The 1153433-nt window shown below is 36.2% G+C and overlaps 18 protein-coding genes and 3 long non-coding RNA genes across 93 annotated transcripts in view; 14 read left to right on the top strand and 7 right to left on the bottom strand.

Annotated features, from left to right (window-relative positions):
• mtmr12 (myotubularin related protein 12) overlaps positions 1–3558 on the top strand; it is a 21123-nt gene extending 17565 nt beyond the window's left edge. The window contains exon 17 of one of the 2 annotated variants that reach the window (XM_009301662.5): positions 830–3558. In XM_009301662.5, coding sequence (XP_009299937.2) covers positions 830–1402 — 573 coding nt within the window. In that variant the 3' untranslated portion in view covers positions 1403–3558. 2 annotated transcript variants of the gene reach the window in all.
• Positions 3559–3908: 350 nt separating this feature from the next.
• Positions 3909–25038, top strand: golph3a (golgi phosphoprotein 3a). 2 transcript variants are annotated; one of them, XM_005165301.6, is made up of 4 exons: positions 3979–4399; positions 13491–13622; positions 16657–16771; positions 20711–25038. In XM_005165301.6, exons 1-4 carry the CDS (start codon positions 4184–4186, stop codon positions 21133–21135), a joined length of 888 nt encoding a protein of 295 aa, XP_005165358.1. In that variant the 5' UTR covers positions 3979–4183; the 3' UTR covers positions 21136–25038.
• An 8924-nt stretch (positions 25039–33962) lies between these two features.
• pdzd2 (PDZ domain containing 2) lies at positions 33963–165849 on the top strand. Of its 12 annotated transcripts, none has more exons than XR_012406201.1 (26): positions 33963–34158; positions 58459–59342; positions 103525–104020; positions 118441–118586; positions 122968–123100; positions 123352–123522; positions 131019–131118; positions 131418–131566; positions 134689–134808; positions 137377–137491; positions 137626–137699; positions 137872–138088; positions 140326–140443; positions 143225–143357; positions 146827–146899; positions 147339–147442; positions 148126–148300; positions 148400–149247; positions 150436–150580; positions 153299–155957; positions 157903–158020; positions 158410–158511; positions 160236–160509; positions 163309–163443; positions 163570–164683; positions 164813–165849. XR_012406201.1 is itself a non-coding variant. In XM_009301708.5 (25 exons), exons 2-25 carry the CDS (start codon positions 58843–58845, stop codon positions 163734–163736), a joined length of 7272 nt encoding a protein of 2423 aa, XP_009299983.2. In that variant the 5' UTR covers positions 33963–34158; positions 58459–58842; the 3' UTR covers positions 163737–165849. The 12 variants fall into 12 exon arrangements, 5 of the variants coding, with proteins under 5 accessions (XP_009299983.2, XP_003198698.4, XP_073807353.1 ...); XR_012406204.1 differs by adding an exon at positions 151382–151467 and having other exon boundaries at positions 163570–165849; XR_012406206.1 differs by lacking the exons at positions 33963–34158; positions 58459–59342 and adding exons at positions 79536–79844; positions 151382–151467 and having other exon boundaries at positions 163570–164649; positions 164804–165849.
• An 18549-nt stretch (positions 165850–184398) lies between these two features.
• On the top strand, positions 184399–250500 carry parp8 (poly (ADP-ribose) polymerase family, member 8). Of its 3 annotated transcripts, NM_001077175.1 has the most exon segments (26): positions 184658–184979; positions 185526–185580; positions 200134–200171; positions 203620–203709; positions 204867–204937; positions 205047–205115; positions 211617–211711; positions 218139–218199; positions 218297–218387; positions 226181–226247; positions 226328–226456; positions 229887–230469; positions 231882–231935; positions 232474–232569; positions 235495–235587; positions 235894–236019; positions 236117–236182; positions 237887–237954; positions 238711–238759; positions 243213–243325; positions 246563–246635; positions 246940–247009; positions 247142–247215; positions 247357–247426; positions 247524–247608; positions 249221–250500. In NM_001077175.1, coding segments are annotated over 26 exon segments (2580 nt in total). In that variant the 5' UTR covers positions 184658–184888; the 3' UTR covers positions 249324–250500.
• Positions 250501–255579: 5079 nt separating this feature from the next.
• si:dkey-3h3.3 lies at positions 255580–259924 on the bottom strand. Of its 2 annotated transcripts, none has more exons than XR_012405676.1 (4): positions 259626–259924; positions 257093–258466; positions 256360–256853; positions 255580–256244 (listed from the first exon to the last, which is right to left on the bottom strand). XR_012405676.1 is itself a non-coding variant. In NM_001123062.1 (4 exons), exons 1-4 carry the CDS (start codon positions 259641–259643, stop codon positions 256175–256177), a joined length of 1326 nt encoding a protein of 441 aa, NP_001116534.1. In that variant the 5' UTR covers positions 259644–259864; the 3' UTR covers positions 255604–256174. The 2 variants fall into 2 exon arrangements, 1 of the variants encoding a protein (NP_001116534.1); NM_001123062.1 differs by having other exon boundaries at positions 255604–256244; positions 256360–256577; positions 257447–258466; positions 259626–259864.
• A 5842-nt stretch (positions 259925–265766) lies between these two features.
• LOC108190098 (uncharacterized) lies at positions 265767–284607 on the top strand. The gene is made up of 3 exons (XR_012406209.1): positions 265767–266073; positions 283895–284160; positions 284271–284607. It is a non-coding gene; the product is annotated as an uncharacterized lncRNA (long non-coding RNA).
• LOC141385574 (uncharacterized) lies at positions 281445–382440 on the bottom strand. Its single transcript, XR_012406208.1, has 4 exons — positions 382361–382440; positions 381657–381766; positions 283441–284440; positions 281445–282486 (listed from the first exon to the last, which is right to left on the bottom strand). It is a non-coding gene; the product is annotated as an uncharacterized lncRNA (long non-coding RNA).
• LOC141385704 (uncharacterized) lies at positions 335963–766732 on the top strand. Its single transcript, XM_073951747.1, has 2 exons — positions 335963–340436; positions 766639–766732. The coding sequence occupies exon 1, from the start codon at positions 335963–335965 to the stop codon at positions 338429–338431; it is 2469 nt and encodes an 822-aa protein (XP_073807848.1). The 3' UTR covers positions 338432–340436; positions 766639–766732.
• On the top strand, positions 362134–367601 carry isl1a (ISL LIM homeobox 1a). Of its 2 annotated transcripts, none has more exons than XM_005165264.6 (6): positions 362134–362387; positions 362960–363149; positions 363817–364076; positions 365497–365780; positions 366115–366282; positions 366423–367601. In XM_005165264.6, exons 1-6 carry the CDS (start codon positions 362360–362362, stop codon positions 366537–366539), a joined length of 1047 nt encoding a protein of 348 aa, XP_005165321.1. In that variant the 5' UTR covers positions 362134–362359; the 3' UTR covers positions 366540–367601.
• On the top strand, positions 578247–583770 carry fsta (follistatin a). Of its 3 annotated transcripts, none has more exons than XM_005165257.6 (6): positions 578249–578415; positions 579625–579816; positions 580027–580245; positions 580564–580788; positions 581016–581246; positions 582697–583770. In XM_005165257.6, the coding sequence occupies exons 1-6, from the start codon at positions 578322–578324 to the stop codon at positions 582783–582785; spliced, it is 1050 nt and encodes a 349-aa protein (XP_005165314.2). In that variant the 5' UTR covers positions 578249–578321; the 3' UTR covers positions 582786–583770.
• Positions 586944–604035, bottom strand: ndufs4 (NADH:ubiquinone oxidoreductase subunit S4). Its single transcript, NM_001020676.1, is given in 5 exon segments — positions 586944–587134; positions 587359–587432; positions 587519–587691; positions 601618–601690; positions 603945–604035. Coding segments are annotated over 5 exon segments (507 nt in total). The 5' UTR covers positions 604028–604035; the 3' UTR covers positions 586944–587030.
• arl15a (ADP-ribosylation factor-like 15a) lies at positions 617990–797890 on the bottom strand. 14 transcript variants are annotated; one of them, XR_012406042.1, is made up of 7 exons: positions 792576–792905; positions 747261–747405; positions 744594–744653; positions 730131–730289; positions 729993–730043; positions 729748–729873; positions 729372–729593 (listed from the first exon to the last, which is right to left on the bottom strand). XR_012406042.1 is itself a non-coding variant. In XM_073950817.1 (6 exons), exons 1-6 carry the CDS (start codon positions 792627–792629, stop codon positions 618416–618418), a joined length of 681 nt encoding a protein of 226 aa, XP_073806918.1. In that variant the 5' UTR covers positions 792630–792916; the 3' UTR covers positions 617990–618415.
• Positions 795384–796065, top strand: hspb3 (heat shock protein, alpha-crystallin-related, b3). Its single transcript, NM_001099452.1, is given in 1 exon segment — positions 795384–796065. A coding segment is annotated over 1 exon segment (453 nt). The 5' UTR covers positions 795384–795450; the 3' UTR covers positions 795904–796065.
• A 2266-nt stretch (positions 797891–800156) lies between the features above and the next one.
• On the top strand, positions 800157–819770 carry snx18a (sorting nexin 18a). Its single transcript, NM_001100006.1, is given in 2 exon segments — positions 800157–801606; positions 818749–819770. Coding segments are annotated over 2 exon segments (1704 nt in total). The 3' UTR covers positions 819003–819770.
• Positions 819771–843508: 23738 nt separating this feature from the next.
• cspg4ba (chondroitin sulfate proteoglycan 4ba) lies at positions 843509–878469 on the bottom strand. 2 transcript variants are annotated; one of them, XM_073951251.1, is made up of 10 exons: positions 878263–878469; positions 870661–870824; positions 862540–866103; positions 856848–857321; positions 856560–856736; positions 853323–853521; positions 851702–851833; positions 847565–847737; positions 846611–846794; positions 843509–846471 (listed from the first exon to the last, which is right to left on the bottom strand). In XM_073951251.1, the coding sequence occupies exons 2-10, from the start codon at positions 870679–870681 to the stop codon at positions 844427–844429; spliced, it is 6969 nt and encodes a 2322-aa protein (XP_073807352.1). In that variant the 5' UTR covers positions 870682–870824; positions 878263–878469; the 3' UTR covers positions 843509–844426. The 2 variants fall into 2 exon arrangements, with proteins under 2 accessions (XP_073807352.1, XP_005165450.2); XM_005165393.6 differs by lacking the exon at positions 878263–878469 and adding an exon at positions 875548–875754.
• A 7050-nt stretch (positions 878470–885519) lies between these two features.
• Positions 885520–895105, top strand: si:dkey-193c22.1. Its single transcript, NM_001100034.1, is given in 9 exon segments — positions 885520–885663; positions 886352–886389; positions 887689–887838; positions 887922–888042; positions 889539–889751; positions 889831–889914; positions 892272–892413; positions 892615–892777; positions 894583–895105. Coding segments are annotated over 8 exon segments (1113 nt in total). The 5' UTR covers positions 885520–885663; positions 886352–886387; the 3' UTR covers positions 894821–895105.
• Positions 895106–896945: 1840 nt separating this feature from the next.
• wdfy3 (WD repeat and FYVE domain containing 3) lies at positions 896946–1044869 on the top strand. 37 transcript variants are annotated; one of them, XM_073951232.1, is made up of 66 exons: positions 896946–897155; positions 916797–917007; positions 919184–919307; positions 923209–923318; positions 934806–934967; positions 935055–935247; positions 938296–938482; positions 939616–939782; positions 945479–945946; positions 946922–947020; positions 949698–949891; positions 951253–951710; positions 952557–952640; positions 953992–954163; positions 956546–956760; positions 963619–963731; positions 967651–967885; positions 970607–970707; positions 977385–977603; positions 978236–978417; positions 980229–980460; positions 983645–983805; positions 986544–986655; positions 986802–986992; positions 987473–987625; positions 991513–991586; positions 992543–992704; positions 995140–995234; positions 996083–996203; positions 997293–997510; positions 997665–997855; positions 999640–999774; positions 1000083–1000262; positions 1000396–1000629; positions 1001393–1001492; positions 1003647–1003807; positions 1004700–1004929; positions 1006701–1006810; positions 1007514–1007696; positions 1009113–1009270; positions 1009379–1009456; positions 1011461–1011688; positions 1012806–1012856; positions 1014280–1014448; positions 1016578–1016738; positions 1017868–1018016; positions 1018503–1018623; positions 1018730–1018815; positions 1021553–1021633; positions 1021734–1021788; positions 1021865–1021984; positions 1022687–1022804; positions 1022881–1022987; positions 1023511–1023664; positions 1023746–1023837; positions 1025428–1025640; positions 1025915–1026062; positions 1027854–1028008; positions 1030224–1030382; positions 1030685–1030864; positions 1032863–1033045; positions 1033126–1033216; positions 1035376–1035741; positions 1039113–1039224; positions 1039391–1039588; positions 1040839–1044869. In XM_073951232.1, exons 2-66 carry the CDS (start codon positions 916828–916830, stop codon positions 1040957–1040959), a joined length of 10560 nt encoding a protein of 3519 aa, XP_073807333.1. In that variant the 5' UTR covers positions 896946–897155; positions 916797–916827; the 3' UTR covers positions 1040960–1044869. The 37 variants fall into 37 exon arrangements, with proteins under 37 accessions (XP_073807333.1, XP_073807329.1, XP_073807331.1 ...); XM_073951228.1 differs by having other exon boundaries at positions 997665–997861; XM_073951230.1 differs by having other exon boundaries at positions 953989–954163.
• An 8373-nt stretch (positions 1044870–1053242) lies between these two features.
• cds1 (CDP-diacylglycerol synthase (phosphatidate cytidylyltransferase) 1) lies at positions 1053243–1088933 on the top strand. 2 transcript variants are annotated; one of them, XR_012406197.1, is made up of 13 exons: positions 1053243–1053492; positions 1069344–1069492; positions 1070772–1070868; positions 1073142–1073239; positions 1073619–1073758; positions 1077060–1077118; positions 1078483–1078565; positions 1079460–1079547; positions 1079712–1079780; positions 1080834–1080986; positions 1082881–1083000; positions 1083098–1083291; positions 1084892–1086321. XR_012406197.1 is itself a non-coding variant. In XM_001341863.9 (13 exons), the coding sequence occupies exons 1-13, from the start codon at positions 1053430–1053432 to the stop codon at positions 1085461–1085463; spliced, it is 1359 nt and encodes a 452-aa protein (XP_001341899.2). In that variant the 5' UTR covers positions 1053243–1053429; the 3' UTR covers positions 1085464–1088933. The 2 variants fall into 2 exon arrangements, 1 of the variants encoding a protein (XP_001341899.2); XM_001341863.9 differs by having other exon boundaries at positions 1083098–1083201; positions 1085328–1088933.
• Positions 1088934–1091380: 2447 nt separating this feature from the next.
• tmem175 (transmembrane protein 175) lies at positions 1091381–1100795 on the bottom strand. The gene is given in 10 exon segments (NM_001100075.1): positions 1091381–1092050; positions 1092128–1092263; positions 1093733–1093814; positions 1097206–1097370; positions 1097451–1097534; positions 1097665–1097700; positions 1097783–1097834; positions 1097931–1098028; positions 1100254–1100292; positions 1100503–1100795. Coding segments are annotated over 10 exon segments (1563 nt in total). The 5' UTR covers positions 1100704–1100795.
• Positions 1100796–1101872: 1077 nt separating this feature from the next.
• On the bottom strand, positions 1101873–1104990 carry LOC141385571 (uncharacterized). Its single transcript, XR_012406196.1, has 4 exons — positions 1104729–1104990; positions 1103150–1103287; positions 1102823–1102893; positions 1101873–1102737 (listed from the first exon to the last, which is right to left on the bottom strand). It is a non-coding gene; the product is annotated as an uncharacterized lncRNA (long non-coding RNA).
• Positions 1104991–1107401: 2411 nt separating this feature from the next.
• Positions 1107402–1120319, top strand: LOC137490152 (serine/threonine-protein kinase pim-2). Of its 3 annotated transcripts, XM_073951222.1 has the most exons (11): positions 1107465–1107999; positions 1108563–1108667; positions 1109466–1109573; positions 1111836–1111940; positions 1112236–1112324; positions 1112459–1112500; positions 1112589–1112925; positions 1113057–1113176; positions 1115013–1115085; positions 1115226–1115292; positions 1119204–1120319. In XM_073951222.1, the coding sequence occupies exons 1-11, from the start codon at positions 1107921–1107923 to the stop codon at positions 1119210–1119212; spliced, it is 1134 nt and encodes a 377-aa protein (XP_073807323.1). In that variant the 5' UTR covers positions 1107465–1107920; the 3' UTR covers positions 1119213–1120319. The 3 variants fall into 3 exon arrangements, with proteins under 3 accessions (XP_068077464.2, XP_073807323.1, XP_073807322.1); XM_073951221.1 differs by lacking the exon at positions 1119204–1120319 and having other exon boundaries at positions 1115226–1118303; XM_068221363.2 differs by lacking the exons at positions 1115013–1115085; positions 1115226–1115292; positions 1119204–1120319 and adding an exon at positions 1113380–1113989 and having other exon boundaries at positions 1107402–1107999.
• The last annotated feature ends 33114 nt before the right edge of the window (positions 1120320–1153433 follow it).

The following is a 1153433-nucleotide window of genomic DNA, read 5'->3' as shown; positions in this document are numbered from 1 at the left end:
CTACTTTTGAACAGTTATTTTTTACTGTAATAATATTTCACAATTTTACTAATTTCTACTGTATTTTTGATTGAATAAATGCAGCCTTGGTGAGCAGGAGAAGCTTATTTTAAAACTAATCAGACTGACCCCAACTTTGTACATTACAGTTTAGTTTAGATAGTAGCCAAGTATTTCTGTATTTAAATTAAATATAATTTTATGTTAAAAAATAAACCACAAAAACGAACTAATCTAAATGACAAACGCACAATAAAATTGATAAATGAACTAGAATTATAACGAAAAAAGTGGAAGCTAACTATAATGGATTCTTAATGATACTAAAAAAACACTGCTGCGAAAAACATTTAATATAGTCGGTTTATCAGTCTCTGTGAAGCACTGCAGGATGTATTAGCATTTATGCACATCATTACTTTAATAAACCACAAAACACATTGTTCAGTAATCAGTTGCACTTGAATAAATGTCACAATAAGGAAGGACAAAAACTTCTATTTCATTCTGACATAAAAACACACAAAGATCTCATTTCACTTTAACCTTTTGGTTCAAAATGAAAACAAATACATTTTTAGTATGTCAGATAAATCTCTAAAATGTGTGTGTAAAGGTCAGGTGTAATAAAATCATAGCTATGCACTGCTAGAGTTTTTCAGTGTTTTGGTGACATCTACAGTCAAGAAGGAAATTACAAGTGACATCTTACACCATTTTGTTTCCTTTTGCTTTTAATTTGTTTGAATTGTACTGTGCTTTTCTTTTTGAATAATTCACAGTGTGTTTTTGCATGCATATTTAATTGATTTTGATTTCAAATCTATAGCACCAAAGGCAGTTATCCTTGCCCAGCTCAGCTTTCAAAACCCCAACCAAGAAAGGCTTCTTCAAAGACGAGACCGACAGCCTTAAGAAGATGCTCCGAGTGAAGCGTATCAGTCGCTGGATGGGCTCTCCAGACTCTCCCGTCGTCGCCAGCAAAGAGTTTTACGAGTCCTGGCAGCAGCGTCCCCTGGACTATCACGGGCTCCTGCTGCCCTCTCTGGATGGACCGTCTGTCCGCGTCTGGATGCAGCGCTACCTACGCTGGATCCCTGAAGTGCACATCATGGGTGGAGGCTCGGTGGCCATCATGACCAAGCTGATGGAGCTGCTGAGTCAAGTGGAGGATCTGAAGCGTGTGCTGGAGCAGAGAGACCCATCGCTGGCCACTCAACCCGATCACCCTCCACCTCTTCACCATCGGCTGCCCTCATTCGGTTCCTCAGGAAGACTCTCATCCTCGTTCCCCTTCACTTACAGCCGCAACCGTTCCTTCAAACCCATCATTCCCACAGGTCTAATGCAAAGCCTCATGGTGGCCGATAATCTGGCCAATCAGGAGGACGAGACCAGTTAGGCTGAGAGTTTGGTTTAATAGGAAATCTGTTTCCATCCATTAATGGTTATATTATTTAATAAGTATATTATAAGGTAGATACAGGATTAAAGTGGCCTTGAAGGTGTATAAAGTGCCTTTGGTGCTAAAGCGGGTCTTTTTTTGAAGTAAAACAGGGTTTTGTTCAACTAAATGTGCCCTACTGTATTGAAAACATAACATGAAAATTTAGACAGGATGTAGACTTTTTTTTTTGTGGAAGTTTTTTTAAGAACAGTACCTAGTATTTTCCTCTTGCTCATCACAAAACAGGAACAGGATACAGGCTTGAACTTCCAGGCTTTCCATTGTGTAAAGTGTTACTTAAAAGGGATATCGGAATAGCTGTTGTCAATTTGTTCTCCCTCAGATCATTCAAGATGCACCCTTTTTCTAAATAAGAACATTTTTACCTGGTAATAATGTGGTCATTGGTGACTACTAAAGTGTAAGTCTACAGCTTCCTGGACTTTGAAATGTTAAAAAAACATATACGGGAAAATCTAAATTTATCCTACTGATTACTGATGATTTGTTAAGCACAGGGAACTTGTACTCCAGAGGCACTCAGGTTGGTTTTTCAAGGATATGGAAAAAATGTTCAGTTTGTTTTTCATTCAGTTATGCTTCACATGGAGCCACAGATATTAAATGTTTTGCCTCTATATGTCTTTTTTCACCCTCAAAGTGTTGTTAGCTGTTGACATGCATTTTAAAAATCAGCAAGTACCATAGGTTGAGTAAAAATCTTCATTGTTCTACTGAAGGAAAAAAAAATCACCTTTGCATTTTGGATGGCATGAGGGTCATTATATCAACAGCAAGTTTTCATTTTTGGATTAATAAACCTTTAAAATCGATACCAAGTAACATTCCATACAGTATTCCATCACAGTGATCAGAATGAGCTTATTTTGAATAATAGAAAAGCTCAATCCAGCTTGTTTTCAGCTTTTTCTGGCAGGGAGAACTCTGAAATGTTGTCAACCTTCAGTTATATAAATGTTGAATGTGTGAAGGAGAACTTAGATTTTTTTAAGACCATTATATGAAAACAGGATGTATAGAACGACACACATCAGTTTCAGTGCTCTAATGTAAAACACACATTGTTTTGTGTGAATCGGATCTGTCCATCAGTAGGCTGTCTTTTATTTCATTCAGCCTTAGCTGCTATCATTTTTAGAACATTATGCGATCAGTTCACACTTTTAGAACAAAGGAGCACAAACAAATATTACTAACTTTATTACAATGAAATTGTAAGGACATGATATTGGTGATGCAAACCATTCTTTTTTTTTTTGTGATGATATAGATCAACCAAGCATCAGCATCACCATGGGTATTTTAGTCAGTGCTTACACAGATACAACAGTGGTGTTTGTGTGGAACTCTATATATGTATGGATCTAACAACAACAAATGTATGTGTATAAAACTAAATAAATTAGAAATAATTTTATACGGTAAGATTAAAAAAATCATCATAAACTGCTAATCCTTGTAACTATTGAAACATAAGCTATTGTCATACAGTATCTGCGTTTGTGCACATTTTCTTCTGTTTTTCTGCGGTGCCTACAGAACTACTGCCCCAAATTAACAGGCACTTCAGTCACATATTGTCTTCAGTGTCTGTTGTGCATCACTTTCTGTGTTTTTCTGCTGTTGTAATGTACTGAAACTGATGTAAGCTCCTGAAAGCACTGAACAGCTGGCAGAAGTGTGGAGAAAGCGGTTTCCTGACCATTTTTGTGTTTTTGTTTGCATTTTTCACTTTTGTTTTGCACTGCTGCTCTTTGCCAGTCAGTCACTGTTACTTGAACAGTCAGATGAGAGTCTGGTTCTGTTCACTTCAGTTCATCACTGCTCTTGTGTTTGACAAGGTGAACTTAATGAGAAACGTATCACTGTATCATTTTTTAAAATATTTTTCTATAACTAACTTTAAAGTTCACATTATCAGAGTTTGGCCTTGGATGTATATGAAATATTGCTTTATTTTGGAACATTGATTTTGAGATTATTATTTTCATGTAAAAGTAGCAAATACTTTTTATACGCACTTGAGAAATATGTACCTTTGACTTTATGTCCACAAAATATGATTGAAATAAAAAAAAAATAGATCAGTACTTTGCAATCGTGATCAGTGTTTTGTTGCTATGTTTATTTTATTGTTATTCTACTTGAATGTGCATATTAACAAAGCATTTTTGTTGTTTTAGTAGGATTTTGATTTGTGTGTTGGTGTAATTTTTTTCATTGTATATAGGACATTTAAATGATATAATTATATATATATTTAATTGTGTTTTTTTATTAGCCACAATTAATACGTTTGAATATTAATATTAACGTTTCTTATTTCACTTTAATTTAGTAAAATGCTTACAGTGTTAATTAACAAAATGGGCTAGTTAATTAAATTAAATAGATACTACCTAAATATTATGAAAAATGTAGTCTCGGTATGTAGTTCGGCAGGTTTTGGGACACAACCCGAGTACTGGGATGCCACATCCACTGCTGTTCCCGTCACGTCTGGACTGGTCGCCATATTAAACCTGACGGAATCGGCGACGGTCCGCGGTAGGGATCGCGAGGGGGCCCTTTCCAAAACAAATCCCGATATACACCTTCGTTTTCCCTTTTCGCCCTGGAAATCATTTATGCATCGGACTGAATAAGGCAGTGTGTTCTCAGACAGGGGTTGTCTGGGACGGAGGTTTTGTTTTAGTGTGTTTGAGAGAGAGAGAGATGAGTACTTTGACCCAGCGGAGCTCCGGCCTGGTGCAAAGACGCACCGAGGCTTCGCGCAGCGCTGCGGCCGCAGACAGAGAGCGCGGATCCGGTGACGAGGATTACGAGCCTCGTCGCGGAGAAGAGCCGGAGGACGATGACAGCGGCGACTCCAAAGAAACCAGACTCACCTTGATGGAGGAAGTGCTGCTGTTGGGCTTGAAAGACCGAGAGGTTATTGTGGTTTTGCTTTATTTTCTCAGTTGTTGTTTCTATAGTCGATGCTTAACGTTAGCATATTATCTCTCACCATCACCCACAGTTGTCGCTCATTTCGATGCTTATAAATTAGCTCTTTCAAAAATAGAAGAAGCTGAATTCTTAAATTTTGATGATTATTATATTTTGTTTATATATTGGTGACGTTTTGAGATAAAATCAAGCCACATGTTTTCGGTAATGCAATAGCATTTAGCTTGACTTGCACTGCAGCTCCAAGTTCTCTCTTTGACCCTCAAGACTCTCAAAACAAAACGTAGTTCAGTGAACAGAGTTTAAAAAACTGAACGATACCTTTAAATGTCTTAATATTACATATATTGTTTCATGTACCATATGGTAACCAGATTGGCATACACTGATATTGGCATATGAAAGTTACATAAAGCTAATTTTCGTCGCTGTCTACACAATGAGTTTGATGCCGTTTGTGTATTGCATTTTGGTAGATACAATGTTGTTCAAGACGCATGATGTAGGCCATTATCCTTACACCCACGTTCACATTCGTATGAAGCATGTAGATCCAGATACAGCCTGTATAGTCAAAACAATATTTGTTTAGGAACAAGTCCAGCGTAATCTTTATTACAGTGTGTCTTATTAAGGGTCAGATCATCCAGAACCAAGTGAAAATTAAAATGTACTATTTACTGACCCTCAAGCCACCCAAGATGTAGGTGACTTTGTTTCTTCAGTATATCCTAAAAGAACATTTTACTGAAAACCAGTGACATTGGGTATTTGTAAAATGCAAGTAAACAAAATTAATAGCAGAGGCTTCTGGTGACACATTGAGATTTTAAAAGATCACACAGAAATGAAAGTTATGTTAAAAACAAGTCCTTGTGCCATTCAATTTTGCCTGAGACATTTGTACATCTTCAGAACACAGATTAGGAGGTTCTCTCTGAGCCTTCTCAGACAGCAATGGTCAAAAGATGTTCAAAGTCCAGAAAAGAAAAGAAAACATTGTGAAAACATTGCGTGTGACTTTAGTGGTTTAACTGTAATCATACAAAGCTCTTGGCTAGCCAGTTAAGTTTGTTTATTTTGCACCAGTCTTGGGTTTTAAGTAATGTGCATGAAGCTTGACTTTAATCACTCATTGTTTGCCATGGTATTATGCAGAAGTTGAACTAAGCTGCCTTTATGGTACCTAAAAGCCTATATTGGTGCAAACAAAACTGAATTTAACCAGCTAGTAGCGCTGGACAATATATCGTTTGAGCATTGATATCACAATGTGTGTATCTGCAATAGTCACAGAGCAGGAATAGATTATTTATTAAGATATAAAGATATTTTCTTTTTTTAAAATAATTTATACAATGATGACAATGGTATTTTAAAATTGATTGTTCAATTTCTGGACCTGAATACTATTAAACTCCCCAGAAAACCGTAAAGCACTGCTTATTCCTTTTCTTTTTGCTTGTAATTTATCCAAATGAAAGCAGATGCACTGTATAAAAAATACTTGATCATTTAAATTTATCTAAATGAATGAAATATTTACAAATAGAGCTGTTCAAGTCATCTGGTGAGAGATTATATTCATATCTCAATATACATATCACAGAAACACTAAATATCGCAATGTCAGATTTTTTCAGTATTTGGCTCTACCGGCTAGCCAGCTAATCTGGCTTCATGGTACAGGCCCCTGGAACAACTTTGTTCACCAATCTCTTCTGTATCAGATAAGGGTGTGTTTTTACTATGGGCTATACAGCCAATGCGTGTTTTGCTGCTGAATTATGGCAATACATCATACTGTACATAGTAAACTTACCCTGACCTGATGTGAAAGAGAAGTTAAATAAATAAATAACAGTCAGATATATAGTTGTTTTTGTTGTGTTTTTCCTGACAAAAGTGTCATTGGAGCCAAGTTTGATTACAGTTAAAGGACAGGTGGAATGATTGACAATGTTTTTGGTTCCTTTTCTGGACTTGGAACATCTTCAGACCATAGCTGTCTGTGGAGGATGAGGAAGCTCTCAGATTTCATAACAAATATCTTAATTTGTTTTCAGAAGATGAGAAAAGGTGTTTATTTATTATTTGTAATCCGCAAATGATTCTGGCCATGTTCATGTCTGAAGTGTAAGTGTTCTGACACAGGCTGATGATGTATTTAGTGGACGCAAACTTCAGGAAAAGCTGAAGTACCATTTTAATGAACAATACAGAACACACAATCTTTGTCTGGTTGCTTCTGAGTTTGCAGCCAGCCAAACACATTCATTATCCAAAAGGAAACTTGAGCTAAAAACTGTGATAAAGGTTTTAGGACTCAAATTCTGGTAGTTTATTTGCATTTTATGAAACATGAAGATAAGATCAGTTTCAGATCGAATCACTTGCATTTTTTTTCTAAAGGAGTCCTGGAGGAGTTCGGCACTGCACAGTATTTTAAAAGTCTTATTCTCTTAAGTACACACTTTAAAACTTAAAACAATGAGCTGATAACATGCAATCAAGTTATTCAAATAATGAAGACGTCCAGAGTATGACGATAACCAGGACTAAGAACAAAGAAATTGCTTTAAGCTTCAACAAATCATTGGCTGCATTTAGTAGAACACAAAACTCCTGCTGTTGCAGCCATATATCTATATGTAATCGGATCTAATATTTAAATTAAATTATGTACAGCGATAAAATGTTTTTTTCCCATAAAATTATTGGTAAAAAAAATACAACCGAATTTGTATTAGTTATTAGCTTAATTTAAACAGTTTAAATGATTACAAATGGTAACTAACTTTTGGAGCCTTGTTGTACAGTGTTCTTAAACTAGAATGTAAAGTCCACACTAGAGGCTTAGTAGCTACTAGCTAGTTTGTAACAAAATTTGTACTCGGTTGCACCACATGTTCTTAAGGCAAAAAGTAGATGGTTGGTCATAAATACGAAGCATTTAAATCATTACACCACTTTAAAATTGTATATATATATATATATATATATATATATATATATATATATATATATATATATATATATATATTTATATGATGCATTTATAGGCTATAACTGTCATATGATAATTAAACGACCAGTTAAATTTACATATTACATAGTCGTGAATGGTTATACTTGCAAAATACACATGAAGTTATCATAATTTTTTTATATCCTACACATGAAAGCAAAACGAACAGGTAAAATAACTCCATCATAAAGAAATTTTCATTTTAATTGCTAAACACAATAAACACAAAACACTAAAAAACTCATTGAAATATAATTAAAGTCTTTCTCATAAACCAAAAACAAAATGCTAAATTTGGGAGGAAAATAAGGCTGTGGCTCTTCAATGTAAGCTGCCTTAAATATTTAGTAGTGCAACTGGCCCCAGCCGTACAAATAGTCACCGAATTATCACTCAATAATTCAGCATGCAGTAGGCTAAATTAACATGTGAAAATGTTCATGTTTGAACTATTAGGTTAACCAATTAAATGTACAAGCATCTAGCTGTTATGAATGTTTTACAAATACAATTAAAAATTCTTAAAAAGCACTCAAACACTTTTCATTATTTTGAGTTGTTTTTTTTCTCCCAAAGTGTCCACAAAATCATTCATTCATTTTCTTTTCAGCTTAGTCCCTTTATTAATCTGGGGTCTTAACTGGGGGCGGAATTAACCGCCTACTTATCCGGCATATGTTTTACGCAGCGAATGCCCTTCCAGCTGCAACCCATCACTGGGAAACATCCATACACACCCATTCACACACATACACTTACCCAATTCACCTATAGCTCATGTCTTTGGACTTGTGGGGGAAACCAGAGCACCCGGAGGAAACCCACAGAACACGGGGAGAACATGCAAACTCCACACAGAAATGCCAACTGACTCAGCCGAGGTTTGAACCAGTGACCTTCCTGCTGTGAGGTGAGCGTGCCACCCACTGCACCACCTTGCAGCCTCTTCACAAAATCATTATTGTGCAAATTCATTATCACAATATTTTGAATTATTAAATATTGCCATGTCTTTTCCACCATTGTGAGCTTCTTCCCTTTAAGTAGGATGTTTACTATGATTGTTCTTAATAAAGAGAGAAGTTTAAAATTAGCCAGTTTGGTGTTTTGGCTAACCCTTATTCAGAGCTATAATAGGTAGTGTATTGTACCTACCTCATTTTCTGGCCTTTTGGTTGAACAGGCAGGCATTAGACAAGGCACTGTTACTGAAGACGCATCTCTTTGCAGCCCATTCATGTTGAATTACTGCCTGTTGCTTTTGTTTTCTCAGCAACAGTGGCTTTTGGGTACAAAATGATGAGTATATTTCAGAAAATTGGTGTTTTTTTAAGCCAATGTCTTGGTTTTTTGCTGTCAATTTGCAGTCTAGCAGTGTCCTTGTCTTGTTTTATTTGCAAATAAGGTGTGAGCTTTAATGGGTGAAAGTACGCTTGCATGATTGGTATTAAGGACAGCTTTTTGATGAATTTTTAAAATCTATTTGAAACATAACTGCTTACACTTGGCATCTCAGACTGTCGAATTATTGCTTTTTTTTTTTACACAATAGTAGTTTGACGTGTAGATTGGTTCAGATTCTTTCACAGTTATGTTTAGGTGTTTCAAATTCATTCAGCAACTTAGATTGATTTCTGAAAGTTGCAAATGTTGTACAATTTGTTTAGTGTATCAAGTTTTAAGGGTCTTGATCATAGTGAACTCATCTCTATTTTTATTTGATGAATATTTGACCGTGACCTTACTCCATCAAGTACACATTTAATGAATAAAGTACAATAAAGGCCACTGTTTTGCATGTGGTTGGTCTTCTCCAAATAGTTGTCTTTAATTACAGTTGTCTCTGCTGGTGTCTGCTTATGTCAGCTTTTAGTGAGCTCTCCTATGTTGTTGTCAGAGCTTAAGTATCTGGTTCACTCTCATAACAGCACAGTGTAAACAAGAAAACCATAACTAAACATTTGAGCTTGAACACTGTTGTTTGATGGAGCAATATTGTCACATGCCTTCAGTGCAATTGTTCAATACTTTCATATTTTCATCATATCTTGTTTTGTCTAGGCAGGGAAATAAACAAAGAATCATAAATGGTGATCATAAAACGTCAGTACTACTACTGTAGTGAGATTATTTTGAAAAATACCTCTTGCACTTTGAGAGACTACAGTGATAAACAGAATCAGTGTAAGCTAAGTTTTTATTTTTGGTATAAAGGAATAGTCCTCCCAAAAAGAAAATTCTGCCATTATTTACTTGACCTTAACCAAACCAAAGTTTATTTATTTATTTAATTTTTTTTGTCTGTTAAACATGCATTTATTATTTTAAAGAATAATAAAAACTTGTAACTGATGACTTCCATCAGATTGGTTTATCTCTACTATGGGAGTCAGTGGGTTCGAGATGGGTCTGGGTGCAGACCTGGTGCAGTGCAATCTGAGCTGCATCCAATGCTTTTTAATCGGCTCACCTAACCCCACCCCTAACCCTACCCCTCACAGTGATGTCACTCGCTCAATTTGAGTGCATTGTGTCTGACATTGCATTGCTGAGTAATGCAATCTCAGCTTGCATCATCAAGGCTGCATCCAGATACTATTGATGGGTTCAGGTTCCAACTTTCTTTAAAATATCTTTTTCATTCATTCATTCATTCATTTTCTTTTCAGCTTAGTCCCTTTATTAATCTGGGGCCACGAAATGAACCAGCAACTTATCCAGCACATGTTTTTACGCATGATGCCACCCATTACCGGGAAACACCCATAAACTCTCGTTCACACACATACACAGAAATGTCAACTGACTCAGCCAAGGCTCGAACTAGCAACCTTCTTGCTGTGAGGCGACAGTGCTACCTACTGCGCCACTGCATTGCCCAATATCTTCTCGTGTGTTTAACAAAATAAAGAAACTCATAAAGGTTTGTAATCACTTGAGGGAGAGTAAATATTGAGTGAATTTTCATTTTGGGTGAACTATCTCTTTCATTTTTAATGGAAACCTTTTTTTCCCTGAAGTATATAATAAATGTTTTTTTCTAACCTCAAACTTTTTACCTTTCTTTGTCAGCTATAAACTGAATTGCCAAAGTTTACAAACTAACAATTACAATGAATAAAGGTGCAATTTAAGCAAAAAAACACTTAGCAATTCTTTAAATGTTAAGGAAAAGGTCATAAGAAGTCAAAAATTTGAGCAATATGATTACTTTTTTGTTTTTCTGTGGTAGAAACATACTTCCATAGGTGATGTAGACCTTTTAAAGGATAAAATATATTTTAAAGTAAATGTATAAATCACATTTTACTTTTTAAAATGAACACAGATCTTTCAAAACATCAGTTGATTATGCACAGTTGTTTTATGAAAAAGCAGCTTGGATATTTGACAGAATTTCCACTTGATTAATCTGTATATTTAATAGCATGTAAAGTGTATTTATATAGCACATTTATTGTGACCATACGCGGAAAGCACTTTACAATCATATGAGGGGGTCTCTATAATTATCAATTGTATAATAATGTTGTAATATTTAGTATTATTATCAATGAAAATTAATTTTGCGTTTTGAGTAGACTATACATGTTCAGTTAAAAGAAAAGTTTGTGGAAGTGTACCAAAGTTACATAGTTTCTCTTTTAAACTTTAAATAAAAATCTAAATTATTAATTATATTATCCACTATTATAAATAATGTAAAAGAAAATGAATTTGTTCGCATTTACATGAAGCTCTGCATTTCAATGAACATGACTTGTTAAAATGTTTGATTATTTAGCATTTCTGTTGTGTCTCCGTCAAGGGCACAGACCTCTAGTCCTATCCTCTTTCAATCAGATCTATTTGAAAACAGTGCAAAGTAAACAGTTCTTCAAAAACACTGGATGATATAACATTGTGCTTCTATCAATGGCTGTTTGCGCTTGTGCTCCACCTCAGAGTGTTGCCTGTGTTGCCAGTACCTTGAAAGAGGCCTGTTGTTTCTTAGCAGTGGCCACTGGGACGGAGGCTGGAACTGCACAAAGCAGACCTTGTTAACGCTGGAGAAATCCATCGCTCACTTCATACACTGCTTAGTACGACACAGCAGACTTACTATCCCATGCTGTTGGGCAAAATTTACTTTTTTAGTTCATGAATTCAAATTAGGCACTGACTGAAATTCAAATAGCAGATTACAACAAGCTAAACTGGAATGGCCAGAGAAGAAATTTAATGAATGTCATCATGTCTAACATCGTGTCCTAACTAAACGTAACCTGACAAGATTCTAGAGACAAGCAGTTTGACTGTTTGCACCAAAAACAACAGGACAGAAACATTTAAATACCAGCCTATTTGGTATATTATTAGGCATGGGCCGGTATAAGTTTCTGATAGTGTAATAACCTTGCATAAAAATATCACGGTTTCACTTTGTCATAGTATTACGGTTACTGCGGTTACTGTCTTGGTTAAAAAAAAAATATATATATATATATATTTATTTTAAGAAACATCTATAATGTTTTAGAGCAGTAAACATATCTGGCTAAATAATTCAACTTCTGACTTCTGCTCTCTTCATCACTTTTAAAAACACTTCATAACTCATAACTCTTATGATTTCTTCTTAACTCAAAGAAACACACAAGAACATTCACATAAACCAGAAAAACCTTGACTTGCTTGGTTTTAAAACCTTGAAACCAGTTATCGTCCCATGCCTAGATGTTATGGTAAGGTTTAGAATCGAATTAGTACATAATAAACCTCTAACATTATTAAAGGTAAAGGGACTGAGCCGAAAAGAAAATGAATGAATTAATTATTAAAGGCTGAGTGTCTGATATTGGTTAGTCACAGTTCTACCTTTAATTTTCAAATTAAAAGTTTGCCATTTTATTTTTAAGAGCTGAGGTGAACTATCTGCTGCTCCTCTAGGCTTACTTTATAGCAGGGTTGGGCAAAGTTGGTCCTGGCAGGCCGGTGTCCTGCATAGTTTAGCTCCAACTCTAATCAAACACACCTGCTTATAGATTTCTAGTAATCTTGCAGACACTGATTAGCTTTTTCAGGTGTGTTTGATTAGTGTTGGAGCTAAACTGTGCAGGACACTGGCCCTCCAGGACTTACTTTGCCCACCCCTGCTTATAGGCTGGTATGGTAATAAATGTCACACAAAATAATATCCAGACTTAGATTGGTTGCATTTAACATTGAATAAAGCACATAATCAGCACCTGAGGTGTGCATTGTCATATTAGTTTATGCTGTAATGCAATGCTGTTTTTTTATGCTGTTTTGACATAGCAGAAATAGAAACCATTTCTAAAATAGAAATTTATTGTGTCAGCATCATGGATGATTAGGACAAAAACTAATTTTAACAGGGAAAAGACGCCATTTAACGTGTGTCGTGGCATCATGCCACATGCACGCTGTAAAACAATATCTGTATATTAGCAGTTTTTCACATTTTGTCATTCGTTTTTTATTTTCGCCTGTGTATTTATGCTTTTGGATTGCATCATGGTGCCTTAATCTTTCATCCAACAGCTTCTAACATTGAAAAGTTAGAAAAGGACTTTTATTGACGATTTTATTAATTTAAAGTGATTTATTGTCTGGGCTGGTGTTCTAAATTATGCTACAAAAACCTTGTAAAAATCTGCCAGTACGTTTATTGTTATTTTACACACTTATTTCTCTCTATATTATCTCTTATACATGATAATGTTTCCAACTACTAAAATTTCAGTAAAAGTTGCTTTAAGCTTTAGAGTTATATTTTTAACGTCAAATGGCGACAGAGTGAAGATTAATGCCCATGATGCATTTGACATCCATAAATAAACAGAAAACACTGTTCATTAACTGATATTTTTTTACAGTGTATTTAGGACACGCTTTCTAAGAAATGCAGTTTCACACACAGTCACTAGATCCTCGTGTAACAATGTAACTGGAACAGTCTTCATTTCAGCTACACTGAAGCTCTAAAGTGCATAGCCCTCAACTGCATGTATACTTAATCCGTTGGTATTGTTTTTGTGTAAGGGTTACACCTCCTTCTGGAACGACTGCATTTCGTCTGGCCTGAGGGGCTGCATGCTCATTGAGCTGGCATTACGAGGGAGACTGCAGCTGGAGGCCTGTGGCATGAGGAGGAAAAGCCTGCTTGCCCGGAAGGTAAGACAGACTGTTCAGAGCCCTGGAAATGATCACACTATTGGGAGAGGTTTCCTGTTTTGCATCCCTCCCTTGATAGTGTTTATGTTCTACAAGCCATTCAAGGCATAGTTCACCCAAAAATCATGTTGTCATTTACTCTCCCTCATGTTAATAAAAACTTGTATGACTTGTAATTCCTTGCTTCCTCAAATAACTTATTTTACACCCTCTTTTCTCAAAATTAGCTACAATATTTGTGAAATATCTGTTTATAAACAGATTATTTGGTGATTTAGAGTAATAAAATGACATTTTATGCAATGTAATCAGTACTAGTCTTATATATTATTATGGAACTATAATTCCTTTGCATTTGTTTACCAGCTTTCTATGCAAGTAAAACTGAGCTGCTTTTTGTTTTGTGTTCTCATCATAAATTAGATAGGCCAATAAAAGTTTGATGTTTAGACTAGCCTAAAATAAAAATAACAAAATAATTAGAGCATGCTTTTTCTGTCATATTTTAGACTGGATTAATATTAAACAAATGTTTGAAATAAATACTATGTTGTTTGCGTTGTTTAATGGATTTCAACATGTTAATAGAAAGGATTCAACTTATAACAACAGATGTGCATTTATTAGAATTTTTACAATTGATAAAACGCACATAACCTAGTTCACACAGACTTTGGCTGAATGCACAAATATATTTTTTCTGATTTGCGTGTGATCGACACAACATATTTTTCAACATGTATTCTCTCACCACTAGAGAGAGTTTGCTCACTTGTGTGTGATTGGAGCAGAGATCCACTTTAAACAAAGATGAACAGAGATGTAAATGCGTAACCATGTAGAGACAGAAATGACACGTCATCATGTAAATTAGATTATTAAAAACAATTTCTTTAATATAAGAACAAACTATTTACATATTCTTTAGTAAAAGAACCACAAATGTCTTGTGTTGTGATCTGGAGCTATTACGAGACTAAAATAAATTAACTTTACTTTCAAGGGGAGTGGGGCAACTTCTAATACAATGGTAGGGAAAACACTGGTTTAGGAATATATATTTTAATATCGCACCATCACATTCCGGTGAACCTAGAAGTGTTTGTCTGTCTCTGTTTTCATGTTGGTGCAGGGAGAGGGCACGCAAACAGGGTTCATAGCCCTGATTCAACTGTGATAAATATATATTTTTTAGACATCGAAAATCATCTGATTGTTGATCAGTTCAGTTCTTCCTATACAATGCACAAACTCAAAACAACAAACAATGCATGGCTGAAATTGGAACTGGTTCAAAAGAGCAAGAGCCTCAAGTTGGCTGAAAATCAGACCTAGACTCTGCCCAGTGAATTGAGGCTCAACACATGCTGCAGAAAACAACACTACAACACTTACTTCATTAACTTTCACTTACTTCAATACACATTTTAGATTCAGTCTTTCCCTAGTTTGATGATGAACATTGTTTTCTATTCAACCTAAATACATTAAACTCACTTTGCAAACATTTTACCTGTCCACTCATCCTGCTCCTTATCAAAGGTTAGACTAGCATTAGAGTTATAGATTAGTTTAGTTGCTCTGAGTGGCTTTGACCAAAGTCTCTAACACTTTGAAATGCTTGATTCAGAGCTGAACACAGTAGCTTGGTATAGGGCATTCAGGACTTATAATCGATAAAAAAAAATTCCAGGGCAATTTCTCACTTTCCCTATCGTGTGGAGTCACGTGACGCTGCTCTAAGGATGATTTCTACTTCTGCAGCCACATCTGATCTCTGGTCAAGTAGGATAATGGACCTGTCTTGAGCCTTATTTTGCACTACGTTCAGAAGAGATGCTGCTTATTTTCTTTTAGTTTGAAAAACATTGAAAATTTATTTTGTTTCTAAAAGTGCAAGTTATTTATTTTTGATTTTTTTTATAAGATAAAAAGTTGCTTGATTTTAGACGATGTGTGTTTTCATTTCAGTTGTTTAATGTTAATAGAAGATGCGTGCTTGCTTCAATTATTTCAAAAACAAGTAATGCACCCTTCATTAAAAAATCTCTCGCTTGTAATATGTGAGCGATGGGTCAGTTGGCGTATTTGTGAGGAGTTTGCATGTTCTTCTCGTGTTCGTGTGGGTTTTCTCCGGGTGCTCCAGTTTCCCTTACAGTCCAAAGACATGCGGTGCAGGTGAATTGGGTAAGCTAAATTGTCTGTAGTGTATGGGTGTGAACGAGTGTGTATGGATGTTTCCAAGTGGTGGGTTGCAGCTGGAAGGGCATCCGTTGCGTAAAACGTATGCTGGATAAGTTAATGGTTCATTTCGCTGTGGTGACCCCAGATTAGTAAAGAGACTAAGACGAAAAGAATGAATGTGTTAATGTTCAGTTAATCAAGGTTTTGATTTTTGGTCAAATTGCCTAGCCCTAGTTTGGTGAACATTACTCCTGGTAATCTTGGGGACACTGATGTGTGTTTCGCTACAGAGCTAATTGGGATCAAACAATATATTCGGAAATATTGGAGCCTTATTGCTTGAGTCTTTGGGTCTCATTCACTTCCATTGAGTTTTAGACATAAAAACAGCTTGTTATGCTGCGTGATGTCTCAAACTTTTATTTTTTTGTTTATATATTTTATCATTGTATAGCAAGTAGTTTGGCCATTTGCTCCTATTTATTGTTCCTAGTCATTTGTGTAGAATTTAGCGCTCAGATGTCCATAAATGTACAGTTGTGCAGAACACTTTTTACCACAAGAGGGAGCTCTTTGATATCAATTGTGTGTCAGAAGGCCATGCTTTTTTGCGGTTGGTTTTGGCTGCTGTAAGTGAGAACTTTTATTATTAAAGCTGGCTCTGATGTATGCCTGGAAAATGCATTACATTTAATATAGGGGCTCAAATGCTTTGGTCTTCAGTTGAAGTAGTTCATCTTCTTCGCTTGATTTTACCCTCATGAGTCCTTTGCTTTGATTTCAGCTGCGCTTTCATGCATTAGGCATTTTTAATGTGTTCAGTGACTCTCAGTTCTTTTTTTTTTCTTAGGTTATATGCAAGTCTGATGCTCCAACAGGGGATGTGCTGCTGGACGAGGCTCTGAAACATATAAAAGACACCCAACCGCCTGAAACCGTGCAGAGCTGGATAGAGTTACTCAGTGGTGAGTTTTGCACAAATCTTTGGAGTTATTTTTAACTTTAATGCATTTTTTACTGTAATTTTGATGTAATAAATTCAGTCTTTCATCAATATTAAAAAGTCTTACGTACAGTTGAAGTCAGAATTATAAGCCCCCTTTGCATTTAAACAAAAAAAAATTCCCAAATGATGTTTAACAGAGCAAGAAAATTTTCACAGTATGTCTGATAATATTTTTTCTTCTGGAAAAAAGTCTTATTTGTTTTATTTTGACTAGAATAAAAGCAGTTTTTTTTAATGTTTTAAAACATTTTAAGGTCAAAATCATTAGCCCCCCTTTAAGCTATATATATTTTTGATAGTCTACTTAACAAACCATCATTATACAATAACTTGCCTAATTACCCTAACCTGCCTAGTTTACCTAATTAAACTAGTTAAGCCTTTAAATGTCCCTTTAAGCTGTATAGAAGTGTCTTGAAAAATATCTAGCAAAATATTTACTGTCATCATGGCAAAGATAAACAAAGATGGTGTGGGATGGCGGCGGCGTTTCGCGAACGAAGGACAAAAGTGAAGAGCGGGGGGTTGTCGCGGATGAAAGTGAGAAGAGTTGGGGAGTTGTGAAAGTGAACAGCGGATGGTTGAGGAAGGGAATCGGTTAAATCAGTTGCCAGATCAGATTTCAGAGGTACGGGATACAGCGTGTTCCGGCACAAATTAAGCCCTGCTACTATCAAAAATATACAGTGGCCGGTGCTGATCAAAATGCTGGGTTCAAGATCCTTTTGCACTAAATTGGAGAAGTGTGATTTCTGGTACCTGCTGCGGCTCTGAGCTCAGTTGAATACGTCTCCTTTTGGAGAGCCAAAGGGTGAGATCAAAGCGTCTGAGAGAAGAAGCTGCCGTCCTCATTCAGAGAGTGGATAAAATGTGCTCAGAATTATATCAGAGCCATAAATTAGGCAGGCTGATGACTAGCAAATGCTCCAGCACCGCCTGCTTTTTGATCCTGAGATGTCTGTTCTCCTCAGCTTCAGCACAGGAGCTGACCGACTGAGCTGCTGCACTCACTCAACAGACTGAAGCATTTAAAATGAATGCCAGCAACTTATGAAAGATGTAAAGCTGCTGCAATCTTGAAACCTTTCAAAACTATAAATGATGTAATGACCTCTATCAGTGTCTAGACTTGGAAAAACTGTTTGCTTGGAAGCTTGCACAAAGATGCACTACATTAATTTTTATTAAATATTTTATTTTTTTTATTAATTATTTTTTAATTATCTTTTTTTTTATTTTATTTTTTAGTAGGTGGTTGATATTTTTGGGGGATATTTAATAGTAAATGGTCATTTTTATGTTTAGATAATCTGAGCCATCATCTAACTTAATCAAAACTCTTATAAATAATTGACTCTGGCTAAGACCATTTTCACACGTTTGTGGGTATTTTTAATGAAGTTTTCCCCTCCATATTAAAAAAAAATCTGTCCACATTAAACCTGCAAAAACACACTGTGATACATGTTAAGGGCTCATCGAACCTACAGGTGCTGATAAAAGCATAACGCAGAATTTTAATATTTGTGTAATTACAGGGCTCGAAATTAACCTTTTTGCATGGTAGCACCGGTGCTCCTAACTTTAAAAATGTAGGCGCATCAGTCAAAATTTAGTTGCACCCACCAGTTATGAGCACCGTTACTACAAGTTTCTTACAAACATATTCATTGCATTTGAAATCAACAGTAATCAAACTGACAAGCAAAAAAAAAATCTATTGCTATATATATATATATGCAAGCGTGAGGAAAACATGTCTCAACGAAATCCCGTTATCACAAGAAAATACATTTTATAACAAAACTGAGTGACTAAAGCATACACGGAGCGCTCACCGGCCCTGCATGCACTGCTTGAATGAATCTGTTAATGGTATAACAGTGCTGTTCCCACAAGTGCTGTCTGATATTGCACTGATGCTTTTGACATGTACTGTACCTTATTATATGCATACGTCATGTTAATAGCAATACCGGTCTTTTCATGAGTAGCGATATTAGCTTATTCAGTGTAAGCCTGTTTGCGATGGTGTACGTAGTGTTAAATTTTACATATTGCTGCCCCTTGCACGGCGGACAGCATCTTGCGATTATATGAAGGATTAAACAGAAGCTCTTGTGCTAGATGTGGCGAACAGTTACCTAAAAATTCCATCCCACAGACTTTTCATAGCGGACTTGAAGCCAATGGAAGTCTTTTATCCGCTCTTGGAAAATTGTAGATGGTGGATCAACATTCAGCACATGATCACAACTAAGATGTGTCATTATTTATAACTTTAGATGCCATGGTTTCTAAAACAAAAATCTGTCAGTGTTATTATTATTCTCATCTTAAGCGCTTTAGTTTTTCGCGTAAGTAGCTATCTCTGTCATCCCAAGCCAGAAGGCGCTGAGTGATTGACAGCTGATATTAACCAATCATTCGTGTTCAGTGCTAGAGCAGTGGTGGGCCAATAAGAAGAGCGCGAAGGCGGAGCAAGCATTACGGACGTGGATTTGTTTACTGCAGCAAGTTGAAATGACAACTGTTTTAAACCATTCCTGAGCGCTGCGTTTCGCATTTCAGGTGCAGACAAAGAGCTTAGAGATGCATCCTGCGTGAATGTCTCTCAAATCTGCGCATGTGGTGAACATTTTGCAGTAAAAACTGGTCGCACACAACAATTTTAAGCACTCGCAGAAATGCTCCCAAATATATTTTGAGGTCGCATAGATAAAATTTCGGGCGCATATGCGACCAAAATGGTCGCAATTTCGAGCCCTGAATTACATTGCATACAAATCAATGCAAATGTAAGAATGGGTGGATTACCATCCTGCAATGCGAGCGACCAGGAATACGTGACTTAATTGCTGCAAACATCAGAATTTTCCTCAATGATATATTTTTCATTTGCTGTGAACTCAGCCATGTTGGCCAATCAGAAAGGAGAAAACAGTGAGGAATACCATGAGGAAGAAACTCCAGTTGTAGTGTCCACACGACCTCACTAAGTTTCTGAGTTTTAGAAAATCTTCTCCCTGGCTAGAGTTTTCAGAAAGTTTTGGTTTCACTCACCCAATAGATTTTGCATAGAAAAAACTACGGTTTTGAAAATACTTGTGGTTATGTGGACAAGGCCTAAGTGAATTGCGTGGTTGCAAGAAGGTTGCTGGTTTCTAAGTTTGCATGCTCTCCCCGATTTGTATAAACTAAATTGGCTGTAACGTGTGAATGGGATAGAGTGTGGGTGAGCAGGCGTAAGGGTGGAGGTGTTTGGAGCTAAACTATGCAAAGCTGCGGCCATCCAGGAATTGAGTTTAAGACCATTAGATTAAGTCGTAGGAAAATGAGTGTTAATTGTTACTCTCAAAATGCTACAAATGTATTAGCAACACAATTATAATGTAAAAATCCATTTATATTTTACCTCATTATCCTCAACATTTCTGGTCCAGATAACTTTTGCAGTTATTCATCTCAATCTTGATTTATGTATGTCTGATAAGCGTTTTACAGATAATCACAACCCTGATGTCTACTTTAGCAATCAGAATTGAGTTGGAGTTTCAAATGAATGTATCATGCACACCAGTTGGAGGTAAAGTTTTGATAGTGATTAGAACTTAGAGTGGCAATGAGGTCTTAAAATATTCTGAGAAGGTCTTTAAAACGGTATTGAAATGGCCTTTAGGATTGCTGCATATACCCAGTGATATTTTTTAACATTTAGGTTACAGCTGCAGAGCAATTTGTGAAAAGATGCGTAACATCTATATGAAAGATGACTTCATGCTGTAGTTACAAATAAAATATTTCTAGTATAAGGAGGATGCTAAATTCATCTACATTTCTGCCAAATGAACCACAAATCACTGAATGTTTTATACTAAAAGTGTTTTGTCTTTCACAGGTGAAACATGGAACCCATTAAAGCTTCATTATCAGCTGCGTAATGTTCGAGAGCGCCTGGCCAAAAACCTGGTGGAGAAAGGTGTCCTCACCACAGAGAAACAAAACTTTCTTCTTTTCGACATGACCACACACCCCCTCACCAACAATAATATAAAGCAGCGCCTTATAAAGAAAGTGCAGGAGTCCGTGCTGGAAAAGTGGGTGAACGACCCTCACCGAATGGACAAGCGCCTTCTGGCCCTAATATTCCTGGCCCATTCGTCTGACGTCCTGGAGAATGCGTTCGCCCCGCTGCTGGATGACCAATACGATCTGGCCATGAAGAGAGTACGACAGCTGCTGGACCTGGAGCCTGAGGGCGAGAGCATGAAGAACAACGCCAATGAGCTGCTGTGGGCGGTGGTGGCCGCCTTCACCAAATGAAGCAGCTTGACTTCTGACAAATATGACGTTTGGACTGGTAAAATCAGGTTTGAGAAGTGGTGGATGAAAGTGGAGTCTCGGTGTCTTTCCTTCCTTGTAGATAAATCTCCCTCCCTTACTTTTCTCCCTGCAAGATCTATCATTGGGTTTCTCTCTCTTGTTGGAAAAGGGGACCAGTTTATTTTGAGTGCCGATGGGTTCCTTCTCACTGTACTGTTGAGAATTACGTTTTAGTATCGCTGCACAAAATGGCTTGTTTTTGTTTTTCAATGTTTTCATGCTTGGATATCTGCGTCGGTTATTGACCGACTAGAAAATATTCAAGAATTTGATTTCTGTTTTGTCATCTAATTGGGATCCATTTGTGACGGAAGCTGTGTACATTGCACAGTGGTACGGCTCAACCGTTGCTAATCTGAAAATAAATACACTAGTGTATATTTTTTAATTCGATTTGTTGTCCGTTTGTTGTCTAATAACGAAGGCTGAAAAGTAACCAAAAAAAGGTCATCAGAGTTAGTCCTGTTGGAATGACAGATAAGTTATTTGTGGAAAGGGTGCTAATGCTAACAGCTAACATTCACGCTGCTGAAACAAAAGCCCTGTTTACACCTATGTTTTGGTCAATCAGATTGGGTGTTTAAATCCATCTCCTTTGTCCAGACTACTTTGTCTCTATAAGCAGTAATGCTGTGGTGAGAAATTGATTCCCTGATATTCAAAATGCATTGTTTTTCACTAAATAGATTCTGAGCTTAGTTTTAACAGGAGACGGCGCTGTTTGATTTACTCTCCTTGCTTTCAGTTCCTTATAAATACCACTTGAACTTAAAATAATTAAATAACGAAATTTTTTTCAAGAATTACAAAATTGATTATCGTAAACTGACCAAACTTGCCTGACTCAGCGAATGCACAGCCACTCTTTCTGGAGAGCATTTAAGTATATGTTTATAAACGAGGCTAGAGTGCCACCTACTGTTAAAACTGCTCAAAGTTCAGATTTTATTGAACAGTAATGTGTTAAGAAAATTTTCGATTTGATGCAAAATCAATTTCTTGAATTATTTTTTATTTCCACAGCTCTATGTTGGGACAGAAAGTTTAATAGGATTTTTGCACGGTTTACATACAAGTGTGAAAGGAGATGATGAAAAACGATACTGACTTTGTTCTAATAGACACGAAACTATGCAGAACATTTCCTCAATGAAGTTACATTGATGAGGTTAAGGAGAATAGTTAAATGACGTTACACTACATTAGTGTTTACACTTTGAGAGTCAAATGTGTTTTCGCCTGCATTTAAAGGAAAAGAAAATTTGACCGATTGATGAAAACGTCTCTTAAAGGTATAGTTCACCCAAAAATGAAAATTCTGTCTTTTACTCAACGTTCACTTGTTCAAAACTTCTTTGAGTTTCTCATACTTGTCAACATTGGGATGTAAAAATACAAGATACCCTTCGAGAAATAAAATCAAGTCATAAAATCACTTTTTATTCACTGTAAATATTGATTAAAGTTATTTTAGTTGTTTAGTGAAGAGAAATGAATCTCTCATTTTGATCCACTGTTTTTCTTTTTTATAACAGAGGTGTCCCTTTAAGAATCCACAGATTACTTTCGTAACCGTTTATGCTCATTTAAGATAAAATTATTTGTTTTTAAAATGAAACACGCCAGGACAGATATGTTCACATATTATTGGGTGAATTTGTTCGTTTAAAAACACACCCAAACTGTGATTGGCTGTGAAGGCCATCGGTTCACAGAACTCACCACTGTTTACTGCATGTAACCACAGATACAGGGACACTGAATCGTTTTATGTCGACATTTGAGCGCTCGTATGTCAGTTTATAGACAAACCACCTGATCAGCGTGACGCTCCAGGGATTGAGATCGACAACAAGACTTCAGGTAGTGAAATATTAATTTCATCATGCTTTCAAACCATATATATATGGTTTATATATATATATATAAAGTGAAAGCATAATTCTCTCGAACAACTCTTGCAATTATATCACGTTTGAGATCGGCTCTTTGATGCTACTCTCACTTTTCATAGAAATATTAAAAATACAGGAGAAATACTTGACAATATTTAAACAGTGGAATAGAATGGTAAAATACCAATCTGATCTCACGAGAGAACAAAAGTATTTTACGTTTTGGCAGTTTAGTGGCTAATTCGTTACGAGTTCAGCCGTAAGAAATTGTACGATTTTAAAAAGGAGGCCTGGCACCTAACCCCACCCCTAAACCCAACCGTCATTGGGGGATGAGCAAATCGTACTAAAATGTACAAATTAGATCGTACGAATTAGCCACTACATGAAAAAGTTACAAATTGCAGTGAGATTGTGTTGAAAATACAGGAGAATCACGTCAAAACTGAATCGTTGACGGGTATATTCTGTTAAACACAAAAGAAAATATTTTAAAAATGCTGGTTGCTGGCACCAATCAACTTCCATATTAGAGGAAAAAATACAATGGAAGTCAATGGATGGCAGCAACCAGAAAGTATCTTCTTTTGTGTTAAACTAAAGAATGGAACTCAGAAGTTTAAAACGACGTGAGGGAAAGTAAATATTGAGGTCATTTTTATTTTCAGGTGAACTGTACGAGGTGTGAACAGGGCCAAAATGCAGCGTTTTGTTGACTAGTAAGTAAAAATGTATATAAGGAAAACAAACGGTTGTTCTAAGATTGTCTGTCTGTTATTTATTAGTTGGGTTATGTTTTTATTTTTGGCTACCACACCATCTCAAATCCATAAACATCCCAGAAATGCTTCAAACTCTACCTCTTCACACATTTGCTGTCGTGATTCCTCTCTCGCGTTACTTCAAGGTTGATTTACAATACTTTCATGTGCCTGAGATTGGTTGCAGAATGAGGTGCTGTATGGACTGTAGCTCTTTGTGGCATTAATGGAGTTCCATTCAGAAAACATTTGTTACTCACTCGCTCCGCAGTCTTCATTCATATATGCCTACCCAAAATAAATTTCAGGACCACAAGAGTTTACTTTCACAGAATCTGTGTCCTCCCTTAAAATAAACACATCTGCATTGCAAACAGACTTGTTTTTCTTCAATATTTCTCCATTGACTTATCTAGAGGTTTGCACAAATCCTCCTGGTTTTACGGTGGAGTTCTGAATGTCAAATGGTTTTCATTTCATCTACTCTCACCTCTAAACAAGAATAGGATTTTAAAAAAAGAATAAATGTGTGTGTGTATATATATATATATATATATATAGACTTTAAAATGTGACTTTTATATGTAAGAGCAGATTCCACCATTTTATCGAGTCAGTATATTTTTGATAGTATTTTATTACCATTAGCAGTTTGGCGATAGTTACGTAAGATGGATTGACATTGCATTGTCACAATCTAGTTTGATCTGTACAGCGTATAATTTCTTCTGTGTTCATGCTGCTTACTATACAATCTGTATCAATCGTCTTCATTTTGCCTGGCATGTTACAGTTACCACAAGCATGCCTTAATTTTGTTTTTACACAGCGAAGATCTTTGGAGAAAAACGCCTTTGTTCAATCATGTTTGTTCGTTATGTTAATTTTTATTGATTTTTATAGCAATAATCCACATGCTTTTTTGTTTTGCTCTTTGTTCTTCGCCATGGTGGTAAATGCTTGCTTCACAATAGTTAATTGTATGTAGCGATGGTCTGGGAAATCCACCAATTGTTTTGAAGAGTCGACTTGAGACATGGGGGATTTTTCTTTTTCTTTTCTTTTTTTAAGTGTCAGGACAGTAAAAGAGAATGAAAATCATGTGTGTAGCTTTAGCACTCACTATAAAGGGACCCCAATGTATATACTTTCTTATTACCATGAAATAAACTATGGTCTTGAAAGTGCCTCAAACATCATTTGTTATTTATTTTGTGACGTGTAGATTTGTAACGTGTTGATTTTGATGCATCTCACATACGGAAGACAAACGTTCTGTACACTTAAAAAAAAAATTTGTTTACAATTTTTTTTTTTTTTACACTTTTTTTTTTAAATGTTTTTTTTTTATATACTTTCAGAAATAAAGGTACTCAAGCTGTCACCGGGGGAGGTACCTTTTCAAAAGGTACACATTTGTATTTAAAGGGTCCTTATTGGTACCTCAAAAGTATATATTAGTACCTACAAATTTTAAAAGGAACACTTTTGTACTTTTTGGGTACTAATATGTACTCTTGAGGTATTAATATGGACCATTTTAGGGACTCATTGGTACCTTTTGAAAAGGTACCACCCCAGTGACAGCTCAAATACCTTTATTTCTGATAGTGTACACATTGCCATTCAATAAGTGAAGTTCATTAATAAGCTGTGAAATGATCACATGCTTGTTATTGATCACAGCTGGTCAATTCATGATTCACCAATCAGACGATTCCTAAGTCATCATAAATAATCCATACTATATCTTCGTTTTAAAGAATCTTCCCTTCCACCCCTACTTTTTTTCTAGATGGGTGGCCTGGCAGCCCAGTGGTTAGCACTGTTGCCTCACAGCAACAACGTCACTGATTCTAGTCCTTACCAAGCCAGTTGACATTTCTGTGCAGACTTAACATGTTCTCCCTATGCTCACGTGTGTTTCCCCTGGGTCCCCCGGTTTCCTACCACCATCCAAAAACCATGCGACTTAAGTTAATTGAATTTGAAGAACCTAAACGAAAATTATAAATGAATAAAAGAAAAATGATTGAAAAGAGTTATTATAAAAGAAAATTAAACTAAATTGAATTGTGTAAAAAACATTTGACAATACAGATAATAATATTATGAAAAGTTAATTGAGTTATTATTTCCAAAACAAACATTGATGTAATTTTATATAAATTTTTTTTTACCTTACTGGAATTAATATAATTTATAATTGAGTTGAAATCTTTGAATTTACAACTCATGATAGCTTAGTAATAGTCACCTAATAATTTATTTTTCACAAAAAAACATAAATATTGCTCTTAAGAAGTCAGACTAATGAAATTCATTTTAACTGCAAACCTTTCACTTTTCTTTAAGGTTATTATTATTATTATATATATATATATATATATATATATATATATATATATATATATATATATATATATATATATATATATATATATATATGTATATAATTATATATAATTTTAGTTGCATCTCCTTAAAAGAAATGATGTCGCCTAAAAAATAACTGTTCATTGAGGGTCTGATGTATTTGAAAGTTTTGCTCATTTACTAAATAATATGATTTAAAATTAATAATAATAATAAATTAAAATGGAACCAGATTCAATATTGCCTATTTTAAATTTTTTTTTTTTCGTTATTTATTCCTGTGATGACAAAGCTGTTTATCAGTACTTTGTATATTTGGTTCTCTAGAAGCATTACCAATGTTGAAAGTCATTGTGCTGATAATTTTTGTGTGGAAAATGTGATGCAATTTGGGTCCTTTTACTCGAAAATGACGTGTGCTGTTTGTTCAAACTACTTATATAAAATAAGCAGAAACAACACAATTCTTGAGTTTTTTGGGGGGGACAACTGAATTGTTTTTTGTTCAATCCACTGAAATATAAAAAAACAACAAAATTAACTTGATTCCTTCATGTCTCTAAACACAAATTGATTATGGGGAAAAGTTTATGCATCCTTACATAATAAAATCATTAATTTCACTAAAAATAAACAAATAAAGAAAGAAATCCTATTAACAGATGGAGCTCACCTTCATCCATAATGTTCAGAGCATTTGGCAATGCTCAGCTAAAAACAAAATCCCAACAAAAAAAAATAACTGTACATTCAAAATTATTATAAATTATTATAATTATAAATCATTAATACATTTATGTGGATTGAACATAAAAATTAAGTTGAGCCAATGAAATCTCAAGAATTGTGTTGTTTCAACCCATTTTAAATAAGTTAGTTGCGCACTACTTGAGTGCACTAATGATCATGTCATCTATTCAAATTAACAATGTTTTCCTCCATAGCATTTGTATAAAAAGCATTGGCATAATCCTAGAGGAAAAAACCCCAGACCTGAAATGCTCATTTACAACGAATGTGTGTTTTACCCTGTTGAGAGTAAACATCGATTTATTCCACATTAAATAGTGAACAAGGTTTCCTTCACCTCAAGGTCCTTGAATTTACACACTTCATTTTCTGTCATCTTTCAGTGGTACTTTTTTCCTACAGCAGTGGATGTTTGTTTACAAACACTATATAATGTTGAGTCTGGTCTATTCTTGTGTCTGGCCTGGTGCGCCGTCTGGTTTTATACATCTGGCCAGTGGTGATGAGGCCAGCTAAGTGTCTGTCTGTGCAATAGCCTCACTGCATTAACATTTCAGCTGAGCTCATCTCTGAACTCTGTTAGAAAATGCTCAGCCAAAAAGGTCAGAAGCGAGCATTACACCTTCATCCTTCAATATGGTTGAAACATGTTGCTTTGGCATGGTCAGTGATGACTCATAGTTATGTAAAATTACAGCTTTTCCTTAAAGGGAAAGTGCTTGATGCATTGAGGTTTGACAGAGTGTGATTATGTTGACTTACCCACACTCAAAAAAAAGAAAAAGAAAGATTTTTGCTGCTTGCAAATTACTCATTTAAAATGAGCTGAATCAAAACAATTCCTGAGTTTTTTTTGGGAGAACAACTTAATTGATTTATGTTTAAACCACTTAAATTTGTGAAAACAAGTAAGCTAACTTAATCGATTTATGTAGGGACAACATGAAGGAATGGTGTGGAACCCAGCACGTTTTAAAGGTGCAGCAACAACAACACAAAACAGTGTTAGTTGAAATGATTTTATTAAACTTGGTGACTTTGCTCAGATCATTAATTTTAAAACTTCATCAGACTCTGGCTGATATAATTTATTGAGATTTGCTCATAATCTAGTCAGCCACAAATGTGGCTCCTGTTTGCATCACAACTAAGAATCTAGTCAATGTTATGAAACATGTTTTGAGAAATGGATGCACCATAAATCCTTATCTGTTGTAACTTAGCAGTACAAGGAAAACATGTAAATCTTTTTTTCCACTTTGGCAGAGCTCATCTGGAGACATTGCATCTATATCTGCTTGATTGCACAGTAAATATCCCTGACTCTGTTCATAACTCAGAATACTCTTCTAAATGACTATTTTGTGACCATAACACTAAAACCAAATAAACAAAAAATGCTTTTGTATGACTGAAACTCAAGCTTTAATAATACAGAGCATTACTATTTATAATAATACATGCATGCAATAAATAAAACATAATAAAAGTCACTGTTATTGTAGGATATTTTGTTTAAAAAACATTTTGGTTGAAGGGATAGTTCTATCAGTTTCTTTCTTCTGTTGATCACTATAGAAGATACTTGATGAATGTTGGTTACCAGACAGTTGATGGTAGCCCATTAAGTGTAATTGTGTGAAAACCAATACTGTGGCAGTCACTGTTTTTGTTCATTGAAAGAAAGAAACATACATTTAAATTTAGAATGAGTAAATAATAACAGAATTTGCTTTTTTGAGGACCCCTGTCTTTAGAACATCTTCCATCAAGTGCGAAATTTGAATGACCTTCCACCCAGACACATACACACTTTAGATTTAGGATAAAAAAATGGTGGCCTAATCAATAGAATCAGGATGAATCTGAAGCCAAAGCATAAATGCACAAACCAGAAAAGCAAAGATTCTGGTAAACACCTCTTTCATCAGACTTGATGGTGGTGGTAGCAACATACTCTGGATGTTATCGAAGATTATGTTCCAGCAGCATGACAACTTACAGCACAATGGAAAAAGAATGATAAAATGCTTTAAATAAGCTTATAACTCTGGTATGGTTCAGTCTGAATCTAGACATAATCCAATTGAATATTTTCGCTATGACCTGAATGTTGCTGCAGACCAACACTTTCTAATTTGACAAAGATGGAGTGATTTAGTATTGAATATGAACTGAAATGTGGGGAACTTATGCAGACTTAAAAAAGAAGACTCATACTGTAGTTGCCTCTGCAGAAATATATACACAGAACCCCTATGACAAAGGAATCCCATTGTATACAGTGATTCAGATCTTCTCAGATAAGTCATTTGGGATATTTTGCAAGGGTCACCAAGTTGTAACGTTGAACTGGTTTGCATCTACATTACTTGAATCCTTCTCTTATTCTACTTGGCATCATTGTGATCTCTTATGCAAAATATGCTGATGACACTCAACCTTTTTAAGTCAGAACTGCTTAAGGTTTCAGCCAACTCAACCCTTCATCGTATTTTTCCAGTCAGTTAGTTGTGCAAGGTGCAATCATGTTTGATTATCATCTGTCTGGCACTGCAGGTTTACCTTGTACAACATTAATAGGATTAATAGGAGGATCTGGCACTTTCTAACTGTACAACTCCTTGTTCAAACTCCTGTTTTGTCTTGGTTTGACAATCCGTATTATTCCTTCCAACCAACACTATCACAAAACTGAACCAATGTGGCAACGAGAGTGATTATTAATAAGCCAAAAACAAGTGACTGGCTGCAGACTTGCACATGCATGATCAGACACACTCTTAGACACATGCACTCAATAGAGCTAGTGATGTCACAGTGAGGGGTAGGGCCAGGTGTACACTACAAAAGCATGCATGTCTGAGAGCTCCAATTGGAGCTCTGTTCATCAATCTCTATAAAGCCAACCACAGGCTCTGCACCACATACCTTAATTCACTGCTTCAGATCTATGTGCCCTCCAAAAAGTGCTTAGTAGAAGCACACAATCAATTTCAAGGACTTTCTTAACAGTTTCATGCTGGTGGATCAATCTGCCTAACTTAACCAGAGCAGAGGGGAATTAAGCTATTTTCAAGAAATGTGTCAAAGGTTTGTCAACATTTGACCTTCTAACAAGCATTTTTTATTCTATTTCTTTTTAAATGAATTTATGAACTCATTTATTTATTGTCAGTAATATTTGCACTGAATTGTACTAACTGAGACTCGTCATACCTACACTGTATAACTGGTTTTTGTAATTTTGATTCCTTCTATTTTCTTTTTGAATAAAAGCATCTGCTTAATGAATAAATATAAATAAATAAACATGGTTATTTTGTGTGGAAATTGAAACTGGTATTTCAACATCAAAGAATGACAAAATGCAGAAATAATGGACTAAGTGCTCTCTAAAGGCACTGTTCATCTTATATTTTCAGATTTTTATTTTCCTTCATGGTAAAACATGTCCCTCAAATTTCAAAACTTGTCTTAATTACTTTTCAGGACCGGTGGTCATTATTTGGGTGTCCATAGGTCTAAAAGTGTAACATTGTCTTCATAGTTAATTTCACTTCTCTTGAAATAATAAATGATCTAAAGGCACATAAGGGCCTCCCAAATCAAAACCACCTGGGCCCAAGAATGACCGTGTACCTCATTGTTTCTATGGACTCCCGCAGTTGAAGAGTACATTACCTCATCTTCTTCGACCTATTCTAAATATTTCATCTGTAAACGAAAGCCAATGTTTGAACATAAATGTTTTTATGCTTGAATATTTGTCTCCAAACAATTGTATATCATGTTCATGATTTAGTATTTCAAGGTATCCAAATCAGTTCACCCAAAAATAAATTTTGCCATCATTTCTATATGTTGTTTCACATCTGTACCTTCAATGTATTGCATTCAATCAAACAATAAACAAATCAACCAATCAACAAACAAACAAACAACCAACAAACCAAACAACCAACCAAACAAACAAACAACCAACCAAACAAACAAACAACGAATCAACTAACGAACCAAACAACCAACCAACCAAACAACCGACAAACCAACCAACCAACCAACCAACCAACTAACCAACCAACCACCAACAAACCAACCAAACAATCAAACAAACAACCAACTAACCAATCAACCAACCAAGTAACCAACAAACCAAGCAAGCAAGCAACCAAGCAATGAACCAACCAGCCAACCAACCAACAAATCAACCACCAACAAACCAAACAACCAACCAAACAATCAAATAAACAACCAACTAACCAACCAACCAAACCAACAACAAACCAAGCAACCAGGTAACCAATCAACCAAACCAAACAACCAACAAATCAAGCAAACAACAAACCAACAAACCAACCAACCAACCAACAAACAAACCAATGAACCAACCAACAAACAAACAAACCGAACAAACAAACACACAAACAAACGAACAAATAAACAAACAACTAACCAACCAAACAACCAACAAACCAAGCACCCAAGCAACCAACCAACTAACCATCCAACCAACAAATCAACCAAACAACCCAACAAACAAGTAACCAAAAAAAAAAACAAACAAAAACAAAAACAAATAAACAAACAACCAAACAAACAACAAACTAACCAACTAACCAACCAAGCAACCAACCAACCAACCAACCAAACAAACAACCAAGTAACCAAATAAACAACCAATCAACCAACCAAACCACCAAAAAACCAAGCAACTAACCAACCAACCAACTAACCAACAAACCAAACAAACAAATAAACAACCAACCAACCAAACAAACAAACAAACAAACAAACAAACAAACAAACAAACAACTAATCAACCAAACAACCAATCAAACAAACCAAACAACCAACAAACCAAGCAACAAGCAACTAACCAACAAACCAACCAACCAACCAAACAAACAAACAAACAACCAAATAACCAAACAAACAACCAACTAACCAACCAAACAACCAACTAACCAACCACCCAACCAGCCATCCAAACAACCAACAAACCAAGCAAGCAACCAACCAGCCAGACAACCAACCAAACAAGCAAACAACCAACCAAAATCAACAGGTTTGAAACAAAATGGGGGTAAATAAATAAGGAAACACTTTTATTACTTAACACTTTGGAATTTACTTGACACCTTTATAATCCTGGCATGACACACATTATAAATATCATCAAATAGACTTCTCAAACAATGTCACCTTTGCATTGACAAAATGACCTAACTGAGCGAATGACACTTATTTACAGTTGTCTTAAGCAAGCATAAAATCTCATTTGTATTCATGAAGTGTCATGTCATAACTATAATTGTGTTATGATGGTCTCATGAATACCCCCTTTAAGTTAAGTGTTACCATCCATAAATACTGAGAAATATTCATTTTAAGGTGAAATGGGACATAACTAATAAAAAAATAAAGCTGAAAAATCAACAACTCTATGGTAATCATAACATTTCTAATCTCCATTTTCATCATCAACAGGGATCTCCAATTGTATTTCAGAGCAAATGAAAAAAGCAGGGAAGTTTTTGTACTTTCATGTTTCTGTTTGATGAAAGCGGTTATGAAATTTCCTTCCAGCCCCAATTCAACAGAGCGCCTCACAAAAGTTTTGTGTATTCAAGTTTCTAGGTATGTGATAATTATCAAGACACAAAATGAGTGAAATGCAGGGCAAGTCGGGTCTAAAAAGAACTTGTTAAGCCATAGCTTTTATGATTTGATGTGCCATGCCCAGACAACACTTTTGGTATTGCCAGATGTTAAGAACTATTTAAAAAACACTGAACTGACTGAAGAAGGCTGGGAAGCGTGAAACAGTTCAAACTTGTCTTTTTAATTAAGTTTTGCATGTTGTAGAGAGTAATCTTTTAGCTCGCTGAAACAACAACTCTCTCTCTCTCTCTCAAAAAAAAAAAACATACCAGTCTCTACTTATGGACCCCCCCCCCCCCCCAATCTTGAGTGTGCAGACTTGCTTTTTTCTACACTGTAAATCCCAAAAAGTTAAGGTAACTCAAAATATTTGAGAAAACTGATTGCAACAAACCATTTCAGTTCAAAAATTAATCCCAGTGAGTATTGTCAACTTAATCCATGAGTAAATGAAGCAATTTGAGCACAGTAAAACCCAATAAATGAAGAGAGCTCAAATCAACCGAGTACTGTAAAACCCAATAAGTTAAAGCAACTCCAACCGTTTAAGAAAACCGGTTGCTACACACCATTTGAGTTTTAAAAAAAGTAATCTATATGAGTACTGTGAACTTACTCCATTTAAATTGAAGTACTGAGTTCAAAACTCTTCAAATGAGTAGAATTAACTTTAAAATCAATTTAAGGTAACTACACTCATTTTATTTGATAAAGTTGACTGTTTGGTTTTACTGTGTGAATTCAGCCCCTTAAAGCCCCACATTGCACAACATAATCATAAACCAAAATATAACACAGGAATTGTACTTAAACCTTTTTAAGCATTCTACAATACATATTTTAGGTACACATACAATTATGTATCTGGTATATTCTGCAGTTATTATGGCACTGTTTGTACATGTATACCTGAAATGAGCTGAATTCATTAAATATATGAGGTTAGATAAATGAACACCACATTCAACAGAATATAACATGTAAACAGTCAGCACACAATCCAAAAGTAGCTAAACAAAAAAGCACACACACATCTGTCTGCATAAGCTGTCCTTTGAACATTTGAACATTTGGGAACATTTGGGAATATACAATTGTAACTCTATCTAAAAAAGTTTTAAATCCTAAAACTGCCAAAAATGGTTCTTAAAAGAATCAATCTACCACGAGGCATTTAACAACTACTCTGTGTTTACAGACAGACCCAGCAGCAGCAGCTAATTAAACAGCAGCAGCACTGTAGCTCCGCCCACTCGCTGCGTCATTCCACACGGCGAATCGCGTGCATGTGTTAAAACTGAGCCTTTACTGTTTCGGCTACATCCTTTGTGAAAGAGTTGTCAAAGTTGACCAAAAGGGAGGCGAACTTTTATACTAACACACAGACGAAAAGTGCTCAGCTGTTCAGTGCGCGCATGGTACTTTTCACAGAGCACCGCTGGAGGATTCGCGGCATTTTTCATTGATTTGGATTAGATTTTCTTCAGGTCATGGAAATACAAAGTGCTAACACGATGGTAAGTTTTAGTTTATAACTTCACTGAGTCTTCCTTCACAGAACTAATGTCGCTTTCCCCCCCTGGCTGGTTTTGCCAGTACGTTCATTGATATATGTTAAATAACGGACTTCTCTCTTGATTTATCCATAGTGAGGCATTACCACACTCCATGGTTATTACTTCCATACTAGAGCTTGTTAATGTATCTATTATCATTTAAAATACCCATTGTTTTTAACTGTGTACTTTTTAACGGTACATTTGTGCGTTTGCCAACTTTTAAATAGAGTCAGTTGGCAAGTCATGCCAATAAAGCTCTTATTTTTGGATTGAATTGAATTGAGTCTGTTGGCAGTCGAAGTTTTCAGCTCTGGTCTCATAACTAATTCGGGCACTACATTTAAACTCATTTGTACATTTCTTTCCACAGATTTACTCAGAGTTATGCTTGTAATTATTTAGACGAGGTAGCTTTCATATCAGTCTTAAAGAAAGAAAAAAAAACTTTCACTCTACATGCAATGAGTTTATGCTACCATGTTGACATCACATGACGAGTCATAATCATGCAATTTACTACAGTTTGATTATAAGATAAAAAGCACAGTGCTAATGAAGAGTTGTATTAGTATTATTTTTATTTGTTGGATTCAAATCCCACAGCCCTGGTGTAATTTTTATTTATTTGCATAAATAATGATCAATAAAGCTCAACCATACTTGCTTGACGCGCAAGGAGAAACAGCACTGATTCTGTGACAAATGAGAATGACCCTATTGGTTTCCACACATCAAGCAAGCATCGTTTTTGTTTTTGTAACCAAATTTAAATTCTGCATTTATAAAGTGATCAAGTCTCTTCATAAGTCTTGGATTAAGCCTTTTAAATCATGTGGAATTCTTATTTTTTTATTTCCTTAGACAATGTTTGTTAAGTAGACATTGTATGGGGCAGAACTATATAAAATTTGATTAAAATATATATTTGTGTTTTAGAGATGCATAAATTGCATAAATTCCTTGGTTTGAACTAATATGAGTGTGCGTACACCATTACAGAATTGTTATTTTGAGCTGAACCAGCACTCTAATGATAAAAAAGCAAGTAAATAAATTAATAAAATAAGTTGACGCACAGGTTTGTAAGCATCGTGATATGGCTATTTGTGTTGTATACAGTTAAATTAATTTAATATTTTATAAAATGTAATTGCGCAGTGCATTTTACAGTTATTTTAATTAATCTCTGCATACATTTTTGTAGGGTTGCACGGTTTACCTGTACAATGGTAGTATCGCAATACTATGGCTCAAGTACTGGCGGTGCCATTTTAGTTTGTAAGCGGTAGTATCGTCATTAATGGTTTATCTACAATACACAATGTTGCATGTGGAAAAGTCACTGAAATGCTCACACGTTTGTGCAACAATAGACCATTTTATTTTAATAGTCTGAGGAGCCCTTTAAAGTTGCAAAACTTGTGCCTTGTATGGTAACCTATTGCATGTTTTTTAATGCTTCAGTTCGAACTCACATCTGAATCGGTTAATTTTTGTGTTCCTCTTAATATGATTTAGTTGCTACAACAAATGCTATAATCCCTTAAAAACAAAAAAGCAGACTCAAAGTGAAAATTTGAATTACTTTGGATTATTACCTGATAAGACTAAAAAAAGCTCTTTTGTAACAAATTTGATTTGCTATCATTTGTATCTTTATTTTAATGTATTCTTTGTTGGTCGGTTATCTACAAAATAAACAAAAAGAATTAATAAATTGTAGGTGAAGTGATGTGCAAATAATACTTTTTGGCCTTAAGGGAATTATAAATTAAAGTAGGCCTATAATAGCATAAAAATATAGCTTTTTTTGACAATTTTTTTATATAATTTGAATTATGAATTGCAGTATCGCAATACTACTTGGTATCGTGATACTTCAGCTGGTATAGGATCGTAAGATTAATTAATGGTATCGCAACAACCCTACATTCTTTTGTACACGACCATTTATGTGCTCAGACGTTAGAAGTGTTCACTTGTCTAAGCCTCCTCCTTTTGTTTGTGTGGCTTTCTGCTGAAGTGGGAGAAATACACACTGTCATGTCATTGCAGTCAGCATTTCGTCCTCCCATTACCATTGTTTCTATACCTCCGGGAAAAGAATAAATATCCAGTGATCTAATGTACACAATGACCTGTCTCTCATTGTGTATATTAGTCTTATTGAGAAGTACCATATAAGGTCTGAAACAGGAAATAAGCTCATGACGAGGAATATTTTTTAATTAGATTGAGTTATTGCTCTAATTGGCCAAATGGCTTTCCTTGCAATGATTTGTTTGTTACTTGTCAAAACCAATCCTTATTTTCATTTTATATTTCCATATTTCCAGTAATGTTCTAATCCATTGTGCAGTACAAGTAAAAAAAAAAAAAAAATTCAAAAGCCTGAGCTATAAGCAAATATCTTTAATATGACAGTAATTTAATGCTGTTGTTCATCCTTTATCTTGAAGGTTATACGTTAAAAACCTTTTACAGTTTTAGATTCAACATATGACAGTAATTATTTTGTGCCCTGTGTTTACTAAATATAGTTGAAGTCTGTGCTGCTGACCCGCTTGTTTTCTCTGTCTTTTGTCCTAATTTACAAACTTCTACTACAACCTAAAAGTGTGCAAAAGTACTTTTTTTTGTACAGAACTGGGATTCCCTGGCAAGATGCATAACAATGTCAGCTTTTGATAACTGTTATTGCTATTTTTAATTAATTTATTTTGCAGCCATACTTTAAATACATATTTTGCAATAAACTTAAATTATTGCTTTTACCTAATAACTTAAATAGTTTTGTATTTCTTTATACATTTTTTTTTTTGATTCTCAATGCTTCGGGCATTTGTAATTCATTTACCTTTTTGTGTTTTGGTCTGATTTTTATATACCACTTCAAATCAGTGTTTTAATGTTGTGATGCTTGGCGGTTTGGTTTGTCTTCTGGCGTTTCCGGCGCTGCTGAAACGAACAGGAAAGGTCCAGTTTGCATTATGGTTGTCAAAAGTAGTGACTTTGAAACCATTTGACAATAAAATTTTAAAAACACCCATTTCACACTAAGGGCTGAGACACACCAAGCCATTGTCGGCCATTGGGCTTCTTTGATCTGTCAAGCCTGGTAAAAAAGTAGGCTTTTTTTTTTTTAAAAAGCCTGCAAAAGTAGAGACCCTAGTACACAATTACAGAAATATATTTTTCCACCAGTCATAGGTTTTACGCTGATGTATATATTACAATTTTTAATTTAAAACAATTTATTAACCATAATCAAGAAACTATAATCATAAAACTATAATCAAGGAATAAATTATTTCTTTGATAACTGGAAAAGAATATTTGAACCCATCGGTTTACAATTGGTTTACTGATGCTTGTTTTTCTTGTCTTTATTGGTGATAATGGTCAGTAATGTTGGACCATTACTTCCTTTTTAGCATAACAATAGAACAGAAACTAGACAGACAGAAATGTGTGAATTGTGGAACGGGCTAAGTCTAAAGAAATCTGTATTTTTTAGTAAGTGTACTTTTTTTTTAGAGCAACCCATGTTCTGTTATCATTAATATTTTAAGAAAATTTATTAGGTAAACTGTCCAAAATATGAACAAAAGCAAGTGATGCATTAAAGTTTGATAAAAAAAAATCTTAAATGGTTATAAAAACATTATTAAAATAATTTATAAAGAATAATAAAAAAACATTTAGTTTAAAAATCTTCAATTATATTAATGATATACTGTAGTCCCGGAAACTTTCTACTTCCGTCTGACTTTGCGGTTGGTTTCTTTTGACCGCCCCCTGTTGTTTTAAAGAATATCACAACGGCGAACGGGGCGGGTAAAAAGCCTTGTCCATTTCTTGAGATGCGTACGCAGTCAGCGGGCATGTGCGGTGTGGCGCCAGGGGAAGTATAAATCCAGCTTCACTTAGCGTCCACACATTGCCTCTCCTTGGGTTAACATTGGAGCTCTTTGGCCTGATTTAGCATTGTTATTCCACACTGGTTATTCAGCAACAAATCTGAGTGAAAATACTTAGCAAGTAAACAATTAAAGTCAAGCAGGAACACAAATAGGCCAGCTATAATTTTCCTACATTTATCTAATATTTTAAAACGATATGGATTATTAGAAGGCAGCAACACGATTGGGTTTTGATTGCCATAGGAGAAATTGTCGTGCCCAACTGAGCCTGATTTCTCTTAGGGTTTTTTTTTTTCTTCACTTTGCAAAATGGTGAAGTTTGTTCCTTGTAACTGTTGTCACTGGCTTGCATTGTACAGGACTTGTGGAGCAGCGCATCGATGGATTTGCTCTTCAGTGTTTGGACTCTCAGCAGTGAAAATGACCCACACTGAACTTAACTGAACTTTAACTCTGAAAACTGGACTGACACAGTTTCAACTTACTATAATCTTCTATGTTAAGCTGCTTTGACACAATCTACATTGTGAAGGGGCTATAGAAATAAAGATGAATTGAAATGAATGTGCTTGGTGTTTGGCATCAGCTTGGTGTGTACCTGCCCTATCAGTCGATCTGCTCTTCATCACTGTTCTCCTAGCACAAACAAATATATACATTGCAGCTGTTTGTATATCGTCTGTATACTTTTGACAACCTTAGTTTGCAAGCATCCTCACTTCATATTCCAACTGGAAATCGAAGACCATTATGCCCGGGACACTCTAAGGCGACGCTAAACATCTATTCCTGACCATAACCAACTTTCATCAGCTGCGTCTGGTCCCATGTGGACCAATAAACACAGCAAATGAACTGCAGCCGACTGAAAGGAGTGCATACATTATGCGCCTACGTGAGAGGATGTATCTTGCCACAACTGTTGATGCAAATGTTTGTTTTCTCATTCCACAAAGAGAAACCGGAGCATGAAAGGACCGAAGTGTAAACAAATCGGTGTTAAGACCATTGTCACAGTAATTGTCACTGTTCACGGAGGGATTCCCAGGTGCAAATATGTCCGATAATCTAAGAATCCATATCGTTTGCAAATATTTGAGGAATGCAGTAAAATTACAGCTAACAGCAACAATTTTGTGTTCCCTCCTGACTTGAATTGTTTACTTGATACGTCACTTTAGGTTTTGTACTCTCACTCCGATTCTACGCTGAATTACCAATTAGATTGCTCTTTTAGCCGGCGGCCAAGCAGCAACCGTTAGTGCTGAAGCACAGTGGTCGTCCTGGAAAAAGTGAAAAGCAGCATATACAGTCTAAAAAAAGACCACGTAATGGTGCGTCCCAGAGAGAATGGTAAGACTGGGAGCAGGGGAGTGTCAGTGGGTTGTGGTACAGATGTTGTTTTTGGGTTAAGCTGGACAGCATCTGGCACACTGCCCCACTGCAATGCATGGTTCATCCAGAGCGAAAACCACAGCACTGAACCAACCCGCCCCCTCTAGATCAAATTCGCATCTGGGGGATTACATCTTTACGTCTCATACTGCCCCAGTAGGGAAGGATGGCCAGTTTAATAGAAAAGACTGAAGCTTCTGGATGTAATGTAGAGCATACAAATGATTTATCTATGTGTGGTTTGCATTCGGTGCTTTACATAAATTCTGGTATCGAGCTGCTATGGATGGTCAAAGTTCAGAGATGAATAAAGGCATATTTGAATGGATCTTGCTGGTATGAAATTTGAATATTAATCTTTTTCTTGTGGTGCATGGGTCATGGCGCCTAAAAGTAGTAAATAATGATAATGTGTATCAGAAACTAAAGCAGACTAATATTTCCAGAGATATTTTAATCATGTGCAAGTTCAATAGGCAGGAAATAGTCCACTTGTTAATAGTGAGGATTGGTATTAAACTAAAGTATGACCAAATTGCATTGCCTCAATCAAAGTGCATTTTAATATCAAACATTACACATTAGAGCATTAGAACTATAGCAATGGTGTTGCCATTATTGACTTGAATTCACCTAACTAAGGACAATAGATGTTTCAAAATGATTAGCTTGTGGTACAAGTTTTATTTTTTTACATTTAGGCTAAATCCTAATTCTACCCCTTAGCCCTTGCCTTTAACCCTGCCCCTTGTATTGCATGTTCAAGTGAAGGGGTAGGGGTGTTCCAATTCTCTTTATCTTGAAGGTGTAGGGTTAAGGGGAAGGGCTACATAGCCCTTGAAAGAGAGACTTGTCAGGACCAAACTCAATACCAAGGGGTTAAAAAATTTCCCAGAATACAACAGCCACAGTGGCTGCATAGCTGCACCCGGAAGACAGGAGATGCACAAATTTTGTATTTTTTTTGTCATTATTAAAATTTTTTTACAACAAACAAGCACATGTTTTAATACATGCATAACCTTGTTCATGTTTTACCATCATGCTTAAAAAAAAAAACGCTAAAATAAAAACCAAAACCTAAATTTCGCTATCTATAATCCATAATCATAACTCCTGTATAGCAGTCACACTACATTCGGACACTCAATGAATACAACTGGAATACCCTATCAGAAATGTCTAGCAGCTGAGAATGACCTTTGTCCGGTATAATGTTAATGTTGTTTTCGTGTGTTTATATAGATGAATATTGTGTAAATGCGCAGTACAGTTACGATCTTATTGCCACATTAGATTGTTTTGATAACATAATAAATACACTACGGTCAATTTTAGCATACCCAATTCACTTGTACCACATGTCTTTTTTTGACTTGTGGGGGAAACCGGAGCACCCAGAGGAAACCCACATAAACAATGGGAGAACATGCAAACTCCACACAAGAAATGCCAACTGACTTAGCCGAGGCTTAAACTAGCGAACATCTTGCTGAGGTAAACATGCTACCCACTGTGCCACCGCATCACATTCATATATATATATATATATATTAGTGCTGTCAATCGATTAAAAAAAATAACTGATTAATCGCACCTTTTTAAAAAAATTAATCGCGATTAATCGCATTTAAAATACTGAAACTTGTAATTTTGGCTATTTAAATGTAAAATTAATGTAAACGCAAGACAAAAAATATTAAATTAAATTCAAAATATAATTGTTTATTAGAATTAAAATTCAAAATATAATTGTTTAATAGAATTTTTGTTTAACTTGTAACACAGATTTCTTCATGTAAACAACATACCCACAATAAACCATCAAGATCCTGCTTGACAGCCATATTTATTACAGAAATTAAAACACAGGCATGTTAATGACATTTAAATTTCAAAACAATCAAAGCCAATAAAGAAAACATTGATTTCCATGTTGGATTCTAAGTGGACTGCAAAAAAATGCCAAAAATACAGGAATTGCAGATGGGGAAAATGAAAAATTATAATAATAAACTATAGAATACAAACTGTTGCACTCATTGTAAAGTTTTATTGCTGTGAGTTGAGAACATTAGTTATAGAGTAGAAAAAATATTGCTTAATACTTCTTTACATTCATCCAGTTGCTAAGACTAGGAGTATCCCGCAAGTGCATAGAGACTCCCAAATGCCCGCAAATGAATGATAATTTCTCGCAAGCCGGTCGTTAAATACATTGCACACCCCTCTCGCCCCTACTCAGATACGTCGCTCACTCCACCCCTGACACCCCTCAACGGGCCTGACACAGACACACATACAACGCGCTGCAGACGTTTTGGCCCCAACGGCCTTCCATACTGGAGCGACTCCCCTCAGATTCAACACGCATGATCGCGTTCATCAAATTTGCTTAAACTAAGCATCCTAAAGTATTACTGTATTTCACAAGGATTCTGACACAACAACGCGAAGCATACGCTTTCATTGCGTTTAATGAGGAAACACGCTAAACTTGGAGGGCTCATGCTGCAGAGTAATGCCCTGTCTTTGACAGCTCGCGACTTCACCAGAGACTTTCTGAGTACATTCACATAAGACACCAATACTTCCATTTTAATATGATTAAGATAATACTCTTATTAAAATTCTACCGTGTAGCCTAAGCAGTGATTTTATTACCTTAAAGGAACACCGAGTGACGAAATGCGGAGGATTTTCTTTCTGTTCGCCATGCGGTATCAACTTACAACAGAAGTCGAAAGTTAAAAATGAAACACCCGAAATTGCATGAAACTTTGGAGAGCCTGGTGATGCGACTAATTGTTTTATACTGGAACTTGCCTTCAAAAAGTGCTTCCTTGGTCTTATCCACATTTATTGCATGTTGAACACACGTCCACCACAACAGGAAATAAAAAAAAACCTGCAACTGCGTTAATTGCGTAAATTTTTTTTTACGCGTTAATTATTTAAAATTAATCGCATACGTTAACGCACTAATTTTGACAGCGCTAATATATATATATATATATATATATATATATATATATATATATATATATATATATATATATATATATATATATATATATATATATATATATATATATATATATGTATATATATATCAGGGCTCGAAATTAACTTTTTTACTTGGTAGCACCGGTGCTCCCAACTTCAAATATTTAGGAGCACCAAAATTTTTTTAGGAGCACCAGAAAAAATTTAGGAGCACCCACCAAAAATGAATGAGCACAGCTGCAAATTGTTTTTTGAGGGATTTATTGTATTTTAAAACAACATTAATAGGACTAACAAAAACCAGAAACAACTATCTAACTAATGCTGCGAAGACATTGATATTTGTGTGCAATAATTCCAAAATGAATGTCTAATAATTGTAGAATATTAATGATAATGAAAATGACAATAATAGTAATGAATTCCATTTCTCATTATGATGCTGCCTTAAATGTGTATGAATGTAGGTTATCTGCTATAAAAAGTCTGTTACTTTATGAAAAATAATTGTATAGTTTGCATCAAACCAAAATGAAGCATTGCAGTAAGAAATATTTATTTTGTGCTGCTGTTTTTATATGCATGTCAATTTAATAAATAATATTTCTGCTACAAAACAAACAAAAGATTATAATAAATCATTCAGTTCAATGATGAAAGCTGCAAAGCAGTCATCAGTAAATAAATAAAAAAATAATATACACCTTAAAAAAGAATAGACAAAAGAAAGAAAGTAAAGTCTCACTTCTATCACTCTTTAAAAGTTTTGGTTTCAGTTTGTGTCAATTTAAAGGTTCAGTCTGAGCTGATCTTCATTTTTCTGTGTTTGTGGAAAAGCTGGCGAGTCAGCCGACCCAATTAATAAGTAGGCAGCGCAAGATTATTGCGCTAACCATCGGCGCAAATCCGGTCTTTGTTATGAGCCGCAGTTTCATTGTAAACTTAGTAAAGGCGAGCTTTTTCTGACTTTTAGCGGACGTTTGCGCTGAACACGCAGTGAATGCAACACATGGAGATTCGGGCACCTTCTCCAAGAAGCGCGTACTCGATTGATCTCAGCTGGCGGATCATTATTCACCACGTGACGTGTCATGATCGCTCTCATCTGCGCCTCAACTTTAGGTGGGGGTTTTCAAACCTGTGTGCTTTAAGTTTTTACTCTTCAGCCGTTTGCATTTCCCGTGGTCATAAAAGCTCCTTCCCTGTCATCTGACAGCGGAATACCTTGAGTGAATGACAGCTAATATGAACCAATATAGCGGCAGGGAAGAGCGATTCAGCACGTTTTTACAAAAAATCAAAACAGGTCGCACTACAACCATTATCAGCAGTCGCACTAATGCGCCCATATATATTATGAGGTCGCATAGATTAATTTTCGGGCGCATATGCGACCAAAATGGTCGCAATTTCGAGCCCTGTATATGTATATATATATGTAGTTTGTTGGTTTACTGTTCAAATACTTACAATACCAGATATACTCTTGCTTAAGATACCATATTTTCATACTGAGTTAGGTTGATCTGTATTTTCTAAGTATGCTCCAAATCAACGGATTGAGCTTCAATCTGTACCATCTATTGCTGTATTTATAAATATTTTAAAGTCTCTTGGGTAGAAGAGATATTCTATCTTAATGCCACTTTTCTGGTTAAATAAGTAAATACATTTTTCAATTTAAAAATTGTAATTCGCAAAACTGCATAGATAAAGCTGTTTTTTTAAATACCCATGTTTGTGTGGACAGGGCCTAAAAAACATGGAAAAACTCTTAAAACCAGATGTTTCACCAATGAAAGGCCCAAAAATAATCTAATTTAGAGCATCTTTTGAAAATTTGTCCATTCATTATTGCCCTATTTCAGGCTTTGTTGGCAACATTGTAAATCGTGTTGAAAACAGCCATTCATTTGTGGATGGCCATCGCTATATCGGTCTTTATGGCAAGCATGGGTACTTGATGAATTGTCCCCTGTGTAGAGTTTCATTTACATATGAGAGCCCCCTGTAAAGTGCATGTCATTGTGCTCAATGAGACCGGAGAGTGCATGAATGAATCTGAATGAGGGGTCTCACTCCTACAGTGGCTCACCTCTGACATCCGCGTATATTACACTGCTGCTGCGTCCACCCCCTACGGCCTTCTCACACATTTGTCTGGGAAGTGTTTCAATTCTTCCTCTGGAAGTGTTTCTCAACATTTGAAAGCATGAATTGGCAGGTTGGTTTGTGCTATTGATCCAAGTCCTGTGAGTGAATACCAAAATGGTGTAACTTTGTTTGAAGTTTGTTTCGAGAAACATTCTGACCTGAAAACCATTTGCTCAGCTAGACTACAAATAAGGCTCTATGGTTTTGCAGTGCAGTTTTTCTGTAGCAACTAAAAATAGTATTTTGGAACGGAGATAAAAGGTTTCATTATGTTTACATAAAAAAGCAATTACTGTAGCATTTCAATAGGATATTATGACACTGAGTCAAACTCTTTCCATGAACAGCTCAGATTTTCTGTAGGTTACTGCGAGCACACCATTCTGAAAGACTGCCAGAGACAAGTTTTGAAAACACCTGTCAAGTCTTTTTGGAAAAATCCAAAGATGTTTGCATTAGTGAGGTGGAATGGCTATTTTGGGCGGTAAACCACAAAGTGCATGCTGACTCGTGAGATGTGTAAAACATGCTGTGTTTTGTAGAAAGTCTTTCTCCATGTGTCTGCTGTCAGAAACAAATGAGTTGGCAGGTGCATGGAAGCTTCCAGACTGCATGGCTCCAGAGACTGAAACCTGATGTAAACTTAGAGAATAATCAATAAACTCAGACATTGACAGTGTGCACTATACTCCTCTTGCAAAGCTTTAAAGATGCAACTACATTCGTTTAATTTTAGCTGCCTTTATGAAGTCAAATATATGCAGGGCTCTGGACTAATTTTTTCCACTAGTTGTACTGGTGTGCCTAACTTTTCTCTTTGGTGCACCAGCACAAAAATTAGGTGCGCACAAATTTTTGACCATATCACATTTAACACTGCAGTTTTACAAATCGCTATTAGTCATGGGGCGATATCCGGTTTCAATGTTTACTGCAGTTTGGAAAAATTAAGGATGTAAAACGATTACCATTCCTAAGGTATATGTAAGGGTTTTTTAATTAGTTTTTTTTAATGTGTTGTGTTTTTGAAACTAAAGAAGACAGCAGAAGTCAGTGGTTTATTTGAATTATTTAGCCTGACAATTTGTTTACTGTTTTGAAATATTTTAAATGTGTCCTAAAAATAACATATATTGTGTTCAAAGGGGTAAACTGTTGTTGTTTTTTTACCCAGATATTTAAAAATATATATTTTAGAGCAGTGATCACAATACCGTGATACTGTGGTATTTTTAATCCAAGGTTATCATACTGGCAAAATGGTACAGGCCCATGTCTAATCACTATCTATATAGGCAATATGGACTTGATCTGATTAACTAACAATCTGGTCAACATAAAGTTCTCAAGGCACAATTCTACAAGAAAAGTAACTTACTACCAGCCTAATGTGTAAGTTTTTTTAAATGTATTTATTTTTTGCCTGAATAGCTGGATTCATATTTCTTTAGTCACACAATTGAGAAATTTGGTCGCAAATACAATCAGATTGATCACACTTTAGAACCCTAGAATGGGTTAGTATTTTGCATTTAATTGTCATATTCTAACATTATAAATGCCTTCACAGTTACTTTTGAAGGTGGCGCAGTAGGTAGTGCTGTCGCCCCACAGCAAGAAGGTCGCTGGTTCGAGCCTCGGCTGGGTCAGTTCGTGTTTCTGTGTGGAGTTTGCATGTTCTTCCTGCGTTTTGCGTGTGTTTCCTCCGGATGCTCCAGTTTCCCCTGCACTCCAAAGACATGTGATACAGGTGAATTAAGTAAGCTAAATTGTCTGTAGTGTATGAGTGTGAATGGGTGTGTATGGATTTTTTTTTCCCAGAGTTGGGTTGCAGCTGGAAGGGCATCCACTGCATAAAACATGTGCTGGATATGTTGGCGGTTAATTTCCAGATGAATGAGTTACTTTTGGTCAATTTAATGCGACCTTGCTGAAAAAAGGTATCCTTGTTGACAACAAACTTTTAAAAGGTTGTATTGTACAGTATGTGAAATTAAGACCATCAACTATTTATTTTCTCAATCAAACACAGTATGTTTGTTGTTATATGTGGCATTTTGGTGGTTTCTGGGATGTATAGTCATGTGGTCTCCAGGAAGATGTTATGTTGTTTTGGTCAGTAGGGATCAGACAGTGATGTTAAGCCTGTTTTAATATTCGGTTTGCCCTGTTGTCACTTGGGCCACATTTACACCAGGAATTAACATACTTTTGTTGATCCGATCACAAGTGGTATTGCTAAGTACAACTGTAAACAGGATTTAATGTTTTGTGTTGTTCAATTGCAGTTACTTCCAGAGGGGGTTGAAAGTGCAACAAAATAGTCCTGATTTAAAACCAACAGCGTTCAGTGTATTGTTGCAGCGTTCAGTACAGAAATTAAAGCTGCTATTCTCTCTATTGATATCAGTTTGTCTCAAATGTAAATCCTGTAAGCTTTTGTCACAATACTAAAGTGAAAAATCTGAAAAGATCCAAAGAAAGACTGCCCTCTGTAAGAAATTGGAAAAGTGGACAAAAGTACAAATTAAAACACCACTAAATGAGAATGTGTCTTCCTTGTCTTATATCTGATCAACCAAAATGGCTCTTAGTACCAGGTGTAAACATACAAATAGAGTGGCAAAACTATAGATGTTACAAACTGAGGCTGGGTTTGAAGTGAATTTTAACTCTTAAAATGGTGTTTTAGGATGAAAATGCTTCTCATCCAGACTAGCGTTTTACTATGTTTCAAGAATATGTTTCTATCCACAAATCAGTCTAATCCACATGATACGTGGGCTTAATGGGCATGCACATATTTTGTTAGCATCTGTACTGCGGCATTTCCCAGAGATGGGTTGCGGCCGGAAGGGCATCTGCTGTGTAAAAACTTGCTGGATAAGTTTGTGGTTCATTCCGCTGTGGTGACCCCAGATTAATAAAGTAACTAAGCCGACAAGAAAAATGAATGAATGAATGTACTGTAGCCGTCTACCAGTTGTGTAATGCACAATAGTCCATAAGATCACTCATAGAGGAATGTGGATAGCCACACTTCCATTTACAAAAGTTTGTATTTCAGTCTCTCTATTCTGGAACGCAACACTAGGATTTCTACACTCAAGTAGGGTCAAGTAGCATTTTCAAAATTCTCAGTTTTTGTGGGTCAAAGATGCTGGAGTAGAGTTGACACCAAGCAGAACGGTAACAGAATTTATGCGTTTTTAAAACCAAAATGCACTATTGTAAATGTCATGTAACATTGCAACCTGGAGTTCTTAGGTTCAGGCTCTTAAGACAATGTATTAAAATAACTGGTAAGACTAGGTAAACTTTACAAAAGACCTTATAGAGGGATATTTTAATGCAACTGTTTTACTGTAACTAATTTAAAGAAATGAAAATAAAGTTTTTTAGATGTTAGTATCAGTATTGTTAGTTTTTAAGCTATCTATAAGCTAGTATGCCCGAAAACAGTGACAGAATTCACGTTAAAAGATATAAAACTGATATAAACATGTAAAACATGTAGTTTGTCACTTCCGTCTAAATGAATAAATGGTTTTATTCATGTCACCTTATACTTCAGTTTATCATCAAACCATAACCAATCAGTTGCTCTCTAGTGTCTGACATGCCCCACCCTCATCAGGATGAATTTTGTTTGCTTTTCACTTAATGCACTTGAGCTCAACCACTCTCATTGGCAGAACAGTAATAAAAGTCAAAACCGAACCACACCATACCACTTTTTCGACACCCTTTCAAAAGGGTACCAAAACACGAGAAAGGGTACCAAAAGGTGGAGCTACACGTGCAGGCTGAACGCTGATTGGTTACAGAGATATGTCAAGGGCTTGTGGACTTAACCAGAATAAAAACAAAGGAACCACCATGTTTTATACACAGTCAAGACATTACATCGTAATACTATATGCACATAATAACGAGCCATGGATGACCCGAGCTCAAACAAACCTTGTCGTTGTCTTAATGTACAGCCACAAAGGCAAGAAAAATAAAAAAATCTCCAGTGTCCTGTTGTTGTTTTACGAGGCCGTCTAAAAGTGTGAACGGTTTTTGCTTTCTCCAGGGAGCTCGCAATCGCGTCTGTATTTGATATAACAAACTTCTTGAGCTGATGATAATAACGTGTATGTGATTATTGAAGTGTCTTCAACATCTGCTTCTTTCAGCAAAGAATAAAACCTTTTATCAACGCTTATATTTTAAACAAGTGGCAAAAGGAATGGGATGCATTAGAAAACAATAAATTACACGAAATCCAACCTGAAGTTTCACACAGAATTGTAAGACATTTTAAGAATCGATTTGATCAAATACTTTTTACCAGATGTCGTATTGGGCATACGAGAATAACACATGGTTTTTTGCTCCAAGGTGAAAACCCTACTCAGTGTTTGTGCTGCAAAACTCCTCTTACTGTAAAACATATTTTACTGGACTGTCCTGCTTTTACTGATTCCAGAAAGACTTTTTATGAAATGAACTCTTTTAAGGACATTTTTGACAAAGTGAAACCAGAAAAGATTTTAGAATTTTTATCATGTATTAACACAAAAAATCTTATTTAATTTATGTTTTATTTTGTTTGTTGATTTTTAAATTGTATATTTATTGTTAAAAGATTCCTGCCATGAAGATAGCCTTGGTTGCTGACATGGCACTAAATAAAAAAAATACATACATACATATTCAGAAAAGAATAGGATAAATGCGAGAGTGAAGTGTGAACGAGGAGAAGCCCAACAAAACAACTAAATGTATGCTGTATGTAGTTTTTCTGTCATTAGTAAAATATCAGGGACTGTAAGGGTCTGTGTGTGTTCATATATGTTGCATTTATTTATTTATTGTATATAATTGCAGACATTACAGAGGGCTTTTTCACCCTATCATTGATCTGCATTTATAATCAAATTATGTTCATAGAAAAGTTAGTGATGAACATTTAAACATAAGTATGTATGTTTGTAAAGCAGCTGTTTTGTAAGATGTGCTTCTCATATAATTTGTGAATGACTTTACTGTAGACATTTATTCGAGCGAAAATGACGACTGAAACTTTCTGTTGTACACCACAACCACCAAAAGGATACCTTTGGTAGAAGAAACACAAGCCTGATAAAGGTGACCCGTTCCGTAGTGTACCTCTAAGGCCCCGTTTACACTAGTGCGTTTTAGTTTTAAAACGGCGTTTTAGAATGCAAACGATCCGCGTCCACACTCGCGTTTCACCCAGCGTTTCTGAACTGCTCTCCGTCCACACCAAAACGCTGAAAACGCACATCACGTGACCACACACACACTCTCAGGCAAGCGCTGTAGCCAATCTACCCAGATGAGAGCTGTGCTATTCGGACTGCTCATCAAGCATCTCCCGCTGGATCTAACCTCACTATATTTATTAAACGGAATATTTCTTTCATCTTGTTGTCTTTATTTAACGACATATTCATTGGACATTGGAATCTATTACTTGTTCTCAGGTAACGTGTTTTGGCTAAGCGCAAAGATAAGTTAATGATTAATGTAAGCACGTACATTCTGTATATTGACTGATCGCTTGCTTTTATTTCCTATAATGTATAAACTTATTGTATGTTATACTTTTATAATGGCCATTATCGATTAAAACTGATATTCAGCAAAGAGAGGGTGTGTTTCTTATTTTCACTGAAATTGAAAGGAGGCAGTTGTTGTAGGCTCCGTTTTGTTATAAATATGCACACAGTGAAGATGACGCTCATATTTGCAGCACGACGCCTCAACATTTCTGCTGTCTGTTTAGTTGTTAATATTAAAATGAAAATAGGCAGTTCCTTATATCATGTTTACATTTTATTGTTGAGAAAGTAAAACAACGTAGCCAGGGTGATGTGAATGAAGTTATAAAGTACACTGTTCCCTTTGAAGATTTACCCGTGTCCTCGGTATAGTCTGTTTTCCATATCAAACTGAGAAGAAGAGACTGCAGCCATGATCAAACTTGCGAAGTTTTAACTTACACGGAGAAGATGCAGGACTGAACTGTGCGTGTTAGGCTACTTAATATTCAGGAAAAGCCCCAATCAGAGAGGCGAATGTCTGCAGCCCCGCCTCTGTTTTCAAATGTCTCCGTTTTCCATCATCCACACTGAGACGGAGCAGCAGCGTTTCAGAATGAAAACGGCCTCTCCAGCGTTTTCGAAACGCTCCGTTTTCGGCGCTCGAGAACTCCGGCGTAGTGTGGACGGATGGCGTAACCGTAGCAAAACTTATGCGTTTTCAAACTAAAACGCATTAGTGTAAACGGGGCCTAAGTGGTAATGGGCCATTAATCTCCTCCCTCGGCTGCTTCAGACAACAGACAAACGTGAAGGAAGAAGATCTCACGTAACGTTTGTAAGAAGTACTACAGTAAGAACTTTACCATTGAGTATTTGATGCATTTGTTGTTGAGTTGCTATGATGAGTCACACACAATGTCATTATAAAGTTACGCATACATACAGATACACACACGCAGCGCGGACACACACAGACAGATAGCGCGTGCGTTTAGCTTTGCACTCTTTTTGCAACCAAATGTGACAGGATACAGGTTAATATCCACTTCTGTATGGATATTTGTTATGTTAATGTACAAAAAAACCTGATTTAACGTCCAGAAACCAGGATTAATGCATCTTTTTTTTTTTATAATTGTTCTCACGCGCAACTGTGGTGATGAAGTAAATCTGAAGTGAATTGCTGTAATTGATTACAAACATGCACTGTTTTAAAACATTTTAAACTTGTAAAAACTCTTGATCTCGTTCGATGATGATTGATGATCCTAGCGAACTGAGCAGATCTTTTAATCCCAGTTGCTTTGCGCATGTCCTGATATGATTATACGCATTACTACTGAGACATGTTAATATGCAGCAGTCAATCAATTCAGTGGGTGGGGACACCACACTCCTATAGTCCTAAGTCAAGTTGCAGTCGGTCTCAAAACTGCTCCAATTGGTCCACCATTTTTATGTTGTTAAATTGAAAAAAAAAAAAGACTAGGTGTGTTAATTTCACCCCAATATGACAGTATATACACTATACCTACACATTTGTCTGTCTAAACAGCTTGAAAAATAGACTTTTCAACAGAGGTGCCCTTTTACATGTCATATTAGCAAATCTGTTTGGTAAATCATCCTCGTCTGAACAGCTCTTGGTTGTTTTGTGTCCGTTTTTTTTCATGTTTGTGGCTACACACAGTACTATTTTAGTATTTGTTGTTTGTTGAACGGTCTATAATCATTATAGCTGTGTTTTGTTTTGTGGTCAAATTTGATGGGCTATAATCTGTATGGGGAATACCACAAATGCATCACATTACTGATTTAATGAGAATAAATATATCAAATGGAATTTAATGCAACTGTCTGCCACATTGAATTAAGAACAGATGTATTGTAGATCACTATATTAAGACCATGACTTTTAACAATCAGATTCTGGAATAATCAGAATAATAAGGTCATTGAGTAATGATGGAGTCAGCTGCAAAACAAAACAAGTTATAAAAAGTTCTCTGATTTTGACTTAGGTCAAAAGCCAATTTTAGCTATTGAAGATATATTCTGTCAGCAAACCATACAAAGTTCAGGATCAAGATTAAAAAAAATGTACTTTGCCATTATGTAAAAACCCAGTAATAAGTGTTTACCAATAATAAATGTATAGAATAAATAAGTGTGTGTGTGTGTGTGTGTGTGTGTGTGTGTGTGTGTGTGTGTGTGTGTGTGTATATATATATATATATATATATATATATATATATATATATATATATATATATATATATATATATATATATATATATATACATATATACATATATATATATATATATATATATATATATATATATATATATATATATATATATATATATATATATATATATATATATATATACATATACATACAGTGATGGAAAGAGTACTGAAAAATCATACTTAAGTAAAAGTACCATTACTTGCCTACACTCAAAAACTATATATTTTACTTGTTTAAACTATTTATTTATAATGAGCTGAAACAACACAATTCTTGAGATTTTATTGGGACAACTTATTTTTTTTAAGTGTTCAGTTAACTTTTGTGTTGGGACAACATGAATGAATTGTGTGGAACCCTGCATTTTTTACAGTGCAAAAATGTACATTAGTGCAAGTAGAGCAAAAGTATTTGTTGTAAATATAACTCAAAGTATGAGTAAAAGTAGACCTTTCAAAAATAGTGAGTAGTGATTGTTAAACTGTAAAAAGCTGATAGATTTACATGTTATTTGTGGATGTGTGTAAACGTAACATTCTGTAGTGCATTTAGTTATTGCCCAGCAGGCACACAACGTCATAAGATGTTAATATTAGGTTAGATTTAGGTTGTAACTTCAGGTGACCAAAATTCAATGTCTAGCCAGCGTCTAGAGGCAATTTTATTTTGATGTCCAATAATGACGTGAAATGATGTTGATATTTGTTTGATTTTAAGTCGTTAGAAAGTGACATCCAACTTCGAGCCAACATTTTAAACCAACATCATATTGACATCAAATACTGAAAATTTTTGGTCGGGTATGGCAACCAAAATCGATCATCTGATAGACTTCATTGTGATAATGTCCACATAACATCAAGCTGTAACATCATTAGATGTTGATTTTTGGTTGGACGTTTTCTAATCCCCATAGACAAGAAAATAGTAGTGACTGCAGGTTGAAGCAAAGTAGTGAAGTAAAATACTGCACTAAAAGTTAAGGGAAAGTAAAAGTAAACATTTTTAAATCCACTTAGTAAGTGGAAAAATGACTTAATTACAGTAGTTTGTATATTTGTAATTTGTTACTTTACATCACTGTATATATTTATATACTAATATATTTATACTAATAACAAAGCATTACCTAGCTTATACTTAATAATAACCTTAATGGTGATAAATCAGGTTTGTAATAATTCCTTATTTTGAATTGTATTGTAATATTATAATTTAAAAATGTGTTAGAAATAAAACGATAAATTATTAATATAATTTAAATACAATTAATCAATGTTTTATTATTTAATAATTTTGTAAAAAAAATTTGAATATTTATTGGAGTTATCTCTCAAGTTCTTAATTAAATAACCAAATAAAAGCATATATATTAGAAAAACAACATATGAACATAAATCAGCATAATAAAAACCACTAACAGAAACCATCTTAAAGAATAAAAAAACCTTTAATGGAAATGATGTACACTTTTCACAATATTTTTTTTACAAAATATAATTTACTGGCTATTTAAACTCTACTGCGGTGTTGATGAAATACAGCATACCTTGGACTTTAAGCTCGGAGACTTTTCCCCCTCTTCTCCACTCCCCAAATTTGGGTGAATCCTGGGTAACCCCTCCACCCACTGTCCAGGATTAGAGCTCCAGACCCTGAGCAGATTGCCCTCGATGTTGTCCATCTGCGTTCATAATATTAAACAGCACTGGAAGGATTTCCTCTGGACTCAGTATGCTTCTCAGTTAGTGCACTACGTCTTGTCAAATAAGGTCTATAAAAATGATTGCTTCAAATGTGGTGTGATGCCGCTAGTTGCTGACCCAGTTTCTTGCAGCCACTTTTAAGCTACGATTTGTTGCTCTATTAACCAGTCTTTGTTGGCGATCTGACAGTGGCGTGTGTGAACTAGGGTAGAATTGCACACTGAATCCTGCAATTCTAGTACCTCATTAGCTAACAAAACATGCCGTTTAACATCGCAAATTGCTCGATCCCATGAATAGATATATGTTGTTGAGCAAAATCCAGTATTTATTCGTTTACGATATCCATTACTTAAGTCATAAAGAACCAGATGTCTCTGATCAAAGAAAAAATTAAGTTCACCACATAATCGATGGCTATAGATTATAAAGCAGTGACGTTAGCCTGAGGGCAGAACCTCATGCTGGATCAAGCCCTTCTCAGCAAGACCTCTGTGATTAGTGGCAATATGGCTGTTCTTCAGAAAACTTGACTTAATTCATGTTTCCACAGTTGGCATCCAACTTTGTTATTTGTCAGTCAGTGTGCGGCAACCACAGCCTTCATTTTTTGAGATATTGCTCTTTTTTTCAGGAATCACTTCACAGTGTGAGTTGTGTGTCAAGGGTGTGTATGGGAAGTGAAGCAAAGTTTCAGGATGAAAACATCTACGTCCATGATGAACGGCTCTATTAAATGACGAGAGAGCTCAGTAATGTGATCCTAATGGATAAAACAAAGAGAAGTTGAAAGACCACCCTTAAAGAGTGACAAATGCTGTTGGATTCTGGATCTGTGCTTTTCTTTGAAAATTCTCTCATTTCTTTCTCTTTATTCTGAATGTATTTACAGAGCTCTGAGCTCAGCTTCCATTATGTCATTGTTTGGCTAAGATGGTGAAGTGTTTTGTTCTAGTATAATCCAAAAAGTTGCTGTTTTAATTAATCAGAGACCCAAGCACAGATTTTAATGTTCATTATTAGCCACATAAGACTTCTTTAATCTTTTCTCATTGATCTTTTTAAAACCTGCTCTTGACAAGACGCACGACCTGATTTTCATGATGCTAAGTTTTGTTTGTTTTAATATAAAAGGCTGCTTTATTTCAACCATGTGGCATTCGCAGTTTTACAGCCCTAATCATCCAGTATTGTTTGTGTTTTGTTTTGGTTTTTACTAGTGACACATGGTTTCCTGTCACACTATCAAATGGAGTGCTTTTACGCTTGTGTCTGCAGTGGATAAAGCCAAATATATGTGATGAATATCAAAGAAAAGTCCTCTTTAGCTTTAATCCCCTTTTCTTTGCTTTCAAAATGGGTCAGATCAATGGAAAACAACAGCTTTCTTTATCATGAGGCTTGTTCATGGGAATGTTATCGTTGGCAGAAGCTCTTTTCAGAGCCATTGGCACTTTTTCTGTCACCGAACTGCAGGAATTGGCTTTGATTGCCATTGATTTTTAAAGAACTGTTATAGTAAGGATGAAACTGCATATTAGGGCTGCACGATATTGGAAAAATGACATGACTATATTTTGTTTTTCAGCTATATATATAGTGATATGAATACAATTTCACTAAATAGCTTGGAAAGAATTCATTAATTTAGATTGATTGGGTTGATTCTGTATAGGAGTGAATCACACATAAAATAAAATGACCAAAATAAAAGCATAGATTAATACAACAGAACAAATATAAGTGATGTGGACAAAAAAGCATTATATAATAATGTCTAACAATATTAATGTTCAGAAATTGAATAATTATATGTAAAAACCCTGTGTAGCCTTCATTGTAAAAATAATTCAACAAAATAAATCTTTATTAAAAGATACAAATGGTACAGCTTCTGGTGCCTGAACAGTGACAGGGCTTAAAAACAGATGCAAATGAGAAACCTTTACCCCATTATGGTTAAACTCTGCAGTGACTTCATAAATATCATGTGTTCTAAACTGTGGCTCCTGGACAAATAGAATCCCAATGCGTAAACTCAACATTCCAGATCCTGCGACTATTGTGCAGCTCTAGTCTGACCTGAAGTGATTATACCAATTTCATTACATTTTAAGTGTTTGAAAACCTCTTGCTGACAAACAAGTAATCCCTAATGCTTTGAAGACAATTAAAATGACAATTAATTCAGATTATGGGGCTCCTTAAATCGTCTTTTAATATTTCATTAAATGATTCTTATTTTAAATATGCCTGACAAAAGTTTTGGGTATTTGAGCAATGGTTACGTTAAATGACTTTTTAATAGGTGTCTATTGTAAATCATGACATGATGGTCATTACTGTTTGCTCAGAAATTAAACTGGACTCATTTTAACATGTGAAAAAAGCTGTATCACATATTCATAGTTTTAAAGGGATAGTTTACCAATGCTGAAAATTGTTTCGATATTTACTCACCCTTTATTTGTTTCAAAAACATATATTTTGAACAAAGCTGGACACCTGTAAATATTTTTGACTTTTGTTTGTTTTTTCTGCTATGAATGTGGTATGTTACAGGTTTTCAGAAACTTAAAAAGCTTTGGAAACACTTTAGTGAGTAAATAGTGAATACAATTTCATTTTGGAGTGAACGGTCTTTATAATTTTAGAATTCCTCTTGACATATTTTATATATATATATATATATATATATATATATATATATATATATATATATATATATATATATATATATATATATATATATATATATTTTTTTTTTTTAAGTACCGCTTATTGACAATTTATTTTCATTTCTTTTAGTTTGGTCTAAATAAACCCTTAAAGCATGTCTGCAAATTCTCCATTTAAATGTTCTAGTGTTTTATATACCTCTGTTTGCTTTGTTAAAAGACTCATCTTTATCTGAGGAACAAAAGCATCAGTAATCATGAATGACATGATGGCAGAAATACAAACACTTGAACTGGCCATTCAGCGACTCACTCGAAGAGAAAATGGGAGGTCATTGTGTTTGTAAGTGGCACAGGGGAGGGGTGAGACTAATCCTATTACATGTGGGTCTTTTCGGAGGGTGAGTCTGGGGTCTGCAGACCTTCTGTGTCACTGTGACAGCAGACCCCACCGAGAGGCAGAGGGTTTGTGCACTGAAATGGACTAAGGATTGGAAAAAATCTCCCAAAAATGTGAAAAAGGTAGGAGAAAGATGGTGATAAATGTGTTTTCAGATTTTTAGTTTAGAAAGTAATCATGGATAATGTTGTGAACTGTTGTAGCATTTTGTTATGATAGTGTTAATAACATGTAAAGTCAAAGCTTTGTTGTAAGCATGTTTTCATTTGCAATATAAAATGAGATGATGCCATATTGCATGCCTTTATGTTTATACACATGGTTTAGCTTGGCCTTTTATAAAATGCTTGTGACTTATTGAGGTTAAACTCTTGAAAAGGGTGGTGGCTTCTGTCCTCTGGTATTAGCTGTCATTTTACTCTTCTAGTGTGGTCCACATGACTTCAGCTGACAGTTGGTAATGCATCCCCCTCTTGTTTATATAACTGCACTAAGTAATCTTCTCGCAGTTTAATCTTTTTTTTTTTTGTCAGTAATGGACATTAATGTAAAGTTGTGATATATTGTTATACATAAGTGCTCCATAATCTCACAGAAAGAGCTGGATTGCTTTGGAAGCAGTAGAATGATGCTCAAAGAGGCCAAAGGCATGGTGTTATTTTGAGCAAAAGCCTAGAGTAGCAATTTGATTGTGGTCTTTGTCTACAGCATATATTTAAATATGCCAGAAATGCGGTCTGCAAGTCCAAGAGTTTAAACTGCACCTTCACAATATCAACATCTGGCTGCCAGTTTCAACGTTCATCATCAGGTTACATTCCATAGGGTTAAGGTGAATAATAACCGAAAGGAAGTTTGCTTTTCTTTTCTGTCTGCTCACTGTGTGTGCATTGAATAATCTCAACCGCATTGATTCCGCCTCAGCTGAATGTCTGTATAAACAGCCAAACGGCGCATCTATAAAAGGCCCATAGGACTATTATTGGAACCATTTCCAGTTCATGAATTCTGTCAGTCAATGAAAACGGCTGGTATATAGGCAGTTTTCTTTGTTGTCATACTTACGCCAGTTTCTGTTCGTATTGTGGTTGCGTAGCAAATGAGCCATGACTTCAGTGCTTTAACATGAGTTCATGCCTGCAGACTCTCTTTGTAATGGCGTTTCTATTTATTTTCTTTCTGATTAGGTGGATGTCTGTGGCGCCTGAGAATCAGGATAGATCTTGACTCCCAGTGATCTGCTATTTTCCACTTTAATGGTTTTGGAAATCAGATTTGGCGCACACCAAGAAGACCCGCTAATGGCACACGTTCTCTTGTTACCCCTCAACTCGTAAACCTGGCCTACTTCCTCAGTCTCCACACTGTCCTTTTGGATGACATCATGGGCCTCTGTGGTGTAGGAGTATCATCGCTGGATGCCAGCGCTCTGGGCCTGAAGTCTGTGAGGTCATGGTGTCCTTTCAAGAGAAACGTGAAGCCGTTTTAATGCATCTGATTACAGTTGCCACTGGAGGGCCTTGACTCAACATGCGGGGGTGGCCCAGACAGGCCCAGGAGCAGCAGCTAAGATGCCTATCACCCAAGAAAATGCCCTGAGCCATCTCCTCCTGCTGGAGAATTGGCTTAGGGCTCGAGAAGAGGACAGAGATGAGGGTGATGTACTTCGGATGAGCACAGTTTGCAAGCCTGCCATCCGTAAACTTGTGGAATACATCCAGCTAAACTTTACTGAAGTTGAGAGTCCTTTGTACAGCATTAACCCACTTAGAGAGGAAATTGATGCAGAGGTAAAGGCGGTCTGTCTGAACAAGTCTGAGGAAGATGGACCAGAGTTTGGACTCAGCTTTGGAAATATTCCAATATTTGGAGACCCCGAAGGGAAGAAGAAGGGGGTCAGGAGAAGGCGCAGGAAGGGTGATAAAGGCCCTGTGCTGGATGTTGGGTGTATTTGGGTGACTGAAGTGAAAAAGAACAGTCCAGCGGCCCGTTGTGGAGATATTAAGCTGCGGGATGAGCTGCTGTCACTGAACGGACAGCTGATGGTTGGGGTTGACGTCACCGGAGCCAGGTAAGAAATCTGCATTGGTCATATCTGCATTTGTCAAACTTTTTTGTTTTTTTTGGTTGATTTTAGCCAAACTTGTTTTAGCTTGAGCTTTAAGTTAGTGTCTCTTTAAAAATTGGTTTGTTGGTAAGGTATATAGTATTTTTTTCAGAATTTTTACCCAAGTCTGTTGATTTGTTCTTTTTTTTTTTTTTTTTTTTTTTTTTTTTGAAAAAGTGAAACGTGCACTAAATCTGTCCCTCTTTTTTCATTATGTGAAGTTATTTGAGTGTACTTGGACATCTTGTACTTGTACATCCAGACAGTGACTGTGTTTACATGGACATCAGTAATCAAATTATTTGCCAAATTCGTAATTGCAGTTTGGCACTTTCATTCAGGAACACTTCGTGCATGCCCCCTGTGACAAAGGAGATATTTGATTCAAGGAACTGCTGGAAGAGTGTAGTTTTAATGCAATGTTTGATACCGCATGGCGAATTGGGAGAAAAAGAAACCCTCCGCATTTCTCTGTAACTTAGATGCACTCGGTAGGTAGCTTCAGAAAGCTGTGTGTGTAAAGACTATCCTGTCACAAAATGTGGTGAAAATACTACACGATGGTAACAGTTTGATTGCGGTGTTTACATGTTTATACTCAGAGAGCCGCATATACAGCGGATCTTTCAGCCCATAATATTGTAGCAATATTAAAGTACTGTAAACTGTAACTAAGTATTTTTGACTCAGGTCTGTCTTTAAACATTGATAGAATACTGCTGATGATACGAACTAACTTTGCCATCTGAATAAACAAACAAAGACCATTGATCGCTTACCAAATCTGTAGAGACAGGACAATCAACACCAACTGGAGCCGCGTCTTTTTAAAAAGAAGACGAGCAGCAAATTGGGATTTCATCATTTCCACATGTAAAAAGCTCTCGGGTAAAAAATGTTGTCGCGTGCACTGTATTCGATACGTGATTCCAGCTGCGCTCTTATAGCGGGAAATGAATACAGAACCTTCATTGCAGCAAATTTATAAATGCATTGCTGACTATCTCCAAACCATTCTTCTTCTTCCACACAACAGTAAAAACAGTCTTCGAAGCTATCGTGCATATTAATGAAGTTGCGCCTCATACACAAGAGCACGCTGATTGGTTTGAACCAAGTCTTTCTCATTAATTAATGTTGCACACTCAGAGATGTCATGATATACTCCCAGGTACAGACATCTACTCTCCACGCTGGAATACACGCAAGAATCTAATCACTGTGATGCAGCTTCAAAAATTTGTTTCAAACCGGAAGAACAAATTTGCTCGAAATAAATAAAAAAAAATTTTTTTTTTTCTTCACTTTTTAGTGTTATATATGTGTTTTAACAGTGTTAGTTAACAGCGACCAACACGCCAAACTGTTTTGAATCAACTAAATTGCAACTGGAGGATGTACTAATTGTAGTTGTTCATTTTTGTTGATTGCTGTGGCTTTCATGAGGAGCTAATTTAGTTCCTTCAAAAGGCTCGCATATAACAAAAATGATTTCCCAGTTCTGTGATGCAAATACTGTAGGAACTGTACAAACCTTGAAAATGCAAATCCTTTTAAATGTGTATGAGTTTGGGCTATGCTTTTATGGCTATGACCAGTATTGGATATATGGTTTTCTGAGTGCACAGAGAGTCATATCACATTATGTAAGTGTTAAACAAAAGCCCCTTACACACATACAGACCTTTCCGGAAAATGTATGTGTGAACAGGTCCTTTTTGAAAATACCGGTAAATTCGTTCTGGCTATTTTCCGGAAAGAGAAGTTGTAACATTACCGGCAATTTGCCGGAATGCTGCGCTGTGTGAACGCAGAAGTAAGATTTCCGTAATAAGCGCGTGCACGTCTAGAACGTGCTGACGTAAGACTTCTGCTTTAGCCAATCACAACAGTCAGACGCATTTACGTCCGCGCGGTTTGTGAGAATAAAAGCCTTTGAATATTTTTCCAGACACATTTAGCAGCTAGAAGTTAGTCAGATAACGTTTATATGTTCTTCTTAATGCCAACTGTGTAAATAATCATCGATGAGATGCTTATGATAAGCCGTTGTTTGTTTACCTTCAAGCTTTGCATGTGCCCATGAAACAGCCTGTGAGCGCCTGCACACGCACATTTTATGAACATCTCAACATGCGAATGTGATCCTGTGAAAGTTGTTTACAATATTGATCATCAAAAGAGTTTGTAATTTAGTCAAATGTTTACAAATACAAGCGCAGCCGTTTAAAGCTCATTTGTGGTGAATGATGTCAGAATTTACCGGTTTTTGGAATGGATGTGTGAATGCTCTTTTCCGGAAAAATTCCGTAACGTCCTCGCCTGTGTGAACAGCGCTTTTTTGTATATACCGGTAAAGTCGTTCCGGAAATTTTCCGGATATTTACCGGTATCACTGTGTGAAAGGGGCTATTGTTGTCTTTTGGTCAGCTGTCAAATTTCTATATGTTATGTCAAATGCACACACACACACAAAAAAAGTTCTTATAATGTTGTTGGTTATGTGTATGTAAACAAATAGGGAAAAAATAAGAAATATTTTTGATCTGAGAAAAATGAGCAACTCTGACATGGTAACAACATACTATTAATGCAATTATTTAAATTTGAGAAATTGTGACATGATAAAATAAAATCGAGTAGAACAGAATAGAATAGAGGCATCACGGTGGTGCAGTGGGTAGCTACAGTAGATCGCCTCAAAGCAAAAAGGTCACTGGTTTGAGATTCGGCTGGGTCAGTTGGCATTTCTGTGTGGAGTTTGCATGTTCTCCCCATGTTTGTATAGGTTTACTCCGGGTGCTCTGGTTACCCCCACAGTCCAAAGACATCCGGTGCAGGTGAAATTGAATAAACTAATTTGGCCGTAGTGTATAAGTGTAAATGGTTGTGTATGGATGTTTCCAAGTACTGGGTTGCAGCTGAAAAGGCATCCGCTACGTAAAACATATGCTGGATAAGTTGGCGATTCATTCCACTGTGGCGACCCCAGATTAATAAAGGCACTAACCGAAAAGAAAATGCATGAATGAATGAGAATATAATAGCAAATATAGAATACATTTTTCGGAGTGAACTTTGTCTGCTTTGTAAATTTGCAGATGTTTTTATGCTTAAAAAGCAAAGTTACACACCATTTTAGGTCAAAAAGGATTTAACTGACAAAAAGGTTTGGGAATCTCTGGTTTGAGACATCAGAATTTTCCAACTGATTAGGCACATTTGGGAATGATGTCACTGGTCTGCAAACAGAAGAAGAAAAAGCAGACGGCCAAGTAAAAATAGCCAAGAGAAGTCTCAGTGAGTGAAATGAGTGGAAACCTTTTCAAAAATATCTACATTATACAACTTCAGTCAGTGTGGTTTTAGTGGTTTTTAATGATGGTATATTGTATTGAATTTGTAAAGTGTAGTATTAGTGTTGTCACAATTACTTGTTTCATTGTAAACCACTGTAAATTTTCTGATGGTTTTTATTACTGTTTCTTCATTGATTATCTGATTTTTTGAACTCACAGTAAATTCTGTAACATTGCAATTACCTTCTATGTAAGCGCTTGTTTATAGACTGTTAATAAATATATTTTATTGTGTATTCCTTGCATTTAAAGTCCCCAAGAAATCCAAACCAACCAGATCCTGTGCAAGCCATTAAGAAAAGAAACGGTTTAGTCTTCTAATCTTTAATTCAAATCTGAAAAAGCACTTTCGTTTTTTTTTTCAGTTAATTTGTCAGATCACAGAATTGGGCATGGCTAACATACTTAACCACGCTGCTCCAAACACGCTGACAACAAACAGAAATGGCGAGCAGGAGGAGACTGTTAGGTTGTAAAAACTCTCCCCAAATCCAAAACAAACCACGCCCACTATTTGCTCATTTAATGTTCAGTTTCTCTAGGAACTGCATCACAATATAAAAAAAAAATCATGGCCACAGCTTCCAGTTCATGGGATTTTAAAGTGTGTGGAGTACATTTTTTAGAATACTCTGCTGAAGCTTGAGGTTACAAAATTAAAACACAAGTCAAATAACGATATCAGTCAGAAAAATCACAATTACATATTTTTCTCAAATCACACAGCACTTTTTGGCTTTTATAAAACAGCTTGATGCAGATTTGTTTTTTAAAAACTAAGGTTGACGTGGCTCCCTGTGAGGTTATTTCCAAGTGCAGGTTTAGCAAACAACAAGAAAATCAAATCTTTCAAGACAAGACGCATTTTTGGTACATGAAATAATACAAACATAAGCAAACATCTAACATGCGCAGATTCTTGTGTTGTTTGCCACAAAAATTGCAAAAAGCTGCAGATTTTATTTGCTGTTTATTCATTTCAGATAAAAAAAAAAAACAGATGGAGCGTCTAATTTTTTTACATTTTAGGTCATATTACCAAAACCACAATTATTTCCAGGATAATTTGATCAATTTAATCATGATTTGAATTTTTTAATATCTTTATATAGTATAAAAGTTATAGTTTATCAAACCCCTTTCTATGTAGACATCCTCATCTGACTGCGCAGGAGCTTTTTGCTTAGGTGTCAGTATGTTTCACAGCTGGTCAGGGAGAACAGGGTCTCTTTTATGTTAGTGTAGCCGCGTCTATGTAGAGCGTGTCAGCGTGTGTCCGGGGGTTGCCTGTTTTTCCCCCAGAGCATGGTGCTTGGGTCGAGTCCAGCGGCTCTTTTCCTTGTTTGTTTCCTCATGTTGACAGCTCTGACAGACGGCTGCATGTGTCAGTGCTGTGGACAGTCTAGTGTCTGTCCATGTTTGGCCTCCATCTGGACCGGCTGACACTCTCAGCTTTCAATCAGACCACCAAATGTCTCCGTCTAACTAAAACAAAGGATGGACCTGCTTTTTTTGCCCTTTCCTTTCTTGGCACACAGGACTTTGGAAAATTTGTCACATTAGTACTTTGGTGTCTCAAGTTTGTCCCATGACTTTAAAAAACATGTAACATTTTTGCACATTTTTTTCTTTTTTTTCTTCAGTTTTTGCTTGTAATGTTGTTACTTTTAGATCTCCAGTTAAGTTTCAAACATGAATGTGATAATAAGAAATTAGACCAGCTAAGAACTGTTAGCTAAGAACAGGAAACTGAGGCTACCATTCGCCTAGGCTCACCAAAAATGCACAGTAGAAGATTGAAAAAACGTTGCCTGGTCTGCTGAGTCTCAATTTCTGCTGCAACATTCGGATAACAGGGTCAGAATTTGTCGTCAACAACATGAAAGCATGGATCCATCCTGCCTTGTATCAACGGTTCAGGCTGCTGGTGGTGGTGTAATGTTGTGGGGGATATTTTCTTGGCACACTTTGGGCCAATTAGTACCAACTAAACATTGTTTCAATGCTACAGCCTACTTATTGTAGGCTGTTGAGTATTGTTGTTGACCATGTCCATCCCTTTATGACCACAATCTTCTGATAGCTACTTCTAGCAGGATAACGCACCATGTCATAAAGCGTGAAGCATCTCACACTGGTTTCTTGAACATGACAATGAGTTTATTGTACTTAACTGGCCTTCGCAGTCACCAGTTCTCAATCCAATAGAGCAGGTTTAGGATGTGGTGGAACGGGAGATTTGCATCATTGATATGCAGCTGACAAAGCTGCAGCAACTGTGTGATGCTATCATGTCAATGTGAAAAAATGTAGGAGGAATATTTGCAGTACCTTGTTGAATCTATGCCATGAATGCAAAAGGGGGTCCAAGTCCAGCCCAACACTAGTAAGGTGTACCTAATAAAGTGATCAGTGAGTAAACTTTACATCCTTTAAAGTTCAAAAGCTTTATGTTGACATCCTAGAGATTTAAAAAATTTGAGAGCAGAAGAACTGTCATAAAATGTTAATTTGAAACTATTGAAGCCTACAAATTTAGACATTTACCTACAGCATGTCCAAAACGCATCCAGTACAATTAGCATTATGCTTCAGAATTCATGATAATGTCTTATATTTTATTTTTAGTCCTATACATTCCCATGATGAAGGCCACATCCTCTGAACGTTCTGTGAATTCTGTGGTCTCCCAGAGTTGACTTCATCCCTGTAACTTCAGCTCTATAATTAGGTGTTGTATTGTGTGACTGATAAATTATAGGAAGTTTTGCTGCACAGAATCTGCTTCGGGACAGCTGAGTCCTGTATACAGATGGACAGCAGGATGCAGAAAGGGAGGAGGTTCCTGGGAGTGGCACGTGGTTTGACCAAGAACTGAAGTTGTCTTCACAGACATATCATTTTCTCAAGCTAAAGAAAAGCTGTTGATGTTCTCTAGGAGAGAAACAACGGCTGTGTTTCTTCTTGTTATTGTGATATGAGAGTTCAGTCTGTTTCCTGTTGCTATAAGCTGCTTACCCTTTTAAGATCTGCAAAACAAATCAATGCTTCTGGCTTTTTGTTCGCAGATCTTTCTTTCTTTCTTTCTTTCTTTCTTTCTTTCTTTCTTTCTTTCTTTCTTTCTTTCTTTCTTTCTTTCTTTCTTTCTTTCTTTCTTTCTTTCTTTCTTTCTTTCTTTCTTTCTTTCTTTCTTTCTTTCTTTCTTTCTTTCTTTCTTTCTTTCTTTCTTTCTTTCTTTCTTTCGTGTAAGCTTGATGTATTCATTTGTGAAATAAATTAAATTACTTCTTGTTGAGAGTACATTAGTGTCCTCAGTACTGTTCTTATATAGCCTCTCTTGTACTAAGACCATGTGCACAGTTTTCACCACCTTCATTTAAAAAAAATCTCCATCCACATCAAAACTCAAAAATATGATGTACTGTGATGTACTGTCAATTACGATAAAAGCCTTGGAACCAGTCAGAATGTAGAAAGAAGTTTGAACGCTTGCGTCATAAAGCAAAAACTCATAAACTTTTATTAGTCAAATTACCACACTGTTATCTTGAAAATCTTCACCCTGCCCAGAGTTTTCAGAAGGTTCTGGTTTCAGTCAACTGATATGGCCAAACTGTGTAGAAAAAAAATTCCCATGTAAAGGCTAATTTATACTTTTCGGTATGACCCATGGCGCCTGCCTTGCGCTTAGTCCTGCTATTATACTTCTGCACGCTGTTTGTGTTGCTCTGCAATAACACTTCAGAAACACTAGCTGGCAGTAGTTTTTAATGTTCCTCTGTGTCGAGTTTCTTTGTTGGTGTTTTTTTTTTTTTGAACACTACCCTATTGTACATGTAGTTAAAACTCGCTCATTCAGGAGCGGGAACAGGCGGACATGCAACAACTTTAATCATAATTTAAGCACAAAACAAAAGGTTTCTAGGAGGTTCCATCTGGACCTCCTGGACTCGACACTTGTAAACACTCACTCCATCGGGCTCACGGCTCTTAGCACTGCCCATGCTCATCACTGGTACCAAACAGACCAATCACAGAGCTTGCATTACACGTCATTGCGACGTGTAATTACATTTGAAATACGCCAGAGCATACACATGCGTTAGATCTTTGTGTTGCTCTGCAATAACACTTTTGAAACGCTAGCTGGCAGTGAGGTTTTTTATGTTCGTCTGTGTCGAACTTCGCCAGTGTTTTGTTTTTTTCTGAACGCTACCTTAACGTATAAGTAGCTAAAAATCACTCATTCAGAGGAGGGAACTAGTAGACGTGCAACCGTTTTAATCATAAGGTAAACACAAAACAAATTCCATCTGGAGCTTCTTCATGGCAACTCGACACTTGTAAACACTCCATCGCGTTTGCAGCTCTCAGCACCGCCCACGCTTGTCAGCGATACCAAGCCGACCAATTACAGAGTTTTTGCGACTGTGTGAAGTCTGCACCAGAGCATACAATCTCAATATTTGAGATATTTTGAACATTTTAGTTATACTATTTGCTTGTTAAAATCATATATGGTGTTGGAAATACTTGCTTGTATATGCAGTATATATTTTTAAAATAGTCTGTGGTTGTACAACTGAAGTAAAATGAAAACAAAAATCACTGTTTAAACTACAGTCAGCAATAAAGAAAAGCTCCACAGTAAATCTCTACAGTGGTTTTATTTTATTAGTATTTCTAAGGGTACATTTACATGACACAAATTCCAACGTTTAACACTGAAGATGTCTCTTGATAAAAACGTGGATGTATTGTAAACATTACAGTTTAGTTTTAGTTTTTTAAATGTAATTTATTCCTGTTATGGCAAAAAATGTTATTAATGTTGAAAATGATTGGGTTGCTTAATATTTTTGTGGAAATACATGTCCATACATTATTACCTCAGGATTCTTAGCAATGTAAACAACAACAACAACATTCATTTAAAACAGAATGCTTTTGTCACATTAAATGCTGTTCTCTATGAAAAGTATTGGTAATTTCTAAACAGAATGCAATTCTATGTATAGTAACGGGGTGTTATATGCACACAGACATTTTATTTCAGCCAGTCCGCCTCAGAGCTTCCGGTATATTGTCTTTCCATAATAAAATTGCCATGTTTAAAGTCTGATTTCTTTAAAAATCAGAGATTTTTACTGTCTCATAGATGTATAAAGTGGGCCTCAGACCGGACAAGAAGTAAAACATTAAATTCTATTTCTCCCTGCCATGTCTTTAAAATATGTCAGTTTATTTTACCCCAGTATTGTTTTTGCCCCAGGGTTTGCTCTTCAGTGTTTGGAATTTCAGCAGAGAAAATTAAACCACACTGAATTGAACTAAACTGAACTTCAACTCTGAAAACTGGACTGACACAGTTTCAATTTCAGTTTACTAGAACTTCTATGTTAAGCTGCTTTGACACAATCTGCATTGTGAAGCATAAGAGAAATAAAGAATATTTGAAATTGAATATTTGAATTGGAGTTTCTTTGCTCGCCTGCTGGTCCTGACAGCACTAGTGGTTACACAGTATTTCATCTGATTTTAAAAGCTTGAAAAACTATTTAACTGAATGTATTGTAATTACATTACAACATCGATGCTGTAAAGGGAACCTTATGAAATTGAAAACAGTCACATTAAGCTTTCACCAGAAGTTTATCATTGGCTGAAAAACACTAGCTGTGCATGCAGCCCATTCCCATCTGTTGATGTAGCAACTCTGCTTCTAAACAAAGCCAGCTATAAGAACCCAGCACTATTAACCTAGAAATTCTTGCTAAACAAATATGCTTTGGACTGATGTCCATTCTTTACTAAAGACACCACAGACTAATTAAGACTAAAGGTCTGGCCTTAAATTAGCTGTTTCCTTCTTCCTCTCCTCACACAAACCATCGGTTAAATATCAGTTAAGTGAGGTTTATGAGTCTGCCTCCGGGTTCTGTTGGCTCATTACTGCATTACTCTGACTTCCTCTCTCAGGTAAAGCCTGAATCTGAGAGGAAACACTGAGGACTGTTGCAGTAACGCTGATGTGAAGTGGAGAGATGAGAATTGGACATGGTTCAAAAAGCAGTGGACCGAAGCCTTCAGACACACAAAAAAGAGACAGATGATGGAAACGTTAGTTCTCATCAAGTGCTTTTCATGTTAATGATTTCAGTGCAAGATTTCTGGGCTCAAATGTAGCTTGCCACAAAGAGCCTTGTCGGTTTAATGTGTCTTCTTGTAATTTCGGTCCCACTGTATATTTTTCCTTTAACAGCCTGGCCCAGCATCTGTCTGTGGGGAGAATGGAAAATAGCTCAGTGGCACGGCTCCAACCGGCCCATGCAAAGTGTTCTCCACGTGCTCAGCGAGAGACTATTGGAGTAAACGAGGTTAAGAATGATGCACTTAGGTTGGATTCTGTGCAACAAAGCAAATAGCTCTTTGCCTTGAAAGCTAGAATCAGCTGATTGCCGCTTCCATTTCAGTCTTAGCCTGGATTTAAAGGATTTTTGAAGAAACCACAAGCATCTGGGGGTCTAGAGCGGAGGTGCGAAGAAATAAAGAACCGCGCAGAATGAATTATGAGTCGTACATTTTCCCTCCACAACTGTTTTTACAGACATATACCGTGTCAAAGCGATTAACTGTATTAGACTCTCCATCTGTCCTATCAAAACCGCAATGAAACGTTACACATTTCAACTTACACGTCTGCCTAGTTACTGTCAGCGTAAAGATCAAAGCCTTTTAGTGTGTTTACTTTGAGTAAATTCTCAGATTCTCAAATTGGCAATTCTCCTCAGTGTGGTTTGTTAACTTGCCGCTTGGATGAATGAGAGAAAGGCTGCCATCTTTACCCTGGCATTAACCACGTCTGAGTTTGCACTTTTCTCATAAGCAAAAGAAAGCTTTGGCTGTTTGGTCTTCAGTGAAAAGATTGCTGCACTGTTCCCACAGTAATGGATACGAGTCCTTCAAATCAGGCACTGTGGTCTAGTTAAAACACACAATACAAGAATGTTTCTTGATTAAAAATAGCTTGTAATCATCATATCAAATGTTTTGTCCTCGTTTGTCTTCTTGTTTATAACCGAAGGACTTCCAAGGCTGTGGGGGGCGGAGAAAATATGCATTGGAAGGGCAAGAATGGCCATTAATTATTTTTAAAATGAAGGATATTCAATGCTTAATAGAAATTGCACTGTAAATTATATCCAGCACACTTTATGGAAATACCTGTGGTTTCTGAAAAAGTTGCCCATTTTCCTCAAAGGCCCCAAGACTTTTCCAGTTGTTTGTAATTTACTGGATACAAGTCATGTATTATATATGTATTCTTTTAATATTAGAACATCTGTATTGAGTGTTAACCTGATAAGTAGAATTATTAATTCAATTTCTTTCTCAAAAACAAATGTTTTGTTGCGTTTTTATGATTTAATGAATTTTTCAAGTTTGATTCCTCAATAAAAGTCAGTAAGTGTTAATAAAATAAGGAATACTCTAATTATTGGAGCTTATTTGAATACAATAAAGTACAATGCTTATTTTATTTATGACGCAGTGGCGCAGTAGGTAGTGCTGTTGCCTCACAGCAAGAAGGTCGCTGGTTCGAGCCTCAGCTGAGTCTGTTGGCATTTCTGTGTGGAGTTTGCATGTTCTCCCCGCGTTTGCGTGGGTTTCCTCTGGGTACTCCAAAGACATGCAGATAGGGGAATTGGGTAAGCTAAAATTGTTTGTGTGTAAATGTGAGTGCATGGATGTTTCCCAGTGATGGGAAGGGCATCCACTGTGTAAAAAAAAACATGCGCTGGATAAGTTGGCGGTTCATTCCGCTTTGGCGACCACAGATTAATAAAGACATTAAGCCAAAAAGAAAATGAATAAATCATTAAAATTTATTTATACAACACATTTAACACAACTGCCATTGGCCAAATTGCTACATAAACAACTACATTAAATCACTCAGAAAAAAAGAAGAAATTGTCTCAGAAAGCTACTAAAAATTAACAATTTGAATCAAGACTTAAAAGCATCCAGAGTTTGGGTCAATTTAATATATGTTAGAAAGGGGTTCTATAGTTAAAGGACAGCAACTGAAAAAGCCTAGACACCCTTAGATTTTGGATCCAAATCCCTCCCATTTTAAGGTCAACTGCAACGTGATGTAGGAGTGGGATTTTCCCGCCCACCAAATTGATTGGCAGCCGAGTATAAACATGTCTTCGTAGTAACTCGTATAACTCATCAGTCATCATCAAATTTGATCAAGGATGAGATTTACAAAAATGTTTTTAAACAGTGCATAATTGTAATGAATTACAGCGATTTTACTGTCTTTACTTTATTACCACAACCGCGTGTCAGTACAATTATAAAAGTAGATGCTTCAATCTTGGTTTGTGGATGTTAAATCAGGTTTATTTTGTACATTAACATAACATATCTCCATACAGCAGTGGATATTAACGGTCATATTTTGCCATGCAAAAACAATGCAAAGTTAAACACGTGCGCTGTGTGTGTATACATGAGCTTTGTAACCACATTGTGTGTGACTCATCATTGGAGAGAAGTTTAAATGATCTCCTCAACAAATACATCAAATAATCATTGGGAAAGTTCTTACTATAGTATTACTATAATACTGTAGTATTTCTCACAAAAGTTACGTGAGATCTGCTTCCTTCATTTCTGTCTCTGTGTTGTTTATCTGACATGCACACTCTGACTGGCATGTTGGATCGGTGGGTGGGTAGAACTAGCATTAAAGGCACAGGCAACAAAAACAGCTACACAGTGTTCAGAACTTCTGAAAGGTATAATAAATAATCTGATGGGTGTTTTGAGCTGAAACTTTACAGACACATTCTAGAGACACAAAAGACTCATCCTAAATCTTGAAAATAACCTTTTAATTAAGTTATAAATTCTACAGATAACCAGTTTAAGGAAGCCAACACTGGATTAATTCTCTCTCTTGTTTCTGAAACAGTCAAATGTCTGGCTGCAGCATTTGAAGGCGTGGTAGCTGTCCCTGAGAAATACTAATATAAAAAAGTCCTCATATTTACAGATGTGTCAACTAAACGTGTTGACATTCCAGTCACATGTCAGTCAAAGATTCTCTTGGGCAGTCTTTAAAACTGCAATGGAGATGCGATTGGCAATGGTCAGGTAATTCACAAACTTTTTTTAGTGTAGATTAAAATTTGGCTACTCTGATCCTAAAGGGTAACTTTCCTTTCGAGTTCGGCTCCAACTCTAACCAAACACACCTGCCTGCATTTTTAAGCAATCTTGAAGTAGGCTATATATTTTCAGGTGTGTTTGATTAGGGATGGAGCTAGACTCCAGGACAGTGGCAGTCCTAGACTGATGCTGCCTAAACCTGATGTGAAAACCGATTTATTTAAAAAAGTCTCATTCATGAACAGAATTAAGTCTAATTAACTTCCTATGTAATTTAAAAAAAACTTCATTTGTCTCAAAATTCCCCCCTAAAAATGCTGTTATGAGATTATGTTTAAACCATTCATCTGCTTTGCATAAACAGGAGTATTAGACTGAGTCTTGTGGAACCCCCTGATTTCTCTGCTCACAGATGGGGCAGAGGATTAGCTCTGTGCAATCCGGATATTCAGGTAATACTGTCTGGGTTGTGGAACGTACCATTTTGAAGCCCCACAAATTACATTCCACCATGTCTGGCACTGTGATTTTTCACTCATGCCCATAATGGCTTTTTTGTGGAAAGTTTTGTTTGGTTGACCATGTGCCTCTACACATTTAAGACGTTTTCACTGAAGAATTACAAAATTCAATTGTAAGTAAGTGAGTTTAGGTTCTATTTTAGATACTGAAAGGGTTTCTGTTCTTTAAACACTTCCACGTTTTTCTTTTATTTGAACCCCATAATCGATTTCATCTTAAACTTTGTTAGATTTTAGAATAGCTCAGAATTTGCACTGCGTTTAAAAGGTCTGTGATTTCTCAGGACACTTTAAAAGTCTGAAGTGAATAAAAGGTTAGTAATGTACCGTCACGTCTTAGTCCACCAGAGGGCAGTAGTACAATACTTTCCATAGTTGTTCCAGACAAAAATCTGCTTATTTGCATAATTGAAATAACCACCATGGACTATTGAATGAAATTAAATCAAACTGTGTAATTTGGCCTACAGTGTATTAGCATTTTTATTTATTGCTCTTTATTTCAGTAGTATACTGTAAAGACTTGTGTTTAAGATCAGTAACTTGCAATGTTACTTTTTGGAGAAGTTGTTTCCTCAACTGAACATAGCTGGTCACTTATGTTTTATTAAACTAAAAGCAAAAAAAAGAGGTTTGGTTGGAAAAAAAGTTACATAAAAGTTCAAATTAATTAATTAAATTTCCTGCAAGAGAGTGTTGATTAGTGTGAAAAAAGAAATAATCAATGTTTCTTATGTGCTGACAACAATACACTTATTACACAAGTTCACTTCATTAAACGTGCCCACATAGACATTACCTGTATGTTATAAAACTGCAAGTTATCTATCTATCTATCTATCTATCTATCTATCTATCTATCTATCTATCTATCTATCTATCTATCTATCTATCTATCTATCTATCTATCTATCTATTGATCATAACTTATAACTACATTTGATTGTAATGGAATAAAATAAACCTTTTGTAAAGTTGCATTGGAACAATAATTAATGTAAAAAACAATATACAGATAAACTTGAATTGAATTAATTTGTTATGGCACTCAATAATCAATTCAGACTTTACATAATGGAGTCCTCATATTTCATGATCAACTAAACGCTGGGTCTACCAACGAATAAATTTTTGCCATAGACCTTTGAAAATGTTTAAGACGTTTACATGTCAATCTTAATGTCGAAGTGTTGAGATTCAAAAATTAAGCTGCACAAAATGGACTGTGCTTGGTTTAACTTTTGGAGTAGATTTTAGACCTTTGTTTTTATAAGGATTTTAAGGGTTTTTTAACTTTATTAGGATAGGATAGGATAGGATAGGATAGGATAGTGGAGATTACAGAAATTTTTTTTAAAATAGTTAATTTACTTGCAAGAGCGTGTTGTTAGTCTGTGAACAGTTGAAGATTGGGTTCCAGAAAACCTGTATAAGCTGTTTTGACAGTTACAGATTAGAAAAGCAAAAAGGCAGGTAATAAAAGAACTATATCTCGCACAGAGAACCATTTCAACATAACAAGGTTTTTCAGACTCACAGCTTTAAATTGAACTGTTACTATGTGAAAATAGCCATTTAGTAGTGTATTATGTTGAGAGTTTAAAAAAAAAACTTTTAATTTCAGCCATTTTCCAGTCATAATATTCATTCATTCATTCATTTTCTTTTCGGTTTAGTCCCTTTATTAATCTGGGGTCGCCACAGCGGAATGAACCGCCATAATTTTATACAGTTATTATACATTTTTACACCTTTATGCAGAGAACAGGTTTTGAAACATAAAGGTTATATATACATTCACTGGCCACTTTACTTGATACACCTTACTAGTACCAGGTTGGACCCCATTTTGCCTTTAGAACTGCCTTAATCCTTCGCAGTATAGATTTAACAAGGTACTAGAAATATTCCTCAAAGATTTTACTCCAAATTTACATGATAGTGTCACACAGTTACTGCAGATTTGTCAGCTGCACATCCATAATGCAAATATCACAATCCACCACATCCCAAAGGTGCTCTATTGGATTGCGATCTGGTCACTGTTGAGGCCATTTGAGTACAGTGAACTTATTGTCATGTTTAAGAAACCAGTTTGAGGTGATTCACGCTTTATGACATGGAGTGTTATCCTGCTGGAAGTAGCCATCAGAAGACAAGTACACTGTGGTCATAAAGAATGAACATGGTCAGCAACAATACTCATGTAGGCTGTGGCATTGACACGATTCTCAATTGGTACTAATGAGCCCAAAGTGTGCCAAGAAAATATCCCCCACACCATTACACCACCACCACCACCAGCCTGAACCATTGATACAAGGCAGGATGGATCCATGCTTTCATGTTGTTGACGCCAAATTCTGACCCTACCATCTGAATGTTACAGCAGAAATCGAGACTCATCAGACCAGACAACGTTTTTCCAATCTTCTATTGTCCAATTTTGGTGAGCCTGGGCGAATTGTAGCTCCAGTCTCCTGTTCTCAGCTGACAGGAGTGGCACCGGGCGTGGTCTTATGCTGTTGTATCACATCTGCCTCAAGGTTCGATTTGTTGTGTGTTCAGAGATGCTCTTCTGCATACCTCATTTGTAACGAGTGGTTAATTGGGTTATTGTTGCCTTTCTACCAGCTCGAATCAATCTGGCCATTCTCCTCTGACCTCTGGCATCAACAAGGCATTTGCGCCCACAGAACTGCCGCTCACTGGATATTATTTCTTTTTCTAACCATTCTCTGTAAACCCTAGAGATGGTTGTGCATAAAAGTCCCAGTAGAAAACAAAAACTTGCTGGTTGAATGAAAGTTATTTTAAATCAGAATTTGCCATATACGTATAAATAATTTCGGTCTTGACTGTATATATCACATTTCTTTCGCATTTGCTAGACGACTTGGATAAGATGATGTCGTGTGTTCATGAATTTAGGGGAAGACTGCAGTGCTGTGAATGATGCCACTGTCTTTGGGACGTTTCCTCACAAAGCTATGTAAAGAATGTGTGCCAGACTGCTGTCCGCACCGGATGTCTTTCATAATGAAAGCAGGCTTTAGGAGCAGACGCCCTGCCAATGCAGATTCAGGTGCAGTCTGTATTTATGTGTTTGTTTATTTGATTTATTCATAACCTGGTGGACACCTTTTTCCTTCAGCAGTAAATCAAAAGTTATTAAATGTGTTTTTTTCCATCTGTTTTGCTGGAATAGTGAGATCCTGCCAGGAGTAAGGACGGGAAAGTGTGAGGCTGCTTTTCCAAATCTGTCTGAAGGGATGATGAAAACATATAATACTAGTGACTTAATAATGAAATAGCTTCAGGCTTGAGGTAAACGCACGCCTTCTTCAGAATGACTGACACTGCTCAAGGTCTCTGTCACTAAAGCAGAAAAGGTTGCAGATGCGTTAGAGAGGATTTGCATATGAACTGTGATATAACAACTACACAAACGGATAATACTTTTTGCACAAGAAATTACACACTTAGATCAAAAGAACATAAATGTGCCAAAAAAGGATTTTTTTTCACTGTACTGAATCTTTTGTGAAATTTGAAAAATGTATTCTGACAAAAAAACTTTATTTATATACAGGGTTATACTAGGGTTGTCACAGTAACAGCATTTCAGTATTCAGTAGCAATACTAGTGTTAATAGTCACTGGTTCTCACAGTTCTTAATACCAATTTTGGCAATAAAGCAAAACTCAATACCATATAATTAAACAACATGTTAACTTCTATTAACAAACTTGAGCAATATTTAAAAATATTTTAAAATCTTTTGTTTTATTACTAAAAACGTGACTAAAAGTGCATGAATAAACAAATTCTACACATAAATTCTACAAATGCTACACATAAATTAAAATTGTTTATAAAGTGAGAGAGAGAGTAAGCATAAATCACATTTAAATCACATTTTACTATAAAATCAGAAAGTAGCTATACACCTCTTGATAAAAGTCTTGTCGTCGATCCCAGTTGTAAGAGCAACAAATAATAACTTGACTTCTGGTTGATCATTTGGAAAAATGACAGAAGGCAGATTTTTCCAATGAATCATCTGCTGAACTGCATCTCAATCATCACAAATACTGCAGAAGACCTATTGGAACCCGCATGAACCCAGATGCTCACAGAAATCAGTCAAATTTGGTGAAGGACAAGTCATGGTTTGGGGTGACATTCAGTATCGGGGCATGTGAGAAATCTGCAGAGTGGATGGCAACATCAACAGCCTGAGGTATAAAGACTTTTGTATGCTCTTCAGCAGGATAGCGCTCCTTCTCATACTTCAGCCTCCACATCAAAGTTCCCGAAAGCAAAGAAGGTCAAGGTGCTCCAGGATTGGCCAGCCCAATCACCAGACATGAGCATTATTGAGCATGTCTGGGGTAAGATGGAAGAGGAGGCATTGAAGATGAATCCAAAGAATCTTGATGAACTCTGGGAGTCCTGCAAGAACACTTTCTTTGTCATTCCAGGTGACTTTATTAATGAGTTTTTTGAGTCATTGCAGAGATGTAAGGATGCAGTCCTCCAAACTCATGGGGGTCATACACAATATTAATGCTTTTTCCACTGCACCATGACTTTATATTGTATACTGTACATTATTTCTGTTAAGTGACAAGACTTTTGTCCAAGCAAAGTCAGACCTTACTCTCCAAATTAAATAATTAAAAATTAAAACATGATCATATTTTATTTTGGTAAAATAAGTGTAATGTAGAGGTATTTGCCTTTCATATAAGCCATTTATGATACCAAATGATCAACAAAAAGTCAAGCTATTATTTGCTGTTCCTAAAACTTGGATAAGTGGCAAGACTTTTGTCAGGTAGTGTACAGTACAGTTAATTATAATACTAAAATACAAACAATTACAGTTATATTTTCAATTTAAACAATGTACAGCAGGATTTATATACAACTGTCTTCAGCATCTTTTTTTTTTTACATCAACACTCCAAAATTAAAGTAAAAGGCAATTCTGGATCTCAAAAACATTTATCCTACCACATTGATTTCATGAGAGCATCTCAACCTTGCAGGTTTTCAGTGACCAGGTTCTGAATGCATTGTACAATCAGTTTTCTCATTCTGCAGTACATACTTGTAGAGGTAGATGGCGATATCTGCATAAGCGGAACTATAAAATGCAATTACTTTTACATCTATGTCTTAGAAAAAGAGGCAGATAACATCACTTGTTAGGCAACCTGTTTGCAATACTGCAATTTGATCATTCACAGGATGATAAAACTCTGGAAATGTCTGCTTGTAATCATGGTAATCGTAACCTCAGTCATTAAAATCTTGAGAAGCATTGGTGGAAATTGTTTGGGAAAAGTGGTGACATGCAGTCTGATTATTAGCAGTTTAAAATATAATATATTCTAATTATTAGTAGTACATTGGAATCTGATTACTCATTCCAGATTACATGTAATCATTTACTACCCAGCACTTTACGTAGTGAGTCACAGATGTGCTTGAAGTGGTCATAGCCATCATCATTCACTGTAAACGCAATTTTAGAATAGAGTTTTATAGAACAAATAATCTGATGACATAATGAGGACATAACATTCTTGAGACTGCTGTAAGAAACCTTTAATTGCTTTATGATGACAAGTGTTTTAGTGTGATATTTAACTTTTTATTTAGTTATTATAGTTAATTTGATCCGTTAACTATACGTTGTGATGACGTCTGGACTAACAAAAACAATTTGTGTTGAATTTAAACAAACAAATAAAATGTTGTAATCTTCAACTTAATTCGTTTGTTTAAATTAAACTCAATTTAATGGTTTACAACCAGTTAACGAAAAAAAAAATTAGTAAATTCTGGGAATTATATATGTTTTCAGTGTGCTTTCTCTTGATTTTGTTAAAACGTTTTGTCTTTTCTTTGCAATAAAAGTGGGTATAGCTGCACTCACTTTTAATCAACCAATCAACATCAAGGATCAGAACAGTATATGTTTTGTGATTTGGTGTAACTATAACATCATTTGGGGGATGACGTGGTGTGGTGGCGGAGTAGGTAGTGCTGTCGCCTCATAGCAAGAAGGTCGCTGGTTCGAGCCTGGGCTGGGCATTTCTGTGTGGAGTTTGTAATAAAGGGACTTAACAGAAAAATAAAATGAATGAATGAATAACTCCATATGATTTCATACAATCAAAGATACACATAGTGATTTTTGTAGTAATCAGTGGTCATTGAAATTTGATAGGAATGTCACATTAAAATTATTTTTAATTTAACCAGAACGTAAGTTTGGAATGAATAATAACATTTAATCCTATGTAAAAAAAGTATCTATTTTTTATGCTACCAGAACAGTTTTTTTAGACTGAAATTTCTTTTGTAAGTTTTTAGACTTTCCATTGAGTATTATTTAATGATTATCTGCTAGTGCTTATTCGTTACAAACTAGTACCTATTTATTAGCATTAGTTCTTAGTCAAGATATACATGCATTTTCATAAGATTCTTATTTCAGTATAGAGGCTATAGTAACTATTGTATTGTTATAATAAAAATAATAACAATGATGAAAGCAACAATAACAACAATAATTTTGTGAGGATCTGTCATTGAGATAACTATTCAGTTTTAGTATTACAATTTTGACTGGTATTTAATTGTATACTGATAATATTTTTTATTCATTGCTATTTAACAGAAACTAGGTATTCCTTAGGTACGAGCTAGTTCTCATCGTAACTGCACATCTTGTTATATTAGTCAAATTGGCCACAGAGTCTGATTAACCAATTTAGTAGTTTAGACTATTTAAAAAAAAGCATAGTAGTATCTAAAAATAGATGCTAGTTGCTACATTTAATTGATTTAATGTTAAAATGGCTTGCCATAATGAATCAGATTCGTCACTAGTTATCGCCTAATCCAAGTGCTGTCTAAATAGGCAGCCAGTAGCATATGAGACACAACCAGTGAGTGCCAATATCAGAAACTGACTGTGGGTTTCTTCGGTTGGGAGTTTGATAAAGGGGCGGGAGGATCTGAACAGTCTCGCAGAGATTCAGCGCTCTGGGTAAATGGATCACAGGCGCGCGCGCGCAAAGTTTGCGTTTTCATCTGACAGGCTCGGAGCCACAGACGCTGTCCGTATCTACATCGACAGACTGTCCTTTGGAAAACAGTAGTCATGGACTTTAACCAAGTAGATCACATGAAAAAGAGAGAAAGTCGCTGGAGCTGCTAGAAACATTTTGTAAATATACAGTACGGTGAAGTCGCTCAGGGACTTTATACGGATGATTGCAATGATTATTGAACTCACGGGAACCCAAACAGCGCGTGCCAGCTGTCTGGAACTGACCTTACTGCATCCATGAGGACGATGAAGGGCTGCGAGTGAACGTTTCAGGTACCAAATTAGTTTTTATTTTAGCTTTATTTTGCATGTAAGGGCTAGAAGGAAATGAAATAGAAGTCTGACAGATTAACGCGCTATATCAGGTTTAACGCCTTAACTGTCACCTCACTTTTTTTGAGTTCACGATTGAAAATGATACGTATCATGTGACTTTGGACCACTAAGCAAGTCATAAGCGTCAATTTTTGAGAATTTGATCTGTGCATAATCTGTAAGCTAATTAAACGCGTTTTCACTTGATGACTGGACAATATTTGGCTAAGGCACAACTGTTTAAGGGTTAAAAAAAACTAAATATTTAGAAAATCTACTTTAAAAGTGTCCAAATCGGGTTTTTAGCAATGCATATTACTACTAATAATATTACTTTAATTACTATATAATATTATATTAATTCTATATTATAGCTCGATGGTTTTACCTTTAACAAAAGAAAATACAAAAAGAAAATTTCTAGTTGCGTAAAATGTTTAATTTAACCAGATTACCCTAAAGAGTAGTATTAACTTTAATGACATTAAACTAATTGAAAACAGCTTCTATTAGTTTAAAAAATTAGAAACGATTTACTTATTTGAATAAGTTATAGCTAACATAAAAACAAATGCTGTCATGACTTATGGATCATTATTTTTTAAGTGGGCCACTTAAGGGGTTATAGTATAAACAATGGTGTCTATAGGCTTGAAGACCTCAGATAATTAATTGTTTTAAAGCATAACTAGCAGTTTTTAATATTCAATGATATGTTCTTGCTTTTTGTTTCTGACCAATTCCCGCTCTGACTGCATGAAATTCCTTGTTTGTTAAAACAAATAGACATATTGCTTTAACATTTATGCAAACTGCTATGTGTTCACATTAAATCTTATTTATATATCCGAAATATATAGTGTACATTTACAACTTGGATATAACAAATAAATATTGTTTGATTTTGATTTACAATTATGACTTTAGCAAAGCCTTAATATGCTCACAGTGTGTCCCATTTATTAAGTTTTCATTATTATTGTCCAGAAATATCTTCAAGTTGCCCAGTGGTTTTATCTGAAATCATAGTGGAAATCAAAGGGAGAGCATGGGCTATTGCAAGTCTTGCTCTGTGAGTGGAAGTGTTCTATTTCAGAAGAAGCTCTGTGTAAATAGAGACTGTAAATCTACTTATCTCTGAGTCACATAAGCTCCCCAGAAGCACTACAACACAAAGAGGGATACTCTATGTCCTCGCATGTCTAAACTGCTCTTTGGAGCTCGCTTGACAGAGGCTCGAATTTATGAATGAACAAAAAGTGCTTTGGTCAACTTCTTGCTGGATATTGCCTCTAAAAATGCTTTACTGCCATTCTCTACCCGGAATTGGAATGGGATGGGGTTGCATATGTCATATTCTATGGAATAATCAGAACATGTTGATGCTTAGTTCTTTAGGGGTCTTTTTTGTACTGCAAAGAACACAAAAAAAGAATCCCAGTTCCCAGAGCTCTGTCAGGATTTGGGGATGAGCATATCCCTGAATTCCTTTGAGCCCCCAAAGGGAGTAATAGATTTGAGCAGCCAATTGGAACTGTGTTTGTGGTAAATAAGATCTATTTAAAGAAAAGGGGTTTGTGTTTGGGTTGTTCGACTGCTGTTCCTGTCCCAAATGAACAATTATGCTGTGCCTTTATCAATCCTAACTAGTTTAGAGATGGACCATCTGTCTCTGATAATTTGATTGATATTTAAGTTGCAAATTTGATTATCTTGCACGTATTACAAGTTTTAGGTACTGTACAGATTTCTCGAATTTAAGCAGTGTTGTGCTAGTTACTGAAAAATAGAAACTAGTTACAGTTACTAGTTAATTCATTCAAAAAGTGACTCAATTATTTTATTGATTACTTATTCCAAAAAGTAATGCATTACTGTCAAAAGTAATTTTTGAGTTACTTTTCCAAAGAACATTTTTAATGCTCCCATTAATGCCCTTATAACATCACTTAAGTGCTGCATGGACAAAACACTGTTGATTAACTTCTAATTAACCACTGTTTTAATTAATTTGCATTCTCACAACTAAAACACAAGACAGACTTAAACAAAACGTAATTTTTAAACACTAATTGATTTAAGTCAGACTAGCAGCACAAAAATTTAAACATCGCAAGCTGATAAACCATTCCTTCATTCATTTTCTTTTTGGTTTAGTCCCTTTATTAATCTAGGGTCGCCACAGCGGAATGAACCGCCAACTTATCCAGCATATGTTTAACGCACTAATAAACTAGCTGAATAATATATTCAGAAACAAAAAAGCAAAAACTAAAGTTGCTTAAGGTTGTATTAACCCTTAAACATGTTCTTTCACAGCTTAAGTGTGAAAATAGCAAAAATATACCACAAACACAAAACCTTTATGAAATAAATAAATGAAAATATTCTGAATTGTCATTTAGAATCAATTTGGTAAAACTCTGCACCTAAAAAACTGCTATTATAGACCACCATAAATTGTATGCATTTTAAACAAAACAAAAACATAACAACTGCTCAAAAATGCAATCTACAAGTGATTTTTTTTTTTTTTTTTTTACTAACCACAAATTAAATGTGGTATGTCGACAACTTATGGAAAGTAAGCTGTGCTGTGTATATTCAAAGTGCAAAATCTGCTGTTGTATAAAAAATATGCTATAAACAGCTATAAATTAATGTAAAACAAAAAAAAAAAAAATCACAGCATGTTTTCTGAGCAGTACAACACTATACATTTTAAGTAACGTGTTCTGAAATATAACAGAAGTGTGTCACTGTGTCTACTAAACTATTCAGTTTTGTTATACAGATAACAAATGTGTGCTTATTTATTTGGAACAACAAACGTAGTAGTATTAGTAATAGTAATTAATAATAGTAACGTTAATAGTCTCTCGGTCTACCTCGCGCACATTCGCTCTCTCTCGCCAGCACACTTGGCCTCTCTTTTGCGCACCCGGTCTCTCTCATGCATATTTTGTCTCTCTCGTGCGCCCACTTGGTGTAACTTGCACGCATTTGGTCTCTATGCTTTCGCTTTACTTTTTCCAGTTTGTCGTCTCATACACGACACGTCTTCTTTACGGTGGTTGGTTGGCATCCACCAATCCCACAATGCGTACACAAGTACTTTTACCATGCAAGTGTGCATTAAATTGACTGAAAGTAACAATAAAAACATGTTATTTACAAAATTACTAAATTATTTCAAGCAAAAGCCATTATTTTTTGTTGATCATAGACCCTGATTGTATGAAGTGTTTCAGTCATACAATCACAAATGGTCATCAGAGACATTCGTTCATTTTCACCTGGTGTTAACCTGAATGAACAATTTTAAAAATATTGTAACATTTTTGTGGCACAGTGGCTAAGTGGTTTGCACGGTTGCCTCACAGCAAGATGGTTACTGGTTCAAATCCCTGCTGGACCAGGAGGCCTGTGTAATTGTAGTTTGCTTGTTCTCCTCATGTCTGTGTGGCTTTCCTCCATGTGCTCTGGTTTCCCCTCCAGTTCAAATACATGAGGTATAGGTGAATTGGATCAACTAAATTAACCATAGTGTGTGAATAGGAGAGTGTGCGGTTGTTTTCCAGCACAGAGGATTGTACTTTCAGTGCTGGATTGCATCGGGAAAGTCATTCTTTGTGTAAAAAACAGATGCTAGAGTAATTGTCAGTTCATTCCGCTGTGGTGACCCCTGATAATGCAGGAACTAAACCGACGGAAAGTGCATAGGTAATTCTCAGTTTATCTACAATCATGCAGCTAACAAGTGAATGCAAAGATGTGGAGCGCAACTATCATTCTGATATGTGTCAGGTAGTATGTGGGTAATATGTGTTTTGGTATAATGCACTCTCAGAAAAAATGGTGTGAGAGTTGTCACTGAGGCGATCCCTTTCAAAAAGGGTCCATACACTCTTTGAAAAAATGGCACAGTGTTGTACCAAAGAAAGTACAAAACCTTGTACCATGGCAAACCAAAATGTACCTTTGGTTTTTAAAACCTGCAGATACAAAATTGTACCTTCATCAAAGGTACAAATCTGATCTATGAAGGTACCGCTACAGTTACAAGAAACTTTGTACCTTAACAGTGTCAAAAATGCTGTGTCAAACATATATTTAGTAACTGTGTCAAACATTTATTTAAAATGCCTTAAATGTTTAGTTTACAATATCTATAATTTTGTTTTACCAGTTTTGTATTATAGAACTTAATAGTTCATGTTTGTGAGTTTCTTTAAACATATAAATGATGATTCTTGTTTTAATACGGACACTATTCATGAAATCCCTTTGCCTTTCCAGTAATGTTTATTTTCATAGATATTGTAATAAAGAAGGGGTTGTTCAACACTTATGTACCTTTTACATGGGAACAATTGTGTACCTTCATTTTATTTGTACCATAATAGACACAAACAATATTATAAGAGGTCTTTTCTGCACCAAATAAGGTACAACTTTTCCAAAGGTACAAAACTGTTTCTTAAGGAACATTGTTTGTACCACTGTGTACCTTTTTTTCTGAGAGTGTAGTGATACCTTAAATGTGCATGATATTTGCATGTAAACGGTAAAACTTGAAACACTACTAAAATGTATCTTTAAGGTACCAATATGTACCCTATTAAGGGTTAGTTTGCCCAAATTAATTACTTAATCTTAACTTGAATTACCTAAATCTCTTGTACCTTTGTTTCTGAGAGTGTGCAAAGAAGTGTGGATAACTTTCTTTTGGTGAGCTTTCTCACAAAACATCCCATAATGATCATGGTAGGTCAGTATACGGACTGTAGTTGATCTTTTGTGATCTGTTTGAACACATTTGACCACTTCATTGTTGACACTATGGGCGCAATCACATCAGAATGGTTTTTAAGCTGCCTGTGGAATTGGCCAAATATGGACAAGCTCAAAGTGTTTCATTGTCGTCCACTTGTAAACGGATTGCTGAAAAGTTAAAGCTTCTAATGAATCCTCAATACTATTTTCAATAGGAAGCAGAACAAACAGATTTCAACATTGAATATATAGTTTTTCCTTATCTGCAGATAAGCAAATCAGAAGGATTTCTGAAGTGATTGTGTGATCATTTGATAAAACAAATGGCTATGGTGAGCATTTTTTGAAAAGTTTTCTCAACCCCAAGCAGTTGTCATTTGACATTTGACGAGACACTCACCCTATAATTGTAGCTTGAGAGTTTTCTATAGCAACTCACCATAGAAAACAGGGAGTTCCTAATTCAAATCAAGATAACGGAAACCAGATATTTCAGAACTACCAGTAAAGTAAACTATTTTGAAAGCAAGCCTCTCCACAAACTAAAACACACTCACATACAGTAAATTCATTATGCATGCAAAATCTGCACTCATAGAAGAAATGAGAAGCTCTGTGCTGTGTTGTGTTGACATCTGTCTCTCCATCTGAGAGCGTTCAAATGCAGAGCCGCTTGTGGTGGGCTCTATTTCCCCTCTGCAGGCTTGTTGATGGAGAGATTGCTGACTGAGGTTATTACTTCAGCTCTCCACCACACTGTGGAATGTCTTTACTACTTTCTGTGGATTGCTGATGTCTTGCCTCCAGTTGTAACCTAGAAAGTGAGTTTGTTACCTTTAAGGTTTCGTTCACCCTAAACTGAAACTGATTCAACATTTATTCATCCTTGTGTCTTCCTAAAACCATAAACAAATATTGTATTGCTGGGTGTCTCAACCATGCTTTTGGAAGACCACCAACACTGTGTTTTGGATGTCTCCTTTGTCTATTACACCCATTACAGGTCTTTCAGGCTCTGCTAATGAGTTGATTATCTGAATTAGGTGTGCTTGGTTAAGGAGACATGGGAAATGTGTAGAGCTGGTGGTCCTCCAGGAACGTGGTTGAGAAACTGCTGTATCGTGTATATGTATTATATTTATTGGAGGATATGTATGTATGTATGAACATAAAATATAATCTCAACTATAGGTTTTTGATGGTTTAAATGATATAAATGTTTTTTTGGGGGGGATTAATTGCTGAAAGTTTAATCACGATCACAATATTGACCTAAGTTACAAGAATTTTAACCAAATTTCACGTTTCAACCAAATTAAATTAAATGCAAAAGAACTATAAAGTACAATTGGTAACACTTTAAAATAAAGTCTCATTAGTAAACGTTAGATAATAGCCTAAAATAGTTAGCTTATAGTAGTTAAAAAATACAACAGATCTGTATTAATACCTCCACTTGATGCAACAATTACGGCTATGATTTTACTGCATTGTTAGGCATTAAAAAGAAATTAATATCACCCATAGGATTAATAAAAACTCATTGTGAGTTTAGTTAAACAAACTGAAGTGTTTCTATACAATATCCCTAGTATAAAATGGTAAATGGTTATTAGAATAAATTTGGCCTGATTTACTAGTGAAAAGTTCTTGCTTTGAGATATTAAGATAAGCAATTAAGTAGGGCTGCACGATTAATCGAAAAAAATCCCGATCTCGATTCGACCCTACACACGATCTTATTTCTACTGTTCTACAATTCAGCCAATTATATTTTCAAGGTCAGGAGAGAAGCAAAAAGGCAGTCGCACCAGTCTTCACAGGAACATGAACACTTTCAAATGGCGTTAAAAGTGTCATACTGTATTTATGAGGCATAATTCACCCAGAAATGTCATATCTGTCTTCATGTAATGATGAATCTGCAATCACAAAACCACATGTGAGCTGACCACGAGCTACCGAGAACGCGCGCGTGCATGCAGCACGCCAATGACGGCTACTTTAGTGAACAGAATCTGCAAAGGCTGTGAATAACAAGTAATAAAGTTGTAAATAACGTTAAGTTTGTTGCACAGAGCGATCGTTTGAGAGCCGTGCTGAAAGAATGATTTGCATGTGTGTGTGTTTTATCACAGTGACGAGCCGCACTTAAAAAGTAAAACTGGCAGAACATCATTTAAATGATTGTAACTCATTTCACAGTTATAATTACGACAAGCATTTGAAATGTTTTTTTTTTTTTTTCCATAGCTAACACATGGTGTTGTTCATGAAAATAAATGTTTAACAGTATCAGACTAGCTTATATAGCCCAATGTTGAATATAATGCAAGAAAAAATCTGATAATGACAAATGTCTGATTTTACCAGTAAAAACAAATCGTCTAATGATGCTGTCAATGACAAATAACAGGCACATGTTTCATAAATAGTAAATCAATTTTATGACTATGAATAGTTGTATTCTGATATCATCATTTTCCTGTAAATTAACAAACAGGACATATTGAAAGTCTGTTCAAGTCCACCATAATGACTGCACAAAATTTATCATTTAAAGCAACAGTAGATCTACACATAGGCCTAATATTATTATTGTTGTTTTACCATATCGTCACTTTAGAATTATAAGGTTCTATCTGACATTTTTGTCAAAATTGAGTTACTGACATATTCTTTTTAAATGACAACTTATTGTTTACATTTTAAGACTTAAAAAAAAACAAATGTTGCACACATACTGTCTGCTATATGGATTGCAAAAACTTTGAAGCTCAAGATGTCAAAATCATTCAGAGTAATAGCCTACTCATATTAACCTTTATTTCACATCTGAAGAATCGTAAGAAAAAAATCGGGATCTTGATTTTAAGCAAAAAAAAAAATTGTGATTCACATTTTAGCCCGTGCAGCCCTACAATTAAGCCTCCAAGTATTTACCGCTGTTATTAATACCACTGCAAATACAATCTGATTATTCATAAAATCCCTCTAAAGGTTTAACTGATAATTTATATTTTAAAGTGCACACAATAGTAATAATGTGATTCTAAATATCACGATATATGGAATTATTGTACACCAACATATATACCGGTGTTGTATATATTTATTCAATAGTTGATTTAATAGGCTTTGCCAATTCATTTACTATATTGAGTTATTCAACAGCTGAAATATACTATTAACCACAGAAAACATGCTGTTTTTACTACATTCAGACTATAGGAAATGGGAGGATGAATGTCTGTGTTTGGAAATCCATTAAAAGTTATAAATGCATGTCCTCACCCTCACCTCATTTCAGTTTTGGCTTAAAAACAACAGTATGTATGTGCATATTTTAGAGAATTTAGCTTAGAAAAGTTTGTCTGTCTTAAGCCTTCAATCTGTTAAGACTTTCAAATAGTTTTATTTTCTTTGTTTTTCCTAACAGGCTGGTCTTATTTTGAGCTTTTTCTTATCCAAATTATTAGCTAATCAGCCCAGCGAGAGCATAAGTTTCCTCATTTTCCAGCCAGCACTTTTGGATTCTTAGTAAATATTTTCCTCTCCCCTTTTTTTTTCACAGAGTAACCTGGGTGAGGCAAAAGAAAAGACATTTCACACAGCATTTAAAAGATTATTCCGACCAAAACTTTAGGGTTATGCTTGACGAGAGTAGTTTGTTTAGACTTTGATCATGAATGACATGACTTGCATTTGGATATTTGTGGGATATCTTGTTTCCGTTATACCAGCATGTTAAAATTTCTGTATAAAGTCATCACTTTATAAAAAGTTAAGTGCTACATTCAATTTAATGCTGAATACTGAAATTTGAAGCTAAAGTATGCAAACCTTTTTTTTATATAAATGTTGTGTTTTTTAAAAATGCGATAATTTCCCCAGCTGATTTCATAAAATTATATATTTTTAAAAATGATCTGTATTTATCTTTTTAGCCATTTTTATGCTTAAAACTAAATATAGTTCATACATCCAATGCACATTATTGTAAGAAAAAATAAGTCAAATATTAAAAAGTGACTTGTTTGACATTATTGTTGTTCATAGTTTGTGGCTGTATCTGAAATCGCATACTTTCATACTATAGAGATGCTAAAATCAGTATGCGAGCTGAGTAGTATGTCCGAATTCATAGAATTCGAAAATCAGTATGCGAGAAGTACTCGGTTGACCTACTACTTCTAGCCAGATTCAGAAGTTTGCATCCAATGGACACTATGCTATCCCATGATGCCCCGCGAGATAATTCATGAATGGGAGTGAATCGATGCAACTGATATACTGTAGGTAGGTCATGTGATCATGACAAAATGGCGGATTTAGTATGTCCGAGTTCCATTCATACTTCTCACATTCATACTGTATAGAACGTACTTTTCTAATGGTTGAGTAATAAATTCAAATTCAAATCAGTACCTACCTACTGATTAATAGGTGATTTCTGACAGTGTAAATATGATGCAGTTAAAATCTTCTCTCATTACTGTTTTAATTTCATAAAAGTTGTAATTTCATAGAATAAGATTATTTTGTTAATCGTATTGTTTCTAACATCATTAGCATATTGTGATGCCTGTTTCTTGCAACAGTTGCAAAAAGCAGGGTGCTAAGCCTAATCTTAATCCTATTTTTCTCAAGCTTGTTATTAATGTGACTGCACATTCACATGTTGTTCCCTGGAAGTTCACCGTGTGACATTTTGACAGTTTCTTTTGTTAGTTGTCACTTTAGGTTTAGTGTAAAATAAATTAAAGCAAAAACAATTAAGAACTACTAATGTAGACAAATAAAATTGACAAATATACTGTAGTGATAATACAATTTCTTGTCATCCCGATTTAAATTATTCCAGCTAAATGAGCTATAGGTTAAAACCCTTTTGTTTTCAGGTAAAGTAATATCAAAGATGTTGCTTTGGGTATGTTATTTGTAGGATGGTGTGTATTGTTGCTTAAGTTAAGAATTACATTTTTAAAATACTTTAGATATTATTTTTATTAAGCCTTTTTATTAAGGATGACAGTAAGACAATGCCAAACTGAATAGAACAGCGGCCCATACTGTGTAATTAACACTGTTCAATATTTTACTGTCAGCAAAAAGAAACAGAAACATGTTTTGTTTGTTTGTTTTTTTCTGTGTGTTTTTTTTTTTTGTTTGAACAAATGTCATATTATGTTATCATATTTAGTGACTATTGATTCTTGAGTACATGCCAAGTCAAATCTTTTTGACTGTTTCTAATATGTTTGCTTGTAGACTGAACTGTGATCTTTGAAACTATTCTATTTCAGAAGTGTTTAGGATCCTAACATTTAACTAAACTCTGTAAAATCAGTTTACTTTGGACTCTGTGTCTTATTCATTAGAACTTAGTACAAACATTTCATTCAGCCCTCTCAAAATGGAGAGCAAGAAGAGTTTCCAGCATCTGGATAAAAGCTCTTATATAATAATACTTTCAATTATTGCATAATAATTATTGATATCAGATGTTCAAAAACAGAAATCAGTTCATATGTACTTGCTCTTAGAGCTCAACTCTTCTTTTCATTTTTCTGTTTGTTGCAATCCCATATCTGATCTTCCTTTGTCATTGCACAGATCATGACAAACGCAAGACTGTAGGCGTGAATTGGTAGAACGATTTTCCTCTCGTCTCCTCTCCAGCAGACTGATGGAATTCACTTTGTTTGGCAGAAACTCGCAAGCGCATCTGCTTAAAGACTAAAAACGTCATTCTGTTATGAACCCGAGGTCTTTCACTCCATGCTTCTCTGATGATGACTATAATCTGGGATCTTTGCATTTTTCTTGTGAACCCTGTATTCCAATAGCTATGTTTTCATCCACCTATTTTTATGGAGATGTTTTTATTGGAGATGTTTGATGGAAATGACGAGATGCACATACATTTTTTAAAATATGCATAAAAAACATATGCGCATAATTGATTTGGATAAACTTTTTATTCGATAAGAAAAGATTTGCATAAACTGCAATGGAAACAAATTCCAGTATGCGCATTAAAAAAGGTCATGTGATTTTATTTTAAGAGATCATGTGATTATAAAATTGTGTGAATGGACAAAATAGCAGACTGAGCACATTGTAAAACATCTGCACTCTGCGTCTTACGCCTTAAAACGCCAACAGGCGTTCATTGCGTGTCGACATTGTCTTCTGAAGTGAAAGTCATTTAATAAATAAAGAAAGGATTCATGCAGCTTCTCCTACCGCTGCAAATTCTATTTTTACTTTTGATATTTGGCACCAGTTAATCAGGAAGTGACGATTTGTTCTCTTTGACTCGTTAGATAAAGCAGATCACTGCTTTATTTGCACGTCTTTTATGCGAAATTCCAGTGGAAACATACTAATGTCATATTTTAGCAAAATCTAATGTCTTAAACTCTGTTCAGATTTATTATCTTTATTGTTGGCTACAGCAGTCACTGTCAGGCTATGCAATTTTTTCTAGATAAAATCTTTTAAGTGTCGTGGAAACCAAAAATGCCAGATTACACATTGATTCACGATCAATCATTGCACTGAAGTCTATGACACACACTCTGTCATCAAGAAGCTGCATAAATTATAATGTCTTTGTAATTGTCTGATTTGTTAGTCTTTTTTGGGGGGGTTTTCAAATGTATTTTATGATTGGACCGTAGAGATTTTAGACAGAAAAGCATTGGGAGCAGAGAGAGGGGAACGACCTCGAGCAGGGAATTGAACTCTGGTCGCTGCGAGCACGTTGGTGCTATGTGTCGGCGCACAGTACCACTATAGTCATTGGCTCCAACTGATTTGTTAGTTTACATACTAATTCCAGTACTCACTCACCAGGCTGCAGAAGTACCTCGGCTATCGATTGCCAACATCTCTCCTTTGATTCTGTCATAGAATTTCCGTGATGACACATTAAGCAAACTTACTGTTGCCACTAAGCTTTCTTTTATTTCATGGAAGCAGTCCTCTCTGCTTCATTTTGACATTTTTGGGTTGTCAAAAGTATCTACTTTGGTACAAATTGTTGTTTTAAATTTCAGTACCATAGGTATCTACCAATATGATAGGTTGATAGTTTTGACAACTCTACTACGGAAGAGATTATGTTCTCCTATTGGTCAGATTCACCCATGTAATGGAACTTGGGAAAATTAAACGTTCTAGATTTTCTGTGATGTTGTGAAGTGTTCCAAAAAATGGCATTGGTTGTCATGCAGTATGGCATGGATGGATAATCGTTCTCAAGGTATAGTGCAGTTTGGAAAAGTCAAGGTTTGAAAATCGACAAATTTTTCTGCTATATCTTTCCTATGGTATATATAAGATTTTTGTAAGGTTTTTTTTTTTTTTTTTTCTTTTTTTTGGGGCAACAGTATCTCCAGCAGAAAAAGATCTCCAAATATGTTGTTTTAAATTGTAAAGAAATCAGTGTTTTTGAAACTACACTACACTGGAACAAAATGATTAAATCCTGCTTCCTGATACACATTTGTTGATTAAAAATTTCTCATTACACTCAACGTCAAGCAAATTTTGCCGAAATCAAAAAACAAAATTGTGTAATCTGAACAGAGCTTAACTGTGATGGCATTTCCATGCAAGTCGTTATGATGAATAAGATGGAAAAGCATCTAAATCCAACCCAAGAAATGGAATTTCCATACTTGGCACATCACAGTATCAGCTTATTCTTGTAAGCATGCAGAATCTGCTGCAACATGATATCCAGGTGCACATATAGTCGCTTGGCTCGTGTCCATGGGAAAAATCTTTTTTGGAGGATTCATCAATGGATATTAAATGAAGGTCTACTTAACCTGATGTCTGCAACCTTCGATAAAGCCCACCCGTAGACGCCACTTTGAGAAGCCTGCCAAATCCAAGATTGCAAACACAGTTCTGAAATATTTAGCTAGTGTTGTATGGGAAAAGTCTTGGGCGTCGTCCACTCTGTGACAACAAATCACTCCATGTCACTCAGAGGGCCATGAGGACTTTCAGACCATTTCAGCCAATCCGGGTTGGTCACCGTTCTGCTTAAATTGCGCTTGGCTGGAAGAGATGGATTTCCCTACTGCAGCTGTGGTTTAGCCTGAGAGAGGCAATGCAGGGCTGTTGCCGGGTTTCTCTGAGACCCATTAGCTTTTACTGCAGCTTAAATTCCTTGTCGCTGTGCCAGAGGAGCTGAGATCACGACTTGTTTTTCTTCTTGTTTGGTCTTTATCAGACACTGATTTGCCTGACAGGTCTTTAGAGAGACAGGTTTTTATCTCATTTTTCATTTTAGTTGTTTCTCTTGGGTGTCATAATGAACGTGTGTCTGCCTCAGTGGGACGTTGATGTGGGCGATCATTTGAGAGAGCTCCATCAGTGCATGGCACACACCTGCTGAGATAGCAAGCCACAGCTACAAGGGCGAGTGAGGTTTTTTCAAGCATTCAACTGCATCAATGTTCTTTCCTTCCTTCGTTACCTCCACTAATACTTTGTCGTTCCCTACATTTTGCTCAGTGGTTTTCATCCATCATTTCAGCTAAGAGATGCAGTTGTTAGTCGGCTGGAATGTTTGATCAGTGGTCTGAATGAAAGGAGTTTATGGCTTTTGATTGATATGAGGTTGATGAGAGCCATTACAGTGTCTTGTTATATCACTTTATTGTGTGGTAATGTAATGTTTATGTTGCCCTCTGCTCATGATCCAGCATGTGTGGGTTGGCAAGGCATGAGTTGAACGGTCTAGAAAGATTAAGTAATGACATTCGCTGAACTCATGACATCACATGTATAAATCACGCTTGGAACCACAGACTTACTCAGTTCAGACTTCAGACACTCCTTTTCCTTTTATTAAGCAGGCACTTCACTGCAAGAATAAAATTGCCATTATTCACTATCATGCAATTTAAATCCCTGTTGATATTCATGGACTAAACACCAGATTAATAATTCAAAAGAATATCATTTTGTCATTATAATGTAAGACAAACTCTGAATGTCAAAAATAAAAATAAACACAGAAATATGCAAACCCAAAAAGCGGTACAGATACAGTATAACCAGCAATTTTTTCTCAGAATCAAACATTTTGAAGTTACAGTTACTTTCAAGTTACACAACTACATTTGTTTTAAACCCTTACTACAGAAAACAAGGAAATTGCAAGGAAACATCTATAACTTTTCTCCTCTTTTCATCAGAGTGAAAAAGACACACACTTCCAACATCTTTTGCCTTTCCTCTAGCATAAATTTATAAATACACCTTTGCCATGTGCACCATCACATCATGTGGAAGACTCCACAACCAATCAGCTATTTATTTTCTAAAAGCATATTATTGATCATAAAACATCAATATACTCACAAGCAAAGATCAAAAGAAGATTGAAATGCTCAAGCAGTGGTTTACTATTGGTTAACATCTTCACACAGCTCATACAAGAGCAGAGCAATTATTTGAAATGAAATCGCAAAGACAATTGATAAAATCTGTGATTGTCATGCACATCTTGTCAGGGAAACACAGTTGTGTGATCAACAGTAATTTTTCTTCGAAAGGCCAAAGGGCACTCTCATGTGAAATCACCACACTCCCCCACGAAGAAGAAGGAAATGCCGAAAGTCCCTACAGTGTTCCCCAAGTCCTTTTCAAGAAAAGTCAGTATTTTTATTAGCCAAATCTGTCCTGTTTAAATGAATGGGGAAATCCTGAAATCTCAAAACCTGCTCATCAACCTCCCAATTAAATTACATATTTCTCATCAGCAATCAAATCTGAAGGGACCTGTCCAATTACTGATGTTGCTTAAGCTCTAATTACATTTAAAACATAATTTCAAGTTTACTCCAGCTACTGGGTATGCACAATGACACTAATCTCCTTTACAGCTGTTTCAGTGGTAACCAGATGATGCAGCAGTTATAAACACTGGGAGAATAAAGACAAAACCTGAGCAAAGACTGGAGGATGACACTCTAAGGACACTATGTGTCGGCGTGTTCTGTGATGTCCGTTCTCTTGTCAAAATTAATGCAGATACACAGTAGTCGCCAAAACGACAGCGTTTAGTGTCGTTACACTAGAAAATCTGTACAGACACCTCCACCACAAAACCACATGGCTAAAAAGTCTAGAGATAAAGGTTAGCTTAAGATTAGCTATTTCAATGGGAAGCTGGACTTCCGTACAGTTTCAGCCATACTGAGCATTGTAACTTTCCCCATTCATAGTTATGCCAGTAAACCATATTTGTATATCGTCAGTCTTTGTTTATAGTCAAGCTTTTATTGATTCAATGTGTTTAATCATCACATGACTATAGAATCATCTTGCAGAAGGATTTATTTCTAACATTCTGACGTTGGTTTGGAGAAAAGATTATATGTGGTATTTTCATGCAGAGCTGTAGTTCATTGAGAAGTGAACAGTTGTCAGTATCTCAGATTGATTGTCTAAATGTCATTATTCATTCATTCATTTACTTTCTTTTCGGCTCGGTCTCTTTATTTATCAGGGGTCGCCACAGCGGAATGAACCGCCTACTTATCCAGCAGTTATTGCGGGGATTCTCCCATATTTTACCATTCTATCCTTCTGTCATCCCATTTAAGTATTTTCCCATATTTCTCATTCATTTTTAATCTTGAAAGCACGTTGAAGTTAGTTAAAAAATGTCTGTATTCACTTTCTTTCCTTTTAAAGCTGTCGATTATCGCCCTTCCTATTCAACCTCTGAATCCGTGAATGCATGGATAAGCACAGACTGATGGACACACTCCGTATAATAAACTGATTCCCAAAATGAACAGGAAGTGTTTGTGGAACAACAGTTTTGTGAGGGAATGGAAAACATCTTTGCAAGGGAATGCAAAAACTTAAATATATTTTCCTATCACTCAGTTTTTTTTTTCTCTCACTGTTTTTATTTCCCAACCATCACGTTCCTTCCAGGTCTCTGTACTTTTCAGTGAACTACGACCCCGAAAAAATGCACATGAAAATTCTTTGATTGATTTGATTAATCTTCCAGCACAAGCTCATGCCTGACTTTATTGTTTAGATCAATATTTAAAATGTGTACTACACACTTTCCCAACTATAACAAATTAAAGATACAAGTAAAGGTATAGCAGAGAAAACAGTTGAGATGGCATGTCAAATTTATTTTGCAGCAATGATCCTCTTAAATTGGAGTTGTCCTTTCATTTATTGTAAAACAGCTTTTTGGTGTTTATAATTTTACTGATGAATGTCTGACCCTGACACACTGAACAAATCAAACATACCAGAAAAGTAATGGTCACGAATGAAGGTCGATCTTTTCTGCAAGCTTTTTTAAACTTTTAAAATGAACTTTGCTTTGACCTGATTGTATTCGAAATGACATCACACCAATACATTCTTTGGTTCAGTTGAAGTATGCACGGGCCTTTATTCAGTTCATCCATGCATGTTTCATTTTTGTAAGTTTCCTTTTGGCCTTTACATTTTTAATCAGCTTTTTATCAAAATGTCATAACTGGATCTTCTGGTCAAATCATAGACTTCTCTCTTGTGATGTATTCTGGAATTTTACAATTATTTAGTCTGCGTAAACCCTGACCACAACTGACTGAAAACTCCCTTTGGGATCTGGCTCCTTTATCAAAAGCAACACCCACATCTTAAAAAATGCGATCAACAACCAATGAAAAGATCCCGGCCCAACATTTTTCTTCTGCTCTAATCTGTTAATGTTTCAGTTTCATTGCAATTTCAAGTATTCAAAAGAAAACACAGGATGCGTTAGGACATGCCTACCAGTTGTCTTCATCTGATATGTGTTATCAAGATGGACATCATTAGTTGCACTTTGGAGATTTTATGGACTAAATAGACGTTGCATGTTACAATACGCATTTTTTACACATCCTAGTCAAACAATGTGTCAGATTTGTGCATCTTTTGAAATGCATCGTAACTTCTCCAGTCTAGCACTGAGATTGGGACTGTCAGCAGAATCTAGGAAAGCAGATTTGGATTATACACGTGGCAGAATTCTGCCAAGATAGATTCAGCTGATTTATGTCAAGATATTTTCTCCTTTTTTTCCGTCGTTTTCATGTGGGACGATTTTTGTCTCAAGTCCCAAAACATCACAAACTTTGTTCTTATCAAAAAGGGAAGCTCGAGGAAAACAAATCATGACAGAAATGGGTCAGACACGTTTCATTATCATATACTGTAGATGACTAAAGAAAAGAGACGCCTCAATAAAGGAACACTTGAGGCCCAAAGTCCGTTCTCTCTCATTGAGCAGAAATGAGACCACAGCTGCTTTGAAACTTCAGACTTTGTGCCAAACCAACACATTCCAGAGACGTGCTTTCTTACCTGGAAACATCTGATCTTTCGCTGTCAGATACTGCACACATACTTCTCTTCGTTCTTCTGCGGGGAATTGTGATCTTCATCGACTTGCCATTTCCTGAAAATTCCTCACTTTGTTGTATTTTTAACTTGCCAGTTCTTTCAGTCCTTGCATGTTTTTAGCTCCAGGAGATCTAATGTGTCTGCCTTTGCAAACCTCATTGATCCTGATCTCAAGAGAGGAGCAGAACTGAAGTTATCAAAACATGTTGTTTATTTAAAAGCATATATTCACGACCAATTCATTTGGAATGTTTGGATATCCAGTCTCTGTAATCATCTGAAAAACATACTTGGTTGACCCTGCTCTGTCATTAGCAGCTGGCCAGAGTGCAGAGTGCATCATTTTGACTGAAGATCTGAGCTAAAACACAGGGGCTATGACTAACACTTTAAGTGAGGTATGTCATGAAACAGGGGGGAATGTATTGTACCGTGTTATTTTACTGATTGCACTGGATATGGTGTCAATAAACAGCCAAAACACTGAATAAAGACTGCAGCTATGTTTCTATCCAATGATGCAAATTAGAAATATGCACAAAACTGGAATATATCATAAAACATTTGCAAATAAAGCACCGTTTTCATCCAATGAGTCAAAGAGACAAAATCATCACTTCCTGATGAACTGCTGCCAAATCTCAAAGGTAAATAGAATTTGCTGCGGTAGGAGAATTCACTGTGGTTTTTCTTTTATATTAAATGACTTGCACTTCAGAAGATAACAAAATGTAATCCCTCAAGACAGATCTGGTGGGTTATATTACCGAATTACTTTGATGGTGGACTTTGGCTAAGGAATTTTAGGATGACCAGAACAGCTTTTCAGATTTCAACTATTTTTATTATCACATGATCTGTTCAAACGAAATCACAGGCTTTTGACAAAATCACATACTGAAATTAAATCAGTGCATTAATAAATCCTTCCTAGTTTTTGCACATTTTTTATTAGTATATAAAAGTTTTATCAAAACCATTTTTTTTGTGCATGTCTGTTTCTGTTAAGAATTTTTATGCCATATTCTAAAATGTGCATAAAAATAGGTGCATGGAAACTAGGCATGCAACGATTAACCGATTTCACTATCAACCATGCCTCAGTTTGTTATGGTTTGTTAATCATAAAGGCTTCTCAACACTGTGTTTCTGCACGGCATGAAACTTTTGCAACTAAACAAAGTCTTGCTAACTGAGCTAATTTAAAGTTCCAATATTGTACACCGAGACTGGATTAACTATGGCTGGGGTCTGCAGGGTATCTCTGTTGGGTCTAAAAAAGTAATAAATGTTAATAAATCAATTATGAGAAAATTAAGACATTTAAAAGGTATTAAAAAGTATTACTCGCGTTTTATGAGGTCTTAAATTTTGTTAAAGAATTGTCCAAAGTGCTTGACTCCAAAAAGCATAAATATATTTATTTTCCTTCTAATATTAACAACAGCATGCTAACTCTACGTGATTGGCTTGGGCTAGGCCTAGGGCATGTCCTGCAAAGCTCCTCTGTCCGGGTGATGTCACATAATTTGTGATGTGACAGGTGATGTGACACTCTCCACATGTAGCGAAACCATAGAGCACAACAGACGGCAAAATGGGAAAATGTACATTTGCATACTCCTCGTTGGAGAAAGACGAGTTTAAACAGTGGCTGAAAACAACCGCGTTATTTATTCTTTCAAGCTTTGTTTTTTTCTGAGCTTATCTGAGTTCTGTTGCATAGTTGTGCTCTTTTGATTTATGTAACTGTTTATTAACAACTGTTTATTAAGTTAAAGGTTTTGTACTGATTAGAACGATTATTGGCGATGAGGTCTTAAAATATTCTGAGAAGGTCTTTAAAAAGTCTTAAAGTATTGAAATAACCTTTAGAATTCCTGCATATATCCTGTATTAAAGGGTCGTTCTCATGTTGCTTCTTTTGTGCACAAGTTTGTGAGTGATGTGCATGCGGTGCGCACGCGGCACTCTTTCTATGCGTATCTAGTTGAAAGAATGGCGAAAACACAGTGAGTCAAGTTCATATTATAGTTGATCAAAAGTGCCTTTCAGACAGAGGTTCAACAAGCTTTGACTACATTCTTTTCTCCTTAAAAGGGAAATATTTTGCTAATATGATGCTTAGATTTACATTAGACATACTATTTTCTAATTATTCTTTTTTTTCTTTATTTATTCATTGTTGTGTCGTTTATTTGTGGTGTAAAATTATAACTTATGTTTAAATGCCAAAAACTTTTTTATTTAAAACCAAAGAGAAATGGTCTATTGTTTGTTTTTTGTTATTATTTTGTGCTGTATTAACTTGTTACTAAGCAGCAATAAATAACACTTTAAAAATATATGGAGTGTTTATGTGATTTTCTAAACTAGTAGTGTTTTGAAATAAATGAATAAATAATAACTGTAAAAGCGTGATTATTCTCCAGACTATAATCATACAACCAAAATCTATATTAGTTGCATCCCTAATGGAAACTCGGCTTATGTCATTAAACACATTTTGTGATTCCTTGATGTTTGAAGCCCAAAGAATGCTTTGTCTTTTTTACATAAACTAATAGTTACAAGTGTAGTAAAAACATGGCATAAAAAACACGTTTCTTTGACTGTAAGCCGTTAGCTAAAATACCTACTGTCATGTTATGCAAAGGCGTAAAAATCATAGATTGACTGAGGGGGAGCAAATAACATAAAGCAATTCAGTTTTGGGTGACCAATCTTTTTAAGTGTGAAGATTTTAAGACCAAATAAGCATTAGACCTGTCACAATAATCAATATATCAACTTACCCTGCAATACTTAGAGATGACCTCAATCATTTTTGCCATTATATATGTTTACAAATTCACAAATAATGTTAAAACCATTTTGCATTGGCGTTCTACCTCACCGGTGTCAAAGTTTATAACTGGACATTTCCTTAATAGGGTATTTAATATTATATACAATAGGAGATTTACATTTTTAACATCCAGTTATAGAATCTAAATAATGTTAAGAATGATAAGTATTTTAAAGGGTTTATGGCTATTTGCATTGTTATTCTGTTATATAATCTTTATATATTAAGTGGCATGAAATGACCTCAAAATGACAATAATATTGTTTATCACAACTATTTCTGTGACAATATATTGCACAACAGAAAATTCCTTATCGTGACAGGCCTAATAAGCATTCCTCCTAGTGCTATACAAATTATCGAAATTCAGTTTCGTTTTCAATTTTGGTTTTCATTGATTTTATAAAAAAACATTAATCAAGATAAAACAATTATTGTGTAATATCTTGCTCCCTTTCCAGCAGTCCACATTTGTTCCTCTGCAAAGCTTAGTTTCATGTGGGAATCAGTCCCACAAGCTTTCACTGATGTTTTCACTAACAGAATTTTTCTCTAAAAGGCTTTATTTCATTTTGGTGTTTTTCATTAGGGTCTCCTCTGTTGTCTAGCTTGCTGTTTAGGGGATGTAAGCAAATGCTTTGTTGTTGTGTCACATCAGCATGTCACTATGGCTGGTCAGAGGCACATTGTCATGGAAAGTCCACTCCCCCAGGCCTTTGTACTACTGGAAGCTAGGAAAACTGGGGAAACGTTTCACTCAGCCTCAGTTAATTATACCTGTGTGCGACTCTGGTTGTAGTGTTACCATAGTATTGAAGGACATTGTCAGCTCATTTCACCCTGGAACACTGGCGTTCGTTAAACTCAAGGTGTGTTCACTCTTTTGACCTACAATTAAATGTATAGATTGTTGTTCAGCAGCATTGTATTTATTTGGCCTTTTTTCATGTATTAAAGGGAAAAGACGCTCAAAATCAAAGGTCTATCATCAATTATCAATTGCTGTGTCATTCCAAACCTGTATGACTTCCAATAAAACACGAAAGAAGGTATTTTAGGAAATCTCTCAGTGTTTTGTTTTTCATATGTACAGAAGAAAGAAAGTTATACAGCTTTAAAACTACAGAGTGATTTATATTTGATTATAGACCTTCATCATAAATTATCCTCTTAAAGATATAAGGACGGGTGTTTAAAAAGCCTGTTCAAGATTATATAAATCCCTAGTGTTTTGTACTTTGAGGTCATCCTTTATATGGCACGTTTAAAGCCAAACTTTGGAAAACAAGCAGCACAAATGATTAACTATGATCATTTTAACTTGTTAATGTACAATGACATTTCGGGCCTCAACCAGCTGAATATTGTTGAGTGTACAGTTGTAAATATGTCAGCCTAAGCATTTTTTTACAAGAATCGCGTGAGAGAAAACCTATGGTGGTCATAAAAAAACAAACCTGTGAAAGTGTTTTCAGCAGTGAAAGTTTTGGGTTGCATTGTCTGACATGGAGTTATAAGGACAAGTCCCCGAGGTGCTGTTTATCAGTATATCAGCATATCAGTTTCTTCCATCAAGATTTTTTGCACTTGTCTAGACATGGTATAAACATGCTATGCACTTTTTTTGTATCAGTGCCGTTCCTTAATTCAGAAACTCCCAGATAATCCTATAACCATTAATTATGACAGATTTCAAAGCTCTTTTGTTTGCTTTCTGAACTCTACAGGGTAAAGGTATAACACACACAAATGAATAATATCAGTGATCTGTCAGTTATTCTCTTCTGTTTTTAAAACTCATGTGATTGTATTATGTGACACACACACACACACAGTATGTAGCCCTTTTTTCCAGTTTTCAGCCTCACATGATCATATTTGTGCCATACATGCTCAAGAAATATTTACTATTTTTAATATTACAATAGTAATTTGTGCTTTATTTGTGCTGCCTTTTGAACAAATGTATATTCTTACATGCCTTTTTATATCATTAAAATGAATACAATTTTCACATGAAGAAGATGGACCCTTCAGTTATTTTAGAAGAGTAGAACCTTCCCTGCAGGCACAGCGACATGACGTCATTTTGACGTTGTACCCCAATGTTGTGGGGACTTGGATTTTGATTTTAAAATTTAATTTTTGAGAATCAGGTTAACGTCAGTGTCCAATGTCCAACCTAAAATCAACCAAATATCAACGTCTAATCATGTTAGACCTTTACGTTGTGTAGACGTTACCACTTTGACATCTATCAGACGTTGGATATAGGTCACTTTCCAACACAACCTAAATCAAGCAAATATCAATGTAATTTGACGTCGTTATTGGACATCAAAATAACGTTGTTCTTAGACGCAGGTTAAACATTGAATTTTGGTCACCTGACTGACGTCATGATCTAAATCTAAACTAAAATTAACATCTTATGATGTTGTGTGCCTGCTGGGTTTCCTTGTTGTTATTATTTTATTTTTCCTTATTTTTGTTTCCTTTTACGTATAAGAGTAAACAATGTTTTATTTAATATTATTATTTATTTGTGTTTTATTTAAATGTTAATATAATATATTAATATATATTAAATATAATATATATTTTTATAGAACATAAATATATATCTGTGTGATGGGTTTTGTTTGTTTGTTGTGTAAAAAAATAAAAATAAAAAGTGAAAAGCTATTTTTATCACATGTTTTATATTTAACATTTACAATAAAATACTTTTAAGGAAAAAAAATGATTACAGTTTGGAGTATTTTGCCTAATGTCCATGATGTGGGTTTTTTCCCCAAGAAAATGGGCTCATTTAATTGCATTTTTGAATATTATTGCTATAATATATTGGGACAAAAGAAACAAGAAAGAATAAAAATGTAAAAATATAATATTATGTCATTTATTAAAGTCATACAATCACTTTACATAAGAAAAAGACAAGGCTGTTAATGTAAGGTTGAATGTTATGAGCTGTTGATTAAAAAAAAAAACTAAGACAACACTTTATTTTGATGGTCCATTTGAATATTAGTAGACTGTCTGCTTAATATCTGTTGATACTGCTCTTTCAACAGACATTTAACTAAAAACGACCTTTGCAAGTATATATCTATTTGCACTAACCCTAACCACAACTTAACAGTCCACTTATAATTGAATAAGAATAAGTTGACATGTCGAAGCAATGTAACGAATGGATCATCAAAATAAAGTGTGACAGAAACATTTTATTCAAAAGATTTAGCCTAAAATAACTACAGTACTTGTATTTATATTACTATCTTGATAGTCCCATTTTTTTAATCACTTCGAATCACTTGCAACGAATGGCCAAGATATTATTAAAACTATTATTTTAGTGTTCCACACAGAATATCAGGGTGTGGTCCGTCAACATGCAGATGATCATCCATCAGTGCATTTCATGTGATTGTAAATGATTTGATGATTTGACAGCTTTGTAATCCCTTTTACAATGAAAGAAAAGTGTTTATTTTGTCCAACTGGTTGATTTACAGTGTGATGATGTGTAATAGCTTTTTAATAAACATTTTTAATCCCCCCCTTCTTTTCCAGTTACTTGGCGGACCAGTGCTGGAATGGAGGCTGCATCTACCTGATCATGTTGCGCAGAATCAAACGCAAGGCTCCTCTCCCTCCATGCAATGGCAGCAACGGGGGCAACTTTGTGGATGTTTCTAATGACCACAGGCGAAGCGTCTCCTCTGAGACAGCAGGAAGCCCCACACACAATGGACAGAATGGGAAGCGGACACGGAAATTTGGTGTCATCTCCCGCTCGTCGTTCACTCGCGACAGCAAAGACAGTAAAGATAGCCGAGACTGTGAGCTTGAGAATGGCTACAGCTCCATGGAGGCGGAGGTGACGTCCCCAGAGAGCAGCAGCCCTCAGGACACTCCGACCAATGACAGTCCAATCACAGGCCCCTCTGAGCTGATGATGTCCAATCACATGAGGGTGGGCAGCACAGCCACCCTACCCTGCCGATCCCGCTCACGCATGTCAGAAAACTTCAAAACTGAGTCCATCAGCAGCGAACCCTCCGGTCAGGTAAGAAATAAAGCTTTAAGAATATTATAGATTTTTTTTATGCAGGGATAGATCTGGTTATTTGAAAAATCTTAAGTTGCATAATTATTGCGTGAATCTACTAATGATTTGAAAGTTTATTACCATATTTTCTTGAATATAAGCGAAAACTATAATACCGGCAGCTAGCTCTCTGCAACTCTCACATGGTCGCCCACTGAAGCTAAACAGGGCTGCGCTCGCTCAGTACCTGGATGGGAGACCACATGGGAAAGCGAGGTTGCTGCTGGAAGTGGTGTTATTAAGACCAGCAGGGGGTACTCAACCTGCGGTCTGTGTGTGTCCTAATGCCCCAGTACATTGATGGGTACTCTATACTGCAAAGTGATGATGCCTTAACCGAGGTCCTCGTTAAATCCCAGGATGTCCTTTGAAAAAGAGTAGGGGTTTAACCCCGGTGTTCTGGCTAAATTTGCGCACTGACCTCTGTCTGTCATGGCCTCCTAACCATCCCATATCATCAATGACTTCATCTTTCTGTCTCCTCTCCACCAATCAGCTGCTGTGTGGTGTGCGGTCTGGTGCAATATGGCGGCGGTCGTGTCATCCAGGTGGATGCTGCACTCTGGTGGTGGATGAGGAGATTTTTTCCCAAATGTGTGTAAAGCACTTTGAGTGTCCAGAAAAGCACTATATAAATATTTTATTATTAAACTACACAATACATGTCATGCATAGTTTTAAATGAGGAAAACTATAGACCTTTTTCATGGCTGCTGCATGGAGGGCGCCATAGGGACCATCGTCTTCCGGTAGAATGCTAAAAACTTCCGTTTACAGTGTGTACAACTGGTAATTTGCGCTCCGAAAAATGGGTTTCAATAACGTTTTTAATGGATAACAGAGTGTTTTTGTGACACACAACTTAGAAATGTGTCTGTTAAAGCCGTTATAATCTGTCACATGTGGTTCAAGCGCGTCAGAAATACGAGAAAAATGTTCTCCTAGTTCACGTGTCTGACGTCAGAAATACAGTGTGCGTTCCCGGCCTGTCAGCTGTTAGCTCAGTGGCTCTTTAACACACACACACACACACACACACACACACACACACACACAGAGAGAGAGAGAGAGAGAGAGCAAACCAGAGTACTGGCATGAAACTTAACAGGTATGAAAGTCGTGCAATTTACAAAAATGACCAATAAAAGTCTGTTATTGATACTCTGCTGGCTGATTTGCTGTTCATTCTAATCGAGGGCGGTTTGTGTTTTATTTCGTGTGTTGTATTCACCACGGTTTGTGTTTTTCTGTCATTTCAAAATGACACTAGCCTATATTTTTACTTTGTCACAGTTATTAAATCAGTGTGTCAGTGGCACAGTACAGGCTACGTGTGTTTGTCAAACATTTTGGTGAATTACATTTGTTTGGGTTGGTTATATATTTGAAATAAAGAGAAAAATGACAAGGCTTCATTTAAACTGCAAAAGATGCCGTCTGACAACGAGGAAAAAAAGCCTCACAGCAGCTGTTTTCCATCCTAATAGATCGCATTTCTTTAAATGATCAGTCTAGGAGATGGTGCTAATGGACAACAGTGTTAGTTAAAGAGGATAAAAGCAGGTTTCAAAGCTGTCCAAATGTGACTGTTTACACGCATCAGCTGCCGACCGGAAGTTCTTCGCATTCTCCTTGCGCATACACGCAAAGCATAATGGGTAATTTTGCGTTCCAAGAAAAAGGTCTATAACAGTCGAAATGGACACTGTCATGTAGAAGGAAGTCGGGGGATGGGCTTGGTCCAGTCGTGTGTTTCTGCAGCTTCATTGTTATGAACGCTCCAGGGTTGACAAATACAAAACAATCTCAGCAAATTCTTGTCTCAGAGACATAAGAAATATTAAATCTTATGGTAGTTGCATAGCTTGATTGATAAGATGATGTCTGATCGTGTCTTTCAGAAACAGCCATAAAGGAGGCCGTGTTGTGATCTCATTTTATTCAAGCAAGCATTAGCTTGGGCACCATGAAAAAAAACAATCGTCACGATTAAAACGTTCATAAAACAAAATCTAAAAGACCTTTTTAAAATTTACTGATGATTCCAAATGTTACATTTTATTGTAAGCTCTGCAAACAGTTTTGTAAAGTTTTCTTCACATGCTGTACTCATTCTAAAGATGGTCACTGAGGGAAGTGACTTGCCTTAAAGGGACTTTGATACTGTATAAGTCTTATTTAAGTCTTATATAATAAGATTAAAGTCAAGCTACTGTAAATATGTGCAGTGTATAGTGGAGCAGAATGTGTCAAAGCCACTTTATATGGATGAACAGGAAAAGGATTCAAATTTTAGATAACCATATTTCACTTTGTGGGTCACATTCAACATATCAGGCAAGTTGCAGGGCAGAGTTTTAGTTTGTTCGGAGCTGAATCTGTTAAAGATGAGACAAATCAATGTTGAGGGAAGATCCACCAAAGGGCAGCTTCACTGACACCAACCAAAGCAAGCCAATGGCAACAGTGGTGAGAAACCAAAACTCTACTAAAAGATGGAAATGGAGAACAAACCTCTAGCGGAACAAGGCTCAGCCGGGCAACCAGTTCTCCTCTGAGCAAAGAGAAAAGAGGCAGAGCTACACAGTTCATAAGCCACAAGTATCAGTTTTTCTTTAAAACTTTTTATGCATAAATACATGTTGTTTATAGTCAGTGGCACAGTAATTTGGATGTTTTATACATTTATTATTGAGTTTCTGTTGTCATTACTGTTAAAATGATTATAAAGCATAGGTATAGGTGAATTGAATGAGCTAACTTGGCCGTAGTGAAGGAGTGTAAATGAAAGTGTATGGGTGTTTCCCAGTGATGGGTTGCAGCTAAAAGGGCATCCGCTGCATAAAACATATGCTGGATAAGTTGGCAGTTCATTCCGCTGTGATGACCCCTGATTAATAAAGAATCTAAGCTGAAAAGAAAATGAATGAATGAATGATTATAAAGCAATTATTTTGTTTAGGGATAGTTTTAGTGATACACAATTAATTGGCAGCCATATCAGCATTGGCTTTTTTTTCGGGACTTGAATTTGGATACTTCACAGTTGCTCTATACATCTGTGCATTGCCCATTATATAACATAAATAATTATTTTACAACTTTGCCATAGTTTTTAAAAAGGTCACACTAGTAGTTCACTTAAAACTAATAAATTAAAGGGCCATGAAACCCCCTCGTTTCAGCAGGGTGCTTTCACACCTCTACTTTGGAAAAAGTCAGAAAAGTGGGCGTGTCCAGCTCTTTTTAGGGGGGAGTGTCGGAGGAAGAAAAGTGGGATGGTGTGGGAGTGTCTATTTGGGCACGCGCGAGTTTCAGTCAAAATACACACACACAGTAGAAAGTGATGGTGTTTAACCTACATGGACATCTGTAGTCGAATTATTTGGCAAATTATTAAATGGTGGACTTTAACTGCAGTTTGGCTGTTTCATTCAGGGAGTTCATTCATGCCCCTCGCGACAAACGAGATATTTGATTCCAAAGAACTGCTCTAAACGTGTATTTTTCATGCAATGTTTGATACCGCACGGCGAATGAGAGAAAAAAAAAAACCTCCGCATTTCCCGGAAACTTAGATGCACACGGCAGGTAGTGTCAGAAAGCCGCGTGTGTTATTCCGGTCACTAAATGCGGTAAAAACCCTACAGGTTTAAGGTTAAAAGTTTGGTTGTGGTGCTAACATGTTTACACTCGGTGCAATAGTTTGTTAGATACAAACAAACTGAATAAACAAAGAGCACTGGTCGCTCACTTACCAAATCTGTAGAGACAGGACAATCAACAGCAACTACTAGAGCCGCGTCTTTATGAAGAGAATACTACAAGCGAATCCGGATCTCAGCGTTTGCAGATGAGAACAGCTCTCAGGTAAACAATGTTCCTCCTTAGACACGTAAGTTATTGTTGTCGAGCGTCACGTACACTGTTAATCCACACGTGACTCTGAGCTATAAAAGCAACACTTCACGCTTGTTTTGCCAATACAATGTGGCGTCTCTGCCGTCTAAACACTGTGACAGTAATGAATATTAATGAAGTTGCACAATAGAGTGCGCTGATTGGTTTGAACCAAGCCTTACTCATGCATTAATGCATCACACTGTAAGACGTAATAAGACACACTCTGGTATAGACGCCCAGTCTGCACGCTGGAACACACGCTATTATGTCATGACCGTGACGCAGCTTCAAAAATTCGTTTCAAACCGGAAGTACGAATTTGCTTGAAATAACGCAAAAACAACCAATTTACACTTTTTAGTGAAATATAGGTGTCCTAATAGTGTTTTTAGCAGTGTGGGACACACATACGACTGTCAACAGCTCAAAAAATGTGTTTTGGTGTTTCGTGACCCTTTAAACAGTTTAATTTAATGCTCACATTTAAACTGCATAAAAAGGTCTTTAATCTGATTACGGCTTACAATGCCTGCACAAAAATTAGCTAAATAAACAAATAAACAAACAAAAATGAGAAACGCCCTTTAAGTGCACAGATTGAAATGTTCCCTTACTATATGTTGACTTTGCTTTGAGGCTGGATGAGTGGTTGGTTGATGCTCATCTTGTAATTAGAAGTTTGGACCCCACAGTGTGGCTTTACTGCATATGTTTCTGATTTTATTCTCCATCGGGACCGCTAGTGTTGCCTAGAGCATGTAAGTCTTGCAACCTTAATCTGAGTGGCTCACTCAAAATAACCATAAGAGTTCCTCTAGATGTGTCCATGTGTCGGTGGTTGGAAGAACGGCTTGGAGGGATCATCCCAACAAGCTGTATGGGGCTGAATTTGAACAATCACACATGATTTCAAAGACCAACAAGGTGCGGGTTCTGTGAAATTCTGCAACAAGCCATTTTCAGAAAGCCACATTAAAAGGGCAGCAGACTGAACCCATATGTGTAATTTTATAGCTTCTATTTATAATAATAATAAAAAGGTTCTAAACACGGATTTAACAAACGCGTGCTCTGGAAGGCCTTAAGGTAGGTTATATTTTTAATTTAGCTACACAGTTCATTGGCACCCACTTGGTTTTAGGTATTGAAGTGAATGTGATCATGAAATACACAATATTTACTAATTAATAGTTAAGGTGCAACAAGGTGGCAAAGTGGGTAGCGATGTCGCCAGAAGCAGCAAGAAGGTTGCTGCTTCGAGTCCCGGCTGGGTCAGTTCTTCCTTTTTTTATAATTATTTATTTTTTTACTTATTTTACTTTTTATAGTATAGGACAGTAGAGAGTATTGACAGGAAAGCATGGGGAGCATAGAAAGGGGAGGGATCGGCATAGGACCGCGAGGCAGGAATCAAACTTGGGTCGCTGTGAGCACCAGAATGCATGTGTTTACGCACTAACCACTACACCAATGGTGCCGACCAGTTGGCATTTCTGTGTTTTTCTCCTCCAGGTGCTCCGATTTCCCCCACAGTCCAAAGACATGCTCTGTAGGTGAATTGGATAAACTAAATTGGCCGTAGTGTATGTGTGTATGGGTGTTTCCCCTTCCCAATACTTGGTTGCAGCTGGAATGGCTTCCGCTGTGTAAAACATATGCTGGATAAGTTGGTGGTTCATTCCGCTGTGGCAACGTCTGATGAATAAAGGGACTAAGGAAAGAAAGGAAAATGAATGAATAAACGAATAGTTAAGGTTTTTAATTATTTTTATTTACTTTTTGAGTGCCTTGGATTTTTAATTTTGTTGTTTTTCTTTGTAAATCTCTTATCCAAAGAGCATTGGCACATTAATAACCCTTGAAGCACTTTTTGTTTGATTTTGGAAATACAGATTATGTTGTGTTTTATTTAAGGATTGTACTCTGAGCAAAATATTGAATTATTCTAAAGAAGGGCTTCTCATTGACTTCATGCAATGAATTAACCACCAGTATTGGCCATTATTATATTATTACTGATACCCCAGTAGCTTTAAATTAATCTAACATTGGCCGATCCAAAATCCCTAATTTTGTTGGTTACTTTGTTAATTTATATTGTTTTCCATTTAGATCCATTTCTTCATTTTTAAACCTATTTAATCTATATAAATTTACAGGAAAATAGAAACAAATATTATTCCCAGCCCTTCCTCCACAAACAAAATGAAATTACAAAACAAAAAAATACATTGGACGGCACGGTGGCTCAGTGGTTTGCACTGTTGCGTCACAACAAGACGGTTGCTGGTTCGAGTCCCAGCTGAGCCAGTTGGCATTTCTGTGTGGAGTTTGCATGTTCTCCTTGTGTTGGTGTGGGTTTCCTCCAGGTTTCGCCAACAGTCCAAGACATTGACAAGACAATCCAAAGACATGTGCTATAAGTGAATTGAATTAACTAATTTGGTCGTAGTGTATAAATGTGTGTGTAAATGATTGTGTATCGGTGTTTCGCAGGACTGGGTCATTGACTGTGTAAAACATTTCGCTGTTGCGACCCCTGATTAATAAAGGGATTGAGACAAAGGAAAATAAATAAATGAAAAAATACATAAAATAAATAGTAATTAAATTGAAAAAAGAATAGTTTGTGCCAATTATGTATGAAATATGACGTACATCACGCTCTTTCTGACGGCTGAGCACTGACCGTCACTCAGTGACAAATGATACAATGTATAAGATCTTATAAATATAATATATATATATATATATATATATATATATATATATATATATATATATATATATATATATATATGTATATATATATATGTATATATATATATATATATATATATATACATATATATATATATATATATATATATATATATATATATATATATATATATATATATATATATATATTCACATTTATATCGAAATACCGGAAATGAGTTAAAAACTCATATCAACGTTATTGAAAAGAATTCTATTGCGATATATATTGATATTGAATTATTGTCCTGCCCTAGTGGCACATTGGCCCAGTGGTTAGCACTGTTGCCTCACAGCAAGAACGTCACTGATTCTAGTCCTTACCAAGCCAGCCGACGTTTCTGTGCGGAGTTTACACATTCTCCCCATGCTTATGTGGGTTCCCCCTGGGTTCCCCGGTTTCTTCCCACCGTCAAAAACATGCAACTTAAGTTAATTGACTAATCCAAATCAGCACCATAGACATGCTCCTATAAAGTATTTATTTCTTAAGAGCAATCACTATCTGTTCATCAGTTACTACAGCAGGGGAGTTCTCGAGATCTACCTGAGCTCAAACTCCCCTCTCGCCTTGCAAATGGGAGGGAGCCCCTGGCTCGAGGATCTTATGAACTCAGGGTTCTCTTCCGGGACAGCATGCCAAACAAGCTTTATAATCAATCATCAGCTAAGTGTGAACTCTTGAAATGTTAGATTGTTCAAATTTTTATAAAGTCACCCAGAAACACAAAAAAATCTACACATATAATCTAATCCACATATACTTATGCAATATAAACAGTTAAAATCACTCTGCAATTGCAAAACTCCAAGGCTTAGATTGACAGTCTGTAGAAATATACTCAGACAAAAAAATCTAAATGGATTGCATGTCTCTGAAATGTAACTTACATAACTTTTTAAGTGAAAATTAAATTTTCACTGTTGCCATTGTATGCATGCCAGATCCTCACAATGTTACAAGCAAATAAATATTAATTTTACAGCTGACAAAACCTTATTGAGCCACTGAAATGAGTCACATTATCTTGGAGCAATGTAATATCTCAACCAGAACGTGTATGTCAACAAACCACAATACCAAAAAATAAATCATAATGTATTATTCTTAGTAATATACACAATGATGACTAATCAGTTCTGAAATGATGACGGGAAACTTATGACATAAAGATAATGTCTAACATCACTTAGAGTTTTTGTTTGTGTTCAATACTTTTCCAAGCTGCTTTTCATAGACAAAGTAAGGTTATCATGCAATTAATTAGTAAAATTATATTTCTATATGAGCATGCTGGGTGGGAACATGTCAGTGGGAGGATATGCAAGCTTATTTTGACAGCGAACAGGAAAAGCGTGAGAACGTGAGAAGAGAAGCAGCAGACCATCTCAGGGAGAGATCCGGTGTTGGTGATTCACTGCGCCGACAGGCTTTCCTTGAGAACATGCCCCTTTATGAGACCAGTTTCAGAAGAAAGCTCAACAAGCGGCAGCATGTTGAGAGTTCAGAGGTGTGTGCTAAAGCAACTGTCATGCTGGGAAGAAGTGTTAAAGGTGAAGTGTGCATCTGCGCCACAAGAGGCACCAAACTGAATCGCAAAAGTAATGAGTTCTTCCAGGCAGGTTACTCAAAAAGCTCAAGCACTTTCTGTCTTTGCTGTATAGTCAAACAAAGACTGCTGTTCTGAAGTTGGGGATGACTTTTTTATTTTCATTTTATGAAGTGCAAAGTGGCTAACACTCCTACCACAATAATTTTCAACACTGAAAAAGAGTAATACTCAACAGTTTAGACATGGAGCCAAACTGATATCCCAATTCAACTGAGATGGAACCATGTTCATATAAAAATGAGAGTCACAAAGAAAGTTTGTTTTTTTAAATAATTAATTTGTAGGGGTTTTTCACCTTTGTTAGAATAGGATAATTGAGATCACAGACAGGAAAGCATAGGAAGCAGAGAATGGAAGGATTGCTATGTGTCGACACACTTAACCACTAGGCTATTGGTGCTCTATTTTAAATATAACATACTTTTGCACCCATTGGCATATAATGCAGACAGCAGATATATAATTACCATATAATTACCATTATAATTACCAAACTCTTCATAAAAAGTACACAATTCTGAATTGAAAATTGAAAAATGAACTGAATTGAAAATTCAGGTGAAAATTGTGATTTTGCTCTTATTTTCTCTTTTTTTACTTTTGAGAAAAAAAAGAAATGACAACCAAAGCTATAACTAATTACAAAACTAAACAAATTGCTTTACTTAGTTACTTTTTATGGAAAGTAATGTGTTAAATAACTTTTGATTTTGATTTTCATTTTCCTTTAAAAAAATGTAATTATATTTTGCAAGCTTTCTGAGCCTATAGCTATACATGCTGAATATACAGTTTAATGAAAGCATTTAAAGTAATGTGATTGCTACTTTAGAATTTTTTGTGTTATTAGTTGAGTAAAGTCATTGTCCATTGAGGTAAAGATTACTATAAAGCCTAAGAGCACTAACATGAAATAATTTATATTAAGGCAAAAACAGATTTTAAACCTTTAAAATGTTCAACAGCAAAATGAACAGATAATAAAGAGCATCCCCAAATCAAAAGAAATATTTGAGCTTTATACATCGAATAAATTTCTTCACCTGGCCTTAACAAATGTTTAAACCCTTTTCCAAAAGAGGAAAAATCTTACTATATTACAAAACTTCTCTTACAGTAATGTTAGACAGTGGCTGCATCTCCTCAACAATAACCATTTTTTTTGTTTAGTTGAATTAATAATAACGTGAACTGTTGTCAATCATTTGTTGTTTAGCTGTAAGTGGGGTGCTGGTGTAGTGCTTCGCATCCAATTTTGTTTGTTTGTTTGTTTAAAAAGTTAAAAAGTAAAACTTGTTACATTTTTTTTTGGAAAGATCTTATTTTTAAAAGAAACGTGTTGCTTCACTCATTACTTTGGAAAAGTATTATTATGTAATTGCCCCCAACGCTGTTAGCTAATATCAAGTATGCCACACGCCTGCTTTTGAGTGAAGGTCCCGGCCGTTAGATCGCCCCCTGGGGGCTGGCTGCAGTACCAAGCCTTACTCATAAAAGTCATAAAGCCCGCCTCCTCCGTGTTAATCGATGAGACTTGAGCCCAAATAAAAAAAACTAATTACACTTGCAATTAAATGTCCCGAAAGATGGTTTTTGGTCAAGTAAGTCACTGGTTATCAAACGGATAGAGGTTCAGATGATCATTTTTGTACACAGTATGTTTTTAGCCAGTAATTTAATTCTATAAAAACAGGGTGTGTCTGCCAGTTGTGATTGACAGTTTCTCAAAGCAGATCATAGGAGCTTCAGGAGGAGATTAAAGTGTTATTATTCCATTTCTGTGTTATTGTACCATGATAAAATTTCGGCATGTTATCAAGTTAATACTGAATTTGCTGTTATAAAATATTAATTTTCTAGAAACCGAATCTTATATAACAAATAGAGCTATAAATATTATAATATTTATATACATCATTTACTTTTGGCTTTTTATTTGAAACTCCTAATACACATTAAAATGAATGTAAATTCCTCTTTGCCAGATATAATGAAGGCATCGAACAAACCAAATGAAAATGGAGGCAAATGATAAACAATAAACAAGCAATGTTGCCGCAGCTGATAGACTTCAGTTGATGTATTAATACTGCTAAGTTTATTGTACAAATTGACAAAGATTATTTTTTATAGTGCAGGGATTGGATGTGTAAATATCCTGTTGATATTTAGAAATCTTGCTGTTTTAATCTATTAAACGCACAACTTTTCCTGCATAGTAAATCGTTATATATGGTGTGTATATTTTGGGTCCTGTTGATTGCTAAGTAAAAATAAAAACCTTTCTAAAAATGTATGTGTTGTTCATTTGTTATTGTTTATATTTTACAAGTGATATTTCTACCCCTGTGAAGATAATGATGAAGATTGTTTATTTCTGCAGTCTAACATGTATTGCTTTTTTAAATTATGACAGTTTACATCACATCGGTTTTTAAAATAAATAGTGTTTAATTACTTGTTAAATGTAAGTGCTTATATTTATATTAGCGAGCCTTTGCTATAGTGCAGATACAGGTGGTCAAATGAAGGGGGCGTGGTTGATTTGACGTACAAACGTTTTGTTGGAAGCTTAATTCCGTGGCTCTATTTCTGGCTCCATCTGGTAGTTCCTTCTGCGCATGCTCAGGCTCCAATTTCAGCAGTCTTTTGCGACAGTTTGTACCCGTCACGAGGCATTTTGCCTTCAAATCGTTCAGTCGGAAAAGTCACTGCGACGTTGTCCGTATTTTATCCAGTCATTGGCTAATATCTACTTGTTTAGCTTATTCATAATCAAGTTCTTCACCTGTGATGAATCTCAATGCTTCTCTTTGAATTTTGTCAACATCTTGCTGGTTTTAATATGGGTTTCACAATGTTATCTTTCTCTCCCTGTTAGCTTCTGATGTTGACCATTGTTTCCTGTGATTGGATAAATATTTTAATATTTCTCTATAGTTCAAAAACCGGTTTCAGTTTCAAAACCCTTAACAACAGAATATAAAAGAAAGGTTATGTAAGATCATATTCATATATTAAGGGATTATTTTCAGAATACTTTTAAAATGTATTTTTAGGCTAATTTCATGACACTCTTTTGAAAGGATGTTTGAAAATTCATGGGCTCCTGTGTCAGTGTATACTGTTATAAAAGCTTTGATGTCAGGCACAATAGCTATAAATGGCTCAGTGGCTAAAATGAATTAATGCGTTTGAACACTGCCTTTCGAGGAAGATGGACAGTAGAGTCTTGCAATACTAGCAAAATCAGTTTACAATATACAGATTATGAGAACACAATCTGCATAGATTCATTATATTTACATAACAAATAAGGATTTGGTTTTGTTAAATCTTGTTGTATGAAAAAAAAAATCAGTTGCTTTTACTTTGCCTAAGCCTAAAAAATGGTGACTGGGTTTTATGAAACTATTAGATGTAACTCCATTTTTACCTCATTATAAGGTACTAGTACTTCTGGTGAGATGCTGTAGATATAGAACATACTGTTCTAACAGCCATGTTGTACATTCAAATTCAAACGTTGTAACTATATGAGTAGTTGACGATTTCCAACACGGCCATAGTCTTAAGTTATGGATTCTCTGATTCAAATGATCTGATCAGAGCGAGTATCCTGTTAACAACTCACTGATTTTAGTCAGAGTGAATCTTCAGGTAAAGATTCACTGGTTTTTGTCTCAATTGTTATGAACAAAATTTGCTATATGGATGTTAGTGGGTTAACCACACCCTATAAAATGCTTGAACATGGACATGTATTGTATGTATTTGTATATAACCTCCTCATCACCATGGTTGCATGATGTCAGTAGATGTGTGCGTGCGTGTGTGTGTGTGTGCGTACTGCAAATAGCATTTGTGTGAGACTCATCGTTTCAGAATGGCTTGAATCGACTCCATCACAAATACATTTAATAAACTTCTTGGTATTTTTGACTCGTGACCTTTTTTTCAGCTTTGTCTGTGTCTGTCTCTATCACTGACTGCTGTTTATCTGATCTAACGCATTATGAGAAGCAGACATGCGGGGGGCGGGATGAAGCAGCTCATTTAGATTTAAAGCCACAAGCTACAAATACAGCTACACTGTACCCAGGCCCCATTTACACTAATACGTTTTTGTTTTAAAACGGCATTTTAGAATGAAAACAATCCACGTCCTAACTGGCGTTTCACCTAATGTTACTAAACAACTCTATGTCTACATTACACCACCGAAAATGCACATCACGTGACCACATCTTGTAAAAGAGGTAAAATAGGTGCCCTTTAACACAAGATAATGGCCTTGCATCTTCCTTGTTTTGTAGCAAATAATCTATACAAAGTTATCCCGTTTTCATAACGTTCTTCTTCAGATGTTGACACATTGTAAAATCTATTTTTTTTAAGTTGTCTGTAATTTAATTTTCTTTTAATTTTTTTTTTTTTGACCCAAGATCACAAAACCAGTGTTATGTTGCATGGATATATTTTAGCAATAGGCAAAAATACATTGTATAAGTCAAAATTATAGATTTATTTAAGTATTGTTAATTATAATTAACGTTTATCAGTGTATTAAAGTTTTGGTAAATAGAAATAATGAGTAAATGAATGTTTTCTTGCACAAATATTTTCATTTGCTTTTAAAGGACACCTATAGTGAAAATCTGTTTGGACAGAACTATGTCTAGATATAGTGTGTCCACTGTCATATTGCCGTGATATAAACACAATAAGTCTCTTTTTTTATTTATTTTTTATTATTATTATTATTTTTTTTACATTTTCTGATGTTAAAATAGGATCCAAATCCCTCCTATTTTGAGGCCGACTGCAACTTGACGTAAGAGTGCTATTTCCCCGCCCACCAAATTCACTGACAGCTGTGTATTAACATGTCTCCGTAGTAATGCGTATAATTATTTCAGGACATGCGCAAAGCAACCGTGAATAAAAGACCTGTTCAGTTTGCTAGGATCATCAATCATCATCAGATGTAATAAAAAATGAGTTTTACAAGTTTAAAATGTTTTAAAACGGTGCATGTTTGTAATCAATCACAGCGATTTACTTCAGCTTTATTTCATCACCACAGCCGCATGTCAGAACAATTATAAAAGAAGACGCTTCAATCACGGTTTGTGGACATTGAATCCGGTTTATTTTGTACATTAACATAACAGATATCCATACAGCAGTGGATATTAATGTGTATCCTGTCACATTTGCCGTGCTAAAAGAGTGCAAAGCTAAACACGCGCTGTCTGTGTGTGTGTCCGCGGTGTATGTGTGTGTCTGACAGGCACGTGGGAACAGTGGGCGTGGAGGAGCATTATAGGCACAGTTCACAAAAAACACTACCTGCTGCTCAGAGCTATAAAATAGGAACTTCAGAAAGGTATAATAAACAATCTGATGGGTGTTTTGAGCTGAAACTTTACAGACACATTTTTGTAAAAGACTTGTCTGGAAAAATCTGGAAAAAGGGGTAACCAAGGTGTGCTTTAATGTCCATGCATATAAAAACTGAGGTACATGATTAAAAAATGCTTTGTTTTAATACTTTTCTGTCTGCTTTGTCATTTCATGAAGCTTTATTGATTTTTGAGCCTAAATGTTATTTTAGTCTGTTAGAGCAAATGCATTAATGAAGAATAATGTCAGTGGACCGTTAAGCTCAGACAATGAGAAAAGTAGCTCTTGAAGCTGTCAGAAACAGGTTCTCTTAAATCTCCCTTCTCCTTATGTATGTCCTTTCCAAAAGTGGATGTAAGCCTGAATAAAAAAAACCCCCACACATTTCAGTTCTTACAAGTTTTTTACAAAACATTTTACAAAACCCATTTCCCCACAATGTGATGATAATTAGATACAAATTACCAGAAATTTAAATAAACGTTTTCTTAATAATTTGCTGAAATGTCTTTCCTGAGATTACCAGTAATTATTTTTACATGATACACAGCATAAAATGGGAAGCAGCTTGAGAACTGCAGTGTAAGTTAAAACCACAAAACAGCTGCAGCAGTTTGTTTAGTGTTATATAATAAAGCACATTCCTGATTGTTCCACCATACGTTATAAATATCCCCCCTCTGTTTTTATCCTCAGCCCCGCGAGGGTGGCCGGATCTGGAAGATGCACATGGTGAAGGGTCAGGATGGCCTGGGCATCCAGATCACAGGAGGCCGAGGGTCCAAACGCTCGCCTCACGGCATCATCGTGGCCCATGTGGAGGAGGGAGGAGCCACACAGAGGTAAACAGAGGAATGGCTTTCATTTGCATAGGTTTTGATTTGCTGCTGTGGCAACAGGAGGTGCAGTGATGACCCTGATCACAGAGCGTCTCATGCATATGCGAGTGCCAGAGGTCTCAAGTGCCCTCCATCATAATCATTTATCTTCAAAGCCACTGTGTCATTCTCATATGGACGGACACTGAGCATACAGTTACGCTGCCATGTACTGTCTATGGTAATGACCGGTTTGTGAAGTATTAGAAGCTTCGAGTTACAGTCATGTTTGCGCTGTATGTTAAGTTTACTGTGCTGTTGTCTTTAATGACACTCTCTTATTTAGCAGAGATTAACTAAAATTCAGAGTATTGGAACATTTCACCAACCAAAGTTAAAAGTTACGTTATTTATTTTACATTATTGTTTATAGGAACAAAAACAAACAATTGTTAATTAATTGCGAATAAATCCTGAATATTTATTAAAATTGAGGCAGTCAGACTTGTGCCACGAAGGTTGTGGGTTCGAGTTTCAGGTTCAACAGTGATTGTAGGTGGAAGGAGTGCACAAACAGCTCTTTCTTCCACCCTCAATACCAAAACTATAATCTTACGTCAAAAGAAAAGAACAAGATTAATTTGCTTACCCCATTGGCAGATTATTTTGCTTGTTTTAAGGAAAAATTGGCATATTATTTCTCAAAACAAGACAATATGTTGTGCTTGTCTAGAAAATTATTCTTGATAAATTTTAGATATTTAGACTAGAAACAAGACAAACAATCTAAGCAAGAAAAGCATTTTTGCAGTGTTGCTCTGTAAAACATAATTTGGGAAATATAAAAAAAAATTCAAAGGGAGCTAATAATTCTGACTTTAACTGTATATATCTAAAATATGTTGGCATTTAAGTTTGCTTATGACTTGAAAGAGACAGAGAAGCAGCTTTTACCTGTCAGTGTGTGCACATGGCTCTTAAAAAGGCATAAAAGTAAGAGAAATAGTGCATTTCTTTTTTTTATGAACAGTCTTTTTTTACTTTAAACCATTGAAAAGAAACAGTGCATAACATGTTATAAAAATGAAGTGTAGTAAAATATGTAAAATATTGTCATAATTAATGCAATTATTGTTAAAAATTAAATTATGTTTTGTTTGTCGCATAAAGATAACTATTTATTTCATGTGGGTAATTGGAGTGTTTCAATCTGGCTACCACAACAAGTATATTTCAAACCTGTGGTAAGCACTGTACTCTATTATGGTTAGGTTATCCAAGTTGTTCCTGCAGATTTCCACCTCTAGGGATTTGTAGTACCGTGATATAAAAGCAAATACTTCGCAAAACAAGACAAGATCCAGCATATAATCCTAGCATGTAATATCTCTTCACTTCACACAGGCAGTATGGAATTTATTACTTCAGAAAACGTTTTCTCTCCATCCACATTGTTACCTCTTAAACTGCTTTTAAGCTGTAACACATTGGAGACCTTGCTGATGTGCTTCCCTTTTTAATTCATTAATGCACACTTTGGCTAGGTTTGGAGGAAGCACAACAGCCTGATGGAAATGAGCCATAGGCTGAATTTAGAAATCAGTTCAGAATTGTGAAAATTAGAAAACGAATTTAAATTACTCCCACTAGGTGATGATAAATAGACGTGTTCAGGAAATTTGAGCTCTTGTGGTTTTGCTCTGCAATCCTCTATCCCCATTCCCCAACCCCAAAAATAATAAATTTCAGGAAATACAGATTCACTTAGCAGTGTATATGCAGCTCCCCCACAGCGGACTATTTTTGGTATGACCAGTGCTCGGTTTTATTGTTATAATTTAACAGCACAACATTTCCTCCCACATAGTTTTAATGGGAGGCCATTTCTGAGAAACCTATAGACATCAATCATGCATACTGGTCAAATTGGCCGGTTTCCAGTGCGAGCTTTCTAGTGTTGTCAGATCAGGGCCAAAAGTCCAGCATGATTTGGGTAGTTATGGAGTTCCTTGCTCTTACATAACAGCTAACACCGTGATAACCTCAGATTGCTACGTCTATGACTGAAGCCCTGAGGATTCTGACCAGGGAGAGGTTTTAAAATGTAGACTCTTTCTCTCTTCACTGCACACTGTTCATCGTAATGAAGCCTCAGTTGAGCAGTCAGGCTGAAACTGTCTGAGGATATTCAGAAATGAAAGAATGTAGCAGACACAGAGATGTCTTTGTGGGATATCATTGCTGTAGCTTAAAATTTGCATGAAGAAGTCCATATTATTTCATCGTTTGGATATTTGCACCTTAGATTTAGATTTTTAAACCTTACTTTTAAGATTAGATTAGACCTTACTTTTAGATTTTTGGTTCTAAACAAACTTTTCTTATAAAGTCATCATTTTAAAGGTCCTCTATGGTTCATTTTCTGAGATAGAGATTTAAAGGGATAGTTCACATAAATGTAAAAAAATAAATAAATTACTTTCCCCACACGTGGTTTCAAACCTGTATGGGTTTTTTAGGGCTGCACGATATTGGAAAAATCAAACATTGTTCGGAAAAAAATTGTTCGGAAAAAAGATAGTTGAAAAAAAAATCATTTTTAGAATGACTGTGATCATTTTAAATAGAATTGCATCTCCATATAATTTCATAAACAATCTACAAACATAGATAAATACAGTAAAAAAAACACACAATTGAAATCAGTGTGGTTTATTTATGAACTAATTTTGAGAGGATCACGTGCCTATGATTGACCACAGCTGGTTTCGCATTAAGCAATACGTGATTCACCAATTGGATGATTCCTAACTCACTATTAAAAAACAGAGTTTCTTACCTCAGTTACCTTCGTTTTGAAGAATCCCCCTTCCGCACCCCTACTCCTCCCTTTTCCTTGATAGGGCGGCACAGCAACCTAATGGTTAGCACTGTTGCCTCACAGCAAGAATGTCACTGGTCCAAGTCTTTAACAGGCCAATTGACGTTTCTCTGTGGAGTTTACATGTTCTCCCTGTGCTCGCGTGGGTTTCCCCCGGCTTCTCTGGTTTCCTTCCACAGTCCAAAAACTTGCGACATAGGTGAATTGACCAAACCAAATTAGCACCATACTGTAGATGAGCTCTTAATCAGCTGCATATTTCTCTGTAGTAATCCCTAATTCATCATTAGCCATAAATAAGAAGAGGAGTTCTCGAGACCTAACTGAGCTCAAACTCTCCTCTCGCCCTGCAAGCACCCCGGGCTCGAGGATGTTATGGGCTCAGAGCTCTCTTCCGGGACAACATGCCAAACATGTTTTATAAATAATCATCAACTAAGTGTGAAGTCTTGAAGCAGTGATTTATTATCATTTTTTAAGTCTTTCCGTATTTAAGAACAGTAATTGACTAATAAAAATAAAACTAATTAAACAAATGATTCATTTTTAAAGTTACAAACTGTACAATTTCTCATGCCAGAATTCTATTAAAAAATCATATTATGATATATTGTGCAGCCCTATTTCTTTTGCTCTGTTTTACACAAAAAAAATATATTTTGAAGAATGCTGAAAACCATTGACTTTCATGGTATTTTTTTTACTACTATGGAAGTCAATGGTTACAGGTTTCCAGATTACTTCAAAATATCTTCTTTTGTGCTCAACAGCAGAAAAAGAAACCTATAACGCAAACAGATTTGAGGGTGAGTAAATAAACTTTCAGTTTTAGGTGAACTATTCCTTTAAATCTACTTTTATGAGTACATTTATTTTAAGAAACAGTTTTACACAATTTAAAAAAAAATGTAAATAAATTTCCTAAGAACAAATCATTTTGAAATTAGAAATGAATCTCGTCTCCCTTTATCAAAGCGATTGAGCAGAACAGTTGAAGTTTTTTTTCCAGAAAGTTCTAGAAATATTAAAGAAATGTAAATCTCTTTTAGATTCTCAGTCATAATTAATCTTTCTTTTGTAAATTTTATTCCTAAATCCCATATGGTGCCATTTCACAATGTGTCACAACATTGCTTAGTGAGCAAATGGCTGAATTTTGTATATTTTTAGTGGTGGTATATTTTCAAATCTAATGTGGGCCACTATACTGTACATAAAGGTGATCATTTGATTGTATTTAAAGAGAAATATCTGAAGAACAATTAATATTTAACATGAAATGTAGCTTGTTTCCTTCATGATCCGACACATATTGTCATTGTCTCTTGTTGACATTATTTACATTGATATTCCCATCACATAGAAGCAACTTGTCGTGATCTTATAATTTTTTGACCAACATTCATTAGCATCCAATTAACATTTCACTTTAATAGCTGAGACGTGATATAAGGAGTTTCTTCTGTCTTTTTTCAAGTAAAAGCACGACCTAATTTTGCTTTCTGACAACTTTTTTGATTTCAGAGATGGCCGTCTGAAGGCAGGCGATGAGTTACTGATGATAAACGGTCACTCTCTGGTTGGCCTTTCACACCAGGAGGCTGTGGCCATACTGCGCTCCACTGCTGGACTGGTGCAGCTGGTGGTGGCCAGCAGGGTGAGTTTGAGAGCAAATGAGCCTCATATTGCGCAGGAAAGTGTCTTCATGAGCTGTTCTCCTTATAAAGTGTGTCAGCCGTTCAAGCACATAGAAATGTCACACACAGATGCTTGTAGCAGCTAAAAAATTGAAGAGTGAAGCGCTGATGGGCTCGCCGCACGGCTTTCTGAGATAAAGTTAAAAATACTCGCAGGCTGCTCAACGGCACACAACATGCTCTCTCCAGCTGCTCTTCCTTCCTTTCCCAGGATGAGTCCGAAGTTGACTTCCACAAGTACCCGTCCACCAGCTTGCCCGACCTAGTGAGCACGTGCTCGGGTCCGGACGCCTCTCCGTCCCCCGGGGAGGAGAAGGAGAACATGGAGCCGGACATGGAGGACGTGAGGGCCAGCAGTCTTTCACTGCCCACTCAGGACTTGGTACGTACGTTTGCCGGCTATCTGTCTGATTATCTGCAGCTTTCATCTGGCACTGCCTCAGCTGTCCACAAAGCGAGCTAGGACAGAATGTTTTCTGTTTATAAAGAGCCTGTTTATGATTAAAAGTTTGCTTTGGGAATACACGTTTAATGTCTTTTTAAAATCATAATTTGTTTGTTAGTGTGCATAGATGTCTTCCTTTAAACTTTCTCTGGCGCTCTTTTGAGGTGTTTGATGAAGAGCAAACACACTTCCACGGTTTGTCTGATAAGAACAGACTCTCCTCACATTTTATCTGCAAAATCTAAATATCCGCAGCATGTTGTGATTAAAATGTAGCTTTTCCAGTTGCATTATCTGTGTAGCTCTTTTGATCTTTGTGCCAGGGTCTCATTTGTGTTCTTGAGCTTTTTATCTGTTGTCTTGCCAGAAAAATATTAGTGCAACTGTTTACCAAGCAGCCATTGGCTCAGCGTTTGCTCGTTTCATCACAGATAACAAATTATTCATTTGCTCTGTGCAAGCAGGCGTGCATCAAATCACTAATGCCTCACAGTGTTAATGTTTAATCGTACAAAATGAGATGTGCTGGTTTGGTGATCAGTGATGTCAACACGGCTAATGTCGGCCATTAAACAATTCATTGACGCTGACAGGACCACACAACGCAACATATTAGGGTTAAACTCTTCTGGAGTGCTGCACCCATGATGCTTTGCTTGAGATGTTCTGCAGTGCCGAGTAAAGTGGGTCATTCCCCACCACCCCCCACCACATCTATACTGCACACACGTTCTTGCTTTCGGGACCAGAAAATGAAAAAGAGCAACCGTCCTGCCTGCTGTCTAATTACATTAGCATTCCTCTGCTCCTGCTGATCGTAGCTGTGAATTTGGGGCAGTAAAACTTAGTTTGTTTCGCTGTAAAACGGCAAACTTTTGACAGATGTTGTTTCGTGATCTTTTAGAGCATATCAATAATTTATTCATGGTGACACTGGTTATGGCTTAAAATGTCAAACGAGACTGTAAAAACTGTTTAGGTGCTGTACATAAATCTGATTATGGCACCAAATGTACATGACTATGGATAGATGGATCGATGTATGGGCAAAAAGATGTGTTGAGTTGAGGCATGGAAGGATAGCCGGACAGATGGATGGACGAACATACAGATAGATGGATGGACAGATACAGTAGAAAGATGGGTTGATGCATGGTAGAGTGACATACAGATGGATATTCACAACAGATGCATGGATGTACAGATGTACAGATGGATGGATAGATGTATACTTAATTTGACATATGGATGGATGGATGGATGGATGGATGGATGGGTGGATGGGTGGATGGATGGGTGGTCAGATAGGTATATGCATTGATTGATAGATGGATGTATGGATGGACATGCAGATGGATGAATAGATAGATGTACAACTGGGTAGATTGATGAATGGGAAAAGTTTGTAGTTTTAGTCTAGATTAATTTTAGTTTAAAACTTTATATATTATATATATATATATATATATATATATATATATATATATATATATATATATATATAAATAAATAAATAATTTTTTATTATATATATATTCATTCATTCATTCATTTTCTTGTCGGCTTAGTCCCTTTATCAATCCGGGGCACAGCGGAATGAACCCCCAACTTATCCAGCAAGTTTTTACGCAGCTGATGCCCTTCCAGCCGCAACCCATCTCTGAGAAACATCCACACACACATTCACACACACACTCATACACTACGGACAGTTTAGCCTACTCAATTCACTTGTACCACATGTCTTTGGACTGTGGAGGAAACCGGAGCACCCGGAGGAAACCCACGCGAAGGCAGGGAGAACATGCAAACTCCACAGAGAAACGCCAACTGAGCCGAGGTTCGAACCAGCGACCTGCTTGCTGTGAGGCGACAGCACTACCTACTGCGCCACTGCCTCACCATATATTGATATAAACATATCTGCACGTTTCACGCAGTGAACGGCCTTCCAGCCGCAACCCAACACTGGGAAACCCCCACGCATACTCTTGCACACTTTCACATATGCTATGGCTGATTTAGCTTATTCAATTCACCTGTACCGCATGTCTTTGGACTCAGAGGGAAACAGTAATACAGGGTAATTCAAAAAGAATACCACAACTTTAAAAATCGAGAACTATGCAAAGAAGAAATGGAGAGCTAAGCTCTGGCTGTCGTTGATTTAACGAAGCTCTGAAGTTTAAAAAAATAATGTACTCTTTACATTGATTAATTAATTACCCAATGTTGCATCATGTTTCTTTGATCAAATAAATATTTTCAAAGTTGTGATATTCTTTTTGAATCACCCTATAATATAATATAAGTAGGGATAATGGGAAATATTCAAACAAGTAAACAGGATAATACAGTCAGGCTAGGAGCTAATTATGCACCATAGAATAGAAAATCAGGAGAAATTATTAATGTAATGCCAAAAAGGTGTCCATAGCTGCCAAAAATCATTTTTGATGTATGTCATTGGTAGGCCCACACGAAATCTGCACGCACAGATATCTGCAGATTTCTAGCCCATCATTGAGTCTATTTATTTACTTGTATAAATGTGTGTACATTTATATTTATTCAGCTTTTTTAATTAGTTACAGTAATATTATTGACTAATATGAAAGTATTAATATGATCTTTTAGTAGATCTATTATATGATAGACTTGCTTTGTTTACCAAATAAGTTGATCTAATTAGATTTGCATTGTAAACATTACATAAAAGTTGAAAAGGTGATACTTTTTATTTCATATATTAAGGTTTTGATACTCCCAAAATAATTCTGCATAAATCCGCAGATCTTTAACACAATTCTCCGCAGAAATAACAAAACATGTCCGCAGATTCTGTCTGGCCCTAGTCATAGGTGAGTTTCTAGAGTGGAAATAACGTACATACTTAAGACAACCACATTTTAAAGAAGGGTACCTGAGGAGATTACCACAATAAAAGTATACATTTGTTTGTTTAAAGCTTTATTAATCGCCTTTTGTGGTGCTTCTTAAACATTTACCTAACACTTAACATAATAATACCAAAACATTAATTATTTTAAAAGGAAAAAAATATGTATTATATGAATCAGTCAACTACATTTATTACATAACAATATTGCTTCGAGCACAAAAAGTATATTTGTATATGATTTTTAGAATATCTAATTGACCTTAAACGCAACCCAAGGATCATTCACTCGAGAAAAAAAAAACGGGTTGTGTAATGTCCACCATTGTTTTATGTTCCATGCTCAACACCTGCTGTTCATAATAAGTCATAATAAGACCTGCAGGGAAATGCCTCACAATTTTGAATAATTATTAACAATGCTTTGTTGATGATTTCTGTTCTGTGTGGATGATGTATGCATGGATGGATGGACAAATGTATGGGTAAATGCACACATAGACAGACCGATAAACGTAGATGAAGACAAATGAAAATGTTAACATTTTTTATCATCAAGGGCCTGCTGTACTTTTCAGCAACGAACGAAAAGCCTAAAGCTCAGCAACATTCACACCTGTATGGCTTTCATAGTTCTTGGATGCAGAATGCAAGAACCACAAGCATCAGCAAATCATATTTTTCCCTTCAGTATAAATCACTTTTCAAATATTTTCCTGGCTAGGAATGGCTTTTTGTGAGTGTAATATCTGTAAATGGATTTTTAACAATCCTTATCCAGTAATCATAAATGCCTGGAAAAGGCAAAGTTGTGCGAATTCATAGATGAGAAGTCTATCATTAAGTTATTAAGCAAAAAATGAAATGGAGAGTGTAACTGGGCCAATTAATTTTTCAGTTCTTCACCATATGTTTGCTTCTCCATTCACTCTTCCATTCCAAATCCAAACACCTGTCCAAACTGTTCTTACCCTGCCTTTCAACGCTCTGCCACAGCAGAAGAGGGTGATGAGCGGTTGCTATTATGTAGGCGTCCCATGCTGACAGGGCTGGGTGTGCCTCCAGATCTGTTCTGAAGCATCAGGCTCAGTGATTTTGACGAAACAAAGGGAGGGAGGTAAAAGCATGGGAGCAGATTTTCAAATAAAAAATAAGGAAGGAAAGAGGAGCGCAGCTGTGACTGTCACGTTGAATCCTGTGAGGCCTGGAGGTGTGGGGTTTTGAGGAAACCCACGGGCTCACCTGAAACAGCGTAGCCTAGCTTGTTCATGCAGGAGACAGATCTCATGTCTGACAACTCAGGGAAGGGCTTCCTGTCTTCACGCCTGAAAAAAGAGCAGTGTATCTTTCTTCACATGCTGCTGTTTAAACTTGTTTCAGGACGCCAGAGCTGTACGATAAACCGAAGCTCATTTTTAAAACGAAGACGGTTGGAAATGGAACACTCTTTCTTTCTTTTCTTCTTCTTCTTTTTAAAACAGCCACCGATCAGTGGTGCAGAACTCAAGAGGTTTTCTGACTTCAAAGTGCCATTGACAACTATTACATAAATAATCTCGCTGCTATCATAGCCACACAGCACAAATATTTAAACAACCCCCAAATACACTTTTTATTGGAGTTTTCCATGGGTAAAAAATGTTTAAAGGCTTCCAAACATGTAAAATTGACTATGTAATTACAGTTAATTAAAGGGATAGTTCAACCAAAACTGAAAATTCTGTCATCATTTACTCATCCTTCACTTGTTCCAAACATGTTTGAGTTTCTTTTTTCTGATTAAGATGAAAGAAGATATTTAAAAAAAAAAATGTTTTAAACCAGGGTTCATTGATTTTTATTGTATTTATGTTTCCTTATGTTGATGTTAATGACCACGTTTTTTTGAGCATTCTTCAAAAGGTATTGTTTTGTATTTAACAGAAAAATTAAACACATAAAGGTTTGGAACAAGCCAAGGATGAGTAAATCATGCCAGGATTTCATTTTTGGGTGAACTACCCCTTGAACATAATGACTTAGTTGCATGTTATGTTTCTAGTTATAAGTGATAATTAAAGCATTTGGAATCTTTTGAATTAGACACAAATATTCTATTTCAAAGTGCTGTCGACTTATAATTAATATTAATAAAAATGTTAATAATACAGTGCTAAAAAACTTACAGTTAAAAAGAAATGCATATAGTTCATAGAAATCCAATTGTAAAAGTTAAATAATTGCTATATAAATATATACACTTTCTTTTAAGACGATATAAATTTCATTATTTAATTTAATTAGACAAGCATTGCCCATACTAAAATGAAATTTAACCATCAAAACAATTAAAAAGCCCCTATTATGCATTAAAAAAGGTCATATTTTGGTTTTGTGGGTCTCCAACAACAGGCTGATATGCATCAAGGTTATTATAGTTAACGAAAACAAACGAGTAAACTAAAATTGAAAAATCAGTACTGAAATAAAAATAAAACGAGTTAAAAAAAAACTAGAACTAACTGAAACTAACTAAAATTATAGCAAAATTGTCCTTTGTTTTCATCTTTGCAAATGTATTTATTACATAAGCCTACTGTAAGCTTTTTAGAATTAAATCTATTTACTTCGCGCTGCCCGGTGTTTGACCTGTACGGCACCTCAGAGTCTGTAATCCTGCTGCCACTGGCCAGATCAAGCTGGTCCTCCTCCAGTCAGTCCTCGCTGGTGCTTCCGTGACAAAATCAACGAGTAGACATGACAGCAGCACAGTGACAGCATTAAATACGACTCAAGCCGACACCTGAAAATATTAATAGCACATTAGTGTCCAATAATGGGTTTTATTTCCATATTAGTGATCCTGATCGTGAGTGAATCATTCTTTTTAACCGGATCTTCTAAGTAAACCGGTTGAATTAATTCACCAAATCGAACTGAATCATTTGAAACGATTTGCGACTCCAGTAAGCACTTGTCCACAAAGACTTACTTTTTAACATGCCTGATATGCCCTCTGACAAACAGTACATTTTGTATCTTGCACCTAACAAATATTCTAACCTATATTAAAAAAAACTAAAACTAATACTCAAACTAATAAAAAGTAAAATAAGACTAAGCAATTTCGAAATATAGAAACTAATAAAAACTAGTAAATCTGCCTCTAAAACTAATTAAAACTAACTGAATTTGAAAACAAAATGTCAAAATGAAATAATAACTAAAACTAATGAATATCTAAAACTGTTATAACCTTGATATACATAAATGGTCAAAACACTTTCGTTGTCTTATAATATGCATTTTTTTCCCCTAATTTTCCCAACGCACCCATATGATTTGCTCGGCAATTCAATTGATCTCACACCTCTCCTTAGCATGATGCTAATCTGCGCTGAATGTCTCAATAGCCTAGTCTGTTGCGATTGGCCAACTGCATTTAGCGCGAGACAGAGAGAAATGCCCACCATGGCTTATCAACATTGTTGAAGTAGGCAGATTGCAGAGTGTAATCAGTATTAATTCACACAAAAAAAAGCTGAACTATTTTAAAACTTAACTACTGCACTTGTGTAGGAACAGCTGATGGTAATTATAGCAACAACAAATGGCAGAAAATCGCAAGCTCACAACCGCATTTAAATCTTTAACGAAAGTAGCAAGCGTCATGTTTTCAGCGTGGCTTTAGACGTTTAATTTTTACACATCATTGGTCATGATCAGTCCCACACACATCCACACTGTTCTAGCATTTAAACGGGAAAGCCATGTTCACGTTTTAACCGATGCAGCAGTTCATATTTGGTATTGTTTTGTTTCAACGTCAGTGCAAACAGGCAAAAGATCCAGATCACGACAACAAATCATTTAAAAGACTCTGAGTCGAATCTTTTAATTTTAAAAATCTATATTTTTAAACAAGGTGCACTTACTGATTTAAACCTAAGTTGGATGTTTTCATGCCCTTAGAGCTGTGTTATACACACTGCATGGAAGGTCATTTTCAAATACCCGCAATAGAGGCTCTTTAAAGCTAAGTTAAAAAAAAAGTAAACTGATAATTTGTGGGAAATTATTTTGCAGTTTAAAAGCGTTTTCTAATTTATACGCAATAAAAAAGGAAACTTGAGCATAATTATTTGTTGTGCTGTTTAATATTTTTGTGGACAAATGTTTTATCAGTTTTTTTCAGAAATAGGGCCTAAATCAAAAATGAAAAATGAAAACAATTTAATGTATATTAAAAATGAGATGAGCAAAGTTGTATTATTTAGCGTGGACACCTTCATTGCCTCAATATTGCTAGTACAGTCTATACTGGATTACTTAAGCAAAGGTATTTCCATTTCACAACATCAAGTAAAGTCTCTATGAATACCTTAGCTTAGAAGTACATATGAGATTTGACATCCCTCTGTGAAAAAAAAAGAAAGTGTTCACCCTCACGAGTGTGCAACATTCCTGTGCAGTGAAGGGCAAGCTAGCAATTCTGTATAGTGTTTCTCTCTTTTCAGGGTATGTTTTCTAATTATTTCTGCCTCCTGTATTTCAGTTTACAGATCATGACAGACTGGACGAACGTGGCCGGATTGAGGGTCCCAAAGGATGTTGCCGAAGCCCCACACCAATGAAGTTCCGCAGCAGATCCCAAGGTCAGACGTGTCCAGCTGTATCACATCACAACACTGCTGACCATTAAAACTGTGTAATGAGATTAAACTGTACTGGATTATGGCCAAGGGTGGATCCACCAATTCTAACGTCCTTATGATAGATTTTTCTACCAGATCAGGAAATACTGAAATGATTCTGATGGATGGGTATCTGGCATTTTATTTTAAAACTATGCTTAATAATTAGTGGAGGCATTCAGACATGTGTACTTTATTCCACTGAGAAAATAAATATATGTTTTCATTTAAAGCTAATGTCTTGATATCATTCTGACTAGGTGGAGGAAGCCGTCTGGAGTCAGTTGGTGAAGACGATGAGCTCATAGTGGAAAACGGTGATACAGGAAGTGATGTAGCTGAAAAGCCGACGCGAGGAGGACGCAAACATTCCCTCCCACAGCAGCTGGATACAGTTGGAATCCGACAGGTCACTACAGTATTCAGTTTATTCATTTATCATTTGTCATTTAAGACAGTATTCTTATACTCACAGTCTATAATACCTGATTTCAGTTCAGTGTGTTTTGTTGGCTGAAATGAAAATTATTATGTGGCATGACCACTTTAAAGACGATTTGTCCTGTCATTCTTATGCTAGTTAGGTATACTAATTACGGCACTGGTCAAAGGTAAATTAACAGATGTGTGAATGGTTTAAACCTTAATTTAAACTAGGGATGCAACGATTATTGATTTTGTTTGTACAATCATTGTCTGAGGAATAAACACAAATAGTACAGCACAAAATAATCTTTAAAAAAACAAGTCAATTTCTCTTTGAGCTTTAAAACAAGTAAAAAAATGTTTTTGTCATATAAGTGAACTTTCACGAACTAATTTCGAGAGGAGCAAATTATATGATTGACTACAGCTGATCCCTATTACTAATCACCAACTAGCCAATCTGATCATTCCAAATTTGATTTAAATATCCAGCCTAAACTTAAATCCTCATCTTTGTTTTGGAAACCCCCGTAATCTATCCCTTCTCCCTCCTCCTCAATGCTAAGTTCGGGCGACACAGTGGCTAGGTGGCTAGCACCGTAGCCCAACAGCAAGGGGGTGTTGATTCAAATGCTAGCTGAGCCAGTCGACACTCTCTGTGCTGAGTTTGCATGTTCTCCCCGTGTTCGCGTGGGTTTTCCCCGGATGCTCCAGTTTCCTCCCACAGTCTCAAAAACATGCAACAAAAGTTAAAGTCACAAGCACCTACTACGTACAAACTGGCGCAGTTGGCGGTCTTTTCTTGGGAAGTTATCGAGAACTACCTGATCTTGTATCCCGTATCCTAATGCTTATTGACCAGGTGGGAGCCTTGGGCTCATCTATCTCTGAGCTCAGGGTTCTCTCCTGGGACAGCATGCCAAACCTGCTAAAATAGTCAAGCATTATCTAAGTGTGAACTCTTGAATCATAAGTAATAATTTTACACTAAAAATAAATGACACAACAATGAATAAATAAATAAGAATAAATACAAAATAGTATTTGTCTACTGTAAATCTTAGCGTCATATTGGCGAAGTATTATACTTTTAAGGAGAAAAATGTAATCAATGGCTGCTGAACCTCTGTATGAAAGGCATTTTTGATCAACTATATTACAAAAGGGTTTGGTATTTTCCTTTTGTATAATATTTTTATCTTTTGGAGTAGAAATGTGTAAATTCCATACAAAGCATGAAGCTAAGCGGTCAGTTCTTGTCACGTGACTCACTGTGCGCTCGCGCCATTCTTTTAACTAGGTGCACCTGGAAAGCATGTGTGCGTTGTGAAAGACGCGACATGTGAACGACCCTTAGTTAATAGCCTTAGCCAGCCATAGTTAATCCAGTCTCAGTGTACAAGCTTGGAACTTTAAACTAGCGCACAGTTAGCATGACTTTTAGTTGTCGCAGATTTGTTCCATACAGAATTGCGGTGTTGAAGTCTTTACATTTATAAACCGTGATGAAAAAAAGCACAGTTAATAGTGAAATCAGTTATTCGTTGCATCCCTAGTTGCATCCCTTTATGTTTTGTTAAATTGTTAGTCTCTGTTAGTTTGGCATAATGTACAGTTACAGTTTTGTACGGTATTGACTAATTTCTTACTCATCTCTTTCAATTCAATTCATCCTTATTTCTATAGGGCTTTTACAATGTAGATTGTTCAAAGCAGCTTAACATAGATGAAGTTCTACAAGTTGATTAAAATCCCTTCAGTTCGGTTGTCACAGTTGAATATTAATTTAGTTGAGTCCAGTGTAATGCAAATGTCGCTGCTAAAAGCCAAAGCTACTGAAAATCCTGGATATAACATTAAACATGTTTGATATTGATAGGATGAATCTAATAATGCCAAATGTCTGACTTTACCAGTGCAAAAGGCTCATTTATATGTAGGTAATCATAATGAGGCCAAACATGTACTGTATATCTAAGATAGTTCATTATTAAGCCTCACAATCTATATCATTTGTGTTCTGATGTGATCTTTAGCTATTTTTTCATCCAAAGATGCAAATTAAATTTATGCGCAAAGCTGGAATATCGCATATAAGACATGCGAATAAAGCAGCAATTCCCTCCAGTTAGTCAAAGAGAACAAAATTGTCACCTCCTGATTAACTGGCACCAAATATCAACAGGAAAAGTGTAATTTGGTGAGAGAAACTGCAAAAATTGAATTTGGTAGAAGAAGCTGCATAAATCTATTTCTTATTTAATAAATGACTTGCACCTCAGAAGACAAATGCTAACATGCAATGAATGCGTGGTTTGGTGTTTAAATGCGTGAGACACAGATGCTCTTGACAATTCTGAAGGTAATTAATAAAATAACAACACTAATGCTGAATTGGTCCATTCACATACATTTGTATCATCACATGATCTCTTATAAAAAATCATATGACTTTTTTAATGTGCATGCTGGAATTTTTTTCTGTTAAAAGTAATTTGTTACATCGCAGTTTATGCACATCTTTTTTTATAGAGTAAAAAGTTTATCCTACTCAGTTATGCACATTTTCAAAATTGATATGCGTATTGGCATTTCCATTAACTAGTTTTTATGCGCATATCCAAAATGTGCAAACAATGGGTGGATGGAAACATAGCTATTGCCCCAGAAAACAGAAGTTCAAGTCTATTTAAGTCCCCTGTCACAAGTCTAGACAAAATTTAACATTTTAATCAAGATAAAACACAAATTTTATTTAACAGTTTTAAGTTATAATTATTAAAACACCATTTATTATATAAAAACACCATTATACGTTTTTTTCTTTATTTTTTCTTATTGTATGACCACATGTCAAATTGTGACTTGGATGTATCTCTACACCCATCCAAAGCAAAATCCTCAATTTGTTATTTCTCTTCAAAGTAATGGTAGTGCTGTATCGTTTATTGTCATTTAGCTGTTGCTTTCATCCAATGTGATGCAGTACAAAGGTACGAGTTACTAAGACAGCTGCTCATTTACTCACAGTTGTACACATTAAAAAACAATGCTGATTTTATCATCTCATTGTTTATTCATAGCCTCTCTTGTAATCCTCTTCAGGAATATCAAATCGTGAAGAAATCGGCTCGTTCCCTGAGCACTGTTCAAGTGGAGTCTCCATGGCGACTGGCCCAGCCATCCATAATCTCCAACATTGTACTGATGAAAGGACAAGGAAAGGTGAGGAGGCCATGTGCACAGGACAATACACACTGTCACCATGAGAGCTCACATACTGTACAGAGCATTTTAAATGCAAACTGCTTTAATCATGTTGATGTTTTTTATTCATTGGAGATTTAATCTCTTTTTTCTTTATTTTCAAGTTTATTTAAGCTTGTATTACACAAACTGTGTATGTGGGACTGTTATTTTAAGAAGCAGGGAGGATAAAAAGGAGTATAAGTCGTCACCCTAGAATTAAAAGGTTTATTATAAGGTAATTTTTGTCAAAATTGAGCTATTCACATATTCTTATTTAACGACAATTTATTTACATTATGTGATATTTTTTTTTGCAAGTTGCTTACATTTTAAGACTTTTTATTTTAAAAACGAAAAAAGGTTTTATCTACAAAGTTGAACACTAGCTTGGCTCAATAAGGTTCTTTCTGTGAGCCAATCAGCATTTCGAATGCACGCTTGATGGCCAATCAGGATCAGCTTTCTTTGTCATTTTGCCGGATTGCTCCATTGACAGCGGGAAAGACCAGAAAGAACCACAAAATCAAAGTCAACTAAATAATGCAGAACCACATAAAATTAGGAAGAAGCCTGAAACTGAAAAAGTGTGCGTGAATGTGATGATTTAGAAGCAGATTTTTGTCATTGGGATGAAATGTTACATTTTACATTGATAATAAAGAAACAATATTTCTTTTAAAGTCTTTAAATTTAAAGACTTAAAGGGCAAATACTTAATTTAATTTATGGGGCATATTATATATAATATGCCCCATATTATATTATAATTCAATAAATATTTTTTAATTATTCATATAAAGTTTATAATTTATATTAATTACATAAAATTAACATCTGCGCTGGACAAAATATTTAGTACATCCTTGTGAGCTTAATTTGAACAAGAAAAAATAATCATCTTAAAACAATAAATAAATGTTATAGAAAGCAAAAATGCAACTTTCTCAAATATCAACATATTGTTGCAGCACCATTTTTTAAATATTAATTAGAGACTGATTGTATTTCTTGAAAAGTAATGCTTTAATTAATGATCTACCAAATAAAACCTTATGATTCCAAGTGGAAGAGGACTTTTTAGAGTTAGAAGTTTCTACCTGTTTTTGCCCTGTTTTTTACCCCAGTTTGCAAATGTAAGAGAATTTTGATAATTTACATTTAGAGTAGATTTAGGGTCTCTGTCATGTTAATGTATGAAAGAACTGTTACACATTGTTTGCTGTATGGAATGCAAAAACTTTGAAGCTCAATATCTCAAAATCATTTAGCAGATAGAATCATAAAATTCCAAGGCTACAATATGTAATTACAAACTTTTTATAATATTATTTTTATAATATAATATATAATATTTATAAATGTTTATTTGTATATTTCAAGTACAGTATTTGTGTATTATACAAAAATATACACTGTTTATATGTAATTAAAAACTTTTATTTTGGATGTAATGACATTGTAATTACATTGTATTAACATCTGAGTTGCAATATGTAATTACATACTTTATTTTGGCTGTAATTACTATGTGATTATTATTATTATTATTATTATTACTTTGTAAAAACATTGTAATTACAATGCTGTTACAATGTATATAAAATGTTTTTACATGGTCTTATAATGAATTGACATGAAGGCTGTTATTACATAGTAGTTATAATGTTATAACAATGTAATTACAACGGTAATGCATTATAATTACTGTCATTACAATATAGTTACCATGTACTAACATTGTAATTGTATTTTATAACATTGCAATTTTAATATAAATTACTATATACATAACATATTACAATGTTGCTTTTTTGCTGTAATTACTGTCATTACATTATAATAACTATGAAAAGGCATTGCAATTACATTGTTGTAACATTGTAATTACAATGTTGTTACAGTTTAAAGACAGTGTAATTACAATGTTGTTACATAGTAATACTCTCTAATATCATTTTTAGTTATATTGTTATAACATTGTAATTACATCTATGATGTACTGTGTTGTTACATTGTAATTACATTGGTAATATATTGTAGTTACATCTGAGATATTTATCAACGTAAATGTTTCTTAGTATATTTTGTGTACTGCATTTGTGTATTTAGTTATTTGCGTAAATATACATAATACACATGTAATGTAATGACAAATTATAATCTTGAATGTAAGTACATTGCTATTAAATTGTTATTACGTCCCAGATAATAATTATTAGTGTTTTTGTTTATTTCATGTAGTGTATTTATATTTTATGTTTAAATGTACACAGCACAGATGTATGTAATAATTACAACCTTTAATCTGTATGTAGTTACTGTGTCATTACATTGTATTTACTCTGTAGTTACATTGTAAATGTAAGAATATATATAGATGTAAATGTTTATTTATAGTTGTACACATAAATATACACAGAACACATGTACATTACAAACTTTTATCTTGGATGTAATTACTCTGTTAAAATATTGTAATTATAATAATGTAATTATACCTCTCAGATATAATTTATAAACTTGCGTGCTTTTTAATGTGTCCAGGGTCTCGGCTTCAGTATTGTCGGTGGACAGGATTCAGCCAGGGGAAGAATGGGTATATTTGTCAAAACCATTTTCCCCAATGGAGCAGCTGCAGCAGACGGGAGACTGAAAGAAGGTAGATGGACAATCCTGATCATAAAAAAGTCACTCTAATGCACTTGGAACAATAGACTTCAAAGCAGTTGAAACCATGTGGAATGAGCAATTGTGGCTTTTATCTTGCATCGTCTTTCTTCTTCTGGCTTTCAGGTGATGAGATATTAGAGGTGAATGGAGAGTCTCTCCAAGGCCTCACTCACCAGCAGGCCATTCAGACCTTTAAGGTAAACTCCACAGTCACCCTCAAATCCACCCACTGTAAAGATTGAAATTTCAGTGCATGCCCATTACTTTGAATGACTTTTGCCATCATTTAAAGATAACGATAATCAGTGGTTTTCATAGATGTTTGTAATTATCCAATGTCTAATGGGTATTGTTTTCTTGGCTTTTTAGCAACTTAAGAAAGGTGTAGTTACTCTAACAGTACGGACCCGCCTGAGAAGTCCCAGTCTTACACCATGTCCCACACCCACCCTGCTCAGCAGATCCAGTTCTCCAAACTCTAATGCCAGTGGTGGGACTCCAGTTCCTCAAAGCTTTGATGAGGGGGACTCTCGTAAAGGGCCTGGTCCCAAAGATCGCATTATCATGGAGGTTACATTGAACAAAGGTACAGTCATATAATCTTGCAAAAAAATGTAGTTGGTTGCAGATATGTGCATTAATGGTCAAAATTTTAGGAATAGAGGTTTTTGCTATTTGTTTTCTATATTTTTATATACTGTGTTATTGATTATTCAGTATTCTGGATTATTCTTTCTGTCATGAGAAATCTCGGAGAGATTTAGTATGGTAATACATACATACATACATATATATATATATATATATATATATATATATATATATATATATATATATATATATATATATATATATATATATATATATATATATATATTATAATGGCAATGTTCATGTGTTTGGTCTTGCAGGCATAGACCTGCTATGGTGCTGCTGCTGCTTTGATTATTATGGAAGAGCAAGTACCACAACTTCTGAGAATTTAACACACTTCTGCTATAAACATAATATGCAGTTGAAGCCCCTCTGTATGTTTTTTCCCCAATTTCTGTTTAACAGAGAGAAGTTTTTTTCAACACATTTCTAAACATAATAGTTTTAATAACTAATTTCTAATAACTGATTTATTTTATCTTTACTATGATGACAGTAAATAATATTTTATTAGATATTGTTCAAGACGCTTCTATACAGCCTAAAGTGACATTTATATGTTTAACTTGGTTAATTAGGTTAAGTAGGTTGTACAGAGTAATTAGGTAGGTTATTAGTTATTATATTTTATTTATATATATATATATATATATATATATATATATATATATATATATATATATATATATATATATATATATATATATTTATACAATATTTTATAGATATATGTTTTTATTCAACAATAGTTCTGTAGACTATCAACAAATATAGCTTAAAGGGGCTAATAGTTTTTACCTTAAAATGGTTTTCTAAAAATTTAAAACAGCTTTTATTCTAGCCAAAATAAATAAAGCAAATAAGACTTTTTCCAGAAGAAAAAAAATCAAAGGTGGGCTAATAATTCTGACTTCAACTGTATGTGTAAGCCCCATAGCAGATCTTAACACAGGTGGAACTGGGGTGGAGGAGGGTCTCCGAAAAATGTGCTGCACATTGCTAGCATAAAGCAACAGTGAGCATTTAAAATGCTTGTGGACCAAACTCATTGGCTGACAGTAACAAATATCCTGCACCATGTAATTAATGATGTAGTAGGAACAGATTGGGTGTGACCTATTAGCCTGCGTGCACAGAGTTTCATGGAAGAGATTTGTATTTTGTTTTGTAAAAAATCTTGAATAAATGTTTTCCACAAAACTTTTTTCCCACATTGATATTAAAAATAAGTGTTTATTGAGCAAAAGAAAATCACCAAATCATCTTATTTGATTGATTTAACACTGGTGAAACACAGAACAAATCTTTTTTGATCTCACAGGAATAAATTAAAATAAAAAAATATTTAAAATAGAAAACAGTTATTAAAAAATACAATAATATTTTTCAAAATTACTGTTTTTCCATATAATTTTGATTAAATAAATGCCGTCTTGGTGAGCTTAAGAGGCTATTCTATCTGCCTCAACTTTTTAAATGGTATTTTATGTTAAACATTCTTCATGACGTTGCACCACTTAAGAAGTAGTTTTACTATTTTGCTTGCAGTATGTTTGCTTTGTGTAACTTTTACCTCTACTTTTTAATATTCTGACTAACACAGTATTAACAATTAAACATAAATCACATTTTAATTTCCCCATCATCTCCAATGTTATCAGAACACACTTTTCCCATCTGAAATTCATGTATAACATTTTTTTTTATATTTTTTAAATGACATTTAAAGTTGTTGTTTTTTTTATCTTAGACACGCACCTGTGAATCAAGATGAATCTGTGTTGAAGCCTTGTGCTCATTATGTGTCCAAATAAACCATCCTGCCAAAATGAAAACTGTTATTCTTGGACTGTCAAGCTAATAAATAGACCCTCCAAGCAGCTTTCTCATTATTTCAGTTCTGCTAATTTATTCAGTTCAGAGACACCACATATTTCTTTGACATGAAGTATTTTACTTTAGGGTCTATGCATTATTAAACTAAAGGTATAGGTCTTTTAAAAAGACAGCAGACATGATTTCCTTCAGGTTCAGAGGGTAAACATCTCACCTCAGAAGTTGTCTGAGAATCCATGTGTGTCATACCATCTAAAATACCCTTAACCAGGATAAACAGCAAAAATCTGACTCTAAAATTGTAAAGTAAATCATTTGTTTTTTGTGTTTCAGAGCCAGGCGTGGGACTAGGCATTGGTGCCTGCTGTCTAACACTGGAAAACAGTGCTCCTGGGATCTACATCCACAGTTTGGCTCCAGGTTCTGTTGCTAAAATGGACGGCAGACTCAGGTACACTTTCTTGGTTATATAATGAACATGTACAGTAACTTAATGGCAAATTAATATTCAGAATTTCTCATTAATGTTCAGTTAGTCAATGTTTAACAGTGATTAATCAGTGGAAAGATTTACTCAAAGCACACAGGCAGGTGCATTTCTGAGAAAAAAGCATGCGTCACATTTCTAAAAAAAAAAATTAACCAAATTGACCAAACATTTCTAAGAAAAAAAAGGTTCCTGTTTGGCTAATGCAGAAAATGTGCTAATGTTTCATGTATTTAAGAGTGAATGGTGCTAGTTTAGCTGCTCTAGCAGACACTGGACCCTCTGAGCAGTCATCTTAAAATCTTCACTTACAATTAATTAAGGAAGGGAGCGGCAGAAATGAGACCTCACAAGGGAAAACAATCGCATAGTCTAGATTTTCCCTACAGAGCCTACAGTGCATCTGTACACGTGTTTGCAGCAGATTCTTTTCTCTAAACTATAAAATATCCAATAAGCCTGACTTGTTTGTTTGTGATTTGCTGGGGTTTTTGTGTGCGTTTGCTCCTGTTTAGATGAAACACCTCGCAGGCTGAGAAAGAATGTGCAGCATGAGCCAGAAACACATGAATGGGGTCTTTATGGCAGGAGATTGAGGTTCTGAATGCTAGGTCTAGTTGTGAAAGTGCTTGCAGCTGTCTGAAGAGAATGATAAGGGAGCAATATACTTTCAGACACGTCTATTTTTAAAACAAATGCAATTGGGTTGACACTTAAAATACCCCTGGACCACATACATCAACGGTAATATATATAATATCTTATGGATGTGCTTATTCAATATAAATCTAAAAAATCAGTTAAATAATTAAGATTAAGTTGAGTAAAAATACTTGTAAGTGATTATACCACCCACAGCTTTTAAAAAATTAAAAATGAAGATAAATAAACAAATAAAGACAAATAAAGAATAGAAATATCGGATGATACTACCGGTATATTCCATAATGCTCGCCAAAGCTGCATTTAATTGGTAAAAAAAAAAAAAAGAATAGTATAATATATATATATATATATATATATATATATATATGTGTGAGTGTGTGTGTGTGTGTGTGTGTGTGTGTGTGTGTGTGTGTGTGTGTGTTCATTGTGATATGATTCTTCAGAATGCCACATTATTCCATATTATTTCATATTATTCTAATATACTAATATACTAGCTTGGTGCTCCAAAAACATTTGTGCTTCTGAGTTTTTTTTTTTTTTTTTACTTACTTTCTTTCAGAAATTCCTTTATTTATTTGAAAAGCAAAAATTTTTAGCAATTTACAGATTTTGGTCACTTTTTATCAGTTAAATGCTTATTTTTGGTGTTAGAGTTTTAATATGTTAATACATTTATTTATTAAACAAATAAATACTGCAAAATTGTTCAGCTGTTAATGTACTGTTATGTAATCATACCTTTGTCCCATAAAAAATAGACAAACAAAAAAAGTTTCGTAATTTAATGACCTTAAGTCCGTTAATCAATGTGAGTTTTAATTATATTGCTGTTGTAGGCTGTAATTGCGTTTGAAATTATATAATAATTTGTAGAAGTGATATGAAACTCTAATGGTTTCTATTTTTTCTACTATAAAATTGCATTTAGCTTGCCTGTTTAAGGAATAATTAATGACAAGCTGTTGAATTATTCTAAAATAATGCACCCTCAGCTTGATAATATTCCTTTGTGTGGAGTAGATTTATTCTAAAATAATGGTCCCTCAAATTGCTAATATTCATTTACCCATTACCTTGGGTTTAATTCAGTGAACTCAAGTCAGTTAATCAATGTGGGTTTTGAATCTCTTGCTGTTATGGGCTGTAATGACTATAATAATTTGGAGAAGTGATATGAAACTAATACTTTCAAAATCAGTCTTCTTTAGCAGTGCAATTCCTGAAAAATAAACACCGTAGAAGGTGTATAATCCAACCAGAATCAGGCATTCAGCAGCCCCAAGCTATAAATGTACAGTGCACTGCATGAATGAGTACATCCAATTTGAAAAATAAGATTTTCATCCATTTCTCATTGAACATCGGAAATATATGTTGGTGCGTTTAAACAAAACAGATTCAATAAACAGTTATATTGATTAAAATAAGAGTGTTATTACCAAACATCTTATACAAACATCTTACATAAATGTTATATTTTTTTGGCTCTCTTTAATTTTCCTATTAGGATTTAATCTAATATTATTCCCTAACACATTCATTGTTGTGTACATCCTTTTTCTCTGTGATATTGTTATTTTGCCAAACTAGTTTTGGCTTTGGTACTAACTCATCTAATGTTTAAACACATTTTGGTGACTGTTGCTTTAAATTTAAATGAGATTGTGCTGTTCTCAAAAAAGGGCGGAGCTACAAATGCCTGTGTATAAGCATAATGGCGGATACAAAATGACTAACATTCTTAGCCAATGAGGGAGAGATTGTCACTAATGGGCGGGGCTTTCTCCCTCTGATGACACGTACAAAGGGGGAAAGTAATTCAAAGTGTTTCTGTTTTTATCAAGAGTGATTATAAAAAATAAAATAAATAATTTTTTACTATGAGAAGCTGCTCAAATTCACACACTGTTGCAACACAACTATGTTAAGCCAGCCCCTTATAAAAGTGATTTTTGCATAATAGCTCCCTTTTGAAAGAGAGATATTTAGGTTTTGTACTCTTTTATGAAGGAGACTGTTTATATTTTTGATCAAATCTTTGATTAAAGTGACTAATCAGTGTATGTTATGCATTAGCCGAGGAGACCAGCTTCTAGAAGTGGATTCTGTGAGCCTGAGACACGCGGCATTAAGTGAAGCCTATGCCATCCTGAGTGAATGTGGACCAGGCCCGGTCAGCCTTATCATCAGCCGCCATCCAAACCCTAAAGTAAGAGCCAAACACAGACACTATGGCATCTCCTCAAAAAATGACTGCATATACAATCTTACTCAGATTAACAAGCTTGCAAACTTACCCTAATTAATAGTCTTGTTCAAAGGGTACAGATTCTTTAGGGTCAAATGAAGTAAATATTTGATGCCCATAGAAAATATTAATAAAGCAACACAAACGCCCTCTAGTTTCTGAACTTGTTTTCATTTATGAATAAATAGACCGCATCTATGAGTGTGGTGATGTGGTCACACTCTTGCAGTCACAAGGGCCCTTCCTCTGACAGACTGCTGCAAGTGGAAATAAAAAAAAATAACCATCCACCTGTTAAGCTGTAATTTGCTCCTAGCATGAATCATTGAAGCCCGACAAAAAAGTAAACAACATTCCTCTCCCCCTTCTGCTCGAGCAACTTGGTTTCCATCCACCTAGTGATTCAAGATGTTGAGAAATGTGCACCAGGGTGGGGTACAGCGGGAGGTTTTGGTGGTTAGAATATGCTGACTGTTCACTTGGCCTGAGAAATGAGAGCCTGCACTAATGTGAGCAGAACGATGTTAGGACTAGCCTCACACTTAGCATGTGACATGAGAATGTTAGTCTTTCACACTGAGGTACTGACCGTATGTCTACTTATACAGTTGAGGGAAAAATTATTATCCCTCCTGTGAAATTTGAATTCCTTTTCAAACATTTCACAAGTGTTGTTTAATAGAGCAAGGAGGGTTTCACTGTGTTTCCTATGATATTTTTTGCCTTATTAACCTAAATCGCTTATACACTCAGCGACCACTATATTGGGTACATTTATAATATCTATCTATTATATCTATTTATAATGTGTATAATGAAATACTGGTCTGAGTATTTCAGAAACTGCTTATCTACTGAGATTTTTACGCACAGCCATCTCTAGGGTTTACAGAGAATATTTGGAAAAAGAGAAAACATCCAGTGAGCAGCAGTTCTGTGGGCGCAAATGCCTTGTTGATGCCAGAGATCAGAGGAGAATGGCCAGACTGGTTCAAGCTGATAGTAAGGCAACAGTACCTCAAATAACCACTCGCTACAGCTGAGGTATGCAGAAGAGCATCTCTGAACACACAACATGTTGAACCTTGAGGCAGATGGGCTACAGCAGCAGAAGATCACACTGGGTGCCATTCCTGTCAGCTAAGAACAGGAAACTGAGGCTCCAATTCGCACAGGGTCACCAAGATTGGACAATAGAAGATTGGAAAAACGTTGCCTGGTCTGATGAGTCTTGATTTGTGCTGCCATATTCAGATAGTAGGGTCAGAATCTTGTTTCAACAACATGAAAGCATGGATCCATCCTGTCTTGTATCAACAAGTGGTGGTGGTTTAATGGTGTGGGGGATATTTTTTGGCATAGGACTTGGTGTCTATCCCTTTATGACCACAGTGTACCAATCTTTTGATGGCTACTTCCAGCAAGATAACGCGCCATGTCATAAAGCGCAAATCATCTCAGACTGGTTTCTTGAATATGACTATGAGTTCACTGTACTCAAATGGCCTCAACAGTCACCAGATCTTCATCTAATAGAGCACCTTTGAGATGTGATGGAACAGGGGATTTGCATCATGAATGTGCAGCTGAGAATCTGCAGCAACTGTGTGATGCTATAGTTCGATAAAAAATACAGACTGTGGAATGTGTTTTTAACAGAAATATACTGTAATCTGAATTTATGAATGTAAAATGTTAAAAACAGCAGATTACTGGCAACCACAGCTGCCGGTATTTTTCCGTAAAATTAAAAAAGGAAAAACGTTTTTTGTGTCACCATTGTGGAGGATAGTAGTGTCTGTGTTCAAGTCCAAGATGAACTGAGGGTATTTGATGTTATGCTGCATCTTCTTTTGTTTAAAGGTAACTGTGTAGTTACTAATGCAGTGAAAATCTGTTCGTTAATTGCAATCACACATGAACACATCATTGCATCTAATGACTTTACATTTTTGTGCACTAAGCTATGATTTTGTAAACTGAACATTGCATCAGTTCATGAAATACGGTTATTTTCCACAAATTAATACATTTCTATAAAACTTCCATATTTTTCACCGAAAAACTCTGGCAACCACAGCTGGTGGTTTTTTTTTTTTTTTTGTAAATTGAACCGATATTTTGCACTATAAGAGTTTGCTACTTAACACTCTCTCAGTGTTGATGATGATAACACTTTTATAGTGGTTCCCATATAAACTCTGAGGGAGTGTTAATTTTAACTCTAAGGTAGTTAAATCTACCATCTAAAATTTGCAGTCTATCTCGTCAATATGGAGCAAAATCTGTAAGAAATATTTCCAGTACCTTGTTGAATCTATGCCACGAAGAATTAAGGCATATATGGCAAATGGGGGTCCAACCCGGCACTAGCAAGGTGTAGTTAGTAGTTTAAATGCGTTAATAATATTCTCTCCATTAAACAGCATTTGTGAAATATTGTAAATATAATCCAAATTTTACAGAAACTGCAGATGTTTGAGTCCACAAGTCAATCTATTAAAATACTCATGTAAATAATGAGTAAATAAAGTATGTAAATTCAGATTTTATTGAATAATATGCTAATATTTAGAGGATTTATGCACAATGCAATTTGTAAAGTTATATATAAGTCATTTAATGGCTGATTTATGAAAGATATGCTGCAGCCTTGTTTACCAAACAACTGGTTGGATTTGCACTGTAAATCTTTTTTTTTTTTTCTGCTTGTGAGTCATATGTTCCTAGATTTGAGTGGAGTCTGGGTGTAGTTTTTGTTAAAGATAACTGTTTTAAACATGTTTGTGACAGGTGCATGTAGTGTGAAGCTTCCTTTTTTGTGCTCAGGATGTTTTTGTGGTTCTTCTATTATTTGATGTTTTATTGTTTCTTTTCAGCTGAGAAAGGCTGGGATTGAAGTAAACAATAAAAGTCAACTGAAATAGATCTGGTGCAATCTGATCTTACTTTATACCGTACAGATTTTTCAAACACAAATAGGGAATTAGTTTTCAAAGAGTGCCTGTCAAACAACTAGGGCAAAGAGTTTACTAGTTGAAATGTAATTATTGATTTTTGATGTAAAATGTAAAATTATAATCATTTGTGTTTTTATTTTAATTTGTTTTAATTGTTTTTGTTATTATTTGAAAATTTTCAAATAGTGTTATTGAGATGGAATTGACTTACAGTCAATGCATGCATTAGGTTTATTTTGAGTTTAATTAGGCAGATTTATGACGCAGATAATTCTTCTTGAATCATAGTGCCACCTTGTGTTTAGAAAATGTATTTTGTTATTTAAGATAGACAAAGGATTAATGTGTTCTCCATGATATTTGTATCATATTAAGCTATATTAAGCTCAGAATATTGTAGTGTTGTTCGTACACCATGGGATTGAGGGGCTGAGTATTTTATTTAATGAATGATCCTCTCTCACCTTTAGGTGTCTGAACAGGAGATGGATGAAGTGATCACTCGTTCCACACATCGAGATAGTCATTCTTCTCACACACTCGGTAAATTGCATGTTTTGTCTTGGTCTTATTATGGTTACTGCTTCTTAGGGGTTTTAAAGCATTATAGCTTAGTTTATAGATTTTTCCTTAAAATATGTTTATTTTTAAAAGGATTGTTCACCCCAAAAGGAAATCCTTTATGGCACAATTTACTACCCTTACACATTCCAAACCTTCATGAGTTTTATCTTTCGGTTCAACACAAAAAAGATGCATTGAAAATTGCTGGACAGCCATCGTCATTTCTATCTAACTATACATATCAAGGGCTTCTAATTTTATGGTGTTTTGGACTTCATGTTCAGTTTTCAAATATTAGTTTTGACGTTCTGATGTAGCTGGAGATTATTAGATACCCAGAACACAGTGATTTGTAACTCCGATCCTTTCCAAGCAGAAGAAAATTGAACATCATTTTCCTTTGTGCTCTTCTTCACAGGCCTGCCGTCCAAGAGTCCATCTCCCACAGTCAAAGTCAAGCAGGGCGAGGGTAATCCTGCTCTCAGCTGGACCATGAAGCGATTCCTAGAGCCAGCCAGCAGGGTAAACTAGAGGCTTTTGTCTACTGAGAGCTGAGCTTGTCAGAGATAATAAACTTTATCAAACATTAATGAAAAGCAAATGACTCCAGCTGAAACTTGCTGTCAAGGTTTGCTGTCATTTTGTATCTAATGTGGTGATTTTTTTTTTGTGTACTTTTGTTTGTATTGTAGTGCACTCTCAAAAAAATCATTGGTGTAACGTAATTTAATAATGATTTGACACAAATTTCCCTTTATTTGAATGGCGTTTTTTGAACTTAATTTAGTCAAATGGAACCAAAGACCAAAATGACTTTGAACCAATAATACTAAATCACTTTCATTTGAATTGCTTTGGGAATTAAACTTGTCTAGAACACAAATTACTCTTGTAGTCAACTAATCTTAGTCTTCTCATTTGGACAATCAAAGTCCTGTATAATTAATGTTTAATAGCAACTGGTACTTTATTAATCCTCAATTTTGACTCAGACTGATCTCTGAATAGCATTAGCACAATTATAGATCACTGCGTGAAACAACAAATGCATATATAAAGCTGTCACCCTACTCTTTTGCAGGGTGGTACCCTGACAACTCAAAACCTTACCTAAAACTCTTCTAAATCTTTAAACTAAGTGGAGATTAAACTTTAAATTTGATTTCCCCAAAGATTTGATTTCATGTCTCCATCTGTCCCTGCAGCAAGGCTCATTGAGTTCAGAGGCAGAGCTCTCTCAGTATTTCTCGGTTCACGATGTACCCAGCCAGTCTTCCCTCTCGGAGACCATGGCAATGGGGTCCAGTGATGACGACATGCTGCACAGTAGCAGGAGCTGCAATACGTCCATGGAGGAATCAGCAGCACCTCAGCCGCATGGTAGCATTTCTGAACCTAAAGTGTCACATTCATTCTCTCATTGTATAGATTTAATGCAGTTCGTCACAGTCACAGTTTTTCTGTCCTCTTCTCTTATAGTCTACCGTGATGGTTCCTATAGAGGTTCAGGCAGTAGTCCCACAACCCCTGAATGTTGTAAAGCCTCAGGTGGCACTGGTCGTACTGCAGAAACAGCCCAGCAGGCCAGTGTGGGAAGCAGTCCGAGCTCTGTTCGCAGCCCACTTCTTCGCCAGCGGCGGGTTATCTGCTATGAGGACGAGCCCAGCGATGACGAGACCGGACTTGAAGACGACAACGGCCCCTTCCGTCGCCTTCTCCGTGGGGTCTCAGACGGCCACCAGCACCAAGAGGAGGATTCTGGTATTGTTATAGCCACATCATCTCTAGAGGTGGACGATGAAAGCCAGGACGGCAGTGAGAGCCACAGACAGATCAGCAGTGAGCCGACTACTCCTTTCTATGGCAGCTCCATTGAATCTGAGGAAGGAACTACCGGTCTGTCATCTGCCGAATCTCCCTTCATGCCCATTCACTGTGTCGAAGCCACAAACCTGGGGGTGAAAAAAGAGCCCCATCGAGAAGGGCAGGAGGTGAAACGCTCACCCAAGCTGGAGCACAAAGCTGTGACTCGTGTCAAGAGCATGATGAGCATTGAGTGTCCAAACCCTCCACAAAGAACCAAGGGTGAAGATCCAGCTTTATTCCCAGCAAACCCTGCTCAGGTTACACAAAACTGCACACGGCCACCCTGCAGAATGATGCACTGCAAGAAAGGGGAATCTAGTGAGCTTGCAGGGGTCTGTACCATTGAGACAATAGTGCTCCAGCGCGGTGAGACAGAGTCTTTTGGTCTGGATCTGGAGATTAAGTCTGCTCCGCTTAAAGTGTTGGTCACTGGACTGAGACCAGGAGGTGTAGCTGAAAGGGTAGGTTGGAATTTGGGGTGGGATTTGATTTATTAACAACCGAGGCTGCATCCAGTGCCGTTTACACATGGTGTTAACGGATTATTTTACCCAAAAATGATAATTCTGTTAGAAATTACTCGCCCTCATGTCATTCCAACTCCCTGAGACCTTCATTTATCTTTAGAACACAGATTAAGACATTTAAGATGATATCTGAGAATTCCCTAATTCTCTATAGACAGCAATTTTCTCGAAAAGGAGCCAAAAACTTAACATTCCATGTGACTTCAGTGGTTCAGCTCTAAAACACATTGTATAACGATGGTTTGTTCTGTAGACTATTGAAAAAAAGATTTGCTTAAAGAGGCTAATAATATTGTCCTTTAAATGGTGTTTAATGAAATAATAACTGCTTTTATTCTAGCCAAAAAAAAAACAAGTAAGACTTTCTCCAGAAGAAAAAATATTATCAGACATACTGTGAAAGTTTCGATGCCCTGTAAACATAATTAGGGAAATATTTTTAAAAGAAAAAAAATAAAACCGTGGCTAATAATTTTGACTTCAACTCGATTACTGTTGGCTGTTTATTTGAAAACACCTAATAAACATTAAAATGTTTATTTAAGATTTTTGTCAATTGCATTTTATTAAATATTAATGAAATATCATTGTACAAAATTTTGTAGTAGCTTTGCCATTTTGTAATTACAGTTAAATTTTTTGGATTGCATTTACACCACCTCTGAACTGTGTTAGACCTTTTGCAAGAATTATAAACTGCAATTATTTCATCATTTATAAACTGAATAATATTTGTCTATTCATTACTTTTAATTATTTATTTAAGGGGGGAAAATCCTATTAGAGGTTTTATGACTGACATTTGGATTAACAGATAATAGCAAGCTATATCTATAGTATTTATTTTGTTAGACTCTTTGCCTCTGTTTATCCCTAAACACTTGCTTAGTGGCAAGAGTTTACAAGGAGTTGGGGTAGTATTTCATTAAAGTATTAATTTCTTAAAAGTTCTAAAATAGTTTTTAATGGACATTTTAGGGTACCGTAACTGTTAAGTGCAATTCCTCTCTGCTGGTGCAAGTATCAAAATACACCCAGCTTTGCTTAAAGGCATGGATGAGAAATATCTGAAATAAATCTGAGAAATATATCTCACCAATTTTCTTCCTATCTGGTTACCAGGAAGCCTCAGGGAAGATGAGCTTTGGCGACGAGATTGTAACAATTGGTGACACCCCTGTGTGCACATCCTCCTATCAGGAGATCTGTGACCTCATGCACAACCTGCCAATCACATTGACCTTAGAGATTAAGAAACCTGTCTCAGGTGAGTATCAGCCAGCATTTCAGTTACTCTTCTTGGAATTTATTTGATAATAGCTTTGGTCATGGATCTTTCTCATGTTAATGTTTCAAAAGAAGGAGGATCCAGAGGATAGTAGAAATGAAAACTCTCAGTATTCACTTACCACATGTTCTCCCAAACTCAAAGTATTTCCTTTATTTGCTAGATACACACAAGGATATTTTTAAAGTCACTCTTTCCCATGCATTTACACAAAAAGAACACAAATTCACCACCATAAAACACAAACAGAATCCTAAAACTGGTCCAATATGACCTTCCACACAAAGAAATTACTTTGTATAGTGCACTGGTCATACGGACAGCTTTTGTGATACTTTTGCATCATTGTTGTCTCCTTTTATTGGAATTGAATAGTCAGTCTTTGTAATTGGCTTGAAAAATCTTTTGGAACAGTTCTTCAAAACATGGTATTATGACCTTAAAAGCTATTTTCCCTAATCCAATCAAACCTATGCAACACTCTCAAACTACTCAACAATATCAACATGTGAATTTGCAATGATCAGTTGTAGTGCTGTGCTGTGTATAGTAACATACTGCACTAGATGGCTTTATAAAGTTTTGTCCACATCCCCTCCTCCCCTCCTGCAAACTGTGGTTCTCTAGCAGATTCAGAGCTTTTCCTAAATTTGATCAACAGTGTAGCACAATTTAGTGGGATAAACAGGCCTTTCTATCTTTCACAAGAGACTGTTAGCACAGGTAGAGTTGCCACTGCAATAAAGAGATAAGTCTGTCTTTTCCCATGCTGCCTTAAAGAGATAGGAGTACTACAGACTTCCCCTTTCTGGCAGTACCCTTCACCAGCTCAAAGGGAACTGCACGCTGCTGGCTATTTGTCAATGGTGACTATTGATTACTTTACTACCGTAGCCACTATAGATGTGTAGAGTAACAGCGCTAATGCTTCCTAGAGGCCTTTAGTCAAGTAGAATCTAGATTTGGTGTTATTGCTCTGACATGTAAATTCAAAGAAATAATCTATTCATAAATGGTCCTTTTGTTCAGTTGATCTGAAAGCATTTGGTATTTGTAGATTTCATCATGCAGAGCAATAGCCTCAATAAATGACTTTTATATACAGTAGTTAATTCATTTATTTGTTGTGTCTGTCTTGTCTGTCTTCCTGCCGTCACCTTGTTTAAATGTGATCCTTCATGTTCATTATATATGATAGATCAAATCTTTGTGAACTTTTCAAGCTAATTTCGAGAGTAGCACATGATATGATTGATCGCAGCTGGTCTCTCAACTTTAATCAGCAATAATTCAATCAGATTGATCCAAGCCTACAATAAATAAACCGATTTCACCCTACTGCCTTATCTTCGTTTTGGAAGAATCCCCCCTTTCACCCTATCTTCTCCTTTTCCTCCTTTTATCAGGGGGAGCTCTCGAGACCTACCTGATCTCGGATAAACTTACATACTTATTGACCTGGCGGGAGCCCTGGGCTTAATTATCTCTGAGCTCAGGGTTCTCTCCCGGGATAGCATACCAAACTGCTAATAGTGCCAAGCAACCTCTGAGTGTGAACTCTTGAAATGTACATTTATGTAAACATGAGCAACACACACTTATACTTCCTACACTAACCATATTTCAGTTACTCACAGTGAAACGCTCTGCCAATGCATGACATGTTCAGGGGAATTTGTATACATTGCACTTTTCGGTTTAATTGTAAAAAGCAATATTCAAAGATGTCTGCTTCAGCTAAAACATAATAATGCCACTAAAAACATGCCATGAGGATATCAGTTTTGCATGATCTCAAACAATTCAACAATTCTTTCTGTTTGGATTGCCTTTGGTACTTTTAGCTGTGGCTTAAATGTTCTAACTGTGTTTAATAATACAATTCTGGATTCAAATAAGACTCAATAACAACACATTCAGAACAGTATTTTTGAATCTGTGAAATATCAGACAATGAAATGGACTGCAGGTGGATGGCTCTGTTGTTTTTAGCATAATTCGATACACATACTTGAGTGAGAATGGAATATTTTGCTCAGTCTGAATAGTTTCCCAGTGGAATGTTGATTTCTAAAGCAGGCAACCTGTCTAGCAGACCACAGTAGTGCACTTGTATGGTCATCAAATTCATCATGTTCAGCAGTACTGTTTTGCTGTTAAATTACCTGCACTAAAAGTTAAGGTAACTCAAACCATTTGAGGAACCGATTGCAACAAACCAATTAAGTTAAAAAACTAATCCTAATGAGTACTGTGAACTTAATCCATTTGAGTAAATGAACCAATTTGAGCACAGTAAAACACAATAAATAAAGAGAACCGAAACCAAACGAGAACTGTAAAACCCAATAAGTTAAGGCAAATCAAACCGTTTGAGGAAACCGATTGCTACAAACCATTTGAGTTGAAAAAAAGGAATCTATAAAAGTACTGTGAACTTACTCCATTTAAGTTGAAGTAATGAGGTATTTAATTTACTTGTTACCTTCAACGCTGAGTTCAAAACTCTTCATATGAGTAAAATTAACTTTCACTAAATTGTGAGTTAACTACACTCATTTCATTTGATAAAGTTGACTGTTGGGTTTTACAGTGTGTCATTGATATGAAAATTGGCATATATGTTGAACTGTGTTGTATAATTTACAAATATTTGTATAATATGCAACTATGTTGTATTTTTGTTCACATTCACAGCTGTAGATCGACTTTCTAGCCTGATTATGTCCTCTGGCTGTGAGAGCTCATCTAAACTGGAGGCATCTAGAGCTTCACCAGAAGAAAGGAATCATACGGACACAACTCAAATCCCTTCATCAGAAAATGCAAACGCGAAACAGGCAGTAACAACACACAGCATGCCTGTCACTAATATTGATGATGTCGTAAGTGAACTGAACTCAGCAGAAAGCGAAGTGAAAGACCAAAGTGCGGAAGAGTACAGTAAAGAAGATGACCGAGGAACTGGAGCCCCATCACAACCAAACCCTCTGGATTTTTCTGCATTAGATATGGGAAACGGTACTTGCCATTTTCCTCTAGGAAAGACCTTTTTAAATAGTTACTCAAGGAACTTTAGTAATCTGGGAGAGAGCATTGTCCCATTACAGAAAGGAGATGGACATAAACCTAGTATGTACAGTATGGTGGATAGTGACTCTGAGAGTGACTCCACAGACAGCGCTGTAAAAATAGAAAAGTCTCAAGGTCATAGTGAGGGTCCTCGTGACACCGACACAGATGAAGAAGAAGTTGAGCTTTGCTTCAGCACTGTCAGTCAGTCTGCATTCAGCCAATCAGAGGGAAGTTCTCTGCCAGATGGAAATGGCTGTGCCACTAGGCAATCTGTTGATCAGCCAGGAGCAAAATTATTGACTAGTACAGATCTCCACAAGCCTTCATCAGTCTCAGCACAAGACAGAGATCCACAAGATCCCATTTGTCATGAAGATTCAGGCAAAGATCTTTTAAATGGGAAAAATGGACATGCTAAAACAACACAGTCAAACTGCAGCGATGATGAAAAATGTGAAACTATGTCAAAATCTTTTCAAACCTGTCAAACACCAACAGATACCCCTGTTACTCAAAACAACTGCCACGTCACACCAAGAAGTCAAGACAGGACAGCTAGGCTGCTCTCTGAAGCATCTCGATCTGCAGAAAAACTCAACACTGGGCAAGCGCCACTGAAATTGACTGTGTCAGAGCCCAATGCATCACATTATGCCAATGGCAAAAGTAGTGGGCAGGCCTCTCTTGCACTTGCTTCAAAAGAGAAAGAAAAAGTTCTTTCCACGCTGGACTTGAAATCCACGTTTTCTCAGAACCAGAGTAAATCTGCTACATCTGTGAGATCTTTGGGAACTAAATCATCTAATGACTCCCCTGTCTCACCCCTGCTGAGAGGTAGACTCAAAGTGGATGATAAAAAGTCAAACACATCCTCTAAACTCAAGGGTCTAAGTATTAAAAGTAAATGCAAGGACCAAGAACAGCCAGTGTCTAGATCGCCCAGGGCAGAGAGTCCAGTACAGAGAAAATCTCTCGTCTCCCCAAGTCAGTCACCTAAACTCCACTCCAAAAGAACCACACCAACTGGTAGCCCTAAATCCACCAGATCTTCTGAGAAAAGCAGGGTTTCTTGTTGTAAAACTGACCAAAATCAATTAACAGTCTCCACTAATTCTAAGGTAAATCCCATCAACACTGCCAAAGAAGAACTCAAACAGTTAAAGAAAGAGGATGCACTGGATCTGAAGCAGCAGGTTTCAAAACCAGAAGTCACTGTTGGCAACACTCAAAGAACTTTCATTGAAGTACGACTTTCATCGTCTTCGTCATCTACACCTGTGCTGCCTCGCAAGGAAGTGGTGAATGCAAGTCATTTAAGCTTAGCTTCACTGTCAGTTGATTCTATCAAGTGGAAGGAATCAAATTCAGACTTCTCTTTAGGAAGTCACACAATCCCATTAGAATCAATCAACTCTTCATCTAGTTCTGCCCAGCAGAATGGTGATAATAAGGCAAATGAAACTGCTGAAAAGGTGTTTTGCAATGGCCAGGAGGAAAGTCTCCTTAGGAAATCAACTAATAAAGATGCTGCTTCTAATCTCAAAACAAGCAAATCCAAGCTGTATTTAAGAGGACTAGACCGCCGAAGCTGCTCTACAGATGCTGGTGGATCTCTAGACACAAACCCTTTCTCAGTTCGTCAAAGAATTCAGTCTTTTGAGAGCCTGGCCAGTTTTGATCGATCTGTTATAAAGTGTATAGACATACCCTTTTATGCTGTTAACTCTAAGCCAACTTTAAATCGCAGACTGTCGGGGTATGCTGGATCTGTTAGCAGTCAGTCTATAGACAGCCGTTCGTTGAGGAGGAGTTTCAGCTCTTGTGTGGACAATTTGAGCTCAACTCCATCTCTACAGAATTGGTCCACCAGTTCAACTGCCACCAACTGTGAATCAACTCCATCAAACCAAACCACAGAGACTGTTATGAAGGAGATGAAAAATGAGACCTCTCAGAACCAGCCCACTGTACACACACCTCCAGTGCTGCGCTCCCGCAATGCCCGCGCCCATGGGGGTCTGTCACGCTCCAAATTAAGAGAGATAAAAGCGCTGAGCATGCCTGAACTGGACAAGCTATGTACTGAGGATTTTACCAGTGACCCTGGAAATGTGATCTTTAAGACAGAGTTGGAAATTAACCCTCGCAGGTCCATAGACCCATCTTCACAGTGCACTGTGGTGACCAGGGTGAGCAGTGTAGATCTCGGGGCGCTTGGATCAACCAGCAATGGGGAACACCATGAAATCCAGGACACAGGGCTCTCATGCTGGTCTATAAGGTAAAGAGATTAAAACTTATTCCTGTATCTTCAACTTTGTTGGTCCTGCAATAGCATTTTAATCAACCAGTTTATAAACTTTGCAGTTCATGCTAAAAGGTCAGTTCACCCAAAAATTATTTTTTTTTAATAAATTGCTCACCATCATGCCTCAATCCCATAAGACCTTTGTTCATCTTTGTAACACAAGCAAAAATATTTTAGATGAAATCTAAGAGCTTCCTCATCCTACTTGGACAGCAATGATCCAGAAATGTCTAGAAAAGGAACCAAAAATATTTATGAAATATTTTCATGTTGGCGCAATAGTCTAGTGGTTAGCGCGCTGACATATGGTGCATATGCACATCGGGGCGTCCTGAGTTCGAATCTCGGCTCAAGGACATTTCCCAACCCTACACCCCCCCCCCCCCCTCTCTCTCTCTCTCTCTCTCACTTCGCCTTACTGACTCCATACTGTCCTATCTAATAAAGGCAAAAAGGCTAAAAATAAATCTAAAAAGAAACAATAAAATGTTTTCATGTGACTTCAGTGGTTTCACTGTTAACAGATAAGGCTCAGAGAACACATTTGTGTGTTAAAAAAACTGTAAAAACAACTTTGTTTGTCAATGATTACGTTTACATGGACACCAATAAGTAGATTGTATTCGATTAAGACAATACTCTGATTAAGCGTCGACCATGTAAACAGCTATTTTTGATTACATTTATCAGATTAATCGACCTAAAGAGAAATAGAATTAAGACGTGGAGTATGCTGATTTTAGTCGCATTATTGAAGTGCAGTACAGACATGTAAACACCTTAGTCAAACTATTATCGTCATAGAGGACTTTTCACCGAGATTTATGAGAGGAGAGCACACACACACACACACACACACACACACACACAAGGTTGTTGGACACTCTTTGCACCTACCCAGTCAGTGCAGACCAAAGACACCTGCATCGTGAAATGCTGAGTTTTTTTTTCTTCCATTCAGCATGGTGTATGAACTTCCATTGAAACAACACTTCCAGCAGTTCATAGTTGCATTCAATATCTGGTTTGTCACGGAGGGCGCACATGAAATGTTCGTGAATGAAAGTGAAAGTGCCAAACTGCAGTTAAAGTCAACAAATTTAAAATAAAACACCCGAAATTACATTATACCTTGGAGGAAATGCAAATAGCGCAATGATGCGATGATGTTAATCGAATGATGTGCTATTACATGTAAAACGGGATCATGAAAGGAACATTCAAAAAGTAACTCATGTAAACACCTTAGTCTTATTATTCGATTAATTAGATTAATTAGGCAAATAATTTGATTACTGCTGTCCATGTAATCGATCAAAACTTAGTCAATGTCAATCCATTAAACTTAGTCAATGTCTTCTGCATCAGGTCAGGTTGCTCATTTACACTTGAATGTTGAATGAGAGATGTCTCTGATTTGAACTAAAATATCTCCATTTGTGTTTCACAGATGAACTAATGTCTATAAAAAAATATATATATTTTTGTGTGAACTAATCATTTTAAGATTATGCGTAAAATAAGGGTTAGGGGCATATAAATCACTCTTATTTACCTTCAGTTCACCTTCCCTCTGATTTAAGGGTAATTCGTTTTAGGAATTTGTTTATGAGTAGTGGTCATGACAAAATCTTTGGACAAGGAATATTGTTACAGGATCAACAAAAGATGTTGATTCAAGAATGTGTCTTTTTACTTCTACTGGTGTTTTAAACAGTGTTTGGGTTATGTATTTTAGCACATGCCATAGTAATTATTCCAGAGCTGTATTTTATGACACAGTAAAGGCTTTCTGCTTGATGAAAACCAGGCCCAAGATATTTTCAACAACTATTAGCTGATAACATTTTAATACATTCCTGGCTAGGAGAAAAGTGCTATTAAACTGATATCTGGTGTTGTTTGTCTTCCACAACAGTTTGAAAGACCTTGAATTTTCTCCTTTGGACCAAAACAAAGTTAATGATGTTCTGTGTTCCCTCCCAACCAAAGTGGATGTGACAAGTCTCATACAGGAAGCAAACGCTACTTCTGAGGTAATTTATCAAGTCTGAGGCTTCACTGTGTTTTTTATGTTCCCAAAAAAGTATTCCGAATGATTTGTTTAAATATATATTAAATTGTTTTCATGTCTATTTTGAAAACTAATATATAAGGTATAAAGACCATCTGGTGTTCAGATATTTGTTTTTTGTGAAGATAAGGCTTCAGAAATAGCAGTAGTGATTACAAAATTGCTTGTGTTTTGACTTATACTTATTTATAAAGTTTATAACATTTTATTAAAAAAATATTACTTTTTATCAGTGTATTTTAACATAAGAATAATTGTTTCTCATAGGCCCTATTTATAGCTGTGTAGCCTGTGTATATTTCTTCTTTTTTCTAAAAGGTTAACCAGTCTTCCATGAATCTTTATATCTAGGTTAAAGATGACGTTTACTTTGTGATCTTAACCAAAGAGCAGGGAGCTGGACTGGGTTTCAGCATTGCTGGAGGAGTAGATCTGGAGCAGAAATCTATTACTGTAAGCTCTCTGGCTTAATGCTTATATATTTACAAAGACACATAAAGGACAAACATGTCAGTATAAAAAATATGAAAGTGTCATATTGTAATTTGAATTTTATTTCCACATAAATAGATTTTTTTTGTTCAGCATCAGCCCTGATTATAACTAACGACAATTCATTAATTTGAAAGATTTTACCCTTTACAATTACAATTTATTTACAGACTTTTTTAATTATATGAATAAAACACTTATTTTCTCAAAAATTAATATTTTCTTTTTTTAGGATTATTACAATGTTTTATAATTGATAAGAAACAACATTCATTTTGATGCATTATTATTGTAAAAAAAATATTTACACATACAATGTTCTCAGTGTGTGTGTGTGTGTGTGTGTGTGTGTGTGTGTGTGTGTGTGTGTGTGTGTGTGTGTATGTATGTATGTATATATATATATATATATATATATATATATTACATAATTATAATATAATATTACATAATAATATTATAATAATGGTATGCATGTACCATAAGTATGTAATATTGATTAAAGTGTTCAAAATAGGGGTTGCACAATATATAATTTCAGCATGGATATCACAATGGATGGATCCGCAATAGTCACATTGCATAGATATGTAATGTTGAGTTAGGATTATATTTAAGCAAAAGTCACAATTGAGAACACAATATTTTTGGAGTCACCGCAGAGTCCAACCACAACAGAGTGACATTTTATGGTTTGCATGTTTTTAAAGCCTGAGAGAGATTAAAGTATTCAGGCCCAAGACCCTTTGCAAATTGTAAGTTTAATATAGAACAATTTTATTGCATTATTTTTACAATAAAGACTTTGCAGTGTAATTTTTACGTTTACATATACAAAACCACAAAGAGTGCACTTTTTATTTTACTTTTATCCCTGCTTTGTTTCATTTATCTATGCTTGTAGTTTGTTTATTACATTTTATGCATCATTCACATCCATAAAGAATCATCCCAGTCAATAAAAAAATACATTTGGTAACACTTTAGGGACCAATGCTCACTATTAAATAATTGCTTATTAGCATACATATAATTGCATATAGAATATTGAGATATTGACTACTTATTAGTAGTTATAAACTAAATATTCTGCATGATCTTATTCTACATCCCTAAGCTAATACCTAAACTACCTTAATAACTATTAATAAGGAGCAAATTAGACTTGGTTAATTAAAGCAAAAGTCATAGTTAATAGTTTGCTAATAGCAGGAAGTAAATGTTCAAATAAAGTGTGACTATAAATTCTTTCCAAATAGTGCTATTTAATCATTTGGTAAAATTAATGTAGTATATTGCAAAATTATATCCCAGATAAATAAAATATTGCAATGTCGAAGACAGCCAGCAGGGGGGAACATTTTTTGCTCCACATTCCAAACCTGAATAAAGTGTGCCAAAAAGTTTTATATTTTTAAAACAGTTTATTGTACTCAGGATATTTTTGTCCTGAAGGTCCTGAGTTTATCTGACCTGAATGGGATTTTTTTAATGCACAAAATATAAAGCTATGCTTAACCCTTTTGTATGTTTAAAATTGCACATATTCAAATTCAACCATCTTCAATAGATTTTTAATACCACATTGTCAGCCCCCTAGTATTTAAAATAATCGACTAAGATGAAGCATTATACTTTGTTTCCAAACTCAATTAGTCTGAAATTCAACATTTCTTTTATGTCAGGTCCATCGTGTATTTACTCGAGGGGTAGCAGGAGTGGAAGGCACCATTCACAGGGGTGACAGGATTTTGTCAATAAACGGGACCAGCCTGAGTAGGATCACACACGGAGAGGCGCTGTCCTGCCTTCATCAGACCAGACTGCCTAAACAGGCATTAGTGATCATCCAAAAAGACAAGAACGCTGAACCAACATCACCTAGACAAGAGCTTTCCCTTCAGACTGCGGTCTGCACTTCTCCAGGTCCTAGAGAAAACATCAGGGGGCATAAAACAAGTGAGTCGCTCATGAAAAGGATGAAGCTGTTATCTGTCAAATAGCCTGTTTTTTATAAATACAAAGTTCTGTCATGAAAATATATTGGGCACATAGCCTGATAAATTCTATTTAACCTGCTTCCAACATGATTGCTTGCTTTTGCCTTAGTGGCCAATGAGGTTGCTCCTTAACATTTAAATACCTCAAAATCATTTGCATTAGCATTCTGCAGTGCATTGCTAAAACTACATTAAGAAAATAAGTAATAATTAATAATGATAATGATAAATAATTTTATCTTTATCCATGTGTTGTTGGTCTACTTATTTTTTCTAAAGAGGGAATTCAGAAGTTTCAATCAAATCTCCATGTGTACAACATTGATGTATTTAAACATACAGTGAGCAGCTGTGTTTCTAAATCCATGTTCAGAAGCAATGGTTTAAGTTTAACTTCGGGATTGAAAAGGGTGTACGGATGTCATACTTGGCTGCTTAAACATTTCAAGGGCAATGTTTTCATTAGATATACTAATGTGTTTGGCTAGTGTGTTTGGCTAATGTGTTTAGTCCAGCTGCACGCTGCATCAGAGATTACTAACACATTGTCTTTTGAATACATGCTGTTGTACAACATTTCGGTGTTGTGTGACATGAGTGGACTTGGTGTGGTCTTAGATCATGTCTTTTATGTTGTGGAAACATGAAACACTTTCCTATCCTATGAGAGCGGGATGACATTTGAGTGGTGGTTTGCTCTGTTTCTACGTTTCTGGAGCACAGTGGTGGTGGAGCCTTGTGTGTTTTATACAGTAAAAACCATCTCCATTTCACCCGTCTTGGTTCCTTTTAACGAGTCACTATAAATGTTTAGGCTCCTGATTACATTGTTCATTTAGGATTTTTTTTTTTCCTCAGGTCTATTTATATATTGATTTGGTGAATGCCAACGAGTGTTCATGTTAAAACTGTTTATGAAATTACCTACAAGAACATGGACCATATACACTGAAAGGCTTGCTCATGTGGTTGCTGGGTTTATTTTTCTCTCCGCCTGCAACACATTCATATAATGTTTGTAACAAGGATATTTTCTATTATACACCAGGCGCAATGCGGCACAAGGCGTGACACAATTGTTGTTTACTAGTTTCAGCTCGGCGCAAGAGTCATTTTGACGTTTTGCAGCACGCTGTTTAAATAGCAAATGCATTTGAACCCATAGGCGTTCTAGTCTAAAAAAGGAGGTGTGTTAAGGCGCATTGCTGGCGCGTTGCTATTTTGAGGAACTAAAAAAGACTGCTCAATAGTTCAGCTGAGAGGAGGTCTGAAGTCCAGCGCAGAGTGCGTTTGTTTTGTGCCTTGCTAACGCATTGCTTAATACACAAAGGATGTACAGCAATACGCAAATATCTTTACAATTGAAACAGAATTAAAGGAATAAAATAATACAAAAAAATATTATTTTCTAGCCTACATAAATATTAAAACCAGTACCTCTTCCACTACCTTTTTTTATTTATGACAACTTGTTTTTGTATAATGTTATTATTAGCAGTATTATTTATCATATTTATATTTATAATTGTTTTTATTAAAAACAAGCTTAGATTTGCCCACCTGTTGAGTTCGACCATATGGGTTATAGCATGTGTATTTAGAAATAACTGCACTGAAATGACCACACTTATTGTTCATTTATTCGTTTGCTGGAAATTAGAACTGAATTTAAAAATAGTTTTGAAACAAATCTTTGCGCTTAACAAATGAAATTAATTATGTAGGCGAATGAATGTCTGTACGTACAACACGTTTGCTTATCCACGAGAGTGAAAGTGAAAGTAAAGAATGAGGAGGCTAATTCTCATTCTTGCGCTGCAGATGCTGTTTAACTGTTTTCTTAGCTGTTTTTGAAGTGTTCAGTTTTTCCACGAAGTCTACCACGTAAATGGCAAATGCGCTATGGTGCGACGCAACTTTTAAAGGGAATGGGAGATGAGACGGAGAATTGTTTATTCTCAAAACACACCTCTAACTCATTAAGAAAATAAGTTCAACCCTGTTAGACCATAAACTCTGGCGCAGAGCTGATTTTTCCATCCTAAAAATAGTAAAAGTGGATTCGGACACGCCCTTAATGCTTTTGTGCCCTGCGCTTTGGACTTTGCGCCTGGATCGTCAAAATAGATTCTATAGTGTGCAGTTCTAGTGCTAATCCAGTCAGCCAAGTTAGCCCAAGCACACATTGTCTAGTTCACTAGAGTTAAGCCAATTTGTAAAGTAGCCACAGCTTACAAATAGGCTAGTACTCTGGTGTTAAGCCATTTGGCAAGGTAGCCCAGGCACACATAATCTAGCATGTTAGTTATAAGCTGGCGAGGAAGTTAACCCAAGTACATGTAGATAGCAAAACAGGCTATCCAGTATTTCATGGTGTACACTACTGTAAAAATATAGATTTATTTTTTCATAAAATTTTAGTACTTCAGTTTTAAATTTTTGCACTTTATATTTTTAATTTTATAAAACAGATTTTTATGAGGACAAACTTTTAAGACGTATTTATGGGTCCAAAAAACTTTATTACATTATACATAGATCTTAGATTTAAATATTTTTATAAAGTTATATTTATTTTGTTCTTCATCATTTAATCTTTTTCGTAGTAAATGTTTATAAAATGTTTGGTGCATTCTATTTACGTCATTTTGTTGTCAAATATATCTGCCTTCTAATAGCAAACGAAGCTGATATAGCAATAAGCATAAATAATACTACAACTTCCTTTTACTACCTTTGGCTATTTGTCTGAATGTAGGTGTGGAAGTGGGGCCAGACGGGGCTTTGAGTGTGGAGTTACAGAAGACTACAGCTGGCCTGGGGTTCAGTCTAGATGGAGGCAAAGCATCTGCTCATGGAGATCGACCTCTCTACATCAAACGCATTTTCCGTGGTGAGTGCAAGACTTCAACACACCACTAGGTGGAGACACACAGTGCAACCAGCCTGTGTGTATAGAAAGCTTATCTTGATATATGAGGAGGATAAGCTCAGACTGTGTTTTTCTATCACCTTTCAGGAGGAGCAGCTGAACAGTCCCGGGTCATTGATGTCGGAGATGAGCTACTAGCCATCAACGGCAGGTCTTTGCAGGGTCTTATGCACTATGATGCCTGGAACATCATCAAAAGCGTCTCTGAGGGTCCGGTTCAGTTAGTGATCAGAAAACCCAGGACTTCAGTATGATGTCTGCCTGCACGCCTTGCACGTTTGTAAGATGCCAAGCTGTGGTGGACTCTTGTTGTACAGAGAATTTGCATTGCTTTTATGTGTTTGTTACAGGATCTCTATGATGAAGAATTTGTTGCACATTGATTTTTATACAAACCGAGGCTTCTGCAGATTTTTGGACTCAAATATGCAAGCTTAAGGTATTTTGTAATATATCTTTCAACTTTATATCTCAATAATGACTTTTTTTAAAATGTAAAGCCTGATGGTAAGAATTAGGAGCTGTCTGTCAAAAACTTCATCCCTTGTACAATATAATTTAATTTGGATATTGTGTAAATTGATTTATATGTACGGATATAATTATACGGTGATCATGCAAACCACTAAAGAGTGAGTTCACTCTGCCTGATCTGATACATAGATATTCCGCAAGGCTTATGACATTTTAATGGATGTTTGAAAACTATTTTCGTTTTCATAGTAATATACCAGTATTTTTGTTGTTCTGCTTGAGGGATTGTACTGATTTATTATATTGATTTAAAGGTGAAGTGTGTCATTAGTGTGGCACCATAGATATAAACACTAGATATCACATACAGACCCTGAGCATGCGTCAATACCACCGCCACATTTGTACAGTGCTCCCAGGACAAATGTCATTCAACTGCATTAGTCAAGACTAAAGCCACGGGTGTAGTAACAAGAAAACAACATTTCATAAGTAAGATTTCATTTTTCACGATTTTGTACGTTATAAACTTTTGTGCTAAACAAGTAACATTATTGATGATAATACAGTCACTTACTGCATTCACCATAAAGCAAAGTAACACTAACTTGCATTAAATTGTAGGTTATTGCTATAGATTGTTGAATAAAATCAGCAAACAATGTAAATGAAATATGACAACAAGACTCTGCGGTGCTAGAAACTTCTATTATTTTCGGCTAAGTTAGTGTTTCTCAACCACGTTCCTGGAGGACCACCTGCTCCGCACATTTTCCATGTCTCCTTAGCCAAACACAGCTGATTCAGATCATCAGCTCATTAGCAGAGACTGAAAGACATGTAATAGGTGTGACAGACAATAAGTGATGTAATGGCTTGTTTATGTAGTAACATATAAGGGTGCCTGATAACATAACAGCGCCTACGTCTCAATGTGCAATGTGAATATTACCAATGTCATACCATTTAGATCAGAAAGGTGGATATGCACATTAAGACGCAGGAAATCGATGGTTCATTTGAGTCGATAATAACAGATATTCAGTCACAAACAAATCGCTCCATCTGTTAGAATAAGAAGTGAAAGCAGGAGAGGGGGCACGGATGTTTCAGGACATGGATTAGATCAAATTTAATAGGGAGGGAGGATAATACATTTCCATGCACACAAACACATACTCTTTGTCGGCAATGCCCTTGCAATTAAAAAATAAATAAATAACATACTGACCACCAGGAAAACTCCTGATCATAGATACAGACGGCCAGTCCTCCACTGCACCTTGGTTCCACATTCATTTCAAATCCAGTAAACCACAACAGTGTAGGCAACATCTAATGTAAATATCTATTGTGTGGCACTAGCAAGAGATTTGCTAACATTCAGAACAAATTTCCTGTTATTTGTCAAAATAAACAAGAAATTCTACAACAAACTCAAGCCATTGGTTGAAGCACAAGTTAAAAAGCATTGTTTACCCTTACTTCACCTTTAAATACTTGAATTCAGTTCAATTATTATTATTTACAAGACAATAATTCAATGAAAAGATCATCGTCGCCTTATCATACTTCAAATATTATTTTTTAAATTCATGACATTTCAGGTCTTTCGCTTATGTTTGACTTTGATCAGATATTTTGAGCTGTGAATATTTTCATATATGTTTTCTTTTAAAAGTATTGTCTGCCTGGTAACATGTATCCGTGCTGTTGTTATATTTTACTTGAATTGTCTATGTAAATATTGAGGTTCCCACTGATATTATTGTAATTTAATTTTGCTGGTGTTAAGCACAAGTGTATTAACTTTTGTGCATATGTAAAAAACATTTATGGATATTTCTGTTGTCCGTCAGCCCTTGTGAATAAAGACATCAGATGTTTTGTAAATGCAATATTCATTTTTCAATATTGTAAGTATCATCTCATTTTGGTAACAGTGTGTGTGTGTATATATATATATATATATATATATATATATATATATATATATATATATATATATATATATATATATACATACATACACATATATACACACACACATATATATATATATATATATATATATATATATATATATGTATGTATGTATAAATGTATATAAATACCCCATATTTCTGTGTATGATTTGAGGAATATATATATATATATATATATATATCATATTCCTCAAAACATACACAGAAATATGAGGTATTCCAATGTAAGTTCACATAACCACATATATGTTTCCAGTGTAATGTAATAAGGTCACCAATGTAAACTAAATGTTATCTAGTGATGATGGTTGGTACTGCACCCAAACAAACCTTTTATCAACAGATTTGCAATGCAATTTTAGGCTAAAACAGGTTTTGTAAAATACAAATTTTATGTAACATAATAAAATATAGAGTTATTGTTTTATTTTCATAAACTTAAAGACACATAACCTTTGTTTTAATTAACTTTTCTTTTATATCAGCTACAAACTGACATCTGTCTTCTTTAAAATGAGACAAAGGTTAAAGCTATGGTCCAAAGTGTTGTGAACATTAGCAATTATTCAAGTTGAAGGTGTCATTTTTATGTCTGTTCAAAAAGTGGGGGGTGACAGTTAAGTCAAGTAAACTAATTGCTTCTTACAATCTACTGAGATGGATTTTTCAAGACTGAAGAGAATAAAGCTAAAAAAGTAGAAGAAAAAAATAGAGAGAAATAATCTGCTGTAGCATTACAATAGTTTTACAGTTATTTTTTGACCAATGTATTACATCCTACCAGCATGTTTCAGAGCATTTTGTCATGCAGCTTGCTTCGTCTTGCTGCTGCAGTTTTACACAAACAGTCTCCTATTAACTTACCATAAAGAGAAAACTAATATACCTAAGTGATGGCTTTTATTTGTCTGATAATATTCATCTAATTTTTTCATTGGCTAAAGAAAGTATTCATCTAGCTTAGTGCAAAAAGCTGGTCATATTAATTCCACTAAATAAGACTGATTGGAATATTTTCATTATAATTGTTTCAGTTTCACTTCATCTCTTATTATTAATGTGAGACCAGCACAAATTAACTTTTCTGCTTACATCTCTATCCAGTCCAGCTGTTGACCCAACAAACCAGGCTTGTTCTGAAAGCGTACCGCTATAAACATTTCTGGAGAGTGCCAAATGCATCCCAGGGGGTAAGTCTTTCTTCTTCAGTTTTTAGTTTCGCAAATCCACCAGAGGCCGCTGTCACCTGACTAACTGACTGACTGACTAATCAACTGACCCACCCTCCTTCTTCCCTAAACCCAACCAATAGTGTTTTCAAAAGCACAGACTGAACCATCAACCCCCTTCCCTAAATCTAACTGCAGTGTTTTAAAAAGCCATCCAGAAAAAGAAAAGCCCTCTGATTTTTACCACATTCACCACATTCTCACCCTGTTTTTTACTTGTTTATATTTGGCTTCTGTTTTTGTCTTACATGCTTTCTGGAGCCAATCTTCACCAGACTCGAACCTCGTTGCCGTGGTCATATCCTCAAGTTCACTGATGTGCACAGCGAGCTACTGTACAAACTGGTCACAGCGGGAAAGCTGCCTACACTGAGGTTAACATTCAGCTGGTAAGCATGAAAAGGAACGGTGTCAAACCGCCCCATAACCGTTTTTTAAAGACGAAGTGCATCCATATGTACGGTGGCCGGAAAGTATAAAACAACATTACAAAGTGTAATTTAATCACGCTGATATTTTCTCAGAATAGCTCTAATATGTTTATCGCAATTGCTTAAACCATCGTGGAAACCTGTGTCTACAAAGTCACACACAAGCTGATATTTTCCGGTGCGTGTGATACATTCCACGTCACTTCCGGTGTGTGGTACATTCCCTTTCCATAAGGTATTTGTAATTGTAAATTTGTTTTGGGACTTGTAATAGTGTTTTGCGTCATGTTAATTGTTTTCTAAAATGTAAATTTGTTTCTACCTTGGTAAAATAGTTTTTCCTATGTAATGGTGTCTGATGATAGGTAAAAATGTTTTTCAAAATGTAAATGTGTCTCGAGCTTTGTAAAAGTGTTTCCAACTTTGTAATGTTGTTTTGCACTTCCGGCCACCGTACATATGTAATTCTGAGTAATTTGCGATCTCCAGAAATGTATATAGGGGTTCGTTTTTAGACGAGCGGTGACCACTGTTTCCTGGACACTAATGCAGTACATTTATTTTTTAAGTCTCTTCTGCTTACCTTAATGCTTCATTTGCTTGATCAAACTTAATATATATTAGTATTTAATGCAACAGCTGGTATTTAATGCAGTTTAGTATTTAATGCGACAGAGTGTTGCTTAAAATGTAATGTATTCCATTGATTTAAAGCTGGATTTTACTCCAGCCTTCAGAACTCATTATGAAATCACATATTTAGTATTTTTTGTATCAAATAAATGGCTTCTTATTTAAAAAAAAAATCTTACTGACAACAAAATTTTGAAAGATGGTGTATATTAACTAAACAGCCATTTAAACCACGTATAGCTTATATACTGTATGTCCTGTCTGGGTCAAAGGCAGTGTTGCCACTTTTGTCTAATGGTAAAAAATTAGATTGTGGCCTATACAAGCGTTAATGCACTGACATTCATCACTGGTTTCGGTTCTCAACCATTTCCTGTTCTCTGTTCAAGTCATGTGATTAAAGCCACAAAACCAGTGTGAAATACCAGTTAGCAGTAAAAAATATGTGATATGTCACACCTAAAAACAAACACTTGAAAAGAAAAAATACATAGTTTTATTGCTGTATAGCTGAAGATGTTTGCACGTTTGTATAGACTTTGGTAAAACCTCAAACCTTAACTTTTTTTAGATGTCTACTCAAATCAGACAAAGAGATGAAATATCAGCTGTGTGGGAGGGTGCAAGCTCTTTGACGAGAGACAGAATGGAAAAGGTTGGTATTATAAACCCTCAGACTCACTGCACTGTTTGTTTTCCATACATGGCCATTGTTCCACCTATAAAGGTCATTAAATTCTAATAAAATGAACCCAAATAAATAAATATAAATGTCTGCTTGTAGGCATTCTTTGTGCAGGGTTGTTATTAGCAGGGTGTGATTTTTCTGCCAGTGTTAAATAAATGTATATTAATGACAGTTTCCTATAACTAACGCATTTTTCCACTCTTATGCATGAAATGTTGTAGAGGCAAACAGCCCTTGAAATTTTCCATTTCAGTGTCTCACGCTTTGAAGTACTCTAACATGTGAAGCTGACTTTATGCCTCCCCCTGGGGAGTCCTGTGCCCCTACTCAATCTCCTTTGTACCTTTTTCAAAGAAAGGCGTTTCTGTCGTTCTGCAAATGAAGTTTCCATAAAATCTTTTATTCTTTCTTCAAGTGTGCTTGCTTTGGTTTCCAGAACCTCAAATGGAGCCAGTTTTGATATTCAGATTCTGACCTCTTGGTTACAAATTTAAAGTCAAAGATGCTTTTTTTTAGCAGTAGAGCTGACATGTATTATTATTATTATTATCATGTAATTTATGCAACCAAACAAATGTATAAAACTATTTTAAATGTAATGATAATTCACTGTGTAAAGATGCATGTTAGTATTACTATTTCACCCGAATAGTAGTAAGATTTTAGCATGCATGATATGAAATCTAAAGCTGGAGTTTAAAATGCATGTATAGATTACAGATATAGATAATACAGATTGTAGATAAGCCAAAAAGTCAATGAACTAATTCATTAATATAAAAAATTAAATTACCAATTCCCTTATTTTTATCCTGTTTAAAATGTGATCAAAACTGACTGGAACTACCTGTGTGTTTCAACAGAATTAAAGCACACACTCCAGCTAATCAGAATTAAGAGTTTTAACATGTTTGACTGTATATCAAGAGTTTAGATGCAAAAAATTCTAAATGCCGTCTGAAATTTTCTAATAATTTTGACCTTAAAATGTTTTTTTTTTAATTAAAAACTGTTTTTTTTCTAGCCGAAATACAACAAATAAGACTTTCTCCTGAAGTAAAAATATTATCAGACATATTGTGAAAATTTCCTTGCTCTATTAAAACATCAAAAATATTTGATAAAAAGGAGGTTTAATAATTCTAATTTCAACTGTATATATGGTAAAACAGCATACAAAAAAGGGAATTGGCATTTTTATTTAAGCATTTCTTTCTACGTAAATCAGAGACTGGACTAAACACCATTGGATTTTGTTATAATGCCAAGAGACATATGAAATCGGACACAATAGCATCGCAATAGATGTTATTTGAGCTTAAAAATGAACAGAAACATCAACTGCTGAAACCAAACGATGAAGACTCCCTCTAAAAGGTCATGCTGCTTTATAGATGATCATGAACTTTAAATGTAAACAAAGACTTCTTGCGGTTGACTTACAGATTTGTATTGGAGGAAAAGCCTTAAATAAAACAAAATAATGAGGAGTCGTTTAGAATTTAGGTAAAGTTAGCTTGCAGGAGTTGTGAAACAAAACCTCACTTCCCCTGCTTGTAGCATTGTGTCTTTGTTAGCCATCTGCTTCAATCCCAGCGAGTGGAACTGAAGGGGTTAAATTGGTGGCGTAAATCAAACGGGAGTGATGACAAACACTATAAAATACGCAAAACATATCACTTGTGTAGTAATGATCCGCATTAGAAACACTGCCTTCAAATAAAGGAGACAGTCTACAATCACTCTAGACTGACGATTTTCTGGAGGGCGAGGCTTACCTCAGACTTTTATTTCTAATTTCTTTATTGTTTTTTTTTTTTTTTTTACATGAAATATCAATTTTAACATTCATAATTATCCTTCCATGTTGTTGTGAACACTACCCTAAATACACTTCCTAAATAAACACTTCCCTCCCCCAAAGTCCTCTAACTTCCCATTGGAAAAACTAAATAAACATAATTAAATAAAATAAATAAATAAATAAATAAATAAAAATAACAATAATAATAAAGATAAATTAATAACAAATGAAAAAATTGAAAATGAATAATAAATATGTATTCATATATTATTGCTCAGCTTTAGAATCAAGAGAGTTAGCCAGCAGATCTAAAAAGTAAAAAAAAAAAGGGTGTCACAACTTGCCAAAGGTCTTTAAAGAACCAGTTGTTCATTCATTCACTTTCTTTTTAGCTTAGTCCCTTTATTAATCTGGGGTCACCACAGCAGAATGAACTGCAAACTTATCCAGCATATGTTTTACGCAGCGGATGCACTGGGAAACATCCATACATTCACATTCACACACATACACTACGAACAATTTAGTTTACCCAATTTACCTGTACTGCATATCTTTGGACTGTGGGGGAAACTGGAACACCTGGAGGAAACCCACGCCACGGGGAAAACATGCAAACTCCACACAGAAATGTCAACTGACCCAGCTGAGGCTCAAACCAGTGACTTTCTTGTTGTGAGGCGAAAGCCAGAACACACACAACGCCGCCCTAGAACCAGTAATTGATTGTCGATGTTTTCCATTTTATTGCAAGTAAACACAGACATTTGTTTTTATAACAAACCCAGGCAGGTTTGTTGAGGCAAGTTTGAGCTAAACCCTTTAGGGCACCGGACCTCCAGGAACGAGATTGGTGACCCCTGCTTTAAAACAAACAACTAAACTTGAAAAAAAAAATGTTCTCTTGTTTTGTAATCTGTAGTAAATGAAAATGAGGTACAGTCTTTCCTGTTTGACGTCATTATTTTACTTTAATTCCCACCTCTGCCATTCAAATGCAAATCACATGACAACAACTACTTGAACTCCTGCAAACTTGTAAACAAAAAGGTTGCTGTCATTTTAGGCGAAGATTTGCCATCAGGAATAAGTTGGAAAATATGTCAAAGACCAGTATGTAGCATTATTTGAACGATGATATTGTGCAATGTAAGTTTTTGATTCTCATAATTCTTTTCAATTCATAGATTGATTGATAGGGTGATGCTTGAGGGCAGCAATTTAACAGGAGCTCTCAAGTAAATCTAACCTCTTTGGCCTTCAGATTCACAAGCACCTGTTGGTATAAGCTGAGGTCCTTTGTTCCTTTGTTAGAGTGCCAACCTCTCATGCCAGAGATACCAGTTTGAATCTCACTTAAACCCTGTTCAGTTTACAAAATGTTTTCCTGACTTCGGTATGATTTGCTTGATGTAGGGTGTTGTTAATTCATAAACGACAAATGCAACATGCAAGATTCAATACTTTCTTTTTGTGTAGTATGCCATAGTGCACAACAACCAATACCATGGCTCCATCTTTTCACAACATCATTGCAGAATGTCTAGCATATTTAAATTTTTTCCCTTCTTCCACAATGAATTCCACCATGCGATATTGTATGATGTGTCATCATGGAACTACTATGACTAAAAACATAACATAAATAAAAAAAAAAAAATTATGCTGGCAATCAATAGCTGAGGCCCTCCTGCAGCCTGTTGAGTGAGTACTGGAATTACCATGTGAGCTAACAAATCGGACAATGACAGAGATATTTATAACTTATGTGGCTTCTACATGACATAATAAGCATTGTAGACATCATGCAATGGTTAACTGTGAAGCAACATGTAGTCTGGCATATTTCAGTCCCACAACACATCTACACAAAATTGCATAATCTGACAGCTATCTGACATAACCAAAAATATAAATCATGTAATGGCAGGGCAAGGCAAGTTTATTTATATAGGATTTCATACACAGTGGTAATTCAAACGGCTTAAAAACAGGAATAAAAGAGACATGTATAAGAATTTAAAAACAAATAATAAAAATGGTGAAAAACAGATTAAAATGTGTTAAAACAGGTTTAAAAAAAATGGAAAAAAAAGACAGACACAATAGTGTGATCTGTCAGACGTAGCACAGTGCTCATTCAGTAAAAACACAGCTAAACAGATGTGTTTTCAGTCTTGATTTGAATGTGCCTAATGTTGGAGCACATCTGATCATTTCTGGAAGCTGATTCCAGCAGCAGGGGGTGTAGTAACTGAAGCCTATTCACCCTGCTTTGACTGAACCCTTGGAATTTCTAGTTTATTTGATCCTGAAGATCTGAGTGTTACTGTTAGGTTTGCATTCAGTGAGCATATCTGTAATGTATTGAGGTCCTTGGACATTTAGTGTTTTATAGACAAGTAGTAAACTTTAAATCTATTTTGAATGTAACTGTGAGCCAGTGTAATCCTGGCTGCAGCGTTCTGGATGAGCTGCAACTGTCTGACTGACTTTTTGGGAAGGCCAGTGAGGAGTCCATCTAGAGAGTAATCCACTCTGCTGGTGATAAAAGCATGAACAAGTTTCTCTAAAGGGCGTCACACACCGGATGCGCCACTCAGCGACAGTTGAAAGTATGGCACACCAGACGCGCACATTCGCACACAATTTAAAATTAACCTAATCAGATAGCGCTCTGTGGCGCAGCAGAAATATGAACAGTGTCCTGAGTCGTGGCTGGGCGCCACGGACAGCCGCCGACTTGCGATGCCGGTGTGTGTACCCTGATAGAAACCTATGTTTAGATTAAATAAATAACCCCAGTCGCCTAGCGGCGCTTCTGGTGCGACACCCTTATGTCCTCACTGGAAACAGAGCATCTCATTTTTGCAATGTTTTTAAAATGTTAGTAGGCTGATTTACTTACAGCTTTGACATGACTACTAAAATTCAGATATGACTCCAGAATAACACCAGGATTCTTGACCTTATTATTTGTTTTTTGACCCCAAAGAGCAGGGGTCACCAATCTCTTTTCTGGAGGTCCGGTGCCATGCAGAGTTTAGCTCCAACTTGCCTCAACACACCTGCCTGGGTGTTTCAAGTATACCTAGTAAGACCTTGATTAGCTTGTTCAGGTGTGTTTGATTAGGGTTAGAGCTCAAATCTGCAGGACACCGGACCTCCAGGAACAAGTTTGGTGACCACTGATATATAGAGCCAAGGTACGCATTCACCTTGAGAACCTCATCTCTGTTCCAAAATGCAATGACTTCACATTTCTCTTTATCTGAAAAAAAGTTTAGGCACATCCAACTGTTAATTTCATCAATGCATTGTGAGTCTCTCTACTGTGTGAACGTAGTGTGAATGGGGCTTTTGTGCGGTTCAAATAGAACTGAAGGGGTTACCTTAGTATCATAATCTCCATCAGCAAACGCTTAGCTCACTGCCTCTGTCTCCACACTGTGTTTCACAGCACAGTGGTTCCTGCAAGCTAAGCTAATGGATTACATCACTTGCAGTCATGGGTGTTTGGAATGCTGGTCTCATTCCAGAATCACTCTACAGGGAGAAAGGGAAGGGAAATGAGATGTTCTTGAGCGAATGAAGGAATCCCAGCTTCACCAACACATCACACACACACACACACGCACACACACACACACACACACACACACACACACACACACACACACACACACACACACTCATGCCTTCTGGGTGAAGAGTGTCTCTTTGCCCAGCTAACTGTGACCTCATTGCACATCTGGGATCTAAATGCTCATTCAGAATATTGGTTCTGAGGAAAGGGGGAAGAAAGTGGCAATTTTCTCCCAATTCTTTCATCCTTAGACTTTTAATTTTGCGAGACATCAAGTCCCAGATTGCTAATGCTATTCATGCCAGAATAATTGCAGCAGAGAGACAACAGAATAATAAGAGTCCCTCAAACGGACATGAGGGGTTTTATAGGGACTTTCCACTAGGTATACTGTACTCATCCTCATAACATAAACACATTTAGAGTATTAATATTGTGTGGAAATTTTTTTCACAGAAATGTAGGCAAAAGACTATTTAAAAACAGTGAGTTGTGTTTAGCCGAGTGACTGGATAAATATAGGACAGGGCTGTTTATTTAATCCAATATATAGGGTTTATTTTACCTATTAGTTTTAAGTGTAATTCTCGCTTATTTTCACCACATATATGTACTACAGGGGTGGCATGGTGGCTCAGTGGTTAGCACTGTCGCCTTACAGCAAGAAGGCCGCTGGTTTGAGTCCCGGCTGGGCCAGTTGGCATGTGTGGAGTTTGCATTTTCTTCCCTTGTTTTTACGTGGGTTTCCTCCACATGCTCCGATTTCCCCCTCAGTCCAAACACATGTTGTACAGGTGAATTGGATGAACTTGGCTGTAGTGTGTGAATGTGACAGTGTATGGGTGTTTCCCTGTGCAGGGTTGCAGTTGGAAGAGTAGCCGCAGTGTAAAACATATGCAAGATAAGTTGGCGGATGTGGCATCCTCTGACAAATCAGAGACTAAGCCGAAGGAAAATGAATGAATGACATGTACAGATGACCTCAGTCCTATAAACTTTTGTTCATGACCCAACCACTATATTTACATTCATTTACTTCACTCATTTCCGATGAGTTTAATAAATTAAAACTCACTTAAACAATGTCAGATGTAATTTTCTCTGTCCAATGAAGGCTGCTTTCCGGATATGTAAGTCAATACAGTAGCACAAAAAGTGCCCAACAGATAAAAAGACCCAACAGGTTCAATAGCATTAGGTTAAATCAGAGATGCCCAAACAAAGTTGGCCCATGATAACCTTTGATTTGGCCTGCCATTCCATTTGTAAAGAAAATAAAAATGTAGGGGTGGGTCTAGGGGGGAGGGGTGATTGCCTTTAACAGAGATTGTCTTTTCTAATTTAATGCAACCTTTTGCTTGTTTGTTTTATTGTTGAGCTACAAAAAAGCCAGCTTGACTTAAATCTTTCATTTAAGAGATGCAAATGGATCAGATTCTTTTTAAATGTGCATTGAACTCCATTGTGGATCAGGGTTACTAATAAAAACAGTTTTCAGATTGGAAACCAAAATCATAAATAAAACTAAATTGCAAAGCCCTATTCATTGAAGGATCTTTGGAAGAAAGGGGGTTTGAGGTCCTACAAATTTGCATGCTTTGCGTATACCTGTAGGACCAGCACTGACCAGGACTAAAAAGTTTCATGAAAAAAGGGTGCCTGGTTATTAATTGAAATAACTGCAGTATTTTATATAAAAGCAAATCACCTGACCGCAGTTGATTAAATGTGTCAATAATAAGTGAATGGTATAACTTTTCACAGTAAAAAATTATATGAACAATGACCGCCACGGCCGGCGCGACATCCCACCCCCTTCTCCTTCCCGGTCTTCACTTTCGTCCGTGACAACAAACCCAAAACACGAGTAGAAAATACACAAATCAAATTCGTAAACTCAAAATACCATTCATAAATACACAAATCCAATTCGTAAATTCAAAACACCATTCATAAATACACAAATGCAATTCGTAAATTCAAAACACGATTTAAAAATACGATTTAAAAATACACAAATCCAGTTCATTTTGTGAAAATATTAATGATTTTTACTTGTGAATTCATGAATAATGTTGACAAATTTACAAATTGGATTTTGTAGATTTGAATTGCGGTGTGCATGTTTAAATTTCATTTTGTAAAAGTATTATTTTTGAGACTGATCTGGCTCCAAAATCGTTTGCCTAGAGCGCCAGTTCAGCTTGCTCCAACCCTGATGACAGCATATGTTTTTAGTTCATTGTAACTTCTTAAACTAAGTTAATCATGGTCTAACTTAATTTTATAAGTTATGTAAGTCAGTTTAACTTAATATAAGTTCAGTGGACTCATGAGGTTAATTTAGGGCAACCAGGACTTTTTTTTTTTACAGTGTTAAAGCAGGAAGAGGCTTGCCAAATGAATTATAGCAAATATTGTGCTGAATAATTACATGCTGAAGACTCTCACCTCAAAATCAAATGCACAAGCTTCAATAATCATGTTGAAATAGGATTATTGGTAAATTGGATGAATCCAGCCTCTTAAACGCACTTTATGTAGCATGCAGACCAGATAATAAAGAGCATCGGAGTGCATATGTATTCTCACAGTCATCAACTGTTTGACTCGCTGTGAAATGAGAATAAATGAAGTGAGTTCAGCAAGAAATCAACTCAAATGCCATGGGTCTCTTCACCAGAACAACAATCCACCTGCTTCTTTGGTTTATTTTCCTGCCTGTTTCTCTCTTATCTTTAGCCAGCTGGCAGTAAATACATGCACTTATCGCATATATCTGTTTCCTAGAGCGCTCTATCAGTAGAATTTCCCTCTAAAATGCCCGACATTGAAATTCACCATGGGGCTCTTTTATCACCCTCATAATGGTGAAATCATGGAGAGATGCACTGAATGATGAGTTGATGGCGGCAGAGAAAAGAAGAATCATTAGCAAAGTTCTGCATTGCTTTGACGCTATCAACATTACACTGAGACGAGGCGTCATTTAGGTGAAAGAGAAAATGATAAGTGTGTTTGTGTGTGTATTCATCAGAACATGCACTAAATCCTCAATCACACAGTGTATGTGGCTCAATGCAGGAAGATGGATTTTCCTGCCATTGCAGTCATCAGCTGAGGCCTTGCCTGCTTCAGCTCAGCTGGGTGAGTGGGGTCTCCTTGGAGCAGATCCAGAGTGGTGAGCCACCAGCCAAAGTCCGGATGGAGCTGTTAATCAAAGTGCCACTAACACAGCCATCCATCTTCAGGCTGGACAGGCTACTGTGGTCTAAAGCGTACACCTCTACAGCTTTTCCTCTCTGGTTTCCTATCAGCTTCATTCATGCTTGATTCTAATTCAGAAAAGAAAAACTGAACAATATGTGAATTTATGGTTATTATTTCCGACCTTGGACCTCTAAACCAGTCTTATGTTGTACTGGTATATTTTTGGTAATAGCTTTTATGCCAAAATTATCAAAAAATTATTTAAAGATCGTCTTCCGTGAAGATATTTTGTACATTTCCATAAATGCATTAAATATTATTTTTTGATTATTAAAGTGCATTATTAAGCATTTTTAGACTGATTTAAAGGCAGTTTTCTTAATATTTCGACTTTTTTAAGCTTTAGATGATAGATTGTCTCCTATCATAAAACATACAATCAATGTGAACTCATTTATTCAGCTTTCAGATGTAAAAATAGACTGGTTTTGTGGTCCATGGTCACGTTTGTCATTGAAGTCACAATCAAAAACAAAACTGACAATTGATATTTATTCTGAAATACAGCAAAATGTATATGCAGGTGAGGATGTAGGGATGAAGGGGACAGTAACAGAACAGAGGGATGAAGGGGAAGGGAAGTAAGAGCAGGCGTTCTACAATGATGCCCAGAGACTCAGAGTGGGGGTACTGTCTCTGTAATATTGTGGTAGAGTGATTGATCCCCTGACTCAACCTATGAGTGAAAAGAGGGTTAAAAGATTGTGAATAGAAAGTGAGGAAATGGAGGAAGGATGGATTCAAAAGAATAAGAAGAACAGTGCTAGAGGGCTGGTGTGCCTTAAATACGTTTTAGGAAGAATGTGACTGGTTGAGACAAAGTGAGCTGTGGTTCTGCCGCCTATGCTTTGTTAATAGGTTAACTCCATTATAAGTCAGAATGTTTTTATCAGCTGAAACATGCTGTGATTTTATGTGTGTGTGTGTGTGTGTGTGTGTATTTGTGTTTGAATAAAATGTATATTTTAACCAATATTTGTTATTTTGACACTGTCATTTTCTAAATTACAATATTTTTGTTTGAAAGCTGATAAATGGTGTTGGACCTTTTTAAAGAATAAAACAAATATTAACTCCTACCAAATAATGTTCTCATATTGTTTTTTCCCATAGATGTACAGTGCATCTGGAAAGTATTTATAGTGCTTCACTTTTTCCACATGTTTTGTTACAGCCTTATTTCAAAATCGATTCAATTGATTTATGTCCTACAAATTCTTCACACAAAAGCCCATAATGACAATATGAAAAAAAATTAATAATAATTTAAATTGTTGCAAATTTATCAAAAATAAGAAACCTGAAAAATCACATGTACATAAGTATTCACACTCCTTCTCACACTATGTTATCCGAACAGTGCCCAGGCCCGTTTCCTGGATCGTTTGAGAAGTGTAAGTGCTCTGAGTGCTTGGGCTTTGGTGTGGTACGCTTGTGTGTGAGTGCAAAACGCGCCTAAGTCAGAAACTGAAAGCGAGACGTGACTTTTAAGGGACTGTTTCGTATGGATTTATTAATCATTCTTACCATTCAATGAACGCAAACTGTCGTAGTTTATTAAAGACGCAACTCCTCACTGCACCACAGCTGCGCCTTCAGCAAACCTCCTAATTCCTGCAGCACGAGGACTTTATGACTGTTTATGAGCGTCAAACGTGGCGGATCTGTTCGGCAAAATATTTGACTGTGTGTCACCACATCTCAAACGACTAAAATTATATAACTAAAAAAAATCTCCACTGTGCTGAGCGAGAGTGCTTCTACTGAACAGCGCATCATCCATGACGTAAGCGTGCCCAGGTCCGAATGTAATGTGAGTGCGGGCCGTCGGGGGAGACGGGAGGGGGGACAAGCGTGCTTTGGCCCGGTTCAAGGCAACTGTACATAGTGTGAGTATGCTCTGAATTTAAAAAGAAAATGTAAAAATTCAAAGGGGGCTAATAATTCTGACTTCAACTGTACATGTGGTTTTTCTGGTTTTTATTTTTCATTGTCATTATGAGGAATTGTGTGTAGAATTTTGAGGAAATCAATGAGAAAATTCATTTTGGAATAAGGCTGTAACATAAAAAATGTAGAAAAAAAGTGAAGCACTATGAATACCTTTCGGATGCACTGTATATGTTTGTAAGGTTTTCTTTTATTAAGGTTTACCAGTAACCTGGCAACTCAGGCATTATCAAAAACATGTATTTATTTACAAAAAGCACTTGCTATAAAACATGAAACTCAGGCAGGACAAGAAGGTGTAACAATACAATATCAGACAATCAACACACTAAATACACAAGACACGATTAAACAGATTACGAACAGGGGTGAGACAACAGGTTTAACTAATGAACATTAACACACAGCAGGAAAACAGAACAAAGGAGTCACTGCATGACATAAACACAAGCACATGGACACATGGCACATGTACACAAGCACATGGAACACAGCACATGGGCCATTACCTGACACAACATACAGACACACCAGACATGTAACAGTGACTTATCTGTTTTCTTTTTGCTCAAAAATAATTTTGACCTGATGTGATTTATTTTACAGATAAAATAAAATTTTGTTATTTTGTTAAGTTTCCAGTACAAAAAAAAAGTGCTGAGTGATTATTATTATATTAACACATTTATGTACATTGTCATGGGTATTCATGTTAAAAACCCTTGTTATTACTGAATCAACATTTCCAAAAACCGTTTTGTTAGTGTTTAGGCACATTTATCGTTCTAAAAGCATTCATTGTTCATAATGTCAATGTGAGAGGAAAGATGGGTGCAAGCATAGTGAGAAAAGGGTGATGAAGTGTGTTGTGATTGGTTCATATTGACCGAATGAGCCATTCCACATTCAGTTTAGTGGGTAGAAGCTTTGTTGCTTTACAGACAAAATACGATGCTAAAACAATTTGTATGTGATGGTGAATGCCAGACTCTTTGAGGACAATGAGGAAACATGACTATGAGGCATGACATTCGTTTTTGAGTAATCTGTTATCAAATAAATCTCCTCTTAAAAGCTGTTAATTAAAGGTCAAACACACAGACAACTGTGCAAAAGATACAGTAGGCTCATCTACGGTAGTGGATTCTGCTCTATAGAATCTGCAAAGAAGACTTACTGTTAAAAGCTCAGAAAAAAAAACGATTGATGAAATCAAGGGCATTTTATGAATGCTTTACAAAGTACATGTGATTCAAGCTGACAGCTCTGCTTTCTCCAATGATACAAATGCCAAGGTTGTCATTTCCTTTAGCAATCCCTGGTCTGATGCTACAGTACTTGTCTGTGTTCATGTGGTGCAGAGCAGAAGCAGGAGAACAACAACAGTCTTAAGAAAAACATCCTTCCTAACATGTTTTTTCTTCGTTTTATGATGTAATGATAATGCTATGTAATGTCAAATGTTCAAGTAGAGTGAAACTCATTTTAATAAAAAAATAATTATTTTATTTCAGAAAAAAATACCAAAATATCTTTAGTTATTACCTAGTTTAACTGTGTTGATTCTGGATATTAATACTTTTTTTAAGTAAAGCCACATACAGTATACTTTAATAATGCATTCATTCATTCATTTTCTTTTCGGCTTAGTCTATTAATTAAGAGTCGCCACAGCGAAATGAACCGCCAACTTATCCAGCTAATTTTTTACACAGCGGATGCCCTTCCAGTTGCACCCCATCACTGTAAAACATCCATACACTCCTATCCACACACATATACTCTGGACAATTTAGCCTACCCAATTCACCTATACTGCATGTCTTTGGACTGTGGGGGAAACCGGAGCACCCGTTAGAAACCGATGCAAACATGGGGAGAACATGCAAACTCCACACAGAAATGCCAATGACTCAGCCGGGGCTTGAATCAGTGACCTTCTTGCTGTGAGGGGATTGTGCTACCCACTGCACCACTATGCTGCCCTTTAATAATGCAGATATAAGAAATTAAACGTAAGAACAAAAAGTTAAATAATAATAAAATTTAATTTGAAATTTCATCACAGTCTGAAGAAAATATTCTGACAGCTGGTAGCCGGTGTGTGTGTTTGTGTGTGTATGAGTCAAACCCCTTTGTTTCTGTTTTTGACAATTGTAGCTTATTTAATTTTATGTTTTACTTTATTTTATTTGCTATTTGTTGTAGTCACACCTGAGTGTGAGTGTGTGTGTGTGTGTGTGTGTGTGTGTTAGTAAACATGTTTGCTTCACTTTTCATTCATGCTCTGGAATCAGGTCTTATTTATTGTGTATTATTTTAATTCATGGCATTTGTTTATCTAATAAATGCAAAAAAATATTTTATTGTTTTTCCATTTATTGCAGTTGAGGACATTTTGGCATCCCAAAACCAAAAGTGTGAATTTGATATGAATTACGAGAAGTGAAAATGCAGAAAATAGACTGACAGAAAATGCAGAACAAGTCACAAAATCTCAGGCCACCAATATGAAGGGAACCAAGATTATCATTTTTGAGAACACTTTACATTATGTCCATTAATTAATGTATTTATTGATAATAACATTTCAATAAAGAATAAATTTACAGCATTTATTATGCTTTTTAAAATTAGTTTATAAACATAATGATTAGGCCTACTCATTCATTTTCTTTTCCATTTAGTTTCTTTACTAATCAGAGGACACCACAGCAGAATGAACCACCAACTTATCCAGCATATGTTTTACGCAGCGCATGCCCTTAGCTGGAACCCATCACTGGGAAAATGATTAGGCCTATACTGATATACAATATATTAAAATCATAAGCTGGCAATTCACTAATGTTGAAATCAATGTTATTAAAAATGAATTAATAGTTTAGTAGTTTTTTTTAAGTAACCTTAACTAAAAATGTGCACAAATTAAATATTTTAGTAAAAAATAAATTTACTGATCACAAATGTGCAAAGAAATGAGGTGTCACGGTTGCGCAGTGGGTAGCACAATCGCCTCACAGCAAGAGGGTCACTAGTTCGAGCCTTGGCTGGGTCAGTTGGCATTTCTGTGTGAAGTTTGCATGTTCTTTCCTCACAGTCCAAACACATGCGCTATAGGTGAACTGGGTAAGCTAAATTGTCTATAGTTTATGTGTGTGATTAACAGTGTATGGATGTTTCCTAGTGATGGGTTGCAGCTGGAAGGCCATCAGCTGCGTAAAACACATGCTGGATAGGTTGACGGTTCATTCCGCTGTGGCGACCCCAGATTAACAAAGGGACTAATCCGGAAAGAAAATGAAAGAATGAATGAGAAATTAATTTTTTTATTTTAGAATAAAATACCAAAATAACTTAACTAACTAGTTATTACCTAAATTAACTGTGTTGACTCTGCATAATATTGATATTCTTTTTTACAGTAACACCACATATAATTTAATAATGCAGATAAAAGAAATTAAACTTAAGAGCAAAAAATAAAATAATAAAATCCAGGTTGAAATTTCATTACTGTCTGAACAAAAATATTCTGACAGCTGGTGGCCAGTGTGTGTGTATGAAACTGTAAGTCAAACCCCTTTTGTTTTTGTGTTTGGCAGTTGTAGCTGATTTTAATGCTATCTATTGTAGTCACACCTGAATGTGTGTGTGTGTGTGTGTGTGTTAGTAAACATGTTTGCTTCCCTCTTCATTCGCAATCTGGATTCAGGCCTTATTTATTGTGCATTTTTTTAGTCATTTATGGCAGATTTTTTTTGTTTGTCTAATAAAGATAAAAATATATATTTTTCCCAATCATTTCAGCTGGGGACATTTTGACATCCCAATACCAAAAGTGTGATTTTGTTTTACATACCTTCAGAAGCACATGTGTGTGTATGGATAGAAAATGTAGAAAAAGACACAAAATCTCAGGCCACCAATATGAAAGGAACCAAAGTTATTATTATTTAAAAACACTTTACAATAGGTCCAATAATTAATGCATTTATTGCTGATTAATAATATAATTATGCTTTTTAAAATTAGTTTACAAACACAACAAAAAGGCCTAATCATTTGTTTTCCTTTCGACTTAGTCTCTTTTTTAATAAGGGGTCGCCACAGAGGAATGAACCGTCAACTTATCCAGCATATGTTTTACGCAGCAGATGCCCTTCCAGCTGCAACCCTTATCTGGGAAAATTATTAAGCCTACTGATATACTTTATTAAAATCATAAGCTGGCTATTTGCTAATGTTGAAAACAATGGTAATAAATATTATTTAATATTTAGTAGTTTTTTGTAGTAACGTTAACTAAAAATGAGCACAAATTAAATATTTAAGTAAAAAATAAATGTATTAATCACAAATGTGCAAAAAATCCCAAAAACAAGATGGATGCTAATTTTACTAGGTCTAAAACTTTTACTAAGTCTAATAAGTCTAACAAACACAGGCAAACCTCTGCTTTTGGCTCCTAGAAAGCTCTCTGTCGGTTCATCGGTTTTCTTTATATAAATTGGACTTTCCTTCTAGGTTATAAGAATGTTCCCAGGATGTTCTCTTTTAAGTTCTTTTGAACTTACAGAAAAGCTCGGTGCAGTTTGTTGGGAACTTACATAGAACGGTCTTATTTAGCTAGGAATGTTACAGTTCTGAACATCAGCACACCTGCGTTTTCCTGTATGTCATCAGAAAGAAAACGCTGCTGCAGTAATATCGCTTATTGTTAATAATCACAAACCAGCAACGATCCTAATCTGATTAAGTGTTTACTGGTCAATAATTGGCCTGTGTTTATGTTCCATGTGTTGTTCTCCTGTGATGCTGCCGAGTGCTGGAGAGCACAGAGTGGACGCGTGGGGAGAAAAACACGTCCATGACATCATCATCCGCCTTGTTGTGATTCCCGTTCCCGCCGGGTTCATCTCGTGGATGCAATCACAGGATTCCCACACCGATTTCCCCCGTGTGCAACTTCAGCTTCCTTGTAACTGTCCGTCGCTCCGCCCGCCTCGGTCGGTTTTACTTAAACACTTGCGCTTTCTTTATCGCTCCGCGGCTCGACTGACTCTCGACATCGCCATTGTTGGGTTCAGCAGAGTTATGAGGATGACCGAGAGATGCTTCCGGTACAAAAGTGATATCTTTATGAAAGCTGTGGCGAGGAAGAGCTCATGTGATCGAGGCTATTGTTAGACGAGATGAAACGGTGTCGGTTGGCGTGACACACCTGGGATCGTTTCAGCAGAGCTCCGAGCACGTATTTCTACTGTTCCCCACAGCCATCGTGCCTGCAAGCGGAAAGGATTCGTTTATTTCGCCCAATATTAGTTAGAGAAGCCATTCTAGTGTGTGTTATTTCATGGGGATGTGTTCAAGGCAGGAGAGGATTCAAAAAGACGTCGACATCGTAATTCAAAGGTGTAAGGCAGAGAAAGACTGCCTGTTTTCTGGTGAGTTTCCATTGTCTCTTATTAAGAGTAACGTACTGTCTTGCCGTAGATTTACTCAAGACAATTGACAGGCTGTCAGCCTCACTGTTGATGGCTTTATTTCCTTCTCCACACCAAAGCTCGATATGCTCAAAAACACGTACGTATGTGGCCGATGATGTGCCCCGGCGTCCGCAATTTAATCTTTCCTGGACGTTATAAATTATGCAATAATCAACTGCAACCGAGGGCCTAGCAAAACGTGAGTTGCCGTTATTATTGCCACATATTCTGCTCTTACTATCTCATACAGGCATTAACATGCCTCTCAGGTGTTGTTTTGTGATGTGAATGATTTTTCAATTAGCCCCCGCGTTCCCATTGTTGAGTTTCACACATTTATTAATGATCAATGCCATTCTCGTGTATATGGATATTATCAGTGGACATTTCCAGTTGATGTTGCCATGGAGACTACACTTGTTGAAAGGGACTTTTTTGTCTTGTGTATTTCTCACAAACATCAAGTTTGTGTCTTCACTTGTCTTCATTGTCTGTTTGTTCCAGACTTTAGATTCTCCGACTCCACCTTCACGTTCACCTACTCAAAAGGACCTAAAAGGTAAATAATAGATGCTGCTTTGAATGTAAACAATTGCTGATCCTCACACTGCTTTGGGTTTTTTGCTCACTATTGGTCAAATAACAAAAAATCTGACATTTCAACATCCTCATGTCGACCAAAAGGTTATCTTAGGCTGAATGGCTCAATTTACATTTGCTTTAATTTTTGGAAAAGAATGTAGAATGAAATTGAAAGCTTACATCTTATTTGTGCTTCACAGAAGAACATTATACAGGTTCACGACAGGATGAGAGTGAGAAACAATGGCAACTTTATTTTGAGCATCTTTTACTTTTGTTAACTCTCATGTTCAGAACCATGTAACACCCTTAAGGCTCCTGGATAAAAATAACTATACAATTGTTTGAAAATAGCTTGTAAAGCTATATATATTTCAATGATAACTGCTTTGATCTATTTCTTCGGTCATATTGGTCATAGGCCTCTTTAACCTTGAATGAATGAATTTCGAGTTATCTAGGCATTAAGCAACTTATTATAAAGAAGCAATACTCACAAGAAGTGCTAATTATATGACGTATAAGTAAAACATAAACGTTATAGACATGAAATTAAATAATAGTTTCAAAGCATGCTGAATGCACAGTAGTTGCCTGCAACTGAAACTACACTAAAATGTTGCTTTTGAAATAATTTCATATTTCATAAAATGGCTGCTGATTAAAATATAAATTAATAGTACTTTAGTGCAATATGGAAAACACAGAATTGAAATGTACTTATGCAGAACATCTCAACATAATGAGTATGAACATATTGAGTTTGTCCACCTCAATCGCCCCTTTTCAAAGTGCCCCTATTGACCTTACTCTTCACGTAAGAGCAGTGTGCAGCCAATGGAACTTTATTGGCTTTAGACGACTGATCTCATTCACTTTCATTTAATTTTAGCAATTAAAATCAGCTTGTTATGCAGCTTAATGGTATAAACTGGCATTTTGTAGTTATATTATTTCTTTTGTATGTATAGGCATAAGAACACTTGTTTGTAGAGCAAGTAGCTGGACCATTTTATGTCGTTTGTTGTTCATAGCAATTTCTTCCATTATCAGTTGAACCAAAAGTTCTAAAACAGTCACAAAAAAGGCTTCATTTGAGAATGAGGTCAATTATGTTTTAAAACATATATTTTCATGCAGTGTGTAACAGCGCCAAGTGTATGAAAACATCCTGCTAGGTTTTAAATCTAGAAGTGAACCATGTGTAAAGTTATTGTCTCTAAAAGCTTAGAAATGAAACTAATTTCAATGGCTTGAGCCACGCAGGGGCATTTTTTGCTTTTACTGTTATGACTAAACTGCACACGTAGTACAGGACACCTTCAATGCGCATATAAGCGTGCTGTGGTCAAAGTTAAACAATGTTCAACTTTTGCTGCTGCAGAAACGTTTTGATTAATACTGAATGATTGTTGTTGTTATTACGTGGAGATGATGGGCATTCTGTTGCATACTGCATGCAGTAGACCAGTCGCAACTGACTGGTTCATCTGACCAATTACCACAGATTAGCATCATGCAAGAAGGGGTTTGAAAAAACCCCCCAAATAATTAGACAAAAATACATGCATATTATCACAAAATGTATGCATGTTATTGGTGACTTCCCAAAACAAAATATGAGCTTCTTATAATTCATACAACAGGCACTTTAAAAAAGGTTGGTCATTCCTAATAAAGACAGTCTAGTTGAGGTTCAATTGTGTTCTCTTTTTACCTTACACCCACAGTAGCATAATTGCCATAATCTCTGCTTCTGTAGTGGTCAATTCTTGCAAAATCCTGTGGATTGACAAATATGTACAACATTTGGAAGCTTGAGCAGTATGTAGGCTGTGCTGTGATTAACAATAGATTATGTTTACATATAATTAATTACCCTGTACCCTGTCATTGACGTATTAGACACTGACTAATCACTTTTACAGTGATGAATAGGCAGCCATTTTTAGCTGCTACCTTCCCTGTATAAAAGCAATGAGTATATGGTAAAAAACAAAATGTCTTGTGGATATCTATTAAGTCATGTAGTTCTCTCTTAAAATGCTTTAAAAAGCAGATAATCCAGGGCTATGTCTGAAATTTTACCGACTTACATATTGAAAAATAAAAAGTGTTCGAAATCAGTGTGCTCATAAAAAATAAAAGAAAATACCTGGATGACCTACTGCTTGTGGCGGAATTCTGAAAGGTGCATGCAGTAAACATTTTCAGTCTGGTAGAGGATTTCACAGTGAAAGACACTACAGACGCAGGTAGATCACCAGCATGGTAAATGTAGTATCTTTCATTCCTACTGCACAGTGCACACATTCATTTTCATATTGTCGTGAAGTAATTTTAAAAAATACTCATCGCTCCGGTGATCATAAATACCAGTGTGTTAAAGTGTGGTTGTTTTATTTGTATGTCACCCTCCAGGGCTCACACCGTTGTGGCACATATGTGTAATGTTTTGGCTAAATGCTGTGAATATTTGATAGGTCCCTGAGGTTTAGTTTAAATATGCAGTTTGCTGTGTTTTTTTTTTTTTGGACAACTACTGTATCATATCAGTCATTGAATGTCACTGCTCTGTAATTTGGTTTGACACAAGACATTGCAAGCAAAGGTCAGTGTTAGTTTTTATCAAAGGGGTGTCTCAAAAGTACGCAAGCAGAAGTTCACGATACTTTCAGTTAGGGGTGGTTTTAGGTTAGCCTGTGAAAGCTTGACGTCAAGTGCTCACATATCGTCTTACCCAGTCTTGATGCTCTATATTATCTGGTGAAAGGAAACATGAGAAGAAAACCACTGCTTTTACTGTTGAAAGAGAAGTCGGTCCAATCTATTGACCTGTTTACTATAAACACTTGTCTATGCCAGCATATAATTTAGTGTTTCTCAACAGATAGAGATGAATACAGACCACTGTTTTTTCTTTGGATTTCAACCTCAGTTAACAATGAACTCCAATGATACCAAACTGAAATTTTACCTTAGGGCTATTTGGATGAGTAATACACCTCCAAAACTACCAGGCCTTGGTAGAAATGAGCACTTGTATAGTGCTTTCCTCATTGTAGTCATGCAAATTTTATGATAAATATGCTAATTTAAATGAGTTGTCCAACAAAGCACTTTAGGCTCACTGAAGCATAACCAGTAGCGATAAGAGGGACCTGAAAAGATTTATGAAAGCCGAGTGGTGGATCTCATCTTTCCAATAGTCTTTAAATGAGGTCTTCAGGTTTTCATTACTATAAGTTAAAGGTGGTTGAATGTGTCCATGTTTTTATTTTGCTGTTTTTATTTTTTTCATTTATATAATTTTTTAATTTAATGTTTATTTCTATATCACATTTACAATATAGATTGTGTCAAAGCAGCCTTACACAGAAGTTCTAGTAAATTTAAACTGTCAATCCAGTTTTCGATTTTGACTATATATATAGTCAGAATTATTAGCCCTTAATTAACACATTTCTTAACATAATAGATTAAGCATAATATTTTACTAGATATTTTTAAGATACTAGTATTCAGCTTAAAGTGCAATTTAAAGACTTAACTGGGCTAATTAGGGTAAGTTAGGGTAATTAGGCATATCATTGTATAACAATGGTTTGTTTGGTAGACAACCGAAAAACAAAAACAAATTGCTTAAGGGGAAATGTTTTATTGTTATTTTTATAAAAACTGCTTTTATTCTAGCTGAAATGAAACAAGTAAGACTTTCTCCAGAAGAAAAAATATTATAGGAAATACTAAAAATTCCTTGCTTTGTTAAACATCATTTGGGAAATATTTAAAAAAGAAAAAAGATCATAGGAGAGCTGATCATTTTGACTTCAGCTGTATATATATATATGACTGTTAATGCTGATTGCATAATGCATGTGTGTATTTGGAAATTCTAAAATGTATTCTTTTGGTTTTTTATTTTTGTTATACACTCATTCATTATATATTGACCATATTTGTTTTTTATTTGTGCACATTTAGTACACTACTTATGCTGAACTTTAAAAATGGACCATTTTTCATCATCGTTGTTTGTTTTATCGTATTTTAAAATGTCACTTCTGTTCTTGGAGGAGGTGCCCTGCATTACAAGCAGGAAGTAAACTGGTGGGCTCTCTATGAAAAATCATTGCGCTTCAGCTTTTAGCGGAAGTAACACATTTCCTGTTTGCAGAGCATGCACTTATGATGCACTCGATGTCTTTCACTGAAGGGTTCATGTTTCCTTCTAATGGTCTGGTTTTTTTTCGGATGCTTTGGCATTTTTTTTTTCTTTACTGAAAATAAACTAGTTCTAATATCCCACATTTCAGGTGACCCTGATATTTAACACATGAAACTATTCAAAGATGGATATTCAGGTTTCACTTTTGTTTGATGTTACCAAAGTAGTTATAAGATATTTCAAGCAGTGAAAAGAACAGACAAGCCCATAATCCCTGAGATGCAGTAGTTTCTCATGAATAATCCATCATGGCCGAGATCAACACAAATTATGTTTGAGTTTCATCATCTTGGTATAACTTAATTTGCATAATTATCATGAGTGCTAAATTGTGACAAGCTCTAATTCAAACAAATGTTGTTGCGTTAGACATGGATGCTGGCAAACCAGTGGAAATAAACTTCAGGTCATTTGGTATACTACTGTATATGAAAGAGATGCAAACTATTAATTCAGGGATTAGATGAGGATGTTTGTAATTTAGGGCTCGTTAACTTAGGTGTTTCACAGTATGATGTAGAAAGTGAAAGCACCAAAAGCAGAAGCAGTTTACCGTGTTCGTGCTGCATTGGTTTTTTTGTAAAGGTTTTTAGGCCACTTTAAGGTTTTATAAACCACTACATCTGTTAGAGTGCAGACATATGAATCAAGTTAAAACAGTTTCTGCTTAAACATCTGTGTACATCAGGGGTGCTCAACCTTGTTCTTGGAGATCTACTTTACTACAGAGTTCAGTTCCAACCCTTATCAAACACAACTAAACCAGCTATGTAGGATCTGAAGGAGCACTTGGTAATTAAAGACAGGTTTGTTTGATTAAGGTTGCAGCTGAACTCTGCAGGAAGGTAGATCTCCGGGAGCAGGATTGGGCACCCCTGGTGAACATCTGTTTTTTTTTTTTGTAAGCATACCGGTCAAAAGTTTGGGGTCAGTAGGATTTTAAAATGTTTTAAAACTGGAAGTCTTTTATCCACTCTTTGAAAAGTGTAAATGCTGGATTGACATTTATTACATTATCACTAATCCGATCTGCCATAATTTGTAACTTTAGGTGGTTTCTAAAACTAAATCTGTCAGTGTTGTTTTCATTCTCTCAGATCCAGACCTTTACATTTTCGCGGCTGTAGCTCCCTGTCATCGGAACTGAGTGATTGACAGCTGATATTAACCAATCCATTTGGGTTCTGTTCTAGCACAGTGGGCCAATATGAAGAGCTTGAAAGTGGGGCAAGCATTGCTGGTTTTGTTTACTGCAGCAAGTTGACATGTTAATGGTTTCAAACCATTCCTGAGCGCTGCATTTGGTGTTTTTAGGTGCAAAGATGCTTAATGCGTGAATGCCTCCTAATTCCGTGCATGTGGTGAACATTTTGCTGTAAAAACTGATCACACGACATCAATTTTATGCACTTGCACAAATGCTTCCAAATATATTTTAAGGTTGCAAAGATCAAATTTCGGGCGCATATGCAACCAAAACGGTCGCAATTTCGATCCCTGACATAGCTCTGTAATGTAGAAAGAAATAAAATCAGTTACTTATGGTTTTATTATTTTATAAAATAAACAAAATTCACTTTAAACATCAAATTCAGGATTAGTATAGCATAGTAGTATACTGTACTACACTATACTATGACATACTACATAGCATATATTCCCGCAGCTGGCTCTCTGCAACCTTCACATGGTCACCCACTGATGCTAAGCAGGGCTGCACCTGGTGCTGGGAGACCCCATGGGAAAGCTAGGTAGCTGCTTGAAGTGATGTTAGTGAGGCCAGCAGAGAGTGCTCAACCTGCGGTCTGTGTGGGTCCTAATGCCCCAGTATAGTGAAGGGGAATCTATACTGATCTGTGAGCGATGTCTTTTGGATGAGACGTTAAACTGAGGTCCTGAATCTCCGTGGTCAATAAAAACTCTTTCTCCTCTACCAATTAGCTGGTGAGTGGTCTGGCGCAATATGGCTGCTGTTGCGTCATCCAGGTGGATGCTGCACACTGGTGGTGGATGAGGATATTCCCCCCAATATGTAAAAAAACTATATACTATATAACTATAACTATATATATATATATATATATATATATATATATATATATATATATATATATATATATATATATATATATATAATATTACTATATAAATGTAATGTTTTTCTTTCATGGCCCTTTTCCACTGAGTGTTACGATTCGGTACGCTTTTTTTATGGCCGGTTCCACTGTCCAAAGGTACCTAAAAAACGCTGTACCATACCACTTTTTGGTTACCCTTTGCAGAGTGTACCTAGCAGGACTAAATGGTACCATAAGGCAGAGCTAGACATGCGGCTGAATGCTATTGGTTTACAGAGATACGTCATTTGCTCAGCCAACAAGCCAGAATGAAAACAAAGGAAGCGCCATGTTTTAAATACACAGCCGAGAGATTACATCTTAACAATATATACATATAATAATGAGCCATGGTCGACCCAAGATTGTTTTACGAGGTCGTCTAAAAGTGCGAGCGGTTTTCCAGGGAGCTCGTTTACGCGTCTATATTTGAAATGAGGAACTTCTTGAGCTGCTGACAATAATGTGCATGTGATTATTGAAGCGCTTCCGACATCCGATCCTTTCAGAAAAAGAACAAATGCTTGAGTGAAACTTGAAAAAACAAAGGAGAAACCCCAAAACACAAAGGAACAAATTGTTTTAGCAGCCTAAAAGATGAACAAACTGCCATGTTTTTCATTACCCTTTGGACTATTATGAACTGGGAATGACAGAATAACTTTTTAACAGAGGTTACATGCGCTGGTGAAGATTACAGATACAGATGAGAGGTTTGCACTGACTGTGGGCTACATATTGCGTCTTGTTTCTGAATTCAAATAAGGACTAAATGTATGCTGTGTGTGGTTTATCTATAATTGGTAACATATCAGAGACTGTAAGAGTCTGTGTGTGTTCATATAGGTTGCATTTATTTTATTTATTTGTTTTGTATAATTGCAGATTTTATACAATTTGCATCATTGATCTGCAGTTATAATCAAATTATGTTCATAGAAAGGTTAGTGATGAGCATTTAAACACTAGTATTTATGTTTTGTGAGAAGTGCTTCTCATATAATGTGTGAACGACCTGTACATCTTTACTATGACATTTCCTCCAGCAAGAATGAAGGCGACTGAAACTTTCTTTTATACACCTTGCCCACTAGTCTGTCATACTACCCTTGGTACCCTTTAGTCAGTGGAAATGCAAGCCTAATAAAGGTGACCCGTACCGACCCATACCGTACTGTACGAGTCAGTGAAAACAGGCCATTAGCTGCCATATCAGATTGGTAGAATTGAACTACACTCATTTGATACTAGGTTGCAAAATGCATTGCACTGCATACATTATACACTATTTTCGTATTTTCCACATAACCGCCTTTTTGCCGTGCATTTCAGTCACAAATTTCATATTCTCCTACAATGCTGATATCAGATGTAAAAAAGGATCAGGCTTCCTACAGTAGATACCAATCAGTTAAAATGCATTGATCGGCCCAATACCAATGTTTGAGATAGACTCGGCACATACCTAGTAAATAGATTAAATAAGGGACAGCTGTTAGTGTGAAGAGAATACTAAACACTTGAAAACTCTTCACACAACTTTTGCATTTTTATTCTGTAGTGGTGTGTGGAGACTGGTGGCATCTTTGAACTGCATGGCGTTCTGTGTCAGCAGCACTACGCTTATAGCATCAAGCTGAGTCCTGATTTCATTACACATATGTCCGACTGCAGCTATCATCTTGTAGCAGTACTACTTGCCTATGACCTCTATGCAAACCACAAGGGAAAGATTCTCTCAGTGTGACAGGCAGTTGAAAAATGAGTGTAGATGCACTGCTGAGACCTGCCCGCAGGGTTTCGCTCTCCTATGTTTGGCCGTCCACATGTAGAGGTTGTTTGCTTTCACTGAAGTCTGTGCATTCCTTTTTCCGCTTTTACAATAATGCTCTGTCTTGGAGAACACATTTCTGGAGTAGAAGCTTCTGTCTTGGCATGTGACCCCATTTGACAGCCATTTATAATGCTTTTCTTGATCTTTACCCCAGAATCAAGCCAACCAGGGCAGGAGATTCCAGACGCTAGCTGTAATTACCTTGTCATTTTGGATTTGAATAAATAGAGGTCTTTTCCCTGAAAATCTCTACATTTGACATTACAAATGAACACTTATTACCTAAAAGCACTGTTCTGACCCTCAAAATGTACTTTAATTTGTGTAACCCAGTATCTCAGGTAGAGATTGAAAGTGGATTTTATTCGTAACTGCTGTAGGTTTTTGGACTGCACTAGATTATTAAATTCATAGTTGTTAGTTGTTACTAAATAAAAGATAAACATAACATACCATATAAAATGTAAAATCGTGTGGAACTACAAAAATTCACAACAGCTTTGAAATTGTTCCTTGATTGTGTTCATTCATAGCACAATAAGTACATGCTAACAGATGTTAACTTAAGTTAAATAATTAAAAAATGAACATTGTGTCAATAAGTGGATCCTGATTCCTGATTACAAATATTACAATTTTATGTTTGGAGATGATCAAGCATTGATATCCTTGTTATTCCTAAATGTCTACCCAAAATCCAATGTGTTGAAAGGTATCTATATTTCCCATTTTATTTGCTCATGTCTTAGAACAATTGATACATAATTTGTTCAAAAATATTGATTAAATTCATAATAAATAAAAGGACCTTATCCCCAATGCAATTCTGATTTGTTTACAGTTGAAGTCAGAATTATTAGCCCCCCTGAATTATTAGACTGCTTGTTTATTTTTTCCCCCAATTTCTGTTTAACGGAGAGAAGATTTTTTTCAGCACATTTCTAAACATAATAGTTTTAACTACTCATTTCTATTAACTGATTTATTTTATCTTTGCCATGATGACAGTAAATAATATTTGACTAGATATTTTTAAGACACTTCTATACAGCTTAAAGTGACATTTAAAGGCTTAACTAGGTTAATTAGGATAACTAGGCAGGTTAGGGTAATTAGGCAAGTTTTTTTTATAATGAAAGTTTGTTCTGTACATTATCGAGAAAAAAATATAGCTTAAAGGGGCTAATAATTTTGTCCCTAAAATGGTGTTTAAAAAATTATAGACTGCTTTTATTTCAACTGAAATAAAACAAATAAGACTTTCTCCAGAAGAAAAAATATTATCAGACATACTGTGAAAATTTCCTTCCTCTGATAAACATCATTTGGGAAATATTTAAAAAAAAAAGAAGAAAATTTCTTATAGTTCCCAATAGTTTCTTATAGCTAATAATTCTGACTTCAACTGTATATGTTGCTGTCGGCTGCATATTTATTTTCTTTGTAATGTCTCCTTAAATGGCAAGCTGGATATACTGTAAACATGGCAAGCTGGAAAAACTAATGCAAACAGATGCTGTCTTAAAGATAAAGTTTTCAATGCAGGTTTTCAAAGGGGTACTATTGACCTTATTCTAAAATGCGGAAGTGCGACTGTTTTCACGATTGTCTTAGAACTTCCGATTCAGTCGCCTATGGGAGAAATTACTAGGAATAATAAACGGCAGAAAACAGTCAAACTACTTGCTCTACAAACAAATGTTTGCATGACTATACAGACCAAGTAGAATAATATAATAAGAAAATATCAAATTGCAACATCAAGCAGCGTAATGAGCAGTTTTTAACGTCAAAAAATTAATGGAAGTGAATGAGACCGGAAGTCTCAAGCCAAAAAGATTCAAATGGCAGCGCCCGCTCGTCGGCAGAGAATAAGGTGAATACTGTATAAGAACCATGATTTGGTTTCCCAGAAGCCCATAACTGTTTGCTTTTTAATAATGTTAGGTACATTTTAATAATCTAAAGAACATTATTCCATTAAAGAACCCTTTTCTCAATGGAAAACTTCCATGGATGTTAAAGGTTCTTTCTTGTTAGCAACAATGCCAAATAGACCATTTTGAGGGATGTAAACAATAACAATGGTCGTAACAAATTTTCTGTTTTACATTTTAATTTTCATAGCTTCCGAGTAGGGTGACGCAGTGGCGCAGTAGGTACGGCTGTTGCCTCTAAGCAAAAAGGTCGCTGGTTTGAGCTTGGCTGGGTCAGTTGACGTTTCTGTGTGGAGTTTGCATGTTCTCCCTGCATTCGTGTGGGTTGGCTAAATTGTCCGTAGTGTATGAGTGTGTATGGATGTTTCCCAGAGATGAGTTGGAGCTTGAAGGGCATTCGCAGCACATAACGCGTGCTGGATAAGTTGGCGGTTCATTCCACTGTGGCGACCCCGGATTAATAAAGGGACTTGGCTGAAAAGAAAATGAATGAATGAGCTTCCGAGTATCTAAAAAAGTCTACATATTGACAAATAATGTTATGATAGCTACTTTAACATCAAATTATGATTGAATCACCTCTCGTTACAGTTAGGAAATAGTTTAACAAGAAGCAGGAAATATTCATGGGCCAATGACATACCCACATTGAAATGCTCTATATATTAACCTAATTGTTGCAAAAATTTGGACAATATACTGTTTTTAAATTATGCGTTTCTTTTTATTAAGCCTGGTTAATAAGTGTACTATACTGCTTCTCTTTCTTTTCTAATGCAACATCAAGACAACTGACGGATCACTTTTTATTCCATGGTCTGTTGAAAATCTTGATTCTGAATGGGGAAGTTGTGCAATAAAATTGCTTAATGCGTGGGTAGTTTTAATCATAGTTAGAAAGACATGTGCTTCCTCAAACATTAGTGGTAAACATACAGTAGTTACTCAATGACAGTTAGAGGTAGCCACCACTTATGAGCTATTAGATATATACAAACTCTCTCAGACTGTGACTGATTTAAATGGGGAGATCTGTGGCTTATCTGATGAAAATTACATCAAACATCGTGCTGCTTTTCTAAATCTTGGCAAATGACCATGAAATTTGTGACAATCAAATTTGTTTTCTTAATTTGCTTTAAAAATCTGTTTGTTATCCCTTACATAATCAATCAGTTGGCTGACCTCTTGTCTCATGTCTTTTTTTTTTTGGCAATGTCAGAAATTTCCCTTTACATACATTTCATTTCTCCAGTATCCAGCTGACACTTATTGTTCCTCGTAAAAGTGTTTTGAGGTCATAAGATAGTATTGTGCAAGGAATTGTGCAAAATGCATAGCACATGATTTATAAACAAAAACATTTTGATGTTTGCAACTTTGAATCACATTAAATAGCAGCTTCACTTGTACACTGTGGCTTTCTGACACGGTAAACTTGCTCTAGTTCATCTGCTACAGCATTGTACTTGTGAATGAGTGTTTTGAAACATACGTCATGATAGAAGAGCTCAGAGCCTAAACATACAAACAATGGCACGTTTTAGATAATGTGTTGGCTTTTGATAACACTATCGGTTCATTTTAAGGTGGGTTTAGTCTAGATTGCTTGTTATTACTCTTGTAGCAACTCTCACACGTTTCATTTCTGAACTACTCAAATTGTACGTTGTGGTTGAAACTGAACTCACTTTTAGCACTTATTACTGGGCATTTGACTGTGTTGTGAAACAAAAAAAGAAGCAATTATGTTAAAATTTATGTTTTTTTTGTATAATGAATATATATTGATATTCACATTTTCCTTTGAGCCAGTGTTGGTTGTATTAGTCATAAATATAAATGTATTAATTTATTTTTTATTAGAATAAAGCAAGTTTATTTAGGTTTTAGTTTATTTTTTTTTTGGTTACCAAATTGTTTCAATAAAAGAAATTTAGTTGTTGGGGGGAAAATGTATTTTAAAATTTTAGGAAGCCTTTGTGTGAGAGATTAGGCACAAACACATATAATGCATTTTTTGCACAGTCATCGTCATTTAGCAGATGTTTGGTGCGCTTGAATAAAAACGTGTTCTTGGGGCCCAAAAAAACCCTGTATCATGCACATGACGCCAAAGTCATTTTTAAACATTGCAGGTGTCATTGTGAATAATGGTTTCTGTGAGTGGCGCCATCCTGTGTGAGACCCCACAAGGGGTTTCACTTCCACTGAATCAATCTCTCTTTTCTGTATTGTCATCACATAAATACTCATTGCCAAGTACAGCATTCTTTTCAGGCAGTAGTCAAAATTTACATACATATACAGTATAATTGTGTGTGTTTTAATGTTGTTTTCCAGTAAGTTATTTGGCATGATTTTTAATGTTATGTATAAGGTCACTGACTCCATTAATTCTTGAATATATTTTTCTCGCATTGTGCAATGAAGCAAAAAAAAAAGAGAGCGCAATCACATAAAGGTCACCTACATGATGTTATGTTTTCACTGCTGCCAGATCAGCCTATACTGAGGTAATTAATATCATTTTAGCAGTTGCAGGTTGATACTGTAAGGCTTTTTAGCAAGCCACTTAATCTGCACATTAATTCAAGGTACTTCACAGGAGACAGTGTCCTGTTGTCAACACTGTTCGTTGCAGCCTTATTTACTTGATTGCGTGAAACGGAGACCACACTTTCCTTAATTACCTCTTAAGTGTTTAGACTAGCTGTTTTCAGGACATGTGGGCAGCAGTCCTTTGGGACCCGATAGTCTCTTCTGTAAAGTGTTTACAAAATTCCTTTTGTCACTTGGAATTTATACATTCCATCTGCTCATTTCAGTCATACAGCTTTGTGTAACTGTTGGAGGATTTTTTATTTTATTGAGCCTTTTTCCAGTTTTGCTGCTATTTAATAGAGGTCAGTTGAGGAAAATGCACTGTTACATGGTATTTGAGCACAAGTGTTTGTTGACAGTGTGTGTAAACATCCAACAGTAAGAATCCACCCACTGCTTTTTATATTTTCCAAAAGTCATAAACAGTGTTTGAAAACATGGCGTTAACATTTTCTGTCCAAACTGGCACATTTTTTAAACAAGCCCTGCCTACATCTAACAAAGAACAAATGTATTATTTTTATTATGCTACTAAGGTTATTCAGTAAAGAGTAGTCTTTAGGTTTTCTTCTGTAAATAGCATAGACTGCAGTAGATACTGTATATGACCTTTTTGTCATTTTAACACACAAATCGAAAACAAATTTGATTTCTTTTCTTATTGTTTACATCCACAAAAGCAAACAACTTTTTATGTGAACTTTTTGTGTTTTAGAGAGCTCAGGTGGCTTTCTGTAAGATGCAAAATCTCTGAAAACTGTATATTTGAAGTTTAAACGGAAGTTTTAAACATATGCTGATAAAAAGGGCTGCACAATATATTGCAAAATTATTGTTATTGTGATAGTAGTATATGCAATATGTATTGCAGACGTGTGTTAAATTACAGTTTTTTTATGTTTTTAATGTAAATTTAATGAATAAAATGGTGTCTTACTATCTTAAGCCCCGCCTCCCCAGTAATTGCTGTTCTGCTATTGGCTGGAGCAACCTAAAGGTAGACCCAGAGCTGAAAATAAACACCAATGGTAAGAAAGGAAAATGACAACAGCCAATAGTCTGCAATATCCGCTGATGTTTTAGTGTTTTAAAGACTAAATGCAGCTTGCAGCTGCAACCCATCACTGGGAAACATCCATACACACTCATTCACACACATACACTACGGACAATTTAGCCTACTCAATTCAACTATGCCACATGTTTTTGGACTGTGAGGAAAACCGGAGCAACCCGGAGGAAACCCACACCAACATGAGAACATGCTAACTCCACACAGAAATGCCAACGGACACAGCCGAGGCTCGAACCAGCGACCTTCTTGCTGTGAGGCAAACGTGCCATTTCGCCACCATGCAGCCAATTAGAAATAATTGTATCTGAAAAATTGTTTTACCTGTTTATTTTAATGTCACTAAATAAATAAATAAATGATTTTAAAACATAGCTAATAAAAATTGTATCTTTTTAGGGAAATATAAGAAATATAATTTTTGCATTACTCAACTCCATCACATATCGCATATTTTTTAGTATCGCGCAGCCCTGATAAGCCTGTAAAGTGCAGTATAAGTGGAATATGACTTTAAAACATGCGCAAAACAAAAAAGAACAAATCACATCTGGATTTCTCCACGAGTAGCTCCACTAGTGCTGTCACAATATATGAACTTAACTGTATTAGTGAGTTTATTCGGTCTGATGAAATGTGAGATATTAGTATGTCAGGTACCATATGCTCTGAGAGCAAGTACACTGCTGTGTTGTTGTATCCAGTCTAATGTTGACATTTGTGTGTTTTTTTTTTCAGGGTGTCCTACTCTGTTCACGTCTCTGATGATTATCCAGGTACTGCATAAAAATAATAGATTGATTGTTTGATTAATAGAGAGATGATACCCAAAAACTCTCACCAGTCCTTTTCCTTTGCCCTGTGTGACTTTATATGCAACAGTCATTAACATTATTATTAATGTTTACCTTGTGATTTAGAGAAAACCCTACCCATGATTATTCTAAATAGGGCTGCACAATATATTGTTTCAGCATCATTATCGCAATGAGATCATTCGCAATAGTTACATCACTGGTATATGCAATGTTAGGTCTGGATTATAATTGATCATTTCGCAAGAGTTTTTTAAGGCCTGTGACTGTTTGAGGGTTTTAAAATCATTCAGGCATAATAAATTGTAACTTTGACGAATCAATAATGATTAAATGTATTGAATTATTTACAAAACGAAGACTATGCAGTATTATTTTTTATCAGATTGTTCAATTTCTCTATACCAGAATAAGGTTTGAGTACTCGGAAAACAATAAAGCACTGTTTATTTCATTGGTAAATTTAATTTCTCTATGCTTGTAGATTGTTTATTATAATTTATGCACTTTATACAGAATCATCCCTTTCAATCTAAAACAATCAATTCTTTCCAAACAGTTATTCAACTCATCTAGTGAAATTGTGTTCATTTCACAATATATATTGCAGAATAAAAAATATTGCAAAGAAAAATGTTGCATGGAAATGATTTTTCCAATATTGTGCAGGCCTCATTCAAAATATGCAATGTAACTCAACCTGAACATCTGCTCTGCTCCGTGTCTTCAAATTTGCCAGCTTATTAAGGAGCTTGTTATGGTTCAAAGCCATCAGATTCAGATGGTCAGTGATAAAACTAACTAACTAAAAGAAAGAAAGACACAGCCCTGATCAGGGGTTTAGAATATCTCAGTGCCATGGAGGGGGAGCTTTTTTGACTTATGAGCAATCATAAGTAGCAGCTTTTACTAAAGGTGCTAAAGCCAAAACGCATATAGCACCTGCATATCAACACCTTGTCAAGTACCCACAAAACCAGCACTGGGACATGACACGTTTTCTGTTAAAATATAGAAATTTAGTTTATAATTTACTCTGTATATAACTGACCTGATTGGTGAGATGACTGTCTACTATAAAGGAGAGCCACCTCAGTGCTGGACCAATGATGCTTTAAAGCAGGGGTTCTCAACCTTTTTCACTGCGGGGCCCACTTCTTTCTCCAATCAATTTTTAAAGGCCCACCTGTCTGACAATAGCTTATTTATATAATATTTTCTGTCAGCATTTTATTAAAAAAATATACTTTTATTTACATTTAATTATATCTAAAACTAAAACAATATTATATATATAATTGTATTTATTTATTCATTTTAAACAGACAGATTTGAAGAGAGCCACATGTCAACAGGGAGATTGCAAAAGATTGCTTTAAACTGGACTGAGTATCTACAAATAAATATATACTATTGAAAAATATACAGACAAATGTAAAATACAGTAAAGCACTCTAAATCTGTTTACAATCTATGGAAGAAACACTATGCATTGGGCCATGCTAGATTCTCCTGTATGGGCCCGCATTTGTTATAAAACACTTACAATTATGCGGATATATTCAATAGGTCACACAAAAATGCACAGAGAGACTTTCACTTTCTCGTCACGCATAGTTTGTGAATGAACAGGCATGATTTTACTAATTGCAGACGCGATAATGAGACTGTTTTTGCACTAAATTTAAAGTTATTAACCATAGAACAGGACAAAGTGCATTACTTCGATCATTTTTATATTGCATATTATTATGAAATTCTAGCATAATATTGAGAGTTCATTTTAAACTCGCAGCCCACCTGCAGAATTGCTGAGGCCCAGTAGTGGGCCGTGGCCCACCGTATGAGAATCCCTGCTTTATAGAATCCCCTGAATCTTTTCTGTCACATTATAATATAACAACACAATACATTCAAGTGGGCAACTGTGTATGTTTTTATTTTTATATAAGCAATAAAATGAAATGCCACAACTTTGAAGCTCAGTAGATTTTATAGCTACAGTAGGCTAGATTTTTTACGTTTAGGTAGTTGGTTTTGATCAGTTTCTTTGTGAACGCTAAAGGAGATATAAATAGGCTTCATTTATTTACTTACCTTTCACTTGTTCCAAGCCTCCATTTCTTCTTTTAAACACAAATTAATATATTTCGAAGAAAGCTGGAAAGTGTAAACCATTGACTTCCATTGTATTTGTTTTTCCTTCTATGGATGTCAGTGGTTACTAGTTTTCATCTTTCTTTGAAACATCTTTTTTTGTACAACAGAATATAGAAACTCATAAAGGTAGAGAACCACCTGAGAATGAGCAAATGCTTTGTAAATTTTCACTTTTGTGTCAAAAAGTCAAAAAGATTAAAAAAAAAAGTAAACAGAAGTTGAATATTTACCCCTTTTAATTAGGGTTGCACAATATATCATTTCAGGTTTGATATCGCAGTATTGTGAATGAATGACTCACAATAGTCACATCGCAAGATATGCAGTCCGGATTATAATTTATCATTTGCTTGACTGTATGAGGATTTTAAAAGCATTCAGGCCTAATAAATTGTATCATTTGTAACTTTTATAACGATTAATTTTATTTTATTATTTATAAAATGAAGACTGCAGTATTTTACATTTGATTATTCAATTGCTATGAATAGTTCTAGACTTCTCAGAAAACAATAAATTACTGTTTATTTAATTAGTATCTTTTGTGTTGTATTTATGTGCTTGTAGATTGTTTATTATATATTATTCAGATGCACTCCCCCATAGAATCATCCCAATATATTTAAACTTATAAATTCTTTACAAATATAGATATTTAAATCTTCTGGTTAAGTAGTATTCATATTGCAGAATAACAAAATATTGCAGTGTTGCATTTTGCCAATATTGTGCAGCCCTAGTTTTAATACACACACACACACACACACACACACACACACACACACACACACACACACACACACACACACACACACACACACACACACAAACACACAATAAAGGCTGTGACATTGCCAAAGACGTCAACACACTAGAGCTGTCCCTTATATCTAAATATAAATCTATGGACCTCCCTTTTTGACTTAATCCAGCCTGATTCACAGCATAATGGCAGACAGTCAGCTTTGCATAAGAATGAGGAGTTTGTTTGGCACAGATTTAGACAACACTGCCACAGAATGCCATGGGATGTGTTAACCTGAAAACAGCGAATTGTCCAGAAACTGTTGAACTAGCATGTAGCCGTGCTCGGTCTCTTTTGGAGTGTTTCTAATAATTATGCATATGGAGAAATGTTAATACTTTTGGTTAGCATTGTAAATTAAATGCTTGATTTATAGTGTTAGTTGATTTTCAGGGTAACATTTCTAGGTGTTTTAATAGCACATGTTTGTCTTTGTCATTTCAGATAACACGTATGTGTCTAATTCTGAAAACGATGATGAAGTGTTAGTGACCAGAGATCCAATACCAGTGATTTTCCACAGAATTGCAACAGGTAAGAGTCTGTATCAGTTAATAGTGAACCATGGGAGAGCTGCAGCCAAAGAAAGCAAATGAAACAGCTTAACGATCAGATGTTGTAAAGTCATGCCTAGGGGAAAGGAAACCAGCAGTCATCTTGATCTAGAGTGGACTTCACAGGAATATTTCATTGCTTTCAACTTTGGTCAAGGCCCCTGTTGGCTGAATATTTTTTTTTGCTACATCCCTGAGCTAGCACCCATCATTTCATCATCTGACTGAATTTCATTGAGTTATCTCAGAGTTTGTATAGCATAAAATAATTAAAGTTTGCTGTGAATGATGGTCAGTTGACAAATCATTACCAAACCCATACTGTCAAATTATTGAACCCCCTAAAATGTTAAAAAAGCAACACATTGGTGTTTTTTGTTCGGGATGATCATGTAAAAATTTAATGTGCAGTGTTCACATAGTGTTAGTCAGAACGTCTTTTTTAGGCTCTTTGATTATACTGGCAGTAATTCTGGAAATAAATTATCCTGGAATTCTAGTTTATTTCTTCTGATGCTATTTTTAGGCCCAGCCAAGACATATGTTCCAAAACAAAGTGGCAAAACAGTCCTCACTAATTTCCTTCAGCAGTTAGTTTGACGCTTAATAGATGCTTAACATCCCCACCTAACTCCATGCATTTAATAGAAAAAAAAACTCTTGACATATTCTGACGCAGTACATTACAACTAATGAGGCTGTGCACATTCTGCTGATGGATCTCAGATGTGCACACTTTGTCAGCAGTAAATGCTTTCTCACACAGACCTCTGCAAAAAGAACTCTTAAGGTGTTATGAACAAAATATCACTTCTTTGGTCAAGAAAACACTGCATTTTTAACACTAATGAGTTAGTGTGTTACTTTGCAGGTTTGACATATTTGGAACAGTTATACTTTCGACATTGTTGTTTTTTTGTAGACTGGAATTATAGTGGTATTATTCATAATAACGAGCCTCATACAATAAACAATGGATAGAAAGTTGGATAAGTGTGTTGGATTTTGCATATTCATGATGTAAAATAATCCAGATTTTAATAATTAAAATTGCAGATCACTTATTGTTTCATTTGAAATGCTTTGTTTGTAATTTCATGCCATGCTCACGCATCTGTGCTTTTATTGTGTCTTTAGAAATACGCTTAAATAATGATGCCACCAGCTGTCTGTCTATTAAGTCAAAACTTCAAACTGATAAACACTCGGTAAGAAATGTTACTTTCATCAATAGCTTTATTTTCAATTGTTAGGCATAACGATGAAAAAGTTGTATTGTGACTAATGTCCTGTCATACTTTGGAAACTTTTTTTCAGTGCCATTATGCTATAGAGGAGGATTCAGAGGGTGACAATGATTCTGAGGAGTTCTACTATGTTGGACAGGTAAGTTCAAGCAATATACTACATTTGTGTACTCAACATTTGAGGCCTTGAGACAGACAACAAGTCCACTTTTTCAAAATTTGAGTAATAAGATTTTTTTTCATTAGGATTGTAAATAATTTGTTATGTATTATTATTTTACTTGAAGATAGACAACAAAAGCTTCTCATTTCTAAGGAGATAAAATTTTTTAGTGTTGGTATGAAAATAAAAAGTTATTTGGACTCTTATGTCTCAAATGGGGGCGAGGCAGTGGCACAGTAGGTAGTGCTGTCGCCTCACAGCAAGAAGGTCGCTGGGTCGCTGGTTCGAACCTCGGCTCAGTTGCCATTACTGTGTGTAGTTTGCATGTTCTCCCTGCCTTCGTGTGGGTTTCCTCCGGGTGCTCCGGTTTCCCGCACAGTCCAAAGACATGTGGTACAGGTGAATTGGGTTGACTAAATTGTCCGTAGTGTATGAGTGTGTGGATGTTTCCCAGAGATGGGTTGCGGCTGGAAGGGCATCCGCTGCTTAAAAACTTGCTGGATAAGTTGGCGGTTCATTCCGCTGTGGCGACCCCAGATTATTAAAGGGACTAAGCCGACAAGAAAATGAATGAATAATGTCTCAAATGTGGGAGAACAGTATATGTCCAGTTAGTGTGGAATAACAGTATAACTCTAATTCATCATATTATTTTAAACTACTGAAGATCTGATTCCTTTATGTTAGTTGTAGTACAGTAACAGAAACTTCAGGTTTATATTAATCATCACTTTCAAGTTTATTATTATTTAAAACATAAAATACAGTATGAACATTGTACTAATACATAGACCCTCTTACAGTACAGGCAATAACAATCAATTATTAACTATAAATAATAAGTGAATAAATGAATACAACAATAAATACATAGAATGCAGACAAACATAATAGCTAAGTATTGTTGTTTATTTAGAAAAGCTGGCGCAGCGTACCTGTGTAAAAACGTCTTCAAACTGTACAGCAAGCAGCGTCTCTGTTCATCTTAGTGGACTTAAAAGTTTTTTCCGTGTGACACTATTTTAATGTTTAAAATGCAGACTCTTGGTCGCGCAAAAATATCCTCAAACTGTTTCTGTATACAAAGTTTACACATACAATTAATGTCATGTGGTTATCTCATTATTTATTTTTTTGGACTTATACAGTTGTTTGTCACACGCACTGGTTTATTGTGAAACCTTATTCACTAACTGCCCAAAATACAAGTGTTACAATTCAAGTATTGAAGTGACCATGCTGTGTCTATTTAAGCTAAATTGTTGGCATGATTTTTAGTCTTGATCTAAAGTTTTTCTTGTCTTCTTTGTACACTCCTTATCTGTTTTTTTGCCATTATGTTGACTATAAGTGACAGCAAAGGCTGTTATAATGTCATACAAGATTTCTTTTTAAATAAATAGTGTTATTTTTAAATATTTATTTCAAGAATCCACACTAAGCTAATGATTGATTATAAAGCTTATTTGGCATGCTGTCCCGGGAGAGAGCCCTGAGCTCATAAGGTCCTCGAGCCCAGGGGCTCCTTCCCATTGCAAGGCAAGAGGGGATTTTGAGCTTAGGTAGAACTCGAGAACTCCCTGCTAGTAGTTAATGAACAGATTGCTCTTAGGAGATAACTACTTACTAAGTGCATGTCTATGGTGCCGATCTGGATTAATTTAAATAACTTAAGTTGCATGTTTTTGGACAGTGGGATGAAACAAGGGGGCCCGGGGGAAACCCTCGTGAGCACAGGGAGAACATGTAAACTCTGTACTCTCCCCGTTCCACCCATCTAGGAAAGGAGGAGGAGTAGGGGTGGACGGGAAATGCTTCAAAACGAATATGACTGGGGTATGAAACCTAGGGCATTTATAGTTGCTTAGGAGTCGTCTGATTAGTGAATCATAACTTGGATAATGCGGGGCCAGCCGCAAGCAATCATAAGCATGTGATCCTCTCGAAATTAGTTTATAAATAAACTTCACTCATCAGTAGTTCTAAAATAAGTTGGTTCCACAAGATAATGCAGATTTCCACAACATTTTTTGGGATCAAATCATCATATTAGAAAGATTTCTGAAGGGTCATGTGACACTGAGTAACGAAAACTACTGAGTATGAAATATATGTATAAAAAGCTGTTTTAAATTGTAACAGTATCACTTTTTGTGATTCAACAGACATAAATCTTTCCTCACTGAATTACCTATGAATTGCTTCTTAAAATGAATGGCTCTCTTATGACACATAATGGTGCAGAAGGGAGTTTAGAACCATGTAAAAATGTGACATTTAGGTAGAAGGTGTTAAAAGGATAATGGTGAAAGTTTTTTAAAAATAAGTGTTGGAGTCTGCTAAATTAGGGTCTGTTCAGCATGTGAATCATGTTCTCGAATGGTCACTGCAACTAAACTTCCTAAGGTCTTAAAGGTATATAAAACTGGCTGCAGACTCTCAGCACCTGGGGCTTCCGACTTTTCATTTCATGGTAAATTTGGTTAAAGTAGTTTGCAGCTCATAAAAAAGAGCTTTATAACTTTTAATGATTAATCCCTCCTTTTTTCGAGACAGTTTCCATCACGAGAATGAATGTTTGCACACATGGCTTGTGCTTAAATAAATCATGTGACAATGCACTGGAGCAAATCCATAAAGCTAGAGTGAGTGAGTGAGCTTCGTGTGCCCTGTGAGGACCAGTCCAGAGGTGATGAAGATTCATGCCATAATGGCTGTGCTGGGCTCTGAATGCTCACTCGGCTCTCGTTCACCGCAATGTGCCACTTTTGCAGTCCTTTGCCATTCTGATCATCTCAAAGCCATCAGGAGACTCTTCCATGTCACATGCTGGCAGATTCACTTTGAAATTTAGAGCAGCTGGTAAATTTTCTTAATATCTGTTAAATTAAATGTCTAAAAACACTGTATTTTATTTATTATTTACAACCACCAAATTATGATCATTATACAGTACATGATCATTATGCATAATGGACTTTATTTGTCTAACAGTGCAATAGAATGAAAATCTGAATTTACACAGGCATAGCTGAAAAGTAATACACGGTAATGACCTACTTTAAGCCTCAAACACTATTGCTTTTTTCATTTTTATATAAACCCTGTGAATATAAAACCCAGGTGGCCAATTTAAAGAAAAAACCTCTAATGATCCAATTCATTCATTAATATGCCTGCCTCAGGGACAATTTGATTGGTCACAACATTTCTTTGTGAGATTACAAAAATGATATTTTCTCTTTATTTTTTAATTTATCTAATATTTTACTCTGTAATGTGAATGGGAATGCCGACAAGAGCACGTGCGGAACCAAATGTAGGGTTTATTTAACAGAGAATAGTCAGGCAAGCAACACTTAACACAGATGTATACAGGAATTTCAGAGTCAGTCAAATACAAAGACAAATGGTCAAAAGGCAGACAGCAGACAACGTAAATAAACAGAAAGACAAAGCAAAGGTCTAACACGGAAAGGCAAGGCACAGAAAACACGTCGTAATGTTCACAAACAGTATAACAAGATTCAGTCAAGAGGTGTGTGTGTGTGTGCGGTTTATAAAGTCCATGTAATCAGTTCATGAGTGGCTCCCGGCTGTAAGTGAGTGTACTCTACTAAAAGGGGGAAGAAATCAGGGCCCATTCGATTTACTTCCAGAAGGAATTTGAAATTGGGGGGAATGTAATTATAGCTATAAAGCTAAACGTTTCAATTTTAGGTGAAAAGTCAAATCTGTTGGAGACGTCCAATAGATTAATTAGTACCAAAAAAGTCCGGGGGAAAAACAGAGGGGGATGATCAGAATTTAAGAATGGGGAAGTTGTTCACTCATTCATTTTCTTTTCGGCTTAGTGCCTTTATTAATCTGGGGTCGCCACAGCGGAATAAACCGCCAACCTATCCAGCATGTTTTTACACAGCATATGCCCTTCCAGCTGCAACCCATCTCTGGAAAAACAATGGGGAAATCCCAGAGTAAAATGAGAAAATATGATACACCGGTATTTTGGAATATGGAAAAATTGTCTCTACGCTGTTTTCATGTGTTTTTATATTATTTGTTTTTATTTTATTTATACTTGTGCCTTTTATTCCCGTTTATGTAAAGCACTTTAAATTGTCACTGATTATGAAATGTGCTATATAAATAAACTTGCCTTGCTCTGCCTTGAATGAGGAACTGGTGCGTGTGAGCGGTGCATGACTGGAACCTAGAGTCTATGTAATGGCGCATTAGTAGTCCGTTAGCGATCTGCCAGGATTAGATCACTGGTGAATATCCATCCACATGAAAACAAACACACTGACTGTGATGCATGTAAAGGGCACGTTGAACCAACAGGTGGAGATAATGACACTTTTATGCTGGCTTGACATCAAACAGAGAATTAAGTATATTTGGTGAGAATATATATTTAAAAAAACTATCCTGGCTGAAGTTTTCAGAAAGTGACAGTTTAAGTCACCTGATACTGCGTTTTATGTATGGACAAGCAGCGAAACTGTGTAGAAAAAAGTGTTGCTTTAAAAATACCCGCGTTCATATGGACACAGCCTAAGGAGTTCTGTGAAGCCATGAATGACCACAAAATGTCTGATGTGTTCACAGCTTGCTAGAACACAAAATCCAGAATATACAGTGTAAACCATTTTTTTTCAATGTCAAGCTGAAGAGGCAAAAGGTCTGTGTATAATTGTAATGAGGCAACAAACACATGTAGTAGACTGTTGAATTTAAGTGTTTATGCATCATTTTATATCACTCAGATCTTACTAAAATTAGTGAAAGCACGACAGTAAACACTATAAAATGCATCTGTCTATGCAGAGGTTGATTTTAATTCCTGAATGTGTTTTCATCTCAGTCGACACCTTTTGTAGTTTGATTATAATTTAGCATATCACAACACAACTTAGAAACAAACTAGGTTAATCTAGTGCAGTGGTGCTCAAACTCGATCTTGGAGGGTCGGTGTCCTGCAAAGTTTAGTTCCAACTCCAATCAGACACATGTGGGCTACCTAATCAAGCTCTAAAAAGGCTTTCAGGTGCTTGCAGGTGTGTTGAGACAAGTTCGAGCTAAAATCTCCAGAGTTTGGAGACCCTTGATCTAGTGGCATAAAGATAGCTCTGTCAATTCTTTTACTTAAAATAAACCTTTACTACCTCAGTTGAAAATATTGTCATAAAAAAATAAAATCTAGTCAATTTGATAGTGTTTGTATTTTTTTTTTACTTGAGGTATGATTATTTTGCACATTATGTTATTGTAATTAATATAATGTAATTATATAAATAATATTATTAAATAATTGTTATTTATAGTTATTAAAAAATTATATTATTATTTCATAATACAGTATATCATGATGTGATGTGTATGTTTGTGAGTGTGTGTGAGCATCAGGCACTTGCAGCTGGAATCTTACAGCAGAGCTCATTATTATTTAAGACCCGTCCAAATATTGAACCAACACAACCAAAATCAACCATATTATATTAGGGCCAATTCCTAGGGTTGCAAATGGACCTGTAAAACCATTTTTGTAGAATTATTACTCTTACCTAAGCCACATACCTTTTATGTAGATATTAGGGAACAATTTAACAGATCGTATCAATGGCACCTTTCATTTTAATGCAAAGACCTATATAAATATTGTTTACTTTTGGCACCTCTACCACTATATGCTACTGCAAAATTACGTCAGTTTATGGGCTCTCTACCAGTATCACAGTGTCCCAGTAGTTAGATGGCATTGCAAAAAAAATCAAAGTGGCTTGGGTACTTTGTGAAACTTTGTCCTGCTAACTACCACTATTATTTAAAATTTAGTTTGATGAAGATTACATTATTTCTAAAAAAAAGTCAAGTGTTCATAGATTGTTCTTTAATTTTGATAACATCAAAATTAGTCATTGATAACATGCAAACTCCACACAGAAATGCCAACTGACCCAGCCAGGGCTTGAGCCAGTGACTTTGCTGTGAGGCAACATCGCTACCCACTGTGCCACCCTCATTGATAACTTACACAACATGTTCACAATTTCTGTTCAGTTGTAGAAAATCTACTCACAAAGTTTGAGTAAATGTAATGATTAGCCTTCTTGACCTCTTGAGAAATATAGTTTCTAGAACAACATTTCTGCCTTAATCAGATCAGTGGTTTATTAGAAAATGATCAAAGAAAATAAAAACCGGAGCTAATATGCTGGTATGGCAAATCAACTTAATTGTAAAGACAGAGCAGAGCCATAGTCATCAAGTAGTTAAATAGAACATGCTTATTGATGTCTAGAAGCTTTGTTTGATGTGCTCTGCATCTTACACTGATTAAAAAACTCATTTCTTAGGCAAAAGAAATCATAATGCAGCTCTGAAGCCTCAAGGTAGTAACAATAACAAATGTAGAAGTGTTTTCACTGATGTCTCTGCATATCATCCCTTTGACCTGTGTGTTTATGTTGGCAGGTTAATTACGATGGAGAGCTTCACAAACACCCCCATCTTGAGGCTGATTTGGCGGCCGTGAGGGACTTATATGGCCATCATGCAGTATCTCTCAGGTATCTGACCATTCTTTTTCTTGATGTTGAACTTCTCGAAATTTGTAAAAATAAAAACCTTCCCCCAACACAGTTTTAACTTTCCTTTGGGGCTATTTAGACCTATTGTATTTTCTGATTTGGGAAAAAAAGTCATGAAATGGAGTTTAAAAAAATGTGAAGTGGGGGTGGTGGGTGGTATTTACAGTGTTAAAGACTTGGATTCTCATGCAAATCATAGACCAAGTGCTAAAAACCATTTGCATGTATTTCTTTGTCAAAAATAATACTTCTGCATTGACACTAGTTTTGGAAAGTTTTTTTGAACATGACTCTAGTTGATATCATTAAGTGTGGAACTCCTTATTTGGCCACTTCTCATGGTAGAATGCGCACACCTTGACTTTGATCAACCATAATCAATTTAACCCTTCTGCATGCATGTTTAAATTACTTTAGCTGAGCCCCCTGTGTCAGTTTTTTTAACGTGATCATTATTTAGAATAGTGTCATGACACGCCACAGCCACATGCACTGCAGTGGAGAGATTACAGCTGCTGGATTTACAACACATAAATTCATCAACTACAAAACGTCATGAAAGTAAGTGACAATTTAACTGGAAGAACAACAGAGTAAACCTTACTACAATCTGTTCTATTTAATACACAAGGTCAAATTAGTTTGGTTCCACCAAACCCCAGCCCTCCCACCCCAAACTCAGAGATACTTGAGCCCAGGGTTCCCGCCTGGTCTTGTAGCATGACAGGGGGTTCAAGATCAAGTAGATCTCTAGAGCTTTCTCTGGTAAAGGAGGAAAGGGGGAGATGGGGTGGATGGGGGGAATTCTTTAAAACGCAAATAAGTAAGTTAGGATGAATAGGTTTATTTATTAGAGGCTGGAATTCATCAACTAGCTATGATCAATCATATCACATGCTCCTCTCAAAGTTATAAAATTTTATATAAAAATTTTAAAAGTTTATAAAACTTAACTTTACAAACCACAAATGTTTTGTTTTCCAATAAATGTCTGCAAGCCAGAACAAACATTGTTAATTTAAAACACTGATCATTTTTGATCCTTGACAAGCAATGCGCTTGACTTCTCTGGCTCAGCGCCAGTTAGGATAGCAGATTTGAATTTAGCAACTGATCAATGATGCACTGAATGTTTTAATTGTGCGCTCCAGGGACCAAGACTGATCACAGCAGCATGATTGTATGCGTCAAAGGGTTAAGATCACAAAGTTCTTTCTACACAAAGCCTTTCTAAAGATCAGAGCATCAGTAATTCATGCCTGAAATTTATTTTTAATGACACCCCTGTGCAGCTGAAAGATAACGTTTTTTGTTCTTTGCATTTCACACAGTGTACTGTTCTGTAAATTAACGTTCATCGTATCCTTAAAGGTATTTTGTCCTTGGAGGCAATGTGTATAAGTACTTTTGTTTTTAATCTAACATTGTGTTGGTAATAAATGTCAATCCAGAGTTTAATGTTTAGACCCCAGGCGTATCATAGTTTGAGCGTTGCTAATAAAATCAGTAAATACCCAGATGAGAAATAATTACAATGGCTGTTTTAATTTTTTTCTGCCATGGCGCAAACATAAACAGCTCTTTAAGAGAGCTTGCCATCTCGAGCACCAGAACACGTGACGCAGTGCAGTAGTGGGCACAATAGTGAGTGTTTACTTCCAATCCTGCAAGAGGTAATGCCCCTTGAAATTAAGTGTTTTATCACAGAGACTGAAGACGATGGAAATTTAAAGAGCCAGCAAAATCTCCAAACTATCTTTAAAAAATCAAAATCTGCTGATTTAGCATCTTGCAGCTATATATAGTAGATGTGTTCAGTTCTGACTGACTCCATTTGTGAAAACTGGCTTGCAGTCTTTGTCAAATGTGTTTTGAAGGGCATTTCAATGACTAGTTGGCTCTCCAATTAGAAAAAAAGTGGCTAAATGTAAATAAGCCCTTTTAAAAAACTAATAAAAACGTCATTAAAAAAGTAATATACAGTACAGTAGCATTATGTCAGTGAAAGTGCAAGCATTACATCAACTGGTGAAACTGTGACATCCTTCCTGAACTCTAGAGGAGTGTTTTATGGGAATCGACACCTAGAGTATTCGTTCTTTAGTGTTCTGGCACGGTTAACCCACTCAAGGACGTTCTCTGCCTGAGCCAGGGCCCATAACCCTCAGGTGGCCATTTCTTCAATCCCTCATCTGGGGGAACGCTCTGTGATCCACTGAAGGACAGTCTCTGAGAGTCTGAGCAGATTCACTTTGATTACAGGGCTGTAATGGTGTAATGATCGCAGTGTTGTTTGTTCTGATGGAGAGCTCTTCTTTTAGCTAATCTCTGCGAACTGTGTCGGAGTAAATTTATAGCAGGATATAACAAACTTAAAACTACTTATTTTAAAAGCACTTCGGACAACTGTAAAATGTGTCTGTGCCTAATGACTCTAATGAAAAGAATGCATGACAGATTGTCAACATGAACGTGATTCACCCCGCAAAATCTGGCAATCTGAATGGTGTTTCATGTGACGACAGCTATTAAAAGCTTCGTCCTTGAAAGTTTATCTTGTCAAGCTGCTTTTTTTTCAGACAGTCAATTGAACGAGCAGCATAAAAGACTCTATTCATAGCAGTAGAAGTGTGTTTCATATTCTGTCTAGTGTGCAATCTTTGTGATGCATTTGCCCGGGACCACAGACAGAAAACTGTTTTGAGTATTTATTCAGTATTCTGCTTGAAAAATAACCTGGGCCAGTGTCTGAGTGGGTTCGCTGAGCCCTCTTTGATAATTCCAGGATGCATCCCACTAATGCTTTAGTTTGTTGGCTTTTAACTAGTTGATTTTGGCAATGAAAACACTAAAGTGCTTTAGTGTGTTTGGCAAGCAGCGTAACACATCTCAAATGATTCCTTCAAGTTGCTCTCAATTTCTTTTACCTTTGGTAAACGTGTGATTTAGTGTGTTTGCATGCGTCTGAACATGAGTGTGTGTTTATCTGCTGTATGTAAGCTGCTTCCTCTTGACAGATCAAAGGGGATTATTATTTTCTCAAACCTCTTGCTTTTGAGATGACGGCTACATTTGGGAGTGAGGTGTAACCATGGTAACAGTTAGCCCAGAGCAACACAACAAACTCATCGCAATGGTTTTATGAGAAATAAACGCTTTGAGTGAAGCACTGCAAAAATAGCTGGAGCATCAAGCTCATTCCCTCTAAAATCAATTCTACCTGCGTAGTAAATGTATAAAATTAGATTAATTTGAGTCAACATTAAATCAAATTTAAACCGTTTAATTTTTTATGAACATTTGTAGTTTTAATTTAAATGATTAGAACAGGAAAACAAGGTTATCTTTAATAAAATGCAGTTACTCGCTCTTCCATTGAAATGCCTTTTCTTTTTCTGTTAATGTAATTAAGGCCACAAACACTGTTAAATGGTAAACAAGACCAAAGTAGCTTTGGTTTCTGTCTCAGCAAATTTGCATTCTGTCTCATTTTTGTCAGTTGATTCTTTTTTTTTTAATTCTTATTTAGATTTTTTTTCCCCAACCCAGTTAAAAAGGGTGAAAAATTACAATTCCCATCAATTTGCAAGCCAAATGTTTTAAATCTTGCTGTAGAAACAGAACTGCTTCATGTCTAAATTTGTTGTGCATTCCCTTCATATTCCCAAAAGGTGACTGTCAACAACATATTTTGATGACTACTATGTTTGTGCAATTTTGTAGTCTTGATGACCAAAACACTTATTTATTGTTTATTCATTTATTTACTTGATTATTTGCTTAAAAAAAAATATATAATTTGTTCATTTTATGTAGTGTAATTAAGTAGTTGAAGTATACTGTATATTAAATATACTTCATGTCAGTATTGTATGTACTAGTTGTATACTTGTATCCACATTTTATTATATAAAAGTATACTTTAAAGGCACCTATTGTAACCCTTTATCAAGATTTAATATAAATCTTTTTTGTCTCCAGAACATGTCTGTAAAGTTTCAGCTCAAAACACCCATTAGATAATTTATTATACCTTTTTAAATCTGAAAATTTGAGCTGTTATAACATTGTAGCTGTTTTTGTTGCCTGTGCATTTAATGCTAATGAGCTGGTTCTCCCTGCCCACCATTCGCATGTGCGTGTCAGAGCCATAGCCTTTACGTTGACAAACAGCACAGTAATGGCCCGTTTCCACTGAGTGGTACGGTGCGGTTCGGTATGCTTTTATGGCCGTTTCCACTATCAAAAGGCATACTAAACCGAACCGTACCATACCACTTTTTCGGCATCCTTTCGAACGGGTACCAAACACAAGAAAGGGTACCAAAAGGCGAAGCTAGATGCACAGCTGAATGCTGTTAGTTTACAGAAATACATCATTCGCTTACGCAACAAGCCAGAATGAAAACAATAAAAACGGCTATGTTTAAAATACAAACACAGCCGAGCAGCGGAATTATATATACATATTATAACGAGCCATGGTTGATTCGGGTTCAAACAAACCTTGTCGTCGTCTTGATGAACAGCTACAAAGCCAAGAAGAAGAGCAGAGTTACCCTGTTCCAGTCTGAAGCGCGAGCGTTTACGCTTTCTTGCTTGCGCTCGCCACGCGTCTATATCTGAAATAGTAAACTTCTTGAGCTCATGATAATAACGTGCGCTTGATAATTGACGTGCTTTCGAAACCCGATCCTGCCAGAAACTGACAAACACGAGAGTGAAGCGCTGAAAAAAAGGAGAAGCCAGAAAAAAAGAAGCAAGTTATTTTTTCAGCAAACATGAACAAACTGCCTTGTTTAACTATTATTATCACCTTTCGGACTAATATGAACTCAGAATGGCAGAATTACTCAAAGGTTACATGTGCTGCTGAAGATTACAGACACAGATGAGAGGTCTGCTTTGTGTTTTTATAGACTGTGGGCTATATTTCATGTTGTTTTTAAACCTAAATAAGGACTAAATGTATACTGTGTGTAGTTCTTCTGTAGTTGGTAACATATCGTCGACCGTAAGGGTCTGTATGTGTTCATATATGTTGCATTTATTTATTTATTTTATGTAATTGCAGATGTTACAGTAGGCTATTTTGCACTGTCATTGATCTGCAGTAAAAATCAATTTATGTTTATAGAAAAGTTGATAATAATAATTTATACACAAGTATTTATGTGTGTAAAGCATCTGTTTTGTGAGAAGTGCTTCTCATATGATATGTGAACCACCCGTACAGTTTACTGTAGACATTTTCTCAAGTGAAAATGACGTCGACTGAAACTTTCTGTCATACACCACACCCACAAAAAGGGTACCCTTGCTAGTGGAAGCGCAAGCCTGATAAAGGTGACCCGTACCGACCCGAAATGTACCGTACCAGTCAGTGGAAACGAGCCATAACAGACAAGAACAAAGCAGATCTTTCTTACTACAGTAAGAACTTTACCAACACTTATTTGTTATATTTGTTGCGGCGTTTGAAGTGGGATTAAAGAGTCTTCTTTTATAATTATACTCACATGCGCTGTGGTGATAAATTACATAGCGATTTTACTGTCCTTATTACAAACATACACTGTTTTAAAAACATTTTAAACTTGTAATATAATATAATTATACGCGTTACTACAGAGACATGTTAATAAGCGCCTGTCAAACAATTCGGTGGGCGGGGAAACGGCAGTGGTTATGTTGCAGTGGGCCTCAAAGTGGGAGGGATTTGGATCCTATTTTAATGTCAGTAAATTAAAAAAAGAGAGTTATTGTCTTTATATCACTCCAATATGACTGTGGACTCACTATACCTACACACAGTTCTGTTCACACAGCTTACAAAAGTTGATTTTTATCATAGGTGTCCTTTTAAGTATAACAGTATTAAATAGTAGTAAATACACACATACCCCTAACCCATAATCCCTGGCAGTGCCCGCAATTTTTGCACCCTAAGTCTGACTCTTTAACCATTGGCCACAAAATGTGTATGTACTTTCACTGAAACACTATATATACTGTAAGCATACTGTGGTGTGCTCTTAGTTAATGGTTTTTCTGAGAAAGCCCTTAAAGTACATTTTAGAGAAGTACATAAAAAGTCAACTGAAAGTGCACTTAAGTCAACATTTGAAGTGGTTCAAAGATGTTTAGAAAGACAAGAATGGGTGTTGTTCAATAGTTTTATGACAACTTTTATTGTATGGTTTTTATCCACTACTATATGTACTAATATTACACTTGAATAAATTTCTTTTTTTAGAAGGAAAGTACATTTTAGAAAAGTACATAAAAAGTTTTTGCCTATGCTTTAGCTTTTAAAAGATGTATAATAATAATTAACATGACTAAACTTCTTTTTCTGAAATGATATCATAATGTTAGGAAATCTGTTTCTTTTTGCTTAATGTAGGGAATATGGTGCAATTGATGACGTGGACATCGACCTACACATCGATGTCACTTTCTTAGATGTGAGTGTTACTGTTCAGTGTCACGAATAGTGATGAGCATTGTTTTTTTATGTGTGTATTATATTGTGTGAAACTAAAATGAATCATTTGTTTAAAGGAGGAGATTGCACTTGCCTGGGATGTGATCCGGAGTGAACCTGTTATTGTACGGCTTCACTGCTCCCTCACACAATATCTGAATGGACCAGGTTAGATGCACACAGACACAAGCAAACTTTCTGTAATACAAGATTTATCTTCTGAATGACTACATTTGAAGACCTGAACTGGATGTTTTTGCATGTTAAATTTATCTATGTTACCTATAAAACCAAAATTATGATTTAAAGGGGACCTATTACGGCTGTTATGACAAGATGTAAAATAAGTTGTTGATGTCACTAGAGTGCGTATGTGAAGTTTCAGCTCAAAATACCCAACAAATAAATTTTAAGAACTTTTTAAAACTTCCCCTTTTAGGATTTGATCCAAATTGTGTTGTTTTGGTGACTGCTGCTTTAAATTCAGTTCAGAGACGTCTCTACTGAGTGCTCTCACTGCTCACAAAGTTTCGGCGCCATGTTCTTTTCTCAGGTAACGGTTTGTCGTTGTTTTCTTTCGTCTTGTTCTTCTCCTCGCTTATTTTTGGTTTTACAAACACATTGCTAGGTTTCGTTTTAAAATTGTCTGGCTCAATTAAATTGGTAAAAGTATAAGGGCTTTTTGAACATATCAACCGGGAGAGTATGTTCTATGCTGCCATCGACGGCTCACCTAACCAGAAGTTGACTGTTACATTAAAGGGCCATTAAAACCCCCTTTTTCAGTTCAAGTTTACCTCTAAAAATTTTCAAAAAATGCAGGCAGGCAGTGCAGGGGAAAGAGTGTGAAGTGAACAACTGGCAGTTGGCTCACAAAATGACACACAAACCATGAGGAGACCCATGATTCTATAGTTTACAAAGGTAAAATGCAAAGAAATAAACAGTAAGTACTTTAATGCCCTGCTACATTGGTTATGCGAAGCAGTGGCGCAGTAGGTAGTGCTGTCGCCTCACAGCAAGAAGGTCGCTGGTTCGAACCTGGGCTCAGTTGGCGTTTCTGTGTGGAGTTTGCATGAGACTTCTCTCCTCCTCAATCCTCGAGTGTAAATGCAGACAGTGGATAGCATTGCAGTCTCTTGCCCTGTCTATTCCAACCATTAGCCCCGCCAGTAATCTGGAGGATTTTAAACGTGCAAACACGGCAGCACAGATAAAGGTGATGTTTCTCAATGGTAACCTGATGGTAACTAACTCCGCTGATATAAGACAAAGCCTTCCATTCTCCAATTCTCATACAGCTCCCCTGACAAAAATGCTTGCTGCAAACCAACAGCTTTGCAGTATCGGCCCGGACAGCATCGCAGGGAAAAACATGCAACAAACCCTGTGAATTATGAAAACAAACACATACGACCCGTTTCTCACCTAGTCACAAGTTCTCACAGCTTGGAGGATCTGCTTAGCCTTCGGAAAGCACGCGGTCTCACAAATAATTAAGGAGCTGGCTCTTCTCATAGGATAAGAAAACTCAGCTATGAATAATAATGAGAAACCGACGCATCATCACTTCACTTGCAGTTTTGCGATACGTCACCGATTTTGATCCCGCCCTAATAATTGTTTTAAATCCGGAAGCTGAAATTAGCTGACAAAAGCTCAAAATTTTCCAGTTTTACCCACAATTAAAGCTGACAGGTGCTAACGTTGTCTTAACTGATGCATCACACAGATCTGTTAAAATCTCAAAAAAAGTAGTGCAGGGTTTCTTGAACTTTCAAATTCAAATGAGATTGTGCTCATTTCAAAACAGGGCGGAGCTACAAACGCCTGCAGGTCAGCATAGCACCAGATTCAAAATAAGTCTAACATTATCTTTGTGAAATACTGAAAATGTCAAAAGAAAGTCTCCAGTCTATGGAAACTTCAGTGTTCATGTGTACATCCTAAAACTCCAAATTTTTAATCCGCTTAGTCACTGACATTATCTTCAGCAACTACAGTGAAAACTACAGGCTGTCTATGTAAGTAAAGTGTTGCAACACAACTGTGTTTAAAATCTACATGAACTGGAAGATGTGATCGTATTTTTTTTCTCATATTGTGACGCAGTTCCTATAAAAGCAGAATATTAAATGAGAAAACAGTAGACGTGACTTGTTTTTTTACTTGCAAGCTGATTGGATGTAGTAAAGTAGACATTTCATTTAGAAAGATTGGGAAAAGAAGAAGAGTTTGGAGAAAGTTATTACTACCTAACAGACAACCTATTACAACTTCTTCTCAAAACTGAAAGTTGGAGCAACATGGTTAAATATCTTAGCCACATCCAATTCCTAAGATATATGTAATGTGATAGTTTAACTGAAAAAAAAAAAAAAGGAAGTGCGGTTCATTCCGCTTTGGCAACCACTGCTGAATAAGGGGACTAAGCTGAAGGAAAATGAATGAAGGGCCAATTTATTTATTTTTTTTAAAGGGCCATGAAACCCCCTCGTTTCAGCAGGGTGTTTTCACACCTCTACTTTCGAAAAAGTCAGAAAAGTGGGCGTGTCCAGCTCTGTTTAGGGGGGAGTGTCGGAGGAACTAAAGTGGGATGGTGTGGGAGTGTCTATTTGTGCACGCGCGAGTTTCAGAGTCAAAATACACACCCACACAGACAGGAGAAAGCGATGGTGTTTAACCTACATGGACATCTGTAGTCGAATTATTTGCTGAATTAATAAATGTTGGACTTTAACTGCAGTTTGGCTGTTTCATTCAGGGAATTCATTCATGCCCCTCGCGACAAACGAGATATTTGATTCGAGGAACTGCTCTAAGCGTGTATTTTTCATGCAATGTTTGATACCGCACGGCGAATGAGAGAAAAAAAAACCTCCGCATTTCCCGGAAACTTAGATGCACACAGCAGGTAGCGTCAGAAAGCCGCGTGTGTTATTCCGGTCACTAAATGCGGTGCTAACATTTCTGCACTCAGTGCTATAGTTAACTTAATTCGATATGAACTAACTGAATAAACAAAGAGCACTGGTCGCTCACTTACCAAATCTGTAGAGACAGAACAATCACCAGCAACTAGAGCCGCGTCTTTATGGAGAGAATACTACAAGCAAATCCAGATTTCAGCGTTTGCAGATGAGAACAGCTCTCAGGTAAACAATAATCCTCCTAATACACGTAAGTTATTGTTGTCGAGCGTCACGTACACTGTTAATCCACACGTGATCCAGATAAGCTCTCACAGAGAGAAAATGAAAACGAAACTTAACGGCAGCAAACTATAAAAGCAACACTTCACGCTTGTTTTGCCAACACAACGTGGCGTCTTTGTGGTGTAAACACGGTGACACAAATGAATATTAATGAAGTTGCACAATAGAGTGCGCTGATTGGTTTGAACCAAGCCTTACTCATGCATTAATGTATCACACTGTAAGACGTAATAAGACTCACTCTGGCACAGACGCCCAGTCTGAACGCTGGAATACACGCTATTATGTCATGACCGTGACGCAGCTTCAAAAATTCGTTTCAAACAGGAAGTACGAATTTGCTTGAAATAACGCAAAAACAACCAATTTACACTTAGTGAAATATAGGTGTCCTAATAGTGTTTTTAGCAGTGTGGGACACATATACGACTGTCAACAGCTCAAAAAATGTGTTTTGGTGTTTCGTGACCCTTTAAATGACATGCACAGATGAATTGTTCACCACAAAACTGGCAATGTGAGCTAACAAAATCAATCATATGGTTAGTTTTGATTTCATGGGGACTTTAAACCACTTATAAAAGTGGGTTTTGCATAATACTGTAGGTCCCCTTTAAGAAAAAGTACAAATTTAGGATTATGGGATAACACCAGAGTCTGAAACAAATTCACACCTTAGATATGATTTTTCAAAGGCATTTTTATCTTTTTGGTGCAACTTGTGTGACATAGCATTAATGTACTGTATATTGCCACAGTCTGTTAAATGAAAAACCCCGACAGTGACATAAGTGCTTGCTTATTGTTAACGTGGATTACTAATGTTAAATAATACAAAAAATGTTCTATGAAGTATCCTGGCTACACACCAAAGGCATGCTAAAATGTTAATTAATTAGTTTATTATTTGTACGCATTTGAAAATTAAGACTTCACATGATTTTAATTTAGTAGCATGACATACAGAATGACAAATTGTTGTTTATGATGAGAGAAGATTAAAAGCAGAGTTAAGTCACTGAGTGTTTGCACTGAACAAATGATATTTTTCAGTGATTGGCAAATGCATTCACAAGTTCAACAGAAATGTGTGATTGGTTATAATGTTTAATTTTTAGAATTAATCAGATTATATTAGATTTTATTTATATTAATTTTAATAATAGATTTAATTTTTGTTTTGTTAATTTAGCCTTTTTGTTTGATTTGATAGCTTTTTTTGCCCTTGTTCATATTTATTTTTTTGCCCCGTTAAAAAAAATAATAATAATCTTTTCACACTTTTACATCTTTATACAATAAGGTTTTTTCTTGTATAGACTGATTTAATGACTGATAAAACTGATTTGACTGTTTTATTTCGCAAACTATTAGTTGTGGCAGATTAAATATTTGTATGTTCTCCCACATAAATATATATTTTTTAATTCTGGATAACTGAACTAATAATGTGTGATATCCAGTACAACATAAAAAATAATGGAGTCAATTGAAGTATTTTACACCTACGGCTGGTTTCACACCACAAGCGTGAGCAGTGGATATATTTTGGCCTGCATGTTAACAAATTAGTGCATTCACACAGGGAGCAGGAGCAGCACATGCACATCAAGCAGGAGCAGCGCGTGAGCAGCAATGACGTGATGGTTTTGGCTCAGAGTCTATTTTTGATGCACTGCTCACACTCAATTAAAGGGACAGCAGACTTTTGATGGCCACATCAAATATGATTTCACACAACAGGTTCTATGAATGCACAAAACAAGCACAAAATAGACAGTATGTGCATGCCTAGTGTGTTTAACAAGAATCGTTGTCTAAAGAAAATTGTTCATCCAAAATTTGTAGACTACAGAACATATAAACTATGGAGGAATTCATAGAGTTTTATTATATTATTCATTCATTCACTTTCCTCCAGCTTAAGCTTGGTTCATAATTGATGCGTCTGCTAGTTCGCTTGAGTACACGCGGCGAATGTGACGTCATTGCTGTGTTTGCGGAGGTTCACTTTGGGTGCACATGACATGATTTCAGCTGGAGGAACAAATGATTTGCAGCATTGATTTGAGTCGAATATGAATCACTTTGAAGAGATTTTGTCTGAAACAGGTGCAGTTCGACTGTACAGATATCTTTATGATCTGTCCATGCCTGACCATAGGGAGAACCAGATGACCAATAATTCTTGGCTAGAAATTGCAAAAGCCATGCGAAAGGAAAAACTTTTTGTTAAAAAGTTTGAAAAAACCTGAGGGATAAGTTTGTTAAAGCCAAAAAAGGCCATGGCAAAGTTGAGACCCAGGTACACAATTACAGAATATGTTTTTCCAACATTTATAGGTTTTACACTGATGTATATGTTACAATTTTGAATTTAAAACAATTTATTAGCTACAAAACTATAATTAACATATGCCTTTTTAGCATATGTAGAGGACAAAAACTAGCCAGACAGTAATGCGTCAATTGTGAAGTGGGCTAAATCTAAAAATACATCAGTATTTTTTTGTAAGTGTATTTTTTTTGCTTTTATTCTTGTCATAACAAAAATATTTGTAGAGCAACCCATGTTCTTTTGTCATTAATATTTTAATAAACTTTAAAAGGTAAAACTGTCTGAGATATAAACAAAAGCAAGTGATTCGTCAAAGTTTGATTAAAAAAAATCTTAAATGGTTTTAAAAATCTTTATAATCATTAAAATAGATTATAAAAACTATTAAAATTGTTAGTTTAAAAATTCTTTTTTTTTCTCGTCGGCTTACTCCCTTTATTTATCTGGGGTCGCCACAGCGGAATGAACCGCCAACTTATCCAGCAAGTTTTTATGCAGCGGATGGCCTTCCAGCCACAATCTCTGGAAAACATCCACACTCACATTCACACACACACACTCATACACTACGGACAATTTAGCCTACCCAATTCACCTGTTTTGCATGTATTTGGACTGTGGGGGAAACCGGAGCACCCAGAGGAAATCCACGTGAAGGCAGGGAGAACATGCAAACTCCACACAGAAACACCAACTGAGCCGAGGCTCGAACCAGCGACCTTCTTGCTGCGAGGACACAGCACTACCTACTGCGCCACTGCTTCGCCCTAGTTTGAAAATCTTGAATGATATTAATGATATGATGTAGTTCCGGAAAAGTTCTACTTCACTGTTTATTCGTCTGATTTTTAAAGTCAGTTTCGTTTGACCACCTCCTGTCATTTTAAAGAATATCACAACGGCGAACGCAGCAAGTATAAAAGCCTTGACCATTTCATGAGGTGCACGCGCAGTCAGCGGAGGTTCACGACGCGGTGCCAGGCGAAAGTATAAATCAACCTTTAGTCCCTTATTTATCAAGAGTTGCCATAGTGGAATGAACCGCCAACTATTCTAGCATCCGTATGAAACACCCATACACACTCAGATTTACACACATGCATACATACACACACACAACCATAAACTACAGCCAATTTAGTTTATTCAATTCACCTATACCACACGTCTTTGGGCTGTGGGGGAAACCAGAGCACCCGGAGGAAACTGGCAACAGTTCTAACCACTTTGCCGTCCTATATTATATTATATCATATTATATTATATTATATTATATTATATTATATTATATTATATTATATTATATTATATTATATTATATTATAGTCAACGTAGTGGTGCAGTAGGTAGTGCTGTTGCCTCACAGCAAGAAGCTGGATCGAGCCTCGGCTGGGTCAGTTGGCGTTTCTATGTGAAGTTTGCATGTTCTCCCTGCGTTCGTGTGTGTTTCCTCCGGGTGCTCCGGTTTCTCCCACAGTCCAAAGACATGTGGTACAGGTGAATTGGGTGGGCTAAATTGTCCATAGTGTATGAGTGTGATTGAATGTGTATGGTTGTTTCCCAGGGATGGGTTGCAGCTGGAAGGGCATCCGCTGCCTAAAAACGTGCTGGATAAGTTGGCGGTTCATTCCTCTGTGGCGACCCTGGATTAATAAAGGGACTAAGCCGAAAATAAATGAATGAATATTATATTATATTTTAATTTGTTATATTATATTCATTATTTTACTACTAAGTTCAATAAACTCTCTCAAATCAAAAATGGAATGAAATATACAAGAATAAATTAAATTAATTTCAGAAAAATAATTAACTCATAAAAAAAAATGCTTTTGTTAAAATTTTGTTTGCAGGACTGGTGTTTTGGGGCTGCTGCACAGACCATGTTCTACAAACACTTCCGGTGTGAATAATCTCATGAGTCTGCAGCTGCAGTAATGCAAACAGTAGAAGTTAACAACTCTTTTAAGCAAATCATGCAGATAATTTTACTGTCATCATCGTTAGACTAATTTGGCCTTGTTTTTCATACTTGGTGCTGATTTTTTTGCATTAATACAATGTGTATTGTTCTTGTCAGTGAGAGTCTGAGTGTCCTTGCACTGAGCTCTCTCTGTTGATTGTAGATTTGCTCAAAATTACTTTCCTCAAGAACATGGCCTCTTCAGTTCAGATTACAAGGGAGAGAGGGAGAAGTCACTTATAGACATGGCCATAATGTCTGCTCTTGTTCTCCTGCCAAGAAATTGCTCATCATAAGTGGCTCATTTCAAATTGACCTTCTGTTCCTGTGTTTTGAAAACCCCTGAAATGTGTTGATGTCTAAATCAAATGTCTATAGCTACTTTATGTGGAACTGTGTTTTGCAATACTTTTCTCTCATGGATAATTTCGTGTCCTCTTTTCAGTTCCCACTGTTGATGTGTTTCAAGTGTCTACAAAGGACAGATTTGGACTCGGACATCAGTTGAAAAAGTAAGACACTACAGGGAAATGTTTTCTAGTGTTATACAGGCTTTTCGGGTGTCATTCATGAGCGTGTTATCTCTTGGCAGGATAATGCAAACCTTTGTCACACAGCAGTGGAAGTGTCAGAGCAAAGATAAACTCATCAGCCCGCACAGCAAAAAGCAAACAGAGAAGAAAGTCAAGTCTCCCCTGCATATTTTTTCAACATTACGCAGGTAAAAAAATATATTTCCACCACACCAATTTTAGACAAATAATGTATACAACATCCCCCTTTTAAGCCCTTTATATACGAGCGTAAAAAAGCTTGTTTAGAGTTGATATAACCCTTGATTCAGTTTAAGATGACAAGCACTGGGTTGAACTGGGCTTGAGTAAGTATAGGATAATGTACATCTAGCTAGTTGTAAGTCACAGAATAAAGCCAGACAGGTTTATTAGAAGCTCAATGTGAAGACTGAAGGGCTTTATTCTGTGAAAACAAACGACTAGATCAAGGATGGTCAAACTTAATTCTGGAGGGCTGGTGTTCTGCCAGTAGCTTTCTAGTAGAAACTCTACAGGACACTGGCCCTTGAGGATTAAGTTTGCCCATCCCTAAACTGGATGTACATGATCCTACTTAAAGTTGAAGTCAGAATTGTTAGCCCCCATTTGATTTATTTATTTATTTTTAAATATTTCCTAAATGATGTTTAACAGAGCAAGGAAATGTTCACAGTATGTCTGATAATATTTTTTCTTCTGGAGAAAGTCTTATTTGTTTTATTTCGGCTAGAATAAAAGCAGTTTTAAATTTTTTAAAAACTATTTAAAGGTCAAAATTTTTAGCTATTAACAATTTTTGATACAGAACAAACCATTATTATACAATAACTTGCCTAATTACTCTAACCTTCCTAGTTAACCTCATTAACCTAGTTTAGCCTTTAAATGTCACTTTAAGCAGTATAGAAGTGTCTTGAAAATATCTTGTCAAATATTATTTACTGTCATCTTGGCAAAGATAAAATAATTTAGTTTTTAAAAATGAGTTATCTTCCCTCCGTTGAACAGAAATTGGGGGAAAAATAAACAGGGGGGCTAATAATTATGACTTCAACTGTATTACACAGCTCCCTGCCACAAAAGTAAACAACTACATTACAATAGCTGACCAACTCTTTAAATAAATTTAAAGCTTGAAGAAGGAAAAACAAACTTATCTACCTATTATTATCTTCATTCAGTAGTAAGACGCCACCAAACAGTCCTAAGAAATCTATTATATATATATATATATATATATATATATATATATATATATATATATATATATATATATATATATATATATATATATATATATATATAATAATTCGAAGTAAAGCTGATCTGTCGTACCCAGATGTGCTTGTTCTGTTAGTTTAATGGGTTGATATTTGGGAATAACCATGCATATAACCATGCAATACAGTGGAATGTTGTGGTTGACCAGTCAGAATCAAGCTTTTCAAAAAGCCATGTAATGAGTATTTTAAAGATTAAGTCACACTTTTGGCAGTTTTTAGTCATAACATTCTAGACTACACTAGACTTTCTAATCTACACTTGCTGTATCTGCTAAGTTTTAGAGTATGTAAATGTTTAATTAGTTATATATGTAAATGTTTAGATGAATTCAGTACAATACAGTTTGTAGTAGATATTTACTACCGGTCAAAAGTTTGGGGTACATTTTTATTTCATACATTTTTTTAAGAATATTATTCTATTCATCAAGGGGGCATTCATTAAATGTAAAAAAAAAAAAAAGGTTAAATATGTATTAAAATTTTAAATGACTGCCCTCTCAATGTATGTAGTTTCAAATGAAATGACTCCAGTCATTCCTGCTTTTATTACTTTTACCATTAATAAAATTAATAATAATAATAATAATAATAATAGTAATAATCATAATAATAATATTAAAGTAATTTTTCTGAAGGATCATGTGACTCTGAAGACTAAAGTAATGAAGCTGAAAATTCATCTTTAAAATCACTGGAATATATTATTAAATTAAGTTTTAAACTACTTAATTTCATAGTGCAATAAAATTACACAATTTTACTAATTTGTACTGTATTTTTGATTAAATAAATAAAATCAAAAAATTTAATTTTTGATTAAATAAAAAATAAGGAGAAGCTTATTTTTAACCAATTAAAAATCTTACTGATCCCAAACTCTTATATACTACACTACCGTATTTGTTTAACCAAAAATTGGATCTAATTGGAATTGCATTGTAAGCCTTAAAGAATAATTAAAATGTAATTAATTTTCTTTTCACCTTTAAAGTTTTTAGTTACTAAAAGTATACTCCCAAAATCATTCTGCATAAATCCGCAGATTTTGTACAAAATTCTGAATCTGGCCCTGGTAATGGGTTTATTATAAGCAGCCACTTCTGTATAAACCTGTGAAGTCTATAAATTTTTCTGTAATAAAAAAAAATCTTTAAAAAAATTCTATTAAAGTCATGTTGGACTTGAATCACACTGTACATCATCCTTTGTTATGTCCACATAAGGCCACATGAAGTCATTTCCCAAATTTCATCTAGATACAGTTTATATGTAAAGTATTGAACACACCACCATTTTTCTCAAAAAGAGGCAGTGATAGCCCAGACAGTAGCTGAAATCTCTCAGTAGTTATTCAGCAAGCCTCTGTTATTTGTCATTGTAAATTGATATTAGCTGCTTTGTCCAACATCTACATTATCAGGATGATGAAGATAAAAACCAGGGTGGACATTTCAGCAAGACAATGATTCAAAACACAGCCAAGGAAACTCTCAAATGTTTCAAAGAAAGAAAATCAAGCTGTAGAATGGCCTAGCTAATTATCTGACTTGAAACTAATATAAAATACAAATTAAAGATCAGATTTGATAGACGAGACCGATGGAATCATCAAGATTTTTTACACTGTGAAAAGAAAATCACACTTGCGAAATTCATGTGACTTTTCCATATGAAAGATGTTCTTAAGCTGCCATCAGCAAAAAAAGTCTTTTATATAAAGTATTAAATATGTTTTAGTAGTTCAGTACTTCTCCTTATGTCATTCTGTTATTATTACACATAACTAATTTTACAGATTTGTATTGTTTTGTTTTATTTTTATGTTTGTATTGTTTGGGTTTTTTACCAAAATCTGTAAACAGCTCCTTAAGGAAAAAGCATGGCATTTTCAATACTCAGTATAAAGTATTCATACTATATATTATATATATATATATATATATATATATATATATATATATATATATATATATATATATATATATATATATATATATTTGTATGAATAATAAAATTATACTAAAATGAATCAAGATAATGCAGAAAAAATGCTCATGCAATTTGTCAACAGAGCGTAATGCTTTGTATCTTATTAACTTAAGCATGACCTGCTGTAGTTCATTAGCGCAAGAAATGCACATTCCCACTGTGCACTGTGTAGACCTCAACATGAAAAATGAAATGGTGTAAATCAGCCAATGAAGCATTCTAAAATGTGCAGGATTTGCACAAGCATAATTGCACAATGTCTTTCTGTGCTCCTTAGCTCACGCTGTTTGATTAATGTGTTTTTCTTCTTGTGCAAACTCAGATCCCCCAGCTACCCTCCTCCTGGCTGTGTAAAGAGCAAAAAGAAGCTCAAACCCGAGCAGGATGGTGTGTCAAAATCCCACCGTCTGTTGCGGCGAACGTGCTCCAGCACGGTGAAGCCAGAAATGGACGGCTGTGTCGGCAAGCCGCACAAGCTTTTAGGCCACTCGATCTCCAGTGACCCACGCATAGAGCAACATCAGCCCCTTAAACAGCCCCACCGGCTGTTGCCGAGGCCCTGCTCGACTGCTGTGAAGCCGGAGGACTGCCCGCCGCTGCGGCCTCACAAGCTGTCGCCGCGGTCGAGTGCAGCAGAGCCTCGCTGTGAGCACGCTGCTGGCAGTAGCGATGGTGGTGCTTTGAAGCCCCACCGGCTCCTGGGCCGCTCCTGCTCTGGTAGCGTGCGGACTGAAGAGCTGGATGGCCTGAAGCACCACCACCGTCTGCTCAGCAGGTCCTACTCCAGCAACACCAAGATAGGCAAGAGCGACATCTTTAAAGAGCCTGTCACCGAGAGCAGACGCCTCTCCCTTACCTCAGGGCTAATCGGTATCCTGGCCCCATCACTCTCTTCCACACCTCAGGTAAGGACACTTAGGAATGCACGAGATCTAGGGGCCGTTTGGTCATCCCTGTGAGTTTTTATTTGTACACTAAGCACTGTGTGGGACTCACATCAATATAGGTGGGAATAGACTTGTGATGATATTCAAATTTCCTTTTTTGCAATTTAATTGATGACACTTTTGTCATGGTATACAGTATTATTGCAGATAATTTGGTATTAACCTAAACTGCAAAAAAGGTTACTTTAACAGGTAGAATAACAAAAAAAGTAGTGTATTTATTTACTGTAGAAACATGTTCAGAGTAATCATAAGTGTTTGAACCTAATTAAATTGTAGTATATATATATAAAGTATATAAAATACAAGAAGTAAGACTTTAAACAAAAGTCTCATTGGTAAATATTAGCTAATAGATTAAAATAAACAGTGAGAAAAAGCCGATTTATTACAGTAACTATGTTAGTAAAAAAAATACAACAAAATTTTATTAGTTAACTTTATTTAATAAAAAAATATGACGTAATCAGATAAGGACTGTGATTCTAACGTGTTATTAGGCAATAATAAAAAAAAAATGACATCACTTGAGTTTAATTAAAGCTTTTGTAGATTTTAACATAAGTTTAGTTTAATAAACTAATGTTTTTTGAAGTCTTATTGTATACAATAGCCCAATATTTATAAGACAGAAATTTCAATCAATATTTCAGCATGTAGTAGGTCAGATTAACATGTAAAAATTAATCATTAAAAATTCACAGTATTTTGACGTGCCCACGGTATCAATATTGTAAATATTCATTATCACTGTATTTTGAAATATTGAATATTGGTATAAATGTAGGTGGGAATGAATGTTCAGGTAACAGCTGTTGCTTGACTGAAGATACCTCTGTGATTAGTGTTGTTGTTGTTTTATTGCTGTTTAAGCTACAATACAGCAGGTGGCTGCGTTTGACATGAGAATAGATCTAATTGAATGTTTTGTACAAACACTTTGGATTATTTCAGTTTATTGTTGTGAGCAAACAATAAATATAAACACTGATGTAAAAGACATAAAGTCTGTTGATTTTCATAAAGACTAAAGTTGCTCATCCAACAACCCCTCAGGGGCTTTCAGTATTAGGCGTAGCCTCTACACTAGAGCTTATGTAATAAGTTAGGACTGACCTCTGACCTCATTTGATTGGTGGTTTGGTTTGGTATAACAGCAGTATTTAACAGCAAAAACAAGGTTTAACAATTGTACTGTTGATTACTTTGACTGGGCAGAGATGAGAGAATTTAATAGGTTGACTGGAGATTAATTAATAAAACAGTTTGCAGCAAGGTGCTGTAATAGCGTCCCACAAATGTCCTGAGGCATTGAAAACAGCTTTGTGTACTTTGCTAACAACATTTTTTCTTGTTGTTGTGTTGTGTAGCCAAATGTCGGAGCCAAATCCATTCCAGTAAGAGACAGAGGCTTCCTTGTTCAGGTAAAATTAAAAATATAAAGTACACTGTACAACAGTGATTAATTGACTTTAAAAAAGAAAGCAAACTTGTTGGGTTATAATCATTAAGTAAACAAACTATGTGCATTTTGCATTTAAGGCAACAGGTTTACTCCCTTTTTTGAAGTAAAGTAACAGATTTTTTTACGGTGTATCTGCATGTCCCCTTTTGCTTTATTTTATTAATCAAACAGTATTTGGGGTCTGAGTTTTTACTTGCAAAATCCTGTCTCTGAAATAAACTAAGCTTGAAGGCAATAGATTGACATTCTCCAGTCATTAGTATTCTTGTGACTAACACAGAATGTGTAACAAACCTTTAAGAAAAAGTCATCTGTTATTACTCCCAGTCAATCCCAAATGGAATGGAAAATGTTTTAATTTTAATAGAATTCTTCTGAATTTCTATTAGGGGTTTGATGGAGTTTTTCTGTCTCTCTGAGGGTACAAGTGTTACTGAATGGATGTTACTTATACACTGTATGTATTGATAATGATACAGTATGATGTGTATTTGCAGACTATGGAGTATGCAGAGCAGCGTATCCCTGTGCTGAATGAGTTCTGTGTGGTCTGTGATGAACCTCATGTGTTCCAAAATGGACCAATGCTCAGAGTGAGTCTGTTTGTTTTGCCAGCAGAAGTACTGGGTTGATATTAGGGCTGGACAATAATTCAATATCAATATATATATCGCAATAGATTTTTTTTTCAATAACGGTGATATGATTTTAAACCCATTTCCGGTATTTCGATACAATTTGCATATATATATATATATATATATATATATATATATATATATATATATATATATATATATATATATATATATATATATATATATATTGTATATATATATATTAAAATCTTATACATCATCACTTATCACTGTATGACGTCAGTGCTCAGCTATCAGAAAGATGCTCAGCAGTTGGTTAAGCTCCGTCGCGAATGAACAAGCTTTCACAAGTAAGAATGCAGATGGAATAGTTTATAAGAGAGGAAAAACTAATGTTGTGGTGTGGAAGTGGTTCATCTTTAAGTTTCGAAAAACTTATAGTTTTCGTGCTCTGTAGCTTCAAACCAGTCAAGAGAAGGTGTCGAGAAGGCAATGAAGCAGACACAGATGGCTATGAGGCGCCGTGTAGGATTCAAATCAACCTTCGCTCATCAACACATACATAACACGTGCATATACACCTTGAAATTACTCGCATATACACCTATACAATTTTTTTTTAATGTTCAAAACATTTATGAAACTTGCGGATATACATATAAACTTGATGCATGCATACACCCGCATTTGCAGTTAGATATAAACTCAATCCTTGCATAAACACCCACATTAACACTCACATACACATAAACACGCTGCATGCTGGCATATGGCACTCGTGCAAACTTACAAAATAAAATTCACAAACATATTTTAAAATAGAATTTTTTTTTATTAATATAGGTATTACATCATTTAAATAATAAAAATGTGTTTTATAAAATAATATAAAATATTAGTCTATATAAATAGACTGTATAAAATATATAAGAACTGTTTTATGTTAAACCTTTTTAATTTAATTGGGTAATAACACACACAAATATAAATAGAAAGGTAGAACCCTTAAAGGACGTTCAAGATGAAGAGCAGCCAGAACTATGAATATACTTAAACAACTGTTTTCTATTGCAAAATTTAATGTAGCCTATACTCTTTTTGATTTTTTTATTATTATAATTATTATTCTTTTTCTATGTTTTTACATACAGTGTCATAATTGTCAGATTTTGGAATTATTTTGATTGCTAAATATTTAGCATTTACAAAAAAAACGTACGAACTGTCTCTATAAGCTGGGTCTAAGAGTTTTATTTATTTAATCGTTTATTTCACATTTCTTGTAAAGGCTAAATACAAATAAAAAGTGAACATATTTTTTGTGCTGTTTTTATTTTATTTTTTTTAAGTTGTAAGAGTCTGTAGGTATTATAGACTTTTTAGGCAGTTCTTTCCTGGCTTTTTAATATTGTCCATATCGATATTGGAATTTTATCGTATCTACGGAAATTAAGAAATATATCGTGATATAAATTTTTGCCATATCGTCCAGCCCTAATTGATATAAGTCTTGAATGCTCTTAAATGAGCCAGTAAAGATACCAGAGTGTTCTAAATAGAATAAGTATTACTCTAGCATTCAAAAATTTAGGATTGGTAATATTTGTTTGGCTAATCCTTTAAAAAGAGGTGTTCAAGAACTGAGTTTGACACCCTTTTCATAGATCGAGCCAGTTAATTTGGTCACTTACACTTTTAAACATGAAAATAATGCACAATATAAATGTTTGTCCACACAAGCTTGACATAGACTTTTATTGAACAAATCAAAGAGTAATTTACTAGAGTAAAAACCCATGTATGTAGTTGTTTTCCAGGTACACAAACAAATTATATTCAGTAAATTGAACTGAGTTAATTAAACAGTTCATATTTTAAAATCATTGTTTAGGTTTTCTTCTTGGGAAAGGAACATTTGGATATAAATGTTTGTCTTGCTGTAGCTGTAAAACAGTGAGCTGCTAAAACTGTTATATTTTTCATACAATCTTTATTAAGGGAAATTTACATAACGTTTTCAGGCAAAATAGGAAAAATTTTGCAGTTTGCCAGTTCATGACAACCTAGCTTTTGGGACTGAAAAAATAATGTAAATCTGAAAACAGGTTACAAAAATGCTGATGTTGTCGTGTCCATGTAAACACCTGAAACTCTACATACACACCATCACTTCTGTTTAATAACAGCACCAAATACTGGTCTGGCATACTTTTTGACTACATCATTGTCTTGTAAACGTAGCCTGTCCAAGTTTGAAGTCATCCAGAACAGTCTCAGCATTTCCTTTTTTTTTCAGCAGACTTTCTTTTGTTATCTCCAGATTTATTTTGCTGTGTGTGTATGTTGTAAAAATATTAGCAACCTATATAAGCCATTGACTATTATCTGCCAAAATCCAGATCTGAAACACAACAACTTACACAAATAAGAGGGAAATGGGGGAGGTTTTATCTTGCAATGTAAAGCGTTTGAATGTTCAATTTGTTATTAGCTACATTATATGGCTACTTAAAAATTACTTTTAAATATTTGTAGAAAAATATCTGCAGGAGGCATTTTGATAAATATGCAAGTTATGTGCAGGTTACTTATTAAATTTAAAATCTTAACATACAATATTTCAGTCAAATTAATTAGTCAAAATAAAAGGGAGACTATTTCTGTTTTCTCAGATATTACATTGCATGTTTTAGTTTAATAATAAAAAAATCTAAGAAATTTGAGAAAGCAAGAAATTATCTTTATACTGTACATTATCTTTTCATAAGCCAAAATATTTGTTCTTATTATTTTTCATATTATTGTTCCATGTTGTTCTATTTCAAACATTTGTTTAATAAAAGTGATAAATTTCTGTTTTTGATTGAATGATTGATGACAATTTCTGCTCTAATGAGCTTGTTTATATGTGTCCTGCAGCCCACAGTGTGTGAGAGAGAACTGTGTGTTTTCGCCTTCCAAACGCTAGGGGTCATGAATGAGGCTGCTGATGAGATTGCCACTGGTGCTCAGGTATAAATAAACACACAAATTCAAGCACAACAAAAAAGTGGAAAACTGATGTAATGGATGCACTCAGACATTCTTTACCAGAGTATATGTAGTCAAATCTCCTTCTTTTTGTTTCTTATTGTACATATTGTAGTTTTTTAAATTGATATGAAAGTGCTACAACATAATAATAGACATAATATTTATCCTGTCCCAATCAATTGTGGCTTAACCAAAAGTTTAACAAATGGCCCACGGGACGGCAGTTTGAGAACCCTGGTCTACAGAATAACCAAATGCCTTAACAAACCCTATTTGTATGCACAGGTAGTAGATCTACTAGTCTCCATGTGCCGATCTGCGCTGGAGTCTCCGAGGAAAGTTGTCATTTTTGAGCCATATCCCTCTGTGGTGGATCCCAATGACTCACAAGCACTTGCCTTCAACCCCAGGGTACTCAAAACTCTAAGAGCATTCCATTCAACCTGTCTAACGTTTAATGCTGCCATTAAGGAAGAATGTTACACTGATTGTTTGGGTTCTTCTTCAGAAAAAGGACTATGACCGGGTGATGAGAGCACTTGACAGCATCACATCTATCAGAGAAATGACCCAGGTATCAACTAGTTTATTGCAGTAGCAACCTTTTGATACATTGTTTCAGTGCTTTCAATCTTTTAATATTGATAAATTTTAGTGGGATTAAAATATACATTATAGTATGTGTAATATCTTATAAGTAGTAGATTTAAAAAATATATGTTCAAATAACATTTGATTAAACATATAAATCAACAAGTCCTTGTTTAAATTATAACCGTATACTATGGTCAGTGGTCTAATTGTAAAAAAAAATTCAAGGTGGATGGTACGGGGGGTGGGGTTGGGTGGTGTCCAGTAGCTACACACACACACACACACACACACACACACACACACACACACACACACACACACACACACACACACACACACACACACACACAATGATAACAAACAATGATAACAAAATAGGTCTAAATACATTTTTAATGTGAGAAAATGCTTTTTTTAATAACCACCAACCATTAACAATCTTAAGCATGTCATTTTCAAGAATATCATGAAATTAAAAGGGACAATAATTAATGGACAATGTCAGTCTTTGACCACAAGCAACTGTTTGATTGACTAAATATAAATGTACCTTTTTATTTACAACAATTTTTTACCTTATGTGGCTCAACTACTTGAGCTTTTTAATAAATGAACTGAAATAATATCAGGATGATTATCCTACAATCAGATTAAATCCATAGAATTCTTCTTGACACAACAAGATGGCAAAGAAAAAAAAAAACAAAGTTAGCTTTTAGATAAATTCACTGTTTATTTATAAATTGACTGTCTAACAAGCCGTAGGAGGTGGCATGAGTGCAATGAAATTAACAATAAAAATATTATACGATTTGAAACTAAAACCCCCAGTAGATGGAGACAAGTCTCCGTCTTGTCACTGAATGATTCATTAAAAAGTTGTTTAAACAGATAATTAATTTACAAATGTCTTTCCGAATGGACGACTGATTCATTGTATCATATCAAAGCTCAAGATTCATTCATAAACAAAACTTGGTATGGAGCTGTACAATGGCTGAGCTGTTTGGAAGCATTTTCGAGAAAACGGCGCAACATTTGGACAACAGTGATTCTAAAAATGCATCACATCATTTGTGCTCTGATTTTAGAGATAATAATAAAGGTTTGTTTTAGCAACAGGGAACCTAGAATCTGCTGTAACTTCGATATTATTGGCAAAACTTGGGTTGATAAAGTAAAGGTTAGTTTTGTTAACTGTGTTTTACAGTGAAAATGCAGTTATGCATGGCAAGTATAACATACATATGTAATATTAAACAACTAAACATCAATGCAAAAAGTTGCATGAACTGCTCTCTTTGACATTTTGAAAATCGTGCGAAATGACGCAATAAACTGTATTATGCTTGTGCATGACGCCTTATTACAGTACTGAGTTATGATTGGTCAGTTATTGTTGTTTATAAATTATAAAATCATAAATTACCACAAAATAGAGAATTTAAATATTTAATTTGCATGATAAGTTTTACATTACACACACTGTTGTTAGTCTAAAGGCGATGGTGGTTTTACCAAGGGGATGCTTTTTGTAATTTTTTCCCAAAGGGGTATGCCACCACAAACCCAACCCCCCCTTAAATCGAGCACTGACTATAGTGTTTTATAGTATGCATACAAGTTAGCCAGTGCTTTGTTGTATATTTGCGAGAGTAATGCGTTGATCATTTCTCCTGCATAGGCTCCATACCTGGAGATCAAGAAACAAATGGACAGGCATGATCCTTTGGCTCACCCACTACTGCAGTGGTATGATAGAATGACACTTTTAATGCTTTTCTCTTTTACTTCTGCATTTGAATGATGTTCTAAATGTGATGGTCCGCTCTGATAGTTTTATTTACATGGTTACAGAGAGCAGGTATCATTGTAGTATCTAGGACAATCAATGTCATCATGTCATGTACAATTACTCAAATATGTATGTATGTACCTGTATAGTTGAAGTCAGAATTACTAGCCCCCCCCGGTTTGATTTTTTTTCAACACACTTCTAAATATAATAGTTTAAATAACTCATTTCTAATAACTTATTTATTTTATCTTTGCCATGATGACAGTAAATAATATTTGACTAGATATTTTTTGACACTTCTATACAGCTTAAAGTGAAATTTAAAGGCTTAACTAGGTTAATTAGGTTAACGAAGCAGGTTTGGGTAATTAGGCAAGTTATTGTATGATAATGGTTTGATCTGTAGACTATAGAAAAATAAAGCTTAAAGGTGCTAATAATTTTGATCTCAGTTTTTTTTTAATTTTATTAAAAACAGCTTTTATTCTAGCTGAAATAAAACAAATAAGACTTTTTTCAGAAGAAAAAAATTATCAGACATACTGTGAAAAATTCCTTGCTCTGTTAAACATCATTTGGGAAATATTAAAAAAAAATGTAAAAAAAATCAGACGGGGACTAATAATTTTGACTTCAACTGTACATTGAATGAATTCAATTTTACTTGTGAATGTGTCACAGAATCACTTACAAATGGATTTTCTTTGCAGGGTGATATCTAGCAACAGATCACACATAGTGAAGCTCACAGTTACTAGAGTAAGTCTGATATTTTATTTCTATTATTAAAGGGATACTCAACCACAAATCTACCCATCATTTACTGACCCTCATGCCCCTCCTGGTTTGTGCAAGTGGATGAAAAAAGTCCATGTCAACCGGAAGTTGCTAAGGTTTTTATTTTAGTGTTGATGTGCTTCCAACTGAAACTAAGTATTGAATAAGTGGCTGTGCTTTCTTTTGTGCATCATTTCCTAAAGTGCAAACCAACAATAAAAGAGGGTATTAATATAGAGTTGCTATGGAAGCTCTTGGGTTGAAGGACCACCACTCTAAACGCAGATGCAAATTCTCAGACTTTCATTGAAGATTAGCAAAACAAACCATTTTTTTCAGTGGATTAACTTGAACCGGTTAATTATTCACCTTAAGAATAACAATAGGAGCTAGCAAAATAAACATTGCAAGTTTGGATTTCAAGTGGACTTTGAAGATGATGCTTCAGAAACTACACAAAGGGAAATAAGTGTGCATTACAACATCACAGCATTTAAAGGGCACCTATTTTAACCCTTTTACCAAGTAAAATACCAAGTAAGTTTATTTGATGTATTTGTGGTGGAGTCTATTTAAGCCTTTCTGAAATGATGAGTTCCACACAAATGCAGTTTGCACACACACAAGCACATATGCGTGTTTACTGGCATCATGCGGCCGTGGTGATTATACCGGTTAAGAATTACATGATGATTAATTGACAATAACTAATTATTAAGGAGCAGCTGATCACAGACAATTGTAACATATGTTTAATCCTAGTTTCTGTGTAAAAAAATGTTTGTTGGCATATGTATACCTGTTGTTATGCAGACATGGCACCTGTCAATCAATTCGGTGGACAGGGAAAACCACACTCCTACGTCACGTTGTGATTGGCCTTAAAATGGGAGGGATTTGAATCCCCAAATGTTTTTTAAAAAATAGACTTATGTTTAAATCCCTCCAATTTAACAGTGGACACACTATACCTACACACAGTTCTGTCTAAATAGCTCACAAAATTAGTTTTTCATCATAGGTGCCTTTTAAGTAACCGTTTATAATCCAGTTTATATGCTCCCCTAATTCTTTTGTTTTTTAACTACAGAAGTTCAGAAGCAAATTTCAATCTGTTTAGAAAGAAAATAAATAAATAAATAAGTTTTACATTTTTTTTTGGTAAAAAAAAAAAGTCAAAAGTGGTCTGATGTATGTAATAATGTCAGTACATGCTTCCTGTGCAACAAGAATTAAATATCTGATTAATTATATAATTAATTTAATCAAATGTCCTATAATAAGTGCAGTTAGTCTCATTTATTACTGTCTGCTTAAATTGAAGCCTTCTTTTGTAAATGTCTTTAAAAGATCAGAAGATTTTTATGCTAATGCCAGGGTTGCCAATCTTGTAGATCAGGTTAACACTTGCAGTGGGTTGATTATTATTATTTTTTTATTCTGCAGGTTATAGGTTTGAGATACTGCATCAATTATATTTTTATGGTTGTGTCGAAATACCGAATTTATAGTCTACCAGTTATGAAAACTGTGCTAGAATAATGAAACAGAGTAGGCACACTTTTGTGAGGTGCAAGGGCGCTGGAGGAGAGACTGTGCGTGGCTGTTTCTGTTTCCATGGTAACTGATTGTCAGGACTTTCCAGGATTATTGTTGCTAAAAATAGCTTTAAAAGTATATGTTATCTACAGTTCATTGCTTACAGTTTTATTAGAAATATCTATAATGTTTATTTTAGATTTTAAAAAAATATCTATAATTAAGACCGGTTACTGACTGAAGCTAAGATGGGATGCACCTGGTCAGTAGCTAATGGGAGAACACATGAGAAAACTGGGTTGCTGTTGGAAGTGGTGTTAGAGAGGCTAGCAGGGGGCGCTCAACCTGTGGTCTGTGTGAGTCCTATTGCCTAATGAAGGGGACACCATACTGTCAATGGGCGCCATCTTTCGGATGAGATGTTAAACTGAGGTCCTGACTCTCTGTGAGAGTGTCAATAAAATCCCATGGCACTTCTCGTAAAGAATCCGCTTGTTAAGTGGTGACGTGTTTGTGACGTATGTATACTGTTTCCGGGTCCAAGCCGCCATACATTTGAGTGGAGAAATCATTCGTTTATGATCACGTTTTATTCCTATCACACATTAAAGTTAATTTTATATAAAATCATAGAGTACACAACCATCTCTGGGCTTGCTGCATAACAAATACCAAAAATTTAACAATTTCTAAAAAACGTATCACTTTCTGGCCATCGGATATTAGGCATGGACATATATATTGCGATCGTGAATTTCGAAAGCATTAAATTGCTTTGTAAACGTTTATTATTACCATTTCATGAGTCTCGCCTTTCAGTTGAATAGAGCGCTTGGACCGGGAAGCCGCTTCGCGTGACGTCACACCTAACAAGCGGATAGGAGTGTAACCCCGATGTCCTGGCAAAATTCCCTCCATCATGGCCTCTCAATCATCCCAATTCACCAAATTGGCCCTATAGCTGGTGTGTGATGAGCACTTTGCCATTGCATCATCCAAGTGAATGCTTCACACTGATGGTGGTGTGAAGAGACCCCCTCTCATGATTGTGAGGTGCTTTGGATGTATGGTTATACATGATAAATGCACTATATAAAATACACATTACATTAATATTATTTTGTTTATAAATGACACCATACCAATTTTGAGGTACAATTATTTTATTCATGAAAACATAATCTTTATGATTGCTAATATTCTGATTGTCAAATAAATACATTTTGTATAATGCACACAGTGATGTAAAATATGTACTTCATGAATGGGAGTGGCATGTTTTGTATTTTTGTATTTTTGGTTTAGTTTGTTTGTGATTGGGTCAAAATCAGGCTAGTTTTTAATTGGCCAAAGGGCTGGTGTGTTGTAAAACTTTAAGCAGTTAAAGAACCGTGTTAAACATATAGGTCTGTGTTGCTAAAGACCCAAATATGTAATAATAATATGTAATAATTCATATATTATGGGTTAGCAGTTCAGTAGTGACAACTGTGTTGTACAACCAAATTAACTCCAAAAAGTGACAACCACAATCACAAATATTCTATGCAGTGTGTATGGAACATAACTGAACAACTAGCTGTAAATGACTAATCAGAGATGTGTGTGTCTCTTCTGGATGTGTAAAGAAATTACAGGGAAAGAGCTTATATTGCTCATTCATGCTGTCAGATCTTAAACACACTGGAAACAAACCAATAAGCCTAAAATTTTGATGTTTTATATTGGAAATAAAACAACTTAACAATTCATGAATGGAACAGCTGTATTCAGTTAAAACATTTTCAATAAATCCAACAGCACTGCAAACGTGCTCTGTGAGCAAACAAAGCACAATGCCTCTATTGATAGTTATTTTGCTTCAGTTACAGAAAATAAGGAGATAATGAGAGGTAATATATTATTTTGTTTATAAATAGTGAAAGCCAAAGCAGGTAGCATAAAAATGCTGTGCTGATTGTCTGTTAATTGCTTCATGTTTCGTACACACATGAAACATGCAGGTAATGGGGTATATGCACACAGACTTTTAATTTCAGTTAGCCAGCCACAGGGCTTCCGCATAATTGTCATCCCGTACAAAATTGCCGCATTTAAGATCTGATTTCTTTAATAAGCAGCGATCTTCACTGCCTGGCTGAGATGCGATATAAAGTGGGTTACTGACCAAACAAGAAGCACTGCATCAAATTATATTTTTCCTCGCCATGTCTTTCAAATATGGAAAATAATTTTACCCTTGTATTTTTAATTGAGTTTCTGTGATAGCCTGCTGCTAATGACGGCACTTGCGTTTAAACGGCCTTTTGTCTTTTTTTGTGCTGATTATATTTGAATTACATTACCACATCGATGCTGTAAAAGGTACCTTCTAAAATTGAAAATAGTCACATAAAGCTTTCACCGGAAGTTCATCATTGGCTGAAAACACTGTGCATATAGTCTATTAACTGCTGTGTACAGGTACAGTTGTCACTCCTGAAACATCACTGTGTGTACTGTATATTCATAGATCTGGGTTGGGTTGAAGGTGAGTAAATGATGAGAGAATGTTCCTTTTTGGGTGGAGTATCCAGATAAGCATTTGTTAAAAAAAAAACTCCCAAAAGGTTTCTGCAAGCAAATGCTCTAAAAAATGTAAAAATCTCAGATGTAGATTAAGAGTATCAGGGTTAGGCACGTAATGATTAATCCTTTATAGAATTACTGGCTTAGCTCCCTAAGAGAGCAGCATGGCTGTTTAAGAAAGCATCTTTTAGTTCTTCTGTATTTTTGAAGACTATTTTAAATTCATCGTCTCTGTGAAACTTTTCAAAGTCTCCAGCTCAAGAAGAGAAAATGATTAAGGCGTAACGTCTCAAGTATATTCTCTTATATCTTGTCTCCATCACAACAGCAACTGAAGTTCATGCACACACCCCATCAGTTCCTCCTGCTCAGCAGTCCGCCAGCCAAAGAATCCAACTTCAGAGCTGCCAAAGGCCTCTTTGGGAGTACCTTTGCTTTTCAGTAAGTTAATTCTATCTCAAACAGCCAGTGCACAATACACCTGAGCAACTGCACTTCCTTTATCCTTGACCTACATTATTACAAACCCATGATTGGGGTACAGCAGGGCTTTAGGAAATTGTGTTTTTTCTGGTCCTGAATTGTATTCTAATTTCAGTCTGGTTGGAGCTGGTCATTATTTTTTGTAAGCCTTTGGCACTTTTGTATGCATTATGAAACAGGCACTTTGTGCATGGTTTGTGGGTGTGCTGAACAAATGCTGTAGTTGCCAAATGTCAGGTTATACACTTCAACCTTGCAGAAATATATAATGTCTTGCTTTAAATGCTTAATGGCATTATGATTATGTCCACTTATACTAAATATATTACATTTGGAAGTCAGCTCAGAGGAAATCAGTTCCAGCTGTCCAAATTCTCCCATTCATTTCACACCCTCATGTTGTCCCATAGACCTAAGGTTTTTGTTGATTCTCTGAACACAACTGAAGATACTTTTACAATACTATCTGCCATTTCTTTTCATCCACTGACAGCCTGTTGCTGTCTCTCCAAAGCTTGAGAAAGGTAGCAAAGACATCATTAAAATCAGTCTGTTACATTACTCCAGTGGCTCAACCTTAATTTTATGAAGCAACAGAAATCTTTTTTTGTGCACCAACTATATTTTATTAGGACCGTTTGATTATGGGAAAAATAATACTTTTTTTGGTCAATATTATTCATTCATTCATTTTCTTGTTGGCTTAGTCCTTTTATTAATCCAGAGTCGCCATAGCAGAATGAATCACCAACCCATCTCTGGGAAACACCTGGAGGAAACCCACGCAAAGGAAGGGAGAACTTGCAAACTCCACATAGAAATGTCAACTGAGCCGAGGTTCGAACCAGCGACCCAGCGACCTTCTTGCTGTGAGGCGACAGCACTACCTACTGCGCCACTGCCTCGCCGGTCAATATTATTAGCATGATTAATTGAAAGGATTATATACTGTATATATAATCCCAAACCATCACGGTACAGGCCCTAAAGGTTTGGTTCATGTACTCTAATGACTAATACTGTTTTCCAAATTAGGTTAAAAAAACTTCACAACTGTGCAACAACGTTGGAGAAATGCACAAAGAATGCATCTTTGCACATGATGCAGTGCTCAAAAATAGTTCCACCATGTTGTTGTTGACATGTCAACTTGCTACTGTAAAAAGAAGCTAGCAATGCTTTCCCAGCCTTTGAGTTCTTCTGATTGGTCCACTTATTTGAAACTGTTGGGCACTGACCGTTTTAACCCAAAAATTATACCCAACGTCAGAGATTTAATCAAAGACCGTTTACTGAAGATTGTTTACAGTTTCATCAGCAGAAGCCAGCTTCAACACTCACAATCAGTTCGTAAGGTGCTCTGCTTACATTCTCAAACTAACAATAAATATACTCTAACATAATGGCACTAACTGCATCATACATGTAGCTGTTTTAACCTGATTGGTTAAAATACTGAAAGACAATTTTCTAGGTGTGCAGAGGTGGGGTCATATCTCTTCCAAGATAGGCTATTCAGAGCTGACCCCAGACCTGTAAGAATGATCCACAAAAGAATATAACCCACACACATAGTAAAAACTGTTTTGTACTCAGCCATCTTATCAAAATTGCTAGAATTTATCATTTCATACAGTAATATTTATTAGGGGTGAGTCAGTTGGCATTTCTGTGTGGAGTTTGCTTGCTTGCATGGGTTTCCTGTTGCTCTGGTTTCCCCCACAGTCCAAAAACATGCGCTATAGGTGAATTGAATAAACTAAATTGGCCGTAGTGTATGTGAATGTGTGTAAGAATTAGTATGTATGGATGTTTTCTAGTACTGGGTTTAAGCTGGAAGGGCATCTGCTGTGTAAATCATATGCTAGAAAAGTTGGCGGTTCATTCCGCTGTGGCGACCCCTGATGAATAAAAAAACTAAACCTGTGATATGAGTAATATACTAGTTACAGCTGTTCAAATAGCATCAAACGTCCAGTTCCACAAGAGGTCTCAGTGACCCCTTGAATTGGTCTGTAGATTCTGAAGACAAATAACTTGGCATAGAGAAAAAGCACTTCATGGCACACATATCATTCCTGTTTTCCTCTGAAGAGGGATGACAGCATATAATCTAGGCCCCTAAACATTATTGATAATCATAAAGACAAAAGAAAGGATATGTTACTCCACCCTAGAGCAAACATCCATCAGAAAATCCACTACTTTAGATCTGACAATTATGCGAAAGTCGAAATTCTTTTATCTTGACACAGAGTCATAAAGAAAATGGTCTCTTATGTCTCATTTAATGCACAATCATTGTTTTTTCTAATGTTTTAGGAGTCTCTCAATTATAAAGATTTTTTTTTTGGTTAGTCTTTTAAATTTGTACTATTGTATCACAAAAAGCTTTTTAGTTCTGGAGCTGATTTTGACAAAACACTTCTGTTTATTAAAACATTTACAATTGTAATTCTCATCACTAAAACTAATAAAAAATTGTATACAGTTATTGAAAATTAAAAATACAAATTAAAAACAAGGGCGAGGCAGTGGCGCAGTAGGTAGTGCTGTCGCCTCACAGCAAGAAGGTCGCTAGTTCGAACCTCGGCTCAGTTGGTTTCTGTGTGGAGTTTGCATGTTCTCCCTGCCTTCGCGTGGGTTTCCTCCGGGTGCTCCGGTTTCCCCCACAGTCCAAAGACGTGGTATAGGTGAATTGGGTAGGCTAAATTGTCCGTAGTGTATGAGTGTGTGTGTGGATGTTTCCCAGAGATGGGTTGCGGCTGGAAGGGCATCAGCTGCGTAAAAAACTTGCTGGATAAGTTGGCGGTTCATTCCGCTGTGGCAACCCCGGATTAATAAAGGGACTAAGCTGACAAGAAAAAAAATGAATGAAATTAAAAACAAATAAAACACATTCTTCTGTGTGTTCTCAGATTTAAATTCAGATTTCTTTAGTTGTGTTCAGAAAATCAAGAAAAGTCAAAGGGTGAGTGATTAATGACAAAATGTTATTTTTTTGTGTAAATTATCAATTTTAAAAGCTGTGATTTAAATGTGCCATCATAGAGTTGGTTTAAAATCTGTCTTTTGCAAAAAAAAAAAAAAAAAAAAAAAACTTAATTCAAGCTACAGCTGTGAAATGTCTTGCTGGCTTGAGAAGACTTGGGTGTTGAATTTTCAGTTTTGAAACTCCCTCTTTGTCTCTTTCAGTGGATCGCACATAGAAAACTGGCACTCCATTTTGAGGAATGGTTTGGTCGTGGCATCAAACACGAGACTTCAGGTAGTGACTAGATTTTCTTTTAAAGACAGATCATAATGGTTGAAGGGAATGAACATATTTTTAATGTAATTAGTCTCGATGAGGTTTGACTATGAAGCCAATGTTTTTATTAAGGAAATATAATGCAATAGCATAATTATGCATCATTTATTTTTAGCTTAAACCTTTATACAGTACGTCTCTAGAAGAGTAAAAACATGTACACTGGTGGGAATGGAGAGGGGGTATGGAGATATTTCAGCAGACACTTTTTGAAATAATTCCAGTAACTCACTCTCATAATGCTTCATTGTTTTTTTTTCAGCTGCATGGTGCAATCTATGGGAGTGGAATCTATCTCAGCCCATTATCAAGCATATCCTTTGGCTACTCAGGTCTTAAAACCTTTATGAACAAAATATCTTCCAAAAACACTGACTTTCTACATCAATGTTTGCATAATAGTATAATAAAAATATTTGTTACATGTGTACTTGCCTGGCATACTTATCTTTTTTCCACCAAAGGGATGAACAAAAAACAGCAGAAAGTTGCTTCAAAAGATGAAACTGCTGCCAACAAGTCTACTGTTCATTTGCAGGTATTAAATGTAGTAAATGTTGTTTAGTACTATTTAATAATCTTTAGCACATTGATTGCTTTAAAAAAGGGCTTTATTCACAATGCTTGGCATCCTGAAACCTGTTGGACATGAACCACATTTTTCTGTTTTTGCTTTCAGTCACAGAAGAAAGGCCAGAACCCACAGTTTCTGCAGAGCCGCAACCTGAAATGCATAGCCTTATGTGAAGGTTTACATTTGACCTTAATATCTTAATATAGATTGTCATTTGGAATCTGTAAAATGCTAATTAGTAATTATCACTGTTTTATTTTATAATACACCAGTTATTACATCTCCTGACCTGCACAAGCATGGTGACATCTGGGTGGTTCCAAATACAGATCACGTCTGCACACGTTTTTTCTTTGTGTAAGTACATTTATGTTATCTATGTACACATATACTGTATATCAATCTTTGTTTCTGTTGCTAAATGTAGATAGTATGTCTCATTGTCTCAAACAGCGCTTATATGATGGTGGAGAGGGCTCAAATGCTCTTAAACTAACAAAAAACATGCTAATAGAAAAATATTAATAAAGGGAGAAAATGTCTTCATTAATTTGACAAAACATGCACATGCGAATTTTCACAACACATGCAAATACAGAAACACACTGCAAATAGTGCACACCACAACAAAAATGTGTTGGTAGAACCCAAAAATTGACAATTTTTTAAATTAATAGTCGGCTGCTTCCAGCTTAGGCTACACTAAGCCAATAAAAATTTGAATATGTAGTTTTTGTCTCCACGTCCACACTACTGTTTTTATATTTCTGTCATCCACATTAAACTGACTAAAAATGCTTTTGTTCAGTATTGCACATGCACACAGACATAAGACACTTTTACCTGCGTGATATTTGTATGCTTCTGCCAGTGAACAGTAGCTCCCAGTAAATGTTCTGTGTCTTTTTAAAAGAGCAATATGGAGCATGTAAAAATTGACATTAATCTTAAATAAACCTGTCAAAATGGACAGCATTCAAAAAATATGCTTTACAATGTCGTCCACCATGTTAGCTGAAAGCCTGTTTTCACAGTCTACACTAAAGCACAAAAACAGTGTTTTCAGATTTATCCACTTTGGACAGCATTTTCATTTCCTAAAAAACGTCATCTTAGTGTGGATGGAAGCCCAAAACTAAAAGAAATATAAGCACTTTTAAATGAAAAGGTATTAGTGTGGACATGGTCTTAGGTACAATCCAAATAATAATGTTTTCCAAATAAGTGTTTTTCTATTTGCATGTGAGTTTTTTTCAACACACACACTACAGCACAATCAAACTTTCTAAGCCACCAAAGTATTAGCTGGTTTGTGCACACAACATGGTTAAAAATAACTTAAAAAAGTAATTTTATTAAATTTTTTGCAAGTAATCACTTCATAATTTATTCCCATAATTCATATGAACATTTACTAATTTTAGAAAGAAGGCCTGATAATAAAGCCTGATTTCAACTTCTGTATCAAATGATTCCCATATCCCACAGCACATGACTTGAAAATGTCACTGTTAAAATTGTCAGAATTTATTTCGGCATTCTGTCTGTGCTGCTCTGGAATAATACTTTCAAAACACTAGTAGGCAGTGGGGTTCCACTGTCATTTCAGGACTGGGTGTATCTTGCTACTGTCTCTACTGGCAATGTGTTGTATTATCCATAATAAACACACACCCTGAACTGACACGGGAGCGAAGACATTAGTGGATAAAATCATTTTTACAGAACAAAAGTGTTCTTGGATCTTCGTATGATTACAGTTGAACCACTAAAATATAATTCAGAATACATTAACATTCAATTCATTTGAGTGAATCATCAATCTCTATCTCACTTATTTAAAGTGTTCAGAATATAAAGGCAGCACATCTGATATTACCAATCTTCATTAATAGTTGAAGAACTGAACTGAATCTAACTAAAACTCCTTTTTTCTTCTTTTGTCTTGTTGTAACCTCTCACCGTCTAGCTACGAGGACGGACAGGTAGGTGACACCAGTATAAACACCCAGGAGGCTGGCATTCACCGAGAGATCCTGCGAGTCATCGGCAATCAAACAGCCACTGGATGAAGGTTTCTGAACACAAAACCGCTGCCTTGACCTCTTTCCCAAAGCTGGACATTTTGAGGGCAGGAGGCCAATACCAACTGTATTTTTGGTAATCGCCGAACACACGAATAAAACAAAAAGGATATTCAAAACACACTATTTATACGATTCTCCCCCCGGGATACATGCATATTTACACTGGCGATTCAAACTCTTACCATTTTGCTAAGTTTATAAATACAAGGTACATTTTGAAAGAGCATGGTACGTCTCTCAGTTCAACTGATGGACTACTTATTTTTTTGTAAACACACGAAAAATGAAAACACTTTGAAGAATACCGTATTTTAAGACTTTCCTGGAGAAAAAAAAAACAAACAAAACAAAAGAATATTCCTGTGTGGATATGCGCCATCTGACCTTGTTTACTAAGAGTTGTACTTGTTAAAGTACATTAATTTGTGTATACAAAAGGTGTCTACTGTATATGCACTTTATTTTTCTTAACGTATGATAGATGTTTCAAACTTCCATATAATCTTAAATGCCTTTCAAAGACAGACGTATTTATTGTTTGACAGCGCGGAACACAAGCGAGCGACTCCTGATGTTTACAGCAGATGGAGAGCTTTTGATCGTGTCGTTTCAAAACGGATCCCTGTGCTACAGCTAATATGTCATGCTACTTCAAATGTAGCTGTCGGTTTACAATTTCTAAAGGCCTCAGTCTAGAATTTGCCCAGATTTCCTAAACCTGCCACTTCATTAACTCTTTTATTTCAAAATACACAGTATTGCTGTAACGTTTTCACTGATGACTGAATATACACAAAAATCATAAAGAAAAAGATGACTTTATATATTCGGCAGCAACAGCTAAACAGATGATGCATGTTGCTTTTACATTTTCAAAGAATTTGTTCTCCTTGGTATGGTTACAGAGGCTTTTTTGATAAGGACAAAACTCGGCACCCAATTGTAAAATGTTCTTTGAATATTTCAATATAAATCTTTTTTGTAAGGTGATTTTAAGGCAGAATAAGTGTTTGCTGCTTGTTGTTTATACATTGTAATGTATCAACAGAGGGTTCAAATGTGTGAGTATTCTGTTCGATTTTTGGCAATTCTTTATAGTGATGTTTAGACACCTTTTGTGGTTGTTTACTTTCTAAACATTAAAATCTTTGGTCATTTGAAACCACGTCATCTATTTGGTGATGATCATCATCCAGTATAAATACACCACCTGAAAAAACTCTTGTCGCCTGTACAGGTTTTAGGAACAGCAATTAATAACTTGACTTTTAGTTGATCATTTGGTATCAGAAATGGCTTATATGAAAGGCAAAAGCCTCTAGATTACACTTATTATACCAAAATAAAATATGATCAGGCCTTGATTTTTAATTATTTAATTTGGAGAGTAAGGTCTGACTCTTTAAAGTCTTGTCATTTAACAGAAATAATGTACAGTATAGAATATAATGTCATGGTGCAGTGGAACAATAATTAATATTGTGTATGACCCCCATGAGCTTGGAGGACTGCATCCATACATCTCTGCAATGATTCAGATAACTCATTAATAAAGTCACCTGGAATGACAAAGAAAGTGTTCTTGCAGGACTCCCAGAGTTCATCAAGATTCTTTGAATTCATCTTCAATGCCTTCTCTTTCATCTTACCCCACACATGCTCAATAATGTTCATGTCTGGTGACTGGGCTGGCCAATCCTGGAGCAACTTGACCGTCTTTGCTTTCAGGAACTTTGACATGGAGGCTGAAGTATGAGAAGGAGCACTGTCCTGCTGGAGAATTTGCCCTCTCCTGTGGTTTGTAATGTAATGTGCAGCACAAATATGTCGATACAAAGGTCTCTCGCACGCCCCCATACCGAATGTAACCCCAAACCATGATTCTTCCTTCACCGAACTTGACTGAATTCTTAAGAATATTGGCTCCATGCAGGTTCCAATAAGTCTTTAAACAGTATTTTTGATGATTGGGATGCAGTTCAACAGATGATTTATCTGCTACTCTTCCAAATGATCAACTAGAAGTCAAGTCATTATTTATTGCTCTTTCAACTGGGACTATGATGACAAGACTTTTGTCAGGTAGTGTGTATTTGGTTCTTTTTAATTGTATTTAAAATTCTATTTGAAGGAAATGCAACTTTTACACAAAGTCGAGATGTAGCACCACGTTATTTCCCCCGCTTAAGGGCAGAATTATGGGTTTTATTTAAAAAGATTTTAAAAAAGCAGGCACATTAAATATGTAGTAATGATCATTTTGTGTGCAGAAAAGTATTTTCTATTTTTTCATGGGACTCTGAAACACTGGTAAATCCACGATGTTCAATTGCAATATATTCAAATTGTATTTCATAGTAGATTCAGTTGATCAGCTGACAACAGCTTGATATTCATCTCAATCTGAAGTAAACGTTTACGTTATCATAGTCATTAACAATCGAGATGTAAATCAGATTTATTATAACGAGTATTCCTTTAAATCCGCTGTCTGATCAGTTAATTAAGGATTAAAAAGAGGGTTAGGTCTCACAACTACGTCATAACATTTCCATTTATTTATTTTTACTTTGCCTTTCTTTTGATGGACTGTGTTCATATGTGATAGTTTTATTTGTATAGTTTTGTACATTTTCTGCACAATTTGGTAAAAAAAAAGAAATAAAAAGATCATGCTACTTAGCATTTGGTGCCTTATCGATAAGGATATAATGGCAAATATGACAATAATGTCATATATGAAAATACTGTATGTAGTGTAAATAATGCCACAGCAACACGAAGGCCAAATATTTTCTGTAGTATGTTTTTACTTTTTTCCTTATTTTGCGAACTGATCCAGCTTTATGGCTTTTTACAAGTTATGGAAATAGTAGCTTATGTATCTGTTTTATGTTCATTAAATTCAGATTTGCCTATAATTCACACTATTTTGTCTTTTTCTTAACACTGCAGAATCATCCACAGAAAGAAGTGTGCAGACTTACAAGCCTCATTGACCTTTGACTTGCAGGCAGTTTACAAATGCAAGGGATGTTGGTTTTGAAAGGCTGCTGTCAGGAATTAGATAATGTGGAAATATGTTTATTCATTCATTCATTTTCCTTCACTTAGTCCCTTTATTCATTACGGGTCGCCACAGTTGAATGAACCACCAACTTATCCAGCATATGTTTTACACAGCGGATGCCCTTGCAGCTTCAACCCAGTACTGGGAAACATCCATACAAACTTTCACACACATACATTACGGACAAATTAGTTAATCCAATTCACCTACACTGCATGTCCTTGGACTGTGGGGGAAACCGGAGCACCCGGAGGAAACCCACGCCAACACAGGGAGAACATCCACACAGAAACGCCAACTGGTCTAGCCGGGATACAAACCAGCAACCTTCTTGCTGTGAAGCAACAGTGCTAACCACTGAGCCACCCTGTCACCCTGAAATATGCTTCTAAAAGGGATAAAAGCTGTGCATTTTGTTTTCTACAAAATGTAATACGTTACTTATTTAGCTGTATGTGTGCAAATCAGTGCTAGAACAGATTGATCATTGACTCAAGCTGGCCTAAAGCCACAGGTGAGTTTCTGGCAGTCAAATTTTACTATACCACAGAAACACTATTGTTAAAAAGGGACATTGGATAACATTTCCCTTTTGTAGATTTGTTTTGTTTTGTAACTGTAGGTTTCTCCTGTGTCTGCCCGCTCAGACAAGTTGAAAAGAAAACTCAACCTGCTTTGTGTTTATTAGTGTTGATAGTGTATTTACTGTATGTGCCACAATTGACCTGTTTGAATTGTGTTGGTTTACAAATATGCCACTCCAGGCAATCTATGGACTCATCTTTTTGTAAATAGATAGCAAAGTGGCTAACATTGGTGTCTTTAATTTTTTTCCAGCATTTCATGGTGATTTTGAAATGCAGTTTGCTGTGTTCAGATGTAGACTCACAGAGAGGCTAAGTACTACAGTGTTTCTGCAGGTTTCACCAGGTAAAATTTAAGACTATATAAAACATTTATAATTATGAATGAATTATGAATTACCATTATGAATGAAAATTTAGACTTATACAGGGCTAAATGCTAAGGATTTTTTTCTTCGAATATCCTAGTAAGAAAAATATTTTTACTTGCCCTTTTAAAAATTATTTAAATTTTATTACATTTAATAATACAATAATAATTTAGTTTGAATATTTTTAAAATTAATTTTCAAATATATTTAATAACAAACCCCAATCCTTACCAAGAATAAAACAAAACATGTCTGTCAATTACTTCTGTCCACTATAATAATAATTTAATTATAAAAATATAGGTCAGGTCAGCATCCTCAGCAGTTAATAAATGGAGAACTTTTAAGCAAGTGTTACTGTAAGGAAAGTAATTGTAATTGAAAGTAAAAAGTTGTATCGAGATTGTTGGTTATTGTTAGGGTGTTAATGGCCAGATTGGGTAGCTATACATGAGAAAAGTTAAATTAACTTCATTGACCACACAACATTCCAGTAGATTAAAGACTTTGAAAGGCCTAAAATGTAGCTTTTGAGATTTAAGTCATTTTAAGACCCAGCGGACACCACATACTAGACCTGACTGTGTTTATTATACACTGCCAACCCTTCACACAACTCCTCAACTTTTCTGAGACTGTAATGTAATGATGTGCACCTTTTGTACAGCGACTTTGGAATGATAACTTTTGTGAAAAGCGCTATGGATTAGATTAGATTCAACTTTATTATCATTACACATATACTATATGAGACAATGAAATGCAGTTTAGGGCTAACCAGGAGTGCAATAGCAGCAAGTGCAGGATATAGGTGTAAGTCATAAAGTGCCATTATAGAAGAACTATGGTGATATTTACAGATGGGTGTACTATCAACATTATATACAGAGAGAATCAGCTGTGAACATACAAGTTAGTGAATACAAGTAAACATGAATATAATTGTATTAATATTATATTAATACAAGTATTATATTATACAAGTTATAATTGTATGATTGCTTGACTCAGAATGCAAGGAAAAATTCTAAGGGCTTCATTTTTTTGTGTAATATACCTTCAAGACTGAATATATATGAATCATTTCAGGCTTGACTGTATTATATTAAATAGTTATTAATATATTTGCGTTTCCCCCCTAAATTTTTTGTTTCTCCATTTGGTCACTCTTTATTTTAATGGCCCGTTTGTTGAACTTAAGTTACATTGCATCTACATGCCTACTAATTCTTATTAGATTATAAGACTGTTGGGTTAGGTTTAGTTTAAGTTGACATGTATTTGCTAAGTTTCTTATAGTCAGTTAAATGTCTGTTGAAGGAGCAGTATCAACAGATATTAAGCAGACAGTCTACTAATACTCAAATGGACCATCAAAATAAAGTGTTACCCGCCATTTTGTTCTGTGTGTCTTAAACTTAACTGACTAGAACTACCTGTGCTTTAAACAATTTAATTGCCCACCTTCCAACCAATCAGAAGCATGAAATAATAACAAATAATCATTGAATGATTGAATGAATTAATAAATATTGCTATGTTATACCCACTTTTGCGTCTTTCCATGAGGCAGACTATATTTCCATGAGATTGACTTCTGGGGCAAGTTGTAGCTGCCTTGTAATAATGCTTGAATTTTATGAATTTGTAAAACTATGTAGTACTATTGGCGACACGGTGGCTCCGTGGTTAGCAAAGTCGTCTCACAGCAAGAAGGTCACTGGTTTGAGTCCCGGCTGGGTCAGTTGACGTTTCTGTGTGGAGTTTGCATGTTCTTCCCGTGTTGGCGTGGGTTTCCTCCAGGTGCTCCGGTTTCCCCCACAGTCCACAGACATGTACTATAGGGGAATTGAATAAACTAAATTGGCCATAGTGTATGAATGTGAATGAGTGTATGGATGTTTCCCAGCACTGGGTTGCAGCTGGAAGGTTATCCACTGTGTAAAATATGCTGGATACTGGAATTTGGCAGTTCATTATGCTGTGGCAACCCCTGATGACTAAAGGGACTAAGCCTAAGGAAACTGAATAAATGAATGTGGTGCAATATAAGAGTGTAACAAATATTAGGAAATAATCATTATTTATTCGTAAAAGTTTATTTGAAGCCTTTTTTTTTGCATGATACAAAGATGACTTCAGAAAATTATAGTAAACATGCATAAACTAATATAAAAATCAATCATTTAAAATAATACAACAACTAGGAATGAGCATTTATTATTTGTTAGAGTTTATTAAAAGTTTTTTGCATAATGCAAAGATTGCACTTTAAAAAATAATTAAAAAAGAAACTCATAAACAAATGTATAAATCATTCAAAAAAATAAAATAAAAATACAACAACTGATACAAATAGGAACAGCTTAACGCTAATAAATGACCTGCTCTGTGCTTTCATAGAATACTTCAAATAACACAAAGAGTGAAAAAATCATACATTTCTGTAGACGTACTACTTATGTAATAACACTTCAATCACTGAATGAACAAATTAGAAAACCTACTTCATACACGTACTGGAACGGTGATTAAAGTAGATTTAAGATTTCTGTAAATGTGATGCCTCTATCATACTGATGTGTAACTAGAAGTTTAACCGCTTAAACCACAGGATATATAGCACTGGTGACAGCAATACACTGACATCTCTCTTACCATGCTTTATGAGATTATATTGACACAAACTAAAATATGCCCATTCGAATCCTAAAATGTTACGCCTTTTATAGTGGCTGTAAAAAACTAAACAATAGTCTGTTTCAATAAATGTTGGTCATATGGTAGGAATACAAGGTTTAGTGAGTTAAATCAGTAAATTCCTTTTGCTTTCAGTTCATCTTGCACTCGCTTCAGGTAGTCTGGATCTGGGTAACCATAACTGCAAATAACAGTAATTTAAAACTATTGTTAAAACAGGACTGGAATTAACAGGGCTCGGTCTGAGATTAGGTAAACACTTCAAAATGTTGACAACACCCAACATGTTTACTTACTGCGTGGGCCCTCCATCACGGGACGTCTTGTGGTGAATGTCATTCCAGGTCACTACATTGTTCTTGCCAGTGGTGGATGATCGACCAATAGTGAAAGTAAGTCGCTGGTCGAACGCCCTCTGCAAAAGCTTGAGTACATGAGTCCCTTCTGTTGAGTCAGGGAGGTATGCAATGCGGGACGCACCATGGTACGGCATGCCTGGGTTTGGGTGTTCGACCTATAGGGAGGGTCATTAAAAAGAGGTGTAACTGTTCTTTTGCTGAAAAACCTAAGAAAATGTTGTCATTTACTCACAAGACAACCTGTTTGAGTTTCTTTCTTCTGTTGGACGCAAAAAGATGTTTTTTGAAGAAAGTTGGAAACTAGTAGTCAGACATCTAAGCCGCATTTGGACACAACTGTCAGAATTTTCAGTTCTGTCATGCACCATGGAAGAGAAGCTGTTCCCGCAGTGTCCGAAATAAAGGAGTGCAAAAGCAAGAGTCTTTAGTCTCTGCATTCACCAAAGATGAATAAATGAATATTAGAAACTCATAGACCACTAAATATATTGAAGGGAATGTGGAGATAACATAAAAAAGTAATATTTTTATAAATCATTTATGAATAGAAATGTTTTTTTTTAACATAGACTTTTTCTCATATAAACAATAACCGATAAAACTACTTTTTTCTCATCTCGCGCGCACAGATCAGCTTGAACAACTCTGAAATGCATCACTTCTTGTTTACCTGTCGCAAAGGGTGTAGTCACACAAGTTCAAACACTTCAATGTATCCGCAGCTCAATTTGGATCCGAATTTTCCGCATACGGAGATGATCTTAACTCCACAACATTCCTGAACTACTCTCCATTGGAAATGAATGAATTCCGGTCTGTCGCTTGTCATGTGCAGTGGAAAGGAGGCTCTATAGTATTTGCTTTCCTACATTTGTTTTCCAACATTCTTTAAAATATCTTAATTTGTGTTCAACAGAAAAAAAAATCATAGAGGGTTAAAACCACTTAAAGGAGAGCTGATTTTGGGGTCAACTATCCCTAATGCGAACTTTAGAACAAGTATAGAACACATTAGTGAGCTCACCCCCTGCGATCCACTTGGTATATAGTAGGTGATGACGATCGTCCCGTATCCTTTATATCCAGGTAAACAGGATCTGTCCCGTGAGACTGTCATGGTTCCTCCTTTGGGTTGTGTCCCTGTGAGGCTGCCGTATATTTCTCCACATATCGGGCAGGCCGGCTTCAACTGAAAAGCTGTGTCCAAACAGTCTTTGCAAAACCTGTGCTGGCATTTAGTTAACACTGTGGATTCAGGCATCTTGATGGTTTCCAAGCAGATGGGACATGTCTCATCTTTGGCCTGGTCTGATGTTTTCTCATGTTTTGCAGGTTGAGTGCGAGGTGTGTCGTAGTGTGTCATTGTTCTACTTGGGGTTTGGTGCAGTGAATACCTTCTCCAGTCACTCCCTTTCAGACATGTGTCAAATCTTTCAAGGCTAATGAAGTCGCCAATTAGTTGCATTTGTTTTCTATCACTACTGAGATTGATTAAGAGTTCTGGAAACTCTGAAGAGCAAAATTCAAAAATATCTCGACGGTAATTGTGGTTCCTGATTTGCAGTCCAATTGCAATCTTTTGATACAGTGTTATAAACTCTTCTCGTGCAAATTGAGCATGAATGTTCTTACCAGTCTGAGGTGTAAAGGTCAGATAATTTTTGAATGTATTTATGGAAACTCCATGCCTTTTCTGGATCGCTTCAAATTCCTTTGATTTCTTTTCTTTGATGTACTGCATAACAGTGTCATCAACTTTAATTGGATCAAATACTGAAGGGTCGTTTTGAGCTGATCCCGGGCTTGCAGTGGTGTGACTGCTCATACTCATTTCCTGTTGCTTTGGATGCTTTGGTCTATTATGTGTTGTTTGTATCTTTATACACGACTTATAAAAATCTTTAATATCTTGGAACTTCCCGGTTGCAATTAAATAGTCTTCTTTCTGGGTAACTCGTATAGTCTTTCCATTCAGTATGCTGGTAACTGAATTTGGTGGCTGAAAGATGGCTGGATGAATCTTAAGCTCAACTTCAGTAAATATCTGAAATGAATGAGAAATTAACACAGTTTAGTAAATAACATGATTCATAATTTACTTGATAAATAAATGGTATAATACTAATACACTTTTGTAAGACTTTTATGATTTTGAAAAAACTTTAAATTTGACCATTTAACCATGGATTTGTTACAAATAAAACCTAAAAACTACAGTTATTGTACTGAAATTGTTTTGTTACTATTGTTGGGGGGGTCACGCATTACAACATGTTACTTTCAAAAATGAAGTAATAATATTTAAGTTACTTTTCAGATTAATTAATATGCTTTTCAAAAAAAAAATGGCTGAATTAAAATTAATGTAACCACATTGAATCACACTCAATAAGAAAATGAGCTCCCTGCAAGAACAGGCAAAAACAAAATGGCAGAGCATTGCATTTCTTTGATGGAGGTATTCTCATTATTTTGAACACAAGGAAGAAAAGGGAATTGCCCCATTGGACACTGATTTTACTGATATGATAAAACAAAAATTCAAAAGTAGCAAACACATTACTTTCAACTTTCATTAATCTGTATATAAGGCATGTATAGCATCAATGTATACCTTCTCAGAAGGTAGCATTATTCTTTTTTTTTTAAATGTTTTTTTTATTATTGGTAAATGAAGGTTATACAGTGTGTTGTTAAATGTAGAGCTCCTCTTTTTAAAACAAGAAGAATAGCATGCAAGTTCTGAAAGAGATCAAGCCTCAGCCAGGTTAGAAAAAGTAACTCAAAAGTAACGTAACGCATTACTTTCTATGAAAAGTAACGCAACTAGTTTCTTATTTGGGGAGTAACTCAATATTGTGATGCAACATTTTCTAAAGTCATTTGAACACTGTTTGTTACACTAAACCTAATTTGACCATGGTATTTTAAGCAAAACTGTCGTTACACAGACAATCAATGCTCCTAAATATATATTTTTACTGTAATAAGATCACGGGTTAAGAGCAGTGTAAAAAGTGAAAAATAAATAACGAGATTCTACTTCTTGCGTAGTTTGGTCATATACTGAATTAATCAACAATTTGAAAGAGTAAGTTTATCCCCTATCTAACGCCCCTGACGTTCAGTCCTTAAATGACGAGAAAAGAAAATAGAGTTGATAGGTTTTACCATGTTTAGCAGAAGGTTAACGATAATCTTACCTCTGGCAGGCTCATCATCTCGGTCTGTGCCTGTGCGTCATTTAGTTGTCAGGGAAATTAAAACAAGAAAACGAGACACCAACTACAGATTATACAGCCGTCGAGGAGCAAATGGCAGAAAGCGCGCATTGTTTTCAAATAAGCTGCCCAGGAAAAGCTAGTTTGTCTGGTCCAATGGTTCAGCGTAAACTTAAAACTCTAATATCACTGTTTGATTAAAAAGACTGTGCTGTGCGTCGGTTTCACTTTTGAAACCAGGAAGTCATGCGCAGTGTGTTCTTTGTGTTGCCAGATCCCACAACATTTTGCACACCAAAAGTCTTTTAAAACATTTTCATGTTTACTTTGTTCAGAGCTGTATCTTTTTTCAATTATTTTGCAGTTTTGCTACTTTTAATACTTCTGTTCTGTTTTATTTGGTGTCATTTTATTTGTAAATGTAAATTGTTAGCTCTTTGCATGATAAATTGTTTAAAATGTGAGCTATAAATAGTTCCCCCAAACTAACCATATCCCTATTTTGACCATAGGCTAATACAGTATTCAAAATACTACAAATAAACATAAAACTGCCAAAAGTGCATGTTTGCTACACTTTACATTGCAGCCACTGGTGATAATAAACTACATAAAACTACACAGTTTTTTTAAAAAGTGTAAACAAATGTGATCTATTTAAAGTTTAGATCTGAAGATAAGACATTTGAGGAAAATCTTCAAACACATCAAGGGCAGACATTTCAAAAGAAGTGGACCTTAACCTCGCCTAGCTGATTAAAAAACAAAACAAAACAATGTTTATAGTTTGGAATAAAACCCTCAATAATATGAGCTGATAGCCTATCAAAGTCCCCTCTGCTTTTATTTAGTGGTGTCCATCTGATTTATTTGCAGCAATTACAGACCAGTCTCATTTTAGAATCGTTTGCAAGACTATTTATTATTATGTTAACTTATTTTCATATTTTCTGTTTTATTTTAATTTTGTTTGTAATTTTTTCTTTTGTCGTAATTTTAGTTCACTTGAAACTTTCTTCAGTCAGCACACACACACACACACACACACACACACACACACACACACACACACACACACACACACACACACACACAATACATTATTGCAATAATGATCTAAAAAAATCTATTCAATCAATTTAATAAGTCAATCAATAAACAAATTAAAAAGTGCTCAGTCTATCTACATTCTGAAATGTCTTATTTTCTTGAATACACTTTAATGCACATGCTGTAGAAAACTTCTATGGTTCATTTTGTCTGGACTTACCAAAATAGCATAAATGTCCAACTAAGCATTTGTGAAACCTTTTTAACAATAAAGCAAAATAAATACATAAATAAAATAAACACACATTTTCACCACAAGAGGGGGATAGAGGTTCATTCAGATCAGATTCAGATATGAAGACAACATACACTCTCCGGCCACTTTATTAGGTACACCTGTCCAAATGCTTATTAACGCAAATTTCTAATCAGCCAATCACATGGCAGCAGCTTTACATATTTAGGCATGTATACATGGTAAAGACGATCTGCTGCAGTTTAAACCGAGTATCGGGTGGGGAAGAAAGGTGATTTAAGTGACTCAAATGTTAAAGCCAGAATTTGGCATCAACAACATGACAACATGGACTCATCCTGCTTTGCATCAACAGTTCAGGCTGGTGGTGGTGGTGGTGTAATGGAGTGAATGATATTTACTTGGCACACATTGGGCCCATTAGTACCAATTGAGCATTGTGTCAATGCCACAGCCTACCTGAGTATTGTTGCTGACCATGTCCATCCCTTTATGACCTCAGTGTACCCATCTTCTGATGGCTACTTCCAGCAGGATAATGCACCATCTCATAAAGCGCAAATCACCTCAGACTGGTTTCTTGAACATGACAATGAGTTCACTGTACTCAAATGGCCTCCATAGTCACCAGATCTCAATCCAATAGAGCAGCTTTGGGATGTGGTGGAATATTAGATTTGCATCATGGATGTGCAGCCGACAAATCTGCAGCAACTGTGAAATGCTTCCATGTCAATGTGGAACGAAACCTCTGAGGAATATTAGAAGTACCTTGTTGAATCTATGCCATGAAGAATTAAGGCAGTTCTGAAGGCAAAAGGGGTCCAACCTGGTACTAGTAAGGTGTACCTAATAAAGTGGCTGGTAAGTGTATCTTGGTAACACTTTATTTTAATGTGTTCTTGTTACTCTTGTTCACTGTAGTAATTACAAATGATTATATATTACTTCATGCAACTAAACCTACAGTATACTTAACGTAAAGTATGTGTAATGAATTAATATTGTGCAGTAGCTGAACAGTTACAACTGACACCTTAAAATAAAGTGTTACTGTGTCTTATTTACAACACAAATAATTTAAGTTCTGTTCTCGTACTCTCGTACTCGTACTAACCCTCATAAACATTGCTTGGTTTTTCCTGAGTAAAATAAATCTTCAACTGACAAGAGGGATCACTGAATCTGACCTGACCTGATCACTGACCTGAGGATCATTTTCCTCATCAGCACATTTGTTATGGACCGGTTATCCGTCCAGTACATTATCTGTAAAACATACAAGTCATTTACACTACACAATAGGTTTGCAATAGGTTCTAACATCCAATTTAATTGCAATAGTAAAGGTAGGCATATTTAAGTCATGTTATTTCTCTTTACATGTCAGCTTAAATTTAGATATATTGTTGTGTAATGTTTGTGACTCCAGTTGAAGTATAAGAAAAAACACCATATCAGCCCAGTTTGAAACCTCCTGCTGATCTACATTTCATCATAAAGTTCATTTGATTAATTAGATATAGTTCTAAAGATTTAAAATAACACTCAACCCAGAAAACTAACTCATAAGAAACATTATTAAAATAATCTTATAAATAAAATGAACCCAAATAAATAAAACAAAAATGTGGTTTATTGGGATTCAAATAAATGTATTTTTCATATTTGAATAAAACAATAATATATATATATATATATATATATATATATATATATATATATATATATATATATATATATATATATATATATATATATATATATATAAAACAAGTTTTTATAGTTAGAAGCTCAAAACATGTAAAAGATGAAAAACTCCTGACGTAGATGATTGGTTCTGTAACATGAACTAAATGTCCATATTCCCTTTTCCCTCAAAACTTTTTCTTTATCATATCCCATTAGATGCAAACCAGGGGTCCGTTCTTCGTACCTCGCTTAAATGATCTAAGATGATTTGGCAGATCCTGGATCTTTTAATCTTGATAACTGATCTCTCGCTAATTTGGTTCTTCAAACAAGTTTACGAATCAGATTAGAATGTCTGGATAAACTGATCTGAGATCGCTGCGTGTGTTATGAAGGACAGATCTATCGATCCTCGAAATCATGATCAGCAATGCAACGATTGGCTGACGGCATAGCAGCGTAATGACATCATCTGATTAATATTCAATTATCCATGTGAGCAAAATTACATCAAATTAGCAGTAAATGGTTTGTTAAATATGACACGCAAGAACTTTCCACATTTGTTGTGAGCTGCAGGCTTTACACTTTCATTTGTCAAGACAAGAGTATTCATCATGTATTTCAATGCAAATCAATGCATTTAGTTCTACATTTAGAAAAGATTTTCTTTATTAATGTAGCCGTTTTTTAATCGGTGTATAAAGAATAACTGGTTGTTTACAAAAGCATTTTGATATTGGTAAAGGTGTCTGCAACTTTTGTGAAGCATCAAATCACTGGCATATTAACTATCAAAACATGTTTATGACTGCATAAATGTATTATTGCTTAAAAAAAATCACATATTGTGCATTTCTATTATACACAATTTGTTCTAAAGCGATCTAAAAAGTTCATTTCAATAAGTTTTCTCTTTGCACCAGATGGCAGTCTTTGTACTTTCATTTCGAGGGTGCAGATTGCATACGTTTTATTAATATGTATAACTTTATTTATTTTATTAATGACTATAACTTTATATATATATTTAAAAATTATGTATTATTTTCCCAAGTGTATATAACTACTACTGTAAGAAAATATCAGAATTCGGTAAATACTTTCTGTATTATCTTTGCTTGAACTAAGCCGATCTAATCCTGTTTATATGAATTAAACCTGCTCCCGATCAGGTTTGACCTAGCAGAACTGTTGCCATGACAACAACTCTCGGATCAGCTTTGAAGAACGAAACGATCCTGGATCGTGTCAAATCGTCAATATCCAAATCCAGCTAACTGAGTAATCCACGTACGAAGAACGGACCCCAGAAAAAACAATCACCAACCAGAAGCAAAACAATTTGTGCCATTGTAAAAACAATGCATTGTTTAACAGACATTATACAAAAAAACTAATCTAAACATTGGTCACAAACTCCTTAAGGGTCGCAGCTCTGCACAGTTTAGCTCCAACTCTAATCAAGCACAGCTGATCCAACTAATCAAGGTGTTCAAGACTACTAGAGACTATTAAGCAGAAGATCTAAATCCTTCAACTAATGACAGCAGCAGCACAAACCCACTGCAATCCCACCAGTGCACTGCCAGAAATCCTTTTCCCTCTGAAATATCATTAGAGTTTTGTGTAGTAAAACAACATAAGCATCAAGATCAACACACATACAGTATATAACAGAATCAGTCAATTAAGCATATAGTTTATATAAAATAAAATAAAAAACTCCTGTCACATGTACACAGCAATGTTTCCAAGAATGCTATGCAGAGCTCCAGCTTTGACCATGGTGGTTTCTTCATCTCTTTTCCAAATCAGCTGGAAAATGTAAACCTTTTCACTGTCTGTACACTCAAAAACATTACTGCTACTCAAACTTTTTTAGAATGAGCTGAAACAACACAATTCTTGTAAATTTTTTTTGGCCATTTTATTTGTTTTCTGTTCAGTCCACATAAATTTGTAAACCATTAAGTTAACTGAAGCGTTTTGTCTTGGGACAGCATGAAGGAATTGTGTTGGTCCAACTACCTTGGGATTTGTTATTCCTAGCATGCTTTGCATGTGACAGAATTAGGAGAGGGAAACGTTGACAATAAAAGTAATCTTGGGTGTTTAAAGTTAATAAGACTAGTAAGAGTTTAATCTTCACTTTAGTTTGAAGATTTAGATTTTCATGTAATGCTTTGAGTTTTGAGGTTTCCACCTTGCCGAAGCACCCATGCTTTGGGTGTTGGCAGCTTAATTAGCAATAATGCAGGTTGTTGCTTTGCTCAGTAAGCAATAACTGTCCTAAAATTAGTTCTGAGATTAGTCTCAATCCACTGTTCATGTTACTCATGAAAAATTAAATATATGAATATACTCTTTTAGTTAATTTAAGATCACTTTACATGCAGCTAAGAGACTTCGTAATGTACAACACCTAATTGACACACATGATAGGCTACTATCTGACCTTTGAGTTAAAGTTGAATAAAAACACAAACGTATTTAGACTTTTATTAGATTAAATCATGCTGGACCATCTCAATTGCATTTATTTGTGTAAATAGTTTGTTTTTTACTTGGTGCTGAACAAATTTTTTGGATCAATTAAATTGAGTTTATCAAAGAGTTATTTTTTTAAGTGTAGCCAACTGTCCAGAGAATAAAATTGTAAAGTGCACACAAGTGCTTGGAAAAGAAACTATTATGACTTAATATAAATCAAAGATTTTATAAATATTAACAAAAAAAAAAAAACGGACACACTTTTCATCCTCTAGATTAGGTTCTACTGAATGACACTAGATGGCAGTAGAGTAGTTCAGAATAAATGTAATAGCTGAACATCGCCTCTTCTCTCTTCTGAGTCGCTAGATGGCAGAAGAGCTCGCTCCAGTGACAAACTAATAACCCCAATCTGCTTTTTAGCATTAAGGTCGCAGTTAGACTTTCATTTCGACAACACACATCAAGCAAATTCATGCCAAAATCGATTGTTACAACACCTTCTCTTAATGTTTTGCCTTTCTGACCAGGGGGAAATATAGCACTTCCTTCATGACACACACACACACACACACACACACACACACACACACACACACACCACTGTCACCTAAAAGCACATTTCTGCTTTCACTGCTCTTTGCGCTCATTTACATTAAAGCCAGCTGCAAAAAAGTATATTTCCAAGCGCTTGGTGTTTTTGTTTTTATGTAGGCGGCTGTTGGCACTGCAAGTGTGGCCAACATGAAATTCTTAAAGGGGACCCTAATTGGAGTGAGACTTCAGCATAGAGATGCTCCTGTCGGATATTCACACAATCGGCCACCTGCACACGACACAAATTATGTGGCCGTTCAAGACGACTTGTCAACGACTGTTCGGGACATTTGTGAAAACAGGAGGACACCAATGCAGCCAAACCGGCTCCCGTTCATCACAGTATGTATGCCTGCCTCTAGAGAGTAGAGATTTTTTGCTTCTGACTTTGAGGACATTATTCGTATCTTCATCTTTTTGGTATTTTGATCGCTTTTGTTATTTTTTATTTCAGTTAAGACGCGCTTTTAGTTAATTTTATTTTATGTCTTCTTACACGAAACTGTTTAGATTAAAACGTTATTCAATATTTCAATCATGTGTACCCTGGTGGTTTTTGTTTGAATATTTTTTTGCGCGTATTATTATTCTTTTTGTTATTGTTTTTGTGGAAAAAACAAACAACTAGGTTGATGTTGTTTATTTTCCATGCACTTTAAAACAGTGGTCTGAAATTGATATAATTTGACAGTGCACGCGACTCATTATTTAAACATAACATAGTCTATATTAATATTTTATACTTTTATCTTATTCTTTAATTCTCTAGTTTTATTATAGTTTAGCAAGAGAAAATAGGCTTCATATTTTGTTTGCATGTGTGTAACCAGAAATACCACGCACGGCTTTCAAGTGCGCGTAAATAAGCTATTAGCCTGGTTTACCTTGTTACAGCTATATAATAATTAGGATACATTTTTAGAATGTAACAAAGTTAACAATTGAAGAATAGGCTACTTAAAATTATAAGAAGGAATAATTATTATGAGTTGTCCACTAAATATTTTTGTACTCTTCTGGATTTGAGTTAATTAAGAATATTCAACTATAATACTAGTAGCTAATGTTTTATTACTAATTTTAATTATATAAATTATACAAATAATAATAGGCCAATTATTGTTTTTAAATGTAGGCCAGTCTATAGTTATTAATAACTAATATTAATAATACCAAATGATTTAATAATAATAATAATAATAGGCTAATAATAATAATAATATTAATAATAATAATAGTCTAATTATGATATTATTTGTACGGCTTTGGCAAATATATATTTTTTGGATACGAAATGTTTGCACAAAAAAGAGAAAAGAGAAATGTTCCGTTCCATTTGAGCCATTATTTAGATTAGTCTTGACGTGCTGGCAGATTTATGGTTCCCTCTTATCGATTTGCGCAAAATGCTGGAAATCACTGCGTTGCTAAAAGCAAGCCGCTGAGTGTGCAAACGCATGATTCACGGCGGAAATATCAAGCAATGCCCCCGCAGCCCTGCACACCCTGCCCCGGCTGAACAAGTGCACCGCCAGTCCTCAGCAAGCCCGGGTCCCAAAGAGGCCAACCAGTGTGGATTTAATGGCAGTGAAAGTATTATGCGGAATCGGATTGAGAGAGATCTAGACATCTGTCAAAAGCAGCCAATAGAATGTACATTAGTAATATTGAACCAAGAAAGACGTCGGCAGATCGGGGAGGATTAAGTACAATTCATAATCTGATCACGAAAACTCGGCTGCTTGAAAGCATCCAGGCGGCCACGGCGCGTATAAAACAAAAGGGGCACAGATCAAGATGCCCTTCTGCGTGATGTTCACCACACAACCACTAAATGGACTAATGCCAGACTGTCGCCTAGATTTCCTCTCAAACATTTTCTGTGCGTGAAAATGCGTAAAGCGTCACTTTTCAAAGCACGTTCTTTTCAAAAACAACGCTTTATCGGATGGTTTAGTTTTTGAGCTGTTTATATATTTATTTCGATAGCCTACTAATATGTCAATTTTCTTAGTTCAGAATCGATCTAAAATAAACTATAACTAATGTTAAAATAGTTATCTAGTTTATATATATATATATATATATATATATATATATATATATATATATATATATATATATATATATATATATATATATATATATATATATATGTATGTATATATGCAAAAACTCTATAAACAAATAAATCGAGCTGGCATCAGAAAAAAAAAAAAACTGGTGTCAGACAATGGACAGTATATGCAGGATAGACAGCAGACCGCAGAGAGGACAGCTAATCTGATCTAAATATGACGGGGCAGTGGGTTGGTGGGATGGGGTTGGGTGGGGGTGTGTGGGGGGTTTAATTATGTTGTTGTTTTGCCTTGCTGTTCCCCCCACTCAAAAAGCCCTTGTAATGAAAAAAAGGTCCATGAGAATAATTGAGATAATTATACATATTTATGTGTTTTGGGTTTCTTTCTGAAGTCAGCCAAATACACCCTATGAACATGCGCCTTTATTGTTACACCCACTCTGAAAAAATCTCTAATAGTCACATTTTAGACAACGCTACTAAGCTACAAGGACTTGTTTAGTGTGACTTGCTTGTTATTGTAGATATTGACTTTTTTCTTAATAATTGTGAATGTTTAATTGAATATTAAACTGTTTATTTTCCTCATGAAGCAAACACTTTTGAAACTAAAGAGCCTTTATTGGCATCAATGGTTTCATGAAGAAACGTTAACCATCTTGGAGGCGCACACACTAACATTGTCTTTCTTTTTTCTTCTGAAAATACAATAAGTGTCATGTGCATTTGTATATAAGCATACTCATTTGCATTACAGAATAACATCACCCTCGCTGTTATCAACCGGGATTTTTTCTTTCTTTTATAATAAGATGCTGACTGCATTTAGATCCACAGCCGTGAGGAATTTAGATTATGTTGTACATGTTTAAGCCGATGAGGAATCCAAATGTTATGTGTGCATTAAGAGCTGCTTAATGTAAACACAAACAAGCCAAACATCTACAGTACATCAAACTAAGCCGGATACTTTAGTCAAGCAGAGAAGAGATCCAAAGCCTATTAAATCAGCGAGAAGTAGCCATGAGTTTAGGCAAATCCATCTATATGATTGTTACCTTAGGAATGCTCTGTTCGCTGACAGGAGACATATCAAGAATCAACCATTTTTCACTGTCAGCTGCTAATGTGACTGTCAGGCTTAGCATTGCTATCTCTTATCCATCTTAAAGTGTCTATATAATTTATCCCCAAAGATGGAAAACGGTAGATTCTCATGATTTCCATACTTGAAGCATCTCATATAAGAATTGTACATTTTAGCCTCCTTTGTGTGTCAAATGACAAAGGCAACAGTGACAGTTCCTTAAAGCTGATATGATGAATAGAGCAAGAAAAAGCGTGCGCGTGGAAAACACAGAGAAAGATGGCTGTGGCTTTGAATGGTGATCACCTTAGAATGACCTCAAGATTGTTTTCGTGATCTCAGCTCTTCAGAAAAGCTGCAGTGGGTTTTTGGCTTCATCAAAACATCTCACACACAATGAGCCTCAACAACATGTGAATGGCAGTGGGGTCATCACGCGTTGTTACAATGGTACATTTTTATCAACAGAAACAGAACTGGTAGTATTACCAGTAATTAAAAGGAAACCGAATGAGACATATTGTGTCCATGAACTGAAAGAATTGTGATCAAGATGACTTTGGTTTACAGATTTTTCTTTTTCTTTCTTTTTCCTTATTAAATGAAATAGTCTTCTGCAAAAACACAAGATAGAAACCAGTAGCCAGTTTATCTATTCATTCATGTGTGATCCATGCTTTAGGATTATGTATAGGCATAATAAATAAACAAACCGATAAATAAACAAACAAATAAATAAAAATGCAAGAAAGTTAGGACTAAAGTAATCCAAAAGTAGTCCAAAAATATGTCTTGTACGAAAACAAGTACTACACTTTTTATAATGTAATTTGTAATTAACAACTTACTTACCACTACTGTATATATATATAGATAGATAGATAGATAGATAGATAGATAGATAGATAGATAGATAGATAGATAGATAGATAGATAGATAGATAGATAGATAGATAGATAGATAGATAGATAGATAGATAGATAGATATGTATGTATGTACAGTTGAAGTGAGAATTATTAGCCCCCCCGTTTAGTCTTTTTCCACAATTTCTGTTTAACGGAGTGAAGATTTTTTCAACACATTTCTAAACATAATAGTTTTAATAACTCATTTCTATGAAATGATTTATTTTATCTTTGCCATGATGACAGTAAATAATATTTAAAAAAGAAAAAAAAAAATCAAAGAGGGTGAATAATTCTGACTTCAGCTGTATATTTTTAAGATTTTAGTCATATAATGACTGATTATTCTAACTATGGCTCTCATAGTCCAAAAAGGACTAATAAAAACAACAATAACATAAATGTGTACTGCTACAGCATATTACAAGTCTTATAAATCCACATAATTGCTTTGTGGGAGAAACTATCTGTGTCATCCGCCTGAATCACTTGTACAGTATTTTAATTGTTTATTTATTTATGTATTATTATTATTTGACATTTCTTTGCTAAAAATCAACTGGATATGGGTGTGTTCATTTGCACAAATGGTAAAGGCTGAGTAAATAATGACAGAATGTTAATTTTTGAGTGAACTCACCCTTTAAAAGACGGTAAAATCCTGATAGATTAGTCACAGTTTTGAAAACCACAGTTCTTTTTACCTCATTAAATGAAATAGCCTGCTGACCGATAAATAAAAGAGAGACTTTGCTTGATGACCAGTAGCTAATTCATCAAAGAAGTTTCAGATATTGATTATGTCTGAAGAAGCAGACTTGAGCGGACGTGACTCGCGAGTGTCAGAGGAAGGCTAATCTTTCTCCTCTGGATAATTAGTTGACTTGATTATTATTCACACAGATTAATTGATTGCCGTTGAGGCTGAGGATAAATAAATAACATTAGACTTTGTAACTAACTCATGGGTAGGGTCACAATGTTTATTTTATCAAAGCCCTGTGCTAGTTCCAGTATAATTAGATAAACATTAAGGACTATTATGCAAATCCTATATTTTTACAATGAATCACAGATGACATATGCTAGTAGAATGTAATTCAGTATACAGTGTATTCCTACAAAACACATTAAGCGCTTACTTTAGGGGTGTCCAAACTTGGTCCTGGATAGTTTAGCTCCAGCAGGTTTGAGCTAAAATACGCAGGACACTTGCCCTCCAGGACGAGTTTGGACACCCCTGGCTTAGTCCCTTTATTCATCAGAATGAACTGCCAACTTATCCAGCATATGTCTTACACAGAGAATGCCCTTCTAGCTGCAACCCAGTACTGGGAAACACCCATACACACTCACATTCACACACATACAGTACGGCCAATTTAGATTTTCCAATTCACCTATACCGCATGTCTTTGGACTGTGGGGGAAATCAGAGCACCAGGAGGAAACCGGAGGGGAGAACATGCAAACACCACACAGAAATGCCAACTGGCCCAGCCGGGACTCGAACCAGTGACCTTTTTGCTGTGAAGTGACAGTGCTAACCACTGAGCCATCGTGTCGCCTAATATTTCATTTGATAACAAATTAAAACATTTAAGTGCAATCACAAAATACTCTTTAATTGTTGTTGTGTACACTGTAAAAATAACAATCAACAAGTATCATAACTTATTAAAGTTAAACCAAGGTCTTTAATCCAAGTTCTTTCCAAAACTTGTTTTTGAGTTATAATCTGTTTTAAGTCAAAGCTAATTTTAGTTACAATACTCCTAAGATTAAATTCATTCAACTAAAATTTTGAGGCAACCAGTAATTGTTTAGAGTGCATTTCCAAATCACTAGATTTTACCTATTTGTCACTACTATGTATTTATTATTATTATTATTTGTGTGTGTGTTTCACCTTTTATTGATATGAAAGAGACTGAACAGGAAACCTGTGAGTTTGAAGCTGTTCAGCATGAGCTCCTATACCATGGGTGTCCAAACTCAGTCCTGGAGGGCCGGTGTCCTGCAGATGTTATCTCCAACTGGCCTCAACACACCTGCAGGGATCTTTCTAGAAAGCCTAGTAAGAGATTAGCTAGCCCAAGTTTGTCTGATTGGGGTTGGAACTAAACTTTGCAGGACACCGGCCCTCAAGGACCAAGTTTGGACAGCATTGTTCCAAATGTTGATGCACTAACCATTACATCATTATGTATTAAATAATCAACAACATTAAAGTCTTTAAATCTATATTTCAAGGATGTCTCTATTTTTTGTTTATCTTGGGTGGAGTAATGTTGAGTGTAATGTTTTCAGAAAACGTTCTATAATTAAAAAAACTTTAGCAAAAAACAAATTCTGGCTTTCTCTTAACTTCCTCAAATTAAATAGTTCAAAAACTAAGGTTTTGCTTGTTGGGACCAAATCAACACTCTCCAAAACTGACAGCTTTTCTCTTTCAAATGATGACTGTTCTATTTAATCATCTAAACAGGTTAAGAGTCTGGGTGTCATCCTTGACAGCACCCCATCTTTTGATTCTCACATCAATAACATCACCCGGTTTGCTTACTTCCACCTACGCAACATTAACCCTCTCCCTTCTCTTACCCGCATGCCACTGCTGTTCTTGTCCATAACTTTGTCACATCTTGTTTAGATTACTGCAACTCCCTTCTCTTTGGTCTCACTCATAAATCCTTCCATAAGCTTCAGTTGGTCCAGAACATCACCAGATCATCACCAGAACCCCTTCTTCTCATCACCTCACCCTTGTCCTGCAGCAGCTTCATTAGTTACCGGTTCATTTTTGAATTGATCTTAAAATCTTGAAGTTAACATTTAAAGTCATTCACATTCTCACCCCTTCATATTTGTCTGCCCTCATCCACATTTCTGTTTCTTCTCACACCCTGCGATCTTCTTCCTCCCTCCACTTGTCTGTTCCCTCTGCTCATCTATCGTCTATGGGCAACAGAGCATTAGCTGCTCTGCTCCGTGGCTTTGGAACTCACTACCACCTGCCATCAGAAACATTGACCCCCTCACATCATTCAAATTAAGACTCAAAACCCACTTATTTAAGATGGCTTTTAATCTTTAATTAATTTTATCTGCACTATTGCTGTGTATATTTCATTATTTCTCTTGTTGTGTTATTGCTCTTGTTTATTGTACGGTGTCATTGAGTTGAGGCGAATTCAAATGAAATGTATTTTAATTATTATTAAATTTTGTGCGATCAGTAATTCACATAAAACACATACAATCGCCCATAAGGCATTATTTCACTCATATTTTGATATTTTATTTTCACATTATTTGAAATCTTAAAATATGCTTTTCTATGTAAATACTTTTGTACACCAGATCTGACACAGACACCCAAATATGCACTTTAACATCAAACTTATACAAAATGGAAATGAAATCAGATGTAATGCAGCAAACTTGAACAGTTTGGTTTAAATTGTGTTCAAATGAGCTCATTCGAGACTCAAAATATGAGAATAACTTTCTGAGCACTAAAAGGTTATAGTCTGGTGTGCTTCAATCTTATGCATTTGCATTTGTCGAGTGTTTCCCTCATTTGATTCAGAATCAGACCATCAGACTAAGTAGAAAATTCTCAGCAAAAAAGACTGATGTGGTTGGAAATGGTGTTTGGTTAATGCAGAAGCACTATTACTGCTGGGGCAATTATGTATATGCGCACAGGACTGTTGAATCTGAAATGTCAAATGGAAGACTGGATGATGGTGCTGCGATTTACTGATATCTGCTTCATATCTTACTCTTCAACTCAAAACTGTGGACATCTGTCTTTAATATCTGTATTGTCATATCAATAAAGGTAGTAAATGAAATCACTTGGTTTCTCAAGATAATGTACAATTTAAATAGAATATTCGGCATTGCATCCATCTTCTAAATGGAGTATTTATCATTTAATGAAATGCTCAAATACTTTGCGTTGCTCTTTTATAAATAAAGACAAATGTTTATTTACAATGGACTTCAAATGCCATGCTGTGGCAGAGATCATTTATTTACTAAATATCATATGCATGCTTTATGTGTCTTGGATATCTATAACAAACAACAGTATTAGGGTTGTATTAGACTAATGGATGGTACATTAAGTCCGGGTGTATGCATGTGTGTGTGTGTGCTGCTGTCTAGTCTCAAAGCCTTGTCAAGCAGCAGATGAAGGCAACAGCTGGACGTCAGACATAACAACTGGCCATAAGAGCAGTGCTGGGAATCAACACTGTCTTCATCTTCTCACATGAGAGTTTGGAGGTGGTCTACAGCTGGACGGTCACTTCATGTAGAAACAGTTGGTTTTTAAATAATTTTTTGCTGCATTTTAATTTTCTAATATAAAATATTTAGGGTGATTAATTATAGGGGTGTCTCATAACTGACTTTAAATAATAAACTAATTTGCTTTGTTTTTAGATAGCTCTCTAACTACACTGTAAAAAAATCTATACATTTTCTTAAAAAGGTGAGTAGACCCGTTGTAACTTGAGGGATACTAAAGTTATAGTATTCCCCAAGTACACCCAAAAAGAACATTTATTCAAAATTTACTCACGAGTGGTTTTAAAGCTTTGAGAGTTTCTTTAGTTCGTTTAACACAAAAGTAGATATTTTGAAGAAAGCTAAAAACTTGTTACATTGACTCCCATAGTTAGAAATAAAACAAACAAACAATATAGAACATGTTGAGGGTGAGTAAATAATGAAATGATGAATTTTCAGTTTTGGATTAACTATGTCTAAGTTGACAAAGTAATTTTATTTTATTTTATTTTTACAATTTTGCACAGAGTTCATTTAATAATTTCAAGGGAACAGGTCTACTCACTTTTTAAAGTAAACTAATCACTAATCACTAATTTGAAAGTGTGTTAGATTTCTGTGAGTTGTGGGGAAATTTCATTGTAACATTTTTTGGAAAGTAATTTTTTTTATGGATTACATGATTACAAAGTGTTCACACATTGGCAATAAATGGTTGATTATTTGCTAATTTTCTTCAATTGTTTTACCTCTTTTAAAACAAAATATTAACTAAATATTTCTACTGTGCACTTTAAAAAAATCAATATAATAATTTTTTTACATCAAGAACCTATCCAAAAATAATCAGATTATGTTAAATAGTCTGTTTTACATCATCATTGACTAGACTTTTCACTTTTTTACCAAGCGTGAGCGCTCTTTCTCTCTCACACACACACACACACCATTATTTAAATTCTTAAAGATATATTAAGCTAATAAAGTACAAATCTCAAACGTGATTTTTTTTCACCTTAAGTCATATGGTTGCTTGACATGTATCATGTCAAAAAAATATTCTTTACTGCAGGTGCCATTTACACAAATGCAATGTCATTTTAAATACCACAAGTTTTATTATGCTTTTGTCCGGCATGCACACTACTTAAGCATCTTCTATCTGTGAAAATGGAGCAATTTAAAAAAAGCCATAGACCTGGTTTTATTTTGGAAACGCTGGTGTTGTGTTTCAGTATAGATGGCCTGAAATGCAAACTTTTGAAAACAGAGGCATGGCTACCACAATCATTCTTTAGCTGGTTTTCTGGATTATAGCGCATCCTTGATTCTTCAAACTTCTTTTATATGACATATATGACCATTGACCTATTATTATGACTAGGCCCACACAGAATCTGCGAGTGCAGAAATCTGCAGATTTCCACAGATTTTTAGCCCATCATGTCTATGCATTTACTTGTGTAAATACGTGTAAACTTAAATGTATTCAGCTATTAATTAATTACAAATAATAAATTTTTTTAAATGGTGTTAAACATTTTTTAAACTGCTTTTATTCTAGCTGAAATCAAACAAATAAAATTTTCTCCAGAAGAAAAATGATCAGACATACTGTGAAAATTTCCTTGCTCTTTTAAACATCCTTTGGGAAATATATATATTTAGAAAAAAAAAGAAATTCAAAGGTTGGCTAATAATTCTGACTTCAGCTGTATATGCATGCCCAGTGAACATGAATGGTCATATCATTTTTATATTTCTAAAACAGTAAAAATGCCAGTCTGAAAGAGGATGATTTTCATTTTAAAACAAAAACGTACTGGTGTAAATGCAGCCATAGTGAGCTGCCTAGAATATTACTTCCACAGTAGTTTCTCATGCAAAATGTCGAGGAGTCGTGGCTGGAGCAAAGCTGAGGGTGAGTAAAAGGTGCACAGAATCTTCATTTTGAGTGAATGTCCCTTTAAAAGACATGTTTAATCCTGATAGATCAGTCAAACCTTTATCAATGTCCAGTTGCTTGGTTCCTGGTAAATGAATGTGCGAGTGTAGCCTGATAAAGAACAGACATTCTCCTGTTGGGGGAAAAAAAGGACTCTGCTTCTCACCTTTGGCTTCTAAAGCCATGTTAGAAAAACTTGAAGCAATTGCTTTAAGGTGCTGAAATGACATGCTGACAAATGTTATGTTTAGACTGATAGTTAAGAGAGTCTGTAAGGGGAGCTGGGTCTGTCCCTCTGAGGATGCTGGAGGCAAATTTACAAATGGACTTTTCCCCCAATGACAGCTTTTAAGTAAAGGCTACATCAGTAAGTCTGCTGATTGTCTCCATAGTAACTGCCATAAACGAAACACCTGAAGATAGCGAAGGATTACCAGGCCTCTTCCTCTCTTGCTGCTTTAAAGTGGACCAAATTAATGACGACCTGCGCAGTTGCCCTGAGAATCTCTTGCTAAACTCTTGAGAAGTCTTGCCTTGGGAAAGTCTTGACATACACTCTGTAGCAGATTGTGAGAACAAAAAACAGTGTTTTTTTAACTTCACAATAACAATCCAGAACTGTGGCTAGTTCCAGGGTTTTTAATTAAGCAACTTGAAACAACTTGTTTTATTCTGTTTACTACTGATGACATTTCTTTAAAATATAAACAGAAATGCTGTCATTCAGAGCATAAAATTATTATAAATAAATGATAAAATAAATTATAAAAAAACATCAATGTAAAAAATATATGATATAAATTATAAAAAAATGTATAATAAGTATAATTAATATCATAATATTTGAGTAAGTACTACGTACTGTTTCATTTTATGATGAAAACTATATACATGTGAAGACATTTACCAAACATTATAAATACAACGGACTAAATTTCAGGGTAAAGGTGTTCACCCCTAAATGAAAATGCTTTTATTATTTACTCATCCTCTTGTCTTTCAGAGCACAAATAGAGAACAATTTAATTTATTATTATTTATTATTATTATTTAAAGGTTTTTATAAGGCTCTTATTGAAATACTCACTGGAAAAATAATTGGGTGTTACTGGAGGGTATTACATAGTTATATATATATGAAGAGTTCAGATAAAAAAACCTAAACTGAAACAAAAACTGAAACAAAACCTCTTAATGCCATCTAAGATTTTCTTCAAAAATGAGCATTTTTATCAGGCTCCTGTGTGTAGGTTCAGTAATTTCCATTTTTTTGTCACAGAATAAAAACATTAAAACGTAATTCTTGTTTTATTCTGTCTACTACTGATGGCATTTTTTAAAGTTTAAACAAAAATGCTGTCATTCAGAGCATACAATGACATTCATGTGCCATGTATTCATTTATGTATATGTGTTTTTTCCAACTGCTTAAACACATTTTTAAAACAGCGTCACCTTCTTTCAAAAGTCTACACACAATTTTCAAAACTGCACACACAAAATGCAAAATGCCTCACATCTCCTTCAAAATGTAACACTGCATTCAAAATGCCATAAGCACACGTCTGAATGAAGCATTTGCATCAAATGGCAAACCCTTTTTTTCATAATAGTAAATCTTTGGGTACACCATGTAAACACTGTTGTTCTAAATCTAAAGCTCTGTGCTCTGTCATTGGCTTAAAGCTACATTTCAATACAGTGTTCTTTGGTGAAAGCTAACAGAAAGTAACAGGTACACTGTAAACACCAATGACATGTAAAAACAAACTATTTATTAGGCCAAACATTACTGTTGCATACAGTAGCATACAACAAAACCATATATGTAAAAGAACATATGTAAAGAAAAAGTATATGCCCCAGAATACAGTTAAGAACACAACTGTATGTGTGGGGTCTGAGGAAAAAAAGTGTCCATTGCCTGGAGAAGCATCATGCGGGTATACTGTAGGGCTGGCCATCATACACTTTACAGAGCCAGGCTGAGAATAATTCCTCTATTCTTTTCTAATTTACTATTTAGAAAAGGTGAATATGTGTTAGGCACAAAACTACAAATTGTGGACGGGTGTTTTTTTCGGCCCAGAACAGCCCAGCGTCTCGTCACCTTTGGCCTAGGCTAAAGCAGTTAGTGATTAGTAAAAAAAAATTGTTTCCACATTAGAGCAGTGTGTGTGTGTGTGTGTGTGTGTGTGTGTGTGTGTGACCTGGGGAATAGGTGTAGTATTTTGTTTGGTTGTGTTTGGAAAAGGAAAGCCAGTGGCTTCCTGTTAGACATTTGTGTTTTAGGTAGAGTTGTGTATAAAGTTTTTAAAAAAAAAAGTGTTTTATGCAATTGAAAACAAGTTCAAGACTGAGAAACAGCTTCTGGTTTTGGAGATTTGCTGTGTAGTTTTGCATTTTAAGTAAGATGTTTCAGAAATTGTGTCAAACCAGTTGGAAAAAAAACCGTCAAATTTCAAACAAACATATGTCTAATATATCCAATGAATCTTGCAATTTTTCAAAGTTTCAAGAATTTATTATAATGTTTTTTTTCATAAATGTATATGTGTATGACTTTTGCTTATGATTCTTGAGGAATTACAGTAAATCATCGAGGTTCTATGCAAAAAGAAACCTTGTATGCTCGTTACAAAACTAAATAAATGAAGCACATATATATACTACAAATACATGGTAAGGAATATTTAACCTTGAAGAAACGGCAGAGGTTCTGAGGTGCAGCTGAAGAGATACTAGTGTTGTTGTTTTTTTCACAAGTGGGCTAAAAGGCTTCCTGCCATGCAAAAACCTTCGTCTGTTTGTCAGGCCTCATGAGTACAAACTCTGACATGTCCCTGACTCTGACCACTCATACAGCTCTTTAAATATCCCAAAATACATTAGATTGTGTTTATGTTTATGTGCCATTCCAGGCAAGACTGGATGGATTAGTTGGTCATAGTACATTGATGTTTCATAATCAAAGCAGCCTTGCTAAATACTGTGCTTATTTAAGTTTTTTTTAAAGCCAACAAAACATGGTGGAATATCTTTTTTCCTGCTATTATTACAAACTACATGAAAAACTATGGAGCTAGATCAGTCTCAAAAATGATACATTTACAAAATAAAATTCATACATTCACAGCACAATTCACATTTACAAAATACACACAATTCATGAATTCACAAGTAAAAATCAAAAATAATTTTGCTTCATGAATTGGATTGTTGTATTTTTGAATTGTGTTTTGAATTTACGAATTGGATTTGTGTATTTTTGAATCGTATTTTGAATTAACAAATTGGATTTGTGAGTTTATGAATAGTGTTTTGAATTTATGAACTGGATTTGTTTATTTTTTAATTACGTTTTAAATTTCTGAATGGGATTTGTGTATTTTTGAATCATGTTTTGTATTTATGAATTGTGTTTTGAACTTATAAACTGAATTTTGTGGATTTATGAATTTTATTTTGTAAATGTAACATTTTTGAGACTGATCTGGCTCCATAAAAAACAGCTTTTCACAAGCAAAGAGTAGTACACAAAAAATATATGACAAAAAGTAATGATTACAAATGTGTTTTGTGCTACTTTAATTTATTTTGCTAATTTAATCAGGTTTCAACTTCAGCTAAGTTATGCAAAGCTTAATTTAATATTTTAAAGTCAGTCTGATTGATATAAGTTATGTAAGTTAGGTATACTAGATAAGTTCATTTGCTTTTTTTTTCTTTTTACAGTGTACGTGAATTATCTGACGGTTTATAGTCTGTTATTAGTGTAAAAGGAATGTTTTCTGCTTATGATACAAGAGGCATTGAGTTTCTAAGCTTAATTAAATAGTTTGTAAAAGGAAAAACCTGACATGAAGATGGCATAATCTACAGAAATAACCTCACGAAAGTTCATGATTTTAAATCGTAGTTTACAGCAGTATATCTGTAAGTGAAAAACAGCATGCTTTCAACGCAAATCAAACTAAATCAGTATACACCAATGCCGATCAAAAATCCCAAATCCATTAGCAACCTCGTGGCCCACTACATAATGAAAACACACGCTCACTTTTGCCAGAGTCAGATATATAAAAAAAAACACCACTTCAAGTCTCTCGGGACAAGAAGAGCCATTTCGTGTCTGGCTGAAAAACAGCATTGTGGACATTTGAAATTATTCTTTAATTAAGAGATATTATGTGTGCCACGCATGGAGATATTTCCATAAGCACCATTGTGGATGGGTGTAAACCAAACTATGCTGGAGTGAGTGCATTGCAATTATTCCGAAGGTTAGTTGTAGCACAGCAGGGTCAGCATCATGGCTGGCTTTCTTTTCAAACCGCCACTTTACATGAACTGTTGCCATGATCTGAATTGCAATTAAAAGGAAGGCCCTAAATCACAATGGATGACTGGTATGTGTTGATGGAGTTTCTGCACTGGCACGATACTTTACATGTGACGTCACATGCTAAGTGTGCCCACCTGGGAGGAAAAACATTACTTTATTCTACTGGCTTTCATTTTTGTCTGGTTAATAATAAGTATTATTAATATAATAATATTTGATTAAGTAGTGATCCTTTTTTATGATGGAAACTATATACATGTGAAGAGATTTACCAAACATTATGAGTACAACTAACTAAATTTCATGGTGAAGTTAAAAGTTTGCCCCAAAATGAAAATGCTATTTAGTATTTACTCACCCTCTTATTATTTAGAGCACAAATGAAGATCATTTTAATTTATTCTAAAGTGTTAAACTCTTTATAGATTATTACATAGTTTTTTTTTTACTATATATATATATATATATATATATATATATATATATATATATATATATATATATATATATATATATATATATATATATATATGAGGTACAACTCTTTGCCCAATAAAGGGTTAATGTATGTTCTCTGTAATCTCTGATGCTTTAAAACATTCATAAATAGAGTTTTAAATCTTTTAAATTTGTTTGTTCATTCATTTTTCTTCGGCTTAGTCCCTCTTGGATCACCACAGCGGAATGAACCACCAACGTATCCAGGATATTTTTTACACAGTGTATGCCCTTCCAGCTGCAACCCAGTACTGCAAAACATCCATATCCACTAAATCACACAAACACACACACACACACACAATGACCAATTTAGTTTACTGAATTCACCTATGTCTTTGAACTATGGGGGAACCAGAGATCCTGGGAAGAAACACATGCAGACATGGGGAGAACATGCAAACTCCACAGAAATGCCTACTGACCCAATCGGGACTCGAGCTTCTTGCTGTGAGGTGACAGTGCTAAGTCACCAAATTAGTTTATTTTACTTACAAAAAAAATCCACAATTTGTGATGGTGGAATAAACATTGTCATTTGTCTTTTATACAGAATGGACAAGCACATTTATTTTCTATATGCTTTTGAATTTGCAAAGAAAATAATAATAATAAACATTCTTCTTTTCTTTTCTGATTAGTATCTATTCACCATGTCTAAACAACTATATATTTACAAAAAACCAAAAAAAAAACAAGACAATTTTACTTTTGCTAGTGATGGTCCAAAACTCTGGAACAGTCAACCACTGCATATAAGACTTCCTCTATTTCAGCCTTCAAGTCTGCTTAAAATAATTATGCAATTTTCTCTTGCTTTAATATTCTTTGATCTCTGCCGTTATTGTTGCTTTTCATTGCAGTGTTTCTAAATTTGATAATATTGTTTGCTCATTCAGCCTTTTTAATTCTTGCTGTCTATTGTACCTCTTTTGTGCCTTATTATTATATTATAGCACTTTGGTAAAATACAGTCGTTTCAAATAGTGCTTTAAAAATAAACATTGTATTTTTTATTGTATCAAATGAAACATTCAACTGGACTCAAAGTTAACTGTTAAATCTAAAGCACTTAAAGTCTCAAATAGTATTAAAATAATGCACTTATAAGTAAACTACTTAAAGCACATTCATTACATTAATAAAAGTGATTAGTTACAAAAGGGAGTTAAAAAATTCCTTTTATAATGTGGAGCTGTTACACTAATGGAGTTTGCATGTTCTCCCTGCGTTCGTGTGGGTTTCCTCCGGGTGCTCCAGTTTTCCCACTGTCCAAAGACATGCGGTGCAGGTGAATTGGGTAGGCTAAATTGTTCGTATTGTGTGAGTGTATGTGTGTGTGTGTGTGTGTGTAATTGAGAGTGTGTGGGTGTTTCCCAGAGATGGGTTGCGGCTGGAAGGCCATCCGCTGCATAAAAATGTGCTAGATAAGTTGGCGTTTCATTCTGCTGTGGCGACCCTGAAATAATAAAGGGACTAAGCCGAAACGAAAATGTAATGAATGAATGAATGTTACACTGATTTTTTTTTTTACAATTATAGTGCCTTTGTTTAATCATTTTTCTTTTTTCTTTTAAAGCAGTCACCTAATCTGATGTTACGATGTATTAGACTTCTGTAAATTGTGGGGATTTTTCTCTGACCAAACAACATTTTCTACAGCTCTAACACTATGCCCAATATACCTTGGTCAGTTAACTTTACATAAAAAAAATAAAAAATTACTTTTAAAACACTTTTCACACATTCAAAGTCGACTAATCGCTTTAAAGCAATATTTTTACTCACTTTTGTAAAAGTTAACTTAACACTTTTAAACTGTAGTAAACTTATAGCCCACTACACAAACAATACTACTAAGTATACTTATTTATACTTTTTTTAAAAAAATGAGAAAACAGAAGTCATTGCATTTGGGAATGGAATTAGGTTCTCAAGGTGAATGCATACCTCGGCACTAAGGGTCAAACAACAAAAAATAAGGTCAAGAGTCTCTGTGTTACTATGGAGTCAGATCTGAGTTTCAACAGTCATGTCAAAGCAGTCAGTAAATCAGCATACTATCATCTCAGAAACATTGCAAGAATTAGATGCTTTGTTTCCAGTGAGAAACTTGTTCATGATTTTATGGCCAGCAAGGTGGATTACTGGACTGGCCTTCCCAAAAAGACAGTCTGACAGTTGGAGCTCATCCAGAATGCTGCGGCCAGGATTCTGACCGGAACCGAAAAATCAGAACGCAACACACCTGTACTCAGGATTTTACACTTGCTCCCAATTACATTCAGAATAGATTTTGACATATTATTACTTAAGTATTCTAATATTGTTATAAAGTATTATTACTAAATGTCCTAGGACCGCAATACATTACAGATATACTCACTGAATACAAACTCAACAGATCACTCAGATCTTTAGGATCAAGTGAATTAAAAATTCCAATCAGCCTTCAGTTACTACACCCCCTGCTGCTGGAATCAGCTTCCAGAAATAATCAGATGTGCTCCAACATTAGGCACATTCAAATCAAGACGGAAAACACATCTGTTTAGCTGTGCCTTTACTGAATGAGCACTATGCTACACCTGACAGATCGCACTATTGTCTGTCTTTTTTTTCTTCATTTTTAAAAAAACCTGTTTTAACACATTTTACTCTGTTTTTATCTGTTTTAATAATTTTTACTTTCTTGTTTATCTAATTCTTGTCAATGTAAAGTACTTTGAATTGCCATTGTGTATGAAATGTTCTATATAAATAAACTTGCCTTGCCTTTGCCTGAAAGGACTTTTGTTTTTCTTTTGTAAGATGTGAAATTGACAGGTCTGCACTGCATGTTTTGCCCTCCATCACTCAGGTGACTTAAAAAATAAGAAACTGTTGTTTTATTACACCTAAAAATGTACTTTGATATCGTTATGTAGATTCCTCAGCTATTAGAAGTGCTTCAAGAACAGGAATGTTCTCGTAAAACACAATCAATTTGTTTCCTGCAGGAGGGAAGTGAACACGCTGCGGGTCCCTGTAGGTGCTAACCAAACATGAGTCTTTTCCTGAGCAGCACCTGGAGACTCAACAGACCCGGCGTTTGTGACACGCTGTTGCCCATGGCTGCCTTCCAGCACTGCTTCTTCAGGGATCCCAGCATGTAGAACAACCGTCTCACAATTTTCAGCCACGCGCCGCTTGAAACTTTAATGCCGACACGAGGAGCGAGGCGTCCAGAAGCGAACAGGGAATACGGACAGTAATCCCAGCTCCTGTGAGTGTTGTACGGGACGCATTGGAGGACGTGTATGCATTAGTAGTGCAACACAGGGAGTGATGACTGCTTGACTTAATTTCTCATACTTTTTTGTGTTGTTTTGCCAGATGACAAGTTTCATACCATCTGCTTGCTTTCCCCTGTTAATAAGTTCTCCAGGCCAGCTGAGAGCCCTCTCAATTATTTAGTACTGCGGGGAAGCTGTCGGATCCACGTCCATGCTTCTGTGTCCATCTCTGTGAGAAAAGGGGAAAACTCGAAGAGCAGGTGCCTCACACTAGTGGACAGAAAACACAATAATTAAAGCATATAAATCAACAATATTCTTTGTTTATAAATTATAACCTGTCAATGTGATCTTTAAAATTTAGAAGTATTCAGCTCTGAAAATGTAAACACTTTAACACTATTCTCTGGAAATGCCATAAATTGGTGTGTTTTGGGTTAATGTGTTTTATTTTATACTGTCTTTTACCTGTTTCTTTGGATATATTATGTATGGGCTTAAGTAAAATGTTAAAATATAAATTCTTAATACTAATATGGATTTCTTAAAGTATTGTGTCATATAAAAATGAATTTAAACATGTTTTAAAACAAGTTTAATTCGTTTTATTATTGTATGTGACAACAAATAGTGCTGTAAATGGCAACATTTTATTGTACAGACTCGAAAATTCTCAATTTCTCTAGATTTATGATTAGTAAATATATAGTTGTAGATATAATTACAATTTTAGTTTTATTCTATAAATTATTGATGACATCTCATCCAAATTTACAATAAACAGCACTATTTGTTGTCACATACAATATAATAGTACAATAACACATACAATAATATATAAATAAATATATATATATATATATATATATATATATATATATATATATATATATATATATATAAATATATATATATATATATATATATATATATATATATATATATAAATATATATATATATATATATATAAATATATATATATATATATATATATATATAAATATATATATATATATATATATATATATATATATATAAATATATATATATATATATATATATATATAAATATATATATATATATATATATATATATATATATATATATATATATATATATATATATATATATATATAAATATATATATATATATATATATATATATATATATATATATATATATATATATATATATATATATATATATATATATATATATATATATAATTATAAGCCTCCCTGAATTATTATTATTTAATAATTTTTTTCCCAGGTTCTGCAGGTTGCAATGTCCAAAATTTTGCTTGCCAATCTTAAGCCAATTGTAATGGTTTGTTTTGGTTTATTTGGAATTTCCCCAACTAGCGCAGAGCTTGGGGGACCAGAGTGAGTGCTTCAACTTGGCCCCCCCTGGTCTCTGTTTATTTTTTCCCCCAATTTCTGTTTAATGGATAGAAGACTTTTTTTCTAAACATTTTTAAATCATAAAAGTTTTAATAACTAATTTCTAATAACTGATTTATTTTATCTTTGTCATGATGACAGCACATAATATTTTATTAGATATTTTTCAAGACACTTCTATACAGCTTAAAGTGACATTTAAAGGCTTAACTAATTAGGTTAATAGGCAGGTTAGGGTAATTAGGCAAGTTATTGTATATCAATGGTTTGTTTTGTAGATTATCGGAAAAAAACTTACCTAAATGGGCTAATAATTTTGACCTAAAATGGTTTTTATAAAAATGTAAAACTGCTTTTATTCTAGCCAAAATAAAACAAATAAGACTTTCTCCAGAAGATAAAAATATTATCAGACATACTTTGAACATCAGAGCAACATGTGCTCTGTTAAACATCATTTGGGAAATATTTTAAAAAAGGGAAAAAAAAAAGGGGGACTAATAATTCTGACTTCAACTATAAATATATATAAACAGTAAAACAAAACTAGTGAAACTATGATTATTCTGCATGTGGTCTCTTAATTTTTTCCAGAGCTATAGTACACATAAAAAAATTGCAATTTATTGAATAGATAAAACATGCACTCAAAAAAAGGATGCTTGCTATTCATTCATTTATTCATTCATTCAATCATTTATTTAGGAGTTGCCACAGCGAAATGAACTGCCAACTATTCCAGCATATGTTTTACGACTAAGCCACTGTTTAACCACTGAGCCATCATGTCACATGCTACTTATTCAAAGTACTTTAATATTTGTTGAACCAACACAATCCTTTTTTTTTTTTTGGGACAACTTAATTGCTTTAAGTTCAATCAACTTAAATTTGTAAAAAAAAAAAAAAACATTTACGTTAATTGATTTTTGTTATGACGACATGAAGGAATTGTGTGAGACCCTGTATGCAAACATCTAGAATAAAACATCTTTCTAATGGTCCTCATTTTGAGTAACCAATGCATTATGTTCTATTTACTATTTAGGAGATTTCATCTACTGTGCAATGTACAGTTCAAAAATACAATTTAAAAACAAATAATAAAGCACCAGTTGCTTTCAAGGTTTTTGATTGTTTACTGGTTCCCTCCATTCATTTGCCTGACAGATCTCAAGATGAGCCACAAAGACAGTTGACCTTTAATATAACCTCTATTAACAAGTAATTTGCCAATATAAAACATGTACACAATAGAAACTTGCAGTGAAACATACAAGAAAAAATATATGATACTATAATATAATATAATGTAATTTGTTACAGTATAATGTAAAGTTATGGCTAAAGCATTTTAAACAACTGGAGCCAACTTAAAAGGATGTCATTTTTCACTTAAAATGCATTTCTAAACCTTTGAACCTTTGTGGATGCCGCTGTCACATGATGGAGTTGAATTTGCAAAGAGAATTGCATTTTCATATAAAGCCCAAATCTTCATCAAAGGTGTTACTGTTGCGTTTGACATCTCATCAGTATTTCCAAATAAATATTCATAGATGATGTTCTTAATGTGAAAGTGGATTGAGAGTGATATGAACACTGCACCACTCTAAAGTCCTCTGCCAGGATCATCACACACGCTGCCAAGCCCTTTATTGTATTGGCTCTTGCCGTTGTGAATTGTGATCTGAAAATGGCGCTGTAAAAAGCCAGGACCTTTGATGTGTTGTGCTAATTTGATTACCATATTACACTCTTCTGTTTGCATGCACTTTGCCATGCGAAGCCCATAAAAGCAAACACTAAACTGCCTTTACATGACAGTGAAACAACACACAAAGGATGACTAGTAGAACTGAATGAAAAAGGAAAGCAAAACGATGAGAATGGATGATGAGAAAGGTTTATTTTGTTGTTGTTTATGCACGTGTTGTATGCTTTGAGGCTAATTCAAACTAATACAGCAAACATAAAGTCAGAACTGTTAGTTGTTAGTTATTGAGAGTGTTTGTTGGCGCTTACAGAGGCAGTATGAAAAATTCAGTGTCTCAAATCCAACGATAAATGTCTCAATCATGAAAATAAGTTAAAATATAATCATTATAGGCTTTAGTTTTGAGACCACGACCTTGAGGTTATTAGCCTTTAATTTTAACACCACAACTTTTTTATTTTTAGCCTTTACTCTTGAGTTCATGTTTTTCTTACCATTCGATTTTAATATTGAGGCCACACCCTCATCACATTCAACTTTACTATTAAGGCCACACCCTACCCATTATTTAAATTTAACATTGAGGCCAAGCCCTCCTCGCATTTAACTTTACTATTAGGCCACACCCTACCCAATATTTAAATTTAACATTGAGGCCAAACCCTCCTCGCATTTAACTTTACTATTAAGGCCACACCCTACCCATTATTTAAATTTAACATTGAGGCCAAGCCCTCCTTGCATTTAACTTTACTATTAAGAACACACCCTACTCATCATTCAACATTACTGTTAAGGGCACAACCTATTCATTATTCAGACCATGCCCTCCTCATCATTCAAGTTAAATTTTTAGGTCACAACTTTCATATCATTAACGTAGACTAACCTTGTTCTGTACACAGCGATGTTCCTTACAGATTACTTTTTAATGGCAATCTCTAAATAAATACTTATGGATCCTAGACAAGCTATATGTCTGTGTAATCTTTATTTCTCAGTTTCTCACCCTCGAGCACAAGAGAGACCCTCTTACCATATGTTTCTGAGAAAATTCAGTAAGTTTTCTACATCCACCTAATGCGCTTGAAATTGACAGAGGGCAAGCTAAAGGGGGGAGGGGGGAAATTTTGCATTTGCATTTAATTTATGCATCACACAGTATTACAGTCTTTATAGAATAAATATTATGTTATCACAAATTGTTATATAAAATATCTTTTGTTGAATAAATGCTGCGAAATATGGATATTTAAACATCAGTTGTGGGTGATGACCTCATAGCGCAACTTTCAGTCAGAGAGAGCCTGAGAGACAGGCTGCAAACACTGTTTGGATAATCTTTGTGCAGTGATGATATTCATAAAAGCCAAGTTAGCATTAATTTGCATTCATTTAATGTTATAATATTTTAAATTGTCATGCTGTAATAAAATAATCATGATCGGAAAATCAAATCAAAGTTATATCATTTCAAACTTTCAAAAAAAGTTATTAAAAATACCATAATCTATAAGTTTAACACAATAGTAGTATATTCCGACATTGGTTTTTAATAAAACTTAAAACTATTTTTTATCAGTGAATTGCAGTTATGCGCCCTGTATGGAACACTATTTTAACTCTACGGAACACTGCTCACATCTATCATCTTCCATGCACATGCGTAGGCGTAGGCCATCTTTTCTCAAAACCTCTAGTCCAAAAGACATAAATCAAAATTTAAATTGTGAAATATATTCACCCAGAAAATGATCACACAAACATGCTTTTCTGGTTTTCAATGACGGAGGAGTGCTCACTTGAGTGCGTTGAATAGCGAAAAATGTATGGAACATGGTTAGAACATGGTTTTACGTACACGTTTTACGTACACAAACGTAAAAAATTATTTGTTTGCTTTCCTTAAAACAGTGAGTAAACTCATTGCTTTTGAAGTGATTAGTTGATTTTGCACAAAAAGGTGAGTAAACCCATTGCCATAAAATTATTAAGTAAATGAATTATATGCATAATTATAACAGTTAAGTCAACTTAACTGTTACCGGTCACAACGGATTTACTCACTTTTTAAAGTAAAAGTAACTAATCGCTTTTTACAGTTTTATTCTTGGACACATCACATTTAACTTTAATATTAGGGCCACACCCTCCTCATAATTTAATTTATACTGATGTCACAACTTCCTCACAATTCAATTTTAATATTGAGGCCACGCCTTCCTCACATTTAACTTTGATATTAAGGCCACGCCCTCCTTATCATTCAACTTTAAAGTACAAATGAATTTAAAACTAACCATAAGATTTTGTTAGCTCACATTGCTAGTTTTGGGGTGAACAATTATTTTGTGCATGTCCTTAAAAAGATGGTTTGGTCTTGTAATCTATAATTGAAATCTGCAAATGTACTTCCTGTTCTTCAGTTAAATTTCCTTAAATTTTATTTTCTGGTAAACTTCTGTAATTTAGTATTTGTTGTTTTATGGTAAACATTTGCAATTTAACGGCCGTTATTTTACGTTTTTTTTTCTGGTACCCCAGCTGTACAGTGTTTACAGTGTACTTTACTACATCCATTCAGCTCGCAGGAAAAAAAAAACAAGCCATGCCAACTGTTTGCTCATTTAATATTCCATTTCTTTAGGAACTGCATTACAATATGGGAAAAAAATGGTTGCAGCTTCTTGTTCATGTGGACTTTAATATTACGGCCCAGCCCTCCTCACATTTAACTTTAATACTGAGGCTACATCCTCCTTGTCACTATTCATTAAATCAAGAAAAAAAGATGCCAGTGGAATCTAAAAAATAAATGTATTTTAAAAGCACAATCTCACCTAATTATGATTGAAAAGTACTTTTCCTTCTCAAATAAATGTAATTTGATTATAGAATGTTTATGTAATTCTACTGTGAGATTTATATCAGTCGTGGTTGAGCTCATGAGTAAAAAAATCTTCAGCCTTCTTTTTACATTTTAACATTCAAGGAAGTTGGTTTGGATTCAAAGCTCACTAATGTTGTATTTATCTAAAAACGTGATGATTTTGCTGGTAATTCAGACAATCACCACTCTTTCATATCTTTAAGCTCTGTGGAGAGATAAAGCACCATATGTGCTGCTTCTAACTCCCTGAAACAGTGAGGGAAGATCACAGCGCATGGATGTTTTCTTATCAATTTTTAATCATGCTGCCCCAGCAATTCTGTCAACAGTGATTTACAATAAACTACAAGCCCTGGCACATTCCCTCTTTATGACATCTCTGATCCGCTGCAATACATGCTGTATTTTCTTTGACCTTGAAGAAAATGTTAAACATGTCAGAATATCTCAGAGACAAAGGTCTACTGTACATTTCTAAACAAATTAGTTAATTTGCTCTTATGATTCTTTAACTTGTTTATAAAAAGCAATTGTTTGTTGTAATACCCATGTTTGTGTTACATTGTTGCTGCTATTTAAGTGGGATCTGGTTAAGGTTAGGGATAGTTTTATTGATATTTGTAGGCTTGAAGGTTGGATAAATGGGGCCATTGTCTACACAACCACAGCAAACTGACATTTATAAATAGTCTGAAAGCTGAATATATAATATTTCCCTAGTATTATGGTTTGTTAGGATATGATAATATTTGGTAAAGACAACTATTTGAAAACCTGGAATCTGAAGGTTCAGAAGAATCTAAATCTATTGGAAAAATCTGACATTGCACTATTTTATTTTGCTGCGATTTAATAATCTTGTAAAGGATTGAATCAAAGACATTACAAGAATTAATAAATAAGGTCGAGCACAAATAATAATAAGTAGTCAGATATTCAGGTACAGTAATATGATACGATATTATCATATTTTGCCACCGATACTGACAGATCACGATATCAGCGATATATCCAGCCTGATCTCAGGCGGAAACGTAAGTATTTTACGTTTTGTCAGTTTAGTGGCTAATTAGTACAAATTCGTACGAGTTCAACTGTAAGAAAATTTACTATTTTAAAAAGGAGGCGTGGCACCCAACCCAACCCCACCCCTAACCCCAACCGTCATTGGGTGATGAGCAAATCGTACTCAATTGTACGAACTAGATCGTACGAATTCATACGAATTAGCCACTAAATCAAAATGTAACGAATTGCTGTGAGATTTTGTTGGATATATCATAGGAAAACCATCCACAATTTATCATAGTATTTGTAAATAAGGAGGGAAAAATGCATGAAAAAAGTTATAAGATGTTTTTCTTTTATTAACAAATGTGTAGGTTTAAAGGTTGGATAAATGGTGCCATTATCTACACAACCACAGCAAACTGGCCTTCAGAAATAGCCTGAAAGCTGAATCATAAATATTTCCATTATAGCATGGTTTGTTAGGATATGATAACATTTGGTGAAGACACAACTATATGACGGACGAAGCAGTGGCGCACATCCGACAGGTAGTGCTGTCGCCGCACAGCAAGAAGGTCGCTGGTTCGAGCCTCAGCTCAGTTGGCGTTTCTGTGTGGAGTTTGCATGTTCTCCCTGCATTCGCGTGGGTTTCTCTGGGTGCTCCGGTTTCCCCCACAGTCCAAAAACATGCGGTACAGGTGAATTGGGTAGGCTAAATTGTCCGTAGTGTATGTGTGTGTGTGTGTGTGTGCGTGTGTGTGTGTGTGGATGTTTCCCAGAGATTGGTTGTGGCTGGAAGGGCATCCGCTGCGTAGAAACTTGCTGGATAAGTTGGCGGTTTATTTCGCTGTGGCGACCCCGGATTAATAAAGGGACTAAGCCGAAAAGAAAATGAATGAACAACTATATGACAACCTGAAATCGGAGGTTCAGAAAAGTCTAAATACTAAGAAAATATGAGTTGTCTAAATAAATCTTAATATTCACATAATTTCTGGCATTAAAAATTATAATTTTGACCCATAAAATGTATTTTTGGCTATTATCCACTAATATACCTGTGCAACATAAGACTAGATTTGTAGTCTAGGGTCCCAAATGGGCAAATGGAATTACTTAAATAACTACACTGTTAATTACAGAGGCAGGTGTTTTGAAATGAAAGTGCAATGTAAAAAAATGCACATTGTATAAAAACAGTTCAAAACACTTCATTTGAAAAAGGCATGTTACTTTTTTTAAACATTTAATTTAAAAAACTATAATAAATAGTTTTATTCAAGTCAGAAATATTTGAAAGGACAAAATCAACTTGACTATATTAGGTTACACAAACAAAAGTCTCTTAATAGATTTTGTTCAAGTAGTAATACTTGAGTTTTCACCTATAATAGTGTACGTTTCAAATGAAAAAGCCCAGTTCATAAAAGAATAACCACTTTCAACAGAACATTAGATAACAATTAAAACGACAAGCGTAATGTCATTAACGGTAAGATTATATGTGAATGCCCGTGTCCTTCACACTTCTCATTACAATGGACATCGGTCGACACCGGCATGTAAAACATTTATCCGCTCAGACTCCAGCGGAGAGGAAAAAAAACCTGAGTGTATTCCTTATTCAAATCTCCCAGGATTCCACATTCAGCTCATATTGTAACAGGATGTGACACGTCGTCTGCTTTAATCAGTGTTTGAGAGGGCACCTCTACACACTGAATGCCAAGCAAAGAAAGTCAGAAAATCTAAATAATAGCAAACATACACACACACACATACACAAATATATATATCAACTCTTCATTCAGTTATTTACAAAAAAAACTGAGAATATCTGAACTAGCCAGATGAAAAAAGAGAGCGAGAAAGGAGAAAAGAAAGAGAGAGAGAGATAAAATGAAAGAGACAGACAGAAACAGACAGAGGGAGAGGGAGTCAGTCTCTTGTGACCTACATGAAAGCAACGTGCCTCGCTACTCCTGGCTAAATGCACTCTCATATTAATATTTTAAAACGCCGTAATGTGACGGTGAAACCCTCGGAGGACAGATACATCAATTTGCAGGGGCCTCGGCTTCAGGAAAGAGAAACAGGGATAATTTGCCATTAGGAGAAATTGTTCATTATGGGCAGCTTCTTAGGAACACATAAACCAAGTCGCCTCTCTCACGTGAGCTGCAAATCCACACTTTTGAGTGAATGGAGACGTTGCCCGAGAGCTTTAATGCTCCTGGGTCATTAGTACAAAAAGGTTTGTTGTGCTGTTAAATCTGCTGCATGTTGCGGTGATCAATCAACATGAAAGGGGCTTCCCACTAAGACCGGATCACTGTAAATAAATCAATTAGGCCGCGAGAGTCAAGCTTTTATCAGAATTGTTGCTACACACACACACACACGATCGGCTTATAGATTCAGTGCTGAACAGTCCGGTTCAGATTCAGCTCAAAATAAATAAGACATCTGAGTTTGCTGATCATCGTTCAGCCAGTAAATGACACCAGCAGCAGGCATGAATCAAATGCTTCACATACATTTGCCTATTAAGATGGTTATATTCTGTGTATGTGTATATACTGTATTATAATGTTATTAACTGAAACTGAACTGAACAGAGTTATATATATATATATATATATATATATATATATATATATATATATATATATATATATATATATATTTTTTTTTTTTTTTTACCAGATGTAGATAATAACCAAAGAAATACATCTAATTAGTTTACAAATTAAGGTGTGTAATAAAATGAAATGACACAGAAAATGTATTAAACACATGAAGAAAGGAAGGTGTAGAAAGGCAATGAAAGCCCAGACAGCATGTGAAATCTTTCAGAAGTTATTTAGCAACCCTCTGCCCTTTAGTGTAAATTAATATTCGCTGCTTCAGTCCAACATCTACATTACCAGGATAAAAAAACACAACGTTGTATAGGGGAGAGCGGGGCACAAAGTAACACAGGGTAAAATGTGTGTAACACAGTTTTCAAGGTATTTGCGTAGGGTTAACCATGACATGCTTCCGAGGTTCTCACGTCAGTGTCGGCAGACATCTTCCTGTCAATTATTGAAAAAGTTTGGCTCGAAATTTAGATTGGAAACACAGGAGAAACCATTTTTGCCACATAAAGTATTTTTACTATACTGTATATATATATATATATATATATATATATATATATATATATATATATATATTAGCGCTGTCAAAATTAGTGCGTTAACGCATGCGATTAACTTTAAATAATTAACGCATTAAAAATTTTTTACGCAATTAACGCAGTTGCACATTTTTTTTACTTCCTGTTGTGGTGGACCTGTGTTTAACATGCAAGAAATGTGGATACGTCCAAGGAAGCACTTTTTGAAGGCAAGTTCCAGTATAAAACAATTAGTTGCATCACAGGTTATCCAGAGTTTCATGCAATTTCGGGTGTTTCATTTTTAACTTTCGACTTCTGTTGTAAATTGATACCGCATGGCGAACAGAAAGAAAATCCTCCGTATTTCGTGACTCGGTGTTCCTTTAAGGTAATAAAATTGCTGCTTAGGCTAAACACGGTAGACTTTTAATAAGAGTATAATCTTAGTCATATTAAAATCGTGGTGTCTTATGTACTTGTACTCAGAAAGTCTCTGGTGAAGTCGCGAGCTGTCAAAGACAAGAGCATTACTCTGCCTTTCAGCATGAGCCCTCCAAGTTTAGCGTGTTTCCTCATTAAACGCAACGAAAGCGTATGCTTCGCGTTGTTGTGTCAGAATCCTTGTGAAATACAGTAATACTTTAGGACGCTTAGTTAAGGACACTTAGCAAATTTGATGAACGTGATCATGTGTGTTGAATCTGAGGGGAGTCGCTCCAGTATGGAAGGCCGTTGGGGCCAAAACGTCTGCAGCGCGTTGTGTGTGTCTGTGTTAGGCCCGTTGAGGGGTGTCAGGGGTAGAGTGAGCGACGTATCTGACTAGGGGCATGTGCGCGCGAGACATACCTGAAAGACGGTAAGGGTGAGTTGCGCGCGACATAGGCTACCTGAAGAGCTAGGAGGGATGCGGGGGAGAGGGGTGTGCAATGTATTTAATGACCGGTTTGCGAGAAATTATCATTCGTTTGCGGGCATTTAGGAGTCTCTGTGCACTTGCGGGATACTCCTAGTCTTAGCAACTGGATGAATGTAAAGGAGGATTAAGCGCAATTGTTTCTACTCTATAACTAATGTTCACAACTTACAGCAATAAAACTTTACAATGAGTGCAACAGTTTGTATTCTATAGTTTATTATTATAATTTTTCATTTTCCCCATCTGCAATTCCTGTATTTTTGGCATTTTTTTGCAGTCCATTTAGAATCCAACATGGAAATCAATGTTTTCTTTATTGGCATTGATTGTTTTGAAATTTAAATGTCATTAACATGCCTGTGTTTTAATTTCTGTAATCAATATGGCTGTCAAGCAGGATCTTGATGGTTTATTGTGGGTATGTTGTTTACATGAAGAAATCTGTGTTACAAGTTAAACAAAATTTCTATTAAACAATTATATTTTGAATTTTAATTCTAATAAACAATTATAATTTGAATTTAAATAGTTTTGGTCTTGCGTTTACATTAATTTTACATTTGAATAGCCAAAATTACAAGTTTCAGTATCTTAAATGCGATTAATCACGATTAATTGCAATTAATTTTGTAAAAAAGGTGCGATTAATTAGTTAATTTTTTTTTTTCGATTGACAGCACTAATATATATATATATATATATATATATATATATATATATATATATATATATATATATATAAATTTGTGCAAGTAGGTTATCAAAATCTTATATTGTTGTGAACATCATCTTCTAGGCTAAAAGATGGAAACATTTCTGCAGAGTTACTGTAGTTGTAACAGGGTTTTACAATTAAGTCACTCGCTGTTGAATGCCAGTTAAACCAACAAAATAATTTTCAAATGTTGAGTGTATTGTTGAGAACTTTTTATATAAAAATGTTTTTTAATAGAAAAATATAAATGTTATTGCTAATAATGCAAATAAATGCATTGTAAAATAATGGATAATAATGCAAATAAATCCAAATGTGTATATCCAATAGATAAATAAATAAACATGCTGTGCTATGTAGAATAAAAAATAGTTAAGTAGTGAGAAAGTATGCTATTTAAAGTAAACTGAATTTAAATTAATGGCATGAAATCTGCCTTTTTAAGCACATGTTACAACTAACCCTGTTACAACTTGCCGCAGTAAACAGTAACATTTTTACTCCTGGCACTTTAGGCAATACTGCACAGAAACCATAGGTCTGGCGATCATACAATCAGTGATCATTTGCAGGAGAGGCTTGGGTGTTGACAATATATGGTTTGTCTAACCCTATTACTTAGTTCATTATTTGGCCAAAACCAAAAAGCACTGTAAAAAATGCAGAAGTTGTCCCAATGAAATCTCAAGAATTGTGTTGTTTCAGCTCATTTTAAATAAGTAGTTTAAACGAGCAAAAAATTTAAAAACATTTTTGTCTGAGTGTTACTTTGTGCCCCGCACTGTATATATTTAAAAACTAGAGTAACACTGTAAAGTAATTAACAAAAGTGAAATTAAATACTAATTAAAATAAATCTAAACTAAATTAAAAACCCAAAGCTGTAACCTTGGTAGTACAATAGCAACATTAAAGTAATATTTGAAAATATTTAGATTTTAAGGAACGTTTTTCAGTCAAAACATTTGACAGTTACTTTAGATATTAATTTATAAAAACTATATAACCAATCTCCCAAAATAAAAGATTTAATCAGTTAATAGTCAAATAATTTATGCGATGTGCTGCATTCACTTGGGGAACTTGATTTCATCCACCGCTTAAAATCACCTTGACACCAGTTAAAAAAGTTAGTTCTGAATAAAGCTCTTGCATTATTTGCTTGCACATACTATTTGCTTTGGTATTTTGTTATTAAATTTAAATCTGACATACTGTAAGTATCCACATAGTATTCCAGGTCATTGTATATACAATAATAAATAAGCTGAAACACACATTTTTAAATTAACATTCCAATCCATCTGAAATTAACATTCAAATACAAACAAATAAATACCTTTAAAAAAACCCTGACATGTATAAATAAGCCATATCCCTCTATATTTCAGATGTGTCTTACCACAAATAATAAGTTGCTCTTCACGGTTCTTGTTCAAGTACATATCCTCTTCTTCCCCTCTCGTTTTAATGATTTGCACGTCATTGAGTTTATACACAATGGTCTAATGAGAGATTAATGAGTCACTCTGTAATTATCATCAATTTTATAATTACATGTAGTAGTGTGGCATAATGGTCTGCCCAGTACATGGAGGGATGAACGTCGGTTCTGAATGTTTATTGACAACAACGCTACAAATGAACAACAAACATTTCGATCTTTCCACTGTCAGCATTGAGACCAAGAATCGAGAGTCACAGTTGCAAGAGTCAAAAAACAGTTGAGTATTTGCAAGGACAACATTTGCTGACTGGTAGACATTCAACTTGTTAAAAAATGCATGAGACATTATTTTAAGCAAGAAAGAACACAAAAAATTATGTTACTAAGATACAAAAATATAATACATTTCTTTTTTACCCCCAAATTCCTTTTTATTATATTTTAACATGTACATCCACATTTCCATGTGTCAGATCCAACACAAACCAACAAACAAAACAAAAGAAAAGGCTTCTCAGTGTTTTACATCAGAATACAATATCACTTCTGTTACTAATCTTCTAGTAAAACATTTACAAATCCACCACCTTTTAAAAACAGCGTAAAAGGTCCTCAAACTCTATTAAAAATTATGTATGTATTTTTTATCATATAGGTTATTTTTTCCATTGTCATGTATGTTACCATCTCTTTCAGCCAACAGCCTATAGTTGGTGCACATATACTTTTCCAATTTAAAGAAATAAGCCGTTTCGCTTAAAGAATACATATATTCATAAATATATGCTCAGTCTTTTTAAACTTGATCTCCTTGGGATATAAATTAAATAAAAAAATAAATAAAGGAGACATTGGTATATTAACCTCAAGAATATTTTTTTCAAACGTTATCTATTATCTATCTAAGCAAGTATCTGAAATATTTTCATTATGTTTATGCAATATAACTGGAGTTATGTAAATCCTCATCAATCATTTATATTGTAACAGTTTCAGACGAGTGTTTATTGTTACTGATTAAGCTTCCTCGCATCTCTTCATCCAGTCCTCTGTTGAAATATCCTCCTCAAGATCTAATCTCCAAGCTTCCAATTTACAATTTGAAGATTCATGTGATCCTGACACCAGCATCTTGTATAATGCAGAAATTAAACCCAATACATTTCATTTTAATTTCTCTATATACAGTGCTCCGCATAAACAAGTACACCCCATTTTAAAAATGAATATTTGTATTCATTTCTCAGAGAATATGGGTAATATATATTGGTGCATTTGAGCAAAACAGATTTATTAAACAGATATATTTATTAAAATTATATTTTAGCCACAGAACATATTTAGAAATGGAAAGATAATACAATTAAAAAGTTACAAACTACAACATTATAACAAAATTGTATATATTTTATTTTTCTCTTGATTTTTGCTACTTTTTAAAATTGTATTTAATATTTTTATTTTACATACAAATTTGGGCGTACTATTTTTTTATACTATTACTGTAAGTTATTTTGTGAGATAAGCTCCAGATTAGATTCAGTACTGACTAGTCTAATGTATATGCACAAATATAATATTGTAAAGCATCCTATAGAAAATATTAATTTAAATGAGAGATTTGTGTGGGGTGTTACTATGTTATGTTATGTTGCTGCTTATGTCCTATAGAAAACAATCTGTTCATTCAAACAATTTGTCTTTTTAAATTTTATAGGTGAACTGCAATGTAAAACTGAACAGTTTAAAGTAAATTAAATAAATAAGTGTACCACACTAAAATTAAAGTTCATCATACAGTATTTAATAGATAGAAAAATCTGTGAACTCAAATTTGATTGTACAGCCTGAAGTTCCTAGAGGATTTCTAGTTCTCAGCATGTCAAACTGTGTTTGCATATCTTTATGCGACTGTATTTTATTTGTTCATGCACAAAAATAATATAGTGAATGCTGTATATATATATATATATATATATATATATATATATATATATATATATATATATATATATATATATATATATATATATATATATATATATATATATATAAATATATAATGGGATTGGCAGTTTTGAAGGGTTATCATTGAGGAGTAGAGCATGTGGCTTACTCAGTCTGATCTCATGATGAAGTTTAACTATTTAAAACATTGTCCGAATAGTGGCTCATATAATACATTCAAATGAAAAAGTAATTTTTTTTAAAAGGAGGCATGCTCCCATACCCCGTTCCTAACCCTAGCCTTCATTGGGGGATGGGCAAACTGTACTAAAATATACAAATGAGATCATACAAATGAATAGAAATTAGCCACTAAATCAAAAATTTACCAACTGCTGTGAGATTGTGTTGGGTTTAGATGAGGATGGGGTAAAAAAAAAAAAATTGCATACAAATAAATACAGCCGTTACATTAGCACATACTAATCTTCTCATACTTACTGTAGCACTTAATCAAGAAGCTAATATTACTGTATGTTTATGTAAGCACTAAAATCTAAATCTCGATTAATTGAACATTTTATCTCAATTAACATTAATTAAACCCAACCAATTTTATTGATTGACCCGCCCACACACTTCCCTAAACCCAACCAACAATTTTCAAAAGCAATCCAGAAAAAGAAAAGCCCTCATCTGATTTTTACCACATTTTCAGATTTTACCACATTCTCACCCTGTTATTTACTTGTTTATTTTATTTTTTGGATTCTGTTTTTGTCTTAACTGCTTTCTGGAACTGTTCTTCAACGGACTCGAACCCTTCCAGGTCCAAGCGCTCTATCAAACTGTATGGGAAGACTCATCAAATGGTAATAAAAGCGCTGTGATACTTTCGAAAATCACGATTGCAAGACATAAATCCATGTCTAATATGCAATGGCCAAAAAGTGATACATTTTTCATAAATTGTTAAAATTTTGGTATTTGTGAAGTACAGAGATTGTTGTGTACACAATGATTTTAAATAAAATTCATTTTAATCTGTGACATGACTAAAAAGTGATTATAAACAAATATATTTCTCAATTCAAATGAGTAGCAGCTTAGGCCTGGATAAAGTATTTCATACAGTATGTCACCGTTATGTCCGCTTAACAAACGGATTGGCTGAAAATACTGTTGAGGCCCAATAGTTTTCCTTTAACTTGCGCATGATGACTACTGTCCACACAGCCTTTGCTTGCATTCTTATTTTCTCTCTTTCTCTCTCTCTCATACACACACACACAGGTATTCACAGCACATAAGTTAATGCAGGATCCATTCAAATAAATACCGGAACGCAAAACACGAATATCAGACATTTTCCAGAACAGGATCTGCCTCAAATTAAGCACTGCTTATTAAGTTTCACAGTGTGTGAGGAGAATAATACCACCTTTTTAAAAACACAAATTGTATATAATTTAAGGGAAGTTAATCTTGATATTAACACAAACCATTCTGAGGTGTGGACAAGGTGGATACATTTAAAAACAAAAATCTATAAGAAAATCACATAATTTTGACTGATAACAAAAATGGCTGACTGACAGCAAACAAGGCCACAGATGAAGCTCTTATTAAAAGCAGTGTAAGCGACTGGCAGCCTCACCATGACCAAACGCTCTCCTCCAAACACAATTATGTCACCAAAGGTAAACAAGCGCACCGACCCTATGTTTCCTTTTTTTCTTTGGCTCATTCACCAGATGGTTCCATTGAGGAGCAAGAAGAAAAAAATCACTTGCATGACTTGGCTGTCTGCTTGTTCTATTTGCTTACTACTCAGAGACGGGGTCGCAATGGAGTCTCTAATGGTTATAAAACACCTGCTCAGCCAATCAAACAAACAAAACGCGGGGGGAATGAAAGCAAAATACCTATGTGATCAGGTTAAAGGGGCTGCAGGCCACGAGGCAGGAAGCACAGGCAGATGTTCACCTATAGAGGTAAGAGTATTTGACCTCGCCGCCACAAAGAGCTACACAATCAGATCGACAAGATAATAGATAATTGGATATTTGTTATAATAATGGGCATAATAAAAACCACTGTTGAGCAAAGAGGTTTGTTGGACGATGTGGCGTAGGATTTCAGCGCGCGTGCAGAGATTAGGAAACATTAGGAGTGGAGACACAATGGGTTATTTATAGAGCCTGACGCTCATCAGGAGCACAGGCTGAGGGACTGTGAGTGACAGAGAATGGGAATTATTCATATAGAATATACAGTGTTACCATTAACAGAATATACATTAACATAAGCCACTTTCACACAATGGTACTTGTAAATATCTGGAAAATTACTGGAACGACTTTACTGGTAAGCTCCTAAACAAGGTGTTCACACAGGCACGGACGTTGCAGAATTTTTCAGGAAAAGGCTGTTCACACATCCATTCCAAATTACCGATAAGTTCTGACACCATTAACCAGAAACGACCTCTAAACGGCAGTATTAGCTACATATAGCTTGTATTTGTAAACACAGAAGGGGTCTGGCGATTTAACTTTTATTTAAAGCTTTATCATTTATGCAGCTGCTTTGTGAGACATCCAAAGGCAGAAACATGAACCACAGCTACATGTTTACATGCTTGACTACATTACAAATGATGTGGATGGATAGGTATTGTGAACAACTTATATGAAAACATATAAAGGAACACTTTTGCATGTCAAGATGTCGATACATAGTATATCTGTGTGTGTGTGTGTGTGTGTGTGTGTGTGTGTGTTGGCGCTCACCGGCTGCTTCACTTGTACAAACGTCAAGCAACTGAAGCAGAGCTTGAAGGTAAACAAACAGCGGTTTGTCATAAGCATTTTATCGATAATTATTTACACAGTTGGCAAATCATAGCAATGTTATCTGACTAACATCTAGCACCTAAATGAGTCTGGAAAAATATTCAAAGGCTTTTATTTTCATAAACAGCGTGGATGTGTATGCGTCTAAGTGTTCTGATTGGCTAAAGTAGACGACTCATGTCAGAGCGTTCTAGACGTGATTGTGCTGTTTCCGGCAATCTTCCTTCTGTGTTCACACATCGCAGCAATTCGGCAAATTACTGGTAAAGTTACAACTTCTCTTTCCAGAAAATTGCCAGAAGAAATTTACTGCATTTTCAAAAAGGGCCTGTTCACACATACAGACCTTTCCGGAAAATTGCCGGTAATTTTCCCAGAAAGCTCTGTATGTGTGAAAGGGGCTTATAACTGCTAGAATATATGCTAGTACATGTTTTTGTAATAAAAGGGCTAAAAATGAGCTTTGAACAGAAAATGTTTAGTTTATTGATTAATTGAATGAATTGACTATATGGCGACAAGGTGGCTCAGTGGTTAGCACTGTCGCCTCACAGCAAGAAGGTCACTAGTTCGAGTCTCGGCTGGGTCAGTTGGCATTTCTGTGTGGTGTTTGCATGTACCAGTTTCCCTACAGTCCAAAGACATGTGATATAGGTTCATTGAAAAAATAAATACATTGGCCGTAGTTTATGTGTGTTAATGTGTACTGTTTGTTTCCCAGTATTGGGTTGCAGCTGTAAGGGCATCTGCTGTTTAAAACATATGCTGGATAAGTTTTTGGTTCATTCCGCTGTGGTGACTCCTGATGAATAAAGAAACTCAGCCGAAAATAATTAAGTAATTATGTGGGAAAAACTATTAATTAAATAAAAGTAATTACAATTTATTTACATTTTGTTGTAAACATTTAGACGTTTCATTTGTAACAAATTGTAAAATTCTAACTTAAAGAGCTTTTACAACAAATCATATGTACTGATTTATTTTACAACCAGAAATTTCTCACCTCATAACAGGTAAATCTTACACAAGACAAAAAAACAAAACAAAATTATGACGAAATTAAAGAAATTTATCATTAAAAAAGTCACTGTCAAGGTCAAACTCATGAAATGTTTCAATAAAGCTGAAACAATCAATAATTTTTACCAATGTATTTATTGCATTTTTGTGCTACAGTAAATTCTGCAGCTGATCCACTATTCTTCATTTTACTTTTTAAATCGAGCAGAAAACTGTTAGCCAGTGGCGTTCTGTGATTAAAACTCTGTGAAATGGCTATGAATACATTAACAGTCAGACATTTGCATGCAAGAGATGTTTTTCTCTTTTTTTTTCTTTTTCTTTTTTTTCTGAAACTGCCATTCCTCTTGTCTTCAACATCTCAATCACGTCCCCGAACCGCCCCTTTGTATTAGCAGACAGAAAGTGATGGACATCCTTTCAGTGCCTGCGTGACCTCTGGTAATCCTGTTTCACAGACCGGCTCCCTGCTGGAGGAAACACAATGGCGGCCGCCGAACCTCCTCCCAGTCGATATTCTGACAGACTTGATCGAGCAAATTAGTATGCTTTGGTAAGGGCATGACCAAAGACCTTTTCAACACCCCTGTGAATCAATACAAAGGCCAATGGATGGCGTGTGTGGCTTTCTTTTTCTTCTTCCCTTTTTCATTGCTTGCACCTTGCGCTTGCAAGTCTCCCACCTTGCTTTCACCTTCCTCAAGCTTTGGCATGAAGTTCAAATTAAAGCAAAATTGAAACTGTGGGGGAAAAACAGTTGCAAGTGTAAAGGGGGAAAAAAGGTCTTTTTTTATGGCTTGGTTGTTAAAAAAGCGAGAGGTTTGTTAATGGATACACAAGGCAGCAGCAAAGGAGAGACTGACCATTCTTCTACTTATTACTTTAGGTGTGTATATATATATATATATATATATATATATATATATATATATATATATATATATATATATATATAAAGAAGAAATCCCCCATCAGTCTTTCAAATAATCCTTCTCTCTCACACACACCAACAACAACCTCCACTATATAAACACTTATTTATTCTCAGAAATCAGACTTTGAATAAAGAACAGCAGAAAATAAATTTAGAATTGCAAAAGTTGTAATAAGCCAATAAACTGCAGTTTGAGGGGGAAACAAGAGTGAGATATAAAATCAGAATTCATATAAATGTAAAAAATAAAGTCAGAATACATTACCAAAAGCACACAAAAGCAAGAAAATATGTCTCTTTAACTAGGGTTGGGCGAGGTCAACCAGTTTGGCATTGTTCAATGTCTAATGTGAAACATCGCGATGGACGATGGCATCGTCGTCATAGAATTAATTATTTATGATTAATTAATTAATTCATAACGGATTAATTATTTGTAGTCTACCGTTTCAACTACCTGACCCGCATAGTCTTTGTTTTACCCATAACCAAATCATAAATAAATAAAGGTAAGTTATAAATTAACACCTGTCAATCACTTTTTCCACAGGACTCTGGGATGCATAGGCAGTGATCGTTGTCATTATAATGGCGTTGAAAATCTTGGTTGGTAAAAAAGGTGCACAACCAACAGGAACCAACCAACAGTATCTGAGGTTTACACTAAAATTACTAAGTACAAGCATGAAAGCCAAAGATTGAAGCAGTGTACTGATGCTGTGACACGTTACCTGATCGTAAAGACCGAAGAGTCTCAAAGCACCCACTGATGTATGCTGCAGTGCATGACAGTGTTTGTTTGCGCGGTCAAGTGATAGTGTGTAAGGAGGGCTTTTCAAAAAAGCTAGGTGAAACATCAGTGTGGACGTGGATTTTTTTCGTTCTATACGCCATTTTGATGTTACAAGAGTTATTACTGTAAACGGGGCTTAAATGTGTATTTTTCGCAAGAGGGTCGCTGCTGCGACAGGGCAGGGCGGAGGATCGCAATGCCGGCTCAGCATGGTGATGTCTATCGGCCATCGGTGATAGATGATGGCATCATCTATCGACCTAACTCTATCTTCAACTCACTTAAACCAAACAATGTTGGGTAAATTTACTTTTAAAAGTAATATAATATAATAATGACTAACTTTAACTACATTTAAGTAACTAAATGCGTTTAGGAAAGTAATGTGAAAATATATATTATGCTATTATCATATATACAAGATGATTGTAATATTTCTTTTAAAGGTAGGGATGCACTGATATGGATTGTTTGGCTGATATCGATAACCGATAACTCTTTAGATTTAAAGGCTGATAACCAATATATTAGCCAATAAAAATAAATATTTCAAAATGTTATTTTTTATACAGTCAACAACTGATTTGATTTAAAAAACTTCCAAAAAGTTTGAACTGATCTTATAATCTGAATAGCTTATTCAAAGCAACGTGTGCTCGTTATAATCATTGGAAATATGTTGATCAAACTTAATACAATCTTACATCAACAACACGTCATATAATAATGATTAAATAATTATATTAGATTACAAACAACCCAAGTTGCTAAGATTGTGTGCATCGCTACGATTATGTTTACACGTTTACAATATTTCTCCTAAGGTGATTAAAATCCAAAATACACAATGACACTCTATTAAACATATCTACAATGATTAGAAATATTAACGCATAGCAATACCACACAAAGAAAGGATGGACTTTGAAGAAATAAATAATGTAAGGGAAAGATCTCTTACAGTGCACTAGACAAGTCTGAACAAGTTCAGCCAACGTATGCGCAAGGCAGACAGTTCTGTACAATTACGTATTCTATTGGCTTAAAGATATTGGCTTAATTTTTATAACGGACCGATAACGATAACATAAAAATTTTTTATTTATCGGCCGATATCGATATGACTGCCGATATATCGTGCATCCCTAAAAAGTAACTTTACCCATCACTGCTTATTAACTTAAAATTGAACTAAATAAAGTAAAACTGGCATAATGTAAACAAATTGTGAGACAAATTATTTAAAAGATAAAAAGCAACAATTATTGTAATATATTTAGTTTATTCCAAAGGTATATCAATATCTGCTGTGCCATTTAAATGCAAATAAAGCTGTTCTTATTTTTACATTTCTATTTTAAAATACCAGGAAAACACTTTGATTTATTTATTTTATTACACCAAGTTCCAACGACACAATCCACTACCAGCGAACTAGTACCATAACAAGCCCACGTAAAAGCAGATATCAGTGGCACTCATTTGAGTGGAGATGTCGGCACATCCAAAACAAAGCTCAGTGAAAACGCTGAACAGGTTCACCAGAAACAAGCACACATCCAGTGCATTTACATTTTTTATGGACAGAATAACCCTCCAAAATCATGGCTGTCCATTTCCAGCGTTAATTGTGTGTGCTTATCCTCTTTTCTCCACCGCTGTCTATTGTGCCATGGTCGTGCCAAGCCGATCCCCTCCCAAGTCTAGGTAGCATTAATTACATCACGCAAATGTAACTGACACAACCTTTTCAGCATTACTACACAGCTATAATTGTATATTTTTAAGTGTGTTGCATGCATAATTTTACTCTGGGAAGTAAATAGCACTCTATCAATTATGCCACAGCTGCTGCAGCAGGGAAAACGTTTCAAGACTAATTAACCCACATTTCCAAAATGCCCCCATCACACTGACAACAGCAAAGTTTTCCACCACATCTTAAGAATGCTTGATTTTATTTGAAGATTAGTACCACATTGTAAAAAATGCTTGGTTCAAAAAATTTAATTTGTGTTGGGACAACGTGAAAGAATTAAGTTAACTCATTTGTTTTTACAAATTTAAATGGATGTAACATAAAACAATTAAGTTGTCTCCCCAAAAACTGTAGAATTGTGTTGTTTCAGCGGATTTTTAGTAGGTAGTTTGAACAAACAGGAAACGTCTTTTTTGTGTAAATAACATTTTTCAGCACAAAAGAATGAGGTAAAAAATACATTTACTAAATTGTTTTTAAGGTAAGTGGCTGCAACAAATTTATGTGGGCTGAATTTACCAAACTAGTTAAGCTGAACGTTACTAAATTTAATTTGTTTGCTTAAATTCAGCCCATAAAAATGATTTGCAACCACTTACCTTAAAAAATTTAGTAAATCCAATGAATATTTTTTTAAAGTGCACTTTATTTTGTGTATCAATTCTCACTATTCACTAAACTTTAAAAATAAAAAAATGCTGGGTTCCACACAATAAATTTGTGTTGGGGCAACATGAAGGAATGTAAGTGCATTGAACGTAAAATATTTAAGATGTCCTCCCAAAAAACTTAAATTATTGTGTTTTTTCAGCTTATTTTAAAAAAGTATAGTTTGAACAAACAGCAAACATCATTTTTTTTTAAATGTAGTAGCTTATAACCTGCCTATTATTAATATATTATATATTTATTTGTAGTTATAAATATTCTGCATTATCCACTGAAAAAAATTATTCAAAGATGAATCCTTAGATTTACTAAACTTTTTTAAGTTAAGTGTTTGTAGTTGTGGTTAAGTTAAGCAATTTATTTGGGTTGAATTTAAACAAACAAATTAAGTTGAATATTAATACATTTAATTTGTTTGTTTAAATTCAACACATATAAATTGTTTGCAACAATTTTGCAGACAATTTTTTAGTGCACATCCCTAAACAAATACCTAAACGTAACTACTGCCACAATAACTACTAATAAACAGCCAATTAGGAGTTTTCTATGTCATAGTTAATGGTTTATCAAAAGAGAATAGTTCCTTTAAGTGCAACCAAAATTGGTTTAGAAACATTTTTATTTTTAATTGTAAATTTCATAGGTAATTGAGTCAAAGATGAGATGTCTCTTTTGATTTCTTCATCAAATAACATTTATGATTTATAAACAGTAGCCTACAAACAAAGCATTATGATTATTCTGTGTTAAAATGTTTACTTTAATGTTTTAAACAACTTTTGTGAAAATAACATGTCAAATATGGGTAAAATTACACTTCTGTGATATCCATTTATATGAAAATGAAACATTTTCACCTAAAATATATAAAATAATAAATTACTATTCAAAAAATTTACAATATTTTAAATGACTGAAAAAACTGATTATTGTGGTATGTATGGTGTCAACGAATAAAAATTATAAATTACAATTAATTAGTATTTTGCTGCTGCACTGATATTTAAATCTTAGAATACATCATTAAATGATTCTTGTTCTGTAAATATACTGGATAAGATTTTATTTAATTTTTTTGTCTAAAAATTACTATTCCACAGTTGCATTACAGAATATGTTTTCTGAAAATCATGGTTAAATTGTTTGCTACTAAAAAGAGGACCAGGTCACATTCTTACATGTTTTCAGGCTGAAAATATCTCCATGCCTTGACCAATTAGAGAGACATTAAAGATATTTAAAAGGAAAACATAAGATGAATTAAATAAAACTGTATTTTCTTGTAAAACATATTTCAAAACTTTTTTAAAAATATTTTTAATAGTTTTATTTATAGTGTATATTTATATATATATATATATATATATATATATATATATATATATATATATATATATATATATATAAATAAATTACTAGTAAAATAGAATTACAAGAAATATAGTAATATATATATATATATATATATATATATATATATATATATATWAAAAAAATAAATTACTATATATATATATATATATATATATATATATATATATAAATAAATTACTATATATATATATATATATATATATATATATATATATATATATATATATATATATATATATATATATATATATATATATATATATTTCTATATTTCTTTTAATTCTATTTTACTTATTTATATTTAAGTGTAATTTGATAGCAATTACTACCACAATCATAATCCACTGTATATACACAGCATAAATAAACAGAATATATGTAACAGCAAACAAGAACAACAAATAAACACAGCTGGCTTATTTCGGAAGCACAATAACATGTACACAGATGCGCTTGTTTTATGACATGTCGCTCCTCCCATTCTGTCATCTAGCATTTCAAAGCAAAGAAAAAAGTCTTCCAATATTCAATAATCAGGGCAAGGCCAATGGGGGCATCTGCTGGTGTCTGGTCCAGCATATGTCAGACACAGAGGACCAGTCGGTGCTTCAGCAGCCTCTGCTGACACTAAATGACTGCGCTCTTCCAGATGACACCACACTCCGCAATCTAAGTGAATCAGTCTGCTTGAATACACGCAGAAACCCTTTCACTGCCACAAGCTTTATTATAACACACAAATTTTCTCTTGACATTTCCTCAAGGCTACGAATTGCTCAGTTTCCTTATGTATTATACCAGAATCTTTGAAAAGTATGACTTTTTTTTTTAAGTATTTGCTTGAGTGATACCAAAATCCATGTCTACTGTATGTTTTGATTGGCTTTTAATTCCTACAATCCCTTGTTTCCAACATGAGATTACCTCCTTCTACCTCTGGTGCTGAAAAATATTTAGAAAAATAGCAACAGCATGACAAGGTATTATGGTATTAGAGCATTCATCGTAGATTAGAGGAATAAAAAAACACTGTGCTCTTTTGAGGGCTAGAACTAGCTTTTGTTTGATTTATTTCTTCATTTTTTAAAACATGGTGGCCATAAGTGATGCTAAGATTGAGAACTGATATCTTGGCTCTATATTTAAATATACTAATGTTGCGTTGATGTATATTTCCTAAGTCTATTGCATGGAAACTGTGTTTTAATTGTTTTACAGTAATTGTAATACACTGTAAAACCTAACAGTGGAAATTAATAAATAAAATAAGTTATTTAACTCGTAACTTAAAGAAAAGTTATGTTAACGCAATAAAAAAGAGTTTTGGTAACTCATAAACTGATTATAATAAGCAGTACTCTATTCTAATGAGTTATAAACGAATTAATTATATTTGTGTGTTAACTCTAATGCTAGAAGGAATACCAAACAATTTGAGTAGTTTTATAGTTGTTTGACTTAATTTGTTTAAGGTTATTAAACTAATAACTGAACTTGAAATGTTTAAGTTACCAATACTAAAAGTTTGATGATATCAACACATTGCAGTGGCCATTTTGCACACAAGGCAACCTATTCATTGGCTTCAATTTATATTTAAATGTATTCAGTTTGAGTGTCCTTATTATTTGTGACTATATTTTGTATTTTTTTCCCTTCAATTGCCAAGTTAGACATTTTGTTCAGATTTATTTTTTTGTTCCTCGTTGTAAAAAATCTATTGGTAAAAGATCTGTATATATCTTTTCTACGTATATATACATATGTGTGTATGTACACTACTCCACCCCCCCCCCCCCCCTCCTTTTTTTTTTTCATTTTATTATAATTTTTTTAAGTCATGTTTTTTGGATGTTGTGTAAGTTATGTTTTGTCTTTAGGGGTTATTATTATGTGAGTGTGATTAATTGTGGGACCCCCTTGAAAATGACATGGTACATCTCAAGGGGTTTATCCCAGTGAATAAATATCAAACAATGTGTATGACACAATATATAAGTTTACAGTACTCAAACTATTTTGGTTCAAACCTTGAATGGTATGCTGTAATCGGATTCCTAAAACAGTTTGAATTACCTTAACTTATCAGGTTTTACAGTGTACTACACATACTACGGATGTCAGTGTTTATAGGTTATCAGATTTCTTTAACATAATTGTTTTTGCCTTCAGTGTACAAAAATAGTAAGTAAATTAACATTTTTGACTAAACTGTGTCTTGTGTCTTCAATTTACTTAGATTTTCTAGATGTAGATATGTTTTTTATTTTTGTACATTAAAAATAATTTATCAAATCAACAGCTTCTGACAAAAGAATACAAACAACAACAACTTTTAAAGGTGTAACAAAAATAATGCCCTTGCCTTGTGATGATACATTGATGTCTTATGAAGCAAAACACTTCAATTAGTGCAAAACATAGAAATTATTAACAGTATAACTGCAATTAATCCATCTCTGTCAAAGTTCCTGAGCAAATTTAATCTCACATGTGAGCTAATGAGTTTTTTTTTGTTTTTTTACAGGAAAACGTCCCACAACATTTGATATAAGTCATTGTTACACATTATGGACACTTGCACTCCAGACTGTCACCATCTATTTATAATAACTGATTATATTGTAACCAATGTATTAGGTCTAAACAATATGTCGTTTAAGTATCGATATCAGTAATAGTCACACTGATATCGACACTTAAACGACATATTGTTTAGACCAGCGGTTCTCAAACCTTTTTCATCAAGTACCACCTCAGAAAAATATCGTCTCTCCAAGTACCACCATAATGAGCAGTATTAAAATACAGTAGCAAAGTAGGCCCGGTAAAGCAGCTACAACTCTGCACAGTTCAAAAACGTGGCAGATCTATTTCTATTATTAAGAATATTTATTATTGTCAGCCACTTTAATCATTATAAATAGTCTGAATTTAGCACTGTACTGTGCTTTGAGGTAAAACAAACAAAAAAAGTAAAAACGTCAATATTTAAATTAAAATGTGCTTTTAAAAGTTAAAAAATGGTTGATTACTGTTCTTAAAAAGTAAAAAAAAAAAAAAACATTCTGTACTTAGATGTAAAGTATTAACATATAATAGCCAATTCATTAAAATCTGGGGATGTTGCTTGGACCTCATAAATATAGGCTATATGTCATCACATTAATAAACAAATCATTTTTGATCATTTTTAAAATACACGTAGCACATGACATATTTAATTCCTCCGCGTACCACTAGAGGGAAGCCCGCGTACCACTAGTGGTACACGTACCACAGTTTGAGAACCACTGGTTTAGACCTAATACATTGGTTACAATATAATAAGTTATTATAAATAACTGATTATATTGTAGGAGTACATTGTTTATAGATTAAAAGATATTTTCACGTAGAGATTTATACAGGGACGATGACCATGTTATTTTACTTTTGATTGTTCAATTTATGTATTTGAATACGGCTACACTCCCCAGAAAACCTTTTTGTTTTTGCTCTCTATTTGTTATTTGTTACTTATTGTTCTTATCAGTTTGTACTTGTATGTTCTTGTATTCCAGTCTCTTACAGATGAATTCCTAATTTATAGTGTACATTTTTTCTTTTCTAAATAAAAGTTTTTATAAAAAAAACTTTTTGTTTTTACACGTCTTATTTATTTTTGCTTGTAATTTATTATATTTTATGCAGATGCACTGCGTAAACTTGATCACGCCAGTCTAACTTAAAGACATTTTTCCAAATAGAGCTATTCAAATCATCAGGTGACATTATAGTCATGTTGATATACTGTATGTCGCAGCAAAACAAAATATTGCAAAGTCGGATTTTTCCAATATTGTGCAGCCCTAAAATGTATAATTTAATTTCCTGAGAACATTGTGATAATTGACAAAGCCATTTGATTAATTCATTCCAATGTTAAATAATGTGAGATGAACAAAACAGCCATTACAATATTTGTACATCTTTGTTAGGTTAGTTCATAAAAATAAAGTCAACACATAAACTAAAGTTACCAAGTATCAGTTTTTTATTTTAATAACTGTGTAGTAAATGTGGCTCTACAATTAATAAATTGATTGTTCATGCTTAATTCATGTTAATAAATACATTAAATAATGGATCATTATTTTAAAGCATTAACAATATGTTTTCTAATAAACCTGGTCTGTTAATACTTTAAGTCTTCCTATTCATAATATCATAAAATTTTCCTAATTTAATACATTTTAAGACTTAATATAATTAAATCTTTTGCAAATGTACATCATATTTGCCCACTATATATATATATATATATATATATATATATATATATATATATATATATATATATATATATATATATATATATATATATATATATATATATATATATATATATATATATATATATATATATTTACAATACATTAACATAAAAAATATCTCTACTCATATTAAAAGTTCAACATCACTATTAATACAGAGTAACACGTCTCCAATTTTGATCTTAAAAATCTAGAGCTGATGATCATTTTTCCAGTAACTCTGCAATTACAATGGTGCTTGAGGTTTTCTAAGGGGTACTTTTGAGCAGAAACCCAGGCCGTCCAACCAGCACTTTGTCACAACAGATAAACGGCACTCTCCTCTCAAGGATGACTGCGTGAAGGGGACCCAAAGATCCCCCTATGAACTGCTCACTGGCTTAATAAAGAATCAATAGCACTCTAGAGCAATGATGGAGTCTGCCTCCTTCAAATCCCCCTCCGGCCGCACCGCACTGCTGCCATAAAACGTGCCTCGCTATCATTTCTGTTGACCTGCAGGAGCAAAGTGTTGCATGCATCTTGAGCAAATGGCTTAATGACTGAATGTCTAGTCCACATTGTAGCTGGTGCATGTAAGGTACAGTGAGAAAATGCCTTCTGAGAAAACATCTGTAAGACGCAGGACTAAAACACAGCAGTTGGATGGAATGGGATGTTCATTTTCAGACAAATGTCAACTATGGCCACTTTTGGGCCCGTGGACCTATTAAACTCCCTCAAAACACAATCTTGCACTCTCACAGGTTTATTTTGTCTAATAACAGTGTATAGAGGATACATCAATCGAATAAGCAACAAAGCTGACATGGTCAACTCACAATAGTTGAATGTTTACATCACATTTTCATAGTTTAAAAATGAAGGACTGCAATAAAATGAACATCAATCATTACATTTTTTTAAAAGCAAAAACTAATTATGGATGTTCCACAATCAAATATACACCAACAACCACAACATGAGTAGCTGAAATATTAATACTAATACTAATACTACTACTACAACTACTACTACTACTACTACTAATAATAATAATAATAACAACAACAATGTTTTAAAAGCTAATGAATGTTATTTACATTAATTTTGTACCTTAAAATAAAATGCCATCAACATAATAATAATAATAATTGTTTTTAATTAAACAATTATTTTTTATTTTAATAAATTTTTTATTACTATTATTATAGTTTTTTTATTATACAACAATGGTAACCACCACCACCAACAATACAACAACAACAACAACAACAACACTACTACTACTTCTATTACTAATAATAAGTGTAAAGAAATAATAATAAACGTTAAACTACTGGGACATGTCATGAAAATTATGCATAGATCGGAAATATTGCAAAACATTATTATTATTATTATTGGCAACCATTATATATATATATATATATATATATATATATATATATATATATATATATACACTGTTAAAAATTGTCCCGTTAAAAAACAGTAAAATACTGGCAGCTGCAGTTGCCAGCAATGTACTGTTATTTTACAGTATGTTGCTGTAAAAATACATGGACTACATTGATTTACACAATACTCAAGTGAACTCATTTTGCTCACTGAAAGCAACTGGTCAACTGCTGAATGAGTTTATGAAGTAATGTGCTATATATGCTTAGAAGCATACTTATAATGATAACTTATTTTAGTTAATTAGAAAAGTTCGGTTTAACTCTAATGTCTTATTTTTCACAACAGCACACATACATGTAAATCTGGAATCACCAGAGAGATTCTGACTGCATCAGCCACTAAACAGCCACTATCTTTAAATAGAGAAACATGCAGAATAACATCAGCAGTTCATTGTTCATCTTTAACTCATACACTAGCTCTACTCTCCTCCACAACGGTGACACACAGAAGAAATTAGCTTCAGGTTTTACAGTAAAATACAGTTTTTTCCTTGATTTAACAGTAAACTACTGGCAGCTGTGGTTGCCAGCAATATACTGTTTTTTTACAGTCTACTTCCGTTGTGTAAATTAACAGTATATTACTGTTAAAATACATTTTTACACTGTGTTTTTACCTCTCACACCTTTAACCCTTTAAACCCCAGAGCATATACTTCAGTTTTAATTGAAGTGTCCACACTACTGAGTGTTCAAGAAACATGGAGCAAAGCTGAAGTAAATTCATTAATTAACTGACTAATTAAATGATAATTGAGGATTAACAATGAACAAATGAAGAAATACTGAAGGGAAAAAACAAGAACAGAACATACAAAACTTTAGTCACAGCTTTATAATGAAATAACCTGAAGAACAACAAATGATTAAACCATTTAAATGATCAGCGGATGATTAAACAACTCTACAAACATCATCACCAGCTACACTTATTACTTAATACATGTATTTTTGTATAACATCTACTAAAGTTCTTCTTGAGAAAAAGGTGAAAGTTTTACGTCACCATCATGGAGAACAGAGTTTGCTTTAGTTGGGCTCTTAGCCCAGTCATTTTTAACATTAATATATCTTGGCTGCTGCAATTGTTAAGAACTTTGTTTAAAAAGCTCCTTTGTTGTGGCAAGCCAGCCAAAAACCTAAATAAGATCTGGTGATGTTCATGTTGCTATTAAATGGCAGAGTCAGTTCTCATTTAGTATTATAAAATTTACTGCTCCTATTCAATGTTAAATCTATTGTTTTACATTATATGTATATATATATATTGCAATGATTTCTGGAAGTTTTTAAGAATATCTTGGACAATAACACTGCTCTATGGTGTAAATCGCACTCAAAGAGACATCAATAATCAGCATATGAACCTCAATAATGGTGACAACAAATTTAACAAAATTTAACAAAATTAACAGTTTAACTCACAAACAGGCAACTGAAAGTCTAAACATAAACAACAGCAGAATCAAACACAAATAAAGAAAACCGTTAGACCATTATACAACATTTATTTATACCGCAATGCATGCTGGGATATTTGTACAGTGCCACTCCCAGCATGCATTGCAGCATGAAACATTTGAGATGTTACCATTGTTGAGATACAAGGTCAGATTCATGAGATCTGAGTGTGTATTTGTCATAACTGAACTGTTTTTGTATGTTATTTCTTAACTGTTAAGTAATTTCAGAGGTATCTTTTCTGTTTCCACTTCTCTTTAATTAAATTAATACCTGCAACTAAGCATAAAATCTATTGCATGAGGCCCTTCATCCAGATTTATACCAAAACATTTATCAGAACTGATTTCAGATAAATAGATTTCTCTATGTATTGACTTCCCAACTTTATTGCTATAGTACAAACATTTTGTAAACTCTGTATTACAGCAGTTGGAAAGTCTTCTAAAATGAGTTCAAGGGTGAAGAACCCAACTAAATCAGCCCCTCACTCCATTACGGTGACACAAAAAACACTTTAATTTCTGTTGGATCTCAATGAGAATTGTATGGACGTCAAATCAGTCAGTAATAAGTGTGTCTGCTATTGTTTGTGGAGTTGTTTAATGATCCTCTGCTGAGACTGAAGCTGTTTTATTTTATTTGATTTTATTTAATGTTGTAACTCAAGTCACTGTTTGTGTTTCTTGTTTATTTTCTTCAGTAATTGTAATTATTAACAGCAGGTGTTCATCAGTGTCTGAATTCACTCATTAGTGTTCATTAAAACTGTCTGGTGAACTATTTTAGTTAACTAGTGTATGAAATAGTGAACAAGGACACAAAGCGTGATTTCAAACACAGACTTCAAAACATCGAATCTGAACTCTGTTAGCTCACAGTTTTCTGCAGTTGGTTACTTTCTCGAAAACAAAAATGTTACCCAGAAACCACTGTTTTTAACAGAATATTACTGTTTTAGTGAAAAAACATTATTTTATCGTAGAATCTGACCGTTTTTTAACAGCAATTTTTTACAGTGTATATATATATATATATATATATATATATATATATATATATATATATATATATATATATATATATATATATATATAGATAGATAGAAACAATTTAATAATAATAATTATAATGTTATAAAAGCTCACTAATAGAGGTTACATTAAAAAATGATGTAACCTAAAATATAATGCCGTCATCAACAATAATAATAATAATTATTATAATTATTATAATTGTTTAGCGTTAATTATTATTATTATTATTATTATTATTATTATTATATAGCAATAATAACCACCAAACAACAACAACAATAATTTTAATGTAATAATAACACACAAACTACTGGGACATATATGCTATCCTTAAAATTATGTATATTTTGGAAATATTGCAAAACATTATGATCAATATTATCATTGGCAACCATTATACCCATATCTATATACAATTAAATAAAAATACAAATAATAACAATAACAACAACAACAACAACAACAACAACACTGTTATAAAAGCCAATTAATAAGTTACATAAAAAATTATGTAACTTAAAATTTAATGCCATCATTAATATAATAATAAAAATAACTATTTTAATTTTGAATTTTTATTCTGCTGTGTTTTTTAATTCAACATTAAACTACTGAGACATAAATTTTATCTTAAAAATTTTGCATGTTTTGGAAATATTGCTAAACATTATTATTATTATTATTATTATTATTATTATTATTAGCAACCTTTATACTTATATTTATATACAATTTAATGATGATGATGATGATGATAATAATAATAATAATATTAATAAAAAATACCTAGGACCAAAAAAGTAATATAATGCGACTCGGCAATGACAGCTTTTTTGCATTGTTTATTGTTATTTAAATGCAATCAGTATTGCCACCATAATCTGCAGTTTATATATTTGAAATGAAATAAGCTCCTGCAAACCAAATTACGCAGGAACAGACATGAAAGTGTAAGTGTGTGTTCATCAAGATCTGACTGTCCTGCACTACTGAATGTCATAAAGAACAAGGCATACAAATCATACCTTTGTACGGCCCTCTCTTTCTGAATAATGCTAAAGGCAGCAGTCTGTTGAAGAGTTTTATGTGAGCGTGTGGCAGGGGTCAAGCGTCTATTGTTTACAGAAAGAGGAGCAGCATTCACTTGCGACCAGCCGGCTGAATAGCGTTTGCTGTTAGAGGAGGGACCCTGTAAAAAATATACTCCAGCACACACGGCTGTGGACAAAAGCAGAGCAGCCAATTTAGAGTCATTGAGAGATCCTGTAATAAAGCAGGTCAGATTATATTAATAAAGTCTGTGCGCATGCTTTTTCATATCAAGAATCATAATGATGTTCCAGACTCGTTATGCCTATTGAAAGACTGAGATGTTAAATGTGATCTCACTGAGTCATGCTGTTAAATGAATTGTCGGAGGAAAATGAAAGTGTGGAATCACCTTATTATAGTAAAAATCTGCTTGACCCTAAAACATGAATGTTAGGCTAAGCAGATTATTATTATCATTATTATTATTATTAGATTAATTAGATTATTATAACTGTTAACATATTACATTTTTAACTGTTGATATGGTTGGTTACTACTCACCTTAATGCCCAACGGAAACCTTTATGGACAAACAACATCAAAAAACATGCAGAAACTCAAATCTATTTGAAGTCAAATCCTTGGTCTATTTGACACCCACTCATTGATGCTCTTTTTACCACCAAAATAATACAATAGTATTATAATATAAGAAAGTTTTATTAGTCTGCAAGATTCAATCCATTCATTCAGTCATTTACTTTTCGGCTTAGTCACCACAGCGGAATGAACCGCCAACTTATCCATCACATGTTTTATGCAGTGGATGCCTTTCCAGCTCAACCCATCACTGGGAACGCAAGATTCAATTAAAAATTTCAAATTTACAATGGATTTTGTATCCCTACAATGCATGCAAACTACCTTGATGTCAAAACGACATTAACTTAACATTAAACTTAATGTTAGATGTCAGTTACACCAATGTTAACTGTCAGTTTAATGTTGTTTTGACATCAAGGTAGTCAACTGACATCAAATGAATTTACATTTTTTATGTGTTTTTTAATATAGTTTTTTATGTGCCCACTTGACAGCTTTGTATTGATTGAGCAATCACTATAGCTGGGTTGTTAACCAACAACAAAGTTGTTTTGTTCTGAAGATTCAATGTAGACAAATAAGAGTACTATGATTTTGCATTGAATAGATGAGTAAATTGGGTCAAAATGTCAAAATGATGGCAAAGGAAATGAATCCAATTCTACTTGTTGTCACTATTAGATTCATCATTAAGTTAGTCACATATCAGCGTTTGTCTAATATATTATATAAACCATACCTATCAAAGATGTAAAATTATTATAAACACATACAGTCCCTGTAATGACCTTTTCTATACAAATATGCCAATGTACTTTGTTGCCTGGCAACTGAAAAACTCTGGTGCTGATATAATGAGCATTACTTGGCAAATTGTTTATTCTGATCTTAGTGCTTTAATGATACTTACTTATTTATATTATACTTCTGTGATTATGGTGGTTCCCAGATTAATAAAGAGACTAAGGAATGAATATATATACACACACACACACACACACACACACACACACATATATACATATACATATATACATATATACATACATACATTATATATATATATATATATATATATATATATATATATATATATATATATATATATATATATATATATATATATATATATATATATATATATATATATATATACATATACACACACACACACATATACATACACACATAAACTGGGGTCAGACAGTGGATTGAACCACCATATTTACAGAAGTATAATAGAAAGGGGGTTTTCTAACATCTATAAGTATCATATTACCAAAACAAACGTCTATTATACATTTTTAGAATTATTTACAGAAGGCACTTATTACAACATTTTTCGGTGTAGTAACACTTCACATAACAAAACATCTTGTCAGTCATATTTAATGATTTGATGAAATTTTACATATTTTGTTTTAAGGTGACTCCACAATTTCTTTATACTTTGCAAATATCCTTCAAACCTCATCACTCTCAGATCTGGTCACTGGGGTGATACCTTTTTAAAGGTTTTACAGGTGCACATTGGTACTGTTGGGAAAAAAGGAATATATATATATATATATATATATATATATATATATATATATATATATATATATATATATATATATATATATATATATATATATACACAAACTGAAAAAAATTATTCAAAGGTGGTTCCTTGGATTTTACTCATTTTTTACGTTAAGTGGTTGTAAACAATTTATTTGGGCTGAATTTAAACAAACAAATTAAGTTGAAAATTATTAAATTTGATTTGATTATTTAAATTCAACACAAATAAATTGTTTGCAACAGTTCCGCATACAACACTTTTTTTCAGTGTATATATATATATATTCCTATTGTCTATTTTTCTTTTTTATTAAACAATTATTGTATTGGTCATTTAAAGGTCATATATTGACTGTAGTTTGACTGTTGACTAAGACATGTTTTGCATACTAATGAAGCATTTTTGCAGAAGTAGATAAATGTTTATTCTAAATTAACTTGAGCTCTGCACTCTGTCAGCAAAAAGGTGTTTTCTTAATGTTGTTCAGTGAATTCATAGAAAAAGAGTACGTATGTCTGGGGTGGGGCCAATGAAGGACTGTAGAATGATTGAAAATTGACGCATTTCACTAAACTCCACTTGTTAATATCAGTTGCCTAAATAAGTTGAAGTCAGGAAATGAAAACTGTTGCACATCTCCTGAATGTTACTTTTGCAATGCATTGAGTAAAACAGAATTCTGTGAATCGTAATATTTATTTGTATCCAAGAAATTGCCAATATATGTTAAACCTTAAAGAAACACTTCTCATGACCCATGTTATCGAACACGCATGGAATTGACTGAATATTCCAACAGTACCGTTAGGGTAGACTTTGGTGAGGTCCACAATTGTTCTTTTTAGATATTAATGTGCACTTCTAACAAACAAATATGGACCTGTTAGGTTCAAAAGTGTACCTTTTGAAAAGCTATTGGAGTCAATGACACGTTTTGTCCCTTTATTTCTGAGTCTATTTGTTATGCAATTGTCAAATATTATATATTATAATCATGTAAAATGTAGTACAATCTTGTGTAATCAAAGTACAACTCACTCTAAGTGACATCTGTCGAGCTGACCGACAATGGAATATTATTTCACCCATATTGTTATATTCTCATATTTTATTTCCACAAAAAGTTATACAAAACGTAGACACTGTACTTTACAGTAGTATATTTTAAAAAAGTATATCAAATCCCTTTTATAGTTTGAATAAGGCTTAAAAATAATATGAGGCATCTTGTAACATTACAGTGATTTGAATGGTTTAATGCAAACTGAAAGCACAATAAATCTATAAAATCTTTATATTCTGAGTTCTCATGACATGTCGCTTTAGTAAAAAATTGTGATATAAAGCCACAAAGTCCTCTTATGCTGTACTATCTTTTGTAATTGTGTTAGAGTGACTTGAGACCCCCTAAACAGACTTGTTGACCAATGCAGATGCCTTCAGGTATGTTATTAGAAAACCAGCAGAAAACAGCCGAGTGATCAATAAAGGTTTCAGTTTGCTTGCCTCTCTTTATCTTTGTTTTTGGTCAGTCAAAACAGATCAATGCAATATGGCTGCTTTTCAGCATTTGCTTTACAAACATCTCCATCTGCGGTGAAAACACATGTAGATGAGAACTGATGAACGCAAGGATATTTGTACGGTACATCTCTGCTGCCTATTGTCTCTCTGAAAGAGAGGAAAAATAAAGATAAACACATTATATATAGTCCAGCCCACCAGTTTTCCCTCCCTCTCAGATGTTCTGTCCTATCCGGTTGTTTTAAGCGTCTATTTGCTTAAAGTCCTGTAAAAAAAAGAAGAAGAAGAAAAAGAAAAAAACAGTCTCTGTGAGCCTCGGTCCACTTTGCAGTGCTGCTGGGGGCTGGCAGTGAATACAGTGACCCAGCAGGACTTGCTGGCACCTGGTCGGGCGGCCTGCGCAAAGCCCCTAAGCCATCTGGGGGTAATTACTGCTAGGTATTCTTTAAAGGACCAGATGGGACCACGACACTGAAGAGGGGAGCGAGGGGGCCCGGGGGGTCCTTACCCCTCCCTGTCATTTACAACATAATTCCATTCAGTGATACACTTAATCCTCCCACCAGTTAGAGGCTCTTTCAGAGCGCTGTGGTCGCTGCTCCTTTTATGTAAATCCGCCCTCTCCTTAAAAGAAAAAAAGAGAAAGAAATACTGCGACGTCTCTCCAGAGACAGGGAGAAATTATTCATCCTCAAATGCTTTCCGCCGCCGCAAGTACTGTAACATATTTCCCCTTTAGTGTCTTTCTATCTTCTCCCCCTTGAAAGCAGAAGTGTTATTTGTTTAGAGAGAGACGAGTGGAGTGAGAGAAAGACAGGAAAGCAGTGAGAGAGAGAGAGAGAGAGTGAGAGAGAGACTTGTTGTGAGCAAGGTCAGTGTCAGAGGCCGAGGTGGCACCAGCTGAGGTCGATTCAGCCACCTGTTAGATGGATGCACACTTCTCTTTCTTTCTTTCTTTTTTCCCCACTGCGAATGCTATACTACGCTCTGCCAGCCCCTCAAATTAAATTAACCAGTAAAATGTTAATCTCACGGGAATACACAATCAGATTCCCTCAATTCTAATGAGGTTATTTTGCAAGGAAGGGAGGGTGGGATGGACAGAAATGAAAATATGTTCTTTTTAAAAAAGTACAAAGTGGTGCCATCTTGTTTCGTCTGCCTCTGTTTACTGAGCCGGAGAATTCTATTGGAAAATGTAATATTCTAAATTACCGATTCCCATTCAGGACACTGAACCCATGAGACATCCAAGAGGGACCTATGGGTACTCTGTCATGCTAAAATCTATAACATATAAAGGACAATTTGTTGACATTTTAAAATAATATTATATTAATATTAAAATAATGTTTTTTATTTGATGAAAAACTAAAATCCAAATCCATCCAATTTGTGTAAGGCGGAACAATCATGTGATTGTTTTGTCATAAATATTTGCAAAAATAACATACACATATAGCAGTTAGTTTTTGCAGTTAATCAATAGAAAAACAACCTTTGATCCTTGATCTAACATTTTAGAGAAAGGTTTTAAAATAACACTTTTAAATCATGATGAAAAATAAAGCACAACATATTTACAAAACAGTCACAAGTCACACACACAATGAAACATTTTGATCTGACAGTTGTAAAAAATACTCTTGCTCTGGGTCATTTACCTCCTGGTTTAAAATGTTTGCCTTTTCTTATCCTTTTCTTCATTTTCTCATATCCATCACAAGTAAAAGCATATTTTAAATAAAAATACTTGCTCTAATTTAATTTCTCTCCCATTTCTCTCTCATCCTTTATATTTAACTCATACATTTGACATGACAAAATTATTAAAACATTTTGGGCTAATATAATAAATTAATAATACCTTAGTTGCCATTTTTAATTTATTGAACAACTGAAAATATATTTAACTATAAAACATTATATGTCATTTAATAGTTGATACAACTCATAATATACTAATTCATTCATTCTTTCATTCATTCATTCATTTTCCTTCAGCTCAGTTACTTTATTTATTAGGGGTCGCCACAGTGGAATGAACCGCCAACTGATCCACCATATGTTTTGCGCAGCGGATGCCCTTCCAGCTGCAACCCAGTACTGGGAAACACTCATACACTCTCATTCACAAACAAACACTACGACCAATTTTATTCAATTCACCTATAGCTCATGTCTCTGGACTGTGGAGGAAAACGGAGCACCATGAGGAAACCCACATGAACACGAAGAGAACATGCAAACTCCACACAGAAATGCCAACTGACCCAGTCAAGACTCAAACCAGGGACCTTCTTGCTGTAAGGCGACAGTGCTAACCACTGAGCCACTGTGTTGCCCTACACTAATACAGATATATAGATATCCAGTTGAAGTCAGAATAATTAGCCCCGTAATTTTTTTCCCCCATTTCTCTTTAACGGAAAGAAGATTTTTTTCAACACATTTTATTTATCTGCCATGATGACAGTAAATAATATTTTACTAGATATTTTTCAAGACACTTCTATACAGCTTAAAGTGACATCTTAAGGCTTAACTAGGTTATTAGGTTAACTAGGCAGGTTAGGGTAATTAGGCAAGTTGTTGATGATGGTTTGTTCTGTAGACTATAAAAAACAAAATTAGCTTAAAGGAGCTAATAATTTTGACCTTAAAATGTTTTTTTTTTAAATTAAAAACTGCTTTTATTCTAGCTGAAATCAAACAAATAAGACTTTCCTCAGAAGAAAAAAATATTATCAGACATTCTGTGAAAATGTCCTTGCTCTGTTAAAAGTCATTTGTGAAACATTTAAAAAAAGAAAACAAAATTAAAATGGGGGCTAATAATTCCTCAACTTCAACTTTAATAAGACTTCAACTGTACATATGGTAAAATATGGTACACGATTACGAGGAACCTATTTTTTAGAATACAAATTTACAGAGCAAAAAGTTGATTATCGTCTGGTTAAATCTCTTGTCATCACTCGATGTCATGGACAACAAAACATTTCTAAAGATTTTTTAATTCATCTTTGCATTCATCAAATGTATCCCTTTTTACATCTCGATTATTTATATTGATAAAGCCCACTACTGGTTGACAGCTCCAGCTAAACGATCACATTTCTGTTTTGCTGCTGTGATTTTCCCATCATGAAACAAGAAATAAACTGTTAAGATGGTTAAATCCCACTCTGGTTTTAACTAAATATCACAAACCTCAGCTCAAAATCAGTGCTTCATTACAGCAGCTTCTTTTCAATTAAGGAACGTTGTACAAATGCTCCCTGCTAGAATCTTTCCATTTATAACAAATAAATGTTTAATAATTTGTAACGTGATTTATTACTATGCATTAATTCTTATTAGAGAACAGCGTGAGCGAGGCAGACGAGTGAAAGCAAGAGTGATGGGCAGACTTGAGGCAGCCACCGTCAAGCCCTGCAGTTGGCCAGCTCCTGCTCTCCACACATCCTAATTCAATTAGATCCTAACCTTTCCTTTATAATTTAGTGCCCTCTCCCTGTCTCTGCCATTCATCTTTCCATGATAAATATTTCATTGTTTTCCGAGCTCCCCCCTAAAATGCAAACCATAAATGAATATCCACTAAAGCTCTTCTCTCTCTCTCCTTGCTAACATAATGCTCGGCACAAACCTGAGTGCCTTAGAAAAGACATTTATATGAAAATCAGCAGAGCATGATGAAAGCTAGAAACACAACAATATGACTTCTAAATTATCTTTTGTTAACGGAAAATTGTTGCATTACGCAAATTTATGGAAATACTGCCGATACAGCACTCTGGACTGAGCTAGCATACGCAGAGTATATTAGCCGCAAAATTTTAAGCGTAGAAAGACGCCCGTTTGACATCAAGGTGTCAGCGCACATGTGCTGAAACAGTTTTGTAAAGCACCAGTAACAGGTAAAATTGTTTTCCTAATGCTTAATGCATATTTAAAAATATGTGTTGTCATTCCTGGACTGTTTGGCTTGAAAAGGTTTTAAGGAAATAATAATAGTAACCAAAAGTTTTGGAAGTCCAAATCCCTTTCAAGCATGTCTCTGCATGAGCTCCTAAAAAATCTGAATATCCAGCAGCGACAGAACACAAGATAAAACACTCAGTGTAAGAGCCAGATGGCAACAGTTTGAACTCGTGGGTCGCTAACAAGCAAGACGACATGTCAATGCTAACCCGCCTGACATGCAGGAGGACAATGAAGGAGAGCAAAGGCCAACCAGAGGGGCCTGAGGAGGCACAAGTCCGGGCTGAGACGCTGGCGGTGGTGCCACATTGAGCAGATTGGGAGGTGGAGATTGACATTGCTAACATTCTGGGAGGGAACGATTGGGGTGGTCGTGATGTACGTCTTTGATTACAGACCCTCGCAACTGTTCCCCAGTGCTGTGACTCCTCTGTCTCGTCCTTTCTAGCGCTGCAGAGTTCTGAGGCTCCTCAAGCAGACTGTGAGGTAAATAAATGATGAAGAGTAGCAGGGGAGACACAGAACAGTACTCTAGTGCGGGTGACACTGGGAAAACACGCTCGTCCAGGTGAAATATTTATAGTCTTGATTACTTCCTGTCGACATGACACCAGCAACTGTGAATTCTTCACTATTGGCTCAAGGCCAACTTTGTAATAAGATATAAAACTGCATTCTTTTGCTGAACAGTGAGATACAGTTCACTTGAAATAATGGATCAGTATCATAAGATAAAAGGTTCAACTTGAGACTGTCTGTATGTCTAATCCTGCTTTTTCAGTAATATGATAGTCAAGTATAGGATAAAAAAATCAAAACAAGACAGCTTTAAAGAAATACCACATTATATATAAATAGCCCCACTGAATTATTAGCCCCGTTTCTTTTTTTCCCCTAATTTCTGTTTAATGGAGAGCAGATTTATTTCAACACATTTCCGAATATAATAGTTTTAATAACTCATTTCTAATAATGGATTTATTTTATCTTTGCATTGATGACAGTAAATAATATTTTATTAGATATTTTTCAAGACACTTCTCATTGTCATGTTCAAAAAACCTTAATTGCCTTAATGTCTTAATGACATGGTGTGTTATCATGCTGGAAGTAGCCATCAGAAGATATAAATCATCATAAAGGGATGGACCTAGTCAGCAACAATACTCAGGTAGGCTGTGGCATTGACACAATGCTCAATTGGCACTAATGGGCCCAAAGTGTGCCAAGAAAATATCCCCCACATCATTAAACTACCACCACTAGCCTGAACCATTGATACAAGGCAGGATGGATCCATTCTTTCATCTTGTTGATGCCAAATTCTGACTCTACCATGCAAATGTCACAGCAGAAATTGAGACTCATCAGACCAGGCAACGTTTCTCCAATCTTCTATTGTCCAACTTTGGTGAGCCTGTGTGAATTGTAGCCTTAGTTTCCTGTTCTTTGCTGACAGAAGTTGAATCCGGTGTGGTATTTTGCTGCGGTAGCCCATCTACCTCAAGGTTGGACGTCTTGTGCATTCAGAGATGCTCTGCTGCATACCACAATTGTAACGAGTGGTTATTTGAGTTACTATTGTTTTCCTTTCAGCCGGAAGCAGTTTGACCAATCTCCTCTGACCTCTGGCATAAACAAGGTGCCCACGGAATTGCCACTTACTCAATATTTTCTCTTGTTCTGACCTTTCTCTACGAACCCTAGAGATGGTTGTGCATGAAAATTCTAGCAGATCAGCAGTTTCTGAAATAATCAGACCCGCCCATGTGGCACCAACAACCATGCCATGTTCAAAGTCACTTAAATCACCTTTCTTCCCTATTCTGATGCTCCGTTTGAACTGCAGCAGATCATTTTGACTAAATCTACATGCTTAAATGCATTGAGTTGCTTCCATGTGATTGAACAAGCAGTTGAACAGGTACCCAATAAAGTGGCAGATGAGTGTGTATATCTATCTATCTATCTATCTATCTATCTATCTATCTATCTATCTATCTATCTATCTATCTATCTATCTATCTATCTATCTATCTATCTATCTATCTATCTATCTATCTATCTATCTATCTATCTATCTATCTATCTATCTATATATGTGTGTGTGTGTGTGTGTGTGTGTGTGTGTGTGTTAGACTCATGCTGCCCCATGTATATCATAATTTTTGACAAGTGTTTGATAAGTTACATTTTTATAAGAAAAAAATATTAATCTCTCAACATACTATATGTTCTTGGCACCTGGCAAGTTGACAGTTCAGGAGCAATCTTGGCTGCTAAAAAATAAAATTACGTGTGTGTTTTTGAGTGTGTGTTTTTTTTTTTCCAGATATAGGTGTAATGTTTATTGGTGTTATATACTGTAGATTACTGGAGTAGCTACAAAAAAAACACACACAGTATTTCAGAGTTTCCAAAAAAATTTGTTTAAATATTATTTAATATTTTAATTTTATTACAAGCACACCTATTCTTTCAATTTGGAAGACACTGATTCTCATGCAGTTTCAGGTTGGGTTTGTTCATTAAATATAGAATCAATAACGCATGTCCTGAATGCATTTCACATCTACCGAGATTTGCTTTATTACAGTAAAAAAAATGCTTGTGTTCATTTAAGGAAAATATATCCCTTTGAGATGGCATGAAGATAAGTAAATTATAAGAGACTTGACATTTTTGTATATTTTAATTAATTTTATATAGTCTTTGCCTTTGCCTGATTATTGTTGACATAAGCATACATTTATTTTTTGACTGTACAGTTACACTCTTTAAAAAAAGAAATAAATAGGTTTAATGACACACGTAAATGGGTACAGTCTAAACACTGAAACAAAGCACTATAAATTCAATTAACAAGCAAGAGCGTGTCTGTATTATTAGTCCACTGTTTACAAGCCCTGGTCTGTAATCCTTCATTCCAAAACAATGTCAATGAGAAGTTCCTCTTTTCCCTGGAGTTGAAATGCTGCTTGTGTTGCCACCTCTCTCTCCTCCCAGGGCATGCAGATGCCAGATGCAATGAATAGAAGCTCACAATGACAAACAAGCAAACAGACAGAAGAGGCAGTGAATTATCACAGTGCGCCGCCCCACTAATTAAAATTTTCGCTTGTAACTTATGTCAGCATTGTGGAAAGTGGGGGGCAGACAATCTTCCCTTTCCTTTTCATTCCAGACACACACGCTAACCGGCTAAATTACGGGGACAGACCGAACGGGCAGCTCTTATGAGCCCAAATTGAATACGCCCGCTCACACGCACGCTAGGGAATGAAATATTGGGAACGCTCCACTCCCCATTGAGAAGCCCTGATTGATCAACACCAAAGGAGGATTTGTCAAAACAACAAGGCCCAAGCCCAGTGGGACGTCAATATGTTTCATTTAGTCACCCGCTAAGACACAGGGCTTAGCTAGCAGCTACTGTCACAGGAAATCAGTGGATGCTGCTAAGTGGGTGCTAAGCTAGGGAGTGTGCATTAGCAAACAGAGCAGCACTTTGAATGCAGATACAGACTAGCAGTGGGTCCGGGTGTGGAAGTGGGTGGGAGATAAAGAGGGAGAGAGAGAAAAAGTAGGTGGAGAGGAGTAATGTGGGGGGGTGTTGACCTCTGCTCCAGCGGCTAAATCAGCAGGCTCAGCTGGGGAGGCTTTTAGCTACTTGCAGGACAGATGCACTGCCCTAAGCCATAATCTGTGTCCCGCTTCAAATGACAAATGGCACACTGCAGCGCAGGAATATTGCATTATATAGTAAGTACCTCCCAGTCAGTAAGTTATAGGGCTGCAGCTCGGCTACATACACTGCTGCAAATGTCCGCCTGCGGCCTACAGCACTCTGCCACTCTGCCAGCCTGGACTTTGTTTTACAACGCTCAATTAGATATGGGGCATAACCCCTGACTTAATTTAAGGCACTTAGCGGCTTGTTGTCTGTTTTATCCTTATACGTCCTGTCTTTGTACACATATTGGAATGGATGTGGTGTTTAGTGGCATAATTTACACTGGCAAGAATTTGCATTTAGCTTCTGCTTTAAAGCACTAGCTTGCCATAATAATCATAAATTGATGTAGTAACTGTTGTAATTTACACTGGCTGTTAAGTAAATGTACTGTACAGGTAACTATTGTATTTTAAAATTACTTATAGGGAAACCAAAAATATTGTTTGTAATCAGCAGAATATAAATCTAATTGTTCAAAAGTGAAAGTAAAGACATTTGTAATGTTGATAAATACTATTCTTAACAATTGTTTAATCATAATAGGTTTCCACAGGAATATTAAGCACTATAACATCAACACTGAAAATAATAAGAAATGTTTTTGAGCACCAAATCAACATAGAATGATTTAAAATTAAAATTTAAAATATATTAAAATAGGAAAACATATCTTTTAAATTTCAATAATATTTTATATAATATTTTTTATTAATATAGAAGGTTTTGCTGTATTTTTTAATCAAATAAATGCAGCCTCGTGCATTAAAAACAACAGAAGAATAATACAAAAATAAAATGTACTCCGGATGAGAAGGCCAGAAAATGTGTGGAATATTAATGAAGAATCTTTCCAGTATTATGTTTAATGCCAAGTGACGTAAGCTGATTAACATTGACCCATATTTAAGAATTAAGATCAAAACCAGCTAAAACACAGAATTTCAAGTGAAACCATCATTCACAAATAGTTATATTCACACAGGCAGACATACTTTTAAACAAATGCGTGCAATTTAATTAAAAAAATGTTAATTAATATAGAAAATGTCTAAATCAAGCAGACATGCTTTTTTTGGTATGTATTTAATGGGTTAATAAAATTAATATTCACCAACATCTATGAGCAATAGATAATATGATCACAATATAATATAAAATATTACATATTGCCTCAACCCAAATTTATTTAACCCAGTGGTTGGGGGCAGCACGGTGGCTCAGTCGTTAGCACTGTCACCTCACAGCGAGAAGACTACTGGCTCGGGTCCTGGCTGGGCCAGTTGGCAATCCTGTGTGGAGTTTGCATGTTTTCCTCATGTTGGTGTGGGTTTCCTCTGGGTGCAGAGGAAATGTGCTCCATTTACCTCCACAGTTCAAACTAGGGCTGCACGATATTGGAAAAATCTGATATTGCAATGTTTAGTTTTTTCTGCAATAAATATTGCCATATGAATCCAGTTTCACAGGATTTTGCCAATTTTCTGGGGAGTCTAAAAATATTCAAGTACGGAAATTGCATAATCACAATGTAAAACATGCTTTTCTTACTTTGCTTTGTCTCTTTCTAAACCAAAAAAAATATTGTTTTGATTTTACCTTGAGAAGAAATTTCAAAGTTAAAAGTTTTTCCTCAAAACAAGCAAAATTGTCTGTCAATAGAGTAAAATGATCTTGTTTTTGCATTGAAATGTGGATAATTGGTCTAGAAACAAGTCAAAAATTTACTTTTTTTTTTTGCATAAATTCTGTATTAATAATTAAACACAATTAATCTTTGTTACACCTCCAAACATCATAGATTTTTGTGCACAAATATTTTAAACTGTCTTGAAATGCTAAGTCACAGGCTTTAAAATGTCACTCTATTATGGTTAAACTTAGTGAATCTTTAAATCACGTGTTCTGTGGCTCCTGATCAACTATAATTAAGACTCAACAATGCATTTTTTGCGGAGTATTGCGAAGGAGCACATCGCGATATTGATGCTGAAATGATATATTGTGTATCCCTAGTTCAAACACATGCGCAATAGGTGAATTGAATAAACTAAATTGGCCCTAGTGTATGAGAGTGTGTTTGTGAATGCTAGAGTGTATGGGTGTTTTCCAGTACTGGGTTGCAGCTAGAAGGGCATCCACTGTGTAAAACATATGCTGGAATAGTTAATGGTTCATTCTGCTGTGGCACCCCAGATAAAAAGGGACTAAGTCGAAGAAAAATGAATGAATGAATGAATGAATAAATGAATGAATGAATGCATGAATGAATGAATGAAAGAACGAACGATTGAACCAACAGTTTAGGTTGTCCATATTTTATCCAAATGTGGGTATTATGAGGGATATTAATGTATCAGGATCCAAAGTGGGATTAATATATTATTTGGGAATTTTAATAAATGCTTTTAACACAAGCTCTATGATGGTGTCTTCTAGTCTCTTCAAGTTTCATTATAGCAGCAACAAAAGGAATCTGCAGGTGGTCAAAAAGATCTCTCTTGACCAGTTGACCTGGATACTACAAGACATTAATGCAAGGCCAAGGGAAAAGTAAAGGGCAGAATGTGTGTTAAGACCTTTAGAAGCTCCTGCAGTGAATCTCCCCAAAGGGCCACGAGTGGTTCGTACACAACAACTACTGTACCTTCACCTATAGTGCAGAAACATAGTCCCAGGACACATGTGATGTTTGACTTGTACAAGAATGAATGCAAAGAAATAAGTGATATTGTATTTTGAATCATTTTTTATAATTAAAGAATGTGATGAGCAATTGTCATCATTTTTCAGCTTTAGAATTCTATCACTAATATGGAGAAAATGAAAAGCAGTATTAATCTACTTAGTTTTGTTCACAGCTGCCCTGACAGATTTCCTAGACAATTTGTCCTCTGGCTTTGAGTAAGTGTGATATCTGGACTAAAATGTAAAAGCTGTAGCTACATTTGTTTTCTTAGACAGGTTGTTAGCTCAACAACATACATAATGCTAACATTTGTTTAGCTTAAAAGCAAATCCCTTTGACTGAGCGCACAGGGCCTCACAGCTTGACAGGCAAGCCTAATGACTGTGATGATTAATTGAAGCCCTAAGGACAGTTTTTTTCAAAAAGGGGCCCATGAGTCTAACCCGCAGACTCTCACCCGTCATCAACCGACAGCTACTTGATGAACTGTAATTTTTCTTCCGAGAGGTACTGTTGAATTATAAGTGTCATTAAAAAAAAATATTTTTGTGTGTGTGTTTTTGACATAAAATCATTCTACACAATGTAAAGAATATTCTATGAAAATATAACCTTGATATCTTTAACATTGACTGAGTTAGGCCATGTCAAATATTTGCTTCATTTCAGAGTCAGAAAATCCTCTTTTTTAGAAATTCCTAAAAAAAAAAAAATAAATAAATAAAATTTGTGATTATTTATTTATTGCAGAACAACGCCAGCATACATAGCTAGTAGCAACTATATACAAGCCAGGGTTTGCAATAAATTGAGAAATTCCCATTTTAATAAACTGCAGCACATCTGAAGCATAATTAATCTTATTATGTGCCATACACCAACATTTACGTACAGATTTTCAATGTTTTGTAAAACAGGTCTAATTGTTATGATGTGATGGTCTAAAAAGCATAAAAACAATTAAACTATTCAGTGTGGTACAGCAGCCTGATTTGTAAAATCACTTATCAGTAGAAAATATTTATTTATTCATTATTTATTTATCGCCACATCAGCAACTTATGGCTATTTCATGGCAAAATTGTTATACATAAAATATTACATCATAAAAACAAATCCATATTACAATAAAAAGTTACTTAGACAAATATATAGGATATAAATAAATAAAATTCACACAAAAAAATATATTCAAAGTTTCAGATTTTTCAGTTTTTGATAACTAATTTACAATTTCCCGGTGGTACCTTTTTAAAAATATCCATCAAAGTACTCTCCTTATAAACATTTTGTCTAATGGTATTCAAAGTTCCACATTCCAACAAAATATGTTTCATGGTAAGAGCAGCCTGGCAGTAATTACATTTAGGTGGTGCTTCGTTATTCAGTAAATACAAATGAGTCAACCTAGAATGTCCAAATTCGACATCTAGTATAGACAGTTTGATCATGCCTGGTCTCAAAATTATAATTTGCTAAGTGTCTTTCATTTATTTTCGGGTAAATTTGTAGAAAATGTTAATAATATATACCTATATAAAATATAGATGACTGTAGTATTTTTATGTGTTAGCATTACATTGAAAGTATACACAGTTGATAGTATTGACTACATATTAAGCAAAACAAAAAAAAAAAGTAGAAGAGACAAACAGCTTTGTCCAAAGAGTCTTATCTGTCATCCTTCAAAAAATAATTCACTATAGACAAATTACTGGTTTGTTGACATTCAGGATGCGCACACAGCGAGGTTGCAGAAAATATATATATTAATATATTAATTAATTAATTAATTAATTAATTGATTATATTAATTAATTAATTAATGCTTTCAGCGTATTAGTCACACAGTGATAAGCAAAGTTATTCAGCCAAATTAATGTTAAAGTGAGCGGAGTTCATCTGACAGGTCCATTTGTGATAGCACCCTCCCAATGGATATTGAATAAGATGAAATGGTCAAGCATCCAACCCGAAATATACAACTCATTAAAATTCCAAGTGATTTTACAAGAGAGAAGTTAAAGGCCTACAAGTATTTGGATGCCTACAATTTTGCTTTCTGTGGTCATGTGTAAAAAATAATGTTCCATGATTACCAGATTCAAAACTTTGTTGTGCTAAAAACCGAGGTTCCCCTTCGGTTGGGGAACTTCAGTGCCATGAATGGGAGGATTCGGATCAGAAGCCGCTTATCTGGAGAGTATTGAACGGGCCAATGAATGAAATTAATTGGCAGCGTAAGCTTGCGCAGGTGTGCGACATCTGCAATTATCTCAGCATATAAGCACACCTGAAGCCAGCAGACGCCATCCTTTTCGCTTCAGATCCTTTCTGAGTGAGTCGATGAGGGTTCCTCTTGCTGATCAGCACTTCAGAGCGAACGAGTGTGTCTCCCGGTCCAGAGTGGGTCTTTGCGGTGGCAGACGGTCGAGCTGGGTTACTCCCTTGCCTGCGGTTCTTTGGGTCCGGTCCTCCAGAGCGGTGCGTATAGTTGCAACTTTCCTAAAAGAGCAACACAGTCGTGCAGCACGTCCTTTTCAGGATGGCGCTCCGACTGTGCGTTTCTGGATGCGGGGGTTTCCTGTCTCCGGATGATGGACACGATCACTGCATTGCATGTTTGGGGGTCCAGCATGTTAATGCGGTGCTCGCGGGCGGTTCATGTCGTCATTGCGATGCCATGACCGTTGCACAGCTAAGATCGCGGCTAACTTTCGCAAGAGAGCGAGCCACCCCAGTTGCCTCCTGTTCTAAAAAAGCAGCGGGCGCTCGGGCAGATCTGAGGGTTTCAGCGGGAGCTAATCCGCCGCCCACGAGCTCGCGGACCTCTCGCTCCTCACGGCGCTCCATCCAAGCTTCGGGTGGTGAGAGTGATCCGTCTAACCAGATGGTAGCTCTCACACTCGCTGACACCGGAGATCAGATGTCCTCCGCGGCATCGGAGGGTGGGCTTTCACTGTCCGACGAAGATCCGGACCCGCTCGCCCTCTCCGGGCAGGTGAGCGCTGTCAAATCGGATCCTGAAGCGGACATGTTAGCCGTGCTTTCCCGGGCTGCTTCGGCCGTGGGGTTGGAGATGGTTTATCCCCCAGCTCCGCGGCCGGACCGACTAGATGGGTGCTACGTAGAGGACCAGAAGGCGAAGCCTTCGAAGCCTCTCGTCCCCTTCTTCCCGGAAGTGCACAGTAGGCTCACGCAGTCCTGGAGGGCACCTTTCTCTGCCCGTGCTGCGAGTGCCTCCGCCCTCACCGCCCTTGACGGCGGAGCTGCCAGGGGGTATGAGGCGATCCCGTCAGTGGAGCGCGCTATCGCGGTCAATCTTTGTCCGCGCGGCGCCTCTACGTGGCGGGGTTTGCCCCGCCTCCCGTCCAAAGCCTGTAGGTTGTCTGCCTCCCTCGGAGCCAGAGCTTATAAGGCTGCGGGCCAGGCTGCTTCTGCTTTGCACGCGATGGCCACCTACCAGCGCTACCAAGCGCAGGCGCTGGCCGAGCTGCACGAGGGCGGGTCCAACCCAAGCTTATTACATGAGCTGCGCACCGCGACCGACTATGCTCTTCGGACTACTAAGTCCGCCGCGTGTGCGCTGGGGAGGACGATGTCCACACTTGTGGTTCAGGAACGCCACCTCTGGCTAAACCTGGCCGATATGCGCGACGTTGACAAAGTTCGCTTTCTTGACTCGCCCATATCCCAGGCTGGCCTGTTCGGCGACACCGTCGGTGAATTCACCCAGGAATTCAAGGCGGTGAAAGAGCAGTCGGATGCGATGGGCAATGTCATCTATCGGCGTGGCCGTAAGCCCGCTCCGCCCGCCGAGCCATCCACCTCCGCTGTTCCTCGCAGAGGGCGCCCGCCAACGAGTGCTGCCCCGCCCCCGCCTGCGCCTCCGGCCAAGCGGGCGCGGCGTTCACCTCGAAAGCAGGCAGCCCCTCCTGCCCAGGGCGCCGTTAAGTCCGGTAAACGGACCGCGAAGCGTCCCTGAGACAGGCCATCCGGAGAAGAGGAAACTTGCTCTTTCCCCGCTGGAGGGCGGGGCCCCGATAACAACGGTACTTTTCAGTGCCACCAAAACATCAGTAAAAGAGCACTTTTTCCCTTCCCCGGATGTAACTGCACGAGTTCTGCCAGTCCGGGACGCGCTGCCTTCCGGCTCGCAGACTCTACGTGCTTCGCCAGTGGCTCACGAGCGCTGGGGGGACGGTCTCCCTTCCCTCAGCCCTCCAGCCCCCTCTCCGGAGTCAGGGTGCGGAGCCAGAGCGAATCGCTCTCCTCCAGCTTTTCCGCGGGACCCTCGTGCTTCCCGGATCAGCACACCCACTCCGCGCTGCCCCACCGCTGGTACGTCAGCGATTGTAGCGATGACTCCATTAGCGAGGGCTCTGCCTGCCTGGTTAGCGCGGGCCAGCCCCTCGCGGTGGCTCATACGCACAATCAGACTCGGTTACGCGATTCAGTTCACGAAACGGCCCCCCAAGTTTACGGGCGTGTATTTCTCCAGGGTCAACCCCCTGTCCGCCCCTGTCTTGCGAGAGGAGATTGCTGCCCTCCTGGCGAAGGGTGCAATCGAGCCGGTTCCTCCAGCCGAGATGGAGAGTGGGTTTTACAGCCCATACTTCATCGTACCCAAAAAGAGCGGTGGGTCACGGCCAATCCTAGATCTGCGCGTTTTGAACCGCTGTCTGCACAAGCTGCCGTTCAGAATGCTCACGCAGAGGCGCATTCTCCAATGCGTTCGTCCTCGGGATTGGTTTGCAGCCATAGACCTGAAGGACGCGTATTTCCATGTCTCCATTCTTCCACGCCACCGCCAATTTCTGCGGTTTGCGTTCGAGGGTCGAGCGTGGCAGTACAAGGTCCTCCCCTTCGGGCTCTCTCTGTCTCCGCGGGTCTTCACCAAACTCGCGGAGGGTGCCCTAGCGCCCCTTCGGCTCGCGGGCATTCGCATACTCAGTTATCTCGACGACTGGCTGATTTTAGCCCACTCGCGGGAGCAATTGATTATGCACAGGGACGAGGTGCTTCGGCATCTCCGCCTACTGGGGCTTCAGGTCAACCGAGAAAAGAGCAAACTCGCCCCCGTGCAGAGGATTTCTTTTCTCGGGATGGAGCTGGACTCGATCACCATGGTAGCGCACCTCTCCGAGGAACGCGCTCGCCTGTTGCTGAACTGTCTGAGGGAGCTCGACAGCAAACTAGTGGTCCCACTGAAGTTCTTTCAGAGGCTCCTGGGGCATATGGCATCCGCAGCCGCCGTCACGCCGCTCGGGTTGCTCCATATGAGACCACTTCAGCACTGGCTTCACGATCGGGTCCCCAGACGCGCATGGCACGCGGGCACACACCGGGTCTCGGTTACTGCGCTGTGTCGCCGCGCCCTCAGCCCTTGGAACGACCCCTCGTTCCTACAGGCCGGTGTGCCTCTAGGACAGGCGTCCAGCCATGTTGTTGTTTCAACAGACGCTTCCAACACGGGTTGGGGGGCCGTGTGTCGCGGGCATGCGGCTGCGGGCCTCTGGAAGGGTGCCCAGCTGCATTGGCATATCAATCGCCTAGAGCTGTTGGCAGTGTTCCTCGCTCTCCACCGCTTTTTACCGGTGCTGGAGCGGCAACACGTGCTGGTCAGGACGGACAGTACGGCGGCGGCGGCGTATATCAACCGCATGGGGGGTATGCGCTCTCGCCGCATGTCTCAGCTCGCCCGCCGTCTGCTCCTCTGGAGTCACCCGCGGCTGAAATCGCTGCGCGCCATTCACGTCCCAGGCACGCTCAATCGTGCAGCCGATGCGCTCTCACGACAGCTGTTACGCCCTGGAGAATGGAGACTCCACCCCGAGTCTGTTCAGCTGATATGGGCGCGATTCGGGGAGGCCCAGATCGATCTGTTTGCTTCCCCCGAGAACGCTCACTGCCAGTTGTTTTTTTCCCTGACCGAGGGCTCTCTCGGCACGGATGCACTGGCCCACAGCTGGCCTCGGGGCATGCGCAAGTATGCGTTTCCCCCAGTGAGCCTGCTCGCGCAGTTTCAGTGCAAGGTCAGGGAGGACGAGGAACAGGTTCTGCTAGTTGCGCCCCTTTGGCCCAACCGGACCTGGATATCAGAGCTCTCACTCCTCGCGACGGCCCTCCCCTGGCGGATCCCTTTGAGAGAGGACCTACTCTCTCAGGGACAGGGCACCATCTGGCACCCTCGCCCCGATCTTTGGAACCTCCACGTGTGGTCCCTAGACGCGAGGAAGACTTAGGTAACCTACCGACTGCGGTGGTTAATACCATCACTCAGGCTAGAGCCCCCTCCACGAGGCGCGCCTACGCCCTGAAGTGGAGTCTATTCACTGAATGGTGCGTCTCTCGCAGAGAAGACCCCCGAAATTGCCAGATTAGTGTTGTGCTCTCTTTCCTTCAAGAGAAGTTGGACAGCAGGCTGTCGCCCTCCACTCTCAAGGTTTACGTGGCCGCCATCTCCGCTTATCATAGCGCGGTAGCTGGCGGCACCGTGGGAAAGCATAACCTGGTCATCCAGTTCCTTAGGGGTGCTAGGCGAATTGATCCATCTCGCCCCCCTCTCATGCCCTCTTGGGATCTCGCCCTCGTTCTCACGAGTCTGCGATCCGATCCCTTTGAGCCACTCGAATCAGTATCTCTAAGATTTCTGTCCCTGAAGACAGCTCTGCTGGTTGCGTTGGCCTCCATCAAGAGGGTCGGGGACCTGGAGGCATTTTCGGTCAGTGACTCGTGCCTGGAATTCGGGCCGGATTACTCTCACGTTATCCTGAGACCCCGCCCCGGTTATGTGCCCAAGGTTCCTACCACCCCCTTTAGAGATCAGGTAGTGAACCTGCAAGCGCTGCCCCCGGAGGAGGCAGACCCAGCCCTTTCTTTACTTTGTCCAGTTCGCGCTCTGCGCATTTATGTGGACCGTACTCAGAATTTTAGATCATCTGAGCAGCTCTTTGTCTGTTATGGCGGTCGGCAGCAGGGAAGTGCCGTATCGAAACAAAGATTATCCCACTGGATTGTGGATGCCATTTCACTCGCTTATTCGAGTCGAGGTCAGCCGTGTCCCCCGGGAGTACGTGCACACTCCACTCGGAGCGTTGCATCCTCTTGGGCGCGTGCACGCGGCGCCTCTCTAACAGACATCTGTAGAGCTGCGGGCTGGGCGACACCCAACACATTTGCAAGGTTTTACAATCTGCGAGTGGAGCCGGTTTCCTCAAGGGTATTAGGTAACCCTTTGGTGATTGAGGAGACAACTCGGTAGGGTGTTGAAACACGCTTGCGGCGCCATTCTCCCTAAACACGGAGGTACGTGCGCCTTTTTTATCTGTCAGTAAAGTTCCCCGTCAGGTGAGCCCTGCAGATTCCTCCGTGGCCCCCAGCACTGACTCAGCGGAGGAGTCACTTGCTGGCCCACTACGTTGTAGGTCTGCCCGCTGGTCAGCCCGCGTTTTGGGTATAGGTGCCTGCTATGCGTGATCCCCACTAGGCGATCCCATATGCTTATTCCGCCACGGTTAAGTCCCCCCCCTGGGCGGACCCGTGTCTTCCCTCTCCGCTAACCACTCTTTTGCTATGCGTACTCCCCCTTTTTAGGGCTAGTCCATAGGTAAATTCTGCCATCTATCCCCCCCTTGGGTAACGGATGGCCTCCGCAGCGTCCTCCCTATCGGGATTGCACGCTTCCCAACGTACTGTCGTATTTCCTAGAATTATCTAGATGCTCACGACTTCCCAAAAAATATATCTAAATCCGTAAAACTTCTGTTGAAGTAGGATAAATTAGGGCCAGGGACACGTTGGAGGACCGCGCCCCCCATGATGTGGGTGCGTCACGCTTGCTTGACTATCTCCTCATCGGGGGTGTTGGTAAGGTGCAGTCATTATGGCGCTTTCCATATTCTCCCATTCATGGCACTGAAGTTCCCCAACCGAAGGGGAACGTTCGAGGTTACAGAAGTAACCCTTCGTTCCCCGAGGAGGGGAACGGAAGTGCCATATTCCGTCGCCATAATGACTGTCCCTTAGCTGTTTGAAAGTCTCTTCAGCTTAAAAGGATGGCGTCTGCTGGCTTCAGGTGTGCTTATATGCTGAGATAATTGCAGATGTCGCACACCTGCGCAAGCTTACGCTGCCAATTAATTTCATTCATTGGCCCGTTCAATACTCTCCAGATAAGCGGCTTCTGATCCGAATCCTCCCATTCATGGCACTTCCGTTCCCCTCCTCGGGGAACGAAGGGTTACTTCTGTAACCTCGAACGTTCTGCCTAGCCAAAGACAAGGAAAGAATACGGAACTGTACAAGGCCTGGGTAATCATCAACAAGCAACACAACTGCATTCTGACAGCAAACTGTACCTATACAGCAGGGTATGTGAACTTACATTTCATTCTAAGCATTCATTCATTCATTCATTCATTCATTCATTCATTCTTCAGTTTAATTAACCATATTTAACTGTTTTTTTTTCTGAAATCATTGCTGCAATCAAAAACAAGTTATGTGTATGATTCAGCATAGCGTGAACTTACATATGAAATGAGAACTGCAAAGTCGAGCATTTTTCATAAGGTCCTCACTCCATTCAGCTCTTATAATGGCTGTTAGCCAAAAACGTCTGTGGTTGGCATTAAAAGCAGAGTAGTGTTTGGTAAAATTTAGGTTTTCTATTTTTGGACGAATTTGGCATCCTACCGCACAACACGAAATGTTCGCTATTGCAACAGGTCTTTTTTTGCAACTGGTATGCGTGGTTTAACCCGTGTGATGTCATGAGTGATGTAGGTTGGTAATTCACCTATAGTACATTATGTTAAAATTTGGGGCAATTTCACCAAGATTTATAGCACATTAGCTCTTAAACAATCTTCTAATAAAGAACTTGTATAGCTTTCTGTTTCAGGGACTGATCTGACATCCGTGCTTGTGGAAAGATAATAGATTATTATATTAGTCTGTTTGCTGTCTCTAATGGTAGAAACCAATTGTATTAAGAGAATGATATGAGAATCAGGAGGTGTTTATGTACCAAAGGTAAACCCAGAGACAAATAAAATTACACTAAGACACACACACCTTCCAGAAAAAGTCACCTGCCTTTAACTAAGCTAATAGGTAAGAGCATCCCATTGGATGATTATGCATGGATTTAGCAGGATGTTTCAGCTTGTAACAAGTTATTTAACCCTAAATAACTGCTGCATAGAGTACTTTCTCATTTCTTAAACAACCATGTTTAAAGGTGAATGTGGAAAAGATTGTATAAAAAGGGTCTAATTAATACTAAAATTGGGTTAAGAACTATCCAGCACATTACTAAGAAATAGAAGGATAGCAGGGAAACATCATCTTTAAGGAAGAAATGTGATCAGAAAAAAGAAGGATTTGAATTTGGCGATCACTTAAACATCTGCTGAGATCAAATAAGAAAACAAAACAACAACAACAGTAGAACCCATAGCTATCTTTAAAAATAAAAAAGTAAAAGCATTTCCACAAAGCTTACAAAATGTAAAGCAAACTCAACCAATTGGAACTAAACAGCTGTGCAAAAAAACTATTATCAGTGAGGCTAATTGGGGAAAAAAAAGATTTCAATTTGCTCTGCATGAAGATTGAACTCTGAAGCAAGGGAAGAAGGTCATGTGGTCTGATGAGTCCAGATTTACCCTGCGAGTGATGAGCGCATCAGGGTAAGAATAGAAGCAGAGTGCTTAGTGCCATAAGCCTGTGTGGGCAGTGCTGTGATCAGGGGGTGATGCGGTTGCTCAGGTCTAGGTTCAGCAATGTTACGGGCCCAACGAATCAGGTCAGCTAAATCCCTGAATATATACTGAATGAGCAAGTTATCATTTTTTCCCCCCTGATGTCACGGGCATATTTCAAGATGAAAATGCCAAGATTCATTGGACTCAAATTGTAAAAGAGTGGTTTAGTGGTTTAGCATGAAAGATCATTTTTACACATGGTTTGGCCCCTACAGTGTCTATCCTTAACCCTATTGAGCATCTTCAGTGGGAAAAACAAAAAAAAAAGCATTGAAGATGTCATGATATTTCCTGCTAAATATATTTGTAATAGAGATTTTTGTCAAAACCAAAATATGCAAATAAAACAAACAAAAAATGTGGTATGTGCAATAACACTGGAATGACACTAGGAGAAAGTACTGAACTGTAACGTATTTAATTCAGCTGCAATGCATTTCATTCATTCATTTTCTTTTTTGGCTCAGTCCCTTTATTAATCTGGGGTCGCCACAGCGGAATGAACCGGCAACTCATCCAGCATATGTTTTACGCAGCGGATGCCCTTCCAGCGGGGAAACATCCATACACACTCATTCACAGACATACACTAAAGGACAGTTTAGCTTACCCAATTTACCTATGTCTGTGGACTTGTGGGGGAAACCGGAGCACCCGGAGGAGACCCACGCAAACACGTAAAGAACATGCAAACTCCACACAGAAACGCCAACTGACCCAGCCGGGGCTCGAACTAGCCAAATCCTTTAATACTCTGTAGAACAGTTTTTTTTTTTTTTTTTGATGAAATTTTATAGAGAATGACGTTTTCTGCATTGATCAGGTGTGATTTCCCCCCCAGATTCAACAGAGTCTAAATTATTGTTTCATTGTCTTGCTGAAACATCCACCCTAGTTTCATTTTAATCATTCTCATAATGTAGGTGTTGGGACTGAAGCAGCTTATATTCATTTATATATATACTTTTTACATAATTTATCGGAAAACAAAAAAAAATCACAATTTCATTTAAAACAAATAGATAAATGTCTAAAAATGAAGACACAATTTCTCTCAGACTATTTGAATATTATTAAGAGTTTTTCTTTATTTTAACTGTTAAACCATAGGACCATAGGAAATGTTTTTTTAAAAATAGTGAAAGATTTGATAACGTTAGTGACAGAACATCTTCATGCATGTTTTATAAAAAAATAAAATAAAATCCTGCCTATTTTTTACTGCCTAGTTAACTAACCACTAGTTTAGATTCTTGCTTCCTTATCATGACTAATTTAAATGGAAACACATTGTTTATATTACTGCATCTACAAGACATGTCTCAATTTACCAAGGAGAACGTTTGGAATTTGTCTGCAAGACAAATGATATTTACTTGCCCGAAAATCTCTTTAGAAGATGAGATGCATATATCAAACAGAAGAGAATACACTGCATGCTTAGAAGTGTTTCCATACTGTAACACTTGTAGTGCAAAGTAAGTCAAATTGTCACAACTCAACTGGTTTTCCCAATCCTTTCGAAGATGTTATCAGAGAGATGGGCTTTTAAAGGCCCCTCGCGAAGTCTTCATTTATCCAGCCCATCACCTCAGTCCAAAGATTACCAAAATGTTTACATGTTCATTAATCCTGAATTTCCGCTAATGGATCACTGACAATAACATAACACCCCCACAAGCAAGGCCCTTCAGCTTAGTGTGCCAAACAGCTACAAATGGATACACAATTACATCCTTCCCTGTTAGCGTGCCATGCTAACAGAAAAAAAAGCATTCATTCAAATGTCCTTTTTTATTACATGGCTGGAACGGTCTTTATATTTACATTGGCAAAGACATCTACGACTCACAATTCCGTGACACCAGCATTTTGAGTAGACGGAGGATATACAAAAGAAAGGAAAAAGAGAGAAAGAAAATGTCTGGCTGGTTGGCTACTGATAAATGGAGGCCATCTGATGCTCGAGAGATATAAAAGAGCCTGGTGAAGTACCCGCACCTGTCAAACCTTATTGAGTGAGCGTAATTTAGTGCAAAGGTACATTGTGGGATGACTTTATATATTACTGCGAGCCAGCGATCAGAATCATTCATCAGTCCGTGTTACTGAAGGTATAGACAAAGGGTTTTGTAGACCTTCCTCAAGACATATGATGCTCTCCACTGCCCTTGCGGGTTGGCAGAGATGGCCATATTCAAGACAGATGCCTGTTTCTTAGAAGCCTAAGTGCTCCTAAGGACAAAAAAAAAGAAAGAAATACACACACAATCCAACTGGTGGGAGAGTAAGTGGGAGGAGGTGCGGGGGGAACAGAAATGTGGACTTATCTTTTAAATTAAATCAAATTGCAGTTCCAAGGACAAATGAAGACACAGTAATGAGTGGAAGATTTCATGTACTCAAAGGAACAGGGACAAACATGAAGGTTTACGGACACACCTCATGACCTTTTCATGTTTCTTGTGCAGAATACAGCAAAACGTTTCCTCTATTCTGTGCACATGTGAATAAGAGCAAACAAAATAAGGGCAGATTTATTGTGTGCAACTGTCTTGAGCATAAACGCACATACGTTTACAACAAACCTGCTTTGGGCTCGTTTTCTTTCTGATCTGGAGTTCTGTGGATGCGCTGAACAATTAATACCGCCTAGCCTTTTGTACTCAAAAAAAATAAAGGTCACTTATAATTCTTTTGTCTTGAATTCTGCTGTCTGTCTGAGCTGGGAAGATGTGGAGGGTGGAAAAAAAAAATCAGCAAAATATCTCACCAATTTGAATCTGCTTGAGAAATGTGAGTCATTTTTTCTCCTCTGTGTCTAGCTAATAGCAGTATTACATCCTTTCAGAGACAGGGAGAAGTGATACAGTGAAAACTGTAATTAAAATGTCTAATTGGCATATTTCATAGAATGAAGTAAATTACCAGAGCCTCAGCAAATAATTGAAAAACAAAGCAATTACCTTCCGTGGGCCCCATTCACTAAGATAATTGCAGGGGAATGACTCTGGCATATGAAAACAGGATCATTCTGCCTGCCTCCCTATGGAGTACTGCGGTGCTCACATCTACCTTTCCACTCATAAGAGTAATTTCCACTGCTTGATTCTTCATAATTGTCACGAACACTTTATTTAAAGGGCAATTTACAGTGGTCCTACAACTATATGTCTGATGCATATATGGCACATTTGTGACATACGAAGTATTTTATGCTATTTATGTACTATGGCATAGAAACATTGGCTTTTTTTGTGGTGGTTGTCAAGTAGTGTATTGATATATGGAGCTAGATCAATCTCAATACAACATTTACAAAATAAAAGGAATTAATTCACAGCACAATTCACATTTACAAAATCCAATTTCTAGATTTGAAAGACAATTCATAAATACTGAAGTAAAAGCATAACTAATTCCCTAAATGCTCACACAATGTACAGTATCTTAAATAAATGCAAAAAATATTTACACAAATATGTACATATCAAGCTTTTGAATCAATTTCCATCAAGCATTTGAATGATTGATTTATGAAGGAGCATTTTAATTGGTGGATTAAAAAAAGCTTACTGCGATTGGCTAAACAGATAACCCCCGCTTTTGATCAGGTGAATTGTGCTGTGCATTTATAAAATTTCATTCAGTTATTAATTTTCCATTGAGTTAGTCCCTGATTTATCAGTGGTGGCCACAGTGGAATGAACCACCAACTATTCCGGCAAATGTTTTACACAGCAGATACCCTTCCAGCTGCAATCCAGTACTGGGAAACACCCATACATACTCATTTGCACACACACTCATACACTACAGCCAATTTTGTTTACCCAATTCACACAAAGTCGCTTTCAGGTCCAATCGCTATATCAAACTGTATGGGGAGACTGATCAAATGGTAATAATAAACATTTACGTTCACAATATATATTGTATAACCATGCCTAATATCTGATGGCCAGATAACGATATATTTTTTATAAATTGTTAAAATTTGGGTATTTTTGATGCAGCAAGCCCAAAGACTGTTGTGTACAATTTTATATAAAATTCACTTTAATATGTGATATAATTAAAAAGTGGCCATAAACAAATATTTCCTCTATTCAAATAAATGGACCCGGAAACAGTATTCCATATGTCACTGATACGTCACTATTTAATAAGCGGATACTGCATTTGAACTTCGGGGGAAACCGGAGATCCGAGAGGAAACTCACACGAATACTTATGAATTTTATTTTGTAATTGTATTATTTTGATCTGGCTCTGTATAGATAGATTGAAAAAAAAATCTTATGCACATTACCTGCCACATCTTTGCAATTTAGACTAAAACAATACTGGTGTGGTTTTACAAATGGTGCACTTTGAAACCCTCTTTTTAAAAAATCTTTTTAAAAACAGCTAAATTATTTATTTTAATTGAAAATAGTGACTTTCATAAAACCTTATAGGTCATTGGATTAAAAAATCATTTTAAGCTTGTCAGCCCACTCCTCATCCCCTTCTTTACATAAAAAAGCTCAGCTTTGGTGTTGCACTGTAAAAAATATAATTTGGAACAACAAACGGTTAAGTAAATAATACATAGTTTTGATCGATCAGTTTCTTTTGCTCTCAAAAGTCTTTTTTGTTTTTTAAGAAAACTAATACTTTTATTCGGGGTGGCACAGTAACACAGTGGATATTGCAATTGCCTCACAGCAAGAAGGTCGCTGGTTTGAGCCCCAGCTGGGTCAGTTGGCATCTCTGTGTGGAGTTTGCTTTTTCTCTGAGTTGGTGTGGGTTTCCTATGGGTGCTCCAGTTTCCCCCACAGTCCAAAGACATGCGCTATAGGGAAATCGGGTAAGCTAAATTGTCTATAGTGTATGTCCTGTTCCTCCAGGTTGGGGGTTAAGCGTTGGGCATACGACCTCGTAAAATTTTATGTTATGAAACACCATCATGGTTTAGTTAAATATCAACTTCGGTATAAACGGCCCTGGGAGTATGTAAGTAATAATTTTATTTAGCAAGAAAATACTTAATACACTGAAAGTAGCAGTAAAATCCTTTTATATTTAAAATTAAATTCTGCTTTTTTAAACTCACTATTTACCAAAGAATTCAGAAAAATAACATTTCTTTTTACAGAAATTTTATGCATTATACCAAAATCAGAATGTTAGAATAATTTCTGAAGGATCATGTGATAGCAAGGACTAGATTAATGATAGTTCAGCTTTGCCATCACAGGAATAGATGACAATATTAAAATAGAACAAAGCTATTGTTTATTGTAATACTGACATTTATAACACAACACAACATTGTTGTTTCCCAGCGATGGGTTGCGGCTGGAAGGGCATCTGCTGCATAAAAACTTGCTGGATAAGTTGGCAGTTAATTCCGCTGTGGCGACCCCGGATTAATAAAGCGACTAAGCAGACAAGAAAATGAATCAATGAACATGGTTGTTTTACTGTATTTTTAAAAATGTAATATTATTATAATTTTTTTGAATAGAGTCTCACCCAGAAAAAAACTTTTGTCAGTAGTGGTACTTGTACAGAAGACGTTTATAAGGTTCACTGCTCCTCTGAGAGGGTATAGATGTTTTGCATCACTTTGTGCTTTTCAATACCTTTGCTTGATCTTTGGCCTCTTGTGTTTCTCAAATAAGGGAAGGCAACCACTCATGAGAAGCCGGTGGAGAAGTTCTCATAGATCTCATCTCTCATGCTACCAACATCTCCAGCATGGTCAGAGCCTTCTTTAAGATGTTCTTTGTAGCACAACTGTACCATGACGGAGGTCACAGCAAAACCTCATGGGGGATTCACGCGGGTGTAATTGGGCATTGCAGGGCCAACTTCACACTTGGATTGCTGGTCGATGAGGTTTCCCTCGCTGGTTACAATGGCAGAATGTTGGGATAGGATATGCTCCAGTCCACTTAGGAAGAGTGGAGACGAGGCTGGAATGCCAGGTATGTCTTTTTTGTTGTGTGCTGTGGGCCTGCTGTCGCCACAGAGAAAGCATGCATGTAACTATTGGGTTACAGTTTTGTCTGATGTGTATTTAGCACGAAACATGACACTCATTACAGAACTGTTCTCTGTGTGGGATATGAAAACCAGTCAATGAGCTTTCAGTCTTGTTCACACTGTGAAATTGAATTTTGTTAGCAGTGTGGAATTACAGAAACATTTCACTCAAAATTGAAATGCTGTTGTTTACTCACTCTTGTGTTGTTGCTTCATCTAGATTTGTTTATCTTAGGAATAAAAAGGAAGATATTTTTTAATCAAATTTGAAAGATTTTTGTGACTTCATCGAAAGTCCCTTCACCAAAAACTCAGACGCTTCAAAGTATTCATAAAGAGATTGAAACATTATTCAGTTTAAGCGAGGCTTTAAAGAGACACAATCACTTTATATAATGAACAGATTTTGGCTTTTATTCAAATATATAACATTGATCAGTGAACAGATGCAGTTTTCCAATTCGCCTACTTATACCATACCTTAAAAATATCTCCTTCTAAAGAAATAATGCGAGCATTGTGACAGAAATATGTACTACTTCCTCATTAATAGACTGTTATATTGCTTAGTTACATGCACTGTCAATCATCTCATCTACATTCCAGCCATATTGGAAAAGCAGTAGCAAAATAATCTGCTGTTTGTGGGTCTTACATGCACAAATATTTTAGTTCACATTTTTGTTGCAGATTAAATTTAATTTTGGAAACAGGAAATAAATATATTCCAGTAGGATATTAATTAAGAACCATTCAAACCAAAGCCTCTCAACTTAACCATGATTCTCGCACGTCTGCCATGTTTGTTAGTTTGTTTGTAATTCTAACTGAATTTACATACTGTATAATTTGCAATGTATTGTGGATAATATTAGTTGTTAGATGTACGGATCTGCACTTCAAATTTCTACTAACAATAGTTCCATACGGGTAACTCTGGAATACCTTTTTCAACAGACTATGAATTCTATTTTTCAAAAACTATTTAGGACAGATAGAATACAAATTGGGATGCAGTAAGTATGTACAACTCAGACATTACTTGCTTGATGTGTGAGGACCAATAAAGCTAATTCTTGTCACTCTACCACATTTGAAATGTTTTTTCATGATTCCTGCAAGTGTGGTTGAGCTTCTGTTTATGTTAAGTAACTAATCATATTCTGAACAGTTTTAAAAATCCTAATTTGTGGCTTTAAGACAAAATCCTTGTGGGTTTGAAAAAGCAGTATAAGCGAATGAAAATATTAAAAAAATGTAAATTCTGACTTAATTTACACACCCCTGTTGTTTTAATGTATAACCTTCTTTCTTCTGTGGAAGAATGTTTGAGGCAGTTTTGTTCACACAGTGAATATGAATGTTGTCCAAAATAACCAATAAATGAAACATGCTTGTTTTTTTTTTTTTTTGTTTTTTTTAAACATCTGCTTTAGGTCCACACTAATATAACTTATTCTTTAATGGAGTAAATACAAAAAATATATATATATAAATATAAATATAAATATAAATAAATAAATAAATAAATAAATAAATAAGAATAATTATCTTTTAATAATTTAATCTCAAAGAAATTTAAGTAAATTCTGAAACAAAAAAAAACTAAAAGTTGAAGTATATTTGACCTGCAATTGTTTTTGCTTACGTTTACTTGGACATCAGTAATGGAATGTTTGCTTTAATCTGAATAAGACAAAAATATGATTAAGGTGTTTACATGAGCATTGCTTTTTGAATGTGTCTTTCATGATCCCGTTTTACATGCTATAGCATATAATTTCATTAACGTCATTGAGTCACCACACTATCCACATTTTTTCCGAAGTTTAATGCAATTTTAGGCATTTAATTTTTGATTTGTCAACTTTAACTGCGGTTTGGTACTTTCACTTTCAATCAGAAACATTTTACGCATGCCCCCGTGACAAACGAGATATTAGATGCAAGTATGAACTGCTGGAAGAGTGTTGTTTGAATGGAATTTGATACCACATGCCGTATTGAAAAAAAAAAACTCCGCATTTCATGATACATGTGTCTGTGGTCCTCAGTAGGTGCAGAAAATAGTGTCAAACAACCATGTGTGTATGGACTATCCTGTCGTAAAACACGGCAAAAAATGTACACACTGTTTTTAGTTTGATTAAGGTGTTTACATGTCTGTACTACACTTCAATGATGCGACTAAAATCGGCATACTCCACGTCTTAATTCGATTTTTGTTTAGTTCGATTATGACTTTAGTCGGATTAAGGTAATCAAAAATTGCTGTTTACATGGTAGACCCTTAATCAGAGTATTGTCTTAATCGTATTAAAATCTGAGTATTAGTGTCTATGTAAACATACTCAATGACTGAGGAAATGCCAAAGTAATATAATTAAGTAAATCCTGCTCAATTTTTAATACTGGTGTTTTTATCACACACCCTGGCATTTCGCATTTTTATCAAACTACTGTTTTATCGTAGCTGTTGCTGTAATGTGTAACTTGCTGATTTATAACATGTTTAGGTAAAGCATTTGGTTTAAAGCATAGTTTAATAAAGTGCTACATCGCCTAAAGTCATGTACTGCTCGACTTTAAAAGTGCAAAAAAAGAATATGTTTACTATTTTTTTTATTTTATTTTAGCAGACAGATTATCCATCCCACAAATTTAAAGCTTAAATTTAAGGATTTGGTTCTAAAATTGAAAAGTATATTCTGATAATGCTTATATTGTTGAATCATACAAAAAAAAAAAAAAAAAACATTACTCAGCTGCGAACTGAATGAAGCCATCTTTTAAACAGATCCTTAGCCAGTATCTCCCACTTTGGTCAAACAAAAGAAAAAAAAGACAAGATAGCCACTGCCCGGGGCAGGCAGGACAGAGAGAGGTGTCAGTTTCACCAAGGTTACATGAAGCATGAAAGAAGCTTGTTGTTGGCAGAGAAGAATGCTTGGAGGGATTAACCTTTTCTAATTCTTCTCCTGTTCAATCTCTCCCTCTCTCCTCCACAGAAGACTGGGATGCCAGCCTGACTTTTCCTGACACGTGACAAGAGATGGCCTGTCATGTTAATGTACTGCTCCGGGCTGTCATGTAGCTAAACGTTTCCATTTCTCAGCTTGTAGTTCCTCCTCGATGCCCCGCCACACTACAGGTCTTTAGATCACCTGCAGGTATGCACTCTGTGGTAGGTAGGGAAATGAGAGGGGAAAAAGCCCTGAAAAAAAATCTTTTTTCACTGTCATCACTTTGAGGGCCTCTTAAAAGTGGCATTTGGCACTTTTTTTTTCTTTTTGCACAACAGGGACTGCAGCAGGCCAAATCATTGTTGAACAATAAAGATGCCTTATATAAAAAAAAGTCAAAAAGATCAACTTTTCCAATTCTTTAAGTTTTTTGGTCATCTTAAATGCCATTCTTTTTTGTTTTTGGTATGGCTATATGTAAATCAGAACTTAACATTTCTTTTTAACTTAAAAGCTTTTCAAACAGGGGGGGGGGGGGGGTGGGGGGGGGGGGCATGAGATGTTGTAAAATGACTTATATTGTACTACAGGGCTGTAAAATGCTTGATTCTGATTGGCTGAAGAACAGTCTAAGGTTTGCAGTTATCTTCAGGGAAATGAACATGACTGCTTCCAGTTCCATATAACTACACTAAATTATTTTACTTTATTTGCAGATTAATAACATAAAACATGAACAAACAGGCTTTGAATGAGAGGCGTAAGAAACTAATACAACACTGTAAAAGGTTCTGGCATGACTATTAAATTAGATAAAATATCCATTTCACAAAATTACATTCAAAAACTTACAAAATACAAAATAGACTTTACAATCAAAATTCCTTTAATTACAGTATATTATTGTAGATCATTTGTTTTTTTAAGAAATAAATTAGATAAATGTCAAATTACACAGAAAAATAAAAAATAAATTTATCATGATTACGTTGAGGTTTATCACCATAAATTTGTGTGTTATTTTATTGTTCTGTCCATTCATTAGTTTTCATTTTTAAAGTGCAGTTTTTCCATGTGCAATATCTATAAAATAATGAATAGGGAATGTAGCACTTTTTTTTTTTTTACTTTAAATACTTTAAGTATGCTTAAAGGATAATTGTTCTTTTTTACAGAAACAATCTTATATATAAAACTATATCAAATTCATAATACACTCTCAGAAATAAAGGTACGCGAGCTGTCACTGAGATAATACCTTTTCAAAAGGTACAAATTTGTACCTAAAAGGCCCATATTAATACCTCAAGGGTACATATTAGTACCGAAAATGTACAAAAGTGTTCCACTTAAAACTTGTAGGTACTAATATATACTTTTGAGGTACCAATATGGACCCTTCAAGTACAAATGTGCACCTTTTAAAAGGGTACCACCCCAGTGACAGCTCACGTACCTATATTTCTGAGAGTGTTCAAAAGACTACTGTCTGTGGATATACATTTTTATCATTTCCATCACTAGCACTCACACAAACAAAAAATGGACAAATGTAAGGAAATACAAAATCTGAACTGTCTAGGTGTGGTATCTAGTAGCCTGTAACCAGAATAGTTGACAAGTTTTTTTTAATTATTTGAAAATAATGCGCACTTTATTTTAATTTTACATGTTTATTTATTTATTTTGTTTATTAACGGTTGTGAATTGCATTATGGGGGTTTTATCTCTGCTCTTTTAATTTTTGATGTTGAAATTTTAACTCAGTTTAACAGAGTTACTTTTATTGATATTTTAGTAAGTTGAGACAATATTGTTTAAAAAATAATATATAGAGAACTAAGTTTGTAAAATGTACTGGCAACTTATTATCAGGTTTTTGTACCGTAATTTACAACACCAACCCAGACAATTTATTACTTCAAATTATTAAAAAGGTCAATAAAAACAAATATTTAAAACTTTTCAAAAAGCTTTTGGAGGAAAGATAAAGGTCCCATAATTTGATTCAAAAGCATAAATAAGTGGAAAAAACATGAATCACAAAATACAGAAATTTTTTTTTTACAGTGCATTTACAGTAGCGGTTACTTGCTATAACATGCATCCCCCAGTACCCCTACATTAAATGTAAACGACATACTGTATATTTCTATTTAATATGGCCAACTCGCACTGGACAAGGAGGGATGGTCTCCACATAATCTAGCAGAGAACGATCACCTTGCTGGACGGCTCATCCCATAATGCCTAGACAGCCACTCAAACTGAGAGAGCTTTTGAGAAGCTCTCGGCGCCAGTAGACAAACAAACCACTCCCTCAGCCTGATGCATCAGTCGACTGCACACTTACTGCTCCTCCCTGTCTGTCAGAGGACAGCAAAACCCCCATTTACTACACCCACAAATCCCTGCTAATCTGATGAAGAAAGCAGATTTGCTTTCCATTTGATGCAACATATCAGTTTGATTCAGCATTCGGTACACAATTAGAGACAGTTCAGAGAAAGTTGGATGAATGTGTCATGTCTATGTCAGTGCAATGTTAGAGTTATTCATACAAGGGAAAAAACAGTAAGAGATTGATAGACAAACCAGTGGTCTAGATGATGACTGAATATTCAGCAGTCATTAAACCAATATGAATATGTATTAAGAGTATAATTTTTGTACGTTTTTTGTTAATATGGCTGAAATTTGCATTAATAATATGTTAAGAGTATTCACTCTAATGGCACGTAAGTCACGTTTCGTTTTTGTGCATGCACGATGTGATGTAATGTCTGATGACTGAATGCATAATTCTTAATAAATCTTAATGATTTAGACACAGCAAATGAATTCACCAATAATAATAAGAAAGAACAATATGAACAGCTTGATTGTGATTAAATAGGAAGCCATTCAATTGCAAAGAAACTTCTAATAGGTCATTTACGGCACTAGTCTATTCAAATCAGTAAACAGCTGTATTAAACTGGCTGCGGCCTTGTGCCAATGCACACCTCCCACCAGTGCTGATATACAGCCATATCTCTCTGCTGCTCGTTGGATATTGCTCATATATATAGCAGTGGATATATTCAACTTGCTAAAGTGCTAAGTTGGAGCGACTGCGTTACATAGCACTGCAAAAATTCACCCCCACTTCTTCATGGAGCCAGGCCAGTCTCAAAAATAATACATTTACAAAATGAAATTCAAACATGCACAGCACAATACAAATCTACAAAAATCCAATTTGTAAATTTGTAAACATAATTTGTGAATTCACCAGTAAAATTCCTTTATACTTTAACCAGATGAACCGGATTTGTATATTTTGTAATCGTGTTTTGAATACGAATTGGATTTGTGTGATTTTGAATCGTGCTTTGAAATGTACGAATTGGATTTATGCATTTCCTAATTGTGTTTTGAATTTCACAAATTGGATCTGTGTTTATAAATCATATTTTTGACTTTAAAAATCGAATTTGTGGGTTTATGGATCATGTTTTGAATTTAGGAATTGGATATGTGTGTTTATGAATTGCATTTTAAATTTACGAATTGGATTTGTGTTTTTTCAAATTGTGTTTTTAGATTTTGTGAATGTGAATTTTGTTGTGGATCTGTGAATTGTATTTTGTAAATGTAATGTTTTTGAGATGTTTCTGATCAGGCTCCATACTTCTTTGGGTTGTATGGGGTTAATATCAACCAATGTTGGCATTGCATAACCAGTCTTCTTATTCTCAAAAATGTTATACTTATACTACTATAATAACTACTCTGTTACACAAAATACATTATTTGCTTCATAAACCCATAGCTCTCAATATTAATCCAAACTCACTTGGCCAAAGAAGAGCATATAACTTACTTTATCTAATTTTTCATCCTTAGGTTTATGAAGCACTATTGACAATCTACACTGCCCAAATAAAAAAAGCTCATTACAGACAGTTGAACATCTGAGCTGTTATTAGTGATCATTTTTGCTGTTGAGTATGAAATGTCTTTAAAAGTGTTGAAACTTGCCGTCAGCCATAGCCGTGGGCAAAAACCTACCCGAGGGACAAAACAAGAGGAGGTGGGAAGCATCACATATAATGGTCCCTGACACATCATCACCTTCATTGTGCATCTCAGGCCGACCGAAGCCCAGGCGAAAAGGTTTGCGGTGCTGGTGCCGAGTTTAGGCAGTAGTCCTGTACACAGACTCAGGAATACCATCTGTCACTCTGGTGTCAAGTGGCACTTGTCTTCAGTGATTAGCATTGCTGCTTCAGGTAGGCCATGACTAAGGCAACCATATGGTCTGTATGACCACATTGACCCAGATGAGATCTTCACCCCTCTGGCGTCTCAATGATGACACGGGAATGGACAGACTCATGACGGGTGGCATTCATTCTGACAGCTATCAAAAAATCAGGCAAGAATAAATGTAAACGAAAGACCTGGATAAGGCCTTCTAGAGATGTCTTCAGCAAATGAGGAGCAGATCAAGTCCTTGACTTTAAGAAAAGTATCATTGACACCGTATTCAAATCTGAGAGGTTGGCAGCAATAGCACTTCTGTTAATGATACCTATTAGTTATTGCTAATAATATACTTAATCTGCCTATAAGGAGATTGCCTGATCATGATTATATTCTTTAAAACATTTTCATCTTGATTTGCTAATAAAAATGACCCAAGGCCAAGGTCTTCAGTGTGGGCAGTGAGTGAAACTGCTTTCATTTCATTCTGGCTCAGACATAAATATGGCTGACAGCCAGTGTATTACAGCTGAAAGCAACAATATAAGCTATTCTGAGATCAGTACAAATATTGGTGATGTGCACAAAGTGCTGGATTTTGGAGCTTCTGACATATTTACAAGATAAAAAATAGCTAGTTAAACAAAAACTTTGTCATACAACAACAAACTTGGTTAACCTAAACAATTAAGTAATTTTCTTTAAATTTTACACCCTTAAAAACAGTCAATAATTTATTGAAATAGATGATTCCATTAACATCCATTAAAACTTTCCATTCCACTAAACATTATATATTAGTATAAAATGGTTCCTTAGATTATTAAAATTAATATATAATTTTTTTAATGTTTTTTGAATTAATTACAAATTGTTCTTGTTTTGTTGTGAACTTTAATTTTATCCATTTTAGTAATCTATTGATACCCTTTTTCCATTCCAAAAAAAAAAGGTATGTTAAACATTAATTATCATTTAAAGCATAATAAAAGTGATCGCCCTATTTTAAAATTGTTAATCACATCAAAACTCCAATTTATAAAAGTTCTTTGTTGTCATTGAAGGCTCCATAAAGAACATTTAACATTCATGAAATCCAATAATTTTACAAATTTGCAGTAGACAGGGTTCTTTACATTTTTAAAATGTTCTTCACACTAAGATAAACGGCCTTTAAGAAATGCATTCTCAATATGGTTCTTCTATGGCATTGGTGTGAAAAGATCTTTCTGTGACCTTTATGATTAAGAGTGGAAAAAATATTTAAAGAACTGCTAAAGATTCTTTTGGGATCCAAAAATAGTTTTTTCATTTTAGTACTTCAAAAACCTTTCGATTTTAATATAGCAAAGAAAATGCTAATAATCTAAAAAGCTGCTTTGAAAATACACAAATGTTTTTGCGTTTATTTTGTGTACAGTTTTTGGTGCATGTTTTTTAGAGCCACAGACAGCAACATATAACCTTAATGTTTAGGAATGAAAGCACACAAAATATTACAAACAAACCAGTGACACACTACAGCCTGTAGCTGTTTGAGTTAATTAAAGTGAACTGATTAGTATCAGACAAAGATCCTGAACAATCTGATAGCCATATGTCTCATCTGACTGAGGAGGTTAATTAGAAAAGCAATGGTCTATCAGTTTTCTGCAGCGACGCATGGAATGTAACAAACAAATAAACAAAAGCAGAACCCTAAAATGAAATGTTATATCAAGAACAACTTTATAGATATTGCACTATAGATGTGCAAAAGTAATGGAAGTGCAAAACAAACTCACCTATTTCAAGGAAGAAAAAAAAGATCCTTAAAAATGTATATTTTAGTTAGTCTGATGCTGACGATTCTTTCCTGATGGGTTTGTTACACCTTTTTGTATCCACATTTAGCATTGTAATCTTTTTAATAATCAAATGTTGCAACATTTCAATCCAAAACAATACATTTCTAAAATAAAGATATATAATCCAGCAGCTGCTTTCATAGTATTCCTCTGAAAAAACTCCATAAATGGAAAAAAATGCCATCTGTAGGCAATGGATACAGCACCTAACAATGACAAAATCACTGATGCCTCTGTCATTGTGAGAAGGCAGAAGCCTCTTTTTAAAGCTCACTGATTTCCCTGCTAAAATGTATGTGTTTTTAACACCGTTCCTCAGAACATGCTAAACTGTAATCATAACGAGTCATTTTCAAAGGCGGAGAAAATCTAGGATGGACACACACATGCACACACACACAGTTCCACAAACACAGTTGCTTAGTGTAAAGAGATCTCAGCTCGAAAAGAAAGCATTAGGTCTAAAGAAATGATGACACATGCACATACACACACACATGCACGCGCTGGCACAGAAGCACGCAAAGTAGCTGAAACGCTGCTCGTGCCATTCATCTCGAATGGACTCCTGCTGAGCTGTAAGAAGCGGCTACTGTGCTTGAAGGAGACTTCGGCATGGAATCTAACAAGCTAAATTTACAAGCACATTGAGACTTGTACTTCTCAAAATGGCTGAGAGAGCACACGCCGCTGTGCTCTTGAGAACAAAACCCTGCAACCATATAAACAATTCATTAAAGGAATCTAGAACTGGTAGTCGTGCCACACATAAAGACATATATATATATATATATATATATATATATATATGTAGGTACATTTCCCACTGAATGCACAGATCCAAGGTCTTCAGTCTTTGAGGCCGAGAGGTTGTACAAAGCAAATATCTCACAAAACAGATTTGCCCCTTTTTCTCCTTACCAAGGGAACTAATGCAAGCTATTGAACTGAATGACATTACATAAACCGCACTCTGTCAATAGCAGACATCCTTCAGGTTGTGCTCTATCCTCCATTACCTCTGAGAAGCTTGTTCCAAATTCAGCCAAGCTGGTGAAGGTGATCAATGAAACAGAGGTTAATGAGAGGTCAGGATGGGTGTCATACTTAATTTCAACGAGAAAGCCACAATGATTATCTTTACGCTACAGCTCTAACATTATCCTAATTTATACAGTTTATAAACTTCAAGAGAAAACTGTTAGAATAAAAGCTTTATTGTTTATAACCAGGAGCTAAATGTGATACATTTACTGTTTGTGGATAAGAACAATATTTGCTGTTAGGATAGAGTATAGTTGTGTTATTCTGTGAATATAAAATCCACAAACGTCTTGTGCCACTTCCTCCTGAGCTGTTGTCCAGTGATTATATACTGTAAGAATGGCTGGTAGTCTCATAGAGAATATGACAAAGGATAACATGACTCCTTCAAGCCTAACAGCAAATAATTGTTGTTCTGAGACTGATGTATGACTTTAAAGCTATTTGCACAAGTAATGTTATGATCTGAGGCATTATATTGTTTAAGTTCTCAGAAATTCATCTGGGAATTTGTTTTAACGTAATAAGAAGGAACATCATAGAATTAGTCTGGGATAAGATTATTTGTGTTTATGCATTTGAACTATGATGACTTTTTGGTAAGGCACTGCAGACAGGAAAACAACTGTGAAAACAACACAGTATGCAATTTCCTACCCATTAAACAGACTTTAAAGCATGAGTTTTGAGTTAAATCTTATAAAAATTTTTAATGATTTCATTTATATTTAGTTTATTATAATTTATAATATAAAAATATATTGATTTATAGGTCCACACCTGCATATCTTTTTATAATTTCTGTATTATTATTGAATAATGTGAACATTTTTATGATTTATGTCCAATTTTCTGTCTTTTAGATACACACACACACACACACACGCGCGCGCACACAGACACACACACACACGTGCCTGTGAGTGAGTGATAGAGAAAGAGAGTGAGTGTAATATTATGTATATCATGTAATATATTGTTAATATATTGTTAGAGTTAATTTGTAATATATTGTAAATATACTGATTATTATTGTTTTTATTAATGTTTTATCCTAAAATGTTGATTGTTAAATGTAGTTTAATTTATAACAATAGAAATAATAATAAATCAAAATAATCATATGAGATGAATTAATTGAATAATAACATGATATATTGAATTATAATGTGATATTGAATAATAACATGATATATTGAATAATAACATGATATATTGAATTATAATGTGATATTGAATAATAACATGATATATTGAATAATAACATGATATATTGAATTATAATGTGATATTGAATAATAACATGATATATTGAATAATAACATGATATATTGAATTATAATGTGATATTGAATAATTACATGATATATTGAATTATAATGTGATGTTGAATAATAACATGATATATTGAATAATAATATGATATTTTGAATAATAATGTGATATTGAATAATAATATGATATATTATTTATATTTTTATTTAATTATTATATGTATATATCTTTTACTACTACTACTACTGTTTATTGTGAAAGAGTAAGAGAGAGTTCATATTTAATATATTGTAATATATTGTTAATATATTGTAATAGCTAATATGTAATATATTGTAAATATATTGATTATTATTGTTTTATTTATTAATGTTTTATCCTAAAATGTTGATTGTTAAATGTACAGTTTATTCTGATTTATTTATTTATGTTTTTTATGGATATATAATGATATATTGAAAAATAATGTGATACACTGAATAACAATGTGATATATTGAATAACAATTTGCTATATTATTTATAATTTTATTTAATTATTATATGTATATATCTTTTTTACTACTACTGTTTACTGTGTGTGTGTGTGTGTGTGTGTGTGTGTGTGTGTGTGTGTGTGTGTGAGAGAGAGAGAGAGAGAGAGAGAGAGAGAGAGAGAGAGAGAGAAAAGAGAAAGAGAGAGAGAGAGAGAGAGAGAGAGAGAGAGAGAGAGAGAGAGAGAGAGAGAGAGAGAGAGAGAGAGACAGAGACAGAGAGAGAGATTTAAGAGAGAGTATTAAAGTGTTTTTCCATGGTCAATTCATAATTTATACTGGCAAATGTGGTGATGGAAGACAGCATAAAAATGCATTACTTTACTTTAGCAAAATCAGTCAACTGCAGTTTGTTGCAAAATGTTAAAATTCTTGCTTACCTGAACTGTTTCTTTCTTTACTAAGACCGATGAATATTGTTGAGGAATACACATTCACAATTCACATTTTTCCTCATGCTACATGATGCTTTTTGATGCGCCATGTTGAATCAAATACGCAAAAGCGCAATGCAAATAAAGAGTCATTCTTCATGAGTATATTCTGCTGGATATCAAAACAATTGGATATATGGATTTGATGAATTATGGTGACATATTGTACACCAATACAAATGGATACACAAACAAATCGCAATTATCTGTTAAACACACTGTCTCGTTCTTAAATATTTTGGCATTAAAGGTGTTGCATAGAATTTGCTCGAATTTAGTGGACAATAACATGTTTGATGTTCAAAAATATTTCAAAAACAACAGAGCAAATGGTGTTCCTCAAACAGTAGCAACTGAGACATACTGTGATCTTACAAATATGAGGCAGAAACATGATGCACATAAACAGCTGTAGCAGAAACAAAGCTTTACACGTTTTCAACTGTTTATTTCAAATGGGGTTTTTAATTCTCAAATATTCAACAAACAACTTGACGTGTTTGTCCAGCAGAATTAGGAATTAATGCAAGCCCTCGCCCATGTTTGCATATGTCTTTGTTTGGTGATTCTGCTTTGGGTCATATTTCTAACACAAGAGGGCGTGTTTGTGCCTGTTATAGCGATGCTCGGTTGCCTGTAACCCGGCTGTCATATCTCGGCCACTGTTTTGTCCTGGCCATCACTGTCAGTGAGGACGTACAGATTCATTTTTGTGTTTTTTTTTTTTTTTTGTCAATTAAGATTAATCTATATAAATCAAATGTTGTTAATAAATACAAACCAAGACAACAATGAAATGCAATACTACTCTGGGCTGTTTGAGCTCGTAGTTTAGCTCATATAGATCTATAGATCAAATAATTATTTTTCCTCTTGCCTCTGTAAAAGGCGCAGGTGATTTGGCAGCTCTGTAGTATATTCTGCCTGTTTGTTCAACCAATCCTTCTCTTACATTGAGATTATATTACCACGTGCCTCGCGCAGTTTAAAACGGTCATTATCTGCAATTATGTGCTGTAATTGCGTTTTAGTTTGAATAGCGACAAGCCTGAAATGTGCCATCGATTTCAATCGTGTTATGCACCCCTGTGTGCAACTGCCTAAATACGGATTTGCGCCTTTCCCTCTGAAAATCTGAACACTGGTCGAGAGGGATTGTCCATCAACCCAAAATGTCCATCAGACCAAAAACAGATTAACTTTTGTGATTTCATAAAGAAAACAGATTTATCAAAACGACTTGATGTAAATTGTTCTACATTAATATTCAGCTTCAGTTTAGTATCCATTTAATTCTAATGTTTAATGTTGAATGTTTACAAAACCGCGGTGCATTTCCATAACTGTTATTTTTCCAGTTTTTAAACTATGTTTTCATGAATGTAACACCTGCTTTAAATAGGCTACACATTTAAATTTCCTGCTCAAAATAGAGAATAATTAATTGTAAATAGCCTGATATAAAAGTAGCCTACGGGCTAGCTAAAAAAAAACAGATAAACGGATAAATAAACAGTTCTAAAGTTAATGTTTTCATTATTATTTGTTTCAATTATTGTTATTATTATTATTATTATTATTATCATCATCATCATTATTATTAAGATTAGTTTTAACATCTTGCGGATCTAAAAACGTATGAATGAAATACGAAAGGCAAAATGCAAGAACCCATCGGCCTGGGCACCGAACAGCTGGTCGTCTTTCCATAACCAATCAGCTTCTCATAAAGGTGACGTATGAGTGTCCTACGTCAGACCAATAGAGAGAGAGAGAGAAGAGCTGAAGCCGGCGGAGTTTCAGAGAGGGAGAGAGGGATAGGGACAAGAGTGGCCCATCAATACAGTGACCAAACACCGGAGCTCAACACACACCCCTAACTCTAATCGCAAGCATCTCGATTTCGGGAAGTCCTGCAACACCTCGAACCCTCGGCCACTTTCCCACCTTCACAGATAAAAACACGGGCACTAAGGGCCTTCTGTCCGGTTTTAAAAGTGGACCTAACACCGCCTTACTTTCTTGACATGGGAGACATGGGGGATCCACCGAAAAGTAAGTTAAGCTTTATTGTTTATTTACGTGTCTGTTGACAGTTGACATTCTAATCGGCGAATATTTAACAAAGCATGTCTGCATGTCGATTATTTTTTTATAATTTTAGGAGTTTGTTTCGCGTTGTGAAAAGTTTAAAAGTTCTGAACAGATAATGACAAGCCGCTGTTAGGACCAATACACAAGTTTAAATCACTACTAGGACTTAAAAGAAAAATAACATTTAATATTTGAACATTTATTATTTTCTATTTATTATTATCATCATTATTATTATTATTATTAATAATAGCCTATTAATAATGGCATTATAACAACAACAACAGTAATTATAATGCTTATCTTGGTTCTACTGTGACATACTTTTCCTTTTTAAATTTTCATAAACACCGTTATCATCACAATGTCACATTGTCTTTAATTTTACACAGAGATTAATGATATAACACTGATCAAAATAAGGCAGTTTTACACTTTTACAAATAGCCTAACACTTTTAGGTTGTCTGATCATTGCTTTAAAAAAATATTAACACAACTTTTCTATGCCTTCTTTCTTCCTTATTCATTTAGAAAAGCGTCTAATCTCGTTGTGTGTCGGCTGTGGGAATCAAATCCATGACCAGTATATTCTGCGCGTGTCGCCGGATCTGGAGTGGCACGCGGCGTGTTTGAAATGTGCAGAATGTAACCAGTATCTGGACGAGTCCTGTACATGTTTTGTGCGAGACGGGAAAACTTACTGTAAACGGGACTACATCAGGTAACGCAGATTAATTAGGTCATGTTTTAGTTTTCTAGTGTGTATGACTGAATGACAGTAACCTCTTGTTATTAATTGCTGCATTACGGCAGCATGCTGTCATTCATTTTTTTTTGTAGTACTGGACAGCACCTATATGCTAATCTCCTGTCTTAAATGAGACTGCAGCGCAATTACTTTAAAATTATTGTGGAGCTTTGTTCATATCAAGACTGTGGCATTACAGCATTTATCTGTGAAATTTCATATTATTTTTGACAGTACGGAATTTTAGAAGCCACTGTTATGTTAAGGATAAACAACAATGTTGATAAACATGCACAATACTCTAAAGAGAAATGTAATTATTATTATTATTATTATTACTATTATAATTATTATTTTAAATAATATTATAAAAATGAATTTCGGTATTTGTTAAATCCTTAACTGACTAAATAACGAAATAAATTATAAAGTATTTGTCTTTAGATATATAGTCTATTTTAAATATTTGCATTTGTTGTTTAGATTACAATTATGTGCATTTCGGTTACCATAGGCTGTACATTTTATTGCAATTGTTGTCAAATCGAGTAAGCTAGCTGTTAATTTTTTTAATGATGCCATTATTTTTATTTATAGAAACACAAAACACATTATAATGTTTCTTTCTTTTCTCTTATAGGTTATACGGGATCAAATGTGCAAAATGCAACATCGGTTTCAGCAAGAATGACTTTGTGATGAGAGCACGTTCGAAGGTTTATCATATTGAGTGTTTTAGATGTGTGGCGTGTAGTCGGCAGCTCATCCCAGGAGATGAGTTCGCTCTGCGGGAAGACGGGCTCTTCTGCAGGGCCGACCATGACGTGGTGGAGCGGGCAACAATGGGTGCTGGTGACCCATTAAGCCCATTACATCCGGCGAGACCTTTACAAATGGCAGGTAGGCATTGCATTCTACTACAACTAACAAAGCATTGTTTGCTCGAGGACTCAGGGTTTATTTGTCTTGGGAAGGAATTTCTATAGAGCCAAATCTACTCAGAAGATTTAGGCTAGTATTTTTAGCATGTTTTAAGATAAACACAAATGTTTAAGATGACATTATATTGCTGCATTCCGAGATTTATGATGAATGAATGCTGGCTCATAACCATCCGTGAATGATTATTTTATTAACAAGCTAAACCACAAGCGTGTGGTGGTTTGATAGTATACCCGCTTTATTTTTCTTGTTTGTCTGTTATTGAATTCAGCAATTCATGCATGAAATAGATATTCTCTGCTGATTAGAGGCCAACCACGCGACAATGTCAGCTTGTGCATGTACTTGAGAAATAAAGAAGATCCATTCACAAATAAATACAAAGAAAACGTAATTCAATCCTAAATGTTGATATGCTATAGAAATATTATAGCACAATATTATGTGTTTGTGTAATTACATATGAACGAGCATTTGATTTTTTTTACTCTTTTAATATATGCGTTTTAAATTATTATGCTTTTACAAACCAGTGTCAACCATGAGAAATATTCCGCATTTAAGAACAGTCTAAATAAAAAAGCATCGAGTTTTAACATTAAAAATAAATTAATTAATTAATACCCGCAGTATGGTAGGCTACTACTGTGTTTTATTTCATTTACTGCATTAATGCCTCCTATTTGGTTAATTTCTTATAAAATAATAATCTTAATTATATGGTGCAGTTGTTAATGCAGGTTTATTGATAACCAGCAGCTTTAAAGTAATGTCATGGGCAGCACACCGCGCGCACCTGAATATTTAAAATTCAGAGGTATGCACAGATTGGTTTAATTAAGTGTCGTAAACCTATCTGGGTCATACGCGCCCTTCACAATTTACTGCATGCAGAAGGAACATATAATTGCAAGAAAAGGGATTGCGATCATGGCTGCGTTTCAAACTTATTAAAAGGAAGCTCTCTTAGTCATAATACATACAGAAAAAATACTACATCAGTGAAGGACCAAAGTTCTATATAGAAATAATTGCTAAAGGATATATTTTTATGCGTATGGAGTGATTTCCTCTTAATACCGGTCTCTTAAACAGATCATAAATTATATGCTGAAAATAATAGTACTCCCTTTTCATGAGTGATTGTTTTTAAATGTATTATTATTGTTGTTATAGTCTATGGGCTACATTATTATTTGCCTATTATTTCACATAAGTTAATCCACCGTAGATGGGCCTCGGAGACAACTGAGTTAAAATAATTAACAGCTGACCGCTTAACATATGTGCATTTTTTTACAAATGTAAAACATCATACAACAGCTCTTTGCATTTAATATTTATTTATTTTTGTTTGTTTCGTAATTTTATGCAGCAGAGCCCATTTCGGCACGTCAGCCTGCGCTTCGACCTCATGTGCACAAGCAACCTGAGAAAACAACCCGCGTCCGGACAGTCCTCAACGAAAAACAGCTCCATACCTTGAGGACTTGTTACAATGCCAACCCTCGACCCGACGCCCTCATGAAAGAGCAGCTCGTTGAGATGACGGGTCTTAGTCCGAGAGTCATCAGGGTTTGGTTTCAAAACAAGCGCTGCAAGGATAAAAAGAGGAGCATACTGATGAAGCAACTCCAGCAGCAGCAACCCAACGACAAAACGGTAAGACTGGTGGCGCTTCAGTACAAAATTAATAAACTCTTTAGTTCTTTAGTTTCTGTAATCAAGTCAAACAAGTTCCCTTTGCAGTGCTATTACAAAAAAAAAAAAAAAAAAAACAGAATATCTGGAAGCATCTCCATTTTCTAAAATTAAAAGTTTGTGTGTATATTAATAAGCTTTATAAGGAAATCATTCCATGTGTGACAATTTTTGTTTTATTTAAAAACATCAAACTTTTTAGATTCTTAGACTTCACATGATACGTTTTTGTAATAGGCTACGTCGCTTGAACTCTATTTATGGCTGAATATAAATCATTCGCGTTCATCTGCAGAACATCCAGGGGATGACAGGTACTCCAATGGTGGCGACCAGTCCAGAGAGACACGACGGTGGTTTGCAGGCAAACCAAGTGGAGGTGCAGAGTTACCAACCGCCTTGGAAAGTCCTAAGTGACTTCGCACTGCAGAGTGACATCGACCAGCCTGCTTTCCAACAACTGGTAAGTGCGCAAACCTGTGCGTAAAGACATAATTCCAGTAGCGGTTTTAAACCACCGCTAATGCTTTTAATACTATGAAAAGAATTAATAACAAATATCCAAAACAAGAATAATAACAAACAACATTTTTGTCGTTTTAGGTTAATTTTTCTGAAGGTGGTCCAGGCTCAAACTCCACAGGGAGCGAGGTCGCGTCAATGTCCTCGCAACTGCCAGATACACCAAACAGCATGGTAGCGAGTCCTATAGAGGCCTAGGCGAGTGGATTATCTCCTGCATCTGAAGTTTGCGAAAGGACGTGTCCGGGAACCAATCTCAGAGAGAGGCTCGTGAAGTTTCTTCCATCCCTATTTCATTTAGGGCCGCTTCTGAATAAAAGCCCATCCTCCGACTGCACGAGGCCTCTATATCGAAACAACCTTTGGTTGTATTTATACACTGTGATGACAATCGTGGGATTTAAACACACTCTGACCGGGCAAGTCCAACGAGTGTTGCGAAAAGACCATTTAAAGTTGCAGACTCCAGCGAAAGTGGACCCTGCCGGCGCACATATTCACATACCGAACCTGACATGATCATTGCAGTGCTCCGCGGCCGAGTGGACCTGGTCGGCTACACTTTTGCCAAATACCCCTCCACACTTTTCCCACTTTTATGACAAATCAATGGACCTCTACGGATATAAGACGCAAGAGAACTTAGTCTAATATATTCATTCATATATAGTCTACTTCTGTGCGCAACGTAAGTAGCCTATAATGAAACCATGACTGTTTATTCTGTTTCTATAAAAGATCGAGACGGACTATACTTGCTCACAAATAAGGGTATGGCAGCCGAGGTCTACTGCGATTACAGTTTTGTTATATGGTCTCTTTTGAAGCCCAAGTACTAAGGCATTGCAACAAGGTATACCTCTATTTTGCCACAAGCTGTGTGGGAATTTCATGTGTTCGTGTCCGTCCAAGAAGTTTTTTTTCTTTCCCAAAGATGTGTATAGGTTTAATTTAAGTTAATATGACTGACTAGTTCTGGAGGTTTTGTTTCGTTCCTGTATTACAAAATATTTTATTATTTATTGTCAAAAGACATGCCACTTTTGTGTACTTTTACTTGCTGAAGAAGTAAAAAAGGAGGAAAAGAATATTGTCGACTCCGAATGATCTATCATAAATTGACGTGTCCTGTCGTTTGATCAAAGACTGATGTAAGAACAACGCCATATGTAGAGTTATCTTCAGGAAAATCTTGATCAATAAAAATCTGACGTGTACTGTAAGTAAACGGTCGGACACGTGCAGCTTTCTTAAATATGACCACCGTGTAGTTTATTTGTTTATCGCATGTCAGTTTGTGTTTATTACACAGACTGAAGGAAATAGGCAAGAGAAAACAAAATAGCCTAGTTCTCCTATGATCATATAATCTGGTTAACAGCACAGCAGGCCAAAGCACCCTTAAAGAGACAGGTCACCCCAAAATCAAAATTGGCATATTACTAAATTATTATTTTATTATCCATATTATGTAATTACTGACTGACAGAGAAAACAAACAAATAATAAATAAAATCAAGAATTCGTTTATGAACCTCAACAGATGGTGTTTCATCACTGAGAATAACTATGAATATAAGACATCCCAGTGTTATTTATACGCTTCTAATTCTGCAGCCAGCTTGTACAAACAGTTAAAAACAGAATTAAGCATCAAAACAGAGCTGTCCTGACTTTGAGGAAATCATCTTAGTTGTTGGTAAAGTGACCTTGACAATGCCTCTTTGCAGGGCCGAGGACTCTGGGCATTATTCACGAAGCTTCCTTTTAGCTAAACAGATGCTGCAAATTGAGATGATTCAGATGCTTGAAAAGCTTATTTATTATGCTATAAATTACCTTTGCAATACAAACATATTATTATTCTATACTATAGCAAAGTAAAGACTAAAAGTAGGCTAAAAGACTGGGTTTATCATCTAAGGATGAATTTTCTATTTGCATCTGATTAAACTTATTTTCATAAAGTTCTATTTGTATTATATTTTTGGTATGCTTTAGAAGAAAAAAAAACATTACAAATGTCAACAGAAAATATCAAAGTATAACTACAATAACTACAATAATTTCTTAATATAACAACACTCAGCAAAAGTAGTTTAGGTATGCTTTAGGAAAAAGTATGACTTTGAATATTAAGTATTTAAAATATTAAATATTTAAGACTTAATACACCACAATAAGATAATATTGTAATGCCAAAAGCGCAAATCTTTACTCATTTGTCAATGTGTGTAAAAAGTTGTTTTGGCATGTCATGCAAGTAATTTTTTATTTTATTGTCTGTTTTAGCGACAAAATTCACTGAAAATTTAATTTAAGTTTTATATAGATCAAGAACTATTTTTGGCTTGATTTAAAACCAATTTAAATAGATGTCTTTTCATTTTAATTGACTTTGTTTTATATAAATATAAAAAAAACAGGTTAAGTTGCCTAAGAGATAATGCTAAAAAAGTGCATTGAATAAAAATGGCCTAAAAATAAGACATAATTTTGTAAAAGCAGGGTAAGTTATATGAAGAAATTTCAGTAAATTAAATGTTTTGTCATCAATTTCCAATGTTATTTTGGGAGAACGTGCCATCTGTTGTTATCGATAAAACAGTAGCCGACTTTCACAGCCCAACACCTATGACAGCCAGCTCCATTCAGCTGGAACTGTGGCTCATTGCACATTGGGATTCATTGAATCACAAGTTGGTGAGTCAGAAGAGCTGTCAATTTCACCATGATTGAAAAACAACACATGCGAGCGTGAAAGCAAATAGGGTAAAAAACACCCAAATTTGTGATGCTTGACTGTTTAGGTCATTTGTTGAGCAACACATTGAATAGCATGGAAGTTTTGTGAAGTAGGGATCCCCTGTTTAAAATGTCAGCCCTTTTCTCTAGTCCTCTACAGTGAGAAGAAGGCCGTTGGGTAGCACAAAGCCTCCTGATAGAATGGTTCCCAAAGCTGGTCGAGCCTCCCGGACTGCATTCAGCTTGTGACTTGCTGGAACAAAAGCAGCACTGTACCTGGAGGAGGCTCCATGGAACAATCACAGTCTCCTGGATGAGACCCGATTGCATTGTGAACCGGGCAAGCAATCCCTCCCCAAGGTCCAAAGCCTGACCACAGAGTCACAACACTAGGGAGGCTGGTGAGCTCAACCCACAACTGTTCAGCGGTGGCAACCAAAGGCAGATGGTTGACGAAACTTTACTCTGCAACTGTCATTTTATAAGAATATTACTGTATATTAAACAATCGGACTTACAGTCGAAGGCAGAACTATTAGCCCCCCAAGGAAAATTTTATTCTGTTTCAAATATCTCCCAAGTGACATTTAATAGAGAATGGGAGTATTTCTTCTGGATAAAGTCGTATTTCTTTGATTCTGACTGGAACGAATGCAATTTTATTTTTAGGTCAATATCATAAACCCTATTTTTTGATTGGCTACAGAACAAACCACTGTTGTTCAATGACTTGTCTAATTAAACTTACTTGACTAGAAAACCTAATTAACATAGTTAAGCCTTTAAATGGCACTTTAAGCTGAATACTATCTTGTTTAAGCTTGCAAAATAACAAGCAAAATGCTATGTACTGTCATCATGGCAAAGACAAAATAAATGTAGTTTATTAGAATTTGGTTATTTAAAACTATTTTGTTTAAAAATGTGTTGAAAAATAATCTTCTCTACGTCAAACAACACTTGAGGAATATTTGGAAAAACAGAAGACATTTTAACAGGAGGGATAATCATTTTGACTTCAACTATTTGTAACATTAAAAAGAAGCAAAACAAGAAAGTGATTTATTTACTCACCTTCATTTCATTCCAAATCTTTCTTTCATTTGGCAACACATAAAGAAAGATACTGAAGAGAACTGAAGTAAAATAAACATTACTGGCATTGACTGACAGCAGCTTTTTTTGCTTCGCATAATGAAAACAAAGTATTCACAAATTAGTTTGAACTATTCCATAAACTGCTTTACATCGACAATGTTTTTATGTGTGAAATCCAGAGGCAACTTTGTCTTAAAAAATCTCTTACTCTAGTGCTAAGGAGGCTGTTAAACAAGACAATTACCACAATTCCTACCAGAATAGTTTTAGAGACAATAACATAGATGAATACAAATTCTTCAGATTTATAACAACTGGCAGGCTGACAGATTATCAACTTCTCAAGAGCTGCACCATTGTTAGTGCTTTTAATGTCAATTACATTTGTGTTTAAAGGGATAGTTCACCCCCTAAAAAATAAAATAAAAATTCACCTTCAAGAGGGCCCAAATGTTAACGAGTTTCTTTTTTTTTTTGAACACTAAACAATATTTTGAAGAAAGCTGAAAACCTGTGACTTTTTACATAGTATGAAAAACAAACTACTATGGAAGCCAATTGTGACAGTTTTCCAGCTGTTTTCAAACTAGCTTCCTTTGTGTTCAACAAAAGAAACAAGTAAAGAATGAATAAATGATGACAGAATTGTATTTTATTTGGGTGAGCTATCCCTTCAAATGGATCCTCCACCAAAAAAAAATAAAAAATCTGTCATCATAAACGCTCCCTTAAGTCATTCCATAACTGCATTAACTTATGATTATGAAAAGTATTGGTAACCATTGTACAAAATACGAGAGACATTTCTCATAACATCTTTTAGGCTTCCCAAAAAGTCAAACAGATTTGGAAAGACATGATGATGATTGAAATTTGTATTTATCTTCTTAAATGTTTCCTTTAAGAATTTGACTGGCTAGAATGTCTGAGGAAAGCAGGCATTTTCAAGAACTGACTCTTCTGGAGACTTTCGTAGTCTGTCAGCAGATCTGGAGAGAGAGGTGCTGGTTAAGCCTGATCCTCTTTGCAAAGTGTCGATGAAGAGGACACTCCAAGTGTTACTTGTCAGCATAGCACGTGTGAAAAAAGAATGCTAAGAGCTATGGCGTCCTGTGAGTTGAGCCTTAGCAATCCACGGGGGAATCATGCTCAGGGCTGAAAAGAGCACACTCCAGCTTCTCAGGCCCAGAAAAGCCTGGGTCTCTTCACAGCAGCCCCATGGGCCGACTCTTCATTCTTTTCCAGGGGCAGAAGCCGTCAAAACAGCCTCCTTGGGAGTATGATGGCGTAAAATGACATTGACATACAGATAAGGGGACTTGGGGGTGCAAGCTAGGTTTGCGCTTTGCATCACACTTGGCCTGAAAGCTTTCCTGTTCACAGTATTCATGGAGGGGTTTTGCAAACTACAACTAAACATCACCTATTCATAGTTAACATTAATTAGCTTTCTATGCAGTTCTCCAACAGTGCATATAGTAAAAATATCTAAATATATACATGCAAACATAAGATTATGGCAATTAATGCAGCTATACTAATTTGTAACACTGATCAACAAACAATCTTTTTTGTATTTTTTTTTAAACAGATAAGATTGAATTCTGATAAATATTATACTGTTAAAAATACTTTGCATCTGCTTACACTTAAAATATTTGGAATAATAATAATTATAGTATTATTATTAATATTATTATTATTATTAGTAATAATAATTATAGTAATAAAAATAGTATAATATTCTGTATTTCCATTCTTTCAATTAGTATTTTTTACAGGCGTTTACCTGCATTTTGAATTGTACTACACTACTTTTTGTGTTTTGGGGTAAAGACCATTTCTGTAAAATTAATGGAAATGTCCTGGCTAAATTACTTTTCTTCTAACAATTCACCATATATCAAACCCTATATTGGTAATTGTCATGCGCTTGTTTAGGGAGAAGACTAGCGGGCTGAAATGGTAAAAACAATGGAGGTCAAAACAGTTTAGACGTTTCCTAATAAGCCTGTATAATTTATTTAATAATAATTAAAATCATAAAAGAAAGTCCAACAGTTATGATTTATAACATTATTTATTTACATTTTTAGGCTCAAGCTACTTTAAAGGACCCCTTTGATTGTCTTACCTTGATGACATTTAAGTTAATAATAAAGGGGTCACAAAACTTGCATAATTTATTGTAAAAAAAAATATCTAAATTACATAAATAAATAAATAAATTATATATATTCTCAGTTAAGATAGGCAGTGTATTTTGGTACATTTAAACAAAACATATTTATTAAACAGATATATTTATTGAAAGAAAATTTGTCATTAAACATATCTAACTTAAAGATAATACAATTAAATTCAATAAAAAATTACAACCTACAAAATTTTTTGCTTCTCTTGATTTTTCCCCTTTTTAAAATTTTACCTAATAATTTTCTAAATGTATACATTTGGGTGTACTAGTTTTTGGACCACTATCATAAGTTATTTTGTTAGATAAGCTTCAGATTTGGCTTCAGTACTGACTGATCTAATGTATATGCAGAAATGTAATATTGTATAGCCTATTAAAAATATGAATTTAAACGATAAATTTGAGAGGGGTGTACTTAAATGCTGAGCACTGTATTATATATATATATATATATATATATATATATATATATATATATATATATATATATATATATATATATATATATATATTTATATATATATATATATATATATATATATGTAATTTTTATTATTTATTTATTTTTATATATATATATATATATATATATATATATATATATATATATATATATATATATATATTCCTCTTGGTCTTAGTTACTGGTTTGTTAATAGCAAATATTGCACCATACAATAATTGTGATCATATATTACTTACTACAATAATGTTCGATAAATTATGTGATGATCCGGCAGGTGTCATTTTCAAATGATACAAATTGATTCATGTAAAACTACCCATATACAGCATACAGTTATCCTTTTACACATTTCTACTTTATACAAAGCACATATTCGCTTCTGCAGTGCAGTGTATCCGATACACACCTCTTATCAGAAACGAGATTACACAGACTTACAAGCTTATATAAATTCACATGTAACTCTTGTCATGGCAACTCCAACACTGATTGAGGCGGGTGACTGGTAATCTTACGACATGTATTACACAGCCAACAAGCTTCCTGATGATAACATCTTGGAAACCAAGGCAACACAAATCCTCTCTATGCATCAACTAAATCATCAAATAGCTGTAAAAAAACACCTTTACGTCAGCTATTGGCCTAAATGACTTTTTTTTTGTGCTATCAGCGAACAGGATAGTATTGCAAAATCATGACATTACCCGATTACTAATTCTATGCTTACTTTAAGAAAATAATATTACATAATATGATATAACTCTGTGGTCTGTGTGTATATATATATATATATATATATATATATATATATATATATATATATATATATATATATATATATATATATATATATATATATATATATATATATATATATATATATATAATATAATATAATATATGTATAATGTTAATGTAAATAAAGCAAGAAAACGGTTCTTTACGTCCTTCATGTTTTTCCATAACTGTATTACTTAATATATTCATAAAAACAAATAAACAGATGTTTAGAATTTTTTTATGCATTAAAGATATTTTGAACAATGTTTGTAACCAGTTAACATAGGAATCACTGACTATGTGCTGCAGAAGTAGTCATGGAAATTTGTAAAATAAACCCATAATTAGATTTTTTTGCATGAACTTTCCCTTTAAATTAGTACTGGAGTCAGTTTTGATGAGCAGTTACCACGAGTTTCTGTATAGTTTTTAAAATTTATAGGCTATATTTATGTTTTACTTGAATCTGAAGAGATGGAATAGTAGTTGCTAGTTAGAAATATCAAATGTTTAATATCAAATATTAAAACGATCATGTGACCAAATAACATGCACACAAAAACAAATTCTCAGTAAAAGTCTATTCATGCGATACTTTCTATACCATAATAACTGGTATTTTGCAAACTCTGGATTCTTCAAATAACTCTATTCAAGTCGTGTGAGTCATTAGGCGAAATTATATTACGCGGTTATAAATCTCAATGTCTGGATGCAGTTTTGATGAGAAATCATGATATGCAGCTTCGGAGAAGTCGAAGGCCTGAACAGGTGGCAGGGCAAAGCCCTTCACATCCAGAGAAAGATCTCCGATAAAGCCCACAATGACAAGAGTCACGTTGCTCTGGTGTCAGTCTCTTTACCAGGAGACAAAACACCATGCTCCCTTAGAAATCCAACGGGATGGCTTTTCAGAAAAAACAAAAAATATCACACGAGTAATTGGAGGCCTATAAGTCGACTATATAACGTCTGTTTTAAAAGCAGTGGAAAGACCCAATTCTACTTGGACCTGCTTGGCTGATATCCAACAGAGATAGCACTTATAAAAAATGTATAAAGAGTACACCTTAATCATTTGTTCATGGAAGCAGTCGACTGGGACAGCCATGCACTAATGCTTTGTGACTCAATAGTCTCCCTTTTTTCCCCCTCACAGCCAATTTGAGTCCGATTATTATGCTTATACAGATCAGGAGGCCCCAAGAGGAGAGAGAGCTCTATGAGTGACTCTCAATAGAAGAGAGGGGCCCCAGGGCCTCACAGGTGAGGATGTCTGAAAACACACAATCAGTCTTATCTCGTCACGTACTGTCCGATGCCTTCTTTTACTATCAGCTCCATCAATTGCTATCCTGTGTCACCCGTTTAAGAATAATCCGAATATGCTGAGGGACGCCATGGAGTCTCGTGGAGGTGCGGCCACCGTTTTAAAACTGAAATAATCGCGTCTTCTAACCTTACAGTCTCTCCAGCGAGAGCATAATTTATATACAGGCGCAATGTATATTTAATGACTCACTTCCTCACAAAAGCTGCATTGTTGTCTTTCTTTTAAGACAACTAATTAAAATACTGCATATATAATTTGCTGCCTTTTGCTTTCATAAGCATTGATGCATTATTTTACACCAGAAGAGCATTCAATCGGTCATTCTGTTTTCTACATACAAGCCGTCTATACATCCATCTACATATTCAGCATTGTTTTACTGTATGCTGTCTGAGAAATAAATCTGTAGTAAGTAATAAAAAGGTTTTGTATTTTCAAGACCAACTGCGGCAATATATCAATTCAAATTATCAAAGTGTCAATAAAGACACTTTCCTTTGCACAGATTTAATTTTCAACATTAAAATTGGTCAGAGCAGAGACAATCCAATCTGAAAAAATAAATATTATTAATAAATAATTAACAAACAGTGTACTAACAGTTCATACTAACACGTATATTTTACTAATACAAATACTATAACAAGTATTAGCAAATATTTTTATAGACTGCACTAAATATAGTTTTAATACGAAGGATTTTTTCTTCATTTGTTTTACAAGCATTATAAATTTTGCGTTGTGGTTTGAAGTTAACAGAAATGTTTTTAAATGAATGGATAATTTACTTAGAATAAAAATGTTTTAATCATATTAATAAATATAGTTCTTTATTCATTTATTTATTTACTGTATGGGTTGAATTTTTCATCTCGCCTTGCAGAAATATACTTATTTTGGTGTTTCTCAGAGATTTTTGTTTTATTGATTTATTGGGATGATAGCCAGTTTCAAGGTTTACCATGGTTTGGAAAAGGTTTTAATACTGCTAAAATGTTCTGTTATATCATTCCCAAAGTATACTGTATGTAGGTTTTTTTTATGTGTTATAAAGAAATCTGTATTTTTGAAACTAATGAAGAGAGCAGAAGTCAGTGATTTATTTTAATTATTTAGCCTGTCATGTTTACTGTTCCATTATATTATAAATGTTTCCTCATATAAAATAAATTGTGTTCAATGAGAAAAAGTTTTTTTTTAACTAGACATTTAAAAAGAACTTGTTTTAGAGAAGTAATCAAAATACTGTAATACAGTGTTTTTTTATCATACCGTCAGAAACGTATAACATGCCTAATTTCAATAAATGAACAACACATTTACCAGTTCAAAGTGGTACTACAGTGCTAACATGACATGAAAAACTGTTAATTTTCTTTCAGTAATTTATTAACAATTTCCTTTTTAATCAACTCACCAACCCACTATAGTTAGTTCAATATGATTTTGCTTCTTCCATTAATAGTTTTATAAAATTCATTATATTTATGTGTAAAACAATATTATTGCATTTTTAAAAAACGACTCGGTATGCTATGTTTTCCAGTATCTTTGAGAGAATAAAAAAAGCATGAGTTAGTGAAGAGCAGGATTCAGATGCGAGATATTCTGGAGGCGTTTGACCTGTGCCGTAATTTATCTTCAAAAGAAATATTTCCATGAGGCTTCTCAGGCTGTCAGTGTGTGAGAGGTCTCGCACACCAGTATTATGCTGGAGATTGCAGGCAGAACAATCACACCTAGCAGTCTCTATCCTCTGCTACGCCCATTATGAGTGTTTATATTGAATCTAATACTGATTCTCCCCGGAGGAAAAGGACCAAAAATATTAGGGTACAAGGCAAAAGTGCAGAAGCAGATTTTTCAATGAAGGATAATTGTCCAATGATACAGAAAATGTGACTTGATAACAGAATACAACCCCTCATCTTCCTGGAGGATCCATATAAATTATCCCAAATAATCATCCCATCAATATTTCTGTTAGGCAACAAGGAAAAATGTCACAAGAGAAGCATTTAGAGCTAAACAATGCCAGAAGACACGTAAAAAAAAATGTCAAGACACAAAAGAGGCATTATTTGAATAGAAATCATTGTTTACCAATAACAATCACCATGAAATGATCGGACCACAGACACACAACTATCATAATGAATAGCAGACCCGCTTGTTTAATGCATGGGGTTAATTTAATCAGTAAACTCAATCCGTTGCGGGTGAAACCAACCCATTTAGTGCAACACATTCCAGACTTCTAAACAGAGATGCCACAACTAATTAAGCCACTAACAGGGCAAACTGCTCTCCCTGTGACACAATTATGTGCTACCTAATAATGACGTGGGGAATCTGCAAGACGGCCCGGTTCAAGGTCCCGTGTGGGAAAGCAGACATGTCATGGGTGTCCTAGTATTTAACCTGTCCACCAATAAGCTGCTTTGCCTTGACTCCATCACACTGGCACTTTTACGAGAGCACATGAAAGAGATTAACGGCTACGTCGGACGGGCATCTCAAATGCAAATGATTCACCTGCGCATTCCCAGCGCGACGTGTTGCCATGCTGCAAATTATGGGACGTTATTTATTTGCTTTGCAGACGCCCACACAAAGGGCAACTTAACATCGCAAACAGCTTTACATATGGACCGTTTAGACCGAGCCATAAGACACCTCCTTTTAACCTACACCCCTTCAGCTGCACGTTGACTCTGAATCATTGCACTGTTGCACTCCAAAAGCCCTGCTTGGGGAATTGAGCAGTTCAGTTCCTTGATAGCGCACTAAAAAAGATTAAGCCCACATTTTATAAGGCTAGTTCCTGGGGAGTAGTATATTTCAGTGATCCGACTAAGAAAGTGTTGTGAAAGTGCTCTTGATATGAAGGGCTGAAGGGCTTGAAGAACAAGGCTGACCGGCTGGAATACTCTAGTCTATTTTGTTTTGTGAAGATTTTTAGTCACATTTACAGTCTGGATGAATTTGCAAATTTAAGCAGTGAAGATTTTTTTTAGAATAAAAACAACAACAACAACAACAGCAACAGCCTCACGGCAGTTCATACTTTTTAAATGTTTTTTTTTTTGTAACGCCCAATATTGGCAAATACATTTTAGAATGATCGGCTCAAGCTCCAATAAACTATAACTGTTTTAATTTGAAAGAGATTATATGATTCATACAATCTAGACTTCTTCAAACAATTAATTAGTTATGTTTTTCCCTCTTAGCTCAGGCTGAAAAAAAAAATGTATGATGGGAACAGACTTTGACGTCTTAGCTTCAGAACATGAATCTAGTTAGAATACATCAAACATATTTGACATGTTCTGCCAATTTTAAAATGCATTGTTTTCGCTAACAATGTGTTTAATGGTTGAGTTTAATTTTCTTAATCAATTATCTTGATCAGCAGTCATTAAATAATCATAGATGTATAGTTGGATAGCATACGAGGCCTTTTGTTTTTAAATCTGTTCAGATTTGAAAAGTTCTATAGTGTATTCCAGCTCTACAATGGCTAAAAAGCTGTTATTACTGTAATGCTGCATTTGTCAAGAGTGTAAAATCTGCTTGTAAATGGTCCAACTTCATAAATACAAACACTCAAACTCACAAAACAGTGTGCCACCTCATAGAGGCATTCGTTTTTGATTTGTTTGTGACTATCATGACTGCTCTCATACGACGAAATACAAAAACACACTTGGCCTTCGTGCTCTCCTGCTTGTAGAAATCTAGAGAGCATTGACCTTTGTCACATGCGATCTGCGAGTTTTCGGTCAGAGTTGCCGTCAAAACACTCTGTAAACATGCAAAAAAACAAAAACAAGCTTGACTGAAAACCACTGAATAGGCACCTCAGCGATTATGCATATTACCCAGAGACACTGATTCCGGTGCTCTTCAGTTTCTGTGATGGGTAGAGGCCACTGGGTTCTCTGATAAGCATGGGCTAAACAGAAAATCACTCACTCATATTTGTTGAGCGTATTTGTTTTTGACATCTGAATTTAAATAAGAGGAAAACAAACAAAAAATGGGCAGACTGAAAAATCAAGCTATGTATTGCACCTATTATACATTACTTCAGAGATTTCTCATTATTGAAATTGCATAAAAAATAGGGAATAAGCTACAAAAACTGTATATGAATCATGATAACCCTTTAACTACCCCACCAAGAAGAAAACATTTTTGGATTGCACTTCTTAACTTCTAATGTCGCTAGTTAACACACTCAATGCATTTTTTAACACATGCCATAATTTCAAAAATACAATCCTCTACCAAATGGTAGATATGTTGGTTTATGGTAAAAGTACCGGAATAAATACATATACTTTGAAAAATCTAAAAATATGAAGTGTAAGACCAATTTATTTTAAATCAATTCAAAATAAAATATATTTGAATACTAAATCACCTTTTTTTAAGTATGTCATAAAGCATTTTTTAGATTCTCATTTAACATATTTTATGTGTGTGTGTGTGTGTGTGTGTGTATATACACACACACACACACACACACACACACACACACACACACACACACACACACACACACATATACATATACACACATATATACATATACACACACACATATACATATACATACATAGTGTTCAACAAAAGACAGCAACTTATAAGGGTTTACAATTACATGAGGGAGAGTAAGTGGTGAGGTCCTTTTCATTCGCTTTTAAAAAGCGAATAACGATTATTAATATTTATAAGTATTATTAGTAATTTGTATAAATTTGTTCTGAAAACTAGCAAATTGTTTTCAAAATGATTGTGATATAATATTCCAGTTTGGCCCACATGTATACATTTTTAATTTTTAAATCTTGAAAATTCATTTGATAAGCCATTTCAGACACATAAATCGCAATCATAAACACAACAAAACAAACACACACACACACACAAATCTCTAATTTTGTGCTTGGACAAAATATACATTTTTAGCTTGCTCAGGCTATTGAATTTGCAGGGATTTTTTTTCTGTGTCTATTTTTTAGTTTTTCTTTTTCCATATCTTTGGTTGCTCATGCTGCAAAATGGAAGGCGCTTGTTTGTCAAAGGGGCTGAGAGCCTTGTCCATTTTGACATTCACATTCTAGCAGTAATGATCCTAAAAGCTGCAATTAAGCTGACTGTCACATCCCGGGGAGCACGCGGGCAGCAGCACAAGGCCTCGTCCTCGAGAGCTGCACCCATTGCGCCTGCCCAGGATCCTTCCCTGTACACATCATTTTTCAACCCCCCCATCTCTCTCTTTCTCCTTGTTTTCCCCGTTCCTTTATTACAGCCTTCATCTAGATTTTTACAGTGGCCAAGCACATCTGTGCAGTGTTTATAGTTGTAGGGAGATTATGTATTATTTGTATATGCAAAAAAAGCGAAGATAAAAGCTTATAATTCAATTAAATAGGTTTCAACGTAAAAAATAATACTGCACTTTATCCGTTTAGTTATCTGCCTGTGAATCAGATAGCTTTATGCTTTAAAGGAACACCAAATACAAATTCCCAACAGTAATCAGATATTTCTAAAAGAGTAGAACAACAGAAGTGTCGTCAAAGCAAGGGAGTGTCGTGACTTTTTATTTCTCTTTTTGCATTTGATGCCTAGGCCCACTCCTTTGGGAGATGAAACGAAAACTCTGTTATAAAATCATGAAAAGGATATGGACAACAGCAGGTGGGCAAATCTATCAAAACCCCTGGCAAACGCACATGCAAGCGTACACACATAAAGGGGCAAAATCATTTTAATTAGCTGAGTGAATGTGATTTGCTGAATGCGGGGAACTAGGCTCTGCACACATTAAAATTGGTCTAATTTTCTGCAAAAAAGTCCCATCTGAGTGGACCTGGCCACAGTCAATCAAGTTAAAAGCTATGGGTGCTTAATTTGATTTACCAATATAAAATGCAAATGAGGTGATTAAGTGGAGAGGGGAGGCAGAGTAGGAGCCTCTTTTAAACCATCAAGTTAAATGTGAACAGACATCGGACTGGCAGCAGCAAGAATGTTTTAGCATATTCGTTTGATTAGAGGTACAAAAATTTAATTAGTGTGGCTAATTGCTTGACAAATTGCAGCACACTACTGAAAAGACAGATTTTTTTTTTAAAACCGTGCAAAACCCCCTCCGTGTGGAAATTTTGTCCAAATGGCCCCTATGCCAATATGTGAAAAGCATAATTAAATAAATGGAAGATGGCACAACAGTACCTTACAATAGCAAATGAGATAATGCCTGTAATTAGGTGGGACACAAGTCTATGTCCATATGTCGTGTTTCTCTTCAGCTACTCTCCGTTCCTCTCGTAGGACAAATCTAATAAGCCTTCTTAACTAGGTGAGGCTCTCCTGGGATGCTGAAGAGCTGCTGGTCTGAGTCGTCATATAGAGGAGCAGTAATCGGAGTATGAAGCATATAATCAGGGCAAGCTCCTGTACTACAACAAACATGGTGGATTTTATGCTAGAGAAGTAGTGCATTTATAATAGTATTCTGTGATAAATTCTGTTTTTTTTTTTTTCAAATTACAAAATTTTTTGATGGCTATAGTGACTGTCCATGTTTGCACATAAAGCAAATTCTTATACATAAAAATATTTCTTAAATAATTTTTACCATTTTCTCCAGTTTAGGTAGCAGTATTTTCTCCATACCTTTTTGCTCCCAGGTACAATGTGTTCAGTCTCAGCCTTCAAAATGGTCTGTTTCATTCCAATTGGCTGGCTACAAAATAATTTCCAGCAATCAGGGTTTTCTGGTTCACCTGGAAACGAAGATGTGTTTACAAGATACTGGGCTGATAAACCACATGCTTTAGAAGGAGAATTAAAGATTGTACATTAGTGGGATCAAATATCAAAGTAAACAAAGGATCTTGGTCTGAATAACCTGCAACTATAGACTTAATGTTAAACAATATACTATCCAATACAACAGTTGTTAAACTCCAGTGTAAGGTCATTAACAGATTTAAAATAACATGCATAGTTGTTTGCCTGTCTTATATTCCTGAATGAAATCCAGACAGTATTATTGGATTGGTTATATTTATACTGCATTTCCATGAATTAGTAGCCTACTATAACAAAATAAACCAATATTCTTACATTATTGGTTTATTTCTTATAGTTGGCTACTAATTCATAGAAATGCATTTTGTTAGTGCAAAGACCTAAATTAAACATATTTGTATGACGAATCTTATCCACTGCTGTTTATTACCAAATTAAAAAAAAATTGTATGAAGTTTACAACCGTCGCATTAGTCGATGAGGTTATAGCAAACTTAAGTTAGCCTAAACATTATAAGTAACATTTTGTAACAACTGTAGCACACTGTGTATTTTATAAAACTTACCGATGACATATATCGATCATTGGTTTACTGAGAAAATCTTGGAAGTCCTGGGACAGGTTTCTGCGTCTATAGTAAACTTTGAGATTAGCCCGGATGAAGGTGCAAACTTAAGCCGTTTGCGTCGCACTGGAGACCAGTGATGTTAATGACTATCGCGGGAATAGCCGATGGAGAACATAGCAGCAACGCGCTTTTCCTCAGAGAATTAACAAGAATGAATCTCCTCATTGCTGACCGACACAATCAACAAACGCCACAAACGTCGCCACGGTAAACCCGTAGCTTTTATGTGGGGTGACGCCAAAGGACATTGGTCAAAAGGTAGGCCTTTTTGTATTTTAGCTATAACGGTTAGCCGTTAGCCTTGTAAATTAACGTTATTCCGTAATAATTTCTGAGCAGAAACGAGGCTGTGAGATTGTTCAGCTAAAACTCTTCAGAGATTTGTGTAGGCAAAAAACTAAAAAAAGTTTTAAAACTTGTGAAAGTTATGTGATCTTACTATGACCCTTTATAATTTGGCCCTAAACACCCTCAAAAATGGCTAATTTGTATCAATACCATTGCTTCAGATTTGCTTCAGAAAATAGCTATTTGGCAGGTCTTGTAACCTTAAAGTGACAGTGCACCCAAAAAGGGAAAATTCTATCAATATTTATTCTCTCTTTAACTTACTTGTTTCAAACAAGTCTTGTTTGCTTGACTTTCTTTTGTTAAAAAACAAAATATATTTTGAAGAGAGCTAGAAACTTGTAACCATTCTTCTTCAGCTTTAGTCCCGTATGATTGCTGGGTCGGCTCTTTAGAACAAGTCCTCTATTTAGACTTGTCCATATGATAACAACTTTTTTACACATTCCGGCCGGCCTGTCGTCTGGGCCTGTCACCCTCATACACTCATACACTACGGACAATTTAGCCTACCTAATTCACCTGCAGCATGTCTTTGGACTGTGGGGGAAACCGGAGCACCCGGAGGAAACCCACACGAACGCAGGGAGAACATGCAAACTTCACACGGAAACGCCAACTGACCCAGCCAAGGCTCGAACCAGCAACCTTCTTGCTGAGTGTATGTGTGTGAATGAGAGTGTTTGGATGTTTCCCAGAGATAGGTTGTGCCTATCACAAGGGCATCCGCTGCGTGAAAACGTGTTGGATAAGTTGGCGGTTTATTCTGCTGTGGTGACCCCGGATTAATAAAGGGACTAAGCGGGGAAAAAAATGAATGAATGAATATATATATATATATATATATATATATATATATATATATATATATATATATATATATATACACACACACACGTACACACACACACGCACACACACACACACACACACACACACACACACACACACACACACACACACACACACAACAGTTCTGTCTGGTTCTTGAATCTGACTGGCTGATAGCCAGCACTAGTCCACCCTCTTCACCCTTTGCATTACTCTGCCCACATACAGCAACAAGCAGAGGACACTCTATAGTTTGACAAATATTGGTGCTATTGGACAACATAATGTACTTTTGAGGCTCTTTTATTTGAGAATGCAGTTGTTTATATTGCAACTATGCAATTTATAAGGATATTGCCTATTTTAAAATATTTATCTTTTCACAGCATAAGATTCAGTGCATCGGCCACCATCAGCCTATCCGAACATCCGAACAGACCAAGAAAGTGATGATTGACGTTCCGCCACAAGATGGCGACAGAGACTGCTTAATAAGTTCTTAGGGGAGAAAAACAGCATTTTCTCAGCTCAAGTTTCAAACAACAGCTAAACAAATCATTATAAATCAGGTAAGTGACATTTTATATTAATCGCTCTCTTTTGACTTTTGTAGTGCATTTTTTATGTGTGTTTATACCACAGAAAATGGTAATGTTTGCTTTGCTCAGGCTTTTTCGGGGCTAATTATTGTAAATCCCAATTACAACAAAGAAATACTGGGAAATCACACCTCCCACCAGTGCCGATATATATATATATATATATATATATATATATATATATATATATATATATATATATATATATATATATATATATGAGCAATTCCATGCAAATGTCAACTTTACCATGGAAATGAAATTTCTACATTTTTGGTGTAAGCAAGTATTTTACAGTGGATAAAAACTTCTCAAAAAGGTCTCCGTCAATGTTTTTAAGTTATTATTTTTGATTAAGCAAAGTCACACAAGTGCCAATTTCACATCTGTCACATCCATAAAGGAGAGATGTCACATCCATAATGAAACTTTTACAGCATAAATGCAAAAATGTAAAATAAAATATAATTAATTATTTTTTTCTGTTGAGAGTGAACTCTCTTATCCTTCTGATTGGTATTTTTTCTGTTGTGTTGTTCAGTTTAATTCACACAATTTCTACAATGTTGTATATGCGTCACATCCATAACGCATGTTTATTTCCCTCATTTCAAATCTAAAAAAGTTTACGGATTGACATTTTTCTGATCCCATAACTCTGGTAAGTTGTTTAGGAAAATATAAACAGATGATTCAATATAATGTAAACATATACTTTCTCTGTGAATTTATGTTTTGAGTTTTTAATGCAAATGTCACATCCATAACGCTGGAATTGCTCATATATTAATGTGTATTTATTATATAATATTTTGTATATAGAACGTGTTTAGAATCGGGGTCGGAAACATTTTTCAGCAAAGAGCCGTTTCTGAATTTTTTTGCAAATGCATTTTTTTTGAAGAGGGAATGATACTACTGTAAATAATACAGGTTTAAACAAAACTTTGATATTGATGCACAGCTCAGAAATAAAGAAATATAAGTCTATAAATTAAAAAAGGACAATTAAAAAAAAAATCTTTACACCATCACCATTTATGAATGTTTTTTGAATTTAAGTGCACGAGGTTACCTTTTATTGGGTTCTTGATTCAAATTTATTTTTCCACAGTTCTGTACACTCTGATAAGTTGAAATGTCCTTTTATTATAAACTGAGTTCTTATTTATTTTGCTGTAAAAAAAAAAACACTGTAATTGTGATTTTAATAGGAAACTTTTGGATTTCCATTGATGGTTATAATTTTTTAACCGCAAAAAAGTATTAAAGGGAGACAGCTGGAGATCCACATATTTTTGGTCAAAGAGCCACATCTGGCTCGCGAGCCATAGATTCCCTACCACTGGTTTAGAACAACTTGAAGGTGAATAAAAAGTGAGTATTTTTGCTGGATGGGGGAACTATCTATTTAACTCTATTAAAATGAAAGTGTATTCCTTAATTATAAAAAAAATATTTTATTGTTTAACCTTAGCTTTCTGCATTTGCATGTTGTCTTAAATTTAAGTCTGCAATTGTTGCTCTTGGTTGCATGGTCTGCATGTTCAAATAGCAGCTAGTCTACATTTCAGATGAAATGTGGAATTTTAAGTTTTCCCACTTTTGCATTAGGCTCATTGTCAGACAGTGTTAGTCAAGTATTATTCATACCCTCACCTATAACCTTTGCTCATTATTGCTGTGAATAGCTAATTTTTTTCGGACCCGTTCATTTGCATTTTCAAGTAGTTGACTTAAACAACATAAGCTGCACTCAGCCAATAAGTGTTGTTTTTTCTGCTGGGTATCACAGCGTTGCTGTATTAAATCAAATGAGATTGCTCCTGAACTTTGCTTTAGAAATAAATGAAGCTATGATAATTAAATGATGCAGCTTTTTGATGTTTGCCGTAGATTGTAGTGTAGAAAAGTGTAGAAAGATTAGTACAATCTTTTTGACATCAAAAGTATGTGCGCCTTTACAATTAGGCTCAGTTTTTATTGAAGACAGCCCTCCATCTTCTTTGAGATAATTATGGTGTTCACAAGACAGTAGTAGAGATGATATCACCTAAATAGGTAGATATTGGATGTACCCTGTCAGAGATAATGAAATGTTGAAGAGTTTCTCATCACTCAAAGCTGAAGAGACAGAGAACCAGCGCTAAATAACAAGTTCCTAATAGAAAACGCCACAACTTAGGTTTCCTTTGAACAAGGTAATGAGCACTGTCATTTTAAAGACACATGCTCCATTTTGATTGACAATAACTGGTAAATCCCGATCAGACCCCCAATGACTTATGCAATATGTCATAAATGTCAACATCAAAATTACACCTTGTGCTTACGTCAGTCACTGTCAACATGACATTCAGCCAATCTTATTTTGGCTTGACTATTTTAAAGTTAAAACATCAAGTGTAACCAGGGAAACAGCTGTAACATTTGAGGCAGATTTTCATTCAAGCTAAATGTCAAAAAGTAAACTGGCTACCAAGATGCAGGGGCAACAACAGACATTCTCAGCGCTCGGTCAAAATGGACAAAAAATTGCAGCTGTGTTAATAGAGATAAAGATTTGCCTGCTGAGACATAAATGCCGTCCTCTATTGGTCTGACATTAAGGAGCACAATGACTCAAGTTGAGGTAAAATTGGATACCATGGCTGTTTCTTTCTACTCATAAAATGTGTAGAGCAGATTTTAAGATGCATTCAGTAATTGCCACCTCAGAACTACTTTTAGCCCCTATAAAATATGTCAAAAGCAAGGGCTGTGAAATATAATCTTGTTTATGGTGCATTGCGATGCAGAACTGTTCACATCAGCATCAATGCACAAAACAAAAGAATTCATTTTTTAAAAATGAAATGAATAGGCCTGTAATACGCATTATTTTATGTAAATAGCTTACATTTATTATCAGAAGCATCTTTGTCTGACGTATCCCTTTTTTTAGAGTATAAAGGAATATTTGAAAATGTCAGTCACTGTATCAACATCTAACAACTGTAACTGTTGTACCCAAAAATGTATAGTTGCCTAGCAATAAGTTTTCATAGGATTTTGTGTTCCGTTGTAGACATATATACAAATAGAAGTACATACTCTTTTCATACACAAGCGAGTTCAAATGTTATACTTTACATACATATGTAAATTCACTTTTCATTTTTAAAATTATATTGAGTTTGTTATAATTGGTCCTGGTGGCACAGTGGCCTCACAGCAAGAAGGTCACTGGTTCGAGCCCCGGTAGGGTCAGTGACATTTCTGTGTGGAGTTTGCATGCTCTCCCTGTGTTCCCGTGGGTTTCCTCCGGGCGCTCTGGTTTCCCCCATAAGTTTAAAAACATGCAATATACTGCAAGTGAATGGGGTAAGCTAAATTGTCCATAGTGTATGTGTGTATGTCCTGGTCCTCCAGGTTGGGGCTTGAGTGTTTGGCTAACGACCCACTTCGTAAAAATGAGATGTTACAAACACCAACATGATGCAGCTAAATATCAACTTCGATATACATGGACTTGAGAGTATCTAAGAGTAAGTACAGTATTGGTTCTATATTGCATGTCGATTTATCTATTAGTTTACCCAGAAATAAAAATTTTCCATAATTTACTTACCCTGCACTTGTTCAAAACATATTCGATTTTGTGTTTTGTGTTATATCTCCTGGGGAAAATAAACCCTATATTCAAGTCAAATTTTGCTTTAGTCTGAAGGAACACAGCAGACAGGCTAATCGTAAATGCAATTTGCTTCTCTTTCAGCAGGAGACGCTTAATAAGAAATTTTGGAATTGATTCCAATTCCTATTTCAGGAACCGATGGACTTGATTCTGAAAATCAATTCCTTACTGTTGTTGTGATTCTTTCTTTATTTAAAAAATAAAATAAAACTCTGCTAGTAGTAAATAAGCTAGCAGGAAACACAGCCAAGCTCATAACTTTTATTGCATGTATGCCACACTAACATATAAAATGCATGTGCACAACTGTCAAAAAATCAGCTGTTAGAAACTTCACGTTATAAGTAAAGATTTGGTTATTTGAACCAATTAATTGTAGCAAACCAACCAAATCTGGTGGAAATTTTTTTTTAAATGTAATCACTTACATTTTAATTAATATAAATAAATTTAACTAAATAATTATTTATTTTATACTGAAAAGGGAAGATGATTCCCATTATAGAATTATTTCTAAACTTTTGAATTGAACTTAGCTTATTTAATTCAAAAGCACCCGGAGGAAATGTACGCGAACACGCAACATGAACATGCAAACTCCACACAGATATGCCAACTGACCAAGCCGGGGCTCGAACAGGCAACCTTTTTGTTGTGAAGCGATGGTGCTACCCATGGCGCCACCATGATGAGCCTTTGTTATGATTATAATTACTAAAATTTTAACTAATTCTAGCTAAAAAAAAATTATTATAATATAAAAGTAGCTTTTTAGGATAGTTTTTAGGCTCAAGTTAACGGTTTTCCATCAGCCAACATCAGGCTTCTTCCAGGCTAGTTGGTTTATTGTGTTGCACATCAGAGATCATTGGCCCAATTCAGCATGTAGAATCAGTGTCAGTCATCGGCTGTTGAGAATCCTCTGACTAGTTATTCAGCAATGAATGGGAGAGTGAATGTTAAGAAGTGACATAGCAAATAAACAATTCAAGTCAAGAAGGAACCTAAACAGGCCAGCTGTAATTTCAAATATTTGGAGATGATGTGGATTTTTATATCATCAGACATATTTGCAGGAGCAAATCTCTCCGTAGTGAGTGATAATTTTTATGATCATTTTACAGAACGCTGCTTTGTTTATGCTTTGCACAGGAACATGAATGAGAAAGCATGCCATTTCCCCCTTATGGGTGCGAAATGTTAAATCCTCCCATGCAGGAGCACAATGTGCTTTCTTATTTCATTTGGCTTCACCCCTTTGTGCACGCATGTGTTCACACGCAGCTTTTTGGTGCAGATTGAACCAGACGTAAGTTGACGTGAGACAACAACACAGTTGGTTTTCGCATGGGCTACAGTAGTTTTGAGTCACCTTAATGTGTACCGGCCTTTAGGCCAAGTAAGTTGCCCTTGTATTGTTGAATACTTGTTGAAGCATTGACTTTTTTGCTTCTTGACTAGTAGACTGTAGTCCTTTAACTTCTTCAAAGTTTCAGAGGCTGTGCACTGAGAAGCAGACAGCTGGTGGTCTACTTACTGTGGAGAGGGGACTCTTGTACACATGTTAGGGTCTTGTCTTGAGCTGCTCCACTGAAGGAGCTGTGTTTAGAATATTGATAGGCACTACACTGAGAGATTGCAGGCCTCTTGTCAACAACTGACTGACATGAGCTGTTAACATGCTATTTTCAGCCATTGGCTTTTCACTGTGACATTCTTATTAGAACAGCTCAGAAAATCCAGCATTTGTTCTCTTCTGTCTCCTTCTGAAATAATTCTTTCTCTGTATGTTGCTATATTGATGCAGCAAGCTCAACTTTCAGGAAAACCTCACTGGGATCTTGACCTGTCTATTGAGGACATTCAGTTTAGCACTTTTAATTACTGTCCATTGAAACAGTTAATAGGTTAAAGTAAGCTATTTCTACCAGTAACAAAGTCCACCAGATCTAATTTGTATACTATTCTCATTCACAAAATGGCCGACTACAGCGACTTCAGTTTTTTTTTTTTTTTTTGGACATTTGCTTTTATGAGACTTTCAACAGTTTCAGGCAGGGAGGGACACATTTGAATAGATGTCCGAGCATAAAAAACGTGTCTTTCATCACTGTCAGGGTATTGATAAAAATCAGAAGAAAAGAGTCTTTGGGTCTGAAACTCAAGTCTGGCCCCAAGGGTGCACATGACCTATAATCTATACGAAAAAAGACACTTTTCCACTTTCTTTGCTCCTGGTTAAACAAAATAAAACTTTATTTTCAGGCAAATTGCATTTATGCGTAACATGCATTTTGTTGTGTGTGAAATATGCATTTAGGCAAAACAATATATAATATATTTTTATTATTATCGTCTCTGTAAAATATCACACAAAAAGGGTCCTTAAAATGAAATTGGTGTTTGCGTTTAAAATTGTTCTAAAATTGTCTTAAAAGTGTGACCAAAAGAAATGTTTTACATAATCAGAGTAGCAGGATATAAATGCTATAAGTCTAATACATTTTGTTAGGTACATGACTATTCAAAGTTAAAGAGACATGAGACATGAAATCTTGTCTGTGTGAACATTTGATTTGCAATATTTTCTTAATTTGTAAGAAGTGTATTTTTATTTCTGAAAATAAATATCTAAAAATATGGGTCAAGTATTTGCATGTCCATAGATCTTAAAGTCTTAATTGATCCTTCAAGAATTTGTAATCATATTATCATTCTGCTGTTTAATCATTGAGGGGTATAACACCCAGAGAATCATGAAGTCTATTCATAATTTACAACTTTATCAACTGAAACAGCATTTTCATTGTATCTGTGTGATTTAATTATGCAGACACACTGTTTAGTTGGGTTTTCTGCATTATTTTGCTTGCTAAGTATAGAAACTTTATCTCTAGATCTGCTGTGAGAGTCACTGCAGGATTTATTTCATTTGAGAAAATAATTATTACACAAAGCATACTCGGGATTCATCATGAAAACCTGTCAAAATAAAAGTTTGGTTTAACAGTACACTGGTTTTAGACCCAGCTGGGCTAGTTGGCATTTCTTTTTGCAGCTTACATGTTCTCCCTGTGTTCGTGTAGGTTTCCTCCGGGTGCTCTGGTTTCCCCTACAGTCTACAGTCTAAAGACATGTGCTATAGGTGAATTGAATGAACTAAATTGGCCGTAGTTTATGTGTGCATGTGACAGTATGTTTCCCAGTGCTGAGTTGCAGCTGGAAGGACATCTGCTGTGTTAAACATATGCTGGATAAGTTGGCGGTTTATTCCACTGTGGCAACCCCTGTTAGATGTTGTATTTTTATACTACTAAGTGTTTCTAAAACAACTTGTTTTGTTCTAAATATTTACATTTTGAAATCATATGTTTATTTTTTTTAAAGCTATTATATTTAACTTCTTTCATCCTGCAGAGGCCTTATGTGTTTATGTAAAAATTAAGCAACATACCTACACTGTCCTGTACCTATTAAAATATGTAGAAAATAATTTATCAGATTAAATTTGGGCACTTTAACAAACATGAAAATTGGGGTTGGTCTAAATGAAAGGAAGTTAAATATGAAGATAAATACAATTGTATTTTTTTGCCATTTATTCTGAAGTAAAACAACTTAAATTAATATTAATAGTTGCTGAAAAGTCATCCAAAATTGATTACCACACAAGTTTGAATTAATTAATTAATTAATGAGTATAAATCATGACTAAATATTAAATTTGTGGGGTGGTTTGCTTTTAAAGGGAAATTGAAAGCAAAAATCAACCATGTTGGTCTGAATAATAGTGACAAAATACAAATATTTAAAAATACAATAAGTAGTGTTTTTCTGGTCTTTACTGTGGTAATTATGACATCTCATCACATTGGCTGTTGTTACACTGAATTGCAGTTCAGTCCTTCTTTTCTGTAATTTACTGTAAAAAATATGATAATCCTTTTTTATAAAAACAAATCAAAATTAAATATTACATATGCTATGATTAGAAAGGAAAAAAGAAAAAGTTTAATTGCATGACTAAACTACTTAAAGGTTAAAAACTGTATTAAATATTGGTTTGTAAAACTCAACATAGGCAGGTTTAGTTTAAAAAAAAATCCCACCAGCAGTTTCCAGAGAAAATTGATATGACATTGTTTTTATAAAGTGCACCTGCAGAGATAGAAATCATGCACATACTTGATGTGTTCCCCATGTTTATTGCATCTCTCCTTGAACAAAATGCTTTGTTCCAGTCACATTCAAAGGTGGCCACTCTGCCTACCTCTCATCACAAAATTAGACTACTTGTATTTTTAACATATAGGCATTCACTTAAGCAGCCACAACACTGTGCCCTTGGGTCTGAAATAATTCTTGTTATGGTAGCTGTCAATTACATTGTGTATTACCTGAAATTTGACTGCCTACTTTTTAATGGAAGATGGGAGCTTTTATTGAAGCAACAAGTTACTGTATGAATAGAGATTGAGTTCAGCGGAGTACAAAAAGTTAATCTAATATATTCTGACAACACTTGAAACATGCCTGTTGGAAATAGTGTAGAAGTACCACAATCGAGCCTGGCTTACAGATGGTTTTCTATGCAACTTGTAGATTGGTAGGAAAATATTAGGAACTTTCAGTGGTTGTAATGGGTGGATTTAATTAAGGTTATTCACAGCTTATTGCTATTTCTTCCCTTATGCATTTTTTCAGTCTTTTGAGAACATTTTAAAAAGCATTAAAAGTTTGATAGAATTTATAGTTATACTATTGTATAGTTGTCAAAGCGTTGACAACAAATTTCATAATTGATTCGTCGTGTCACGCGATACAGAGACGTAATGTCCCTGGTGCTGATGTTTACTTGTTATCAAGCTTGACAAGCATGATGTGAAAAATTCAAACTGAGCTGTGCATTGGCTGGTTCTGAGCCAGACAAAGACATGTCATATTATCACAGTTATGCAGTGTTTTTAGCCACCCAATGCTTATTTTATGTTTTAGACATGTAAATACAAGTACTCAAGTACACAAGGAAGCCTATAAAAGTCTAACAATCCATTCAAATATAGTTTGCCGATGTGTATTATTCATATCAGATGCACATAGTGAAAGTAACAATAAAGTTCAATCTATTCTTCTCCCAACTTGTCAGCCACTTGCTTGCATGCATTTTTCGAGTAACTGATGAATTTGTGTGCTGAATCCTGCATGTTCTGCTTTTATGAATGAGGCATGTACGTGGCCGCAAGTAAACAAGGCGATGCCCATCTCACGTTATAGATCACGATCAAGATCATTTATATGTCTCTTAAACAACAAAAAAAAAGACTCACTTATAAACTTTGTGTTAAAACGGAAAAGCATAATAAAAGGAATACATCTGTCATACAGCGCTATTGTGGCTGCGGTGTGTCACGTGACATACATGACGTGTTGCCATAAAAACATTACGTTCTAATTATTATTGATTATTTATTTTGTCTCGTTTCCAGTCCAAATATCTAAAAAATCTTAAATCAAGATTACTAGACAAGAAAAATGGCATGAAAAAATTAAGTGTTGCTTAACTTCTGTTTGAGAATATATCTCATTAAGATAATTTTTTTACCTCATTGGCAAACAATTTAGCTTGTTTTAAGCAAAAAATAATAATAATAATTTTGAGGTGTCTTTTTCAGATAACAAGACATAAGGCTATAAGTTTTTTTTAAAGTAAGTTTTTTTTTAGATATTTGGATTGAAAACAGGACAAAAGTTTTTTATTTACTTATTTTCATTGTTATTATTATTATTATTATTATTATTATTACAGCTCAGGGATGATTAAGGACAACATATCCAAAATCTTTTAAAACAGTGTGAAATATTTTGCTGACTTGCGCACATACATTATATTAACCAAAATAATTAGAAGAAGGTTCTCATGCAGAGAAATAAGCAATTTTTAACTAGTGACATTAACTGTGTCCTGTGTGGCCATGCTAATTACATCAGTTGGTTTACGGTTTGGTTTTATAGAAAACAGAGAGATACCAAGATGCTTTAAAATGTTGTGTATTTTATTAGACTGCACAAAGCAGCATTATAACAGTTTTACATTTGTTAAGTATGATAAAACAGCGCTGCTTCTTTCCCATGCGATTATCACCTGAAGAATTGGAAGTGGGCAAATGTGGTATAATAAAAGCTGTTTTGCTTTTGTACTGCATTGCGCTCGTCTCTCATTAACAATTGCTTCGGAGCTCTCATTTCGCTTTAGCAGCTGTTAGCTTTAAGGTCTTTCCACACTGAAGTCTGAAATGCATTTTTTTTGTATACATATCCAGGATATATCCATATCCTTGTCTGATTCTTATCAATTATTTCAATGTGAAAAAAAACACAAAACATTTTGAAGTCGATTTAAGCAGTGATACTTATCCTCTCTCTTCTCCAAAGTAGAAAAAGAAAGTGGAATATGCTACATGTTGAGTTTATCCAGTACTAGAGAGCAAGGAGAGTTCTGCTCATTATCAAAGAGCTGCGCTTATCCCCAAATGCAAAGTTTATTTCAGGAAATCAGTGGAATTTTGATACATTGCTTGTAAACTTTTAGGTACGTAAACAAATCTAGAACAGAGACTGACAGTACCTATAGACTTTATAATAGTCGGTGGCCACTTTGACAAGCAAAGAACCAAAGTGGACCATGAGGTGATTATAATGTCTTAGGGCAGTACGTAAAATGTATGGACAGACCCACGCACACAAAACAGCAGCAGGGGAAAGGTGTGCCAGTCACACAATCAAGCAAATACGGGTTCTCAACTGTCCGCCACATTCTGTCTTATATTATGCACTGTGTTTGTCATAAAGATGTCTGTTGCTCAAGTGACACCATCTTGTATTTTGCCTTTGGTTGGACAGTTGTTCTGAACTGCTAAAACCCATCTCTGCAAAACATTTATACACACTCATTCACACTCATAAACTTCGAACAATTTAGCTTACCCAATTTACCTATACTGCATGTCTTTGACTGTGGGGGAAACCGGAGCACGCGGAGGAAAGCCACGTGAACGCAGGGAAAAGATGCAAACTCCACACAGAAACGCCAACCTACCCAGCTGAGGCTCGAACTAGCAACCTTCTTGCTGTGAGGCAACAGCACTACCTACACTCAAAAAAATGATATGTTGGCGTTAATTAACTTTTTTTTGTCCACTCGTTCCACGTAACTGAGTTAAGTTACCTTTAAGAAAGAATATTAATTTTAGTGAACTTAAGTTAGTTACATAAAGGTAATGTAATGTTGTTTAGTTCAATCAATGTAACATTCATAATTTAGCTTTAATCAATGTAGTTATTTAAGTTCAATTATTCTAAAATTTATATTGTTATGTTTAACCAAATAAAAAAACCGTTTCTGTTTCATTGAGTTTATTCAATAGCATTTTTACAGTTTTACAAATTTTCCAGCAATAAAATGATTATCAAAATCCAAATATTGTCTTTATCTGTATCTTCACTTATTACAATAAGTTAAAATACTGTATGTACAATATACTATTAAATTAATATTAATACAAGTATGAAGTAAATTAAAAACAATAAATGATTTACAAAAATAAGCTTACATCATAAAAACACTTTTCAAATTACTTTTCATATATTACAAAAAACATTTAAAAATAATATTCTGTCATTAAATGAGTTACAAAAATATACTTAGAAAAATTAAGTCTTCTTTTGTAAACTATGCTGTAACTTCTTTACACTGAAAAAGCAGATAACACTTTAGTTGTTCAAAGAAAGATTACCACTTTAAAGCAATGTAACACAATCAGCATTACATCATAAATTAGACCAACCATCACAGAACATGCAATAGCTACACACATTCATCTCTCTGGGCACCATTTCTGCACATTTGCACCAGACACTTTCTTACAACCACTCCATATATCTAAAAAACAAACACACACGCAAAAAAACAAACCACTTTTGACAAACCACAAACCACATGTAGAAGCATTCTTAATTCTTAACATTTTTTTGTATAATTAGCACATCTTGGGTGTATTGCCTCTTCTTGTTGATTTGCTGAATGTCTCCTCAATTGTAAGTCACTTTAGACAAAAGAGTCTGATAAATGTTAATGTAACTACTGTAGATTCATAAGGTGGTGTTGCACATCAAGGTTTGTGCTTCATCATGCCCAGCATCCTAAAAATGTCAAGTAAAAAAATTAAAAGTTTACCAGCAGATCAAAGGTGAAAGTAGGAAATAGTTTAAGAGGAAAATGCAAAATGTAAAAAAAAAAAAAAAAAAGTAAATGGCTTACCGTGTACTCACTCACAAGGGCTTTTTCTGAATGCATTCACACCTTTTTTTCCACTGGTGATGTTCTAAACGACATGAAATGACAATTTGTAATTTACTAAATAATTATTAGTTAAAATTACTAGTAATTTTTACTGTACATCATTTTAATGCGTGTCTAGGCATCTAAAGGCATAGTACCTGGATTATCCACAGTCTCCTCAACCAGATATGGGTCAGAGGCTGAGCTGTAAACCTGAGGGAGAAAAAAGATGCGAGTGAGCAAAGATTTGTAATAATAAAATAAAATAATATAAATATATAGCATTTAGAATAATATATTTATAATAATAAAAATGAAAAAAAAAACTGCAAACTACTAAACTTAAAAGTTTAAATGTGTTAGATGACCAAACATATAAGCTTACATTAAATATGTCATCATGCTAGATGTCATCCTATATACAGTAAGTGTCACATATCCTTGTGCCAACACCACCTTTTAATTAATATTATGTAAGTTATCAAAACTGGCATTAAAACTTGATAAACTGCTTGACACTCATTTAAAATTAGACTATTTCTTACTACCAACGTTTGCAACTTTATTTTGGGGTTAATATATACCAAGTATAAAATTTCACAGGAATGCAAAAAAACTAGAAATTAATCTGCCTTTAATGTGAAAAAGACACAGGAAACATGACAATTTCATAACAATACTATACACAAACACAACATAGTATTACAAGGAAGTTCATTAATGATTCAAATGTTGTCACAGCCTCAGTATGAATACATACAAAGTAAAAAAATCTCACCTGCGTCCACATTAAGGAAAGCTTTCTGTGCACGTTCTCAATTTGTACTGTAATCTTCATCTTTTGATTCCCATATTATGGCGCCGATCTAAACGAGCTGAGAGTGATCGTTGTGGTTTGAATCTTCTGACTTCCTGTGTTGTTTTGAAACTGCGCATGTGCAGATATTACTCCACCTATTGACCAAAATGCAGTACTGCAGAAGCAACACAACTCCCTTTCATTCATGTTAATTAAGCAAGCTGTTTAAATGTAAAAACTTACTTTTTCTAATTTTTTCCAACATAACACTTTTATTTTTAGTACACAAACATAAGCAAATTGTTTAATTTAAACATAGTTATATTCTTTGAACCAACAAAAGCCAAAATTCATTTTTTTGAGTGTACTGCGCCACCGCATTGCCAATATTAGTGGTATATATTATTAATTAAGAGAATCAGTGCTCTGCGTCACATGCCTTCAAAGGCCACCACATGTCCATTGCATGTCAGCATAGTGTCTTCTGAGGACCAAGTCATTTATTAAATGAAGAAAAGATTCATACAGCTTTTCCTACCGCAGCAAATTTCTTCTTTAATTTTGATATTTGGCACCAGTTAACCAAGAAGTGACAATTTTGTTCTCTTTGACTTGTTGGATTGAAATGCTGCTTTATTCGCATGTCTTTTATGTGATATTCGAGTTTTGCACCTAAAGTTAATTTGCATTTTTGGATGGAAACATAGCTTATGAACATGATTTCTGCAGGAGTCCTGTAGGATGTATTGAAAATGACACACTCATTTAGTGTGTCATCAAAGTATGCCTTTGTTGGTTGTAAATACATGCCCTCTAGTGGCAAAAATTACACACCGTGCCTTTAACCCAGGTCCCTATTTAAACACAACCTAAAAGTTGTCATCAAACCCAATATCAACATTTCTGAATGCATGTAAGTGATTCATAAAGACTACTGTGATTAATTGTGAATGATGTTCGATAAATTAAAACGTTCAAGTAAAGTGTAAATGCAGTGTGAACTGGTATCTTTTTTTATTGATTTACTGTATGAGTGGTACGTTGGCTCAGTGGTTAGCACTGTAGCCTCACAGCAAAAAGGTCACTGGTTCGAGTCCTAGCATTTCTCTGTGGAGTTTGCAAGTTCTTCCAGTGTTTGATTTGGTGTGCTTGGTTTTCCTGACAGTCTAAAAACATGCCATGTAAGGGTGCTTTCACACTTGGTTTAATTGCCTGCCCAAGTTCAATTGTCCCCCCCTGCCACCTTCTCGGTCGGTTTGTGTTCACACTGTCTTTTTTCCTTCTGAACCCCAGTACGCTTGCTTCATTGAGTTGCTGTGTTGTGTACAGCTGTTGCTAGGTGACGGACACGAAAGCAAATTGCTAAATTTTATTACAAATGGAAAGACGTATACACGTCATGGTTGTTCTGCTTTTACTGAATCTTTTGATTTTGGACATACAGAAAGAAACTCATGTCCATCTGCCCCTAAAATATTATAAAATTTCAGAACATAATGCGATGTCTGCAGAAGCTGTTTTTGGAGGAGACAAGCAGACCTTATCACTGTTTGCCCTGGCTCAGTCCCGCTTGTCACAGGTACAGTACATGATACACAGACACACACACATGGATGAGCGTTATGAAAAGGATAGTTTGTTCATTTGGCGGTTGACTTTCGTTATATGATTTCATTCACACCAGAAGTGAATCGCCTCTTACAGGCCACCGATTCGTGGGTGCACACCTGAGTTCAGAAGACATGTTCACACTAGCTAAACGTACTGTACTCTGGTGTCAAACGAACCCAGGTGCGACCAAAAGTGCTAGTGTGAAAGCACCCCAAGTATATTGGATAAACAAGGCCGTAGTGAATGTGTGTGTGTGATTGTGTGTTTGATTGTTTGATTGTGTGATTGTGTGATTTTGTGTGTGTGTGTGTGTGTGTGTGTGTGTGTGTGTGTGTGTGTGTATGAGAGAGTTTATGGGTTGTGGCTGGAAGGGCATCCACTGCATAAAACGTATGCCAGTGTAGTTGGCGTTTCATTCCGCTGTAGCGACCCCTGTTAAATGAGAGACTAAGCTAAAGGAAAGCTAAAAGTGTTGTTCTTTTACTTTGGTTTTACTTAACTTCTATTTTGTTGCAAAATCAAAAAACAGTCTTGTTGAATGTCCTTCCAAATGATGCCACAAACTGATTTCACTGACGCAGCAAAGCCAGAGAAAGTGTCAAGACCGCAAGGTAACGAGTACAGCCACAGTGCTTAATGATATCCAGTCGTTCTTCAACTCAAAGTGACAGATAAAAGAAAGAGATACTCGCTGCCATGATGAGACACACAAGCCGGGGACATGGGATCGACTTCTAGGCAGATGAAACCCTGTCACACATCTGCATACAATAGCAGGGAAGAGAATGCTATCTCATCTCATCGACAGCATCATGTTTAATCAACAAACAATTAAAATTGAATGGGATTTATACCCCTCAGGCAGCAAGCGCTACCGTAAAGCACTTTGCACAAGTTGCAGGTCAACTACTTTATGACTTATTGCTTTATAATATATGTATATTTTATAAAGGACATTTTTAGCCATTTTTTATATGCATGTACGGAATCAGCTTATTGACATTCACTTCTACTGATTTTTATCCATAACAGCTTATTATGCTACATGATTTTGCAAACTTTTATTTTTTTTATTATAAGTTTTTTTTTAATGTAATGTTTAAACACAATTGCTTGGAGACACACTGTTTACTGCCATTTACTGTGGTTTATTATTCCCAGTCTTTTGCCCAAATGAATAAGCAGTTGTAAAATAATCACAGACTAGGCATGGGATGATAACTGTTTTCTGCTATACCATTTACTGTTCCTAAGGTATGCATAAGAATTTTTTATTTTAAATTTTTTATTATTGTTTTTATTACAACAGTATGTCCAGCAAAAAAATATTCAAAGATCGCATTCTAAATTGTAAAGAAATCTGTGTTTTTGAAACCGTAATGAATACAGTAGAAAGATTCATTTTAATTATTTAACCTAAAATGTTTACTGATACAAAATATTTCAATGTTTCTTAAAATAAAATATATTGTGTTCAAACGGGGAAAAAAGTTGTGGTTTTTACCCAGACATTTAAAAATACTACAGTATGAGAGGCCAGTATTTTGTTAGAACTTTCCGTAAATGGACAATCTTTAATATATTTTAATTGTGCACAATAACAGAGATCTAGATTTATTTGGTTTATTATACATTGTCCAATCATTACTAAGTAAAGGAAACTTAAAAAGAGGTCATTCTAAACATGTTTGTCTTTTGTGTAACACAAAAGTAGTTACTTTGAAAATCAACAAGCTACAAAACACCACTGAAGCCTGTTTATTTTGTTTTGTTTGGGTGAAAATACATTGGTATTTTTAAAGTAAAATCACAATAAAAAATTCTGAACATTTAGCTTATTATATACCACACACAGGTTTGTATTGACATGGCAGCAAATTTGTAATTGTCATTCTGTGATGGACCGTGCCTTTGAAGAACTATACTGTTTGTAAATCGGTATTGTACGCACCATCTGTGCAACAAAGCCTGGTGTAGCATTCGGCCTCATAGCCAATGCAGAGGTTTCTTAAATTAGCTATTACAAAATCATTTGTGACGTTGGTTTGCAAAGACGTTATTGCCTCCAATCCCAGCACAGCTGCGAGTAGCGACTGACCTTATCAGTTACAGAAATATATCTCTATTTATGAGTCATCCAGTAGTAGATTTCAGGTCATAAGGAAATCTAGGCCAGCGTTTTGTTTTTGTTTTTTTTCACTCAGGTTAATCACTGCAGTGAGGAACAGTACCCGCAGCCAACAGATCAAACAGATCAACGTGTGAAACATAATTAATGTTCACGTAAACCGCTTACAGAAATTAAAAAAGCCAAAATCTAGATTAATCACTGGCTCACTGTGGGGTTTGAATTCCTGATGCTTTATTGTCCTTTTTCTAATCGCTGTAATCACAAACATCAAATGAACAAAACTGTATTATTTGTCCATACTGTATAAAAGATATCACAAATGTTTGGAATTACATACATCAGATTATTTTACTTAAAAACAGCAATACATATTATCCTTGAGTAATATTAATAGTATATTTCCATTTCCTTTTATGTTGTTCTTTTATGTTGTTATGTTGTTTCCTTTTATGTTGTTCTTTTCTCCATTTATGTTCTACATCTCATATTCAGTTTAGGAAATAGAGACTGTCGTCATACTGATAATTAAAAGCAGGTTTACAAGAGTGTCTATACTGTATGAATAGTGTGAATAATTCTAATGAACAAATAGAACTGTCCAGCACAGTTTACCCTGTTTAAACCTCATCATAAAAAATGGAGAGGATCGGGGTATAAGATGTGTAACCAATTTGTAAAAGAAACCTCTGTGTGTCTTCTCAAGCAATTAATGGCAGCACGGAGAGGTGAAATTAAATTTCAACACCAGTCCCCTGTGCTACCCAAAACCTATACCGCTGTGCCCCAGAACAGTGACTTAAATGTATCTATCTATATATTAGGGCTGCACGATATTGGAAGTGTCGGACATTACAATATTTCATTTTTCTGTGATAAATATTGCGATATAATAACAGTTTCAGAAGATGCTTTGAAAAGCACTGTTTGACGAATTTCTGGAGAATCTAACAGTATATGGGTACAGAAATTAAATAATCACAATGCAAAAAATACTTTCTTTCTTTGTTTTGTCTTGTTTCTAATCCAAATATAAAAAAAAAAAACTTATACCAAGTAAAAAAAAATATTAGATTTCACAGTCAGAAGAAATTAAGAGCTTTTCTTGTTTTATATATTGCATATCATATTGTGCAGCCCTAATATATAAATATATACGTGTGTGTGTGTGTGTGTGTGTGTGTGTGGCATTAAACGGACCTGCTAATTTTTTTATACGCTCTTTATTCAAAAGTCTTGTGATGTCTTGCATTGAAGTATCAGTCTCAGAGGAGCTAGCCTTTTGTTAAATTTCTGTTCTTATGACCGCATTTCTCTCTGTTCACCTCCGACATATCGAGTTTAAAGCAATGTACAGTATAGGGTTGGGTGGAGCACAAAGGTACTTTTTTTCTCTTGTGGGAAAGAAAAGCTTGAGTGATGAATTCATAGTGTAATGATCCTCATAGCGCTTTAATACCACAAGCATATTAGCTTACAAGGCTTAGACTTGTACTGTAATGAGACATTTCTATTTATTTCACAATTTAGGTTCGTCTTCCTCAGGTAAGCATGTGCACTGAAATTTTATTTTTATTGACTTAAATTTTGTGGTACTTTGCCATTAATAATGGACATTCATTCATTCATACTTTTTCTATTTGGCTTAGTCCCTTTATTAATCTGGGGTCGCCACAGCGGACTGCTGCCAACTTATCCAGCACACTTTTACACAGCGGATGCCCTTCCAGTTATAACCCATCTCTGCGAAACATCCATTCACACACATACACTACAGACAATTTAGTTTACCCAATTCACCTGTACCACATGTCGTTGGACCGGAAATTGGAGTACCCGGAGGAACCCGTAAACGCCAGGAGAACATGCAAACTCCACACAGAAATGCCAACTAACCCAGCCTTGGCTCAACCAAGCAATATTTTTGCTGTAAGGCGACAGCACTACTACTACTGTCACCGCGTCGTCCTTTAATAATGGACATAAAAAATAATTATCATAATTTGTTTTATTTAAAATTAAATGTTGTAGATCGTTTAAGGTCATTTTTAATGTGAATATAGAAACAGTAAAGCGTGTAGTTCCAATTGGACTTTTAAAAATTATTTACATTACGTTCCTTCTTGGACAACACTGAAACACATTAACACTGAAATACATTATCCGTTGGTAAACATTTATTAAATTTATTAAACAACAATGAAATATAAACTTAATGTTTATATCTATTGCTTTAGAGTAAAGCCAAAGACTCTTTAAATACAAAGGGTCAAAATCTTTTTTGGCTGGTGACATTAGCACTAAGTTTTTCTTTTCTAGCTAAAAACGGCATAATACATTCCCTCAAGGACAATCTCGACAATTGTAGTGCTAATTATGAGCATAGATACACAATATCAGGCAAGTCATGATGTGAATGGCACTGCATTGTTGCGCAAATTACTGTTTGTGGTAAATAGCCAATAATTCGACAAGCTTCCTTTTGTGCCCGTCTGTAAAACCTGCCTCATAAAGTCATAACAATGGTGAACGTAATAGGAGACCAAAATTTCCTCTGAACCCATAATACAGTCTTGACATAGACTGTTTGACAAATGTTGTCAAATACACTACATGTTACCATTCATCATTCCATTGTTCGATGCGCCATTTCAAGTTCCTTTTGCAGAGACTGACTGCTCTGATCTAAACTGTTTAAATCAACATGAGGAAAAAGATTTTTAAGAAAGAGCAGATAAAGCTCTATCATCTTTCTTTTCCCTCCACCACCATTTTTCTTTTTTTCTTCCTCTGCCCCTGGTGTGCTCAGTAACAGCAGTTTGTCAGCTAGTGCCCCTGGCTGGTGTCACTGACCCTCCTCCTCTCTCCATAGTCAGACACTCTTTTCATGGTCAGGTGGCTGAGGGAGAAACCGTATATCGGCTTCATAACCCACAGGAGGTTTGAATTGGGGACGAGACAGTAGTGAGAGAACGCAATCCATGAAACATCCTGTATCCTGATACACTGCGGAAAGAAGGAGAATAGGCCTGATGTGAGAATGAGAAATGTTCGCCTCCAGCGACCTTCACCTTTCTTAATCAGGGACCCGCGTGTATTGTCTGAGCGGTATCACCTTTGCTGTTTTCCCATAGTGGCCAGTTGACCTATGGCCATCTGGTTACTGTCTACTTCTGCTGATCATCTGCCACTCTTTGGTTATCACTCCACCTCTATCTGCAAACAAGTGATAAAACTGACTACTGTCCAGTCTGGGAATGAAGGACAGTAGTAGAAAATAGAGCTTCTGTAGTGCTATAATGATGCCGGTTACAGTATGGTGGAATTGGGAGAGAATGTTTCAGTGCTATCAAAGGTGTCCCAAGTACAGAGTACATGCTTAACGGCATTTACTGTTGACTAAATTTACAGTTATAAATTCTGGAGGGGACATTTGTTTCAATGGAGCTAATGCAGTCCTTAGAATATAAGGAAAATATCACTTTAGAAAGAGAAAAAACTCAACTAAAAAGTATTTAACTGGCAATTCTTTTGATTATTATAGAGCTACAGCTTATCACAGAAAATAGGATTTATTTACTATGCAAAAAATGCATACAACACAATCAGTTAATAATATTACTGTAAATTGGTTCTTTGTTATATTTGATTGACAAATGTTCTCATGTGTTATTGTCAATGTTTCCTTGCAGTATCACACATAAAACAAATGAATCCTAGAGCACATGCAAAAGTCTCCATACACGACTTCACATTATGTTTAGATTGTCAACATTTATCAACAGACTTTAGAAGATATTTCAATTAAGTTCCAAGATATACGTTTTTTAGGTCAGTATATCATACTCATGAATGACAATGTCAATATCTTAACTACATTGGTGTGTACAGTATAGCAGAAAATTATACAAATATATAGTGTAGCTTTGTAGATAAATGTTCACGAATAGTTTATTATTTTTTAAAGGTGTTTGCTTTGTGACATGAAGTGGTAAATTCTTTTCAGCAAATTTAAAGATATGCTTAGAGCACATGCAAGTGCATGCAAAAAGTGTTACGTTTTTAAAAAGTGCTCTTGATAAACAGCATGACTTTCCATTTAAATATTATATTTCAGTAAAATATTTACAGACAACAGTTTTTTTTTATTTATACAACATGCACCCAAGTGCTAAAAGGTTCCTTTTTGTACATCTGGAATGTAATGTTTAATGTTCTGTAAACTATCGAAAACAAATCTAGCTTAAAGGGGCTAATAATTTTGACGTTGAAATGTTTTTTAAAAAATTAAAAACTGCTTTTATCCTAGCAGAAAAAGAAAACAAATTAGACTTTCTCCAAAAGAAAAAATATGATCAGACATGTTGTGAAAATTTCCTTGCTCTGTTACACATAATTTGGGAAATATAAAAAAAAGAAAAGAAAAAAAAATCAAAGGGTGTCTAATAATTCTTATTTAAACTGTATATAACTAAACACCTTTAATTTATAATAATGTTATATAGTAGATTGATAATAGATTGATTGAATTGCATGCTTAACAATTAAGGTGTCATTATTAGTTATACATGAGAAAGTGACATCACTTTTGGTTCAAAATCAGCCACACAAATAAGAGTTTTTATTAATTGTTTTTGATATTAGTTTAACTGTAATGTCTTATTCCATTGTCTTAAAATGACATCTAAAACAACTCCAAGTCATTCAGTGAGCAATGAGCAGTTTTAAAGTGTGATGTACAGTATGCTTTGCTTTTATAGAATGTCATGCTTCAATTACAACATCACTCATTAATTTCTTCTTTCCATGACAAAACTGACCCGATTGTACATAAGCCATTTTCAGCGCAGTGTCCTCTATGGGATGTTTTAATATTAACCTAAAAAACTTTATAGTTTATTGTAATCCATTTACTTTAACAATGTGTAATGTAATTGAAAATAAATTAAATGGATGAATCAAACATACAAGCAGTTTTTGCAAATGAGAGCAAGACAAGTCCGATCTCCATGTATAGTACATATTAGCGCATTATTCTGACAGAAGGGTTATTTCCTCAATGTAAAGGAGATGATCAGGGCATACAATTGTTCCAAGGTTTCTATCTATGTATTTGTCTATTGTAGTCATTAAAGAAAGATTCCATCATTATTGTTTCATCATTAATCTATTACAACTATTTGAAATTGTTTGGTTAATATATGTACATATCTCATCCACGAGACCTCAAACAGCATCAAACAGAAGATTGCATTGGTTACAAAACCAGCACTCCAATCCATCAGCAGAAGGCAGTTTGTACAATACTTTCAAACAGGAATTGGATTATTATATTTCGAATTACAGATATCAACTTTCTGTCACTGAGCTTTGTCTCATCTCAAAGTTTTGTGCACGTCTCTCCAATATAATCATCATGAACAACCTTTATATTCTTCAAACATAACATTTTTATAAATATATATATATATATATATATATATATATATATATATATATATATATATATATATATATATATATATATATATATATTCTAAATGCTGCTGTTAAAACAGCATGTCTTTTATACATTATATTGCCAAGATGTTATAATGGAAGAAGCATGTTCTGCTGCTGCCTGCTGCCCTGAGACACCTGTAAGTGAACCCAGCTCTTAAGCCAACTTGATGCTACTACATGTATTTTTTAAACGGAATCTAAAAACGAAACTTATTCTAGAACAGAAAATAGCTTTTGCTGACAAACTAATGTTTGATCCTTCGAGTTTTCTGCATGTCATGATCAAACTGTCAACATCTACTGTAAAAATCACGCCAAGTAAATCTGCCTGATGCGATATTGCCTCTGACTAGCCTAACACACCTGTCACATCATCCTACGGCAAAGTCAAGCGCAGCACTCGAGCCAGAGAAGGAAATCAGCTTGGCTTACCTTTAACAACAAACACATGTACGGTTTTGTCAATGGAGCAGCTCAAGAAACACAAGTCTTTGCCCGCGAGGTGCTAAAAGTGAACCTTAGAAGAGCTGTAACAATGAGCTCATCTGAAATCACTTTAGTTCAAGCGGCACCTTTATCCTTATCAAAGAATCTTTCATAAACACCACAATGCCCATTCCGCACCTGTTTGATGTTTCTCCTCCTCAGCCTGACTATTTTTCCACCCAGCCCACCATAGACAATACGAAAGGTGCACCCCTCAGGTGTGCTGGGCTCAATGATTGCTTCTTCCTTTTTCTTTTTTCATTCTTTTTTTTTTCACCAGGAGAGAGAGGCCACCCCATTCAGTCCCTCACACGAACTGCTCAACTTTGTGTGGACTCTGTTTCTGTCCACTGAGGGGGTAACTGAGATGGGGGCAACAGAAAGTGGCTTTAGAATACACGCTTGAAAGAGGACAGCTTTAGTCTGAATGGAAGTCTATGTGCTTTGTTGTTTAAATGAGCGCTGTCTGTTGCCGTTGCCACACTGTTCGGCTGGGAGAGGAGAGAATTAAGTAGGTTGGCTATTTAGCGTCAATGGACGGTCCTCATGAGGAGATTGGCTTTTGTTGCAAGGGACAAATGCAGAGTCATGCCTCGCATTGAGTGATGATTACTGTTTGTTCTGTCTTTAAGCACACTGATACAGAAGCTCAGCTTTTCACCAGAGTTTTTATATTTGACAAGGTGTAATGTGTCATGGCCTCTAGTCTAAATCCACATTAATGCCTCAGTTTTGTGCGATCGTTGCTACATTTGATCCCTTTTATATGAATTGATGAGTTGTATTCAGGCACATGTTTCATCAGTTTAAATAAATGTGCACCTTGAGAATACAGGTCCAAGGCCCCTCATTGTCTTCAACTATGTTCGAAGACACCTTGTCTTTCCTGACATATGAATAATATTAAGGATATAAAAATGCAATTTTTCTGCATGATATTGTAGAAGTTGACGTTACTAAGTTTTATTGGGAATTTTATTAATTAGTTCCCGGTCTAGAAGTCGTACTCTGAAAACTAGGCTTCCTCGTATTTTCAGGTTTTTTGTGGAAATGATGAAAAGAACAGAGATTTGAAGGGGAATCATTTTAAAAAAGGATATGTCATTGTTTTCTTGAGGCCTATTTGGATGTTTGCAAGTTGAAATGTGGTCTACTTATTTTAAGTCTTATGTATCAAAGTTATATTAAGATGAAGTTTAATCATGATAATTTTTAACAGTGAAATAAAGGGTTCCTTTTATAATGCACAGGACCCAAGGTTTGGTAAACACTGACCTAGATGATTGAGTAATATAAATGCCTCACTTGTACAGAGATGAGTTTTATATGTAGCACATTGTTGTGACTGAACAATTTTAAATAAATTGTTGCATTTCTCTCATTAGATGCATGTTATTGCTTTCAATTGTAGTGTCAGTTTAAAAAAAATGTCTTGTGTTCAGACTTCACAGAAATGATGGGTAATACTTTACCATGTGGGACATGTAGTAAATGTTCCTCCTAACATTAACAAACAATGAACAATACTTGTACAGCATTTATTAATCAACCTTTACTAATACATTATTTAATTCAAATGCTGTCCTTGTTAAAATTAGTCAATGCATCATGAGTTGAGATGAATTGAACAAACATTTGTTTTTTCTTTAACTAACTTTAGCTAACAATAATATTACTTTCTTTAATAAACTTTTATTCCAAGCATTGTTCATTGTTTGTTCATGCATGCATTAACTAACAGGAAATACATATCCTGTATTGTAAAGTCTGACCAAATGTTGTAGCTAGACCTATTTCATAAAACGGTGATGACGTGTTTAAGGGTCATCGATATCTTAAATCCTTAACAATTATTACCATTTAAATTTCTAAAAAGACGTATGTACTTTATTATCTTTGCATTGAATAAAAAGAAAGGTAACCCTTATGCAAGGTGTTTGTAATGTGCAGCGTCCATGGGCAGGACAGTATATGTGACATTGTTTGCTTCTCTGGTGCCGTTATTATGGCCTGTTTTCACTGAGTGGTACAGTATGGTACGGCTCACTTTTATCAGGCTTGTGTTTCCACTGCCTAAAGGCTACCAAGGGTACACTTTTGGTGGGTGGTGTACGACAGAAAGTTTCATTCGACATCATTCTCGCTTAAGGAAATGTCTACACTAAAGCTGTATGGGTGGTTCACATATCATATAAGAAGCACTTCTCACAAAGCAGTAGCTTTATACACATAAATACTTGTGTAAATGTTGATTACTAATTTTTCTATTAAATCTGTATCTTTAATCTTCACCAGCACATGTAACCTCTGTTAAAAAGTAATTCCATCATTCCGAGTTCATAATAGTCCGAAAGGCGATGATAATAGTTATACACGGCAGTTTGTTAATGTTTTAGGTTGGTGAAAATATCATCCGCTCCTTCGTTTTTCAGGCTTCTCCTTTGTTTTTTCATGCTTCACTCTCGCGTTTGTCTATGAAGGGATTGGATGTCAGAAGCACTTCAAAAATCACGCGCACGATATCATCAGCTCAAGAAGTTTGTTGCTTCAAATATACCGAAGTATACTGTACCATACAAGTCAGTGGAAACGGGTCATGAGTCATGAAAACACTATCGTGGAGTTTTTCTTTTGTTGTTTGACTAAACTGTTTTAGCTATACACATAGTAAAAAAGGACATCAAGGTTGTAAGCACAGATCCCCAATACCTCTTTATTTCTTTCCCTGTTTAAAGTTCAGATGTGTTCAGTCAAAGGGTGCCACATTGTGCTTACTGATTGTTTCTTTTTATCAGTCTCATCCCAGGTGAAATTAGGTCAAAATGGCACTTTGTGAATATGTGTTTGCAAATGTAACCCCCCACCTTTATACTGCTTTAACACACTATAGGCTCCACAGACATTTTTTTATTGAAGCCCCAAGTACATTTCCACCTGGTCATCAGCACTTTGCAGATTGTTTTTGCTTTGCAGGAGCTTTCTTGGGTTTATTCGTGAAGTGCTGGTCTTTCTTTTGTGTCCGCAGACTATTTTGTGGTGCCTCCTGTGAGGGCTCCGGAGCTCATTGTGTCTTTTTAGCCACCTGGAATAGCGCTGAAAATGAGATGAATTTATGCTTTCATTTCTTCCTCCACTTGTTTCTACTAGAGCAGCTGTACTAGGCCCTCTTAGTCTTGTTCATTTCGGATATGAAAGGCGGCTAGTGTCCTGCATTGGAAACAAAAACACATCTTGTGATGTTCTGTGTCTAGTCTTTGTCGTCAAATGAGATTTCATTTGAAGTTTAACAGACAATCGCTTGCCATAAAAGATATTCTCACTTGGATCTATCAAGCCGTTTGGATAAAATAACCCTGAAGCCTAAGGTTCAGAAGTAAACACTGGGAGGGATTCCCTGGGGCTTGCTTGAAAAGAGCTGCATTGTGTCTGTCACTTGACAAGACTTCTGCAATACATGATGCAAGATGGGGGCGGGAGGTTAATTAAGAAACAAGTAACACGCTCTTGAGCTCACTGAACAGTTGGCTTCCTTTGAGCGTTGGCATTACCCATGAGATTGGCCTGGCCTCATGGTCATCGCTACTAGCCTCTCCAACCAACTCGGATCAACTCTTTCCCCGTCATCACCTGCTTTAAACCCCCTTGGCAGGAGACCTTGGACTTTTGTCACCATCAGGTTATTGTATTTCTAATGAAGTGGACTTCATTTCCTTTGCTTGGGCTAGTCATGTAACCATGCGACTCTAGTGTAACTGACGTTTATCAGGTGTCAGATATTACCTGGAACAAAAGCAATCAATTATTGTAATTTCAAGTGATTCTCTTCATAGCCTTTCATTTTCGAGCTCATTCACATTTGATCTATTCATTTATTTATTCATTCATTTCCTTCGGAGGCTATAACCAAGCTGTCACAGCTTAATTAAAATGATTGAGGACATGCCACAAATAATGAAAACGAGATGTCTTTGTTCCACAGACAGAATAATGTTTCTACCCAAATAACATTATTTAGAAATCAAGTACATTTTTTGCATACGAATGCAAAGTCATGCATACTGCAATAGAAATGCTAAATATTATTTAGATTTACACTATAAGTAGCGCAAAATGTTTTATGAAGAGTTAGCGTTTATGATTTATTTATATGCTGGTTCTTAGTGTTTAACAGATGTGCTGTTCTCCCCTTCATTAATTGTGAGTTACTGTCTGTCTTCAGAGGTGCAGTTCCTTCAGTGCCATCCTTGATTGTATGAGTCTTCTGTCCTCTGTCCGATCAAGTTTCAGGGCAGAATAAAGAGCCAGAACACTTTTGTGGAGGGACTGAAAGAACTGCATCTCTCTTCGGCTTATTATGTGGCAGAGGCCGATGCTACTTCTGACCTATTTAAATGATGTAACAATTGATGTCTAAATGTTTGGTGTGGATACTGCAGAGCGTCAGGGGCCTTGTTTGGCAGAAAGGGTTTTTTGAAACGATTATGGTCATCATTCTGGGATGTAAAATATATTAAAGTACAAATTTGCCTTATGCTCATATGGAAATCTTTTATTTCTATTATTATAAATAGAAAAATTCGAGCCTCGGCTCAGTTGGCGTTTCTGTGTGGAGTTTGCATGTTCTCCCTGCTTTCGCGTGGGTTTCCTCCGGGTTCTCCGGTTTCCCCATGCGGTACAGGTGAATTGGGTAGGCTAAATTGTCCTGTGTGTGTGTGTGTGTGTGTGTGTGTGTGTGTGTGTGTGTGTGTGTGTGTGTGTGTGTGTGTGTGTGTGTGTGTGTGTGTGTGTGAGTGTGTGTGTGTGAGTGTGTGTGTGTGAGTGTGTGTGTGTGAGTGTGTGAGTGTGTGAGTGTGTGAGTGTGTGTGTGAGTGTTTCCCAGAGATGGGTTGCGGCTGGAAGGGCATCCGCTCTGTAAAAACTTGCTGGATAAGTTGGTGGTTCATTCCGCTGTGGCAACCCCAGATTAATAAAGGGACTAAGCCGACAAGAAAATGAATGAATGTATAAATAGAAAAATATGATACACTAAAAAGTATTAACCCTTGTAAAACAGATCTTTATTTATCACTTACTTTAAATCTCAAAATTTAGAGCATACCAAGATTTGCTTAGCTTATATGTATGATCTTAGTATCATAATGATTGCTGAGTGAGAGTTAGCAGGGGTTCTTATGCCAGTGCTACCTCAGGAAAGTGATCCGATGGGTCATTTTGGCAGAGCGCCAGTGTAAAACATTGAAGGTTCCCCTTACCATATTCCCCCGGGCAGGAAAGCTATGATTTCATAGCCTCAGATAGGCAGGTAATTGTTTGTCTGAGGTAAAACTGTACTATCATCATGTAACTGTCATCCAAAGTTAGACACCATATTGGGCAGCATGGCAATTTAACAAGTTAAATTGGTATCCATTTGATTTATTTAGATTTTCTTCAAACTAAATGTTTGCCTGCTTCATCAGCTATTGTGTGCTGTTAAAGATACATCAATGAAGCTTTAATACCTGATTCAGTTGGAACCTTAGTTTTCTTACCTGACACTTTTTTCCCATTAACTTCTAATATGTGCCCAACATGGCAATGGGGCTTGAATCCACACCCAATCAGCCCAAGATCAAGGTAGTCTTCATAAGTGTTCTGCTACTATCTTTTTATGAGAAACTAGTGATTCATGGCATGTCTAGTGTATTCTGATCACTTCTTTCAAGATAAATGTTGGAAATGTTGGAATAGAGAGAGTGGAGTAGAAAAATAAAATGTTTTTTATGTCTGTATTTGCACAGTGTTGTTGGATTGTTAATTAAATAAAACATGAGTCACACAATGTCATTACAAAGTTCACACACACACACGCGCGCGCACACACACGCACACACACACACACACACACACACAGTGTGCGTTTAACTTTGCACTGTTTTTGCACGGCAAATGTGACAGGATACACGTTAATATCCACTGCTGTATGGATATCGTTATGTTATCATTATGTCTTTTACAAAACCATGGTGTTCACTCTATTCCAGAATGCATGTCATACATTAATATTTTTTATCAGTTTTCAAAACATGAATTACTATTGTCTCACCTTGGTGACCATATCTTTGTACATACAGTTGAAGTCAAAATGATTAGCCCCCCCTTTGTTTTGTTTTTTTCTCTTTAAATATTTCACAAATCATGTTTAACAGAGCAAGGATATTTTCACAGTATGTCTGACTATTTTTACTTCTGGAGAAAGTCTTTTTTTTTGTTTTATATCTGCTAGAATAAAAGCAGTTTTGAATTTTTTAAAAGCCATTTTAAGGTCAAAATTATTAGCCACTTTAAGCTAGATTTTTTTGATAGTCTACAGAACAAACCATCATTATACAATAACTTGCCTGATTACCCTATCCTGTCTAGTTAACCTAATTAACCTAGTTAAGCCTTTAAATGTCACTTTAAGCTGTTTAGATGTGTCTTAAAATAGCTAGTAAAGTACTATTTACTGTCATCATGACAAAGAGAAAATAAATCAGTTATTAGAAATGAGTTATTAAAACTATTATGTTTATAAATTAGTTGAAAAAAATCCTCTGTCAGTTAAACAGAAATTGGGGAAAAATAAACAGGGGGGCTAATAATTATGACTTCAACTGTAAATGCAAATGCAATAAATGTTAACATACTGAGCATGTCTTTGTTTCCCAGCAGACATGTTCTTACAAGCATTGTAAAATTAGACCTTACTGCTAGGTGTCATCTCATTCTCCTTCAATTGCTATGAGAAGTTGGGTGTTCATTAGAGTCTCATAAGGCCTTTATAATCTTGACATGACACATATCATGAATCCAAAAGAGATTTTATGCATGCTTATGATGCATGTTATTAAGTGTCATTTGCTCAGTTATGTAATTTTAAATGCAAAAATGACATAGTTTGACAATTGTTCTGACATTACCAAGTCATAATTACTTGTCATAAATCTCTTATAAACATGATTGACCTGTAGCTATTAGTATTGTGTCATGATTTTTTTTTTAAATTACATTTTTGTTAATGGAACAAAATTAATTTTTCATTAATATTTGCTCTTTGAAAGTGTCTGTCAGTTGTTTTTTAACCGCATCATTAAAATATCATTAATGATATTTAATTGCAAATGTTGTCTTGATAATGTCAAGTTGTCATGACTAAGACATGATGTATTTGTTTATGTCAAGTTCACGTCTCAAAAAATGTCACCTTTACATTTAAAAAAATATAATTAAGTGAAAGGGTTTGGTGTTTTTTTTGTGTTCTTATTAGGGATATACATTTTTATATCTTTTAAATTTTGGCAGATATTACTGATATTTATTTTTGTGTGTGTATTTTTTGGGAAGTGTTACTTTGAAAGCTTTGGTTTGTATTTATCAATCCCCATAAGCGTTTAGCTTTTAACCATTAAATGACATCACTTACTCACTCACTGTCCTTCCGCTTATTCCCTTCTTAATCAGGGGTCACCACTGCAGAATGAACCGCCAATTAAGCTGGCACATGGTTTATTTGTTGATGCCCTTTCTGCTACAAGCCAGCTTTTAGAGTGCACTAAACCAAAGAGAGAACCCATACACTCTCACAACCCCCCCCCCCCCCCCACCACACACACACACACAGTAACTACTGCCTATTTACTTTATCCACTTGATTCACCTACACTGCATGTCTTTGAACTGTGGGGGAAACAGAACACCTGGAGGAAGCCTAAACAAACTAAGTGATAGTCAGAGACCTTCTTGCTTCTATAGGCTACTATACTAACCAGTGAGGCACCGTACCAACTTTAATCAACTTGGACTTGTTAAATTAGGATACCATTTATTAATTATGTCTATGACGACAGTGACACATCGATATAATCATTAACATCACGTACATAAACACATCGACGTGTAGGCTCTGCCACTTAAGTCTTGTTTATTTTAGTTTTGGTGGAGTCCAGACAGACAATCTGTCTTGTCCTGAGTGATGTGCTCAGTTTGAGTTTCTTGGGCCATGCACTCATTTCTCCTGTCTTTGTCTGTGTCTTCATCTTTATGTGAGAACATAATGGCTGCGCTTGGACCACACGCACTCCCGTCTGAGGTGGGTGCACGGATTCGGGCAGGGTCTGGTCATGCGTGCTCGGTCCCTGTGTTTTTTGTTTGTTTGCGGCGTACTGTTTCGTTCTCATCGCTTTGGTCAAATTGGTTTCTGCTTCGGTTGGTGCTAAGAACAAAAATGCATGCACATTAGGTGTTGTTGTTAGGTTGTTAGGTTAGTGTGATGAGATTTTTAATGTCTACATAGAGTCAGGATCTTGGAGACAAGAATGACGACCCCTGCTGGCCTCACTAACACCACTTCAAACAATAACAATAATAATACCCGTGTGATCTTCCATCCAGGTACTAACCAGGCTCAGCCCTACTTGGCTTTAGGAAGCAACCACCCTTATGCTGCAAGGTGATATGGCTGTGTTCAAATCTGAACCTTAGATATCTCTAAGATACTTAAAGTTTCTTGAACTCCATTAGGACCACAGACTTTTCTCTAACCTGGAGATTACAAGCCTCTTTTTTCCAGTCAAGCTCCTTGGCCTCAGACCGGCAGAGTCCAATATACATTGGAAACAATTCTGATTTGTGAACCAAGCCTTTATCAGAACACCTCTGGCCCCTTGCTCCCAGATAACCTCTCAAAAAATACTATGGGGAATATAGATGAATACCTTTTCCTATTGCACAAAGCACAAATGTTCTTGAAAGTGATGGTATAGAGCTGGTCCAGTGTTCTTCAGACTAGATGTTAATCACATTGTTTCTCCTCAATTCTTTGTTTTACTAATGTTTGCATTTTTTTCTCTAGTGCCCTGACATAGACTTTTTGTGGGAGGCTGTGGCATATGATCCTTGTAAAGTTGAAAAGCATTTCTTAAAAAGGGGAACACCAACCCAGTAGCCAAGTCTACAGGCACTGTCCCCAACAGCCCCACCTCAACTGGAGACCTAAAGAACTTAGATGGGATCCACCCGCAATGCCTTGTAATTGTGGAGCTTGCAAATTACATCTGTGACTTCAGCTTGGGTGATGGGCAGGGGTGATTCAAGGATTGTTACTTTAAGGGGGCTAAGTTAGAGATAAAGAGCAGGAGTGGGTAGGGGGATTCGAGGTAGTAGTCTGTGAGGCAAATTTTTTATGGTGGCTGAATACAATTTTAGGATGACTAAAAATCGGTCCCCCTAAAATCGGTCTAGCAATGCCCATCGTGATGGGCAAGTCAAGTCTTTTGTTCGACATCTCTGCTTCCTCAACACAAGGTGTGTCAGGGGGATTAAAGCAATCCTCAAAATATTCCTTTTGTATTTGACAGCATCCCCATTTGGAGTCAATAGCTCCTCACTACTATTATAAACAGTATTGGTAAAGTACTGTTTACCCTTCCTCAGGTGCCACACTGCTTGCCAGAATCTCTTTAAGGCTAACTGATAGTCCTTTTCTATGATCTCCCAAACTCTTTACAGAGCTGAATTTTCACTTTTTCAAAGACTGAAATTACCTGAATTAAAAAAAATAAAAATAAATAAAAATAAAAATACAAAATTACTTGAGCTGCAGCACGCTTGGCCTGTCACTAACCATCAACTTCATTGAGAGTCCCACAAACCAACTAGGCCTGGTATGACTTGTTCTGCAGCTTGATTGCATACTTTACTTCTGGAGTTTACCACCAAGTTCTTGGGTTGCTGCCACACTGATGGCCTTACACAACCACAGCCTCCCTTGGTATATTTTGGGTATTTTGTATGTGCTTATTTAAATAAAGAGCAAGTTTACTTAATGTTCCTTCAGTGGTGATTTTAGGTGATTTCCACCACATACACAGATTGAAAACAAAAGAACCATTAAGTTAGCTAAACATCATTAAAAAAATTAGCCAATCTTTCTATTTAGCCCTTTTTTGTTGTTGCTTTGTGGCATTCTATAGTTTTTTTCTTTTTATCATAGGAAAACGCATTATTCAAGATTCTGAGCTTTCTTTTTTTATTTTCATTTGCCTCCTTTTGTATCCTCTGTAGTTTCCACTGAATGTTTCAATCTGTGGTCTTTGATTAGTGGTCTCTGCCAAGACCTGTGTTTCTGATACCCCAATTAGAGACACCTTATGCTGAAAGAGCTGCTGGCCAAGACTCTGCAGGATTGCCTGTCTTTCCAGCAGCAGCGGTCCAAGCCTTGCTTTACTGCCACCTGCTCTTTCTCTGTCCTCTGTCTATAAAGCCAAGCAGCTCTTATCCCATATAATCCACAGAATAAAGTTGTCTGCATTCACAGGAGTCAGTGCTTGAACACAACCCTCTGTCTAATCAAGCTAATGGAGCCTGCAGGTATTCTATTGATCTCCCTCGACGTTTGGCTTCCGCTATGACGGCCACATTTTGAACGGGTCAGGTATCTGGGTTTAAGGTCGTCTCCCGCTGCTGTGATTCGTCTTTTTGGTTCTGTTTCTTTCCTCAACTCTTTGTGTTTTTTTCGTTTGTGGTTTACTTTACAAATCTTTTAACCCTCTCTTCTGATCTGTAACCTTTTAAAGTCTTTAGCTCTTGACCTGTGAAGTGGATGTCTTTATCTCTCCCTTCACTAATGCCGATGGTAGCATGAGTTTTCATCTACACAGTCCAGTGATTCAAATCTACTGGCATGAATCAGAGGACATCCAGCTAGATGTCATAAGAAACAGACACATAATGACAATTCACTTATCCCTCGGTGAGAATCAATTCTTCCACAATACACCTGTCACAGAGCCTTCAGTGAGGGCAATTTGTCCGACAGACTGACACTGTAATTGGGCTTGAATTTTTCAGTGACCATTTTATGAGCACTTCTTTGAACCGTAATGAAAATCTCAAGCTTACAATGAGCAGCAGACAGGCTAAAATGAGCTATTTTGTCTTAATTAAAACTTCACTGCTTGTAAAACTGAGAACATTTTAGAGCTGTTCTGGTACATAGAGACATGGACAGTAGTAGTTTTGATAAACTAATCATGCCTTTTGGGAATGTAGCGCTTTTTGTGACACAAAATGACCCGTAAAAAAACTTACTTGAAGACTTTTCAAATAGCTTTTCAGAAACACACTTTGAAAATGTTCTGCGATATCGTAACATTGACTTGTTGTTACTTCAAATGTTGCCATGTCTTTTTACTTGAAAGCCTTTCCCTCCTTTTAAGTCATGGTCTCGCATCAGAAGTTCTGGGTGTCTTTCATTCAGTAAGATTTTTCATGGGGTCAAGATCAGTCAGTCAAAATTGTAATCATTAGAAAGTATGACTCGCCACGGTTTCCTCATGTCTGTAGGAATACCTAGATCCTTACGATAAGACCCAAAACATGGATACGATCTCAGGATCCAGTCATAAAACACAGAATTGAACTTGAATTTAGGACATTTTGGTTAGTTGTTGAAATTGAAATGAGAGCTAATATATATGAATTGTTGTTATTGTTGCTATTGTTATTATTATTTAAAAAATAATTATATAGTATTATAAGCTTTAACGCAGAACTTATTAATGACATCTAATACATACTTTTCAAAAACTGATATTCTAACAGCTTTTATTTATTCCATTTTTTTAACCTAATATTATTGAAAACCAACATAATATTGTATTATTATGTAGACAGCATACAGTAAATATAAATATTTTCTCCAGTAAATATTAAAACAAATAAATAACAAATTTATTATATCCAGATGCATCAGAAAGAATAATGTAGCTACTAGCTAACAATGTTTATATATTATTTTATATACTATACTACACCTGTCTTATATGCCTCTGAGCTAACTTGCCTGAAATATCTGCATCACTGCTCTTGTCAAATGTCCAATCTACATCATTCTCATGGTCACGAAAACCTATCCCATCCTCACTTTTATCTGCAGAAAGAGCCAGTTCTGACCTTTTCTTCTTTCATTTACCATAGAACATGGTGGTGCTCGTTAATATACTGTTCTCTGTATTTATATCAAATCAAAAGTGTTGCCATTAAAATTGCATTTTATCCAAAATTTAAATTGCGTTACCATATGACTAATCAACATTATAATACTAGCATTCATGTTGTTATTGTTACAACTTAAAGATCACAGATGAACTTGCTAGCTAGCTAAGCTATTGCAATATTACACACTCCACTATTGGACAGTGATGCCATTTGGCAACACACATTTGATCGATTTACAAAAAACAAAGTTGTTTTGAGTTGTGAATATGTCATCATAACTTACTGGAGGTGATGTTTTACAGTTTTTTGTGGATCTGACATAATTTGATCTTATTTCAATGGGTTTCAATTTTTTTAGCTGTTAGGGTTGTGCAAAATGACAATATATAATTAGTAGACAAAATAAAAAGTATATTGTTTCATATTATGCTTTATCATTTATTTTGTGGAGTTACTAAGTTCATTGTTTAAGGTAAGTTCACAATATTAGACAAGGTAATGCAAGTTATATTGTTATGTATATCTTTAAGATGACCTTATTAAATACTTGTTGTATTATTTTAATTAATTGGTCATTCTTTTTGATTTCTCAAAATGATTTTAACCATTAAGATGGTGTTAAAAAATATTAAATGGAGAAGTGAATTTTGGAGAATCACACATAGTTAACAAATAAACAAATAAAATCCAAATTAAATTAAAAGCAATAGTGAGTTCCTTTATTAATTGTAAGATGTAGTAGCCTAATAACCTGGTGTTTTGTGATGTAGCTGTTCTCTATTTTAGCATGACTGGAATGCTATTCACCAAGACCTGAACTGTGTGTATGACATTAATATTTTAATTCCAAATTGAGCATTTGTGTTTTACAGCTTACTTCAAAAACAGAACAAAAAAGTATTTCATTTTTCCCCTTTGCCTTACAGAATATCAATGTATAAAACTGATTACACTTTGCTCATGATGGACTTTAACGTTGACCTCAGTAGGTTCCCCTTATGAGTGCTTGAAACCATCAGTAAAGTAATGTTCAATTATGCAGAACATTTATTATCTTCCATCTGGCTTAATTACAGACTGAGGTTAAAGTCTGGCAGAGGGTCTCCCCATCACTTCAATATCAGTGTCCTAAAATGCATTGACCAGGAGGAGAAAAGCTGTCCTTCCACTAAAATTAGTGCTTAGAACTCCACTCCAGCACCATAATTCACCATGGTGTGAAATATCTCCCCTCACCATATTGACTTTTTTTGCAATTTGTAATAGCCTGTAATAAAGATTGCCACTTTACCATAATATGAATACACATTTCTTAACAGCTTATACAATAGCTTTTCGAATTAGCATTATTGACTGAGGTGCATTTAACAGCTTCTGAAATAGTTAATGGAGGGTTAATGTCTGAGTCACTAGAAAAGGTGCTTTGCCTAAAACAAGTTTATTGATTACACAGTGTGCTGGGGTGTTCAGAGGACGATTAGATAAATGTATCTCTGTTCCTTTCCTTCGATATATATTTCCTGAATACGCTAACACATGTGAAGGACTGCTGAGCCTATACTGTATAGGAAATGATGAATCGATCATTGCCCAGTAAATGTGGCTTAGGAGGATAATAGTTTAATAGTTTATTTATAGAAAGTGATGACAGTTAGTTTATTGATGCATTATATAATCTAAACACTGCTTGTTAAATGGAAATTAACACATTTTAATTATGTTTTTCTTGAAAAGTGTACATATTCCTGCAAAACCTATAAAATGAGACATTTAAGAGCCTGAAAAATTACCTAATTGATAGGTGAAGACAATTTTAAATGTCTAAAGCTGCATTTATTTGATTAAAAATCCATTGCAATGCAGTAAAAACAGTAATGTTTCAGAAAATTAGTTATATGTAGGGCTGCACGATACTGGAAAAATCTAACATTGCGATATTTTTTTAATTTTGTGATATATATTGCAATGGCGTCATGGTGGTGCAGTGGGTAACATGATCGCCTCACAGCAAGATGGTCGTTGGGTACAGCCTCGGCTGGGTCAGTTGACATTTCTGTGTTGAGTTTGCTTGTTCAATCTACAAGCATAGATAAACTCAATAAAGCAAAAGATACAAATAAAAAAAATATTATTTTTCATTGTTTTCTGATAAGTCTAACTGTATTCCGTACATAGTAATCAAATAATCAAATGTAAAAGATTACTGCAAAGTCTTTGTTGTGTCTTGTCTTTATGCGTTTAAAAGGCCTCAAAAAACACTTGTGAAGACATAAATTGAAATCTCTCAAAATTGCATATGCTTTGGATGTTATTATTGTAAATGATCACATTGCGTTATCGATGCTGAAACAATATATTGTGCAGCCCTAGTTCTATGTGAAGTAAAATGACTATTAATTCAACCAAACCTTTATGACCTAAACTTTTAAATAGGAATATTTTTAATTAAAACCAAAGAGAACTTTAATCGTCCAATTTTGTCAAGTGTTTTTCCATTTTTTCCCATTACCATTAACATATAAAAGCAGTTCAGTAAAACTATCAAAATGTGTATCTCTGAGTTGCAATTCATAAACCTGCCCACATAAAATTAATACTAGTGTTTTTGAATAAAGTTGTATGTTTGTACCTTAATTAATCTGTTGTGGTAATTATATTTGCTGTGGATATACAACTAGCATTACAAACAAATTACCTAATACTAGGGCTGTGCAATTTGGGGAAAATACTTGGGGGATTGGGATTTATTTATTTGTTTGTGATTTAATTTTGTAGTCAAGTTTCAGCACAATAATCACTATCGTAGCTTCTTACTGCTAAAATGCAGTGAGTGTTCAAAGATATTTACATTAGATGTCACTTATGCCATTGTTGTCTATTGAAAGGAATGCGTCAATGGAGCCACCATTTCAGTAAAGGGTAGCGCTGATTTGAAATGAATGTGGGACTAAAGGTGCAGTAGAGGACCTGCCATAAAGAGCTAGAAATTCATTCATTTCATTTCATTTTCTTGTCGGCTTAGTCCCTCTTATTAATCAGGGGTCGCCACAGCGAAATGAACCGCCAACTTATCCGGCAAGTTTTTACGCAGCGGAAGCCCTTCCAGCCGCAATCCATCTCTGGGAAACATCCACACACACATTTACTCACACATTCATACACTACAATTTAGCCTAGACAATTCACCTGTACCGCATGTCTTTGAACTGTGGGGGAAACCGGAGCATCCGGAGGAAATCCACGCGAACGCTGGGAGAACATGCAAACTCCACACAGAAACGCCAACTGAGCCGAGGCTCGAGCCAGCGACCCCGCAACCTTCTTGCTGTGGGGCGACAGCACTACCTACTGCGCTACTGCTTTGCCCTAGATCTAGAAATATATAGTCATAAATATATATGTTTTATATCAAGTTTTTAACAGCATCTCGTTGTCATACTTCATTTATATTGTACTTTGCCACATGGTCTGTGCTGTAAGAAGCTGCATTATCATAAATACTTGTTTAGTACAAAAGTTTGTAACATACAAGAACAAAAAAAATAAAATAATAGAAAAAATAAAATCTTACCTATGAAATGTTTTGCCTTTATGCTTTGTTTGCTTTGTTTGCTCGTTACTACACCCATACACGGTGAAAAAGTCCAGCATTCACAGACGACAGTCACGCATTTGCTCTGGGCAGAGTAAATTAAATAGTTCATATTGCAGCCTCTTGTGATTTAACTAATTGCAGCATTTTAAATCACGATTGCGATTCAATTTTGATTCATCACACAGCCCTACCCAATTAAAATTCTCCAAATGTTCACGTGGGTTTCCACTGGGTGCTCCGGTTTCCCCCACAAGTCCAAAGATTTGCGTTATAGGTGAATTGGGTGAGCTTTGGTGATTTGGTGGTCCGTAGTGTGTGTGTGTGTGTGTGTGTGTGTGTGTGATAGAGCTGCACGATTCTGTCTAAAATGAGAATCGCGATTGTTTTTTTTTTTGCTTAAAATAAAGATACCGATTTTCTCACAATTCTGTAGATGTAAAATAAAGGTTAATATGAGTCAGCAATTATTATTGTTTTTTTCTCAAGCGTATCACAAAATAACTGTAATAATATTATGTGTAGGCCTACTGGTTTCTATAAATAATTCTATTCTACTTATAATAATTCTGATGTTGAATTATGTTTGAGATATGTGCTTGCAATCTGTCATGGACAACTTATTAGACCATTTTATTCACTGGTAAAATCAACATAATATAGGCTAGAGTATTTATACTGACACTATAAACATTTATTTTCATGCACAACTGTGTGTTTGCTATAAAAGAAAAAACATATCAAATGCTTGTCGCCATCATAACTCTAAAATGCGATATAATTATTTAAATGATGTGCACGCTTTCGGTTTAATTTTCACTGCTAAGTGCTGTTAATACTTGGCATGCGGCTCTCAAACTATCTCTCTGTGCCACAAACTGATTTTTTTTTACTAGAAATGCTGGATTAAGATCGTCTAGGGGGTCGAATCGAGATGGCAATCTTTTTCCGATTAATTGTGCAGCTCTAGTGTGTGAATGTGTGTATGTGTGTTTCCCAGTGAAGGGTTGCAGCTGAAAGGGCATGCAGTGCTTAAAACATATGCTGGATAAGTTGGCGGTTCATTCCGCTGTGGCCACCCCTGAATAATAAAGGGATTAAGCTGAAAGGTGAATAAATGAATGACTGAATTTTTTTTTCATGTGCGCGTACTTCACAGTTCAGCTCCAGAGTTTTTATTTGGAAATAATGGAATAATTGCTTAAAATCCAAATGATTAATTTAAAATTATTGTTACATTTATTTAACTTTTCTGACTAATTGTTGCATTTTAAGTCATTTTGAAAAAGCTAAGCTCTTATGTATTTTTTTAATAATCTTGTTTATAAAAAAAAAAAAAAAAAAAATATATATATATATATATATATATATATATATATATATATATATATATATATATATATATATATATATATATATATATATATATATATATATATATATAGGAAATCAAGCATTAATTGTGATGTTTAATACAGTCTTACACTGCCCTTGTCTGTGTCACTTAAGTTACATCAAGCGTCGTCAAGGATGCTTGTAGGTTGTGCAGTAACAAGTTCACGGCTTAGCACGAAATTATGATTTGAACCTGTGGGTGGGTCCAGAAGCACTGTATCAATGCGAATCTGCATATCGGTTGCCAGACCCCCAATGTCATTCTCACGTCATGTCCCTATTTAATTCCTCAGGAACACACTGTGGAATACTGCAGTAATCAACCCTGGCTGTGATTGACAGCACTGAAGATTAAACACACAAAAGGCAGTAAAATGTGAGTGTGAAAGATTAGGCCACAGTTCTGCATTATAACCCGAGCCGCTAGCCAATGATTGTATGCCTTGATTAAAAAAGAAAACAGCAGATCTGATTAAGGAATGGCTGTCTGACCTAAATGACATTCCTCAGGTCCCACTTGATACTAACACATTGGTTGTAATTATATTCTCCTCCCTTCTCTTCGTATGAGAATGTTTAATAGTGCTCTGGAAGCCAGTAGGCTGCACTAGATGAAATCAGGCCCGAGCAATTGTACAGATGCCACCGAGTCTTCTGGACAAATTAATTAACTTGTGTTTTGGAAAGTGGGAAGGCAGGTATCATTCATCTCGGGTCATTTCAATAACAGTAATCTGGCCTAGCGCTCTAAATTGTGGCTTGCTCAGAAATAGACTGTATGTAAAACATGTCACATGCAGCTAGCGTTTTTGTTTTGAGGAGAATCAGTGAACTGAAAAACAGAAGCCAATTTGGCTTGTAGCGACTTTCTAAACACGCCGCCTCTTGCAGGGTGTGTTGTATAACCTTGTCTATTTGTGCTTAAGTCCTGTAGGATGTGTTTTTTTCTTCTGTGGAAAATAAAAGACACTAAACTAAACTAAAACTGTTTTTGAAGTAAACAAAAAAAAATTGCTTGGTTGTTTCAATTCAAATTGGACAAAACCAACTTTGTGTTAAGTTCTTAAATGATATTTTTAAACTGTTAACCCATTGTTTAGTTTTTTTTTCCGTATTTTACCCAGCATTTTAGACTAGTCATCCAAACAACTATGAACAAGACAAAGAGAAAAATGACATGACTTTAACTTACTGAAAGAAATACAAGGTGACGGATCTATGATAGGGTGCATTTAGTAATGTTTAGTTTAGTTTCGTTTATTTAAAATTGGACAGGAATAGAGTATTGCAGCACAATTCCCTGACATGCGTCAAACACACACTTGAAACTAAATTTGACTAATAAAAATTATAATAAATACCATAATAGGCATACATAGTTAAAACAGTAATTTAATAAAACTTCAGACACTAAAAATGATATATTATGTATACAACAGTTGTACATTTTCTATACAACAATCTACTGATGATGTCAGAATTATTCGCCCCCGTATGAATTTTGTTTTCTTTTTTAAATATTTCCCAAATGATAATTAACAGAGCAAGGAAATTTTCACAGTATGTCTGATAATATTTTTTCTTTTGGAGAAAGTCTTATTAGTTTTATTTCAGCTAGAATAAACGCAGCTTTTATACTTTTTAAAACCATTTTAAGGTCAAAATTATTAGCCTCTGTAAGCTATATTTTCTTCTATAATCTACAGAACAAACCATCATTATACAATAACTTGCCTAATTACCCTAACCTGCCTAGTTAACCTAATTAACCTAGTTAAGCCTTTAAATGTCACTTTAAGCTAAATACTAGTATCTTAAAAAATATCTAGTAAAAGATTATATACTGTCATCATGGCAAAGATAAAATAAATCAATTATTAGAAATTAGTTATGAAAATGTTTAGAAATGTGTTGAAAAAATATTCTCTCCTTAATACAGAACAAGACAGGGGCTAATAATTCAGGGGGGCTAATAATTCTTACTTCAATTGGATCTACAATTATCTATACTATACAACATAATGTTTCCCATTATGTCACCTTGGACTTCAAAAATCTGCAGTTCGGATGAAGATTTTGGCTGCTGATACCATTTAAGAAATGTCCTCATGTCAGCCATAAATTATTTGAAAGAAATGTCAGCCATGATTCATTTATTCTATTAACGGGTATGTCACCGATGTTAAATTAGTATTCAGCCGGTCTTGTGATCTCAGTATGGCAGCACACATGATGCAACACACTTTTTGTATAAAGGCAACTTGTATTTAACTCTTGTGTTTACAATATTCAAAGCACATTTTCAGATATATTCATTTCTAGGAGGGTTTAGCTGTTGTGTATAAATAAGTTTACTGCTAAATTTATTACTACTGTTGTGATTCAAGTGAAATGTGAAATTGAATAAGAAGAGTCAAATTGCACCATTACATTTAGATGTGTATTGTGTCTGATTTCTTTTTCGTTTTGTTGTAATACTTAGAATAGTAACCAATCACACATTTCTGCTGAGTATGTTCACAGTAAGATGTGTTTGAACGTGTGCACTTACTGACTGAATTATGTTCTCTTGTGAATCACTTCAAACTTTATGCAAGTTTCAGTTTTGCAGCTTCAGTGATTTTAGAGTTCTAAATTAGTTAGAAATTGTGCTTTAATTATACATTTTGCAACTGTAGGGATTATAAAAAAAAGATCTGCACTAAAATTAAAGGTTTGCCTCTACAATAAATTCACAATGGATTCTCACAAAAAAACTATGGTGCTTGTCATGGGTCAAGTCAAAGTAGACAGTTGCTGACAATCAGTAATGTAATATGCAAATTAGTTACACATCTATGGTAATCAGTTATGCAAATGAAGCTGCAATTGCTTATTTATTCTTTTTAAGGAGGCTGTAACTTTATTTGCAGAGCTTTAAAAATAGGAAACAGCTATTTTCATTAATTAATTCATTTCTTTTCTTTTTCTTAGACCCTTAATTATTCAGGGCTTGCCACAGCAGAATGAACCGCCAACTTATCTATCATATCTTTTACGCAGTGGATGCCCTTCCAGCAGCAACCCATCACTGGGAAATACCTATACACTCTCATTCACACATATGCACTACGGACGATTTAGCTTACCCAGTTCACCCAAAGCGCATGTCTTTGGACTTGTGGGGGAAACCGAAACACCCAGAGGAAACCCACGCGAACATGGGGAGAACATGCAATCTCTACATAGAAATGGCAACTGACCCAGCCAAGGCTCGAAGCAACAACCTTCTTGCTGTAAGGCAATCATCGCCACTGTGATATTGTACACGTCATGAAAGGTAATTTTTTAAAAAGCCTAATTTAACATTTAATCTGCAAGAAAATTTATTTTCATTGAGCAATTTCAAGCAAAATTTGCTTCGTATTATTTCTTTTTTGAATTATGATTAGAAAGTACTTTGGGTAAGTTGATTCCACTCAGTTTTTCTGTGCAGATGGCTCATTGCTTTTAGCCAGTGTCCTGAAGGACAGTGCTGGAAATGTCATCACATTAGGTCAAGGATCTCCACCTTATCCCATGTATTTACTGCCTATTGTAGAAGCATCATGGACAAGTGCTGCATAGGCCCCCAAAAATCTGGTACAATCAGGCCAGTCTTTCTTGCAATCAGCCCAAGATTCTTTTTTGGGACATCCAGTGTCCCCATGGGTCCCTCTTCAATTCACCGTCTTCTGTAAATCAGCGTCTCTGAGGCTTACCTATTGTTCAAGCGGCCTTAAAGGAACAGCCATGTCCAGTTATCAGAAACGTGCCGTTCACATCTTTCACTCTCATCTGTCACTTTCTCACCAATGTACAATCAATGCTCCTTGTGAACCTTGTTAAAGGGTCCAGTCTTTCCATTTGAATCAGGACTTTGTTCTGGGAATTATCTTTAAAATTCTTGTTGGACTTTGCTAAAAGTTTAGAGAATATAAAACCCCCTTTTTTTTCTTCTTTTTTTTTTAAAGTATCGATTTTACATCCTGTTCACTGAATGTACTATTTTTTTACTGATTGTTTAGCTTGGCAATAGACTGTCATAGAATGCTGACATTTCAACATAGGAGGACATATGATGGGTGTAACTATGGGCTGTTAAGCAATAATTGCACCTATTAAAGGGCTGTGAGATGTCCGGCCGTGGGTTCCTATAGTTTATTTTTAAAGATTTACAAAAGCAACATCTATACGGCTTTTATTCTTCTGTCACTCAAACCTCCATGGACACAAAAGTAATCATGTATACCTGCTTTACTAACAGTGCTGCGCTTGAAAGAAGGGGTGTAAGAAATACAAATTCAGCAAAGAAAACCATTGTTCCTTCAACTCTAGCGCCATCTGACAACAGTAACAAAAATGCAGGTTTAATTTTAGGTTGTTTGCTGAAGAAAAACTAACTTTGGCTAAAGATTTTACTTTAAATAATCTTTTTTTTGGGTTACTGTACATACATCTTTGGACATGTAAGAACATTTAAATGACTGGAGAAATAGAGAAGACCAAAATCTAAAAATCTTTGTAGATTTTTATTTTTATCAGAAGTTCTGTACGGATTGTGTCTTTTTTATTATTTATCAGAAGCAAAACACCATAACCAGCAATAAAATATTTACTGCCATATTTATTTAAAATCTAAATTAATAGTGTTATTAGTGTTCTGTAATTGTGAAAAAAAAGATTTTAAACTTAAATAATCTATCCTCAGCATATTGAACAGCCAATTACACTAGCATATGTTCCCTTCCAACCATAATCTAAATAATCTAAAATTATACGAAATATATTTTTCACTATAGAGAAGGTATTGTTGAATAAAAATATTCCACTGATGTTACAATTTGACATGAAACCACTACTGCTAATGTTTTTAAGATTAGGTTTAGTCTACCCCAGTACTATACAGATAGTTTATAATGCTTATGATGATATTACAAACTTGTAACTTCCCATTTGTCTACAACAAAAATATATATATTTGGAAGCATGTTATTTTATACAGCAAGATGGGTGAAAAATAGCTTGACAATAGTAAATGACTTTAGTATAACACTGAGTTATGATGAAAAATGAATATGCAATCATAAATAGATGAATATGCAATCATAAATAGGATCTTTTATTTCCCTCTGCACTGATACTATGAATAATATGGACTCCGTTACCAACCAAATTATTAGCTTAACCTAGTCATATTTTAACAAATCTGTAAACAAAACATTTATTTATTTTATTTGTAATGTATATTCTTTTGTGTTATACTGAAGTAAGACGGACGGGGAATAACATGTGAAAATGATGCCACAATTAAAATTTTTGGTTGAATTATCCATTCAAACACTGTCAGGAGCCAAAAAAAATGGTGGTCAGGCGGGGTTAAGGGGGGGGGGGGGTGGCGGACAAAGATTGGGAAATGTATCCTATACATCGCCTGGAATCCACAAATCATAAATTGAGGAGGGCTTTTTTAATTAATTTATTTTTATTTATCTATAATCTTTTTTCTTTTATAGCGTTTTTTCCAGGAATTATTAGCAATTTTGCATTGTTTAAATATATAATGAAACACTAATAATGTTAATGTTATTTCATCACGTGCATGGTTATTATGCACAGATTTAAATTAACCATGCATAATTGTGGTTTCTGGAAACGAAGACATTAAACCTAACATTTACTTACAAGACACTTATTGCAATCTGTCAACTGTAATTAGCCACTCATGTACCCCTGACTTGTGTAATTAATAATTCAACCTGGGATCGGGCTCTTAAAGACACAATTTCATGATTGTCTGTAATGCTTTGCGTGAATATAGGCTAACGCAGACAGGCATGAAAAGTTGACGTCAGTCTCACTCTTATTCAAGTGAATTAGGCTACAAAGACTCTTAATTATGTCAAGCGAAGAAGTGGAATCCAATTAGAAAGTTCTAAATTAAGCATGTTATTTCTTTATGGTGATTTTTAAAGTGCTCCTAGTGTGTATTAGAAAAATGTTATATTTTGTTTTTGGGAGTTCCTAAGGACAGACTGACATGCACGCAAGGTCAAAAACACTTTCATTGTCTTATAATATGCATTTATGTATTTACCTTATTTGTGTAATGACTCCCAAGCGCATCGCTTAATGATACATTTTTCCCAAACTCCCCCTTTAATGACACTAATTTGATTGGTCATATGGCCCAGTCTGTTGTGACTGGTCTACTGAATCCAGCACTTGCTGGAATAAGAACGCCTGTCACAGTTACTGGATTATGCCTTATCAAGTCTGGAAGATTTTACACAGCAAATGAACATGGCCATTACCTTATCAATTTGAGCCTGAGTCTGATCAAAAAACATTATTTACGGTTTTCTCATTTGCTTTGCCACATTTTTCTTAACATTCTCTAAACTGTCAGTGCAAATGTCAAAACGGTTTGCTGGAACTTCAGAATTAATCTTTATTGCAAGTCTGCAAAATGTAGTTACTCTCCCAAAACATTTCATTCATGATTCAAATCCTAGTTATTTTGTCAGTAATTTGGCCAAGGCCACTAAAACCTAAAGTGTAATTGTCATCTTGTGAGCTACACTATTCAAAATGATTAGTTGTTTTTCTCACCATGACAGTCAATAGTGTATATTAAAGTAAAAAAAAAATCGGACATTTGTTGAGTCAGTACATAATTATATACAGTGATCAACATTCGAAGTGAATCAAAAATGTTTTTCAAATTGTCCAAGGACAAGAATTGGTGTTGTTCTATAGTTTTAGGACAACTTTGTGAAAGTGGTGATCCACTTTAAATGTTGACTACTATATGTATAGATAGATATAAATTCTGTCGCTTTTTTTGGACTTGTCAGAGATTTCACATTTTTGAACTCAACTTCGAACCCATTTACTTCACTTGACTCGATTCGAGTAAACTCAAAAATGTTGTGAAGTTTGTTGCCTTAATTTTAAGTTGAGTCAACTTTGTTTTTTACAGTGCACAAGCATGTTGCTGCAGGATTGTGGATGTTCTCCATTAAAAAAGGTAGTGATTGTGCTATGGACAATCTAAATATTTATGCTTAAATAGATAGTTGCTAAATAGATGCTAATTGTATTTCAATTAGCGGTCATTTATCAATTTAGCAGACTTTACAAAGAATGTCAATATCAGATATTTATGGTGTAAACTTGCATGCATACAAGTGTTTGATAATTGGATAAATAGTTGTGAGTGTGATGGCTTACACAATGAAAACATGATTGAGAAGTTTTGAAGAGTTTGACAGTTTGAATGAGAATCGACTCATTTGTTCATTTGAGACATTTGGACTGTTTGCACACTTGTGCCAAAGCATTTGCAGTTTGCTTAAATCAATAAGAAATGACAATCTGATGTGAACAATAAGCTAACTGTTTAGACATCTAAACTTATTGTATTGAAGAATAAGAATTTCAATCAAGAATTGAGCCAAGTATGTGAGAAAACTCTAATAGAATACACAAAACTGCTGAAGAACTTTCCTATCAACCAACTTGTGAATCCCGTATTTAGTATCTTTACAGTAGAAGTCTTCAGTGATGACACAGTGCAAGGTTGAAGCTTCACTGCTGTGGTATTGGTAGGTAAGGTATGAAATTAACTTTAACCATTGACTCTTCACAGCCTTGTTCTTTGTAAGCATGGCACGATAACCGGTTTCTAGGCTTTTAAAAGTGCAAACATTTTCTGTTATACCATTCCTGTTATGATCACCAGCAATCGAGCAGCTGCAGAACTACAGCTCTGGATTTACTGTACCTGCATACATCTGTTTGCTCTTGATTGTGACCGTTGCTTGCTTGACCATTCTCAATAAACCTGCATTTGTATACTCACTTTCGTTGTCAGTGTCCATCACATAACAGATCAGGATCAGGAACTGTTGTGAGTGTGTATGGTGCATGACTAAAGCTTGTTGTCCATATAGTGATCTGCATGTTTATTAGTGATCTGCAGCCGCTCAATCGCTGGTGATCATAACAGTTTTTTTTTTAATCTGTTGTAAAGAAATCTGTGTTTTTGAAATCAATGAAGACAGCAGATGATTTATTTTAATTATTTAGCCTGACATGTTTACAGTTCCAAAATATTATTAGTTTTTCCTTAAATATAATTGTTGTTTTTTTTACTCAGACATTTAATTAGAACTTATTTTTAAGCAGTAATCACAATACCGTGATACTGTAAAACTGTGGTATTTTTATTCAAGGTTATCATACCATCCGAAAGGTTTGTGTTGTGTGTATGCATATGTTTGATCAAAAACAAATAGTTTAAATGACTCATAGTTAACTTTTTATTTTGAAAGACAATAACTTTATAAGCAGCGCACTTTCACATTTCAAATTTTGCAGGATGTTTTCATCTGCTTTGAGCTGTGTTATGCATTGCATGAAAGGTCATTTTCAAAAAAATCATAATGGGGCACTTTAAGTTTTATGGGTACAAAAGGTACAGGTGTGTCAGAGCTGTCTAGAAATCTTTTTACGAAGATGAAATATCATTGAAAACACTCACTCGTGAAACAAAGTTTACCTGTTTAGTGGTCACTTTTTTGGAGTCAGATTGTCCTGACCTCAACTGCTGTGTATTTGCACACCTGGTCTCAGGCAGTGGAGTGTAATGTGGATTGGCAGTGTGTAAAGCACATCTGTTGCTTTGGTCCAGTGTGGCCATAAACAACTGTCCAGTGCTGGAGGGCTTAAGTGAAATTCAGAAACACTGATTTTTCACCTGCCATCATTTCTGAAATGTGAAATGACATTACTGGAATTTTGTGATAATTATGTATTTGCACAAAAAAAAGTAAATTTGCTTTAAATGGAAATTTTAACTCCTAATATTTCCCAAGTGCAACATAGCAAATTAAAGACTTGTTTTTGTCGATAAGTCTCTGAATCATTTGAATCCGGTGCAAATTAAATACATTTGTATTGCCAATAAAACCATCAGAATCTGTATCAGAATTGCTGTATTATATTTAGAAGGTTGTCAGTCCCCTGTATAAACTGCATTTCATGTTCTAAACTAGCCTCACAGAGAATTTTGCATGTTGAGAACTGTATAATTAGCCAAATGGAGCTGTGATATTGTTTAGTCTGCATGTGTCTGGGGATTTTGGTGAAACCGAAATGTATCTGGTAATTTGTGTCCTACGAAGTGAGAGTATTTGTTTGATACACAAAGGCACCTTCCAACAGAACTCCCAAGCAGAGAGCTGGCTGTCATACAAAGTTCCCTGTCAGCGTTGTGCTTTCCATTTCCACTGTGACTAAACAGGTTTTTATTAAGCTAAAAAAAAGCTCAAAACAATATAATATTTCCTCAACAACGTAATATTTACCGTTTATGAATCTGTGTTTATACTGCAGTCATCACCAGCAGATAAGGAGGAAAATTACTAATAATGACTGGTTTCAGCAAATGTAATGCTTTTATGTAAATGTCTGGACCTAGAATATGACCTGGAAACAAAAGACTCCAAACCAGTGACTGCGCGGCAGTGCATTAGTGGATCAATTAAACATGACTCCTCCTTAATAAACAGGCTGAATAGAGGTTGCCATGGCGACTGGGCAGGGGAAAAAAAGAGCTTTGTGGGATTGAAACACACTTCCTTAACATTTATAGTAACATTTATTTACATGAAGCAGTTAAAATGTGCCATAAGAATGCAACATCAGCACTACAAAAGACTGTAGTACACGTTCATGCCGGTTTCTTTTGTGTTTATTTTTTGTAATAGTCTAAAATCCGTCTTTAGACTGGAGTCAAAGTTTCATGTTTCAGACTGAACATCGTTTGTCAGAAAAAGTCTGAATTTCTTTTCATTGGAAGCAATTGGGGTCTTGAAAATATAATTGCTAGTCACATAATCTGGTGAGACGTTTCTGCACATTGGTAACTCATTAGAGGAGAATAATTCCTGTCAGGGCTTAATGCAGAAATATTAATTGCTGTAATTTTGAATGGACTAATGGATCCTGATGGGACTCAGAGTTGAAGAATGCCACGTGAAGACACAAAGAATATGCTAAGAAAAATGTAGGTTACACTACCAATATTTGTTTTGGGTTGTGTTCACATTTGTACTTCATTTCGGTTTGGTCAACACAAACTCATGGATATTTGTAACTTTTTGATTTATATTTATTTTTCCATCATATCTCATTTGAACATTTTAATGCAGTTTGCACATCTGCCAATGAGGGGTGGGCGACACGATGGAGTGAGAAGCGCAGTCGCCTTACAGCATAAAGATCACTGGTTTGAGCCTCGGCTGAGTCAGCTGGCATTTCTTTGTGAAGTTTGCATGTTCTCCCTGTGTTGGCGTGGGTTTCCTCCAGGTGCTCCAGTTTAAAGTATAAAGACATGTGGTATATGTGGTATAGGGTAAGCAAAATTGTCCCTTGTGTATGTGTGTGTATGAGTGTGTATGGATGTTTCCCAGTGATGGTTTGCAGCTGGAAGGGCATCCTATAAGTTGGCGATTCATTCCAGTTCATTCCGCTGTGGTGACCCTAGATTAATAAATGAACTAAGCGAAAAAGAAAATGAGTGAGAGGTAAATTTAGGGGTGGGGTTTGGGGACATGTCTCTCTTTAAATATTTTATGTCTTCTTACCACAGAAATTGAAAGCATTTGTACGAATTAGTTACTTTTCTGACAATACGTAAAATAGTTACGTTTCCTCATGAGATTGTGTTGGTTTAGTCCACACTCATAAAAACAATGACTGCTGCTTGCTCAAACTTCTTGTTTAAATGAGTTGAAACAACACAGTTCTTGTAATTTCTTTGGCCAGTTCATTTGTTTTATGTTCAGTCCACTTAATATTGTAAACCATCAAGTTAATTTAAGTATCCAACTACCTAGTTAGGGGATTTGTAGTTCCCATGCTTTGCATGGGATTGAATTAAGAGAAGGAAATGTTGACGATAAAAGTAATCTTAGGTGTTTAAAGTTAATAGAAAGACTTGTTAGAGTTTAATCTTCACGTTAGTTTGAAGGCTTTGGGCCCTATCATACACCTGGCGCAGTGTGGCGCAAGGTGCGGCGCAATAGTCTTTTGGTAGTTTCAGCTTGGCGCAAGAATTGTTTTGAGGCGTTGCGCTACGCTGTTTAAATAGCACATGCATTAGCGCTCATTTGTGCGCCCATAGGCGTTCTGGTCTAAAAAGGAAGGCGTTCTGAGACGGACCGCTGGCGCGTTGCTATTTTGAGAAACTAAAATAGATTTTTCATTAGACCAAAACTAACCCGGTCTAAACTCCGGTGCAGAGTTGCGCCTCGCTTACGCACTGCTTAATACGGACAAGAGAGCAATAGGCAAATATCTTTACATATGAAAAAATGTAAATATTAAAGATATATATAGGATATAATAAGAATAGATATAGGATATAAATATAAAGGATTAACATATTACAAAACATATTATTTTCTAGACTACATAAATATGAAAAAAAAACACTGCTTTTATGTCTTCTTCATCTCGGGAGGCTTTTTCAGTTCATTCATAACAATTTGCTTTTGTGTAATGTTATTATTAGCAGTATTATTTAATATATCCATATTTATATTTGTTTTATTAAAAACAAGCTTAGATTTGCCCACCTGTCAGGTTTAAGACCATATGGGGCATGGCAGGTGTATTTGGAAATAACTCAGTATTTTGACCACACTTGGCCATTATTGTTCATTTATTCGTTTGCTAGAAATTAGAACTGAATTTAGAAATAGTTTTGAAACAAATCTTTGCGCTTAACAAACTAAATTAATTATTTATAGGCTAATTGATGTCTGTGCGTAAAGGTTTCCCTATCCAAGAGCGAAAGTGAAAGTAGATCCTTTATCTCTCATTCTCACGCAGTAGATGCTCTGTTTAACAGTTTTCTGTTAAAAAACTGTCAACTGTTAACTGGTTGCTTGTAAAATGCTCATTTTTTCCACTTAGACTTACTTTGCATCCTGTAAATAGCGAATGCGCTCTTGGCGCGACGCAACTGGCTCTTAAAGGGATTGGGAGATGAGACTCTAATTGGTTTATTCTCAAAACACACCTATAACTAATTAAGAAAATAAACTCAACCCTTTTAGACCATGCGCCTTGGCGCAAGGCAGATTTCCCGTTTCCTGTTTTGTTTAATTCACTTTGTTTTATCATTTAACAACTCTGTTGACAAACAGAGAACTTCTTTGAGGTAGCTTGAACAATCAAGTAATAAATAACATCAATTCTTTACTTTTGGACTTTAGTGCAACAGTAAATATAAGAACAATCTAATATAAAATCAAATAGCACACCAACTTAAAATACCCGGTAGGCAATTCCAAGTTTACATCTCACAGTTTTCTATGGCAATGTTTTCGTCATCAACTTTATGATACCTCCAGACCACAGACATACTCGTGCTTTCCACTTCAAGCTGCTTTCGTGTTCTAGTTTGCCGGCGTTTAACCAATAGTGTCTCTGCAACAGTGATGCCACACACGTTGCTGTTTCTGTGTGAAGTCAAGAAAGCGGTCTAACTCTGCTCTACCGCATAACTCTAGATGTGTAAAAAATAATGAGAATTATATATATCCATATAAATTCGAGTCCTGATTGGGAGGTAATGTTCGATTCCGATGAAACCATGTGTTGGGCCCGATTTTTGATCACATGATCGGATCTGGACATCCCTTGTCCTAAATATAGTTCTGAGATCAGTCTCAATCAACGGGTTATGTAACTAATGAAATATGTTTAAAAATGGTTATTTTAGTTTATTTATGATAACTTCAAATAAAGCTAAGGTACTTCGAAATATACAACACATAATTAACACACATGATATTATCAGAGCTTTGAGATTAAGTTAAATAAAAATACAAATGTATTTAAACTTTTATTAGATCAAATCATGTTGGACCAACTCAATTGCATTTAATAGTGTAATTTTTTTTTTTATTGGTGCTAAACAAATTTATTGGGTGGAAATCCTGCCCTTAATTAATTTGAGTTCATCCAAGGAGTTATTTTTTGAGTGCAGACTAAAAAAGAAAAATCATTAAATTAGACCTGACTAATACCCAAACAAACAAATGCGTTTTTATGACGCATTTTGTGAGAGAATGCAGTGAACACCCAAATCAATGCTATTCACAAAACTAAATGTGCATACATTTTTTAAATGTATTTATCAGGTGAAAACTTCCTTTTAAAGCCATAAAAGGGTCAAAAAGCAGCAAGAATTCACACACACACAAAGATTTGTCATATGTGATGTCGTAGCAGTGTTTAATGTAAAGGATTAACAGCAAGCTTTCCATCATACACCTGCCAATATACTAAAAGCTTGCCTCTGAGATGTATGTGTGTAACACCTGAGAGGAGATGTGGGGAGAAATGATGTGCCAAGAGAAGAATTGCGGCTGTTTTACACATTCTATTCAGAGCAGATGAAAAGATAGCGCTACTCTCATATTGATCTGAGCATTATAGGATCATTATGTCTCTAAAGTGGCAACATCAGAGTAATTAGTGGTCCAGAGGGTCAGACTCTCCAGAGTAAAATAAAGAAGGACACGAAAGTAGAGGAAAGTCATATGAATGCTAATTCATTTAGGTTCATGTTCAGTTAAATCCATAGTAGGTGTACAATATGCTATGCTATCTTTCAGAATATATAGCAGGGGATATTATACATTTGTATCTTTATATATTTAAGACATCTGAGATTTTTATGCAATCTATATTTTTTTCTTTTGTTTACTCTAGCAGCTCTTTGTACATCTGTGTAAGTGAAGCTTTGATATGTGTGATCAAAGCTTTGTGTAGGGTGTGAACGCTGGGTGCCTTTTGGCTACTGCAGATGAGATGATATCTTGAAATGCATCACACTTCAGATAATTCTGTCAGTGAAGTGTCTCATTTCCCATTTGAAGTGTCAGGGGTCATTTACATGTGTAGTGCTGACCTGAGCACTGGGGCGGTGCCGTATCTCATAAAATCAGCCCTTTTCACCTTATAGGAATGATAGAAAGCGCTTAAATTAGTGAAATCAAATGCATTGAATTATCATAGCATCAATTCGCCAAAACCTTATCAAAACTGCTAATTAAAAACATGTTTTCTTATTATAATGACCTTATTTAATATGATGTTCATATATTTAAATAAATAAATAACGTTCCTTATTGAAGAGATATTAAATCAAATTGCAAATACGTTTTCGTAGACTCCTGCGTTTTAAATAATTATTTACTAAGTGTTTTTTGATGCTCTTTCACCCAAGCTTGCAGTTTGAAATTGAAACATTATCCTGAAAGAAAGATTTGTGAAAAATATTTTTCCTTTTCACCGTATTTTCTGGTGTGTGGTATTATTCGTCATTGTACGCTATTATGTAGATTCAGGCCTTAGAGCAGCTCTGTCCTTGGCTTTGCTCTGGGCACTATTGTGTCATGTCTGTCTACCAGCTGCCACATTTTTGGACATTTATTGATTCTCGACTCATCCTTTCATGGTGCTGGTTTGAAATCAAGTTTCAAAACATTTTGTACAGATGGGTCAGGAAAATGGGCCTTAAAATAGTGCATGGAAAGCCCAAAGGTCATGCAATTTAGGTTCACAAACAAGTATCAGTCGAGGGAAAAATAATTATTGAGTTTGAATGAACAAAGCTGTCATTGATTCATATCAAGGGTTTTGGGGAAGGTAAGATTTACTGCACTTTCAACATGAGAATGCTGGGGGAAAATACTCAGGTAGTGGCCCAAATGGATTTTCAACTAGGCCCTAAACCTTTCAAACTGTACTGCTGTTGAATAGCAGTCAGATGTTGCCATGCCAACCTTTTCGAGAGGGACATTCAGCGGGCTGTGCATCACAGCGAAAGCGTTGCCAGATGTCCTCAACAATTTGCTCTGAAAAGATTTCAGTCGGCCATGCTTATTAGCAGATAACAATCAGGGAGTCTGGGATATATGCCTTCCTCTCCATAATAGGCATGAAGATGGCCAATAAAAGCCATGGCTTGTCCAGCGGTGGCCCATTTTGCCAAGGTGCCATTGGCTAGCGCTGGATATTTCTGAAATATTTATGTCACATTTCTGCATGTGCAACATGTCAGACCCAGTGTGCAGCTGACATTCTCTGGCAGGACCAGATGAGGCTGCTGGCCAACGCAAGGATGAATAAGCAACTTTTTAAATTATTGATTGTATAAATCAACACCAGTAGCCAACAATTCAGAAAGGCTGAAGTGAGTTTTCTTGTTTTCTTCTGTCATGGCTTGGCATTGCGCAATGTAATAATATCTTATTTTGAGAGTCCTTTTCCAACCAAAAGTTGTTTAATTAAAACATCTCAATTTAACCGGATAGCTGTTACCTTAGGCATTGTAAGTATAGTTGACCCAAAAAAAAAAAAACTGTGTCATTTACTGTCCTTCATAGTTCCAAATTGTAGAGGTGCTTGTACACTAGTAATATTGCCTTAAGAATGTAAGCTGAAATACAATAATGTAACTTCTTGAAGTCTTTACCAGTTCAGATAAAAATAATGATCTACAAGTGTGAAATCTCCATTTGACAGACTTTCTTCTATACTGAATATCAAACATACTTTGAAGAATGTTGGTATTAAAGGTGCAGTGGGTGATTGTCTTCAGAAGCATTTATTGTTGTGCTGGATGAAAGTCTCTTCACAGTCCAGTAGTAATGATCAAAGTTAATTATCTAAATTTGTTTATATGTTTTTTTATATTCTGCGTAAGGTAAAAGACTAAAAATGTTTATCCAATTAAAAATTGTCAGTCTGACATCCCCCATAATTCTGATAAGTAGTTCTAACTGTCTGTCAACAAATGTAGATTCGGGCTTCTGTGCATCTATGTTTACGCATATCTGCCATTAGCACATGCACACCTGAATGTGCGCCTCGCAGTCACGTGCACACGGGACAATGCGTGGTAAAATTAAATGCTAAATAGAAACTTTTGAAGATCCTGAATCAGTATTGGAGTTAGTTTTGCAAGCTGGAGGAACGATGATACCATGACTGAAGTATTTCTGTTAGACAGGTAATGTTCTGTTTTAAAACTATTTTAGTACCCCAAAGCTGTTGTAGATTGTGTTGTGTTATGAATAGGTCATATGCACAGAAGTGTTGTTCAGCCACTAAAATCTTCTGATGATAGATTGTTGTGACTATTTTCAGTTTCAAAAGGGGGCTTTGACGGCTTCGATAATGTCGATTTATTATTATTTTTTTTATTTAACAAGAAAACATCAGTAAATAGCCCTATTCTGCCTAGCCTGCTTTACTGATCTGAAGTTGCTTTTATATAAACATTGGTTGATTTTTGAACAATTATAGCCTTACTGTACTGTTTACCATGCTACTCTGAATAATCGCTCTGAAATAGCATTTAAGTGTGGCTTAGTAATAAGTGTAATTCCTGCACGTAGTCGGCCAAACACTAACTACATTTCTAACTCACGAATGACATTAACTACTGGGTTGTCTGCTGTCATGTTGCGGTGCACGTATTCGCGATTTCAGAAGATGTGGCTTTAAAACACAGTCCCTGCTCTGTTGTCGAAAGATAATGTGCTAACCGGTTAGCATTTTGGCAGATCATCTACTGCACATTTAGACAGTTGATTAAGCAGACTTAAAGGCACAGTATGTAATTTTCACCCCTAAAGAGTTATTCTAGCTGAAATAAAACAAATAAGACTTTCTCCAGATGAAAAAATACTATAAGTACATACTCTAAAAAATTCCCTGCTCTGTTAAACATAATTTGGGAGTATTTAACAAAGAAAAAAATCAAAGGGGGGCTAATAAATCTGACTTCAATTGTATGTTTATGCCAATAAAGTGAAATACAAAAACTCTTTAACATTCTTTGACTATGACGTCCCCTTTCACGTCAACTATAGCATGTCTACTGTACTTGATATTACTTAGGACTCATTCTAGACCCAATTGGTTGATGATGCTGTACCTTGCTCTTACTAGGGAGTTTGTAGACATACTCTGAAGTGCCATCAGTGTTAATGGAGGCTTCTGTGTAAAAGGCTAAAAAGCCAATAAAATGTGGGGGGCTCCACTTCAGCCTTAATGGTGCCTTCACTGGGATAAAGCACTTCCCATAGCTTTGAGGGTGAGTTTTGGTTGGTCTGACCAAGGCATTCTTTAGTCCCTGATTGATAAGCACCATGAGTTTGTGCACGTCACTGTGAGTCAAGGGTAAACTAGAGGTATATAGGCCAACCTTATGTATTCCTCTCCGCTGATCCCTCCACTGTGCAAACACTCTCGAAATCCATCATAATTGAACTGTAATCACCAGGACGAGGTATAATTCTTCCAGAGCAAGCAGCTGTCCATGCCTCTTTCACTTCATTTGTCAGCCCATGGGGCTCCTGAGAAAATTACAGTCATTTCCCATTTTGCCATATCTTTGCCATTCACTGCAAGTCATTTTTGCAGTGCAGACTGGTGGATAAAGATGGCAGACAATGCACAAAGGTGACCTGTGACCTCTATTGATGCTGGAGGGAGTCTGCATTTTTATGCTGATTTGCCTGAAAATGGTTCGGTTTCCTATTTTATCAAGTGGATATCAGTGACATGATTGTTCTGTGAACATTCTACAATACATTAATTTGCACTTTTCTTAAAGAATAACCTGGTCTGATTCTGTTTGTATTGCCTGTCTGTGATGCCATTGGCCAAAATCACAATGTACAGTTGAACGCATTTTAAGGAGCAGGACTTATTATCGATTTATTTATTTACTTATTATTTATTTACTTGATTTTATTTACTTATTTTTAAAATAATTTATTTATTTTAGTTTTTTATTTGTGTTATTTGTTTTATTTATTTACTTATTCTTATTTATGAGTGATCATAAAGGACAAAAAACAACAACTTTTTTTTCTAACAAAACATTTTACTGTAGAAGTATTGACCTAAAATCTTTGTTTGCAGAAATGTAAAATAAAAAATGGTGGGTGTGTATAATGCATATATATATATATATATATATATATATATATATATATATATATATATATATATATATATATATATATATATATATATTTATATATATATATATTTATTATTATTATTATTATTATTTTTTTTTTTTACTAAAGTACTATAATATACAGTGCTTCATCAGTTATGTAAGGAATGTCAGGAATCCTGAGAGCGATTCACAAACTGCTAGATGGGAATATTTGCAGAGACAAATCCCCCTGTCAGGGAATGTTTTCCTTTTGACAAAATATTGTTTAACACACACAACAGTTTCTAATTACCCTTTGTCCTTTGATACGAGATAAGGGAGGAGAAGTGGTTAACTCCCGCCTTCTATTTACTCCAATGCCTTATCCCATGTGTTTGTCAACACATCGTTAGTGAGCCACTGAAGCTAATTAGTTGTTTTAACACCAAGGTGATTAAAGGCAAAATTCACATTGTCTTTCACAATGTCATGCAGACATGGACCTCCAGCCTTCACTCATAACTTTACTGCTTATTTCCTTCAGTACTATTTTTCAGATTAAAACAAAACACAGGAAACAGATTACTTTCTGAAAGACCACTGACAGGTATCAAAGGCCGGCACATGTTGATAATAATATAGTTTTTAAAAAATGTTCATTCTAAAAGTTTGTTTGTGAACAAAAAATGTATGGGGTTTAAGTGTATTAACGTGCTGTTATCTAAAGGAAAGCTGCATAATGATGTTTTTTATGTAAAATGTTTTTGATTTGCCACAATTACTGCAAAATTACAGTAATTCAATTAAATGAAACAACAATACATTTTATGTGATTGTATGCAATGTGCAGAGCACTCTAGAATCTTTCCACATTTGTTAAAGGATACTGCAATAAGTAAACTAACCCTAAACCAAATCTATTTCTAAATGTAAGTCTGTGAAGTATTTTAAGTACTTTAATGTTAACTAATCTTATTGTAATGAAAATAAATTTTTCATTTAAAGCATAATTATATTCACATTGTAACGAGAACACCATGAATAAAGTGTGACAATTATAATATATATTTTTAGATATATTATATTATATTATATTATATTATATTATATTATATTATATTATATTATATTATATTATATTATATTATTCATTCATTTTTTTTCCCGCTTAGTCCCTTTATTAATCCGGGGTCGCCACAACGGAATGAACGACCAACTTATCTAGCATGTTTTTAAGCAGCGGATGCCCTTCGAGCATTAACTCACATACACTTTGGCCAGTTTAGTTTATTTAATCCACCTATAGCACATGTTTTTGGACTGTGAGGGAAAGCAGAGCACCCGCAGGAAACGCACGCCAACATAGGGAGAACATGCAAACTTTAAACAGAAATGCCAACTAATCCTGCCAAGGCTTAAATAAGCGACCTTCTTGCTGTGAGGCGACAGCACTACCCATTGCGTCACCGCATTGCCTATATTATATTATATTATATTATATTATATTATATTATATTATATTATATTATATTATATTATATTATATTATATTATATTATATTATATTATATTATATTATATCATTTATGCTACAGTATGTGATATTCCAAAACACCTTTAACAATTATTATTGTTTATTTATTTATTCATTTATTTGTGTATTACTGCTGCCCATTGTCTTACACATGCATTTCCAGTCTCAACAGAAGCTCCCCGTTCCTCTTTGTATTTGTCTGTTCATTGATTTCCTCTCATTTTAAGCAAATAATATCTCATGTTGGGAGGACAAGGATGCAAACAAACATTTCAGTGACCCAGAGACAACAAAGAACAGTCTAAACAGTATGAATTACCCAAACTGTGCTATTGGAATCACTATGTTATTAGCTCACATGTTATTTATCGAGCTCAGAAGGAAGATACAGAGTCCTCATTATCTCTGTGAGATGTTGGAATGAATCGCACAGAAGCTTGGACTGCATGATAGATGTCTTTGTTTTGATTGCCGATTGTTGGTTGATGTGCAGCTGAGCTTAAAGACTTGTGAATAAGAGCTACCTGAGCCAATACAATTAACTCTAGAGACTGGGAGTTTGCTCAACCATGTGAAGCTCAATCTATTTCCCACACTTCTGTCTGTGTTAAACATTATCTTGCACTGACTTTACCATGCACACATTCAAATCCAGCTAAACTGCGGATGCTTTCAATCCAGAAACTGTAACCAGTAAAATCAGAAAACATGCTCCATGATGTTACATTACTGTTGCCAGTTTAAATAAGTGGAATTCTGTTCTTTTTCAGGCATTTTTTTCTCTCTCTCTCTTTTTTTTTTTTTTTTTTGGATTGGACACACTCTTTTGAATACATGACCACTGTGTTTTCCTCTCCCGGCATGGAAAGGCTCGGCTCTGATTTTCAATAGCAGGACTTGACTTCCTCAGTTTGTAATGATCTAGATGACTGATACTTCCAGGTAATTACCTTTATCAGGTAATGTTTTGACTGTGATAAGGTGGTAACTGTTTCAACTGTGTCAGATATTTGGCATGTTGAGTCCTGCATTGGTTGCACAGTCTCAATATTTCTAAGATATGGAGCAGTGTTATACATATGAAGAGATCTATTAATGCCTTCTCCCCAAAATTCCCACACCAAGCGACTTGCATGTGACTAGCCCCCCTGTGGTGCCATTTATCAGCTTCTTTGTTCCTTCCTGATACTGTAACCGAGAATTCATCATAGTCTGAGAATTTTATTTTGATTTGCTTTTTCTAATCAGCAGTTGACCATTGCAGAAGAAAATGGCAAAGCATTGACAGCCTTAGTATAGATCAGGGGTTTCCAAACTTTTCAGCCCGCAACCACCAAAATGACAATGCCAGTGACTCGCAACCCCCAATATCCTCTGAGTTGGTTATAAATACAGAAACCTTGCATGCAATAGCGCACATACACCAACAGACTATTTTTCGTTAATTTTTTTATTTTAATGTATTTCAGTGCTGTAAATGGGCCAGAAAGTTTAACTTGGTGTTATAAAATCAATCTGCTGCATCTGACACTATTGCTGTGTCTTTAATGTAATGTAATTACCCCAGGGGTCGCAAAATAGAACTAGTAGCTATAAGCTACTTTAGTAACTACACAGTGTGGTAACTATAAACTACATTTTTTTTCCTCTTCAGTAGGTTATGGATAAAAAAAGGTCATTCTTATTGTTTAATAAAAATAAAAAGATTTTTGAAAATCACCAGACCCCCACTTTGAGAACCACTGGTATAGATGACATTGCTAATGTGTGTTTATTTGGAAGAAACACTGATGTGTGAAGTGCATTATAAACTTTGACAGACATGTGCTCTTTATTTCTTTCTGTCTCTGTTTTGCATTTTATTCTTTACAGCAGCTATTTTTTACACGATTTTATGTCTAGGCATACACAGCATATCAGTAACTTTTTTTTAATCAATTTTCATTTATTTGGATATTTCTAGTTCATACTCAGTTACTCAATTTTTACCGAAATGTGTGAGATCTCTTTTTTTATTTATTTGTTTTCAAATTTAGGTTCTATTTCATACATTTTTATGTCATTTATTTAAAGGTGCAGTAGGTGATATGCAAAAATGCAAACCGTTTACATAATGGGCTATATTTTGACGGTCCATGCGCAGAGCGCAAAACGCAGGGCGCAAATGCTTTCAGGGCGTGTCAGGACACGTTTTTGCTAATTTAAGGACATCTGCCTTGCGCCGCGGCGCATGGTCTAAAAGGGTTGAGTTTATTTTCTTAATTAGTTATAGGTGTGTTTTGAGAATAAACCAATTAGAGTCTCATCTCCCATTCCCTTTAAGAGTCAGCCGCGTCGCGCCAAGAGCACATTCGCTATTTACAGGATGCAAAGTAAGTCTAAGTGGAAAAAATTAGCATTTCAAAAGCAAACAGTTAACAGTTGACAGTTTTTTAACAGAAAACTGTTAAACTGTTAAACAGAGAATGAGAGATGATGGAACTACTTTCACATTCGCTCTTAGATAGGGAAACCTTTACGCACAGACATCAATTAGTCTATATATAAATAATTTTGTTTGTTAAGCGCAAATATTTGTTTCAAAACTATTTCTAAATTCAGTTCTAATTTCCAGCAAACGAATAAATGAATGATAATAACAAAATGTGCTCAAACCTGAGTTAAATCCTAAAACAATTTTAAAAATTAATTAAAAAAAAGAATAAAAAATAAATAAAAAATTGTATATGTGTTTATATCTAGCACGTTTTCAGTTGTATAGCAAGCAAAATTTGTCATAACATGCAGTACTTTATACAAGGATGCTTGTTTCACTTTCACACGCTTTGTCCTAAAGCTATTACTATATGCTTAGTACTTGGCTAGCGGGGTGCAGGAATTACACTTATTACTAAGCCATACTTGCATGCTGTTTTAGACAGAATATTCAGAGTAGCATGGTAAACAATATAGGGAGCATGTCACAGGTTGTCATCGTTCTAAATGAACCGATGTGAATATAAAACCAACTTGACCTCAGTAAAGCGGGCTACTCTGAATATCCGCGGAATATTTACTTGTTTTGTTGTTAAACTAAATGAAAATCTACATTATTGATGCTGTGAAATGTCCCTTATGAAACTGAAAATAGTCACATCAATCTTTCGCTGGAAGATTTCATTGGCTAAACAACACTTCTGTGCATATAACCCATTCATGACACAATACAATCTACAACAGCTTTGGGGGACTAAAATAGTTTTAAAACATAACTTTACCTGTCTAAAAGAAATACTTAATACTTACCATGGTGTTATCCTTCCTCCAACGTGCAAAAGTATCGACAACATTGAAGTTTTGATTCAGCATTTGTTTTTACTGCTGTCACTCTGTGCACGTGCATACGGCAGATCTGTCTGTTTGAAGGGGGTGCGCAGATTTACAAATCTACATTTGCTAAGAGACAGTTTGGGCTCCTCATCAGAATTATGGGTATTATCAACAATTTTTAATTGAATGAACATTTTTAGTCTTATACCTTACCCAGAATGTAAAAACACATATAAATACATTTTGATCATTTACTTTAATAAATACTATTGGAATGTAAAGAGACTTTCAACCAGCAAAACAAAACATGTTTCTGAAGACAATCACCTACTGCACCTTTAATGAGACACTGCACTCTGCAGAGCCACTTGAGCTCCAACTTGAGCTTGAGCTCCAACTCCTCCTCCTATAAGCTGCTTTTAATGCGTACACCCACCCCACCCTTAACCCCAACTCTCAGTGACATCATTTGTAGAAGAAGTGCAAGGAAGGAGGAGCTGGAGCTCAAGCTCACCCTTGCTGGAGCTCAGCTCTGCCCAAGAGGCTCTGCAGTGAGCACCAATTGCCTTTAATCTCAAAATTAAAGATGCAAATTTTATTGTTGTAATTGCTGAGTTTATTATAGCTTTTGGTTTTTCATTTATTTATTTAGACATTATAACAAATAACAATTTGTAAATTTTTATTGTACATAATTTTAATATTGGTGCATCCTGATCTGTATCAGTCAGAGTGAGCTAATTAATTTAATATTTTTTTGTTTTGAGCCCTTCACTTTGTGCATTTAACATTTCTGTTGATTCTGAAATTGTCATTATTTGAAGTATAGCTCTAGTGTTTAATAATGTAGGAAGTCTAGCTCTAGCTGCTAATTAATCAATAAATAAAACTCTGTTCTTTTAAATTTTGTTTATTTGATTATCATTCCACAGATACGAAAACACAGTTCATTATATGACACTCTGCTCCAATCCCACCTATTTAAAGAATGTGTTCTTTTAATTCATGATGCTCCAGTCTTCTATTTTGGCGTCACATTTTTCATGTGAAATAAATTGACAGAGTGGAGTTAACCAAACTTGATCTTTGGAATGCCTTGAATTAAGGCTACACGATATTGGTAAAATCTGATATTGCGATATTTTATTTTTCTGTAACAAATATTGTAATATAAATAGAGTTTCACAAGATAGTTTGAATAACACTATTTGATGGTTTTCTCTGGAGCCTACAGTACTCAGGTACAGAAATTGAATGATCACAATGCAAAAAAAAAAAATGCTTTCCTCACTTTGCTTTGTCTTATTTCTAGTGCAAAAACCTAAAAATAATTATTAGATCAAGCAGAAATATGGTTTTGTTTTAAAAGCCAGAAAAATGATTAGCTAAATTACAAGAAAGCAAGCTGTATAATTAAATAAAACAACACATTTCTGTTTTCTAGCATTCAAGAATATAGAAATTGGAACCATCTATTTATTTATTTATTTATTCATTTATTTATTTATTTATTTTTTGGCTTTTGATTCTTCAGATGAGAGATCAGAATTAGCCCAAGGCTTTGACACCTTTTAGAAAGAATATGTTCCCAAAACCTTTTTCCTTATAGAAAATTTGAATGGGTATCTCACCCTGAGAACTAAATTCCTGTCAGAACATTTTTTTGAAAATAAAACTTCTGAGAGAAACCATTATTATAGCACTAGAGATATATTCAGCTTTTCAAATAAAAGGATGCATTACACTGCATTTAACACAAAGCTCTAAATCCAATTTGTTATTTGTTCTCTAGGCTGAACATGCTGGTGCTTTCAGGTGAAAATTGCAACATTTTACAGCTGCTTTTGTTTAGGTTAAGGTTTCAGGCTTTGCTCGTCATGAATACAGATGGAATAACTTTATCCAGCAAATTGTGTCTACACTTTGCAATAATGAAGCTCAAGTTCTGGTATCTCAGTGATTACTTTAACATCCTTAACAATCTGCTATCATGTCAAGACTGCTTTGAAATGAGAAGCTTTTTTAACAGGAAGTTACATAAGGGAACTTCAGTGAATAAAGAAATTTTGTGACGTTGGTGCATTTGTATGCACACCACGACTGTAAAATCCAGTTAGAGTTTGGCTATCTCACTACTGTCCTTAAGATCTTGGGCGCGCTCTCAAATTTCTCCAAGTGCATTTTGACAGCATTGCAACATCGCAGCGCCTCACACTGCTCGCTGGCAGCATTACGGTCGACTCGGAGACAACCTGACTTATGTGCACTGCTGAGAAACCTATACACTGAGCAGTCTTCACACATGTTTGAATTGATTCGTGACAAACAAAAAGGTTATACTGTAGATGGAATCTAGTTACTAATCAAAAAAGATGAAATGAAAGTCTTGAGATTGTCCAGCTGCATCATTCATCATTTTTAAAATGCATATATCTGCCGTTTGAAATGCTATATTTTCTTTGAAAACTGCATTTGTATGGTTAGTTTTGCACGTGCAAATCAGAAAAGCGACATGTACCAACTGCTCTAAAGAGGCATCGATGCTTTCGCTTTGCACAAAAGACAGGGCACACATTTTCCTCCCTATTTGTCAGAGCTGGGACTCTGTGCTTCCCTGTAGACGTCTCTACTTGTGTCTCCTACATCTCTTAACCCAGAAAGATTACCCGAACAACGCTATTATGACAACTCTCATGGCAAACGGCTAAAAGCATCAGCGAATTTTGGCATCTCTGCACTCTCTCCCCTATAAAGAGCCTCTTCTGGGCTGAGCCTACGTTGTGCAAATAGCTGTTACTTGCATAGAGGGTGATACCCCGCAAATAAAGAAGACAGAAACTCAAGCTGTAGGGTATGTGGAATCTATTGTCAGGCTAAACAATAGACAAAAACCAGCATGGCTGGCAGGGGAAATTTGAGTCAGCAATCTGTTAGACTTTATGCACTGATAAGAGATGGGATTCGGCAGCGCTTATTGAGAAGAATACAGTAAACACAACAATCCAGCCAGTGCAGGTCATTGAGAGTCTCCCTCGCCTTGGGCTTAACATGACACTTAAGTACTGCTACAAGGAAAGAGAAAAGGCAATTCTGCACACATTACAAACTGCCTTTCTTCTGCGCTTGGATGCTGAATGTCAGAGGAGGTCTTTCACGATAAAAATGCAGACAAAAGGAGGGGGATAGTCCATGGTGATTTGTTGCATTTTCATTACAACTACTTTGTAGGCAGTAATCGCAGATCTAAATAGCTCTGAGAGTAACTGTTTTCTAACCGTGAAATTCAAGCCAGCGCCCCCTTTGGCCCCCCTTCAACAAATGGGGCAGTGTTTTCTTCTTGAAAATCCTTGCATTGAAAGTCCAGGCACCGCTTCGAAAACATTCACTTATCAAAATGAACTCAAGAGGAATGCTGTGACAACAAACTCGATTGAATTCTCCATGTCACAGCACCTGATTGTATTATGGCCATTCCCAAGTGAAAATTCCACTTGCTTTGTAATGCTAGTCCATTAGTCTTTGAGTCGTGGTGTAAGATCTAATAGAAAGTAGATTGGTATGCAATGGTTTCTGATCTTTTATATATATAGATAAATCACATTCTTGATTAAAACTCCAAAACTTTCAAATGCACTCACGCATGTAGAATTCAGTCTCAATTGGTAATCGTTAGAGACACTATACACTCACAGAGACAAATATATATATATGTGTGTGTGTGTGTGTGTGTGTGTGTGTGTGTGTGTGTGTGTGTGTGTGTGTGTGTGTGTGTGTGTGTGTGTGTGTGTGTGTGTGTGTGTATATATATATATATATACTTAATTTTAAAATAGAAATAGAAACATGCTAAAGTATTGTAACGAGATTTGCTCAATGTTTGATTAGTTTTACAATAGTAAAATGTCTGCATGAACGCTTTGCATATGCAGGACTTTTGCCAGCTCACATGCGTAGTGGAAAGCAAATCCAAAAGTTGCAGATATCGGTAATGAAACTGTATTTATTAGAAAATGCTTACCAAATGTTTATTCAAAATGTCTTTAGTTTACAATACCTTTAGTATTGTTTTCCCAGTTGTTTTGTTTTATAGAACTTAATAATAAATGTTTCTAAGTTTCTTTAAACATATGCTTTTAAATGATGATTCATGTTATATTGTTGAAATTATTCATATATCACTTTGCCTTACCAGTCTTTTTTTCATAGATATTGTAATAAAGGAAGTGTATTGAAATTATTTTTTTTATTGTGATAAAAAATAATATTGTAACACTTCTGTACCCTTTTTGTGAGAACAGTTGTGTACCTTTATTTTAGAACAGTATCATAAGAGATCTTTTCTGTACCATATAAGGTACAACTTTTACAAAAGTACAAAACTGTGCCTTAAGGAACATTATTTGTACTACCATTTACCTTTATCTGAGAGTGTACTGTGATGAATAAATAGGCAGTTTCATGAACAATTATGAGACATCAATGCATTGCTGATTCTCAGAGACGTTTGCTATCTCATAAACTCTGATGACAACAAAATGTATATTTCAAATCCTAAAAACTAATATAGCTAAAAAATAAACTGTTAACACTGTATTCTATAGTTTCATAACACTAACACTCTCATGAAATGTAGTTCAGATTTTCATATAGCTAAAGTAATTGTATTGAAAGACCAGAAATTGAGTTTCATTATTGTTGGTAGATACATTCTGCGGTGTTTACTCTGCATTAATGCAGAGCTTAATGTCAAGATTTAAACAGACTTTTCCCTCAATGTCTCAGAGCACATTTTATACAGTACCAGATTTAAATTCAATGTCTCCCCAAGATGTTAATTTAATTCTTATGACTAATTCTCTTTCTAGTTGTAACCCACAACTATGAGCACACATCCAAAGAGCTAGATATTATCCAACGCTATCAGCTGATCTTGTGAAGAGGACTTAATTAGTCTAACGGATTAACCCATGATTAATCTAACTGCACTCCTACTTACTGTACATTCTGTACAGCATGTTTTACTAAGCAAACTACTTTTTTTTGCAAATTGCTATTCATAATTGGGCTGATGTGGTCAGGCGGGTGTTTTCAAACCTTAAGTTATTTGCATTATTAAAGGAAAATATATATTCACACATGCAGCCTACTTATTTGTTTTTAGTCTGATTAATTATGTATTTTTCATGAAATATGTCCTCCCATATCTGTACAACTTAAATTAGCCTTTTGTTGCAAAATATTACTTCATCACAAAGTAAATTAATTATTTAACAGTGTTGTTCATTCCCACTCAGGCAGAGTCAGAGTAGTCCAAATTTCTAGCCTTCATTTCCATTTTCCTATCATCTCTTTTAGGATCAATTTGTCAAAATGGAATGTGTTTGGAATTGTTATTGTGTGTATCTAACCATTTATTTTAACCAAATACTTTTTAAATCGTCTAATTGAATTTGTGTTGGATTTCATTAGTAATTTTCGTAGTGCGCTCTCATTCAATGCAGCTTAAAAAACAAAGTTTAATGTTTTTTAACATTAAAATCTTCATGTCGTGTCCCAATAACTCTACATAGGTGATTAGAGGAATACAGTTTTGAATCATGCTAGGAAACACATAAGATATAGCTTATACGTTCATTATTATTAAGAGCTGAATGACAATATAGTTGCAACTTGTGTTGTTGTAAAATTCTGAACTTTTAGATTAAATACTGTATATAGAGTAGTCTATGCTGTATTTTAGATTATTTGTATACTGTATCGAAAAGGTTTTCCCAGAGATGGGTTGTGGCTGGAAGGGCATCCGCTGCGTAAAAACGTGCTGGATAAGTTGGCGGTTCATTCCTTTATGGTGACCATAGATTATTAAAGGGACTAGACTGTGTTTGGACTGGTTTGAAGAGCTGTTCATATTGGTGACACTGAAAATCTAATCTTGTGGACAAGAAATAAAGACAGATACAAGCAGTAAATAAAAGCGCATGAAAATATTTTCAAAGCCTCATGCATGTATCTTCTCAGGTGTCCCAATGCTTGTGTTAGGTCCAGCCGTCATCAGACAGACATCAAGCTCCTGCTCTCCTCAATGTAGAGATCACTACAGAAGGGTCTAATTAATTTGAGTGGAGATGAGCTGACTGGGTCTGCTTGTGGGGTTTATTCCCTTTGTGGGTTTTTGTCAGGGAGGACACTCAGGCCTAAATCTCATTGCTATAATGTGCCTAAAGAGAAAGCAGCGCCTAGCCTGGTAATGAGGGATCAGTAGACTCCCCCTTGTTTGATCTTATCGCTTACACTTCTGTTTTGGCTCTTTTTTCCAGTTTTCTTTCTTTTTTAACCCTTGTAACCAAAAACCTAAGCCATGGACATGAGGAGGTGGATGCAAGATGCTTCACAGAACCTCATTTGTTGCCTCTAATTAATATGGAGAAGTTACCAAACCCCCCCATGTCATTCAGCGTATCATTACTAAGTACTCAGAGAGGAAGGGGCCCTGCTTTACATGCTTGTGTCAAAACACAGGTCATATTTAGAAGCTGAAGCCGTCATCCTTATTTGGCACCCCAGACATTATATCAGCAGATTTTGAGTGTTCTAAAGTGTAATAATAGTACATGTATCACATCTGTACCCATTTGTTTTATTGTGTGTAGTTGTGTGTAGAACATAATTGATCTTGATTTTTTTATTTTTTTATCTTAGATACCTAAAAGGGGGAGAAATCGGAATAGTGAGATATGAAATCCTAATTGTGGTGTTAAAAAAGTTCTGAATTCTGGTTTACAATAAATTTGTTTGCAACTGTCAAACCTTAATTTTTCTCAGAATTATTTCTTTATCTCTTGCAATTGTGAGTTTAAATGCAGTAAACATACTGAAAATAGATAAAAGCAAATTCATAATTGTGAGATGAATTTGAAATTCTGAGAAAAGTCTGAATTGAGACATATAATCTTAAGATTATGATTAAAAAAAGGCAGAATTCTTTGGTTGGCAAGATGGCTTTCTCCAAAGTCCCATCACAAAACGTCATTCATTTGCTCCCTCATTTAAAAATACATTATTCGATGCCTGGTTTAAAAAAAATTAATTCATAATTTTATAGGCATGTTTATTGATCAAATATTTTCTTCATTTGAGCAACTACAAAGTAAACACAAATGACCTCAGTCCGAAAAACGAAAAACTTTGTTAAACAAAACAAACCACTATACCCTAAAGTCATTATTGTAAATAATTATTTTGCATGACCCTAATAAAAAGGGAGGTATTTCCATATATATATATATATATATATATATATATATATATATATATATATATATATATATATATATATATATATATATATATATATATATATATGGAATGCTCTTCCAGTTAGCAAACGCAGCAACTTTACGATACCTTAAAGATTTAGGTATTGAAATCACAGATGAGCAATGGGAGATAGTCCTTGAACAGATCCACAGGTCATTGGTATGTACAAGGGATGACTTATACAATTTAAAGTAATACATTGTTTACATTGGTCCAAACAAAAACTTAAGATTCTTCCAGAAGTGGACCCTGCATGTAATCTGTGTGAGCTAGAACTGTCATCACTAGCTCATATGTTCTGGAGCTGCCCAAAATTATCATCAAACTGGGCAAATATTTTTCTAACATTCTCAAAAATAGGTCAAAAGCCGATAGATCCAGATCCTCGTATAGAAGTCTAGGCATTACTGATTTGGAGAACTAAAAACAGTACTGAACAAAATATAGTCCATTTGTCTGTCTTTAGGTTAATATTATTACGCTGAAAACATGTAATATATATATATATATATACATAGTGATTGATGAAATAAAACATTTGCAACTGGAGAAAATCAGATTCTCCCTAAAAAAAAAAAAAAAAAAAGAAGACAAATTCTATAAAATCTGGCAACCTTTCATGGATTATTTTAAAAACATTAATTCTGCAAGAAATAGTTAAATTGAAGAGAATTGAACTAATTTAGATTAAAACAGAATATTATTATTATTTTATTTATTATGTTTTTTTTTAGATATTTAATTATAATTAATATTATTTACAATATAATAATTATATAATAATGTATATATTATATATGTATAATTATTTAGTATTTATTTTTATCACTATACTTATGTATGGATTGTTTATATATTTCGTGTTTTATTGTCGAATGTGTAAATGTTTGTTGGACCAAATTTGTAAGTTGTTGCGTTTGAATGTCTAAAAAACAATGAAGAAAATTTCATTAAAAAAGGCAGAATTTTAAGGGGAAAAACTCATAATAACCTATTTATAATTTTATTCTTTGGGAGAAAACAAACTTCCATAATCAACATAATTTTTTTTTTTAAATCCACAGCTGCAACATAGTTGATGAGCATTTGAATGGGAAATGTGAGCTTATCTCAGAGATTCCCAAAAGTTGGCCCTTTGTATCCTTTGATTTGGCCTGCCAGAGGGAAAATGATTGGGAAGGGTTGGGCAATGCCCTTAACAGAGATTCTCATTTCTGTTTTAATGTAACCCTTTGTCTGTTTGTTTTATTGTTGAGCTACAAAAAACAAACAAAAATGAAATTTAATGTTTCTATTGAATGTTGTAAATAAAACAGATTATTGTAGAATGTACTTAACGAATAGGAGACAAAGCAGAAAACATCAGCATGCAAATAAAGACAAAGTTCATTAAAATAATATACATTAGAATGCTAATAATTTAGTTTTTTAATTATTTTGAAATAAATTGGGAAATTACCCATGGCAACTTTAATGTAATACAGTTTGCTATATTTACCTTCGGCCTACAGCTCTCAGTCAAGCTTGGATTTTGCCCCTTCGTAAGAAAACCCTGGTTTATCTGGTTGTTTTAAATAAATAAATAAACATTATTTTACAAAACAAAATTGCAATGCTCTTTTCATATATCTACAATAGTCAAGCTAATCCACACTGCTTTTTAGGGATGAATAAAATAAACATATTTTTCCTTATTGTGAATATAAACCAGTGTAAACATGCATGCTGACATTCATTTATAATATACTGTGTGTATTTGTGTATAGTTCCACACTAGTCAAACCAATAATTCCTGTTCTTTAAACCTGGAAATATAAATTCCATTATATTTGAGATTCAGTGTGAGCAAATAACGCGAGAGATGAGCTGTACTGAAATGCCAATCTTAATGGACAGGTGTCCACTTAAAATCACAGGCAAAGCTGACACTAATGGATTGCTTTATATGCAGCATCCAGAGAATGGAACAGGATTGGAAGAGCTTAAGTGTTGAAGCACCCTGCATGTGCTGGCGTTCTGCATAAAAGGAGTTTAATTTCTACAACTCGTGCATTTGCCACATTTAATCTTTTACTGACTCTCTGTCTCAGGGCGAGGGGAATTAACCTCCTCGTCATATAGGTGAAGCCAGACACATTACATGAGTAAAGATCACTCAGTGTTGTTCTTTAAAATCTATCTTTTTAACTACAGTTCACCCTCGTGGGTGACCGTGTGAATGTTTATTTTGCAATTTCGCGAGACGAACTTACTTTTCGTTCAAGCTGCCTTTTTTCGGGTTTGCCAGCGGGGGTTCTGGAGATCTATTATTCATGTCACTCAGAACAGTGATAGTTATGTGTGCCTCATAATGTAAATGGTACTTCCCTGTAAGTCCAACCTGAGATATTAAAGACATTTAGATGAATTTAATGTCTCAAAAAAACTCTAACACAACTGCTAGTCTTTGTCCCGTTATGCTTAATTTATGCTTTATCCTATAATTAATAAATAATATATATTTATATAGTATATGCTCACACACACACACACTACACATGTGTAGTAAATAAGAAGTCTCTTAGCATAATGTTTTTTATACTGTAAAAACATTCATTTAATATATGGTCTTACCCTATACATACTAGGGCTGCACAATATATCGTTTGAGCATCAATATCGCAATCTGATCATTCACAGTAGCCACATCGCAGGATATATGCAATGTAGATTGTATTATAATTATTATTTGCATGTGGTTTTGATACCTGCAACTGTATGATGATTTTTAAAGCATTCTGCTTTAAATTGTAACATTGTTTACCTTAACAAAGAATAATTTTATTAAATTATATATATATATATTTATTTTTAGCATTACTGTACTTGAATATTGTTAGGCTCGGGAATGATAAAACACTTTATTTAATTTGAATCTCTCTTTTGATCGTATTTATAGATTGTTATGCATGAAAATACTCACAACACATGCAAATACAGAAATGCACTGCAAATAGCACACCACAATGAAAATGTGCCAGTGACCCCAAAATGTTTATAGATTGTTTATTAGATTTTATGGAGATGCAAGTAGTAAACATTAATTCAACAATCTCTTACTAAAAATGTGCATGAAAATACTCACAACACATGCAAATACAGAAATGCAAATAACACAGACAGCAACGAAATTGTGTTGGTGGACCCCAAAAGTTTTAAAGATTGTTTAATAATTTTATTAAGATGCATTCCCACCCCGGAATCTTCACAATCGATCTAACATCATAAATTCTTTTCAAATAAAAATATTAAGTCAGATTTTAAAAATGTATTCATGTCGCAATATATATCGCAAAATAAATAAATAAAAATATTGCATTGTTCAATTTTTCCACTATCGTGCAGCCCTAAACCCTACCCTTAAACGCAACCCTCACATGAAATCGGTGGCAAAATTTGTTAGATTTTAGTATGATTTTAAGCATTTTAAATTATGGAGACACGTCAAGTTATGTCCTCATAAATTACCTTAATAGGAGTACTACTAGGTCATGCCATTATACAATTTTTTGTCCTCTTTAAGCTACATAAACAAACACACATACACACACACAATAAATATTATCAAAAATAGATATGAATATATACATATGAAAGCTAGATTTACACATTTTATGTAATGCAATCTGACTCCTTTTTATATTACATTTGACATTACTTGTTTGTTTATCCTAATTTTTTACCAAATAGAAATCGAAAATACAAAGACAATACCATTGTTTATGTTCAGGATATGACGAAGATAGAATATTTCATAGTTATGAATTTATAACGTAATCCCATAATAAAAATGTTTTAATTGTATGTGTGTGACATATAAGTAGGTCCACACAGAATGTGCGCGCACAGAAATCCGCAGATTTCCACAGATTTTTAGCCAATCATTGAGTCTATTTATTTACTTGAGTAAATGTGTGTACATTTATATTTATTCAGTTTTTTAATTATTTCAGTAATATTATTGACTAATACTGTATGAAAATGTTCTTATGATTTATTTACAGTACAGTTTGTTAGTGGATCTAATTGAATTAGCATTGTAAACATTACATAAAAGTTGAAATGTATTGTTTTTTTTATTTAGTATGTTACTCCCAAAATCATTCCACATAAATTTGTATATTTTTTTATTACAAAATTCTGCGCAGAAATAGCAAAAAATGTCCGCAGTATCTGTCTGGCCCTATATAAGGACACATATATTTATAATGACATGGGTATTACACAGGTATTGCAAGGCAATGGGAAATTATTAGCATATTGCGGATTAGTTATACCAATTTTTCAAAAAGCTTTTAAATAAAAACAGTTTTTTTTTTGTACACAGATTGCTATGTGGGTTGGATTTAGGGATAGGGGAAAGGGCAAAGTTTATACAGTCTAAAATATAGAAATATAAGGATGTTCCCACGACTCACAAAAACAAACCGTGTGTGTGTGTTATTGGTTTTATTTTTTACAATTGTTTGTTCATTAGCTAATTTTGGAATAAATTACAGTTTGTGCAAATACACTAGCTTTAAAAGAAATGAGCGTTTAGCTGTTTTCATATCAAGATTGACTATTTGATTTGTGTAAGAAAACAAATCATCCTAAAAACTTTCAAAAATTCACAAACCTACCATCCATGTATTTTTGTCCATGAATTACAACAATCAAGATATATTTTGACATGAAATCACCCAGCGTGGTATGTCCTACCCAGCTCAGAAAGGTCTTGCTTTTATACGAAGCGGTGAAAAATGTCGGCCAGTGCTATGAAATTCCCACCTGGACAATGATGTCTGAAATTCTATTCAATTAATTCCCATGGCAACAGGGGTAAAACACAAAAGAGGGTGAAAAGATGGCAGGAGCGGGCTGACTAAATCTGCTGGCGTAGCCGTCCCCGTGTCTCATGAATACGCAGCCCCTCTCTCCACATATACTTCAGGGCCAGAAGCCTACAAGGTAATTATATGCTTTGGAACACTCCACTTAAGTGCACCCAACAATAAAGTGAGTGCATATTCTCTGTAATCTCTTACCTGCTGAGTGAATGAAGATGTGAACTGAAAATTCTTTTTCTTTTTTCCCTTTTAAATAAAGCCTACTGTTATTCTTAGACATCTTACTTGGAGGTTTTTGCAGAAGTGTAAATGATTTGTTTCGGCCATATGGACTGGCATTGATCATTTAGGATTGCTGACCACAGATTTACATGCAAGCGTTCGTCTTGATTTAAAAAACAACCCAAACAAAACATTCCCCAACTCTGTCTATGTACGTATTTCCAGCGTAATAATTAGTACGCCCCCCACTTAATGCTTGATCGCTTTAATAAATCAATACATTCCATGCAATCATGGTGTCATCTAGTGGTGAGCATCTAAAACTGCATTGATCGAGTCTCTTCATGGCCCTCCTTTGCCCTTTTTTGGCTTGTTTATTTTTAGTCTGGTTGCTTTCCTTCCTTTTTTCCTCCTCCTCTACTGATTTCAAGGGTCGGGTCAGCGACAGCGAGATCCCCTCTTTGCCCTTCAACCTGTCCCTCTGATAGTGGCAGTTCCCGGGTCAGTGCGTGTCGCAGAGGAGCTCGACTGACATGCTGGGGTGTGAGGTTGCCGTCCACCCCCTATTTAGAAGATCCCGGCTGAGTGACTAGGTGTTGTTAAGGGACATCCGCTGCTAGTGGAGAAGGGCTCCTCACGCTTCAGAGAGCCGCACTCAAGGGAGGCCGGCAGATTGAGTTGACATGCTAACAATCTGATTGCAGATGGCAGTGAGGAGAAAAGGCTGATGGCGAAGGAAAGTCTCGACTGACCCTGCTGAGAGAGAAAGGGCAGAGTGGACAAGAAAAGTTCCACATTCAAATCTAAAGACTTAAAAAAGCCTAAATGTGGCTGAGCAATACAATAGCCGTATATCCCATATGCAGAAAGACAGCATTGTGTTTTCAGTGGTACCAGTGAATGCTGTTATTATATGATAGTCTGTCAGGCTGTTGCGTGCGGCACGGTGCCATGGAGCTTGGGGTGGGGGGTGGGCTCTGCTCTGGATGTGACATGCTAATTAGGGGAGCTTTGTCTGCCATTGTTCATGTGGGCTAGCAGTGAACAGGGTGGGTTTATGGAGGGGGGGGCGTGAAATCAGAATGTCACACTCAGCAGGGATCACCAGCAACATGCACCGCGTGCGGTCTTCCTTAAAATTACACTCCGCTTCCAGGTAGAATTGGACTGTCAGTGTGCACGCCGCTTACAAATTCCATATTTTTTTACAATATTGTTGCTGACAAGAATTTGACTTGTTTTTGCAATTGCGAATCAATGCATGTGAGCAACCTCTAAGTTTTAATGGGAAGTAATAAGTAGCAGCCGGATTAGAGGGATCGGTTTTCCAGGGTACCACCAGCTGTTACAGATTCATGTTGAAACAGAATCTTTCCGTCATAAGGGCAGATCATGATACATACCTTTCAAAGAGTGGGACAGATTTTTCACTACGCCAGCATGGAAGAGAGCACATCCTGCCACTGGCAGGTGAATCAAGAACATTTACAGGCCATGAAATTGAAACTTCATCTTCTTCTTTTTTTTTTCTTTGTCGTTCTCACTAATACACACATTTAGTAGGGCTACATGTACAGTTGGGGGAAAATACTTTTATAAATGTGAAATCTTTAAGAAAAAAAACATTTAACAGAATGTAATAAAAATAATAAGCAGGATATTTTGCACACTGTATGTGAGAAAAGTTCAGATGCAAAGACCTCTAAATACCATCTAAAATGTTCTCCTAACATGAGCATTTTTTCAGCCACCTATGTTTATGTTCAGTTATTTCACTTTAAATGCAATGAAAAGAACTTATTCACCACTAAAAAAAAGTAAAATTTCTGAGTCTACACATCAGAGAAAAATGCCAATTTTAGATTTTAGAAGACATATCAAATAGCATTTAAAGGCTTTTTTTGCATCTAAACTCTTCATATATTGCCAGTTTCTGGGTAAATAGATTGTACAGAGCCATTATCATTTTGGGAAATTTTTTTTTTTGTTTACAATGACATTTTTTTTTTACCAGTCTGCTTTCTAACAGATTTTCAAAAGAGAGAAAAAAAACATACGAGACTGCTACAACTCCTTTAACCAAACGCCTTTTAAAGTATAGAAGTTTGGACTTTAAAAATATGGACTTGACTAATTGATGGTGTAAGGTTTTTCAAAGCCTTGCAATATTGAAAGCACAATGATCCTTCAGAAATAACTACAGTATACTAATGTGGTGCTAATGTGGTTTTTCAATATTAATGAGTATCTGACACCTTAATATTTTTGGTTACAATGAACAATGATAAATGTTTAACATTTATGACTTTAATTTCTTACGTTTACACAATTGCTTCCAATTTTAACCCTTTATTTTAGGCAAGGCAAGTTTATTTATATAGCACATTTCATACACAATGGTAATTAAAAGTGCTTTACATAAACAGGAATAAAATAGACAAGTATAAATAAAATAAAAACAAATATTAAAAGTGATTAATAATGATAAAAACTTGATAAATGATAAAATGTGTTAAAACAGGTTTTTAAAGAATGAAAAAGAAAAGAAAGACACAATAGTGTGATCTGTCAGACATAGCACAGTGCTCATTCAGTAAAAGCACAGCTAAACAAATGTGTTTTCAATCTTGATTTGAATGTGCCCAATGTTTGAGCACATCTGATCATTTTTGGAAGCTGATTACAGCAGCTAGGGGTGTAGTAACTAAAAGTGGATTCACCCTGCTTTGACTGAACCCTTGAACTTTCTAGTTTATATCAGTGGTTCCCAACCTTTTTTTGTCTGAGACCCCCTTTTACCATGGAAAATATTGTAAGGCCCCCCTTCACATTTAAAGATATTATCGCTCATTTAAGTTTGCAGTAAGTATGACAAAAAAATGTAGTTTTCAAACAAACAATATGTTTATTATTATATCTGGATATGTTTATGCACAAATATTAGCCTAATGCAAAATAAAAACAAAACATCAGTTGGCCATTTGTAACTGAAAAACGTAAGCATTTGGCCTCAAATTTACCATAAATTAGTTGCCAATTAGTTGCAAGTTTTTTTAAAGTTTGTTGTCAGTAGCTTTGACATCCCTAGTCTTATTTTGGGTGTATGCCAATTATTTTGCCTTGCATTCAAAAAATGCTCTGAGCTTGTTGCGCTATTAGAGATGAGACGTCTGCAAATGTCTTATTAATTTGGATGGCCTTATGCGTTCATTAAAAAGAACTATACCACAGATAATACACTGTATTGCTTTGTGAAAATGTAATTAAACTATAGTTTAGGTAACTATCTTGGTATTTCCCTCAATTCGTGTTTCCAGTATTGCTAGCGCTGCGACCCGTTTGGAGAATTGGTGCTTCTTCACCTGTGTCCAGTATGCTTAGGTCATTAGTATTAGCTGCTGAAGGTGAAGGTGGAGGACGGACTGGAAAATTTGTCCATTTTTTTGGTCAGCCAGTGGATAAAATGAACTAAGGCAACATGATCATTCTCCTAATTGTCCACTGCTAAAAATGTTTAAAATATGACGCAACCTCCTACAAAGCTCGCTGAGGCCCCTTTGTGGGCTGGGACCCCCCTGTTGGGAACCGCTGATTTATATGATCCTAAAGATCTGAGTGATCTGTTAGTACAATTTATTTACAACACTGTTGATGGTGTTTTTTATAACAATCACATAAAGCAGGTGAAACGTTTTATTGACCAATCAGAAGGGAGGAATGGAACCATCTTCTAAGCAGCGTGACACTAATATGAATTCAGCGTTGCTCTTCTGACATTAAAATGTTCATTTGTGTTCTGTAATGATGTGGTAGCATTGAATTTAATATCTTTTCAGTATCTTTTCAGCCTACCACCTTGAAATTATAAGCAGTTCGTTCTTAGTACATTCAAAGACTTTTAATTAATATTTTACTGTCTTCTTCAAAAAGTCTGATATTACAGTCCTAAACAAAATGGCTGAATACGGAGTCACAAGGTTAAGCATTGACTGCGGCGTAGTGTGAATAACATCACAATGATCATTTAACATTTATTTTCTTACTCGTCTACTCTATCCAAGAGCTATTATTTCTTCTCTGACCCATCTCTGTATAAATGCTGTTACTGGGATGATGTTCTCATTTCAAAATCAATTGCGGAAGGCATAAAACAGCCCGAACATGGACAACATTTATGCATAGTGGAGCCTGATCATCAAGAACCCCTTGACATTTCTGATTAGCAGCAATTTGAGGAGTGTGATGAATGAGCCTGCTGTCATTTTGACCCCGCTTAACCTCTTGATTTTCTGGGTTCAAGTCCAATTAACCTTTGGGAGGGACGCAACAGCAAGTGTACCACCCAGTCCAGTCAATAAGACCCAATAGTAATCATTTCATTTTCTGGTTCATCAAATGAGGTTTGGCCCAGTTCACCCATCTCAGTCACTGGCAGTCGTTTATCAATGTTCAGCAAACACCACAACAATGGAGGATTTGGTCACTGCTGGCTCTCAGAGGAATATTCTCTTCAGACCCGACCGTCACATTCATTTTTGCCTCACCATTAAACCGTACGGCTGGCTCAAGGTGTTGTGACAGCTTCTTGAAGTCTTTTTTTTCCCTGGGATTCCCATAAGTGCTTCTTCTCAAAGTCTGCAGTGTATAATGAAAAGATGACTGACCTGCGGGGTCATTGCAAATAAAGTTGAAGGATTTAATTAGACCTGGTAAAGCGGAACAGAATGCAGAGGAGCGATGCATGATAGAATGAGGGATTTGGATTGAATCTGCAGTGGAGAGCAGTTACAACATTCATCATTATTTAATAATAATATGTTATAATTGTAAATATTTGTTATACTCATCACAACCTTTATTATTATTATTATTATTATTATTATCATCATTATTTTCATTATTATCATCATTATTATTGTTGTTATTATTATTATTAATTGATTAATCTGTTTATTTATTTATTTATTTATTTATTCATTCATTCAAACATTAATTTATCAGGGTTACCACAGTGGAATAAACTGCCAACTACTCTAGCAAATGTTTTATGCCCTTCCAGCCAAAACTCAGTACTGGAATATTATTATTCTAAATTTTTTTATTCATTCATTCATTCATTTTCTGCTGCTTTTCCGGGGCCGGGTCGTGGGGGCAGCAGTCTTAGGAGAGAACCCCAGACTTCCCTTTCCCCAGACACTTCCTCCAGCTCCTCCGGGGCATCCCGAGGCGTTCCCAGGCCAACCGAGAGACACAGTCCCTCCAGCGTGTCCTGGGTCTTCCCCGAGGCCTTGTCCCGGTGGGACATGCATGGAACACCACCCTAGGTAGGCGTCCAGGAGGTACAGATGCCCGAGCCACCTCAACTGACTTCTCTCAATGTGGAGGAGCAGCGGCTCTACTTCGAGCTCCTCCTGGGTGTCAGAGCTCCTCATCCATAAGAGTGCACCCTGCCACCCTTCGAAGGAAACTCAGTTCGGCCACTTGTATCCGACATCTTGTCCTTTCGGTCATGAACCAAAGCTCATGACCATAGGTGAATATTATTATTATTTGTATTAATTAATCTATTTATTTATTTATTTATTTATTTATTCAATCATTAATTTCTCAGGGTCGCCACAGTCGACTGAACTGCCAACTTCTCTGGCATATGTTTTATGCCCTTCCAGACAAAATTCATTACTGGATTATTATTATTATTATTTCTTTTTGTTAATTAATCTATCCATTCATTTATTTATTTAATGATTCATTTCTCAATGGTCACAGTGGAATGAACTGCCAACTACTCTGGCATATGTTTTACACAGCGGATGCCCTTGCAGCCGCAACTCTGTACTGGAATATTAATTATTAAATAATTAATAAATACATTTATTTATTTATTTATTTATTTCTTTATTTATTCATTAATTTATCAGGGTCGCCACAGTGGAATGAACTGCCAACTACTCTGGCACATGTTTTAGGTCCTTCCAGCCAAAACTCAGTACCTAAATATTGTTATTATGATTATTATTATGATTATAATCATTATCATTATTATGCATAATAATGAAATAATAATAAATGAAAGCAGCAATTAGTGTGTGTGTGTGTGTGTGTGTGTGTGTGTGTGTGTGTGTGTGTGTGTGTGTGTGTGTGTGTGTGTGTGTGTGTGTGTGTAGTGGGGATGCTCAGATCGATCGGCTGGAGATAATCACATTTTATGTCTCAACCGGTACTCTCTAATCTGTCCGATCTCATGAACCGATCGCAAGTGTTCGTTAATAGTTTTACAAGCAGAGGAAGATGCATTTTAAGTTCTCATGTTTCAAATATGCACTCCAAACTTTTTCTTCATTGGGGTACATTGAGTTATTCTTCCATCATTTGAAATACTACCAAATTTAAATTAGTCCTTTTTCTTACCAAATTTTTTATGTTTTATCAAAAAAAAAATTCTGTAAAGCTGCTTCTGACCATGACGTGTCAAAAGTAAATGTTCATAAGACACGTTTAAGGGATAATATGCAACATACTTCATTTAATCTCTTAGGAAAGAAGAGATCTTTACTTAAGTATCATACTTGAAGGGAAAATGTGCTTTATGCAATGTTAAAGTTATATAAAAGCTTGAATTATCAGAATTAGGTACTCTGTATTGGCAGATCACCATGATGAAGAATTGGAACTCTGTATCGGCTCCAAAAAAAATAAAAAATCCTAAATAGAGCATTCCTAGTGTATAGTGTTTAAAATAATAATACTGTTTAGGAATAAATATCACTATTGTTATCATTCAAATTGTTAATACAGGGAAATAGTGTAATATAAAAGAAGAAGCAAAAAAAAAATATTAATATTTAGTGTAGATGCAATTTAAATCATCATTATTATTATTAACAACAACAACAATAATAATAATTATTATTATTATTATATTTATTATTATTATTTAATTTTTTTATTATTATGTCGATTCATTCCGCTGTGGCAACCCCGATAAATAAAGGGACTAAGCTGAAGGAAAATGAAAGAATAAATTAATATTATTATTGTTACTTCTATTATTATTATTATTATTATTATAATTGTTGTTGTTGTTGTTGTTATGGTGGTTCATTCCGCTGTGGCAACCCAGATGAATAAAGGGACTAAGCTGGAAAATGAAATAAATAATAATAATAATAATAATTATTATTATTATTATTATATTGTTATTATTTTTTAAATGCAAAAAATTGCCTACTTACATACATATGTGTTGTCTTTATCCATATTTATTTTTGTCAAAAGAAATGACAATTTCTTATCCTTCTGTATGACAGTTGTGTGTTTAATCTTCAAGATATGCAAATCAAGGGTGAAAAGACCCTTAGCGATATATAACAACATATGTTTTTGAGTGGAGAGTCACGCAACACCAGCTCATCCACAATGGCCCGGAGCACTGTTTGTTTTGCTTCCAGCTGAAGGAGGTGAAAGCTACGTGTCAGATTATGACTGAGCTGAGCAACAGTTGCGACTGCTAGATCCAATCTAAATAAAGTGTGCCCATCTGCTATGCTCAGAGGGTCATGAACCACCTCCCTGGGACCTAAAATCACAAGGTCCAGAGATACGCATTGACAGAAAGCCATGGCTCTTGTACCACTGAGCAGACCACAAGTCAGGCCATCCCTTGCTGTGTGCTAACAATGGTCTGCTGCATGGGTGGGATGAGGACTCTCTTCTTTCATGTGCCACATGGCTGGAGTCTGAATATGGGCCAGAAGGGGCTTGTTAATGCCATTGTTTCCCTGCGCGGTGGCATACGTCCTCACCATATAAACTTTGTTCCGATAGTTTGCCCTTATCCACCCCCCCAGCCCTAATTCCCCAGTGGCAGATGCACTTTTATTCAAGTACATGTTCTTCAGTTGTTAATCTCGAGAGCTCAATAGGATTAGTGTGAGTTGTGTTTTCGTTTATCAACATCATTATGTAAGGCTTGTCTGTCTTTCATGCCGTAGGCCTTGTGTGTGTGTGTGTGTGTGTGTGTGTGTGTGTGTGTGTGTGTGTGTGTGTGTGTGTGTGTGTGTGTGTGTGTGTGTGAATGGCTGAAGAGTGTTCATTCACAATAATAAGGTCTTGTTCTTTTGTCATTTATTTGTTTTTAAAGGGATAGCTATCATAAAAAAGTTTATTTTATGTTCATTTATTCCCCGACAGGCTATCCGCAATTTAATTATTTTTTAGCTAAAAAAAAAATTGTCATTGGTGTGTTTAATAAAATGAAAGCCAGTTATTAGCACTATGCAGGTCGAAAATGTTGAATTAATACTTGTGGCTACTGTTCATACATTGGGGTCATATGAAATGAAACAATGCAAATAAACTGCACATTATTAACAATATTACTACCTTTAATCCACAAATGGTCTTGAGTGTGTTCATGACTGTCTGGAGCACTGGTAGTTATCCGCAATGTTTATACCGATGCACAGACTAGTGGGTTTGAATGTCAATTAATCTTCAGGAGCCATGATTGTTCATTTTGTTTTGCCTACAGGTTTTTGTTTTGTGCCCTCAAAGTGCTCATTTAAACTGATTTATACTTCTGCGTCGAGTGATCAGTGTGACCCACGGCATCTTCCTTGTGCGAAATCCTGCATTTATACTTTTGCATGCTGTTTGTGTTGCTCTGCAATAACGCTTTCGAAAAGCTAGCTGGCAGTATTTTTATTTTTTCTGAACTTTACAAGTAGCTCAAACTTGCTCATTCAGAGGCGTGAACTGGCGGACGTGCTACAACTTTAATCAGAAGGTAAACACAATACAAAAGTATCTACCTGGAATTCCTTCACAGCCCTCGACACTTGTAAACACTCGCTCCATCAGGCTCGCAGCTCTCAGTACTGCCCCTTCTTGTCACAGACACCAAGCTGACCAATCACAGAGCTCGTGCTATGTGTAATTGCGACGTGTAGTTACATTTTTTTGAGGGGCTTTTTTGATTTTTCAGAAGGCTGCACTAGAGCACACACATGAGCTTGATGCAGAAGTATAAATCAGCCTTTACTGTTGACATGAATTTTACAGATCACCAATGGCCCACAGATTCAGCTAAAATGCTAAAAGTTACCTATATTTTTTGTCATGTGAGTGACTAAATTAACTATTAATTTTTGATAATGTTCTAGGTTTTTTTTATTAGTTGAGGCACTGTGTGGTAAATATGTTAAAGATCATTTAATGCTGGTTGTTTGTCAACTACACATTAAATCTTAAGCAATCTGATCCCTATTCTAAAAATGCTAAAACTGTAAAATGTAGTTGTTTATGAACAAGTGAAAAGGCTTACATTTTAAAAAGAAAATATTTATTTATTTTTGTCAGAATTAGGTCTTATTGATAATGTTTGAACCACATTGCAGGGCTCGACAATAATGGCCCGGGGCCAGTGTGTGAAATGCTGCCTTGTCACTTAAGTTTAATTTGCCTGTGACGATTTGTCATTCATTCATTTTCTTTTCGGCTTAGTCCCTTTATTATTCTGGGGTTGCCACAGTAGAATGAACAGCCAGCGTATCCAGCACGTTTTTATGCAGGGGATCCCCCTTCCAGTCATAACACATCTCTGGGAAACATCCATACACACTCATACACTACGGACAATTTAATCTACCCAATTCAAACCTTCTTGCTGTGAGACGACAGCACTACCTACTACGCCTTTGCGTCGTCACTATTTGTCAATTGCGTGCAAATACTGTGTTAGAATCGAAAAAAGGTTTGTGCTTTTTAAGCCTTTAAATGCTATCTTCTCTATGAAGTCGTAAACACCATACTGCTTTTCAGTTCCTCTTATGTGACTGGATGTTGTGAGCACATAAGTTTTTTCCGTAACTTGGTTACAACAGTGAAGAGGCGGCAACATCAAAATATGATTTTAAAAGAAAATGTCTGTTTCTAATGTCTTGGTAAGCAGACATTTGTGTGGGTACAACACGATAATGTTAACGAAAAAATAAAGTTTTGTACAGTTTGACATCAGTTTGGCAAGTCTTGTGTTTAATAATTTAGAACTGCAATAAAATAGCTGCACATTTTCTATACTGCTCTTTTTGTTTACATAACACTTTGAATTTTGCTTATTATACATTTATTAACATTTTTAAATTCTACATTTAAATTCTAGATTTGCAGACGTTATTTTTGACACGTTATTTAAAATATGTAGGAAATAGATATAAACTTTTTTTTTTTTGGAGGGGCCAGTAAAAATTTTCTGGCCAGTAGAAAAAATGATTAGCGTTGAACCCTGCATTGGCAGTTTTTGGTCATCTATTCAGGCATTTTATTAGTCTATTGTACCTTGTGAACTTTTGAGTATTATTTATGTGAATACTGTGTGAAATGTTATTGTCTATGTTCTCAAATAAGGAAAATTGTCACTTTATTTAAACAATCAAGACATCAGCATATCACACCACTTCAGCAGAGCCAATCTCTGAAAGCAACCTTATGCTCAGAGACTTTCTGCCCTCCAAACTATGAGCAAAGTGTGTCATTCCATCCACTCTGCCAAATTGGGCATCACAATAGAGATTGCTCACATTCACCCACTGTACATGACAATGGTGCAATTGGCGTCTGATTATGTGGACGAGATGCCTTTAAAAGGCAAATTACAAGCAATCCCATCTGATGAAAGGGCCACCAGGCTTGTAGATCCACATGTGCATGTCCTTCTCCACACCCACCCAAAAGAGCTGAAAACAAGCATGACCATTCAAACAAGCCCACACTACATCTTTATGGCCCGCAGCAGCTGATTCATTTTAAAGACAACAGAGGGAACATGGGGTTCAATTACACAGCTGATATCATGAATGACTGTCATGCTCAGGCCTCCACTGCATCTGTACAAGAGCTGCAGCTCACAGAGAACAAGTGGATTGATGATCAAGAGCCTGGGGAAATGTCAAATAACTTCAAAGTTTTCTCACACAAACTTCATATTAAATGGCACAGTAAGTGCGAGTAAGTGAGTGTAAAAAACCCAAAATGCTCAGTCACCAAATTAAGTGAATATATTGCTGGACAAAAAGTAAAATTTTAAGTTTATTTTGACACAATTTAAGTGTGTGAACAGTGTGTATTTATTATGTTTACATAATGAATATATTTACTCACACATATATTATTTATTATTATAACTTTTATTTTTCTTTGCCCATCACTAATAAATACTATTGGTTCATTTTCGTAAATCAAATAAGTAAATAGCTTACTTAAAGTAAATAAGTAAACATGTCTTTTGAAATTAATCCAATGTTAAACTGAATTGCTGTATACTCTATTTTTTCAAAAACACCTTAACTTGATTTGCATGTGTTTTTTCACAAGAATGTGAATAAAAAATAAATGAACGAAAAGCTAGGGTTTCACAATATATCGTTTCAGCGTTGATATCGCAATGTGATAATTCGCAATAGTCACAGCACCAGTAAATGCAATTCTGACACTTGATTATAATTTATCATTTTGCAGGAGTTTTTTTAGGCATGTGACTGTGTGAGGATTTTAAAAGCATTCAGACATAAGAAAATGTATCGTTTGTAACTATGAAAAATGAATATGACTCATTTTATGGAATTGTTTAAAAAAATTTGATTATGCAGTATTCATTTAATTATTCAACATTGTTATCTAATTACATTTGATTCTTCAGTAAACAATAAAATACTGTTTATTTAATTTACATATTTTTCTTTATTGAATTTATGTGTGTAGATTATTTATTACATTTTAGGTATTCACCTACAGAGTCTTCCCAATTTAAAACGATAGATTCTTTACAAACATTTATTTAACTTATCTAGTGAAATTGTATTCATATTGTATTGTATATCACAGAACATAAAAATATAAATATGTGAAAATGTTGCAATGTGTAATTTTTCCAGTGTTGTGCAGTCTTAAATGAGCTATGGAAAAATAATGAGTCTACTTAAAAGTTATGGCTCTATTGGTTTGTTGTGTAAAATATTAAAAGTTGCTTTAGGTCAGACAAAATTTCTTCCAATTTTCTAATAAAAATATATATTTTTGCAAACTGGACATGCTACATCACATCATGTCACATCTTTTATGCTAGGTACGCACAAAACACTTTGCTTTGTAACGAAATAGAAAACAATGAAAAGACAGGCCCGGTGTGCAAACATCTTTTCACCATGTCTAACTACAATTTTGACCTATTTCATTAAATTTATCTTTATTTCTATAGCACTTTTGCGATGTAGATTGTGTCTAAGCAGCTTAACATAGAAGTTCTAGTAAATTAACAATAAAACTGTGTCAGTTTGTGGACTCATGGATGTGCCAGTCTATAAAGGAGGTGTGTTATAGTGCATTGTTGGAGCGTTGCTGTTTTGAGAAACTGAAATAGACCAAGTAATTGACCTAAAGCTGGTTTAAAGTCCAGCGCAGAGCATTGGTTAAGCACCTATACATGTCCAAATGCTTAATATACACACATGATGTACAGCAATACACAAATATCTTTACATATAAAAAAAAGTTACAAAATTATTATTTACTATACATAGATATAAACACCACTATGTCTTCTTCATGTCCAGGGGGCTTTTTTCAGTTTATTCATTACAATTTGCATTTTTATTATAATGTTAATATTATTAGCGGTATCATTTACTATATGCATATTTATATTTGTTTTAATAAAATAAATTTTGAGTCTTGGAGACGTATGCATCACCATATGAGGCATCAGAATAGGACGTGTTTTGGACATAACTCAGTTTTTTGACCACACTTAGTTATTATTGTTCATCTATTTATTTGCTGAAGAATAAAACTGAATTTTTGAAACAAATCTTTTTTTTATCAAATTAAATTAAATGTGTAAACAAATGGGTGTATTTTAGGGGAGTGCATACAACACAGTTTCCTTATCCATGAAAGAAAAGGGGTAAAATAAAGAGTAAAAGTAAAGTAAAGAGGAAGAATGGAGGAAGCTTAGTTTTTATTCTCATGCAGATGATCTGTTTAACAGTTTTCTCGCTAGTGAAGCGCTCAGTTTTTCCATTTACAAAGTCTGCCATATAAATAGCAAATGCGCTATGGTGCAACGCAACTGATGCTTAAGTGAATGGGAAATGAGACTCTAATGCACATTATTCTCAAAACACACCTATAACTCATTAAGAGAATAAGCACAACTCTGTTAGACCATTAGCCACAGCGCAAACTAAATTTTTCCATCCTTAAAATAGCAAAATTGGATTCGGACAAGCCCTTAATCCTATTTTCACCATGCGCTTCAGACTTTGCGTCTAGATCGTTAAAATAGAACCCGTTGTGTGTACATAGTTAGGACATGGTGTTGGAGGTTTTTTCTTTTTTTATTATAAATATTTTAATAGCAAATATTGATTTTGTTAAGTCTTCTTAAGTTAAGACAATGGCATTATGTTGTTGTTTATTTATTTATTTTTAGTGGGGTAAAAACTCTACATGACAGCAATCCTTTAAATGTAAAAGAAATAGCATTAGTACTGTTGCATCAAAAACAAAAGTGGCATTTTACTGATACAAAATGATGAAGATATAAAAACCAGCAACACAATACAAGTGTTTTAACTATATAAATAAATGGCCTTTAGGTCTTATTTCACCTCTCACAGAGTTTCTGATCCAGAAGAATTTCAAACAAAACCTCTTCATATCCTAAATGCATCTCAGTCAATAAATTGGCAACCCTTGTGACATGCGAAGAATGAATGTAGAGTTTTATTTATTGAACTTTTGCTTCCATTCTGGCCCCCTTTTTTATTTTTTTCACCTCTGATCTTTGAGCTCTCAGAAAAAAAAAAGATGTATTATTTTTGCCATTGATTCTCTGCAACACTAATAAAATGAAGAAGCGCTTTAATGAAAGACTACTATCTGGCAAAGTGACCCGGTGGCCATTAACCTCACTGCAACAGAGTCCAGGGAAGATCAGCAGAGTCCATGGTCAAATCAACTCTGCAAAGCAAATTAGTGAACACTATAAAGTATTGGAGTGCTCCCGCTGTGACCTTTGCTTGAGGCCTGTGTTACATTTGACCTGCCGAGGAAATCTATCAAAACATTTCAATTAAAGGCTGTCAGCCATATGAGGCAGGTGGCCATCCTGCTGTATTTGACCTTGCATCCAAGACTATTGCTTTCAGCGGATCCGGCACTGACCGCACTGCCCTTTTCACAGTAAAGATAACAGTTAAAACTGGTTTTAATCAGACTTTGCCGTTGCATACTTTCCTTTTAGTCTTCCTCTCCAGCGTCTCAAAATACACCGTGGCACAATGATGAAAATGCATCTATCAGAACACACCAGTGCTTCTTGAGAGATCTTTTGGAGCCACTCTGTAGATATCCATCTAGATTTGTGCAGGTCATAACTGGGCATTGGGCCAGCTTCTTATCAGCCTGGTCATTTGAGGTGTTGAGATGTGTCCAAACAAATGAGTGTCCAATTTCCCCCTTTGTCAGGCTGACCTGAGGGGTAACGGAGACTCTCTCAAAGGGCTTGTTTGTAGAGGCTGTCTATCATAGGCCAAAGTCTCCACTTGTTTTCCTTAAACAGACTCCATCATCCTCCTCAGTCATCAAGGGGGACGGCGGGAGGCTTTTTTTTTTTTCTCATGGCCCGCCGGCATGTCCTGTGTGAGGATGCACAGTCTCTGGGACTCCCCTGTCCCCCGATTGTTGCCTTTATCAGGTGGGTAGTTAAACAGTGACCACGAGATGACAGACACATCCTTTCAGAGGCTAGAGAAAGAGAGATAAAGACTTTACAGTGCTATCTATAGGTACTAGCCATTCTTATTGTGGCTCCACAAATTCTGCTGTAAAACAATAGAGAGGATGCTGCAAATAAGTCCACCATCACAGCTTCAAATACTGGTGGGCTTTCTTTGTTGTTGTTTTAGTTTTTTCTTTTGCACTTTTCCTTAAAAATAGTTTTTGCCCAATTTTTAGCAGTCTTATAAGCACACTTTCTTTTTTTGAAACTGCTGTGTTCTTCATTCACAAACAGAACAGCCTTGAACTCTGTAATACTCAAATTGTAAATTGTATATTTTCCCTCAATGAAAAGGTTTACATTAAGAAATGTGTTTAAAATCATGTACACATGATGACTGTCATGGGGACTGATGAAAATCTCTTGCTGTTGTTAAGCACCGTGTAGGGATGGTGCACAACATGAAATAAAATGAAATCATTAATTTAGTTTGAATTTAGGAGCTGATGATGCCAAAATAGCAAACACAAATTTATTTATTTTAAAATCTCTAACTTACCTGATCAAAAATGAAGACAGGAAAATACAATTCACTACCCTAACTACCAAACACAAAAACAGAGGTCAAAAGGTTTTACTAATAAAATGGCATCAAACTCCTTACTATACCAATTTTATAAACATTATTTACAGAACAGGCAACCACATTTAAGGGACAATCCAAAAATCGTTAGCCCCTTTCACACAGTGATAAAGGTAAATATCTTTACCTACCGGAATGACTTTATCGATACATTTTTTTAAAAAGCGCTGTTCACACAAACAAAGACGTTAGGGAATTTTTCCGGATAAGACCGTTCACACATCCATTCCAAGCAACCAGTAAATTTTGACATCATTAACTAGAAATGACCTCTTAATGGCTGGCTTTGTATTTGTAAAAATTTGACTACATTACAAACTCTGTGGATGGATGAGTATTGTGAACAACTTCAATGAAAATATATGGAGGAACACTTTCGCATGTCGAGATATAAATACTGTATAATATTTGTGTGTGCTGGCGCTCACAAATTGCTTTACATGCACATGTATCATATTATCGTTAACTTTTTTACACAGTTGGCATTAAGAAGGAACAGATATGTTATCTGACTAACATCTAGAAGCTAAATGTGTCTGGAAAAATAAAGGCTTTTATTTTCATGAACCACGCAAATGTGAGTATTCTGATTGGCTAAACCAGATGTCTCATGTCAGCGCGTTCTAGACGTGAATGCGCTCTTTCTGGCAATCTTCCTTCTGTGTTCACACAGAGCAGCATTCCAGCAAATTACCGATAATGTTACAACTTTTCTTTCCGGAAAATTGCTGAAAGGAGGTCAAACAAGCCTGTAGAACAAAGTACCATAAACCATTCATTCATTTTCTTTTCGGCTTAGTCGTCTTATTAATCTGGGTTCGACACAACAGAATGAACTGCTAACTCATCCAGCATGTTTTATGCAGCGGATGCCCTCCAGTTGCAACCCATCACTGGGAAACATCCATACACACTCGCATACGCTCAGACAATTTAGCCACATGGGGAAATTGGAGAACCCGGAGGAAACCCAAGTAAACAAGCGCAGAGCATGCAAACTCCACACAGAAATGCCAACTGATCCAGCTAAGGCTCAAACCAGTGACCTTCTTGCCGTGAGGCGAACATGCTACTCACTGCGTCATCTTACAGCCTACCATTAACCAAGCAAACACAAAACAAACAGTACTCACAAATCTCAGTGGTCAACTTTTAACACATTCAAAAACTGCACTATACAACATATACGTTTAAAAAAACACAAAGGAAATGACCAAAGATGGCCACCAATAAAAGTTGTGTCATGGCTGTTAAAACAGTGTAGGGTAATCAGAAACAAACAATCAGCTGGAAGTGGCCAATCAGATGTTTTCTAGGCAAAGGAGAGAAACAGATGAGACAAGACAACCATAGCGTTGTAACACCCCTACCATAAGTGTAAACAAGTTTACAGATGCGATCTGGACAAAGAATCTGCATTGACATTGTCAATACCTTTCTTGTACTTAATTTGTAAATCAAAACTTTGACAAATGAGAGCCCACCGCATCAGTCTCTGAGTTTTGTTACACATTTGCTAAAGAAAAACAAGTGGGTTTTGGTCAGTAAATACATCAATGGGCTGTGAACTGAATACAACATACTGTATACTTCAAAATGTTGCAAGGCTAACAAAAGAGCTATAGTGAACAAATGAGCCAAGACAACCAGGGTTGCAACACTTTGCTTTTGTTATTAGGGCAAATAACGGGTTTATAAGGATAGTTCACCCAAAAATGAAAATGTGCTCACCATTTACTCACCCTCAAATGGTTTCAGACATTTTTTTTTTCAATTTTTTTAAAAAATATTAGAAATCTGTAATTATTGACTTCTATAGTAGGACAAACAAATACCATGGAATTCAGTTGTTAAAGGTTTGCAGCATTTTTTGCTGGCTGCAAGCTTCATCAGTCAATTTTATTTTTGATGACAAGCTTTCAGTTTTGTTTCATTTTCAGTCACAGTTCATGCAATATTTATTGTTCTCCGAGACATAATTTCTTCAATAAAAAATGCTGTATATGTATATATTCAATAAATCATGTCATTCCTATATTTAAGTGATTTGTAAACAAACACTTTCATTACACTTAAGACACATTTATTTCTCATTAACACTTGTCTTGATTTTGTAGTTATTGAATGGCTTTCTGGAGACAAAAAATACATCACAACTTTTGTTTACAAGCTGTTTCACAGATGTTTTTCCATGATTGAACAGTGATTGAATCAATGCATAAAATGCAGCATTTGAAAGCTAAAACTTTATTCCAAATAAAGATAATAATATTACACTCCACAATACTTAATTTATGAAATAGCAGGTGTGCTGCAAATATTATTTTTATTAAGTTTGTTCATGCATCAGTTAAATAACAGAATGATTAATGGCATTTAAGAATCGATCGTAGTTTATGTAAATGTGAATTATGTAAAACTGAGATGGATATTCTAATTTCACCTCCACTATAAAAAGGATTTGTATATTAAATAAAAAGCACTTTTTGAATGCTACAGGTACGTTAGTATTATGACTGCACAATCAATTATTTTAGCATCAATATTGCACTGTGCGCATCCACAACAGTCACATCACAAAGATATGTAATGTTGAGTTTGAATTATGGTTGACGAGGAGCTACAGAATTGTAATTAATTACTGTATTTATATGAAGTTTATACAATTTATGCAACAGCAACAAAAAAATCTTACTTAGAATTTTGTCTTTGTCTCTAGTCCAAATATCTACGTTTCAAAGCGAAAACAAGATCATTTCACTTACCCCACTGGCAGATCATTTAGCTTGTTTTAAAGAAAAACGACATATTTGACTTATTTCTTCAGATGGCGAAAACTAAACAATATTTGGTAACACTTTAGTTTAGGTCACATTTCATGGTATTAACAAACCATTAACTAACACTAGCTTAATAAACTACTAATTAGTGGTTTATTTATAGCTAGTAAGGTGAAAGTTGGGTTTATGTTTTGGGTAGGATTAGGGGGATCATACTTTATAACTACTAATGAGCAGTTAATATCTTAATAATAGGCAGGTATTAAGCCAGAAGTTAATAGCATGAATTGAAAATCTCCTTGCTCTATTATACATAATTTGGGGAATATTAAAAAAAATAATAATAATAAAGTTAATAATTCTGACTTCAACTGTATGTGTGTGTATATATGTGTATTATATATATATATATATATATATATATATATATATATATATATATATATATATATATATATATATATGAATATGTTTTTTTTTATATTTGCTATGGTTTCTTTTTTGATATTTGGACTGGAAAGTGGAGACAAGACAAAACAAAGAAAGAAAAGCATTTTTTTTTGTGTTTTGTGGTTATTTAATTTCTGTACCTGCATACTCTTAGACTCCCTTATCATATAGTGTCATTTAAACTATCTTGTGAAACTGTAGTCATGTCGCAGAAAAATAAACTATCGCAATAATTAGATTTTTCCAATATTGTGCAGCTCTAATTAGTATGCTAATATAACACCAAAACAATCATAACACTTATTTGTAACATTTATATGCATTTTTGTGACATATTTTACCTTCTCTATACTTCAAAAGCCATTTTTAATTAAGATAAATGGTACTCATGCTCGCAAAAGTTTTAATTTTGTATTAAAAATTATCCCATTTTTTTAAAGCTAAGATTTTCCCTTTCTTAAAGTAGGCTCTTGTCCTTTACTCTATTTTACAAGAGGGTCCCACCTGCCAAACAGCCCGTGAATCACAAAGAGGAATGCAGACTGACAAAGGGCATATTACCTTCCATTGTATGCCTGCTGAGTGCTTATTTATTTAGTTTAGTGCCTTCGCTCGGTTTCTTTCTTACTGTTACACAGACCTGCACACACATTCAGGGATTTTTCTAATTATGTGGCTTTTCAGACGAAGGATGTGAGCTGTTCGGTAATAGGGACTGAATAACCCTATCACAAAGTAATGCTAGATTGTTGAACAATGCCCAACGTCGCTCTTTACGTGAGCCAGTGCCTGTGTGGCTGCAGCCTACAGCATACTTTTATTTTCCGTGAAGCTGCAGTGTCTCCTTGAAATTTGTAGATGCTATTCCTTTGTCATTTGCTAGAGTCAAAACAAAACAAATCATTTTAAAATAATACGTTTTCTAGTTTCAGCGGTAATGCGGTTTAAAATGAAAGAATTGTAACACAAACTAATTTCAGTTATATTTTTACTTCACTGAATTTACTGTTTATGATTCTTTTGTAAGATAGGGTGTTTGCTTAGTGTTGCTTACTGTACCATATAAGGGATATGGTACACAAAAAAATGATGGTACATCACAGAGGTCATATTTCTAAGCATTTTCAGTAATGCAAGAAGCAAAATTGGCAACACTTTACAGAAGTTCACAATTCATGCAATTAACTACTGGCTTATTACCTGCCTTTTATTAAGATATTAACTGTTCATTAATAGTTATAAAGTATGATATTACTTTAACCTTAACCTAACTTCTACTTTTTCTAACTATTAATAGCCAGCAGTGGTGAAAAATACAAATTACAAATACTCAAATTACTGTAGTGATTGAGTAGTTTTTCTCAGGAATTGCAATTTAATAATTAGTTTTAAAAATTTGTATTTTTACTTTCCCTTGAGTAGATTTTTAGTACAGTATTGGTACTTTTACTCCACTACTTTCCTTTAACCTGCAGTCACTATATTTTTTCTTGTCTATGGGGATTAGAAAAATCAGTCCTGTGATTCCTGTCCAATCAAATCGCACATAGAAGGTAAATCGTATTATAATGAACTACCTCAAGACATTTTTATAGTTGCAGCAAACTGTTTGGAAGCATTAAAAGTGTCCAAGAAGATGTCCAAAATGTTCACACGCATTGACCCAGAGATTGTTTAGATGCATGTCACTGATGAGAAGATGACGGATGTTTACTGTATGATAACCGAAATGGCCTTAAACACCCAGCAGGCACAAGACATCAACATGACGTCAGATTGAAGTTACACCCCAATGTCAAGGGGTTGTTGCATTTTGTTTGGAAATGAAAACCGGGTTGATGTAAGAACTCAACGTCTAGCCTATAAAAGTGTTCAACATCCAACCTAAAATCAACCAAATATAAACATCTAATGATGTTACAACTGCTGTGTGGACGTTATCACTATGACGTCTATCAGATGTTGGATTTTGGATGCTATACCTAAGGAACAATTGTCAGTATTTGACGTCAATATGACGGTTTAAGATGTTGGCTCGACATTGGATTTTGGTCACTTTCCAACACAACCTAAAATCAACCAAATATCAACGTCATTTGATGTTGTTATTGGACATCAAAATAAGATTGTCCTTAGACGCTGGCTAGACATTGAATTTTGGTCACCTGACATCACAACCTAAATTTAACCTAATATTAACGTCTTCACATGTAAATTACATGTAAATACATTAGCTTTTTATAGCATAATGCTCACTACTCTTGAATACTTTTGAAAGGTCTACTTTTTTATTCATAACTTGAGTAATATTTACCGCAGATAATTTTACTCTACTTGCACTACATTTTTAGGCAAGTAATGGTACTTTTACTTAAGTATTTTCAGTTCTCCTTCCACCACTGATAACCAGCTAATAATTAAGCTAGTAGTGCTGGTTAATGGTTTGGTAATTTCGTGATTTGTGATGTACACAAAATCGACATAAAATTTATTTATTTTATTTAAATGTATTTATTTATATTAAACAGTGATCTTCTTAACAAATGTATATGCATATATATATATATATATATATATATATATATATATATATATATATATATATATATATATATATATATTTTTTTTTTTTTTTAATCTAATTTTACTACTGTCTGTCTGAATACTCTATTCTGATTTACTGATTGACTGGAATTTAAAAAATGTTTACTGCATAGGACATTTTTGTCAATCACTGCTCTAAATTAATGCACAGCTTTTATTTACATGCCCACATATAGGTACCCCTAGGAAAGTTTCAAGAATTTCTGGAGCACACACAGCTCAAAACCATTCAGGAGCACAGAAACTTGTCAGAACAGCCATGAAACATTTAATACTAAAATATCTTTGATACCTCCATCTCCTTTTTTTTTTTTTTTTTGATAAATAATTAATTAAATTTAATAATATTCATTAATTGGTGCATTATCTTTCTCAGCAAGGAGGGAGTAAAAATTGTTTGCTTAGAGAGATGAACAGATGCAGGCAGTAATTCTCAAATGCAGTTTTTATCTGTCCCTTGCGTACTCTCTGTAGTACATTTAAATAAACTTTACAAAACAAAACTTTTTGCTACCGTATATGGGGAGCACTATATCTGAGTTATATCTGATTGTATCTTTTTGCATAATAAGAAAATATGATGCATAAAAATTAAGATATATTAAATTAGAAGTTTCAAATTAAGTTCTGTACATGCAGTTGTTAAGCAGAGTTTTACCTATTCATCAGGGGGTCTTAAAGGTAAAAAAAAGTTGGAACTTTCAAAATGTAAAGTCTGAAATTCACTGAACTACTGTGTTCTATGTCTTAAATAATTGCAAGCAGATCTTATTTTCCCCATGTAAATGCTACCTTAAAAGTTTTAGTTCACGTTAGCCTTCGCTGAAGGCACCTTCATAAATGGATGAGGCTTTTATATTTGACATGCTAGCCATTTTACTATTATTTGAAATGACAGGGCAACTCTGAGTAATTGTCATTGCAAGACAGCAGTGAAGAAGTAGTTTGGGTGTGAAGTTGCAGAATGAATAAGTTTAATAACTGAATAGGTTGTGGGAAAATTCTGAGGACGAAAGAAATATTTGCTTTTAATACACTTCACCAAACCCAGACTACATAGGAATCAAAGCATTACCAAAATAAAAAAACAAAACAAAGCTACTAAAAATGCAGCCCTGGCTCAATTGAAAAATTTGTACCCACATTTTAGATTACAAGGGCGCTGTCTGCATATTTGCTAAAGTGAAATACATTACTTAGGGTATATCTTGAGAAGGCTCTGACTGCAGACCAGGTGCATACAGTATGCAAGCTGAGACTGCATGCAATGCTTTAATGCCTACGCCTAATACCACCTCTAACCATACAACTCACAGTGATGTCACTAGATCTATTGATTGCATGTGTCTGAGACAGCATGTCTGAGATTACATGTCTGCAGCCAGATACTATTATACATCTTTCTTATACACATCCGTGAAAAGGCAGAGCTGGTCATGCAGATCACTTGGACCAGCAAATCACTGATCTTCCCTAAACCCAAGCCAAAGTGTTTAAAAGCAAGTGCAAGACAAAACTAAACTGCGATTATTTAGTTTTATGTTTATTATTTAGACTTTGCATTAGTTTTGTGGTATTACAATCACAATTGGTAAAATAATTCTATTTTCGTTGATAATATGTCCTTTTAAATTTCATTAGTGTGAAAAGGAACAAAATGTGTTGGTATAGCATTCATTTTACATAGAAACTGCAGTCAAACATACAGTATGTTGTATTTCAGGTTTAATACTCATTTAAATTATCCTGTAACGATTTTTTTAAACAATTATTTTTGTGCTGTAGTTTATTTTTACTCAATTCCAAAAATAATTACCTGTATTTTGATTGCAAATGAGACCAACACTGCAATATAGGCCTTAAATTGAATTCATAATTGTCTAAAATGTCTTAAAATGACTTGGTGAAACCTACAGCAACCCTGTTAGCAAACACTGTGGGCTAAAAACTGTATTAACATTAGCCATTATCTCTCCCATAAGAATTTGCATAAGTTAAGGTTAGTTGCAGTTTATTATTTGCATTTCTTTTAGGATATATTTGCGACTCTGATTTACAACTGATGTAAATACAAATATGAGCCTCTGTTTATCCAATATGATTCAAGCTAACCCGTCATATGCTACTCCTTACTCTCACAAAACCCTTGCTCCCTGCCTCAGAAGTGTGATTGCTAGTTCATCTAATGATGCTGTGCACTCGTCCTGATTCTGAACCCACAGCTCACGACCTAAAACAGCATGTTTATACAAATGTTCTTTTTTAAAACTTTAGTAAAATACGAGCACGAATCAGGCCACAAACGAGGTCTTGAGACAGAGAAAGGGCTGTTTTTTGTGTGCAGACACCCTCTCAGATGTGTCTTTGCCAGTGTATCCACCAAATCAAGGTGCTTTCTGCAATTCACTCAGGTGGCTTTCTGCCTCCTCCCAACATGAAAGGAGAAAGCCTCCATCTGCCGGGTCATATTGAAAAGACGGATAGCGTCGTGTCCCTCAGAAGCAACAATGGCCTAGTCTGTGGAGGGGTATTCCTTGATGATTATTCCAGGTCAGACCCAGAGCCAGCTGTGAAAACTCACTCTTTTAGCACTGCGTCTATGATTAGAGGGGAAGGGTGCAGGATTCGTCCTCCATGACCCGTAACTTTTTTCGATCTCGTTGCTTAGGGGGGTTTGGCCTTGCGTCTGTGGCCCACGACTGACACGCACGGCCTTCCTCTGAGCTCCGCAGATTGAATCTGTCAGTCCGTGCTTAACAATGATAAAGAGAGTTGAACCCCGACAGGTTGTGTCATTTTTTTCCTCTGTTCATTCAATCTACATTTAATCAATGAGAGTAAATTTTGCATTTTGTTAAAGTACAGATCAAGAAGCCAAAGCGGGCAGGTTCTGGAATCTGAGATGCCTGACAACAGGACGATGTGTTGTAGAAACCGCCTGTGACCTATCGGTGGATGGCGACCACGTGCTGAAATCCTCCTTTGGTTTGAGATGTTTATACCCAAAAGACGCATTCACGAGTGGTTTGTGTGCCTTTGACATGGCTTAAGGTGTTTTGCTGCAAAGTCAGCCTTTCAATTTCCGGATGTATCTGTGGCATTAAAAAAAAAGAGTCAACCGTTTCTATTTATCAATGGCAAATTCACTCAGGTGCGCGAGGCATGGGGTTACGCGATCTCAGACCCCTGTGAATAAAACATAGGCTATCAGTAAAATTGTGAGTAGGCTGCAATGACTTATGCAAGTTCAAGGACTTTATCGATCGGTGAGCCGGGCTTAATCAAAGTCTGTCTTCCCTACCACTCATTGTGATTAAATAAGTCAGACACTCTGACAAAAAGTCTTTGACCCTTTCATTGCTTTTCAATCATGGCTGCTGCTCTCAGCATCTCCAAACGCTTTTGTTCGCCGGACAAAATAAACTTGAAGAAAGGTCCAAAAAATCCTTTTAATGAGAGCACTATTCCAAATAGGATTTACTAACAGTAAAAATTGAATGTTTTCAATTTCCTGCACCCTATACTTGTGCATTGGTGAAAAGAAATATTGAGCCGGAGTATATATGACCTATTGAAATAGTACTCGAGTAAAAGTATTAAAATTTTACTGTAGTCAAAGTACTGAAGTATTTAATTTTTAATGCACTTGAGTATTAAGACCCCCCACCCTCCAAAAAAACTGTTTAATATTGCTGACAAAAATTTTTATAGATAGCCAGGGATAGCTAATGATTATATCAAAATGTGTTTTAAATTTTTTTTAAATGTTGGTAAAATTAATGCATTTTTTTTTTTTTTTTTTACAAAATCATAAATTAACATACTAGTTTTATCTTGAGTTTTATCATAAGTTTAAAACATAGGCTCATTCTGAAAACAGCCCTATATACATTTTTTTGAGATCACAAATTATGTAGCCAGAGCCACGTGTGGCTGCATTTCATCTTTAAAACGAACACTATGAGGGCGGTAAGACGATGTTTCTTTTCTCACTTACCAGCTAAACGCTGACCTCCGTATGGGCAGCTTTCCCGTTTTTACCAGTTTGTCTGGTAGCTCGACATGTATGCCGACAGAATTGAGATGCAGAGCAGAGTTGACTGCTGCAACAGGGTTTGAGTCCGTTGAAGAACGATTCAAGAAAGCTGGTAAGATAAAAACAAAAGATAAAAAAAAAACTGTAAAAAAAAGTATGTGAGAACAACAGGCGGGAATGACACTCGTGAGAGAAATTTCTCAAAAAGTGTACACAGTAGCCTCGGGTGGATCTGCAAAAACTAAAACTGCAAAAAAGTTGTTTCTGGGACATATTTTGCTCTACAACAACTTATAAAAGGGTATGTTATCAGAATGAGCCTGGGATGAAAGTGTACATGAGTTTTATCATGTGCTACAGCACAGAAGCTAGAAAAAGGCATGGCCGTTAATTAGAGTTATTTTTATATTGTTTAAATAAAGCCAACCCCATTCAGGTGGTAAATAGAACATATTCAAGCATTTCATTCAGTAGACCTCCAGAGCTAGTCCTTTTATAGCAGTTTTACTTTACAGAAAACCGACTATCATGGCATAAATGGGATTTTCATGTATGATAACAAAGAGTCAACATTATAGTAACATAGGTTTTGATCTCTGAGAAGATTTCCACTGTTTGACTTGTTTTGAATGAATGAGTCTTTAACTGTAGACATGAAATGAATGGGTCAAAATACTCTGATATAGTAGAGTATTAAAAACATTTGCTGAAAGGAATAGTTCGCCCAAAAATAAATTCTGTCAAATTTTACTCACCATTTACTGGTTCCAAACCTTTGTGACTTTTTTTTTTTTTCGTCAAAAGTAGATATTTTGAAGAAAACAGAAAACTTGTATCCATTGACTTCCACAGTATTTTATTACCTAGGGGAGAGAGAGGACAAACGTTTTTTCATAAAAAAACTATTTTTAGATAGAAATATATATTTTTGTTGTTAGTAAGTGTGGTCTAACAATATTTGCTAAATTCACTGGCTTAATCTAGTCTATTTAATAATAATAATAATAATAATAATTATAATAATAATAATAATAATAATAATAATACCTTACATTTATATAGTGCTTTTCTGGACACTCAAAATGCTTTACACATTGGGGGAACCTCGTCATCCACCACCAGTGTGCAGCATCCACCTGCATGACGCAACGGCAGCCATATTGCGCCAGACCGCATACCACACACCAGCCAGTTGGAGACAGTGATGAAGCCAATTATGATATGGGGATGGTTAGGAGGCCAGGATGGACAGAGGCCAGTGGGCAAATTTGGCCAGGATGTCGGGTTAAACCCCTACTCTTTTTCGAAGGTCATCCTGGGATTTTTAATGACCACAGAGGGACAGGAGGAGGTTTAACATCTCATCCGAAAGACGGCACTCACCAATAGTATAGAGTCCCCTTCACTATACTGGGGCATGAGGACCCACACAGACTGCAGGTTGAGCCCTCTCTTCTTAACTTCTTGCAGCAACCTAGTTTTCCCATGTGGTCTCCTATCCAGGTGCTGAGGTTTCTGCAGTTTTTTTATTATTATTATTGGCAATATGCATTAATTTTATAAAAAATATAAATCAAAACACTTAAAACTCTAATGTGAACGTATAATAAAATTTGTATTATAGCAGTGGGACATGAATAACTGTTACTTTTTGTCCCCACAGGAGCTCTTCCCATTTAAACCTGATTTACTTTTAAACTGAAATACTCAGACATTGCAAACTTAAGGATGTGTTATTGCACTAAAAAACCTGTAGATTAATCATTAGTGTGACACATGAAAAGCGAAATACAACTAGTAATGAGGAAAAAAGAACCACTACAATTATTTACTTTCATTTCAATTTACTTTCAATTATTTAATTTGGAATTCAGACCTAACCGCAGGACATGGTCCCAAAAACAGGGGATATTTGGCAGTTCATCGAGGCGTGCATGCTGAATGTGCTGTTATACCCTGGAAAGCAAATGTCGTCAGGCTTTTGAGAAAATCGTTTTGTTACTTTCGTCCCTGCTCTTTTCTATTCTACAGAAGTCAATAGTTACAGGTTTTTAGGGTTTTTAGCGTCCTTCAAAATATCTTATTTAGCGTTCAACAAAATAAAGGAACTCATAAAGGTTAGAAAACAATTGAGGGTGATTAAATTGAGAGTACATTTTCTTTTTTGTTTTGGGTGAACTATACCCTAAAGTACAGCTTTGAAGTTAAAATGCTTAATTATTGTCCATAACTGTGATAACGAATGCAACAGAACTGATCGACAAATGTGCTTGTAGGGAATGTAAATAATGCTCTCTGAAGGATAAAAGATGGAAAAGATAGACACTCGATGCTCAGTTAAACTTGTTTCATGTCTGTTGTTCTGCTTCTGATTGACAGCTTTAAAATATCTGCTGGCTGAACGGAGCAGCAACATGCTTCCTGAGAGATTTCGAAATATCTGATCAAAGGCAAACACACAACAACTGACCCTCTCATAACAACCAACAGATCGCCAGCCGATAGCATGTCTCTTTATCGATGAAACTGTAACCTCAGCACAATCAGATGAAACAGCGGCTGTGTCTCGCTCATCTTTATGTTGTGCACAGATGTGTGGAGAGGAATAAACGCAGTGTTACATCTCTGTTTCACCTTTTCATCCAGCCATAGGGGATGACGGTAGTTCATCTGATAACCAGATTTTTGATAGGGCTTCAAGGTGTCATGCCGACTAATCTGATTAGCAGCCAAACTTGCAGAGAATGAGGGTTTTCACACAACATTAGCATCAGCAACTTCTTTTTAAAGATGTATTTCTCAACTCGTGATGGGCGGTTTCAGGATTGGCATTTTAAATTTACCACATTACTGCAGATTGTTTTGTTGGATAAAATAAACACATGGGGGATCAGATTGATTGTAGGAAAAAGAAACATTTGTACCTGTTATATGTCATAGAAATTATGTGGGTTATTGAATGGCCTTCACATGAAGTAATCACTCCTCTCGTAAAGGCAGCAAGACATGGGACTGTTTTCACATAGGCTACACAATGATTAAAGATGGAAATCCTTTCACACCATTGAGTTTCTCACTATTGTATAGAGAATAGAAACGGCAGCCGTTTGGAAAAACAAACCTATTGTTCCCATTCAATGCAAAAACAACCTAAATTCCCAGGCACAGCGTGTGATAAGAGGAACAAATCCTCAACTATATTATTTGTATTTTATCACCCGCATTCAGAAAAGTGTTTGCTCTCCTGATTAAATATAAATGTTGTCACAGGGATGTTATTCAAGACATTTTCACTTCTTTTAGGTTGGTTCATTCAAATTGGTTAATGCTTACCCTGAATTAGTCAGAAATAACCAGCGCTAGGTTGATTTTTAATAACAAATTATAGTCTGTTATTGAATGCAAATGGTGTGACGGAGTTAAACTTAGTAATGTAATGTTTATAATTAGTTTTGTAAATTTATGCTGTACTTACAGTGCTCAGCATAATTGAGTACAGCCCGTTTTGAAAATGAATATTTTTATCCATTTCTCAGTGAAAATAGTCAATGTACTTTGGTGCATTTAAACAAAACAGATTTATTAATCAGATTTATTTATTAAAATAATATTTTAGTCATCAAACATATTTAGAAATTGAAAGATAATACAATTAAATTCAAGCAAAATTGAATTGCAAAAAAATTACAACCTACAATTTTTATTTTATTTTATTTATTTATTTTATTATTATTATTATTATTACTATTATTTTTGCTTTTCTTGAGATCTCCTCTTTTTAAAATTTGTATTTAATATTTTTCTAAACATAAATTTAGCTGCATTAGTTTTTGGACCATTAACATAAGTTATTTTGTTAGATATGCTGTAGATTTGGCAGTACTAACTAATCTATTTGCACAAATATAATATTGGATAGCTTCCTATTAAAAATAGGAATTTAAAAGAGAGATTTGTGAAGGGTGTATTTATATATGCGGAACACTATGTTTTCTGATAACTTTTTAAAATTCTTTTAGAAATGTAATACTTTTTGTAATAATTTATCCTCAAAATCAGATCACATTTGGATCGCAGATGAATTTACAGTACATGACCATTCTATGAATATTCTAAGATAAATTAAGACAAACTGTTTTTGTAGAAAGGAAAATTATTATTATTTTTAATATTCACTTTTAGGGTGGGTTTCACCTTTTTATTGGGATAGGATACTGGAGATTACAGATATAGAAAAGCATTAGGAGCAGAGAGAGAAAAAGAAATGGCAAAGTACCTTGAGCTGCGACTCAAATTCAGATCACCGTGAGCACCATGGTGCTATATATTTTAGCACTTAATCACTATACACTATTGGCGCAGACTTTTTTTTATTATAAAATAAAAAAGCAGTATTGGGCCCAATCCAAAATCTACCCCTCAGCCCTTCCCCTTACCCCTCGTTTTGCGCATTCCTGTAAAGGGGTAGGGGTGTCCCAATTCACTTTAGCTTGAAAGCGTAGGACTAAGGGGAAGGGGAAGCAATATTGTTTAGGACCACACTCAATACCAAGGGGTAAGAAAATGTTAATGTTATTTTTGGTGTGTTTAAATAGATGAATATGGCCTCTGTGTAAATGCACAGTACAGTTAAGAACTTACTGCCACATTAGATCGTTATGATAACACAATAAATGCCTTCAGTGATTTCTTCAAGATAAATACCAAAAAAAAAAAAAACAAATTCCAAGGAAAAAAAAAAAAAAATTCTTAGAGGTAAATTTTGAAGCCCTTTCCCTTAACCATCGGTTTTAAGGACCAATGGGAAGGGGTAGAGGTACAAAAATAGCATTGGTATTGGGCCTTAGGGAGAAAGAATAAATTAAGTTGTTTACTGTCAATCTGTATATTATTTATATGTAATTTGGTCATTGTGTATATAACGAAATATGTTATTCATAAAAAATAACTACTTACTCTCAGGGCCATTTATATCGAAGCTGATATTTAGCCGCTCTGTTGGTGTTTCGCAACATCTAATTTTTACAAGGTGGGTCATTAGCCCAATGCTTAACCCCCATCATGCAGGACCAGGACATACACACATACACTACGCACAATTTAGCTTACCCAATTCACCTATAGAGCATGTTCTTTGGACTGTGGGGGAAACCGGAGCACCCGGAGGAAACCCACGCTAACAAAAGCTAACTATAATCTGATTTAATTCAGGCCCAATCCCAATTCTACCCTTTAGCTCTTCCCTTTACCAGTGTCCCAATTCTTTTTAGCTTGAAGTCATGGACCTAAGGGGAAGGACTAGATAGCCCTTGAAACTGAGATTTTTCAGGACCACACACGAAACCAAGTGGTAAGAAAGTTTGACAGAATACATGGCTGCACACGGAAGAAAAAGATGCACAAATATTTTTTTTTCATTATTCAGAATTTTTACAACAAACAAGCCCATGTTTTATCACATTCATAACGGCATTTGTGTTTTACTATCATGCTTTAAAAAATGCTCAAATAAAAAATGCTAAATTTCGCTATCTGTAATCCCCAATAATAACTCCTGTATAGCAGTCCCAAAACATTCTGTCACTCGATGACACTTGAACACCCTGTCAGAAAAGTCTAGTGGCTGGAAATGAACTTTTTACAGTGTCTGGTATAATGTTAAAGTTGTTTTTGTGTGCTTACATATGAATATGGCCATAAATGAATATGGTGTAAATGCAGTGTACAGTTACGATCTTATTGCCACATTAAATTATGATTTGATATTACGTTATGATAACATAATATATGCCTTCAGTGATTTCCTGAAGATAAATACCAAAAAAATAACTCAACTAGAATAACTACAGCAGTCGCCATCATCTGATCTCAAATGAAGCAAGAGATCGCGATGACAAATGATGAAGTGTGCAGGTGCTGTAGTGCTGTCCCATTTCTTAGGGTTACATTTTAAAGCAGTTCCCTTTCACACTCTGTTTCAAGGGCTAAGGGGAAGGGGTAGGGGTACAAAAATAAAATTGAGCCTAAAAGTACCACTTATTTGGAATTAGTGTTCATGATACAGATAACATGTTATCAGTTACTACTCAGCACTCATAATAACATGGCTGCTGTTTGAATGAAAAAAATAATAATAATTTCATCAAGTCGTTGTGTCATTAATATGTACTATATAAATTATTATGTATTGATAATATGTTATATAAGAAATATGTTATGTATTTATTTTTTAAAAATCCATATAGTTTTTCCCTATTTCTTCAAAAAGAAAAAGAGAGAAGAGATAGTTGTGACAAAAATGTTGGAGATTTTGCCGCTAAGATGTAATTTTACTATAATATAAATTTTGGTTTAGTTAGACAAGTTAAAAAAAAATCAGGCATTGTGTGAGAAGGGCAGAAAAAGAAAATGTGTGTGTGTGGCTGTGTGTGTCTCTGTGTAAGAGTGTGAACCTGAGATAATATGCTCTGAGCCATGAGAGACACTGTTTATTTCCTTTGTTTCTTTTTTCAGGGCACTTAACAGGGATATATGAACTACTCAGCCACGGCCACTAAAGCAGCATTTTAATCCCCGCTGTTCCATCTGTTTACATGAACAACTATTCATTCTGCAAATTACACCTAAAGCAGGACATACCATATGTAAGATAAGAATAGTGAAGCAAAATACTTTCATTATTGATTCACCACCATATTCTAAAGTTTCTTTTAGGTAACTAAGTAGAGTCCAAGTGAGCAAATGATCTTGAGGCGATACCATTACGTGCTTAAAAGGTCCTTTTTTCAGCTCTGTGGATCATTTCTGAGAAGTCTGAGTCAGCTAAATGACAATGAGGCATTTATAATCTCAAAATTATTGACAAAATACATCTTTAGACTCCTTTTAAAGGTTTCACAAAGTGTTAAAGGACATTTGCTGGAAAGAGTTTGAATGTGGCGCATTGAATGTATACAGTGCGGTTCATTCGTGCCAGGTTTACTTGCAGCTGTAATTGAATTTAGGTTTGCAATCTTTTTACACAGAAATGTGCCTTCTTGCTAAATTATGTCTATAAAGAGCTTTATATAATTTTGAATAAAGCGTGATGAATTCAAAACACTGATGCCATGATTCTTGGAAAAGAGATTTTTAACCATCTGAAAATTTGTTCATTTTAGAAAGTATGACAGAGTTTTAAAAAAACTATTTCTTAAATAATAGTTTTAGTTAATTGGTGTGTGTTAATATACAGTATGTTTTGTTTGTAGATGTTTGATTAGGTATGATGCATGATTTTATGTTATTTTTTACACGGTTGAACTACTCTTTTGCTGTATTTTGCTGTATGAAATAAATAAGTGTTTCTTTAAGTCCAGATATATTTATAGCAAAAACATTGTCATTGTTTTCCTTCATAAGGGCAGTTCTTACTTCACCTCATATTCAAATACATAATTTCATTCAGTGATACCAAATCCTATTGTGAAACGCATGCAATAATGTATTTGCATTTTGAATGTATTAGTATTTATCATATGCATAGCATTCTATCAGTAAAGAACTGTAAGAAAAAATCCTGGTTGCCTTAAATTTTTAAGCTAAGTCAAATTAACTTTATGAGTCCATTGAACTTATATTATGTTAAACTGACTTAAAACAGCTTGCATAATTTATCAAATTAAGTTAGAACGTGATTAACTTAGTTTGATAAGTTACACTGACATAAAAACAAACGCTGTAAGGGATTATTTGATCATATAATTTTTTACAGTATATGATTGAAGATTTTTTTAATTTATTGTAAAACTGTATTAACCTCGACATTTACTGACCATATCGACTTGCATATTAATTTAATAATAACATATTTGTAATAACAATTTTCAGATTTTAAATGTAGTATATGTAGATAGATAGATAGATAGATAGATAGATAGATAGATAGATAGATAGATGGATGGATGGATGGATGGATGGATGGATGGATGGATGGATGGATGGATGGATGGATGGATAGATAGATAGAGACAGACAGACAGACAGACAAACAGACAGACAGACAGACAGACAGACAGACAGACAGACAGACAGATAGATAGATAGATAGATAGATAGATAGATAGATAGATAGATAGATAGATAGATCGATAGATAACTATTAGCCCCCCTTTTAATTTTTTTCTTTAAATATTTCCCTAATGATGTTTAACAGTGCAAGGCCATTTTCACAGTATGTCTGATGATATTTTTTCTTCTGGAGAAAGTCTTATTTGTTTTATTTCGGCTAGAATAAAAGCAGTTTGAAAATTTTTAAACACCATTTTAAGCTCAAAAATATTAGATGTTTAGATAGTAACCTAGTTAAGCCATTAAATGTCACTTTAAGCAGTATTGCAGTGTCTTGAATAATATCTTGTAAAATGTTATTTACTGTCATCATGGCAAAGACAAAATAAATCAGTTATTAGAAATGAGATATTAAACCTATTATGTTTAGAAATGCATTGAGAAAATCTTCTTTTCATTAAACAGAAATTGGGGAAAAATAAACAGGGGGCTAATAATTCAGGGGGGCTAATAAATCTGACTTTAACTGTACATTCACAACATACATTCATATATTATTTAAGCTGTATTTGCTTGACATGTTAATTTATCAAAATTAGTTTTATATCATATTTTGTAATTTTAACATTTAAATTCTATTATTTTGAGATGATTTTAATAAGGCATCAATAAAATCATATCCATATCAACTATTAATAGCAAAATGTGTTGAAATTAGTTTAACACAATTTTATAAAAAAAAAAATTGTGAAAATTAAAAAATGAATTGTTTGTAACAGTTAATTCTGTGTCTGTGTGCTCTAATTCTAACGTTAGCATCCATTTATATGCATATGAAATGGCAGAATGCACCTGTGTATATGTGTTTACCTCTGATTCATTTTCACTGAGCTCAGTGCAGAGCTAAGGAATACCCTCATGCAATCCGACCAACAAAGTTGTAACCTCCTGCATTATTCATTTTCATCAGCCATCTTTTCGCCCCCAAAACACAAACTCTCAATTAAGAGAAACGAGAAGCTCTGCATGGCCATAGCTGATGACGAGTAGCTCAGATTTCTCCACTCTTTTTTCTTCTGTCACAAGGTTAGCAGCGCACAAACACTGTTCCCCTTAGTCCAGCACTTACACAGAAACTCTATATCAAGCAGATGTGCGAACACTTTAATGCTACCAGACCTGAAGTGCTCCAAGCTCTGCGGCCCTTTTTTTTTCCACATAGGTTTTAGCGCTGTGATTTTTTTCCCCTCCCTCTCTGTTAAGAGCAAGATAGAACATGTTAGACTAAAACCAGTGACCTTCACATTCGGCAGATATTTCTGAGCGCCGCTAGTGGCTCTTCCTTTCTTTTGTAGTGTTTGTAATGTGCTCTAGGAACAGGTGCCTCCCGATTCAATGGCCCCTAGTTGGTTTTGTGTTCTGGTTTTGTCTCTGATGAAAGCGTGTATTAAGAGACATGCGTCCGTCAATAAACAGCAAGAGAAAGAGAGTTTTCTATATGAATCTGGAGTAGCTGCATTTTCCACTTATATTTCTCCACTAATGAATGCAGCTGCTACATTTAATCTTGTGTTTCCAATACTTCCCTAAACATTTCAATAAAAGACAACATTGTATTAGCGCTTCATCCCAAGCCTGTACAAATGGCCCGCGTGCCTGAAGGTGAAACGCATTCTCATTGTTCTCCCGGTGGAAAGAGCACCTGCTATTTTTTGCACTCGCTGGTTTCTTTATGACAACTACCAGCATTGGGACCAGATTCTGAATTATTAACATCAAAAAATCCCAAAGAGACGGTACAATGAGCCCTATCCAGGTTGAATACGCAGGTAGGGCTCAGGAAAGACGAGAAAGGGGGGCTCTTCAGTTTCCATTCTCCTCTTCTCGTGTCATATTTTTGTGGCCTTGAAGTCTCTATAGAGTGGGTCTCCTGCACTCCTGGTTTTGTTTATGGATCATTGGTTGTTTACTATAAAGCCAGCAGCGGCCTGGAGAGATGTGGGAGATGTTTTATCTCTTGTCAGGGCCTGCTTCAATTAAATTAATGGATCCATTCAGCTCGCTCTTTCCTCCTTTCAGGCACAGCCAGAGAATACATTAAAAGATCTTATGCCTCAAGATGGTGCATCATGGTATTAGCTGGGCCAGCCATTTTTTCCCCTCCGAGCCTGCTTACATTTTCTGTCCCCAAAAAAATGAATGACAATTCTGTTTTAATAATGTTCGGTTCGGCTGTATTAGCCTCGGTGCTGTATTACACAACAAAGTGTCTTAACTCATTTGTTTATGTGTTCTTATAGATTTATTTTGCTGGGTTTTGTTTGATTTTAGTTAACAAATGTATTTTAATTAACAATTTTGTAAACACACATTTTTTAAACACTGTAAAAATTTGACCTTAAATATACAGTAAATTACTGGCTAATAATTGTATTACTTTTACTGTAAAATACTGTATGTAAATCCACTGTAAAACATAATAATGATATTTTTCTGTAAATATTTCGAAATATCAAAAAAAAGTGCCTGCACTAGCATAAAAGTTCATTTTTCTGTTAAAAATTAAGTTTGATCTGTAGCCAGTCAAAAAAGGTAAACTAATCATATTGACCTTTGAAATTTGAAAGCTGTCTTTATTCCAGACAAACTAAAAGAAATAATAATAAGAAGAATAGTTTTCCTAGAAGATATGTTATAGAAAAGTTCCTTTGCTCCGTTAAACATCACTCTAGAAAATTTGAAAAAAATAAAAATAAAAATTCACGAGGGCTGTCATATTGCCTTCAACTATATATTTTCCAATGAACTTTCATTAGTGGGAACTAAAAAAATGTAAAATGCTAAAACTAAAGGAAAACATACTATTTTGAAACAAAAGGCCTGAATCTCAGACTTTTAATTTATATACAAAACATTGAACATTGTAATATATAACACAATACTTTATGTATAGGTCATGATACAGACATTCAATTTAATTTATTTTCTTTTCGTCTTAGTCCCTTTATTAATCTGGGGTCATCACAGTTGAATGAACCGCTAACTTATCCAGCAAATGTTTTATGCACCGAATGCCCTTTTAGCTGCAACCTATCTCTGGGAAACACCCATACACACTTATTCACACTCATGCACTATTGACAATTTAGCTTACTCATTTCATCTGTACTGCATGTCTTTGGACTGTGGGGGAAACCGAAGCGCCCGGAGGAAACCCACGTGAATGCGGGGAGAACATGTACACTCCACACAGAAACGCCAACTGAGCCAGCCAAGGCTCGAACCAGCGACCTTCTTGCTGTGAGGCGAACCAAAATAACCAAATAATAATAAATATATAAAGAGGTCAGATGCAAAAACCTCTAAATGCCATCTGAAATTTTCTTCTAAAATGAGCATTTTCATCAGGCTGCTGTGTGTAAGTGCAGTAATTGCACTTTCATGGCAAAAAAAAGTTCTCATTATGCTCTTTAAAGTGAAATAACTCAACATAAACAGAGTAGGCTGGAAAAAGAAATTTGACAGAAATTTTAGATGGGATTTAATTTGCGATTTAATTTTGTTGTCAAGCTCCAGCTCAATAATCTCTATCTTAGCTTCTTACTGCTAAAATGCAGTGAGTGTTTATTAAAAAAAGGACTAAAAAGATATTAACTAACTCCAAATTTTATTAAAATTAAATTTTCAGGAATTAAACACTCATTTTTCTCTAGAGCAAATAGTAGCGAATTATGGCGTTAGTTATTTCCTGGTGCCTTAGTGATGTCTTTTCATATTGTGTAACAGCTGCAAACAACTCTTAAATTGTACTTTGCTGTTGCTAGCTACTAGATTGGGTGTCACTTGCAATACTTTTAGTTGACTTTTTAGCAAGACACTCCTCCTATAGCCACCTGTGGTGCTTTTTAAGGTGCTTGTTGTGGTATTTCCTCGTGCTTTAGCAACAGCTCTACAACAGCTCTTACAAATTACCTGTTTTTGTTTGGTGTCTGTGGCTTTGAATTCAAAATATTCCCGTATTACCGACATGCTGTTTTTCTTTGATATAAAGTTGTCTATTAGGGCTTCTGAAGTAGCAGATGCCATTATCCCACTTGTCTGCGCTTTCCCCTTTTTTTGTTTTATTGTAGGCTTTCCGCATAGTTCGGTTGCGCAATTCTTATTGGGCAGAATGAAAGTGTGCTCACTCAATTGGCTAGTAAGACTGTCACACACAGACGGCAGTTATGCATTTGCTCTGGGTGAGGCAAATTATATAATACATATAAATTTCATATTGTATATAAATTTTATCATATAAATTTTAGTTAATCGCAACCTTTCAAATTTCGATTCAATTTCGATTAATTGCACAGGCCTAATCTGAACTCTTCAAATGTAAACTGAATGATAAAGAGAATGCCGGTTTGGCATTGTATTTAATGTCAGTCAAACAGAATAATTATTTTCACTGTAGAATATCAATGCAAACTGAAATATTCTACATAATGTTACAAAACTACATAAAAATGCCTCATTTGAAACCAAAAATCCTGAATCTGTGGCTTTTAAAATGGCTTCGACATTCTACTTTCTCATTCCTGCTAGACACATATTGTACTTTTCAAGGCAAAAGGGATGTTTCATAAGATTAGCTGCAAAAAACACAGTAAAGAGTGTGAGGTAAACCAAACCAGGACGACCAGCTAAAATTACTAATTGGTTTACTGATCAGTTGTACTTTGTTCGATTGATTTGCAATTAATTCTGGTTTGTGGTTCACAGAAGACAGAGCTTGGCGCCAACCTTGGAGGCGACTGATACTCTATACTCACTAGGAGAATGGAGGAGGTGAATATCAATACGTTGTTGTGAATCCGGGCTCAGATTTGCGCTAAGAGTGTCTTCCTCTTTCCTTGAGGGCGGCAGGCAGAGTCCGCGGAGAGAGTAGATTCTGTTCGTCATGAAAATATACACTTTGATATGATGAAAGTCATACAGACTTTGTTTGTCCTGCTGGGCTGTGCTATTAATGGACATGTGCATATAGCCGCTTTATTCCAATAACCTTGAAATGACACACAATGCTTCTTCAAAGACCCTTGTTTCTGCATATGTTCTAATTTAGACACATCATTTAAGTTTCAGTCTTTTTTTTTTTCAATTTACTGACAACAGAGACATTTGTAAAGTTAACTGCACTACTTAAGTATAAGTGTTTATGTATATAAGTATAGATGTTTAAGTTATATGGGGTTTTAAAATGTATATTCATGAAAAAATTGTGAAAATATCACAGTGCTCACCACAAGAGTTAACTGTTTTCAATGTTGATACTAATAATGTTCCTTTAGCTTCAAATCTATATTGCAAATATATTGCATAATATAATAAGTACAGGCCACAATGGGTTATATAAATATATTTACATTGCATTAAGTTTTGATAAAACGAGAGAGAAATCTAGCATTGTTTTAGGAACAGTGTAATACTTTAATAATTAATTAGTATCATTTATGAACAATTAATTACAATTAAATTTATTGTTTATTGTAAATTACTTGCTTATCTTGTCTCATTGCTTGTAAAAACGTGGGCCAAAAATGATTTCTTGCAGCTATATTTCTGAATGTGTTCTGTTTGTAAACATAAATTAAGCTAATCAGGTTTTGTATTTTGGATGGAGAATCTTGAATCTTGAGAATTAATGGCAGGTGATATTATTTTCTGTGCAAAAACGATGGTTCTTTTGCAGTACTAGCATGCTACCTAGTTCCTGGAGAGACTGCAGAGTTTAGCTGTGTTTGATTTGAAGCAGCAGAGCCCAATTTCTGACTCTAAGGTACAGGAAGAGAGATTTGAGAAACTTTGCAGGATGTTGGCCCTCCAGGAGCACAATTGGACATCCCAAAATAACAGAAAATAATATATAAAATATAATATTTCTCATTTATTTAAGATATTAATAAGACATTAAATTGTTTACAGTTAAGCTGTGTTAGCTAATTTGTCTGAAATTGGTCCCTTCTTCTATCAAACAATAAAGCTGTTTTTTTGTTTTTGTTTTTTTTAGATATTGCAGTTAATGACTGGCCATCTGTTAGTTACAGTAGGATACTATGTAAAAAGCTTTTTATGACAAACTTTTTTATACACTTGAGATTATTTTGTGCTTTATTTAACTAGGGAAAATGTCCTCCTACATTTCTCACAGTATTAAGTCAAGAATCAGTCATATACTGTATGTCAAATTAGAGCTAGAAAATTTGAATAAGTTGAAAAAAAAGTACCATTTAGGTTTCTGGGTCAAGTTAATTTACAAATGTAATGTGTCAAATTTAGCAATTTGTAAAAAATAAATTATCACTGTCAATGGATATTTTTATTTTACCTTACATCTTTATAAAAAATATAAATTAGTGTGTTGGCAGCATGTGATCAAAATGTTGAAATATTGAAAGAACCTAATCTTACTTTTTGTTATTGTTTGTTTAATTAACAACAAGATTAATGGCAGAACTAAATGTAGTTGAAATTGTGAAAATCCTTTTTTATTTGTGCAAAAAAAAATCTTATCAAATAAATCAGCTGACAAGTTTGTATAATTGTGAAAATCTGTGACATCATTAGAAGATGCACTGATGACAATGTGATGCTCCAGTTTATTTCTCTAAAATACATTAATATTTTACCTTTTTCAAATGCAAATGGATTTCTACTGCGTTCTGAGGTTTGTTACAGGCTGTCGTAGACTAAGCCCACAATGTGAATTGTATGTCAAAGCTAAGTGGCCTTCTCTGAACTAAAAATGGCTGAGCTCATCCCAATCAAAAAATTTTGCTCTATACTTTTTTTTTTAAAAAGCAACAAGAGTCCATTTCTCAATGTATGTGTTTTTAGCATATTGTAATGTGGTATAGCTGAATAACACTTCTATACAGCTTAAAGTGACATTTAAAGGCTTAACTAGGTTAATTAGGTTAAGGCAGGTTTGGGTAACTAGGCAAGTTATTGTATAACGATGGCTTGTTTTATAGACTATCAGAAAAAAATTGCTTAAAGGGGCTAATAATTTTGACCTTAAAATGGTGTTTAAAAAATTAAAAAATGCTTTTATTCTAGCCAAAATAAAACAAATAAAGACTTTCTCCAGAAGAAAAAATATCATCAGTCATACTGTGAAATTTTCCTTGCTCTGTTAAACATAATTTGGGAAATATTTTTAAAAGAAAAAAAAATCAAATGGGGCTAAAAATTCTGACTTCAATACTTTCTCACATGATGGTGTGATATTCAAGGCATAAGCAAAACAATTCTTTCTAGAAAAATCATAAGATTAGTTGCAGTTTACTGATGGAAATATTATTATTATTATTATTTATTATTATTATTATTATTATTATTATCATCAGATTTGTATATCCCAATTTGCTTGCATTTAATTTTTACTTTTTCTTGTTTTTGACCCTATATACTTGTAAATCTGGCTTATTTGACGGATTCATAAAATAAATGTTTGAGAACATTTTGCTTCAGCCAAATAAATGTACAGTAGCTTATTAACTAGCACCCTTAACTAGCTGATAAAAAGAGTATACATTTCAAGAATTTAGACACCTGTGACAAAACCAGTATTCTTAATGCTGCCATAGAAATAATGTGTAAATTATTAGTATTATAAAGTATTAGTTTTGTTTTTACTTATTATAAATTTACTTATTTTACTAATTATACTTATTTCTAAAAATGTTTATATATAAATTAATCTTTTACCGATATTTAGAAATATATACAAATATTTTGGCAAATGAAAAGTTCAGATGCAAAAACCTCTAAATGCCATTTGATATTTTCTTCTAAAATTAGCATTTTTTTTTCAGATTCTAGTGTGTAGGCTCATAAATATTACTTTTTATCGTGGCGAATAAGGTATTTTTATTGCCATAGAAGGCTGTAAATATGCTTATTTTAGGAAAAAATTGTAAATAGCATTTAGAGGTTTTTGCATCTGAACTCTTCATATATATATATATATATATATATATATATATAACAATCAACCCGATTTCTTCTCAAATGCTTCAAGGACTATATATATATATATATATATATATATATATATATATATATATATATATATATATAGTCCTTGAAGCATTTGAGAAGAAATCGGGTTGATTGTTACAGCATTTATTTGTCTCCCTCAAATAAAGGCAGATTTCCTCCACTCAGTCTGCGGAGGAAACTGAGATAAGAGAGGAGGGGTCTCTGACCACAGACGCCTTCACAGTCCAGACTGTTAGCTTTTTAGCGCTGGCTGTGCAGTGATCTGGTTACAGCGTCATGAATGTGAGTCCTTAGCCGGCACATTAGAGCCATGCAAGCAGCCTCCCCAGAGAGGAAGGGCCAGGTTTACTGACTCCAGCTCAGAAAGAAGGCACTATCTGTCTCGCTGCGGCTGCCACATCTACCAGATTCACAATGCAAACTGTCTGAGATGGAGGAAGCTAAAACTCAGCTGACAGGGCCACGCAAACTGTGTCTGGATCCTATCAGCCTGTGGGAATAGTGGGCATCTCCAGCCCAAAGATATTGAGGATGGTTAATGGGAAAGGTCTCAGAGCCAGACTGCTGCATTGCATGGAGGTTTTAAGCGGCAAACGATAGGCCGATGAAGATGGGACAGAAATACAAAGCCGCGTGTGCATTCACTTTGCACTTTTAACCATGCGTGGGCTTGGACTTGTTCGGTTATATTTAGGCAAGAAAATAACCTTTGCATAACCCTGGAGCAACAGCTATGGTTCTACAGGAGTTTTTCAATCAAATTGTGAAATCCATTGAGATTTAGTGTTTGTGCACCCCTGACCCATCCACTGACCCCTGACGCCCAGGTCAAACAAGGCAGCAGGTCTTTAAATTCACACTTCAAATAAATCCTGAGTCCTGGATAAGAGACCTCATTATGCTATTGATACCAGTATTGATTAATGTAAGCCTAATTAGTAGCCATTGAGGAGCCTAATTGAAAACACGCCCATTTTGTAGACAAGATGCAATATAGAGCCCTCCAGTGTTGATTGAAATACACCCTGAGCTAATGATAGACCCGTGATGCCCTAATAAACAGGAGGAAGGCTCCGATCTGCTTGGTTTCATCTTATTTTACACATCAGTGCTTTTTTTTCACTGCTTGTGTTTACATTGTTGAAGAAATTTATATAGTTGAAGTCAGAATTATTTGCCCCCCTTTGAATTATTATTATTTTTTTATATTTCCTAAATGATGTTTAACAGAGCAAGGAAAATTTCACAGTATGTCTGATAATATTTTTTTTGCTGGAAACGTTTTTATTTGTTTTATTTCGGTTAAAATAAAAGCAGTGGTAAATTTTTTAAACACCATATATATATATATATATATATATATATATATATATATATATATATATATATATATATATATATATATATATTGATAGTCCACAGAAAAAAACATCATTATACAATGACTTGCCTAATTACCCTAACATTCCTAGTTAACCTAATTAACCTAGTTAAGCCTTTAAATGTCCCTTTAAACTGCAAAGAAGTGTCCTGAAAATATCTTGTCAAATACTATTTACTGTCATCACGGCAAAGATAAAATAAATCGGTTATTAGAGATGAGTTATTAAAACTATTATGCTTAAAAATATGTAAAAAAAAAAAAATCTTCTCTATGTTAAACAGAAATTGGGAGAAAAAATAAACAGAGGGGCTAATAATTCAGGCGGGCTAATAATTCATGGGGGCAAATATTTTTGACTTCAACTGTATACATAAAAACATAACTACCTGATAAAACCAAAGCAATTGTTTTACATTGTATGATATTTACGTTCAAACATGAAACACATTTCTGTTAAGATACTTACAGACTGACAGACTGACTCATATTTTTATAATATATTTTCATCGTTTAAATATGTTGGTTTTGAAAACTTGCTGTGTTTTTGTTTGTCATTTACCTAGAATGCATTGCTTAACTGAGTTGCATAAATAGTTAAATTTTATTCATCACTGACTGCATTCCAGTTTAAAATATGACTTAAAATGTAGTCAAAAAGAGCTGTTTTAAATGTTAAGATTTGTGGTTGGCATGGATGCAAAGAGATGGATTAAAGGAACAGAATGTAAAGATCAACAGCTTTTTAAATTAGGGATGTGCAATATTAATGGTCTATAATAATAATGTATTTGTTTCACAGTGTGAACTTATATATCTCGAATACTGGAATACTATATCAGTATTCGGGTATATCACTCAAGCCTTTACTTAATCCTGTTATTAATCAGGGGTCATCACAGCGGAATGAACCGCCAACTTATCCAGCATATGTTTTTCACAGCAGATGCCCTTCCAGCTGCAACCCATCATTGGGAAACACACATACACACTCATTTACACACATACACTACGGCCAATTTAGCTTACCCAATTCACCTATACGGCATGTCTATGGACTTTTGGGGAAAACCAGAGCACCTGGAGGAAACCCACATTAACTCAGGGAAAACATGCAAACTCCACTTAGAAATGCCAACTGACCCAGCTGAGGCTTGAACCAGCGACCTTCTTGCTGTGAGGCGGCTGTGCTGTCCACTGAGCGACCATGATGCCTAATTAAAGGTTATAAATGAATAATAATAATGATGATAATTAAGATTATTAAAATAATATCCCTGTATGGGTTATGCTTATGATGATGTAATTACATGGGTAACACTTTACAAGAGAATTGCACATTGAACAACAGAGAACAACACATTGTTGTTAATGTTAACTAAATTTTAAAGTTACATAAATAAGGTGGTAAGTTTATTTAAATATAAAATAGGTTAGTTCCAACCCTAATTAAACACATCTGATCAAACTAATTGAGTCCTTCAGGCTTGTTTGAAACCTACAGGTAAGTGTGTTTAGCAGGGTTGGATCTACAGTAAACTGTGCAGGGCTTCGGCCCTCCAGGACTTGAGTTTGACACCCCTGGCCTAGTGGTTAAATGCAAACTCGAGTTCGATTCCTGGCTTGAGGTCCTTCACCAACCCTTTCTCTCTCTGTTCCCAATACTTTCCTGTTGCAACGTCTACTGTCCTATCCAAATAAAGGAAAAAAAAACAACTAAATAATAGTTATTTTAAAAAAGTTATTTAAATAATATATTATTGTTTATTATGTTAACTATAATATATTTGTGTATTGGTTAATGCATTAGTTGACATGAACTTATGGTGAACAATTACTTCATTCAGCATTAAATAATTTTTGTTAATGTTAACTCATATTGTAAGTCAATGCATCCCTTGATAGCTTATTAGTTAATGTTTACTTACACATAAACTAATGTATTAAATAGTGACCTGACAATGAACAACACTTTTATTCAGCAAAACATTAGTTAACGTACATAAATAATGAACAACGAGTTTAGGTTCAGCACTAAACACTATTCAACTTCTATGTTATTCATGTTTGTATACTCTTTACTAACATGATTTATCGTTAACAAAGCATTTATTAAGGTAATAAAGAACCTTCACACAAGTCCAACATTATCTATTGTGTTACAAAAAATTTGTAGACTCTTTACTAACATGATTTACCATGACCAATTTTATTTTTTAAGGTACTGCAACTTATTTATTATAGGTATCACAATCTTTTTTTTGTAGTCACTGCAACTTAATGCCCCAATGTACATTTTCTAGTTATCATAACTTAATTTTTAGTCGCTCCAAATAATTTTTTCTTGTTGCCCCAACTTATTTTTTCTACTTCTTAGAACCTAATCTTTCTAATAGCACCTATTTCTTTTTTTAAGTTGCCCTAACTAAATTTTTCTTGTTCATTCATTTTCTTTTTGGCTTAGTCCCTTCATTAATTAGGGGTGTTTTACGCAGTGGCTGCCTTCCAGCTGCAACCCAGCGCTGGGAAACATCCATTCACTCTTGCATTCACACACATACACTACGGTAAATTTAGCTTATTCAATTCATTATACCGCATAACTTTGGACTGTGCGGTCAACCGAAGCATGGGGAAAACCCACACCAACACGGGGAGAACATGCATACTCCACACAGAAATGCCAACTGACCCCAGCATAAACCATTAGCCTTTTTGATGTGAGTCAACAATGATAACCACTTAGCCACCGTGCTGTCAATTTTCCTAGTTGCTCTAATCTATTTTTTCAAGTAGCACTAAAGTTTTTTAGTCGCCCCGACTTAATATTTATAGTTCTCAGAACTAGATTTTTCACGTTGCACCAAAAATTAAGAGAGCTGTGCTTCTCTGACAAGATGTGCATGACATGCTTTGCCCAATCACGTTTCTTTTCAAATAATCGCCCAGCCCTACATAGTTTAATTTGTTTGTGGTTCACTACATATATGAGTTTAATTACATTACTTAACCCAAAATATTGTTTCCATGAGGAAAGCTTAATTAGAATATTGACAAAATATTGCGAATGAGGGTGCATGTTAATGCAGTAAATGATTCAGTTTTCATTTATGAAAGTTACTTTTTTTTTTAAATGAATCAGTTATGGTGACACGGTGGCGCAGTTGGTAACGCTTTTGTCTCACAAGAAGAAGTTCGCTGGTTCGAGGCCCAGCTGGGTCAGTTGACATTTCTATGTGGAGTTTGCATGTTCTCCCCATTCATTTGGGTTTCCTCCGGGTGCTCCGATTTCCCCCACAGTCCAAAGGCATGCGTTATGGGTGAACTGAATAAGTTAAATTGGTCGTAGTGTATGTGTTGGTGTGAATGCAAGAGTGTATGGGTGTTTCCCGGTACTGGGTTGCAGCTGGAAGAGCATCCACTGCGTAAAACATATGCTGGGTAGGTTGGTGGTTCATTCCACTGTGGCAACCCCAGATTATTAAAGGGACTTAGCCGGAAAAATAATAAATAAATCAGCTATTTCAATAATTAATTCAGTTAACACTTATTGAGATGGGGATTTACTGCCAACTACTGGCAGTTGTGGGCTGTAACCAGCCGCGGTACCAACTTTAAAAAGGAACATTCAGCAAAATGTTGTCTAATCACACCAAAATGCTGGTAATATTGTTTTATGTCAGTATTGCAGCATTATTTGAAGATTTAAAATGAAATCCAGAATGACAGAGATAAAACACAGTGAAAGTGTGAGTGTGTGTAAAATAATCAGTGACTTATTCTCAATTCTTCAATGCTTGGAGGTTTTGAGATTTGTGACTGTAAACGCTGCTGCTATACAGTGCACATTAAAATACCTTCATCTGTATCTTGTGTTTCAGAAAGCCATAATTCTTGCGATCGCATACGATCAAAGTGTGGCCAGCTCTCAGGCATCCACCCTCAGCGCCATCCCCATAATTACTTTGAGTGGACTGCCGATGACCCCACATGGATAAAATTATTGCGTCCACTATTTTCTCCACAGCACTGAATAGTCAACAAGAAATGTGCATGAAGCAATATGTTGTCTTGTGTTTTCTACCTCAAAGAAAATTGTCCTGATTTTGGTCTCAAGGCCTCCATCTGAAAATGACTTCATTGTGGAAAAATGGCTTTATTATAAGGCACCAATCTTCATTTGATGGCATTTTGTTGTCTTTGAAGAGAGCAGATTCATGTATACAGAAGTATGAGCAAATTGCGCCACTTTTCTTTCATTTTTTGGAACAATTTTGATAGAATTAGATTAAGAGCATGACATCTGTCTTAGCAATGCAGACATGTGGATTACACTCAGCTGTGTTTGAGTAAACACACAAAAAATTACCAAGATATATTCTAGATCTGTTTTGATCTTGCTGTCTTGTGTATTTTGACTATTTAATGAAAATATTAATAAACACTTGAGACGGGGCACGTCTTAAAATTTAGACTTTTTTTTATTCAACCCAGAGAGAAAAAAGGCTTTATGGTCACAGTTTTATAGCAATACTGCAAGCAATTTGCTAAGCTAAATTACTGAAGAGGATTTGTATTTAAATCTTTATATAGATCAGCAGGGCCAAAACCAAATATTATAAGATGAATATACCAAACTATTTTACATTGAGTACATTAATGTATTTCATAATATATTCAAAAATACACTGCATTACAATCAAACTCCACACAACTCCACATTGCATTACAATCAAAATGATGAAAAGTTAAGGTTATTCATTACCATAATTTTATTATTTATTCATTTTCATTTCGGCATACTCCTTTTATTAATCTTTTATTAATCGCCAACTTATCCAGCATATGTTTTACGCAGCGGATGACCTTCCAGCTGCAAACCATCACTGGTATCCACCCAAACACACACATTCATTACGGATAATTTAGCTTACCCAATTCACCTATACTGTATGTAATTGGGCTTGTGAGGGAAGCCAGTGCACCCGGAGGAAACCCATGGCAACACAGGGAGAATATGCAAACTCCACACAGAAATGCCAACTGAGGCTCGAACCAGCGACCTTCTTGCTGTGACAACTGTGCAACACCGCTACCCACTGTGCCACCACACCGTCCCACAACTTTATTAGTCACTAATAATTTTAACTAACTCATACCTAATTTTTAAAATTTTTTTTCAAATAAAGTATTTTATATAAACAGGTAATCTGCAGTTATATAGTGTATAGTTGATGTCTAATTCAATGAAGTGTATTTCAGGATATTCAGTTGTGTGCAGCATTATACTGACTGAGAAACTGTTGTTGTTTAAATACTTTGATTACTATTATTAAGTCACTTCGGATCTACCTTCCAAATGATTACATGTTAGCATAATGTAAATGTACATTACAATATGAATGTTGCTGTTTTGCTGAATTGTCCCATTTTTCGATTCAAATATTTGCCTACAGAAGTAAGTGTCAACACTGAACTATCTAGCCAGGCTCCATGGCAGCACTGATTACTTTATCTGCTGCCAATGATAAAGAACTGTAAATGTGCTTTTCTGACACAGGATTGAAGTGACTGGCTGGCACAACACTCTCTATGCTCTTTTAAAGAGAGGAAAGTGCCAGATAAGATTCACAGAGGCACTTGCTGAAATGGTCCTGCATTGCACTTTAAGAAAAGAGTTATCGGGAAGCGTTTTTAGCAGGTGGAGCTTATTGTCCAAAATTTGTTGGTGGTTGATATACTTTGTCATGAACTGCAGAATACTAAGGCTATCTCTTATCATCTCTATGCTGTATCCATTGTTCAATGTTGATTTTATTTTATTTTCATTAATTTTCCTTTGGCTTAGTCCCTTTATTCATCAGAAAAGGTCTTAATTAAGCTTAAACTTAATCCTTTTAGTTCTCAGAACTTGATTTTTCAAGTTGCACCAAAAATGAGAGAGCTATGCTCTTTAGAGAGCTATGCAAAAAAAGAGAGCTATGCTTCTCTGACAAGATGTGTATGACAAGCTTTGTCCAATCACTTTCCTTTTCGAGTTTTTACCTACTGTAACCCTCATTCATTCATTCATTTATTTTTTGGCTTAGTCCCTGTTTGCATTAGGGGTCACCACAGTGGAATGAACTGCCAACCTATCCAGCATATATTTTATACAGCGAATGCCCTTCCAGCTGCAACCCAGTACTGGGAAACATCCATACACTCTCATTAAAACACACACTACGGCCAACTTGGCTTATTCGAATTTAAATGTGTTGCTTTTTACCATCAATTATTTCATTAATCTTGCTTAATGAGATAGAAATTCAAAAGAAATATCCAATGAAAACCATTTTTAAACAGAACTGTTTTGTGTCTTGAGATTTAAAAAAAAAAGTCATGAATTTGTGAATTTAAGACAGGAGAATGCAGCAAATAAAAGAAAGAAAACGTATTTGGTTGTTGACTGATGGAAATTTTTAAATACTGTGCCTAAAAAATCTAATAAGAACCTAAATTTGTAACCACTTCAGTTTTAGAACATAACTTTGTTTGACATTTTGGTTATTTATTTTTAGAGGTTTTATTTTTCATAATATATTTAGTACAGTATTTTCTTTACACTAAAATTTATTTATCTAAATGAATTATAACAAAAACTATCTATAGTAACTTTTTTTATTATAAAAAGGTATTTTTCCTGTCGTTTTAATAAAATAGCCTGCTTTGATAGCCTGCTTTGAATCGTTAATTTGCATATTTAACAGTTAATTGATTGCATTTTCACATATGTTTAAAAATGGCATATTCCATGTTGTCCTATTGTCATTTTCTGTCAAAATAAAGTTATCAATTAGTAGTTTATAACACAAAATCTCATTTCTTTAAATGGCTAAATCAGAGAACTGATAATTACTTTGGTCTCTAGCTCTAGCTTTTTTCAATTCTTTAGAAATGTGGTATATGCACTATAAAGATTATTTGATTAATATGTCATGACAACATATATTTTTATTCATTAATCAAATTTTTTATTTTTTTTTGCTTAAGTCCCTTTATTGATCAGGGGTAGCCACTGCGGAATACACCGTCAACTTTTCCAGCATATGTTTTACGCAGCGGATGATCTTGCAGCTGCAACCCATCACTGGAACATATCCACACACACTCATTCACACACATACACTATGGACAATTTAGCTTATTTAATTCACCTTTACCACATGATTGTTTTTTTTTTTGTTTTTTTGTGGGGGAAACTGGAGAACCCTGAGGAAAACCGTGTGAACATGGTGAAACCATGCCAACTCCGCACAAAAATGCCAACTGACCCAGCTGAGGCTCGAACCAGCGAACTACTACTTGCTGTGAGACAGCAGTGCACTGCGCCACCTCACTGACATATATATTTTTAGTTATTTTTAACTTATTAATGTAAGTTAATCATGTTCCAACTTAATTTTATGATGCCCAATTCGGTCAGTTTAAAATAATGTATTGTCACATGACTCAAAGGGTTAAATTTGATTCTTAAAAAATTTAAGGCAACCAGTACTGTTAATATTGTGAGAGAATTTAAATGACATTGAACAGGTGTGTTTTAATAGCACTAATTGTGACATAAAACCACAGAATATGTGCACAGAACTATAAAAAGAACTTATATATTTTATACTAATTCATCAAAAACGGAAAAGCTGTTCCTCAAATGAATTCTGAAGGACAATCCAAATGAAAACATGTCCTGCTGCATGGGCACTTCACAATCACTTTCTTATGATGTGGACGAAAATATATAGAATGCAATTTGAAAGCTTTCGGTCTTTCTTTCTTGCTGCTCCCGGCAAGCACTTGATGCACTTTTGATCATTTGGTTATTCATCTAGTGGTGCACGTTGTATTGCTAGTCCTCCGTACATGGTCTATTGTCTTCCCTTTGTCAATATTCCTCCAAAATAGCATAAAGAGGGAATGGCATAGTCTTGTTTACATACAGAGCATCGCCGTCTTACCTGTGAACCTCCTTCTTGATTTTCGCTCTTTCGTCACAGAGTGATTCTGTCAGCGAGCAAAGCGTCTTGTTTCTGTGATGTAATCATTTTTGTGTGAAAGAGAATTAGAATTAAAGTTGAATTTGAAATATGTAGAGCACAAGAGTAACACTGCCATCTGCTGTATCTGCAGACCTCTGGACAGCAGGGATCATCCAGATGGTGTGCGACAGAGAGAAAGAGAGATTGTAGAGAGCTTTTTAGCCTTGCTCCATGCTCATCTTATAACAGATTATTAATGAGGAAGAAGAATGGAAAAGAATGGCCCACCAGCTCTATACTGTACCTCCTGGCCTTGCGATTTTGATGGACCCCTTTTGACAAAACAAACACAAAACAAGCTTTGTCTCTTAGAGCTGACAGCTTGAATAGCAGTCACATCAAGTTTTATTTATTTATTTATTTATTTATTTATTTATTTATTTTCCAGTTTTGCATTTGGAGCTGAAACCTAACTTATATTTAAGGCTTCTGTGATTGTTTGTGTGTGCAAAAGATGCGGATTGAATTGCATGTGGAATCCATTCATAAAGATGTATTTTACTATATAACATGGAATGGCATGTATTTGGGCAAATTTTGTATAGTAGGACTTTACACTTGACACTTGTTTAGTGTTTGTGAATATTAAACTGGGGCAGCAAGGTGGCTCAGTTGTTAGCATTGTTGCCTCACAGCAAGAAGGTCGCTGGTGTGAGTCCCAGCTGGACCAGTTGGCATTTCTGTGTTGAGTTTTTTTGTGCGCCCCGTTTACGTGTGGATTTCTTTTGGGTTTTTGTGCTATAGGTAAATTGGGTAAACAAAATTTGTCCGTAGTGTGTGTGTGTGTGTGTGTGTGTGAATGTGAAAGTGTATGGATGTTTCCCAGTACTGGGTTGCGGCTGGAAGGGCATCTGTTGCATAAGACTTATGCCGGAAAAGTTGGCGGTTTGGAAATAGAGACTACACTGTAACCTTATTCATTTACAGTAAATTAATGCACTGTAAAAAAAAAGTCTGTAATTTTACAGTTTATTTCCGGCAACTGGGAAAACTATTTTACTGTAAAATAACAGGGGTTGAATTACAGAAATGTATCAGAAATCTTAATTCAAGGAAATTTCTGTAATTAATTGTTCATTATTTTACAGTAAATTTCTGTAGTTTAACAGAGTTATTTTTCGTTTTTTTTCTGGCGCCTGAGCTGCTAGAAATAAACCTTAAAATTACAGATTTTTTTAACTTAACATAATTAAATTTTTTCATAACTTTTACAGTAAGGTACTGTATGTAAATTCACAGTAAATTACTGTCAGGTACTTCACAACAACATTTCTGTACATAATTCTAAATATTAAAAAATCTGTTTTAGCATAAATGTAAATGTGTATTAATTTCTATGTTGAATAAAATATTAATAATGTTTGATTACCTATATGGTGCAAAAGATATAACCATTTTTACAGTAATTTACAGTAATTATGATGCCTGCCGTAATTTCACAGTACACTTCTGAATTTGTAAAATTTAACAGTTAAATCCTTTAAACTGACACTAATGTAATTTACTGTGGAAAATTACAGTAAAATTGTGAAAATTCTGGGAATTTATTACAGTCTAAGCCAAAGAATGAATAAATGAATGAGTGAATGAATAAATGAATAAATGAATGAATGAATGAATGAATGAATGAATGAATGAATGAATGAACGAATGAATATTAAACTGCAATAATATGAAACCAGCATTTTCTGCTTCTGTGTGAATTAATAATTTGGTTTTGTTTACTAGAAATTCTTAAGCATTCATCATGTCAGCACAATGTTATTATTGTTTGTCATCTCATTATATGAGGACATGAACTTCATCTCCAAAGCAGCATTTTACTGTTTATTTGAGTAAGAAATGAGAGAGAAATGAAATGCATTTTATAAAAATGTATGAATTATTACAGAATAACTATTATTTCAGATTATTAAATTGTGTATGCTAAATAAATTCAATTAGAGTAGCATTTGCTTACTAAAATTACATTTATCCATTAAAGAAAATATCCAGATTTTTCCCCTTTCTGTCATGGTATGCATGTGAATGTTTTACATTTTTCATAATTTTTGCTCATGTATTTAGAAAATGTTTTGAAACTTTCCAAATGCATTTTATCTGTAGGATATAAGAATGCATGGAAACAAGTTACTATTTTACTCTGCTACCATCAGTTTTAACAGCTGTATGTTTGCTTGTAAAGAATCAAAGTACTACATACAGTGGAACATCTGCCCATCCAGTGATAAATTTAATGCGCTACAGACAATGGCAGTTTAAAGCAGATTAGAGTATCAAAAGCTTTGTCCAGATAAACACTGAAACCCTCAAGTGCCATAGCCAACCCTTTCACACAATCATCTTAAAACATATGCGAGATAAAACACGACTATGTCTCAATTAATCTCTGGCAGATTTTTGGTATTTAATATGTCTGACATAAAAAGACATTTTAAGAAGTTTTGTGTTTCTTTAAATAGTACTAGTGAAAAAGTAGTAAAAAAAAAATACAGTTCTGTTTTTTGTAATTATTTAATCAATAAATTATTTGTATTAGCTGCTCATAGTTACAAACAATTGTAAATTCACAAACTTGTCTAAGATGCAACAGCCAGACTGCATGAAGGCAAATCTTTCATTGTATTCTTTGTTTAAAGATCTGTATCCTTGAACGACTGCCTCTGGTCCTGCTGAGTGAGATGTTGGTGGTGAGATTTGGGTCAGTGCTTAAACTAGAATATGTCATTCGCAAAAGACCAATGTTTGGCCTCCGCATGCCCTTATATGCACTTTGCAGGATACATGATTTGAAGATCAACGGCCTGGACAAAAAGCTTTTGGAAGGGACACACAATGTAGCATTACATTCCTTCAGCAAGATCTGTCTGTTTGTGGAAATTTCAGGTGTTGGAATGGTATAAACTGGCAAGGAAAAAAGATTGCAAATTTAGACCAGGATTTTAAGCTTCGTAGCCAAAAGGCTATGCAAAGGTTTAGGAAATGCTTCACATAAACACAATGTGCCCCAAACCATTTCTGGATTTTAATGTATGTAGTCTATTGTTTATCTATCAGAATCTTCAAGAGATCAGAAAGATCTTTTCTTTTTGTTTCTTTTTCATTTCTTGTACACTACCTGACAATAGTCTTGTCGCTTCTCCAAGTGTTAGGAACAACAAATAATAACTTGACTTTTAGTTGATCATTTGGTATCAGAAGTGGCTTATATGAAAGGCAAAGGCCTCTAGATTACGCTTACCAAAATAAAATATGATCATGCCTTGATTTTTTATTAATCATTTAGGACAGTAAGGTCTAACTTTGCTTAGACAAAGTCTTGTCACTTAACAGAAACAATTTACAGTATAGAATATAAAGTCATGGTGCAGTGGAAAAAGAATGAATATTGTGTATGACTGCCATGAGCTTGGATGACTGCATCCATACATCTCTGCAGTAAATCAAATAAGTTATTAATAAAGTCATCTGGAATGGCAAAGAAAGCGTTCTTGCAGGAGTTCATCAAGAGTCTTTGGATTCATCTTAAATGCCTCCTCCTTCCTCTTACCCCAGACATGCTCAATAATGTTCATATCTGGTGACTGGGCTGGCCAATTCTGGAGCACCTTGACCTTTTTTCAGAAACTTTGATGTGGAGGCTGAAGTATGAGAAGTAGCACTAGCCTGCTGAAGAATTTGCCCTCTCCTGTGGTTTGTGATGTAATGGGCAGCACAAATGTCTTAATACCTCAGGCTGTTGATGTTTTCATCCAGATCTCTTGCACACTCCCATACTGAATGTCACTCCAAACCATGATTTTTCCTTCACCAAACTTGACTGATTTCTGTAAAAAACTTGGGTCCATGAAGGTTCCAATAGTTCTTCCGCAGTATTTGTGATGATTGGTATGCAGTTCAACAGTCAATTTATTAGAAAGTCTACCCTCTAACACTTTTCAAGATCCTCAACTAGAAGTTAAGTAAAATGATTTGTTGCTCTTACAACTGGGATTAACGACAAGACGTTTGTCAGATAGTGTAGGGATACATATAATGTTTCATATACTAAGTGCACTCTATTTAGATGTACATTTCACCAAAAAATTCACTTAGACACAAAAATGCACTAAAATAAACATCTTCATGTGTTTCCTTTAAACTGAAGAATGTTGGAAACATGTTGACATCTGTAGTTGACAAATAATATGGAAATGTATTAAACTTAAGAATTAATGTCATAATACAGGTTTGGAACAATTTAAGGGCAGGGGTGCACAATAAATCGAAATAAAATTTGCAATTTGGCAAAAATTTGCAATTTGGCAAAAACTGATTATCATGCACATCTTATCAGGGAAGCATGGCTCTGTAAATCTCGTCTGAAGGCCAGAGGACAGTCTTGTGTGGAAACTACAAATATGCCGCAAAAAAAGACCCAGCAAATGAAATGCATTTAATTGCTTTCACAAATTTAATGTGAGTAATAATCACATGACAAAAGAATCATTTCACAGAGGAATTTATTTTATATATATATATATATATATATATATATATATATATATATATATATATATATATATATATATATATATATATATATATATATCAATATATATATATATATATATATATATATATATATATATATATATATATATATATATATATATATATATATATATATATATAAAGAGTTTGGGTAAATCCATATTATGGACCCTTTTCACTTTTTCAGGTTTGTTAGCAGCAGAAGTTGTCATAACTGGGTAAATTTAGATTACAGTGAATGGGAGAGTACAATAAATATTTTACAAGCCTATTTGCTGCAATAATAACCATGATGTGTTATTAAGATATTCAGAAAAGGGGGAAAAAAGGTGTGCAATTGATGACAGCCAGAGGAGAGAATAACATCAAACTTACTGTCAGTCCTGTAGACACTGCATTACAAACACCTTGCATAAGCAGTAATTCATTTTTTGTTATTTGAGGCAAAGATGATACAGTTGAAGTCAGAATTATTAGCCCCCCTGAATTATTATCACCCCTGTTTATTTTTTTCCCCAATTTCTGTTTAATGGAGGGGAGATTGTTTCAACACATTTCTAAGCATAATAGTTTTAAAAACCTATTTCTAATAACTGACTTATTTTATCTTTGCCATGCTGACAGTAAATAATATTTTACTTGACATTTTTCAAGACACTTCTATACAGCTTAAAGAGACATTTAAAGGCTTAATTAGGTTAATAAGGTGAGCTAGGCAGGTTAGGGTAATTAAGCAAGTTATTCTATAACGATGGTTTGTTCTGTACACTATCGGAAAAAAAATTAGCTTAAAGGGGCTAATAATTTTGTCCCAAAAATAGTTTTTGAAAAATTGAAAACTGCTTTTATTCTAGTCGAAATAAAACAAATAAGTCTTTTTCCAGAAGAAAAAATATTATCAGACATACTGTGAAAATTTCCTTGCTCTTTTACCATTTGGGAAATATATAAAAAAAAAAGAATAAAAAATCAAAAGGGGGCTAATAATTCTGACTTCAACTGTATAATACATATATAAATGTTCATGTAATTTTTAAAAATCAAAACATTGAAAACTTTCAAGGATTTGTGTTTATGATGAACTTGAAACACGTCATGACAGTCTTGTGAAAATGATCCATTAATCATGGTATTTTCTCATTTAGAAAATTATCTTTTAGAATTTCACCAGTTGAATTATCTGCTTTTTTGTGTAGCTTATCAAATATGGAAATATGGTTCTTTGGTTATTGCATGTCCTGATGTGTCCTAAGATTGTTTAAATGGTCATGCACAATACTTGATAATTGCACAATTCTGAAATAATATGATATAGTAAAACATATTATTCATTCATTCATTCATTTTCTTTTCGGCTTAGTCCCTTTATTAATCTGGGGTCGCCACAGCGGAAATAACTGCCAACTTATCCAGCATCTTTTTATGTTTTAGCGAATGCCCTTCCAGCCACAACCCATCACTGGGAAACATTCATACACACTCATTCACACACATACACTACAGACAATTTAGCCTACCTAATTCACCTGTACCACACGCTTTTGTTGTAGTGTTTCTTTTCATACTGTGGTCTGGCTCAGTGCTGATATCTTATGGACAAACAAAGCAGTGCAAAAGCAATTCAAAGCACATTTGCGAGCTACTTATACAATGTAGAAAAACTGGACTGCACATGTACGTTAAGCATGTTTAAGAGTAATTACAAACTGTAAAATATACCCTCTTTATTTCTTCATAGAAATAAGCATTTTCCCATTCCTCTACTTCCCACACCCCCATCTGATTCAGCCAACATCATGCAGTACACGTTTAATTGGCATTGAAATCTACAACGTGATTCAGTCCAGTACACAGCAGTCATGTAGTGTCATACTGGCTCCAGGTTTTGGTAACCTACGCTATACAGCACATTGGTGGACTTTGTGACATTACTCTCTATGCAGTGGCACTGATGACTTGTTGATTTTCTCGTGTTTAAAGCAGAAAAACACAATAGCCAAACTAGAATAGCACTCTAAAGCACAAAGACCCCAACAGCCATATACAGTACTCAAATAGCAGTGATCAAGCGATACACATATTCTATGTTACTGAAGAGCTATTTTAAATCCCAGTGTATGTGGTCATAACCTGCAGGTACAACGGCTTGATTAGACATCACTCCTCTTGTTCTTTGTGTTTCCTCCCGCTGTGATTCTGTAGATTAGCTCTCAATCACAGCATGCGTGGCCACGACTCTAATAACAGTAATCCAGTCAAGGGATTTGGGACTGAATAAACTCGAGCAGGAGCAGACCTTGTCTTAAAATCAGCTCCCTCTGCATTTGAAGGGGCACGCGGAGGAGATTCTGCATGCAGCTCAATATGTATAACACAGCATGTAATTTGACGGTACTTCATGTGTACCTCCGCAGACACAATCAACAGTAAATGGCGGAGATTCTCGACTCGCTCAAGAGGTATTCATTACCTCCAAAAGCCTTAAGAAGCCTCTGAACAACTGCAGAATAATGGGGAGAGGAAGAACCAAAGGCTTGTGGCTATTCCTACCATGATAAGAGACCCCGCATGGGGAGAGATCAAAAAATGCTCCACTTCAAGATCCTTGTGTTCTTTTGCATTTATTTTCATATTACTCTTGACCTTGGCCTGTAAAAGAAGCCGGATAATGAATATCCTGACCAGTGTGTTTCCAGGTGTACATATCTAAATGAATCTCTAATGACAAAGCCAGTGCCATCTGCAAAATCTTGATATTTGGCCAGGGCAACTAAGCCAGTTCAACTAACATGAAAGTGCACCAGATCTACATAACATTTAGGAAAATGGCATTGTGTCTAGGTTTGGCTGTGTTTGGATGGCAGATATACTCCTTCTATGTAATAAGTCAACATTGCTTTTGGATGTAAATTGCCACAGCAATATCCTGCTGTTTAAAGAGCCTCCATTCTGGGTATTTGAAAATGACCTTCCATGCAGTGTGTATAACACAGCTAACACATCTAGCTGAGGTTTGAATCTAAAAATGCACCATGTTTAAAAATATAGATTTTTTAATAAAAAAAATTTACTCAGAGTCGTTTAAATGATTTGTCGTTCATCTGGATCTTTTGCCTGTTCGTATTTATGTTGACACAAAACAATACCAAATATGAAGTACCGGATTCGGTAAAACGTGAACGTGCCTTTCCCTCCAGACACTAGCGGAGTGCGGGTGTGTGTGGGTCTGATCATGACCGAAAATGAGTAAACATTAACGGGTGAACATTCTGATGATTATTACAATAATCTACCCTGCAACGGGGGATTCATCCGTCGCTTGTTAAAGGAAGGATCAGAAAATACTATTGATGTGGGATTTGTCAAAGCTTGACAGGAAAATTATCAGTACACAGTTCATGGATCAGTGTCTTTCTCCATTTCACAAGTGCAAGTGCAATTAAAATAGTTGCCTCCTTGTTTTCTCTAGCTTTCAAAATATGTATTTTTTTATTATTTTTATTATTTTTATTTATTATTGTTTTCGCTCCACGCGGCTTGTACTGTATCTTGTTAACCCTTTATATTCACGAATCACGTCTAAAGCCACTCTTAAAATGCAGTACGTGCCGCTTACTTCACAGATTTAAATGTGTTTATAAACTCACTATCCTCTGTCATTTGTCATTGCTATGGTCAATTTCAGATGTTCCTACACATGTGCAGTGGTCAAGTTTCAAAATACTTCAGATTTTGCCATTGTGTGGAATAATACTGAATGTGTGTCGTTGTTTTTACCTATGGTTAAGAACAGAGAAATATGCTGTTGTTAAACTGCATTGCTTTAATGCATTCCTGCATTGGACACATATACTCTGCACTCAGGCTACTTTAACAATGTTGATAAGTCATGATGGGCGTTTCTCTCTGTCTCAAAGTCATCAAGCCAATCAGCGCGGATTAGCATCGTGCTGAGTTTGAGAGCAAATGAATCGCTAAACAAATCATATAGGAGTCATTGTGATAATTAGGTCAAAATAAATGCATATTAAAAGACAATGAAAGTGTTTTATGACCTTTCATGTATATCAGCCTGTTTTTGGGTCTAATATGATATGGTTAGTTTTGACCATATTTAGAAGGGTTGTGAATATTAATGAGCTCTGATCTGATGCTCTCACATTCACACACAGCAGAGTCCCACATTCTAAGTGATACATTCATTTATTCATTCATTTTCTTTTCGGCTTGTCCCTTTATTAATCATGGGTCGCCACAACGGAATAAACCACCAACTTATCCAGCATATTTTTTTTTAAGCAGTGGATGCCCTTTTAGCTGCAACCCATTTCTGGGAAACACCCATACACACTCATTCACACACATACACTACGGACAATTTGGCTAACCCAATTTACCTATATCGCATGTCTTTGCACTAGTAGGGGAAATCGGAGCACCCAGAGGAAACCCATGCGAACAAGGGGAGAACATGTAAACTCCACATAGAAAGTAAGTGGTACAAGCTTAGATAAACTTAAAAATGAGGGGAAAACTAATTCAATTCATCTCTTTTCTACAGCACTGTTTGCAATATAGATTGGGTCAAAGCAGCTTAGATGAAGAAAACAGAGTAAAAGCCATAATGTTTCAAATTGGTAAAGTGGAACAGTTTATTATAAGCATGTTGTAATCTCACTAGGACATGTTGTAGCCAATCAAAAGCTGCTGGGGTGGCATGCATAATAATGATCTCATGTTGACCATCAGAGTCTATGTTTTGTTCTGATTAGCCAGATTTTCCAGAGGGGTCTGAATGGATACCTGGTGCAGTGCAAACAAAGCTGCATCCAATGTTTTTTAATGCGCTCACCTAACCCCACCCCTAACCCTACCTCTTACAGTGACGTCCCTAGCTATATTGAGTGCATTTCTTACATTGCATCACTGAAATATGCAATCTCAGCTTGCATCATTAAGGCTGCATCCAGATACTATTGTGTTTTTCACCAGGATTGTATACTCAGAAGATTTTCAGGAAACAATGGTAATTGAAGCTCTCAGTATGTGATTACCTTGTACTGAACTTTTATATTTCAGATTTGCAGACGTATATCAGATTTGCAGACGTATACCCAGATTCAGTGGCATCTTTAAATGAAACGTGTAGCTGAAACTGTGGTCCTCTGTGTTTCATATAATGAAAGTCAGTGATATAACTAAGCTCATGCTTTACATTGCTGAGAATGTGCTCAGAACTGTTCACAGTTAATGTTGTTTATACTGTAGTCTTCAGTTTCTAGCACAGATGGATTATTTCGTTTCATAATACCTAAATTGTTCTAATGTAGAAAAAACATAGTCACTTAAATCTGGAATGGCTTGAGGGGCAGTATATTAACAACTTTTTTTAATTATTAAGTGAACTATCACTTTAAAACAAAATTTGTAAAGTTCAACAGAATGACCAAACAAAAATATGTCTTACTCAATTGACATTATACTGATCAAACTAAATAAAAATAATTTACAGTCAGGTGCTGTTATTTTTGTTTAATTAGTTTAAGCCCATTTTGTAAATATGCAATGGCCCCGGCTGAAGCCATATGGTGACAAAGGGCATCAAATCTTCCCTAAGGTCTTGTCAGTCCAGCCACAATCTATTGTCAGGCACTGTTGGTGTAACGTGATAGTCTTTCAGAACAGCCCTACAGAGGCTTCTTGCATGATAGCATCAAGAAAGGCCAGACAACATGGCTATCTTTTGCTTTTAGTCATCCATCAGCCTAAATGACAGGAAGTGGTTTGGAACCAGCTGAGCAATACTTTAATGTGATGGTTACTATAATGGTGCTTTCGGGATCTATTTGCTTGAATAAAGGCGTATACCAAAAGCATCAATTTTAATTTTTTTTAATTATTATTTTGTATACTGTTATCATTTTGAATTAGCTTTTATTAGATATTTTCAGCTTTCATTTACATTTACGTTTACATTTAGTCATTTAGCAGACGCTTTTATTCAAAGCAACTTACAAATGAGGACAAGGAAGCAGTTTACACAACTATAAGAGCAACAATGAATAAGTGCTGTAGGCAAGTTTCAGGTGTGTAGTGTAAGAATCTTTTTTTTTTTAGTACAGTTAGCGGTATAGCCAGAGAGACAATTGCAGATTAGGAAGGAAAGTGGAGACTATAGTTAAGTATTTAGTCGTTTCTTGAAGACAGCGAGTGACTCTGCAGTTCTGATGCAGTTAGGGAGTTTATTCCACCAACTGGGCAGATTGAATGCGAGAGTTCGGGAAAGTGATTTCTTCCCTATTTGGGATGGAACCACAAGGCGACGTTCATTCACAGATTGTAAGTTTCTGGAGGGCACATAAATCTGCAGAAGTGATAGCAGATAAGAAGGAGCAAAGCGAGAGGTCGCTTTGTAAGCAAACATCAGAGCTTTGAATTTGATGCGAGCAGCAACTGGCAGCCAGTGCAAAAGGGTGAGTAGCGGAGTGACATGTTCTCTTTTAGGTTTATTAAAGACCACTCAAGCTGCTGCGTTCTGAAGCAGCTGAAGAGGTTTGATAGAGTTAGCTGGAACCCCGGCTAGTAGAGAGTTGCAATAATCCAGTCTGGAGAGAACAAGAGCTTGAACAAAGACTTGAGCTGCATGTTCAGTTTACTATACACTTTATTTTTAAAGTACTTTTAAACACACACATGCTTGTTTTTTGTCAGTTGTGGTAGTTTAAGTAGTTACTTTCTACTCCTTTTCATTTTGTTTGTATATCTTTTTATATTATATTTGTATTTTTTTTATTTATTACTTTTTTATTTTCATAGCTTGATTGAGCTTAGATTTCACAGCTTGAGACTAGATTTTATTTACATCTGCATTGTAATAAGTTCAAATGCAATGCAGCTAAAATATATCCTTACAATGTCAGTTGTGGTTGCTGGAAATTCACCATTAATTTTATTTTATTTTTATTTTTTTAATGTATTACAATTAATGTTATTTAAAATACCAAAATATGTATTTTTTTGCTTTCTATAACATTTATTTAATGTTTTAGGATGAATATTTTTTTATTGTTCAAATTAAGCATACAAGTGTTAATTTTGTGTAAATTTTATGTAAATATTATGGTAATATTTATTGAATTATGTGCTTTATATGAATTATGTTTATTGAATTGTATTCTCTTCACAATCCGGCAAAATGACAAAGAAAGCTGATCATGATTGGTCCTTGTGCGTGCATTCGAAAAGCTGATTGGCTCACAGAAAGAACCTTATAGAGCTAAGCTAGAGTTTGTTTTTGTAGATAAAATCTTTTTTGATTTTTTAATAAAAAGTCTTAAAATGTAAACAACTTATTTAAAAAATGTCACATAATGTAAAAAAAAAGTTGTCATTTAATAAGAATATGTGAAAAAATCAATTTTTACAAAAATGTCAAACAGAACCTTAGGGTCTTACAACAGAAAGCTGTGAACACTTGGGGAAAAAAACAGAAATTTTACAATATTTTATAGAAATATAAACAGGTAAACCCTTTTAAGTTTTTTCACTATATTAACTTTAACCAATCATAATAGTATTTTATTTACCATATACTGTATAAAGGTTTCTATAAGCCATGGTTTTACAATGCTGCTGTTAAATGTAAACTATTTAGTAATGTAATGTTCAGCCATTTTCCCAGTACTGGGTTGTGGCTGGAAGGGCATCCGTTGAGTAAAACATATGCTGGAATAGTTGGCGGTTCGTCTGCTTTGGCGATCCCTGATAAATAGGGACTAAGCCTTATTAGAAAATGAATAAATGAATGAATGTTCAACCATGTAGAAGTATTTTTACATACGTTAATGTTACTAATCATAGACAAAAAAAACCCCCAACAACTTACTTTTGCTGTTTATTCTACTGAATCCCTTGCCTAAAGAGCACTGACACATTAATTAGCTACCCCTGAGCACTTTTTGTTTGATTTTGAAAAATATGTTTTTTGTTTTTTGTTTTTGCTTCCTGCTTTCATTTATGTGGCATTAAGTTGTCATGGAAAATGGCAAACTTTATCAAGAAGCTGAACTTTACACTTTGGTTTCATATTATATCGAATATGAAATTTGTACTGTATAGAATGCATAGAAATGGTATCTAGCCCTTCTTAGATCCTTTGATGGCCAGTATAGGAGGGTTCAAGCCTTCCCAAACCACACCATTTTTCACATACTGGAGCATAAGAAAAATACTTTGTCAGTGCTAAGCCACAACTATAGATCTGGACACCTGTTTTAAGGAACATACTTAACTTTTTGAGGGCTATGAAAGATCAGCTTGTTTGATTGCAGTAGCTGAACCCCAGTGTTCAGTGTCCATATGTCCACTCAGCGCTGTCATTGGCACAGCTTCAGCTGCGGTCACATGGTGGGAAGTTCCACTCGTGTGGGGAAACACAAATCAAAAGTGAGGAAAATGCCATAAATGTGTCATGAAGTGGTTTAATGCACTCCTAATGCACTTCTCCTAGCAGCTCTTGGGGAGATTTAATAACAACATGGAGAGAGGGCAACTGAGCAGCTCTGCTAATTCCGGGGATGAAACCCATCTGCATATTGCTCTTCTACAGCCGCACAAAATCCTGAGATTTTAGGCTTCATTTTTTTAATTCCTTGGCAAACTGCTCCTATCTGTTGCAATCACATTCTTGCAAGCATCTAATAACTAAATGGCTTTTAATGTATGAAATGGGGATCTATTTAAATATATCTAAGGCTCCCCCGAAGCCCATCAAGTTATGAGGGTGTAATCCACAGCATGTGAGTTTTCTCAAAATGAAAAAGCAGCTCTATAACATACATTTGGTCAAATTTGTAATGATTTTTTTTTTTTTTTACCTTAGGGATTATAAAGTTAAATTATTGCACATAGACAATGCAAGCTCATTGAGAAGGGATGACTTGATGAAATGTGGAGATTTCAAAACACTACAGCTGTTTCAGACAAATGAAAATTGAGGATTACTAATTAATATCAGCAATTCTCAATTGTAAAACCAATAAAGAAAATGCACATTAATTTCCCAAATATGCCATGACAGATGTCATATGTTAAAACATTGCTGTGGTTGTTCTGCAAAAGAAAGTTAAAAAAAAGGGTGAAATTTAATACAGATGGCTGAACATCAAAATAGCTCATTCATTTATTTATTTTCTTTTTGGTTTAGTCCCTTTATTAATCAGGGGTCGCCAATGAACTGCCAACTTATCCAGCATATGTTTTATGCAGAGGATGCCCTTCCTGCCGCAGCCGAACACTGGGAACCACCATAAACTCCCATTCACACTCATACATTACAGCTGATTTAGTTTATTCAATTTACCCATAGTGCATGTCTTTGTACATTGGGGAAAAGTGGAGCAACTAGAAGAAACCCACGCCAACACAGGGAGAACATGCAAACTCCACACAGATATGCCAACTGACCCAGCCACATCAAAATCATAAGGCACAAAAAAATTAGATAGCATACTTTTCAAAGTCAGCATTTGATCAACTTGACAGTATTTCCGTGTACTGTATGTGTGTAAATTCAACAATAGTTGTTTTTCTTTTTGTTCTTAAACAGTCCACCTTAAAACAAAGCCATCATGATGGCAATCTCTCTCGAATGGGAGAAGAAAGTCATCTTGGTTACAGCTGTGACAATTACTACTTAAATGAGCAACATGTGCACGCCTTGCATTCCTCATGTTGTGGGAACCAAATGCCCCACAAGTATAGCAATGCCAGTAAAATATTTAGATATTTCCTTATAAGAAAAAGAGATCATAAATCTAATTCTGAAAATGTGAAGCAGATTGTTTTCTTGTGAGGGTTTAATTTAGAAGTAAGGTTTAGAATAGAATAGAATATACAGTTTTTACAGAATAAAAAATACAGCTCATTGGGAAGTACCCATGAACATGGTAAAAGGGTGTGTTTAATTTTTTTTAAATGTAATAAAATTTGTTTAAAATATATAATTTTTGGCGACACAGTGAATCAGTGGTTAGCACTGTCATTCACAGCAAAAAGGTCGCAGGTTTGATTCCTGGCTGGCTCAATTGGCATTTCTGTGTAAAGTTTGCATGTTCTACCCGTGTTGACGTGAGTTTTCTCTGGTTGCTCCGGTTTCCCCCACAGTCCAAAGACATGCGCTATAGGTAAATTAAATAAGCTAAATTGGCCGTATTGTATGCATGTGCGGGGGTGTGTCCCTGTGCTTGGTTGCAGCTGGATAGATTTATGTTGTGTAAAACATTGGTTGGTGGTTCATTTCTCTGACGAATAAAGGGACTAAGCCGAAGTAAAATTAAAAAATGACAAAATGAATGAATGAATGAATGTACAGTTGAAGTCAGAATTATTTGCCCCCCTTTGAATGTTTCTTTCCTTTTTTTAAATATTTATCGAATGATGTTTAACAGAGCAACAAAACTCTTACAGTATGTCTGATAATATTTTTTCTTCTGGAGAAAGTCTTATTAGTTTTATTTTGGCTAGAATAAAAGCAGTTTTTAATTAAAAAAAAAACATTTTAAGGTCAAAATTATTAGCCCCTTTAAGCTATATTTTTTTAGATAGTCTACCGATCAAATCATCGATATACAATACCTTGCCTAATTACCTTAATCTGCCTAGTTAACCTAATTAACCTAGTTGAGCTTTTAAATGTCACTTAAAGCTGTATAGAAGTGTCCTGAAAAATGTCTAGTCAAATATAATTTATTAATTACTTTCTGTAATTTTCAACCCAAATATTAGTTAAAAACTGACTTTATTTATTAATCTACCTTTTGTTTATTTCCCATCCTTTCTATTTCATTACCGGACTGATTGATTTCCTTTAAAAATAAAAAGACCAACATTTTTTAACTTAATTGTATGCCATTCAATACTATAAAGCAAGCAAATAAACAGTTTTGCAATGCTTGGGGATCTACCCAGCTTATTGTTTTTTACACAATCCCATCTTCAGCATCTTAGTAATTCCCCGGACCCATGACTATACAGCTGTGTTAAAAGGTCAATAAGAATACAGTATTGAGTGTTACTGTAAGAGGATCAAATGGATGAATGAGCATTGACTGTCTTTCCTTTTTTAAAAGGCATTTTCATTGTTAGAGGTTCATATCAGTATTTGTATCATGGCAAAAAGTGCACTTTCAGATATCACCTTCAATCAAAATATATCATGAAATCCTCACAGGAAACTATTGTTCTTTGATGTCAACATTATATTACCAAGATAAAAGTATCTCTCTCATCTCTCTCTCTCTCTCTTACACACACACACACACTCTCTCGCTCTCACCCACACAGGGACAAATAAAGAGCAGAAGCCAAGTGCAACCCTGCATCCAACATTTTTCATGCTGGCTGTCACTCAAAGCCCAACCAAGGAAATCCGTTTGATGGTAATATTTTGCTCAGCGTGACATCTCATTTATTCTTCCTAATCATCATTTCTTTTTACACACCCTTTCCTCGGCTACCGGGAGCCCCGTCTTCCCCTCCCCTGTCATTTCTGATCTGGGTGGTTCACTCCCATTCGGGTCAGCGCCTCTGAGCAATACTATTCATGGGGGAACCGGAGGAGGGATTTACATCTCCAGGCCAAGTTTTCCCCTCCATTTGTTTGAATGCCAGGTCACCGCACTCTTCGTGCAATGGAGGCAAGATAATGGCTCTTGGACTAGCTCCTATTTATTACACACTCAGTGAGTCTGACCTTGCTCAGGGGCTGGAGATGAAGTGTTGAGGTGTTTTCTGATTTCTGGATCTTCAGACCTTAGTCCCATGTGGAAGGCCAGCTCTGAACCACCTCCTCCTCCTCCATCAGCAGAGTCACTTTGGACTGTAATCCAGCATGTAGATTTTTGCTAATCCTTGTGTGGGATAATAACTCTCATTTGTATTGTTCGACTATGTACAGCGACTGCTTATGTATACCGAAAGCAGCGTGCGAAGAATCCGCAACAGCAGCTCTCAGATAACTGCCATGCATTAGGCACTTGGGCTCTTAACCTTCCTCAATAACAGAAATATTAGCCAGGTATGCTAATGCTTTTTGAGGTTTCCATGGCGGCAGTGGTTCCCGGCTCAGCACAACAAAGAGATAATAACATAACCATACCATCCGTATGCTATTAACAAAATGGGATCTAAACATCTCTATCTTCCTGCTTTAGATGGATAATGTTACTCATACTTTGCTTTTTTTATGGAATATGAGTGGGTAGTATTTAGAATTCCCAGGGGCCATTTTGGAAAAGTGCTGGCGAAGCTTCTCAGAGTGGGCCACTTAGGCTTTCAGATGAGTCTCGTGAATGTGTGCCGTATTATGATGTTATGATGTATTATTATGAAGTTTTCTCTCCCCCTTTTTGGCATTTTTGAAGTTTGAAGGTGAGCTATTAGGCACCTGTGCTGCAATAACCTTTGACCGGTTTAAAAATAGCAATAGAGCCACTAAGAGGGTCAAACTGAGTATATTCCACTCAAGAATATATTAAATATACGCCTGAGCAATATGAAAAGGATGGTCGAAAGCTTTAATTATGAACACAAAACAAGCAAGTAAGCATCTGAGACAATTCTGTCAAAAGGTGGTAGTGTGCATTTTTGAAATATAATAATAATAATAATAATTCATTTTATTTGTAAATGGCGCCTTTCTAGACACCCAAAGTTGCCTTACAATAAGCATCAACAGCCATGCTAAAACAAATTAAAAACAAATAATAAAATATTACTAAACAAGCATTAACCAAACAGGTATAAACACACATTGCGAATATAAAATAAGATGTTAAAAAATGTTAAAGGAAAGCCTGCTTAAAAAGATAAGGCTTTAGACGAGATTAAAAGTGTGGAGACTATCAGTGCTCCTTAGATCTAGGGGAAGCGAAATCCATAGCCAGGGAGCCATAGAGCTAAAACATCTGTCTCTCATTGTGCTCTATGGAGTGCGAGGTGGTACCAGGGAGAAGGAGTTGGCTGATCTAAGAGTGCGAGAAGGGGTGTAGATATGGAAAAGTTCGGTGAGATATTGAGGAGCAAGATTATGCCTTGAAAGTTAGAAGCAAAATATTTTAAAATCAATATGAAACTTTACCGGAAGCCAGTCAAGCTGATAGAGGAGTGGTGAGACATGCTCGTGAGATGGAGTCCTAGAGATGACCAGAGCTGCATGGTTCAAATGCCAGGTATAAAAGTCCAACAAACCAGAAGGTGTCCAATAAACCAACAGCAACCATGTTACCAATTGTATTGACTGTTTTTTGCGCCACAAATAAAAAAATGTTCTAAACAATGGCTCAGAAGAATAACCATATTTCATCTTATACATTCGGTCCATCATTATACATTTTATTCTAAATGAAATGTAAGTTGTCCTCACATTTGACAGGCTTATTTCTAAAACCTACACAAATTACACACCAAATACATCTGAACAAACCAAAAACATTGTTTCAAGTACATTATTGTCACAAAATATCACATGAAAAGGACGGACTGCTCAAGCAGACCTTTTTTTTAATCATAAAAGGCATTAGAAATGCTTCTTCTTCCAGATTTTCATTTGTGTGTTGCAAAAGAATTATTATATTATTGTAATTTTTTTACAGAGACACATGGCTGACAGTGCCTTTGTTTACAGAAATGCTTCTTCTTATAATAGAGTCGAGACCTCGGTTTAAAGTCTCATCTGAAAGATGAAAAATATCCACTTTTACAAAATTACACTGTAAAACAAGTAGCTTCATCTTATTATTATAATTTTTTTTTAGCTTCCCTCAATGTCTTTGCTCAAAATTTCAATCAAACTATTATTATTTTTAGTTGGCCCAAACTCTTTTTTTAAAGACGATTATAATATTGGCTGAATTTGTATTTATTAGTGCTAATTGTATTTATTTAGGTTGTCCTCCCAATTGGACTGCACTGTCAAGCATTTGCTCTATTAGGCTAGATTTGCATTGCGAGGCTTAGTGCATAAATCAGATTTTTTTTCTCAGATCTGATGTTTTTGCATAGCTGTTCACACTATTGTTATAAATGTGGCCAATATCAGATTTCCGGTGAGAACAGATCATGGTCATAAACTGACCCACATGCCTAATAGTACAACTACACACAGCCCAAAATGTCTGATTATGCACACAATGTGTAGAGTGTATGAAGTGAATAAAGCATGTTATAAGATTATTTTAATATTAATATGATTATTGCTGTTTTTATGACCTGTAAATGGTTGTTTTGCTAGTACTAATGATTACATAACAATGTCAGTGTTTGAAATCTAAAATAAGTGCTTTGTGATTGAAAACACTGATGATTTGTCATTTATGACATGCGCTGTGCGTGTTGCTCTGACCATCAGTGTGTAGTAAACTCATCAAGGGTTAATGAGCAATCAGTTGTCACTTAAAAAATACTGTTACTGCCACTGAGTATGTTTACATGGACACCAATAATTGGATTTTAATACAACTAAGGCAAAACTCTGATTAAGAGTCTACTATGTAAACCGATTTTTGATGACTTTAAAGCAGCAGCATAACAGACTAGCACAAAGGGCAAATACATTACCAAACTTAAAGGTTGGGATGCACAAAAAGGTCCACTACAGATTCATGTAGTATGCCCCAATACATTTGTGTAACATATTAACAAAATTTACTTTTTCTTTGCAAAAAAGTACATATTTTCAGGGTGTAGTAATAAATAGGCACATTTGGATGCAGTATGCATTTAAAAGGAATCAGTTCAGGAATGTCCTGCAATGTAACAAAAATCTGTCATTTAAAAAAACACAAAATAACGACCGCTAAATTACAAACATTCACCATAAGATAACAGACGTTACATTGCAGAAAATTAAATTTAAGGAAATTTCCGTAATTTGAGTTTTTTTTACGGCACCCCAACTTGTAAAATTACAGATTTAAATTACAGGCAAGTTAGAGTTTAACTCTGCATGATAGTGGCCCTCCAGTACAAAGTTCAGAGATTACCGTTTTGTTTTGTTTATTTATTTGAGATTTTTTTTAGGGATACATTTTTTGTTGAGTTTTTTTGCTTTTAAATTATGACAGGACAGTGATTAGACAGTGACTCTTGACCCAATTACTTGACTCACTTACTTAATTTACAGTATCTCTAACAATTTGTTTTATGCAGTGTATGCCATACCAGCCACAACTCAACACTGGATAAATACTCTCATGACTCAATCATATATCAATCATATTTTCATTTTTGTCCAATTCCTGGACAAAGCATTATTTTTTTGTTTTTTGTTGCCAGTTATGTGAGATCCTGTGCAAATATAAAATGGAGATAACTGTGAATAGTATCATTTCTTTTGAACTGTATGTTAAACAGTAATAAGTACTGAAAGTATCAGTGGGATGGCATGGTGGCTCAGTGGTTAGCACTGTCGCCTCACAGCAAGAAGGTTGCTGGTTCAAGTCCCAGCTTGGACAGTTGGCATTTCTGTTTGGCGTTTGCATGGTGTTCCTGTGTCAACGTGGGTTTCCTCCGGGTGCTCCAGTTTCCTTCACAGTCCAAAGACATGCAGTATGTGTGAATTAAATAAACTAAATTGGCCACAGTGCAGTGTATGAGTGTGTGTATCAATGAGTGTGTATGGGTGTTTCCCAGTACTGGGTTGTGGGTGTAAGAACATCTGCTGCGTAAAACATATGCTGGAATACTTGGTGTTTCATACCGCTGTGGCGACCTCTGAAATAGAGACTACCCCAAAGAAAAATGAATGAAAGTATCAGTTGTGTAATGCAGTTTTTACTGTAATAACCACTTAGTTTAAGCATGTTTGATACGTTTTGGAAACTGTTTGTATGTATGTATATATACACAAATATTCTGAATACTGTTCGTGTTTAGAATGCCATCTGTAGCATCATTCTGGATTAGTAGTGTGAGTGTCTTCTGGAAATATAATATACAGTGTGTGGCATCAAAGAAACTAAAGTCATTTCTGAATACCTCACATGCACCTGTTCCCAGATAGCAACATCAAAAGCAGAGAATATTGCACTGAAATATTGGACTATATACAGCTACAGAACGCCAGTACAGAGGACAGTCTTCCACTGTGAACACCTCTCTCCTTTTGGGTCTTGCTGATTTTCTGTTATCTTGCCTTTAATAGCTTTGATCAAATTGGAGCAGAGACGGAGAGGCTGCTAGGATGGGAATGGCCCCAGTCTTGGCACAGCACTTGTGCAAAAACACTATTATTACTGATCCAAGCTGTTGCCGTGCATCGGGTGCAATTATATTCACTTAAGGGTCCCCATAGTGATGTGGCTGGGTGATTTTGAAGTTGGTGCTTTTAGTTGTTCCAAGAGGGTTTGTAGCTGTACTGAAAGAAAAGGTTTAAAAATGTAGGTGAGGTTAAAAAAGTCAGTACAATCCATCATTCAAGAGTTTAACTTTTTTTATTCATTGAAAAGATGAGATAATTGCATGTGAAATAATGAGATCTTTGACAGATACAACATACTAGATGATGTTGCACATATAATTTATCATTATGCTGTATCTTTTATGATGACACCCACTAAAATGGTAATATAACAATTGTTGACATTGCTGTATTTTAAATACAAATCACAGGGATCACAGTGCATCCCTTAAATACAATTTATTTTCTTTTTTATATCTGTATGCTCTTCAAACCAGAAGCCAGAACCATTTGTAATGGAGTAAAACACATATTAAAAATCTGAAGATTTTGTATGATCAACACACACACACACACATAATATATATATATATATATATATATATATATATATATATATATATATATATATATATATATATATGCAGACTATAATGAGTGTTTTTATTTTCAAAAAATACATGGTGAAAGACCCTTTAAAAATATCTGTTTTAATTCAAATCCTTTTGGTAAGTAGTAGAAAAGCCATAACTGGAAAATGGTTTCAGGCTCCTCCAACAAGGGCTCAATGGATAGGAAATGTAAAGAAAATACACTATATGGAGAGACTGACTTTTAACCTAATATTTACTTTTTTTTAAAAAGTGCAACTAGTACTGGCTAACATGGACTATGTCATTGTAATCAATTTGTGATAATGTGCTTCAAATGTATTATGACTTTAACCCATATGACTCCCGCTTTTTCTTTTTACTACTGCCCCCCCCCCCCTCTACCCTCTCTCTCTCTCTCTCTCTCTCTCTCTCTCTTCTTAATAAAATATTTAAAAAGTTAAAAAAGAAAGAAAAATATTTTTTCTTACAAATTCACACTGTAGTATTTTTATGTTCATTTAATGTCTATCCTCAAAATTTCGCTTGAATAACTTTTTTTTCTGTTGGCCCAACTTACGGAGCTTGCTGCAATTTAAAAAAACACATGTAATTACAAAAAACACCAGCAAACTGAGAAAAGATCTTCATTCGTCTGGTAGCACACGTGCTGCAAATCTTCACAACGTAAACACATTTTTAAAAAATGCACTGCATTTTCTCACAACGCAAAAAAATTTGGAAAACGTGCAGCATTTTCTCACAACGTAAACATTTTACAAAAACGCGTGATTATTTACGTTTATAAAATACAAAAGACAAGGTAATCAGGATATATAAATTAACAAACCAAAAAAACTCAACTTTCAAAGATCACCTACTACTTCACTGAGCAATAGTCATGGCACAGCGGCATCCGTCACGTTTATGGGTCCCCTTGAAACATTTCCGCTGTGTTCCGATGTTTTTGCAAGCGTTGTGGGAAAATACAGCAAGTTTATTAATTTGTTTGCGTTGTGAGAAAATGCAGCCGTTTTTTAAAAATGTGTTTGCGCTGTTTGGATTTGCAGCTTGTGTGCATGTCAAACAGATCAAGATCTTTTCCTAATTTGCTGTAGTTTTTTTGTAATTGCACGTGTTTTCTTAAATTGCAGCACATTAAGCTCTCTCGGCCACCGTACAAACTCATGTTTTAAGACGATAATAATATTGGCTGACTTTCTATTTATTTGTCCAGTCAACATTAGCCGTTTAATGTTTTTAAAATACATGTTCACTTTGACCTGATAAGCCGTGCCTTAATGTCTAAACCCTAATGTCTAAACTATTTATCATATTTTTATAGTGTAGAGGCGATAAAGTAAACTATTAATGTTTTCATTGTATATGTGTATTGTTAATTATATGTCATTAAGTGATTATAAAAGCTTTTGCAATGTTACAAAATATGTCATTCATTTATGTGTATGTGGCAAATAACATTTGAATTTGATTTGATTTTTTAAATAAATGAGATTCTTTTGACAAGAGATTTTTTTAACACACATAAAGAGAGAGATATTGTGACAGGTGTACTCATGAGAACCATACTTTCAAGGTCTTGAGAACAAACCACAAATAAGCCTTCAAAAGCAGCACAAATGCATCACAGGCTCCTTAGAAAGTGCGTCCTTGCCTCTTATATTGTCGTTCACTTATGCAGTGTGGCCTCACTCATTAGCAGCACTGGTGGTTCTGTTGAGCAATGACTACATCGCCATGAATTCTTATATTTTCCCCCTTTTTTCCCTTAATGATTGAGAAAGCGAAGCAGGTCTGCCTGGCGGACAAGCCCCCTCTGTGAGAGAGCACTTGATTAATGATCTGGAAAACACTTTGCCATTTCAGCTGATTAAATAAAATTGACTAGATTTTTGAATTTTATGATAAAGTGACCCTTGCATGCTTGAAATGACCCAGGAGAGAAAGTGCAGCTCTCTCTTTCTCTGTCTCTCTCTCTCTCTCTCTCTCTCTCTCTCTCTCTCTCTCTCTCTCTCTCTGTCTGAAGGCAGAATCTATATTTCGTCCCTTGCAGATCCAGGAGTGAGCGAGAGAAATGTCTCCTCAAGCAGAAAAACACCCTCTGTCACCGGCTGATGACAGTACCTGCCAACCATGTGCACCTCTGTACGGAAATGCAAAGCCTCGGAACAGGAGCGCAAAAGTTTCCTTTCAATTTCCCATCATGTTATTGAGCAATGGGGCATTCTGTCTCTCCATTCATGTGGAGATGGGGTTTTCAAGCTAAATTAGTAATGATGTTGGCATGTTCATCAGACTGACTTGGTTTCTTTTTTCAGTTCACCTCTGTTCTGTTACAGCGTCTTGTGTGCATTTTATTACCTTTTGTCTTTGTTTTCATCAATTATACCAAGTCATTTAACTTAAATTTATCACGAATAGACGCATTTAGATTGTACACTAATAAATGCTGGGCCCTTTTTGGTCAAATTTTGGGGAAAAAATGAACAATTGTATTACAGTTTAAAATAATCCTCACAAACATGACAAAGAATTGAGAGGTTATTATATTTTTGCATTTTTATAATTGTTTTAGGTCTCACTTTATAGTGTTTTTAACTACTAAGTACTTACATCCTAATATAAATACAATGTACTCAATGTGTTCATAATGCCTTGCAAAACACTTCTGGTCCTCTTGAGGTGGAATATGAGTAGGGTTAGGGACATGTTTGATGGTATGGGTAGGTATAAAAGTGGGTTAAGGTGTAAGGGACAACAGTGTATTCATAAATGTAATTACAGAAATGAATTACAGATGTAGGTGGGTAGCGCTGTCGCCTCACAGCAAGAGGGGCGCTGATTCGAGTCTCAGCTGGGTCAGTTGGCATTAATGTTTGGAGTTTGCATGTTCTCCCTGTGTTAGCGAGGGTTTCCTCTGAGTGCTCCGGTTTCCCCGACAGGCCAAAGACATGCACTATAGCTGAATTGGGTAAGCTAAAATTGTCCGTAGTGTATGAGTGTGTATAAGTGTTTCCCAGTGATGGATTGCAGCAAGGAAGGGCATCCGCTGTGTGAAACATATGCTGCATAAGTTGATGATTCATTCTGCTGTGGTGACCCCTGTTTAATAAAGTGACTAAGCTAAAAAGAAAAGAAATAACTACTTTGTTATGAACTATTAATTTCAGTGTAAGTTAAGGCCACTGGGACCATATTTTTTATTTGAATACTATTTTTTGATTGAAATCTCTACTGTATTTAGTTTGTATGTTTTTAGTTTTAGTGTTAGTTTTATAGTTTAGTGTTTGCACAGCTTAGATTAACCCTTGTGCAAACCTCTTAGTAAAGATAAAATAATTGTTTGATCCTAAACCACAAACAACAAATGCAACCTAAATATATATAGCAAGAATTCAGTAAAACTTCTTCCTATGAAATAATATATGCCGTTTGACATGACTGGTTTATATATATATTTCGGAGGTGGAACAGATGTTTTATGTTTTTGTTTTTTTTATTATTTAAACATGCTCTTGACTGTTGTGATTGGCTGGTGCTTAAACAAAAATCACCTTCACAGGTATTCTCTAAACAGCAGCAGCTCATTTTCCCTCATAAAATGAGTTTGATTGATTTGATTTCTTTTTGCTAATTGTTATTTTGGTGATGCGGTGGAACAGGGGTTAGCACTGTCGCCTCTCAGCAAGAAGGTCTCTGGTTCGAGCCCTGGCTGGGCAAGTTAATGTTTCTGTGTTGAGTTTGCATGTTCTCCCTGTATTAAAGTGGGTTTCCTCCAGGTGCTCTGGTTTCCCCCACTGTGCAAAGACATTTATATAGTATAGTGAATAGTTAGCTAAATAAGCTAAATGGTCCAAAGTGTGTGTGTGAATGCGAGAGTGTATGGGTGTTTCCCAGTACTGGATTGCAGCCTGAAGGGCATCCGCTTTGCAAAACATATGCTGGATAAGTTGGCAGTTTATTACGCTATGGTGACCCCTTATAAATGACGAGACTAAGCCAAAGGAAATGAATGAATAAATGAATGAATGAATAATTATTATTTTAATTTCAGTTTATTTATCAGCAACTGTTGTTAGTTTAATTTTGTTTTAATTTTTCATTCATTATGAATTTTTATGTATATTGCAGTTAACAAAAATGTTTTTGACCAATAGTTTTAGTCTTAGTTTTAGCTTTTGCTCACCTTGTTGAGATTGTCCATAGTTTAATACAATCCAGCATTATTTTAGTGTATGGCTGGATGCGTCATCAGAATCACTATAAAAACCTGCATCACAGAACTTCATGTACCTTGTAAAACAACCCAACACAAGCTACATTCACTCTGCTTGCTTTTACAATAGAGAGATGGTGGTGAGACGGAGACGATAAAACCCAGAGAACTTTGCTCCATCTCTTTAGGCATAGCCACCCCCACTCAACAACACAAATAATTACTGTCCGTTCCCGGCAGCATCGATCATCCACAGTGCAGATCGTTGCGCTTTCAAAGGAGGTCTCTCTTCATCAACATCAAACCCATTTGAGTGGAAAAACTGCAGTGTCCAAATGATGTTTACACTTGGGCTCTGATGTCTCTACTTAGTAATATACCCAGTGTAGCAGGCATACGTCCCTCACCAAGGCTGGAGGCAGCTTCATGGCCCATTGCATACGGGGCTTCAATAACATTATGTTCCATTTACACAACACCTAACAGCCCTGGCTGAGACGTGCTGGACTTTCACAGAGCCTGGTGATGAGTTGCTGCAGGAAAGGAAGCTATTTACTGTTCTGATAATCATCTAAATTAGATTGATTTTTTTTTTTTTTAATACATCTCGTGATTTTATACATTTTTATCTGTTTAGTCATAATTTTTCACAGTAATCTAACAAAAAATATCTTAATATTAGGGGGTATTGATATGGAATTGTTATTAATTATGCTGACTGTAAGTAATTAATTTGAATCAAATGAAGTTTTTTTCTATAGCACTTAATGCAATATACAACCTGAATCTTGGGCCATTTTATTAATCTAATAAAATTAAGAACATTATCTTTAACATTTACTTAAATAAAAACAGTACAAAGAAAATATTCCTAACGTTTTCAGTAAGCAAATGAATTGTATTCTGGAAAATAAACAAATTGTGGTGTTGATACCTGCAATACATTCCAAAAATGTTGGGACAGAAGCTAAGTGAAAGGCGAAAATTGAGCTCAGGATAACTTCAGAAAATCCCTGCAACCAAATACAGTCTGCTGCTGCATCAAGAAATGCTACTTTGAATTTTGTTGATAGTAAAAGCTGTAAATCAGTTGTGTGCAGTAGTGATGCTGCTGGTTCTTAGGGCCAGAGCTCACCTCAGATCATCAAGAACATAAATCCAAATTTCAATTTGCATTTGGGGAAAAACAGACATGGAGAGCCTAGTCTTAAAGTTCAGAGAGACTATCCAGAATTTCATGAGCAACAGATGTAAAAGCAAACATCTGTAATGTTTTAGGGAAGAGTGGAGAAGACGGTATGGGTGTAAGAAATGTACCATTGATATACTGTAGAGGCACATATTGACAGAAAACTGTCATCAAGATGATGTCTTTCATGGTAAGTCTATGGTTATTAAATTAAGTCTCATTGCATGTGCTACAAAAGAATACTTTTGTAGACACCAAGTAAATGTGGTTGACTGGCCTTCCTGCAGTGCATATCTGTGTCCTGTTGAAAATGTATGTCTCTTTGTGAAAAGGGAAAGGAGATTGTTGAGCTTTGTTTTGTATTATGACAGAAAAAAAATTGCTTGTAAAACTTAAAGTTTGTATCATTAATTTTCAGAAGACTAAACATTGTATTAAAAGGAAAGTGGATGGCAAACTTTGTTAAACATGCCTGCAACACGCTCCTAAAAAGATGGGACAGTGGCATCAAAAAAAAAATGTGTACAGTATTTTCCAACCAAGGCTCATTCTAAAAAATGTTGTCCCGTGGATGTTTCTGGAGACTGCGAATTATGTAGTCGGAGGTACGTATGGCTGCATTTGATTTTTAAGCAATTTTTAAGCATTTTTTACGCTGTTCCTTTTCGTGCTTACCAGCTGACCGTTTATCTCCGTATGGAGGGCTTTCCCGCTGCAACCAGTTTGTCCAGTTAGCTCGTTGTGTACATAATCGGACTTGAGACGTTAAGAGGAGTTGACCACAGTGACGATGACGACCAGGTTCAAGTCTGGGGAAGAGCAGTTCCAGAAATCAGGTAAGACAAAAACAGAATCCAAAAAATAAAGTGAACAAGTTCATAACAGGGTGAGAATGTGTTAAGAGGGCTTTTCTTTTTCTGGACGGCTTTTGTAAATTGTTGATTGGGTTTATGGAAGTAAGAGGGCCGTTCGCACAGTAAATCATTCAGTAAGTCAGACAGACGGTCGTTCGACAACGGCCTCTGGTGGGTTTATGCGAGAACAGCGTGGGTGCGAACAGCACTCATGAGAGACGTTTGAGATATAAAAAAGTGCACACAGTGGCCTCTTGTGGATTTGCGAAAACAAAAACTGCAAAAATATGTACCTCCTGGGACGTATTTCACGGTCTCCAGAAACGCCCACAGGACTACGTGTTCAGAATGAGCCTGGGTTGGTATTTCCAGAGTAAAGTTCATTTGCTCAATGAAATAATTGAAAATCTTATTATTGTATTTTTGTCAGTTAAATAAAAGTTAAAGGTAATTAGCAGATTTCATTTTCCTGACATTAAAAATTTCTCAACTTTTCTGTAATTTGGTTTGTAGATTGTGTCAAAGCAACTTCATATAGATAAACAAGAAATCAAAAGCATAACAATATAACACTTCACGGGACATATTCAGCATGTCAGCCTGGAAAATTGCTACTGTAGTTCTTGTTACAGCAGATTAAGCAAGAGTCAGTTCAGTTTAATATAAATGTCATACATACAAACGAAGATCTGCTGCAAGGAGACAGGTTTCTGATATACCAAACTATAGAAAGCAGCACTTGATTTTATTTTATTATTATTTTTTTTTAAACAGCTTTGCTTGAGCACTATATGCCTTTTTTAGAGTCTACATTTGGTCTGAGTTGCATTCATGGTTTCATTCATTCTTATAAATTCACAAGAAATGCTCTGACAGATCAAATGCACCTGAATGAGTTTTAATCAATCAAGTCATGTATGAACACACCTTTTGTCAGCATCAAAAAAGTGTTAGCAAAAATAAAGCAGGCATTATACCAACTGAATGATTGTTATGTCACATTATCATTTTTCAAAGAAATTGTTATACATCTGGCGATGCAGTGGCGCAGTAGGTAGTGCTGTCGCCTCACAGCAAGAAGTTTGCTGGTTCTAGCCTCCTCAGTTGGCATTTCTGTGTGGAGTTTGCATGTTCTCCCTGCGTTCGCGTGGGTTTCCTCCGAGTGCTCCGGTTTCCCCTACAGTCCAAAGACATGTGGTACAGGTGAATTGGGTAGGCCAAATTGTCTGTAGTGTATGAGTGTGAATGAGGGTGTGTGGATGTTTCCCAGAGATGGGTTGTGGCTGGAAGGGCATCCGCTGTGTAAAAACGAAACGTGCTGGATAAGTTGGCAGTTCACTCTGCTGTGGCGATCCCGAATTAATAAAGGGACTAAGCCGAAAAGAAAATGAATGAATGAATGAATGTTATACATATTTTACAAACTGTCTTTCTCAGGCATGATGCAGCAGGCACTAGAAGATACTCTATGGTTACACTGCATTGTACAACTTTAAAAACGTTGATATTTTCATCCACAATATAAGTAATGACTGTAAAGTTACATGTATTGCAGTTAGCAATAGGGCTGGGCAATATAACACAAATTTTATATCGCATTATAATTCATCTCATATCCTGATAATGATGTATAATTGATAACTACGTTTCTGTAAAATTAATCAATGAATAGTTTAAAATATAACATTTAATCTATCACATGTTAAAGATTTCTCTTTTACATTTTAAAGTTTACACTTAAACAAGTGTTCATACATGATTATTTTCTCACTTTGTTTAGAGATACTTAATGTGTGATTAACAATTATTTACTCATACAGTTGAATCATTTTGAACTTAACATGTTTTTAATGTAAATAAATATAAGACTTTCTCCAGAAGAAAAAATATTATCAGACATACTGTGAAAATTTCCTTGCTCTGTTAAAGATAATTTGGGAAATATTTAAAAAAGAAAACTAAATTCAAAGGGGGGCTAATAATTCTGACTTCAACTGTATATTGTCTATATAACAAAATATTGTCTTTGAATTATCTTTAAATTATCAGCTAAAACTTAAAGAAAATTAATTTAAAATATTTTGATCAATTAGTTGCTATATTATGTAATTAATTTGATAGGAATGTTCTGTAGGATGCCCAATTTACTTAACATTGATTTGCACAGTTTTCAGTTCAAAAGATTGTTTTGATGTAGTTAATGTGTGGAATCTGTAACATTACCAATCTGAACTATCCTCATTCCTCATACATAAAGGAGCAGGTGTTGGTGTGCTCCTGAAGGTGATCTTTAGTGATCTGGCTCTTGTGTGAGTCCACCTGGACAATTGCTCTGTTTGAATGTGTAATGATGGAGCTGATGCTATGAGACGAGGGAATGCGGAGCTTCTAGCAGAAAGCTGCTCTGCGACACAGCTGCTTAATGGCATCCTGACAAACAGCTGCCAGTCTGCGGGCAAATATTTATTCTGTATGCAAACCTGACATCACCTGGGCTTATCGCTACATAAACATCTTGTGTAAACAGCTCCAGGATAGCCTGATTTTGAAGGTGTAGCTGTACGAAGAAATGCATTGAAGCATATTCTCTTTCTATTCATTATAGCATGAGGCTATATTAGCAAACTTGCTTAAGTGACAGTCCAAGCCTTTTTGTTCTTGTTAAATCTGACCCAAAGAGGTCATTAAGAGGTCATACCATTCTTTACAAATGTGCCTTTACTGTTTTGTAGATATATCAAATTTCATGAATTTATACAGGCACTTTTTTTCCTAAAATGATTGAACTGTTACCCCTTAAATTTCTGTAATATTATAGTTTAAAACAAAACTTTTCTAATTTATTATAGTATCATAGAACCACAATGAAATGTATTTTAAAATAAAATACTAAATACTTTAATTTTAGGTATATCAAAATAAACTATAAAATAGAGCAACTATAAATGTATCAAAATAAAATACTGTATTTTGTATTTTAAAAATACTACAAAATACTTTTACAAAGGAGCATGACATTTCTTTGCAAATCTTCCATCAATTAGACCTATTCGATCAATCCCTTTCCCATTGAACTGACTTAGTAAAGTACACAATGTTTGATAGCAAATGTGGCCAGTAAAATTACCATCGTCTCTGTACAACGATTATTCAACCTCCTAAAGCAGTGATTCACAAACTTTTTGCTGTGTGCACATTTTTCTAATATTTCATACCTGTCAAGCACCCCTTTAAGATTAAACTTCAAGATTAAACTTCACATTTTTAACTACAATAACTGAATACATTTACTTTTTTATACTTGATTAAAATTAAAATAAAGAAAAATGTGAATTTAATGGACGAGCTTTTGTGAATTTTTCACAGCGTAATTAGGAACAGACAAAAGTTCATCTAGCATGTTTTATTGCTAGAGCTTCTTGGTGGATGCTGCAGTGTACCCAGGAAAAGGATGGTGCAACTTTTCGGATGGAAGCTACTGCTCCTTTGTGCCTCCTTTTTCTTCTTTTGCAGTTCCTCCAATTTTCTTTGAAAAAACTTGACTTGTAAGTGGCTGTGTCTTGTTTGTAAGTGCCGGACCATATATGAGAGCTTAAGACAGCTATTAGCTAAAACCTCACCACAGGCTACACATTGAGAATTTGAATTTTCTGCATCTCCAATTCATGTAAACCTGAAACCAACGTAACTGTCGCTACATTTGTGCTTCTTACCTGACATTTTCTCACTCTCTAGCGTAGGCCTAATTCTCTTGATCAGTTCATCTCTGCTGGATTTCTCTGTTCCTCCCTACACCTCTTCACCTCGTTTGTTAACTTCTTTAAAGTGCCAGTTTTTAACCAGGTGTCCATTTTAATAAATATAAGGATAAGTGTTGCACAATATTTCTCAGAAGACATTTTCGAAAAGTGTTTTTGACTTAAGATCTTTTCACCGGATGTTGGTAACAACCAATGAAATCCATTTTTGCAAAGAAAACAAAACTAATTCAAATAAAAATTAAGTTATGTGTAATAAAATGAAATGACACATGGAAAAAGTATTGAACACAGTATCGGGAGATGTAGAGAAACACTGAAAGCTCAGACAGCGGCTGAAATCTCTCAGTAGTTATTCAGCAAACTTTTCCCTTCGTCATTGTAAATATCAGCTGTTTCAATTTAACATCTACATTATCAGTAACCAGGGTGGACATTTCAGCAAGACAATGATCCAAAACACAGTCAAGGAAACTTTCAAAGGCTTTTAGAGAAGGAAAATCAAGCTGTAGAATGGCCCAGCCAATCATCCAATTGTATCTGATAGAAAATTCAAAATAAAGCTCAGATTTGATAGACGAAACCCTCAGAACTGTCAAGATTCTTATACTTTGTTGAAGTCTGTGAAAAAATCACACGAGCAATGCATGTGACTTCATTCTCCATATATATATATATATATATATATATATATATATATATATATATATATATATTTTTTTTTTTTCTCCAAACATTTTAGCAGTAGTGTATTTGCCCATTAATATATGTTGATCTGTTGAATTACCTGTAAACGCAGAATTCTTATTAATTTTGATAAAGTCTAGTAAAAAATACCTTGTCTTCACTCTTATTCTTAAGTTTTTATCTCTCAGTAACCAGCAGATGCTACGTTTCAGTCAAATGGCCTACAAAGCAAACTCCAACACTCTAATCCTATGTGTAGCCAGCATTAAAAATTGGATTGGGGAGGGATAAGATTAGATTAGGCCTGCTGGATTTAAAATATAAAAAAGTAAAAGCCTCATTTATGCTGGAACATAATCTCCTTTCACTATATGTGGGAGCATCAAGCCACCCAACAGATGCCAGTTGCACACACACACACACACACACATATATATATATATATATATATATATATATATATATATATATATATATATATATATATGTAGACACTGTAGACAGAGAGATATTTGTCTTGTGTCTCCTCCATCTCTCTGTAATAGCATTTTATTATGATTATTGCAATTCTTTTGTATTCTTTTTTTATCTTGTTTTACATTGTGCAATTCATCTTTTTCCTCACTTTACTTTGAGATGGATTCATCTCTGCAGAAGCTTTGTTTAAACCCTAATAGGCCAACCCGATGTCACATACCTTCCGTCTATTTGTTTTAGGTCTGCCAGCTTTTACACTGATTCCCTATTTCTTCACAGCTAGAAATCGGATTCGTGTCTGCCGCTGTTACATCACCTGTATAACCAAATAATTCAGAGTGCTTTTAGGAAATTACCTCTCCCTGGGATCTAATCCATGGCATGAAGCGCCTCTCTTCTGAAATATAATACAATGCAATCCAGGAAGCAATCATATCAAGAGATTGGAATTTATTCATTTATATATTTGTTTGCTCTACAATCATTTTATCAAGCAAAAACTTTTTTTTTTTTTTATTAAACAATGTGCTTTTTTTGGTACAATTTTAAAGCAACATTTGTGATGATGATCATTTTAACGGCAACTTGTTTCCTCTCTAATGATTGATGTAAAGCATCTTAAGAAAGCCCTGTCCGAAATTCATTATAAATTCCCTCCAGCTGTAAAACCCTGTTAAAGTGCCCTGCTGGTAATACTGACCTGGCAGATCGCCCGGCGTTGCCTGCCACCAGGTCTTTAGAAGCATATTCAGCCATGCCAGACTTACTCAAAGAGCTCTTGGGTTACATCTTAATCCCTCACATCCAATCTAGACAACATCTGCAAGCCTGGAATTACATTGATATGCTCATGACACTCAGCGACGGCTCACACATCCAGCATTCAGCCGCCACACTCACAGACACAGGCCAACTTCTTCACTGTCGTAATGCTTGTAGTTCATCAATGAAAAGGACTGTCCGGTCTTGTTTCTAAATTACAATTCTGGGAACAATTTCAGCAAATTTCATTTTGCTCTTTGAAATGCATCTATTTATTTGTTGTTCTTGAAGAGAAAACTTTGAATTTATGTCACATGAAGAAACGTGACCAACAGAAGGTTGATTTATCCTAGATAAAACAAAATCTGCAGCATTTCAACAAATTGTTTTTAAATATTTTTCAATGTTTTTAAAAAACATATGACATTATATTGCCAAAATTTAATCATCCTTAGAAATTTAGCTTGGCCAAATTTTTGTATATATTATCTACTGTACAGTGGTGGAACTTAAGTGGAGTACTGAAAAATCTGTAAAAATACCAAAAAAATGTCGTATAAGTAAAGTAAAAGAATCTGTTCCTATAATTCAATTCAATTCATCTTTATTTCTATAGCACTTTTACAATGTAGATTGTATCGAAGCAGCTTAATATAGTAGTAGATTGAAAGTTTCAGTCCAATTTTCAAAGTTGAAGTTCAGTTTAGCTCAGTTCGGTGTGGTTTAAATTTTACTGCTGGAAGTCCAAACACTAAAGAGCAAATCCATCGAGTCCCAAACCAAAAAAGTCAGTGGAGACAGTGGCGGGGAAACTTCACCAATTGACGAAAGTGAAAGAAAAAACCTTGAGGGAAACTGATATTATGTTTAATGCATTGTTCATACTGTATTTAAACATAACATGCAAAAAAAGTGTTTTAAGTGTTATAAATGAAAATATGAGTTATACAAACAAAGTAACAAACATGCAAAGCACATGAGTATTTCTAACAAAATGTCAGGTGCATTGAGACAGGAGGAGTGTGTCCTGCAGACGGTTGTCGAGCCCACTCACCTGCATGGAGCACACTCATGCATCATACTGTTTTGTGATGCATTGTGTGTATGATTTCCCTTACAGAAATTTCACATGAGTTTCACATGCACATGGGATCACATGGGAAAACGTGTGTATTTGCAATGCTTTTGTGTGAATTCACATGTGATCACATGGGAAAACGTGTGTATTTGGAACGATTTCGTGTGAATTTTCATGTGAAGCACATGTGATCACATGTGAAATTCATGGGACTTTTCTGTAAGCTAAAAGGATAAGTCCTTAATATAGTTTTGAACTGAGAGTGTGTCTGGGTCTCTGACATTATCAGGAAGGCTATTCCAAAGTTTAGGACCCATAACTGAGATGGCTTAATCTCCTTTAGTAGACTGTGCTGTTCTGTGTACACTGAAAACCCCAATAAGTTGACTAAACTAAATTAATTGAGTAAACTCATTGCCTCAATTTAATTGAGTAATGGAGTCTCCCAAAACTTGCATATTTCAGTTGATTTAACTTGCCGGTTTTGTAGACTGTACCTAAATTTTTCAGTTCACCAAACTTAGTACTACATTTGTGAAAATGTAAATTTTTTTTCAAAGGATAAATTATGATTTTAAGCTTGTCATGATCACCAGCGATCTAAACTGCATAGATCGCTGGAATACACGCATAATCACTTACGGACTACAAAACTGAGTGGGTTATGAGTAAGCTATGAGTGTCCAGCAGTTGGCACCGCAAACCAAGCTTGTGCTGCACTGAAAGAATATGTGCAGTTTTTGCATGTGTTTGAAAACATAACATTCTGTAGTGCATTTAGTTATTGTTTAAGGCAACTTCCATCATCAGCATCTTTTATTTTCTCATCAGTGGCATCAGTGATTTGCTTTCACTTTGTACATTTTTGCTACATTTGTAAAGCATCTGTGTCTTGAGGTCAGCCTGTCTGATTTGATTTTTCTATGTGTAATAATTTAATATATACATGAAGATACAAATGAACTGGATATTCTACTTAGCCAATCACTATAAATAAAAAAGGATATTAAGAAGTAAATGCAGGTTGAAAGAAAATAGTGCAGTAAAAATACTGACACAGCACTAAAATGCACATATTAAAGTAGAACTCCTGAGAATAACTGCAGTTACAGTAATTTACTTAAATAAAAAAAAACTGTAATTACTTTACATTACTACTACTGTATGTGGGTTTAGTAAAACACTTGAAGTTGTAACAGACTGTTTTCTTCAGTAGTACAATAAAGCTTTTAACTAAAGCTGTAAATCTTTGTGAATCATAAAAATGCAAATCAACAGCTACTGGCGCTTAAGAGTAAAAAACTCTCAGTATTTGCAAGAAAAATTAACATTAGTTACAACATTATTACTTTTAATCCACAACCTTGGCAAACAATACACACTGTAATGATATAATAACATCTTGAACATTGTTTACAGATTGACCCCATTCACTTTTATCAAAATATGTCTCTTTATCCCATATTTTAGCTCTCAAATGACATGTTAATCAACATTGCACCACAAGTGTTGTTTACTGAACTCAATTTGATCCCAGAATATTCCTTGAAAAACACCACAATGTTAATACCCATCAAAAACAAACCGTGTCTGCGCTTTCACTTTGGTGTAAACCTTGCTTTAATAGCTGATCCTCTCATCACTACATGTGCTTAAAATGACAAAGAGAGGGATTTTGATCCATTTCAAAGCCTTCTCCTCTGCCTCTGTGTAAGAGCATCGTCCCCTGCCAGCGATCACTAATCTATATGTGCGCTATTTAGCTAACTTGCTGCTGCGGCACATGTTTTTGCTCTCTGACACAAGGAGTCCAGCGAGGCCAGCTGTCTGTGAGGAACTGGACCCCACAAGACCCACCTTCAACCATATGGCACTCATCCACATCTCAGCACTGGGGTCATGGGCACAGTGAGGGATCTGTTTTCAGGCTGCAACCCAGTGGAAAGGCCTGCAGGCTAACACCACTAATCTGTGCTGGAAGCCTCAGTGTTGGTCTGGATTAAGAGCACACGAGGGGAGGGGAACAGGGAGCCTACGGGTCACAAGAGCCCCTGGCACAATCTGACCTTTATCTGTTTGATGTTGGGAAAAATCTATACAGTTTGTACTTTGCAGACCGTAAACACAACTATTTGAAGGCAGGGTCGGATGCTATATGGGGGTGGATCACATCAGCTTGGGCCACTTGGGTGTTTTTGTGTCGTTGTTGTTGTTGTTTTTCAAAACTATAGATATGAGCTTTTTTACTTGTGTTCTGTAGTGTCACATTTAAACTGGCTTGAAAACTTTTTAATGATTTATTGTTATTTATTTTTCATAGCTTTTTAAAATGCCTGGTTAAATGTATAGGTTCTAGATAAATGTACAAGTAGATTTTGGTTTCACTTAATTCAAAATTGACTGTGTGGAGAAATTTACTTTTGGACTTTTGACATTTTAAAGAAGTAAAATAAAAAAAATAAAAAAACACTTTTAAATGATTTTTATGAAATGCTATATGTGTACTGTGTGAGGCAAAATTTAAGCCAGGAAGAAACTTATGAGGGAAATATCATATTTGGAAAATAAATATATAATAAATATATATGCCAAAAGGAACGGCGTCATACCACCCCATAGCATTCGCTTAAAAAAAATGCACCCATATGTACCTCCGGCGACATAATTCGTGGTCTCCAGAAATGTCAGCGGAACTACATTTTTAGAATGAGCCTGTGTTGGATTTATACTTCTGTGTCAAGTGCACACGTATGCTTTGGCACAGCCTCTTCAGTCACATACCCCTCGTTGAGGCTGACGCCTAGCTGATGTGCACATCTTAAAAAATGTAACTACACGTTGCATTCACACGTAGCGCAAGCTTTGTGATTGGTCAGCTTGGAAGCACTGTCGAGTGTAGGTGGGGCCTAGAGCCTTGTGAACTCATTGGAGCGAGTGTTGTCGAACCCCGGGAAGGAGCTCCAGATGGAAACTTTTGTTTTGTGTTTAACTTATGATTAAAGTTGTTGCACGTCCGCTAGTTCCCGCATTCAAATTTTTGAGCTACTTCTACATTAAGGTAGTGTTCAGAAAAAACAAAACACCCGTGAAGAAACTCGACACAGAGGAACCTAAAAACCTTACGCCATGGGCCAACCAGTCTGCGGCGTAACCCACGACGCATGCCTTGCGCATTGTCGTGCATTTATACTTCTGCGCACTGTTTGTGTTGCTCTGCAATAACACTTCCGAAACATTAGCTGGCAGTGACATTTTTATGTTCCTCTGTGTCAAGTTTCTTCACGGGTGTTTTGTTTTTACTGAACGCTACTTTAATGTAGTAGTAGCCCAAACTCGCTCATTTTGAGGCAGGAACCAGCGGAAGTGCAAGTACAAACAAACGCAAGTATAAAAGTATTGACGTACTGTAGAAGTATAAATGAGCCTTAAGCCAGCACTCACTTTTGGGGATTTACACCTACCTAACTTTAAGCAGTAACAGTTCTTGTCCCCAGTGAGCTACAAACAAAAATTCACTATGTGTTCAATATTTGTTTTTCCATATACAAACACAGGAAACATTAATGTAATGACCTAGAAAAGAATATGCCTTGAAAGCCAAGTGTCTCATGAGTTAATAATTCAACTTTGATAAAGATAGCATGCAAAATGAGATCTCTGCAAAATGTTTTCCAAGGCTATATCGGTGTCCTTTTCTCCCTCACTGTCAGAGACACTTTCTTAAAAATGACCTTCCCAAGCTAAAACATTTACAATTGCTGAATAATTTGGTCTATTTTCTCAGTTCATGTATCTTTGGAATGAAGACACTAAGGGCTTTACTATCCATTATCTAGTGTTTCTAATGCTCAAAATTAAAGTTAATAAGTTATAAATGCTTAAGTAATGTAAAAAAAAAAAAAAAAAAAAACTGCACCGCACTAAACATTTTATTATTTCATGAACAAATATATGAGATTAATCCAGAAAAGATCATAAGCCACACATCTCCTGAGTGTGTACCCATTGTGCGTACACATTTATTACACTCTATGAAATGAAGTAAAGAAAAATAGAAATATAGGTCTGGAATAATAGAATCCCATTCACTATTTGAATTAAATTAATCTAGAAAATCAATTACAAATAATGTTAATAACAGAATTTTGTGTTGCATTACTGCACGTTTTTGTTAGTCTGCAATTAATGAAAGCACCATAATGAAACAACAGTTATGTAACAACATGCAGACATTTGATGTATTGTAAATAAAGGGCAAAAAAATGTAAGATAAGTTTGTCATGTCTTAATCAATCAACTGTAGCGACACTACTCCAGCAAAGTTTCTTTTTAAGTCTTGCATACAGTGCTCAGTATAATTAACGACACCCCATTTTAAAAATGAATATTTTCATCCATTTTTCATATAGGCAATGTATTTTGGTGAAATTGAACAAAACAGATTCATTAAACAGATATATTTATTAAAATAATATTTCAAACACCAAACATATTTTGAAATAGAAAGATAATACAATTAAATTCAAGCAAAATATTATTATAAAATAAATTACAACCTACAAAATTTCAGCTTAATTTTAATTTTTTTTTTTGTATATCTTGATTTTTCTTGAGTACTGACTAGTCTAATTCATATGCACAAATTTAATATTGTTTAGCTTCCTATTAAAAATATGATATTAAAAGTTTGTGATGGGTTGTACTTATATGTTATATTTATAATCTTATATATGCTGAGCACTTAACTGTAGAGAGTAGCAACCTGAAACAGATGGCAAGATGTCTTTACACATTTGTCTTTTTGCTGAAGAGCAGCACACTTTTGGTCTGTTAGTCAAAGAAAGAAAGTCTGGCAGGTGAATAGTAGTTTCATCTCAGTGTCAGGAGTGGAATCTTACTGTAAATGTTTCTGGTGAGGTCTGTATGAGAGCATTATCTATGAGCTTTTTCTTTCTCTTCCTCTGTTTTGCAGTCCTGGGATGTAAACCCAACAGGTTATTTTACTTTTATTCTCCAAGACCCCTCTGGCTCTCATTGGTGTTGTGGCTCACACTACTGTTGGGTAAAGTGTGTCCGATGAAAGATTCCCTGAGAATGCTGAGAAATTCTTGGCTACTGTAAATGAGATCATCTATCTGCTGGTATCAAAGGTTTATTTTTCTTTCTGTGATGGGGGTTGATCTACACCCTGCATTCGTATTTCAAAACATATTTCTTTAGTAGTCTTGATCAAAATGCTATCCTAGAAATAAGCTAAACCTTTACACAAAACTGAAATTGTGCACACCAAATGTTGTTGCAAAACAGTATGACTTTCTCTGCTGAACTAAAAAAAAGTTGACTGTCATATATAGGTACAAAACCGACCCAGGATCATTCTGAAAACATACCGCTATATACATTTCTGGAGAGTGCCAAACACATTCCAGGAGCTTTTTTTTTGTTGCAGTTTTTGTTTTTACAAATCCACCAGAGGATGCTGTGTACACTTTTTCTAATTTTTCTCACGAGTGTCATTCACACCTGCTGTTCTTGCGTAAATCCACCAAAGCCCGCTGTCGACGGACTGACTGACTGGCTGACTGACTGACCGATCGACTGACTCACCCTCCTCCTTCCCTAAACCCAACCAATAGTGTTTTCAAAAGCACTGATTGACCCACCCACCACCTTCTCTAAACCCAGCCGACAGTTTTGAAAAGCAATTCAGAAAAAGAAAAACCCTCACCTGCTTTACCACATTTTCAGATTTTACCACATTCTCACCCAGTTTTTTACCTGTTTATTTTATTTTTTGGCTTCTGTTTCTGTCTTAACTGCTTTTTGGAACTGTTCTTCATCAGACTCGAACCCCTTCGTCGTGGTCAATTCCTGTCTACGTCTCAAGTTCACCGACATACATGGCCAGCTAACTAGATAAACTGGTAACTGCGTTAAAGCCATTCATATGGAGGTAAGTGGTCAACTGGTAAGCGTGAAAAGGAATGGTGTATTACCGCCCCGTAGCGTTAATTTTTTACAACAAAATGCAGTCATACATACTTCTGGCTACATAATTCAAGATCTCCAGAAATGTATATAGGGCTACATTTTCAGAATGAGTCTATGTTCTACTTTCTGGAAAATAATTTCTTCAGAAAAAAAAAACAATTTTAAAGTAAAGGTGTGTGAACTATCCCTTTCAAAACCAAAAGAGAATGTCAACGGAATGTTGACCATAATGCTTAGTTTAATCAACATCTTCAAATGTTTATAAAATTCTTAACTGGTGGTCTTACATTATCCGGTGTCTTTATATGTAAAAAAAAACAGGTAAAAAAAAAAAAAAAAAAGCCAAATATACAACTCTGACCTACACCGGACTCTAGCATCAAAGGTGGCTTTAGTGATGTGTAAATGTGTCTAGTCAGCACACTCTATTACTCTCTCATTACATTATATATCATTTTTTCCAAGTATAACTAATTTCATAATTTTTGTCCGTCTTTTAATCCATTATACTATGTTTTTTTATTGACAATTTTGCATCCAAACATTCCTTTTTATTGTAATTTCATAAGTATAAAACAACTAATTGACACTATGGAATAATCACAATCTTCCAAAATATCCTGAATGAATTTGTACGGTGGCCTAGAGAGCTCAAACATACTGCGAGTTAATAAAATTTATTCATTTTTAGCTCAGTCCCTTTATCAATCTGGGGTTGCCACAACGGAATGAACCGCCAACTTATTTTGCATACGTTTTACACAGCGGATGCCCTTCCAGCTGCAACTCATCACTGGGAAACATCTATACACACTCATTCACACACAACTATTATGGACAATTTAGTTTACCCAATTCACCTTTACCACGTTTTTTAAAGCTTTAGGGGAAACTGGAGAACTCGGAGGAAACCCACGTGAACACAGGGACCACTCGAACCAGAGACCTTATTGCTGTGAGGCGATTGTGCTAAACTCTGCGCCACTGTGCTCCCCCAGAGAAAATACATCCAAAAGGAAAAACACTGACTAACAAAAAAAATATCTTCATCAGTTTGACACCACACACACAGTCAAACTTTCCCTTTCATCTAACAGTGTAAATTAATGTGTTAATTGCTATAAAAGGACGATTCAACTGTTATTTATCTGCTTTAATTACTAATTATTTAATGATTTGCAAAGGTATTGTTGTTATGACTTTACTTTTTGAGGCACCTAGGACTAATTAAGTAATTCAGTGCAATTACCATAATGACATATTCATTAACAATTAGTTAACAATCCTCAACATTACTTCTGATTTTCATTAGTGCCACTGTACTACCAAAAATCTACAAAAAATCTCTTGCTGTTACTTTATTGGTATTTGTGAAATGTCCAATCAATTTCAGACCAAAATGTATGGATGCTTAATTTAACACCAGTGTATTTGATGGTATTCTGCCTACAATGTTGGAAACAAATGTTATGAATTTACAGTTATTCTCAGTGGCTTTGGTGCATTTCCCACAACACTATTTACATTTACACAACAGTTAATGCATTTCTCTAAAGTAAACAATTAGTCATTTGTGCACATCATAGAAGCAGTTTCTCATTCCTTCCAACAAATTGCAAATGCTTTTGGACATGCATCAATTGCTTTCATACAACTCTCTGCTGTTTTATGACATTATCATTTGCTTATGTCATGTCAGTCAAAATCAACTAAACTTGTGAATGCTAAATAGTCAGTCCGTATAAAACTAATAGTCCTCATTTCATTACTTGAGTCATTACATACAAAAATGTTAAACTAGTTGTTAAAACATGTCAATAAATTTTTTGAAAAATCTTTAATTCTTTTTTTCCTGAAAATGTTTTCTAAATTGAACAATTTCATCAATGATTTACAGACCTGTGTATGTTGTAGGTTTAGTTCCAATATGTACTCCAGTATTGTTTACAGTTGTGCACAGATCTACCCAAAGAAATTTTATGTTTGTTGTAAATAAGGGTGTATTTATTCTTTTGCACAATGATGTGAATAAATTAGAATTGCAAAGAGCAAATGCAGTAAAAATGCGAAACATACATATTCAGTGTCTTGTACTCAGATACCTCACTAAATGCAGTCATGTCTAACTTTACTGTAGTTTACAAATGGCTGTGCAAATTGTATCTAATGCTGTCTTGAGCATTTTCAGGAAGTTCAAACAAAGTCAGACTTTTTTGTGTTGGACAACATTTGCATAGTAAACTGTCATAATGAAAACATGACAAAGCCACTTGACTATCTTGTTCATAACCAATGGTGTCAGGACTTTTCATCTTGATGACTCTGACACTTTCATTGACATGAATACCTGCTTTTGAGGAATGAACTATCCATTTTGAGCAAGCGACTCGCTTTTGTGCAAATGCAAATAGTGTTGTGAGAAATGCACCAAAGCCAATGAGAAAAACTGTAATTCATATTCATGAAATCCCACTTATATTAGTATGTTTTGCCATAGTAGCATGACGACAACATATTCAGCCTGTCAGTGATGTGAATGATGCCCTGTCCTGTCCTGTGCACCAAGCGCAGAATTATGGGTGTGAAAAGGCACAAATCCCTCCCTCGGGCAACAGGTTGTAGGTTGCCTGCCACATCTTTGAAGCTGATATTGCACAGAGATTACCCTCAACAAAGGACATTAACCTGGTGTTATATACCAGTGCTGTTCACCGTGCTTGTATTGTGACGGCTCTCTCACCTTTGATTTATTACAGTTGCTTTATGGGGATAATGGACGATCCACTCTGCAACTGTGTGTGGTTTGGATTACACCTGTAAAATTATCCTAAACGCAGCATTTTGCTGATCTCTTCAAAAGTGAACAATAAGGAAACAGCACACCAGAGATTAGCGATGAAGGTTGATGTCAGACAGGTACAGCTTCATTGTTCCCTCATATGCCAGCAGTTCTTGCTCCCTGCAGAAAACAAGCACCAGACAGGCAGTTTCATTTTGCAAACATTTCATGTTTTATTTTTGTTACCTATGTTGGTGTTTACTAGGATCTAGGCAAGAATATAGGATACTAAAATGTGATATTATAAAGATTTAAAATTGCATTGTAATTTAAGTATGGATGGATGGGTTGGATGTAGATGTATAGACAGACAGGCAGGCAGACAGTCAGGTGGGCAGGCAGGTAGACAGACAAACAGTCAGACAGATACATATATACTGTACATACATACATACATACATGCATACATACATACATACATACATACATACATACATACATACATACATACACACATACATACATACATACAGTACAGTGCATCGGGAAAGTATTCATAGCACATTTTTTATGTAACAGGTTAACAGCCTTATTCCAAAATAGATTAAATTCATTTATTTCCTCAATATTCTACACACAATACCCCATAATAACAATGTGAAAAATGTTTTTTTTTAAATTGTTGCAAATTTCTTAAAAATAATAAACCTGAACAATTACATGTACATAAGTATTCACTGCCTTTACTCAATACTTTGTTGAAGCACTTTTTTTGAATTTTTTAAGCCTTTTTGAATATAATGCCACAAGCTTGGCACACCTGTCTTTAAGAATTTTTGCCCATTCCTCTTTGCAGCACCTATCAAGCTCTATCAGGTTGGATGGGAAGCGACGGTGTACAGCCATTTTCAGATCTCTCCAGAGATGTTCAATAGGATTTAGGTCTGGACTCTGGCTGGGCCACTCAAGGACATTCACAGAGTTGTTGTGAAGCCACGCCATTGATATTTTGGCGGTGTGCTTTGTATTATTGTCCTGCTGCAAGATGAACCGTCGCCCCAGTCTGAGGTCAAGAGCACTCTGAAGTACATTGCTGCATTCATCTTTTCCTTTATGCTGACTAGTCTTCCAGTTCTGCTGCTGAAAACCATCCCCACATCATGATGCTGCCAACACCATGCTTTACTGTAGAGATGGTATTAGCCTGGTGATGAGCGCTGCCTGGTTTTCTCCAAATGTAACGCCTGGCAATCCCTCCAAAGAGTTCAATTTTAGTCTAATCAGACCAGATATTTTGATATAATTTTGTTTCTTATGGTCTGAGAGTCCTTCAGATGCTTTTTGGCAAATTCCAGGCAGGTAGTGGCTTCCGTCTGGATACTCTACCAAACCGGCCAAATTGGTGGATTGCTGCACAGATGGTTGTTCTTCTGTATAAGGCTCTCCTCTCTCCACAAAAGAATGCTGGAGCTCAGACAGAGTGACCATCGGGTTATTGATTAACTCCCTGACTAAGGCCCTTCTCCCCGATCACTCAGCTTGGATGGCCGGCCAGCTCTAGGAAGAGTCCTGGTGGTTCTAAACATCCGCCGCTTACGGATGATAAAGGGCCACTGTGCTCATTGGAACTTTCATTTTTTTCTGTGACCTTCCCCAGCCTTGTGCCTCGAGATGATCCTGTCTTAGAGGTCTACAGACAATTCCTTTGTCTTCATGCTTGGTTTGTGCTTTGGCATGCACTGTCAACCCTGGGACCTTATATAGATATATGTATGCCTTTTCAAATCTTGTCCAATCAACTGAATTTACCACAGGTGAACTCCAATTAAGCTGCTGAAACATTTTAAGAATGATCACTGGAAACAGAATGAGCTCAATTTAGAGCTTCACAGAAAAGGCTGTGAATACTTATGTACATGTGATTTTTCAGCTTTTTTATTTTTAATAAATTTCCAACAATTTCAAAAAATATTTTTTTAACATTTTCAATATAGGTATTGTGTGTAGAATGTTGAGGAAATAAATGTATTTAATCAATTTTGGAATAATGCTGTACTAAAAAATGTGGAAAAAGTGAAGCGCTATATAGATGCACTGTAGATAGACAGACGGACAGACACAAGAATGGATGGATGGATGGATAGAGGGAGAGAGAGAGAGAGAGATTTAATAAGAATTGTCTTGTCTATATCTGAGAATCCATTAATATTTGAGGAAAAATATGAAGTCTCCTCAACATGTTTAGCAGTGTTCATCTTTCTGAGATGACACAAAGCCCACAGGAGGATGCATATATACGCAGGCCAGCTCTCCAGTCCTCTTGACCTCCAGCAGAAACACATCTGATTCCTCGCCCAGGAAAGAGTCTTCCTGAGAATGAGAGCTGATGGGTCTCTAGTGCCACCCTTTGGCTGCAGTGATTAGTGACCCGCTCTGAAACCCCAGCACAGTTTACTAACCAACAGACACCCTGAGTAGTCGCCATTCTCTTCCCTCCATGCAACACTTAATTTCTTTAATTATACAGTTTATTAGTTTTCTCGGTTCAGCACGCACCAACACATCCTCTGTGCGTTGTTGTGCCGGAGTGTCAAGAATGGCGAACTCCAATCAAAGAAAATTCAATTCCATTAAATAGCAACCAGTGAAGCAGTTTGAGTTCTTAATGAGAAAGCTCACACGGGGGGCCACTATGAATGTTGTGTGTTTGCTTTCCTGTTTTTTTTTTCTCCCTCTAGCTCTCTCTCTCTCTTTCTTTAATTGTATGAGAATGCATTTGCTTTACTTGGTGAGCTAATTATGGATTAGACCTCTTCTCCTGCATCACAGTGGGAAGAGCCTTAATTATAGACTTCAGCATTATTGGAAATGTGTCAACAAAGCCATGAACTGCAACATGTACACAAACAATTGTAGCAGTTCCCCCCTGCTCTTTATTTGAATGAGTTATTTATACTGTGACAAAATGCTGTTTATATGTTCATTTGGGAAAGGAAATAGCTGTTTTATTGTATTGTATGAATTATGATTGCAGGTTATTAACTTCATTTTATATTGTATCCCAACACATTAACCACGTGTTACACAAGACATTATGGAATGGCAAATATTTCTATATCCTCAATGTAAAGCCACATATAATAGACAAAGTTGCTTTGCATTTCCTCATCTCAGTTTTTTTTTTCATTGGTTGAGCGGTTTATATAAACACTCTGGTGAGAAGTTGCTGTTATATTATGATACCATATTTGAACCAATCCCAATGTCATCGATGAATGAATTCATCACTGTAATAAATTCCCAGAATTTCACAACATGTTACTGTAATTTTCCAGAGTAAATTATATTAGTGTTACTTTACAGGATTTAACTGTTAAATTTTACAGATTCAGGATTTCATTGTAAAATTCAGGCAGGCATCATGATTACAGTAAATTACTGTAAAAACGGTTATATCTTTTGCACCTTAGTTATAGGAAATCAAACACTTAATATTTTATTCAACATAGAAATCAATACACATTAGTGTTTATGCTAGTACAGGCACTTTTTGTGATATTTAGAATTATTTACATGAATGTCGTTATTGTGAAGTACCTCACAGTAATTTACTGTGAATTTACATGCAGTACCCTACTATGAAAGTAATGCAATTATTAGCCAGTAATTTACTGTGAATGTAAGGTCAAATATTACAGTGCACTGTTAAAAAGCATTATAGAAAATATTAATTCACATGGATATTGGTTGTCCTGGTATTTACATTGCACACTTCTCTGAAACAGGGATTAATTATGTATAAATTAATTTTGTTCAGAAAAGATATTCACTATAGCAATATAAATGTAAATATAAGTATATATAATTGAGCCGTTAAGCAGGCAATTATTTCATAAACACTACTAGCAGAATGTAATTAGCATTTTCATTGATAAACCCATAAATTTCTCTGTTAGACCTAATTTTCTGATATGTTTGCTACCTATTAAAGTGCTGTGCCTGTGACAAAAAGGCCAGCTCGCCTCCATAATGAGATTTCTTATGGCAGTGGAGTCATACTGTACTCTGATCTCTCGTGCATGACATATCACAGTCACGCCACACAAGAAGCCAATTAGCGATGGTTTGCCCTCTGTTAATGACCTTATAGCCCTTCAGCAGTCTCTCACTGCTATTAAAGCATATACATGGTATAATGAATCAAACCAAGTAGCTTCTAAGGCTGAGGGATATGACCAAAAATATAGCTATATTTTAATTCTGAGACTGCATCCTCAAAGGGCACAAAGGGACTGGGACAGTCTGGTTTAAAGTGGATTGATCTCGTCTTGTTGAGTGGCAGTATCAATTAGATTGTAGTTATTTGTATTAAACTGTATATTCATTTCTCTAAAAAAGGAACAGTATAAATGTCATCCTATAGATTTATTAATGTTGAATAAAACTATATATTTTGTCTATATAGTAAGGTCACAGCAAAAGTTTTTTGTTTAAAAGATGTGTCATACTTCCAAAAAACAGGGTTTTAGCAGGTTTTACCACGTTAATTCATTATAATTAATATAATATAATTTAAAAACAATTATTTATATATATATATATATATATATATATATATATATATATATATATATATATATATATATATATATATATATATATATATCTTAGCAAAATATTTTAAAAGATCTGCTTGTATCCATACCCTTTTTTTCAACATAAACAAAATGAACAAATGTTTTAAAAGTTTTATGAACTATAATAAAATAAATCTACACACAACAATCTCTCCAGGTCGATGTCCTCTGCAGTAAATACATGGAGAACTTTTAAACAAATGTTATTGTGGGCAAAATAACGAAACAATTATGGTAAATAGAGTAAAAAAAAAAGACCTTTTTGAATAAAAAGTTAAAAGTTTTATTGAGATGGATTGTTGTTGATTGTATGGGCTTTGGCCAGATTGGGTAGCAGTAGATAAACAAAGAAAATAAAGACCTGTTTAAAAAAGATGTCAGACCTACAACACACTATTTCAGTAAATTTCACACATTTTAAGGCCTAAAACTTTGATTTAGGGATTAAAGACATTAAGACTTTTTAAGACCCGGCAGAAACCCTGAAACATAGATGCATTGGCTAAAACAAGGCTATAATTAGGCTGACAGTAAAAATCAAATAGAGGTCTAAATTCAATCCAAATATAGACTAGTGAAGTTTGGCTAATATGTCTATTTCATGACTATTTTTGAGCTACAGTTAGAAATTGAATAGATTTTCACTGACAGCCCAAATATATCTTTGTTTAAGCTGAGATGTATATGTCTCAGACATTTTTTGACACAAAAATATTGCTTGGTGGGATATGTCAAATCCTATTTTATTGTTTGTTTTACATTTTCATTGTTAGATATTCGACTAAAAATCACATATTCCAAAAAAAAAAAAAATCAATATCAACATTGCAAGAAGTCATGGACCATAGAATCAAAATCAGTTGTATATTTTATTTCCCCATTATTGTCCTATATAAAGGAGTTACAATTAGGACAGCCGCCCTTGTGCCCCAGTGACTCAGTCGGCCTTAAAATGCAGCCTTTTTAAGGTACAGCCTCTGAAAACACACAGTTGGAGTGTATTGGCAGTTTTATTTTATATATATATATATATATATATATATATATATATATATATATATATATATATATATATATATATATATATATATATATATATATATATTCATTTATTTTATTATTTTTATTTTTATTTTTTTGATCTGGACACACATTTCTGTATAGACTAATCCATATCCTTTACAAATGACCAGAGATTATAATCATTATTGACCAGATTTGTTATCACAATATTGATATGATATAAATGGATGCCCTAAATATACCATATGTCATCTTTATTCTTCCATCTTGCTTCTTTGCTTGATCTTCTATAAGTGGGAGACTGGATAAAGTAATCTTTCCTAAAACCAGATCAGACCCCAGCTAAAGATGAATTATAATAAATATAATTGAACAGATCTTGCTCTTGTTGTCATTAAATGGCAGGTTTAGCCAGTGACTGTAACAGCAAAATCCTTTTTTTTTTTTTTTTTTTTTTTTGCGTGTGTGTACTTGCCAACATTCCCGGCCAAGAGTTGTATTGATTGATTAACCACTCTGCCAATGAACTAACAAATACTGACCTTTTGAAGTCCACGGGGCATGTGCCAAAAAAAAAGAGAGGAAAAAAAAAACTCTTTACTACATTGATTATTTAATGGAACCTCAAAATGATGCTTATCACACGCCGTTTTGTCACTCGTCAGTGATCAATAGGCCCTCAATACATTGACCTTTCTGAAGATAAGCTAGTAATAGTCTAATGTACTTAGATGCTGTTTACTTTAGTTGCTGTAATTTAAAACAAAATCAGAAAAGAGAATCGAGCAAATTGCTATCGATCATCAGTTCCGAGGTAACAGGACTGGCCCACTGTGCATTTTAAACAAAGCTGTCGATGCTAGACTGTCTAAAACAGAAGAAAAACAGGTTGAGTTTTAAAGTAGGACTTTCTGATAAATTCCAAGCCCATAAGTAACTATAAAAAAACATTGCAGATTCACCCTGGAACTGCACTGGAGACTGTCCCATCTGGTCAGTTTGTCAAATCAACTGAATGCACATGATAAAAGGAACAACAATGTGGCGGATCTATACTTTTTTATTGTTGGCTGAGGTATGAAATGTCTGGAGCAGAACTGGCTTTCTCAATAGACGTCAGCCACATTGAGACAAATGGGAGATGACATGGAACATAATGCACCAACTAGATGCTACAAAGGGCTGCAGTAATGGGTCAGAAATCCAGGAGCCTGAAGCAGAAGCTGTCAAAACTAGGCAGCGCACGAATGGCTAATGTTTTTCATCCATTTTCCCTCGCAGCTAAAAGCGGATGTCCAGCGCCGGGCCTGTTCGCCATCCCGAGTCTAATGCTCCCCTCCCTCTGTCTTTCCTTTTTTCTAATCCGCACTGTTCCACCCTGCAGTGCGAATCAGCCAGCCGTGCTAAAAAACGTTTGCTTTTTAATTAATCACCCTGATACGATGGCGGCTCAGTGGCTCCCTCTATAAATTTAAATCAATGGCGCAAGCCGCAGCTCTCTGTCAATATTTTCCATAGTGCAAAAAAAAAAGTGAGTTTTGGACTGGGATGACCTAATAATGCACGCAGAAGGGGAGCTTGCACCTCCCTGATCAGACTCCTTTGTCCCTGTTAGTTCACTACGCAAATCAAACCATCCAGACCTTACTCTTTTACCGACCGTCATGCACAGCCAGAATCCTTTAATATACAGTGTGATCAGAGTACTTCTGGAGGAAATGTTGAATTGTAATTCCAAAGCCTTTTTAGATGAAAAATCAGGGCATTTTCAGACCATAGGCAAGATTCCTGTTTACACCCAATTACATCAATGATAAGTAGTACAATTATTCAACATCATCTTCACACATGACAGTAATTGTGTGGTGACTCAGTGTATTGAAGTTAGTAAACCATGAAGTTTACAGATTTTAAGTTCATGGTATTCTGATCATAAAACATTCATCATAAATAAATTATCTGCATATCATATCATGTACTGTATATTAGACCTTTTCTCTCTACACTCTCAGAAATAAAGGTGCACGATCAGTCACTGGGGTGGTACCTTTTCAAAAGGTACAAATTTGTACCTAAAACGTCCATATTCATACCTCAAGGATATATATTAGTTCCTAAAAAGTACAAAAGTGTTCCGCTTAAAATTTGAAGGTACCTTTGGGGTAACAAAATAAACAATATAACACATACCATAGTGTACCCATCACAGTTTTAATTTCCTGATTTCGATTTATTTTAGAAATGTGCAATTTTAATATGTCACTTTATGTACACTGGAAGCTTCTGTAGCCAAAACAAATTCCTTGTGTATGTGAAGCACACTTGGCAAAAAAAAAAGATTCTGATGTTTTGAAATCCTTAGTACCCACCTTTTAAATCCAAATTTTAGGAGTACTAAAATAAATAGTTAACTCAAAAAAGAAAATAACTGCATAATTGTTCTTCAAAAATTCAAATATCTATTCCTTCTGCCATCCTTAGTGTATATGACTTCTTTCAGACAAACACAGTCTCACTAGATTTTTGCTGGCTCGTTCATGCTCTGTAATGGTGTTAGGTAATGATCATTTTTAAAGCCTCCAAAAGCACATACTGTAGATACATCATTAAAAATAACTTATACATCATGTAAGGGTTAAAGTACATCCAGGCAGTTGCAGTCGCAGAATAAAGCCTGAAAGGCTTATCGACAGCCTGACATGAAGCAGGTGGCTGTTGAAGAAGCCTAAAATGCTTTATTCTGCAAAAACAACTAGCTGGACGTACCTTATCTCACGTACTATATGACTACTTACCACAAAACATAAAAATAAAGCTGTAATAGTTTAATAATTCATTAAAGGCAAAACTGAAAACAGCTGAATGGAGCATCCACTAACCTACATATTATTCAGTCACAAGATGGCGCCAAAACAAGCATGGATGTGAGTGTATTCACAGATAATCAAGATCAGGGGTGTCAAACTTAGTTCCTTAAGGGTCGCAGCTCTGCAGAGTTTAGTTTCAATACACCTGCGTGAAGGTTTTAAATAAGCCTGAAGGACTCAATTAGTTTAATCAGGTGTGTCAATTAGGAAACTCAATTAGTTTTAGTTATGGTTAAGGCTAAGCTGTGCAGATCTGTGGCCCTCCAGGTTCTGAGTTTGACACCTGTGGTCAATATGAATTAAAGTACCTATGAGCCTGTGTTTTTAGTTTCAGCGTTGACTCATGAATGTCATGGTTGGCCAATAAGAATCAAGTATTTCAGACAGCTGTGAAATAAGGGTTAACACGCGTCTTATGAAGCAGATTGATGTGTTTTTGTATCAAAAATATATATATATATTTTTTAATTATGAACTTAAATTACTGACTTCTGGCAGATGCCAAATGTACATTCTTAAAAACATACTGGCTGATCTGTACTCGATTTTCATTTTTGGGTGAACTACTATTTAAAAATAGTATTTGTAGTTGTTGTATTATTTTTCAAATTGTTTGTTTGTTTGTTTGTTTGTTTGTTTGTTTGTTTGTTTGTTTGTTTGTTTGTTTGTTTGTTTGTTTGTTGAAATATCTGCAAAAAAGTACTCGTCTGGATACGAGAAATCTACTAAATGCTACAAAGAACAAGACAATTTATAAGAACTGCTCTCAGGGCCTCTAATTTTCCTCCTTCAATGCTAACTGAAAACTTACAGCTATTGCATAAAATAAAACCAAAATAAAAATAAAAATCATGGTTCTTAAAGCAGGGACGTCTAGAGAAGGTTATCTCTTATGGTGGGTTTATCTTTTATTGACCTTGTTAGGCCAACAGCTGACAGAGATTGATTTCAGCTAGTATTTCCTCTGAAATGGGATCCCTGTGGATCGCCAGGGGAATGGTTGAGGCCCGTGATCAATGTTGTGGGTGTCTGTGTATCAAAGAGCATCAGGAGAAAAGTGTGGAGTTCATGGAGTCTATGGAGTGTCTGCTGCTCTTTACCACTTCATCAGCACAGCCTTTAGACCACTGATGCATAATGATTCAACTTTTCACTTTAATTATTAGTAACTATCCTAATTAGTCATCAAAATGCAAAGCTATCATTTCTGAAATATGCCAGCCTCCGTTTTAGACAGATCTTTGTGTTTGTGCTTAAATTGTTGATAATGCTGCCATCTATGGGAACAGTACTGCATTGCTATTAACACTTCTTGAATAGTTCTTAAAAGTTAGAAGGAATAATATTTATACTGTATGTATAGTGATGGATGAAGTACATCAATCAGGCACTCAAATTAAAGTAAAAATACCCTGTTACTCGAGTAAAAGTATCAAGTCCTCTTGTTCAATTCTACTTGAGTCAAAGTAAAAACATACTTGTTTCTTAATACTTGAATAGTAAGAGTATCTATTGATCTGTGTTTGTTTTGCAAGAAAATCGTATTTCAAAAGTTGTCATACTCATGATTCATATTCAATAATGCAAACAAGTGAAAATTACAATATATAAAGCAAGTCATAGCAAGGATATTATATTCAGTTTAGTTTTAATTTCATTTATTTAGTCTCAGCAATGTTTAATGTTTGAACAGCTTTCATTCACTCTTCGTAATAAAAGTGAAATAATAGTTTGACATAAGACACTGAGCCCAAAACTACACAACTGCAACTTAAATGGGAAAAAAAGAAAGAAAGAAAAAAAGAATTAAAACAAGATCATTTTTGTAAAAGATCATATATGTAGTTAAACATGCCTAGTCAACATTTTTGCCAAATGAAGGGAAAGAAAATAACATGTTTACTGTAAAAGTGCCATCAACACACTGCAGCAAGTACAATTTTTCAAGTGCTTATTAATTCTGATAACGATTTTTATTTGTGCTAATTATTATTATTTTAATTCTGTTCATTTTTCAGTGACTGTTGCTGGTTTTGGTTAATTTTAGTTTCTCATTTATTTTGATGGGTACTCTAGCATATATGACAACAATAAATCAACATTTGTTAACATTTTTAAAAGGACATAATTCAATTTTATATGTGCTACTGCAGTGAAAATACATACATTTACTTTAACTTTATGTTTGTTTTGAAATAAAATGAACCCCATTCAGATTAGTTTGTAAATTCACAATCATTTACTGGAGACTTGCTCTGACTGGATCATTTGAATCGGTGAGTTGAGTCAAGAATTAATGTGGTCAGATAGGTTCAATCACAAATGAATACTTTAATGCAATTTATGAACAGAGTAAAAGGGTAAACTGACTGTCAAATCTAACACCACTGTAGTGTCTCTATACAGTATGTTTCTTAAGAATCATTATTTTCTCAGCTCTGTTTCTAACATGTAAAGGAGAAAAAAAGAAAATATTTTACTTTGGATTGTAGTGAAAAGTTCTCAAGTATATTGATAAAGTTAAGATTCTTAGAAAACTTACTTAATTGGTCAACATTTAGTTACTGTCAAACGCTGTACAGTAATGTCTAAACCTGTAGCCTTTTTTATGCTATTTTTGTTAACTAAACTTATTCTATAAATCTAGTTGTATAAAACAGATGCTATCCGAAATATATCAAATTATATTAACACAATGCTGCCAATATAGTTCACATTTTTATTAAGTTTGACTTGATGTACTAAAATTACTACAATTAAAACAAATACACAAAAAAATATTTAAATATTATCTGAAATTAAAATGAAAACTTAATTATACATTGGTTAGAAATATTGATTAAAACACAATGCTGTTTAATAGTATGAAAGACATTGTATAATGTGTTTAAATTCTGCTGGGAATACTGTATTCTGTATGCTGAACAAAATTCAATTAGCCACTTCACTTAGTAAAGAAAAAGTTTTAAATATCAAGTGCTAAGAAATTGATTTATATAAGTTTTTGAGGTAATTTAGGTAATTTTAGTCCTTTTTTTAAAATACATATAATGTAATGTAAATATGAAAAAATCTAATACCCTAAAGGTTCATATGTCAATATATTCAAAACGGTATAGATTTAATCATTTGTGTGAATTTTTTATCACTTGTGTATATGAATGGTGTTACTTTCTTTTTTATTGATCACTGTTGTGTATGAATTTTAGGAGAGCCTAACTGACTATATGTTAGACAGATACATTTAGTGTCACACAGTGTTTTAAAATTTTATAATAATTGCTTATGCCAACCACAACATGGGTTTATACAAGTAGCACATTACAAATAACAAGTTACAATTATGCCAATTCATACAAACACTGTTTTAGCTTATATTGGCAACCCTCTGCTGAGATGCAGCATGAAATCATAAGTAGTCTGTAATTATTTTGGTATGATACTGTCCTACTGTATAATTACTTCTTAGGAAACTCTGCAATCACGTTTTGCTATTTGTGTTTTGTTCTATAAACACACATCGTAACAAGAAACAGTTACTTGTTAAGCAGTCTAAATGAATGAGTGCCTTTTAGTGGCAGTTTGCAATATCTGCAAAAGTGCTTTTGATCAAATCTAAGACCCAGCTTCCCTATTTCTGGCAATGTGCATTTTGCATTCTGATAAACCTCTAGTTTGATACAAGTCGTATTATAGGGTGTTTCAGCCAAGCAGTACACACAATATAGTCAAGATCCATTTCATACTGGTCCTGGACTCCTGGGTGCCCAAAGTAAAACTTTGTGAGACAGTGCATGTAAATGCATTAATAAAACCCCAAAAATTACCCTAAATCCTTTAGTCTGGTCTTTCAAAGCAGTTTAATGGTGGATAAACAACAGTGACTTCAATCAATTAATCACTGTAAAAAATATCTGTAATGAACAGTTTCTGTATTTTGTGAGTCACAAGTGTTCTCGGTTTATTTATGGTTGTGAACTGACTTTTGGGATGTTGATCTCTGCTCTGGCGATTGTTAAAAATTCTACTACAGTTCAGCAAAGTGACTTTTAGTAGCTTGAAACAATATGACGGAAAGAAAATAGTATATAAATAATACTGTAAAATAACAGAGAATGTACTGGCTGTTTGTTAAAAGGTTTTTTTAGTGTAATATTCAACATCAACCCAGACAATATATCACCGTAAACTATTAAAAATGTTAATAAAAGTCACTTTTTTAAATTTCCAAGGTGAAGTTGTTGTAAGAAAGATCAAATTCCCATAATACAATCCAAAACCATGAATAAATGAGGGAAAAATAAAAACATGAATCACAAAATAAAGAAAACTGCTAATTTATGGATACTTTTTACAGTGTACAAAAAAAAAAAAAGAAAATGACAAACAATAAGACACATAAAACAGTAAAGAATGAAATCGACAAAAATCTTAATAAATAAAATAATACTAATAATGTCTTTTACAGAAATGTAAGAAAGAAATTATATGTAAAAATTACACTGCATAGTACATATACAGTATATATATTTTTTTTTCTCGATAGTCTACAGAACAAACCATCGTTATACAATAACTTGCCTAATTACCCTAACCTGCCTAGTTAACCTAATTAACCTAGTTAAGCCTTTAAATGTCACTTTAAGCTGAATAAAAGTGTCTTAAAAAAATCTAGTCAAATATTATTTACTGTCATTATGACAAAGATAAAATGAATTCATTATTAAAAATGAGTTAATAAAACTATTATGTTTATAAATGTGCTGTAAAAATCTTTTCTCTGTTAAACACAAATTAGGGAAAAAATAAATAAGCGGTCTAATAATTTAAGGGGGCTAACTTTAGACTTGGACTTTAACTGTATATATATATATATATATATATATATATATATATATATATATATATATATATATATATATATATATATATATATATATATATAWAATTTCTCCATGAATATAGACAAAATATTCCTCAAAAGCAAGTATTCATGTAAATGAAAGTGTCTGAGTCATCAAGATGAGAAGTCCTGACACCATTAGATATGAACAAGATAGTCAAGTGGCTTTGTCATGTTTTCATTATGACAGTTTACTCTGTTTTTTTTCCAATGCAAAAAGTCAGATTTTGGTGACACTTCCTAAAAATGCTCAAGATAGCACTATATACTATTTTCACAGCCATTTGTAAACTACAGTAAAGTTAGACATGACTGCATTTAGTGAGGTATCTGAGTACAAGACACTGAATATGTATGTTTCGCATTTTTACTGCATTTGCTCTTTGCAATTCTAATTTATTCACATCATTGTGCAAAAGAATAAATACACCCTTATTTACAACAAACATACACTTCCTTTGGGTAGATCTGTGCACAACTGTAATACTGGAGTACAAAATTGGAACTGAGCCTACAACATACACAGGTCTGTAAATCATTGATGAAATTGTTCAATTTAGAAAACATTTTCAGGAAAAAAAGATTTATTTTTTTAATAAAATATTCTAGACAGATTTTGACAACAAGTGTAACATTTTTGTATGTAATGACTCAAGTAATAAAATAAGAACTATTAGTTGTATACGGACTAACTATTTAGCATTCACAAGTTTAGTTAATTATGACTGACATGACATGCAAATGATAATGTTATAAAACAGCAGAGAGTTGTATGAATCTCTCTACACTTCAAGAACTGTACTTTTCCAGAGTGAGTAAAAGGGCTCGCAAAATCACTCTGGATGCCTGGCACCCAGCACACTACCTGTTCGAACTGTTACCGTCTGGTTGGCGTTTCAGAGCACCAAGCACAAAAACAGGCCATCTACCTCATGAACAGTTAAATATCCCCCAACTGTGCAATAAATATGTGCAATACTTTCTCATTCGCACTTGTACACAGCACCTTTCATCAATATACAATGCAATACTTTCTCTATTAACATTTGTACACAGCACCGTATAACCTGTATATTTCAAGAGTTCACACTTTGCTGATGATTTACAAAGCTTATTTTGCATGCTGTCCCGGGAGAGAGCCCCGAGCTCAAGGGCTCCTCGAGCCCGGGGCTTCCTCCCGTTGGCAGAGCAAGAAGGGAGCCCGAGCTCGGTGGATCTCAGAACTCCCCTGCTGCTGTAGCTAAGGGAACGTAAGGGATTAGACAAGCTTGATTGTTATGTACGTTGAATGTCTTTGGATGGTGGGAGGAAACCGGAGAACCCGGGGAAAACCCACGCGGACACGGGGAGGACATACAAACTCCCCACAGAAACACCCACCGGTCCTATGGAACTAGGGCCGGCAGTATTCTTGCTGTGTGGCTTGCAGTGCTAACCACTGGACCGCCGTGCCGCCCAATCACAGGTAAAGGAGGAGAATAGGGGAGGAGGGGGGTTTCTTCCAAACGAAGATAAAGTGAACTGAAAACTGAGGCTATTTATAGTGGCTTAGGGCTCATATGATTGGAAGATTAGTGATTAGCAAATGCGAGACTGGCTGTGATAAATCATAAGCACGTGATCCTCTCGAAATTAGTTTTAGAATAAACTTCACTTATACCAAATCTGTACATTCAATTCAACATCCAGATTTCTTGACTAACTGCATCTCTGTTTAATGCTTATCAACTTTTTTTCATATTTATTTTGTGTTGTCACGTCACTTTATGTACACTGGAAGCTTCTGTATCCAAAACAAATTCCTTGTGTGTGTGAAGCACACTTGGCAATAAAACTGATTCTGAATGCAGTTGATCATGTCCAAAAGCATTTGCAATTTGTTGGAAGGAATGAGAAAGTGCTACTATGATGTGCACAAATGACTAACTGTTTTGAGAAATGCATTAACTGTTGTGCAAATGTAAATAGTGTTGTAAAAAATGCACCAAAGCCACTGAGAATAACTGTACATTTCACTTTTTTTTTTTGTTGTATTGTCCTTTTTGTTAAAACTGTACTTAACATGTCGGCAAAAGTGGTGTGGTGGTTAGTGCGTCAACACATCCACTCCGGTGCTCATGGCGACCTGAGTTTGATTCCCGCCTCATGGTCCTATGCCGATCCTTCCCCTCTCTCTGCTCCCCACACTTTCCTGTCAATAAGCTCTACTGTCCTATCTAAATTAAAGGTGAAACCCCCGAAAAAATAATTATAAAAATTACATTTTCAATACATTTTCACTGTGTACTATTTTTTTGCACCATGATCTTTAGCTATTTAGTTAAATGAGATCCAGTTTTGGCTTTGGTATTTGGATTTGGATTTTTAAAATACAATCTAATTAATATCTTACTGTATAGCATCCCAATGAAAATAAAATATTTAAAGGAGAGATCTGTAATCTGTGTAATTCAGTATCATTACTACAGATAACCCTGAAACACCGTCATGGTAACACATGACACCAAAGCAATGCAAAACATTTGACGGGACTTTATGTTGTGTAAAACTGAAGAGAAATAAAGTGTAAAAAGTCGAGGAGGCCTCTGAAAGCTGTTTTATATAGTGCTAGATTTTGAACTTTTAAAAAAGTATTAAAATGTTCAGATAGCCATGTAGGTATATGGTTATTGTGTCTGAGAAAAGAATCCTTGTGAAACGTTATGTTATTATTTGACAGGGCTGACTGAAAGCATGTGGCTCCAGATGTTGGCATATGCAGAATCCCTGGCTGTGACCTTACAGATGATAAACATTTAACGAGTGAACAGTGGACAGAATCACAACTGTATGAAAGACTTGTGTTTTCTTTATCTTCCACTAGATGGCGCTGTTGGAAACGGTGTATAGTACTGCAGGATAAGCTTACAGAGCAGTTTGTTGAGCTCAGAGTTAATTAAAGGTGCAGTACGCAGTTTTACAGGCTGTTTATATTTAAAATTCTATTCAAGCAGGTACAACTTTAATTGCTCCAATTGAAAAGTCAAGAGGAATGTACACACACCTCCCTGGTTGTCTAATTCTGCTTGCAGTGTAAATTGTTGACACTAAGTACATACAAAATCCTGTTGTTATCAATCTTGCTGACACCTTAAATCACTTATTTAAAAAAAAAAAAGTGTTCGCTCATTTTCTAAAATTGTATACAAACACAAAGCTGTCATCATTGTAGCACACTGTACATTTAACTATAAAGTGGACTAATTTGACATACAGTGTGCTTCATTGATCAACTGGTGGCAGCTTTGTTTTTGTATACAATTTTAGCAAATGTGTACACACTCATTTTTCTAAATGGTTTAAAGTGTGTCAGCACAATTGATGACAACAGGATTTTCCTCAAGTTTTCATAAACAGTAAAGCAATAGTTGAGAAAAATGAGAATTTCCTCACCATTAACTCACACTCAAGTGGTTCTAAACATTTATGAATTTCTTTCTTCTGCATCACAAAACAAGATATACGGAAAAATGTTGGGAAAAAAGGGCGGTATTGTGGCTCAGTGGAAGAAGGTTGCTGCTTCGAGTCCCGACTGGGCCAGTTGGCGTTTCTGTGTGGAGTTCAGATGTTCTCACCGTGTTTGTGTGGGTTTCCTCCGGGTGCTCCGGTTTCCCCCACAATCCAAAGACATGTGGTCAGTGGTGTAAAGTGACTAATTACAAATACTCAAATTACTGTAATTAATTACTTTTTCTCAGGAATTGTAATTTACTGAGTAGTTTTAAAAATGTGTACTTTTACTCTCACTTGAGTACATTTTAGTGCAGTATCTGTACTTTTATTCTCACTACTTTCCTTCTACCTGCAGTCACTACTTCATTTTTTCTTGTCTATGGGGATTAGAAAAATCAGTCCTGTAATTCCTGTCTAGTCAAATCACACATAGAAGGTAAATTGCATCATAATGAACTACTTCAAGACATGTGCACTTTACATTGCAGCAAACTGTTTGGAAGCATTGTGTCCAAGAAGATGTTCAAAATTTTTACACGTATTGACCCAGAGACTGTTTAGATCAGGGATGCCCAAACACAGGCTGTTTCTCAATTCAAAGAACACAGAGAACGGACTTGCGTTCTTGTGGAGACCGGTCTCGCCAGGTGTCCTCGGAAGAACGAACTCAGGAGACCACTAGGGCCCAAAACGCTTCCCTTGAGAAATGAGATGCTGTGTTCTTCCTGATGGTCACATGACATTCACGCATTTTAAATGGTAAATTATTTAAGCAAAAAAAATTATTTTGTGTAATTGAGATGGGTAATTGGGGTTAGAGCTATACTCTGCAGGACAAGCTTTGGCACCCCTGACTTAGAGGTGGGTGCCACATTTTTGTCACTTGGCTTTGTTTCACATCCAACAACTTTCTGAATAATTAAGATTGGTAAATAAGTACATTCAATTGGTAGCCCACAGAAACATATAATACACCATTTATAAGCAATTGATTGATTGATTATATAACAATATTCATATATTTTTTAATATTATTTTATAATATTTTAATATATTTAATAATATTTTTTTATATATTTTTTTCTCTCCTAAAACAAAAATTCATGCCAATGAGGGCTAAACTAAGGGGAAAAAATGAATGAATAATGGAAATAATTCATGGACAATATTTATTTGTATTTATTTAAATCTTACTATGGCAACATTCTTCATTTTTGTTCAACAGAATAAAGAAACTCAAACAGGTTTGAAACACATGGAGGATTAAATGAGAACAGAGTTTTTATTGGGTGAACTATCCCTTCATTGTTACTGCTTCATACAGGTTATGTGCAGTTACTTACCAAGATATTTTCACATATCCCCTAATGTACCAACTGTATGATTTTCATTACTCTGTTAATCACAACGATATTGTGAAGACTTTTCTTAATAACTAGACTGTTCTGGCCTTTTTTCCTAATATGGAAGTGAGTGGCTACCGTCGGCTGTTTTATTAATAATATTCTTCAAAAAATCTTCTTTTGTGTCCAGCAGAAGGCAGATATGTTATTAATTAATCCCATTAATCAAAGATATATTAATCTGAGGTTAATCCAAGGAGTGTTGTTTTTACTCAGTGTCTTTCCAGAACTGCAGTCACATTCCAAATTTGGTGATATTTCAAGTCAAAAGCACAGAATTACTCGGCTTGAAGACAATCAGATAAGAAATCTTCCTGATTTATTTATTTATTTGTTTTTATGGTAGTTCCTTAAATGGTAGATGTTTTTAAATTGCGTGAATGATTGTCAGTGTCATGATAAGAGGCTGAGAAACGAGCGGAAAATATTTGCAGAGAGCAAAAGAACATCCCGGGCCCTGTAAATGCTGCTGCACCTCCTATTTCATTGTTGCACCTTCAACATGTTGATTAATAATAAAAGAATAAAAAAAAACTTGATGTGTCTGTTTTGGGGTAGGGGTGGGAGGATGGTTGAATGCTTGATTCTAATCAGCTGATGAATATTTAAGGTGTGCGGTTATTTTCTAGGAAATGCATGTCTAATGTAGCTCTAGACAGGTCTTGACCATCTTTCAGCTCAACACTAGTCTCTCACTGGACAACAGTCTCAGAGAACATCACTAGACTCTCACAGTACATCACTAGTCTCTCATAGACATCCCTACACTGTAATCATTTTCAGTTCATTCAACTTATTAAACTTACACTTAACTGTAAATATAAACTGTATTTTACTGTAGGACAGTAACTGTATTTTAAATTGGCATTGTGGAAATGACTGCATATTTTACAGTGAACATATACACACAAATCTGTAAATACATATACAGCAAGATAAATAGTGCTGTAAATGTAAATACAGTATTTTTGGTTGAAATTGATTTACAGTAAGTTACTGTAGATTCTACAGGAAGTTGTTAACTGTGCAAGTTAATCATGTTCTCACTTATTTTTATACGTTACGCAAGCTGTTTTTAAGGCAGTTAAACATATTTTAAGTTCATGGACTCATAAGGTTAATTTGATTCATTCATTCATTTTCTTTTCGGCTTAGTCCCTTTATTAATCAAGGGTCACCACAGCAGAATTAACTGCCCACTTATCCAGCATATGTTTTTATGCAGCAGATGCCCTTCCAGCTGCAACCCAACAATGGGAAACACCCATACACACTCATACACTACGCACAATTTAGCTTATTCAATCCACCTGTACCGCAGGTGGACTCTGGGGGAAACCGGAGCATCCGGAGGAAACACAGAGAGAATATGCAAACTCCACACAGAAATGCCAACTGACCCCAGCTGGGGCTCGAACCAGTGACTTTCTTGCTGTGAGGCGATCGTGCTACCCACTGCGCCACCGTGTCACTCAAGTTAATTTGATTCAGCTTAAAAAATTAAGGCAACCAGGATTTTTCTTTAAAGTGTACTCTCTCACAGCACATCACCAGTATCTCACAGACACCACTAGTCTCTCACAGGACATCACAACTCTTTCATTGCTAAAGCAAACTTTGGACCAGTTCTGTCTACACAATTTGCACCTCAGCAAAGGTTAGACTACCCATAGCAAAGAATTCTGGCTCAGATTTGGCAAAAAGCTGGCACAGCAGGCATTCATCTGGCACTGGCGTACAGCATGTGTTCACTTGCTTTAGTTATATCATTTTGTTTTAGTTTTAGTCTTTTGGGATGCAGTGACACCCAGTCAAACATTTTGTCGAACAAATCCACCACTTTTGAAGCTGAAGGTGCAGCTGACATGTGAACTAAACATGGCCCGGGTTTCACAGAGGTGGCACCATTTTTAAGGCGGCACATAAGACCTGGGCCATACAGTATATCAAATGGATTTGGCTCAGATGTTAAAAATGTACAGTATATGAGAGCTGCGTAAGTTTGGGCCTATCTTTACCCACTTTTCAAATATTTTGGTGGGTCTATCTTGACCAACTTTTAAAATGAATTTAAATTTTATTTGAGAAAAGATTAAATTCTACAAATCGGGTCATTTTGAGAAAAAGTGTGGCCATAAAGCGAAATGCGAAGTGCTGAACTGGTAAGTAATTCCAACTAGTGTTGAACTGACTGACCCCTGAGATCTTAAACAAGATCAGCAAGGGGGAGACTGAATGAGTTAGTTTATATGTGAAATATTATAGAACTCAGTCATGATATGTCTGAAAGGCATATCCCTTTGAACTTCCCCTGCTGTCTGAGTTTCAGTGACTTTAGGAAGGCTCATCGTCTTTCAAAATCAGAGAAAACTCAAAAGTCAAGTTAAGTTGAATGCCAGTTAACTGGGGTTTGCCAGATCATTAAGGCATTTACCACCAGGAACCAGATAAAGACCAATTTATAAAAAATGATCATAAAAATATTGAATGTTTTTAGTTGTTATCTTATTTATGTTTTCATACATTTGTGTATGTTTCAGAAAATATGCTTAAGTATGTTTTCGTCTAATTTTGATCTCATTGTGCAACTATTTGTGTATTTTAATTAATATTTTGAGCAAATATCCAGAAAGTAATAGAAGGAAAGCACTCACTTTTTAGAATGATAAACAATTTGCGAGCCATCACTCATATCATGGCCTTTTTACCTTTCTCATGTATTTTAGTTCAATATTTTCAGCACAGTTTATCTCAGAACATTTTGTTTGTTTTGACTGATGAACCTCCTGAGTTCACATCATTCACAATGAGGTGAAGTCGGTTTGCAATATATTGTAAGCAATAGTGAATACTGAAGACGGGACTAATACATTCTGTTCCTAATATGATCTCTGTGGTGCTTTATGCAAGATAATCACTTTTATTTTTATCTAATATTGTGAGTTACTACTACTGACATATTGCAAAAACATTACCGTTATTCCATCCAGATGCAGCCGCAGTTAGCAACAACCGTACAAGCACCGAACTACCACTAGATGTCAGCATATCATTTATCATACAATTAACACCTCATTTTGGCAACAAGAGCAGATATGTAAAGAGTATCATGAGGAGAAGATATCATTTAATTAAGCATGTTGTTAGATGATGTGTGTACTCAAAATGTAAAAATTAAAATAATAATGTTCCCCGCATCTCAGAAGCTATCACAAAATAACCTCTAATGTTTTTAAATGATCAAGTATTTTGGTCTTTTATTTACTTTGGCGTCCTCAGTATTCAACAATAACTCTTAAAAAGTCAGGCTAAGTCTATTTATCGTTCAGCATATATCTAGGGCATACAGGACATCATCTTGGCAGTCAGAAGATCAACAATATATTCCGCTGACCAAATATTAGGTTATTTGTTCAAATCCAAGAGGGATGAAATACACAAATAGCTAATGATACTGTGGAAAAAAATCTCCACAAATGTGGCTTTTGTTTGGATACATGTTTCTGAAACCAAGCAATGCTTAGTGTTTCCACAGTGTGCAGCACATAACCAGGAGAAGAACGCTACAGTTAAGAAGCCCAAAGAATCATGGACTGTAAAAACAAAAATCAGGGTTCCAAACAATTCATCCATCTTGTTCCAACACAAATTGATTAAGTTAACACTTTTTTCAAATTTATGTGGATCAAACATAAAAAAAATGTATTTGTCCCAATGAAGTCTGAAGAATTGTGCTGTTTCAGCTCATTTTAAATAAGTAACGAGCAAAAAGAAATATTTTTTGAGTGTGGTTGGTCATAAATGACAGCTCAAATAAACACGTGGTCATTTTCTGGCTCGAACTGAAGGTTTGATCAGATCTTATGTGTCTGAGACGCTGTGTGTCACTCTAATCAATCACAGATAATCCTTGATTTAAATGAGGTCACTGACACAGTACTGGGAAGTGTACAAAAGGCTTTTCTGAAGTTACAGTATTTATAGTCTTGGGTTAAATGTGATGTTGAATGTGTCGGTGGATAAATGTGGAGACGGGTGTGCTGAATGAAAATCAGAATCGTGAATATCTGACGTTCTTGTGATTTTGCTTATATCCGTTTCTCTTTTTCTAAGCAGTGACTTTCATAAGTCAGCTCTGTTATTTTTAGCTATCTTCAGCCTAATTAAAGCCACCCAGACTGTCTGATTACACTTCTAATAATGCATTATAACATAACCGCCAGGGGCAACACAGTGGCTCAGTGGTTAACACTGTCGCCTCACAGCAAGAAGGTCACCTGTTCGAGTCCCGGCTGGGTCAGTTGGGATTTCTGCGTGGAGTTTGCATGTTCTCCCCATGTTGGTGTGGGTTTCCTCCGGGTGCTCCGGTTTTCACCCACAGTCCAAAGACATGCGGTACAGGTGAAATGAATAAACTTAATTGGCCGTATGTATGAGTGTGAAAGAGTGTGTATGGATGTTGCATGCGTATGGAAGGGCATCCGCTGTGTAAAACATATGCTAGATAAGTTGGTGGTTCTTTCCGCTGTGGCGACCCCAGATAAATAAAGGGACTGAAGGAAAATGAATGAATATGACCGCCCTTACAAAAAAAAAAAAAGCTAAATTTGATTCACTTTAATTATATTAAAGTATGTTAAATAAATATGTAAAGTGTATTTAAGTATACTTTTGATATTATTGCAAATTCTGAACACCACTTGGGATTAAATTGGCCAATTTTTTAGCTTCACTGTAAAAGTAGTAAACGTTGATTTATGTTTTATTTTTATTTATATATGGCACCTATTATAAGTGAACGTAGACATACATGTAATGTACTAGTTCAATAGCTAGCATTTTTTGTTTAAGCAACTATACTTTGAAGTATCGTCTCAAACAACTAGTTTTGTCATTATTATTTTATTAGTGTGTTATGGTATTCTACCAAAGGAACTTAAATGTATTCTTAATGTTGCAGCTGTATTACATTTACTTCAATTGGATTTAGGACATCACGGTGGCTCGGTGGGTTGCTGGTTTTAATCCCAGCTGGGTCAGTTGGCATTTCTGTGTGAAGTTTGCATGTTCTCCCCGTTGGCAGTTCATTCTGCTGTGGCGACCCCGGATTAATAGAGTGACTAAGACAAAAAGAAAGTGAATGAATAATTGGATTAAAAAACAGGTTTACTTGAATATTAAATATTCAGAATTAGGAAAATGTTTACCATCTGCTAATGAAGTATTATACAAAAGAGAAAAGGATTCAAGTCTGAAATTAAAATACTCAAAAATCCAGATTTGATGTGTTTTTGTCTGGGTAATAATTAATGAATTACAAAGTTTAAACTTTATTGTTTGTTCTGCTTGGCACAGAAGGGAAATTGGTCTGTAACACTGGATTTAAGACAACAGTTGCATACATACAACAAGCACACAATAACAACAATCATCAAGACAACAACATAAGTTAAACGTTTAAAAACCAATTTAGACCTTCAAACAGTAATCCTATTTAAGACAACAAATGCAATTGGGATTAATGAATTTTTAGAAGCATTTCTACAGGCTTTAGGAATTCTGAACCTGCGTCCTGATGGTAACAATTCAAATGCTGAGTGAAGGGCATGTGTATTAGGCCTATCTTTAAAAATCGCAACCGCTGTTTTTTCCATAAAGGAGTCAAATAGAATCTGCAGTGATCTAAGCATGATTTACAAGCTATTTGACAACAAAGTGGACTTATTAGGCTACTATAAACTCAAACATGTAAGAAAGTGTGAAACTATTCAATAAACTACTCAATCAAAAGAGTAAGAGTAAAAAAATAAATAAAAAAATAGGCTACTGAGTAAAAAAATAGGCTACTGAATTAGGCCCTAATATATCAGTGGTAAATACAGTACTGAATAGGCATTATAGTCGTCAGTTTAGGTAGATTGCACGTGTATTAGTTTTCAATCAAGATTCACTCGCCATTCATAATGTTTGTTATACAAGTAGTAAGTTTTGACCGAACACAGTGTTACTCCGACTTTTTCCTCAACGACTCTCAGTATGTAGGCTGGCTACCTGAAGGTAATGGTGCAGGTGTGTGTTTAGTGTGGTTCAAGACTCTTGCAGAAGAGGTCGCGCGTGCTCCTCCGCCACCGGGAAAATCTTGCTCCAGTCGGTCTCGCGTGTCTCACTTCTATGGAAATGAATGCCGTGTGTAGTCTGACTCGCGCCGCCGCCGCTCGGAAATTGAATAGGATATAGATCGTGATCCCGAAGGGAAACAGCAACACCTGTCTCTTCTAATAATAGCATTTATTGCTTTTATTCTGTAATCCATTGTCTCCCTGCGCAGATCACCTTTCAGCCGTAACCTTGTATTAAATGACACCCTCTACTGTTAATCAGACCTGTCATGGCCTAGAAAGTTGTGACATTCCCTAAAGGTTTGCGGTGACTGACTATCGGCGTGCATTTGTATAATTCGTACAGAGTCGCACACGTAGCTATGTTCATCAGATCTCACCGAGCACTTTCAAACATGTCCCTTTTGTTGAGGCTAAACCGGGGTGAGCCTAAATGTGAAACTGGACCAGACGCATCCATCAGTCGTGGACCTCCATCAGCAGCACAGCTCTTGCTTGGTTAGAAATTGGGCCATTTTTATTTATACTTCCTGCGACTCAGTATGCAGCAAAACTCTGAAGTGATTTAGGGGCAAGAGAAAGTTTCAAGCAGCTATGTCACCTGATTTGGATTGAAAGAAGTTGGGGAAAAAACAGTTTCTCCCCACCCCCACAGAGAGGAAGACCGCCCACACCACAGACAGTCGGCCCGAGACCCCTTATACACTTAAAAAGAGGTGGCACTCCGAGAGCTGCGTTCATTCAGCACTGCCTGAGTAAGAAGATTACTTTTGCGCTGCTCGTCTCTCTACTCTTTCTCTCTTTAAACATGCTAAGGATGCTAAAGCGTCAGCAGCTCCACCCGGGAATGATTTTATTACTCTTTTGGCTCTGTTATTTGATTGAAGATCAAAAAGTGCAAGGTGAGTGCACTTTTCTTCTTTTATTTCCTTATTTGTGTATTCAAAATTATTTTTTAAATGCTTTAGATGTGAATTTTTGGCTTGCTTTAGAATGAAAATGTTGCTTTAGAATAAAGGAGCTGCTTTAATGCAAGACAACTGTAAAGTTTTTGGCTTGCGCCTGCATTGGTGTCCTCGAGACAGGTGCGTCTTTACATGCACCATTATTTAAACAAATACAAAAACACACTGTGTTCAATCCGGAGGTAGATACTAATGTAACAGAACGTTTTATTGACCTAAAATAAGTGTTCAATATTGTCATAATTATAAGAACAGTGAGATGCATTTCTTGTCTTGATGATTGTGATAAAAGCAAATAAAATGTTTAATGGTGTTATTTTCTAGCAATAATGAAGGGTTTATATAGAATCATATTTAAATAAAGCTGCGTGTATGCATTAGACGTTCGATTGTATTTTTCCTCTAATAGTAGGTAGTGAAATTAGACACTGCCTACCTCGTCTGGCTTTCCAAAAAAAATAAAAAAATAAATCACTGGACTTAATGCAAAAAAATTGTGCCATTTTTATGCATTTAATTATTAGGATGCTTTTGCGTTCGTGTCATCCAAACGACACAGTCGTTTTTAGAAAACAAAGTTTGATAGAGCTCGCGTGACTGTAAGATTTAATTGGATTGTCTGGCTCGTGGTCTCCCCGGCGCGAATGCCTAATTTAATACATAAACACGACTGATTCCCCCCAGGCTTGACCCGACAGTTGAAAGAATAAAAATACAAACATCCGAAGCGTATTCTGGGCGGCAAATAAACGCGTTTGCAGCGCTCCTGTAAGTGTGTGCTGAAAGGCGATGAGCGCAGACAGTTGGCACAGGGAGCGCTCGAGGAACTGGAGTCTAGACTGCCGTGCACATTGTTTAAATAGGTACGAGTCTGTCAAGCTGACACTTACTTTCAGACAATAAATCTCTGCGCGCCCTTACACAATCGACGACAGGAAAAGCGTATTCCCGGAGCACCTTGACTTGTCTGGGTGAAGGCACGCAAGTGTAAAATAGTCGCATTACATTGGGGAAAAAAAAAATCAGACAAAATACAGCGGGGGAGGGGGAGCAGGAGAGCTCCAGCTAATACAGGCTGCACGTGTTGTGTCTGGGTCATTGGCTTCAGACTTTAATACGACTGGCTCTTTTTCTTTTTGTTTACAGCTGGTAACTGCTGGCTTCAACAGGGCAAGAACGGGAGATGTCAGGTTCTCTACATGCCTGGGATGAGTCGGGAGGAATGTTGCCGGAGTGGGAGGCTCGGTACATCTTGGACTGAGGAAGATGTGCCAAACAGCACATTATTCAGGTGGATGATCTTCAATGGCGGGGCTCCAAACTGCATACCTTGTAAAGGTACGATCCCGTCAGTATTGAATGAAATAAAACAAAGTAATTATTTAATTACAAAGTATTTATTATTACAAAGTAATCATATAAATAAAAGTAAAGCATAATAAGACATTCCTGTTCTCCATCACATCTTTCACATACGATAATTTATAGGCTACCAAATGTATGTCATAATACATAATAATAGAGTTTTACAAACCATGTGAATTTCAGAGACGTGTGATAATGTGGACTGTGGTCCTGGAAAGAGATGCAAAATGAACAGGAGGAGTAAACCTCGCTGCGTCTGTGCTCCAGACTGCTCTAACGTCACCTGGAAAGGGCCCGTCTGTGGCTCAGATGGAAAAACATACCGGGATGAATGTGCCCTTTTGAAGTCCAAATGCAAAGGGCACCCGGATCTGGAGGTCCAGTATCAAGGCAAATGCAAAAGTAGGTAACACACTTGTCTGATGTCTTGTTTAAAGAGAGATTTTAGCACTTGTATCTAGACCTACAGTAGGGGTTTGTATAAAATGGAGTTCAATTCAAGAAAAATTGTGTCAACTACAAGCTTAAAAATAAAGCTTCCACAAGAATATTGTTTTAAACTTTTAGTGAACATTCCACAAATGTTCAAACCTCTTTGTGGAAGCATTAATGCCAGTATAAAACCTTTACGTTTCAGAGTGTGGATCTGTGATGTGTTATGAACTTCCTGAAGAATGATAGAATACTGTATCACTGAGTCTTCACTTCTCATTTCCACAGAGACGTGTCGTGATGTCCTGTGCCCGGGAAGTTCAACTTGCGTGGTGGACCAGACAAACAACGCCTACTGTGTGACATGCAACCGCATATGCCCAGAGGTCATGTCTCCAGATCAGTACCTTTGTGGCAACGATGGAATAGTTTACGCCAGTGCATGCCATTTAAGAAGAGCCACGTGCTTGCTCGGTAGATCCATCGGCGTGGCATATGAAGGAAAATGCATCAGTGAGTTTTTCCACTTACATTTGGCTACAGTTTCATTTAAAATAGAGAAATTGACTTCATGTATAGTTGAGATGACAAAGTCTTTCATGTCCCAATCCCAAAAGATTATTTACTGCAAAAGCAAGTCATAGGTGTGTAATAGTTTCCTGATGCTGGCAACATGGTCTAAAGTGCTGTTTGGTTCTTAATTAGGAATTGACGTTTGCTGTCCTCTGTTGTGTTTTTAGAGGCCAAGTCATGCGATGATATCCACTGCAGTGCAGGGAAGAAGTGTTTATGGGATTCAAAGATGAGTCGCGGGCGCTGCGCAGTTTGCGCCGAGTCGTGCCCAGAAAGTCGCTCGGAGGAAGCTGTGTGCGCCAGCGACAACACCACGTATCCCAGTGAGTGTGCCATGAAGCAGGCCGCTTGCTCTTTGGGGGTTCTCCTGGAGGTTAAGCATTCAGGATCTTGCAACTGTAAGTAACACATCTTAAAAGACAATCCAATGCTGCCCAGCAACCTCCTTCCCAAAACCTCCCACCCCTCCAAATAACGCCTCTTCATTCCCTTCCTGCTGCTAAGAGTTAAGCTACAGAAAGGACTTACGATTGGAAGTTCTTTGCATGTCCTCTTTGGCTGGCTTCAATCATTTTGCATTATCTCGAGAAGAAACAAAAATTGATTTAAAAAAGGAAGCAAGAAAAGCAATGGAAATCCATCAATTCAGTGTAAACAGAAAAGTGGCAAAGAGCTCTTCCGAGGAGTCCTTTGACATACTAATCTTTTTCATTTAACTAACAAGACAACATGTGCGAACTAACGTTTGCAGCTAGCGGACATCGTCACGTTTGACTTGTAGCTCAGTCTGACCTGAGTTCATTTCCCACCCCCCTTTGTTTTAGTGTAACTGTAGAGACTTATATAATCACATCAGCTTGTCAATTCCATAATCATGTACGTGTTTTATGAATCCTGTTGTTTTGTTTGATTCCTGCTTTTGGCTGTAATGGATTATTACAAATGCACTACGACGTAAACCGCTCCGAGGGTCTCCTCCATTTACACTCACATAAGGTGATTGTAACATTGGTGCCGTTGTGTAAACCTTAACTAGACTACCTATTTTGACTAGCTCAGAGAACGGATTGACGAAGCTAGACCTGGGAATACTTGCATTCCAGCAGTTTGTGCTAGCGAACGAATCAAACGATCAATGTGAACGAATGGCTTACCTTAACGCCTTAAGGTATGGACGTCATTTCAAGGGACCAACTTTATGATCACCTCATGTTTTAAACGACTGCCACATTTAACGATTTGCAGGACAAGAACATGTTAATAGTAGAGCAATGCTTTCTGAATCTCTGCTGTTAGACCTAACATTAGGAAGGTGATTCTGTGTGCGAGTGTGTGTGAGTTTTGCTGTGGTCGTGTTGTTCTATATGTTTGTGAGGGACTACACATTTGTTTAATTGCTTTGCCTGTGTCATTTTTCGAAATGTAAACCTCTATGTAGAAAAATACACACACACACACACACACACACACATATATATATATATTATATACCTCAGAACTGTGCCATTGCTTGACCACGTAGCTACGGTCAGCCGGTGCACAACCGTGCACTCAAAGTAATGGATTTAAATGCAAAACCAGAAAAAAAGCAGCCAGTCTTGGAATGCAAGAGCACTTTTTTGGTCTGGATTCAGCCATTAAAGCTTCTGATTGGCCCCGTCCCGTCGCACTGCTGGCTTCCTTAATTATATATATGCATTTGTTTGCATAATTTCGGCAGCCAGAGCACCTGGTCAAGCTGTCATCTAGCTTTTCTGAGGCTCTGGGATAAGAGACAAATACTCACGTACATTCTGCGCTGTTGTGGTCTATATTCATGCAACAGCTACCATGTATTCTCCCATATAGCCATTACGGAAGACCAGGAGGATGACGATGACGAGGAAGACCAGGACTACATGGCTTATGTCCAATTATCACCTGTACTGGATGGATAAAGCACCATCAACCAGTGGAACAGTCCTAGGGCGAGGAGTCATGTCCACACTGTACATATGTGTATGCTAATTTATTTTTCAGAGAAAAAAGAAAGAAGTATACATGTAGTTCAGTCTGCTTGATGTTTATTTATACAGTGTTCTGTTTTATAATTTATACATTTACAGTGTCCGGCTTACTTGTCTATCATGTTTTTCCCTTTTCTTTCTTTAGTTTTGTTTTTATATATATTTTTTATTATGACCGAGAAATATATTTGTCCAAAGAGAAGCAGTGTTATTTATTGTGAGGTAAAATGCTATCATGTAAAGTGTGAGTCTTCTGCAAGCTGTAAATTGCATTCCTTGAGCTGTACAAATGCTTATCAGTGTCAATTCTGTATCACAGATGTTTATTTCACACATACCTGCATGTTAGCTTGTGTTTATTTATTGGAAAAAAATGGAAAAACGCATAGGACAAAAAAAAAAGTGTCACTCTTTAATGTACGTGTATATTTCTGGTTTTGTTTACAGTTCAGTGTAACTGACCAAAGGGATTTTCTTAAATGTTCTTCAATGTTAATGTGATATGGTGCAGCAGGATGACATTGGAAATGTGTTGTTTCTCATTTAGAAAAGCCCTGCTGATTCTGCTGTCCTTCATAAACAGCAAGAAATGGGCAGTGGGTGATGATTGTTTCAGAAAACTGTGCCATGCAACTGTTTTTGTCTTGTTTTTGCCAATATTCAGCTCTATATTGCTCTTGCGGAGCGAACACAAGGTCAACAGAGGACTCAGTATCGATATATAAAGCGTTCACCTTTTCACTTTGTTGTTGAAATGCTTTTTTTTATTTTCAGACATCTCAAGATAAAAACGAAATTCAGTTATAAATATATAGTTTTGTATTTTTTATGTAAATGTCATATGTATATACAAAGTTTGATGTATTTGTACAGATATTAAGAGTGAAATCAATAAAAAATACTTATCAATTGGTCACTGCGGTGGATTTCATTCAAAACTGAGCTCTTTCATCAGCCAAATAGCATGTAGATGAGTTAAATCATTATAAAAGCGTGATGGTTGAATTGTGTATGATCAATGTGTCCTGTGTTCATTGCTTAAGGTAGCATTTTATTAAGATTCATTTGATCTATAATAAGATCTATACACCAGACGTTCAACCTCACCATTAGAGAGGATTAGAGCTGTGCTATAGTTAAATTGAAATAATGCCAAATATAAAAACAAACTCTGGGAAGAGACTCATAAACCTCCTATCATGCTTGTTTTTACTCAATTTGCATATATACATATATCCTTTATTCTATGTTTTTTTAAAATGTAGTTTTAGTGTGGACAGAGTTGAAGGTTGGATACTTTACCAGAGGATACCAGGATATCAGTGTTGAATGACTAAAGAAACTCAATTAATCTGCATAATTCACTCACTAGATGGTTGAGTACACAGTAAGTGTACTATACATATAGTGTACAGTGCATATACTAGTGCAGGGGTGCCCAAACCTTTTTCTTATGAAGGGCCAAATACCAAACATGATTCAGGCTAGTGGGGTGAACGTAAATATAGTTGCCATGAATAATTTACTAATTTATTTAATAATATTTGAAAAATGACTCAAAAACATTACATTAACTAAAGTATTTCTTTTTACATTTTATGATGAACTTATTACAGTAAAAACAAAATCTCATTTAGAATTAGATGGAAATATAATAAAATTACACTAGTTTTTGCCTTGATTTGTTTCTGCATAGCCCTCTATCCATTGAGAGACAGTATTTACATTTTTAAAAATCTGATTCATTTACAACAATTAATTAAAACATTTCATTTCAGTTTTTTTTATTATAGCTCAGCAATGAAACGAACAAAAAATATTATGTTTAAATGACAATGACTGTGTTAAAGGCATCGCCCCAACCCTCTTTATCTTTCTCACTCTTCTTTTAGATGGGATGGTGGGCCAAATCAAAGGTTACAGAAGGCCAACTTTGGCCCGCAGGCCCTACTTTATGAATCTCTGTTATAGTGTCATTCGGGATACAGCTTTAACATACTCAGTCTCTTCAAATGAAATCAGAAAAGAACAATTCTGCTATCAATCAAACTCTTATTAAGTAAGATGATGAAGCTGAAATGCATTTAGCCTGACCTGACATGTTAAAACATTCACATCATAAAACCAATACTCCAAACAACAATTCTTTCAGAAGAAAGTCATCTTTCAGCATGGGCCACTCTCTCCTGTGAGCCAGTGTGTGATCCAGTTCACAGCAAGAAGAATGGTTTAGTTAGTAAACTAAACTGGTAAACTTTTTGGTCTAAACCATTTTGCCACACTTGCAAACAACCAATTTATCAGTGAAATGCTTTAGATGTTAAATCAAAGTTTGATTTTGATTGTAAACAGAGAAGAATGCTGTTTTTGAAATGCTTTTCTGTAGCTGACAACAGATTTATAAAGATTTCTTCTTATAAACTTGGCAAAAAGTTTGCACGTTATAAGCAAACCAAGACGCTCCAAGACACTAAAACAACTGCTCATATGAAAAGATTACAGGGCTAACCCATCAGAGTAAATATTTATATCATTACAACAGTCTTTGAAATCTAATTTTTGTGCTAAATTATATCACATTCTCAGATGTTGTTAAAATTAATATAAATAATTAAAAAAGTTACTTGCTAGTTGGTAACACTGTTTAATACACTTGCCTATGTTAAGTGTTAATTTTGGTGAAAGTTTGTTCCTCGCCACTAGCTTGCTTGGTTCGGGACATGTGGAGCTGCGCATTGATGGATTTGCTCTTCAGGGTTTGGACTTCCAGCAGTGAATATTAAACCACACTGAACTGAACTTCAACTCTGAAAACTGGGCTGACACTGTTTCCATCTACTATAATCTTCTATGTTGAGCTGCTTTGACACAATCTACATTGTAAAAGCGCTATAGAAATAAAGATGAATTAAAATGAATTATTTTTAGGTTCCAAACCAAAACTACAACAGAACAGAAAAGGATAACTGGAATTACTTTTAGAATGATTTCTTTCTAGCAAATGGAAAATAAAATAAAATTTGTTCTTCAGAAGGAAACATTTTCATCACTGGTTAAAGGAGAGTTTACCCCCAAAAATTCTCACTATTTACTCAAGTGGATTCAAACTTTTAAGGTGTTTCTTTATTCTGTTAAACACAAAAGAAGATATTTTAAAGACAAAGAAAAAAAAATGAACTCATCGTTCCTTCAAAACAATCCATTAGGTGCATAGACTAAAAAAATCCCAAAGATTGAAATAAGTGGAAAAAAAGTCTCAAAAATCAAAAAGAAGCAAACCAGATGAAGTGACTAGCAATATAAAGGCAGTTTCAATCACACTGACCATCGTTAAACAATGGTCAGCATGTCAGGGAACTTTTTTTTTTGTGTAAGCACATTGTTTTTTAGTTGAAAGAAGGAAACAAACACTACAATCAATGGTTACCAGTTTCCAGCTTTCTTCAAAAATTCGTACTGTTTGTTCTACAGAATAAGGAACATTAAACTGGTTTGGAATAAGTCAAGGGTGAACAAATGATGAATTTTCATTTTTGGGTGAACTATCCCTTTAAGTTAATGGTTAAAAAACTTGTTTTAAAAGACACGTCTGGCTTTGAAGACATGGACCACATTTGAATGATTCCAGTGCTGTAATGGTGATGTAAAGCAAACATGCCAAGCGCACGAACATACTGTGCTAATGTGCTAGCATAGTAAAGCGAGTGCTGCTTTTTCAATTGAACGTCATTTGGAGCAGGCAGGTGTTTTAGTCATCTCGGCTCATCCCTGGAGGAGAATGAGAGTAAACATATCTAGCCGCGTTCAGTCTTTGAAGCTTGACATTTACCTCATCCTCCCGTTTCAGAAACATTAACACTAAACTGTCTTCAAGAGGGTTTGAAGGCTCGGAAAAGCCAACTACCTGACAAGAAGAATTATTTTCGGAGGAAACGGAGAGATAGCGTTTCAAAGCACAGCGTTTGCACCAACAACAGCAGTGATTAAAAGAGTTAAATACTCACATTACCAGAACTGTTGCATCATTACGACCGTTCTGAGTGAAGCGTCATCCAGATTCGGTCAAAGGAAGCGCCGTAAAGTCTCAGGTGTTGTAAAGATAGTTTATTAGATACATAGAGTATATTATTTTTACAGGTCTGTTAAAGATAACACAGACAGGCCGAAACAGGATGGCTACTTGGCCGACCTTCGAGTCCTTCTGTCCCAGGAAAAGTTTGCTCCATATGACTTCACTCTCGGCTTCGGGACCCTCTTTTCAGTTATATCATAACTCCAACCTGTAAAAATAAACAGGCACAGCGCACGCTCAGCCAAGTATATCTACAGGCTGGATTTGAGAGATGTTCACTGTGGGGTGAGGATAAATGCCACAAACACACAACCACTGTTTCCTTTTCGAAGCTCAGTATCCTCTCTCTCTAGAGACATTTTTGCGATAGGAAGATTGCAGTGTTTAAAAAACTTTGGTCACAATAGTGGAAAGAATGTTGAAATGGATTACCATTCTTCTCTGCGAAAGCGATGGCGTCCTCCTTAGTGCTGAATGTGAGCACCATGTTGGACAGTGGATCTGCCCTGCATATGGAACAGAAACATTTTTAGGCATGGGATTTGATTGTGGGAAGTCAGAAAGCTGGTTTATGATTATGTCATCCACTCACGTAGAGGACCAGCCCATCAGAGGGTTTTCCCAGCGCTCCCTGGTGTCAAAGTCTATCTTCCACTTGTGTGTGTTTTTGACGCCCGACTGCATGGCGTTGCGGGCTGGCACAAAGATGCGGACCTTGCGTGTCTTAATATGCTCCTCTGGAACGCCAGTCAGAGTTGAGATGTCCTGACAAAATAAGAATATTTGAAGACATGACCATTTAATGTTCAGCAAAACCTGAGAGTTGATGTTCAGACTCTTAAAATCAAAAATTAGCTTTGCTGTTCTCACATATTTGCACATTTCCCCAAAGGGCATAAAAGCCCAAATACTTTTTTTTTTTGATCACAGACGCGCACTTGTCCAGACAGGCTGATTTGTCACACATTTAAAAAGCATGGAGACAGTGTATTGTGATCTTCAGTTCAATGGCAGAAACCTGGGCTTTCAGGTTTCATACACCCTAAACTTTATCGATTAGGTGAAAAGTACAACACAAACTTTAACTGAACAGCACAACAACAACCTGAGCAGCAGGTGAATCACTCAGGACATCAGTCTACACCACTGACTGAACTGCTTTTTTCAAAAGAAAGACATAATTGGAGTCCAGACACCAATAAAAAATTTTTAAATAATAATAATAATAATAATAATAATAATAATAAATAAATAAATAAATATATATATATATATAATTTTTTTTTTTAAAGTTTAAATTGTAACAAATGGTTAAATATAATTCAAACGCCACTCAAAAAATGACTTTTGCTGCTTGTTCAAACTACTTATTTAAAGAATAAGAGCTGAAACAACAAACTATTTTCGGGGACAACTTAATTATTTTATGTTCAATGCACTTAAATTTGTATAAACAAACTTCTTGCTGACAAAATGGCTTAACCTTTGTATGAGACATTCTTTAACGATTCTTTTTCCGACTGCATAATTTAAGGAAATAAGGCTGTCGCATGATGACTGAATGACTCAAAACACAAGTACTCAAGACAATTTGTTTACAATTGAAAGATTTAAAGGTACAATGTCAAAGCTAAAATCACAGAATCTGCAATATCATGACAAATCACTAGTAACAAATAAAATAAATAAATAAATAAATAAATATATTAAACAAAAAACACCTCAGTCTGATCATTTACAAACTACACGTATAAGCGGGAGCTTTTAAAATATCTCAAAAAGAAGAAGACCTGCACATTACACTTTAAAGGATTAAAATAAAAACATTATCATTTACTTGTACCAAATTTAAGCAAATAACAAAAAACTAAAGTAATTTTAATATCTTGTGATTTAGAATTTAACCGAAAAATCTGTATTGAGGCCATGATGTGGTGAATGCCTGCACTGTGTTGTTTATTATCTTTTAATTGAACTGTTTTCCAAATTATGTGATTTACATGCAATCCATTTTTGTCTGCTTTCGAACTACTGTACCTTGATCTCTGCTGTCAAATTTTAATGTTGAAATTGTAAGTTTACAGTTTAATAAACGGTCTTGTACTGCAATTTCAGTATTCTGAAGCTACATACCATATAAAAATTTACAGAAAATATATCTTTAAATAAATCCATAAAATATGAACAAGATCTGGCTCGCTACCTGATTTTTCTACTATAACACGACCAACCAAACAATATAAAACTGTCAATAAAAGTCAATTTGTTTTTTTTTTTACTTCAAACATTGTCAAGCCTCCACAACACAATTCAAAAGTGTAAATAAACAGAAAAACGCCCAAGCTATGTTAAACAGTTAATTAATGGACCCTTCTTTACAGTGCTAGATCATATCAAGTGCACAACTAAAAACTTCAGCAGTGCTTCTCGTTTATTGTGTGAAAAGAACAAAAGAGGGCTGTTGTGAGAAGGTGATCTGAAAGATATGTGAGAAACATGCTGCATGGTCCCAGACTCAAATGTGCTGCTGCTGAAAGCCAAAGAGAGTCCAATTCCTTTGGGAATTAGCGAGCGGCAACGGGAAGTCGGCAACAACACACAGACAAACCTCCCAGCAAGCAGCCACCCAAGGTTGTGAATCCTACAAGCAGCTCCCCTTTCAATGCAAGAACTTCACACATTTCAATGGCCATTACAACTTCAAAGAATCAAATTTTCATCATTGTCTGTCATCTGCCACTTGATTCATTTAAAAGAGCTTCTTTAGCATGAACTGTGAACAAAAGGCTGCTAAACACTCTGACTTGCACAGTCTTCACGTGACACTCGAGCAGGCTGGGAAGAACATACAGTATCAAACGCTCATTATGAACAGCAGAGAATGGGGGAAAAGATGCCAGACTGTCTAATAACTTTTTTAAATAACAATTTTAAAAAGAAGACTTTCTAATATAGCATATTTTGTGATTTATAGCCATTTTACCTTCATTATTACCAATCGCATTATGGGAATAGGCATGGGATGATAACCGGTTTCAAGGTTTACCGTGGTCTGGAAAAGTCATGGTTTTAAAACTGCCAACGTTCCTACGTTATATGTAAAGTTGCTTTTTTTACTTGTTTTTTGTGACTATTTTATTTAGTTTTATTTAGGCAACAGTATATTTAGCAAAAAAGGACCCTCCACATCAAAAGCTATACTGTTTCAAAATATTTCAAATGTTTCTTAAAATAAAATATATTGTGTTCGACACAGGAACACAGAAATTTAAAAAGAACATTATGATCTTGTGATATTTACAGTGCGCAGCATATATAACTATACCCCTCACAAATCTATCTTTTATATTCATATTGAATAGGAAGCTTTACAATATTATATTTGTTTAGAATAAACACATTTATGTTATAGAAAAATATTAGATACAAATTTTAAAAAGATGACAAAAATCAAGAGAAGCAAAAAAATTGAAAAGTTTAGTTGAAATTTTGTAGGTTCTATTTTTTTTTTGTTGCCATATTTTGTTTCAATTTAATTGTATTATCTTCAAATTTTTAAATATGCAGAAACTAAAATATTATTTTAATAAATATATATGTTTATTAAATCTGTTTTGTTTAAATGCACCAAAATACATTTACTATATTCCCTCAGAAATGGATAAAAATGTTCATTTTCAAAATGGGGTGTTCTCAATTATGCTAAGCACTGTATATCCAAGGTTATCAAACAGTCACAATCTTTTACCGGCCCATGAACTTTTTTGTTACTCTACAATTTAACAAAATTATTTTAATTACATTTTTAGTCAGTAATCTATATATTGCAAGGGATTTTAAATATGGAAATAATAGCAGCTCATTAACAGTTTTGTACGATCGTTTACATGACCAACACTGACAAGTCACTTTGTTAATTGTTTCAACATCAAAAGATGTTGAGCAGAGATCACCTTTAAAATCACAAACTATGGGAATTGATTAATTAAAGGCTTTTTTTTTTTAACAGAGCACAACTCAGTTAAAATCATTCGCTTTGCTCCACACCAGCAACAACTGAACATAAGTAGAACTTTGTTCATCTTCCTAACTTAGGATCAGAATCAGTCAGCTTGAACAACTAAACGGCACATATCTCAACACAAGTATTAATCTTTTTGCTTAAAATGAGCAGCTTAGAGACTCAAGACTCAGCTGAGCAGAATGACAATTAATCCAAGGAGGCACGAAAGCACCAAAACCCAATGTCTGCAATTAATCTATCACAACACGTATATATTTAGTGGAAAGCTGTCATTATTTGAAGGCTATTTTACATATTAGTTATTTCATACATGGCATCAGACAGAGAAATGTCAAAGATTTATTTACACATACTGAAAATACTGTCCACTGTCCTGCAAGCTAAAAAGAGGAAAAAAAGTAGTCTAGACTTATTCTTGCCTGCATACATTAGGACAACAAAAACTACGAGGGTGATCTAAGCAACAGACGAATGCACAATGGCCAAATAGACAAAGCGAGCGACTGTGCCTTAAATATGGTGCTTCAAGGGGAAAAAAAAAATTAGGCCAGAGAGAGGGACCACAAAGGGAAACACTGCACGTTTCTCCTTGCATGTACAGGAAGCAAAATGAGAACTATGAAGTTTGACACTATTCACAGAGCCCTTCAATACCTGTATGTGCAGACAGAATGCCAGGCTTAAGAGCGAGGGAGAAAAGACTGGCAAAGTCTCCGTCACGTGAAAGCGTGTCTATATTTCTGACACCTCTGGCTCCTCGGTGAATAAAGAGCATGGGAGCCCATTCAGAGGGGCAGACTGTGGGGCCGACTGCTTGAATGAGCCCTGCGTGCAGCTTGGTAGAGCCAAGTGTGGCCGACAAAACCGATACCGAAGTGTAAACAAGAAGGAATTTGCCGTGCGAGTAGTAGTACAAGAAAGGTTTTAAGGTGAGTTGGTGCCACTTTTTAAAATGAAAATGTGTTGTAAACAAATGCAATGAATATAAGACGTTGCTTATGCAAACTATAAATACATAAACTTTGACATTATCAAATGTAAATGTCCTATCAGAAGAGCTTTTTTCAACGCTTTTAATAATTATTGAATTATGGGTATTAGTTTTAATACAATCCAGCAAAAATCTAATAATGACAAGTAGATTTTAAAAATAGGCAGAAAAACAAGTTAACATTTAGAACATATACTGTTATAAAATGTTTAATAGATATTTCAACATTTTATTTTTTAAAAACTAAAAATTGAATGTTTATTTTAACTATTTAATCTTTTTTCTAGATTTTATACAGATAACATTGTTATTTATGTGATTTGCTTTTAGTGTGTGTGAGCGCGTTAAAAACTGTACAATAAATAATGGCACTGCCAAAATAATGTGTTTGATGCTGGGCAAAAATACCACATTTGAACCAATAAAACATTATGCCTTCTATGAAGTGTTCCAATTCTTAAGATGATGAATAATAGGGCTGCACAATATATCGTTTAAGCATCAATATCGCAATGTGTGTGTCCCAAACAGTCACATCGGAGGATATACAGTATAATTTATTAGCACAACCGTTAAGAATATAGTGTCTTTGCAAAGTCTAACCATAACATAATGAAATGTTATCATTTGCACGTGCTTTAAAGGCATTAAAAAGTTTGAAGCATTCAGGCACAAAAAACATTCGTACATTCATAACTTTAAAGGAGAATAGTTTTAGTGATTTACTGCAGTGAAGGCTATACAGTGTTGTTATATTCCGTTCTTACATTTCAGTACCTGAATACTGTTTAACTTTTTTCATTGCTCTATTGCAATTATTTTTGCTTGCATTTTTCTTTGTCTTTTTGTACATGATCCACAGCCTTACAAATTCATCCCCCACAATCTAAATGAACTATCTGTTGAAATTATATTCATATCGCAATATATTCACACACACACAGATAGATATCTCAGAAAAACAAAATATCGCAATGTCAGATTTTTTCAATATTGTGCAGCCCTAATGAATAATGAAAACATGTACATGCAATTACCCTGTGAGGTTAGGAGCATGACATAAATACATCAATCATTAACTATAAAATCATAAAAATTAACTAATTTAAATGCACACTCCACAAAACCAAACTTTGCAGGCAAGATTCTTAAAAAAATGAAATAAATCTAAGATCAACCAATATTTCTGACAACACTATTTGACAAGGAGTAAAGGCTAATCATATATATATATATATATATATATATATATATATATATATATATATATATATATATATATATATATATATATATATATATATATAAAACAGATCCATTCACTGAGGAGAAATGGAAAGACATGAGAGTCTGGTAAAGTAACATACATTTGTGGTATGTTTTAAGCTCAGACAGACTGTGCACTATAAAATGGGAATGGAAAAGTTATTGGAAGATTACAGGTGGACCCTCTCAAGAACTTTTGAAGGTTGTGGTGTCCGTTTATGTACACAATCCAGTTCTCATGTCAGCATATGGAGATCAGATTTGCAGACTACACTGCCATCACTGTTTCAGCACAATCCCCGCAGAATCAGTCTAGTTGAAGCTGCATGTTGATTAATAAAGGGAAATACAGGGGGAAATGATCAGGGCAGAAATAATTAATGAAACAATCTGCTTAGAGACATCCAACGCAGTACAGACATTAAAATGACTTGGAAAGACATTACAAGTTGGTGTCCACATGCATGCAAATCTACCTTTTTTGGGTAAAAAACAAGCAGTGACAAATTACCTGCACATTGAAAGGTGCTCTCTGAAAATGAGAACTAAGTGAAAACTTCAGCGTTCACTACAGATCTGTCTTTTAATGGTTAGACTTCTTTTTTCAATTTAAATGAAGCATTTATTTATTTCAAAATGGCTTTAATTGTAGTAAAGGATAAATGAATGGAGAGTAATTCAAAAAGTTATTGTTTTATTTTGTTTTGTCTCAGAAAAACTCCATAAAATACAAGATGAAGACAAATCGTGAAACTTTGCACTCGTGCATGAGCAATATAAATGCAATTTAAATATATAAAACTATATACTTAGCCAATTTACTTACACCATTTCTTCTAAGCAACTTGCTAAAATGATTTATATACTAAGTGGCTTGGAATAATTAAATTCGCATTTTAATCCCCCTTAGCTAGACTGCATAGTCCATTTTTATAGCAGTTACTGATTAACAATTTACAGCAATCACAAAAAAACTTTCAAACTATTTATTTTAAAGATTCGCTAATGAGTTAGTGGTAAATTGGTCTACTTGAGGAAGGAAAAAAACTTTACAATTCAAACTTATGAATTCTAAAACAGTTTGATTGTAGGGTAACAAATCAATCAGTCAGAGTTTAAAACCAGCCAAATCAGCCAAAAACTAAAGACGACAATGAATGGGTGATCAGATCTCACAAGTATTTGTGGCAATTGGTTGACTGATGTGCAGAACAGACAGTTGCTGCTAATAAAAGAACAGCAGCAGATAATAACAAATAACAGAAATTGTAAGTAAAATGCCAAATAACAGCAAAAGGACTTTGATAAACATTAATATCTTTTTCAAGTGTTGAAAATCTTTATATATATATATATATATATATTATTATAAATTCTGATAAAAAGGTAGGTGATTACAATTATCTGCTGGTATTTTAATGAATACTAAAATAGGTGTCTAATAAAAGCAAAACAACAAGAAGCAGCAGATTTCCAATAGAAAACAAACTTATTCATAAATTTGTTCACCCTTTTCTGCCATATTTTCAATTTTATACATCATTTTTAAATGCTTGTGCGTGCATTTAAGCATCAAAACAATAATCTATAATACATATTTATTTAATTTAGATTTATTATCATTATTCTTAGGTATGTTATTATTATCATAATAATAAGAGCAACAATAAAATCTTTATCATCATCAATATAGATGATTTACACAAGACACCAAGTGAAATGTCATTTAGTTCATATACCCAAACATCTTGTCAGGGATATTTAAAAGAACAAAAATTTGATGACAGCTCAGACACAAACTACTGAATTCACTTACTTTAAATCTTTGTACTTTGCCACCATCTTTCAAGTCAAGGTCTTTCAAGGTTATTCTTTTAACAATTTGTCAGCAAAAAGTTAATCATTCCAAATTTAAAATGAAAAATGTATTATAAAAAAAGAGACATTATTTCTATATATAAGGATCTCAAGACAAAGGATAGTGAAATGTTTTTTTTTTTATAATACAGTTGAAGTGAGAATTTTTAGCCCCCCAAATGTTCACAGTATGTCTAATAATATTTTTTTCTTCTGGAGAAAGTCTTATTTGTTTTATTTCGTCTAGAATAAAAGCAGTTTTGAATTTTTTTTACAAACATTTTAAGGTTAAAATTATTAGCCCCTTTAAGCTATATATTTTTCGATAGTCTACAGAACAAACTATAATAACTTGTACAATAACTTGCCTAATTACCCTAACCTGCCTAGCTAACCTAATTAACCTAGTTAAGCCTTTAAATGTCACTTTAAGTTGTAAGGAAGTGTCTTGAAAAGTTTCTAGTAAAATAGTATGTACTGTCATCTTGGCAAAGATAAAATAAATCAGTTATTAGAAATGAGTTATTATAACTATTATGTTTAGAAATGTGCTGAAAAAATCTGCTCTCGGTTAAACAGAAAATGGAGGGAAAAATAAACAGGGGGCTAATAATTCTGACTTCATCTGTATATGTTATTTAAATCATTAGATTTAAAAATTTGTATTTAATATTTTAATATACTAAATAAATAAAATTACTTTGCAATAGTAATTTGATGTAGACAAATCTCATCTCATTTTTTTCCGTTCAAACAGTAAGTGCAGTGAATGAATGAATTGCAACACATCCCAAGTTAAAAAGTACATCAAATAAAACTGAGAATGATAATGAGTATAAAAGCCAAATCTATTTCTGTCATAAGTAATGATTTGTTAACTTAAATTTATTAGCAATTACAACCAACGAAACAAACAGCATAAATGAAACAAGAACCCATTTATCTACATCAGCATTGCTATTTTCAGCCGATTAGCAGTAGCAATGGCTGAGCTGATTTGTAAGAGCACAGGGTGATGGAAATGAAGTGAGGAGGAACACGGTGTGCTCTACAGCCGCTGCGAATCTCCTTCCTCTACCACACAAAGGTGCTGTCGGCCACTTTAAAGGTTACTTTCTCAAGTGTTAAGCAAATGAAATACCATTTAGCGACTAATACACAAAGCCTCTTGTCAGATCCTCTTCAAAGAGCCATATCCTTTGACCTACTTGCCGGCCTTGGTTTTTTTTTTCCTTTCGGACAAGCACCTGGTACGAGGGGACAACTAGACAAAACAGACACTTGAGATGAACAGCGAAGGGAAAGAGGGGGACGGAGGAGGTGGAGGAGGACAGAACCACGGCTGGATCTCCAATTCAGAGCTTACAGACACAACCATACAGTCTGACAGCTACTTTAACAAGTTCATTCAATTTACGGCTCAGACTGAACAAAATGCCTCTCGCTTGCAATTAGGTATCATTTCACTGATGTTTGCATTTATTTTCGTACGCAGGGTGGTTTGCAAACGCATTTTTAATATGCATGCAAATAAACGCACTTTCAATAAATGACTGTGTGTCATTGCTACATCGTCATCAGCCACCGACCAAACTGAAAAATTATAAACGAAGGCATTTTTAATCAGACTGTCATGTGCCACCAAACAGACTCTGAATTTAGACCATTGCTTGGCGTGTTAAGCCCATCGCATCCCAGGGCCATATCGGCTAAGCTTTTCAAGGAAAGAAAAAAATAGTCTCAGCATATTAAAGAATAATAGATGAAATTTTTTAACTGCAGAAAAACTGTCCTCTCAGGATTTAGAAACTTGAGCACGGTTCATTCAGAGAGTTTTCAGAGCTCCTGCGCAGCTCAGACATTACGTGTGAAACTCTGTCACTGGCCAGCCATGCAGGCTTTCTCATGGCCCAGCATGCTTAATCAAACTGTAATTACCAACAAAAGCAAGTCAGCGCTGGCACCGGAGGGAGAAAGTGCCCAGACTCTGCCACAAATACGCAGGACCTTAATTAACGTCATTTGCAATGCCACACATTTGACTGCACTGCAAAGTGGCACATTTGCAAGCCCTTTCACTAGGGCTGGAAAATGTCTTTGTTTTTTCCTTTCAAAATTAGACGCCCAAAATATCTAAAAAAATTGATTAAAAATGCGTTTTCAAAAGCATTTAAAATTGTAGATTAATTAGTTTCAAAACAACTAATACAAATAATTTCCTTAACTAAAAATAGCTAAAGCATTTGTCAGCTTGACCGCCATGTAATTTTTGTCACAGAGTAACTACCACTGCCGTTTTTATTAATAGCTTCAATTATATATATTTTTATTTCAGTTAAGTCATTTAATTATTTAAGATTTATTAATTGTGCCATTTTTATTCATTTTATTAAATATATTCACATCCAACCTAATATTAATAATGCACCTTCAAAGTTGACTTGAGATCATATCTAAAAGCCCTTTTCTTTAACACTTGTTGAAGAAAAGTTTCTGTTTTTTTTTTTTTTTTTTTTTTTTTTGAGATGCGTACTCCCTTTCACATTCTTTCCGGTCAACATGTCTTCATGTTTCAGTGATAAATGACAGGGTGGGTCATGAAAATTTGAGATTCAAAGAATTGTCTTTTAGAATTTATCCCAGGTCAAATAGAAAACACATTCAGGCGACCCAATATAAATTCTACAAGACATTGTGAGATGACCCAAGAACACTAAGAACCTGAACATCATCTTCTGCAGAAACTCTTCCATAACCTGTGACCCTTGAAAAATAAGTGCTCAGTTTGGAAAATCATATCATGTAGTCACATATGATCTGCACGCATGCCATAAGTATGCAGAAAATGCTTAAACACAATGTGCTGTCCATAAATTGTATCCATAACAGTAAAGTGCTTCTTATATTTCATTAGGCAAAAACCTTATGGAGGCGTTACATTACCACAGTTGCAAATGTATGGTCATACTAAATGAAATATGAATATCTATTATTAAAGGGCTTTATAAAAAGTCTTGCACAAGACAGGTAGTCTTCACTACAAACCAAATATCTGGCTCAATGGGCACAGCTCGCCTGAGAACAACAATGAAAGCTCTGTGGCCAATTATAAAAGGACAGCCGCCGTCTTCCTGCGAGTCTGCTACTGTCAGACTGTTTTTCTCCCTTTTTTCTTTCAATCCCCTCTTTTTGGGGGCCCTTTTGCAGCTTTACTTTAGAGTGGCCCCTACTATTAAACGAGAGTCCTCGACCAGGCGGGGTGTACTTGCCCGCTCAGACACAATCACAGATAGTCTGAGTCCACCCAAACACCCCACTCTGCCAAAAGCGTCCCACACATTCGAGCCAGCTGAGTGGCTGAAGTCTCGTAGGTAAACAAGCTCATTATTGTCTCACAAGGACATGCAAAAAAAAAAAAAAGATTAGAAAACTTTATTCAGAATAAATTTCAAGAGAGGACAATTTACCCCCTCTAAAACAAATCCTGCCTCATCACACAGAATCATTAGATTTCATATTTTAACATAATATATACCACATTTTCTGTAATCTACAGTAGTGTGCAGAACCGGTTTTTGCCCTTTATTCAAACATATTGATTTTATGCTAATGGGAATATTCCAGCATTCTTTTTAAATGATATAGACTTAATAGGAAAGTATAAGAGACAGACTTACTAAACAGTGCAAATTAGCATGAAAACACAATTCCACATACTTTAGCAGAAAGCAGACATCCTAGTGTCAAGTTCTGCAGATTCTACTGACAATATGTTCTATAATTTGCACAGACATAGCAGGCTATTTTGATACAGACAGTTGAACTAGACCCAAAACATATTGCAAACAAGCAGAGCACTGAAAACACAATGCAAAATTTGTTATGAAATGGGTGTTAAATACCAGTAATCTTTACAGCAAATCTCAGAATCCATTCAAATACTCTCCTTACATTACATTTGCATTAAAAAAAAAAAAAAACTTGCACAACAATTGCAGGTAATACATTAATACCATAGATATATACACTAGATGTCGCCTGGCCTATTGTTGTCTATTGACGCCATCTTGCTACAGGGTAGCGCTCCTTTGAAATGAATGCAGGACCAAGGTACATTGGAGGACTGTGGCCATCCAAAGCCAGAGATAAACACATATACACATATATCTATGATCGGGTGTTTTGTATGTAATTTTTTTTTTCTAATTACGAAAATTATAATTTTACATCACTTTTCTTCATTGATGGATCAGTAACCGCACGGGCATTCCTGACAAAAAGCTTGTGTTTGTGTGTACAGAAATGTACTATCCACTCTCCCTGTTAAATTTGATCTAATCATGTCCTGAAACACACCTCCTCTCCTGCTTTCACTTCTCATACTGACGGAAGGAGCGATTCGTTTGTGAATGAATCCCCCGAACGACTCTTTCACTAACGTTAGCCGACTTAAGTTTCTGGCAGCGCAGCATCTCGTTGTCATATTTCTAATGCATTGTTTGCTGATTTTATTCAACAAAACTAGCATAAGCCGAGTGTTTAGTGCGAGTTGGAGCTTCTTTGTCTTATGGTGAATGCAGTAAGTGACTATTATCATCAATAACGTTACCTGATTAGCACAAAAGTTCAGAACATACAAAAACAGAAAAAAAAACTTAATATTACCTATGAAATGTTCTACCTCTGTGCTTTGATTTCTTTGTTTGCTCGTTTCTACACCCGTAGACAGCGCTAAAGTCCCGCATCTTCAAGTAATAACACTGTCTTAACTAGTGCGGTTGAATGACATTTGTCCTGGGAGCACTGTAGCAATGTGGCGGCGCTATTGACGCATGCTCAGGGTCCCTATGCGAAATCTAGTGTATATATATCTATGCATTAATACAAGAAAAAAATTGTGTGTGTGTGTGTGTGTGTGTGGGGGGGGGGGGGGGGGTTGTTTTGTAAGATGGACTTAAACATTTGTATGTTTAATTTGTGATAATGAACAAGAAAGCATGCTTATTGGGCAATACACAGGAGGAGGGAACCACCAGTGAAAGAATAATACCATTTATAACTGGTCAATAAGATGGTTTTAGGATGGCAAATGTAAGATTTTTTTTTAAACATACTTGGAAAAAATCTAAGCAAAGTACACTTTTCTCTAAATCAGGGGTGTAACTTCCACTGGGGACATAGTGCCCACATGTAATTAAATGCAGGAAATGAGTAAATTATTTAAATAAAAATAAAAAATTTATTTTTCTTCATTATGTGTTGACGGTTCTCGCGCACACAGAACCTGCAGTAGGAAATGTGCAGAGCGAGAGAAGATTTCCCAATGGTTAACCGATCGCAAATGTTTGGCTTTCTTGGATGGATACAAAAAAAAGTGTAAAATCATGATAGTAATAGTATTATTCATGCGTCACTACCAAATATACTTGAGTGGCCGATAATATAGCTATGTGTGGAAAGCACTGTATATTATGATATTTTTCATAATTTAATCTGATATTATTATAAGCCCAAACTTAATTGTTGTTAAATTTATCAGGAAACAACTTTTATTTCTTAATTTTGCATTTCAAGTAAACATATGGCCATTTAAAAAGTGTTCACCCAAGTTAATAACCCTCATTTTGTTCCAATCCCCTGACACCTTGAAGATATATTAGATGAAATCTGAGAGTTTTGTGATCCATCATAGCCAGCAATGGTCCAGAGACATTCAATGTACAGAAAAGAAACCTAATTCATTGCATTCCTTGTGACTTCAGTGGTTCAACTGTATTCATACAAAACTCCGTGTTTAATTAGAAAATCTCTGCAACTTTTCTGTGCACATTTACTACAGGCACTATAACATAGTACCTTTACAGTCAGCACCCTGTCCAGATATGCAAGACATTGGTAAACAAAGTGGCGCTCAGATTTCATCTAAAAATCTAACCCTTTAAGGATGTTTGTATTGGAAGATTATTATTATTTTGCAATGTGTGCAACATTTAAATGACATGAGTTTAAGATTTTTGATTTCGGCAACACTTTAGTTTAGTTCATAATAAGCATGGGATGATAACCGTTTAAAGGTATACCACGGTTTGGAAAAGTCAAGGTTTTAAAACCGTCAAAATTCTCTGCAATACCATTTCTAAGGTATGTGTACAATTTTTTATTTACGTTTTTTTTTTTTATTTTTTTTTTTACGACAACAGTATTTTCAGCAGAACATATATCTAAAGATGCCGTTATAAATTAAAAAAAATCTGACCTCTTAAGGCCTTTATATGAGTAGCACAAACTATGCTAATTTATTTAAGTTTTACAATAACCAAGGGCTCTGTTCTTTCCAATTGAGCTTCGTCCATAAATTTTGTACATGAGTACAGTTTAGGTGTAAAATATACAAACCAAAAAACATTCATTGTAATCTTTACATATTAACATACCAAAAAAAAAATCTTTGCCATTTTTAATCTTATAAATTTCCAAAATATTCCATCAATTTTTAACTGTCATACAATTACAAAAGCCTAATACAATCCAGAAAAAGCAGCAATGTTCATACCAGTTTCTCATCCACAGTGATGAGCTGGGATCCCTGTCCCTCTGCCAGCCTACATCCTGATGTGCTTACTGACCTGTAAAACAGGAAGATGAAGTTTAAAAAATAATAGAGATGACAAGCAGAGATACAGCACAAACAACTGAATTTAGGTACAAACAACAGCAGAGTGAATAATTTTAATGGAGGATGTGTGTCAAGAGACAAGAGAGAGGAAAGCAAACAAATCTCTCCTCAGCCCCATTAATTCTGCCAGCTGAGCTTCTGGGAGGTTACCTACTATAAGGCAGTAAGAAACAAGCAGCCACTGATGTCGTCCTGTAAGTCTAAAATCAATGCTTTTGAAATTTACCTGAAGCTGGTCTGACATAAATGGATACAAAAAAAATCATAAACACCTGCAGATCTTTCATTTCAATTTTATATAACCAACATGAACAAAAATTTAACATACAAGAACATAAAATTGCTTTCAAATTTGGAATTTTGTGACTCCAGCTGCCCAATGTTTGGTAGAAGATTGCAATCAAACACTTTAAACTCCACCCAGGGATGTCAACAATTTAGACATACAGTACAATTGACTAATTACTTTAACTGAAGGTATTGAGTTTTAACTTTAGAATATTACTATCTTTTTTAAATGAAAAAAAAAACAAATCTATGCAAAGCAACAAAAAAGTTATACATTATAAAATAAAAACAGTACTTTGACTAATAAATACAATGAGAACAGATTGTGCGTGAATTTAAAATTTGATGTCGATACAAAATATATTGACTTTTGATTAATTATATGGGAAGGCATAAAAGGTTGTAGAGAAAGAGAATCATTTATTCATATTCACACATTCCACATCTGCATGACTGACCACTTTAACATAACTAGCCATTTTTAGCTGAAAAAAAGAAATGAATGAGTAATAACAATAATGTAATGAGCTTGTGGCCTTATTTTCTAATATGTCATCTATTGTATGTTGAAGAAGTGAAATTTGATATCTAGTGCAAAACCTATTCTCACACTAAATGAAATGTTACATCATGTAGTGTCAGAATTCCATCAGTGGTGAGCTAATATGCAAACAGAAAGGAGATTTGCGAGCATGACTATAGTTAAAATGATCAAACTTTAAAACATAAGGTGAAATTAAATTGCTATTAAAGGGCACTTGCACAAATGTACTGCAGGTTTAAAAGATTAAAGTTTACAACGAGGTGATGTATGCATTATGTTACCAATTTGAATATTGAATATATAAAGAAAACCATAGAGGTAAAGTTGGTTTTATATTCGCACATTCTCCTTAATAATATAATTTCACAAAAGTCTTATTTGCTAACTCAAAATAGCGGAATCATATTAACACCCAATGACTATCAAAGTACAACATTATTCACAGTCAAATAAACAGTGTTAATCTTGTTTTCAAGTCACACTTGCAGGTTATTTCAGACTGAATATTCAAAGTGCCGTGGTAAACAATATGGAGTCTGTCACAAGTTGTCACTGAATGTATGTGTGAATAAAAAACAACAACTTTACCTTAATAAGAAAACCGCCATGACACACACACACACACACACAAATGTGATTGGGATATAGTTAGTTATATATTCGCACATTCTGACTTTCTCCTTAATAATAGTTTTATTTGAAACGCATTAAACATATTATTTGAAAACTCTAATAGGGAAATTTTATTAGCAACCATCCACAACACTGTTCACAGTCAAATAATTAATAATGCATAATTACAGGCAGTTTCAGAGCAAACACCTAAAGTAAGGTTAGGGGTAAACAATATATAAACGGCTAAAGTATAACATTTTATATAAAACCAACTTTACCTCAATACAAATGTGAACCTTTGAATGAGTTTTGCAACATAATGGAAAAATTTACATTTTCAGTCTTCGTTCAGAAAGAAGGTCAAGGAGCTAACCTTCCCATAAAGCGTTACAAACGATAATCAACCACACTAACATTTAACTACACTAATTAACTTACATGACTCAAACATTATGTATCACGTATACTAACCAGTTTAATTAATGTTGTTATTACAACTCACTACAGAGCTAAGAGCTTGTCGTTTTTATCACTAAAACAACACGTAAGTTTAAAGGGCCAAAACGTCGCAATATCATGTATATGTGTGTCAGATTAACGTCTAATATTAAAGAATTGACCGATGACACTCTGGCTATGTCAGTAGCTATCCGGCTAACTGTTAACTGTAAACAGATAAACAGAGCCAAGAAAACCGAGCGAGCGTTATTTCTACGCGCATAAACACATAAACAATTACAAAATTGTTGGTAATTACCTGACAGGATTCACAAATGTTTTTGTGACTGATTTAAGAGCGAGAATACGGCTTAAACCAAAGAATGACATTGAGGACGCCATGTTAACATGAGACGTACGGCAACACACAGCGTCCAAACTCACGCGATGCGTATTTCTTCAGCTCATGAGGAGAGTAGAAACTTGAGGTGGAAGATTTGTGTTTATGTTTAGTTGAAAACGGCAACATATATGAATGTGGTTGTTACTGACAAAGAGCTAATGGCTGTTTATAACAAGTTTTTTCATGGTGTTTGCATCATTTTGCCCTAGTAGAATTTTGGCTCAAGTTAGAAAGTTTAATTACCAAAAGCGTCAAAATGAGATGCACACGTGGGTGCTATCTTTTTTCCCCTATTTTTAATAACATTAATGTTTGATTTATGTAACACCCTCTGTAACTGCACACCTGTGCAATGGGGGAACATATTGCCTTGACATTGCTTTATAGAAATGTAATACAATGGTAATTAATTTTAACAATCTTAAAAGCTTAGAAAAAGATATATTTAGTTTATCAAATTAGTTGCTCCTAATGGATGATTATAAGCACAAACATGAGATGTGGGACAGGTCTCCCCTAATAATCGGAAATGACCAAATATACCCTTGCCCAAGATGAAGATTTTATGTGTGATTTAAAAGTGAAATGTTTAAGTTGCAGTCTAAAGATGCACATCAGTGTCAAAATGACTAAGATTGGCAATTAAATTAAATAAGGCTGAGATTTAAAATTCAAATATCCAAGTGTGAAGTAAAAATGTACATAAATATTTTTAACTATTCAAATATAAATACAAACTATTTACAACAGTTTCATGATTGAAAGATAAAATGACTAATAATATCATGTATACTGGATGTTTTTCTAGAATTGTGGTATTTTTATTTTAATATATTGAATAAATTATACACCTGAATTATGTAATTCCTATGAAATGAAAACACTGGTTAGAATTTAATTATAAGGCAGGTCAAGCATGCTTGACTCATGTGAAAGAACCAGAGAGGTTCTTCTCTGCTCCAAGAAGAAGCCTTGCCGGTTTTGATTGAGATTCTGTAAATTTCTGTGCTGATCAATGCTTATATATATATAGAGGAAAACAGCCAAAATTATGTATTTACCATCTAAAGTGGTCATGTCTGTTCAGAATATATGAATTAAACAGATTGAATAGATAAATTCTTGAAGGCACCATTTTGCGCAAGTGTGAAGAACTTTTAATAACCTTTTTCCACTTTAAACAATCTTGAGTGGAATGGGAAGGTTCTGTGGATATTAAAGATTTTGCAGGGAACCACTGACACAATCGCAAGCCTCCATTTTTAAGAGTAAGAATTGGATGAACACAATTTCATGGAGAAGCAGAAAACCCAAAACTTAGATTTCATTAAAATATTTTGTGCTCTGAGTCTGAAGGAAAGCAGTTAGGTTATTTGGAAGGTGTGTAAATAATTAATTACTTAGTTATAGCCTTGCATTATATGAGCTCATAATAACATTAAAACTATGTTGCTAAAACATTTAGTTTTTAAGAACCTCATGCTTTTGGGGGAAATTTTAAGAATTATCAAACAAATATAATTAAATAAAAACAATAATAATTTTTTTTTTTACATTAATTAGTTTAATTTGATTTCTAATTTATTGTTTAAGCTTAACAAACATATAGTCCATATATCCCAACAGAAAAAAAGAGAACTTAAAGAGAGAGAGAGAAAAAAAAAACAGAAGCAAGCATCCATGGCATGTCCCTTAATTTGAGTTCAGGTCTCTTCAAAGGCTCTGTCTAGATGGGTCGATTTCCTCCTCAGTTCTCAGGACTGGTGTAAGACAGCTCTCTCTTGGGACTTCAGGCATGCCACAGCATAACATACTCATTTTCCGCTATTTATCAGCTCCTGGATCCTTCTTTTACTTTAGCATTTCACCACTCATTGTCATTAGTTTATATATGTGTCGCCAGTAAAGGGACCGGGAATCTCCACTAAGGATGAGATCAAAGTTCCTATTGATCAGTGAAAGAATTGAGAGGTCCGAGGGCAATCCCCACACTTCAGCACCGGAATCTCCATTTTGCTTTAATGAGGCCCATTCATCTACAGAGAAGGTGGCCGTCCTGTCTTAGTATTAGACTTAAACACGTGTAAAATGTGAAAATGCAATCAGCAAGGGTGGAAGTTTACATTCTTTTGCAAAATGCCAAGATAATGTCAGTATTTTCTTCAACAGACAGCATTTCAAATACTTTTTTATTGTTTATTGAAAACAGCGCACGTCTTAAAGTCAGCTTTGGATACTGTATAATTTGCTCATATAATCATTTGTAATGATAAAAGTGTTTCTGAGCAAAGCTTTCGGAGCAAGATGTCAAACCTGTGCTGAAGCACTAACAAACACAAGTGATAAGCAACACTTTGTCTCTCAAAGAGTTAATCGATGGGAAAGCACAAGGAGAAAAACAGAGTGGCTTTACTTTTCTCCATTTCCCTCCCTCTCTCCTGTCCCGTTTGAAGGAGATGCGAGTTGGCAGCACAGGAGAAGCTTGAAGATTAATGGTGTAAAGGGGGGCTCTGACAGCCTTTCCGCTGGTTGCAGTTCTCCTGGGTGGCCCGATTGGTCTTGGATGTCACTTTTGCTACTTAATCTTGTGTATGTGAAACAGCCTGACATGCCTGAAGAACTCGGTCTGTCCACGTCTGTATAGACATCAACCTGTGAGACACTTACTACAAGGTATATTTGTTAGGATGTCCCTTTGAGAGAACTCTAATTTTAGGAGGCAAAAAGTTTGTTGATGGCACTTATCTTATTTATCTAATTAAAATACAGTAATCTCATGAAATAGTATCAATTGAATGAATATGTTTTTTTACATAGTCCTTGGGAAATTGTTATACTATTTTGATTGGGCTTATTAATAGGGCTTGGGCTTATTCGATTGTTATATTAATAGAGCTCAGGAACATTTCTTATTAAAACAATGGTGTTGAAGATAAAACTTTTTTCTTAATAGATTTTCTTGTATAGCATCCATTGGGCCATTATTTTTAATACAGAATCATACTCGTCCTAAACCTTTGAACATTGATGAATGTAACAACTAGAGCGCAGATTGCTAACCAGTTGGGTTTGACTATGGTGAGAAAGGATTTCCAGACAGATTACTGATCTGAGAAGTTCAATTCTCTGGAGAATAGTCTGCCAGCCAGTCGTCCAGTGGCTGCAGGGTAAATCTTAAAAAAACAATGATCTAGGATTGCCACAAAACAGTATCCTTGGATTGAAGATAAAAACTCCAGACTGCCGCATAAGTTAGATGCTGTAATTGTGGGAAATTTGCTCAAATTTTTGTGCTAAAACTAGTACCAAAGAAAGGAAATAAATGTGTCTGCTGCTATTAGACGTCTTTTTCTGTGCCTTCAATTAAGATTTTTGCCATCATCAGAGTGGATGTGAACTGGTTTCTTGTGTGACCTTTTTGACTTTTAACCCTAATCCTCTCCCCCTTAAAACCCACTTTCTGTCTGTCACCCTGAGCGTTTTCTCATTATCTATTTCCTCCCTCGCCTTCGGAGCGACATTATAGTTTCACTGCATTTCATCTCATCTTTTAAATAGATAATCCATCCAAAAATGAATGAATGAATGCAAGTGACTTTTAAGCTGATATCTTGGTCCCTGTTGATGCAAAAATGAAGTTAATGCAAAAATGATACCTGTGGCTCTTGACTACACAATGCAGTCCTATGAAATGATACAATCGGTCTGTGCAAGAAATTTAACATTTTAATCCACAGCCTCGGCCAGTGGCTTTAAGCACATTCACAACAATCTGGATTACCAGCATCGTGCCTCATATTAATATAGATGAGCACAAACATTTTTTGCTTCATAGGACAGTAATCTTCAAAAGTCACAAATATGAAAGGGCTAGTTCACCCAAAAATGCAAATTGTGCCTTTTTTTACTCACCCGTGGCTTGTTCCAGACCAATTTGTTTGTTTGGTTTTTTTTTTCTCTGTGGAACACAAAAGAAGATCATTTGAACAATACTACAACATTTAATATTGATATACATAGTAGAAATAAACAATGTTGTTTAGTCTGTGATTTTTTTTTTAGTTTCTTAGTTTTACTCAATGGGGTATATGCAGACGGACTTTTATTTCAGTCACCAGCCCCAGGACTTTCGGTTAATTGTCATCCCATACAAAATTGCCATGTTTAAGATCAGATTTTTTTTACAAAACATTGATCCTCACTGCCTGGCTGAGATACGATATAAAGCAGGTCTCAGACCAAACAAGAGGCACTGTGTTAAATGATATTTTTCTGCGCCATGTCTTAAAAATATGGAAATTAATTTTCCACATTAAGTTTCTGCGCTAGCCTGTTACTAATGACGGCACCTGTGTTTCATTGTTCTATCGTCGATTTTTACGCTTTAAAAACTAAATGGATGCTTAAGTCTATTTAACTGTTTATATTTGAATTACATTTTAGAGTTGATGCTGTAAAAAGTAACTGTATATTAGTCACATTAAGCTTTCACCAAAAGTTCATCATTAGCTGAAAAACACTAGCTGTGCATATAGCTAATTGATACAGCGGCCAAAGAGCTTAACGCACTGCTATTTAAGGAAGCACATGCAATTACAAAAAACACCAGCAAATGAAGAAATCAATTTGATAGCACACGAGTTGCAAATTCTCACAACACAAACAACTTAACAATCGCAAAACAATTAGTCGGGACACAAACAGCTTAAGAAACGCGCAGCAATTAGTCACGACTTAAGAAACGCACAGCAATTGGTCACAAATCAAACAACTCAAGAAATGCGCAGCAATTGGTCACAACACAAACAACTTGAGAAACGCGCAGCAATTAGTCACGACTTAAGAAACGCACAGCAATTGGTCACAAATCAAACAACTTAAGAAATGCGCAGCAATTGGTCACAACACAAACAATTCAATTCAGCTTTATTTGTATAGCGCTTTTACAATGTAGATTATGTCAAAGCAGCTTAACATAAATGGTCATAGTAACTGGATCAGGGTAGCTCAGTTTTTAACAACCTGAGAAACACATAGCAATTAGTTACAACACAAACAACTGAAGAAATGCGCAGCTATTGGTCACAACACAAACAACTGAAGAAATGCGCAGCTATTAGTCAAAACACCAACAACTTGAGAATTGCGCAGCATTATCTCCATATCTCAGCAGGATCCATCATGGTTTTGGGTCCCCTTGAAACATTTCCGTTGTGTTACGTGGATATTTGCAAGTGTCGTGACTAATTGCAGCACGTTTCTTCATTTGTTTGTGTTGTGAGAATTTGCAACACGTGTGCACTCAAATTGATAAAGATAATTTAATGTTTTTTGTAATTGCATGTGCTTTCTTAAATTGCAGTGCATTAAGCTCTCTCGGCCACCATACATTTATCTTTTTTGTATGCTATGTTTTATATTGCTTTCAACACAATCAAACAAAAAATCTCAAACTGGTTTGGAACAGGTCAAGGGTGAATAAATGATAAACATTTCCTACAATTTTAATCGTCAAGTATGTTTTTTTGACTCTCAAAGCCCTTAAATTTTATGAATCATCGAGCACAATGGTTTCAAAAATTAATGCTTTCCTGAAGAAATCTTAGATGTGAGTAAATAAACAGCAAATTTTCATTCTTGGGTGAACTAACTATATGTTAATTTCCCTTCCCCTGCATCTGAAAGCATGTTTTAGAAAACACCACTTCCTGTCTAGTGATGCATCACTGCGAAATTGTTACACACCTAACATAGAGTGAACATCATCGTCACAGTCTGTTTAATTTACAAAGCCCAGGTGTCTCGCGTCCTGGAAAACGGTGTTTACTAGCTTGTGATGATAAAGAAGTTGCTCTGTTTTTTTTTTTAGACCTCATGTTTCATGTGTATTTCTGAGCTGTAAGCTGCCCACATAGTGTCGTAAGTGAAGCTGCGGCCTGGTGTAAACTGTTTGGACAAAATGAAATAATCCACCTACAGTGCTTGGAGCAGAGCCCTGGAGCAAATCAAATAGAACTTTTTAAATAGAGTAATCAAATATTTACAAGACCAAAACGATTAATTGAGTGTCCCATGGCATGATTCACATTAGGTGCTTCAGTGAATGGGGATTATTTGCTGTCTCTTCAAAGGAATCCGTGTCGCTGGAGGTCTCATGCTATGTTAAACGCTTCCATATGGGAGGACATTTGGCTTTAACAATTAAGTAATTAGTGAGAAATAATTACTTAAACACACATTATAAATAGATAAATAAACCGCTTGATGTGTAAATAAGAGTCTGTGGTGTGCTCAAAGGAAAATTTTTACGGAATTTTGTGTAAGATGTTAGGTTCTATTTAAATGTTTGGGGTTGACAAATGTTTTATTTTTATTAAAGTAATGTGAAAGTAAAGTTACCTTATTCCCTGTTTTATCAAGGGGTCACCGCAACAGAATGAACAGCCAATTACAACCACATTTTTACACAGCGGATATTCTTCTCCTCGCAACCAAGTACTGAGAGTACTACCCTCAGTGCTGGGAAACACCCACATACTCTACTATTTACACATTATGGCCAATTCAGTTTATCCAATTCATGTATTCTGTATATCTTTGGACTCCCGGAGGAAACCCACACAGACAAGGGGAGAACTCCACACAGAAAGGCCTCCTGGTCCAGCACGTGCTTAAACTGTGAGGCACTAAGGCATTTATTTGATCAAAAATATAATAAATATACTATTAGTATATTAATACAATTTCAAATAACTGTTTTCTGTTTTATTGCTGTAGCTCTATGGTGAATTTAAAATGTCTTCAGAGTCATCCAAAGAAAAATCATTCTAATAAGCTGATTAAGCAGCTTGCTCAAGCAACATTTCTTGTCATTATAGCTTTTGAGTAAAGATTGTGCTGTTTAATATTTGAGGAAAAACTTATTTTTTTAAACTTTTCCCTACTGAATGAAAGATTAAATCACTTTCAGAAAAACTCCAAAATCTAACCTTTTAAATGTTGAAAAGAAGACCTTTATTACCCAACATTCACTAATACCAAATTTAGAAGGTCAAACTTAAATTACCATTAATTTTTATTTCTGTGAGGAATGCATCCTTGTTACCATTTTCCCCCCAACCCAGACTCATTCTGTAAAGGTACCCCTATATACATTTCTGAAGATCACAAATTATGTTCCAGAAGATACTTTTCCAACAGATGCCGCTGTGTTTGATTTTTCAGATCTCAAACTTCTCTCACGAGTGCCATTCACACCCGCTGTTCTCTTGTAAATCCACCAGAGGCCGCCATCGAATAAATGACTAAGCGATCAACTAATCCACCCTCCTCCACACCTAAACCCAACCAATAGTGTTTTCAGAAGTAATCCAGAAAAAGAAAAACCTTCGCCTGATTTTTACCATGTTTTCATTTTAACCACATTCTCACTCTGTTATTTACTTATTTATTGATTTTTTTTGGCTTTTGTTTTTGTCTTAACTGCTTTTTAGAACCGTTCTTTACTGTACTCAAACCCCATCATCATGGTCAACTCCTCTCTGCATCCTTAGGTCCATTGATTTCAGTCGAGCTAACTAGACAAACTAGAAACAGCGGGAAAAGCCGTCCATATGGAAGTTAGTGGTCAGCTGGTAAGCAAAAAAATGAACAGCATCATACCGTCTAATAGCGTTCATTTTAAAGATGAACTGCAGCAATATGTGAACTTCTGGCTACATAGTTCGAGATCTCCAGAAAGGTATATAGGGCTACGCTTTAAAAATGAGCCTATGTTAGTTTTTTCCGCATACCCTCAAAACAGTTTAATATTTCCACACCAATCGGTATATTATAAAATGCATTTATTTGTCTACCCCATCACACAGCAGAAAAGATCCAATAATATTATATCTGGGTTGTCATTTTTCAAGAATGTTTTAATTGATTGATTGATTTTCATTAGGAGCTTTTTATGTGGCAATTCATTGCACTCAAGTTTGTCATGTGGTTAAAATTTAGCCTCCTATTGCTGTATGATTTCGATGGTTAGATACAGTCAAGTGGCATCAGATCTCAAAGGTGGGGCATGTAAATTCATGACTAACATCAAAAATATCTTACAATCCAAATGATTTGACTCTAAATAGTTCATTGAATGTGCCATATCAAGCCATCAAAAACACATGCTCATAAATCTGTATAATGATATGGCTACATATCTTTCCTCGGACTGCAGGAACTGTGTTGTATGAACAATTGCAGCGTGGCGTCTGGACGTCTAAATCTTCCTCTCGGTATATGAAGGGGGAGTTAGTCCAAAGTGAGGTCAGTTGGACACATTGGATTGTCTTCTCCATTCATGAAAGGAATACAATGGCCGCAATGACCACCACTCGATGACCTTTTCAACAAACCTCATGCCCTCGTTTGATTGACATTTCTCTTTGACGGCAGGGGGCGGAGACGGCTTTTGGTGGGCAATGGGGAGGGCAGATTCTCCTGGGTAAATCCTCATCCACATCTTTTCCTTTAGACAACAAAGAGTGTGATGTTTTTGTCTGAAATAAGGAGCCAGATCCCTTGTGTTTTGATGAGTGGGCCACCTGGGACACACATCTCCATCATCGCGTCAAAAGATGAGAGAGAGAAAAAAAGATGGGAAGAGAGGAGACCAGAGGAGGACAGAGGAGAAAGAAATCCTCCAAAGTAGCCCAAACAGAAGCTTGAATGACAAGCTCAATGGAGACTGTTCAGCCAAGTGACCAAACCTCTTGTGTGTGTCATTAGACCGGCTCGTGCAAACCAAGCGAAAAATGAGCAGCTCGCAGACACTCTGGTGAGGCAAGTGAGTGAAGTTATCCTCGCAACTTTTTCTGTTCACAGTAATCTATATCCGTTTTAACAAAGCACATCAGCAGGATGATCAGAAAGTCCTGTCATTGTAACCAGCTTGCTTACATTTCTCTTCACTTTTGGTTTACTCAGTTTGTCATTTTAAGACATTGTAAACAGAAACGTTTGAAATTAGGGTTTTGGAATGAACAGGGAACGATGCAGTGGCACAGTAGGTAGTGCTGTTGCCTCACAGCAAAAAGGGCGCTGGTTTGAGCCTCGGCTGAGTAAGTTGGCAATTCTGTGTGGAGTTTGCATGTTCTCCCTGCGTTCGCGGTGGTTTCCTCTGGGTGCTCCAGTTTCCCCCCACAGTCCACAGACATGTGGTACAGGTGAATTGGGTAGGCTAAACTGTCCGTAGTGTATGAGTGTGAATGAGTGTGTTGGATGTGGATGTTTCCCAGAGATGGGCTGTGGCGACCCTGGATTAATAAAGGGACTAAGCCGAAAAGAAAATTAATGAATGAATGGAATGAACAGGGTTCCCAATTTAGGCTAAATATCAAATTCCCTGACTTGATACCTCAATGGTAGTTTAACAAAGTTTTCAATTACACCTACAATTACAATGTACCTTTTCTGTTATTGGCTTTTTAACATCCAGTCTTCGAAGAGGTCATTTTAAAGCCAAAAAGTGTATATTATGCTGGCACGTTAGCCTTAGTTAACAGTTACAGCCTGGTAATCGCATATGCCTAAAGTGAATGCCAGTTAATGAGCATAAAAGGAATAAAAAGTGCTAAAATAGACTAACAACAAGTGTGGAACAAAATGACATTAAAATACAGCATGGAAAAAATACATTTTGATAAATGAAAATAAAAAAATGAGGCAACACACAGAAATCTCTGATATCCTTTAACTTTGAGATAAAAATCTGAAAAGTTACATGACTTTCAATGACTGGAACAAACCTTTTAAAATTCCATGATATTCCAGAAATTCCAATAGTCAAGGTAAGCTAAATAAAGTCTTGAAAATACATGACTAAATGTGATATAAAGAAGTCATGATCAAGGAAAAGAAAACCCTATTTATCATAATGATCAAATTTGGAGATACATTTTTAGGTTAATGGTAATATCTTAAGCTATAGGCCTGATTATTTGGATTCAATTACACTCTACAACATAGTTTTTTTCTGCCAGTTTGAATTTAACAACAAACATTTTTAAACCCTTCCTTGACTGTTGATCTCTCGTGAGCAATTAAAATCATTCACACCAAAATCTGAAAACCTATGTATATAATTGCTTTCATTTTAAAATATATAAATATACTCCAGGTCTAATTTTCACCAAATTTTACATGCAATCACACACATATTAAAAAGAATGTCATGGAACTTTAATGTGATGTACATGAAATGAATTTGAAGTCATGATGTCACACAGTATCTGAAGCTCTATGCGTTGACATAATGACACCAAACCTTATGTGTGACATTGTAACCCAACGACATCAATTTGTATAGGATTTACATTTTATGTGAACTAATCCTTTAATTTTTGCCCTTATCAAGGTTTCCCACAGCAGCTGATATCATTGATAGTTCACACATGTTGTTTGTTTTAGGTGTGTGATGCCATGCTGAGAAACCTGACATGCATAGGATAACACCTTCAAATGAACCCTGGATGTTTTCCTATTTCCTCCATTCTCCAAGATGCAAATAAGGGAACACAAACCAAATCTTTTGTCCCTAGTCAAGTTGTCAACACTGACTCAGGGTGGGAGAAACTACTGTGTTTATTTTTAATCTCAGGCTGAGTAAAGTCAACGGTGGCACTGTCTCCTGGTCATGCATAAGGCATGGGACACTGGCCCCCTGACCGGAGAACAAGCTGAAAATGTTAAAAAACAAAAAGGCCTCACAGCGTGGCATGATACTGGATCACGAGGACCAGATGGATGTCAAGGGAACATCTGTTGCATTTCCACAGGGGCAAGCCCCTTCAACAGGTTGTGAAAGCCTGAGATTACTCGGCTGTTTGGACGAAGGGAGAGCAAAACATTCGGCGTTTGAAGGAACGTGCTTTGTTTTCCTAGTAAACAAAAAGGTTCCCTGACGAGTCATGCATTACCATTTCAGACTGAGAGGACTTAAATGATGAGGCGAGCTCGCCTTTGAACAAACACAACTGGGAAAAGACTTTCAAGAGGATATCGAGCAAAAGCGTTTCCCCTCCTTTCTGGAAAGTCAACCTAACAATGATCACCACACTCTGTTCCAAGTCTTTGTCAGTTGCTGGTGAATTCCTGCTAAGGAACTAAAAATAATCTCTGTCTAGACACAGCAAGTGTGAAACTGAGCCAAGCGAGAAAAATGATATGCAAATGGAGTTAAGACTGGTATTATAAAAGACATCCCATGTGGGAGGGTTTTAAGAGCGCTCGGTGCCATAAAAAACTGCCAGACTGCAGCCAAAAACAAAACAAAAAAGCTAGGCTGTGTTTGTCTCAGTACCTGCAAGGTGTCCCGGTGTGTATCTAATTACATTATTGACATCCAGATAATGGTGCACGAAGCAGAGGAATGGGGCATTTAATAAGTTCCTGGCCTTAGGACCTGCGCAATCGTTGTCTGTGGGCCTCTTCCGAGGACAGACAGGCCAATTCTAACAGGCCAAACTGGTTTTCTGCAGCGTTTCGGCTTTGAGGGTGGGCTCCATTAGCGTGACCAAAGGGAAGCAGAGCGCCCGAGAAAGAAGGGGCAAAGGGCTTTCTCTGAGAGCGGCGAGACAAGAGCAGCAGACTAGAGAGGAGCGTCAGCCGCAGACAGAGGAAGAGCACATCAAAGAAGCGCAGGGGCAACCTGCGTGACAGACATTGTATTAAAGCAACGTGGGTAGTTTTAAAAAGAGGCGAAGAAAAAACTAAACCTGGCTGGATCAGGAACCCTGTCTGAGAAACGTTAACTTCCCTTTTTTATCTACATCAGACTGAGAGCGCATGAAATTTGTGTTTCAGACAGAGATTAGATGGGGAAGCAATGATACGATGGACACTTTGATTATTGCACGGAGATGCTTTGATTTTGCCGGACGAAGGTGGAGCATATCAGATATATTTAGCACATACGTGCTCATGTCAGAATTAATAGACAATTGCAAATGATAATTTTAAATGATTTTATATCGACAACTATGAACTTTTAAATAACGTTACTTTTTAGCTAGTTGGCACAAAAAAAAATCATCAAAAATATTTGCATATAAATACAAGCAAGAAGGTCGCTGGTTCGAGCCCCAGCTCAGTTGGCATTTCTGTGTGGAGTTTGCATGTTCACCCCATTTTCATGTGTGGTTTCCTCAGGGTGCTCTGGTTTCCTCCACAGTCCAAACACATGTGCTATAGGTGAACTGAATAAACTAACTGTGTGAATGCAAGAGTGCATAGGTGTTTCCTACTGTTGGGTTGCGGCTGGAAGGGCATCCGCTGTGTAAAACATATGCTGGATCAGATGGCGGTTCATTCCACGGTGGCAACCCCTGATTAATAAGGGACTAAGCCGAAAAGAAAATCAATGAATAAATGAATAAAATAAATATGTATTTATATAGACACAAAACACACAAAAATCACTTTCGTTTGAAGTAAGATTAAAACAGCAGCAGACAATCTAAACAAAACATCAATTTAAACTATTACCAAAAATTTCTAAAGCTAATCATATACTATATGCTGATTTTAAAAAAGTATAAAAATGAATCAAAGAGATATTTGCAGTTTTAATTTTCTATCCATACAATAAGATAAGTTCTAGTTGTATAAAATAACATTACAAATTTACCAATAGTACAATTTCTGCAGTTTAACATCAACACAAATGAATAAAACCTCCCAATCATTAATACCTAATGCATTACATATTTCTAGTGAACTAAACCTATAAGTAAAGTGTGATCCTGAGGATTGATAAATCAAAGTACACTAAGGATCAGTCTATCTGATTTATGTGCTCAAATCAATTGAAAGGCAGTACAGAATAGATCCCCCCCCAAAAAAAGACATCATATGGCAATTGGCAGGCAAGCCAGACGCAACCTAGTTAACACTATAAATGTCCCACAGTCCTCCGAAACAAGTCTGGGGACTCCAATGAGTTAAATTACACACATGAGAAAGGTGCACACTGAGGAATCCTTGGAGAGGAAGCTGGCTAAAATCAGCAGGAAGCAGCAGCGGGTGAGGCTGGGCGAGGAGTGAGGTGGCAGACAGGGAGGAGACTCCACAGCACAGACAGTTGGAGGGCTTAAGCCTGGCGGACAGGGACTTGTCAAATGCAGCTGTTGCGGACACTGATTGATAGAGTTTGTATTCCAGCTCAAATCTGAAAACAGCTCAGCCAGTGCCAAGTAGATGGGTGTGTCAACTCTTCAAACAACAAAATGAACACCATCATCTGGAGATGGTAAACTGAGTAAAAGGAACGTGATACACACAACCAGTGTAATAAAACTTATGTAGAAAAACAAACAGCATTACATTCTCTAAAAGGAGAAAGCAATCTTTGGTATTAGGGATACTTAGGCCCCATTTACACTGCCAGTTTAATGTGAGCCAATTCCGATTTTTTGCTCATATGTGACACAGATCAGATCTGTTCTTAACACGGGGAAAAAAAAAAAAAAACGCACCATATAGGACACCATATATAAACCATAGGCGCAAGCTGCGATGATGGCCCTTTTCCTCCTCCTCTGCCTCAAAATCATCGTAAAGTTGGGCGAACTTTGCATAATTCACAGAGCTAAAAGCAAGACCATTTCTTCCATCGTGGCTAGTGTGGCTCAGATGCTTGAACCCGCCTTTACGCATACACAATGTTGTAAATTGTATGGCAAGTGTAAACACATGAATCGGAAATGGGTCACAATTAAATGAACATGTAGACAGACATAAAAATCAGATATAGACAACAAATCGAAATAGGGCATCAAGGCCTGACAGTGTAAATGCGGCCTTAATGTGCTCTAATATTACAAGGAAAATATCAAATGAAATTTTAAGAATTGTGGTTTGAGTCATGCTACATATGTTATGTATATATGTACAATGCAACATTTAAATACAAGCAGCACAAACAACTAATAAACAAGTTTATTTTATCAAATGACTTAATTCTTTTACAAATAACAGTAAAATCCTAATCGCTTTAGAGGATTTTGTTTCACCTGCTACTAAACCAGCATATGTGTGGCCCTTGACCTGAGGATACCAAACATGTCAGTCAGCTCATCAAAACATGTGGCTGTTTGCATCCATGTCTCCAGTGGGTTATAAAACAACAACCAAGGAGGAGAGCAAAAATAAAAAAAAAACGTTCAAGCAAACAACACTTCAAACCCACTTTCCACTTTGAAGTTTGACTGAATCATATCCTGCTAGGTAGCACCTCCTTCTCCTCCAAAAGGCTGATGAGTTGACTGAAGCTCTCTTTCACGTCCTCCATGTTATTGGTTGAGGTGCCAGCAAGAATCCATCTCTTCCCTCGGGCCAGCAGCTCCAATTCAAAGAACTTTCGTATCTGAAAAACAAAGAAAGAAATATTTAATTTATTACGCCTGTGTTCTAAAATAGCACCAAGATCATTTTGGTTTATCTTAATTTATGGTGCAGATGTCAGATTTAATTTAGTGAGAGTTCAGGAGGTTTATGGACTGGAATTGAAACTCAAATTTTAACTGAAAAACTGTTCATATACATAACTTAAAAATGACAGCATTATTATTATGTTAGGGATCCAAATTTATGAATCATTTTGCTTTTTTATTCATCCAGTGTTTTTATCTTAAGTCTTGTAGTCTATACTATTTTTATGTACAATGCCTTTGTTACTCAAAATAAAGTTAAGATAAATGAATGAGTACTTTTTTGTAAACAAAACAATATATATGGAGTAAATGAGACAAATTAGGCTAGAAGGGAGGTTTAAACGAAATGTTAATAATTTATTTTTAGCAGTTATTTTTCTCTTTAGTAACAGATTAGTGTTCACTATCGTTTTTATAAACAGACGATTTGCGAAAATGGTTCTATTTACATTTGGCCACATAAATGTGTTTTCGCTAAACTGAGGCCCCGTTTACATTAAAACGGAACAAAAACTATTCAAGTCCACGCTGGCATTTCACCTAGTGTTTCAGAAAAGATCTCCATCCACACTACATGAATGTCCAGGATATACAGCTGAATCTCATCTCACTATAGTAGTTAAATATCTAATAAAATCTAGATGTTAAACATCTAATTATCTCACTATAGTAGTTAAACAAAACTCTTTGGTCTTTTGAATCTGTTACTTGTTCTCAGGTATTGTGTTTTGGCTGAGTGCAAGTAAATACAGTATATTAATTTATGTAACCATATATACTGATTCTGCACATTTGACTGATTGCTTGCCTTTGTTTCCTATATTGTAAAAATTTATTGTATCGTTGACTTCCATTATTGATTATTAAACCTGATATTCAGCAATTGAGAGAGAGGGGATATTTCATATTTTTCAATAAAAATGAAAGGAGGCAGTAAAATTATAACCTCAATTTTGTTATAAAGATGCATGCAGTGAAGATGACGATCCTATAAATATGTAGCTATGCAAATAGGCAGTTCCTTAGATCATGTTTTTATTTTATTGTTAAAATAGTGAAACAGCATAACAAATGTGATATAAATAATGATATACAGTACACTGTTAAATTTGAAGATTCACCCGACGTGTTTGGGAGTTTGTTTTTCCATATCAAACTTGCAAAGTCTGAACTAAAATAAAGGATGCAAGACTGAACTTTGTGCACTTGATATTGAGTAAAAGTTCCAATCAGATGTTCAGGGTAACGAAAACTTCAGGGTAGTGTGGATGGAAGGCGTAACCGAAGCAAAACTACGTTTTAAAACTAAAAGGTATTAGTGTAAACAGGGCCTGATATGTTTGCAATCTATAAATTCTGCACTATATGCAAATGTATCTTTAAAATATTAATTATTATATTATTTAACTTTAACTGTTACATTTTTTTTGGCATACAAGTGATTTTATATGTGGGATATATCATCAGTTTAACATCATCAGAAGCGCACAGGGCTCTGCGTCATTACAGACTAAATGAAACATCAATGTTTGTTGTAGACATGTGCTAACAACCATTCAAAACTATAAGGTTTTGTGTATACTCTCACCAAAAAACTACCTTTGTTAACTTTATTTTTTTTTTACTATTTTTTCTCTCCTTTCACAGAGGCACCTCGGGTGTGTTTTTTAAATTTAATTTTAATTAATTAATTTTAATTATTAATTTGATATTAATTTTACATTCTAATTTTGTAACATAAGGGCCAATGTTTGGAAAAAATGAATGATAGTATGAGACAATAAAACAAAACAAACATCAATAACTATCATCTGTGGAGTGGCGTTGAATTATAGCTTATTTGATTTGCTCTATTAAATTTAATGTCATTTAGCATACACCCATAACATTTTTACATTTTGGAAGAGAAATACTTCAACAACCCGATGCATCTAGACCTGTCCTTTTTTATCTGGAATGCATCCATACCACCTCCTGAAGTGCTTTGAGCAATTGGATTGATATCCACCCTCAATATGTTTTTAGGGTATTTACACTTGCCTGTTTCACAAATAGATATTAGATCAGAAAAAAACAACATATAAAGTGACTAGATGTACACAGCCTCAAAAATGTTAAACTGCATACATTTTTTAAGATGCACCATAAAGGGCTACTTTATCATAAAATTATACTAAACAAAAAAGTCCTGAAATAGCTTTTATTTTAAAAAGGTTTGGTATCTACTTATTAGGTCAAAATATTTCTCACAGATGATCAGAGACATGTCAGTGTCCAGGCACTGTAAATGTGCAGCTGGGAAACTATGCAGATTTAGTTAATATGTACATGGCGTACTCAAAACTGTTAGAAACAGCTGATTACAAGGATCATATGTCAAAGCTTTGTGCTCTGTACTTGATTATACTTTTATGTCAGCACTTCATTAAAGCATGAGAAGATCAGAACCATCTGTTAAATTTGATCTATTTGAGGAATATCATACAGCTTCTGCTCAAAAGACTCTACCAGAGTAACTCTGTAAGTCATACCAAAGACGTTCTCAGCTTTGCAGGAGTCAATTGTGATTATAAAAATCACTTTTAAGCCTGGAAAATTTTTGATGCTGTCCTTTCTATTTAACTGATCTCATTTCACACCACAATAAATCATGTTCTTCAGGTCACAAATATCTAAAAGACTTGACAGTACCTGGAATATATAAGTCCACACAAGGAGCTTTTTTTCTTTCTTTTTTTGCATTTGGCTCCAAAACTCTGAATCTTCATGATAATGATTGGGGCTCAGACACAGTCCCTCAGGGTTATAAGAGATCAAAAACACCTCTTTAGCCTTAAACTTTCACATAATGCATCTTATTTGTTAACCTGGTAGTTTGACAAAGAGACAGTTCATTCAAAGATATGTGTGTGTGTGTGTGTGTGTGTGTGTGTGTGTGTGTGTGTGTGTGTGTGTGTGTGTGTGTGTGTATATATACATATATATATATATATATATTAATTCATTCATTTTCGTGTCGGCTTAGTCCCTTTATTAATCCGGGGTCTTCACAGCGGAATGAACCGCCAACTTATACAGCAAGTTTTTACACAGCGGATGACCTTCCAGCCACAACCCATCTCTGGGAAACATCCACACACACATTCACACACACACTCATACACTATGGACAATTTAGCCTACCCAATTCACTTGTACCACATGTCTTTGGACTGTGGGGGAAACCGGAGCACCCGGAGGAAACCCACGCGAAGGCAGGGAGAACATGCAAACTCCACTGCGCCACTGCCTCGCCCTATATATATATATATATATATATATATATATATATATATATATATATATATATATATATATATATATATGTTTGTTTTTCCCCAAAGCCTATCACATACCCTTTGGAGTATCAGGGACTGTTTACACTAATACGTTTTAGCTCTAAAACACAAATGATTTGCTACGGTTACGCCTTCTGGCCACACTACCTCAATGTTTTCCGGCCCTGAAAACGAAGCGTTTTGGAAATGCTGCTGCTCCTTGTCAGTTTAGATGGGGGATGGCTGTAGACATTCCCCTATCTTAATGGAGCTTTTCCTTAATATTTAGTGCACAAAGTTCAGCTTAGCATACTTTTCTTAAGTTCAGACTTCGCAAGTTTGATATGGAAAACAAACTCCCAAAGACATGTTGGGTAAAACAGTGTACTTTATAACGTCATTTGGATCACCCTTCTACACTGTTTCACTACCTTAACAATAAAGAGAAAACATGATACAAGGAACTGCTCATTTTCATATTAACTTAACAGACACCAAAAATGTTGAGGCATCTACATATTTATATGATCGTCATCTTCACTGTATACATATTTATCACAATCTGGATCCTATGATATAACTGGTTCCTTTCATTTTCTTTGAAAAATATGAAACACATTCTCTCGTTTGCTGAATATTAAGTTTTAAAGATCAATAATGGCCATTAAAAAAGTCTAACACACAATAAGTTTATACAATATAGAAAATTAAGGCAAGCAATCAGTCAAATGTTTAGAATCAGTATTCGTGGTTACATAAATTAATATATTAACTTTTTTTTGCACTCAGCCAAACAAGGTACCTGAGAACAAGTAATAGATTCAAAAGACCATTAGATAGAGACATGATAAGTTAAAAATCACATCTGACAACTATAGTAAGATGAAATGCAGTGGAAGATCTTTGATGAACTGTCCAACCTGCGCTGCTCATTTTCAGTGGTGAAATGTGGAAAAAGATATTTTCAGAAACTCTATGTGAAATGCCAGTGTGGACATGGATCGTTTTCATTCTAAAACGTTGTTTCAAAACTAAAACGTATTAGTGTAAACAGTGCCTAAGGCATGTCCTATCGGACCATTCTTTGACATTTTAACTTTTTAAAAATTTTCTTATTAACTATTCCTTTAAATATACGTGATCTCACTCAGAATCTACAGGAAACAAGAAATGTCATCAGCATCAGTTCAGACCTAGCCTCATACATTTGGACCTAGCATGCTTATACAGTTGAAGGCACAAATATGAGCCTTCCTGTGAAATTTGATTTCTTTTAAAAAGATTACCCAAGTGCTGTTTTACAATTTTTTCAACACATTTTATACAATATACAGTTGAAGTCAAAATTATTTGCCCCCCTTTGAATATTTTTTAAAAATATTTCCCAAATGATGTTTAACAGAGCAAGGAAATTTTCACAGTACGTCTGATAGTATTTTTTGTTCTGGAGAAAGTCTGATTTGTTTTATTTTGGCTAGAAAAAGCAGTTTTACATTTTTTTAAAAACTTTTTAAGGACAAAATTATTAGCCCCTTCAAGCTATATATTTTTTGATAGTCTACAGAACAAACCCTCGTTATGCAATATCTTGCCTAATTACCCTAACCTGCCTAGTTAACCTAATTAACCTAGGCAAGCCTTTGAATGTCACTTTAAGCTGTATAGAAGTGTCTTGATAAATATCTAGTCAAATATTACTTAATGTCAACATGGTTAGGATCAAATACATCAGTTATTAGAGATGAGTTATTAAAACTATTATGCTTACAAATGTGTTGAAAAAAATCTTTACTCCGTTAAACAGAAATGGGGGGGGGGGGGGTGGTAAACAGGGAGACTAATAATCCAGAATTACTAATAATTCTGACTTAAACTATAGTTGCAAGATACTAGTATTCAACTGGTGGTCATGGGGGAGTGGAGAGTATGAGACTAATTCCAGTGACGCTCCACCGACAGACGAGTCTTCCAGCCTCCACTGCTGAGACTGCAGCTCTGCACAAGAATTTTGGTCAGCGGGAAATTAAAATGGTTGTGCCGAACTGAGGTTTTTCTCAAGTATATTTTTCTTCACTCTCCTATCGGTGAAGTTTTTTCCCCCTCTCCGCTGTCGCCTCTGGCTTGCATGGTTCAGGATCGGTAGAGCTACGCATCGATCAATTTGTTCTTCAGTGTTTGAACTCTCAGTAATGACTTTAAACCACACTGAACTGAGCTAAACTGAACTGAACTTAAACACTAAAAACTGAACTACCCTGATCCAGTTACTATGGCCATTTATGTGAAGCTGCTTTGACACAATCTACATTTTAAAAGCGCTATACAAATAAAGCTGAATTGAATTGAAGTTAAAAGTGCTATCTTAAGGCTTAAGGCTAGGTTAATCAGGTTACTTTGCAAGTCATTGGACAACAATGGTTTGCTCTGTAGCCAGTTCAAAAATACGTTCTTTAGGGGGCTTATAATATTGACTTTAGTAGTTTATACTTTTTATTCCAGACAAGCTAAAATAAATTTAACTTTCTTCAGAAGAAAAATATTACAGGAAATACTGCGAAATATTTTCTTGCTCTGTTAAACATTCATTAATTCATTTTCTTATGGGTTAGTCCCTTTATTCATCAGGAGTCGCAACTTATCCAGCCTATGTTTTACACAGTGAATGCCCTTCCAGCTGAAACCCAGTACTTGGAAACATCCCCACACTCATTACACTACTAGTTCATTCAATGCACCTATACCGCATGTCTTTAGAGTGTAGGGGGACCTGGAGCACCTGGAGGATACACATGCGAAGATGGGGAGAACATGCAAACTCCACACAGAAGCGCCAACTGGCCCAGCCAGGACTCGAACCAGCGAGCTTTTTGCTGTGAGGCGACAGTGCTAACTACTGAGTCACCGTCCCACTGCAAATAGTAATAAATCAACTGTATATGAGTAAAATTAAGCTCAGTAAAAACATGTTGTTGTTTTTATTTCAATTATTGCAGACAAATTCTGGATCTATTCTTCCTTTCTGCAACCAGCTTTGACAATCACTGTTTTTCCCATGCTTCTGTTTAAATAAATGCAGTGTATTTTTTTCTGACTGACCATCTTTGATATGACACATAGTGAAACCACGATATCCATAAACGCTGAGATATGAAGAGATAGTCATCTATTGTCCACAATTTACCTTCCTCAAAACAAAAGAGATGCAGCTTCAGATGTCCCTAACCAAATGAGATAAGCAGCAAAGTTTTAGTGGATAAAAGCACAAGGAAATACAGTACGTGGGCCAGATAAAGTCATACCAGAGGATATGTTGCTACAACAAACAGATGCAACTATGTCTATCGTTTCGCAATCAGCAAGCTTGAGCACACTCGCTGCTAATCTGATCACAACAAACAGACCAACAGAGCTGAAGAATCGAATCAAAGTGTTCAGTGTGAGTCTTTTGTGCATGTACTGTAAGCAATCCTACTCAGGAACGAAGCACTTGCTTTTGCAGTGCAGGTATCTAACTGTGCCATGTTGGGATTTATTAGTGTCTGCTGTTTTCATGACGGCCTACTTCACTGAGTCAGAAGATTGTGTCTCGTCTTTCCTCCAGCAGAGTCTTTAGGGGGCACTGAGCTGTGCCTTGCTCATAGTGTAACAGGAGTTTAATGACAGATTAGGTCACTTCAGCCCGGGGCCTGACCGACCCAAACAGTGTTAACAAATCCGTCTTGGTAAAAGGAGCTGCCCCGGGCCTGCTGGCTTACCAGTCTGTCTGTCCGTCTGCTTGTCTGTCTGAGGCAGGCCCCCTTCTGGAGAACGCAAGCTATGCACTGATCTCTTAGATCACAATGGGGGAAACCAAAGCACAGCAATGCCTTCATAAATAAACCATTACATACAGTTGAAGCATTTGCTTTAGCTCAGTGCAGGTTGGTATACAGTTGCGTGACAACGTGACATGGAAAGCCTCACGCCATGGTGGCAGATGGCTGTTGGGATGACCACTGGGTCACACGGTCAAGCCTTTAGGTCAGTGGGACCAATGAGTGGCCTTGCGAAACAGAAAACAGAGAGCAGATTAGAGCTCTGACAAGTTGCCAGAAATTTCTCTTAAACTCACAATACGCAGGTAAGAGTGAGAGGAAAAACTGCATGAGTAAAACAACAAAGTGCTTTCATGTTCAAGAATATATCAAATCATTTCAATGTAGCGATAACATTTTAAGCACTTTATTCACAAATTAAAAACTCAAAATGTTTAATGTATATATATATATTTTAATGGTTATTAAAATATTAACACAGATAGACAGGCTTGAACTGTTCCTATTCACTGATTGGTCAACCAAAATTGTATTTTGCAGTTGAATTTTTATCAATTGTCAGGTTTTAAGTTCCCACTTTATATAAAGTATCGCTTATACCTGTGAACATACATGTGTAACTATATGTGTAAGTAGTATGTAGGCCCACACGGAATCTAAGCGCATAATTCCGCAGATGTTCCGTAGAATTCCGCAGATTTTCGCCTATCAGTAATTCTGTTTATTTAGTTGAGTAAACGTGTATAAATCTATATTTATTCAGTTTTTAAATTAGTTACAGTAATATTATTGACTAATATGAAAATGTTCATCTGATTTTGGCACAATGCAGTTTGTACAGTAATATTTACTGTCTTTTGTGGAGATATTATGAGAGTCTTTCTTTGTTTATTAATGAAGTTAATCAAATTTGATTTCCATTTTAAACATTTAATACAAGTTAAGAAGGTTTTAGTTATGATACTCCAAAAATAATTACGCAGTAATCCGCAGATTTTTACCAAAATTCTCTGCAGAAATAACAAAAATGTCCGCAGATTCCGTCTGGCCCTAGTAGTATGTAACTACAATGTATGTACACACTGGTGCATAGTACTTGTGTAATACTGGTGTGTTACACACATGTAACAACACACTGAATAGTATGTGTAACTTCAAATGTGTAACAAGACATCGGTAACAACACAAAAAAGTACACATCTGTGACAAAAATTCAACTTCCACACCTGTTTGCATACCATGTACTTCTGAACACTGTATTAGAATAAGAATGGCAGAACTGACACTGCATTAGGTTTCACCTTGCTATACCAGTTTAATTACAGGGTAAATTCTCAGGAACTGTCCACTCAGTATAAATTGTAAAAAGGTCACAAATTACTGTTAAATATCTAAAACCTAAGCCTTTATGCAACTGTTTTACAACAGCAAACTTCTGCCAAAAAAGTATAAGCATATATAGAAATATACAAATGGCATATGTTGTTTTAAGGTGAATTGTAGAATCACATCAGTAATACACATTAAAGGGGTGGTTTATCAAAGATTGTGTTATTAATGTCCCGTTACACATTTGAACTTACACATACTATACAGTGTGTTGTTACATGTGTGAAGTTAGACCAGTATTACACAAGTAAACACTATGTACCAGTGTGTACACTGTAACTACATACTACTTACATATCTAGTTACCGTGTAAGTTCACAGGTATAAGCGACAATATAAAGTGGGACCGATTTTAATACTGCAATAAAAGTGGGACCGATTTTAACCCTTTAACTGCCCGTTTGACCAAATGGTTGACCATATTTTGACTGACCATATCTTTTTGAGAGGAGTACTTCATTCATTCACTCATTTTCTTTTCGGCTTAGTCCCTTTATTAATCCAGGGTCACCAAAGTGAAATGAACCACCAGCTTATCCAGCATGTTTTTACGCAGCGGATGCCCTTCCAGCCTTTACCTATCTTTGGGAAACATTCACACAAACTCATACACTACGGTAAATTTAGCTCACCCAATTCACCTGTACCGCATGTCTTTGGACTATGGGGAAAACCGGATCACCCAGAGGTAACCCATGCGAACGCAGGGAGAACATGCAAACTCCACACAGAAACACCAAATTACCTGGCTCAAACCAGCGACCTTCTTGCTGTGAGGCGACAGCACTAACTACTCGCCGAGAGGAGTACCTAACGTAACTTAACCTGATTGAGCCATCTCTACCACTTGCTTGAAGTATGTTATGCCAGAAAAAATCCACTAGTTGTCACTAACTCAATCAACAGCACTCGTCACAACATTGCTTCTACCACTAACAAAGGAACATACACTGACCTGTTTTCGACCTGTTATAAAAACACCACCCAATCACACTGAGACAGTAAAGGAGTGATATGGAAGAAAAACAATAATAAAAATGATCAATGTGACCTGTTGTTTTACAGCCAGCTGATACAACAAAATGCAAATTTGTCATGTGCCTGTGGGTGGTTAGTAGCTAAGATCCCATGACTGATGACTGCACAGGGGGCCGAATGTGTCCAGCTGCTTTTTGGCCTGCAGAGATTACTTTTACATTTGATGCTTTCAAGAGAAGATCTACAAGAATCTTTTACTTCAGAAAACCCATATAGGCAAATTACCAGTTTGTAAGCATTCAGGATGCGCGTGCATCAAGGTTGCAGAAAAAAAAAATGGGAACGCTAGCATTTACAGCAAGGGAATGACATCCGACGCAGAAGAGAGTTTGTTGTTGTATTAGAGATAAGTTGCAGTTGAAGTCAGAATTATTTGCCCCTCTTCAGATTTATTTATTTTTTATATTTCCCAAATGAAGTTTAACAGAGTAAGCAAATTTTCCCAGTATGTCTGATAATATTTTTTCTTCTGGAGAAAGTCTTATTTGTTTTATTTCGGCTAGAATAAAAGCAGTTTTTAATTTTTGAAAAGCCATTTTAAGGTCAAAATGATTAGCCCCTTTAAGCAATTTTTTCCAATAGTCTACAGAACAAACCATCGTTATACAATCACTTGTCTAATTACCCTAACTTGCCTAGTTAACCTAATTAACCTAGTCACGCCTTTAAATATCACTTTAAGCTGTATAGAAGTGTCTTGAAAAATATCTAGTAAAATATTATTTACTGTCATCAAAGCAAAGATAAAATAAATCAGTTATTAGAAATGAGTTATTAAAACTATTATATTTAAAAATAATAATTCAGGGGGGCTAATAATTCTGACTTCAACTGTATTTTGATTAAATGTTATACATATATTATTTACATAATACTTTAAGTGTATTATAACAGCTTGTCACTCAGTGATAAGCGCAGTTATTAGGTAAAATTAACGTTAAAATGAGCGGCGTTCGTCTGACATTCGCAATAGCACCCTCCCCATTAATATTGTATAAGACGAAATGGCCATGCATCCGGCCCCAAATATACAACTATCTCATTAAAACTCTTAGTGATTTTGCAAGAGAGAAGTTAAAGGCCTACAAGTCTTTGGATGCCAACAATTTTGTTCTGTGTGGTCATGTGCAAAAAAATAATGTTCCATGATTACCAGAAGTAAAACTTTGTAGTGCTAAAAACCAAGGTTCTAGGCAAGGCCTGGGTAATCACCAACAAGCAAAACAACTGCATTCTGACAGCAAACTGCACCTGTATGGCAGGGTATGTGAACTTAAGATTTTTACATTTCATTCTAAGCATTCAGTGTTTGCTGTTTAATTAACCATATCTAACAGTTTTTACTGAAATCGTTGCTGCAATTAAAAATGAGTAATGTGTATGATTTAGCATAGCGTGAACTTACCTGATATAGCATGGGAACTGCAGAGTCCAGCATTTTTAATTAGGTCCTCACTCCATTCAGCTCTTTTGATGGCTGTTAGCCAAAGACGTCTTCGATTGGCATTAAAAGTAGTGTGGCTTTTATTTGGCTTCCTACCGCACAACATGGCATGTTTGCTATTGCAACCGGTCTTTTTTTGAACCCGTGTGTAATTCCCCTATAGATTCAAAACAAAGGGAAAAGAACAACAACAGTTGTGCAAATTCTTATATTCAAAACAGAAATTGCACAAAAAAAAAGTGTTGGGAAGAAGAAGCAAGCATTTTTCAACGGCTTACACGAGCTACAAACTTCTGACCCAACTATAGGATGTGATGACACAATCTGTAGTCATGTGTGGAGCAGTCTAAAGAGAGCCAGACATGGCATGAGCTGAATGGGGTGTCTGGCCTGCACAAATAGGCCAGTGGCCAAAAGCCGCACTGTAATTTCTCTAGCTGCTCTCTAGCCAGATCGAGCTGCAATGGATCCAGTCCTGCTCTAGAGTTCTCACCATTATTTATGCGTTTCACAGTCAGCTGCAGATATGAATGTCTTTTCATTTCCATTCTTGAGGTTGGGGCTTTACCAAGGCAATTCAGGTTACAAGTCATTCTCTTGGGTGCGATGGATAAATTCCACGTGGGTTTGGAAACCGCAAAACTCTCTGGTTACTTGCCCAAGCAAACAGCCACTAGACCATTTCATAGCACCAGTCAGAGTTAAATGAACATAAATGGGCTCATATGTTGAGCTGTGTTTGGATAGCACTGCACAGTACTGTAGATCTGAATAAAAACGGCTGGGGCCGCATAACTGCCAGAAGGAAACAAATATCTGTTAAAGCTCATGCCTTATTCGCTTGAAAAATGAAAATGAATAATCAGTGTGTCAGCATACAACTACAGTTGTCAGGCATCTCACGTTCAATTGAAATTTTCATTAAGCTCATGTTTAAATGAGTTCAGACACTGTATCCACAAAATTCCCAAGGCTGAATGGATCTAACATTTGCCATATAAATGTATTTATTTAGCTCAACTAATACAGTATGTATCAATAACATCAAAGCCATTGGTTTAATCTACAGTCAATGAAAAGAACTGGTAATTTATTTATTTATTTATTTATTTATTTATTTAGCACTTTTACAATGTAGATTGTGTCAAAGCAGCTTCACATAAAAGATCATAGTAAATTAGAACAGTGTAGTTCAGTATTTAGTGTTTAAGTTTAGTTCAGTGTGGTTTAATAATCACTACTTATTTTGTAAAAAAGCATATGCCAATGCACAGATTTATTGCAAGTATTACGAAAAACAGTTGGTTTTGTGAAAGCTAATTTAAAACAAAAGAATCTAGATCAATGAAAATCTCTCAAATGGTGCTCAACAACCCATGATGACGATTTAGTTTTTGTATTTTCTGAGCCCATGGGCCAGATGGACTCATTGATGAGCGTTAAAAGTACTACCAGTATTTATTGAACATGAACAAAGAAAAATATTGATATTGAATAGTTGTGAAAGCTGTGGAAAGTATTTTGAATACTAAACTTAACGCCTTGAGGTTTATTCACACCTGCCTTGTTTGGTTTGAAATATGTATAATACCCTAACCCTACATTTTAAAGGGCCATGAAACCCCCTCGTTTCAGCAGGGTGTTTTCACACCTCTACTTTGGAAAAAGTCAGAAAAGTGGGCGGGTCCAGCTCTGTTTAGGGGGGAGTGTCGGAGGAACTAAAGTGGGAGGGTGTGGGAGTGTCTATTTGGGCACGCGCGAGTTTCAGTCAAAATACTCACACACAGGAGAAAGAGATGGTATTTAACCTACATGGACATCTGTAGTGGAATTATTTGCCAAATTATTAAATGGTGGACTTTAACTGCAGTTTGGCTCTTTCATTCAGGGAATTCATTCATGCCCCTCGCAACAAACGAGATATTTGATTCGAGGATCTGCTCTAAGCGTGTATTTTTCATGCAATGTTCGATACCGCACGGCGAATGAGAGAAAAAAAAACCTCAGCATTTCCCGGAAACTTAGATGCACACGGCAGGTAGCGTCAGAAAGCCGCGTGTGTTATTCCGGTCACAAAATGCGGTTAAAAACCCTACACGAGGTTAAAGTTTGGTTGTGGTCCTAACATGTTACGGTGCAATAGTTAACTTAGTTCGATACGAACAAACTGAATAAACAAAGAGCACTGGTCGCTCACTTACCAAATCTGTAGAGACAGGACAATCACCAGCAACCAGCCGCGTCTTTATGAAGAGAATACTACAAGCGATTCCAGATCTCAGCGTTTGCAGATGAGAACAGCTCTCAGGTAAACAATAATCCTCCTTAGACACGTAAGTTATTGTTGTCGTCGCCTACACTGTTAATCCACACGTGAGTCTGAGCTCTCACAGAGAGAAAAAGAAAACGAAACTTAACTGCAGCAAACTATAAAAGCAACACTTCACGCTTGTTTTGCCAACACAACATGGCGTCTATGTCGTGTAAACACAGTAATGAATATTAATGAAGTTGCACAATAGAGCGCGCTGATTGGTTTGAACCAAGCCTTACTCATGCATTAATGCAACACACTGTAAGACGTAATAAGACTCACTCTGGCACAGACGCCCAGTCTGCAGGCTGGAATACAGGCTATTATGTCATGACCGTGACGCAGCTTCAAAAATTCGTTTCAAACAGGAAGTACGAATTTGCTTGAAATAACGCAAAAACAACCAATTTACACTTTTTAGTGAAATATAGGTGTCTTAATAGTGTTTTTAGCAGTGTGGGACACATATACGACTGTCAACAGCTCAAAAAATGTGTTTTGGTGTTTCGTGACCCTTTAAATAAAAAAAACCTGTGTGAGCAAAAGTCTAGATAAGTAACAGTCAGTAACAGTCAGATCTCTGGACAATACAGCTGATGGTTACACGGTAGATGGCACGCTCTGGAAGCACAAGCATTTCTGTCCAACAAATAACTGAGTTTAGCACACGTGTGGTTTTGTTTACAATTTATGGTTCACTTTCAAAAACGACAGCGTGAAAGCAAACCACACCAAAAAAAATTTAAAAAATCAACATTGTTTGTGAAGTGAACTAACAGACTTTATTGGTGTGAAGACACTTTTAAGGTTGCGCTAGAAGATAGAAGATATTTTTGACACATTTAAATTTATTTTGAATGCCAGAGGAACATATAAACACACTGTTTGCCAGTTATTTTTAGTTTGGTTCAGAAATGAAAAGATTACATTTACATTTACATTTAGTCATTTAGCAGACGCTTTTATCCAAAGCGACTTACAAATGAGGACAAGGAAGCAATTTACACAACTAAGAGCAACAATGAATAAGTACTAAAGGCAAGTTTCAGGTCTGTAAAGTCTAAGAAGGGAAGTGTTAGTAGTTTTTTTTTTTTTTTTTTTTTTTGTACAGTTAGTGTGATATTCAAATAGGCAATTGCAGATTAGGAAGTGAAGTGGAGACTAAATAGTTGAGTTTTTAGTCGTTTCTTGAAAATAGCGAGTGACTGCTGTTCTGATGCAGTTAGGGAGTTCATTCCACCAACTGGGCAGATTGAGCGTGAGCGTTCGCGAAAGTGATTTTTTCCCTCTTTGGGATGGAACCACGAGGCGACGTTCATTCACAGAACGCAAGTTTCTGGAGGGCACATAGATCTGCAGAAATGAGTGCAGATAAGAAGGTGCTAGGCCAGAAGTCACTTTGTAGGCAAACATCAGTTTTGAATTTGATGCGAGCAGCAACTGGCAGCCAGTGCAAACGGACTAGCAGCGGAGTGACATGTGCTCGTTTAGGTTCATTGAAGACAACTCGTGCTGCTGCATTCTGGAGCAGTTGAAGAGGCTTGATAGAGTTAGCTGGAAGCCCAGCTAGTAGAGAGTTGCAGTAATCCAGTTTGGAGAGAACAAGAGCTTGAACAAGGAGTTGAGCTGCATGTTCAGATAAGAAGGGTCGGATCTTTCTGATGTTATAGAGTGCAAATCTGCACGATCGAGCAGTTCTAGAAATGTGGTCAGAGAAGTTTAGTTGGTCATCAATCGTTACTCCAAGGCTTTTCACCATTTTGGATGCAGTAATGGTTGCCCCATCCATCTGGATTGAAAAGTTATGGTGTAGAGTCGGGTTGGCAGAAACTACAAGCATTTCCGTTTTTGCGAGGTTCAGCTGAAGATGATGATCTTTCATCCAGTGTGAAATATCCAACAGGCAGGCTGAGATACGAGCTGGAACCGAGGGATCATCAGGATGAAAAGAGAGGTATAGCTGGGTATCATCAGCATAGCAGTGGTAGGAGAATCCATGTCTCTGGATGACTGGTCCTAGAGATGATGTGTAGATGGAGAAGAGAAGTGGCCCAAGAACAGAGCCTTAAGGTACCCCAGTGTTTAGATGCTGTAGATTGGACACCTCTCCCCTCCAAGACACCCTGAATGACCTGTCAGAGAGGTAAGATCTGAACCATTGTATAACAGTGCCCGCAACGCCCAGTGACTCAAGCGTAGATAGCAGGATCTGGTGGTTGACAGTGTCAAAAGCAGCTGACAAGTCCAGCAAAATGAGGACTGATGATTTAGAGTCTGCTTTAGCCAGTCTGAGATCCTCCACGACCGAGAGCAGGGCAGTCTCAGTTGAGTGGCCTTTCTTAAAGCCGGATTGCTTGTTGTCCATGAGATTGTTTTGAGTAAGAAAGTCCAGGACTTGATTGAACACTACTTTCTCCAGAATCTTGGCCATGAATGGAAGCAGGGATACTGGTCTGTAGTTTTCAAGTAGCGTATGGTCCAGGTTGGGTTTCTTTAGCAGTGGGGTTACCCTAGCCTGCTTAAATGTAGTGGGGAATAAACCAGAGTCAAGAGATGTGTTAATTATGTGAGTCAGTGTTGGTATGACTGCAGGAGAGATGGCTTGCAAGAGATGAGAGGGAATGGGATCGAGTGGACAGGTGGTTACATGGCTAGATAGCACAAGTTTGGACACCTCAGACTCAGAGAGCTGAGAAAAAGAGGTGAGTGTGTGTGGTGTTGGTGTTGTATCTTGCGTGTTTGTTGTAGGTGCAGCAAATTGAGCACTGATTTTTGCAGTTTTGGTGCAGAAGAATGTAGCAAAGTCATCAGTAGTAAGTGTGGAGGATGCGGGTGGAGGAGGAGGATAGAGGAGGGGGGAAAATGTTTTAAAAAGTAGGCGAGGATTAGTGGCATTGTTGATTTTCAGACGGTAATACGTCTGCTTTGCAGAAGTAACCTCAGCTGAGAAAGAGGACAGAAGAGTTTGGTATGTTAAGAGATGTGCAGGATTTTTAGTTTTCCGCCAAATTCTCTCCGCAGCCCGAAGTTTTGAGCGATGCTCACGGAGAGCATCCGAGAGCCAGGGTGCAGGAGGACTGGCACGGGCTGGCCTGGATGCAAGAGGACATAATCGGTCTAGACATGATGCTAGTGTGGAGCAGAGTGTATTAGTGGCACTGTTCGAATCAAGTGCAGTGAGTTTGCGAGATGGAGGAAGAGAGTCTGAAACAATGGTGGATAGTCTATTGGGTGAGAGAGATCGTAGGTTTCTGCGAAAGGTAACCAGTGTAGGAGTGTGTGGCGGCTCAGGAGTAATGTGGATGTTGAGAGACAGAAGGAAATGATCAGATATTTGTAGTGGAGTTACTATTGTTTGATCAGTGAAGCAGTGTCGTGTGTAAATAAGGTCTAGCTGATTACCTGATTTGTGGGTAGCAGAAGTAGGTGCTCTTTTTAGGTCAAAAGAGGCAAGCAAAGTCTGAAAGTCTGCAGCTTGCGGTTTGTCAACGTAAATGTTGAAGTCACCTAGCACCAATAAGGGAGTGGCAAAATTAGAAAAAGATGAGAGAAGAACATCCAGTTCATCTAGGAAGTGACCTAATTTACCTGGTGGGCGGTAGATGACAACCACATTTATGTAGAAGGGGTGGATAATGGTGACTGCATGGAATTCAAAGGAGCTGATTGTTGGCAGGGACGGTATCAGAGTAAATTTCCATTCTTTGGTAATTAGTAGTCCAGTCCCACCCCCTCTCCCTGTCTGACGAGGAGTGTGGGAAAAAGAGAAATTAGCAGAAAGAGTAGCATGTGTAGCAGTGTCCTCCGGCCTCAACCAGGTCTCAGTTAGAGCCATGAGATTATAGTCAGAATATGTAGCTATGGAGGTAATAAAATCAGCCTTGTTAACAGCTGATTGACAATTCCAGAGGCCCACGGAGAGAGAGAGTTGTGAAATAGTAGATACATGTATTGAACGAAGGTTGTGAGGATTACGCCTGCAGCGCACCTCCCGTGTTTTGCGAGTGTTAGTAACAACAGGAATTAGAAAACACATAATAAAAGTGCACTGACAACAAAAAATAAGTGTAAAGTAAAACAGTAAAGTAAAGTACTCAAGTGCTTTGTCGGTGTCTTTGCTCGGTGGAGTCGCGCAGGTAGAGTCGATGGTCTTTACCCTCGTCGGTCTTCACACGAGGCGGTCTTCACACGAGGCTGCCGCGACCGCTGCCGCGGTGAACTAGTTGTTTATATAACCCCAAAGCACTAGCTGATTGAATTCAGCTGGACACGCCTCGAGAGTCAAAACAAGGGCCGAAACTGAGGCGGACGACGCGAAACCGCGTCTGCGTTCGCTACACAAGCTCTTATAATAACCAAGGAAACAGTGGCTAAACAACTTCTAGTATTATACACAACTGAAAGCAAGTTTAAATGTCCTACAACTTTACACAAACAGCTGGAAACAAGTCCTCAAACCATACACAACAACTGAAACAAATCTTAAATGTACTTACAGGCTGCTGGTCTAGATGCTGCTAAAGTGCTTCTCCTGCCGACTAATGCTAGCGTGCTCACTATATAGTGAGCATAAAAGATGAACAAACAACTAGGATGAGTCACGTAATACCAGGTCCACCAAACTTCTTTTAATACCCCAATTTTTGGGCTATAGTCCTGTCGGAATTTTGAATAGCCCAGGTTTAGCCCCCAAACGCATGACCAGATATCCAATTTCCCAGGACAGTCTAATATTTCAGCTGTATTTTATTGTCCCACAATAACAACCTAACTAGCGTTCTTGTTATCTTAGCTCGATAAACGGCTGCCTTCCCTGTGTATTCTGTTTGTTGGCGTATTAGCCCAGTGATAAGTGTACCGACATATGGTATGGCAGCGCTCTGGGTGCCCTGAGTTAAAATCCCATCTCATGGACCTTTCTCGATCCTACACCTCTCTCCCACTTCACTTCCTGTCAACCTACTGTCAGATCAAATAAAGACAAAAATGGCAAAATTAAATCTTAAAAAAAAAAACAACCTAATAAAAGGTAACCAAGCTTTCTATAGAACAAATTTACTATCCATTCACATTCTTTATCAATTAACTAACAGTAAGAGAAGCCGGGATATGTGGAATCATGCTGAATGACAAACAAAACTGATGCACTCTCTCCCAGTATTCTACTTCATACAGTGTGTGGTCTGCTCTATCTGAACCTGACTTGTCAAAAACAATTGTCAAAATATCCATCATGTGGACTATCTAACATAGATGAAGCTTACTGCAAAAAGGCGTAGGAGTTGGACACATGGGAGCTGTCCAGTTCTGAAGTCTTTCACCTTTTCATGTAAAAGGTTTATGACATTGTCCTGTGGTCACTTTTATTAAGCTTGTCAATTTTGTGAAAATACTTTGGCAAATAAATAAAAAAACACTACACTTTTGTTCCATATGTGCACCATAGCTGCTTTTATTATTTTTATTAAAAAACACATTTTTATGCAGTAGACTAACTCTGACATCATGAATATTGATTATTTTCTAAACACAAATTTATCTAGCCCCCTTAACCCCAGTAGAGAGCAAAACAATTGTTTTGTGGTTGGTCATATTATATCACCCACACCTCTTATGCATGAGCTCTGCTTATTTGACACTATGATAATTAGCAGTGCACTTATTGCATTGGTCAATATGTAAAGATATCATCATGTAAATCATCAAAAATTTCCATACACCTGTTTTGGAATTGTATTCTACAACAAATTTGCCCTGTTTAGTAAATCTGGCCCTAAGTGTATCAACTTCTTTCTATTTTTAAATTGGCAATAGCTGCAAAATTTGACTGGAATGTTCGTTCGTTCATTCATTCATTCATTCATTCATTCTCCTTCAGCTTAGTCCCTTTATTTGTCAAGGGTCGCCACAGCGGAATAAACCGAAAACTTATCCAGCATGTTTTACACAGCGGATGCCCTTCCAGCTGCAACCCAGTAATGGGAAACACACATACACACTCATTCACACACATAGGGCCCAATCATATACCTAGCGCATTAAGGCACAAGATGTGATTTCATGATGTGTTGCTAGTTTCAGACCAACAAGCCAAAATTTTCCTGTTTTCCGTCATGTTGTTTAAATAGCAAATCCATTTGCTCCCCTTTGTAGACTCATGGGTATTCTGGTCTGGAAAGAAGTGTGTTAAGGTGCATTGTTGGCTCATTGCTATTTTGAGGAACTAAAATAGACTGCTCAATATACCTGCTGAAGGCAGGTCTAAAGTCCAGAGTAGAGCGCGTCAGTTATGCGCCTCACTTAAACATTGCTTAAAACACGCAGGATGTACAGTAATACACAAATGTCTGTACAAATGAAAAGGAATTAAGATGTTAAAAAAATTATTATTTTCTATAAAAATTTCCTTAAAAACCAGTAACTGCATGCCTTCTTCACCACGGAGGCTGTTTTCAGTTTATTCACGACAACTTGCTTTTGTATAAACCTTCAACACTCTTTCCTTATCCACGAAAGAGAGAAATTGAAAGTAAAGGCCGAATAGAAAAGGCTCATTTTCCTCTTGCTGCAGATACTGTTTTCTTAACTGTTATTAAATTGTTCAGTTTTTCAATTTACAAAGTCCGCCAAGTAAATAGCAAATGCGCTATGACCAGACGCAACTGACTCCTAAAGGGAATGGGAGATGAGACTCCGATTGGTTTATTCTCAAAACACACCTATAACTCATTAAGAGAATAAGCTCAACCCTGTTAGACCATGCACCGCGGATCAGAACGTATTTTCTTAAAATAGCAAAAGTGGATTCGGAGACGCCCTCAATGCTTTTGCATCCTGCGCTTCAGACTTTGCACCTAGACTGTTATAATAGACCCCATACACTACGGTCAATTTAGTCCATCTAATTTACCTATAGCGCATGTCTTTGAACTGTAGGGGAAACATGAGCACCTGGAGAAAACCCACGACAACACAGGGAGAACATGCAAACTCCACACAGAAATGCCAACTAGTCCAGCCGGGACTCAGTGACCTTCTTGCTGTAAGGCGACAGTGCTAACCACTGAGCCACTGTGTCGCCTATACTGTTTCTTCGGTGTCATAATGATTCCAGAGTATGAGTGTTCCACGTTACTGTGGTTAGACAGCATTTCACAACTGTTACATTAGACAGAAAGCCCCAAATGAAAAACATCATCGGTGCCTCACCTTGGGCATATAAGAGTGCGCTCAGATATCAGAAAAAGCCAATTACTCTGGGTGACAAGTTTCCCCCTGAAGATATCAGTCAGCTGTGGAGAACACACTTGAAAGAAATGTCTAGATATCGCCAAATGCACTTACCATGAAATTGAGCTGGTCTCACTTGTTTTTTCAATGTCTAAAGAGCCTGCAGTTATGTGCTTGGCAAGGCAAAAGGCTTTCAAAGAGGCCCCATAAAATATCGCTTACAGACAATATCTAATGCTTTGGACGCATTTAAAAAGAAACAAATACCTCGTACTTGGAGGTGGGTCACAGACTGGGAAAGTACGATCTTTAGAGAACAAATTTGGAAGAATGAGATCAGCTGAGCCAGTGGAATTATAAATGAACAGGTTCAAAAAGTCACCCCCCACCCCCCTTTATGAGCTGCATAAAAAGAATGGTAAGGTGAACATGGAAAATCAACTCTTAAGTAAGAATTTTATGTAATGCTATACTCTACACTATCTGTGGGGAAGTGTAAGTACGTCACTAGCATCCACTTCTACATAAACATGCTTTATCAGCAGTTTTGCTGTCTTAAGATGTCAGAATACATCTTTTTGTCATGGTCTTCTCCTTGCAATAAATATGTTTGTATAAAACTTGTAGTAACGGTGCTTATAAGTGCGACTAAATTTTGGCTGATGCGCCTAAATTTTTAAAGTTAGGAGCACCGGTGCTACCAAGCAAAAAGATTCATTTCGAGCCCTGATAAGGGTAACACACTAAGCCATCACTTTATATTGTTGCCAAATCTACGTATTAAAAGTGTTTGTGCAATTAGAATAGTTGTAAATAATTAATGTGACAGCAAAAAAAAAAAAAAAAGTGAGTCAGAGTCATGAAACCCCCCTTGTTCGCTTTAAGTCTACCTTAGCCAGCATAAATTTTATGTAAAGAATTGTAATGTTGTGTATGTGTAACGAGGAGACTGACACGGAGGGATCCATTATGCAGTATTTATTAGTCACATTTTCACTCAAACATTCAATACACACGAAGGTGCGAACCAGAACAACAATAGCAATAAGGGTCTCAAGGCTGGCGGCTGACAGACACAGAGTGATTTACCAGGCATGGGTTAGAGGCAGGCGGCGTGATTCAGAGTCCGTGTATCAGGCTTGGGTCGTGGGCAGACAGAAGGCAAAGCAGAGTCAGAAACGGGCTGGAGTAATTCACAGGAGATCGGGCAGGATATAACGCTCAGTAATGCTGGCCGGGGCTGAACAAGACTTCGCACTGAATGAAGGTATGAGTGCGGCTTATAAAGGGTACGTGGGTCATTAACTGAATGGAGAACAGGTGTGCGCGATCAGTGTAAGTGGATGATGTAATGCTAGAAGTCCGGAGATGGTGGCCTCTGCTGGCCAGCGAGGGGAATGACTGGGACCGAGTCGGTGACAGTATGTTTTTGTTATATTTCCATTTTGTCAATTTTAAGGCTCCTGAGGACAGGTGTTGAGAATTAGCAAGTTTGCTAAAACACTTAAACAAATGCATTTGGTTGTCCAGTGTAATTGTGATGTCCATGTCAAATAAATAAATAAATAGAATTTCTTTTTAAAAAATGCTTCGAGATGGGTGTGGAGCGCTGCGAGCAGTGGGAAGGGTAGGCCTGGCCGGGAGTGCAGGGGAAAAAGAGGGGAGTGAACAAGTCAGATGTCAGTTGGCTCACAAAATGAGACACAAACCGTGAGGAGACCCATGATTTTATAGTTTACAAATTTAAAATGCAAAGAAATAAACAGTAAGTAATTTAATGTCCTGCTACATTTGTCATTAGTAATTTCATATACACATAACCACAATTTGTTATATCATCATAAAGATAATCGTGTTCTCTCTACCTCAATCCCGAGTCTGAATGCAGACACAGTGGATAGCAGTGCAGCAGGTCTCTTGCCCTGTCTATTCCATTAACCCTGCTGGTAATAGGCAAACACAGCAGCACAGAAATGGACGAGGTGTCTCAATGGTAACGAACTCAACTCATAAAAAACAAAATCCACCATTCTCCAATTTTCGTACAGCTCTTTCAATGCTTGCTGCAAACTAGGGCTGCTCAGTTATAGGAAAAATCATAATCACAATTATTCAAACTGATTATCTGTTGAAGTCAAAATTATTCTCCCTCCTGTAATTTTTTTAAAATTTATAAATAGTTAAAAAATAATGTTTAACAGAGGAATTTTCACAGTATTTCCTATTATATTTATTTTTCTGGAAAAAGGTGTATTTCTTTAATTTCGGCTAGAATAAAAGCAGGTTTAAATATTATGAAACCTATTTTAATAGCTCAATATTATTAGCCCCCTTAAGCAATACATATTTTTGATTGTCTGTAGAAAAAACTACTGTTATATAATGGCTTGCCTAATTACACTAATTAAGCCTTTAAATGTCACTTTAAGCTGAATACTAGTATCTTGAAAAATACCTAGTAAAATATAATGTAATGTATTATAGCAAAGATAAAATAAGTCAGTTATCAGAATTAAGTTATCGAAACAATTGTTTAAAAATTGGTTGAAAAAATCTTTCCATTAAACCAAAATTGGGGGGAAAAGGGTCACTAATAATTCAGGAGGGCTAATAATTCTGACTTCAACTGTATATATACAGTTATTTTCCTCCCTGTAAATAAGAAAAGGGAAATAAATACAATAGACTAAAATATGAAACAAACTGTGCTTTAAGCATCTTCACTGTAAGAAAAAAAAATCAGCTACAAAAGTCCTTTAGTCAAGAGCAGTGAGGGATTTTTTCCATTTGTTATTTGATTATGATAAAAACAGTCAGTAGTAGGAAAATTGTGCGCTGTTACTTTAAAAATAGTGCGGCTCTGATATGGTTTCTCTTTCACATGTCTTTTGATTCTGAACATGTTTGTTTATTACACAAATTAGGGTTAATATGAATAATTACTAAACACTGCCCTCTGACACAAATGTGCACGTACTTGACCATTAAAGCGTTTGCATTAAGATGGTGTTACATGTGTTTGTGCTCTGCTTATCTCCAAGCTAATCGCGCACACACACAACAGCAGGCGCTCTTTCGTGCGTTTAAAAACATGAATGATTCGAATGTACATCAATAAATGATTCACATCTTGTGCTGCAAACGTTACATTACAGTACATGCTTTTAGTAACTTTCATGCGGAACTGAGCTTAGCAGAGCAACAAATTTGTACAACTGGAAAGGGACGGAATATCTCGATCTTTTTATAATCGTTAAAAGCCAAAAATCTAAATCAAAACCGGATTTTCGAATAATTGCACAGCCCTACTGCAAACCAACAGCTTTGCTGTATTTGCCTTGGCAGAATCGCAGAGAAAAACATGCAACAAACCCATGCGACCCGTGCTCGGACGTGGTCTCAACCAGTCATTGGGTCTCAGTTTGGCAGGTCTGCCTTGTCTATAGAAAGCATGAGCTCTCATAAATAATTAAGAAGCAGGGTCTTCTCATAGGATAAGCAAATTAGCTGACAAAAGCTCAACATTATCCAGTTTTCCCTACAATTAAAGCTGACAAGTGCTAATGGTGTCATAACTGATCCTCAACACAAACAAGTCTGTTAAAATGTCAAAATACGTACTCAAGGGTGTCTTAAACCTTAAGTAAGGCTTGTTTTCTTTAAGATTATATTGCTCTTATGTTGGTTGGAAGACTACTATTTGGTCAGCGGTTAATTTATTTGAAATAGCATCTTTTTTTAAAATCGGATGAATAAAAAGTTTCAATTTTATGTTACATAAAGCCAGAATGTGTTTAGTGTGAGTACAATTCTCACTGTACATCTGTTGCCATAGTCATGTGACCAGTGATGCAATTTATGTATCTTGTGTGGTCTGTGGGATGGTAAAGTGTCTTTTAAATGACACTTTGGAATCCACGTTGGATATGGCAGGTCATCTTGGTATTATAGATAATGCTGAACATTTTTGATAACCACTCATTAAAAAGAACAAGGCACATACTGTAAGCAATGAACTGTTTGTGGGCGGCTAGTAAAGAAGACAGGTTCATAATGTAAAATACTGTGTGCAACTGTTTAGTAAATTCGGCTCAGAGAGTGACTGCTTAGGTAGGTCCCAAAATCCCAGTGAGGAGCAAAAACAGCCCTTGCCAAGATCAATAGGCCTGAAGATTCACTGGAACATCGCCAAGGTCTTGCCGGGCAACAAATGAAGACTTTAAGCAGCGCTGTGGCGTGCTGGCTGGAGATTTACTGTTTAGTGCTGTTCAGAAGGGAGAGCAGCTCCCCAAAAAACGCAGCCCTGTGAAAGAGTTCAAAGCAGACCGATTCTTCCCTCACTCTCTTCTAAAAGCCAACTGACCAGTGCCAGATCAGAGCCATCCTCCAGAGAATCATAAATCCAGACGGCACAGGGACACTTACCGTGGTCCTTTCCAAGGCTTCAGAACAATGCTATTGCACTTAAGGCCTAGGGACTTTGATAATGTACTTTCCATATAAGCAGTGACTACAAATGCATATAAAAGATGTCTTAGATAAATTCCCATTTGATCAGAGAAGAGCTTGACCTTTCTTCTTTATTTTTACAACCCCTAATGTTTGTAGTTTTTTCTTTATTTTACCTGACTGACTGACTGACTGAATAATTACCAAAATTGGTTTACTGAACTAATTAGAGATTACCATAATGTGGAAACAAATGAAAAAAAAGTATAAAAATGACAAAATTGTGTCATAATTTTCCATGTTTAGATGTTGCAGATTTTGACAGTACAAATTGTTTTTGAACATCTAAGTGGAACTTTAAATGGACATGCCTGTAAATGTCACTACATCCATGAAACTACCAAAAGGCAGTGTATACCTCTAGACACACACTTCAGCATCAGCCTGTGAGCTGTTGTAACCCGGCTAAACAGTTATAGTGAAATAATGCAGTGCAAACATGCTCTGTGTATCTAAGGGGAAACCCTCTTTGACCGGATTAGTAAATAATTGGCAGGGTCAATGACTGGGCCTCAACCCCTGTGCTTGTGGCAACCCCAGCACCATTTAAGAGGAAGCAGAGGCTCTAACATTGCTTGTCTGGACTTAATACAGATTTACAGTAACTCAATTCATTATGAGCTAAGAAAAGCCCACCAACCAATAGCTAACACCTGGGCAGTACGGTTTTAAATGGGTGCACTGGCTGCCCCTATGAACCATAACATTTACAATCCATCTGTGTGCACCAGTCCCGATTGAGTGCTTTCTACCTTGGCGGTTGGAGGAGGTCTGGGTGGTGGCATGGCAGACCACACAATAGGGCTCAGGGGGGCTGTGAAAAGAGGTAAAACACCTCCCCTATTCCCTTTTCTGGCCCACCACTCTTTACTTTCCCAGCTCTGACAGGTGAACCACAGGAGAATAGCGCAACAGAGCACCTCTCAACACACACAGCATGTAGAGATTCAAAGAGACCCTCTCAAGATGATTTAAAACACGCTCGGAGATGGAGCCCCCTTTCCTGTACCTATAGTGTCCTGGGACCTCAATCTGAAATTTGCACTTACATGCAGTTTCCCCCCACCCCTCTTTTCTTGTGTGCCCTCACCTCACTGTAGTCTTGACAACAGCTTAAGCATGACAGAGTCAAGAATGGGGACATTAGGAGGGGGTATGGGGCGGCTGTTTTAAAAACATGTAAATTGAAAACAGTGAGAAAACACATGGATTTTGATAAAGAACAAAATAAGAGTCCAAAAAACAAGAAAGTAACAAAGCGATTTGACTGGGGAGTTTATATATTATCAAGTCCTGTAAGACAGATATAGCCACATACTGCAGTACAGAAGTGTCATAACATCAAATTACTTTCCAGAATATATTAATCACTTCACTTACACTAAACCTTCTAGCCAGATTGAAGCATTTAATCATGTTGATTTTGTAAACAGATGTGCTTGATTTCCTTTAAGATTTTGCTACATCTGTGCATTACTTAAAAAGTTGCAGGGACAGGTGGATTCAATGAAAGATATGCAATTCCCAACACGCTCCACATCCAGTAATAGCACTATACAAGGATTGTGCACACTATTCAAATGTACGATTCCAATGGAATGTAACAATCAGGATGCATACTTGAACATCACATTTGAGAAATTCAGAAATTCAGACAGAACAACAGATAAAATCATGGAAAGATATACTAGACCAGGGGTTCTCTAACTTGGTACCTGGAGATCCGGTGACCTGCAGATTTTAGCACCAACTTGCTTCAACACACTTGCAAAGATATTTATAGAAAGCCCAGTAAGAGTTAATTAGCTGGACCAGGTGTGTATGATTGGGGTTGGAATTAAAATCTGCAGGACCCCCAGGACTGAGAACTTAATCCGGCATTTTTACGATTCTGTCAATCATATTTTCAAGTTCAGGAGAGAGGAAAAGGCGGCTGCACGAGTCTTTTCACTGTTTCACACATGTTGCTCAGTGACATTGACACCTCCAAATGATGTTAAATGAGTCACATACTGTATTTATAAGGTATAATTCACCTAAAAATGTCATTTTTGTCTTAACATGATGTTTTCGCGATCTGGAAATCACACGTGACATGAGCTGCTGACCGTAAGCTGTTATCACAGAGAGGGCGCACGCGCGCGCTCTACTTAATGATAGATGCGCGAGTCTACTTTAGTGAACAGAAGCTGCATATGTTGTGAGTAACAGGTAATACAGTTGCAAATAATATTCAGTTTGTGGCACAGAGTGATCGTTTGGGAGCCGCGCGCAAAGTATGAACAAGCACTTAGCAGTCAAAATAAAACCGAAAGTGTGCACTTCATTTAAATGATCATATCGCATTTTAGAGTTATGATTACGACAAGCATTTGATATGTTTTTTCTTTCATATCGAACACACAGTTGTGCATGAAAATAAATGTTTACAATGTCAGTAAAACTACTCTAGCCTATATATTGTAGAATATAATCTGATAATGGCAGATGTCTGATTTTACCAGTGAATAAAATTGTCTAATATGACAGATTGCAAGCATATATCTCAAACATAATAATTCATCATCAGAATTATTATAAGTAGAATAGAATTATTTATAGAAACCAGTAGACCTACACATAATATTGTTATCGATGTTGTGCCATGTTTGTTTTTACCATACCTTTATTTTTTTACTTCCACAGAATCGTGAGAAAATCGTGATCTTGATTTTAAGCAAAAAAATTGCGATTCTCATTTTAGCCAGAATCGTCCAGCTCTACCTTACATTACTTCATCTATTATCAAATCCAGTTGTGTATATTAAAAATGGACAAACACAGTAGCAGACATTTTGAAATACACTGCTTTTCTATACAAGTCATATTAATCTTGATTTAAGCTAAACATGCCATTAAATGGTTAGGTTATCCTTCAAGTCATCATGTCTGCTTAAAAAAACAGATTTAATTCAGTTTACACTTTACATGTGGCAATAAAAGTTATCAGTAATATAATCTTTAGCTTCATTTAGACTAATCCAGCCATTTAGCATTACAAAAAACAGTCACGTTGATGCCTTCTGAAAGGGTTAACCATTCACAGTCACAAGAAAAAAAAAAAAAAGCATTTGCATCTTAAACATCCCCATGCCCCAGCAGAAACAAATGCTTCTCTTAAGAATATAATTTGTCACTTTGGTTGCTCTTCAAACGTAAAAACACCAATAGAAGAAAGATCTGGGATAGAGAAGCCAGATTCCCAGCGTTTGATCCCTATGACTCAGCAATGAATAGGGGGTCAGGTCAGATGTGAATGGGCTTTCGGAAGTCTTTTCCTACCCTGTAGCAGCCAGTCATCTGACCTCGCCTGCCGACAGGACAATGAAGAGGCGTTGACCACAATGTGAGTCCTGCTTTTAAATACAGGCGCGACACTGAATAGAAATTGTTGACTGAATGGAGACTCTTCCCGCCGCGGCGAGGACCTTGAGGGGTCAAGGTTCATCTGTGTATGGCAGAGATGTGTGGGAACAGCAAGGCAAGATGCCCACACAGCTTGCCCAGTGCCCTCCACGTAAAGACTTATCTCAGAGGTCGGCTGACCAGAAACTAGATGTGACAAAAGGTGGAAGTAATGTTAGTGAGAGGATGAGTGACAAAATAATAGCAAAGACAATTTTGAGTTTCCCACTTAGTATGTTCTTGTCCAACATTTTCCATAAATAAGCAACATTTCCAACAATGATGTATATCACAGAATATTATGTAAAACAACCTTGTATTGCCAAATCCGATATTTTTTCAGGAAATTAGACGGAATAAAATTTTTGTTTTTTTTAAACACGTTGTTGCCAAAGTTAGTAATGTTGCTTAACCTGCTATGGAGAAACTGGTAGCCAGGCCACAAGTCAAGTACAGACACTCTATCAGTGTGGCTCACTGGCTCAGAAATCCTCTCTGAAAAACGCCTGTAATCATGCCAGTGTATCAAACTCATGGAAATACAAATGCAAATTCACTAACTATGTTAACATGATTGTGATTTGACAGAGCATCCACTCAATTTGTTCAAATGTTTTTAGTTTGACACCTGAAGTATGATTACTTTACATACGTTTGTTGAATTTGCTTGTATTTCAGAGCATTCACATCTCTGAGGCTGTTTCTTAATATGCATTCTTCAGTGTTTTGGCGTTTTCTTGTTCTCATGTAACGGCATCATCAACTGCCAAAGATCAGTTCTAAAACCCAAGGCTGCAAGAACGGAAGGTGCATAAAAGTTACCGCTTGTGTTCTTGATATCAAGGACGCATCGATGCAGACTTGAGTACAAAACTCGCTCTAGAAGTCCCAAAAGTCAATGCGGCTGAATATAGGAGGTGGAAAGTGCAGCATTTTATATAGATTTATTATTAAAATTTAGAGATATAACTTATAGGAGTTTTCCTAAATGAAATGGTGAAAGTAAACATTGACACGAAAATCTTAATAAAGGCATAAACACATAAGGCTTTGCATTTGCTTAAATACGCATTAAAACTTATTTTATTTGTATTGTGCACATGTATTTTTAAGGTCTTTATGCATAGTATATATTATAAAAAGGGAAAAACAATAAACCCTTGTATGAATGCTGTGATGTTTAAATAATGTTTCATTTAAAACGCATGAAGGTCATTTGACCATGAGGAAGACCCAGGAAAGAACGAAGCATCTCATTTCTCACAGGACACGTTCTGTGTTCCCGTGGTCTCCCGAGTTCCTTCTTACAAGGTAACTTGGCAAGATCGGTCTCCACAAGTACACGAGTACATTCTCTGCATTCTTGGAATTGAGAAACAGCCATAGTTGATTCTGTACCTCTTTGCTGTGACATAAAAATGAGCAGGGGTCAATCAGAGCAGAGCTCATTGTTAATATTCATAACGCTTCCAAATAAGGTGAAACAGACCGTTTGATTCTACAGGCAAAGCAATCTGTAGATTGTAAATGAGTGCAAAATAGTTTTTGCACTTACCTACGCCACATAGCTTCTGTATCACGGATCAATTTAACAGAATAACTCAATAACAAAATGCATTGTATGGTAGAGCTGTGAATCTACACTGGTCTCAAGGTTTAATTCAGTTAGAGGAGAGCCAAGAGGGGAGGAAAAGTCACGCCAGCAGGTCAAATGGGCCTATAGTGAGTGAGAGAGAGAGAGATTAAGTACTTTCATTCTCTTAATCACAGTGAAATAAGGGCTTCTGCTTTAAGTGTCAGTGAAAGATTGATCCAGCAAACACACAGGCAGTGAAATTGTGCACAGTTTCTGCGTTTTTAAGTAGTTGGAGCGTTATAAATACTCACGCTCGCCTCCCTCGCCATAGTACGCTACGACGACATAGCGCATATGAGATAAATGACGTCAGTACACAATACCCGGTTATGATTATTACTGTTACTATTACTGAGCTGTATTACACAGGCGGGTTCAAAATTCAAAAGCTGAAAATACAGCTTTACACTTAAACCATTTAAAACCTATTTTAAAAAATATGGATGCAGTATTTCTATTTTCACTGTATTTCTGTTTTCACTGCAATTTTGGTCAAAATGATTTAGCCTTTGTGAGCATAACAACACACCAAGCCGACTTTCATGCCCGATTCACACATGGGTTCAGCATCAACACTAGACAGAGGGCATGTCTGAAATTGGGGCTAAAGCGATTGTTATAGCAGCATCATAGAATCGTTATAGAAGCTAATGTCTGAGCTGATGTATTTGCATACAGCGATCTGATTGGCTAACGATTCCATCACGGATCCACAATGCAGTTCGGCAATGCCTGATGTCACCCATTCAAAGTGAATAGAAAGTGTTGACACTGACTCCCTGTGTGAATGGAGTGTAGTTTATTTTGTGTGCTTGGTGAGTTAAGAGGGAACACAAAATAGCTATCGTCACATTTCTCAAATTTTTGCAAATGATATGAAGCGAACGACAAAGTAGTGTGAAAATGGTGTATATTTACAGTACTAGTGCCAGTTACACTTTGTGGAATGACAATATAGACTACTGTGACCTCCAGTTATGGAAAGGTACATTCCCTCTTACAGGCACACAGAATGCATGTTCTAGTTTAGGCCATCAACACATGTACATGTGTATTTTTATAAAAAAAGTTTTCCCATTTATAAAAAAACTAAAATGCAAAAATGCAAAGTGATGCGTGCTATGAGCATGCCAAACCAACAGGTGGCGTTAATGACACTTTTATATTGAGTTCACATCAAACGAGGAATAAAGTTTATTGCATGAGTAAATTGCATTCAAGTAAATACAAACGTAAGTACAGAAGTGGATTACTGTCCTGTGATTGAACAGTGCAGAATATGCCTCATTTATATCTTCCATGTTTGGAGTAAACCCTGCCTGTTTCCTGTTTGATCTTCCACATGGTCACACTGTACCCGGAGTTTTGGAAAATCTTCACTTTGACCAGACTTTTCAGAAAGTTGGGGATTCAGTTACCTGACACTGCAATTTTGTGTCATAGAAAAAAGTGCAGTTTGGTGTTCAAGCACAGCTTTTTGGACCAGGCAGCCAATGCGAGTTGACAACACAGTTTTCATTGCATGTGTCCCAGGCTCCAGAAACCATGTCCTCTCTAGGTCAACTGGCTATGAAGGCATTGTAGAACTAAAGTGTCTTGGGAAAAGCCTAATCCCAAAAGCTTGCATCAGTGTCTGATGTTGAATGAGACACTCATGAGGCAGCGGTTGTCTGCATGTCCCACATTCAAACAGAAAGGACGGTCGCATCAGTCTACACAAAAAATGGCATTTCTGCCACCCAACAGACGCTGCTGTGGTTCTTTTGTAAGATTGCATTGTATGCTGGGGAAGCAAAAGGTGTGTAATAGGCACTTGACTCTGAACATGAATTGAGGGTGTGCATGCTCATATTATGTGTATGTCATCACACACTATATTTGTATCTACAGTAGAGCTGTTATCCTGTATTTAGAGGAAGGATCTGCTACATGTAAGACTAAAGGGTATGCACACTTGCCAGAACCTGCATGTTGACACCCTTTGTTCTTATGGGCACAACATTTATGCACCTTTAAATGAATGTGTTAAGACACCTCTTAAAACCACTACTTCCCCTCAAACAGGTAATGTTTTAGATGCAAGCAAACACATCTGAACGGTCACATTTAACGAACAGCCAGCAGCCACTTAGACTTGGTCAAACTGGCACTTTGGACGATTTTAATCTAATCACTACTCCTAAAAATGCAGTAAAATATGCCAGTCTTTCATCTGCTCATTGACTGCTGATAAGCGCCTTTGTTGAGTGAAACAAAAAAGGATCAATTGAAAATCTTTCAAATATTCATGTACAAAAGATTTAGGTGAATATGGCAAAATGGATGTTTTGTAGAACTGTCCTCAATAAATGTCCTCATAAAAGACATCAAACAGCTCTGCTGTAAATTAAACTACATGCTGTCATGTTTGTAATAGACCTTACTCATTTAAGAGTCTAACACCTTATTAAAACATGCAAACATCTGAAGTTGCTAAAACAGGAAATTTGCTCTTGTATGTGCATGAGAATGTGTTTTCAGTATACTCATTAATGCTTCTAATAAAGGAGTACAGGAACCAAGAAAACTGATAAAAGTAACTGTGGAAAAACCACAAATGCTTTTACAAAATTATCGGGAATAATTAAAACTACTGTACATACTTTGCTAAACATGAACAGGGATAGTGTGCACAAAAAATCGTACAAAACCTTTATGGCATTCTTTTTTTATATTAAAAAAGAAGAATATGAAGGAAATAATTCAGTTGTCTATTCCATTGTCCACACCCTTGACAGCTTTACATCTTTAATTTTAGGTGTTATATCACCCAAAATGAAGGGAAATGCTTCAATAGAAGGAGTCAGGCCAATAAGATGAGGATCTGAATGGAAATAATCTGCTAATGGCCAATATTACATTTCCATTTTTTTTCCTCTAATGTGAAAATAATATTCCACACTTTTATCTTTATTAAAAGATGATGCTTTCACTTTACAGCTTTTTAAAATAAAATAAAAATACCTTTTGACAAAGCTACAACGGGAAACAGCACAAACATCTCTGATTAGCACTGTTATGTATATTTGGCAGTGTAAGCAAACAGCGCTGAATGTTGCTTTTAATGTGGGTGTGGTGTGCTTGGTAATGGTACGCTAGAAATGATTGACTGGATTACGTAATGCATGATTTCTCGTATTTCCATTGGCTGAGGGCAGACTTTGTTTGAGAGTTTTTTTTTATTATTATTGAACAATGACCTCATTCGAAAATGGCTGCCAAAATACCTTTTTGGAAAATATCTTAATTATAGAGAGAGACTGACTTGGCCGTGTGCTCATCTTAGAGCAGGGCTCCACGCAGAGCTCTCCGCATACTGACATCTGCTGAATTACTCTGAATAACCTGAAATCTGGCAGCCTCTCCAGCCGCTCTCTGAAACCACGACTATCGCTTCAGCACTCAAAAAAATCATGGCTCCATCATGTGCGTATTCATAGAACAGGAGTGCGATGAAACTCACTAAGTTGTCGCTCTTGTTAAACAGCAGCGGTGATTTGCGCGAGCTCACTGTTTATAGAGAATCAAAGCTGGCCAGTTTCTCTTCCCAGGACACCAACAAAATCACAACACTTTCCTTCCCTGAAAAACAGCCGGTACAAACAAAACAATCTGGAGAGCATAACGGCTGTAGCCCACCATGATCTGGACCATCCAGAGACACTTTTAAACTCAGTGGTCCTTTGAGAAGCGATTTGTTTATTCCCTCTTTTTCTCTTCTCTCAAGTCCCTCGCCCTGAGACAAACAGCAGTTTCGGGGGAAAAATGTCCACACAATGATACTTTATGAAACAATGATGAGATTAAAAAAAGCTTTTAAAATACAGGATTTTACTGTAAATATTCAGTGTTGAAATAATGAAATGCATGACAATCTAGTTTAAAGAAACATATCCTCTAGTTTTTTTTTATCTTATCATCAACAATGTTGATGGGTCTGCAGTCTGTGAATATCCACTTAGTGATGGAATCAGTTAGCCTTGCAGTTAACAGTTTTTTTGTTAACAGGTTTGTGCTGCTGCAGTCATTCCATGTCCTTTGACATAAACGGCTGGTTGAGACTGTCTTGGCACTGGCATCATTTGGCCCAAAGATGGTCAAATGTGTTATGCTTCGGTGGAAGGTCATCCCTACAGTAAGTTTACAAAAACTTTGGTTTAACCTCTTAAGGCCCAAGGTGTTTTTTACATGCATTTTTTATTTCTCTTTGCTATTTAGGCTTATTGGAACCTAGTTAGAATAAAAACCTACAGTAATTATCATCTTTTTAAAAAATGATTTCTATATATGTGGACTCGTGGTCCAATTTTTAAATAAAAGACATTTTCCTGACTGTTTTGTAATGCATATTTAACAAAGAAAAATGTTAGAACATGTTTTGACTATCAGAGAGTAAAAACAAATTTGTCCCCTCATTTTGGACAGTTAAAATAGTGCTTGGGACATTTTATATGATGCAAAACAGTTGCAGGATGACACTGTATGTCTGTAACAAAATATAAAACATTCAAAGTATTTTAAATAGCCACTTAAGAGCTAGAATGTGCTGTCTACGTATGTGGCCACTGAGCCCTAAGAGGTTAATTTAAACTTCCATCTATATTATTGTATCCATCACACATTGACAATTAGCTGCAGTTAAACCTCATCAAATGACTAATTTGTGTAAAACAATATTAATGCATTTTCCTTTCAAGATTAATCACGTTAACACATTAACTTTGACAATGTTAATAACATGTTAACAGAAATTCAAAAAACGGCACTTTCTTTATAAATGCACGAATAACACAACACCTGTTTTCTGTTTGACCCATGGCCTTGCCTGTAGTTGGAAAAATATGCAGTCAGTAATGATCCCGCACCAATTGGAAATAATTAAGAATGAAAAAGGTACAAACAGTAAGTTTGTACATGTAATGATGTCAGATGGTTGTTCATTCATTCATTTTCTTGTTGGCTTAGTCCCTTTATTAATCCAGGGTCGCCATAGCGGAATGAACCGCCAACTTATCCAGCAAGTTTTTACGCAGCGGTTGCCCCACGCACGCACGCACGCACACGCACACACACACACACTACGGACAATTTAGCCTACCCAATTCACCTGTACCGCATGTCTTTGGACGGTGGGGGACACCGGAGCACTCGGAGGAAACCCACACAAACGCAGGGAGAACATGCAAACTCCACACAGAAACGCCAACTGAGCCGAGACTCGAAACAGCGACCCAGCGACCTTCTTGCTGTGAGGCAACAGCACTACCTACTGCGCCACTGCTTCGCCCGTCTGATGGTTGTGTCAACACGAAAAAAAGTTTTCTGCATTTACTGTTGACATGAATTACAGTATCACTGCAGCACATCGAGTTGAAATATTCCTGACGAGAATTCTTCCCCCACTGCCAAAGACAGACAGTTTGCAGAAACAAATCTAAGAGCAGGCTGGATGCACACTATACAGACTGCAAACGTGGATTACTAACTCTACTGATGTTTTTCATCAGTAAAAATCAGTTTCTTCGGAAAGAAATATTATCAAATTTAAATCCATCATGTTTCATACAATCACATAAATTCATCTACATTTTAGTACAACCCCAAAATAGAGAAAAGCTGGGACAGTATGCAAATGCAAAACGTAGTGATTTCTACATTTACTTTAACTTGTATTTCATTGAAGACACTAAGAACACAAAATATTTTATGTTTTGTCTGGTCAACTTAATTTCATTTGTGAATATAAATCCTTTCCTGTCATTCAGATCTGCAACACACTGCACAAAAGAGCAATTTAGGGCTAGTAATTAGGTAAATTGGTTAAATGATGTGATTTGAAACAGATGATGTTCACAGGTCATTGTAGTTATGATTTGGTACTTAAGCAACATCCTATAAGATCAAAGATGTGAGAAATATGTGAGAAAATTATTGAAATGTTTAAAGGCATGTTCCTTAATGAAAGAGAGATATTTTACCTTCAACAGTGCATAACATAATTAAAAGATTTGAGTAATCTGGGGGAATTTCAGTGTGCGTAAAGGACAAGTGTGCAAGCCTTAGCTGAACAACCGTAATCCCCGATCCCTCAGGCGGCACTGCCTTAAGAATTGTCATTCATCTATAAGCAATATCACCACATGGGCTCAGGACTACATTGGCAAATCTTTGTCAAGGACCACAATACATAGTTACATCCACAGATGCCAGTGAAAACTGTATTGTGTCAAAAGAAAACTCTATGTTAACATTGTCCAGAAGCGTCATTGACTTATCTGGGCTTTAAGGCATCTGGGATGGCCATCACAAGGTGGAATGTGTATTGTGGTCAGATGAATCAGAATTTCCATTGTTTTTAGGTAGAAATGTGTGCTCCGAACCAAAGAAGAAAAGAATCACCAAAATCCAGAGTCTGTCATGGTATGGGGTTGTCAGTGCCCTTGGCAATGGTAACTTGCACTTCTGTGAGGGCACCATTAATGCTGTAAAGTACATAGAGATTTTGAAGCACAATATGCTGCCTTCTTTTCCAGGGATGCCCATACATGTTTCAACAAGACAATGCAAAACCACATTCGCACACATTACAAAGTGCTGGCCAGGGAGGAAGAGGATACAGGTGCTTGACTAGCCTGCCTGCAGTACCGACCTGTCTCTAATAGAGAATGTGTGGCGAATTTTGAAGTGCAAAATGCAACAACAAAGATTCCATACTGTTGCCCACCTTAAGACTTGTTTGCAAGGAGAACGGGAAAAAATTATACCTGAATCACTTCATCACTTGGTGTCTTCTGCTTTACTGTTCCAACTTTTTTTGAAATGTGTTGCAAGAACCAAAGTTGGAATACGTCTTTATATAAAAAAAATGTATCATGAGAAACACATTAAATAATGTTTGTTGTACTGGCTGCAATGAAGTACAAGTCAAAAATTTTTTAGAAAACACTTCTTATAAACAAATATATTTTAATTTTACAGATTTACTTAAAGTTAGGCTATACTTTGTTTGCTGAGCTACTGTCTGCTGGAATATTTAAAGTTCTGTGTTAAAAATAAATGTTTTTAATTTGTACTCAAATTTGAATTTGACCGTTTAATTCATGACATGGTGAAAATATGCAAAATATATTAGAAAAAATACTTTTGTATTGGATTTTTTTTTTTTTTTTTACAGTTTTAGTATTTTGGATGATAAAATAGAATTTATTCTAATATTTAATTAGTACAGTACAACTCAAAATGTATTTGACAGTATAAATATTTTATAATATGGGCATGGGACAATAATAATTTTCAAGGTATACAGCGGTTTGGAAAGTCAAGGTTATAAAACTGCCAAAATTATCTGCTATACCATTCTTAAGGTATGGTTAAGATTTTTTTATTTACGTTTTTTTGTTTTTTAGGACAACAGTAGCTCAGCAGAAAAAATACCCAAAGATGCTGTTTAAATTGTAAAGAAATCTGTGTTTTTGAAAATGAAAAAATGAAAATGAAGACAGCAGAAGTAAAAGATGCATTTGAATTATTCAAAACAAAATCTATTGTGTTTAAAGAGGGAAAAGTTGTTGTTTTTACCCAGACTTTTTAAAAGAATATATTTTAGAGCAGTAATCTCAATACGTGGCATAGTGAAACCGTGATATTTTATCCAAGGTTATCAAACCATCAGAATCTTATACCGGCCTATGCCTAATTCAATAATGCATTAATCATTTGTACATTGTATGAGTAGCAAACTAATTATAAAGACAAAACACAGCTTTACAAGTAATTTTCAGACCCCTACCTGCCTGATGTTCAACACGTCCCTCCTACCCATTGAGTGAGTGTGGATACTAGCGTCACATCTGACACTGACACATGCAATGTGTGAGACGACTGACGGAACTTTCATGCCTTTATTGCAATCTGTGTGTTTGATGACTAACCAAACACCATCACCTCACACACTGCGAGACTCAAAAGTTCACAATGTACTTATTGATAATCGGTCAATGAACAAGCTGTCCTCACACTGATATTAGTGAAGCTATTATAAGACACTCGCCAGCAAAAAAAAAAAAATACAAAAACGCTAAATGATAAATATATATATAAATAAATAGAAGATTCTGTCTCATCTCATGCTCACATAAGTCATTTCTTTACAGACAAGCACAAGATTGAAAATGAAAAGAGATTTCAGCTTTGAAGCTTACTGAATCTATGCACAATTACTGTTTATCTGTTGTTAAGAGAGGGTTGAGCTCAACCTTTTAAAGTTTAATACACAGTCTAATCATAAACGTTCATTTTTTTATTATTATTATTATTTTTTTACTTTTGCATCAAGTGTAGCTTTTTTCTGTAGCTGACTGTGACAAAACAATTCTGCCTGATCAAAATGAACAAAAAGACAAGCACTGGGAATTTGTTATTCTGGAGCATCAGTGGGCATTTCAATCTTTTTAATACATGTGTTTACTCAGTCCTTAGTTGTTCTCAATGTAAAAAGATGGATATCAAAAGTATAGGGCACTATCATATACCCTGCACATTAAGGCGCAAGAACAGAAGACAACAGAGACAAAGCAAAACAAAAAAGAATCTTACTCAGGACAAAAAGAAATAAAAATTAATTGCATTTTGTACGATCTCTCTTATTTTGTTAAATGATTCACAGTTTCACTGATTCTGCAAGGGGTTCACAAACTTTCACTCATCACTGTATTTTTACTTTGCTATTTGACAATAACAAGCACAGCATCTGTATCCTAGAGAAATCAAAAGTAGTATTAGAAGCTTTTTTACAACTGTCAAACAGTTAATGCAATTTTATTTTTTACAGAATTTGTCTAATTGAAACAGTTTTTATCAAAAAACCTGAAAAATATTCATTTATCAGTATTGCTCTACTAAAAAAAAAAACTGGCTCAACATTTCAAGAGACTGTTATTTTGAAAACCTGCAACCATTGATATGGTTTTTGCAACCGGGCGTTAAGTCCCAGCTTTTAACACATTCATACGCACTCAGTGGGGAGGATTCAGGGCAACGTGCATCCGGGCCTTAGGGCTTTTCCTCTCTTTCCCAGCAGACGAAATGTTCCTTTTTCAAGTTTCAATGATCATCTTTAGGGCGGTAAAAGACCTTTTTGAGATGAACGCAGACAAATCAGATGGCTTTGTTCCATCTGTGTCACCCAGGCCTCCAGCTCTCACAGGTTATCCTTTTCTCATCCCAGGCCTGCGTAAACAGGCCCTTTTGTCGGAGCCATTTTGAGTGGGATTGAGTGGCAGGCAGCTTTAGTGTTCGCAGCGTGAATCAGATCCTCACAAGTTTTCCTGCGCTAAAAGGCTTCCCTTTCTTTCTGAGAAGTCCCTCTTATGCCGAAAATGGAAATGGCCACAATGGCTATATAATGAGCGCTTCCTAAACTTCGCTTTGCTCTTTCTCTCTTCTCTAATGGTGATGGTGATAAATGAGTGAAGCCTCATGCTATTTGTAGTCATAAGGGTTTTTGGTTTACAGATCCAGAACTCCCACCCTCAGTCAGACTATTAGCTAGCCTATTGGCTACCAGGTCAAATTAAACTGTCTGCCAATGCCTAATATTAGTGGATAGTTTTTGGGGGTAGTTCGTCCCTCAGACCACAGAAGGATGTGGGTGACTTTTTTCTTCAGTGAAACATTTAAGAGGATTTTAAGCTGATGCTTGGTAATTCATGAAATGCAAGGCAGGAGTTACAGCCACCTTGAAAATATAAAAATAAAAACAGATAAAGTAGGGGTGTAACGATATAGAGGTCATGTTCCGGTACGTACCTCAGTTTGGGGTCACAGGTCGATATAGGTATGCAATAACGGGAATATAGAAACTTACTCCTCCACAAAAATACTTTCTGGATGCCAAGGTCAAAGTTAATTGCACTTAATATGTTTTTCAAAAATGATGCACGTATTGTCTGTTACTTCCGATGGACAGTACTAAATGAAAAAAGCAAGAAACAAAGAATTTTCAAAATAACTAAAAATATGATCATGTTCATGCTGTTTAAAAGTGTACACCCCGTTAATGTAGCTCTTATTTTATTAAAAGTATTTAAATTTGTTAGTGCCAGTGGTGTAGTGGTAAGTTTGTCGACACATGCACTCAGGTGTTCAAGCCAACTACAGTTTGATTCCACCTTGTGGTTCTAAGCTTCCACCTTTCCTTCTCTCTGCTTTCCTGTCAAATCTCTCTACTTTCCTATCCAAATAAAGGTAAAAACCCTAAAAAAGTATATTAAAATGTTCCCAGCTTCGGCAAAGGAATTCATAAACTTTCACTCGCCACTGTAAGTGCCGAAGCAACATTCTAATGTCTTATAGCAGAGTAGGGCGCAAACATAAATCATCATCAAAAAATCTACCGTTAATTACCATCTCAGCTTGAGGGAATATCCATGACAAGCAGACTTGACAAAAGCAAATGCAAGCAGTAAATGCTATTCAACGTACAGATGACACCACCTGAACATGAGCTAAATGAAGTACTTAATGCTAATAGGTTAAGTTATTAACACAATTAAGAAAATTGCACAAATGACAAAAATAAAATGATTAAAAATGATAAGTCTTGATAGCTCTAAAAATATTTACTAAAGAATTCAAAATATTTACTAAATTTTTTGCTCAAGCTGAGATGGTACTTAACAGTAGAATTTTTAAAGATGGTTTATGTTTATTTATCTGCACACTTCTGATTATTAATAGCAACCTGTACATCTATTGTAAATCTCTGTTCATAGCTAACACAATCTGTATATAATGTTCATAGTACATCCATCTGTAAATATCACCATAGTTTTTCTATAACTGCACTTTATAACTTATACCTGTATCCTGCACTTGCTGATATTGCACTGCTGGTTAGACCTAAACTGCATTTCGTTGCATTGTACTTGTACATGTTTATTGACAATAAAGTTGAATCTAATCTAATCTAAAGAACAGTACACCATGAAAAATAACACATCCCAGTCAGTAATACTTAATGCAAATGTGTACACTTCTGTTTCAGGCTAAATTAATCATACACGCTTACGTGATGAAAAATGAAACATCATAATTTACTTGTGTATTTCAATTATCTTCAAACTGGTTTGTCTTTATTTCATCAGAACAAACAAGAACACATATCAAAGAACGCTTCAGTTTTGTTTGTTTATTTTGTTTGATTACAAATTGAAAGTCCAATAAAGTTTCTCTTCCACATTAAAATGAAATTGCAGTAAAACTTTAGTTTAAGTACTTTAAATTAGTGGAATATTACTTGCCTATTCAGATATTGTCTGTTAATTAGTTCTTATTTGCATGATCTTTTTCCACATCCCTAATTTACCCAATACCTAAAATATGTGAAGTTTATTTATGAACTAATTTTGAGAGGATTACGTGCAATTGATCACAGCTGGTCCTGCATCAGCTACACATATCGGGCCAATCAGACGAATCCTATTTTACTATAAATAACCAGAGTTTTTCACTTCAGTCATCTTCGTCTTGAAGAATACCACCTTCTACGCCTACCCCTCCCCTTTTTCAGATAGGGTGGCATGGCAGCCTATTGGTTAGCACTGTTGCCTTACAGCAAGAATGCCACTGGTTCGAGTCCTTACCGGTCCAGTCGGCATTTCTCTGTGGAGTCTGCATGTTTTCCCAGTGCTTGCGTGGGTTTTCCCCGGGTACCCTGGTTTCCTCCCAGCATCCAAAGACATTTAATATTGACTAATCCAAAGTGGCATCATAGACAAACTCTTTGTCAGTTAAATCTCAAAGCAATTCCTATCTTATTACCAAGGAGGGGAGTTCTTAAAACCTACCTGAGTCCAAACTTCCCTCTCGCACTTAAAACTGGAGGGAGCTCAGGGCTCTCTCCTGGTACAGCATGCCAAACAAGCTTTATTATCCATCATCAGCTAAGTATGAATTTTTGAAAACCTTAATAATTATTATTAAGCAGAAAATTAGGAGTTTGAGACAAATTTTCATGGTTAATGGTTTATTAATAGCAAGAATTGAATATTATAATAAGGTGTGACCAAGTTTAAAAGTTTTTAAAAGTTCATGAAAAAAACTACTGGTGTGAACAATCACAGTACACACATCTGACAAGTCTAATCTTTGATAATGTAGTGAGAATGTATTCAAAATCTTTACATTAACTTTTCATCAATGCAATTACAGATCATAACAACTGTCTGTGCTCTCTCATTTGTTTAAAGTCACTTGCACTGTTTCTGAATGTATCAGATATCTTAAATGGATCATTTGAATGACTAATTTAATGAATCACTCTTTAAGACAGATACTTGTGGCTATATACTTTAAGTTTCATATTTACATATTAGAGCTGCACGATTCTGGCTAAAATCAGAATTGCGATTTTTTGGCCTAAAATAAAGATCACGATTTTCTCACGATTCTGTAGATATAAAATAAAGGTTAATATGAGTGGCCTATTATTATTGTTATTTTCAAACATGTGGTAAAACAGCAATAGGCTTTGTGTAGCTGTACTGTTGATTAAAATGCGCAATTTTGTATAGACTTGGAATGGTGGACTTGAACAGACTTTAGATTTGTCCTGGTCATTAATGCTGATGATAATTCTGATGTTAAATTATTGTGTTTGAGACATATGCCTACAATCTGTCATTTTCTGCTTAAAATCTGTCACTGACGTGATTTTCGTGAATACAGAAGACTGGGTGGGTATTTTTGCATTTCGGCAGGTTTTGGATACATTTTGGGCTGGAATCAGTCAGCAACATCTGGCAACACTGTGTGCGCTTTCGGTTTCATTTTCACTGCTAAGAGCGGTTTACTTCCCGCGCAACTCCCAAATGATCACTCTGTGCTACAAACTGAATGTTATTTACAACTTTATTTCCTGTTATTCACAGCATATGCAGGTTCTGTTCAGTAAAGTAGACTTCATTCAGAGGCGCGCGTGCCCGCCCTCTCTGGGGTAACAGTTGACGGTCAGCTCACGTCACGTGTGATTTTGCAGTGTGACCACATTGCTGAACAACTTATGTAAAACAATGTTAAGACTTGCGGCCATCATTGCTTCTCTCCTGAACTTGAAAAATATGATTGACAGAATCGTAGAAATGCTGTCTAGGGGGTCGAATCGAGATCGTAATCTTTTTACGATTAATTGTGCAGCTCTTTTACGTATCTACCCAAAAATATCCAGTTAGTTAAAAATTGTACAAAAATCCTGGTGACAAACATAACACAACATCCATAACAACAAAGCCACATTAAGAAACGTAACCCCCCAAAAAAACACTGTGGTACTTCTAGACATGTCTTACAGTGTTCAAATGAAACTCACGCCACTGTTAGATAATACTGTGCTCAGCATTTGAGGACAATATCCTGCTGGTAATATCATCTGTGGTTCTTAAAGTGGCTTTTTTTTCTTGCAGACCAAAAAAAAAAACTAAAAAAAACCGAAACATTATATACAGTATGCCCCAGAGAAAAAGCGATTCCAATTACAGGTAATCCTACACTAAAGCGTATGGCAGACAACAGAAAACATGTCTCTTACAGAAGAAGAGAAAATGCTTAGTTGAAGGACAGTCATCTCAATTACTTCAGTGTACTTGCCATGAGGACTACACAACTAGTTTATATAAACAAAATGTACATTACACAAAATGTAAGGTGGATTTGAAAGCCAGCTTGCTAAAAAGCACTCCAATGTGACTTCTTAATCCTTACAAAGACTTTTAATTTTTAGACAAACAAAAAACAAAACCCATGACTTTTGGCTTTTGTTGGACATGTTGAGACGATTTTAATTGCAGGAAGGGATACAAAGTGTTCTGTGGCCTAGTTACAGTGATTAGAAAGAGAGAAAAGAGGATGGAGACGCAACGATACTGGCATCAATAGCTTGACTGCTCTAAATCGTTGCCTCCAAAGGTGTAGCTGAGTGATATGTTGGTTAGCTTTATCAAATAATTGGCCTGCAGGGTACAATGTCAGAACATCCTTTATTGCACAATAGCAGCCTTCAACCCCCTTGTATTGCTTGCACTGTGCCTGAATTACAAGCGGTCATAACATCTTAAAATTTCTGAAAAACAGACAATTACCAGGAAGTATAATATTACAAGAACCATTGTAGTAAGGAAACTCAACTTTCCGTTGAGTGAGAGCACCTGGAATACATATGCTCTGCCCCAGAAAGCATGTGTCATGGGCAGCCTGTACCAAACACAAAGCTCATTTTGAACAAAGAACAAATGTGAAAATTCCTAATGCTTAAATCTGAACACATTATACCGCTTTTCAACAGTCCTTTGCTCTTGGAGGCATAATAATGTGTGAGTAATAACGATGGCTAATTAAATCCATTCTAATCTAATCTGGCCACAACGCACGGTTCTGGTGGTGGATGTCAGCTTTGTGTCTGGGTGGCCTGTCTGGGTGCAGATGCTAGCTTTAGCTAATGTTACTTGGTACAATCCTAACTAGGCCAACCACCAGACACTTGCAACATGCCAGCAAGGATGGTATTCAGATCAAAATGGTCCACATCCTTCACACTTTTTCTGTTCAGTCCATGTCCAAATCAAATAAATGATGTAGAGGTGACTGTACCATCTACTGGATGGGCGATGGGGGGTTATCAAAAACATATTCTAGTATGAAACATATGGTTTAGTTGTGGCAACAAAAAACACATTGGAAAGTCAACAGACAAGAACAGGATGTTCAAGAAGTGAAAACCACGTCACGGGAGTGAATTCCCCAAATTATCATTTTGCGCATATGGAAAATAAGTCACTCCCAAAGTTGCACTGATTGAGACCATGGTGAACAGCAACATTCTGGTACTATTACCAAAATATTATTTCTGTGAAAAAAAAGACTTATTATGGTCAGTGATTTACGTAAACCAATTTCAACATACAGTAGGTGTCATGTTTTGTTTATGTTTAGAAAGGTGCTTTTGTTCTTGAAGTGTTGCCAAGCCCAAAAGCAATGCATTTGTTTTGGGCTTGGCTAATAAAATTGATGGAGTTAATAAAGCAGGCAGTTGCAGGTCTCAATATTCTGGTATGTGTCATATTTAAAAAAAAAAAGTAATTAAAGCATTTTTATTTATTTATAAAGGTTCACCCAAAAGTGACATTTTACACATCATTTGCTCGTTCTCGAGAGGGTCCAAACTATTGTTTAGAAAGCTGAAAACATTGACATCCATAGTATTTGTTTTGCTATGATTACATGCAGGGCTTGACATTAACACCCGCCAACCTGCCAAATGCGGGTATAGATTTCAGCTTTGGCAGGTTAGATAGACACCTGCACGTGCCACTTTGGCTGGTTGAAAATATTTTTCAAATTGTAGTTTTCTTAAAAGTAGGGTTTAACAATAAGGATGGCCTGAAAATCGAGCAAAAGTGATCTTAGAATCGAGAAGCAGCATGACTGACAAAACTAATTGTGTTCACGCAAGCAAAACAAAGCAGGTAAATACCGAATGAAAGGATGATCACTCGTACTCACAGGTGATGCGGGTGACTGTTAAAAAGCATGCACGCTTCCGCTTACTTGCGCAAAGCTACCTTGCCTGGAAGAAACACTACTGGTGAGATTGGTTCTCTGAAATAAACTGGACAAAAAGCAATAACCGTGCACCAACAGTCCTGCACCTTTCAAGAGGTCAAGAGTTTTTTTAAATATATCCTTTTGTAAGCAGCAGTGGTGACTGCTTTTGCTTTAATTATTATTTGAATAGATTAGAATAGGCCTAATATTAACTAATATTAACTGTGTGCAGGTGATTAATCATTCACATTATCACACATGGCTATTTTCATCTGCCTTCTTTTGCTTACAGTTATTTTTCGTAATATAGTTTAATTATATATATTTTTTTTACAATAACGTTGCTTTAATATGAGATTAACTCCCCATTTATGTGTTTGGAAACTGGTGATTTGAGACCTTTAGCCAGGACAGATTACTGTGCATATTTTAGATATTTTACAATAGTTCTTTTTTAAATGTCAATTTTATATATAAAAAAAGTTTTGCTTAATTAAAAAGCACATGTATACAGCTTTATTTTGCTACATTATATAATTTAGCAACATTATACATAAATTAAAATTTGTGGCTAATAAATTATATTTTGTTTATTTTTGGTGTGGTCAGAGATAAATTTGATAAATCCCTAATTTTGTGCCCTAAAAAAGTCATGCAAAATAAAACTAATAGCAATCCGACACAACCCATTGTTCATGCACATTGAGCAAGCTCATACACAAGACACACAAAAAGTGAAATGAATGTGGACATAACACAAAATCTACATCGAGTAATTTTAGTATGACAAAGTCAAATTTATGCATATAAAATATATATTCCCAACAACAAAATTGTGGCTAGTGAAAATGCAGAGTGGCTAGTAATGTAAGAAATCTACTAGCCATAGTGACTGGTGATCAAAAAAGTTAATGTCAGGCCCTGATTACATGTTTTTAACAGCTATGTGTTTGGGCTGAATTTGTATATTTCATATAGTTTTTGTAAATGTGGTTGCTATCACCACTGATCAGTTTATAAAACTTATCCACTAATAAAAAATGTTCATATTTATTAGCAGCAATCAGATAGGCAGACATACTTCTCTATATATCAAAGTGCTCTGTTTAAAAACCAAACAAAGATTTACACTAAGGAAGAAACATGCATATAGTATACTGTACCTTAACTGGGAATGTATAGTTGTTCATTTGCCATGTTTATTTAAGTTGTGCTGTGATTTTGTTTTTAAAATGTCACGGAAGCTAACTGCAAATGTTTCAACAATGATTTCATTAACACTACGAATTGTGAAACAGTTAATGATAAAAGTGATATCTTAATGGGCTTTTATTAAATTAATAGTTAATTCAACAGCAGCATATACTCAAACACTTTACTTCAATAGAAACTGAAATTTAAACAAAATTTGTATTGTGTTGATGAGTCTGAAATAGTTGTTGCTCAGTCAGGAAATAAAATGCACCGTAACTTAAACTGAGAAAAAATGCAGACTGCGCATAGTTTATTTCCAAGATGACGCATGATAAACGTAGATTTACAGTATAGTGCAATATATTAAAAGACGATTGTATAGGAATATTTGTTATTTTTAATAATAAATATTATATATAATAATGTCCAACTAACATGCTGCAAATTGAGCAATTTTAGGTCAAGGTTTTGGTCAGTCACTGATGACCTCTGTTGGTCAGGAATAGCAAAACAGCAAATTAACCACTTCCGGTGGCGCCGTTGACAGTTCAGAGCACAAGGAGCGACGAGTTATACAGTATACTGTAAATCAGTGGCCAATCTCTGCATTTTTCTAAATGAATCGAATTGTGAATTGCTGTAGCTATTTAAACTATAAACATGTTTATCTGTGAGTATGTGAAATTATATAAGACATTTAAAATTAACTAACACAGAGCAGGGGTCACCAATCTCGTTGTTCCTGGAGGTCCGGTGCCCAGCAGGGTTTAGCTCCAACTTGCCTCAACACACCTGCCTGGATGTTTCAAGAATACCTAGTAAGACCTTGATTAGTTTGTTCAGGTGTGTTTGATTAGGGTTGTAGCTAAAATTTGTAGGACACCGGACCTCCAGGAACAAGTTCGGTGATCCCTGACACGGAGGTTGGAAGGAACACAGAAAGCAAAAAAGAAAAGAAATTGCAAAAGTAATAGACAGAAGGACAATGAATCCTCAAATAGCACTGCTGCACTTGGAAAGTGTCTTGTCAAAGGATTAACAGCTGCATTATTACCGCTACTGGGAAACAGGTGCATTCTGAACAGTAACATTACAGGCAAGGATGGCTGTTTGACAGATCAGTATCTTTTGAAAAAGAACACTTTTTATATGACAGCCTGAAGTTTCAATAGCAATCAAAAGGAAAAGGGTGATCAGGCAGACTTAACTTTGTGACCTTATTTCTTTCTTCTGAGGCAAAGTAAGAAAATGTGTGTATAAAACTATTTTATTTTCTGTCACCTAAAGCCAGACTAAAACCATCGACATTTCATGACTCATAAAGTATGATTTACAAAGAAATTCAGTGAGAAAGCTTAAGTAAAGTTATGCTATTTGTACATGTTCTTAGAAAAAAGTGAATTCCAAGACTTCCAAGAACATTCACATTTGATAAGTGGCAATTACCACAACAGGAAATAACAGTTAAGCTTTAATGTCCATATGAACTCACACATTTTACTTTCTTTCCATTTCTCCTTGATCAAATAAAAGATTTTAAATTAAAAGTATCAATATGGATGAAGTGTGTGCATTGACTAGAATTGATTTTAGCTAATTTGTTTAGGAGAAAAATTAATTGGAAAAAGTGGAAAAGCTTCAATTGATCCTAAAGCAGGGGTCACCAAACCGCCCCCTGTTCCTGGAGAGCTACCTTTCTGTGCTCTGTACCCTCATTCACTATTACCTGCATTATCTACTAATATTTCTACTAAAAGTCCACTTGATGGAGTGAATGACATGAAGGAAGGAATGCTTCTGTTTTGCTGCTTGATAAATCCCTTAGAAGAATTAGATTTTACACTACCTGGTCAGACCCTGTTATAGATATTTAGTCCATTACTGTCTATTAGTCAAAATAGGCTCATTCTGAAAACTATATACATTTCTGAAGAATGCGAATTATGTAGCCAGAAGTACATATGGTTGCATTTTGTCTATAAAACGAACGCTATGGGCCGGTCTGATGCTGTTCCTTTTCGCGTTTACCAGCTGTCCGCTTACCTCCATATGGACTACTTTCCTCCATTTGGACTGCTTTCCTGCTGTTACTAGTTTATCTAGTTAGCTTGCCATGTACGTTGGCGGATTCTTGACGCAGAGACGAGTTGACCACAACAATGACGGGCTTCAGGTCCGGCAATGAATGGATCCACAAAGCAGGTAAAACAAAAACATAAACCAAATAAATACATCAAACTAGCAAATAACAGGGTGGGAATGTGGTAAAATCTGAAAACATTTTAAAAATCAAGCTGCCGCGAGGTCTTTTCTTTTTCTGGATTGCTTTTTAAAACTGTCGGTTGGGTTTAGAAAAATGGGTGGGTGGGTCAATTAGTGCCTATGAAAACGCTACTGGTTTGGTTTAGGGAAAGAGGAAAGTGGGTCGGTTGATCAGTCAGTCAGTCAGGTGACAGCGGCCTCTGGTAGATTTACGTGAGAACAGCAGGTTATACCTGTGTATTGTAAGATTGATAAAGTGCACTTCATCCACTATGACTTCGGAGATGACTAGAAATGGCTAATTCCTCAAATAGTACACTATTTGAGGTTATGGGGGGCGATTTTAAATATAGCCCTGGAGAATTCAGCTCCATCCCTAATCAAAAACAACTGAACCAATTGATTAGGACCTGAGGCAGCACTTGATAATTACAGACAGGTGTGCCCGGTCAGGGTTGCAACTGAAATCTACAGGAAGGTAGCTCTCCAGTAACAGTGCTAATAGCATTTGTCCTAAAGTTAATTAGCCTGCATGAGACAGTCTACAGCAGGGGTCTCAAACTCGCGGCCCGCGGGCCATTTGCGGCCCTCAGTGCAATATTTTGTGGCCCGCGCCGACCGCTGTACACTGACAGAATCAGCGGATTCTATCTGTACACAGCGGTCACTGGCATTCCCCGCCCGCCGTTTAAACAAAGGGGCGGGGATGCCGGTGGCGTCACCACGTACCCCGCCCCTTTGTTAGACGCTGTGACGGGAACTCGCGCCGGCCAGAACCAAGGTAAGCTGTTCCCGCCCCTGCCTGCCACCTTAGCTACCTAGCTACAGCCTGCGTCTTACAGGGCTCGAAATTGCGACCATTTTGGTCGCATATGCGCCTGAAAATTAATCTATGCGACCTCATAATATATTTTGGCGCATTAGTGCGACTGCAGATAATGGTTGTAGTGCGACCTGTTTTGATTTTTTGTAAAAACGTGCTGAATCGCTCTTCCCTGCTGCTGCTATATTGGTTCATATTAGCTGTCAATCACTCAAGCTATTCCGCTGTCAGATGACAGGGAAGGAGCTTTTATGACCACGGGAAATGCAAACGGCTGAAGAGTAAAAACTTAAAGCACACAGGTTTGCAAACCCCACCTAAAATTGAGGTGCAGATGAGAGCGATCATGACACGTCACGTGGTGAATAATAATCCACCAGCTGAGATCAATCGAGTACGCGCTTCTTGGAGAAGGCGCCCGAATCTCCATGCGTCGCATTCACTGCGTGTTCAGCGCAAATGTCCGCTGAAAGTCAAATCTACTACTGTACATATCATCGCCAAAGCAGCTCGCATTTACTAAGTTTACACTGAAACTGCGTCTCATAACAAACAGCGGTATTACGCCGGTGGTATTCGCAAGAATCTTGCGCTGCCTGCTCATAAATTGGGTCGGCTGACTCGCCAGCTTTTCCACAAACATGAAAAGACAAAAGACTGAACCTTTAAATTGACACAAACTGAAACCAAAACTTTTAAAGAGTGATAGAAGTGAGACTTTACTTTCTTTCTTTTGTCTATTCTTTTTTGAGGTGTATATTATTATTATTTTTATATACTGATGACTGCTTTGCAGCTTTCATCATTGAATTGAATGATTTATTATAATCTTTTGTTTGTTTTGTAGCAGAAATATTATTTATTAAATTGACATGCATATAAAAACAGCAGTACAAAATAAACATTTCTTACTGCAATGCTTCATTGTTGTTTGATGCAAACTATACAATTATTTTTCATAAAGTAACAGACTTTTTATAGCAGATAACCTACATTCATGCACATTCAAGGCAGTATCATAATGAGAAATGTAATTCATTGTTACTATTATTGTCATTTTCATCATCATTAATATTCTATAATTATTAGACATTCATTTTGGAATTATTGCACACAAATATCAATGTCTTCGCAGCATTAGTTAGATAGTTGTTTCTGGTTTTTGTCAGTCCTATTGATGTTGTTTTAAAATACAATAAATCCTTTAAAAAGCAAATTGGAGCGGTGCTCATTCAGTTTTGGTGGGTGCTCCTAAATTTTTTCTGGTGCTCCTAAATATTTGAAGTTGGGAGCACCGGTGCTACCAAGTAAAAAAGTTAATTTCTAGCCCTTTCTTATATATATTATAGGTAGATACAGACTGGTACAGACTGATGGGACTGGAGTGGGGTGGGGGTGTTTTATTTATACATATATACGCCTTTTTTAGGTGAGGGAATAGAAGTTTTGAGTGAGTTCCCCCACTTTTTTCCCTAGGACTTGGCCTTTTTGGGAGCACATATTTGTGTGAGAAGTTATTCTCCACCTTGAACTTCAATAAGTCAAAGTACAGGTCTAGACTTAATGATGATCATCTTCAAGCCATACTGAGGGTCTCAACTGCTTCCGCTCTAAAGCCAAATGTGGTTCAGATTTGTGAGAAGCAGCGCTGTCAAGTCTCTGGCAGCAAGTAGGCAAAAGATGCCATGTTCAGAAGAACTGTTCATAATCTTCACGCAATGTTCTATTAATGTTCAGGACACTTCATGTTCAAAAGAAATAATTAAAACTGTTAATAATGACATTTGAGGAATTTTTTTTTGTGAAATCCCTTATGCGGCCCAGCCTCACCCAGACTTTGCCTCCTGCGGCCCCCAGGTAAATTGAGTTTGAGACCCCTGGTCTACAGGCTAAGACACACCAAGCCAATTCCAAACAACTAAAAAAATTTAAAAAAAAAAAAAAAAAGTTCCTATTCAATCTTTAAAATTACTTTCCCTACCTAACGTGGAGTCAGGTCCCCTGCCCTGTTAATGCTGATTTATACTTCAGCGTTGAATGCACGGTTATGGTCTGGCGCAACCTTCACACGATCACATACCTGCGCATCTCTCAAAAAATTTTTTACTTCACATCGCACGTTTGCACTACATTGATGATAATGATTGGAAGCTGTGCCTTGAGCCAGCATATTTCCATTACAAGAAAAATATTATTTACATTAAGATATTTGTTTACGGAAGATGCAAAAAATGCACTGCTTAAATTATTATTTACAGAATATACCAGAGTTATTTTATTTACAAGAGATATTGCTCATTTTCTTCTTTTGAAAACATTGAAAGTAATTCATTTTGTTTCCAAAAGTTCAAGTTATTTGTTTTCACTTGTTTGTAAGAAAAAATTGACTGTTGGTTTTAGGTAATGTGTTTTAATTGTAGTTGTCAATGTTGATGTTCAATAAATAATTATAGATAGTAGATAGTGTGTGTGTTTCCTTCAATTATTCATTCAAGTAATGCCCCAAACATTAAAAAATCTCTCGCTTGTAATATGTGAGCATATTTACTTTACAAAACCTGTCAGTGAACTATGAGGGCAAATAAATAAATAAATCATTGTTCTTTAATCATAATTGAGTTAAAATGTTCAATTAATTAAGATTTAGATTTTTGGTCAAATCTGTCTGCCATACTTGCAAATATGTCCGATAATCTAATAATACATATCGTTTGCAAATATTTGAAAAAAAAATGTATCAAAACTACAACCAACTTCTTGTTCTGAATAAACTATTCTACATGCTGAACAATAAGCTCAGACGTTAACCCAACGAGAGGCAAAGTGTGGAACACACCAAACCAACTAGCCGGACCGACGTATGCCGATATACTGATAAAGCCCAACAGCCGACCATCAACTGGTGTGTCCTGGCTTTACTATGTAATTATTCCGGATGCAAAATAAAAGTTGTGGTCAAAATCTTGACTGACAAGAACAGCAGTCTAGCTCAAGCTTTTCAAACTAGTATGGTAGACGTCAAAAGAAAAAAATCTAATGCTTGAGAACCACCTAAAAAAAAAAAAAAACTCTCTTTGGTCTAACGATCATTCATAAATCTACACAATGATTAAGACCCTAAATAAGCTGTTTGGGTGATAAGCCTGCATTCAAATCAGCCATTTCCTTTTGTCCTTCCTTCCGTCCTTTAATAAGCAAATTGTGAGTCATTATAAAATCGTGCGTGACGAAGAACCATTGTATATAATTTCATTGTTTGCTGCTACTTACATTAAGCTAAGTGGCTAATGTCATGCTGAGCATACCCAAACACACACAACTGAGAGACTGATGAATAAAAATAGCAGAATGAAATCAGCAATGTGTGAATGGATCATAAATTTGTCTACTGTATGTACGTACAGTAACCACACAATTACAGCACCACATGTGGTGGCTTTTAACCACACATCTCTACTGCCACTATATTATATTAATATCAAATAGCTGTAAAGTTTTCATGCACAAAGTTACTTCATTTAATTTCAGATCTTCCTCTTGTATCAGTTTCCAAAAACGGTAACTCAAATAAATAAAGTGACTAATAGTTTGAATGAGATTTTGATACTCAATATAAAAGTTAAATATAAAAGTTCATTTTGAGTAACTTAAATTTCAAACAAAATTGATCAGTTATTAGTTCTTCACAAACAATAAGCCAACATTCATGATGTATACCAAGCAACAAATTAGCAAAGGTCTTCAGCACACCATATTCAAATTTCCTTGAATGATATGAAAAATAAAAAATTGTATTCTAGTAGGAATTAAAATGGCTACTTGAGCATAACATTTCTTCTCAGGTATGTGTGTTTACATAATTTGGTGTACAGGGATTCAGGTGTGGGCCCCCCGGCATCTATTTATCTAACTAAAAAAGTCGTCACTTTCAACCATGTAATCAGGCATGCGCCCAGAGCCAGGCTTACAGATAGCATTTGTTTACTGGCTTCTGCTTTGGATATCTGGCACTGACGTAACCACAGTGCATAGGTGGGCTGATATAGTACTTTTTCAAACAACTGTCTTTCAGAGAAAGAAATGTGATCGGGAAAACCTTTGTCCTGATGAATTGGAGGCTTTTACAGTAGAACGATTTCAAAGCGTAGGATACCTTTACTTTTAAAAGGATGTGGCTACATTATTAAAAGAGGTGTCAGACTAAATAAAAAGACAAGAGGTTTCCACCACTCAACACATCCCTTAAGGTGGATCCTCCTGTTAAACACAAATTTGTCGTGATATGCAGGTGCTGATTTTTCATAGATGGCCTAGTTAAACATAACGATGGAGTTATTTGCTGTCCTTTGAACAGCTAATCTTCACAACAGTTCAGATATTCTTGGTGTAATAGAGATCTCCTGAAATATGTAAATATTACTTGAGGCAACATTTAAATTGCCTTGCATTTGCAGACACATTTGTCTTACTTTTTTGAAAAGGTGAGCAATAAAAGTGTATTACAGCTTTCTTTTTTATACATATGTCCTGTTTAATGTCACTTAAAATTTTTTTTTAATTTTTTAACCATGATGCCCTCTAAAATGGCATTCACTGCAACAACAGTTTATATTATTTAAAGAAAGACCAGGCTTTACAATTAGAACAAGATTCACTCACTCGCTTTCTTTCACAAGCACTGAGAGTACAAAATTAAACATTTTTTTACACTAATCATGTATATGATGGCAAACTGTCATTAGATATCTTCATCTTAAAATATTTCTGCATCATGACATATGCTCTCAACTGTCGACTGCAGAAAAGGTTGAATTGTGCATTTTGACCTCAAGTTTAGATTGTGTGGCAGTTTTCAAATCTATCCCTAAAGACTCAACTGTCTGCACATGTGTACGCCTTCCTTATTTAACACACTTGATTCAGATCATCAGCTCGTAGCAGAGATCTTCATGAACTGAACTGTGTGTGTGAAATGAGAAAGACATTCAAAATGTTCAGAGTTGTGTGTCCCCAGAAATAGATTGGGGAACCACTTTGTTAATGGGTGGTTGCCCAGCAGGACAAATAAGCAAACACAAGCTGATCCAAAATAGAGTAACAAGAGTGCTTACTTAGACCAAGAAGTATGATCATATTAGCCCGGTCCTGTTGACACTGACCTGATTTCTAATTAAGTATTGTGGAGTATCCTGCTGATTTAGCTCCAGTATTAGCCAGCACCTGTTACAATACAGCTCTTTGTCTGTTATACATACAATTTTTGGACAGATAAAATGCCAAAGAGGGCAATGATTCAATATGTTACACAGCTCGCGTAGCTGTGCATTTATACTTCTGCGCGCTGTCTCTGTTGGTCTGAATTAACACTTCCGAAACGCTAGCCGGCAGTGAGGTGTTAATGTTCCTCTGTGTCGAGTTTCTTCTCTGCTGTTTTGCTTTTCCTGAACACTTCCCGGATGTACAAGTGGCTCAAACTCGCTCATTTTGAGGCAGGAACCGGCGGACGTGCAACAACTTTAACTATGAGGTAAACACAAAACAAAACTTTCCATCAGGAGCTCCTTCACGGGACTCCACATTTCTAAACAATCGCTCCATTGGGCTCGCATCCAGCTCGCGCGGCTCTCTGTCCCACCCAGACTCGTCATCGCTACCAAGCCGACCAATCACAGAGCTTGCGCTACGCGTCGTTGCGACATGTAGTTACAATTTTTGAGAGGTGCACGTCAGCGACGCCGATGGTCACGGCGAAGGGCTATGTGTCAGCGCCGTAGCATACGCCGGCGTTTGACGCAGAAGTATAAATCAGCCTTAATAAAGAGACTGAGCCAAAAAGAAAATGAATGAATGTTCTCAGAAACCTATATAGAAGGCGTGTGACCCCCGGCTGTAGAGCTGCAGGCTGGGTGACACCTAACACATTCACCAGATTCTTATCTTTCCATGGAGCCGGTTTCCTCCCAATTACTGGATATTTCCAGTCAATCGGGAGTAAACTAAGCTGGTATACAATGTTGGTATACCTGCTTGGAGGATCGGTGACAGCTAGAGCTGCATTTTTTGCCCAAAATAAAGATTTTCTCATGATTCTGTAGATGTAAAATAAAGGTTAATATGAGTAGGCAATTATTATTGTTTTTTCTCAAACATATGGTAAAACAACAATAATAATATTATGTGTAGGCCTACTGGTTTCTATAAATAATTCTATTTTTACTTATAATAATTCTGATGTTGAATTATGTTTGAGATATGTGCTTGCAATCTGTCATTGACAACTTATTAGACCACTTTATTCACTGGCAAAATCAACAAGATATAGGCTAGAGTAGTTAAACTGACACTGTAAACATTTATTTTCATGCACAACTCTGCTCGCTATGAAAGAAAAAACGAATGGTTGTCGCAATCATAACTCTAAAATGCGATATGATTTTTTTAAATGATTTCGGTTTCGGTGCTTTCGGTTTCATTTTCATTGCTAAGTGCTGTTCATACTTCACATGCGGCTCCCAAACGGTCACTCTGTGCCACAAACTGAATATTATTTACAACTTTATTAGCTGCTAGTCACAGCCTATGCAGGTTCTGTTAACTAAAGTAGACGCACACACGTCTATCATTAAGTAGGGCTCGGGCGCCCACTCTCTGTGATAACAGCTCACGTCATATGTGATTTCCCTGCCGCGAAAACAGCATTACAAGAAGACAAAAAAAAAATTTTTTTAGGTGAATTATTCCTTATAAATACAGTATGTGACTCTTTTAACATCATTTGGAGGAGTCCATGTCCCTGAGCAAAGCATGTGAAACAATGAAATGACTCATGCAGCCGACTTTGCTTCTCTCATGAACTTGAAAATATGATTGGCAGAATCGTAGAAATGCTGGATTAAGATCATCTAGGGGATCGAATCGAGATCCCGATTTTTTAAAAATAATTGTGCAGCTCTAGTGACAGCTATGCATGATCCCTGTTGGCAATTCCATATGCACCATTCAGCCACAGAGCGTTCACCCTTCTCAGGCGGACCCATGTCTTCCCTACCCTCTAACCAGTTATCATATAGGGCTCCCCCTGTACAGGGTTACCCCATATGCCCATATTGTCACTGGGTCTTCCCAATCGGGTAGCAGGTGGCCTCTGCAACGTCCTTTCCCTCTTATCTTAAAATTCCTAGACTAGTCAGCGCCAATAGCCTAGTGGTACTGTGCACCGATATATAGCACCGACATGCTCACAGCTACCCGAGTTAGATTCCCGACTTAAGGTCCTTTACCATTCCTTCCCCTCTCGCTGCTCCCAATGCTTTCCTGCCTGAAATCTCTATTGTCCTATCATAATAAAGGTTAAAAAAAAAACGACAAAAAAAAAAACACCCTAGGCTACAGTTAGCTAAAGGTAAAGGATAATATACGCCCCTGACTTCTAAATTATTACCATATTCTGGTAATTAAAGGGCCTAGACATGTTTGGTGTCGTTGGCTCTCACGCTATGCTTGGCAAAATTCTCACTAAAACTTGTGACAGGCTCAGCTGCTGTTGCATTTTGCTTATACTCTCCCATTTATGTCTAAGGCACATGTCGAAGTTCTCGACCTGAAGGAGGTCTCTAGCTGATAGTTGAGTGTTCAGCTGCCTTCAGCAGCTAAAGTCTAAGGCCGCATTTACACTGCACTGTTCAAGTGATTCAATTCCGATTTTTTTCTCCCATGTGGTGCAGATCGGATATGGCCCATGTACGTGTAAACAGTAACAAATCACATGGATTCCGATTTACTCAAATCAGATTCAGGCCTTGTTCATATGTGAACATGTATCCGATATGAATCGGATCTGTGTTCTCATGTCTGCGGTGTAAGCAGGTCGCGCGTCAATAAAAACCATAGCGAATGACGTTAAGTCTGACACTTTCTTCTCAGAATAGACTTCAGCAGAGTCCCAAACCTTAAATGTCATACACAAGGTCGTAAACAACTTTCATATTGTCAGATTGTACAGGTATTTAAGCATGTTAACAAGAGCGAGAGAGCGCAATGTCCGCCACGTAACCAATATAAACTAATATAAAACTAGTGCATACATCACGTGCATAAATCACGCCATGGACATTACATTAAGAAGCCTAAAGGTTACAAAAAGCCTATATATCAAAAGAAGATGGACAAATGAGAACCTTTCTGTCATAAACTATAGTAAAACAGGTTGTCAAAAGCTGATAACAGATTACATACAGGGATAGAGAAAAGAGCACTCTTTAATTATCAGCTGTTAGTCAGCGCCCGCTCTTTTTTTCCTGGTCATTGCGCCTCTGCCATGTGCTGTGTAAATGCAGACGATCTGATACGAGTCACTTTTAAAAGATGATGTAAGCGGGTCATCATAAAAATCGGATACAGTCACAAAATCGGAATTGACCATCAAGATCTGCAGTGTAAATGCAGCCTATAACAGTGGTTCCCAACCTGGGGTCCGCACCCCCCTAAGGGGGGCGCCAGAGTTCACAGGGGGGGCGCAGGAGAGGATAAGTATTGAGGTAGAAAAAGGCATAAAAATGCTCCACTATTATAAAGGGCTTTGCAATTAATCGAAAATCCGATTTAGATTTCAGTTTCAAACGATTATAAAAAAGCATTAATCGAGATAAATGATTATTGCATCATATTTTGCCACTTTCCAGTTGTACACGTGTTGCTCTTAAAAGCGCGAAAGAGCTTATGTGTGTGTGCAGCACGATCACGCAGTCAGAAGCATGCGGCCGGTCAGCATTCACTCTCATTCGCACACTGAGACGAGCAGAGGAGCGCAGACATCTAAAGTCATCTTAACGTGAGCGCTTTAATGGTCAAATAGGTGTCAAAACGCGGTGTTTAGTGATTATTTACATTAACCCTCATTTGTGTAATAAACAAACGAGTTGAGGATCAAAAGACGTGAAAGAGAAACCATTAAAGAGACAGCGCGCTATAATCCTTCTGCCGCCTGTTTTTATCATTATTAAACAAACATAACGAGAACCCCCTCGCTGCTCTTGACTGAAGGACTGCTGTAACTGTTAGCTAAAGTGTTTTTCTTACAGTGAAGATGCTTAAAGCACAGTTTGTTTCATATTTTTATTCTATTGTATTTATTTCTCTTTCCTTTGCAGGGTGGAAAATAATTGTATGTATACAGTTGAAGTCAGAACTATTAGCCCTCTTGAATATTAACAAACCTTTTCCTGCCCAATTTCTGTTTCATGGAAAGAATATTTTATTAACTTATTTCTGAACATAATAGTTTTGATATCTCATTTCTAATTACTGATTGCTATAATGACAGCACATAACATTTTACTACTGTAGATATTTTTCAAAATACAAGCATTCAGATTAAAGTGCAGTTCAAAGGCTTAATTAGAGTAATAAGGCAAGTCATTATAACGGTAGTTTATTCTGCAGACAATCAAAAATATATATTGCTTAAGGGGGCTAATAATATTGACCTTAAATTGGTTTCAAAATATTTAAACCTTTCTTTATTCTAGCTAAAATAAAACAAATAGAAGAAAAAATATTATAGGAAATACTGTTAAAATTCCTTGCTCTGTTAAACATAATTTGGGAAATATTTATTAAAAAAAAAAATCTCAGGAGCGCTAATAATTTTGACTTTAACTGGCAATGGTTTTAAATAATCGTGATTACAATTATGACCAAAATAATAGTGATTATGATTTTTCCCAAAATCGAGCAGCCCTACTATTATATATGTATTTTTGAGTACCAAAAACATAAATAAAAATCTAAACGCATGCTTAAAATTCCAACATAATAGTGAAAATAATTAAAATAAATAACTTTAAATAATTATTTAAATTTTGCTCACTCGCGCAATCTGCTTGTCAACGTGTCGTAAAGGCAAAATCAAAACAAAAATGGCAGACAAACGTAAATGCAGTGATTCTTCAGAGGCGAAGAAAAAGATTAGACAGTATGACAAAGCCTACCTAGATTTTGGTTTTATTGAAGGCCAAGTTAAAACGGATTAATTAATATTTTCTATACATATTACTATATATGTTAATATTACACAAACACACACACACACACACACATATATATATAGAAATATATATATATATATATATATATATACACACACACAGTACATATGTGTGTGCGTGCGTGTGTATTTATATGGTGGGGGGGCTCCAATGTTTGTATATGTTCATGGGGGGGGGGGCCCCAAAGAAAAAGGTTGGGAACCACTGGCCTATAGCACTCTCTTACAGGTGCTGGTTATATACTCTACTAATGATTAATCAACTAAACAAGGATGTTATCTTAATCTGTGGTTATCTTAATGGCTGGGACCTGCACCTCAATCAAAGGGGGCTGTCATCACACTTAAAACACTGAAAAACAAACTGTCTGCAAATGGCTAAACTGCAACTTTACTTTCTTTATTTGCTTGGCTGGAAAAAAACATTTTTCCTAGCAAGCCTAGTCTCTTTATGTCTTTTGTGTGTGTGTGTGTGTGTGTGTGTGTGTGTGTGTGTGTGTGTGTGTGTGTGTGTGTGTGTGTGTGTGTGTGTGTGTGTGTGTGTGTGTGTGTGTGTGTGTGTGTGTGTGTGTTTTACCACTGTCCCCCTTGCTTAGATGGTGTTGGTAGAGCCGCTTAACATTTGAATCACATACTCCAATTTTGACATACGGAATATAACAATAAAAAAATGCTGCATCCTTTTGAGGAACGCTCAATGTTGACTTTGACTTGTTTAAAATAGAGTCTTTATACTGTTCCTAATAATTGAATCCACTAATGTGTCTGTTTATCTCTATAAAGCTATAAAACTGCTTTACACTTTTTACGTAATTAAATTTTAAGCACATTTCACATTTGCCAAAAATAAAAAAAGCATGGTTGTACATTTAAATTGTTCAATCAATATGGGACGTTTCAACTTTTTCCTATTCCATTAAATTAATTTTGCATGACCCCAATCCACTCCTCTTCTCCAAAACATACACATTTTTAATATTTATATCTTATCTTGTTAGATTTTATTACTTTTCTATACAGCTGTACTAATTGTCAATTGCTGTCCCACAGTAAGATTGCAAGCCAGTCACCAGTAGAAAATGGCAAGCCACCCCATTTAAGAATTGTGTAATATGTTACTGATATAGATTTACTATGTTTATGGGATTAACACATACATCAGTCCCAAAGCCAAAAGCAGTGTTGAGTCTAAAACTGAAACCTGGCCCTTTTATAAGACAGTGTCTGACTTTCCAGAAGATGTTTCCAACACTGGGAAATCTAGTCGTTAAGACAAGCCCAGACACATCTCCTGGGCAATGCCACTTTAGAACTCTGTGGCTTAATTCTGGGAGTGAAGTGCTCAGATCACATTGCCAGTGCGTCTCAATGTTTACTCACTGACATGAGCAGAAACTTAAGGGGTTACTGAGAGGGTGACAGACTGCCTTGCTTCGACAACACTTGAGAAAGGGGCCAAGCCATTACTAGGCTGTATTACATTGCTCTTGTACTGATGACAACCTCAAGAGGTTGGGGGTGTTGAGGGGGTGGGATTTGTCTTCCTGTTTAGTTTTACTAGATCAAACTAGTCTAGATAATTATACAAATGCCATTATAAAATATAAAAAAGTCACAGAAAGGGGACAGAAGCAATACAGCATATATTCTATATAATCTGACAACAAAGTAACAATATTGACCATGGTCTTGCCAAATCGTTGCTATGCTAATATAAAATAAAAAGAAAAGTTTTAATAGCAATTCTGTAACACGCAGAATGCATTCATTGAGTTTAAAGTAAAATCACCACACGCTTAAGGTATTTTACTGGGTGACATTTAAAGTCTAGCACAAATTGTTATTCTTTAGGTGAACAATTGATCCACTGGAAAAAAAAAGTTTTGCTAATTTTTAAGTTTGATCCTTTACTTCCACATTGGATTGGCAGTGCTTTTCTGTTGACATTAGTTTGACAGCTTCAGCCACAATATTCTTAACCACACTGGGTCACTTTATAATAAACCAATTTATTATAGCAATACATTTTAGAATAAACTAATGAATTAAAACAAAGTTGGTGGCACGGTGGCTCAGTGGTTAGCACTGTCGCCTCACAGCAAGAAGGTCACTGGTTTGAGTCCTGGCTGGACAAGTTGGCTTTTCTGTGTGGAGTTTGTATGTTCTCCCAGTGTTGGCGTGGGTTTCCTCCGGGTGCTCCAGTTTCTCCCACAGTCTAAAGACATGCGTTACAGGTGAATTAAATAAACTAAATGGCCGTAGTATATATTTGTGAACGTGAAAGTGTATGGGTGTTTACCAGTACTGGGTTGTAAAACATATGCTTATTATGTTGCCGGTTCATTCCGCTGTAGCGGCCCTGATAAATAAAGAGACTAAAATGAAGGAAAATGAATGGCTGAATGAATGAATGAATGAAACAAATAAATAAATAAAAATCAAAGAAATGCTGTTCTTTTGAGCTTTTGTTTTATCGAATAATCTTATATATATATCAATTTCAAAAAGTGTTTTCATTGTTGATTATACAACAATTAGCATATTAGTAATATTGATGATGTTATTATATATTATATATCATCATATATTGATGATATATGATGATGTTACACTATGGCGTAACAACTGATGAAATGTATATGTTGAGCATAAAATATTTTTTAAAAACAACCAAAAATAGTACAGACCTCAAACTTTTGAACAGTATATATATATATATATATATATATATATATATATATATATATATATATATGTTTATTTAATACCATTTACTGAAAAAAGCTTTGAAAAAATGCAACCATATTAATCAGTACAACAGTAAGAAATCTAGTTTCGACAATGAATTAACTCCACAATTCCACCAGACAAACAAGAACCAAGAGAAGCAGACCTCCTTACAAGGATGTAATTACTTCATCACCACTAACACATAAGACAGGAGTCAGGAAGTTCAAGTTGTCTTCGCAAGTAAAGTTTGCTTTGTGCTTTGGTGAGAAAGAGAGCAACCAAAAACAGAGGTGAAAACACTGAGTGTGTGAGTATAGGAATGGTGGACCATGTCGGCCTTTTGTGTCCCTGAGGGCAAAGTGCATCCTCTGTGTGCCCCCAGACTCCCATGGGTCTCATTCAGAGGTAATGTACCAGACAACAAAGATGACATACTTTTAATGCTCTCCACTTGCCTGAAGCATTCCATGACTCTCCGCTGGTCTTCTAAGCTCTGTTTTCACAGCTAAGGGCCATAGATTCTTAAAACATAATAGTGTCTCAGTCCAAAAAAATGAAGTCTGAGGTGAAAGGGTGCAGTTGAGATAAAGGAAAGTGCCACCAAAGTGGTTCGGGGAGATCTTATAATCAGTTTACAATAGTTATAATAGCAATATCAAGTGCATTATAGCTATTTTCTTCATAAAACTAGCACAATATTATATTAAAAAATTAAGATTTTTAGTGTAAAACTATTGGTGTTGGCGATGCAGTGGCACAGTAGGTAGTGCTGTCGCATCACAGCAAGAAGGTTGCTGGTTTGAGCTTCAGCTGGGTAAGTTGGCATTTCTTTGAGGAGTTTGCATGTTCTCCCCGTGTTCACGTGGGTTTTCTCCAGGTGTTCTGGTTTCCCCCAAATGTCCAAAGACATCCGGTACAGGTGAATTGGGTAAGCTAAAATACATGATGGGTTGCAGATGGAGGAAATTTGGTCAGGACACCAGGGTTACACCCCTACACTTTACGACAAACAACATGGGATTTTTAATCACCACAGAGAGTCAAGACCTAGGTTTAACTTCTCATCTGAAAGATGGCACTCAATAACAGTATAGTATCCCCTTCACTATACTGGGGCATTAGGACTCACAGAGACCAGCAAAATTAAACAATGAGGCTAAAAGAAAACGTCTGTTTCTAAAGTCTTAGAAGCAGACAATTACATGGGTACAAAATTAAGAAACTGAAAAAAAAACAGCTGTCAGTTTGGCAAGCCATTTTTAAAAAATAATTTTGAATTGCATTAAAATACCAGCACATTTTTCATACTGCTCTTTCATTTGCATAAAATCTTGAATTTTGCTCATTATACATTTATTAACATATTTAAAATGTTAAAATTCTAGATTCAAAGGCATAATTTTGCCACTATTTAAAATATGTGGCTAAGAAATAGCTATTAACTGTTTAGTTAGCAGGGCAAGTAAAAATCTCCAACCAATGGCCCGATCAGACCCGTATAAAAAATCCTTAGCGTTGAACCCTGTATGGGTAGCCATGCTTTCGTGAGTGTACCCATAGTTGTACCCATACAACTATGGGTACACCTATTCATTGTACATATCGCTGTCAATTTTACATTTTCCTGTTTATTTTTTATTTTTTGTTTGTTTTTAAGGAGTATGCTGTTGTAATTGCATGTCTGTATTTTGCCCTGTAATTTTTTTTGCACTGTCTGTATTTTGTACTGTCTGGAGTCAGCACCTAAGCTTTTCACTCATCATAGCACACATGCTGCTGATGATGTGACAATAAAAGTGATTTGATTTGATTTGATTTTGATTTGATCGTGGGCAGAGCACCCCTGCTGGCCACACTAACACCGCTTCCGACAGCAACCTAGTTTTCCCCTGTGTGTAAAGTGAGTAACTGGTCATTATGTTTGTGCAAGTGCATTATGGTTGATGTTTTTGACCACAATTGACCATCCGGAAAATGGCAAATTTGTATTGTAGTCTTAAAGTTAACTTTTTAGCACGACTACACAAGTTCATGCATTATTAGCATGTTAAGGCAATAATCAATTTACGCAGATAATTATTACATTACATATAAATGCAGTTTTAACTCATTTTACAAGTCCCTAAATACATAGAGATAAACAATAGGTCATAAGAGTGGTGGGATTAATTGGAACGGACACCTCAACCAATGAGAATATGTGTAATGAAACTAATGCTGGGTTCACACTAAATGCAGAGAACCACCTCTCTTACTCTAGCTTACTTGCAAGATGTTTTTCATTTCAAGCTAATTTTCTGGTCTATTACTTGTGTGGAAGATGCGATTGAGTTAAATTCTGCACACTCTTGGCAAACACGTCACACATTCCAAGTCATTCGTATTGCCTTATAGACAGATGCTCAAGCATCTGCAATGTCCGTGATGTCAAGACAACTAGAGAACTTTTAAAGAGCATGGTTCCTGCTACATTCATTCTTCCATGGCGAGGCACCACACTAAAATGCATCCCTCCACGGCTACATTACAGCTTCTCATTCAAAACATTTAGTTATTGTTGTTGTTGTTTTTAATAGCGCTAGAACGTATTAAAAGGGAAGTGAATTATAACAGCGCAAACTTTTCTGTAACCGTATAGTGCTGTGCGTTATTTGTTAAACCCTTTGAGGTTACGTGCTGACTTACTGACAGGTGCGTGATGCGTGAAGCCAGCAAACACGACATGGCTTTCAGTTATGATAAACACAGTTTCCATAATTTTAATTTACTTATAGATAAAGGTCTGTGGTTCTGCATACAGTGACTTTATCTTGCTGGAGTTTATAGCCATTTCACTTTACTTCAGGAAGCATTAATGCCGCTCTGCATTTGTATTGGAGACATTCAGAAATATTCCTAGCAAATGTAATAAAATGTTGGAGACATACTCACTACATAAACGCACTAAATCGAACTTCAGCAGCGGTTTTTTGGGAGAGCACCAGAAGATCCGCGCTTGACCAGCGTAAGTAATATTTGAGGGGTGTACAAGAGGTTTTGTTTACAAGCAGAGAAAATTGGCGCGCTTCTTTTTTCCTTGTCAATATAAAAGGCGTCTTTGGAATGGAAAATCACGTTTGCTGTGGTCGGCCCCTTAATGTGCACCTGCAACACATATTTGTTAATCGTGGGACGATAATGTGTAACCACACTTTAACAGACGAGTTGATGCCAAACCAGCGCTAATACTGATCACCTCCTAGATTTGCGTCATAAACACAACAAACAGGCTTTAGCTTTCATTTTACAGCTTATAAAGTATGTATGCAAATTAATGCGATATCATATTTAAACAAAACTGTCTACAAAGTCAACATATGCGTGCGTTGTCATTGTCTTTTCATCACCGCAGCACTCGCACTTGAACCGCGAGTAAGAGAGGAAACTTTATATCAAGACATAATCTTTGAAATAATGATTTCTATGAAAAATGTAAAAAGGTTTTGTGATATGATAATAACAGCGGGGCATTAAATATTTAGTTTATTCTGGTTTTCTATGCTGTTGGAATCACTGCAGTTGCGTAAAAATGCTCTATTGTTATGTTCTGTTATTAATATGTTCACATGTTAAAATAAATCAGTATTTTAAAATGCAATATTGAATGTGTCAGACACAAAATAGACTCGTAAATAAAAAATAAAAAAAACAAATTTTTAATATTAATCTGACCAGTTAAACATTAATATCCGATTAACCAGCAGTGTGTATCGAAGTGGCTGACACAGAGGGATCCATTTGCAGTATGTTTATTAAACACAGTTAAATAACAATAAGCACACAGATGTAATGCGTGTGCGAACTCACATCAAACACAGTAGTATAAGATCGAAGGGCTGGCGGCAGGTAAATACAGGATGAGTATGCAGCCATGGATCAGAGGCTGGCGGCGAATATCAGAGTCGGTGTGCAGGCTGGAGTTCAAGGGAGGCGGCGTGGATCAGAGTCGGTATTCAGGCTGAGGTTCAAGGCAGGCGGCAGGCAGGACAAGGTCGGGAATCAAAGCAAGCTAAGCAACGGGAAAGCAGGCAAGGAGTAGAAAGGGGAAAGCAGGCAAGGAGGAGAAACGCTCAGTAGTGTTAGCCGGGGCAGAACAAGACTTCGCAATGAGACTGAGTGTGTGTGCTACTTATAAGCGTAAGCCAGGTGATTGGGAGATGTGCTGCAGGTCTGAGTGCTAATCAGTCAATGGATGATGTAATGTCAATAGTCCGAGGATGATGACCTCTGCTGGCCAGCGAAGGGAACGCTCGGTGACACCGCGGTTGTCGGTTAGCAAAATTAACCGAAATGAGCATCCCTAATATCCACCCATTTGCATTAGAATACTTCTGAATGGCAAAATTTTATTTTGGTGTGAACCCAGCTTTGTGTTTCCAGAATGTGTCTGTAAAGTTTCAGCTCAAAACACCCATCAGATTATTTATTATACCTTTCAGAATATTGAAATGTTCTGCTGTAAACAAAATGTAGCTGCTTTTGTTGCCTGTGTCTTTAATGCTAGTTTTCACCGCCCACTCTTGCATCAAGTTGCGGTCGGCTCAAAATGGAAGGGATTTGAATTCTATTTTAACAGGAAATAAAAAAAGAGACGGATTGTCTTAATATCACCCCAACATGACTTCAGACACGCTATATAGAGGTGTGAACCTATACTGGTCCCACGGTTCGGTTCGGTTACGATTATCATGCCATCAATTTGGTTCAATTCGATATTGCGGTGCATCACAGTGCATTGACAATGCTTTCCATACACAGCGCTTGTATTTTGGGGGGTGGCTATAACAAGCTGTCAGTATAAACACACACACACAAGGACACACAGCACCACACTGTCTGTCATTCGCACACATACACAAACAAGGACAGCACCAAACAAACACACAAACATGCGCACGAACACACACACATGCACGCGCGCACACACACACATGCACGCGCACGCACACACATGCCACGCACGCTTGCTTGCTTGCTCGGGAGTGATATTGTGAGACCGTCCACTCCTGTTAAAATTACACCAGAGTTACCGACCGCTCCCGCGATTTTTTCGGAAATTTATATATATATTTTATATAAATACCCGCGCTCACCTACCTCGCGACAAAGTGCATATGAGGTAAATGACGTCAGTATATAATAACCAGTTATGATTATTACTGAACCGATACCGAATTGTTCGCGTCTGCATCGCGGTGCACCGAAGAAACAATCTTGACACCCCTAACGCTATACCTACACACAGTTCTGTCCAAACAGCTTTCAAAATATGATTTTCATCAGAGGTGCCGATTAAGCTAAACTTATAGAGCTCTTCTAGTGCCCTCTGTCTGTAAAGGTACAAAAGATAAAAAGAAAAACAAGAGCTGTGCAAAGAGACAATGGCAAATACACACATTCTTTGACTTCAATCTCACAACACTCCTTTTGCCCCTCATGAAAAGCACATCATGAAAATGAGCGCCAAGACAAGGTCATTTCTCAGAGGTCTCTCCGTGTCGCCTGTCTCCCAAAACAAGAGCTGTGAGCTTCAACAGCAGGCTTTCTTCAAAGCAGAGATAACAGTCCTAAAAGGCATCAGAGTGAAAGGGGAGTGCGGAGACTAAAGAGTGTATAGTGACAAAAGATGGGCAAAGAGAAACAAACAAACAGAGCGTAAGAAGAGAAACTGCAGTATCCCCTCTTATCTGGTTATCTTAGAGGTGAATGTGTCCACCTGCCCCCGTCATTCATTTTCATTGCCAATGAAGTAATCGACATTCCTGTGCTTGTATACGACTATAAATAAAAAATAGCTTGACTGACTTGGAACACAACAAGGTGCTGTTAGCAGTGCTGCAGTCAGTATTAGCTTTCTTTAAAAAGTATAACCAAGTTTGTTCAGTTCGTAATGCTGCAGCTACAATTTAAAAACAGCTTTTCTCCACGAGTAGGTAAATAAGAAGACTCTTACCACAGCACACAGTCAAATGAAATTAGATTTTAAACAGTCAAAATCCTTGCAGAACTTGTTCATGTGAGCTGAGATGAACCATGAATAACCATCTTTTGAAATGTGCTCTGCTTGAATTTGTTCACTGATTTGCTTAATTTTTTGCTCCATTCAACTCGCAAGAACTTGCTTTGTTTTCTTTTCTGTGTGCGTGCGTGCATGAGTGTGTGAACATTTACCAAACCTTTTTTTTTGTAAAAGTTTTGTGAATGAATCTATATTACTGGACGTGTTCAAATTCAGTCCTTCAGCAGTCATTCAGTTAAGCAACTACTTGTGAAAGCATAAAAATCCATGTAATCTGTTCAAGCCATTTTCCAGAAATGAGATTGTTTATATTATAGGTCTGTGTTTTGTGAAGTGATTACCTTCCCCATCCCACACATAGCATACCTATTTCCACCTGGAAAGAGTTCAAATATGTGACAGACTGAATATCATAGCACCTCTATATCCTCTGCATGACAGTGTAATTCCTCCTGCCCTGCGGCCGTGTCTACAAAACTCAGACAGTTTACATGTTCATGTAGCTACACCTACGAAAAAAAGGGCTTTGCCAAGAATTTGTGCATTCATTACATCTTCACACTCATTTAACCCTTTAACGTTTCCAGTTTCAGTCTCTACAGTTCAATCACTCATTCTACTACAACTGAAGATTGGTTCTCTTCTTTTAAAGGTTAGTTACCTTAGTGTAACTCTCAGCAAATGAAGCTTTTAAGATTTGTAAATATTATAATACTATAATATTTCATAAAAACAAGTCTCGCTGAATGATAATGAGACCTTATTTCATCCACATTTTGACATTTATTTTCACAAGTTCTTAAAATTTTATTGCTTTTAAAATATTTTACATTCATATGTATTTTTTAAGGTTTGTACACTTTCCATGTATATAAAAGACATTTGTTAGTTTATTTTGATGCAGACATGCCTTGTCTTTGAGCCATAAAGATGTTTAGCTGAGAATCCTTGCTGTGTCGTTTTAACATATTTAACTTAACACTGAAAACATTTTTTTAAAGAACCTTATATATCAAAGATATCAAACCATGAGGGTTGTGCAAACAAATTTTTCACTTCGGTCATGCAGAAATGCCATATTGATCAACAAAAATTAAATTAGCTTATGATTTCTGTCTAAGATATCGCTACTAGCAACAGATAAAGGAACTTTCAGTCAGTAAAATTTTGCTATATCTGACCACACCTTTATGGAAAATAAAACACGGAAATACATTTTTCATTATTCAGTTCAGTAGTTTACTAGTCTGCAACAATAATGACTTCAAATTAGATTAAATTGGAGCTTTTTCAGCAAAGGTCCAATTTATCGCAATTAATTTTAATTACTTAATTGGCATGTCATGTAATAATACTATTAATACATATAATCTTACACTTTACCAACAACAACTATGTTGCAACTTGTTTTAAAAAGCCAGGTGTATCATGTGCCTTTTACTTCCTTCTCACACTTTGGATAATCTCACTGCTTCTGTTATTCATTTAATATGTACAATGTACATTATATTATGCCACAGCGGTTACCTCAGTCTGATAATACTGTTGACACACCTAACTTTTTGAGAAACACCAGAGACCAACTGTCTGGATTTATGGGGCAACCTATACTCAATCTTATGCTGGTGCTAAGTAATAGAATAAGACGACTTGAGGTGCTGGACGTAATCACATATGTGAAAGTACCTTACTTTGACCTTACCTAAAAATCTAGGCCATGTTGTTTAAAGAGTGAAGACTAATCCTTACGTGAGTGTCTGGTCACAAGTGCTGAATGTAGGTGAGCTGGCATCTGTTTGCCAAGAACACTAGTCTGAATTAATTCCCACATGACGTGGTGGAGCACAGGAGAGACAGATCAAGATCATTTATAAGATTCAGTGACGTTTCATTAAGCCCTAAAAGACAAAAGAATAGCTTTTAGGTATTTTTCTAATGTTGCAAAAGCACTGAGATAATCATCATCAGTGAATTTTTACCAGAGTAGTTCACCATATTCAGTTTGATGAGAATGATCAAAACTACTGTTCAAAAGTCAAAACTACAGTAAAGACATTTACAATGTTTGCAAAACAATACTGTAATACTTCAAACGAAGCCATAAATTAATGAAATAAAATAAATAAAAACTTTTAAAATGTTACACTGCAAAACCACTTAAAATAAGTTCCAGCAAGTGCAATTTTCCCTCCATTTCTAAATGTAGCTTCAAGTTCTGATATTGAAAAGAAAAAAGTGTCCAAATAAGTTGTGTCAAATAACCATTTACAAGATTAGCCTTCATGTTTCAGTTTCCTTAATTAATAAAATAGAGGTGTCAGTCTCCTATGACCTTTATCAGCTTTAAAGACACAATATAAGTCCACTCATTTGACTGCCCGATTAGGTCAGTGTTATGGGCATGGCGGTGTCAGAAAGGTTTGTGTGGGAGAACATCAGTGGTCCAGGTCTTGCAGGAGAGACACAGCTACAAGCCCCGGCCTTGCTCATCCTGGGTCACTGGACGCACCGATTACTGCTTGGCCCTTGACACAGCAAAGCACGCTTTCATCTGTGCCGGTGGCTCTTCCCCAAAGCTCTGTTATAGGATTCACGTTTGCAATTAGTGCAGATCAGAGTCAATTAGCTTTTGGCAAGCTGCCCTCATGTGTCACATGGCACCTGCTTTGCTTGATAGCAGCTGACAGCGTTGCAGATCACTGATGGCCACGCAGGAGGTCTGCCAGAAACAGGCTTCGTGGATAACGTGCAAAACGAGGATTCTAGAGCAGGAGTAAATGTAGTTTGAGCGTGTAAGCAAGTGCAGTTATCAAAATGTGGAGTGTAAAAAAAACAGAGTGCGGCTGAACAATAGCATAAACTACTGACAATGATCACCTCCTTAAGTGCTAAATATGTGCTTTATTCAGTGTTAAATGCTACTAATGTGAGTTTGAATACCATTTTACATTTATTGACATTCTGAAAGCAGAAGCAGATAATTTACCTCAGATAAAAAATATCTAGCACACATATGGTTTGAAAATGTTAGAACTGTAACAAATATCAGTGACTCAGCATGTACTTTTAATAATGTTAAAGAAGGATTATATGTAATAATTAGATTATAAATCTTACCACTTGATTGGGAGTGCAGTTCAATATTCTGCACTTCTGAATGTCTTTGGTATTTACATTTTTCTGCCTTGTCACATCTGGTGCAGAAAGCTTGTCACTGGAATCTTGTTGCATTGCATATAGTTCAGACAAGGTGTAAACTGAAGAAATTATTTTAACAATGACTACGTTTACATGGACATCAGTAATCAAATTATTTGCCTTGCTTTAAATAAGACAATAATATGATTAAGGTGTTTACATGAGTTGCTTTTTGAATGTTCCTCTCATGATCCCATAAGAGCGCATAATTCGATTAACTAGATTCCTAGTTTCATGTAATTTCGGGTGTTTCATTTTTTAGTTTGTCAACTCTAACTGCAGTTTAGGACTTTCATTCTGGAACATTTCGTTCATTCCCCTATGACAAACTGAGGTATTGAATGCAAGTATGAAGTGAGCACTGGTGGAAGAGTGTTGTTTTAAAATATAATTTAATGCCACACGCTGAATGGAAAGAAAAAAAAACGCCAAATTTCAGGATGTCTGTGGTCTTTACTGACTCGGTAGGTGCAGAGCATAGTGTCAAACAGCTGTGTGTGTGTATATAAACTATTGTCACAATCACCAGCGATCTAACCATCATAGATCACTGAAGAATATTCACATTGCATAGAACTACAAACCTGCCATTAAATGGACTACAAGAACCAGTCATGCGCTGCTCACACACCTGGCCTAGATCCCCTTGATAGTAGACAGACACAGCTGAAGCTACTCATGAACTGATTACATGGACTATAAAAACAGCACAAACACTCACATTGTTGCTGAGTCTTGTTGAACTATATGTGAACATTACGACGTGTTTTCCTTGCTTTGTTTTGTTGCTTTACTCCTGTCCACTGCCTGCCTTCTGTCAACTCACCTAATATGTAACTATGACTCTGAATTTGCCTGTTTACATCTGTTTGCCCCTGTGTTGACCATTGCTTACTTGACCTCTCTAATAAATCCTTTATTTCGATCCGCAACCATGTTGTCAGCATTAATTCAGGTTATAACTATCCTGTCGCAAAATAAAGTGAAAAGGCCTACATGACAGTAATAGTTTGATTGCAGTGTTTACATGTATGTACTGGACTTAGTTACATAAATATAATGCAACTAAAATAGGCACATTCCACATATCTTAATTCCATTTGTTTAGTTCGATAATGACTTTAGTCAGATTAAGGTCATCAAAAATCACTTTTTACATTGTAGACTCTTAATTAGAGTATGGTCTAAATTGTATTAAAATCAGAGCCTTGGTTACCATGTAAACATAATCAATGGTTAACTATGTTCACTATTTAATGGAAAGTTATGTAAGTGTCTCTGCAGAGCATATTAATGCAAAGTCCAACCAAAGACATTTGGATTATTCACATCTAAAAACAACAGCTTGCCAACTAAAACAACTCAAGTGACTTTTTTTGTACAGTAAGTGGCTCTTTTACAATAATATTTTTTAAGATCTTAATGGGTAATAATATCCCCAGATCATGTTTGTGAGTGTTGCAATTTAATGGTACTAGAAATACTTCAGGAAAAAAAACCTGCATGAACACAGTAGACACAAATCACTGAATGTAGTTTCTGTTTCCTTCTCATGATTACAAAACGTACAGAAAACCAAATGTGGTTGTCGTGGTTGAGTGCATGTCGGGAGTGAGGTTGGAAAAGTAGCTTGGTTTAGGATTTACATTACCTTAATGATGCATTAACGATATAGGATACAGCATATGAACGAATGTTTGCAAAAGCATCTCCAAAAAGATGCTCTTTACAAGCTCTTTTATTTGAATTAAATTTGGCATGCAAACTATAAATCTGCAAGATAGCAAAACTCAAAGCACTTCCAACAGCTTTCCTGTTTTATATCATCTTTAATTCTGTAGACTACTTAATGTGGATCTAAGCATGCAGCATGTACTCCCAATGTTTTTCACCAGTTTTGTTGATGTGAAGCGTGCAGTCTAGACGCAGCGGTCGCAAGCCAGGCATGTTCTGGCGGCACACCTCATCTGATAAAGCCTTTTGCATCTGGATGACTTGTGGAAAGTGGAGACAAGCCGAGAATGTAATTATGAATGGCAAATGAGAAAGCACTTCGAGGAAGCGCTTGTATCTTTCCTGTTTCTGTGGAAGCATCAATACACGGGTGGTTAAGGGAAACGCCACATCCTGAACATGAAAGAATTCAAATGAGTGATCCAGATGATGCATCTCATCAACACATTGTTAATTACTACGGAAAACAGCATCAAAACAAATATTATTGACTTGATCTATATTGGATGAGGTTAAGACATTCAAAACACATTGGAAAAGTGTGATTTATGCTATTTTTAATTAGCATATTACCGCAGGAATCATAACAAGAATGTTACCTAAACACAAATTAACTACGAACAACATTCATCTTGCATTATATAGAGCAATTAACACATTAAATGAATTATGCAAAACATTTTAGCATACTAAAAGGGGCCATTTACAAGACAATCAGTCAAAAACAGTTTTCAGTCAAAAACAAGAAACTTTGAATGCATTTTGTTTGATCTATTACATAAGAATGTTGATTTAGGACTGAAAATGTATCAGTTTAAAAATGGGTTTCAACATGGATTTTTAATGAACTTCCTGCCATTACCGTGTCTATGTAAACACCCCAAAAAACAAGAGTCTTTAATATTGTGACATCATGCACTTGTTTAGGGGAGTGTAGATTAAAGGCAAGTACAAACAAACATACACAACAAAAGCAGAGTGCATGGTAGTGTTGTTGCTCAAATGTTTCCTAGCTCTTCATCAGCAAAGTAACTTCACATTACAATGAAAAGTAGAGACACATCTTACACACAGCAAATTATGCATTGCCATGAGTACCAAGCCGCCAACGGCACATCATCTGTTCCCTACAGGTACTGTTTACAAACAAGGTGACAGTGCCAAATACTGGCCTGGGATTTTTGCTGACACAGTATTTATAAATAATGATCATTTTGAAAATATTGTCATGTAAACGTGAAACTTTCTCAAAACGCAAGGGAAAAACTTTGTTTTTGTGTAAATATAGCCCTAATTTGATACATTTCTGTGTAGTGCAATATAGCCAACCTAAACTAAATGTTTGCAGATTTCTAGCAGCTCCTGCTTCAACTCAGATTGCAATTTTAACATTTTTTTCAATTATGCTCATTTGTTTTTTCACCGTCTAACCCGTCAGATCAAAACAAGCTTCATAATAGTTAAGTAATTTATGACTTGAAAGACATGTTTCTACAGTATTCTTATGACAACTTCTCACACTGAGTAAAACTTGACCCAAGCAAGAAGCAAACTGCTGCAGCACAGTCATCTCAACTCAATTTCATTTCTAGAGCACTTTCAACCAACCACAAAGGGTTACTAAAGTGCTGCACATAAAACACAAACAAAAACAAGCCAAAATATAAGACCTCACAACACATGATTGAAAGCTAAAGAAAATAGATGTGTTTTCAGTAACCTATGAAATAACTCCAAAGTAGGAGATCTTGTTAAGGAGAGTTGAAGATAGTTCCAAGGTCTTAAAGCTGCTACTATAAAAGCCTTGACATTTCCAGCGTGATCGTGGAACTGTCAGATAAAGTCGATCCTTGGATCGAAGAGATCTCACGTGTTAATGTATACTAATTAGCTCTGAATATGCTCAGGGGCCAGGCCATGGAGGGATTTAAAAACATGTAACAGCACTTTGTACTGAAACTGATGAAACATTCAAACCACTGATGTATTAGTGTGAGCACCTGAACAAAAGTGTGGTACACTTAAAACCTCTGGCTCACTGTTCTAGAGTTATAAACCTCTCAATACCCTGATGATGTCGATAAATCCAACAATAATGAATCTAATCAAATATAACTTCCTATTTAATCACAATAATAGCTCTTGAATTATTTACTACCACAGACAAATGCCAGAAAATCACTTGAACGACCATTTCCAGCAAGATACCTAATTTAACTTTTTACCTTTCATAAAATAATGGGAGTTGATTTGTGGTATTGTTGAGCTTCTAAATGGGGAACAGACCATTGTAAGCAGCTTTCTTTGGCATCCAATGAATAAAGCAGGAAATAGTCACTGGTATAAAGTGCACAAATGTGCGTCACTCATACAGTAAGTGACCACTTCTCATAGGTCTACACCTGATGAAACTTTAGATCACTGCGGGCTCAATCAGTGCTGCCAAATCAGTCGCACTTCCAAATTACAACTCTCCATGCATGGTATCAACACTTTTCTCTGGATAGCTGTGACAGCTGTGCCATTTATTTCAATGGAATTTCAAGAAAAGTGCATTAAGGCAATAAGATGAAAATATTAACATAAACTTACTCTAAAACTATACATATATTAAAAGATACATTTATTTAAGTAAAGTTTATTTATAAACAAATTTCACGAGGATCATGTGCTTATGATTGCTTGCAGCCGGTCCTGCATTATTCAATTTATGATTCACCAATCAAACGATTCCTAAGCCACTATAAATACCCTAAGTTCCATTTAACAGCCATCTTCATTTTGAAGAATCCCCTCTTCCACCCCTACTCCTCCTCCTTTCCTAGATGGGTGGCACGGTGGCCCAGTGGTTAGCACTGTTGCCACACAGCAAGAACTTCACTGGTTCTTGTCCTTACCAAGCCAGCCAATGTTTCTGTGCGTAGTTTACACGTTCTCCCCCTACTCACGTTTCCCCCAGTTTCCTTCCACTGTCCAAAAACAGGGAACTTAAGTTAACTGACTAATCCAAATCGGCACCATAGACATGCTCCTAGTAAGTAGTTATCTCTCGAGAGCAATCACTATCTGTTCACTTGCTACTACAGCAGGGGTGTTCTTGAGATCTACCTGAGCTCAAACTCCACTCTCACCTTGCAAATGGGAGGGAGCCCCAGGCTTGAGGATCTTATGAGCTCAGGGCTCTCACCCGGGACAGCATGCCAAACAAGCTTTATAATCAATCATGAGCTAAGTGTGAACTCTTGAAAAAATAAGTAATATGAAAACATGCACGATTAAATTTCTAATTTGTTTATGCTCTTGCAAATGTGTGTTTTTTGAACACTGCTTTTTGCAGCTTAATCTGGGTAGAGGTCTTAAGTTTGAATATTTGGTTAATGTGTTCATGTGAAACATGTCAAAGTAAAAAGCCCTTTGATACTACAGTGGATTACTTGATCCATACAAAATTCAAATTGCCTGTGTCATTATTATGCAAGACCATCTTTAATACATTGAACATAACTGTCGACTGTCATTTGATCATAACCAGAAATCATATTCCACAGCCTTTACTGCTTATCCTGTGGGTGAATATAAGGGTCCTGGATTTCATCTCATCTCAAGTCCAAATGTGACCCTGACTGTTATGCATTACTCATGGAGATTCATGGGTCAATCCCATCCTAAGCAGTCCAATATTGGCTGTGCCTACCTCTTTGCACTAGTTTTGCAAAACTATTCATTCATTAATTTTTTTTCAGCTTAGTCTCTTTATAAATCTAGGATTGTCAAAGCTAAATTAACTGCCAACTTATTCAACACATGTTTTACGCAGTGGATGCAATTTCAGCTGCTCAATATTGAGCATATCCAATTCACCTGTACCACATGTGTTTGGACTTGTGGGGGAAACCGGAGCAACCGGAGGAAGCCTAGCAAACACAGGGAGAACCAGCAACCTTCTTGCTGTAAGGCAAACGTGCCTCCCACTGCACCACCACATCGTCCCAAAACTCTTTTATTTTTCATTATTTATTTTAATTTTACTTGAGATGGACTGAACCTCACTTCATCATCAAATAGCGATAAAAACTTAAATCTTTAGTAATACACAAACTCAATAAACATCAGAATGACAAGTATTAAATGACCTTACATAAAGCCTTTATTAGTTTTAATTACTACACAACAGAAAAGTTAGACAAAATAACAACAATTTTGAGGGGGGATGTTGCCTTTGTCTAGACTACCTCATTAGATGGGTCAACTAGCCAATGTAGTCAACCAGACCACCATTAAAGCATCTAACCCTTTTTCCATTCAAGTGGAAAACCAGACAGTTCCGTCTGGTGTATCCCACTGCCAAATCTGTTTAGGTCAACTAAGAGATTAAAACCAAAAAAAAAATCCTTCTCTACGCACAGGGTCAAAAAGATCAATGATCAAAAGAGAAGAAAGACCTAATTTTAAAGAAGACATCCATCCACTGCTTTAACAGGTCCCAATAAATCTGTGCTATTCACTCATCATTCCTTCCGAGAAGCAGAGATTGAAATGTTTTGTTGAATGAAATTGTTATTGAATTCCACTATGTCAAGATGTCTTAGGATTGCTGCACATGTAGACCATCAAAAATCATTCAAATAAGCAAATAATAACAAATAACACATTTCTGACATTTTCCCCCTGAAACCACATTTCTACACTAGTAGTAATAATAGCAAACTCAGTCATTATGATGCACCATTTGCTCAAGACACTGCAGGCTTTTGGGATGTTTAAGCTTTAATTTACAATGTAGGAAAAAGAAAGTAGTAAATGTTTGCGTAATATGGTGCACCAGGAATTTTCTGGGAACCAAACTGAAAGCACAAAACTGAGATTCAGATCTAATCGTGGGAAATTTAAACTGTTACACCCCTGTATACACACTCACACACATAATAAACATGTACAGATATAAATACACAAACAAATGATAAACAATGAACGTTGACCCTCTAAAGGGGGTAGTACCGTAGCGTGTGAGTAAAGCATGGCTTCACTTCAACACTTCAACACAACCACCCAGGACTGCACTTCTTAGGAAAAAAACAACAACATTAACAAAAACATCTGCCTTGAAGACCTGATAGAACAGAATATTGATCCTTATATGTCAATAGAATCACATGTTATCTACATCTGATTGACAAATAAAGACATGTATCAGATCTGGAATGAAATCTTGTCCATACTAGTCAAGATGAAGACAGAAACTTTTGATTTTGTATTTTTCATAATACATAGCTAACACACAAGGAAAGAGTCCATCTCGTGCATTTCCAACACTTTTGGAAACAAATTACACATACTAGTCTTGCTTCCTCACGAAACACGAATGTCAAACACAGCAGATCTTTATGATTAATTATGTGTTTGAGGCAGTGGGTGTGTGAGGTGAGAAAGAATCAGGGTCGGTAAATTGAACTGTTGAGCAGTTGTGTCGTGAGGTTCTTGCTATGCTGGAAAGTAGAAAATACATACTGCAAACAAACACATATTTTGTCTGAAAGTTAAAATACACACCCACACACAGACACACACACAAAACAAGTTTGAGCACAGCTTGAAAGCAGGGTTGCTTGAGTAGAACTGCTTTGTCACAAATTTACTTGGTAAGCAACATCGGTTGTAAATTTGGTACAATGAAACCAGATGTGAGCTAATTCCCTCCTCACAGTGGAGAATTTTGTACAGTCATCTGGACTCTGTTTACAATTGGTATTAATATTCATCCTGGGTGATCCAGTCGCAAATGGTCAACACTACAATGCAGGTGTAAAAAAGGCTTAGATTATTACAATCTGAAAATGCGAATGATCCAACCTAATGCAAAAAGAGAGTTCATTTCATGACCAAATCAATGGTTCGGCAACTTGGCTGTCCATCAACCACTGTGCTAAATCTAGCACTCTAAAATCGCATACTTGAGTATACTCTATATTGAATGAACTTCTCAACTTCTGATGAAGTGTTTTGTAGGTTTGCAGTTCCCAGAAGTTACCATACTTGACAGAAAATAAGTCACACATATGTTGCACTGTCAAAAATGCATAGTTAAAAATAAGAATAAGTCATACTGGTCCATGCACTTATTATAATTTCTTTCAGAAACAATGTAAAACAGTAGATAGCACTCAATAAATTAAATTTAGTTGTAGTAACTTCACAAATCCTTTGAACGTAACTTTCAGAACAAAAACCAAACAAGAAATAAAGAGAGCATCTATCATAAAACAGCATCTATCAAACTACTGGTAATTAGGAAATGTACTACACAACCACTCATGGAATCCAAATGTGTGCATGCTTTGCACATGTTTTGCTTGCTTGACATGAGTTGCAATATATACAGCAAGTGTTTATGAACCACAGGGACTATCCCCACAAACTCTGATTAAATATGCTATTAGTGTACATGACAAGCTATCTCACGTGACTAATTGTGATCAGATTGGTGGATGAAATTTATTTATTTATTTATCATTTGTTTTGTTTTTTGATGACTGAAGGGTGATATAAAGCAGACCATTAAAAGTTTTTATTTAAATTTTTTGTGCAATGTATTTACATCAATTTCACTTAATTGCTATTATTACTACAAAATGTTATATTAATTAGCCATGCAAATGCTTGATACAAATGTACATTTTCATCAACAGCTAATCTTAGATAGACAAATCCTAAATTTTTTTTTTTTATATAAATATTTCCCAAATGATGTTTAACAGAGCAATGAATTTTTCGCAGTATTTCCTATAGTTTTTGGAGAAAGTTTTATTTGTTTTATTTTGGCTAGAATAAAAGCAGGATTATATATTTAATATTATTAGCCCAATTAAGCAGTATATATTTTTTATTGTCTGCAGAGGAAACTACTGTTATGCAATGACTTTGCTAATTACCATAATTAAGCCTTTGAATTGCACAATTGCAGCAGGAATATTGTCACTTTAAGAGCAGTACCATTTTGATTTTGGGTTTCAAGGTTTACAGTTCTTTTTTTTTTAAACACTTTTATTGTTTCAGAAAAATGTGATACATACATACTGTATTAGTAACCAAATACCAATAAAAGAACACCCACCCCATCCCAACAGAGGAATTAAAATAAAAAAATGTATTCATGCGAGGAAAGTAATACATAAACAAAAAACAAGAAAATAAAAAATTAACTAAAATAAGATAACAATAATAAAATAAAAAAGGCGGTTTATGGTCTTTTGATTCTCAACTCGTTTGTTTATTACATAAATGAGGGTCAATAAGAATAATCACCGCATTTTGACACAAATTTGCATTGTCTCTGAGGCTGAGCACACACACACACAACAGCATGTGATCTTTTTTGCGCTTTTAAACACATGAAGGATTTGAAAGTACATCAATGAATGATGCGCATCCCGTGCTGCAAATTACAGTACATGCTTTTAGTAATTTTAACGTGAAACTGAGCTTTGCAGAGCAACAAATATGTACAACTAGAAATGGGGTGATATATGATGTAATAATTGCTTTATTTTGATTCATGTTTTTTCATAATCGTTAGAAGCCAAAATCGAAGTTGAAAGTGAAATTTCGATTAATTGCACAGCCCTAAAGTCTTGTGAATTATGGTATATTATGGTTCTACCCATCCTCAAAATTGATCCTCTGCTTTTAACCCATCTATGTGCACACACACATTCTGAGCCAAGTCAATGTTTATTTATAAAGCGCTTTTTAAAAACAACAAGTGCTTACCAAAGTGCTGTACACACGTACACCATCTAAAACAAAGGACAAATATAACAAACATAAGACTCTCGTATGGTATTAAAAGCCAAAGAGTAAAAATGGGTTTTAAGGCTAAATTTAAACACAGAAAGGGTTGTGGGCTGCCTAACATGGAGAGGCAATTATTCCAGAGTTTAGAGGCAACCACTGCAAAGGCACAGTCTTTTTAACCTTGTGCATGGAACAGCCAAAAGTAGTTGATCAGCAAATCTAAGTGCCCTTGATGGAGTGCACAATTAAATTAATGCAGACAAGTATCTTGGTGCTAGTCCATTTAGGCATTTAAACACCAAAACTAAAATAATAAAATGTATCCTAAACTAAACAGGAAGCCAGTGAAGAGTGAGAGCACACACAAACACACACATTTAGCATAAGCCGAGAGTAGTAGGTAGCTATTGCTTTTTGCACCCAAGGAGCAAGTAGGGGTTAGGTGCCTTACTTAGGGGCACCTCAGCCGGGTATCGAAGATAGAGAGAGTGTGGTTCATTCACTCCCTTATTTTCAATTTCTGCCAGGACTGGACCTTTTGATCACAAGTCCAACTGCCATTAAGCCAGAACTAATGTCCTAAGAAAGTCAGCAAACTAATAGGAACCTCTGCAATGTGTAACATTGTATATGTAACATCAGCGCAGGCTGTGTATGGAACTATGTTTGATTTCCTCACACTGGATAACTTGATCTTCATTATCCTAAAATTGGTTCTTCAGTCCAACGTTTGAGCATTCATGCAGGAAACCTTCATAAAACAAAAAACAGTGCATCAGGGCAAAACATCCACACAGCCTGCTTTGTTGAGGTGTTGTATCAACATATGACGCCCCTCTCTCTCCTCACTTCCTCCTTGGGCCCCAACAGCAGGAGGCTGGTGTCAACAAGGAATTCCGTCCCATGAATATTTCCCTCCTGAAAACAAGTCACACACAGGACCCCAGTGAGGCCTTTACAGGTCCAATGAGTCTTTTAAACTTCACTGCGGCAATGTAAAAACGAGAAGTCGCCAACATTATGCCATAAACTGATACCGGGCAGTGCTAATAACTAACTTGCAATAACACGGAATGCTGAGTGTTCACATGCTGAGTGCAGCTCAACCTACACACAATGTATGTCTTTAAAAGAAACAAACAATATATTGGACATATTGGAATACAGAATTGTAGAAACCACCCGTACATTCAAATTGAATCAGGAACGGTGTGTCTAAACAGGATCTAGTGCGACGTGAATCAGCTCACCAGTACAGAAAAGTTTCTCGATGGCATGAGATATTAACGTCACAGTTAGCGAAGTTGAAATGTAATTTTAGCTTTAGACTTTGATGAAAGCTCAAATCCGGTCAGTTATGACAGATGGCAGTGGCACTTCTGAGAGTAGAATTAGAGTCAGTTGTGTAGCTGCTCAGTGGGCAGCGATGACCTGCTGATTATACATCATGACTCAGAGTTTGAAGGGTGTTTAGTCTCTGCAGCTCTCCAGGCAGGTGACTGAGCTTTTGTGGTAAACCTCATGAGTCTGGATCATGTTCTTTTAACCACAATTTCACAAAAACACCTGCTACATAAAAATAAAGGGCATTTAAAACCCCAAAGAAAATCAGAAGGAATTCTGAACAACAGTTGAACTTAATTTTTTAGCTTGTTAATCTTTTTTTCTGAGGTAAGCAAACAATTTGTTTGGTCACAGGCTGAAAGACATTTAGTTTCTTTCATTTAATATTAAGCACGCAAGTTCTGCATGAAAGCTCCTCTACAAGACATCTGGATTATTTATGATGGCACATAATGCTTGAAAGATTTGTTTGAATTAAGTGAGATTTAGCTGTCTGAAGTTTTTTTTTGGTGAATCTTGAAATGCTTAAGTATAAAGTAAAAACTCTAAGGTAATGTGAATCATGTCTGCCTCATTAAGGCACTGAACAGGATACAAAATAAAACTAGTAAACATTTAAGTAAGTATTTATCTAAGTGAAATGAGTATGTGGGGCAAACCTAGGTGAGGAAAAAGGAAGCATGAAATTCCAGTTCCCCACTTAGGAATCAAACCTGACTCGGATATCCTGCTCTGCTATTCCGCCCCACAACAAACACAGGTCATGCAGTAGCATGAAAGATGAAATTAGAACTTTCAATATTTGAATGTTTTACTTGTGTATGTTTGACATTCATTTGTGTTTGCACTCATTGAATATATATATATATATATATATATATATATATATATATATATATATATATATATATATATATATATATATATATATATATATATATATATATTAGGGTCATGACACCAGATGTTTTGTTACCGCAGTGATGAAGCAAGAAATCAGGTGTTGTATCGTTAAAAACCATTTATATCTGTATATAAATATCAAAAAGTATAATATTAAATAGTGCGACGCAGTGGCGCAGTAGGTAGTGCTGTCACCTCACAGCAAGAATATCGCTGGGTTGCAGGAGTCGAGCCTCGGCTGGGTCAGTTGGTGTTTCTGTGTAAAGTTTTTTGCATGTCCTCCCTGTGTTCGCGTGGGTTTCCTCCGGGTGCTTCGGTTTCCCCCACAGTCCAAAGACATGTGGCACAGCTGAATTGGGTAGGCTAAATTGTTCGTAGTGTATGAGTGTGTGTGTGTGTGTGTGTGGATGGATGGATGGATGTTTCCCAGAGATGGGATGCTGGAAAAGTTGGCGGTTCATTCCGTTGTGGCGACCCCGGATTAATAAAGGGACTAAGCTAAAAAGAAAATGAGTGAATGAATAATATTAAATATCAAAAAGAGCGAAGCGGTGGCGCAGTAGGTAGTGCTGTCGTCTCACAGCAAAAAGGTCGCTGGTTCGAGCCTCGGCTGGGTCAGTTGGTGTTTCTGTGTGGAGTTTGCATGTTCTCCCAGCATGGGTTTCCTCCGGGTGCTCCGTTTTTTTTACCACAGTCCAAAGACATGTGGTACAGGTGAATTGGGTAGGCTAAATTGTCTACAGTAAATGAGTGTGTGGAGACACTGGCGGCTGGTCAATGGTCCAATCACAAATAATCAGTAACACCTGTATTTTCTAGTGATTGGGCCTTGTCCCTAACCCTAACCCTAACCCTAACAGCCGGAGGAAGAGGAGAAGCAGCCGGGGGACAGGAGAGCCTGACAACAGAGACTCAACACGCACACACATACACACAAGTGCCCAGCATGGAAAATTAGTAAATATTTGTGCTGAACTGATATTGTCGACCCTGTCTTCTTCTTACCACAAAACGAACTTTATTACAGTAGTATATACCAAATAGTAGGCTACATGATGTTTAATCATGTGTGGGTGACAGGTAGGTAAGATCAACCGTTGGTTACACGAACTTGAAACAACTTTGTCTAAAATACTAAAATGTTCAAATGATTTAATTAAACAAATTAAAGCAAAACTGACCAAAACAATGGATGATTTTGTCATAAATAGTGAAAACAGTTTAAAATAGGTTCCTTTTTTATTTTTGATCATACAGTTAACAAAAATACTTTATTTAAAACTGAATATTTCACTTTTATTTCTATTATAATTGTATTTGACAAATCAGTTTGTTTTTTTATGACACGACTGTGCAGTGTTTGTTTCGCTCCACGAAAAAAAGGATTTAATACATTTTACACAGTAACTCTGTGATATATATTGGCTACATTTTTATAAACATTTTTATACAAAATTATTAGAAGCCTATGGCCTACTTTAAATAAATCAAAATATATGCGATTTGTTGTCTCTCATCATTGCAGCTGCAGCATGTGCATCTGTTTATAGCTTCTATAAAAAGACCTACATTTGACCAGCCTTTTAGCAAAGCCTATATTGATATACTGATATTTCTGTGCCAGTTTGATGCTATACACTAAACTGAGGATAGTTTAACTAATTCAAAACACTCACCTGAACCTGAACTCGCCATGAGACAGAGAATATGAAAGTGCAGCACTGAGGTGGTAAATTAGATTCTGATTAAGTATTATAATAAGTATATAAATGCTGGATTAACTTACAAGTAAAAAATAAAAGTTAATAATCCGCAGTCACGTTTGTTCCAAATCAAATGGATCACAACCCTAGATTAAGGCATAGTTAAGTCATTCATTGATTTGATTCATTCAAATGGCTGATTTATTCAAGAATAGGGTAAATAAATGCCTAAAGAACAGCTTAGTAATTAGATGACTGTATTATAGACTATCGGTCTATAATACAGACTATACTAACTGTATTATAGAATATCGGACTTTTACTCATGCTGTACAGAACAAAAACAGCACACATTTGATGTTGGCATTTTTGTTCATATTATAATATTTTCTTCACCAACATCCAGTTCTTTCCAATCACCCAGCTATTTTCATGTAGAACAATGACCCTTGTTACACAGCAAGATAGGTAAAATATTCATGGCTCAAGTTTTTTTTGCTCAAAAACTATTTGCAGCTCAAATTCTGCTCACGCCAAGATGGAACGCTGGCTTGTGTCGCAAATGGTTTTAGCAAAGAGGTTAAACAAGGGTCCGAGGGTTTTTTCTCTTTACTTGTCTTTTGTTCTCTTACGGTTCTGAAGCCCAGTTTGCACTTTTCTTCTGTCAGTGAGAGAAGGCGGATGCTTCATTTATCCACCACAAATAGAGGAATAAAATGAACATCAGTTTGGGAACAACCAAGACTCTCCCAAACATGTGGAGGTGGTGGAAGGTTTTTGTTGGTGTTGGAAGGGCATGAATAAGCCCTATTTAGTCCACACAATAGCCACATTTCCACAATCTGGCCAGTGCGAGCCAGGGCTTTTATCGGGCCAGGCCGGGCCAATCGCCCGGGAGGTTGAGCAGTGAGGCTGAAATCATGTCGCGTTTCCACTGTCGAGCTAGTAGCTCGCAGCGCGTCACGCAAACCCCGCCCCCAGAACATCCCCCGAATCGAACGTCACTCAATCCGCCCACTTCAGCGGGAATCAGGCAGATAAAGCACACCACATCATCATGAAACTATTAAAATTAGGACAGCCAAAACAAACAAATGACACGTTACTGTACAGCACTACATTTTATGTTTATACGCACATACCTGTGTATTCTCATTCATCATATTCATTTACTCGCCGACCGACTGTTGGCATCGAAATCCAGTGGTACCGCCACTAATGGAAGGACCCAGCACAGGAAGTGCACACATCCATAATATAAAACCACATATATAAAAATGCTCCGGAGAGAACTGAAACATAAATTTTTCCCTATAGGCTTTATGACACTTAATAGGTGATCCCCTTTATTTAAAGATGTTGCTTATTATATCTTAAGTAAAGGAAAGTGTTAAGTGTTTCAGCACATAAGAGCAGCACGTAATAAAATATAGCCTGTATTTCGTTGCGCTCAGCAGCTATGCACTAATAAAGCTCTTTATATATTTAAAATGTCCTTTTTTAAATTTTACCACATCATATAAAAACATAAACACTTGTTTGAGGACACAGAACACATTTTGAACTTGCAGTTTTCCTGTCTTTTCTTTTTCTGTCTTCCTGCGCAGCTGGAAGACAGAAAAAAGGTCGCCTAGTTTCTGCTTTCACTCACCCCAAAAATGCTCTGTTTGCATGATTTGATTAATATCATCGTATCCAAATACTTTATAAATAATATTTAAAACCTTCTCCGGTGTTTATTGTTTTTAGAAAATATCTAAAATCTTTTTTTTCAGAGAGGCTTTAGAAAAACGAAAGTTTAATATGGCTTTAAAACAGTTTGATCTTAGGGATGCATGATATATCGGCGCCCATATCGTTATCGGCCGATAAATGCTATTTTAAAGATTATCATTATCGATCCGATGTCTAAATTAGGCCGATATCTTTAAGCCGATGAATTAGGTAATTGTACAGACCTACGTGCCGCACACGCGTGGGCGGAACATGTTCAGACTTGTCCAGTGCACTCTAATGGATCTCTCCTCACACTGATTATTCCTTCAAAGTCCGTCCTTTTTTCACGTGGTAATGCTGTGCGGTAAAACTCAGAAAGTAACGATGTTCCTTATCATTATAGATATGTCTGATTGAGTGTCATTGTGTATTTTGCTTCAAAACGCCTCAGGAAAAAATATTACATATGTAAGCCTTTCCTGTTCTGTCTCTTTGTTGTGTTAGAGAGATAGCAGTGAGACTTACTTATTACTGCAGGGCCGAATAATATTAGTTTCGGGGTGAACTCTTTTAGTTGCAGCCAGTAAATGATCGAAGACACGTGTAACTTGGTCTCATTGCGAAAAAAAGCGCACCTCTTTTCTGTCTCTCCCTCTTCTCTTCACACACACACACCAAACTGACCTGCACACGTGACGTGCTAAACAAAAACAAGTCAGGCTGTTTGTGATCTAATCTGATTATTTGTTATTATCAACGCTTTGCTTGTCATGTGTTATTGATGTATGATTGTATTCAGTTTGATCGGAATATTCATATTGATTATAACAAGCGCGCGTGAGAGCTGTCACCGTGCGCACGCACACACACACACATAGATCTGGCAGCCTTGAGCCTTTACAGATCAACAGGGGAGAGCCAAGGTTCACCGGACACTGAAGCCAGCATACGGGCCACACATTCTGTCTTTATATTCTGCTCTGTGTTTGTCATAAAGTCATCTGAGCTCAATGATCAGGTTTGTATCAAAATCTGACTCCGAGGGCAAATCTGCGCCCTCTCAGCTATTTATCATAAACTTTTCATCGGTCATTTTCCCGCGATTGACAGCAAGAACGAAAACAGAAGCGTTGATGCTACGTGTGTTCAAAATAATCTAAAACGCCAAATAGAACGAATTTATGCCGCATTTTCTAAAATAATACATTCTGTATCTAGCTTTTCACTTGTACGGTGGCTCTGAACTGTCAAAACACCTCTAAAAAAAGGCTTTTTCGGACATAATATTTATAATTTTTGGCCTAGACATATCGGCTATCGGCCTCTAAGTGTGAAGAATTATCGGTTATCGGTATCGGCCGAAAAATCCATATCGGTGCATCCCTATTTGATATAGTACCTAATTGTTATAGCTAGCTTTTGTTATTTTTTTATTGGTTTATTTATTTAATGTGATTTTTATTATATCCGATATTTGTATTTCTTTAAATTATTTCAATATTAGGCTATTTTATCTAGATATGACACTATTGTTTTGAGCCTACAAAAGTGGACACGAAATTTGTAAAGTTTAATGTCTTTCTGTTGTATTCAAATAGTGTATTATCTCCAAAATAAATAAAAACAATAAAAAAATAAAACAAAAAAGCCGCTCGCGGCATCCACAGAGCTACGAAGGGAATGCTCTTTTCCTCGGTCTCACATTCACATACAGGCATCTAAACGCGCACAAACCTTTTAAACTTGACAAAAACTCTCGAAAACCTTTACTGTCTGCTGTGTCTTTAATATGGTGTAAAGATTAGTATGCGTTATTGAAACATCAAGGAGGATGCAGCAAAGAAAGTCACTATAAATTAAAACTACTTTATTATTTTATGCAACAGCCTTACATTTAAAAGAGAAACATAAGGGCGATCATACGCAAAAAGACCCCAGCCTATAATTTTTTCCAGATGTTTTCTCTCCCTTATTTATTTATTTGTTTCTAGCATTTGGCCCATTATCTCCTACCTGATGCATTGTCTGTAATAACCTCAAGGGGTAAGGCCCAAAGATAGTTGAGAACTTGTTTCTTCCCCAGACCGGCAAAATGGAGTGGTCAAACATTCACATTCCATATGCTATCAGTATGGATATGTCCCAATATGTCCGAGGACCACAATACAGAAGGTTCCTGAGGTTTGCTTTGGGTCCCCTGGATCCCCTGCATTCAAGCTAACTTTTAGAGGGTGGAAAGTAAATGCTATTCAAGCATCTAGGTCGGCCATCACCCAGGTCAAGGTCAGCCATCACCTTTGGCAGTCCAATACTCAACACGAAGTATGGGATAAGTATAATAAAGCCTTGTTATCAGGAAAACCTTTTTCCAATATTTGCAATCCAGCAGGGTGTTCTACCCCCAACCTTTACACAGATGACTACTTTTTAGGTATTTTGGAACCCTACGACAATGCGTGCATGCTTTTCCCTAACTCAAAGCAAATCAATCTTGTCAGCCATAAGCACAGTCATGCTGAGCCAAGAAACAGTTTTAGAGAATGTTAGGTCTTATGGCAGCAGTGTCCAATGTGATACCATGTGCCCAATGCAAAGATCATCATCTTGTGTGGCACATAGATGGCCTGGTGATCAGGGCCTGGAGATCATTCCGTATTTGCAGTCTGGTGCATCAGATCCTTTTGTGGGCCTGAGGGAACCTATTCCCTCGTAGAACAGTCTCAATCCAAGGCCATCTGAATGTAGAAGAAGATAGCCTGTTGAGACAGGGGCTGAGGCCAGAGCAGTGAAGGCTGCATCCACATGTAATGGAGACCATTTGGAGAATGTTTGACACAGAAGGCTGACATAGATCTCTTTGCCTTTTGGTTTTGAGAAACCACCCACTGTCGACTGTGGTGATCCCTTTTGCATCCAGCTCCACTGTAATTGCCATGGTACAGGTGTGGCCGAGACTGTATTCACACGTATTTCCCATAATTGCTCTGCTCCTGGGTATTTTCAAAGAATATCCATCAAGACGGGTTCTGCTTTTTGTTGGTAGCGCTATTTGGCAGGCCCAAGATCTCATCAAGCTAGCTGTTTATACTGTATTGAAATCTGAATTGTGGGTCCCCTGCATCCAAGCAGACTTTGAGCAGGTGGATAGTAGGGTCTGTCTTCCTAGAAAAGTAAGCCCAGGTTAGGCAATCACCATTGGGTGTGCGAGCCCAATCAACACAGATTATGGTGGCCTCTAAATTCTTCTTTTCAGAGAGATCCTTGTCTGATATTTGCAATCATCAAGGTGGTTTTACCAGGTGGTGTACCCAGGTTTATCAAATGGAAATAGAAACATTTTGGTGCCTTGAAGCGGACAGGTTATCCGGGCACTTGACAGTATGGCATTGCATTCACATAGTGTCAGTTTTGGCACAGCATAGGAGTTCCCTAAAGGAGAATGCCCCAGGTAATGACTACACGAGGTGATATCCCACCAATACATTGGAGTGATTTTACATATGCTTTAGGGCTCCTATAAATAGGAAGTGCTCCCATAGCAATAGTTTGACGTAGAGTTTCGATACCCTTGAGGAACCATGGATTCAGTCGTAACCTGGGTCGTTTCCTGAAGCCGAAAAATAATGAAATAGCCAAATCAAGAGTCCTCGTTTAAAGCTGATTGAAAACCTCTGGAAAAACCCCACTGCAATCACTGAACTGTGAGACTGAAAGAAGACCTGATCAAGATCACAGTAGAGCAGAAAGAAAGGCTAGTGACGCCACAGATGTTCTGAAATGGTTCAAGGCAAAGGCATGCACATTTCCTACTACTTTCTGACTTTTAAAAACTATAGAAATTTTTGTTGAAATGTTTTTTGATGCTACAGCCATTGCTGTTCACTGTGTGTTGTGGTAAAGTTTTTTTGTTGTTGTTTATGTGTATTGGATATTTTGTAAATAAAATAATAATAATAAAATAAAATAAACATACAAACCGACCTAAAGAAACTTTAAAATACATAACTTGAGAAACACTAAAAACTGTGTTATTTCAAATACTGCATCTAATTTAGATACCTGATACAATTTAAAAGCATTTTCCTCCACACAGATGTAAATTAAGTCAGGCCATATCCAATTCAATGCGATTGGCAAGTATGTCAGAGTTAAGTGAGGATCGACGTGTGGAACTTGATCCCTTACTGTGACAGGACACACATTATGCCTACAACAGGAACAGAGATGACACTGCGATTAAATAAAAGGCCTATGGCAGAGCTCATTGCCTTGCTAAGCCAAACTCACGTGGCTCTAGGTGTTTGCAAACAGCTAAAAGAGGTCAATCGCTCTCTGTGACTTCAACTGCTAAAAATAGACCAAACCATGGCAAACTCCCTAGTAATGTAGTTCGTGCTGATCAGATGCAACTGACTGCATTTATGAGCTTAAACAAAAGACTGACCTGCGTGGTCTCTTTCGGCTGACCACCAAATGAGTGACATCAACACCAAATATAAGATTTTCTTCAGAGTAGTGTCACACAGTACATGTCACACGTGCCGTTAGTCAATATCAGGATATCTGCTGACCGGGTGGCACAAAATCCTATTGGCTGACAGACTATACCAATCAATGGGGAAAGTGGACCAGTGTTTATAGAATGTATTAATTACTTTTGGTAGAAGTTGTTTGTAAAATCCTTTCTGACAAGCTAAAAATGCAGACTTGTCTTTGTTGTATAAAACTGAACAAGGGCATGATACTCATTTCCTTCATCAGGACCTAAGTCTTTGAAAAACATCTCCAGCAAAATTCATCATGTCAAAAAGTTGGCAATAAGCTTGTCTCAAACATTTTGCAGTCTCCTTGTCTCATCCCCAATTGAGTTCTTACTATAACTACAATGCATGCCTCTTTAGTCAAGTGAAAATAGCAGTGAAACACAAGTAGAAAGTGGAGGTGGCTAGCCAAAACATCCCACACCGAACACAACCGCACTGGTGGAGGGCAGGTGTCACTTTCACATGCAACCACAATGAGTGAATGCAGAGTGCTCTTCCTCAGGCCAGTTTCACACTGCAAGCAGGAGCGGTATGCACTGTAAGCTAAGTTAATTCATTCATTTTCTTGTCGGCTTAGTTCCTTTATTATTTAGGGGTCGCCACAGCAGAATGAACCGCCAACTTATCCAATAAGTTTTTACGCAGCAGATGCCCTTCCAGCCGCAACCTATCTCTAGGAAACATCCACACACACTCATACACTACGGACAATTTAGTCTACCCAATTCACCTGTAGCATATGTCTTTGGACTGTGGGGGATAGGGCTGGGTATCTCTCCAAAATGTTCGATACCGATACCCTAAATTCGATACCGGTTCCGAACGAAACTGTTTTTGATACTTTGATTTTTAAAAATATATATTTAAACAAGATTACATAACTCATAATCTCTGAGAAACTTTGGTTTTATTTTTTCTGGATTTTTGGGACACTTTTTACAGCAGGCTTATCTGTAAGACCAATAAACAAAGGAACAATAGCACAAAATGAACAAAGTGTAGTTAACAATATATTAAAGCAAACAGTTTTAATAAAGTTCAAGCAGTTTTAAATCATTTAATTTTAAGTATTTGTGAGGCTTACTGCTGCTTAAAGGTTTAGTTCACCGAAAAATCGAAATTCTGTCATTAATTATCTATAAATGAAGATATTTTGGATTTAATCCAAGAGCTTTCTGAACTTCCCATAGATAAATAGTTGAATAAAGTTATTTTTGTTTACTTTGCACACAGGAGTATACTCGCAGCTTCATATAATCATGATTGAACCACTTATATCACATGGACTTATTTTGACTGTTTTTGGTTCCTTTCTGGGCATTGAAAAATGCACATCCAGTAAATCTAATCTTTCTCCACAGTAGAAAAAGGTAGCAAATCTTTGACAATAAAATTGTAGACTGACTATAACATTAATTTGAAGAAAACATGAAAGCTAAACTGTTAATGCAGCCAAGGATAAGGACATTTAAATAAGATAAGTTTAATGTGAGGTAAACTTCATAATTTACTGTTAACCTTAAAGCATTTTAGTATCAACTTAGCTAGGTATTTAAAGCCATAAAAACAGTACATAACGTTAGGTCCAAAAAAAGGATTAATAAATTTACCCCGCACAAACCCCGTTTACACTGTCAGGTCTTGATGCCCAATTCCGATTTGTTGCCTATATCAGATTTTTTTGCTTGTCCGTTTACACATTCTTTTAGAGCATATTCAGACTATGAGTGTGCCAGAGTGCAGTTTACTTGGGCTTAGGCGCGGTACACTTGTGTGTGAGTGCAAAACGCGCCTAACCCCGAAACTGAAAGCGAGACGTGACTTTTAAAACGTGACTTTTAAACGATTCTTCAAAACGGTGTTTACCTGTTTAGAAATGGATCTTCTAAAAGTGGTAAATGCTTCACTTCTCTCAGGGATTTTTCCAAACTCATTTAAAACTGCAGTTGTTAAACCCCTCTTGAAGAAGAGCAACCTGGAAAACACCCTATTGAGCAATTACAGACCAGTCTCAAATCTCTCTTTCATTGGCAAAATCATTGAAAAAGTTGTTTTCAACCAGGTCAACAAGTTCTTAAACTTCAGGGGGTGTTTAGACCATTTTCAATCTGGTTTCAGAGCACATCACAGTACAGAGAGCGCTCTTATAAAGATAATCAATGGTATACGCCTAAATACAGATTCAGGTAAAATAACAGTGCTGGTACTGCTCGATCTAAGTGCTGCATTTGACACTGTCGATCACAGCATACTTCTGGATAGGCTGGAAAACTGGGTTGGGCAGTCTGGGACATCCTCAAATGGTTCAGATCTTACCTTGAAGGGAGAGGTTACTATGTCAGTATAGGTGACAACAGGTCGAGGTGGACACCCATGACGTGTGGAGTCCCACAAGGCTCGATTCTGGCACCGCTCCTGTTCAACCTTTATATGCTCCCCCTGAGCCAAATAATGAGAAAGAACCAAATCTCCTACCACAGCTATGCTGATGACACTCAGATTTACCTAGCCTTACTGCCTAATGACTACAGCCCTATTGACAACCTCTGCCAATGCATTGATAAAATTAACAATTGGATGTTCCAAAATTTTCTTCAGTTAAACAAAGAGAAAACTGAAGTCATTGCATTTGGGAACAGAGATGAGGTTCTCAAGGTGAATGCATACCTTGGCTTAAAGGGTCAAATAACAAAAAATAAGGTCAAGCATCTTGGTGTGACTCTGGAGTCAGATCTGAGTTTCAACAGTTATGTCTTAGCAGTTAGTAAATCAGCATACTATCATCTCAAAAATATTGCAAGAATCAGATGCTTTGTTTCCAGTGAAGACTTAGAGAAACTTGTTCATGCTTTTATCAGCAGCAGGGTGGATTACTGCAATTGCCTCCTCACTGGCCTTCCCAAAAAGACAGTCAGACAGTTACAGCTCATCCAGAACGCTGCGGCCAGAATTCTGACCAGAACCAGCAAATCAGAGCACATCACACCTGTCCTCAGGTCTTTACACTGGCTGCCAGTTACATTCAGAATAGATTTTAAAGTATTATTACTTGTCTATAAAGCACTAAATGGCCAAGGACCTCAATACATTACAGATATGCTCACTGAATACAAACCCAACAGATAGCTCAGATCTTTAGGATCATATAAACTAGAAATTCAAAGAGTTCAGTCAAAGCAGGGTGAATCTGCCTTTAGCCACTACGCCCCTCGCTGCTGGAATCAGCTTCCAGAAATGATCAGATGTGCTCCAACATTAGGCACATTCAAATCATGACTGAAAACAAATCTGTTTAGCTGTGCCTTTACTGTATGAGCACTGTGCGACGTCCGACAGATTGCACTATTATGTTTTTCGTTTTCTTTTTCATTCTTTTATAACCTATTTTAACTCATTTTAATTTGTTTTTATCTGTTTTTAATAATTTTTATTGTCTGCATTTTATGTTCCTAAACTTGTCTTGTTTATTCTTGTTTATGTAAAGCACTTTGAATTGCCACCGTGTATGAAATGTGCTATATAAATAAACTTGCCTTGCCTTGCCTTTAAGGGGGTGTTTCATATGGATTTATGAATCATTCTTACTGTTCAGCGAACGCAAACTGTCTGTAGTTTATTAAAAATGCAAACCCCTTACTGCACGACAGCTGCGCACCATCAGCAACCTCATAATTCCTGCAGCACGAGGGCTTTATGATTGTTTATGAGCGTCAAAAGTGGCGGATCTGTTCGGCGAGTTCTGCAATCTGTGCCACACCAGCCACTGAAAATTATACGAAGTAGGGATGTTCATTTCGGTTAATTTTGCTAACCGACAACCGCCGCTCATTAATCGGTTATTAACGATTAACTGGTCAGATTACTATTAATTTTATATTAAACAAATTGACGTGTCTATTTTGTGTCCGACACATTAAATATTGCATTTTAAAACACTGATTTGTTTTTTATAAGCTAGCATATTAATAATAGAACAATAATAAGGTGCATATTCGCACCTGCAGTGTTTAGCACAGAAGAGCAGAATAAACTAAATAAAATGAATAAAATAAATAGGACTGCCCTAAATTATTTCCACTTAAATAATTAATTTATATTATAAAACGAAAATACTGACTGATTCTTTTTAATAACCGGCATAGGCTGTTTTTTTCCATAAAAAAAACATAAAAATAGCTGACTTCCTCAAATTGCTTGCTCCACAGAAAAATATGCCTTTATTTATTGCCCCGCTGTTATTATTATAAATCACAAAACCTTTTACATTTTTAATAGAAATCATTATTTTAAATATTATGTTGCTATATGCTATATCTCGTTCGCGGTTCAAGTGCGCGCTGCGTGATAAAAAGACAACAACAACGCGCGCATATGTTGACTTTTTGTAAAATATTTGTTGTTTAAATATGATATTGCATTAATGTGCATACATGCTTTATAAGCTGTTAAATAAAAGGTAAAGCCTATTTGTTGCGTTTATTACGCAGATCCAGGTCAACGTAAGCGCTGGTTTGGCATCAACACGTCTGTTAAACAGCAATATTCTTCTTCCATTTTGCTTCTTTGGCAAATGTGTCTGTAGGCACCGGTTATACGTTATCGTCCCGCAAGTTAAATATGTCTTGCAGTTGAACAAGGGGCCGAAAACAAGGCGCATCTCACTGCCTTTATGTTGACAAGTAAAAAAGAAGAGAAGAAGCGCGGTCCTCTTATGAAACGACTGAATCAGCTGGGAATCGATTGTGCAAAAGTGTTGCTGTCTGTGTTGTTACAATTGTAATATTTAATAATATCGTGATATTCAAGATTTGTACATTCATACAGCTCTGGATAACTTAAAACAGCGATTAGACCTTCAGAGCAGTGTTAATGCGTCCTGAAGTAAGGCGAAACGGCTATAAACTCCAGCAAGATAAAGTGATTATATACAGAGTCATACTTTATCTATAAATAAAGTATAACTATAGAAACTGTGTTCACCCTAACTGAAAGCTACGTCGAGTTTGCTGGCCTCACGCATCGCGCACCTGTCAGTCAGTCAGTCAGCATGTAACGCCAAAGGGTTAAAACAGATAGCGCACAGCACTATATGGTTACAGAAAAGTTTGTGCTGTTATGATTCACTTACGTGAATCAACAAAAAGTATCAAAAGTGCTTAAAAAGTATCGAACTCGATACCCAGCCCTAGTGGGAGAAACCAGAGCACCCAGAGGAAACACATGCGAACATGCAAACTCCACACAGAAACACCAACTGAGCCAACTGTGAAGACTTGTGCATCCGCCTTTACACTTCTCTCCTGACCTTGAAAATATAATTGGCTGAACCGTAGAAAAGCTGATATTAGATCGTGTGTAGGGTCGAAATTTGTGATCTTTTTTCGGATAATCATGCACCCCTAATTCTTTCACCAAAAGATTTTCAAAACTTGGAGGAAGTCTCACATTGGACGAGAAGCCCACCTTGTCATGACACCCTAACGGCACAATTCAGTGTCTGTTCACAACAAAAAGAAAAAGATGTGTAAGGCTATGTGCCGATTCTCGTGGAGAAGGCTGTTTGCCAGATATTTATGAAATCGTTTTTCTCTCAGCCACCATTGTGTTTATGGGTACACGCAAGCAGCATGACACATTTACAACCCCATCTACTACAGTGCGTGGGTGTGAGTGTTGAAAACAGTATACGTCACTCAGCCTTCTCAACTGTTTTAATTTGATGTATATCAGGGCCATAACAGTCTCATAACCCTCTACTAATACTCTACAGATCTACAGTACTTGACATATAACCTTACCTTTCTATTAAGTCTACACATTAAGGAACGAATAAACCTGAAAATAAAAAAGTGCTTTTCAAGCCTAAATTGTTCAATTGTGAGTCACATTTATTGGCCAGTGATATAATCTGTGGAGTTAGCCAACAGGCATCTGTTTGAATTCTTAAACTGCGTCACAGATAACAGTTTCTGTTGGGGGAGCCAAAAGGTGCCAGATACAGGATTAATAATAACAGTCTGCATCTCTAAGAACGCAAAATGTTTTTAAAATACAATCAGTTGTAAATTGGTAATCTGCTGTGGATATACCTTCAGCCTGACTGGCTAGAAGGAGTCAGCAGAGGAGGGATTAACTTGCTTCAATCTGTGGTCTACATCTGATCACAGGATTGAACTGCCAACCCAATATCATCTTTACAATGGTTACATTTTCTTCCAAATATCCTCTTTTGTGTTTAACAAAACAAGTGGAGAATGAGCAACTGATGGCACAATTAAAATTTTTGGATGAACTGTCCCTTTAAATTCTGCTAAATTTCTTTTAAAAATGTACACGTTATCCGTGTATCGATGGATATTTTCCAGTTTTTGATGCATAACTCTAGCTCCAGATTGCCATACTTACGTCTGTGTCTAGATTTAATACATACTTGGAAAATTTCAAGTGCCTCCTGCAGCTCAGTCATACTTCCTCTGGAGGAGAACAACCTCTACCGGGTTTTCTCAGTGTGTGGAAACAGACTATTAGTCAGCCAGCCCACGTCACAGCATGTTTACATCGTCAGTCCTAGTTCTAAGACGCAATAGGGAGGGGGAGCTCCCCAAAACATCCTATCCCAGCCCCGTACTGTAATCTCCCAAGACTGACCATAAACAACAGCTCTTATTGCATGGCAACAGGACGCTCTCCAAAATGCATGCTTCCCATCGCTCAGTCCAAACACTTCAGAGAGTGTGTACAAACAGAGGCCAGCAACCCTCAACAGCGGAGGATCACAGAGAAGACAGTCAGCACTTGACATAGAACTATATTTGGTGTGGAAAGTTACCATACCTCTGATACAGAACGGGCAGCTGGTGAATCCTGGTGGTTGGCGAGGACGAGGAAAGGAAGGGTGCACAGCTGAGGATGCTGTAAGGCCAGGTGGAGCTCAGACCGGGATGCCTCCATCTCTTCATCTGACGCGGCACTGTTGAGGACAAACACTACTCCTTGGGAACCTTGATAATATCGGCTCCAGTACTTCTTGATAGTTTCAGCTCCTACACAGAGGGAAACAGAATTGATGAATCGTCTGTTTACATTCTGTTCAGGTGTAATCAAAAGCTAAATTCAGAGGGGAAATGAAGAACTATAAGGCTGCCTTCTAGTTCATGGGTGTGAATTCAAACTAAAATTATCATTTAAACTGAGCTGTTAAAATCAACATGTTTTTATTTTAAAGACATCTAACACAGGTAAAGCCTTTTGAAATAATTTTTTACTTCACATATTTGTTTAATAATTATTAAGAAAAAAGCAGAAATACAATTGTACAGGTTTAATTCATCTTCACTGTTTTATAGAATCTTCACGTTTTTCGTTTTTCTTCAACACGCCTTTTTAGTCTACTTTTCAATGTGAAGCTTAGTCCTTGTTTATAAAGAAATTTCATGTCTTTCATTTTTGATATAGACTTCACATTAGGGTTGGGTGATGTTGACCAATTTGGCATCGTATGATGTCTAATGTGAAACATTGCGATGGACGATGGCACCGCCGTCGTAGGCGAGGGAGGTGGGGGTCATTGTTAAATATCAATGAATTCTAACAAATTAATTAATTGTACCTACCGTTTTCACTACCTGACCCATATGGTCTTTGCTTTACCTATAACCAAACCATAAAAGTTACAAACAAATGATCACCTGTCAATCACTTTTTTTTTACGCAGGACTCTGGCATGAATAGGCAAAGTGATCTGTGTCATTCTAATGGCTTTTCCCACAACTGGTGGAGGAGACTTCGTTTGGAGTTCACTGTAATTTGTATTGTGATTGACAATAACTTCCTTATTTTATTATTATTATGAGTAAATAATAAAGTAAAGATGCTAGGGCTAAACCGTTTTGGTCGCATATGCGCCCAAAATTTTATCTATGCGACCTTAAAATACATTTTTACTGTTTTCATTGCAACATCCTGCGTGGATTTAGAAGACATTTATGCAGAATGCATCTTTGAACGTAAAAATGCCAAACGCAGCACTCAGGAACAGATAAACAGTTGTTATGTGAACTTGTTGAAGTAAAAAAAGCCTGCAATGCTTGCCCCGTCTTAGTGTTCTTATTGGCCCACTGCTCTAGAACGGAACGAGAATGATTGGTTAATATCAGCTATCAATCACTCAGTCAATGCCTTCTGCCTTCAGATGGCAGGAGCTACGACCGCAAAAATGTGAAGCGCTGAAGATGAGAGAATGAAAATAACACTGACAGATTTTGTTTTAGAATACACCTTAATAATAATGGCACATCTTATTAGTGATCATGTGCAGAATGTTAATCTACTATTTACACTTTTCCAAGAGTGGAAAAAAGACTTCTAGTGGCTTAAAGTCCGCTATGAAAATAACTAAAGACATTCACTGTAAAGTCTGTGGGACGGGGTTTGCAGGTAACAGCGTTTGCAACTGAATCTACACATTTTAAGCGCAAGAGGTACTGTATAATCCTTCATTTAATCCTCATGATGCTGTCAGCCATGCAAGCGGTAGCTATATGTAACGTTTAACACAGCTCATGAAAAGACTGTTATTGCTATTAAAATGACATGCAAATAATAAGTTATATATCAACATAAATGTGGATCGGGGTGATGGATCGCGATACTGGCTTGGCATCGTGAAGTTTGATGGCCATCGGCGATGGATGATGGCATCGTCCATCAGCCCAACCCTACTTCACATTCATAAATTAGGTCTTGCACAAATCTAAAATATTGATGGGAATTTCCAGAAAGGTCTCACAAAACAATTTTGCACTAAAATATTTCTCATCTTGTTTCCTTATATCAACAATATGCTTCAATGCTCTTCTTGATTTTTCAAAGTCTCAAGAACTTTCAAAATGAACCCATTAAGCTTACAGCACTAAACGAATCCAGAGTGGTCTCAATGAGAGAAAAATACTAAATAAATTATCAAGCATTATTCTGTCACAATAATCATCAGACCACAAGTCATGTAACTGTTGACAAATCCGGTGAGATCACAATGACGCAAGTTTGCAGGAAAACAGTGGTCCTGGTGTCTCAAAACAAAATTGTTTAGCAGAAACTGTGAGAAATAAATCACACCAGAAAAGAAGCATTTGGTTTGACTTGTCAGGCTAAAGTAGTGTAAAATAACAGCACACAAGACTCCTGGGGAGATGCAAAACGGCAGTATGGTCATTAGATCAGTGTTTTCTAACACAGCGTTTTCAGAGATTCCAGTTTAGCTTGAATATATTAAGATTTGGTTCTGCTAACTCATATCTCTGTGCAAGGAGATAAATGACATGAAAGAAAATGTTACATGTTACAAATGTTGGATTTCCTCTGATAGTTTTAGTTGCCAGCTCAAATGTTTAGCAAATGTTTCGTTGGTTTATGTTCCACATATGGTTCTTTTTTAGAGCAATAAATTGATTCGCATTCACTATGCCACAGTAGTTGTTTTTATTACATGGCTCTCTGGAGCACTCGATTCTGATTCTGACAGTCTGTGATCAAGTGTTTACACTTTATGACTGCTAAACTGTATATTTGATCGTTGCCTGACAACCAATTTCCATGGCTGTGTAACACGGGTCTCCATAGCCTCTTTCTTTTAACATTCTAAAATAATTTCAGCTCAAGCATCCATTTAGTTATTTATTTGGCAACATGCCATTTAACAAGTGGGATAATGCACAGAGAGACAATCGTTTGCACAAAACGCTATTGTGGTTTATTGTGGAATAATGACCCTCTTACTGGAGGTTACGCCTTTGGTGTAAGTTACAGTATTTGTGAATAAGACCAACATGCTCACAAAGTGAGTCATGCAATAATCTCGTGTCTTCATTTACACTGTAAAACTTCAAATGTCATGAGGTAAAATGACCTTTTTAAACAAATTATTTAATTCTCTCAAGAGTGACAAAATGGTTTCTAATTTGAATGCATTAGTTTCCACAAACATATTAAGCAGAAAATGGTTTTCGACCGTTTAATATACAGAATTGTTTCTTGAGTACCAGATCAGTATATTAGAATGATCTCTGAAGTACCATGTGACACTGAAGACTGAAGTAATAAGGATGAAAATACATCATTGAAATCAAAGAATAAATTAAATTGATCTTTATTGAATCAAATACATCATTTCAGACATATTTAAAAATCTCATGAAGGCCAAACTTTTGAACAATAGTGTGCATCAAGTACACAAGAAATGTAAGTTTCTGTCACCTTATTTCAGGCTTATTTCTAGCAAACCTAGAGACCTAGGATGCAATTTAGGACTTTTAAAGGAATTTTTGGATGTTTCTGTCCTACATTTGGGACTAATTATTAGAGCTTGGTTTTAAAAAGTTTTTTTGGAGAATGGAGAATTATTTTTAATAAAAGCTGTATACTACACTCTTTCTGCTGGGTGAAAGCATCATCAATTTAGCCAAAATGCTTAAGAAATCAACATTCAAGAATCAAGGAATATGTTTTTTTTTTCTTTTCTGTGGAGTTCAGTGGGTGTACTGTAGATTGACAGCGGGCCTGCACATCCCCTTTGGATCGGTGTGCTTCATATTAGTGATCAGTGGAGCACATGTCCCGTACCCATCTATCATCATATTGACGTCTTCTGCCACCTATTGGTCAATGGCCTACTCAGTAAGTTAAACTTTAATATACTGGAAAAACGTGCTCAGAAGCATCTCATAAAATCATTCAAAGTACATTCTGGTTTTGTTCAGACAGAATAATGGCGTGCCCGCTGTGCATGCTGTGTGATGTTGCAGAGCACCATTATATAAGACATATGTGAGACTAGAAAAACGAAATTTAGCAAAAACAATCTACTCCTATGACCTGTTATTTTGACCTGCCAAGAGAGATGCAGAAATGTTGAAACAGTCTGTCTTGGCTGCTCGTCTGTCCACATCTCCAGGGTATAGTGTTTCATCTTAACTCATTAAATGTCCATCATTTCAGTCTGGATCACATAAGACAGCTTGGGTCTTGAAATGCCTTTCCACAGCTCAGATCCAGGTCATGGTATCCCGCTCGAAAGCATCTAACCACAGGCAGCAGACAGTACAAACAACCGAACATAACCGAGTCTTAGGTTTCTTTTCTCTTTAAATATAAATGAGTAAAATATTTTGGCAGTATTTAATGTAACCCACACTTCATTCCTACATTGTACGTGTGCTATTTACATTAACATTCAAAAAGTTTGAGGTCAGTACGCATTTTTAAAGCATTGATAATAATCTAACATGTTCCTTGAACACCAAATGTGTTAAAATGATTTCTGAAGGATCGTGTGACACTGAAGATTGCAGTTATGGCTGCTAAAAAATTCAGCTTTGTAACTGCAAGAATAAATTGCATCAAACAATAGATAAAATAGATAAAATTGAGCTGACGCAGCCTAGGTGAACACAGGAGATTTCTTTAAAAATATAACCATCCCAAAGGTTTGAACTTTTGATTTCTATTATCACACAAGACACTGCATTTGTAAAACAATCCTATTACCAAAGAGTTTCACACTACATTTTTAACCAGTTACTTTACATTTTTTAGATATACATAACTTTTAAACACTGTCTTTTCAGAATAAGCTTCCTATAAATAATTTCAAACTGCTGTGACAATTTCAAAAGAGGAATGTAAATTAAATGCATCTTTTACCCCTCTACAAAAATTACTTTGCAGAGGGTATATCAGGTGCTTAAAGCAATGCAAACCTTCATTTTTTTTTTCTTTTTGAGACTGATAAAATGTTAAATCTGAATGTTCAGTTTAAAACTACTGAATTATAATCCATAAAAATAAATGTACTCATCATCTGCTGTCTAGCTGGTTCAGAAGCTTGTGGAGAGATCTTTCTGCAAATGCAAGACATATCAGTGTCCCTGAGGTCATCAGGATTCTCTGATGATCCTTTATTTCATAAACTGAAAGAAATTTTGTGGAAACAGAATAACAATAAAACAACAGTGGCCACATATCAGTCATTAGGCACTGCATTAGTGTAATCATGGGAAATCAAAACAGCCGTATTTGTCATTATTAAATATGTTCAATGAGTTACCGCATTCTAAGTGTAAAGCCACAATCACTGCACTTTTTGCCCCATGGACTTCTATTTATATGGATGCAAATGCAGCAAAATGGAAACACAAGCTCGTGCAACAAATTTCGCACCATGCTGTGTTGCAAAGTTTAAGCTTGGTGACCTGCGAAATCGCATCACATGATTGTGTGAGACCAATAGAAGATCAAAACTCGACCTCTCTGTCCAGAAATTTTAAATATGGAGCAATCGCTCTCTTTTTTAATGTATGATCATCTTGTTTAATTTGGCCATTTTTTGCAGCACCATATGACAGAATTTCACATGCTCAAACTCTAGTGTGACCACAGCTTAAGAATGATGGACAAAATCAAGAAATTACTTTGGTCTGATTTGGCAAGATCCGAAGAAACTCAACCCTGGCAGGACATTCTTAAAACTGCACAGCATGATCCAAAAATCTGTGACTATTCTAAAAATAAGTTTAAAGATTTGGAAAATAATTTACCAAAAGAAAGTTATGGAAAAAAAAATATTTTTATGGGTCAAAGTGAATTTGTTACTCTTATCATCTGAACTTTTGCTACAAACAAATATAATTGCTTCCACTGGGGCACAACGTGATCTTTAGATCATCTCGATTCATGCAGAAGGACATGATGCTCATTTTAAAGCAAAACTTTCATTTTAAAAAAAGAAAGAAAAAAATTAAATTCATATTTAAAATAGTATGTATAAAATAGTTCAATTAAATATTTATATTTAAATATGGATAAATATGGAATGCAAAAAAAGCATAACAGAATCATTTTCGCTAAGTTATAGGTGTATAGGTGTTCACTGTGTATATAATATATTTTATATAATATATAATATATGTGTATATAATATTTTACTCCTTAACAATAACTAACCAACATGATCTTGACAAAAATCTAAATTTTAAACACCTTCTAATGCCAAGCATGTCAATTTCTGCCCATTTCAAACATTCATTAATTAAAATTTACTTCATTTTAGTCCCTAATTTATCAGGGGTCGCCACCGCGGAATGAACTTATAACGCCAGCTTATCCAGCATATGTTTCACATAGCGGATGCCCTTCCAGCCACACCCTGCCCTGGGAAACACCTATACACTTGCATTCACACACAAACACTACGGCCAATTTCATTCATTCATTCATTTTCTTGTTGGCTTAATCATTTTATTCATCAGGGGTCGCCACAGTGGAATGAACCGCCAACTTATCCAGCATATGTTTTACACAGCGGATTCCCTTCCAGCTGCAATCCATCACTGGGAAACACCCAAACACTCTCATTCACACACATACACTATGGACAATTTAGTTTACCCAATTTACCTATAGTGCATGTCTTTGGACTGTGGGGAAAACCGGAGAACCCGGAGGAAACTCCACTGAACCACTCCACATAACCACTGAGCCACTGCGCCACCCTTTCAAAAATTAATTAATTCATTTTCATTCATCTTAGTGCCTGATTTATAAGCAAAATGAACTGCCAAATACTTTGGCGTATGTTTTATGCAGTGGATGCCGTTAAAGAAGAGTAAAAAGTGTACTGCATAGCTTTTAGTTTTAGCTTATGGTTAATAATATTAGCATAAAAACAGTACATTAGTTCCGGAGATAAATCCAAGAGAGTTGTACAAACTGCAGAAATATTAGCTGATTTATAATTCTGTATGATACATTGTATTATGTATGAATTTTTCGTTTTTTATAAGAAGGACTTAAAGATTTGGAAGCTCCCTTTCTGGGTATCTATAAAAAAACAATCTGTAATATAAATGCAAACATATAAACATTTTCACTAGCAGTCAGAAACTTAGGCTCAACTGTATGTTACATGCTTTTTCAAATGTGCAGAACAAGCAAATTATGTTCAATAAAATCCATGATAAAAAAAATCCTAAATAATATTTATATTGAAAAAATAACTATAAAAACACTTACGCACTACCAGAAAAAAAACACATAATAAAAACAATATCCAGATGGTATGAAAATTCATGCTGCCCAAATCAAAGTGATCACCTGATTGTAAGATACTCAAGTGTAACCAGGGAGATATAACACAGATGGCGGTAATAACTACTCACGCACTGAAATACGCATGCTGATTCAGTCATTTGACATTAAGAGTTTAGAGAAAAAACAATCAGTACACTGTTTGGTCTGTGCCTAAAAATGAAGTGGTAAGGAAATGAATAACATTGTCTGACATTCACAGCAAGGGCTATCATCACACATAAAGTCACATCTAATCTCCTTTGACGTCATTGTCACTGGAGAGGGCACATTCACAGACTCCATTAACAGATGCCTCCTCACTGTGCCAGTCATGCCTCACACCTAGCGGACATACTGCTAACACACACAGGGCATCGCTGGCCTTTGTGTCAAAAGGGTAACAGACACAGTGTGCCTTTTTGCCATCAGAGCGGATTATTACACGGATGAGGGAAGCAGTTTGTTAACCGCAGCCGAACGACAGACTTCAGGCCACGAGCTGTGTGACAAACTGCCGATATGTCACTATGGCAAATGCTCACAGTTCACATTCAGAACTTTCTCACATTCACATTCATCCCTCCTGTCATTCCACAGTTTATCAAGCACCAATCTACTAGTAGAATACTAGCGTAAGCTGTAGGGAATGTGTACTTTTTAGACAGACATTTTATTTTCAATGGTGGAAGTAAATGGTTACTAGAGTACATTTTAAAAAGTGATTTCTGATTAAACATTTAATGTTTTAGAAAGAAAATGTACTTACACCACAAGGCCTGAACTGTTTTTTACAACTCTTACTGATGGTTACGCTGACAGAAAAAGTCTTGCAAATGCATTACCCATTTAAAAAAAACTCTTTTGTTTATTTGAATTGCCTTTAGCTTTGAGCACACATTCACCATGGCATCATTTCATTTCAATATGTTGCTGAAATGTCATGTCATTTATTTCCATCCAGAGTTGCATTAATTTTTCACCAAGGTCTTGTATTAATGATGATAGTGTCAAATCCCTGTGCGGTGTTCCCCTTCGGATCGGGAACTTCAACGCTATAGTGAATTCAATCCACATATGGGGATTTCGTTCAAAAAGCCAATCGTCTGAAAGAGTATGTAAACGGGCCAATGAAAATGCCAATGAATTGGCAGTGTCAGCTTACGTAGCTGATGCTTGTTGCTAATCTATTTAGCAATAAAAGCACACTGAGAGCAAGGTGAGGCATACTTTTTCCTTCTGAGTCGATGAGGGGTCCTCCTACTGATCATCAGCGATTCCGAGCGAACCAGAGTCCAGAGTGTGATACACGTAGCGGCAGATGGTCGAGCTTGGTTTTCTTTCTTGCATGGCATTTTTTGGGTTTGATCCTCCAGAACAGTTTTTATATTGCACTTTCACCTAAAAGAGACACACAGTCATGCAGCGCGTCCTTATTAGTAGTCTGGAGGGTACGTTTTTCTTCCCGATCTGTGTGCGCCTCCACCTCACCACCCTTGATGGTGGAGCAGACAGGATGTACGAGTCGATGCCCTAGATTGAGAGTGCCATTGCGGGCCTGCATGGTGTCTCTTTTTGCTGGAGTCCGCCTCGTCTCCCGACCAAAGTGTGTCGCACACACACAGCAGGGGGCCAGGCTACTTCCATCCTGCACGCTAGGGTCCATGCGCGCGCACTGGCCCAGCTGCACAAGGTTGGTTACGACCCAGGCTTGTTGCAAGCACTGCACTGCACCTGTCTGAGCTCCCGTGTACCCTGGGAAGGACAATGGCCACATTAGTGGTTCAGGAGCGACACCTCGGGTTAAAACCTGGCAAAGATATGAGCGGAGTCGACAAACTTTGCTTTCTTAACTCCCCCAAATCCCAGGCTGGCCTGTTCGGCAACACCGTCAGTGAATTCACCCAGGAATTCACAGCGGTGCAGTCAGATGCGATGGGAGTTATCTATCGACAGGGATGTAAGACTGCTCCCCCCCACCGAACCTCGCAGACAACCAGCGCTTCCCACCCCAGGGCACCACTAAGTCCAGTAAAACAAACCCCAAAGCGCAAAGAGGGAACTAGCTCTCTCCCCAGTAGAGGGCCGGGCTCCTCAGAGAGAGCAACTTTTTCTACTTCCCCGGATGTGACAGCTCGAACTCTGCCAGTCTGGGATGCTATGCCTGCCAGCTCACAGGTTCCGTGCATTTCGCCTGTGGCTCAAAGGCACTGGGAGGATGGTCTCCTTTCTCCCACTCCTAAAGCCCCCGCATCCGGAGTTCGAAGTGTGAGGTGAGAGTGAATCTCTCACCTCCAGCTCTTCCACGGGACACCTCGCGCTTCTCCAAATCAGCCCATTCTCGGGAACAATTGATTATGCACAGAGACAAGGTGCTCCGCCACCTCTACCTGTTGGGGCTTCAGGTCCACCGAGAAAAGAGCAAACTCACCCCTGTGCAGAAGATCTCTTCTTGGGCTGTACTCGGTCACCATGACAGCACGCCTCTCTGGAGAGCATGCTCAGCTATGCTGGACTGTCTAAGAGCGTTCAACAGCAAAAAAGTGGTCCCACTGAAATCTTTTCAGAGGCTCCTGGGGCATATGGCATCCGCAGCTGATGTCATGCCACTCGGATTACTCCATATGAGACAATTTCAGCACTGGTTTACGATCAAGTCCCCAAACACACATGGTACGTGGGCACACCTCGAGTCACTGTTACTGCACTGTGTTGCAGCGCCTTCAGCCCTTGGAACGACCCCTCGTTCCTACAGGCCGGAGTGCCTCTAGGACAAGCATCCAGTCATGTTGTTTTTTCAACAGATGCTTCCAGCACGGGCTGGGGGACTGTGTGTTGCCTATGAAAAGGAACCCAGTTGCATTGGGATATCAATCGCCTAGAGCTTTTGCAAGTTTTCCTCACTCCACGTTTTTTTTTAGTAGCAGCACGTGCTATCAACCGCATGCAGGGTATTTGCTCTCGCCACATGTCTCAGCTTGCCCGCCGTCTGCTCCTCTGGAGTCATACGTGGCTGAATTTACTGCGCGCCATTCACATTCCAGGTGAGCTCAACCATGCAGCTAACGTGCTCCATCCCGAGTCTATTCAGCTGATATGGGCGCGATTTGGGGAATCCTTGATCGATCTGTTTGCTTCCCCCTCATTGCCAGTTGTTTTTTTTTTTGGAGTGCAGGCTGTCCCAATGTGCCAATGGTGTCACTCGAATAGGCTCTGCCAGCCTGGTTAGCACTGTGGTGACTCATTCAAACAATCAGACTCAGCTAAGCAATTCAAATGTATTTCACAGCGATGGCAAAGCTGCAATTAAGCCCGTCCCTCTAGCAAGAGTTGAAAAGCAGGTTTTATCCTAGATCTGCACATTCAGAACCACTATCCGCACAAAATATTGTTCAGAATGCTTACGTAGAAGCGCATCCTCTGATGAGTTCATCCTTGGGATTGGTTTGCAGCAGTAGACCTGAAGGACAGTTTGGTTTCACCAAACTCATCAAGGGTGCCCCAAACTCATCCTCAGGAAGCCCCAAACTCATCAACTCAGGAAGAAGCTGAACTCAATCTCCTTGACTTTGCACCTTACCTAAGAGCCTGCTAGGCTGATGCTGACCTGTCTGAAAGAGTTTGGCAGGAATACAGTGGTCCCACTGAAACCTTTACAGGGGCCCCTGGGGAATATGGCTTACACAGCCACTATTACACTGTTTGGGTTGCTGAAATATGAGACCACTTCAGCGCTGGCTTGACGATCGGGTCCCTAGATGGGCATGGCGCATGGGCACGCATCGAGTAACCATCACTCTGCTGTATCTTAACACATTTGGGGCGGGCCTTGCCTTTCTATGGTACAGAGTGCCACTAGAACATGGGTAACCAACCCTGCTCCTGGAGAGCGGTGGTGTAATTTAATCAAATGGGTGGTACAGTATACGTTCCCACCGCATGTCTCAGCTAGCTTGCAATCTGCTCCTCTAGTGTCATACGTGACTGAAATCGCTGAGAGCTCTTCATGTCTTCGGCAAGTTTAACCGGGCAGCCAATGCACTCTCACAGCAGCTCGCACTCCGGGCAGAATGGAGCATGTGGTCCTTAGACCCAGCATGGAAGACTTAGGTGACTTACTGGCTTTAGTTGTTAACACCATCACTCAGATTAGGTCACCCTCTATGAGGCCTGCCTACGCCCTGAAGTGAAGTCTATTCACTGAGTGGTGCCCTTCTCACAGAGAAAACCCCCAGACACGCCAGATCAGTCTTTTTTGTGTTTTCCTTCCTTCAGGATAAGCTGGAGCATAGGCTGTCACCCTCCATCTTGAAGTTTTACCTTGCTGCAACCTCCGCTCATCATAATTCAGTATATGGCAATATGCTAGGACGGCACAACCTTGTCATCTGGTTCTTCAGAGATGTGAGGCGATTAAACCCATCCTGTCTGTCATTTTTTAAAAATCCCTAGTCTACACCCAGCTTGGTAAAAGAGTTATACGACCTCTTTAATTTTAATACAAAAATGTCATATTCTCGTAAGGGGCTGGAGACATTGGAAGGCTGTGCCTTTAGTGATGATTGGGCACTCACTCTGTGCTTGCCAAACTTCTTACCAAAAGGCGTGGGGTGGTCCAGCTACTGTGATGTTTTCAATACACTTTCACAAAGTCGTTTCAACAAGCCACTAAAGGTTCCCAATCTGAATGGAAACGTTCTGGTTACGAACATAACCTACATTCCTTAAAGAAAGGAACGGAATTTCAAGTCTCCCTTCCACAGTAGCTGGGTCTCCAGCTGATAGCTGAATGTTTGTCTTCTTTAGCGATAAAAGCCTGTCTTGCTCTTCTCCAGGTGCTGGCTTTATGCTCAACTGATTGTGGGAGCTGATCACAGCCAATTCATAGGCATTTATTGGATTATTATCGAGGAAAAAATTGAGAGGATTCAAAGACAGGTCAAAAAATATGTTTTTTTTTAATCTTGCAGACTGGACTATAACAAAGATCTGCAGCAGAGGGAGCTGGGGAACTAACAGAAGGGTAATATCCCACAGAAAGAAATATAAATTATGCCAAGGGTGGCCTCGGAGATCGCTCATAGGAGGTAGAGAGAGATCGGAGCAGAGAGCGCAGAAAAGCGAGGAAGTCATGGCTGAATTGCAGCAGGGACAGTCTGACAAAAGAAAAGAGGCGAAAATTCAAAACAAATTTAAAAACTAGCACTGGAGCCTAAAAGCAAGACAAGACAGGACAAGGCTAGACAAGACAAGATCTAAGAAACCGGACCATAAGGTAAGAATCCACAAACGATAAGGTACGGGGCTTACCCCATCGCCAGTGAAAATCCACAATCAATGCCCTATCCAGCTCCTCTCCACAGGGCCATAACCCTCCCAGTCCACTAGAAACTGAAAACCCTGGCCCGGTGTCCAACTTCCAACAGTCTCCTGACACTGTATGCCAAAGAGCCATCAAATAGGTGGAAGGGGGTTGGGGCAGGGAAAGAGACAACAGAGTTAAGAATGAATCTAAACACAGGTTTAACCCTGGACACATGAAAAGCAGGGTGTACCTGACAAAGAGTGGGAGGTAACTTGAGCCGATCTGCCACAGGACTTAAGACCTAGGTGATGAGGTATCGGCAAATTAACCTGGAAGCCAATTTATGTGAGGCTACCCTGAGAGGCAGGTCCTTGGTGGATAACTATACCTTCTGACCACACATATATAGAGGTGGGGAGGTCTGATGACGGTCAGCTGCTGCTTTGGTCCGTCTAGAAGTCCGAGCCAAGACCTCCTCAGCCCTCATCCGGGTGAGGTGGCACAGTTGAACGAAGGTCAAGGTAGATGGAACTGCAGCATCGGGTTCCTGTGAGGGAAAAAAAGAAGGTTGATAATCCACAGAGCAGAGGAATGGGGACATACCTGTTGACGCCCAGCAGGGAATTATGGGCGTACTCAACCCATGAGATCTGTTGGCTTCAGAAACTAGGATTCTAGGAGGTCTGGCAGCAAAGGGCTCTTTCGACATCCTGTTTGGCTCGCTCCCATTGCTTATTGGTCTGAGGGTGAAAACCTAAAGAAGTCTTTTCAAATACGGGAAACAAACTGTGGTCTCCTATCAGAAAATACATCAACCGGAAGGCCCTGAATTTGAAAAACATGGTCAACCCTAGCTAGAGCTTTTTCTTTGACTGAGGAAAGTTTGGGCAATGGAATATAATAGGCTGCTTTAGAAAAATGCTCTAGTACAGTCATAATGACAGTGTTTCCGCTTATATTGAACAAGCCAACACAAACTACTTGACATCCATCTTCAGAGAGGGCCACCAAAATTGCTGGTGGATGGCAGCCAAATTCTTGGGTGACAAACCAATGTGAAAGCAAAAGTTCTCACCGCAGAACCTCAGAAAGCAGCGGAACAGGCACAAACAACCGACCCTCCAGACACCCTTCTGGTACTTAGAACCCTCGGCCTTGCTGCTCAATGCCCCATGAGAGAGACCCAATCACCTCTCCTTGAGGGAGGATGGGTTTAATTGGGCACTCCCCACTAGGGACCTCGAAGAGCCGAGAGAGGGCATCAGGGTTAGTATTTTTGGATCCTGGCCGGTACGAGAGGATGTAGTTGAACTGGCCAAAGAAGAGTGCCCAGCGGGCTTAGCATGCACTCATCCTCTTGGTCGAACAGATATATTTAAGGTTCTTATGGTCCATCCAGACCCAGAAGGAGTGTGCTGCGCCCTCTAACCAGTGACTCCACTCACCCAAAGCCAACCTCACTTTCAACAGCTTCCTATTACCAATGTAATAATTCTGTTCTGCTAGGTTAAAACGATGAGAGAAAAAGACACAAAGATGCACCTTCAAATCTTTGGAGGATCGCTGAGATAGGCCGCGCCTACCCCAACATCAGAGGCATCTACCTCGATAATGAATTGTCGAGGTGAGAGCCGTTAAGGGTGCAGCAATTTGACTAAAGTTCCTGATGAAATACCTATAGAAATTGGCAAAACCCAGGAAATGCTGCAGAGCCTTGCAGGTGTTGGAAACTGGCCACTAGGAAACAGTCCTTACCTTGGCCATGAGCAAGACGGTCCTTTTCCTTTTCAGGATAGGATAAGGAAGGAGTAGAGGAGCTGACTTATTGGGAGAAGATGTCATCAACCCTCCAGCATGAGTGGACAGACCGAAACTGACAGCGGCAGCGAAGGCATCCCTCCACACAGAGAGCCAGATCAATAAGAGTTTCCAGGTGACGGGGAAGCTCATGAAAAGTGATCTCATCTTGGATCACCTCATTAAGACCCCCAAAAAATCTAGAACAAAGGGCCCCTTTATTCTAGTTATAGGAGGCGTTAATGTTAACTAGATGGAATAGTTGGTGTTGGAAAGAACCTCCTGGAACAGTCGTGCAAACCGGGCGGCCGCCTCATCTCCTTGTGCAGACCAGTCAAAGAGCTTAATCATTTCTTCATTGAAGTCATCAAAAAAGTGGCAGAAAGATGCCCTGGCACTTTAACCTGCAGTACCCCAATCAAGTGATCTCCCGGTGAGCAGGGTCAGAACGTACGTCACTCTAGATGCCTCTGAGGCATAACGACAGGGTTGCAGGGTGTAAACAAGTGCACACTTCGATAAAAAGGACTGACAGGAGTTAGGATCCCCATCATAGGGTGGTGGATTGTTGGCATTGGGCTCTGGATCATGATGGTGTGTGGTGAGAGGTGAAGCAACCTGTCTGAACCCTGCAGCATCATGCTGAAGCAACTAAATGTGTGCATTGAGCTCGACCACCTGGGCAAAGAGCATCTCTACCTCTCAGAAGGTGGTGGTGAGCTGAGTGGCACGCTGACCCAAGTGTGCACCCTGCTGGATAAGTGCAGTCTGCGCCTGGTCCAAACTTGCTGAATCCATTCTCTCCTCATCGTTTTGTCAAGGGAAAATTTGAGAGGATTCAAGTGCAGGTCAAAAAATAAGTTTTACTAATCGTGCAGACTGAGCTATAACACATGGAAAAAATCCTGTCAAAATGTAAGAAATATAATGTATACCCAGGGTAGCCTGTAGAGGGTGCACAATGATCCAGACGCACCAGTCAATAAAGAGTTAATACAAAAAAAGTTAAAATAATACTAAAATATTCCAGCAAGAGGCGCACGCCAAAATAAACCGTCAGTCAGCAAGGGGTTTTAATATTGCGGTCCGGTGGCCAGAACGAGAGAACCCAGGTTGAGTGCAATGGGACTGTAGAGGGAGATTGCTCGTGGGTGATAGAAAGGGATTGGGGCAGAGAGTGCAGAGAAGCGAGGAAGTCACGGCTGGATAGCAGCATAAACGGTTTGACAAAGGGAAAGAGGCAGAAAACCAAAACAAAATCAAAAACTGGCACTGGAGCCTAAACAATAGCGAGACAAGACAAGACTAGACAAGATCATTTATATGCCGAGAAAACAAAACAAATGAATGTGACAATAACATGCAGGTGACAGACCGTGACATCTGTTTTTTTTACTTTTCAGAATGATTGGTCATCTTGCGATTCTCAAAGTGTTGTTCCATTTTTTTCATTGGAGTTCCCTCCTTCAGGAAATGTGGGTTACGTTTAGTCCATTTATTAATCGCCACAGTGGAATGAACCGCCAACTTATCCAGCAAATGTTTTAAGTAGCGGATGCCCTTCCAGCTGCAACCCATTATTAGGAATCCTCCATACACTCCCATTCACACACATACACTACGGACAATTTAGCTTACTCAATTCACCTGTAGTGCATGTCTTTGGACTTGTGGGGAACACCGGAGCACCCACAGGAAACCCACATGAACATGCATGGAAGAACATGCAAACTCTACACAGAAATGCCAACTGACGCAGCCAAGGCTCCCATTGGTCTTTTGCCATATAAGAGGTCATAGTACTATCATCCTGTAGTTCTCAGGATTCACGATTTTGATTCAAAAACAGCTTTTATTAAAGCCAATCTGCCAATACAACAGGTTATTGAATGTGTCTACACCTTTTTTCCACAGAGGAAGATCAATGCCTACTTTTACTTCACAGTTCCAATTGCTGATTTGCATATACAGTGAAAAAAACAATGAGAGACAGATTAAGCAGCAGTAAAGCAATAAAGATGACTCTGAAGACAACAAAAAAGTAGGGCCAAGTAGATGAAACAGTCAGGCTTTCCTGCCACTACCAGTTTGTCCGACGACGGACTTGAAACGGAGAGGAGCTGAGCACTATGATGACTTCGAGTTCGAGTCTGGGGAAGAGTGGTTTCAGAAATCATGTCAGACAAAAAAATTATCCATACAATAAAGTGAACAAGGTCATAACAGGGTGAGAATGTGATAAAATATGAAAATGTAGTAAAACATAGACAAGGGCTTTTACTTTTTCTGTACGGCTTTTGTAAATTGTTTGTTGGGTTTAGGGAAGTAAGCGGATGGGCGGGTCAATTTGTAAAATTAGTTGGGTTTAAGAAAGGAGAAGGGGTCAGATAATTAACCGGTCGCACAGTCAATCATTTAGTCAGTCAGACAGATGGTCGTTCGACAGTGGTCTCTGGTGGGTTTACGTGAGAACAGCGCAGACACGAACGGCATTTGCAAGAGACATTTGAGATACAAAAAAGCGCACATAGCTTCCTCGCATGAATTCGTGAAAACAAAAACTGCAAAAATACATACCTCCCGGGACGCATTTCGCTGTCTCCAGAAACGTCCTTGGGACTATGTTTTCAGAATGAGCCTAGGTTGGAAGTTTTTATAAATGTCCTTTCAAAATGTGAAACCTAATCTTAGAAGAAATGTGTTTAACCAGTTTAACTCTGCTGCTATTTTGGGATTTCCGCCTGGATTTTGCCTCCCCAAATTTAAAAGCTTCCCAAATCCACATGCAGAGGTGTAAATGCAAAAATTTGGTATAATTTTAAAGCAAACCCTTTGAATTTTCATAAAACACTATTGAAAGTGTTTCAAAAAACTGTATATGTTGTCTGTGTTATAATAAACACCTAAAAAAAAAAGGTGTGTTTTTTTGCATTTTTTTTATGAACTCAAATTTGAAAGTGTACCTTTTAGGTTCTAAGTGGTCTAGCATGCTGTAATTAATTATGGTGGTTCCTGCACATGTCTGTAATCATAGGAAAAAAGAAAAATGTCTCTTCCATAATCTATGCAAAAGTTATTGTATTCCAACTGATGAGAGGTGCTATGCAAGCCACAGGGACCGATCATTGTTTTCATATTTCTCTATTCTTTTGTTTGATCAAACATAATTCACTATGTTTGGACCACATCAGAAATATAAAAGGATTGCTTATGCAGATCACCTCAAAAACAGAGGAGAAATGGCCCTGAAGCACACAGCATAAGGTAAGAGATGACAGCTGTCTGTGCTATCTGGGGTTGCTTAGTGATCACAAATGTATTGTTTTCATTTCTGCACCAGCAAGAGCTTTCATTTGAGCTATAACTTGTACACGTGTCATATGAAAAACATGAAAATGTACAATGTAAAATGTAAAATACCTAGCTCGGGTATCCAAAATACTGTGTATTTAGGTATAAATAACTTTTGTACAGTAGAATAAAAACCAAAGTGATGCATATGTGCATAAAATATAGATTCTACACTTTCAAACAAAACCACTTACGGGGCTCTGGTGCAATGCTAGCCCTTTGAATCTTAAAGCGAAAGTCGAGTTTAAGTGGTTAAATGTTTTAAATATGTAAAACTGTGAGCCGCTAATAGTAATAACAAGGCAAGAAAATAGCCTACTACATTTTTAGGTGTAGTTACAGTGTAACTTAATTACGTGTACTTGCGATATAGAAAGCGGGTTAGGTTTAGTTGCTTGTAAGAATGCTAAATATTTAATTTAATTAATTCTAATTTATGTAATAAGTAAATGGAATATGTGTAACAACCATTTTAAAAAAAGTGATACCCTACCCCTAAATGTTTTTGTTGTTGTTGTTAGACTAAAACTGATAATGCTGTGAACATCAGAGTACAGTAAAAAAAAATCTAAAAGCCAGTTCATGACCTCTTCAAATTTGAGGGTTCAAGAGCATGGTGCATATCATAAATGCAGTTAGAATATGGTTTTTCCGGCTCTTAAAAGAGAAGGAAGGGCTTGACAGTTGTAAGCTTTGAGCACACATGGGAGAGGGTGTTAAAAAATGCATTACTCAATTTAGCAGCGGAAACACGCAGTCATAGTAGTGAGTCAGCCTCCTCTGCCTTTTCCGCTCTACAACTACTAAGTTAGCCTCACAGATGTAGTTTAGGTGAGTAAATCTTTGTGCCAGGTCCAATGGGATGTTTAAGTCTTTTAAATCACTGGTTCAATGGAGGTACAGTAGCTGCCAATGGTAGCTAGTATTTTTTTTTTACATACAGACAAAAAACTATGCTCAAAAAGTAAAAGTTAAGCAGTGAATTCATGCCTAGAAAGAAAAGCTTAGGTATGATGTAGACAATTTTTTTTTTTTATAATAAACAGTTTTTCAACACTGGATGTGGCATAAAGTAAATGACAAATGTTTGACAGTATAGTAGGGCTTTATTCTGTTTATGCCATACTGACAAAATTCTTTTGAAATGTCTATTTTCTGATGCCTACACTGTTAACCCTTACTGTAGATTATGCAGTAAATAACTGTAAAATAGCCAGTGTTTAGCTGTAATGAAAGAAAACAGTATTTTACTGTAAAAGAAGCAGGATTTGTATGAAATTCTGTAGTGCAAAGAATAAATCACAGTAATTTACTCTATGTATCCATAACAGATATTTACTGTTATAATAAATGGTAAATTACTGATCAACCATTACTGCCCCATCTACTCTGATGCTTTATGTTGCTATTTATATTAATTATATAAATATATATATATATATATATATATATATATATATATATATATATATATTTACTGTTCAGTTTTGATATGTGAATGGTCAGTATTGAGGGGGAGAGTGGTACATTGCAGTGATGATAAGCTGAATTTCACTGCAGCCATCTCTGTGTTTTCTTTGGTTTCTTTTAAGTTTTAACATTGAGTATCAGGAGTCAACCAATGCCACAGAGATCATTAAAAGCTAAGCATAAGATATGGACGAGATGCATTTAAAGGCAAAAATATTCACACAGAGCAAAGAAATTGTCACAATAATTCTTATAACTTTGTTTGCGTTTCCATAATTAATCTAATTTGCATAATTTAACCTATAGTTAAGCTTTTAAATTGCACTTTCAACTGAATATTAGTATTTTGCTAAATTATTAGTAAAAATGTGTTATTTAAAAAAAAATCTTAAACAGCACATACATACATGTTTGCAGAGACTCAATTAATTTGTCTGGAAAACTTCAAATGAAGTACGTAAAAGTGGCATTAACAGTATAGTATAAAGGCTTTCCTAAATAAATGCATAAATCATGTAATTTTTGTGTTTTTTATTATTACTACAGATTTGGAATGACATGAGGATCAGATTATTTATTTATTTATTTTTTTTCCTATGGATGAAGTTTGTATATTTTTATTGTTTTTATTCAACAATATGTGCATGATTGTGATAAATGTAGGCAATTGCTTTGAAAATATGCTATGCACCAGGGGTGTCAAACTCCTGGAGGGCCGCAGCCCAGCAGAATTTAGTTCCAGCCCTGCTTCAATACACTACCTTTAGATTTAGTTAGGTCAGGTGTGTTTAATTAGGGTTAAAGCTTAACTGCACTGTTACCCTTTAGATTATGCAGTAAATAACTGCAAAATAGCCAGTGTTTTGCTGTGATGAAAGGAAACAGTATTTTACTGTAAAAGAAGTAGAGTTTGTATAAAATTGTGTAATGCAAAGGACAAATTACAGTAATTTACTTTATGTACAAATTACTGTGACAATAAATTGCAAATTACTGTTCAACTATTACTGTCCCATTTACTCTGATACTTTATGTTGCTATTTATAGAGACATGCATTTTAAAGGCAGAAGACAATGATTTAGGCCTCACCACACTCCCACAGGCTGTCTGTCTTATTCTAAACACAAAGGTATTAGAAGAAGTTTTCAGAAAATGCTGGCCCTTTAAGGGAGTCAGGTGTTTAATTTGTTTACTGCTGAGTGCGCTCTATTTTCTGTCCATCAATTCAGATGTAGAGTCTGATATGTTTTAGGCTTTAAATAAGAATCTACAATGAGTAAGTATAATGTGTTGAAATGTTTTTGAGGGTTTCTAAAATAAGGCTGTGTTTTAAGTTATATTGTTGTTATCTTGAATTGTGTACTTGAAAGCTACATTGTTAGCTAGTTAGCCTCTCCTCGCTTTTAAGTATATTTATTTATTGGATATTGCATATTGCCATAATATACAGATGCTAATAGTTTATGCACATAAAAACCATTAAATTCCATCACCTCAGTAAGGTAACGTGCACAGAAATCATCACAGGGAATCACAAAAAATATGATACAAATAACTATCTACACACTAAAGCACCACTGTCAGGTCACAGGTTGTGAGTTTGTTGCTAAGTATTTTTCAGAGCAGTGTTTCCACCTATGAATTTATATTAGAAACAATAGAAAAGCTTGTTGTCATGAGATTTTTAAAGTAGATAATAATTATAACAATAAAAGATTGGATCCTTTGGATTTTCGGTGTTGCCGACTTTGTTTTAGTTTTTTTATAATTTTTTAAAACTTTTTATTGAGAATTGACACAGTATGTGCCTGTGTTTGACAAACATGTTAATATATATATATATATATATATATATATATATATATATATATATATATATATATATACGTGTGTGTGTGTGTGTGTGTGTTCTTTTCATGTGCTTATTTCTTAATTATTTAAAACTTTAAAAAATATAATAATTATTTTGTGTTTTTTGCTGTTTAGTTTTTTTTTTTTTTGCATGGTCTGCATTGAGGAGAAAGAAACACATTTTACTGCAGCACTTTCTGTGTGTGTGTGTGTGTGTGTGTGTGTGTGTGTGTGTGTGTGTGTGTGTGTGTGTGTGTGCGTTTTTTTTATTTGATATGTGATTGTGATAAATGTTGGCATTTGCTTTAAAAGTATGCTATATACCATGGGGTCAAACTTCAAGTTCCTGAAGAACTGCAGCACAGCAGAGTTTAGTTCACACCCTGCTTCAACATTACCTGTAGATTTCTAACAAGCCTCAATTAGTTTTATCAGGTGTGTTCAATTAGAGTTACAGCTTAAAGTCACACTGCACTTTTTTCCCTGTAGACTTCCATTTATATGCATGTGAATGCTGCAGACCTGGAATGCTAGCTCAAAAATTTTAACTATGGACCAGTCGCTTGCTTTTTCAATCTCTAATTATTTTGTGTAATTTTGTGACCGCAGCCTTACTGTGCAGACCTGTAATATGTAAGACGATATTTATATCTGCTGATTTCTTAATTTTGTTATACATTTTCTGTTGTATATTTGTTTGCTGCCAAAACAATAAAATACATTTGTCTGAATTTTTATGCCTTTTATTTTTAATAATGGTTAAGCATACTAATTAAATTTAGTAAGACTATGACATACTATTAATGTGTATGCAGTATAATGCTGTGAGTTGTAACACTACAGTACAGTAATTAACTGTGCACAGTTTCCAGTTAGTTACCACTACTGCTCTATTACAGTAATTAACTGGCAACACTGTTGCCAGCTACTCACTGTAATGATTCGGTTACAGTAAATAACTGGCAACACTGTTGCCAGATACTCACTGTATTGGTTCAGTTACAGTAAATAACTGGCAACACTGTTGCCAGTTACTTACTGTAACCAAACTTTTACAGTGAGTAACTGGCAACAGTGTTGCCAGTATTCAACTGTAAAAAAGCCTGGTAAGGTCTAACAGTGTAGTGTAGACAGCCTTTCACTGTTGTTAAAACAGAATGTAAGGCAAACAAGCTTACATACTGAGTTGTCTGATATTAACAGACAGAGGAATAAAATAAAATACCTAATGTCACACAAAAGGAAATATGTATGGTACCAATATATTGTGCATGCCTACAGTTTTTTTTATAGAGTTGAATTAATTTTCTTTTCTCTTGCTGCTTAAATTCAAGCGCAGTCTAGACGAGCAGATGACATTTATCAAAGCCCTTGAGTTGCAAAAGCAGCCACTTAGTCACTAGAGTTGCTAAAGTGTTTAAAGTGCATCTTGAAGGGCAGAGATTATTGTCTATCTTTTAGGATAAAAAAGTCACATTTATTATTCTACAAAATGTGCCTAAGCACATTTGAGGACTTTCAAAGGTACATAGACTAATAAAGCAACAGATGTCCCCCACCTCCTCCTCACAATTCTGCACTTATACTGTATATTTGCAATAAAATTACAATAGGAAGGTTTTTAAATCAACAACCATTATGTGATTAAATATAGATTACTGGGTCTTAACCAAAAGTTGAAACTTTAAGGAATGAATAACTTTATATACTGTAATGAATAAACTAAGGCTATGATCACACTGCAGCCAAATGTGGCCCGAATCAGATTTTTTTGCCCACACGTGACTCAGGTAATGATAGTGTAACCAGCCCAAACAAAATTGGAATCTGATCTTTTCAGGTCAGATCTGTGCCACTTTCATATGTAGCCTTAAATCAGACACAAATCTGATGTTTTGCAATGCAACTGCAGTGTGAACGGTCATGTCGGATTTCATGTGACTTTTACATAATCTTTGAGCGACATGCTCATTCTGTGCTGCAAACATCATCTACTCCTCAGCAGCATAGTAGAATGGCACACAAGGTAATTACTTTACCTCAAACAAGTTGGTTGTTCATTTTGAAAAAGATTTTGGAGATAAAACTGGTTCTTGTTAACGATAAGGGCACGGGTTGATTGCGCAGAGCGTTGTGCGTGTTGCGGATAGGGGACCCGTGTGCAAAGGAGGGAGAACTTTCTCAGAGTAAAAAAAAGGCAGGTGCTCGAGCACCCAAACCCCCCTTCTGTACATGTCTGCTGTTTATAACGAAGTAAAATGAAATAACTCACAAACATCTCCGTCTTCACAGTTGTCTGCGGCTGCTCATTTACCCTTTATGAGTTCACTACACTGTTGATCAAAAAAAAATGACGGCTGTTGTCATAAATTACAAATAAGCAATGTTTTCAATCACAAGTAACTTTAACTTATTTTAGATTTTATATGCCGAAATAAACAGTTGTAGCAGAACAATCATTACAGTTTCTGTGAAAAGGGCAATAATCACATAAGCATGATTGGACAACATGCTTACTTCATACAGTATGACGCGTGCAATTAGACATTGTGTCCGTATCTGTACTTCTGCGCATGCGGGTCAGTTTAGGACCATAATCGTTTCACACTGCAAATCTGATATTGGGCAAATTTATAAAAGCAGTGTGAACAGCCATGTAAAAAAATCAGATCTGAGAAAAAAATCATATTTGAGCAGTAAGCGTTGCAGTGTGAACGTAGCCTAAATCAGATGTTCTCAACCTTTCCGTTGAGGACAAATCTTCAGAGAGCATCAGTATATAAATGCTATAAAAATGTTAGTTTTATATATTTTCTCTGAGTATGCAAAGGAGAGAGAGGTTCAACAGGTGGTTTGTCAAGCCCACTCACCTATATGGAGCACACTAAATACTGATATTGTAAAAACTGCAGCAAAATTGAAACCTTCTAGCATCTTGCATGTTTTGTAGCCACAATCTTATTAATATTGCAGTGACCAAAATATTTATGTTCAGTAACTTTATTCAAATCACCATCAACAGAAGCCTCTTGTTGTATACATGTATGCTTCTGAAGTGTTACCTTTATTATAAGGTATCTTTATTTTCTGAAGTTTATGGAGTAAATGTGAGAAGGTGCAAACTACAATATTTCAACACAAATCAGTCTCAGCTTATACCTATAATATATGTAATTAAATATGTAATTAACAACTAGTTGCTCAGTATTGTTCTATATTACTGCATAGAATTTCTGTTATCTGTTATTTTAAATGTTCCTACTTGTGTTACAACTGTACACACTGTAGGCTATTAATATTGATTTTAACATATTAATCCAAAGCCAAATCCAATTATGAAATTCATTCATTCATTTTCCTTCAGCTTAGTCTCTTTATTCATCAGGGGCCGACACAGTGGAACGAACCACCAACTTATCCAGCATATGTTTTACACAGCGGATAGTCTTCCAGCTGCAACCCAGTACTGGGAAAGACCCATACACACTCACATTCTCACACACATATACAATGGACAATTTAGCCCATTCAATTCAGCTTTAGCGCATTTCTTTGGACTATAAGGAGACACTGGAGCATCCAGAGGAAACCTAAGCAAACAAAGGGAAAACATGGAAACTCCACACAAAAATGCCCAGCCAGGATTCGAACCAACAACCTTCTAGCTGTGAAGAGACAGTGCTAACCACTGAGCCACCGTAATTATGAAATACTTAAAAGTATTTGATGAACCTCCATTGCAAGCATGTTTCTAATTTCTAATACTCCAAATACCAGTTTCTAATGCTGGAATTTGTTGTTCACATGTATGCTCATTGACAAAATATGTGCATTTGAGGACCTCCAAAGGCTAAATGACAAAGCGCAGATACAAAGTAAGTTGTACTAGAAAAAAAACAATAAAGTCTGCTTCTTGGCATGATGATTACAACACATCAAAAAGAGTTGTCAAAAAGAGTCTGAGTGCAGGTCAAAGTAAGCATTGAATCAACAAACAGCTACATTGCACATTTCATGGAGAGTAATATTCATAAGGAGTAATACACGTTCTTTATATAATTACTCATTGTCAAAATCCCAACTGAAACCTATTGGGTCCTTGTGTCAAAAATGCTGAGACCCACTGAATTAGATGCACAGTCAAAGAATAATGTAGTTTGACCAGGGAGACATCCCGGTAGGTTATAGTAGTCAATGACCAAAGTAAGGCAGTTCATGGGGCAGCATAAAAACACAAGCACAACATATCTTTTACAGCTGTATTCCCTTTCAGGTACTCTGCAAAACTTTCAGTCAGAGCAGATGTGTCCTGCTCCAGGTGATACATCAGCCTCATCTTAAAGAACACTGGAGGCCACAATCCATTAAAATCATCCCCAGGGGCTCTGACCTCACCTACTGGAGAAGCTTCATTTCACGGCCCTCCATATGCATTTCAGATTTAGTCAGGCCTCCCTCTGGTTTACTGTGTTCTCTATCCCTGTTGTTTTTCTTTAAGTGGGCTCTTGATTCTGTTGTGTTGGTCGGGCCACTTGTCATGATACAGAGTGCACCTGTAATGTCCCCCGCGTCCCACAAAGCACATAAATCACTTCAAAGAGCGGCTCCCCTAACATTCTCATAAACAGAGTCGGGCTCTGATTTATTTCTCTCTCCACAGACCTCTTTCTGCTCAACAGTTCTACAACAACAAGCATCTTCCAACATTATACCTGTGGCCTTGTATGTAGCCAGCTTAAATGAACATCCGGTCAGATTAGTTATATATGCAAAATAGAAAAGTTGAAGGAGACAGGGTAAAAGTCTGTATACTACAGACAATGTAAAATCAGTTACAAAAAAATTGTCCGTCGTGTCTTACACTTCTAATGTGGTGGAGAGAGTAAAACAAACCTAACCCATCTTCCCTTTTGGTCAGTCACTATGAGAAATGTCATAAGAAATTAGGGGATTTTCTAATTTCATGACATAATAATAATAATAATAATAATTCCTTACATTTATATAGCGCTTTTCTGGGCACTCAAAGCGCTTTACACACAATGGGGGGAATCTCCTCATCCACCACCAGTGTGCAGCATCCACCTGGATGACACGACGGCAGCCATTTTGCGCCAGACCAGCTGATTGGTGGAGAGGAGACAGCGATGAAGCCAATTGGAATATGGGGATGGTTAGGAGGCCATGATGGACAAAGGCCAGTGGGCAGATTTGGCCTGGATGCCGGGGTTAAACCCCTACTCTTTTCGAAGGACATCCTGGGATTTTTAACGACCACAGAGAGTCGGGACCTCGGTTTAACGTCTCATCCGAAAGACGGCGCTCACTGAGCAGTATAGCGTCCCCGTCACTATACTGGGGCATTAGGACCCACACAGACCGCAGGTTGGGCGCCCCCTGCTGGCCTCACTAACACCACTTCCGGCAGCAACCTAGCTTTCCCATGTGGTCTCCCATCCAGGTACTGACCGGGCGCAGCCCTGCTTAGCTTCAGTGGGCGACCATGTGAGAGTTGCAGAGAGCTAACTGCCGGCAATAATATCTCTGTTTTCCCATTTGTGGCTTCATTCATTGCTGAGACGTTCCCCTTCAGTCGTTCGCTACATGTTATGTCATACCAATCCCCAAATGTTGTGCAACATAACTTGTAGTGACTGACTGAAAGGAAACAAGCGTTACATCTTGTTACAGATGTTGTCTTACTATTTTATTATTTCTTAAAATAAAGACTAACAGATGCAGAGACAGCAATGCAATATAGACAGAAAACTTATTATGCACAAAGAAAAATAATAATAAAAAAATGTCTTCTAAACCATCTTTGATTAAACATTTTTAAACTTGAATGAATACTCAGGTTAGCAGGACATTCTAGCAAAACTGCATTAAATATTTGGAGATGTTCATATTACATGTTAGGTGATTACTTTTTAAAACGTTAAAAATATAAAACAAAAACACAGAAAAAACAGATCAAGAAAATTGGTATTTTGCAGTTTGACAACAGAAAACATGCCAACTGCTGACCAAACCATATTTGTTCATGAATGCCAAAGAGAAACTTATATGTGCAAAACTGTCTATCGCAGACATCAGCTTCTTGTTTCCCTGTTTTCAAGTCCTTGTGCCAAATGTGACACAATATTTATTTGCTTAGCAAATGCCTACTAAACTTGACTGACTGTCTTATGCTTTAAACCCTCAGTGCAGCTGTGGTTTTACTGGGAAGTAGGAGACACTGAGGTAAGCGCCCCTTCTTAGAGTTCAGGTGGCTAAACTGAGAGATCTGTCTCAGAGACCACTGGATTAGCATGGCAACAGTCTACTCTCCACTGCTAGGAGAAGACATGGTGATTAATATAGTCTATTTGTTCTTATTACCTCCAAGTTCCTTCACATTCAGTATGGCATTTTCAAATGGCACTGCTTTGATGCTGAAACCTGTGAAAGAAAACATGCTCATGTTAAAGTTTCAAAGACAATGTGGTTAAAGACAGATATACTGAATTGGATAAATATGATAAAAACACAGCTTTGCATTTATCTACAGTACATAGGCTAGAATTCAGTTTACAGGCTATATTTAAATGTATACATGATTCAAATAATATTTTTTGCAAGCCACTTACTTAAAAATGAGTGACTTTTGCTACACAACTTTGCCCAACCTCAGGCCATCTAAGATGTAGGACACTTCTTTTTTCAGTAGAAGATTTAAATGAATTTTTAGCAGAAACCGTGGCCCCCAGGCAATCATTAAATGCAAATAAATGGCTTTTGGCAATTTAAGAGTAAAAAAAATCTGTCCTACAGTCTAAGCCACAGCTCTTTTCACCAACAAAGAATAGTTTTAAATCCATTATATTTTATCTTTTGACACCGTGTCAGTAGGAAATATCAGTTTACATTTCCAAATATTATTTTTGCTGTTAATTGTAATAATCCAGTGTGGGGTTTCATTATGCACAGGACTCTGACTGCAGCCAGTTCTCTGCATTTGCTATCATCTGGTCTGTCTGGAAAGACATGAAGAAACAGGAAGACAGACTGAAAAGCTAAAGTACAATATAACGTTTTACGTGAAAATGCTGTTAAATGAGGTTGACTTTTTTTAAATAATGCCATAAACAGATTTTATTTGTCAATTAACTTACACCAGGACACACCAAACCTACATCAACTTTGTTATCAGTCTTTCTGTTTCTTCATGTCTTTTCCAGACAAACTAGATGATGGTAAGATCTGATCTCTGTGAGGAGCATGGGCTGCTGTCAAAATAACTATAATAAATAATAGCAAAGCCTGTGCAAGCAATATTAGTTACAATATTATTATCTGTGATCCACTGCAACGGTAAACGGTTCTGAATGCCTTCTCGATAATCTGGAGCACAAACTTCATGTTGCATAATGATGTAGATCATATGTTGTTAAAAGTGAATCTTTGTGATTAAGATTGCGAATATATACATAATCCTATGTTTCTTATATAGACAGCAGCATCTAGGATAGGAACAAGTACTATTTTGATGAAACACGTGTCCTCCTGATCTTGTGGCAAAGGAGTCTTATGTATCAGTCTGTGCCCAAACATTGATCATTATATGAAAGAAAACTTGCTTGGACAGACATCAAAGCATCATCAGGAGCCACAAGTATTAATATTATTTTGCCTTAATATTTTCTTAGCCATTATTTTATATGAATCCCCAACAACCCATTTCAGACAAAAAAATTAATAAATAAATAAATAATATATACATATATATATATATATATATATATATATATAYACACACACACACACACACACACACACACACACACACACACACACACACACACACACACACACACACACACACACACACACACACAAAAATCACTGAACATGTTGGGTGACTAATTAAAAGCTCATTTAAATTTTTGGGTGAACTATCCTTTTAAAGTACAACAATAATGCTGAGAAAGATGCCTCTGACTGACATAAAACAAAAAATTGACATGACATCCGTTCTGGTATTTTCCCACAATTGCATGCAGAGTGAAGGGGAACAGGCATTTGGTACTGATTATCACAAGTGAAAATGTGAGAGTGATCCTCTGAAGAGCACATTTTTTAAAGCTAAGGTTTAGAAGGTAGGTTTCATCAAATGTTCAGCTGGTGAGAATAAATATCCTATGAACAGGCTATAAACTCCGTTTAGGTCTGATGGTGCTGACTAGCAACTCTGACAACTTAATCTAAGCATATTTCCACAAGCACTGCCAAATAATACTTCTCTGTTGTAATTACTGCTTCACTAGACAGTTCAAGACAGGTGTTCACTCCAAAGACAAAGAGCGATCATCATTATACACACATTCAGGGTTTGTTTATCGTCTAGCATGCTGTATACATCACACTCCAATTGTTGAGACGTGGTGAAGAAAGCCTGACACAATTGTGTCTTCTCTTGCGGAAAAAAACAATATTTTCTTTGTCATTGGTAAAAACGGAAGTGAAGTCGTCCACCTTCAGAGGTGCCAGTCGTCAAGACCTCTACTAAAATCAACACACATTTTACAAGAAATAAGGTCTGTGCCACAAAGCCAAGATGTTCTTAAAAACAGACACATGGTCATAGAAAGAGCTCCTCAACAAGTGTGCTCTTTTTTTGGTAAAGTAGTGTAGTGTTCAAAGGGAGGCTCTCAGGGAACCTGCAGCGATAACGTTAAACAGCTTTTCGAGCTCAGAAAGGGTGAAGAGCACATGGTGACAATGAACAGATTTTGCAGACCTTCCAGAGCACTGGAAAAGAGCAGTGCCAGAGATGAGATATGTACTCCGTACAAATGTGGAGGCTTAACCAAACACACTGCAAAACTAGTGTGCTAAGTCGATTTGTCGGAATGATTTGTCATATTTGTTGAAGAACAGGCGCTGAGCTTTGTGTTACCTGTAAAACTCTTTTGTGAGATGAAAATGTGATTTGAAACTCATTGAAAAGCATGTCTTGTAGGTTTCAAACATGCTGCAGTAAAAAGCTGCAGAGAGGTGTTATACTACCTGTGGTTGGTACCGTGCCATCACTGATCTCATTGCACAAACGAGAGAGCAGACTTGTCTTTCCGGCACCGCTCAGTCCAATGCACACCACGTCGTACTCAGGTCTCGGTGGAGGGGGGGCCTTACAGCATAACTTCTGGAGACACTAATAACACAAGAAGACAAACAGAGTTAGTGACTATGAGTGGTGCACGTCTCGCTAGCTTGCTGATAAGGCTAAAGATGAACAATTAAGGCATATGTTTGCCCAAGAAGACAGTCTAAAAATAAACTAAGGAACAAGAGCTGACAAATGCTAATGAAGTACCAGAGAAAGACGTCTGCTGATGTACTAATGCGGTGATGTGAAAGTAACACATCTGGAAAAGACCTCCTAAACTCACAATGAGATGACTTCATTGACAAAATGAGACATGAAATTCACCACACAGCTGTTGCTTTCTCAGTGACCGCAATTACATGCGTTCCTTCAACTGTTGTGTCTCGAAGACACTAAAACTGACTAGGAAATGTTACATTTTTTTATGAGGAATTGTTTTGAATGGTCATTTATTTCTGCCAATTCATAATGCTCAATATTATTTCATGTGAAAATAATATTGTTTTTCTCTCGCGCCATATGAAAACATTTTCATGCTCTTTGTATGATAACACATTTTTTTTAAAATGATCTCTAGTTATGACATCACACCACACTCAAAAAAAATTTTATTTACATTTTATTTTAGTTTTTAAGGACAACAGTATCTTCAGCAGAAAAGATCTCCAAAGATGTTGTTTTAAATTGTAAAGAAATCAGTGTTTTTGAAACTAATGAAGATAGCAGAAGCCTATGATTAATTTTCATTATTCAGCCTGACATGTTTACTGCTCCAAAATATTTTAGATCTTTGGAAAAATAAAATATATTGTGTTTAAAGAGAAAAAAAGCGTAGAGAGCAGTGAGCACAATACCGTGATATCATGATATTTTTATCCAAGTTTATCATACTGTCAGAATCTTATACCGGCCTATGCCTACTATATGTAGTATTTTAAATAGGATTACCATTTTTTTTCCTACAAAAACAGCCATGTACACCAAAAAAGTCACTAAAAAGGCAGTTAATGTATTTACATATAGAATAAATTTAGGATAATGGCAAAAACAATCACAGACAGGCAATTGAGTTTTTTGCTTAACCATTTATACCTGATGAATGAACACTGTTTTAGTATTTACATGACCTTGCAGTTTTGTGAGTGTAAAACTGTGCATGCAAACACAATAGATGATTAACTGACACTCCTGCATTTAATGTGGCTGAGACCTCCTTTACTATCGCTTGATATTAGGACAGGGTTTATTGTTGAATTTGCTTGTCCTAACATGTAAAATAGACTGTTACCAGACAGTCTAACGCAGCCTGAGTCTGTTTAGTGGGGAGGGTGTGGAAAAGAGAGCGAGAGGGGCAGGATTCTGAGAGCTTGTGTCCTCATGGCAGCAGACAGACCTGTCACTTTATGAATCACTGTTTTTGACTGGAGGCCTGCTGGGAGACATTAGCAGGCAAATGCAGTGTGAACCGTGAATGGGACGGTTAAAGCCAGTGCGGAGAGATCAGTATACAGAACTAAAAAGAGATATCTTTTATTAGCAGGACAGAACTAGTCTGGACCAGGCAGGACTTGATTCTGCCCTTCACCTATAAATATTTTTATTCCATGTGGAAAAATACCCGTCGTAGTCTTTTTATAAAGAACAACTTCTTTTTATACCGACAAATAAGAATGAAAAATGAAAGGAATGAAAATTCACGCAAAGTTATTTTTAATGCAAGAGGCCACCTGGACTAAATAATATATAAATAATTATATAAAGTTTATTATTATTTCTATATATTTTAAAGCTTGTGACACATTTAAGGTCGCAATGCATTTAGTTTCTACTAAAACTGAATTGAAAGAAAATATTAATCTCTCTAAATATGATGAGAACATCTAAATATTGCTAAATTATATTCTAATAAACGCACATAATTCTATAGGAGGCATTTTAAGAATAGTCCAAAATATATTTAAAGATGTATCTGAAAATATACAAGAGTGTCATTGTCCAAAACATGTCAATTCTGCCACAGATCCCTGTCTTCTATCATTACAGCTCACTCATGCATTACGTAATTCTTCCTGAATCCTAATAGGGACTTGCAGGCAAACAAATGTGTCATTTGCTCTGGTGTTCTTCCAGCCTAAATGGCTTTCACAGGCCCTCCTTCACAGGAACTGCCACAGAGAGGCCGTCCTACGTAGTCTGTGGGCCGCACATGCTTCTGCTTTGTCACACAGCAACCTGGACATCTGGTTCTGTAAGAGGCTGATGAATTTACCCTATTCACCCCACCTTCACTTACAGTGCTCAGATGGGATGATAAATTTACATCAGTTGCTGAAGGCACGTCCTGAAGCTTTGACCCCGCGGCACACAGGAGCACTAGGCCACACACTTCAGTGCCTCATGCTGTCGCGGCAGAGCGAAATAAAGGATTTCCCAGGTGTCCGAGAAATCGCATTTCAAACAACTGTTTGGTCAGGATTTTCTCGTGCCAGTAAGGCAGGTTGAAGTAAAGATGCTCCTGCCAAAAAGGGTTTCTATATGTCGAGAAATGCTAACTCTTGATTGATTCTTTTGGCTCTCATCACATTGGACTTGTCTTAATTGTTCGGGAGCCTCGAGACGTTACCTCACCGATGTCGGGGCAGTTGTAAAAGCTGATGAATGGCTTTTTATGTAAATGTTTGTAGATATAAATATTACAGACTGACAACGACCCTGTTATGGCAGCTGCGCATATTCCGATTAAATGTTTTGATAAAAGGTACATAATAATAATAACAATAATAATAAAATCTCTCAGGCCCTCGTATCCCTCCCAGCTTTCTATTTAAAGAAGATGTCAAGACATCCAAAAGTTGATGTAATTAAAAGCCCTGGCTGAGGTCCAGGTCCTGGCACCAATACAAAGATACAACAGCGCAAGAATTCAGCGCAAGAATTCATCTTCAGCTCTTATAGAAACAATGCAGAACAATACGCCACTGCAAAAATAACACCCTGTCTGCCAACTTCTGCTGAATGGACCCCTCGGCTGAGTGAAGGGGAACCCTGTCTGCTCCAGGCAATAAAGCAAAACAGTCGTCTGACTTCCCTCATGAGAAAAGTAACATGCTCAGCACTCTGCCCCTGAGGAGCGCACTGAACGGCAGTGACAACAGTGATCGCTCGCCAGGGTTATTGGCCAAAGGCTTAATCCTTACAGACACAAACTGTATAGAGATACTGTTAGTTGGGGAGTGGGGGGGTATGAGGGTCTGTCTGTCCCCGGACATGCGATGGCCAGCCGCTGCTCACTTGTCTGCTCTATTTTAAATGACAGCTTTGTAATTTTAGAGCCAATAAATGAGGGGGCAAGAGCAAGGGAAGCACCACTCAGACAGACAGGGCTCACATTTCACTCGTTTGCCCTCTGAGAGTGTAGAGACAGAGCAGACGTCTGCCGTTGGGGAATCAGGCAGTGATGCCATCCTGTTTTCCTCTCATGCACCTTTAGGCATCACAATCAAACATGGCTTTGACAATGACACTAATTGGCCTCCAAGGATCTCTGAATTTCTCCACCCCTCGTTTTATCATCTTTTCATTTTATTTAATTTTTTTAATTTTTGAAGAACATTCCATAGATTTTTACATTGGGTGTCATTCAATCATTCATTTTCTTTTCAGATTAGTGCCTTTTAATCCAGGGTCGCCACAGTGGAAAGAACCGCCAACTTATCCAGCACATGTTTTACGCAGAGGATGTCCTTCCAGCTGCAACCTATCTCTGGGAAACATCCATACACACTCATTCACACTCATATTCTACGAACAATTTTGCCTACCCAATTTACCTGTACCGCATGTCTTTGGACTGTGGGGAAAACTGAAGCACGCAAAAGAAACCCACGCAAACACGGAGAGAACATGCAAACTCCACAAAGAAACACCAATTGACCCAGCCAAGGCTCGAACCAGTGACCTTCTTGCTGTGAGGCGACAGCACTACCTACTGCGCCATCGCGTAGCCACTACATTGGGAGTCAATAACAATAATTGTGACTGTCATTATTATAATGAGAAATAGTGATGTAATAGCTAATGCAGCAAAGTGGAAGTATATGAGATTTGATTTATATTTGATATAATTTGATACATTTGAACAAAACAATTAAACATTAAAATATCAGGCTTTTCGCAGTTCTATCAGCAACAAATAGACAATAATAAACCTCCTCTTATTGATTTCAGACGACTTTATATTAATGCATCCATAATTTTCCACAATTTAATCCATAATCCACAATTTGGCCTACAGCACAAATGTAGACCACACAATGTCCCTATTTGCTATAATTGTGAGCTGATGAGGATGTCGGCAACTAGTGCCACCAAGATGTCATCTGTGTAGATGTACTGAATTCAGCACAAACCCGAGCCAGCATCTCTTTTCCAAAGCCACATGCATCAGGTTCATCTTTCACTAATCGGAGGGTGTGTCTCTGGAAGTGAACACATAGATCATCTCTCTGCATTCGATAGATGGCACGCTGAAGTGAGCCCCTCTTTGCCTGATCAGCGTATTCCATCTTACTTTTAGTTTAGGGTGTGGAAATAACCTGCTCTAGACTTAATGGCACATCGGAAAATTATTAGCAGAAAATTGTGCCAGCAATAGCCAACAAAGATAAAACGCTTAGCAGTTATTGATCACTGCAAAGGGCCAAACTGCTTCAGGTCAAGCCAAAACAAGTCTATAATGAACAACATCTGATATAAATAGCACTGCAGAGTGGAAAATATTGCAGTAAATTTAGCACAGGTCCACACTCACTTCAGTATATAGTATTTCACTTAGCTGTATGAACAATAACATTTAAAAGAGTTGTTTAGTTAGGGAAAATAAGTCAATAAGTAAGTCAAAGTAGCATCAAGTCACCTAAAAAAATATAAATATACCATCAACAGCCTAACCTTCCAAACGTATTAAGATCTGCAACTGAATGTTTTGGGATGTAAGAGTGTGAACGCTTGTATTCCCATCAAATTAAAAGAATGTTTTTGACTTTATTTCTTGCTAGTGACTAATTCATTTATTATCATATTTCAGTACAATAAGTGCAGACCATCTTCCATTTACCATAAGCCATGAGAGTCAAAGACAAGCAAACTTGGATTGCTTTCCTCAATTGAGGCTCAAGCTCAAGTTCCAAGCTAAGACCCCCATCCATAGTGTTACTACATGGAAGAAGGAGAGAAATAGAAGAGGAGAAGGAGGGAAATAGGGAAGATTAGGAGGTTGAGAAATGCCGGAAGAATTGTCACTGACTTCCACTTGTATTTGCTTGTAATGAGGACAGACAGAGCTGAATGGTTTGGTTTCAAAAAAGAAAAAAAATTCAAAGAGGGGCTAACTATTTTGACTTCAACTGTATATATATATATATATATCTATATATATATATATATATATACACACACACGATTTTTTTAATTTACTTTTTTTAATTAGCAGATTGTCCCTTATTTAAATCTTTATCACAAACAAATGTAATATAACTCTGTATGGGGAGTCAGTTTTACAGGGATACCTAAAAGTCATCAAACATAGGTATGAAGCATGTGTTTTTTGAGTCCTGGCAGTTTTTTAACAGTGCACCATTTTAAAATCCACATATAATCTGCAGTTATTCCAGTGTCAGTAGCCTTTACTGCAGTAATTACAATGTTGATGCTTTTCCAGGGCATTTTGGGGTCAGTCAGGTTTGTTTTTATTGTGTCCAAAACAGACTACAGTAAGGGCCAATGAGCTTGCGAGTGGGGGAAGGGCAGCCGGGAGCGACACCAGACGCAGACACAGACCTAGGCAGACCAGTCTGAGCCTGGCATTCCCAAACAGACCTCACTATCATCCCAGTCGGCGACCCTTCCCTGCCCAGACACCCAGTAGCAACACTTGTCTGCAGAGCTCAGAGGTGACCTTTGAATTGACAGCGCTTTATATGGATGTCCAGATGGAGCAGCAGTGTAACACACACCAGTCATAACACAGCTCTGACTGCACTCCAGCTCATAGTGAGAGTCCGTGGCCGTCTGGGGTGATGGGGGGGTTACCTTCATTCATCTTTTTTTCTCTTGATGTTGATGTTTGTGGCTTACAGAGGGTTGGCAAGCATGGGGCCGGGGGGAAGTGGTTATATAGACCGTGGTGGAGCACAAGAGTGTGCCAATATAGTGGCTTGCCACATATGGAGGGAGGCGAAAAAAACAAATGCCAGCGAGACTGTTGTGTCCACACCATACCTTGCTGTCACCATACCAACCAAAGGCTGGTTACTAAAGTATTTGCTGGGTAGATCTGAAAGGAAACTACTTTTGCAATTCAAAGAGTTTTACGCTCCCTGTGCAAACTAACAAATTACTCAAGTAAAAATGTAAATAATAATAATAATAACAAAAGTATGAAAACAGCATATTTCAGAAAAGGTTTGAAAGTCAACTACAGAAAGTCAAAACAAAAAATTTTATCTTTTTATCCATCTTTTTAAAGCATTTATATAATCTCTGTCTGTCTGTGCTCCCAGTGATCAGTTTTAAGTTTCATAATATGCTAATATGATGAAACATTTGCATTCTCACAAAAAAATGGATACCTTTAAGAGTACAACAGCTTGTCGCTGGGACAGCTCTACACATTATTTAGCCTTGCAGAGTGCTTGACACCTTTAGCAGCCTTAAGAGTACAAACCACTACTAAGATATTAATGTTCATATTTTAAGGTACAATCATCTCTCTTAAAAGACAGCACCAAGAGACAATTTGTTGACATAGTACTTTGTAGTGTGTTTTTGGTCAAACTATACAATAGGTTTCCATTAGTTCATGAATTTACTAACAAAAATTAAGAATGAACAATAGTTCTACAGCATTAATTAATTGAGGTTATTATACATTTTTGCATTAGTTAATGCATTAGTAAAATTTAAAGTTGTGTTTGTTAAGTCATTGCACTGAGCTAGCAAATGAGTTAACAATGAAGCACCCTATTTTCAGGAATTATTGTGAATAATGATAAATAAATAAGCACTATATTAAATGTATTGTTAATTTTTGGTTATATATATATATATATATATATATATATATATATATATATATATATATATATATATATATATATATATATATATATTTAATTAATGGAACCTTATTGTAAAGTTATACTATATTCTCAACCTGTGCCACACTAAGAACACTACATTTCAGGAACTGCTTCACATAAGTATCTATGTAGGGCTCCACCTCCCCCTAGCTACCATTGCATGTACTTCGCTTTGATAAGCTGTGCTGGTATTCACAACAATCTGACTGTATTTCATTTCATAAATGACATGTATTGATTGTTTACCTCCCTGACATTAAGGCATAAGATGTGCAATGTTTTTTATTTTCTTAAATAAGGGGCAAAGTATGAATGTGCAGTTTTCATCACACACCAAAGCACTGCTTTGAGAAACTACGTAACTGCAAGTCTAGAATCCAGATAAATTTTTCTCTATTCTATAAAAAAGACTCCTTGTATTTGCAAGAATCCTATAACAGTTTTCAGCTCAAAATCTCAAATCACTCAATATTCTTTATTTTATTACACTACAGCTTGTTTAGATGCAAGAACGAATGTTCCTAAACACGCATATTTGAAGAGAAAGAACGTAATACTGTAAATTAGCATACGTTGCATAATCGACCCATCAAATAATAAAGAAAAAAATAATAGCAAAACAAATAGACAGCAGAATTCATAATGACAACGGAGCTTGATGTTTGAGAACTATTTCTACAATAAACAACACACAAGTAGCCTCAAGTCTTTTCCTAAGACCAGCCTTCTGACAGAGGTTAAAAACAGCCGTGGAAAACATTTGGACCGAGGACGGGCAAAATATTTCTCAGTAGGTGATCCTCTTGCTGATATCAGGTTACTTGTGGCTGCCACATGAAAGAACCCTAGTAACCTACATACATGGGCGTCTTCAGATCCCCTTCAAGCCCTCAACATAGCCCTCGTGGCCCTTTATCCAAAACAGGAGAAACACCCAGACAATGGAGCGGTAGTCTATACTGTCACGGCCCACGACAGGCCCCCCTAGCTGTGCTCTACATGCACCACAAACACTTCAGCCTCATCAGAGGGGATTATCAAACCCTGTGCAGCCATTGTTCTGACCTACCTTGGGTGGCTCGGCTTCACCAGAAAGCTTTTACTGGGCCATTTCTCTAGGCTGTAGCCCCCTATGTCTGCATAAGGCCAATGTGTGGGGAGGTGACAAACCCCCAGAAAGGATTGGGGGGGATGCGCAGCTGTAAATCTTAATGTCACCGACGGGAAGGCTGTTGCGGACCATTACCATAAATCTGACAAACGCTAATTTGATGGGAGGCTGTATCTGTCTGGGCTCAGGCTGGTCTAGACGGCCTATTGAGAGATCCTATGGCAAGGGGAACTTTTTGTCCCCCCACCAGGGCCATCTGGATATAGCAATAAGTGGCAAGCGGCACAGTTCACACAATGATCAAAGTGAATTCTTGTAATTGTGATGAGCACATTCCCCAGCTCACCTACCAATACCACAGTCTGGGGTTCATTTCCAAAAGGGGCTGTTTTCATGGCTTGATCATCTGATCACTTTAACACACAGATCAACTGAAAAGTACCATGATATAAACTCTGATGTGAAATAAGGTAAAAGTAGGTAAGTCTGTAATTACGTACTCACTTTCATGTCATGCCAACCTTTACAACTTTCATTCAGGATCATTTTTTAAAGATCCATGAAATAAAACAAGCAGTACACATGCAAAGTGGGAAACTGGAACTTTCAAGCTTAAAAAAACACAAATCGTAACCCATAAATGTAAAAATCTCATTTAAAAAAAGATACATTTCAAGGAAATCAGCGGTGAACAAGTCTTCTGGGTTTTGGTGGCACAACTGCAGCACTCAATTGTAAATCTTAAGTTCTTTTGCAAAACATTTGCGTAAATAAAATAAGCGAAAAAGTACGTATGCAAAGTGTAAGAGTGGAACTTTTAAGCTTAAAAAACAAGCAAACCATAAACCATAAAAAAAGAAATAAGAAAAAATCACAATGAAACCCGCAGTGAATTAATCTTTTGGCTTTTGATTGCAATTTTATTGTTCTTTAGCATACGTTTTGCTTAAAATATCCACCACTAATTTGTTAAAAGAAATAATAATAAAATAGAAACAGTATTTTCTTCAAAATGTCCTGTTTCTGAGTTTATTTCTGAACTATTAAAACGTACACAATCTAATATGGTCTATGTGCAAATAGCTGTAAAAATGAAAATAGCTGCAACATCACATCATAACGATAGCTTCTGCACAGTTTAAATTATTGAAAAAAATTGTTGTTTAAAAAAATAAAACCTTTAAAAACATTTGAAACTCATTGTCTCGCTCAGTATGAATATGAATAATGGAAGATGAAATTGTATTTGCAGAAACAAATTCAATCTTCCCAAAAACTTTAGATTATTTTCATTATAAAACCGACTGCTTTATGTGAATATGCTCCAAAATAACCTTTTCCTGATCTTACGAGGATAGGTAAGTATTTTATTTTATGTTTTGTCAGTTCAGTGGCTAATTCGTACGAATTCATACGAGTTCAGTCGGACGAAAATGTACGATTTTATAAAGGAGGTGTGGCACCTAACCCCCCCCTATTCCCAACAGTCATTGAGTGATGAGCAAATCGAACTAAATTGTACAAATTAGATCGTACGAATTCATACAAATTAGCCACTAAATCAATAAGTTACGAATTGCCGTGAGATTGCGTAGCCTTTTTAATGAAATAATCGCCATTTTAACAAAGTACTCTTTGAACAACAACTCCCTGACGAGACAGATGTATTGCTCTTCAGAAGAATTACAGCCTTCTTTTGCAAGTCTAAAGTAGCCTCTGCCTTTATTGATTTGATCTAACTCTTTTATACATAGATAATAGATTGTCAAGAACAATGTGGCAGCTTTGATGATAAACTTATCTTGGTGTTTTCTTGGTCTTTTTTTATTTGCAAAACCAAAGCATAATTATTAATCATGCTCTCCATTGCTTTCATGGCAGACAAAACACATATGCCACTCGTTCTACTAGTGTACACACACATGCACCATTAAATACAAATGCATCACTAGGTTTTTGTGTAAATTAAGATCACAAACTTTACTGCAAACTTGGCACAAAATCTATTTGGTAAGTAAAATGCACACATGTGGGTGTAAGTACAAGACAGAATGCTGATTTAAAATACAAATACATACATAGAATTGCAGCAAATTCATGACAAAAGCAGAAACAAACATTATGAGGAAGTAGGCGGTTCACTTGAGTGTTTTCATGTTCCTCACAACTCAAGGCCACATTCATGCCCAGTTGGGACCTTCCCAAAAAGGGGGAGAGATGAGAGCAATGGGAGTAGAACAGAGGGGGCTGGGCATTTGGGTTTATAAATTTTGTAATTGGGAAGGGTGATTAGCTCAGACATATTAGCATAAGGCGGCAAAACTTTGGTTTCCACCACACAAAGTAAGCAAAAAGATGTTTTCTGCACTGATATAGAGGATCAAAGCCAGAGGGCCCCCTTTTCAATGTGCTGCAACTAATGTGTGAGGGCCAAGGGGGTTGAGGGTACCCCAAAAAACAGGAAAATGGAGGAGGGTTCTTGCTGTTCATGATTCTTGATTACATCAATAATCAGGCATTTTAAAATAGCATCCATTAATCTTAGATGTGCTTAAATTTTTATTTAAAAAACAAATCTATGGCCCTGGCGAGTGTGGGAAAATTCTCTCCATAAATGCATTTCCATCAACTATTCCATGATAAGCATCTCTAGGCTCCTCTGACACAAAAGTGATGGGCACTGCATAAACAAATAAATTAGCTTTATTTTTTACATTAGATGCACATGAGAATTAGGATGGCATGAATGAATCCACTCAAAACCCTATACAATTTAAAATATGTCTGCCAGGATATGGTTGCTTTGATTTCTTCATAAAATAGATGCATAGTTACACTAATGGTAAATACTAATGTCAAAATGCATACCAGTAACATATATAAGCATTTAGACTGCAATAACTACAATTTCAGTCACTAAACCAAACAGTTTGTGGCTTTATTTCCATTTAGACAAACCTATTTTCATGTTAAGAATTGTCTTCTTCAAGAAACTAGTACAATCCCAATCGGGCCAGTGGTTCAGATTTTTACATTTACATTTACATTTAGTCATTTAGCAGACGCTTTTATCCAAAAAATGATATATATATATATATATATATATATATATATATATATATATATATATATATATATATATATATATATATATATATATATATAAAAAGCAAAATAAATAAGCAAAAATTTGCACTTTAATTTTAGCACCCACAGACATCGTCACCAAATTCAAACAAGAGAGGTAAGACTTTCTCATACATAGCCTCATTTCAGTTGTCAAGTTTTGTAAAAATCTATCTATTGAATAAATTACTCTATTAAAAATGAAACTGTGTCTAGAATTATGCTTTATAGGCTTGAATTATAGAGAGAAATAACAGATCAACCAAAACTGCAGTCAGATCATGAAGCAGATCAATATTGATCTTTCTTTCAAGATGTCAGTTGCAGAAATTAACAAAACAATATGTCTAAAACAAAATATTATAGGATTAAAATAAGTGAACATTATCAGATAGTAATTCCTGTCAATTTTCCTAACAATATACAGCATGCTTTCACTTTCGTATTCGACATGAAACACACATTAGCTGGTAGGAATGACATTCCGCCCGACTCATATTTCTCTCTTCATATAGCCATATATATGGCTATTACACAACCAAAATACACTGTGATATAGCCAGGTTCGTTAGTTCGTTGGATCATATTGGTTTCTTAATACAATCAATTCGCTTCAGAGTTTATTAAAATCAAGCCGAGACCACCTCATTCAGATGATCTCAGACAGATTGCGGATCCGAGCGTGATTGAGGGACTCACATATGACAAACGAACCACGCTAACTGGGCAAACGAGACAGGTTCCGAAACAAACGTCTAGGTGAGAAAGCACCCTATTTGCACGCAATTGATAAACAGTCTCAGCCAAATTAAACTTCTTGTCTACTGTGCAGAATGTCTCACACACTGGACCTGGGTAATCAAATAAAGAATCTAACACATAGCTTAGGAATGATACTACAGAAATTTCAACAGTTTTAAAACCTTGACTTTTCCAAACCACAGTATACTTTGAAAATGGTTATCTTCCCATGCCTAGTATATACACTGCTTTTACACTTTTACAAAAGGTCACAGCTAGGGCTGTGCAATTAGTCGAAAATCCGATTTCAATTTTGGCTTTTAACGATTATGAAAAACCATTAATCGAGATAAACAATTATTCCATCACATACCGCCCCCCTTTCAGTTGTACACGTGTGAAAACTCTTTGCCTCTGCAAAGCACAGTTCCACGTGAAAATGACTAAAAGCATGTGCTGTAATGTAACTTTTGCAGCACGGGATGCGCATCATTCATATTTTTAAAAGCACAAAAGTGCACTTTCTGTTGTGTGTGTGTGCGCGCCGTGCTTAGCCTCGGACAGGTAGTACGTGTGTGTGTGTCTGCGCGCGCGTCGCGCTTAGCCTCAGACAGCAGAGCACACATACATCTAACGCGATCTTAATGGTCAAATGCTTTAATGGTCAAATACATGCACATTTGTGTCAGAGCGCAGTGTTTAGAGATTATTCATATTAACCCTCATTTGTGTAATAAACTAACAAGTTGAGAATCAAAAGACACGAGAAAGAGAAACCATATCAAAGCCGCACTATTCTTAAAGTGACAGCGTGCGGTATTCTTGCTGCTGCCGACTGTTTTTATTATTAATCAATAATAAAATCAAAAATACAGTGAAGATGCTTAAAGCACAGTTTAAACATAACAGACTTAACTCATTTCTAATAACTGATTTCTTTTATCTTTGCTATGATGACAGTACATTATATTTTACTTGGTATTTTTCAAGATACTAGTATTCAGATTAAAGTGACATTCAAGGGCTTATTTAGGGTACATAGACAAGTCATTGTATAACAGTAGTTCCCCTTCGGTTGGGGAACTTCAGTGCCATGAATGGGAGGATTCGGATCAGAAGCCGCTTATCTGGAGAGTATTGAACGGGCCAATGAATGAAATTAATTGGCAGCGTAAGCTTGCGCAGGTGTGCGACATCTGCAATTATCTCAGCATATAAGCACACCTGAGCCAGCAGACGCCATCCTTTTCGCTTCAGATCCTTTCTGAGTGAGTCGATGAGGGTTCCTCTTGCTGATCAGCACTTCAGAGCGAACGAGTGTGTCTCCCGGTCCAGAGTGGGTCTTCGCGGTGGCAGACGGTCGAGCTGGGTTACTCCCTTGCCTGCGGTTCTTTGGGTCCGGTCCTCCAGAGCGGTGCGTATAGTTGCAACTTTCCTAAAAGAGCAACACAGTCGTGCAGCACGTCCTTTTCAGGATGACGCTCCGACTGTGCGTTTCTGGATGCGGGGGTTTCCTGTCTCCGGATGATGGACACGATCACTGCATTGCATGTTTGGGGGTCCAGCATGTTAATGCGGTGCTCGCGGGCGGTTCATGTCGTCATTGCGATGCCATGACCGTTGCACAGCTAAGATCGCGGCTAACTTTCGCAAGAGAGCGAGCCACCCCAGTTGCCTCCTGTTCTAAAAAAGCAGCGGGCGCTCGGGCAGATCTGAGGGTTTCAGCGGGAGCTAATCCGCCGCCCACGGGCTCGCGGACCTCTCGCTCCTCACGACGCTCCATCCAAGCTTCGGGTGGTGAGAGTGATCCGTCTAACCAGATGGTAGCTCTCACACTCGCTGACACCGGAGATCAGATGTCCTCCGCGGCATCGGAGGGTGGGCTTTCACTGTCCGACGAAGATCCGGACCCGCTCGCCCCCTCCGGGCAGGTGAGCGCTGTCAAATCGGATCCTGAAGCGGACATGTTAGCCGTGCTTTCCCGGGCTGCTTCGGCCGTGGGGTTGGAGATGGTTTATCCCCCAGCTCCGCGGCCGGACCGACTAGATGGGTGCTACGTAGAGGACCAGAAGGCGAAGCCTTCGAAGCCTCTCGTCCCCTTCTTCCCGGAAGTGCACAGTAGGCTCACGCAGTCCTGGAGGGCACCTTTCTCTGCCCGTGCTGCGAGTGCCTCCGCCCTCACCGCCCTTGACGGCGGAGCTGCCAGGGGGTATGAGGCGATCCCGTCAGTGGAGCGCGCTATCGCGGTCAATCTTTGTCCGCGCGGCGCCTCTACGTGGCGGGGTTTGCCCCGCCTCCCGTCCAAAGCCTGTAGGTTGTCTGCCTCCCTCGGAGCCAGAGCTTATAAGGCTGCGGGCCAGGCTGCTTCTGCTTTGCACGCGATGGCCACCTACCAGCGCTACCAAGCGCAGGCGCTGGCCGAGCTGCACGAGGGCGGGTCCAACCCAAGCTTATTACATGAGCTGCGCACCGCGACCGACTATGCTCTTCGGACTACTAAGTCCGCCGCGTGTGCGCTGGGGAGGACGATGTCCACACTTGTGGTTCAGGAACGCCACCTCTGGCTAAACCTGGCCGATATGCGCGACGTTGACAAAGTTCGCTTTCTTGACTCGCCCATATCCCAGGCTGGCCTGTTCGGCGACACCGTCGGTGAATTCACCCAGGAATTCAAGGCGGTGAAAGAGCAGTCGGATGCGATGGGCAATGTCATCTATCGGCGTGGCCGTAAGCCCGCTCCGCCCGCCGAGCCATCCACCTCCGCTGTTCCTCGCCGAGGGCGCCCGCCAACGAGTGCTGCCCCGCCCCCACCTGCGCCTCCGGCCAAGCGGGCGCGGCGTTCACCTCGAAAGCAGGCAGCCCCTCCTGCCCAGGGCGCCGTTAAGTCCGGTAAACGGACCGCGAAGCGTCCCTGAGACAGGCCATCCGGAGAAGAGGAAACTTGCTCTTTCCCCGCTGGAGGGCGGGGCCCCGATAACAACGGTACTTTTCAGTGCCACCAAAACATCAGTAAAAGAGCACTTTTTCCCTTCCCCGGATGTGACTGCACGAGTTCTGCCAGTCCGGGACGCGCTGCCTTCCGGCTCGCAGACTCTACGTGCTTCGCCAGTGGCTCACGAGCGCTGGGGGGACGGTCTCCCTTCCCTCAGCCCTCCAGCCCCCTCTCCGGAGTCAGGGTGCAGAGCCAGAGCGAATCGCTCTCCTCCAGCTTTTCCGCGGGACCCTCGTGCTTCCCGGATCAGCACACCCACTCCGCGCTGCCCCACCGCTGGTACGTCAGCGATTGTAGCGATGACTCCATTAGCGAGGGCTCTGCCTGCCTGGTTAGCGCGGGCCAGCCCCTCGTGGTGGCTCATACGCACAATCAGACTCGGTTACGCGATTCAGTTCGCGAAACGGCCCCCCAAGTTTACGGGCGTGTATTTCTCCAGGGTCAACCCCCTGTCCGCCCCTGTCTTGCGAGAGGAGATTGCTGCCCTCCTGGCGAAGGGTGCAATCGAGCCGGTTCCTCCAGCCGAGATGGAGAGTGGGTTTTACAGCCCATACTTCATCGTACCCAAAAAGAGCGGTGGGTCACGGCCAATCCTAGATCTGCGGATTTTGAACCGCTGTCTGCACAAGCTGCCGTTCAGAATGCTCACGCAGAGGCGCATTCTCCAATGCGTTCGTCCTCGGGATTGGTTTGCAGCCATAGACCTGAAGGACGCGTATTTCCATGTCTCCATTCTTCCACGCCACCGCCAATTTCTGCGGTTTGCGTTCGAGGGTCGAGCGTGGCAGTACAAGGTCCTCCCCTTCGGGCTCTCTCTGTCTCCGCGGGTCTTCACCAAACTCGCGGAGGGTGCCCTAGCGCCCCTTCGGCTCGCGGGCATTCGCATACTCAGTTATCTCGACGACTGGCTGATTTTAGCCCACTCGCGGGAGCAATTGATTATGCACAGGGACGAGGTGCTTCGGCATCTCCGCCTACTGGGGCTTCAGGTCAACCGAGAAAAGAGCAAACTCGCCCCCGTGCAGAGGATTTCTTTTCTCGGGATGGAGCTGGACTCGATCACCATGGTAGCGCACCTCTCCGAGGAACGCGCTCGCCTGTTGCTGAACTGTCTGAGGGAGCTCGACAGCAAACTAGTGGTCCCACTGAAGTTCTTTCAGAGGCTCCTGGGGCATATGGCATCCGCAGCCGCCGTCACGCCGCTCGGGTTGCTCCATATGAGACCACTTCAGCACTGGCTTCACGATCGGGTCCCCAGACGCGCATGGCACGCGGGCACACACCGGGTCTCGGTTACTGCGCTGTGTCGCCGCGCCCTCAGCCCTTGGAACGACCCCTCGTTCCTACAGGCCGGTGTGCCTCTAGGACAGGCGTCCAGCCATGTTGTTGTTTCAACAGACGCTTCCAACACGGGTTGGGGGGCCGTGTGTCGCGGGCATGCGGCTGCGGGCCTCTGGAAGGGTGCCCAGCTGCATTGGCATATCAATCGCCTAGAGCTGTTGGCAGTGTTCCTCGCTCTCCACCGCTTTTTACCGGTGCTGGAGCGGCAACACGTGCTGGTCAGGACGGACAGTACGGCGGCGGCGGCGTATATCAACCGCATGGGGCGTATATCGCCGCATGTCTCAGCTCGCCCGCCGTCTGCTCCTCTGGAGTCACCCGCGGCTGAAATCGATGCGCGCCATTCACGTCCCAGGCACGCTCAATCGTGCAGCCGATGCGCTCTCACGACAGCTGTTACGCCCTGGAGAATGGAGACTCCACCCCGAGTCTGTTCAGCTGATATGGGCGCGATTCGGGGAGGCCCAGATCGATCTGTTTGCTTCCCCCGAGAACGCTCACTGCCAGTTGTTTTTTTCCCTGACCGAGGGCTCTCTCGGCACGGATGCACTGGCCCACAGCTGGCCTCGGGGCATGTGCAAGTATGCGTTTCCCCCAGTGAGCCTGCTCGCGCAGTTTCTGTGCAAGGTCAGGGAGGACGAGGAACAGGTTCTGCTAGTTGCGCCCCTTTGGCCCAACCGGACCTGGATATCAGAGCTCTCACTCCTCGCGACGGCCCTCCCCTGGCGGATCCCTTTGAGAGAGGACCTACTCTCTCAGGGACAGGGCACCATCTGGCACCCTCGCCCCGATCTTTGGAACCTCCACGTGTGGTCCCTAGACGCGAGGAAGACTTAGGTAACCTACCGACTGCGGTGGTTAATACCATCACTCAGGCTAGAGCCCCCTCCACGAGGCGCGCCTACGCCCTGAAGTGGAGTCTATTCACTGAATGGTGCGTCTCTCGCAGAGAAGACCCCCGAAATTGCCAGATTAGTGTTGTGCTCTCTTTCCTTCAAGAGAAGTTGGACAGCAGGCTGTCGCCCTCCACTCTCAGGGTTTACGTGGCCGCCATCTCCGCTTATCATAGCGCGGTAGCTGGCGGCACCGTGGGAAAGCATAACCTGGTCATCCAGTTCCTTAGGGGTGCTAGGCGAATTAATCCATCTCGCCCCCCTCTCATGCCCTCTTGGGATCTCGCCCTCGTTCTCACAAGTCTGCGATCCGATCCCTTTGAGCCACTCGAATCAGTATCTCTAAGATTTCTGTCCCTGAAGACGGCTCTGCTGGTTGCGTTGGCCTCCATCAAGAGGGTCGGGGACCTGGAGGCATTTTCGGTCAGTGACTCCTGCCTGGAATTCGGGCCGGATTACTCTCACGTTATCCTGAGACCCCGCCCCGGTTATGTGCCCAAGGTTCCTACCACCCCCTTTAGAGATCAGGTAGTGAACCTGCAAGCGCTGCCCCCGGAGGAGGCAGACCCAGCCCTTTCTTTACTTTGTCCAGTTCGCGCTCTGCGCATTTATGTGGACCGTACTCAGAATTTTAGATCATCTGAGCAGCTCTTTGTCTGTTATGGCGGTCGGCAGCAGGGAAGTGCCGTATCGAAACAAAGATTATCCCACTGGATTGTGGATGCCATTTCACTCGCTTATTCGAGTCGAGGTCAGCCGTGTCCCCCGGGAGTACGTGCACACTCCACTCGGAGCGTTGCATCCTCTTGGGCGCGTGCACGCGGCGCCTCTCTAACAGACATCTGTTGAGCTGCGGGCTGGGCGACACCCAACACATTTGCAAGGTTTTACAATCTGCGAGTGGAGCCGGTTTCCTCAAGGGTATTAGGTAACCCTTTGGTGATTGAGGAGACAACTCGGTAGGGTGTTGAAACACACTTGCTGCGCCATTCTCCCTAACACAGAGGTACGTGCGCCTTTTTTATCTGTCAGTAAAGTTCCCCGTCAGGTAAGCCCTGCAGATTCCTCCGTGGCCCCCAGCACTGACTCAGCGGAGGAGTCACTTGCTGGCCCACTACGTTGTAGGTCTGCCCGCTGGTCAGCCCGCGTTTTGGGTATAGGTGCCTGCTATGCGTGATCCCCACTAGGCGATCCCATATGCTTATTCCGCCACGGTTAAGTCCCCCCCCTGGGCGGACCCGTGTCTTCCCTCTCCGCTAACCACTCTTTGCTATGCGTACTCCCCCTTTTTAGGGCTAGTCCATAGATAAATTCTGCCATCTATCCCCCCCTTGGGTAACGGATGGCCTCCGCAGCGTCCTCCCTATCGGGATTGCACGCTTCCCAACGTACTGTCGTATTTCCTAGAATTATCTAGATGCTCACGACTTCCCAAAAATATATCTAAATCCGTAAAACTTCTGTTGAAGTAGGATAAATTAGGGCCAGGGACACGTTGGAGGACCGCGCCCCCCATGATGTGGGTGCGTCACGCTTGCTTGACTATCTCCTCATCGGGGGTGTTGGTAAGGTGCAGTCATTATGGCGCTTTCCATATTCTCCCATTCATGGCACTGAAGTTCCCCAACCGAAGGGGAACGTTCGAGGTTACAGAGGTAACCCTTCGTTCCCCGAGGAGGGGAACGGAAGTGCCATATTCCGTCGCCATAATGACTGTCCCTTAGCTGTTTGAAAGTCTCTTCAGCTTAAAAGGATGGCGTCTGCTGGCTCAGGTGTGCTTATATGCTGAGATAATTGCAGATGTCGCACACCTGCGCAAGCTTACGCTGCCAATTAATTTCATTCATTGGCCCGTTCAATACTCTCCAGATAAGCGGCTTCTGATCCGAATCCTCCCATTCATGGCACTTCCGTTCCCCTCCTCGGGGAACGAAGGGTTACCTCTGTAACCTTGAACGTTTCTTCTGCAGACAATCAATATATATATAGCTTAAAGGGGCTAATAATATTGAGCTATTAAAATAGGTTTCAAAATATTCAAACCTGCTTTTTTTCTAGCTGAAATAAAACAAATAAGCCTTTCTCTAGAAGAAAAAAATATTATAGGAAATACTGTAAAAAAAAACCTCTGTTAAATATAATTTGGGAAATATTTATATATAAAAATTAATTCACAGGAGGATGAATAATTTTGACTTTAACTGATAATCGTTTTGAATAATCGTGATTACAATTATGACTAAAATAATCGTGATTATGATTTTTCCCATAATCGAGCAGCCCTAGTCACAGCTGTGGTCTATCAGGGCTCGAAATTGTGACCATTTTGGTCGCATATGCACCCAAAAAATTAATCTATGCGACCTCATAATATATTTGGGAGCATTTAAGCAACTGCATTTAATAGGTGTAGGGCGACCTGTTTTGATTTTTTCTAAAAACGTGCCACTGTATTGGTTCATATTAGCTTTCAATCACTCAAGGTATTCCGCTGTTAGATGACAGAGAGGGAGCTTTAATAACCGCGGGAAATGCAAACGGCTGAAGAGTGAAAAGCACAGTCTTGCAAACCCCACCTAAAGTTGAGGCGCAGATGAGAGTGATCATGACATGTAGTGGATGTTGATCCGCCAGCCGAGATTTTTTTCTCAATGCGATGCATTCACTGCGTGTTCAGCACAAATATCCTTTAAATGTAGAATCTAATACTGTACATATCATCGCCAAAGAAGCTCGCCTTTACTAACTTTACACTGAAACTGCAGCTTATAACAAAGAGCGGTATTGCGCCGGTGGTCATCTGGCTGCTCATATATTGGATCAGCTGACTCGCCTGCTTTTTCACTAACACAGAAAAATGAAGATCAGCTTCTTTGTAATGTCATAACCATTGTTAGGTTTCTCAAACTGCTTGGTTTCACAGTAAATGGCAGAATATTTAACCCTACAAGTACATTTTGTTTTTTTTAAATAACTAGCTAAACAGCTATGAAAGAATACCTCCAGAGCTTAATATAATAATTTATTTTACCAGACCAACATTAAATGGTGCTTTATAAAATATCAACATTATTGAATGAACTCTTGTGTACCCTGATAGAAAAAAGGTTCTGTATTGTGTAATGTTCAGTGTTGTTCAGGGACAGCCTATTTGAAGTACTGCTATTGTTCAGCAAGCCAGTATCTCCTTAGATGACCCAGAATTTTAATGAAAAAAAAGAAAGAAAATATTCAAGCCTCTAGGAACATATTATCTTGAAAACGCATTTGGAGAAGCAGATATCATCTCAAAATTTAATCTAATATTAAAACTCTATATCCATGTCCATCTTCAAATTAGCTTCAAAAGGAAATGGGATTTGATTTCAGTGTAAATCTATAGTGTAAATAAAGGTTGCTATTGCTGCACAAAGTGCCAAACTTTCATTTGGCCAAAGGTTAGTCTACAACCTTTCCGTAACACTGCGACCTCACATGGCACATCCACTTCTGTTAAGTCATTTACAAAAGCTTAAGAGCAAATGAAAATCCTGACAGATTCAGACCTAATATTTTAACCTCTGCAACACAAGAGCATGCTCATTCATTGTTCAGGGATCGGCAACTTGAATGGATCTTCATTAAGAGAGTGAAGAGTTGAAGAGTGAAGAGTGAAGAGAATGAAGAGTTTACATTAAGGGTTAATTATGCAAATGGACAAAACCCATTCACGTACTGGCAGTTTCTAGCAAGCTCCCTTCACCCTTCATTGAAGCTCAAACACTGTACTCGTTGGGATATTTACCATGCATACAAGTCCTTCACCTAGGGTTATTTCCAGCTTCTTCTTAATACCAAATCGACTCTTGGAAGAAAAAATCCACAGTGGCAGCCATTATGGCCTCTAAGCGCCACACAGCCTTTTTCCATCAAAGACCCTCTGGAAGACTCTTGCTGGTAACCCACTATAAGTCTTCACACCTAAGCAAATGGTGTGTACTCATGTGAGGGATTAAAACAAGTCATTTAGGGGAACATGTCTGATGAACAATTCTATCAATATTTTAGGGATGGTTATGACAGACCGCACAATTAAACATCAGAGACCCTGCTCACTTTAATGGCCATAGTTTTATTTAGAATTCACAAATACACACTTTCAGCAACTTCTGAAACTGACACTGAAAATTTCATGACACAATTTTGCGTAATTGACAATACATCACAGCACAGCACAGATTTTGTATGTCTTTGTAATAATGTGGACGTGGCAATAGAGATAGAGTACCAAGTGCAGCTTTTTTTGCGCTATATGAATACACATTACATTACATTACTTTATTTTGAGAGAATGGCCTGCAGGCAGGGGTCAAAACAGGAACAAAACGTTGATAGTAAATAATCCAAAAAAATTAATCCAAGAGAAAGGCAAAGGTCGGGGAAAAAACTATCACAGTCCAAAAATAATCCAAGAATCAAAAACCAGACAGAGCAAAACATTAAAACAAGCAACATGGAATGATGCAAAGCATGAATGTGTCTGTGGTGCTTAAATAGTTCAAGTAATCAGTGAGGATGATCTACAGCTGTGTGTGTGAAATCAAAGGATGGTCTAAAACTGGTGTGTGAGAGCTGGGCATGATAGGATTTGTAGTTAGATAAAGTGGCAGATGTGTAGTTCTCAAACAGTCTACAAACTCTAGATTGCTGGTGATCATAACAGTCTTAAAATAACAAAAGTATTTTTTACAGATATTTTGCTAGGGTCAGACGAATAAATAATGGGAATGTTTCAAACAAGGTGTTTATAGGATACAGAAGCAAAATAGGATCAGTATGACCAGAAAACCACAAATTCATGAGATAGAATGCAAGGGGAATGAAACTTCAAAGAATTTATTTAAATTTTCCAAAGAACAGGGGGGAATCAAGTATATTTGCAAGCACATTTCCAACCTTAAAATCATTATAGTTAAAATGAAGCATTTCTCAAACTCTGTTAGAACTATTTATCATAGCCCACAAGACAAAACACTGCCAGTTTGAATTCCCTTTCAGAACATCAACTGCATTAAAAACAGCCGTAAAAAGCTAGTGAATAATTCTTGTGTGGCGAGTCACCCAATGAGGACACAACATTGCCATGAATACAGCTTGTCCATGATAATTATGCCTGATTGTGTGCTGATCAACTACACCTAAGGTAAATCTGCCAGCCTGCATATAAATGAAGGAGAAAAATTGCTAGGTGGTGCCACTCAGTCCACTCATCAATTTTAATACTCTATCTCCCTTTCCGTTACAGAGACCACTGATTACCTACTATCACCACACAACCCTCACTGCTGACACTTCTCAGACTAACTCACCTGAGTGTCCAAAGATATGGCATGTTTACCTTCACCTCTGCACTTACTGTCAATAAATCACCTTCCAGAATATTGTTATAACAAAACTTGTGTCTGTGTAACCACACAAGTAGTGTGCAGATGAGGAGTGATTATTAAATCCAGGGCACTCTCCCTTTATGAAGACACCAGTAAAGTAGGAAATCATACACCGTCTAACAGAGATCAAATCTTGCCAGCAGCAAATCGCAGAGTAACTCACATCAAAAAAGGAATGGACCAAGCAGGTGGTCAAAAGTCTGCAGGTTGGCACTGCAGAGATGGCACACCTTGAGTCCCTTGTCCCTTGCTGGCCCATCAGCATCTCACAAAGGGGTAATACGTAGCAACCAGAGAGCAGAGAGATTTCTAACTGCTGACGCACAGCATACTTCTCTCTTAAAGTACTACGGAATGAGGATTATGAAGCACTTATGCAAGAACTCCTGCGACCCATGTGTATTTTTGATATGGCATAAAAAAAACAGTTAATTTAAACGGCAAGATGCGCATCAATTTTAAATTGAGCATAAAATGCATGCGCATAACTTAGTAGGATAATCTTTATTTGGATTATTCGATAAGAAAAGATGCACATAAACTACGATGGAAACACTTTTACCGGACAAATTTCAGTATGCGCATTAAAAAAGTAATGTGATTTTGTCATAAAAGATTGTGTGATGATAAAAAAGTGTGTGAATGGACAAACCAGCAGGATAAGCACATTGTAAAACATCTGTTTGTAAAACATTGTTTTGGTTATTCTAAAACACCTTTATCATTTCAGTATTAGCATTATTATATTATTAATTACTGCCAGAACTTTAAGAGCGTCTGTGCTCCACGTCTCACGCCTTTAAATGACACCACGCGTTTATTGAGTGTCGCATCGCCTACTAAGGCGCAATTCATTCATTAAATAAGGAAAAGATTCATGCAGCTTCTTCGACCTTAATAAATGTAAAAAATAAAAATGCCTAAACAGTCCGGGGCCTGAAGCGTTGATACAAGGCAGGATGCATCAATGTTTTCATTGTGTTGACGCCAAATTCTGAATTACAATCCAAATATCGCAGCGGAAATCGAGACTCATCAGACCAGGCAACGAATTGTAGCTTCAGTTTCCTGTTCTTAGCTGACAGGAGTGGCACCAGGTGTGGTCTCTGCTGCTGTAGGTCAAGGATCGATGTGTTGTGCATTCAGAAATGCTCTTCTGCATACTTCGGTTGTAATGAGTCATTATTTGAATAACTATTGCATTTTATCAGCTGGAACCAGTCTGGCCATTCTCCTCTGGCATCAACAAGGCAATTGCGCCCACATAACTGCCTCTCACTGAATATTTTCCCCTTTTTTAGACCATTCTCTGTACCTTAGAGATGGTTGTGCATGAAAATCCCAGTAGATCAGCAGTTTCTTAAATACTCAGGCTAGCCAGTCTGGCACCAACAACCATGCCACATTCAAAGTCACTTAAATCACCTTTCTTCCTCATTCTGGAACTGCAGCAGATCATCTGTTTATGTTTAGAAATTTGCGTTAATGTGCAGTTAGACAAGTGTACGTAATAAAGTTGCCGTTGAGAGTTCAAAACTAACATTTATGCTAGGTAGCACTGGTGCTTCCAACTTCAAAAATTTAGGAGCACAAATTTAGGATCCAAACAAGGTTAATTAAAACAAATTATTTAAACTGAAACTATAACTCTATTTCTGCACTAATAAAATGTTTTCATTTTGAATATTCATTATTAAAACAAAGCCCTTATTCGTGTTCCAGTATGCTGGTAAATCATTTTCCACATCTACACTGCACTGTATATCACTTTTATAATTATATATTTATGATTTTTTTGTTTGTTTGTGAAAATGCTTTCTCTTTTAAAGCAGTTCTCACATGGTGGGTCACAGAACCGTTCTGAGTGAATCACGGATGACACAGAGTGTTTTCTGATGAGTCATATGTGTAAGAAAAACAAGTTATAAAGGATGAGATGTGCTTATCAATGAGAGAAACGCGAGCGGTTTCTGTTGTGACACAGAGGCAGTGAGGGTGCAACCAGTGCTAATCTACCACGCAACACTGAGTAGATACACACTTAGGCATGGGACGGTAACCGTTTTCCTTCAAAATTTTCTGTAATACCATTATTGAGGCATTTGTAAGGTATTTTATTAACTATTTTTGTTGTTTTTTTAGAAACAACAGTATCTACAGCAGAAAAGATAGCCAAAGATGCCATTTTAAATTGTAAAAAAATAAATGAAGACAGTCAATAATTAATTTAAATGATTTAGCCTGACATGTTCACTGTTCCAAAGTATTTAAAATGTTTCTCAAAATATAATGTTTATGTCAGGGTTGGTGAGGGGAAATGGGGAAAAAGGAGCGAGGACTCAAGTGCAGAATAAATGGGAATTTATTAAATAATAAAAATAAAATAAAATGCAAAATAAACTACCCAGAGGGGGAAAACATTAACAAAACAAATACATACAAACAGGACTGGGCAGGCTGGCAACGATGATAACTGGAAACATGACAAGACAAGACAAGGTTTTAAACAACAACATGTGATGGCGAACTGGCACAGGACAGCAAATGTGAGGGGTATATAAACTGTAGAAAATTAACACACAAACAGGTGAACACAATTAACTAATAATGGGTTAACAAGGAGGGTGGGACAAGACAATAGACGGGAGAGCGCATGACACAGAGAGACACACAAGCCATGCGCTCACTTAACAGGACAAGAACATGCAGCCAATGAGAGAACTCATTAACCGCATGTTCATGACAACAAACAACACTGAAACACACGACAAAAGCACGTGACAACAATGTAAACACCAAGCCACGTGCTTTGACAAGAGACGCAAGACACGAGCACACGATAGATAAACACCTTACCGTGCGCTCACACATAAGCAACGCGCATGCTTCATCTCAGCGCCAACCAAAACTGAAATCAACTAGACGGAGGCGCCGAGAATAAAGCAGCGCGCTGCTGACAGAACAAACACAAACACTAGTACAAGAGCGCGCGCGTCTGAGGGACGACGGCGCGCGCGCGCACACAGAGACAGAAACAGGACCAGACATGGAGGAGTAGTGTCAGAGCTCTGCCACCAAAACAAGAATTTACAAGACCAAAGTGGCAGAACCCTGACACTAGCCCCCCCCAAAAGGGACGCCACCTGGCGTCCCTAAAGGGAACATCCAACAAGGTACAAGACAGACAAGACACACTACAAGACAACAAAACAGGCAACATCAACAGACACAAGACAGGGAGGTGAACAGGCAAGACGACATGAAGGGGGGGAGGGAGGGAAGCCAAGCCAGACCCAAAACGACAAACAAGGGAGGGATGGGAGGGCAAGACAAGGGAGGATTAGTCCAGGGTGGGACCGGAGGAACTGTCCAGGGTGGGTCCAGCGGGTCGAGAGCTCTAGCAGGGAACCAGGGTGGAGCCGGAGGGTCCGTCCAGGGTGGAGGAAAGGAACACCAGGGAGGGGCAGGAGGGACGACCCAGGGAGTGTCTATGAGGGGAAACAAGACCAGAGGTCTGTGGGGGGCCGGCAGGGCAAGGAGCCGGGCTGGGACCGGCAGGGCTAGACGTCTGGTAGGTGCCGGCAGGGAAAGGAGCCGGGCTGGGGCTGGCAGGGCTAGACGTCTGGGTGGTGCCGGCAGGGAAAGACGTCTGGGTGGTGCCGGCAAGGCAAGGAGCTGGGCTGGGGCCGGCAGGGCAAGACGTCTGGTTGGGGCCGGCAGGGCAAAAAGCAGGGCTGGGGCCGGCAGGGCTAAACGTCTGGTAGGTGCCGGCAGGGAAAGGAGCCGGGCTGGGGCCGGCAGGGCTAGACGTCTGGGTGGTGCCGTCAGGGAAAGACGTCTGGGTGGTGCCGGCAGGGCAAGGAGCCGGGCTGGGGCCGGCTGGGCAAGACGTCTGGGTGGTGCCGGCAGGGCAAGGAGCCGGGCTGGGGCCGGCAGGGCTAAACGTCTGGTAGGTGCCGGCAGGGCAAGGAGCCGGGGTGGGGCCGGCAGGGCTAGACGTCTGGGTGGTGCCGGCAGGGCAAGGAGCCGGACTGGGACCGGCACTGAGCGGCGCTCAGGGGCTGGAGCCGACACTGGAGGGCGCTCAGGGGCTGGAGCCGACACTGGAGGGCGCTCAGGGGCTGGAGCCGACACTGGAGGGCGCTCAGGGGCTGGAGCCGACACTGGAGGGCGCTCAGGGGCTGGAGCCGACACTGGAGGGCGCTCAGGGGCTGGAGCCGACACTGGAGGGCGCTCAGGGGCTGGAGCCGACACTGGAGGGCGCTCAGGGGCTGGAGCAACCCTCGCAGAAGAGGCCTTTCTCTTCCGCCTCCGCTTTTGGGTGCGGGTTAACCCTTGGGGGGAGGACATGGACTGGGAGATGGTGCTGGTGGTGGTGGTGAGAGGGGTCCATTCCCCCTCCAGGATCTCCCTCTCCATCCTCAGACAGGAATAGTCCACCACCTCCCAATACGTCCATGTCCCGATATCACCCAGCTCCTCCCAATCGAATGGCTCATCCAATCCAGCCAGAAAGATGTGGATGAGGGTGGTCTCACTGAACCCAAGCCCCCGGACTGCCTCGAGAAGATCCTCGGCGTAGATGCCAAAGGGGCGATGGTTCTGCCTGTGAGACAGTCCTCTGGCTGGGGGTTGGTCGATGGGTCCTTCTTGCTGGGAGCAAGCTGGGCGCAGAAATAGTCCCATTTCCGCTGAGTCCTCTAATTTGGCCAGTTCGTTCTGTCAGGGTTGGTGAGGGGAAATGGGGAAAAAGGAGCGAGGACTCAAGTGCAGAATAAATGGGAATTTATTAAATAATAAAAATAAAATAAAATGCAAAATAAACTACCCCGAGGGGGAAAACATTAACAAAACAAATACATACAAACAGGACTGGGCAGGCTGGCAACGATGATAACTGGAAACATGACAAGACAAGACAAGGTTTTAAACAACAACATGTGATGGCGAACTGGCACAGGACAGCAAATGTGAGGGGTATATAAACTGTAGAAAATTAACACACAAACAGGTGAACACAATTAACTAATAATGGGTTAACAAGGAGGGTGGGACAAGACAATAGACGGGAGAGCGCATGACACAGAGAGACACACAAGCCATGCGCTCACTTAACAGGACAAGAACATGCAGCCAATGAGAGAACTCATTAACCGCATGTTCATGACAACAAACAACACTGAAACACACGACAAAAGCACGTGACAACAATGTAAACACCAAGCCACGTGCTTTGACAAGAGACGCAAGACACGAGCACACGATAGATAAACACCTTACCGTGCGCTCACACATAAGCAACGCGCATGCTTCATCTCAGCGCCAACCAAAACTGAAACCAACTAGACGGAGGCGCCGAGAATAAAGCAGCGCGCTGCTGACAGAACAAACACAAACACTAGTACAAGAGCGCGCGCGTCTGAGGGACGCAGAGCGTGCACGGCCACATCAAGTGGCAGCGCGCACACTCTGCGTACACCCACGACGGCGCGCGCGCGCACACAGAGACAGAAACAGGACCAGACATGGAGGAGTAGTGTCAGAGCTCTGCCACCAAAACAAGAATTTACAAGACCAAAGTGGCAGAACCCTGACAGTTTACAAGGGAAATTTTTGTTTTTGCTTTTTACCCAGACATTTAAAAATTATATATTCTAAACTAGCGATCACAATATCATAAAACAGTGATATTTTTATCCAAGGTTATCATTTTGTCAGAATCTTATAATCTTATGCCAGAATCTTATAATCTTCTGCCTATGCACACCACAATTTAAATTTTTGAATTTGCCAAGTACAATGATGTGATCCTGGATTAACATCTATGTTGATCCTGGAGCATAACTTTTGTTCGAAAATGTAATCCATACCTATTCTCTACCCCTAAACCCAACCAATTATTCCCCAAATCAGAGGGAAATAATAGTTGGATAACAGTTATGTTTCTACATGCTACCTGCATAAACCTAAACAAAGCCTAAACTTAAAATAAAGAGTAAACGTATTGCTTAGTTCTGATTGGCTGATTGGAATGTTGTTTAAGGATCAACATAGATGTTACTCCAGGAACATGTCCTACTTGGGGAAATCAGGTAGGTGTAGCGTGACCATCCTACTCTGACCTACTCATCTTACTCTAACCGCAGATGACATGACCGCAGTCTTTTGTGAGCACCGGGGAGCTGCATGCTGAGTTGTTTTGCCAGGAAAACACAAGCACAACATTATAAGTATTTGTTACAAAACGTCTCAGTCTCTCCAAAAGGAAACTTTGCTGACCTGTCAGCTGTTACTGTGCTCAAAGCACACCCATGTAGCTGTGCACAAAGATACCTTCAATATGAAATGAATGAAAGAGGACACATGTAACTTGGTCCAAAATATTTATTACTTTCCGTGTGGTACAACAAATAAGTCACCAAAGAGGGGACATCACAGAAAATGGTCTCATTGCAAAAAAAACGCTGCTCTTTTCTCTCTCCCTCTGTCTCACACACACCCCAAACCGCAGCCCAGTCCCATTGAAGGACCCACACATTTTACAACACCTATAAACATAACGGTTGTTTGTAATCTGATTATTTGTTATTATCAACATGTTGCTGGTCATGTGTTGTTGATGTAAGATAGTATTCAGTTTGAACGGAATTTTCATATTGATTATAACGAGCTCGCACAAGAGCTGTCACCGCACACACACACACTGTAGCACGAGGGAGAGGCGAGAGGTGAATCCATTCAAAGGGGCTCTTAACTAGCCGCTCATTCTGTCTTTATATTCTGCTCTGTGTTTGTCATAAAGTCAGCTCAATGCAGCTTTTGTATCAAAATCTGACTCTGATGGCACCTTTGGCTCTACAGTTGAGTAAAACTCTCAGTGGGTTATCATAAACCTTTCATCGATCCTTTTCCCGCGATTGACGGCAAGAACAAGCGCAGACGCGTCTGATTAACAAGCAGCACCTACATGTGACATGTCAAAACGCCAAATAGGATGAATCTGTGCCGCATTTTCTAAACGTACTATCTGTATTTAGCTGTTGGCTTGTACGGTGGCTCTAAACTGTCAAAACACCTCTAAAAAAGATGTCGGACATGACATATTTGTCCATGTGTACATCACTGTAACATGTTTTATTCATGATGGTTTCAGTTCTTAGCTCTTTCATTTTCATCTTATTTAAATATATTTATCTTGCTTGTTAATTAAATACCATTTTGTTATTTAAACTATTATTTATATGCAACAATCAACTTGCATTTTAATTTGCTATGAAGAAAAATAAATAATTTTTTGCATGCTGATTTATGTGAAATCGTGAATATAGGTCTATTATTTTGAAGTTATAGCTTCTTTGCTTTGTGTATAGGCTATTCAGTTCATAAGAGCAGTTCAATCTTTTATGAAGTTTACTGTATAAAAATATAACAATTTAAAATATTTATGATTATCGGCCTATACATATCGGCTATTGGCCTCCAAGTCTGAAGAATTATCGGTTATCGGTATCAGCCAAAAAATCCATATCGGTGCATCCCTAATCGTTTTAACTGTTCTAACTTTCTTCAAATGTGTTGCATGAACCAAAATTTAATTGGGTGTTTAATAAAAAATAATAATAATAAAATTAAAATCATACGGAACACATTGAATAATGTTTGCTGTATTGTCTGCAATGAAATACAAGTCAAAGTTAATTTAGAAATCACTACTTTTTTAGCTTTTTTTCCTTTTTCCATACAGTCCTAACTTTTACTGATTTTGGGGTGTAGTTTGGGGAATGCTATGTAATGTTCTTTCATCATTATTAGTAACAGTTACTAATAAATAATTCTACCTCTCTCTACACCAGTTGACAACCAATGTTTATGTAATGATTACTTTACATATATATCTTTTTCAAATCATATTTATTTATTCATTTTTTTTTTTTCAACTTTGTCCCTAATTAATCAGTGGTCACCACAGCGGAATGAACCGCCAAGTTATCCAGCAAGTTTTAGGCAGCGGATGCCCTTCCAGCTGCAACCTATCACTGGGAAACACCCATACACTCATATTCACACATGTACACTACACAGACAATTTAGTTCACCCAATGTTAATGTACCTATAGTGCATGTCTTTTGACTGTGGGCGAAACCAGAGCTACCAAAGAAACCAACAGAACACAAGGAGAACATGCATACTCCACACAGAAATGCCAACTGACCCAGCCGAGGCTCAAACCAGCGACCTTCTTGCTGTGATGAGACAATGCTACCCACTGCGTCACCTCAAATAATTTTCAATGTAAAAAAAAATTGTAATTTAATTAAAGTCTAATTATTAATTATTATCAAATGCCACATCAGCAGAACCCATGTTTCAGTGCTTATATGAAAAGAGAGTGACTGAGCAGATTTCACTTATCACATCTTGAACTGGGCTTACCAGGTTCTCAGTACAATCAGTACTTAAGGTGCTTTCACACCTATAGATCAATTGTTTTGTTCTGAAACAGGGATTAAATAGTTACAATTTTCGGTTTTGTTTTTGGTGCGGTTAGCTTTCACACAGCAAAGTTTGTAAATGGACAAAAATAGTTAAAACAAATCACGAGCAAGTGAACTCTCCTCACATTGGCCAGAGATCTACGGTGTGTTTTAGAAGATTCTGCTTAATCAGCTTCTTATTTTAATTGATGACAATGAGCAATAAGATATTATAAGCACAAAAGTGCATTTTAATTTTGAATGGTAGCACCCACAGACATAGTCACCAAATATAAATCAGAGGTAAAACTCATCTCATACATAGCCTCATTTCAGTTGTCAAAGGTTGTAGAAATATACCTATTGAATCTTCAATCCTGTCATTTTTTTATGATTTAATTAGTTGTTTTTAAAATTAGAATAAGACATGTAATAACTTTTGTTTTTATTTTCATTCATTTTCTTGTCAGCTTAGTCCCTTTATTAATCCGGGGTCGCCACAGCGGAATGCCTTCCAGCTGCAACCGATCTCTGGGAAACATCCACACACACTCATTCACACAGACACTCTTACACTACGGACAATTTGGCCTACCCAATTCACCTGTACCACATGTCTTTGGACTGTGGGGGGAAACCGGAGCACCCGGAGAAAACCCACGCAAACGCAGAGAGAACATGCAAACTCCACACAGAAACGCCAACTGAGCCGAGGCTCGAACCAGCGAACTTCTTGCTGTGAGGCGACAGCACTACCTACTGCGCCGCCTTGTTTTTATTTTCATTTTCATTATTTATAATGAGCTTTAAACGCTTGTCTAGAATTATGTATTATAGGCTTACATTAAACAGATAATTAACAGATAAACTGGTACTACAGTCAGATAATAAATGCTGATCTTTCTTTCGAGCTGTCAGTGCAGAAATAAATAAAACAGACGTAGTCAACCTTAGTCAAGTTTTTCAAAACCTTCATCAGAATTGCTTTAAATTTTTAACATCACCCATTCAAAGGACAATTTAGAATTTTTTTGACCCACGTTTGTTGGATCAAATTGCTCTCTCACTCCAACCAAATCACTCCTGAGTTCCTTTCAAATGAGCCAAGACCACCTCGCTCAGGCGATCTTGGACAGATTGTATTTGCGCAGATTGAAATTGTGGTGTTCACATATGCCCAAATGAACCGAGCTAAGGGGACAAATGTCTAGTTGTGAAAGCAAATCTGGTACTATATTATTTTTTTTAGAAGTACCAGGGGCCTCATGTATCAACGCTGCGTACGCACAAAAACTTTGCGTACGCCAGGTTTCACGCTCAGAATCGCTCAAGTTTGGATTTACTAACAATGAACTGAACGTGGGAATGTGCGCAGCTTCACGGCAGCTTTCTGGCAGGCGTACGCACATTTTTTGTGCGTGTCTGTTTTATTTCCATTGGCGACTCCTAGAGGCATTTCTGTTAAATTCCTCTCCACAAAGTGTCTGAGCCTTGCAATCACAGCTGTATGAGACGGGTTCAGCAGGTATATAAGGTTTTCATACCATACATTTGAGCAGCTAAACATTAAAGTACAATTTGCAGCAGTCGCCTGTTTTCCCAATGTAATCTGAGCGATATACCGCACGCACATTGCTATAAAGACACTATCTGAAGATGAATTTGCATGCGTGAATCAGAAACATTTCCATTCAATAAATGTGCAAATAAAATATGATGCTTATTGATATGAACTTATTGATGATTCCTACTTGTCTTTCTCGTGATAAATAGTTGGCAAAATCTGATATGTAGCAGGGGAAAAACAAGAAAGAGTTCATCAGACGCTGGATTCGAGCCGAGTTCATGCTCGAACGTATCAATTCATGATCACAAGCGTCTTACGAGCGCGCCACTGAGACTGTTAGGCAACCTGCAACATTTTACAGATATAAACCACACTATTTCTCTTTTTTTTAATGCACTCAGTGCGATATGTTCAGACCCAACTGTGTTGACCGCATCAGCTAAACTCTCCCACTCTATTTTTTTCTTTTGTTGTTAATTCCGGAGAACAAACTTGCAAATAACACCGCTTTTCTCCGGTCTACCTCCGAAAGCAGCACCTCCAATTCACATTCTGTTCAAAGTTTTTCTTTTTGCTTGCTTTTGCCATTGGTTTTTCGTTGGGTTTTGCCATTAGCATAGTCATTAGCATATTCATACGGGGGAGGAGGCAGGGAGGGGTTTTGTGCTGAAATTTTTTCTGCGTACGCACATTTACAGCTTTGTGCGTACGCAATGTTTTAGTAAGATTTCCACGCAAGTCTTCGTACATGAGGCCCCAGGTCTTTTAAAAACACTACCTCCAGTGCTTCCCACGCATAGACTTTACTTGGGTGGGCCGCCTGGGTATATTAACAGCCGCCCAAGTATATTTGGTGACACTTATTTTTTTTTACTATTATTCTCCTTTAACACTTTTTTTAAATCTGCCAAATAGCCAAACATCCGCGATTAATTAACCGGTGGAAAATCTTAACTCGCCCTACACGTTTCCAAGTTCTCATTGTGTGTATGTGAAAACTGTCAACACTCCGACAATCTCAAGTGCTCTGCAGAGACCTACAGAGTCGTGCCTTTTTGGGACTACAAAATGCATCTGTCCAGGATTCCGAAATCTCCTAAAATGTTTGAGATTCAGCATTTGGTTTCACTTTCTAAAGTCTTTGTTAATTGCATGCATTTTTTATTTACATTTTTATTTTAAGCCTGATACACTTTCACTTGCCTTCGCAGCTGACAGCCTGTGCACAGCAGCAAGAGCGAGAGAAACATTGAATAATTTATTACTTGAACGACTCCGATAAACTTTTCTATAGGAGGACAAAATTGCATCTAAACTGGCTGCAAAATATTTGTACACTGTTAGAAGAGTAACTAATTTGCCTCAATTAAATAATCTACATTTTTTATTCTGGTATTATACTTTATAAAGAAATTGTCATATTTTTATTCCTTTATGTCATTGCTTCTCATTTGTTATATATATATCTTTTTAATTTTATGATATTGCTATATTACATATTTTTCACATATCTAACATGCTTTGGCAATACTGTACAAAATGTCAGCAACAGACTTTACCTGCCGGTGGGTGCACATGGCTCCTGAATAGAATAAAAGTGAAACAAATAGTGGATTTCTTTTATTATTTCAACAGTCTTTTGTTTTATAACTTTAATACACTGAAAATAAACAGTGTATTATAGTGTCATAATAAATAAAAATATTGTTAAAAACTTTTTTTTTGTCGCATGCAAGTAACCGTGTGCCATGGGTAAATGGTGTGTTTCAAATGGGTTACCAACGCAAGTATATTTTAAATCTTTGGGAAGCACTGACCACAGAAAGATGATCTCCTTGAGCAATTCAACCAAATGCTGACATGAATGGCAAAGGTTGGGGACCTCATACGGCCGTGTGCTCTCTCACATAGAGGAGGTGCACTCCACACTTCAAAAAATATTACAAAATATAGAATATAGAAATAAGACTGATTCACTACATTTGAACATCAATATCAGACGAAGAAATCAATTAACTCTTAACAAAAAACATGAAGATAACATTGGCTCTTCTGTCCTATTTATTATACCATAACACTGATTTAAATTCACACTTTGTGTTCCACAGAAGATAAGATAAATCGGTTTAGAAGGAAATGAGAGTGAATGCATGACATAATTATACTGTGATTATTTATACAAGCAATTCTTGCTTAATGAGCATGTGTTAATTTTATTGTGAATCAGAACGCTGGCCTCAGAAACATGGTCCTGCATTTCTACTGACCCAGAGCCCAGTCTTCCCTGTTTCAACACAACACATTTGTTTCTGGAACCCGTTTGTTTGTTATTTTATTTTTCTTAGGGTTTTTTCCCCTGGACCCCTGGTCTCAAAAACAACAACCTCAGCACTTATGTAATAGTAAACTCAAACCAGATTCAGGCACCCCACTGCTAAGCCCACCCATCTCAATTGAGAAATCAAGCTTTTCCTTCAGCATTAGTCAATTCAGCTGTACACACTTGAATGAAGAACAGAAACAGCTGACAAACAGGATCTGCATATATGTCTCATGATATTTTAGGTTTGATTTAATTACCTGCGAGAACTTCTCAGGAAGGAGGGAATAAGGAATAATAGACTATAGCAGGAGTATCATTCTGCCATTAAGTAGTCCTCATTACCACAAACAATACTACTGAGGTGTACATTTAAGTCAGTCATAATGAAACCGAAATGAAAGTTTCACTTTCCTGTTGGATGCAATTAATGATGCTAGCAGGTACTTCAAGTGTGCATGACATTTAGAGGCCTAAATTCAGATGTCACTTGTCCAGGAAACTTCTAATTGTATATGTTGTATTTAAGAGCAGATTGCCAGAATTTTTCATTTTAGGAAACAATAACGTCTTTAAAAGCTGCCTATTAAAATAGAATAATAGTAAATGCTGCCTTGACCACTAAATCTTTTAGTTTGCTCTTTTAATGTCATTAGGTGAATAATTTTGAATAAAATAAAGGCGCAAGAGGAATCAATGTCACTGAGTTTAATTAGGTGTCAATGTGACACAAGCCTCTGCAATGCACACATTTTAAATACTTTTCAATAAAACTGTGACTATAACAAGCTATCAAATGGAGCTTTGTCAGACAGAGAAATAACCTAAAACAAAGTTTTAAGGAGAAGGTGCCCCTCAATATGTCCTACCTTCACTACCTAATCCAGGGCAATAAATTGCATGTTCCACTGAAGTTTATGTGAAAAACCTGCTTATACCACCAATAAAGAACTAGTAGAACTGTGGCTTTGGGCCCATGTATGTGTGACATAGCAGTACCCAGAAAAGTTGCCACATTAAATAAACAGGATCACCAGAAGTGCAAATCATATGTATTTAAAGAATAATTGACTGCAAGCATAGTATGGGTCTTAGTTAATGAAATGGCACCACCAAGTGGTTTGGTCAAGTTTCTGCTGAAGTTCTTCTAAACATTTTGAATCAGTAAGATTTAGTAAGATTTGTGTCACTGGGACTACTGTCTTTAAATACTTTGCTATATTATTTTAATTGGTTTATACAGTATTTAAGTTCAGAAGCTTCAGCAATGTTAAAATGTAATATACAGTAAACATATCTTTACTCTAAGCATCAGAAAGTAACATTCTACAAGCTGTCATCTAATTTTAAAAGGAAACATCTTACCAAAAAAGGGACTAAATGTAAAGGTATCAATATAGAATATTTGCTCATGAACATTTCCTGCTTGTTTTCAAACTATTTCATAACTGTAACAAGAGGCAATTTGATCAGAACTTAATGTTAAAACTGTAAAATCATAGCATTATTTATGAATATGTGGCTCTTTTTGGATTATCAGAAGCTGTGGAAATTTAAAATGTAAAACGGGAAATACGTTAGGACCATTGTTTTTGTTTACTTCTCTCAAAATGGTCTATAATGTAAAGGTATCAATATAGAAGAGTCACCTCACCTTTCATTTGGGTAAACTGTCCATCTAGGTTGATGTTGAAACATTGAAAATACAAGCTATTACAACTTTGTCGTGCTTCACTACTGATGCAGCTTATTTCAAATTATTCCAAAAAAGAATGCCACAACCATCTGACTTCTAATCACGGCTCAAATCTAATGTAACATTGTTGGAATTAAAACAAAACCCACTTGAAATAAAGAAAATGGCCAGTTGACACATCAAATTTCTCAGAATAGCACTGGACAAGAACACCAGAAAAGCAAAATATTAGCTTACAACTTTAGTGAAAAAACACATGTCAGAACTGAGTAAATGCACATGCACATACATATGCACACAAAATATTGTGAACCAGGGAGAGTGTTGCTTTGAGTGAAAAGCCTGACAATGGTTTGCCACGTGCCACAATTGTAGACCATGACTGAAATAGCACGCATGTGATTTTCCCCTCCATTGCCTTCTCAATGAAGGTCCAACGGAAAACTAATGAGACACAATAAAACCCTCACAGAACACTGAGCCTCAAACACGATTGTTGCTTTCAAGCTGTGCTGAATACTTAAAGATTTACAGTACATAACACATCTAAATGCATAGTAATACAAATGATCTGCTAAGCAATTTTATAACATCAGAAACATACACCGCTATCCATGCATTTTTTTTATTATTTCATTAATATACTTCTTCAGCAAGACTTGATCATTTATGAATTGATCCCAAGATGACAGGCACACTTTATAAAGAAAATAAAGACTTTGGTTCCAAATAAATGCTGCTACTTTAAACTTTCTATTAAGCACTTTTTAAGAAGCCAATCATACAGATATTTGTGACTAAAATGTGAGATGCAGCACTCAGAAAAGATTTTGAAAAAAGTGGCATGTAATATCAATGACTCAGCCACTGAGTGCCTGTAGACAAAAGCTAACGACGCTTGTCCCTCATCCAAGTTCTTCTGATTGGTCCACTGCTTTGGAACTGATATTGTTGAGTTGCACATGTAAAAGTTTAAGTTCTTTTAAATTTATCAAGATATCTAAAAAATAAGGTACTCATGTGTATGGCAAGGTGGCTCAGTGGTTACCACTGTCGCCTCACAGCAAGAAGGTCGCTGGTTCGGGTCCCAGCTGGCCAGTTGGAATTTCTGTGTGGAGTTTGCATGTTTTTCCCATGTTGGTGTGGGTTTCATCCGGTGCTCCGACTTTACCCACAATCTAAAGACATGTGCAATAGGTCAATGGGCTATATGCACGCATTACTTCCACGTTTTGTCTAAGGCCGCGGTCCGGTCCGGTCCGGGTGATTTTAAGCGGAGGTAAACAGTATTATGGCAGAGTCGTCAATATTTACTCGCTGTTTGCGAGTAAATTATGGTCAACGATGTGCAAATGCTTGTCCGGATGTGCTCTACAACACCGCAGAGCAAACTTGAGAAAGGTTTCAAGTTTTATGCATCTTCCTACCTGTGCAATTATTAAGGTAAGTTCAGCTAGTCTGTAGGCTAACGTTAATACTATTCTTACAATTTGTCCATCTGCAACTTTATCATGTTAGTAAAAATGATCATATGTGTACGTAATTCTGTCTCAAAGTGTCAGGTAAAAACAGGGCAGGAATAAGATCTCAGTGAGAGCTCATTACTACCGATCGATCTATGAAGAAATCGGAGTCTCCTCACCAGCTGAGAGTAGGACAGCATACATGTGAAGTTCTGTCCCATTCATATTTTTACTGTTCTAAAGTGACCACCACTGTTCAGTTCGGATAATTACAGAAACACAGATGCTGTCTTAGCTTGTAAGCATGATTATTGAGCAAGATATATTAGGAATAAAATAATACAATGCCGTTCTATCCACAACAGACAAATAGCACTGTGTCAATGCTGAGATTTATTGCTGAAACAGTGGAGATGACAGATGCAGTGTAACAGTGTAGATAGCATGCTTTCTATTTAGTCTATAACAATGTAATTAAATGGGACGGTGACCCAAAACAATAAGGTGTCATTAGTTAATTTCACATCCACAATTTGTCTATTGCAATATTTATTAGATTTTTACGTTAATGAACAAATGCTTATTCATTGTGCTTGTTAACTCACGATGTAATAGCTAATGTTAAGAAGCATGATTTTGGATTTTTATTCATTAGTAAATTAGTTTAACAATGCTAACTATTAAACATTAAATAGTCCTTTTAATAGTGAGCAAATAAATTAACTAATGAAATCTTATTTTAAAGTGTAACTAAAGGGAGCTACATTTAAATGATTTAAAATTTAAATGTATTAACCGTGTAGTTTAATCTGATGATATTGCTGCAGATGCCTTTCAAAAGAAGATATTTTGAAGAAAGCTGAAAACCTGTAACCATCGTCTTCCATAGTAGGAAAAAGAACTACTATGAATATCAGTGGTTGCAAGTTTCCAGCTTTCTTCAAAGTATTTTTGTTTGTGTTAAACATCAGAAAGAAACTCAAACATGTTTGGAATAAGTGAAGGAAATAGAATTTTCAGTTTTGAGTGAACTGCCTTTAATGACTCTCTTTAAAAACCTATTAATATTCTTGTTTCTGTTTTCTAGGTAACATTATGAGATTCAGAGCTAGAAAATTTTGTGTGTTACTCCATCCTGGAGCGGACATCCGTCAGAAATACTATGCCATTGCGAGTGGGATATGCAAACATTTGGTTGCTTTGCTTTTCCAGACAGCCCATTACTCTGAAATGTGTAATGTGTGTTGTCACATGAAAAATTGTTTGGAATGGATCAATTATGTGTTAAGTTCCATGAAACAGATGGGTGATTTATTTATTTATTTAATACGTATCAGCCCAAATACCTCTCTATGCACAAGTTACAGAAGAAGCACCTGATTCAAGAAAACAACTCATTCAATGTTATTGTTTCTGCTCATCTGAATAAAATATTTTTTCAAAATGTTACTTTTTTTCACAATTTTTTATTTCAAATTATATACAGTGAATTATATTTTATAAGTACAGTGAATAAAATAAAGGTCTTTATTCTGAATTTAAAAATTGCACTTAGAAAGTAGCTTAAGAAATAGGGATGTCCCGATACAACATTTTAACTTCCGATACGATACCGATATTGCAGCCATCAGTCCGATACGATACCGATATAAATCCGATATCAGCACAAATTATGAATACTTTATTTTTACCTATTTTGTTGAGTCTAATGTATGAACGGCTAGATCAAACTGAGAACAAGTCAGCAACAGTATGATAAAAACAACCAGTTTATTAACTATTGGTTGCATAAATGTGAACCTTTACATAAGAATATATAAAATGAATTAAAGAATAAATATTAAGACCCTGAAAAATATCTTAATTGAATAAACAAAAGTAAAATTTTAAAGTGCAAAATGCTAATTAAAAGTCACTTCAGTTGTTCATTTTTTACCATCAGCAAAGAGTAGAAACTGCTGAGAGCTGGAACATTAGAAAAAATATTGTTCAGTAAGGTTCAGTGTCCGAAATTTCAATTTCACACACAGCTTTTTGATAAATTTTTGATCCAGTTGAGCTGAAAAATAGCTTTCAAACTGGGCAGCAGAAAAAATTTATTGTTAAGTTGATAAAAATGTGCAGTATGGTTAGTACAAACATTTACATGATCAGAGCTATTTCATCTGTGTTTGTATCATAAGAAGATTATGGCTGTATCAATGTTCCCAAACATTATTAATTTTATAATATTATATATCGCACATAAAAATACTTGCAGAGGCTAGATTGAAACACACCTTTTCTCCACAGCACTGGAAATAATGTGACTTTTAAGAATAATTTTATTCATCAAAATTCCTTATATTTGCATATTTGCACAGATTCCACCCTACTGCCCACATGGGAAAATTAGACAATGTAAATAACTGCAAACTGATGTGCAAAGCTGACACCGTTTATCAGAGCACTTTATATTTCTGGGCTTTTTAAAGAAGAGTTAAACATGGGAATGTCTCTAATAAAAATTTCCTTCTGCCCCAAAAGTAATACCATTCTTTCTTTTAAACTGTAATGGCCCTCAGCAACAGAATGATTTCTTATTCTAATTTAACAGACAATGAAAACAACAAAGATGTTTAGCATTTTACATGACACTGTTCCTTTCAGAGTGTTCAAGTAAAAAAATGAAATAAAGAATAATAAATCCACTATTTCACTCCTATTATCCATGTGCACGACTGACAGGTCAAATCTGCTCCCTCTCTAATCTTGGTGCTGCTGAGAGTTTGAGATTGAAAGTTTACGTATAAAATAATGTAGAAACGCAGCTGAAGAAAGCAGAATCCGGGACATGTTTGGCGATTTAGAAATCTTGGCTGAATGCCATTTTTAAGTCCCAAATAGAGGACATGTCCGGGAAAAAGATAATGTATTGTAGGCTTTTTTCCCGCGTGTCCTCGCGCTCTTCTCAAAGCTAAAGTCAGAGCAGGTGTCCAGCGCGTCTCTGTGGGTCTGCTGCAGCAGCAGAGCCCGCGAGTCTGTGCCGGAGACTTTTCTCATGCACACAGACTGGGCCGCTGAGGTAAAGTCTTATGTGTGGGAAGCGCTGGTGATGAATTAGGAATCACACTGAACCACGATATGCTATGACCGAATTGAGGCTCGCACGATGTGCGCTACGTCGCCATTCGGTGCCTTATGTTGCTTAGCAGCCTTATGCAAAACAATGTAAAGATCGCTTGACGTGAAGTAAATAAACCAGTAACGTTAGAGATGTTGCTAGCGTTAGCGTTAGCGTGTGCTACCGTCACAATAGCTTTCTATTGTAATACACCATAACTAAGTGTAAAGAGCATGTTAAATCTTAGAGACTTTGTTTGCTAGCAAGCAGTGTTGTGATCACGTGGGCTTTGCACGCTGGCTCTGGACGCTGCTGGATAGAATAGCTGTAACGGAGTTTAGAGAGTATCGGACTGCTTATATCGGAGATTTTTAACGCACTCCGATATAGTTTTCGGACTGATATTAGACGAATTTCCGATATTAATATCGGATCGGGACATCCCTATTAAGAAATGTTTATGTATATTAATGTTCAGTTTTTTTTTTACTTCAAAGGCAATGAAAACAAACTATTATTTGCCATAAAAGCTCCTTTCTTTAAATGTCTGCATCCGGTTGGCACTCGAGCCTCTATCAGTTTGCTAGACTGAAAATGTCAGCTACACTCTTGTCTTTTTCTGTTTCTGTAAAATTCTCACGTTTAATATCAACAACCCACCTCTTCTGCACGACTTTGTCTTTTGGGAACGTGTGGAAACTAAGGTAAGAGTTCAATTTCTGACGCTGTGCGTTGCTGAACACAGCAGTGGTAGTTATAAGTACTGTTCTCACGTCTTTGAAATTACACTTTTAAACGTTTAGATGTCATATTTATGTAGCTGATATAAACATATATAAGTGGGCTATAATGGTATAAAACATTAAGACAACTGTCCAAAACATTACTTGTTTTTATCAGTAGCGCTCCTGTTGTAGCACTGTACTGTACGATCGGCGGAAGTTGGCTCGGGGTCTTAAATTTTACCAGAAAATGGTCACGCGCCGCCATGCATAGAGCCCATTAAAAAAACTTAATTGGCCGTAGAGTATGAGTGTGTGTATGGTTGTTTCCCAGTACTGGGTTGCAGCTGGAGAGCCACTGTGTAAAACATATGCTCGAATAGTTGGTGGTTCATTCCGCAGTGGCGACCTCTGAAATAGAGACTAAGCTGAAGGAAAATATTTAATTGTTGAACGATTGTTGAATCATTCAATTATTTAATTGATTAATGTTTTGTTTTATTTTTATTGTTGTAGTCAGTGCCCTTGCATTGCATTGATGTCACCCTGTCTGCATTCTTCTGTGATTCTAAAGCTGGTCACACACTGCGCAGCACAACTCAAAGTTTCACTTTGTGGCACAGTAGGAATTTGGTTGCACTTCAGACAAAAAGTGTATGTCTTAGAAGCATTATGTCTTTAACATTCTTTTGTTTGTCTGTCTTTATCCAAATGAAACAAATACGACACCATGCAAAAATCTGCCAGTCAATGCATATTATTTTTCTCTTTGTAGCTTGGGCCCACGCAGGACCGCACAGTCATTTTGCACGTGCATTTTTTTCTTCCACCACTAATCTGAATGTAAAAATGTGTTCAGAATGACTCCTAGGAATCCTAAAAAATACATAGTTAAAAACTTTAGACAAAATATATGTAGTTAAGGCCTCGGTATACTTCAAACGAAAACAGTTTGTCATCGCTCAGCATTTACAAACTTCTTTTTGGCTTCCAACGAAGAATGAAAAAGAACTTCAATTGAAGTACACCGGGGCCTTTATCAAACAATTATCCATACTCCAAAAAAAAAATAATAATAAAATATATATATATATATATATATATATATATATATATATATATATATATATATATATATATATTTTAAGGGTGTCACGATCCTCCAAATCCTCGATTCGATTACATTTTCGATTCTAAAGTCACAATTTAATTCGATTTTCGATTATGAATAATTAATTAATTAATGACCAATTAACTATTTGTAGCCTACCGTTTAAACTACCTGACCTGCATGGTCTTTGTTTTACCCCTAAACAAATCATACAGTAAATGAATAAAGGCAAGATACACACATAATTACCACCTGTCAATCACTTATTCTGCGGGACTCGTGAATAGGCAGTGATCTGTGTCGTTATAATGGCGTCGGTAAAAAAGACGCACAACCAACAGGAACCAGCCAACAGTATCTGAGGTGTGCGCTAAAATGACTAAGTACATATGAGTGAAAGATTGAAGCAGTCCTCTGACTACCTGGACCTGCTGTCTCGAACGTTTGGCTGTGTATGCGTCTGTGTCTGTGTGGTCACGTGATGTGCATTTTCAGAGGTATAGAGTTAGGAGGGCTGCTCAGAAATGATACACGCCACTGTGGATGTCAAATCGTTGTCGTTCTAAAATGCCATTTAAAAACAAAGACAGTGTAAACAGGGCTTGAATGTGTACTTTTCGCGAGCGGATTTGCAACGGGGATGGATGGAGGATCGCGATGCCGGTGTTGTTTATCGGACGAACCGTACGTAATACGTACATAGCAGAGCTTGCAAAACTGTGTTTTTTTTTGTCGACAACACGAACGTTGTCAACATAACTCACTGGAAATCCAAAATGCTTACACACCGGCGACTTCACTGAAAGAGGAGAGGGTTTAAGTTCTGTCGACGGGTCTCCTGCTTCTGCAGTTTAACAAGCACTTCAACAAGCCTGTTTTTTTTTCCCGCTTGGCAAGCCAAGCTGACGTGACATGGGGGCGTGGCAGCATCGGCGATTCTATTTTTTGATTCGATAATCGAAATTGAGCATAAATTAAAAAATCGAAATCGTGACACCCCTAATATATATATATATATATATATATATATATATATATATATATATATATATATATATATATATATTAGTGCAAATATGTTGCAATTAGTCTATTTTTTGTATATGTCTGCATATTTCTGTAGAATAATGGAATAATGACTGGAAAAATGACTGATGAAAAATTCAGCTATGCCATAACAGATATAAATTTAATTTTTTTAATTTTTAGATAAAAAAAAACATAGACTTTTAATGTGTGTTTATAAAATACTGATTTCAACAATTTTACTTAATGCAAACCTTTGAATCAACTTCAAAAGTTTATTAAAACAAACTATGAGGAGCATAACCTACAATATACATAATATATGTGAGACTGTGACCATTTTCACCAAATTAAATCATTACGTACCATCACTTCTGCCTGGTATCACAGACATATTCTTGTTCCCACATTCTTTAGTATTAATGACAGAAAAGAACATTTTGTAATTTCCAAAACATGAAAAATATAGCACATATAGCAAGATAAATACAAAGAGACAAAAAAAGAACATGCTACAATAGGATTGTGCTTCTCCTACTTTTTAAGGTTCCCCTGTGACTTTTGACATAAAGCACAGAGGTTGACCTGAGGGTTACTGTTAAAAACACCTGCCACAACACCATGTTCCCCCCTAGGGACGAACAGACGCTAATATCCAACACAGATTAATCATTTTTGAACTGCAACCCGCTCATGGAAGCTGTGAGACACAGATTGTATTACACTGTGCTATACTGTAATCTTACATGCAGATCTTTAAAGAGCTATTGAAGCACATAGATTGTGAATATTGTTAAATGTGAGCTGTAGCTTCAGGTAACCTGTTGCATTACTGCACAGCATAATTCTACCTTAATAAGTTTGCACACACATCCGAATAGCAATAATCGACTAAAAGGAACAAAGGGGAGCATGAAATTAATTAAATGCACTGCAAAATATGGAAACCTTTTCTCAGCTTACCGTGTAAAAGCCAATCCTACACAGGGCTACTGAGAGCTGAATGTGTTCTGACATCGTCCCCAGCAACAGCGTTACCCCAGACAACAAACAAGCCGAGCCAGAGTAACTGAATGAGGCCAGGAGGAGGACAGCTTTGAAGAGGGAACACAGAAACACACTATACGACGACAGAGAATCAATGGTCCTTCTTCAAATCAAAGAATGGAGAAAGGAGGAAACAGTTCTGTTCATAGCCCATTCATAAATAAACAAGAGCTAGTGGTGAATATTCAGAGAGCGAGAGAGAGAGAGAGAGAGAACGAGAGAGAGAGGGAGAGCGAGAGAGACAACAACTAAAGGGGATTAGTAGAGCAGTCTCAAGAGATTATCAGCTCAGTGCCTCATACTGCAAAATAAAACTGCCAATTGGATTAGTTACTTCTACACACCTACACATGATGAGTTATGAAATAATAATTATAATGATGAAGGTTTATATCAATAATCACATCTCCAGGATAATGAAAAGAGCAGTTGGACTAGACTTCTTAATATCATATATATATATATATATATATATATATATATATATATATATATATATATATATATATATATATATATATATATATACATTTTAATGAGCATACAAAACAATGTTACTAAAGTAATAATCACTAAAAAAGTGCTACTGGTCATAATGATAATACTACTGAAATAGAAATTTCATTTTTATAATGTCCTGGTGCCTTAATAATATACCCACAAAAGATGTTTAAATTGGTAACTCTTTTACTTATAAACAATGGCAACTATACTATATTTTATGTACTCCTACCAAACATCCACAGGGTGGCAGCAGCGATTTATCTTCCATATCTGTCTGTAAAGCGTCTGCCTTCCCAGAACAAAAAAAAAATTCGACATGCTCTAGTTGTGCACTAAACTGATTGAAGTGTGGGTGAAGCACCTTAAAGACCTGTAATGTACATGAGTTTTGTATTTGCTCCTACTTAGTAAAGGATCTTTGACCTGCTTGTGTGAGGTAATGTTTCCTCTCCTCTCTCAGCTGTTACACAAGTTTTCTCCACTGTTTCTATCGCAAATCAGCTGTGATAGCCCCGTATAGACCGCTAACCACGCAGAACCATGCAATAGCAGCCCATTCTGGGTGCGGGAACACAATGACCGATCACAGGTGTTTATGAACTCACTCGACAATGCTCAAAAAGCAAGTGGAATAATATTTACATTTATATAATTGCCATAAATGCTCATGTTGCTTGAGTTTCGTTTGATACATTCAAAAAGAGTGTTTTCTTTGAGCATGCCAAATTTAAGGTACAGTTTATATATCTGACTGCTTGTATTAAAATACACAATTGTATTACAAATAATATATAAATATAAATGTATTTAGAAATTATACACTTAAATATAAGAATTCTTGTGCTGTGAAGTAAAATCTAAAATTGTGTATGGAAAGCATTGTCAGTGTACCATGAAAGTCATGAAATGGATATAAAACTGTGACACAATCTAAATGTAAGGGTTTTATAGATCTTTGGTTAAGATTTTAGATATAATTTATTTAACTGAATTTAAAATACAAATTCTCTTAACTTGTCATGAAAACTGACAACTTTGAACAGAAGCATTGTGTAGCATATTTTGTGAACACACTTGGTCTTTCTTTGGTGCTATTAAATCCACATCAAACATGCAGCTCATTCATGAAATTATAGTAAATCACATTTTAAAACACAATTTGCATTTTTGATCAGATAAATCGCAATTAGATTTTTCCTCCAAATTGTGCGGCCCTATTTAAAAATATTATTAAATGTAATTTATTCCTGTTCTGGCAAAGCTGGATTTTCAGCTGTATTTTTTTACTGTCCTTTAGAAATCATTATAACAATTTATTCCTTTAGTCCTGACAATTCTTGTCAGAGTTGAATACTGCTTAAAATTTCAGTAAAAATGACATTAAATCAAGCGTCTTTGATTAGAAAATTCAAAAGAACATTTGTAGTATAAATCCTTTCTAACAATGTAATTGTATTTACTGCCACTTCTCCAGCTGCAGTTTTAACATGAAGTGACACGACATCTGACGTACAGATGCCACTGGCACATGCCAATGAGTGTCGTGACACTTCCGGTGGCATGTCCTGTTTTCACTGTCATGTGTTATTCGGTAGTGGCATGTTCAGTGACCTGTGTCACTCAGAGTGTCGCGCCGCATGTCACTGCAGTAACATCGACACCCGGCGAAGCTTAATGACACTAATCAACACGCGCAAAATCATATTTAATGATTACGTGACTTTTAACATGATTTATTGCGTCGCAAGTGAGTTTATATGCTGGACTACCCCATGGTGTTTTAATTTAAAAGCATTTATTTTATGTATTCATAGTTATACTTCTGGTATCTATTGCTACTATACATAATATTTAATACACACAAACCTATTGTAACATGCTCGTCTGTTGTGCCGTATATAACTGCATCGTGGCAGTTCCTTTGTTGGCTACAATATGGACTTGTCAGTTTGTTAATTCATTAATTTATTTTATTATTTAAATAATTACTTTATTTATTTTCTTCTCCACTTCTGATTAATTTAATGCATCCTTTCTTAAAAAAATAATGCCTAATTTGGAAACACATGCTTTTTGGTAGCTGCATGATGTGTTGAGCACAAGTTCAGGACGTTCTACTATGAACATATCAGTTCTCTTCACCTACTCTAAAAATGGTCTGCCCCGTCTCTTGCCCAGAAACCTAAGCAGAGGAATGTCTTTTAATAGCTTTGCTTGGTCCTACCGGTACTGCGCTACTTTACATTTACAACACAAAAAAACCAAAAGATTTTCTGATTCCAGCGTCATGGCAGGAGAAGGGATCACTATTTCCCACTGGATTTCAAGCCCTGTGCGCTACCAACAGCTCTTTAAAACAAGAAATCTCCAAGAAAGCACTGAAGATCATCGACTCTTTGCCCTGCCAGGACCTGAATGTCTGCCTGTTAAAGTGGACACTGAGGGGGCTCAAGCAGACAGCGAGGACGAGGATTCAGGAGAGCCTATGTTTCAGATCCTGCTGGACGTGACTCAGTTTAAACCAGAAGACATCCTCATACAGGTGTTTGAGGGGTGGCTGCTGATCAGAGGTCGACATGGGGTGAGGATGGACGAGCATGGCTTTGTGTCGAGGAGTTTCACAAGACACTATCAGCTGCCTGACTGTCAGCTACATGCCGGAGACCTCAAAGCAATGCTGTGCCATGACGGGATACTGGTGGTCGAGACCAAGGACCGATGGTGGCCAGCAAATGATTAAAGAAAGGCAATGACTGAGAATCAATCATTAAGACATGATCAAACATGTGCTGTGTTAGATGAATGTTTTTTTTATATATATATCTGCTATCTAGTAAAGATTTGAACACTATCTAGCTTGATTACCTGCTTAACACATGTGGCAAAAAGTGGTCAGTATAAAAATAAAATAAGTTATTCATATGTTTATTTTGGTTCTTAGGAATTGCTAGGGGGTCTAAAGAAAAGTGTGGAAAAAACATAAATATTTTTTATTTTAAATAATTTGATTAATAAAATATAAAAAGGTAAAATGTAAGATAAATAAATGCATATTACTATAAAAGAAAAATAAAACATCTAATTTTATTTAGATAATAAAATGTATAATATAATTGTATTAGTTTAACTTTGCAGAAACTAAATATTTATTTTCCTAATCACATTGTAGAGACATACTTATATTATTTATTATGTTTCATATATTCAATTATGGGGTGACATGGTGGCGCAGTAGATAGGGCTGTCGCCTCACAGCAAGAGGGTCGCTGGTTCGAGCCTTGCCTGGGTCAGTTGGCATTTCTGTGTGGAGTTTGCATGTTCTCCCTGCATTTGCGTGGGTTTCCTCTGAGTGCTCCGGGATCTCCCACAAGTCCAAAGACATGCGGTACAGGAGAATTGGGTAAGCTAAATTGTCAGTAGTGTATGAGTGTGAATGAGAGTGTATGGTTGTTTCCCAGTGATGGGTTGCAGCTGGAAGGGCATCCACTACATAAAACAAATGCTAGATAAGTTGGCGGTTCATTCCACTGTGGCAACCCCAGATTAATAAATGGACTTAGCCGATAAGAAAATGAATGAATAAATGAATATTCAATTATTCTCTACAGAAGAATCTATATAGAGATGTCTTTCATAATTCGAAAATGGGAGTTCATCGCACAAGGGTAATCAACTTTACTCAAAAAAAATGAAAATCCCTGACCTAGAGCCACTAAAAATCTACTTTAAAAAACAGTAGCTAACTGTTCCTCCAGGATTGTGGTTAATTTTTATTGCTATGACATCTCAATTTGTCATAATACAAGCAAGTTTTTCTGCATGCCAATGTCATAACGCAGCGATGCTGAACTTGGCATTAACCTGTTTAGTACAAAGAATTCACCAGGGGACATAAAAGCAGCAAACAAACAATTACTCTTTACTTACAGGTGTAATGTTTCTTCTATGTGTCATAATGTATTTTAATTTCAGTACAGGTGTAACTGAATGCAGGGTGAATCCAGAACTGAATGCAGTTTCATGAACACAGCAGCCACCATGTTACGCTTTATAACTAAAATGTAAGAACTAACGTTAATTTGGAATTGGAAGTTAGGCAGGGGCTAATCAGGGCTTTGTGTTTGTTCTTTTTTGATTGTTAATGAGGTGGGAAAGGATTTTGTAATCGACTTTGAATGTTATTATGGCGGTTCTTTAATAATAAAAATGATAACTACGTTTTAAAGAATAGTTTATGGAAGATATTATGCATCCAGTCACAAAACAAGATAGTTCTGTACGTTAACCTTACTATCGAATCGATTGAACCAGTTCACAAACGCTCTGACCACAAATCTGACTGAATGATGATTGATAGTAGTCGATGACTGATATTAGTCAAATCAATTTCAATATATTAGCTTGAACTGTGTTTAAAGGCCTGTTTCAATGTTGCCTTGTTAATAATTACGAGATATAACGAAATTTAAACAAAAAAAACTTTTAAAGCTTCCTGGCGCGTGTGGTATTCGCTAAAATGCTAGCAAAACAGATAACGTTATCGTTGTTAGCTGAATATCTCATTTTATAACATTTTACCATTGAACTTTTGAAAACAAAACTTACAGAATGAGTAAGAGTTATTTATAATAACGTTAGATGACAGAACTCACCATTACGCCGCGCTCTTCGACAGTAGAATCTGCAACGGTCCCTGTGCCTGGACAGCACATTGAGAACAACCGAATAATTTGCATTGAAGCGCGGGCAAACTCTTGGCGCGGTAAAGAAACAGGAAGTGACGTAACTACGCAAACCTAGAAAGTTTTTCATTTCAACATTTAACTAAGTTTAATTTGACAGGAATATGGATAACTTGGTTTGTTCGCTATCATTATTATTATTTTTAATTTTAGATATTGTAAAAACTGCTTTTATTACAGTCAACTAATAGACATAACACTTTATCAAAAGAAAAAATATATTATAAAATTATATATTTGAAAAAGAAAAACATTTCGCAAAAGAAAGAAATTTCACAGAAATGTCTGCTCTTTTTATTCTTTCATTTTCTACAAGTTTCTTTGGTTTTCCCCCACAAAGAGATCCAAAGAGATGTGGCATACTTTATGTGAATTGGGTAAACTAAAATTACCATTGACCTTGGTGAGAATTTCCACCAAGGATAAAGTATTTTGTCAGCAAATCAAATATAGTTCCAATATAATATAAAATAAGTACAATGAATAAAAGAAATAAAAGATGATCAGTATAGGCACCCTCCAGATAATTTTTTTTACAAAAGCTGTATTTCAAATGATCATTACAAAATTCAGAAGTTATATCATAAGTACAGTTTATATGTTTATATGTAAATCCTACAAAAATGTTTTTGGAGATGTAGAATTTGTATGGTAATTAATTAATTATTATTTGTAATTCCTATCGATGATTTTAATTGTTATTGGTTGTATTTATTTTATACATAGAATCATAAATGTTCTTATCTTCTACCATTATACCATTTTATTAACAACAAATACAGAATTATCCATTAATATACAAAAAATAGATGCCAGAGTGAACATAAAAAAACAATCAGTAATTCAAAATCTTATATTCCTTAAGAATATTACGTCTTCTTTGCTTAATTGCTTTTTTTATTAACAATGTTCTCCAAACTTGTGCAGTAGTCCTTAGTATCTTGAAGGAAGTGAACAAAATTTGGATTTGATCCAGTCCATTTTTTTATGGATTAATTAATTAATTAATTAATTAATTGGACTAGAAATGTAATTCTTTTACATGTATTGACCTAAAAAATGCAACTATCACAATTTTGTAACTTGAATACAATATTTGTTTTCCTTCTAAGAAAATTTTCCAAATCCACCCAGAAAATCCCAGTATATATACAATCACAAAACATGGACAATAGATTCCTTTTCCATGCAACAAAAATCACAGGAATAGTCAATATCCAAATTAAATCTCTCTAAAACGTCTTTAGCTTGATATATACACTGTAAAATTTTAAATGTATCCTCTTTTACTTTGTTATTTATTCAGTTTATTTCATAAGAAAGCCAAGCTATATTTAGTATATTTATGAGTATAACTTTGTTTAATAATATCAATATCTCCTTAAAAAAAGGTTTTCTTTAACATATTTTCCTTCTAAAGATTTATTTCCATACTCTCTTATAAAATGAAGAAGCTGTTGAGACATGGCATCAAATACAATAGCATACTCCTTTGGAGTAACTGGAAAACCAAATTTATCTAAAAATTCATTGTAAGATAAATAATTACCATTTAAATTTAGAAGTTGTCCAACTAATACAATATCATTTTATTACCAATTTTGGAAGAAGATTTATTTTATATTGAATACATCTCTTATTCCAAATAATGTACTTGTTTGGGGAAATTTGTGCCTAAATGCCAGCATCCAGGCCAATAAAGCTTGTTTGTGATATTCAGCTAATTTGTCCTTATCTTCTACCAGAAGTGTCTGGACATTTACTCCATGACGTAACCGAGTGTGGATGTAAAGAATCACTTCATTGTAAAGATCTCTTCAGACGAGCCGATTCGCTGAAACCAGTCAGTCTTGGTTGTATTTGATTCGTGCTGCCTGCTGCAGAGCTCCGCCCTCGATTACCCGGACTGGTTGAGCTCGGCGCCGCTGTTCAGGGTGAGTGAGTGAACACTGCGGTCGGTGTGGGACGGACAGACAGCACAGCAACGGGCGGTAAACTCCACTGATGAAGAAATGACTTCTTTCCACAGCTTTGGGGATTTCGATCACGCGAGCTGATTGACAGACAGCTTATCATATGACCGGTGTGAAGGGAAGGAAAAATAGTGGGCTTACGGTTCCCGCAGGGGCGCGCAAGTTGTTGTCAAATCTGCGGGTCAGTGAGTGAGTGAGTTTGGGTTGGAGTTAGCTAGCGTATACGCTAACCTCACACGCTTGGATATTCAACGCAGCTTGGAGAGACATTTGGTGTCATGGCTCTGCGAGCGAGGGCTTTGTACGACTTCAATTCAGAAAACCCCGGGGAGATATCGGTGAAGGAGAACGAGATCGTAACTCTATACAGCGAGCAGGACATTGAGGGCTGGCTGGAGGGGACGAACAGCAGAGGAGCGAGGGGGCTTCTGCCTGCGTCCTACGTCGAGATTTTGAGGAATGACACGGTCTCGTCTTTTAACAACAACTCTCGATATGCCAACGTTCCCACTGGTGCTTTTGAGAGCTTTAACAGTACACCAGCATCTACTTTCTCAGCCTACCCTGCACTACCTCAACAACAACAACAACAGCAGCCTCATCAAGGGACTCCAGCCAGTGATGATGACTGGGATGATGACTGGGACGATCACTCATCCATAGCCGATGAACCAGGGGTTGTTGGTGGCGGATACAGGAATTATGAAGGAAACGGACCCTCTGGCTACAGCATCTCTACATCGTCTATGCCTAGAGGTGCACAGCAAGCCAAAAGTTCAGCCACGGTCAGCAGAAATCTGAACAGGTTCTCCACTTTCGTGAAGTCTGGTGGTGAGGCGTTTGTGCTCGGGGAGGCGTCTGGCTTTGTGAAGGATGGAGATAAAATCTGTGTTGTGATGGGTCAGTATGGTCCAGAGTGGCAGGAGAATCCATACCCGTTCTCTTGCACTATTGATGACCCTACAAAGCAGACCAAGTTCAAAGGCATGAAAAGTTACATTTCCTACAAGCTGACACCGACCCACACGCAGAGCCAGGTCAATAGAAGATACAAGCATTTCGATTGGCTCTACGCTCGATTAGTGGAGAAATTCCCTGTGATCTCGGTGCCACACATCCCTGAAAAGCAAGCCACCGGTCGCTTTGAAGAAGACTTCATTTCTAAAAGGAGAAGAGGGCTGATATGGTGGATGAATCATATGACCAGCCACCCTGTGCTGGCCCGGTGTGATGTTTTCCAGCACTTCCTCTCGTGCTCCAGCACAGATGAAAAGGCTTGGAAGCAGGGGAAGAGGAAAGCAGAGAAGGATGAGATGGTCGGTGCCAATTTCTTCCTCACCATCAGCACTCCACCAGCTCCTCTCGACCTGCAGGACGTTGAAAGCAGGATTGACGGATTCAAGGTCTTCTCCAAGAAAATGGACGACAGCGTGATCCAAGTCAATGCCACACTCAGTGAGTTTGCGAGGAAGCAGATAGCTGGCTTCAAGAAAGAGTATCAGAAAGTGGGACAGTCTTTTAAGTATCTGAGTCAAGCATTCGAGATGGACCAGCAGTCATACTCCATTGGTTTGAACCAAGCGATTGCATACACAGGAGAAGCCTATGAAGTTATCGGAGACTACTTTGTGGAGCAGCCTAAACAAGATGTGGACCCAGTGATGGATTTGCTAGCCCTGTACCAAGGACACCTCACCAACTACCCTGATATCATCCATGTCCAAAAAGGTGATCTTTACTTATTTTTTTTGTGTGTTATCAACAGTAGGAAAATATGCATGATTGTGTTTTGAGGCTTGATAGATAACAGGATCACTTGCTTTCAGAAGTTTGTTTCTCTTGACTGATTTGTTTGCATTATGCTGCGTTGATGGGTTCACTGGCCGTGCTGGTTTCGTCTGACTGCTGAGTCACATGGGGTGAGAGCTGTTGCTGACGTGCTGTGTGTGCTTTTCCTGTGGTTGGTAAATCAGACAAATGGGATGCCAAGTCTGAAACTATAGACACGCTGCATTGTTCAAGAAGGTTGCTGGGAGAGTTTCAGTATGATGTCATTCAGTCAGAGGCATTGATTTGAGCGTTTATCTTAGTGGTAAATTCTAGTTTAGTGACACATCTCTGGCATTGGCAGTGCACTTGATCATAAAAAATAAACTTTCATTTGAACTCGTGTTGACATGTACTACTAGAGTTTTTTTCTTTCATCAAGAATCATGATGCAACTCTCCATAAAAAAAAACAGAATGCTAATAAAGCCCGGAGAGGATATAACACCTTCAGATGTTTGATTAACTACTGTAATATTTGTGATGGGCAGCAACGTGTATACATGCTAGGTTATAAAATAATTTTTGAGATCAACTTTCTTTTTTCACTCAGGCATTTTAATTAGTCTTTTTAAACTTAATATTGTTAATGACAGGATCAATTGTAATGTTTGCTGTGTTTTTTTCTACAGCTGAGCATTCTTTATATTTTATGGCAGTTACATCAGCCAACATGATTTAAATAATCTATCTGAGCTTTAATCCACAGTAATTGTAAGACATTTTTAGTGTTGCAACTATCCAAGCTCAGTGGAAAGATTTCCTTTTGATCTTATTTGAAATTCTTATAACAGTTTAAATTTAAAATGTATTGATTTAGAACATTAATAATATTTAAAATAAACTACATTATTATTGCTATATAATGTATTTCTTAATATTATTTATTATAATTCAAATGTAATAATATTTAATATTTCATAGTTAAAATAAGGATCACACTACGGTTTTTGAGTCATGGATTGGACCTTTTTTAGGATCAGCAAAAAGGAGGAAACAAATGTCATTTGCTTTCCATTTATACAAAAATATTACTGCAAAATGCATTGATTTTAACAAACAGAACCCAGAATCTGTAATTTTAATAAAAAATAAATAAATTTAAAAAAACAGCTGAAAAAAGGAAAATATTCGATACGAAAAATGATCTTTGCTACTGTTGCTTATAATGCTAAATATGGAAATCTAACATATTGTACAGCAGATCATATTTATTTTTAATTAATGATTTTAAATTCACACAAAACTTCATGTTTCATTATAGGTGGATCATTTTTGAAAACTTATTCAGTGACATAATTTTGATGGTTGTGTGCCGCCACCCATTGGTTAAACAATGTAACTGCTACAACATTCACCAGCATCAAGTTCTAATAAACAGTGATTTTAAACTTAGCATAAACTTCAGTGTTTGTATCTGAACTATAAACTATTATTCCAGTACCTCTGTGTTATTTAATTGTTTGTAGCTAACTGAAAAAATGAAAAACTGAGTCTCTCTCGATCAAACACAGATTTGAATGCAGCGATTCGAAGTATTAATAAACATGCAAATCATTATCATTCATGTTGCGCAGATTTGAATTGAGATCACAACCTTTAATGTTTAATTGTACAGCTTTACACTGAATACATTAATGCAGGCTAAACAAACAGTGACAGTAAACACTTTTATTTAATAACCTAGGAAAGCATTTACGTCGGTAAAGCATTTTAAATTATTTTTGATCAATTTAATGCAGACTTAAATCAATATATTAATAAAAAAATTGATTGATATGAATGATATATATATATATCATTCATATCAATCAAATTTTTTATTATTATATAGATTTAAGTCTGCATTAAATTGATCAAAAATAATTTATATTTGTAGTTTCCTTTCAAGTAATTGGACAAAATTGTTTTTTTTTATTAATAATAATATAAATAATAATAAATGTATCCTCTTTATATATTGGTGCAGGATTTTATATCCACATAGTCTTGTTTTCAAAGAGTCTGACTTTTATGCAACACTCAATTTTACAAGCTGTTTGCGCAATCTGCTTGTAACTCATCACCGCAACATAAGCCAATAGTGTTAATGTCAAACTCCAGAGAGACTGTCTGTAAGATGCAGGATTGCAGTGTTTGCTGTCTTCCTACAGGATTATAGTGAATGTTTTAATGCGTGTTGTTTAAAAAATTAGCTTTCTTTTTATGACTATCAAATGTGTAAACCAGATGTTGAATGAGTTCCAGATTGGTGTTGCAGACACACAGCTCTGTCACTCTATTATCACTGTACAGTGCTTTGGAAAAACTGTAATGCTGTGTTGTATGTCCAGTACAGAGACCTCAGACTGTGACTGATCCAGACAACTGTCTAGCACTGAGGTCACATACAGCCGTGCTCCATATGGCATACCTGGCCGTTCACCAGAAGTGTGATACATTTTTAGGAAATTCATATCACTATTATTCAGATTATCATTAGGGCTGCACGGTTAATTGAAGATGATTGTCCTTTGCATTTTAGCAGTATGGTTTTGTAACCAATAGTAAATATTGTACACATGCTTCCAGATGGAGCAGCATTTACTACGCAGAGATGAAATTAATTGTGTAATAAATCGCAGAACATTTTAATGAAATCTCAATTCTCAATATGTGATCGTCGTTACAGCTGTTTCAGTAGCTTTTAAGTAAATGATGGCTCTAAATGCTGCTACTACTGAAAGCATATGAAAATACCACATTTATTAATTTATTTATTAATTTTCTTTCGGTTTAGTCCCTTTATTAATCTGGGGTTCCCACAGCTGAATGAACCGCCAACTTTTCCAGCACATTTTTTACACAGCGCATGCCCTTCTAGTCGTAACCCATTACTGGGAAACATCCTTACAAACTCATTACATGCAAACACAACAGACATTTTAGCTCACTCAATTCACCTATATCACATGTCTTTGTACTTGTTGGGGGGAATAGGAGCACCCGGAGGAAACCAACGCTAACATGGGGAGAACATGCAAACTCCACAGAGTAACGCCAACTGACCTAGCCGAGACTCGAACCACAGACCTTCTTGCTGTGAAACGAACGTGATACCCACTGCGCCACTGCATCACCCATACCACATTTAGAAACACGTTTATACTCACTTCATAACTTCTTTGAGGGGATGTGGTTTTTTGCACAGAATAAAGCATGAAACATATTTCAAATGCTAAGCTGTGTTAAAGCCGTTGCATTATTGTATATGAAGGCAATGGGAAATGTCGTCTTTTCTGCGTTCAGGCTGTGGTTTTACCCACAATTTCACAGTTAACTTAAGCAACTGTGAGCAATTAGCACAGCGAAGATGAATCTATAAGTTCTGAAGAAACAATGATTTAGAACTCGAATGAGTCACTACAAACTATGACCAAAGCTGTCCACATTCTGCCCCCTCTGTAACGGAATAAATGCTGACATCAAATCATGATGTCTGACGGCAAGCAAACTGAGAAACACAAGACTGTCAAATCCCCAAACGAGTGAAGGAGGGGATATGATAACCACTTCCTGCCTCATCCCCCATAGACTTGTAGTCTTCTGTCTGTTTGAGAAGAGATAATGCTAAATCTGGTTATGAATTCTGCTTATATAGTTGCGTTTTGGTTTGTGTTTTGATTTTGTTGTGGTTTCATTTATCCTATATATAATTTGCCATCTGTTTATGAATTCCCTATTCATCTCCCTTTTAATAAATGGTGGAATGAAAATCAATACTGTAAAACAACTGCACCACAGAAGCGATGCTTAAATTACTCTACAGCTAAACCACAACATAATGAGTAAATGACAAATACAACTTCTGCTTTCTAATAACCTGTGTAACCCAGTGCACGTCCTTTTAATTTGTAATTTTTAGGTCATCATAATGTTTTTTTAATGATGATGACGTTATTTTTTTTTTTAATACACATGAGCAGAGCTTGTATTGATTTGCGCCAGTATAGAGCCTCCATTAGCAAAGGCAGTGTCGAGAGCCATTAGTGACATTGGTGTAAGGGGGCCTTTTTTCTGTCACTCATCTATGATGTGCTGTGTAAAATGTCATAGTGTTTGTGGTTCTTATGACAATGAGAGGAAACAATGACTCAGATGGTTATTAGCTGGGAAAGTTAGCACTTTGCATAGACCCTTAAGCCCACTGTCAAAAAGTCTGTTTGTCACATTTCCAGTGTTTAACTTGTCTAAAAGTAGCTATGTTTCCATCCACCTGTTTTTATGCACATTTTGGATTATCACATAATAAAGCCTGATGGAAATGCTAAGATGTGAATACATTTTAACAATGTGCATAGAAAAGTCATGTTCTTTTGTTAAAAGAGATCATGTGATAATAAAAATGGGTGCAGTAGACGGCATGAATGGTTGAACCAAAAGGCAGACTACATTGTAAAACATCTGAAATATTGTTTTGGTCAATCAATAATGCCTTAATTAAAGTTCTTCATCACAGTGGTTCAGTATTATTATTACTTTATTATTATATTATTATCATTATTATTACCTCCAGAACTGTCTTGAGCATCTGTGCTCCCAAAGAGCATCTCACACCTCCAAACGTTACCACACGCTCATTGTGTGTCTTCATTGTCTTCTGAGGTGCAAGTTATTAGTTTAAACTTTATTAGTATAAGTTTATTATATTAGAAAAAGACTCACACAACTTCTCCTTCTGCATTATTCCCAAGTCTTTTTATGCGATATTCCAGTTTTGCACAGAAATTTAATCTTTGGTTTGACACACAGCTATTGACTCTGATCATTCAAGATGGAGTCTAAAAAGATCTATTTTAGAGTAACTTTTCTCAGACAAACTTATCTTCCTGAAGTCTGTCTTTTAAAGAAGTTTAATTATTGTAGGATGGAATAATTTGTAGGCTTGTCGTTTCTTTGAAACACTGTGACAGTCTATTTTTGTCAATCCAATCAAGTCATACTTTCCTTTTAACCATCTGCAAATGATGTCACCTACTCATTTTTGTCTGTGGAACACAGAATATTTATCATATAGTCAGTCCCTTTTTCATACAACAAAAATGCAACTAATATAGGTGAGCATCTTTGGAAAGTATTCCGATTTTGAAAGTTTTTTTTTTTAGACCCATTTATACAGTGATCGAGAGAGTTTAATGTTCTGCAAACACATGCAATCACAAAAAATGCTAGCAAATTAAGAAAAGATCTTCATCAGTTTGACATCACACGTGCTGCAAATCCTCACAACGCAAGCACATTTAAAAAATTTTTACAGTACAAACAATTTACGCAAATGCACTGGACTTTCTCACAACGCTTGCAAAATCTTTAAATGTTTCAAGTGGACCCTAAAACATGACAGACATCGCTTTGCCGTAACTATTGCTCAGTGAAGTTGTAGGTTATCTTTTAAAGGTGAGTTTTTTTGTTTTTTAATGTTAACATTCTGATTGCTGTGTCTTTTATATTTTATTAGCCTAAATAATCATCACCTAAATAGCTCGGTCTGTCATGCTTTAGAGTTCCCTTGAAACATTTCCATTGTGTTTCGAGCTATTTGAAAGTGTTGTGAGAAAATGCAGCGCATTTTTAAAAAAATGTGTGCACATTAAAGAATTTGCTGCACATATGCTGTCAAACGGATAATATCTTTTCTTAATTTGCTGGCGCTTTTTTTTGTAATCACGTGATTTTCCTAAATTGCAGCACATTAAGCTCTCTCGACCACCGTACATTTATTCAATAAGAACAATATTATATAAACTATATAAGTACTACAATTTAATATAATGAATATTATTTTAATATGTAATTGATGGCTGCGTTGATGCTGATTAAAATTTTAAGACAAAAATTAAACCCATTTAATATGTTTATTTAGAAAAAAAAAATTAGCAGCGTAGAAGACAGAGCAGTCGCTGAAATGGACTGGCAAATTACTAGCAAATGTCTTGTAATTCACAGCTGATTACTTGTGTATTGTCTTTGATGCTTGTGAATGTAATGGTGCATTTCCAAAGCAAATTAGATTTGCTCTTGCTTTTGTTTTTTCCAGTGTTCTGTATTTGCCTTCTCATTTGTTTGAAAAGCCAAATCATTTCTTTCTTTTTCAGATGTAATCCTCCACCGGGTTATCATCAGAGCAAAGTCCCATGCAAAATGTCACTTTATCTGGATGTGTCTAATATGGTCAGAGGTGTCTGTAGGAAACTTGTGTTCACTGGATGTAGTGTAATGGCAGGACTAGGTGTTGTGTAATAATGTATTACGTAATGCCTGAAGAGGTTCTGCAGCAGCTTCATAGTGGCTCAGTCGAGCGCAGCTTCCCACGTGTTTCTCCTCCTTTCTCAGTTTGTTTTCATACTGTGTTCTGCAGCCCTATATGGATTTATTAGCCTGTTTGTTTAATGTTTCACCTCTTAAAAGCATTTCCTATATGAAATGGTTCGATATAAATGTAGCTTAAGTGAAGTCATAATTAGATGGACAGAACCTTTTTTAATAGTGTGTGTGAATGATGTACAATTTATTTGATTTAGGTATGTAGCCTATTTTAAGAATAACTGAGAACCTTCTGTTATCTGATAAGTAAGTGGTCTCCTTTCTTGCTATGGACACATCTGTTGAACTTCTAATGTCTGTATGTATGTGCGTGCGTGTGTGTGTAAAGGTCCTGAATGATATAATGATAAGTCACACAAAAAAAGTTCACTTTGAGTAAAAATACTTTAGAAATACCTCATTTGCAGTATCTTTTTATGAAAAATCCCAATAATGGCTGTGCTGCTAAGAATGCTGTTTTGATAAAAAAAAAACCACCCCATTCACACAGGGCTTCAGCGTCAACGCTTGACTGAAGGCTTGTCTAAAGTTGAGTAAATGACAGCGATGAGAAAACACCAGATAAGTTAGTATATTACCCGCACTGTAAATTAACACATTAGCATAGTTGTAATAGTTAATTCACAGTGTGCTTGTAAATTTTGCGAGTAATACTGTCAAAATTACAAAGCCCTGCAAATTAATAATTACAATTGTGTTGTAAAACTATGGCACAATTGTAATTGTTAATTTATAGTTTACTTGTCAAAACCAACCAAAATTCCCAGTAATACAGTAAATTGTACAGCAATTTTTGTATCTATGTATCTAATGTATCTATTACTCACCTTTGTGTTGTTTCAATCCCCTGATACCTTTATTCATCTTCTAAACACACATTAAGATACTTGAAATAAAATACAAGAGCTCTCTGACACTCTATTAACAACAATAGTTCAGGCCGGTAACATAAAAAGCTCAAAAAAGGAACTTAAAACATTGTCAAAGCATTTCATGTGAATTCAGTGGTTAATTATCTGAAGCTCAAAGAAGTGTGTGCCAAAATAACTGTAAAATGACTTTGTTCATCAATGTGTTCTGCGTCAGATTAAGGTGCACATTTACTACTGGTAGGTAATACACCGCTTACGTGTTGCATTCCTGGCGCATTCGAACAAAGCTTTATTTGATTACAGTTGAATCACTGAAGTCACATTGAAATTATTTGACAATGCTTTTGGTTCCTTTTCTGGACTTTAAATGTTTCTGGTCTATTGCTGTCTGTGATGAGAGAGCTCTCAGATTTCATGGAAAATATCTTAATTTGGTTTCCTGAGATGACAAAAGGACTCAGGGGATGAGAATGCCATGAAGGTGAGTTATTAGTAATAGAATTTCCATTTTTGGGCGATCCCACCATCTAATTTGTCATTAGCATAAAGTTCAACCAACTTCTTCATCTTTGTGTTAAATTGAGTTTATTTACTTGTGTTTTGAGTAAATCTGTTTTCAAAATATTTTCAGTATGAACTGTTTACATCAATACAGAAGAAAAGATCTTTCATTACTTCTGTATTATTGTGACTTTAAACAATATTAAATATAAAAAGTGCAATATTTTATGTGTTCAATTAGTCATGACTATTTTCTAAATGCACTTTTAGCATCAAAAGTGTAAAAAGCAAACAAATAATACCACTAGGGCTGCACAATATATTGTTTCAGCATGGATATAACAATGTGCACATTAACAATATTCACATCGCAAAGATATTCAATGCTGAGTCTAAATTATAGTTGAGGAGCTACAGAATTGTCTTTAATCACTGTATTTATATGAAATTTATATGATTTATATATTTTTGTCTAGTTTCTAGTCTAAATATCTACATTTCAAAGCAAAAATTTAGCTTGTTTAAAGGAAAAACTTAATTATTTAATTTAAGGATAAACAATATTTCACTTGCTCTAAGAATGTTTTGATATTTGGACTGGATTCAAGACAAAACAATGTAAGAAAAGCAGTTTTTTATCTATTGTGGTTATTTATTTTCCGTACCTGAATACTGTTTGTCAAATAGAGCTTTTCAAACTATCTTGTGAAACGATATTTGTATCTCAATATTTATCCAATATTTATCGCAGAAAAATTAAATATTACAATATCAAAATTTTCCAATATCGTACAGCCCTAAATCCCACACACTATTAATACTTGCTCAAAGATTTATTAACTTTAGCATTTCAATCATCTGACCTTTTATTAGACATTATTACATTCATTAAAACTTGGAGCAAATATTGATAGAGTGCAGTCTGCTTTTTTACACACGTGTAAAATGTGATTTCTTTTTTCAACTCGGCTATCATTTCTTTAGGTGTGCTGAGTTTGAACTAACTGGCGCTGGGGCTGTGGGATTAATCAAAATCGAATCGTTTGAAATGTTTCGATTAGCTAATCGCAAGAGGCTGCAATATAAAATGTATGTATTTGTTTGTATTGTATGTATTTGTTGCTTAAGAAGCATTAATAGACAAATTAATATAAAAGAAAAATAGGACATCGGTAATGTGGCAATATTTTGGTTTTAAAGTCACAGACACAGAACAAAAACAGAAATTGGTAAAGATTTGTTGCGACAGCACGAGGAACCTAAAAAAAGCTCCACAGGCGGCTATTAAAGTCTACTGAAAGTATTGGCATTGACACTCAATCTAGTAGCTAGCAACAGCAAAGTACAATTTCAAAGTTGTTTCAGCCATGTTAGTTTTTTTTTTTTATATAATAATTTTTTTAGGGGTTTTTCACCTTTATTTTCATAGGACAGTAGAGAATTTAGACAGGAAAGCACTGGGAGCAGAGAGATGGAAAGGATCGGCAAAGGACCTCGAGACGGGAATCGAACACGAGTCGCCATGAGCACACCGGCGCTACATGTCAGCGCGCAGCACCACTAGGCTACTGGCGCCGACAGCCATGTTAGTTTGTTGAGTGCTCTGTATTTTCATAATTATCATTATTTTTTGTTTGTATAATAAGCTACACTCTCTTCCTCATTGGAGTTCAACTTGTTTACAGTAAGGTCATTTTATTTTTGTTTACTGTTTGCTCTAGAGAAAAATGTGTGTCTCATTTCAGTATTGAGCTGAAGCTTGACTACAAAATGAAATCACAAATCAAATCAAAATCACAATATCTGTCAAAAAATCTAAATGAGATATTTTCCCCAAATCGCACAGCCCTAACCGGCGCATTTAAAAGTGTAAAAACACTTTTGTGGTAGTTGGTACGTATGTCAGGAAAGCAATAGCTTTGTCCACACCAAAAATAACATTCAAAAGAACTTCGCACTTCCACTCTAGAGAAGAAAGGCTCAGTCTGCTGATGGTGAAAAAGCACTGCAAAAATAATTGAAGTGCGCACTACTATTCTGAAAATGATCTTTGTGACATATTCAGAAATGTGTAATTCCCCAACTCTAGCTGTATGACACTACTGTCTTGCCTGTAATATTTCTTCTTTGACCTGATCTTGTCTTCCTGAATGCACTTGTCTTTGCTCTTATGTGCTCTTTTGAACTGCTCCCTTGTAAATCTGTGCGTTTGAGGAATTTCAGGGATCTAGGTTACTCTAAAGCGAGGTCTTTTTTTGGCCAGAAGGCAGAATGTGAAGTTTGGGGGGGATGGGAAGTTGTTTGGGGAATGTCTTGCATGTTTTCTCTTCACTGTGGAGGGAATTTAGCCATCTGTGCTCAAATCTTCACTGATACACACAAGTCTTTCAGAGGGTGGAGGATTATATCATGATATCTGAATTAAATTATAGACTCTGTAGCACTTTTTGTCCTGTATTTGACACAAACATGAATGTTTTCAGGAAGATTTGGAGAAACTTGGAAACTAATTTCTTCAAATTCACAAAAAATCATATTAATTTCTTAGCAGTGTAGTGCAACTGTCATTCTAGCCTACTTTAACTCTCTTCTTTGTGTTAGTTTGTATTATATTAATACACTTCTACAGTTTCACTTCTTTTTCTATTCGTTTTCTGGTTAAACTTCTAATCTTTATTTTTAACTAGCAGTTTCACTTCTAGCTATATGCTCTATAGGCTGTATGCTGACAAGAAACCTTGCTTGAAAATTGTCAGTCATCAGGATTTGTACCACAGAGCCACTTTCTCAAGTATGTCTGACGTAAGTTAACCAGGAACATTGACTGAATGCCTGAGCGAGGGGCACAGGATATCTCCACTCCCAAAGACAAACACAATACACTCTACCGCTCAAAAGTTTCAGGTCAGACATTAAATGGAGTAAGTCTCTTTCACAGCTGCACATATTTGAAAAATACAGTAAAAACAATAATTGTATCAAATATTATCGTTTCAAATAACAAATTTGTCATTATACATTTTTTACATGTGATGGCAAAGGACATGTAAAGTCTTTAGTGTCACATAATCCATCAGAAATCATTGTAAAAACAGCATTATAAAAGAAAATGGGACATCATGAATGTGACTTGATCAGTTTAATTAATCGAAGCTGAATTAAAGTATTTTTTGTTTGTTTTCTACTATCTATTTTTGAATGGTAGCATACATAGAGGATTTACACAATGTCCAAAATTTCACCTATATTCAGCTTTTTACACCAGTATTTTATTGCTGAGAGAACTAGTAGTGATTTCTCCTTCTAGTCTCAATCATCTTAAGGCAGAAGATCCTGTTTAATGACTATGACCGTTGTGTCAAGTTGCTCAGTGTGACACTTAATGGCCTTCATTGTCATTTCCTGTCATTGTAATGTGAACCAGTACGCTTGACATTCACTGACATTGTTGGAATTTTTATGATGGTCATTACAACCTTTGTTGCAAGTCTGGAGACGTGTAGTCATCATCAGCAACACTTGATTGTAATTGGTCAATCGTGGTGAGCTTAAATGTTTTCTTAAAGAATTTCTTTTTTTACGCAGGGTAAAAAAATAATCTCAAATGAATATATTTCACAGTATGTCTGATAATATTGTTTCTTCTAGAGAAAGTCTTATTTGTTTCATTTCGCCTAGAATAAAAGCAGTTTTTAATAATTGGAATAAACATTATAAGGTCAAAATTATTAGCCCCTTTATATATATTTTCTTTTGAACAAACCACTGTTATACAATAACTGGCCTAATTATCCGAACCTGCCTAGTTAACCTAATTAACCTAGTTAAATGTCACTTTAAGCTGTATAGAAGTGTCTTGAAAATATATATAGTCAAATATTATTTATTGTCATCATGGCAAAGATAAAATAAGTCAGTTATTAGAAATGGGTTATTAAAACTATTATGTTTAGAAATGTGTTTAAAAAAAATCTCTCTATTTAACAGAAATTGGGGAAAAAAATAGGGGGCTAATACTTCTGACTTCAACAATACACACACACACACACACACAATATTTTTACTTGATTTAAGAAATTGACATATAGTTCAACAAAAAGACAAAAAATAAGAAAGGTATTTTCTTGCATGTGCATATACCGGAAAACTGTTAGATTTCACAGATAACTGTCAAATGGAGCTATTTAAACCATCTTGTGAAAGAGTATTCATATAGCAATATATATAGCTGAAAAATAAAATATCATAATATGTGATTTTTCCAATATTGTGCATCCCATATATATATATATATATATATATATATATATATATATATATATATATATATATATATATATATATATATATAAATTGCAACCAGAATTATTAGCCCCCTGAATTATTAGCCCCCCTTTTATTTTTTCTTCCAATTTTAACGGAGGGAAGACTTTATCAACACATTTCTAAACATAATAGTTTTAATAACTCATTTCTAATAACTGATTTATTTTATCTTTGCCATGATGACAATGTTTATAATATTTGACTAGTTATTTTTTAAGACTTTTCTATACAGCTTAAAGTGACATATAAAGGCTTAACTAGGTAATTAGTCAAGTTATTGTATATTGATGGTTTGTTCTGTAGACTATTGAAAATATATAGCTTAAAGGGGCTAATAATTTTGACCTAAAAATGGATTTTAAAAAATGTAAAAAGTGGTTAATTCTAGGCGAAATAAAACAAATAAGACATTTTTCAGAAGAAAAAAATATTATCAGACATACTGTGAAAATTTCCTTGCTCTGTTAAACATCATTTGGGAAATATTTAAAAAAGAAAAAAAATTCAAAGGGATCCTAATAATTCTGACTTTAACTATATAATAGAATTATAATATTGAATGATCTTTTATTTAATTTACCTGACAGACATTTTAGCAAATTAAAAAAGAAAAATCTGAGTGACCTTATCATGCCATCTCGGTTGAACTTTTAAAAAGGGCTGACTGACTGTTATATAGTCTGGTGATAAACCCTCCTTGTTTTTATTCATAAAATTGCACTTTAAGTGTTTTTTGTTATTTTGCCAAGTCATTTCCAATAAGATATGAGCAGTCCTGTCTAGCGCTGATATGCAAAAAAAGTAGCAGTCTGGTACAAACGAGTCACATCCTTAAGAGGAAAACATGTGATTTTACTGCATTTTAATGAACTTCCATGTTCTGTGAGCTTGCAAGACTTTTGCAACAACGGCAGGGTTGCATGCAGCTGACGCATATCTTATTACTTATTCACTTCCTCTTGTAGACAAAAGCTTGATAACACTGAAGTAATGATCTATTACTTAATGTTAATTGATTTACTAATGTGAACAAACAATGAACCATTCATTTATTCATGATGACATTGAATAACACATTAGTAAATATTGAACTATGATTAATAAATGCTGTACAGTAGGGCTGCACAATATATTGCTTTAGCATCAGTATATGCAGTGTTGAGTCTGGATCATAATCACATTTTGCAAGGTTTTTTTTTAGGCCTGTGACTCTGTGAGGGTTTTAAAAGCATTCAGGCATAACAAATTGTACCGTTTGTACCTTTGACAAATAAACAATTATTGATTTTAAGGAATTGTTTATAAAAACGAAGACCATACAGTATTGTTTTATATTTGATTATTGAATTACTGTATACCTGAATACAGTTGGAAAACAATAAGACACTTTATTTAATAAATACAAAAAATTAAATTTGTATTTTTTTTCTTTATTGAATTTCTCTGTGCTCGTAGATTTTGTTATATTTTATCCACTCCCCTACATAATCATCCCAATCAATATAAAATTATTAAGTATTTTCAAACAGTCATTCAGCTCATCTAAATGAAATTGAATTCATATCGCTATATATATATATATATATATATATATATATATATATATATATATATATATATATATATATATATATATATAAACTATATATATATAACTATATATATATAACTATATATATAGCTATATATCTATATCGCAGAATGAAAAATATCGTAATGTTAGATTTTTTTCAATATCGTGCAGCCCTACTGTACAGGATTGTTCATACTTCATGTTAGTAACATTAACTGTAAGTATTTAACCAGCATTCATTTCAAACATGCATTTAGAAACGCGTATCATAATTATATTTATATCACAGAAGAACTAATATCGGACCTTGCATTCTGACAAACTTGTTCTGAATTTTCTCTATTACAGTTTTTAAAGTATATAAGTATATATTTATATATAGCCCTTCTCTGTATTCCCTTCATGTACTTTTGACCTTACCAAACTTTGAATCCCCCTGACAAATATAAACATGGCATCTTTGAAATGTAGCATAAAGGTGCACTGTAAAAAACGATTAGTTATTTTACTTAAATTGGTAAACCTATTTCCTGAAGGCTAATCTATACTTAGGCCCAATCTCAGTTCTAGTTTTGTACCCCATACCCCTTCCTTTTTCCCTTCCCCTTGGCCCTTGAAACAGCAGTGTGAAAGGTGACAGCACTACAGCACCATCATATGTCATCGCGATCTCTTACTTCATACTGTATGAGATCAGACGATCACGACTGTTGTAGTTATTCCAGTTGTGTTATTTTTATATTTTATTTTATTTTTTAAGAAATCACTGAAGGCAACGATTTCAAGTTATCATAATGATATCATTTGGCAATAAGGTCATAACTATGTAAACACACCAAAAACAACAGTAACATTATAGCAGACACTGTAAAAAGCTCATTTCCAGACATTACTGACAGGGTATTCGAGTGTCAGAATGTTGTTGAACTGCTGTACAGGAGTTATGATTATGGATTATAGTTTGCGAAATTTAGCAGTTTTTTTTTTTTCAGCTGTTTTTTTTTTTTAAAGCATGACGGTTAAACACGAAAGCCATTATGAATATGTTAAAACGTATGCTTATTTGATGTAAAAATTGCATCGTTACTTCCGGGTATAGCTATGCTGCCGTTGTGGTTGGTGTATTATGGGAAATTTTCTTACCCCTTGGTTTTGAGTGTGGTCCTGAAAAATCTTTGTTCAAAGGGGTATCTACCCCTTCCCCTTAGCCCTACAACTTCTAGCTAAAGAGAATTAGGACACCCCTTCACGTGAACATGCAAAATGAGGGGTAAGGGGAAGGGCTAAAGGGTAGAATTGGGATTGGGACTTAGGACCTACTCACACTATGCCATCCGTACCGTGCCCAGGCCCGTTTCTCGGATCGTTTGAGTGCGCTGAATCCGGCTCAAGCACAGTTCACTTGGCCGGCCCTGGCCCGGTTGGAAGAGGTGGGCCTGAGCGCGGTTCACTTGGGCTTACGTTTGTAGTGTGAGTGCAAAACGCGCCAAAGCCCGAAACTGAAAGCGAGACGTGACTTTTAAGGGATTGTTTCATATGGATTTATTAATCATTCCTACTGTTCTGCTGTGATTGTAGGCTTGGTTTTGGTGGTGAGTGTGGGCGGAGCCATTAGCAAAATGTGGAGTGTGGCTTGAATGACAAGGGTCCTGTAGTGAAGCTCCAGTTGGATAGTTTTTGTGTTTTTTTGCATGTTCTCCCTGCGTTTGCGTGGGTTTCCTCTGGGTGCTCCGGTTTCCCCCACAGTCCAAAGACATGCGGTACAGGTGAATTGGGTAAGCTAAATTGTCCGTAGTGTATGAGTGTGTGTGTGTGTGTGTTTGTGGATGTTTCCCAGAGATGGGTTGCAGCTGGAAGGGCATTCACTGCGTAAAAATGTGGTGGATAAGTTGGCGGTTCATTCTGCTGTGGCGACCCCGGATTAATAAAGGGACTAAGCCGACAAGAAAATGAATGAATAAATGAATTTCATCAGTGAGAATTGTTTGTTTTAGCTATAATTTTATATCTTTCTTTTTGTGCTTTGTATTGTGCAGAATGTTGGTCAGCCTTTAAAATTGACATTAGCTATGTTTGCATCCAACTATTTTTATGCACATTATGGACATCCGCATAAAAATGGTTGATGGAAACGCCAAGATATGCATATATATTTAAATGCACATAAAAAACATATGCGCATAACTGAGAAGGATCAACTCTTTATTCGATAAGAATAAAATTCCAAATTCCAGCATGCGGTTTAAAGAAGTCATGTGATTTTGTTATAAAAATCACGTGATGATAAAAACGTGTGTTAATGGACAAACTAGCAGGCTGGGCACAAAACGCCTAACAACATCAGAATTAGTGTTATTATAGTATTAATTACCTCCAGAACTGTTAAAAGCGTTGGTACTCTGCATCATTCATTGCATGTATTTCATGTTGGCATTGCCTTCTGAGGCGCAAGTCATTTATTAAATAAAGAAAAGATTCATGCAGCAAATTCTTTCATTTTAAAAGTATTCTTTAATATTAAAAGTAAAGCAAAATCTTTACTTTTAATATTTATCACCTGTTAATCAGAAAGTGAGGATTTTATTGTCTTTGACGCTATATATCTTTGTCTTATATGCGATATTCCAGTTTTGCGCATAAATTTAATTCTCATCTTTATATGGAAACATACTGTAGCTACTGACTTTGACATAGAAAGAACATAGAAACCCTACTGACTGCTAGTGCTTTAGAAGTGTTGTTATCAGAGCAGAGAATTATAAATGCATGGCTATGAACAAAAGTATGCACCGGGGGTACTGCAATCATGCAGAAGTATAAACCAGGCTTTAAAGCAACATATTGACTTCACTTAAAAAGAGAGTAAACACAATGGAATTTGGAGCCGTTTACTTTGCTTATTTTTTTAAAATCGTGTACATCATTTTCTTTATTTTAATGCGACGGTTTCAATGCATCCTAGTCGTGCCATATTGTACTTGGCAAAGCATTTATTCAAACAGTTATATTTCTTCAGAAGTATAGACGTGTATAAGGTCGGTGTAATTTTGCCAAGTAGGATGCGACCTTAAATCTAAGCTCATTCTGGAACATCATTCCTACTTGAAAATGTATTTCATACTTGATCCTTACCCCTAAACCTAACCCTAACTGTACATTATTCCCAAAACCAAATTGGGAAAATTAACAGTTGGTTAACAAAGATGTAGAAGCTTAAAATAAACTGTAAACATTTCCCTTAAATCTGATTAGAATGTTGTACCAGGATCAACAGAGATGTTGATCCAGGAACATTTCCTACTTGGGGAAATGACACTAACCACATGTATAACCTGTTGGGCTGTTTAACATCCTGCTGACAGTATCTGAGTCAATATTTAGTCTTGTTGTGGTTCTGCTCTTTCCACAGGTGCTTTGACGAAGGTGAAGGAAAGCCAAAAGCACGTAGAAGAAGGGAAGATGGAGAGCCAGCATGCAGATGGCATCAGGGACCGCTGTAACATCATCTCTTTCGCCACCATGGCTGAGATCCAGTACTTCCATCAGACTCGTGTGCGGGACTTTAAATCCCAGATGCAGCATTTCCTACAGCAGCAGATCAGCTTCTTCCAGAAGGTCACAGGAAAGCTGGAGGAGGCGCTGCAGAAATATGACAATGCCTAAATGAACGACATCCAAATTTGACCAACAGTGTTTCTCTTTGCCTGGACAGAGTGCCAGGTGAGGGTTAGCCAGCCGCTAGCAATATATGACAAACCAAGAGTCTATAATTTTATTAAAACTATCCCCATGCAATGAATGTCCAACACAGGGAACTGAATGTTGTTTGGGGTGGTCCTATAGTGAGATGGCGATAATGATCGTCTAATCTGTTTTCCTCGGAGGACGGAGCGAGAGACCATGGAATGACTTGGATCCTGCTATTTTTAACGATGTCCTTCACACAGATGAATGAGAGATTGACACGACTTGAGGAGCTCACTTGGCTTCTCACTGCCACGTTTCAAACACTCAAGACCTTCTTAGCCGTTCTTAGATGTTTACAGACCTTACAGAGCCACTGTCAACACTGTTGTGCCTTTCAATCTGGTCTTGTTGTTTTTTTATATATATAATTTCTTAAACAACAAAAAAATGATATATTATTCTTATTCTCACATTTGTTTTTACAAGATTTGATTTTATTATCTTATTAAAAAGTCACCCCTGCCTGAAATGGCAGGGCAAAGGAGTAGCAGGCTCATATTTGGAGATAAGCGTGGGAGTAGCTGAACACAGTGCCCTAATTTGGTGTCCCTTCTGTATTATTTCCCAGCCCCCTTCCCACAGTAATATTTTGGGTCCAATGCAGAACAGAATGTGCACTCGAGGGAAAGCAGTAGTGGCTGTAAGATGACCTCTCATTACTTGGAGACAGTTGAGCAGGTACCTAGAAATATTTGTAAAAAGTGGGCTGTAAACAGGAAGCACGGCACACTCAGGGTAGCTGGAGCTCATTTTGGAAACTTCAACCCACCGTTTTATCGGCTAATGGTATGCTATCCAGTTTGTTGTCTACTACATACTTTTAATTATCATTGTGTAAAAATGAACCACACCTAGATGTGCTGAAAAATGTCAAAGAAAATTCCAAATAAACCGTTCCCCTTACTGCTTGTTGCATCAAATGTAAATAGTATGTGTGTGTTTTTAGATAGACGCATTCAAACACCACATTACTGAACTATAGGGTTTCTTTTTCTTTGGTTAATTCAGTAGATTATTAGAGCTGTTGGCTGGAAACATCACATCCACATATTTTTTTTCACATATCAGTTCTATTGGTCACTCTTTGTCTTTCCATGAGTTATTTAATCAATGAGCTTGTTACTAACCTCATAGTGCCATCGATTCCTCAAACTGTCTGCAAAACCTCACATAGCTCCTCCTAACCTTTATTTGAAATAAAGTGCCACACATCATATTGAGCATCAGTGCTTTTTTTTTGATAAAAGGGTAAATAAAGAAGAGAATCCAACATTTTTGGGCCTTAATAAATACTTTTTCTGTAAACACTAGTGTTTTGTGTAGTTGAGGATCAGATATGAACATTTTAGTCTAACATTTGCCAAAGTACATTCTTTAATAGCCTTTGCACAGCGTTGTTGTTGTTATAAAAAAATATTCTGACTAAAATAATGCAAGGACATGAGAAACTGAGCATCCACTTAGCTACTGTTAATTTAAAGTGATTAAGATGTTTTGGATTAAATCCGAAAGCTCTCTGACCATCCATAGGCAGCAAGGTTCTGGACTGTTTAGAAAAATACCAAAAAACATAGTAAAGTGTGTCTTTAGTGGTTCAATCTGAATATTATCAAGCTACAAGAATACTTTTAAACAAAAACAACATTTTTATTTAATAGTTTTATTTTCTCAGTGTCAGTATAGGGCTCACATTCTATAAGGAGCACTAAACGCAATAAGAGCACAACACTCGCATGAATGCGCCCACTATACTGACACTGAGAAAATGAAACTATTGAATAAATATGTTATTTTTAATTCTTGTGCACACACAAGTATTTTCGAAGCTTGATAATATTCTGATTGAACCAGGTATGGTCAAGGCATGTGGTCTGTTTTGAGGATGTTTGTTGGTATTCTCTCTCTCTGGAACTTTGCTGTCTGTGGAGGATGAGGGAGCGCTTAGATTTCATGTCAAATATATCTTTATTTGTATTCTGAAGGTTTCTCAGTCGTTTGGAATGACATGAGCGTGAGTATTTAACAACATAATTACATTTTTGGCTTTTTTAAAAATGGATGTAGATGTTAGTGTCAGCACTACATGTTCACGTTGCACATGGTAATAGCAGACGCTTGTAATTGTTCACTGGCATCAACAACAAAATAAAACTCCAAAATTCATCACTTTAAATCCTGTTTACAAACAAACTCGCTTTGTTTTTGAATGTGATTTAAAATTTAAAAATTTAAGCTAGATTAAATATTTCATTTTTCTAATAATACAATCAGTAATTATAAGCTTAGATTAAATGCCATTACATTTTTTTTGTTTTGCATACATTTTTTAAATCTCTAATTTAATATTTAAAATATAAATATAATATATAAGATATACAGTAACTTAAAGGGATAAATCACACAAAAATCAACCTGTTTGAATTTTTTTTTTGTCAAGCAAAAAAAGAAGACATTTTGAAGAATGCTGAGAAAGCTTGTCTTTTTTCCTGTGCACAACAAAAAATGTTTTTCTTACTTAGATAGTCTTATTTTTAGTCCAAATATCAAAAAATTCTTATATCAAGAAGCATTTTCTAGGCAAGAAAAAAAATATTGTCTTGTTGTCAGAAATAACATGCCAATAATAAGTGAGTTTTTCCTTAAAACAAGCAAAATAATCTGCCAATGGGGTAAGCAAAACAATCTTGTTTTTCCTTTTGAAATAAGATTATTTTGCTTACCCTATTGGCAGATTGTTTTGCTTGTTTGTTGGAAAAACTCGCTAAATTTTGCCACATTATTTCTTTAAACAAGACAATATGTTTTGCTTGTGTAGAACATTCTTCTTTATTTAAGAATTTTGGTCTATAATATCTATATAAGATATTTGGTCTAGAAAGAAGAAAAAAATCTAAGTAAGAAAATCTTTTTTTGCAGTGTGGAAATTTATGAGGAACACTTGAAATTGTGTATATTTTATTTCAATTTGTTTTTTCTGAACTATCCCTTTATTATGACATATATTATTACATGCATAAAAAAGTATCTAAGCTAATAAAAACTATTTATTATCAGCCCATTTGCTACTGTTATTTAATTATCAGTCAGCAATTACCGTGAGTGAACAGTGATGTTTCTGTTGCTGATGTGGTAATGAGAAAAGCGTTCATTGTGTATAGTGACAAATGGCCAAGCCGTGGGAACGCAGACTGTTTGCCAGACCGGCCTGCTCTTAGTTGGCCTGGGCACAGCCGCTTTTCTCAGTACTGGCTGTAAACACTGAAGCACGCTCTGCTTTCAGCAGGACGGGTCTCCGGGATCTCTGCCAAACAAGCCTCCTCGCACCAACCATGGGCTATTCTGCCTCAAAGTCCTCATTTCACTCAAGCGTTTAGAGATTTCCAAGATTTACAGAAAAGCCCACAATGATGCAAACCATCACTATCAAACTAGTCCAGATACATAATGTATCCTGTTGTGATTGCAGCTAATCAAAAATAAGGACGCAAGGCTAATGAAAGTAATAACGTCATTTAAAGGCATAGTTCACCCAAAAATGAAAATTCTGTCATTGTTTACTAATCCCCCACTTCCAATCCTATTTGAGTTTCTTTCTTTTGCTAAACACAAAACAAGATATTCTGAAGAATGTTGTGAAAAACCAATTCACAACATTTTTTTATTCCTATATGGATGTCTATGGGTGACAAGGTGGTGCAGTGAGTAGCGCTGTCGCCTCACAGCAAGAAGGTGGCTGGTTCCAGCTCTGTCTGGGTCAATTGGCATTTCTATGTGGAGTTTGCATATTCTCCCCATGTTTTTGTGGTCCAAAGACATGTGCTATAGATGAATTGGGTAAGCTAAATTGTCCGTAGTGTCCGTATGTCCTGGTCCTCCAGGTTGGAGGTTGAGCGTTGGGCTAACGATCCACCTCTTAAAAATTAGATGTAATAAAACACCAACATGGTGCAGATGGATATCAACTTCAATATAAACAGCCCTAAAAGAAAGTACATGGATGTCAAATAGTTACTTTTCCCCAACATTTTTCAGAATATCTTATTTTGTGTTCAACAGAGGAAAGAAATTCATAACAGTTTAGAACCACTTGAGTTTGAGCACTGTTAATTATGAGGAATTTTACATTTTTGGGTGAACTATCCCAAGACAAGACAATGCAGATGAATAGGGTAAAACAACTACTTTATGCTGTCGTCTAAATTAAATCAAGAATTAAATTTCACAGTTCAAGTGTTCTTAAAGATTGTATGCTTAAATAAAGATCCGGCATAATTGAATTAAATATTCTCTAATTTGACTACATTTCTAGCAACAACAAAAAAACTTTTCAGTGGATTAAACTGATTGTCTTTATGCAATATTAGAGTCAAAGGTTTTTACAGAGCAGATTTAGGAATCTGTTTTCATCACTTCATAATTTAGCAAATCTTCAGAAAACAAAACAAAAAAATGTTGTAATCAGGCAATGTAAAAACACGTTCACCAAAACCTACAGAACATAGATATGAACTGTGGTGTAAAGCAACATCCGAGAGATTCTTTACACTGATGTACTGAAACACTCTTTTCACCACTGGATGTGGCTAAAACTGTGAAGTTGGGTGTTTGTAAGTCTTGTTTCAGTCTTTAAATTATAGTTTACAAAAACAAATTGATAAAAGAGTGACAAATGAAACTCTGAAAAATGTCTGAAAAAATCTCAAAGCTGATAGGTACATGAAAAAAGTGCTTTTGACTGCATCATTTCGCCTTGGTGTGATTTTATCTTCTGCTGTGGGTTCTGATTATTCCCATACCGGTCTATGCTTAGACAGTTTGTGTCCAGTAATGTCTCAGTCTTTTCCTGTTTAGTCTGAGTCACCCATGCAGCAGGGCTCACAGTGTGAGCGGGTTGTTGTGCAAGTGTGTCACAATAAATGCACATATTGAGCACTTGTCACCGCACGTTTAGAGTGCCAGAAAACCTAATGCTGCCTTTAAATGCCTACACAGGAAATAAATGCCAGATGTTTAGAACTGCAGGAACTCTGTTCCTCCCAAAGGAGCAGATGGAGGACTGATATCATAATTTGTATCAGTAAGTCTGAGGAATCCTGACCACATTCACGTTAAATTTCATCTAATGCAAAATGATATATAAATAGTTCACCCCAAAACACATTTCTCTCATCTTTTTATTGACCCCCCAACTTGTTCCAAATCAGTTTGAGTTTCTTATGTTGAACACGAATGAAGATATTTTGAAGAATGTTGGAAACTGGTAACCATGGTGTTTTTTTTTTTCCATTTTTATAAGTCAAAACAAATACGAAAGTCATAAACTGTTCCTTTATATAAATAAGAAAATAATTAAAAGCAGAGTTCCCCAAAACTGCACATTACTCATACTCAAGAGGTTTTCAACATTTATCTTTTCAATAAATCTCTAGTTTTAAATTGAAAAGTTTTATTCCTTTCTTCTTTTAAATGTTCATTCATTCTTTTTCTTTTCGGCTTATTCCCTTTATTAATCAGGGGTCGCCTCAACGCCAACTTATTCAGCATATGTTTTTTGCAGCGGATGCCGTTCCAGACGCAACCCAGCACTGGAAAACACCTATACACTTTTGCATTTACGCTCATACACTAGGGCCAATTTAGCTTACCCAATTCACCTATAGCACATGTCTTTGAACTTGTGGGGGAAACCGGAGCACCCAGAGGAAACCCAGGCCAACACGGAGAAAACATGCAAACTCCACACTGAAATGCCAACTGACCAAGCTGAGGCTCAAACCAGTGACCTTCTTGCTGTGAGGCGACCGTGCTACCCATTGCACCATCGTGACACCCCTCTTTTAAACATAAACAAAGATATTCTAAAAACTGTTGAAATCCATGTTAAGAACAAAAAATGTTAGTGACTACTAATGTTAGTGAAGTCAGTGACTGCTGGTTTCCAACATTCCTTAAAACATCTTCTTTTGTGTTCAGTAGAAGAGGGAATCTGAAACAGGTTTATAATAAACAAATAGATTAGTAAACAATAGAAGAATTAGTATTTTTGGTTGAACTATCACTTCAATTAATCAAATAATAACTGGTGACCAATTAAAAAAACTGAATTGTTCATTGAGGATGTTATTTGCTTTTAAGATTACTCTTTTTATACTATAGCCTCTGTGATGAGGTCAGTCATAACATTTAGTTGTTTTCGCCTGTTCATAATAACTAAATTGGAGTCCTGAGATTCTTTTGCGTATTAAACTCAATTTGAGTTCCACCCTCCTTAGGAATGCCTCCGCTGCCACGAGCCAGAAAGAAAACACATCTGAAAACAAAATTAAAATTCCTCTCTAATAATTGAAGAATGCCTACAGTGAGTACTGATAGTCATTTGGTCTCATAGAAGCTCAGCGAATATGTCTGATTCTTAAATGTCTCTTTTATATATTGCTGATGCCAGAGTGTATCTGTTTTAGAAACACAAATGTTGCTTGTTACATGACTGATAAGATTATTATATTATCTCGAGGACATGTGTGCTTATCATGGATCATAGAACTAACTGCATAGACTTAATAAAAAATAGTGGTGTTTTAGATGTTATAAATGCACATTTACCACTCAAAATTTTCAGTTTATTAAAACATATTGGATTTATGTGTGTGAGGGAAATATTAATATTTGGTTTACTCTTTAAAGGTGTGATTTCCTCCGAATTTAACTTAAAAATATAATGTAGAACTTGGTTTGTTTGCATAGTTGTTTGGTTAGAATGACAAATGTTTTATCTGTTTTGATAGAAAATCACAATCATTCCACCCAATATTGCTTTCTGCTGAAGTACACCATTGACTGCAATTCATGTTGAAAAATGTCCTATAAACAAGATTTTAAACTTCATTTAAAAGGATAGTTCACCCAAATCTGAAAAGTCTGTTATTTACTCACTCTTCCAGTTAAAAGTTATTTTGAAAAATATGGAAAACCAGCAACTATTGACTTCCATAGTCGTTGTTTTTCCTACTGTCTTAGTGGGCCTTAACATTAACTTCTAAAACAACTAAAACAACATTTAAAAACGTCTGACTTCTCTTTATCAATACTCCATGTTTCTGAAAATATCTTGAGATTTGTAGTGTGCTCCACTCAGATGAGTGGTCTTGACAAACCACCTGAAGGCTGAAGACTCTTTTCCTCATCATATCTACCAGACACCTTCTTTTATGTACCTCATATTTCTTGAAAACCTTGTGCAATTCTGAGTGTGAGTGGGCTTGACAAACCACCTGTATTGCACACACTCTCTTGTCTCAAAAAATAAAATTTAATTATTCCTTTTTGCTTCAGCTTAGTCTCTTTATTCATCAGGGGTCGCCACAGCGGAATGAACTGCCAACTTATCCAGCATATGTTTTACACAGAAGATGCTCGTCCAGTTGCAATCCAGTACTGGGAAACATCCATACATAAACATTCATTCACACTCATACACTACGGCCAATTTAGTTTATTCAATTCACCTATACCGCATGTCTTTGATCTGTGGGGAAACCAGACCCAACTGAAACCACAAATATACCAACTGACCCAGCCGGGACTCAAACCAGCGACCTTCTTGCTGTCATGCAACAGTGGTAACCACTAAACCACCATGCCACCTCAAAAATATTTAAATAAATAACTAGACTTTGTAACCTAGACTTGTCATAACATTTATATACAGCTACTCTCTACTCTCTGATTTGACTGTACTCTCTTCTTTTATCCACACTTATAAGTCACTTTGGATAAAAGTCTCTGCTAAACAAATAAATGTAGTGTATAAAAAAGGGTAATAACTGTAAAAACATGTCAAAAACATTTCAAAACTGCAAAAAGATTTGATGTCAGTTGATAACCTTGATGTCAAAACAATATAAAATTGACACTTAGCGTTGCTATTAAAAACAGTCCAATATTAGATGTCAATTTCATGTCTTTTTGACATTAAAGTTGTTTACTTGCAATGTAGGAATAAAAAAAAACAGTGTAAAATCCTAATTTCTAGTTGAAGCTTTCAGATGGATAAAATGTTCTTATATTATAATACTTTTTGTGTTATTTTAACTGAAGTTTATTTATAAACAATTTTCGAGAGGATCATGTGCTTATGATTGCTTGCAGCCGGTCCCACATTATTCAATGTATGATTCACCAATCAGACGATTCTTAAGCCACTATAAATACCCTAAGTTCCATTTAACAGCCATCTTCATTTTGAAGAATCCCCTCTTCCACCCCTACTCCTCCTCCTTTCCTAGATGGGTGGCATGGTGGCCCAGTGGTTAGCACTGTTGCCTCACAGCAAGAACGTGGTTCTAGTCCTTACCATGCCAGCTGACGTTTCTGTGCGGAGTTTACACATTCTCCCCGTGCTCATGTGGGTTTCCCCTGGGTTCCCTGGTTTCCTCCCACTGTCCAAAAACATGCAACTTAAGTTAACTGACTAATCCAAATCAGCACCATAGACATGCTCCTAGTAAGTATTTATCTCTTAAGAGCAATCACTATCTGTTCATTTGCTACTACAGCAGGGGGGTTCTCAAGATCTACCTGAGCTCAAACTCCCCTCTCGCCTTGCAAACGGGCTCTCTCCCGGGACAGCATGCCAAACAAGCTTTATAATCAATCATCAGCTAAGTGTGAACTCTTGAATGTGCTTTTTGTTGTCATGATTGATGTCAATTTCATGTCATTTTCACATCAAGAAGCCCACTGGGATGGAATCAGTAGGGCCGGTTTCCAACATTCTTCTAAGTAGCTTAGTTTGTATTTTAAACATAAAAGAAACTTATAAAAGTTTGGAACCACTTGAGGATAATTAATATCCTAACTTAAAAAATATTATTCTGTTTGTTGCATATAAGTCATGTATTGTGTTGTGTTCTGGCTGACCTGCTGCGTTTACTGGACAATGCTACTTCACAATTTCCCAGCATACCTGAACAGTGCCAAGAACCTGCTGTCTGAACTTCTGTTTCCAATCACAGGACTTTGATGTGCATTGACCTGCTGAGGGGATGTGGACGCCACACCATTCTTACAACATTACTGGAAATCCTTGGAAAACCACTCCCTATCCTACACCAGATTCCCCTGTTTGCACTTCATACTCTTTATTTTTGACCTTAGAAATTCCCAGAAATCTGTACCAAGGCCAGATGAAATTTTGAGGCCATTATAAAATGTGCTGTTATGCATGCTAAAATAAACAAGTGGTCGCAGGGAGTGCTAACATACTGTTTCCATTCAGAAGAGAGCATCTACGTTCATTTTATTGTCTTTTTAAAATATATCATTCTAAATCTTTTATATTACACTACAGTTTTTTGCTGGCTAAAATGATCTGTTTAAAATGCGCTGACACGACACAGTTCAACAATTAACAATTGATTTGTATTATGTTCAATCCACATAAAATTGTAAAAAGAAAGAAAGGGTCACACTTTATAATAAGGTTACATTAGTTAATGCTAGTTCATGTTTTTACTAACATGAACTTATAATGAGCAATACTTGTACAACATTTATTAATCACACTTCAACTTTTACTCATGGATTATTCGAATTCAAATGCATCCTTGTTAGCATTAGCTAACTCACCGATTAACATGAACGTTAACAAAGACTAATACTGTACATATTATAATTAATGTTTTGTTCATTGCTTGTACAGGTTAATGAATTCATAAACTAATACAACCTTAATGTAAACCAAAACACTTGTCAACTTAATCAGGGAGAGTTAATTACTCAATACTCAAGATAACTCAAATAGTGCATACTTTTATAAAGATGTGGAATTTGAAACATTCATTCATTCATTTTTTTTTTCGGGTTAGTCCCTTTATTAGTGGATGCCCTTCCAGCTGCAACCCATCTCTGAGAAACATCCACACACACTCAAGGGTGCTCTTGAAAAAGAGATTTTTAATCTTAATTTGCTTCTTTTCTGGTAAAATAAAGGCTACAATAATAAGATTAATAATAATAATAATAATAATAATAATAATAATAATAAATTAGAAAGACTAATTAGAGTATAATCTTCACTTATTTTTAGATTTAGAAGAGTTTCAAGAGTTTTGTCTTACCATTATGCAGAAGAGTAGAGTGCTGAGTTCTGAGTTCAGCGTAGTTACATATAAAAACAACAAAAATAAATAAAGTAGGTGTTAAATTTAAACTCTATAATTAACAGAACATTCTAGTTGTCCAAAATTAAGTGATTAAAGTGAATTGGTTTAAATAGTTGAGAAATTAAATGAAAGTGATTTAATCTCATTGGTCCATTTGCCTAAATTAAAATGAATAGTGCCTTAGTGTCTCACCAGTGATGTTATACAGCCATATTGCACTGCTACAAGTGTGATATTGCATTTATACACCAGTTTGACAGCACAACTGTGTACATAAAAAAGTGACAGGTCAGCAAAAGTGACAGACTTCACATGTTTAGTCCTACATTCCGGTCTGTGTGATGACTAGTCTAGTTTTTAACTATTATTAGACGTCTATTAGATTTTCCAGCCCAAATTGTTTTAGCCAGGACATCTTTGTTTTGGCATTTCTGGGTGCTAGGATTGTACAACTTGTCAGGAAATTAGTTTAAATCATGACAATTCTGGGTAAATATGTTGTTTCTATCACAAACTGAACGGTTGGCTGCATATAATTCATCAGAAAATAACCTTATCACTTCAAGAAAAGGAAGAAATTGAAAAGTTGAAACGAGTCACAAGGTTCAGACAGAGCTGCAACGTGAACTTTAGCAGAATTATCTCCATCTTGAATCACACATTTAACAAACACCTTCAGCCCACTTCCTGGTTTTTTTTTAAGTAGCTAGTCACATGGTTCCTGTTTTACATTTGCAAATAATATAGACCCTAAATTGAGTGCTCATTTTCAAACCTAGACCTATATAAGCTGTAAGAGTAGAGACATGAAGCACATTGTTGATATATCTGTGCAGCAAAAAAAAATTTGAATCAGCGTTGACTTTTCGGTGACCAACCCTTAAGCATAACAAGCAGCAATATCCCATGAGGTAATGTTGGCAGTGCACAGCAGACCGTTAAATTGACCTACCCACTCTCAAGAGAATTCAGACTCGCTGCATTATGCTTAGACCAGGGTTTGTTTGTTTGTTTGTTTTATGCAAGGTGATTCACAGTAAAGGTCCAAACAATAAATGTGGTTTCACAAAATATATTTCAAAATATTTTTTTCCTCTGAATATTTGAATATAGTGACAGTTCTGTTTCATTTTTTCTCTATTGGCTTATACATCTTGTAAAAACCATCTAGAGCCTCTAATGGTACAAATGAATTTAAAGCATCCACCCTACAGTGATCCACTCTATTCATTCTCATCACTCTTTCAGAAAGCTAAATCTCTGAATAAATAAATCTGTTAAAGAATGTCTTAACAATCAAAAAAAAAAAAAAAGCATGAGTGCTACTCTTCTGAAAGGTGGTATTGTAATCTCAAAAAATACTTGAAACTCTACGTAAGTGCCGAAATTATTCATACCCATAGAACATTCAGATTAAAGTTACTTTTATTCAACCAGCAGTTTTTTTTTTACTCAATGGTCAATGAATTATTTAGATTTTTGGATATATACAGTTAAAGAGGCTAATAATTTTGTCTTTAAAATGGCTTTTAAAAAGTTAGAAAACTGCTTTTATTCTAGCCGAGAGTTTTTCCAGAAGAAAAAAACATTATCACACATACTGTGAAAATCTCCTTGCTCTGTTAAACATAATTTGGGAAAGGAAAAAAAAATAATAATAATAAATAAAATATTATAAAAATAAATAATAATAATAAAATAATTCTGACTTCAACTCTATCTATCTATCTATCTATCTATCTATCTATCTATCTATCTATCTATCTATCTATCTATCTATCTATCTATCTATCTATCTATCTATCTATCTATCTATCTATCTATCTATCTATCCATCCATCCATCCATCCATCCATCCATCCATCCATCCATCCATCCATCCATCCATCCATATATATATATATATATATATATATATATATATATATATATATATATATATATATATATATATATATATATATATATATATATATATATATATATGTATATATATATATATATATATATATATATATATATATATATATATGAGCAATATCACACGAGTAGCAGTGCGATATGGCTGTATATCGGCACTGGTGGGAGACGTGCGTTGGTGCCTTAGTGCCCCCACCAGTGCAGATATACAGCCATATCGCACTGCTACGAGTGTGATATTGCGTTTATACAACAGTTTGACGGCATAATTGTGTAAAAACAAAATCAAACATGGAGAGTCTCAAAAACCCTTTTGTATGAGGAACTACTTTTTTCCAGATTCAAATCATAAGCTGACAGTTAAACAGTTGAGCGTGCATCTTTTAAACTTTAGATCTGTAGTGTCTGCTTTTTGCTGGCTGCATGTGGGCGGAGTAATACACAAAGGGTAAAGAGGCTGTAGGAGTTCTGATATTGCAGAATATTGCACGGCTATCAGCCAATCCGATTTGAGAACCAGACAGAACTGTTGTATAAATAAATATATATATAAGTAACAGCACTCGTACCGCCTCTTCACCCTTCACCCTTGTGTATTACTCCACCCACATACAGCAACAAGCAGAAGGCACTCTACAGTTTGATAAATATCGCTGCTGTTGGACAACATAATGTACCTTTGAGGCTTTTTTTTATTCGAGAATGTAGTTGTTTAAATTGCAACTGTAGTTTATTCATAAGAATAGTGCGTATAGAGACAGCGGGTCAGTGCCCATTAGCCTGTCATACTGAGCAAAGAAAGTTGACATTGTCCATCCACAAGATAACGACAGAGATCGCATAATAAGCCCTTAGAGGAGGAAAAATACAGCGTAATTTTAAACTACAGCTGATCAAATCAAAGTGATATGTGTGTTGTGTTGGCAGAAAGAAAGAAGAAATACCCGCATGTGTTAAGCATTTTTCCTTAGCGCTAACACAACAGTAATCTGGTAGTCATTGTGCTGCTTTTTTCAGGGTTCATGTGAAAACCCGATTGCAACAGAGAAATACTGTAGATTGTAATAGACTGTAATACTATAGGGAAATATCTCTGTAGATGGATAGCATTTCATGTCACGTTCAGCCTCATAATCTTAAAATGTGAGCAAAATCCGCTTCTTTGTCATCACTTTAGACATTACGCTAGAGAATCATGCAAATACTAGCTCTAAAGTGGTGTTGGGGAATTAGTAATGGTTTCTGCTGTTCTGACTTTAGCTGCAAATGTGAATGAATGGCGGAAGAAAGTAGTTTCTAATATACACTCAAAAAAATTTTTTTTGGCTCATTTAAACTACTTATTTCAAATGAGCTGAAACAACACAACTTATTTTTTTGTGTTCAATTGATATAAATTTGTTAAAATTGTTAACTTAAGTTTGTGTTAGGACAAAATGAATTAATTGTGTGAAACCCTGCATTTTTTATAGTGTAATAGGGTTTGTAGACTATACTGTTTGATTTTCTTTTTTATCCACATGATTAGGTTGTCAAACTGTATAAACACAATATCACACGAGTAACAGTGCGATGTGGCTGTTTATTGTCAACTTACAACATAAAACGTACACCTCCCACCAGAGCTGATATACAGCCACATCGCACTGCAACGGCATATATATATATATATATATATATATATATATATATATATATATATATATATATATATATATATATATATATATATATATATATATATATATATGTATGAAGAGTTCAGATGCAAAATCCTCTAAGTGACATCTAAATTTTTCTCTTAAAATGAGCATTTTTCTTAGGTTACTATGTATAAGTTGAGTAATTTTACTTTTATGTCAATTAATATGTTATTTTCATTGCCTTTAATGTGGAATTAGTGAACATAAATATAGAAAATTGCCTCGGAAAAATGCTTATTTTAGAAGAGCATTTCAGATGGCACTTAGATGTTTGAGATGACCTTATTTATTTTTTTATAAATTGTACAAAAACATTTTTATAAAAGCATAAAAACTGTAACAGTCTGTCTCTTAATGTTACAATAAACATTAACCAGATAATGTTTGTAGATTTTTATTGTATTTTAGTTTTTACAATAAATGTACAATGATGCTTTCTGAAAATGTAAGACATCTGATAGTGTTGCACTGTTTTAGCATAAGCTTGCTTGAAGTGTATTAAGCTTCAGATTGGCAGCTCTACCTTAATATATAGTAGAACATATATATATTATAATAGAACACAGAGCTGCAAGATCGTATTTAAAAGTACTTATTGTTATATGCATGAAGAAATGTGTTTGTGTTGAAAAGAGAAAATGAATGTATGGCCCTTTACGAAGCCTCATTGCTGAAATCAACCGTTTTAATGCACTGAATAAATGTGCAAATGTTTTGCTCCTTTAGTAAAGAAATGAAAATGTAGTACAGGTGAGGAGAGCTGGGTCGATACCTGTCAGAAAGGTCTGGAATTTGGGAGCAGTGGTCATTCTTCATTGGCGTGTTGTTTTTATAATCCCACACAGGAAGCTCTTTCTTCAGCAGGGCCTCATTCACAGCTGAAAAATGCTGACTGCTTCCTCCTGTCTCTGGCTGCTGGCCAACAGACCTGATTACACACACACACACACACACACACACACACACACACACACACACACACACACACACACACACACACACACACACACACACACACACACACACACACACACACACTCACACGTCCAGCTTCTGGACAATGTGAACCTGTGAAAAGTGTGATGTACTGTGACAAATGTAAATTCAGCAAACACATACTCCTGATTTTTCATTTATCTACAATTTATCTCCTCCACCTGGGTGTTTTTTTTAAATGAAGAAATCTGCTGATACGCCAATCATGAGCTACTGCTTAACAATGTATAACATCAGCATTAAAAAATCATTTTTATTTAAGTTTTACAGCAGACAAAGAAAATGTGAGGCAACTTAATGAGCTATTTAACTTCAGAGAATAAATAAACTGAATATTTAATTTGAATGTTCCCCTTTAGGCATTCTGTTCCAGTCACACATTGAATATTTTAAACCACAATAAAAAAGGACACATTTAACCCTTGTTCATTTAATGTCATTTTTTTTTCAGATTAAACTTAAAGATATAAAAAGAATTAAAATGGCTGACATTTTATGATGCAACATACTGAACGTACAAAATAACACATTCTGTTTGTAGACAACTATAATGAGCAGTATCAGTCTCAGGGTTTTTAGTAATGTTTCTTAAAAGTTGGCATGTGACGTTATTAAAATAAAGTTTCTAGAACATTTTTGTGACATATGGTATCTTTAGGGCTTTACTTGTACTTGAATGTTCTCATAATGTTCATAGAATAACATTCTTAGAACATTATAATGTTTATTATGTCAATCATGGTACTATGTTATTATTATGTTATACATCTTGAGAGCATGACACTGATATATACACATAGAATGACACTGAAATGTGTAACGTTTTGAATAATGTTATTATAACCCAGAAATAATAAATCAATAAAACATCTAATAAGTCTGGATGTTTTAAACATTCTAAGAGGATTTAAAAAACTTATTGGGAATGTTGAAGGCTGTTTTAGAACCTAAAACTGTTAGTTGGGGTGACTATGATGAAAACTTAGCCACACTTGCCAAATTTTAGAGGTATAGTTTTTTTCAAAAATGAAACTTTTCTTAGCATTTACTCACACTAAAGTGGTTCTAATCTTGAAATTACTATTCTTCTTCTATAGGGGTCTATATTTTCCATCACACAAACACTCAAAAACATGCTGGGTTCCATACAATCGATTTGTGTTGAGACAGCATGAAGGAATTAGGTTAACTTAATTCGTTTTTACACATTTATGTGGGTTGAACATAAGACAATTAGGTTGTGAAAAACCCATCAAGAATTGTGTTGTTGCAGCTTATTTTAAACAAGTTGTTTGAACAAACAAAAAACGGAATGTTTTAAATGTGTAACATGTTGATGCAATCATGGAATCCAGTCAGAAAAACAGAATTATAACAGCTGTATAATGCAGAATTTAGCATAAGCCTAAATAGGAAATTAAAAACATACCACAGTGCACAGAACACAAGATATTCTGAAGTATGTTGGAAAAACAGGCATATCTCCATAGTAGAAACAAAAATAGACTCAAAGTCAATGTCTGTTTTTTCACAACATTCTTCAGAATATCTTCCTCCGTGTTCAACAGTAGAAACTCACACTGCCTGAAATGTGGTTCATCTCTTTAAAGCATCTCTATTTTGTTCAGAAGAATTTTGAGGCCTCTTTTAAAGACAGAGATCAACATCAATTTACTGTGAGAGTATGTTTAGCGTGTTTTCAACAGTAAAGATATTCTCTCCCAAAACTGTGAAATTCTGCCTTTAAATGTTACATTTCACACCCATACTACATTTAGGCTGTTTACTAACTTCCTATTTGGGTGTGCTAGAGAATTAGTTTAGATTTTCAAAGACATGCTAGACTTGTTGTTTTCTCTTTGATTTCTTTGAACTGATTTAATTTCTTCTGTGCATTGACTTGTTTAACTTATAGGAAGGACACTGAAAAATAAATAGCAATTTTACAGCGTCATGCGCTGGATTCACTTACTATCTTACCTATCAAATTATAGACTTGGACTTGGTATTCATCTGGAAACTGAAACTGGTTACTGGAAACACACTCTCTCTCTCTCTCTCTCTCTCTCTCTCTCTCTCTCTAAATTTCTCAACCATAATACATTTTAATTTGTCCAAACGTTTGTCCACTTTATTAGGTACACCTCACTAGTACCAGGTTGGACTTTTGCCTTCAGAACTGCCTTTATCCTTCGTGACAACAAGGTACTGAAAATATTCCTCAGAAATTTTGGTCCATATTGTCATGATAGCATCACGCTGTTGCTATAGATTTGTCGGCTGCACATTCATGATGCGAATCTCTCATTCCACCACATCCCAAAGCTGCTCTATTGGATTGAGAACTGGTGACTGTGGAGGCCATTTGAGAACAATAAATCAGTCTAAGATGATTTGTGATTTATAATATGGTGCGTTATCCTACTGGAAAAAGCCATCAAAAGATAGTTAAGATAGATAACTATAAGATAGACAATAAGATAGACAAGACGCTTAATTGGTGGTGGGCCAAAAGTGTGCCAAGAAAACATCCCCCACATCATTACACCACCCACACCAGCCTGAACCATTTATGCAATGTAGAATGGATACATGCTTTCGTGTTGTTTATGCCAAATTGTGACATTCAGAGTTGTGCATTCAGAGATGCTCTCTGTAAACCTTAGAGATGGTTATGGATGAAAATCCCAGTAGATCAGCAGTTTCTGAAATACTCAGACCAACCCGTCTGCACCAAAAACCATGCCATGTTCAGTCACTTTAATCAGCTTTCTTTCACATTCTGATGCTGTGTTTGAACTGCAGCAGATCGTCCTGACCATGTCTACATGCCTAAATGCATTGAGTTGCTGCCATGTGATTGGCTGATAAGAAATTTGCATTAACAAGAAGTTGGACAGGTGTACCTAATAAAGTGGCTGGTGAGTGTAATATGTAAACACTGGTGTTTATGAGAACACAGAGAAAAAATCAACACAAAAAAGATTCAGTCTAATTTTAGTGCCCAGTGCTGCCTGGTCAAATTGTTTCACTTCACCTCATTGTGAAACAAGGAAACTGGGAACAATAGAAAACACTGAAAAAATAAATCTGCGTATAATGTTTCATGTGTTATAACCTGTGGAAGGAAGTTAAAGCATATCAAAGCTTGTCCACTGTGTAAAACATATGCTGTATAAGTTGGCGGTTCATTCCACTGTGGTAAGCCCTGATTAATAAAGGGACTAAGCTGAAGGAAAATGAATGAATGAAAATAACTTTGGGCATACAAATTCACACTGTATACCCAAAACTAGTTGTTTTTGTAGTTTGACTGTTGAAATAAAAAGTTTGTGCTGGGTATATTAAGAATTAATCTGTTAAAAAATTATTACATCACAGACATCTCCACTGTTTATCGGTGTTAGGTGAGAGGGTGGGACATTCTCAATCAAGAGCATTTGATTGGACAGAAATCTGTTTAGTGCAGGACGAATCATCAATGTCTTCCCTACATTTTCTGCCCATTTTAAATCCGCATTTCTGCTTTAGAAGTACTCTAGCATAGATCACATAAGATGCTTTGGCAAACTCCTCCCTTTAAACACTTTTGATTCAAAGCGCATGACATAAAATCTAATTAACATTAGGGTTCCTGCAGGAGAGTGATTTCTCTGTTGCTGGGCAGCTCTTGGTGATCTGGAGGGCTTAAACTCATTATGTTTCCATCTCTTGGGACTCTCTTTTACAAATCATACCACTAGAGCCAAGTGCAAACCTCTTTAATAATCTGGACTCATTTACAGCAATTAGCCCTTCAAGAACTGAAATAAAGAAGAAGGGGAAATCATTACGGATAATAGATATCATGTTGCTACACAATGGGATTCATTAAGAGGGCTAGTCTTTTGTTCTTTTTACCCAATCAGTAAAACACTGTATATGAAGAGATCATTAAACATAGTGGTGTAAAGCTATTGTACTGGCAAACCTTTTCAACGGCACAATGAAAAATAGGGTCCCACTTTATATTAAGTGTCCTTAACTACTATGTACTTACATCAAAAAATAAATACAATGTACTTACTGTGTTTATAATGTATTTGAGAACACTTGTGGTGCTTTTGAGTTGGGATAGAGGTTGGGTTATGGACAGGTTTGGTGGTATGGGTAGGTTTAAGGGTGGGTTAAGGTGTAAGGGATGGTCAACAGTGTATTTACAAATGTAGTTACAAAAGTTAATTACAGATGTAAATACATGTGTATTTTATCAAGCATAAGTACACAGTAAATACATGTATTTACACAATAAGTACATTGTAACAAACTATTAATTCCTGTGTAAGTACATATTAGTTAAGGCCACTTAATATAAAGTGGGACCAAAAATAGTTTTGAAGATGATTTCAGCTGTTTGCTTTCTGACTGTTCACACAGTTAAATCCCAGGACACATTAAGGAAGCATCAAAATGACTTATCAACCCTTTTAGTATCAATGTGAATCATCCTGACAATGATGTTCGTAACTGAACCAGTTTCAGTGTCATGTTTGTAAGGTCAGCACATTGCAGGGTTCACGTTTGGCAGACTCAGTGGATTGTCACCAGCTTGCATTGTTTGCAATGCACACCAGTTGCAACAATAGGAACCAATATTCCACCACACTCACACAGTTTGTTTAGAGATTTTTACATTTTCATTATTGTATTTTAGATTATGATGAATTATTACAGTAAATGAGTATTTCATATCAACTATGGAATATATTTCTTCATCATAAACACAAACACACGCTTTGTGTTTGTTTTTAACCACGTGAGCTCTCAGCATCCATCTGCAAAACCCTTTTAAAAGGCCACTTTTAGCATCTATTACCTGAAATTACAGTAATTAACAACACAAGGAATGAAGTATCATAGCAATTACATCCCCAGAGGCACCTTACTGTTTTTAATGTTTGTTTGCCTCCTGTAACAGGGCTAGCTGATACCCTATAAAATAAAAACTTGATGGTAGTTTACTCACTCTCAGGCAATCCAATATGTAGGTGACTTTCTCTTTAGAACAGCATTATAGAAGATTTTATGATTCATTAAAAAACAATTAATGGTTACCAGCTTTTTAGTAGTCTTAAAGAGATAGTTAACCCCTCCGAAAAAGAAAATTATCTAATCAAATTGGGCAACAGTGATTAGCACTGTCGCCTCACAGCAAGAAACTTCAAGTCCCAGCTGGACCAGTTGGTGTTTTTGTGTGAATTTTTCATGTTCTCCTCGTGTTTGTGTGTTTCCTCAGGGTGCTCATGTTTACCCCACAGACCATGCGCTATAGGTCAATTGAATAAACTGAATTGTCCTTAATGTATGAGTGTTTCCCAGTACTAGGTTGCAGCTGGAAGGGCATCCACTGTGTAAAACATGCTGAATAAGGTGGCGGCTAATTCCGCTATGGTGACCCCTGATGAATAAAGGGACTAAGCCGAAGGAATATGAATGAATATCTAATCAAATTCCAGTCTTTTGGACTCCCCATCCTGCACATCTTGTATGTCTTCCTTATGTTTTGAAGTTTGAGCATGTGAAATTCTGTCGTACAGCGCTGCGAAAAGGGGCGGAATTAAACAAAATGATTAGACATTAAAAAAAGTGAGTGATTGCTCTATGTTTTATGTTTCTGTGAGAGGTCATGTTTCAATCTTTGATTAGTCTCAAACAATCACATGATGCAATTTTGCAGGTCAGAGTTCGCCAAGCTTGAACTTTCCAACGTAGCAAACTGTGAAACTTGTCGCTTTCCGGTCTGCTGCATTCGTGTGTGTATGAATGGAAGTCTATGGGACGAAAATTGCAGTGTGACCGCGGTTTTACTCAACACACCTGATTCAGATCATCAGCTCGTTAACAGAGAGATCCATGAACTGATACTTGTGTGTCTAATAAAAGAGACGTACAAAATGTGCAGGGCGGGGGTCCCGAAGACTGGAATCAGGAACCACTCAAAAGAAGCTATTTAAAGATATTTTGTAAAATGCAGCTTGCTGTGCCCTTTTGGCTTACACAGTAGGAATACAAAAATACTATAGAAGTCAATAAGTCCAAGCAGCCAGCATTTTACAATGTGAAGTTTCACTAAAGCTGCGGTCACATTAGAGTTTGAGCATGCGATTTTCTGTCGTGCGGCGCTGCGAAAAGTGGCGGGATTAAACAAGCTTATTAGACATTTTAAAAAGCAAGCGATTGCTCCATGTTTTAAATTTCTGTCCAGAGAGGTCATGTTTTGATCCTCGATTGGTCTCACACAGTCAAGTGATGCGATTTCACAGGTCACCGCAGCAACCAGCGAAACTTGACGCATGACCCTGCGTTTCCGGTCTGACGCATTCGCGTGCTAATGAATGGAAGTCTATGGGAGGAAAAGCCCAGTGTGACTTCGAAGCTTAATCTCAAGAGGAGCACAAGATATGATTGACTGCAGCTGGTCACCCATCTACAATCATTAGTTAGCCAATCAGATTAATCCAAACTCACTAGAAGTAGCCTAGCTAGAACTACTCCCTTACCTTCGTTTTCCGAAGAAACCCCCCATCCACCCCTTCTCCTCCTTTCCTCCTTTACCACGGGGAGCTCTCGAGAACCACCTGATCTCATACTCCCCTCACATGCTCTATTGACCAGGCTGGAGCCCTGGGCTCAACTATCTCCAAGCTCAGGGTTCTCTCCCGGGACAGCATGTCAAACCTGCTAACAGTTGTCAAACAATATCTAAGTGTGAACTCTTGAAATATCTTCTTTTGTGTTCAGCAGACAAAAGAAACTCAAGTAGGTTTGAATTAAGTCAAGGGTGAGTAAATGATGACCGAATATTTTGAGTTGTTGATCTCTTTAGGCCTCATGCACTCTGGGCATTACTCACAATCATCAGCAATCATTATCACAGTAAGTACTCGCAATCATCAGCAGTATTTAGAGACAATTTTCAAGATTCATGCCCAACATTTTTTCACTGGCGAGTTGAGTGAACGTGCAAAATCACTCGCTGACATTGCATGGCACTTAAGCAAAACCAAATGATAGTGAGCAAAAGCAGTAATCTCGTTGGACAAACAGTTTTTGTTGGTCAAAAAGTTATTAAAATGTTTTTTACTATTAGAACACGCCAATCTAATTTCATTGAATAGGACAAGTTCCTGGATTAACATCTATGTTGATACTGGAACAACATTTCAATCAGAATTAAGGGATACGTTTACAGTTTATGTTGAGTTTAGGCTTATAGTTTATGCACTTCTACATGATTGTTATCCAACTATTATTCCTATCTGATTTTAGGAATAATATACAGTCATGGTTGAGTTTAGGGGAAGGGAATACGCATGGATTACATTTTCCACTAAAAATGATGTTCCAGGATCAACATAGATGTTAATCCAGGATCGTATTGTTCATCGCATCGTACATGTACACAGTCAGTGCCCTTTGTTTAGTTACAAGGCATTATGTTCATGTGTGCACAAATAATAAAGTAGAACAAACATTCAGTTTGTTTGAGAAATTGTAATAATGCTGTAAATAATATTCATTTTCTTGCTCACAATGATCATTCTGCATCAGTTTAACATCAGAAGACACAGGTATGTTGTTTTACCTGTTGGTTTTTTAACTTTCAAAATGCTGTTGATTGGCATTTTGTTCATCACAGAGTTTCAGCTTAAAATTGTTTTTTTTTTCGTTTTAGTGAAGAAAAAAATTGGATCTTGATGGTTTGCGGCATAATAAATTAACATCAAGCTTTTATTTTAGCGTGAACTATTTCCTCATAAACATCTAAAGAGGTTCTAGATTGCGATAAAAAAATAACACTCAAAATAAGGTGTATATCTTAATATAAAAGTTAAATACTTTATCAAGTAATAGATTAAACACAGATCATATATTGTTCAGTGAGGAAGAAGACTAAATGGCTGGATTGCAGAACATGCTTCATTTATTGACAGTGTATCAGACAAATGAGACATAAATATATACAGTGACAAAAGCTAGTTCGCTAGATGACTGAACTGAATCCTTCAGTTTCAGTTTGCAGGCTGTTCAAACACAAAATTTAAAATGATATATTTTTTACAATTCAATGCAGGCACAAAAATGCTGTTATATGTAGCACATTACATCTATATGTTTTAAATGAAATGATTTGGACACATCTACTCAACTAAAGTAAATACTCTGAAATAAGTTAAATACCACTCATAAAAAGATCAGTAGCCAAAATCCAGTGGTTTTATCTCATTGCATCATTTAGTTCTACATCTAAGAGGAAGTTCCTGAGATTACGAAAGCATTTACATGAACATACAAATATAAAACAAATAAATATATAACTATATATATAACTATATATATATATATATATATATATATATATATATATATATATATATATATATATATATATATATATATATATATATATAAAAAACACAACATAAAATTTACCCAAAATATACAAAGTAAAATGTGCACACCACACCTCAGTGCTGTAATAAATGTATTTCTCATAGTTTGGAAATTCTACAATCATAAATAAATACAGATTTAAATAATTTCTGTATATAAAACGTAGTACCACTTACTGTTTTAGCATAATACAGTGTCATGTTTTGTCATTTTCTTTATTATGAGGCCATCTGATCTGAGGTAGACCTTAAAAACATCCAGCATCACCTGTGTCTTCACAAATGACTCTATGCAAATGCCCAAAAACTATCAAATCACTTTTAAAAATACAGTACACTTTTCTCAAATACTTATAGTCAGCCAATGGAAATTAAATAGCATGTAAATACAGTAGAAATGGAAATTCACAGACGTTATTTATAAACATGCTTAATTTTTTGGACATTGTGATTTTTAATCGAAACCATATTCTGGTGAAATGACACCCTTTTCAACCCCATTTACACTTAGTATAAAGATGCGTCTTTTTTAATCACAAGTGGCTTACATGGAATATCAGTTTAAGTATACATTTTTTTAGGCTGTCCATTTTCAACCACTTTTAGTTGTTCTTAAAAGCACATTTCAGACTGCATTACTTCTATTGTGTAGATGATAATGTTGTCATTCATTAAACAACCACAAAAGTTCTCCTACTCTTTGTCTACTGAATTAATTCTAATATTTACTTGATATGCTGTTTAATCCTATTTACCTGAGATGCAGCATGTTTATGACATGTTAAGCTTGGTTTGAAGGTGTTAAAAAGTAACATGCAACTAGCATCTTATTAGCAAATGTAGACAGGAACCACATATTTAGAGCACTTACAGCCCACGTCCTTCTAAAATTCAGTTGCAAGCACAATAAACAACAACCTCTACAAAGGACCTATACATTGCCCTACACCTTAAGTGATTAGTTCAGCCAAGAGGAAAAGTCTGTAATTTATTACTCACCCTAATGTTGTTTCAATCCCAGGAGACCTTCATTCATCTTCCAAACACAAATTAAGATATTTTAAATACAATTTGAGAGCTCGATCATCCTCTCCTTAAGGCTGGATTGTACTTCTGCATCGAGTGATCGACATGACCTATGGTGCATGCCTTGCATGTTGCCGTGCATTTATACTTCTGTATGTGGTTCGTGTTGCAATAACACTTCCGAAACGCTAGCTGGCAGTGAGTTTTTTTTTTTGTTCCTCTGTTTCGAGTTACTGTTCTGGGGTAGTGTTTTTTTCTGAGAACTACCTTAATGAACAAGTAGCTAAAACTCAAAATTCTGAGGCAGGAACTGGCGGACGTGCAACTACATTAATCATAAGGTAAACACAAACTAAAACTTTTTACCTGGAGCTCCTTCACAAGACTCGACACTTGTAAACACTCGCTCCAACAAGTTCACACGGCTCTGGGTCCCACCCACACTCATCAGCGCTACCAAGCCGACCAATCACAGAGCTTGTGCTTGCGTCATTGTGACATGTAGTTAATTTTTTTGAGAGGTGCGCATCAGTATCGCCGTCAACCATGGCGAGGGCCATGCGACCATGCGAAGGCTGCTCCACACAACAGAAAAGAAAAGGAGCTAAAAAGCTTTCTCAAAATATTATATATTACTTAAATGGATCAACTGTAATCATATGAATTTCCAGAAACACTTTTGTGAGCCAAAAAAAACCCCCACATAAAAACAAATTTGCTCACCAATGTATTCTTTTGTTGTCGATGGAGGATGAATGAGCTCTCTTTAATCTAAAATATCTGTGTTACAAAGGTGTATGAACATCTCAGGAGATTGGAATGACAGAAGAATGAGCAGTTAATAACAGAACTTTCCTTTAATATACATACTGTAATGGTCCAATCCTCAGTTAGATGTCCCCCACCCTAGTCTCATCAGTATTTAGGTAAAATACTGTAATATTTGCAAAACATCAAGGCTGTAAATTAATGTATATTCAAAAACCTAATACACAGTGAATGCAGTTCATAGACTCTTGGAGAGCCACAGAACTTGAACACGTAACGTTTCAATCATTTCAGTCAGTGATTATCAGAGAGCACATCGAGTAATCTGAAGGTCATACCCAGTACTGATTGTTTCGCAGGGTCGGGTTGGTGGTCCTGCAAAGCTGTGAGACTTCAGGCTCCAGGTCTCCAAAAGAGCACAAAGACACAGATGGACCAGATGGGGAGTTTTCACTTCTGGTTTGCAGTCTGGTTACAGTTGAACTTCCAGCATTTCTTGAAATAAGAGGAGTTACGGTTACAACAGGGATGGTTGCAGGCCAGTGTGACAGCTCTTGTTGGGACAAGTCGTCAGGTTGAAAGGAAGAGCCTGACATGCTTTTTGAAGGCTTTGGTTTCTTCCTCCACTTTGGTCTTAAGAGCAGCCCCAACACCACCACAATGATGACCAGAAGCAGAAGAGCAAGAAGAGGCAAAAGGATGATCATGGAGTTTGAGGATGACCCCGTCTGGGAAACTGACTCTACTTTCACTGGAGTATTATTTATAGGGGAAATCTCCTCCACCCCATGGGTTGTTTTTGAGTTAGTGGTACCAATGTCAATGCTGTTTGAATTACCCCAGCGGTTGCGACCTTTAACTCTTGACCTGGATTTGGTCACGCGTTGTGTTGGCTGCACAGCTGGAGATGTTGAAGATGTAAACAAGCTCAACGCAGCAGTTTGGCTATGAAAAACAGGTCTGATTGTAGACATTGCTGTCACTGTGGATATCTCCATAGTAGGAACATGAGGAACAATGCTGAAAGTGAAAATCCCATTGGCTGGTTGGACGTTATTGGCTTTAAGAACAAATCTGAAAGAGTCATTTACTTCCTGGACGCCCGTCAGGTTCGCCTTTAATTCAATGGCCAGTTTTTGCTGCTGGAGTTCACTGAAAGTGAAAGACTCCACTGATTCAGCTTTCCTTCCCTTACCACCAATCATACGGACAATCTTACCATTGTCTGGTGGTGAGGTAATTTCAAACAACGGGTCACTATCGCTCAACAAAGCCAGCTCAGACACATTCAGAAAATGTGGCTTTAGCCGAATTCGAATTCCATTCGGAAACGTTACTCTTTCAGTGTACTTAATGAGTGGTTTCACAGTGATATTGACTACTTGGTTAGTGAGGTTTGCTTCTGTTGTGAAGGCAGCAAACTCAAAGTTATCATGAGATGACTCTAGGTTGACCATGTGGTACATTAGCGTTTCCGCCTCAAGATCATCATGACTAAAAGCAGTGACAACATCATTGTTCAGTAGGAGTTTGCCGTTCTTCGGCGGTACTGTGATTTGATAGTGCACTGTAGTGTTTTTACCATTAGTCACTGCGGCAAGGTGTGACTGTGTGAGAGTAACAGATGTGTGTCCCTGATCCAGCAGTACCTCTGTGTTGTTAGCAAGCCAAACAGTGATCTTTATCACTTCCAGATTGAAGAGTTTATATAAGGGACGATGGTGGCCATCGGTGACACTGAAGTAGAAAGCACCAGATGAAGAACTGCCATCATGGATGAAAAATACCTCTCCGTTATTAATCTGAGCCTGAGAGAAGGAGTCCACCGACTCGTTCAAGTGATCTGCAATGGCTAAGAAACCATTGCTAGGTTTGCTAATCACAGTGTACTGAATTTCTGTGGGTGGGTTATCAAGATCAACCACATTTAAGTTGTCGGGTCCAATAGTCACAGTGTCCCCCTGAACCACTTTTAGGCTGGGGGTTTTGGTTTTCAGAACAGGAGGTTGATCATTTATGGGGATTATAGTGATGTTGAATGATTCTGACACAACCTCAGAGGTATCTAGGGGTCGAGATGGTGGTTTGCTCTTCAGGTTGAGATACACATCAAACTCAAAATGGTCATAGGTGGTCTCGGAGTTGTCATGATGGTATGTGATTCCATACTTGTTAAGGATGAACTGAGAAAAATTCGGCTTTTCTTTTGTAAGATTTCGTTCTCCCACAACGATGACGCCATGCTGTGGAAGTGAAGTGACCTGGTACCAAATCTCATAAGAGCTACGTTTGGATTCAGGTTGTTTGGTAAGTAGATTGGATGCGTCCAGCGCTGATTTGTCAATTAGTACTTTGTCACCTTCAGCAACCTCAACACCTAGATATATAAAAAAAAGATATTAATTTCTTTGACAAAAGCTTTGAGTCAACTTGTAATGTATTAATTCAATATTCAAACTGATTGAGTGCAAACAATGTATTAAAAATCATTGTTAAAATTTAATTTAACACCATACCTTTATTTACGAGGAGCACAGAACTTTGTTCAGGTCCAACATTTTCATAAGAAATGTCAATGTCAAACGTCTGGCTTTCAAGCATGGCAGGAGGAGACGACACTGTAAATGTGAACTTGTCTAGCGCTGCCCATCCCAAAGAAGTCACATGATTTTGCTGATATGCTACTTCACAATCATCCACCTGTTTAAAACAGAAACAAGAAAAAGATTCACCATAAAAATGCATGTAAAACCTTTAAATAAATTACTTTTCTAGACAGAGTGCATATTCACAAAAAAAAACAGGTGTTTGAAGATGCCGTGATTTCACCAAGTGTGGAATCATTGAAGTTGTCATCCTTATTACATCTTTTGGTACTCATTCAGAAATCGTGTTTGTGGATAAGCTAAAGTATTTCAAAACATATTTTTATGGTAGAGAAAAGCAGATTAGGGCAGCACGGTGGTGCAGCGGGTAGCCCAATCGCCTCACAGCAAAAAGGTCACTGGTGTGAGCCTCGGCTGGGTCAGTTGGCCTTTATATATTTAAAACATATTTAAAACATATTTAACATATTTCAAAAACAAATGAAATGCTTCTGAATTTAAACATACTTTGAAGCATTTGGGATAATGTAAGTATATACTGCAATAAAATATAAAACACTGTTTTTTGTATATTTTATTGAAAAAGTATTAAAATATTGGGCCTTTAAATCCTACGTCCTGATATGACATGTTTAATTCTTATCATTACTCTCTTTCTGCCTATCATGTCTGTGACATGTAAAGTGTCAGCACAAGCTCTTTTAGCACCATTTCCTCTTGCACGGCTAACTAGGGCATCTTGCATTTGGCTTTCAAACATGACAGGCTCTCGGATTATGTTCATAGTTTAAAAATGTATAATTCATCACCCTGCGCTCTGATATGCATGGCACCGATGTGGGAAAAGAGGATGGCAACACTCACCATTTGTTGTGTGAAGGATGATATCTCTGTAGTGGTTTTGTCTGCTTGCAAACCAACCAGTTTTCCAAATTTCGGAGGATTGATCACAGTAAAATCAATGGTTCGATTTGAGAAGCCAGTATCGTCATTTGTTGTGGCCTGTAGAATGTTGTTTGAAATCAAGGATAAGGAGCCTGGAGAAGCATAAGTAGAAGAGCGTAAGAATGGCTCTGGAAACTTCCAAAACAACACTTTTGTCTGGTACATGCTATAAACCAAACCACATTGTCTGATGAGTTTTAACCGTCCACACATGTCCTTTCAAATGGCTTTTTTTTTGGGGTTGTTAAACAGAATTGCATGGGCCAAAAATTACAAGCCAAAAACAATCTGCAAGCTTTATTTGCTTTACAAGTCTAAGTATAGTCTGAGACGACTGCGAATAGAGAAGTCTTTTGAGATCCTGTTTCAGATCACCTTTAGTTTAAAGCACATTGTGACTGGACTCTAAGAACAACTTATTTTACTAAAAACGTTTGCTAAAATAATTTACCAGTTCATTTTAGGACCTGATGTAATTGTCATTCTTTCTTCATTTGTAGTTTGCTGCCATATCTAACCAATTAAAAGAGGTTCTTGAGGCTAACTCAGCAAAAACACTCAGCAACAACCATTTGTAAAGCACATGACCACAGAACAACACTAATTCTTAAAGAACACTGATTCTTTTGGTCAAACTTTCTGTTGATTCACTCATTTCTTCTCAGTTAATTATTTAACTCTATTTCAAATTATGTCCATGTTAATAAAAAACCCAAACAGGAATCTAATATATGACAATATATGACAACTATATATACGACATGCAAGTTCACATTCAGTTTTCACATGTCATATATGCAACTCATGTCATATTACTTCCAGGGCCATTTATTTCTATGTTGATATGTAGCCGCAACATGTTGGTGTTTCGTAAAATCGTGGGTCGTTTGCCTAACACTCATCTCTCAACCTGGAGGACTAGGACATACACACATACACTACAGACAATTTAGCTTACCCAATTCACCTATAGCACATGTTTTAGACTGCATTGGAGCACCCAGAGCAAACCCAAGCGAACACGGGGAGAACATGCAAACTCTACACAGAAATGCCAACTGACCTAGCCGGGGCTCGAACCAGTGACCTTTTTGCTGCGAGGCGACAGTGCTACCTACTACGCATCCATGCAGCCTGCATGCCAAAAACAGCCACTTACACACTTACATCACTTACACAGTACACACACACTCACACACACACACACACACACACACACACACAAACACACACACACACACACACACACACACACACACACACACACACACACAAACACAGTAGTCAACATTTAAAGTGGATCAAATCATTTCACTCAAGTTGTCCTAAAACTGTTCAATGACACCAATTCTCTCAAGTTTTGAAAAACATTTTTGATCCTCTTTATAAATTGACTGTAAATATCAACCATAAGAATTACAAATATGCATATATTTGTTCTAATATATTAGCTTTTGAATATGTATGCGTTCAAATATGAACATTCGTGAATATACACAGTCAAGCCTGAAATTATTCTTACTCCTGACAAATTCTGACTAAAGTTTTTGTTCAAATGTAAATAATCTAAAAGTTTTTTTTTTCACAATGATGCCTCTTGTACATCGTCTTTTTATCTTTTGGCAAAGGCCTGTGTCATTTGTGGTCAACAAACATAACTTGCTGATTAAATTAAAGTAACTTTAAGTCAAAATTTGCCAGGGGTTTGAATAATTGCAGGCTTGAAAGTATATAATTATATCTAATAAATTTGAACATTCCCCACTACTGGGTTGTGGCTGGAAGGGCATCTGCTACGTAAAACATATGCTGGAATAGTTGGTGGTTCATTCCGATGTGGCAACTCCTGATAGATAAGGAACTAAGCCAAAGGAAAATTAATGAAATTTTAACATATATGTAAATAATTGTAAATGCCCAAAAATATTTATGTAGGTGCAGTGAAAAAAGTCTAGACAACAAATATTTGTATGTTGCTTTAACTTATTTTAATAAGTTAATCAGGCTTCAACTACACTTTAACTTAATATTTTAGATGAGATCACTAGAAAAGTTTATTTGATTCAACAGAAAAAAATTTGAAGTAGTGTGGCCAATTTTGCAATATTTTTAAACATTTGTTGCATATATGACATATATTTTTAATCATTTTCTTTTCAGCTAAGTCCCTTTATTAAACAGGGGTCACCACAGCTGAATAAACCGCCACCATATACAGCATATGTTTTGCCGCATCCCATCACTGAGAACGTTTATACACACTCATTCACACACATACACAATGGCCAATTTAGCTTACCCAATTCACCTATACGGCATGTCTATGTCTCTCTGTAGGGGAAACCAGAGCACCCGGAGGAAACCCACGCAAACACAGGAAGAACATGCAAACTCCACACGGAAATGCCAACTGACCCCACCGAGGCTCGAACCAGTGACCTTTTGGCTGTAAAGCAATGGTGCTACCCACTGCGCCACCGTGACGCCTGACGTATATTTTACATATTTGAAATCCAAATATGAATACATATGACACATTCAGTTTATACGTTGCATATACAGTTGAAGTCGGAATTATTAGCCCCCTGAATTATTAGCCCTCCTGTTTATTTCCATTTAAAGGCTTAACTAAGTTAATTAGGTTAACTAGGCAGGTTAGGGTAATTAGACAAGTCTTTGTATATCAATGGTTTGTTCTGTAGATTAGCGAAAGAAAATATAGCCTAAAGGGGCTAATAATTTGGACTTTAAAATAGATTTTAAAAATTAAAAACTGCTTTTATTCCAGGCGAAATAAGACAAATAAAACATTCTCAAGAAGAAAAAATATTATCAGACATTCTGTTAACATTTCTTTCCTCTGTTAAACATCATTTGGGAATCAGGTTGCTGTATGAGAAAAGTGGAACTAAAGGCAAATGAACTCTAAGTACATTCGGTTAAGCACACTTCTGTGAAACAATGGAAAAAGTTATTTCTGATGTTTACTTTTTGTTCAGTGCTTCTAAAAAAATTTACAAAGTTGAAGGCAGATGTAGCAGCTGATATTTTCTAAGATGTGGCATTTGACTAAGTGTTTCTAAAATTAAGAAAATGACTGTAGTCTAATAACTTTAGGGACTTTTCAGCTTCTCCACTGAGCTATTTATAGCCCGACAGTTTAAGTCATTTTGCTATTACGTGGATCATTTGCGCTAGGATTAAGAAACCATGACACACACTGTGTTGATACTAAGACAGAAACTAAGAAGTCTTAAGCGGCTACAAGTGGGTGGAGATAGAGTTGTTGACTTTATACAGAGCGGAAAGGAGGCGTCAATCTGCTGCTCTGACTTGGCTTGTGAAGCAGCCAGACTCTGATCTCACTGCTGTGAATAACATGACATGTTATTTCACTCTTCACTCCATTAAAAGTGATGAAGAGACCATTACTAAAATTATAAACAAAGTTATGGTATGAATATCGTCACACTGCAAAAAAATATTTTCTTACTTTGAGTTTTTGACTTGTTTCTAGTCTGATTATCAAAAAATTCCTAAATCAAGAAGAATTTTTCTAAAAACAAGACAATTGGTCATGTTTATTAATGTTGCGTACGCACAAAACGGGGGTGGAAACGTGTTAACGAAATCTCCCAGTCAAAATTTAGTAATCACAGCTGTAAGGAAACACTAAGCAAACCTATGTAGCTTATCATTATTATTTAAAATCATCATGTGATCCATTATCATTAATATAATTTTAAATAAAAATGAACCTTTATTCTGGCATACGTTCCTTTTAGTAAGGTTTCCACGCAAAATTTTTTTAATAATTTTTTTTGTTCTCATGAAAACATTTCTTGATTTAAGAATTTTCAGATATTTAAATAAGAAACAAGGCTAAAACTTCAGTGCATTATTTTAAAATACAGTACCTACAATGGTATATTTAATATATAATAGTATTTTTTAATTCTTCCCATTCCACAGTGTTAGACAGCACAGAATATTTTCTTACATATAACTTTTGTGGCAAAATACACCAGAAGTTCACCTAATGTTAATTAAAGTTACCTGGAAACACCTTAAGAGGTCCAGCCTTCTTTAGATTAAGAACCAGGGCACGAGCTGTAATACTGAATATCTGCCTAGAAGCAAAGTTTACACCATCATTGACTTGAAAGTTGAAGCCTCCTGCCATTGGGCCTGAGAAACAAAAGAGAATAAGCATCAGTAATTTGTGAAATTTGATCAGATTTATGTTTTGAGATGTTTTAATTCTTTAATGCCACATAATTGCACACCTCAATAGTATTTGATCTCATGTTACACACACCTTGCTTTTATTTTTTACAATAATAAAAACAACACATGACACGCTCAAAACACTTTAAGAACATTTGTCATATAGATACTTTTTACAAACATGAACACAATAATTATTCAAGCTTTCTCAATATTGTACTCATGTGTATGCAAACTCATAAAGTGTTTAAACCTCTGCACATGCTGAGCTTGTCTCCTTGTGAAATGCAAATTCAAACAAAGTTGTGCTATAAATATCGACGCGCTGACCATTAGGATAGCATTTATTCATTTTCTTTTCAACTTACTCCCTTTATTAATTAGAGGTCTCCACAGCAGAATGAACAGCCAACTTATCCAGCATATGTTTGTATTAATTTATTATTTTCTATTATTCTAAAGATGTTAGGTGAATGCAATCTTATATTAATGAATAAGAAGGTTTAATAAAACTTTATTAAACAAAACATTTTGTAAAAATGAAGCAATATAATGCAGTCTATATTTAATGAGAATTTTATAAAAACCTAAATGTTATAGGGGCTTTATACTGCAAAAAAAATTGCTGTTCTTACTTACATTTTATGTCTTGTTTCTAGACCAAATATCTCAAACTTATTTATAATCTAAAAGAGGATTTTCTAGACAAGCAAAAACTTCGGTCATATTTTAAGAAATAATATGCTAAAATTAAGTGAGTTGTTCTAAATCAAGCAAATTAATCTGCCAATGGGCTAAGAAAAATAATCTAGTTTTTCCTTTTGAAATAAGACTATTTTGCTAACCCCATTGAAAGATTGTTTTGCTTGTTTTAATTTTCACATATTATTTCTGAAAACAACTCAATATGCTTTACTTGTTTATGAAATACTTTTTGATTTATTTATTATTATAATTTTTTTTTTTTAGATATGGACTAGAAACTACACAAAAGTATTTTTTTGGAGTGTACTACCACTGTTGCAGTAGGTTTCATGACACTCCCTGTCTATTAAGTTGAGATAAATAACAGTAAATGAACTTGGCAAGTATTCAAAAGGGGCTTGAACCTGAGCCTTGGCTTGAGCTCAGATCCAGAACTATAATACTATGTGGAAAAATGAGAAAATAGAGGATGATGGGCAAAATATTGATGGGATGGCACAGTGAATGCTGTTTATATAAACTCATATTCATGAATGACAGTACTGAATGAACAGGCTCTTCCTGTGCCTGCGTTTGGAGCTTCATCACGCATAATACGAACAGTCTTGTACTATGATTTGAAGCACAATGCTACCATCTAGTGGTTAAATTCGATAAACCATGGCACATACAGTACCTTGAGAAAATGGTTTGGTGTGATATAATGCTTTTGTAAAGTATACTTTAAAAAGGTTTTGTATCTCACCACTATGTACGAATAGCAGCTGCCGCTGGTCGATGTGAGCTTGAGTAAAGTTCATGATTGGTCTGTTAGGGGATATCTTCAGAGCCAGGTGACCATTGCTGGGTTGAGTGATGATGTACTCCAGCTGCTCAGGAAGTGTGTCTTCATCCTGTGCATTCAGATCCTCTGGGGTGATCTCTGTGACCGAGTCAACCCACACCTGAGTAAACAAATAACTTCATTATGATTATCAGTGCTGGAAATATTTACAGATCAATCAAATAGCATTTTGTTTTAGCCTAAATTTAGATCTAAATTTACCATTATGAACTCAGAAATCCCCCCAAAAAACTTGTTTGTACTGAGACTCTGCTGTGCCCTGAGATTCACACAAATATTCATATTCATGTCCACTGATTTAATCTTACTCTAACTAGCCAGTTTTGGGAAAACTTAAAGCTTAACTCGCTTAATCTGAATCTTTATTTCTTTATCAGATACAAAACAACAGTACACAGAAGAGGAGAGATCCTTACTTCATCTGTATACAGTTTGTAACAGTTTAAAAGTAGAAACACATACACTAACAATTTCATACATGCACATTATGCATACTGAAAGTAATATTATCAAATTAATCATTTAAAATGCACTACATTGTAGTTTGTTCTTTCACAAGATGCATTTTTAAACAACTAGGGGGTCAAAAGTTTGTCTAGCTTTAAAACAAACAAATAAACAAATAAAAACTAACACACACACACACACACACACACAATTTTTTATTTCTTGTGGCTATCTGAAAAAAAGTCTATTTTGGAGTCTCTAAACCCCTTTCTGGCAAGTGACCCCAATGCACCAAAATACATAATCCATTTGTTTGTTAAATAAATAAAAGAGCAAACATGCATTATAAAAATTTAAATTTCCAATTCAAAATTCCATTCCTTTCTAGACATCTCTGCTGATTTTTTTTCATCATAATGTTGGATTCTGAGTCTGTCTGACCTACACTACCAAAGAATACCAAATCTCTAGCCTACATGACTGTGTGAGCTATCTTGACCTTTAGCTTATTTGATTGTGTTGCGGATGTATGAGTTCATCTAAAGTCATGGACACTAAATTTCCAATTTTATGAAATTAAAATATACTTTAATTTAAAACACGATTACACTTTGAACAGGACCTAATATATAAAAATAACTTTGATAAGGGGTTTAAAAAATGTCTAATGGTAAAAATGTATTAATTGTATTTTTTTAAATCACACTTGATAAAAGTCTGCAGACACATTTTTATTAACATTCCACTTCGAAAGGGGAAAGTCCTGCTAGGTAGTACAGATCTCTCCCTTGTCAACATAAGACATTAGTCTTGTTGTTGAATCTGCCACTATGCTGACACATTTGTAGTATCACATTCTTTTTTTAAAAGGGCTGGGAACATGACCTCATTTAAATTTAAAGTGACAATCACCAAAATTAGGATTAAAGCCTTTAAAAGAGCAGTTTCAACGAGTTAAAAAAAACATTATTTGCGTGGTATTTTGAGCTAAAACGTAATATACACACTTTCCAAATTCTCCTTAACGCAAATTTTTAATCAGCCAATCACATGGCAGCAACTCAATGCATTTAGGCATGTAGACATGGTCAAGACAATCTGTTGCAGTTCAAACTGAGAATCAGCATCAGAAACTGAGGCTACAATTCACACAGGCTCACCAAACCTGGACAATAGAAGATTAGAAAAACATTGCCTGGTCTCTGCTGCAACATTCGAATGGAAGGGTCAGAATTTGGCGTCAACAACATGAAAGCATGGATCCATCCTGCCTAGTATCAACAGTTCAGGCTAATGGTGGTTGCATAATGATGTGGGGGATATTTTCTTGCCACACTTTGGGCCCATTAGTACCAATTGAGCATCGTGTGAATGCCATAGCCTAGCTGAGTATTCTTGCTGAACATGTCCATCTCTTTATGACCACAGTGTACTCATCTTCTAATGGCTACTTCCAGCAGGATAATGCCCCATGCCATAAAGCACAAATCATCTCAGACTGGTTCTTGAACATGACAATGAGTTCACTGTACTTAAGTGGCCTCCACAGTCACCAGATCTCAATCCAATACAGAATTTCAGGGATGTAGTGGAATGGGAGATTCGCATCATGGATGTGCAGCTGACAAATCTGCAGAAACTGCGTGATGCTATCATGTCAATATGAACCAAAATCTCTGAGGAATATTTCCAGTACCTTGTTGAATCTACACTACGAAGGATTAAAGCAGTTCTTAAGGCAAAAGGGGGTTCAACCCGGTACAAGTAAGGTGTACCTAATAAAGTGGCCGGTGAGTGTATTTTACATTTTGTAAAAAGGGGCATAATCGGTCCCCTTTAAAAAATTTAAAAATAACTATAAAATACATGCAAGTAATGAACTGAAGAGAAACAACACTCAGCAGTCTGTGCACCTGATGATCATTTGATAAAGTTTGTTCGCTTTCTAGACTTTCAGCTAAATGTTATAGTCATCTGAAGGCTAGACTGAGCAGTCCCTCTAGCAGATACAGTTTGCTCCTCCACACACCATGAAAAAAAATATTGTATGATGTTTAAATTTACATCGTATTTAATGTTGTTTTGGAAAACTATCAACCCCAGTCTGGAAACATAAATATGTTTCCATACTTTGATATATTTTTTCATACTTTTCTATTCCTGGAAATTACTCAGGTCAAATTGCATATATTATAAACTGCATTAAAGCCCTGTAAAAAGTAGCAGCGGACCTTGTGGTCCCTGTAAATGTTTAAAAAGTTGTATTTGGGATCAGGATCACTTCAGCAATTAAAGCTAGAGGAAAGCCTAGCATAAGTATTGTGAACCATCATTAAAGACAAATCCCTCAAGTTCAAAACCTTGACACTGAAATGCCTTGAGGAATCTAAAGCATGCAAAGCAGCCCCTTTGACTGTCCCTGCTCTGTGATCTGTGACTGAAACTACTATTAAACCTAAAGTCAATGATTTACAAGTTTACAATTAGTAGCTTTTAGTTCAACAACTGTGCACTCATCTCCAGTCTTCTGTGACCATTGAAGACCAAAGACAATGTCAATACATGGAAGCTAAAATGGTCCACATATCCCACCATCTTGTCTCTAGATCTCAGCAGAGTTCTCATACTTCATAAAACATTCTCAGGACCTCAGCCGACCTTAGGCATTAAAAATTTATATAGTATTCTCACCCTGAGGACCCTGTTGGCTGTAATAACTGGAGGTTGGTCATTTACGGCTATGATCTGGACATACACAGTCCATGGTGCGCTGTGTTTTCGCAGGTCTGTATCATTTGCTGTAACAGTGAAGTGGTCCTCTAAGGTCTCTGTGTTATCATGGACATAATAGATAAATTCCTGCTCCACCTGTCATGTCAAAATAACAAGATACAAATTTAATTGAACAGTTCAAAACAATTATAAGTGATTGCCAATGGTTTTATACTGTGTTCTGTAGTAAAACTGGGAAAACTTTACCTGCTTCCTTGTAAAGTACGTTGTCGGAATCCCTCGGAAACGTGAATTCTCAATGTGGCCATGAAGAGGACCCTCTGAGACATAGTACACAAAATTAAGGCCTGAGAAATGTGGGTTTGTTACTTTGATGATGTCCTCAGTGAGAGCTTTAGATGCTCCTTCCTTCAAAGTGATATTGGACACCTCAATGGGTATGAGGCGTGGGATGATATCCACAGACATGATGATGTCAATGACCTCTGCGACCCCGTTGCTTGCTTCCAGAGTGAATGAATCACTGTTTTGGCCAGGATCCACCTGCATATACTGAATGTTGCCAGCATTGACATCCCACTGGGAAAATGTCACTAATGGGTCCTCTTTAGTTCCTTGGTACTGATCTTTACCCTCAATAAAATGCCGTAAATGCCCATGAGATGGAGGAACTTTGACAGTGAAAGTTATTTCTGAGGGTGAACTTGCCTCATGGGTCACCTGAAGAGAAAAAGACAGTGCTTTATTTTTGAATATACAAGTTGGTTCATCCTAAACAAAGGGTGTCCAGACTTTAACCTTGAGGACTACTATCTAGCAGATTTTAGAGGGAACACAATTGAACGAGCTAAACAAGGGCTTTGTTTGAATTACCTCTTGCACCACATCCCCCATCCCCTGCATCAGTCTGCAACTATAGTCAACATATGTAGTACTATAGTATCCCTTTTTCACCAGCATGGACCAGGTTAGTGCCCTTGCTAGTTCAGAACTGGTTCCTCTGACAAGCCTTCTAAGAACTGCTTTGCTTTTTTACGGGCTAGAGAGTTATTCTAGAGTCAGGTCAGTCATCACTAAAGGCAGCGCAAACCCATAAGCACCAAATACAAACACACCATTAATTGCTTTTAATACTAAATACTTTTTAAAAATTTATATCGGCATTCAAACACAATGAATCCAACCAGTTTGAGTGGCAACTAGTTTGGTTAGACAGAGATTAGAAGACAGAATGAAGTGTTTGTGAAGTGTGCCATATTTGTAAAGACTGAGGAAACAAACAATAATAATGGGCCCTTTCACACACCTGGTGCAATGCAAGCGTTTTTTTCTTGCTTCTTTTTCTTGTTTCTTGCATTTGGGCTCATTTGTACGTTTGCTCATGTGAGAATATAAATGTATATAATCAAGTTTTAAATTAACAGAAATATATATATATATAACTGAAAAGTAAAATTCTTTGGTTTTAAGAATTGTCCTTTCATTGAAAACTATAGCAGGCCAAGTGTTGGGAACTTTTTATCCTCTTGACTGTGCTTTTGGCTTTGTGGAAACTCTTTTGTTGATCAACTTGTGTGGTCTGTGGCTGGGCAGGTTTCTAACACCTATGAATGGGCAGTATTAGCTCAGGGCTGGGAAACACCATTTATCTTGCTGACTCCAATGCTTCATGTACATGCTTTGCTCAGCCATCTCCACCTATCCACTCCATTCCTCCGGAAAAAACAAAACAAAAACAGGGCATCTTTGTCTTAATTCAGTCTTGTTTCAGACTTCTTAAACTTGCAGACTGCAAACTTGTAAGAGACTCCTGTAGGCTCTTCCATACTCGTGGACTTCTTGAAGACGCTGTTTGACAGCAGACTAATCAACTCGATTATCCAAGTGGATGCTGCACACTGGTGGTGGTGTACGGAGACTCCCCTCATGATTGTGAAGCACTTTGGGTGTATGGCCATACACAATAAATGCGTATATAAATACACATTACATTACATTACATTAATAATGTGGCCCATTTGGAAAATGATAAATTTGGTCCAAAAGATGGAGGACAAATGTGGGCCATAGTTGGCAAAAATGCGGCATAGTCATTTAAGGGTAATCTGTGTCTAAAACTAAAGTGGCTCACACGTGTAGGTGCAAATGTGGCCCAGTTATCTCAAGACATATGTGAGCCACTTTTGGCAAATATTTGGCACAGTAAGCTCTGGCTAATGTAACTGTGAGCCTAAAGTGGCCCAGAGAAGATATGGCAAATGTGGCTCGTTATTTTAAAACATATGTGGACCAAATAGACTAAAGTCACTATCATGGAGAAAAGTGTTAGGTTTAATTGGGCTCATAGCCCTGAACCTCTTAATATAAATGTTCTTTTGGGCTGATGTAACTTTTAAGAACTTTGCTTGAAAAGTTTATTCATTAAAGCCAAGTAAAAAAAAACAAAAAAACAATAAACTTAAGTGAGGCACAACCTGTGATAAAATAATATAATTCACTGATGTAATCCAATTTTTAATCCATTATTAGAAGTAAAATAATAACATGCTTGCGCATGCCACAGAATTATGAAGGTTTATAAGCATAAAAAAATCTATGGTTCAACTACTGTTCACAGAGACATCAATAGTCAGTGTCATAGTCAGCAAATTATGAAAACTGGAGCATCAATAAGCTATATAATGCATTCATACTGCAATGCATGCTGGGATTTTTGTACTTTGCCACACCCAGCAGGTGTAGGGTGTGGGCCAAATCTGGGCCAAATTGTGGCCCAGAATAGGGTCAGTTCTGGTTCATTTGGTTAAATTCTGGCTGATCTGAGATACTGATATGGCTTAATTGTGGCCCAGATCTGGCAAACAGAAGCGGACCGCCCAAGTGCCATCATTCCATGCAGTATGTTTGCCAGATGTAAGTGTCTGGTGTGGGCCGGATTTGAGCCACGTGAATTTTGTTAGCTGGGGATAAACCAAGACTGGAGTTCTATCAATTGTCCTAACAAATGAACAGCTCTTGTTAATAGTTCAGCATGCTTTCACATTCGTATTTGACATTAAATGCACATTTACCGGTAAGAATGATGACATCCTGCCCTAATCATCATTCTCTCTCCATATACCCATACATCAAATTACATACCCATAATACACTGGTTTGTAAGTTCATTGGATTGTATTGCTTTCTTGCAACAATCGATCCGCTCCAGGGTTTGTTTCAATTGAGCCAATTGTTTTGGTGCGAATCCGAGCGCAATTGCTGGTTTCATATTTGCCAAAAAAAGAACCGTGCTAACAGGGGAAACGTGCCAGGTTCCGAAACAAAAGTCTAGGTGTGAAGCACCTTGAAGTCAATGTTGCAGTGTTTTTTGTTGAATTATGAAGTTTTTGGTTAAATAGCTTGTTAGTGATATGCACATAGGCAGGTCCACAATTTACATACACATTGCTTATACCACACACAGGGATGTTCAGCACCTTACAAATACTTTTAAATATGAAAAATGTAAGGATTCAAATGTAATGATTACAATTGTTTACATAAATATGAAAAAAGCCTATATGTCATAATGCATGGTCATTGCGTGTATCAAAATTTGCCCACCTACCTATTTGCAGTAATAACAAATGACATGAGCTAATTACATGAAAAATCGTGTCAGATTTAGAGTGTCTATAAACAACCAGTAAGCAATATCAACAATATTCAACAATACTCTTAACAATATTCTGCTATGTAATTAGCAATTCCCTCATGACCCGAGTGCAACTCGCACTTAATGGGAACATTTTGTTTTATTATCTGAATGATTTTATGCACACTGTGCCCAAAACACACCCAAATCTCATTAAGAGAATAAGGACAACTCTTTTAGATCATGCGACGGGCACAGCAACCATTTTTCTCATCCTTAATAGCGCACATGTGACATGCGCTTTAAACCATGCTCTTTGATTGTTAAAATAGAGCCCAATGTATTAGTGTAGAGTTCTAATGTTATTTCAAAAAAGTGTTCAAAAACCACTTCTGTTCTTCTCATTGCTCATGGTAACCCTGCCTTCAGCCCCTGAAGCAAGCAGTTTGTACTTCTAGACCAGCAAAGTTTTGATGCTATAAGAACCTTCCTAATTCAGAGCTGGTGTTCTGGGTGTCAAATGACAAAGAACTGATTTGGAACTAGGCTCTGGCTCTGAACCAGCACTCAAACTGCCTTGGTGGAAAGGAGTATTGGAGTACATGAAAACAATTGAGTGTGTTGGGAGGACCTGATTTCATGTTTGCCATTACATAGTCATCTGAATCTTGGCAATCTGCCAGTTCCAGTAGTAATGAAAATATTTATCTTGGGTTGTCATGAAAACTAGCATATAAAATATCAAACTAAACACTCAATAATTAAGGTCACTGGTTTGTGTCCCCTCTGGGCCAGTTGGCATTGCTGTGTAGAGTTTGCATGTTCTCTCCGTGTTTGCGTAGGTTTCCTCAAGGTGCTCTGATTTCCCCCACAGTCCAAAGACATGCAGAATAAGTGAATTGGATGAACTAAAATTGACCATGGTGTATGAGTGTCTGTGTAAATGAGAGACTGTATGGGTGTTTTCCAGTACTGGGTTATGACTGGAAGGGCATCAGCTGTGTAAAACATATGCCAGAGTAGTTGGCAGTTTATTCCGCTGTGGCGACCCCTAATAAATAAAGGACTAAGCTGAAGAAAAATGAATGAATAAATTTAAAAATTACGTAAAAATCATTGAACTACAATAAACTGTACGCAAAATAGATCAGTGGTTTGAACGTGGATGGATGATTCAACTGCAGATGCATGTTTTGATAAGATGCTAATATTAATTCAGGAATCACAGTGTATTATGGCTATATTCTAGCTACTGAGTGTACATCAGTTGTACACATTATTTAATGTGCTACAGGTTTGAAGCAGTGCACTCGATACATCTATTATGGTTTCGAACAGAAATTTAACTTTTTCTCTTTTTAATAATATAGGCGGCCATTTCAGATAAAGTCAAGGTCTTCATACTACATCTATACATCTATCAATGGTTTTTTGAGCATAAAACACTGCAGAATGTTAGTTCCTTTAGAAGCAGGACACCCCTGTCCCATAGGTAGTATTGGAAAGCCTCTTTTCAAGAGTTCACACTTAGCTGATGATTGATAATAAAGCTTGTTTGGCATGCTGTCCTGGGAGAGAGCCCTAAGCTCAGAAGTTCCTTGAGCCCTGGGCTACCTCCCGTTTCATCAGGAGAGAGGGGAGTCTGAGATCAGGTACTGTAGGTCTCAGGATCTCCACCAAATTTGTTTGCTCAGCCTATACCTTGATTGTTAGGGATTGCCACGCCGGAAAGAACTGCCAACTATACACATATGGTTATGCGGTGAATGCCTAGTGCTAAAACACTCATATATTGTGCAAATTTGGTTTATTCAATTCACTTATACTGCATGCCTTTGGACTATGGACGGAAACCGGATTACCAGTGCGAGCATCGGGAAAGCATGTAAACTTCACACAGAAACACCAACTGGCCCAGCTGGGACTCAAACCAGCAACAGACAACAGCGCTAGCCACCGAGCCATCCTTTCTGGCAATTGTCTATGAAAGAGAGGGAGGAGTAGGTGTGGATGAGAGGATTCTTCAAGGCAAAGATGACTAAGGTAAGGAAATCTGGTTATTTATGTGCGTTTTGATCCGTCTGATTGGTAAATCATATGATAGCTAATGCTGGATCAGCTGTGGTCAATCATAAACACGTGATCCTCTTGAAATTAGTTTATAAATAAACTTTACTCATCTGTTATTTCCCCAACACTGTTTAAACCAATGATAAAGAAATCCAATCTATAACACAATTCCTATGATGCATTAAAGTAAGGCTAAAAAAGCTTCATTAAAGCATCAATGAGGTTGATATTTACCTTGAGTTTACTGCTCTCAATCTTGACTGGCTTCCCCTCTTCTACCAGCAAGGTTTTGTTATGAAGTATGATGGGTGGCCTTTGATGGCTTTCCAAGTACACCTTCACAGGGACTTTAACATCAAGCTGAAGGTCCTTTGCTTCCACCAGGAGCGTGAAAACATCAGCAAGATTATTACTGTTGTCATGATAATAAGACAAAAAGCAATTTCTCAGGTCATTTTGGGTGAATGATTCTGTCTTGCTGTTATTTAAATACAGACTGCCATGTTTTGGAGGCTTTTGGATTTTGAATGTTATTTCATTGTCATTTCGTATGTCAAGGTTTGTATCCACACTCAAGTTAGCATGACAAAGCATCTTGGCTTGCCCTTTCTGTATCAACAGGCCTGTATTGTTGCCAATTTTTAAATAAGCATCCTGTGCGCTAATATCCAACAGAGAGGACACGTAGTGTTTGCCATCTGACACAAACAGGACAAAACGGCCAGAGTTCATCCCGTGGTGTATGAACAGCACTCGTTTCTGTTCTACGTCTTCTTGACGAAATTGGTACAGCTTGTGTGAAGTGTCATTCACAAGAACCAAATCGCCCATTGGGATACCACGCCGAGTATAGACAAGCTCGCCATCACTAAAGTCTGAATCTGAGTCATGATAGCACAGGTCCTCGAGTGTAAGCAATCTCTGTTTGTTTCTGACAACATTAAAAACTTTGTCTACGATGCGAGTGGGTTTTTCATCGTTCACTAGTTTTATAGAGATATTAAATACACCCTCCTTAGAGCCAACATCATTTTCTCTAACATACAGCTTTGCTACAGGGCTTGTGGAGGCTATGAAGGTAAAATCATCCTGAGTTGTTTCACTGTCATCATGAACATACATAATACGCTCTTCAAGAACATCCTGATTAGTAAAGGACATAATTTTGTCAAAGTCTTTGGTAGAGTTAGACAAGTTGATTCGCATTAACTTCCCATGGTTTGGCGTCTTTGTAATTGTGTAGTAGATTTCTTTAGTGCTCAGAGTTTCAGCAAACAATTCATTCTTTGTAATAAGTTTACTTTCACCTTCAAGAAGTGACAGTCCATTGTTTGTCATGAAAATGCTGTTGACATCTGCTTTAATGTTGATTGTGAAAATGTGACTAGCAGAATGTGCATGCTTTGAAAATATGTGGAAAACAAATTCATCACTGGTATCCTCAAATGATCTTTCTAGTAGTTGATATTCAACCTTCAGATCTGTGATGTCCCTTTGACAAAATGTAGAATTCAAATCCAACTTGGCATTTTTCACTTCAATAATTCCTCTTCTTGGTAAAGTCAACAATTTAAAACAAAGTTCGTCATCAGTCAGACTTACACCATTGGCTTTTACATACAGATGATCAGAGTCAATTACAGCTCTTGTAATTTTGTCCAGCTCTACAGGTTTGTTGTTCTCTATTGTGTAGTTTATCCACTTTACAGTAATTGGAAAAACAAGTTCTTCACTAGCTCTGGAGGCCACAGTTACTTTACATTTGAAGTGGTCCGTGCTATTACTTGTTTGAATAGACTGATAGGTGCTAAGGTACCTTAAACGGCCCTTTTCAAGAACTCTTTGGGAAAATGAGCTGGTGATCTTCCATTCTCCACTTGAGTGCATCCTTTGGAGCTCACCGAATTTTGGTGGCTCAATCACATCATAACGAATGTCAACCACCTGCTTCAAGGCATTGGTCCACACAGCCAGTTGGTTGGTGCTTATCAGGTACATCTCTCCTTGAGTCACTTCCAGACCTGTGTTATTGGAGATTTTATACTCAAGTGCCACAGCCATGATTCTAAGCACAACAGTGTTACTCACTTTCTCTCCGTCACTAACTCTCAACACAATCCTAGAGTTCCTCACACCTGTGTGGACGTAATGTATCTTGCCATCTACAAGGGCTGCATGGGAGAAAGAATTTAGTGATGTACCTGGATTATCTTCATTTTCCAAATACCCTGCATCAGCATTAAGGTTCCCTAACACAGAGTAAACAAGGTCTGTGTAATTACTGTCAATGTCTATGGCCTTCAGAACATCAGTGGTGAGCTTCTTTTTGGAGTTCTCCATAAGAATAAACAGATTTCCTTCAGGTAGACTTAACTCAGGGGCGTCATTGGTTGGTGTAACGGTGATGTTAAATCGATACAGTTTGTGTCGCTTCAGATAGCCTGGTACTTCCTTTCTGCTATTGGAGAACACTGAGAACATGAAGAAGTCCTGTGGGTCTTCAGATCCTCCATGAATATACATGGCTCTGCCGTGCCACAGATCCAGCATGCTGAATGTATGCTCAGCCTGCTCCTGGTCTACATCAAGCCTAAGTTGACCATGTACCGGTTGCTCTTCAATTCTAAAAATGATCTGAGATTGACGAATGCCAAGTTTCTTGAAGTCAAGGTTCACTTTTATATGTTTTGATTCCAAGGATCCCCGACCTCCTTCTGGGACAACAAGATTCCTAAGCTGTAGAAAATTGTGTCCGTACTTCTTGACAAGACCTTTCGCTAGGGTGGAGACATCAGTGGGTGGCAACTGAGTGACAGAGTCACTGGAGAGGGTTATTGGGCTTACTGTTGTACTTATATCCAGCTCCTTTTCAGGTTCACAACCAACAGAGATGTCTTTGGTTACTACCGCACTGGGAAGACCCATTTTGACATCATTTATTTTAAAATCTCTGAAACATCCTTTAAAGGAACCCCCTCTAACACGTTTCCCTGCTACTGAAGTAAGGCCCACCTTTCTGACCTCAGAACGTGTGCTGTCATCGATTCCCCCAACAAAGAGGAAACCTTTCAGATGAAAGGTTTTTGATCTGGAGCTAATGGTGGACTTTACAGACTCTCCATCAACTGTGAGTTGGAGGCTTTTGGGGGTAAAAAAGAGCTTGACGTTGTGCCATCTTCTGTCATTGATAAAGGAGAGGGAACGTAGCTCTGTTTTACTTCCATCTTTACCAATCAATGCAACAAGGAGGCCTTTCTGAATCTCCAGGGCCACAAAATCTCCTTGTCGAGCCGAGTTGTACATGATGATTCCTTCTTCAGCTGATGTGTGGAATGAGCATTCAAAAGTCCATTCATGCTGGGCCGTCCAAGGGGGAAGAGATATATAAGCTTGTGAGCTGAAAAAACTAATAGGGTCATCCTCATTTGCAAAAAATTGAGGACTGCATCCTAGGGAAACCTCATAGACGTTTTTAAACCCAGAGTATGGCCTTAATGATGAAAGGAGGTTGTGCTGATTAAATATTACTTCATCAAGACAACCACGGAATCCACTAAGATCTCTAAACAGATAGGTCTTATCCAAACCTCCCGATCCACCAACATACAGGCCATCATTGATGTGCAGCACTCTCTCCTGGCCTGGCATTTGCAGGGTAGTCTTGGAGTGGTTGTCCACCGTCATTGTAACATTGTGGATGTCATGGAGAAGTTCTGCAGTGTGCCAGGCCAGATCATTCAGCTGGGTTCCACTGTCTGAGAGAAGAATCTGCTCTCCAGAGCCCAGATCCAACCTTACCTGTAAATGACAGAAATAAATGAAAACAAAGTGTTCGTATAGTTCAAGTCAGAATTATTAGCCCTTTTTGATTTTTTTCCATTTTAAACAGGGCAAGGAAATTTTCACAGTATGTCTGATAATATTTTTTCTTCTAGAGGAAGTCTTATTTGTTTTATTTCGCCTAGAATAAAAGTAGCTTTTAATTTTTAAAAAACATTTTAAGGTAAAAATTATTAGCCCCTTTAAGCTAATTCTTTTTTTCGATAGTCTACAGAACAAACTATCGCTAAACAATAACTTGCCTAATTTCCCTAACCTGCCAGGTTAACCTAATTAACCTAGTTAAGCCTTTAAATGTCACTTTAAGCTGTATAGAAGTGTCTTGAAAAATATCTAGTCAAATATTATTTACTGTCATCATGGCAAAGATAAAATAAATCATTATTAGAAATGAGTTATTAAAACTATTATGTTTAAAGGATTGGATTGAACTGATGACTTCTTCTGCATCATATGAACGTATGTTGGCAAGACTTCAGGACTCCACCCATACTTTTAATCAGAAATGGGGTAGCTTTTAGCAAATTTGGAGAACACATAAAAAGAAAATTGAAGGGTTGTCAATTTGACTGTCTGTTATATTGTTTTCGTTTTGCTATTATTTTTATTATAATTTGTTTATATTATTTTATTGAATGTTGATTTTGTATTGTGAATTTTATGTTGTGTGGGTATAAAAGTTCAAAATAAAATACAGTTCAATTAAAAAAAAAAAAACTATTATGTTTAGAAATGTGTTGAAAAAAGCTTCTCTCCGTTAAACAGAAATTGAGGAAAAAAATAAACAAACAGGGGGGTAATAATTCAGGGGGGGCTAATAATTCTTACTTCAACTGTATATTAACTTATACATAAAACACAATTTATATTTTGTACAAATTCAATAGCCATAACTGGTTTCAATGGTGATCAGTAGGGCTGCACAATATATTGTTTCATCATCAATTTTGCAATATGCGAATCTGGAAGAGTCACATCGCATGATCTGCAATGTCGAGTTAGGATTATAATTACCCAGAAAACCCATGCAAAGTTTAGCCCAACACAGTGATTTTTTTTTACGTGACTGTGTAAGACTTTAAAAAAAATGTAAACTATTTGGCCCCAAAAAATTGTAATATTTCTAGCTTAACAAAGATCATTTGTATTTCATTGTTTCTACAATGAAACTACATTAGTCAAATTTTCAAATGGCTCAACAAAATATTCTCATAGTGAATAGTGTTGTTGATTAGTTTTAGTTAATATGTAGTTAATTAATTGTAATCTGTTAACAGTCAATTATTGAATTAGGTAATAGTTAATAACTTTGATGAAAGGTTTTGATGCACTTCAAATGTTGAATTTTCAATACAGTGTTGTTTTACATTTGATTATTTAATTTCTGTACCTCAATACTGTTCTCCACGGTTTATTTCATTTGTATCTTTGTTTATTGTATTAATTTACGCTTGTAATTTGTTTATTATATTTCATGCAAATGCATTCCTTTATGTAAACTATGCACCCATCCCAAAATTAGATGATTTTTTTATCATTTTGTGTAAAATGTACTCAAATAAATAAATATCACAGGAAAAAAAATATTTGCGATGCCAGTTTTTTTTCAATATCATGCACCCCTATTGCTTAGATCAGTGTCCAAACTTGATCCAGGAGGACCGGTGTCCTGCACACTTTAGCTCCAACTTCCTTCTACACACCTGCCTGGAAGTTTCTAGTATACCTAATAAGAGCTTAATTAGCTGATTCAGGTGTGTTTAAAGGGGTTACAACTAAAAAATGCAGGACACCATACCTCCAGGACCGAGTTTGGACACCCCTGGCTTAGATATGTCTGTTAACATAATACAATTTTTCCAATATAAATATGTTAGTTGATTAAATAACAAATTGTTTCAGCATGATGATCTGAAATAAATTTAGAAAAATTTCATTTTAGGCTTTGGTCATTAAAGGGTCACGAAACACCAAAACACATGTTTTGAGCTGTTGACAGTCGTATATGTGTCCCACACTGCTAAAAACAGTGTAAATTGGTTGTTTTTGCGTTATTTCAAGCAAATTCGTACTTCCGGTTGGAAACGAATTTTTGAAGCTGCGTCACGGCCATGACATAATAGCGTTGTATTCCAGCGTGCAGACTGGACTTCTGTGCCAGAGTGTGTCTTATTACGTCTTACAGTGTGCTGCATTAATGCATGAGTAAAGCTTGGTTCCAACCAATCAGCGCGCTCTATTGTGCAACTTCATTAATATTCATTACTTTCACAGTGTTTAGACGACAGAGACACCACGTTGTATTGGCAAAACAAGCATGAAGTGTTGCTTTTATGGTTTGCTGCAGTTAAGTTTCGTTATCATTTTCTCTCTGTGAGAGCTCAGACTCACGCAATGGATTAACAGTGTACGCGACTCTCGACAACAATAACTTACGTGTCTAAGGAGGATTATTGTTTACCTGAGAGCTGTTCTCATCTGCAAACGCTGAGATCCGGATTCGCTTTAGTCTCCTCTTAATAATGACGCTCTTGTTGCTGGTGATTGTCCTGTCTCTACAGATTTGGTAAGTCAGCGAACAGTGCTCTTTGTTTATTCAGTTTATTCGTATCGAACAAACTATTGCACCGAGTGTAAACATGTTAGCACCACAACCAAACTTTAACCTCGTGTAGGGTTTTTACCGCATTTAGTGACCGGAATAACACACGCGGCTTTCTGACGCTACCTGCCGTGTGCATCTAAGTTTCTGGGAAATGCTGAGTTTTTTTTCTCTCATTCACCGTGCGGTATCAAACATTGCATGAAAAATACACGCTTAGAGCAGTTCCTCGAATCAAATATCTCGTTTGTCGCGAAGGAGATGACTGAATTCCCTGAATGAAAGAGCCAAACTGCAGTTAAAGTCCACCATTTAATAATTTGGCAAATAATTCGACTACAGATGTCCATGTAGGTTAAACACCATCACTTTCTCCTGTGTGTGTCTGTGTGTATTTTGATTCTGAAACTCGCGGGTGCCCAAATAGACACTCATACACCATCCCACTTTTCTTCTTCCTACACTCCCCCCTAAACAGAGCTGGACACGCCCACTTTTCTGACTTTTTCCAAAGTAGAGGTGTGAAAACACCCTGCTGAAACGAGGGGGTTTCATGGCCGTTTAAAGAAACAGTCAAATTATTTAATCTGCACTTAATTTACACTTTAGTACAGTAATAATATTTTTTGGGATCATTAAGCATTAAAATTCCAGGATTACACCAAGTTCATTTATTTATAGAGTACATTTAAAAGCAGTCCCCAGACTGATCAAAGTGCTGTACATAAGACAAAGTAAAAATAAAAAGACAGAATACATAAGAAAACAGATGAAAATGTAAAATGTAGCATTAGAAATGACTATTAAAATAATCTCAAAAAGCCATGCTAAAAAGGTAGGTTTTAAAAAGTGACTTAAAAATAGATAATGATGTAATCTCAAGGGGCGAGGTGTTCCACAACCGAGGACCCACCACAGAGAAAGCTCTGTCCCCTCTACATTTCAGCCTGGACTGAGGAACTGAAAGAAGATTCTGATCACTTATCCTAAGAGATCTCACAGGAGTGTAAAAATGAAGCAACTCTGAGAGATAGGATGGGGCTAGATTATGGAGGATTTATATACCAGTAAAAGCACTAATAAATGTCCATTTAAACAGCAAGTACTTTACTCACATTCAAAGAAAACTTCAAATTCATGAAAGGATCTTCCCAAATAAAACCATTAGCATGTGTCGATTGATTTTATTCCAAATGTCTCTGTGCTTACATGAGACAAACTTGACAAGACTTGTTGAATACTAACTTCTTACTTCTAGCTTTTTCTCAGCTAAAAGCAATTATAACTTCTCATGTACTCAAAGAGAAAGAATAGCAAAAGCACAATTTGATAACCTTAAATAAACGTGGGAGTTCAAAGATCTTTTCTGTTGCAGGCAAATTGACCCCAAAAAGTTCAGTGCAATCTTTTCTGTTGTAGCCCAAAGACATCCTCTATAAAAGAATCTTCCCTGAGTGCCAGTGAGGCAAATGCAAAAACCAAAATCCATTTCATAAATTCATGCAAAGTTTTTGAAGTGAATTGTGGAATTTAATTTAATATGATCGAACTCATGCATACCCTCCAGTAATGTATCTACTTCTCTCAACACCATCAGCTAAGCTCACATTCTTCAGCTCTTAAGTCAATCGTCAGGTTTGTTATGTACACCTCAACAGAAGGTGCCAAGGCAGAAGCATCGGTAGTGAAGTCACTAGACTTTAAATAAATATAGCCACTTCATTTTATCTATTATTTTAGAGAATGGTGATAATCTGTGTATTTGATTATTTCATGACGCATTCATTGTTGGTAAAATAATCGGTTTAATTCGATTCTTTTCATCCTGAATGGATCTAACATGTTTCCACATGTTAGCTTTGTTGTATTAGGTCTAAACATTGCTGAGGGTGAAATAGCAGCACGTGACTCACCTGCAGTCTGCCAGCATTCATCTCCAGCAACAGGAAATCATTCTGCCCTGCAGCCAGGAAAAGCAGGCCGCTCGGGCTGGAGGTGCGGAAACGAATGTGCAGTGTGTTACGGCTAGACGACTCTGTTCCTTTTAACTGCACAAATCCATCACCATAAAATGAAGCTGCACAAAAGAAAACATCATACATGATACCTTTTTTTCTGTCCTGAGTTCTCAATAAGTTCAATCAATTTAAATTCATCTGACATCCCTTTCACCTCTTTGTTTATACCACAAGTATTACAGCTTTTTCCAATTGTTTAAACACAATTACTTGTACTTCAGACACAATGACTACAACATGTAACTGATGCACCAACCCCCTGAACCAATTCTGCTAAATTACAAGCACAATTCCTGCTTTACACTCAAATTGCAGGTTTAAAACACACTTTTTTCAAAACACTACACACAATTCTCTGCATTTTGCACAATTTTCAGGCAGAAAATCTGTTGTTTTCACAAGGAACACACTGTCATTCACAATTGTAAAGTCAGTTGTGCTACTTTACATACTAACTCATCACATAGGTAAACACCTGACACACAGAATTGCAATTTAGAAATCAGAGCTCATCTGGTTCACAACTAGTTTACTGCCCACCCATGTTTTTTAGTTGTGTATCACCCCCTTCATATTCTCCATTTCTCAAACCTATTGAGGATTTTTTTTCTGCCTGGAGATGTAAAGTGTATGACCGAAATCCACACACACGTATACCCCTTCTCCAAGCTATAGCAGTTGATGCTTTTTGTGGATTCGCCATGCAAAGGGATATTTCCCCCGCTGCTTGGCCAGACCAAAACAGAAAAGAGTATGCAGTAAAGCTGTTTTTTTTACTGTGACTGTATTCAGTAAATACTTCTGTTGATGGCATGTAGACCACGTTATCTGCAACTTTGTGTTGGTTGTGATGAACACTGTGTACACTGTATTTGTGGGGAAAATACAGTAAAATATATTTGATATTTGTTTGTTCTGTATATTCTGAAATATTTTACAATGCACTTCTGTAGGCCTACTGTCTAGTAAAGTGTAACACTGAACAAAAAAAAGGCTTACAGAAAGTCATAATGATGAATGGAGAAGAAGTCATAGTGTTTTACATTAAGCACATCAGTGTTCAACTGTTTTTATAATTGTCTATTCATGTGATGGTTTGTGTGTGTCATTTGAAAACAAAAGACCATTTTGAGAAGAAATCACATTGTTTTGAACGTAGAGTTTCATTTTGCAGAAGAATTGAAGAGTTTTGCCCAATGTGTGTGTGTTTTGTGATTTGTGTGTAGAGTTATGACAATATGAGACATGCTCTTAGAAAATGTGTGTAAACAATTGGAAAAAAAACTGTAATACTGTGATTTACACAACTGTTAATTACAACACTTTAAACAACTTGTGATTTGAAAATATTTGATTTATGTAGAGACACTTATGCGTCTTGCACTCTTCAAGCCACAGAAATCCATAAGTATTCAATATTTTAAGCCATGTCAACAAAGGTTATTTATTTATTTGCATTGGATGAAAACCATTTTCAAAGTTTGCCAAAACTTTCTGTCATACCTTAGTATATCTATAATATTTTTACATGTGTTTGTTTGTTTTAAGGACAAATCTCCAGCAGAAAAGATCTCCAAAGATGCCATTTTAAAGTGTAAAGAAATCTGTGTTTTGAATCCAATGAAGACAGCAGAATTAAATGATTCATTTGAATAATTTAGTCTGACATGTTTACTGCTCCAAAATATTTTAAATGTTTCTTAAAATAAAATCTATTGTGTTCAAAGGGGAAAAGTTCTATTTTTTTAACCAGACATTTAAAAAGAATATATTTTAGAGCAGTAACCACAATATCGTGAAACCGTCATATTCGTCCCCAAGGTTGTCATTCAATCAGAATCATATACCGGCCAATGTCTATGTAGGAAAACTATTTAAAATTCTGCGAAACTGACTTCATTTCAGAATTGTAACATAAATAGTGAAGTAAAATAAGACAAATCAGAAGGCACTAGTTGTATTGTTTTCTCAATTGATGTGTTCTAACCAAGCCTAATAACTAAGAAAGGACATTCCAGAGGTGACATACACACATAACATGTTTGACTTTGAATGATCTAAATACTAAATTGTTTGTAAAAGTGCAGAAATATAATGCAGAAATTGTGTGATTTGTTAAAGAATTTTATATTAATGTTAACAACAGGCGTATTTGTCAGCGATTTAAACTGTCATGAATGTTACATGCTTACAAGGCTGAAAGTTCAACAATTTAGTCAAAACACTACTGGGCATAGCATTAAAATAAATTCACGCATGACTTAATTTCATCATATAAACACAAACAGGGTTTAGCTTATGCCAGGACTAGCCCTTATTTAAAATAGTGTTTATGCAGTTAAAGTCTGTATTATTAGTCCCCATGTTTATTTTTTAGGGTAATTAGGTAAATCAATGTATAACAATGGTTTATTCTGTAGACTATCAAAAAAATATATTGCTAGGTATGTAATAATATTAACCTTAAATTTTTTTTTTTAAAATGAAACAGACTTTTTTCCAGAAGAAAGAAATACAGAATGAAATACTGTGAAACATTTCTTGCTCTGTTAAACATCATTTGAGAAATATTTTAAACAGGAAAAAAAAAATCACAGTGGGGTAATATATATATATATTAAAACACACTACTGCTGTGCAACTTGAGACAAATCAATGGCACTGACACATTTTAAGATATATCACTGCAAGTTATTTTCAGTTAAAACAAATAATGCAGTTTAGGACTAACTTTAAGTCTAATCTGAAACTGGTGGTACAGTATATGTTTCACCTAATATTGTTTTGGATAAATTATACAATGATTTATCGCTTGTAAAATGCAATTTGATACTTTTTCCAAAATGCCATGTCTTCGTCTGTTCATTCTGATGCCATTTTAAACCTATAGTTTTTTTGTGTACAAAATATTAAATAAATAAATACATTATTTATATAATACAAAATATTATGAGTGAAACAAAATTTTAAATATCCTCTTTGCCTTTCTAAATGAAGCCTATAAGTTTGAGGTAGTAGGACAGTAAATTATTGCAGAAATGACATGTTTGGCTTAATTATACTTTAAAGTTCCATTTTGGTTTTCTTACAGATTTGAAATAAAAGTGACTGACTGAATAAAACAGCAACACTTGTCTTTATAGGACAGGCCGGATGGCGCCAGGGAAGCACCGTGATACCCATGTGCATGTGCTGGCATGCTCTGCCCTGACAGCACCCTGTTCTCAACATAAAAGACTCTGACATGGCCACATTGTCTTAGCCCTGCTGTCCATTGATGGAGGCCTGGACGCAGCTGTTTTCCCAACTCCACATCACCCTTTAATCTACACTAATGTGCTCTGCACTCTCATCTATGTCTCTCTCCAACTGTTACTATAGTATTTACAACCCTCAATTAGCATGTGTACAGAACACTTCTACTTCAGAACTGAAATGACAGCGCTGAGGTGTAATTCTGTCAAACTACACAAGTTAGTTGTGGTGTCATTATTTGTTCGAGGTAAAACAAGTGCATAAATAAAGTTTCCTTTTGGAATGAATACTTATTAGTTTTAAGTCCTTTGTTTACAATGCTCAAGGCACTATGCAAAGTTCAGTGAAGCAATGTGATTCACTGAACTTTGCATGGCTAACACAACAAGCCAAATAATATTGAGAAAACATGACTCTGGAATAAGATTATATTAAAGTCTACAATGCACCAATACTGCTTTGTATTGCTCTAACAAAAGGGAAAGACTAACAAAAAACACACAACAATAATTTTAATATTATTATTAATAATAATAATAATAAACATTAAAAATTGAGGTCAAATTTTGTGGTCAAACCTGAACTGACAGTAAGGGAGAAAAAAAAGGATGCCACACTATCTTTAGTCTCTTTTTATCACACAACGAAGTCCTGCATCTGACATCTTGTAGATTTTTATACGTCTGGACAATGGACTTCAAATTACAAGCACAGACAATAGACAAGCAGTTTCAGAGGAAATGCCATAGTGAATTGCAACACAAATAAACGAAATGCAACAGTATAATACAAATGCAACAAACATATTTGCTAAAACACTAATGTTCAAATGTCACCACGGGAGTCTGGAAAGGATATTTGAATAATGCTGGACAGATCTACCAGTTTCATATGTTGTGCAAGCCTTTTTTTTAAATCAATGGCCATACAAAAAATATGACCACTTGAATAAATATCAGGGCTAATATGCTTTCATAATGCAGTGATTCACCAACATTAAGCAAGCATTTCAGTGTTATTAATAATGTGCTGTTTTCTGTACCTGGCTCTGACATTTGGCACAGCTGTGAATATTAAGTTTATGGAGCCAAAATTGGGCACAATCAATGTTATCTGTACGTAATAAATTCAGACTGCTGTCACATTATTTTGGGTTCATGGTTTGGGAGGCACATTCGAAGTTGGCAAATTCCAATGAACATGCCTCGAGTATTAAAAAGCCAACTGTAAACATGCATGTTTTAATATATTTGTTTGTATTATCGTCAGTTAATCCACAAAACAGCTGAAATGGCAAGAACAGAGAGCAGCCCGTGAGAAAATCTCGTTTATTCGTAAGATTGCCATAATGTCCTTAGGAACAGTGAAACCACTTAGAAACGTGATATTTGGTGAAAATCAAGGTATATCCCCTTGCACTTGCTGAACCATACAAAGGACATGTTTCTTTCAAACAAAGGTAAATATACTTCCGTTGTCTTTCCTGCTTAACATTAGCTAACGTTATACATTTGAGCTGCAACTTACCCCCTTGCGCGAGTCCGACAAAGAGCAAGAGTAGTCCGTTTAAAAGGATCACCCTCATTTTAACACAAACGCAGAGTTTTCATTCCTTATGAGACGGAGAAAGGGTCTGTTTTAAAATCATTGTACTAACTCGACGCGGCTCGGCAACTCCTGACTTTAAAATCTTTTTCCCAAACTTGTGAGCTCGAGCAGAAGCGGGGGAGCAGTGGAGGAGAAACTCCGCCTCCTCGAGCTTTCTCTGCCTTCAGAAATTTACCCCTCACCCCGACGACAACTACCCCATGGCATACTGTTTTTATGTGTCTGAAAAACTGATAATAAAGGTGTTATTAAGAATGCAAATAACAACGGCCTTGTGACCTGCTTAAATAGCTTTCTTTGAAATAGTGAAAAAATTATATTTAAAATATATTTTCTACAGTCACAAAGTTCTGCATGATATGTAGAAACAGCCTACCCAGCTAACACATGATGTAACGTTGGTATTTTTTGGTAATTTTGTGTTTGCAGTGCCGAAGTGTATGGGCACGCAGGACATGCACTGCGGTGGGGTCCCGCAGGCCCCCTTCCCAAAATAAGGTTTGTAATTTCCTTGAAGGAAAACTGGTGTCAACTGATCATCGACATAGTAAATAGATTGCTTGATTTGATTCAATGATCAATAAAAATACTATAATCCATTAACTTTTTTCACTTTACTTATTCATATTGATACCCAAGACGGTAATTTTGACAGTTTTTATACTGCAATCTATTCATTCATTTAGTCATTTTACTTTGGCTTATCCCCTTATTCATCAGGGGTCGCCACAGTGGAATGAACCGCCAACTTAATCAGCATATGTTTTACAACAAACTCGGCCATCAAAGGTGTCAAACTCAGTTCCTAGAGGGCCAAAGCTCTGCATAGTTTTGTTCCAACCCTAATTAAACACACCTAATCAAACTAGAAGAGTCCTTCAATCTTGTTATTGGTACAGTAAGTGTGTTGAAGCAGGATTGCAACTACAGGGCTGCAGACCTCCAGGAACGTAGTTTGACACCCCTGTTTTAAACAGCGGATGCCCTTCCAGCTCAACCTGGTACTGGGAAACATCCATACACACTCATTCACACATTTACACTATGGCAGTTCAGTTTATTTAATTTACCTATAGTGCATGTCTTGAGACTGTGGGGGAAACCAGAGCACCCGGAGGAAATCCACGCCAACACGGGGAGAACATGCAAGAAATGGCACACAGAAATAGCAGCTGGCCCAGCGACCTTGCTGTGTGACGATAGTGCTGCCAACCACTGAGCCACTGTGTCACCCTACTATAATTTAGCAATTGTTAAAATAAAACTATATTTCAATACTCTAATTTTTCCTGAATGTATATATATATTTTCATTGTTATTTTATTAAAATTACAGAACACAAAATAGTTTTGAATATGAATTGGGCCTCTGTTGCCCAACAACTTCCCTTCCTGCAAGAATAAACATAACTTTTTGATAGAAAAAAAAACTAACTTTACTAAAGATATGTCTTATAAATCAACATATTAATTTTCTCGAAAAAACAGACAAACTTGCTCTCCCTATTGTGAAGTGAAAATTAGGTGCCCAGGCATGGCGGTCTAGTAACTCATACACATTTACAGGCCGTATAACAAATAAATCATGCTTTTAGAGTAATGACTTACAATATGATGACAGACTTCAGAATTCATTCATTCTCCTTCCTTTCCTAAGTCTCTTTATTCATCAGGGGTCGCCACAGCAGAATGAACCGCCAACTTATCCAGCATATACATAGCGGATGCCCTTCCAACTGCAACCCAGTATTGGGAAACATCTATACACTCTCATTTACACACATTCATTATGGAAAATTAAGTTTGGTCAATTTAAATATACCACATTTTTGGACTCTGGGGGAAACCGTAGCACCCACAGGAAACCCACATGAACACGGGGAGAACATGCAAACTCCACACAGAAACACCAACCCAGCCAAGGCTCGAACCAGCGACCTTCTTGCTGTGAGGCGACAGTGTTAACCACTCAGCCACTGTGTGACTTGATGACAGACATTTAGTGTTTAATTCTAATATTGTAACAGAAACTTTGAATATAAATGTGACAATATGACGTCTTATATGAAAAAGGAATGACTACTTGGCCATTCTAGTTAAAAGTCAGTTTGTGCTACGCCACTGACCCCATTGTAATGATTTCCACTACTGAGAAACTCGGAAATGCGGAAAAGGTCCGATGGAAAACATAGAACTGTCAAAAGAGCCAAAGCAGAGCCGTCAAGTTTGCTGCCAGATACTTTTGAGTCTCTCCATGTTTTTTCTTAAACAAGCTGTTGAGGTAGCTACATACAGTATGCGACAATATATGTCAAAATAATGTAGTGTGATGTAATGTCATACACCCATGATCGTAAGGGCCGATTGAGGGACTTTGCCCAGGACATATTCTTTACGAGAAGTGCCATAGGATTTTTAATGACCACAGTGAGTCAGGACTTCGGTTTAATGTCTCATCCAAAAGACGGCGCCTACTGTTTGTTTATAAAACTATCCATTAGTGTCCCCTTCACTTTTACATTAGGACATTAGGACTCATGCAGACCGCAGGTTGAGCACTCTCTGCTGGCCTCTCTTAACACCACTTTCAACAGCAAACTAGTTTTCCCATGTGGTTTCCCGTATAGGTACTGACCAGGCTCAAGCCTCCTTTCCACTCCACATGACAAACGACAAACCGGAAGTCATTCATTTCCAATGGAGAGCAACTGCGTTGAGTTCCGATCATCTTCATATGCGGAAAATTCGGATCCGAGTTGAGCTGCGGATCCGTTGTAATATTTGAACTCCTGCAACTTGACCGTATGCGACCTGCCGACCGGATATGATGTATTCCAGTGTTGTCCAAGCAGATCTGTGCACGCGATATGAGAAATAGGAGGCTATTTGGTTATTTTTTTAATTATAAATAGTCATATATTAAAAAAAACTTTTCTGTTCATAAATGTAAGTAAGAAAGTTATAAAAATATATATTTTTAATGTTGTCTCCACATTCCCTTCAATATTTTAGCGGTCTATGAGTTTAGTATTCATTCATCCATTAAACTATGTAAACGCACAGAGAATAAAGGCTCTTGCTTTTGCCCTCCCTAATTTAGAACACCGAGAGAATCAGCTTCTCCCCAGTAGTGGACGACAACACTGAAAACCGACAGTCATGTCCAAATGTCGTGTGCAGTGGAAAGGCTGCTTCAGCCCTGCATATTTTCAGTGAGTAACCGGTCTTGGGCTGCAGGGTGATATGGTCAGAAACATATATGTCGACATATATACCACAAACATGTATGTCAACATGTATGTCAAAAACATATGTCAACTTATAAGTGTAACAGATATTATATATATATAATATTATATTATATATATATATAAATGTCAAATATATGCCAGAAACATATGTCAACATATATGTCAGACACATATATGCCAACATATATGCTAGAAACATGTATATCAACATATATGCCAGAAACATATATGTCAGATATGCCAGAAAACTCTTTATGAGAAGTGCCATGGGATTTTTAATGACCACAGAGAGTCAGGACCTCAGTTTAATGTCAGAAACATATATGTCACCTATATGCCAGAAACATATATGTCACCTATATGCCAGAAACATATATGTCACCTATATGCCAGAAACATATATGTCACCTATATGTCAGAAACATATATGTCACCTATATGCCAGAAACATATATGTCACCTATATGCCAGAAACATATATGTCACCTATATGCCAGAAACATAGATGTCACCTATATGCCAGAAACATATATGTCACCTAAATGTCAGAAACATATATGTCACCTATATGCCAGAAACATATATGTCACCTATATGTTAGAAACATATATGTCACCTATATGTCAAAAAATATATGTCACCTATATGGTAGAAACATATATGTCACCTATATGCCAGAAACATATATGTCACCTATATGTCAGAAACATATATGTCACCTATATGTCAGAAACATATATGTCACCTATATGTCAGAAACATATATGTCACCTATATGTCAGAAACATATATGTCACCTCTATGTCAGAAACATATATGTCACCTATATGCCAGAAACATATATGTCACCTATATGTCAGAAACATATATGTCACCTATATGTCAGAAACATATATGTCACCTATATGCCAGAAACATATATGTCACCTATATGTCAGAAACATATATGTCACCTATATGTCAAAAAATATATGTCACCTATATGGTAGAAACATATTTGTCACCTATATGCCAGAAACATATATGTCACCTATATGTCAGAAACATATATGTCACCTATATGTCAGAAACATATATGTCACCTATATGTCAGAAACATATATGTCACATATATGTCAGAAACATATATGTCACCTATATGTCAGAAACATATATGTAACCTATATGTCAGCAACATATATGTCACCTATATGTCAGCAACATATATGTCACCTATATGTCAGAAACATATATGTCACCTATATGTCAGACACATATATGTCACCTATATGTCAGCAACATATAGGTTTACCTATATGTCAGAAACATATATGTCACCCATATATCAGCAACATATATGTCGACATCAGTGGTGTAAAGTGACAAATTACAAATACTCAATCACTGTAATTGAGTAGTTTTTCTCCAAAATTGTAATTGACTAAGAAGTTTTAAAAATGTGTACTTTTACTTTTCCTTGAGTACATTTTAGTGCAGTATTTACCTGCAGTCACTACTTTTGTTTGTCTTGTCTATGGGGATTAGAAAAATCAGTCCTGTAATTCCTGTCCAATCAAATCACACAAAGAAGGTAAATTGCATCATAATGAACTACTTCAAGACATGTGCACTTTACATTGCAGCAAACTTTTTGGAGACAATAAAAGTGTCCAAGAAAATGTTCAAAATCTTTACACGCATTGACCCAGAGACTGTTTAGATCAGGAATGCCCAAACACAGTCCTGGAGGGCCTATTTCCTGCAGATTTTAGCTCCAACTTGCCTCAACACACCTGCACAAATGTTTCTAGAAAGCCTAGTATGAGATTGATTAGCTAGCCCAGGTGCGTCTAATTGGGATTGAAACTAAACTTTGCAGGACACCGGCCCTCCAGGGCCGAGTATGGGCACCCCTGGTTTAGATGCATGTCACTGATGAGAAGATGATAGATATTTACAGTATGACGACCGAAATGGCCTTAAACACCCAGCAGGCACAAAATTTTAACATGCCGTCAGATTGAAATTGTACCCTAACGTCGTGGAGACACTGCATTTTGTCTGGAAATGAAAATCGTGTTTACATCAGAACTCAATGTCAGCCCGATGTCAATGTCCAAAATCCAACCAAATATGAACGTCTAATAATGTTACAGCTTGACATTGTGTTGATGTTACCACTGTGACATCTATCAGATGTTGAATTTTGGTAGCCATAACTGATTAATAAATGTCAGTATTTGACATCAATAAGATGTTGGTTTAAGATGTTGGCTCGACATTGGATTTTGGTCACTTTCTAACAACCTAAAAACAACCAAATCGAACGACATTCAATGTCATTATTGGACATCAAATTAATGTTGGATTTAGACGTTGGCTAGACATTAAATTTTGGTCACCTGACATCACAACCTCAATCTAATCTAATATAAAGATCTTATGACATTGTATGCCTGCTGGGCAATAACTAAGGGCTCTACAGATTGTTATGTTGACACACACACACACATCCACAAATTACATGTAAATGCATCAACTTTTAACAGCATAATACTCACTACTCATGAGAACTTTTAAAAGGGCTACTTTTTATTCCTACTTGGAGTATTATTTACAACAGATACTTTTACTCTTTTTACTTTTTACTTTTATGCTTTTTCAGTACTCTTTCCACCACTGGTCAACATATATGTCACCTGCATGTCAGAAACATATATGTCACATATGTCAGAAACATATATGTTCTGCCCTAACTCCGGTGTCTCTCTTCCCAAAGTTAGACAGACAGATAAACTCTTTACAACGCGTGAGATTGTGAGAGAATGCTGCCTTATTCCATGCCACATTGAGTATGTTGAAACCAAGTAAAACTATGTAAAAAGATGTACATAGAATGAGCTATAGTTATCTATGTACATAACATTAATTTCTGAGATAAAATATAAATACAAACAGATAATAAAATTACAGACAATGCTTCTACAGATGATCACAGGATGAGTGGATTGTAATTGTCGTCTTGTAAGCCGTTTTTTTTAAATGAGGCAATTAACTGATTCTAACTGTCAGTATGTTTTTATGGCAACAACAGTTTAAAAGAAGCTAAATGACTAGGCATTAACTTATGGATCCTAATTACTAATATTTACTAGATGATTCAGCACACTCCCGCCTGACATCTAAAAGATGTCATCACTATTGTCCACTTCATTAAAACTCTAAGTGCAACAGAAGGATCATGTCAGAGATGGCCATAGGTAGACCTTTGATATTCCATCTTTTATTCTCCTCACCTCAACCTTCCTGACTCTTCCATCAATTCCAGGGAAACTCTTTAGGAAATGCCCATGGGCCAACCACTTTTCTTGGCTTGATTGTCCTTAAGCAGAACTATGTCCCCTTGCTGAATGTTACATTCGTCTCTTTTCCACTTTTTTTATTTTTGTAGAGTGGTTAGATACTCATTTATCCATAGATGCGAGAAGGGGTTGGCTAAACTTTGAACTTGTCTCCATCTGTGAATATAGAGATCGTTTTCCTTAAAGGTTCCATTTGCAGGTGTAAGTGCACCAGTCTTTTGTTTGAGAAGTGTTGCTGGGGTTGGAATGAGAAGGTTGTTTGGATCTGTAGATACAGGTTTTAATGGACGAGCATTTATAATAGCAGAAACTTCTGCCATGCATGTGATAAGGACCTCATGGGTGAGTTTTGCTTGACTGGTTTTAAGCAACATAGAATCTAGGATGCACCTGTTGATGCCTACCTTGTGTTCCCAGCTGAATTTTATGTGTCATGAGCAGTGGTGGAAAGAGTACTGAAAAATCATACTCAAGTAAAAGTACCATTACTTGCCTAAAAATGTAGTGCAAGTAGAGTAAAAGTATCTGTTGTAAATATTACTCAAAGTATGAGTAAAAAGTAGCCATTTCAAAAGTACTCAAGAGTAGTGAGTAGTGAGTAATACATTTTTAAAAGCTGATGCGTTTACAAATTTGTGGATGTGTGTAAACGTAACATTCTGTAGTGCATCCAGTTATTGCCCTGCAGGCACACAAAATTATAAGACATTAACATAGATTGTCTAACCAGCATCTAAGGACAACGTTATTTGTTCGATAACAACATCAAATGACATTGAAATTTGGTTGACTTTAGATTGTATTGGAAATTGATGAAAATCCAATGTCGAGCAAATATCCAATGTCATTTTTGCATCACATGCTGACACTTCCATGATTTTCGTTGAAAAACTAAATGCAACATCCCTATGACACTGGGGTACAACTTTATTCTGATATCATGTTGACATCTTGTGCCTGCTGGATGTTTAAGGCCATTTCGATCATCATACAGTAAACATCTGTCATCTTCTCATCAGTGACATGCATCTTAACATTCTCGGGGTCAATGCATGTAAAGATTCTGGACATCTTGGACATCTTGGAAAATATATATATATATTTTTATCAATATAATTGAACAATATGTTTATATATTTATAATAAGTTTAAAGTAAACATCAATTTATATATTATATATTTGAATTGCATTAATATATTTCTTTTGATAACCCTATTTTGAGGTAATTCATTATGAGGGGATTTACCTTCTATGTGAGATTTGATAGGAATCACAGGACTGATTTTTCTAATCCCCATAGACAAGAAAAAAAAAGTAGTGACTAAAGGTTGAAGAAAAGTAGTGAAGTAAAAGTAATGATAACTACACTAAAAATGTACTCAAGGGAAAATAAAAGTACACATTTTTAAAACTACATTTTTACTTACTAAATTACAATTCCTGAGAAAAAGTGCTCAATTATAGTAATTTGTGTATTTTTAATTACTTTACAACACTATGCATACCTTAAAACTTAAGAATGGACTTGGGAAAAAGAATGGATAAAGTGAGAAAGAAAGGATGAATTGCAGTGCAGACTCCAAACCAAGGCTTCTTGTCCAAATCCATAGTCAAAGACTGAATGACGCTCATTTCAGAGGCCATTTTAACTTAAGGTGAAATGACATCTGACTCACAGAATCCACTGGCACATCACACCACTTACAGTGACACTTCTGGTGGCCCACACAGTCTTTTTGGCTAGTGTCAGTGGACAGTGACCTGTGACACTGATACTTGTGAAGTGTGTTGATGCACTGTGACCACAATGTTGCTGAAAGTGTGCTGGTGCAGAACACTGTGTGAGGATATACTCCAGCAGTGACACCCAGTGGAGCTTTATGTAGATTGTGAACACACGGGCAGAACGATGTTAATCATCAGTAACGTCACCTTTTCTAAAACACCCTGGCTTTTAGACTTGTTGCTGGTAACAGTCTGGATGATCCTTACCTTCTTTGGTCCGGAGCACATGGAGTCCATTTCTCCACAAAAATAACTGAAATACTGATTCATCTGACCACAGTACATGTTTCCACTGTGTGATGGTCCAATGGTCAGATGCCTTCGAGCCCAAAGAAGTCGACAGTGCTTCTGCACACTGTTAACATAGGGCTTCCTTTTTGGCACAGCAGTTTGAACTTGCATTTTTTGTTGGAACTGTGTATTGTGGTGCTTGACAAAGGTTTGCCAAAGTTGTTCTGAGCCCATGTGGTGATATTGCTTATAGATGAATGATGATTCTTGATGCTGTACCACCTGAGGGATCAGAGATCATTGTTATTTAGCTTAGGCTTATACCATTGTCCTTTACGTACACTGAAATTCCTCCAGATTACTCAAATCTTTTAATTATGTTATGCACTGTTGAAGGTGAAATATCTCGCTTTCTGTGAGAACCATGCTTTTAAAAATTTCAATAATTTTCTCACGTATTTGTTGAAATACTGGTGATCCTCTGCCCATCTTTGCTCCTAAAGGACTGGACCTTTCTTGGATGCTGCTTTTGTACCAAATCATAATCACCTGTTGACATCACTTGTTTCAAATCACATCGTTAATTAACCAGTTTACCTGATTACTAGCCCTAATAGCTCCTGTCCCAACCTATTTGGAATGTGCTGCAGGTCTGATTGACAGGAAGGGATGTATATTTACAAATAAAATGAAGTTAACCTGACAAAATCATGAAATATTTGGTGTTCAAACAATCTCCAATGAAATTCAAACTAAATTTAGAAATGACTACTTTTTTTTTAGTTTGCGTTTTTCATACTGTCCCAACCTTTTCTGATTTGGAGATGTATATACATACAAGATAGAAAGAAAGAAAGTAAGAATATATATATATATATTTTTTTCTTTTTTCTTTTTTCTTATATATAATATTCTATAATATTCTATATAATATATAATATTATCTTATATATAATATAAGAAATAATATATATATATATATATATATATATATATATATATATATATATATATATATATATATATATATATATATATATATATACATACAGTATATATATATATATATATATATATATATATATATATATATATATATATATATATATATATATATATATATATATATATATATATATATATATATATATATATATATATATATATATTCTTTCTTTCTTTCCCTATGAGCTAAATAGGGACACGTCTATGTTTTTTTAATTCTTGCGATGAGTTGTCATCATGTCCCGCCTAAGTGAGCCAACGAGCCAATAATCAACAGGGCACGCTGCAGTTTGCGCATGCCGAAAAAGCAATAGGGAAGTTCATTCAGTGCATCTTGGCCATCTGGGCTTATTCTTGTATGTCATATGCAGGATATGTTTTAAGACGGTGCACTCTTTTACAACACTGATGTTCTGTTTTCGGTACGTTTAATTATATTTTGTATGTAGCTAAATCCACGATAAAATAATATAATCTTATGTAACACAATTCAATGTCGACTGTATCTCTGCTAGCTGTTTTGTTTACACTTAATCTTTATCGAAGACTTTACGATTCATTCCTGACGTTTTGAGAACGTTTTGATTGTAAAGTCATGCTGTAAACGTTTACAGAGCTAATTTGTTAGACGTTGCAGTACATAGATGTTGTGTTGGTTTGATATGTAGCTATTACTAACGTTACTTTAAAAATGCGATTCAGATTACCATATGAATTCAGATTCAGATAACTTATGAATGTGCGTATTTTAACATGCCTGGATAGACTGAAGTAGGCAAATATTCCAAGTGGTGCTCGCTGCAGAGCCATTTGAGGAGAGCTGAGCTCCAGCACCCTCTCCAATATTCAGACACAGGTTGTGTCATTCTTCTAGGGGGCGCATGTCGACAATAAAAACACATAACCTCTGTACAGTCATATTTCTGGAAATGTTTCCAAATCTGTGTCTGTCTTGTTATAGTAGTATGCTATTTTTGTATCTTTATTTTGGGTAAATAAAAGATATTTTGGGTAAATAAAGCTTTGGCAATATTGTATTTCTTACAGTTGTGTCAATAAAGGGATAAATGTATGTTGTATATTAAAATCCCTGTCCTCTTGCTACTTCAGGTGTCAGCGCTAATCACCACCAGCTGCAATAAAAACATGTAAGTATTTTAAGTTACTGCTACACTCAAAAATCATAAATAGTTTTAAAAGTAAAATAAAAACAAAAGTATTTATACATTATAAAGATGTTATTCAGATCAAAATATACAGTAAAGACATTTTTAATAAACATTTTTATATTCTGTTGTATATATTTAAAATAAATGCTGTACATTTGAACTCATTTGAACTGTTCAGTCATAAAAAAATAATTAAACAAAATTTAGGAGCACTGTTTTCAAGACTGATAATATTAAATGTTTTTAAATCAGCATATACGAGTGCTTTCTAGATGCTAAAAATTAAGCTTTGCCAATAAAGAATAAGTTGCAAAAAATTTTAAACATTCATTCATTTATTTTCTTTCATCTTTGTCCCTGATATATCTGAGGTTGCCACAGCAGAATGAATCATCAATGTTTTATGCAGTGGATGCCCTTTCAGCCACAACATTTTTAAACAGTCATTTCAAACTGTAATAATATTTGATATCATTATGTGTTTACTCTATTTTTGATCAAATACATTTTATTGAGCAAAGGAGATCAAAACTGTTGAGAACAAATTTCATACACAAAAGATGACATACATTTATTTTGAAAACTGATTGATTGTTTACATGCTTTTTACTGTCACACTTGACAGAAATCAATATAAAAATGATTGACATAATTTAAAATTCTGTAAATTATTAAAAAATGTTTTCCATGGACATCTTATTATTAAAAACTAATGTGTTATTATTATTATTTTTTACATTTTTGTACCAAAACACAAAACTCACTTATGTGTGACTGTGTTAAGCAGAGGTCAATAAAATGTTGTCCTTTGGTTTGAAGTGACAGACCACTTTTTGAAAAAGTCAACTGGAAAAATATTATTCTTAATTTTATATAAAATAAATAGCACTATGTAAAGATAAGTGTCTAATAATGAAGATAAATCTCCCACACTTTTTGAATATTAGGATTTGTTTTTCTTAAATATTGTAATTATGGTACAATTTTATAAACTTTGGAAAAAAGTAAAGTTAGTGACCCCTTATATTTTCTCAAACATCAGACATTTATTCAGAAACACTTCGATTTAAAAGAGTTTTTATTTATAATAATAATAATAATAATAATAATAATAATAATAATAATTATTATTATTATTATTTATTAATATTATTTATTTTTTTATACTTTTACTGCCTATTTATCAACTACCCACAACTGTAAAATGACACCAGTATTTAATATAAAGTATCGCTTTATATTAAATAAGTAATTCATTATATTTTTCTTCTGTTTTAGGATTTCGCTGAAGTGCTGTGTGTCTATTCCAGCAGTGGCTGGAGCATTATTAGTGGGCCTCCCTTACAGTATCTCTTTAGTTGCCCAGTGGCTCTATGGCTGGCCCAATAAACCAGGATATCAAAAATATATAGAGGCTCTCAAACCAAGGTGACAAAGCGTTATTTTGTGATGTTAATGTACTTTTATTGTGTTTTTTTTTCAATGATAATTATGGTTTGCACTCCCCGCAGGCGCATATACTGTCTGGCAAGAGCTGTGCTGGAGATGCTGAAGTATCTGCAGTATGGCAAACTGTACTTTCAGTGGAAACTGTGGTACAGTAATGACAAAAATAACAAGCATTATGTGAAAGTTAGTTCTATTTAATTATTCCTTTTCAGGTTAAGACAGACAGAATGTGGTTTATTTAGCCACAGGGCGCAATGTGTGCTATAGAGTACAGCTTTAAACAAACAAAGCTACTGCTATGATCAAATTCAGGAATGTAAAAAATCTTTTTGAGTTTTGTGATGCAAGACATAAAAGTCTTTTTATGTTTGGAAAATAAATTAAGATTTTTTAATCAATTCTGAGATTAAGTCTGTCTATTTGAAACTGATGCTTGAAAAAAATGTAAAATAATAATACTAATAAAATAATAAATTCAAATGAATCAGGCAATTTAACTCAAGTCTTTTGAAAGGACACGATCACTTTATATGATTAACAGTTTTAAACTAAAACTGGGTTTAAACTAAACCAGCTTTAGACCATAGTTTAATTGTGACATTTATTTTTTTTATATAAATATGCTGTTTTAAATATCACTAGTGTTTATTTTGAGACAAACAACAGGACTAAAACATTTTAAGATCAGTGAATGAGTGATTTGCATTTTAATCTGGGACAAGGCATAAGCATTGTTTGTGAATCTGGACTTTAAAGGGTTTGTTCACACAAAACTTCTACTTGTCCTATAGTTTATTTAGCCTTGGTGTTTATGACTTTCTTTATTGAGTCGATTGCATCCAATCAGGGTTATATAAAAACTGATCTTGGGCTTTTTCAGCTGTACAATGGCAGCGGTTGGTTGACTTTTAGTAGCAGTCTGAAAGAACTCCAAAAAGTCCATTCAACCATAATAAAAAGTGCTTTAATAAAGTGGTTTAATAAAGGACTCCTTTTGAGAATATATACATTTTAATGAAAAATATGCGCATTTGAAATTGTATAAACCATTTTTTGTGTAATTTCTGGGGAGCTGCAAAAGTTGCCATCTTATGTCCCTTTCTAAGGATGAGGAAATCATGGATAATTTTAATTTCGAGGTGAACTAACCCTTTAATATATAGGCTTTTCTAAATGCAAAAACATTGATCAGTGAACATTAACATAACCATACTTGCTTCATGCAAGAGATCAAACCTTATTGAATGTTGCTGAAACTCAAACATGCTGTGTGAGATGCAAGAATGAACCTCATTGGTTTTCAGCCATCAAGCAAGTATATTTGAGCTTCTATGACTACATATATGTTGCAAACATTGTGTGTTGATCAATGTTTATATGTGAATAAAATCTAAAATCAGCTAAATCAGTTCTTTATATTAATTGATATTATTATTATTTTACATATTTACAAATGTTTGACGCATCAGTAAAAATAGTTTCAGGTGAGCCAGCTTTTAGTGGAGATTTGATTCAAAATCTAAAGATGAAATAATGTGTTCCAAAAGGTGAACAACCTTTTTATTAGTTTGTAATAACATGAATGTCAGGAGGATTGAAGTTGTGTAGAAATGCCTACAGGGTTTTCATTTTGGGCTGAGTCTGCTATACTACTTGATTATGCATCTGTCTTTTCCTAGGGCATCACGTTTGGTCGGCGAGGGAACAAGCTAGATTTATATTATTCACCAAGACTGGAGCTTTCTGATGAGTCTCCTGTACCAGTGGTAGTATTTGTCTATGGAGGAGCCTGGGGATCAGGAGATCGCTCCATTTACTGTTTGTTAGCTTTACAAATGGCAAAAGAGCTTAATGCATCTGTTATTTGTCCAGATTATTCCATATATCCCAAGGTAAGCATACTAAGCCACCTATTTGTGTTTAATATTGACATAATATTCGTGTTTATTTTAAAGTCTGTTGTGTTTTTAGGGAAATGTTTTAAACATGGTTCAAGACATTAGTGATAGTCTGCTGTGGGTGAGACAAAAGGGACATGCATTCAGTCTTGATCAAGTAAGTTTTGAGAACTCTAAAAACGTAATATTTAATCCCAAATGCCACTTTCTGAGTGCACTTTACCTATGGTAAATATTTATGTAAGATTTAGCAATTTAATATTTAACTACTACTACTGTACATTTTCATTTAGAATTTTGGTTCAAATGTTTGAAGATTTCTGAAAATATTTTTCAGTTCACTCTCAGAAATAAAGGTACGAGAGCTGTCACTGGGGAGGTACACATTTGTACTTAAGTTTATATTAGTATCTAAAAATATTTAAAAGGAACACTTTTGTATTTTTTAGGTACTAATATGTACCGTTGAGGTATTAATATCGACCTTTTAGGTACACATTTGTACCTTTTGAAAAGGTACCACCCCAGTGATAGCTTGCGTACCTTTATTTCTGAGAGTGTAAGGATGCATTCATTTGATCAAATTAATGACAGTAAGCAACTTATAAAAATATGCTGTTCTGCTGAACTTGTCAAAAAAATAAAAAAAGTGATCTTTGTTTCCACACAAATATTATTCACTTTTCGACATTATTAGTTTTAAAAATAAATATTTTTTTTAACCAAACAAGCATATTGGAATGATTTCTGAAGTATTAACTGACACTGAAGACTAGCACTGCTCGATTTTGGGAAAAATCATAATCACGAATATTCAAAATGATTATCAGTTGAAGTCAAAATGAATCACCCTCCTGTGAGTTATATATATATATATATATATACATTTTTTTTCCCCCAAATGATGGTAAACTGATTCAGGATTTTTTCACAGTATTTTCAATAATATTTTTTTCTTCTGGAGAAAGTATTTGTATTTATTTCGGCTGGAATAAAAGCAGTTTTTAATATTTTGAAACCTATTTTAAGGTCAATATTATTTGCACCTTAAGCAATATATATTTTTGATTGTCTGCAGAAGAAACTACTGTTATACAACAACTTGCCTAATTACACTAGTTAAGCCTTTAAATGTCACTTTAAGCTAAATACTAGTATCTTGAAAAATATCTTGTAAAATATAATGTACTGTCATCATAGCCAACATGAAATAAATCAGTTATTAGAAATGAGTTAATAAATCTGTTATGTTTAAAAATGGGTTGAAAATAAATCTTTTCATTAAACAGAAATTGGGAAAGGGTCATTAATAATTCAGGAGAGCTAAGAATTCTGACTTTAACTGTATATAGACAGTTATTTTTCTCCTTGTAAATAATGAGAGGAAAATAAATACAATATAATAAAAATATTAAACAAACTGTGCTTTAAGCATCTTCACTGTAAGAAAAAAAAACTTTAGCTACAAAAGTCCTTCAGTCAAGAGCAGTGAGGGATTTTCTCCTTTTGTTGTTTGATTAATAATAAAAATAGGCAGCAGCAGGAATATTGTGCACTGTCACTTTAAGAATAGTGCGGCTCTGATATGATTTCTCTTTCGCATGTCTTTTGATTCTCAACTTGTTTGTTTATCATACAAAGGAGGGTTTATAGAAATATTCACTAAACACCGCGCTCTTACACAAATGTGCATGTATTTGAGCATTAAAGCGCTCGCATTAAAATGACATCAGATGTGTGTGCTCTGCTCGTCTCCGAGGCTAAGTGCGCACACACCGAAGCATTTGGTCTCATTCACTCTTTTAAAATATGAATGATTCAAACGAAGGCTACATCAATAAATGATGCGCATCCCATGCTGCAAACGTTACATTACAGCACATGCTTTCAGTCATTTTCACGTGGAACTGAGCGTTGCAGAGCAACAAATGTTTACAACTGGAAAGGGGCGGTATATAATGGTATATAATGCAATAAACATTTATCTCGAGTAATGGTTTTCCGTAATCATTAGAAGCCAAAATCTAAATCGGATTTTCGATTTATTGCACAACCCTACTGAAGACTAGAAAAATAAAGTCTGAAATTCAGTTTGCATAAAAAATAAATATTTAAATATATTTAAAAATAAAATTGAAATCTTATAATTCCAAACCTTATATTTATTTTGCAATATTATAGTTTTTTATTTATATTCTGAGGGTAAGAGAGTTCTTTAAAACATAAAATACTTTTCAACCCCAAACTTTTAAATGATTGTGGAAAACTGTAAAAAATGCTGGGTTCCACACATTCAATTTGTGTTAATCTTATTCGTTTTTACAAAATTAAGTGGATTGAACATAGAATAATTAAGTTGTCCCAAATAAACAACAATTGTTGTTTCAGTTCATTTTAAATAAGTAGTTTAAACAAATAGCAAATGTCAATTTTTGAGTGTGTGCGTCCATCGTGAATCAGTTTCTCCAAGGCTAAATTGATGCAGACCTACACCTTTTCATTTTATTTACGCAGGACAACATAATATTAATCGGTCATTCAGCAGGGGCTCATCTGTGTGCCCTCACCTCACTGTTTCTGGCCAGCAATGTAGAAGAGCTCTTCATTGAGATCAACAAACAGAAAGATTTGGTCACTGCCATTAAAGGAATCATCGGTAAATCAGTGCACCACATACTGTATTTAAAACTGTTTACTAGAACTTCTGTCAAGCTGCTTCGACATCTACATTGTAAAAGCACTGTAGAAATAAAACATGAGTATAATGTATTTAGATTTTACTTTTTGTATTAAGAATCAGCATGTAGCTGGCAGAACAAAGGCTTTGCTTCTTATTATGTTTTTGTTTTTGTAATAGGTCTGAGTGGAGTTTACAGCATAATGGATCATTATAACCATGAGAAAGTGCGGGCTGTTGAATACGTGTCAACTATGCATAAAGCCATGGATGGTGTGGAGAACTTTGATTATTACTCACCAACCTCATTACTCAAGAAAATGAAGGAGGATCAGTTGAAACGGTATAACATTGTTATTATTACTTATTTAACACAATAGTTACACAAACTAAGTTCACACAATGGTTCAAATCCTGTAGAAACAATACATTAATTTGTATTGTATGTATTGCTATAGAAAATCATTTAAATAAGTTCTTATTTTTTGTACAATTTACAACAAAATTAGTTCTCCTGTGAAATTTGAATTCTTTGAGATGTGATGTTTAACAGACCAAGGACATTTTCAGTGTGTGTGTGTGTGTAAGTACTCGCCTCAAAGCAAGAAGGTCGCTGGTACTGTACGAGCCCCACCTGGTTTAGTTGGCATTTTGGTGGAGTTTGCTTGATCTGTCCGTGTTTCCTCCAGATGCTCAGGTTTCCCCCACTAGTCCAAAGACATGTGCTATAGGTGAATTGGGAAAGCTAAATTGTCAGTAGTGTATGTTCTGGTCCTCCAGGTTGGGGGTTGAGTGTTGGACTAATGGCATAAAAATTAGATGTTAGGTAACACCAACATGGGGCGGCTTAAAATCTACTTAGAAATAAACTGCCCTGGAAGTATGTATGTATGTAATTAGTGGTACCAATATATATACAGTTAAAGTCAGAATTATTAGCCCCCGTTTATTTTTATCCCCAATTTCTGTTTAACGGAGAGCAGATTTTTTTTCAACACATTTCTAAACATAATAGTTTTCATAACTCATTTCTAATAACTGATTTATTTGATCTTTGCCATGATGACCGTAAATAATATTTGACTAGAGACACTTTCAAGACACTTCCATACAGCTTACAGTGACATTTAAAGGCTTGACTAGGTTAGTTAGGTTAACTAGGCAGGTTAGGGTAATTAGGCAAGTTATTAACAATAGTTTGTGCTGTAAACTATTGAAAAAATATAGCTTAAAATAGGCTTATAATTTTGACATTTAAATGGTGTTTAAAAAATGAAAAACTGCTTTTATTTTAGCCGAAATAAAACAAATAAGACTTTCTCCAGAAGAAAAAATATTATCCGACACACTGTGAAAATTTCCTTGCTCTGTTAAACATCATTTGGGAAATATTTAAAAAGGAAAAAAATTTAAAGGGTGGCTAATAATTCTGACTTCAACTATATAGAATTTTATTATTTATTTTAGTATTACTGGAACAAAAATTATAAGCATTTTTAGAGTAAGTATTATTTTACTTTTATATTTTAAGTATTATTAGATCCCTTGAGAATTTTTTCTGACTGGATACAGAACAAACCAGTGTTGTCCAGTGACTGGCCTAATTAACCTAACTTTCCTAGTTAACCTAATTAAGTTAAGCCCTTATATTGTATAAGCTGATTATATACTATAGTGTAAAAATAGTATCTTGTTTAATAAGTAGTAATAAAATATTATGTACTTTCTTCATGGTAACTAACAAAAGGTCATGACAAAATGAACTAGTTATCAATACTAGTTGTTATTGAGATTATTATGTTTTAAATGTTTTTTTTTATCTTCTCTCTGAATAGCAATTGAGAAATATTTGGAAAAGTATTCAAATTTCACATGAGGGCTAATTATTTAGCCTCATCTGTATCTTTGTTTTAATTTTTTAGATTATGAATGTATTAATGTAATGCAAGAAAAGATCACTAGTATGTGTATATATGTATGATTGTGTGTATGTATGTAGATATATGCATATATATATATATATATATATATATATATATATATATATATATATATATCTTTTAGTGAGCTACTTCAATGGTCACAGCAGTGCAATTTATTATTGTAGAGTGAACAGTAAACTTTATTATTGCTCTGATTTTCACTCAGGGTTCCTCCAATGGCTTTGTTCCATGGTACCAATGACATCATAGTTCCTGTGGAATCATCCGTGAGGTTCTCTGAGCTCCTCACTTCCCTTTCTATCCGGATGTCTCTGTATCTCATTCCTAAAATGAACCATACTGACATGGTCACTGATCTTATGGCTCCAGACAGGCACTTTTACCACACTGTTTATGGCTGTATTAAACATGAGTACAGTAAATTTCAGACTCATACTGACTGATTGATATTTTCATTAAAGTAATGAAATTAATATAATTTTTCAATGCCATACAGTCACAGTATTTTAGATATAGCATGTCATTTTTCATTTCACTGTAAGTTGACACATTGTGAACTTACACAAGTGCATTTTCTTTTCTACTGAAGAACCGTTTTCAATAACTCCCTATACAAAATGGTAACGTAAAATCATGTTGGATCTGTGCTTGTTAATTTATTGTGGGTAAACATACATATAATTTACCTGTGTAAATAATACAAATAAAATATAAATAATATATTCTAATGTTTTATCATAAGGTTTGTGTTTTACTGTTGTCCTCACTTATGTCATCCACATTTTCCTTGTCATTGTCATTATTTTCAAAGAAATGTTTATTTAAATCATACATACAGCTATAAAAATATAAGACATTTTATTTTATTCTTTAAACTACTGAGGATGTTTCTTCCTAATTTCATGTATGTGTTTTTTTTTTTTAAATAACAAAAAGATGCCAATGTTTTTAGACATGTTATATTCATTTTTAGACCATACAATTGGTTGAAAATGAGACAATAAAATTGGGTGGAATAAACCAGATTTTCACTTACAACAAATAAAAACATTTTTATTCTGCCCACCTTGATTTTATGAAGAAAAAAAATTAATTACATTATTTGTAATTTGGAGGAAATGTCAGCTGTATAAATTTTTTATTTGTTATGAGTTTATTATTGGTTATTAATATTAAATATATTTAGATTCAACTGTAAGGAAACTCCTTAAACCGGGTGAATATGCTTAAATCTTTTATCAGTATATGAAAATAATTTAGCCAAAACAGATGTCAAATGAATTATAGCATAGTTATATTGTCTGTTATTACAGATAAAATGATTAAATATAAACAGATTACAATTCAACACATTTTCCACATTGATTACACCTGTAACATGCACACACGCTAATTCTGCATCATAAATTTTCATTCAAATTTCTTTATCTATATATTACTTACTACAAGAAAATAAAAACAAGACTTGGTATACAAAAACAGCGCAGTGCTTCTACTTTTTTGGTCCATGAAAAAACATTCAAACAAACTTTTAACTGTTGAATTGATCACACTTTTATTGATTTCTTTGAATGTAGATTTTGATTGCTATATATACTGTGTATTTTTAAAATATGTATCTTTAAACCTCATTATCTAAAAATGACTTTGATGAAATGTCTGTGCTGAGCCATAAATCTGTCTAAAATGAAGGTTTTTACAGAGGAATATGTTCCCACTGCATCATTAGGTTTAACCATTATTATGCCATGTTCAAATATGAAATTTAAGTATTTTTTTAGTGTTTTATAAAATATTTTAAATGGGCATCACAGTGGCGCAATGGATAGCACAATCGCCTCACAGCAAGAAGGTTGCTGCCTCGAGCCTCGGCTGGGTCAGTTGGTGTTTCTGTGTGGAGTTTACATGTTCTCCCTGTTGGTTTCCTCCGGGTGCTTACCTCACAAGTCTAAAGACATGCTCTATAGATGAGATGGATAAGCTAAATTGTCCTTAGTGTTTGTGCGAATACGTGTGTGCAACCCGCATAAAACATATGCTGGTTAAGTTGGAGGTTCATTGCGCTGTGGCGACCCCTGATTAATAAAAAGACAACCGAAAATTAAATGAAATGTAATATTTTAAGATTAGTCAGTGTTACAGCAGTTCAGACTTTTTATTTTAATATAGAGCTAGGCTTCTTAATGCCTCAATATGTACACAATTGTCTGGCTAACTTTGGTATTTTTTTAAAAAATTGTCTATTATCAAAAAAATTAAACCTTCAATTTAGATTTTTGGGCAAGAAATGTGTGCAAATTACTGCATATTCAATCATTAAATAATGTCTTGTTTGGATATTTAAACATAACACTGGAAATGTATAATACAAATAGCATATTTGTCGTTGCTACTGTAGGCAAACAACCGAGGGAAATATGCTGATAAATATGAGTTATTTCCCCCCGTTCACCTGCAGTGTGCAGGCCACCGGTTTGTTTCAGACCAGCAGGTGTCGCTGTTTCCCGTGTAATGACACTCCACCTCCGGCGAGCTCTGAGTGAAGCAGCGTCTCCCACCACACAGCTCAGATGAAGTAGAGCTGGAGCTGCTGGGACGAGCTCGAGCCTGTGTTGTTTGGGATGTCGAGGATTAAATATGGCCACTAGCTAGCTGATTTACCACAGCCAGCGATCGCCTAGAAAGCAGTGGCATCAGCCGTGAAATATGGACTTGAAGAGCGCGAGAGGGTCTCTTTAAAGCGGTTCTCAGTTAAGCTTGATCGCATCGGCTGGTCTGGTGAGTTCTCATGGATATGCGGATACACTGGAGACATGCAAAACACACACATACACACAGGCGCGCACACACGCTAGCTTTCTTCCTCCAAAACACAGCTCCGTTATTATTTATTTCGACAAACGTAAAGATGGCATTCGGTTTATATAAATGGTTGTCCATGCAGTCCTGCTTGCTGGAAATGAAACGCACAGTTCGGGTTGTGTGTAGCCGGGCGATTAGCCGTGGCTAGGATAGGATAGATAGGTGGACTACGCTAGCCTGTTAACGTTAGCTGCAGGCGAATAATCATTCATGTGGAGACAATTCACAAATACTGTAGCTTATTGCGAAAGAGCTCTAGTTAATCGTATGCGTGATTATTATGGCTCATTTTGAGGTTATTTAGGCGGTGTCTGGTGAGCTGTAATTGTGTTGTGAGCTCGCACTGTCACTGAGGATATCGCCTCATCCACGACTGTAACGTTACTGGATTTGTTTTTAGCCGCTGTCAGTTTACAAACACGATGATATGTCATGTAATATTTTATAATCCGCTTGATATTCGATGTTATTTTCCTCTCTCGTGCTATTATAATTTTCCTGTATATTTACATTGTCATAACGTATGATTTTTGTCCTTGTATGCTTATTATAATTTATAATAATGTATATTCACAAAATGCGTATATTGTCTTTAACCTTTACGTTTTGTTTACTTTTACTGGTTTAATTTTTGTCAACTGTATGTACTGTACAGAGTTTACTTTGGCTGACAATATACCCCAGATGTCCATACTCCATCCATTCCATCCATCTGCCTGTCTGTCTGTATGTCTGTATGTTTGACTGTGTCTGTACTTCAATTTCCCTCTGTATCTGAGCATTTAAGTGTTATGGATGTGACATTTGCAGCAGAAACCTGAAACATGTATTCACAGAGAATTTAATACTATAGTGAAACATCTGTTTATAGGTCCCAAAAAAAAAAACTAACCACTAGGCATGGGCCGGTATATGATTCTGACGGTATGATAACCTTTTATAAAAAATATCACGGTTGGATGGTATTGTGGTTACTGCTCTAAAATATATTCTATTTAAATGTCTGGGTAAAAAACTAAAACTTTCCCCCCTTTGAACACAATATAGTTTATTTTGAGAAATATTTAAAGTATTTTGGAGCAGTAATCATGTCAGGTTAAATAATTTAAATGAATCATTGACCTCTGCTGTCTTCTTTAGTTTCAAAAACACAGATTTCTTTACCATTTAAAACATTTTTTGGATATCTTTTCTGTTGTTCTAAAAAACAAACAAAAAAGAAAAACGTACATGAAAATCCTTACATATATCGTAGGAATGGTATAGCAAAAAGAATTGGTGGTTTTAAAACCTTTACTATTTCAAAACCGTGGTATACCTTTAAAATGGTTATCGTCCCATGCCTACTAACCACAGAGTTAAGGAAGCAGAAAAATATCAATCTGTAAACATATTTTAAATGAGGGTAATGAACATGCATTATGGATGTGACCAAAGAATTCACAGTATACAACACACTTTGTAAAATTTCTGTGAAATAAACTTCACAACCCAAAAGATTTTATGTTAATTAAAAGGATAAGAGTTCAAGGTTTCTTCTATGGCGGGGCGCCACACCAATATTCATTCCGCCAGTGCTACATTACAGCTTCTCATTCAAAACATTCAGTTCTATTTATTTTTTTTGGTTGTTTTATAGAAAACACAATGTATACCTTTCAGTTAGGATAAACAGAGTTTCCGTAACTGTACTCAAAATATAAAGGTCTATGATTCTGTATGCAACAAACAAAGGATTTATCTTGCTGGAGTTTATAGCTGTTTCACTTTACTTCAGGATGCATTAATGCCGCTCTGTGAGTCTATTGGTGACATAATAGCATCCTAGCAAACATAAATAATCCTAGCAAATCTAATAAATGTTGAAGACATTCTCACTACATAAATGCACTAAATCGCACTTTGGCAGCGTTTATATGGAGAGCGCACAAGAAGATCTGCACTTGCACAGTGAATATTTGAAGACGTCCTAGAAGTTTTGTGCATGAACAGAGGAAATTGGTGCGCAAGCAAAGAGATTGGCATGCTTGTATTACATGAATTCGATTTCAACTTGTAATACTGTGCTCACGACATTTGTCATTGAAATAACGCCATAGGTAGTTGGTGGATCTGTGTAAAAGGATTGCCGCCACAGCTGAAAAAAACCTAGAGGAAACACTTGAGTTAGCGCTCTTTAAAGCAAACCTTATTTGTTTGATGTAATATGAAATGGTCACTTGTGTGTAGGCAATGGACCGGTATAAGATTCTGACAGTTTGATAACCCTGGATAAAAATATGGTAGCACAGTATTGTGATTACTGCTCTAAAGATGTTTTATTTATGTCTGTGTGAAAAACATTTTTCCCCCATTGAACACAATATATTTTAAGAAACATGTAAAATATTTTTGAGCAGTAAACATGTCAGGCTAAATAATTCAAATAAATCATTTATCATTTACTTATCCACAGAATTTGTCAAATGTGTAAATATTTAGTTGCGGTTCGCGCTTTTGCCTTTGGATGTCTCTGGGAGAAAAGCACCTGCATGAATGCTAAAGCTTTAAACAATAGTGAAACCATCAACAAAAGCCAGACCCCTTCTGTGTTTACAAATAGAGCTCATTTCTTGTTAATGATGTCAGAATTTACCGGTATTTTGCCGGATGTGTGAATGCTCTTTTCCCCAAAAAATCTGGAACGTCCTCGCCTGTGTGAACAGAGCTTTTTTAATCATGCCCAAAACTCAAAAAAAAAAAAAAAAAATGTTTAAAGACATTGAAAGAGACATTTTTGAGTATTTGAATTAGGCATGGACCAGTATAAGATTCTGATGGTATGATAACCTTGGTTTAAATTATCACTGTTACACGGTATCACGGTATTGTGATCACTGCTAAAATATATTCTTTTAAAATGTCTGGTTAATAACTAAAACCTTTTCCCCCTTTGAAAACCATTTATTCTATTTTTTGAAAGATTTATTTATTTTTTTCCAAGATTTATTTTGGAACAGTAAACCTGTCCGGCAAAATAATTCAAATGAATAATTGACTTCTGCTGTTTTTATTTGTTTCAAAAACACAGATTTCTTTACAATTTAAAATGGTATCTTTGGAGATTTTTTTTGCTGAAGACACTGTTGTCCTAAAAACAAACAAAAAATGTAAATAAAAACTCTTGCACATACCTTTGGAATGGTATTACAGAAAATGTTGGTGGTTTTAAAACTTTGACTTCTCCAAACCGCAGTATACCTTGAAAACGGTTATGGTCCCATGCCTATTTTGTACAGTACTGTAAAATGCAAGCCTACTCAAACAACTTAAAAATGGTTTCTCTATTTTAGTGAAAACTATTTCTTTCATGGCGAGGTTGAAATGCATGGAATTGCTCATCTGTCTATCTGTCTGTTTATCTTTCTGTATATCTGTCTAAATGGGTTTGAATGTGTGTGTATCTAAACCCCAATTTAAATCTATATTTTTTAATGTGCGTGTGCATGTTTTTCCCTATGTATATCTCTCTGTTTGTGTTTATCTACTGGCTATGTATCTATCTGCCTGAATTTGTTTGTATGTATGTATGGCAATACCTCAATTCCCCCCATTTTCTGTCTATCTCTCTATCTGTCTATCTGTATCTGATGTTTGAATGTATGTTGGATTTCCCTCTGCGTATGACTGTCTGTCTGTATTATTAGACCTGTAGTGAATAATATCACTGTACAATCACATATTCATTCATTAAGGCTGAAGCTAATCTCAGTAATGTCATAAGTTGTGATTTGAAGGCCGTGGTGATTGATTGGGACACAGTGTGATGGTGAGGTATTGGGCAGCTGTGTTAGGTGAGGGGTCATGGACTCACTAGCAGCTGTGTGTGGTATCGACACCTCCCGGCTACTCATTTACATGCCATTTCATTTGTATTGCGTGCCTTTGTAATTCCATACAGAACTATGAATACAGTTAGAGACAGGCTATGATTGTGGTTTCATTATATCAACAACCCAATCGTTTGTATTGTGCAAGTCATTGAACCTGCTTTTCTTCCAGAGTCATCATAATATTGGCTTGAGGCCATATCAGTCACACATCACCTAAACTGCACACATTTGGATGCTATAAACCTTGTATGTCCATTATTAAAACTTGTTTGGCTTACAGGATTTGTAGTTCAAGCTTTTTGTTTTTAAATTAATGATATTTTGTTCTGTTGCTGTGCTTTTAGATGAGGTAATTTAGGTTATTGTACAATGTTACAGTACATTCAGTCCATTCCATTTAGAAAGTATGAATCTAATGTAAAACATGGTGAATTGTGACTGACTGGCTCACAGAAATGTATTTTGCTTCATAATGTCTTGTTCAGTGGACTTCAATGATATTTGTCCATCTTATGTGAGATCTGCAGGGGGCAATAATGGTCAGTTTGGAATAGGAAGCAATTGTACATTGATATTTATCACTTCACTAGAATTAGAGAAAGATATTTACTCACTGTGGTGCTGCAAGAAGTTTGGCTAAAAGTAAACAGATAAAATGAGAATTTGGAAAATGGAATTTATTCAACCTTATTAACCTTTCTGTTCATTGTTCTTAAGTATAAAGCACATTTGATGTAACAATATTGCAATTGTTATGATATCGAGTAACACAATTAAACTGTTTATTTTCATATTAAATGTTGTTTTATTGTAATTGATCCATTTTATATTCATTTCGGCCTCAGTTTAAATAGTCAAATATGATTTTGTTTACATAGTCCATTAAATGCACTGCGTGAAAAATGATCTGATCAGTGAGTCTTGAGAAATAAATGTTTTTATGTTGCTTTAGCTTAAAATAATTTAAAATGTTTCAACTAAATTTCTTTTTTATGATTTATTAGATTTACTTAAATGGCACCTAAGATGAAATCAACAAAGCTCATCATTTCAAAAAGGCTTGAATAAACGCCACCACAAATACATCAAACGAACTTACTTGGTATTTTTGACTAATGAGCTGTATTTCTGATTCATCTGAGTCTGTCTCTGTTGCTGTGCTGTTTAACTGATGTAACGCATGATGACAAGCACGCACATGGGAACGGTGGGTTGGGAGAAGCATAAACATTTAAAGTCACAGGCTACAAAAACATCTACAATGTATCCAGACACCAAAATGGGCATATTCCGGAGGCTATAATATATAATCTAATGGGTATTTTGAGCTGAAACTTTACAGACACATTGTAGTGACACCAAAGGGTTATCTTCCATCTAGTAAAAAGGGTAAAATATGTGCCCTTCAATATTTAATAATGTAATGTAAGCTTTGGTAGAAATAATGTGTCATAATCAATAACTTTACATTTGAATGTAGAATCAAAATATGCTTATTCCTGCCTGTACATATTAAAACATATAACATAATAATTGCTCACTTTTAACTTGATTCTAATTTAAAATTTTTAGTATTATTGCTTGGTAAAACGAATACTAATGTATTAGGAAAGAAATTTTAAAATATGCATGGGGATCACAAACATTTTATTACACTTATATTCTTTTATTCCTTAAAAAAACATCTTTGATCCTTATGAATTATTTATTTTTATTTCAATAGGTACATGCTGTCTGAAACTGCACTACTCAGTCATCACCTGTGCTTGATAACACAGAGGAGCACAATTCTAAATCTGCTTTGTCAAGTGAACTTGTGCTCCGTGTGTATTTTGCGGTGAATCAGCAAACACTTTAGGTCACACTTGTGATATTTTACACATTACTACAGTCTTGAAGCTGTAGGTTTCGATTAAATGACTTTATAGGAAACATGACTCACAGTACATGCAAAGAACTTTAGCTGAAGTATTCCTCATGTTTGAGTAACCGTAAAAGCAGCCAGCAGTAATGTGCTTTGAGCAACAATTCTCTACTTTTGTGTCTTCGTGAGCTGGTTTTGATCTTTATGTCCTCAGACTGTTATTTAGTGCTTTAATGCAGTCAGATTGTTTTGCCCTTTATGTGATGTTTTGTGTGTGTGTGTGTGTGTGTGTGTGTGTGTGTGTGTGTGTTTATACTTTCCTTTTGTAACATCCCTAATTCTCTATACCTTTTTATGTGTTATATTGTTTCATAATTTAATTATTTTAAAAAATCTATAATTTAAACCTTTATTTGTTGTGTTTAGCTAAGGTCCCTCATCATGTGAAAATCATTATTTGTACATACAGATTCACAGAAATTACAGAAAATGCTTAATTATACTAATAATTCTGTAATTTTTTTGTTTATCTAGGGCTGTGCAATATGATTATATATTGACAAAATTGACAAAATTAAAAGTCTATCATTTCATAATATTTCATAATATTTCTTGGTGTCAAAAAAACATTGTTTACAGTAGGGGTGTCAATTAATTGTTCGGTGCATCGCGATGCAGACGTTAGAGCCAATCGCAGCCCTTTCTGTTGAGCTTGTGACCAATGTTTAACAACTTGATCGACAGAGCTTTCAGACTATTATTTACGTTTGTTTATTTGCCTTAAATGCTCATGTTGTTCTCTGCATGTACTGGAGTTTTATTTAAAACATTCAAAAAGAGTGTTTTCTTTGAGCAGGTCAAATTAAAGGTACATTACATATATTTGACTGCTTGTATTAAAGGACAAAATTGTATTACAAAAACATATAAAATGTGTTTTTAAATGATACATTTTAACACAAAAATTGTTGTTTTGAATTAAAATATACAACTGTGTATGGAAAGCATCGTCTATACACCATGATGCACCGAGATGTCGAATTGATTTGAAAGAATGGCATGATAATCGAAACCGAACCATAAGATCAGTTAAGGTTCACACCTCTAGTTTACAGTGATACTTTATCATCATTTAAAAGAGTGCAATATTACACTTAAAGCAGAAACGAGAACAAGAGAAATTTGCACACTTGTAAATACAATGTTTATATTAAGCATTTTAATTAGCAATATTTTATGATGTCTGCAATCATTAGTTTAAAAAGTGTTTAATATTTCATACTTTTTTTTAGATTTTAACATTATCAATCAAACACAGTCAGATTTAAATGTGGTCAATAATTTAAAAATATCAATCAATTTAATGAACAAAATATATTAAATCGTGACATTTTTCGTTATCAAGATATGATATGACTTATAACGTTGTATTAGATGTTTGTCATACATTCAAAAATACTTTTGCTGCTGGTTTGAACTACTTATTTAAAATGAGTTGAAACAACACAATTCTTTTTTTTTGTGGGACGACTTAATAGTTTTATGTTTATTCCACTTAATTTGTAAAAATCATGAAGTTAATCGGTTTGTGTTGCCAACGACATGAAAGAATTGTGTAGATCCCAGCATTTTTTACAGTGTAGTCACTCCCATAACGCATGCTTATTTGCCTTTTTTGGGGGAACTTAAATATATTTAAGAAAAACAAACATATTTTGAATGTCAATTCAAGATGGGGCACTCTGAGCATTGTCATTGCCAGATTAATTAATGTAAAACGTTCAAATATCACATCCATAGTGCTGGAGTAGTCTGTTTCAAGTGTTTTGTCTGTGGTGGATGTTCTATAAGTCAGATGACTGACTTCTCCTTTTCAAAGTGCCCTCTCGTGTAGACTTACTAAGGCATTGCCATGATTTGCAGTTCCTCCTCGATCATTATCGATGGATCCCCCTTTACTCTTGATTTGGTATCTCCTGGTATGACACTGGTCGCCCCCCCATGACGTGTCCACGTGGTAGAGCTGGTGACAGGGTGGATCAGCTGTGCCAGTCCCTGCAGGCTGCTTGGCTCTCTGGCGCACAGGTCTCCTGGCAGTGCCAGCGACGAGCCTGAATCGCCGCTCCCTCCCACAGCGTCCTATAAATGCTCTGCCCTCTCTCTTTTTTCCCTCATCGGCACGGCTCAGATTAACAACCATTATTTTCTTCAGCAATCTTAGGATCGGAAGTGCATCGTTAACTACGCAGGATGCTTGCAGAGCACCGGGAGAACAGTAGGTATGGAAAAAACATGTTTGATCAGCGTGTCTCCATGGTGACAAGGCGTTTGTTTACAGTTCAGAGCCGTGTGTCATGGATTTATTTGCTGCGATGGTGGTCTTGAAATGGCTTCTTACTTTCTGCTGAGGATTCTGGCAGCGCTTCACTACAATTATGTTTGAGAATCACATTTTTGGATGCCCACGTGAGATTCTTGTTATAGTTTTGAAAGAATTAATGGCTGTTGAAGGTAAAACAGATGAGTAGGCAAATGACAGATGGCACAGGAAGTGAAACGACGATGCCGTTCTTCCCGGAGGAACGATTATGTGGAGCAACAAGAGGTTGCTGGAGAAGAGATGTTTCAGATGTAAGATTATATCTCATCTATTTTTGATGCAATAAGCATCTTCATCACCAGGCGTTGTGGGCGTAAATGATTTCTTCACTGCATCATCCTGGCTGGCAGTCATTCTTTTCTTGGAATTGTGATTTTTTTTTTCTTCTTCTTCTTCTTTTTTTTTTTTGAAGCGTTCAAACACCTGGTTTCTGGCTGCTTGTTGCGAATCAGGTCAAGACTTGTTTAACACTAAAGGCTTCATTATACTGTGACTCATTCAGCACCATGATTTACACAGAAAAGGTCTTTTTAGTTGGAGAGATGGTGACTTGAGTGTTAGGTAATCAGTGATTGGTTAGTGTTCGGATCGTTATTTTGGACCGTGTCACTTCAGCTTGTTGCTGTGAACAGTCGTTATGTAACCAGTTTATTTGTCCTCCTACTCAGTTGTAAAATGTACAGAGCTGAACGCTGATTTACCTATTCTTAAGGAGATTTTGGGTATAGGGAGAGCTTAGCAGAGCAAAAAGTATACATGGTCAGCTCTGAAAATGATCTTTAAAACTATTTGTTTTAGAGTTGAAGCAGTAAGTTGTCAATTAATGGAACCTGCATGGTATTATCAGTGGCGAAATGAATTTCACAGTAGACTCTTGCTATAAGAAAGTAGCAGCTATCACTTTGCTATTATACTGTTTTTGTGTACAGTATTGATGTGTTGTACACTGTGTGCTAAAACTTCTGAGTTTGCACTTGTATTACAGTTCTTGTTGACTCTTGAGGTTTAGTTGTTATGCTTGACTTGTATTGCGTAAGTGTAATTAAACTCAGTATATTTGAAGGTACATGTACTCTCTTGTAAGTCACTTTGGCATAACTGCATCCACTAGCACTAATATTAAATATATTTGCAGTATTTTTTTGTGGTAATTGTGCTAATTAATCAGTTTCTGCCGCATCTTCCAATAACACTAATATTTATTTTTTTATTTATTTTTAACCTGAGGAAAATTTCTATTTAATTGGTTCTTTTAATGATTTATTTGTGCGGTTTATTCCGCTGAGGCGACCCCTGATAAATCTGGGACTAAGCCAAAGGAAAATTAATGATTGAATGATTATTTATTTGTTTGTCGTATTTATTTATTTAAAATCTAAAGGGGTAGTGTACCCACAAAAATAAAAAAAAATCATTTACCATTTTTGTTTTAGAGCTGCACAATATATCTTTTCAGCATTGATATTGTAATGTGTGCATTCCTAATAGTCACATTGCATCATCTGCAATTTGGAGTTGGGATTACAATGTAGAATGTACAGTGTTTACCTTTTACATTACATTTGATTATTCAATAGGGGCAGGACAGAATAGCGATTTGCATGAGGTGGCGCTTCTCGTAATAGTGGATCGCACATAACAATGTTGAAATTCTGTGAAATATATGTGCAGTTAATAAAAGAAATACATCTTATAACTTTTTAGGATTTTGTTTACAAATATTAGGATAAATTGTGGATAATTTTCTTGTAATATATCGCTGATATAATGATCTGTCATTATCAGGCACAATATATCATTATAATATCGTATCGTATTACTGTACCTGAATATCTGACTACTTTTTCACTTTTACCTTTGCTCTTATTTATGCTCTTTGATCCTATTTATTTATTCTTGCAATGTCTTTGATTCAGTCTTCTACAAGATTATTCCAATCAAAGTTAACGATTTTATTACATATAAATTGCAGCAAAATAAAATATCACAATGTCAGACTTTTCCAATATCGTGCAGCCCTAGTTTATTTACTCTCCCTCAAGCCATCCAAGATTTAGGTGATAAAAAAAGTTAAATTGAACCACTTAAACTGTGGTTCTGTTTCATAAATTGTGAGTGAACAGCAACTGGCATTTTGCGAGTTAAAGCATTTACAGACAAAGCAAAATTAATACTAATGGCTCCTGACAACGCTGAGGGCTTATCAAGCTGAATGATGAGCTTGTGCAGGAAATGGAACATTAAATCGTTAATCCACACCCTCTGTAAATGCATTGTAATAATAATAATAATAATAATAATAATAATGAAATTATTCTTTTAAATTGTAATAAGGTTTCACAAATGTTCTTTTAACTGCATTTTTGATAAAAAAAAATAATGTGTGAAAAAACTCATTATTGCATTATTCAAATTTTGGACTGATAGCTTACATAAATACTTAGACACTTTTGTAATACTTAGACTTAGACTTAGGAAATTAGATTTTTTTTTGTGTAAAACCAAACAACTTTATTATTATTTTATTTATTTTGTTATAGGAAATAAACATGATATTTAACTAAGTACTCAGAATCTAATTTATTTAAATTAAATCATTTATTTTTGTGTAAACATATTATAATTAAATTCATTTCTAAATGCATAATTAAATTCATTTGGAACTTGTAACTGCTGGCAAATTTAAAGATGAAAGAACTACAGACTGAACTGTCATTGACTGTATTAAGGCTGCACAAAATATAATTTCAGCATCTGTATCACAATGTGTGCATCCTCAATTGTCGCATCACAGGATTTTCAATGTTGAGTTGGGATTATATTTGATTATAATCAATGTAGAGTTGAATTATGATGGAGTTAAAATGGTATTTCACCCAAAAATTAAACTTTACTCATGATTTTCAAACATTTATGGGTTTCGATTTAATTTTGAACACAAAAAGAAGATATTTTAATAACTCATAAATGTTTGGAACAAGTGAAGGGTTCATAATTAAGAAAATGTTCACTTTTTGCTAAACTAAGGCCTCTGACTGTACGAACGTTTAATCTTTTCAGAGTTTAAAACATCCGGCCACAAGAAATTATTATGTTTGTAACTTTAATAAAAATTGCATTAAAAACAATAAAGATGACCATCTAGAAAACTGTAATTCCTATTTATCTGTGGTATATTTTATTTATCTATGTTTGTAGGATATATATATTATTCAAGATCCAATCCCTTATTAAATCACCCCAATTGATCTAAAATGAAGAATTCTTTTCAAATGAAGACAAAATATTGCAATGTAAGATTTTCCCAATATCATGCAGCCCTAGTATGTTTGTGTGTGTTGTAGCAGGACTGCTGACACCACCTCCTGTTGTTGTCTTGCAGCCTTGGTGGGAAATGTTCACTCTCACTTCTGCATTTCCATCACCCATAACAGTGAGAGAGATGTGAGGGTTTTTGTGTTTACGTCACTCAGTATTCCCAAGAGTCTTTGAAAGGCTTTGACGAGGCTGAAGCTCTGCTTTTTTCTCTTCTGAACAGTCCTTTGGAGCTCACTTTGCTTTCTCAGACAGTCATTGGAGCTGGCAGCCCTCTAAGAAATGCTTTGAAAGACTTAAAGTGTAAAAGGCTTAGCTACATTTTACTGAAGATTTCATGTCCCAGCAACCTTACTCCCCACCGATTTACATCAAATCTGCCTCTGTATGTCCCAAGGCAGGATTATTCATTGAGGAAGGACAAATACCAAGAGGAAATAGATTTTTTTTGGAACACCTGTTAAACTAAACTAATTTATGATTGGAGTTATGCTTAATAACTAACATGGTCAGAAAATGATTTGATTATACACTGAATAAAATGATTTATTGGATTTACTACATTTTTTAAAATGTAAGGGGTTGCAAACTATTTATATGGGCTGAATTTAAACAAATAAAATTAAGTTGAACTTTACTAAATTACATTTTTTGTTTATATTCAGTATATAATGTTATCCTGTGATGGGTTGCAGCTGGAAGGGCATCCGCTGCTTATAACATATGTTGGATAAGTTGTCGGTTAATTCCAGTGTGGCAACCCCAGATTAATAAAGGGACTGAGCCAAAAAAAAAAGAATGAATCTTCAGTATAAATAGTTTTTCAATAAATCATTTTTTTTAAGTGGATGAACTACAAAATCCTAAGAAAAAAAAAGAAAAGAAAAAAGTTCTAAAACTAAATGCATTTGTAATGGTGGAAAGTAACCTTGTGATTAAATGACATTTCAGTAAAAAATAAATCAGAGTAAAATCTCCTAATTCTTCATTGTTATTCTGAAATGTGCAACAAATAGCATCAAATAATTTTATTTATTTATGTATTGAGTTTTGACAACCATTTTGACTAGTGATTCTTTAATGCAGTATTGTGTTTATAAATGTACAGACAATTAAAACATAGTTATGTTTATGAGATTTTCGTAATAGTACTTAAAAACAATTATTGCAGTTCATTTTGTGCCCTTTATTCCCGCTTATCTGAATTATGCTTAACTTAAAGCAATCAAAACATTTAAAGCCCATGCTTATTTTGGATTTGTGATGTAAATTCAAGGTAAATCTAAGTGGTCACAGTGCTTTTTCACCTACGTCTGCTTTTAAAAAATATGACTTTTGGAAATAATTTAGGTCAGCGGTTTGCTGGTCTAGATGCAACAAGTCCCGCCTTCTTGCGTACATGTCCAACAATGATGCGTATCTGAAATGCACACCAAAACATACATAGGTCATGCATTTCAGATTCACAACAATGTAAACAGCGCCCTCAAGTGGATTTGTCATCTGAAACGTGCAAGGAAACATACCCAGAGCGATGTATTTTACATTTCAAAAATGTAAAGCATATGAGGCTGGGCTGATATCATCAATTTAAATTTGAGAGAAAGTGTGTCCCTCAATGTCTGTGAAACTCGATAAGCTAATGGGGGTGCTTGACAACTGCTACAGATAAGGGTCAGGAATGTTAAAGAGTGTCTGGTCAATTTCCTTAAGATTCACGTGAACCGAAGTTAATGCCTGTTCAACTGTTAGAAGAAGATCAAAGAATTTGTTTGACACTTTTAAGAGCATTTCTATTTTTGGTACATTTTTGTGTATTTTACTTGTTTAAAAAAAAGACTGTGTCTTGAGATCTTTATGTTCTTTCTCTTACAATGATTATGATATTGAAATCCGAGAAACTTGTAAATGAGCTCTGAGTATTTAATGACTAGGAGAAGGAGCTGCTCTCAATGAACACAGTGTTGTACTTTCTTACTCAGCAGAAATGATAGTACTTGAGGTGTTTCACATACAGTTGATCCTGTACCTGAAAATAAGACTTGCAGAACCACCAGCTGACTCACTGTTGGCAACATAAAAAGTGCTGAGCGGTTTTTGTTTTAGCTGCACAGGTCATATGTGCCACTTTTAGAACTCTCTAATTTCCCTGTTTGTACAATTGGGCAGGTTTGGTTTATAAAAGCTTTTTTCGTAATCACTGACACTTAAAGTATTTTATGTGGTTGCAGCAGACACTTTGTGTATATATTGTGGCTGCAAGGTTGGTGATACTCAAATTCAGGAACCTGGATACAATGCAGATATTTTTAGTTTGATGGATGAAGTCAGTGTTGCTCTTGGTGGTCTCATGTTTCTCATCTTCAAGTGCTGCTGCTGATTTTCAGTGTCTGTATTTGTCTGTGGTCTGTTCCCGTCTCCGCTTCAGCTCACAGATGTTGGGCTTTTTGCTGAGGGCATTGCTGAAACATTCATTTTTTATTACAGTGCTGCATTGGTTGAAAAAAAAAAAATGTCTGTCAGATCAGATGTGTGTCCTACTTTTCCCATGTGCTCTCCGGCTTCAGCAGATGATGTAAAGGTGAAGGCTTCATTGTTTTACCCAAAGTTTATAAGCATTACCTAGTTGGACCTGATTCATGACCTTACTTTTTGAAGCACAGCAAGGCTTAGGAAGACAGACCATTTCCCCAGGAAGAACTGTTTGTTCACAGGAAATACAAAGATAATAATAATAAAAAATAAACCTGATAGCTTATTTAAGTTACAATTTTAGTTGTAGTTATTTAAAAAACATCATTTAATAGTTTTGATTATTTATTTTTGTTGCTTTACTTGTACTATTATTAGTATTATATATATTATTACATAGGTTTTCCTGAATCAAAATGAGACAGAGGTGGTAACCCCATCGCAAAATATCTGCTGCTTGAAAAAAAACACATTTTGTGTTATTCTCATAAACTTATCAAGTTAAACATTATTTAAAATACTTAATTAAATGTAAGTAATGGTGCTGAATGTAAGTTTTTGATTCTTCTTAAGTATAAAAATACCATAATATGTTTGCAGATATTTAACAAAAATTGTGTGATGTGCTTTCTGTGCTGAAAAGTCTGTCTTTGTTTTTTGGTGCTTTTGGCCTGCATATTTCATTCATTCAGCCAGCTCCAGCTCATGCTACCTCCTTTGTACGGTAACAGTCTCCGAAATGTGACGCAGAATCAGAGTTCCACATGAGGTGGTTGTTATTTAGCCAGTTAATTAGCCAATAATATAAATATTACAAATGTAAACAAAAGGTGAGCAGGTTACATTGTAACTGTGTGTTCTAGCAACACGCTACGTGACGAGATTTGCAGTGATAAGCAACAGAAATTTGAATACAGCCATTTAGAAGCACAGAATAGTGCACTCACTGCACTCCAACGAAATGGTAAGGTTAATAATCTAATTAATACATATTAAACCACTTTAACATTATTAAATGTACATGCTGAATCACTGATTTGTGTTGGCTTACACTGAGTCACAGTTCTAAAGTTCAATTTCAAACGTTTTTTTTTCAAGATCTGAAGTAAACTATTTGCTGCTGGTTTCAGAAGTATGGCAATAAATGTCCCGTAAAAGGGTATTCAAATTGACATTATTAGCATTTAACACTGAATAAAGCACATGAGGTGTACCTGAGGTGATCATTGTCAGTTTATCTTGTTGTTCAACTGCAAGAAATAAAACCTGTTTATACAATAAAAATTTCAGGTGTTGGTAAGAACAAAAACTGCTTATAATATAAAAATACTCATTTTATTGCGTGCCGTTGCTTCTATGTTGAACAGTTTAAATTAGCTTTAAGGTTCGATAGTCAGTCACACTCCTGTTGATGTCATCAATCTGGCAACCTGCGCTTGTGTGTTTTAAACCAGGAGTGCAATACCTAGTTCAACCACTTGGTGTCAAACGTATGCTGCACCTTTGTATACATGATAGCTCATCTGTTTATTTACACTAGTGTCACATTCTATGAAAAGCCATATTGGTAAAAAGTTGAAAAATTAAGCACAATAAATTACAGAAGTTATTTATTAAACTGAATAAACCTGTCTAATAGACGCAGTATTCTACTCAATTTGAGACAGACAAATGGTATGTAGAGATTTCTGTGCAATCATTTCAGTGTGCGCACTGTGAATACTTATGAAATCAGACATGAATATGAAAAAAAAAAAACACCAGTTGGTGGCGACAAGTCTTAAAAAGTGCACCATTGAGCCCTAGAGGTTTTTATCTCCAGTAATAAATTCATGTTTTATTTTGTTTTTTGTTTTGTGTTTTTGTTCACAAAATATAGCAAAACAGCAGAAATACCCGCTCAATAATAACTGTCAGTTAGTATACTAAAGCATTTATATAATATTTAGTTAATATTTATTAACTAACTAAAAACCCTGTGTGTGTGTGTGTGTGTGTGTGTGTGTGTGTGTGTGTGTGTGTGTGTGTGTGTGTGTGTGTGTGTGTGTGTGTAAATGTATAATACATATTTTGTATTTTATACATAGTTTGTGTGGGTGTGAAATACATATTATTTTGTCAAGGTTGACAGTGACAGATAATTTTGCTTTGGCGAGCTCTGATAATTTTTACATTTTTACATGTGTTCTAATCTACACTTACTCTGGTCACCTTTGTATTTCATACCTGGGAGACTTAGAAATCCTGAAACTCAATCAGGACATGCACTAGGGCTTCCCCTACTGCAATACACCAAAACACAGATTGCCTAAAAAAACTCATCAACAAAAGGAAAGTGTCATCGTTTAATTGATGAACTATCTTGTCAATAGGAGCGATAAAGTTAAAGAAATCAGTTGGCACATTTTTATAAAGTCTACCAGCTGTCTGTGGGTCTCCTGTGTAACCTATTTCTGGCAAAAAAGTGATAAATTTGTTTGCTTGTTTGGCTCCCCCTGGCACATTTAACGACACATTCACTGTTTTGTCTACACTGTCAACTAAAGCTCAATCAAGATAGATGTGAAGTGTGCTTTTTTGCATATTTAGTATTATTTAGGTCATGTTTTCCTTTTCCTTTATGTCATATTTTAAGGAAGACTTTATTGTGTATGTTTTAGTACGCATCTTTGTGAGTTTGTTACTGCTTATGGATATGATTTAGTGCATATTTTGAAAGTTTGCAGCTCATTAAAGGTCTTTAGGGCAGGATAATAAACATCTGATTCTAACTAAAATTCTTGCAGATTATGCTAAAAACTAGTGTTGCTGATGCATCTGAAACATAAAAGTGGGTTATGTGAAGGTTTACTTTGAAGACATTAGGGGTTATAAGGATTTCATTGATTATTCAGTGTAGCACGTTAGCATCACTTTTCTCATGCAAAAAAATCTTAAAGACGCTTGAAAAGAATTTGAGGATTATGCTTTGAAATGAATTTGTTATCCAGACAGCATGAATTTGGTTGTGTAAGCTTACAGGTTTGCTGGAGCTTTCATTCTGTCATATTAAGTATTAAATGAACCTTTGCACTAAAGAATGTAGGAAAAAAAGGGGGAAGATGCCGAGCTAGTGTTGTTCCCATACTGATAAACTTCCGGTGACCTGTTTTTGTAATTTTTTTTCCGTTTTATACGGTTCCTTTTACAGCATCGATGTTGTAATGTAATTAAAATACATTTAGTTAAACAGACTTTGGCATTCACTTAGTTGTTCAAGTGTAAAACGAGACAAAAGGCCTTTTACTCGCACTCGCCCGTCAGAATCGGCAGGCTAGCGCAGAAGCTCCATTGAATATACTGGGATAAAATAAATGCTCATATTATAAAGACGTGGCGAGGAAATGCAATTTAATGTAGTGCTTCTTGAGCAATCTGAGACCCACTTTATATCGGATATCACTCAGCCAGTGGAGGTCGCTGATTTTTAAAGAAAACTGACCTTAAATGCGCCAATTTTTGCATTGGCATACAGTTCACCGGAAGAGCTAAACCCAGGTTACTGGCAAATTAAAAGTCCTATTAGCATGCTTCGGCATATGCCCTATTATAGTTTCAATCTTTAACACACTGTTCTTGGGCTGGGCAATTTGGCCTAAAATAAAAATCTCCATTAATTGAACATTTTGACTCTATTACGATTAATGAAGGATTATTTTATTTATTTATTTTTTGCCCTCATTGTTCTCTGACAAGTTTTGTACAGTAAATATGTTCACATATTACAAGTGAGAGATTTCTGACTGAAAGGTGTATTACTTTATTTTAAATTAATTGAAGGAAACACATTATCTACTATCTATAGCTACGTTTCATCCACTTTTTTATTCACATTTTGGACATGTGCATTAAAAAACGGTTGATGGAAACACCAAGATGTGCATGAATTTAGAAAATGAGCATATAACAAATATGCGCTTATCTAAGTAGGATAAACATATTTATTCGATAAGAAAAGATGCATATAAACTACGATGGAAACACTTTTACCGAACAAATTCCAGTATGCACATTAAAAAAAGACTGTGATTTTGAGATCATGTGATGATAAAAATGTGTAAATGGACAAACCAGCAAGCTGAGCTCATTGTAAAACATCTAAAATGTTGTTTTTCTCATTCTAAAACTCTTAACCATCTCAGTAGTGTTATTATAATATTAATGACCTCCAGAATCAAGACCGTCTGTGCTCCATGTCCCATGCCTTCAAACGACACCACGCATTTACTACGTGTTTGGATTGTCTTCTGAGGAGTCATTTATTAAATGAAGAAAAGATTCACTCAGCTTCTCCTACCGCTGCAAATTCCATTTTTACTGTCGGTATTTGGCGCCAGTTGGGCAGGAAGTGACCATTTTATTCGCTTTGACTCGTGAATGGAAATGCTGCTTTATGTGCAAAACTGAAATATCACATAAAAGATGTGCAAATAAAGTTAATTTGCATGTTTGGATGGAAACATAGCTTATAATTATTTATTGAACATCAACATTTTTTTTTAATTAAAACACACATTGCCTAAAAACCGAACAGTCGGTTTTATTATATAAGTGAAAATAAATAACTTGAACTTTTGGAAACAAAATTATTTATTTTCAGTGTTTTTATATTAAAATGTGAAAATAAGCAGTCTCTCTTGTAAATAAAATAGCTAGATTATATATGTTGTAAATAATATTTTAAACAGCCCATTTTTGGCATCTTTGTAAACAAATATTTTAATGTAAACAGAGGGGCTAATAATTCTGACTTTAGCTGTTTATACTGTATGGATAATTTTAGTTTGCAGGCTTGGTTCACTGAAAAATGAAAATGTACTTAGGCCCAATCCCAATTCTACCCCTCAGCCCTTCCCCTTACCCCTACCCCTCGTTTTGCGCGTGCCCGCCAATGGGTAGAGGCGTCCCAATTCTCTTTAGCTTGAAGGCTTAGGGCTAAGGGGAAGGGGAAGGGGTGAATAGCCCTTCGAACGAAGATTTTTCAGGACCACACTTGACCACACTCTGGGATTGGGCCTTACTGTTTAGTCACCCTCAAGTGGTTGTAAACCTTAGAGTTTCTTTATTCTGTTAAACACAAAAGAAGGTATTTTGAAGAAAGCTTAAAAACTGTAACCATTACATTCCATAGTAGGAAAAACAAAGAAAGAAAGTTTGTTTCCTATTTTCATGCATCAATCAACTGAAAATAAATAGTAGAAATGGTCTGAAATGCAACAGACAACACAAATGAGAATAGTTGCACAAGTAGCTTATTAATAATAATTTGACGGCCTTTTGTTGAAATCTATAAATCAAGTTTATAGAAGAGCCTTTATCATTCCAGCATGTCCTTGAAATGAACACAAACAATATCTTGGATCCAGGTATATCTGTGCCTGCAGCAGAATTATAACTAGAGGAACAGTGATGATCAGACAGAAGCAGCTCACTGCAAAAATAAATAAAATAGGCTGAATTTGATCTGCAATTGGAAGCTAGCATATCACATCACATTAAAAGTGGACTTTCACAGTCCACAGTCAATTTCCCTGACATCTCGATATTTTTCCACCCTTCTATCCTCCCTTTTTTCCATTTTCAATGACAAAACCTCTCTTTTGTGTCTGATTCAGGGCTGGCTTCGGCCTCAAGAAGCCTCTAAAGATGAATATGGTGAAGAGGATCATGGGAAGGCCACGGCAGGAGGAGTGCAGCCCACAGGACAACGCGCTGGGACTGATGCACCTGCGCCGCCTCTTCTCTGAGCTCTGCCACCCGCCGCGCCACATGACACAGAAAGAGCAGGAGGAGAAGCTTTATATGATGCTGCCTGTTTTCAATCGGGTGAGAGAGAGAGAGAGAGAGAGAGAGAGAGAGAGAGAGAGGTGGCTGCTTATTCAAAGAGACAGCATTGTCAGCTCATTTGCATCAGAAAAATGTGATTTATTAGGAAATATAGTGAAAGTACAGTTTAAAAATAAAGTAAAAAATTAAAATAATCAATGATTCAAGCCTCTCTGGTAGGAAAAAAAACATTCAAAAGGCATTAAATATAAGACTGAGGTATAATAGCAATGCATTGGTTGCAGTTTTAAAGCTAAATAAGCTAATGCTAAAACTCTTGCTGCTTATTTATTTTTTTAATTTCAGATAGGAAGATCATAATAGACTGTTCGTTAGATTTTTCTGTTTCTGAGAAAATCGCATTTTCACAAAAATGTAGGGCAGAAATTTTTTATTGAGTCTTTTTTTTTAAACAAAACAGACAGCTAAGCAGGTATAAAATACAAAGTTCTTCATAAAATGGCGAAGAAAAAAAACAGGAATGAAGTAGAAGAGAATATATAAGCACAGACAGAGAATTCTTGTTTTAAGCAAAACAAGAGCACCTATAAGTGTTTATACAAAGTAACAGAAATGTAGTCAAGTAGGGTGTCCATATGTGGTGAAATGTAGAAAAATTGATTTAATTTATTATTATTTATTAGAATTAATTTATAATTTATTAGAATTTAATAATAAAAATATATATAATTTTTTATCATTAAATTATTATTATTATGTTATTAAATATATTAAATTATAATAACTGTTTTTGATAGGGCAAATGAAAATATTTTAAATTTGGGCCATTTGAAAAATTCCTTAGCATTGTTTAGCCCTTTTATAAGTCTAACATTTCATTCAAAATGGTCTTAAAAATGTCTTTAAAAGTCTTAAATTTAACTTGGTGGAACCTGCAGAAACCCTGAGCATGGCTGCTATAAATTCAGCTTTGACAGCATTGGAATAATTAGTTAAAAAAATATATTATATACATATATTAAAACAATTGTTTTCTGTTGGGTTGTCGTCATTCTTATCGTCACCTTAGAATTATAAAGTTCTATCTGACATTTTTGTCAAAATTGAGTAATTGAAATATTCTTATTAAATGACAACTTATTTACATTATGGCATGTTTTTTTTAGAAGTTGTTTACTTTTATATATATAAAAAAATGTTACACAATTACTGTTTGCTATGGAATGCAGAAACTTTGAAGCTCAATATCTTAAGGCCATTCACAAAGCAGATAGAACCTTATAATTCCAAGGTGACGATGTGCCAGAGTAATTGGCGGTTCATTCCACTGTGGCAACCCCTGATAAATCAGGGACTAAGCCGATGCATGAGTCAATGAGTAATTATTCTCAATATATTTCCGTTTCCATTATATTTTGGTGAGTAAAATAAAAATTGTACTGATTCCAACATTTTGAATGCTTATGTACACTTAAATCATTTTATTATTAAAATGTTAGACCATTAAAAATGTGTCCTTCCTAAAACAGCTAATCATTTTATACTCATGTTAAATTAAATAATTAAATCACAGTTTTTTTTAGCCAAGTAATTTACCCTATACTTTTGCTGTTAGTTCAAAACAATGAAAAGAAAACCAGTGATGACTAGTACTTTAATTTACAATGGCTTAGTAGTCATTATGACATCAAGTGACTCTCAGAGGCTGCAGAAGAGCATGATGGCGCTAATCATCCAGCACTGATTATTCAGAAACACTGCGAATGACCTCATCCTTGTGTATAAAAGAGCTCTGACCTGCTGCAGCATCCATGCGTTTGGAGTGCACTTGTTGAGTGGGATGAAACAAGCCTCTCTGTTTACTGTCATACTTGAATGAGTGTTAAAGACCCATCAGAAATGATGCATATTAGCATTAACAGTGTGGTATGTCTCTCCTGTTTTTGTACTGATGTTATAGATTTAAATGTGGCAGGCTTGTGATGCTTATGAATGTTTGTGGTATATACTAAAATGATAGGCCTGCTGAAGGGGAGCTTTCAGACTTCATGTCTTATCTGTTCTGCTGTGAAAGCTGAATAACTACAAACGAACATCAGGAGAGTGATTTGCTGATTCAGTTTCAGCTTTAACTCAACAGGTCTCCATCTTTGCAGAGGCTTGCATGAAAAGGAGGGTGTTTGAGCTGTGTTAATGTTGTTTGTGTGTGTTACAGGTGTTTGGGAATGCTCCACCGAGCACCATGAATGAGAAGTTTTCAGACCTGCTGCAGTTCACCACACAAGTGTCCAGACTTATGGTGACTGAGATCAGACGGAGGGCATCCAATAAATCTACAGGTACTTTAATTTGCATACACTGGCGTTCTTGACATAAAAAGCTTAAGATGTTTTTTTGTATACCATAAATGATGGTATATAGGGTTATTTTAGGCCTTGTTTAGACCTGATGTTAAAATGCATTTTTATTGCTAGGGTTTCTTTGATATCCTTGAAAGTTCTACGAAAAGGAATTCAAGGCCCTTCATTGTTTTTTTAAAATAAAACATACATACAGGTCATTCAAAGTGCTTGAATTTATTTTGTGCAGTGCATATTCTGGAAAAAAAAGATATATTATTCTCTCTGGTCTGCTAATGTGTTATTTCACCGACACTTGATTGCTTTTGCACATTAGTTTGATTGATTTATGTTAGTTACATGCATTGACATGTTATGTTAAGTGTTTCCTGTGTGAGGAACATTGACGCGCAGATGACATTTTTACTTAATGCCAATATTTTATTAAATGCTGACTTGCTTTGATTGTTAGGATAATGAAAATCCATGAGTCAAAAGCATGTGCATGTATTATAAAAATTCTGGTTCCAATGAGCCTAAGCTATTTTCAATTAAATGCATGCAAATGTTAATATCAGATCATTTTAGAATGCAGTAAAGGAAATACCAAATATTCTCCAATTTATGCAAAACAGGAAACTGACAAGTAGAATATCAGATCTCTGTCATGGTCATAGTTTTTTGCATAGTTGTATATGACACGATGTATCTTACAATGTGTCTTACAAAGTAAAACAATGTAACCTTGCTGTCACTTGAAATGTTTCTACTCCACACATCAAGTCCTTGAATTTTAGGGTATTGGACCTGGAGAGTCCTTGAAAGGGCCTTGAATGTGACTCTAACCACGGAGTGTGAACAACGCTAAATACATAAATGAGGTCTAAACTGTTTTGAGCTTGTTAACTTGTTAAACACATTTGATCGGATTTCAATCCCACGATAGTGATGTGGTTGATTACATTTATTTAACCACAAAAGTCCAATTACTGACCTCAGACATGATTGTTATGGTACGTGTTTTGAGAGAGCAGACTTAAACATTGTTATCATGCTCCAAAGGTTCATTTTCAAATCAAATCATTGTTACCATCCATCTTATTTTCATATAAAAGATTACTATGAAATAGGTACGGGATATTGTACATTAAACTGTGGTTGTTATCACAGAATAAAATCCAAAGGATTAGTACAAGCCTGAACAACCACCTGGATGTACTTTATCCCACTTATTCCTTTACTAAATGCCTCAAAACCTAAAATTGTAAGATTTTCAATCATTAAAATGGTGAAAAATATGACCGTAAGCAATTAATGTTGTTATACCCCAAAATAAATGAGAGCATAGTATTGAAATTATTATTATTAGACTTTTTTTTGTCTGTGCAATATACAGACTAATTCCTGACCTAACACATGATTGTTATGGCAAGTCTTTTGAGCGGGCACACTGAAACATAGTTATTGTACTTCATTATAATACTCCAAAACTTAACATTTTTGATTAAATCATTGTTGCCATCCATTTTTTTTGTACATCAAAATGTGGTTGTTTTTTTTAACATAATAAAATCCAAAGGATTTGTATAAGCCTGAACCTGGATGTTCTTTATCTAGCTTATTACTTTGCTAATTGAACCAAAATCTAAAGTTGTAATATTAACATGATGAAAAATATGACCGTAAGGAATTTTTTTTCATACCCTAAAATAAATGTTTAGGCTTAATTTGAAATGATAGACTTTTTTTTGTCTGTACAATATACAGACGTGGACAAAATTGTTGGTAATTTTATTCAGGCCATTAGTTGCATTAGTTTGCTTATTTTAATGCTTCTCTTGATCAACACGTATCTGATTTTTATTTTTAATTAATCATTACCATTTCAGTGTAGACAGTCATGTGGTTGACTGCATTTACTTACCACAAAAGACCAATTACTGACTAAACACGATTGTTATGGTATGTGTTTTGAGAGAGCACGCTAAAACATGTTTATCATACTCCAAAACGTATTTTTTTATCAATTTGTTGTTGCCATTCATTTTATTTTCAAATAAATGCTTATAATGAAACTATGTTTGTTCTTGCAGAATAAAACTCAAAGGATTTGTGAAAGCTTGAGCAACCACCTAGATCAGTGGTCAGCAAACTTGTTCCTGTAGGGCCGGTGTCCTGCAGATTTTAGCTCCAACCCTAATGAAACACACCTGAACAAGCTAATCAAGGTCTTACTAGGTATGGTAAAGTCTAGATCGGATATGTGGCCGGCCGGAAGTGCGATATGCACATTAATAAAGCAGCATTTTTTTATGACACTGTATAACAATAATTAATATTTTTACAGTACTGTGAGGGTTTGGGTGGGGGTAGGTGTTAAAATTACATTTTATTGGGTAATTTAATAGATAACATAACTAATACTCTACAACTACAGTTTTTACATTACTGTGAGGGTTGGGTTTAGGGTTGGGGTGGGGGTAGACGTTAATAAAATAAAACAAATGAGAAATTTATTAAATAATAGAAATAATTTGCGTTTACTTCCGACCGCAAACGTATCCGCTCTAGCAACAACCACTAGGTATACTTGAAACATCCAGGCAGGTGTGTTGAGGCAAGTTTGAGTTAAACCCTGCAGGGATCGAGATTGGGGACCTAGATGTACTTTTATCTCGCTTATTACTTTGCTAATTGCCCCAAAATCTAAAATTGTAATATTAAAATAATGAAAAATATGACTGTAAGCCATTTATTTTGTTATACTGCAAAATAAATGATCCAGCTTAATTTGAAATGATTGACTTTTTATTTTCTCTGTACAATATACAGACATGGACAAAATTGTTGGTAATTTTATGCAGGCCAGTTTGCTTTTTTTAATGCTTCTATTGATCAACAATTCAAATGCAATATCTGATTGATTAATCATTTTTTTGTTTGTTTCAAGTTATTTTAATGAAAGGGTACCAACAATTTTGTCTACATCTGTATATCATCATATTTTGTGCCTTCCTGTTAAAGTTTAACAATTTATCAAAAATAATCACTTTCTGGCCATCGGATATTAGGCATGGAAATGTACATTGCGATGGTGATTTTCATAAGTATCACAGCGCTTTGTAAATGTTTATTATTATCATTTGATAAGCCGCTTTGCATGATGTCACACATAACAAGCGCATTCATCAAGATGAAGATTTTTATACTGATTTATACATACTTCATACCAGTGCATACTTGCTTAAAAAGCTTCATTATTCAAGTCAATCTGGGCATTATAGTTTCAGAGTTGTCCGCACTGTTCGCTGGCAGCTTGTCTTGGCACATGAAGTGCAGTAATGTTTATTTTTGGTTATATAATCCACAGTGACAGCATATGCTGCACCGGTCATAAACACCAGATTGAGCATCTCATCATGACATACTGCGGAGCAAGTGCTCAAGCATTTATTAAACCATCTTATGTTTACGACCTGCTCTTTTTAAACTATAGACGTAATATTGATTCGGCAAAAAGCGACATGTAAAATACCAATAATATTCAGTTTGTTTTGCACATGACATGTACTGTCATTTTTTCTGTGACATTGGGTTTTAAAAGGTAATTGCACAATTATGTTCCCTTCGAAGCAGAAAATAATATTCTTTGAGTAAACCTTGTCTTTTGTGAATTCACTGGAGTGGCACAGTATTGTATCTTAAAAAAAGGCGGCGATGGGTGAATGAGAAATGAAAGCGCCTGCATGTCATCACCTCTAATTGACTCCCCGTCCTTCCCCAGATGAGGCCAGTCACACACTAGCTGACGTGTGAAAATGGATTTGATCCACATGCACAGACTGTTAAACGCTTCAGTGATTCTGATTTGTGTGTGTGTGTGTTTGTGCCCCTCCCTCAGAGGCAGCCAGCAGAGCCATTGTGCAGTTTCTGGAGGTAAATCAGAGCGAGGAGACGAGTCGGGGCTGGATGCTCCTGACCACCATCAACCTGCTGGCCTCCTCAGGACAGGTCTGTGTGTTTAATGTGCATCACATCATACAGACTTGCAAGAAGACCTTATCAGTAATTAATCTACATTGAATGATTATATAGTCTGCATAGGCAAAACACATAATCAGCTAACATGGTTACATTATCTTTCAAAATTTGGCATTGGTGATTTTTGTTTCTATTTCAATTTTAATAAGTAAAATAATCCTTTTAAAGCATTTTCAATAGTTACTTTTCCAGATTTTAGTGTCACATGATTCTACAAAAGAATTCTAATAGGCTGATTTAGTGCCCAAGAAATATATTTAATCAGGGTTTTACTTGATGAAAACAAATAAAAGAAACAATTGGTTTGAAATGGAAGCCTTATGTAGCATTTTAATTATTTTTATTTCAATCTTTTCCATTGATCTTTTGTATGACTAAAAATTAAATACTGAGAGGTAAACGGTAATATATTGTCCATTGTTAATCCCATCCCCTAACATCTCATTCATTAACTCAATTATCCGAACAAAAATAAATCAATACATAGATAAATACCAAATTAAGTACATTGAATAGATAAGTACATGACATCAGAGAATAACTAGATACAGATGGGTAAAATAATAATAATAATAATAATAATAATAATAAAAACTTAGGTAAATGTTACCAGGTGTAATTGGCAGGCCTAGCAAACCATGCCTAGCACAGAATGAAGAGGAATGCACCTGGGCTAAAATGTTAGCCCATAGATCCTGTCATAGAACCTCATGGATCTCGATCCCAAGTATCCTTAAATGCATTAGAAGGATCAGCATTAATTGAATTTATTAAATGATAAATAACTGAAATCAAATGTTTATAAGTGGCATTCAAATCAATGAAATTATCTATATGCATTTCAGGGGGTCGGTGGGGGAAATGAGAGAACTGCTTCTGTATAAAATGTCTGATTTGGACGAAGCGGAATAAGTGATGACTGGGTAAATTATACTACTTAGCTAAAAATGATATTTTTATTTTTTTTAACATCACTTTTAAACAATTTTTTTGCTGAATAAAAGTTTAAATTCCTTTAAAAACCTTCAAACAGAAGTCTATGTCTATTTAACAGGACTCATATTTTGATTATAATATTTTAGAATTTCTGCGGTTCATCAAAAGTAAACTAAACAGTATGGACAAAAAGCAAGATAATGATAACGTATTATTTTATTTATTTGTTAAAATAAAAGTTGTTTTAGACTACATGTAATGCTTTTATGAGCAGTTTATTCTGATTTATGCAGAATAATAGATGATGTATTATTGTAAGGTGCATGGAAATCAGCTTTGGAAATGGCATTTGATGTTCAAACAGTTGAGTTTTAAATTTAGCATTTTTTTGTTTCTCCTCTGTAAGTACCCTGAGGATATTGCTTGTGAAGTTTGCTAATTAATTTAGCTTGCATTGCATTTATTAAAGCCCAGACACACCAAATCGACATCAAAGACAACTAGCAGCAGTAAAAGCAAACTTTGGTGTCGACTGCACTTTAAACACACCACAAAGATTACAGCTAATGGGCAGCTAGTGTGAGTACATTCTGTGCACAGACATCTTGAATCACAGGCTTTTTGCAGGCAACTTTTTTTTGACAGTAATAAATTCAGCCTTGCTCTTATGCTTGTGATCTCTATTTCCTAAATCAATTCTCATGTTTTAAGTTTTCAAATAGAGTTTGTTGAGCAGTCTCAGATTGTAATTAGGTAATTACGTATAGAATGATGAATTACAAATTAAGACAGTTTAGTGCATAGTGCGTAAAACATGGCAACTCAGACACAACTAAAGCTTTCTGTTTATGTACTATGGTCTTGCTTTTGTTTTTGGCTTTCATCACTTCTGTTTTTCCTCTGGTTCACTAAAGGCTATGATTCACTATATGGCTTTTGTCCAGATGCTAGTTGCCAAACATCAGAGTCAGTCTGCAGGTTTGACTTGACAGGTCAAATAGAAAATCTTGTAGTCTATGATGAGCACGGACTTTGATTCCAGGGTTTGGACTTTGATTCCGTCCAGTCAGAGGCATGTTTGATATTTTCTTCTAATTTAGAACACTTGTTTCTTTTTCTCGCTAGACAAGTTGTTTTGAGGCATTATCCATGTCTTATCCTATGGCATGTTGGTGTATAAAATAATACTGATTGTTCATATTGCTATTGCTTTATCCCTTGTGCGTTGTTCATATTGACTACCCTTTCGTTTGGTTAATCACTGTTTTTGCCCCATTGACCCATTAAACTGACATTTTTTTGATTGCACAACCTTGACACCATAATCATGCACTTTTAATGGTTGGTTGTTTTCCCTGTTGGGAAGAGGTCAAATTTGTAATTTTTACTGTTGATCATCAGTTGGCACACTATACGCTATACAGAAGCCAGAGTCTACGCTTTTTTTGCACCGTAACTGATGATCAACTGTAAAAATGACAAATTTAACCTCTTCCTAACGGAAAACCACTAAAATAAAGAATGCATCATTATATGGTTTCATGGCTTTGTAATAAAAAATGTCATTACAATGGAAGTCAATATGTCAAAAACAGCCACTAACATAACAAAAGGGTAGTAAATTTGACTAGAGTGCATAGAGTTTTTTTTTAAAATTCCAAAGCGTTGTCTTAAAATATGTGTCAAAATAAGATTTGACACCAAAAAACATTCCATTTGCTGAAACACAGAGAAAGTTGTGGCCAAATTAAGCCTCATAATCACTCCAGAGTGGATAATAACATCCTCAACAGCACACAAGGGAGAAATCTTGTAACATCAATTGGTTGCGCATGTTCTCGATACTTTTCACATTTTCACAATGCAGCGGCACATAATTAAATCGTTTTAAAAGGAGTTTTGTCCCAACCAGGTGAAAAATTTCTATTCTGTTTCTGCGAAGCGACGTAGCGGCTGGAACAAAAGTGTAACCTACCATGACAAGGATCCCCTCAGGTGCCGAATAATTATGTGCTTTTATTTAGTTTAATATACTAAAAATGCGAGTTTGAAAAATGAAAGCACCAGCAGATTGTTTACCTGCAAATCTAAAAAAACAAAATAACTAGAAAACGTGGTTTAAACATGAACTTTAGAACTGTGACTCCAACATCAGTCACTCAGCATTGAATTTTAATAATGTTAATGGGGTTAAATATTCATTAATTAGATTGTAAACCTGTATATTTTGTTGGGAGTCAAGTACACTATTCTGCATGTCTGAATATATCTGGTATTCAGATATTTCTAGCTACCAAGTCGTGGTACATAGAGACTTTTTGTTTTGAAGGGAACTTTGTGGTCAGTTATACACCACATAAACGATCTCCAATTATTAGTTGTTTTTCTCGCCTGAAACACTTCCTCTCTGCACAACATGTCTGTCGTGTCATTTATTAGATGTGGCTGAAACTATTATTTCTCAGAATTTGGAACAGATTTAATGGGTCAGTAAATATGATGCACTGATCTTTGATATCTTGTAAAATTAATTCATTTGCGGCTGGACCTAGAAGTACATAGACCAAGTTGTGTTTTAAATGAATCACCATACTATACACTAAAGTTTTTTTATGTAATTCAAATTGTTCATTTGATGCCATTTTAATAAAATAAATAATCCACATTCAGCATTTGGAGATGGTGTGATTGTTTTTGTAAGAGAATTTTGGTTTTACAGTGCTAAAATAAATAATGCAATCCAACCTTTGTGCCAAATAACTCCTCCTCTCTCGCTTTGTAAGCAAAGCTGCGTCTGTTGAGTGCATTTTCACTTTCTACACTCATTTTAACCGGTTGAATGAGTAAATCATCTGCACTCATTCTATTATTTAATTTTTGGATGTGAATTCTCTACTTGCACTATTTATACTTCAAAGTGCCATAGAATATTGGACAAGTATGTGATTTTGGATTCATCTTTAGTCTTAAGCATTGTGTGGGCTACTGTATATTCAAACCATGTAGCAATAGAAGGTTTCTGGCTATGTTGGCTTACTCTGATAGGATGGCTTGGTTACGTCATGGCCATTATTAAAGGGCTGTCTGTGGATGCGCTCTAGTCATGTGTTGTATTGACTGAATGGCAGTGTTGTGGCTGCTGTTTCCAGAAGAATGGAAGCCCTTCAAGTTCTTTCCCCTGATATAAAGGGTTATGGCAGTATCCTGGTACCACAGGGGTTATGATATGCATGTGGTACTCCAAGGTAATTAAAAGAATATGCCATCTTTCAAATGTATTTTGATGTAATATAAGATATCTGCTTTCAAGTTTAATACATTCTAAACTGCCCTATTTTTTACATGACCTTTCATGCATTTTTAGTGTATCTGTTGTGGGAATGGAAAAGGTCTGCAAAGTTTATAACAAAGTGCGCAAGACGCACACAAGCTACAGCCTTCTCAAAGAAAGAACTGATTCTGAACTGCTGAAGCGAGTCTCCAACAGTTCCAATTTCACTTGACTTGCCTGCCTATGTTCTTAATTGGCTATTTAAGAATTTAACGTCCCCTCAGATGCTTTAGTTGATTGTGTTGTCAACATCATGTTGCAACGAAGCATTTTATTGTTGAGACATCAATCAGAGCAGAGTAGGCTTGTGGAAAGGAGAGGTTTAGAGAGATTAAATCTAGCTGTTTGAGGCTCTTTGAAATATTAACTGATTTGAAAGGTTTGTTAAGTGACTTCTAAAACAAATGTTTGTAATGGCATATTGGGCACTTTAATATTTCATTAATCTCAGCGATGACAAAGCTGAATCTTCAGCAGCCATTTTCTTATCATTATCATTCATTATTCATTATAGTCTACAATGTCCCATGATTTTTCGGAAACCTTTGTAATGTGCTGATTAGGTGCTTGAGAAATACTTGCATTGGTCATTTATTTTGTGTTGACCATTTTCTGGATTTCTGGATGACTGTAATTCTTTGAAAAATAGACCATTCAAAAGTTTTTTTTTTTTTTTAATACAATTTTTGTTGAATAAAAACGTTTATTCTGTAAATAAAATACTGAACCCAACTATGAACCCAACCCAAAAATGTATCATGATTTCATTGCATATAAAAAAAAAGTTTGTTTTGACAATTTAAGTTTGAGTACTGTGTATATTTATTATGTATAAATAAATACACACATGCGTGCATATATTTGAGAAAATGTTTAATTATGTTTAGATATAAAATGTATATGTACAAGATACAGCATTACCTACATACATACCTACATTTACATATCTGTTACAAAATTGTTTTGTATACTTTGGTTTCTACTGTACGTATGTGTGTTTGCAGTGTTTTCAGATTTCAGCGTGTATCCACATTTGGTACAGTTGCCTTGAATCGTGCTAAAGCGCGGTTGTCTCCTCTCCCCTGACGGTCTGCACTCACACTGCTTTTACCTTCCGAACCCGAGCATGCTTGAACAGGAAGAGAATCGCTCTCGCTTAGCACAGTGGACATTGCTTTAGTTATATTGTTTTGTATTATTGTTGGTCGTTTAAAATGCAGTGACACGCAGTGAAATATTTGGTCCCACTTTATATTAAGTGTCCCTAACTACTATGTACTTACATCAAAAAATAAATACAATGTACTTACTGTGTTTATAATGTATTTGAGAACACTTGTGGTGCTTTTGAGTTGGGATAGAGGTTGGGTTATGGACAGGTTTGGTGGCATGGGTAGGTTTAAGGGTGGGTTAAGGTGTAAGGGATGGTCAACAGTGTATTTACAAATGTAGTTACAAAAGTTAATTACAGATGTAATTACATATGTGTATTTTATCAAGCATAAGTACACAGTAAATACATGTATTTACACAATAAGTACATTGTAACAAACTATTAATTGCTGTGTAAGTACATATTAGTTAAGGCCACTTAATATAAAGTGGGACCAAATATTTTGCTGAACAGATCCAGCACTTTTGACGCTCATAAATTATAATAAAAGTCCTCGTGTTGCTGGTATTTTGAGGTTTTCTGAAGGTGCAGCTCATGTCGTGCGGGGAGGGGTTTGCATCTTTGATAAACTATGACACTTAGTGTCCATTGAAAAGTAAGAATGATTAATAAACCCATATAAAACAGTCCCTTAAAAGTGTTGTTGCGTCTTTAGTTTCGTGCTCAGGCACACTTTGCACTCACACATCAAGCAAACCATGCCTAAGCCCAACCAAACCGCACTTTGGCACACCTCTTCCAACTAGGCCATGGCCGGCCAACTGACCCGCTCCTGGGCCTGATTCGAAACACTCACACGTGTCAAACGAACTAGGAAAAGTGCTTGAGAATGGTTCAGAGAGCATAGTGTGAGTGCACCCTCAGTTGCAATCCTGAACTAAGACACCTGTCTAATTATTGAGTGCTGCTTCAGGTCCTATTAATTGGTTCAAGTGTGTTTGATTGGGTTGGAGCTAAATTCTGCAGGAAGCTCTCCAGGAACAGGGTTGGTGACTAGTGTATATATACTCGTATATTATGTTAAAACAAACTTTTATTTTAGATCCGATTTAATCTTTGCCCAGCACTAATAATTCGCTATTTTTATCTCCATGTCTCTTTGTGTTGTTTTTTTTCCTGCAAGTTGTTGGCTTGTTTAAATGAAGCGAGATCTCATTAATTGGCTGAGGTTTTGCCAGCATGCTCAGATCTCTCTCCAGTCTGTTCTTAGCCTCGGCTCTAATTTTATTTTGGTTCATATTATCCTTAAGGATCATTTACCTCAGTAACACACAGAAAAGAACTTGCAGTTAACAAAATATGCAATTCAGGAGTGTACGTTTCCTGTGACCTTTTCTCTTACACCCACTATTTTTTTTTCCAACTCCATCATTTTGCTTTCCTCTGAATATATAATGTAGACACTGTGTTCATGCTGATAAAATTTCCAGTTTGCTCTGCTCATAAAACACACATTACGTCCACCTAAATGCAGACCTCTTAGAATGCATCTCTGCCGCAGAGAATCGCTGTTAAGAAAGAACTTGTCATAATTCACTGGATGAGCTGGAATTAATTGGATATGCACCACTATCTTTCAGGCTGGAGTCTCTGCTTTTGAGAGGTGAAATATGTTTGTATTCTAGGCCTTGAGTTGCAGACAAAAACTGGTGCTCTTGGCAACATCACCCCCCCTCACCCCACCCAAACCCGCTCCACGGAAACAACAAAGCTCTTTTCTTTTCTGTCTGTAAGGACGCCCTTCATTCTACATTCCCAACTCACCCTGAATTCACCCTCATGGATCCCGTCTCTGTCTCAATTTTTCTCCCATTGCGTTGATGGTGTGTGAGAAGTCCTCCTGCTGTATTTCTGTCTGTCATTTTGTGGCTGTAGGTGTCCTGTACATGTGACCTTAGAACATGTTGCCTCTAGTGTAGTTCAGTGTTAAGATAAACTACCACAGAGAGAGCTATTCCAGGCCTTGACCGTCTGCCATAACCGGGGCTTTATGGAGTCCAACGGTGGTTCAATTTTTCTCACACATGGACCGTTTGCCTTTGAGGCTTTTTTTTTGTGTAACCTGCCTAGAATTTTAGAAAGCGAGAATATAAATAAAAAGACTATTAATATTAGTAAAGACAGGGTGTTTTGTTTTGACAGAGAGTGGCATGATTTATATGTTGTGCGTGTAGTGGGCTTCCTGGAATAAAAAAAATGCAGAAGTGATGAATCTTCTCCGTTTTGCTGTCTCATTCTTATGAAAGCAGTCAATGTGACAGAGTGCTGTAATGCAGTTTCCATTAAGCTTTGGCAATGCTGGAATTCTTTGTCCTTGTTTTAAGGCTTTTTTTCATCAGGAAATGCATCTATATCGATGACTACCTTATCGTTCTAAATCAAGACTTAAGTAAACCTTATATTAGATAACAGTTCATATTTATATTGAGCATGGAGACATTAAATGGATCAAAGTGATATGAAATATCTTGATAATACTACAGTTGTTTAAGATGCTTTTTTTATTTAACCTTAAAAAGTCTACATAGATAAAAAGCAGCATTACAGTCTTGATAATAACAAATGTTTCTTCACTTAAATGGATTCAGCTATATGTAAGAAATTATATGCAAGACTATCTTAATTGTCAGTGTGTGAATCACTTGCAAACAAAAAAGACCCTTCCTAATTTTCTAGGATTCTATAGAATAAAAAGTCTATAGATTGATTTTTATGTTCACTTGTGTTAATTTTTTTTTCATCGTATGCCAACAGGCTGACAGTGAAATGTAGAGCTTGTGCAAACATATCCATATTGCTATGATCGTGTATATATATATATATATATATATATATATATATATATATATATATATATATATATATATATATATATATATACATACATACAGTTGAAGTCAGAATTATTAGCCCCCCTGAATGTTTAGACCGCTTGTTTATTTTTCCCCCAATTTCTGTTTAATGGAGAGCAAAGTTTTTCAGCACATTTCTAAACATAATAGTTTTAATAACAAATCTCTAATAACTGATGTATTTTATCTTTGATTATCTTTGATATTTAAAAAAGAAGAAAAATTTAAAGGGGGCTAATAATTTTGACTTCAACTGTATATATATATATATATATATATATATATATATATATATATATATATATATATATATATATATATATATATATATATATATATATATTCTCACCGCTGTTGTTTTTCTTGGGCAGTTATTATGCTATTGATAGTAAAGTGTGCAGCAAATCTTTTCATATTCTTCCAAAAATCTTTCTCAGTGGGATTGACTTCTGCAGTTTTAATTATTAGTTAATCACAGCAACAACACTTACTGGCCACTTTTTAGGTACAGCCTACTAGTCCTGGGTTGGACAACCTTTTGCGCTTAGAACTCTCGTAATCCTTCGTGGCAAAGATTCAACAAGGCATTGGAAATATTCCTTAGAGATTTTGCTATATATTGACACGATAGCATCACACAGTTGCTGCAGATTTGTCAGCTGCACATCTATGATGCGAATCACATGCCAAAGCTGCTCTATTGGATTGAGGTCTGGTGACTGTGGAGGTCATTTGAATACAGTGAACTCAATGTCATGTTCAAGAAACCAGTCTGAGATGATTCACGCTTTATGACATGACATGTTCTGCTACTGGAAGTGGCCATCAGATGATGAGGCGCATTGATGGTGCATTGCTATTTTGAGAAACTATAATAGACTGTTCTATAGACCAGAACAAAGCTGGCTTATTGTCCAGCGCAGAGCGCGTTAGTTGTGCGCCTTATTACACATTGCTTAATACAGACAAGATGTACAGCAATACGTAAATGACTTTACATATGAAAAAGAATTCAAATATTAAGTGTATATATATATATATATATATATATATATATATATATATATATATATATAGGATATTTATTGGATATACATATAATGGTTTAAAATATTACAAAACATAATTTTCTAGCCTACATAAATATAAAAACCATACTTTAATGCCTTCTTCATCTCGGTGGGGGGCTTTTTCAGTTTATTTATTTAATGTGATTATTATTAGCAGTATTATTTATTATATGCATATTTATATTTGTTTTATTAAAAACAAGCTTAGATTTTGGAATGTTATGTCAATATTGTTATCGCAATATCATTCCTGTCAACATTAGGATGATACAGCATAGTAAGTACACAAGCTGATCTGTGAACAGTGTCTTTATATAGAGTGTACCCATCAGTAAGCACCGATACATGAATAGACTGATTCAGAGGTTGCTCAATGCATAGTTTTAATGAATATAAGGTGAATGCGGTCTTTTTATATTAATTTCAACGTGCTTTCTAGCCAAAACAAAGCAAAAGCGTTATTCTCTTAAACAACTCTTGCAATTACAACACATTTAAGATCGGATCTTTGATGCTACATTTACTTTTCATAGAAAGATTAAAAATACTGGAGAAATAAATTACTGGAAAATACTTAACGGGATAATAGAGGCATAAAATGGTAAAATACGGGAGAATCTCAGCAAAAATGAAAGGGTTGACCGGTATGTGCAATACTCGACAACAATTTTGCATATCGCATATTTTCCCAGTATTGTGCAGCCCTAGTTCACACTCTATGCAATGAAAAAAGAGCTTAGGCTGTGTCTGTATGTCTGTATGTGTGGGAGACAGCTAGAGAACAGAGAGAGAAAGAGAGGGAATCACTGGACAGATTGAGCTGAATCCTATCGCTTTGTGACTTAAAAGCGGCTGATGGGATTTTATCCTCTCGCATCAGTGTTTCATTGGCACCGTTAGCAGGATAGTGCTCTGATTACTGTCAGAGGCGAGATTGCTGCAGGTGACATGGCAGGGAAAAGTGAAGCTCTGAGCCACCTTAAGCGTTTCGTTTCAGTCACGTCCAGCACCTGATCCCCTTTTATAGAGTCATGACATCACTGTTTTTCCATATTTGTTTACTGGGCTTTCACAAAGGAGAGCCAAAACGGTGTGAGATGCATTCAACACATTATGTAAAGTCCACATTAAGGTTTTACCATATACAGTAGCTTTTTTAGTTCTTTTAGTTTTAGACCCACCACCACAAGAGGAGATGGTAATAATGTAATCACCCTGCAAAAGTTTGGGGCCGATAAGATACAAATTATATAATAACTATAAAAGCTTTTCTTTGAGCATGTTTTTGCTTAATATATAATAGTTTGACAGGAAGTAAAGTTGTAGAGAGAGAAAGGGAGAGGGGGAGGAAGGTTTGGGAAAGGTTTGCATTTGCAAGTTGGGACTTGAACTCAGGATGCTCGAAGCACAATAGTACTATATGGCGCACTGCCCATGAGGCTATAGGCGCCAACATGTTTATGGATTTCAATTAACCAAGGATGCTTTGAGTTAATCACAAATAATGGAAAACAATGTTTCTATTTCAAATAAGTGTTTTTCTTTTGCTTAAAGTATTATAGTTACCAAAAAAGAATTAGGCAGAACAATTTTTTAACATTAATAATAAGAAAAATGTTTCTTAAGCACCAAATCAAAGTTTTATAATAGCTCAGTTGAAGCATCATGTGACACTGAAGGCTGAAATATTGACTGCTGAAATTCACCTTTACCATCAGAAAAAAGTTACATTTTAAAATGTTGCCACAGAAAACAATACAATATTAAATTGTTTTAGTTATTTTAATATTTATATTATCTTATATTATTTTTTATCGCTTGTTTGCTGCATTTTGGGTCAAATAAATTTGTTCAAACTAGATTTCTTATGCAGACTTCTTATTCAGCAAATACCTTAGAACGGTCATGTATAATCATCTGTTGTAACCGAAAATGCATTGCTCAAGTGCAAGTCAGAAAGTTAAAGCTTAGACATCAGATTCTGATTTTAAGGCTCTGTTGTAATCCTTTTTTAACACAGGATTGCATCAAAACCTCTATAATTCAAAGTGACTTATTTCTAAGTTGAAATCGCTGTCTTTTTTTTTTCAATAGAAAACTGTGGACTGTATGACAACAATGTCAGTGCCCTCGACGCTGGTGAAATGCCTGTATTTGTTTTTTGACCTGCCCCACATGCCTGAGGTTCCTGCTGCCACCCAGACCGAGCTTCCTCTGGCGGATCGCAGGGCTCTTCTGCAGAAAGTCTTTGTCCAGGTCTGTCCATCTTTAGGAGCAGCACTTTCTCTACAAAATAGCCTTTAATTAGACACTTTGACACGAACTGCATCTTTTGTCTCTCAGATCCTGGTGAAGTTGTGCAGTTTCGTGTCTCCAGCAGAGGAACTGGCCCAGAAGGATGACCTCCAGCTGCTCTTTAGTGCCATCACCTCCTGGTGCCCCCCACACAATCTGCCCTGGAGGAAGAGCGCCGGAGAAGTGCTCACCACCATCTCCCGACATGGCCTCAGCGTCAATGTTGTCAAGTACATCCACGGTAAGTTGTGATGATGGGTGTTTGACTTTCTTTCCTGTGTTTGCTTGGATGCATAATTCTGTCATCTTATGAACCCTAGTAACATTTAACCTTATATAACAGACTGCCACTATTGTGCTGTTAGTGTTTTTAGAGGTCAGTGAACTTTGGTTGCAGACGCTCTTGCCATAGAGTTAAACATTTTAATTTTGTAGGTTATTTTGCATTTTTTACATTTTTTTTTTCCATTATATAATCTAATAGCTGTTGTTTCACAGATTTATTTTTTATTTTAATATTCCACAATTGCATTTACAGATAATTGATGCATATTGGTTTCGCATAAATCTCCTTTTCTTAAGGAGTTTTTGTATTTGAAAATGTGAATTTTTTTACATAGAGTTTTATTGATTATTTACAAATTTTCCCTGTACATATACAAATTTCTTTGCAGAACTAGTTGTTGTTTTTTTTTGGACAAAATTAAACTATTGATTTTTTTAGTCTGCGGTAGATTTACACCCAATCATATTAAATTTTTTTTAATTATTTTTTTATTAAATTAAATTAAATTAAATTTTTGTTTAATTTTATGGAATTTTATTGAATTTTTTATTCTATTTTAATTTATTAATCCTGTGGCATAACAACACGCTACGTGATGAGATTTGCAGTGATAAGCAATTGGACTGTTTGCACCAAATTAAACACAACAGAAATTTAAATACAGCCATTCAGAAGCACAGAATAGTGTACTCACAACACTCCAACAAAATGATATGGTTTATAATTTTATTAGTCCCTATTAAATCTTTTAAACATTATTAAATGTACATGCTGAATCACTGATATGTGTTGGCTTGCACTGAGTCACTGTTCTGACCAGACCATTTTCACATTTCCGGCTTTCTCAGTAGCAGAAGACGTGATAGTGGTGGAGAACTTAGAGCGCAGTGAATGAGAGAGTACAGCAAATGTTTTTTTTTTTACAATCTTATTTGCTAAAGTAATAAAATAAAAACTCTACGATGCTGTTAACAAGACTTCAGAAAAAGGAAATAAATGGTTTGAGACTGATGACTGCTACCAGAGGAGAGAGTAAAATCATATTCACTGTCTTGTCCTATATACACAGCGTTTGAAATACCTCACACAAGCGGTAATCCGTTTTTTGTCATTTGAAGCAAAGATGATATAACACATACATAAATGCATATATATGTTCATACGTTTAAAAAAAAAATTATATTAAAACTTTCAAGGAATTAAGATTATGATGACCGTTAAACGTCATAACAGGCTTTTGAAAAGGGTTCATTTTATTTTCAAGATCTGAGGTGAACTATCTGCTGCTGTTTTCAGTAGTATGGCAATAATTGTCATGTAAAATGACATTCAAACTCCCATTATTAGCATTTAACACTGAATATTATTGTCATTTTCAGTTTTCTATTTGAAAATGTTTTTTTTTTTTTTAAATGTCATTTTTACAAAAAATTTTATTTAATATTTACAGATGTTCCCTGTACATATAGGAATTCCTTTGCAGCACAATTTTTTTTGGGGAAAAAATTAAACTATAGATTTTTTAGTTTGCAGTAGATTTACATCCAATCATGATCAAAACCATTTTTCACATTACCCTTTTTATTAATTTAATTTAATTTAATTTAATTTTATTTTATTTTTGTAATTTAATTTAATTTAATTGTTTTTGTGGCATAATGTCTTAATATCTGAAATTCATTTATTGATCTGGTCTTTTATTTCTAAGAGCCTGCTCTGCTGTGATTGTTTAGATGGCTCAGTCTGTTGAGATCAGTCTGCTGCTTACATTGCATGTTGGAAGGGGGCCCATTATCATGTTTGAATTTCCGCTTTGTAGGACTCCACAGCATTGATTACCGTATTGAGTCCTCATCCTTTGGCAGCGCACGCAAAGTGGATTTTCTTTCACTCTGCAGAAAACAGTGTCTTTTTGACATGTCAACAACACAAACTAAACTCCTCCAGGCCCTTCAGCCACAACTACAGTGTTTGAGGCCAGGTCAAATGAGTAAAGTTGAAGTTACTTAATGACTAAGGGGTTAAGAATCTGTTTAGAATTTGTTTAAAACTCCGTTATTTGTGAACTTTGTCTTTGAAGCTTAGCATATATTTTTATTTTCATAACAACTGTTACAAGTTAAGGTTCTGTATTACCTGAAAAACCTAAATGAAGCACATTAAGAGTATACAATCTAAACTTTTTTTAAAAAAAAAACATATGGCTTAAAGCGGTGGTTCGGCTGGTTTGGCTCTGGGACCCACATTTTCCCTGGTCAGTAAGCCTTGAGCCATTAAAAAATAATTATTATCATAAATTGAAAGATTATAACTAATACTGATAAATAAACATGAAATAGTTTTTAAAAGCTATAGTGTTTGTTTATACAATAAAATTAGTAAACTGGTATGAGCCACAACAGTTATTTCGCTCTTTAAGCCAATTTATAATGGCCTACCACTGAAACCTCTCGCCACTTTCTGCATTTCTACCTTTGAAAATGGACACTCAGGACTGCAGCATTCCAAAAATTTAATCTGAATTTGCCTTTTGGTGAACATGTTTTTTTTTTTTTTCAAACACAAATGTTTTGTTTTTCAAACTTAAAAAGCATCACAAAAACATTTCACGACCCATTCAAAATGCTTCTTCGACCCACCAGTTGGAAAACAGATTTAAGGGATAGTTCACCCAAAAATGAAAATTTACTATTTACTCAACGTCCAGTTGCTCCAAACTATATGAGTTTCTTTGTTCTGTTCAACACAAAGGAAGATATTCTAAATAAAAAACAGTGATTGACTTCTGAAGATCAATGGCTGTTTTTTCCCCAACGTTTTTCAGAATATCTTATTTTGTTTTTAACAGAACAAAGAATTTAAAAATATTTAGATAAACGGTAAATGAGGAAATTTTCATTTTTGGGTGAACAAACCCTTAAAGTGACCCTTGTAGATTTTACCTAAAATTTTATATTATGACTAAAATTCATAACCGACATGAAACAATTTTTGTTTTGGCAGAGAAAGAGTGCTTATCAACATGCATCCAGAACATGCAGCAGTCAGATGACCTTTCTCCTCTGGAGATTGTGGAGATGTTCGCTGGGCTCTCCTGTTTCCTGAAGGACTCGAGTGATGTCTCTCAGACACTGCTGGATGACTTCCGCATGTGTCAGGGCTACACCTTCCTCATAGATCTTATGATCAGGTGACTTATTTGTAATTGTTTATTGCATGTTTAAATGTTTAGTGTTTTATATTGTTTTGAGCTCTGGTTATCAGCGCGGCATTGTTCTGTTTTTATTTTAAAACATGGCTTTAACAAAACATGGCTTAACGGATAAAACTTTTATTTTGGAATTCATTGAGCACAACCATTCAAAAACTTGGGTTGGAAAGATGAAAAAATTACATCTTTTAATTTGATTAAAATACAGTAATCTTATTAAAGTTTATAATAATTGTAAGAATCAAGTGTCACATTATCCTTCAGAAATCATTCTATTAAGCTGATTCGGCAACATCTGCTAATGATTGTGTTTTGAAATCACTTGTGCTGAATAATCATTTTGTAAAAATCTAGACATTTATGGATTAATTGATAAATATCAACTTGTTTTTTATGTAATAGCTTCTAGCAAGATAATAAAGCAATCTCTTTCAATTACATTTCTTCTTTCTATTGTTTGGGATCAGTTAAAAAAATAAAGAAATGAATACTTTTATTCACAAGGACCGATTAGAGCTAGGGTGTCCAAACTCGGTCCTGGAGGGCTGGTGTTCTGAAGAGTTTAGCTCCAACCCTAATTACACACACCTGAAGCAGCTAATCAAGCTCTTACTAGAAAAACTAGAAACTTCCTGGCAGGTGTGTTGAAGCAAGTTGGAGCTAAACTCTGCAGGACCTCGGCCCTCCAGGAGAGAGTTTGTACACCCCATATATTCGAGGAATAGCTGAAAATTCAAAAATGCTAATTCGGTCATCATTTACCTACCCTTGACTTGTTTCAAACCAGTTTAAGTTTTTTTTTCTTCTCTTGAACACATAAGATATATTAAATAATATTGGAAACCTGTTATTATAGACTTATATATTTCCTTAATGCTTCCAACATTCTTCAAAATAACTTCTTTTTTGTTCAACACAATAGCAAAGCTCAAACAGGTTTGGAACAAGTCAAGGATGAGTAAATGATTTTTGGGTGAACTATCCTTTTACATTATGTAAAAAGATCACTTACCCCTAAATATTTGTCTTTTAAATGTGCTAATAAAAGTTTTTTTGCAATCCTGATACGATCGATTAGTGATATTCTCTGTTGTACTTGCTCTACTTCTTAGGTTGGAGCAGGCCAAAGAGGATGAATCCAAAGATGCTCTAAAGGACCTGGTGAACCTGGTGACCGCTCTGACCACATATGGTGTCAGTGAGCTGAAGCCAGCTGGACTTACCACCGGAGCACCCTTCCTGCTTCCAGGTTTTGTGGTTCCACAGCCTTCTGGGAAAGGTCAGCCCTCTATAAAATAGCATACACTGGAGTCTTGACTTGTGTCATTGCACAGCTGGGTGTGAAAGCTGGTGATGTGAAATTCCGGGTGTGTTGAACTTCAGCCAGGAAACACTAAGAAATCGAGGCATTCACAGGATTCAGATGGCAAGTTTGCAGTGTTAGGGCTTAAGTAGGGATTTAGTGTGCTTTTATGTTTGCGATTATTCTTTTTTTTTTTTTTTTCAATTGTTTTGCTTTTAGGACTTTTCGTAGTCAACATAAAATTTAAATAATGATTTAATCTCTTCTGGACAATTGGAAATTTTTGTACTGAAAATTTAGACTGATGTTCACCTCAGATGCGGATAAAGTGTCAAGTGTGAGTGATTTACATGTTAAGTCAATGTATAGATGTGATCAGACATCATGCGGCACTATTTGCGCAAATTAGGCGGCGCGAATGATGAGATGACATGGTGCGAATTGAGCATTTGACGTGCTTAATGCATGATTCCCGAACAAATCTACACTGTTTTTCAACCTTTATAAGCACACAAATTCTCCTATCTCAATAAAGTCCATGTCAGTCATTAGCAACGAAACCAGGCAGACAGACGCCCCTCCCATGACACGAATCCGCATCGTTTCAAGTTAATTTTTCCAAGTCAATCTGGCACGCGGATGAAGTGAGTAAATTCAAAATGTTCACACGTTTAATTTTATGCGAATAGCACGATTAATTCGCCCAAGCTGCGTCTTGTTTAAACGCCTTAAGATTCAACTGTATTTTTTTTTCCAAAATGATGGGAATGGTACCCAAAACCCTATTTAAAACTTTCAGGATGAATTAACCTAGCTGTAATCAATGGTTACCGAAACCGTTAGCTGAGATTAGCAGCATTCTTCCTCATTTTACATTTATTAACCTCCTCATCGCTGTCTGCCGCTGCCTCCCTTCATCAACTAGATTACTCTTTTAGTCACACTGGGAGAAGAAGGGCCTGCGGTTTCTGAGGGAGAATTAAAACATTAGCGTTCACTGGCTGTAAATGGCATTAATTGGTCAGGAGGAGGCAAACGGCAGACACCTACTGTGTAATCTGGTTAGGTTATTTGTTTGGCTTGTCTTATGCCTCGCCAAGAGCCATTAAATGCTGTAATTAAAATAATGGCACCAGATAATGTTGTTTATGCACCCAGTCACATCAAGACTTCCTCTTTTCCAACAAGCCAATCATAGAAACAGTTTGCCGTTTCGATTCTGGTGTGGCATTTTTATGCAACCAGCATTAATGCTTACTGCAGTGGGAGTTTTCTAAAGGTTGAACGCACAAGAATGTGTTTTTAAGGGTTGATGGACTGATCATGTGATGGCTGCGTGTTCTTGGTTAATAATCCATATGGTATGTTTTCTTGAGCATTAGTTAAACTGCATGATGACTCGATTGAAAAAAATAAACATCAGTAATGAATTCTGTGCTAAAAATTAAAAGCTTAGAAATGTTAGACAAGAATCAAGGATGTTTGCTGCAGGAGTCTTTTGAGGACTATTCAGCAGTGTTGTAAGCTAGAGAAATGCCCAAAGAGGTTTGAGTTCATGACAAGACAAAGCAAATCGCAGTCTTGGCCTTTTCCAAGAGCGTTTGAAAATTTTTTAGTAATAATAATAAATAAATAAATAAATATAGCAGCGTTGATCAGCTGATCGGTTTATGAGTAGGGATGGAAAAACTTAATATAAAACCAAATAATACAGCAAAAAATAATAATAAAAAACAAAACAACAGCCCATTTCTCTTTGGACTTAAAAATATGAGAATAAAACTTTTGTCTTTAGACATAAATGATAATTTTACACTAAAATTAATTACAACAATAAATTAACAAATAAATAAAAATAAGAATAAATAAAAAAACAGTATTTGTCTAATGTAAATCTTTTGTAAGTATTTCTCTTTTAAAAAGAACAAATGTAGTCAAAGGCTGCTGAACCTCTATTTTGAGGCACTTTTGATTATTTGTCATTTTCTTTTCGGCTTGGTCCCTTTATTAATTTGGGGTCGCCACAGCGGAATGAAGCACCAGCGCATCCAGCATATGTTTTATTCATCACTGGCAAACACCCATACACTCTTATTCACACATATGCAATACGGATAATTTAGCTTACCTAATTCACCTATATTTATAATTAACCACGCTATCCACGTTTCCTCTGAGTTTTGTTGACACTTTTTTCCTCCAAATTTGTAGTTCTAATTAAATTCACATTTAATGCGCAGTGTATTGTGGGCAATATTTGCTGATAGAGTACGGATGGTTGTACACTTCATATTTTCATTGGAAATAGTAGAGCATCCAGAACTTTTGGCATACTCTTGTCTAGGCATGGGGTATAAGATTCTGACGGTATGATAACTTTGGTTAAAAATATCACAGTGTTGTGATTACTGCTCTAAAATTTATTCTTTTTAAATGTCTGGTTAAAAAAACAACAACCTTTTCCCCCACTTTTTTCCTGATTTCTTTACAATTTAAAACGACACCTTTGTAGATCTTTTCTGCTGGAGATACTGTTGTCCTAAAAACAAAACAAAATGTAAATAAAATCTTTTAGTCACACCTTAGAAATGGGTTGGCAGATAATTTTGACGGTTTAAAACCTTGACTTTTCCAAACCGTGCTTTACCTTGAAAACGGTTATTGTCTCATGCCTACTCTTTTCAACATACTACGAGATTTGGGACACCCTAAATCTTTTTTTTGAATTATGTTTAGGATGGTTCCCAGTGATAGGTTGCAGCTGGAAGGGCATCCGCTGCGTAAAACATGTGTTGGATGAGTTGGCGGTTCATTCCGCTGTGGCGACCCAAGATTAAGAAAGGGGCTAAGCCGAAAAGAAAATAAATAAAAGTATGTATTTAGAAAGGATAGTATGCAATTGGGGATGCAGCATGTGTTTGTTAATTTATTTCTAGATTAACTGTCTATATATGTAAAACTTTACATGTTCTTGCATGATTGTTACAGAGATTTAACACAGATTATAGGCCATGATGACTGAGGTGTGACCCAGCTGTACAGTTAAACAGATAAATATGTGAGATTTAAGTTTGACCAAATATCTTTTGGACCATTTTGTAAAACTCTATCCGGTATGCCTTAATCATATCACAGATCCGGAATACAACCATCATAGTACCAATATTAGATTTACATTTAAAACAGCATTAAGAAACAATAGGAGCATGTTTTTTTAACCACCTTATTCATCAAATGAGACCATTAGAAATCACAAATTGTGACATGGCGTAGCAAAATTTAGTTATTACATGTACGTTAACTGGACAATGATGAAACCCATTTATTCATCTGATTGGTATAGGAGTATAAAATGTTATGATCATGCAGCAGTAAATAACGAATACAGCAAGATTAATCTACCTTTTTGGTAACAGTTAAAGCACATGCAATGCAGCTTTCTTAGCACCCTGCTGTGCTGATCAATGCACTATCAATGGTCAGATATTATTTAGGCAAGTTTTTAGTTAGGGTCTTCATACCATTGGTCTTTAAGTCAGAGACAAGAGGATCACAGGCTTGTCATAGACTTGATTCCATTCACGTCCATTCATATTTGTTATGTGCTTTTCAGATTTGTTTATTTTGCTAGCTTCCGTTGAGCTGTGTTAAGGCTATTGAAATCAACCCAAAGCATATAATAACCTATTTATTGCTTGTTTTTATTAACAGTTTAGTTCAATCCAGGATTATAATAATGCAGGATATTGGATATTGCAATATTTTTCTTTTTCTGCCATAACTATTGCGATATGAATACAGTATTGTTTTATTGTTATAACTTCAGAAGAAATTAGGTAGAATTAAGAGTTTTTCCTCAAAACAAGCTAAATTATCTACCAGTTGAATAAAATAATCTTTATTTTTGCTTTAAAATTTACAAATTTGGACTAAAAACAAGAAAAAATTCAAAATAGGAAAACTTTTTTTTTCCTTTTGCATAAATCGTATAAATGCTGTAAATACAGTTATTAAAGCAATTCTTTTACTTAATTTAATTTAATTTAATTCAATGTGACTATTGCAGATGCACACATTGCGATGCTTAAACAATATATTGTGTACTATAGTGAACTAGTCTGTCATCATTTACTCAACCTTTAACCAGTTTCAGATTTGTTGTTCTGTTTAATTATGCAATTCTAAATAAACTTTATATATTTTCATACAAAAAATGTATTTTAATCATACTGCTTAGAATGAACTCACAATCATTCAAACCCTAACCTTATTAAAACAAATGCTGTATGTTGATTTCAATTGCAGTAAGCAGCCATGTAAACAGCTTAATTGCTTCATTACTGCTCTGACCAAAGTATTCAACAAGCAGTTCAGCAACATTGCAATGTTTATCACAGCACCGGTGTTTGACCATGTTATCTTTGCATAGGCTACACACTGTATTGTGTGTTAAGCTCTTAATTGCAATAACAAATTGGCAAAAATGCCTTGATTGGTGACTCAACTCTGTTTTTGTAGTCTCACAATTGATTCAGCCTCAAATAAGCTTTTTGCTTATTTATTTGCTAATGATTTAATTGACCTACAGTGAAAAAGTAAGTTCATGTTAAATTGTAGTTATTATTAAGACATTTTTCACTATTTGGCCAATTATATTATTCTTCTGGTCAACATTATTATCCCCTTCAGGAAATACAGGTATCTTTTGTTGATTTTTCTACAGAAAAAAAAACAAATTTTGTCCAATCACCTGCCTAATCAACCTAACTCACTTAGTTAACCTGATTAATTCATTTGCTTTTCGGCTTAGTCCCTTCAATAATCCGGGGTCGCCACCGTGGAATGAACCGCAAACTTATCCTGCATATGTTTTACGCAGCGTTTTATGCATGTTTTTTCCAGCTGCAACCCATCACTGGGAAAAACCCATACACACTCTTTCACACACATACACTATGGACAATTGAAATTACCCAATTTACCTGTAGCGCATGTCTTTGGACTGTGGGAGAAACCAGAGCACCCAGAGGAAACCAACGCAAACACAAGGAGAACATGCAAACTCCACACAGAAACGCCAACTAACCCAGCCGAGGTTTGAACCAGCAACCTTCATGCTGTGAGGTGATCGTGCTACCCACTGCGCCACTGTGATGCCTCCTGATTAATCTAGTAGGCTGAATAGTAGTATATAGGTAGTATATAGCAAGATGGCTAATAAAATATTATGTACAGCCTTCATGACAAAGACAAAATCAATTATTTATTAGAAATTATTCAATAACACTTGAATATTTTAAAAGATGTTGAAACAAATCTTCTCTTCATTGTCTCTTCTCTTCATATTTTGCCCTTAACTGACCTCCTGTTAGCATTTTTTGCTAATGGAAATATACTCCGATTAAGAGGAAATGAAAACGTTTTTATGTTACCAGCTCAACAAGAGTTCACAAAGGTCACTGGAGTTTTCAGGCTTTCATTATGACCATGGTCACAATATGGTGTAATGTTCAGCCAAAAACAAGCATACATCATTAACTCACTCTGCCATGTTGTTTTACCCGGTCATCTTCTGTGAAAACACAATAGCAGTCATTTTAAATAAATAATTAGTTGTTGTTTTTTTTTTGTTTTAAATGTTTACAGATGAGTTTGATTTGTCTCTTTTTTAGGTCACACTGTCAGGAACATCCAGGCTTTTTCTGTGCTTCAGAATGCTTTCCTGAAGGCCAAGAGCGGTCGATTAGCACGTATGATCCTTGAAGCCATTGCCAACATCTATGCCGCCGACTATGCCAACTACTTCATCTTAGAGGCCCAGCACACACTCTCACAGTTCGCGGAGCGGGTAACAAAGCTGCCAGAGGTGCAGTCCAAGTACTTTGAGCTGCTGGAGTTTGTCGTCTTCGGACTTAATTATGTACCATGCAAAGAGCTTTTTAGCGTTAGCGTGCTATTAAAGTCGAGCACCTCTTACGGATGCAGCATCACAGCCACCCGCACTCTTCTCAAGCTTGGACGTCACCACCCTGTCTTCAGTGATGTCTTCCGTGAAGTTGGACTGCTGGAAGTGCTTGTAAATCTGCTCCACAAATATGCAGCGCTGTTGAAAGACCCCACGCAAACCCATAGCGATCAGGGTAAGACTTTTGTAAATTAAGTACTATTTATATATAATACTATAGTGTTCATTAATGTATTTATTGTATTATAACAATGTTATTATTAATGAAAAAACATAGTATACACATAACATTTGCCTAGAATGTTTACATTCACAAAAAAACAAATACATAAAAAATAATAATAGATAAATTATAATAATATAAAAGAGAATAGATTGCATTCATTTGATTTATCCTGCATTAATTTTCTATATAAATGGGCTTCATGATTTTTAGTTGGCAGATCATGTTTAATAATGTTTTTCTATATTTGTTGGAAATCTTTACATTTTTTCCCATTGTTTATGCTTTGTGATATAGTGTTGCATTTGTATATATCTAAAGAATTCATTCGTTTTCAGTGTAAATCTGTAAGATAATTGAGAAAAGGGTATTGAGGCCTCCCCATCAAAAAATTTAGTAATTATCTTGAAACTGCTGAAGACACAAATCCATTATAGATGGAAATAATTCTGGGAATAAATCTTTAATGGGTATTGCACGTGATGAGGCTATTGTTCCTTTGAATGCTTATTATTCAGTTTTTACAGGATCATTTATTTATTTATTTTGTATTATTACACATTAAAAAAATATGTATTTGTATTTTACTTGATAATTTCATTATAAGTTTTTATATTTTTAATGTTAGTTTTTTATTAGTGTTATCTATATACTCTTATAGTGCTTATTAAAATAGTTATTATGTTAAAATAATAATATAACAATGTTATTATTACTCATATAATAAGTATTTTTTTATTTTATTACTTATGATTATGATGATGATAATGATACTTATTATTATTATAATAATAATTATTATTATTATTATTTTATGCTTTTCTATTTCGCTTGATAATTCATTGTTTATTTTTGTTTTGTTTTTTTTTTTTGATAAAAATGTTTGACTAAAAGCACTTACTGTCTGCTCTCCGTCCCTCTGATCAGGTGATTCCAAAAACAATGTGGCTGAAGAACAAAAACAGCTTGCCTGGCTTGTCATGGAGACTCTCACAGTCCTATTGCAAGGCTCAAACACTAATGCAGGTGCGTGTGTGCATGACAACATTTACATGGTTTCTTCTTTTTCTTCTTTTTTTTTCTTTCTAAAACAACTTTATTGTGGTAGGAGATTTTAGAGAAAGACAGAAAATATTTGAAGATGAGTGCAGAGAACTAGACTCAAAAAGCACTATTCCACCACATGTCGGAGATTCACCCATAAGGCAGAAAGTTCTGACTTCTGCTGAGTTTTGAAAGAGGAAATGACAGGCAGGCTTGGATTTAGACTGACACCGTAGATTTGGTCTCTTCTGCTTTATTCTTAACTTGAGTCACAAACAATCTCTAGCACAGAATTGGAAAGTCTGTGATTTACAGAGTTCCGTTTGCAACACAACATCTTTGTTAAAATGATACTTTTGGTATTGCTTAAGTGCAACTAAATGTGAGTATCTGTAAGAAGCATGTTTTATTGAACTGTTCTGCTCTTAATGTTTGTAGAAGGCTTTTAGAAGGTGACATGAACTCACTAATAAAAGAGTCAGTAAAGTTTTACCAGTAAAAAAATTCACATTTTTATCATATACTATTGTAAATGATCTGATGCAAATTACTTGCTTGTTAGTTTGAATAGTTTTTATTAGGGGCCAAGCACCAAAGGTGAGTAGGCACCTATTGTATCTGTTCTGGTTCTAATTATTGTTCTTCCGGCTTCTTCTTTTTCTTCCGCTCTGGGAGTCTATGGCAGCCCTATGAACCGTTTGTGGCATTTGACCAAACTTTGGTACACTGATAGAGGGCAGTCTAATCTTTAACCACAACAAATTTGGACTCTCTAACACAAATTCTCTAGTGCCACCACTTGTCCAAATTTTTACCTATGTTTATCTTTATAAATTTTGAACCCATTGGGCTAAAATAACTTTTTTTCCCCTCTGTTTCCTTGACTCAAGCCGATTCAAACGCACCCTATGACGTCTTTTTCCGTCAAGAAAATTTTTTCGCCATTTTGAATTTTTTGCAAAACCTGTTTGATCGAACTTGTCCTAGGCCGTTTGTCCGATTTTCACCAAAATTGAATCACAAAATCTACAGATCACGCTGACCAAAAGTTGTTGAATTCAAGTTGATTAGATGAACGGTTTTCTATTATCTTGCGAACATATTTTACATAAAGCTTGTGAAAATTGACTTAAAGTGTTATCTCCATAACACATTGACACATTCACCCCATATCTTGGTGTGTGATATCACAACCATGGTTTGAAGTTAGCTGCTGCGTTTTGGCACACTGACCCCTATAGGTCTGGAGATACAAATAAATGGCTTATTTGCTTATAAATTCTCAACCCTTTTTCTAAAATTCATTAAATGTACATCCAGCGGAGCATGGCGATTCGAATGATGTCTGATTTTCCCAGGTCAGACATTTTGGCCATCTGCCATTTTGAATTGTCAAAAAATTGCTGTATGTTACAGATGCTTTGGCAAACTGTTATGAAAGTCAGTATGTGTCTTTGGGACTGTGCCTTGAAGATGCTCAGAAAGCACCTTTTGGTCAAACGTTATAATGATATTTCTAAAAATGCCAATAACGTTTTTTAAATTTTGCCTTTTGTTATGAAACTTGTCTTGATACATTCCTTGGGATGTCCTGATAATATTGAAACCAATTATGCCTTAATTGAGCTTCCTGTCCGCCATCTAGCCTAGAGTCAAAAACCTACTTTTTTAACTCCGCCTACATTGTTTGGCTGATTTGCTTGTTGTCACTGAATTTGACTCATCATCTTCAGACCATGACAAAAAGTTATTGAACTCTTGTCGATAGGTAACAGTTTTTGTTTACAGCATCGACAAATGTGATAGCATGATGCTTGTCTGTCTGTCTGTCTGTCTGTCTGTCTATCAATCAATCTATCTGTCTGTCTGTCTGTCTGTCTGTGTCTGTCTGTCCTTTAGTGATATCACCACTGTAAATTATTGCTACTTTCTGCTCAGGTGATAGTGGTTTTAGGAGGAGTTGCATTCTCTTTCTGGGCAGCCTTTGTTCGAATGTGTGCGGTGCAGGATGAGTCATCAGATTATTTTCATCATTTTGTTGTAATAAAAGGCTTATCGTAGCAGAACACTTAGCGTAAACAGTAGATGGTCTCAAACATAAATGTGTTTTTATAGTGTGCTTTCATAGGGTCTTACACAGAAATAAAGGATCAACAAATACGACATTGCTTTGTTTTAAAACAGTACAGCACACCCCTAAGGCTTTCATTATAATTACATTATCGTTGTCCAAGTTTGCCTTTTGTTTCCAAGCACTCAGGGACGAGGAAGAATTCATTTCCATGCTCTCAGACCCCGCAGTTGTCTCAGTCTCAGTGCTGAGTCAGGTCTCTGCTAGAGAAACTCTCTGGACTTCAGCTCTCTAATCATTTCTCCTTTCTGTCATGACTGCTGATAGTCTCACAGATGCGCTCGTACTTCATTAATTGTCAGCCAATCAGAATGGCTTTGCTGCAGAAATTGAGTCATTTAAAATGCTTTGCTTCCTTTGAGGTGATCAGTCATTCCTAAATCTCATTATTACCAGCTCTTGATTGTTCTAATGTTTACATAAACAGAACATTAAACTTGTTGCCGAGCTGTAATGTTGAACATTAAACTGAACATTGCTTATTTGACATGGAGATGAGTTAATAATACAGATATGTCAATCTCTCAGGGTTGTTCCGGGAGTTTGGGGGAGCGCGGTGTGTGCACAACATTGTGAAGTATCGTCAGTGTCGTGAGCACGCTCTGATGATCATCCAGCAGCTGGTCTTGTCGCCGTCTGGAGATGATGACATGGGCACTCTGCTCGGCCTCATGCACTCCGCTCCAACAGCAGAACTACAGCTCAAAACTGACATCCTGCGGGTGAGGCACATTAACAAATCTGCCATGCTTTATTTAAATAGATGGGAAATAGAAGCAGAATTCACTACATTTTTTTCCATATTTGCATGAATACATTGGCCTTCTAAAATTTGAGGTTTGGAAGTGTTTACTTTTGTTTTATTTTATTTTTTATCATTTCAAAGTTTTATCATTACAAATGTTTGTATTATCGGTTTAATGCATCCTTGCTGAATAAAATAATTTGATTCTATATATAGCTATATATAACTGACAGTTATATAAAAAATTTAACCTATAAATTCATAAAATAAAAATTTGTGTTAATTTACTCTCCCCTCAGGCCATTCAAGATGTAGGTGTTTTTTTCAATAGACATTGGTTTTGGAGATTCACAAAATGCCAGCTTACCAGCAATTTGACAGATAAATAAATATATAATTTTAAAACATTTACAGGCAAAACCACATTAATACCTATGGCTCCTGAAGATACAATAAAGTCTTGATGGTCAGAATATCCAGGAAACTGAAAATTGTTTACAGCATAATTACCTATAATTCATAGCCATAGATACATGGGCTGTGTACGAAAGCTTTAAAAGGTAGGAAGGCATCAGCGCACGTCCAAATTTAAATTCTGTTTCGTTTTTGCCTCAAGAGGTCCCCACTTTTGATCAAACTCCAAAAGGCTGAATAGATTTACTCTTTGCTGCCTTCAATATCTCAAAACCCTGTGCATCCCATTTGTGACAGCTGAACTAAAAAATTGAAACATTAAACATCTCGAAGTGCTGTTTAGCTGTCATTTTGTATATGTGTGTTTTTCTGACCAAAGTATTCTGCTTTTGATGCCATCTCTAGCAAGTAACAAATAAAGTAAGTAAATATCCCAAAGTAAATATATATATATATATATATATATATATATATATATATATATATATATATATATATATATATATATATATATATATATATATATATATATATATATATATATACATATATATATATATATATATATATATATATATATATATATATATATATATATATCACTCTGAATGCAATATGATAATCAATATAATGCTGTATGATCTTATAATCATTCAGAGTTGGGGAAGACCAGTTTATAAAATTTATGTCTTATACATAAAAGAAATCCATATTTCTCATCGTTATTGGTTGCTTTGATATAGGTGTTTTTGACTGAAATTTGACAGGAGCTGTTGACTTGTGTTTAATGAATGGTTAAAAATCTGGTTATACTTAAGAAGAATCTATTTAAAGCATTTTGAGCTAAATTTTTGAATGGGCAGTTAACTTTCATTCTTATTATTTAAAGAATTGCACTTGACATTTTGTGTTGTTTGTCATTAGGCTCTGCTGGCGGTGCTGCGTGAAAGCCACCGTACTCGCACCGTCTTCCGCAAAGTGGGTGGTTTTGTTTATGTGACCTCTCTGCTGCTGGCCATGGAGCGCTCTCTCTGCTCTCCACCCGTCATCGGCTGGGAGAAGGTCAACCAGAACAAAGTCTTTGAACTCCTACACACCATATTCTGCACTCTAACAGCTGCCATGCGTTACGAACCTGCAAACTCGCACTTCTTTCGCACTGAGATCCAGTATGAGAAGCTGGCCGACGCAGTGCGACTTTTGGGATGCTTTTCTGACGCTAAGAAAGTTGGTCCGGCGACCGTCTTCCCGTCAAACGCCCAACCATTCCAGCGGTTACTGGAGGATGAGATCATACCTGCTGAAAACGTGTGTCCCACACTCAAGCACTGCAGCAAGCTCTTCATCTACATGTACAAGATGGCCACCGACTCATTTGACAGGTGTGCATAAACCTCTTTTCTTAAAGGATAAAAAGGGTGATACTTGTTTTGGTGGATTATCAAAAAATGGCTGAAAAAAGTAATCTATTATTTCATTCTATGAAAGTTTAGTTTTTATGAGAAATGCTTGAAATAACTTCAGACAGGATGAGTGTTTTGAGTGTCCCAAAAAAGTAGCATGAATTTAACATGTCCGTAATTTTTTTTTGAATAGAGATAAAGTTTAATAATAAAAAATAACGGTTTTATAAAACAGTGGGCTACTTCATGTGGTATTTAAAATATTCAAACTGATTAACATATTGACCGTATTCTAAAATGTGGAAGTGCGCCTGTTTTCGCGATTGTTTTAGAACTTCCGATTCTGTCGCCCATGGGAGAAATGACTAGGAATAATAAACAGCAGAAAACGGTCAAACTACCTGCTCTACAAACAATTGTTTGCATGACTAAATAGACCAAGTAGAATAATATAATAAGAAAATATTAGTTTGCAATTTAAGTCTCAAAGGAAACCCATTTTATCTTATTCAAATAGTGTTTTGTAACTTTACTAGTTGAGTAGTGTGCAAAACAATTACTCAACTATTTTCTATCTGACAAGATGCAAATGTCCTCACATGCTATCTGAATGTGTCTGTGCTTTAAGCTTGTGTTCGTGGTAGATTTGCATGATCTGTAGTTCCTCTAAGCTGTATATTCAACAAGAACTAACTGCCTCCCTCTGTTGCTCTTTGTCATTTCTCTGTCTCTGGTAACCTCTGGCATTGCCTGGCTGCACACGCGGGGTATGTGTGTGTGTGTGTGTGTGTGTGTTTGTTTGGATGTGTGTTTAAATGGTTGTAGTCGTGCCGAGCAGGTGCCCCCCTGCTTGACTCACGAGACCTCGCTGCCCTCCCCTTGGGGCACGCCAGCAATCACCAGGAAGAGGTACTGCTTTCTGCCACCTCTTCCTTTTTCTCCCTCTGTCTTTTCCTTCTTATTTTCTTTTTCTGTTCTCTGCTTGTTGAGTGATCAGACTTTTGTCCTCCCAGTCTGTTTCCTTTTCCTTCTTTTATTCTCCTTTTTTTCTACTAACAACTTAAATGCTTAGGTTGTGTTATAGTGTTTTTCTCTTCACTTTTTTAAATATATAACTTTACAACTCCCCTAGATGTAAACATTTGTTTTATCATTTTTTAATCCATTCAGATTTAGGCTGAACAACAATATACTGTTTGAGCATCGATATCGCAGTGTGTGTGTCTGCAATAGTCACATTTCAGGATTAGATAATTTATTAAATATTATTAATTTTTTTTTTATTATGTATGCAATGACAGTGTTGCGCTAGTTACTGAAAATAGTAACTAGTTATAGTTACTAGTTACTTCGTTCAAAAAGTAACTCAATTACTTTATCGATTACTTACAGTAAAAAGTAATGTGTTACTGTTAAAAGTAATTTTTAAGTTAATTAATGCTCCTATTAATATTAATATTATATTAATATTAATATTATATTAATATTAATATTATATTAATATTATATTAATATTAATATATCCTATAAGTTCTTATAAGTTGTAATATAACATCATAATATGTTAACTTAAGAAGTGATAAGTGATATGACTTGTTAATGTAAATCAGATATTTTTCCTAACAAGCCTTGACAAGCATCAGGCCATTTAGTGGATGTTTTTATATTTGCAGCAGTTACTTTGCCAAGCTCTAAATATCATTAGTTCAAAATCTTGCTCCTCAAAGCTGTACATTAATTGTAAAATATGTTCTGATTGGCTGATGCTGTGCAAAGCCATATTTATTTTCTCTGTTTTGACAGACAAGTTGCTTGTCGTAGGAAACGCACTGTCACATTTGATCAGGACTGTGTTATTCATCTGCTTCTCACACTGATCAGAGTAAAAGTTTCCTCTGCTTGATCATTTCTCTGACCATGTTTTCATCTTTCTTTGCATCTCATCTGCCATGTTGAGCTACTTTGTACCTGTAAACCTTTGCGGTTGCAAAATTTCTTTCTTTGGTTGTGCTGACAGCATTTACTCAGTCTTTTTAGCTTTTTAAGCTCTGTGTGTCAGGTTTTGATTCATAATTAATATTATTTCAAGGGTGATGTTCTTAAAATTACACTTCACTGTAAGCTGTCTAAGCTTTGTACTTAAATCTGGATAAAACTGCCAGGCCAAGATGTAAAACTGTATAAGTGAATTACACTTTTACACTGACAGTAAGCAAAGAGACTAAGAAGAGCAATTAAGCGATGTTTTTCTACCCAGTAGGCATGGCTATAGCAGCTCATCCAACTCTGCTTCTGGTAAAGCCCTAACGGACCTAAAACTGCACTTGGGGAATTCGTCCCAGCATTCCTCAGACCCTGTAGTCATCCACCCTGGAGCAGTGCTGGCAATGCTCGACCTCCTACCCTCCGTTTCTTCTGACACACAGCCTGAGGTATGAGCCACTCACAGACGACAGACTCTACTGTAAAAACTATAGAGAGCTGACACCATGTTTGATGCCCACACAATTGAAAAACCGAAGTTTCCATTCTGACAATCAGCTACAGTTTGTAGTGTGCAATAATTTGTGTATTTAAATTGTGAGATTGTGTCTGTATGTACGAGATTTAGATTGTGTCACTTATTAGTATAATTAAATTGGTCAAAAGTAACATTAAAGGCAGTTCTAACATTAAAAAACTACTTGTTTTAAAAAAATTCTGCCTTTTGATCGGTTAAAGTTTCCAAAAGGTGTTTGGAAAGTGACCGTTTCTTAAGTATTAAATAAGCACAATTTAGTGATTTTTGAGGAAGCATATGATACTGAAAACTGATGCAGTTTTTTTTAAGAGTAAGATCATGTCTTCAGTTTGAAGATCTCATCTTCTTAGCATGATATTCATTTTCACCTCCAGTCAGTTGTCAGTTGAGTGAAAGATTTCATGAGATTGAAAGTGTCTTTTGGGGATTTTGTGTGAAACTAAAGGAGGTTCCCATTAAGGAATTCTGACAGGATTTTTGTCATCTCTGCCAGTAAGTGGTAAATGGTGAGTTACATACTTACAATGAAAGAATGTGAGGCAACATATTGGTATGTTGTTTGTTTATTTATTTTGGCACTTTTTAATTAGCTAGTTTTGCATTTCATGGTCATTAAACTTCATGGTCATGCTGAGGAAAAAAATTAATTTGAATACGACCAAGAGCTTTATTTTATGATTCAGAATCAAACCTTTATGAAATTGAGGTTTTTCGGGTTACTATATTTTCCAGAAAAACGTTCTGTTGATCAACTGTAAGTGACACTGGTTGCATTGATTTATGTCACAGTTAATGATTTATGAGTAGCCATATAGAAATAGTTTATTTGATTTGTGAGCAATAGATCAATAAAATATAGCATGAGAAACAGAGTCGTTTTTAACGTTTATATACATTTTTACTTGGTAAATTAGCGAAGGGATGTGTGAAATGTGCTCACAAATTTGTGCCAGCACATTTTGCTGGCTTAATGTAAATTACATTATACTCTTATATTGTTAAAAGTTTTGAGACATCTTCCTTTACAGGCACATGGACTTTAATGACATACCAGTCTTTAATATGTAGTTAGCTCTCTCTTTGCAGCTGTTACTGCTTCAACTCTACAGGGAGGGCTTTCCACAAGGTTTAGGAGTGTGTTTACAGGAATGTTTGACTGTTCTTCTACAACTGTGCTCAGGCACTAATGTTGGATGTGAAGGTCTGGCTTGCAGGCTCTATTATAATTAATCCAGAGGTGTACAGTTGGGTTAAGGTCAGTATTCTGTGCAGGCCAGTCAAATTCCCCCACAACAAGCTCACTTATCCAATCATGTTGGAGCAGGAAAGGGACATGCCAAAACTAATTAGGAGCATGAAATTGTTCAAAATGTTTTGAAATGTTATGTAAATGACAATGTCATTGTAAGAGTTACTGTACTTCACCCATTACATTGGGCTTCTATGTCTGTTCTTGAGCTAATCTGAGGTCACATAAGGTTTGGAGGTCTGTAGCTATTAACTCTACAGAATGTTGTTGAATTCTGTTTACTGTGCACCCCAGAATCTGCTGACCCCGCTCTGTGAATGTACATGACCTGAGTTGTTGTGGTTCTCAGTTGCTTTAATTTTGTTATAATGCCATTAATAGTTGATGGTGGAAAATTTAGTAGTGAGGAAATTTCATGAATGGACTTATTGCACAGGTGGCAACCTATCACAGTACCATGCTTCAATTCACTGAACTTCTGAGAGCAACCTATTCCTTCACAAATGTTTAAAGCCCCTGCAGGTCTAGGTGCTTGATTTCATGCACCTATGGTCATGGAAGTGACTGGATAACCTGAGTTGAATGGTGTAAAAAAAAAAACTTGTGGCAATATAAAGTCTATACACTAAACCTAAACTAATCTTTAACTCTGAAATCTGGACTTTAGGGTAACTATATTAAGCTGCTTTGACACAGTCTACATTGTGAAAAGCGCTATACAAATAAACATGATTTATTTAATTTTAAACTATTTAAGTGTTTAAACTATTAAAAGTATTTAAGATAATTTTTTTATTTTAAACTGTTAAAAATGTATATTTAGGGAAAATAATGGATGGATAATTTTAAGAGATATTTTTTTTTATATGATACTGAATACAACTGCATAGCCCACAGTGACTGTTTGATTTTGTTGTCTTTTAACTAGCCTGATAACTTACCTGCCGTGTGGCATGCTGTGCTAGGCTTGTTCCACTAAGTTTTACATTTCAGTGTTTTAAGTATCAACCTGTGTGTTCACTTAACCTTTGCTCTTCTCCTCAGCATGCTCTGGACCTGCAGCTGGCGGTTGCTAACATCCTGCAGCTGCTGGTGCATTCAGAGAGGAACCAGCAGATCCTGTGTGAAGCGGGTCTGCATTCTCGCTTGCTGCAGCGCTGTAGCTGCGCTTTAGGAGATGAAGATCATCCACTCCACCCTCCACTGCAGAGGATGTTTGAGAGACTGGCATCTCAGGCTCTGGAGCCAATGGTGCTCAGGTGAGAACAGTTTTATTATGGTAATCATTTCTTTAAAGGACACTGGAAAGCATATATATATATATATATATATATATTTATAGTATGTGTGTGTGTGTGTGTGTGTGTATGTATATGTATATATATATATATATATATATATATATATATATATATATATATATATATATATATATATATATATATATATATAAACTATAATGTGGGTGTGCATTTTTAGGCGTGCAAACTTGTCACTTTACCGTGTAATTCGCCATTTTCATCTTGAAATATGTAAATCAAGCAGATTGGTAACTAATTGTGTTTGGGGGGTCTAATCGTAAAGGCTGCAATATGAATGTGATATGAATAAAACATTTTTTTACTCTGTCCGAGAGCACATACATGGCTGTCCTCTTTGCGTGACAGACTTACTAACCAATAGAGTGAGCACATATTTATTCTCTCCAATCAACAGCCCTCAAACCAACCACGGGTAACGCCCACCATAAACAAACATTAGAGATCAGGGGAGAAAACATGATGAGGCACAAGAGTTTGAACCAATAATTGAGTTTAGACAAGGAGTGTAAGGACTTTAGTTTAAAATAAGTTGCCGCTGATACATTAACACTCATCTGCTCTTGAACAGACTTAGTGAGTTGGCCTACACAAGATTGCGGATGTGCAGCAGATTTGATGCTTCATAAACTCCATCATAAGCAGGTCAGGATGCTCATGCAGACATGTCAACTAAAAACCAAGCCTAAAAGCACTTGATTCCCTGCCAATTATAAGAGAGCTCTGTGTTTTACATGTAACGGTAAACCGAGAAAGCACTGGAGTCTCACACACACATACACCGATGCGCTTCATGCAAATCATGTTCTTGTTTTAACATCAATGTTTTTAACAAAAACAAAAAAAAATGTTACAATTTAAGAAGTGTGCTTCACAAAGGTGAGTGGGCTTGACAAACCACTTGTAGAAACACCTTTTTCTCTCTTGAAAATACCCACTTCCCCCTCCTTAAAGCCTCATTCACGTTACGAGCGACTCACAACGGCAAATCGACAAGCCATTTTAACGGCGAGTGAGAGACTTCTGGCGACCTCCATCCACGCGAGCAACATTGACAGTGGAGTGTCGATCGATGCGACTAGGTTGAGGATCCTTCAACTTTATGCAAATCAAGAGCGACTTTTTTGAGCGACAGCCAATAGACTGATTACACTCGACCGCCATTTTTTAAAGCAAATTCGAGTCTGTAGTGGGAAGAAACCCGGAAGTATCGTTGGAAGTTACATAAGAACGATGTGTACTTGGCTGTATATCTTATCAGCGAAGAGAAAATGACAACAAATTTATAATTTCAAACTTGAGTTAATGAACTGATTCTTTCACTATATTAGACTTGTTACGATACTGAATTAATAGAAAAACTGTCAATTTCCCGGTAACATTTAAGGCACTGTTAGTGGCTTTCTTAAAACAGTGCTGATTTGCCATTGTGTTCACGTGCTCAACAGAAATTACTGTGATTAGCTGAGAAGGTCATAAGTTCACCCTCCGCTGTTTACCGAGTACAAACACAGACGAGCGATCTGCTTGATGACTCGACTGATCTTCACGACTGCTTCGCGCTCCAGTGTTCGTGTATCTGTGTTTGCACTGGGTGAAGAGCGGTAAACTGATTATCACTGTTGAACACCATGGTAAATCAGCAAAGTTTTTAATCGCGTTTAGCGGTGCTCAAATGTTAGCTGGAAATTAACGTTTTTAAAACTTCAGTACCGGGAAAACACTTTTACAGACAACACGAGGGTGTGCTACAGAGGACTGCATTGTTTTATCACTCACAGGGTTACATAGGCTAAAGCAGGAAAGCGTCCCCATGGTGTTTACCTCATGCCATGAAATGAAGCCTAGGAGGACACTTGAGCATATTACTCTTACAGAGATTGTCATGTTGTTTGATGCTGAATTGTTTTTAATTGTTTAAATTAATATTACTGTTTGATATTAAAGTGTTTACACCATTTTTGCATTTTGAAATCTCTGCCACAGATGGAGGTTTGTAGTCCACAGCATGTTACTGCAATGGTTACAGTGCTGGTCCTACACTTCTGGGTTTCTTCCCACCGCAGCCTCGCTTTGGTTCTTTAAAATGGCGGCCGCGTGAAATAACCATTAGAGCTCATGTGATCCTCTCTCAGCTCGCTCAGAGGCGGGCTGTATTCTCTTTGCTGTAGACCTACACAGACCTGTGTTTGCCACTCAAGAGCAACAGGCAGCTACAAAGTCGCTGCTAGTGTGAATGAGGCATTACTCTTGCACTTTGTTCACAGATCTTTAGTATAATTAACACTGCTTATGTGTATTGCTTTTTGTTGTTAAATTGCTGAATGCCTTCTGAATGAAAACATCTGCTAAATGACTAAATGTAAATCATGTCAGTTAAACACAGACAGCAGGATTATTCAGAAGCCTGACAGGTTATCAGTAGTAGCGATTAGTACCAATGATGTGTCAAGCTTCACAAATTTTTATAAGAAAACGAAATGTAGAAAATGTTTGTCTTTTGACCCCCCCACACACAAACAAATACTGTAAGTGTAAACTAGGCCAAGGCAAGTTTATTTATATAGCACATTTCATACACAGTGGCAAATCAAAGTGCTTTACATAGACAGGAATAAAAGAGACAAGTATAAGAAACTAAAAAACAAATAATAAAAATGATTAAAAATAGATTAAAATGTGTTAAAATGCGAATGAAAAAGTAAAGAAAGACATAATAGTATGATCTGTCAGACGTAGCACAGTGCTCATTCAGTGAAGGCACAGCTAAACAGATGTGTTTTCAGTCTCGATTTGAATGTGCCTAATGTTGGAGCACATATGATCATTTCTGGAAGCTGATTGCAGCAGTGAGGGGTGTAGTAGCTAAAAGTGGATTCACCTTGCTTTGATTGAACTCTTGGAATTTCTAGTTCATTTGATACTAAAGATCTGAGTGATCTGTTAGGTTTGCATGCAGTGAGCATATGTGTAATGCATTGAGGTCCTAGACCATTTAGTGATTTATAGCCAAGTAATAGTACTTTAAAATCTTTTCTGAATGTAACTGAGCCAGTGTAAAGACCTGAGGACAAGTGTGATGTGCTCTGGTTTCCTGGTTTTAGTCAGCTCTGTGTCTAGTTTGTCACTTTTTCACCCCTGACAAGTTTGCACCCCTGATTATTATATTAATATTTCAGCTGCCTAAAGTTTAGTAAATGTGTAAGTTTATCTGCTTCAAGAAAAAGTGACATTACTACCTTTATACTAAGCATTCCCGTTTAAGCTTTTCAATTGCAAAGCTTTTTTGTTTCTGTAAAGTTGCAGGGCTGCAATGACAACTATGTACAGTGCATGTGCGTATTCTATTTGTGAGCATTTCCATGGGAGAAAGAGCAGATGAATGTGTTTTTCATTGCCAAACATAAACAATGTTTTTGGTTCGGTCAGTCTTTGTGGGTTTTGGTTGTGTAATGAATTGGGTTTTTGTTGGCTGTAACGTCCAATGAAATAATCTATATCAGTGATGCCCAAACTAGCGCCATCCCATCTGAGAAGAGAAAGGGAATGGGTCCCACTTTATATTAAGTGGCCTTAACTAATATGTACTTACACAGGAATTAATCGTTTGTTACAATGTACTTATTGTGTAAATACATGTATTTACCTCGTACTTATGCTTGATTAAATACATGTATGTAATTACATCTGTAATTAACTTTTGTAATTATATTTGTAAATACACTATTGGCCATCCCTTACACCTTAACCCACCCTTAAACCTACCCATACCACCAAACCTGTCCATAACCCAACCTCTGTCCCAACTCAAAAGCACCACAAGTGTTCTCAAATACATTATAAACACAGTAAGTACATTGTACTTATTTTTTTGAGGTAAGTACATAGTAGTTAAGTACACTTTATATTAAGTGGGACCGGGGAATGGTGGGGATGATTTTGAGATTGTCAGTTTAAATTTAATGTAACCCTTTATTTGTTGTATTGTTAAAATCTAACTAAATATTTTAATCAAATGGTGTAAATGAATCAGATTTTGTTTAAATGTACATGCCTGATCACCTGACAATGCAGAGACTTTGGTGAGCAAATCAAGTCACGGCTGATTCTGCTTGACTAGTGTATTCAGCATTGAACTTTACTGTGCTAAAAATGTGATTGTTTCTTTTTATTGCAATAAGTGATCATTTTAAAAGTTATACTGCTTTAGTTAATAATATTTAAAGTAATGTTTTCTGTTTATTTTAAAATATTAAGGAAATTACCTACGGCAAATTTAATGTAATATAATTTGGTATATTCACTTTTGGGCCACAGCTCTGAATGATATTTGTTTTTTGGCCCTTCATATGAAAAAATTTGGGCACCCATGACCTATATTACATAATACACAGTATGATTTATAAAATATAGTATACAGCTGTACAATGAGCTCAGTCAGCCTCTGTGATATTTATTTAGCTTATTCATATTCATGAGTGATATCTTAATGGAACATATTTCTGCCCCCAAACCTTTTATTGATTGGCCTTCCATATGTGAGCTTCTTTAAAATGATTTTTGTTGACAAAAAAGCCAGATGAGTCGGTTAAAACCTTTTTTTTCTAGGGATCGTGAGTGATTGAGTCTTTTTTGATTCAATCTTATCCCAGCTGCATGTTTGCATAAAAGGAAAATGATCAAATTTGCCACATCTCAATATTATTCAAAGCTCTCCATGGGTCGTCTCCAAGTCAAGCGGATTAGCGATTTCAATTTTCCGCATGACTGGTGTTGCGTGATAGAGGATGCAGATTCACTTCACTACAAAATAAATAAAGAAATACATACCAAAAACAATTCACTTCATCTCATTTAAGGAATCAAACACCGCATGTGTTCTGGACTAAATATCATGCGGCTGTTAGAAAAATCAGCTAAGGAAAAATCCATCCACAAGAAGAAGATGATGTTATGTTTATGTTATGTTTGTTATTTTTATATTATGTTAAGCTATGCTTTTCAATGCTATGTTATACTATGTATGTTATGCTTTTAGTTTTGCTTTTGTTATGTTATGTTTTATGTTTTGTTTTGTTTAGCTATTGTATACTATGTATATTAAAATGTATACTATGTGTTTTGCTATGTTATGTTTTTTTTGTTTTTGCCGTGTCTATATACAGTATTATACATGTTATGAATGTTATATATGTATACATGTGTGTATGTTATATACTGTGTTTATACTATGTTATGCTTTGGTTTTGTTTTGCTATGCTATGTTTTAAAATGTCATGTTTAGCTGTTTTGTTTTTTTTGTATTTGTTATGTTATGTTTTTTTAAATGTTTTTTATGTTTTGTTTTGTTATGCTATTCTAGGTTAGGTTAGGTTATGTTTGGTTGGGTAAGGTAAGGTGATGTTAGGTTATGTTAGGTTATGTTATGCTATGCTATGTTATCTTGTTTTTTGTTTTGCTATGTTTTGTTTTGCTATGTTAAGTTATGTTATGTTACCTTTTGGGTTTTGTTTTGCTATGCCATGCTATGTTTTGCTATGTTAGGTTATGTTATCTCTTGGCTTTTGTTTTGCTATGCTATGCTATGTTATGTTATGATATTTTGTTATGTTATGTTATGTTATGTTATGTTAGGTTAGGTTAGGTTAGGTTAGGTTAGGTTAGGTTAGGTTCTGTTAGGTTATTCTATGTTATGATAAGTTAGGTTAGGTTGTGTTGTGTTGTGTTAGGGTATGTAAGGTTATGCTATGTTATGTTACGTAAATTTTAGTTTTTTGTTTTGCCATGTTATGTTTTACTATGCTATGTTATTTTAGGTTATGCTATGTTTTTTGTTTTGTATTAGTTAAATTGTTTTTTCTATGTTTTGTTTTACTATGCTATGTTATGCTATGCTATGCTATGTTATGTTAGGTTGTGTTGTGTTGGGTTATGCTATGTTATTTTATGTTATTTGTTGTTTTTTGTTTTGCTATTTTATGTTTTACTATGCTATGCTATGTTTTGCTATGCTATGTTATGCTGTGCTATGTTATGTTCGGTTGTTAGGTTAGGTTATGTTTTGTTATGTGAGGTTATGCTATGTTGTGTATTGCTATGTTATGTTTTTTGTGTTTCGTATTTGTTACATTGTTTTTTATGTTTTGTTACACTATGATATGTTATGCTATGTTATGCTATGTTATGTTATGCTATGTTATGTTATGCTATGTTATGTTATGTCTTGTTTTTTGCTATGTTATGTTTTACTATGCGATGCTAGGTTAGGGTTTGTGTTTTGCTATGTTATGTTTTGCTATGCTATGTTAGGTTAGGGTTTGTGTTTTGCTATGTTATGTTTTGCTATGCTTTGCTAGGTTTTACTTTGTTATGTTTTGGCTTTTGTTTTTTCTCTGCTATGTTTTACTTTGTTATGTTTTGATTTTGGTTTTTGTTTTGTTATGTTTTGCTATATTTTGTTAGGCTATGATATGTTTTGCTTTATTTTGTTATGCTGTGTTATGTTTTGCTGTGTCATGTTTTGCTATGTCTGTGTTTTAATTTTTTTTTTATTTTCATTTGTTACGTCATATTTTTTATTTTCTTTCGCTATGCCACTCTATGCTATGCTATGTTAATTTAGATATTTGTCAAATGAGGTGTTTAGTTAAATTAATTATAACATTGCAACTCAAATTGAATTCGGTAAAAAGAAGTGAGTTGAAGTGGGTGCTAACCACTATTGGCACAGACATATTTTTATTATTTATAATCAATAATAATATTATTAATGCAATGTTTTTTTATGCATTTTTTCAGGGAATTTTTACGACTAGGAAATCCTCTGAACTGCGGTGCCTGGGACAAAAAGCTCCTGAAGCAGTACCGGGTCCACAAGCCGAGCTCCCTCAGCTACGAAGCCGAAATGCGAAGTAAGGAGTAAAATGCATAAAGACCGCTCAAACTGTCAGTATGCTTTTGTGGCATCTCGAAAACAGTTTGTGTCAGTGCTCTGTGCTCTTGTCTGTGTATTTTCTCTGTGGGCCAGTGAAAGGAGGGACATTTACTTCAGGCTTCACTGACTGTGGTCTTTGGTGAAATGCCATCAATCACCATCAGAATCAAACAAAACATTCTCCTCTCGCTCTCCTCGGCTCTGCCAGCAGCGAGACGTTCAATTGAAGCAGGTTTTTGCAGGAGATGAGTTCCCAGCTTCCCTAATTACCAGTGAAATTACTTTTCTCCAAGCTCTCACCATGTCCAGCGAGTCCTTTTTGAACTCGCTAATTTAAAGGTTTCCTGCTTGCTTTGTAGAAAGCCTCCATGGATTCGTTCAGTCTGCCCAGGGTCCAGTGCAAGCGGCTATTTTTGTTGCTTATATCCACAGCAGATTATCTCAGATTGAGGTTATTTAACAGAGAACTCCAATTTAAACAGAATAAAAGGGAAAGGGAAAGTTTCTTACTGCTTTTACAGTGTCAGATTTATAACGTTGAACATCCAAGCATTTATTTTGCACTGTTTGTACACTAACAGAAGGCGAAGGAAAAATGGCATATTATTCTATTTATGGGATAAAAAAAATGTCTTGATATTTAGTTGCTCAGACTGAATAATTTCATTTAACTTTTTCTTAATTTATTTTGAATGTATGTCCTGTAAAACTAGAATCTACAGTAATTAAGGACTATTCGTAAACCTAAAAAAAATCCTGTTAAATTTATGTGATTGCTTTTAAAATCTTATTAAAATTTGGGACGTTACATTTCATTGAAAGAGTTTTAAACTATTTTAATGTTTTCTAGTACTAATTACTTTTTATTTATTTTTAAACCCATTTTAATACATACAGTTAAAAGCTAAATTATAAGCCCTCTTGTTAAACAAATTAATTTTAAAAATATTTCCCAAGTGATGTTTAAGCAAGAACATTTTCAAGTATTTGCTAGAATATTTAAGATTCTTATTTCTTTTAGTTTGGCATAAATATTTATTTATTTTTGGTCAGTGTTATTGGCTAATAATAAAAAATTATAACAGACTGTTCATTGACTTGCCTAATTAACTTAACTTGACTTGCCTAGTTAAACTATTTAAGCCAGGGGTCTCAAACTCAATTTACCTGGGGGCCGCAGGAGGCAAAGTCTGGGTGAGGCTGGGCCGCGTAAGGGATTTCACAAAAAAAAAGTCCTCAAATGTCATTATTAACAGTTTTAATTATTTCTTCTGAACATGAAGTGTCCTGAACATTAATAGAACATTGAGTGAAGATTATGAACAGTTCTTCTGAACATGGCATCTTTTGCCTACTTCTTGCTGCCAGAGACTTGACAGCGCTTCTTCTCACAAATCTGAACCACATTTGGCTTTAGAGCGGAAGCAGTTGAGACCCTCAGTATGGCTTGAAGATGATCATTATTAAGTCTAGACCTGTACTTTGACTTATTGAAGTCCTAGGGAAAAAAGTGGGGGAACTCACTCAAAACTTCCATTCCCTCACCTAAAAAAAGGCGTATATATGTATAAAAAAAAAAACACCCCCACCCCACTCCAGTCACATCAGTCTGTACCAGTCTGTATCTACCTATAATATCAATATATATAAGATGCAGGGCAGGCACGTGCACACATAGGGCTCAACCTGTGCAGTGCACATGCCCTTTTTAGTCTTGCATAGAAAGTGCCCTTTCAAAATGATCAAAAGTGCCCCCGTGACGCGACACACCCTCGGTCCCGCCCTTCAGTAGGCGCGCGATAACACAGCTGATCAGAACGTGCGCGACAAGCGCGCTGTGTACGGATAGAATCAGCGGAGCGGGGAGCGCTCTCTCTCCCCGCTCCGCTGATTCTGTCAGAGTACAGCGGTCGGCGCGGGCCACAAAATATTGCACTGAGGGCCGCAAATGGCCCGCGGGCTGCGAGTTTGAGACCCCTGATTTAAGCCTTCAACTTGTACTTAAAGCTGAATACTAGTATCTTGCAAAATAACTAGTACAGTATTACATATGTACCGTCATCATGGCAAAGACAAAATAAATTTGTTATTAAAACTATTATGTTTTAAAATGTGTTACAGCACTTAGGCAGTATTTGAAAAATTATTTCAATTTCACAGAAGAACTAATAATTATTTCTTGGGCTGCACAGTGGCGCAGTGGGTAGCATGTTCGCCTCACAGCAAGAAGGTCACTTGTTCGAGCCTCGGCTTGGTCAGCTGGCATTTCTGTGAGGAGTTTGCATGTTCTCCCTGTGTTCGCGTGGATTTCCTGTGGGTGCTCCGGTTTCCCCCACAAGTCTAAAAAGTTTAAGAAGTGAATTTGACTGACCCTGTCTACTTTATATCTTGTTATTTTAGATATTAAAAACATGAATTGGGTAGGCTAAATTGTCCGTAGTGTATGTGTGTGAATGAGTGTGTATGAATGTTTCCCAGTGATGGGTTAATATGTGTTGCCTTCTTAACAACTAAAGGAAAATGCAAGCGTAATAATAGCAGTGAGGAAACAGTAGTTAAGAAAACATCTATCACAGATTTATTACAAGATAAAAAAAGTCTCAATAGTTTAAGAAGTGAATTTGACTGACCCTATCTACTGTATATCTTGTTATTTAGACTCAAAAAAACATGTGGTACAGGTGAATTGGGTAGGCTAAATTGTCCGTAGTGTATGTGTGTAAATGAGTGTGTATGAATGTTTCCCAGTGATGGGTTGCAGCTGGAAGGGCATCCGCTGCGTGAAACATATGCTAGATAAGTTGGCAGTTCATTCCACTGTGGCTACCCCAGATTTATAAAGGGACTAAGCCAAAAAGAAAATCAATGAATGATAACAATCTCTTAAAATGTTTTTTAAAATATCAAATTAAACTAACAAAAATAATTAAATGATAAAAACTACTGACATCACTTTAAATATTCACAGTGCATCATGATGCTGAAACAGACTGCAATATTCAATGTCCAACTAAACACTGATGTGGTGGCAGTAGAACAGAGCAAAATGGAAATGCTTAAATGAATATGTTTATTTTTTATGTATAATCATCAATGGTGTTTTTGGTAAATTAAACGTTTTTTGTTATGGATTATGTTAAGATTCTGATTGTAAAATTTGTTTGCATTTGGATATCTTTACCCTATATAAGCCGATGAAATACATGCTAAGCTAACTAGGGTCAAGTTAATGGGTAACAAGCAAGTAAAACAGCCGATAGGTTTTGCTGACAAGACTAATTTAAAGATCTTGTGCTGTTTGCAGCACTTTTCTCCGTTTGGTATTTGCAGATCATGTACTGTCAAACCGATGAAGGTGGTTTTATCTATTTTTTGTAATAAATTTATCAATGACTCCCTGATAACGAACATTCAGATGCCATCCACACTGCTGAGAGTGACATTTAAATTAAAATGTTAATATGTGTTGCCTTCTTAACAACTGAAAGAATCATGCAAGCGAAATAATAGCAGTAAGGAAGCAGTAGTTAAGAAGTCAACTGTCACAGATTTATTACAAGATAGATAAAGTCTCAATAGTTTAGAAAGTGAATTTGACCCTATCTACTGTATATCTTGTTATTTGAGACTCAAATGAAACTCTTTGCTGACACATTGACAGTAAACCGTAGAGAACATCTTTTTGTACATTACCTGAACATTGTATAAGCATTTTTCCATGCTTTCGTAAATGATCGGGAAGCTCACAGAAGCTTGGCTTAAGCATTACATCCTATTGATTGTCGTTTACATTAAAATAATCAGTCTTTCATAGACATCCTAGAAAGTCTAGTATTTATTAGTGGAATATTAAGTGAGCCAACCTGAATGTACTTTTTGACCTTGTGCTCCTCCAGACAGCATGACCCTGTCCATGGAGGGTTTTGGCCCGGATAGCGTCTTCACAATTAATGAGGACAACAGCCAGTACCGGATCAGCCGAAGTCTGGTGCGCTCAGCCGAGGGCAGCACTGTGCCTCTCACCCGAGTCAAGTGCCTGGTCTCCATGACGACGCCCCATGACATCCGTCTCCACGGGTCCTCCGTCACACCCGCCTTCGTGGAGCTTGACACGTCATTAGAGGGATTCGGGTGAGTCTTTGAAACATGTCTATTTCAGCTCAGTCACTGTTTGTGAGCAAACATCCGTTAAGGCATCAGTGATTTATTGATTTATTGTTTAGCAGACGTATGAGTCAATCAAAAATGTATTTGGCGGTGTGCTTTTAAAAGCTTGACCTAGTTTTAAAGCTGACAGAAAAACAGAGAGCTGAAATGCGCTTACATCTCCGAACTTATCACAGTTCAAAGCGCAACAAAGAATCCACACTGAGCCTCCATCTGCTTCTGTTTAACATAATCCCATCAGGGCACACGCTAAATTGAAAATAACAGATCTTTAATATTTCATCTTTTTCATTAATTATGAAGGCACAGCGATCATCATTTGTCTTCTTTCCAAATTATTAGCTGCCTTTTTGCGAGATTTATGTGTCGGAAGTTGGTCAGCGGTTGTGTTTTTGCACACACATTTTATGAGACCCAGTAAGATTTGTTTTGCACAGGCTGAATTTTGACCGTTTTGATGTAAACCATTGTAAAGCTTCCCTTAAATACCACACATCTTTAAAACTGTACAGACATAACAAATGATGTATCTTTTATATGTCTTATCCAGAATCCTCCCGTGTCTTTAAATATTTTCTCCTACATCTGAATAGAACATGCAGCTTAGAATAATTGAAGATGTAAAAAACGCCTGTACTGGCCCACATTTCATCTTGCGAATGCTGAGCAGTCGCGCTCACACACACACACACACACTCACACACACACACACACACACACTTATACACAGCGCGCTCCCCATCTGCCTTCATGAAAAATTCATGTAAACACGTTCTGTATTGGCCCATGCAGACCAGCTTAATGGTGCCGCCACAGCTGGGCTTAGGGCTTTTTGGGTTATGAGGGAGTCCTTAAAGGGAGGACATTAATGCCCCTCTATGCCCCTTTTTAGATGGATGGATGGATGGGTGGGTGGATAGATTGATGGATGGATGGATTGATAGATGAATGGACGGATGGATGGATAAATGGACGGATGTATGGTCGGATGTTTAGACGGATGGATTGATGGGTGGCTGGATAGATGAATAGACAGACAGACAGACAGACAGGCAGATAAAGATGGATGGATGGATGGATTGATGGGTGGGTGGATGTATAGATGGATAGACAGACAGATAAAGATGGATGGATAGATGGACAGATGGATGGATGGACGGACGGATGGATAGATAGATAGATAGATAGATAGATAGATAGATAGATAGATAGATAGATAGATAGATAGATAGATAGATAGATAGATAGATAGATAGATAGATAGATAGGTGGATGGGTGGATATGTAGATAGATAGATGGACGGACGGACGGATGGATGGATGGGTGAATATGTAGATGGATGGATGAATGGATGGATGGACAATAGATGGATTGATGGGTGGATGGACAGACAGATAAAGATGGACGGACGGACGGATAGATGGATGGATGAATAAATAAATAGATGGATGGGTGGATATCTAGATAGATGCATGGATGAGCGGACGGATGGATGGACAGACGGATAGATAGATAGATGGATGGGTGGATATCTAGATAGATGCATGGATAGACGGACGGATGGATAAGTGGATGGATGGTTGGATGGTTGGATGGTTGGATGGATGGATGGATGGATGGATGAATGGATGGACGGAAGGACGGACGGGTGGATATGTAGATGGATATTTTGGATAGATAGATGGATGGACGGATGGATGGATGGACAGATGGATTGATGGGTGGATAGATAGACAAACAGGCAGACAGACAGACAGATAAAGATGGATAAATGGATGGATGGATTGATAGATAAGAAATGTTCATGGACCAATGAGATGACCGAACTGAAATGGTATATAGTATAAATAATTAAGTGAAGTTAAATTATATATAATTTATTACACAGTTTCATTTATATTTAATAATGTATTATTTAATTGTAAAATATGAAAACAATTTTAATATATATTTTAATTTATTTTTTAAGTTATTTGACTTTACCTTCTTACTGAATCATTTTCCAAATACACAAATATTCTCAATGGAAAGTTTTTCAGATGTAGCTCACTTAGTTTCAAAAAACCTAATTTGTCCCTAAATTGAACCCTTCTTCACACACTTCCATGACTGTTGGGAGTGTTAATGTTTAACAGTTTTGGGGTGGATGCTTGTTTGTGTGTGTGTGTGTGATGTGGGCTGTTTTTTATGCCACAGCTTTTTCAATATTAAAATGACATAAGGAGCTTCCTTTGTTTGGGTTAATTAGCCTCCACAGAGACTTGTTTAGCTGTTTTGAGTGACACTGAATGTATGTGCGTTTGTGTGTGTGTGTTTTCAATGAATGACAGAATGTTTAAAGAAGTAGGGACTGACAGGAATCTTGCATTGGTTTGCAGCCACTTTAATGATCTGCTTCAGAACATTTAGTAATATTTTCTCGTGTCTGAATGGGTTTTATCAGTGAATGTTTGTAATGTTTTGTTAAGGGTGTAATTCATTGGTGTTATGGAGAGCGCGCTCTGTCAGTGTTACATAAAGCACGACACCCACAAATAAACATCCACATCTCCTCTTTAAGCCGCCCATGTGAAATGTTTTCCACAATTTTATGACACCAGGAGACGGGAATAAAATGTGCAAAATGTCTGACATGCTGCCGCGGGATTCCTGATTCATTTAATTTTTTTATCATTTCTCTACAGCTGTTTGTTTTTGCCCAGTTTGGCCCCTCACAATGCACCGTCCAGCAATGCCAACACATCTGGAGTGAGTGACGGGGCTGTGGTCAGCGGCATGGGAAATGGTATGTGCTTACAAACACACACACTTCCCCCCTATCCCCTGTGGTTTACACAATAGCAGCCAGCAGCTCCCACTCTTTGTAAATCTTTTAGTAGAATAAAACCCAATCTTTTATTAGAAAATCTGGAGGTAATTTTGGAGTGTGCTGCAGGTAATGCATCTATTAGGAAAATGATAATGTACAGCGAGAAGCTCATTAGCACACAGTGAACCTCATCTTGGTGATTACAATCCCAGAAGCAGAGTAATGATCAGCTTTTGTATATTAACTCACTTAATAGACAGAAACGTACTAATGTGTCATGGTCCTCTATTTCAGTTGATATCATTTTATCTCAGATCGTTGGTGTTATTGAATTGAAAGGGGCCTCCTATCTTAAATTGAAAAACAGTCTGTTTAATTAGCCATTTTATTAGTCAGTTTAAATATTACTCATTTTTAACTTTAGTGCAATATGAATATACAACAATACAATAACAATAACAAATGGATCTTAAACAAGCGTCTGACAAAAAAATAATCTGCATCATTGGTAATGTGAATGTATATTTCATTTGCATAAAACTGAAAGGAGTACCATTCATCATTTAACTGAAGTGTGTGCATGTGTTATAGACGCTTTCTGTGCAATACTAAAGAATGTCAAAGCAGCCATAGAAGTGTACTGAAGTCAAATTTCCAATGACAAGTAGGACTACTTTAAATATTTCATGTTACACTCAACTAGAGGTATAGAGGAAATTGGCCTCAGGGTGTCGGTAGAGAGAGAGAGAGAAAAAAAGTGAGAAATGCACTAAAATCCTTCAAACCATGAATGATTAGTCCTAACGATGCCCCTGAATTCAGTCCCACATTTATGGAATAATAATGATTGCCTTTCATCCTGCTCTTTATATGTTTTTCTTGTTCTTCCAAAAGTATTTCCATTTCTGCATTAAAGGGTAAGCTGCACACCCTGATGAGACGTAGGCTCAATTTGTTTTTACAGTTTATTTATTTGCCACACAAAAGTGTTCTATATGATTGTATTTGAATCACTGAAGCCACATAAAATGTTTTGGTTCCTTTTCTGGACTTTGAACATCTAGGGATCATTGCACTCTCTGGAGGCTCTCAAATTTAATTAAAATAAAATTACATTTTCTTCCAAAGATGAACAAAGGTTTCAGGGGATTAGAACAATGTGGGTTTAACTAATTAATGTGTTCATATTACTTTTTGGGTGAACCAACCATTTAACTGGTTCGCTTCACATATACTCAAAAGTGTACACACACTAGGCTATCTAAATTATCCACAAGAGCATCTGACCCCCCAAATCCCTGTTATTTTTCTTTTTTGCTGTTATATTTTACTCACAGTTACATAAGAAAATTGTATTACAATGTTGATTGCAATGTATTTTGTCCTATATTGAACTACTGCCATATTTTATTTTATTTTATTTTTTTGCTTTATTAGGTTCATCTTGGGTTGGACAGAAAATAACACTGTAAATAGATTGTATAGATTTAATAACACTGTATAGATTTATAAAACATGCCATAAAAATCATGCACTGATACAATTCACCAAACAAGAAATTATCAGGAAAACATAATTATACACTAAGTACGTATATAAATAATAAGGTCAGATATTGCATATATACATAAAAAATACACACAAGATAACATAAAAAATAATAAAACAAACAATAGGAAAGAAAAGAAAAAAAGAAAAAAATATATACAAAGAAAAAAAAACTATTGATATAGGTGCCTTCTTAAAAAAATGTAGAAAATGGCTCCACAATTTCTGGAGCTGTTCTGGCTTTTATTTTATTGCGAACCAAATTTTTTTCATTTTAAGTGCATGAAAAAATCAAAAACCCATTGCAATAAGAAGGAGGGGAACTGCTGACTTCCAATTCATAAGAATAAGTCATCTAGCCAGTAAAGTTGCAAAGGCTACACTCCCAGCCTGTGATGAATTTAATTCAACATATTCTGGCAGGATTTCAAACAGTAAGGGGTTTGGGTCTATTGATCTCCAAAAATCAGCCAATTTCTAACAAAACCAGAAAGGATGTAACAGTGTGGCTGGTTCGGTTGTACAGCGAAGGCAAGTTGGGTCAAGATAAAATATTTTATCCAGTTTAGTTCTAGACCAGTCTGTTTGACTAATGTCTTGGTTGGAAGATGTGGGATAGAGCACGGTTCTAATGGGCTCATGTGCGGAACGCATGTAGTGTAAGTTCAAAGTTTACCTGAGTGTAATGCCGAGTTCAGACTGCATGATTTTCAAAGTAGTCGTGTCACAGATGTGTTCACACTGCATGACTATCTGGGCTAGCGTTTCGTCGCTGCTTTGTTTACACTGCAAGATGGATCGGGGACAGGGGCTTTCAGATTGCATGACTTTACTATAGGAAGAATCGCCGACAACTTCGTCCAAACTACGTTCTCATAACTACATAATGAGAAAGAAGCCTTTAATGGGGTAGAACATGTACATGTTTGCTCACCTGGGTTTAAAGGGAATTAGCCATTTCTCCTCAACGTTGAAAATAAACTAATTTTTTTCTGTATGAACCGTCAAACAGACACGGTTGCTCCTGAGTCCTGTCAAACCTCCACTAGTTTTTCCTCCATTTCGTGAGTCCAAATAAACCGAAAAAGAGCACTTTTAACTTCTCCCTCAGCCTCCCGCTGGCCTGCAGCAGCTATACACACACACACACACACACACAAGTGAAAGCTGCTCTCTCATTGGCTGTAGGCGATCGCTGATGTTATTTTCAGTCAAAACTCAATTCACACGGCATGATTTGAATCGCCGACAGCTCCAGATTTTCAGCACGCCAAATATCTCGCAGGCATCGGCGACTCATCGGCGATTCTCTCAGATTGCGTCTTTGATCGTTCATACTGTGTGATTGTCACTCACGTGCACGAGCAGCAATTTGCCTGTGATTTCAGGCATTTGTCGGCGATTTCTCAAAACCTGTCGGCGAGCCAAAATCGGGGCTAAAATCACGCAGTCTGAACTAGGCATAAAACAAATGATGCCTTGTCACTTAAAAGTCCCAAATGAATCAGAAGTTGTGATCGCTTTTTTTTTTTTTTTTTTTTGTATTGAGACGCAGTTCCTAGAGAAACTGATTTTTGAATGAGCAAACGGTGGACGTGGCTTGTTTTTTCTACTGTTGGCTGAATGGATGTAGTTAAGTATGCCTTGCATTCAGTAAGATTATGAAATGGGTTTTAGATGTGTTATTACAACCTCCTGTTACAGACACCTCCTGTTCACAATTTCTGTTTGTTGTCTAAACTGACAGTTTGACCGGCATGGTTAAGTATGTTAGCCATGCCCATTACCCCAAAACCACACAATCTGATCATTTCACTAAAAAACAAACAGGAAGTGCATTTTCAGATTTCAATTTAAAGATTAGAAGGGCAAACTATTTGTTTTTTTACTTTTGTTCTTAATAACATGCACAGATGAACTGTTCTCCACAGAACTAGCAATGTGAGCTAACAAATTCACATGGTTAGTTTTGATTTCTTGGGGTCTTTAAGGAACTGTTCCTTATGGATTCATAACTCATTCTTACTTGTCAATGAACAGGAACAGTCATAGTCTATTAAAGATGCAAACCCCTCTCTTCGCTTCAGCTGCCACCTTCAGCAAACCTCCTAACATGTGCAGCACAATGACTTAAACATTTATGAGCGTCACTGTGTCCCAAACGACTCAAAATAACTTCACAACAAGATAACTAAAGCAATCTCCGTTGTGCTGAGCGAGAGCACTTCTCTTCCTGTTTTGATGCAAAGTGGACTGTTTGGGGAATGGGGATGGGTGATAATCGCTCTCAGGCTGTTCAAGGCAACCATGCCTAGTGTGAGTACACCTTCAGATGGATAGAGAAGTACTCCAAGGTCATTCCAGTATTTTCAGTAGTCACATGGTGCTACAGTAGTTAGCTATTCACACTAGTACTGGATATAAAAGGACAATTGACTGATTAGAAGCATTTAATAGAGTAGACTATGGTCAAATACTGTATACTGTTAAACATTTGTTCTGGTAAAAAAGGTTACAACAAAGTATTCAAAGAAATGTGGAAGTTTTTTTGTAATGTGGGATGGTGAAGGAGGGCGTAGCAGCTTGACAGAATTTCAGAAGCAAGTTGGCTTATGACAGGTAAAAGAAGCAAGAGCACAGAACTGTGACTGATTTTTTTTGCAAAGACAGCAGAGTCTAGAGAAAAGAGGAAGCGAACTCAAACTTGACGGAGCTTGACAGAGATTGTTTGTGTGGCGTTGCTCCTGTTCGATTGCCACCGGCTCACAGCAGCCCTGAGTGGGTGTACAAGTGCCTATGTAGTATTAATGAGGTGATTCAGGGCTCGCTGCATCTCCATCTCACTGCCTTCCTGTCTTTCTTCATTTACTGTGTCTCTCTCTCTCTTGTTCATCCTTCCTAGTTCCCCTCCCTTGTCTCTCTCTCTCTCTTGAATGTAAATGGATGATTTCAGTATTTATAGATAGGCTCCTGCATCATATCCTCTGACCTATTTTAGTCGATGACATCATCATTTTTTGCTCAGAGAGTTTGGTTTAGATCCCCAGCCTTCTGGTTTATTGCTGCGCTCTCTCTCTCGTTCCAGGGGTTTCCTGGATTTAGGGTACCAGCCAAAGTGGATTTAGTGTATCTAAGTAGCTTAGGCTGAATTTTCAAGAATGCAGGCTTGATGTAATAGATCATTAAGCAAAGTCTAGGGAGATTTATCACGCGATTATGTTGGTACTCAAAGCACATCATAAATCCATGATTTAAATATTTGTTTGACATTAAAAATAAATGTTTAAAAATGACCGTTGACAAACAAAAACCTTTAATAACAATACATTTTAACAGGGACAATGCCCATTATTCAACAGTAAGACTGTATATAAGCCAGAGTTAGCCACAACAGCTCATTCTTATCTGTTGCCCCCAGCCAGATTTAAAAAAGGCAACCTAAAATTAAAAACACATTATCACAAATACAAAAACAGTGAAGTTACATACAACAAAATGATAAAACATATAATAAGAATTTCATAAAAAGTTAGAGAAAGGAGTTTGTATTTAAATGTTGAATAATTTGTAATACCCCTTGCATGGGTTGCACGGTTTACCGGTACTGTGCTAGTATCAAAAATCCTGCTCCAAAATACTGGCGGTGCCACTGTAGTTTGTAAACGGTAGTATTGTCACTAATGGTCTGTCTACAATGAATAATGTTGCATGTGGATAAATCACTAAAATGCTCACACGTTTGTGCAACAATAGACCATTTTATTTGAGTAGTCTGTGGAGCCCTTTAGGGTTGCACGTTTTCTGATGTTTCAGACTCGCACCTGAATTTGTTGATTTCTGTTCCTGTCAATATGATTTAGTAGCAGCAATCTCTTAAAAAGAGCAACTCACAAAGTGAAATTTTTAATTATTTTGTATTGTTACCTGATAAGAAAAAAAAAACTATAGGTGGAAAAACCCAATAATAGCAACAGGAAACATTGAAACTATTTTTGTACACGTCAGATAGCCTCATTTTGTTGAAAAAGACTTTCTGTGACAGATTTTGTTTGGTATAATTTGTATCTTTATTTTAATGTATTTTTTGTTGACAAGTTATATACAAAATAAACAAAAAGAATCAATACATTTAAGTTGAAGTGACATGCAAATATTACTATTTTTAGTAATAAGGGAATTATGAATTGAAGTAGACCTATTATAACATGAAAAATATAGTATTTCTGACAATTTTCTTTGTGATTTGAGTTATGACTTACAGTATCGCAATACTACTTGGTATTGTGATACTTCAGCTGGTATAGGATCGTAACATGAATTAATTGTATCGTGACTACCCTAGCATCAGCCACATATTTCATATTATCAAAGCTCAATAAATAATGTTCTTGTATTTTATTACAATGATGGTACTTAATTGTCTTCTGATCAAATACTTTAAGTGTCTGTTTATATATATTATATATTATTATTATTATGATTATATTTTATAATATTTATATATTATTGAATAATTTTAATAATAAAGAAATGCATTTTACTGAAAAAAAAAAACTAAATTTGACAGTAATGTTAATTATAATTCCATTGTGATAAATACACTATAAACCATTTTTTGGAAAATTTCCACAAAAATATTTCCCAACACATTTTTTATTATTATGAGAAGTATTTCTTGAGCACCATAATCATGTGACTCTAAAAAGAAAAACTGGAGTAATGATTGCTGAAAATTCATCTGTATAATTTGAATTTGAACTATTTTTCATAAAATCTATGTATCTTTAAATGTGTAAAAAATTTAAAACTGCTGTTTTTACACTGTACCTATGTTCAAACAAAAGAAGCATGTCATCATGAGAATAAGAAACATAACAATTACTGCCTCTAAATCTTTAAACAGATGTGTAAATTGTACTGCGAAAAATGCTAAACTCATTGTTTTCTACTTTTTTAGGCAGTTAAGGATCAAAATAAAAAAGTGATCTATCTGTCCAATAAAATTGACATTTATTTTTAAACAGTCAGCATTGTTCTCCGTGCAGCACTGGACAATATGTCAAACATAACTTCAAATATTGAATGTGTTCATTTCATCTCTCCAGGAGAGCGTTTCTTTCCACCTCCATCTGGTCTGAGCTACTCTACATGGTTCTGTGTTGAGCGCTTCAGCACGCCACCTCAGAGTCACCCGGTGCGTCTGCTCACAGTGGTGCGGAGGGCAACCTCGTCTGAGCAGCACTACGTGTGTCTGGCCATCGTGCTTTCTGCTAAAGACCGATCTCTCATTGTGTCCACCAAAGAAGAGCTCCTTCAGTCATATGGCAAGTGTTTCCTAAACTTCCTGTATATTATGTTGATTTCAGCTAGAATGAGAGCAGTTTTTAATAATAAAAAAAAAATTAAGGGTCAATATTTTTAGCTCCCTTAAGCTATATTTTTTTCAGATTGTGTACAGAATAAACCACTGTTGTATAATGATTTGCCTAATTACAAAACTTGCCTAATTAACCTAGTTAAGCCTTTAAATGACACTTTAAACTGTATAGAAGTGTCTTAAAAATATCTAGTAAAATATTATTTACTGTCCTCATGGCAAAGATTAAATAAATCAGTTATTAGAAATGAGTTATTAAAACTATTATGTTTATAAATGTTTTGAAAAAATCTTCTCTCCGTTAAACAGAAATTGGGGAAAAATATAAACAGAGGGCTAATAATCCAGTGGGGATAATAATTCTGTCTTTAACAGTATAGTTCTTTAGTGAATGCTTAGAAAATAATTTAGTATAGTTTATATGCTTATTTAAATTGTCCGTGAAGCCACTGTCTACTGATGGTAGACAATTAAGCCATTTTATTTCAGCATTAGAAGGATGTTCCCCTGAAATACAGAGGAAAAGTTTTCTTTGTCTGTGGTTGATGATGTGACATCATTTCCTCTGTCTCCTCGCAGTGGATGACTTCAGTGAGGAGTCTTCCTTCTATGAGATCCTGCCCTGCTGTGCTCGTTTCCGCTGCGCTGACCTCATCACCGAGGGACAGTGGCACCACCTGCTGTTGGTTATGAGCAAAGGAATGCTGAAGAACAGTATGGCCACCCTGTACATCGACGGCCAGATGGTCAGCACAGTCAAGGTGTGGTCCTGCTCCTGATGTGGACAACCTTTGTTTGGTTTTGACTCCAGTTTAAGGAGTTAATTACTGTGCCATCGTTATTTTTTTCCGCACAAATGTCAGGTTTTTCATCCTCTTTTAAGGATTTTAACCTGGCAGTTTTCACTTTAGTATAGCTCAAATCTGGCGTTTGTGTGATTGTGTGGTTTTCCATTTGCTTTGCAGCTCAAATACTCAAGCTCAAGTCTACTGTTAAGCAATCATTGATCGGAACTTGTATCAAACAATAGAACCACATTATTTGTTCCTTATCTCATCGTAGCATACACAAATCTTATGCAAAATGAACACTTGCTAAGCAGGTAAAGCATTACCTTGTTACATTAAATTGAATGTTCTCCGCAAGGACTTTAGCACCATCTGAGGGTCAGATTATTAAATTGAACCAATTAGGTTGGCCAAAGGGTGGGGAATTGTCTCTATAAAATATTCAGTCAGTCTTAGTTGGTAACCACTATGCACACAGACACACACACATACAATTGTGTGGACTTCCCATAGACATGATTATTTTTATACTTTATTATATTAATGCATAAAAATATATTAATCCTTAATTATTATTATACTTGCTATAATCTATCCCCTATCCCTAAACTCATCAGTCACACAATTATTTGTTCCCCTCACTGGGATAAAAACAAATCTCTCCACATAGTTAAAAAACTACTGGCGTTACTATGATTGTATGTCTCCACAATGGGGAATACTAGGTACAAAAATAAATGACATTGCCATATCCCTATAATAAATTAAATATACGATATGTGACTATATTAGTAACACATAAATAAAATTACACTTTAATTACATTTCATTTGAATGCAGTTATGGGTTAGAAATATAGGGCATTCTAACATACCCGTTTATGTTAAAACCATCTCAAATTGTTTAGGTATTAGCAAGTTCTATCACTTATTTATCTGTTTCAGCCATGAATTAAAACTAGCGACAAAACTAGCTGCAGATAAAGGATTGCCCATCCCAACAAGTGATGTATCTGAAACAGAAAGTAAACAAGTGAATAGGTTTAAAATCAGTTTCTAGACTTTTTCCAAAAGAAAAAATATCAGACATACTGTGAAAATTTCCTTGCTCTGTTAAACATCATTTGGGAAATTTTTAAAATAGGGAAAAAAAAATCAATGGTGGTTCTGACAAAGTTCTGACTTAAACTGTATATATTCCAAAATTTACAGCTAAGGTACTGTATGTAGCATCTGTGCTTATGTTATCATTTTGCAGAGAAAATTAAGCATATTTTAAACAACCTTTATAAATGACTCTTAAACTTACCACTTGACAGTAAAGAGTTTGTGAGTTTCACTTTTTTTGCTCTATCTTATAAAATGATTTCATTTCTTGATTTCATGGCACCAGGGTAAACTTTCTGATGCTTTTACGACACTCGTATACATTAAAATTCAATACAGTCCACAAATGAACATGGAGGATGATCTCTGAGTGGTGTTCTTCAAAACTAAACAAAGAATAGACTTGGGCCTAATGGTGTGTGTGAGCCGTTTTGCGGTTGCAAGGTTTGTATGTATAATCACCTCAGAGGATATTGGGGGTCGCGAGTCACTGGCATTGTTATTTTGGGGGTTGTGGGCTGAAAAGTTTGGGAATCCCTGTATTATATCACTCACTCACATCATTGTTTCTTTTCACCCTCACCACTAAAAAAAGAAGATATAATATAAAATGCCACACTGTGAAAAGAAAAGGTCACCCTCACCTCTTTAATTCTTATATTGTGTTTGTCTTTGTAGCTGCACTATGTCCACAATTCTCCGGGTGGCTCAGCCTCCGCAAACCCACCTGTGGTGAGCACAGTGTACAGCTACATCGGCACACCACCGGCCCAGCGCCAGCTCTCCACTCTGGTCTGGCGACTGGGGCCCACACACTTTCTGGAGGAGGTGCTGCCTGCTGCCAGTGTGGCTGCCATCTATGAGCTGGGACCCAATTATGTAGGCAGTTTCCAAGCTGTTTACCTGCCATGTGAGTACCTTTCATTTCATACAGAGGTGGAAAAAGTAGGGACTCGAAATATGCCATTTGACTTAGAAACACTTTACCTGAATGGGGTGTTCATAAGACTGTCATAAAACTTTTATAATCATGACATGAATGTGAATGAGATTTTATGCATGCTTATGACAACTGTTATTATGTGTCCTTTTATGTCGTTTTAAATGCAAAAATGACATTGTTAAGGCAGCTTGACATAGATAAATTTGTCTTGATCAATCTTATGGCTCGTTTCCACTGACTGGTACAGTGCGGTAAGGTTTGAGTCGGTACGAGTCATCTTTATCAGGCTTGCGTTTCCACTACCAAGGGTACCCTTTTGGTGGGCGTGGTGTATGACAGAAAGTTTCAGTCGCATCATTCTCCCTTGAGAAAATGTCTACAGTAAAGCTGTACGGGGTCACTCACATATAGCATGAGCAGCTCTTCTCACAAAACAGACGCTTTACACACATAAATACTTGTGTATAAATGTTTATTACTAACTTTTTTATGAACAAGATTTGATTAAAACTGTAGATCAATGACAGTGCGAAATAGCTCACTGTAACATCTTTACTTATATTAAACAAATAAATAAATAAATGAACATATATAAACACATACAGCCCCTTACAGTCTCCGATATGTTACCAACTACAGAAAAAACTACACGCGTCATACATTTCATCCTTATTTAGGTTCAAAACAACACAAAATATAGCCCACAGTCAGAGCAAACCTCTCATATGTGTCTGTAATCTTCAGCAGCACGTGTAGCCTCTGTTAGAGAGTCATTCCATCATTCCCAGTTCAGATTAGTCCAAAAGGTGATGATAAAAATTAAAACAAGACAGTTTGTTCACGTTTGCTGAAGAAATAATGTGCTCCTTTTTTTCCGGCTTCTCCTTTTTTTTGCGCTTCACTCTTGCGTTTGTCAGTGTCTGACAGGATCGGCTTTCAAAAGCACGTCAATAATCAAGCGCATGATATTATTATTAGTTCAAGAAGTTTGTTATTTCAGATATAGACGCACGACGAGTGCAAGCAAGATAGCGATAACGCTCGTGCTTCAGATTGGCTCGTAAAAAACTACAAGGCACAGGGTGGATTCTGCTCTACTCCATGGCTTTGTGGCTGTTCATCAAGGTGATGACAAGGTTTGTTTGAGCTCGGATCGACCATGGCTCGTTATTATATGTATATATAATTCCACTGTAATCTCTCGGTTGTGTGTGTATTTTAAACATGGCTGGTTTTTTGTTTTTATTCTGGCTTGTTGCGTGAGCGAGTGACGTATAGTATAAATCAATAGTGTTCAGCTGCGCGTCTTGCTCCACCTTTTGGTACCCTTTATCGTGTTTGGTACCCTTTGGAAAGAGTGCCAAAAAACTAGTATGGTTCGGTTAGGTACGCTTTTTGACAGTTGAAATGGCCATAAAAGCGTTCCAAACGGAACTTTACCGTACTGTACCACTCAGTGGAAACGGGCCAATTAGTATTTGTCATGACAACTTGACATTACCGAGATATAATAACTTGACATAAATCTGTCATAAACATGACGTCATTACATGAGACTATTATAGTTGTGTCATGAATATTTTTCTTTTTTAGTGGAACAAACTGTATTGTCATGAAAAAGTAACATTAAATGTGTCATTGCTCTGTCAAATCATTTTTAAAAGGTTCATTAATATTTAATGACATTTTAATGACAAACTTAGCTTGTACCACTCTACTGTTGAGGTCCAAAAAATGTTAATGACAATATTATAAAATGCCATATTTATAATAACTTATTGACAGTTATGTTTATGACGATTTATGACAAGTGTTGTTGTCTTGATAGATGTCGTCAAGTTGTCAAAAATAGGTTGTGATATTTTTATTTACGTCAAGTTCTCATGTCATGTGTTTGCATTTAAAATATCATAACTGAGCGAATGACACTTAATGACGGTTGTTATTATATGCCAGGCGTGTCCAAACTACGGCCCGCTGGCCATCTGCGGCCCGCAATCTGTTTTGTGGCGGCCTGCGAGGCTTTTTATAAATATCAGTAGAATCTGGCCCGCTATACAAAAATGAACGTGATTCAATAAATAACCACCGGGTGTCGCTATTACATGCCTTCAATTAAGCAGCAGTTCTTGTTATGATCTATCTATCTATCTATCTGTCTGTCTGTCTGTCTGTCTGTCTGTCTGTCTATCTATCTATCTATCTATCTATCTACACACAGTTGAAGTCAGAATTGTTAGCCCCTCATTAATTTATTTCTTCTTTTTTAAATATTTCCCAAATGATGTTTAACAGAGCAAGGACATTTTTACAGTATGTCTGATAATATTTTTTCCTTTGGAGAAAGACTTTTGTTTTATTTCGGCTAGAATAAAAAGCGGTTTAAATTTTTTTATGAACCATTTTAAGGTCAAAATTATTAGCCCCTTAAGTCTTCAGAACAAACCATTATTATAAAATAACTTGCCTAATTACCTTAACTTGACTAGTTAACTTGATTAACCTAGTTAAGCCTTTAAATGTCACTTTAAGCTGTATAGAAGTGTCTTAAAAATATCTAGTCAAATATTATTTACTGTCATCATGGCAAAGATAAAATAAATCAGTTTTTAGAAATGAGTTACTAAAACTAATATGTATAGAAATGTGTGGAAAAAAATCTTCTCTCCGTTAAACAGAAATTGGGGAAAAAATAAACGGGGGCTAATAATTTAGGGGGGCTAATAATTCTGACTTCAACTGTATTTATATATATATATATATATATATATATATATATATATATATATATATATATATATATATATATATATGCGTGTCTGTGTGATGTATGTAAAATTTGGCCCGCGACAACGTTTGTTTTTTTGCATCTGGCCCTCGGCCCAAAAAGTTTGGACACCCCTGTTATATGCAATAAGCATGCATAAAATGTCATTTACATTCATGACATGTCGTCATGATTATAAATGTTTCACAACAGTCTTATGAACACTCCTTCAAGTAAAGTCTTACTTCTGAGTTTAAATTTCGAGGCATATTTTACATAAGTGGCTGTTGAGCTGATTAAATGTGTATGTTATGAGACCTGTATTTGCTCCTGTGTTTTGTTGCTTGAGGCTTTTGACAGTGACAGGATTTCTTATATCTGCAGGTAAAGACTCAAAAACAGAAGCTGTGCCACCCTGTCCTGTTGGACTGGTCCCTGAGGAGAAAGTCTCCTTTAGTCTCTTTGCTCACTCTGTATCTGCTCTCACTGTGGCCAAGATCAGAAAAGTCTACAACAAACTGGACAGCAAAGCCATTGCCAAACAGGTGTGTAGTGTAGGAATGGGTTTTAACCACGGCGGTTCGAACTGTAGTTCTGCCCAACAACTAAAAAGTTAACAGTATTGATGGTAAAAAACTGTACATTCTAGTCAAACCATTCTTCTGCAGTCTTATACCAAAAACGGAAATAAGGGCAGTATTAATAGCTTAAAATGTGGTAGAGCTTTGATAATATTTGATTGTATTGTATTGCAATATTGAGTAATTAAGTGTTGATGTAAATCAAAAGTAATTCACAAACACTTGATGATGAAATTATTTAATGACAATAACTTGCTATGGTTACAACTGAATTCGTTATAAATAACTGTAAAAATTATAAAATATGAAATGATAAAAAACAAATGATGATAATTGTAAACCAAGGAAAAGAGAGAGACAGGGGAGGGAGAGAGAGAGACAAAGAGAGCAGGCCCCGAAGATGGCTTATTTGCAGTTGAGTCAAAGAAGATAGCCTCCAGAGCAGAAGAGAAGAGGAGCAGGAAAAACCAGAGCAGAGTTTACCACCTATTTTGTCTCTTTCTTGACCATGTGACCAAAGCCCAAATACTGAGACATTCAAATTGACCAATCAACATGTGACCCATTGTAAAACCCCCAAAGTCCACACACCAGGCCATGATCTAATCAGTATCTACCTTTAATATTTGTGTGAGCCTTCTTTGGTGAAAAAAGACATGTTTTGCCATATAAACAAATACATATGATTATTTAGACTCTTACAGTAGCATTCCCCTCTTTTATGCTTTTCATGGCTTGAATGATAAATTGTTAAGAGATAAAGTACATCAAGGCAGTTTTTATCTTAGAATAAAGCCCGACAGGCTTATTGACAGCCCGAAGTGAATGGCTGTTGTAGAAGACTGAAGGGCTTTATTCTTGCAAAAACAACCATGTTGAGGTACTTCATCCCTCTTATTACACAGCTACTTGCCACAAAACAAAATCATTTGACGCATAACATTGTTCTGAGCTGTAATAGTTTATTATTTTATTTCTTTAATTATTCTATCATTAAAAGCAAGCTGACAAAAATGAAAATGGCTGACTGTAGCATACACTAACCTAAATTAGACTGACTGCACCAACAGTCAAAAACGTCGGCGTGACAGATATATATGAATGTGAACATTCACTAACAGTCAAGATGATTTGAAATACCCAGATGCAGGGGCACCTAAGGGGGAGTTAGGATGATTCTAAGGGCCCACGCCGTTTTGGGGCCCCCAGTGTTACTATTAGGGGGCCCAATCAACCACAACAGTGGTTATTATTAACTAGTTAATAGTGGAGAGATGCTGTGCAAAGGCTCTCACTACCGTAAATTTGAAAGTGAAATTAAAACACAAGCATTAATCGATAAAAGATTGCGATCTCGAATTGACAGTCCATTAATTAATGAATGAATGAATGAATTAATTCATTCATTCATTCATTTGTGTTATTTTCAGCTTAGTCCCTTTATTAATCAGGGGTTGTAAAAAAAAAAAAGTTGTAAATAACGTTCAGTTTGTTGCGCAGAGCGATTGCTTGAGAGCTACGCGGGAAGTATGATTTGCATGTTTTTTTTTTTTTCTCTCACAGTGACGGCAGCCATGAACCGCACTCGGCAGTGAAAGTAAAACCAAAATCGCGCATATCATTTAAATGATCATATCATATTGCATTTTAGAGTTATGATTATGACAAAGATTTTATTTTTTTTGTTCTTACATAGCAAACACAAAGTGGTGTGCATTAAAATAAATGTTTACTGGGTCAGTATAGCTACTCTAGCCTATATAATGTTGAATGTAATGCAAGAGGGAATCTGATAATGACAAATGTCTGATTTTACCAGTAGAATAAAAATGGTTTAATAATGTTCTCAATGACAGATTGCAAGCATGTCTCAAACACATTAATAACTTTAGAATTATGAACAGTTATATTCTGATGTCAACACTTAACTGTGAATTAACGACGAGGACATATTCAAAGTCTGTTCAAGTACACCATTCCAAGTCTATACAAAATATAGCATTTTAACCAACAGTAGACCTACACATAGGCCTACATTTAATATTGTTGTTTTACCATATGTTTGAGAATTAACAATAGTAATAATAGCCTGCTCATATTAACCTTTATTTTACATCTACAGAATCATGAGAAAATCGTGACCTTGATTTTATGCAAAATAAAAATCATGATTCTTATTTTAGCCGGAATCAATCGGCCCTATTTGGAAGGGTGCCACTTTTGGCTATTAAAGGAGCTGCAGCAATTGCAGAAGTCTGAAACAACCTGTTAGATTAAATTAGGTGTTTATTTAATAACCATGACAGGCCTAAATATTAATGATGAAACAATGATTTAAATAATACAAAATGTTTCAGTGGATTTTTGCATTCATTTTTTAAAATGTTTTCCTAATCTAAATAACTAATGGATAAGACTTCCTAATTAAAATTAAACTCACCAACCACCGAATGGCAATGCCCTAAAATCTCAATACTTTTCTAAAGTTTGGATTCAGTGAGATATTTGTAATGATTTTAAAAAAGATCTCCTGCTCCTACAGTATAAATATTTGTATGTTTTTAGGAATACTGCAATGGATTTTTAACATTTTGGAAAAAAATAACCCCCAACAACTTTTGCAACAATTGTTCGAAAGGATCAGACTTTTTTTGGTCATATATTTAAAGGCTGCTCAGAGTGATGTTTTCATCCCGTTTCAGCTGGGGGTTTCCTCTCATGAAAGTGCCACACCAGTCAAGCTTGTTCATAATGCAGTAGGCCATCTCAACGGATCAGCCAGGACCGTTGGAGCTGCAGTCATTGGTTACCTGGGTGAGTGCATTTTCATTAGGAGCGTGGACATGGGTGAAGTTTGTTTTTGGACAATAAAGCATTAAATACATGGATGATGAAAATAAGAGAAGCTGCTCCAGCTCTTTCTCTCCACCTATTTATAACTGCAATCTTTTTCCATGTAGGTGTGCGGGCCTTTGTAACCAAACCAGTGGCCACCAACCTCCAGTACATCGGAGGAGCAGCTGCCATTCTGGGCCTGGTTGCCATGGCATCAGACGTGGAGGGTCTATATGCCGCAGTAAAAGCATTAGTGTGTGTTGTCAAGAGCAACCCACTTGCGAGCAAGGAGATGGAGCGTATCAAAGGCTACCAGGTGGGCTGCATAGACAATTACCCGGTGAACTTTGAACCCAGGATGTCCTCTGTTCTCCGCAGCTGTAGCTGTAGGATGTTATGAGCCAATGAGGTGGCAAATGAAATGATAACATTGATGCTGGGCTGCTGTGACCAGTGACAGCCAGCTGATATGATAAGTGGGGGTTCATCAGGGTGGGGCATGATGGGATGTGCTGGTTTGAGCATAACAGATGGTGCATTGTTTAATTTTGCTGTGCTTTTATTGGGTTCTGTAGAGAGAATGCAATGTTTCATGCCGCTAATGTTGATTGTGTTGTCACTGTGTAAAGAAAACAAATGGCAGAGTGCAGCCTTGTTTATATTGAACTGCTCAGTGAATCCTGAAATGAGTGGGCTGACCAAAATATAGACCATCGTTCATTAGTTTAGACCTTCTGTTGTTGTTCTTTTGGCCTGTCAGCTTTAGTTCATGTGCCTGTAATATCTTCTGTTGTAGCTGTTGGCCATGCTGCTGAAGAAGAAACGCCCTCTGTTGAATAGCCATATCCTGCACTTGACCTTCTCCCTGGTTGGAACTGTTGATAGTGGCCACGAGACCTCCATCATCCCAAACTCCACAGCCTTTCAGGACCTGCTGTGCGATTTTGAGGTGGGAAAGCTGAACCTTGAGCATAAATCTCATTATTTATTTATTTTTTTTCTTTAGGGTTAAAAAAAATGTCTGCAGCTGTACAATATTATTGAACAACCAAACATGGCATTTAGGTGAGGATTGCTTCAATGACAAAATTGACAGCGGTGAGAACACCAAAATTAAGAAAGAATCAGATAATATTGATATAGACATTTATGCCAACTAACTATTTATATACCATTTATATAGGATCAGTTATTTACATACCATTTTGCAAAGTAGAATACAAGCAGATTTACTGTGTTAAATACAAAAAACTGTGGCAGTATTGAAAGCTGAAGATTTGCTTTGTGCTGATCTAGTTTGTTCATCAGTTTTGCCTAAGGTTTGTTGTGACTTTTAAGGAACATTTCACCCAAAAATTCTCACCCTTCTAGTTCCAAATATATTTGAGTCTCTTCTGTAGAACACACAATATATTCTGCAGCAGCCATTAACTTCCATGTGTGTTATTTGTTTTATTTTTTGTTTCTTATATGAATGTCAGTGGCTGCTGGTTTGCAACATTCTTCAAAATATTTAGAATGTGTTGTGTTCAACAGGAAAAAATCTAAACAGTAATTTATTTTGAGTTACTATGACAATATATAAATATGAAGAGTTCAGATGCAAAACCCTGATAAAAGTTTTATTTTATAGATAATGAAAAGGTTATTAGTAAATAAAATAACTTTTTTTCCAAAATGTCACTATAGACAATACTTTGTTTTTTTTTAAGGTAATTTGTTTTGCATCAAAACCAGCTAAATCCACTTCTGCTTTTTCTGCAAAAACATCTAAATCCACCTATTGGGACAAGACAGTGATATTAGTTGAAAAATTACTAAAGATGCGATTAGAAATTATTTTCCCAAACAAATAACACATAGACAAATCACCTGAAATTGAAAATTCATAAATGTGTCAAGTAAGTGGCGGTTCATTCCACTGTGGCAACCCCTGATAAACCAGGGACTAAGCATTAAAACTGACGTTAATTAAATCTTAACAATCTATTGTCATTTCTGAAATTTGGGATTTGGATTTGATGTAAGTAGAGCAATGTAAACAATGCAAACATTGTAAACTAAGCTTGTTAGATTCAAATAATGCAGTGTAAAAACATTGTGAAACATCAATATCTGTGAATTGTCCATTACTAAAAATTAATATCATTTATTGAAGTAATATAAATAATGAATAGTTTTATACATTATGTTTATCGTTTAAAACATAGCTTACATTAGCAAATAAAACACAAGGTAAGCCTACTGTGCAAAAAAGGGCATGTCTCTTAAAGAGCCCATATTATACATGAAATAGGGTCATATCTTGGTTGTAAGGGTCTCCAACAACAGTCTAATATGCATGCAAGGTCAAAAAACACTTTCATGGTCTTATAATCTGCATTTGTTTTTACCTAATTATCCCAGCGACTCCTGTATGAATCGTTCAGTGATTCATTTGTTCCCAAACCCCTCCTTAGCGCGAAGCTAATCTGCGCTGATTGGACCGATGACAGTCTGTCGCGATTGGTCGACTGCCTTCAGTCAAAGAGTGAAATGGCCAACAGCTAATCAGCAATTTAAAAAGTAATCACAGTTCATACACGCTAGATAGTGTAGGCGTGGATTTTAGCTGCCACACACACAAAAACACACACACACACCTCCGGACGAGAACGCTCCCGCTTCCGCCCGCACCCGCCAGGTTTTAGCCTTAGAACCCGCCCCGTATTCTGCCCGCCGCGCCCGATCCCGCTAAAGAGCAGGGGAGAACAAAACCGAAAATCCCCCAGATATACAGTCCAGACAGCCAAGCTGTCTGTATAAACACACACACACAGCACCAAGCATAAAGCTCTCGCTCGCGCTCTCTCTCTCTCTCTCTCTCACACACATACACACAAGCACCAAGCAGACACATCTTTCTCTTTCTCAGGCAGCCCGCTCCCGTCCCAAATCAAACCCGTTACCGACCGCTCCGGCGATTTATTCGGAAATTTATTCCCGCACCGCAGAAATCTGGCGCGGGGACAGCCGCGGGTATGCAGACCTCGAACGTTACCACGGAGCTCCATAAACAAAGCAGCACGCGTCGCGTTTTTAACGTGACTTTGAACGCGATAAGAGAATATAGCCAGTTAACCTGATACAGTACACGCGGTTACAAGTAACAAATCACAACTAAATACATTTGCAAGCTAGAGTCAACGAGGCAACAACTTTAATCGCAAGTACTTACACTTGAGAAATGGAAGAAACCCATCCTGATGTCCATCAGTAAGTTACTGATCCTTCCTTTAACAAACGCAGATGAAGTATTCTTTGTAGCATGTAGCTTCCAGAAGTTTCCAGTAGTTTCCAACTGCTTGGTTATAATGCTGAGGTTTCATCTTTGGGTAGAGACTCAATATAATATCCATCTGCAGTGTGACTTCAATCGACCGGCATGTTTGTGTGCGTGTGTTTGTGGGTGTGTGTGTGTGTGTGTGTGTGTGTGTGTCTGGGTTACTGCATCAGAGGGCGGGGCCTCAGGTTTGAAATCTTCCGGGTTTGCGCGTGCACGTGAATAACTTGGTTTCATTCGTACGTCATGGCGAAACACCTAATGAATCGGTATCAAGGCGACTCGTTTGAAGCACTATGAATCGACTCTTTAATAGATGAATCAACCGTTTTAAACACTGTATTCTTACAGATTTAAGCCTTAGCTAGATACTTCACTTCACTTAGAACTGTGTTACACACTACATGGAGGGGAATTTTCAAAAACCCATAATATGGGCTCTTTAAAAGTTGTCATTTATTCATCCTCACTAGATATATTCAAGGTATTGGTCTCTGTTTCATCCATTGTTTATCCTCATAGCATCCATGTGGGATAAAAGAACAGCGTCTTAACTTTGTCTTTTATGAAATGGAGTTGGCGTTTAATGTATAGTAAATCGGACTCATTTAAAGTAGCGTCACTGTGCAAACAAACGTTATGAATGCATGCTGCACTTCCGACTTTACATTGTGTTTTCTTTTTCTTATAATGCAGAGAGTTTTGAGGTAAGGGGCGTCTTCATTTGCCATTCACTGACAGTCAGACAGGCTCATGCAGTCCATCAAACTTTTTTAAAATCGATAACGGAATGAAACTGTCTCCTCGTAAAAGCCTGCGTATCAGTGCGTTGCTACATTGAAAACATATGATTCAGTTCGCGCCTTCTGATTGGTTCTTGGGATATAGCGGCTTTTGCTGTCAAAGGCAGGTGGTGTTTAGAGGCTTTTGCATATAAACTGTTATTTCTGAATGCGCGGATGCTACGATTTAGATGCTTTCAAACAAAACTATTTGTTAAATGTACTACGTGCCTAAAGCATTCACTTCATTATCTCATTTTTGGCAGAAGTGGTGTTTATCGGCTTTTGCATCTGAACTCTTCATATATTAAATGTATTTAGAAATTATAAACTGATTATTTAGCTTAATATAGATTAAGAAAAAAACATACCTTCTATGCCTAAATATTGATTATTGTAAAATGGATTTTTGTAAAAGTGGTATTCATAAGAAATTTTTACAGAAAAATTATTTAAAGATAATCATGCTCACACTTTTTATCACATCACAGTAAGTAAATTCTAGTGAAATGTATTGGAACCCTATGTAGCTCCATTAGTTGTTGGGGACAGTAAAAATGATCAGTGACCATGTAGAAAAATTACAACCACTTGCTTTGATCATTTCTGGCACATAAAAAAAATCCAGCTGTTTTTGTTTTTTGTAGACTACTTCCTAAGCTAGTTTTAGATTCTAGTTTGTGTTTCATTATATTATTACTAAGCATAAAGAACATTTTGTTGCTCTTTCAGGTTTGGCTTCATGCTCCCTATGAACTGCACCTTTCTCTCTTCGAGCACTTCATTGAACTTCTGACTGAATCCAGGTAATCCATCTGTACTCCCAGCACTCCTTATTGGATCTTTGACTCAGGCAAATCGATTGAAACCTTTTTGCGATGTAGTGGTACTTTCTTTGAGCTTAGCCATATTGAAGTGTTCTGGTGCACATTTAACATTATAATGCTTGTTCACCTTAAATTTGTTTTAAACAATTTTGTTAAAAAATCGTGACTAAATCTTAAATCATAAGATTAGTATCGTGTGACAAATCGAATCATGAGTCAGGTGAATCATTACATCCCCACTATCTGGACTTTACCACAGAAATGGTGCAGTGCGGTCTGTTAAGTTGTAATAACTTTCCCGAAACCCTTGTCTCAATCTTTCTAAATGAAATCCCTACTTTTATACATCCTATCAGCTTGAAATAGAAAAAGCAAGCCACAACCACTGTTTTCTCATTTAATATTCTTGTTCTTTTATTCTTCCAGTTTATGTATACTTTAAAAACAACAAAAGAATCAACACCAACATTGTGTCTATTATAAGCACACTTTATGTAGTTGTTGCTTTATTAGTTGTTCTTTAAAGTGCTGTAGATTCTGATTCAATGTTAGTGTTTTTATAGTTTATCGTCTACAAAAAAATCACTCTGGAAATCATTGTTATGTTTTTAGAGTAGACTCAAGTTAGACTGACTATTAATGGGATGGTTCACTGAAAAAAAATTTAATTTGCTGTTAATTTATTGACCCTTAGGCCATTTATGAATAGTAAGTCTACTACATTCTGGTTAGCCTGAGGGTGAATAAATAAACCACATGTTTTCATTTTTGGCTGAGCCATCTCCTAACATTGTAGTCACTGCCTTTTGTGTGAATGGTGATTTAGAGTAAACAATGATTCTAAACTTTAGAGGTGCAGAATGAGTTCAATATGTAGTTGGTTCAAAATGAACAGAACCGATACTAATGGAGTGCTTAAATGTTTCTGTTTTTAGTGAAGCTGCCAAGAATGCCAAACTATTGCGTGAGTTCCAGCTGATCCCCAAACTGCTGCTGACTTTGAGGGATCAGTCTTTGTCTCAGCCCACCATTACTGCCATCGGCAATGTCCTCAGTCTCCTGCTGCAGGGCTTCCCCAACACATATGACCTGCTCAGGTAAACAACATAAATGTGTGCCCTTTTTGATTGTGTGCTGTCTAAGCCAGTGGTTCCCAACCTGGGGTCCGCGCCCCCCTAAGGGGGGCGCCAGAGTTCACAAGGGGGGCGCGGGAGAGGATAAGTGTTGAGGTAGAAAAAGGCATAAAAATGCTCCACTATTATATAGGGCTGTACAAGTAATCCAAAATGCGATTTGGATTTCAAACAATTATAAAAAAAGCATTAATCAAGATAAACGATTATATGCATCATATACCGCCCCCTTTCCAGTTGTACACGTGTTGCGAAAGACCGCGTGCCTATGTGTGTGTGTGCTACACGCACACGCAGTCAGAAGCATGCGGCCGGTCAGCATTCGCACACTGAGAAGAGCAGAGGAGCGCAGACATCTAAAGTCATCTTAACGTGAGCGCTTTAATGGTCAAATAGGTGTCAAAACGCGGTGTTTAGTGATTATTTAGATTAACCCTCATTTGTGTAATAAACAAACGAGTTGAGGTTTAAAAGACGTGAAAGAGAAACCATTAAAGAGAAAGCGCAAAATATTCCTGCTGCCGCCTGTTTTTATGATTAATCAAACAAGGAGAAAATGTTTCTCTGCTCTTGACTGAAGGATTTTTGTAGCTAAAGTGTTTTTCTTACAGTGAAGATGATTAAAGCACAGTTTGTTTTATATTTTTATTCTATTGTATTTATTTCTCTTTCCTTTGCAGGGTGGAAAATAACTGTATATATACACTTGAAGTCAGAATTATTAGCCCTCCTGAATATTAGCAACCCTTTTCCTGCCCAATTTCTGTTTAATGGAAAGAATATTTTATTAACTTATTTCTGAACATAATAGTTTTGATATCTCATGTCTAATTACTGATTTCTTTTATCTTTGCTATGATGACAGCACATAATATTTTACTAGATATTTTTTCAAAATACAACCATTCAAATTAAAGCGCAGTTCAAAGGCTTAATTAGGGTAATTAGGCAAGTCGTTGTATAACAGTAGTTTCTTCTGCAGACAATCAAAAATATATATTGTTTAAGGGGGCTAATAATATTGTCCTTAAAATAGGTTTCAAAATATTTAAACCTGCTTTTATTCTAGCTAAAATAAAACAAATAAGCCTAGAAGAAAAAAAAATATTAGAGGAAATACTGTTAAATTCCTTGTTCTGTTAAACATAATTTGGGAAATATTTATATAAAAAAAAAATTCTCAGCAGCGCTAATAATTTTGACTTTAACTGACAATCGTTTTGAATAATTGTGATTACAATTATGACCAAAGTAATTGTGATTATGATTTTTCCCAAAATCAGCCCTACTATTATATATGTATTTTTAAGTACCAAAAAAAACAAAACAACACACATGCTTAAAATTTCAACATAATAGTAAAAATAATTAAAATAAATAATTTTAAATTATTTTTTACATTTTGCTCACTTGCGCAATGTGCTTGTCCAACTTCTCGTAAAGGCAAAATCAAAACAAAAATGGCAGAGAAACGTCAATGCAATGATTCTTCAGAGGCGAAGAAAAGCCAAGAAAAGTTAAGACAAAGCCTATCTAAATACACATAAACACACACATAAAGTAAATATATATATATATATATATATATATATATATATATATATATATATATATATATATATATATATATATACGGCACATATGTGTGTGCGTGCGTGTGTATTTATATGGTGGGGGGGCTCCAATGTTTGTATTTGTTCATGGGGGGGCCCCAGAGAAAAAGGTTGGGAACCACTGGTCTAAGCCATATAGTAGTGAAGATGTGTGTCAGAAGTAACTTTATTATGCTGGAAATATTTCTGATTTTGGGCTGTTTTAGATTGTGCTGTTAAAGAAAAGTCCTAAACATGATATTTAAGAGGTCTTTAAATTTAGAACTGAATATGGAGATAATACGTTATGTAAATATTGAGCTAATACAGTATTCAACATTTGAAGTGGATCAAAACCTTTCATCAAAGTTGGCTTTAGGCTATTAAACAAAAAAAGGCATTATTGTTTTAGTATAAATTTGAGAAACATTTTTGAACTACTTTAAATGTTGACTACTATAGTTTCTTATTCAGCTGGTCAGGCACAAAAATCAAACAATTAACAATTTTTGATATTGTTCATATTTTGACAAAAAAATGTGTTAAAAGCTGCATTGTGGAACTTACAATTTTATAAAATGTGAATCGTAAAGTCAAAAATGTATTTACAATAATTTTTACATTTAAGTTTTAAACTTGTTTCTAATTTTTATTTTATAATCCTGCAGATGCCCTTATATAATGCATTTAAATTTTATTTTATTTGAAAATTATTTTAATAAGTAGAATAATAAAATCATTATTTTTTTAATGTCAAGGTTTGCAAAATAATTCAGAAAATAATATCAGATTTTTTTCCCCTCAAAGATTTGGGCAGTTTATCTCTTCAACATTGCCAACATTTGCTGTCTGCGAGAAATTTGTTATTATGGAGAACACAAACGAGGAGAAGATCGACAGAGGTTAGTCCAAATATTACATAAGCTTTTTAGCACAAATACAGCAATGTTTCACATCACCCTTTTCAAGAGTTCACACTTAGATAATGCTTGACTATTTAAGCAAGTTTGGCATGCTGTCCTGGGAGGGTACCCTGAGCTCGGTGATAAATGAGCCCAAGGCTCCTCCCTGGTCAATAAGCATTAGGAGGCATATGAGATCAGGTAGTTCTTGATAGCTTCTCAACTTTAACTTTAACTTTTGTTGCATGGTTTTTGAGTGTGGGAGGAAACTGGAATACCCGGAGAAAGCCCACGCGAACACGTGGAGAACATGCAAACTCTGCACAGAGAGTATCGGTTGGATCAGCTATTGTTGAACCAACGACCTCCTTGCTACCGAGCCACATGTCGCCTGAACTGAGGATGAGGGAGAAGGGATGGATGGGGGTGGGGTTCCAAAATGAAGATGTGGAGTGAAGTTTAGGCTGGATATTTATATTGAATTTAGAGTGATCCGATTGGCTAGTTATTGATTAGTGATAAGGATTAGCTGTAGTCAATCCTATCACGTGCTCCTCTCGAAATTAGTTTAAGAAACTTCACTTATCAAATCAGACCCATACTAATCCAAGCATTGTCATTGTTTAAGCAAACTTTACTTTTTTTTGCACCTGCACTTCTGTAACACATTAGATGCAGATCAAATTTGATGGTTGCACCTTGTAAATACTCACTGCAGTTTTTCCCTGATTAATCAGCACTGAACAGTCGTGATTTCATCTAGAGCTAGTAATAAGATGCAAGAATCTATAGAATGAGGATTTTAGTATTATCTCTGTGGCCTTACTAGTCTTTCTGGGTGTTTTCAGGAGCTGACGAGGAATTCGGAGGCCTTCTGTCATCCAACCTGATTCTCCTGCGGAACAGACTCCTGGACATCCTGCTCAAACAGCTCTTCAGCTGCAAAGAGAAGGGCACGGTTAATGCACAGTGAGTGAGGCTCTTTATCAAATCATACATGGATTATTAGACCTCAGAAAGCTGCGCTGCATTTTACAGCAACTGTAACATTGTTACCTAAGCTTACTGATTCAGGGCTGTTATCTAAGATTGGATGCGCTTGGCATTGGGCTGATTATGTGTCAAAATGATTCGGTGTAGCCTTAAGTGTGCCATTTGTGTGCACTTAGGAATTCACTGTGTTAATACAATGTATATATATTTATATATATATATATATATATATATATATATATATATATATATATATATATATATATATGCACGTATATTTAATTGCACAATTGTAGTTTTTACATTATATTAACATATTTTTCGGATCTGACTATAAGGTCATAAAACTGCATTGCTGAAAAAACTACATGAGAAAACATTTTAAAAGTTTTATTAGTCACATAAAGGTAAATTATTTGCATTTTATAATTAATATAATTTAAAATATTGTAAATGTCTACAAACATAACAACAAGTACATTATATTTAATAATTATGCATCAAATTACGGTGTCAAATTTTGTTGCAATTAATACGGTATATGGTATTATTATGATGTTGGCGTAAGCTGCAAACAATAGGCCTATAAATAGAGCATCAATTTCTCATTCATGTCATTGGCCTGATTAAGATGAAAATGTTAATGTTTGAAATAACTGTCCTATTAAGTCTTTAGGCAAGGTGCTGTGATGGACTTCTACTGCCAATGCAACAAGCTGTATATTTTTAAAAGGCACTCTAAAAGTTTAAATAATAAATAATTATTCACTGTATTGTGAAGTGGCCATGAAAAAAATATCATGTCAGTTTCACGCTATACCATATGTATTAAATATTATCATTAATATTATCCAGACAGAAAAAGGAACAAAGACAACAAAAGTTATACTGCTATTTACTATAAACAACAGCCATTTTAAACAATATTCCTGAGTAAATGCATATCAAGTGAAGCTGAAACTAGCAGCTTATGGAAAATGCTTTGTACAAATTCCCCCATGTCCCTCTTATATTCCTGAAAACACAGTAATCCAGTCAAATTTTCCATTCTGCTTCCTCCCATAGGGCATGCGAGGAGCTTGTACGCACCTTGGGTTTTGATTGGTTGCTGATGTTTATGGAAGAACACATTCACTCCAGCACTGTGACTGCGGCTCTCTTGATCCTGGTGGTCTTGCTGAGTAACCAGTCCATCCTCAGCCGGTTTAAAGAGGGCCTGTCTGGAGGAGGATGGCTGGATCACACAGACTCTGTGCTCACTAATAAGATCGGCACAGTGCTGGGTGAGAAAGAGACTTGTATCAACACATTTGATCAGATTTACATGCTGTTTTAAATGTTCAGCGATAACACAGTACAATTATGTTTGGTCATAATAATAGCAACAGTGACTGTAAATTGTATAATAATGACAATGGTAACTGTATCATCTTTTAGGATTTAATGTGGGTCGCAGCGCAGGAGGAAGGTCAACGTTGCGTGAAATCAACAGAGATGCCTGTCATTTCCCAGGATTCCCTGTATTGCAAACTTTGTTGCCCAAACACACCAACGTCCCAGAGATCTACTTCATGCTTATGGCTCTCTTCTTTCAGCAGCCAATCACAGAGCTGCCCGAGAGCCTGCAGGTACATGTCAGTATGCAAAACCTTTTTTCCTACTAATCAATTGTATGGTCTTCTCTGTTTGTGTTTGTGTGTGTGTGTCTATAACCACTCCTCACATTCTTTTAATTGTGTATTTTTTCCAGTTTCTTATTTTTTTATCATTTATATTATCAGAATTGGAGTGTACTTTTATATCATTTTCATTTGAAAAGGGAATTTAAAAATGTCTTTTTTTTATTCTGTTGTACAAATGAGTTCATATTCTTAATGTAGTCAGTTTTCTTATAAGATTAATGACCTAAAGCATTCACCATAAAGCCTGTGTGACGGAGTTTGCAGGTAACAGCTTTCACCACATCTACACAATTTAACTGTGAGAGATTCTGTTTAATTCCTCATTTAATTGTCAGGCTGCTGTCAGCCGAGCTAATGGCAGCAATATGTAAAATGCAACACCCCATACACCATCTCAAAAGGGCTTGCATTCACTGAGATTAAACTAATATTGCAGCACATGAAAAGGCCTGCATTGCCATTAAGATGACGTATACAAATAATAAGTTATATGTCAGTAACGTGTGAAATATCAGACACCACCAGTAAGAACACATCACAGTTATTATCATTAACTAAGATTCATTCAGGGCCTGCAGGGCCGGTGGGCGCATTCATATATTTTTTGTTTGTTTGTTAGTTTGGATTAGTGTTGATTTCAAATGCAATGAATCTATGAATATAAAAATTGTAGCAACAGTGCTCATAATTGGTGGGTGCGACAAAATTTTGGCTGGTGCTCCTAAATTTTTAAAGTAAGGAGCACAAGTGATACAAAGCAAAATTGGTCATTTTGAGCCCTGTACAAATTTTGTTATGATTTTGAATTCCACATTTTCAGATCTTTCAGATTTCTTGACTAAGGTTAAAGTTGACTGTTTATATACTGGGCTGTTTATATACCGTGTTTAAAAGTGTATGGAAGCGCAAGGCAGATTGATTCCTTCACTGATTTCAATGCACTTTGCACTCGTACTCGCATCTGTTGTTGTTAGGCAACCATTAACTCTTCTCTCAGAGGAGGACAAACTGACAAGCCATTGCTGCAGCTATTGTACTACTTATCAATTAATATATCAATTCAAATACCCCACCCCCCTATCCTGCGGTCTCTTGAAATTAGGGTATCCAATAAATAGAAGTTAAAAGAAAAACAAAAAACAAATACAGTATCAGTATCAATTCTACAAAGAAGCTCTTACACTATTTTAGTTTATGGAGTAAATTCCAGTGTGTGTGTGTGCTTTATTTTGTCTGAGATAATGATTCTGCGTTTATTACTGAAATTTGTATATTTCGTAAATATTATGAGGCTGATTGGTTCTAGTCTCATGACGAAACCTGCAGCATTCTAAAATGTTAAGATGTTTTTTAAACACAAGCCACGCGCCTCCATTGGAATTAAGGAACTTGCATGCACAAAAGGCAATATGTGAATGACCTCTAAGTGTTCAAAAATACAATACTTTGCAATAGATTGTCATGCATGCTTTATGTGAATGATCTGCACTTGTGACTCTTTCTTCTCTTAGCATTGTTCTGTAACCCCTGTATATTGTTTTTGTATCTTGTATTTTTTTAAAGAAAGTTATTGAAATACAGTTTATTTTAATAATTGTGTTTAAACACATCAGATGCAGTTAATATAATTTTATGTGCATTTAAAAAAAAGTAAACACTATTTAATACATTTTGTGTTTTAGATTTTTAATATTTAATATTAAACCGTTTTACCCATCTTCTAATCTCAGTTTGACCTGGACTCTATCTGGACGTTTATATTTGGCGTCCCAGCCTCCAGCGCTACAGTGGTGGGCTCCCTTCACAATATGTGCACCGAAACAGCTTTCCTGCTTCTGGCCATGCTGCGCAGCATGCTTAACCTGGTGAGTCTTTAATCAGCCTGCCTCACAAACATGTATCCCAGGAGCCACTGTTGTCACCATGGTGATTGTTGCATTTATCATAGTGTTAATAGTTTACCAAAGGTTTTATACTACAGCTAAATAAGTATTCTGAATGAATGGAAGAATTTATGCTAAACTGGTGTTCAAAATTTAGAGAAATCAAAGGAAATTATTTTAGGTTAAGATTAAATGTTTTTAATATTATAGCCTTGGACACAGGCCCTTAAAACTAAGCTCAAAGCAGGAGCTGACATAGATTATAATATTTGTCTTTATCTACCCCGCAGCCTTGGCAGTCAGAAGAGGAGGGTTCCTGGCTAAGAGAATATCCCATCACTCTCATGCAGTTTTTCCGTTATCTCTATCACAACATCCCAGATCTGGCACCCATGTGGCACAGCCCGGACTTCCTGTGTACACTTGCTGCTACCGTTTTCCCCTTCAATATACGACCCTACTCAGAGATGGTATGCTGTTGTGCTGTTACTTTATCATTGTAACTGCATTTTGGGAGCTCAGTCATTTAAGAATGTATTCTTTTCATGTTCAGTGTGCACTTGAATCTGGTTATAATGCTGACAGATATCTTGTTTTCTTCAGGTGAGTGATTTAGATGATGAAGCAAGCTCACCCACAGAAGAGTTCAAAGCCTTTGTGACAGATACTGGTATGAACCGCAGCCAGTCAGAATACTGTAACGTAGGGAATAAAACCTACCTGACCAACCACCCAGCCAAGAAGTACGTCTTTGACTTCATGAGGCTCCTCATTATGGACAACCTGTGCATGACACCTGCCAGCAAACAGACCCCCATCATTGATCTTCTTCTGGAGGTGAGATCATCTCGGATTAATGGAGAATGAAGTTGCGATTTTGGACACTGCTACAGTCTGGTTTAAATTATATTTCAGTGATCAGTTCTTTTCAGTTTGTCTTGGTAGTTTGAATAGTAGGTTCTATTCTCAGGCCAGTTTTATTAGTTTTTTAAGTCTCCACAAAAAGTTTAACTAGTGGAGATGTAAAATATGTTGAATATATGCTGATGATGTGTGGAAGCATGTTCCTGGAGGCCCACCAGCTTAACATATAATCCGTGTCTCCTTAACCAAACACACCTGATTCAGATCAGCTAATTAATTAGCAAAGACTGAAAAACCTGCAGCGGGTGTAACAGACAAAGGAGACCCCTAAAACATGTAGTGTTGGTGGACCTCCAGGAACATGGTTGAGATATACTGGTGTAGGTGTAATTAAAGTATAACATTCTAGCAATTTTCTTCATTTTAACACACTTTTGGAACATTTTGACTATAATAACTAAATAAACTTGTTACTGGTCTTGTTGGGTAACATTTGTTGCTTTGTTTATTGCAATATACTGTATTTTTCCTTGTAAACTGTTATCTAACAGTTTTAAATATAAAATAATAGAAATTATATTTGTAGTTTGCCTTTATCACAAATGGATCATTTTGCTTATTGATGATGTTTCTGTTGCAAAAATGCAATTTGTTATCATACTGCCTCCCTTTATTAGAAGCCAATATGGTATCGTCCTGCAGTTGGGGGTAAACATTAACTTTGCTTCGTCTTCAGGCATCACCAGAGCGCTCCACGAGGACTCAGCAGAAGGAGTTTCAGTCCTACATCCTGGACAGTGTGATGGAGCAGCTTCTTGCAGCAGATGTGCTGATGGGTAAGTTGGAGAACAACTCTAAGTTTAAAGTCTCCATGAACCATAAATTTTTTTTTTTTTGTAATGTGACGCAGTTCTTAGAGAAACGGAATATTGAATGATAGAACAGTGGGCGTGGCTTGTTTCTACTACTGAGAGCTGATTGGATGTAGTAAAGTAGGCTATTCATTCAGAAAGACCGGGAAAAGTATTTGGGGAGAGTTATAACAACATAACAGACTCCTCCTGCTCACCATTTCTGTTTGTTGTGTAAACTGACATTTGCAGCAGCGTGGTTAAATATGTAAAGCCCTGCTCACTCTGTAAGATTTCAGCCTCAATTCTGTCATTTGAGACAAATTTAGGAAATCCTAAAAGATTCCTGAAATCCTAGATTAAAATCTGTGGTCTTCGATCGTTGGTTTGACATGTTCATTGACAGCCGCTTAATGCCCGTTGCAATCAGGTTTTCCCTCCGACAAAGTTCTGGGAGTGTCAGAAATTTCAGACACTTTCCTGCAGTGGGACAACAGCTGTGATGAGCATCAATCCAAGAACTATTAGGAGCTCCGAATTTGATGACGTGATTCTTGCGACAATTCAAATGACCGAGGGGAAATGTCAAAACAGTTTTTTTCTTCCTGGTTTTATTATTGTGACCCACTGTGTGCAAAATTGCCGCTATAGATTGTTTATGTTTGCTGTGAGGAATCATTTCAGAACGCGGGATAGTGAAGTGTCACTCGTGGATGACATCAAACTCCGGGGGTGTTTTCTTTCGCGTTTTGCGCATCTTCATTGTCGTTCAGTCTGACCTTATGACAGCTGAAATCTTACAATGTGACATGGGAGCCATATTCGTGCAGTCTGACATGCAACAATTGTTTAGGATTATAAAAAAGCCATGCCTAATTCCTAATATACATGTAATCTGACAAATTAACCGAAAAAATGGGAAGTGCATTTTTAGATTTCAAATAAAGATTAGGGGCTCTATTTTGACGATCCAGGCACAAAGTGCAAAGCGCAGGGCGCAAAAGCATTAAGGTCCTTATTTTAAGGACGGAAAAATCCGCTTTGCGCTGTGGCGCACGGTCTTACAGGGTTGAGCTTATTCTCTTAATGAGTTATAGGTGTGTTTTGAGAATAAACCAATCAGAGTCTCATCTCCCATTCCCTGAGCATTTCACTAGCAAGAAAACAGTTAAACAGAGCATCTGCTGCATGAGAATGAACCTCCTCATTCTTTACTTTCGCTTTTACTCTTGTGGATAGGGAAACGTGTTGTACGCACAGACATCCATTAGCCTATACATAATTATTTTTGTTTATTAAGCGCAAAGATTGGTTTCAAAACTATTTCTAAATTCAGTTCTAGTTTCCAACAAACGAATAAATGAACAATAATAACGAAATGTGTTAAAAAACTGAGTTTTATCCAAATACTCATGCTATGCCCAATATGGTCTAAAACCTGACAGGTGGGCTAATCTAAGCTTGTTTTTAATAAAACAAATATAAATATGCATATAATAAATAATACTACTACTAATAATGACACTATATAAAAGGAAATTGTTATGAATAAACTAAAAAAGCCCCCCGAGATGAAGACGGCATGGAGGCAGTGGTTTTTATATTTATGTAGGCTAGTAAATAATATTTTTTGTAATATTTTAATCCTTTAATTATTTTTCATTTGTAAATATATTTGCGTATTGCTGTACATCCTGTGTATATTAAGGAATGTTTAAGCGAGGCGCACAACTAAAGCTTTCTGCGCTGGTCTATTGAACAGTGTATTTTAGTTCCTCAAAATAGCAATGCACTAGCAATGCGCCTTAACAAGCCTCCTTTTTTAGACCAGAACGCCTATGGGCACATATGAGCGCAAATGCATTTGCTATTTTAACAGCGTGCTGCAAAATGTCAAACTGACTCTTGCGCCGAGCTGAAACTGGCAAACTACAATTGCGTCGCGCCTTGTGCCGCATTGCGTCTTGCGCCACATTTAGCCGGGTGTATGATAGGGCCCTTAATAACTTGCACAGATGAATTGGTCACCACAAAACTGCCAATGTGAGTTAACAAAATCATATGAATAGTTTTGATTTCTTGGGGACTTTAGGGAAACTCTTTGGTGCAGTGCTCCACCTGATTCATGTTCTCCAACAGGTGAGGAGGCATCATTGCCAATAACGACTGGAGGAAGTTACCAGGTCCTGGTTAACAACGTCTTCTACTTCACCCAACGTGTGGTGGATAAGCTGTGGCAGGGCATGTTCAACAAGGAGTCAAAGCTAGTGGTGGATTTCATCGTTCAGCTGATCACTCAGGTAAGAGTGGTTGTGTGACTCATACCATTTCATTCTGCCTATAATTAAAACATGTAGGCTTGTCCCCAATGTCAAAAAGTCTTTGACGAATTTATGTATTTGATAGAAATCACACAATAGAAAGTCAGAATCTTTCTGTAACATTTTTTGGTTTTAATATATTGTCTAGTTTGTCTATCTGATGAAAATTTCATTTTCGTTTTTTTTAAAAGCTCAATTGATTATTGGTACATGGACCAAAGCTCAATTGATAAATGGAGTGAATATTTTTATTTAGCAAGGACACATTAAACTGATTAAAAGTCACTATAAAACATTTAAAATGTAACAACAATTCAGTTTCAAATGAACGTTGTTATTAAGCAGTACATCTTTGATAATAACAAATAAGGAAATAAAAAATAGAAAACTTCTTTCAAAAACAATGAACAAAATCCTACCAAGAGCTTTTAAGCATGTGAACAAATAGAATTTTAAACATTCGAATGAAGTTTAAAGAGGATGATAATAAGCATTAGTAGCAGCTGTACTTATCTGTTTTAAGATGAGAAATTAATTATTAAACAAATATGGCAATGAAAATTCCAAACACTTTATTTACCCACCATGCATTTAAGAAAGACTCACAGTGTAATATGTCAAAGGCACATATAGATACTTATCATAAAATTATGATAAAATGATATTTATCATATCATATTATCCTTATCAATAATTATCCTGCTATTTCTTTCCAACTTTCTGTTACTAGTTCAGCACTTTTACTCTCTCTCTTTCTTTCTTTTACGTTTGTCATGTGCAAGACTTACGTTGCATTCCAACATGACTTATGTGTTTGGTGGTCTCTGAACAAATCTCCTTTTCTACTTTTTTTTTTTTTCTCTCTCAACAGTCCAAACGGCGATCACAGGGTTTGTCTCTCGACTCAGTCTATCATTGTCTAAACCGAACAATACTCTACCAGCTCTCACGACCACACAAGACCGTCCCGCAGCAGGTCACCCTGCTGGATTCACTACGTGTGCTGACGGTAAACCGAAATCTCGTGTTGGGTCCCGGGAACCATGACCAGGAGTTTGTGGCCTGCCTGGCCCACTGTTTGATCAACCTGCACACGGGAAGGTGAGAGAGAAAAACATAGAGACTGTATCATATTTTGAGCTTTATGATTTTGTAGTTTATGCTTTATTTAACAAGAAGTAAAATTGAAGGTTAAAAAGGTTGATCTGATATGAAAGGTAGATAGTGTGTCTTCCTTTAGACAGACAAGGAAACTCTGATTCTCTATATTTGTTTTTTCCTGAAAAATTAATTTATGTTATTACTAAATGATTAAATGTTATCTAGCAACATGCATTATTATTAATATAATACAGGTTTTAATAATATGTGTGTTATTGTTAATAACACATCGCTATTATCACTATTAATTTCAACAATAAAGCAGTATCAGTTTGCATCAAAATACATTCAGAATCCATTTATTTTTCTTAAAGTTGTGTTTAAAAACTCTTTAGATGGATTGCTGTGAGCTATTTAGAATATTATTATATTCTCAGGTTATGGAATGCTCTGCCTTATTCTGTAAGAAATACTTCCACACTAGCTAGCTTTAAGAAGATGTTATAAAACTCATCTTTTTAAGACTGGATTTTTAGATTCTTGATCATTCTGATGTGTTTATATTTTATAATTTTTCTATGTTGAATCCTTGTATTTGTATTGCGTGTTTGATTTGTCTGTTGTTTTAGAACTTTTGGGTTTTAGAAATAATCAAATATATATATATATATATATATATATATATATATATATATATATATATATATATATATATATATATATATATATATATATATATATATATATATATATATATATATATATTTTTTTTTTTTTTTAAATTTATAATTTAATTATTTCCAAAACCCAAAGTATACACATATATATATATATATTTAAAAAAAATATTTTTTTAACCATTTCTCTGTGAATATAGGCAACAATTATTGGTGCATTTAAACAAAACAAGTTTATTAAACAGTTATACATTAAAATAAGAGCTTAGTCACTGAACATCTTTAGCAATGGAAAATTTACATTTAAATTCAATGAATTATTGCAACAAAAAAAGATAAATAAATTACAAACAACAAAATTTCAACTCTCTCCTGATTTTTCATGTTTCATCAAATTTATATTTATGAGTAAGAAAATAAATATAAAAACTTTAGATAAAAAAGGGATCTATATTTTATATGACGTATAAATAAATCTTTAGTTTTAAATTGATAATTTGAAGAATTGATTTGTTGTTTATAGTATTGTTATATTTTGCAAGCTCTATTGTTACAAAATAAATGGACAGAGACAATCTGTGAAAATTACAAATGTGAAATATATTTGGATAGCTACACGTGATATATGAGCTGTTAAATGGCTCTTTCCATCTAACTAAATTAAAGACAGCTGGCTGGACATTATGTATGAGCTGTGACAAAGAATAATCCCAGTCTGAGGATTGTTCTGTGCTGTTTTGAGTCACAGTGAGAGACTCGAGGGGGAGGTTTATGTTGTCATGGCTCTACATTCAGGCTGACTCAGAAGTTTGGCTTCAGAGAGACTGAGAAATGAGAGCGGAATCACATTAGCGTTCAGTGCTGCTGCTACTCTGAGCCCCTGTGCTCTGCTGACGCTTGGAGATCAATACCTTCAACTCATCTGATTTCCAGCATCTGATGATAGTTCATCGTTCTTGCTGTTTGACAGATTTGTGTTATTCACTGACCGACAAACTGAATGAATGCGTCACATGATTTAGCACTGATAAAGTCAAAATTGTGTGGGGTATCACTGTGCCACATGTAAATGCAGCTTTTTCTTTGTTTTACAGTAGTGTGGAGGGCTTTGGTCTGGAGGCCGAAGCAAGAATGACCACCTGGCATGTGGCTGTTCCATCTGAGAATGAGTCGGACAGTGTGCAGAGCCAGGATGTCAGCGAAGGTAGTTTTTTTTTCTCTGTTCTGCAATCACAGAGAGTTTAAAACACTTTATGCACCCTGATTTAAATCCATTATAAAGGTAAGACAATGCTGATCAATGTAAAATAAAATAATTAACTAATAGTTATCACAATGTTGATTGCTAACGTTTAGAAAACCTATAATGCAAAAATATAATGTTCAAAGATGCATAAATATTTATACATACATCTGTACAGTAGATGTCAGTGTGCATGTTTACATATTAGACTGTATGTATTATAACTGTACTTATTACATAAGTTTTTTTTTAGAGGGAATAAAAAATAAATTTCAGAAAGTTATTCGAGCAATTGTTTTTTTTATGAATAAAATGTATTTAATCTGGCAAATGCTGTATAAATATATCACTTTCTAAAAGTTCAGAATATGTATATATGTACATGAATAAAGCTGAAGTTTGGTGTAAATGTTGCTGAAGTGAAGGTTTATGGCTTAGTGCTAGAGAATAAAAACTAATTTTGACAAAGCGCCTTTAAAAAATATGTTTTGTCATTGAAATCCACAGATACTAATTGTTAAAGTGTGATTAATAAAACACTTGCACTGTATATATATTTTTATTTTCAATACATTGAAAAGAAAAACAAAAACTTTATGAAAAGCCAAAACTAGAGAGGTCTGTGTAAAATCTTTATCTGACCAACTCTGCTTATGTGTCCCAGGTCGTCAGTTGTTGCTCAAGGCTGTGAATCGTGTGTGGACGGAGCTCATGCACAGTAAGCGGCAAATGCTGGAGGATATTTTTAAAGTGTCTCTGCCTGTTAATGACAGAGGACATGTGGACATCGGCACCGCTCGACCTGCTCTAGAGGAACCTGCTGCTAAAAGCTGGCAGAACCACCTGGGTGAGAAATGCATCCAGTCTCTCTCACACACACACATACACACACATACAAAGACATGTTCACTTATATTATTTTTTTAGATTCTCCCACATATCATAATCCACAAAGAATATGTTTCAGGTCAAATTTAATTACTGACGATTACCAACTTTGTAAACATTTCTGTCATATTTGTGACTGTGAAAACATTTCAGGCAACTGACTGAAGAAAAAAAACACCAGCCCCAAATGTGTCTTTACTTAGATTATGTTGCAGGTTAACATACGAAACTTAACAGAGGCACTGAGTAGAATAAGTAGCAGCATTTTTGAAATCCATAAGTTTTTACTTTAAAACTGCCATAGAAGGGGTTTGGCTTTGGTATATTCCCTTTGCTATATTTGATAGTATATGCACTTTTATATCCCCAGAAATTACACCTTGAATCAGAAGCACTTTTGACCATATTTGGAATGGTCATGAATGTTAATGATTTCTAATCTGAGGCTCTGCACTTTGTCAGTGCTTAATCTCCCTCTCTCTCTCAATTCTGATTTATACTTCTGGGTCGAGAGCATGTGTATGGTCTGGCGCAGTCTTCGCAAGGTCGTATAACCCTAAAAAATGTTGCGCACCTCTCAAAAAATGTAACTTTACCACACAAGTGCTTACAAGTGTCGAGTCCGGTGAAGGAGCTCCAGATGGAAACTTTTGCGTTTATCTTATGATTATAGTTGCACGTCCACCGATTCCCTCCTCTGAATGAGCGAGTTTTAGCTACTTGTACATTAAGGAAACGTTCAGAAAAAACAAAACACCAGCAAAAAACTTGACACAGAGGTACATAAAAACCTACTGCCAGCTAGTGTTTTGGAATTGTTTTTGCAGAGCAACACAAACAACATGCAGATATATACATACAGTGGGTCACGCTGATCACTCTACACAGAAGTATAAATCAGCCTTTACACACACACACACACACACACACACACACACGCTCGCAAACACACACACAAAGTATAATGCACTCTGAAATAGGGTGGGCTTTAGTCTTCTTGTCTCTTTCATTTTGACAGGATTTCCACATAAATAGTATGTTTTTTATAAGCTTGGATACATTTTCCTTCATAAAAAAAACCTCATTGTTGTAATCTCATTTGGTAATATCGTAGCCAATCACAACACAGTATGTTGTGCTCGCTTGACTTTATTTTCTATAGCAACATATTTCAAATAAAAAACTGCAAGTTATATTATGAGAATTATGGTGCTCAAGTGTTCAATTCAGAACTCCTTCATATGTGCAGCTTCTCCCACTCAGTTTAATTTTAGCAGCTTGTTGCTTTCACGCTCGTTCTCGTCTCTGTGTCTGTCGCTCTGCTATTTATGTCTTGTTCAAGATTTTTGCTGTTCCCTCTCTGTTTTCCATCTAGTCCATGAAAAGAAATGCATTAGCAGAGGTGAGACTGTCGCCCCAGCAAATCAGTCCAAATTGTCTCGAGTTAGCAGTGGCTTTGGTCTGTCCAAACTGACCGGCTCCCGTCGCAGCAAGAAGGAAAGTGGCATGAACAAAAACAACCTTTCAGCACAGGTACCTGACAAAAACAACTGTCGCAGACCTGGCAATGCTTTTGTAGCTGAACTTGCAGCTGATTTTGATTGTCAGTTTATACTCACCTCTAGTTTTGACTGTGCACAGGAGACCTTCCAGTGGATGTTCACACATATTGCTGTGGTTCGGGACCTAGTAGCAATGCAGTACAAAGAGCATCAAGAGGTAAAGTTTGCTATTTAAATAGTGTCCAAACTTTCTCCTGTAGGGTTAAAAAATGAATTCACACAAAAATGAAAATTCTTTTATTAATAACCCTTTGTTGGTCCTCTGAACACAAAATAAGATATTTAAGATGAAATCCGAGAGCTCTCTTATCCTCCTTTACCAGCAGTAATTCTGACTTGTTCAAAGTTCAGACATCCTCTTATTAGACCATACTTACAAGAAAACATTTGTGCACACATAAAACAAAAATAATGACTTTATTCAACAGTTTCTTCTCCCTATCAGAGCGCCTGTGAAGTTCCTTTGCTTTGCCTCAAACAGAGCAAGTTGTGCGTGAGCATCTGGAGTATACATCACTACACTGAATTGTAATCCCAATTCTACCCCCTAGCCCTTCCCTATCCCCTCTTGTTTTATGCGTTCCCGTGAAGGAGTAGGGTTGTCCCAATTCTCGTTAGCTTGAAGGCGTAGGGCTAAGGGGATGGAGTAGATAGCCCTTTGAATGGAGATTTTTCAGGACCACACTCCAAACCAAGGGGTAAGAAAATTTCCCTAAATACATCAGCCACAGCGGCTGCGTAGCTGAAGTAAGGAGATCCATAAATTAGTATCTTTAAGCTTATGTTTTTATATATTCATAACCATGTTGGTTCACCGTCATGCTTTAAAAAAAAACGCTAAAATAAAACCACTAAATTTTGCTATCTATAATTAATAATAATAACAACTCCTGTACAGCAGTCCCACAACATTCTGACACTCGATGACACTCGAACACACTGTCAAAAAAAGTCTAGTGGCTGGGAATGACCTTTTTACAGTGTCTGCTATAATGTTAATGTTGTTTTTGGTGTGTTTACAAAGATGAATATGGCTACTGTGTAAATGCAGTATTGTTACTATCTTATTGCTACATTAGATTGTTATGATGACATAATACTGTATATTCCTTTGGTGATTTCTTGAAGATAAATACCAAAAAAATGACACAACTGGAATCACTACAGCAGTTGCCACCATCTGATCTCATATAAAGCAAGAGATTGCGATGACATATGATAACGTGTGCAGGTGCTGTAGTGTTGTCCCATTTCTTAAGGGTAAATTTTGAAGCCCTTCCCCTTCACACTTAGATTTAAGGGCCAAGGGTAAGGGGAAGGGGTACAAAAATAGAATTGGGATTGGGATTGGGATTGGGCCTTGATTTCCTGTCAATCTTAGCTTTAGTTTCTTCAATTTGATTATTTATTTTATCGATAAAGCACATTTAAAACAACTTTGATTGACCAAAGTGCTGTTAAAAAAGTCCAACACCTAAGTTATAATATTAAACAATATGATGTGCACAAGACATCAAAGACACAAGAATACAGATTGTATTTAAAAGACTTTTGAAATCTGTAGGTGCTTTTGTAATGGATTATAACTTAGGTCCAGCCATGATACTTAAAAAGCTCTTAGACTCCTGCATTGCAGTCTAGATTTGGGTGAATATGGGAGATAACTAGTTTATTATCCAAGTGATATCATAAGATTGTGTTGTCTTTAATCATCTCTGTAAGGATTAGGTATGCAGGATTGCTTATAAAACACTTTCATATTGTTTACAAAACACTTTGTATATAAACATCAAAATTTTGAAATCTATGCAATATCCAGTACAGAGAACTTAAAATAGATGGGATGTGGTTTCTTTTGCAACCACCTATGAGCAGAAGAAATCCCAAATTGTTGACAGTAAATGAGCGATAGGGGGTGAGAGAGTCATCATAGCTCCAATATTTTTTTCCAATACATCTGCCTGGAAGGCTTTTGTTAGCTTGTTTTAGTATGTTTTAGCTGTGTTTTATTATTGTGGGAGCTAAACTCCGTTGCCTCCAGAAATGGGATTTGACATTGCTGCAAAATGTAAAACTCAGATTTTTTTGGAACTGTAATTCATTTTTTAATTCCAGTTGTAGTGGAATGACTAATCAAGGTAATGATTTTGTTTTTCTGCAGAGGCAGCAGAATGCACTGAAGTATGTGATGGATGAGTGGGCAGGCATTGAATATGAGCTGCTTCGGGAGAGGGGTCTCTGGGGGCCTCCCATTGGCTCCCACCTGGACAAGTTTCAGCTGGACATGACTGAGGGACCCTGTAGAATGAGAAAGAAGATGGTCCGGAATGATATGTTTTACATTCATTATCCCTATGTGCCTGATCCTGAGCCCAATGCAAGCACTCAGGTTAGTCTGCCTCTTTTCTTTTTTTATAATTGTACATTTTAATGAGATACGTATAGGGTGTTTTCCGTATATGTTTAGGACAAAACAATGCACTAAAATGCATATTGGATTGATTTGAAATGTCAGTGGTTATCTATTATTCCGTTGTTTATTCATTACATTTTTCTTTTTTGTCTAATTTATCAGAATAAGTTTTTGCTTTGTGATAAATTTTTATTTACACACATACTGAATATTTGTAATTTATAGTCTTTATATACATTTTTTCCATTTTAACACACATACAGTTAAAGTCAGAATAATAGCCCCCCTAAATATTTAGCCCCCCTGGTTATTTTTCCCCCAATCTCTGTTTAGCGGAGAGAAGACTTTATCAACACATGTCTAAACATAATAGATTTAATAACTCATCTCTAATAACTGATTTATTTTATCTTTATCATGATGACAGTAATTAATATTTGACTAGCTATTTTTCTAGACATTTGGGAAATATTTAAAAAGGAAAAAAAATCAAAGGGGGGCTAAAAATTCTGACTTCAACTGTATATGTAACATTTGGATAATTTAAAATTCATATTTTTTCCCCTTATTTTGCTGAATGTTTATATTTCCATGTTTGTTTTGTCATATGTATCTTAACTAGATAGCTGAGTTGTAGCTAAGTAACTTTGTTTCACATGGTCATATATATATACACAATGATTTAAAGATATGTTTAAACCTTTAACTTCCTCCTCAAACAAAAAAATAATAATAATTTTGACCAGTTGTTTTGGCTAAATTTTGACATTTTTTGTTTTAATGATAATCTCTGTACAAAAAGTCAAACAAGGCCAAACAATTCCAGTTAAATTGTTAAAAGCATTGTGACTGTCTGAAATAGAAAACAAACATATGTAACTGGCTTTAACATTATAAAACCTCATTAACTGAAGCTAGTCTGTTCAATGTGCCTGTAGTTTCAGTCACTTTATAACACTAGTGGTAATAATCTGCTCTGAATGGATCTTTTGTCAAGTCTCAAATTTGAATTAGCAGCAATAGCCATATGAAGGCATCATAAGTAGCCTTATAGGCGAGCTTAAGTTTTTATCGCCAATTTTTCTTTTTTCAGAATGACTCTCAGGTGCCAATAATGGGTGCAATGATTAACATACCAGTCCAGGTACATACTAATGTGTGCCTAAAAACTGTAGTCTTGTTGTATGCTCTTAAAATAACCAACTGCATTGCTGAATGCATAACTAGAGAATAAAATGTCTTGTTATGATGGAGGTGTATGCGGATTCACGCATCTGCAGAGCTTTTAAAGTGCTGGTTGGAAAATGCTGTTGTTCCTGCTGAATACATTCAATACACTAGAGAAACCTCTGCAAATGCAGATTTAGGACAGCTCCTTCTCTCTCAAACTTTGTATTCCCTATACAATCCGTGTTATAAAATGTAAAGGGGAACGATTGTTGTATGTGTTACATATTACTACAACAATTTGATAATGATTTGTATTTTGTCATTTAATGTTCTGTAATTTCTGCACTAAACAAATAACAAAAACAAAGATTATCATATTTTTCCCCCATCTTACATTGTTCTACAAGAATGTAAACACTTTTTACTAGTCAGAAACTTGTCATTACAGTAGTTTTGATGCGTTGGAAATGCACTTCATGTCTGTCATTCCTGATTGTTTCTGTTTGGTGCTGCTGAAACAACCTTTAAATATGGTTAGACTTTTTTTTTAGTCCGACTTCGAGACTTCTTCCCTACTTGAATGTAATAGTTTTAATAAGAAGCTAATAAACACAAGGTTTCTGTAGATCTTAACCCCTTAACTGTCACCTTAGGACCTTTGATAAATTTGACAAATTTGTCTAAACCTGAACTTATCTTGACAAATTATATACCATCTTTTATTTTTAAGTGTGAACCCCTAACACTTGATGGGTTAAAAAGGAGTTTAATTGCCTTAATTACAGCTAAAAATATTGTATTTATGAAGTCATTACTTTAAATGTTGCTTACACTGCAAAGATGAGTTTCTTACTCATTGAGATTAAATTGAAAAGTTAAGTTTTGTTTTCCTGAGAAATGTAAATTGAATTTATGCTGACACAAAAGAAACACCCATTTGACGTATTTGTTCTTGCTTAAAGTTCACTGTTCTCAGTCTACTGGCAGATATTAATCATAAACTTTTTTCATTTTAACAGCAAACCAGATTTCTTATTAAATGTATTTAATTTTTAAGAGTAAATGTATATATTTATGTCTTGTGTTTCCTTCAAATGATTCATTACAAATTATTGTACCAAATGTTTGAACACTTTTTGTTTGTGTTGTCTTAAAAAATTAATCTAAAAATGTGTAGAAATGCCTAAAAGTGCTTTATAGGTCAATTTAAACGTAACATTCATTTGAGCTGTCAGTGTGGGCTTTTCTTAAGGAGTGATGTACATGTGGTTTGCATGGCTCTGGATTCTTCTTTCACTGTCATTCAAGATGATATTTTGCATTATAAAATGAAAGATGAGCTAATCAGAACTAAATACATCATATAAACAGTTTTTATTATATTTCAATTGTTTCAGAAGCCAGCCCGATACCGGCGAGCAATCAGCTATGACAGTAAGGAGTATTACATGAGGCTATTGTCTGGAAACCCGGGAATGTACCAGCACTCCATAGAGCAGAACACAGAGGGAGAAACCACACAACAAGAACCCGAACATGGAGAGGACACCATCGCAAGGGTCAAAGGTCAGCAATCTTTATTTGATATTCTGAAATGATTACAGAAATTTCCATGGTTACGTTTTCATTTACAGTCCTGTTTCACATGCACATGCTGTGTACTTATTATAGTAATTACAATAACTGGATAATAACTAGGTGCTAACTCTGAACCTAAATTTATCCCACATACGTATCTGTTAGCTATTACTTTCATAAAGAGAGTGGCTGCACTTTATTTTACAGTACAGTACATGAGTTACACAGTACATTTTTCTCACAGATGTATGATAAATGATTGGTTGATTAATCCAATGTGATTTTTTGTGTGTTTTGTCAATAGAGATGTCTATTACGGATCTAGTAAATATCCAGCCTGTTCTTTCAGATGGAGCAGCATTTAATACAAAGAGTTGTAATTCACAGCTATCAATAGCTATATAAAAAAAATGGTTTCAACATCGAAATGGATTTAATCAGTTGATTTGGACATCGAAATAATAATCTTCTCAGTGACCTACAACTCTGTGTAGTAAATGCTGTACATTAAAGTACCACATATAATATATATTTTACTCCAAACTCACCTTTAGGCACATTTTTTAAATACAACGGGGGAAAAGTATTGAACATGTCGTATTTTTGGGGGGAATAATATTACTTAATGAGCAGTAGACATGGAATTGAAACAGATTTTGGTAAAAATCCAAACAATACAAACTTAAAAATATAACAAAGCAAAAAAATGTTGTGTAATAACAATCGAATGACACAAGGAGTAAGAACTGAACTACTGAATGTATTTAATACTTTATATAAAAGGCTTTTTTGGTAATGGCACCTTAAAGACGCCTCTCATATGGAGAATGGAGTGGCATTAAGTGCGGAGGTGTGAGTTTTATTTTTATTTTTTTACAAACCTCAACAGGTTTAAAAATCTTGATGGTTCTGAGTCTTGTCTATCAATTCTGATCTTTTGTATTTTCTATTGGATTCAAGTCATGTTATTGACTGGGTCATTCTACAGCTTAATTTTCTTTCTCTGGAAACATTTGAGAGTTTCCTTGGCTGTGTGGTGGTTCATTGCTTGTCCACCCTGGTTTCATCTTCATCATCCTGATGATGTAGATGTTTGACTGAAGTAGCTGATATTCATTTACACTGACAAAGGGCAGAGGGTTGCTAAATAACTTACTAAGAAATTTGAGCTGCTGTCTGGGCTTTCACTGCCTTTTTACACCTCCCTTTCTTCATGTGTTCGATACTTTTCCTCTGTGTCATTTCATTTTATTACACATAATTAAATTTTTAAACTAATTAATATTGTTTTCTTTGTATATATTGAGTTCTTTGGTTGTTACCAACATCCGGTAAACATTTTAAGTCAATAGCACCTTTAGAAATATGTTTTCTGAGAAAAAATGGTGACATGTTGAATATTTATTTCCCCCACTGTAAATCCTTCAGTGGGATGATTCAATTGTCCTGTGATTATTTGTCATGATAAATCAATGAAAGCAGCTAAATCTTGTGTTTATGGTGCAACGCTTTGGGGATGGTCTGGATTGTTTCATGGAGGTTTTATAGTTTCCATGCTAGAGCACCCTCTAATGTTTAGAGGAGATTTACTAGTGATCACACAACCATGCTTTGCTAACAAGATGTGCACAAGAATCACAGCTTTATTCAATAGGGGTTGCTATAGAAAACAATTAGCAATTTCATTTTAATTAATTGACCAGCCCCATATGAAGCAGACTACAGACAGTAAACGAACACCACTAACAGTACAGTGAGTTTGGTAGAACTTTATTCTACAGTCCTGATTTTATGTGTTACATGAACTGGGATAATACATATTATTCTCAAACCTACTAGACCTAAGGTTACTCTGAACGTTAACCCACCTAGTTATCCTATGTAGTCTAAGCTTCCAAGGAGAAAAGTCAGACTTTACTGATTTTAACTAGACTATGAGTTTATAACTCAAAATTGTAAGATATACTGTAAACTCAGTTCCTTAATTCCATAGAACCTGTATAAATTGAATGAGATAACTGGTGTGCTGAATTACTGTTTTATTTAAACTACTGAGCATGTAATGATAGGAGTGCGTTGTGTGGACTGAATGAATGTGCTGTGTGTATGTGTTTTAGGTCTGGTAAAGGCCCCTTTGAAACGATCACGCTCTACAGCAGATGGGGCTGATGAGGAGAGTCAAGACCAGCTGCAGGAGCTGCTGGAGTCAGGAGCAATGGATGAAGAGCAGAAAACAGACAACACCACACTGCTCCGTCTGCTGGAGGAGGGAGAGAAGGTCTGCAGCATTACATAATAGAAATGAAACAAAACAGTTTGCTCATGGTTCAGTTCTTATCATGGATTTAGGGTCACGGATTTGGTACAGCTTGGTATGTGATATGTTCAGTAAAAAACGTAAAGCAATTTAGCAAAGAGATCACTAAAATAAACAGGCTTTTCAGGTATCTGATGGTAGATTTTAGGTACAAAAACTAAATGATATAATCAAATATAAAACTGCATACTATATATAAACGTCACTGTATTAAATAAAGGTTAAACATTATTTAAGTTACCTACAACAACTATTCAGTCACGAGCGTAGAGAGTGAATCCATTGTCATTTGTTGGTTGATTAATGTTAAAAACAGAGAGCAGAAATAAAATGTTTTCACTTTGACACACTCCACAGAGCTAGCACATTGAACAAGTTACAGATAACACAGTTTCTCAAATATTTAGGTTATGAGGCATAACCATTTGCTTACTCGTTAATTCGGGCATGTTGACATAATTATTGGACATAATTTATCCGTTTGTCCATTCAAAAGCAAGACTTAACAATTTACACATCATAACTTTGATTCACAGATTGAAATGAGTGCACTTTTCAAATATCAAACTTGATGTTCAGTGATTAAATAACAAAAACTTGAGTTTAGTTTAAGCATGAATAGCAGCGGACAGTGAACTTGTGTGCTCGCGTGCTGTCTAAACCAGGGTATTAATGATGCTGTGAATGACTGGACATACAGCACTCAAACTGAGATTAAAAGGAGTGATTGCATTTTGGCAGAGTCAGTTCAGAGAGTAATAAAAGGCATATGAAAAATGCAAAATGCTATTTAAATCCAAAAACTGTGTAATATGTGCATATTGAACTGTGAATGATGTACCTAACAGTTTAATTTTATATTATGTGTTGTGGCATCCGTACTACATATCTCCACCACATACCCGCCACTAGAACTAAAATCTTTTTCTTTTTTTTTTTTTACTGCCGTTCACTAAAACATGACAACAGTTTGACTTTTTTTTTGACTAGTGTCAAAAAATAAATACATTAGTATTATTCTAGTTGTATGATTATGTCCTAATGTAATGAGTGAACCATATAGTGAGAATGTGTTTGTGTGTTCTGGTAGATCCAGCACATGTACCGCTGTGCTCGAGTTCAGGGTCTGGACACCAGTGAAGGCCTGCTCTTATTTGGGAAGGAACATTTCTATGTGATCGACGGCTTCACCATGACCGTCACCAGAGAGATTAGAGACATCGAGACACTTCCTCCAAAGTAAGAACAATAAAATAACTTGTTTGAAAAACAGCTAATCTGCCTGTCTGTTTTATTCTTCTCTTATCTTGCACCTAAGATTTTTGTATTGTTTTTTATATTTTATTTATTTTACTTATTTGGTTTTAATACTATAGTGTGATGGTTTTCAAACCTTTTTTTCTGTGTTTTTTTATTCTATTAATAATACATTTTATGGTTTTAGTTTAACCATACATTAAATACTTGTATATTATATGCTGTATATTATTAAAAAGTGGGTAAATGGAGTAAAATCAAGCTGCTGATTAGGTAAAATATTCAAGTTTTTTTTCTTTTTTTTTTTTCTTTTACCATTTAAGTGTTCAGAAACGTTTACTATCAATCAATTCCAGTCCAAAAAGCATAGTGGATATAGGATAAAGGCTAAATATGTTTCACAAATGGTACTTAACACTGCTTTAAGGGTTGACTTTATATTGTGCTTGTTTTTTGTGGCATTTGCAGTATGCATGAACCCATCATCCCCCGAGGGGCCCGGCAGAGCAAGAGTCAGCTGAAACGAACATGTAGCATCTTTGCATATGAAGACATCAGAGAGGTGCACAAACGCCGCTACCTGCTTCAGGTGTGCAAATCAACCGTTTATTCTTTTTTAAAATTATTTTTAACACACTGGCCAGCTTTTATTCTAAGCTTGCTATTGAATTAATGCTTTGCTGTCTTCCTCACAGCCTATGGCAGCTGAAGTGTTTTCTGGAGATGGAAGAAACTATCTGTTGGCTTTCCAAAAAGGAGTTCGGAACAAAGTATATCAAAGGTATTGTAGATAATGACACTTGTTAAGGGAAACATACCACTTGAAATCTCAAAACAATTCTATTTTTGTTGTGGTTGTCAGAATTTCTAACAATATTAGATGGAATCTCATTCTGTTCTGTCAGACTTTGTCACACTAAACAATTAGGAAAGGAAAGTGTTGACAAACTAGATGACTTCCTCTGGCATTTCTCTCAGATTATCTGTCACATACTGCAACTCCCTATTTTGGCAGCAAATCCCTGTGAAGTTTTACTATAATAGAAACACACACACACACACACACACACACACACACACACACACACACACACAGTTTTAATAACTCATTTCTAATAACTGATTTATTTTATCTTTGTCCTGATGAAAGTTTAAAGGCTTATTAGTTTAAAGACATTTAAAGGCTTAACTAGGTTAATTAGGTTAACTAGGCAGGTTAGGGTAATTAGATAACTTATTGTATAATAATGGGTTGTTCTGTAGACTATCAAAAAAACAATATAGCTTAAAGGGGCTAATAATACTGACCTTAAAATGGATTTTTAAAAAATTAGAGAAAAAAAGACTTTCTCCAGAAGAAAAAATATTATCAGACATACTGTGAACATTTCCTTGCTCTGTTAAACATCATTTGGGAAATATTAAAAAAAGAAAAAAACAAAAAAAAAACAAAGGGAGGCTAAAAATTTTGAAATTCTTCATACCCCTGGCAAATTCTGACTTAAAGCTTTTGTTTAAATGTAAATGAAAGTGGAGAAATATAATTTTTTACCACAATGATGTCTTTTGAACGTCAGTTTTTTATCTTTAGGAAGCAGCCTGTCATTTTCAGTAAAAAAAAAAAAAAAAACTTGCTGGTTGATTAAAAGTCTGTCTGTCCATCCATTCAACCATCTCTAATTGCATACAAAGCAATTGCAGAAATAGGATGCAAATTGTGTAACTGTAGTATTACTTCATGGTTTGTTTCCACTGACTGGTACGGTACGGTTCGGGTCGGTACGGGTCACCTTTATCAGGCTTGCGTTTCCACTACCAAGGGTACCCTTTTGGTGGGTGTGGTGTATGACAGAAAGTTTCAGTCGCGTCATTTTCACTCGAGAAAATGTCTACAGTAAAGCTGTATAGGTCGCTCACAAATCATATGAGAAGCACTTCTCACAAAACAGATGCTTCATACACATAAATACTTCTGTATAAATGTTTATTACTAGGTTATATATGAACAGGATTTGATTATAACTGCAGATCAATGACAGCGCAAAATAGCCCACTGTAACGTCTGTAATTATTTTAAATAAATAAATAAATGAACATATATGAACATATACAGACCCTTACAGTCCCCGATATGTTACCAACTACAGAAAAACTACACACAGCATACATTTAGTCCTTATTTAGGTTCAAAACAACACAAAATATAGCCCACAGTCAGAGCAAACCTCTCATCTGTGTCTGTAATCTTCAGCAGCACATGTAGCCTCTGTTAGAGAGTCATTCCATCTTTCTGAGTTCATATTAGTTCAAAAGGTGATGATAATGGTTCTCATGTGCTGAAAAAATAATGTGCTCCTTTTTTTCTGACTTCTCCTTTGTTTTTTTTCGCTTCACTCTCACGTTTGTCAGTTTCTGACAGGATCGGGTTTCAAAATCACGTCAATAATCAAGCGCACGTTATTATCATCAGCTCAAGAAGTTTGTTATTTCAGATATAGATGTGCGGCGAGCGCAAGCAAGAAAGTGAAACCGCTCGCGCTTCAGACTGGCTTGTAAAAAACTAATGCTAGGGGGCACAGGGTAAATCTGCTATTTTTTTGGCATTGTGGCTATTCATCAAGACGACGACAACGGTTTATTTGAGCCCGATCGACCATGGCTCGTTAATATATGTATATATATTAACGCTGTAAAAGGTCTCTCGGCTGTGTATTTTAAACATGGCGGCTCTTTTGTTTTCCTTCTGGCTTGTTGCGTAAGCGAATGACGTATCTCAGTAAACCAATAGCGTTCAGCTGCGCGTCTAGCTCTGCCTTTTGATACCTTTCTTGTATTTGGGACCGTTTCGAAAGGGTGCCAAAAAAGTGGTACGGTTCGGTACACCTTTTAAAAGTGGAAACGTCCATAAAAGCATACCGAACCTTACCGTACTGTACCACTCAGTGGAAACGGGCCATCATACATTAAACATAAATATAATTTGAAATTTTCTGTCCTTGCAAAACTTAATTAAGTATCCCAGACTCCATCAGACACCAGACTCCAGCATCACATGATTCTTAATTATCCTAAAATCATTGTTACTAGTTTGTATGTAAACAAGAATAAAACAAGATTTTCGAAGAGCGCTAACTCTTTACATGTCACATGATCTTTCTTAAATTGTTTTTATGTGGTGATATGCTGTCAAGATCTTTTTTTATGATTCTCTTACATTATTTAGAACTCTTTGAATAAAAATAAGTTTCATTTGAAGTATAATTTTTTTAATTGTTATTACAAATTGATTAACTGATCAATTTAGCAGATCCTTACTACAAAACAAAAATATTATTATTATTATTATTATTATTATTATTATTATATTCTTTCCAGACCTCTGTGTGAGTACACAGTGACCACAGACGTCAGTTAGCATTCTTGACCTTGTGTTTTCTGAAGTGTACAACTACAAATCATTCAGCCGAACACTAGAATTAGCATAAGTGTTTAAAGTAAACAAATGTGGTATTTTTCAGGTTCCTGGCAGTGGTTCCCTCACTAGCCGACAGTTCAGAATCTGTCTCTGGGCAGCGTCCCAACACCAGTGTGGAACAGGGGTAAGTTTCCCCTTACATTACAAGATTATAATGTGATTTTGAGTTTATTTATTTAACTGAACAAAAAATAAATCTTCATATGTGTGTTTTTGGTTAATAGGTCAGGTCTTCTCAGTACGCTGGTCGGTGAGAAGTCAGTAACCCAAAGATGGGAGGTACGGTATCTCCACTTTCAATTTTTGCTCTGTTTTGATTTTGCACTTTTGCTTATGAAAGACTCTTTATTTGCAGAGAGGAGAAATCAGCAATTTCCAATATCTAATGCATCTCAACACACTGGCTGGCAGGTCTTACAATGACCTGATGCAATATCCAGTGTTTCCATGGATCCTGGCAGACTTTGACTCAGAGGTACAAATCTGACCTTCAGCATTTCTCTTAATAGATAATACAGCAGGAAACGTAGGCAAGCACGGTCAAATCTTTCAACGGTCAAGTCTTTTAGTACATCGAGTTGTTAGATTTTGCTTTGACTTTGATTGGTGGAATGTGTGCAATAATCAATAACGTTTAACGCCTTGTGACTAATCAAAGGGTGCTAATGTGAGTTTGCAAACTAATGCACAAAATGACATAACTTTTTTTTGTTGTTGTTGTTCTTTATTTTTTTGACTTGACACACTACACTAAAAACTGTCCGACCAATGATATTGGTACCTTTGTTCACAATTGAAGATTAAATAAAATAGTTTAACAGATCACTCAATTGTTTTTTCATGGCTTGTAACCTTTTCCCACACACTATTGACCAGGGCTGTGTCCGAATTCACCTTCAACTCCAGTAGATCCTACTTTTGAATTTGAATTTATCATTATCACGTGACCTACATTAGTCAGTTGTGTCGCTTCACTCGCATTCATTTGTTTTTCATCAAGCGCCATCTAATGTCAGCGTGTGATTTTGCACACAAACTCATCACCAGTGAAAATGGCTTGGGCATGAATGGTAAAAAATGTTGGTGATTAAGAACTAGTGTTAAACATTTGAGGATGCATAAGACTTGAGCTTGAATCTTCTCTCAGCAAGTGAAATATTGTTGAATTACTCCTCAGGAACTGGACCTCAACAATCCAAAGACATTCCGAAATCTGTCCAAACCAATGGGAGCTCAAACAGATGACAGACTGATCCAGTACAAGAAAAGATTCAAAGATTGGGAGGATCCTAATGGTGAGTCGAAGTTGATGATATGCAGGTTCTTTGTGTTATGGGCAAACTTTTAAAACAAGGTTTTGTTTCTGTACAGGCGAGACTCCGGCATATCATTACGGCACTCATTACTCTTCTGCAATGATTGTTGCCTCATATCTGGTCAGAATGGAGCCATTCACACAGATCTTCCTTAGGCTTCAGGTTAGTCCATGGCCTGTTTTTAGTTTTGTTTTTTAACTTTCTTCTTTTCCTTGTTTTTTTATTTTATTCTTGAGAGAGTTGTGAAGAAAAAAAATCTCTAAATAGAGTGTATATTCATATATATATTTAAACCATTTTTTTCATGTCTCTACATTGAAAGACAATCCTAAACATAACAGGATTTGTTGCTCGTCTTCGGTTGCTAAACTTTACCCATTCTTATTCAAATGTAAATACTTTATAATAAATTATGTAAAATTAGACATCTATAGCTTCAAAAACACAGTTAGATATAAAGCCTGGAGATGAGCTGTCTCCAAATAAGCAAAGCATCTTCCATAGTTGCACAAATATTTGCAGTATTTATTCCTATTTTTAAAATTATTATTATTAATTCTGATTATTTCTACATGTTCTCATAGAGTTAAATGTGAATTTAAAAGTGTGCAGTTATCAGTATACGTCATATTCTCACAAAAGCTTAAAACTGTCGGCTTCATGCAAGTTTCTTCTGTGTTTTTAGGGAGGACATTTTGATCTGGCCGACCGAATGTTTCACAGTGTGCGAGAGGCTTGGCTTTCGGCTTCCAAACACAACATGGCTGATGTGAAAGAGCTCATTCCTGAGTTCTTCTACCTTCCTGAGTTCCTGCTCAATTCCAACAATTTTGACCTTGGTAAGAACAGGCTTGCTCAGCCTTTTTTTTTTATTTGGATGTTATTACATTGGATCAAGTTTTTTTTTCTTTTTCATATAGGGAGTAAACAGAATGGCACCAAGCTTGGAGACGTGATTCTGCCTCCATGGGCAAAAGGAGACCCAAGAGAGTTCATCAGGGTTCACAGAGAGGTAATTCACATCAAAATAAATCTTTCATGATTGACAAAAGCAGGCTCTGTGTGTAGTTTAAAGCTGGATTTATACTTTCGACTGGCGCTGACTGCGCGCACACCTCATGAAACGGACAAGGCTTTTATACTTGCTGCGTTTGCCGTTGTGATTTTTTTTAAAACAACAGGGGGCGGTCAAAAGAAACCAGTCTGATGGATAAACAGAGAAGTAGGAAGTTTCTGGGACCACGTCATATCATTAATAACATTTAAGATTTTTAAACGAATTATTTTTATATATTGTTTTAATGATTATAATGATTATAAACTGATTTTTATAACCATTCAAGACTTTTTTTAATCAAACTTTGATGCATCACTTGATTTAGTTCATATCTCAGACAGTTTTGCCTCATTCATTTATTCATTCATTGTCTTGTCGGCTTAGTCCCTTTATTAATCCGGGGTTGCCACAGCAGAATGAACCGCCAACTTATCCAGCATGTTTTTACGCAGGGGATGCCCTTCCAGCTGCAACCCATCTCTGGGAAACCGTTTTGTCTATTAAAGTTTATTAAAATATTAATGACAACAGAACATGGGTTGACAAATATATTTTTATTATGGCAGAAATAAAAGCAAATAATAGTACACTTACTAAAAACTACCAATGTTTTTTTTAGATTTAGCCCTCTCCACAAATCATACTTTATTGTCTGGCTACTTTCTGTTCTCTACATATGTTAAAAAGGCAATAATGGTCCAACATTCCTGACCATTTTCACTAATAAAGCCTAGAAAAACAGGACATCAGTATATTGTAAACTGATGGGTTCAAATATTATTTTCCAGTTATCAAAGAAATAATTTGCTCTTTAATTATAGTTTTGTAACTATTAAATTGTTTTAAACTCAAAATTGTAATATACTGTATACATCAGTGTTAAACCTATAAATAGTGAAAAAGCATATTCTGTAATTGTGTTCCTGGGTCTCCACTTTGCCATGGCCTCTTTTGGCTTCAACAAACTTATCCCTCAAGCTTTTCCAGACTTTTTAACAAAAAATTTCCTCCTTTCCCATTTCTGTTGCAATTTTTAGCCAAGAATTACTGGTCATCTGGTTATCTCTATGATCACGGACCATAAAGGTGTCTGTACAGTCACACCTGTTTCAGACAAAATCTCTTCAAAGTGATTTATATTCAACTCAAATCAAATGCGGCGCCGTGTGAACTGTTCCCTCGAGTCTCAAAAAAAAAAAAAAGAAACCCTGGTGAAATGTTGTGTGCACCCAGTAAAGCATATTGGTCATTAGGCAGAGGGTATGTGATCTTTTGTGGCTGCAAAAAACCCATATTTAAAAGTAAAGGAATTTTCTAGAAGTTGAATACAACCTCAAAACATTTTAGACATTTACACCTGTTTTTACTGTCAAACACTTGTGACTCAATAGATGAAATTCACATCTTTGTAATTTAAGGCACCATTTACAGCTGATATTTATTTCCGAAGATTCCAAGAACCACAGCAAAGGCCTCCAGAAACATGTTAATAATAAACATTTTGTTTCTTTTTTAATTTTTGTTTTGTTTTTTGTTTGTTTTCAGGCTCTGGAGTGTGATTATGTCAGTGCCCATCTGCATGAATGGATCGACTTGATCTTTGGTTATAAGCAGCAGGGTCCTCCAGCAGTGGAGGCGGTGAATGTCTTCCATCATCTTTTCTATGAGGGCCAGGTGGACATCTACAACATCAATGACCCACTGAAGGAAACCGCCACAATTGGATTCATTAACAACTTTGGCCAGATCCCGAAACAGGTTTGTGATTTCATTTTCCAAAATCTTATAAACATTTTCCAGTGAATAGCGTCTTCATAAATCTATTTAAAGTCACAGTGACATCAGTTGAGTAAAGTAATGGAAAGGAAAGTTGTAATTTGTCTCATTTAATCTAATTATGTTCATGCAATATGTGTGACTTGTGACTTGTGTGAATATGTGGGTGTTCAAATAAATTTTCCGAGCTCTTTGCAGTAATTTGTTTTATATGTGGAGCAGTAGCCTGAATAAACATGTGTGTCCTTTCTTTTAGCTGTTCAAGAAGCCTCATCCTCCAAAGCGTGTGCGCAGTAAGTCAAACGGAGAGGCGCCTGGAGGGCCTGTTACACTCAATTCCACATTAGACAAAATCTTCTTCCATCATCTGGACAATCTGCGGCCCTCTCTCACCCCTGTCAAAGGTAATACAGGTTATGTAGTCTATGAGTTATGAGTTTTACATTGGTACTTCATACTGGGTGTTTTGTCTTTTGGTTTGTTTGGTTTGGTTTGGTTGTGTGTATTGCTTTGTAAAATTTTTGTTTTGAATAATTTTGTTTTGTATTGTATAGTGTCGTTTAGCTTTATTTAGCTGAGCTGGATTAAAGTTATTTAATATATATAGATTCTGCATTGAATGTGAAATTTTTAAAATACATTCTTTCGTGAATAGATTTTTTAATAGAACATGGTGCTGTTTGACCACCATATCTGATTGGATCCCATTTTTTTTTTACAAATGCCAAAACATGAACCGAAAATAATCATTAATAATGTTAAGAAAAGTTTACGCAAAGTACATACAGTTAAAGTCAGAATTATTTGTCCCCCTGTTTATTTTTTTCCTCAATTTCTGTTTAACAGAGAATATCTTTTTAGCACAATTCTAAACATAATAGTTTTAATAACTCATTTCTAATAACTGATTTATTTTATCTTTGCCATGATGACAGTGAATAATATTTGACTAGATATTTTTCAAGACATTTCTATACAGCTTAAAGTGACATTTAAAGGCTTAACTAGGTTAATTAGGTTAACTAGGCAGGTTAGGGTATTTAGGCAAATTATTGTATAACGATGTTTTGTTCTGTAGACTATCAAAAAATAATTTGGTTAAAGGGGTTAATAATATTGATCTTAAAATGGTGTTTAAGTTTAAAACTGCTTTTATTCTGAAAATAAAACAAATAAGACTTTCTCCAGAAGAAAAAATATTATCAGACATACTGTGAAAATTTCGTTAAACATCATTTGGGAAATATTTAAAGCCTAGAGCACCATCTGCTGTTTCGCTCACAATCCATTTATGAGAGAATGACAATGCATTTTGAAAATCTCTGCATTTTGAATTGATTTTTCACAACAGCTCTATTGTTTTGTTTGTTTGTTTTTTGTTGCTATGACTAGTTTAATATTTTAAATCAAGATAAATGCAAAAGGTTTAATAACATTTAGTTTTTTATTAAAATGTGATTATTTGTACTTTATTTGTACTATTTTTTACTATATTCATAAATTAGCAATTGTAATTTTCTTTCACCCATTTATTTATGCTTTTAAACTGCATTATGGGACATTGATGTTTCTTTCAACATCTTTAAACCTTGAAAAGTTCGGAAAAGGGACATTTATTGATATTTTTAATAGTTTAGGGTGATCTATTGTTTGAGTTGGTGTTGTAAATTACGGTACAAAAACCTTGTAATAAACTGTCAGTACATTCTCTATTATTTTACAGACTTATTCCTCTATGTATTATTTCTTATACATTGTAATATTTTAAACTACTAATGTCAATAAAAGTCACTTTGTTAATCTGTAGAGTTGAATTTTCGACATCAAAATTGACAGAGCAGAGTTCAAGGTTACAATTCACAGCTGTAAAAAATCAGAAAACACTTGTGAATCATTAAATACGAAAACATAATTTATAGATATTTTTTACAGTTTAGTTTAGTATTATTAATGTTAAACAATTCAGTTATTATTATATAACTATTAATTAAACTAATTTACATTTTTGAAATAATACTTTTTACATTTTATATTTTAATATTTAAAATTTTGATAATTATATATTTTATAATACATTTAATTTAACAAAACCTTTTTATTCAAAAATACTTCATGTTCTGAATATTGGTAACGGTTGTGTCCACGCAGTGCATAGCATTTAAATGAGCTGCGCGTGTGTCATTTGTGTCTTGCAGAGCTGAAGGAGCCAGTGGGTCAGATAGTGTGCACTGACAAGGGCATTCTGGCTGTTGAGCAGAACAAGGTGTTGGTTCCTCCTGCCTGGAATAAAACTTTCGCCTGGGGCTATGCAGACCTCAGCTGCCGTCTCTCCAACTACGAGTCTGACAAGGTCATTTGCAGCATACAACTTCCTCTGTTTACTTGCCATGATTTCAGCAGCTGGTGTGAATGCCTGTCAGATGCTAAAATCCACTAGGGAAAAGAGCATCTGCAAAACATTTTACATATTCATAACATGTATATTTTGAAACGGTTGTGTTGCTTTTTATTATCACTGCTGTTTAAAGGTTTTGAGATTTTTTTTTTAAAGAAGGCACTTATTGTCATGAAGGCCACGTTTATTTGATTGGAAATTCTGTGAAAACATTGATATTATGAAATACTGTCATTTAAATAACTGTTTTCTGTTTGAATATGTAACTTGTCTTTGTGAATCCAGGTAAATTTCACTCCATGATCATTCAGAAATCATTCTGTCTATGCTGAATTGGGGCTATATTTTAATAATCTAGGCACAAAGACTAAAGCGCCGGGCACAAAAAAGCATTAAAGGCATATCCTAATGCACTATTGCTATTTTAAGGATGGAAAAATACGTTTTGCGCCACGGAGTATGGTCTAACAGGGTTGTGCTTATTTTCTTAATGAGTTATGGGAGTCTTTTGAGCATAACATGCCTTACACCAATCTCCCATTCCCTTTAAGAGTCAGGTGCGTCGCACCATGGTGCATTTGCTATTTACATGGTGGACTTTGTAAATGAAAAAACTAAATGATAAAACTGAACGCTTCGCTGGCAAAAAAAAAACAAAAAACAGTTAATTAGACCATCTGCAGCACGAGGATAAAGAACGAGCCTCCTCCATTCAGCCTATTTACACTTACTCTTTACTACTTCACTTTAGTGGATAAGGAGACGGTGTTGTACGCACTCAACTGAAGACATCCATTAGTCTACAAATTTAATTTTGTTTATTAAGCGCAAAAAAATAGTTTCAAAACTATTTCTATATTCAGTTCTAATATCCAGCAAACGAATAAATGAACTATAATAAACTGAGTTATATCCAAAGATACGTCCTATTCTTATGTCCCATATGGTGATGCATACGTCTTCAAAACCTGACAGACGGACAAATCTAAACTTGTTTTTACTAAAACAATTATAAATATGCATTTAATAAATAATACTGCTAATAATAATAACATTATACCAATGAAGATTGTTGTAAATAAACTGAAAAAAAAACCCCGAGATTAAGCATGGAGGCAGTGGTTTTTATATTTATGTAGAAAATAAAAATGTTTGTAAAATTTTAATCTTTTTATTTTTTTCATATGTAAAGATATTTGTGCATTGATATTTGTGCATTGCTGTACATCCTGTGTGTATTAAACAATGAGTATGCGTTTAGACTCGCATGGTTGAATAACTAACACACTCTGCGCTAAACTTTAGACCAGCTTTTAGTTGGTCAATGGCGCAGTCTATTTCAGTTTCTCAACACGCCAACAATGCACCTTAACACATCTCCTTTTCAGTCCAGCATGCTAATGACTGCAAAACCTGAAAATTACTGTTGCGCTGGTCTGAAAATAGCAATAAATCATGCCATACACATCTTGCACCTTATTGCACCCGGTATTTAATAGGGCCCTTGGTGTTTAAGAAAAGTTTCATATTATAATCAATACTAATATTTCAGCATTTTTACAGAAGGTGTACCTTTTTATTAGAAAGTTCAAAAGAACTGCATTCATTTCAAACAGAAATCTTTTGTAAAATTACAAATGTTTTTACTATGGCTATTAAGCATTTTATTGCCGCCTCATTAAATAAAGTAATTAATGTGGTTCTGTGATTAATTACTATTATATAAAATTATTAACTATTAAAAATAAATTAAACAGCCCAAAAACGTTTAACCAGTATTGCATTTATTTATTCAGTTTTTGATGCTTTTGTTTTTTATTTAAAAAAAATATTATAATTTAGAGGCAATTTCTGAAAGTAGCTTTTAAATTACCTGAATTATTTGAAATCTAGATTTTTTTAATGTTTCTCTATTTTAATCTTTCCACCTTCTAAACAATATCTGTAGGAATGTACAATGCTGCTTTGCCCGTCAGCTGTGAAACACATTATTCTCAATGTTTTACAGATGACTTTCATTTCTTTAGCTGTGTAGCAGTGCCCACTAGTTGTTGTGTGTGGCAGTGTTTTGTTTTGTTTTTATAGCAAAATATAAGCTTGTGTTTGTTTGGTTACTCTGTGCATTTCGTTTTCACTTGTCTGATGTTCACATGTCGTGTTTGTCTCACAGGCAGTTGTAGTATATGAGTGTCTGTCTGAATGGGGGCAGATCTTGTGTGCCATTTGCCCAAACCCCAAACTGGTCATTACTGGAGGATTCAGCACAGCCATCTGTGTGTGGGAGACCGGCTCCTCCAAAGAAAAAGCCAAGAGCCTCACACTCAAACAGGTAAATGCTCTTAGTGATCATCTTTGTGTTGTTTGATTTTATTTGTTTTCGTTTTGTGTGTTTTTAAAGGTATTTAATTCATAAATAGGGATCTATATTTATTTAATTCAATAAAACTTGTTTATTAAGAAATAATTTCTTTTTTTTGAATATTGGTGACATGTTGTTTGATTGTTTGATTTCATTTGTTTTCTTTTCGTTTGTTTGTAAAGGTCTTTAAGACCACTTTTACATTTGTTTACTAAGCCTTTTATAGTAAATGTGTTTTATGTGTAGATTAACATGTATTCCCGTGCTTCCAGGCTCTGCTGGGACACACAGACGCAGTTACATGTCTCACAGCGTCATCAGCCTACCACATTGTTGTGAGTGGCTCTCGAGACCGAACATGCATCATTTGGGACCTGAATAAGCTGTCTTTTGTGACCCAGCTGAGGGGTCACAGAGCTCCAGTCTCAGCGCTCTGCATCAATGAGCTCACTGTAAGATCACACTGATGTTTACCTGGCAACACAATTAACAGATTGAAAAGTGTTAAATCTGCATTTAAAATCCTTTTACTGTCCGAACATTAAATTAGTACTCACAGAAAACTGTGATTTATTGATTAAATAAATATTTCTATATAAATCAATGTACACATAAATTAAATTAATAGATTAAATAAATAGATAAGTTATTGATTAAATAAATAAATATATAAAGGAAAAATATTGTGAAATTACAAGTCTTAATTATGAGGACATTTCCTCTTAATCATGAGGATTTTTAAAATTATACATTTATTATTACAATACTATTGTTATATTAGTATTATTATTGTTAGAAGTAGAAGTAGTAAAAGTATATACTTTTTTGGTATGAAGTTAATTAGATCTGGTTGTTAAAACTAGTCATCAAACAAAATAAGAACCCGTAAATGTGCTTTTCCTAAAAATGAATAAATTACATTATTATGTGAGATTATTCAAGTGACTCATGTAAAGTTTGAACTACTTTTGAAATCATTTTAGTTAAAGCATTTAATAAACTCACAGAAAAATGTTAATACGGGCTCACACTTTACAGTACAGGCCACTTAATGTAATGCATTTACTAACATGAAAACAACAATAAACAAAGCTTGTACTGATTATTATTTACTAATGCAGTTGTTAATGTATTCTTGAGTTAACATGAAAAAACTAAATTTTATTTACCACCGTTAACAAAGATGATTAAATACTGTAATAAATGTATTGTTCTTAGTTTGTTTGTGTTATTAATACATGAACATATTGAATACGCTTTAGTTCATGTTTAATAATAATTATAATATACATTTATGTATCATGTTTTTTAAAATACTACATTTTATAAAGTTTATTTACTTCCCGAGACATTTATATACAAATTGGTGTTTTGAAACATCTCATTTTTACAAGGTGGGTCGTTAGTCCAACGCTCAACTCCCAACCTGGAGGACCAGGACATACATGCATACACTACGGACAATTTAGCTTACCCAATTCACCTATAGCACGTGTCTTTTGTGCTTGTGGGGAAACTGAAGCACCCGGAGGAAACCCACTGTTTTAATATGTAATATATAATAGAATTGTTGTTGTTGGCTAATTAAAAATAATAATGGGCTTACCACCTTTTATTGGTATGGTGATTTAATAACTAATATCAGTTGATTAGTTTCATTATTTAAAATGATTTTGTCATTTAATAAGCAAATAAACATAATAAAGATAATAAGAATACAATATTTGATAGCAAAATGGTATAGTTTATAGGGATAAAAAAAATCATTACAACTTATACAATGGGCGAAGCAGTGGCACAGTAGGTAGTGCTGTCGCCTCACAGCAAGAAGGTAGCTGGGTCGCTGGTTCGAACCTCAGCTCAGTTGGCGTTTCTGTGTGGAGTTTGCATGTTCTCTCTGTGTTCACGTGGGTTTCCTCCGGCTGCTCTATTTTCCCCCACAGTCCAAAGACGTATGGTACAGGTGGATTGGGTAGGCTAAATTGTCCGTAGTGTATGAGTGTGTGTTTATGTGTGTGTGTGGATGTTTCCCAGAGATGGGTTGCAGCTGGAAGAGCATCCGCTGCGTAAAAACATGCTGGATAAGTTCATTCCGCTGTGGCGACCTCGGATTTATAAAGGGACTAAGCCGACAAAAAAATGAGTGAATGAACTTAGGCAATACTTATAAATATTTTTTTTTTCTTCTTTCTTCAAAGTTTTTCTTGTTCTTGTTGACTTTTGTGTAGTTAAAAACATCTAAAACTCATGAAACTTTTTTGGTATGAAGCCAATCACAAGATTTAAGTTGCTGTAATACATACATTCAAAAAATAAGTCTGGCTTTGAAAAATCCCTCAAAAAGAGCAGTTTGTAATTAAGTGAATCATTGCTAAAGGTTTGAAAAATAAATATTTTTCTCTATTTTATGATATGCTTCAGTTTTCAGTGAACTGTGTGTGTGTGTGCAGGGTGATATAGTATCGTGTGCTGGCACCTACATCCATGTGTGGAGCATCAATGGAAGCCCGGTCGCCAGCGCCAACACTTTCACTGGCCGCAGCCAACAAATCCTCTGCTGCTGCGTCTCCGAGATGAACGAGTGGGACACACAGAATGTTATCGTAACAGGACACTCCGATGGTGTTGTCAGGGTAAAAATCCTGTCTTTAATTTACTTCTTCTTTCCATTATGTGTCTTTTAAAAGGTTTTGACAAGTCATTTTTTTTGCAGTTTTGGAGAATTGAGTTCCTGCAAGTCCCAGAAACCCCTGCGCCAGAGCCCATAGAGCCCCCCGATGTGCCAGACTGCTGTGGAGAGATTGGTAAAATATCCTCCCTCTGCATTTTTTTTGTGTCTTTAGTACCCTTATATTTCAGGCATTATGAAAGAGTTAAGCTTTTTTAAGCATTAAGACATTGCAGATTAATACATTATTAATATTCATCTTCAGCATACTGCAGCATACTCCAGTAAATCAATTACATTAAGAATTGCATTTTTGTATTACAAGTTTTCTAAAGCATTGTTTAAATATGCAAATGAGGCATTGTTTTGTTAAATATGTGATTGTGCATATTTGTAGCACAAAAAAATCTAAACTTTGCATGAAGTCAGGTTCAAAATGTTTATTTCTTTTTTATGTTTGAGTGAAAGGCTTTTGCTGAGAAGATGTTGGGAGTGGTTAATGGTTGCCTCCACAAAGTGTATTTAAATTCCTTTAATGAACAGCAACCTGTTTATTATCGCTCTCGTTCTGTGCTCATTTGCTAAGTTATAGACAGTCAACAGTAGTTTTTCTCTATGCACTGCAATATTTTACTAGAATTTATTCAGTTATGACATGATAGATCTCCTATGCCCGCATCAAATCAGCAATTACAGGCAGACTGAAACAAAGAGAGAGAGTTCATGTGTCTGTATGTAGATGATGCTGAAATGTCTAAAAGCACATATTAACCTGATTTTGAAATACATTAATAAGCTATTTTGGCGAGGCAGTGGCGCAGTAGGTAGTGCTGTCACCTCACAGCAAAAAGGTCGCTGGTTCAAACCTCGGCTCAGTTGGTGTTTCTGTGTGGAGTTTGCATGTTCTCCCTGCCTTCGTGTGGGTTTCCTCCGGGTGCTCCAGTTTCCCCCACAGTCCAAAGACATGCGGTACAGGTGAATTGGGTAGGCTAAATTGTCCGTAGTGTATGAGTGTGTGTGTGAATGTGTGTGTGGATGTTTCCCAGAGATGGGTTGCAGCTGGAAGGGCATCCGCTGCTTAAAAAACTTGCTGGATAAGTTGTCGGTTCATTCCGCTGTGGCGACCCCGGATTAATAAAGGGACTAAGCCGACAAGAAAATAAATGAATGAATAATAAGCTATTTTCTGCAATTGTTTTAGAACTTCTGATTACTTTGTCTATGAGGAAATAAACAGAATTTGCATTTATTTATTTATTTATTTTTGTTAGAGTAAAATACAGCAAAACTAAAAAAAGGCAAGGCAAGTTTATTTATACAGCACATTTCATACACCGTGGCAATTCTTTTAAAAGGCGTTTAAAAAAAATGATTGGTGGATGTACATGCTGCTGGAGTGGAGATTTATGGCTCAGTGCTTTAGAAATAACAAATTCTGAGAACACATCCAGTAAGGAATGGACTAAAATGAGAATACTGGGCCAAAACCAAAATTCTGAATAAAATTATCTAAAAACTGATCCCAACAATGCTTTGTATTAGTTAATAAAATAATATATAATTATTACAAAGTAATTTTGTCAATTACTAAAAAAAACACGGCATTAAAATAACCACATTTTATCAACAGTAAAATGTATTGACGCTCAACAAGACGATCATTCTAGGCATCATTTTACTGCACAGTGGTTCAATTTCAAGCTGCAGAAACAAGTAACTAAGCAGAAATGTCCTTTTGCCGTGCTATTTGAGCGGAAGCTATATCTTGCTTTTCCAGTTAGCATGTGATGTTCATGTCTAGATATGTGTATATGTACAAGAGCAAAATATCCACAGAGTTAAATTTAACGAGCTATTTTGAACTTAAACCGTGGCATACATGCAAGTTAGTCAGTAGTGTGCTCCACTTCTCTTGTGCTTTGGTCAGCATGGCAGCAAACCACCCTTTATGTGGCACAAGCCATTGAAATTAATGGGTTTCATAGCACAACTCTTTTCTGATGTGAAAAGTGCTTTACGGCTGGAGGGAGAGTGAAACTCATCACCGCTGGGCAGTGCGGTGCAGCATAGCCTTTTTTCTCCAGCTCATAATTTAGCTGGTTTCTCTTTTCCATGACAAATGAAAATGCCTAGATAGTTTGTAAGGGACACATTAAATTTAATAGTTTGTAATGCCAAAAACATTGTCCGTGCCTGCAGCGTTTTGCCATAAATATAACAATGGTCAACTGATCAGTTCTTTTAACATTTCAATGCAGTTTCCTGATTAAATAAGCTGAGGTGTTGTTGTTGCAGAGGGTCGTGATGCTCCGGATGAGGACAGCAGTGAATCTGAAGGAGAGGAAGCCAGTCTCAGTCAGGAGCCCAAACCACGCTCCTCCAACAGTCAGCCCAGCAGTGCCGTCCACAGACCCAAACCGCGCACAGGGGCCTCCTGGTCAGTGGACAGCAGCTCTGACGACTCCCGCCGCTGGTCTGACACACTCAGCATAGATGAGAAAGAAGGCTTTGTGTTTGTAAACTACTCGGAGGGCCAGGTCAGACCAGGAGTCCCTGTACAGCCACATTCCCAGCAGCCGTCGGGGCCCTCACATGGGCCTGTCCCACAGCCTCTGCAGCCCAGCACTATGGAGGCCCGGTCCTACAACAAACTCAAACCAGGTGCAGTAGATTGATTAAGTAGCCATATATGGTGAAGTGTCCACGGTATGTTAATGTGTGTATGTGTGTATATTTCCTTGTTACATAAAGTGGTATTTTTCATGACTTTTTAAGATTATTGTGTTCCGTGACTTTCCGTTCCGTGATTTTGTATATGTAATTTCTAGTTCCACACTTATCTGAAAACCAAACTGTTAAACATAATTTTGTGGAATTCCATGTTTTTAATGTTATCAGACAATTTTTATCTGGAGAGACTTTAAATGAAATATTTTTAACTGTAAATCCTTCTAAAATTGTACTTTTTTATCAAAAGTAAACTTTAAAAAACTGTTTTAGATTTTTATCTTATATATTATCAGCATTATTATTTATGCATTTTTCTTGTTTATCATTTATTGCTGTTGATGACTTTAATTGTTAGTATATTTTTATAATTATAGAAAAGTTTCATTTATAAAATGTGGTAAACTTGAACTTTTTTTTTGCCATGACTTAGAAGCTGATATGGCAATACACTCAAAATTCTCACTCTCTCCACACATATCTGTTTTTTCCAAAACTAAAACTTGATCGTTAAATAAAAATGACAGGTGTTGAGGAAACAAATTATCATAAGAAGTATTTTCTCTTTTTCGGCTGCAGAATTTAAAGCATTTTAATTCATCTAATCCTAATTATGCAGTTTAATAGAGATGTGCCAAACCGAAACCAAAAGTTCTGAATGCACTTGGTCTAAAATCTAAATCAATAATACATTGTAACAATTATTTATTATTTTATTAAATTATATAAACTATTTTTGTAAGACTTTTTAAATGTTACTCAGTAACTTTAAAAAAACTCTTGCCTTTAAAATAATAGCAGCTCCTATTTTTGGCTGTTTTTCTCTTTTAACAAAAATGGAAAATTTAGAAAAATATTAATTCGTATTAGGAATAGATCACTATATTATAATTTGAGTGTTGCATTGTCATTTTGCTAAATAGACATGGCATATATATTTAAAATGATTAAAAGCGTCTCGCTGTCAAACGTGTAAAACCTAGTGGTGTAAGTAAAGCAAGGAAGGAAGTTTATTTATTTATTTTAATATATTTTAAAAGTAGTCTACTCCAAATGCTTTGATATTTGCGTGTTGTGTGTGATAGATTTGTTCATTCATTCATTTTCTTTCGGCTTAGTCTTTTTATTCATCAGGGGTCGCCACAGCGGAATGAATTGCCAACTTATCCAGCAAATGTTTTACACAGCGGATGCCCATCCAGTTGAAACCCAGTACTGGGAAACACCCATACACTCTCACATGCACACACATACACCATTGCCAATTTAGCTTTTTCAATTCACCTACAGTATGGCGCATGTCTTTGGACTGTGGGGGAAACTGGAGCACCCAGGAGAAACCCAAACACTGGGAGAACATGCAAACTCTATACAGAAATGCCAACTGGTCCAGCCGGGACTCGAACCAGCGATCTTCTTGCTGTGAGGCGACAGTTCTAACCACTGAGCCACCGTGTTGCCATGATAGCTAAATAACATTTTTAAATAAAATGTTATGCAGTTTTATTTTTTCAATACCAATGGGCTGTATGTGCAGCTAATGTTTTTTCAGCCAACATTAAACGTCCGGTGAAAGGTTTCAATTTTATAAGGTTTCTTTTACAGCATCAACGTTGTAATCAGGGCTTTACATTAACACCCGCCAACCCGCTAAATGCGGGTAGATTTCAGCTTTGGCGGGTTAGACAGCTGCTCCCACTAGCCACTGTGGCAGGTTGGAAATCATTTTTACATTGTAGTTTTCTTAAAGCAGGGTTCGACAATAAGGATGGCCCAATATGCGTGCAAGTGTGATCTTAGAATCGAGAAGTAGCACGACTGAAAACAATAACTGTGTTCGTGCGAGACAAAGCAGGTGAATACCGCATGAGAGGATGATTACGCGCGCACAAGTGATGTGATGCGTGCGACTGTTAAAAAGCGCACGTGCGCTCCCGTTTACATGCGCTTTTTTCCATTCACTTGCGATCGGTTCTCTTTAAAAAAAGACTAGACAAAAAATGATGCTCGTTTACCCACAGTCCTGCTGCTTTTAAGAGCTCAAGATTGAAAAATAGATAAATTTGTAAGCAACAGCAGCAGTCACTGCTTTCGTTTCAATTATGCTCAGGCACGTCATCCTTTCATTATCACTCGAGGTATGTTTTTACATGCTTTCTTTTGCTTACAGTTATTTTTGTTAATATAGTTTAATTATCATCCTTTACAATAACATTTCTTTAATATGATTAACTCCCCATTTGTGTGTAGTAACTGCTGATCTGGGACCTTTAGCCAGGACAGATTACTGTGCATATTTTAGATGCATGACAATAGATCTTTTTAAATGTTAATTAAAAAATAAAAAAAGTTTTGTTGAATAAAAAGTGCATGTATACAGCTACACATTTACTTGTTTTGACACATTTTTATATGCGGCTAAGAAATAATTTTTTCTTTTTAATGTGGTTAGAAATGAATTTGGTAAAACCTTTAATCTGAGCCCTAAAAAGTCATGTGAAATAAAACCCAATTGCAATGCGACAAAACCCATTTGCTCATGCACAGTGAGCAAGCTCATACACAACACACACACAAACAGTGAAATAAAAGAGGGGGCATGTGGACAACACAACATCTAAATCAAGTCATTTTAGCATGTCAAAATCACATTTATTTATATAAAATATATTTTCCAAGCAACAAAAGTGTGGCTAGTGAAAATGGCAAGTGGCTAGTAATGTTGGAAATCTACTAGCCCCAGTGGCTGGTGATCAAAAAAGTTAATGTAAAGCCCTGGTTGTAATGTAATTAAAATAAATAAACTTAAGCATTTATTTAGTCCTTCCAGCATAAAACAATATGATAAACTGTGTACAGCTATTCAGCACAGAAACTCCATTGAAAATACTGGGGTAAAATAAACTTTCATATTTTAAAGAGATGGTGGGGAACAGTGGAATTAAGTAAATTGCTTGTCTGGTCTGAGAACCACTTTATATCATATATCTACAGTATCAGGCAGTGAAGATCACTGATTTTTAAAGAAAGCACATCTTAATTGTGGTGATTTTTGTAAGGGAAAGTTCATTGGAAGCCATTGGGCTGGCTGGTTGAAAAATTAGAAGTCTGTGTGCATGTATGATATTGTGCATTGTGAAAGTTTGCTGAGGGCCACTGAGAAGCACTGAGAAGATCAGTAAATCCTAAAATTAAAAACACATTGGTGTATTCATTTAATAATCATTCAAAGGCTGTTCTCTTATGGTGTAGGAATCTTCTGATATTGTTTATGCAACTGGCAGTTTGCTTTGTGTCCTGTGCAGGCTACAGATGGGAGAGACAGCTGGTGTTTCGGAGCAAACTCACCATGCACACCGCGTTTGACCGCAAGGACAACGCTCATCCTGCCGAAATCACCGCTCTTGCCATTTCAAAGTAGGCGCTTTGTGTGTTCTGTGGGGAAATGAGAATAAAAGAGAAGAAGTTTTCTGCTGTGCTTTTTATTGTTACTTAATAATAACACTGTTTGCTCAGAGGATATCTAATGAATTTTGTGCAAACAAGGAAGAGGGCTGACGGCAAGCTGTTGTTGTGTTTTCAGAGACCACAGTAAGATTCTCGTAGGTGACGGTCGAGGGCGAGTGTTCAGCTGGTCAGTGAGTGATCAGCCGGGTCGCTCTACTGCAGATCACTGGGTGAAGGACGAGCAGGTGGACAGTTGTTCTGGGTGCACCGTCCGCTTCTCCCTCACCGAAAGACGCCACCACTGCAGGAACTGTGGACAGGTCTTCTGCCAGAAGTAAGGTTATGTGCAGTAAAATGTATCATGTGCAAACAACACAATTTAATTAATGAATGAATTGGTTTATTTAAATTTTATTAGTTTATATAATTAATATTTTAGAATAAAAGGACTACTTCTGTTGCTGTTTTTTTTTGTTTTTTTTTTGTATTTTTGTGTGGTTGTTTTTAGATGTGTGTTGTTGTTGTTGTTTTTAGGCATATACCAGTAGGATTTCTTTTGGCTGATCCTGATTTTAACGAAAAACTTTCAGCTGATTAAGATACCAAAATTGGTCAATTGCATACAGTACCATACATAATTATTTAATAAACTTAAGTAATGAAAACCAGTGCTGTTGCTATGAGTAAATTATACATTTTGCTATTCGCTAAACTATTACATTTTGTTCAGATTAAGTTTAGATTTTAAAAAGTATTTAATGGTCTTGCTATGAGAAAAACATTGGATTATTCAAAAGAACTGCAGCTTATTTTTTTTGTGTGTAATTAATAGAACGTCAGTATCAAGCTTTTTCTTATTATTGCTGATACAAAGATAACTTTCAGTTGATGAATATTGGGGGTTACTACATCTGTGCAACTCTGTTCATTAATTAATTAATTAATTTATTTATTAATTAATTAATTTATTAATTTATTTATTTTTATTATATTATATTATATATTATTATATTATATTATATATTATTATATTATATATTATATTATATTATATTATATTATATTTATTATATATTTTGCTGTTTTTTTATTTGTGTTTTCTTGTTTTGCTGTTGTTTTTTGTATTTTTTAATTTGTTTTGCTGTGTTGTTTTTTGCTTTGTTCTAAGCGTTTTGTTTTGTAAATGCTTTGTGTTTTTTTTTTTTAATTTTTTACAAAAAGTGTTTAAAATGACTTAATGTTGTCGTTCATAAGTCTATATATTATCTTGTTCTATCAATTGGAAATGGTCCAACAATATTGTTCACATTTGCTGCAAATTCTTTTAAATCTTTTGATGACTAAAATGAGAAAATTAACTTTGTGTTTAATTTATTTGTTCTATTATTACTTTTCATACCAGCTGAAAACCACTGTAAATATTTAGTTTTTGTTTTTCGTTTTTTAATAATTGAAATAATTGAATTGCATACAATCAGTAAGCTCTATAATATATTACATTAGCATTATATTCAACATAGTTTCAGAGTCTACATTTTCAGCTCTTTTTCAATGTTTCACAGTTCATTGTTTGTTTCCCCTCAGGTGCAGTCGCTTCCAGTCTGAGATCAAGCGTCTGAAAATCTCCTCTCCTGTGCGAGTGTGTCAAAACTGTTACTACAACCTGCAGCATGAGCGCAGCTCTGAAGAAAACCCCAGAAACTAGATCACCCTCACCCACATCCCATCCTCAACCTTCCAAAACACCAACCACCCCCCCGCCCCCTCAAAAAAACACATAGTTCATCACTCCCACCGGTAAAGCACTGACATAGACCAAAATGAGGTCACTAATGCTCCTAATTTCATATATCACAGAATCGTGACCATTAAAGAGAGACGATTGTTAGTTTACTTTTCCATTCACGCAGTTTTCTTTTGGCAGTATGCGCCGTCATCTCATCGCCATCAACATTTAGATTTTAGAAAAAGCAATGCGTATAAAACTCTTCTCGAGATGACATTTGTTAATATTGTAAATACTTACAGTGACATTTTTAACTAGAAACCGTCAAACAAGAAGTCATTATTAAGAGATAAAAAAAAAAGATGAAATCAAAACACAACACTTTGCTTGTAAAATAGTATTACAGTATGATAAAAATCACTCCTGGCTTTAAAAGAACAAAACATGCGAGAAAGATAGAGAGAGAGAGAAAGAGTATGTGTGAGTGTGTGTGTGTGTGGTCAACATCACAAGTCACAGCATCCCAGTGAGAAATAATATTGGGGACTATGAATGTTGATAAATATTTGTGGGTTGACATTACTAGCTTGTCTAGTTATGCAAATGCTTAACTATTATATTTGTTTTCTGTGTTTTATTGAAGTGTTGCCCACAGTATCAGCCAGTTGCCATTCTGACTACTTTAGTTCACTTTTTGTTGCCAAACTGCCTTGATCTGTAACTACGATTATATTTCTTAACAGTCATATATAGGTCAATGAAAGTATGTAAATGTTGATTTTAGATTAAAGACTGTTGTTTTTATTGACAGGATTCATTCACAAGCTCGTAGCCAGCCTGGTGAAAGGGGTGGTTCTTTTTTGTTAAAAAGACCTTTATAGACCTTTTTACAGCTATTCGCCTCATTTTCTATTTAATTGCGAACTTAAGTATTTCTAGTTTAAATAGCTACTGCATTTTAGTGACATTTAAAGCACTATTTATTTCTGGAGTAGCTTGTCAGTTGGTCATTATAACTACACTTTTTGATGTAATAAAACATTTGCTAAAGATTTAGGATGGAAAAGAAATATGAAAAAAAACATATTTATACATATTATTTTCATCGTATATCATTAGAGAAAAAAAGGAATCTGTTTAAGTTTTACATTAAAAAATGCTTATTAAGGCTAACAGCCCATTCACACAGGGCGTCAGTATCAACGCTTCCCATTCACTTTGAAAAAGTGACAACAAGCGTTGCCAAACTGAATTGTGGGTCCATTGTCTGCTCGCTGCAGAAGTTGGGATTTTCTCAACTTTTCAAGTGCCAACGAAAGTGTCAGCCAATCAAATCGCTTTATGCAAATACCAAATAGACAGTAGTCGATTGCAGGCTAATTTTTTTGGCTGACGCTGCTATGACGATCACGTCAGACCCAACTTTAGACACGCCCTCTGTCAAGCGTTGACGCTGAAGCCCCATATGAATCGTGTGTGAGCCTATTGTCTTTTATTTATTAAGTAACAAACTGGCAAGCACATTCAATTTGGCCACTTGAATACAAAAAAATTACACATGATAATAAAAATAATAATAATGTAGAGCTTCACAATTTTTCTAGTCTCTCATGTAAAAAAAAGTACATTTGAAAATTGATTGATAACAACAATAGCCTAATTTGTATTAAAATGACCTTTTAGATGCTTCAAAATTTACTTTTAGTGCTTTAAACCATTTTATTGGTCATTTTTTCTTTAAAAAATAAGGCTAGAGATTGAGAATAAAAAATGTTTACTCTATTTGAAAACAATACTGTAGGTCAGTGATTAATGACTTCACCTACATTAAAGCAGGGATGTCAAACTCAATTCCTAAAGGGCCGCAGCTCTGCACATTTCAGTTCCAACCCCTAATTAAGTCCTTCAGGCTTGTTTGAAACCTACCAGTAAGTGTGTTGAAGCAGGGTTGGAACTAAATTGTGGAGGTCTGCGGCCCTCTAGGAAATGAGTTTGACATCCCTGCGTTAAAGCCTTCGATGAGTTATTTTCACAATTTATGATGGCATAGCAGTCAAGATAGGACAAATGAGTGTATGTAAGGACAAATTCTGGACCTTTCTCGGTGGAAGTTGGGTCCTTCGAACCCCCCCTGGCCACGGGCCTGATTAATACTTTAAAGTCGGTGTGAAATAAATTTTAAATGCTTATTTTGGAAGTACTTTAGGTTTTTTTTTTGGCTGAACGATTAATTGATAATCTTTGATCAAAATCTGAACATTTGCCTTCGCGTTCGGAGTGGTGGTTCTTCTCTATTGACGTTATTTTGACGGCTTCAGTCATGATATTCTTAAGCACACCCCTCTTACGTTAGTTTGCTGTGAGGGAATTATGTGCAATAGAAAGCCCCGCCCCTTACTTAGTATTCCATTTTAGATAGAAGTAAATCAACATACCGAATAAAAGTCTCAGCAACTTCCGGTTCACGCAAACTTTAAACGATTTCACCACCTGTCTAATAGAATGTTTTAGAGAAAGATTTCACCACCTTTCTACAAGAATGTTTAAAAAAGTACTGAAAGACTATAATTTAAATCAAGTTTTGATCATGCATTGCAAAGCTTTGTGTTGATTCTTTATCTGTCATTCATAAGCATATGAATAGGACGTCTTAAATCTTAGTTTAAGGCTTTGTTTTTTATTAAGAACGTGCATTTTATTATTTTCACTCTTCAAAACTCAGTTTGAACCATTTGCGATGTTGCACCAGTGTAAATGTCTGTAGTTTACGATAGCAATAGTTACTGATGTTTTCGCTCCACACACATTCAATGAATAGCCACAGCTTGAACATTACAGTGTGTAAAGAAAAAGGGATTTGACGGACTGTACGCATAGTTTCTACTACGTATTTAAGATGAGACAAGTCTGCGAAAGAGAGCGTTTGTTGTTTTTGATTTATTGATTTGATACTGTGGGCAATACTCTTATTAAAAGTGCTGCTTTGATTAATAGAGAGATATTTTTTCTCTTTCTTTCCTTAAAGGGTCTGACACTCACAAGTTTTAGAAAAAAGATGAAGATTTTGTTACATTTGCAGTTGTTTTATTCACCGTTGTATGCCAGCCTAATATGCACTCGTTATATAGCTGAGTTATTCTTTATTAATGTACTGTAAATCAGCGTGCAATCGTAACATCATGAAGCTGTTGGGATTTTGCTGTCGACAAGCAGCTCATAGATCAAATGGCTATATCAATCGGAAATTATTTTTGCACCTTCGCGTGTAGACGAGATAAAGAAATGGAGGATTCCCTGTTTTATCAGATGCGTTTTTATGTTTTGAAAGGCTGCGTTTCTTTACAGTGAGATGATCTGTACAAAGTATTTATGCAATTCTAAGGTTTTCTTTTTTTACGATTCTGACTCTTTTGTTATTTCTCAGCAAGTTCGGTTACTTGTTGCATGTCTAACACCGCTGACTTTCTGTGTCAGTGTATTGTACATGTTTTGGCATTATGTTTTATGAGTTTTCTCTCCTTTTTTTGGCTCAGTTTTTATTTGTTTGGCATTATCTAACGAGTCGATCCTGAAGGTTTTGTGTACAGTTTTAGACGGATAGACAGAGAACATGTCCCACGACTCTTGATCGACTTTTATATTGTATGTATGGATGTTGAGGACTGATCGCAGAACTGATTGTCCCTGTTTTGTGGTCTTGTGATAGACTGCATTACTACAGTATCTAGTGTGCAAAACTGTGGTAGCTGAATGTTCATTGTATATTTGTGTTGGAAAACAATGACATGAAACCCCCTTCCCCCATAAATAACCTGTTATTATGACGCAATAGATATGGTACTCATACTTTTTAATTTAATTTCAATTAAATACTTGCTGTTTACCACCACCGGAGTCCTCAAATGAGTTATTTATTTATTTATTTTTCTAGCAGTGTCATGCACAAAGGTGAAATATAGTAGGCCAAGAAGTGCAGTAAATAAAAATGGCAGATTTATGGTTGACCAAAAGAAAAACACTTAGCATTTTGCTAACAATTAACTGGTAATGTTAGTACACCTTAAGATAGCACATTAAAAGAACTAATATTTGTTTTGTACATTTACAATACACTAACAGCCACCAAGAACAAGTGCTGATGGGAAGCCACATTTTGAATCAAAGCTCATCATGAGCTGCTTTTCCACAAGCTTTAAATCATACAATAATCCTCGACCTAAAAATATGGAACACTTTACTTGAAGGGGATGTTGATAAGATTTACAATCATGACATGACACGGATATAAATATAAAGGAGGTTTTATGAATGCTTATGACAACAGTCATTAAATGTCATCATCTCAGTTATGTCTTTTTAAAGCAGATGTTTGATGTGTCTTTGACAACTTGACATTACCAAGGCAATCTCGTCATAAACCTGTCATAAACATGATTTTCATGAGGTTAATGTAATTAAGCTATTTGTATTTTTTTTAATTTCTCAATTAAAGTGTTAAATAAATTTAGAATAGTGCCATCTATGTTTAAGGATATTTTAGTGACATCTTGGATTTGTACCACTGTAGTTGAGGTCAAGACAAATATTAACGATATTGACACTGTTATAGTAACAATTAAAATCATGACATGATTGTTATGGCCTCATGACATTCATGTTTAGGACTGATTTATGAAAAGTTATATTGTGTTGGTAATGTAAAAGATTGTCATGACAAAGACACTGACAGGTTTTGTTGTCTTCGTAATGTCAAATTGACAAAGAAATCTCAAACAATGTCATATTTGCATTTAAAATGACATAACTGAGCCAATGATACTTAATGAAAGTTGTCATAATCTAATTCATACTGATGACTAGGCCCACATGGAATCTGTGGATTTCTGCAGATTTTTAGCCCATCATTGTTTCTGTTTATTTACTTGATTTACTTGTACTGTGTACATTTATATTTATTCGGTTTTTAAATTAATTACAGTGATATTATTGACTAATATGAAAATGTTCATCTGATTTATGTACATATTTAAATAAAGTAATATTTTCTGTCTTTTAGTAGATATATGTGAGACTTGCTTTGTTTACCAAATAAAGTGGATCTAATTTATTTTAAATATGGAATAAAAGTTTAAAAGATATTATTTTTTATACTCCAGAAAAAACAAACAAAAACGCTCTGGGGTAAGCTCAAATGTATGGTCGATGCTCTTTGGGTAAGGAATTCATCAAAACAGCAATAAGAATCAGTCCAAGGCACTCGAATAAAGTGAAAAAATGAAAAAGCCTTTATTCAAGTGGCTAAATCTCTAAAAACCTACGCAGAAGTTTGCCTTCATCAGGGTAACGAATAATGAAATGGTGAATGATGGTGTTACCCTGATGAAGGCAGACTTCTGCCGAAACGCGTAGGTTTTTAGAGATTTAGTCATGTGAATAAAGGCTTTTTAATTTTTTCACTTTATTCGAGTGCCTTGGACTGATTCTTGTTGATTTTATTTTTTATTTCACATATTTAGGTTTTGGTTATGCTACTCCCAAAATAATTCTGCAGAAATTCGCAGATTTTTACCAAAATTCTTGGCAGAAATAGCAAAAACGTGCGCACTGTCTGGCCCTGCGGCATGTCATTATTATACAGGTTTCAAAACAGTCTTTTGAACACCCTTTCAAGTAGTGTTACCAAATATTTTACCGTAAAGCGAAATGAATAAGTTTCACAGGGAATTTGGGGAACATCATTGTACGTTTTTTCACATTGCGTACCCTTTTTTCTGCATTGTCAGGATTACTCTCAAGATTTTAGACTTTTATCTGTTTAGTAACAAGATTGATTAAGTAATGGTCTTGGGACATAAGGGATTGCTCACCCAAAATTGAAAATTTACTCACATATTTAGTGACTCTCAAGTGGCTCCAAACTCTGTGTGTTATTTTTTTCTGAATACAAAAGAAGATATTTTAAAGACAGCTCAATAGTTAAAAGTTCCAACATTCATACTTCAACAGAAGAAATACAGTCAAAGAGGTTAGGAACAGGTAAAGAAAGTGTGAATAAATAATGACAGCTCTTTAAATGCTGCAATGTAAAGTATTTTTAACATCTTCTTTAGCTTACATCACTGACTTTTCAACTGAACAAATTACATCAAAGTTGAGTTGTGGTCAGGCTGTTGAGTTTATGGTTTTAAAGAAGTGGAAAACAGCAACTGCAAAGCCCAGTGTTTGATGACTGGTTTCCTGGAACATGCTGAACACTCGTTTGTCAAAGAGACAATCTATTAGAGAGTGGAACATGAATCTCTCAGACTGTTTGCAACATACATGTGTATATATGTGTTGAATAAGTCATTGTGTGCCATCTTGAGAATGTTAATTAGGGATAATTGTGCAATCTTAAGTGACGCATCTATTTACTACAGTATATTAGAATAACCTTTGTTAAAACTGAATGAATAAGCAGCTTTAAGAAAACACAACAGAACTGATGTAATTACAGCATAAAATATAATAAAGCATCTTGACATTTTGTGTTGCATACAGTGAATGGTAATGAAGAAAGTAAGCTGGAGTCTTTTTTGATTTTGAATCTACTGGGTAATCTTATGGAACTAATTAATTGTATTAATCTCTCATCTAAAGAAGAGGTTAAATCAGGCATGTCCAAACTCCAGTGTCCTGCAAAGTTTACTTCCAACACTAATCAGACACACCTGGGCTAGCTAATCAAGCTCTTAGGGTTCCTAGAAACATCCTTGCAGGTGTGTTGAGGCAAGTTGGAGCTAAAATCTGCAGGACACCGGCCCTCCAGGACTGAGTTTGGACATCTCTGGGTTAAATGTACAATGCGGTAAAATCACTTTCATAACTTATGCCCCCTGCAGGATTTTACTGTAAATGAAGTGTTAGTCAGAACGACTGCCTTCGTCATGTTCACTTTGACTGTATGGGGAAAAAACTCAAGGAGTGTGAATGATTGTTGACACTGCTATTCGGCCATCAATCTCATTTCATGGTAAACAGAAGAAAAAGGTTAACGCCTCCTAAAAAAAACTAGAATAATAAATTTGTCATTGCTCCCTATCTAGGCCTATTTAATAATGTTGAAGGTCGGAATTTTTTTAGTGCTGTTTCTGAGTGGCTGATTTTACTCATTCATTTACTACTTTATTATTTTTATTTATTTTTTATTTATTTATGACTTTTATGGCAAATTACAGTAAAAAAAAGAAGACAAAACAAAATTATTTTTCAAAAAGTATAGATAGTATCAACTTAAGCCATACCAACAAAAACGGTAAACAATAATGTGACTTAACAAAAACTACAGTTGTACAGTCTGAAGCCCACAATACACTCTACTTAGGAAAGAAAAAATCAATTTGCTGGAACAAGGACTTGGTCTGTAGTTGACAATAAAACATGTTCTTGGATATAATTCATAAATGGGTCCCAAGTTTTCTAAACTGGTTAGATGAACCTCTAAACAGTCAAATTTTTCCAACTTTACAAAGAAGAGGACATCACGGATCCACTGTGTTTCTGATCCTTCCACCTTAGCGATATTAGTCGCTTGGCCAGGAGCACAATAACAGCTATGCAGTCAGATTGTATTTTTGTAAGATTATATGACAGGCAAAATTCCAAAAATGGCAATCAGTAGGCAAGGGGAGATAAATATACCAAAAAAATAAATAAATAAAAAAACAGAAATAGTTTTAAAAATAGTGTCCCAAAAGTAATTAAGCATTATACAAGACCAAAACATATGTGCATGAGTGGCTGGGGTGGAATTACAGCAATTACAGGCCGGATCTATATGCTGAAAGTGCTCTGAGAGCTTTAGGTTTGTCTAGTGTACACGATGCACAATTTTGCACTGCAGAAGTCCATGTCTTGCACAGAGGACTTGTGAATTCTGTATAAGACTGATTCCCAATCCTCATCTGAAATTGTGATTCTCAGATCGTCTTCGAAACAGATTTTCTTTGGGAATAGGGTGTATCAGTTGGTGCCATAATTTTATAGTAAGTGATGATATTATTCCTTTCCAAATTGTGGGCCTCTCCAGAAAGTTATCAAATGAGGAGCTAAGAGGCGATGCCGGAAAATGAGGGAACATTTTACGCACAAAATCGCGAATTTGGAGATAACAGAAAAAGTTGTTATTTGGAACAATAAACTTTTCACATACCTGCTGAAGTGAAGAGAACATTTCCTCATGGTATAACTCATTACTGTAACACCTCTAGTATTCCAGGACGCAAATGATTCATCAATTGTTGATGGACTAAAAACCGGATAGAATGAATGGGAGATTTTGGAGATATGGTTTGCCAACCAAAATGACGTCTAATTTGTTTCCAAATATTAAGTGTGGATCTTACCAGCAATTTTTTTTTTTGTAAATTTGTCATAAGGGAAGGAAGGAGAAGCATAAACTAAGGCTGCTAGGGAAGAGGGCAAGCATGAGGTAGACATAGGATGTTGCAAAAGACTTTTACGCATTCTAGCAGGTTTACCATTTCATATAAATGAAGTGAGAGCACTGTCCAGCCTATTAAAAAAGGAATTAGGGATAAACACTGGGATACATTGAAACAAATAGATGAACTTAGGTAGCACATTCTTTTAAATAGAGTTTATTCAACCTGCGACTGATCATGGAAGAGAGGCTCAACACTTTAAATCTTGTTTAACTCGCTCCAGTAGGGAGATAAAGTTTTCAGCAAAGAGCTTAAAATAAGCGTTAGATAAACGTATGCCTAGGTATATAAATAAATTTGATATCTTGAATGGAAAAGATTTAAAGGAAAACTCACGGGCAGTATTATTCATTTACTACTTTGTACCCATCCAATTATTTCGAGCGCACATCTGCTATACACTTGAAGCACAGTTTCCTATTATCCAATAAAGGAAAGGAAAAATGCAACAAATGCAGCAGCAACCTACTCTCACATTATAGGCCAAGTTTACCTCAGAATCAGCTCAAGGACAATGGAAACACTGGGAAAATAATTATGTAAATAGAAACTAAGCTAGCAGTAGGTGGCTTCAAGTCACTGTTCTAATTTGATTTGATTCCTTCAATTATTTACAAATCACTTTTATGTACAAAAAAAAACCAATTTGATTAGGATTGAAATACGAGAATAGGTGGATTCGTTCACTCTGAAATGCCTGCTCAATGAAACTGAAATGTCTGGTTTTAAACCACAATATTTTATTAGTATGATGTAGAGCCTCCTTTTGGGGCCATTACAGCATCAATTTGTCTTGGGGATGACAGATACAAGTCCTGCACAGTAGCCAGATGGATTTTGAGCCATGTTTCTAGCAGAAGAGTGGCCAAGTTATGTGATGTTGGTGGAGTAGAACGTGTCCTGACTCGCTCCTTCAAAACATCCCAAAGTGGATCAATAATATTTAGATCTGGTGACTGTGCAGGCCCTGAAATATATTCATCTTTAATTTCAGGTTTATCAAACCTCTCTATCACCAGTCTTGCTGCGTGTTTTGGTGCATTATCAACCTGATACACTGCACTGCCTTCAGGATACAATGTTTGAACCATTGTGTCCACATGGTATTCGAGAATGGTGTGGTAGTCCTTGGCAGCGACGTACCCATCTATCACAAGTATTGATATTGCAGCCCAAATCATCACTAATCCACCACCAAGCTGACTCTGGGCATGGGTGGTACACTTCTTTGGGGCTTGTCCACACCATAACTCTCTCGGATGTAGGAAAGACAGTGAAGATTGGACTCATTAGAGAAAAATGATTTTTCCACAGCCCATGATTGCCGCTGCTTTGGCATTAGCACGAGTGACCAAAGGTTTTGGCTCTAGCAGTCCGGCCATGTGCAATCATCATGTGGAGCTTCTGTTGAACAGTTTAGGTGGAAATGGGAGAGTTAAGGTGCACATTTAATTCTGGGTCCACAGTTACTCCTGTTGGTTGTGATTCTTCTTCTTGGTGGTATATGCTGACATTACCTTGGATACTATTGCTCTTGATACATCGCAAAAACTTGCTATCTTGATCACAGATGTGCCAGCGAGACACACAAAAACAGTTTATTCTTGTTTGAACTCTGATATATCATCCATAATGTTATGTCCATTGCAATATATTAGGCAAAATTGTGCAATTTCTCTGGTAATTGACCCTTTGCTAAGCCACACACAAACACCGCCATCCACCAATTATGGCTTAGCAACCGTAGCTACGCGCAAGGGCTCTGTCAAGCTTTCGAGCGAGGGACACAGACCAAAGCGATGTGCAAATGGATTGTGCAAATCTGACACCCGGTATCCTAAAAGTTTGAACAGGATGGTGGAATGTTTTCCCTTTTCAAAACCAAAAACCCAAGAGAAGAAATGCCAGCGTGGATCAAGCTATGTGAGAGGCGCTAAAGGAGCAGAGTTAAGGTTAAACATTAATTTTGTTTACGATATTCACATTCAGTGATAGACCGACGACAATAACTCTCACACCTCTTACCCTAAACAGAACTAAACTGTGTTTCCTCCAAAAACACAAAGCAGGTTATGTTTCCCAGCTGTCTTTTTCTTTTTTTCCGCTCGATATTATGAGCAACTTTTCCGTTGAAGCCTTCGCCATAGTAACTTAGTCATACTAATAGCGAATACGTCCTAATGACACGAGTTATTGATAGATATTGAGTTATTGACAGTAATAAGCAACTTACTGTAAATTGTATCATTGACAGAGTCAATGATGCTAATATTCAGCACAAATCCATCAGTTTCCCCTTTCTGGCGGCTCTTTCTATGAATTAATTATGTAGAAGCACTGTCCATGCGTGTCTCCTTGTCGGTGAGTAACGCTATTTTTCATTACACAACAATTAGTCTATCAGGCTTTTTGACTAAAAATAGAGAAATCATGGGTTCATTTAGATTATTTTTAAATTTCACCTCTCCTGCTGTGCATGATCTAAGCTGTTGAATGGTCAGCATATAAGTCGGCTAGGCTAACCTAGCTTTAATATTGATTGAATTTTTCTCTAATCCGTTGCCTATTATGTTGTGAATATACCCCTGTAATGCTTACTGCAGTCCTTTTTTGTCTGGCTTTCTCGGATATCTCATCTGTAAGCCAAAAATGACATTATTTCCCTGCCAATTTCTGACACCAGGGCATACACATTGTAAAAGCCATGCCAGGCACGAAAGCTTGACAGGCGTAGCAACACTAACTAAGGAGAGTGGGGCTTAGCGAAGGGTCAATTAAACCTTAAACCTTCACACCCTGCTCTTACTAGTGGAACGTGCAATCAGTGAAGATTGGCCACCAGGCTGGTCAAATTTATTCATGAAACCTCCAACATAAAACTGGACAGTGTTTCAGTCTCAGGGGGTTCCTGCACACCAGAAGTGCCATTCGGCCATGCAGTGCCATGCATTTTAGAATTCTAAACATAGGTTAAGAGACATGTTTTTATGGGTAGGTTTAAAGTGTTGGATCAACACTTGTGATTATAAGTCAACACAATTTGCAATGGGTCAACACTGTAATTATAAAGGTAATTACAGATTTTAATTACATGTGTAATTACATGCAGATACTTTTTAAGGCCTGCAATGTAAAAACATGTACATATGTTCATTGTACCAAATGCTTTAAATGTAATTACATAGTAATTACAGCCACAACATACAGTTGGACCCCTAGTTGTTAATGTTTGATCAGTAAAACCATCTGCTGTTCTACAAAAAAGTCCTCCAGCTCAATTCACAGGATCCTATTTTACCAGTTTTCCACAGTGGCTTTGTTTTTGACATTTATCATATTCGAGGAACATAAAAACTCTACATGAAATAAGAAGGGGATTAAATTTTAAACAGAATTGAATACACGTCTTGTTTTATTTAATTTGTTTGCATTCAGTACTGCGCTTCAGCATGTTTCTCAGAAGACAAAGTGTATCAATTCTTCTTTTGAAAAAGCTCATTGGGTTGTCTTTTGGAGTTTCAGAAATCTTCTGTATAGAAACATCATGGAAAAATACTACTTGTCTCTGCACTTGTCTTCACATGGGTCTGCTAATAAACTCAGCAGTTGGCCATGATGACAGAGCCTTGAGGAAAAGAAACAGCGACTGATTTCGCTGACTTCGAGCTCCAGCCGCAGAGTGGAGCAGTGTTTCCTCTTTTATATGTTGAGTCACTGGGTGAGTGAGCGAGGTAAAGAGAGCGAGAGAGGTTGGTCTCTCACTTAACTAACAAAACAGCAGTAGTTCTGCGGGCATAAACAAATGCACGACACGCAGGCTTTCTGTCCCTCCACCTGCCGCGAGAGACTCTTTGATGGTCGGGTAAATTAGCCGGATTACCAAGAGTGACACATGCCCGCGCTCTGCTTCATTTAACGCGGACCTCCGACATTATCTATGTATTATTTTGACTGAAATAAGACAAAATGACGGAGCTGAGACGGCGAGGAGGAGGGGACCAGGACAGCGCTGAAAACATCAGTGACAAGGTAATATTCTCGGTTCATTCAGCTTTATTTCCCTCAATCGACTGCGAATGACCTTCTAAGCTAAGCAGCTAACGAGCGACCAGTCAGACCGCTTTAACCTGAGCTTTTATTACATGAAAAACAACTCGCTGAAGGTAATGTTGGGATTGTTTGTGGTGACATTCGTGTTAAGGGAGTGCTCCTTTAATTGATTTCATCTTTAAACGGTCGCTTGCCTAATGTGAAGTTGCTGAGCCAAACACTCTCCAAAGCCAGAGTCAGTGGCTGTGTCGCAAAACCAAGTGAGCAACCTACATAGACAGCATTTTTGGGCATCGTAGACTCGTCTGGAACATTCTGAGCACTTGAGTCATCTTATAGCAAACAGTGTAGGTACTTTAGACATACACAACGTTACTGTAAATGTAAAGAGTGGTCAGAGTTTGTTTGTCATAGAGTTGCTTCATATTAGCCTATTTAAATTAGAGTTCAGGATCAATGTCATAAATAAATTGCTATTCCCAAAACTATAATAAATAGTCATTATTTAATCACCCATATGTTGTTAGAAACAAGCATGCTCTTTACTGTGGTACACCAAAGCAGAAGTTGGCAGAATGACAGGAGCGTTCTCCATTCATTTACAGTGCATACAGTGAAGGTGAATGAAGTGCCATATAAAGAAAGTTGTGCAGTTTAGAAAAAGAGAGGAGAGTTAATTAATGAGGACATTGTTATTTTTGGATGAATTATTCTAAGGTTATCCAAGTAGGCTGGTAGGGCATCCCCAGCATTAAACATATGCCAGAGTAATTGGTGGTTCGTTTCGCTGTGGCAGGGACTAAGCAGAAGGTAAGTGAGTGAGGTTTTCCAAGTTTTTGTTTTGACTGTGTTTAAACAACATTTTTAGTTTTCATTTTTTAAGATGTTTTATTATTGTACACCTTATTAATAGTATGGTTAAAATTGACTGTTGCCAATAAAAGAACTGTTCACCCAAAACCTCAAATCTACCCACCGACAAGTTGTTCTAAACTTGAGTTTTCTTTTTTCTGCTAAACACAAAAATAAGACATTTTGAAAAAAAAAAAAATTGTTAACCAAAAAGTTTATGGTCCCTATTGCACTTGGGGAAAAAGTACTATGTGAGCGAGAGGGGACTAACAACGTTTTTTTTTTTTTTTTTGTGATAGAAACTGGTACAGGTTTGGAACAAGTGGAGAACAAGTGAATGATTGCATTTTTGAATGAACTATCCATTTAAGTGAAGGTATGGGATAGAATTATGGGATGCAAATTGTGGTCATGAAGAATCAATATGTTAATTAGGGCTGCGCAATATATAATTTCAGCGTCAATCGCATCGATGTGATCATTCGCAATAGTCACATCGTGAGTAGGCGCAATGTTGACTGGATTATAATCGATCATTTTGCAAGTTTTTTTTTTGTCAGTGACTGCCTGTGTGAAGCTTTTAAATGTGTAATTGTACCATTTTTAAATTAATAACTATTGCTTTTATTAAATTGTTTATAAAATGAATTTTAATTTGTATCTTTTTCTTATTTATTTTATCTATGCTTGTAGATTGTTGTTATATTTTGTGCACCCTTTATAGAGAATCATCCCAATCAATCTAAAATTATAAATTATTTCCAAGTAGTTATTCAAGTCATCTAGCGAAATTGTATTCATATTGCAATATATATCGCAGATTAAAAAAATATCACAATGTTAGATTTCTCCAGTAGCGTGCAGCTCTAATGTTAATGTTAGTTTAAATATTAATAAACTCAAAATTGTCGTCACGGTGGCGTAGTGGGTAGCACGATCGCCTCACAGCAAGAAGATCGCTGGTTCGAGCCCCGACTGGGTCAGTTGTCATTTCTGTGTGAAGTTTACATGTTCTCCTAGTGTTGGAGTGGGTTTTCTCTGGGTGCTCTGGTGTCCCCCACAGTCCAAAGACATGCTATAGGTGAATTGAATAAGCTAAATTGGCCGTATGTGTGTGAATGCAAGATTGTATGGTTGTTTCCCAGTGTTGGGTTGCGCAAAACATATGCTGGATAAGTTGGCGATTCATTCCGCTGTGGCGACCCCTGCTTAATAAAGGGACTAAGCTGAAAAAAAAGGGGTAAATGAAGGGAAAACAACGGTCAATATGCAAACTAATAGTTAAAAGTGAGAATTGCTCCCCGTTCCAAAGTGTTACCCAACATTTATTCATTGTGAAACACATCGGGTCCCAATAAACTTGTAACCGGACTAGAGCTCCGGTGTGTTTTTTCAGGATGGGAAAGAATGGGTATATTGTGAAATATTTATTTACAAGCTGAAAAAATACATTTCGGGTCAACTCTGTAATATTAGTTTTCATCAGTTCAAAATGTTTAGTTGAAAAATGATTGAACATGGAAACATGCTTTAGTTCAGATAATGTGTGTTGATGACATTGGCATAGATCATGTATGACAACAAAACGCTTGGCAGCAGTGAGAACAAGTTAAGAAGGGAGTGACACCACAGTCGTCCAGCAAATTTGAACTCATGACTCAGTAATTACAGTTACAAATGTGTTTAGTCACAGACAAGGCTTTTGAAGGAGATCTGTGTGTGATCTTGTCGTGTCTTCACTCTATGTATGCCCCGGGCCAATCTCAAATGTCAGTATTAAGGCAGATCAAGGCATTTTTGACCAATCAGTCTGGATATATGAAGACAGACTCAGTGACTGCGCAGTGGCGCAGTAGATAGTGCTCTCGCCTCACAGCAAGAAGGTCGCTAGTCGAGCCTTGGCTGGGTCAGTTGGCATTTCTGTGTGGAGTTTGCACGTTCTCCCTGCATTCGCATGGGTTTCCTCCGGGTGCTCCGGTTTCCCCCACAGTCCAAAGACATGCGATACAGGTGAATTGGAATGTGTTTGAATACTTGAACAGTGCATTCTTACTTTATGCTGTTGAGCTGAGCTTTTCTTGATAAAGTTCTCTTGGAGAGTCTGTGTGTACAGTGTTTGCAGTGACAGTAGGGCCAAACGCATCATGGGTCTTCAACCCAAAACTTTACATAAGCAAACAAAAATTGTGGCATGGCGTTCTGACATCAGGTCAGACTTTGCTGTGTATATTAATGTTTACAGTGTTGGGTAAGTTACTGTAATAAAGTGATAACTAATGACATCACCAGTGTTGTATTTAAAATGCTTTACTAATTACCCTATCTGAAAAGTATTGAAATTACTTAGTAATTGAACTTTAGCTGAATCTTTTATTAATTTAAATTCAGAGTTTTGGAATTCAACCGTAAGCCAACATTTTAGCTTATTTAAAACAAAGTTGCACTTTTTTTTAGTAAGAAAATGTAACTTTCATTAAACAGAATACCATGCTCTAAACATTTTTCTAAACAAAGAGCACCCTTATTGACACATAGTTTGCTCGCAATTAAAAAATAAAATAATTTTCTAAATAATTCCTCTGCAATATATTTTATTAACAAAAAATATTTAAAATATTCTGCAAAAAAACAAACAACTAAATTACTTAAAAAATAATTTAATTAATAAAATTTACTCCGCAAAAGCAAAACAATAAAACAATTTAATAAAATTACAGTGAAAGTATAGCTAGCGTAAAAATGGGTTGGAAAAGTGGGCGGTTCGTTCCATAAGCTGTGGCGATCTCTGGAATAGAGACTTAGCCACAGGAAAATTAATGAATGAATTGAAGGTGTAGTCTTTTAAATGGCATTATTTTTTCAAGATGAGTTATTTCATAAAGTTGTACTGTTTATTTCAACATGCATTTAGATGTTTATTTGTGTATATTTCGTGCTATGCTATATCAGTTCATATGTATAAGTTACTCATGCTCATGTATTATATAGTATTCTATTGCTTTTAGTTGCTTTGGGCCACTACTTCTGTTAGACTGGACACTGTTCTTCGACTCTGTGTTTTGTTATAAACAACTTTATGGCTGGGCCAGGTAGTTTACCTGGGAAGAGCAATGCTAAATTCTAATCAGATTGCTAACTTCATTTCCTTCTATATGCTTGCGTCTGGTCCATTAATTGTATATACTGGCTCAAGTTATATATATATTGCATTTCACCGTGAGAAATACAAGGTGTGGTGGTGCATGAGCCTGTGAATGGGTGAAAACGTGTGTCTAATGATGTGACTTGGGTAAGTGCAAAAAAAATTCCAGAAATTTTAAGTCCATTTACAAACCTAGAAATTGGCCCTAGAATGAAAACTCTGTTTTTACCTTATTTGGAAGGGTTGAGTTCTGAATATTAATGAGCTCTGCTCTGATACTTCTCTAAGCTCATATTTTTAATGCTCCAAAGCGTAATGTCATCTGAAATATTCATGTGCAAAATAATCATACTTCAGTTGTTAAGAGTCGATGTCTTGTCAAATGACAATAATTTCAACTGAAGTGCAGAAGCGCATCTACCTTTCTGAGCTTTCTGTCTATAATTGTTCTTGAGTTATGTGTTGAGAATATAGGATAGAGTGCATGTGAAATTAAAATTTACAATGTTTTGCTAGCTCACATTGTTATTTTAAGATAAATAAAGATTATGTGCAAGTTAATCTATTGATTTTATTTATTTATTTATTTGTAATCTTGTTTGGTCAAAGTGTAAACATTCGCTTCTGCTTTTGTAGTGGTGGCCCTTCTGTTGATGCAACCTAAGGGCTTTCATACCAGCTGTATATTAATACCCTTTACCACACCTCTCTAACCATTAGTTTGATATGAGAGTATAATGTGCAATATAAAGTCCTGTCCCCTGCTCAATATTCCATTTTAGTTGGAAATACTTTAACATACGGATATAAAAAGTCTCAGCAACTTCCATTTCTCACGAAATTTAAATCATATTTATACCCAAGTAACCCAATAAAAAGAACTGACATGTTTTTAGAGTTATACTTTGCAGGTTTAATGTGTAATATCAAAGAAAAATGTAAACCTCTGTGTAAAAAGATGAGTTTTATTAAGTTTATTGCTGCCCTTATACTCCAAGAAAATTATAATAAGAGCTGAGTGATATGACACAATGCATAAACATTCATTAAACAATTCTATTCTGCAGTTTACTTGTGTTTGTTGCCTCGTTACACTGTGGCACCTTTAATAAGCAGAAACCCTTTCAATCATTTCACTGCTTATTGTGCAGAAATACTATCAAAACATTTAGAGGATGTTTTTAATAATTTCTGTAATGGCAACTGTTTTATAATTTATATGCAAAAAAAGTAAAAAATATAAAAATTTAAACATCGCATAAAAACTATAACATAAATATTAAAGCTATTTGCCACCACAGAATAACAATTAATCACTACTCAAGAATTAAACAATGAGAATCATTAGCTAACAAAAACAATCAAACTACACTGTAAAAAAACAAAACTTAAATTAGTAGTTTTGTTTATTATTTATGACTTTGAATTGCATTATAGGACCTTGATCTTTCTTCAACTTTCTTTAACAATTTTGAACATTGAAAAAATCTCTAAAGGGATTTGTATTGACATTTTTAATAGTTTAAGATGATATATTGTCTGGGTTGGTGCTGTATATTACCCTACAAAAAACCTCGTAATGAACTGCCAGTACATTCTGTTATTTTACTGACTTATTTATCTGTATATTATCTTTTATACATTATAATTTAAACTACTAAAATGTCAATAAATGTCAATGTTAAACTGTAGAGTTAATTTTTTTTAACATCAAAATCCGACAAAATAGAGTTCAAGGCCCCAAATTGCATTTCACAGGTGTAAATAAACAGAAAACACTAGAAACTGTTAATCAACAGTTATTTTGTACAGTGTACAAACTAAAGTTCAGCTTCATCCGAAAAACAATATCGAGAACAATGGCATGTCAGGCAAAATTATGTTATCTGTGATAATTGTGAAATAAAACAGTTAAATGGAAATAAACATAGCAAATTTTGTCAACCCACAAAGGCTTTAAAAGAACATTGTGTCATAGTTCTGGAAAGCAGTGACCTTATAAGACCTTTATAAGCGATGTCTCATGGCCCAGAGCTTTGCCTGTCCATCTAAAGGCCCTCAGCCAGTCCTCTATCAAGGTTAGTCTCTCCATCACTCATAGTATTTACAGCTCTGCACTTTCAATGATGACAGAGGTCATCTACAGAGCTCAGCCTCATGGTTTATTGTTAATATCTTGTTTTCTTCTTGGTGAGAAGAGTAGAGTCATTAGCCTCACTCTCTGTGGGCTTTAGTGTGGTGCTCTGCTCAGCAGTCTTTGGAGTTCAGTGGACCGTCATAACCTCGTCCTGCAGCCTGGCCTCAGTGATAAATTCATGTCTATCTCGCCATACTCGGGTTCATGTCCTACTTCTGCAGTTTATTAGAGGAAGCTAGTTACTCGACATCTATGATCATATCATTTGTGTGATTTTAATTACAAAGTTTGTCTTAGGTCTGGCTGTGTAGATAAATAATAAACAGCCAATATCTTAAAAATATAGGCTGGTACTAAGCCACAAGTAGGTCTGTCACAATATCTGTTTTTTATTGTACGATATATTGTACCAAAATATATTGCGATAAATGATATTATCGTCATTTTAAGACCATTATGAATATTGCCATATTTACCATTATTATGTAATGCCAGAATTGTCCAAAGAACACATAATATTTTATTCTTAAGAATATCTAACTTAATTACATTCATTTTAACAATTTAATAATCAGGCATTGGAATCAGAAGGTGAAAACGCACATCCTAAACAAACAATAATACATGCTAACAAAAAAGTAGAGATAAAGATATTGCACAATCAGCTAAAATGTAGCTAGAAATGGTTTTATGTATGTGCGATATATATATTATCACTAAAAATGATGAGGTCATGTCCATGTGTTGTGCGATAAGTCAATATATTGATTATTGTGACAGGCCTAGCCACAAGTTAATAGTGAAAATCAGTCTCTAATACTAAAGTGCTACTTTGCAGATTTGCATTCAAGATTCATTTACATTTTCTGGGAATTGTTCCTTCTCAGTTCTTAAAGCGTTCCTTTGTTCCATCTGTTTTAATGACAGATAATCTGACCAATTAATGTCAAAATTATGTGCTCCCTGAGCATTTTGACTTTTAAATAAAAAAAAAAAAATATATATATATATATATTGAAGTTAGGGCTGCAAGATTCTGGCAAAAATGTGAATCATGTTTTTGTTTTTTTTTGCTTAAAATCAAGATCACGATTTTTTCTTGATTCTGTAACTGTAAAATAAAAGGTAACATGATCATTATTCTTTTATTATTGATAATTCTCAAACATATGGTAAAACAACTATGTGTAGGTTTACTGTTGCTTAAAATGCTACATTTTGTATAGTCATTATGGTGGACTTGAACAGACTTACAAAATGTCCTGTTTGTTAATTCACAGTAAAATGATGAAATCAGAATATAACTATTCATAATGAAAAAGTTGATTTATTATGTTTTAAGAGATGTGCTTTTCATATGTCATGGACAACATTATTAGACCATTTGTTTTCACTGGTAAAAATAGAATATTGTCATTATCTGATTCCTTCTTGCATTATATTCAACATTATATATAGGCTAGGCTAGTTATACTGACACAGTAAACATTTATTTTCATGCACAACACTATGTGTTCGATATGAAAGAAAAAAACATCAAATGCTTGTCGTGATCCTAACTCTAAAATGCCATATCATTATTGATGTGCGCACAGGTTTCACTTTCACTTCCGAGTGCGGCTGCCGTCACTGTGAGAAAAAACAAACACATGCAAATCATTCTTTCAGCGCGGCACTCAAACGATCGCTCTGTGCAACAAACTGAACGTTATTTACAACTTTATTACCTGTTATTCACAGCCTATGCAGGTTGTGTTCCGTTCACTGAAGTAGGCGTCATGCGTGCACGCGAGCGCGTTGTCGGTAGTAAACAAAAGCTCGTGGTCAGCTCACTTGTGATTTCGCGACCACGAATACATCATTACATGAAGACAGAAATTACATTTTAGGGTGAATTATACCTTATAAATAGAATATGTGACACTTTTAATGGCAATTGAAGGTGTCAATGTTGCTGTGAAGACTTGTGCGAATGCCTTGCTTCTCTTCTGACCTTGAAAATATAATTAGCTGAATCGTAGAAAAAACTGAATTAAGATCGTGTGCAGGGTTTTCCCCCAAAGCCCAAACACATGCGCTATAGGTGAATTGAAAGAACTAAATTGTCCGTAGTGTATGTGTGAATGTGAGAGTGTATTGGTGTTTCCCAGTACTGGGTTGCAGCTGGAACGGTGTGTAAAACATATGCTGAATAAGTTGGTCGTTCCTTCCACTGTGGCGAACCCTGATTAATAACGGGACTAAGCCGAAAAGAAAATGAATGAATGAACTAATTGGAACATATATGTATTTGTAATCGATTATACCATGTTTCTGTATATATCTACTCTAATGTATAATGTGCTAGTAAAACACATAGATACACTAGTAAGTTTGCTTCCTTTGCTATATAGACATTTTATGTGCTGTGTCCTGCTAACCACATGGTGGTAAGCAACAGTGCTGTTTATTTTCCCACAATGCAACAGTGGACTAATTATCACAGAATACCGTATACAACGGTGCGTCAAGAATTCTGCTGCATCCACTGTACTCCAGTCTGACAGCAGCAGTGAGCGCTGTCCGTTTTGGTATTTGCGGCAACAGTGTGAACTCCTGATCAGCCGTTTTTCCCCCCTCACTGCTGTAAAGTATTTAAAGCGACAGTGAAAACTGGGCCAAGCTGTCACTCGTCTCCAGAAGAAAGTCTGCAGAGGATGCTGTAATTTACTGACACTTTATTTTCCCCCCTGTAGAACTTGAGGTGGATTTAAAAGACAGCCGAAGTGATGATTTGACAGTTTTTTGTTTTTGGTTTCCTCTGTTCAATAGATATATGATCTCTGTCCATTCAGCATGTTGTGTCACAGATACTGACTGTGCAGGTGCAAACTGAGTGAGTGATGCAGTGAACGATGCCTGCAGGCCTGATGTCTTTGTTTGTGTTTAAGTGTGTGCGCCAGTAGGCTTTCTAGGGTGTAGCTGGACCGGGGCTTTTCCCTCTTTCTCTCTCAGGGATTAGTGTAGTCTCATTTATGAAGCAGCTAATCAGCAAGCTAGTCTGCTTATCCCTTCACTTCTAGGGCTCTTATGGTGTGTGTGTGTGGAGCACACAGCTCTCAAGGACAAATACTGTAGTGCACACAGCCATTTCTCCTTCATAAAGGGGACTATTATACATTTTCCTTGCTTGATTGAAATAAAAGAGTCTGTTGTATTGTTAAGATATACTATAATGTCCATAATGCAAGCATTCCCTTCCAAAACCATGTCAAAACATGAGTTAAACTGGACTTTTACTTAATAACATAATAACATAAGACTGACCCTGCTTGGATATCTTAAGCAATGTCAAAACAACAATAATAATTGTTCATAAAATGTTTATATATTGAATTACTATTACTACTAATAGTAATTATTATTGTTATTTTAGGTGCTACTAATTCAGTATTACGTATTTAATTCAGTATGTGAATAATGTTCATTTTTATCAGCACATGTTTATCAGTTTGCTTTTCTTGAATGGATTGCAGTACGCTACTTGGCTGCCATTTAGTGAAACTCAAAGGCTGATAATAGGTCCACTCATCTGTAGTGTTAGGAAACTCTCACTTCTAAAGCTATCTTTAGTCCTGGCAGAGTATGAAGAGGATAACATTTCAGTATATTTGTTGGCCTCACGTTTTTTAGCTTTTTAAAATGGCTTTCTTTGATTTACTCTACTTCAGTGCACAAAATCAGACTGATCTATACTAGATTTTGCTAATAGCTGGAACAAGTCTTTCCTAGGCCTGTAAATTTCCACAAATGTTTTCTGGGGGTTTGCGGTTGTCTTCATTAAAAAGTTAGCAGAGGTTTCTTTTTACCAGCCTTAATCTGAGCCTTGTTTCGGACATGAGTGACCTCTCTACTCAGAGCAACTTGCTCCCAATTACATCCTCAGCACAGCTTCTTACATGGAGCTTCAGTCCATTTGGCTAATTTTGGAAATTGTTCTTGTTCTTGCATGGCCAAATTAGGTCATCATTAAAGGGTCTAACTGAAACTCCAGCCAAACGTGAAACTCATAAAAGCTTCATACTCTTAGTGAAGCCAGAGACAATGTGTCATTTTTATAATGATATTTATGCATTTTAAAGACAATTAAGTTTTTGAGTTTACTTAGAGTGTATTTAATAATAGAAATTAAATTAATGAACTTTGCTAGTGCTTTCTTTCACTGATTGAAAACTCGTGTTTCCCTCTAGAATAGTGAAGATATACAGTGGGGGAAATAAGTATTGCATATGTCACAACTATTCTCAGATAACATAAAGTAAAATATGATAAAAAAGGAAAAAAAATCCTAGACAGCAGCTTAAATCTCTCAGTAGTTATTCAGCAACCCGTTGCCCTTAGTCAGTGTAAATGAATATTAGCTGCTTCAGTCCAACATCTACATTATCAGGATGATAAAGACATAATCAACAAGACAATGGTCCAAAACAGAGCCAAGAAAACTCTCAAATAGTTTCAGAGAAAGAAAATCAAGCTGTGATCAAGTCAATCACCTGACTTGATTCCAGTAAAAAATACAAAATAAAGCTCAGATTTGATAGACGAGGCCCACAGAACCATCAAGATTTTTACACTCTGTTGAAGTCTGTGAAAAAAAATCACATATGAGCAATGCATGCCACTACATTTTCCATACAAAAGGTGTCTTAAAGCTGCCATAAAGAAAAAGCCCTTTATATAAAGTATTTAATATATTTCAGAATTTCAAAACTTTCTCCTTGTGTCATTCCACTGTTATTACACATAACTATTTTTTCAAATTGTTTTGTTTTGTTTCATTTATGTTTGTATTATTTTGGTTTTTACCAAAACCTGGTTCAGCTCCTTGTCAATAGCTTCTTTAGAAATATTATTCCGAGGGAAAAAAAGCACCTGCAGTGCAGTGGTTCTCAAACTTTTTTCACCAAGTACAACCTCAAAAAAATTGTCTCTCCAAGTACCACCAAAATGACCAGTATTGAAATAAAGTAGCATAGTTGGCCAAATTAAGCAGCTACAGCACTGCACAGTTCGAGGCAGAATCATATTCATATTTATAACATTTTTGATAAATGTTTAAATATATATTTCATGTACATATGACATTTGTAAAATTTTGAAATCTAAACTTTAACTTGTATGTAGATTGGTAGGGAACCCGTTTTTCTCTGAGGATGTCAAGCTGACAAAACATTGCTGTACTCTGATTCAAGTTTTATTTACGGAAAAAATTAAAAAGCACTGCAGTGTTTGGGTGTTCAGTGTTTGTCTGAGATAATTAGTCTAACGAAATCATATTCTATTTAAAATATGAAGCTGATCCGTCGGTTCTTGTCACGTAACTTGTGGCATTCTAAAAAGTTAAGATGTTTTTAACTAGGTATGCCTGGAATACGCAAGCGCGTCATGCTGCAGTTCTTACTCATTTTCTAGCCTGTGAGTTAAATTTTGATGCTCAAGTGACCAAGATGTAACAAAAGAATACGGCCATTTTTCAAAATAAAAGATTTTTCAAAATAAATGATCGTTCAGACTCGGATAATAAATAAAACAAAAATAATTAATGATTTTTTGTGTGGCCCGGTACCAATTGATCTATAGACCGATGCCGGTCTGTGGCCCGAGGTTTGGGGACCACTGCTCTAGCGCGTATCTGCTCTGCAAGAACCACGCACCTCTTTCTGTAGTTCTGCGCCATTTGGATTGATTTTTAGCAGCTGATGACGCGATGCACTAAAGTAAACATTTTAAGCACAGCGCTTTGATCGTAGGCTTTAGAGAACAGCCAATGCTGATCACATTGGTGAAATCGTATGCATCAAATGATTAAAATTGTATTCATTTTTTCTTTCATAACTCACATACCACAATTTGAGAACCACTGCCCTACAGGTACAAGATGGCTATGCAAAAATGCAATAATACTTCTTCATACCTGATCAGGTTGTAGTTTGTTTTCTGTGGTCGTTTTTACTTGCGTATTCTGTGCTTTAAGTCAAGCTGCTGTTGGCATCTTGTTCTTTAACTTGAAATATTTTGTTGCTCAGGGTGAAAGGCATAGATCAGCTTCTTTGTGAACTAAAGCACCAGCATTGCATTTAAATTTAGATTACAGATTTATTGTAGATTAGGAGACAATTACACATCAGGCTTGCCAGGATGTGGGCCAATGCTGTTGAAATCACATGTAAAGGCTAACAAATTGCCGATGACTGATTCTTATTAGCCAGCACCACTTCTTTATTCTGATGATATCAGTGAATATTAAAGATGATTCAGACTCACAAGCTTCGGTTGTTTTAAGAGATTGGGATTGCTAAAAGTTGCACTTGAGTCATGACGAATTTTAAAAATGTATGACCTTTTCTGTACTTTGAGGAAAATGTCAAATGGTATTCTAAACAGAAGCGAAACAAAACAGTGCTACTATGCAATGGTGACCAATTATCAGCGTGACTAAATGAATAACACAACGCAAACAGAGAGTGAGTGCGTTTAGTTCATGACACAGAGACATTGCTGTGACATCCTTTTTTCCAACACTTACACTTGTGTTACAAACCACAAAGTACTTTAAATAAGACAAAACAGCCTCAACTTTTCTAACTAAATTGTCAAGAAGACTTCTTCCACTTTTGGTTGCATGGTCAGAATGCTATAACTTATTTTTAAGGAAGTGTACTTTACCGCTGAATATAAACTTATTGTACGTACTAGGGGTGTGACGAGACGCTTACTCCATGGGACGAGAAACAAGATTGGGTTCATGAGAATGAGAACAAGACGAGATTTTTACACTATTTTAACAAAAAATCTTCATCGATGAAATATATAAATGGAAAATAGTCTTTTATTCAACTGAAAAAAAAATCACAAAATGCAAAACTGTTTATGTTCTTTTTTAAATCAACTTGTAATGAATGTTATTAAACTTCTATTTTAATCAAATATATACTGCAAACTATTTAGCTATAAAATCTACTGACTGATTTATCCCCGGTACAGTTTCACATGAGAAATCAAACTCCTTTCTAAATTAAAATTTTTAACATGTGTTCTGAGATGATGATGATGATGATGATGACGATGTTGACGATGACGATGACTGGAGTGTGTGTCTCCAGGAGTTCACTGTGTGTGTGCGCACACTCGGGGGAGATGTGTGTTTCTGTGGTCCTTTATTCTCTGGACCTATCGAGTCTGTGGTGTCAAACTGCCGCGTGTGTATGGCTTATCCTGTCACAAATGGGGCTAAAAGTCCTACACGATGGTAATAGTTTGATACAGCGCTTGCATGTCTGTACTGAATTTCAGTAAGCACTTCAATAATACTCCATGTCTTAATTTCATTTGTGTTTATGGCGATTATGGCTTTAAGTATATCTAAAGTGCTATTCCATAGCATGGTTACGGACTGGTTAATTTAATAATTTAATAGCAGAAGTTGTAGCAGCCTCTGCTTTTGGACGTGGCAACCCTTGAACTCCGGTAAAAAAGTGGTTATGTCACACCCGCTCAAACAAACGAGTGACGGTCAACACAGAGGCACCCCTGGTTGCCAATGGTGTGCACAAAGCACTTGATGTGCGGTTGAAATTCAATCCTGCATTCAATCTTCAGTGCTTAAATCACCCTCAAGCTCCATTATAACATCACAACTCACGAGACACCTTTTCACCTTGACGAGAAATCTCGATTTTGTCTTGATAGCCCGAGATCTTGTCACATCCGTAGTATATATATATATTTCAGTAAGACATCATTTGTAATATTATGTATAGAATACTTGTGCTATGAAGATGGTCAATCTTCTCTTTTAGTATGTTCTCTATCTCTTGAACTATTTGCTTTTTCTGGGACCGTTAACCGGCATATTTTATTGTTTTTTTGCTCATGGTTGCACTGGCCAGGACTGAAAAATGAGAAAGCAACCTCTCTTCACCTTCAGCCAAGCAGACGAGTATATTCATTCATTTTACTGTACTGCACCTACTCAGGTGCCATGTCCTTAAGCCCGATTGATTTTCTTCTGAAGCATTTGTCTAGTATTTGCATAAGATATGCTGGCTAATACCATGTTGACCGTCAGTCTCCATTACTTTGACTAGTAAATCAGTGATTTCCCTGAAGAGCTGCGTTTCTCTTTGGATTGATAAAGTTTGAAGCGTAGTCGTGGTGATGTTAAAATCACACAATCATGGTGTAGTTTAATTAGAGCCTACATTTAATTAGATTTGTATTCTGATAATGGAACTTAGGTTTTTAGGTAGAGGCAGCGTGGTAGCGAAGTGGTTATCATCTTTGCCTCAAAGCAAAAAGGTCGCTGGTTTGAGACCCAGCTGGACCAGGTGGCCTTTCTGTGTGGAGTTTGCATGTTCTCCTCGTGACTGTGGGTTTCCTCCGGGTGCTCAGGTTTCTCCCACAGTCCAAAGACATGCAAGGTGAATAACTAAATTAGCACTGAGGGTTGTACTCTGTCAGAGTAATTGTTTATTGCTGTGACTACCCCAGATAAAGCAGGGAACAAGCTAAAGGAAAGTGAGGGAGTGAGTGTTTAGGCTGAGTAAAATTTCTATAATAATCTATAAGCCAAAAGAAAAACCATATTGGTTGCTTAGTTGAGAGAAACCATGTCTAGAAAAATACATCATCACTGCAGCACAGTATATGGCTGCTGACCTGCCTTTTAAATTACAGAGAGCAAAGTCACTGCATCACTGCAGCTTCAGTTTCGCATGGAAATTCACTATTCCTATAGAAAGTCTTTGTTCTTAAACCTGTGCATATCACAGCAAATGCTCTTTGACTATAGAGCAAGCTGAAATATACACCATATAAAAAAGTAAAACAGGCCATCAAGGTGGCTCAGTGGTTGCCAGTGTTGCATCAATGCAAGAAGGTCGCTGTTTTGAGTCTCGGCTAGGACGGTTGGCATTTCTGTGTGGAGTTTGCCTGTTCTCCCCGTGTTGGCATGGGTTTTCTCCAGGTGCTCCGGTTTCCTGCACTGTCCAAAGACATGCGGTATAGGTGAATTAATCAAACTAAATTGTCCGTTGTGTATGTGTGTGAATGAGTGTGATGTTTCCCAGTGCTGGGTTGCAGCTGAAAGGGCATCAGCTGTGTAAAACATATGCTGGATAAGTTGGCGGTTCATTCCGCTGTGGTGACCCCTGATTAATAAAGGGACTAAGCTGAAGGAAAATGAATGAATAAAAAAGTAAAATAACCTTTCCACGACTAACTAATATAATAACTAAACCATTATTGTTAAGTGAGATTTAATATAAATAAGCTTTCCTTTGATTTTGGGTTGTTATGATAGGGCAATATATGGCTGAGATATGGTCATCTATTATTACTGGTTTGAAATGTATAATGTATCAGTTTTTGAAATTCTGGTATTTCTCCATTAAAGTAGATGGGAACTGGCCTTGTATATCTGTATATCTAACAATATCTGCTGGAGTCAGAATTCAGTAGGAAAAAAAAAATATATATATTTTTTTTTATTGCTGCTTTAGGATAGGAGCAACCCTAAAGAGCAAGTTAACAGTTAATTTTGTGTCATGATGTGTGTTTTTTGTTTTTTATTGTAAATCGCATATAATAATCTGCTCTGATGTAAGTGAATTAATCGAGTACTTTGTTTCTTTTCTCACTCTGTGTGTTTGCACTCTACAGGAAGCAGATGGAGATGACAGGCTCGCTTTTCCTGATGAAGGAGATGGAGAAATGGTGGGCGACTCCAAAGCAGAGACGCCTGACGCGCCACCTTCCACAGACAACACTCCACAGTGTCTCAACAAAGCCCTGGAGGGCTTATCATCCAGGTACCCACCAGCAACTCCCCAAACACTCCATGTCTGCGTTTCGTACCTGTACGGATGTTTAGGCTCCAGTTCATTGCACATGGGAATCTTTGAGTCTCTGAGGTCTTAAGCAGACTGGTTCAACCTGTTTTCACTAGAAAACCAGTGCGCCAATAATCTCTTTAAGCAGTTCCATCCATACATGAGGGCTTGAAAACAGTGACTTGTACATTTGATCTGGTTAATCCTGTTATATTGCTCAGCACTTTCCTTTGATTCTGATCAATAGGACAGACTCTAGAGATATTTGATATGCAGATGAGGTTAAGGGGTCGGTCAAAGGGTTGAAAAGTTCTCCAGGAGATTAAACAAGATCTTTATTAGGAACGCTCGTAATCCTTGTCAGTTTTGCTGCTCTGTTGGTGGGATTTGCCGCAGCCTCTTTATAAGACCGCAGAGGCGCTGGTCCAAAACAGGCGACATGCCTGAATGCTGGCGTCTGGCTACCAAACACACTTTGTGATGATGCTGCAGTTTCTCTCCTCCCCCTCCCTTTCTCTTCCTCTCCATTGACAAATTCCCTCTCATTCTTTTCAGTGGCATGCGAGAGTTGTGGCACCTGCACACAGTTTATTACTCTGTGGGACAGAAAACTGAGAATCCACATCTCTCATGGTGCCTTTTTTGTTGCATAGGGCAATCTGCCCCATTGGTTTGGGCCTCAGAACATCATAAATACATGTTAAATGATCTACAGGAAAGCTTAAATCTTAAGATGTTTTTGTTACAGACTGGATCATTTTGCACATGCCATGTCATTCATTTCAACACACCCGCATTTTAGCAATGAGGAAAAGCACTAGTCCATCATTAGTTACATTCCATACTGCATTATTTCCACTACTTTCACTACCAGTTCTGCTTAAAAACTGTTTTGAAAGATTGTCTACATATCTTTAGTTTTCTTTGAATTATGCATTAGGAATTCTGTGTGTCGGCCAGTACTGATGCAACACCTGTGTTTACTCTATATACTGTATTGTGTAGTAATGCTGTATGTATAAACTTGGTGTTAAATCTGTTATCTAATAAATCTGTAACACATCACACAGTCTGTTAAATATTTCTTCATTTTATAGAAAAATAACTGATAAAAATATATATATATAATAATATATAATCATAATTTGAAATATAAACTAGGTTTGTGGATAGTTTAGTATATCATATTGGTGCATCCCTGTCCTACTTTTTCAAGTAGATTTGTATTATTTTGTAATGTATGTCTTAATGTCAACAGATGGAAGAACTGGTGGATAAGAGGGATATTGTCATTGACAATGATTATCGGCTTCTTCCTTATCATCTATTTGGGACCCATTATGCTTATAATAGTGGTAAGTACTACAAGCTATATATTTACCACACAAACATAATTAGCGTGACTATTAGCATGGCTCTGACCATTGTTCCTAGACCAAACATTGACTCCCTCCTTTAGGCTACATACTTTTCTCAGCATATTTATTAGTAGAGATGTGTACACCGGCTACTTTTATTAACTATTAAACAGATTTTTGATATAACTGACTCGACTTAAAAACCAGTCAAAAGAGTCAAAAAATAAAATATGATCATGCCTTGATTTTGAATTAATTTGAGTTAATTAGGACAGTAAGGTCTGACTCTGCTTAGACAAAAGTCTTGTCACTCAACAGAAATAAGTCAGTATTCAGTATAGAATATAAAGTCATGCTGCAGTGGAAACAGAATGAATATTGTGTAGGACTCACATTAGCTTGAAGGACTGCATCCATACATCTCTGCAATGACTCAAATATCTCAGTAATAAAGTCACCTGGAATGGCAAAGAACGCGTTCTTGCAGAACTCCAAGAGGTCATTAAGATTCTTTGAATTCATCTTCAATGCCTCCTTCATCTACCCCAGATATGCTCAATAATGTTCATATCTGGTGACTGGGGTGGCCAATCCTGGATTGGCCTGATTCATCGGTACCTTCTGACTTTTCCAAATTATCAACTAGAAGTTATTATTTGTTGCTTTTACAACTAGAATTGACATTGTTGTTCATTAGCAAAGCAACCATTTACTCATCCGTGTTCACATGACAGATGACAAATCTTTAGAAAAACTTGTAGTGTAATGGCAGCTATACATCTAGGTCTATTATATCTGACTGGCTATTTATGGAGTGACTGTTATCATCAAGTAAGTTTCGGTCATAATATTTCACATTTAAGTGGGAAGGTGGCTAAGTGGTTAGCATAGTTAGTTAGCCAGAAGTCCCATCTGCACCAGTTTGTGTGTGTTTCCTTCACGTGCTCTGGTTTCGCCCACACTCCAAAAACATGCAATATAGGTAAATTGGATAAACTAAATTGGCCGTAGTGTGGGAATGGAAGAATGTGTGAGTGTTCCCCAGCACTGAGGGTTGTAGTGTCAATGCTGGATTGTGACTGGAAGGAATCTGCTGTGTAAAATTATTTAATTGGCAGTTCATTCCAATGTGAACTATCCCTTAGTTCAGGGGTTCCCAAACTTTTCAGCCCGTGACCCCCAAAATGACAATGTCAGTGACTCGCGACCCCAGTATCCTCTGAGGTGGTTATAAATACAGAAACCTTGCATGCAACGGCGCACATACACTAAGAGACCCAAGTCTATTCTTCGTTAATTTTTTTTAATGTATGTCAGTGCTGTATATGAGCCAGAAAGTTTAACATGGTGTTATAAAATCTGCTGCATCTGACGCTATTGCTGTGTGTTTAACATAATGTAATTACCCCAGGGGTCGCAATCCAATAGTACTAGTAACTATAAGCTACTATAGTAACTATAAACGACTATTTTTCTCCTCAGTAGGTTATGGATAAAATATGGTAATTCTTTAATAAAAACAAATAGATTTTTGGAAATCACCAGGCGAAATCACCCCCACCCCCCCTTCATTGTCTTGTGACACTTTGGGGGGTCCCGACCCACACTTTAAGAACCACTTCCTTAGTTCACCCGACTAAATCTTAAATTGATTCAAATCAGTCAGGGAGATTACTAACTCTTAACTTGTTTCAAACCTGTTCTTTCTCCTGCTGAACACAAAAGAAGCTATTTTGAACGAGGCTGAAAACCTATAACCATTGGCATCTATAATAGGAAAAACAAATACTATAGAAGTCAGTTGGTTTCAGGTTTTCAACATTTTTCAGTACATCCTCCTTGTGTTCAAAAGAATGAAGAAAGAAACTCAAACAGGTTTAAAACAAGTGTAGGATGAGGAAATGATGCAGAGTTTTCAGTTTTGGGTGAATTATCCCTTTAAGCAGTCTGTTTAGATTAAATTAATTGTTTTAAAGGAAATATAGTTTCAGTTTAACATTAACATGACAATAATTAGAATGTAGCTTTTGTAAAACCATAAAGCAAAACAAACAAGCAAATGAATAAACCGTTAATATTTGTCTTCATATAGCAGCAGCATTTAGTCAATGAGTCTCCTGCTCTTGCACATCCCTATTTCTAACCTCTCCTGACTCAACGTTACATAAATATATTTGGTTAAAAGTTCATTTGAATCATAACAGTGATTTTAGGAAGACGCCCAATTCTTACAACACTGACTAACTTACATTTTTTGTATTTTTTTATAGGTTATGGGTGTTCAAATCAAATGTTTTCATGAAATTATAACCATAGGCTACAGAGTTTACCATTCTTATGAGCTGCCGTGGTTTAGGACTCTTAGCTGGTAAGTAAAACACAGACTAGCTTCTCTTTCACCTAGTAACTCTTTCCCCATCTCTCCACCCTTCCCCCTTCTCTTATATTCATGTACTTTACATTCATGTAGGCTCACTGAACTACAAACAAACACACACCCACTCTCTCTCTCTCTCACGTTTTTCCAGTCACCTTTTGTCATAGATAAAGTAGTGATTAACTGGACTTGAGCAAAGTGCACTTCCATGTTGGAACCTAGCATAAAGTACACCCCACTTGCAGGCTTTGCCCAAACAAAACAAGCTCACAGCATGGCTGTAAACGGCCATGTGTTGTTACCATTAAATACTATATGCACCTTTCACTCAAATATTCAGATCTTGACAGTTATGCACCTTGTTTTTCAGGTACTTCTTGATTTGTGTGAACTACTTCTTTTATGGAGAGACGGTGGCTGATTATTTTGGTGCGCTCGTCCAAAGAGAGGAACCGTTGCAGTTCCTTGTGCGTTATCATCGCTTTATTTCTTTTGCACTGTATTTGGCAGGTGAGTGTGACTGACTGCTTTCATAAAACACTCCAAGGAGACGTTTTTATGATGATAGGTCAAAAGACCACAGTCCACAATTAGCTTCTTTGAATAATTTATAAATATTGAATGGTATTCAAAGCAGTGTGCTTGATGAAATTACTTGATTAGATTCAATTATTTGCTTGGTCACTTTGACATGCAGTTCAGCTGAAGACAAAATTATTAGCCTTCCTGTGAAATGTATTATTCATTGTCAAATATTTATATTTAAGCTATGTATATTTAAGCGATATTATTTGCCCCCTTAAAAAAGTTACTGTATTTTTCTTGATTGGCTAGAGAACAAACCGGTGTTGTTCAATTTGTGAAAAAACAGTTGTACTAATTTACATTGTAAGCCTAATTAACATAGTTAAGGCTTTAAATTGCACTCTAACTTTTGTTATTGAAACTATTATGTTTAAAAACAAATTCTCTTTGTTTTGGGTCAGATAAAATAAAAATAAAAACATTTTTGTAATTGCATACATTCCCCAAAATGTAGGGTGAGGAATGGCAGCATTAGGTGTGTCATTGTGTATTTACTATTTAAAACGACATTAACACAAATATACACTCACTGGCCACTTTATTAGGTACACCTTACTAGTACCGGGTTGGACCCCCTTTTGCCTCCAGAACTGCCTTAATCCTTTGTGGCATAGATTCAACAAGGTACTGAAAATATTCCTCAGAGATTTTGGTCCATATTGATATTATAGCATCATGCAGTTCCTGCAGATTTGTCAGCTGCACTTCCATGATGCGAATCTCCCATTTTATTCATTCATTCATTCATTTTCTTTTCGAACTTAGTCCCTTTATTAATCTGGGGTCACCACAGTGGAATGAACTTACCAAGCAAATGTTTCACGCACCAGATGCCCTTTCAGCCACAACCCATCTCTGGGAAACATCCATACACACTCATTAAAACTCACACACTATGGACAATTTAGCCTTCCCAATTCACCTATAGCGCATGTCTTTTGACTGTGGAGGAAACCCACGCATACGTAGGGAGAACATGGAAACTCTACACAGAAACGCCAACTGACCCAGCCAAGGCTCGAACCCGCATCTCCCGTTTTACCACATGCCAAAGGTGCTCTGTTGGATTGAGATCTGGTGACTGTGGAGGCCTTTGAGGACAGTAAACTCATTGTTATGTTCAAGAAACCAGTCTGAGATGTTTCGTGCTTTTATGGCATGGCGTGTTATCCTGCTGGAAGTAGCCATCAGAAGATGGGTACATTGTGGTCATAAAGGGACGGACATGGTCAGCAACAATAATCGGGTAGGCTGTGGCATTGACACAATGCTCAATTATACTAATGGACCCAAAGTGTGATAAGAAAATATGCCCTACACCATTATACAACCACCACCAGCCTGAACTGTTGATAAAAGACAGGATGGATTTATGCTTTCATATTGTTGATGCCAAATTTTGACCCTACCATCCGGATGTTGCAGCAGTAATTGAGACTCATCAGACCCCGCAACGTTTTTTCAATCTTCTATTGTCCAATTTTGTGAGCCCATGCAAATTGTAGCCTCAGTTTCCTGTTCTCAGCTGACTGGAGTAGCACCATGCCACGTTCAAAGTCACTGAAATCCAGTAGTTTCTGGATGCAGTCTTGATGATGCAAGCTAACACGGCATCTCTCAGTGATGCAATGTCAAACACAAGGCACTCAGTGGAGCTAGTGACGTCACTGTAAGGGGTATTTAGGGGTGTTGTAAGGCGAGCCCTTTAAAAAGCATTTGATGCAGCTCAGATTGCACTGCACCAGGTCTGCATCCAGACCCCTCAAATAAAATCGCAATTCTTCCCCATTCTGATGCTCAGTTTAAACTACAGAATATTATCTTGACCATGTCTATATGCCTAAATGCATTAAGTTGTTGCCATGTGATTGGCTGACTAGGAATTTGCGTTAACAAGCAGTTGGACAGCTGTACCTTATAAAGTGGCCGGTGAGTGTCTATAACACACACACACACACACACACACACACACACACACACACACACACTTTGTATATATATATATATATATATATATATATATATATATATATATATATATATATATATATATATATATATACTGTACATCTGTCACAAATGCATGAAACACATATGAAAAAACTCACCATCAGCACTGAGCTTGTTTCCCTAAAGAAATACTTTAGAGAGATGTTTTTTTTTTTTTACTCATGCTGTTTTCGAGAAATCTTAACACACATTCATACAACAAGCGACATGCAGCGACACATCAACAAGTGACCATTCATTTCAATAGAGAGCTAGTCACTTCCGGCGACCTCCAGCTACACAAGCAACAGTGACTGGTTGTATCTCCGTGCTGTAGACCAACACAAATCATCTTTGTAATTAAGAATTTTTATGTATTATTTTATATTTAGTGTTTTAGCTCCACAGTGTTTATTTTCTGAAGCAAGAAAGCTCATTCGTTGTTAATGAATATCATCATACTGTAAATAACTTCAATCGCCACCTAGAGTGAAGGCAGCTACAAAGTGTGAATAAGGCATTAAGCAGCCCATTGTTTTCTATACATTGCCAAGCAACGCAAACAGACACCATATGGCGGCACTGGTGTGCATACTCTCATTAAAAAACAATAATGTTTAGACCATTGTGCAGCACACACTTCGCGCCCGTTGTAGGATGTTCACAATTATGAATATTTCTTCCTAAAGGGGAAAAACACAATAAAGTGGGATCCCATGTAGAGTTGTTTTGCGTTCTAGTGGCCTGGTATTGGGCTCCAACCCTAGAGGTTGGGGCCCCTGCTATAAAGCATCACTCTAGGTGCATGAACTTCAGCTAGTTAGGATGATCCACAATAGACACCTCTACAGTTGTAGATGTAAATGTGTGTTCACAAAAGGCGCATGTGCTTCTGCTATGGCCATCAATGCACAGCATGCATTCAGTCGCAGGTGTCCCTCTCTGCAGTCATTTCCTTTACTAAACCTGGCTTTCTATCCACCCCCTCTTCATGGTCAAGACCACTGTTCATTAGTGATAATCATATAAAGCAGAATATATTGTATAGGATCTAACTCAGTGTATTTGATCCAGTCTATTGTGAAAGTATGAGAAACCAAATCTTATAATGTTGTGTAATGCTGTCATACTGTAATAGTGATATGGACATTTTCCAAAACAAAAATGAATGTTAGAATCACTCTGATAAGGTTGATATTTTCTAGTAAACTAACTGCATGTTATTTGCTTTTTACAGGTTTCTGCATGTTTGTACTGAGTTTAGTGAAGAAACATTACCGCCTGCAGTTTTATATGGTGTGTATCAGTTATTTATGTGTCAGCCAGATCTAAACTAATCCACTGCATTCACAGTCATGTGCATTTCATGTGCTGGATGATTGAAAACTGAGCATAAGCCCATTTCATAATACTGTTTGTCATTTTATCACATTTCATGATTCTGTGTTCAGATACAGTACATTAGACATTGTGAAAATGTTGCAAATTGTGCTATAATTTGTCAGTGCATGGAATTCATTTACATTGTACGCAAGACAGAAGTTATAATACATGATATTATGGTCTGGTGCTGAAATGGAGAGTTTCATGAAGTCATTTCATTTAGATGTTTTATTGTAGAGTATTTCTATGTTGGATATACATTTTAAAACATTTTTAAAAATTGCTTACATGGGCAAAATGTATTTAATTAAAAATACAGTGTATGACTTTTATGATTTAACAGTTTTTTTTTTTTATCAATTTTAGTATATTTTAAAATGTAATTTATTTCTGTGATGCCATTTCAGCATTATTACTCCAGTAATACAGTTTCAGCATTATCACTCCAATCTTCAGTGTCACAGGAAGTCCTTTAGAAGCATCCTATCAGTTTAATTAGCTGATTTAGTGCTCTTTAAGCATTTGTTCCATATCAGTGTTGAAATCAGTTGTGCTACTTTTTATGGAAATAGTGATACAGTTTTAAAGTATATATTTTTATTTTTTGTAGTCATTTACAAAAAAATGCACATAGAATTCCTCTATCAAAATGATTTTTTTAATGATTACACTCCAAAGTTGGTGTCTTAAAAGTGCACTGAAAACTTTGTGTTTTGACAATAGCAATGGAAGCAATAATGTTGCTTGTTTTTGCCACAACCCCCAAATGAATACCATAAAACATTAAAACATCTGATGCCTTGCTATCACTGATAATTCCTACAGGATATATAGACTTTGTTTTGATGCAGGTTTCTGGTTATTTATTAACCAGAAACTTGAGTGTTAGGCTTTAGGGTTGGGTCCATCCACAAGAGCTGAACATTTCTAATAATCGGCATAAACTGGGTTTACTAAAACTACTGATCTCAGCAAAATGTCATTTCCTTTGCGAGTGTGGTCACCCATTGCACATGAATTTGAACAGTTAGCTGTCAAGCATTTAGAACTTTTATTTGATACACATATTTAGTGCATGTTTCTGAATTAACATTTGAGAATACATTGTGTGAGCACAGTAATCAGGCTGTGATTGTGGTACTTCACTTTGCATTCACATTATTGTTTATAAGTGACTAGACAACATTTCAGTCGCTCACTCTGTGTTTGTGTGTGTCTGTGTGGGTGCCCATTTTTTGTGTTTATGTGTGTGTGTTTGTTTGTGCTTGCCATTCCAGTTTGCTTGGACCCATGTGACCTTGTTGATTGTGGTGACTCAGTCACATCTGGTTATTCAGAACCTGTTTGAGGGAATGATCTGGTAAGCCCACCTGACCTGACAGACCTGTCTGAGGCTTCACCTCTATACTACTTGAGTTTCTACAGCTGCATTCCTCTCTTTCCTGATTTTCCACATGATAATCTGATACCTAGATGATCAAAGAAGAACAGAAAAAATCACATTATAGTTAACCTAATCATAATGTACATTCTGTAAAATAATTCATTAAAGTACTTAAAAAAAGCTCATATTAATGTACTCTTCTCCCATGTTTCTTAAAGGGGCAGTGCACCCAAAAATGAAAGTTCTCTTAATTGTTACACTCCCTCATGTTGTCCCAATTCTTTAAGACCTTTTTTCATTTTTGGGACACAAATTAAAATGTTTTAGATAAAATCTGAAAGCTCTCTGACACTCAAATGCAGGGTATCAAGAACTTTGTCAAAACTGTCCATGTGCCATCAGTGGTTCAACCTTTATTTAATAAAGCTATTAGAATAGAACAAAATGTCCATGTTTGAAGATTTCAACAGTTTGAATTGCAGTGTGACAAACAGTGCTTCCATCAAACTGCTGCATAAGAGTAGAAATTATTGAATAAAGTCATTATTTTTGTCCACACAAAAGTATTCTTGTATCTTCATTATATTATGAATTAACCACTGATAACACATGGACTGTTCTGATAATATTTTTGCTACCTTTCCCAATGTTTCATGAACCTTGCTGACATATAGGGTAACCAAGGACTAGGATTTCATCACAAATCTTTGAATTTGTTACGGAGATCAAACTAGTTAAAAGTAAAGAAAGTAATTAAAGAGATTTTATTTTTGAGTGGACTCTCTCATTAATGCATCACTGATTACTGCACAGTAATCCTCTGTCCTACAATACGTGTTTGTAAAATAAAATTGTTTTTTGTTCTCTAAGGTTTATTGTTCCCATCTCTATTGTGATCTGCAATGACATCATGGCCTACCTGTTTGGCTTCTTTTTTGGAAGAACTCCACTGATTAAGGTAAACTTGTGAAACGTACATGGTAGATGTTTCATCTCATAATAATTAAACATTTGTTTTCTTTTATTATTTAATGCACAGTTATTCAGTTAATCCACGTATAATTTATTTATTTTTTTTTAGAAAAATTGCTTCTTTTCTCAAACCTCTTCGATTTCTTGCAGCTCTCCCCAAAGAAGACCTGGGAAGGATTTATTGGGGGATTCTTTGCAACAGTGGTCTTAAGTTTTTTTGTAAGTCATCAATAGATCTTTAGGCAACACCATATGCTAGATTTATGCAATTTTGTATGAGATTACAGTGCTATAAAAGTGGCAGTGGAAAATTCTGTGTATGTTTCTACAGAGAATCCTCAAGTTTTAAACACTGATGCTACCAGCTCATTTACATCTACTAAGTGCAGTGTTAAGTAGGATTTTGTAGTATGTTAAATAATGTCCCAATACCAGTAAATTGACTATTATAAACATTATGGTGACTGCTTAATTTACCCATTAATATTGATAAACTTTAAATCATTTATTAAATGTATCTTTTTTTTCCTTCATATAACTTCAGAGAGGTCTGACACTCACAGTTACATATTTGTTGTGTGTTTTGTGATTGAAGTGATATTGGGATCGAAATGTATCAATTTGTGAGAGAAGAATACAGAATACTGATTAAAAAAAGGACATTGATTGATGGCAACCTTATTTTTTGTGAAATCAATGTCTAATTTGGTTAGACCTTTGGCTTTGATTTTATAACAGTTTGAGCAATTTTATTTCATAATATCTCATTCATTCATTCATTCATTCATTCATTCATTCATTTTCCTTCAGCTTAGACTCTGTTTCAGAGGTGAATGAACTGCAAAATTATCCAGCATTTGTTTTACACAGCAGATGCCCTTCCAACTGCAACCCAGTACTGGGAAACACCTATACACTCTTGCATTCACACACATATACTATATACTAATTTAGTTTATTCAATTCCCCTAAAGCACATGTGTTTGGACTGTGGGGGAAACCGGAGCACCCAGAGGAAACCCACGCCAACACAGGGAGAACATGCAGACACAGAAACAGCAACAGACCCAGCTGGGGCTCGAACCAGTGACCTTTTTGCTGTGAGGCGACAGTGCTTACCACTGAGCCACTTTAATAATATCTATACAAGTAAATCCTGACAGTAGTTATTAATACAAGAAGATTTAATAAGTCTGTCCCAAATGTCATTTTACCACTTGACTATCTTTATGACCTGACAACTCAAACTTTGATGTCTTCCTCTTATTCCAGTTTGCGTACCTGCTTTCTCAGTACCAGTACTTTGTTTGTCCTGTGGAATATGACAGTGAGACAAACCGCTTTGCAGTAGAGTGTGAGCCTTCAAATCTGTTCATGATCCAGGAATACACACTTCCCGCAGTGGTGCAGAATGCACTAAGATGGGTAAGTACTGGACGCGGTAAAACTTCAACAGCTCATGGACTACAAAATCTCTGATTCATGTGTAATAACTTGAAGGGGCATCAGACAAGGGGTAGTAGTGGAACTGAGGGGTTCTTGGCGAGGGGGGTCATGATTTAATGATAATCTAAAACATGACAAAATGAGATAGATATATAAGTATCTATTATGCTACTAGGAATTATACTTTTAAGACAGTTTGTCAAGTGTAAAAAAGTGAAATGTTTTTTATTTGTCTACCCAAGGCAAGGAAATATATTAGCTCATATATATATATATATATATATATATATATATATATATATATATATATATATATATATATATATAGCACATTTCATACACAATGGTAATGCAAGGTGCTTTACTCAGACAAGACTTAAAGAAACAAGAAAATAAAAATGATTAAAAGAATTAAAAATGATTAAAACAGATAAAAACAGAAACAAATGTGTTTAAGAGGTTATAAAAGAGGTAAAAAGAAAAGAAAGACATAATAGCAGGGATGTCCAAATCGGATCATGTGATCGGAAATCGGGCCTGATCACGCAGTTTTAGACTCAATTGGAATCTGACATTACCTCCTGATCAGGACTCGAATATATATCAGGGCTCTAGAGTGTGCGACCTAATTTATTAATGGTATGATTTTAAAAAATCAGGAGCTTGAAGCAGAAAGCGCGAGTATATCTGCGGTCTGGAGGTACTATAAAGTTGATGACGACTTTTATGACGGTTATTTAAAGTTGAGGTGCTGTTTGTTTTTATATTTGATTTATTTTTATATTTATTTTTGCACTAAAGTTCAAAAGTAAAGAAATTCAGTTATTTATAACTTGATTGTTCAAGCTACCTCATAAAAGTGCTTTGTTTGTCAACATAGTTGTAGAATGTTAAAATTAGGTGAATTGAATAAAAAAAGGAGCATCCTGGATCTGTTTCTTCGCTCTTCTAATTGACTCAGATTCGGACTCGAGGGCAAAAAAACCTGATCGGGACATCCCTACATAATAGTGTGATCTGCTGGACGTAGCACAGTGCTCATTCAGTAAAGGCACAACTAAGCAGATGTGTCTTGCAGCTTGTTCCTACTTATGTTGGAGGTCTCCTATTGAAAAGGAAAATACACTTCACTCAACATCTACACATAGACATCACCTATATACGTATTAGAACTTAGTTGTTAATTAAAAATATTATTACCAAGAATGTTATAGTAACTAGTAACCTTCACTTTTCTGATTTTGATTGAAATTCTGTAATGATTAGTAAAGCTGCTTTGAAACAATAATTATTTTGAGAAGTGCTATATACAAATAATCTTGAATTAAATTGAATTGAAAATGGTTTGGTCTTGTAGTCACCGCATCACCGCTTAAATTCAGCTTGTGACAGAGAAAAACCCTTGGTGCAAAGTAGACAATATGTGAAAGCGCTACATTTTCTTTCCATTATTCTGTCCTGAAAGTGAGATATTGATGTATTAACTATAGCAATGAATTATAGAATTAGTTTTGGATAATTGTTTTACTTTTAACTGTATATCATTGAAACAATGATTGATTAAAAGTGTATATGAAGGTCAAGTGTAACATGTTAAAGTTATATTAATATCCTATCATGGTAATGGTTTAAAAATAGATGAATAAATGAACTCTTTGAGAACAAACCTTGAAAATCAATCATATATACTAATAATGACAATAAATTAGCCTTGGCAGTTTGATGAGGTGTGAGGGACTCAACATTTGGTGCTGTTTTCGCTGTCAGGGATTGTTTCATTCCTCAAACATTTGAAAAGATCCTAATTTTCTAACAGTGATGCTTCTTTATAATATACTGGCTGCTCATGTCTGTGCCTTTCTTCTGTCTGCAGAAAACGGTGAACCTTTACCCGTTTCAGATCCACAGTATTGCGCTCTCTTCATTCGCCTCTCTGATCGGGCCATTTGGTGGATTCTTTGCCAGCGGCTTCAAACGAGCTTTCAAGATCAAAGTTAGTTCCCGTTCAGCAGAAATGTGTATCAGTTTCATGCAGACTTTACCTGTGTGGAGTGACAGTTACACTGTGAGCTTGTGTTTTGATTCTGTAGGACTTTGCAGACACCATTCCTGGTCATGGTGGAATAATGGATCGGTTTGACTGTCAGTATCTGATGGCGACATTCGTTCATGTTTACATAACAAGTTTTATCAGGTGAGAAAATCAGGTTACTCTTAACATCAGCCATCCAAATACATCAAATAAATGGATCTGCTCGTCACACACACACACACACGCACACATGCACACACGCACACACACACACACACACACACACACACACAAAACTCAACTGGTTCCAGACCTGTAGGAGTTTCTTTTCTGCTGGTTTATACATCTTAATTTAGTAGTTGAATTAAAATCTATTTAAAGTTTCAAGAAACCCTCGAGTACTTATTTAAAGATTTTAACAGATGTGTGTGTGTGTTGAGCAAAACGTTAGCACCTGTTTGCTTTAATTGTGGATAAACCTTTTGTCAGCTTATTTCATCTTCGGGTTTAAAATCATTTTTGGGGCAGAATCAAAATCGGTGACGTAGCGCGCATTTGCTAGTGGAGTGATGATGCCTCGGTTTCTCATTATTATTCATAGCTGAGATTTCTTATCCTATGAGAAGACCCTGCTTCTTTATTATTAATGAGAGCATGTGCTTTCCGATGATAGACCTCCCAAGCTGTGAGACCACGGCCCCGTACAGCATGCAGTATTCAGCCATTCATGAAGGGTCTTATGCAGTGTAATTTGTTGCATGGCTTTCCCAGCGATGCTGTCCAGGCTATCGATGCAGCCAAGCTGTTTGTGCGCAGCAAGCATGTTTGTTGGGAGAGCTGTATGAGAATTGGAGAATGGCGATCTTTGTGGAGGAGAGAAGTCCTCCTCATTTAATGTTTATGATAATAATAATAATAGTCGTTTTAATTGTTTTCTTAGACTCAAAGCGCTGCAAGGCAAAATACTAACAATACAAGGCAAAATACCAACAATAACAGAAACAGGACAATAATAAAAAGATGCAATAAAACAATAAGAATATGAACATGCATCGACACATGCACTGCGGTGCTCACGGCGACCCGAGTTCGATTCCGCCTTGCGTTCCTATGCCGATCCTTCCCCTCTCAATTCTCCCCATGCTTTCCTGTCAATTCTCTACTGTCCTATCAAATAAAGGCGAAAACCCCCAAAAAAAGGAAAGAAAATAAAAGAAAATGAACCATAAGATAGAATAAAAAAGTTCATCCTAAGTTAAAAGCAATGCTAAAAAGGTGAGTCTTCAAAGGTTTCTTACAACCGGCATATAAACATGATTATCTTTATGATAATATAACAAATTGTGGCTATGTGGCTATGCAGCCTATATATTATATGAAATCACAAATAACCTATCATATATGTAGCAGGGCATTCAATTATTTACTGTTTATTTCTTTGTATTATAATTTTGTAAACTATAAAATTCTGGGTCTCCTCTATGGTCTCCTCAAGTTTTTTCCCCTGCTCTGCTCCGCTCACTCCTCCCTCTGCTCGCAGCGCTCCTCGCCCATTTTAGAGCATTTTTTAAAAATTTTATCTGAGGTAGACTTGAACTGAAAGAGGGGGGTTTCATGACCCTTTAAATTACAATGTGTTGGACACGTGCCCCAAAAATGACATTAGGCTTTAATCTTAATCTAAAATATGTTTAAGCTTGTCAGTCAGCTGTCATTTTATAAATAACATGATACATGGTTATTTTGATAAGTCAAACTATTACAATTTTATAGCCCTGCTTAACTGAAGAAATACAAACAATTAACAAATGCAAACAGATATTTATATATTCATTCATAGGCAACACAATAGCTGTTTGACCTTCAGAAAGCTGCATTTAGTATAATAACTCTGATTGTCGATCACAACAGATGAAAACATTTGTTATTTTGAGCAATTATACAGAAGATTTCTTGACAGAAAAAATTCTCTGATAATATATTTTTAAATATGGAAATGTTATTTGGCATATTTCTAAATGATTTTATACTTTAATTGTGTTTTTTTTTTTTTTTTTACGATGTGTTCAATTAGTTTAAAGGTTTTTATTGCTATGTGAGATGAAGAAATGTTCATAATATATGTAAAAAAAAAAAGCTTATAAGGTTTTTTAGACAATTTTACTTCTGATATGTTGCAAAAACAATAATTGTTCAACATTTTATCCGCACTTCCATGTCTGGCCATTCTACATCCTAAAGCATATTTGATTCGCTGTAGTATTTATTTTCTTTATTTTGTCCCTCAGAGGGCCGAACCCCAGTAAGGTCTTACAGCAGTTACTCGTCCTGCAACCAGAGCAGCAGCTCGGCATCTTCAACACACTGCGCAACCAATTGCGAGAAAAGGGCCTGCTGCCACCTGCTGTAGAGGAAGCCCAATGACAGACGAAAACAGCTCAAGTGCTGTTAAACTCTGTTAGCATTCGCCTATGACTGTGATCACACACTCCTAACCCTCCGCAGCAGCTCCTGGACAAGAGAGAGTGACGTCCACTGCAAAGCAAACTCGCACATTCAATCTAACAGAAGCATAACAAACACTGGAGGGAAAACGACCACAAGAGGGCGACGCGTTCAGAGCCACTGTGTCAGATTAAAAACACATCAACAGACGTTTAAAACAAAAACATCCAATCCTGTGGTAAGTGAACGTATAACACTACAGCAAGGACGCTTCAGTTGGACTGACATCATTGATTTTGATGGTGATTCTGGCTCATAGTGGCAGCTTCAGGTTTTTAAGATGCCGCAATTCTCATGGGTAACATTTAAATGTTTAGGGCAAGACACTGCAGGTGAATAGGATATCAAATATTCAAGTTATTACTAAAAACTATTATTAGCAAAAACTAATGATCAACGCGATTCTCCAGTTGATTGATTACATGATGCTAAAATGCTTTTCTTATTTAGAGTTTTTGTCTTGTTTCTATATCGAACCATTCTTAAATCAAGAAACATTTTCTAGATGAGAAATGCCCAAAGTAGGGCCTGCCAGACAAAGTTGGCCCATGGTAACCTTTCATTTGGCCCACCCTCCCATTTAAAAAAAAGAGAGACAGGACATTTGCGGTTGTGTTTGACACAGATTGTTATTTTGATTTTAACGTAACCCTTAGTTTTTTTGGTTTTTTTTATGCTGAGCTACAAAAAAAAAAAAAACGTACTGAAATGACATGTTTCAGTTAAATGTTGTAAATGTAGCAGACTTTTAAATGTAAAACTGGCACTTGACAAAAAGCGATGACAAGACATCGACTAGCAAATCAGACAAAGGCAGGAGCTGGTCGGCTTGTGTTTTCAGCATTGAACTCCATTGTGCTATAAATGTGATTATGTTTTTACTCTGATAAGTTCATTATAAAATGTTAACATGATACTGCTTTCGTTATTGATTTAAAACATTCATTGAAATATTTGCAGATAAATTAGGAAATGACCCATGGCAAATTTGGTGGGATATATTGGGTTTTGTATATTATTCGGCCCACATGCCTCGATTAAGTTTGAGGTTTGGCTCTTTATAAGAGGTTTGGGCACCCCTGTTCTAGACTAATACAAATATTGTTCTGTTTTCAGATACAATATGTCAAAATGAAGTTTTTCCTTTAATAAAAGAATGTGGCAGTGGGTCCAGTCAAATAATATTATTTCAACCAGAAAACAAGATTATTCGACTTCAATCACTGGCAGATTATTCAGCTTGTTTTAAGGAAAAACTCTTGTCTAGAGAATGCTTCTTGATTGAGGAGATTTTTAATATTTGGACAAGGAACAAGACAAAAAGCATGTAGGAAAAGCATTTTTGCAGTGTAATAATTGCGATAGCATTTTTTAATATTACATTTTTATTATTTAATATTTTGTATTTTAATGCTACATTTAAATATGCAAATGATGGATTATTTAATTAAGTATGCACCAATTTGCATACATTTGTGTTGAAATGTAAACAATGGTTGAAGTCAGGTTCATATTTACCCACTACATCATTTTGGAAATAGTGCAGAAAAAGAAACTCGTAAAAACAGTCAAGTTTGGTGTATGTACTGTAGGTGCTGCTGAAGTGCAGATTTCTGTCTACAACAATTTATATCTCCACATTTCTAGAGAAGATACTTTAAAATGATGAAGTATAATTGAAATCTGTAGACACAAACACATGAAATGCAAGGAAGTAGCACTTGAAAGTGTATATTGTATTTCTGTTTCTTAATATCACATGTAAGAATCACTTTATACAAACCCAAAATGCACAACTTCTTAAAGTTGAAAATGTATGAACTACTTTTACCTGAAGCGTCTCGCCTTTAAGGGACAGTTCAACCAAAAATGAACATTATTATTTACTTACGCTCAAGTGCTTCCTTCTTTTGTTGAACACAAAATAAGACATTGTGAAGAATGTTGGAAACCAGCAGCCACTGACATGCATAGTAGGAAAATGTATTTTTCCGAACATGCTTCAAAATATCTTCCTTTGTGTTCAACAGAAGAAAGAAAATGAGTCAGGTTTGAAAGAACCGGAGGACGAGTGAATGATGATTTTCAGTTTTGCTTGAACTATCTCTTGCACTTTTATGTGGGTCCTACACTCAAAGCATAACGAAGCTGAACAGAAGCATGTCTGCAAGTCCTACTGTTACTGCCTGAAATAGCCATGCTCTCTTTCCCCTTCACATTACTGAGTGTGTTTGCGTGAGCCCTAGAATAACTCATTTCCGTCTGTACATATCATCACGTGTGTTATTGTACATAGATAAGATATACTAGATCATATATATGGAGATTATACAGTTATTGAAGTAATATATAAATAAGGCTTCAATTCTATATTATAGGATGTTATGAAATATGCAAAACGACCTAGACATGTCTTATTTTCTTAAGTGCGGCATGACTAAACCCCTCTCTGGGGGAAGAAATACTTGAGAAGATAGTTTTTAGGGGTTGTGGGGTGGTTTGCTGTGTTCCCCTTTATGATCATTGGTTTTAGTTGCACTGTCGAAAGATTTAGTTATTGTTATTTCATATTATTAAAACAACAACACTGGTGCTTTGAAGAGAGAAACTATATTAGGAAATGATTTGAACAGTGAGCTGTTTATATGCTTTTCTTTTTAAAATGTCCTTTCTGTGATCTTGATTTGAGCTGCATTTTTAAACGTCAATTTGAATCTTGCTCAATATTTACCAAACAAACACGTACCAAAGTACTGGCAATTTTGCTGTAAAAAACAGCAACATCACACTGCAATTAAGAGCTTACAAAACAAGATTTTAAATAGTGTATCAGACTGATCAGCACTTATATGAGGAAATGGAACCTTTAGTCCTGGTTATCACATATTATTTATGTTTTTTTTTATTCAACATGCAGCAAAGTGGATTTGCAATAACCGTTAAAGTTTTGGACCAGTTAAAATGGAAATATGACTTGATTCATTCCCGTCTGCAGTGGGTTTACACCTTTTCTTTCCGTCACGTCTGCTGTATGTAGAATGTTGTATTTGTAGTCATCTGAATCCTGTCAGACCAAAAAGCTAATCGCTTGTTTTGTGGATGTTAAAAATGTATTATTAGCAATTTAGGTTTGTATGATTTAATTTATAACATTGCCCGATATATTATATTGTAGCGTGGCAGAAAATGGGGTTGAATTACTTGCTCTTCATGGATTGTTTTTGTTTTTAATATGGGAAAATTTATTTATGTCTATGTCTGATGTTCAATGAAAAAACCTTAATATTAAGTTTTCAGAGACAAATGATGGGCAATACTGGGAAAAAAGAGAGAATTACTATTATTATTGCAATGCTATTTGGTGAATAAACTTCACTTTTGACTTCTGATTTCAAGCAGTTTATTCTCAAAATGATGTGTTTGTTTTTATTCAGTGCCATCTCATCTGACAGCGCTAATTCCCCAAAACACAACTTAACATTTTGACAACTTAAAAAGTGCAATCATGTACAAATAAAACGTTTAGTCAGTTTAGTCATATCACTGATTAAATACATACAAAAAAACAACAATATAGAAAAAACAGCTCTTGTAATGGCTTATGCATCTTGATTCCTTTTACATGCTCCATCAAGATGATGTTAAAGTGTTTAAGGTGTATCGACAGTTTCATAGTTGCATTAAATGAACAGCAGATACCTACAAAACATTACACAAGCGGCACACTACAAAGCATTTGTCACAGCTTCAACAGAATAAAAGTACAAGACAGAAAAAAGGCTGTGATCATGCGGACACTACATGAGGTTAAACACAGATCAGATGAATGCACCAAAATAACAGGAATACTAAAACTGGCTGTAAGTGTCAAATGTTCATGTAGTTCTTTTTTTTTAATAATGAACCTAAAGACAAGAAGACGACGCTAATGAAAACTGTAAAGACCCCATTCACAGTAAGATAACTCTAACTACATCAGCATCTGCATTAACTGATGATGACAACATTCGGTTAATTATAGGCACACTGTCAGTTTGCGATGTGCTGCTTAAAATGTGCTTTTTAACGCAGGACGGATTCTGATTGGCTGTGAATGTTTCGAACATTTAAAAATGATTTTTAGAAATGTATTTTAATTGTTATAGTTATCTTCCTTTGTTTAAATGGGACTTAAGAGGAAAACATAAAAATATATAAATAAACCAAAATAAATAAATACAAGAAAAAAAAACCCTCTTCCACAGTCCACAGAGCACTGCTTTAAAAAGTGAAATCAATCAGTGTCCCATTTCAGAGGCTGCACCCTTCAAAAACAGCAACTCAAGATGAAATGCGTCAAAAGTGCATGATGAAATCTAACCTAGTGTGAAACTCTTTCAAATGTTGCCTTGATGGAATAGTGTCAAACTCGGTTCCTAGAGAACCGCAGCCCTGCATGTTTTCTTTCAACCCTGCTTCACCACACTTACCTGTAGGTTTTAAACGGGCCTGAAGGAATTAGTTTGTGATCAGAGATGTTTAATTGGGGTTGAAACTGTGTAGATTTGCAGCCCTAATTAAAGGGTAACCTTATCGGTAACAAAATCAAACAAACAATTTAAACCGGAAAATAGCGAAATATTTCAAATTGGCAATTTAAACATGACCTGCCTCTTAAAGCTTACATTTCTGCTTGTGCACAGTCTTAAAAGGGTAGTTCACCCAGAAATGTAAATTCTCTCATCGTTTATTCGTCTTTTACTTGTTCCAAACCTGTTTGAGTTTATTTCTTTTGTTGAACACAGAGGAAGATATACTGAAGCATGTGGAATAAAACAATCATTAGCTGTTTCCATCCACATATTTTTATGTGCATTTTAGATTAATTGCACAAAAAATGTAACATATATATGTATATCAGACGATTCCTAAGCCACTATAAATACTGTCTTCGTTTTGAAGAATGCCCTCTTCCACCTCTACTCCTTCTTTCCTAGATGGGTTGCACCGTGGCCCAGCGGTAAGCACTGTTACCTCACAGCAAGAACGTCACTGGTTCTAGTCCATACCAAGCCAGCCAATGTTTCTGTGCAGAGTTTACACGTTCTCCCCGTGCTCATGTGGGTTTCCCCGAGGTTCCTCCCACCGTCCATAAACACGCAACTTAAGTTAAAAAGCTCTCTCCCGGGACAGCATGCCAAACAAGCTTTATAATCAATCATCAGCTAAGTGTGAACTCTTAAAATCATGTTTTTGAATCGAAACAGCTATTGACATGCTCAGTATTTACTTTTACTTTTTTTGTTACATTTTTATGTTCTACTATGATGTCAATAGCTGTTTTTTCCCAACAACCCTCAGAATGTCTTGTTTTGTGTTCCACAGAAGAATGAAATCCACAAAAGTTTAGAACCACTAGAATATGCGTTTATGTTGAGAACACTTTACAATTTTGTGTGAACTGCCCCTTTAAGTGCTTCTAACAGCAGCTGAGGTGACACATTTACAGTACCAGCTGGTGATTGGCTGTGTTACTCTGAAGCTGGGATTTTTTTCACCATACTGCACATTTCAGTTTCTCCCTTTCAAAGTAATAAGACTGAACCATCTTGATAAATTTATAGTCTTTGGTTAATCCTTAATAAGTCAGCATCCTTAAAAGTGTGCAGCCTCTGAATTAGGACACATCATTCAACATTCATTCAAAGACATCCACAGGGAGATTTGACTGATATGGATGGTTTATACAGCAGGAAGCTGTCAGTTGCAGCATTAATCATAAGTAACTGCGCTAGAAAGCAGCTTAACCTTGATCTTAGATCAAACCTTGAGGCGTTTTCTTCTTCTCCATTCACTGCTAAGTCACAATATCATTAATGGGCAGCCGTGATTCCTCTTCTTCAACTGGAATGCATTCTAAATCGTTCCTGGCAGAGCAGAAGAGCCATCTGAGCAGCGCCAGCGCCACACGCACCAGCAGCCTCAGTAAAAGAAAAGCAAACGGTATGCAGATTTCCATCATGTGAAAGATCGGCGCGCTGAAGCGGCTCAGGATGCAGGTGATGAAGAAGGTCCCGAGTGCTACACAGGGGTACAGTGAGAGCTTGGCAAGCATAAAGGTGTGCTCTCGACCTCCGTATCGCACGTACGGGTGCAACGTCTCGCGCTCCGTAAAAAGTGCCGTCACCCATATTGCTAACTGGAAGAGACTGGCGAAAAAAATAATGACGCAGCTGATCTGCACAGCCTCCAGCTCGTTACGGGAGCCTCTGGGAGACTCGTGTGTGAGCTGGTAGGCGAGTGGCAGGCCACCAACAAAGGCCAGGGAGAACGTGTTGAAGAGGCCCATGAGACGAGTGGCCTTGGTCACGTGGAGGAAGAGAGAGTGATGGACGAACCAAAGCAGCCCCACGGTGACGAAGGAGCCAAAGTAGGCCAGATACTCAGGACCGTACTCTTGAAGAGCAGCGATGAGGCTGTTGTCAAACTTCTTCTTCACCACTGACGGATTGGGCACATTGCCTTCACTGTGGAGGAAGACGTTTTTTACTAGTCTGCTTGTCATGTTTGAAAGAACTTTTGTCAAATGATCAAGAAGACAAACCAAATGTCTAAGATGAGCAGCGTGGCTACGATAGCGAACACTCCATCACTGAACGCCTCTACTCGCTCTTTACTCAGCGGCTCACTGGGGTGGTAAGTGTAGAAGGGCATTGAATCGGGACTTTCGTCTGTCTGACCTGAGTTCAAAATAATAGTGATTAATGCGGATTATCCCACACCCAGCTCTCTGGAATAACTGATTCTGATTGATCAAATCACAACATTTCAAAGTGTGTTGCTCCCTGAGAACAATCGCTGAAACTAAATCCCACAGACTCATCTGGGTACTGTTTGGCACCATACTACAGCTGTTTTTTTTTGTTTCTTTCTGCTTTTTAATTAAAGAGTAAATAAATGATTACAGCTAAGATCAATGTTTTGTGTCTAGGTGTTTATGTTTGTGGCATGTAGCCATGTAATAAGAAGAATATACATTACAGTCATGCTGTAGGTGGTTTTCATAGAATAAGTTCTTTCAGTCTTTGATAATAAGACTAATAAATCTCAGTCATTATTCTGTGAGAAGAACCACCATTCATAGGATTGGCATCTATATAATTGTTTGTAAAGCTTATAATCAGCAATGATGCATTAACTTGACTTTACAAATTCATTAACTTGAATTTACAAATATGTAATCATATTTTGAATGAATGAAATGCTGCTCTTATGAATTCTGTACCATCCTGTATTGTGTATGACACTTAACAAGTATGACACTTGTTATTTCTATTGTAAGTAAAACTGACATTTAAACGTAGGGATAGAATTACTTTATTATTGATCAAATCAAATCTGTAAATCTACCAAAACTTGATTTTTAGTAATTACCATCGCTTAGTATTGTGATGGAAATGTTTAATATTGAAGATCATGTATTGATGATTGACAATTCTATATTGATATTATAAGTTGATTAAGGTTTTGCTAAAGTAAAGATCAAATGCATTATCATTGCGCTGTTACAGCTATGTGTAGTCTACTGGTTGTATAAGAGTTAAGGAGCTGTTGGGAAATTCTGTATCAGTTTATTTTGATGGTCATTTTAACACATTTTGTTGAATTTAAGTTACATTACCTCTACATGCCAACTGACTCTCATTAGACTATTAGCAGACTGTTAGGTTGGGGCTAGGATTGGGGTTAGTGCAAGTTGACATGTACTTGCAAAGTTTATTAATTGGCTTGTAGTTGCAATGCACCTTTAAGTCAACAGAAACGTGCAATAGGGACAATCTAAAAAAAAAGTCTTAGCAGAAATTCTTATCTGAAAAATTGTCTTTAGAAACTCTGTTTGAGAGTCTGTTTGTGATTAAACTGATCATTCTCCGGTGAATCTAAGCAATTGAAAGACAAACTTTGTCTGACTTTAATTTCAGTCATCACATTTAAATGTGTTCCTTGTGAAGAGGAAGAAAATGATTTGCCATTACAGCATTTTTTGGAACATTCAGAATTCAGATTTTCCATAAAATGTGTCTTGGCCAGAAAATGTCCTAACCTAACATTTTTATTGATTCAGCTTTCAGATGACGTATAAATCCCACATTTCACATTTATCTAAAATAAGAATAGAAAGTGAAGTGTAGGAACAATGTGCTCTTACCACCAATGGCTTTACTCCGGATCCATTTTAAACACTGAGAGATGTAGGGCAGGAATATGACAATAGCCAAAAGGACGTAGGACTACCAGGGGAAAATATATATAAAAAAAGAAAGAAGAAATGTTTATTGACTGATTGTTTGATTAGTTGCTCAAAATAAAGTTGCTATTAGAATTGAAGTAAGCAAATCCTTGCAAAGCTTCTTTAGATTCTACACTATAAAAGTCATGTAAAGAAGCTGTAAAATGTAATTCACGACATTTCAAGTTTATAATGTTGTTGTTCACTTACTAAACAATATCCATATACAATGATTAGTCTTCACGTGTTATAACAGTATATAATCATGGTACAATAAAGTGACAAAATTGCTAGACAACAAACCTTTTTCATTACATTACATTCTAAAAAGAACAACTATTGAAAACTAAAAATATAAAAATCATCAAATATGCTTGATTTAAGTGAGTTTAAAAGACAGCGAACAGATTGATGCATTATAAAGTATTATGTCTATAATTAAAGGTCCCATGAAATTAAAATATATAGATTTTTTTTTTGTTAGTATCAGTATTGTTAGTTTTTATCAAATGTTCTCTAGTATCTGACATGCCCCGCCCCCTTCAAGACGCTTCCTATTTGCTTTTCATTTGAAGTACTTGAGCTCAATTACTTTTACTAGTAGAGCTGTGATAAAAACAAAATGCTATTGGCTGTTTAAAAAGAGGAGGAGCTACACTATGTTCCACCCTCGTTTTAGTTGAAATATGTCAAACATCAAATAAAAATGCATTTTTCAAAGCACTTCGTGGGACCCTTTTATTCAAGATAAAATATTATTTTTTTTTTTATATATTATTGGTAAGCCCACACGGAATCTGCCCACTCAATAATCCGCAATTTCCAGATTTTTAGTTCATCATTAAGTCTATGTATTTAATTGAGTAAATGTGTTTAGTTAATTTCAGTAATGATATTGACTAATATGAAAATGTTCATTTGATTTATTCACAATACATTTTGTGAGACACTTGTTTTGTTTAGCAAATAGGTGGATTTAATTGGATTTGTACTGTAAACATTAAATAAAAGTTAAAAAGGTATAATTTATTTCATATGTTAAGTTTTTTTGTGATATAATCTTAAAATCGTTCCACATAAATTCAGATTTTTGAAAAAATTCTGCACAGAAATAGCAAAAAATGTCCAATTGCTGTCTGGCACTAATTATAGGTAATGTGGAGTCAGTCAAGTTCCACTTATCATACTTATGACAAATCAGTTGTATAACATTTTTACACAATTGAATTTCTTTTTATTTTTTAAATGATGTTTTTGGCATTATTTTGTTTTCTGGGTATGTTTATATTTGAATATGTGATTTTGTGTGCAGAGACACTGCAGATAATAAGCAATGTTTGTTTAAATATAAGCATGCGTTGTTCCTATCAAGTTTATTAAAATATATTTTAAGACGAACATAATAGTGCAATAAAGATCCATTCACAGACCTGAAGGGATAGTTCACCCCAAAATGAAAATGATCATTTATTCTCGCTCATGTGGTTTTAAACATTTTTTTGAAAGTTTTTTTTCATTAGTAGAATTCAAAAAAGATATTCTGAAGAACGCTTGTTGCTGGTACCGATTAGCCTCGTTTCCACTACTGGACCTAAAGCAATGACACTTCCGGGGCCTGATCAAGCCCCATCAAATACCTTTTGTCAAAGAGGGCCAGCAGGGGCTTCGAGGTGAAGTGAAAAGAGAAGCAGAGTTTGCCTGAGTCTGGTAAAGATGGCATGCCGCCATAACACTAGTTTTCCTAGCGCACACAAGCACATGCGCCAAAAAATACATAGTAAAGAAAAACATAGAGCTGGTCAGATTAAGATTAAGGGATTTAAAGTTTAAGGCTATTCCATTAAACACCTTATAGGCTAGGGGTCTTTTTACTGATGATCGCCCTTATGTTTCCCTTTTAAGTGTAAGGGTGTTGCATAAAATAATAAAGTAGTTTTATTTTAAAGTGATATTTCTTTGCTGTGTTCTCCTTTATGTTTCAATAACGCATAATAATCATTTTTTCATTTTATTTTCAGCTTAGTCCCTTTATTGATCTGTAGTCGTCACAGCGTAATGAACCACCAACTTATCCAGCATGTGTTTTGCACAGCAGATGCCCTTCCAGCTGCAACCCATCTCTGGGAAACATCCATACAGACTCTTACATTACGGACAATTTAGCCTACCCAATTCACCTGTACCGCATATCTTTTGACTGTGAGGGAAACCGGAGCACCCGGAGGAAACCCACTTTTTTTAGTGGTTACACTATATTAAAGACAGCCTCCAGTAACTTTCAGTTGTCAAGAACTTTTTGTCAATTTTTTAAAGTGTGTTTGTGAATGAAACTTGCACTTAGATCTATGTGTGCAAGAGAACAGGTGAAAGAGCACTCGCTTCACTGCTTTGTTGATGCCACGAGTGGCTGTGTTTCTTTCTTTATTTTGGAGATAATACAAAATATGAATAAAACAGAAGGACATAAAACTTTATAAATTAAGTGTCCACATTTGTAGGCTCAACACAATAGTGTCATTTCTAGGTAAAATAGCCTAAGCTATATTGAAATCATTTAAAGAATCATAAATATCGGAAACAAAAAGAAAAACATTAAATAAATCCTCGAAACACTATGCACGATGACAACAGTCAGCTGGCGAGTAAACAAATATAATGAATGTTTGTTTCAGTTGTCCTCATTTTAATCGATTTATGATGATGTGATGGTGTTCTTTATCTGTCTGCCTGATTCCCGCTGAACTGGGTGGGGTTGTGTGACTTTTGATTCAGTGGATGTTCTGGGGCCGGGGTTTCGTTGAGCGCTGCAAGCTACTAGCCCAACAGTGGAAACACAACATGATTTCAGTCTCACTGCTCATACTCCCGGGCTATTGGCACAGCCCAGCCCGAAAAAAGTCCTAGCTCGCACTGGCCCAACAATGGAAATGCAGCTAATGACTTCAATAGTAGGAAACAAATACTATAGAATTCAATGAGTGTCAGTACCTTTTTAAATATCTTTTTTTTTTTCAACAGAATAAAGAAACTCAATAGAAAATCCATTTTTGGGTGAACTATATTTGTAAATATTTGTCTACTTAATGGTCCATTGAAATTTAAATAACAATTTAGATGTTAGCATCAGTATGTTAGTCTTCAATGAAAGCTAGTGTGGTACAAAACAATGACAAACTTCACGTTTAGAAGACATACACCATTATAAACATTTAAAGCTTATAGTTTGTCACTTCTGCCTAAATAGAATGTTTGTTTTGTTTTTTTCACGTCACCTCATCCTTCCAACCAAATACAACCAGCAACTTTTTTTTGGCCAGTCAGTCTATATATGTTTATAATGTAGGAATATGAACTATGACATGCATTTCGTGTAAATAAGTAAATTCACCAACCAGCTGGAAGAAGATGAATGAAAAGATGCTGGCAAAGAGGCACATGATAGGGACCCTCATGATGACTTTTAGGATGTGCTGCTTGTAATAGGCCTGATTCTCAGACATCTGGATCTGGTCATTGAGGAGGAAAGGATGGCTGAATCCATACAAGACAATTAAGGCCTGAGGACACACAGAAAATCGATATAGTGTTTCACGGAGAGGGCATCGACTTAAAACACTGACAATGCAAACAATCTCACCTGGATTAAACCAATCACCATCACACAAGCACAGAACAGCAAGATCCCAAGAATATTGTTCGGAAATGTGGCCATCAGAGAGAACTATGAGATGACAACGAATAAAATAAACATTGAAAGTAAATCACAAACAGCTTAAAGCTTAGGGTTATTCTTAAATATAAAATAGAAGAACAAGTAATCTTTCAAAACATGCGTGAGGATTATTACTCACTGTGTATGGGAGAAAGGTTATAAGCATCATACATGCCTGAAAGAAAAATGTTCAAGTCGTTAGACACTTTCATTATTCTGACAGTCAAGATGAATAGATGATTTGTTGGCGCTCTCACCAAGTTAAGCAGTGCAAGTGTGTCATCGATGCGCTCTATGACTTGAAACAACCTAAAGGCAAATGTTTAAATTAAATCTGTGCAAATAAACCAAAGGAGAATTTAAATAAAGGCAATGTATGACACTAAAGAGATTCAGTGCTCTCACCGGATATGAGCAGCCCAGGCAACAGTGACTATCAAAAATGTCATCAAATAGACGGCAATCTTAGTAGTGAGCAAAGCCTGAATACTCTGTTTCAGTTCCTGAAAACAGGAGATAAACAGTCAGTCACTCATGCTTAAAAAATATATTTATCTACCCATGAATCATTCTACATCTGCAGTTCTCAACCACAACGACGCCTGCTGTCTCTGATACAAAACTGCCCATGAAATTAAAAAACAAAAGATTTAGACGTTAGTTTCAGTCTGTTAGTTTTATGGATATCTATTAGCTAGTGTGTTTCAAAACTGCCAACATTTGCATTTAGAAGATATAGAACTGATATAAACATCCAAAGCCTGCAGTTTGTTGCTTCGGCCTAACTGTGCATTCACACCGAAAGCGGCAAGAACGTCAAAGTAGCTGGAAGTCATTCATTTTCAATGGGAGCCGATGGCAATAAGCAGCGAGGAGCAGCGCGGTGCGCTTTCACTGGTGTGGGTGTCAAGGAGAGTTGTAATCAAGGCAACTTTATGGCAATGAACTATGATGTGGTTCGGCGGCAAGCAATCAGAATGTTTAAGTCCACCACTTGAGAGGTTTCCAGAAAACACAGTCCTGTGAACTTAAGACCGCAGTTTTTACCCAATGGGTTGATTATTGCGGTCGCCGTATTTCCAACTATTTACGATGTTTCTCCAGGGACATACAATAAAATACAGTAACTGGCAAGTTACTGATGTGCATTAATGATATAAATATGTTTTATTTCTTTAAAAATAAATTGGTAATCTCGTGCTAGCTATAACGATTTCAGAACATTTCAGACAGAAGGACACATATTGGATAAGTAAAGCAAAGCCATACCACACGCATCAACTTAATCTTGCATTGTTAAATAAATTTGAGAAAAAACGTGCAACATTTTCACGCTAGAAAGCATGTTTTATGTGGGAATGTAACTGATTTACTATCTGGTATGCTGCAACTGCTCCTTTAAATACGAGATTAATATATCAAATTTTGACGCTCTCACTGCCGGAGCTGTTGTCGTCACAGCGGTTAGAGCAAACTTTAATGCTCTCGCCACCTTCGATGTGAATGCAGTTTGTAAAATATCCAAAAATTCTTAGATCAGGTAAAGATTTTGTTTTGTTTTTAACTTCGGAAGAAATAAGAGTTTAGAGGCAAGAACATAAGCAAAAAACAAGCAAAGTTATCTGCCAAAAGAACTTCTCTTTTCTTGCATAAATCATAAAAATTCTGTATAGAGTAATTTAATACAATACTTTAACTCCTGTTCAACTATAATCCAGACTCAACATTGCATGTCTTACGATGTGACAATTGTAAATGCACACATTTCGATATCGATGCTGAAACAATATATTGTGCAGCCCTGTTGTAATATGTGCTTATACTGTTTAAAATACTGGGTGACTTGTCATAACCATAATAAACAGAGAAGAGGAGCTCCAGTGACAATGCTTTATCACAAGAAGCATGCAGTTTTATTTATTAAAGACAGTCACTTTTGCTTCTAGAGGGAGTGTATTTACAACAAACAAAGACGTATTTTGATGACGCCATGAACTTGTGGAATCACGGGGTATTCAATCCATCCTAAAGGATTCCTGGAGAAATGATGTTCATGGATGAGCTAAAGTATTCCTGTGGTTTCACTGATAACATGCAGTTTTATCATACTAAACACATTTCAGACTTCTGTCTGCTTTGTGCAGTCTAATAAAACACCTCATATTAAAGTATCGAGGGTGTATGACATCATTAGTCTGACAACAATGGACACGATCCATCCATGTCATTAGTTAAAACTGCTTATATCTTTGGATTTGAACATTCTTCAAGCCAAAAAAAAAGTGATTTTTGTATATTTTAATGAAAAACACCTTACATATCTGTGCTTTCATACCACTAGAGCTGCAAAACATACAAAAATTAAGTTACTGAAAAATAAAGATGCTAAATGAACAAATTATAGCAGTTAATAAGATTTCAGCCTACAGTGAATATCGATTTCAGTTGGCTTTTAGCTAATATCTTATCTGTTTATTTAAAATAATTTACAAGTCATCTTGTGGGTGTGTGCTGGTGCCCCCTGGTTGAGAAACACTGACTTAAATTCAGATGATTTTCTTTTCTGCAAGTAACACATACTGTATGTACATATGCACATGAAGACACGCGTTTTGTTCTGTGTTCACACAGTCACAAAGGTTTCGCTCAACATAAACGTGTGTAAATGATGACAATTCTCTTTCTTAGGATGAACTGTCACTTTAAGATGATCTAAAGATAGGTTTACCTCATCTTCCTGAATTTTTGTATGTGCAACAGGCAAAATCTGTAAACACAAAAAGCAGGCAGTTCTTAAAATTCATTATCATACATGTAACGTTACTTCATAGGAAAAGCTTTTGAATGGAGCTCAAAAACAAGTGAGTCATGGGGAATAACAAGGAATTGTCATTATGCGCCCTGTCACGTGGACGACAGTTTACGTATATTATAAATAAGTAAGATGTCCCAGAGGCTGAGTGTGAGTTTTCCTCACCATGACAGTGGCGATGATGGAGATGAGGGCATCACTGTAGGCGAGCAGGCGGTGTGAGGACTGAGTGCTGCTGTGTCCCTCCTTCACCGACGACGCCACGCTCTCCAGAAACGACTGCGCGTGAGTCCGCGGCGGCCGTCTCTTCTCCATCTCTTCGTCGTCATGATGCTCAATTATCTCGCTTTCGTCGTTCTCCCCCATGGCCGCAGTTGAGAGTGCTGTCTGTCAGTGGACGGAGCAGGCATGAACACACGGTAGTTTTGTTTGCAAACAACGACGACGTAGTGTCAGCTGACCGGAAGTTAGCGATGTCTGATTCTTAAGCGAATCATTCATTTGAGTCGAATCTTTTGAATGCATTAGCTGAACTGATTCGTCGACCTGAAATGACTTTTTGTTAAAACGTTTTTAATGCACATAACATAGTAAGTGTTGTTTAAAAGGACAAACTGAAATGAACTTCTATCTGATGGATATTTAGGATGGATTGAGTAATTATTTTCGTAATAAAAATGATGCTTTTGCGTGAGTGATTTGTCAGACAGACCTTTTAAGCTACTAACAGCCAAATATAATGAAAAAAAATATATGTATGTATTAGCAAAATCGTGGATAAAAACAAGCTGATGATCCAGGCGTAGAAGAGACGTACGTAAAAGCATCACTGAATCTTCAAACAAATCAGTACAATCTTTATTTCTTAATGGAATTGTATCAGTTCCAAATGTTACTTTTATTGGAATTCTTTAGTTTCTGATATTGATTGGAGGAAAATATGGCTCATTCCAAATAGCTACTTCATAAGTTTCATTTGGAATTATTCACCGTACATACCAAAGACTGTGTAAAATAGGTACATACCCATTGAATACTTTAGCAAGATATAAAAAAGGAGATATTGAAAGTAATTATTCATTTTGTAAGCAACACCTAACAGTACCTAATTCACTTATTTTGGCAAGGCAGTTATTCTAAGTTGCTTAGGAAAGATTTTCCCTTTATTGTAATTGAGAATGTTGATAAAGATTTTTCCATATTAAGGGAAAATGTTTTGTTTGGTTTTGTTAATTATAAAACAAAAGCTTTACATAAATCTTCTTATCTTATTAACAAAATGTTACATACATATAATGTATGTATGTAACATTATATATTAATATAATATATTTAATTTAATTTAATTTAATTTAATTATAATTTTCAAACCAAAAACCTTTTTTAATATTTTGCTCACTGAAATGCAGTATTACTCTGAAACTATTTCTAACTCTTTTACAAAAAAGGCTTTAAAAACAACAGAAATTTGTAAAATATATAATCTTTTTCTTTTACCGTTTGTTTTGTTTTTTTGTTGTTTTCTTTTTGTCTTTCCATTTCTTTATAATGTACTGTGATTGTATATTTTTACTTGTTGCATTAAAAAAAGCATCACTGAATCAGTTCTTTTCATTTCTTTGAAACAGACGGTTTTGCAAGTTCGGGCCTCCTACCACTGAGTGGATCAAATAAAGAAAGAACCGCCTCCCTCAAAATCTTAAGTCTTAGTTCAGATCAGATCTATTGTGCCAATTTAGTTATACATAAAATGTTTAATGCTTTAAGCATTAATTAAATGTGACATAAGTTTAAATAATTTAACAATTTCTTTGATTTTAACAGTAATATTAACCTACCTTTTTATAAGAAAAATAACTTTTTTTTTTAATTAAGACTTTTATTTAACAAGGATATTTAAATTGAACAAGTGACGATTAAGTCATTTATTAAAAAATTCCCCCTGTAAGTCTGTCCTCTCCAATATTGACTATTGTGACATAAATTCAAATAATTGCCCTTGTTTTGCCTTGTTATGTCATTGTGCATGCCCTGTAGATGTGTTACCTACACTTTCATAAACAAGCTAAAGGAAAAGTTCACCCAAAAACGAACATCACCCCATAAACATTCATATACTGTACTCTGAAGCTAGCTTGAGGATGAGTGCATTTTAAGGTAATGTTCATTATTGAGTGAACTATTCCTTTAAGCCGATTTTGTCAATATGGCATGAGAACGTTATTATAAAATAAGCAAATGTGATCAATGTCATGTGTTTTGTATCTGCTGTGTGTAGTCTGTTGTGCAGCAGAGGGTTCCAGAAACTGTGGGATGGTTTCTGAAGGTTGTCTGTCGCTGTCGAGATGGCCAGCCATTCTGGATCAAACTCAAGCTTCTCATAGGAGCTTCTTCCACAATCTGCAACAACAAAACAACTAAATCCCCTTCTGGATCTCACTACACAGTAAAACATGCTTGATGATGGAAACAGCAGGATCATCACCTGAAAGAGGATGTTTGTCGAGTGAGAGAAACTTGCTGATCTTCAGGACAGCGTTATTCATTATTCTTTGCCTAAAGGGACAAACAGCTTATTGTTATACTTTTTAAACTGATATCTAGATTTTATTCTTCGCCTTTTCCACATATTTCATGTCTGAAGCCTGTAACTGCAAGAAATCTAAAACAAACTTCAGTTTACATTGTCTTCAATAAAAAATTATGAAAATATGCATTGTGAGAATAGGCTATGTGTGAAACAGGTTTAATCAAAGGAAATCAAAAGCTTTTATTTGTCAAAAGCACAGAGTGACAGTGAATGAGAACCCGCCTGGAGCTGCATCAGTGTTGAGTTGAGTGCAGGTTAGCAGAGATCCAGTATCTGGACTGCAGGTGCTCTAGATATTCAGCAGCAGCAGCAGGCTTTCCCAAAGTACTGCTCTCCACTTCCTGTCTGAGGAGCTTCTTCCTGTGCACAAGAGCATTAGTGTTACTGTACTGATAAATGCCTCATGAACAATCCTGCACTCGGAAAGATGTCTTTGAGCATCTACATCTGGAGAAACTCAATCAGATTATTTTTATTTTATTTTATTAGAGAGAAATCTGGAGTGTCTTAAATCCAATCTAATCCATTTCCAGTTGATTATAACAAAACAGTTCATTTCATCTGATTGCTCGACACTGAAAACTGGGTTTTTAAATGTATTGCATTAATTATAAAACACACACACACACACACACACACACACACACACACACACACACACACACACACACACACACACACACACACACACACACACACACACACACACAATAGGTCAGTTGTAATATAGTAACAGTAATATCTAGGTCACGGAGTAAATAATAATTTTTGAATAAAAACTCAGATGTACTTTTTTATTATTTAAAAATGAAGAAAGTGCTGAGAATGGTATTTAAAATGAATTTTAAAGCCACAGAAGATCTTTTGTGCGTACTTTCTGAATGAATCCATGTTTTAAACAGTCCAGACAGGGGTTTGCTTCTTTGTTGTATGATTCAGTTGTTAGAGCGAATCGTCTCACTCATTAGACATTACTACCACCTACTGGAAGTTTTAGATTCTTATTTTGAGGATTATTTCATTCTTTTAAAAATCATATTTTCATATTAAAATGCAATAAAGTACAATAAACCTCATTTCTAGAAATAAAGGGAGAGTTCACACACACAAAATAATTTTGTCATCATTTACACACTTTTGTGCTATGTAAATCTGTAAGTATTTATTTGTATTGTATATTATTTTTGTAAATGTTTACTTGCTTATTTTCACATATAACACAATAATGACGTAAAAATCTTCTTTCGGTGGTAATTTTCTTAGTCAAATTTATAACATTAAACATGGAATTTTCTCAATAATTTGCATTAATTCAGTTCAGGATAGTCAGTAAGAACTTTTAGGTGGTCACTTATTTTTATTTTAACCTCCATAAGTATTACATGTTAGATTAAATAATCAGATAATTTCATTTCAGTGAAAGTATTCTCACCCATTTCTTATTGAAAACTTTTTTGTTTTAAATAAAAATATTCATTAACATTAATAAATATTTTACCAATAAATATTTAGGCAAGATTTATTTGTTTGTGTGTGTGCAACAGCTAACTGTAGCTTGCATTGGTGTCTGTAACTTCACATAAGTAGTCGTTTTGAAGTTCCTTTTAGTCATTCAGGTGACGTCTTCTGTCTGGAGTATCAGGTCAGATAGAACCCAACAACTTAAGAGCCGAATGTCAATAGCAAGGACAATCACCAAAACACCCAGCAATGGGATAAAAACTTAATAAAAGTCAAATTAGCTGTATTATAATCTTACTCTATAACTATATAGAATATATACAGTATGTACTGTACATACGTGCCATTGATCCTCCATCTGGCACTATAGGGTGGTTCAGGGCCTGGGCTTCTTTCTTGGGGGCTCCTTGGGCCCCACTGATGTCCACCATTATTCAAGGAGGAGCGCTGAAACCAGATCTGACCTCTGTGATGAAAACACGTCCATCAGGCTGCTCGTTCACAAGCAGTGCAGGCCGGTCCAGCTCCTCCCACAATTACTGTATGATCTCCAGGCCTCGTTGGAGGTTGTATGCAGGTAATATCCCTTACAAAAAATGACTGCAGTTAAAAAAAAGAATACTGCAGTTATTTAAAGCAATACTGCAGTTTTTTTAATTATGTTTTTTTAGGGCTTTTTCACCTTTTATTGGGATAGAATAGTGGAGGACAGACAGGAAAGTATTAGGACCAGAGAGAGGAGAAGGGTCAGCATAGGACCTCGAGTCGGGAATCAAACTCGGGTCGCCGTGAGCACCATGGTTCTATATGTCGGCGCACTTAACCACTAGGCTATTGGCACCGACAATACTGCAGTTTTAGTTAACTTCTGAGAAGTGCTTTTTTTGGACAGGAAAAAACATAGTACTACAATACAACCAACTGCAGTACATCTACTGAAATACAACTAAAGTACTACTACAGTACAACTGCAGTACAACTACTGAAATACAACTAAAGTACTACTACAGTACAACTACTGCAATAGTACTGAAGTGGTACTACTACTATAATGCAGTACTACTACGGCAAAACAACTGAAGTTCTACTACAGTACAACTGCCATACCGCTATTGCAACACACCTGAAGTACTTCTACAATACAACTGCAGTACAGCTACTACTTTTCCTGCTCGGTAGACAATGGTTTCCAAATGAGGTTTCAGTACTTCAGTTGTATTGCTGAAGTACTACCACACAGTATATTGTATTGCACTTTTCAAAAGTATAACTAACCACAGAAATACATCTACAATACTGCAAGACATAACAAAACTAAAGCGCACTTTTAATACTTATGTACCCAGGTGTAATAAATTATTTAAAAAGTATTGCAGTAGCAGAACTGCCTTATAGTAGTTGTAGTACTTTAGTATCATTGCAGTAGTTGTTCTGCATTTTACAGGGTGGGTCATTTATATAGATACACCTTAATAAAATGGAAATGATTGGTGATATTAACGTCCTGTTTGTGGCACATTAGTATATGTGAGGGGGCAAACTTTTCAATATGGGTGGTGACCATGGTGGTCATTTTGAAGTCGGCCATCTTGGATCCAACTTTTGTTTTTTCAATATATTTAACACATATGTATATTTACACTCACCGGCCACTTTATTAGAAACACATTACTAGAACTGGGTTGGACCCCCTTTTGACTTCAGAACTGCCTTAATGCTTTGAGGCATAGATTCAACAAGGAAACATTTCTCAAAGATTTTGGTCCAGTTGCTGCAGATTTGTTGGCTACACACCCATGATACGAATCTTCCGTTCCACCACATCCTAAAGGTGCTCTATTGGATTGAGTTTGGTGAATGTAGAGTCCATGTGAGTACAGTTAACTCATTGTCATGTTAAAGAAACCAGTCTGAGATGATTCGCACTTTATGACTTTGTGTGTTATCCTACTGAAAGCAGCCATCAGAATATGGGTAAACTGTAGTCATAAAAGGTCCAAAGTCTGTGGCATTGACACAATGCTCAATTGGTACCAATGGGCCCAAAGTGTGCCAAGAAAATATTTCTCACACCATTACACCGCCACCACCAGCCTGAACCATTGATACAAGGCAGGACGGATCCATGCTTTCATGTTGTTGACACCAAATTGTGACCCTACCATCCGAATGTCACTGCATAATTGAGACTCATCAAACCAGGCAACACTTTTTCCAATATTCTATTGTCCACCCAGGGAGTGCCACCCTGTGTGGTCTTCGACTGTTGTAACCCATCTGCCATAAGTTGGGCTGGTGTACCTAATAAAGTGGCCGGTGTGTGTATTTTTGCAATTCCAATGTTTAAAAAAATAAATGTAAACGTGCATTTTTGCAATAATTTTAAAATATAGGTTGCAAATATGACATATTTTACATGTGTGGAATCTAAACTTCGTTTATGTTATTATAATTTGCATTACCATACATAAGATTTCTGTATGGGCAATTCAAATGAAAACCAAAAACAAGACTACCATGCATTCTACATGTTTAACATGTCAAAACAGTATTAAAACCCCACATTTTAGTATTTGCCACATTACTGCAGATGATTTGAGAAAGTGAGTGTGTCTTTAATCTTTTAAACAACAGGGGAAAAGTAATCATTTCTACTTTAAGAGGTCCTGGTGCATCACAGCTGAAAAACTACAGGAGCTTTCCTCAAAGATGAAGATATTTGATTATATTAATTCATTACTTACAATGAACAAAGAAGTGGTCTGCAGCTTGCAAAATCACTGCATTTAAGCTGTGAAATTTACAGGATTCTCATCCAATGGTGTTGTAGTGCCACCCCTCTTTAAATTATTAAGATATTTTAATGATCATGCATTGAAAATGGAATAAACCATATGGGGTTTAGGGAGACTTAAAATAAAAATAATATTTATTTATTTATTTAATGAAGTTTTTATTTATTTATTTTTTTATGTTTTTATTACAGAAATAGGCTAGATTATCTAGACCTCCCACACATCTTTGATGTTGTGCAAATAAGCGCTGAGTTTTTTATTATTGTTTTTAAATTACGAACATCATATAACATAATTGTTTTAAAATCATTTAACATTCATTACTGTGTGTTGTATATTTAACAGTCAAACTAAAGTCTTGTAATTATGACATCCACATCGTAAAGTCGAAAGTCTTTTAAGGGTTTTAATTTTAAATGAGCAAGAGAGTCAAGATAGTTAGTGTGGTCCAATTTGTTTTGGTAAAACTTGCCTAAAATGTAAGAGATTTAACACAGAAATGTAATTTTTTTTAGCTACATCCTTCTCATGAAAATCAAATATAAACATTTCTTTGGTTTGTCTTTGGGCCGTGACGTCACGGTTTATGGAACTAGTTCCATAAATTCGAACGCGCGAAGCCAATCTCTCAGTTGTTACTGAACTTGCAAGAAAATCTGTAGTGTATCTCGACAGACCTCCAGAGTTTTTATAGCACAGTTAAATCTTTGACTTGTTTTTTTGAAAAATTTCCACTTATGAATTCTTCATCAACTAATCTAACTAAACTAACTCCGATCGCCGGACCAGCTTCAACATCAGTTGGAAGAATTACAGGTATTTCGAAATAGTATTTTTGTAAAATATTAAAATCATTTGATACTTTTGCTTTAAATATTTTAGGCCTAACGTTAATCGGGTCATCCACTATTCGGTGTTGTTTCAGGTTTGTGACTGTCCCTGAAAAAATGTTCAATTTGACAATTGAATTGTCAATGCAATTAAATCCCGTTTTAAAGTGACTTAATTTTGTCAGTTCTTTGGATGCAAGAAAAAACTACAGTTAACGAGGTGTAACTCTCAAAATGTAACCTACTATACATATTTAATGTAGCCTACTATATTGAAATATCAGATATATTTTTAAAAATCCTATATGACTTATTGAAAAACATATTGTTAGATAATCTGATCGTGAATTATTGCTTAGCCCTAGTTTGTACATGTTTAACTGTTAAAATGACTGTCTTTGTCTTTGTGAGAGAAGCTGAAATGGTTCCTGAAAGGATGATCAAATATCAGTTGTATTTTGTGTAACTATTATTGTATAAATGTTTGTTTTTTTTATATTATGAATGTATCATAATGTACAGATAACCACATTGTGCATCTGTTTACAGCTATGACAGAAAATCAAGACACCGAGCCCGTTCCAGGGCCATCAAAGACTGAAGGACCGTTGACTAAATTTGCTTCAATGCCAGTCGAGTCATCGAGTGTATCAGGTACATTTGGAACAGATTTATTCCTCAATGTTTTAGAAATTTTTTTTTTCCATTTGTGGGTGTTGTAAATGTTTATCACAATATATTTCTTAGTATCTGTTGATATAATATAATTCTGATATTGAGATAAACAATATTCAATCCTCCTGATGGCTTAAGCATCGAAAAGGACCCGTGATCATTTTAACAGCACATAAAATTGTTTTTTATGATTACGTTTTTGCACAAATGCAGGTCCCTATAGCATTAGAAAATATTTTCATTTACTTTAGTAATAAAACAAGAGTGGTACTCACTGATTCTGTTGTATATACTGATAATATTGATTAAAAAACGTACACAATGACCAGTGAAAATCTAGACATTCACATAGCTTGTAATCAATAATGAAGTTGTTTCTTCATGCAAAATGGAGTTGAGGATTGTAATTAAAATTGCTTTATTTTAGTGGTTTAGTAAAGACTGGTCATTTTTGACGCGTAAAGGGCAAACAAGACCTCAAAAGGGATCAAAAAGCCTCTGAAAGACTTGACACTGAAAGTCTACAATTGCACCAGTTGACTGTCAAATGCTTTAATATCAGATATTATTTTTAAAATCCTATATCACTGTTATTGAAAAACATCTTGTGATATAAACTGATCGTGAATTATTGTTTAGCCCAGTTTGTAGAGTAGTTTTGTGTTGTAGTCGTATTTTGTATAACTATTATTGTGTAAATGTTTGTTATTTTTATAAGTCTATATATTATGAATATATCATAATGTACAGATAACCACATTGTGCATCTGTTTACAGCTATGACAGAAAATCAGGACTCCGAGCTTATTGCAGGGCCATCATCAATGACTGAAGGACCGTTGACTGAATTTGCTTCAATGCCAGTCGAGTCATCGAGTGTATCAGGTATTTTTGGAACAGATTTATCCCTCCATGTTTTATAAATGTTATTTAATTACTCGTTTGGGCCAAATATGAAATCTGCATATTTTGTAGTGGGTGTGGATGATATGACTAAAATGTTTATCACAATATATATATATTTTTTAAATTTCCATTAATATTATATAATTCTGATAAAGATATAAACAATATTTAAAAGCCTCAGAAAAACTGCCAAAAATGCTTATGAAGAAAATAATTAAAACCTTCCCCTTTAGAGCTCTGTATTATTTTAGAAATAAGACCAGTGCAATTAATAGTTCACCTTTTATTTAAATTAGCATACAAACAAGAAACACGAGTTTTACATAGATAAACCCTTAAATCCTCAGATTTGTCTGGTTATTCCAATAGAGGCTATTTACATTGTTTATAAGAAGGTAGATGCTATTTACACTAATTTACACTATTTACACTAATAGTCAATAGAATTTAGATGCATCAGTATACTGTATGGGTGTATATTTACACTGAAAACAAGTTAATTGTGATTGTAAAAAAAAAAAAAAACAGTAATATACTGTACTTTACCTACCTTATAAACAAATAAAATGTGTTAATCGCTTATGTAAAGATGCAGGAACACATACTACAGTGTAATTTATAGAAGTGCCAATGCTGTTGTGCATCAGAGAATATACTTTACATGCAACAATGTTAGGGTTATGTCCCTCATTATAAATGTATACAAAATATCTATAACAACAATCGTTTAAAATAAATCTGAAAAGAAACATTTTAAAGTAGAAATCAAATTATTACTATATTAAGTGCCAACTTTTTTTCTGGAGAAAAACGTAATTTTCAGCTTTTAAAATTGTCTGCACATTAAACTGGGATAAGTGGGTACACAAAAAATGTATGAATAAATACATTTCACACTTTGGATAATATTGCAGTATCAATATTGTAGTCTTTTTCTCATGGTGTCAGTCAGTGTCTTTCTGCTGGGAGTAGCTGGACTTTATATTTTGCCGCAGTACTGGGGGAAAATATAGCCATACATTACAGTAGTTGTCTACACATTAATGTGCATTCTTACAATCAGCAATATTGTTTTTGGCAAAGAGGGTAGAACGCATGTGTTTTGACAAAAATGTTTGTGCACTAGTACTGTAGTTTTTACAAAACACTATAACAGCAGAATGTTACCTTTTCATCTGTTATCATCATCTGTGTGATCATATAGATCAGTATTAGAGCAGCTGTGTCAAACTCAGACTCCTGTGTCAACTGTGTCAAACTTCAGGTTTCAACATGCTCCAACACACCTACCTACCTATAGGTTTCAAACAAGTATGAAAGACTTAATCAGTTTGAGCAGGTGTGTTTAATTAGATTAAAGTTAAATTGTAGAAATGCCCCTAATATTCGGCTAAAAAAAAGAGCTAAAACCGGTTAACTGGTGTCACTCTGTCTAGCATTCTGGTTTTACTCTTTCTGTTGATGTATATAATCTGTTAGGATAGGACAATATTTGGCTGAGATAAAATTATTTGATCATCTACAATCTGAAGGTTCAAAACTGCCTTTAAAGCTGTCTAAATGAATTATTTATTGTTTTGATAGATTTACAGTAGAAATGTACAGATAATAATCTTCAAGGAACATGATCTTCTTTACTTAATATTCTAATGATTGTTTTCATAAAAGAAAGATCAACAATTTTGATACATAAAATGTATTTCTGGCTATTGCTAAAAATATTCTTGCAAAACATAAGACTGGTTCGTGCTCCAGGGTCACAAATGTGTTTATTTTATTGGCTTGGATTTTTTTTTAAATTAGTAACCTAATTTATTGAGTTAAATTTAGAAAGTCCTACAAAATCTGATTATTTAAAAAAACAATAAGTATTTATTTCAATGCTTTTTGAGGTTATTACCAACCAATGCCAAATGCTGGCTGCAGCCTACTGTATCAAATACTGTAAATGTGTTTAAAAATCATATGACTGTTTCTGAAAAATATATCATGATTTATATTGATAATAAATGATTGTCCAGCCCTAGATTATAGAGTAAAGTTTTATTTTTAAGTGTAAAAAAGACTAAAGTTATGTAATGTTTTTCTGAGAGAAGCTGCAATGGGTGGAGAAGTATTTTTGCCAAGTATTTATTGTGTTTTTGTAACTAATGCTGTATACATGTTTGAGTTATTTTTAAGTGATTATATTAAGAATGCTTATAAAATGTACTAATATATATCATCCCAACTGTGCACCAGGTTTGAGAAGAAATGAGGAGACTGAGCCAGTCCCAGGCCCATCAGGACTGCACCCTACACAGGCTACATCAGGTTCAAGGCTAATCAACCGATCGCCTGGATCAGGTACATCTGAAACAATGATTCTTTTTTATTGGTGTTTTTTAACAGCATTTATTATTAGCATTGATACTTGTAAAGTACAGAACAAAGTGGATTCTGGTTTTAGATGGCTTTAAATAATAGCTAAGGATTTCTGTAACAATTAGAACACTCCAAACATTATTTACAAATAAAGACAGGCACCCAAATACAGAATAACTCTTTTTTACATCTCTTACATTACTTTGTACACAGACTTTTTATTCTGCTTGTTCAGGCATAACAAGAATCTTAAATGAACATCTCTTATATCTTTCAGTGAAAAACAAGTATGATATGGTGAGAGAGCTGGGACGAGGACGCTATGGCATCGTCAAAATGGCTATACGAAAGTCAGATCAGCAGAAGGTATACCTCTTCTACACTTCTCTCTGTTTTCCTTTTTAGTACAGTGACTGCAGATCAATAGACCTGTGCTTGCAATACAAGATTGAATGTTTATGCAAGAAGTTTACTGATGTTCTCCATCTTTTCATCCACAGGTTGCCATCAAATTCATTAAAAGAAAGCAAAACGCAAAGAATGTGAGATTAAACAACAATGCATATTAGTATAGGAGTCTGAATACAAATTATATTGAATATAAGACATCCAATTATATTTTTTCTCCAGCCTGGCTGTCCCAGAGAAGTGGTGCTACTGAGTATGCTCATGGAACCTCCAAGCACCTACACTGTACGCCTTTTTGAGTGGTTTCAAGAGAAAAAATGCTTTCACCTGGTCATGGAGTATCCAGAGCCCTGTGAACCACTGGCAAGTTTTCTTTGCCACTGCGGACACTTGGAGGATAGTGTTGCGAAGAGATTAATGGTCCAGATTGTCCGTTGTGCTCAAGAGTGCATAAACCATAGGGTTTTCCATAATGACATGCACTCCAACAACATTTTAATCAATACAGCTTTGATGCAGATCAAGCTTATTGACTTTGGACTGGGACTCCGAATCAAGGGTAAGTTTTCCTTTGGTCTATGAGAGGGAATAGAAAACCTCTAGTACAGAAACTTAAGCAATTTAGAGTTTAGTTTTCTTTTGAGTGTGCTTCACTGCTGTTTACTAACCTCAAAACTGTTTTTCCTACAGAACCAGAAGTACATCCACACCCCTTTGGCACAACATGCTTACGACATGCTCTTGAAAGCACAGTGATATCTGTGGGTCGTATTTTGGATAAAATAGCTGTCCACGCCTATGTACCTAAAGGTAAGATAATGACACTGAAAACACAATGACAATAATATTCAGTACATACAGTAAGCCCTCTATATAATGTATCTATAATACTACAACATATCTGTCTATAAGGCTTGCCTTACGGTTGATGAACTGTATTTTAGAAGCTGTTTTGATACATGTGAACTCTGTGTGGCCTTGACTAACCAACTTTCTTCCTAAAATGCATATAGATTTGAAGAAATGTATTGCTGCTTGTGAAACTGCCAAGAAGCCCAGTCTGGAACGCATTTTACGCATGAAATGGCTAAAAGGCGTTTCAGACATTTAAAGCAACAGTTCACTCAAAAATGTTAATTCTGTCTTTAATTACTTACCCTCATGCCATTCCAAACCCCTGAGACCTTTATTCAGAGCACACGTTCACAAGCACAGTGCAATGTATACTCCAAATGCCTGAATGCAACTTTTTCTGTACATCAGAATACATCTGTGCACAGTTCATGTGAACAAAGGTCTCTGGGGTTTGAAAAAATGTGAGTGTGAGTAATTATGACAGAATAGGCCAGTGAACTGATTAAAAAGCAGTTCCAGCCCCAGAGCATCTACCAATTTCAGCACTAACCCCAGGAGTGCCAGCCAGTGTCGGCTCTAGCCTCAGAGCGCCCACCAATGATGGTTCGAGTCTCCGAAGCACCTGCCAGTGTCAGCTCCAGCCCCAGAACACCTGCCAGTGTTAGCACAAACTTTGAATAAAGCTGTACTTTATGATGCAAAGAAAGTTTCCATATTGCAAGTGCATTTTGTGTCTTCAAGATAAATCTTTTACTATTTCTAAACATTCAACAAATTTTTTTTATAATAACACAAATTTAATCGAGTTATCTATAAAAATAGTGTTTGTAGTCTAAGTGTATTTATGTCTTGAAATTATTAACTTCTACTTTTTATCTCTGTGAAGTTACAGGTCAAACACAAACATTTATTTTACCCTGTTAAAACGGAACATTTTTGGGCTAGATGGAATTTTAGCTGTTTGCACCTATGATTTAAATGCAAATGAGCTGGTTCTCCCTGCTCACTTCTTGGGATGTTGGGTCAGAATAAAACCCAGCTTTATATGTCAGATGAGCACGGCACAATAACAGACAGAGACTGATGAAGCAGAAAGCCACAGTCACAAATTCCAAAGTTAAGACCGAAGTAGAAAGTTTCCAAATAGTTATTTGATGTAGTTGTTGTGGAGTTTATTCAACCTTGCCTCAATGATGAATGAGCTACACAAAAATGCTGTGACAATGTTTGCAGTGCACACACACACACGTGCACACACACACACACACACACACACACACACACAGGTTTAACAAGTTATGCTGTTGTGCTGTTCATATTTTTAATAGGAAGCTATTCCATATTATATTTGTGCATATACATGAGATTAGTCAGTACTAAAGCCAAATCTGGAGCTTATCTAACAAAATAACTTACAATAACAGTCCAAAAACTAATACACTCAAATGTATAGTATTTGAAAAGTATTAAATACAAATAAAAAAGAGAAAAATCAACAGAAGCAAAAAAGGTAAAATTTAGTTAAAATTTTGTAGGTTGTAATTTATTTTGGCAATATTTTGCTTGAATGTAATTGCATTATCTTTCAATTTCTAAATATGTTTGGTGACTAAATCATTTTATTAAATATTTCTTTAATAAATCTGTTTTGTTTTAATGCACTAAAATACTGTTCATTGCCTATATTCACTGAGAAATTTATAAAAAAAATTCATCTTTAAAATGGGGTGTACTCAATTATGCTGAGCATTGTACATGCAATTCTAATGTTATTTTTCCGTTTCACTTCAGTAGCAGCACAACGCTGCCATCAATGCAGACGGGAAGAAAGTCGTGAAAGATTCATTAGAGTGACATTACACAGGTAGGTTAATGGTAAAATATAAGTTAGCTTTACTTGGTTGCCATTTTATTTTTGTAGTATTTTGTAGTTATAAACACAGTTTCTAACTTTATATAAATACATATGAATTTCCCGGCTAACTTTATTTTCCTCCCCCGCAGCACTCGCAGGCGGGTGGTCGCAAAGCAAACAGGACAAAGTCATGAAAAAGGCCTATGGATTATGCTGGTAAAAACTGTTATTTTACAGATGGACAAGGGATGAATGCCTTTAGGTTAATTTAAAGTTTCTGTGAAGGAATGTGGGAAGGTGCGCAGGTCCACGCCAACTTCATGCCTGGTGTACACACATTCCTTGTGCGTGTCTGTTTTATTTCCATTGGCAACTCCTAGAGGGAGTCTAGCAGGTATATAGGGGGAGGGGGGGGGTTGGGTTCATCAGACGCTGGATTCGAATTGAGTTCATGCTCGAACGTCCCAAAATATGTTGCCATGCATTTTACGAGCAAAAATTTTACACCGTTACATCGCACTATTTCTTTTGTAATCCACTCAGTGCGATATTCAGATCCAACTGTGTTAACCGCATCAGCTAAACTCTCCTGCTCTATTTTGTTCTTTTGTTATTAATTCCGGAAGACAAACTTGCAATTAACATCGTTTTTCTTTGGTCTAACTCCGAAAGCAGCACCTACAATTCACATTCTGTTTAAAGTTTCTCTTCTTCCTTGCTTTTGACATTGCTTTATCGTTGGGTTTTGCCAAAGTAGAGGCTGCTGTTCTAGTGTAAACCCACCAGAGGCTGCTGTCAACTGAATGACTGACTGATCGATTGACCCACACTCCTCCTTCCATAAAGCCAACCAATTTTATGGATTTACCCACCCACCTGCTTTCCTAAACCCAACCACCAATTTTCAAAAGTGTTACGTGCTGGCTCAAGCACACAAAAAAATGAAGGGAACCCAAAATAAAATAATGTGCAAATGGGGTATCAAAGTAACCAAATATATGTTTAGCATAACGTTCAAAACAACAAAAGTACATAGAAGCAAAGTTCAAATAAACAAAAATATAATAATATATGCAGTGGGTAAGCCAAAAGAAGCCAAATGAAAAAACAATCCCCCAAAGCAGTCTCCCAAACACATCTTGGAAGCTCCTTTTATAAGCCTGAAGATTAGCCGCATCTGCTGCACCCTAACGAGTCACATATTTGGAAACAGAACAAACCAATCACAAATCCAAAACACCTCCCACCTAAAAGAAAGATTATAACAATCTTTATCCTTTACTTCTTTTATAAATCCCCAAATAAATATAAACAAAACAAGTGAAAATGAAACTTCTGTTTATTTTAGAAAAATGTTGAGCAATCACCAGCCATCTCCCAGCATCTGAAAGCAGCAATTTAAGGGAAAGTCAAACATCCCCATTCCTAAAACTAAAAAACAAAAACAAAGGAACACATATCCAATCAAACCGCTACCCATAAGGGGCCCTAGACAAGGTGTTCGCCAACACATTGTCTACGCCCTTTATGTGATGACTATCGAGAGCAAATGGTTGTAATAAGAGAGACACTCAAATCAAACGCTGATTTGGATTTTCTAGAGAATGCAAAGGTAGAATGAAAGGTAAGGGGATTGTGATCAGTATATATAACAATTGGCGTGATACCAGAAGTCAGGTAAACCTCAAAATGTTGAAATGCCCAAATCAATGCTAAAGCTTCTTTCTCGATAATAGAATAATTTAGTTGGTACGAGTTAAACTTTCGTGAAAAATAGCTAATGGGTTGATCGATAACATATTCATCAGCCTGTAACAAAACTGCACCAGCCCCGATGTGGCTTGCATCCACCTGAAGTTTAAAGGGGAAATAAAGCAATCAGTCAAGTTTATTTTTTAAATTGGATTCCACTTTAATGAAAATATATTAAACAAACTCGATTAATGTAAGTATTTAGCAGAAAACGGCATGTTTTACTATAGATTTGAGACCTAGGGCGCATCGATCTTGGAATGTCTCTGTGTCTGTAGTCACGGGGTTGGTTGAGTTTCTCCCGCTGAACAGAAACAATGGAAGTGAATGTAGCAGGGTGGAATATCCCTTTATGGCTATTAGCTGGTGTAACACTAACTTGTTGAGCCTATGAGAACCTGGTTGACTATCAATGTAGTTTCTATTGGCTGGGTCATGCTAAGTCATCGAACCCATCGGATCCCACTTAGGAAGTATAAAAGTTGAGCGCGTTTGGTAACCCTGTATGCATCATCTGTGTTGCCGTCCTTTATTTTCTGATGTGTAAACCCTTCCGGTTGGAAGTAACGGTAAGTGCAGAAGTTGTGAGTTTTTGTACACTTTAGTATATTCGGGTAGTAACTGTAGTGTACGTGTTGCCAGGATTGACTGGTTTGGTCCTCAGCTGCTCTGCATCAGACACTGTTCGTTGGGCATGCTTTTTGACTGCTCTCCTAGCGCTTTGTGCGCAGGAGGCTTCCAATTTAGTGTTTACCAATGACTTCCCATGTTTGAGAAGTGATGCCGTGTCCTAACATCTGTGCGGTATGTAGGACGGAGCGTTTGTTTGTTTTGATTTTGTTTGTTTTTTTGTAATCGTAATTTGTGGCTTTGTGCCAACAGGTGACTGTGCACAAGGGTTTTTATAATTAGTGGTGGTCGAGTCTGACAACTGCGGTGGCAGCGCTGCTCTTTTGCCGGAGCCTTATTTCGTGATTTTTTAAAAATATATATATTATGATTTCATAGTTTATTTGTTTGGACTGTTATATTTGTATTGTAATTTGTGTTGTTTTTGTTATGGATTTGAGTGATATTTGCTAATTTCCCTTTCTGTTCAGGTCCATTCTAAATTGTTTACTTATTGGTTGTGATTTAATATTTATCTTTAATAGTTTCTTTTTTTTTGTCTTGTAATTGTCTTTTGTGTATTTTCTTTGAAACCTATTTGGTTTATGGGGGGTGCATTGTATTGGTGTGTATATACACTGAGTGCTGTGCTCAACAGATTTTGCTGTGTGTTCATTGGAGTTTTGTGTGTGTGTGTGTGTGTGTGTGTGTGTGTATTCCTTGGTGTGGTGAACACTTCCGCTGGTACCCTGTTCTATTGTTTTGAATCATTGCTGTCTTTTTTCTTTGTAAATGGCTCATGTTAAAAAAAAAAAATTAAATGTTATTAACTTTTGTATTTCAATAAAGTGCCTTTTTTTGAGTTTACATCTCCATGCTCACCCTACTTTGGCTACGAACCTAGGTGCCTGTTAAATATTGTCATTCATTCATTTTCTTGTCAGCTTAGTCCCTTTATTTATCCGGGGTCACCACAGCGGAATGAACCGCCAACTTATCCAGCAAGTTTTTACGCAGCGGATTCCCATCTCTGGGAAACATTCACTCACACTCATACACTACGGACAATTTAGCCTACCCAATTCACCTATACCGCATGTCTTTAGACTGTGGGGGAAACCGGAGCACCCGGAGGAAACCGAAACGAACGCAGGGAGAAAACTCCACACAGAACGCAAACTCCACAAAGAAAGAGAGGGTGGTCGCTGCAGAGCCATTTGAGGAGAGCTGAGCTCCAGCGAGGGGGAGCATGAGCTGTCGCTCCTCCTCCTGTAAGCTGTTTTAATGCGTACACCAACCCCACCCCTAACCCTACCCCCAGTGACATCACTCGTAGAAGAAGTGCAAAAAAGGTGGAGCTCAAGCTTAAGCTCCCCCTCGCTGGAGCTCAGCTCTCCTCAAATGGCTCTGCAGCGAGCACCACTTGCAAAGAAACGCCAACTGAGCCAAGGCTTGACCCAGTGACCATCTTGCTGTGAGGCAACAGCACTGCGCCACTGCTTCGCCTTTAAATATTGTTGTGGCTACAATTATTTTTTATTTATTTATTTTTTTTGTTCCCGGCATAAGCGGGTGGCATAGTCGTTTTTAAGGTGTTTAGTTAAATTTCTTACGCCCCGCCACATAAAGGAGACTGTAAAGCCTAATTTAACCCAATGCCTAAAGTTGTGGACATGGAGCTGCTGCAAATACAAGCATCAGATGTGTGTCTAATATAAAAGTATAGATATTTATTCTATTTTTCTTTTTTTCCCTTTTAATTACAGATCATTTAATGCACTTTGATTCACTCTCTGTATTACGCTGCCTGACTGCCTGTCTTGGTTTCCACCATGATTTTAATGGACTGAACACAGGGACTGGACAGCCTAATTAAACCCAATGCATGCACGAAGTTGTGGACGAGCATCACAGAGCTGCTGCATATACAAGCATTTAAGTGTCTTCAGTTGTGTCTTTTTCTTTAGTTAATACTGTTCGTTTGATGCGCTGTGATCCTCTCACGCTGCTCGAGCACTGCCTGACGAGGGCATTTACATACAGACTAATGCAACAATTAAAGTCATACATGACTTTACACTTTACTAAGTCACATATGTCAAGACATATTCCTTCATCAAGTTGATCAACTTGATCATTCAACATGTATGAAGAATAAAACCCTGCCATGAGAAACAACGCGCTGATTTGGTTTGAGCTGAGGTGAGGGAGGGTAGCAGTGAAAAGTAAAAGTACCCGCTCCCATTACTAATGATTCACTTTCTGTGTAATACTGCCTGGAGTTTCAACTAGGTCCGGTGATGACGTAAATGTGTTGATTAACCATTACTAATGGTGTAGGTATGTTTTGCAGCCAGTTTAGACCAGTCATTTCATCTTCTTCGAGTATATAGTAAAGTTTTCTGAGTCGTTTATATTCAAGAATGAATTTTTGAATTTTTCTCTCGCGATTGTGCGCGTAGTCAGCTGCAAAGCCAAGCGAAAGTATAGCCTTAAATAAAAAAAATTATGCAAAAACTCATACTGAACGACAGCTTAAGAAAGCAAAAGTCGAATCCCAGACATTTTAGGACATTTAGAAAGCTGGCCAGACGAATTTCTTAAGAGCCAAAAAGACACGTCTCTGTGGGTCTGCAGTACAGGGTTGCTAACCGGTTAGTTCACACTCGCACATAACAAAATGAGTAAACGAGAGAGGATTTTCCACTACATCGATCGCGAATGTTTGGTTATATTAGGCGTACATAACATAGTTTAGAAGAATGATAATTTTAGTAAAAAAAAAAAAAACTTGTTACTAAATATTCTTGGGGAGCCGTTTTACTGGGTGAAAAGTCCAAATGAATCGTTCGAATGAATCTGATATTTTGTTTTAAATGGTTCTTCTTAATGAACCGATTGATACAGTTCAGCAAATCCAACTGATTCTTTTAAAATGGTTTGCATTATCAATAAACACTTATTCCCAAATCACTTAAAGTCACCTACTTTTTAACTTGCCTGGCATTCTCTCTGACATGGAAAAAAACAATATCCCAAGTTATCCACTTAAAAAATCATCAAGTTGAGTCAGGAATCAGTTGCGGTGCTTTATTCGGAATAGTACAAATAACGCTCTGGCTACTAAAGTAACCCTCAGGGAACGGAAATGCTATAAGTGGATTTAATCCACCTATGGGGATTTTGTTCAGAAAGCCAATCGTCTGAAAGAGTATGTAGGAGCCATACATTGTATTTTGGCTATTGGCCACAAGGTGTCAGTAGGAGACTATATAACTGTGGCTTCACTGCATGGAGTAAAGGCTGATTTATACTTCTGCGTCAAACACCGGCGTATCCTATGGCGCTGACGCATAGCCCTTCGCCGTGGCCATCGCCGTCACTGCGTGCACCTCTCAAAAAATGTAACTACACGTCGCAACGACGCGTAGCGTAAGCCCTGTGATTGGTCGGCTTGGTAGCGCTGACGAGTCTGGGCGGGACCGAGAGCCGCGCGAATTGCACGAGCGATTGTTTACAAGTTTGGAGTCCCGTGAAGGAGCTCCGGATGGAAAGTTTTGTTTTGTGTTTACCTCATAGTTAAAGTTGTTGCACGTCCGCCGGTTCCTGCCTCAAAATGAGCGAGTTTGAGCCACTTGTACATCCCGGAAGTGTTCAGGAAATGCAAAAAAGTAGCGAAGAAACTCGACACAGAGGAACATTTACACCTCACTGCCAACTAGCGTTTCGGAAGTGTTAATGCAGACCGACAGAGACAGCACGCAGAAGTATAAATGCACAGCCACGCGCGTTGCCTGCACCGTGGGTTACGCCGGTCACCTGACGCAGAAGTATAAATCAGGCTTAAGACAGTGTTGGTAGGAAGCACACAGTTTTTGACCGTAACTCAGCGTAATGTAACTTAACTCAAGATAAGAGAGAGGTGTGCATATAGATTAAGTAAAGTGATTAAGTAATTCTGTTGATTGGAAAATAAAGACGCTTTTATTTGCATCTATTTTGCCTACGGATTCTGACTTTTACGCGTTAAAAACGTGCTCACTCTACCAACAATAGTAGCAATTGGAAAGACGCAACAGAGTATATAATGGGCCAATGAAATGCCAAATGAATTGGCAGCGTAAGCTTGCACACCTGATAAAAGCTAAGGAACAATCATTATGGCGATGCTATATAGCATTTGCTAACCAGAGCGTTCCCCTTCGGATGGGGAACTTCAATGCTATAAGTGGAATTAATCCACGTATGGGGAAATGTATGGAAAACGCCATAATGACTGCACCTTACCTTCACCTCAAGTTAAGAAAGCATGCAGTCCCGATAGGGAGGACGCTGTGGAGGCCACCTGCTACCCAATGGGGAGATATGATGGCAGAATGTATGGACTAGCCCTGAGAAGGGGGAGTACGCATATAATAAGATGGTTAGCGGAGAGGGAAGACACGGGTTCGCCTGTGAGCAGGGACTGCACCATGGCTGAATAAGCATATGGGATCGCCTAGTGGGGATCATGCATAGCGGGCACCTATACCCAAAACGGGGGCTGACCAGCGGGCAGACCTACAACGTAATGGGCCAGTGAGTGACTCCTCCGCTGAGTCAGTGCTGGGGGCCTTGGAGGAATCTGCAGGGTTTACCTAAGCGGGGAACTTTACTGACAGAGTGAATAAGCGCAAGTATCTACGTGTTAGGGAGAATGGCACAGCAAGCGTTTTTCAACACCTTAACCGAGTTGTTTCCTCAATCACTAAGGGTTACCTAATTCCCTTGAGGAAACCGGCTCCACTCGCATATTGTATAACCTTGCAAATGTATTAGGTGTCACGCAGCCCGCAGCTCTACAGAAGTCTGTTAGAGAGGCGTCGCGTGCACGCGCCCAAGATGATGTGATGCTCCGAGTGGAGTGCGAATGACGGGACACGGCTCGCCCTGGCTCGGGTAAGCGAGGGAGATGGCATCCACTATCCAGTGGGCCAACCTCTGTTTTGATACGGCACTTCCCTGCTGCCGACCAGCATAGCAGACGAAGAGCTGCTCAGATGATCTAAAGCTCTGATTGCGGTCCAGATAAATTCGCAAAGCGCAAACTGGACAAAGTAAGGAAAAGGCTGGGTCTGCCTCCTCTGAGGGCAGCGCTTGCAGGCTCACTACCTGGTCTTTAAACGGTGTGGTAGGAACCTTGGGCACATATCCCGGGCGGGGTCTAAGGACAACGCAAAAGTAAGCCGGCCCGAATTCCAGGCACGAGTCACTGACCGAAAATGCCTCCAGGTACCAGACCCTCTTAATCAATGCCAATGCGACCAGCAGAGCTGTCTTCAGGGACAGATATCTTAAAGATACTGATTCAAGTGCCTCGAAAAATTCTGTACACATGCTTGTGAGAACGAGATCCCAAGAGGGCATGAGATTGGGGTGGGGTGGATTAATTCGCCTAGCGCCTCTGAGGAACCGGATGATGAGGTTATGCCTTCCCACGGTGCTGCCAGCCACCGCGCCCTGATGAGTGGAGATGGCAGCCACATAAACCTTGAGTGTGGAGGGCGACAGCCTGCTCTCCAGCTTCTTTGAAGGAAAGAAAGCACAACACTGATATGGCAATTTCGGGGGTACTTCTCTGCAAATAGACTCCACTTCAGGGCATAGGCACGCCTCGTGGAGGGGGCTCTAGCCTGAGTGAAGTTATTAACCACCGCAATTGGTAGGTTACCTAAGTTTTTCTCGCGTCTAAGGACCACACGTGGAGGTTCCAAAGATCGGGGCGAGGGTGCCAGATGGTGCCCTGTCCCAGAGAGAGTAGCTCCTCTCTCAAAGGGATCTGCCAGGGGAGGGCCGTCGCGAGGAGGGAGAGCTTTGACATCCAGGTCCGATTGGGCCAGAGGGGCTCAACCTGCAAAACCTGCTCCTCGTCCTCCCTGACCTTGTACAGTAACTACGCGAGCAGGCTCACTGGGGGAAGCGCATATTTGCGCATGCCCCGAGGCCAGCTGTGGGCCAGTGCATCCGTGCCGAGAGAGCACTTGGTCAGGGAAAAGAACAACTGGCAATGAGCGTTCTCGGGGGAAGCAAACAGATCGATCTGGGCTTCCCCAAATTGTGCCCATATCAGCTGAACAGACTCGGGGTGAAGTCTCCATTCTCCGAGATGTAAAGGCAGCCGTGAGAGGGCGTCGGCTGCACGGTTGAACTTGCCTGGAATGTAAATGGTGTGCAGCGATTTCAGCTGCAAATGACTCCAGAGGAGCAGACGGCGGGTGAGCTGAGACATGCGGCGAGAGCGAATACCCCCCATGCGGTTGATATACACCACCGTCGCCATGCTGTCCATCCTGACCAGCACGTGCTGCTTCTCCAGCACCGAAAATAAATGGTGGAGCCTGAGAGTGAGGAACACTGGCAACAGCTCTAGGCGATTAATATGCCAATGCAACTGGGTTCCTTTCCACAGCCCCACAGCTGCATGCCCAGGAGGGGTCGTTCCAAGGGCTGAGGGCATGGCGACACAGTGCCGTAACAGTGACTCGGTGTGTGTCTGCGTGCCATGCGCGTCTGGGGAATTGATTGTGAAGCCAGTGCTGGAGTGGTCTCATATGGAGTAATCTGAGCGGCGTGACTGGGGCTGCAGATGCCATATGCCCCAGGAGCCTCTAAAATAATTTCAGTGGGACCACTATTTTGCAAACTCTCTCAGACAGTTCAACATTAGCTGAGTGCGCTCTCTGGAGAGGCGCGCTGTCATGGTGACCGAGTCTAGCTCCAGCCCGATAAAAAAAATTCTCTGCACAGGGGTGAGTTTGCTCTTTTTTCTCGGTTGACCTGAAGCCCCAACAGGTGGAGGTGCCGGAGCACCTTGTCTCTATGCATAATCAATTGCTCCCGAGAGTGGGCTAAAATCAGCCAGTTGTCGAGATAATTGAGTATGCGGATGCCCGCAAGCCGACAGGGTGCTAAGGCACCCTCCGCGAGCTTGGTGAAGACCTGTGGAGACAGAGAGAGCCCGATTGGGAGGACTTTGTATTGCCAAGCTCAACTTTCGAACGCAAACCGCAGATTTTTTAACTGACCGTGGCGTGGAATAATGGAGACATGGAAGTACGTGTCCTTCAGGTCTATCGTTGCAGACCAATCCTGAGGAGGAACGCACCGGAGGATGCGCTTCTGCGTGAGCATTCTGAACAGCAGCTTGTGCAGACAGCGGTTCAAAGCGCCATGACCCACCGCTCTTTTTGGGCACAATGAAGTACGGGCTGTAAAACCAGCTCTCTATTTCGGCTGGAGGGACCAGCTCAATTCCATCCTTTGCCAGGAGGACAGCAATCTCCTCTCGCAAGACAGGGGTGGGCAGGGGGCTGACCCTGGTGAAATACACACCTGTGAACTTGGGGGGCCGTTCTGCGAACTGAATCGTGTAGCCGAGTCTGATTGTGCGTATGAGCCACCGCGAAGTGCTGGCCCGCGCTAATTAGGCAGGCAGAGCCCTCGCTAATGGACTCATCGCTACAATCGCTAATGTACCAGCAGTGGGGCAGCACGGAGTGGGTGTGCTAATCCGGGAAGCGCGCGGGTCCGACGGAAGAGCTGGAGGTGAGAGATTTGCTCTCTCTCTCCGCACCCGAGCTCCGGAGGGGAGGCTCGAGGGGTGGGAGAAAGGAGACTGTCCTCCCAGCTTCTGTGAGCCACTGGCAAAATGCACAGAACCTGCGAGCTGGAAAGCATAGCGTCCCAGACTGGTAGAGTTCGGGTGTCACATCCGGGGAAGTGGAAAAGTGCTCTTTCATTGATGTTCGCGTGGCAGTGAAAAGTGCCATTAGAAATGGGGCCCGGCCCTCCAGCGGGGAAAGAGCAAATTCCCTCTTCTCCGGATGACCTGTCCCAGGGACGCTTCGTGGTCCATTTACCAGACTTAATGGTGCTCTGGGCAGGGGGGGCTGCCTGCTTTAAAGGTGCTCGACACGCCCGCTTCACCGGAGGTGCGTGCGGGGGCGGGGCAGCTCTTGTAGGCGGGCGCCTTCGGAGCAGCAGATATGGATGGCTCAGCGGGTGGAGCGGACTTACGGTCCCGCCCATAAGTGACATTACCCATCACATGAGACTGCTCTCTCACCGCCTTGAATTCCTGGGTGAATTTACAGACGGTGTCACCGAACAGGCCAGCTTGGGACATGGGGGAGTCAAGTATGCAGTCTTTGTCGACTTCTCGCATATCAGCCAAGTTTAGCCAGAGGTGGCGCTCCTGGACCACTAATGTGGACATCTTCCTTCCAAACGCACACGCAGTGGACTTAGTGGTCCGAAGAGCATAGTCGGGAGCTTGCGAAGCAAGCTTGGGTCGGACCCACCCTTGCGCAGCTGGGTCAGCGCCTGCACTTTAAAGCGCTGGTAGGTGGACTTAGCGTGCAAGGCCGAAGCAGCCTGGCCAGCAGCCTTGTAAGCTTTGGCTCCGAGGGAGGCAGATAACCTACAGGCTTAGGACGGGAGACGAGGCGGACCCCGCCTAGACGAGGCGCCACGCGGACAAAGATTGTTCGCAATGGCACGCTCGACTTGAGGAATCACTTTATACCCCCTGGCTGCTCCACCGGCAAGAGTGAGGAGGGCTGAGGGACGCGCAGCATGGCCAGAAAAAGGTTCCCTCCAAGACTGCGCGAGCCTACTGTGCACCTCCGGGAAGAAGGGGATGAGAGGCTTCGAAGGATTAGCCCTCTGGTCCTCTACGTAGCAGAGTGGCCGCAGAGCTGGGGGTTAAATCATCTCCAACCCCACGGCCAAAGCAGCCTGGTAAAGCACGGCTAACATGTCCGTTTCGGGATTTGTTTTGACAGGGCTCACCTGCCCGGAGGGGGCGAGTGGGTCTGGATCCTCGTCGGACAATAAAAGCCCACCCTCCGATGCAGCAGTGGACGTCTGGTCCCCGGTGTCATCAAACGTAAGGGCTACCATCTGGTTAGACGGATTCCTTCCTCTGCTTGAAGCTTGGATGGAGCGCTTGGAGGAGCGGGAGGTCCACTGGCCCGGAGGCGACGGATGTTCTCCCACTGGAACCCTCAGATCTGCCCTCAGAGTGCCCGCTGCAGTGCAGGGGACAGATGGGGTGGTTCGCCCTTTTGCAAGGGCTAGCCGCGATATTAACTGCGCAACAGTCATGGCATCGCAATGACAACATGAACTGCCCGCGAGCACCGCAATAACATGCTGGACCCATAGACAATGTCAGTGCTGTCCTGAACTTTGAAACTCCTAAAATGAGAGACAAGTGAGACAATTTTAAGCCTTTTAGGGTACAACAGAAGATTCAATCAGAATTATGGACGTCATGCTGAAACTTTGTTTGCACTCACAAAAAAAGATAGCTCATTCATATAGGGCAGTGCATGCCAAGAGTCATTTGAGCTTCTGAAGGAAAGATTGATGACAGCGCTTGTATTGAGTTTTCCTGACTTCACCTTACCTTTCTTTCTTCAGCCAGTTGTCGAGATAATTGAGTATGCGGATGCCCGCAAGCCGACAGGGTGCTAAGGCACCCTCCGCGAGCTTGGTGAAGACCTGTGGAGACAGAGAGAGCCCGATTGGGAGGACTTTGTATTGCCAAGCTCAACTTTCGAACGCAAACCGCAGATTTTTTAACTGACCGTGGCGTGGAATAATGGAGACATGGAAGTACGTGTCCTTCAGGTCTATCGTTGCAGACCAATCCTGAGGAGGAACGCACCGGAGGATGCGCTTCTGCGTGAGCATTCTGAACAGCAGCTTGTGCAGACAGCGGTTCAAAGCGCCATGACCCACCGCTCTTTTTGGGCACAATGAAGTACGGGCTGTAAAACCAGCTCTCTATTTCGGCTGGAGGGACCAGCTCGATTCCATCCTTTGCCAGGAGGACAGCAATCTCCTCTCGCAAGACAGGGGTGGGCAGGGGGCTGACCCTGGTGAAATACACACCTGTGAACTTGGGGGGCCGTTCTGCGAACTGAATCGTGTAGCCGAGTCTGATTGTGCGTATGAGCCACCGCGAAGTGCTGGCCCGCGCTAATTAGGCAGGCAGAGCCCTCGCTAATGGACTCATCGCTACAATCGCTAATGTACCAGCAGTGGGGCAGCACGGAGTGGGTGTGCTAATCCGGGAAGCGCGCGGGTCCGACGGAAGAGCTGGAGGTGAGAGATTTGCTCTCTCTCTCCGCACCCGAGCTCCGGAGGGGAGGCTCGAGGGGTGGGAGAAAGGAGACTGTCCTCCCAGCTTCTGTGAGCCACTGGCAAAATGCACAGAACCTGCGAGCTGGAAAGCATAGCGTCCCAGACTGGTAGAGTTCGGGTGTCACATCCGGGGAAGTGGAAAAGTGCTCTTTCATTGATGTTCGCGTGGCAGTGAAAAGTGCCATTAGAAATGGGGCCCGGCCCTCCAGCGGGGAAAGAGCAAATTCCCTCTTCTCCGGATGACCTGTCCCAGGGACGCTTCGTGGTCCATTTACCAGACTTAATGGTGCTCTGGGCAGGGGGGGCTGCCTGCTTTAAAGGTGCTCGACACGCCCGCTTCACCGGAGGTGCGTGCGGGGGCGGGGCAGCTCTTGTAGGCGGGCGCCTTCGGAGCAGCAGATATGGATGGCTCAGCGGGTGGAGCGGACTTACGGTCCCGCCCATAAGTGACATTACCCATCACATGAGACTGCTCTCTCACCGCCTTGAATTCCTGGGTGAATTTACAGACGGTGTCACCGAACAGGCCAGCTTGGGACATGGGGGAGTCAAGTATGCAGTCTTTGTCGACTTCTCGCATATCAGCCAAGTTTAGCCAGAGGTGGCGCTCCTGGACCACTAATGTGGACATCTTCCTTCCAAACGCACACGCAGTGGACTTAGTGGTCCGAAGAGCATAGTCGGTGGCGGTGCGGAGCTCGCGAAGCAAGCTTGGGTCGGACCCACCCTTGCGCAGCTGGGTCAGCGCCTGCACTTTAAAGCGCTGGTAGGTGGACTTAGCGTGCAAGGCCGAAGCAGCCTGGCCAGCAGCCTTGTAAGCTTTGGCTCCGAGGGAGGCAGATAACCTACAGGCTTAGGACGGGAGACGAGGCGGACCCCGCCTAGACGAGGCGCCACGCGGACAAAGATTGTTCGCAATGGCACGCTCGACTTGAGGAATCACTTTATACCCCCTGGCTGCTCCACCGGCAAGAGTGAGGAGGGCTGAGGGACGCGCAGCATGGCCAGAAAAAGGTTCCCTCCAAGACTGCGCGAGCCTACTGTGCACCTCCGGGAAGAAGGGGATGAGAGGCTTCGAAGGATTAGCCCTCTGGTCCTCTACGTAGCAGAGTGGCCGCAGAGCTGGGGGTTAAATCATCTCCAACCCCACGGCCAAAGCAGCCTGGTAAAGCACGGCTAACATGTCCGTTTCGGGATTCGTTTTGACAGCGCTCACCTGCCCGGAGGGGGCGAGTGGGTCTGGATCCTTGTCGGACAATAAAAGCCCACCCTCCGATGCAGCAGTGGACGTCTGGTCCCCGGTGTCATCAAACGTAAGGGCTACCATCTGGTTAGACGGATTCCTTCCTCTGCTTGAAGCTTGGATGGAGCGCTTGGAGGAGCGGGAGGTCCACTGGCCCGGAGGCGACGGATGTTCTCCCACTGGAACCCTCAGATCTGCCCTCAGAGTGCCCGCTGCAGTGCAGGGGACAGATGGGGTGGTTCGCCCTTTTGCAAGGGCTAGCCGCGATATTAACTGCGCAACAGTCATGGCATCGCAATGACAACATGAACTGCCCGCGAGCACCGCAATAACATGCTGGACCCATAGACAATGTCAGTGCTGTCCTGAACTTTGAAACTCCTAAAATGAGAGACAAGTGAGACAATTTTAAGCCTTTTAGGGTACAACAGAAGATTCAATCAGAATTATGGACGTCATGCTGAAACTTTGTTTGCACTCACAAAAAAAGATAGCTCATTCATATAGGGCAGTGCATGCCAAGAGTCATTTGAGCTTCTGAAGGAAAGATTGATGACAGCGCTTGTATTGAGTTTTCCTGACTTCACCTTACCTTTCTTTCTTCATGCCAATGTATGTGACGATGGTCTTGGAGCTGCACTGATGCATAAAGATGCGCAAGGCAGGGAAGTTGCAGTAGCATTTGCAAGTAGACCCCTGCATAAATCAGGGAAGCTCTATTCCACTCCTAAAAAAGACACCTGTCTTGTGGTCATTTGGGCACTTGAACACTTCCGACCATCTGTTAAAGGTCTACATGTGACAATTTTTACTGACCACAGTGGACTGAAATGGCAAATGTCATGTCCAAATCCTACTGCTAGATTTGCTCGGTGGTCACTTCGTCTTTAAGATTTTGATTTTGACATTGTCCATAAGCCTGGTACACGTAATAAGGTACCTGATGGTATAACTGGTGTCCTTGACCTTCGCTCTTTAACAACCTTACCTCTTTCTGACCAATCTCAAGTGAAAAAACTGCATCCAATCACTAGTGATCTTCTATGGATGATGGAAACAGCACCCCTGTCAAATGAAAAGGTGGAAGATTATTCTCAATTTTCAGTTCATGATGGACTGCTGTATTTTTATAAACCCACACCTGCATGTAACATCCACAGATCATTTGGGAATGACAAAGACCTTGGCATGTTAAAAATTTTTTTTCTGGCCTAAGATGTCGTCAGAAATAAAAAAAGTTTGTCGTCTTGTAAGGTCTACCAATTGACAAAATTTAGTCAACGTAAACCAGCTGGTCTTATAGTTCCAGTATATCCTCAGAAGCCTTGGGAATATGTGGGAGTTGACTTTGGCCACATTTACACTGCACTGTTCAAGTGACTCAGTTCTGATTTTTTTCTTTTATGTGACACAGATCGGATATGGCCCATGTATGTGTAAGCAGGTACAAATCAAGTGGATACCGATTTACTCAAATCATATTCAGGCCTTGTTTATATGTGAAAATGTATCCGATATGAATCGGATCTGTGTTCTCTTGTCTGCAGTGTAAGCAGTTAGATCAGATTTTAACCTGTCAATGTGAGTCGCGCGTCATAAAAACCATAGCAAATGACGTCAAGTCTGACACTTTCTTTTTAGAACAGACTTCAGCAGAGTCCCAAACCTTGAGTGTCATACACAAGGACTTAAACAGCTTTTATACTGTCATACAGCACAGGTATTTAAGCATGTTAACGAGAGTGAGAGATCGCTATGTTCGTCACATAACCAATATAAACTAAAATAAAACTAGTGCATACATCAAGTGCATAAATCACGCCATGGACATTACATTAAGATGCCTAAAGGTTTAAAAAAGCCTATATATCAAAAGAAAAGGGAAAAATGAAAACCTTTCTGTCATAAACTAAAGTAAAACAGGTTGTCAAAAGCTGCGAACAGATTACATACAGGAATAGAGAAAAGAGCACTCTTTAATTATCAGCTGTTTGTCAGCGCCCGCTCTTATTTTTCCTGGTCATTCCACCTTCGCTGTGTGTGGTGTAAATCCATATGATCGCATAAGAGTCACTTTTAAAAGATGATGTAAGCAGGTCACCAAAAAAATCGAATACAGTCACAAAATCGGATTTGACCATCAAGATCTGCATTGTAAATGCAGCCTTTGTTGGCCCTTTGCCTCATACTTCCAATGAAAATGCTTACAGCCTGGTCTTTGTTGACTATTTTTCAAAATAGGTGGAGATTGTGGCAGTGAGAGAAGCAACAGCACAAGTAGCAACGAACAAACTGTTGAGTCAAGTGTTCTCACGTCAAGGAGCACCTACTTACTTTATTTCGAACAAAGATTCCACTTTTACTTACCCTTCTTGGAACTGAACACCACCTAACTAATGCGTATCACCTGCAGATAAATGCTACAGAACAGGTGAACAGAATGTTACAAATGTCAATCAGAGCGTACATTAACAACAAACATACTTCGTGGGACAGATAGATTTCCCAGATCTGTTTTGTCTTACGCACTGCATTTAATGAAAGTACGGGACAAACACTTTCATGTTGCTGTACGAATGGGAGTTAAACACTCCAATGGACTTGGTGAATCAACAAGATGGAGATGGAGAGCTTGAAATTGACGTTCCTTACCTGGAACAATTGCAGTCTTTACGAGAAGCTCATGAATATGCGAAAGTGAGCTTGGAAGTTAGTCACACTAAGAGAAAGGAACAGTATGACAAGCAAAGACATTGTGTTAATTACTCAATTGGTGATCTTGTCAGAGTAAAAACACACCCATAGTCTGACATGCCTGCGAATTTTACAGCTAAGTTGGCATCACTTTATTCTGGTCGTTACTGTGCTGTTAAGGTTTTGTTTGACGTGGACGACAGACTCACCCCTGTTGACTTTGATACTAGTACACATGATACCCACAACACTAATAATGCTGAGAAAAATCATTGTTATGATCTGAGACCTAGACATGCTCCAAGAGTTACAACAGGTTGGTCACAAAATAAATGAATGAATGACTAAAATATGAATATAATTGACTTCAAGAGGTAGATGTTATTGTCAGTGTTGTGGAACTAGTTACATTTAATGGTATTATGTAATTTAATTACAAAATAAAAATAACAGTAATTTGCTACAGTAACAGAAAAAATGTTTAATCAAATTACCGTTACTTATGAAAATGTTAAAGATTACAAACGGGGTTACATCTAAAAATTTTCTTCAAAAATTTGGGATATGTTGAATAATATTAATCTGTTGCTTTGCCTGTTTTTTATATGCATGATGCCTTCTGCTAAGGCCATTTATTAAAGCGGTGCTATAGAGTGGAGAAACTGACGTCAATTTGTATGCAAAAACCCAGAAGCGAGTTAGCATTTTAGCAGTTCCAGTTCCCAATGGGTTTTTTCAATGGAATTTCAGTTAAATTGCTTAAATAAGGTTTGTGGCTAACACAAACTCAATTCATTTTCACATTTTATTCTACGTGATAAAACACATCAGTTACAGCACACTCTTGATTTGTAAAATCGGTTACGCTTCTTTAAAAAGAAGGTTACTATCAAGTTGCCTAATGGGTCTACAGGCGGTGTCTGAGACATAATATGTCATCGAGCTGAACTGGTCTGGAGTGCAGCCCGCTTGCGTTGAGCATTTGGATTTGTCTGTTATTTAATTATTTTCATAAATAGTGTTTTCTAGTTTGTTGTATTTTTCTAATTAGGAATTCCTATTCTGTGTAGAGAATTCCTTCACTTTTAAAGGTTGTCGAGACTGTTGATCATTTAATTAAACAATATGTTGATGATACTTCTTACCAGTCCAGCCTGTTTCTTTCCTGCTCTCAGTAATGCAAACGTGTGACTAAATATGTAAAAATACATACATAACTGTCATTTTACTGTGATCAAGTTGTTTTTTGTCCTTTTTTTCTTCATCTGAACACATTTAACTGTCATAACTGCAATATTTACACACCTCCTTAAAATGTAAAGCGTATGTGACGGTATGGACTGCTTTTTGCTGTACTCCATGACCTAAAAAGAGTATCGAATGTTGATCTGTGTCCATGATGGAACTTGCAGACATTTGATAGACTTGTTCCTCACGCCTCATTTCTGTTGCCTGTTAAGGTAAGCAGGCTGTGTGCATGCGAGCGATACACCTATTTAAATATGATATGTAGGCACATTTACATAGTTTTAAAACTTTTACAAAAACTGTAAAGCAAAATAAATATATTTACCACGTAAAAACGATCCAAAGGCACGTAGGTCTATGCCTTTCTCTATCTTGTACACATCATGCTTATTAAAGATGAAAAATATTTTACTGCAGCTGTAATAATTTTTTGCTAAATAATCTGGTTATAATGGCTAGATTGTTTGCATATGTTTATTTTCGACCTTTTTTATACAGACTATTTACTTCATTCAGCTCCATGAATGAATTAAATTATATATTTTAGTGAATAACCTAAATATTAACTCAAATAAGTATTAGACTTGTAATAAAATAATTATCATCATTGATTCTGCCACCTAACGGTTTCTTAACAAATTAAAGTAAACTATTTTATTAAATAATTATAAAATGTTTTATATGATGATAAAATGTATTTATTTTTCCTGTCAGTCCATTTATGCACAAGTTTTAAAAGTGACCTGGATGTACCTTGCTCTTTCTGGCAAACGTCTGCTTAAAGTGTAGCTCACTTATTTTAGGAATGTCCTTTTGTTTAATCTTTTTGTATTAAAGTGCTTTTTCTGAAAATGCTTTCATTATCCAAAATAATCTTAATCATTGTTTAAGACTCAATCGAAACACCTTGGTTTGGGTTTTACATTAATATATAGGCCTATTGGAAAATTTTATATATATACAGTATATAAATGTAAATACATTTAAACCCATTTTTAGCATATTCAAACAAGAAGTTTTGGACTAAAGAGTGATGTTTAAACTCCTAAATGTGTTCTTATTGCTTTGTATTAAATTGGCCTATTAATTTTTCATGTTTATATTACCCTCTCGTTCCCCTTCGGGGGGAACTTCAGCACTATAAGTGGATTTGATTGTAAAATCCACGCATTGGGAGGTTCGGTTCAGAAGCTACTCGTCTGAAAGAGTATTGAACGGGCCAATTAAGAATGAATTGGCAGCGCAAGCCTGCGCAGGTGAGCGGCATAAGCAATCAACTGAGTATATAAGCTCACCTGGCGCCAGCAGACGCTATCCTTTTCGCTTCAGAGACTTTCTGATCGAGTCGATGAGGGTTCCTCCTGCTGTGACCAGCGATTCTGAGCGAACGAGAGCATTCTCCCGGTCCAGAGTGTGTACACGCAGTGGCAGACGGTCGAGCTGGGTTTCTCCCTTGCCTGGCGTTCTTTGGGTCCGGTCCTCCAGAGCGGTGCGTATAAAGTTGCAAACTTCACAGAAAGAGCAACACAGTCGTGCAGCACGTCCTTATCAGGACGGCGCTCCGACTGTGCGTTTCTGGATGCGGTGGTTTCCTGTCCTCGGATGATGGGCGCGGGCACTGCGTTACATGTCTGGGGGTCCAGCATGTTAATGCGCTGCTCGCGGGCAGTTCATGTCGTCATTGCGATGCCATGACTGTTGCGCAAGATCGCGGTTAGCCTTTGCAAAAGGGCGAACCACCCCAGTTGTCCCCTGCTCTGCAGCGGGCACTCGGGCAGATCTGAGGGTTTCAGCGAGAGATAATCCGTCGCCCACGGGCCCGCGGACCTCCCGCTCCTCTAAGCGCTCCATCCAAGCTTCGGGCGGGGGAAGCGATCCGTCCAACAGATGGTTGCCCTTACGCCCGATGACACCGGAGACCAGATGTCCACTGCGGCATCGGAGGGTGGGCTTTCATTGTCCGATGATGATCCAGACCCGCTCGCCCCCTTCGGGCTGGTGAGCGATGTCACTACGGATCCTGAAACGGACATGTTAGCCGTGCTTTCCCGGGCTGCTTCGGCCGTGGGTTGGAGATGGTTTATCCCCCAGCTCCACGGCCGGACCGACTAGAGGGGCGTTCCCTTCTTCCCGGAGGTGCACAGTAGGCTCACGCGGTCTTGTAAAGCACTTTTTTCTGCTCGTGCTGCGTGTTCCTCCACCCTAACCACTCTTGACGGTGAAACAGCCAGGGGGTATGTGGCGATTCCTCAGGTTGAGTGCGCGATGGCGGTAAATCCGCGCGGCGCCTCTTCTTGGCGGGGTCCGCCTCGTCTCCCATCCAAAGCCTGTAAGTTATCTACCTCCCTCGGAGCTAGAGCTTACATAGCTGCGGGCCAGGCTGCTTCCGCCTTGCATGCGATAGCCACCTACCAGCGCTACCAAGCGCAGGCGCTGGCCGAGCTGCACGAGGGTGGGTCCAACCCAGGCTTACGAGCTTCGCACCGCCGCCGACTTAGCTCTTCGGACTACTGAGTCCGCTGCGTGTGCGTTGGGGAGGACGATGTCCACATTAGTGGTCCAGGAGCGCCACCCCTGGCTGATATGCGCAAAGTCGACAAAGTCCGCTTTCTTGACTTCCCCATATCCCCAGCCAGGTTCGGCGACACTGTCTGTGAATTCACCCAGGAATTCAAGGCGGTGAGAGAGCAGTTGGTGGGTGATGTCTTATCGGCGGTCCGTAGCCCGCTCCGCCCGCCGTGCCATTCATACCTGCTCCTCGTCGAAGGCGCCCGCCTACGAGAGCTGCTCCGCCCCCGCACACGCCTCCGGCGAAGCGAGCGCGTCGGGCACCTCGGAAGCAGGCAGCCCCCCTGCCCAGAACGCCGCTAAGTCCGGCAACGGACCGCGAAGCGCCCCTGGGACAGGCCATCTGGAGAAGAGGGAACTTGCTCTTTCCCCGCTGGAGGGCGGGGCCCCATTTCCAACGGCACTTTTTACTGCCATGAAAACATTATGAAAGGGCACTTTTCACTTCCCCAGATGTGACAGCCCGAAATCTGCCAGTCTGGGACGCTATGCTTTCTAGCTTGCAGATTCGGTGCGTTTCGCCAGTGGCTCACGAGCGCTGGGAGGACGGTCTCCTTTCTCCCACCCCTCGAGCCTCCCCTCCGGAGCTCGGGTTTGGAGTGAGAGCAAATATCTCACCTCCAGCTTTTCCGTGGGACCCGCGAGCTTCCCGGATCAGCACACCCACTCCGCGCTGCCCCACTGCTGGTATGTCAGCGATTGTAGCGATGAGTCCATTAGCGAAAGCTCTGCCTGCCTGGTTAGCGCGGGCCAGCTCTTCGCGGTGGCTCATACGCACAATCAGACTCGGCTATGCGATTCAGTTCGCGAAACGGCCCCCCAAGTCACGGGTGTGTATTCACCAGGGTCAGCCCCCTGTCCGCCCCTGTCTTGCGAGAGGAGATTGCTGTCCTCCTGGCGAAGGATGCAATCGAGCCGCTCCCTCCAGCTGAGATGGAGAGCGGGTTTTACAGCCCACGCTTCATCGTGCCCAAAAAGAGCGGTGGGTCACGGCCAATCCTAGATCTGCGCGTTTTGAACCGCTGCCTGCACAAGCTGCCGTTTAGAATGCTCACGCAGAAGCGCATCCTCCGGTGCGTTCGTCCTCTGGGTTGGTCTGCAGCATTAGACCTGATGGACGCGTATTTCCATGTCTCCACTCTTCCTCGCCACCGACAGTTTCTGCGGTTTGCGTTTGAAGGTCGAGCTTGGCAATACAAAGCCCTCCCCTTCGGGCTCTCTCTGTCTCCGCGGGTCCTCACCAAGGCCGCGGAGGGTGCCTCAGCGCCCCTTCGGCTCGCGGGCATCTGCATACTCAATTTCTTTACGACTGGCTGATTTTTGCCCTCTCTCGGAGCAGTTGATTATGCACAGAGACAAAGTGCTCTGGCACTTCCACCTGTGGGGGTTTCAGGTCAACCGAGAAAAGAGCAAACTCGCCCCCGTGCAGAGGATCTCTTCTCTCGGGCTGGAGCTGGACTCGGTCACCATGGCAGCGCGCCTCTCCGGAGAGCGCGCTCAGCTGATGCTGTACTGTCTGAGAGAGCTCGACAGTAAAATAGTGGTCCCACTGAAACTATTTCAGAGGCTCCTGGGGCATATGGCATCCGCAGCCGCTTCATGCCGCTCGGATTATTCTATATGAGACCACTTCAGCACTGGCTTCACGATCGAGTCCCCAGACGCGCATGGCACGCGCGCGCACACCGAGTCTCTGTTACTGCGCTGTGTCGCCGCGCCCTCAGCCCTTGGAGCGACCCCTCGTTCCTACAGGCCTGGGTGTCTCTAGAACAGGCGTCCAGTCTTGTTGTCGTTTCAGCAGACACTTCCAACACGGGCTGGGGGGCTGTGCGTTGCGGGCATGCGGCTGCGGACCTGTGGAAAGGTACCCAGTTGCATTGGCATATCGCCTGGAGCTGTTGGCAGTGTTCCTCGCTCTCCACCGTTTTTTCCGGTGCTGGAGCGGCAACACGTGCTGGTCAGGACGGACAGTACGGCGGCGGTGGCGTATATCAGCCGTATAGGGGGTATGCGCTCTCGCCGCATGTCTCAGCTCGCCCGCCGTCTGCTCCTCTGGAGTCATCCGCGGCTGAAATCGCTGCACGCCATTCATATTCAGGCAAGCTCAACCGTGCAGCCGATGTGCTCTCACGGCAGCCTTGCGTCCTGGAGAATGGAGACTCCACCCCGAGTCTGTTCAGCTGATATGGGCGCGATTCGGGGAAGCCCAGATCGATCTGTTGCTTCCCCCGAGATCGCTCATTGCCAGTTGTTCTTTCCCTGACCGAGTGCTCTCGGCACGGATGCACTGGCTTACAGCTGGCCTCGGGGCACGCGCAAATACGCGTTTCCCCCAGTGAGCCTGCTCGCGCAGTTACTGTGCAAGGTCAGGGAGGACGAGGAACAGGTTGCAGGTTGCGCCCCTCTGGCTCAACCGTACCTGGATGTCAGAGCTCTCCCTCGCGATAGCCCTCCCCTGGCAGTCCCTTCGAGAGAGCACCTACTCTCTCAGGGACAGGGCACCACCTGGCACCCTCGCCGATCTTTGAAGAGATTTTTAGACGCGAGGAAGACTTAGGTAACCTCCGATTGCGGTGGCTAATACCGTCACTCGGGCTAGAGCCCCCTCCCCGAGCGCGCCTATGCCCTGACGTGGAGTCTATTCACTGAATGGTGTGTCTCTCGCTGAGAAGACCCCCGTAATTTGCCAGATCAGCGTTGTGCTTTCTTTACGCCGAGAGAAGTTGGAGAGCAGGCTGTCGCCCTCCACACTCAAGGTTACGTGGCTGCCATCTCCGCTCTCATAACGCGGTGGCTGGCAGCACCGTGGGAACGCATAACCTCATCATCCGGTTCCTCAGGGGCGTTAAGCGAATTAATCCACCCCGCCCCCTCTCATGCCCTCTTAGGATCTCGCCCTCGCTACACAAGCCGCGTCAGATCCCTTCGATCCTCGACTCAGTATCTTTCTGTCCCTGAAGACAGCTCTGCTGGTCGCGTTGATATCGATTAGAGGGTCGGGGACCCGGAGGCATTTTTCGGTCAGTGACTCGTGCCTGTAATTGGGCTGGCTTCTCTCACGTCCTGAGACCCGCCCGCGATATGTGCCCAAGGTTCCTACCACTCCGTTTTAATACGAGGTAGTGAGCCTGCAAGCGCTGCCCTCGGAGGAGGCAGACCCAGCCCTTCTTATTGTCCAGTTCGCGTTTTGCGTATTATCCGGACCGCACTCAGAGTTTAGATCATCTGAGCAGCTCTTCGTCTGTTATAGCGGTCGGCAGCAGGGAAGTGCCGTACCGAAATAAGTTCCCACTAGATTGTGGATGCCTTTCTTTCACTATCAGAGCCGAGATGAGCCGCGTCCCCACGCGGCGCCCCTCTAACAGACATCTGTAGAGCTGCGGGCTGGGTGACACCCAACACATTTGCAAGGTTTTACAATCTGCGAGTGGAGCCGGTTTCCTCAAGGGTATTAGGTAACCCTTGGTGATTGAGGAAACAATTCGGTAGGGTGTTGAAACACGCTTGCTGCGCCATTTTCCCTAACACGGAGATACGTGCGCCTTTTTATCTGTCAGTAAAGTTCCCCGTCAGGTGAGCCCTGCAGATTCCTCCGTGGCCCCCAGCACTGACTCAGCGGAGGAGTCACTTGCTGGCCCACTACGTTGTAGGTCTGCCCGCTGGTCAGCCCGCGTTTTGGGTAAAGGTGCCTGCTATGCGTGATCCCCACTAGGCGATCCCATATGCTTATTCCGCCACGGTTAAGTCCCCCCCATGGGCGGACCCGTGTCTTCCCTCCCCGCTAACCACTCTTTTGCTATGCGTACTCCCCCTTTTTAGGGCTAGTCCATATGTAAATTCTGCCATCTATCCCCCCTTGGGTAACGGATGGCCTCCGCAGCGTCCTCCCTATCGGGATTGCACGCTTCCCAACGTACTGTCGTATTTTCCTAGAATTATCTAGATGCTCACGACTTCCCAAAAAAAATATATATATAAAACCGTAAAACTTCTGTTGAAGTAGGATAAATTAGGGCCAGGGACACGTTGGAGGACCGCGCCCCCCATGATGTGGGTGCGTCACGCTTGCTTGACTATCTCCTCATCGGGGGTGTTGGTAAGGTGCAGTCATTATGGCGCTTTCAATGGGCTCCCAATGCGTGGATTTTACAATCAAATCCACTTATAGTGCTGAAGTTCCCCCCGAAGGGGAACGTTCGAGGTTACTAAAGTAACCCTTCGTTCCCCGAGGAGGGGAACGGAAGCACTATACTCCGTCGCCATAATGACTGTCCCTTAGCTGTTGAAAGTCTCTTCAGCTTAAAAAGGATAGCGTCTGCTGGCGCCAGGTGAGCTTATATACTCAGTTGATTGCTTATGCCGCTCACCTGCGCAGGCTTGCGCTGCCAATTCATTCTTAATTGGCCCGTTCAATACTCTTTCAGACGAGTAGCTTCTGAACCGAACCTCCCAATGCGTGGATTTTACAATCAAATCCACTTATAGTGCTTCCGTTCCCCTCCTCGGGGAATGAAGGGTTACTTTAGTAACCTCGAACGTTTCCCCTTGTTACTGTCATGCGTTTCTAATATATTTAATTTATTATTTCCTTGTTTAAAAGTGAACTATAGTTTATAGAGACTGTATTCTGTTGAATTTGTACTGTAAATCTTTTGTTGTTGTAAATAAAAATGATGGTCACGCCATGTGATCGGTCATCATGACTGCCGCAACTTTAGGTGCGTTTGACTTCATGCAGCGCTGAGCAGATCGATCGAAATCTGTCTTAAAGTGGTACATGCTGGTTAGAAATCTTGTCCGGATTGATGCTGCGCCGACGCCACGTGACTGTCACATGTGGCATCAAAGTACTGCGACAGCGCCCCGAGATCAGACGGCTCAATTAGACCGTGCAGCATCTGAAGAGCGGCTGCAGGAGCTCCAATCACAACACTGATAATACACAATTGGTCGAGTTCACCATATGACAACAAACACGTGTATTTCGGGTTTATTATTGGACAAATTCCGATACAAAAGTTTCAAAACAAACAATTCACTTTTCATACCCTCTCCATCCTGTACACATCATGCTTACTAAAAGACTGCCAACATTTTACTGCAGTACTCATCTTTTGTTAAATAATCTGGTTATAAAGGCTGGCTTGTTTGCACAGGTTTATTTTCAACCTTTTTTATACAGACTATTTACTGCATTCAGCTTCATGAACGATTTAAATGATATATTTTAGTGAATAACCTAAACATGAACTCAAAAACGTCTTACAGACTTAAAATAAAATAATCATCATTGATCCTGCCACCCTAAAGCTTTCTTAACAAATTAAGTCAAAGAACGTTTGAGGTTACAGAAGTAACCCTTCGTTCCCCGAGGAGGGGAACGGAAGTGCTATACTGTGGATTTCCTCCGTGGACCTCCAACGTGTCCCTGGCCCTAATTTATCCCACTTTAACAGAAGTTTTACGGATTTAGATATATTTTTGGGAAGTCGTGAGCGTCTAGATAATTCTAGGGAAATACGACAGTACGTTGGGAAGCGTGCAATCCCGATAGGGAGGACGCTGCGGAGGCCATCTGCTACCCAAGGGGGGAGAAAGATGGCAGAATTTACATATGGACTAGCCCTAAGAATGGGAGTGCGCATAGAAAAAGTGGTTAGCGGAGAGGGAAGACACGGGTCCGCCCAGGGGTGGGACTTAACCGTGGCGGAATAAGCATATGGGATCGCCTAGTGGGGATTACGCATAGCAGGCACCTATACCCAAGACGCGGGCTGACCAGCGGGCAGACCAACAATGTAGTGGACCAGCAAGTGACTACTCTGCTGAGTGAGTGCTGGGGGCCACGGAGGAATCGGCAGGGCTCACCTGACAGGGAACTTTACTGACAGATAAAAAGGCGCACGTATCTCCGTGTTAGGGAGAATGGCGCAGCAAGCGTGTTTTAACACCCTACCGAGTTGTTTCCTCAATCACCAAAGGGTTACCTAATACCCTTGAGGAAACCGGCTCCACTCGCAGATTGTAAAACCTTGCAAATGTGTTGGGTGTCGCCCAGCCTGCAGCTCTATAAATGTCTGTTAGAGAGGCGCCGCATGCATGCACCCAAGAGGATGCAACGCACTCCCGGGGGACACGGCTCACCTCTGCTCGAATAACCGAGTGAAATGGCATCCACAATCCAATGGGATAATCTTTGTTTCGATACGGCACTTCCCTGCTGCCGACCGCCATAACAGACTGCTCAGATGATCTAAAGTTCTGAGTACGGTCCACATAAATGCGCAGGGCGCGAACTGGACAAAGTAAGGAAAGGGCTGGGTCTGCCTCCTCCGGGGGCAGCTCTCTAAAGGGGGTGGTAGGAACCTTGGGCACATAACCTGGGTGGGGTCTCAGGATAACGTGAGACTAGTTCGGCCCGAATTCCAGGCACGAGTCACTGACCGAAAATGCCTCCAGGTCCCCAACCCTCTTAATGAAGGCCAACGCGACCAGCAGAGCTGTCTTCAGGGACAGAATCTTAGAGATACTGAATCGAGTGGCTCAAAGGGATCTGCGCGTAAACTCGTGAGAACGAGGGCGAGATCCCAAGAGGGCATGAGAGGGGGGCGGAATGGATGAATTCGCCTAGCACCTCTGAGAAACCAGATGATGAGGTTGTGCTTTCCCACGGTGCCACCAGCTACCGCGTTATGATAAGCGGAGATGGCGGCCACGTAAACCTTGAGAGTGGAGGGCGACAGCCTGCTGTCCAGTTTCTTTGAAGGAAAGATAGCAAACACTGATCTGGCAATTTCGGGGGTCTTCTCGGCGAGAGACGCACCATTCAGTGAATAGACTACACTTCAGGGCGTAGGCGCGCCTCGTGGAGGGGGCTCTAGCCTGAGTGATGGTATTAACCACCGCACTCAGTAGGTTACCTAAGTCTTCCTCGCGTCTAGGGACCATACATGGAGGTTCCAAAGATCGGGGCGAGGGTGCCAGATGGTGCCCTGTCCCTGAGAGAGTAGGTCCTCTCTCAAAAGGATCTGCCAGGGGATAGGCGTCGCGAGGAGGGAGAGCTCTGATATCCAGGTCCGGTTGGGTCAGAGGGGTGCAACTAGCAGAACCTGTTCTTCGTCCTCCCTGACCTTGCACAGAAACTGCGCGAGCAGGCTCACTGCGGGATACGCATACTAGCGCTTGCCCCAAGGTCAGCTGTGGGCCAGTGCATCCGTGCCGAGAGAGCACTCGGTCAGGGAAAAAAACAACTGGCAATGAGCGTTCTCGGGGGAAGCAAACAGATCGATCTGGGCCTCCTCGAAATGCACCCATATCAGCTGAACAGACTCGGGGTGGAGTCTCCATTCTCCAGGGCGTATCAGCTGCCGTGAGAGCGCATCGGCTGCACGGTTGAGCGTGCCTGGAACGTGAATGGCGCGCATCAATTTTAGCCGCGGGTGACTCCAGAGGAGCAGACGGCGGGCGAGCTGAGTCATGCGGCAAGAGCGCATACCGCCCATGCAGTTGATATACGCCGCCGCCGCCGTACTGTCCGTCCTGACCAGCACGTGTTGCCGCTCCAGCACCGGTAAAAAGCGGTGGAGAGCGAGGAACACTGCCAACAGCTCTAGGCGATTGATATGCCAATGCAACTGGGCACCCTTCCACAGGCCCGCAGCTACATGCCCGCGACACACGGCCCCCAAACCCGCATAGATGCCGAAGCAACTTGTCCCTGTGCGTAATCAATTGCTCCTGCGAGTGGGCTAAAATCAGCCAGTCTTCGAGATAATTGAGTATGCGGATGCCCGCGAGCCGAAGGGGCGCTAAGGCACCCTCCGCGAGTTTGGTGAAGACCCACGGAGACAGAGAGAGCCCGAAGGTACCTTGTATTGCCACGCTCGACCTTCGAACGCAAACCGCAGAAACTGGTGGCGGTATGGAAGAATGGAGACATGGAAATACGCGTCCTTCAGGTCTATGGCTGCAAACCAATCCCGAGGACGAATGCATTGGAGAATGCGCCTCTGCGTGAGCATTCTGAACAGCAGCTTGTATAGACAGCGGTTCAAAACACGCAGATCTAGGATTGGTCGTGACTCGTGACCCACCGCTCTTTTTGGGTACGATGAAGTATGGGCTGTAAAACACACTCTCCATCTGGTGCTCCGAGCCCACGTTTTCTTATTTTTCCGGCAAAGTAAAGTCAGTTTAAAGTTGCGATCACGTTCCTCCGACCTATATTGCAAACTCCACGCATCAAGAAGGACATCAAAGGACTCCCATCAAACGGAAGAAACTCGCATAAAGAAAGAGACCCCCAGACACTAAAGCGCAGGTATTTTTAGTTATGCGAATAAGCTGTGCCCCTTTTATCAAAAAGGTGTTTTTTTTATAATCTTGGTGATCCTTAATGGTGTGTGTGGAACTGAAAAGATTTGCCACTCTTTATCTGAAATCTATATTTCCACGCTTTGCTATTTCTCTCTGTTTGTTACATGTTCTATAGATCCATATAGCCGACCTCCAGGTGTATTACCTTTGTTCTATGTTTTATGTATGTTCGTGCGTTTGTTCGTTATCTGTCAGACTAGTCAATAAATCCCATTATAATCAAATGAATTGTATTGTTTGCCTCACAGAAAAAGTCACTGAAAGACAGATTCCCCTGCCTAGCTGTTATAAGTTGATTAAAACTTATGAGTGATTAATCTACTTCACAAGAAGTAGTAATAATTCCCTTTTTCTAAATGAATAGATCATTTTCGTGTCCGCTCGGTAGAGCGGCGGTTCTGGTTATGTTTGTTTGGTCAAATTAACAATAAATTAATCCAGAATGTTAATGATTAATAATTCGTTATTGTTGATAATTAATATTCATAATGTGAGAGTCCGCTCGGTTGAGAATCATATACAATCATATGTTTGTTTGACCAAACTGACCGAAGCTTAAGCCGGAATATTAATAATTAAGAATAAACCGTTATTGTTGATTATTAATTTTTATAAAATTACCTAATTTCAATATTACAACTGAATATGTAGACTGTAATTTATCCAGTGTTAAGAGTATGCATCAATTGTGGGATTGTATGGGACTTACCTGCACATAGTTATATCGCAATTCTTTGACTCTTTCTGAATTGCATTCAAATGGCACCCTGTAGACCTGCTTCATCCTCAGACCATTTTTGTGCAAGAGACAGTCCAGTGTTGACAAGCTTACCCTATCAATATTTTGAAATATGTTGTTGTTCTATATTATTTTTCTTTGTATTTGCCTTAATGTTATGCCGTTATTTTCTAAAACCATGTTTATGATTTCAGTCTCATGTTCAGAAGACAGAAGACTTCCTGACCACCTTGTGTTGGTAATCTTTCAGTTCTGTAATACAAATAGTATACTGTACAATACTGTAAATATGTCGTATGTGTAGGAATACAAAGTAGGAATACATTTTTCAAATACTCGAAGCATACTTTACAGTAATTTTACAGTCTACAGAATAGTCCTCAGGCAATACTGTACTACAGTGATGTACTCATTGAGTACAGTGAGATTTCTTACCTAATCTCATTTCAGGAAAGTCTGGATGATGGATGCTACAGTGTACCTGCTAAAAATTTGGCTGTACTTTTTGCCCAGCCTACCTCATTGTTAGTCCATGGTTAACCACATGGTCAATCAAAGTGGCTTTTACAGTTTTTCTTAGTGGTTTACATACAATTACTTGTATTTCAGACACAATCACTACAACATGTAACTGATGCACCAACCCCCTGAACCAATTCTGCTACACTACAAGCACAATTCCTGCTTTACACTCAAATTGCAGGTTTAAAACACACTTTTTTCAAAACACTACACACAATTCTCTGCATTTTGCTCAATTTTCATGCAGAAAATATCTTGTTTTCACAAGGAACACACTGTCATTCAAAATTGTAAAGTCAGTTGTGCTACTTTACATACTAACCCACCACTTAGGTAAACACCTGTCACACAGAATTGCAATTTAGAAATCGGAGCTCATCTGGTTCATAATTGGTTCACTGCCCACCCATGTTTTTTAGTTGTGTACCTCCCTCCATATTCTCCATCCCTCAAACCTATTGAGACATTTTTTTCTGCCTGAGAATGGAAAGTGTATGAGCGAAATCCCCACACACGTATACCCCTTCTCCAAGCTATAGCAGTTGATGCTTTTCATGGCTGGATTCGCCATGCAGGGTGACATTGCCCCCACTGCTTGGCCAGACCAAAACAGAAAAGAGGATGCAGTATAGCTGTTTTTTAATTTTTTACTGTAACTATATTTTGTAAATCCTTCTGTTAATGGCTTATGTAGCCCACGTTATGTGCAACTTTGTGTTGGGATGAACACTCTGTACACTGTTTTTGAGGGGATATATTTGGTATTTGTGTGTTTTGTATAAAAACAATATTCTGAAATATTTTACAATGCACTTCTGTAGGCCTATACTGTCTGTAGTAAGTGTAACACTGAACAAAAAAAGGCTTACAGTAAGTCATTATGATGAATGGAGAAAAAGTGGTTGTGGTGTTTTACATTAAGCACATCAGTGTTCAACTGTTTTTATAATTGTCTATTCATGTGATGACTTGTGTGTGTTATTTGAAAATAAAATACCATTTTAAGAAGAAATTACATTGTTTTGAACGTAGAGTTTCATTTTGCAGAAGAATTGAAGAGTTTTGCCCAATGTGTGCATGTTTTGTGATTTGTGTGTAAAGTTCTGACAATATGAGACATGCTTTCAGAAAATGTGTGTAAGCAATCAGAAAAAAACTGTAATCATTACACAATGAACAACAAAATACAACATACAGAACTCAGTGTGAGTCAGTGCACCATTGCTTGACATTGTAGCTTATTGCCAACGCCATTTGTTGTCTTTTGATTTGGGCTATCAAATTTGCCTTTAGCAAAGAGTTGGATCCAGAATAAGAAATGCTTTGATTAAATTTATATTAAATTCACGACATTTTTTAAACTGGCTGAAAACTGAAATACTGTGAAAAAATATATATTTACTGTAAATATTAGAGAATACACTTGTAAACCAATATACAGTCAAATCTATTGGGAGTATAGGATATAGCCACTATTGACCTCCTCCATCCATGCTGGCACAGAACATCGCAGACCTTCCACCGTTTTTAATGGTTGCAGACTGTAGTGAACTAGCAATAACATGTCATGAGGTAGTGTGACCGCTAGAGGGGGTACTTAGCTAATAAGAAGCCTTCCACTGAGAGTTCGACAGAGCAGTGTGTTGTCCTAGCCAGATCCACCTCATGTATTTGTGTGCAGCATCTGTCAAATAAACAGCCTCAAATTACATCCATCTGCCTCCATATTTTACTGCCTCATAGAATATTACATAATTGGCGACGAGGATTTAAGGAGTGGCGTGTCAGAGGACATAATTGATTGATTGCTGAGAAATGCTGGAGTAAACAGATCGCTCGACATCACTGGCAGAGTATACCGGTGATTATCAAGACAAAATGACTTCACTGGTGGGGACGGTGAGTCCTTTTGATAATGCATCACAGTTATGGGATGAATATATCGAAATGCTCGAATATTTTTTCCAAGCCAATGGAATTGACAGTGCTGAGAAAAAGAAAGCGGTGCTGTTAAGTGGTGTTGGGGCATCGACATATAGTTTATTAAGAAGTTTGATCTGCCCTGAAAAGCCAGGAGACAAAACCTATGAGGAGCTGGTGACTGTGCTAAAGACTCATTACAATCCTAAGCCAAGTGAGATAGTGCCAAGAATTAAGTTTAACTCACGTACACGGAAAAATGGTGAGACTGTTGCTGATTTTGTGGCAGAACTGAAAAAGTTAGCACAGCACTGTGAGTACGGGTCTACACTTCCACAAATGCTGCGAGACATACTCGTCTGTGGAGTGAACGACGACCGAATGCAGAGAAGGCTGCTATCGGAAGTGGAGTTAACTTTTGAAAAGGCACTGACAATCTGCCAGGCAATGGAGTCTGCAAACAAGAATGTGAGAGATTTGCAAGGATTGTTAATGGAGGACACAGCACAAACCATGAAGTCATTTAAAGGACCGGCAGCAGTGCATAGAGTGTACACATTTGAGAAGAAGGGTCGACAAAAAGACACGGTGTGTTACAGATGCAAAGGACAACATGCACCAGAGGAATGCAAGTTTTTGAATGAGCTCTGCCATAAATGTGGAAAGCGGGGACACATAAAACGCGCATGCAGGGCAAAACAAGCTGCTGGGGGGGGGGGTAGGGGGTCAAAACACTCCATTTAAAGGACAAAAAGGAGAGAAAAAAGAGAAAGGTAGGAGGACTCATCTCGTTAGAGAGGAGGAAAGTAACGAGAGGGAGGACACCAGTGATATTAACACAATATACAGTGTATCCCAAGTCCAGCCAAAAGTGGGCCCTATAACACAGAAAGTGAGTGTAAATGGCATGGAAGTGGACTTTGAAGTCGACACGGGTTGTGGAGTGACAATTATCAGCAGAGGGCAATATTCTAAGTTGTGTTCTAAGTTGTGGAAAAAAGCAGACATGCCAGAATGGAGACCCTGCAGTATGAAACTAAAGACCTATACAGGGGAAAGGATGGAAGTGCTGGGTCAAGCTACAGTAACGGTGGAAATGCAAAATGTAAAAAAAGAAATGACAATGGTCGTTGTAGATGGAGAGGGGCCTAACTTGTTGGGACGAAGCTGACTGAAAGACTTTGGGCTGTTGCCACAGCTGGTAAATCAAGTAACAGCAGTGTCGACATGGAATATAGCAGATGTGTTAGATAGACACGCAGAGGTGTTTAAAGAAGAGCTGGGGCAGCTCAAAGGCACCACAGCTAAAATTCATGTCAACCCCGAGGCCCAACCACGATTCTTTAAGCCCAGACGTATTCCTTTTGCAGTCAAGCCCTTGGTGGAGGCTGAGCTCCAGAGACTGGTTGAGGAGAAAATTATTGAACCAGTGCAGTTTGCGGAGTGGGCAGCTCCTATCGTGCCGATGAGGAAACCAGATGGCTCTATTCGAATTTGTGGAGATTATAAACTCACAGTAAATAGAGCATCCAGTGTGGAACAATATCCCATTCCAAAAGTGGAAGATTTGTTCACTCAGTTAGCTGGAGGTCAGAAATTTTCCAAACTGGACATGAGCCATGCGTATCAGCAAATTATGCTGGATGAAAGTGCAAAGAAATATGTCACTGTTAACACACACAAGGGACTGTACACATACTGTAGACTACCTTTTGGGGTGGCATCAAGTCGAGCCATTTTCCAACGCACCATGGAGGGAATTCTCCAAAACTTGACGCACGTTGTGGTGTATTTGGATGACATATTAGTCACAGGAGCTAATGATGAAGAGCATCTGAGGAATCTGGAGGAGGTTCTGAGGAGACTAAAATCGAGTGGATTGAGACTAAAAAGGAGCAAATGTGAGTTCCTGGGAGAGGAAGTGATATTCCTGGGCCACCGCATCAGTGCTGCAGGCGTGCAGCCAGTCGCAGAAAAGGTGCAAGCGATACAGGAAGCCCCCATTCCACAGACAGTGAGTGAACTGAAGGCTTATCTAGGCTTGTTAAACTATTATCATAAGTTTCTGCCCAGTCTGTCCACAGTGTTGGCACCCTTGCACAGATTGTTGAAGAAGGAAACAAAATGGACATGGGGCTCTGAGCAGGAAGAATCTTTTGTGAAGTCAAAAGAGCTTCTCCACTCATCTGCTTTACTAGTGCACTACGATCCTACCAAACCTCTTATCTTGGCGTGTGATGCTTCTCCATATGGGGTAGGGGCTGTTTTGTCTCACAGGATGGAAGACGGGACTGACAGACCAATAGGATTTGTATCACGGACGTTAAATGCAGCAGAAAAGAATTACTCGCAATTGGATAAGGAGGGTTTGGCCGTTCTGTTCGGGGTAAAGAAATTCCACACATATGTGTATGGCAGACCCTTTACCATTGTGACTGATCGCAAGCCCCTGATAGCACTGTTTAATGAGCTCAGAGAAGTGCCACAGATGGCTTCTCCACGTATTCAAAGATGGGCTGTGACTTTAGGGGGGTATGAGTACACTATTGTGTATCGAGCAGGGCGTGAGCATCAAAATGCTGATGGGCTGAGCCGGTTGCCACTGTCGGAAAAAGGAGTGGAAACCCCAGCAGAGGAGGAGAGAGTGCTACTGTTGGACGAGAATGATGTTTCATTGGTTAAAGCAGAGCAGGTGGAAAAATGGACTGTTAAAGATCCTGTGTTGGCTCGGGTAAGGGAGTATGTGCTTAGAGGATGGCCCAAGACAGTGGAGGATCCAGCTTTTGGAGTATACCTTAAAAAACAGGATGAACTGAGTGTCCAGGGAGGATGTGTATTGTGGGGTGCCCGCGTAGTGATTCCACCCCAAGGCCGGGCAGCCATACTCAGACAGTTACACAGTGGCCATCCAGGCATAACCAGAATGAAAGGACTGGCACGGAGCTATGTAAGGTGGCCCCAGATGGATGCTGCTGTGGAAGGGCTGGTAAAAGCATGTACCAGATGTCAGGAGAGCAGGAACACCCCTCCTTGTGCACCCTTACACCCTTGGGAAATTCCACAGCTGCCATGGAGAAGGATCCATATTGATTATGCTGGTCCGTGGCAAGAAAAAATGTTCCTGATTCTGGTGGATGCGTACTCTAAATGGATAGAGGCGTTTCCTTTGAATATTTCTACATCTGGTGTTACCATCCAGTGCCTGAGACAAAGTTTTAGCCAGCATGGGTTACCGGAAATAGTGGTGTCGGACAATGGCAGTTGTTTCATGAGTAAGGAATTTCAGGAATTCATGAGTCGTAATGGCATCAAGCACATAACCACGGCACCATACCATGCAGCTTCTAATGGTTTGGCTGAACGAGCTGTGCAAACGTTCAAGAGTCTGATGAAAAAGAGCACAGGAGATTCCATTGAGGCCGGGCTAGCCAGAGTGTTGTTCAGTTATCGAATTACACCACAGTCGACTACGGGAAAATCACCTGCAGAGCTGTTGTGTGGACACAAACTGAGGTCTACCCTGGATCTTGTTCATCCTGACTTTAAAAGTCAAGTGCAAAACAAGCAATTGAAGCAGAAGTGGTATCATGATCTACATGCAAAAGAGAGACATGTGAGTGTTGGTGAAAATGTGTATACCAAGAACTTCAGTTTAGGACCTACCTGGATTCCAGGAACAGTGCAGAAAAGGACGGGACCCTTGTCGTATACCATCGCACTTGGTAATGGCCAGGTAGTGCATCGTCACATTGATCAGGTGAGGACCAGACAGGTGGCATCTCCGGCTGACACAGCTGTGGGGTTGGATACTTCCTTGCAAGAGTTGGAGGAGTGGCCATTGCCTGAATCAGGGAACAGTGTTGGACAGCAGGCAAGTGGAATGACACCCAAGGTCACTGTGTCAGGGACTGTGAAGGCAGAGGAGCAGCCGGAACTCAGAAGGTCTGCGAGGACAAAGAAGTTGCCCAGTTACTTAAGAGACTATGCTTAGAGTAGTGGTGAGTTCCCCAGCCACAGGGCAAGAATGCGTCCTGGAACTCACTGGGATGGAGGCAGTCTACCCGAAGTCCCTAGCTTAGACTGTGTAAAAATAAAATAAAAAAATTTTTTAAAAAAATCATAATGTTGTTAGTATATTTGATTAAGTTGTTAAGGGACTATTGTTATCAGGGGAAAGGGGATGTAGTGAACTAGCAATAACATGTCATGAGGTAGTGTGATCGCTAGAGGGGGTACTTAGCTAATAAGAAGCCTTCCACTGAGAGTTCGACAGAGCAGTGTGTTGTTGTCCTAGCCGGATCCACCTCATGTATTTGTGTGCAGCATCTGTCAAATAAACAGCCTCAAATTACATCCATCTGCAATAAATAGAATATAAAAGACAATGAATAGACAATAAATAGAACAAATCAGGGTACTTACTCATTATTTGCAGTTAACAAAGTCTATCCATAGACTTTTCTTGGCTCCTAGAATGATTAGCACCACGTGCTACAACATGACACATGTTTTGGACATGTTTTGTTATTATATGAACACGTTATTTGAAGTTTTCCATTTCTCTTCAAGTTGAGGTTGTTACAACTCATACTGTTGAGTATTGAGGCACTGCAAGTTGATTGGACATGATTTGACTTGTTCACCTGACTAAAACTCAGTATCATTTTTACAGTGTTCCCAGAATATCAAAATCAACTGTAAGCGGTAGATCTTTCTCATATATGGCACCTAAACTCTGGGCCAGCGTTTTTAGCACAGTTTGGGAAGCAGACACACTGACTGTAGTGTCAGTTTAAAACTAGATTCAAGAGTTCACACTTAGATATTGCTTGACAACTGTAAGCAGGTTTGGCATGTTGTCCCGGGAGAGAACCCTGAGCTCAGAGATAGTTGAGCCCAGGGCTCCCGCCAGGTCCATAGAGCATGTGAGGGGAGTACGAGATCAGGTGGTTCTCGAGAGCTCCCCTTTTTAGTAAAGAAGAAAAGGAGGAGAAAGGGGGTGGATGGGGGGTTTCTTCAGAAAACAAAGATAAGGGAGTAATATCTAGCTAGGCTACTTATGGTGAGTTAGGATAGATCTGATTAGCTAACTAATGAGTGTAGATAGGTGGCCAGCTGCAGTCAATTATATCACGTGCTCCTCTCGAAATTAGTTAAAAAACTTCACTTAAAGACACATCTCTTTGCGTTAGCATACACATAAAACACAAATGCTTTTGAAATCCAAATCCTCTACAGGATTGTTTGTCTGCATTATTTAGGGAAACCGGAGCTGGGAACATTTCCCTAATGACATTATAAATTGAACGGCATCTGCACTTATGTTAGTCTGTTTTTATATTATTGCCAGGGTTTCCATAATCCGGGACCTGGCCTTATCCTATTAGCTGCTGTGATGGTTATGGAAGAGTGGAGAGCATGAGACTGATCCCTGTAAGACTCCAGTGACAGTCGAGTCCACGCATTGATCCTAAAGGTACAGCCTGTACACCAGCCAGTGACCTCTCCTACCTGTAACTTCTCCACGATAGACATCCAGCTCTCTTCAGCCTCCTGCGCCTAGACAACAGCTCTGCACAAGATGTTTGGCCATTAGATAAATGGTTGTGCCCAACTGAGCCTGGTATCTCTAGAGGTTTTTTAAATTTTCCCTTGTGCCTTGAGACAATCCTGTCTTGGAGGTCTACAGACAATTTCTTTGTCTTCCTTTTGTTTGATTTGCAGCTAGAGCTTGATCCATTTTATTTACATCCTAGGCAATGAGACCTTTATTTCGACTGACCGTGCATGAGTTTATTGCATGCAGCGCTTTATTTAGTAGCACTTTCTCACTAGGGTGAGAATTTTACCAAACATTACAACCACTGCTGAAAGACTTTTTTCCTACTGCACATCAAATAAAGATCATCGATGTCCACAATCCACAACATCCTATAGGCTATACATGGAACAAAAACTTGGAGACTTTTTAAACAATGAGGAAATAATTGCAAGTTTAATTTAAAGACCAGACTGCAGCATGCTTGTTTTGTAATTTAATGCCAGCTATACCACCTGAAAGATGGTTACAGCGTGTTGTGATGTCGGCTGTCACCGTAGAAAATCATCTTTCATATATTTTTTGGACTTAGCTTGAAAGCTTTACTGAGTGGCACTGTAGCTGTTCAAGGTACTGTTGTATGATTAAAAGTATAGCCTATATATGCACCAATAAACAAGTCAAATGAATGAATAAATAAAATAAATATGGATTCTTAAATATCGGTATTGTTTTTACAAAAAAAAAATCTAGATGTTTTGACAAATGTTTTATAAAAATAAATCAGCAATTTTCAACATTTCAGCTATAGGCCGTTATATGATTCAGTTAAATATAAGTTGGACATTTATAGGGCTGTGTAACATGTTTCTGTGTTTTTTTTTTTGTTCTCTGTGAACTTAAAAATATAGGTACTGGGGTAGCTGCGTACATTGTTTTCCAAATTGTTGAGCAGGAAT

The sequence above is a fragment of the Danio rerio genome, chromosome 5 (assembly GCF_049306965.1).
Source record: "Danio rerio strain Tuebingen ecotype United States chromosome 5, GRCz12tu, whole genome shotgun sequence".
Lineage (NCBI taxonomy): Eukaryota > Metazoa > Chordata > Actinopteri > Cypriniformes > Danionidae > Danio > Danio rerio.
Note: the sequence above shows the minus strand (reverse complement) of the source record. Positions and strands in the feature narration are given on the sequence as shown.

What these genes read in the sequence shown, in the direction of transcription:
- golph3a (XM_005165301.6), top strand. Translation starts at nt 4,184, where the DNA reads ATGAGTACTTTGACCCAGCGGAGCTCCGGCCTGGTGCAAAGACGCACC. An exon ending in AAAGCCTGCTTGCCCGGAAG is followed by an intron (nt 13,623 to 16,656) that starts GTAAGACAGACT and finishes TTTTTTTCTTAG; the next exon opens with GTTATATGCAAGTCTGATGC. An exon ending in CTGGATAGAGTTACTCAGTG is followed by an intron (nt 16,772 to 20,710) that starts GTGAGTTTTGCA and finishes TGTCTTTCACAG; the next exon opens with GTGAAACATGGAACCCATTA.
- pdzd2 (XM_009301708.5), top strand. Translation starts at nt 58,843, where the DNA reads ATGCCTATCACCCAAGAAAATGCCCTGAGCCATCTCCTCCTGCTGGAG. An exon ending in TCCTAGAGCCAGCCAGCAGG is followed by an intron (nt 147,443 to 148,125) that starts GTAAACTAGAGG and finishes CTGTCCCTGCAG; the next exon opens with CAAGGCTCATTGAGTTCAGA. An exon ending in CTCTCATGCTGGTCTATAAG is followed by an intron (nt 155,958 to 157,902) that starts GTAAAGAGATTA and finishes CTTCCACAACAG; the next exon opens with TTTGAAAGACCTTGAATTTT.
- si:dkey-3h3.3 (NM_001123062.1), bottom strand. An exon ending in TACCAAGTGGATCGCAGGGG is followed by an intron (nt 256,578 to 257,446) that starts GTGAGCTCACTA and finishes CCCTCCCTATAG; the next exon opens with GTCGAACACCCAAACCCAGG. An exon ending in CGTGATGGAGGGCCCACGCA is followed by an intron (nt 256,245 to 256,359) that starts GTAAGTAAACAT and finishes TGTTATTTGCAG; the next exon opens with TTATGGTTACCCAGATCCAG.
- LOC141385704 (XM_073951747.1), top strand. Translation starts at nt 335,963, where the DNA reads ATGTCATCTATCGGCGTGGCCGTAAGCCCGCTCCGCCCGCCGAGCCAT.
- isl1a (XM_005165264.6), top strand. Translation starts at nt 362,360, where the DNA reads ATGGGAGACATGGGGGATCCACCGAAAA. An exon ending in CATGGGGGATCCACCGAAAA is followed by an intron (nt 362,388 to 362,959) that starts GTAAGTTAAGCT and finishes TTATTCATTTAG; the next exon opens with AAAAGCGTCTAATCTCGTTG. An exon ending in AGCAACCCAACGACAAAACG is followed by an intron (nt 365,781 to 366,114) that starts GTAAGACTGGTG and finishes GTTCATCTGCAG; the next exon opens with AACATCCAGGGGATGACAGG.
- fsta (XM_005165257.6), top strand. Translation starts at nt 578,322, where the DNA reads ATGCTAAGGATGCTAAAGCGTCAGCAGCTCCACCCGGGAATGATTTTA. An exon ending in TGAAGATCAAAAAGTGCAAG is followed by an intron (nt 578,416 to 579,624) that starts GTGAGTGCACTT and finishes TTTTGTTTACAG; the next exon opens with CTGGTAACTGCTGGCTTCAA. An exon ending in ATATGAAGGAAAATGCATCA is followed by an intron (nt 580,789 to 581,015) that starts GTGAGTTTTTCC and finishes TTGTGTTTTTAG; the next exon opens with AGGCCAAGTCATGCGATGAT.
- arl15a (XM_073950817.1), bottom strand. Translation starts at nt 792,629, where the DNA reads ATGTCAGAACACATTCAGCTCTCAGTAGCCCTGTGTAGGATTGGCTTT. An exon ending in TGGCACGGTACCAACCACAG is followed by an intron (nt 744,654 to 747,260) that starts GTAGTATAACAC and finishes TTTCTTTCACAG; the next exon opens with GTTTCAGCATCAAAGCAGTG. An exon ending in GAATGTGAAGGAACTTGGAG is followed by an intron (nt 717,360 to 744,593) that starts GTAATAAGAACA and finishes CCCTCTGTGTAG; the next exon opens with GAGCTGAAACTATCAAGAAG.
- cspg4ba (XM_005165393.6), bottom strand. Translation starts at nt 875,605, where the DNA reads ATGAGGGTGATCCTTTTAAACGGACTACTCTTGCTCTTTGTCGGACTC. An exon ending in TGAATGCTGGCAGACTGCAG is followed by an intron (nt 866,104 to 870,660) that starts GTGAGTCACGTG and finishes TGTCATTTACAG; the next exon opens with GTAAGGTTGGATCTGGGCTC. An exon ending in TGTGCTCCTCGTAAATAAAG is followed by an intron (nt 846,472 to 846,610) that starts GTATGGTGTTAA and finishes TTATATATCTAG; the next exon opens with GTGTTGAGGTTGCTGAAGGT.
- wdfy3 (XM_068221466.2), top strand. Translation starts at nt 905,515, where the DNA reads ATGGCACAGGAAGTGAAACGACGATGCCGTTCTTCCCGGAGGAACGAT. An exon ending in TGTTGTCAAGTACATCCACG is followed by an intron (nt 935,248 to 938,295) that starts GTAAGTTGTGAT and finishes TTGTTTTGGCAG; the next exon opens with AGAAAGAGTGCTTATCAACA. An exon ending in TGCAGTCATTGGTTACCTGG is followed by an intron (nt 986,656 to 986,801) that starts GTGAGTGCATTT and finishes TTTTCCATGTAG; the next exon opens with GTGTGCGGGCCTTTGTAACC.
- cds1 (XM_001341863.9), top strand. Translation starts at nt 1,053,430, where the DNA reads ATGACGGAGCTGAGACGGCGAGGAGGAGGGGACCAGGACAGCGCTGAA. An exon ending in CTGGAGGGCTTATCATCCAG is followed by an intron (nt 1,069,493 to 1,070,771) that starts GTACCCACCAGC and finishes TAATGTCAACAG; the next exon opens with ATGGAAGAACTGGTGGATAA. An exon ending in TGCAGAATGCACTAAGATGG is followed by an intron (nt 1,080,987 to 1,082,880) that starts GTAAGTACTGGA and finishes TTCTGTCTGCAG; the next exon opens with AAAACGGTGAACCTTTACCC.
- LOC137490152 (XM_073951221.1), top strand. Translation starts at nt 1,107,921, where the DNA reads ATGAATTCTTCATCAACTAATCTAACTAAACTAACTCCGATCGCCGGA. An exon ending in CGAGTCATCGAGTGTATCAG is followed by an intron (nt 1,108,668 to 1,109,465) that starts GTACATTTGGAA and finishes ATCTGTTTACAG; the next exon opens with CTATGACAGAAAATCAGGAC. An exon ending in GAAAGTCAGATCAGCAGAAG is followed by an intron (nt 1,112,325 to 1,112,458) that starts GTATACCTCTTC and finishes TTTCATCCACAG; the next exon opens with GTTGCCATCAAATTCATTAA.